The sequence below is a fragment of the Mauremys reevesii genome, linkage group 3, assembly GCF_016161935.1.
Source record: "Mauremys reevesii isolate NIE-2019 linkage group 3, ASM1616193v1, whole genome shotgun sequence".
Lineage (NCBI taxonomy): Eukaryota > Metazoa > Chordata > Testudines > Geoemydidae > Mauremys > Mauremys reevesii.
Genome location: NC_052625.1, coordinates 158,593,729 through 159,747,161, shown reverse-complemented (window position 1 = coordinate 159,747,161; position 1,153,433 = coordinate 158,593,729). Strand labels below are relative to the sequence as shown.

Here is a 1,153,433-nt window from a genome sequence, read left to right as displayed (position 1 = left end):
TCCAGCACTGTTTCTCTGAATAGCACTGATGTACATTTTTGTTCCTTATAATGGAGTTACCAAATCACACTAGTATAGTTATAACTGCAGTGTGGATAGGGCCTAACGTTTTATGTAGAGTAGGTTTTAAAATGACACTACTTCAATGTATAATCCTCTGGTGGGTGCATATTACAAGGCTCCTGCTGCACCAATCCACAGAAGATATGACTTGTTGCAGCTACCCCCTTTCCAGCCAAGGTTCTTTCACTTAAACTGTATATATCAAAAACAAGAAAACACGATTTAAAATCTATTCATACTTCCCTCCTATTTGTTCCATAAGATTTGGAATTCTCCTTAATAAAAATAATAATATGAAAGCAACTTTTTTCCTTTTGTAGATTTATCTAGGAATATTCTGTAAGAGACAAGTAACTTACCCTGGCCTTTCTGTCCAGTGAAAAATATCAGATTATCTTGTACTGCTGAGTTGTGGTTTGCCAGTTGAAATTTCAGGCGGAATTCATAGTAGAAGCTGATATTTGGGATTGTAGAAAAGGCAAGGAATGAGGTGTAGCCAAAGACATCTGTGCCACTGAAACTGGGGTGGCTAATATTAATAGCTGCATAAAAACAAAGAAATTAAGTGTTACAGCAAATCTGGCAAAAGATTTTTTTAAAAGAATCAGCAAAGAATCCTGTGGCACCTTATAGACTAACAGACGTTTTGCAGCATGAGCTTTCGTGGGTGAATACCCACTTCTTCGGATGCAAGCAGTGGACTGTAGAAATGTCTTTGGCTACAGTGGACTGCTTGCATCCGAAGAAGTGGGTAATCACCCACGAAAGCTCATGCTGCAAAACGTCTGTTAGTCTATAAGGTGCCACAGGATTCTTTGCTGCTTCTACAGAACCAGACTAACACGGCTACCCCTCTGATTTTAAAAGAATGTTGTAGAAATCGATTTTAGTACTTGAAAACTAATAAATACTAATAATCATTTATTCTGTTGTGCTGTACATCAGATTTACACACACACTCACCACCTTTCACCTGAATTCTTCTAACAACATTACCATTAAGACTTTATAAATGGGGCTATTTTACAACTGAATTATTAGCAATTGGTGCCATCTGCTGGTCCTGGGAAAGTACTACTTGTATCTAGGACCAAGCTGCACCATTTACTATTTAATGCTGAGAGACAAAAGAAAGGCCACAAAGGAAATTCTTCCATTAAACAACACTCTCTCCTACACATATATGAATGAGACACAGAAATGTATTAGAAGGCTATAAATTAATAAAAAAGAAGTAACATGAGGATAAGTTTGCAGTAAGTTGAACTGAATTCAAAAGGAAACAGTCCTCTCTCCCCGCAGCCCGGGGCTGGTGGGGAGAAGTGTCTCACTCCGCCGCAGCCCCGGGGCTAGGGGGAAGAGGCATCTGGCCCCACCGCAGCTCCGGGGCTTGGGGGGAGAGACATCTTGCTCCGCCGCATTCCCAGTACTAGGGGAGTCCTCTCTTCCTGCTGCAGCTCCGGAGCTGGGAGAGACGCGTCTGGCCCTGTGTAGCTCTGGGGCTGGGGTGGAAAGGCATCTCTCCCCTCCACAGCCCTGGTGCTGGTGTAGTCCTCTTTCCCTGCCACAGCCCCAGAGCTGGGAGAGAGCCATCTCACCCCACTTAGCCATGGGGCTGGGGATTCACCACAGCCCCGCATGTCCCAAGCTCCCCCATCTCCACCCCCCCACCTCACCCCACTGCCATCTTCCAGGCCCACCTATGGCCACGCCCGTGAATGCAGTGTGCATGCCTGCGCGGCTCTGCTAATTAAGTGTGTGGCCCTTGGTGGCCTCTTGCACGGCTGTGCAGGTGCATACCTTACAGGAAATGTAGATACAGAGGCAACAAATATACCAAAAATTCTATAATTTACAACAGTGAGTAAATCATTTGTCTTTGGGTATTGATTTTTTATGTTTTGAATTGGCACACACTGAAACTATTTTAGTTTTTCATTTTGGTGAGAAAAACTGAAAAAAACAACAACCAGACTTGGTTTGACACAACCCTTCCTTCCCCCACCCACAAATCAATTATTTACTTATTTCTTCCCAAGAGAATGGCAAGGGAAACATGATTTTTAAAAAAACCCAATAACAACGCTGGATCATGCATGTGACTTTCTGCAGGTAAGAATTAGGACAAGATTGTGATTTCCTATAGATGAAAGGGAGTTTCAGAATTTATTTATATTGCATTGCTCAGGGGATATGTATTAATAACCTTTCCCACCATCCTTTCTTATTTAGCGCCAAACATGAGAAATAAAGTCTGAACATTATTCATTTATTTGTGTATGACAGGCAAGATAGGTCTGCACGTTGAATAGACTGTCCGCACTGCACAAGGCAAATATATATGAGTGTCCAGATACTATACTGAGGGACAGTTTTGATATGTGTATTATACAGAGCTAGCCAAAGTCTTTTGACACAAGTGTGAAATATTCTAAATTGTTTTTGGTAAATGAAAAATTATTAAAATCAGCTCTGTATCATATATTGATAATACATAGAGTTAACTGTTTATTTTCTAGGATTTAATGTCATTGTGACATTAAATGCCATAATGACATTAATGACGGGTTCCCTTGGGGTGCCACTGAGCCGCCTGACCCACCAGCCTGGGCTCCCTCTCACACTGTGCTGCTGTGACAAGTTGCAAAGCCCTCCAAACTTGCTCTTTCACCAGCATTCACACAGGTAGGGACACACCCAGCTGCAGCTTCACACAGATGCTGAGATCAGCTCTACATGGGAAGGCTCAGCTAATGAATTGCCCAGTTACTCAAGCGCACACTCCCCTTTGAAGGGCAAATCCAAAATTATACCATCTTGCACTGCACAGAGAACTGTACAGTTTAAGCTCATGAAATTCACCCCTTCCCTCAATGTGGAGGCAGATATGCAATAGCTTTCTGCCCCAAGTATGATTTCCACACACTGGTTTTAGACAAAACAAAAACAAATTTTTTAACTACAAAAGATAGATTTTAACTGATTATAAGTGATAGGAAACAGATCTAGCCTGGGACCATCACTTTCCACAGTTCAGTCTTTTTTCCTCAGCTGTTTCCAGGTGTGTTTTTGTAGGGGGTAGTGCGGTACCATCATGATATCATATTCCCCCTTTTATATTTTCTTCCCACTTGCTGGAAAGCTCTTTTGCTGTGACCTGGGTTAAACAGTTCACATTGTGTAATGCTATGTCTGAGAGGTTTCTACTGTACACAGTTCCTGGGATAATCTTTGTGCTTGTGTACATTTTCTCAATGAGCCATTAACATTGTTTGGCCTTTTTACTGTTGTACCTGGAAGGCTGCTTGTGGGTGTTTTCAACCTCACAACATGTTTCAGTAACACATACATAGCCAAACTTCATAACTTCACATATGATGATATCATGTACAATCCAATGAGATATTAATGTCTAGCAGATCAAGACTTTTAGAATGATACCTCATAAGGCAGACTTTGTACAAAACATATCCTAATTACATGACAGTTGTGAATATTGGGGCGCCAGGGTGTCACAGTCATCACTCAGCCTTTTCTAGTGTTGTTTGAAAATTTTATATTTGGGAGGTGTTCTGGGGAAAGAGGTTTGAGAGCGAGATTTAGAAGACCAAACTGAGGGTGGAACTTTTTAACAATGCTTAAACAAATAAAGGTCATAGATGGGTTAAACAGCTTCAACAAAAGTACAAAGCACCTCTAAATATAGATGGGGACATTCTGAGACTGCAGGTAAGTCACATATTTAGATATCTGCAGAACATTTGAACTTTATGAACACTGTCAAGTAGGTTTAAAACCATTCGTAGAGGCATCACTCTAGAATCTTAGTGACACTAGTTTGAGAAACACCTCAGAAATACCTTAGACAGAAGTGACATGTTTTGGAACAGAATTGTTCAAGGAAAGAAGACCATACTGAAGAATGTACTTCTGAGACGTCAACATATTACACATACCTTGAGAGTTACTGTAGGCAGGACAGCTGTTTTGAGGACACCTGAAAGAACTGATTGTTCCCATGATCTTTATTTTGTATTTGGGTTTGTCTACACTGGCACTTCGTTGGCAAAACTTTTGTCATTCAGGATTATTAAAAAAACACAAACTCCTAACGACAAAAGTTGTATTGATGAAAAGCGCCAGTGTGAACAGCACTTTGTTGGCAGGAGCGCTCTCTTGCCGACAAAACTGCTGCTGCTCATGGGGATGTGGAAGTTTTTTGTTGTCAGGAGAGCTCTTGCCTGCTGACAAACAGCAGCTACGCTGCATGCCTTTTAGCAGCATGGCTGTAGTGGCACAGCTGTGTTGCTAAAAGCCTCATAGTGTAGCCATGGCCTTTGTGTGAGGGAGATAGGAAGAGACTATAGTCCCAACCCCATGGGCCTGGTGACACTGGTCCTCCTGCATGTCATAAGAGATGACTAAAAGGGGGCTGCCTGGAGAGGGATGGGCTACGTCAGGTTAGAAATTTGCCCAAGACACACCATATGATGAGCAAGTCAACCATGTCCATACCGGATTGGTTGCAGCCTGGGTTAATAATCACCGCTCCATCCATCTCCCACCAGGGCGGACATGACAAGTATACTACTGGTGTAACCCTGACGAAGAGGATCAGTGGAAGGGATAACATCACCATAGCCACATGGAATGTAAGGACATTGAGAAAAATAGAGAGGTTGAAATAACTCATGTACAAAATGGAACAATATACCTGGCACCGCCTAGGAATCTCTGAGGTTGGATGGAAGAACTTTGGAGAGTCACTAACGGAAGAAGGCCATGTACTCTATTACAGTGGAGAAGACAAACATGTCAACAGCGTAGGATTTCTTGTGCGTAAAGATATCAAAAATTCAGTATTAGGATGCTGCCCAATATCCAGCAGGCTTATTTCCATCCATCTAAAAGTGGTACCTTTCAATATCACAGTGGTACAAGTCTATGCCCCTACAACAGTCCCGTTATATAAGGCATTGGTAAGACCTCATTTGGAGTATTGTGTGCAGTTTTGGTCTCCCATGTTTAAGAAGGATGAATTCAAACTGGAACGGGTACAAAGAAGGGCCACTAGAATGATCCGAGGAATGGAAAGCCTGTCGTATGAAAGGAGACTTGAGGAGCTTGGTTTGTTTTCCTTAACCAAAAGAAGGATAAGAGGAGATATGATTGCACTCTTTAAATATATCAGAGGGATAAATACCAGGGAAGGAGAGGAATTATTTCAGCTCAGTGCTAATGTGGACACGAGGACAAACGGATATAAATTGTCAGTCAGGAAATTTAGGCTTGAAATTAGACGAAGGTTTCTAACCATCAGAGGAGTGCAATTCTGGAACAGCCTACCGAGGGAAACAGTGGGGGCGAAGGACCTCCATGACTTTACGATTAAGCTAGATAAGTTTATGGAGGAGATAGTATAATAGGATAACGGGCTTAGTCAATAGGTCAATTAAGTGCCACACTGGTAATTAGTACAATGGGTCAATGATAGGATATTGTTAGCCTTTTTCCAGAGGGTATGGCTGGAGAGTCTTGCCCGCATGCTCGGGGTTCAGCTGACCGCCATATTTGGGGTCGGGAAGGAATTTTCCTCCAGGGTAGATTGGCAGTGGCCCTGGAGGTTTTTCGCCTTCCTCCGAAGCATGGGGCAGGGGTCGCTTGCTTAAGGAGTGGGTGGATCGGCTTATGTGGCCTGCATCTTGCAGGAGGTCAGACTAGATGATCATAATGGTCCCTTCTGATCTTGAATTCTATGATTCTATGATTCTATGAACAGACTATGACGATGAGCAAATTGAAGATTTTTACAATCAGCTCCAAGACATCATTAATAAGCTACGCAAGAAGGATATCCTGATTGTACAGGGAGATTGGAATGCTAAAGATTGACTACATCATGGTACAAAACTGATTTTGTTCTGGGATCAACAGAGCTAAAACAAGGAGCTTCCCCAGTGCTGATATTGGAAGTGATCACAACCTTGTGATGCTAAACTTTTGGCTGTGGCTAAGGAAAATCATCAGGCCAAAGTTCACCAGAATCAAGTTTGACTTAGAAAGACTTAGAGACCGAAGCATTGTCGTCATTCCAAGCAATGATCGGCCAAATATTTGCCCCGGTGCTTGCTCTAGAGGAAGACATAGAAACAATGAGCAACAATTTCAACACTGTAATGAATGAGGTAGCAATGGACATCCTTGGGAAACACCGTAAGAAGACAAAACCTTGGGTCACAAATGTGTGACATTAGAAGAGAACTCAAGAGAGACAAGAACAGCACTGAGGAAGCTGATGAATACATAGAAATTGGCAGAAAGAACAAGAAAGCAATGAAGGTGGCCAAGGAGATAAGGATAGAAAAACAATGCTTTAAAGTTGAAGAGTGTATCAATAATTAAAATAGCAAATGAGCCTTCCAGATTGTAAAAGATCTGACAAAGGAAAGATGGACCAAAGCTAATGCAATTTGAGACAAAGAAGGGAACAGTCTTACAGAAGAAAGGGACATCATCAATAGATGGACAAACTACTGCTCTGATCTATACAATGATGAGACAAATGGAGATTCTAGTGTCCTAGACAGCCCAGATTCAGCAGAGGAGGATGATTTTCCAATACTACATGAAGAACTGGAGACAGCTGTGAAATCACTCAAGAACGTAAAGGCTACAGGTATTGACAAAATCCCAGCCAAACTGATGAAATTTGGAGGAGAAATAATAATAGATGTACTTACCAATATCTGCAACAAGATCTGGCAGACCAGTGAGTGGCCCTCCATGTGGACACAGTCACTAATCATCACTCTGACAAAGAAAGGCAACCTGCAATTGTGTCAAAATTACCAGACCATAACCTTAATTAGCCATCCCAGCAAAGTGATGTTGAAAGTCCTATTGAACAGATTGAAGCCACAATTGGAGAATATCATCGCTGAAGAACAGGCTGACTTTTGTGCTGGAAAAAGTACCACAGAACAGATTTTCAATCTTCGTGTTCTATGTGAGAAGTACTTACAACATCAGCAGGACATCTACCACGTCTTTGTTGACTTCAAGAAGGCGTTTGACAGAGTATGGCATGAGGCTCTCTGGGCAACCATAAAGAAGTACAACGTTGGTCGTAAGCTTATTCTTACCATTAAACAAACTATATGCCAAGGCCAGCAGTGCAGTTCTCATCAATGGAACAATAGGAGAGTGGTTTCGTACCCCTGTTGGAGTCTGGCGAGGCTGCCTTCTTTCACCCACGTGGTTCAACATTTACTTGGAGCGCATTATGACAGATGCCATAGAAGATCACATATGCACAGTCATCACTGGGGGGAGAATAATCTCAAATCTTTTCTGATGACATTGACATCCTGGCAGATAGTGAAGATGAACTTGCCAACTTTGTGAAATGATTGAATGAAACCTCCGCAAATATGGCATGGAAATCAGTGCAGAGAAAACCAAGCTGATGACAAACAAATGTGACAGGATCAGCTCACATATCACTGTCAGTGGACAAGAGCTGGAGACAGTGAAACAGTTCAAGTACTTGGGGGCAATCATCACTGATGAAGGATCAAAGACAGAAAATCTGGCAAGAACCGTGCCATCAACAGCAACAGTGGCAAAGCTAAAGCCAATTTGGAGGAACATGCAAATCTCCCTGGAATCCAAATTGAAACTGCTGCATGTACTGGTCATCTCCATTTTTCTGTATGCATGTGAGACATGGACCCTTACGGAAGAACTTGAACAGAAAATACAGGTAGTAGAGATGAAATACTTTCGTAAAATCCTGGGCATCTCCTACTTTGACCACATCACTAATGAAGAAGTCCCGCAACATCATCACCCAACGTGCTGGGTCATACAAAGACCTCCTGACGACTGTAAAGAAGCACAAGCTGAAGTGGTAAGGCCATGTAACAAGATCATCTGGCCTATCCAAGATCATTTTCTAAGGGACAGTACCAGGGAAGAGAAGAAGAGGTAGAGAGAAGAAGACATGTATTGACAACATAAAAGAGTGGATAAGAATGGACTTTATGGAGACTCAAACACCGATACACAATCATCAGGGGTGGAGACAATTGTTTGATTGCTCATCAATGATGGTGCCTCAGTGACCAAGGCAGTTATGGGAATGATGAAGATGATAGTCCCAACCCAGGAATTCCTCTAGAAGTACTGGGTTAGATTCTGTTTTGACTTGTGCTGGTGTGAGCTCAGAATCAGGCCCAACAAGTATGCTTTACTTTGAAAATCTCCAGGGTTATTGGGATTGAGGAGCATTTAGAGGTGGGGAAAGCAAATACAATACATCAGTCCCTGTACAGCTGTCTTATGCACACACCATTACGTGAATCTCTGATACTTGACAATTACTATATGGCAATACAAACAGATTTTCTTTCACGTTAATATTTAAATAATTATCACACGGTTTTATTTATTTATCTATTACTTAATTTATTTTTATTATAGTTCTATTTAGTAAAGCACATCTCTCATTTTTGGAGAATCAATGAGACTTGCACTTGTTAGCACTGATTTAGAGTCACAGCGTTTAAGGCCAGAAGGGACCACTAACTCATTTAGTCGAGCCTGCTGCATAACATAGACACTACCACCATCCAATCAATCCAACAACCAGCATTAAACAAAAATATTACAGTGTCTAGGAGACTAAACTATTACATGCCACAAGCAGAACCAATATGCACCCATGCCTGATCCTCAGTAATGGCAAGGAATGAATTAAGTGAGATATATGCAGATGATCCCAGCAAGCAACCCATGCCCCTTAGGAAGGTGAAGCCCCCACAAGGTAGCCACTTTTGACCAAGACCTCCTGTTAGCAATTAATGTCCATTCCTTGTTGTCCCAAATTTCTCACCTCTGCCCTTTAGGGCCTGTTTTTCAAGTCCCAGGTCCAGTTCTTTGATGGCCATGTTTTTTTTCACAGTTCAGTATCATACCCCACGTCTTAACAGATGCTTTATTCATTACTTTGGTTTGTCTTACCAAAAAGCCTCCCCTGTTCCCCCAAACAAAGTGTTGTTTCCCAGATCCATTCCCAAATCCATTCACAGTATCTACTCTACTTTTACCCCGACCAGATAGACATCCACAAGAGGTGTTTGCTTCTAAACAATTTGTATTAGGCTAATTGTCTAGGGAGGGCAAAATGATCTTTTAGGGATGGTAATTAACTTCCTTTCAAAGGCTTACATTTCTGGACAAACAGATAGATTCAGACCTGCTAGGTGACATCCATTCCACATCTTTGTCTGCATTTGGACTGTAGCTTGTAGACTTTCATAATCCCATTTTAACACAGTACTACTCCACAGTCAACACTGCTGTGAACAGACAGCAGATCCTTATTCACACTCACCTCAAAATCAGAGGTTTTCTTATAAACTTACAGCAGCACAGCTGTCCCGATACAACTGTGCCACTGTAAGAGCGCTCGCATAGCCACATTATGCTAATGGGAGAAAGCTCTCCCATCGACATAATAAAACCAGCTCAACAAGTGGTGGTAGCTATGCTGGCAGGAGAGCGTCTTCTGCTGACAGACTGCTGTGCACATGAGCACTTATGCTGGTAAAAGTTGTCACTCATTTTGGAAGCATTTTTCATGCCCCTCTCAACCCTGATTGCCAACAATTTTTTGTCTTCTTTTGATTCAAACAGAGAATACTTTGGTTTACTTTTATATATTTGGAACATTGCACTGACATTGTGACATTGTGACAAGAGAAGTAGCTTCTCCTTTTCTCCCTTTACCCTTTTATTCTCTCCCTTCTCACTGTAGAAGAATGGAGCTATTATATGGGACAAAATATTATGAGTAGGAGCTTAGCTCTCTTTTCTTTGAAAATTCAGTCCTTAAATTGGTATTTAGAAATTAGTTAAAAAGCTGACAGAACAGCACAGAGCACAACTGACCATATCTGGCTCCATGGTAGCTTTCCATTTCCTGGCTAGAGAACCATCTGCCAGATTTTTTGTTTGTTTGTTTGTTTTATAAGTGGAGGGTGTACTCAGGAAGGCCAAAGCACACTTGGAGTTGCAGCTAGCAAGGGATGTGAAGGGTAACAAGAAGGGTTTCTACAAGTATGTTAGCAACAAGAAGAAGGTCAGGGAAAGTGTGGGACCCTTACTGAATGGGAGACGCAACCTAGTGACAGCTGAAGTACTCCATGCTTTTTTTGCCTCGGTCTTCACAGACAAGGTCAGCTCCCAGACTGCTGCATTGGGCCGCACAATATAGGGCGGAGGTGAGCAGCCCTCAGTGGTAAAATAATAGGTTAAGGACTATTTAGAAAATCTGGACATGCACAAATCCATGGGGCCAGATGCAATGCATCTGAGGGTGCTGAGGGAGCTGGCTGATATGATTGCAGAGCCATTGGCCATAATCTTTGAAAACTCGTGGTGATTGGGGGACGTCCTGAATGATTGGAAAAAGGCAAATATAGTGCTCATCTTTAAAAAAGGGAAGGAGGAGAATCTGGGGAACTACAGACCAGCCAACCTCACCTGGAAAAATAATGGAGCAAGTCCACAAGGAATCCATTTTGAAGCACTTGGAGGAGAGGAAGGTGATCAGGAACAGTCAACATGGATTCACCAAGGGTAAGTCATGCCTGATCAACCTGATCACCTTCTATGATGAGATAACTGGCTCTGTGGATGTGGGGAAAGCAGTGGACAGTCTCCCACAGTCTCCCACAGATGGATTGATACAGTCTCCCACAGATGGATTGGATGAATGGACTATAAGGAGGATAGAAAGCTGGCTAGATTATCAGGCTCAATGAGTAGTGATCAATAGCTCGATGTCTAGTTGGCAACTGGTATCAAGTGGAGTGCCCCAAGTTTCGGTCCTGGGGCCAGTTTTGTTCAACATCTTCATTAATGATCTGGATGATGGGATGGATTTCACCCTCAGCAAGTTTGTGGATGACACTAAGCTGGGGGGAGAGGTAGATACACTGGAGGGTTAGGATAGGGTCCAGAGTGACCTAGACAAATTGGAGGATTGGGCCAAAAGAAATCTGATGAGGTTCTACAAGGACAAGTGCAGAGTCCTGCACTTAGGGAGGAAGAATCCCATGCACTTCTACAAGCTGGGGACCGACTGGGTATAAGCGGCCGTTCTGCAGAAAAGGACTTGGGGATTACAGTGGATGAGAAGCTGGATATGAGTCAATAGTGTGCCCTTGTTGTCAAGAAGGCTAATGGTATATTGGGCTGCTGTCATAAACAGATAGTTAAGGGTTAATGCCTCTTTTACCTGTAAAGGGTTAAGAAGTTCACCTAGCCTAGCTGACACCTGACCAGAGGAACCAATGGGAGAACAAGATGTTTCAAAAGGAAAGAGGAAAATTTCCTTTGTTTAGAGTCAGTTTCAGTTTCAGCCGGAGTGAAAAAGATCAAGGAACCAGCCTTTTATCAGAGTAGTAAGTTTTAGAAAGGAATAAATAGGTTTATGTTTATTTTCTTTTGTAACTTGTCTTTGTGCAATTAGGGGAGTAATCAAATTTGGGTATTCTTGTGTGGACTAAAGTTTTTGCCCAAGGGCACATCCTGTGTTTTAAATCTGTTGTCTGTGAGATCAGTTTGTATGCTGTCTCCCAGAGGTTTTTTTCTTTTACCTTTCTTTTCTTTAATTAAAAGCCTTCTTTTTAAGAACCTGATTGATTTTTTCCCTGTTTTTTAGATCCAAGGGAATTTGATCTGGACTCACCAGGGATTGGTGGGGGGGGGAAAGAGAGGGGGAAGGAGTAATTCTTCCTTGTTTTAAGATCCAAGGGATTTGGATCAGTGTTCACCGGGACTTGGTGGAGGAGTCTCTCAAGGCTACCCAGGGAGGGGAAGGTTTTGGGGGGGAAGACAGAGTTTTCCAGATAACTCAGAAATCTGGATGGTGGCAGTGAGACCAGATCTAAGCTGGTAGTTAAGCTTAGAGGTGTTCATGCAGGTCCCCACATCTGTACCCTAAAGTTCAAAGTGGGGGTGAAACCTATGACAGCTGCATTAGTAGGAGCATTGCCAGCAGATCGAGGGAAGTGATTATCCCCTCTATTCGGCATCTGGAATATTATGTCCAGTTTTGGGCCCCCCACTACAGAAAGGATGTGGACAAACTGGAGAGAGTCCAGTGGAGGGCAACGAAAATTATTAGGGGGCTGCGGCACATGACTTATGAGGAGAGGCTGAGGGAACTGGGCTTATTTAGTCTGCAGAAAAGAAGAGTGAGAGGGGATCTGATAGCAACCTTCAACTACCTGAAGGGAGGTTCCAAAGAGGATGCAGGTAGGCTGTTCTCAGTGGTGACAGATGACAGAACAAGGAGCAATGGTCTCAAGCTGTATTGGGGGAGGTCTAGGTTGGATATTAGGAAAAACTATTTCACTAGGAGGGTGGTGAAGCACTAGAATGGGCTACCTAGGGAGGTGGTGGAATCTCCATCCTTAGAAGTTTTTAAGGTCAGGCTTGACAAAGCCCTGGCTGCGATGATTTAGTTGGGGTTGTACTAGATAACCTCCTGAGGTCTCTTCCAACCCTAATCTTCTATGATTCTATGATTCTATCCATCATCATCTGTGTCAATGGCATAGAATTAAATCAAGTTCCTTGTCAGATATGTTTTGGACATTGCCCACAGACATACTTTGTTTCCCCTTATTCAAACACATTTTTCCTCAGACAAATTTTTCCTTTGACTTTTTTATTTTTTGAGGGAAACTTTTGAAATGAAACAAAACAATGTTTTTGTTGTTTTAATTCAAAATGAAGCAAACTGTTTCATTTCAGTTCAGTTTGTAAAACCCAAAACATTTCAGATCTCCCCCAAATTCAATAGAATGGAGGGTGTATAGGTTTTAGCTCCACTTTTTTTCTACTCTAACTTTTCAAAACTTCCTCAAGTTTTGAAATTTTTTGAAAATTGAAGGAAAAATTTAAATGTGAAAAGTATGAAAATTTTCATTTTGTTTCATTTGAAAATTTCTCATCATTTAAAAAAACAATTGAACACAATATTTTCCCATGAGAATTTTCACTTTTGATAAAACATCATTTTTTAGGGGAAATAATATTGACCAGATCTAATACATAATTTTAAGCACATGCATAAGTGCTTTACTGAACAGGGCAGGACTACTGAATCAGGGCCTCGCTGCATATTTATACCAGTGTGACTCTAGACACTCTCAAGCATACTGCATTACGTGGTACATTCCACACTGTATCCACTGTAGGCTCCCTATGCCACTATAAAGCTTACTCAGTCAAGACAGGGAGCTGCTAGCTGGCAAGTGGAGGCAGGAGATACGTCTGCTTCTACTCTTAGGTTTCCTGCCCCTTGTCTCCCAGGAAGAGGGAGAGGGGTCTGTAAAGCTGGAGAGGGACAGGAACCAACAATAGATTGTATATAGAGAAGGGGTGAGGAGGAAGCAGGACCTACACCTTATTCACACAGTGGGACGAAGGAGAAGGGGGAAGGGAGCTGAGCTGACTTTGAGCTACTGGGCTTTGCTATCCTCTCTGCCTAGCGCCTGTGAACAATGTCAGCCAGCACAGCTTCTTCCTATGCACCCTTCCTCTATCTAAAATCTACCATTGACTCCTGGCCAGCTCTCTATCTCCAGTTGCAGGCTTTTTGGAGGGGAAGGGGAGAGAAAAGCAGGGTGCCCAAAGCTGCAAGAAGGCTGGGAGTACCTGGGCTCCAGAAAAGCCTTACAGCACCAAGTAGCCACCACTTTCTGTCCCCATCCAGCAGGCAAAGAAAGACAGGCAAGCACTAACTAAGGGAGGGAAGGAAGATGTTAATTGGGAGAGGGCAGTTGGGACAGTGAAAAATAAGCACCCTGGTTTAACTGACAGGATGATTATCTCTCCAAACCTGGACAAAGACCCCTGCAACCCATGCACCAGGGCCCCAAATGACCAAAGTGTGAAGCACCTGTGTTTTTTTGTACATCACACTGTAAACAATAGATTTATTAGCTTTTAGTGCATATTATTATGAGATGCATATAGAATTAAGTTTTTTTCACTATGTAATTTATATAAATCAGTTTTGTAATTGGTAACACTCCTTCACATTAATCTATTACAGATTACAAAACAGATTTGATTCTTATAAACCATCATAATCTGTCATTTATAGCGTGATGCACAACAACAAACAGGTGTTCCACTTTTAGGTAATTTCACATATTACAATGACTTGTGTCTCACACTGCCAGTTTTCTGGGTTGAGAGGTCTGAGTAATTCTATTGATGTCATTCCTAACATTTATTTGAGTTTCCTCAATATAACATTAGTTGTGTGTTCTCTTTTCTCTGTGTTGTTTCCAAAGATCTGCTTGGCTTTGAAAATGATACCACTTATATAGTGGTCTGGGTACAGCAAATGAAGATTACAGTTAAAACTTTCAAAAGTGCCTAAGCAATTTAAGAGCCTAAGACTCATTTATGAGACTATCTATGCACTGTAATAGTAAGCCAACAGTTATGTATGGCAAGGCAAATACAAAACAAAATTTAATGATGTACTTTTGGAATTTTTAAAAGAATAGGCTTGGACCACAATCAGTGGAATAATCCTCTAAAATAATTCCACCCATCTATTCTTATGTTCTTTCCATCACCACAAGATTTAGACAAGATTTCAGTGGAGTTATACTTACCTACTTCAGGCTGAATTTGACTGATTGTCTCTATCATGGTCTCTTTCATATGTCTGTTACAGAATATTCATCACTCTCACACTACCATGGACAAGTTCCTTTATACTTTAATGGCATATTCCTTACTTATGCTAGTATAAGAGAGCTCAGAATCTGGCCCTCTGTCTTTAATCATAGCTCAATACATTGCTTAGGCCAGGTTCTCATCTCATACTCAGACACAAAATGGAAGCATTAATAAAAGGATTGTATAAGTAATGGAAAGGAGAAATAAGAAAGGAGGAAATTGCCTCTCTGTATCTTCCTTTGGAGACCCTCTCCCTACTCTCCATACCTGAAAAACAATCTGTTCTTGGGCCTTTATGCTAACCTCTTCCTTAATGATATACCTGTTAAGATATACCCACTTGCACTGAGTTCTGTTTACATTTTATGGAGTGGGTAGGGCATTACGACTGGGCTGACAGCAAGTGACCTGGAAAAAATTCTCTAAATAGAAGGAACAGCAAATCTGATCATCATCCAAGCAGCTCTCTCAACACTGGCCCGAACCCTTACAATCATGCAGCTTTCTACCTAAGGAAATTCCCCTTGGGCATCTACTGTCAACAAGGTGCTACTTTTAGACTGTAGACCTGCACTACTCCGAAGGTGACATTGTGTAACAAACATAGCTAAATATGAGCAACCCGCTTGCAGATAGATTTTCATTCCACAAAGCTTTGTAACTTGGAGCTTGTATTCCCATTTCAGCATTTTAAAGTTGGTTGAATACATTGGGGGCAAATATATTTCACATGAAAAATGTACTGAGCCTTCGGAATGGCAAATATTACCAGAAAATTTAGTTTAAAATATGTATCATTGTGAGTAATATATGCATAGTTGACAGTCCACTGGGAGGGATGGCTCCTTTATTCCTGGGTTGTAACACATATAATAACATAATTAGGGATCCCATAATATAGCCTCACTTGCATATCTTTATATTGCAGAGAAGAAATATCAAACACTGAGACTCGGTCTAAAACACTGTAATATGTACATTTGCTCACCTCTGCAAGGTTTATTCTTGTTTTTGGCTACATGAGAGTGCTGTCATTTCTGTTAGCTCTGACTCAGTGCTTCCTGGTATTCCTCCCCACCCTGCTCCTTACAATGGTATACACGTTGTGACTAACACTTTGGATCCAGTGTCATATTCTTGCCTAATATGCAATTTTGAAAAATACATGTAGGAACTAGACATGTATACTTCCATTCTGGGGCTTCAGTAACTAAACAGACCACTTTTGTATCACTTTCAGGGTTTGTGAGTTCACCAGAACCTTGTAATAGAATTACAACTTTACATTTCCCTCTTGCCTCTCCCTGGCAGCCGGGCAGGGAGCATGATAGAACCGCTTCTGCCTGGCAGAGAGCCTGGCAGGGAGGCGGCAGCAGCCTGCTTCCTGCCCGGGCTCGGCTGCCAGGGTCCGAGCACACCAACAGGCGAAGGGGGGGGGGGTCTCAGTCCCTCCTCTGTTTATGATACATAATCGTTTAGTCTTCTATGGGCTGTAACACTTTGGTCTAATTTCAGTGAGATGGCGCTGGCTGGTGTTGGTGGCCTGTGATATACAGGAGGTCAGATTAAATGATCTGGTGGTCCCTTCTGACCTTAACCTCTATTACTCTATGCAGGGGCGGCTCTAGCAATTTCGCCGCCCCAAGCAGTGCGGCACGCCGCGGGGGGCGCTCTGGCGGTCGCCGGTCCCGCGGCTCTGGTGGACCTCCCGCAGGCACGCCTGTGGAGGGTCCGCTAGTCCCGCGGCTCCGGTGGAGCATCCGCAGGCATGCCTGTGGGAGGTCCACCAGAGCCGCGGGACCAGTGGACCCTCCGCAGGCACGCCTGCAGGAGGTCCACCGGAGCCGCGGGACCAGCGGACCCTCCTCAGGCGTGCCTGCGGGAGGTCCACCGGAGCCACCTGCCGCCCTCCCGGCGACCGGCAGAGCGCCCCCCGCGGCATGCTGCCCCAAGCACATGCTTGGCGTGCTGGGGCCTGGAGCCGGCCCTGACTCTATGCTGAGGCCTTTGACAATTTAAAACCATTAAAAAAATCAATGGCCTTGCTTTCATGTAATCCCTAGTTATCTGGCCAAATATATATTTGAGTAATTGTATTCTGTTTATGTAAGATTCTCTCTATTTTTAAACTGAATAAAGTATTCTTTATTTTCTGTTCCAAACTATGGTGTAGTGTTGATGTGAACTGTTAAATGGTTGTTGTTTTCTATCCTAGAGGTAAGCTGCACTTTTGTTTAAGACAGTGACTACTTGTAATTCACAAAACTGTTAACGTAGCTTACAATTCTGCTGTTAATTCGAAGGGTGAAACTGCCATTAAATTCTTAGAAGTTGACCTAACCTAGTGGAGGGTAAAATAGACCAAGTTGGTCATTCTAATTCTAACATTACCTAGTACAGGGGGAACACTTGTTGGGCTCTACTACCTAGAATCCTTAGCAGGCAGCTGTTGGGTTTATGACTTTTAAGAGACTACAAAATAAAGCAGCTACAACAGAACTCAGGATTTCTGTCTTTTCTTACCACCATCCCACTCCCACAAGTACACAATATCACAGCTGCCAAATTTTGTGACACTCAGTGTGTGACATTTTATGCAAATTATTTCTTGAAATATTTAATATTATAATTTGAATTCCCTGCAGGAGCTCTATAGTTGTCGCAGGTTTAGAACTCTGCACCTATGATGTAAACAAACTATATATTTATTTATCTTGTGAGATGCATTTACTGTTTAATGATCATTTTTACTGGATTAGATAATGAGTCTTATCTTGCTGTCACTGTAACCTGCAACTCTGATTGATATCATAGAATTTTGACATGGCTAAGAGTTACAGTATTGGGCCCTCTGTGACTCAGTCCAGGCTCAGTTCACTTCTATCCCTGAATTATTTTTTTTAATCACTTGGATTGATAATAGCAGCCATAAAACCCTACAATTTAAATGATCAATTGAAGGCTTGTGTATTCCTTAAATATGATTGTAGCAGGCTAAGCAGGCTATGATTAAGGTGACTTCTCTCAGCTGGCCCTTTTAAATTGCCCTCAGTTCCCCTCATTCTAGCACCAATGTCCTTCAAAAACAAACAGAATGCAAAACAAAGCCTTCTTAACAAAAGTATTTTCCTCCCAGGCATCTCTGCTGGGGTGCAGTCTTCCTGCCTTCCTCCCCTACTTGGAGGAAGTAGGATCACACCACCAGTCATTTCTCCCCTGGGATGGGAGAGATCAGCAGGCAAGCAGTCTTTTCACTGCTAGTGTCTCTCCTTCTGAGGGAAGAAGCACATTATATGCTGCCCTCATTTCAGGAATTTATCATGACTGGTTTTGCTGAGAAACATGGGAGCCTTATCCCACCCTATACTACTGGGCTCCTTGTACTGGTCCTTTAAAGAAATTGTAGGTTGGGTTTTCCTTTCTCCCAGCACCTGCTGCTGCCAGTTTCTATGCCCTTGTCTATTCCTCCAGAATTCCTGGAATAAAGGTAGCCTGGCCTCCCAAAGTTCCCTCTCTGGCCTTAAAGGGGCAGTATATCCCCTTACAATAATGTCTGAGATCCACTGCAATATGCTAAACAGTTTTTCCTTGTAGACAACAGATAATGCTTATTTAATGCCTAATTCCTAAGTACAAATAGCATCTGTATGGTCAGTGAATCACAGGAGCAGATATTGATATAAACTTGTATGATTTAAAAAGGCAAATATAAAGAGTAGAACTATTGTCATCTTTATATGAATCAAGTCAACCTACTTAAGTAACATTACTAATTCCCATCTATCCTCCTACTCCTGTCCATTGACTCATGTAAAAACACTTGCTAAATTTTATATCATCCTTACCATCATTGCAGAGGATTCCAGTTTTTCCATAAGGACAGAGGCAAACAGCATCTTGGCTAGATTTTGGAAAACAAGTAGCACCGTTCCCACATGGATTCTCATCACAAGTTGTGAACTGACAAAGTTTTCCAGCGTAGAGTCCAGGGCACTCACAGAACCAGTTTTCTGTATCACTGATAGATTTAAATAAAAAAACCTATAAATATCAAAATATTCTTAAAAGAAAAAGTGTTTTCTTCACTTTCATAAAAATCCAAATAATTTCAGCTTTATTATTGAAATGCTTTTTCCTCTGCTCTTAGCTCATGTTTCAAATATAAGCATTTTTTGAGCTTATGTAACTTACACTGGAAATGGATAACTGCTTTATAGGTTACTTGACTTAAAAGGCTCTACTTTCAACAACCCAAGCTATATTTTTAATTTATTTCTCCTTTCATTTCACAGTATGTGACTTTTTTCAGAGCTTCTTATTAAGTATTTGTGGTCCTGCCTTTGGAGATAAAGCTTAAAATAACTGTTAAAGAAAAAACTGCTGTTCCCTAATGTCTTAAAAGGAGAGAGAAAGAGAGAGAGAGAGAGAGAGAAATGTAAATGCACACAGAACATCTGGATATATATTTTAAAAGTATTTGAAATAGCACTTGACAATACAGTAGGACCTGAAAGAAGATATACATTTAAATTGAACCAGAATATTGAAAAGTAACATGTCTTCCTGTATACTTCCAATGTTGTCATTTATGGAGACATTAAATGAATTCAGAAGGATAAGAGAAAAATTAAGATCTAACCAATCTTATTTTCTTTTGAATGGAGTGAGGAAACAAATATTAGGCAGTTGAGTTAGGTCATTCATATACATTATTTTTAGGGCACATATATAGCAGGGTAGGGGTTGTGGTATAAACACCTAACTAGATAGAGACTTGGATATGGATAAGATGCTATATTAATGACTGAAATGCATGCCGTGCATTTCAGGTTATTGTATATTATTAGGATCACTGTCATTAAAAGCTCCTGATTTTTGTTCTTGATTTATGATAGAAATTAGGTTGACAACAAGACAGATTGGTTTGTATGGTTGCTACAGATTCTCAATGTACTGAACTTGCAAACACATCTGTTCTGCACTTGATAAGGTCATACATGCCTACGGGTCTGATTGCAGAAGACATGATGTGAGCCATGTCAAACCACAGCCATTATGTTTTTCCTGATAATAACATAATCCTTAGAAAGTTTAATGATAAAAAGTCAAAGGAATGTGTCTTTACAAAATATGTTCACTGCTTACAAAATGCAGACAGTCAGATTAGAGGAAATAATCTAGAGCTGAGAGAACTCCAGCATTTATTAACTGAAGACAATAAAAAACTCTGCTGACAGTCTTTGTTTCTAACAGTCATTAGTGTATTTCAAAACTGACCACCCATAGTTCCAGGAGAGGGAGAATCTCAGCTGGAAAGTCTACCAGAATGAATCCTCCTGAATAATGCCTCCAGACACCTTTAAAAAGGAAAATTGCTATCAGCTGCAGTAATAAATTTCTGTGTATAGTCTATTCTATTTATAGAGCTGCTACAGAGACTGGGAGAGGAATGTAAATGAGATACTGAATTGCTTTGGTCTGTGCAGCACTGAGGAGCCTGCTTTCAACAGTTTTAATATGTTATTATGGAGTTCGGCTAATTAAAAAAGCAATAATCCTACTGTGAAATCTTCCTGGAAACTTTCAATTGAGCTTGAAGATCTTCTTCTCTCTAATTAATTATCAGATATACTTGTGAGTGGGAGAGTAAGGAGCATCATTGGTGCGGACAATATACAATGAGCTTAATCTTTTCCTCTTTAAAAAACAAGGCCTTTACATTGGTGATACGTGTCATGTTCTAATTGTACATTAACATTGTACATTTCTGTGTACAGTTATTTGTTGCATTCTGTGAAAGTTTGAAAATTACAATTTTGAGAAAAACAATTACTAGCATTCAGCACATATATCAAGAGGAGCAAATACAGAACACAATTTTGTACATATTAACCTGCCAGAGCACCATCCCCAAAAATGAAGCGAAGAAAATGATTTTTTTTAAAATCCCCAGAAATATAATGAATGGAAGGTATAGAGCATATAATATAGGAACATATAATAACTCACCACAGAGGGGAAAAGTCACAACTAATTAATAAGCATTACTCAGTCAGAATACTGAAATGCAAAGTCACAGATGACTTCTTTTTGTCCTTTCCTACAGCAATCTGTGCCTGTGTCTCATAAAAAAGGGTCAAGGACTTCCATGTTCCAGTGACAACAGAGATGAATTTAATGGAAGAAATATATAAATACTCCAAAGACATGGGGCCTCTCTCTTTTCTTCCAGGTAGGGTTCTGTACTGCTTTGCAAGCTGCTGTAATTCAGATCTGTGCAAAATGGGTTCAAAGTACTATCAAATCAGAATAGTAACCTTTTCCACCCATACTGTACAAGTACAAATGACTACAGGGTACAAATCATTGGATATTCATGTCCAAGAACTGAAGGGAGTGGGCAACCAGAAGTCCGATGTAGAGGACAAGAAAATGCCTCAGCATCTTTATGAGGGTGTAAACTTAAAGACAAATTTAAAGTGTCTTGCTGAAATAGCTTTGTCCAATTGATGACACCTCAATAGAAATTCAAACTGTGTATAGCCCCTAACATAAAGAGGGCCCTGATCCCTGACTGAGGACTCTAGGAGCTACATAAATACAAATAATAGATACCACCACCACCACATGAGTAAAGCAGAGTCATGGGGGGGGGAGGGGATGAAAATCCTGTTAACTGGGGTGGAAGAGGGAGGCATCATAATATTCTGCCTCCAGTCTTGTAGTATGTGAGGAAACAGGGCTTGGTGAGAGGGGCTGCCCTCCATGAGTCTGTACTTCCCAGCCTCACAGAGTATTAACTGGTAAATTATGCTGACCATTTCCTCACTTTACTCTGGAATGCCTCTAACACTGGAATCTATCAGTACTTGGATAGGAAAAAAATCCAGAATACTTAAATGCTGCAGGAAGTGGTATTGATGGTGCAGTAGATGGAACTCTTCCCCCTGAATAAGTAGCAAACCAATTCCCCAGTACAATGCTAGAGGAGCAGTGTGGTATTGAGGTGACACCTTTAAGATGAGGTAAAGCTCAGGATGTGACCACTTGTAGTCATTAAATATCCCATTGCCCTTTTTCTTAGACTAGGAAGGATGGATTATGACCAATTCCTAACACAGGTACAGTTGTTATCCACTGCATATTCCATTGAATAAGTTATGTCACCAGATTTGCCCATTACTTTGGGGTACACTCATTTATTAGGTTTAATCTTCTGGGGGGGGGGCGTATTCTGTACTTCTATCAATGTACTTGCTTGTGTCACTTGTGTTCTAATATGGAGCTCTACTTCTCCCTTCTGCAAGTTCCCTCCAAATGGAGCTAACCTGCAGGACCTAGGTTCCCTAGAGCTGGGTTCTTCCAGCACCAGAATCAGACAAACACACACACATGCACGCGCGCACACACACATATATTGGCAGAGCGCATCTAAGAGGACCGGGTTATAGGCACTCCCAAGACCCCTTATATGTCCCTGGAGTCAGTAGGCTGGGTCGAGCAGCATTTCCAAACTGTCAGACCTCATAGGCCATTGGATTCAGCAGGCTGAGTCGAACAGCACCTCCAAGCTGTCACCCTCATATGCCAGGGACACCGCACCAGAATAAAGTACGCCTGAGCAGGCTGGGTCAAGCAGCACTTTCAGTCTGCCACCCTCATATGTCACAGATTCAGCATGTCTCTATCCCCACTTTCATGTTACAATTGTTCTGGTAGTAACTCACTTGATGAGCAAACCCCACAGGATTTTTGGGTGCTGCAGGGATCTTTACCTTAGGTACAAGGAGCATTGCTGCAGAGCGAATGGGGAAGCCAAAAAACACCCACCAGGGGGAGGGAGAGAGAAGGAGAAGCAATGAGCTTAACCATGAAAGTTATTTATTGCCAGGTAATAACCATACAAGGGGAGCCAAACAAACAAAACAGTTATAATATTAAATCTAACTTAAATTTGATTATAAAAGTCAGGTTTAGAAAACTAACTGATCACACAAGTCAGGGTCAGAAGGCTGTACCGAGAGAGAGAGAGAGAGAGAGAGAGAGAGAGAGAGAGAGAGAAAGATCTGGGTTCTCACCACTCCATGAAGCTTGACTCAGTTGGGGTTCCCAGGTGGTGGTGGTAGCTGAGGGTCCAGAGTGCCGGACACAGGCAGAGCCCCCAGCACAATCAGGAGAAGATGAAGTCCCAACGGAACTGATGCAGATGTTGGATACAGGCATCAGAACACTTACTTGAGCATGGGTAGGAGTTTTTGTAGGGAAACAACAGTGGTTCAAGGGAGAACACTAGATTTGGTCATGGGTAAACTGATGGCTCAAGGGAGTATACCAAAGTTGTTTTGGTCAGGCTAGACAATAGGAGCGGATCATTCCTTCCTTGGAGGGAGCTCACAATGTATTTAGGCAGCTTCTGTATTTTGGATACCAATAAAGGATTTATTACTAGAATTGGTCTGATAAATACTGAGCTGTGTGTATGCAGGCGTGGGTTCATTAACATCTGGAGCAGAGATCCACCATCATGCAGTGCTCTCCTACTTTTCTGGTCCCAAGTTCAGTGCAGTTCTTGCCTTGGAATCTCTGTTCTCCATTCTGTATGCTAATGGAGATGCCTCCCTGTCCCATCTTGGATGCAAATGAGGCTAGGGGAGATTCCTTATACCTGTTATTCTTGTCTGGAGGGGTTTAGGTGTGTCTCCCACTGCCTTTTCATTGCTTTTTGTAAGTCTTTCTTCTGATCGGCTGTAGTTCAAGCAGAGGCTGGGGGTGGGAGGAAGGTCTTTCGTGTGTCAGACAGGCTGGGTACTGCACCTTGGTTCCCCAAGAACACAGAGCTGACAGGTAACAGTTATGCCTCTTTCCTTCCTGTCACAATTGTTGTGGTGTTGTTGTGCAGTGTTACACAGATACTATTTCCACACTACCTAATGATTTTCCTTGGTAGCTGAAGTGATTTGTTTCTTCATCCCTTACTACTGTTCAGACAACATCCCTCCTATCCCACATGACTTTTGAATCTCTTTCTGGTTTCTCATTGTCTATTGTAAACCTCTCCATGTCTTGGTTTCTCCATCTATGTGGATATTACTACCTACCAAACTTTCAAATTGCTTTTTGAACCTTGATTAAAGGCACTGTATAAAATTGTATTATTTGCAAATCAGGCAGTCCTGATACCTGATAATCAGTCCTGGCTTTCCTCTTCATGTATGTGAGAAGGTACATTAGTAAGCTGGCTAGTATGTGACCATGATTAAAAGGTGGAGCATTAAACATACCTTAGCTAAGATAAAATTAAGGTACATGAAAAATTTAGAGTCTGCAATGTGCTAGTGGGTTCAAAATTGCGCCACCCAAGTGCTTCTAGTACCATCCCCACATTGCAGCTCATTGTGCATGTCAAACTCTGTTAACTGAGGCATGAAGAATGTAGAAGTTTGAGGGAAGAAATTTCCTGCAAAAATGTTCTGAGAATAAATTGTAGATTTACATCACTCACAGACTGCCGAAAGTTCTTCTTCTTCTAAATATAAAGGGTTTAAAGTAGCTTCAGTCTTTAGCTATTTAAACTTTTAATTTGTAATTACTTTTTTTACACTTGGAAAGCTTAAATCTCTTCCTGGAAAGGGCTGACTTGATGTAAAGATGGATTGAGTTCTTCCTTTTAAAACCTCACTCAATAGCCAGCCGTCATTGAAATGCACTATTGCTGGAAGCAATCTTATCTTATCAATGTCTTTAGAGATGTCAAAGGATAGTTTATAAAAAAGACATGTCTCCCTAGTTCACAGCAGGGTTTTTCCAGTATATAACGTACCTGCCAATCTTACCTTGTACTATACAATTCCAAAAAAATCGAGTCAGGCTTCCTGCTGCTTTAATGCTTTCAACCATCTTTTCCTCAACAACGGTATCAGTTCTAGAGCTGAATGCTTGTGTTGGATTTACTGTTTTGAGCCTTTTTTTCCTATCAGGATTTATTATTTTGAGAGCTCCAGTGATTTAGTTTAAATTTCCTTTCCTTTCACTGAAGCAGTTTCTAAATTGCTTCTCTCCAGATACGCACAGCTGACTGGCTCTCTTAAGCCAACGCCATGACAGCTATAAGCTAAACTGTTTTTGAAAACTGAACTCCTGAAAACACTTTCAAAACTGGTTTAATCCATTCACACTACTACACCGTGAACACGGTCTCTACTCTAAACTCTATTTGGATCAGGCACGTGTCCATAGTTCTGTTATTTGTTTCTAGGATAGATTAAAAGCTGCAATCTGCCAACTGTGCAACCCACTTTTAAACCACATTAACTAGGTTCTTTAACTCAATTTAGACATGCTAGTGTGGAAAGCCTTGAATCACAATGGGGGAAGCTATCCAAGTCTCTCTTCCAATTTACAAGAAAGAACCAGAGTACCTTGCAAGAGAAATGCTTACTTTTTAAAAGCTTTTGACAAGGTCCTATACCAAAGGCTCTTAAGCAGAGTGGGCAGTCATGGAATAAGAGGGAAAGTCCTCTCATGGATCAGTAACCGATTAAAAGATAGGAAACAAATGGTAAGAATAAATGGTCAGTTTTCACAGTGGAGAGAGGTAAATAGTGTGGTCCCCCAAGGGTCTGAACCTGTGCTGTTCAAGGGAGAAGGGTTAAAAAGTGAGGTGGCAATGTTTGCAGGTGATATTAAATTACTCAAGATAGGTCCAAAGCAGATAGTGAAGAATTACAAAGGGATCTCACAAAACTGGGTGACGGGGCAAGAAAATAGCAGATGAAATTCAATGTAGATAAATGCAAAGTAATGCACATTGGAAAATTCAATCTATACATACAAAATGACAGGGTCTAAATTAGGGGTTACCATTCAAGAAAGAGATCATGGTTCTCTGAAAACAGCTGCTCAGTGTACAGCAGCAGTCAAAAAAACTAACAGAACATTAGGCAGCATTAGTAAACGGATAGATAATAAGACAGAAAATACCATAGTGCCAGTACATCAATCCATTGTACACCCATACCTTGAATGCTCCATGCAGTTCTGGTCACTCCATGTCAAAAAAGATATTAGAATTGGAAAAAGCACAGAGAAGAGCAACAAAAATGATTAAGGGTATGTAACAGCTTCCACATGAGGAGAGATTAAAAAGAATGGGACTGTTCAGCTAGTAGAAGAGACAACTGAAGGGAGATATGATAGAGGTCTATAAAATCATGAATAGTGTGGAGAAAATGAATAGGGAAGTGTTATTTACTCTTTGACATAACACATGAACCAGGGATCACCCAAGGAAAATAACAGGAAGCAGGTTTAAAACAAACATAAGGAAGTACTTCTGCACACAATGCACAGTTAATCTGTGGAATTCATTGCTGTGAAGGCCAAAAGTATAACTGGGTTCAAAAGAAAATTAAATTAGTTCATTGAGGATAGGTCCATCAATGGCTATTAGTCAAGATGGTTAGGGATGCAACCCCCATACACTTGGTGTCCCTAAATGTCTTATTGCTAGAAGGTGGGACTAGATGACAGGAGGTAGATCAATCAACAAAGTGTCTTGTTCTGTTCATTCCCTCTGAGGCATCTGGCGCCGGTCACTGACAGAAGACCGGCTACATGGACCACTGGTCTGATCCAGTATGGCCATTCTTATGTTCTTATCTTGAAACAAAAACTAATTTAGGGCCTAATTCAGGAACACACTTAAGCACATGCCTAAATCCATCTTATTGACACAGCAGAAGTCAAAAAGTCAAGTTAAGCACATTCAATACAGAAGTGCTGATTTGCTTTACAGACCCTACAAAACACAACATGAAACAGCAAAATCTGAAAGAATTTTGCTGAAGAAAATTACTTCCCAGAATTTCAATCCTTCAGCTCCCTGGCAATACTGTATTCATGGTTGTCATTTCAGAATTGCAATTTCCATCCCTCTGGATTACTTTTTAATGCAATTGATGATAAAGCTAATCACACTGCAAACACGGGCACCATACTTCTCCTTTGGATAACTATCAGCATTAAGGGAAGGATTAGCAGGGAACAGCAGCCCTGATTCTACTGCTCTTCTATGGGAGGTGGGCATCTGGAGTCCATACTTTGCCACAGTAGACACACTCATATGAATGAGGTAGTCAGCTCTGCCACTCCATTGCAAAAACTAAATATGTGTGTGTAATATCCCTTTTCTTTACCCTGTGTCTGTCTTGTCTATTTAGATTGTAAATTCTTTGGGGGGGCAGTACTGTCTACTGCTCTGTTTGTAAAGTGTCTAACACAACATACAACCATTTGAACACAAAAGATGCTGTGGGAATGCTACGTACTAGCATTTTTAATGATACTACAGGAAATCAGAAGTAAGCAACTATTGTGCTTTTTTTTAAAGTATTTAATCTTTATTGATAACACGGGTTTGTCAGTCTTGTAGACTGATCTTTTACTTTGATTGCTGCCTCAGTTCTGCATTTCACACATTCCCGAATGATGGCTGTATATTATGAAAGGTTTAGTGACCTAAAATGTGTGAAATCAAATGCTATAAAACTGAGTGTTGACATTTTTCAAATATGCGAGAAGTGCATCCATGAGAGTTGTAGAGAATTAGCATAGTTGAAAGACATACTAGGCTGAACTGACTGAGAATGTAACAGGGAAAAAATGCTGCTTTATGTTCTCACCTTTATAACTAGTACAAAAGATTGTTTGCTTTCCATTTTCCCAAACAGAATAGACTTAAAATATCTGATGTAATTACACTCCATTAAATCAGACATTAGGGAGATCAGTTAAATCAGGTAAAATGGTCTGACTCATTTACTTGTAGCAAAGTATAAATGGCTGCCCTAGAAAAGCAGGTGTACTGAAGAATAATCTCTTATTTTAGGGGGAGACAAGTGATTGGATGACTAACAGTAGCAAGCAGCTGACCCAAGTTTCCAGGGTTTTTTAAGAGAAAGAAGTAATTTTTCTTCCCAATGAGATAAAAATGCTGATTAATTTCTTTAAGTATGGTACAATATATAACGGTGCAATATCAAGAAGATTAGACTGGCTCTATACATAATGACATCATATCAACTGCAACGGGATTGAAAATAAAGAAACAGGCCTGGTAGCTGTGTGATTAAAATGAAAAGGCCTTGAATAAATGCTTGGGATATTATCTTTTTTAATACAATGGTTTGTTTTCAATGACACAGGTATGCAGAGTAGTTCTGTAGAGACACAAAGTAGATAGATATATTAGGAGTAGGAAAAAAATGTCTAGCATACTCTAGGCTTTTAATTTGTAACAAGAATGTGTCTGCTGTGATGTAAACCTGCTGGTTGTAGCTAAACTTTTCTGTTTTCTGAAGATTTTTTTTCATTTCTGCCTTCCAGTACTTTGTGATGTACCAATTTGAAGTCTAACCACATAAAACAGGTGGATGGGTAATGAGTGACAATGATCTGATACTACTCCATTGAATTAATTCTCGTGTTGGCATATTGTAAAGAACTGGCTGGTAGTGTGTATGCATACCGCTCTCCACTTCTGGATGGAATTACAGCTGCTCATCTGTGTCTCATGGGCCCTATACTGCTAACAGAACAGAGGTTCTCCTAATGTGCTAGTAGGGGCCTGTGCTTTCAGAGAAAAAAAATCTAGGTTCTAGCCATGCTTTCACCATAAAGTTCTAAGTAGCCACAAAATGTGCAGCACAGCAAGTGCCAAATATTGCTCCCAATAAGTACTGCTCCTGGAGAAGGAACTTCTTGTAGTGACTCCATTCAAAGTGCCTTCAAGTACCATTGTGAAGGTAGGTTAGAAAGGGTAGTTAAATATCCAAACTATTTGTAGACAGGCAATGGTTTGATAATATATGGAGGTTCTTGAACTTCTCCCAAACTCACTGGTCCACCACTAATTAGGATGATGGACCAGATCCTCAGTTGAAGCAAGTTAGTATATCTGTATCAAAATTAATGGAGCTATGCCAATATGCACCAGCTACAGATCTAGACCAATATGAATAATCAGATGATAATTATGAACTGAAAAAAATATGCGCTGCAACTACCCTCAAAAGGCAGTAAGACTACTGAATAAGCAGCTTACATTTTAACTGTTGAGAGGCAAAGTTGTGAGTAATTATTGCTCAAACAAACAGTAGTCATAGGCAGGTTTGAAAAGGTTCCACAACTATCAGGATGGTAAAAATGACTTTTGTTGAAAGGCAAATACATTATGGTGGAACTGTTGTGACACCAAAGTTAAAGTTGAATTCTGTGACTAAAGTATGGGGAGTTCATTCTCAGTTTTATATAAAAAACACTGTAAATACTCCAAATTTTCTGAGGTGCTTCAAGAAAATTGATTAATAATTAGTTTCTGAGTTCTAATCAACAAAAAATTGGACCCAGATAAAGTTTTCACTCTGAGTCTCATGATTTTGGGGAGGTCTCTATAACTGTAGAAAATAAGCAATGTGTACATAATGAGGGTTGCTTGGCTCTCTAGGATTATGTAATTATGTGTTTTAAATTAACCAGAATGATAGTGTCATATGTCATAACCGAATTTTATATGCCATTGTTAACCAATGGAGAACATTTGCTACATTTCCTATTTCCATCCTCTGTTTTGGCATGCAAAGTCTTTTTAAATGGTTTAGGAGAGGACTATAAAACTAACTTTTGACACACTCTCGATAATGTTTCCAAACATCCTCAGCTGTGTCCTGAGTGTTAATGTGGTGCATGGGGAATGGATTAGGCTAATGAAGGAGAATTTGTATTTTGTTTGTGAACTGTTCAGCCAGTTCAAGAGCAAAGTTCAACAATTTCACAGAGATCCTGGTCTGATACAAATAAACAGCAGCTGTGTTAAATATCCTGGTTGTTATAAAACTGTTAGCTGGTTCAGAATCTCCAGCATAATAGCTGCTGACTTGCTGAAGATTAGAATTTTGGTAGAACTGTCCAGCCTGCTCCTGAAACCAGCTGGTTTCATGAAGATCACAATCTTTAACACAATAGCAGTTGTTTTAATGAAGAACAGGATCTCCATGAAACCATTCAGCCATGCCAGAAGTTCCTGAGCCATCTAGATTCTGGGTTTTTTTTTTAAGAGAGTCAATGCTTTGCTGAAGATTCTATCTGAAAAAACCTGGGAAAATAATACACAAATACACTGTTTTGTGACAGGTAGGGTTGCTCTGCACATAAAAAACCACCCCCAATCCTGTGTGTGTGTGTAGTTGTCACAGAACTGTGCATCAGAGACAGTAGAGGGGACAATCTGGTCTATTTGTGGTGGAGGTGAGAAGATGGAATTTAGGAAGGGGGAGATTGGAAGGCTAGCATCCATACTGAGACAGAGTGATGTGTTCTCTGTAGTGTATTGTGATAGTGCTAGGAATGAGGTGTGTTTCTGGGTCGAGTAGAGGGTATGTATTGTTAGTAGCCATAACTTAAAATGTAAGTACATTAAAAGTTTGAATGATATCCTGGCTCTGTTGAGGTCAATGGCAAAACTCCCGTTGACTTCAAAGAGGCTTGTATTTCACTAATTACATACAGTGCAACCTTAAGTGTGACACACAACACAGTGTTTTATATATTACTATAATCTGTATAAGCAACCATGCCTTCCATAAAGCTTTCAAAAACAACAAAGATAGAAAAATGTGGTTGTTGACTAGTGTTTATTACCAAAGTTGCTACCAGAAGTATGGAGAATATGCTTTGATAAATTCATCATTATAATTAATTAGTTTTACTGATTACATGCTGAACAGGCACCTTCATACTTTAAAACTGAAATTTTCTGCTCTTGCAATTTGCCCTGTCTGCTTACAATGCCTTTTCTTTTTAATCTGCCAAAAGGTCAGTCGCTGAATTGTTTTAAATGTTTAAATGTAGCATTACACATAATCTTTTCATTTGTCACACAGTAATGAAATTCAAGTCATGAAGATCTTTTTGAGGGAAGTGGATGCTTGGCACTGGCTTTTGCTTGTTTCTTTGTTGATTCAATTGACCATAAAAAAAATCTTGGCCTGGATTTTACCTGCAGTATGATGGTAATGAAAAAATATGGAGTCCATTTTAATATTTTCTGTTGCTGTTGGAAGGAGGCTGACTCTATCTTCCTGGATTTTGAAATTATTAAAATCTTCTGTGGTAATAGGTCCTGCAACTATGTAGGCTCCCTTTAACAACAGTACACATAATGAGCCAAATTCTTCCCTGAGCTATATACAGGCCACCACACTGACAGTGTTTACAATTTTTGAAACGATGGCAGCTAGACTGAAGGGATCAGAGCTTTTGTCATCTACTGCTGCTCTTCATTCCTTTTCCTCTGGGCAATTAATGTACAGGGCACTATCATTTCCTACACTTACAGGAAAGCTAGGTCTACAATTTTGAATACACAGAGTTTCCTTGCTATTACTTCACTGAGGGATAGGTCCCAGCAGATTCCTGGGAGTCTTCAGAGGGCTTCTGGAGGGCCCCATGTCTCTGTTTGGGCTCCCAGGTCTCCTCCCATGCACCTTCCATCATAAAACTCCTGCAGAAGTCATGCTACCTGGGGTTCCCCCTGCTGCTTGCTTCCCTGAACTCCTCCTCATGAGTGTTCCTCGTTGAGGAAGTGAATAAGACTACTCAATAAGCAGTTTACATACCAATATAAGCAACAACATACCAACAACTGGGTTTATATTTAGTCTTGAGTTGACACTGCAGTATGAGGAGAAGGGATGATTTCATTTTTATAGTGTATCTACACTAAGCTTTTCTGCAAAAGGATTTCATAGCATTGCTACAATGGTTAAACTCCACTGGTGGTAGCAATGATGGGATTACCTGTGTAGAAAGGTCACGAGGCAGCTGCTGATGTTTTAAGCAGGGTTCCATCTTACACTGCTCAGAGTAGCCCTCCGCAATCCACTTAAAATACTGGCAGACACCGGTGCTTAATTACATTGCTAGCTCTGGTGGAACTGAACCAACGGTGATAGCCACAGTGAAAATATTTTTGTAAAATTGCCTAATGCAGACAAGTTCTTGCAGATGTCAGTTTTTGAAGGATTGTTTAAACAAAGGTCACTTGTGGCTGTCTAGATAGAAGTTAAAGATTCTAAGACACTTTTCAAAAAGAATGGTTGGTCTGATAAATTTATTATTTATCAATCAGTATTTTAAAGAAAGGTCTATAATATATGTAGCTGCTACTGAAAAATTTTATCCATACAATCTCTATACTACTATTATCCAATTCATTTCTGCCTAAACCACTTTGGTATGTCTAGAATGTAAAGATTCCTGTATAGAACAAGTTGTGCATAATTACTTTACTCTACAACTCCAAGTATATGTCATTTTGTGTAAATTTGCCTGCTGTGGAACAAACCCTCATGACCCGCTGTCAAACAATTTTTCTGACTGAACTCAACCAGCTGGTTTCCATGCTTTCAGATAAAGAGATTGCAGGTCTGGGTGTAGCACTAGGCCTTCGTTCTGTGAGACGATGTACAGAAGAATTGGGAAAGGGTAAGGTGGATAGATCAACAGGTGTATCAGGCTGGAGAACCAAAACTGATGTGCTCCTGAAGGAGCTATCAATATTACTTGGGCCTTGCTTTGATGTATCTTCTTGAGGACATTAGGAATTAACAGGATGGAGGGAAAAGCATTTAGCAGCCCTCAATTCCACAAAATTAGAAATGTATCTGAAAGAGAGCCCAGACTCCTGGGGGTCAGAATATGAGACACTTCTTATTCGCATTAGTGGCTAAAAGATCTACTAAGGAAACTCCTCAACCCTGGAATATTTCATCTAAATCTAAGTCCTTTATTTCCTTATTGATGGTGTCCTTCCTATTCAGATGATCCGCTGAACTGTTTTGGGTCCCAGATAGATAAAAGGTTACTATCTTGAGTCAATGAAAATTGCACCATCCCCACAACGAACTCCTTCCTGACATAAGGGAGAAGATCTTGCATTGCCTTATCTGTATAATACATCACTATCATGTTGTCTGACCGCAGCATCAAACTTGCAGCTTCTGGCCCAATGATGAACGAGTACTACATGCAGAGGAAGAAACATTTCTCTTAGTTTGGAAACAAAGCCTCTTCCTATAAGCATCAGGAGCCCTTGGACAATATTCTAAGAAAGGGGTTTAAGAGAAAGCAGAAAGCTTAGAAGGAATGGAAGATGAGAGGGATCAGCAAGGAAAGTTACTTCTTGGAGATCAGAAAGTGTAAGGATAAAGTGAGAACTGCCAAAAGCCAAGCAGAATTGGACCTTGCAAAGGCAATTAAAACCAATAGTAAAAGAGTCTAGAGCCATATAAATAAGATGAAAACAAGGAAAGAAGAAGTGCAACCTCTAAGTACTGAGGATAGGGAGGAGATTAAAAATTATCTAGGCATGGTCCAACACCTAAACAAATACTTTGTCTCAATTTTTAATGAGACTAATGAAGAGCTTAGAGGTAATGGCAGGGTGGCTAATGACAGTGAAATTATGAAATAATCACATTGAGGTAGAAGTCAAACTCAAACAGCTTAATGGGACTAAATCGGGGGGCCAGATAATGTCCAAAGAATATTAAAGGAACTGGAACATGAAACTGCAAGCCCAATAGTAAGGATTTTTTCATGAATCTGAAAACTCGGGGGTCATACCGTATGACTAGAGAATTGCTAATATAGCTCCTATTTTTAAGAAAGGGAAAAAATGTGATCCAGGAAACTACAGACCTGTAGTTTGACCTCAATTGCATGCAAAGTCTTTGAACAAATTTTGAAAGAGAAAGTAGTTAAGGACATAGAGGTGAATGGTAATTGGAATAAAATACAACATGGTTTTACAAAAGGTAGATTGTGCCAGATCAGCCTGATCTCCTTTTTTGGGAAGATAACTGATTTTTTTAGACAAAGAAAATGCAGTAGATCTAATTTACCTGGATTCCAGTACGGCATTTGATACAGTTCCACATGGGAAATTATTAGTTAACCCGGAGAAGATGGGGATAAATATGAGAACTGAAAGATGGATAAGAAACTGGTTAAAGGGGAGACTATAATGGCTCATACTGAAAGGTGAACTGTCATACTTGAGGGAGGTTATTAGTGGAGTTCCTCAGGGATTGATCTTGGGTTCAATCTTACTTAAAGTTTCTATTACTGATCTTGGCACAAAAAGTGAGAGTGTGCTAATAAAATTTGTAGATGACACAAAGTTGGGAGGTAAAGCCAATAAGGAGGAGGACTGGAATATCATACAAGAAGATCTGGATGACCTTGTACATTGGAATAATAGAAATGGGATGAAATGTAATAGTTCAAAGTGCAAGGTCATGCATTTAGGAACTAATAACAAGAATTTTTGCTATAAGCTGGAGACTTATCAATTGAAAACGATAGAGGAGGAGAAAGACCTGGGTGTACTGGTTGAGCACAGGATGATTATGAGCTATAAATGTGACGTGGCAGTGAAAAAGGCTAGTTCAGTCCTAGGATGCATCAGGTGAGGTATTTCCAGTAAAGACAGGGAAGTGTTATTATCATTATACAAGGCACTGGTGAGACTGCATCTAGAATACTTTGTGGAATTTTAGTCTCCCATGTTTAAGAAAGATTATTTCAAACTGGAACAGGTTCAGAGAAGGGCTACTAAGATGATCAGAGGAATAGAAAATCTACCTTATAAGAGGAACGGAAAACCTACCTTATAAGAGAAGCCAAAAGAAGGCTGAGGGGAGATATGATTGCTCTCTATAAATACATCAGAGGGAAAAATACCAGGGAGGGAGAGGAGTTATTTAAGTTAAGCACCAATGTGGACACAAGAACAAATGGATATAAACTGGCTATCAACAAGTTTGGAATTGAAATTAGGCAAAGGTTTATAACCATCACAGGAGTGAAGTTCTGGAACAGCCTTCCAAGGGAAGCAATGACGGGGGAAAAAAACCTAAGTGGCTTCAAAACTGCGCTTGATAAGTTTATGGAAGGGATAGTATGATGAGACTGCCTATGATGGCACGTGAGCCATCAGCAACTGCCAGTAGCAAAAATACCCAATGGCTGGAGACAGGACACTAGATACGGAATGCTCTGATTTACTAAAGAGAATTCTTTTACAGGAATCTGACTGGTTGTGTAACCCATACACCTCCTGGGTGTGGTCCTTTGTCCCATCTAGTGGCACTGAGACCACTTAGAGAGAGATTATGGAGTCTGCTCTATAGCCTTAGCTAACAGCCATATGACTATTAGTTGATGCAGTAGCAGCTCATGCATTTAACTCCAGAGATCCTGGGTTTGATCCTGACAACTGTGGTCTGTTGGTGTTACAGTTGGTCTTGCCTACATGCTAAGGATCTAACTGATCACCATATTTGAGGTTGGGAAGAAATTTTTCCCAGGACAGATTAGCAGAGGCTCTGAGGGATTTTCACCTTCCTCTACATCATGGGGCATGGTCACTTGCTGGTTTAAACTAGTGTAAATGGTGAATTCTTTGTAACTTGAGGTCTTTAAACCATTATTTGAGGACTTCAGTAACTCAGCCAGAGGTTAGGGGTCTATTTCAGGAGTGTGTGGGTGAGGTTCTGTGGCCTAAAATGTGCAGGAGGTCAAATTAGATGATCATGATAGTCCCTTATGATGTTAAAGTTTATGAGCAACTACCTGGTCAGATGGTTGTACTGGTTTCAATGGTTCCTTACCAGGTCCTTGATCTGGATGAAGATGGACCTGGAACCTGCAGAGGTTCCATTCTAACCAGTAAGGCATATAATGTCATGAGGGTGAAAAGTGAGGTGCCTGAGACCTCTCAGAAGTATGGTATCTATGACAATAGGGACTCCTTCTCATGCCCCTTTCAGGAATCAGACTGTGAGAATGAGAAGAAAATCCACAAGAAGGGCTGCCATCATCACAAGATGATGAGAACACAGAAGAGCAAAAACTTCTTCCTGGGTGGTGCATATCTCATAGGTATTACAACAGAGCTAAGAAATCCCGATTCTATCATCTGAGAAACAGGCATTTTTTGATTTCTAAGAGCAAGGACTCCAGTTCCAGAGTATTCACTATATCATCAGCTGTCTGCATAGCAAAAAGAATCAGTACTGCCACAGATGGTACAGAGCGTAAATGGTACTGAAGTGGTCGACTCAGAAGCATGGGTCTTTTTACATGGTACTGAAGAATCAGTGGCTGATGGAACAAAACTGTCAGTACCAAAGAATCAGTGCTGATCACAGAACTAAAGAGTGGTCTTTCACAGCCTCTGATGAGACCCGGTGCCAATTGACTTAGAAGAGATGATTGAGAAATATCAGGATGGTGAAACTTAGTTCTATTCTTGGGCGGTAATGGAGATGGTGATTGGTGCTAGATTGCATCAGAAGATCTCTCCTACTTCCTACCCTGGGCAACAACAGTCTCTGATTGACCCAAGGAAGACAGAAGGGAAGCTCAGCATGTTTCTGAGAATCATGAGGTCTCTCTGCAAGTGGGCAGATTTAAAGCCTGAAACTAAAGAGTCTCTAAAGAGACTGAAACTCAGCCATGACTTACACCTCTATACCAGGGGGACAGTCAGAAAAAAATGTTTTTCTTTTGTTTGATTGGTTTGACTTTTTTTTTTGCTGGTGCACACAAATAGAAGTTATAATAACTACTAGAAAAACAGCAACACTAACTAACAAGAAAAAATATCAAAACTCTGTCTAAGATACCACGGGAAAGCAGGAAGACATTGTGTAGCTCAGTCTCACTGCCATGGAGGGTGAGAAGGAAATCAGTGGAGGCTGGGGCTGTACCACCCTTTATGCCTTCTGGATGGCCCCCACCCAGCCCAAGGCACACAGTGTGAATGAGCAGCCTCCAATGGACACTGCTGACTAAAAGCTCATGCACATGGGGTGCACACACCACAATGGGAACTGGGTGGACAGATGACTGAAAAAGAATAATACTTGTACGGCAGGGGAGTTATATAACTAAATTCATAAATGATTTTGAAAACTCTGAACTTCTTCACTTGACTTTGCTATGTGTGTATAAAATGGAAAAAAAATCACAAAAAAGAGTTGTTCCTATTCTACAGGATTTGAAATACAGAAGCTCCCCAAGTTACGTAAACTGACATACGCCAATCCAAGTTTATGGAAAATGTTCTGTAAGCTAGAAATAGGGATTTTGGGTTTTTTTTGGCATAATGGTCAGAGATACGTTTCCGACTTACGCAAAATTCGAGTTATGCAAGGCATTCCAGAACGGAATGCTTGCGTAAGTCGGGGAGCATCTGTAGGACAATTTTTTTTGCAAAATTTCAGAAATTTTCATTTTTTCCCCCTTCTTTTCCCCTTTCTCCTTTCTGTCACTGAGTGCAATAAAATGAAGGATATCCAGTATTCTTTTTCATGTTTCTTTTGACAGTGTAGCTTTTCACAACTTCTCCAAAAGTGAAAGTTACAGAGTAGCAGTTACAGTTTCATTTTTCCTTTTGCTATTCTGTAATTTTTTTAACATTAAGGAAGTTTTGAAAAAGTACAGAGTGGCAAAAGGACAAAAGAAAAAATGAAAACAGCTAGACATAATTCATTGCACTGCAAAACAAATAAAGGAAAAGGGAAAAAAATGAGAGAAAAGAGAAAATTTCAAAAATGTTCATTTAGAAAAATATTTACAAAACAACTAAATTTTCATTTTTTAATAAAAGCCATTTTTGTTCAAAAATGTTTTGAACAAAAATGTTGACCAGCTCTAAAAATAACTACTATTCATATTATGACACTGCTCACAGTCTGACAAAGATGGTCCACTGGGCGCGACAGACATGAGTACAGGAACTCATTTAAATTCTCTATTCCTTGTAAGCTGCACTTTTTGAAAGACTTGAGAATAATTGGACGTTTTTGCCCTGATCTGGTGCTGGTTGAAGGCCAGCTAGACAACTTGTTTAAATGAGAAGAAACTAAAATTTGTTCTTAATTTAGACATGACTGCTAACAGAGTCCATTCCAGATCCGGAGGGCCCAGTCAGTAAGGCTAGCCCAGATACACCTCCTGCATCAGGGACTAAGCAGGTGAGCACAGAGTTACTATGGCAGCTTTATGGTACCCAGGGATTCCCCCTATACAAGAGAAGTTTCCTATCATCAGAGTATTAGAGTGTGGGATCTACTGGATTCTCCATAGTGCACTGTTGCTGGAGTAGACCTGAGAATTAGGCCCACTATGTTTATTCAAAGTGGCCCCTCTAACAAAGTAAAAAAGGAACTGTAAAAGATCATAGCCTACTTAGCTTATAGATCTGTTACTGCACAAAACTGATCTGAGCATGCCAGTAAGAATTAACAGACCCAAGAAGAGCTCTGTGTAACTTGAAAAAGCTTGTCTCTTTCACCAACAAAAGCTGGTCTAATAAAAGATATTACCTCATCCACTTTTCTCTATAGTAGGACTCATAAAAGAACTTAAACCATTTCATTTTTAAGATATGTATTCAGGAAACCTATTTGATTATTTGCTCTCAGGTGGAAGCCCCCATCTCTCTCTAAAATCACCTGTTGCCTTTTATCCCAATTTTGTACTGAGGGGCATCTGTGCTGGAGAATGGTTTCAAGATGGCATATAACACAGAGATGCATGTAACAAATTAAGGATATTAAAAAATTAAATCTTGCACATTCAGGCAAAGTTCAAAAGAGACTCCATATTCCTTAATATATTTATTCATTTAAAAGGAAGCAGAGCAAAAAAGAAATGCATCCTGTTTCCATTAAATAATTGGTTTACAAAACAGTTACTATATATTTACTAACAAGGCTCCTCATTGTTTTTGCTGATACAGACTAACACTGCTACCACTCTGAAACCTATATATTTACTGAGACTCTCTAAAGTCAAATAATAGTAAGGATATTTCTCGGTGTGTTTCCATTCAAGGCAGGTTATCTCAATTCATATCAAACAAATCATGCACAGTCACCATAAGAGGGAAACAAAAACATTCTGATTGCATGGGGACAACCTGCCATTATTTGCAGTATACAAGAAGATACTATAATGAAAAATTAAGGTTGGAAATGGCAATAAGAAAACCTGTAGTAAAACAGCATCTGCATGAATTTACGTACCAGTCTATCATGTCAGTCCTTCCAGAAATCAGCTAATGAAGCTGATAAAGCAGATGAAGTGGATAAAAATCTAAACTAGACTTCCTGCTGTCTAGTCTCTAAGTGTTAGTAGCAACATATTCAGTGTTATAAATGTCCTGGAGGTACAAATGTCTCTGCTTTCAAGACTGATATCTCTTATTCCTCAGGAAAAACATCTGCTATTATACTCATTAAAAATACATTATAAAATAGGAAAGCTGGTAAAAACAAACAAACAAGCCACCAAACACCAAACACAGGGCAACATTCAACCCTTGTTCTGAATACAAACTTCCATTTATACAAGACTCATTGCTGTTCAGTTTGTGAAGGGCCTTGGGTTCATTCACAAGGAAGGAAAGGAAAGATGGCTAAGATTCTAGCCTGGGAGTTGGGTGACCCAGGTTCAAACTCCTTCCTGTATGACCTTGGGCAAGTCACTTAAGCTATGTCTCTTCACTGCAGAACTAACATAGCTTTAATGAGAGTAGCCACACTACAAAATAGCACAATCACCCTGTGCAGCTGTTATCAGTTGATGAGTTGTGATAACTTGTGTCTGTTTCCTATACTCGAGTTAAAAGCACTGTCACACTTGAGTTAAGCACAGATGGGACTTGAATTAACACTGCACTGAACACAGGACAAGCTCACAGTGTCTTTGTGCCTCAGTTACCCATCTCCAAAATGGGGAATATAGTACTTCTCTACCTCAAAGGTGTGTAGTGAAGATAAATATATTAAATATAGTGAGGTGCTCAAATACTATGGTAATGGGGTCATATAACTTCCTCAGACAGATAGACTCATGTAGAGTCAGATTCTGTTGCCATTACTCATGTTGAGTCTGCTCATGGATTAAGATACCCTCCCAAAATGAGTAAAGGAGGGAGCATAGGCACTGACTCCGTGGGTGCTCTGGGGCTGGAGCACCCACAGGAAAAAATGGTGGGTGCTGAGCACCCACCGGCACTCCCCTATCAGCTCTCCCCAACCTCTCAGCACTTCCCACCCGCTGGCAGGCCCCAAAAACCAGTCCCTCCCCCTCTCTCCCTGTGCATCCTGCTTGCCACAAACAGCTGTTTCACGGCATGCAGGATGCTGTGGAGGAGTGAGGGGAATGAGGACATGGTGAGCTTGGGGGAGGGGGCGGAATGGATGGGAAGAGGCAGGATGGGGGTGGGGCAGGAAGAGGCAGGGTGTGGGTGGGGCTTTGGGGGAAGGGGTGGAGTGTGGGCAGAGCTGGTGGTCGAGCACCCCCCGGCACTTTGAAAAGTTGGTGCCCGTGGAAGGGAGAACCAGTCCCTAATATTCCCATTTCATGTTTAGCAATATTACTCCTTGGTCTCAGTTTCACAGGTGTTGATCTTTTCGCTAAAGGCAAACATTCTTTTTCTTCTTTGCACTGGTTTTCAGCTGGAGAGAAAAGTTGGAAACTGTAGTATGCAATATGCCCCATTTTGTCCTACATTAAGGAAACATTTGGAATTTGTAAGTTACCTGAATCTGAAGTCAACACCACCAGCTTAGCCTTGAGAAAGCAACAAGAACAACATTACAACATGAAGCAATGTGCACTTTTGTATTTAGTTGTCCTAAAGGATGATGTGTCTGGAAATAGGAACCAATATTAGTGTCTGTTAGGAAAGGAGGAAGGGGAAACTGATTAAGTCCTTATAGAATTTTAAAAAGCTATAATTTTTTTTTACTTGTATCTAATTTTTTTTTTAAGATAATACTCTGAGACTTTTAACTCTAGGTCACTGCTGAAGTCCAACCTAGATCAGAAAATGTTATTAGGTATCTATCCAGTGGCTTTTGTGAAATGAGTTCAGTATTTAGAAGTGGGGTATTCACATCACAAAAATCACTAGCACAATTAGCATTGGACATCTTTGTTGGCAGTCTTATTAGAGAAGCCCAAGAATGAATGAGCAGGTATATCTGATGTGGCAGGAACAGGGAAGGTTCCATTGTGGGTACCCTTCTTGAGTGCTAAACAGCTACTTAAAAAGAAAGCCAGCCAGTAGTAAGTCATGTATTTGAATACTGAATACAAATAAGAGTGAAAATACCATAAACAGAATCATAGACAGCTAGCAAATAAGTTTAGACATTGCGGAAGTGGAAGATATATTTCAACTCACTAGCTCATACTTATTTTAGTATAATCTTGACTTTTGAATTCTAAGGATTGGATTCTGCATGAAATCTGGCCAGCTTCTATCCTTCTGGGACTTGACCCTAATAAATGGGCAAAGCATTGGGGAATTGGTGAAATCTTCTCCCAAGAAGACTGAGAAGTGACTGCAGAACAAATCTATCATTCATCCATCTGGATTCTTCATTGGTGCCCATCACATCAATGTTCATGATTTTAATTATTATTAATAAAACATTTATATTATGGTAGTACACAAAGTCTCCCATGAGGATTCTGGGCCCATTGTGCTGGATGCCATATAAACATAGAGACAAGCCCTGCACAATACTTACAATCTCATAGCTGAGTCCCATGGTGGCTGATCTGTTCCTGCAGGTGCAGGAAAAGATCACGGTATAAATAGCCTGAGGGCTGCAGTATTCCTGACAGTTGCTGTATTCCCTCTTCTGTAGGACAGAATGGTTGGTGGACCCACCACTACTCTGCTGCCCCATTTGTAAAACATGCCAGTTTACCAAGGGTGCAAACCCCATCTACATGCTCCCCCCAAATCCTGTCCCAGTTGAACAATGAAACATCACTTGTTTTGTGTTCAGCATCCTCCATGGCCACCAGAGCCCCAGGGCAAGATATGTATAACCATTCTGTATGATTTACCAAGTTATTTAATTAGGCCGACAATTAATATTAAATATTATTATTTAAATAGTTTCTATATTTTCACTGTAAGTACAGTCTACACATGAGCCATCTTAGGAGGCTAAAGCTTGTATAGCATGTAACAAATGTTGTGTGTGTGTGTGCAGTTTTTATCAAAGTGCAGCCGGCTACTTAAAGCTTTGCTATCAGTGGTAGCATGCTTAGGTTCCAGGCAGTACAGTCAAATGGCTTCATCAATCAGGTCTCAGAATTGCTTCATGACAATTTGTAATGTTTATGATTCTGGCAACTGTCTGTAATGTAAACGCTGTAGCCATAAGGATAAAATAATGCTCTTACACTAATACTATAAATCAAAGCTACCATATAGAGTTTACCATACATATTGCGGTGCAGTTCATTTAGAGTTATCTTAATGTACTCTACTGCAATAAGGAACTGTGCATTTACAGTAATATATTGCAATTTTATACAGTTGCATAAAAGCTTTACTGAAATCATACTGTACAATATTTCTTTGTGGTTTTTAAAATAGCATTGACATAATGTAACCTAGAAAACATGGGCTATTTAATAATCCACAGGGTCTTAAAATTATAACACTACTATACTGGAAATTGCCCAATCTGTTTTTCTTTTTATTATATTATCTTAGCTGTTCTTTTTAATATTGTAATATTTTCTCCTCCCTCCCTCCTCTCTCACACCAGACACAGTGAAGTATCATTTTTCTGCATATTTCTGGTGCAGTTAAGGAAGAAAGGTCCTGTGTGGCTAGGAACAAACCCCTGCTCTTTTAAAGGACTAGGAATTTTTGAAATTCAGTGTCCTGTTTTCTCAGTATGGAGAGCTCATCTGGCAACTGCCCAGCTGAGCATAGATACATGCTCCAAATGCCCCCTGCATGGACTGCACAGAAGGTGGTAGCTCTCCTGGGTCTGTGGGGAGAAGAGGCTGTGCTGGCCCTGCTCTGATACAGCAGGTGAAATGTGGACATCTACGAGCAGATCGCTTGGGGCATGGGGGAGAAGGGCTACAAGAGGGACCTGCAGCAGTGCTGTGTGAAAGCCAAGCAGCTCTGACAGGCTTCCCAGAAGGCAAGGGAGGCAAACAGGCGCTCTGGTGTGGCGTCGCAGACATGCAGTTTTTACAAGGAGCTGCATGCTATCCCCTGTGGGGACCCCACCCCCACGGTCCCCGTGGATACATTGGACAAGTCGCAGTCACGGGCCACTGCAGTCAACCCTGAGGATGAGGTGTTGGATGAGGAAGAGGCAGCTGAGAATGGGGAACAGGTGACCAGAGGATCCATTGTTGCTGCAAGCCAGGAACTTTTGTAACCCCGGAGCAGTCCAGCCAGTCACAACACTCCAGCACATGCGAGCGTAATGCCAGGGAAGAAACCTCTGGTACTGATATTGCAGGGACACATTTTCTCATTTACTACTTTTTATTTGTGTTACAAGAAGTAGTGAAATAACTAGTGGCGGTAGAGTGGCTTTCCCCTTCTCATTGCCCGGCACAGCCAGGCAGAGAGGGCCCTGCAAAACAGGTTGTTTATGCACACCCAGATATCCCGCTAATCCTTGATAGAGATCTCAAGGATACTTTCCTGAAGGTACTCTGCAATCAGTTGCTGAAAGTATCTGGGGAGGGCTGCCTTATTTCTTGCACTGTGGTAGGTCACTTTCCCATGCCACTCAGCAATTAAATCGGTAGGCATCATTGCAGCATAAAGGCAGCATACAGGCTAGCAGCATACAGACCCGGTCTGCAGCCGGATGCTTGCAACAGCTGATCCCTTTCTGCCTCCGTTACCCTCAGGAGTGAGATATCAACTAAAGTCACTGCTGCCTGTGGGAAACGGTGCCAGTATTCAGTTCAATTGCCCAAACTGCCAACACTGATGCCTGTGTGCCCCCTCTCCCTGCTTGTGCCAGCTCACCCCCCCCACACACACATATAGGCGATACTCACCATGGCTGGGACAGCCAAGGTGGTCAATGAATACCTGGACAAAGTGAAAATGTACCACTTTAAACTTGTGTGGATTAAGGGGAGTAATTTCAATGTAGCAGGTTTTCCATACACCTTGACTATGCACTCACTCAATAGTACCTCTGTGCATTGTATCTTTTGCAGCTGCAAATGTGGCCTTCAACTCTCCCTCGACACCCATGGAGAGACTGAGCCAGGTAAGGAGGAGAAGGAAAAGAATGTGGAATGACCTGTTTGTAGAGATCATGCAAGCCTCTGGAGTAGCGGACACTGATCAGAGGGTGTGGAGGATCACTGTCTTGGACAAAATGAAGAGGGAAATTGAGTACAGGAGAGAAGCCTGGGAGATGGAGCGTGATGCACAGCAGGAGATGATAGTGTGTATGAAGGAGCAAACAGACATTCTAAGGAGTCTGATTGACCTTCAGGTGCAACACATTCGAGCTCCCCTCAGAAACTGCATTCCAGCACCACTCTACTTCCTCCCCCTCCCACACATTCCATATGGCATCAGGGGCCGGTGCCCTATCCCTACCACTCCACCTGGGGGAGAGTACAGACAATATCAGCTGCACGTACACTAATCTGTGACAGACGAGGTCGGTGCTTTCCCCTTCCCATGTTCAGTCCCCTGTATGTGTAAAGTTCATTTCTCTTGTACATACATTTATTTATATCTGTTTGCAAGATAGGGATATGCTTTCCATCTATTGCCCTACCGCAGTTTGGGAACCCCATTGTAGCAAACCCATTCAGTATCTCCTGCACATTGCCCAGAATCACAGTCCTTCTTAGCAGAAGGCAATTAATGGCCCTAGATATTTGGGTCATAGCAATCACCACAGTGGATTTCCCAACTCCAAATTGAACCCCAATTGATCAGTAGAAGTCTGGCGTTGCAAGCTTCCACAGAACAACTGCCTCTTGGTTCTCCACTGTCCGGGCAGTTTTCATTTTAGTGTTGTTGCGCTGGAGGACTGAGGCAAGTTCCACACATAGTTACAGGAAACTGCCACTGCTTATCATCCCAAACCCACATACCGATGCAATCCCACCAGTCAATGCGTCTTTCTCAGGATCAAAACCGGTGCTCCACTGTGTTCAGCTGCTCTGAGACTGCCAACAGCAGTCAGGAATTGTTTCTTTTCATGACTTCCAGCAAAGCTACTTGAAAGGAATTGTCATATTCTGTGCAGCTCTAGAAAAAACTGCAGGATCAGGTGCATTGCTTTCACAATGCTCACCACAATAGTGCAGCGTTAAGTGGGTTCTATGCTTCTCTAGAGATGGAGGACATGTGGCTTTGATAGGCTTTTGAAAATAGGCATGAAATACTATGGGATGTAGATAAAATTAGGGGAGGGGGAAAATTGCATCATGGGACATTCATGCCACATTTCCAGTTATCCCAGCAACAATGTTTTGCTCCTAGGAGGCATTGTGAACCCTTGCCAAAGACACCCTGCACTATACCTATCTCATAGAACTGGAAGGGACCCTGAAGGGTCATTAAGTCCAGCCCCCTGCTTTCACTAGCAGGACCAAGTACTGATTTTGCCCCAGATCCCTAAGGGGCCCCCTCAAGGATTGAATGCACAACCCTGGGTTTAGTAGGCCAGCACTCAAACCACTGAGCTATCCCTCCCCCCCAAATACAAATTATGAGGACATCGTTTTGAATTTATTTTTAAAAAAATCTGCATCAGTTTCAGTCCTTGCTGGGGATTTGAAGTGGTTGAGATTGACTAACACATAGGCATGGATGATCCTCAACTGGTGTAAATTGGTGTAGCGCTACTGGCTTCATACTGGCTTCACTAGATGGTGATTAGTTGCACAGTGGGATAGCAACCCACAGTTCACTGTCTCTGCATTGATACAAGCATGGCTAGTGAGGATGTGCTCTGCTGACAGGAGGAGGATAATGTGGACATGCACAACTGTCTTAATTATTGTGATGACTGTATGTCAACTCAATTTAAGTTAATTTAATTTTGCAGTGTATGCATATCCTTAGTCTAGATATTATGTTTTTCTGTCAGCTTGAAGATACTGCAGAAACTAGTGGCTTACCATATATCCTTGTCTTTCCAGTTCCTTAGAGGAGATAGGTTTCAGAGTAGCAGCCGTGTTAGTCTGTATCCGCAAAAAGAACAGGAGTACTTATGGCACCTTAGAGACTAACAAATTTATTTATCAGGCTTGAATAAAGACTGGGAGTGGATGGGCCATTACACAAAGTAAAACTATTTCCCCATGCTTATTTTTCTCCCCCCACTACAGTTCCTCACATCTTCTTGTGAATTGCTGGAAATGGGCCATTTTCATTACCACTACAAACAGTTCTTTTTCTCTCCTGCTGATAATAGCTCACCTTAACTGATCACTCTCTTTATAGTGTGTATGGTAACACCCATTGTTTCATGTTCTCTGCATATATATATATATATATATATATATATATATATATATATATATATATAGATTCCTACTGTATTTTCCACTGCATGCATCCGATGAAGTGGGCTGTAGCCCACGAAAGCTTATGCTCAGATAAATTTGTTAGTCTCTAAGGTGCCACAAGTACTCCTGTTCTTTTTTTTAGTCTAGATAGTCATGCCTACAAGTGTACTCTGCATTTCTGTCACAAGGGAATCCTAAAACAATCCTGTTGCCTATTCCTCACATAGAAAACAATATTCAAAACAATTCTCTACATGTTATTTTTTACGCTCTATAAAGGATTTGCTCCTTGTCTAAATTATCCACAAACATTTTGTGATTGTGGTTATATCCAGTAACTTATAGAATACTAGAAAAAGTATTAAACTTATACAGAAACATTCTTTGAGGAGTCAAACATTAGTGAATGTTATTAATGGAATTTATTAGACTGTTACTGAAATAGAACAATCCAATTTATAGCAACAATTGTGATTGAATACACACCCCTCTCCATCACTGTCATTATCACAGTCTCTAAAAATTAAGAATATCTTGCCAGTTTTTAAATGCAGCATCTCTCACTCAGGTGCTACCCTCTCAGTCCCCCAGATAAAATCAGAACCATGGACAGCATAGGTTTAGATGGTGGTATGGTCTAAGCACAGTAATTTTGGAATACATGATTTTGTTCATCTCAGTGTAGCATGCATCTATTAAGAAAGTACAAGAAATCCAATGAGTAAACACTGGCAGTCTGACAATCTCATTAAAGTGCAGATGGATTTGAGATACTGCATTTGAGTATAGATAATTATAACACTGTTCATTTATAAAAAAAATGTTTCCTATATAGGTAAAAGAGATGAACATTAGAGCAGCCCAACTGGACAGTGAAGGATGTTATATTTACAGCAACTCCAATTCTAGAGAACACTTAGTTTCCTGGCAGTCAGTTAGTATAATTTTGGCAGAATTTACAGACTTACTCTTCCTTACAAGCCAAAAGACAAATGAGGTATATTTGCCTATATTTGCCAGAGTTTGAAATAGTGGCATCCACCTCACTGCAGCTTTAATTTACACACATTCTGCCTTTCTATTATTTCATTTTAAAGAAATTAAAATATTTGACATTTTAGAGGAAATGTCTTAGAAGGAAAGATTAAAAGAGTGCCAGCAATTCTCTATACACTGGTTAAATGACTACTAAGTTTTCAGGGGAGTTAACTGGCTCCAGGGAAGGAAGATAATTTATTTAGGGTTGGAAGTAGTAGGGTCAAACTAAATTGGACAAAGCCCAGGAGAATATACCATAGCTACAGGGGAGGTGCGTTACACAGGGAACAGTCCTGCACTGTCAGGGCAAATGCATTTTATTTTTCTCTGTTTCTCATATGATAAATAATACAAATGCGAAGCTCATCACTTTCATGAATCCAGCCCATTTTTCAAAACTGCCAAATTCGCCTTTCATAGTGCTTGCTATATATAATAAAATGCACTAGGTGGCAGCAAAAAGTAAGCTAACAAAACCATGACATCAAGGTATATAAATGGGGACTTACTCAGGCAGATCCCCAGGACCTCAGCAGGGAGGGGAAGTTTTGTGGAATTAAATATTACTTCTCCTTTACTTAGGTATTTTCTTTTTTTAATAGTAGTTCAATGTAGTACATTTTTTGCAGCCCTTCGCCAAGCTGAAATTTCCACAATAGTTGTTGGTTGGAACTGAATCATCGGCTGTTATCTTAATTACCGCACACTAACTGGATCAGTGGGGATAAGTGCAGTAACGCCTCATGGTGCTAACATGCACGTCAATAAAATTACTGCAGCTATAAGAAATACAAAAAACTCAAATAAAGAAAAATCTGTTCAATTTATGCAGACAATACACAATACGATTGTTTCCCAAACTACTGTATTGCTGCTACCGATCTCCTCAACATATTTTAGTTACCATACTTAGGATGTTAAAAGAATGGGAACATTAATTGCAAGTCCAGTAAAAAGGATTTTCAATAACTGTCAAATGGGGGCTCATACCATATTTCTGGAGAATACCAAATGTAGCACCTGTATTTAAGAAAGGGGGGAAAAAGTGATCTAGACAACCACAAATCCATTAGTTTGACCTCAGTAGTATGCAAGGCTTTGGAACACATTTTGAAGGCAAGAATAATTAAAGGAATGGAGGTAAATGGACAATGGGATAAGATGCAACATGGTTTACTAAAGGTAGATGATGCCATACTAACCTGATATCTTTCTTTGATAAAAATAAGAGATTTTTTAGACAAGGGAAATGTGGTATATCTAATCTGGACTTCAGTAAAGCTTTTGATGTGGTTTCACATGGGAAATTATTAGTTAACCAGGTGAAGACTCGATTAGTGCAGGAATTGGAAGGTGAGTAAAACATTAGTTAAAGGAGAGAGGACAATGTGTTGTTCTGAGAGGAGAACTATGGGGATAGTGGGACATTACTAATGGAGTTCCTCAACCATTGGTCTTAGAACCAATCTTCTTTAATATTTTCCCTATTGACCTTAGCACAAAAAGTCAGAGAGACCTAATGAAATTTGCCGATGACAAAGTTGTCAATACAGAGGATGACTGGAATATTTTACAGGAAGAACTTGATGACTTTGAGGACTGGAGTAAGAGAAATGGGATGAAATTTAATAGTTCAAGGTGCAAGAGATTAAAAAAAAAGAATTTCTGCTATAAACTAGGGTTTTGTCAGTTGAAATGACAGAGGAAGAGAATTACCTTTGTGCAGCAGTCAATCACAGGATGACTATGAGCCACTGATATGTTGCAGTAGTGAAAAGGGCAAATATGATCGGAAGATGTATTAGGTGAGGTATTTCCAATAGATACACAGAAGTGTTAATGCCATTGTACAAGGCACTGGTAAACCTCATTTGGAATATTGTATAAAATTCTGGTCATTCATGTTCAATAAAATAAATTCAAACTGGAACAGTGCAGAGAAGAGCTACTAGGATGATAAGAGGAATGGAGATCCTATCTTTTGAGGGAGGACTAAAAGATCTTGGCTTGTTTAGCCTAGCAAAACGAAGGTTGAGAGGGGATTTGTATATAAATAAAACACTGAGGGTAAACATCAGGGAGGAAGAAGATCTATTTAAGTTAATGGACAATGTTGGGATAAGAACATTAGAAGAAGATTTCTAACCAATCAAAGGAGTAAGGTTCTGGAACAGCCTTTCAACAGCCATAGGTTTCTGCAAAAAGTTTTAGTTTTAATAAAACAGCATTTTCTGATTTAAAAATTTGTCAAAAAAATCCCTATTAGCCCTAAAGTAACAAAACGTTACTTCCAGTTCTAAAAAGTAAACTTTAGTTACTCCTCACTTTCTTATCCCTTAGCCAGTGCCATAGCCAGCTTACAGTGCTTATCATTGTTCATTGTTTAGATTGCTCATTCTAAATTCTGCCTTTCTACACACCCTGCCCCAAAGGAACAGATTCATTTTCAGACTAGGAGAGGAGGGATGAGGAAAAGCCTAAAAAGGATATTCCTTAAAGATCACAAGGGTCTCTGATTTAGTCTCAACTACTTCAACATGCATTAACCAGCCTGGTCAGGTAATTGTAATCTCCATCATGCGCAGCATAAATCAAGAGTATCTCCCATGAAATCAATGGACATGCACAAGTGTAGAATGAGTTTTGGTGAGATCAGAAACATGCCCCAAAATCCAGATACCAAAGGCTAATGACCAATTCAAGGCTGGTCCCACAGATCTTACATTCTTAAATTTCTCATTGAGTTGTATGGGGGTTTTGTGCAAGTAAGAATATCAGGATTAGATCTAAATTTTCTCTCCTAGTTAGCATGAGCTAGGAATATGCATTAGATTGTACATCTTGGTGATTATTATGTTAAAAGACAACAACATTGGAGAAAGAAGTGTTTCATCCCAAGTTTGTCAGTAATTTCATTTTAAAAAGTGTTGTTACTTATTAAGGGCCAAACTCTGCCATTGGACAAGTATCTGAAATTTCCAGTTAAATCAATGGAAGCTATGTTTCCACATCCAAAGGCAGAGTTTGGCTAATAATGTTTTATTATTTGATTGTAGTTAGATGCATTTTGTTGTCAAAATAATTCTGCAGTTGGTATTGTAGTTGGTTTAAAAAAAAAAGTTCTCCAAAACAGCTGTCAGAGCACTTATACAATATAAAATTTGGCACAGAACTGAATAATCCCTTGATTTTTCTTGTCCTAATTTTAAGCATAAATGGAACTAATGGATTAAAGACAGTTGAACTGACCTTATAAACTAGAATAAGAGGAAAAGCCAGCAGAGAGAAAGCTGTAAGACATTTCTATAGCTTTCTACTAGACTCTGATACGTGACTGAAGTACATTAGTCTTGCAAGTGTCAGTTGATGTCACATATATCCAAATGAACAATTTGTGCTGAATAGAAAATCAGAATGTTAGACAGCTGAAGGAATTGTGTCAATGCAGTAATGAACCATAAGAACAAGAGTTTCATTTTACCCAAATTTCCCAAATGTTGTAAAATTACTCAAGGGGACAGAGATTTCTTATTACCTCTTAAACTCCAGTAAAACTCCTCAGATGGAATCCAGCTATTGAAACTCAGACTAATAAAATAAATTACAATGGATTTTAAAGTTTCTTCTGAAATTCAGTCTGGTTTCTTTACCACACATCCCCCATAGAACCTGCCTCCCTTCTTTTTTAAGATTAATATTTATTTTGACACAATCTAGAACCACAGAATCATGGTAATGTGGGCCTTAAAGGGACCTGGAGAGATCATCTAGTCCAGCCCGCTGTGCTGATGTAAATCCAAGCACACCTAGATTTACTCTGACATGTGTATGCCTAACTTGTTCTTAAAAATCTCCAATGACAGGGATTCCACAACCTCCCTTGCAAGTCTATTCCAGTGCTTAACTAGCCTTATAGATAGAAATTTTTTCCTAATATCTAACCTAAATCTCCCTTGCTGCAGATTAAACCGATTACATCTTTTCCTACTTTCAGTGGACATAGAGAACAGCTGATCATCATCTTCCCTATAACAGTCCTTAATGTATTTCAAGACTGTTATCAGGTTCCCCCTCAGTCTTCTTCTCTCAAGACTATATGTTGCCAGTTTTTTAATCTTTTCTCACAGGTCAGTTTTTATCTTTTTTGTTGCTCTCCTCTGGACTCTTTCAAATTTGTCCACATCTTTCTTAGAGTATGGTGCCCGAAACTGGACTCCAGCCAGGGGCATGCACAAGGTGGGGGACAAACAAGGACACCCTGCCCCAAATAATCATCAGGGGCACAGAACTCATCTGACCCCAGTGCTGTGGCGGGAGAGGGAGGAAACCTAGCTCCTCCTGGCCCTGGGCCTTGGCAGGGTCACAGAATGTGTCCCTCCAAAAGGGCTCTAATTAAATTCCTGCACAAGCCCCTGACTCCAGCTGAAGCCTCATCAGTGCTAAGCAGAGTGGGAAAAGTACCTCCCATGTCTTTCATACAACAATCCTGCTAAAACACCACAGAATATTAGCCTTTTTTTGCAGCTGCACCATATTGTTGATCCATTTCTGTAGTAATATTGCCATGTCAGTTATTCCTCATTTTGTAGTTATTTGATTTTTCCTTCCTCCATGAAGTACTTTTCACTTGTCTTTATTTAATTTCATCTTGTTGATTTCAGACCAATTCTCTAATTTGTTAAAGTGATTTTGAATTCTAATCCTGTCCTCCAAAGTGCTTGCAATCTCTCCCAGTTTGGTGTCATCCATAAATTTTATAAGCATACTCTCCAATCCATAATCCAAGTCACTAATGAAAACATTGAATAGTACTGAACACAGGACAGACCCCTGCAGGTTTCCACTAGAAACATTCCCCCAGTTTGACAGTGAACCATTGATTTGGGCATCTTAACTATATATTTTCATAATGTAACATGTTTGGATTTATTTTAAGTTCAACTCGGAATTTTCAGGGTTTGTGATGCTTGCTTTTGAGATAATTACATGATCTATTAAATTGCCAATAAACTGTCAATTTTAATTCCATTTTAAAAGTTGTTCCCCAGGAACTTCCTTATTTGGTTAAAAATAAAAATGTCACCCATGGACAACTAATCAAGAATCCTAAAGAGCTGGCTACTATATGGTACTTCCAATCATCTCAAGATATGTAATATCAAGCTTAATTTTTAGGCCGAGATTTACCAATGTGCTCTGACTGGTGTACCCCACACTATAGCAGCACAAAGCAGCCAGAAGTGGATTCAGCAGTTTCCACAAGTTTATGACATCCACATTCCTCTGCACATGTGTTCGCAGATGCATGCACACACAACGTTTTCCCCTTACTCCATCACCTTATATTCCCTTGCATGTGCATACCCCAGTGTACTCCTCTGTCTCCCAAATTCCTCTTCACAGCACTCCCCTGCCCTTTCCATAGAGTAGATCTAGTAGTTTTGGAAAAAAAAGTTTTTTAATAATAATGGTCTTTTTTCACTTTTTGAAACCAAAATATTATTTATTATTTTTTTTAATTCATATCTGAAAGTTTCTTCTTCAACAGGGGCTGACAAATAATATATTTCTATGGAGAATTCCATAAACAATTATCAGCTTTCAAAATGTCTGTCATCTCTTTTTGGGAATACTATAATGGGAGTGAATCTACGCTGCCCTCAGGAAAGATGGTGGTTCCCTGTGCTGTCTGGATCCACTGTCTTCCCTGAGAAAGCAACAAAGAATCCTGTGGCACCTTATAGACTAACAGACGTTTTGCAGCATGAGCTTTCGTGGGTGAATACCCACTTCTTCGGATGCAAGTGGTGGAAATTTCCAGGGGCAGGTTTATATATGCAAGCAAGAAGCAAGCTAGAGATAACGAGGTTAGTTCAATCAGGGAGGATGAGGCCCTGTTCTAGCAGTTGAGGTGTGAAAACCAAGGGAGGAGAAACTGGTTCTGTAATTGGCAAGCCATTCACAGTCTTTGTTTAATCCTGAGCTGATGGTGTCAAATTTGCAGATGAACTGGAGCTCAGCAGTTTCTCTTTGAAGTCTGGTCCTGAAGTTTTTTTGCTGCAGGATGGCCACCTTAAGATCTGCTATTATGTGGCCAGGGAGGTTGAAGTGTTCTCCTACAGGTTTTTGTATATTGCCATTCCTAATATCTGATTTGTGTCCATTTATCCTTTTCCTTAGAGACTGTCCAGTTTGGCCGATGTACATAGCAGAGGGGCATTGCTGGCATATGATGGCATATATTACATTGGTGGACGTGCAGGTGAATGAACCGGTGATGGTGTGGCTGATCTGGTTAGGTCCTGTGATGGTGTTGCTGGTGTAGATATGTGGGCAGAGTTGGCATCGAGGTTTGTTGCATGGGTTGGTTCCTGAGCTAGCGTTACTATGGTGCGGTGTGCAGTTACTGGTGAGAATATGCTTCAGGTTGGCAGGTTGTCTGTGGGCGAGGACTGGCCTGCCACCCAAGGCCTGTGAAAGTGTGGGATCATTCTCCAGGATGGGTTGTAGATCCCTGATGATGCGCTGCAGGGGTTTTAGCTGGGGACTGTATGTGATGGCCAGTGGAGTCCTGTTGGTTTCTTTCTTGGGTTTGTCTTGCAGTAGGAGGCTTCTGGGTACACGTCTGGCTCTGTTGATCTGTCTCCTTATTTCCTCGTGCGGGTACTGTAGTTTTGAGAATGCTTGGTGGAGATTTTGTAGGTGTTGGTCTCTGTCTGTGGGGTTAGAGCAGATGCGGTTGTACCTCAGTGCTTGGCTGTAGACAATGGATCTTGTGGTGTGCCCGGGATGGAAGCTGGAGGCATGAAGGTAGGCATAGCGGTCGGTAGGTTTTCGGTATAGGGTGGTGTTAATGTGTCCATCAATTATTTGCACCTTAGTGTCTAGGAAGTGGACCTCCCGTGTAGATTGGTCCAGGCTGAGGTTGATGGTGGGGTGGAAGCTGTTGAAATCATGGTGGAATTTTTCCAGAGTCTCTTTCCCATGGGTCCAGATGATGAAGATGTCATCAATGTAGCGTAGGTAGAGAAGGGGCGTGAGTGGACGGGAGCTGAGGAAGCGTTGTTCCAGGTCAGCCATAAAAATATTGGCATATTGTGGGGCCATGAGGTGCCCATAGCGGTGCCACTGATCTGGAGATATATATTGTCATCAAATTTGAAATAGTTGTGTCTGAGGATAAAGGCACAGAGCTCAGCAACCAGTTGTGCTGTGGCATCATCAGGGATACTGTTCCTGACAGCTTGTATTCCATCAGCGTGTGGGATGTTGGTGTAGAGAGCCTCTACATCCATGGTGGCCAGGATGGTGTTTTCTGGAAGGTCACCAATGCATTGTAGTTTCCTCAGGAAATCAGTGGTGTCACGGAGATAGCTGGGAGTGCTGGTGGCATAGGGTCTGAGTAGAGAGTCCACATATCCAGACAGTCCTTCAATGAGAGTTCCAATGCCCGAGATGATGGGGCGTCCAGGATTTCCAGGTTTGTGGATTTTGGGCAGTAGATAGAATAGCCCTGGTCGGGGCTCTAAGGGTATGTTGATTTGTTCCGGTGTTAGTGTAGGGAGTGTCCTGAGTAGATGGTTCAGTTCCTTAGTGTATTCCTCAGTGGGATCTGAGGGCAGTGGCCTGTAGAATTTGGTGTTGGAGAGTTGTCTGGCGGCCTCCTTTTGGTAGTCAGACCTGTTCATGATGACAACAGCACCTCCTTTATCAGCCTCTTTGATTATAATGTCAGGATGGTTTCTGAGGCTGTGGATGGCATTGCGTTCTGCACGACTTAGGTTATGAGGCAAGCGATGTTGTTTTTCCACATTTGATGATTGCCAACATGCCACAATACTCTTAGAGAGCTATTATGTCCTCAGGAGAAATCAGCCATTGATAAAAATTGACATTTCTTTCCCCCGTGGAATAGCAGGAATCACACCTTTAGTTAGAACTGTCATACAATGTATACATTTTTAGTTCTTTTTTTCTTTAACTGTAATTCCTCCCCAGATAGTGCCACACAACTAGTGTTACTCATCACGAATAAACAAATAGATAACAGGTTAAAGAACTATCAGTCACAGTGTTGTAATTAAGGCTGTGTTACTGTTTCCAGTTCCTACTACTAATGAAGAGGTGGCTGAATATTATGAGGTTTGGTTTAAAAAGCATAAAAATGTTTGGACATTTATCTGAACCAAACCATCTAAGATTCCTTTCCTGTCTCTCCTTAATAGTCCCCTTCTTCAGGCTACAGGAAGTTGTGGTCTACTCTGCCTCCATCTTATCCCCCTTCAAAAAACCCTTAAAAGGCTTCAAGGCACCTTCAATCTTAACCTTGATCCACACTTGAAAAACATGATGCCTGTGGCCTATTGCTCTTTCTCCAATCCTGTACCCCCAAAAGATTCACAGTGCTCCACAGTCCTTCTAGTTGCTTCCCAAACATCTTCCCCTTCACATGTTTTTAGTGTAGTATCCTATGGCTATCACTCTAGCCCCACAATTGAAACCTACTTTATAAGGAAAATCACTAAGTTATTTATTCCATCAATGAATCAGCCAAGCTCCAGGTGACGCTTACCTCAGGCGGCTCCTGGGAAGCGGCTGGTATGTCTCTGCAGCCCTAGGTGGAAGGGCGGCCAGGAGGGCTCCACGCATTGCCCTCGCATTCAAGCACTGCCCCTGCTGCTCCCATTGGCTGCAATTCCCAACCAATGGGAGCTGCAGAGCCAGCGCTGGGGGTGGGGGCAGCACACAGAGCCTCCCTGGCCACCCCTGCACCTAGGGCTGCAGGGACATACCAGCCGCTGCCAGGAGCCATGCGGAGCCAGGGCAGTCAGGGAGCCTGCCTTAGCCCTGCCATGCTACCAACTGGACTTTTAATGGTCTGGTCAGCGGTGCTGACCGGAGCTGTCAGGGTCCCTTTTCAACCGGGTGTCCTGATCGAAAACCGGACGCCTGGTAACTCTAACTCAACAATGTGAGTCAAAACTAGAAGTTAAGTCTGGCATTCCAATTTACTACTTTTTTTTGTTGTTTGTGTAATAAGCTTAACTTTTACCTTTGCTTAGATATTTACACACATTTCCTATGTTTGATGATTTATACACATACAGAAGTTAAACATCTGTAGATACATTTCCATAATAAATGAGGCAACTCTTTAGCCTCATTCCTGATGCACTTATAACTTCTAATAATATTTAATGACATTTAACATCACTTTTTCCATGTACTTAGGTGCAGACTTTTTAACAAACAGTTAAGATTTCAGGTTCAGAGTCTGATTAACTGTAATGATGCAATACGTTTGTGTGCATGTCCCATGGACACTAAATCAGACAAAAGAAAAATTATGCTTTGCTATGCATATGTACGCATCCCCCTTTATTAACATTTATTCAATTACTATAGTCAAACTTTGATTATACAAAAAGCTAATAAGATCCACCAGCAATAACTGAAATGAAAATTACCTTGGGTATCCAACCCTCCCCCCATTTATCGAAGAGAATGAAATTTATGCTTAGATACTATAATGAGGGGCATCCTAGAAATACACTGAATAAATAGATAAGACTCCTCCAAATTATATAAAGTTTGCTTATTTTCCAGGGAAGTCACATATAATATTTTAGAGGTGGATTTTTAAAACACGAAATATTCTTATGCAGGAGCAAGTAGGCAAAACCACTGCATGACTTTGAAATTTAAACACTGTGTAGGCGATGGAGGCATGCAGGGGATGGGTCTACCATGCATGGAGGAACTGTGCTCAGGAGAGTTTTATCATTTACAACTGTGGCAGAGCTCTGACCTTGCTCCTGTGGGTCCTGCGCTTCTAGGTGGTTTATGCTTAGCCTCAGTGGCTCACTGTGACCCTCCACGTAGCCCTTCTCTCTCTAGGGCCAGGGTTACAGTCTACTGAGCCCTTTTCATCATAGGCCTGCAAGGAGGTTGGTGAGAGAACTCCCACAGTCTCTGTTCAGCCTCCTGTCCTGACAGGGACAGGACTTCCCCTTCCAGGAGCTGTTCCTGTAGTGGTGGGTTGGGGGGAACCCGGGCCCGCCCTCTACTCTGGGTTCCAGCCCAGGGACCCTAATGGTAGCAGTTGTTGGCAGCCAACCTTTCACTGCCAACAGAGTTGCTACATTTCCCTGGGCCACTTCCCCACAGATCTCCTGCTTCTCCCTTCTTCACCCTTACCTTAGGGCTCCTTTAACGATGTTTTAGGGTGTCTTCAGTAACCAGCCCTTCAGCCGCACTTCCTCTCCTCTGGCTCCCTGGCTCCTCTGCCTGACTGGAGTGAGCCCTTTTTATAGTAACAGCAGGGCCTTAATTAGAGTCAGGTGGTCCCATTAACTGAATGGCCTCACCTGACTCTTTACAGGTTAATTAGAGTCAGGTGTTCTCATTAGCCTGGAGCAGCCCCTGCTCTGGTCAGTCAGGGAACAGAAAACTGTTAATCCAGTGGCCAGTATATCTGCCTTCTGCTATTCTGCTGTACCCAACTGGCCTGAGTCTATCACACAACTCTCACTAATTTATCACAAGTCCTATTAAAAAAAAACAAACACTTTTACATGATCTCCCTCTTCCAGCCCTCCATCTTGCAAAATTTCACTTATTCAAAATAGCCTCCATCTCCCACTACTTTAAATGGGTCTGAAGCCTAGAGAATGACCACCATTTCCCTACAATCGCAACATGTGGAAGTGAGGCTGCCTCTGGTAAGATGGTTGCTTCCTCCAATTGTTTTCTATGAGGGGTAAACAAGCTAATTTCAGGGACAATGGCTGTTCATCTATGGTATGGACAGGACACTACCTACAAGGACACAAAGGAAAGTGAGGAGAAGAAGAGGGGCAGGAGGAGACTGAGGGTGGGTCAGGAGAACAGGAAATGACCGAGGGGGCACAGGGTATGTGGGATGACATAAGTGAGTTAGGAACTTATGGGGTAGGAAAAGACTAAGGAAGATGGCTATAGGGAATGCAGGAGGAAGACTGAGGGGCGTATGTGGGTGCAGGCAAGAGATGGAGGGGAGACAGGAGTTTAGGAGGGTAGCTAAGGGCTCAGGATATTGTGGGGTGTTGAGATTGAGCAGGATTTGAGCTGCAAGCGGGGAGAGGACAGGAGTTCAGGGGAATGTGTAGGACAGGTAGGGATGTGGGATATTTTGGGGTTTGTGAGGGTGGGCCAGGGGAATGTGAGGATATTTTGGGGTTTGACAAATGGTTTTTGAATGCTTGGGGTTGACAGTACTTCATGTCAGGTGCTAGCTCCTTGTAGTCAGGTCTAATGGTTTGAGTGCAGATCTAACTTGGACATGGGGTCAGGAGTAGGCCAAGGGCAGTGCTGGAACCAGTGGCAGTACCAAGATCAGAGTCCCTAGACAAGCCAATTCAGTATCAGAGATGGAGTCCAGGTACAGGTCAAAGGTCAAAGCCAAGTGGTCAGAGTTCAAGGGGTCTGGAGCAGGGCAGTAACAGGGCTGGAGCAAAATCACAGCAGGGCAAGGGCAAGAGCAAGGCTGGAGTAGATTGGACTAGGGCTCAGGCTAGGGCAGGAACTGGGTCAAGTACAGGCTGGGAGTCTAGAGTCTGTTACACTGAGGTGTGGCAGGAGGGTTCCTGTCCTGGTAGTGCTATTGCACAGACTAACTTGCAACTCTGGCAAGGTTAGGGAAATACCTGAGCCTGGGAGTCATCTGACCCAGAATCTGCTCAGGGATAGGCTGCTGCTGCATGCCAGAGGGCTGAGTCACTGCAGACTCTGTTGGAGGCATAAGTCAGTGCACTTATTAAGAGTCTTGGGATGGGCAGGTGCAAGCCAGCCTACATCTAAAGGACCGTCCTCCAAGCCTAAGGGGAGGAGATACTGGATTCAGGTCTCAAGTAAATAAGGGGAAGGCAAAAAATATGAAAAAAAATGGGATGGGAGTGAGGGTCACAGAGCCAAACTCAGAGATTCAGAGCAGGACACCGAGCAGAGAACCCTGGACAGTGCCCACTGCTCCTTGAAGGCATCCAGGGAGCCAGTGGATGCAGCCTAGAGGAAGTCTTCCCAGAGATGTGACTTCAGAGAGGAGTGGAAATAGGCCTCATAGTCACAGAACACCTCCCCAACCAGCTTCCTCCCCGTGGTATGGTGGATGGCCACCTTGGCCAGTGTCAGGAGGAGGTTGATGAGGAGGTCTTGCGACTTCGTGTGGCCAAGTATGGGGTGTGCATCTACCTGGAGAAACGGGGAAAAGTGCAGCCAGAACTTGAGGAGAAGGTTCTGGTGGAGCCAGAAAAGCGGCTGCATGGCGTACTCAATGTAAATATGCTACAGGGTGTCCGTCTCGCTGCAAAAGTGGCAGGTGTCAGGGGAGGTGGTGAACCACACCAGATACATGCCCATGCTCATGGCTCCATTAAGGAGCTGCCAACTAATATCCATGGTGGGCCATGAGACCAAGGTAGAATACAGACTGACCCACCAGAACTAATCACCCTGCCGCTTGGTGTCCGGGTGGGACACAAGGGTGAGGAAGTGAAGGGTGTGGAGACCGAGCATGTTCAGCTGTTCCCTACTCACAGATAGGAAAGTGACTGGCTGCAGGTAATGCAGCCATCTCAGGTGGTGCAGAGATGGAGGCTCGTGGGGCAGGGGCCTGATGGTGAGGTCTTCTGATTGCCAGCAGTATTGGCAACACTGCTCAGCAAGCCAGAGAGGTTCTTTATGGATAATACTTTATTAATTATTAATGATCATTATTATTATTAGGTGTTCACTGATAGAAGAATAACGCCGGTTATTGTCACATGACATCTGGCACTCTCGTAATTTTCAGAATGAAAAAAGATATATCACCATTAAGTGTGAGATAGGAAAAAAAGAAGTATTTATCCTCTTTGCTATTTCCCCCATTCTCAATCTATTAATTGTATTTTTTACCCGGAATATGCAGGCCCATCCGTTTCTTTTAACTCTCAGCTCCGAGTACTAGTCATTGGTAGGGCCCTACCGATTTCACGGCCATGAAAAATGTGTCATGGACCATGAAATCAGCCCTTCCCCATGAAATCTGATCTCTCCATGCTGCTAGGAGCCTGACGCTTCTAGCTGCTAGTCTGGCTGGGCTGGGGAGGGACAGGAGTCGTCCTTCCCTTGCACAATCACTCTTGGTGGGGAGATCAGACCCACCTGCAGAGGCAATATCACCGCACTTCTGTGCTGCAGCAGCCCAGGATCTGGGCTTCCGGACTTCTTGCCACAGTTCACAGTGCGAAGCTTAGGGCTTCCTCCCCCAGGGGCTCCTGTCAGGGCTCAGGACTTCTGCCCCCACACCACTTCAGCCAGGATTTGAGGCAGCTCAGGCTGGGGGCTTCCACCCCTCCCGGAACTCCAGATGGGTCTCGGGGCAGCCTGGACTCGGAGCCTTTCCCTAAGGTTGCAGCTGGGGCTCGGGGAAGCCTGGGCTAAGGGCGGCCCAGGCTCAAAGCTTCAGCCCCATGGCTGCAGCAGGGGCTTGGGGTGCCCAGGTTCAGGGTTTCCGCCCCTTGGGACTTCAGGCCCTCCAGCTGCCACAAGGCTCAGAGCACCCAGGCACGGATCTTCTTTGCCCGTGGTTCCTGCCAGGGCTCAGGATGACCTGGTCGAGGCTTTCACCCCTGGGCTTCTTCCTGGGCTGGGGCACCATTTTTCTCGAAGCCCCTGGCCAATTTGTGGGCTCTTGCTTTAATCTACCACTGGCCTGGTGTAGCAGCTAGGCGCCCTGGGCACCCACCCACCTCCACCTCTAGAAACCTCCTCTAGCCCAGCCCTGAAGGCAGCACAAAAGTGTGGGTGGCAATCTTGAGACACCGCCCCCACACACAACAACTTTGCAACCCCACCCCAATCCCATTTTGGGTCAGGACCCCCACGGTTACAACACTGTGAAATTTCAGATGTAAATATCTGAAATTGTGAAATTGACCAATTTTAGAACCCCCTGGCTGTGAAGTTGACCTGAATGGACTGTGACTTTGGTAGGACCCTGGTCATTGGGTGTGGGAGGCGAGGGGCATGGTGGCAAAATGTGATAGGGCAGGTGGAGGATGTTTCCTGAGATGCATGTGTGCTCAATTACCCTGGATGAAATATCTGCTAGCCAGCATGCTAGCCAACATGAAGGGCTGAATGAAAACCACCATGGGGGGAAATCATCCCAATGCTGAACCATTTATGTCTTCAGAATAGGTCTGTTTTGTGTGTGTGTTGTGTCTCCCTGCATGGGCTGGTTCACACATAGAACATCATGCTTTCCTTCACACCAGTCACTTCTACTGTTGAAATGGAAGAGGTCTTGTTGTGGCTCTGACTGTTGACTCATACCCTGCTGATGACCCATGTGGTGGTGAAAAACATGTACAAATATCTGTTACAGTTAGTGTAGAGACCCTGGAGTAATTGCTGGAATTATTTTATATTCCAAAACATTGTATTTAGGGCTTGTCTACAAACAGACATTCCACCAATTTAACTTTTATATAGATTTAGTTAAATCTGTGTAGGTGTGTGTGTGGACACTCCTGCATCGATTTAAACACTGGTTATATTGTTTTTTCTTGCACCTGTAAATTTCCTGTTTCTGCATAGTTAATGGGAGGAAAGTGGGGGAGATTTGTGACAGCAAGTGGGAAACCTTTCTTCTATAACCTTGACAATTAGTACATATGGGGCTCTGGATGTCTTGGGGGCAAACAAAGAACTACAAATCTTTCCCTCTGCATGTGACCAGTCTGAATCCTACTTAGCTCATCAGGGATTAAAAGTTGTTAGTATGATGTCTCCCTCTGGTGTTATCTGGACTGGTGATCTGCTAGGTCATTCCAATCCTTGACTCTGGGAGCCAGCCTTACCCTGCTCTGCTGTGAGAACCCCCATTCCTGGGCTGTTCATGCACAGCCTCTGGCATGTAAGCTGCTCCTTGGATTATGCAACCAAATGACCCTAGCCAATATCTCCAGTCCCAGATGCAACCCTAGGAACCTCTGCCTTGCAGTGTCCAGTTAGGCCAACTGGACGCTGCAAGCTTATATGAGTTTGTTAATTTAACAAAGGAAGTGAAATATACCAGGCTTGTTACCCCAAGGGGAGTTTCTGACATGCTTCAAACCAAACGCACTGCTCAGAGAGAATAAACAAACAGATTTATTAACTATAAAGATAGATTTTAAGTGATTATAGGTCAAAGCATAACAAGTCAGATTTGGTCAAATGAAATAAAAGCAAAACGCATTCTAACCTGAGCTTAACACTTTCAATGTCCTTACACACTTAGATACTGCTCACTACAGGCTGGCTGGTTGCTCTTCAGCCAGGCTCTCCCCTTTGATCAATGCTTCAGTCGCTTGGTGTGGTGTCTGTAGATGGAGGTGGAAGAGAGAGGAAGACCCTCCCCAGCTTCAGAGTCAGGTGAGCACTACCTCATCACAGTCCCAAACTGACCAAAGGAAGGGAGTGGGGGTGACTCACTCAGGAGTCCAACAGATCCTTTGTTCTTGGCTAAGCCAGTGTCCTTTGTTCCTGTGAGGCTGGGCTGGGTTTGTCCCATACATGCCCTGATGAGGTGTGAACTGCCTCTCTGCTCTTGGAGAGTTTGTGCCTGGTCTTATTTTAAGCCATGAAGACATATTTTCAGCCTCATAAGTATATACATGAAACTACAACCTATAATATTAAAATAATGTTGCTGTAACAACAATTACTATAACATCACTATAACAACAATGCTCACCCCTCAATGGTTTCTGAGAGCCCTTCTCTGGGACACATTGCTCTATGCTCCCTAGAGCCGGTTTTGCCTCTGGTTCAGCTACAACCTGCTGGCAGCTAACAACCTGGACAATTCTCTCCCTGGCAGGCATTACATCCCCATCCCTTTGAGATGTAGAGTTGCCTCCAGCTGCAGTGCAGGAGTTGGTCTTAACCACCCTCCCACCTGGAAGCATGTGGCTTCTCCCTGCTGCAGAAGAATCAGGGAGATTCTCTCCCATTCTCTCAGCAGTTCCTGAGACCCTACCCTTTCTCTCAGGAGTCCCAGCATAAAACTCCCTTCTGCTGCTGGCAAATACTTTAACCTGAGCTACAAGGGAAAAATCATTACCAAGGGGCAGATAGAATAGTCAAAACACTTTCCAAACCACATGGATTTTAGCTAGTGGTATGAGGAATCTGCTTTTGCCCACCCCCACAATCTCTGCCATTTGGCCAGGTAGCATTCTGGCCTTTGGGACCACACTCTACTTAACCAGAGAGATCTGGGCCCCTGTATCCTTCTGCCCCAAGTACTCCCTGCCATTAATTTCAACAACCTTAACATGCTCCATTTCTGGTTCTTCAGAGGACAATCTCACAAAAACCATAGACACCAATTCTGTGTGTGCTCCGGGGCTGGAGCACCCATGGGGAAAAATTAGTGGGTGCCCTGCACCCACTGGCAGCCAAGTTCCCCTCCTCCTCACCCCACCTCCTCTTCCTCCTCCCCACCCCTGAGCGCGTCGTGTCCCCACTCCTCCACCTACCTCCCAGCACTTCCCCCCAGCTGCAGCCAAACAGCTGTGAGGAAGCAGGGAAGAGGCAGGGCCAGAGTGGGAATTTGGGGAAGGGTTTGGAATAGGGGAAGAGTTGGGGCGGGGACTTTGGAGAAGGGGTTGGAATGGGGGCAGAGCAGGAGTGGGAAGAGGCAGGGCAGGGGCGGGGCTGCATGGAATAGTGGAGTGGGGCAGGGCCAGGGGCAGAGGGAGGGGTCGAGCACCAGAGGAAAGCGGGGAAGTCGTCACCTTTGACAAAACCAACGTGATAGGTTTCAATTGTTTGGGGGGGGGGGAGAGGGTTCTGTGTTGAGGACAGCAGAACTAAGATGAGCTATTGGTTGCTTGCTTCCTCCTAGCACTGGGCATTTATTCCTCAGGTGATGAGTGGAATTACACTGATAGCAGCATTTGGTCTCTTCTACTTTTACAGGAGATTTGGGATAGGAGTTACCAGTAGAAGAATGTTTTTGGGTAAGAGAATGTGTAGGCTCTCAACCCCCTTCTCTCTTCCCAGGGGCAAAATGGAATCCTCCCTTCCCACCAGTTAAAAACCCCTCTTTCTGTGGCCTGCCCTCAATAGATGCCTGATTCTGTTCGAAGGCATCAGCTAAAAAAGCCATCTCATCCACTGACTTTACATCTTTGTCCCATAGACACTGCTTACATCAGCCTTATGTCTGCTTAGGAAATGCTCTTGAGCAACAAGATCCAATATTCCCTCAAAACTTGCCACCTCTTTACCCCTCACCCATTTTCCCAACAAATCTTCCATTTTGTTTTCATATTTCGCAATACTCATACCAATCTCCCTCTTAAGATTCCTAAATTTAACTCTATATATGTCACGGATAATCTGAAAACTTTGCAAAACAGTATCTTTAAATTTATAATAGTCTAAAGCATCTTCAATAGGCATTCCATTAAATACATTTCGAGCTTTACCAGTTAATTTCACAATCAGGGTAGGAACTCTCTTATCATCAGGGATTTCATGTATTACACACAGCTTTATGAAGGTAGTCAGATATTCAGCAATATCATTGTCCTCACTGTATGCAGGACATAAGTGTTCCCACTTGTGGATTTTTGGAGTGATGGGAGTCGTTGGGATCAGGGGATTCTGGTTCTGCTTCTCTAAAAGTCCAGTTGGTGTCTTCGCTCTCTTTCTCTTTCTTCTTGATCTCTTACTCTCTCTTTCTTCTCTTTTTCTTTTTCTTCCATAGCCCTTCTGTGTGCAGCCTCTTCTTCTTTGAGCCTCATTTCTGCCTCCACATTTGAAACTCATGGTCCTTTTCCTTCGCTGCAGCTCCCAGTCTGGACAACTCTAGTTTTGTAGCTTCCTCACTGGTAGTAATTTTTCTGCTTTCTTGCGTTTATTTCCCTCACCCGAAATAAACAAACAGAAAATAACAAAACTGTGACCTCCTCCGGACTGTTCTTAGCCACTGCACTTAAGACTCACTTAGAGTAACAAGCCGTACATACACCCTGCTCACTGTGCCACTGTGATGTCCCCCTCTGGTGTTATCTGGACCGGTGATCTGCTAGGTCACTCCAATCCTTGACTCTGGGAGCCAGCCTTACCCTGCTCTGCTGTGAGAACCCTCACTCTTGGGCTGTTCACGCACAGCCTCTGGCATGTAAACTGCTCCTTGGATTGTGCAACCAAATGACATTAGCCAATATCTCCGGTCCCTAGGAACCTCCATCTTGCAGTGTCCAGTTATGCCCGCTGGATGCTGCAAGTTTATATGAGTTTGTCAATTTAACAAATACATTGATATGTACCAGGCTTATTATCCCAACGGGAGTCTCTGACATGCTTCAAACCAAACACGCTGCTTCAGGTAGAAAAAACAAACAGATTTATTAACTATAAAGATAGATTTTAAGTGATTATAGGTCAAAGCATAACAAGTCAGATTTGGTCAAATGAAATAAAAGCAAAATGCATTCTAAGCTGATCTTAACACTTTCAGTGCCCTTACAAACTTAGATGCTTCTCACCACAGGCTGGCTGGTTGTTCTTCAGCCAGGCTCTCTCCTTTGATCCTCACTTCAGTTGCTTGTTGTGGTGTCTATAAATGTAGGTGGAAGAGTGAGGAAGAGCATGGAAAAGTCTCTCTGTTTTATCATGTTCTTTCTTCCCTCCTGGCTTTGCACCCCCCTTCAGAGTGAGTGAGTGAATGCAGGTTTTCACAAGAATGTGGCAATCAAAACAATGTAGCACCATCATGCCATCATACATTTTGTATACAATACATACATCTTACTGTGTTCGCTTTTTGGACTTATTTGAATTCATTCTTTGCTTTTCGCTTTTTAATTTATACAATGCTTATTGTGTTCCAACTGAAGACAATGACATAAAACTCTGATTACAGTAACAGCAGGTTCAGGCACTCTGGCCTTTGTTCAAAGCCCATTGAAGTGAATGGAAAGTCTTTGGATCAGGCTCTGTGAAAACAATGTAATTTGGACTGTGGAATTCTAATGTCATTCAAAAAAGATAAGAGTTCTGTTCTGTAGGATGTGTGAAATGCAAAAGCGTGAGTGATGGTATTGGGACCACATATGTGATATAAATATAGGTACAGATGACTCTCGGGATCACGTAACAGAAGTGCTCAAATTGGAATAGATGCAAGGCTTTTGTTCATTTGAACAGAAAATGGAAACATGAATTTATACAAACAAGAATGTGGTCATTCTACAGAACATAAAGGCATTTAAATTGCTCGATTTTCCTCAAGGGAGTTAACCCTGAATCTGCACTAGAAAAATCTGAATCTGCACTTTAAAAAAAACCCCAAATCAAGCTATAAACCCTGAAGCTTTGGAGGAAAAGGAAAAAAAAAAAAGAAAAAAAGAGAAGAGATTGTTAAAAATCATTTAACTAGCTTTGAAAAGTTTCAAGCTGCTGGGATTGAGCTCCAAGCCCAGAACAATAAATTCTCTGAATTGGAACAGAGGTTTTCAGAAATAAGTTTTAAGGTTTTAAAGAATATATTTTCCCAGACAAGTCATTCTGTGAGGAGATTTGAACAAACATGACTTTTTTTGATGGAGCTCTGAACTAAAAGGTTTTAAAGGCCCTTTGAAGCTTACCACCTCCAAAATTACTCCTTCAAGGCTATGTTTAAAGGGTTGTAGGAGAAAGATATGAGGTTCAAAATTCTCACATCTGTTAGCAAAATTCATGCCTTTTGGCATTTTGAAAGAAGAAAGATCACACTTCAAATTTTAAAAATGTTGTAAAATAGGATGTTGAAAAAGAACTTTTCTGTTATTAGGACAAAATTCTCTTCTCAGATCCACATAATGATCTCTCAGCTCTAACTAGGATGACCAGACAGCAAATGTGAAAAATCGGGATGGGGTGGGAGATAATAGGAACCTATATAAGAAAAAGACCCAAAATCGGGACTGTCCCTATAAAATCGGGACATCTGGTCACATACTGCTGTCCCTATCCAGGTGAAACTCTCAGTTATGTCAGTGGTTGATCTGCATATATAAGTACCACTGAATATCAGAGCTGAGGTCCCCAATGTGGATCAGACAGAAAGTTTGGTCTTTAGCAGAAAATGAGAAATCCTCTTCAGACAAGGATGCAGTGAAAGAACATTCCTTATTGTTTACACCGCTGTCTCCTCACATCATATGCTTTCAAAGGATCAAGAGAAGTTTGATATCCAACAGGCAAACTATAGAATGCTGCAATCTTTCCTAGAACAATGACCACCCTGCACCTTTAAGAGGGAATGCGGGGGGGATATTTGGCTGGCTGGCCAAATGAAGGGAACTGTGCTTTATGCCTGGGGGGAGGAGGGGGAGATGAAAACTGCTGCAAAAAGGGTCTGTGTGGTCACTGACTCATCCTCTGGGAATGAGGGGTTTAAAGGGGGAAGCCCTGTGCCTTAACCCTCCCTTTTGCATGGAGCAGGCTGAGGGGGAGATGGTAAAAGCTCCCCCCCAGGTAATTACGGAATAAACATGGGGTTACCTGCACTGTACTTTTATCTGCCAGGTAGTCACAGACATCTAATAATAAAGTTGTGGCCTGATTAAGCCCATGTCAAATGTCTCCTGTCCTTCTTTCTGTACAGCCAGACAACTGGTCTTTTAATTTGTTTCTTGTTACTTTGTACCACTGTACTCTCCTCTACTCAGTAAATCTTTTTTTAAAAATTGTGGGTGAATGCAACCAAATGCAAGTTTTTATATCTAGGAACAAAGAACATTTACAGGATGGGGGACTGTATCTGTGAAAGCAGTGACTCTGAAAGGACTTAGGAGTCATTGTGAATAACCAATGGAACATGTGTTACCAACTCCCATTGACTTTAGTAGGACCAGAATTTCACCCCAATGAAATTTTTCAGAAACAATGCTGAAATATTGGAAAGGATTTAGAAAAGAGCTACAAGAATGTGGACACTTTGGCAAAATGAGGATAGACACATGCATAGAATTAAGCAGCAGGCCACAACATTTATTAAACTTTAACACAGGGGTGGGGCACTACTGCCCATACTCTCCTATACCGGACATTTAATTGGTTCTAGTTTAGTGTTATACGGCTCCTCACCATATAACCCATAATGTAGGTTAGGCTTTCCTCAGCCTACCCCTCAGAATTCAGCTCTTTGAATCATAGCATCCTGCCCCCTGTGAGGGGGACAGAGTGTGCAGCAGGGTGGGGAACTTGGCCTGCAAAGGCCACAAAGACTGCCCTCAGCCCAAAAAGGACACGAGGTCTCACACTATCACATGAGCCCAAGGCCCATCACCAAAATCCCAGCTCTGGGAACTGTTCATTTTAGTCTCTTAACCACACAGAAAACTGGCTGCAAGTTGTTACAAATAAACAACTCCACCCAGCACCTCAGTTAGGTACTAAGCACATTCCTACTTAACCCACTGTGACTTGAGGGTGCTGTGAGGAAGGCAAAAAACTCCCTGGTCTTTTTTCAATTGGCCCATCGGCAATCAGCTAGATCCTCAGCATCTGTCAGGCTGGGTTCCCATTCCTGGTTCAGGTGGGTAGGGTGGACTGGTGCAACAGAGCCAAAAGTGGCTCCACATTGCTCTAACATCAGGCTACATCCTGGGAGCTGGGGAATGCTGACCAATCAGCTTCCCTCTCCCCCAGGTGGTCAATGGATGCCATAGACCAAGGGGGAGGAGCTACCTATTGTCCCCTTGGCAAGCGTCTCCCTCCCCTGCTGCTTCAACTGTTCCCCTTTCACCACTGGCTCTATCAAGTTCCGCCATCCATTGATGTAGATGGGTGGCATTTTGTGGTACAGAAAACATGCCCTATAGTGAAAGACTTAAGAAATTCAATTTATTTAGTTTACCCTAGAGATGGTTAAGAGGTGACTGGGTCATAGCCTAAGGGGAAAGGTTTCTGATAACAGAGGACTCTAATCTAGAATGCAAAGACATCATAAGATCCAAAGGCTGGAAGCTGAAACTTAACAAATTCATACTGGAAATAAGGCAAACTTTTTAAAGTGAGAGTAATTAATCACTGAAATTTACCTAGGCATGCGGTGATTTCACTCTCACTTAGAGTCTTTAAATCAATACTGAATGTCTTTCTAAGAGATGTAGTCTAGCTCAGCCAGAAGTTATGGGCCTAACCAGGAGATATCTGGTGAAATTCTGTGGTTTGTGTTATGCAAGAGGTAAAACTAAATGTTCATAATGATCCCTTTGGGTTTTAAAATCTATAATGTTAATGGAAATTAAGCATGTGTTTAAGTAGTTTCTAGTTTTGGGACTTAGAATACAAGGATACTATGTTCTGGGTTTTGCAAGCCTACACTATGCCTCAGGATTAAAGAAAATTGTATTTCAAAGTTAATTTGGGGGAGGGAGGGAGGGAATTATCAAACGTATAAGACGTTGAGTGAACCATTAAACACTAAGTGGAATAAAGGCTACCATAATCAGAGGCCATTTAATAAACTTCCTTTGTAGACAACATGGGCCTATCTGATTTGAACAACAGGGATATATTAATCTACCTGAAATAAACTGACTAACATTCACACAGGGGTGACCACCAGTATTTGGATACCATATGTTCAATTAACTGACATAATCTGTTTTCCGCTGTTAATATACACTAAATGATAGCAGATTTTGAATCTGAAAAACAGTTCATGTTTCTCTGGTCTTTCCTATTATAGTCCATCATGCCCCTACAGATAAAATTAATTTTTTTCCTTGTAAAAGTTTACATAATATACAGTTTTAAAATGATGTAATCTGAAAAATCAGCAAATTGGCATATTATATCAAACATCATTCATATTTGCTTTTTAACTGATAGCCAATTGATTAAATAAATGTAATTCCAAGACTAGGGCTCCTAACCACTACTAATATTAATAATAATAATAGTTTGTTTACATATGCCTACAACCAAAATGCCAGGGTATTTTTAAGATCTGCCATCTAATAGATCCAATAATTTATGAATAATTTACACCTAGTGAAAACTAGCCTCTCTTACCTCTAAAAACTGCATATATGAATAAGCCCATAAACAATTCCTCTAATGGTTTTTAAATGTGATTCTATATCTCTTGTCTTTCAACAATGTCCAGATGAAATGTATTCAGTTCAAAAGTAAATATATGGGTTGGGGTTTTTTTTGTTAGCTACCAGTTTGAGTCTCTGCCCAGAATCTGAAAGGTAAGTTTGGTTTTCTCTGAATAGTGCATCACCAACAAGAAAATTATGCTGAAACTTAATTTAGGACTTCTGTTGATTATATGAAAACTATACAATCTGTCTCACTCATCCAGAGCTGCACTGGCTCTGCACTGCTAACAGTGCAAAATTATTTCTGTTAGTAAAGAACAAATATCAGTCTTAATAAGGACAAGGAATAGATCTGTTGAATGAGAAAATGACTTTTTCATCAAGTTACTTTTCAGAGTAGAACCACATTTTATGGTGCTATCTATCTACCTTTATGTTTTATACAGTGCTCATCACTCTAGCATCTAATGAGCTTGATTCTGTCAATAGAATGAAAGTCTGAGAGGGCAATAGTTATATGAAGCCTATCATACAACACAAGGGATGATCATTAATAACACCTTAAAAATCAGTACCAAAGAACCGATTTTAAGAGGCAAAGGGATTAAAATATAAATTGATATGATAAAAATGTATATTAAAACACTAAGGAAAGTGTTGCTTTTTTTGTTTTATTATTTTAGCTACTGCATGACATTTTACCAAATGAAACCTCTTAAGAATACATCTTTCTTGGATAAATCTGGGTTATGTAAATACAATATAGACAAGGCTAAAAACTAGGGCTGTCAAGTGAATAAAAAAATTAATCATGATTAATCGCACAATTAAAAAAATTAATGATGCAATTAATCGCACTGTTGAACAATAATAGAAATCCATTTATTTAAATATTTTTGGATGTTTTCTACATTTTCAAAGATATTGATTTCAATTACAACACAGAACACAAAGTGTACAGTGCTCACTTTATATTTATTTTTGATTGCAAGTATTTGCATTGTAAAAAAAGAAATAGCATTTTTCAATTCACCAAATACAAGTACTGTAATGCAATCTCTTTATCATGAAAGTTGAACTTACAAATGTAGACTTATGTACAAAAAAACTGCATTAAAAATAAACCAGTGTTCAATTTTAGAGCCTGCAAGTCCACTCAGTCCTACTTCTTGCGCAGCCAATCGCTCAGACAAAGAAGTTTGCTTACATTTGCAGGAGATAATGCTGCACGCTTCTTGTTTACAATGTCACCTGAAAATGAGAACAGGCATTCTTATGGCACTGTTGTGGCTGGCATCACAAGATATTTACATGTCAGATGTACTAAAGATTGATATGTCCCTTCATGCTTCAGCCATCCAGGGGACATGTGTCCATGTTGATGACGGGTTCTGCTCAATAACAATCCAAAGCAGTGCTGTAGCTATCTTTAGAAATCTCACATTGGTATCTTATTTGCGTTTTGTCAAATCTGCAGTGAAAGTGTTCTTAAAATGAACAACAGGAGCTGGGACATCATTTGAGACTGCTATAACATGAAAATATATGGCAGAATGAGGGTAAAACAGAGCAGGGGACATACAATTCGCCTCCATGGAGTTCAGTCACAAATTTAATTAACACATTATTTTTTTAACAAGCATGTCCTCTGGAATGATGGCCAAAGCATGAAGGGGCATATGAACATTTAGCATACCAGGCACATAAATACCTTGCAATGCTGGCTACAAAAGTGCCATGCAAATGCCTGTTCTCACTTTCTGGAGTCATTGTAAATAAAAAGACGGGTAGCATTATCTCCTGTAAATGTTTGTTTGTCTTAGCAATTGGCCGAACAAGAAGTAGGACTGAGTGGACTTCTAGGCTCTGAAGTTTCACATTGTTTTGTTTTTGACTGAAGTTATGAAACAAAAAAAATGTCTAAATTTGTAAGTTGCACTTTCATAACAAAGAGATTGCCCTACAGTACTTATATAAGGTGAATTGAAAAATACTATTTATTTTGTTTATAATTTTTTATAGTGCAAATATTTGTAATAAAAAATAATATACACTCTGATTTCAATTACAACACAGAATACAATATAAATTAAAATGTAGAAAAAACATCCAAAATATTTAATACATTTCAATTGGTATTCTGTTGTTTAACAGTGAAATTAAAACTATGATTAATCACGATTAATTTTTTAAATCATGATTAATTATTTTGAGTTAATTGAGATTAATCGACAGCCTTACTAAAAACATTTTACTTTTCTATAGCATTAGTTGGATTTTTATTATGATACACAATGACACTTATAAATACAATAATAGTATCTCAAAATTCTATTTTATACCAATTACTTAACACATAATTATAATCCAAATACATGGATTTACACACTGATTTATATCTTTGTCAGAATAGTAGGGTCAAACCAACTTTTCGTATAATATTGTAGTCAACACAAACTTGATTGTTGTTGTTTGGGTTCAGGCTTCATAGCTTGATTAATACCAGGAAAAGGAGTTCTGTTCAGGAGCCAAAACTTTCTGTACAGTGCGGCAGCTTAAAAACAGACGTAGAGCATTTTTGCAAAATGCCAGATCAGTCTGAGGCAAAATTCAGTCATTGTCCTAAGATATCACATGGATAATGGTTTATATTAATGAAGTGACTGACTCAGTTGACATATGAGGGAACTTTAAGAGGCAATTTGAGTCTTATAGCTCTTACAGGAAAACAAAAATACACTTCTAACTTGATACTGCCCACTCTCAAAGATATTTAGAGGTTCAGAGCCAAAGTCAAAGCAAGTATGACTCCACTGAATTCACTGGTATTATGTTTGCTTATGGCTATGATGAATTTGGTCTCTAAATCATGCTGATCACAATACAATGTCTACATCTAATTCTACAGAAGGGCTAGTAAGTGGTTTATTTTCTGTGCTCTTACATTTTATGAAAACTGGGGTGTTTCTTATCCTAAATGTACAAGAAAGGGCTTTACCTATTCTACTAAGGACAATCATTTGTGCTCTTTCAACTGGCTGCCCACTTCTCAGATTAGCTCATGGCCCTATGATGCTATTTGATTCACTCATTTGTCATTATGTTGTTTTCCATTAGTACCATATGATGTTCTTGCTGTCTTGTGTGTATTATGAGTCGTGGTTCTTCAAGGCATAAGCAATTATAAACCTCTTCTTAGAGGCAAGAATTAGCTTTGAACTCTATCTTTTTCTTTCCTTCACTTTCCAGGTATGCCTTTTGGTTGCACAAGTGTTGACAGGTGTGATCCAGAGCCAAGAGACATTTGAAAAAGCATGTCATTTATGTTATAGAGGAAGAACACCTTGAAATAAGATTGCAATTGTACTGTTTTGCACGTTGGTTAAGTCTATTATTGATTGACATATCTGTTCTACTGAAAGTGACTAATGTGAGTGACTATAGCACTATTCAGACAAAAGAGACTAAGTGTAAGTAGCCAAGAAACCATGTTAACTCCATCCGATGTAGACACAAAGATTCACAAACAAAAACATCCAAACAACAGTCCCAATAACATTGGGCTGGGTTTGTTTTCTATCATATAATATTGGGATGGGAGAGCTGAATGGAACTGAAATTCCCCCTTTGCCTTTATAGTAAGCCCCTACCCAGCTAAAACTAGCTTACAACTGCATAGGTACACAATTATGCTATGTAGCCTGAGCAGAGACTTAAATTAACCTCAGCCTTTCCAAACAAGGATATTACCTTGGATTCCCATCCTGTTCTCAGGCTATTGATGATGATAAAACAATTAGCCCATTACTCTTAAGGAGCAGCTAAGGTTGTTAACACAAACACTGAAGACAGCATAGCAAATATTACACTGCCTTAGAAACAGATACAGTAACTGATTTGTTTAGTATGGAAAAAATGAGAGTATGTTTATGTAGGGAAAAAAATCCTGCTCCTTAAAATAAAAAGTCAGCTTCCTAGTCTCTGTTTCTTTTCCCAAAAAAAGCAAAGGGGAAGGTGAAGAACATTCTAAACCTACATGTGTTGAGGCTGTGTAACTGCTCTGTGAATAGAGTCCTAACACTCCAGAGAGTGTTATTTGATATCAGATGACATATCTTTCAGTGTTGAAGGTCTCTGTATTAGCTGACAGTTTTGTAATAATTATCTCCTTCCAGAAAACAGAAGAATAGCAAGGTCAGCAGTGGAGGCATTAATAGTTTATGCAATAATCAGGAATATTGGCATACTATCAGTATAAAGAATTTAATCAAGTAAAAGTCTCCAGGCTGTAACCTATCCTTGAGATGTTGGATTCTGCTTCATACTGATGTGATTCTGGGACACAATATTGATTCAATCATCCTTTTCTATTAAATCAGTGCTGAGAAAACAGGGTAGTTTTATATTGAGGTGCCTCCTTTGCCTGTTCTTGCCAAGATAGTGAGATCTGAGAGTGTTTATTTGAAATTATCCTCTTTGTTTGCTGTACATTTGTTCAGAAGCCATTACTGAGCTGAAGCATTACATACTGTATTTCTTAACCAACACACTGAACTAGCAATGATCTCTAAGGAATGCATCAAGTCAGTTTATTAAGTTAGTATAAAATATGTATTATCATCTCATATTGAAAGACAAATGTGACAGCATTGCCTTTATATTAGTTTAGAGCTTACAATCTATCCCTTTTCTGATTAATCAGACTTGACTGCGTGACTCACTTGTCACAACTTGCTTAAAAGGGTTGCACAGTCATCTCAAGATGAAACATTTTTTCCCCTACAAGATGATTTCTCAACCTTTCCTCCACACATACACTTATCTTTGACTGCTCTGTGCTACAGAAGAACAGGTTTTCTCCCTTTTTTGTCTCAGAAATGTGAGACAAGTTGGAATTTTTTCCCCAGGAACTTTACACTGACATCCACAGACACACCTGCTGGTAGCAGCAAGACGGTGACACCACTGCTGTTTCTTTCCTACAGAGCCAGCAGTTTGAGATGACTCAAACAATTCTTTCTTGCTCTGTTTTCTGCCTTTCACTTTTTCTAATCAGCCTCCTCCACCCATCTGGTTGCAGCTCTCTGAAGAACAATAATTGAGCTAAATTTGATCAGATTTTCAATCAACAGCATGCCAATGATTTTTTTTTCTTCTTCTTCTTCTTCTGTCTATGGAACCTATTTTCTGAGTTCAAGGCATTTTCCTGCATGCTTCTGACTGCTGGTTGTCTATTAATTTCTAAAGATGATCCAGCTGTGTACAGCTATGAAGAAAGCACCTTAAGAACCTTTATTAGGTCTTAAATGAAACACTCAAGGTCGAGTGGCTTGCCTAAAATTTCCTTCCTGTTCCATTATATAATGCAGATCAATATACTCTAGATCTATCCTGAATAAACAAAAAAGATGCTGAATCTATCTAGCTATGAGTCCAATTAGATTTTCACTTACACTGGTGTAAATCAGGAGTAACTCTATATTAGCCATTGAAGTCACGCCAGTGCAAAATAATGTAATCTCAGATACGAGATTAGAATCAAGGTCTGTGTTCCTTCCTATACTATGCTGACAGTTTTTTCTCAAAACCATGAAGACAGAGTTCTCTCCCATGCATGTATTCACTTATGTAATTACTGATTATTAGTGATTACAATGATTGTGCTGGGAGATAGTGGGGATTCTGTTGGGGAGAAAGTATAATTGGAGAAGCTACTTTTAAGATCACCCACCTACATCTACACCTATGCCCTCAGTCCATAAATTCTGTATAAGAAAAGTAAATATTGTAAAGAAACGTTGCTTACGGATATGATCTTGATCAAAAAAAATAAAAGGAAAATTTTGGTGGATGGTCTGAATATAATACTTAAATCTCTTCTATAGCATCATATGTTCCTGTGCCTTTTCTTACACAAGTGTACAATATTTCACCCAAGTATAACTCCTGTATTAGGAGTAAATGCAGGCATAAAACGCACAATGCCTCTATGGTGGATGAACATAAAAATTAGAATGGTACTGCTGTATAGGGTCTGTTCCTGCATCCCTTATTATGCAAAGATTCCTTAGTCCCACTGAAATACAACTTTCACTAAGTCTCAGTGGAACCACCTACTTAAGGATTCCTTTTTGGAACAAGATGGCTGAACTGGCCCACATAAAGGAGTATGAGGTAGAGAGAAATAGGGCAAGAGCATAGAAAAACTCAGATAAAGTACTGGTGGGAGAAAACACAAAAATATGTTTAAATACAAGAAAAATATCAGTTTTTGTGCCAATACTTACTGGGCAAAGCCATACCAAACAGTTTTTAACATTACCTGTCAACAACCCTGTATTTTACTTTTTGAGAAAGGGCTTTCAAGTAAATGAAGTAAATAACAACAGCAACCATAGAACAAAAAAGTGTGCGTGGGGGACAGAATCAGGGCCGCCCAGAGGATTCAGGGGGCCTGGGGCAAAGCAGGGGAGCTGCGGCAGTTGTACTCACCCGGCAGCGGTCCAGGTCTTTGGCGGCATTTCTGCGGCGGGGGGCCCTTCAGTTGCTCTGCGTCTTCGGCAACACTGAAGGGCCCCCCCACTGCCAAAGACCCGGAGCGACTGAAGGGACCCCCCACCGCCGAAATGCTGCTGAAGACCTGGACTGCCACCGGGCCGCAGCCCGGGTCAAATTGCCCCACTTGCCCCCCGCCTCTGGGTGGCCCTGGACAGAATCACAGTAAGTAGCACAGTGCTAGCCATTATTATTTTGATTCCCACAAGATTTTCATTTAGAATAGGCATTTTTAAATTGCAGAGGTAAAGATTTTTTGGGTAGGAAGCTGGAGGAAACACAAAGAACATTCTGTGCCCCGTTAAATAGGTACACTACATAAGAGTAGGGTGACCGAATAGGCCATAACACAGCAGGAGCTTTTCCGGTAAATGTCACCATATTTCATATGTTAGCTGACATAAAGATTGTCAGAAGCTGTTCTTTTCCTCTCTGAAATTTAAACTCTGCAGCACTTCTGACAACCTACTGCCGGGGGAAAGATATTTTTATGAGAAGAAAATTGCTTAACTATGCTACTGGAGGATTTACTTTATCTGTAGCCCTATTTTTATTTAAATCTCGCAAAATGCTGGGAAAATCCCATTGCTGACAAGTGTAAAAAGTGCTTCTTTAGCTCACCTACAGGATTTACTGTTCTTTGACCATTGGGGCTTTAGTGCAAGCTCCATCTCCATCTCTCTAATTATGAATATTTTCAAAGGATGATCTTCCAGCTATAGGTAGCAGTTATCAATAGCTGTTTTTGTTACACAACCTAGCAAAGAGGAGATTAAACCCATTTTAGAAGCACTGAGTGTTGTTTCACCTTTGGACCAATAATAGGCAGCAATAAGCAACTAAGCCTCAGGCAAAAAGATGGAGTTTGATTTTCCAAGTGCTCATTTACTGAAGCTATCTATGATCTTTGTTCTTTGCATCATTTTGATGAACTGTACAAACCAAATGCCTTTTCTTCATCTAGTGTTCTATGTGGTGAAAAGTTATCTTATGCATAAATATATAAATCAGAACCTTAAAAACAGTGTTTTTTTTCTAACTACATCTCAATAGCCAAACATCTGAAGAGTTGGAAGATGAAATTTGGCATAATAGCTTTCATCATTTCCCCCAGAGCATTCTGGTGATTTTGATTTGACTGAGTTGAGGTCATTTGAAAATTGTATACATGGAACATTTTCCATGTTTTTTGTGTATTTGTTTTTGCCTAAGCTTGTATAGCACTTGTTTAAGGAAAGTTGTGCTGCTTGCACGTGTGGTTAAAGGAATACTAGACGTGCAAAAAGGGTTGTGGCAAGGGCTCAAAATACATTGGCTCTGACAAAGTTAGTAAAATTACATAGAAAAAAACAATGTTGAACTAACATTAAGATTGCAAAGTTCATCACTCTTGAGCTAGGGAATGACAAAATTAAGGTTGCCCAATCACTTATGTATAATATATACAAACACTATACCCATACAACCAAAATAAGTATGCATTTATGTATATGTATTTCTATAGTCATCTGTACACATTTGTGCACATGTAATAATTAATAATACCTAAATACCTACATAATAGCTCAGTGGTTTGAGCATTGGCCTGCTAAACTCACGGTTGTGAGTTCAATCCTTGAGGAGGCCACCTAGGGATCTGGGGCAAAATTGGTCCTGCTAGTGAAGGCAGGGGACTGGACTCAATGATCTTTCAAGGTCCCTTCCAGTTCTAGGAGATTGGTATATCTCCAATTATTACCTATATATAGAGAAAATAGTCTCGAGGGCAAGGTTAAGATTATGTTAGTACTAGGTTATACGTTGCTAGAGTAATGGCGTGGTAAGGTTACTTTCAAATTAACATTTCAGATATAGATCTTGTATTTTAAGGTTACTGTCGTACTTAGCAAGATTAGTTCATGCTTCGGGGATGCTGTCTTGTTTATATTAAATCACAGTGTTTTACTTTCAAGTGCATGAATAGAAAACAGATCAAAGAATGTTCAAGGACAAACCTCTCTTCACTTCAGTACCAAATATTATAAAGCAATACTTGCCCTAAATCACAGTCACCAGTTCTGAAAGGCTTGTTTGAAAAGAAACAAGCCACAGTCCTTAAGTAAAAATAGAGTATGTTGAATCTCATTCCATCTCAGCTTTGTCTTTTGCATTGTAGTAGTTAATATACAAAACATTTTCTGTTACAGATGGAATCCACTTGTCCTTGGATTAAGTGAAACACAGCAGGACCCAGAGAGCGTTTGCTGAAGCTGAAAGCAGTCTTTAACTTTGAGTCTTGAGCTGCCATAACCATCACATGGTAAGCCTGGATACCGACTTCCAAAATGTGTAAAACAAATAAAACACATTCCTGATTGCTTTGTATTTTTCATCTCATGTTAAGCATACACTCTAAAATTACATTTCAATGTTATTTCTTATGTTTGTCTACTCAGTGGAATGGACAATTCAGGGGATACTTGTCAAGGCTGACATGATTAAAATTTGACAAACCCACCATTCTTAAAAATAGTGAAGAAATTTATAAGACCACCAAAAGGAAAGCTGCATCAGTCTTTAAAATCTCAGCAGCTAGGCTAAGCTTGCTCTGATTGCATATGCATGTGAATACATTGCACCTTCTCTTCACTTTCCTCGCAAAGATCTATTTCTGAATGTTGACAGATCAAATAGTTGTCTCCTCTCTGAGGGGAAAATTCACCCCAGAATATTAGCCTTTTTTTGCAACTGCATCACATTTTTGGCTCATATTCAATTTGGGATTCTCTATAACCCCCAGATCCTTTTAGCAGTACTACTACCTACCCAGTTATTGCTCATTTTTCAGTTGTGCATTTGATTTTTTTCTTCCCATATGATGTCCTTTGTACTTGTCTTTACTTAATTTCCAATTTGTCATGCTCATTTTCAATTCTAACTCTGCCTTTCAAAGTGCTTGCAACCTCTCCCAGTTTAGTGTCATCCTCAGATGTTATAAGCATACTCTCCACTCCATTATCCAAGAAATTGATGAAAAGCCGGAATAGCCCCTAGCCAACCTTAATAATGTTCCTTTGCTTTCCTAATGATTATAGTTAACTATCTGAAAATTGTCTATTTTCTATCTATTTTTTTCTAACTGAATAGTTATTTAGTCCTACTAAGCATATTTTTCATTATAAGATGATCATCTATTCCATTACTTTTTTATCTAGGATGTGAGCCTTTCTGTTGCATGTAACAATGATATAGATACCTATGTATGCAAGCAAGTCAGGTTCACATGAAATGATATGATAAAAAAAACCCTACAGCAGTCTTGATGTGAACTCTCACTATTTAAATCAATCGTTGAACATTTTGGTAAGGTGTGAAGTTCATAATTAATCCCTGTGGGTAGCAAAGAGACTGGCTGCTTAAATCTGAGTCACTGAACCATTTTCACATTCCTGGGTTCTACCACAGTGAAGCTCTAAACTATATTGCATTGTTTTTGTAATTGTAAGAGGGACAGTGGATGGATAACTGCCCTTTAGGGAGATTACAATCCCAATACAGATATTGTGCAAAGCATATTTTCTGCAGATTCTTCTGCAGATATATGTAAATATAATTGTTCTGTATGTGATTTATTTGGAGATATGTATTTAAAAATAATAATGGTTCACACCTCACATCTCCTTGATTTTAATGAAATATTTGTTTAAAACCTGGACATCTGTGCTGTTGATACTGTTTGTATCTAACATTATATTTCTACTACTTTGAGTTTTTCTTTCTTGTTCCACATCACCAGCAACATTAATACAATGTATCTGCAAATCTGTCAGGTTAATGTAAAAATTCTGGATATGAAGGATTTGAAGGGAAGGAATTAGGTGGAAGTAAAACCATAAATATGTGCTAACCTAAAACAAACTGTCATTAAGGACAAACTTGTATGTTGTGTAGTTGTAGTCTTGTCGGTCCCTGGATATTAGACAGAGAGAGACAAGGTTGGACGGATAATATCTTTTACTGCACCAGCTTCTGTTGGTGAGAGTGACTAGAATTCAAGCCACACAGAGCTCTTCTTCGGGTTTACGACAAGTATTCTGAGGCTATATTTACACTGCACACCTTATAATGGCATGGTTGTGCTGTTGCAGCTGCCCCATTGTAAGGTGTGCAGTGTAGCCACTCTTTGTTGCCAGGAGAGAGCTCTATCCCTATAAAACAACAGTTAATCTGGGAGATACTCTAAATGTCTTAGTGCTATTTAGGTAGAAGAAGCACACCCTAAAGAACATCTAGAATGTGATTTTAGCCTTCCCTTTGTGGAAATTCTGCTTAGAGAAGAAAAAAAGAGGTAGGTATGTTACTTGGTTGAGATGGAAGTCAGAGACTACCTCCAGCAGGAACTTGGGAAAAACCATGTATCTTATGCTACTATAAAGGCTGACTTGATGGAAAAGTTGTATAGGCAACATGTAGCTAGTGGCTCAAGGGTGGACCCATTAAACCCATAAGCACAATGCTGAGATCTCAACGAAGGGGTGACTCTTTGAATAGGAGAAAATACACCCTTGCAGGGCCTTTCAAGAACCTAGCTACCATAGAGTGTGAAAATATACAATATCCCTGAATGGGAGGATGGAAAGCTCAGACAGTTTCCAGGGAACCTCTTGGGGAGCTCATACATAGTCCAGAGTTCTTTAATGATGGAAGGTAATTCAGTATATCCGGTATCTGAGTTTGAAATGGGGATGATCAGTCTTCTTGGGCTCAGATAATGAATGTCTTCCATTTGACAGAGCAATCCTCTTACAATCCTTTTTACTGTGGATCAAAATTTTCTGTACTTCAGCTAAATATGTCCTCTCTACTAATGTTAACTAGCCATCATCCATGAAATGAGGTGCAGGAAATATGAACCCAGATGGAGGATCTGTGTCTTTCATATATCACATCTGGCTGGATATGCCATTGTATTAGCATTGAATGGAGTGTTTCTTCAGGTCTGAGAATCAGAACTGCCTTGGCCTTGATCATCCTTACTGAATCTTGTCTGAATTTTCTGAGAACCCTTGAGATCAATGACATTGGAGGGAAAGCATATATTTGACCGAGGGATGCATCGGACAGAGATTCCTGACTCTACCCTCTTCTAAAGCAGGACTTCTGACATTTCCTGTTTTCTTTGGTGGCAAAGAGGTCTATGGTTGGATGACCCTGTGACGGATATGATGAACCCAGGTCTATCTTGAGAGTATTGCATTTTAACATTATGAAATTTATCCGTATGTTTGAGCCAGACCTTGAAAACATGAAAAATTGAAAGTCCAACAATATAGGCCCATAGAATAGTCACAGACCTGGGTAACAATAACTGTTATGTGTGTGTTCCTGGCTTACTGAGCAGTTTCCTGTGGAATCTGGAATCACTAAGGGCTGATTAATGCAAAATCCAAAACTCATTATGCAGATACCCAGCCCTTGGAAGCTTCACTCCCTGGGGAAAGAGGACAATGACTGGTTTTACCTGTTTTCAGGAGGGTGGGAGACAAAGATTTTTGGAGTATAAATGCTGAGTTTAAATGGACTCAAGGGCCTTCCTTTGGATTCAACAAATGGACATGACCTTTTGTCCAAGTGGGGATTCAACTCTTCTCAAGGGTTTTAAAAACTTTGACCTCCTAAACTCCTTCACATGGATGATATGTTTAGTGTACATTTGAGCTTTTTTATGTTTCCTCTGTATGGTTTTGTCCTTAATTAAATGTACTGCTTTGAAAGATGTGGGTCATTACTTGCAACTACTGATATACACCAATCATAACCCTTGAGGGAAAGCAAAGCACAGGAGCTGGACATCACTCAGACCTGCCAGGATAAACACAATGAATTGTAGTGGAGTTGCAAGCCTAAACCCCTGGTCAGGTGGGAGACAAACACAGATCCTTGGTATCTGAGAGGACATTCTTGAGCAGACCACAGAGGCAGGGGAGGTCAGAGGTGCAGTTACCCTGAAACGGTGACTGACCCCATCTGAAGAATATGTCTTGGATAATAGTATCCATTACTGACCAATTGGGGTTGCTTGTAAACTGTCTGCTAAGGAGATCTGCCAGGACATTCTGCAACCCTGGTAAATGTATGACTATCAGAAAAATTCCATTGCTGATTATTAGAGCCAAAAGGACCTCCTCATAGCAATTGAGGTAGCCAGGGATCCAGATGATATGTCTGCATCATCAAGGGCTGCTTGGAGAGATGTACATGTCAAAAGTTGAGCTTTGGAAACCAAAAGCTTAAACTCCTTTTTGCTATCTTAAGGAAGCCTGTCCGCAAATGTAGAGATGCAGTCCCCATTTAAATATTTGAACTGTACCAGTAAGTCCTGGGGACTGGTGATTCTCATTTGAAGACCTTGGGCTTCTTGTCCTGAGATGTTGCTCTTTGCTGACTTTGGATCTTTCATTAGCCAATGCGATATCCAATAACACAGTCATAGTGTGTGTGTGTTTGCGCATAAAATTGCTCAAAGCCCTGAGGGGGCACTTGGATACCAGTGATCTGATCTTTTGGATTTGGTGCCCAAGAAGGAGGGTACTTGCCAACGCAACTTATCTGGCACTAAGAGCCCTTCCTTGATGAGTGTTGTAAGACATTTAGAAACATAGGAGTGAAAGAGGACCAGGATCTTGTGTGATGTCTCCTGGACAACGTTCACTGGAATCTCCAGGGTATCAGCCACCCTGCACAGCAAACATCTCAAAAAGGTTATTAAGAAAAAGCAGGAAGCCTACAAGGAATGGAAGATGGAATGGAGCAGTAAGCAAAGCTACCTCTTGGAGGTCAGAAGGTGTAGAGAAAAAGTGAGAACCCAAGCAGAGCTGGATCTTGCAAAGGAAGTTAAAATGATCATTAAAAGCCTCTAAAAGAAGAAAACAAGGAAAGAGAAAGTGGGATTGCTAAAAACTGAGGATGGAGAGTCTCAGTAGTCCAATTGACATAATTGTTTGTGCTGAATCCATCCTAAAGCCAGCTATTTTGCTTCCAGTGCCCATTTGTACTAAATCCAAGCAGCAGCAAGCAGCAACAGCTGAATTTCTGGAGAGGCCTAATGGATAAAAATACAAGTCCAATTTTCTTTCTTTCTGGAAAGTGAACTTAAAAACAAAAGCTCTTATTGAGATGGGAATAAAGCAGGAAAAAACAACTTTTGGGAAAGGCTAACCTTTTGGGTCAAGCTGATTTCTCACATCCAGGCCTTACTAATTCACTTTGACTGTTACCTATGTGATCTGCAGTCCTCTATTCGACAAGGAGCCAAAGGTGAAGAGAGGTTTTTTCAGAGGCCTCTCTAAACTCCAATAAAAATGTGTCCTGTGAGTTGACCTCTGATGAACTTCACTCTTCTCTTCAGTGAAAAGCTCTGGAAGACAGGAGCTCAGAAAGGATGATCACCACTGTTAAATATTTTAGTCAGCTCTGAAATTTCATCAGTTTTTCCTCCACTCCATGGTTTTGCATGTTTGGAGTCTGTAAATCTCTCACTAGTAGATCAGTATATAATTTGCACTAGGTAAGATGCATTGGAATAAACATTATCACTTAAAACTTACTATTAGATAAATTCATTTATTTTATCTGTCACAAAGCAGTGAATTTTGCAGTGATAATCTATGATAGAAAGCTAGAATATATGGTAGTTCTTTGAAGAAATTTTATAAACTTCATTGGGAGAAATTATATCTCTAAAAGATTATGCAGATAATTATTCAATCTTAAAAAGAATAACTGATGTTTAGCATTTTATATAAAATATATAATACATACTACTCGTACATTATAAATACTAGTAAAGGTCTTACTAATATGAAAAGAAAGCCATTAGTTTCTACAGCGCTTTACAAGATTTATGTCTAAAGTAAAGCAAAGGGTTTTCTTTAACCCTGAAGTGTCGGAATTTACACTATACCTTTTCAGCTGTGTGAAAACAAATTAGAGGGGTATCTCACTAAACACACCTGACATTAGTATTTGATTCCCCGGGTGCTGCCTTGTGGTTAGATGTCATTCCAGGTGAGAAGATTCTCCCTTCTGGGAACTAATAGTGTCAGAGAAATGCTGATTTGCTTGTGCTGTAATTCTCAGAAAATGATACTACATAGCATTTCTGGGAATGGATTCAAATCATTCTAAGTTGATTCGTATTAAAATAGTACCTGCAGGTATTTCAATAGCCGCACACAACTACATTGGCCAATAGCAGCTACTCTGGTTTAAATGCCAGTAAATGAGATGATGTATAAACACTTAATGAATTTTGTGTTCAGCTTGCACATTCTCTAAACACTTAGGAAGATAACTGTGCAGGACTTTGCAGTAGAGAAGGAACTAAGGGTGGTTCACCCCCACAGCCCTGAGGACAGGGTGTGAGGATGTATGGAGTTCATGCATAGGCCAAACAGGCACTGTTACTGAAAAATCTCTGATCTAAGATACATGCATGTGTATGCTCATCTGAAGTGGAGCACCCATAGAGACTCACATTCTGAAGAACTCCAGTTACTGGACAAGGTAAGTAACCTCTCCTTCTTTCCAATGTGTACATCTCAGTGGGACTTAGGTGAAGACAAAATGCCATTTAAATTGATTTTCTGGTTTTATTGCTGCCACCCGTACATATTGATGCATGTGGGAGATTATTTTGCAGTATGAAAATATGTTTAATCCATTGGGAGACACTTTATACAGATGAAGTTTCTACTTCAGTGAGTGACCGGTGAGGCTCTTAGAAAGAAGACAATGCCTCACTATTACACAAAAAAATCTTTCATACAACAATCTATGTCATGTGAAAGAGTTAAAATATTTGGACTAATCAAAAAGATCAAGATCATATTCTTCACATATTCATTACATCATATTTATGTGACAAGGTCAAACAAGTAGGGGGAAGAAATTCATCTCCAATTTGCTCTGCCCTTAGGTAATAATACATAGAGAACTCATTTACTCTGATTGATCTTTCTGGGAATAGGAGACCTCTCTGGCTAATATCCCATCTGAAAACTATCCTTCTACACCTTCCTTATACAAAAACTTCCATTTCCACTAGCCCAGTCTTCAGATGAGGGGACAACGAGGTGAAATTTTAACATCAATTTTTCCCCATGAAGCTTATATTTCAAGACTGACTTGGTATAACCAGATGTTTCAGTTTGCAACTAAAAGGTACTTGTTCCCATTTTAATTTTCTTTAACACTTTATCATTCTGTTTCTCAAATGATAGTTACATGGATAAAGGATTTGTCAAACCCAATCAGACCTTTGTTCTATAAAATTTGTTAACCAGTGTCTGACAATGCAAATAACTGATGCTTCAGAATAAGACAAAAAAGTCCATAATGTCTCTAGTCAGTTTTGCAATGCTAATGTGTGATGAAAACCCTAGAACATAAGATGTGATTACTCTTAACTTACAACTATTATTACTCATTAAATTATCCAGTCCTTTTTAAAATTAAGCACACAGATTTTAGGCCACTCCAACTGTGAAACCCCTTAACAGAGAGTAGAATGTGTGTTTACCATTTTCTGAGCCCTTCCTTTCAAATTTAGTTTCAAATTCACCTTCCCATGGAAGTTTTCACACAAAAATGAATTCTCATGTATAAATAATAGAATTTAAAATCAAAACCAAGTAATAGCAGCTGAATGTGAGAGAGATGAAGAGCAAGGTCATTTAGGAACAAACAATATTTTTTACATCTAGAAACTATGGTGATGGGTGTATTAGAAATACCTCAGAAAATTAACATGTTCTTGGAGCCACAGATTTAATATTGGGTTAGTGTGAAAGTGGTACATAGTACCATGCCATGAGTAGAGCATGAAAACCAAGATTCCAAAGTGTTCTTAAAACTACAGTACCTACCTGCTGAAGTGAAAAAACAGATTGACAGAGCCAGAAGAGTACCCAGAAGTCACCTACCACAGGACAGGCCCAAAAAAGAAAATAACAGAACACCACTAGCCATCACCTTCAGCCCCCAACTAAAACCTCTCCAGCGCATCATCAAAGATCTACAACCTATCCTGAAAGATGATCCCTCACTTTCACAGATCTTGGGAGACAGACCAGTCCTTGCTTACAGACAGCCCCCTAACCTGAAGCAAATACTCACCAGCAACCAAACACCACACAACAAAAACACTAACCCAGGAACCTATCCTTGCAACAAAGCCCGATGCCGACTCTGTCCACATATTTATTCAAATGACATCATCATAGGACCTAATCACATTAGCCACGCCATCAGGGGCTCATTCACATGCACATCTACCAATCTGATATATGCCATCATGTGCCAGCAATGCCCCTCTTCCATGTACATTGGCCAAACCGGACAGTCTCCACGCAAAAGAATAAATGGACACAAATCTGACATCAGGAATCATAACATTAAAAAACCAGTAGGAGAACACTTCAACCTCTCTGGTCACTCAGTAACAGACTTAAAGGTGGCAATTTTGCAACAGAAAATCTTCAAAAACGGATTCCAACAAGAAACTTCTGAGCTTGAATTAATATGCAAACTAGATACCATTAACTTGGGTTTGAATAGAGACTGGGAGTGGCTGGGTCATTATACATATTGAATCTATTTCCCCATGTTAAGTATCCTCACACCTTCTTGTCAGCTGTCTAAAATGAGCCATCTTGATTAATCATCTTAATTAATTAGCCTCTTACAGTTGGTATGGCAACTTCCACCTTTTAATGTTCTCTGTATGTATATATATTTCTTACTATATGTTCCATTCTATGCATCTGATGAAGTGGGCTGTAGCCCATGAAAGCTGATGCTCAAGTAAATTGGCTAGTCTCCAAGATGCCACAAGTACTCCTAACTCTTTTTGTGCATCCAGGTCATATTGCTTAAAATTTCAGATCATCTTTGAAAAATTGGGTTTCTTGAGGATTTTGATAATTATGGTGTTCTTGGGGCCTGAAATCTGAAGATAAGCTTCTCTCTCTTGAAATTTATTGTTAATTGAGTTTGATTTTTCAGTCTTAATTAATTGATTAATATTAATGGACCCATCTGCTGCTCCAGTACATGGAGAGCAACAACGGTAAGAATAATTACTGTGAGAATAGCTTGAGACATTGGAAACATGCTTGGTTGTAGGAGTAATTAACTTGCAACATTTTTCAGCACTATGAAAACTAAGCTCATGTATGTTTACATTTTTGTGAGATCTTATGCAGTCTAAAATAAATTTGTTAATCAATCACTACTACTGTTGCTGCTGACACAATCACCTAAATTACTAATATAATAATTTTATGAGATATTTTCCTAGCATTGATGTCTCTTTTTAATTACTGCCAAACCCAGTTTGCAGCCTTTGGATCAAGTGAATGGGAGGCAATGTAAAGGCTTGATTTGCTAACCTTTCCAAGCCCTTTATGAACCTCTCTATTTAAAATTCAAGGAGGTTTCATCCTGAGAATGGTTGTTTACATACACCGTTTCCAAGCCTAAATTTAATTTACTTTTTTCTAAAAGTGAGTAATTTCAATACACATTTACAGTGCACAAAATGAGTGCTGGTGATTCTCCAAAAATGCAAAATCATGTGATGCTACTAAGAACAGTAGAATGTTTATTTAACAATAAACCTGAACTACTCTTTTACCTCAATACCTTTCACTACAAAGAATGGGGTCTCCACTGGAATAACCATCATGTGAGGGAAAAGAAGCAAGGTTTTTGGGTTGCATCAGCGATTTGAGCTGTCATAGCACAAGATTTGCTTATAATTATCCAATGCTGGATGTGTTTTATCCTGTTTATAACCATGTCCTTTGCTCAAAAAAGTGTTGAATTTGCATAACACCATTATTTTGCGTTAGGATATATATATTTATCCAAGTGTAATTTGAAAGTGACAAATGCATCAAGAAATTTACTGTAGTGTGATGCAGTATTTAGCTTTGTACTGAGAACCAAATTTACTTGGTGTAAATCTGAAGGCGGAATAAAGTTGTTGAGGTTACTCTGAATTTACATTGGCACAACAAATACAGAATCTGTCCCACAATCTGTTAAAATACCCAAAAGCAGTTTGATACATTATAAAATATTAAATGATTTTGCATGCAGAGTTTTTGCCGCATATAAAACACTGTGGAATAACACTACAAAGGAAAGGACCCATAGGACCACATACAATTATTTTGTTTCTTTCTTACTCATGGGGAATAGAGTGAGAGAAAGAGATTGAGTCTGCCTACAGCTTTAGCTAATAGCTTGTTGACTTTTAGCTCATGTTGTAGAGACACGTGCGCTAAGCTCCAGAGGACCCAGGTTCGATCCACCTGCCGATAACCGGGATCTGTCAGTGTTAAACTAGCAGTGAATGGGACCCCATTACAGTAAGACATGGGAGGTAATTGTTTCATTCAGCACTGGAGAGGCCTCAGCTGACATACCATGTCCAGTTTTGGGCACTACACTTTAACAAAGATGTAGACAAATTGTAGAGTCCAGAAGTGAGAAACAAAAATGATAAGAATTTTAGAAAACATGACCTATGAGGAAAGGTTGAAAGAATTGAGCAAACTTAGCCTAGAAAAGAGAAGACTGAAGGACACATAATAACATTTTCCAAATACGTAAAAGGATGTTATAAAGAGGATGGTGATCAATTGTTCTCCATGTCCTCCAAGGATAGGACAAGAAGTAATGGGGTTAATTTGTAGAAAGGGAGATTTAGGTTAGATATTAGGAAACTCTTAGTAATTATAAGGATAGTTAAAAGCACTGGAACAGGTTACATAGGTAGGTTGTGGCATACCCATCACTGGAGGTTTTCATGAACAGGTTAGAGAAATATCTGTGAGAGATGCTTTAGTTATACTTCTTCCTGCCTCAGAATTTGGGGCTGGACTAGATGACTTTCTCAGGTCCTTTCCAGTCCTAAATTTCTATGATTCTATATTACGTGGGAGAATAAGATGGTCTGATACTTCTATTTTTCTACTCAACCCTGTTAATTTATTACCTAATTTTTCTCACCTTTGTGCACACTGTCTATTTTGTGACACCTAGATTGTCAGCTCTTTGGGGAGGAATTGTATTCTTTGTGTTGAGAGCTGTATAGACAAATTACAATGGGCCTTTGATCCTTGATTGTAGTTCTTAGGTCCTACCATAATATAAATAAATAATGCTGCCAGTGTCTAGTCAAGTATCAGAGGCGTAGCCGTGTTAGTCTGGATCTGTAAAAAAGCAACAAAGAATCCTGTGGCACCTTATAGACTAACAGAAGTATTGGAGCATGAGCTTTTGTGGGTGAATACCCACTTCGTCAGATGCACATCTAGTCACTTATCCTGGTACTCTCAATTCCCACTGGAGCAAAGTATTAGAAACTTAAAAAATAAATTTAATCTTTCACTAGTCCCATTATAAGGCAAGGAGCAGAGATCTGAGTTTGCAGTTTAATGTTTAATGGCTTAGTAAAGCTTAGCTGATAGTTATTTCCCTGCTTGATCCTTATGGCTTTCCAGAGATGAATGCTTCGGCGTGGTTCTCTGACATTCAAACAATACAAAGTAATGAAAAAATCTCTTTTTATGCTGTTAGCTAACATAAGTTACATAATTGGCAAAACTGTAGATAACACGGAACTATTTCAGTTTTGTAAATATGAAAATAGAGGTCCTCTGTAAAGATCTCCTACAGTCCTGGGGTTGAGGATGATTAGTATGGCCTCCAGACTAGCTCTCCCTTCCATGTTCTAAACAGGTGATTTCTGGCAGCAGTTGTCATGCATGACTTTTTGGGATTGGCTCGTGAGCACAATCAGGCTATAGAAGCAATAGGTCTCTAGGTAGCTGGGGGCTAAATTCATCACTGATGTAACTCCACTGAAGTCACTGAGAATAAATTTGGCCACTGGGGTGTGCTCAGGAGGGAAGGGAAAACATGTTCCCAATAGGTGGTCAGCTCGCCATGTCTGTCAGTCTTTAACCCTATAGTTACTTTAACCTTCTAATTAACCAGTAAAAAGGTTTACTGAATATATATCTTTTAATACAGGGTTTCATCCTAAATTTTAACCTCAGGGATGCTCACACTACTGATTTACATACTCTCCACCAGATCTGTATTTTACATGGCTTTCCTTCTCTAGGAATGAAACCATATTGATCCCCATCTAATGTTCAATAGATTTCAGTTTTTTAGAATGAGCAATTATCTCAAACTAAAAAGCTTTTAATCTGTTAAATTCTGTGGATCCTGCTAGGATCCTGTGCTTCTGTTTCAAGAGTTGATGAGAATCTTACCACCCTAAATCAGCAGTTGTTACCAACTATTGCAAGGGAAATAGAGAACTCTGAATTCAGACCTTGGGTGGTTAGTGAAACAGTAAATACAGGGGAATGAGCTACCTTCTATCCTGGCTCATGCATCGTCATCAGAATTCCTAACTAAACTCCAGTTGTAGAGGGGCAGATCCTCAGCTGGGGTACATAAGCAGAGATCTAAAGAGTATAATGGAGTTATGCTGTTTTACAACAGCAGAAGATCTGGCCCAATATCTTTATTACAGATGGTGATGTATGATCCAAAAAAGAATCCAACTTAATTTCAGCTCTTAGGATGATGTTGCAGGGTTGGCAGTTAGAAAGTAAACATTTTAATTGAAAACTGAGTACATCTGATATGGAAGCATACACAGAAAAAAACCATGATGTTTTCCTACCATGATTCTGATCCTGTATTCCTTACATGAGCAGAATTTCCAGTGCAGCCAACATAAATTCTGCCTAAGTATTTCTGCCTGAAGAAGGACTGATGAATTCAGTCCAGTCACTTTTTAGATTAAAATCATTGCAGAGAATAAGGGCATTATGTGAATTATTTTTATAAATACCATATGCAGCTCTATCCATTTCATGTTATCCTGTCTGACGGCACAGAGTCAATCAAAGGAGGATGTAAATGGGAAACAATCAGAAAATGAAACAGTGGCAAAGATAAGGTATGGCCCAAAGAACACAAAGGGTCTTTAAGGGAACAATGGCTCGACCTATGGATTAGGGAATGCCCCTGCCTGGCTCCAACCTGGTTAGCAAGGTTTACTTTTCCCAGGCTTAAATCCAGGATCACAGAAAACACTAAAACCTTACACATGAGGGGCTAGGCAGAAAGGGGTGGGTGTGAGTTGACAATAGTAGCCTAGAGGAAGAGTCTCCAACAGACATGGTCAGAGAAAGAGACACAAGAAAATCATTGTGGTATAAGTCATTGTCAAGCCTGCAGGCCCAGTGGACATTCAAATTCAAATGCCTTGCCTGGCATTTTTTGTATGTTTGTTTTATTTCTGCAGCTACGAGGGGCTCAGACCCATGTAACCAATATCAGAAATTGGATCACACTGAAAAAGAGTGTATCTATTCTCTATCATACGTAGATGGTTCTCATTACTATAGTATGTGAGTGCCCCACAACCTTTAATGTGTTCAGCAATACCCTGTGAGATACAGAAGTATTATTAGCTCCATTTTACAGATGGGGGACTAAGACTCAGAGAGAAGGGCCAGATTTTTGAAGATATTTAGGTGCCTAAAGATGCAGATAGGTGCACAGTGTGATTTTCAAGAGTGCTCTGGTGACTAACTCTCAGAGTGGTGAATTAGTGAAATGTATAAAAGTTTCCAAAGTCCAAAACTAACACCCTTACCAGTGAACCATTCTTAATCTCCCTCTTTCCCCTGCAATATCTGTTTTTTTATTCTCTACATCTGTTTCCTTCTGCCCTCCTCCTCTCTTTTCCTCATCCATTTATCTTACTCTTCCTCCATCTGATTGTTCCCTCCTAAGTTCTTTCCCTTCTCTTTTCCTTTCCCACAGTCTCTCTTCCTCTCATTATTCTAATCATGCTTCTAATGCAGTTTAAGTTAGAACAATTTATTTTGCTTGTACCCCAGAATCACTGAATTTCGGAACTCTCAGAATAAGATTTGTTAGTTAACTTATGCACAAGAAGCACAAGTTTAAAAGAATGTAAATCATGTTTGTTTGGATCCTCATTAATAGTGGCTAGTTTAAAAAAGTATTGGAATACAGTGGTCTAAAATCCTGTGGAGTCACTTCTATGATACCAACCACAGAGCCAAACCAAACCTAATCAAATCCTCTTCTAAGTTATTTATTCTTCTGGTTCATACTGCCTTCTCAGTTTGTCATTTAGACCAGTGGTTCTCAAACTTTTTTTTCCGCAGACCACTTGAAAATTGATGAGGGTCTCAGCAGACCACTTAATGATCTTTTCAAATGTTGTTTGTACCATTAGCTAACTATTGTAAAGTGGTTTGGAGAAAAGCACTGTATATATAAAAAATAATTAACTTTTTCTGTTCTACAAATAAAAGCTCACAACTCATATTTTAATATCAGTAGTCTTACCTTTCTAATGCAATGGATGTGCTCTCTCTCCCCTGCTGTGGCAGCCCCCGAGCTGGGGCTGGGAAGGAGAAGGGGTCTTTCCCTCTCTTCCCCACCACAGCAGCTCCCAAGCTGGGGCTGCAAAGGAGGGTGGTCTCTCCCCTGGCACAACAGCCACAGAGCTGAGGCTGGGAAGAAGGGCCATCTCTCCCCGGCAGCCGCAGCCCTGGAGCTGGGGAAAGTTGCCTCTTTCTCTGGCTGCCACAGCTCTGCACATCCCAAATTCCCCCCACCCCCTCTTCTCACCCCACTGCCCTCTCCCACCTATCTCCTCTTCCCCCCAAGGCCACCACCTCACCTTACATATGCATCTTCTCCAGGGTCCAGGCATCTAATTAGTGGAGCCATGCCTGCGCCGCTCCACTAATTAGGTGGGTGGCCCTTCATTCTCTCATATGCAGCCACCCAGGCATGCACCTTAGAGGGAACTATCCGTGGACCACTTGAATGGAGCTCGCAGACCACATTTTGAGAACCTCTGGTTTAGACTGTAAGCTCTTCAGGACAGACTAGTCTCTATCTTTTATGGGGCTAAGCACATTATCTGTGCTTAACCAAAACAAAAAACAAAAACAACCCCTCAGCAACAACAGAATTCTCCCACCCATTTAGAACAGTTTAGGTTACACATTTGGGGCCTAAGATATCTAACCACATCCCTTTTGCCAACTCCTATTTTGATGTTTCTGTGCTGCAGAATTAGAACAGGAACCACTTAAAGCCATCTTCATAGAAATGGAAATAGGCTGGGAATTTCATAAAAAGGAATCAAAGTCAGGTTCCAACAGAAAAAATGGAATGAGAATATTTAAAAATAGCTGAAAATCATTTTAAACACATTTTGCTTAGATGCATGAGCTTGGTCACCATTGTCTTTTTATTCCGTGTGTGTGTGTGTGTGTAGGCCACACACACACACACACACACACACACACACACACACACACAGAGGCCCTAGTCCTGCCATCACTAAAGTCAATGGAAATGCTGCAATTTACTTCACAAGGAGTGTTTTTTGTTCAGTACCAATCTCACACCTCTAATCTGATCCCTTTATATATTAAATGCAGAAAAAAAAATCCTTGTTTCTTAGAAGTAGAGGTCTTCTAGTCAACTAAACATTAAGTTCTATTTGAAATGACTGAAGTCAGAGGTATTTCCACACATTTATTTTTGATTGGCTGTGAATATCTCATTTGAGCAAATAAGATACAAATCTCTCTGGGTAAACAAGAAGCACCCACATTTTTAATTCAGTGTCATACAGATAACAGATCCAGGCATTGCTTGTTTATTACACAGACTGTTCTGATAGTTTAATGTCGGAGATGATATTATCAGCCAGATAGTGTAAATGAGGGATCACAAAAATTGATGCCTACCTGGTGCAGGTACCGCCATTGCGACATGGATGATAATCACAGACAGGGACATTGCAGTTCTCAATGTTCCTCCCACCTAGGGCCTCGTCGATGATAAATAGTTCTTTGTTGTTCACTTGAAACTCCCTAATGCAGCCTTTGTAGCCCTGAATCCGCCCTGCACTCTGGTGGACCTGAGCTTGAGCAGGGACATTTCCAAGGAACATTGATCCAAAGGTGCTCTGCAGAGTCCCAAGAAAAACCATCAACAAAAGGCTTATTACAACTGTTGTCTGACTCTGTGTGATGTGTCTATGTCTCATTAAGGAATAACAATAAGATACTCATAGCAAGTAGCTCATGATACTATAAGCTAATGATACAAATTCATAAATTACTATTGGATTATCATTAACCCTAAGTCTGCAAGGCACAAAGACAATGAGCTGAATCCTTAAAGAAACAGTGAATTGAGACAAATGCCAGAGGGCTCTTGGAAATCTCTTTTGCAATGAGGAGAAATGCACCTGCCCATAGAATAATATTGCACAATTAAATGCACTGTGGTGATTTTATGACTTTACTACTGAGCACTGGCAATTGTCTAGCTAGATTGTTTTCAGATACAGTGAGGAGATCCCTACAAGCCATTCTTATGTCGCTATAAGAATCCCTTTTTCAAAAAGAGTTACTTTTTAAAAATAATGTTAACTTTTAATAGTCTCTTGAAGTACTCTGAACAGGATTTGAGCAGGAGGGAAACAAGGAATTAAGTGAAAAGGAGGGGAGAAAGCTGTCGAAATAGGGAACTTCAGTAAAAAAAAATAGTTTAAAAAAGAGCCTCTGGTCTCTGGCCTACATTTTCACAAGCTGTGACTAGTGATTTTGTTTGCCTCGAGTTTTCGGTGCACAAGGAGAGGCACTTTAAAAGTATCCTGATGTTCAGAAGGAGGGTGCTCTGCACTTTCTGAAAATCAGGCTCCTTAATGGAGTCTCAAGTGGGGTAGCCAAAAATGGATGAACCCCAAATTATTAGTCACTTGTACAAATGTAGGCACCTTTTGGAATATTGATTTTATTTAGGTGTGACCAAATTAATTCAGATAAAGTAAGAATTGAGGTGAACATTCACTGATCCCTCAAACTGAAAAGACAGAGAGCATCTGCACACAGTGAGGGTCGCAGTTAGAAATAGGGTTGATGAAGAGTTCCTGGGAAGAGGCCTTTCAAAAGTTGGGAGGCTTTGGATGACTCTGAACCTTTTGAGATCAGTTTGTAACCAATTTAAATTTAAAAATAGAACAACCCCCTTAAAGCTTATTGGGCTGAATCAGTTTTTTCAGTTGATTCTTATTCCCTCTGACCCTACTCATATGTACACCAATCACATGCTGCCCTCAGCTGACTATACAGTGGACACCGTACCTGTCACACAACCTTGCACTCTATGAAAAATTCATAGGATTACTCTGTTTCCATATTTATTCATGTAAGAAAAATAATAATTTATAAGATTACATTAGTGCAGTTTATTTGTCATTTTATGGAGCACATGCACGTACAATACCCACAAATACAAATGGAAAGTGCTTGCATAAATTAAGAGAAAAATAAATACACCACAATGTGTTTCAAAGGGAAAGTCAATTTATCATATGCTTTTTAAGATGCCAATCACTATAGCATCTAGGAACTAATAACTGTAAGAAGCTAGGAATACAAGAAGGGCAGCAGCACACTGGTGGATCCACAATTCACGAGTAAGGCTGTGATTCTGTCACGGAGGTCTCAAAGTCACGGATTCTGTGACTTTCTGCGATCTCTGTGACTTTCACAGCTGCAATGGCTGGTGCGGCTGATCCCAGGGCCGCCAGAGCAGAGCAGCTTGGGCACCCTGTGGCCAGACCCCGAGTGCTGCTGGAGTGGCTGGCTCCAGGGAGCACCTGAGAAATGGTCCCGGGGGCAGCCCCAGGGAGCTCCTGAGCAGCGGTCCTGGAGGCTACCCCAGGGCCAGCTGCACTGGCCACTGCTTGGGCAACTAGCACGGGGGAAGCACTGAAGTGGCAGTGCCGGGGCGGCTGGCCCCGGGGAGTGCCCAAGCCCCTGGACGGTGGGCTGCAGGGAGTGCCCGGGTGGCACCTGAGCAGCTGGCCCCAGGGCCTTGGGCAGGGGGCCTGGGGGCAGTCAGAGCCTGTGACCAGTGCAGGGGCTAGCAGTCAGCCCCCAGATCCCCACAGCAGCGGTGTCCTGGGGCCACCCAGAGCAGCAGTGCCCGGGCCCACAGGAGCTGCTAAGTATTTTAGTCTGGGATATTTATATAGTAAAAGTCATGGACAGGGCACAGGCTGTGAATTTTTGGTTATTGCCTGTGACCTGTACTCGACTTTTACTAAAAATATCCGTGACTAAATCTTAGCTTTATTCATGAGTCATATCATTTTGTTTTACTTCTTCCTGTTGATTTTTATCACAACTTTCAAAAGTTGGGAGGCTTTTGTTCTTATGTTCTTATGTAACTTGGGCTATGCTGACGGATTATCTCAAGTGAAATTTGGATATTCAATAAACATGAATACCTGCCTGTATTCCTCTGCCTACAGTGCCTTTTGTTCAGAGACGAAGGGAAATGATAAGTCTCCTGGAGCACAGTTAAAATTAAATCGGATTTCGCATGTGAAAAGAATTCAGAGACATTAGCCCACCACTTGTCAGCTTCATTCCATATCACATGCCGCTCTCCCCTCAACAAAGAAAGACATAATTCAGCATAGTTTTGGACAAGTGTTTTAAAATAGTATTTGCAGACAGATATTGTTTCCTTCTAGCAAGTCTGTTGTAAGAATTAAGCAAGGCATTTGACCCTGGAAGGTAGGCAAGTACAATATATAAAAGAAATGGTAACCTGCTGGCTATATCATCATGTTTTTATTGTGGTCATTTTGCAGGACTAGTCCATATGGTCAGACACAATGCACAATAAAATGAGCTCAGTACATTCTGTTCAGTGTCTAGGGTCAATCATTTTAATCATAAAACTGTAGTCACTCAAATTTAGTTCAGTTTAACATAATATCTGCTTCTGCTGTAGAAAGGTCCAGTTCTGAGGCAAAATTGACCCAGATGAGGTACTTTTTTAAAGCAGTGTGCTCTAGGAATTCACATAAGTCTTGTTAATAAGATAACAAGCTTAATGTAAGGACTTTCCAAACATTAATTTTAAAATGCCCCTATCCCTTTGCAGTCTGAGTGATGGGGAGGCACTGTCTGCGAAAGAAAACTCTTGGCCACTTTAAAGATAGTACTCCTCCTTGTGAGCATTCAGCCTCCTTGTGGTCTTGAGGTGGGGAAGAGTGGGGTTCTGTGGCTGATTGGTTAGAGAGATGGGTGCAGCATAAGCCTACTGGTTTCTGCACACTCAAGGGGAGGACTTATAAGCTCTTTCCCCTGCCTGCGGATGACATTCTGGGCCAGGAAGGAGAAAGGCAGCAGAGGAACCTGCCACAGTTACATGTAGCCATGTGCCCCCTACAGTATAGGGGATCCCACGACTATTTGGGTGACAACAGGGTCCTAGAAAGGACAAGCTGAAAATCATCCCGTAGAGACTGTGTCTTTAACCCACAACAAGACTCAGAGCTTTTGCCTTGCAGGGGTGACCAGATGTCTCCATTTATAGAGACAGCACCAATATTCGGGGCTTTGCCTTATATAGGTGCCTATTATCCCCCACCCCTGTCCTGATTTTTCACACTTGGTATCTGGTCACCCTACAGAAGTGACATGAACTCTGCTTGCCCTAGGCAGAAGCAGAGGGGGAAGACAGTGAGTTCACGTGTTTTTCTCCCATAAGAGGCTTCTTCTTGGCTGGGGGTGGTGAGAGGGCCTTGGGTGGGCAGGGTGGTTGATACCCTGGCTGAGCTCATTCCCAGCCCCTGCAAAGGGCAGGAAGGAGAAGTAGAGAGGCAGGAACTTTCCATGGGGCTGGAGTCACTGACCTGTGGGTGGCCAGAGGGTCCCTACACAGTTAGCTTGTGGGGAGTCCCTGAAACTGGACTGCCTATAGGGTTCTCCTAGGGCAAGCATTGTACAAATAGGCCCTGGAGAGGCAGGGTGGTTGTATTCTCTGGCTCCTGCCCTGAGAGCTAGGAGCTGGACAGTAAGAAGGTGGGGGGAGTTCATAACTTTCCCAGGGGCTGAAATCACTGACCTATGTGTGTGTGTGTGGTGTGACAGGGGGAGGGGTGGTTAAATGAGGGGAAATTTGGTGATTGTCCATCCTGAAATTGCATATTGCATAACATGAGTTATTCAGGGAATATAATTCTGGCTGGTATTAGAGAAGGAACCATTAACAATCTGGGAATTTTGCAGAGACTGGGGGAGCAAACCAAGCAAATGACTGCTGTCTACTGGTGGCAGGTGCCCAGTGCAGGTAATCATTCAAGAGGGGCTGGGCTCCTAATATCTTTCACAGTGAGGAGACAACCACTTTTTTCAATACATTCAACTTTTCTATGAAGGAAAGGCCATGGAGTTCTCCCACAACAGTGGTGGGAACAAGTTAATAGGGTGGGGGCTGCTGGGAGCTCTCCACCAGGTGGAATGGTGAGCTGGGTGTTTCCAACAGAGTACAAGGAATTTGAAGAAGTCAGTGAAAATTAGAATTGTGGATGCTTATAGTAAAAAGATGTATAGACAGAATACGTAGAGTTGGCTCTGCAGAAGAATTACATGCTGTCCCATAAGGAAGACTAAAATGAATACATAAATGGATATTTCAAGTCAATCAGTTTTGCATGAGTAATTGAAAAGACAAGATTAATAAATAATAGTTAATACTGACAATCTCCTATGAGAATAATTAAAGTGTATATGTTGGTGAAATAATTTAAGCAAGTAGCTACATTTTGTATATTACGTTTTGCAGGCTCACCTGAGACACAGGATTTGTCAGAGAGACTCTGTGTTGTACAGGAGGATTTCCATCTGCAGCCATTTTAATCATACAATAACCTCCAGGACTGCCAACAGGCAACATATAGCTGGAAAGAAACGGAAGATCTCGTTATTGTTTATGCTGTTGACAGCAGTGTTTGAACCTCACTCAGCAAAGGCAGAGTGAAAAAGATGCTTTGCCTCCATCAAAGATGACCCTCTCTGGGCAATAATACCACCAGAAGTTTTCTGACCGTATAGACTTAGAGGGACAAAAGATGTGCGTTTCTTTTTTAATGTCCTTCTTTCATTTGCCTTCGGAGTGTTTTTGACACCTGTGATTGAAATGCTTATACAAAAGACAGAGGAAAAAGAGATCTTTACATGTTTAAGTGGGTACTGATAAATTGTAAGCGCTAACTGTGGTTGACATATGGTCTCCCTAGTGTGGAGGATTGTTGGACAAGTAACATCAATGCTGAATGATGCTGAACTCCCTAGGTGTAAATTTCCCTTTCTTGGCCTACAGGGGAAATAGAAATGGAATAAGAAATGAAAGGATGCATACCTCTGAGCAGCTAGATTACACTGTGATATAGTTATCGCTACTCAGGAAGCATGCTGTTAATGTAACTCCAGTACTGAGCTTCAGAGATAAAGAAGAATATAAGGCTAAGGGAATTTGCAAAGTACTTGTTAGGAACATTCAATAAGCTATTGAGAATTTTTCAAGTATATTTTACATGATAAAATTCTGTGTACATTATCAATAATACAGATTCATTCCTGTAAGATGACAGTCAAATATATTAATTTTCATTCCAACACGTATTACAGTAATGACAGAATGTGAGAAAATTAGCGGATAGCTTGTTTAAAAGCGAGTTCTGTTAATTCAGCAGAAGTACCCCCCCCACCGCTTGCATCCTATTCCATCTTGAATTTGCATGCAGTTTAAATGGAAAGAGTGTAATGCATCCCTTTCAAATGATGAAGTTTGGAAAGCATATTAAAGTCTTATCAACAGGTCAACAGGACAAGTGTCAGTACTACTTAGCATGATAAAGTTTGCAGATTCAGACCCTTAAATGTGATAGCTGTACATATTTCACAACAGAATTTCTGAAAACCATGAAAATTACATCTCTTGTGCAGTTTTAACACACAGACTGACAGATCTTCTACCATGGTGGCTAAATAAATGTGGAGAAGGTCAATAGGCATTTGCAGCTGACTGAAATGTTTTGAACTTTAAGCTATTTTTCTCCAGTGTGGTTCAAGGGATGGATGAAGTTTTAGGTTAGTTAATTAAAACAAACTAGTACACCTATTCCCATGTAGCATAGCATGTATTTTCCATTTAGGGTCTGAACTTTCACTACTGAAGTTAATAGTAGCTTTGGTATTGACTTAAATGAGCACATGATCAGGCCCCTAATCAATGAGTCACTTTACTTTTCTATTTGTGCATCAGTTTTCCTATCTGTAAAATAGAAATGACAATACTTTACTACTTTTGTAAAGTGCTTTGAGATACTTGAATGAAAACTGCTGTATAATCTTCTACTTATCACTGATTTGCAATTTGACTTAGGCTCCTCAGTGCCAAAGTCACTTTTGAAAGTGGGACTAAGGCTCCTAAGTCACATAGGCACTTTTGCCCATCTTTCCGCTATGAAAAAAAATCACACCTTCTCTCTCTGTGTATTAAAAGTGAAAGTGGACACTCTCCTTTCCCTCTTCTACTTAATTTAAATCTTGTGAGTTTTGAATGTAGGGATTGGTGCCACTTTTTGCTGCAATGGAGACTAATTCAAATAGCGTCATCATAGAAGGCATTTCTGTCTTTCCATGAATACATACTCTTCCTCACTACACAACTAGCAAACCGATTGTTTAGTGCATGGTATCAGCAGTCTCCCTCCTGCATGTTTAGTTGAAGAAGGATCTCGAAAGAATCAGCTGTATCGCCCTGGAGCTCTTCCCAGGTCCTTGAAGTGGTTCCTGATTTATTAAATCTTTCCCAACTGATATTATCTGTTCCCCTTCGGACTACAATCACTGGGAATTCTCCAGTATTATTTACAATATCTAGTCTCCTTATTGTGAACTCTTTTATTCTGGTACTCTGGAAGCAGTATATTCTCATTTTCTTTATCTGGATCACAGGTATCTTGATATTCCTCACTATGGAGTCACCAGTCAGGATTCTGTGCCACCTCTTTCTTTCCCATGCTTTCCTCAGGTGAAACCTCTTGAGTGCCTGCTTCTTGATTACGGGTCAGGGTAATGTCAGACTTATACTGGGTAAGTATAATTATCCTGGTTTTACAGAAGCTAGGACACAAAGAAGGGAAAGGACACAAACAAGGTCAGTTAGCACACCAGCGATGGAGCTGGAAATGGAACCCCTGTCTCCTGCATGCCAGTCTAGTACCCTATCCACGTGGCCACACATTACTTGAAAAATACTAAACCCATTTTCTTCAAACTTTGTTTGTTTCTTTCCCAATGACAATAAAACAAGTCTCTTTCTTTAGCTACTTAAAGTTATATTAATACAAGAGTTCCAGTTAGAACATATGGGAAGAGTGAGTGAATGCTTTTCATGTTTACAATACCACAAAATGATACAATAAATTGTTCAATTATGCATTGGAAAGATAGAGAGCATGGAAAACTTTGGCCCAAAAGAAAGCTGTATGCGAAAATTATGAATAACTAAAGAATGGGGACTAGTATTGAAATGGCATCTCAATCTTCACTATTGCAATGGCAAACACTGTAATATGGGCATACAAACTATATATTTATAATGAAATTGTTTTTATAATGTAAAAGAAAAATACATCAGAACTGTTCTGAGGTATTACAGCATAACATATGTGCATCCAAACACCTCTGCATCAGACTACATGAAATGATGTTGAAACATTTTCCTTACAACTCAGAGAATAAATTAGGGCCCCAATCCTGCAACTACATGCATGCAAGCGGATTCTTATGTGTATTTCATTGGAGGATTGGTGCCTAAATAGTGACAACAGAAAAGGTGAGAATTGATCTTATAATGACGATGCATTCTCATGACATTGTTTAGCTTTATTTTTCTAATTAACCGCACTGGCCTCACATTAAGAACTTTGAAGAAGAAAATGGCTAATTATCTACATCTTCAAATTCTGAAGATAAAACCAAGTTTAGTTTTGAATCTTCATGGCTTGTTTTGCTGCTGAAGGCATTTCAGTGCATCTGCCTCATATACTTCTGTGGAATATTTCAATTCCATTTAAATCCAGCATATTTTCCCCTCCAGACAGAGTGACAGAAAAGTATGCAATTTGATTGCTAAGATATATAGGATTTATTTGTCAAACACATAAAATACTCTGTGTGTCACATGACCACCACATTTATAATGAAATGAAAAGCTTTACAGAATAGTGGAAAATTATAGTGTAAGGGTGCATGCTGTACATTTTTCTAAATAATTAGAGTAGGTCTGGAGCAATGTGCAGGTACCACTTCTGTAGGCAGAACATTACAGGCCTGATACACAATATATGCTTTCATAGGTTCAAAACATTAAAGTGTTCAGTCCTCATCTCTGAATTTGACTATTAGTCAACTAATGATGCTGTTCTATTTGCTGTGGATTTTGTTTAAGTTATTGTTAAGAAGAATAAACAGAGGGTTTCCTGAAGGGTTTATTTATTTTCCAAAGACTTATGGATTTCTTCAACGGATGCAAAATTAAAAATTATACACACTAATTACATACTGGTTAGATCCTGATTAATCACCTTAGCACTGAATATTGAATTCCTAATAAACTAGTGCAATATTTATCTAGCAAACTTGTATGCCTCTGGCTCTAACTATAGGTGTTAGTATTAAGTACTGGATTGGATTAAATTGGACTTGGAACTGTTATTAAAAGGAATCTTTTTAAGCCAGCTAAGATTGATGCATTTTTAATTCAAATGTTAGCTAATATAATCTTGTTCAACCAAGTGTTTTAGCTTAAACTTTGACAGTTAGCTCTGCATGCAGAGGAATGCGATAAGCTGATGGTGCCTTTCTATTAGCAGAAATCACCAGGTGGCAGTAAAGGTACATGGCAGAAAACGTGAATGCAAAATTCATATTCCCATCTCCTTTAGTCATTGGGAAGTCTAACTTAAACCCTAATTGATAGCATGATTGCTTCAGCTTCCAGTTTATATCAAGGGAAACATAGCAAAGTATTTTAAAGTGATTACATATTTGCCAATATGGATGAGGATTGGTCCAGAGACATACAACTTCCCTAACTGAATTCATGCATTATAATTACCTAATGTAATCATATAAAAATGGTACATTTGTGGTTGTGCAAACATACTTAGGAAAATGTTGTTTACATCAATTATGGTTTTTTTTACACTGTTATCAACACAGCCAAATTTCTTTAGTTTTATCACTCAAATCCAGCAAAATTAAAATGTCAAATTAGAATCTATATAAAGGTCATGCATATAAACAACAGCCTCTGACCTCGTACAAACTAAATTGATCTTCTTCTGATTCTATCAATAGGGATTTCACACTGCCAGTTAGCTAGAATATGTAGAAAAGATGTCTGCCTTTCTGGAAAGGATCGCACAATCCTTATGGCATCTCTACAATTTGTATCAGATGATTGGGATATTACATTTAGATCTTTTTGCTAATTTCCCCCTCATAGCGTACAAAGCCTCTAAACGTGCCTAATGAAACAGCACTGAAAAGAACAAGGTGCTTTATCTGTAAAGTGTTGATATTAAAGAGAGGATTTGAAATGACTCTTGCAGAACACTGAAACAGTAGCTTCATTTACACCCTTGATTAACCAGAGCAGTTGTCAAGGGAACATATGACTAGCTGTCAAGCAATACAGGAGATTTTTCAACAATGTGATTTTATTTTTGACTGCACACAGTGAATTCACAAGTGAGAGAATTTATAGCATGTTTACAGATTTAACTATTTCTTGGTATTTCCTCTCAAAACCCTTATAGCCATTATTATTAAAGCAGTAATTTCATATTTTTTTCTTAGAAAATATGCCAACTTTATGGATGTTGAAGTTAGACATGATTCCCGCCCCCTCATGCTCCTCCCTCCCCCTCCCCGTCCCCTCCTCCGGGTGAATGTAACTTTACGAAAATGCTCCTGCCCTGAAATTTTTCACATTTGGCTTTAACCTTTTCTGTTTCAACAGGGAATTCTTTTTAGCATTTCTTGGCAGTTTCAAGCATTACATTAAAACAAAGGTATTAAAAAAATGAAATGGCTGGCATTTTACTTGATCAACCAGTGCAAAATCTGCTTCAACTCCCATCATTCAAAAGCAAATCTCAGATTTCCTGAGATTTGTAAATGATCTGTGCCTACCTCTGGATAATGCCAACAGGAGATAGATGTGGCTGTGGACAGTAAGACCAGAGCTCAGAGGAGACCAGGACAAACCAGCGTTTCTCAAACTGGGGGTCCCAACCCAAAAGGGGGCCGTGGGGGGGGAGGGGGACTTTGCAAGGTTATTGTAGCAGGGCCGTGGTATTGCCACACTTCTGCACTGCCTTCAGAGCTGGGTGGCCAGAAAGTGACAGCTGCTGGCCAGGCACCCAGCTCTGAAGGCAGCACTGCCAGCAGCAGCATAGAAGTAAGGGTGGCAATACCATACCATGCCATCTTTCTGTGCTGCTGCTGGCGGTGGCGCTGCCTTCAGAGCTGGGCTCCCGGCTAGCGGCTGCTGTTCTCTGGCTGCCCAGCTCTGAAGGCAGGACTGCTGCACGCAGCCATGCTGAAGTAAGGGTGTCAATACCACGATCCCTCTACAATAACCTTGCAACACTTCCACTGCCCCCTTTTGGGTCAGGACCCCTACAGCTACAACACACTGAAATTTCAGATTTAAATATCTGAAATCATTAAATTTATGATTTTTAAAATCCTATGACTGTGAAATTACCAAAATGGACCATGAATTTGGTATGGCCCTAATGATGATATACTTTAAATACCAGTCAAAATAAATTCCTTACATTCCAAATCTATGTACTGTTGGTTTGCTGCCATACTGAGCTTTCTTTACTGGGAAGAGACCAGTACCAATCTGACAGATGACTCCTGTGATGGAATTTCAGTGAACAGCACCTCCTGCTGTCTCCCTGCTTTATTCAAGGTTATTTCTTCTAAACCTTACTTCAACTCCCTCAGTTCATTTATTCTACTTTTTCTTTCCCATGACATTTTTTCTCTTTAGTCTGAGATAATTAATTGGGTAACAATCACCGAAAACTGGCCTGAGGTGTAAATCATTAGCTTTCTTCTAGTTAGCTTTTCTAGGACTCTTTGCTAGGTTTGTTGCTGCATCCTTTCATATAATCTAATAATAATGAATCTATTAATAACGCAATGAGTGCAGTACTTAATATGCCAAAGTAATTAGAAGCAGAATGTATTCTACAACATACACTGAAAACTGCTAGGATTATTATTAGTATTAACAGCATCAAAAATGAGTTCACTGAAAAGATGTTCACACTCAAAACCTACATTAGGTTTGTGGAAAATTGGATTTACAATTGATATGACATTTTCACTTCCTAACATAATTCACTCAATCCTGAAAGTAAAGAAACAGTTGTATAACTCTTGTGATGGCCAAATAACAGAGATGTAGTAATCAATTATCAGAGGGGTAGCCGTGTTAGTCTGGATCTGTAAAAGCAACAAAGAATCCTGTGGCACCTTATAGACTAACAGACGTTTTGCAGCATGAGCTTTCGTGGGTGAATACCCACTTCTTCGGATGCAAGACAATCAATGTCTCTTTTTTATATATATATGACCAGATTCTCTATTACACGTAGTGGGAGCTTCTAGAGACATCGTACCTTTCTATGTCTTTTAGGAAGGTGATGTATGCAGTCATTTATGGCTGAACTCCTCTGCTAACCAATGTGGAGGGAAGAAATGAGTCCTTTGCCCTGTCTCATCCTCATTCTCTCCCCATTCACTTTGGTGGTGCTATCAGACTCAGGAGAGCACAGGGACTATCATTACCTTTTGTTCTTGCCCCGGGACTAGGTTTCCTGCACTCTCATATAAGATGGTCTAGGCCCAATCTGTCCCATATTATGCAAATTATCACAACACAGGAAAAGAATTCACACTTACACAGTACATCAAAGGCTGAAAGTGTTAATATTCAATGAATCTGTTCTATTTACTGTATAACAGTTCCCGCTAGGCTCTACTCAGCTTTCCTTACTCCCTACTCAGACAAACTGCAAATCCCGAAGGAGTATTAAATATAGTCCTCTTCTAAATGAGTTAATGGAAATGCTCCTATGACTTACTTTCTTAGACCATGATTCAGCAAAGGCCCTTAAGTGTACATTTACCTTGAAGTATATCCTTATGCATGCACGTAGGTGCTTCCGGAATAGAGATGCTTTTCTGAATCAGGGCCTTAAAGTCTAAGGCTTCAGTTCATGGAACCAAAAGAATCTCATTGGTTCCTAATGTTAGTAGGCAAAATTCTGCTCTTAGTTATACCTCTACGATTCCACTAACTTCAAAAGGACTGCATGGTGTAACTGTGAACAGAATGTAGCTAATTGTTTCAGCTGTCCAGCTGTAAAATGGGGATAACTCTGGGATGTTGTGAGGATTAGTTAGTTAATGTTTGTGAAGAGCTTTGAAACTGTGAAGTGCTATAATAGTGCTCATTATTATTATAATTATATTGCATTTATGCTCATGACACCACTGACAGCATGGATTGTTACAAACTTGAGCCTGACAGTTGGCTTGAACTCCTGTGAACACCAGATGTTCTGCTTTGAGTTTGAGGATAAACTATCTCTTAATTAGAAGTATAGGGAATATGTGTTACTTTTGTGGGTTTGTTCCCACTGCTCTTCTGGAATATGACAGACCTTTTCATGTGTCAAATAACATTTTTTTCTCTTAGCTGAATGAGTGGAGTTGCTCACTTTTAGTAGTGAGTTCAGACCTATGCTTTGTTAGTCAATGGTCCAACTTCATGACTGAATATTACTACTTTCTGTGACTTCTAGTATTATTATCTTAGGTATCTGTATCAGTGAGAATATTTGCCACCTGTGAAGGCAGCTGCTCCAGTTCCTATCATGCTTGTCTCCAGCCCATCTCCAAAGATGTCTTGTCTTTGACTCCACAACAATCAGATGCAGAACTATTGTGGTCTTCCCAAGAGCAGTAGAATGTGCTGCAGGGCTGGTGCACCTTCTCTTTTGCACACCTCACTCCAGGTCCATCTCATCTGGATCCTCTCAGTTTCTTTTATTCTATTTTTACACTGGTGTAATTCCATTGAAATAAATGGATTGATAGTGGTATACAGAAGGGGGAACCCCTTACACACACGCCTGTATAGACACAAGGAAGCAAGTGCTGCTGATGAGTATAGAAAATATCTTGGGGTGACAGCAACTTCCACTGAAGGAGTATTTCACCCTCTGACCAGACTAGAGCACCATCACTCCCCAATACCGTATTGAGACACTACCGGTTTGTGAAAGTGCTGTAAGGGGGAAAAAACCTACTATATTTGCTCCACAAAGCTATAATAATTGAATCCATTAAACTGAAAAAGGTGCAACACAATAGCCCTCATGTTACAAGTTGTCACTTAAAAATGTGTATGTAAAATTTCTAGCCAAGTTAATAGCAAATTGGCTACTTAATACTATGCATTTACTAGCATGCCAAAAGCAATCTAGCTTTTTCCAGAGGACAGAGTCAGAGATCATTGTCAATTTGGGAAAAGTCAGAATAGGAATTCAGAGCATCAGTGCAACATGGTAAGATTTATACTAAACATTCTGTAGAGGATGAACTGAGGCCCACATCTGATGGTGTGAATCAGCTAAATCCCAGCTAAACTCAGAGTAAAAATGAATCAGAGTTGGAAAGTGTGAGCCTGTTATTACGTATATCATTGACTTTGGTCACAGAACCACTTGCAGCCACAATAGTTCTGATCACATTCATCAGGGAATTACTACAGGCTGGATCCTGGTCCTATTGAAATCAATGGCAAAATTCCCCTTGATTTCAGTGGAAGATACATCTGGCTCAATATAAGAAACACTCAATCAGTATTATCTTACTGCAGGCAAATGACACAGAGTTATGTGCTGCAGACCTGGCAAAACACTGAATGTAGTGCAGGATAAAATTAGAAATTCTGAAGACTATTTGGATTATTTATAAATTGTTGCAAGTCTAAGATTTGTATCCCCCACAAATATATACCAACCCTTTAAATAAACCCCATATACAATAAAATATTTAAAGATCAATGTGTAATAGAAAAATAGTACACTATGTACGGCTTTGTATCAATGTAGACAATTTATAAAATATATTTTCACACAACAGTGAGAAAGAATGGATTACACTACTCTACAGCCAAAATGCTTCTGAAATAAATGTAGTCAAACTTTACTAATTCTGGGTCACTGAGAACGAAAATGATGCTTAAAATTGTTGATTGGCTCTAGTTTTCAAGTTATGCTATTGGGTCAGTATATACAACCCTTGACTTGGGAATAGCGGAGGATAAGTGAGTTATAAAGGGAAGGGATCTCAATTTAAACCAGAAATGACTAAAATACATCTTTGACTGGATCTATGAATAAATCTATGACTGGGTTTGGACAGTACTTGCTTTTTAGGCAAAACAATGAATGATGCAATCTGAAGCTGGTATTGCATCATACATGATATGAATTGCATCATGTTATTCCTAGAAGTCATGGATGATGCAATCATAACGAAGCTTACATCACTCTGCTGAACAATTTGCCCTATATCAGCTCTAGAAATCATACAGTGTCGTGCTCTCTTATTTGTCAGTGTTTGATTTTGCAAAGGGACACATTTCTGTTTAGCCAAAGTGAGCAGAGATGCCTCGTACTTGTGTGAACAGTGCAGATAACTTCTGCTATGTTTGTGGTGAAGTGACTTTTGCATCACAAAAGCACTGTATAACCACTATGGTTAAGAAAGCCTATCACCTTTATTTTGGCTGCAAAATTGGAGATCAGGACAAGAGGTGGGGCCCACACATATGCTGCAACACTTGTGCAACAAATCTTCGCCAGTGGTTGAACAGGAAAAGGAAATCTATGCCTTTTGCAGTGCCAATGATTTGGAGAGAGCCAACAGATCATACCAGCAATTGTTACTTCTGCATGGTGCCTCCAGTTGGGAAAGGTGTGTCAAAGAAGAAAAAGTGGACTGTGCATTATCCAAACATTCCATCAGCTATACGCCCATTACCCCACGGAGAAGGACTGCCGGTTCCTGATGCACCAGAATCATTCTCACTTGAGTCAGACGAGGAAGAGGAAGAGGATGAAACTTCTGATCCTGAACCATCAATGTCACAGGACCCACATTTTCTCCCATCCTCCTCCTCTGAACCACACCTCATAACACAAGGTGAACTGAATGACCTTGTCAGGGATTTGGAACTACCCAAGAGTAAGGCAGAGCTGTTGGGCTCCAGACTACAGCAGTGGAATCTCCTGGCAGGTGATGTTAGGGTTTCCATGTTCCGTGACCGTCAAAAGGATCTTGTCCCATTCTTCTTCATGGAAAGTGATCTTGTAGCCTGCAACAACATCGATGGTGTGATGGCAGCCCTCAACATCGTTCACGATCCAGATGAGTGGAGACTGTTCATTGATTCATCGAAGAGGAGTCTTAAAGCTGTTTTACTGCATAATGGCAATGTTTTGCCATCAATTCCAGTTGGTCATGCAGTCCATATGAAGGAAACCTATGACAACATGAAACAACTTTTGAGGTGCATAAACTATGACCAACATCAGTGGCAGCTTTGTGGCTATTTGAAGGTTGTTGCTCTCTTGCTTGGTCTGCAGACTGGATACACAAAGTACTGCTATTTTCTCTGAGAATGGGATAGTCGTGCAAGAGATTCCCACTACATCAAGAAAGATTGGCCACTCCGACAGTCATTGGAGCCTGGGAGGAAAAGTGTTCAGCATCCACCACTTGTTGAATCAAGGAAGATTTTGTTACCACCCTTACACATCAAGCTGGGTCTGATGAAGAACTTTGTCAAGGCCATTGACAAAACACAAGCAGCTTTCAAGTACCTCCATGGAAAATTTCCAAGGTTAAGTGAAGCTAAGATAAAGGAAGGTGTCTTTGTTGGTCCTCAGATTCGTGAACTTCTTCGAGATGATGCATTTGACCATGCACTACGTGGCAAGGAAAAGACGGCATGGAAAGCCTTCCAGGTAGTGGCAATACATTTTCTCGGAAACAACAAGGCAGACAACTACAGGTTGTTGGTGGAAAACCTCCTCAAGGCATACAAAAGCCTTGGTTGCAACATGTCACTAAAGATACATTTTTTGCACTCTCATCTAGATTTTTTTCCACCGAACTGCGGAGCAGTGAGCGACGAGCACGGCGAGCGATTTCACCAGGACATTGCAACAATGGAGAAACGCTATCAGGGCAAATGGAGCCCATCAATGCTTGCAGACTATTGCTGGACAGTGACAAGAGATGATCCATTTAATGAATACAAGAGACAAGCCAAGAAGCGCCGAGTAGACACTGAATAGGACTAAACTATGTACATAATAGTTTTTTGCCTTTTGTTTCATAATACATTTTAGTTAGATAACCCTTTTGCTGATTTTTAAAGTGTTACATAAACAGGACACGTGAAATATTATCATGTAAAGCAACCATAAACACATGAAAAGACCTAGGTTTACAATTTATGATTAAAACTCTACTATCTACACAATATACATAGACATAAAATGTAAGAACTTAAATATCTTAGAAACAGTAGCCAATCAGTTGTTTTAATTGTCATATTTGAATTCAGCACATCAAAATACATAATAAATAGCACATTTTATCTCTGAAGCAGACGACTTCTCAAAAATTGTAGACCAGTGTTATTAGTCTAACAATAACATTACTGGGTAAAGTGGGAATTATACAAATAATTGTATTTCTCCAAACTTTGTATAGCATAAACTCTCCCAGGCCTTTGGCCTAAGAATTTCTACAAATAAATGAGTGTCTTGTTTAATAATCTTTTATAGAGTAATTAAGTTACCAGAATTAATCTGACTGGTCTCACTGCAAAGGAATAGAATAGGAAGTGCCCAAAATGCTGTAAAACTGCTACTCTGCTAGACCTACAATGCACACTAGTATGATATAATGCAGCAGACATCTACCCCTTTGTGAAAATATTACATGCATTGAACCCATTGCATAATATCACAAATACTGATATTATGCAACAGGTGCAACGGTGAAGGCCATTAAATAAAAACTTACTTAATGTTATATGGCACCTAACTATATGGCATAACGTCTTCACATAAATGAAGATTAAAAACTTTTCAATTTAGATAGACCCTGTGGGAAAACCCTGGCCTACTGTGTTGTTCATTGAGAAATGACTCTGAGATATGGAATGTAAAGGGAATATGTGAAGAAGGGGATATATTTGAGAACAATCAAAGTTTATCTTTCACCTAGGTCAGGGTTTCTCAAACAAGGGTTGCCACTTCTGTAGGGAAAGCCCCTGGTGGGCTGGGCCAGTGTGTTTACCTGCCACGTCTGCAAGTCCGGCTGATCGTGACTCCCACTGGCTGCAGATTGCTGCTCCAGGCCAATGGGAGCTGCTGGAAGCGGCGGCCAGTACGTCCTTCGGCCCGCGCCACTTCCAGCAGCTTCCATTGGCCCGGAGCAGCGACCCGGGGCCAGTGGGAGCCGCAATCGGCTGGACCTGCAAACCGGGCAGGTAAACACACCGGCCTGGCCCACCAAGGGCTTTCCCTACAGAAGCGGCGATCCCTGTTTGAGAAACCCTGATCTAGGTAAAATAAAAGTTTGCCCTAGATGATAAGCAATCCTTTATGTACTGAACGGGCTCACAGCATCCCCCTAAATCAGAGGAAGACAAATTAACTAAATTGTGACTCACTAGATAGAGGCTAAAGGCTAAAATTGGCCAAAAAACAAGAATAAGAAATATATACCAAAGTATTGTAACCTCAGAAGCTACAGGGCGGGAAATTCCAAGATAGGCAATCTGGTAGGTGCAGGGGGGAGATGAATTAAAGTGAATATTAAGAGCTGAATTGTCCCACTACACAATGTCTCCACAGTCGACACAATGACTCCAAGAAGGGAGAGAAATGTGACCACTGTGCTACCCTAGACTGGGAGCTAGCTAAAGCCCAGCCCTTAGTATCTTCATTCCCTTTGGGGAATCTATCACCTCCAGCAGTGCAGTGATTGCATCCAGTGTTATTGGGACATTGTATGGTGGGCTATAAAGTGGGGGTAGGATTGACTCCCTGAGCTCTCCCCAATGTTGAAGATCCATTCACGGACCAGTTCAACTCTGGCCTTATGGACTGGGAAACAATTTGCCACATAAGTAAAACTATATTAGTGTAATATTGTGTGTGTTTCTGATGTAGGAATCTACAATTTTATTATACGTAATAGAAGAAAATGCCCAAGGAATAATTCTTACCATTTAAATAGGGGATCATTGACTAATTTGCCTTCACAGTACACCATGTGCACATGAGAGTTATTATCCCCATTTTATCCCGGGAAAACTGAGGATACCTCTACACTGCAACTTGGGGTGTAATATGCAGCTTGTGAAGACTTACCCACACTAGCTTTAATCTAACTAGATCATTAAAAATAGCAGTGAGAAAGTAGCAGTTCAGGCTTCTGTACCATCCCATCAATGCCACCACATTCTCACTGCTATTTTCAGTGAGCTAGCTAGATTAAAGCTAGCATGGGCACATGTACATGACCTGCAAATTAAACCCCTAGTTACAGTGCAGATGTAGACTAAGAGATCGCTTGCTTAAGTTATTTGGTCAGTGTCAAACTAAATGTTATGGTGAGTCAGTGGTAGCATCAGGATTAGAACTCAGACACTTAATCCATAGCTGAGTTTTTGGCCCTGATTCTAAAAAAACAAAAACACATTTAAATATTTGAGGTGGAAACATTTTCAGATTAAAAGTTTTTGGATAAATATTATAAATATAATTGAAATTGCAGAAGGATCATAGAGGACACCTATTGCAAATGAATGCATGCCTTAATGTTAGGCTTTGAGGCTGCTATCTTTGGAGACAGGGCTGCCCAGAGGGGGAGGGGCCCACAAGAGTTTTTCGGGGCCCGTGGAGCGGGGTCCTTCACTCGCTCCAGGGGCCCTGGAAAACTCTTGCGGGACCCGGGCCCTCAGAGCTTCTTCCGATCCAGGTCGCCGTTGGCAATTTGGTGGCGGGGGGTCCTTCCACTCCGGGACCCGCCGCCAAAGTGCCCCGAAGACCCACGGCAGGGGGTCCTTCCAGCACTTCGGCGGCGGGTCCTGGGGCGGGTCTTTGGTGGCAATTCAGTGGCGGGGGGTCCTTTTGCCCTGGGACCCGCCGCCGAAGTGCTGGGTCTTCGGTGGCGATTTGGTGGCGGGGGCCAACCCCAGACCCCCTGAATCCTCTGGGTGGCCCTGTTTGGAGGTACAGAAGACTAATAGACAACCTGCCAGTACTGCCAATCCTAAGCATTCAAAACTCATGAGACAGCCCTAAAAATCTTGATATTAAAAAAAAGATGGGGGGGAATTCTTTTTATTTGCTTCAGGTTTTATAGTTTGTAAGAATCAGGATTTCTAGATAATTTCTGCAGCCACAAGGGCAAGAAACCATTTTTTTAAAATGAAATCTGAGATTCTCACATAATCATATGACTTCAAGAGCTGGGGCTTTAAGAAAATCACCAAATATTGCAAGAGTTGTGATACAATCATTATGGTTGTTAACATGATATTGGTATAAAATTGATATAAAACATCACAACCAAACAAAAAATACCACCAAAAATCAAAACCACCTTGTGTCAATACACGACTCAAGATTTGACACAGACAATAAGTCTAAACTTGATCCTATTCTATTGCCCTCAAGATGAGTTTTGTCCCTGATTTCAGGAGGAACAGGATTGGACCTTGTGGAGATTTTTTCACAGACAAGAAAGAACCAATGTTAAAAATCTGCACAATATATGAAGCCTGTTCCCAGGAAACTCAGACACATTGGATTTCTCCTGGAGGGTGGGGAGGACTACTTTAAAATCTCCACAGGAATCCCACAAGTAGAGCCTGCTGAGAGGATGTGCTGAATCAGAGCATGCCCAACACATGACCCTTCCCTGGCTAGCGTCACAAACTTTGTGGACAGTGTTGGACATTTATAGTCCCACCACAGGGAGAGAAGAGCTGTAGATGCTATATGCCATCAGAACTCCCCTGACAGACTTCCCATCATCGTAGTTTCCAATGGGCTCTATATCAGCCTAAAACATGAGATGAATCTGTGCCATCATAACATCCGGTATGTTATCCTACTTGTGCAAAGTCAGATTTCATATTTAGAAGCCTTTTAACATTTGTTTTCCTACCTTTTATCAGCTCATATTTTGCTCAGTTACACTAATGTGAAAATCTAGAGTAACTGCAATAAGCGAGCTATCCAAATTGATACTCATATAAATGAGGGTAAATTTTGGTCCCCACATGTCTCCTGGTGTCACATACAATGGATGTTCCTATCTCTTTTTATTTCACATACAGCACGGTAAGAGCTTACCTATTATCAATTTTTACCTTTTAGATTCTATTTAATTCGACATTGTATGAAAAGCTGATTATTAGGAAAACTGATTACAATTCTCAGGAATGCAGCCTGGAATATCCTATTAAAATGAGACACTGAATTCTGCATTGAAGCTTTCAACTTGGCAAAATATGCTTGTAATCTCATTGAGGGTATTAGTTTGTATTGGCGTTAAAGAGAAATTTTGCATATATAAATGGAATTAGCACTTGCATTTGTATTTGTAATAAGTATTCCTTCTTCTACTGTTATAGACAAAGAACCAAGCAGCCTGGCAGAGAAGATTATGAAAGTGTAATACACCCTTGCTAAGCCAGATGAGTCTAGGAATGGACAATTTATCTTTCTCAGCAAGGTGTCTAAGACAGAGAATCATCTCTGTCCTCTCAGCTCTCACTGGTATTCTCCCTGACTCTCTTGTCAATATCATCAGTAAGAAAGATGGTGAGGTATTGTCATCATTGTCCTCATATATGCTCCACCTGATGCTTTTCTGATACCTTCCTTCCCCTTCTTCAACACAAGTGAAGAATGAATATGATTTCATAAGACAGATGAGAATTAGCAATGTTAGTACAAGTGGTAGGTGCATTACACATGTCCATTCAGAAATGGTCTGCAGAGGTCAAGTCAATATTATGAAACAGAAATATTAAAAGTCGTACAGAAGTTTACCACAGTTGGGAATTAATTTCAAAAATCTTATTTAGCTATAATTTTAACTTAAGATTTATAGAAACAGAAAACCCTAGATTCTGTGTGACTAGAACAAATATGTATTCAAAAGACAGAACAGTAAAGCTTTCTGTCACAACTTACACTCATTTAAAGGCTACCAGGCCTTACATGAAGCCATTAGCTTCTTATTTATCTGTCTCTTTGGAATTTCATACATATTCCTTCCAAAAAAAGGCATCTTGTGATCATCTGAGTATGTGTGTATGTACAGTATACAGCAAGACCCAGTCTAAAAATACATCATCCTAATAAATAGCTGAAACCCTGGTGCTCAGTTATAGCTCAACAAACAATTGATTCAAACATGGAATGGCTGTTACCTGACCATAGGTCAATGTAAATTCCTATTGGAAGACTCTTTAACATAGACTGTTCTTAGACATATAATGAGGAAGGGCTATTGTGTTTCAGACCTATCAGAATATAGAAAGAAATCACTAAAATACAGAATTAATGTGTTATGTCATTATGTGATTCAGATGTGGTTTTGGGCAGACAATAGTTAAGCAGCAAAGTTTTATAGCATATTACAAATGTAGCATTTCTGATTTTTTTTATTCAGCCACTTTCCCTAGTACTGTATATCCGAGTTGAAGGAAATATCTTGAAAACAAATAGCACACAAGAGTCATTAATCTGAACAGGAAAAAAGACAAATGTAAAGTATTTAGATTGGATCACTAAATGCACATTCATAAAATGCATTTTTTGTGGAGTTTTCTATTTCTAGACAAGGTAGATTACCTTTCTCAGTTTTTTTAAAATGGAAAATATAAATCATATATAGAAAAAGCCAGCCATAGATTATAAGAAAGTGACAGATTTCTTAATGTTGTATAGGGTGTTCCCTTTGTTATAATCTTAACAAGATAATATTCTATGAATATGATTCATTAATGACATTATGAAAAAGAAAACAAATATCAAGACAATTGTTGCTGTGTTTATCATCAAGTCATGTATTTCACCCTTGCTGACAAGATGTTACTTTTTTTTCTTTTTGATAGCTTTTTCATAGAATTTATTTTTATTTTCACTTAAATATTATGAATGTGTGACCATACATGTTAGAGTTGGATATGTTGGACAAAATTTCACACCAGAAAAAAAAAGATGAGATGTTATATTTAATTTCCTAGGGACACTTGGGGCTATTAATCATGTAGATATTTTAAGTACAATTCAGTCACCAAATAAAGTTTCAATTTATCTGAATAAACATTTCTAACTGACAGAAATTCATTTCAGATTAAGCTGCCTATCTCTGATTTGCAATTGTTTAGACTATATGCCCAAGTTAAAAAAGTGTCAAGTTAATTTTTCTACATCTATTTAATAATGTGAAATCACAGGCGCCTCACTTGCAAGAGTGAATTAGTTTGGATTTGTTGTCACAGCACAAGTGAATCCCATTTGGTTTGATCTTATTTACATCTAAAGTGATCAATTTATATAATAAATCCCACTTTTGGTGTAAAATTAAAAATAGATATAGGAGACCATGCTGTCCAGTTTTGACAATCTAAATTCTTATTATGAAGCTTTGGGAAACCCAGGAACAAAGGCTTGTGTTTATACAGAAAACACAGTGCTTTTTCATAACAAACCAGATTATAAACTTCACATCTGTTTTAACTTATTGATACACAAAGAGTATTTTGGAAGCAATGTGCTGCAATGCCTAGATACTAGAATAACTGACATTATATAAATGGACAGAAAGGAAAGATGGAGTTGTCTGTACTCAAGCACTAGTTATTGTGACCACTGCTGATTCAGATATTGTCACTTTACTGGTTGGACCTAGTTAACATTTAATTCACTGTGAAATATAAAATTGTAACCACGCTAGTAGCCATTGTGTCTTTTGGCTACCACCATGCATACATGAACCAGTACATACACACACTATGATGTATATAGGAAAAAATCTTACTCACCATAGTTCTGTTAATTCCAATTGCATGGTCTTATTTATATGAGTCAGATGAGCAGAATTTGTTAATAATATATTGTGTGAATGAATAGAGACAGTAGATAATACATTGCAAACCAACATTTGTACGGTCACAACTGAGTCTTGGGAAATGCAGTGAGGACACACTGTCCCCCCAAAACCGGTCCATTGCTGGGAAGCGTGGGCTGTCGGTATAGAAATACTTAGTATTTCTAATCTTCTAAGTGTCATAGAAACATTAAGTAACTAATCCTCACAATTAGTACAGCATTAGTACCCCCATTTTACAAAGGACTTAAATGACTTGCCCAAGGCCAGGCAGTGAGTCAGTAGCAGACCTAGGATCAGATCTGATGGCTTTCTGCAGACAACTCATAACTCAATATGCAAAGACCATGAAACAAAAGCTGGATGACCCAGAGACTTAATCTAATGATAAGAAAAGAAGAAAGAAAACATGGCAAAATGAAAAGCAAATATATAGCCTATTCTTTTGCTGAACAAACTTAAAATAAGTCAATTGTATATCTGAACTATAGGGTATTGTTACCATCCATTCAATACTGTTTTCAGCCTCTCTCTCTCTCTCTCTCTTCATGGCTCTAGTTGAGCCCATTATCACATTCTTTCTCCAAAGGTTATTTTACAGCTGTGTGAAACTATTGATGGAAGAATATTGTGTGATCTAAAGCAAAATGAATATTAACATGCTTACATTACTGCAGACATTCTAGTGCTCAAATAGTGGGTTAAATAGCAGCATGTTTGAGTCAGCCCAGTCTTTCTGGCCCCTTTCCCAGCTCCACATCAAGTGTTATTAGCGAATATGATTCACAATTTTGCAAAAGACTGATCAGCCTCTGCAAAAATTAGAGTAGTCATACAAATCTATGAAAGATACTTGTGTTTGCCAACCACATGCAGCTTAGCTCAGTGGTGGAAACCTCCACCCAGTGGCGGTGACCTGAACATCACTGTAGCCAAGACTCACTGGGATCTTCTTTATCACTAGCAGTTGCTCTAGTGGGTGAATAAAAAGAAAGCCTTATTTTAGCAAATAACAGTGTAAGCTGTGCCAGGCTTTCCTTATCTCCAAGTCACTCTCACGGGAGCCAGACACCAAATGAACAACAGTAAAATATCTCATTAAAAAAATGTTAACTCAGTTCAGACTACTGTGTACAGTAAAAATTTCAACAAGATTTTGTGGAGTGTGACTGCATTGCAGAAGGTGAAATTCTGGCTCTACTGATGTCAATGACAAAATGCTATGGACTTCATTTCTCACAATTTCTCCCAGAGCCATTAAGTTTTAGCTTTATTGTATGGACAAATGGGCCAATACAGTAGTGATGGTGACTATACATAGCCATTGTACCATTCACATTGTTCAAGTGTAGTTGTGAATAACTTCCTGCATGATTCCTAGAGTACTGGGAATATAGTAGGATTGTCACAGTCAACCTGAGACCATTTAGGCTAAGCTAGCTATGCGAGTGAAGTTCTGAGCCAGCTGCATTATGAAGTTTGCAAACTCCAGCTTAAGGTTTTTTTAGGAGGTTTTATCTCATGGCACATCTACAAATTGTATGCTTGTAAGTCTTGGACCAACAAATTGCCCTTCAGAACTACACTGGGAGGAAGAAGTGATATATTTGAAAGGAAAGACTGTCTATTGGCAGTATTGCAAGATACCATCTCAAGGGCATTCACAACAGCATACTTCCAACGTATACAAACAGAGGCCACAGAGTATACTGTACACAGAGGCTGTTCTCATAAACAGACGTTCTGGAGGCCTTGCTGTTATCCACTTCACTACTGCAGGTTTTCAAATGGTATAATTCTATTGATTTGAATGGAGTCAAACTGTAGTAAAATTAGTATAACAAAGTGGTAAACTTATGGCTGAGTACAATTAAACACAGCACAGCTGGACTGCTTCCTCAGTGGTCCTGAAGAGAAAAGTGGATGGTCCAAGCAAAGCAGGTTCGGGATAGGCTTTTAGCTTTTTTTACTTTAGCTACGGTAGTATCTCAGCATCTTGCAATCAGTAATGAATTTTATCATTACAAGACCCACTCTGAGTACTATCCCTATTTTGTAGATGGGAAACCGAGGAGAGGATAGATCAACTGACATCGCAATGTCACACACAGAAATTTTAACCTAGTTGGGAATTAAACCCAGGTCTTTTGAGTCCCAAACCATTGCCCTGTCATAGAATATCATGGAATATCAGGGTTGGAAGGGATCTCAGGAGGTCATCTAGTCCAACCCCCATTGTCTACAACATCATTCTTCCAATGTTGATGTGTTTGAAACTAAGATGTCAGGTGTGGACAGGCATGGGAAAAGATGATCTTCTTTACCTGAATTACTCACAGTTCAATATTCTTTCCATGTGTATCTTCAGTGTTGCTGGTGAAGCTCTAACTAGTTAATTATATATATGTGTTGTGCATTCAAGATAAAATCAGGAAATTTTCTCCATTACATATCTGCCTCTTTCATCTGCAACGCAGAAGATGAGGGTGAGCAGGGAAGTAGCATGAGGAGGATTAGCTCAATAAATGTTACTATGTCTTCCTGTAAACAACTATCAGGTGGGTTTTTCAATTTTATCTTTTTTTAAAATGCTGCTGTCTGGTTAGGCAGAAAAAAAAATCAAACACATGTGTCCAACATATAAACAGCTGTATGCATGCTGCTGATGTAATATATGCTCCTGGCCAAATATTATAAGGCAAGTGGGTTTGTGTGGGATACTTTTAATCTAAATGATAGATAATATCAGTTATTGTGTTATGTCATTTTACTGATGCTCTCAGTATTATGTGTTGTTGGATCAGCTAGTGGAGCGTCATGAAGGAGAACTCACTCATCAGAACTACTATCAAAGGGAGAATGGCATAAATTATCAATAATGAATACATATTTCAAGTATCAGAGGGGTAGCCGTGTTAGTCTGGATCTGTAAAAGCAACAAAGAATCCTGTGGCACCTTATAGACTAACAGACGTCTGTTAGTCTATAAGGTGCCACAGGATTCTTTGTTGCTTTTACATATTTCAAATACTTTTCCCCCCTGATTTGGGTGTGTGTAATAATTTTATAATTCCAAGATTGGGAGACTGTATTATATTTGTGTGGAGAAAGATAATCAAGTGAAAGTTATAATCAGTCCACAGAGCCAATTTAATGGCTTTGGACAACCTTTTATTTTCTCCAAAATTGAAAGACCTTCCTATATCTCCCGTACCTTGTCTGTTCCTCTTCAGCATCTCCATTGAATCTTCTTGTCTCCCACCTTCACTCCCATTCCTGTTCTACCACCAACTCTACTTCCCTGATACACTATGAAGAACACCAGGGAGCTGAGAGATGGGGGAGACTGGGCTACGGATGAACAGGAATATTCAGGGGCAGGAAATAGCAGAGTTTAGGTGAAAACAAGTGGGCCATGAGCTGCAGAGCCAGGGTTAGCAGAAGTAAAGCAGAGAACCTACCCTTCTGTTTGCTGATGATCAATTACAGTAGGCTCATCAGAGCTCAGCTCCTCTCTGATGACTCCTGAGTAGTTCATGGAGCAGTCAGCTCTTTATTCTGTTCCTACCACCCCAAGTGACTACACTGGTACAATTAACACTTGAGCAGCCTTAGCTCTAATTATTGAAGAGGGGATAGGAGAAATATATTGAATAAGCAAAATATTTTACTAAATTAAGAAATAAAAAAAAATCTCAGTCCTATATTTTCAAAATATTTGTAAAGATATTTAGAACTATTTCCCCCCAAGTCTTCTGGGAGTGGTTCTCTTAAGTGTACATAATAATCTGAATGTGTGTAGTGGAACAAACAGTATGTACTAAGGTGCTGCTGACACAATTGCTTTCTCATGACAATTACCCTGTGTATTTTTTGTATTTTTGTGGTAGCTTGCAAGTCTCCTTTTTGTCTCCCTACCTCTAGATATTAAATCTTTGAAACTAAATTAAAAAGTTCAAAATACTAGTCCCCCCACTCTACTACAGGGAAGATGCAAGATGCAGGGAATTTAATACTATATAGCTGATAACATCTGGTCTCTCTCTAAAGAGGAATACTTGCAAAGACTAAGATGTGACAGAACAGAGTGAAAGCTATATTGAACAGTGACTGGATGTTCTTCATGGGAACTGGGGCACAAGCTATTGGATTGGAGAGAAAACTAGCCAGTGGAAACTACCACTGAAGAGCAGGAACCAATTATAAACCAGATGATAAAATTGTTAAAATATAAGCTAAAATATAGAGTATGTTGCATCAAAGAAATATTTTTTCATTAGTCCTTGGTTGTGTGGAACTCTGGGAAATTGATTAGTTCTGTCTATTATGAATCATAAAGATGCTTGATCCAGAACTTTTTCAGCTCTAATGAGCCAAATTCTGTGCTGCATTACTCTAGTAAAGTAAATGGAGTTATTCCTGCGGAGAATTTAGCCAGGTAAGGATAGAGTTGTCATATGGCATCGCCTGTTAAATAAGTAAAGTAGTAGTAAATTGGTTTAAACTATTTAGCTCTTCTGTGTTTTGAGAATACGAACAAAAAAATCCATAAAGGCAAGGTAATTTTTAGTCAGGTCTCGATCTCCAGTCTAATTTTGCTTATGTGGAAGAATGAGTATATAAGAACATAAGGATGGCCATACAGGGTCAGACCAGTGGTCCACAGCTCAGTATCCTGTCTTCCAACAATGGCCAATGCCAGGGGCTTCAGAGAAAATTAACAGATGAAGGCAATTTTCAAATGATCCCTCCCCTGTCATCCAGTCCCAATTTCTGGAAGTCAGAGCTTAGGGACCCCCCCATAGCATGGGATCGTGTCCCTGATCATAACTTAACCTGTCCTCCATGAACTTATCTAATTATTTTGGGAACCTGGTTATAGTTTTGACCTTCACAACATCCTCTGGCAACAAGTTCCACAGATTGATTGTGTTGTGTGAAGTATTTCCTTATGTTAGTTTTAAACCTGCTGCCTGTTAATTTTATTGGGTGACTCCTGGTATTTGTGTTATGTGAAGGGATAAATAACATTTCCCTATTTACTTTCTTCACACCAGTCATGAATTTATAAATCTCTTTCATATCCCCCCTTAGGCATCTATTTTCTAAAATGAACAGTCCCAGTCTTTTTAATCTCTCCTCATATGGAAGCTGTTCCATACTCCTAATCATTTTTGTTGGCCTTCTCTATAACTTTCTCAATTCTAATATATCTTTTTTGAGATGGGGTGACCAGAACTGCACACAGTATTCAAAGTGTGGAGATACCATGGATGTATATAGTGGCATTATCATATTTTCTGATATATATGATATATACAGATGTTAAATTGATTCTACATGGTCCTAGCAGTTCATTTGTCTTCTGCCAGTGTACTTCAGACAAGCAAACTTTACTACAAAGTGTCATTTACTCTGTAGATACAGAAAATTGCAGAAAATATAGGACAAGTTGTAGCTGGTCCTTGTGTGGGTCTCCAAGGAAAAGGGAGGGCGCAAGAAATGTAAGTCATCTGTGAGCCAAAGTCTTACTCCTTGGAGCACTAGCCACTCATAAGGGGCAGGAAGCATATGGGGCCATGGAACTGCACCTCAGCTCTTCACATACCAAACAATGAAGCTGGCTGGCCATGCAAGGGAGAAAAGTAAAGGAAAATGGCACTGGGTACACTCCGTCTGTGTGCCATGGGGCCCTGGACAGTTATGCAGTGAGTAGGAGTTCAATTCCTGACTCAGACACAGACTTCCTGTGTGACCTTGAACAAGTGAATTAATCTACCCTGTTCCTCAGTTCTTCCAGCTGTAAAAGGGGGATAGTACTTCCTTACTTCACAGGGATATTGAAAGGATAAAATCCCTTAGTGATTGTGAGACACTCAGATGCCATGATGATGATGAGGATCTTATAAGTACTTAGATAAATGTACCCTCCACCATGTCCTTGCTCGAGGGCTGTGGTACTCTACCACTCTCAACACAGAGCTGTTCCAAAAAGCCTTTTGCAGATGCTGTTATACACTATAAAACCAAACTTAGAGCTAAAATACATGTTACTGTGCTAATATCCACTGGTCATGTTCCCAGCTACAATGAGAAGAGGGGGAAGTTGGGGTAAATTAGAGTGAGTTTCCCAAGGCAGTCGTCTCTCTTTTCTTCAATCACCTTCCCACCTCTAGCATGTTCAGTGCATTGCAATCTGCCCTCTGTTGCACTGGAACTCCCCTCACTAGAGTGGTCAGTTATTCATCCAGCTGTAGTACAAAAGTCAATATCTTTGGAATCAATCCCACACTCCTTTCACAGTCAAAACTTCCACTGAATCCCAGGGAAAGGAAAGGTGTGCAGAAGAAGGAGCTGGCTGTAAATCAGGAAATTAGAGGCAAACATTTTTTTGTATTCAAATTTTATATTTTACATTTTTATGACTTAGCTAGGGTGTGTTAATGTTTTCAGATAGTAATTAAGTATAGGACACAATAAAGAAATATGTCTAAAAGTGTTTTTTTCTCTTTTTTAATCAGTTTCACTCATTTCACAGTACACGGTATATGGCAATTTGCTCTTTGCATGCAAATTGTTCAAATGACAGTTTATTTTTAAAAAATTGAAAACTGAGAAAAATATAAGAGTACATCTACACTAAAAACTTAAGTTGGCCTATATGAGGTCGACTTACAGCCACCACAATAATTGCTGTGATGGTGCATGTTCACACTACACTCCTTGGCTGGGTAGTGCGCGTCCTCACCAAGAGAACTTCCACCGACCTAAAAGGGACAGTTTGGGGAGCTGAGAGCCCAGTCTCTCAGCTCTGCTGGCAGCTCCCTGCTGGAAGCCTGGCTGTCCCACAGGCTTCTGGCAAGCTACCCCTCCCTCAGCTCTCTGTTCCTCCCTGGACACTGTGTCGTCCTAACTACACTGACATAGATGCTATGCCTCTCGTAGAAGAGGAATTATGATGTAGGTGTAGTAAGACACTTACATTGGTGGGACAAGGCCGTAGTGTAAACATTAACATAATTAGGTTGATGTAAGCTGCCTTACGTTGACCAAATTGTGTAATGTAGAGCAGGCCACAGTTTTAACCTTCTCGCCTATCCTATGACACCCCTCCCACTACACTTCTTAGAATCACATTTGACGTTTTCATAAAGTGAGGGTGCTGATAAATTCATGGAAGCCTGTAAACCCCAGGAACAAGTGGGAACAACAGATGACTCAACAGAGGACAGAATAAAGGGCATTCATTGTGTTTATGGAAAGAGTCATCTGCCTAAGTCTTTTATTATAAATTGATACACTGAGATTATTTCAGTTATTTGCCATACAACCTTATTTTTGCTAACACCTTGCATTCCCAATCAGCTTGAAGCAGGATATGTAATTTATAATTTGCACACAGGCTCTGTCAGACTAGAAACAAGCCAGGTCATCCAGTGGCTGATTATTTTAACACAGACCAGTTAGGCCTGCTCTGATGCTCGTCATCATCAAATATTTCTGTCTGTGCTAACAACAAGTTATTTTATTTAAAACTTGCTAAATCAGCTTTCTTGCAAGGTTAACACAGGCCATTGTAGTGAATGAGCACAGGAAAAGGGAGCAAGAAAATGCAAAACAAATAAATGGGTAATTACTTGTAGTCTTGTAATGCACACTGGTACTATCAAAAACTGGTATGAAAATTAAATTTCACAACTGGAAAGAACATACTGTGAAGCGTAGACTGGAAAGCGGTAATTTTCTTAAATAATCCTAAGTAGTCAGGATAAAGAGAATCAAATGCAGAATGCATTCTTCTCAGATTCCAAATGAAAGGTGTTTGAGGAATACGGCCCAAGAACCATCAAGACTGTTCTCCCTTTGATTAAAATGTGTCACTATTTGTGTGCTGAATGTACCTTTTGGAATGCATTTAACTCATAAGGCCAGGGCTGTCTGTGTTCATCCTGTCCCCAACATTGACTTTTTCTCATTATGCTTTGCTTTCCCTCCAAGTCACATACAGACATGGCTTTTTGCCAGACTGAACTGCCTGTGGAACTTCCTTCTCAATTTGCTCACCTTTTCCTGATACTCATTATTTGTCTCCTTCACAGTCATTTCCTTGGCCTTTTCTTTCTGTGATTACTAGTGCTACCATTACCCCATACTGTCATCTGCATCCACATATATCCAGTCATGATCTTATCAGCATCTATAGTTCATCTTTAGTAGGACTAAAAATATAGAATGGAATTAAAAACCCTCCCACAAAGAGGATGGAAATATAAGGCATGTGTCACTGTAGCAGAGAAACAAATTCAGAAAAGCAGGAAAAGACCTCAGCAGAAGCACCTTGGCTCCTACAGAGAGAGGCAATAATCTAATGTCCATGCTTGTCATGTTATAACATCACATAATTTAATACAGTCATTCTTTAAGGTAGAATTTGTGCATTATAACTCTGTGGGGCAAATAGTTTTAATTCTTATTCCTGTGTTTAATACAAAGCAAAAATGATCTCAGTCTTGGAATACCTGTAGCATCTAGTTTATTATAACCATAAGCATCTGCATGATGTATGTTAAGTACAGAAAAAATAACACCCATATTGTGCTGCCCAATGCCAACGTCCTTTAGTACAGTTAAAGAAAAACACTGTGAAGTTTCAGAATATAGAAGAATACAATAAGCTTGCCAATACAAGTATTTCCTAAACAGGATAGGCCTGGATTTGCATCCTCTGGGGTGTTTTAGGGGAAGGAAAACTGTGTATGGGGCCTAATCCATGGCCATGCCCACAGTCCAAGTAAACCATATTAGACAGATTACTTACAGTTGAAGAATGGAGCATGTTTGGACAGAATCCTTCCTCAGATCAAGGAGGAAGAGGAAAAGTATTTACTCAAGCCAGGAGAAGAAGCAGGATCTCTCCTTTTACTTTTAATGGAGGAAGGGGGAGCAGTGTTTCCTTCCATGCTCTTTCTTATTTAATCTCTGTTTCCCCTAGGCCACAGGCACAATGTTTAGGCCTGCCCAGAGTTCTAGCACTGTACCTTGGAGGTGCATACTTAGTGCACTTGGTATTTAGACAACTCTAGGGGGTTAGAGCGTCCTCTGTGCAGATGGAATGTTCAGAGATTTTAGCAGCAAACCTCTAGCCCGCTGAACTAAGCATGTATAAATGGTGATTTTTCAGAGATTTATAATTGACTCAAATCTGAGTATAGTTCCATAGGGAAGAGCACAGGCTCACAGCATCCTCTTAAATCAGAGGAAGACAAATTAACTAAATTGTGACTCACTAGATAGAATGCAAGGCTAAAATTGGCCAAAAAACAAGAATAAGAAATATATACCAAAGTATTGTAACCTCATGTATAAATGGTGGTTTTTTTAGAGATTTATTACTGAGCCAAATCTGAGCATAGTTGCATAGGGAACAGCACAAGGCATGTCACTGACTCCAGGACCATCATCCTACCAAACATGAAGTTCTTGTTCCAAACCCTGGAGATGTTTTAACAGTAACAACACTACCTATTTTACCCTAGCCCCCTTCCCAGAAATGACAGAATTATTTTTGCTGAAATATAAGTAAATCGGTTAAATTAAATCAATCCAACCTAGAGCAAGTGCAGAAAATTTCAGCCTCCAAGTTTCAAATTTGCCATAGTTTTATTCAACTAAAAACATAAAGACTGTAATGGAAAGTGTTAGGAAACCTTAACTACAGATATCACCATCAGCTCTGCCTGTAATAATAAGAAATAGAAAATCTTTGAATTAAAGAAATGCTACCCCTGTGCCCTCCAAACGCCCACACATACACACCTTCTCTCACACTTACACAAACCAAGGTCTTTCCTTTCATACAGAAGAAGAAAAGGCTATATTTTATTAGCACATATAATTATAATATGAAAGGCTTTAAGACATTTTATGGTTCCAAGTTGTACAGTGTACTATTGGTAAAGGTACACATGTATGATCCTGTGAATTACTACCCTGAAGGGCGCCAGAACCTTTGTAGAAGTGGTGGGAGCAAGGCCAAAGTGCCCCCTCCCTCTCTGTGCCTGGCTAGTCTGGTAGTGAGCCAGCTGCCCTCCCCTCTGGTGTCACAACAGCCCCTGATGGATGAAAGATGTAATTGCAGCACTTCTCCAGTAGGATCTATTATTCCGCTGGTGGGGGTGGGGGGAAAGGGAAGAGTCTGCAAGTAACATGAATTCTTCACTTATATTTCTTTTGTTAAAAAGGGGGTATGGCCCTCCCACTTTTAAAAGTTTGGGGGGACCTAGCCCTCTGCCCCACCTCAGTTCTGGTGCCAGTGCCCTAATCCGCATCTAACAGCAGTTGAAATTAAGACATATGCTTTTAAAAGGCCTGATTTAATTAATATGGACCTGATCCTGCCCCCTTACTCCATAAATCTTCTCATTAATGCCAATAGGATTATTTGTGGAGTAACATACTAAATATGAATAAGGATGGAAAAATTTGGTCCTAAGAGAGACCTGTCTTATGGAGAGTTTCCCTCTTTCATTGGACTACTACTGATTTTATTTCAATGTCCTAAGGACTAAATTTAACCAAATGTTATGGTGCAGTAAGTGCAGGCCACTTCTCATACGGTCAAGATTTAGTTCAGTTCACACCATGTTTTACTTTTTTTCCTATAGATTTTTCCCTAGTATTGCCATTTTTGCATCTAATACCTCCTGTTGGGTCTTCAGCAGTTCATTTCTGGCTTTGATCTTCTTGTTCCTTTGGAACTAAAGCAACAAAACAGTTTGGCACACTAAATCACTTGCTCTTACAGTTGAGGTTTTTGGGGTTTTTTTAATATGAAAAAAAAATACTCAGAAAATCCAGTTAAGGCAGCAGAGAAAGGACATGTTGCCTTTTTTTCATAGAGGAACACTATGAATGTCAAATATGCTGAAGGTTATGCAGTGAATACAGAAGACCAAAGGGCCAAAACACTTTTACAGCTACATTAAGTAGCAAATGGAGCTGCACAGAATTGTTCAGTTTAAATTCAAGCTGAGCTGCAAAAAGCCACTATACCTCATCTCACCTTACACAAGTTCTTGAGCTAAAATGTGAACTAACATTTTGCCACCTGCAAGTTTCACAGTACAGTGCCATTGCATTCAATATCTTATTATTTTGTCTTATGGCAGAAATGGGTCAAAGTTGTAAAAATTCATTTAAAAAATAAACTGCCTGTTAACTGGAAAATGTATAGGTGTATGTCTGGTACTATCCAAATATGGCTGCAAGCGTTTTAACTTGGAGAAGGGCAAAAGTTGAAGTCTGGAGATTGGATTCAGGGAACTCCTGAAAAGGGCATATACTTGCCAGAACTTATCAGCTCATGTCTGAACATTTTGAGGCCTCCTTTTCTGCTTCCCATCTTTCTCCATGAGTCATTGTCTTCTTTAACTAAGGAACCTGCCAATCAGTCCAGCAAAGACTGTTAGACTCTAGAAGGCTCTAAGGTGCATTTCAATACAGATATGAGATCTTTTGGGATCAGGAACTGAGAGAGACAGAACAAGCTAATGCCCTATCATTTAAACCTGCAAAAATCAGAAATAACTTCAATGGAATCAAATGAGTTGCACCCATGTAAAATGGGTGCATATGAGATCAGCATCAGGAATGGAGAGGTAAGTAGAATCCAAAACCTTAAAAATGTAGGTGTGTTCTGTTCATGTTGGTCTGAAATGTGGATTGTGGCTCAGGCCATTTAATTCCACCACCTTCCTGTTCAGCCCTCATGATCTTCTAATCCAGGGGTTCTCAAAATGGGGGTTGGGACCCCTCCGGGGGGTCATGAGATTATTATGTGGGGGGTCACGAGCTGTCAACCTCCACCCCAAATCCCGCTTTGCCTCCAGCATTTATAATGGTGTAAAATATATTTAAAAAGTGTTTTAAATGTATAAGGGGGGTCACACTCAGAGGCTTGCTATGTGAAAGAGGTCACCAGTAAAAAAGTTTGAGAGCCACTGTTCTAATCAGTGTTCAGCAGCTGTCGTGTGGCATGATGTAGAAACTACACTTCTCCTCCTCCCCGCACGAAATGAGAGAGAGAGATACAATGAAAGCTGTGAGAAGAAAATAAAGTTAATGAATCATGCTGTAGATTTTCTTTCTTTAACGAAAGTCACAGATAACAATAGCAGTTCTCAGCTGTGAATCCAGCATTCTTTCTCAGCTGATGGAAGATTTATTGTGATTAGTAACCTTAGCGATGTCTTCTGAAAATGAACTTATTTTGCTTACCATTTACTATACAAATTATTCTGAGGTATAATTTACATTACTTATGATAAGAGGTGAAGGCCCTAAAATATATATTTACTGAATTGAAGGCTGAATTTCATACTCCTTTAGTAATTCTTTGTGAACTTTATAACATATGATAGATTGGTAATATCTGCATATGCATAATTATTAACATACTTATAATAGTCTTAATGATAAAACGTTGTAAGTACCATATATACTCATTCATTAGCCCATTCGTTTATAAGCCGAGCCCTCATGGTGGTTAGGTAAAAACAGCAAAAACTGTATGACCCTTTCATAAGCCGACCCTATATTTCAGGGATTGGCAAACTTTGGCTCCCGGCCCATCAGGGTAAGCTGCTGGTGGGTTGGGACATTTTGTTTACTTGAAGCGTCTGCAGGCATGGAGCCCCTCAGCTCCCAATGTCTGCGGTTTGCCGTTCCCAGTCAATGGAAGCTGCGGGAAGTGGCATGCCACCTCCTACAGCTCCCATTGGCTGGGAACGGCGAACCGCGGCTACAGGGAGCTGAGGGTCTCTGTGCCTGCAGACGCTCCAAGTAAACAAAATAATAATGTATTAGATATTCAATTCAATGATTCCATAGAATTTAAAATCTTCAAATATTGGTGTAGACCAGTTTATAAGCCAACCCCCGCTCCTTGATGCATCATTTTTGGACCAAAAATGTTTGGCTTATGAGCGAGTATATATGGTATATAAGGATTTATCAGGGACATTTATCATCTGCCTTTATTGTTTTAATATGTGTGCGTATTTATATGACAAGGATTATACATGTCCCTAATTAATCCCTTTACTTTAACAGTTTAAGTACATACACATAAATGACTGTTGAAACAGCTTGCAACACTTCCTCTATCACCAGCTATTTGCTTCAATATATTTTACAGAGTGTCAGGTACTACTGATGTCTTTACCTTGTCTCAGGGAGGGAGTGTATTAAATTAAAAGTGTGAGATTGTGCAAACATTAGCAAACCACAGAGACCAGCTGCACTGTTATGTTCTGGTGAAATTCTCCATTGTACAGATAGGGAGTGTCTCTGATACCAGTGGAACTGTTTAAATGTGCCCAGCAGTGTAGTTATTTCTACTATTAACATGGTTACTCATTGTCACCTGCTTATACTAAGGGGGCAACAAAATAGTCCTTAGTCTGGAAAGTGTCACTGGTCCTGAAAGATTAGGAAACGCTGCATTAGGGGAATACTACTTGGCAACCTGGCCAGCATGTACCTGAGATAATTCTAATGAGAATCATAAAAGTACGTATGTCTCGATAAACACCAAATACACTGGGATAGGTTTAGAGGCAAAATTTCTTTTTGCTAACTTGAGGAAATGACTTCCTCTGCACACCTGGGTGTATCACCGAGTTGTCACAAAATCCTCACATTTGATTTTTGCTAATGGTTTTAAATGGACATTACATACATTGCCCTGAAAATGAACACACAAAGCATCCTCATAAAAAGTATAAACATGAAAAAATGGTGTCACTATAATGTGTGGTAGTAAGATTGTTTAGCAAGTGGGACTTCACCTCCACCTCCACACAGATCATCATCTGTCAGAGGACAGACAGAGGAAGAAGAAAGGAGCTGACTTAAAATCTTTTAATCACCTATTCTATTCCTATGTAAGTTATAAGCAAATCAGTATCCAGAATGTTATTTTTGTGCCAATAAAACCCCAGAATGGAATAATTTATTTCTTGTGCTGATTTTCAAACTGATTAGAGTGTTTTTACGCTTTGAGCTGGGGTGTGTGATTCCCAGCTGCAGGAGCCATACCTGTGCTAGCTCGATCGGAGATAGCACACTAAAAATAAAATGTAGCAGCAATGGCAGCAGCAGAGCAAGTGAGTCACCCTTAGAACACGCACGGGGTCTCAAATGGGTACATACTCAGGGCATCTGGCCCCACACTCTATCTTTAGTGTGCTAAGTTGATGAGAACTAGGGCAAATATGCCTCCTCGGGCTGGGAATCACACTCCCCTCTTGAAGTGTAGACATACTTTAAGAGAGAGAAAAGAGCTACTTTATTCCCACAAGTTAAATGTAGTACAAATTGAATTACTGCAACTACTACTGTGCCTTTTAGGTTGTTGATCGTGTTAAGTTAAACATGCTTATAAATAAATCCCCTCCAGCAAACCCTGGTAATAACTGAAGTGTTTTTAGTTGAAAAAACAGATAATGTAGATTAAAAAAAACCAGACATATCTAGGCTTTTTACAGAGAATCCAGTCATCTGTAGCATTCTTTATATTATCATAAAGAAAATTTAATTTCATGTAGAAGATATTTGACTATCCCTTAAGGTAGAGAGGTTAAATGATCTCTGCTTGTTGCAGTATATCTGAAAAAACAGAACAAGAATGTCTCATTTAGTTTCAAAGTCAGAGAATGCCTTTGGGTTAGTAGCCTGCATTTATTCCCAGTTTGGATCTTATCTAACAGAATGTCAAGCTTGAGTATTATAGGCAAAGTTGACATACAATTTGGGGCTATAAAATCACCAGCAAAATCTAATTTTTGAAAATTTCATGTTAAGCAAGAGATTGGAAGCTGTGCACTACTAATTGAGAGTGAAAGAAGAAAATGGTCACATTTCAGAAAACTTCATAAATGTTTGAACTGTTATTTTTCATGATATTGAGTTTATAAAAGTGTTTAGTTGTCATTAAGATTTACAAAACCCAAAGCTTGAACTTTCAACTAGTTTAAAGTTGCTGTAGTTATAAACTGGGCAAGAGTTTGAATATTGGGAAAGAGAATAGAAGGTTACTCACCTTGATGAGTGTCCCTATGGGTACTCCACTACCCACCCTCCTCCCCTCTACTTCGGAGCTGGTTCAGGCTGTGTGGTGGAGAAGAACCTGAGGAGTCTGGGTCATGCACGTGATACTTCAACCGCTAATGGCACATGAGGCAGGCACCGCACATGCACAACCCATATGGACACTGCTGTAACATTCTCTGAGCAAAGGCACAGGGAAGCACTAACACCTGAAGTGGAGCACCCACAGGGACACTCATCTCAAAGAACCTTAGCTACTGCACAAGGTGAGTAACCTTCCCTTCTTCGAGAGAGATGTCCCTGTGGGTGCTCCACTCCAGGTGACTATAAAGCAGGATGGTAGAGGCTTTGGAGTGGGTACAATAATCATGGAGAGTACCACTTGACCAAGTCAGATATCTGCTTTAGGGCCTTGCATGATTGCATAATGTTTGGCTAAGGTGTGTTCGGAGGCCAAGGTGGCGGCTTTACATAGGTCTATCAAGGGAAAGTTGTTTAGAAACACTGTGGATATATAGATATAGATCTGGTTGAGTGCACCCCAATTGTTAATGGGGGTTGAGTGCCTTTTAATTGATAGCATAGGCAAATGTATCCAGATATCCACTTAGAGGGTCTCTGTGTGGATATGGCTATACTCCTGGATTGTTCTGCTATGGCAGTGTTTCTCAAACTGGGGTTGCCACTTGTGTAGAGAAAGCCGCTGGTGGGCCAGCCCGGTTTGTTTACCTGCCCTGTCCACAGGTCCGGCCAATCGCGGCTCCCACTGGCCACAGTTCACCATTGCAGGCCAATGGGGGCTGCTGGAAGTGGCAGCCAATAAGTCCCCCGGCCCGCACCACTTCCAGCAGGAATTCTAGAAGGTTTATATGTAGGCTTGTCTCGGTTGTGGACCATAGTCCCTGTACTGTGTGACATTGCATGTGTGCTCCCAACCCAATGAGGGAGGCATCTGCTGTGATAATCTGTGATGGAGAGTCTTGTATGAATAGGATCCTGGGCCACAGGTTGCATGGGTGAGTCCACCAAGATAACGAGTCCTTGACCTTGTGGGACATTGTTAAGCGTATGCTCATTTTGTGGTTTGTTTGGTCTGTACACAGATGCTAATAATCCTTATAGGCAGTGCATGTGCAGATGTGCATATTTGACCACAAATGTGCATGCTGCCATGTGGCCCAAGAGTTGTAGACATTTGTTGGCTGTGATTTGTGGACTGTTCTGCACTGTGGATATGATTGTCTGTACTGTGTCTAACCTGTCTCATGGGAGTGATGCCCTTGCTGTCTTGGAGTCGAGGTACATGCCTCGGTCCTAGTGTTGATGCCTTTATGTTTAAAGCTGAGGCTTTGGAAGCAGTGAATCGCTGTTTGTGTGGAGTACATGACTTCTGACTGGGAGTGCGCCTTCCGGAGACAGTCATCCAGGTAAGGAAAAATTATTATGCCTTGTTTTCTTAGGTGTGCCATTACAATGGCAAGAATCTTGGAGAAAAGATGGGCTGCTGTTAACAGGCCGAAAGATAATACTTTGTACTGATGGTGGTCTGTGCTCAAAGTAAATCTCAGAAACCATCTGTGGACAGGATGTATCGTAACATGAAAATAAGCATCCTGCAGGTCGAGGGCTGAAAACAAGTCTCCCTGATAGAGTGATGGTATTATTGTTGTTAAAGTGACCGTCCTGAATCTTTGCTTCCTCACAAACTTGTATAGTTGCCTGAGGTCGAGGATGGGTCGCCACCCCCCACTTTTCTTTTGTGTTAAAAAATAATGGGAATAAAACCCCTTCCCTCTGTGTTGTACAGGCACAGGTGCCACTGACCCCAACTGGAGGAGATGATCTACCTCTTGGTGTAGCAAGTGCTCATGAGAGGGATCCCTGAAAAGGGACTGGGTGGGGGGATGGGTGGGGGGTATAGACAGGAAAGGGATGGCATAGCCCAATTGGATGACTTCTAGGGCCCATGTGTCCATGGTAATAGCCGCCCAATCGGTGTAGAAAGGGAGCAAATAGCCTCAAAAAGCTGGATGGTTAGTGTACATGCTGGAACAGGTGAGAGGTCTTCCAGACCCTTGACCAAGACTTCAAATTTGCTTATTGGAGGGAGGAGGTTGAGACACCGCTGGTGGTGGAGGGTGTTGTCATTGTGGTCCTTGTCTCTGTCATTGCTGCTGTTGTTGTTCATATGGTCTCTAGTGTTGCTGTGTATGTGTGGAGTATCTAGGACATTGATATGGTTGATACCTGTACTGTCTCCTTCTTGTGGCAGGTGTATGGATGCCAAAGGACCAGAGCATGGCTCCGGAATCCTTTATCGTGTACAGTACATCATTGATTTTTGTCTGCAGACAATTTCTTCCCAGTGAAAGGGAGATCCTCAACAGTATTCTAGATCTCATGTGGAAATGCTGATTAATTGAACCACGAGGACTGTTGCATGACCACAGCCATGGCAGTGGATCTGGATGTAGTGTCAGCCATGTTCAAAGAGGCTTGTAGAGCCATACATGAAATAGTTTGTCCTTCAGAGATCAGGGGTTTAAATTGTTGTCTCTTGTCCTCAGGAATGTCATTAATAAAGTCCATACATTTTCCATAATGCTTGTGATCATATTTGGCTAGTCATGCCACATAGTTTGACACTCTGAATTGAAGTGTGAAAGATGCATATACTTTGTGGCCAAAAAGGTCTAGCCTCTTGCTTTCTTTATCAGAGGGGGTGGAGCAAAAATGCTGGTGTTTGCCCTTTTCATTGGCTGCTTCCACTACCAATTAGTTGGGAGCTGGATGTGTGAATAGAAATTCAGATCCCTTGGAGGGAATGTAGTAATTGTGGACCACCCTTTTACAAGTTGGTGGAATTGTGGCTGGAGTTTATCACACTGTTTTTGTGGGTTCAGTGATAGCCGTGTTGTTTGGTAGTGCTATCTTGGAGGAGGAAGAAGGTTGTAGAATGTCTGTTAACTCATGCTGAGTTTCTGGCATTTCCTCGAAGGCAATCTTAAGCTCATTAGCCACTTTTTTAAACAGGTCTTGAAATTGAGAAAAGTCATCCACCATGGTTGGTGGTGGGGACATAATTGCCTCATCTGGTGAAAAGGAAGAATTATTGTTGGGTGGTGAGGTGTCAGGAGCAGTGTCCTCTTCCTGCTCTGCCATTGTCTCCCTCGCTACTGTCTCCGAGGGTGGGGGCTGAGATTTGCCTACGTTCCTGCGTGGGCTAGGATGGCTGCTATGGTGTCATCTATATGTCGTGCCCGTTTGAGGACCATGATCTCAATAGTCCAGTAGTAACAGGTGTCCTAACTGGTGAAGAGTGGTGAGGGGAGAATTGCCCTTCTGCCTCATCATCTTCATGAGTGCAGAACTGTGATGGAATAGGAGACAGATGTTGGTGTGGTACCGTTGGCCTCAGTGAGACATTGGAGGACAGAGGAGACCAGAGGACATGTGAGGACAGAGGAGACTGTGAAGTTGAGGACCAAAAAATCCTTGTGGTGCACTAAATGGCATGATCCTGATAGTGTAGGTGCTGCAGGGAATGGTGGTGATTGCCCCAGCAGTGCGGTGTGCTGGGTAGGCACCGGTGTTGCTAGTGTCAGCACTGTGGTATTGGTGGCTTTGGTCTGTGGCACCGAGGCAGGAGTGGTTGTTGGTGATGTCTCCTTAGCAAGTACCAACAGTGCCATAGTGAAGGCAGGCAACTTAGAGCCTTTAGCCTTGGCACCGGAGTGGTGGGTGCCAGCGGCGGCTGCCCTGTGGACGGTGCCAGAGGTGCCCGGGGCATCATAGGTGCTGAGCTGCGGTGCTGTCGGCACCAATAAGTGCAAGCTCATTGGCTACCATTTTTTTCTGGTCAGCTCCCTTTGGGATGAGGAAGATGGAAGTTTTTTTACTGGGCCTTTGGATTTTGGGGACCTTGAGGGAACCGGTGACCCATGCTGGGAAGGGGGTTCTTGTAAAATAAGGATTTTTTTTACAAGAAACTAGGTAACTTATCTGAGTTAAACTACAGGTTTTCAATGGGACTGTGGAGCTCTGTCTCAGGCCGGAGACGGTTGAGAAGGAACTTAGGAGTACAGGTCACACACGCGATACTTCAACGACCAACGATGTACGAGGCAGGCATCATGCGTGTGCGACCCATATGGGCACAGCTGCAAAATTCCAGAGCGAAGGCGCAGAGATGCATGAACACCTGGAGTGGAGCATCCACAGGGACATCTCTGAAAGAAGAATAAGTCTTGTTTCGCAAATCTGTTCCTCCCTTTGTCTTTACCGTTTCAGAATATTATATATTGAAATACCAAACTCTCTGGAGTTTGGTTCAAACTGATGGTCTGGAGGTGAGCTGTCAAGTATTCCCTGGGTGATAGGGAACCTGGTGAAAGGCAACAGGCAGGAATGCATCAGTAGGTACTAAGTTATATAACAAAGCCCAGAGGTTGAGATGGATACAGTGTATGTTTATGAAGACTGGACATATGCCAATGAAAATATTTTTATATGTGATGGGTAAAACAGGAAAAAGCTGTGGGCAGCTCTCTTTTAGAAAAAGAACAAAACTGCCAGCAGCCTTATCATCTTGGGAGGTGAGAACAAAACATCTCAGAGTAAACATAAGGCCTGATCAATTTTTGGACGAAAGACTGCAAGGCAAGTGTGTCAGGAAGTGATGTAACACTATTCCTTGAGTCAGCACTTAGTGAATGCTCCCAAGCAAGGCGTTACGTTGTATCTCCTGTGGGAGGCACCATCAGGTAAGAAGTAGATCTGAGGTCCTGACCACCAGCAAAGTACTGAAAGTCAGGAAAAGAGAGTTCTATCCTTGCCTTTGCCGCAGACTTAACCAAACTCTGTCTCCGTTTTTTTTTCTTCTGTAAAATGAGGATAAAACTTACCTATATTACAGGCATGGTTGGTGATTAATTCACTAGTATCTGTGAAGAGCTTTGAGGTGATCTTGCTATATGTGCAAGGATATGTTATTAATTAATAAAAATAATTAAGATTCACACAGGGCTTTTATCAGTAGTAGAAATATTAACCCCAGGATCTTTGTCCAGTTTGCCTTACATTGCCTATGGAGTTTCAAGTACAGAAAGGTATTCTTCATAGGATCTATTATAGGGCCCAATCCCATGAGCTGCAGGCTGCTCTCAATCCTTCTGTCTTTAACAGGAGTTCAGGATGCCTGCTACTCTCAGCAGGTGCCCAAAAGTGCTATGTTATGCTGTTTTGCATTATTGAACTGTTGATGCTTTTCACCTTTAAAATCCTGCTAGAAGAAAGGTGCAATATAAATGTAAGTCATCAAAAAGTATGCTGATTTATAGTGTTTGTTAAGAAACCTGGTAGAAAGAAAGAGAAAAGAAGGCCAAAACTGAGGGCAGGTGAAGAACAAATTTGTGCTTAATCAAATTAAAAATATAATCACAATAAGTAATAGCCAGAAAAATCAGTCATGCTGCATAACCATAAAAATGGAATAAACCCCTGGGAAATAAAGAGCAGGAAAAAAAAGATGCAATTGAAGGAATTTTTTTTTCTTCCACAAGAAAAATAAAACCAGTTTTAAAGCTAATGTAGTACCTTACATTTGAAAGATCAGATCTGTGGTTGGCGTATCTAAAGTATAAAATAGGGCCAAAATAGAGCCTAAGAACACAACATATTTTTATCAGCTATACTATTCTGCAAAGTTCAGCATAAATTTTCTTCCTATTTTCAAATACTATGAGTTGTTGGGGGAAAACAACAAAACGGACAAAGCAGAAGGATTTTTAGATATATAAAAGCAAGAATAATTATTACAGTATGGTGAATTATACAGATATATGGGTGCAAATAGATTTAGTCTGAAAAGGACAATAAGAACAAAGTGGATTTGAGAGTTATTTATGAGTAGTAATTAACCTAAGACAAAAAGACACTGCAGACAGTAGAATCTGAGAAGACTTGGTGGTCTAGATAGTCAATGGAAGTTTTGATGGGAGCAAGATCAGGCACAGAAGTAGCAATATTTACAGTGTAGATCACTGAAAAGTTTCCTGTTAGCTCACAGTAACTTTCATTACGTTAAACACTTCAGTGTCAGGCTTAATTAGATCCTACTCATTTAGGCCAATTTCCTTTTAGTTTCAGTGGAACCATGTGAACATCCAAGGACAGAATGTATCTGTTAGTAAATTAAGACATTGAGAAACAAATAGAAATAATGGTGATTTCAATGTATGAATCCTCCTGGCTTCTGTCAATTACTCTAGACTTTCCTTTCAGTCCCTTAGTCAAATGGAATTGATGACTGTCTCCTAGCTTGGAAGAAAGGAAACATGGCAGAAATTATTTCAAGGGAAAGGCCTTCATGATGAGAAAAATGCAGAATGACATTCCGGAATGAAGGGAAGACGAAAGCTTCATGACCCTACAATGGCTAGCCTTATACTCTGGATGTCTGCCTTAGGAAGATAATTGTTTGTCCTGTTGTTGTAGCTGTGTTGGTCCCAGGATATTAGCGAGACACAGTGGGTCGATGATACAACTTGCCATAAGCATTTAAGATCAGTCAGTAAGAGTTAATTATTTTATATGCGAATGAATCTGCATCCAGCTACAAAAACACAGAATATCAAAATAAAACTATAAAAAAGTATCTGAAATGAAACAATTCTGCTCAATAGATAATACAATGAAAACTAATGAGGTTAAGACCGGAAGAATCAAATCGATTACAGGACATTCCAGATACATTTTGATCCTCTATTTCACTTCGTTATGCCCAAAGCTTTAGGAATCTGTTTTCCTTAGGGGGAACATATCTTCAATTTTATTAGCTAAAGCAAATAGTGTAATAGTCCGTCAGCAATAAAACAAAAAAATAATGAAAATCTAATACAACTGTCTACTAGTGTTCACATATCCCACAGAGAAAAGTCATCAAAATCAATCAGATCTTCAGTTATTCTGTAAAGGTACCGGGCATTCATGCTGGGCATGATCACAATAATGGCACAGAGTCAGAGAAGGGAATAAGCAGATTTATTGAAAGAGCTGATTAGGCATTCTCATGGTGGCACTGTAAGGTCATCCAGATTGAGCGAACCAAGCCTATGCCAGGCAGAAAGCATATGATAATTCAAACATCTGCTCTTCGAGGAGCTGGTTAATGAGCTTGAATAGTTGTTTGCTTGGTTTTGATAGATCATCTCTGAGAAGCTGAAGACTGTAGTTGTGGGAAAGCGACAAGTTTGTTTGGAAAGGTGACAGGCTTGGGGTACATTTTCAAGTATATTGCATATTATCTTCAAGCTGGAAAATACAGATGGAATTGAGAAAGAACGGAAAGCCTTTGTATGTGTTTAATAGGAATTCATCCCTCAGTGTCACTTGAGTTATGCTCCACTAGCAAACCCAGGAGGATATTTTAGATGCCTCAACCTAATATTCCATCAATAAGGGTCAGTTTTAATTGAGTCTATTGGAAGTTATATGTATCAGTGTAGATGTTATACAGTTTAATTTTTAAGGCTTGGGAAAAGTGCTGGATTGACAGTATTGAGACTGAAGCACTCAGTCCACAGAACAGACATATCCTGGGGCAGCTACAGTGCAAGTTTCCGTACATTCATAGTGGCAAATATGGATATGATTTTATGTTGTAGATATATGCTGCTAGAAACTCGGCTGAAACCATCACTGCTTTCACAAATGCTGCTAAAAAGCTGCTGGAAACTTACTGCAAATTTACAACCTGCCTGGACCAAGATGGGAACAGTTCCAGGCACACCATTATCCTGAGCCAGACAGTTTCTTGTTTCACTGTAACTTAGACTGAGAACTCAGACTTTAGTCTTCTGTAGTAAAGTTAGGGCCACAACACAATGCATATACTTCCATGATTATTTAAACAATTATCCAAAATCTGTTAAACCAGCAAAGGTTTCACCAATATTCAATCAACTGTAGGAGTGAAATTATAATGAAATAAGGAGGAGGGGGAATTTAACGTACCATCCTAAAAAGACACCTAACAATGATCATATGGAATAAAAATCTAGGCATTAATTTCTAAAACTAAGTATTTTTTTATAATTATTCTTTAATTTGTTCCTCAATGGAATTTCCATTTAGTGAAATTGAATATTAGCTTATGACACACACATGTGCAGGGTCTTTGCAGTGTACAGATTTATACATATTTAACAGTACATTCACATGGATGTGCTATATCACCACATCTATGTTAAGTTTTTCCAGCCTCAAATTAAAATGTACAGTACTTAGCAGCTTCGATTTCAGATCCGAAAAAAGTTTTATTCCTCAATTGATGAATTCATTGTTCATGCTGACCTTCAAAAATTACAGATTAGTCACAATAGTAAATTTGATAAAATATAAAAATATACTTAAAGCTTTGGTTAGTTACATTTAAAATAAGCACATCTGGTACATCTATTAAGCTAGGGGTTGAATCTGCACAATCTATTTTTAAAAAACTCATAGCACACTGCAAACCCTTACATGGACTGTTTTAATTTAATTGGATTGACTACTGCAAAAATGAATTAAATTGGGATTTAGGTAAAAAAAATCCATAAGCACTTGTCCCTTCTACAAATGTTACAAGAAATATAATTTAGTAAACATTAAAAACTCCACACCCACTAAAATAACTGCTTCCCAATCCACCACTCCTGAACACTCATCAACCCTCTCACCATCACCTGAAAAGGTCTTTCAATTATGCATTTTAAGGCCAGAAGGGACCTGAGACCATCTAGTCTGACCTCCTGTATAACACAGGCCAAAGAATTTCACCTGGTTACCCCTATACTGAACCCAATTAGGAAAGCCTTTGAGGAAGAAAATGTTTAAGAAGCCTGACCTTTTCCAACCAATTTCTGAGTCAGGCACTCAGGAAAGCAAAATTCACTTCTGGGACACCAAAGGACCACTCAAAGACAATAAGGCCATAGTGGAGAAACTAAATGATCTGGAAAAAGAAGTAAATAGTGAGGTGGCAAATTTTGCAGATGATACAAAACTACTCAAGGCAGTTAAGTCCAGCACAGACTGTGAAGAGTTACAAAGGGATCTGCCAAAACTGGGTGACTGGGCAACAAAATGGCAGATGAAATTCAGTGTTGATAAATGCAAACTAATGCACATTGGAAAACATAATCCCCACTATACAGATAAATTGTTGGGGTCTAAATTAGCTGTTACCACTCAAGAAAGAGATCTCAGAGTCATTATGAATAGTTCTCTGAAAACATCCACTCAATGTGCAGCAGCAGACAAAAAAGCAAACAGAATGTTCAGAATCATTAGGAAAGGGATAGATAATAAGACAGAAAATATCATATTGCCTCTATATAAATCCATGGTACGCCCACATCTTGAATACTGTGTGCAGATGTGGTTGCCCCATCTCAAAAAAAGATGTATTGAAATTGGAAAAGGTACAGAGAAGGGCAACAAAAATGATTAAGGGTATGGAACAGCTTCCATATGAGGAAAGATTAATAAGACTAGGACTTTTCAGCTTGGAAATGAGACAAAGGGGGGGATATAATACCGGTCTATAAAATCATGACTGGTGTGGAGAAAGTAAATTAGGAAGTGTTATTTACTCCTTCTCCTATCACAAGAACTAGGGATCACCAAATGAAATTAATAGGCAGCAGGTTTAAAAACAAACAAAAGGAAGTATTTCTTCACACAATGCACAGTAAACCTGTGGAACTCTTTGCCAAAGGATGTTGCGAAGGCCAAGACTTTAACAGAATTCAAAAAAGAACTAGATAAATTCATGGAGGATAGGCACGGATGGTGTCCCTAGCCTCTGTTGGCCAGAAACTGGAAATGAGAGATAGAGGATGGATCACTTGATGATTACCTGTTCTGTCCATTCCCTCTGAAGCACCTGGCATTTGGCCCCTGTCAGAAGACAGGATACTGGGCTAGATAGAACTTTGGTCTGACTCAGTATGGCCATTCTTATGTTCTCATGTTCTAAATCAGCATACTAAGACTTGGACAAACTTTCCATGAACAAGGCCAACCAGAACTCAGTTCATGCAGAAATATATTGCCAAGTCTAACTCCAATTCCAGTTAGTGGGATACTTCTTGAGGTCCCTTCCAGTTCTATGATAAATGGCATCCAAGGCAGCTGACTGAGGAGAAGAATCATGATGACACTGAATTTTCACCCAACACCAGGAAGAGATCAGCCAACAAGACAAGCAGTGCAGTTTCTTTTCTATGTGCATTATTATAATATATTATTTGTATTACAGCAATGTCTAGAGGCCCTAAATATATGAGTTGATGTAAAAACAGTCCCTGTCTAAATAGATAAGACAGTATGTCTTGTATTTATTTATTTATTGTATTCATTCATTTCTATTGTCCATTATTACAGAATGTAAATAATTCACTCAAGATAAACACAGAGACTGCGCCTTAACCACAATACTATCCTTCCTCTCTAAAATGGAATACTAAAACAAGATGACCCATCAAAAAACCCTAAGGGCTCCCAATATTGCTGGAGTTGCCTCATTATAACATCCACAAAACTCTTCTCTACAAAAGAAAGATTTGAGGCAATAAGGGAAACTCCTAGTGCCAAGAAGTGGTTTCTTGAGCAAACATCCGACAGTTGCTTCTTTAAGAGAAACTCAACTTTTCCCCTCCTGCAATGAGACATCAATTATCAACTCTGATAATGGCCCTATCAGCTTCCCATTGGCCTTTGCCAATTCAAAGGAAATGGATCTCATTTAACAAACATTCCATACATCCACCAACACCTCCAGAACACTCAAACTCAAACAGTAAAGGGCCTGTATTTGTCTCTGTCAAACATGGTTATTATGACAGAGGAAAAGTTGTTGGATTGGGAATCAGTTCTCTTAGTTACAAGACATTTTGAAAATTTCTAAGAGTGAGAAACATTCATCTGTCACTATATGTAACAATCTGGGTTGCTGAAGAGAGAAAGGATGGTCCAGTCACTAGAGAGCTAGCCAAAGCCTTGGAAGATTTGGGTTCAATTTCCTGCTCTACCATAGACCTCCCATGTGACCTTGCATGAGTCATTCAATTCCTTATCCACAAAATGCAGATAATAGTAATTCCCTATCTCACAGTGATGTTGTGAGATTAAATACATTAAATATTGTAAAACACTGAAATACTATGGTAATGGGGTATTGTGACAAGGTGGACTAGGCCCGGAGGGCCCCTGATGGAGGCTTGTCAACCCTGCCTCACCATGCCCCAGAAAAGAGCAGGAGAAGTACTCCAGGCAACCTAGAGTGGCTCAAGGGAACAGCCAATCAGAGGGGCTGTTGCAGTGACCAGTCAGTTGCCAGAAGGACCCTATAAAAAGGAGCAGCAGAGGCAGAGAAGTCAATTGCTACCTGGAGCTTGAAGAAGAGGAACCGGGTGCCTGGTTAGCTGGAAGAGCAGTAGGACCATAGGCAGTTCATTGCAGGCTGGATTGAGCCCAGGGAAGGCTGCGGAAGACCTGGGGACTGGCTGGCTGGAAGAGCAGCCCACATAGACCATGGACAGGTCTATGTGGGCAGACTGAGCCCAGAACCTAGACAGACCAGGTGAGGGTACCATGATGAGCCCTGCTGGTCTGGCTGAAGACTAAGCCCAGAGAGGGCTGCCAAAAGGACACTAAGATACTGAGCTGGGCCCCTGTTGGGCTCTTAAAGAAGGCAGTGTCTCCAGGAAGGAAGCCTTGGTGCTACGGCTCTATACCAGGGCTGCAAGCAAGAACTACATACCGTATATCCCGGGGCAGAGGGCGGGGGGAAACAGTGTGTTTGACTCAGCCACAGGGCTGAGTCGCTGAAAGCCAGACAAAAGAATCATTGGCCATGGTTGGGGGAGGTGCTTGCGAGAGGTGGGTGCCACCCCATTGTAAGAACAGAAAGAAAAGCAGGCTCACGCTCAAACAGAAAGGCCTTGTGGCATGGGGCTCCAGGCAATTGCCCTGCTTGCTACCCACTAACGCCGGCCCTGGTTTTTATATGCAGAAAACCAGTTGTTGTGACACAGGTGGGCCGTGGAGTTTTTATATTATGTATGTAGGGGGGAGGGGTTCAGAAAGAAAAAGGTTGAGAACCCCTGCTCTGAAGCACCTGCCATTGTCTACCATCAGAAGACAGGATACTGGGCTATCTTGACCATTGGTCTGACCCAGTATGGCCATTCTTAAACAATACTCCACAAAATTCAGCCACATCATAATAAAAAATAAAATCGCGCTAACTTGTTTTCCTTTTCATGTTATGTGAGAAGGAGCTTGATTAGACTAGCCACTGCCTTAGATGACTAACATATTTCATTAGCAAATATTCTCAGTATTATCATGCACCACTACATGACCAAGCATGTGATAGCTCCTGAATAACCCTTCCTTTTAAATTGTTGTCATAGGTCCTGTTGGTCTACAGATGACCTGTGAAAAATGGGAAGGAGAAAAGATGTATGGATTAAGAAAAGGTTACCTGAAGGGCTACCTCATGGAATTTCTTGCCTTATAAATACACTTAGTTATGAGCCTGGCCACCTTTAGTAAGAACTGCAAAACATAGGTCTTTCCATCTTGTTAAACTATGAAATCCTGGATTCCTAGCTAACTGGTAAGAATAAAAACACAGCAGAAGCACCACAATTATTTTCAATTATTTGACATATTAATTATTTCATTTAAGGCTTGTTATAAACTGTGCCAAAATATCACAGTGGTAGGCATCCTATATGTTCTAATAAAATGATGACATAAACATACTTTATTTAATGAGAAATTATGTGGTTTTGGAATATCAGAAAGAGGAAGATGAAGATTAAGATTTAATCTAAGTATGCAATGATGTTTTGTATGTGTTCTTTATAATCAGTTTAGTCCTTTGAAAGTGCATACCATCAAAAGCCAAAGTCTAGTTCCAAACATTGTGTCTTCTGTGGAAAAGCAGGAAGTGTAAACGAGTAGCTAGAAACCATAGAAACTGACAATGTAATCATGCAGTTTGGCCTCAACATGATATGAGACTTGCCAAACTTCCCTTAGAGGTATAAAACTGGTTTAGATCTTGCACAGTTCAAAAGCTGCCGCCTCCTTTGAGAAACAGGAATACAGACAAAATAATCTTTTACAGCTTCTGTATAACTGTATGATCCATGCAAAAGCTGGCCAAACAACATTACTTGAAAAATTCATGCACCACATTTTTCTTTTATGAAAACAGTGCCCTTCCCAGACTGTTTACTTCCATATCCAAATACTAATTTAATGGGGACAATTGTGGGATGTGGTTGCAAAGAAATAGAAACAAGTACAAGTATTTTCACTTGATTCATATATGAAATAGTGCTGTACAGACCTCAACAATAAATCGATATGGGGAGAGGTGTTGTGTTTATTAAACCCTAGGCCAGTCTCCTGGCATTACTGCAGTTACATAAGCTGGAAATCAATATGATACTACATTCTTTCATTAAGTGCCTGGGTAGAGCCCTGATACTGTTATTTTCAATAGTTCAGACAAGAATTCGGTATCACCCTTTTCTGTTGGGATGCGGTATAGATGTACCATCAACTTTGTGAATGGAAATTAAATTAAAAAAAATCAGCCCAGCCTGCCCAGAAAAGAAAAACAAACTTCAAAATGTCCTAGAAATTCCCTCTCTACTGGCTTAGCTCCCCAGCTTCACAAATTACTCCAACTTTTTATCTGAGACAATGAAAATCCCAGTAACTTGATCATGCCTTCCTCTTTGTTACAGTTACATTCACCCAAACAGGAAATTGAAACATTACTTTATAACTACACTGGACATGCCTGCCCAAGCACTTACCATGTTGCAAACTGGGGTCTAACACTACATCTCTCCAGGATGCTGCACACTAACTGTCCGAGTGGACCCTATGGATGTGCCCTAAAAGTTCCCCAGTGTGGTTTGAAACTAAGGTAACAATGAATAATAAATAGCAAATACAGGCAAACAGTTCACTAACATCACATAGGCGAAGATGCATTCACATTAATTCAAAATTATTCAACAAATGTTTAATGAATCCATAAAGAAGTCTGATCATGTATAATTCATGAACAAAAACAGTCAAAACCCCTCAAATAAATTATCCACCATTCACTGCTCTATGCCACAATATCAAGTATTTTCACACACCGATTCAGGCACTATACATAAATATACACACAGTTTATATATAGGTCTTATAAGATTGAAACAAGAGGCTCTTCCCTATACTTAAGTTATTGTAAGCACAAACATTAGCTTTTCTGCTTGGTGTATGGCTCTTCAGGAGGACTGGGGGAAGAAGAGCTCACTTAGGGCAGATTCTGCTTACACTAGTGAGAAAACTATGTTGACAACTGGAAAACAGTTTCAGCATACAGTTTAAACATTGACTCAGCTTCTCAGCTGGTTCTGAATGTAGTTTGGGTGCCAGTGTGCTCCAAACTATTTTAACAAGCTACTTTTGAGGACAGGCAAAACCTAGTTTTGAGCAAATTTATGGTGCCATATACATATTGAGTAAATTCAGTCAGTACTCTGTAATCGACTCCTGTTATAAACAATACCTTACTATCTTGTTTTTACACATAAAAATCAATAATTTCATTCACTGCTTTAACTGAAAAATTCAGTGCAACTTCAACTACTGTAACTATTCACTAACTGGAAAATTAAAAACAAAACGAACAACCAAGCCATTTGCTCTGATGCTTCTTTCTGTAAAGTTCTCATTTCTCAAGCACAGCAAGGGGAAAGAAATGGATGTCTGATCTGGTTAGTGAACATTTAAAACTCATTTCCTCTTCATCAAGTGTTGGAAGGAGAAGGCCAGTAAGGTCCTTCAAATGTGAGAGTATTAGGAATAGGTGAGTCATGCCTCAAGTTTGGATGAGTTCATTGCCTAATGAGAGCAAAGCAGACATTTGGCTATTTCTGATATATTTCAGAAGTTAAGGAGAAATTAGTAGCAGGTTTCCTAAACTGCACTTTAATAAACAGAGTGTAAGCAGGGGCAGAGACAAGGGAATGGGTAAGAGGAGAGAGATATAGAGAAAGAAAACCTGATTCCATTGAAGCCAATGGGCTTTTTGCTACTGAGTCCAGTGTAGTCAGGCTTGCACTCAGCAACTGCCTATCTGTCAAGTTTGAATCTGTATCTTGGCTGGAATTAGTTTAAGAGGAATTATTTTCTCCTAACTAGACTGTCCTGAATCTGAAACAAATACAGTAGTTTATTCCAGTTTCTGTTTTCCCCTTAGCTATTTGGGCTACAGGTGGAAACACGGATTCCACAGCGAAAAATGTAAAAATAGAATTATCTGTGCTCATCTTCGAAGAGAAAAAAAATCAACACTCATCTGATGTATGCATTATACAAAATGCTGAGGGAACCCACAATTGCACTGTCAGGTTTGCTTTTTCCTTGTCCAGAGGTTAAGGATGATTGCTGAAGGATAGCTCTTTTATTGTTGCTTGGTGAAAGATATATTACTTCCCCTTTACATTTTAGAGGGACTCACAGGAATAATCACCAGTTGTTTTGGAGGCCAGGCCCATAAACTCAGATGCATGTAAACCCCAGCCAATCAGAGCCCACAATCACACATTTGAAGTTATTTAGTATGCCAGTTTTTTAAGAGATGGCGATATAAATTCCGGTAAAACAAAGTAATGTGTACATTGAACTTACACTAAAAAGTAATGTAACAATATGTAGAGTGAAGTCATGAATATATATGTGTGTTAATTTTAAGGCAGGAATCTGGGAAATACATTTATTTTTCAGTATGGGATTTGAATTCTATAACTGGAATCAGGGCCGGCTCCAGGGGTTTTGCCGCCCCAAGCAGCCGAAAAAAAAAAAAAAAGCTGCGATCGCGATTGCCCCCAAATACCTTAAAGTGCCGCCCCCCTCCGGAGTTGCCGCCCCAAGCACCCACTTGGTAAGCTGGTGCCTGGAGCCGGCCCTGACTGGAATAAATCTTCCTAGTTCAATTTAGCCATATTTATTGCCAAGTTATTATTAGCATTTGAAATCAATATACCATTTTCAAGTCTCAGGCTTATGGATCAGAGATATTTCTGTCTCAACTAAGAAGGTGCAGACAATTAGGTGCCCAATGTATCAGATAAGAGGAGTAGCTTAAAAATAGAATTTTAGAATGTTTTTCTTGTTATTGAATTGTAGTCATCTCAAGTATTTTTCACAAAAAAGGTCCTTTGACTGCTGGATCAAGGAGAGAAGGGAAGCATTTTCCCTTTTTAATCTCACATGCATTTATAATTCATATTAAAACACAAAATACATTCACACATTCCCAGCCAATGAGTAATTAGATTTAGTTTGTGCGATGTTGTAAACTTAACTGCAGGACAGTGTTTTACAGTAAAAGTAACAACCAGAAAAATCACTTAACTTGTACTCTCAAAGAGAAGATGACCCTCAGGCAATTTCTAACATAGCAGATCCTTCCATCCCTTTGTATTTATTTATTTGGCCAGTGTATTATAAGGATTTGGAGACCTATTTGTATTTTTCCCTCTCTGCTACTAACTCCAACCAGTAAAAAGAGCAGGTGGAAAATTAATGCCGATAATGGATCCCCACTCTGTGCCAGTGTAACCCAATGGAGAGGGGCCTCAGATCTAAAACTAACTGGGAAAACATCAATGGAGTCATACTGAGTGGGAGATGGCATGGCGGTGCAGAGCATCTCTGAAGATGGCCCCTCATCTCCCTGGAAAGTCCCTCAAGATCCACAAGCTTCTGGGATGCCCATTTCACAATGAACATTTTTTGTCCTTTTCCCCCAGTGAAATGAGTTTTCCTAATTCCAGAGCTCCCTCCTTCACATATTTCCAAAGGAGACAGTAACTAGATCCCAGATATTAGGGAAAAATCCAATTCTGCAGTATACCAAAAAGAGGTAAGAGAATTCTTCTCCACTTGTGAAAGCATTAGATCAGGATAAATCTACAGAGCTCCAGAGAATTGTAGAGGAGTGGACTGACAAACCATGTCTCCAGGAGTTGTGGTCTGCAAATTGTGGAAGGGGTCTAGATCCCCAGGTGACTGGCTCACAGGCTGCAGTCAGCAGCATGTGCTAGATATCAGCACAGTATTTCTGTTAAGAGGAGCACCAAAGAACAGCTTCATAGCGCTACTTTTACCAGCAGGGAAGGCCATGCTCTGGCCATTAAGTTCCGGTAGCTAAGGATGGAAGAAGTGCCTGCTCAGAGTAGGATTTGCCCTTTAGCTGAGCTTCTGCAATGTTAGGATGAGGAAGAGAATTAAAACACAAACAAATACGATAAAGTGGAAACAGCTCTTTTATAAAAACTAGTAACTTCTACTAGTGTTGCACACTCAGTTATGGAGCACAGTGAGATCAGATTAAAAAAGAAAAGGAAGTGGCTGGGACATCCCTATGGCCTGTTGATCCAGGTCTGCTGGAATACCCCCTTGGGACTGTTATCAGCTGGACATCAATTACAGCAGCTTTAGTTAAAGCCGAACTGACACAGGATGAAGTGCATGCTGTACCCTGCAACATATACCAGAGGCCAGTTGGCTCCAAGATAAGAACAAGAAGAAGGTGGCTTCAGTTACCCTCTCTCTTTGGAATTCATACTGAGTACAGCTCACCTGGATCAGAAAATCTGACTCTATGTCTTTGGGACAAGTTAAATGTCATGTGTGACAGTGAGCATGGAGGGGCTGTGTTACATGATGAATCTGCTAAGCAAGGAATCCCTCCCCCACTGATATGTAGCCCTCCGATGTTATAAGGGTACATCTCCTGGCCAAGAGGGGGAGAGGGCAAAAACTTACTGTCAGGGAAAGACCCTGACCCAGGAAGTGACCTGGCACTTGGGAAAGTGGTTGAGGCATGGCAGGCCACGAGCAGCAAGGAAGCCAGATGGAGGGAGAACCCCCCATGGAAATGTATATGGAGCAGCCTGCAGCAGAAGCCAGGGAACCATGTGTGGAACAGGGTCAGGCACTGCACCCACATTTAGGTCTGTGCGGAACTTGTGGGGAAGCAGCAGAGACTGGGCAGGGACCCAGTGCAGAGGGGCCCCAATGAGACACACTGCTAACTAAGTCTGGCCTGGAAACTGCAAGCTCTTATTTGCTGTTAATAGAAGAGTGGACAGGAGAAGGCACCCCAGCACTAGGCCGAAAGGGCCCTAATCCTCAAATGGACTGTCCCCCTGGGTCCAAATAAGAACTGCTGTTGTTTCACTTTGAGTTAAAACTATTTAAGCCTCTTGACCTAGAGTGTTTGCAACATTTTCCTTTCTTGCCAGCCCTAGTAGACTATTCTTTCACTTTAACCAAGTGTCTGAGTAGTTACAGGGGCTGGTGCCTACAGGACCTTGCAGCTGAAGCACCTCCAGCACTAGCCTCCAAGTCACAGTACACTTTCTGCATAACTCGTACCATAGAGATTTGGGATACTCCAGCACTGAGCAGCTATAATAATTACACTGGTGGTAGCTGGGGGATTCAAATTAGCAAATTTGGATGGAAGCGCCATAGGTATGAGGGTTATATGGGCAGAAATGAACAAGCAGATGACAAAAGTATACCCTTGAGCCCTGAGAGTAGAAATAGACAAGGCAGCACAGGCAGTGAGATGCAGTGCATCTTCGTGCCTGGGACTTATCCTGGGGATGGCTAGGGCTAGGCTACCTGAATCAACCATTTTGAACAAATTGCCCACATAAATGACTGGATGAGGCCACCAAGCTGGATTTTCTTTGGCTTGCTGCTCCAAGACTAAGCCCAGAAGATGTTTGAAGGATTGACACGGGATACCCAGGAGGAGTATGCCTCTGCCAAAGATGTCCTACAATTGTTCCTGGACTGAATTACAGAACCTGAGTTGAAATGAGCAGCCTTTGAGAATTGGAGACAATGAAAAGGAGAATCTGTCAGTGATTCTCCAGCACATGGCCACCAAGTTATTTCCAAACTGAATGCAGGATTTACTGACCAGTGATGAATCTGTGACCCAGGCAGCTGGGAGAGAGATTTTGATAGCTCTTCAGAAGAAGAAACTTGAAGGTCTGGAAGAGGTAATCAGGATCGATGCTGAACTATAACTAGCCATAGAGGCTGCTGTAGCCCTGAGGATTAATCTGTTGGTCTGTATAAAATGTCTTTTTGATAAAAGTGTGTAGGCTGCATAGATTAATAGAATTATTTACAATAAGCTGTAATGCAAGATACCTAGAAACTTCTAGGCCAGACATCCTGGCCAATTTCCTCTGTGACGCTGAAAGCAACCTTTAAGACCCTTACTCAGAAAAGTAATAATAGGATACAAACCTACGCAAAATGTCTAGGGACCTTTTGAATGTCTGCTAACCTTTCACCTAGATAGGGTGAAAAGGGGGGAATTTCTGCCCACAAATCTCACACATATACACCGCAGATACGTACATATCTGTCATCCATACGCACATAAAAGGTCAGCCTATGAAAACAGGTACCCTCACCTTTCCATGGGGGAAAGACAAATTTGGGCATAGGAGGAAGGATTTCTCCCTATAAAAAGGGTGACAATCCACCATTAGACAGGCGATACACCCATCTTTCTATCTTCCATCGCCTCACCCTGTCTCCCCCACGAAGGCTGTCAATTACTGATATGTCGTAGTGTTCTGTCCTTTCACAGCTGTAAGTATGAACAAATTCTTATTTCTGTTTTATCTTTTAAAAGCATCTAGTTTATAGAGGTAAACTTATACTCAGTCTTTTTATTATTTCCTTTTAAAATAGTGTGTCTATTGCAGAGTAAATTTGTCATAGGTATATTTCATATAGAACTGTGATATTTGTAACTTTGTAATCTCAAACTGCTTTTAACATTTTGCATTTACTTATGGTTTCATTGATTTTAAATAAAAGGTCTTGATTGACTAATTTTGTCTCAGTGTAATTTCCTGTCAGATACCCCAATCTCCTTGTATAAATTCTGTGAAGCCTGATTCAAGACGAACTTTATCTTCTGATCACACATATTGGTGAGCCATATCCATATTATTAATATCTATTAATTATTATTAATATTACTAATTAATTAGAAAATTAATTATTAAATAAAATTAAATTAAGTGGATAAATTCCACTGTCCCTACTAACCCTCCCCAAATCAGGCTACACTGCAGAAGAAGGGAATTCAGCTTCCAGGGCATGGATGCAGCAGGCTTTTCCAGCAGTCAGTGCTTCTACAGGAAAGACATGGAGTTCAGACCTCCAAAAACTGATTGAGAGCATGAGAGCAATGCAGAGTGATATGAATAAGCTCACAGAAGAAAGGGAGCCTAATCAAATGAAGAAAAACAGGGACATGGGAAGGAACTGAACCCCAATCAACAGCCATCCATTAGGAAGGTCTGGAAAGTTTTACTATATTGGAGATGTGGTGGCACAGGGCCTTTGCTAATGGAATGCCCACAGCAGGGTAGCTCTTAGAGGGAGGGAAACTATCAAGAGCAGGGGCCAATGGCCTTTCTACAGACTAGCAAGCCCCAAACAAAAGGTTATAGTGGCCTGTGAGATTGGGCCAAAATACTACATAGGCGAGCTGATTTTCGGTGGCACTCACACTGCCTGGATCCTGGCCACTGGTCCAGGAGGCTCTGCATTTTAGTTTAATTTTAAATGAAGCTTCTTAAACATTTTAAAAACCTTATTTACTTTACATACAACAATAGTTTAGTTATAAAGTATAGATTTATAGAAAGAGACCTTTTAAAAACATTAAAACGTATTACTGGCACGTGAAACCTTAAATTAGAGTGAATAAATGAATACTCGGCACACCACTTTTGAAAGGTTGCCGACCCCTATACTACATCATGGCTGAGATCAATAGACACCTACATACAATTCTTGTAGATGCTGGGGTACATGTATGGGTTTCCATTGCACACTCTTGAGTGTGGGAAAGAGCCACCCAGGGAGACCACAGGACACTGAGGCCTTTCAATGGGGTGGTTCAGGTTGCAAACCAAACTCATCTGAAGATGATAGGAATATGGCAAACAGCTATTACTCTGAGCACTCTCTATTTCACCTGTGAACTCCTGGTAGCAGAAGCAGCCTCGCAGAAAGTCCTAATTGGGACTGATTTTCTCAGACTATGTGAGGCCAACCTAAGCTTTAAGAGATGCCTTTATATCATTGGTGGGCAACCTGTGGCCCACGGGCTGCATGCGGCCCATCAGGTTAATCCGATTGCAGGCCACAAGACATTTTGCTGGTGTTGACTATCCACAGCTCCCAGTGGCCCATGGTTCTCTGTTCCCAGCCAATTGGAGCTGCAGGAAGTGGTGACCAGCACATCCCTGAAGCCCACCACCTCCTGCAGCTCCCATTGGCTGGGAACAGCCAATGGGGAGAGCAACAAAAATGATAAAAGGTTTAGAAAGCAGAACCTATGATGAAAGGTTAAAAAATTGGGCATGTTTAGTCTTGAGAAAAGAAGATGGAGGGGACACCTAATAATAGTCTTCATATATGTTAAGGGCTATTATAAAGATGGTGATCGATTGCTCTCCATGTCCCGTGAAGGACAAGAATTAAACAGCTTAATATTAAGCAAAAGGAGATTTAAGTTAGACATTAGGAAAAAAAATTCTGACTATAAGGATAGTTAAGCACTGGAATAGGCTTCTAAGGGGAACCTGTGGAATCCCCGTCACTAGAGATTTTAAGTACAATTTAGACCAGTGGTTCCTAAACTTGTTCCACCGCTTGTGCAGGGAAAGCCCCTGGCAGGCTGGGCCGGTTTTTGTATCTGCCACGTCCATAGATTCGGCTGATCGCGGCTCCCAGTGGCCATGGTTCACTGCTCCAGGCCAATGGGAGCTGCTGGAAGCAGCGGCTAGTACATCCCTTGGCCTGTAAATGGTTCAAAAATGGTTGAATTATCATTTATTTTTATTGTAATATTAGTCGCAATCAATACATTAATGTGGATGGCATAAGTACTTTTAAGAGATTTCTACTGTAATTTAGTATTAACTATTCAACCCATGATTTAACTATTACCAACATGACTTAAATATGACATTCACATTATTATTTTCTCATTTTTCCCTACTATCACATACAAGCTATCATGGCTGGAAAAGGATATGTCAATTTGTTCACTGGGTACAGAACTTAATACAGATTCTAATATTATCATTTGGTTATTATAAATGTTCTTGATATTCTGTGTACGTCTCTTAAAAAATCCACACATATACCAGTAGGAATTAGTCATTTTTATACACTATGCTTGCACTGCATTTGCAATTAAAGTTAGTTATAACACAGTTTACTGCTTCTGCTTTATATTATGATGTTATTGTGGTAACACTGAAATTGAGCCTAATCAGTAAATCTGTTGTTCATCTGGTGCTGGAAACATGGTGAAAAACATCTGATTTATTCTAAATGTTTATCAGATATGATGAGCAATTCATTTTTAGCCCCTTAACATTATGTTTAAATTAATTACCCTAGTTTTCTGATCGGCCTAATTTTTACATATAAAACTGCCTCATTCTCAGTGCATTCAGACTGGTACATACATTTTCCAATGGAGTAGATTAATCTGTGTGAACTACAGTTTAGCTGATATCGAACATACTAAATTGTCAAATAATCTTCCAACACACATACAGATTTTTTTTCTCCAAAATGTGACTCTTTTACTGACATTAAGGTAACCTGAAGAAAGCACTCTCATTAGATAATAGCTCAGCTGTGGATTTAAGATATTTAGTCATGGCTCATGTGTTATGTCCAATGATGCTCTTGGGATAGGATTTCATTATCAAATGTTAAACACACACAATCCTTTCATGTCTTATTGCTTGTCCAGCATCTGATTCTGAAAAAAATAAATACTTAAGGCTGTTTAAGAACTGTGTCAAAAGAACACATTACTGTGCTCCGCTGAAAATCATGTTTAATCTTTATGTTTAATACATTTTTAGCATCTTTCTCTTGCATGTGTATCTGTTGCTACTTTTAACTACAAATGGATGAATTGTGTTGAGTCTCTCTTTAGTTCAATATGTTATGGCAAGTTCTTACCTTATTGTGATAGGTAAGAGTACATCTTTGTTAACAGATTGATTGACGGATGCAGCCAGAATGTTTTGTGAGTTGCCACACCCAAATCGAACTGTTGGTCTTCCTCCTTCAAGATACAGATGAAGAAACTGTTCTCCAAAATTCTTTTCACTGGCTTTGAAGACACAAATTACAAACATTACTTACTATCATGCTAGAAAAAGATCTTTAGAAAACAATCAATACTCTAGGAACCACTCGAAAACCATTCCAGACTTTGGTAATTATTGAGAGTTGTGATGTTCTTACTAACCTGTCATGGATTTGTGTAAGAGCTTCAGACTAAGTAAAGTGTAGCTTTAAGTAAGAGCACCCTTTGGTATACTGCTTGTGTCGGTCGGCCGGGTCCCTTTTCATTTATTTCCTGTTGCTGCCTTGCCAAGAGTAAAAGTTACCAAGAATGTTGAGTTCATAAAACCCCAGATAACACTTTTACCATGACCTCACATCATTTTTCCAGCCTTATCTGGTAGACCATTTGACTAATGTAGGGGGAAGGCAGAGAAGCTGGCATCACTGGAGTGATCCAGGCTTAAAATAAATGCTCTAGAAGATGAAGGCACAGTTTTCTAACTTTATTTGCTTTTTCTAAGTATTATGCTGCCACCGTTGAGACTTTTCTCCATAGGCTGTTGTCTGTTAAAGCAAAGATTGCCCCCCACAAGAGTGAGCAATTTTGAGTTTCAAATATTTCCTCAGATTTGCGGTTTTTATATTTAACCATGTTTGCCTCAGGAGCATGTATGAAAGAGTTTTTTTTCCTCAATGGTAATCTTGTAAAATGTTAATAAGATTGTTACATTATTTCACACTTTAACTGAGCTCAATAAAGTAGCCAACCAAGTCCCTGAGGTTTATCATGTATCTTCATTCAGCAACATATGATCATAAATTTATTCTTTTCCATCTGGCAGCTAGAAATCACAGTAGTTTTAAGTCATCTTTCAACCTTTCTCAAAAATGGCTTTTTGGAATTTAGAAAGTACTGTATGATTGAGGTTTAAACAGGAGGTCATGACCTGTACCCCCAGTTCAGCAGACATATTAATGGCAGTTAGGGCTACACTTTGCTCTTGTATTAACATACATATCATTTTTTTAAAAATGGAAGTAGTATGCAAGTCATGAGTACTATATCAAGCCACATATCCTCACCACAATATGCAACGAACATGAATAAAAAGGAGTATATATCGGACCCAAAAATAAAAAAGAGAGAAACCTATGGGAAGTTTTGGGAAAAACACCCTTTACTTAAAAACAAATCAAAAGTAGTTTGATTGCCAGAGGCTGAGGTCTGGATTGGGGTCATTTCCAGTGGGAAAACCATCCCTTACTCCTAATCTGGTCCACAACTAGGCCTTCCTTTCTCTCAGGGAGGTCTGTGGAGTATCGTCCAGTCACAGAGCAATCAATGGGCTCAGTGAGGGGGAAAAAATCTATGTATTGTTCATTCCCAGGCTTTCCTGTACAATAGGGTACTAAAGATCTGGAAGGCACTGAAGCTAGCCCTAGGCTCACAGAAGGAAGTCCTTTTGTAAAGAGAAATCTCAACTTTCATTAAAAAAATAAGAATGAGATTTCTCAGCTGTACCCAATAAGCACATAGGAGGAAGGTGGGAGAAAATGAACTGCTCTTGACTCTTTAGCCCTGAGTCTCCATCATAGTTTAGAGTAGCCACAGGTCATGGCAGAAGGAAACACTAGCTATGCTCCCTTTCACCTGACAATGCTCCTGTGCCAGGAGTGGCATAGGAACTGTGCAGCACTAGACCACCTAGGGATTTCCCCCCAACCCAAGGGCATCTTTTCACCAACCTTAACTGAGGATTAGACCTGCCAAGGAGATAAATGCAAAGTGGACTTAGCCCCAAGAACGTTGTTTTAAATGTCTAATTTTTTTTGCTTGTAAAAGAATGTAAACCAATCACTAGGGATGAAAGTGGTAAGCAGCCTGGATTCCACTTCTGGAAGAGAAAGCAATATCTAAAGATCCCACTCTTCTCATACACAGAGCTTTTATATAAAATGATTCATTCAAGTTGGTGAAGTATCCCAAAAGGTAAGGGTGTAACCATTTTTCTGGCACTCTCCAAAATAGATAGGTCAGCCTTGCACACAGTGGTGGACAGAAATTAGTAATACTTAGGTTGGAGAGGAGGAAGCAAAACATTGATTTGCAGGTCCAATCAAAAACCCTAACACAAACTTTAATATTTAAAATGTCAAGTTCCTCCTAAAGATAGAATGGAGCCAGCTACTGCACAGTCTGACAGCTGTAATACCACAGTGCAACTGCCATTACAGGGTCCAAAGTTACTGTTGGAAGGAGGAATTCTTATTTTACCACTTGGAGTGTTGTGTAACCCACACACCTCCTGGGTGTGGTGCTCTGTCCCCTCTAGTAGCACTGAGACCACTTAGAGAGAGCGATTAAGGAGTCTGCTCTACAGCCTTAGCTAATAGCCATATGGCTTTCAGCTCATGCAGCAGAGGCTCTTGCACTAAGCTCTAGAGGCCTCAGGTTTGATTCTGCCCACCAGGGTCTGTCAGTGTTACAAATGCATTACACAAGCCCTGGCCTCTGTCCCTCCCTGCCGCTAAGAGGACGCTAACAAGGTACAAGGAGGTAGGCCCAATCTGCTGCTGTGCTGAGTCCTGCAGGAGCCAGTCTCTCTCCCTTTAGTAACTGCTTAGCCCAGAATTCAAAAAGTCCATACTTGGAGGGAGCCTAAAGCCCTTTTAATCTCTGTAAGTCCACCACCATGAGCCTGTATGGGACAAATAAGGCGTGAAAGTATGATCAATCAAAAGGGTTAAAGGTGGATTTGAATAGGGGTGAAAATACTTCATTATGGATTTTGGAGTGGGAGGAATATGTTAATGATGCATTTTAAGGGAGGGGGGAAAGAGCATGTAACCATTAGCTTCCTTTGTGGGGGTGGTGGGGAGGAGAGAGAATTTTGTCCAAAGAATGCGATATCAATTGCTGAGTGCTGAGGTAATCCCTTGTATAATTTGTGACAGCACATTACTACTTCTGGGAAATATGATCAGCCTTTTCCTCTGACCAAAGGAAAAATGGTCTCCCCACCTCTAAGCCTTCATGAATACAACTCCCCTTATACCTAGAAGACAAAAATTCTTCATTCAGAATCAGCCCACCTCTTACAGGGAGTCTCCTCCACCTTCTGATTCTCAGTTTACTGCTGGAGGGCCTCGATTTGGCATGTGTTGCAGGTCAAGCCAAATGAAATCTCTGACTCCAGGGCAGTAGGTACTTTCCTAGAGTGGTGTTTCTATAGTCCATCACAGATCCTTATTGAGATGCTTATATGCTTAGCTCAATATTATGTTTCTGTAACATCTAGCTAACTCAGAAAGCTGACTTAAATTGTTTATATCTTATGCCTTTGGCTTTTATGTTCACTTTTACTAAAAATCTTTTCATGGTTGAAACTCAAGATGCTAAATATTTGAAAATGTTAAGGTTATAGTTACATGCTTATTTGATTTATCTTTCTGTTTAGCACAAGTTACTCAGTTTTATGAAGCATCTTCTATGTAAAACTGAAGTTAACATTAAACTTGTAATTAGGGCTGATTGAATAATATTTATGGAATGATCTTTTCAACATTCGACATATGTTTAGAATAAATTACACATTTTCTATTCATTGTTCACTCAGCCTGCAGAGCAGTGAGAATAATTCAAGGAAATATTTGTCAATGTATTAGAAAATATTGTGTCATTTGCCAAATAAAATAGTCAGTGAATCATTATTTTACCAACTTTAAATGTAATATCTTAGCACATGTTAAAATATAATAACGAGTCTTTGCATAAATGACAGCTAAGACCTCCGAAGTATCTGTTTTAATGGGGAACACAAAGGATGTAATTTTTTTTTTAAAAGGATCATTTGTAATGGTATTTTTATGCTGCATTGTGGTTAAAACATCCCAATTTGTTTTGACAGTTTGACACAATGTACTCATTATGCACACACTATGAAATCAATAGGAGTGAAATAAAAGTTTTCAAAATGCTTATTTCATTCTTAATGCTTCTTAAAACAAATGTTGGTAAATTATTATTACCACAACGAGAACTCCCTGGATCTTTACACATGGTGGACCAAGTTATTCACAGGGCATATTTAAATATGAAATTGCTCATGAACCACCAGCAATATGCGCTGCAGGCTCTTATTTATGGTGGATGTGAAAACTACTATAATGTTCTTAGTCCCTTAGTTGGTATCAGTTGTATTCCTTTTAAACCTATATTTAAAACATCAGAGAAAAGATCTCATTATTATGTAGCTGTGTGCAAGTACTTCTGTGCTTGCATTAAAACAGGAGAGGGCCACTAATCTATTAGAAATGATGGGCAAACCTATCTTTCCTGAATAAGATTATTGTTCCTCGAGGCTATGTAGTAATTTTCTATGAACTATGTATATCCTATCTCTCTCCCCATATTTATAATGGCCAATCTATTCTTTTGGCAGGCTTTATAAAAAACAATCAATTAGTTCTTAGGATTTGTTACTCACAACTAACTGATTGACAAAATCCTTGTTAATAAACTCTTTAAATATGCTTTTGAACAACAATTTGGTGCTACTGAGTAAAGTGACATAATTTAGTTAACTGTCCTCATAATCTGCCAACCAGTCAATAATGTTAGCCATTAAGCAACAAAAGTTTGGTTGAAAATGTTTTTTTTATGTCCATAAAAATGACAAACTAATTTTCTTGTATATATGACTGTTAATTCTCACACTAACAGCTGAAATGATAAAGCATTAAAACAACCAGCTACCCCTTTCCAATGTGTTTTTATTTCTGTTGAGGTTCTTGTTTGGGAAGGATAGATGTGTATGTGCAAATGGCCTAGACTACCTGGTTAATCACAGCTGACTGGAACACTTGGTGATGGTGTGCACAAAGGTTAGTCCTTTATTGTTTTCCCTTATGATTTTCACCTATAAATCCTTCTTAGGCATTCTGATTCCACTCCATGTGTATATTAAAAACCTCTCATCTGAGATTTCCCAGCATAGTCAAATGTTTTGCTAATTATGGCATATAAGAAGAGCTATGGTATCAATCTGGTAAAATCAGGCATGTTTGTAAAATTACTTAGTTGTTAGCAAAGTGGCCAACGAGAATTCTGAATTATCTTCCCATAAAATACATATGAACCGACAAGATCTTTTTAAAATATACTCTTAAAATAACACGGGGCTGTATAAGGAAAAGGGATTTTGGTCTTAAGTGCAAAACTCAATGAAACCTTAACTATGTGGTTACTATTGATGCAATTATAATAAAACAAATGTAAATCCTATTCATACCTATACAGTTAGTGTATCCAGGAACCCACTACTATGTGCTTATATTGGGTTTGAGCTTTAAAATCCAATTAAGTCTGCAGCTGCCTTCGTCCTCTCCAACCAACTTGCTCCTTTCATTTTTTTCTTCCCCCGGTTTCCCTTCCTCTTGCCTCTTCCCTCCCTGTCCCTTCGCTTAGTTAACTGATCAGAATGGGTCCTCAAGAGAACCTGTTGCTGCCAGTCCCCTTCTATTCAGCTGTTTGATGGTAGTGCAGCTTCAAAGAACAAGAAATGGAAGCAGGAGCTGCACTACCACTAAACAGAACACAGCTGGCAACAGCAGCTTCTCTTTAGAAGCCCTTAAAGGGAAAAGAGAAGAAATAGGGAGCAAGGGGCAAAGAAAGGGCGGGGATGAAGGGGGCACATAGGGAACAAAAAAACTCACACATCACACACACATACAATAGTGTGTTTATCTGATACAACTACATAGAGCTGGATGTCTGCACACAGGATTTGTAAGTTACAAAATTTGTAAGTTACAAAATGCTATATATAAAACCAAATCCTGTTTACCAATTTACAGATTATAAATACATAGGAATTGAGACATTCTCTTTTTTGATTAAAAGCTTTTATTGGATTTTAGATACGTCCCAAGAGGGGCTGCAGCTCTCTGGAAGGAAGGAAAAAACTGACAGAAGGAAAAGAGGAGAGAAGAAAAGAAATGAAAAAGGAGGGAGTGGCTCATAGGATGTTTGCTGAATGAAAAGCACGTAAAGTGGAAGTGTGACACAAACATTTATGGTACATAATACCATCTCATTGATCACTTGGCATGGAATAAAAAGTGAGCGAATACCTGGCTTTTTGAAGTTAAATGGGAGTTTTGCACCCTGTAGGTTTTCACACTGTTCAAATCTGTTAAGTCTTTTGGATGCCTTTTCCAAAGCAGTCAAATTGCAAAATTCATAAATCCATTAATCCATCTATGTATTGTAATACTGATGCTTTCCTTGTCTACAATACTATTTTTAAGACAGTGGCACAGAGAAGCTAATGTTTGTGGTAGCTGGTCACTTCCAGAGACCTTGAAATTCCCAGAGCATGAACAGCTTTAGTGTGATGGGATGATCACTTGGAGAGCAAGGGAAATCCGGAAACACATCCTTTCCCACAACATACATAGCAGTGTCCCTTTCAGGCCTGACAGTGTCAGGTGGTATCAGTGGCTTATACCTCAGTCTTATAAATTCTGCTTGGAGATCCTTGGAGGCTGAACACTATTTTATGTTCTATATGTCTAAGACAGAGGTAAGGGGATTCTTCTACTGTTAAGGCTAATTCTAGTCTATTTGAGATTACAAAATGAAATTCTGTGCCTGACAGGGTTTAAAAGCTCATTGTTGACCTTCTTGACATTCATAAAATAATTCATAACGAAGAGTAGATAGCAGAGGCAAGTCTTCGCAATGAACCCAATTTATTAAAGAAGGTTCGTAAAGTGGGAAGATCTGAGACTTCAAAGGCCAGATCCAAAATCCACTGAAGTCAGCAGAAATCTTCCCATTGGCTTCAATAGGCTTTGGGAATCAGGCCCTAAATGCACCATTGGGGCCTCACGTTGTATGCAGCCAAAAATCAACAGAGTTCCACTAGGACTATTTTTGTCCAAAATCAAACATCATTAAACATATATATTTAGACTTTAAAGGGATTTTAAAACTATCTATACCACAGCAGAATGCAGAAGGTCAGATAACCTTATGCTTCCTTCCCCGAGGATCATATCAAACCTCTACCAATATACAAAGCAGTGAGTGAGACCCCTCCTAAGTGCATCGCAATACATTTTATAAAGGTCTTCTCAGAGCCATGGAGTGAGATGTATAAAATTTGTACAGTGAAATTTGCAATGTTTCAACGAGAAATTTTGATTCCTTTATGTACTGCTAATGCAGCCTTTAGTCTTTAGGAGCTGCTTGTGATTTATGCTAAGCAAGCAGATAATATTAAAATGAGAAAAGGACACAAATAATGTATTTTTCCTTTTTGTTTCTATTAGAGGGATTTATGGTGCCTGAAGTTTCTTCCCTCTTTAGGAATTAACTATTACTGTTTTCTCCTTCCATTGAATAATGCCCAGATCAGTGGATACATATGTATAGGGGAAAAAAAGGAAGTTATTTCTTTTTAAAAATGATCTTTGCACATTACCACTTGTAAAATGAAGTAGATACTGGAATTTCATTTATTCATCAGGGCCAGAAGGTGGATTTGAGGCAGCTCTCACACTCTTTGTAGGTGTGGATGATGCTCATAGTATATTGGCACTGTTTCCTCTGTGTCTCATTTTTTATTTTAAGACAGTTGACTGAGAATGTAACTAAACACAAAATTCAGGTACTACACTAACAGGGGCCATATAAGTATGTAAGACAGATGGGGGAAAATAGGACCCAAAGGGGAAAATTAAACCAAAACAAACAAAAAATGCCAAGGAAGCAGTGAACACTCTGAGTCCCAAGCTCACTGCACCTTCAGTAGTCCCAAGGAACTGAATATACCTCTGTCGCTGGGAGGGAGGGAGTAGTAAGTGAGAATGGATAGGTTCTGCATCTTGAGCCCACAAATGTGAATATTCAGAGGTGACACTTGCAAAGAATGACAGTTTCTGGTAACTTCTCTATTCCTTACCTGTAATTTTTATTTCTCACAATGGAGGACATCCTCTGGTCTGAACAACTTGTCCTTTCATGTCAAAATTTTAAATTAAGTTCTTAAATGTTTCATTTTATTAATCTTATGTGGTATTATTAATATTTTCTAGCTAGTGAACATGGTTTAAGCTTTGGGAGGAAGGTAGTCCAGTGGTTGGAATGCTACCTTGAGATTTGGGAAACCTGAGTCCAATTTCTTACTCCACCTCAACCAAGTAATTTAGTCTTTCTGTACCTCATTTCCCCATCTGTAAAATGTAGATAATATGACTTCTCTACTTTACAAGGGCAGTGTGAGGATAAATACATTAAAGAGTTTGAGATGTTCACATACTATGGTAATGGTCCCTACAGAAGTAACTCATATAAATGGGAAGTCATGCTTGCAGTGCTAGAGTAGTCCTGCAGAGGGAGTGTAAATTCAAATGAAGGTGCTCATTCCATAGTGATGGAATGAGTGGGTCTAATAGCTGATTAGTATACAGGGCTGGGTCCAGGCACCAGCGAAGGAAGCAGGTGGTTGGGGTGGCCAATGGAAAGGGATGGCACATCCGGGTCTTCAGCAGCAATTCGGCAGTGGGTCCTTCGCTCCCTCTCTTCCTCTTTTAGCTGCCGCCAAAGTGCTGCCGCTAAAAGAGGAAGAGAGGGAGTGAAGGACCCACTGCCGAATAGCTGCCAAATGAAGTGGCGCAATTTAGCTGCTGCCGAAGTGCTGCCACTCAGCTTTATCTTCCCCCTCCCCAAACTTTGCCGCTTGGGGCGGCAAAAAAGCCGGAGCTTGCCCTGCTAGTATACGATCCAGACCACAGCATACCCTCCGTTACAAGAAGCAAACTTTCAGATAAATTAATTTTTCTCTTTTCTGGAGACTAAATGACATAAATAGCAAGAAAACATTTTTCTCGGTAAATTTTTCTTTAATATGAAGGGGGGAGGCAAGCTGAAACCTGAAGGTTCATGGATAGTTCTCTGGTGCTTGGGAAGTAAAGTATTGGTCAGGGGTACTGATGAGGTGCCTTTATTTCAGCCCAGCCACTACAGGAATCTGAGGAGAGGGAAGCATCTACACAGGGTTTTAGGGTTATAGAGTAAAGAGGGGTGATGCCCCAGGAAGAAAAATTAGAAAACAGAGGCAATGCTCTGGAATAAGGGAAAGAGAGCCTCAAAATTTGCCAGACACTTCATCATAGAATGAAGAGGACTTTCACAGAAAAAGACTATAAGAATTCAGAATAAAGACTGGGATACATTCCAGTAACAATGGGTATCAATAAATGTAATCATTCTGTATGTTTGAGGATCATTTTTCCACTTCAGTACCAATTATCTGAGGATAATGGGGAAAAAAAGAGGATTAGAGTTTAATATAGTTTAAATAGGCATTATTTTAAAATTGTGTATTCAAAACCATTATGACTAGAAATTATTTTGTGCTTTTTTTTGTGAGTTAACCTTAAAACTTTGAAACATCATTCTGTACAGTTTAAAAAAATTGAAGAACTGAACACACATTTCATATTGACAAGTTTATTTCTCAACTCACTGAAACAATTCTCTTCCCATTAGGCTAATATGTTTAACATGAACTCAACAAAAATTTTACAAATGTTGGCTCATCCTACTGTAGTAGTAACACCTTTTGTTTAAGATAAAACTACTGCCAAAAGTTGTAGTTCTTTGTGTACTTAGATAGGAATAAATCAGAAAAGAATTGAACAGGAAACATGACACTTTTTATTTAAATCCCTTCTCCAGCTGAGTTGTTCCTGTAAATCTCTCTTAAACAGGAGGACAGTAGCGACAGTAACAGCAACTACTATTGAGAATAAACGTATCTGATTTTTTGCCAATGACCTCCAGACACACATTTCTCACTTTAAATACTAGCATTTACTACACTGAAAAAGATGGCTCTGAATTACATCCTCCTAAAAGAACTGGTATAATTTGCCACCTGGGATTTGGTCAAATGTCTGCTCTAAATCCTTGAGGATCATGTACTTCTCTGGCACAGTCTTAGTTCTTTTCAAAAAGGAAGCACAAAATAAAATTCTGGTCTGCACTTCGGTATCCCAGGACAAAACCCCAGATATTTCTTGAAGAAAGACCAACCATTCAAATTTTGCAACAAGTGCACCTCATGACATGTTCTTTATCTCACTCTGTTCCCCTCTGCCTTATTAGAGGCTTCTTTGTATGGGTTCCAGAATTCAGAAGGCTGGTTCAGTGACAGGTATGAAAAGCTTTATTTTTCATCTCTGCTGCTGCTCATTCTTCTGTTCTGCTCTCACTAAGGGTCTATTTCATGCTATTATTTCTAAGGAGATGTATTATTCTTTTATCAGCTGTGCCAGGCACAAGGTTCCAAGCCTTATCTGCCCTCTATACTTTCCCTAGATCAATTAGTTGTTCAGGCAGAGTGGAAAATATGTAACTGCAGTTTTTTAATAAGAATCTGATTCAAAACCAGCATTTAGTCTAGGAGCCTGATATTAATCCCTCAGCAGTTTAAGGGGTTTGTTGAATACCAGGGTGAATATTGGTGACCAATAGAAAATACCGGGGCAAATACTGTGGTGGCCTATTGAAAAATCATTAAGACATAATTACAAAGAATAAGATGAAATTAAAGTATTAGAATTTGAATTTTACAGAAAATTGTCCTACCAAATTGCCCATATGATAATATTTACAAAACTGGTCATCCAAATTGTGCCTGTAAAGCTAATATTTGCACTAGCAGATCAGGAAATGAAGAACAAACTCTATGTGTTTGCACATGCAATTGTCAGGTTTGTCTGTAAATTTTACAATTGCATGCCTGTTTTGAAAATGTGGCCCTTGGACTTTTTGGTGGACATAATATTCTGTTATAAATATTTATTGCAACCTTTGACCCAACAACTGGATCTAGGACATACTGACACATTTCAGCATCTCTTTACTAATACAAGTTTAATAAAATGACTCAGTAAAACACTTTATCAACCATTTATGTTTGCAACTTGAGCTACAATACCCTTCAGAATACAGGCAGGCTAACAAAGTGATACACACATCTACCAAATTATGCATTGTTATGCATGCATGAGGTATGTAGGATTTTAAAAAGAAAAATAGACTTAATTGTCCATGTAAGAAAATGATAGCCCAAGATATCAAAATCCAATATATTTTTGGTTGCCAATTGGGAATGACTTTAGATAGAAACATATACAAGTTGTGGCAGAGCTCTGACCTTGCTCCTGTGGGTCCTGCGCTTCTAGGCGGTTTATGCTAGCCTCAGTGGCTCACTGTGACCCTCCACGTAGCCCTTCTCTCTCTAGGGCCAGGGTTACAGTCTACTGAGCCCTTTTCATCATAGGCTGCAAGGAGGTTGGTGAGAGAACTCCCACAGTCTCTGTTCAGCCTCCTGTCCTGACAGGGACCTGACTTCCCCTTCCAGGAGCTGTTCCTGTAGTGGTGTGTTTGGGGGAACCCGGGCCCGCCCTCTACCCCGGGCTCCAGCCCAGGGACCCTAATGGTAGCAGTTGTTGGCAGCCAACCTTTCACTGCCAGAGTTGCTACATTTCCCTGAGCCACTTCCCCACAGCTCTCCTGCTTCTCCCTTCTTCACACTTACCTTAGGGCTCCTTTAACGATGGGTTGAGGGTGTCTTTAGTAACCAGCCCTTCAGCCGCACTTCCTCTCCTCTGGCTCCCTGGATCTCCTCTGCCTGACTGGAGTGATCCCTTTTTATAGTATCAGCAGGGCCTTAATTAGAGTCAGGTGGTCACATTAGCTTAATGGCCTCACCTGACTCGTTACAGGTTAATTAGAGTCAGGTGTTCTCATTAGCCTGGAGCAGCCCCTGCTCTGGTCAGTCAGGGAACAGAAAACTGTTAATCCAGTGGCCAGTATATCTGCCTTCTGCTATTCTGCTGTACCCAACTGGCCTGGGTCTATCACAAAGAGTATAAGATATACAAATCAACACTTGTCTGGATTACACCCACTCTGCATAGGTACAAAAGCGACAAGAAAATGGCACAAGAAACTTTTCCCATAGCTTGTGCTCTTGAGAAAGGACAAATCATGATCTAGTCCTTTCATTCACCTGAGCTCAAGAGCTACAGAAGGCTAATGCTAGAACTGATGCTACCTTCTTGGGTTCATCCTTCCTCTGCATATTTAACAGTTATAATACTTTTCATAAGGAAGCACGCCAACACATTTTACTACCTGACATACATCTTATATAGAGAGATCATTTCATCTACAACTGAAATGCAACCACTTGCATGTTGAAGTACAATGGCTGTTTAGTAACACCAACAGCATGGAACAGTCCAGGATAGAAGTGGAGAATATTTTATTCAAATAAAACTACAGAAAAGAAAAAAACATTCTAAGTGGAATTCAACTAACACTACTTGAAATTTTGTGAGGATACCAAGACTTAGGTCAGGTCTACATTAGAAAATGTTTGTTTCTTTATCTATACTGGTACAGCTATACTGTAAACCCTCTTAGTGTAGATACTACTTATCCACCCACAGAAAAGTGCTTTTGCTGGTGTAGTTTATACAGGTTTCCAGAGGAAAATAAGCTATACTGGCATAACTGCACCAATACTAGGGATTTTGCCAGTAGAGAAATGTCTCAAAAAAAACATCACGCTTTTAACTGATCTTACTATAGCAGCAAAGATTTCCAGTGTAGATCTGGCCTAAGACTTTGAGTAAAAAGTACCCTAGAATCTTTAAAAAAACCACAGTAAGTTGGAACCTGGCCTTTACATGTCAATTGAAAAATGGCACAGCTCAGTGGCCCCTTACAGCACAGGGCAGTATTGGTTCAATAATGGCACAGATGGAAAAGTGTAGCACTTAAATTTTCCTTGGAGTTTTCCATCCAAGTACCAGAAAGGCAGGGAAAGAAAATGTGAATTATGTGATATACAGAAAGTGTGAGTTTTACAGTCTCCTAATTGCTTATGTGATCAAAAATAATGAGTGTTTTGATCTGAAATAGTAAACTGATTAAGCTATAGGACTAGCCTGGATTTAAGAATTTAGGGCATTAGAAAAAAAGGATCCCCTAAGACCTACTGCTTTTATTTTTATTATCTGCATTTATTTGAAAAATAGAAAGACCTTTGTCCCAAATGTATACCTGCCTGTAGCTGGAAAACTGGAGAACCATAAAATCACTTTTGTGAGCTGCTTAAAAATAAAAATGTTATGTTTTTGCTTTCTGTCAGTGTTCTTTAGAGTTTGTATGTATTGAACTGTTGCCTCTAAATTTCACGGTGGGCTACCAGCTTTTAAATTTCATGGTTGGGTAACAGACAAAAACATTAGTTTCTACAGATGGTTCAGAAAGACACTTTCATCATTTATACATAGGTACTTGTGTTCCATACAAATACCCTCTGCTGGGTGAAATGTAAATTTGGGAACATTAATATTTCCTTCTGATATCTAAAACTGAAAACTATTTTAATTTTCTCAACACCATTTTGTTTCAGTTAAAAGTACATTATCATCTAAGGAAGACTATGGGTTTTATTTTAAAGCAGCACTGCACATAACACATTGCACCTGGTTTTGAACTATGTAAATCAAGAATAACTCCATTAAATTCCATAGATCATATTTTACTCACACAGCTCCACTGGTGTAAATCCAGAATAACTCTCCACTGACTCTGGAGTAATCCTGCATTTAAAACAGTGTAACTGAATGCACAGTTAGGCCTATTGGTGCTACACTCATGTAAAATCAGTATCTGTGAGATCAGACCCAGGCCCATCATATATACAAATATCACATAACATACCTGGACTTCAGCAAGGTATATCAGCAAGTTAATAAGAAATCTTGGTAATTTACATTGTTCTTTGACATAACGGCTGTGCCTCAACTGGTTGTGTCTACACAAACTTGCTGCATCTCTAAAGTTCAAGATTTTTCCAGGTTTGTTAAAGTCCTATAGCACACGCAGCTAGATATAGTGAGAGAGGCGTCCAGGTGATCAGTGTTCATATCCTGTTGAACACTATGTCCAGCATCACTGGTAGATGTTTGTAAATCCTGTTGGTGAGGTGACTAACACTCACCACTGCTGTTTTGGCAATAAGAGAGGAATTAGAATTACCCTGGTCTCATCATGTCTTATCTTTTGTATCACCTTCTGTACAAGAGGAAAAGGGTGGGGAGGAGGCAAGGAAGCATATAAGGAGGCAAGGCCCTTCCCCCAGTTCAGAAGGAATGTGTTTATACAGATAGTTTGTCCTTGACCACTGTTCTGTGGAAATTAGGGAATTTTGTATTTTGCCTGGTGGCAAACAGATCTATGTCCAGAAGTTCCCAAAAGTTGAATGTGCCCTGAATTACTGAGTCCTTTAGAGATGATTTGTGCACTGTGTCAGATCTCTACTGACCTGATCTGCTGTGACTTTACCCTTGCCTCTTAGTGAAAGATAATTGGGTAGAAGTTATAGTGGATTCACCAGCCCCATAGCTGATAGCCTCCTTACAGAATTGCAATGAGTGAGCTCTTCTCTGTTTGTTCAGGTAATACATTGCTGTCACGTTGTCTGTGATGACTTGCTCTATTTGGCTCTGGATGTGAGGCGGAAACAATTTGAGAACTAGACAGATAGCTCTCAACTTTAGTACATTTGTATGGAATATCTTTTCTTGATAAAACCAGTGGGTCCAAATTAACAGACGGTCGAGGTGCAGTCCCCATTTTCTCTTGGAAGCATGCAAAGTGATTGTCAGTGCTGGAGCTGAGGTGCTGAATGCTATGCTTTTCAAAACATTCTGTTGGTGTGTTCAGAATCATAGAGATGACAGAGGATAGACAGAGTTCTGGACTTACTGGCTTGGACTGTACTCTGCCAGCAAACACATTCCATGAGTGGGAATATGCAGAGGGCACTTGAAGAAGAATCATGAGCTTTCTAAACAGTGTCAGATTAGTTTCAATCTGTCAATAATGCATATTAGAAATACAAAACAATTTATGTTGAAGTCTAAGAATTATTTGTGCCCCGCCTATTGAAACTGAGACACAAATCAGATAATGAGCTGTCAGGTTAACACAAAAATATTAATAACCCTCCTTTAAATATTAACATATTGTAGTTCACAGATGACACTAAGCTGGGGGGAGAGGTAGATACACTGGAGGGATAGGGGCCAGAGGACTTGGGTATTACAGTGGATGAGAAGCTGGATATGAATCAGCAGTGTGCCTTTGTTGCCAGGAAGGCTAATGGAATACTTGGGATGCATTAGTAGGAGCATTGCCAGCAGACTAAGGGAAGTGATTATTCCCCTCTATTTGGCATCTGGAGTATTGCATCCAGCTTTGAGCACCCCCACTACAGAAAGGATGTGGTCAAATTGGAGAGAGTCCAGTGGAGGGCAACGAAAATGATCAGGCGGCTAGGGCACATGATTTATGAGGAGAGGCTGAAGGAACTGGGCTTATTTAGTCTGCAGAAGAGAAGAGTGAGGGGGGATTTGATAGCAGCCTTCAACTACCTGAAAGGGGGTTCCAAAGAGGATGGAGCTCAGCTGTTCTCAGTGGTGGGAGATGACAGAACAAGGAGCAATGGTCTCAAGTTGCAGTGGAGGAGGTCTAGGTTGGATATTAGGAAACACTATTTCACTAGGAGGGTGGTGAAACACTGGAATGGGCTACCTAGGGAGGTGGTGGAATCTCCATCCTTAGAGGTTTTTAAGGCCTGGCTTGACAAAGCCCTGGCTGGGATGATTTAGTTCATGTTGGTCCTGTCTTGAGCAGGGGATTGGACTAGATGACCTCCTGAGGTCTCTTCCAACCCTAATCTTCTATGATTCAAAAAAGATTTCTTCCAGCAACTGACAGCCACAGAGTGTGGAGAATTGCAAAGGAGTGCTAAGGTTTGTCTACATTGCCCATTGTTCAGACTACAGAGGCACAAATAAAAGTGTTCCACCGTAACTCCTCTATGTGGATGATGCGATTGCAAACTAAAGGGTTCCTAGTTCACATTAACTGAGTCTTGTTTAAAGTGGACTTTTTAATGAAAACTAGGAACCTTTTAATTTGCAGCCGCAGTGTCCACATGGGGGAATAACAACATATGACTTTGGTGCGCATTTTCTTTATACCCTCATACTTCAAGCGGTGGAACAGACAAGCCCTAGATCTTGGTAGATCTATCTTTAAAAGGAACATATGGAAAAATAAAGTTTACAAGAGGGAAAACAGCACCCCTCAAACCTGTTTACCTGATGAGACAGATTGTAATAGTGAATGCCTTTGTGTATGTACAATGGACATGTAATATGAAATGGTGATAACATCCTCAGAGAGAACATCTTTGTAAATACCTTCATGGGAGGGATTGCCTGATTTTATAACAAACACCTAATACCTTTAAAATCTGAATGATCACAGAATTATATAGTTGAAATGTTGAGGCAAAAATGTCTTGAAGCCACAGGCAGTGCGTCAGACACGCTGTCTCCTCACAAAAGACAGACAGATAAGTCTCTGATAGGCTGGGTCAGAGGACAGAATGGGACAAATTGCTAACTAGAAACATAAGGCATTATCTATGCATATATTTTCACTGGCTTAGTTAAACTGATTTAGTTAAAGTGATACAAATACTTGTTTAAACTTATCTGTTTAAAACTGGTTAAATCTGTTGAGATTGCCACAGTAAATTTACGGGGGAAAGCTAAATCTTGGAAAGCAGATTAAGGTAAACACAACTAAGGCACCTTTATTCCAGAATAAGCATGTTCACACATGGAGTTAGTCAAGTATAGTTAATCAAAAATAACACTCTGTATAATAAAGCCCTTTAAGCCAGGTTTAAATTGATATGAGCGTCCACACACAAAGTTGCACCAAAATTAACAATTGTTTTAAAGTCACAGCTTTAGTTACGTTGGTGCAACTTCGTGCATAGGCCAGGCCTCAGGTCTGTAACTTTAATGAAAGTATATGAATAGGTATGTTATGCAAAATATTTCTTTTCTTTCAATCTGATTCTTTCCATTCTTAATAAATCTTGTTTTAAATTAGATCACTTGAGTCTTACACTGTTTCAGAATTTCCACATAGAATGTCCCAGAGAGGGAAAAAACAGCCTCCAGGCTCTAAGGCTTAGTCTAAACACAGAGTTGTACCAACATAAAGATGTTATTTTATGCCAATTTAATGAAACCAGAGCCACTTTTGTCTGTGGCCATTTGGAGGTTCTTCTATAAGTTTAAACCTGACTTATATTGGTTTAGCTTGTGCCTGTAAATTTATATATTCAGCTAAACTAGTATAACTAGTTTTAGACAGATAAAAGAGTCCACACAAAAGTTGTACCAGTTTAACCAAAATGATTTAAGTGAAACCAGTACAAGTTCTGTATGTAGGCCAACCCCAAAGAAATTGTAGCAAAGGGAGAGTATCCACAAGGTACCCTGCTCCAAATTCTTGGTCAAAAGAGCGTGGACTAAGGAATCCTTTCCCAACAAGTTTTTTTTTTAAAGTGAAAATTCCTAACAACCATGGATATGAATAGAGTTTAAGGAGTGTAAGATGACAAATATCATAGCTGCTTTTAGACCTTCTGATTTTTTTTTTATCCCCATTCCCCTTTGTGTGTATGTACAGGTCCACCCTAAATACACAAAATGCACAAAAGGAATTGAGGAGGCAGCCCCTCTCTCCTCTTGTCTGGTGGAAGGCCTCAGCAGCTCACTCCACCTTACTGCACACACAAAACTGCAAAGGAGAAAATGAGACACCAAAGGAGGTAATGAACAATGCCCTTCTCTGACAGCAAGTCCATCCATACAGACTGGAACAATAGCCTTTGGGGGGCTGCTGGCAGATATGCAGTAATATGAAATCACAAGCAACCTTCTGAAATACCACAACATTGTAGAATTTATTATAACTTTGCAAGAGTTAATGACACTGGGACCAAGATCAGACTTATTATGGGAAGTAAGTCTCAACCCAACTGTGAAGAAGCTGCCACCCCATAATAAATTATTTGAAATGTCCACAGCATTTGTATTTTATAGCTATAACAGTATATTATTGGAGTCATACGTTTGCTGTGTTCTTCCTTGTCATGAGCGGCGTTTTCACTTGTAAGTTATGTTCCGCTGAATGAGTCATAAATTAAAGAACTTTTCAGAATAACAGGAAGAACTATGGCCCCAATTTGGTAATGCATCATGGAGTAAAAAACCAAAAGGATTCTACTGCATTTTAATGAGTAATTCTATCACTGAATAGGATACACCAGCTGGATCTACACTGAAGTTAATAAGAGCTGAAGGAGATTAAACTGCTACTGCGGGTTCAAGTATAACTGGTACTCACTGTAAAGGATAGTTCCATTTAAAGCAGTTGTTTTCACTGTCAAGTATATAGTTGTAATTCTGTTTGGTTCCTGCCCCAATGCAACCTGGATCTTTGATACAGATGTTACAGAAGGCAGTTCTAAATAAGAGTTCCCATTGAAGGATGGAAAAAACAGTGCGGTGTCTGGAATGAATAACAAGAAAAAATATATTAATATGATATAATATACAAAAAATGAAATGCAACTCATTCAGCTAAGGATAGTATATGAGCATTTACTATTTACATGGTAAATATTTGTGATTCATGTTTGTGTTTTGAAAATGAAATACTATATTACTTATGGGACATACATCCTGGTCAAGTTATTTAACTTGCAGCATTCAAGCTGAAGGTTCTGGAGAAAACACTATGCTCTGCCATTGGCCCCCGGTAAAAAGCAGAAATGAGAGAGTTATGAGTGGGACCTATAGACAGTGCTTAAAAGGCACAATTTCTATAGAATTATAATGCCAATTTCATTACCTGTAGATATGTTATTTTATAGACATTTTAACATAGCTGCACTTCAGACCTCCTCTACAACAAAGTTCCTATAGAGACTACATATATGCTTTATTATATTTAGGGATGAGAGAACTAGATTTTCCTAATTTTAAAGCCACTTTAAAATCATGGGTTTGAAATCATGACTCAAACTCCATAATCTTTGGGCAGTATGTACATGGCCAACTAGTTGCATCTAGCTTTTTGGTGGTGTTCCTCTATCTCTAGAATATAGCACAACTTAACATTAGCTAGAAGCATTTTTTTTAATTCATCACCTTTTACATGGCTTTAAATTACATGAAATTAAAGTTTCTATTTAGTGTATAATCTCTTTGGGGTATGGAGTGTCTTTTACAGCATGTTTGCACATGATGTAACATGTCCAGCAATAAAGGTCTTGATCCTGATTGGGGCCCTTGGACATTATTGTTATAAATAATGACAAATTAAATTTAACTCGTTTTGCAAATCCAAAGAACAGTATATGGAGCTCACAAAATATCAAGCTTCACACGGGTTAACCATCTCTTAATCATACTGTCAATTTTTCTTTTAATTATCCAGAAATGGGGGACAGATTGACAGAAGTAATAGATGTATTTTGGAAAGAAAAAATAGATATTCAGTCTTGCTGCTGTAAGAGAATACATGAAAATTTGTGTAAATCTCAGAACTGTTTCATGTTGATGAAAAATAAAGTTTGCACATACAAAATCCACATAACACTAACTTGAAATGCTCCCTTAGCTTTTTTAAATAAAAAAAATCACAAAAGAAAACTTTGATTATGAACACTTATCATTTGCTATTTTTTCTTCTGACATTAATTGTCTTTATTGTGTAGTGGAATAAGAGTATCACCCAGACTATACAAAACAAAACTAATTGGGGTTAGGTAGAGTTTCTTCCTGCTGCTTTAGAAAGCCCATTCCAGCGATGCTGCTGGAACACAGTCCAAATTCATCTCCAGCCTTACAAATGAGGAACAAAGAAGCCATCTGGGTTAGGTAGGATTTTTGTAAGCAAATATTTACTGTAGTTAACTAACACCATAGAAAAGTATGTGAGACAGATGGCTATATCTAGCCATACGACTAATAACAGTGTGGTTATTCTTCAGAACTTTTATACACTTTTTGTATGAATACATTTCACTTGTGTTCTTAGGTAAACTGCTCATAGGGAGGACTCATGAAACCTGCCTAGACATTATCCTCTGCCACTTTGTACTAGGCTTCTCAGGAGAACAAAGCCAGTGATGGCCGTATAAATCTTTTTCAATGGAAAACCATGAAAATGAATGAGTCACACTGTAACTGAAGGAAGATAGGAAGGGAGACATTCCTAAAAGATGGGGGCCAAAACCAGTTAGAACTATTGGGTATGAGACATAAAAATGAGAGAGAAAGAAATTCCTTTGGGAAAGGGCTGAAGGATCTTCACAAGAACAAAAGGACACGTATCTATACAGTCAAGAAGAAAATGTTTAGCTAGCCGAGCTCACCTTTTCCAGGAAGACACTGCTAGGTGGTCTTCTATAGCGGGGCTCTGTGTAGACTATATCATGAAGGATAAAAAGGGTTTAAAGGACTGACTCCTGCCATAACCCTTTTTGAAGTTGTGGTGATCTTTGGTAAGCTTATTAGCATGCATGCATGTTCTTTTATTATTTTAATATGTTGTTTCTGTAAAGCTTTTACGTTAAGAACAAATGTGCTTGCTTAGAAGGGGTTGTGTGGTACCTTAAAACTGGGTGCAATTATGCTGTTTATAACTCTGAGGAGAAACCTGAGCAGGCCTATTTAGGCAATCTCACTTGCCGGAGAACTCAGTGTAGACAGGGATCTGTGCAGCCTGGAAATACCCTGATTTCAGGAGGGGGAGAGAGAGGCAGGTCTCTGTCAAAGAGAGGTGGTGGTTGGGGAGCCGGAAGTCTAAAAGTGGGTGTCCTTGTTGGAGAGGGAAATACAAATGTAGTTATTATGTTATTAAACAGTTATAATTAAAAAAAACTTTCCAAAATATTTACCTTTCAGGTTAATATTTTCCATACTTGGTCTTTCTTTGAAAAGGTATATTTTGGTAAGTTTAAGTAAAACCCTGTCAGCCCTTTTGGATATACTGAAATATGAAAGTAGTAAATTTTTCAAATTGTTAAAAAATTCTAACCATGTATTTTAAACAGGACCATAGCAGAAATGACAAAAGCATGAAATGTTGCATGTTTCAGGATGTGTGAAATGGAGGAGGAGGTGTGAAATGTTGTTTGAACCTTAACTTTTTCATTTCCTGACTTTGGGATTTTAACTGTGAATCTTAACATTTCATTCATATACATTTTATATATTTATAATCTCTAATAAACAAGTGCAAGTATTCTTGCCTTAGACTGTATATGATACAATTATGTTTGAATTATCTTCTGTACTTTCCAGTGGCTAGCAGTTCAGTTTCAATAGGGTTGGGTTTGGCAGTAGTAGCAAAGGCAAACTAAAAGCACTTTAGTGATTAAATCTTTAATTAGTAACTGGCACAGTATTTCATTCACATCATGTTTTATCTGCAATAGGTTTTATACACACAAACAGCTTTCTGTACCTGGAGTTTGAAGTCAGCCCAACAACAACATGGAGGAAAGTTATCAAAATGAAAGTCCAGAAAATACAAATACTAGATTTTTGCTAAACCATCTGCAGCCTCACAAGCATCATTTATTCTTCTTAAAGCTTTTACAAATCAGTTTTAATGCAGTGACAATGTATTTCAAGCAAACTTGGTAATGACCCTTGAGATCTGTTATAACGATAAATGAGAATGTTATCAGCATACTTTTTGATGGTAGGATATTGTAAGCAAAATTGTAAATCATCTACAAGCAGAGAAAACACCATCATTCTAAGGACACATCTTGTGGAACTGCTGTCTATTATTAAACTGATATCTATAGATCCAGCCCTAAGGGATATGTTAAATAATAGTAAAATCTCTTACATGTGGTCTGGAAAAAGCCAATCTTAATTGCAGTATGTTGCCCACCAAAAATGACTGACCGTATCTGATATTGTAACTACATCAGTTAATAGTGATAGTTGCTGTGGATAAACTCAAGAAAGTCTCAGGGTATGTCTACACTACAGGATTATTCCAATTTTACAGAAACCGGTTTTGTAAAACAGATTGTATAAAGTCGAGTGCACGCAGCCACACAACGCACCTTAATTCGGCGGTGTGCATCCGTGGTCCGAGGCTAGCATCGATTTCTGGAGCGTTGCACTGTGGGTAGCTATCCCATAGTTCCTGCAGTCTCCCCCACCCCTTGGAATTCTGGGTTGAGGTACCAGTGCCTGATGGGGCAAAAATCATTGTCGCGGGTGGTTCTGGGTACAGCCTCACCCTTCCCTCCGTGAAAGCAGCAGACAACTGTTTTGCGTGTTTTTTCCTGGGTGAACTGTGCAGACGCCATAGCACAGCAAGCATGGACCCTGCTCAGCTCAATACGCAATCGTGGATGTTTTAAACACCTTGCGCATTCTCGTGCAGTCTATGCTGAACCAGGACCTGCAAAGCCAGGCGAGGAGGCAGCGGCTATGGCAGTGCGGCGATGAGAGTGATGAGGACATGGACACAGAATTCTCTCAAACCACGGGCCCCTGTGCTTTGGAGATCCTGATGGTACTGGGGCAGGTTCTAGCCATTGAACGCTGATTTTGGGCCTGGGAAACAAGCACAGACTGTGGGACCGCATAGTTTTGCAGGTGTGGGACGATTTGCAGTGGCTGCGAAACTTTCGCATGCATAAGGGCACTTTCATGGAACTTTGTGACTTGCTTTCCCCTGCCCTGAAATGCCAGAATACCAAGATGAGAGCAGCCCTCACAGTGGAGAAGCGAGTGGCAATAGCCCTCTGGAAGCTTGCAACGCCAGACAGCTACCGGTCAGTAGGGAATCAATTTGGAGTTGGAAAATCTACTGTGGGGGCTGCTGTGATGCAAGTAGCCAAAGCAATCATTAAGCTGCTGCTACGAAAGGTTGTGACTCTGGGAAATGTGCAGTCCATAGTGGATGGCTTTGCTGCAATGGGATTCCCTAACTGTGGGGAGGGGGGCGATAGTGGAACCCATATCCCTATCTTGGCACCAGAGCACCAGGGCACCCAGTACGTAAACCGCAAGGGGTACTTTTCAATGGTGCTGCAGGCACTGGTGGATCACAAGAGACGTTTCACCAACATCCACGTGGGATGGCCGGGAAGGGTTCATGACGCTCGCGTCTTCAGAAGCACTGCTCTGTTTAAACGGCTGCAGCAAGGGAATTACTTCCCAGACCAGAAAATAACAGTTGGGGATGTTGAAATGCCTGTCATTATCCTGGGGGACCCAGCCTACCCCTTGATGCCATGGCTTATGAAGCCATACACAGGCAGCCTGGACAGTGGTCAGGAGCTGTTCAACTACAGGCTGAGCAAATGCAGAATGGTGGTAGAATGTGCCTTTGGCCGTTTAAAGGCGCGCTGGCGCACATTACTGACTCACTCAGACCTCAGCCAAACCAATGTCCCCTTTGTTATTGCTGCTTGCTGTGTTCTCCACAATCTCTGTGAGAGTAAGGGGGAGACCTTTATGGTGGGGTGGGAGGCTGAGGCAAATCACCTGGCCACTGATTACGCGCAGCCAGACACCAGGGTGATTAGAAGAGCACACCAGGAAGCGGTGCGCATCAGAGAAGCTTTGAAAACGAGCTTCATCACTGGCCAGGGTAGGGTGTGACTGCTGTGTTTGTTTCCCTTTGATGAACCCCACTCCTTGATTGACTCATTCCCTGTAAGCAACCCACCCTCCCCCTTCGATTACAGCTTGCTTAAGGAAATAAAGTCACTATCGTTTAAAAATCATGTATTCTTTATTAATTCATTATAAAAAGAGGGAGAGAACTGAGAAGGTAGCCCGGGTGTGGTTTGGGAGGAGGATAGGAGGGAAGGAAAAGGCCACTAAAAAAATTTCACAGTAATGACAGCCTTTTGGTTGGGCTGTCCACAGGGGTGGAGTGGGCGGGCGCATGGAGCCTCCCCCCACGTGTTCTTACACATCTGGGTGAGGAGGATGTGGAACATGGTCAGGGATGACGTTGGTTATACAGGGGCTGCAGCAGCACTCTGTGATCCTGCTGCCGTTCCTGAAGCTCCACCAGACGCCGGAGCATGCAGCAGCCCCAGAGTTGCATCCCGCCACCGCTGATCATCCTGCCGCCACCTCTCATCTCGAGTGTCCCTCCTGTCCTCACGCTCACTGGCATCTTTCCTCTTTCCACTCATTCAGATGAGCTCTTTCCTTGCGGGTTACTTCCATGATACCCGAGAACATTTCATCTCGTGTCTTCTTTTTCCTCCGCCTTATCTGAGCTAGCCTTTGGGATGGAGTAGGGAGGCTTGAAAAATTTGCAGCTGCATGAAGAAGGGAAAAAAGGGAGAGAAGTATTTAAAAAGATACATTTTATAGAACAATGGTTATACTCTTTCACAGTGAACACTATTCACCTTACATAGCACATGTGATTTCACTACAAGGTCGCATTTTGCATCTTAATATTGAGTACCTGTGGCTCTGGTCTTACAGATCTCACAGACCCTGGTCCGGGCATCAGAATTCAGCTTGCATGCGGCCATGGTAAGCCACTGTCTTTCGGCTTCTGCAGCCTTCATATATACAGTGCTTTACCGCTCCCCCCACCGCATGGCTGGTATCATGAAAGCTCACTGCTAATCACCCCCCTTCCTCCCCCCCCCACCGTGTGGCTGGTAGCAGGGAAGATCCCTGCTAGCCAAACGCAAAAAAGCTCATCGCTATTTCACTCCTCCCCTCCCCCCGCTTGGCTATGTGCAAGGAAGGATTTCTTTTAAGCAGCAGGCCACAAGCCCAGTAGGAAAATGGCCATCTCTCATCTCTGTCTCCTTAATTAAATTCCTGATTTTCAACCAGGTTACCCTGAACGATATCACTCTGCTGAGGATAACACAGCGAGATAAAGAACGGGTGTTTCTTGAATGCCAGCAATCACCGGGACCATACGCAGCTATGCTTTGTCATGCAATGATACCCGATTACTTGCTACATGCATGGCGTGGTAAAGTGTCCTACCATGGTGGACGGAACAAGGCTGCCTTGCCCAGAAACCTTCTGCAAATGCTTTTGGAGTACCTCCAGGAGCGCTTCATGGAGATGTCCCTGGAGGATTTCTGCTCAATCCCAGACATGTTAAACTTTTCTAAGTAACTTTACTGGCCGCGAATGCATCCCAAGTCCTCAGGGCAAATCAATCATTAAAAAACACTTGTTTTTAAACCATGTTTTATATTTACAAAGGTACACTCACCAGAGGTCCCTTCCATGGCTTCATTGTCTGGGATAGTGGCTTGGGAGGGCTGGGAGGGTAATTCCGTCTGGGTCAGAAAAAGCTCCTGGCTGTTGGGGCTAACGGAGTGCTGTGTGCTCTCTGCAAGGTCGTCCTCCTCTTCATCGTCATCTTCCCCGTCTGCAGAATCCTCAGCCATGGCTGAGATTACAACCCCCACCTCGGAATCCACAGACAGGGATAGTTGTGGCACAGCCCCCTAAAACTGCATGCAGCTCAGCGTAGAAGCGGCATGTTTTTGGCCCTGCACCGGACCTTCCGTTTGCTTCTTTGGTTTTCTGGTAGGCTTGTCTGAGCTCCTTAACTTTCACTCTGCACTGCACTGAGTCCCTGCTGTGGCCTTTTTCCATCATAGCCTTGGAAATTTTTTCAAATACTTTTTCATTTCGTCTTTTGGAACGCAGTTCTGTTAGCATTGAATCCTCTCCCCATACAGCGATCAGATCCAGTACCTCCTGTGCAGTCCATGCTGGAGCTCTTTTTTGATTCTCAGGAGACTGCATTGTTACCTTTGCTGATGAGCTCTGCGTGGTCACCTGTGCTGATGAGCTCTCCACGCTGGGCAAGCAGGAAATGAAATTCAAAAGTTTGCGGGGCTTTTCCTGTCTACCTGGCCACTGCATCCGAGTTCAGATTGCTGTCCAGAGCGGTCACAATGGTGCACTGTGGGATACCACCCGGAGGCCAATACCATCGATTTGCGGCCACACTAACCCTAATCCGATATGGTAATACCGATTTCAGCGCTACTCCTCTCGTCGGGGAGGAGTACAGAAACTGGTTTAAAGAGCCCTTTATATCGATATAAAGGGCCTCGTAGTGTGGACGGGTGCGGCGTTAAATCGGTTTAACGCTGCTAAAATCGGTTTATACACGTAGTGTAGACCAGGCCTTAGAGGGGTAGCCATGTTAGTCTGGATCTGTAAAAGCAGCAAAGAGTCCTGTGGCACCTTATAGACTAACAGACATATCGGAGCATGAGCTTTCATGGGTTAGTGCATGATTACATTTACACACATAATGTAACCAATTATAAGCTTTTTCTTTAAAAAAATAACAAAAGAGTAGCAGGACAGTGGTTATCCATGCACTGTTGGAAACTTGGAATAAAAAGCAATCTTTGTGGCAGAAATAACACGTAAAAACACATACATTTGGAAGGAAATACTATACTAAAATCGCAGGGAGGTTCTGAAAATGAATGAAAGGAAAAAAAAATCTGCAATTTCTTTCTTGACTTACTCCACTAAGGCTAAGTATTTCAAGGATCTGAAATTCAAAAGGTATGTACTGACATATATAGACAAAATACCATGGTCTGAGGATGGATGGCATCCAACTTTTCATTTCCTTGATCCTATCAAACTCCGAAGTCTGAGCTACTTGGAATTAAAGCCACAATTCAGTAAGATGTAGGTGTAACTTTAAGCACATGAATAGTCCCACAAATCAGGGCCCAAATAGGCACATGTGGTACTATAACAGATACTGTATATGGATCATAAGCTGTACTTACTGATATTACAGTTGCCAGCAATACTGCACACATAAGACATTGGAAGTAGAACCTGTGTCTTTCGCTACAAAACAAGCCTTTACCACATTAGGCAGAATAGAATATTTAACTATAGGAATATAAGTGTTTCATCCTCAGCGCTACAGATTTTATGACAGATCCTTGGCTCCAGTCATTTCCACTCAGTGCAGCTTAGTGGGAGATTTGACAGAGAAAACTGTGATTTTCTGCCCTCTTTACTCCTCCCTAATCTTGGGGCTACTGTGCACCATTCTGGTCCCCCAGCATAATCATTTGGGGGCAGTTGTTATACATTACATCAGCTGCCCACAATGACAAGGGGTTGTTCCATAAGGTGGGAATCAGTGGGGCATCGGAACACCCCAGACATACACCACCCCCCAGGATCTGGGAAGGAGGTAGATAGAAACTGCTAGGTCAGCAGCTCTGTAACGTTGGAGTGTTTCCCCACAGCATAGGAATTGCCCGATGACCATTTAAGTTAGGTTTGAGCTCTGTAGCAGAACCAAGGGTATGAACCCTTAGCTGCTACTACAACGGAAATAATTAATAGTAACAGTAAATCACTCAGACTTGAAAAATATGACATTCCATCCAGCAGAGGACAGTGGCAAATCACACACATCTATTACATTACTGCCTTTTCCAAGGTTTCTATCTCTTTTAGCTATTGATAGTAAAATTCTTGGAGTGGAGACCATGGGCCCAGATAAATAAAGATTTTTAGGTACCTAGAGATGCAGATAGGCCCATAGTGGGATTTTCAGCATTTCTTAGGCACCTTAGGCTTTTGAAAACCCCATTAGGTACCTATCTCCATCTTTAGGCACATAAATATATATAAAATTCTGGCCTCTCTGTATAATATTATATAGACTTATGATATAAACAAATGTTAAATAAATGATACTACTACACACAAAAACTTGACAACTACCAGCCACAATCAAAAATCTTTCATTTCTGTTCTTTTTTTGATTGGTCTCAGTTTTGAGGTAAATGAGATTTTCATTTGAGCTGAACTCATTTACTCCAGCAGAGAATTTGGCCTGTAATTTTCATCATAATACCAAAGAATATAATGTGAAAATAGCTAGTGTACATAAACAGACTTATTACATGACCATTTGCACTTGTCTGAATTTAAAAAAAAGGGAAAAAATCAGTTAATTTTCCATTGCTAATCAATATGGTCTGTTTGCTGCCACCCTTTTCTCTCATCCTTCATTTAAACTGTATCTGTCCAATTACATTTGGACAGATAGACCTGTCCAAATTATTGAGTTGATTCTCTGCCCTGTTCTGCTCCCATTGCACCACTCAAATGCTGCAAAGAAAGCAGGGTCAGGTCCTGAACCTGTAGCTGGCTATATCCCAGCAACAAAGAGCCATCAGTAGATGTAGATTCGGGGCAGTGCAGGCCCAGGTACTGATCAGAAAACAAAGTACTCCACCAATCCCCAGCTCATGGAATACCTGTTGGGAACCAAAAACAGCGGCATAAATTGAAGTGTCCTTTTGCCAAGGAACAGGCAGAGAATCAGAGAGCAGTACCTGCCTTCCTGATGGTTCCTGCTTTCATCTGTACCCTGCATAAACTGGATGCAGCAAAGAATCTGGGCCTATGTGTTTTGTAAAGTGCTGCATATCTGTATAGTGTTTTGTAAGCAACAACAATTTATGAGATTACCTGGCAATAAAATATAGATCATAACAAATCTCACTCATGATGCTTTTATTCATTTGGGTTTGCTCGCAAAAGCCTTCTGTTCACTGTAACTGGACTTCTACATTTTAAAGAAAAAAAATCCTTAAGGAACAAAATGCACAAGTTTTGCTTTACCAGGCCAACTTGATGCCCTGTTGATAATGCTTTGTGCTGCCATGAAGGAATGTGAATTCAGATTTCTGGCTTAATCTCTTTCTCTTCAGATTATTAGGAAGTTGGAGTGCTCGTAAGACAACATATTCAGTGATGGGAGCTGAGGGAAGGCTTTGAGTGAGCTATGCACCAAACAAGCAAACTGTAATAACAAAATATTAGTTCATTACAATGAAATAATCAGCCATCCAACTGCACCAATATTGTGGTTAGTTTCCAAATTCCCCAGTGCTATTAAGACTTTCTAGAAAATGAATGTGCAGCAGGTACTTAGTAGAAGGGGAAATCAATGATGCACTAGTCACTTGAAGCAGCCTGCTGATTGCATTTGCCCACTGAACAATTTCTTCTCTTTCTTAGGCAGTGGTAGCTGTATTCATTCTACAGAAATTTCCATTGCAGATGATAATGAAGTTACAAATGACAGAATGTTATTGACAGAGTCAGCGGCATGTTTGCTACTAGAAAACTGTGGCAAGACAATTTTGTGATGATGCAATTTTGTGGGATCAGCATGTCAAATGTATTACTACTGTAGTGCTTGTTTTGGGGCCCTCATTCCTTTTAGGCAATCAGATTTTAGGCTGGAAAACCCTCAATGGTCTATGAAAGAGCTATTCTACAGGCCTCCCATGCTCCCGAACTTTGTCTTCTCTAACCTGACACAATCACCAAGCTCTCTCCATGCACAGTACAAACAATCATATTCACAGTGAGATCATATATCTGCAGTTTCAGTCAATATGTTATCTTCTTTTGGCTGCCATGCCAATAAGATTCTAGTCAGTGCAATGGGTGTACTGTAATTAATCATCCTTTTCACCCTAAGTGTAAGGGGACCATTCAGGCTTATTATGCAGAGGGAGCCTACAGGGAAACAACACTATGTGTGCTTTCTTAAACTTGTGACATTTTAGGAAGGGTGTGTGTGTACGTACTTTTAGCTACTATTCCTATTTAAAAACATTTTTCTGCCTGAGGCCTAGCACTGAGCTTCTCAAAGCTGACTAGGGAATTTAACCACACAACTCCATTGAAATCAGTGGCTGTGTACGGATAATTCTCCTAGTCAGCTTTGAAAATATGAGACCAGATACCAAATTGTTCTTGAACTCAGCACTTCCACCTAGTTACCAATACACCAACAAACTTTTCATAACCTGTTCATTTTCAACAGTTTGGTGTTGCTTTTTTAGCTTTTATTGTATCTGTTTTCTTTTGTTATGGTAGTTTGTTAACCAATTTGTTACACTGGACACCTTAATGTTATCATAGTTGCACCACTAATCCATACACTAATGTTTCAGACTACAACAATGCTGATGTAATGAAAGTGAATTATTTGAAAAAGTAAAAGAAAATCTGAGGGGATTTATTCTTGTTAAGATGCACTAATCCCAACATTATTACATGTTGGAACAACTGAAAGCATATTACACAGAATGTGGATATATTCTTCTAAATGCATTTCGCAGTGCTTGCAAAGTATTAGTAAACACACTCAAATTAACTTTTATTTCAAGAACCAATGTGTTAGTAGAATTCATATTGTTCTGTCTGCAGCAATACCAGTGTGTAGGTAGAATTCATATTGTTCTGTCTGCATCAATACCCTGACCAATCCAAGTCTTCTCTCAACCCCACTAAATACAATGCATATTGACAATAAAGGTATACTTGTCAAATTAAACTTTTATAGCCAATTACTGTTCAAGTATAGCTTTCTTGTTCTTTACTGTAAAATACTTGTTTATGAAATTTTCACAGTAGTCAAGTATGAAAACTCTGAAATTGGTTGGTAGAAATAAAAGAGTAACCAACACCAGTAAGTGCTAAAGCAACAAGCTGGCCTTATCATTTTGATAAATATAAGAATCATGAGCATATGAATAAAATATGTGCAAGTCTAGCTGACAAGTACTGTACAACATGAAAAAAATGAGGTCAAATTCATTTATGTAACCATTCAGGACTCATCACTGTCAGTATTACATTATCTCCAATAGGTCCCCATTTTATGAAAAGTCAAAGCCTCTGAGAACATTTTGACAGCTGACAGAAAAACGTTGAACTCTATTTTACTCACTGTACTTACTGCCTATTAACAGTTTGGTAGACTTGGATCAAAAGTGTGAAAGGTAACATTTACGTTGGCATTCACAGTACTTTACTCAAACATATTTTAGTAAGGGAACTTCAAGAGATGTTAGAAGTCAGAACTCCTTTCAAATTCACCATAATCCATGTTTCAGTGACCTTAAATGTAGCCATTAGGTCTAGATCATATATGCTGCGGTATTATGAGAAAGCCAGATAATGTTTGGATATCAATCTAAGTCTTAACTTCGAAGAGAAATGCCTCCCACCCACCTCAGTGAGTGGGGGAACTTGAGTGGGCCTGCAGTGAAAAGGGATAGTGTCTCCCATCCTTGCTGTTGAGACTAAGTGAGGGACACCGAGTAGCTCCCCCTCCTCTCCGCACCCAGGGAGGCTCTAGCACCCAATGGCCAGCATTCCTCAGTTCCCAGGATTTAACCCGGGGCGGGGGCATGTATCCTGTTTCAGCTCTATTCCTGCAGCTCCATCCTGAACTAGGAATGGGAATCCAAACTGACAGTAGCTGCAGGTCTAGCCAATCACCTCTGGGCATCAGGAAGGAAATTCTTCTATCCTGGGAAAATTGGCAGAGAACAGGGAGTTTTCCCCTTCCTCACAGCACCTTCAAGCCACAGTAGGTTAAGTAGCAATCCACTTGGCACCTAACAGAGGTACTTGGCTGACTTGTTACTTCATTGCAATTTGCAACTGGTTTCCAATGTGGTTAAAAGGATAATATGAAAGGTGCCCAGAGGTAAAAAACCTGGGATGGTGGTGATGGACCTTGCAGCCCTTAGGGACTTAGGTCCCCACCCCTGCCCCTCTCACAGGGCAGGGAGAGGAGAGGTGTAAGGATTCAGAGTGAGCTGAGTCCTGGGGGGCATATGCTGAGGAAAACCTACCCGGAGTTACGGGTTATATGGTAGAAGCCTGGAACCTCCACCCTTGATCCAATTAAATGCCTGGGGTTGGAGAGTATAGGTGATGGATGGGTAGCACCCATCCCCATGTTTAAGTTTAATAAAAATTGTGGCTTGCCACTTAAAATTCATATACGAGTCTGTCCTCATTTCACCACTGTGTCCACATCAGTAGGATTTTTTTTTCTTTAATTGGAAAAAGGTTGAGCGCTGCAGATGATAACATGAGAGTCCTTCTCTAGCTCCCAGCACAGGGAGATGATTCCTTTAGCTGACGAGACAGAGAGACCTGGGATTCTGGTGGTGTAAGACCAATGTTCTAGTCAAGGTTCTTCAGCTGCATGTGGTTTATTGACAGTAGTAGACAATATCTTTCTGAAATTTTATTAGGCACCAATTCAGGAGAGCATAGAAGCCCATGCTTAACTTTAAGCATAAGCTTAATTGCTTTGCTGAACAAGAATACTGTCATGAATAGGGCCTTAGATTATATGCTCTTTGGGAGAGGGATGTCCTTCATTTTGTTTCTTGTATAGCCTTTGACCCATTGTTACAGACCTGAAAATTAATTCTAGCTAGGCACTGACATCAGCTATCATCAATCCATTCACTTTACTAGCCAAGGCACAGAAGATGGAACAAGATGCTAAATTGTATGGATGTGACATTTTCTGTGGTGCCCAGGGTTGTGAGGCACCTTGCTATCACCTGCCCTTAATGTGAGGAAGCCTTGTTTGTGCACCACATACAAGTTTGGTCAGCTCCCCAACTCCACGAGTGACAGGTAGCACAATCATTTTCCTCTAGACCTTGCAGGCCCTCTTTCTCCCAGACCCCACTGTTACTCTACAGGTTAATAAAAGCAGTGCATGAAAGGAAGATCACAGCCAGCGAGGTGGTAAACTGCTGCAAGGATTTTGGGTGAGCAATATTCTACAATGAGACGTGAGAATATCTTGTTAATTAAGTCTAGGCTCTGGAATGTGTGATGATTTTAATTTTATATGCAACCATTTTTTCCCAATATATCTACGTGCTACTACTTTGAATCTCTGTGCTTTGTTATATACTTTTATAGGGAGATCAGGTATAAGTTTATTTAAGTGTTTTGTGTTAAGTGGAGCAGTGATATGAGGTGGAATCAGTAAGCTGGGGTTTCCTGTTTCTTTGGAAGTCGCAAACCTATAAATACTGTGAGTGTTCAGTGGACCAGGGACTGGACACTCCAGAGAGACAGTGGAAGGGCTTGAGGGTTGGTGTGTGCCAATTACTAGCCTGTAGAGTAACCATGGGCTCTGGGAGAAAAAGAGAAGAGTGCTGGTGCAGCCCATGGCTGGTGGAGTTGGGGTGCTGACTCTCAGAAGGCACAGACATGGCTTCCCTCATGCTGAGGGCAGATGTAGCAAGGTGTCTCAACACTGGTACCCCACAGGAAGCGTCACAATGGATGCAACCAATCAAGTTGTCAGGACTAGATGATTAGATTGTTTCAAAAATTGCGGGAGTAGTTCTGAGCAAAATGAGATGCTGATTGAGTTTGTGGACTTGGACTGACAACGGGATCCCTCATTTTACACAGACCTTTCTCATAGGATATATTTGCATTATTCAGAAATAACTCAGCAATTACACATACCTTCCAAATGAGAATCTCAGAATGCTCACAAAAGACAACTTGCTAAGACTGACATCACTTCTATGAGATAGGTATTATATTATCTTTTCTCTTTTTAGATGAGTGGAACTTAGTTAAAAAGGGCCAGATCTTCAGTTGCTGTAAATTAGGTTTATCTACACTGAAGTCTTCAGTACATTGCCAACTTATACTAGAGAAGCTAGGAAACAAAGTTAAGTGACTTTTGTCTCACATCACACAAGTCAGTGCCTGAGGAGGGATTAGAACCGTATCTTCTGTTTTCCAGACCTGTGCTTTAGCGAGTAGGCACACTGTTTCCTTTAATATTTTGTAATAACACAAAATGCTATACATGAATTATACCACAGAAAAATACTGTTTTAGATTTAAACTATATGCAGTTCAACTTATTTACAATTTTACTTGTAGAACAGGACAGACAAGAGAATTATTTCTCCTCCTAATGTCTTCTTAACAAAGTATCTGAGTATTTTCTGAGCTAGTATAATTAAAAAATAATTAAAATGGAGAGATCAACAAATTATCAGTGTATATGGCTCTCTCATCCATTTGCTTTCTCCACTCCCTCCCCCCCAAAAAACACAAAACCCCCTTGTTCTTTTAGTTTAAGTTTTAAAAACTTTTCATTTTGACTATGAAGTAATATGTTAGCAGCATCTCTGGGAATTTTGCCTCTTTGTACTGCATATAATGCTACAGGTTAATCATAATTAGTCCTTTTAGACAATCAAATTATTAGGTGTTTTTTTGGGAGACATATAACCCAGAAATACTTCTCCCTTACATATAAGTTTCAGTTTACACTGATATATTAGTTTATATTCAATGTAAAATACATGTGAAAAAAACCAAAATTATTTTGTAAAGAAACATTGGTTCTGGATTGCTTTGAATTTCTTCCTTCCTATTTTGAAACAATGAAGAGTGCAACAATTAGAAAAAAAAAGTATTTACATATATCTGTGTTGTTTTTAGTCCCAACAGTAATAACTAAAAAGTGGCTTAAGTAAGCTCAACTTGGTTAGTGCACAACCAGTTTAGTCACAGCATAGTGCAAAAACAGTTATAATCATGTAAACATAGTCTAATCTAGGGAGGGTTATTTGACACCCAATGGAAAATTAGGGAACGTGTAACCTCTTGCACACAAAATTTTGCTTTCAATGGCTTTATTCAGCTGACAAATCAAATCACTGTTATAGTTTACATTACCACATATGCAGAAAATGAATAACTCAATTAGTTCTTTTAAAACAGTTTCATTTTATCTTCATACTACAGGATAAAGTCATCTCCCCTCCCACCCCACATTGGTCACCTTACTGTTTTCAAGCGTCAGGTGATGTGAATCTAGAATAGAACAGCTTTGGGCTTCTCTACACAGTTTTTGTACCGATTCAACTATATTGGTTTAGAAACCAGTAGTGCGGATGCAGGTAGTGGACATGAGTATCCCAGCATACAGGTGCTTATATCAGTATAGTTTATGGGGCAAATCCTCGGCTCGTGTAAATTGTTGTATATTGTGTTAGCTCTACTGTACTCAATTGAGCTATGACAATACACACCAGCTGAGGACCTTCACTATTTCTACAAATTTACAAAATAATTATACTGATATTAGCACCTTTTTGCCACTACAGTTAGGTCCACATAGGGGGGGGGTGCACCAATTTAACTATATTGGGTTTATCAACTGATTAGTTAATAAATCAGTTATTAACAATCCTATGCTTGCACAAGCCTTTCCACTCTATTAGTCCTGCTGCAGAAACCATACATATTAGCCTAAAACATGCACAGTTTTGACTTGAGGCCAGGCTATGCTACCTGAATACATATTTGAATCATGATAAAAAATGATAAACTGATGCTGGAAGATGACAGTAGAATATTTATTGACAACTTCAAGCAACACATTATTGTTTAGCTTCATGGAAATCCCAGGAGCAACAAATCTTTTCTCCCATACCACATAGCAAATACAGAGGCATTCGTCATGGGCTAGAATAATCCTTTGAATCCGAACACACACACAATGTGTGGAAAGGCCAGAGGATCCATATAGCAGTGGATACTATTACCTTAACCCTGCTCCCCCCAACCCCACAGTGTTCTGATCTTAGTTCCTTTCAACCTATAATAGGATGAGAGTACAGCCAAATTATAAACCAATTGAAAAATCAAGAAAAAAGTGCTAGCATCTCAATGATGTATCAAGACCCACTGCTTCAAGAAGTAATGTCTATAAAGACAGTGCACTGACAATTCAGATGACTGACATCTTGAATGCTCCAAGGAAAGCAAGAGTACAGGGGATACAGTTCTAAAGGCATTGGCGAAGAAGTAATGGCTGCCCTAATGAAGACTTGCTTGGCTGAAGGAAGAAAAACATAACAGATACTTTAAAACAACAACAACCAACAACAAGGCCATAGCATAAATAGTGGAAAGACAGAGAAGATATGGGTGAAGATGCTGAAATGCTAGACAGCATCTCTATGAACTGGGATGATTGCCCTCTGAAGCACTACAGGAAGCTCCCTCATCCATTTGATTCAAGCAAAGAACTGAACTTGGACTGCTTAAGGTCCAGCTAAGTCGCTGAACGAAGAAATGCTTGAGATACCCTCTCTAAGCGTCTAATGGCTCAGAACTTCTGAGCCACAGGAGTTTTAGCATGGTCACATGCTAGGAGCACCAACTCAAGTGTGACAATCCACTGAGATGGATCGTCTTAGAAATGGATTGTACAACACAAACAAATGCCACAATGAAACCTTCTCTTTTGGAGAAACAAACACCGAAGTACAAATTAATATCTTTCGGACAAAGTCATTTCAAGTAGGACTGTACAAAACTAGGTCATTTCCCCCCTTTGAAATCTCTATATAAATAACTCCTCTTTTATATGCTTAACCTTAATATTCAGCACTGCTAGAGAACCAAACAGGATTCTTTTTTTAGAGCTCATTAACACCAACCTTTGATTGGCCAGATTGCTCATTGCAAAGCAAAGCATATTGAGGCAGTTTGGTCCCTATGAGGCTCTGCTGAAAAGGAGGAAAGGACAAGTCACATAAATTGAGTCCAGCTCTTTTGCATGGTAATGCCCTGCAGAGCATTAATCAAAAGGTCCCAGGCCCCTATTTATGCAAAAGAGTTCATCATAAAATATTTGAACCCCATGACCTGATGGGAACGTAAGACCTTTATAAAAACATGTTACATTTTTAATATTGTTACCGTTTACAAGCCCTTCCCCATGATATTTGTCATTGTTACTGTTCTTTTTCTGTGGACGTAATCCTAATTTAGGATTTCCCCCTTCAATGCTACCTCAAAAATAAAGGACATGTAAAAGGATGATGCCCTCTATTAATGGTATGGAACTATACTAAGAAAAGGCAGTATCACATATACAATTATAGTAGTGGAGTCAGGGAACACAGTTGATGGTATCTTATTTTTAACCTAATAATCTGCCTTGAAACAGTGGAGGTCCTCTGCTTGGCAGTTTTTCAAACAGTTTTTTTTCCCCCCACTGAGGTACTAAAAACATTAACTTAACCAGCACTCTATATTTCTCCTGTCCAGAAGAGGTAAGGAAAGTTTTTTGCCACGGTTTTTAGAAACAAAATGAAAGTAGAGTCAGTGGTCTACATTTTTCAATTAGAAGATCAGATCAATAGCAGAAGTGCAATTTCGGTGGAGGGGAATCCATATAAGGTAGCTATGAGGGAGCCCTTTAACTATGGGCTTGCAATTCTAACCTGCTCCATTTTAAACCTTAAGTTAATGTATATGGGACATGACATCCTTCAAGTAAACAATTTTGAGAAGATGGCAAGATAGTCTTTCCAGCCTTGCATAATTTAGAAAAGAATGTATTTTGGAGATAAATTCTAAATAAAAGGTGTGGGCATTTGGAATGTAAATAAAATTAGATTCTCTAGGGCATGCCTGTTTATAGTGCAGTAATCCCTTAGTAATATCCTGGCTCCCTTCCCCGACTCCCACACCTTTGCACAGGTGCAGGGAAGAGGTGATGCCTCTGCAGTACTGTTCCTCCTTTACTAGCACTTTTCAGGTAACCCTCTGCAGATGCACTGAGCACAAAGTCCTTCTCAGGGACTAGATTGCTTTTCATAGCACTGCCCATTTCAGTGGCTATATGAGCTTGAAGCAGGAGGAGCTTGAAGTAGGACACAGTCTGCAAGAATTGTTCAGCCAGTGGAAGGGTGGCTAGCCTAGCAGAAACAACAAGGAGTCCTTGTGGTACCTTAGAGACTAACACATTTATTTGGGCATAAGCTTTTGTGGGCTATAACCCACTTCATCAGATGCATGGAGTGGAAAATACAGTAGACAGGTATAAATACAAAGCACATGAAAAGATGGGAGTTGCCTTACCGAGTGGAGGGTCAGTGCTAACGAGGCCAATTCAATTAGGGTGGACGTTGCTCATTCCCAACAGTTGACAAGAAGGGGTGAATATCAACAGAAGGAAAATATTTTTTGTAATGACCCACCCACTCCCAGTCTTTATTCAGGCCTAATTTGATGGTGTCAAGTTTGCAAATTAATTCCAGTTCTGCAGTTTCATAGAAGTCTGTTTTTGAATTTTTGTTGTTGAAGAATTGTCACTTTTAAATCTGTTATTAAGTATCCAGGGAGACTGAAGTGTTCTCCTATTGGTTTTTGAATGTTACAATTCTTGATGTCTGATTTGTGTTCATTTATTCGTTTGCGTAGAGACTCTCCAGTTTGTCCAATGTACATGGCAGAGGGGCATTGCTGGCACATGATGGCATATATCACATTGGTAGATGTGCAGGTGAACGAGCCCCTGATGGTGTGGCTGATGTAGTTGCCAACTCTGTCCGCATATCTATTCAAGGGACACCATCATAGGACCTAATCACATCAGCCACACCATCAGGAAATGGGCCACATCCACCCTAATTGAATTGGCCATGTTAGCACTGACCCCCCCCCCCACACACACACTCAGTAAGGCAACTCCCATCTTCTCATGTGCTGCCTACTGCATTTTCCACTTCATGCATCTGATGAAGTGGGCTATAGCCCACGAAAGCTTATGCCCAAATAAATTTGTTAGTCTATATGATGCCAAAAGGTTTCCTTGTTGTTTCTGATGATACAGACTAACACAGCTACCCCTCTGTAGCCTAGCAGAGAAGAGGCAATAGCCAATCGTGCAGATAATTCCTTTCATCACAGATTTTGGAGTGAGAAGCCTCCAGCTGGAGTCCCTTATCTATTCCTCTCTAGGAAATGCTGAGAAAGGAATCTCAGAGTTTTGAATGGCAGTGTGGCCACCCCTCTGAGATTTGGGAAAGCAAAGCATCGTGGGGAAAACAATAAGAACCCCACCTCATAGCCTTTGCTAGAGGAGAGAACCACACCTGGGGACACAAAAACTTTTCTACTTGTTTTGTGAACGTATTTCATGTTTAACTCAGACCAAACTTTTACTGAAGTTCAACTTAAAAAAAAAAAAGAGTTTGTACCTCTAATAGCTTTTGGTTCCAGATGTTTAAAAAAAATACAAAAACAGTTTTTCTGACCACACTGAAGGCATAAGTACAAGAAACCACAGCCACTAGAGAGAGAGAGAGTTTGTTCTCAGCTTATTTCCAACCCTACTTTGAGTGACTAGTGAGTTTGAATGGTTTAGTAAATCTTGTGGAGCATTTTAACTTGTCAGTAATTAATAATTACATAATGAATATGAGAGAGCCAGTACCTACAGTGATTGACCTCAAATTCCTCTATCCTTTCCCCAGCCTTGGTAATGGTTTCTGCCTTTCAAATCAATATAACATCTCCTTCAAACCTTAGAACTATTACTGCCCCCCTCATCCCACAAAGTCCTCCCTCCTTTCAAATAAATGCAGCTAATTCATAACATATGAATCCAGGATCTTCTTCCTAACAGCATCCACATAACTTCCAGTATTATCTTCCACTGAATCAGTAATGGCACAGACAACTTCAATTATGATTACAGGAGAAAAAAATTCAGGGGTGCATTAATGCAATTTCAGATTGGTAGGCAGAGAATAGGAACTAGAGTATTGTCTTAGAATTCAATAAGTAGAATCATAAATTAAATCCTATGTAGACATTATATTGATCGTATCATCTGCTGTATTTCTTGTCAAAATTAATACAAAGAATACTCCAAAAATTCAAGCTACTTAAAGAGAGATTGTTTTGACAATTGTACTGAGAGTTGTGGAGACTGAAGTCTTCTCTTTATGCAAAAAAGTTATATGGAATGAGCAATAGAACCTCTCACACACTACTCTACTTCTACAGGTGAGAGTCATGCTACCCTCTACTGCTCCCTGCTGGCCAAGTGTGCTGTTGCAGGCACTCCTTGCCTCAGTTTTCCTGTCAGAGGAGAACTGTCCCAGAGCATGTCTTTTTGTAGCCTTATGCAGCCCTCAGCACCTTCAGGGTTTGGGAATAAGTCACTCACAGCCAGAGTCTTTCAACAATATTCCCTTTCTCCTGGGGTCCAGTTTATTTAGTTCAATCAGCTTCCCCTGAAGAAGATTGCCCAAGTTCAGGGGGTGCCCCCAGCTCTCTTTCTTGGAGCTTAGGAAACCTGTGGATTTGGAGAGGCTAACAGGAGGCAGTAATAATGCTAGTGCTGCATTGGGAGCTGCTCCCTGTCACCGAGCCCTGGTGGTCTCTTAGTAGGCTCAGCTGCTGATCATTCAGTTAATAGCCTAAATGGCTCATTACCCTTAAATTAGCTTGTCACATGTCACGTAAGCTCAGATCCCCCTTAAAATGAGCCAGCACTCTCATGACAAGCCTACTGTCCATAACGATTCAAATTACTGCCAAGTTAGGACTGCCAACAGAGTTTCTCATTATGATGATAGGTTTTGTGATGACATGTCTAGATATGTTTATGAGCATTATAACACAGTGGCTACTTACTGAACACCCCTTTGTTCCTAGAGGTACCTTTCTCTGTGTCCACCACTCTTCAGGGCCTTGTAATAACTCCCACTTCAAATATAGATCAGACAATCCCTACAAGGAGTCCCTTTTATTTAGTCCACTGGGTACATACTGGGCCACCCAGCTCCAAACCTACTTCAGTCTCTTTCCTAGTAGCCCAAAATACCACAAAAAATAGAAAATTTGAAAACAGACCACAAACTCTCATGATCTTCACCCCAGTTTCAACTGGGCAGAGCCCCCTTCTCCCTGAAAGTCTGTCTGCTTCTCTATAGCCCCTGCCTGAAATTTGTCCTTTTCCCCAGGCATTTCCAGGTAGGCTTTTGTAGTCTTTCCCAGCTTACCCTACCTAAAGAGCTTTCCTCACTCTCTCCTGCTTCTTTCACTTTTCTCTAGCAAACTCAAGGCCCTGCAGGACCTTTCTCACTCTCTGCAGTGTATCTACAGAGCTAGCTGCAGGTGTCTAGACTTCCTCCAGTTTACTACCAAGGTTTCTGCCTCTGGCAATCTCCACCTTCTCCCAACCAAACCTTCCCTACAGCTTCCTACTACCTTTTATATTGGGAATCACCTGATTCTGCTCAGGTGGGGCTTATCTTGGAATCAGGGCTGGCTTAGCCCCAGGCTTTCCAGCTCATAGGCAAGCCACCCTCTTAAAGGCATATTACACATAAACAGGAATTTAAGTAGAAACAATGAACTCATTTCACAACAAGCCATTCAATAGATCCTGTACTCTGAAATTGACAAATGTTAAAGTGCAAACATTGTATTTATGCTTTGTGGACTGCACTGACTCCCATTCACTTTAGAACAGAAATCAAAGTCATGGTTCTGATCCACACTGAATGGATGGGGATTTAATTACCAGAGATTGTTTTATCCTCCACTAAGCCCCTACTACCCAAGACAACTACATTCCACTTGGATGCTGTAGGTGGACAGACCCAGGCTTTGTCAAGGACCTTGGTTGTGGAGAAGGGATAGCTCAGTGGTTTGAACATTGGCCTCCTAAACCCAGGGTTGTGAGTTCAATCCTTAAAGAGGCCACTTAGGGATCTGGGGAAAAAAATTGGTCCTGCTAGTGAAGGCAGGGGCTGGCCTAGATGACCTTTCAAGGTCTCTTCCAGTTCTATGAGATTGGTATATCTAAAATTATAAAACTGCTTACCATAAGAGATCAAATCTGGTGATCAGATCACATTTTTGATAAAGCCTTCCAGAACTGATGCCCTGAAAACATTCTGCATACACAAAGTCCCATACTTTGTCTCTGCCCTTAAAGAACACAGAAAAACAGTTTGGTTTCTCCCCACTGGAATTATGTGCTCTTTAGTCATACATTGCTCTTGGATACCACAGTGACAGGAGCTATATCAAAAAGCAGAAACACAGATTTGCTCTATGACCTTCTCCACCTTCATTCCACCAATAAACCTGCAATCATGGTGTTTATTTGCCTTTGTAAAGGTCTTAGGAGTTACAGATGAAAAGCACTGTGTGAGTGCTAAATTTTATGGTTATTATTATACATTTATCACTCTGGCATGCTTTACATAGAAAAGCACCAATAAACACCTTCCAGAATCCAGGTACTATGAACCTGGTAATGTTCTGCATTATTTCACTCTTATTTTAAGATGGTGCCTTCCTTTCTGGTCTCCTGGCCTGTAATTGCCTACATAACCCATCTTGCAAATTCTGGAGTTAAAGATGGAAAGGAAATGTAAGAGTTTTACACATATACAGACAGTTACAGTGCCTAAATTTAGTAATGCATCAGGTGCTCACACTTTATTAATTCTTCCAGTAGGAAAATCTTTATGAGTAACAAATTCTTGAGGGTATTCTAGAGGGCCACATCAAGCCAATGCATTCAGATCTTAGAGGACATCTTCAATTTAAAATATATGAATGCAATCAAATCAGACAGTAATCTTAAATAAGGAAAATGACATTATAATCATTGCAAAGGAGTTTGTGTCTAGAGACTTTTTTTAAAAATATGGGCAATGGGAAGAAAAGGAATAAGGAAACAGGGAAAAACCTATTCCTGACAAAGTAAGAGATATTTTTTATTCACTGGCTTAAAACATACATAGAATCAGCCTCTGAAGTCTGAAACTAGGAGACTATAAACTTTTTTTAATCTTTAGAATAAGAACATTAATAACATGTTTGAGTGGGATGGACTTGTTAGGTCACAGCCCAAGAATCTATGTTACAGGGAAAAGCCAGATGGGACCTGCATTTTCTTTAGTTCAGACAACCCCCTCTCCCTGCACCTTTGTTTGGGAGATCAGACCCTTCTAATATTTCCTATTAGATAAAAAATCAACCTTAAGGTCCTTGGGTGGTCACTGCTGGTTGCAGATGAAAGGAGCAGGTGTGTGTTTGCAGGTGTTGTAAGTGATAATGCCAGGCCTCAGAGACTGGACTTTTTTCCTTCTGCTCTATGATCAGTATTTTGTGAAAACAAAGTATAAACACTATGGCAGACAAGGGCACAAGTTCACAGACCAATAACTTCTTTAAGCGTATTGGTTCTGAAATGTGCACTTGTCTGCCAAAGTGTTTCTCTTCCCTGGTAAGACACAAAGCAGTAGACATCCATTTTACTAAGTTTGATATTTTCTTCATTACTTCATTGGGGCATCATAGAGCCTCTTGAATATGGAATCAAGAACTGCTGATGATGGCATGGGACTTAGGCAGCTTCTAGGACATCAGTGTGAGAGGGAATCACACTCCATAGACAAATAACTTTTCATTAAATATTGTGAAATTATTAAAACTTACTTGGATACCATTTAATAATAACAAATCTAATGGAAAAATAAATTAGATAACCCCTTCCTTTCCTAAAATCTGATCACTTTTTTCTCCACTTAACTTCCTCATGATTTTAGCAGCTACTATTCTGATCAAGAGTTAGAGATTAATACTTTTCCCCGCTTGAGAGCTTTCAGGATGTATATCATATTTAACAATTTTTGAGACAGCAGTTGCTAAAATCTGAACTTCTCTGAGCTAGAGGGGAAGGGATGAGGCAAGATAGTAATATGGATTATGTGATTTCAAAGGTCTGAGATCTCACAAACTATCAGGGCTAGACATACTGTTTATTTCTACCATTGGAAAGCCAAAGGAGGAATTTCCAGTTTTCCAATTGCTTCATCTTTAATTTCTACTCCTGGATGGTTCACAAAATATTCAAATTTTAAATGGTGGCTGAACCCTGAACTGTCCATTTATTAGACAAATCAAGAATATTTTTAACATCGCAACAAATGGATGTGGCCAAAGTGCCAAGCCCCCTTTTATAGTCTCGCCTTCAGAACCTTCAAGAATAAGGGGAGGAACAGAAGTGGGCATATGAGTACGCCAACAGGCACTGCTATCAAAGGATTCCACTGTCAGAGATGCACTGTTGGCACAATCCATGAGAGGGAACATGTAGAGGCTACTCAAAAAAGAACTAATTGTATGAGCCAACTATATTTACTTTTAAGTTCACAGACTCAGCTCTAGCAATAACGTTGTACACTGTGCGCATTTGGAGACTATGGGTTTGATTTTATGAGGTTCTGAATTTCTCTCAGGATTTTGCCCTACAATGACATAGTTGTCAACTGAAACTCCTCAACAAAACATGTTGTTTGGGGAAGAGGGGTGTTGAGGAGCATTGTGGTAATTTTCATCTAGAGAGGGACTTGTGCTATTGAAGTTCTAAGTTGCTACTCATTTTCCCCAGTAAAACTAGCAGTTGCACTGCAGAGTAACCTTGCAGCAATGTCACAGCTCTGCCAATACCAACACATGATGGTATTATCCTCTAGTACTTGATAAAGAGAGGAAAAAGAAAAGGTACAAAGCAATATAGGGACAACATTTACTAGTATATTTAAATACATTTTCTGCCATCAATCTGTTTAAAAATTATTGCACTATAGTCAGAATAATCCCCCAAATTATTTACTTTTAAAACAGATACAAAGAGCACAGAATATTCAGGGGAGAAAGAAAGAGAAAAAAAAATAAAAAAAGCCAACCACCCTATAATGAACTAGCACTCAGTACATCTTCGGAGGCTTTTAGGACAGTAGCAATTCTGAATATTCTTTTTGAAGGGAGCACAGATTCAAAAAATGCTGTAAGGGAGATAACATCAAAATATGTTCAGTAAAATATGCCCCAGGATAAGGAACATCTGCCCCTTTTGGTTTCTGAGATCTACTTATTAACAAAGGTTCCTTTTACACTTCAGTACCGTCTGTTTCTCTTCTGTGCATCATATTTTACTCTGAATCATACCTCAAACATTTTTTCTATAACAGACTCAGTACTGATAGGATTTCAGATTAGGAAGTGTAATTGCATTTCTGCATTTTTATTACATTCCTTTGCCAACATACCTACCAATAAAAGATCATAATGGATAAATTCAGGTAAATGAAACAATACAGTTATACGTAAGGTAGTTTATCTACTAAATCACTTTAATTAGTTATTGAACTATCACCTGTTGCTTTCATATTTAAAAAACAGCAACAACGACCAAAAAAATCCCAAAACAAATGAAAACTCCCCACCAAAAACAACAACAACAAAAACAAACACATTAACTGATGCTGTAACATAAGAAGAGATCTTACAATACAGTAAAGGACATTGTTACTACAGCACTTTCCGTTATAATAAGAACATAAGAATGGCCAAACTGGGTCAGACTAAAGGTCCATCTAGCTAAGTATCCTGTCTTCCGACAGTGGCCAATGCCAGGTGCCCCAGAGGGAATGAACAGAACAGGTAATATCAAATGATCCATCCCCTATAATTTGGAAGACAAGACACAAACATCTGTCTTCTTGAAAAGTGCTTTTTACCTTTACATATCTAATGTCTAAAAGAGCCAGAAGCGATTTAGCAGTCTTGTTTAGGTTGATTTAAATTCACATTTATTTTAATGCATGTTTATAAAAATGGAAGTCAGCCATTTGGTTTTCTACATAACTTATTGATGTCAGATACAGTACTGTAGTGCCAGAGCCATGCATTTGTTTTGCAAAACATAAAGATAAATATGATAATAAATGCTAGAACACAAGCATGGAAAGCTGGAATTAGCAATGCAAATATTAATTTAAAATACATAATATATTTTTCATCTTGGACTTACAGTATCAAAACTTTAATGATTTCTCTTTTAAAACTATCATATGGATAAACAACTGGTGCTAAAATCCTCATTATATAGAGTGTATTATTTAGTTCATGAGCAGCAACAGTTTTCAAAGAGGCTTCATATTAATTTAGGGGAAAACTGGGACAGATAGTCATTATTTCAGTGGCAGCACATTTTCCATATTACACCCATAGATGTAAATGCCAGTAACAATGGTAGTATGATACCAAGGTCTTCAGGATCATCTGTAGATCCATTTGTAGAAAATATTTTTGAAATGTAAAAACCAAGGGCAATATTCAAGGGAGAAATATAAAATGTACACTCACCCCTTTTTGTAACCCTTACAAATGGAAATATTTGCACCATTAGATGGGATAACTTTTGCATTCATTTACATTTACACTTATATAATTAATGGGGTCTCATTGTTTCCTCCCCCAATTAGCAACACACGTATAAACTGTCATGCCAATAAAATCTTACTGATATAAAAAAATCAGCTGCTGGCATAAGTGGAATTGTCATAAATAGGAAGTGGCATTGATGTAGACAGAAAGGGATTTGCATCCTTTACACCAACAGTGAATTTAGTGAGATTTAGTGGGATTTTCATGAGTGCTTAAAGTGGCAGATGTTGGGGAGAACACACTCCTGAGGACTAAGCTAAAATTAAAAAAAAGGGTACACCTGTGAGTGAATGCATCAGGCTCACAAATTGGGCTATTAAATGCCTGGGGTGAAATCTTGGTCCTAGTGAAGTCAGTGGGAAAACTCTTATTGATTTAAATGGGGTGAAGATTTCACATCCTAGAACTCAAGCACACTGATCGTTTTCAACAAGTGACACTTAATACAGAACATACAGTGCTTTAAAAGAAAGCCATAGAAGTAGGTAAGTAGGGGACTTCCCTACTGAGCTAGCTGGCTGGCTGTGAAGGGGAATGCACACTACAGCAACTTAGAGAAATCACTAGCAGCACTGTTCTTCTATCCTCCTGGAAGCAACGGGAATCATTATGTGCCTCTTGAAGCACAATTGCTTGGAACTTCCACTGGGGTAGTATAGCTTTGCCCTGCCCCCATAAAGTACAGTGCTTAAAACACGAACAAACTAACTAAGCCCAAAGCAGTTTATTTTTGAAGAGTTGCAAATTTAATTTTTGTTTCAGAGCCCAAGAATACAAGATAATAAATTGCATGTTTTCAGCATACACATTGAACAATAACAACAAGGGGGCATTTTTATCCTACTAATTGGGTATATAAGCAGAAAATGAGGTTTTGGAAGAAGCAGCATTTCAGAGGTAAAGAAAACCTATGGCAAACTATCATTATTAATATCTGTGGAGGAGTAAAGAGGGTTATTTAAAGTTAAACAGTATCTCAACATCACTCACTCCTAAATTCTCTTCTTAGTTAACTTGAAAGAAAGAGAAAGGAGCTGTCCAAAGCTGCTTCAATATTGTACAGGACAGAGGACATGCAGGAGGGAGTATGCTAATGATCCAGGGGTGCTGATCAGTGTGAAAGTGAAGGCATGAAAACCACTCTCTGAATTAGCTGAAAAAGCTGATGATACTGTAAATGCAACTGGGAACATTAAGGGATCAATCTTATTCCCACTGGTTTCAATAGGAGCAGGACTGTGCCCTAAATTAGGTGTGCAATGGGACAATGCATTCAATTGCAACAAGTCCCTTGATCATATTTCTAAAAATAATTTTACTGCTTTGTGCGTCAATGTACTACATGAACATTTAAAATGCATACTTTCCAAATCTAGTCTTGCATGTATAGAACACTTACCAAACAAAGCTTGTTTGATTTGTTAGTTCTCACCTGAGCCTTGAAATGCATGTCCCTCGTGTGCATGCATGTGGATGGCACAATTCTATAAAGGGGCCATCAGATCATATATAGTTTGTTTAGTTCTAAATCACAAAACAAACATTCATATTCAACAGAAGCAAGAGTATGCCGATTTCTATGGTCCTTAGGCAATCCTCGGGCAGCAGAAACATAAAGGCGCTCAAGTTTTACAGGTTTACATGCATCAACAGTAGATTATAGGTTTTAATGGTATAGTTAAGGGATTGTCAACATTTTCTTCAATTTTAGGGTATTATACGTTGATCATATTTATGGTATTTTGGTATGATACTGTTGTCTGTAATAAACTTCTGCTTATTCCAGGTTTATTTTATTTTTAAGTGTTTTTTTAATGTAGTGCTCCTTCGCTCTCCAGTGGGGAGGGAGGTCACTCTGCCTTGTGTTCAGGTTCAGTCCTCAGGCTCGGGTCGCATCGGTGGGGCTGAGCCTTAAGCAGTCTAGAGCTCTGGGCCTGTCTGACAGAGCCAAGCAGACAGCAATAGTCTGGGGCTCTTGCTACTGGGCGGGGCAGCACCCGGCACACTCTCTAGCTCATAGCCCCTCAATGGGGCTGACAGCACTTAACCATCTAGGGCCCTAGCCCTTGGGTGGGGCTGGGCTGGTAGCAGGCTGTAGCCTAAGCCTCCTGGCCCAGGCAGCCAGCAAATACACTGAGTCAATAAGATCTAGCCCTTTGGGTGTGGCAGAGCAGGGGGCAGGCTTTAGCCTGTGTTTGTGGGCTCAGGCAACCAACACACACAGTATTGGGGTTCAGTAAGGGGGGAGTGCCCACACAGTCTAGGGGCTCTGAAAGGGTTTACACACCCAGCAGGCCGTCTAAGGTGCTAGCAGGGGGGTTCACGGAGCACAGGCCTTCTGACCTAAGGTGGGGAGTCAGCCACGCCAGGGTTAGGGTGGCAGGGGGAAGCGGGTCCACCCTACTCCACCAGGTCCCAGCCCAGGGCCCTAACAGTGGCAGAGTGGTCTGTCACTGGGTCGGTGGAGATCCAGCCGCAACACGCCGACTGTGACGCAGTCAGCTCTGTAGCCGGCCAACCGTCGGCTGCCCCTGAGCTACTTCCTACCTCCCTGGGGTTTGGTACCTCTGGCTTCCACAGGTCCTCAGGCTCCTTGGGGTATACAGCCGATGGTAGTGCTGGCTACTCCTCATCTGCGTTCGTCTCCTCTGGTGGCAGGGCATGGCAGAGTGCAGATTCCACTCCTGTGTGCCACAGAAAGGCAGAGGCTTCCATCTCCTCAGCTGGCTCCAGTCCAACTGAGCTGCAGAGCCTTCCTTTTACACTTCCTGCCCCACCCTGGTATTTCTGGCAAGGGGAGCGGGGCAGGTTTGGCTCTGCCCACCAAGGGGAGCATAGTGTTCCCTTGCTCTCCAGTCTGGAGTGAGGCCAGTCTGCCACTACCCGCCTCCCCACCCAAGTCCGTCTCCAGGGAACCAGAGATAGCAACGTCCCCTTCCCCCAACCAAGAGAAGAAGTCCATGTTGATATGGTCTTTTCCTGCTTGATGCCGTATTGTGAAGGCATAGGGCTGCAGGGCCAGATACCAGCGCATCAGCCGGGGGTTTGTTTCCTTAACAGTCCTCAGCCACTTAAGGGGGGCATGGTTGGTCACCAGCACAAATGGAGCCCCTAAGAGGTAATATCTCATGGCGTACATGGCCCACTTGACCTCCAGGGCTTCCTTCTCAACAACCAGTAATTCTGTGCTCGGGGAAACAACTTATGGCTGATATACAATATGGGGTGTTTGTCTCCGTTCAGCTCCTGGGAGAGGACAACTCCCAGGACCACCTCCGATGCCTCCATCTGTAACAGAAACTCCCGGGTAAAGTCCGGGCTGAAGAGCACAGCTCTCAGCACGGTTGGTCTTGAAGGTTTGGAAGGCCCGTCGGCACCAGTTGGTCCAACACAGGTGCTGGGGGCTGTCCTTCTTCTGGAGCTCTGTCAGAGGTGCTGCAATCGAGGAAAAACTGGGGACAAAGTGGCGGCAGTTGCCCACTAGTCCAAGAAATTGCTGCACCTGTCTCTTTGTAGTAGGGGCTGAGTAGGCCTGTAACGCCTGGACCTTCCCCACCAAAGGGCGTACTGTCCTTGCCCTAGGGTGTACCCCAAATAGGTGGCTTCCTACCAGCCAATTTTACACTTCTTGGGGTTGGCCATCAGGCCAGTGTCATGTAAGGCTCTGAGGACGGTGGCTACCTGGTTGAGGTGATCCTTACAGTGGCTGCTATAAATCACCACATCATTGAGGTAAGCTGTGGCGTAGCACCATGGGGCTGTAGGACCTGGTCCATCAGCCACTGAAAGGTGGCTGGGGCTCCGTGGAGATGAAAAGGCACCAAGGTAAATTGGTATAATCCAGTCAGGGTGGCAAAGGCGGTCTTCTCCCGGGAACTTGGGTCCAGGGGAATTTGCTAGTACCCATTTGTGAGATCCAGAGTACTGATGTACTGGGCATCACTGAGATGGTCTAGTAGCTCATTGATCCAGGGCATTGGGTATGCATTGAATTTAGAGATATTGTTGACACTCCAAAAACCAGTGCAGAACCTAAGGGTCCCATCTGGCTTTGGGACCAGGACAATGAGGCTATGCCAATCACTTTGTGACTTCTCGATTATGCCTAGCTCCAGCATGGTCTGGACCTCCTTCTCCACTATTTCGCAGGTGCCAAAGAATACACTTGGTGGCAGAGGGATGTGGGCCCAGGGACCTACATATGGCAGAGTGGTCTGCCGCTGGGCCAGCAGGGATCCAGCTGCAACACACCAACTGAGACACACGGTCAGTCCTGTAGCCAGCCAGTTGTAGACTGCTCCTGTGCTACTTCCTACATCACCGAGGTTTGGTACCTCTGGCCTCCACAGGCCCTCGGGCTCCTCGGAGTATACAGCTGATGGTAGTCCCAGCAACTCATTGTCTGTGTTCATCTCCTCTGGGAGCAGAGTGCAGCACAGCACATGTTCCGCTCCTGCAGAGCCTTCCTTTTATACTTCCTGCCCCACCCCGGTACCCTGGTACTTCTGGCACTTCTGGCAAGGGGAGTGTAGTACACCCTCACTCTGCCTCATACTTTAAACAAATACATAACTCAAAAAAACACCAACCACAGAGGAGTTACTTTTTGAAGCTCCAGTATGATACCTGTGGATGTATACTATAAAAGCAGCAAGATAAGATAACTGTATTTTTTTTCTAACCTTTTGTTTTTATAGGGAAATTGCAGCAACATGGCCACCTGGTATGATTGATCTTTCTACAGGGAAAAATGATGTTTTGTCATATCCACGGTTAGTTCTCGTTTTTTTTAACCCTTTCACATGTGTGAGCCAAGCACTGAGAAGTACCAGGCACAGAATTCAGCACCTATTAGAGTAGCTCAGCAGCTCTCAGAATTTGATCTTACACTGGTCCCCACCTTCCACCTTAGTCATCACATAGATCTGCCTATGTCAACACCGCTTAGCAAGGTGCACAGGCAATAATATAATACTTAGCATTTAATATAGCACACTGTACAGACATTAATTAATAATGTAAAGAGACCATTGAACATTCTGAGTATAGAGGAAAGTCAGTGCTACGATATTTCTGTTTCTTTTGGTTTATTACATATGCCAGGAAGGATTACTCTACATGTTGGTGTTAGTGACACATTATTTTATAATTCTGTAGGGTGAGTGTGATGTAGATATTTTGTTATGCTTATTGCCACCTGATGGCCAATGTGAGAATAATTATTTACAGTTAGAAGCCCTAAGGCTGTACTGAGCATGGTCCAGGGAGTCAGGGATGTGTATGAGGAAGTGTTTCCAAGATGGAGATCCATTAGTTTTCTGTGTGAACCTATACCAGAATAAAAGATCTCCTTTTTCAGTTCAGATCTGTTTTGGGTCTCCATATACTACAGTAAGCAATGCTGTTGTTGTATAGCAGCCAATGAGTAACATGAGACAATTCAGATTTCTATCGCTAAAAAAGTCCTACTTTTGTCCAAAATGTATTATTAAGTGCTTAATAACAGACATGCAACAACTGAAAAAAAAATAGGCAGCCCAAGTACAATCTCAACCAAACCCTTGGGTATGTATTTGGGTGGCTAGCCAAGCCTTCACCCAGGCCACATTGCCACACTGATATTTTTAGCATGATAGCTTGAGCAGAGTGAGTGCATATCTGTCCACACAAACTGGGAAGCACTTTCAGCACTTTCCCAGCAGCTGTGTAGATACACTCTGAAAGGCATAGAAACAAGCACACAAAGCAGCCCTGAGAGAAGTATAAAGTGGGAAAATTTGATACTAGACTAGGTTTGGGCCCTTGTTTAGGGCCTTTGGACTGGAGCCCATGGTAGAGAGAGGACATGGGTTGCATTATACCTCAGCAGTGCAACTGTGACGTAGTATGCTGATATTCATGCATCAAGAGGGGTGGGCTGCTGGAACCAAGAGGAAAAGTGGAACAAACCCTGGGAAGAGAACTGCATCCCAGGAAGGATGAAAGATCTCTGCTTAGTTTGGGCTTTATTTACAACTTTTCATGAGTGATTTACCTGAGTATTCAGATTCTAATATCTAAACTGTATTGTTAAATCTATTCACCTAAATTTGGGTTATTGCTGATTATGTACTCTATGTATGATATGACTTTTAAAACTAACTTTATATTTGTGGATAATCTAAGCACTATACTCAGATGTACAGACACTCTTTTCCCAATTTATGTATTATATATTTTTTTAAACATTAGCTTTAATAAAATTTTTAAATCTTGGGAAGAGTGGAGCTCAGGTTAACCAGAGGGCTTATCTATCTTTACCCAGAAAGGAAACTGAGGCAGCAGCATCACTATGAGATGAAGTAAGAAATACGTGATAGCTACACTTTGTAGTCTGGATTGCAGAGCCAACAGAAAGGAAGGACAGAGCAGCTGAGAAGAGATTTTGTTGATTAAGTGCACCTTAAAAGGCAGAAAGGTCTGGTTTTAGAGATGATATTAGTGGGTTCTTCTGTAATATTTGTCCAAAGTGTATAACTTAACTGTTTAAGCAAACAAGTAGAATTTTAACAGAGATAACCTTAGATGACTCTCAGACATGTTCAGAAACTTTCTTCCGCTCTAATGTTTCCGTACATCTGGTATCTTTAGAGAGAATCTGAGGGGGAAATAAAAACTTTCGTTTTGTATCTCAGCTTCTGTTCCAAATTCAGAGTGTCAGATGAAAGTAATAGTGATAAAGATTACTGTTGTTGTTGCCTTAGGAGGATGCTGCAGCCTTAGTTAAATGAGGCCTCATTATTAAATTTCCTTTTTTATTATTTATTGTTACATTGCTTAAAAATAAAAATTACAAATAATGTATGTGAGTAATGAATTCTCTGGTGATTCTAGCGAGCTACAGATGATTCAGATGATAGAAAACAATTAGCACTTATATACAGCTAGCAGTAGCACTTCACTTTGTCAAAGTGCCATAGAAAGATTAATTAATTATCCTCATAACAACCCTCTAAAGTCAGAATTATTCCCACTGTACAGAGGGGAAAACAAGTGGGAATTTAAGTGACTTGCTTATGACCACATAGGGAAATTAATCATTCTTCTACTGAAGTCAGTGCAAGTCTTTCCATTGTCTATAATGGCATAGCAGGCTCATGCCCAGAAATAGTGACGGAACTCAGGTCTTGAATTAGAACTCAGGTCTTGGCTACAACTTTTGAACTCAAACCCCATAGACCACACTAAGTTTAGGAGAATTTGTTTGTGGTGTTGCAAAAAACATATAAAGCAAAAACAGTTACTAATCTATTCCATAAGTGTTGTTCTTTGAGATGTATTGCATGTGTTCATTCCACTCTTGTTATCTGTGAACTTCAACATATGGCCGTCAGAAACCTTTTCCCACAGCAGTACCTGTCTGGACTGCTCAAACACTATCTACTGTCTCACAGTGTTACATGCATGTATAAAGGGAAGAACTGTCTCCTTCCCCACTCAGTTACTTCTTGCCGGAACTCTGATGCAGAGGGGCAGAAAGGTGGGTTCTGGAATGAACATGTGCAACGTATCTTGAAGAACAACAGTTACAGAACAGCTTCACAACTGTTTTTCTTCTCTGTGTATTACACTTATGATGATTCACAAGACACGAAAGAAGAAGTGGAATCAAAGTTTATCTTAATAAGGACTGGAGGAAAACCTGTCCAACTCTATCATTATCCTCAGAAGGTAAGCAAGTTGGCAATGCATAACTCCGAAAGTCTAGTTGCATCTTGACAGAGTTGGGAAGATTGGGCTCCTTCCTGCCTATTGAGGTAAAACATTGCCACTGTGTTGTCTGTGAGAACTAATAGGTTCTTCCCCTTGATATGTAGAAGAAAAACCTGACACACTAGCCTGACAACTTTCAGTTCTCTGACATTTATATGTAAAGACAGGTCTTCTGAGGACTATAGTCCCTGAATCTGAAGAGCACTAAAATGCCCCCCCCCCAGCTGAAAGCAGATGCATCTGTCACAACGTGAGTGTCAGTTCAGGGTAGGCAAAGGTGGCACCCCTGCATATGTTGCCTGGACTTGTCCACCAATCTAGGAAGGCAAAGACCTGAGAGATCACCCTCACTACCAAGTTTAGATGATAACTTGGTGAGTAAACTGAGGCCAGCCAACTCTGAAGAATTCTGAGGCATAATCTGACTTATTGGACCACATATATGCATGAGGCCATAAGTCCCAGGAGCCTCAAACAGTTTTGTGCTGTAGTGACTCGGTGAGACTTGAGAGCTATAACAATGGCCCAAATTGTCTAACATATAGAGTCTGGAAGGAAAGCTCTGGCTTGAGACTAGAAACTCTCTTCTCTGGACCAAAGAGAGGAGAGATTTCTCTGTTTTGACTAGCAGAGCCAGTGCACTGAATGTTGACTGCATTAGATAGACACTGGGCAACACCTGAACCCTGGATTGGCTTTTCATTAGCCAGTCATTCAGTAGGAATAAACTTGCACTTCTGATCTTCTGAGAAGGCAGCCACAGCTGCCAACACCACAACTGCCACACCACATCAAAACAAGGGCCAACATCTTGGACTCTGCCAGGTTGTCAGAGTCCGAGGGTCCAGAGTGGGTCAGGAAGTGGCGGCAAGACTGGAGCAGGGTCAGAGTAGGACAAGGACAAGACTGGAACAGGAATTGGCAGGCCTGGGGCAGGAATAGGAACAGGATCAAGAGCAGGCTGGGAATCTTGAGAGTCTGATACACTGCAAGACAAGATAGTTCCTGGCCAGGTAGTGTTGTTTCTGAGCTGTAGCTCTGGTGGAGTTGAGGAAATACCTGTGGCTGGGGCTCATGTGACCCAGGCTTAGCTCTGGGATGGTTTGCTGCCACATGTCTGAGGGCCGAGTCACTGCAGTCTCTGTTGGAAGGGTAAGTCAGTGTGGATGGGCTGTGGCTGCATGCCTGAGTTGTGACTCAGCTATGTTGGAGTGGCATCTGTGTGAGCATCCCTGGTTTGGATGCAGGTTTGCCTCACACCAGGTACCAGATACAGGAGCAGATTCGATTTGGTGCAAGGGTTCACCTCATATGGCTGAGGACACCAAGTAGGAAGAGCATAGGGATGACTTGTAGGCTGGGAAAAAACCCTAGTGGTTCCAAGAAGGCTACTGATAAGGGCCTGTGCCCCAAGGGCCTCCTGTCCACATTCCTTCAGTAAGCCCTGAGGCAGGATCCTGAGGATACCCTGGGTAGTAGGGTCTAGGGGAGGGACAGCAAATCTTGCTCTGAGGCTGGGCGATATATGATCCTACTTCCGAGTGCAAAGAAGGGGTTCTCCTGATGACTACGGAGGGGCCAACCCTGTCAGTGGTCGAGACCAGTGCCAAGATCCTGACTGCTGCAGAGATGCCCTCATTGCTGGCTTCTTCCCGATGGTATCAGTGGTAGGCTGATTTGTAAGTTGAAGAGTGATGAGGTAACAAATGTTGATCAGAAAGAGTTGGTGCTGGATGTACTAATGGCATGAGGAGAGCTATTTTCTGCATTATGGGAAACATAAGTACAGACAGGCTTAGAAATGCCTCCAGTGTAGCTGGTACTGAGATTGTCGCCGATTGCTGTGGTGCCACTGAAGTTAAGGGTACTTTTTCTGGCTCTGGACTTGATGGAAGCTGTACCGGCACTGGAGACAATGGTGTTGCTATTGCCTCAGACTTAAGCCTGGTCTACACTAGGCGTTTAAATCGGTTTTAGGAGCATAAAACCGATTTAACGCCACAACCGTCCACACTAGGAGGCACCTTATATCGATTTTAATGGCTCTTTAAACCGGTTTCTGTACTCCTCCCTAACGAGAGGAGTAACGCTAGTATCGGTATTACCATATCGGATTAGGGTTAGTGTGGCCACTGATCGACGGTATTGGCCTCCGGGCGGTATCCCACAGTGCACCAGTGACCGCTCTGGACAGCATTCTGAACTCGGATGCACTGGCCAGGTAGACAGGAAAAGCCCCGCGAACTTTTGAATATTTCCTGTTTGCCCAGCGTGGAGCTCCGATCAGCACGGGTGGCGATGCAGTCCGAAATCAAAATAAAAAAAGAGCTCCAGCATGGACCATGCGGATGTGATCGCTGTAAGGGCAGGCAAATCCGTTCTATCAGCGCTCCGTTACAGAAGATGAAATTCAGAATCATTTTTAAAAATTCTCGAGACAGACGCCATAGCAGGGGCTCAGTGCACTGCTGCGTGACAAGCGTAACGGAAAGCCAAAGAATCAAATGGACGCTCATGGACTGGAGGACTCAAGCTATCCCACAGTTCCTGCAGTCTCCGAAAAGTATTTGCATTCTTGGCTGAGCTCCAAATGCTTCTAGGGTCAAACACAGTGTCCGCGGTGGGTCAGGGCATAGCTCAGCAATTTACGCACCCCCCACCCACCCCCAGAAGTGAAAGGGAAAACAATCCTCTCTTGACTCTTTTACATGTCACCCTATCTTTACTGAATGCTGCAGATAGACGCGATGCTGCAGCACTCAACACCAACATCCTTGCTCCCCCCAAGCCATGGGTGGCTGATGGTGCAGTAAGACTGATACCCGTCCTCGTCATCAGTCTACTGGCACATGGGGCAGTGCAAAAGGGCTGGTAACCATGCCGACTAGCATCCGTCAGGTCGATCAAGGGCGCCTGGCCCTAATTTTTCCTGGTAGGTGGTGCAGTATGGCTGGTAACCATCCTCATCATAGCAACAGGGGGCTGAGCTCCATCAGCCCCCACCCTTCATGTGTAAAGAAAAGATTCAATTGCCCCTGGACTAGCAGAGGGATGCTGGGCTCCTCTCCACATTCCTTACTGTCCTCTTTGGACTATCATAGCAGCTGGAAGCTGCCTTCCACTCATTTCTCACTAACAAGTCACTGTGTCTTATTCCTGCATTCTTTATTACTTCATCACACAAGTGGGGGGACAATGCTACAGTAGCCCAGGAAGGCTGGGGGAAGAATGGAATCAACAGGTGGGGTTGTTGCAGGAGCACCCCCTGTGAATAGCATACAGTTCATAATTTCTGTGGGATCTGACACAGAGCAGCTGTGCTCTCTGGCTCTATGATACAGTGGCTCTCTAGTACACTTGCCCATATTCTAGGCAGGACTGATTCTATTTTTAGATACGAAAAAGGAGGGATTGACTCAGGGAGTCATTCCCAATTTTGGCTTTTGCGCCCCTGGCTGATCGGTCAGGGGCACTTATGACAGCAGCAAATGGCACAGTGCAAAAGGACTGGTAACCATGACCATCTTATTACCCATTTATGGTATGGTAGATGGTGCAGTATGGCTAGTAACCATCTCTGCTGTCATGCAAAAGCAAAAGCATGCTTCTGTGTAGCGCTGCTGAATCGCCTCTGTGAGCGGCATCTATTACACATACGGTGACAGTCACAAAAGGCAAAACAGGCTCCATGATTGCCATGCTATGGCATCTGCCAGGGCAATCCAGGGAAAAAAGCCGCGAGATGCTTGTCTGCCGTTGCTTTCCCAGAGGAAGGAGTGACTGACGACATTTACCCAGAACCACCCGCGACAATGATTTTTGCCCCATCAGGCACTGGGATCTCAACCCGGAAGTTCCAAGGGGCGGGGGAGGCTGCGGGAACTATGGGATAGCTACGGAATAGCTACCCACAGTGCAACGATCCAGAAATCGACACTAGCCTCGGACCATGGACGCACACCACCGATTTAATGTGTTTAGTGTGGCCGCGCGCACTCGATTTTATAAAATCTGTTTTACAAAACCTGTTTATGCAAATTCGGAATAGTCCCGTAGTGTAGACGTACCCTTAGAGGAGAAGTGCTTCGAACTCTACTCTACTTCTTCCCTCACAGCTCAGCTGGTTTGGCGATCTTCCTTGACTCGATGAATCTTTGGAAGGATTATGCCTCTTCCTAGGCATCAGAGAAGGAGATGGTTCTGGGACTCGCAGTCTTGGAGGTGCACTTCTGACTGAAGCTGCAGCACTCAGTATAGACTCTGACCAGGAGGGCTCCAAGGGTGGTCTCAATAATGTCAGCATAGCTTCTCTGTCCTTCTTTGTCCTAGGCTTAAAGTCCTGACAAATTTGGCAACACTCCTTTAAGTGAGTCTTGCCCAGGCACTTAAGACAAGAGTCATGCAGGATGCTCATGGGTGTGGGGTTTGTGCAAGAAGCACAGGGCTTTAAGCTGGTGATTGGGACATACCCTAGTACTGGCCACAGCTCCCCAAGTTTTTGGTTTTTTTCAGTACTAAAATGTTTACCATGAACTATTTACAAATAGACACAAAACTGTGTAAACAAAGGCTGAGGAAATATTGCCAAAGCAGTTCCACTAACCATTGCAGGCATCAAGAAGGACCTGAGAGGGGAAGAGGGCAGCTCTGCCATTCATACCTACATGCGCTATTGTGCAACAGCAGAAGGTGCTCAAGCCCCCAGATTAATACTGCTGAGGAAAAAGGTTTCTGATGGCTGTGTGTTGGGGTGGACAGAAACCAAGAGTGGAATGGACATGTAAAATCATTCGAAGAATAACTTTTTGAATATTACAAAGTGATGGGTTTTATTACACTTACAGCTAACAGAGTTTACCACAGTTGTGAATCAGGATGCAAAGGGGGGATTGTAGAAAAAGAGTAGTCTCACTGCCATTGTGGGGTTTAGATACAGATGACTGGAGTATGACAATTCCATTTTGTAGTAAATTTCAAGGTTTGGAAATTTATTTTCATTCCACATAGGAATAAAACCAAAGCTTTTTGAACGTTTTTATGAAAATAGGGGAGAAGGCATTGTGTGTGTAGAGTACTGGCCTGGGATGCCTGATTCAGAGCAGAGTTTTATATCCTAGCTAACTCCAAATCATGCAGACCAGTGACTTGAACCTGTGTTTCCCATGTCCCAGGCCAGGATCATAAGCACACAGCTATAAAATCCGTCTTATATTTGCTCTCTCTCTTCCCTGCCTGACTGAAAGCCTTCCCAACAAAGGTTTCTCAGAAACTGATACATCATCACAAAATAGTTAACTTTGACGAAACAGCATGTTTTGTCAAAATGAATTTTTTAAGAAAATATTCCACCTAGCTAGATCTATCTATCTATCTCTGAAAGATAGATAGATTTATCTTGAGAGGATGGGTGTTGGTTTCAAAAAAGCCTGCAAGTTCTCTAATGGTGGGAGAACTTGATAACACTATGATGAAAGCTAGTAAGTGTGGTTTACTTCCATCACCTCCAATTCTAGTATCTGATTATCCTCCAAACACTCAAAAGTAACCAAATAATCTCACTCTTCCTTCTCTAGCAGTAGCAGGAAATTAAACAGCAGAATTTTAAAATTGTTCTCAGATTTGTTATTTTTGTGTCAATAAAGGACTTATTATGGAAAGCTAAACTGAAGAGATTAATTTTTCATTCATGTACGATATGTTAGATTAGCACTCATTCTTGCCTCTTGCAGGTGTGTGTTCAATAATCTAGGTCTGTCTCTTGGTGCTCATTAACTCCCTACCAGTGGTTGAGAATTTTGAGGTTTCCATGAACACAGATGTTGCGAGATGATATAGTCACAAAAGGAGAGACTGAATTGGACACCATATTCAATAGGAAGCCAATGCTGATGGAAAAGCATGGTGATGGTCTTACAGAGTGCTGTGTTGTTTCACAGACAGGTGAATTCTTTACCAGCTGGTGCTTTTTCAGGGTGTGCAATTTCACTCCTAGATGAGTTGCCGTAGTTGCATCTGGGGTTCACAAATGCATGTATCACTATAGTTAGGTCTTAATATGATCAATCTTTTGGCTAGCCTCATGAGTGGACATATTTTGAAAACATGGCTCTTTGTGCATAGTGGGGGATCTTATGAACAGGAGAGTCCACTGAGCCTTTCACTTTATATACTAGCTTCAACTATGTCAGAGCTTTGGCCTTGATTCTGGGATCAAGCTTGGATTCTCTTGGATTCTCTTCTGTGTTTTTTGAACATTTCATATCTGTAGTTAATATTTCCCTCTATCATCTTTGGAATATTGCCAAAATGTGTTGAGCTATCACAGTAAAACAAAGAGACCAGCTAAGTCTCCCTGACCATCACATGACATGCAAGATGGTCTTCCTGAAAAATTCTTCCATAGGCCACAGCATAGATGAAGTATGACTGTTTAGACTATGAATTTCCATGAAGCAAAGACACTTGGGTCGGCATCTTAACTGAATACATGGGAACTGGATTGAAATCTGATTGAAAGAATGAACTTAAAAATGTATTTCACAAGTCATATAGCTGGCACAACTTTGGAACTGCAGATTTTAACAGCTATTTTCCATGTATGAGCCTCATCATTATTAAGGATAATCTGAAGCTGGTCCTTTTGTTTATTCCAAATAGATACAAATATACCAGGTAGCATACAGTATGCTTTTAAACCACTGAGCAACTTTAAACTCAGCTGGGAGATAACTAGGGTTGGCAAATCCAAGCCCAATTAACTCTTTCAAATCTAACCTCAGATCTTATCTTTTAATTCAGATATTCATATTGATTGAACACTTCTTGCTCTTTGTGTTTTATGTGGGTTTTATTTTTCAAAAGTGCTTAGGGATGTGCATGTGAGACTCTGTACAAGCTTGCAATATAGAGCCTTAGAAAGGATGTGGAGTGTGTGTATTTGCCAAATGTTCAGACTGAATAATGGTGAATGAAGGGAATCTCAGTCATACATTTCTCCCCTGTGATATATTATGGTGTTTTGTTAATAGAATGCCCTGGTAATAGAACAAATACGCCAGTAACGACACCATTATCATTATGCTAGATCTGGGATGAACAAGTGCTGATTTATATCCCAAAGAGCAGGTGTAATGTGGGTAATGAGAGAATAATGCACTATTGCCCATAAACAGTAGAATACCTTTAATTAGATTGTCTTAAACTTCATTAAAAAACTGCTTCGATGCTGTAAAACAATTTGCCAGAACTAAGCCCAAAATGCATATATTCAAATATCCTATTAAAATAAAACCAAAATGTTGATGAACACACACACAGCATACCCATTAAAATAATTTTAATTAAAAAGATATGTGGAGGCTGCATGTTATTACATGGGACTTTTGCATAGTGCTGTGCAGTACAACAGGCCACCTGCGAGAATAAATAAATACTAGCCCTGTAAATGTAGTAACTATATCTAATCAAGAATCTCCCTCTTGATTGTGGCAAAAAAGGAATTTATAAAACAGAACAGGAGTGAATAAATACTGGTCACTGACTAGCAAGTTGCTGCTAACATGGAGGTAAGAAACCAAGTTAATCTCAAGCAAAAAATAATATAGCTGTGGTAATACTTAAGTAATTAAAACAGATGCTGTAATTCTTAGTTAATTAAAATATATGCCAATTCTAATGCTATAGGTCTGAGAGACTGACTGACAGGGAGAGAAGTGTGCTCACAGGGTTCAGCAAAGGAGGAGAGAGAGAAAAGCAAAAAAATATAATAAATGTTTTCCAATATTCTTTGTTGGCTTTAAAATATTTCTACTTGAAATGTCATGGATATCCAATGGAGTGGGAGTCAGAGGATAAGGGTTCTATTTCTGACACTGACAAACTTCCTGTGTGTCCTTGCAAGGTGACTTAGGACAATCTTTTCAAACTTGGGATTAGGTGTCTAGTTTTAGACACACAAGTCTGAAAATGCTGGAACTGTACATGAGGATAGCAATAAATGATCACAAATCCTTCTGTGAGGAGAATGCTATGTGAGTATTATTGTCTATGTTATTCAGAGACTCATGGCTTTTGGTAGACTATTTCTAGAAATGATAGAGCATTGGACTGATACATTAGTGCTGTAATGCCATTATCTATATACTTAAAGTAATACTTTCAAGAATGGCATCACACTGGAGAGGGTACAAAAATACTACTTGAGAATCTATCAGTACTGGTCAGATAACAAAATGCACTTGGGACAAAGCATTGTGTTTTCTTCTGACTCTAGAATAAGATGTCTGAATTACTGCATTCCTGCATTCCTGAAAGACAGATCCTCTGCAATTAGCAAGTGTAACAGGATAGCTTTCCCGTTAAGAGATGGAGTCCTAGGGCCAGCCAATCCTAGCTACTAAGGAGGCATACCTGAGCAGGGATCAGCAGAGAAAGGTGTAACACAATCCAATGGCACTAAATTGAAGGTAGAAAATTTCAGACTGGAAATAAAGCATAAATTTTTAACGGTGAGAGTAATTGGGGTTGTAACAATTTATTGAGGGTTTTGGTGGATTGTCCATCACTCACAATTTTTAAATCAAATGGGATGTTTCTTCTAAATCTGAACAATATGGTCTAGACATTGTTTTGGGGATGTTCTATGTCCTATGTTATATAGGAGGCCTACCAGGTAATCACAATGATCCTTTCTGGCCTTGGAATTTATGAATCTGTGAACTTGGGAAGTGACACATAGGCAGGAAAGGCCTGGAAGTCACCTGATACGGACTTGATGAGGGACTCGAGAACTTTATTTTGAATGTTTTCTCAGTTTAATAAACCAGAACCTGAGAAGGGCAATGAAGGGATAAAAGAGTCTGTGATTTACTCAAGAAACCCATTGAAAGGGTAAACAGAGGCAGGGAACACTTGCAGAGCTGCCCTCAGGCCATGAGAGGGCACATAGGAAGTGGCCACATGATCACAGCATGTTAGTCTCTGTGTGGTTGCATGAAAAAAATTAATACTTGTTCCTACAAAAAAAACCAACCCAATTTAATAGAATCTCTAGTTATACAGATATTGAGCTTATTATCAGAAAGACTCCTGGTACAGAGATTGAAGATCATGGCACTTCTCATATTCTTTTGTGCTATTCATTTTCACTGGTACCATCTCACCAAATTACTTTGGAGAAAAAAAAATAAAAGTTCTTAAGTGCTTATCATGGTAAGGAATTTCCAGATTTAAAAGATACACTCTAATTTCTTCCTCTCGGCCCTGTAACTTGAGATAGCAGGGTGAAGAAGGTCTAGGAGTGGAAGACAAAAGATCATGTGCTGTTGTAGAAACTGTGTACCAAACCCCCCTAAATTCCTGGAGAAGTGATAATAGTTTCTATATTTTGTCCACTTAAGAAAGGTAAGACCCTTTGATGACAGGTTTTAGCAATGATTCTGTAGTATCTAGGGAGCAGCCTTGCTTTTAAATCTGAGCAATGTCAAATTAATTTACCATAACGGTGAAAGAATAAGATGTGGCCCTCCCCACAAACAATTTACTTCAATGACAGGATTGGGTAGAGGGTTGCTCAGGCGGAAGAGAGTCAGACAATCATAAAATTATAGGAAAAATTCTAATTTAACCTCCAGATACATGCGCACAACTCCCAACTGAAGTTGTGCAGGAATATCAAAGGGGAAAATTTGTCCCACAGAAATGGGAGAGAGGAAAGTTGTATTAGTTTATTTAAGTATCAGAGGGGTAGCCGTGTTAGTCTGGTTCTGTAGAAGCAGCAAAGAATCCTGTGGCACCTTATAGACTAACAGATGTTTTGCAGCATGAGCTTTCGTGGGTGATACCACTTCTTCTCTCTAACCCGCAGACAGAGACCCAACACTTAAAAAATCTCCACCCATTCTCAGGTGGCCATCCTCCAGCAAAAAAACTTTAGGACCAGACTCCAGAGAGAAACTGCTGAGCTCATTTTTTTTTTTTTTAACACCATCAGTTTTAGACTAAAAAAAAAAGACTGTGAATGGCCCATTGCAGAAGAACCAGTTTCCTCCCTCCTTTTCACACCTCAGCTGCTGCTGGAACAGGGCCCCATCCTCCCTGATTGATCTAACCTTATCTCTCTAGCTTGCTTTTTTTGCTTTATATATATATATATACTGGAAATTTCCAATTCTGCTTGCTTCCAAGAAGGTATTCACCTCACCCACTTAAAAAACATTAGTTTATTTAGCTCATCCTATCAACCCATGACAGATCTTTTCTGCTGAATGTTCACCTATGTTTTATGCTACCCGGTTCTGACTAAGCGGATGGGGAGTCACTGCTGGGACACTCTCATGTGATTAATACACCTCATTTAGGAATCTCCCCCCGCCCCAAGTTAAGCCTATATTTTCCACCAATGGTTAAGATAGGTATTAGCAATAATTATTTATGTTAGGCAGTTTATTCTTAACTGTTATGGCCACCAGGTACAATAAGCAGGTGTTTGGCTGTGGATTATTTCTTACAGGCTGCAGATCTGCATGGGAATAGAGAATGTACCAACGCATTCCCAGTAATGTGTTACAATACTGGTACAATATGTGCATAAGCATTTACAAGAGAGCTTTCAATGTCATGAAAACAAAGATCAAGTTATTGTAAACCTCCCCTGAACTTCTAGATTGCTGACTTAAGCTGAATCCAATCTCACATTGCAAGTGTGCCCATCACATTAGGTGAGATTCCATTAATTTAAGAGCAAAGTGCCCAAATTAAATTTCCCTTTTCCACCTTGTATGTTTCTGTGTCTTTCATTTTCAACTGATAAGGAAGTGTGTATAATTCAAAAAGGCAATGCCCTGCTATTTTTCACGTTATATTTTGTGTTTTATATCTCACTGCTGAAAAGCCATACTTAATAGCACTATGGATAGTGAAACGTTGATTCTCAGGTTCTACATTCTAACAAACTGGATGCTGTCAACAAAGGACAAAATCTTTCTTTTCACACATGTAGGGCAGAAAAGAACACCAAAGCCACAATTCATCGTTACTTTTCTCTGTAGCCCAGGATCCAGATTCTGAAACTAAAAGCTAACACAAAATGCATTAGTAATTAACCAGGAAGTTTCAGAAACAGCCAATGTTGCCTAGGCCTAGGACTAGGACTGAAAAGTAAAAATATTGGTTCTGATTCCTATCTCAGATTCTTATTACCAGTTTTACACTGTTATAATACTTTTGATTTAAATGGATTTACTTCTGGCTTCTAACCAGCATGAGATCAGAATCAAGCCCATTAGCTGTCAAGCAAAATTATGAGTTGAATGATAAGCTACAGCAACAAGTGATGTCATTATCTTCCACAAGGGTGGCAGGCACTGATAAGATTTATAAATCTACACAAGTTTATCTCTTTGTAAACTTTCTTTTCATCTTGGTGCCATGGACCAGATCCTGCAAGGTCCTGACTTCAAAGGGAGCTCTGGGTGCTCCTAATGTCAGGTCTGAGGAATACTTCTGAAAAACAGGGACATGGAACCATCTATTTTCTTAAAATATGGTGAGAAGTTGCACAGCATTAGATAGTGACAGTCTGGCACAGGGCTGTGTTAGTGACAGAGAGAAGCAGTACCACCCTAGAGAGCTGTAGGGGAGATGGTGTCACAGGCTTTCTGCCACCAGAAAACCTTTGCAGAGAATAGGGTCCAGAGGTGAAATCAGGAAGAAATCAAAAAAAAATTTATATAGGAGGAACCCCCTAAAGAATCACGGTGGCCTCAGAGAGATCAGAATGAGCAGGAAGGGGCTCACAGGACATTGGTTAGCAGCCCAGAACAGTAAAAGGTGAATTTTCATGGGCCTGCTGAAGAAATGTGAGGAATATCTGAGGAGGCAGGAGGTTCATAGGTGGCTTGGGGTTTCAGGTATGAGATTTCAAGCAAAACTGCAGGGCAGAGGGACGGGCTGTGAACAGCTCCCAGTTTTATGTTTATGAAACTCATCTGAATTAAAAGAAGCCAGTTGCACACTGGTCTATGTAAAGTCCCCAAGCACCAGCCACTAAGATGAAACAGGAACATATTTATCTAGGTTTATATACATCCCTATCGCCATAGTTTTCTAAATTCTCATGCTTCAGAGAATAAAATGATCACCTTAGGGTAAGAGTCAGATTGGAAAATGCATAAGACCTGCTTCCCCAAGCTCCACCATAGGTTGGACTGGATGGCTAGGTCAGCTCTCTCAACAGCCTCTGATCTTGCTGCATTAGTGTAGGCTGGCTCCACTCTGAGCTCTCCCTGGGCTGATCTGGCTTCTGTGTCGATTCCTATGGTCACTTGGAGGGACTGTTCTGATACCTTCTTCCTCTTAGGCAGACAGAGCAGAAGAGATTTTTTTTTTTTTTTGGTGGGCCTACATAGATTTTCAGCAACCCACCTCCTCTACTGGATTCAGGTTGCAGCGGGAGCTGGGACACATAGGAAGGTGGCAGTGATACCCAAACTTCCAAGTTCACGTACCTCGGAATGACACTGTTAGCAGAATGACCTCAGGCAGTGATTGTATTAATGGCTTTCTAGTGGCTTTTTTCTGTTCCCAAGGTTGGGTAGGTAGCTGGCTGTAGTTTGTAGAGCTCTTATCCTCATCTGTTTTCTTTTTTATTTAAGCTTGGTTGTTCTGCAATTGGCCAATAGTAATGGAATGAAACTAGCAGCAGACCAAAAAGATGCTGGCTTATCATATACTTATGACAGCTCAGTCCAGTCTCTAACCTTGTACCAAGAAGAACTTTGTTCAGTTACAATATTACACAATAGGCCAGATGCATTGGAGTTTCTCTTCAACTTCCTCTGAGGCACTATAACACAGGCCACCATCAAACACAGTGTCAAGACTAGGCCCTGCAGCTGCACCTGCTCCGTATTTCTGACACCCTACCAAGCCAGCTAAGCTGCCTGATGGACTATCCTGCACGATTGGTCCTACAGTAGTAGCAGTAGCTCAATGGCTTCTCAATGAACATGTCCATGGACTCTCTCCCTCCCTGTTCTCGTCTCCCCTAGTCCTGCTCCTGCTGTGCTCCTCCACAGCTCCAGCCCAGATCCTGTCCTGCACTCAGTCTTGTTCCCATCCTGTCCCAGTCCTGCTCCTGCCTTTCCTGACTCCTAATAATCTGGTTCCAACCCTCATCTCTCATTCTCAACTCTGTCTTGACCCTTGGCTCTAGCATTTTGACTCTGGTTCTGACCTTTTGTCCTGCTTCCTGGTTCTGGCCCTGTCTCAACCTCTGGGTCTGGCATTTGGACTCTGACTCTGGTTATAACCTTTGGTCTTGCTTTCTCTGGGGTGGGACATGGCCCTCTGGGGTGGGGCACGGGAGATGTTTGGTACTGCTTCCTGTTTCTGGCCCTGTCTTGACCCCTGGATTTGGCATTCAGACTCCAACCACTAGGCGTACGACCCATTTTCCTGACACATAGAACAGTCGTATTAAATGGACAATCAATCACTTTCATGATCGAAATGTCCATATTTTTTCTTCTGCACCTGTAAATGTAAGAAGTGTTGACCAATATATGCTGGGCTAATACATCTGTCACATTATCACTAAGTAGGAGTCACACCACATACATGAATATGCATTAAGCACAGAATATCAATATTACACTATATTGAATATACATTTCTGGCAGTGTTATGGCCTGAATTGGCCATTGTCTTTCTATAATCCTATTCATGTCTGTTAACACTTTGCAAAGCTGAAGTCAGCTTTGGGGTTAAAAAAATAAGAAACTTGTCAAAAGCAAAATACATTAATGTTCTGCCCTAGTACAAGCTACGGAGGTATCTTCACAGACCAGTACCTGGAATGCTAGTATCCAAAAGAAAGATAAGGAAGGTACAGAACAAAAAGTTAAGGAACTGGTGAGTTGGATTTCAGTGACTATAAAGAGATTTGTAACTGTAAAATCATCCTATAAATACTACCCTCTGAAATGTGTCACTTTCGATGGAAGCCTTCTTTGTAAGGTGAATTCAACAACACCGTATGAGACAGCTTCTCAGAAATTAGTATTATACTGACCCTTTCCCCCTGTACTATACTATTATTGACTCTTAGCAATTAACCTGATGGATATTGGTTATTTGGTCTCTTATATTTCAAAATGAACCAAAGTGTGGGGAAGCAATTGACTATATAATTTACAAACAGAAGTAAGTCAGCCTTCTGGAAGGTGGAGCTATGGGAGGATTCAAGATGGAAACTTACAGTAAGGCACATTCCTTTCTGCTATTCAGAAAGAGTGGCTGGCAGGATGAAATCAAATCATACCTTAATTCTCATAGTACAATTATAAAATCCAGCTCCTACACACTGGCCTCTCTTCTTAAGGAGATTTTATATTTAGACTGAGAGTATATATTTTGCTTTGTGTTGCAATGTTAATACCAGTTAAACATTTACATTGTATTATTATGTAGTATCAGTATGCTACATATTTTACATAACATTTTTACAAAATATTTGAGTAATTTTAAATTTTATTGTTGCTTTTTAAATTATTCTTCTTCTACCATTAAAGCCAGGTGCACTAGTTTACAAGAGTTCAAATGCACAGAATTTGGAGGGGGAAAATAATTATCCAAATATTGTTAAAAAAATTAAGAATAACTTAGAAGGTTTTCTATACATATGTGTCCAATTGGAAAGCTCACATATTCTACAGTAGAACCTCAAAGTTACGAACCTCGGATATGGAGGTTGTTTGTAACTCTGAAATGTTCGTAACTCTGAACTACACATTTTTAGCAGTTTATGTTTAACATAGTACTGCACTGTATTTGCTTTTTTCTTTTTTGTCTCTGCTACTGCCTGATTGTGTACTTCTGGGTCCAAATGAGGTGTGTGGTTGACAGGTCAGTTCTTAACTCTGAGGTTCTACTGTAATCCAAAGGGGTCAACTGTAAACCCATCCCACACTGCAGACCTTCTTTTTGCTGGTAAATTGCACTTTTAATGGGAAGGAAGGAAACGTTTTTCTGTCAGCCTATCTGAAGTCAGAGGGATGGAGTGTTAGCAGCAGTCTGGTGAAACAGGATTACTGGGCAGAATACAGATGAGAGTTAAAGGCGCATAATAAATATAATTGATCACATGCTTCTGCACTTCATCACATGGTTATCAATACTGCATGGTTGGTACAAAATTCAGTAATTCAATTGCTTATATTCTGGAGTCCATGAAAAATGCAATGAAGCGTCATTGTTACTTCTGAAAATTAAAAAATAAAAGGTTAGAGTCATACTCCAGTAAAGAACTGATCAATTTTAAACACAGGATTTTTAAATTGTTTATTAAATTTTCATTTCCTGCTTCTTTTGCACTGTGCAATACAAAGGCTTGAGAATATTTTTCTCCCTAAATGAGCCTCATTTGGAATATGATTAATATAGAAAAAAGCTGAATCACATTACAAAGTCAGTTTGATCAACTGGCATAGCCAGCACAGTCTCCCAGACAATTATATTGGGTAGCGATAATAAGACGGACATTTTTCTTTTAAAATTAACTTACACAACAGACCCTCAGTGGAAGTCGGGTTGCTACTCATAAAATGGCACTGCTCAAATAATTGAAAAAAAAGGCTCCAAACATGCATCATAACCCTTCACTCAATAATTTTTTGTTTGTTCTAACTTAACAGCAAAAGTGACTTAAGTGTTAAATCATTAAACACCTCTTATTTTATATGCTTACTTATTAGGATGTTTCAGTACATTGATAGACAACTCTTGTTTCTGGAAAGAACAGAAAAAGTCATGTGTCTGCCTATAAACAAAGGCTATAGTACAGAATGTTAGAATGATGCTTCTTTAAAAAAGGCAACCTCTCATTGAGCCAGACTGGAGACAAAGCACTGTATATCAACTAGAGACTTAATTAAGAAAGATAGAATGCCAGTAGTGACAGTTTATGTACTTGTTCCATCCACAAAGTTACACTGTACTATTCTCAAATTGTGATAGTAACAATAATTGGCGAAACTATATTATGTTATTGCATCCAGCAGCAAATAATGGGTGCAAGGTCCCCAGTTCTCAAATGGCCATGAATCTTTTTTTTTGTCCTAGTGATCCTGTTAAAACAGAGCTTTGTGTGCATTTTTTCCCCCTACCTGACCTTCCATTTTCACTAACCTTTTGTAAGGATGTATTCTCCCAGGCAGCAGGTTTAAGTGATTTACACTGTTTTACACTAACGGGAAGAAATGGCTGTGTCCCCTGGAGCAGCTACACTTTTAATCAAATACAGCTCATAAATCACATTTAGGACTTTCAGAGCTCAATCAATAGGATATTTTATAGTCTGCAACAAAATTATCTGGAAAGCAGTAGAAGTACAGGATGGATGTAGCAGGGGGACCACACAGATAGAGGGTCTGCAACCTGTCTGCCTATAGGGATTAACCTGCCGATTTTAACAATGAGTGATCTACCCCAGAACTCTAATGCATTTATGACCAATGCATCGTTGGCTGCTAATGAAGCATTTTTGGAGGTCATGATCGATAATACCAAAGCAGAGCACATTTCCTATTCCATTTTACCCTCGTTTAGGGACAATTACTAATACTTTTTTCACTAAAGTTTGGTTACAGTCTTGTTCTCATAGACAAAAGTTTCCATGCCTTTGCTAACTGAACACTTTAAATTTGTCTGATGCTCTCTCCAAAGTAAACCAGGGAATTTCAAGGCCTTCTCAGAACTAATTCAGTTACATGTCTCCCTTAACTTCAATTTGCCTATTTAATGTAGCAAATTCTTCATCTAGTTTGATTTGTATGCATAGTACATATTGTATGTTATTTTACTACATAGTGTAGGCAAACAATTACTGCCTCGTGTAACGGAGAAACTACCATTGGTAAAAACTTAATCTGAAAGTTCATGGCAAAAGTTAGAAGAAAAGTTCCTATAAAAATTCTAAATTACAGCTAAAATACTTGCATCATTTTAATGATCAATTTAGACGATGTATTATGTACAAATGAATAGTTTGCTTCATAATTTATGAACTATATTATGGAAAACAAAAGATACAATGCAATTTCTTCAGATTGCCTTAGTAGTTAGCAGAACTATGAAACTTCCATTGATGTTAAGGCAATACTGTAAAATCTCATACATCTTTTAGCTAATGATTAAGTGAACTTTTCCTTAGGAAAAATCCTGAGCTGGGGATGCAGGGAGGGAATGCAATAGTAGTAGAGATAATTAAGATGAGAATTTAACTTTGATCTAGGTATTTATATATCCTTGCAACAGAGTGCTGAGGGCTAGTTCCTGAACCAGCACACTGGTCACTATTAGTACTAATTAGGTTCCCCTGGAGAAGGCTAATTGGCCAGAGATGTACCTGATTACCAGGACAAATTGGGGCTAGTGAGTCAATGAGCCAATTAGCCCATTAACAGGAAGGCTGAATGATAGCTGGAGGTGGAATTGACTTCACCTGATCTGACCAAGAGGGAACTCTGAGTACAGACATTTTTCACATCCCTTCCCCCCACCACCTTTTTTTGTTGATGGGTTAGAAAGTGGAGATAGTGTGTTAAGGTGTTGAGACTCTGCTATGTATTGGTGGAGGGATTAAAACACTGTAGATAAAATATAAGGGAGTGTTTACAAGCAAGGAGGACTCAGAGCAGTCTGTGTTCATGGAAGAGGTCAGAGTGTGGCATGCTGCACTGTTACCAGCCTCCATTATCACAGCATTTGAGCACCTCACAACCTTTAACGTAGTTATCCTCACAGCACCCCTATGAGGTAGGTAAGTACTATTATCCCCATTTTACAGATGAGGAATTGAGGCACAGGGATGCTAAGTGACTTTCCCAAAGTCTGTGGCAGAGCAGGGAATTGAACCCAAGTCTCCTGAGTCCTAAACTACTGCCCTAACCATCATCTAATTAAATGCAGTTATATTCCTTTTGACCAAAGCATTTGAATGCTATAATGTATATATAACAATTCTCTTTTTTATATATGGGACAGGAAAGAATAAGAACATAAGAACGGCCGTACCGGGTCAGACCAAAGGTCCACCTAGCCCAGTATCCTGTCTACCGACAGTGGCCAATGCCAGGTGCCCCAGAGGGAGTGAACCTAAGAGGCAATGATCAAGTGATCATTCTCCTGCCATCCATCTCCATCCTCTGACAAACAGAGGCTAGGGACACCATTCCTTACCCATCCTGGATAATAGCCATTTATGGACTTAACCACCATGAATTTATCCAGTTCTCTTTTAAACACTGTTATAGTCCTAGCCTTCACAACCTCCTCAGGCAAGGAGTTCCACAAGCTGACTGTGCGCTGCATGAAGAAGAACTTCCTTTTATTTGTTTTAAACCTGCTGCCCATTAATTTCATTTGGTGACCCCTAGTTCTTGTATAATGGGAATAAGTAAATAACTTTTCCTTATCCACTTTCTACACATCACTCATGATTTTATATACCTCTATCATATCCCCCCTTAGTCTCCACTTTTCCAAGCTGAAGAGTCCTAGCCTCTTTAATCTTTCCTCATATGGGACCTGTTCCAAACCCCAAATCATTTTAGTTGCCCTTTTCTGAACCTTTTCTAATGCCAGTATATCTTTTTTGAGATGAGGAGACCACATCTGTACACAGTATTCGAGATGTGAGCGTACCATGGATTTATATAAGGGCAATAATATATTCTCAGTCTTACTCTCTATCCCCTTTTTAATGATTCCTAACATCCTGTTTGCTTTTTTGACCACCTCTGTAATGCTCAGTATAAAAGATGCATCATTACAATGGGTATTTATCTTTGTCTCTTCTTTGCCGTGTTGTGTTTGTCCTTTTTAGATATCTTTATAAAATGAGTACTTTAAATCCAATTAACTACAGACTCCATGAAGATATGCAGTACAGTACTGCTGATGTACTTAGATTTCCAAAAAGCCTTTGACAAGGTCCCTCACCAAAGGCTCTTACGTAAATTAAGCTGTCATGGGATAAAAGGGAAGGTCCTTTCATGGATTGAGAACTGATTAAAGGACAGGGAACAAAGGGTAGGAATTAATGGTAAATTCTCAGAATGGAGAGGGGTAACTAGTGGTGTTCCCCAAGGGTCAGTCCTCGGACCAATCCTATTCAATTTATTCATAAATGATCTGGAGAAAGGGGTAAACAGTGAGGTGGCTAAGTTTGCAGATGATACTAAACTACTCAAGATAGTTAAGACCAAAGCAGATTGTGAAGAACTTCAAAAAGATCTCACAAAACTAAGTGATTGGGGAACAAAATGGCAAATGACATTTTAATGTGGATAAATATAAAGTAATGCACATTGGAAAAAATAACCCCAACTATAAATACAACATGATGGGGGCTAATTCAGCTACAACGAGTCAAGAAAAAGATCTTGGAGTCATTGTGGATAGTTCTCTGAAGATGTCCACGCAGTGTGCAGAGGCGGTCAAAAAAGCAAACAGGATGTTAGGAATCATTAAAAAGGGGATAGAGAATAGGACTGAGAATGTATTATTGCCCTTATATAAATCCATGGTACACCCACATCTCGAATACTGTGTACAGATGTGGTCTCCTCACCTCAAAAAAGATATTCTAGCACTAGAAAAGGTTCAGAAAAGGGCAACTAAAATGATTAGGGGTTTAGAGAGGGTCCCATATGAGGAAAGATTAAAGAGGCTAGGACTCTTCAGCTTGGAAAAGAGAAGACTAGGGGGGATATGATAGAGGTATATAAAATCATGAGGGATGTTGAGAAAGTGGATAAGGAAAAGTTATTTACTTATTCCCATAATACAAGAACTAGGGGTCACCAAATGAAATTAATAGGCAGCAGGTTTAAAACAAATAAAAGGAAATTCTTCTTCACTCAGTGCACAGTCAACTTGTGGAACTCCTTACCTGAGGAGGTTGTGAAGGCTAGGACTATAACAATGTTTAAAAGGGGACTGGATAAATTCATGGTGGCTAAGTCCATAAATGGCTATTAGCCAGGATGGGTAAGAATGGTGTCCTAGCCTCTGTTCGTCAGAGGATGGAGATGGATGGCAGGAGAGAGATCACTTGATCACTGCCTGTTAGGTTCACTCCCTCTGGGGCACCTGGCATTGGCCACTGTCGGTAGACAGATACTGGGCTAGATGGACCTTTGGTCTTACCCGGTACAGCCTTTCTTATGTTCTTATGTTCTTATGATGCTAGAAATTGAGAAAAACATAAATAAAATAAATTAAACTTGTTACATTGACTTTTTGAATAATTCTTTAAAACACACATCTGAATTATGTTTGGAATATCAAGTTTAAATCATATTATTATTATTAATAATAATATAGTAATAAATAAAGAATACAAAGTGCTACTGTATAGTGCATTTATCTAGGATCTTTAATTCTAAGGATTCCCAAAATATATAAATATATTTGGGTCCTGTTCTTATGGAGTTACTCATAAATCTGCAGAAAGAGAAATATATATATATATATATATATATATATATATATATATATATATATATATATATATATATATATATATACCTAAAGGAATTGTAAATGCACCATTGAATCTGGGCATTAAATTCAGCATGATACAACAAGCTCAGGCAAGGAAGTAAAACATATTTAATGCAAGTGAAATTTAGGTAATGACTCAAACTCGAATTTGCTACTAACACAAGAAGTCTAAGCTTTTATTTCTTGTAACACTGACACCATGATACAAAGCTGTGGGATGGTTATATAAGAAGCAAGGCAATAACTTGTTCAAATCTTACATAACCCTTCTAATATTAATCTTCTAAACTTTGCAGGAATGCATAAAGCTATATCTATAGTGGTATGAACCCTTTGAAAAATGTCAAGAGACATAACCGTGCAATAATCATACTTTGTATTTCTATAGCATCTTCTATCAAAGAATGCCAAAGAGCAATGCCATGATCCAAAGTTGAGTGAGGTTAATAGAAAGGGCAAGTCTACATGACAGCTGGGAGGTCTGATTCCCAGTGCAGATAGACAGACTCATACTAGCTCAGCTGAGTTAGCTCAGTGTGGACGCTGCGGCACTGAAGGTGGCTCAAGCTATCTGCCCAAGCTTCGTGGGAGGCAGGTGGGCTTGAACTTTGATGACTAATCTGAGCTGCCATCATGGCCACACTGCTATTTTTAGCAAGCTAGTTCAATCAGAGCTAGCATGAGTCTGTCTACCTGTGCTGGGAATGACACCATGCAGCTGCAAGCTAGACATTAGTCCACTGATTTCATTAGGCTTTGGATGAGGCCTTTTGTGAACACTAGTTCCTCAATATCCCTGTGAGGCAAGGAAGTATTCTTATACCCATTTCAAAGTTGACCAAAGCAAGGTGTGGAGGAGGTTAAGTGACTTTTCTAAAGTTATACAACAAATCTGTGGATACAACAAATCTGTGGCTAACTCAGGAATATCGGAGTGCTTGAATACTAGTCCCCTATGCTAACCACTAGGCAAAGTTACATATTCTGTATCACACAGAGAACTTGTCAGAGAGCATTCCTAAATAGACAAGGAGAAAAAGAAAAATATGTCAAAGAAACATCATGGAAAATTAGTGGTGTGCAGGTAGAGTGCCTGCGATGCCCTCAGGCACTCTTCCTAATCTACTGTATTGCTTTTTCTCCACTAATAATTGGACTTTTTCTTAACAAAAGAGTGATCTCATCTCTTTGAAATCTGACTGCTCTTTTGTCCTCTCAAATGCACCTTTAGCTCAGTAAGAATGAGTGACATTCTTTGATTTGTCTGTAGGTCTTACCTTCTCCCAATGCATTTTGGCTTTGCTATTTTTTCCCCTTAAAATTGAATGTTATGTGTGGAGTACATCTTATACTGTTATTCCAAAGCAGCTCAACAGTGAACTCCCACCGCAAAACTGATTCCACAAAGCTACTTGACAGGATCTTTCTCCGAATCTGATCTATTTCAAGTGTCAGACATTCTAGACACTAATCCCTTTTCCTTTTAACTTGCTTTCTCTTCCTATTCCTACAACCGCTATAAAGTTTGTCAACTTTACCAGTGAAGTGAAAGAGCTACCATCTATCATAGTCTAACCATTATTAAAAAAACACTCCATTAATCATAATGATTTCATTTTATTTATATGTGAATGATGCATACTATTTACCTCTCTAAATTCCACTCAGGTTCATTTTTTAAAACCTACTGTATCGCACAGACAACCATTTTCAGTTATGAGAGCCTTCTATTATTGTCCCTCTACTACAGTCATTTAATGGTTCATGCCTTCTTTCTTCTATATTTTTATTATTCTTCCTCCCCAAATCATTTTTCTTTACTTCCTCCTTTGATCCTGTTGTAGGTCTGATGTGACATGTGCAGAGGGATAAGTCAGGCCTGGGTGACAGATTCTACTCTCTGGTGCATCGGAACCATGAAAAGAACAAAAAGTGTAGGCTGTAGGCTTTGTGATCAATAATGGCAGGACAAGTAATGCATGGCAATTATTAACTGTATGCTATGCTGTTGTAGGACTATCAAGGTCCTCTTCCCCCTAATAACTTTTTACTGCTAGCAGTGATTATACTAGTTTTGCTATTGCTCTTATATTATTGGAGTTCTTCAATAATTTTATGTCACTATCTCTAGAATTGGCCAGTATGTCGGCTAGGCTGAGCCCCAAAGTACCTCAATTTGCCTTCCAACCTTCACAGCATTTTACTACTGTTCAAGATCATCAGGGATAACAACGTCAATTGAGGCACATGCCCCCCTGTAGGCGTGAGTTTGCCCTTCAAAAGAAGCATGACCTCCAGGGCCGGCTCCAGGGGTTTTGCCGCCCCAAGCAGCCAAAAAAAAAAAAAAGCCACGATCGCTATCTGCGGCAATTCATCAGGAGGTCCTTCGCTCCGACCGGGAGTGAGGGACTCTCCGTCGAATTGCTGCCAAATAGCTGGACCTGCCGCCCCTCTCTGGAGTGGCCACCCCAAGCACCTGTTTGCTAAGCTGGTGCCTGGAGCCGGCCCTGACGACCTCCCTGATCAAAAGGGTGTGTTGCTCATTTGGAGTGTGATGAATTTGGAGAAACCTCAAATACAAGGGAAGATCTGAGAGGGCCTCACCTACACAGGACGTAGTAGAGCACAAAGCTGAACATATTGTGATTTTCATTTTGCATGTTTAGTTTTGTTGTCAAAAATATTTGTCGTAAAAGAAAATGTTAATTTGTAAATATTATGAGCTTGGTGTTTGTAATTAAATGGTTTGTCATACTTTGCATATATCACCGTCTGTGGGAAGTTTTATACAGCTGTTATTTTGGTGTCATTCTGACATATCACAAAGCTTTCCATTTTCTGCTGGCAAGGAAAATACATTCAGTTGCATTGTAGCAAACTAAATAAATAAGCAAAAGCAGCCAAAAGGGACCTGTCTAATCATATTTGCAAGAGAGAGAAAAATCTACAATTCACTCATCATGCAAACGTTCTCATGTGTGAAATGGAGGCTTCCCTTGCTAGTACTGAGCTCCAGACTCCCATCCCTTGTGTTGGGAAGACCCCTCCAACTGCCTTTGGTGAGGCAGCAGGAATTTATGTAGGAATCACCCTAATGCCGTTAGCTATACAAACACTCAATGATATGAGTAACAGTCACCTTGTTCACCAACAGACTGATTCAGGATCGAAACTGCCCTAGCCCTGTCTCTCTACAGGGCAGGCTCACAGTGTCGAGTTAGGGTCTCCGTTGCATTTGGCATCCGCCACCATGTTTCCAGTGCCGACAGGGAGTTCGCTGCTGGATTTTGGCTGTCCCCTGTTGTGATCCTGGAGCCATGCGTTCACCCAGTACTTCTCTTTCTTTAAAAACCACAGCAATACAGAGTCCCATGCTACACGCCCTCACTGGACACAAAAGGTGCTGTGCATCTGCCCTGCTCAGTCCCTCAGTCACTGATCAGGAGCATTTCCTTCGCTTTGGTACTATAATAGATTCTCATGTGCAGCATGATGCAGGCTCCCTCGGGCCAAAGCTTCGGGCTGCTCTCAGCCTGTTGGGTCCTTGCAGCAGAATCCGCTATTCCTGTGACACAGCCACCCTAGTCACACCTTTTTCCCTTTAAACCAGGCTCCAGGAATTTGATTCAGAACTTCGTACCATTTTGCTTCCCAGCTCCTTTGCTCATCCCCTATTCAGTCAGGGCTTCAGGGGTAGGGCCAACTTTCACAGCTCTGCTGACATTTTCTGGAGTGAAGATTTACAACACCACAACGCAGTGGGGCTTCACACCTCCACACACACATGAACTGGGAAAGAGGAATCCCCATATTAAGGCACAGTGTGATGCTCTGAGCATTTGGAGAGGCTAGTGGTGGGGGCATGTGACAGAGTATTAGCCCCGGGTTGCATAAAAGACTCAGGGGAAGGAAACCACGGGGGCAGACAGCAGGGGGTAAGTTAGAGAGGGGAAGGAGTGTGGTAGTTCTTCCCTCCTGGGTGCAGAGTCTAAGGAGTCCTCCAGGCTGAAACCCCCAAGCTGCAAATGGTGAGAAGGTGGTGGGATTGCACCCTGTAAATAAACTACACCAGTGATTGCTGAGCCAGAAGATCTTTGAGTGGTTTTTGGAGCAGAGCAGGGGCAGGACAAAGGGAGCCCTGCTATAGGGCACCATATGAGCTACAAGAGGGACAAGACCTCTTTTGTTCTCCCCACCCCACGAGGCAGGGCTCCTCAACTTCTTTGGTTTTCCTGTCCCTCTCTCCCATTTTCCTACTTCTTTCCTCCAGGCTGGATTCCTTTTCACTCCTCTCTTCTCTCCTTTCGTGCTCCCCACCCCAAAACGGCTCTTCCGATATTGTTTTTTGTCTACATGGGAGAGCAATAGTTTTCACTTTCTGTGGCAGTTCCTCCTGCCTCACCTTGCATGGTCATTTCTTTCTTGCCTCTAATCAGTTTGTCTTATTTTCCACAGCTGAATGTTTTCTTACTATTGCACTCAAAGTGCAAGATCACTCTCTTGATTTGTTTTCCCTTCCAAGGCTTTTCTCTTGCCTGTTATAGATTTATACTATTAAAGTGAACCTATGGTTCAGGGAACTGTCTCACTCTGTAAAGATGTTTTTCTTTATATATTTCCACTATTAAATGTGGATCTAACAAAGATACTAAAATACTGTCAAGAGTTCTGATTTCTATGTGGGTGATGGCTCATGTTAATGAGTTGCTGTGTTTGATGGCTCTGTTGATCTGTTTCCTTATTTCCTCGTGCGGGTACTGTAGTTTTGAGAATGCTTGGTGGAGATTTTCTAGGTGTTGGTCTCTGTCTGCGGGGTTAGAGCAGATATGGTTGTACCTCAGTGTAACAGATCAACAGAGCCAGACATGTACCCAGAAGCCTCCTACTGCAAGACAAACCCAAGAAAGAAACCAACAGGACTCCACTGGCCATCACATACAGTCCCCAGCTAAAGCCCCTCCAACGCATCATCAGGGATCTGCAACCCATCCTGGACAATGATCCCACACTTTCACAGGCCTTGGGTGGCAGGCCAGTCCTCGCCCACAGACAACCTGCCAACCTGAAGCATATTCTCACCAGTAACTGCACACCGCACCATCTTGCATCTGAAGAAGTGGGTATTCACCCACGAAAGCTCATGCTGCAGAACGTCTGTTAGTCTATAAGGTGCCACAGGATTCTTTGTTGCTTTTACCGCACCATAGTAACTCTAGCTTAGGAACCAATCCATGCAACAAACCTCGATGCCAACTCTGCCCACATATCTACACCAGCAACACCATCACAGGACCTAACCAGATCAGCCACACCATCACCGGTTCATTCACCTGCACATCCACCAATGTAATATATGCCATCATATTCCAGCAATGCCCTTCTGCTATGTACATCGGCCAAACTGGACAGTCTCTACAGAAAAGGATAAATGGACACAAATCAGATATTAGGAATGGCAATATACAAAAACCTGTAGAACACTTCAACCTCCCTGGCCACACAATAGCAGATCTTAAGGTGGCCATCCTCCAGCAAAAAAACTTTAGGACCAGACTTCTAAGAGAAACTGCTGAGCTTCAGTTCATTTGCAAATTTGACATCATCAGTTTAGGATTAAACAAAGACTGTGAATGGCTTGCTAACTACAGAACCAGTTTCTCCTCCCTTGGTTTTCATACCTCAACTGCTAGAACAGGGCCTCATCCTCCCTGATTGATCTAACCTCGTTATCTCTAGCTTGCTTCTTGCTTGCTTATATTTACCTGCCCCTGGAAATTTCCACTCTTGCATCCGAAGAAGTGGGCATTCACCCACGAAAGCTCATGCTGCAAAACGTCTGTTAGTCTATAAGGTGCCACAGGATTCTTTGCTGCTTTTACAGAACCAGACTAACATGGCTACCTCTCTGATACTAGGGCAGAAAGTCCACCAGAAGGCAGCTATGGTAGCATGACCCAGCCTCCAACAAATTCCACTTCACTGGGGGCACATGGGTAGCCGCTGTACCCTAAAAGAGAGCACTGCTCTTGGGTTATGGCCCCAAGTGGATGCACTGATTAGTACGTAAGCAGCCTGCTCCTGTGGAGCTCTGAAGAGCCCCGGTCTTCACTTAAAGTTGCTCCTCCAACAGTGGAACTTCTGAGGGTGGCTTAGTAGGGTGGTGCCATTTTCACTCTCCTGTATGAATAGGAATGTACACGGCCCCTTCGCTTTTTTGTCAACAGCATTTTGAAAATCAAGATGCAAAGGTACAATATACAGGCATTCTGAGTCAACAACAAAGGTGGGTTCACTTGCGAAAAACACAACCAACTACTATTTATTCTATGCAGTAAAACAGAACCGAGCCTTCCATGTCATTTTCTTTCAGGCTATGTAATAAAGCTCATCAGGATTATTTAATACCACGTGTGCTTTATGATGTGATATTTTCTGTAGAAGAATGCAAATGAGTCAAGCTTAGAAAATAAGACCGTGCCTGGGAAGACACATAACATTTCTGTAGATAACTTAATTATCAGCAAATAAGCACCAATAGAACAAACAGCAGCATTTCAGGCCTTTCTGAAAGAGACTTTTTCCATAAAATACCATAGATGGGTTAAAAAAATAATAAAAAGGCTATTATTTGTCACTTGTGCTGCAAAGGTTGCAGTAGTCGACTTAGTTTAAAAGACAGATTGCTCAAAGTGTTAGGAAATTAGCAGCTGAATAGGTCACAGTTTTTGCAAACAATCCATTTTTATAACCAACACACTCAAGTATAGAATGAAAGCAAGAAAGGCTTGTATAGAATTAATTCTAAACTGTCAACATTTCATTTTTAGCTATTCATTTCTACTTAAGGTAGTATTTGTTGTTATAATTTACCCAGTCCTGCTAAACACTGTATTTATCAGGGAACTTTGGCATTATACTCTCTGCTGCAGTTCTAATTCCAACTGATCCCTAAAGTGAATCCAGAGAGAAAAAAATCTATACATTTTGACGCCTGCTTCAGTGGTATATTGCTTGTCTTCAAAGAATTTTTTAATAACTTTATGTGTTATCTTATGACTCAGATGTGTTCCTACATTTTTATTTCCTTTTTTCATAAAACTCAATTTTATGCCTCTGCATGTAAATATCAAAGTGCCATTTTGGTATAGCTAAAATTCAGTCAGATACTTATTTCAGTGAGAAAATTTCAACAGCATTTTTTCATGTTCCCATGAGTAATTTTAGGGATGGGGGGGGTTAACCCAAAAGTTAGAGGGTTAAACATGAAGACAAACTCAAATTTCCATTTAATTCTCCAAATTGAATCCAATAATTTTTAAGGATATTTAAGGACATTTTAGGGATATTATATAGTTAACAAGACACCGTCCAACTCATGCAGTTTCTTTCCACCCTTTCCCACTGACCTCCTAACACACTTCTTGGTAAATCCTTTTTAGGCAGCAGGTATTTGGATGCACTCTTAAATTGCTTTTTGTTTTGTTTTAGGAGCATCACACACAGTAATTACCATTCTAGATTAAACTAGTATTCCAACTCCTAGAAAAATGTGGTCCATCAACCATAGGTTTCATCCTGATGTCTAATAGTTAGAGACTGGCTAAAGTACAATGTTTAAAATCTCTTATAAAAATCAATGCTAACAAAAATTTTGTAACAGCATATTCTTGTTAGCCATATACATATCCCATCCCATTTTGTATCTTGCAAAATTGTTGCCATCAGTGATTTCCTGTGGCAGGGAGTTCCACTGTCTGTGTGTTGTGTGAAAAAGTGTTTCCTTTTATCCGTTTTCAATTTGCCACCTTTTAATTTTATTGACTGTTCCCTTGTCTTTATGTTGTGAGGCAGAGTGAACATAACCTCCTGAGACCTTCTCTAGACCATTCATTTTATATACTTTTATTTCCATCTCCTCTTGTTCATCTTCTTTTTAAGGCAAACAATCCTAACCTTTTCAGTCTCTTTTCATCTGAGTTTTTTTCCAGGCCCTTAATCAATCTTGTGACCCTTCTCTGAACCTTTTCTGCAATATCATTTTGATTGGGGTGACCAATACAATACTAAGTATTCTAGATGATGCTGCACCATTGTTTTATATAATGACATTATAACATTTTCCATTTTATTCTTCCTCCCATTCCTTATGCCAGTGTTTCCCAAACTTGGGGTGCCACTTGTGCAGGGAAAGCCTCTGGCAGGCCGGCCAGTTTGTTTACCTGCCGCATCCGCAGGTCTGGCTGATCGTGGCTCCCACTGGCCGCGGTTCACTGCTCCAGGCCAATGGGAGCTGCTGGAAGCAGTGTGGGCCGAGGGACAGTGGGAGCCGCAATCGGCAGGACCTGCAGACGGGGCAGGTAAACAAACCGGCCCAGCCTGCCAGGGGCTTTCCCTACACAAGCAGCGTCCCAAGTTTGGGAAACACTGCCTTATGCATTCTAACATCTTGGTTTATACTTTTAAAAATTCCAGCATGACAGAGGATCCTTTCTGGTAAAGATAAAATTAAATTCAGTGGTTCCAGGTGTTTTTATATCATTGATTTGGAAATAACTACAGAACATAAATATTTGTAAATATTTACAAACCCAGCTCCCCAAGGATTTATATATTTAAGGAATTAAGACACAATGATGTCCTGTAATAATGAAACTCTTATTTTATAAAAACGATATTTGGACCATGGTGGGTAATCTCAGTCCCTCACTGTGATGACATGTTATCTTCCTGAAAGATAAAAAATTAACATTCTAGAGACATTTCAGGAATTAAAATTCTGGATGTATCTTTTTTCCCCAGTGGAAAAGATGGCCTTTATTTACTATAGGCAGGTGCATGACATGTGAGTAGAATTATAACCCACATTATGCCAGGCAAGAACACGACAATGCAGAGTACTCCTCTTATTACAACTTCTTACAGAATCAACACGGATGAATATCTGAAGAACACAGCCACAAATCCATGTACTGAAATGCAGAGTTTAAAGGACCTTTATGTAAAACAGTTTTCTACCTATTTTTACGTGTTATCTTTTTTATCTATCAAAGCCTGACCCCTGAAAGCATTAAACATCTTATACCCAAGCCCTTAGGCATGATATTGTACATTTAACACATCTCAATATAATAATATGCCCTATGCTTCTAGTCCAGCAATGTCCGTATTAAGAAAATCACATCCTATTCCACTGAATAAAAATTCTAATTTCTCTTTGTTCTATAGTTAGTTTATATATTTTTAAAAGATTCTCAATGCATTTATATTCATACTCAGGATCATCTGTAAATGTCTTGTGACTCTAACATTTATTTAGATATCATTGTTCACAAGCACATTAAAAATTGTTTAATTTGCTGAAAATCTTTTTACTTCTAACCTATAAAGCCAACCACATGCTGAATCTGGTTATTACTTATTCAGTGAAAAATACTATACGAGAGAGAAGATATCATCATCATAATAGGATCCATCCTGCTTTTAAAGAGGTAAAAATCCACTTTAAATCACAATTTACACTCATACAGAACTCAAGATTTCACAGCTGTTTATTATTATATATTAGCACACTTCTTTGTATTGAACTCAATGATAGCTATTTTGGGGGGGCTACTGCCATACTGTGTTCCTCACAAGGATATTGGATAATTTTCCTTCCCTTCTGAGCATGCTTTATGAAGCATTCAAGTGTATGTATGTATTTTATATACAAAGAAGTAAAAGAAGTTAAACAACATTTTTATTCTGACTTCTGTCTTTCTAGACACAATCACCAAAGCAACTACACTGAGTGCCATTTTGATGTATTATTAAAACTTCTCATACTTGTTTCCTCTAAGCTACCTACTTAATTAATTCCTATGATTTTTCTGTTGTGTTTCTAATAACAACTTGTGCTCACTCTATGTAGCAGCTTTCTTCCTGAAGAATCTCAGTGTTTTACAAAATTAAAACAAATACAGAAATGCCACCCAAAACTAAAATGCAATCACCTCTAGGGTGAAAACATAGCAGCATTACACAGCTAGGATAAGAAGTGACAAATATCATACCTTATAAATCTGCCTGAAGAATTTAAGGAGAATGTATATTTAGGAATTTGACCAGGATACTGAGATTAAATCTTGTGAAAATGACATTGGGAAATGTGCTTTTAGGGAGGGAGACAGTCTTTTTGCTCTATATTTGTAGCACACTTAGCACAAAGGGATCCTGGTCTATTCTATTCTACACAGGTATTTATACTATATTTATTTTAATATCTGAGCCACTTCCAGTAATGCATTAAGCAATGTGACTGCGTATCTGTTGTTTGTTCTCTCTCTTCCTCTCCCCAGAGGGAGAAGTATGAGCAATGGAGTGTCTTGTGTTGGTAGGTTTTTTTGTTTTGTTTTTTTAAATAATTATGCCTGTTGCTATGAGTTTATGTAAGAGAAGGAAAGGTCAAAGAAATATACCTTGCATTTGGAGTGGAAAGGGCTGAAGTTGTGATGATTCTTAGTCCTTGGGAGAGTTCACTCCACAATTTCAGACTGCCCCTAGAGAAGTTCTCTTTCCCACACAGATGAGCTTTACTCTTATTGCTGAGAGTCCCACTGTGCCACAGCAGCGTAGCTGTCAACCATGCTCTTGGTACTGGAGCTTTACACGATCTTCTAGGTATCCTGGATGCAGACCATGGGCCGTGATGAAGATAAAGACCAAGACCTTGAACTTGATTCAAAATTCCCCAGGGAGAGTGGAGAACAAGTTTGATGTGCTCACAGCAGCCTATGTTGCGGAGGAAACATGCTGCAGTGTTTTGTATTAGTTGGAGTTTTCCATGTGCTGAAAGTTTGTAGTTGGTCTTTTGCTAGCTTCTCTATGAGCTTGCTCAGCAATGAGAGGTCTGAAACTGGGCGGTGGTTGGCTAGGCCAGAAGTATCCATAACTGGGGCTCTTTGGTGCACCGCAAGAATAATAATAATCACAGTTGGGTAGCTGAAGACACTGGAGGCCAAATTCTGATGTAATTTATACTGGGGTAAAGCTATTCATTTCAGATTTTCACTGGTGTAACTAAGATCAAAATTTGGCTCTTGTAAGCACCTGCCTCTTAATCAACACAAAGGGCCTAATCCATCCTGATGCTCCCACAATTGTCACAGATATCGGTGACAGTTCTGTGAGAATAGGCATAATTAAATCCTATGGGCCAGATTCTCCCCAATGTTAAGTCCTTTTTGAACTTCTTTGGTGGCATATAGGGAAGCTGCCCAAATGGACAGTTAAGGATTCCACTAGCCTTCTAGAATCCTTGGTTGATGTAGAGCTGGCCACTATATGGGGCATGCCTGAAGTAGGAGAGGGCCTGGCCAGAGCACACTGAAGCTTTTCTAAGTTGTTCCAGGAGCTAAACTGGCACATGCTCAGCACCAGGATCCAGGGATCACAAAGGTAGTAGGAAGTCACTTCTCTCCTCACTATGCAATGAGCAGAAATCTTATGCATCAGAGGATTCAGCTCTAGACATAGGGGTGTTAGACAGCACCACTGAAGCAACACAAAATTATAAACTGTTATCCTGAAAATTTTCCTTGTTTGGAAGAGCTCATCAGTTGGAGCAAGTGTGACGTTTTGCCCAGAAGTTTTTGTTTTTTTGTTTTTTTTTTAAATGAGACAAAAATGTGAAATTCTAGTCTGGAATAAACTCCAAAAACTTAGTTTTTGTTTGGGTTGAGCTTTTGCTAAGAGCCCCCTACTAGCCAGGATAGAGGATACTGCTGTGACACCAGGCTCCTGCCTTCTCTCTGTAGGGGAGGAGAGTGACTAAGGTGATGAGGCAGCAGCATGAGGAGAATGAGCAGTGAGGGGAAGAGGAATGCAGGAGGGGACATTGTGGGAGTGGTTACTGGAGGGAAACAGTAGTTGATTGGAAAGGAGTACGAGGTAAGATGGGCAACTATGGGAAGAGAAGGAGCAAGTAAGAAGGGGAGTCTGGGTGTCTCAACAGGGGAAGTGGCACTACCTGATACTTGGTCTGCAGTTGGTGTGTGGGAAAGTGATAGGACCTGCTGTAGGTAATGCTGGTGGTAGAGCTAGTAGTTAATGACAGGTAGTGGACTGGACATATGGTGCTAGTGGCTAAAAAGTGGAAAGAGGGAGGAGTTCCAGACCTGGAGAGGAAGGATTTTCTGGCTGCTACTGGTGGTAGAAGTGTTGTCTCTTCAACAACTACCCAAAAATGAGGTAGCTGGTTGAAATACTTGCCCTCCAACAAATGGAGTGGGGAGAGAGTGTAATTAAGAAATGTCTGGAAACTTTTATCAGTACTAGTAAAGATTATCACAGAGTTGCCAAACTTTACAATGTGATTAAAAGTCTTGTGATATTAGAAGTTTTCCTTAAAGCCGCAGCTTTGGAAGTCATGTGAATACCCCAAAATCTCAGCTTTCACCTTTTTTTCAAAAGCCTTCATGGTTGCAGATATAAGTGAGAAGTGAACCCCAAAGGTTCAAAAGCCAGAAAGCTGATGAAAAGAGCTCTAGAGCTTGCAAACAGGAGCAAGGGAGTTTTGCAAGGGAGGTCTAGTAGCAAACAGGAGTTTTCTGGGGGAGTTTAGAGAGGGAGTCTGAGAGCCAGGTTCATTTAACGTTCTCTAAACTTAGGTCAATAAACACCCCCCCATCAAACAAAAAGAAAATAAAACAAAACTGCAGGAATGAAAATAATTCAGGCAGAAGTCCAGCAGCAGAGTGAGGGCAGCATGGATAATTATTTGCCTTGTAAGCAGGTGGCATATGTGTGCATTCGGTGCAAGCAGCTCATGGAACTCAGAGGCGGAGTACGGGCACCTGTGGCCAGAGTGGCTGAATTGGAGGCGCTAAGGGAGACAAATAGGTACATAGACAAAACTTTCCAGGACAGACTAGAGTGGTTGCACCCGCCAGTCTAACAGCTCTGTGCTGTTGAGAAAGATGAGTGTCTCAGGGGAGAACATCAAACTGGATTGGAGGGAAATGCTCCCATAGTTGGGACTCACCTTCCAGATTACTTCATGGTATCCTTTCTCCCTGAGAATACCTCCCTGGGGGAGGGGACCCCAGTTATTAGGAAGAGACAGGTAATAATAAGAGGGACTTAGATTATTAGAAATACAGATACTTGGGTCTGTGATGGCTGGGAGAACTGCATGGTGAATTGTCTGACGGGTGTGACAGTTTCAGATCTGTTGAGGCATATAGACAGTTGCATGTGTAGTGTTGGGGAGGAACTGGTGGTCATGGTACATGTAATTATCAAGGACATAGGGAAAGGGACATAGGTCCTAGAGGCCAAATTTAAGTTGCTATGGGGATATGCTAGAGTTCTATAATATCATAAATGGTGTGAATAAAGAAGTGTTATTTTCCCCTTGCCTCTAGATGCAATCTTATGTAGAGGTGCTGCAAGAGGAGAAGTGCCCAGTACTGAGTGATTCTCTGGGGCTGGAGCCAGGACCACAGGTTCCCAAATCAAGGCTCTTGAATCATGGGAGAAGCTAGTACTGACAAATTAAACAACCCTCTGGCTGCCTTGAAAGCCTCACATGTTGACAGCACCGGAAAGGGCACCTAAGAGTGTGGTATTGCAAAGTCCATTGATCATTCAGGGACTGATCTCAACAGACCCTTCCTGAGTTCTGGAGTCAGCAGTCACTCCTGGGTCACAGATTGCTCACTGGGGTGTGACTTTCCGAGTGCCCCTCTGAATACTTGTGAACACATGGTGCCTTCCCCTTGGAGGGTTCCAGTACTGAGTCATTAGGATACCTACGCAGTTTCCTTTTAGGCACCAATGATACAAACCTGCTTTGAGGAGTCTGTCAGAAGAGAAGGACTCCTCACAGACTGAGATGTGCTCAGTACCTGTTCAGAGCGGGAGGTTTCTGCCAGTGGATGAAGTGTAGGCTTCCAGACTTGCCCTGTCCTTTTTCCAACAGGGTTTGAACCCTCTACAAATGTAATATTTGTCACTTACATGCACCTCTCCCAGACACTTAAGGCAGCTGGGGCATGGGTTGCTCACTGACATAGACCTGTGACATGAATGACAAGCACTGAAACCAGGAGAATGGGGCATCAGTACAGTACTGAGCTCAGTAACCAACCCAGCACTGGTAAACATATATGAAAAAGATAGTAGCATTAGTTATTAGTCTTGCATAGCATATCTGCAAATAGTTAGTTTTAGGAATAAGTTTAGAATGCTATCTGCACTAAGGGAGGGAAGATATGAAGAATCAAAGATTGCAGTTCCAAAACCAACCGTCATTGGCAGTAGGAAGGAATGGATGTGGGGGTGTCACGGGCAGCGCTGCCCTTTTAATCTGCATGCAGTGGCACGAGGCACCACAGTGCTCTCATGCTTCCTTGATGGGTACTCCTAAGGTAAAAAAAATCTCTCTCAACTGTGCACAGCACTCCCCCGCACACACACGCCTACAGTGTAATAGATATGTGCTATCATTTGAAGTACAAGAGGAGTTACATTTTTTAAACAGCGTATTTACACATTTCTTAGGTCATAATTCAAGACAAATGATGTATTCACTATTAACTATTATCTGAAGATAATGAGACTTTAAATATATTGGTGACAGAAACTTAGCAAATGAAACAAATAAATGGTGGTATATGCCAGAATAGATATTTTCCCATGCACAGAAGTGGGCTAACAACTTGAGTTTCACCCTCTTGGGAGTGTCATAACAATATTTAAACCATTACAATTAATGACCTGGAATGTGAGAATCTTAAATAGCCCTATTAAGTGGATAAAAACAATCCATCAACTTGAAGAAAGTAAAAATCAGACATTTAGTAGAAAGGAGATAAAACAAATATTAAAACAGCTAAGCCAAAGACAGAGCAAACATGCCAACAATTTATAGTCCATGCATATCTCAGTCTAGGAAAATGACTATTCCTTTTATCAATAATTTACATGTCCAGAACATTTGTAAATATTACTATTGAGCAGCAGGAAATACTAATTGGAACTGTTCATGTGCAAAACCAGTCACACATGTAAATGTCATACAAGTGATATGTTATGTGTATTTGATAATTCATATATAATCCCATATGGAAGTGGCTCCTGTTTTATACCACAAGTACTATAAAACATATAATATGGTCATGATTTGTGCTAGAGGTCAACAGGTAGCATACAGTCACCCTAAATCTGTAATCCTGGTTTACTAGACCCAGTATTGCCAGAAATATCAAAATAACACAGCAGCTTTGAACACTCTTGTTCAAAAGTGTAGTCTGATTCACAGATTCCAAGGCCAGAAGGAACCATTGTGATCACAGAAGTGTAGGACTGGAAGGGACCTCAATAGGTTATCCAATCCAGTCCCCATCCTCAAGCCAGGACTAAGTAAGTACTCCTGGACTAAGTAATTCCTGACAGTTGTTTCTCTAACCTGTTTTTAAAACCTCCAATGATGGATATTCCTCAACCTCCCTAGGCAATTTATTCCAGTGATTAACTACACTGGCAGTCAGGATCTTTTTCCTAATTTCCAACCTCAACCTCCTTGCTGCAATTTAAGCCCATTGTTTCTTGTCCTATCCTCAGAGGTGAAGGAGAATACATTTTCATCCTCCTCTTTGTAACAACCATTTATGTACTTGAAAACTGTTATATCCTCCCTCATAAGTCATATTTTCTAGACTGTTAATCATTTTTGTTGTTCTCTTCTGGACTTTCTCCAAATTGTGCACATCTTTCCTGAAACGTGGCACCCAGAACTGGACATAATATTCCAGTTGAGACATTATCATCGCAGAGAGCAGAATTACTTCTCGTGTCTTGCTTACAACACTCCTGCTGATACAGCCCATAAAGATGTTTGCTTTTTTCACCAACAGAGTTACACTGTTGACCTCATATTTAGCTTGTGATCCACTTTGTCCCCCCAGATCCCTTTCTGCAGTACTCATTCCTAGGCAGTCATTTCTCTTTTTTCCATATGTGTGCAGTTGATTGTTCTTTCCTCAGTGGAATACTTTGCATTTGTCCAGATCATTTTGAATTTTAAGCCTATCCTCCAAAGCACCGCCCCCAGCTTGGTATCATCTGCAAACTCTATAAGTGTACTCACTATTCACTACTCACTCATTGATAAAGATATTAAGTAGAATTGGACCTAAGACCAGTCCCTGAGGGACCCAACTCAATATACCCTTCCAGCTTGACTGTGAACTACTGATAAGTACTCTCTTGGAATGGTGTTTCAACCAGTTATGCATTCATCTAGGCTATATTTCCCTAGTTTGTTTAGGAGGTGGTTATGAGGGACATTATCAAAGCCTTACTAAAGTCAAGAAATACCACATCTACTGCTTCCCCTTATCCACAAAGCTTGTTATCCTGTCAAAGACAGCTATAAGGTTAGTTTGACATGATTTGTTCTTGAGAAATCCATGTAGGCTGTCACTTATAACTTAATTATTTTCTAGATGGTTGCAAACTGACTGCCTGATTTTTTGACCCGTTATCTTTCTGGGTACCGAAGTTAAGACGATCCACCATCATCCATTCTTACCTCTTTCATAACAAAGGCCACAGAACTTCTCCAAAATAATTCCTAAAGAATATCTTTTAGAAAAGCTTTTAAGCTTGATTTAAAAATTGTTAGTCATAGGGAATCAATCATAGACCTTGGTAAATTGTTCCAATGGTTAATTATCCTCACTGTAAATAGTTGTCTTATTTCCAATCTGAATTTGTCTAGCCATTGGATCATGTTATACCTTTCTCTCTAGAGGGAAGAGCACATTATTAAATATTTGTCCCCTATGTAGGTATTTATAGGTTGTTATCAAGTCACCCTTTAACCTTCTCTTTGTTAAGCTAAATCAGGGATCGGCAACCTTTGGCACGCGGCTCGCCAGGGTAAGCACCCTGGTGGGCCGGGCCAGTTTGTTTGCCTGCCGCGTCCGCAGGTTCAGGCAATCCCGGCTCCCACTGTAAACAGGAAGCGGCTCCCACTGCGGGAAGCGGCGCGGGCCGAGGGATGTGCTGGCCGCTGCTTCCAGTGGCCCCCATTGGCCTGGAGCGATGAACCACGGCGAGTGGGAGCTGCGATCAGCCAAACCTGCGGATGTGGCAGGTAAAGAAACCAGCCACATGCCAAAGGTTGCCAATCCCTGGGCTAAATAGATATAGCTCCTTGAGTCTATCACTATTAGGTGGGTTTTCTAATTGTTTAATCATTCTTGTGTCTCTTCTCTGAACCTTCTCCAATTTATCCACATCCTAAATTGTTATTGGTAGACACTAGAACTGTACACAAAATTCCAACAGTGGTTGCACCAGTGCCAAGTATAGAGGTAAAATAATATTTTTATTCCTACCTGAGATTTCCCTGTTTATGCATCCAGTGGTTAATTACCCTGACTGTTAGTTCCTGGTGGCTACAGATTTCTCTTTATGTCCCTCCGCTTCCCTTATCAGTTTACCAATATTCCTAGCTTCTAATTTATGTTCAGTACTATCAGCTTCCCCTTTCTTCCATTTGTTACATACACTAGGTAGATAGAGGGATAGATTGATAGATATACACGTCTTCTAAACCAGGTGGTTGTTTTTTAACCAATATGGGCTTTTTCCTCAATTATGGCTTTTGGGGCATCTGGTATAGTGTTCTTTAAAAAAATCCCGAATATCATTTAATTTTTTTCTGATTAAATTATTCCTCCCAGTTGATTTGGCTCATAATTGTTTTCAGCTTTGTTAAGTACATATATTACTGGTATATATTGCTGGGCTGGAATTTATTCTATTTACACATTTATAAATCTGATCAAGTCATGATCACTCATCTAAAAATTAATAGTAATTTAGATTTCTTTTCAGCTCCTTTTTATCAGTCAAGATAATGTCTAATAAAGAATTCCCCCATAGTGGATGCAACACTTTTTAAGTTAGGAAGTTGTCATCTATAATATTTAGAAATTGCAAGAATGTTTTAGTACTGGCAGCATGAGACCTCAAGTGTCATTAAAACTGAAATCCCCCTTGACTATGTGAATTTTTATTCTACACATTATAGATAGGTGTGTAGGGAGGTGCTCATCCAGTCCCCGGTATGATTTTGTAGATCCCAAGCAATAACTCATTCTGTGTTTCATTTGTTGAGACATTGCTCCAATCAATCACAGAATCATGGGATCTCGAGAGGTCTTCTAGTCAAGTCCTGTGTGATGGGTTGGATCAGATAACCTCTTGGGAACTGCCAACTGATGTGCTGAGACTACCCCTGAGCCTGTTTCCCCTGGCAGCTTTGGACTTCACTGCCCTGCCTGGTTTGAGCCAGACACACTTGCCAGCTGCAAACCCAGACCCAGGTCTGAATCACGTCCCCTAACAGCTGCAGATTTAACTGAAAGCAACTTAACAAGTGTTCCCATCTCTAACACTCAGATGTCCAGCTCCCAATGGGGTCCAAACCCCAAATAAATCTGTTTTACCTTGTATAAAGTGTATACAAGGTAAACTCATAAATTGTTCACCCTCTATAACATTGATAGAGAGATATGAACAACTGTTTGCCCTCCCCCTCCCCCAGGTATTAATACATACTCTGGGTTAATTGATAAGTAAAAAGTGATTTTATTAAATACAAAAAGTAGGATTCAAGTGGTTCCAAGTAATAACAGACAGAACAAAGTGAATTACCAAGCAAAATAAAATAAAACATGCAAGCTTATGCTTAATACGGTAAGAAAGTGATTACAGATGAAACCTCACCCTCAGAGATGTTCCAGTAAGCTTCTTTTACAGACTAGCCCCCTTCTAGTCTGGGTTCAGCAATCACTCACACTGGTTGGTTACTATCCTTTGTTCCAATTGCTTTCAGGCATCCTTTGGGGGCGCAGAGGCTATCTCTTGAGCCAGCTGAAGACCAAAATGGAAGGGTCTCCCAAGACTTTATATAGTTTCTCCTTGTGGGTCTAAATCCCTCCCTCCACCTGTGCAGAATTACGGCTACAAAATCGAGTATTGGAGTCTGTCATAGATTTTACCCCCACTCTGAACTTTAGGGTACAGATGTGGGGACCTGAATGAACACTTCTAAGCTTAACTACCAGCTTAGATCTGGTCTTGCTGTCACCATCCAGATGTCTGAGTCACCTGGAAAACTCTGTTTCCCCCACCCCAAACCTTACCCTCCCTGGGTAGCCTTGAGAGACTCCTCCACCAATTCCCTGGTGAGTCCAGATCCAATTCCCTAGGATCTCAAAAACAGGGAAAAATCAATCAGGTTCTTAAAAAGAAGGCTTTTAATTAAAGAAAAGAAAGGTAAAAGAAAAAAAACCTCTGGGAGACATCATACAAGCTGATCTCACAGACAACAGATTTAAAACACAGGATGTTCCCCTGAGCAAAATCCTTAGTACACACAAGAATATCCAAATTTGATTACTCCCCTAATTGCACAAAGACAAGTTACAAAAGAAAATAAACATAAACCTATTTATTCCTTTCTAAAATCATACTACTCTGATAAGAGGCTGGTTCCTTGATCTTTTCCACTCCGGTTGAAACTGAAACTGACTCTAAACAAAGGAAACTTCCCGCCTTCCTTTTGAAACATCTTGTTCCCCCATTGGTTCCTCTGATCAGGTGTCAGCCAGGCTAGGTGAACTTCTTAACTCTTTGCTGGTAAAAGAGGCATTAACCCTTAACTATCTGTTTATGACAGAGTCACATGGGCAAGTCACATGTACATGCATGACTCAGAACTTTACAGGCCAAGCCACATTCCTGGGAAAGCTCAGATGTGGATTGGCATCTCCATGTTCCTTGTTAGCTTAAGTGTTTCTTGACCAGACACTTACTGAGAAAAGTCTTTTCTCAGGAACCTTACCAGCTTCACTGAGGCTACTTAAAATTAAACAAGTACACATCCAATATTCATAACTTTGAATACAAAAATGACACATGCATACAAATAGGAATATATGTAGCATAAAACATATTCCAGTTATGTCATATTCAGAAGCATATTTCCATAAAGCATTATGGGGTGCAATGTCACACCCTGCACTGATGGCAACACTAAGTATTATCTAGACCATCCCTAACAGGTGTTTGTCTAACATGTTCTTAAAAATCTCCAATGATGGAGATTCCATGACTTCTGTAGGCAATTCATTCCAGTGCTTAATCACCTTGACAGTTAGGAAGTTTTTCCTAATGTCCAACCTGAACCACCCTTATTGCAATTTAAACCCATTGCTTCTTGTCCTATCCTCAGAGATTAAGGAGAACATTCTTCTCCCTCCTCCTTGTAACAACTTTTACAGCTCCCAGTTTAGTATCTGATTTAGCAGAGCATTTAAAGCATGCGTAATTTTAAGCACATAAGTAACTTCACTGGGTTTCAGTTTTTAAATTATATTAATACTTTAAAGAAGCCCAGATTTTGAAGAGGGGGAGTTTTTTGGGGGAAAAAAGCTCAGAGGGAGATGGGCAAACAGACAGCAGAAGATGAAGCAATTTTGAATTAAATATAATATATAAAGTTTGTCTGACGGGTTCTATTTTCAATAAGCCCATGCTGATTTGCATTAACCTTCTTTAATTCCTTATTAACTGACCACTGTATCAGATTCTCCAATATCTAGCTTGGGATCAATGTCAGGCCGAGAGGCCTATAATTACTTGGGTAATCCTGTTTACCATTTTAAAATATTGGGACAAAATTAGCTTTCTTCTTCAGCATGCTCTCAGACTTAATGAATATCATCAGCAATGGTCCACTGAGTTTTTTAGGCAGCTCTTTTCTTTTAAAACTCTTGGATGCAAGTTATCTGGACCTGAAGATTTAAAAATGTCTAGCTTTAGTAGCTTCTGTTTTACCTCCTCCAGAGATTCTGATGGAATACAAAGAGTATTATCATCATCACATGATGAGACTGTATCATCTGTTTTTCCCCAAATACAGATCAGAAATATTTACTGAACACTTCTGCATTTTCTTCATTATTATTGATAATTCTACCATTTCCATCCAGTAATGGACCAATACACTGTTAAGATTATTTTGGTTCCTAATATATTTTTAAAATTCCTTCTTGTTTTTCTTGACTCTGCTGGCCATAGATTTCTCCCTTGGCTTCCCTTATCAATTTTCTATTATTCTTAACTTCGGATTTATATTCGTTACTATCAACTTCCTCTTTCTTCCATTTGTTATAGAATATATTTTTCTTTTTTACAGCTGCTCTCACTTCTCCTCTAAACCAGTCATTTTTTAAACCAGTATGGCTTCTTCCTCAATTGTGGCTTCTTGGGCATCTAGTAAATTATTCTTAAATTATTCCCAATTATCATTCACATTTTTCTGATGAACTCTTCCTCCCAAGTGATTTGGCTCATAATTGTTTTCAGCTTTTTGAAACTGACCCTTTGAAAGCACCAAGTGTATATACTACTGATCTGAATTTTACTCTGTTTGCACATTATAAATGTGTTCAACTTATGATCATTTGTACCTATGCTATAATTAATTTTTATTACTTTGATTAGTTCCTCTTAATCTGTTAGAAGAAGGTCTAACAAAGAATTCCCTACTGTTGGCTGCAACACTTTTTGAGTCAGGAAATCGTCATCTAGAATGTTTAGAAATTCCAGTGATGTGTTTGTACTGGGAGCATGAGACCTCCAACAAATGGCATTCAAATTGACATAATCACACAGCTTTTTATCTTACACATTATAGATAGGTGTGTAAGGAGGTGGTCATCCTGTTCCCCAGTAATTTCATGCTCTATAGCAGACACCAACTAATACCCCATCTTGTGCTTTACCTGTTAGGACACTGATCCATAATCATTCAAGATCATTATCTTCTGAGTTATCAGTAACTCAGAAACAGGTAATGTCATTTTATATTAGAATGACATTTCTTCTCCCTTTGACCACTGATTCTTCCTAAATCGGTTATAACCATTACTTTTAACATTCCAATTCTGATAATAATCTCAGAAGGTTTCAGTAATACCAACTAGATCAAATTCATGCTCATAATATTCAATAACCCCCTTTTTTTTCAAATACATATATAAAGAGAAGCCAGAACTTGCTGGTGAATTGCAGCCTCTTATCACTATGGAAAAGGGTGGGTGAGTCTGTGCATCAAACTGGAAAACGAGCTCTGCAGCTACCTCCCACATGCTTCTCTAGAAGTGTAAACTATTTCTCACAGTGCTATGAATTGTAATATGTTGGAAGCTGAAGATGCGTGCAGCCTAATTTTCTGAATGATATTTAGGTTAGTCTCTGAACTCCAGTCTAAAATAATTAAAAACAGATTAGACCAATTAAAAACAAACAAACAAACAAAAACCATCAAATGTTATTATGTAAAAAGTACTATGACTATGATTTTACTGACACAAGTCCTGGGGCTCATATGATATATATTGTAACATTCAGACAGTTCTCCTCCAAAAGCCCTTTTATAGCTTTTTGAGGAAAAAAGAAAATACTTGAATGGCAGGAATTGGAAAATTGGGCAGGACAGATAGCCACTCTGGGCGGCAGAGTAGGCACATTATTTAAATAAAGAAATGTGTTAAAGGCCTTCTTCAGTTACTGCTCAAGGTGTTTAGATATCTATATCAATTGAAATTATATATATATATATATATATATATATATATATACACACATACATACACACACATACATAAACACACAGTGAAAATAATATTTCCATGCTTATTTCTAAGAAGTACATTTTAAATAAGCATGGAAATATTATTTTCACTGTGTGCACAGGCATGACACAATGTGTACATCATGTTGATTGTGCTCCTGAACAGGGGCGGCTCTAGGCACCAGCAAAACAAGCTGGTGCCTAGGGTGGCCAAATCTAGGGGGCGGCAGGCTGCGCCGGCGGACCTGCCGCAGTCATGCCTGCGGGAGGTCCACCGGAGCCCCGGGACAACCGGACCTGCCGCTCGTCCCGCGGCTCGGCTGGACCTCCCGCAGGCATGACTGCGGCAGCTCAAGCGGAGCCGCGGGATCCGCGAACCGTCCGCAGCCGCGGGGGGTCCAGCCGGGCCACGCGGGACCAGCGGACCCTCTGCAGTCATGCCCGCGGGAGGTCCGCTGCTCCCGCGGCTCCGGGGCGCCTCCCGCGCATGACTGCTTGGGGCGGCCAAAACTGTAGAGCCGCCCCTGCTCCTGAAAGCTGATGACCTGATCTGTGTAATTTTACTTTTTCCTCTATCACTTTATAGACATTATGCCCTACTATCTTCCCTCTGGCATTTCTGCATTTATTAGTGAGGAAAATACCAATACAGTATATTTACCTAACAAAAAACATAGCAAATTGTACATAGCGCAAGAAAGATATGTACAGACTATGAGTCACATTAATCTCATGAGTAGAAAAGTTCACTCTCTGCTGAAGTGCCTCCTTACAGCTGTGTATGGTGTACACACTCTCCTCCTCTAGCATTCCCTTTTCAATGGCTGCTCTGGCACTGTGGTGGTCTGCCTCCTCTTGAGACTCAGCCCTCCAGTGAGGTTGTGTTTAGTCCCATCCCTTCTGAGGTAATAGAAAGTCAAAAACAAATGCCAATCTCACTGTCCAATCTGCTGCCTTTGATGCTGGGCCCAGTGATCCATGCACCCTTTTCATAGGGTTTCCAGTAGTCCATATCCCCTTCTCAGAGACTTCAAGCCACCTTACCAGGGGTGGGAGGGGAACCAATGATCCTAGGACAGACAGTCAAGATTCACTCTGTCAGACTCCTTGCTGCCACCTCTCTGGACTTCTTCCTACTAAGCAGACCTCTCTCACAGCCTCTTTACATTCACCCTACTTTCAGGACCAGGACATTCAGGGTGCCCCTGGAATCTGTTCCTCCCGGAAGGCCTCTCGGAGCTCTCTCCCTGGAAGTCCAGATCCTACTCTTTTGCCATTGTTCTTCACCACAGGAGCCAGTGGCTACTCCTTGTCTCTGCTAACTTCTGCCAGACTTCTGTATTTAGGGGAGGATCCCAGGACCTATCTTTCCCCTGGGCTTCTTCCTTGACCATCCCAATCTCTCTCCTCTAGTCCCAGAAAGGGACTACAGAATTCTTCACTCTCTCTATGCAGCCTCCTTCCGCTTCAGATTTTGTCTCTTTACACTGACCACCCAGCTTCACCTCCAACTGGGAATCATCTTTAATTAGGGCTGGCACAGACTCAATATTCAGCCAGGTAGGTTAATTGGCCTCTCAGGCCCACATTAACCCTTTCAGAATCATACACCACTTATCTCCATCAACTTCTACGGTTTACAGACTAGGGTTCAATCTGTCCCCACAAATCTTGGAATGTTCAGCATTGTAACCAGGTGCATTTTCAAAGGTAACAAGAGATCTGTGTGAATATATTATAAAGTCTAGGGCTAGTTCAGTAGTAAAGGTGCCAGTCTGGGACCTCAGACATTTGAGATTCAATGTCCTGCTCTACCACAGATTTCTTGTGTGACTTACTGTATCCGTATCTCAATTTTCCAGCTGTGAAATGGGTAATAGGTATTTCCCTATTTCATAGGGGTACTATGAGGATAAATGCATTACATATTGTGAGGTGCTTGGCTACTACGGTAATAGGGGCATATACGTACCTAAAATAGAAATTCTACAGTGAAATTTATCTCATTTGAGAGTCATACATGGAAATGAAAGTAACTGGGTTTTATGCAAAATATCTATTGGGCCCAGAAGTCTTTTGTTAAAAATGAAAGCAGCTGAGACCTTGAATTTCTTGGATTTGTTATGAAGCTTTGTGCCAGAAGCAGCTGGAGGAAGTCACATGAATTACCTTCTGGATTTCTGATTGGCTGAACCTAATTGCTTTAAACAAGAGAGCCAACATGTGATTTGCAGTCAGGTTATCATAGGAACAAGCTGAAATAAGTTTAGTTCTGCAATTTCCAAAATCACAAATACTAAGGAGAGTTCTGTAGGTTTTTGCACTATCTTTCTGTAGGGAGAGGGGTAGGCAGAAAGTGGCAGGATAAAAGCATAGCTCCTTTGCTGCTTTCTTTTTGGCGTGTGGCAAAGATTCCAACAATTACTATAATTCACTTTGAAACCCTTAGGATATGTCTACACTGCAATTAAACACCTACAGCTGGCCATGCCAGCTGACTCAGGCTTGTAGAGCTCAGTCTACGGGGCTGTTTAACTGTGGTGTAGATGTTTGGGCTCAGGCTGCCCAGAATCTGGGACCCTCAAAATGTATTCAGAGTGTCACAGAGTGTCTCAGATGTACTCAGAATGTGACAGCTAAATACAAGGTAGAATAGATGGTTTAGAATAAGCAGGGCCAGCTCCAGCTTTTCTGCTGACACAAGCGGGGAAAAAAAAAAGAAGAAGAAGACGAGCATCCTCCCTCTCTTCCTGTTCGGTGGCAATTCGGCGACAGCTAAAAGAGGAAGAGAGGGAATGAGGGATCTGCCGCCGAATTGCCGCCAAAGACCCGGTCGTGCCGCCCCGATACCAGACGGAGTGCCACCTCTTTGAATTGGCCTCCCCAAGCACCTGCTTCCTTAGCTGGTGCCTAGAGCTGGCCCCGAGCATAAGTTATTTTTCAAAATTACTTTTGCTAAACACTCTGTTCCACCTTGTATTTAGCTGTCACACTCTGAATATCTTTCCCAGACCTGAAGAAGAGCTCTGTGTGGCTAAAAAGCTTGTCCCTCTCACCAACAGAAGTTGGTTCAATAAAAGATATGACCTCACTCACCTTGTCTGGGACCAACACAACTACAAGAACACCACATACAACTATCTGAAACCCTTAAGCAGGCTTGACACCTGGTCCAGGCTTAAAAAAAATGTAGCACTTCAATTTGAGTACCATTTTTAAAATCTAATCTATGTACATGCCTGATATCCACTGAATATCCATTTACTTGCTCTGGCATCAGCCTCTTCCTAGTTACTCCTGCACTTAAATATATATTCCCTGCCATAATTCCCTGAATTCTCACTTCTAAGAAGGAAACTGATAAGTAAGGTAGGGAGGAAGCAGATGAGAAGCACCAGTCAAGATAATGTTATAAAACCGGAGGGGAAGGAGCTAAATTGATATGCAGGAAAGGAACGGGAAGGTTCAATAAGTGGGCAAGTAGAGACAAACTGAAAAAGGTCAGAAACAATCTAAATGGCTGCTACAGAGTCATGTTAAGATGTTAAGACAAATGAACATCTAGGGGCTGCTCTAAGCATAAGAACCATTGAACAATTAAATGGATAATAATATTAAACCAGTGCTGTCCTGGCTAATCAGACTGAGTCTACTTTTACACTTTGTTATACATACACTACTACCATTGACATCAATGGGAGCTGCAGTTGCATAGCCATAGGCAGAATTTGGCCAATTATGTGTAAACAGTGAAGGTATAATCAACAGACAGATTTTATTTAGTACATTTAGTGGTGTTATTTCACTGCACTTCAAATGCTGATGAAAATCTGTAACCACAAAGCCCGTACCAAGAAGGTGACAAAAATATTTGTCCTCTGCTATCTCTGTATATCACCATGTCATTACTTTCTGCCACAGTGTGATAAGATTTTAAGAAGCGTTAACACATTAGGCTTTGCAATGTTTGTCTAGACTTAAATCAAAATGCAAGATTACATCGATGAATGAAAGGGCAATGGAGAAAGTTAAAGCTATTTGCATACCTTTATACATGCACATGCATACACACACACACACACACCCATTTACTCACAATAGCATTTCTGTTGAATATTATTGTATCAAATAAACTCTACTGGACTAAGTGCTCTTTATGTACCATTCCTAAAACTGTTAGGATAGCAACTGGCATAATAATAGCCAGTATATGAACAACCAGATACATAATTTATAACTATGTCCTAATTTGTCCTTAACAATGGAATCAGCCTTAAAGTCATCCTCCAAAGAACAAACAGTGGTTCAAGAGCATGGGGGTGAAGCGGGGGGGGGGGGAGGGGGCGGTAGGGGAGGCAGGGTGCCATTCTATCAACCAGTCTTATTGCTTTTCCAAAGACCAGACTCAGATCAAGGGACTTCATTTATTCATTCATTTTATAAAATCAATGAATGAATAAATCTGCTGGAGAATACCATGCACTCAAGTTTCTCTCTCTTCCTTTGCTTCTCTTGACACTGTCTCTAGCTTAGGGAAAATATTGAATATAATTACAGTATTCTTTAAAGAATATGTATTTTGTAACACAAAACTAATAGAGACACGCTGCTTAGTACAGACCTTACATGTCTTATTATGGACCTGATGCTGTGTGCTTACAATTCTGATTGAAATCAGTACTTCACAGGATCAGACCCTAGTACATTTATCTCCATGATTTAATCTTGGAAAGATGAATAAAGGCAAGGAAGAAATGTCAAGATAATGATGTTAGTCAAAGATTCAAATAGAAACTCATAAGTTAGAATTAGTTTCTACAAAAGCTGCTAGTCCAAGAGTGATTTAATGTTCAGTCTGATACTATCAACTATTAATTAATAAATCAGGATTTTGACAATGTCCACGTTAAATATATCTCAGCTATGGTGTAAATATAGCAAAATCTCCAGACATGTCTGTATCAAGATACATATCTGATTCAACTGCCTCCCATTTTATGCCTCCCATAGTTTTGTGAATGTCAACATTTAAGTATGTACAGAATATACACAGGCAAGATATCAAATTAAACAAAAGATTTCCTAGTTTTAATGTATGGCATTTAAATAGTCTTTTATTGCACTATTTGTAAAACCTTTATAGAGTACTAAAAAATGTTGGGGACTGTTTAAAAATGTTAATCCTATAATTAATAGTCGTAGGCATACACTTTTCCCCAGCACAAGGCACTGATATTCTAAATCTGTCACTATGAACTTTAGAGTAGTAGACAGCCATCTGCTTACTTGCAGTCATCTAAAACAAAGCAAGTATGTGTATCCTAATGTTTTCTCCACTGAAGCATAGGGCCATCATGGTGAAGCAGATAGAACAGTTTAGCTAATATAAATTAAGGCATAACTTCATGGAGAAAAATATAAATGAATTTCACATTGCAATCAAAATTTATTTTACATGCAAATAACATTGAGGGATTGGGTAAAGGTGAACAGAAAAATTAGGAAGTAAGGCCCAGTGTACAGTGGTCAGTCATTAGCTTTATGAGTTATGCTTCACGATATTCCCTATACCTAAAGATCTTTTCTTCATATTACATGACCTAGAATTAGTTTGTTCAACACTAAATATTTAATTTACACTGGCAGCAAGTCTTCTGTGAAACCTGTGCTGCATTTCAAGTCAAAGTTGTTAAGACAAAGCCTCTAGCAACCTGTACTAACAGATAAGTACACTAGAGGTGTAGTGTACTTTCACAATGTAAGTAAAAAATAGGAGGTAGTGTTTTAAAGGAAAATGACGCCCAAAATGGTTTCATTTATATAAGTTGGGCCACATCCTCAGATGGTGTAAACTGGCATAACTCCATTGAGATTAATGTAAAGTTGAATTCAGATTGAACTGGACTTTAGTATAGCTCCATTGATTTACACCAGCTGAGGATTTGACACATTATGTCATGTTTCTTTAGCTATACAGAGAGGGAGTCAGAATTTTACAGACACATTTCCTATTTCTGTCCAAGTGATTGGTAGAAATATGTATGGGATCTGCCCACTACTGTTCATGCTCAGTTCAACCCAGAACATCTGCTATACCCATCAGGTTGTCCTTAATATCTCAGCATTAACATTTTAGACTTGATTTTTTTTCTCTTAGGGGATGAACAAGCTGTTCTAGTGTGTCACAGAAAGAGGGACATACTAATAAAAAGAAGTAATTGCAGATAATTTAATACTACTGAGCTGAACCATGTAATTGAGATAATGACATTCTCAGGCTTCCACTCTAGAGGAGTAAGGGCTGATATGATGTCAGAAATATGTGACTGTCACTGGAAAACCAACTGATGTACATGTAAGCTGAGCTACATGTAAGAAATTCTCATACTAACAGAATCAAAAGACGAGCAGATAAATAATAAGGCTCTTTAGCATGTTCAGTCTGCAATATACCACTTAAGTACACTACATATTTTCTTGCTAATACTGTGACTTGGCTAGTGATGGAAAGTTGATGGATGTTAGGATGGATAGGAAGAGAATATATTCTTGAAACTATTTAGTAATTTTATAGGAACATAACTCTCAACCTCCAGCATTCTATAAAGGCTGATTGCAGGGGGACACACAAGTAGCCAGAGGAGAATTTCCCTTATGCATGTTCAGGGCACGGCTACTATAAGTAACCTAGTATTAAATGAGCTAGAAGTTGGGCTGCAGTGCACAGTGACATGGGGATTCTGGACTGCACCCATCCCTCTGTGCTGTGCCTGCTAAAGAATCAGACCCTGACGGTCCAAAGCAATGTAGTAATTGATCAGTTCCATTTCTGGTGATATCATATCAAAGTATAAATCCCTCTCAAGACTAGCATTAAACAATATTACTACCATCATCACCACATACCATGAACACACCTGCAGCCACTATATACAGACTAATGCCAGAGTAATCAAATCTGGAACTGAATTGTGCCAACATACAATGAAACTGGCGTGTGGTTGGGTGCCAGTCATCTGAATGGGCCTTGTCACTCAGACAGTAGTGCTGGCTGGCTTGTAGTTGAGTGACAAAGCACCAATCAGCTGTGCACTCATCAGGAAGAAGCAGACATGAGATGATTTTACCCTGTGTCCACAGTGATGCAGACAGTGTGGTTGTTGCAGCCAGGGACCCTGATAGTCTTATTCTTTTTGCTTGCAGCTTTGGATGAAAGCTGGCACATCAAAAGAATTAAAGTTCTTTCTAATTCATGACGTTTGTGAGAAACTATATTATAGACCAGGGATCGTCAACCTTTGGCACACTGCTCACCAGGGTAAGCAACTTGGCGGTCTGGGCCGGTTTGTTTACCTGCCACATCCAAAGGTTCAGCTGATTGCAGCTCCCACTGGCCGTGGTTCGCCGCTCCAGGCCAATGGGGGCTGCGGGAAGTGGTGGCCAGCACATCCCTTGGCCCGAGCTACTTCCTGCAGTCCCCATTGGCCTGGAGCGGTGAACCACAGCCAGTGGGAGCTGCAATCGGCTGAACCTGTGGACGCAAACAAACTGGCCCAGCCCTCCAAGGTGCTTACCCTGGTGAGCAGTGTGCCTAAGGTTGCTGATCCCTGGTTTACTTAATGTTTAGTCAAAATGTATTTTCACCTGTTTTTAAGAATAGGTGTTTTTAGGTTATGTGTGATTTCTGATTGTTAAGTCAGCTTGTATACTTTTGTTTCAAAGTGCTAATGCTCAAGTTATAAGAGCAAGGTAAACATTGTTGTGGAAAATCAACCACACGATTGATTTTGGATCAGATCAGCCTGAGGCTCCTTTATTGATTAATCAAACATGCATGCATGGAGGAGTCAGCCAAGGCAGCGGATTCCCCCGATAGGTAAAATACAAGCACTTATATAGGATAAAACCACAAAAATTACATATACTTCCTTAAAATTTTACATCCATATAAGGGATAAAGCAAAGCAAACTTTTTCTGTTTTTCTTAGTTTTGCCCTTTGCAGTTTCTTGCTCTGCCACCGGGCAGCTATTACAAACGGTTAGTTTTGTTTCTCTAATTTCTTTCTACCCTTCTGCTTTTGCCTCCCCCACTCCCCCCTTCTCTTGCCTCCAGGCCATACATACAGTTTGCTTGACCAAAGTTTAGGCCCCAGACCACTTTTCCTCCACAACATGCACTTTCATGGTTGTGTAACATATTAAAATATTTCTAGTACAGGTACAGTAAGATGAAGGCTGACTAATATGTTCTGTTCAATACGCTGAAGACGTGGTGACAATGATGTAAGTGTATGATTCTTTGTGAAGAAACAGAAGTCATCTCTCCATCCCCCTATCCCTCATTCAAAACCATAAAGAAACATGACATCTAATAGTTCAGCCACTTCTGGGAGGAAGAATACACAGTTTGTGCAAAGCATGGAATATCCTGTAACTTTGCCAAAGAAATGTAACATTGTAATGCTCATTGTAACAGTTCCTATACTTTTAATTTGTTATTCACAACAATGCGAATGCTTGTGCACTGAGTTTCAAAACATGGAATAGAGGAGAACTGAGTCGTGTACTTTAACACACACACAAAAATATGTGAGATTCCCTTGAGACATCTATACACAAAAAAGACTGTTTCATTCTGTATATACACTGAAGTCAATGGCATTGCACCAATGGAGGTGCAAGGATGCAAATGAAGGCAGAATTTGTAGTTTACTTCAAAATCTTAATTATGAATGATTTTTTAAAAAGTGTTTCTACAGTCAATTGGCCTGATTTCCAATGAAGTCCTTGGGCAAAACTCTTTCATGAGAGAAATACTGGGCCCGGAGAGTTAGATTCAACCCTGGGATTACACCAAAGTAACCCAGAGTAAAGGGCTCCTGGAGGCAGAAAGACCAGTTGATGGGTGAAATGGCCTCAGCACAAGGCATTAGCAACTTCCACTCCACTCTGCACTGGACAATGCAGCCCCAGAAGCAGGTGGTATTAGCTAAGGTGGATGCATTCATTCAGCATATGCCATGTGTATGCCCTGCTAGCAGAATGCTGATGGCACTTCAGCCGTAGTTTAAAGATGCCTGCTCCTGTCAGGATCCCCAGAAAGAGTCCCCACTGAAGTTTAGTAGCTCCTGCTGATACAAGGGTTTCTATTTGCACTCCCTGCAACATTGAGGATGAATCTCTCCCTAAAATTCAAATAACCATAAGAAATAACACTCAGAAAGATTCTGTATTGCCATCAAACATGTTCTGTCTGAAGAACTTCCTTAGAGAAACAAACGATTTTTAGTCAGGTAGTTTACGGCACAGCTTATATAACTCTAATTAATTCAGAAACAATTATACAAGGTAATACTATATAATAGATGTATGGGATATACTCCCACAGTTAAGTTTTAACACTAACCATTTGAAAAAGTAATATGAATATGATTTAGTTTACTACAAACTTGGGAAAGAGATGAGAAGTAACAAAACATTCTATGAAATCCAAGGCATCACACACTGCAGTCATTTTTTCTAACTTAGAGTCATTGATTGGTTTCCCATACAGTACAATGATCTACTTTCAGCTAGTTATACAAGGTGATGTAGGTTAGTTCCATTATCTTCAGATATACTGACAATCTGGAAAGTGCATTTTTGGCTCTAGTTGCATGGTACTATTTCATACAATGGAAAGTCTATTAGAAGGATATTAGAGCTTTAATTGTAATGGGGGCATATTCTCCTTTAGCTACGCACAAGTAATTCCCATTAGTGCTAATGGGAATTATCTACCACCACTGAGAGGTGATTATACCTTACACGTTAAAACAATATTTTAAACCTGCTATGCTATTAGGAAAAGGAAGTTTCTGAAAAGTAATAGCATAAAAGTATTATGATTGCAAACATAAAAGGTAACAGCTACTGACCAGTTTGTCTTGTAAAAATTATGAATGATATAAGAAAAGTTATCCACAGAAGGCACTTTATCTAACATCAAAGCTAACTAATATATGCTTCTTTGAGCTGTCTGTGAAATATCAGCATCCACATACAGCAGTAATTCAATAAGGGTATAAACAAAGTGCAGGGGAAAAAGTCTTTTAAAAGTTAACAGTAGTTCCATACAGCTAAATGGAAGTCAGGCAGAAATTTAGGAATAGTCAAACTGTCCAGCCTAAGAAAAATTGGGAGCAACAACTGCATTCTGTTGAAATGAAAAGCTTGTTGTCTTTAAGGAGATATAAACATTTCTCTTACTTTGCATGACTAACATTTTTTCTCTTCCAAAGATGGTGTAATGTTCACTGACTGTTGGCATTCCACAGTGTTCTTTATTTATTCTATTCTGCAATTGTTGTTAATGTGCCTGCTTCTGAGCTTCACATGAATGTAATTCCATTTATTCCGGTGATCTTACTCCTGATTTACTGAGAGTGAATGAAATCAGAAGCAGGAAAAAATGTTTGCAAATCTCTCTCTTTGCCTTTTTTCCTGCTCTAAAGAAACAGAACACTGAGACGTAAAAAATGAATATAGAAAGAATGAAACACAATTACCTTTTTCACAGAAATGCCCAGTGAAATGTAGAGGGCAGTCACATTGAAATGATGTGGCCCCACTAGAAAGATGAATGTGATGACAAGTCCCTCCATTATGGCACAAACTCTCCTGACACACTGATGGCAACCCAGGATAACTCAAGGAAGGCAAAACAGGCTTGAGAAGTTCAGATATATCAGAAGCAGCAGCAAGGACATTTGTTGACATCTGTGTAAAAAGAGGAAGCCTGGAAGGATACAAACAAATTATTAAAAGCAAAGAATTAAGAAATCACAATGAAGTCTAATTTCAAGCAATACTAAAAGTCCATGCATGAAGTTAAAAAAATACAGATTTTTTTTTTAAATCTTGTGGCTGAGCATTTTATTTAAATAAAAATCTTATGTACATTAGTAATTCCCAAGCCAACTCCACATCTTGCAGGCAGTGAATTTTAAAAAAAAAAGGCAACTGCCTATGCGTTCACTGGGGGCTCCTAGTGGAAGAATGCATGAGTTCTTACCAGGCTGGGGAAGATCCTTGCTCTCTTTGCATGCAGTACAATTTATACCAGTCATTAACTCTAAATCTGAGGGTTATAGCAAGGGAGTGATGAATGAACAGAGAACTATATATCAAATTTCTACTTTTAGGGTGGCTTGTGCTAATTATTTAAATTTATTTATTGCATGAAATTCCCAACCCTATAAGGACAGCATATAATAACTACATTCCCCCCCCACACACACACACCCCAACACCGTAAAACTCACAGACAAGTTATAATAATCTCACAGGAATACAGTGCCTGTCTAAAAGAGGTGAAAATGTTCTACCAGCAGTATGTCAGATATGGTCACTTTACTTGGACTAAAGTTTTGATACTAACACTCTAAAATTATCCCATGATAAATCCTCCCCTAGTGCAGCATATATCTGTACACTGGTAAATACTAGAAATGGGAAGGAAATATTTTTCTCTCTTTGGAAATTTTTGAGATTTTGAAAACAAAATCCTGTTCTGCATTGGGACAAAAGAGGGAAATCTCAAAAATTTGCATAAAAAAGAATTCAGGTCAATTGAAACATTTTTTTCAATAATTCTGAAATGTTTCTTTTCAATGTTGACATTTCCCTCCTCCCCCCCATTTTAAATGATAAATTAACTTAAATTTAAAAAAGAAAAGTCATTTTGAAGGAAAACCTGGAACTTTTCTATATGCAACTTCTAGATGGCCATTAACTGAGCAATCATGGTGTCTTGCAGCAGATGTGCCATATTTTCTTTCCTGCCTGAGGCCAGAAAGGACTTCCAGTGCATGAAGTGGAAGTTGGTGGCTATGCTGGAGGAAGATTTTTGGATTCCAGGGACAAGCAGAGACACTACCGAGAATCAGAGAAGATGGGGAGTTCCTAGACATCCAGGTCCGGAAAACATAAATACTCCATTCAAGAAAAGAAGGAGCTGGCCACCAAGGAATTGGTGAGAGACAAATTCAGAGAGGAGGGCTGGCAATTCATAATCAGCAGAGGCAAGAGGTAACAACAGCATTCTACATGTCTTGAGACGTGTGAGATGGACAATCTGTGGGCAACAGACAGAAGAGGACCAAAAGAATTTCCATACAGCTAGAAGTTTCCAACTGATAGCAGATCATCAATGTGAAAAATGTGAAAGACATCTCTCAAGATCCAGCTGGTCCAAGGGAAAGTAGTGATGTACAGGAAACACCTGTGGAAGGTAGCTCAGCCCAATTCCTCTTGTTTGTTACCCAGGTTCTTATGATGGGGGTCCAGACAATTAAAGAATTTCTTCTTCTCTTTTCCTTTGGTTCCTTGTTAATTTTGTTCTCAACATCTCCATTCTGTACTAAATGAATGCTCATATCTTCCTTGTTTTTACCCTCCCCTTTTGTTATACATTTAATACCCTCCTGACTACTCTAGCCAGCCTGTTCCTAAGGAGTTTGGTTCCCGTTCTATTTCAGTGAACGATATCCAGTCTATACATCCTCTTCTCCCCATAGAAAGTGAACCAATGTTCCAGAAAAACAAAACCATACAGCTCTGACTTATCCAGCAGTTCACTTTCAGAAGCTTCTGTCTTCCCTCATTATGAGACAGGAAGGATCTCAGAGATGATTGCTTGGATATCATTCTTATTCAGCACACTTCTAATTTCCCTGTAATCATCTATGATCTGTGAGATATCCTGTGACACAATGCCATTAGTGTCGATGTGAACAATCACCAAGGTATTCTTGCCCATTGACTTCAGAAGCCTTCCAGGAGCCAAGACACAAATTCAATCTATTTGTTATTACTGTAATGCACTAGGGTGATTTGCATGATTGGACTGTTAAAATCAATAGTTATAACTTATGTAGGAAGAATCAAGTGTGTAAAGGGAGGAGTAGCATTCTATGTCAACAATGACATTATCTGTTTCTGAGTTACTGATAGATCAGAAGACTATTACCTTGATTGCTTATGGATCAATGTCCTAACAAGTAAATCACAAGATGGGGCATTGGTGTGTGGTACAGTACACCAAATCAGAGGGAATGGAATGACCATCTCCTTACACACCAATCTATAATGTGTAAGATAAAAAGGTGCATGATCATGGGGGACTTCAATTTGAGTGACATATGCTAGAGGTCTCATGCTGCCAGTACTAAAACATTTGGATTTTCTAAATATAATGACAATTTTCTAATTCAAAAAGTGTTGCATTCAGCACAGGGGAATTCTTTATTAAATCTCATCCTGACTGTTAAAGAGGAACAGATTACAGAACTGAAAGGTAATGGGAGCGTAGGTACAAGCGATCATGATTCAATCACATTTATAATGTGCAAACAAAATAAAGTCTAGATCATTAAAATGCATACTTAGTGCTTCAAAAGGGTCAGTTTCACAAAGCTGAAAACAATTACGAGCCAAATCAGCTGAGAAGAAGCATTTAATCAGAAAAATGTGAATTATAATTGAGAATTGTTTAAGAACACTTTACTTCATGTCCCCCAAAAAGCCACAATCCCACAATCAAAGAAGAAGACTGTACTGGTTAAAAAAAACAACCTGGTTTAGAAGGGAAGTTAAGGTAACAATAAACATGTATAACAAATGGGGAAGTTGATAATAATGAATATAACTCAGAAACTAAGAATTGTAGAAAATTGATAAGGGTAGTCAAGGGATACAAAGAGACATCTATGGCTAGTAGAGTTATGGATAATAATTATATTAGGAACAAAAAAAATGATATTGGTCCATTACTATATGGAAATGGTGAAATTATCAATAATAATAAAGAAAATGTAGAGGTATTCGATAAATATTTCTGTTCTATATTTGGCAAAAAACAAAACAAAACAGATAATGTAATTACATCATATGATTATACTCTTCCTATTCCACTAGCTTTTCAGGAGGATGTTAACAATAGCTACTAAAGCTAGATATTTTTAAATCAACATTTCCAGATAACTTGCATCCAAGAGTTATAAAAGCACTGTCTACAGAGCTTTCTGGACCATAGATGTTGATTTTCTATAAATCTTGGAACACTGGGAAAGTTCCAGAAGATTGGAAGAAAGCTCATGTTGTGCCAATATTTTAAAGGGATAATTGGAGATGACCCAGGTAATTAGAGGACTGTCAGTCTGATGTTCATCCCAGGCCAGATAATGAAGCAGCTAATACAGGACTCAGTTAATAAAGAATTAAAGGAGAATAATATAATTAATGTAAATCAACATGGTTTTATGAAAAACAAATCCTATCAAATTTAACTTGATGAGATCACAAGTTTGGTTAATAAACATAATAGTATTGATGTAATATACTTAGACTTTTGTAAGGCTTAGTACTAAAGGATGTTTTGATTAAAAAAACTAGAATGATATAAAATTAACATGGCACACATTAAATAGATTTAAATCTGGCTAACTGATAAGTCTCAAAATGTAATTGTAAATGGGGACTCAATGAGCAGATGTGCTTCTAGTGAGGTCTTGCAGAGATCAGTTCTCGTTCCTATGCTATTTCACATTTTTATAAATGACCTGGAAGAAAACATAAAATTATCCCTCATAAAGTTTGCAGATGAAACAAAAATAGGTGGGGTGGTAAATAATAAAGAGGACAGGTCACTGATATTGAGAAATCTGGATTATTTGGTAAACTGAGTGCAAGGAAACAATATGTATTTTAATATGGCTAAATATAGATGTATACATCTAGGAACAAAGAATGTATGCCATAATTACCCAATGGGGGGCTCTACCTTGGAAAGCAGAGATGCTGCAAAATATTTGGTGATCATGGTGGATAATCAGATGAACATGAGCTCCTCGTGTGATGCTATGACCAAAAGAACTAACGTACTCCTGGGATAAATAAACGGGAATCTCATATATCAGTAGAAAGGTTATTTTACCTCTGCATTAGGTAAAGGTGTACTGTATCCAGTTCTGGTACCCACCATATGAAAAGGATGTTGATATATTGGAGATGGCTCAGAAAAGAGCCATGAGAATGATTAAAGGATTAGAAAACCTGCTTTACAATGAAAAATTCAAGAAGTTTAATCCACTAAGCTTAACAAAGAGAAAGCTAAAGGGTGACTTGATTCTAGTCTATAAATTCCTACCTTGGGCAACAAATATTTGATAATGGGCCTTGCAATTCAGAAGAGAAAGGTATTACATGATCCAATGGCTAGGATTTGAAGATAGGTGCATTTGGACAGGACATAAGACATAAGTTATTAACAGTGAGGGTAATTAACAATTGGAACAATTTATCAACAGTGGGGGAGTCTCCAACACTGGCAATTTTAAAATCAGGATTGGATGTTTTTCTAATAATTATTTTGGGGGATTTTTATGGCCTGTGTTATACAGGATATCCAACTGGTTAATTACAATGGTCCCTTCTCATATTGGAATCTATGAATAATTTCTAAACTTTTTTTTTAAATATTTTTTAAAGAAGAAATTCACAAACACCAACCTTTCATGCAAAAAGTTTCCTTTTTGATGATTCATCATGTTCTGACCAAAAAAAAAAACCAACCCAGCAAAAAATTCCTGACCAGCTCTAGTAAATACATTGTTCTTTGGGCAGGAGCATTTAACATTCCAATCTGTTAGAACAGCCAAATTTAAAATGTTTTCTGTACTCATTTTGTTATTCTGACTCTAGGAAAAAACAGAAATCAGTTGTTACCCAATGTCTGTGGCCCAATAGGTGGTGACGCCAATAGGCAGTCCTCTAGTGTACCTGATGCATGTTTTCTTTGTGTATATGGAAGGAAGACCCTTACATATCTATATGCAGGATTAGGCCCCAAGATCAATTTTGCAGTAACATATGTAGACATGAGAAAAGTACTACAGACTGCAATCACACAATGCCAGAGGAAAATCAATCCTGTTGCCATTTGATTCTTGTTTAGGACCCCTTTAGAGCATTAATGGATACACACTTGCTCTTAGTTTCTGAATTCTCTCATTAGATGCTAAATTGATAAGGATATGTGGGAGGGAGAAAAAAGCATGGTAGAAAAGAGGCCAACATTTCCGACCCCCAATCATTACCTTGATAGAACTGAAAATGAAACATGTTTGTTCTAATTACCAGGTGACACTCATAACTTCTTTTTGTACAGATCACCAAGCTTCTGGCTCACTAAGATCATAAGGACTTTATGGAAAAAGAGGGACCAGACAGTATAGCTAATAAGCAAACAATTATCTTTATCAAGACAAAGCACATGGAATGCGTACATAAAGCCAGATGTCACTGGGAAGTTCATAGTACTTTCATAAACTTATACAACTTAAATGGGAGTTCCCTAAAATGTTATGGTATAGAATGGATATTTTTCCATTTTGTGAGGTTTCATTTTGTTCCTTGCAGGCAACACCTGCTTACTAAAAATGGTACTGAGAATCTAATGTATATCGATCTTATCACTCAATATCCTGTTGTTCTGATTTTCTGACGAGTTTTAAACTTTTTAAAATATTTCACTGTTGCCTCAAGCTTCATAAACTTCAGTGACTCACAATGGAAAGAGGTAAATTAGATTGAACAAAACTGTCAGCACTATTTTTGGCCAAGCAAAGTGAGGGTGTTACCTTTAACTTGCTGCCATTTCTCTCTACACTCAGCTTCGATGGCATTTCTCTGTCCATCTTTTTGCCTGGATATAATGTTGTAACTTTTGAACACCACATCTGATTAATTTCAAAATTTTAGGGAATGTTCTCGGTATCATTGGGCAAAAGCCTACTAATTGTAGTGAAAATAGACAACTGGATAAGCCTGATTTAGAGGAAAATCAGGCCCACAGACTGCCTGGTGTTTATAGGCAATGCAGTCTCTCTGCTGCTCCTTGCTGCTGCCTACGCATATCACAGAGAGCAGCTCAATAAACTGATCTCTCGCACTGGAAGTACAGTTCAACCTACAGAAGCAATGAAGTATGCAACCCTCTAGTTCTAATCTGTGTACTTCAGAAATCCATCTTTTACCTATAAAAATAATGTATATTGCATAGAAAATACTAAGAAAGCATGGGACTCATTATTATCTGTCCTTGAGAACTGTTCCCACTTCATCACATTCTGGAGGGATGTAAAACCGAGAAACCAACAACTCATGCCTCATTTTGATACTTGGAATTTGGCCTGACATTATAATCCATCAGAGCTGAAGCTATTTTGGAATATCTACCGAGTGAGATGGCTCTCCTTCTATTAACAACACCTTGTGAAGGCCCCATCTTGCAATGTGCTGATCACTCGTGAGGTGTTCAACCCATCTACTTCCACTGAAGTCAGTGGGAGTTGGGACACTAAGTATTGTGATAGATCCAGCCCAGTTGGGAACAGCAGAGAAGTAGAAGGGAGATATATTGGCCACTGGATAAGCAGTTTTCTGTTCCCTGAGTGACCAGAGCAGGGGCTGCTCCAGGATAATGAGAACACCTGACTCCAATTAACCTGCTAAGAGTCAGGTGAGGCAGTTAAGCACCTGACTCTAATTAGGTCTCTCTGATGTTATAAAAGGGCTCATTCCAGTCAGGCCAGAGGAAGCCAGGGAGCCAGAGGAGAGGAAGTGTGTGCGAGGAACTGGGAGCAAGAGGTGTGCAAGAAGCTGAGAGTGAGTAGGCATACTGCTGGAGAACTGAGAAGTACAAGTGTTATCAGACATCAGGAGGAAGGTCCAGTGGTGAGGATAAAGAAGGTGTTGGGAGGAGGCCATGGAGAAGTAGCCCAGGGAGTTGTAGCTGTCGTGCAACTGTACCAGGAGGCACTCTAGAGAGCTGCAGTCCACAGAGCCCTGGGCTGGAACCCGGAGTAGAGGGCGGGCCTGGGTTCCCCCCATACCTTCCAAATCCTGATCAAACAGAGGAGGAATTGACCTGGACTGTGACTTCTACTAGAGGGGAAGGTCTCTGGGCTGTTTCCCGACCCACAGGGTGAATCTGTGAGGCATGCAAATCTGCCAATAAGTGCAGGACCCACCAAGGTAGAGGAGGAACTTTGTCACAGTATCTTACAGGAGAGCTCAAGTGCCTTACTGGAACTTAACTGAAAACAACGGAAGAGGTTGTAAGGAAGGCGAAAGTATTAAGATCACAATGCCAGATCAGTTTCAATCACTGGTGGAGAAATGGGAGGTGCCTCAACATAGTCAACTACACTTGATCAACTGAGGGATGGGATATGCCAAAAGCACTCCTTAGAATTCTTCTATGCTGGGATGATGACAATAATGGCTTGGTTGATGGCATTTGATGATGGCTTGGCTGCAGTTGTGCTGGGACTGTTATCTATCATACTAATCATAATCAACTGCCTGTTACCTTGCGCTTCCTCCATCAGTGTTGTATCCACCTGTTGCACTCTGGTACTAAGTTCTTTGGAGCAAGGACCATCTTGTTTGGAGCAAGGACCATGTTTGTAAAGCATCTAGCACAATGGGATCCTAATCCCTGACTGGAGGCTCTGAGTGCTACCACAATACAAATAAATAATGACAGTAAAGCTATGATGGAGGCTGGGTGAAACCTCATTGAAGCTGATGGACTTGAAAGCATCCTTTATTTAGGATAAGTGTAAGAAGGAATTAAGCTCCTTTTTTTTGGAGAAAGAGAGCTGAAACAATAGGAGCTACCACCCAAAATACAGGCCACATACAATGCTGCTCAGAAACTGAGCTATGTGCAGATAGCTTTTGATTGTTATAGTTTGATGGAGGTGTTTGTAGCTATCAGCATAAGCATCCAGAGAACATGCAGATAGAAGCACCCAACAAGCCAATCAGAAATCTAGAGAAGCCCTGGAAACAAGGCCCTGAGAGAAAGTGAAGAGATGGGAGGTTTGTAGGCAGAGTGTTGGCTAGAAAGAGGCTTGGAACTGTGAACAAAAAAAAAAATGCCTCCTGTAGTTTGATTCATACTTTGTTCTCAGAAACAGGACTTTGAATAAATTCTTTGTAAATACACAGGGTTTGGCAGGGATATAAACCCTGAAATTTTGGGGCATAAGCCAACTTCTAGCTATTGGGGGTTATGATGAAGCTTTCCATTGGAACAAGTTATTTTATAATTGCCTTCTGCAAGGTTTAGTTCTCTGACCCATCTGGTATTGGCCACTATCAGAGACTAGATGCATCATCTCTCTGATCCAATATGGCAAGTCTTATGTTTTTATGTCCACTGGAACTAATGATTTTCAGCCCAAGATAATACTTTCACTTCCATTCCTTACACAGAATTATTATATTTCTCTACTGTGGACACAGATGAGGAGAATGCTGTGGCTGAAACTGCATGGACACGTGCAATGCAACCTATCTGCAAGTCATGGTTTGTTTTGTTTTGTCAACAGTCTAGTCTATGCAACTGAGGAGAAGAAATAAAGAGGTTCTTGGTAGTTTGAGTTCATACTGCTTCATTTGCTACTTTAGGTTGTCAGCCCTGGCAATATTGTTCTGGATGTTTTGCTTCTAGATGGTGCCTGATTGCTAATGTGCCAACTTTGCTTCCAGGCTTCCTATAGATCACTCTTATTGCAAAGGGAGAGAAGAGTTTGTCTGGGTTCATTAATGGGGCAAACATCTGCAGCTGCACTTACAAGCCATTCAAGCTGCCATGAATAAGAAATAACCCTGACTCAAAACAGTTTAACTAAAACATCTATTTGAATAAAATACCAGGAAATGTTTAAAAGCCACTTAGTAATTGAGGTGTTGGGAGTTTTGACAATGTGTGATAATCAGGCAAAGCCTGATTTGAGTTTCAGTGACATTAGAAAATCTAATGCAGGGATCGGCAACCTTTGGCACGTGGCTGGTTTATTTATTTGCCGTGTCCACAGGTTCAGCTTATTGTGGCTCCCACTGGCCACGGTTCACCGCTCCAGGCCAATTGGGGCTTTGGGAAGCGGTGCAGGCCGAGGAATGTGCTAGCCGCCACTTCCCACAGCCCCCATGGCCTAGAGTGGCGAACTGCGGCCAGTGGGAGCCGCAATTGGCCAAACCTGTAGACACGGCAGGAAAACAAACTAGCCCGGCATGCCAGGGTGCCAGAATTTGCCGATTCCTGATCTAATGCATGATGCTGGCTATGCATTTATTTATTTATTTATTTATTTCTCTGCCACCTTATCACCGAATCAGAGGCCAGTGATGTAAAAAGGATCTTGTGTCTTATTGCAAATATTGATAGATTGATCTGTTCTTAACAATAAAAAGGGTGATTTTTGTAAGCATGTAACCTTGTTAATAACTAACAATAGGAAAATTAGTAATATGTGCCTCAAAACCAGACATGAAGAATGAGGGTTTTATGTGCACTATTTGTTTATAGATATCATATAACCTTCAGATTATCTGTTTGATATTAACCTGCATCATGACCAGTAATTAAATCAAAGGAGGCTGTTAAAGAAGAAGAAACCAACAGGGAAAAAAAATGACAAAACAGAATCTTATGGAATATCTGTTTATTGGGGAATAACTTCTGTCTGACTCCATCCAGGCTAGAATGAGTCATGGCTGAGCCTAGGATCAAAGGGAATCCTAAACTTAAAAAATACTGGCCTTGGGAATGAGGAAAGGGAAGATGGGCACTTGCTGACTCGAGACTAACAGAGACACAGAAACAGAGGGAGCATGCCAGAAGCAGGACAGGTTCTCCCTACCAACTCAGAGATAGTAATAAGCTGAACCTCCCTGAGTCATGGATAGAGAGGTTCAATTTACATAAAGAAGTCTGTGTCTAGGCCTTCCAGTGTTTTAGCCTATTTTCTTAAATGATTTGTGCCTCTGAAGAATGAATGAATAAATAATGCTTTGCTTCTAAGATGCTGCAAATGCATGGTGTCACAGATTCCCTAAAGAAACTTTCACAGTTGCTAAAACCAAGTTGGGCCTGTGTCATTAACACTGTTGGGAATCACAGGGGCTGCAACCCAGAGATTCATTCTGAGAGTATTTGGACTTTGTGAGATGCAGAAAGCCAGGCCTCAGGGATCTGTATATTTTGAAAACTTCTATTTCTACCGATTATTCCTAGAAAAAGTAAAGCACATGAGTCTTTGAAATTTGCCATAAAACCAGATGCTGATAGATTTAGGGCCAGATTTTTAAAGGCATTTAGACACATAACTTCTGATTTCAATTGGAGTTAATCACCTATATTCATATATTTCAAGGACAGAAGAGACCACTGTGTTCACCTAGTCTGACCTCCTGTATAACACAGGCAACCGAACTACCTCAAATAACTCCTAGAGCATATCTTTTAGAAAAAACATCCAATCTTGATTTAAAAATAATAGAATCATAGACTTTAAGGTCAGAAGGGACCATTATGATCATCTAGTCTGACCTCCTGCACAACGCAGACTACAGAATGTCACCCACTTACTCCTGTATCAAACCTGTGTCTGAGCCACTGAATCATGGTTTAAAGATTTCAAGGTGCAGAGAATCTTCCAGCAAGTGACCCGTGCCCCATGCTGCAGAGGAAGGCAAAAAACCTCCAGGGCCTCTGCCAATCTGCCCTGGAGGAAAATTCTTTCCCGACTCCAAATATAGTGATCAGCTAAACCCAGAGCATGTGGGTAAGACTCACCAGCCAGACACTCAGGAAAGAACTATCTGTAGTAACTCAGATCCCACCCCATCTAACATCTCATCACAAGCCATTGGGGGTATTTACCACTAATAGTCAAAGATCAATCTCATTATATCATCCCCTTCATAAGCTTATCCAGCTTAGTCTTGACGCCAGATATGTCTTTTGCCCCCACTACTCCCCTTGGAAGGCTGTTCCAGAACTTCACTCCTCTGATGGTTAGAAACCTTCATCTAATTTAAGTCTAAACTTCCTGATGGTCAGTTTATATCCATTTGTTCTTGTGTCCACATTGGTACTGAGTTTAAATAATTCCTCTCCCTCCCTGGTACTTATTCCTCAGATATATTTGTCGAGAGCAATCATCTCTCCCCTCAGCCTTCTTTTGGTTAGGCTAAACAAGCCAAGCTCTTTCAGTCTCCTTTCATAAGACAGGTTTTCCATTCCTCGGATCATCCTAGTAGCCCTTCTCTGTACCTGTTCCAGTTTGAATTCATCCTTCTTAAACATGGGAGACCAGAACTGCACACAGTATTCCAGATGAAGTCTCACCAATGCCTTGTATAATGGTACTAACACCTCATTCTCTACTGGAAATACCTCGCCTAATGCATCCCAAAACCTCATTAGCTTTTTTCACAGCCATATCACACTGGCGGCTCATAGTCATCCTGTGATCAACCAATACTCCGAGGTCCTTCTCCTCCTCTGTTATTTCCAACTGATGCGTCCCCAGCTTATAATAATTCTTGTTATTAATCCTTAAATGCATGACCTTGCACTTTTCACTACAAAATTTCATCCTTTTACTATTACTTCAGTTTATGAGGTCATCAACATCTTCCTGTATGATATCCTGGTCCTTCATTGCAATATCTCCCAGCTTTGTGTCATCTGCAGACTTTATTAGCACATTCCCACTTTTTGTGCCAAGGTCAGTAATAAAAAAATTAAATAAGATTGGTCCCAAAACTGATCCCTGAGGAACTCCACTAGTAACCTCCCTCCAGACTGAGAGTTCACCTTTCAGTACAACTCGTTGTAGTCTCCCCTTTAACCAGTTCGTTATCCACCTTTCAATTTTCATATTGAGCTCCATCTTTTCTAATTTAGCTAATAATTCCCCATGTGGAACCGTATTGAATGCCTTACTGAAATCGAGGTAAATTAGATCCACTGCATTTCCTTTGTCTAAAAAATCTGTTACCTTCTCAAAGGAGATCAGCTTAGTTTGGCACAATCTACCTTTTGTTGTAATTTGTCCCAATTAACTTTGACCTCAATGTCCTTAACTACTTTCTCCTTCAAATTTTTTTCCAAAATCTTGCTAACTACAGATGTCAAACTAACAGGCCTGTAGTTGCCCAGATCACATTTTTTCCCCTTTCTTAAAGATTGGAACTTTGTTAGCAATTCTCCAGTCATATGGTACAACCCCTGAGTTTACTGATTAATTAAAAATTCTTGTTAATGGGCTTGCAATTTCATGTGCCAGTTCCTTTAATATTCTTGACGAAGATTATCTGGGCCCCCCAATTTAGTCCCATTAAGCTGTTCGGTTTGGTTTCTACCTCGATGTGGTAATATCTACCTTCATATCCTCATTCCCATTTGTCATCCTACCATTATCCCTAAGCTCCTCATTAAAGACTGAGGCAAAGTATTTTGTTTAGATATTGGGCCATGCCTAGATTATCCTTAACCTCCACTCCATCCTCAGTGTTTAGCGTCCCACTTCTTTCATTGTTTTCTTCTTATTTATATGGCTATAGAACCTTTTACTATTGGTTTTAATTCCCCTTGTAAGGTCCAACTCTACATGGCTTTTGGCCTTTCTCACTTTATTCCTACATGTTCTGACCTCAATAAGGTAGCTTTCCTTGCTGATCACTCCCATCTTCCACTCCTTGTTGGCTTTCTGCTTTTTCTTAATCACCTCTCTGAGATGCTTGCTCATCCAGCTTGGTATACAACTCCTGCCTATGAATTTTATCCCCTTTGTTGGGATGCAGGCTTCTTATAGTTTCTGCAACTTTGACTTGAAGTAATTCCAGGCCTCCTCCACCTTTAGATCCCCAAGTTCTTCATTCCAATCCACTTCCCTAACTAATTTCCTTAATTCTTTAAAGTTAGCCCTTTTTAAATAAAAAACCCTAGTCACCGATCTATTTTTGTTTATCCTTCCATTTAGTTTAAACTGAATTAGCTCATGATTGCTCAAACCAAGGTTGTCCCCTACAACCATTTCTTCTATGAGGTCCTCACTACTCACCAAAACCAAATCTCAAATGTCATCCCCTCTTGTTGGTTCAGCAACTACTTGGTGAAGGAATCCATCAGCTATTGAATCTAGGAAAATCTGAGCCCTGGTATTATTACTAGCACTTGTCCTCCAGTCTATATCTGGGAAGTTAAAGTCTCCCATGATCACACAATTCCTATTAGTATTTACTTCATTAAAAACATTAAAAAGGTCTTTATCCATATCCAGATCAGATCCCAGTGGTCTATAGCACACCCCAAGCACTGTCTCAGAAATTATCTTAGGTCGATTCCCCCCCCCCCCCCGCCCCCAGTGTAGACCTAGCCTTGGTTCTGGCCTTTTGGAAAGATTCACAAAAATCAAATCAGCAGTAAATATGTTAAAATCAATACCAAACTGCTAAGTTTTTACATAAAATGAATGTCTATATTCTCTTCAAATCATTTGATATCCAAAGGGTTCTCCTTCAGCAACATGTTATGTAACAATTATGAAGTACACGTCACAAGCAGTTTAATGGCTTTGTAAACTCGACTGTGACAAGGCTAATTAATATATGCAGCTGTAGAAGGTAGATGTCTCAAGACACAAAAGCTAACTGCATAAAATTGAAACCTGCAAGCCAAGACAGACATGTCCCCCCAAAGCAACTTCCATCAGCCTGAATACTTCAGGTTAGAAGCCATGCCCACAGAGGTAATCTGACATTTTCCCATGAAGTAGGTTGATTAGACCACGCAATGGCATGGGACCCTCTAGAGCATGATAGCATCCTCACTGCTTAAATCTTCTGGAACTGAAGCACACAACATTTTATTACTGAAGTAATGGATTTAGCCTTATCTGATATGAGCATTATGAGGAAGTTTGTATTTTTAACTTGCCCACAAGTAGCATGTGCAGGAAAAGCAATTGGTTTTACTTGCAATATGTTTTGGTAAAAAAGTGCATACATGTCATTTTTGTTGTAGAATGATAGGATTCTTTTCATGTATATAAATATTCCAGCTCTTGGTGGCAAATGAAGATTTTACAAGTGTCTTAGATGACAGAGTAGAACATATTTTCATAACCCTATCATATTAAGAATCATATTTCAGAGAAATGTCAGTTTTGGGAGAAAATAGATCCAACAAAAATATTGCACGAATAATGTATTAACTGAGCAAACAGTCTGGTTTCCAGACTATTTATTTAACTGTTTGCAACCAATGTCTCATCTCTGCGTGAGAAGGGGCATTCCTTTTAAATGAACATTGATTTCAATGTAGCTATAACAGAGTGACAACATGTTTATGTCCTTACTTGTGCCCTTCCAATCAAAAGAGCTGTATATTTTAAATCACTAAAGAGATTAAGATGAGACAAGACTTTTTTGGGAGGGAAATACAAAGGGGAAAAGGCTTACAATTTTTTGTTGGTTTGTTTTGATTAACTGAATCAGTGCCCTAATATCAGAATTTTGTTTTCCTACCCATCTCACTCCTCTGACGTGATACAGAAAATCAACTTCCTGTCTTTCTTCAAATGAAGAGATATGAAGATATGACTCATGCTATGGTATATTCTTTTAAAACATAATTATCAGTGCATTTTCCAACATATCCCAACATGCCAGGAAACCCAATACATCCCCCCTACGAGGCACAACATTTGGGAGACACAGCTCAATGATGCACTTGTGCACCCTTCATTTGAAAATTCTCACTGAGCATAAACACCATTTGAACTGCTACTGCACAAGCAATCCCTGATTTTAAATGTGCTAACCCTTAGGAAATCTTAGCTTCCATTCATGCAATCATATTTCTACTATGCAGTTACAATGCGTCTGAAAAGGTGAAAATTCCATTAGTGGATATAATGTAGCTTTCATAACCAAAGAAACATTCATGAAGTCTAGGAGTTACAGTATGTGCAGCAATTTCACTTATAGCAAAATAAATAAATAAATACAAATACTTACAGTGTAACTCATTCCTATTCAATTTATCCAAAGTATGTAGATTCCATGTACATTGAAGCAGCTAAACATATAACTTAATATACTTCGTTCAGAATTTACGGCATCATAAGTCACATTTCTTCTACCTTAGGCTTTTAACACCAAATGCTTTGTTGAACAAGATGGATTCAGGGAGATTTCTCAGCACCTTTAGACAGGGAGTTTTTGCTTTGTATAATTTTTTGAAAACCAATTGACATATTTCATAAAGTTTTGTACCTGACAGAGACAATTTTTGCTGGTTCAATTTTTATATGAGAATCAGTTCCCCCTGTACTGGGAACATTAAACCAAGAGTTTAAGTGTGAAGCAGTGGTTTCAGTTCTGGACTGTTCACCTATACCTTTTCTTTGGTATGGATTTGTAAGGTTTCAGAGGCCACCCACTCTGATTACATTTTGAGTGGGACTAAGTTTGCAAATCTTAAACCTTTAGACTAACCTGGCTGAATTTCATGTTTGTAACACAGGTTTAGTATGGTTTCTTGTTTCATAGTGGAAGTTTCTGCACAGGTCTAATTAAACCTAATGAGAGGGACTAGGGGGTTGTTGTGGAGATAAATCCCCTAGTTTAGTCATTTTTGATTATTCATATTAACTAAGAGGTCTCCAGGTATCCTAGTTAATGATACTCAGTCAAATGCTAGCCACCCACATCAACAGGTGAGGGGAATTAATGGGGCTAGTGGTGAAAGGGGAACAGTCCCTGCAGCAAGGAAAGAGAAATTTGACAATGGACAATAGGTAGCTCCTCCCCTGGGATCCTCTGACACCTATTTGCCAGCTGCACGAGAGAGGTGCTGATTGGCCAGCATTCCCCAGGATTTAGTCCAGTTCAGGGGCTAAATGAAGCCTCTTTCAGATCCATTCCTGCTGCCCACTTTACCCACCCGAACTAAAAATGGGAACCCAACCTGACAGATGCTGCGGGTCTAGCCAATCGCCTGTTTAGGGGTGGCAGGAAGGATTTTTTTTCTCCCATGGACTAATTGGCAGAGGACAAGGGAGTTTTCTGCCTTCCTTGCAGCACCTGCAAGCCACAGTATATTATGTAGGAACATGCTTGGTACCTAAATGAGGTACTGGGATTGAGTTTATTCATCACAATTTGGGGCCAGTTTCCAGTGCAGTTAAGAGAATAAAATGACTGGTTCCTGGAGGCAAAAGACCAGGAATTTTGGTGATGGGCCTTTGGCTCATGTGATAGGGTAAGACATTGTGACCTTCATGGAGCGAGGTCAGATCTTGTAGCCCTCATAGGCTGAGGTCCCCACCCTGCTGCATCCTCTGTCATCCTTTGAGGGATGGGGGGAGAAGGGTGCTAGGACTCAGAGAGAGCTGAGTCCTGGGAGACAGGCAGGGGAGAGCCACCCCGTGTTATGGGTTATATGATAAGGAGTCCTGTAACCCTCACACTGGAACAAATTAAATGCCTGATACATGAGAATATGGGTGATGGCCAGATAGCTCCCCTCCCTTGTGTTAAAGTTTAATAAAAGTTGCAACCTGCCACTTAATTCCATGCACGTGTCTGTCCCCATTTTGCCGCTGTATCATAGCTCTCAGGTTATCCTCTGGAAGTGTCAACTCTGCTGCTGAAACAGAAGGCCTAAGACCAGTACCCTGCATGTAAGGACTTCAAGGAAGGGTCTAGATTACACTTTGAGTGAGGACAGAGGGATGGTCTGATGCTGACCTATTCAGAAGTCACTGGGTCACTGCTGCTAGCCAGGAAGACAGAGGCTATGTCTTCACTAGCAAAAAAAAGGAATAACTAATGTTAATTATCCCATTGTAAAAATCATAGTGCAGAAAAGACATAAAAACATAAGAACATAAGAAAGGCCGTACAGGGTCAGACCAAAGGTCCATCTAGCCCAGTATCTGTCTACCGACAGTGGCCAATGCCAGGTGCCCCAGAGGGAGTGAATCTAACAGACAATGATCAAGTGATCTCTCTCCTGCCATCCATCTCCATCCTCTGACGAACAGAGGCTAGGGACACCATTCTTACCCATTCTGGCTAATAGCCATTTATGGACTTAGCCACCATGAATTTATCCAGTCCCCTTTTAAACATTGTTATAGTCCTAGCCTTCACAACCTCCTCAGGTAAGGAGTTCCACAAGTTGACTGTGCACTGCATGAAGAAGAACTTCCTTTTATTTGTTTTAAACCTGCTGCCTATTAATTTCATTTGGTGACCCCTAGTTCTTGTATTATGGGAATAAGTAAATAACTTTTCCTTATCCACTTTCTCAACATCACTCATGATTTTATATACCTCTATCATGTCCCCCCTTAGTCTTCTCTTTTCCAAGCTGAAGAGTCCTAGCCTCTTTAATCTTTCCTCGTATGGGACCCTCTCTAAACCGCTAATCATTTTAGTTTTCCTTCTCTGAAACTTTCCTAGTGCCAGTATATCTTTTTTGAGATGAGGGGACCACATCTGTACACAGTATTCGAGAAGTGGGCGTACCATGGATTTATATAAGGGCAATAATATATTCTCTGTCTTATTCTCTATCCCCTTTTTAATGATTCCTAACATCCTGTTTGCTTTTTTGACCGCCTCTGCACACTGCGTGGACATCTTCAGAGAACTATCCACGATGACACCAAGATCTTTTTCCTGACTCGTTGTAGCTAAATTAGCCCCCATCATGTTGTATGTATAGATGGGGTTATTTTTTCCAATGTGCATTACTTTACATTTATCCACATTAAATTTCATTTGCCATTTTGTTGCCCAATCACTTAGTTTTGTGAGATCTTTTTGAAGTTCTTCACAATCTGCTTTGGTCTTAACTATCTTGAGAAGTTTAGTATCATCTGCAAACTTGGCCACCTCACTGTTTACCCCTTTCTCCAGATCATTTATGAATAAATTGAATAGGATTGGTCCGAGGACTGACCCTTGGGGAACACCACTAGTTACCCCTCTCCATTCTGAGAATTTACCATTAATTCCTACCCTTTGTTTCCTATCTTTTAACCAGTTCTCAATCCATGAAAGGACCTTCCCTTTTATCCCATGACAGCTTAATTTACGTAAGAGCCTTTGGTGAGGGACCTTGTCAAAGGCTTTCTGGAAATCCAAGTACATTATGTCCACCGGATCCCCCTTGGCCACATGTTTGTTGACCCCTTCAAAGAATTCTAATAGATTAGTAAGACATGATTTCCCTTTACAGAAACCATGTTGACTATTGCTCAAGAGTTTATGTTTTTCTATGTGTCTGACAATTTTATTCTTTACTATTGTTTCAACTAATTTGCCCGGTACCGATGTTAGACTTACTGGTCTGTAATTGCCGGGATCACCCCTAGAGCCCTTTTTAAATATTGGCGTTACATTAGCTAACTTCCAGTCATTGGGTACCGAAGCCGATTTAAAGGACAGGTTACAAACCTTAGTTAATAGTTCTGCAACTTCACATTTGAGTTCTTTCAGAACTCTTGGGTGAATGCCATCTGGTCCCGGTGACTTGTTAATGTTGAGTTTATCAATTAATTCCAAAACCTCCTCTAGTGACACTTCAATCTGTGACAGTTCCTCAGATTTGTCACCTACAAAAGCCAGCTCAGGTTTGGGAATCTCCCTAACATCCTCAGCCGTGAAGACTGAAGCAAAGAATCCATTTAGTTTCTCTGCAATGACTTTATCGTCTTTAAGCGCTCCTTTTGTATTTTGATCATCAAGGGGCCCCACTGGTCGTTTAGCAGGCTTCCTGCTTCTGATGTACTTAAAAAACATTTTGTTATTACCTTTGGAGTTTTTGGCTAGCCGTTCTTCAAACTCCTCTTTGGCTTTTCTTATTACACTCTTGCACTTAAGTTGGCAGTGTTTGTGCTCCTTTCTATTTGCCTCACTAGGATCTGACTTCCACTTTTTAAAGGAAGTCTTTTTATCTCTCGCTTCTTTTACATGGTTGTTAAGCCACGGTGGCTCTTTTTTAGTTCTTTTAGTGTTTTTCTTAATTTGGGGTATATATTGAAGTTGGGCCTCTATTATGGTGTCTTTAAAAAGGGCCCATGCAACTTGCAGGGATTTCACTTTAGTCACTGTACCTTTTAACTTTTGTCTAACTAACCCCCTCATTTTTGTATAGTTCCCCCTTTTGAAATTAAATGCCACAGTGTTGGGCAGTTGTGTTCTTCCCACCACAGGGATGCTGAATGCTATTGTATTATGGTCACTATTTCCAAGCGGTCCTGCTATAGTTACCTCTTGGACCAGCTCCTGCGCTCCACTCAGGATTAAATCTAGAGTTGCCTCTCCCCTTGTGGGTTCCCGTACCAGCTGCTCCATGAAGCAGTCATTTAAAGTATCGAGAAATTTTATCTCTGCATTTCGTCCTGAAGTGAAATGTTCCCAGTCAATATGGGGATAATTGAAATCCCCCACTATTATTGTGTTCTTAATTTTGATAGCCTCTCTAATTTCCCTTAGCATTTCATCATCACTATTACTGTCCTGGTCAGGTGGTCGATAATAGATCCCTAATGTTATATTTTTACTAGAGCATGAAATTTCTATCCATAGAGACTCTATGGAACATGTGGATTCGCTTACGATTTTTACTTCATTTGAATCTACACTTTCTTTCACATATAGTGCCATTCCTCCCCCTGCACGACCTGTTCTGTCCTTCCGATATATTTTGTACCCTGGAATGATTGTGTCCCATTTGTTGCTCTCAGTCCACCAGGATTCTGTGATGCCTATTATATCTATATCCTCCTTTATCACAAGGCACTCTAGTTCACCCATCTTATTATTTAGACTTCTGGCATTTGTGTACAAGCACTTTAAAAACTTGTCCCTGTTTATTAGCCTGCCTTTTTCTGATGTGCCAGATTCTTTTTTATGTGACTGTTTATCATCTGATCTGGCCTTTACATTATACTTTTCAGTCCTCTGCTCCTGACTATAACCTGGAGATTCTCTATCATCAGACTCTCCCCTAAGAGAAGTCTGTGTCCGATCCACATGCTCCTCTGCAGCAGTCGGCTTTCCCCATCTCCTAGTTTAAAAAATGCTCTACAACCTTTTTAATGTTTAGTGCCAGCAGTCTGACAGTGTAGTGTTACTTTGAGGTAAACCAGGTGAAGTCAGCCACAGGCAGAAGTATGACCTTGCTGTCAAAACTACAAGTACCTTGTCTTCATTTAAGATTTGACAGCAAGATAACTATCATGCGTTAGATATTTTGTGCCAAACAAAAACACCTTTGTGCCAGTGAAGACTGAAACAAATTGTGAGTTGATCTGAGTAAATGCAACGACTTTGCAATTACAGAGACTCCATCCTATTGCTGCTTAATCCATGTTCTTTCTCCTACCTCCTTGCCTACAAGCTGGACATTATACATGCACTTAAGAATGTTTAGTAACAGTACTCACTAGTCCTCACTAAAATACTGTATGTTTTGGGAGTTAGCTTTTATGTGAAGATGATGCATTCATTGGTAAAAGACTAGATTATGGAGTTTGGCACAATTAGTCTACTGTCAATAGAGTTATTTAATCAGCTCCCTTCTCCCCCACACCAGTCTCTTACCTCATATTAGTTAAAATAAATCCCTTCAGGGTAGCTGCCTGCCTTCTGTGTTTTTACTGTCCTACTATATGTGTTCTTTTAATTCTTTAGATCAGTTTCTCTCAAACTTTCCACACTACTATACCCCTTTCAAGAGTCTAATTTGTCTTGTGTACCCCCAAGTTTCACCTCAATTAAAAACTACTTGCTTAGGAAAATCAGACAAAAGTGTCACAGCACATTATTACTGAAAAGTTGCTTACTTTCCATTTTTACCATATAATTATAAAATAAATCAATTGGAATATAAATATTGTACTTACATTTAAGTGTATAGTATATAGAACAGCATAAACAAGTCATCGTCTGTATGAAATTTTAATTTGTACTGACATTGCTAGTATTTTCTATGTAGCCTGTTGTAAAATTAGACAAATACCGAGATGAGTTGATGTACCCCTGGAAGACCTCTGTGTACCCCAGGGGCACATGTACCTCTGGTTGAGAACCCCTGCTTTAGATTACAAGTTGTGCTCCCATTAGTTCAAGTGAGTTCTTCTAGTTTCCCCTTAAAAGCTTCTTGAAAGGACTAAAGCTGTATTCATGGAGATTGTTTCCCCAGGTCAAGAAATGACACATTCTTTAACATGGTACTGTACTTGTCCTTCTAAAGATTCCCCGCAAGGTTCCAATAGGCTCACATCTTTTACTTTAACCCTGAGTGCTGTTTTCCAGAAGATAATACCTTTACCAAGTAGGTGCAGCTCCTGTGAGGGAGGTATTATACAAGCAATACCTAATCTCCCACTGTCCCATCACCACTAAAGTCTCATAAGCTTTAGTCTCTGAAATAGAAGGACTGCAAGTTTCACATTAGCTTTTGCAGGATGTGTGTGTGAGGAGAAAGGACAGTCATGAGTAAAGAACAGGATGTTGGAACCTGGACATCTGGGTTCTAGTTTCTGGCTCTGCCACAAATTTCCTTTGCAACCTTGGGTAAATCATTTGATCTCTCTATGCATAAGTTTTCCCATCTGATAACAGTACTTAGCTATGTAATGGGAGTATGTGAAATGTAACTAACAAACAATTACAAATCAATCTAAAATGATAGGATGGAAGGTGCTATGTATGTGTAAATTTGTTATTAGTACTGGGAAGTATAGTAGAATTTTTTTCAGATATGTTGATGCATGGGTACATAACTCAAATTAGAAGGAAGCTGTTTAACTGTTATTATCTGAAGAATACATGCCATTCAAAGTGGAGTGTGGATTGCTAGAGTTATGAATAAAATAAGATACTGTATGTCAATTTGAATATGTCACATTGCATTAAAATTCCTTATGTGTTCAAGAAGAGCCTGAATCATGTGGACTTGGTAGGATACAAAGAGTTAATGAAATGCTGTGTATAACTATATTATCTATTCTTTCTTTCAAGATTTAATTTCTAATTATATCTTAATACTTGTGAATGCTTGGCATGCATAAACATAATAAACATTGTTAATTCATCAGTGATCTGGCATTTTAATTAAAATATTAGTGCATTATTTTTCACTTCTTGCACATATGTAGCATGTAAGCAAGAGGGATTTAAATTTGGGTGACAGAACAGTAAAATTCCCATGATGAAAAGAGAAACAAAAAAGAATGCTAAGCTACTGGAAACTTTAGATTATGTTTCTCAAGTGAGCAGATATGAAACCAAAATTATACTCCTTATTGTGGAACTTTTCAGTTAGAAGAATTAATTTTGCATTCAACAAGAACATAAGAATGGCCATACTGGGTGAGACTAAAGGTCCATCAAGCCCAGTATCCTGTCCTTTGACAGTGGCCAAAGGGAATGAACAGACAGGTTATCAAGTGATCCATGCCCTGTCACCCAATTCCAGCTTCTGGCAAACAGAGACTAGGGACACAATTCCTAATAGCACTTCCGTGGTGTCTCAGAAAGAGCAATAGGCAACACTAAATATGTTTCCCTTCCTCCTTGCAAGTACTAGTATAAAAGAGCTATCTGTAAGGACAGCCTAAATGAATGCATTCTCCCAATGGTGGGATTCTCCTGAAAGGAACGGTTAAAATACCAGGGAAGAGGATGCAGGCCCAGACAATATTCCTGTATTTATGTAACAATTTGGGGTGTGACAAATCTCCAGTTTGTGGTGGCTACTTGCATGCTGGTATTCATACTTGTTCAGAATACAAAAAATAATCAAAAACAGGAAGGTACCTAAAATAATTTATAAAGGCTGCATGGTCCCAGGTCCCACCTCTCTCCAATTAGACTTCTCCCTCCTAAGCATTTGGATTAATTTTCACTATTTGCCAGGATATCTGGTAGGTACAGCCTTCATTTAAACACATTAATATTTTTGGTTGCATAACTAAAAGTGGTCAAGCTGTTTGGGTTTTTAATTTTTTTTTTAAACTACCGGTATGTATTTTCTAAGAGCCATGCACATTTTGTAGGTGGTACCAAAGAATTAAACTTACATTACCATGTTTCAGACCAAAATGAACTTTTCTAAACCTTTGAAAAATGGAGCTTAAATTAGAAACACTGACACCACCGTAACATTAACATGAGAGATTCAGCCTGGCTTCAATCATACTTTTAACAAAACCTTGGTACCTGGAGACACTGTAATGGACTGCAATGTCAAGATTACAGTTTAAAAGTTTCATTACTAATGGGAAGTACCAGAAGGAGAGTGTGTAGTACACGAATAAGAGGCTAGAGAAAGAAAACTACAGATGGCTTGCCACTGGGTTTTAGCCTTTCATTAGCTAAAAGTTTCTATTAAAATTAAAATTGGTAGAACAAAAATCAAAACTCAGTGCAAAGGAATCAAAATCAAGATACAACTGAGGAACCATCTGCCACTGGGCTATGCTGCAGCTCAGAACTCCAGGGGAGATGGCTGCTTTTGGTCCATAATCCAACTGATACACCATCAAGGAGTAGTGGTAGTCCCCAACAACTCCCCTCCCCACATAGATAGCTGTAAGGAATAATGCTGCAGATGGACTGCTCCCCCCCCATCTTCCCCACCAACATGTTCCACTCCCCAGTGAAAAAGGATAGCAGGGAGCATATCTAACTGAAACTTTTCTACAGATTGCAGGCAGCAAGTCACTTTGCTAACTCCTGAAGACTAAATATTAACAGGGAGGTCAGTCTGCCATCTCTACAGGATGGCTCAGAGTAAGTGATGGAGGGAGCAGGTCCCAGGGTGACATTCATACTAGATAGCTTATAGACTAACAGATGTATTGGAGCATGAGCTTTCAGGGATGAATACCCACTTCGTCAGACGCATGTAATGGAAATTTCCAGAGGCAGGTATAAATATTCAGGCAAGAATCAGTGTAGAGATAACGAGGTTAGTTCAATAAGGGAGGATGAGGCCCTCTTCTAGCAGCTGAGGTGTGAACACCAAGGGAGGAGAAACTGCTTTTGTAGTTGGCAAGCCATTCACAGTCTTTGTTTAATCCTGAGCTGATGGTGTCAAATTTGCAGATGAACTGAAGCTCAGCGATTTCTCTTTGAAGTCTGGTCCTGAAGTTTTTTTGCTGCAGGATGGCCACCTTAAGATCTGCTATTGTGTGGCCAGGGAGGTTGAAGTGTTCTCCTACAGGTTTTTGTATATTGCCATTCCTAATATCTGACTTATGTCCATTTATCTTTTTCCATAGGGACTGTCCAGTTTGGCCGATGTACATAGCAGAGGGGCATTGCTGGCACATGATGGCATATATAACATTGGTGGATGTGCAGGTGAAAGAACTGGTGATGTTGTAGCTGATCTGGTTAGGTCCTGTGATGGTGTCGCTGGTGTAGATATGTGGGCAGAGTTGGCATCGAGGTTTGTTGCATGGATTGGTTCCTGAGTTAGAGTTACTATGGTGTGTTGTGTGGTTGCTGGTGAGAATATGCTTAAGGTTGGCGGGTTGTCTGTGGGCGAGGACTGGCCTGCCTCCCAAGGTCTGTGAAAGTGAGGGATCATTGTCCAAGATGGGTTGTAGATCCCTGATGATGCGTTAGAGAGGTTTAAGCTGTGGACTGTAGGTGATGACCAGTGGAGTTCTGTTGGTTTCTTTCTTGGGCTTGTCTTGCAGTAGGAGGCTTCTGGGTACACGTCTGGCTCTGTTGATTTGTTTCCTTATTTCCTTGTGCGTGTATCGTAGTTTTGAGAATGCTTGGAGAAGATCTTGTAGGTGTTGATCTCTGTCTGACGGGTTGGAGCAAATGCGGTTGTACCTCAGCGCTTGGCTGTAGACAATGGATCGTGTGGTGTGTCCGGGATGGAAGCTGGAGGCATGAAGGTAGGCTTAGCGGTTGGTAGGTTTTCGGTATAGAGTGGTGTTAATGTGACCATCACTTATTTGTACCGTGGTGTCTAGGAAGTGGACCTCCCGTGTAGATTGGTCCAGGCTGAGGTTGAAGGTGGGGTGAAAGCTGTTTAAATCATGGTGGAATTCTTCCAGAGTCTCCTTCCCATGGGACAAGATGATGAAGATGTAGAGAAGAAGTAGGTAGAGAAGGGGCGTGAGTGGACGAGAGCTGAGGAAGCGTTGTTCCAGGTCAGCCATAAAAATGTTGGCATATTGTGGGGCCATATGGGTGCCCATAACAGTGCCACTGGTCTGGAGGTATATATTGTCACCACATTTGAAATAATTGTGTGTGAGGATAAAGTCACCGCTCTCAGAAACAAGTTGTGCTGTGGCATCATCAGGGATACTGTTCCTGACAGCTTGTATTCCATCTGTGTGTGGGATGTTTGTGTAGAGAGCCTCTACATCCATGGTGGCTAGGATGGTGTTTCCTGGAAGGTCACCAATGCATTGTAGTTTTCTCAGGAAATCAGTGCTGTCACAGATATAGCTGGGAGTGCTGGTGGCGTAGGGTCTGAGTAGAGAGTCCACATATCCGGACAGTCCTTCAGTTAGAGTGCCAATTCCAGAGATGATGGGGCGTCCAGGATTTCCAGGTTTGTGGATCTTGGATAGTAGATAGAATAACCCTGGTCGGGGCTCTAAGGGTATGTTGATTTGTTCCTGTGTTAGTGTAGGGAGTGTTCTGAGTAGATGGTGCAGTTTCTTAGTGTATTCCTCAGTGGGATCTGAGGAAAGTGGCCTGTAGAATTTGGTATTGGAGAGTTGTCTGGCAGCCTCCTTTTGATAGTCAGACCTGTTCATGATGACAACAGCACCTCCTTTATCAGCCTCTTTGATTATGTCAGGGTTGTTTCTGAGGCTGTGGATGGCATTGCGTTCTGCACAACTTAGGTTATGAGGCATGCAATGTTGTTTTTCCACAATTTCTGCCTGTGCACATCGGCAGAAGCATTCTATGTATACGTCCAGACTGTCATTTTGACCCTCAGGAGGAGTCCATGTGGAGTTCTTCTTTTGGTGGGAGGGAATCTGTCTATCAGTGCGCTGATCAGTGTTATCTTGAAAGTATTCTTTGTGTCAGAGATGGCAAAAGTAGGATTCCAGGTCACCTCAGAACTGTATCATGTTCATGGGAGTGGTGGGGCAAAAAGAGAGTCCCCGAGATAGGATAGACTCTTCTGCCAGGTTGAGTGTGCCACAGGACTCTTTGTTGCTTTTTACAGACCCAGACTAACACGGCTACCTCTCTGATTCATACTAGATGATAACCTGATCCACTGACCAAAATAGTATCTAAATGTTATGAATCCCATATAATGATGCAAATATCATCTGATCCCGAATACTAGCCTGTTCTTTTTCAAGTATTCATTCTGCTTTGTGACCAAATAACTGAACCACCAGGTCACATATCCATTTGCTTATGGAAGATGGTTCAAAACATGTGGAGCTCAAGCCTTGTTGGGAGGAAGTTTCCAGGTGGAAGGAGTGGGTGAACATTCCACAGAGTAATAATACTGAATAGTATTTGATTTGCTCTATTATGTTTTCTCTAGTGCCACCTCTTTGTAAAGAAGGGCACCTGTCATTTATGGCAACTTGCATGATCAAATCTGAAGTGTTAAAATGTATATTCTCTTTATCATGAGTCACTAAATAGTTACAACACATAAAGGGCAGATCCTCAGCTGGTATAGATCATCATAACTCCACTGAAGTCAGTCTATTTATATCAGCTGAGGCTCTGGTCCTAAACCACAGGGTAGAAAAGACCTCAGGGTCTCTCTTGTGTTTCCCTTCTTAGTTGCAAAATGCTTTCCATGGGGAAAAAAATCAGTTAATCAACTCATTTGGAATTCAGGGCTGAACACCTTTATTCTTTTGATTTCCTTGATGGTTTTTAAATCATCATATTGACAGGGATATAGAGTTTCCTGAGAGCCTGGCAGTGTTTAAGAGGCTAGGCAATTAAATTATTTTTAGCATTAATATTTATGTGCCTTCAGAAAATGCTGAAAAATAGCCAATTTGATGCACAGAGAAATCTGTAACTGTTTAATTAAATGGTCACATGACCAAATTACATGGCAGAAATTACCCAACCTGTTCATACTTTAAAAACAACAACAAAGAAAAAACCCCAAACCAAACCAAAACAAAAATCCTAATTCTGAATGGAACAATTCAGATCAAAAGAAAATGTTTAACTGTAAATCAAATGAGTCTCTCTTAGTAACATGTCCCTCACTCAGAGACTTGAGCTCTGGTGAGTTTCTCTCAATAGATTTAATTCAACTGGGAATATTTCATATCTTCTGGATTATGAAATGGATTTAGAATGAGGATTTAAATAGTGAATCCCAAAAGGCAGTTAATGATGTCAGACCTGTATTTATAATGACCAGAATCTGAACAGGTCAAATTGTTGTTTTTATTTTTTACATATAATATTTATTTGATTCCATAATAGCAATGAAACACAGACAATTCATTTTGGGAAATTATTGCACTTCTCAATTGGTTAATGTCAGTTGGCCTTCAAGCTAGTTCCTTATAACACTGCCCAAGATAAGCTATACTTGCCTCAAAATATGCTGCCTGTCATGTCTTAAGTAAGGCACAATTTTGGAGATCAGGAAATGTGCACTTTTTAAATCAACTAAGATATTATGTCCTCAAGTCTGCCTTTTCATGGGTGCTATTACATACTGTCCTTCTCCTACCTTTATGAAATAAAATACCATCCGGTTTCTGTGCCACATTGTTTTGTGGGGGGCATTTATGCTCTGGTGAGGTCTTGCACAGCATGAAAGCCAAGCTTTTTTTGTGGAGGTGGGGCAGTATCTGAGTTATCTAAGAACATGTCTTGATTTTGATATTGCTTTTAACAATTCTAGCAGCTCTGGGTTCCATAGTCTAAGACATTTTTGTACTCTCAGACATGGTAAAGAGTTTCAGTTTTCTGGTGGTACTGAGACAAATTATTCCTTTTTCACTTTAAATAAAAAAAAATGTATACCTTTTTTATGGAAACACGTCAAAGGATTTATATTTGAGAGAGTAGTGAGTATTTAATGAGAGAGGTCACAGACAGCAGTTATTTTCTGCATCAGTCTGTTTTTTTCTATGTGAATGAAGCAAACTGTTTCATTAGTATGTGGGCCAGTATTTCACATGTAAAATATGATTTTCTATACATGCATGTATTAAGGCATTTGATTTTGTGAGGGTTAGAAGTTTTTTTATTAACAGATATTGTGGAATTTGTATTTGCATTTTCTGAATTGCCCTGGTTTCTCTGCTTCTGATTTGCTCTAGCTCAGACCTGTGAGAGAATGACTCATGTTTCTTCATACTTATCTTTCATTACTGAAGGGAAATATATTGTTTCCTGAAGCCAACTCATGTGTCGATAAACACTGATGTAGGTTTTCCTTCTGAATCTTATTTTTTTTAAATCTGACTTTTACATTAAAAAAATAAAATCCATACAAAACTACATATTATCAACATAATCTTTTCTTCTAGAAATAGGGCATTAATTTAACCATGAACAAGATTATCATGAAAACTATAATTTTAGTTAAAAAACAAACAGTTAAGGTTTAAAGATGTTACAGATGTTTCTTTGGATAGCTACTGAAATAAATATCAAGAACATTAATTTTAATATTAAGCTAGTGTTTTAAGGCTGCAGGGGGCACTGCTGCACTGTGTATCTGGATGACTGTAGAGCAAGAGTCAGACATGATTTGATTAAATAGTTCTGCAGGTTACAGATACAGAAAAAGCACATAAACTATTTATAATCAATTTAAACTTTGAGAAATTAGGTAACTGTGTAAAATATTTATATGGAGGTTTTGGAAATGATGTTTCTTTTGTTGGTAAATATATCTTTCTGCGGCAACTGACTACTTTTAGGGTGGGATTGTTTTTTTAACTTTTGCAACCAAGGTCTCTTGAAGGACAACATATCTTTCTAGAATTGCATTCCTTAATACTAGAAGTCTTAAATCAAACAAACCATCTCTTCCCTCACCCCCTTCCCCAGCAGAAAATATTACTTTGGTAGTGCATTCCCATGAATCCATTTATTGGCTATTGGTGATGACGTAGTATTACTTTAATTCTCAGACAAGGCCAGTATTTGCTGCTTCAGAGCCTTATTATTTTAAAACATATCTGATACCCTACACAAAGAATAGAAAAATGAAAATATATGTTTTAAAAAAATTCTACTACATTACTTTGCACACACCATTTTAAGCACTAAAGTGAGACAACTGACCACACACACAAAAAGTAATGATACTTGAGCTGAAGACAATATCTGATAAAGGAAATCTATATCAGTTTATCTCAAAATAGTAAATAATAAGAGTTGGTCTATGCTCATTTACAGCTGTAACATACAATATCTTTACTGTTGTGTTCTTCGATTGTGTTCATATAATGCTGCATTTCCTTTTCTGTGGTTTGCATAAACAATAGTAGAGTTAAGACCGTTACAAGTTTTTCATATGTGCACATGACTTCCAGTGACTTCTGTAAGAATTGCATAAATATATATATCCCATGGCAAAGCATGGCCCTTACTCATGAAGAGTGTTGTAATTTTCCTTTTATTTCCCTCAAGTATTCCAAAACATAACAGTACATATTGCTGCCTTGGGACAAAAAAAATCACATTCAACCTCTTATCTGCAATTCAGCTCTCTACAGCATAATCTGCACATATAATTCTCACTAAAGTCACGAGAAATGCAGAGTGGCTCAAGGGAGAATTTTGCCCTGAAATATTGTGTTAGAAAATCCCATTTCAAGCCAAATCTGTGATTTGTAGTATGCAAAGCATGCCTTGGGTGAATTGTTTTTTTCAAGAATTCCTGTACTAAAATAAGAAATATCAACAATAGTCAGTTTCCCTCTATCCTATTTACTGCTTTATGGACTTCCTTTATTAAAGGAGAGGTACATAGTTCTTTAAAATGCAGCGCTTTAATTTAAACCAACTGTTTTATTTATTTATTTTTTTTAAAGATTGTTTAACAGGCTCACAATGCTGGCTCCAATGGACTTCAAAAGTGGCACTCAACCTTTACCCAAGTTATACATTAATTGCCCACTAATTCAGGGCTGGGCAAACTTTTTGGCCTGAGGGCCACATCTGGGTATGGACATTGTATGGCGGGCCATGAATGCCCAGTGGGGGAGGGGGACGCTTTGGGGTGTAGCATGGGGGTCTCTATAAGGGTTGTTACTGAGGGGGTGGTAGGGAGGACTCTTCAGGAGTGGTACCAGGGACTCCAAGGGGCCCTGCCGGCAGTGACACCAAGGAGGCGGTGCCAGGTACCACCACTTCCCCTAGCTGGGAAGGGTGCAGCCCCTGGGTGGTTTTGAAGCTCTCGAGGGTGGGGCCATAAGAGACTGGGAGGGGATTGGGCATGCTGCCACATGGGGGGGAGGGACTGCCACATATGGGCGGGGTTCTGATCCCAGAAACAGCGCAGTGAAGTTGCACCTGTGCAGTGTGGCTCTGTGTTCCGGAAGATGGTGCTCATCAAGGGAATTATCAGTCGGGAGTTGGGGAGGCAGAGTGTGGCAAGTCCCCGACCCTGCTCCCCGTTGGATAAAAATGGTTGATGGACAGAAAGCAGCCTGCGGGCCATAGTTTGCCCACCCCTGCACTAATGCATGCCCTGTTGTGTGTGTGTCATTGTTAAATTCCATTTCTAATTGAAAAATATGCACCACATTAATTTCCAGTTAAAGTATTAAAGAAACAGCATAACACCTACTGTATTAAATTTGATTCTGATGGAATTTTTTTAATTAATAGACATTAGATTAGCGTTTCACACTTCTGCTAGTCAGTCAGATATCCACATACCTATTTGCCAATCATTAATTTTGGAAGTATTTCAAGTGCAATCTAAGTAGATGTGACAATTCTGATTCACTTATTCTAAGATGCATTATGAAGTGAGCTCTGCAAAGCCTGTATTTACAAAGAGTAACACTACCATAGATATTACCACAAACCAGAGCCACTTCACTGAGAGGTTAAAAATCTGTTTTCAGTGTGGTAGGCAATTAAGGTGCTTTCCACTGCTCCTAGAATCAGAGAAGCTAGGGATGGATGGAAAGCACTTAGTGGATCAACTAGACCACTCACTTTTAAATGCATGATTGTTTCCTATAAATACATTTTCTACCATTTTTGTCCAGTATAGTTTTAAAAGTTCAGAGCAGGTGTTTTTCCCATGGTTTCCCATTAATCCCAAGGAGATTAATTTGCAGACTTAATATGTAAAGGAAAACAGGAAGTTTTCCTCATTCAGTCTAAATTCCCCCTTTGTTTCATCCCATTTATCTTAAATATACCCCATGCATCTTGCTTAATAAATCCTTTCCCTCCTTGATGTTCATACCCTTCAAATAATTGCAAATTTGTGTTTCACCTTTAGTTGAGGGTGAAACACCATATACATATTTAATTATTTTAATCTTTCCTGAAAAAATCGATCCCACCCCACACCTGACTATTTTGGTTTCTCTTCTTCTGAACTCCCTCCAATCTGTAAACATCTACTTGGTGATGTTATGCCCAAACACTAACACAATAATCCAACTGCAGGAGAACCAGAGCTAAAAAGAGAGGGATTATTACCTCTCTGCTCTATGATATGAGGACTTTTATATATGCAACCCCAACTCATATTGGCCTCTTCTGCATAAATATTCACATTGCAAACTCTCTCTAGGCTACTGTCTCTCATCATACCTAGGTCTTGATTCATCATTACTTCTTCCTGAGTATTTTGCTCCAGTTGAATGTGTGCCAGGAGTGTGAGGAAGACTGAACACTTAGCATCAAGGTAAAAGGGAGTTCTTGAGATCACTTAGCAGTATCAGCTAGTCCCATCAAGTCCCTCTTGGTAGCCACAACACAGTGGAAGCGAGCCTTGTGCACACATTTACATCTGTGCAAAGTGCTCCCAAAATTCTACAGTTATCATCTAGTAGAATTTTACACCCACTTTACAATGACTGTAGGCAGTGGAGTAGTTGAGTGGTGAATCAGGCTCAGTGCATTGAGGTCAAATGTATGAAAACAAAGGGGAGAGTTGAGGAAAACAGAAGAAATCTCAAAACTTCTATAGTGATAGAAGGATATCCCTTTCCTCCCCACAAAATACATTACAAATTGCACAAAATGCCTTGCTTCCAAAGTTTGAATGAATCAAATAAGTTTGGAAAAGTGCACCAAACACTTGGATGCTTACATAAACCTCTTGATTTTTGTAAAACTGGACTATAAGTCTCCTAATACCACTCCCTCTAAAACCTCACATGTGTTTTGGTCAGTGGTTCAGATCTGTTGTTATTTTATCCCAAACAATTTATAGTTTTTACTCAGCAAAACCTGAATTAACATGACCTTTGATATACAGGGGCACCATTCATATCACTATAGCAGAGATCTTTTTGTTAAAAATAACCTTATGGATAAGATTTTCAAAAATAGGACCCTAAAATTACATTACTGTGCCCATTTTTAGGCTCCTTTACAAGTGGCCTGTTTCAAAAGTGCTGAGCACCCTGAAATGAAAGCTCCTACTTTGGAAAACAGGCCTAAATGACTACCTTCAACTGAAAAAAGATATGCTCATTTTTAAGGCTGAAATAATGTTTGTTGCCCACCTTATTTCCTATAGATATTGGAAAGTTTGTTTGTGTTTTAAATGGTAAAGTGTCCAGAGATAAAAAATATATCTTGAGGTCCTCTTGCCATCCACTGCCAGTGACGGACATAGGATGAATACTAATATATACAAGCAACAAGCTGAGCAGAAAGGTGAACTTTCAGTCTTTTCTCTGAACATTCTGGCTTTTATCAGTTTAAGACAACTCTTGCCATTATTTCTGTGTCAGCTTTGTGTGTAAATAATAGTGAAGATCACAGATGAAGTGAAAATCTTACTGTAAACCAAACTCTCAGCGTGCAAATTTCTCCTTTCAGTATGTTTGCCCCTCTTACCCATTTTCTCTCATGTGCTGTGCTTTTAACAATAACAGTCTGGTACGATAACAATAGCAACTACATCTCCATTATGAGACAATCCCAGCAGATAACTTGGAAATCTTGAAAGCCTGCTGTGAAGTTTTTAATTATTTATGAGTACATAACATTTTCCCCCTCTGTTTCCGTATTTTTGTAATTGGAAGAGCATCAACTGCTAGTATCAATTCTCAACGGTGTAACACTAGTTCAATAAGGGATTATGCAAAATAATTTTGCTTACTATTCAATTGTTTTAAGTCAGTCCCTCTTTTCTTATCTTCAGCTTCTTGGAATCATTGCTCATAATATATTTCATTGGGAATTTCAAGGCTCAAGCTTATGTGTACTTTTCCTTACAATGGAATGATGCAAAAACAAACCGTGGAATGATCAGGAAGTTTTAGAAGAGCAGAAAAAGAAAAAAAAATCAGTAAAAGGTTTTTATTCTTTTTCGTATATCTCTGGTTAGAAGCCAAGTGATTATATCAAGAAATTATTGCACCACATCATATCACTTGATTTCTTGTGTTATCCAGATAATTTTTCTTAAGCATTACAGTTAACTTTTCCAGAGTATTGCAATGGCATCCACCTACTGTATTACTAGGGCTGTGAGAGTATTTACAAATTGACATTTGAAAGCCTCAACAATGAGGTTTTATATTTCATTTTGATTTTGTGAAATTGATCCAATTTTGTGTAAAAGTTAAGACACTGACTTTTTGCTGTTTAAGCAAAAACCTTCAATTTTAAATTCTTATTTTCTTTGGCAAAGATACGTTTTTGCATTGGAATATGAATTTTTGCTGTTTTGCATAGTCCTTCTGCCAGAAGTCACCAAAAAAGACTATTTAATATAAAATGCTGATTTGAAAAAAATATATAACTTATTTTGTCATTGCCAGAACATTGGAATATGACATAACAGGGTCAGATCTCAAAAACTAAACAGGATTAAGCATGATCATTGCTTGGATGGGAGAACTCCTAGGAAAGGCACTGGAGCAGGGTGACTAAATTCTGGGTTTCCCACTTCTTTGCTGAGTCCTTCTCATGCTTGCTTACTCTCTTTCTCTCTCGTTATCTGGCTCAATGAGTTTTTAAAATTATTTATCCATAGTGGACAAGCTTCAACAGGAGAGACTGAGGGAGTCTTACATCAGACTATCCCATAGACCAGTGGCTAGGACATTCACCTGAGAGGTGGCAAATCCCACTTCACATTTTTTCTCCCCATTAAGCAGAGCAAGGACTTGAACCAGATGTCTCCCATGTCTCAGGTGAGTACGCTAACCACTGGGCTAAAAGTTTAAGAGAGCTCTTCCTCCTTCTTCCCCCTTCCCACAAAACAGCACAAGTGTGTAACACCAAGAGAGGGTTTACAACTGAAAATCCCAAGCAGAGGGAGGTGCCTCCCTGCAGCCCAGTTTTAGGCACTTATCTCAAAGAAAGAGGTGGGGCTTGGCACACACCCCTTAGCTTGGCATCTCCCATTGGGAGCTTAAGTGAGGAACCATGTAGCATGTTGACTTTTGTGAATCCCATTCTGAAGTAACTCTATCTCCCCATTCACTGTAGAGAGAGCCTGGTCGCCTTACTCAAGCTTCATGAATCCCTGTGATTTTCTAGGCTCCTAAAAGTTAGGTGTGGCAATGCTCAGTATCACCATGCATACATTTCTTGTGAATCTAGCCCCACATTTCCAATCTGTGAATCTTTTCTGCAGCATCTGAAGCAAATAACTATAAAATATCAATAAAGTTATGTAAATGGCCAAAGGTTAGCTTAATAAATGCATTCTCTCTTCTGGTCTTTTATTCCTGATTGGAAGTCATTTTCTTCTCTCCCCTTCTCTATGAGTATAACTGTATTATAGTAAAAGAAGAAATGGACACAAATCGGACATCAGGAATGGTAACATACAAAAGCCAGTAGGAGAACACTTCAATCTCCCTGGACAGTCTATAACAGATTTTAAAGTAGCCATACTTGAACAAAAAAACTTCAGAAACAGACTTCAAAGAGAAACAGCAGAACTAAAATTCGTTTGCAAATTTAACACAATTAATTTGGGCTTGAATAGGGACTGGGAGTGGCTGGCTCACTACAAAAGCAACTTTGCCTCTCCTGGAATTGACAGCTCCTCATCAATTATTGGGAGTGGACTACATCCACCCTGATTATATTGGCCCTGTCAACACTAGTCCTTCACTTGTGAGGTAACTCCCTTCTCTTCATATGTCAGCATAATAATGCCTACATCTGTAATTTTCACTCCATGCATCTGAAGTGGGTTGTTTTTTACTCACAAAAGCTGTTTATAAATAAGCAGACATCTGTATTATTTACAAACACACATTATCTTACCTATACATTTTTAGCCTGGGGATTTGATTAATTACAAACAATTTCCTCAAAACATTTTACAAAAACAGTAGGGATGATTAACCCTGCCACCTTTTTTAACACTGAAGTCTATGTGACTGTAAATCCACCACTTGAACAGGAATGTCAAAGGGAAAAAGGGTAATAAGACAACTAATAGTGTGCATGTGTACATACATACACACACACACACACACACAGAAAAGAAACTGGAGCCACAATAGAAAGGAATACATTGAAAACAAGTGTAATAAAAGGTAAGAGAAATCAAAAGAGGACAAATCAAACATAGAGGATAAAAGTATAAAAAGAATAACAGACTGTGGAAAAGGAGCAGAGGGCAACTAAGAATACACAGAAAAGCTTAACAAGGGGGCAAAAACAAGAGGCTTGAGATAAAAGAGATAAAACCTGAAGCAAAATTGCATAAGAATGAACGAATACTCGTTACTAGGATTTATACTGTAATTACACAGAACTGCAGTTAACATGTCATCAGGCATTATGGCCATGTGTGAAAGGTATACATGAATTGTATCTCCACAACTTAAGTTACAGTGTTGGACTTCAGGAACAGTCTAATCCAATCTGTTTGTAAATCACAGAAAATACTGAAAAATAGTTAAATGAATAAAACTAAGTGGAAACGGTGTTATTCATTTAAGCATTTTCTACTACAGAGAGTCCTATACATTCTTTTCTTGCTGTTTGAGGATTTAAGCACATAACCTACAATGGTAAATACATGTGTAAATCCCCAGGCATAGAGATAGAGATGAGAATACATCCCAAAGTGTGAATATTATCCCTTTTACATACTCTGGATGTCTTTTCTCATGGACTCTTGAATTTAATGTAGTTGAACTTTATACGTCCAGCTAAAGATTTATGCGGAAAACTAATTTTGGATTTGGGGCCAGGTCAGGCATGTCCACTTCAGGAGCAGGCAAAGGATTAGACTGATTCTTAAGATTCTTTTAACCTCTTTTTTCCCCCAGGTTTGGACTGATTCTGATAAGGATGGTCTCTCGTCCAACTTATGTCCCTCACTGACTATGGCCAAAATAATAAATAATAATACTTAAACGTGTTTCAGAACGTTGCATCATCAAGGTGTTGAACAAACTGTACCTATTTAACCAGCTGCCCCAAGCTTTTCTCCGCCAAACTGGCCAAATGCATTCTGGGGCATATAGTGAAAGACAGCATGACATGAGATTTTGGAGTTCTATGTTTTGTGTTCTTCAGTGGTAGGAAGCATTTCACAGAAGGGGTTGTGAGGGAGCTAGGGCTTACTAGCTTTGCTAGAGAGTTACTGAAGTGTCTTGAGGAGGATAGGAGGAACTGATTTTATATGTATTGGAAGACCATGGGGAGGGAAGGAGCTAGTGGTGGACATGGAGGGACAGGGAACTTGAGGTCGACTAGCTAGTTGTGTATCAGAGAGGTAGCCGTGTTAGTCTGGTTCTGTAAAAGCAACAAAGAATCCTGGAAATTTCCAAGGGCAGGTTTATATATGCAAGCAAGAAGCAAGCTAGAGATAACAAGGTTAGTTCAATCAGGGAGGATGAGGCCCTGTTCTAGCAGTTGAGGTGTGAAAACCAAGGGAGGAGAAACTGGTTCTGTAATTGGCAAGCCATTCACAGTCTTTGTTTAATCCTGAGCTGATGGTGTCAAATTTGCAGATGAACTGGAGCTCAGCAGTTTCTCTTTGAAGTCTGGTCCTGAAGTTTTTTTGCTGCAGGATGGCCACCTTAAGATCTGATATTGTGTGGACAGGGAGGTTGAAGTGTTCTCCTACAGGTTTTTGTATATTGCCATTCCTAATGTCTGATTTGTGATTTTCTCTAAGGAAAAGGATAAATGGACACAAATCTGCTGAGCTCCAGTTCATCTGCAAATTTGACACCATCAGCTCAGGATTAAACAAAGACTGTGAATGGCTTGCCAATTACAGAACCAGTTTCTCCTCCCTTGGTTTTCACACCTCAACTGCTGGAACAGGGCCTCATCCTCCCTGATTGAACTAACCTTGTTATCTCTAGCTTGCTTCTTGCTTGCATATATAAACCTGCCCTTGGAAATTTCCACCACTTGCATCCGAAGAAGTGGGTATTCACCCACGAAAGCTCATGCTGCAAAACGTCTGTTAGTCTATAAGGTGCCACAGGATTCTTTGTTGCTTTTAGCTAGTTGTGGGGAAAGAAGAGAAACGTAGAGTTTATTGAGGACTTGTAGAGATTCACCAGCTGTATAGATATCTCCAATAAGGTTCAGAGGGGTAGCCGTGTTAGTCTGGATCTGTAAAAGCAACAAAGAATCCTGTGGCACCTTATAGACTAACAGACGTTCTGCAGCATGAGCTTTCGTGGGTGAATACCCACTTCTTCAGATGCAAGCCATAACTAACCTTGTTATCTCTAGCTTGCTTCTTGCTTGCATATATAAACCTGCCCTTGGAAATTTCCACCACTTGCATCTGAAGAAGTGGGTATTCACCCACGAAAGCTCATGCTGCAGAACGTCTGTTAGTCTATAAGGTGCCACAGGATTCTTTGTTGCTCCAATAAGGTTGTCTTTTAGATGACAAGTATCAGAGGGGTAGCCGTGTTAGTCTGGATCTGTAAAAGCAGCAAAGAGTCTTGTGGCACCTTATAGACTAACAGACGTTTGGGAGCATGAGCTTTCGTGGGTGAATATCCACTTTGTCGGATGCATGCTCATGCTCCCAAACGTCTGTTAGTCTATAAGGTGCCACAAGACTCTTTGCTGCTTTTAGATGACAGAAATTCCTGAGTAAATTGCTAAGTATTAAAGAAACCATCAGTCCTTTACTGGCAAAGAAACTCACGGTATGCATTCAGAATGCAAATGGCCACCACAGACTTTGTTGAAAGAAAGTTTGTTAGGCATGAGAACAAAGTTTACGTTAAATTTGACCCTGAATAAAATCTTTAAAAGAAATTATTCTTTTCTGTAAGCAGAAGCTAAGGATGCAGCTTACTAGATCTTCTCTGTTTCCATGAAATCAGCCTTTCACATTGGCATCCATCATTACACACACAAGTTATTTCACTACCAATAATTTTTGTTGGCTCCCAATCAACTTGCAAAGCAGTTCAGCATTTTTTTAAAAAGAAAAAGCCACTTTATAAGTTTCAAATACAGCATGTGTATATATACATACATGCTGTATGTATATATATATATACACATCTGTGTGTGTATGTATATATATATATATATATCTGTGTGTGTATGTATTTGGAACCAGAGAATACCAACTGTATGTGATAAATCATGGCTAGAGAATAAAACTGTCCTTGCTTCAGAATACTGACTGAAAGTGTGCTATAGAAAATACCAGCCTTTAATACTAGGGCTTAAAGCTTCATCTCACATCTGTCATCTAAACTCCACCTGTAAATGGTAATCATTTTTCCAGCAAATCTATTACAGTAACACTTTCTGAAACACTACAGCACCTTTACATCATATTAATGTAGCACAAGTATCTGACTTGTGGCAGAATAGAGGAACTAAAAATTATTTTTACTTTTTTATCCTCAACTCATTTCTGAATTTATTTATAGTACCAGTGGACCACTGAAGAATATCTATTCAAATTATCTATATAACATTCACAAAATCATAGGTCTGGAAGGGACCTTGAGAGGTCATCTAGTCCAGTGCCCTGCACTCATGGACGGACTAAGTATTATCTAGACCATCCCTGACAGGTGTTTGTCTAACCTGCTCTTAAAAATGTCCCATGATGGAGATTCCACAACCTCCCTAGGCAATTTATTCCAGTGTTTAACCACCATGACAGGACGTTTTTCCTAATATCCAACCTAAACTGCCCTTGCTGCAATTTAAGCCCATTGTTTCTTGTCCTATTATCAGAGGTTAAAGAGAGTAATTTTTCGCTTTCCTCTTTGTAACAACCTTTTATGTACTTGAAAACTGTTATCATGCCCCCCATCCCTTACCCCTATTCTTCTCTTCTCCAGGCTAAACAAACCCAATTTTTTCAATCTTCCCTCAGAGGTCATGTTTTCTAGACCTTTAATCATTTTTGTTGCTCTTTGGATTTTGTCCAGTTTGTCCACATCTTTCCTGAAATGTGGCGTTCAGAACAGGACACAATACTCCTGTTGAGGACTAATTAGTGTGGAGTAGAGCGGAAGAATTAGTTCTCATGTCTTGCTTACAACACTCCTGCTAATAAATCCCAGAATGAAGTTTGCTTTTTTTGCAACAGTGTTAAACTGTTGACCCATAGTTAGCTTGTGATCCAGTATGGCTCCCCAGATCCCTTTCTGCAGTAATCCTTCCTACACAGTCATTTCCCATTTTGAATGTGTGCAACTGATTGTTGCTTCCTAAGGAACTCTGGAACTCAAATGAAGTGCTCTGCATTTGTCCTTATTAAATTTCTTCCTATTATATTCTCAGCTCTGAGTTGATAATGGTTTAAACTGGACCCCAAAATAGGCATTTGATTTGAGTTAAACAAATATTTTTATGTTTTAAAATAATTGTTGGAAACTATTTATTGGCAGGTTGAAAATTACAAATTGACATATAGCTATCAAACCCTAACTGGAATCTGCACTGGATACTCAAGAGCAGGGGCGGCTCTACGCACGAGCAAAACAAGCAGGTATTTGGGGAGACAAATTACCAGGAGCGGCATAATGCTGGGGCCCCAGCTCCGACCTGAGGCAGTGTCCTGGGCTAGATCCTGACTGCCCTTTGTTCTCTGACCGGGTGCCGCCGGGGCTGTGCGGTGGGATGGGGGGAGCTGGCTCAGTGGGGAGTGTATCCCTGCCGCTCTCACATGGGCAGTGGCCAGACCCCCTCAGGCAGGAGCCAGTAGCGTGGCCCTGCCCCGGTCGTGGAGCACAGAGGGTGGTGCCGGAACATGGCGTCCGGGTGGGCCACTCCTACAGCGCCGGCTATGGGCTCCTCTTCGGCTTGTCCCCATCTCTTCCTCCTCCTCCCTGTGCCACATCCTGCCAGGGAGGGGAGCGGCAGCCTGGGCTGAGCCAAACACATGCCGCTGCACAGGCCGAGCCTGTGGCCGGCTCACGGGGGTCCTGGGGAGCTGGAGACCCAGGTATGCTGCTCTGCCCCGGGCCCCGGCAGCCGAACCCCGCAGCCACCCCAGCACACTCTACGTGAGTGCTACAGGCGGTGCCCCCTACCCGGCTGGCTCTGTCCCTGGCCACACCACGGGGTGATCGCCCAGGACTCTGGGGTGTTGCTGAGGCTGCCCCAAGCCAGGCTCCCTGGGGTCCTCTACCCCTCCAGCCATGAGGGCCCTAGGCCAGTGTGGGAGCTGGGCCGCAGACCCACTCTCAGAGCCTCCTCCCATCCCCATGCTGCATAGCAAGATGTGGGACCGTGGGCAGGGCTGCTACATCCATTTCAGACTGGGATTGGCCCCGGGCCTGCTCAAGAGGACTTCTAATGGGCTAGAGACCTTCTCCCTTCTAGGCTTCTAGCTGAAATCTTACCCAGGTATGTATTAACTAAAGGGAGGAGGGCCAATTTCTAGTGGTCAAGCATGCCCATCACATTCAGCACTAACAGGTAACTAAGGGTCTGAATCATCATGAACTCTCCTATCATCTTGCAGAATAGTTCTTCTCCAAGGGCTGTGATACATTGGAGGGGAAATGTGAGGAAAATATACAGCCACCGCCTAGCCACAAAATAAGTATTATGACTGTGCCGTTATAATTGTAATAAAAATGGATACAAGTCTTTAATATGTTTAAAACAACTTTGCTTATCCAGCGTGAAAATGTCATATGCAACAAACATCCTTTTACCTGCTCGTGTCAGATACAGTAAGAGGAAAAAAGTATGCACAATGTAGTGGTTTTTATTTTGTTTAATATAAATAGGTACATAACTGTTATGTGATTATGTTAGAGAAGACAAGGCTGAAGCAGTGCTTCTTGTACTTGAGAAGGTGGTTAGCTTTGTGATAGTTCTTAGTTCCTAGGGGAGGGAGCGTTGTTCCACACTCTGGGACCAGCCCTCAAGAAAGCTGAGTCCACTCTTTTTACCCTTGTGGTAGAAAGTTCCATTGTGCTAGAGGAACAGAGATGCCGACCACAGTCCTTATCTTGGAATATCAAGGAATCTTTTAGGTATCATAGGCTCAGGCCATTGAGTGCCTTGAAGATAAACACTTATAATTATACAGAAATACTGTGATATATCAGATTGCACAATGTGGTAACTAATTAGCTTGGTCAGTGTGCAGGATTGTTCCCTATGGTTTCTGATTATTTGTCTGTGTATTTTTAAATGCCTCAAATAGTTGAGTTTTCTCCCTTGGAAGACTATTGCAGTCTAATATACATTATTATCAGAAAGTTAGTTCCTCTATATTTTATGTTTCTCAGTTAAATCCCACCACTCCTCATTCTACCCCACTAAAACAATCCTCATAATTTTGCTCAATAACTTTCAGGGACTTTAGATAGCAGACAGAAAAAATAATACCCATAGCTCCAATTTATGTACAGGTACTTTTTTTTTTAAACACTCTTATTTCCTTTCACATATATGGTATTATAGAACTTCTGACCTTCACAGTATCTGAACCCAGATTTAATCATATTAAATTCTCAAATCTTTTAAACCGTGAATTAAATCGTATTGGGCTCTGATATAAACAGTGCAAAAGTAGATGATGTCCTTTAAAAGGTACTGAATGTCTTGAAGAGGTGATGCCAATAGTCTTGGAAAGGCTAATGAACTGTATTTGAAGTTTGTTTTTGAAGGCTCACTAAATTCTTTGCACATATTAGCTCGTCCTTTTGGTTTTTTAAAATTCAAATAGATCCTAGTTATAGATATGGCAGAACACATTTGAGTAAATTCCAAAGCTGTTAAATATTCATGAGTTTAAAATTCATACACAGACCTGTTCCTTTTCAAAAGGTTTTTGATCATGGCTCTTTTTGGCTGCACTTATGCACCATGATTAGGAAGTAAATTCATACTACTGGGGCTGTTAAAAACCAGGAAGCACCAGTTCATTAGGCAACAGATGCCAGTACAGGAATTTAAACTTGGATAAGTCTGAAAGCAGGGGTGGGTAGAAAAGGGAAAAGATCTGGAAATAGGAACTAGGTACAAGGTCTGGGAGGGAAATGATGGCGTAGAGAAGAAATATACTGAATGTGACTGGAATAGATCTGGTGATCGTCTGGAGGAGAGAAACGGCTTTTCTTTGAAAAAAATTATTCTATAACACTGTCAAGAACAGCAAACAACAATGTTACTACAGTGATTTGACACCACTGCAGAATAATATTATAATTGAAATAAGGGCAAGTGGGGCACAAATAACAAAAGGCACAAATAACTGAGGGCATGAATAATGTTATTTAGTAGGGCTGTCGATTAATTGCAGTTAACTCACGTGATTAACTCCAAAAAATTAATCGTGATTAATTGCAATTTTAATTGCACGCTTAAACAATAGAATACCAATTGAAATTTATTAAATATTTTGGATGTGTTTCTACATTTTCATGTTTTTTGTATTCTGTGTTGTAATTGCAATCAAAGTGTATATTCTTTCTGATTACAAATATTTGCATTTTTAAAATGATAAACAAAAAAACAGTATTTTTCAATTCACCTCATACGAGTACTGTAGTGCAATCTCTTTATTCTGAAAGTGCATCTTTCAAATGTACATTTTGTTTTGTTACATAACTGCACTCAAAAACAAAACAATGTAAAACTTCAGAAACTACAAGTCCATTCAGTCCTACTTTTTGTTCAGCTAAGACAAACAAGTTTGTTTACATTTACAGGAGATAATGCTGTCCTCTTCTTGTTTACAGTGTCACCATAAAGTGAGAACAGGCATTTGCATGGCACTTTTGTAGCTGACGTTGTAAGGTATTTACATGCCAGATATGCTAAACATTCGTATGCCCTTTCATGCATCATCTACCATTCCAGAGAACATGCTTCCATGCTAATGACAATCGTTAAAAAAATAATGTGCTAATTAAATTTGTGACTGAACTCCTTGGGGGGCAGGGGGAAATTATATGCCTCCTCCTCTGTTTTACCCACATTCTGCCATATATTTCATCTTATAACAGTCTCAGATGATGACCCAACACATGTTGTTCATATTAAGAACACTTTCACTGCAGATTTCATAAAATGCATAGAAGGTTCTGGTGTGAGATTTCTAAAGATAGCTACAGCACTCAACCCAAGGTTTAAGAATATGAAGTGCCTTCCAAAATCTGAGAGGGACGAGGTGTGGAGCATGCTTTCAGGACTCTTAAAAGAGCAACACTCCAATGCCGAAACTACAGAACCCGAACCACCAAAAAATAAAATCAACCTTCTGCTGGTGGCATCTGACTCAGATAATGAAAATGAACATGCTTTGGTCCACACTGCTTTGGACTGTTATCAAGGAGAACCCATCATCAGCATGGACGCACGTCCCCTGGAATGGTGGTTGAAGCATAAAGGGACATATGAATCTTTAATGCATCTGGCATGTAAATATCTTGCAACGCTGACTACAACAGTACCATAAGGATGCCAGTTCTCATTTTCACTGTAAATGAGATGTGGGCAGCATTATCTCCTGCAAATGTAAACAAGCTTGTTTGTCTGAGCAATTGGCTGAACAAGAAGTAGGACTGAGTGGACTTGTTTTATTTTTTAATGCAGTTTTTTTTGTACATAATTCTTCATTAGCAAGATCAACTTTCATGTAAAACAGATTGCACTACAGTACTTGTAATAGCTGAATTTGAAAAATACTATTTCTTTTGTTTTTTTTTACAGTGCAAATACTTGTAATCAAAAATTAAATATAAAGTGAGTACTGTACACTTTGTATTCTGTGTTGTAATTGAAATCAATATATTTTAAAATGTAGAAAACATCCACAAATATTTAAATAAATGGTATTCTATTATTGTTTAACAATGCAATTAATTGTGTGGTTAATCTAGATTAATTTTTTTAATTTCACGATTAATCATGAGTAATGTTTTTTAATCAGTTGACAGCCCTATTATTTAGATGTACACCTACCTCATTTTTACATGCAATGTTAGATATTTTATATGAAATCTGTTGTGCCAAGTGTATATTGTAGTACCACTCCACATGGTCAAAGCAGGTTTGGACTACCATTGTGCTGCTGTACAAACACATCTTGAGAGGAAGAAAAGGAAGAGACCTCCATTATAAACTTTAGCTGAGTGGTTAGGGAACATCATGTGAGATGTAGGAAGTCCCAGTTCAATTTCCCCTCTTTCTGATGAGGAAAAGGGATTTACCAAATTCAGAAGATAAAACAAAAGAAAAATATTTTCATCTTCTGAATGCAAAACATTTTTTTAAATATGGCATGACACCTTCTTAACAGAGATTTACAGATGACATGCTGTTAATTAATTAAAAATATATGTATAATTTAGTGTTTTGTAATACATGGATACATAACATTACTGTAAAATATTACTAAGTTTTAAAAAAGAACATTGAAAAACATTGTATATTAACTGTTTTTGTTTTTAAGAAAAACTCTGTTTATTTCCATCTCCCTGTTTCCCAATGTCCTGCTACATGTGTGACTCTTTTTAGGACTTAATCCTGCTAGCACTTATGCATGTGGGCAACTTTACTCACATAACTAGTGATATATACAGCAAGTGTTTGCAAGAATTGGTCCCTTACATAGTAATCATGTTGAGGCAGGAACCATCTCTGTTTTGGAAGCTGTAGAGCATAAAGATCATTGCTGTTTTAAAGGAATAAATAACCATCAAAGTATCAGTTTCAGAGGGCAAAGACAGCTATTTTTTGCAAACTTTGACCAATATATTTAAAGGGCATAATTTTGTTGCTTTGGGAATTTCTGCAAGATACCTGTAATGAAAATAATGAAGTTTAAAAGTAAAACAGAGCAGTTTTACATAGAAGCCTTCTCCTTCCCATTCATAAAACTATACAAGGCCGAGACAAAGTAGAATTTTGAGCCTCATTGGCTTTATGGCCTGGTGGTTCCTATATGAATGATTATATAAACTATCCTTATTAAACATTTTCACATATTAGAAACTGTGTCAGTGAAGTAAATGGGATTCTATATGAGAACAGAGGTTTGCTTACCATAGCATCAACCTGGAATTTTTACATTAAATTAGGCAACAGGATACAATGATATTATGTGGTTTGAAGGTATGTATTAGATTTCTGGTGATAATAATCTACTGCTCAAAATCATAAATAATAAGAACTGTTATCCACAGATCTCAAAGCATTATTCCCAGATGGAGAAATGGAGGTTGCATAGAGAGGTAAGTGCACAAGGTCACCCATTAGGCGAGTGGCAGAATTTGGAATAGAACACAGTCTCCGGAATCCCAGCCCGGTTCTCCATTCAATAAACAACACTGTCTTCCAAATACACTGTTTATTTCAACACAGAAGCATGCTGAAGTCCTAACAAAGTTATCTTGTAAATCTAGGACTGAGTTTTAACCACTTATTGCAAATTCTCCAAGTTTAGAGGTCAGGTATAAAATTGTATAAATAAGATCGCCTTACATTAATGCAGACTCCCTGACCACCTAAAAACTGTTTACCACCTTACACTTTCTTCTCCTCCACTGGAAAGCTCAGACTCCCTTAAGCATCGGAAATGTAGATATAAATAGTTCTGACAGTCTGAGTGCAAAGGAAGTCATAATTAGAATAAAGGAACCAAATTTACAGTATCACCTCTGAATTTGACCCACTATCCGAATCAATGTATAGCCAACAGTAAGCAATATGAATATGTAAAAGTGAAGTCAAAGTAATTTTCATGTCCAGAGGTGTTGTCTTCCATTATTTTTCACACTCTCATGTGCTTTGTTTATATCACCACCACTCCAGGGTTTCAGTTACAAGATTAATGAAAATGCTAACATAGTGAGAAAAAATACATACCAACATTTTACTCTGACTGCACCTGTATTCTATCTTATGTTGTCTAGTTTAATATAATATGTCTGAGCTACCACCAGGCAGAACACAATGTAAATAAGCTGTCAAATTTAATTGGACTATTCTGTAAAAAATAGCTTCCATAATTTTTTTTTAAAAGGTTTGTGGAACAGAATATATTTAATTTTTTTCTATGCAAGCAGTGTGGAAATAATCTAAAATGGAAACATATTATTTCAGGGCGGAAAATCAACAGGATCAGTTTCTTTTGATTTGAAAAGGCACGGAGGGTAGTTTACCTGCAGCTGTCAATATTATTTCTGCCCACAGCATTAGAGAAGGTGAAAGATCCCAGATTATTGATTTCTAGGACTTGTATACAGCCAGTGAAATTGTAGACAGGTTCAGGCACCTAGAAAGGGAAAAAGAAAACAAAAACACACATCTTTCATATTTTCTGTCTTTGTAGTTCAATTTAAAAAAGAATCATGTTTTTGCTTAGGATTTGTTATCCATATTGGGCCCAATCCTGAAAGCCTTACTCACGCCAAGCTCCCAATGCAGTCAATGAGTATTTGGCCCATGCGAGGATTTCAAGATAGGACTCCTACTGTAGCATAAGGGTATAGTATTCTAATTCAGTCCATAATTAATATGGCAGAAATAACTAGTTTTTTAAAAAAAATATCACATGAAACCCCCCCAAAAGAGGTACTTTAGTGGTAGTCAGTTTCTTACAGTGTCTTTTAGAGATACAGGCAGACTCACAAATATGGTGATCCTAACACAGGTTAAGTGAGTTTCTCCAACTCTGATCAGATATTTATTGGTGGTAAGTGGTGGTGGGAGTAGGAGCATGGTGGCTGCAGAGATATGGAAATTCCACCTTTTAAATGATCTGTTCCCCAGTTTTAAGATGTTCAATACCATTAATCATGTTTAGTACAGCAGTGCCTAGGGACAAACTAAGAATGAGGCCATGACGTGATAGGCCCTGTACATACACACACATGTAGATATTTCCTACCCATGGCATTCACAATCAATCAAATAGGCAAGACAGATGCAGGGTGGGGAAAGGGATATAATACAAGCAGAGTAACCAATGTGATGATGGCAAACACCATGTGAGGGGTTTTTTGGGGTGGGTTTAGTCAGGAGGAGTAAGCTAAAGAAAGAAAAGTGAAGGGAGAGGAGATGTGGAAGGGGAGGAGGGCAAGGCCTGGCAGAAGAGGGTAAGAGAGGCAGGTGTGCAGTGAAGCTGAGGTGGGAGAGTGCTAGGGGAGAGGATGGGGAAGGGGAGGAAGTAGGAAAAGGAGGGGGAAGAGTAGGGTTGGAGCAAACAGCCAATCAGCACAAGGCAGAGAAAGTCCAGTCAAAATTATAGAAATGTCTTTGAATGTCTAAAGGTCCCTGCCTTGGCTGCCTCCGCACTCACTGGCTTCTCTGCAGTTTTTCCCCCAAGCCACATGGCAGGGAGGAGGAGAGGCAACACCCTAGGTGCTGGTGCCCCCACAGTCAGGGGTCTCCCCTACACAGTACTATGTGCTGAGGGGTGACGCCTGCAGGGTTTCATTTTACTCCCTTCCCTGTGCTGTGCTTTCTGCTTTGGCTATCTATGCAGCTGCTCCTACTGATAGGAGTCTCTGTCCGGTTCCTCTCTGCAGTTTTTTCCCCCCAAGGCCACATGATGGGGAGCGAAGGGGAAGAGGCACCACTTGGATCCTTGTGCCTCCAGAGTGCCTGTGTGCGGATCTACCTGCTCAATTCTAGATGTGTGGGGGAGGGGGGGCGCGAGGTGTGTGATGTGGGGATGAGGTGGTGAATAACTACCAGGGCATTTTTTCCCCTTATTTATTTCTGTGGTTTGCATCATCATTTACTAACTATAGAGGAACAGATTATCTGGAGCTCATCAGCTGAGGTATTGCTGGTGGTATTCACCCCACATTAGCACAGGCACTGGTACTGTCACTGCTCCCCTTTGGGTTTGTGCCTTATATACAGAAGTGCAGATCATCTGCATTTCGTACTGACTTTAATTGGAACTCAGAGACAGCAGTGGAATATTGGATATAGGGCTTCCTGATTTCTGTTCCTAGTTCTGGGAGCACAGTATGGTCAAGCACTTAGGTTAGTGGTAACAGACAGCATAGTCAATGCACAGATTTGGAACGTTCGTTCTGAAAGATACTCTAGTAAAGTGGATGAGGCTTAGTTCTGTTACATAAGAGAGCTTGGCTGTACTCCCACCTCTGAGGGCAATGTCTCAGTTATGTAAAATAGAAGGAATGATGTTAGGGTAGGGCTATGAGGCATTGGTCGCTAACAAGGGTTGTGAAGTGTGCAGAAATATTAACACCACTCCGTTGAAGAAATGAAGCCAAAATTCCTGTTATCTCCTGTTTCCCAGCCCTCTGTACCTTCGGTCCAATAGAATTTCTCTCTCCCTCCTCCACCAACCTCCTGGATATGCAGAAAGGCATGACAGGGCTGCCAGATGTGTGACACCTGGAAAATCTGCTTCTGCTGCCAGTGTCTGCACAGGCTAATGCTGATGTAGACCCTGAGCTGATTGGCTTTTCAGGTTTCAGCCTTTACGTTGGCTGACAGATGCTTGTTTTTGTATATGTATTCTTTTCTACATATTTAACAAACATGTTTTAAATTTAATAGCATACAGAATATATTATAGTGTAAGTTTAAGATGGACTGAAATAGAGAGTTATATGCTAATATAACTTGAAGTCTGGTAGCGACATAGACCCTCACAACATTCTTTCTGTGACTTGTGAGGTTGTTAATGAATTTGAAAGCTTTATCAATGATAGTAGGACTGGCTGCATAATTTTTATATGTATTTTTTCCCCTTTCTTAACTTTCTATATTGTTTCATTGACTCTTTTGACTACCATTGTTCTATCATCAACTCAGTGGTGGTATTTCAAATGAAATTCTCATTATTCGTACTGTAAAAGAGAAAACAAGAGACACTGATAAAACAGTCAAAGGTCAAATACAATATAGTTATAACATTTACATCAGCTACTGTCTCTAGTTAAGCTCTTTCAGCATGGATAATGTCAAGTTAGTGTGGGCAAAATCATCACCATAGCAACCTACAATCTATAGTGCACACTGAAGAGCAAATTAACAACTCCGTTTGGGAATAAAAAAAAATCTGCATTTTTTCCAAAACTGTATTTTTTGTGAATACTTTATGTTTTATATCAGGATTGCCAGAAAACAGAAATCTACTGAGAGGGTTTCCCGTTACTTCCCTTAGATTTCTGATCATCCATTTTAATGTAATGCTTTCTTCTTTCCTTCTTGTTACAAATAAAATAGTTATGAACCTCTTCTTCTTTGCCCTAAGCACAACGACATCACAAAGATTTCTGTCACATAACATCTACGTATTGAGTGCTAAACTGAATGAATTGCTGGTGTATTTCCAGAGATGTTCATGAATAAGAGCAGTTAATCAGAAGTAAAAAAAATGGATGGCTCTGACTCTCTCTTATATTAGAGAGAAGATACTGGTTTTCTGTATCAGTTAGCAGAAGGGATTATTAGACTTCACACTTCATAAATATTTGTATTTCATTTGAGTTTTGGAATACATATATACGGACACTGTAGAACTTACTACCTGCAAATGGCAGAGCTGCGGTAGATCCTAGGGTGTTAATAATTCAACATAATTAACTAGACAGCAACTATGGAGATGTTTTTAGAATGCAGAAATGAAGTATAAGGAACCACTTACCCTGACAAAAAAGATCTGTAAGTATGGATAATTATATGGAAGGCAAAAGCCAACAGATTATGTGTACTTCAGTGCCTCTGAGACACAGGGTGCAATACCACAATCCTCTTCTCATACCTCGTGCCCCTTGCAAGCTGCCTGCCAACCTTGGAAGGTCTTCAATGGTTTGGCCCTCCCGCCAAGTCACAAAATCCAAATGAACCCATTCTGAGGTATTAAAGAGTTTATTTGCCCTCATCCCTGGCTTTAAATGCAGCCCTTTGTTCAGGCTCCCAAATAGTCTCTGTCCCCTTCTTGGGGTTATGCCACTTTACTTGTGGCCAACAAGGGAACCCAGGCCCACCCACTTCTCAGAGTTCCAAACTAGGGACTCCATAAACAGCAGCAAATATTGTGGGAACATTTCAACACACTATGGTTATGCATGGTTTAAATGGGCAGCTTTGATAAAGTCTTTGATAAAGTCTTACTAAATGTGCTAAGTATGACATTAGTTACCTATCTCATGGGTTGGTGTGAGACTCAGTTAAGACCTAACCCTGAGTTCCTGAGACATTTGCACTGTGAAATTTCCCATTTGAGGCCAAATGGGGATTTGCCTGAGTAGGGAACTCGGGATCAGGCCTAAAAGTTTATAAAAAATTCTTTGAGATCTTTGAAGGGCATTATGGCTCAGATCCAGAGGGATTTAAGAGCCTAAAGCCCAGATTGAGGCAACATGGCGGTCCACAAAAACTCCTGATCAGCTGCCATTTAACACTGTAGGCACCTTAGTTTACACAGATCTTAAATATTTGCTGTAATAGATGCCAAAGTGCCTAACTTCCTGCCCATGGGTGTGTGCACTGCTGCTGGAAGCAGGCATCCAGACACCTATGTCATGCCTAAGCTCCAGAGCAAGTCTCAAACCTACTTAAGATTGATAGGTCCCTATCCAAGAGGAATGCTCAAAGGCAGCCATTCCCTTTATAATGTTTAGCCTGGGTAAGGTACTCATGCAGGATATGAGACTCCTCCATTTCAATTCTCCCCTTTGCCTGATGAGGCAAAGGGATTTGAACAAAGGCTTCCCACCTCTCAGGTGAATGCCCAAAACCATTAGGATATGGGCTACTCTGAAGTGGGGCTTTCTTAGTTTCTTCTGTTGAAGCAGTTCCACCTTTTACAAATCATTAAACGTACCCTGGATTAGAGACAGGGTATATTTACACTGGAAAAATAAATACATAATAATTAAAAAAAACCCCACCAGAACCTGGGTCAACTGAGCACTACAGGGCTAAAAATAGCCTCATAGATATTCCCACCCAGGCTGAGCCTAGGCTCTAAGACCCTGTCACCTCACCAGGTTTCACAGCACAGGCTCCAGCCTGAGTGAGAACATCTGTACTGCTATTTTTAGCCCCATAGTGTGAGCCCAAGTCAGTTGACCCAAGCTCTGAGGCTCACTGTCACAGGGTTTTGGTTTTTCTGTGTAGACATACCCAGTGTGGCAGTCACTTGATAGTCCAGTGGTTAGGGCACTCATCCTCCCGCTCTCTCACCCACTTGTTGTGTATGGAGTTAGGCATGTGCCACTGCTGTTCTTGCAAGAAACGACTTAGGAGCCTAAGGTGCCTGACTCCAGGCGGGGAGTTCCCAGCTGTGGAGCTCAGGCAGAGATAGGCCCCACCCTCCAGCCTGGATTTTGATGCCTAACTCTATGAGAGGGGTGTGACTTAAATCTATTTCAATACCTCCCATATTCTTCAATTCCTATTTGGCATTCCAGTACCAAAATTCAACTAGCACTTCTTAGTGATCTTCAGCATCAGTGTTTCCATCTTTTTAGTAATAGTGAATTGACTTTATGCATCTTGGCAGTTGAGGATTCTCATTGTGTTTTTTGTCTCATTGCACAAAAGCTTCTTCTCCCGCATCCTCTGCTGTTGGGCTAAGCTAAAGCTGAATTTAGGCCATTTGTGATCTGTGGCAAACAAGCCCTTCAGTACTGTTTGCTCATCAGCCTAATTCCAAACTGAGAGCCTGAATTTACCTATTATGTGTACAGTGAAGAGTGAGCCTGAAAAATAGCCAAAGAACACACTGCCAAGCCAGCAGGAAATTCACAATCCTCCAAGGGTAGGAGCCAACTAAGCTGCAGAAATAAAAAATAAATAGTATTAAGAGTGGGGCATCTTGGTCATATTGTGTATGCCTTAGTGTGCATCATAGAGACAGGAAATGAGAGGAGAAGCAGCAATCATTAGACCTCAAAGTTGTACTCTGTGTGTTTTCTTCAGGGCCTGCATGCGACTTGGGCAGCCAAACTCCTATCTTCCCTGGTTTGTGAATTGCTCTGGGACTTAAGACAGGAGATAGGCATCTGTATGCCTGGAAGGAGGCAGCTGCCCATGCTACCCCAGATAAACTGCTATTTTTAGCACACTAAAGCATGTGTCTTTACCTGCACTGGAAAGCACCCTCCAAGCTGCAGTGTAGAAGTACCCAATGGCATTAACTATATTAAAATTGAGTTATAAGTATAATCTGGATGATGAGTAACTATAGTGTATTGCATTATTTCCAGTATCTTTCATACACTTACAAAGATATCTAAATAATCATATGGGCCTGAAGCCACAATTGATGGCTAATTTTTAAGTGCCTGGCCACCCAGTGGAAGCCACAAAACATGAGTTAAGCACCTAGACTAACTATACAGTGCATGGGGAGAGATAAGCACCTGAAAATAGGATCAACAAAAGCAGCATGTTAAACAGGGAGCAGCTGCCTAAACTAGCCAGTAGCAAAGGTCGTAAAGGGTTTGAGAGTGCTTTATGTGAGCCAAGTATTATTGTTGCATCAAAATGCACTGATACATTTAAAGAGAAACATAAAAATGCAACAGATGCTTGTGCTGTATTACCCTATTAAATATATTTGTTCTAGGGGGAAAAAGGGAGGAACCGAAAGACATGAACGTTTGACGCTGAAGAACAGATTTGTGCTTAATGCACTGAAAGTATTGTTGAAAGCTTGTTATCCTTGTGAAAAAATATTATTTCTGAGTTTCTTTGCTTGCAGGAGGCAGCTTTTAAATTGAGCAACTGACTTAACGTTATATGATTTTTGCTCATTCAATCATCCATATTACTTATTCTGAGGTTCCTGGTGTAATATACACTGATGACATATCCAGAAAGAAACCACAGTTGTTCTCTGGAGCTTCTGCAGCAAGAGCTGACACAATAATAAAAATGTCTCAGTCCTGTCTATACTACAATCTGCCCTACCAGTGAAGGGGGGAAGGATACCGCATTGGTCTGCTAAACCCAGGGTTGTGAGTTCAAATCGTAAGGGTTCCCCTTAGGGGGAACTAGGGTAAAAATCTCTGGGGATTGGTCCTGCTTTGAACAGGGGGTTGGACTAGATGACCTTCTGAGGTCCTTTCCAACCCTGATATTCACAGATTCCCAACTTTGCCAGTGTAGACATAACCTTATGTGGGAAGCCACAGAGGTAGAATGGATAGTCACAGATCCATGGGATTTCAGGTATACTTTCATGCTTCTCTCATGTCCAAACATAGATTTCAAATTGTGCCTCCTGCCCAGCTGCACTAGCACTGGTTAAATATTCCCATGGAAATTATGCAAAAGAGCTAGCCTCCTCTCAGACTGTATGCATTTGGCAATATTCTTCCCTTTTGTATATTTCCACAGAGGTGGAACATATGAGTTTATATTAAGTTAGATGGGTGAGTAATTTTATTTTCTTGAACGAACATTTCTTACAGATATATAGAAACTATTCCTGAGTCTGCTCCTTAGGTGCCATTAGGACTTTATATCAATCTAGTATGTCTTTCTTTTTTACTATGCTGCCTTCCCTTACGTCCTGTAGGCACCAGAGTCTTAAGAAAAACCCATTCCTTCCATAGTAACAATGAAATCTGAATTTAATTTTCTTGTTAAGTTCACTGAGTGGACTATTTATTTACCCTCCCCCCCACCCCATGACTTTTCCTTTCCTTTTTAAAAATTTCATCCTGAGTGAATAAGAAAAAGAGTAAGTTTCAGTGCTGTCTTTGTCTTATACGACGCATTTACTGAGGGCAAGGTTCAGTTGGCTTCAAGCATCTAGATCATACAGCCATGAGTTCATGCACTGTAAAGTATGAAGCAATTAAAATCCTGGTGAGGAAAATACTGCAATAAAACCAGGGTTGAAGAGATTACATTTGGACAGGGGCAATCATCATCATTTGTGCAGAGCAGGGGATTCTGCAGTTTTGGTTTTTTTTGCCTTGAGTTCAGGGTTTCAAAGTTTCAATAGCTTGATTCCCCCCTCACAAACAGAAGGGTTGGGATTTTTTTAAACCAGTTAAAAGTCTTCTAGAAATATCAGCTAGACCTCTCACAACAAATATTTGTGTAATAGGATGGCACAAGACTCCACCATTACACAGTTGGGAAAAAGGTGATTGACTGGCCAATCCATCCATTTTGCTGCCTTCCCAAGGTTTTGAAATGCAAGTCACTGTTTTTAACTTTCTGATTGAATATGGCTGCTCCTAGACCAGTCTTGCTGTATAGTTTGCTGGATGCTTTGTTGTCCTTGAAGCTTCTATTGTGTTCCTCTCTGCAAGAGCAGCGCATGACAGCGTACCATCTCACAGTGTACCATGCAGGCTGTAGCTTTACAATAAATAAAATGAGGTTGGCATCCAGCACTGTCTAATAAGATTATATTATTTACATTTTTAATCTCACAGTAATTAATTAACTCTGTGGATCGCTGCCATATTTAATATCTAGAATGCATCACCTTTTTTTCTATTGACACAATAATATTAATGGGATTTGTGTAGTTTTCTCTGTGCATCACAGCCATTATGAAAATGTACCATTAGCTTGCAATTATGGATCAGTTTTCCTGAGTGCTTCAGTCAATTTTGCCTTAAAGGAAGATGGACCCAGGAAGGATTTTGATTCTGCAGTGATAGCAGCTTTTTGTGACCCATATACTTGTGCCACAGCAGCACTAAACCCAGCAGTCTTCACAGCAAGGTAGAGCAGTGATATGTGTATAATGGTTAGTGCCTACACCAAGGCATCACTGCAAATTTGATCAAGAAAAAGAAGTTGAAATCCCTGTTAAATCGCTATGGCTGTATTGATTGTAAAATAAAAATCAAACATGCATTTCTACCAAAGCAAGGCATCCTGATTTGGCCAGTAATATAAGTGTAATTACAAAACCAGACCTCAGAAAAAAAGATATGGTCTTTAGTACCACTCCTGTTTTGGTTCAGTCAGTAAACTCAATAAGACCATAGCTAAGATTCCCAGTTTATTAATAACTTTACCAAATGGAAAAAAAAGATGAGAATATTATAGACCAAAGAAGGAGTGAAAGGCAGAAAAAAAAGAGACAATTTTTATACATGTGCTACCTATACCTGAGAAAAATCCTTTCAGATGATATGCAGTTTGAATACAGAGCTAAACTCCATCCATATGGGTAATACCAAACCATACAGAAGGAAACAAATGCCAGTTTTCCCTTGCAGAATAAGATAGCCTTCTATATATATAAAAGCAGAGGCTATGTGAGATTCTCATCAACACACCAATCCCTTTATGAGGGGTCAGAGAGCCAGTGTGGCCTCAAGGAGGTCTAAAAGCTCTGGTTTTGGAAGGGGAGGGTTCCCTATGTGCAAGTATTGTGGAAGAAAGCTGCAAATTTGCCCTCTGAAGACCCGCTGACAAGCCCTGGCATATGAAGTGTGCTGGGATGAGAGAGGTATGTCGGAAGGAAGTCTGCAGCATGCAGCACTGTGGAATGTTGCAGCCCTCAGGGCAGCCTTGAAAAGATGTTGTAACTTAGGCTCCCCGGGTTGACACTGGAGGACAAAAGCCATCTTAGCCCTCCTTTCCACTGGGCTGCAAGTTCTGTGATGCACCTCCAAGACACAAGAGGGAATCTAACCTCATGATCGGAGCCAGAGTTCTCTTAACTGATCCTGCACCACTAAAATCAATTTGAGTTTTACCAGTAGCTTCAGAGGTCTGATTCTCCAGTGCCTTGCAGTTTGTTTAGTCATTTACTGTACGTGCAAAGTGGGTGCAAAAGATAACCAAGTCAGAATGATAGCATTTTGCAGACATTTTGCACAAGTATAGGTGATTATCTGGGGTGCAAGTCAGTGCATAACAAAGACTAATGGGAGCAGGATCATGGCCAATATTGAGAAATGGAGATAACACTCATTGAACGGGATCCTTGAGAGTTATCAGTAATCCACTGTACCTCACACAGCTTTTGTAATTTAAGAGGGTATATCCAGTTGAAAATTATTCTATAACATGTCTAATTTCAGAAAATCACATCAGATTAAATAAAACAAAGTTGGCTGCAAGAAATGAAATTACACAGCACTGGACACAGCCCTGAACTCTCTGGATTTTACTTTTATTTATTTAACCAGTAAAGATGCATTAGTGTAGGCATTTGTTATTATCAGTGGATTAGTTTAATCTTTTGTGAAAATACCGCCAAAAGATAGAAGAAACAGATTTTAAGTGTGAAATTGTTTTTTTTCAAGGCCTACGGTGTTTGGTTTCTTTGGCTGCACTCTATTGATTCTCACAGATTATGTAATGTCTAGTAATTTTTGCCAACCAGCTAGCTAGAAAGGCTTAAAAAAGGGAAAAATATAAAAAAGTCTCTTCAAATTCAGAGAAAAAAAATATAAAAAGCCTGGGATTGTAAATGTCGAGAACACTTCCTCCAACTACATTTCTGAGGGGAAAAAAATTAACCATCCCTGTATATGAAGTGAGCTACAAGAAAAATAGTCGAAAGAATTGGATTTTAAGAAATGTTGGGTCTGATTTAAAAAAAAAAAGTCTGCAATTTTGCATTTGCCATATTTGTTTTCTCAGTGGAAACCAAGGAATTTACTAGACATGCTAGAAAGATTTCTTGTACACATATTGATTAAAATGTTCCATATTTATATTTAATAATAATAATCAGTAGCATCTCAAAGCCCTTTGTAGACTGTATAGATGTAGTTTATTGTCCTGGCTTCTGAGATGGAACATGATTGCTATTCTGTTCCGGAAATAATTCACATCTGTTTCAAGTGAAGAAATGAACAACAAATTCTTCAATAAAACTACAGAAGTAATTTTAGGTATTTGGAATATAATTAGTCAATTAAGAATATAGCTAAAACAGAGATTTAATACCCCTACTTTGCAAAAAATCCCTCGGGGTCTTTAATGACCACAGGTAGTCTGGACCTCTCTTTTAAGGCTCATCCAAAAGATGACATGTCAAACAATGCAGTGTCCAATAACATCATGTTTGTATCCAAGGCACCAATAAATCTTAATCTGCCTCTGCTCTTGGCTTGCAAGCTTGGACAGCTTTTTAGAAAAGCGCACAAAAAACTTTCTTTCATTATGTTTGGATGCTGTACCTCATCTTATTTTTAGGAAACACGCCATTTATATATGGTAATATATTTTAAATGTAACTATGCAAATAAGATTCACTGACTCAATTTTTTTTAAACAAATGCAAATTTTTGGCAACAGATCAAATCCTTAATATTTCTTTCCATTTCCTCCTCTGCTCTTTCATGTTGCTTGATGTAGCACAAACTCAGTGGAGAATTAGGAGATGATATTTTGAAATTGAAAGTATAAGAAATTTATCCATCTCCCATATGATTATAATGAGATAAACAGCTGAAGTGTTACCTCTTAAAAGGCCAGAGGAAAAAATATATAAGATGTAGTTATCTTGATTTATATACACTAGTCTTTATCTCAATGTCATTTGTGAAAGAAACACTAATCCCATTTACATGGGATTATAGACATTTATTTACAAAGAAACCTTTATAAGTTGGTATTTTAGTAAAGAAATAAAGAGAACACACGTATGTAACTAACATTTCAGTAAAATTGCTTCTTAGAATAGATTGAGGGCATGTGTCAGAGCATTAGAAATTTTTGATTATATTTCAGCTCTGCCACTAATAAAGCACATGATCTTGGAAGAGTCACTTTACCTCCTTGCCTCTCATTTTCTTCCTCTGTATAATTTACAATGGTGATAAAAGCTATGCTGGTAAAGTAGTTTGAGAGCCTCAAATGATAGGCACTATGTAAATACAAATTAATGTTACAAAGAATTATGGGGAGACCCTCAGCGGGCATAAACTGTCATAGCTCCATCATGGAAGTCCATCCGTGAAGGGAATGCCATATGATGAAATGTGAATGGTATGCACAGAATGTGCTAGATTCAGCAGCCCTGTCCAGTTGCTTGTGCCACTCCAGCAAGGAAAAGGGGCTAGGATGTATGCTAAATTTAACCAGTCAATTAAAGTGGGATTACAACTCCTGTGTGTCACTGAAGCACCACAAACAGACGGTGCAGCAAATGGGGCCCAAGATGTTTCTGAATTAAGGGCCGGATTTCACATTCCATTCCCCTAGTTTTATTTTGTCTTAACACCATTGAATTCAGTAGAGTTAAAGCAGAGGAAAGCCAGAGTAGAAGGAAGAAGGCGTCCCTATATATTTTAACAATTTGGCATAAGGGAGTATGCTTAAAGCATATTTTTAAATGGCATACAGAAATTTATTAGAATTCTCTGAAAATACATGGGTCGTTTTACAGCAGCATATATTTGTGATATTACAGTATATTTCCTTCACTGTTAAAAACATACCAGTATATTGTAAGCCATAAGCAGATACAGACACCTATACCACAGTCTGATCTATTGGTCTGACCAATGGATTAAGAACCAAAAATGCTTGAGTTCTAATCTTAGCTGCGACACCAACACTCTTGGAAAAGCCATTTATATTCTATCTCGGTTTCCCCATCTGTAAAATGGGATAACAACACTTCCCATTTTCTCATTTTGTTTGGAAAGTTGCTCGTCTGGCACCTAAATATTCCTTTCTTATGAAAGCTTTATGTATTTGGTGCTCATGAAATTTAACACTGAACTTTTATGCAGAGAAGGAATCTGAAGTAATGACAGTTAAGATATTCAGTGCTATAATAATAGTAAGCCCAGAAATATAAATCACTGCAGCAATTATAGCAGCACAAATAACACGACTAATGCAATCAACTCTTAGTGTGAGTATTTGACAACAACATTTAATCTCCTTCAAATGTACTGATCTTGCATTCTCTGCAATTGAACACAGTATAGTAAACTATTAAAGATACTTAAGATAGCATGGAAGTAATTACACCAACATATCTTCCAATTTCAGAAAGACATTATTAATTTCAATTTATGATTTAAAATATCATTTTTCTCTGTGCAGTTTTGATTGTATTCCCAAACTGATTTTTGCAATGGTCATAAAACAGCCTTCATGGCCAGCTCAAAAATCTAACATAGAGATAAAGGTATTTAAATCCTACATTGCTTATCTTTTTGAAGGCAAGACAAATCTAAATCAAGAACCAGGTCCTATAATCCTAGTTCAGGAAAAAAAAATCTACTGAAATGAATGGGAGTTTTGTTTGAGTAAGGACAGCAGGATGAGGCTCTTAGAGTCAGCTATTTATAAACTTCCTGCTTTGCCTTTTCTCTGGCACCTCAAGCACCAATACAAGGTTAGTAGGGGCAGCATGAGAGGGAGCCATAACAATATAAAATTTGCCATTTTGTGAGAAATAATCCCCAAATGTAGGACTACAGTCTTACTAAAGCATAGGGTTTCAATACCTACTTCTGCTGTCAAGCCTTCCATCCACCTCTCTATATCACCAAAGGGAGAATTCTTTCTTTCTCTCTCTCTCTCTCTCTCTCTCTCTCTCAGCTACTCATCGTCCAATTTGTTAGTTTAAGATTGTTAGTCACATATCCCACCAAAGCTACCTATAAAAAGCAAGGAGCTAAGCAGTTAAATCATTCAAACCTGTGCTCAATTCATCAGTTCCCCTTCTGCACATGAACTGTCTCCCTTTCTACACCTCACATTATCTTTACCCTCATTTGGCATAACCAAGAAAAAAGAGTCAGTTAAAGAAATGAGAGTCTGATTCATCCTACACTGATGACAAATTGCAGCTGTGTTTCAAGGAGGAGCCATGTACTAACATTGACACAACTTTTTTTCTGGATAATCGTCAACAAGTGATGCTTGTTATGTCCTGAGTAATTGGTTAGATTAATACCTTTACTAGGAGGATAAACAAAAGTTGTAATGCACTTTCAAGATTAAGAGTAACACATTTTAATTCTTGAAAAGTGGATATTTTAATACCAGCACCCAATTTAAAGTACTGGAGCTAACATACCTGCTCCTCAGTACTTTCCTGTAGCCATCCGGCCTTGCTCCATCACAGAGGTTAATAACTTAATGGAATGTATGGCCAGAAGGGTCCACTGTGATCTAGTCTGATCTCCTACATAACACAAGTTATAAAATTTTACCCACTAATTCCTTCATCTAGTCCATAATAACTTGTTGAACAAGAGCATTTCTTTTAGAAAGATATCAAGTCTTGATTTAAGACTTGAACTGATGGAGAATCCACCACATCCATAGATAAATTTATTCAATGTTTAATTACTCTCACAGTTAGAAATGTGTGCCTTATTTCTAGTCTTACTTTATCAGGCTTCAGCTTCCAGTCACTGGATCTTGCTATGCATAGGTCTATTAGTCCTCTGTTATCAGAAATCTTCTCCTCCTGCGGGTACTTAAGTTATAGACCATGAACAATTCACCTCTTAACCTTTTTTTGGGTAAACCCAAATAGACTGAGCTTCTTTAGTCTCTCTTTTATTTATTTTGGGACATATGAAATATCCTTGTTTTGACTGTTGTGATAAAAACAGTCTTATTACTACAAAGTATTGGTTAAAGACATATTGCTATATCAAATGCAATTTGATCTGTAGTTATCAGATGAAACACTCCAGTAGAATGAACGCTGGGTGTGATGAATGGTGTTTATGTTGAACAAAAAAAGTAAAATTAGTGTAAACATTGCCAAAACTGTTCATTTGCTCATAGTTAAAATTAATGAACTTGTCCAGTATTTCCTGAGAAATTCACTCAGAAAACAAAATGACTGGGAAAAAAATCCTCCACTTCAAGAAATAAGTGCATATTTCGCTTGAGTCAGAACCTGGCAATAGTGAAACCAACATTTTTAAAGTGTACTTTTATGAATAATTTACAACGCTAAAAGCGTGTTTACACAACAGTATTTAGTTTTAGACTAAACCTTTTTGACAGGAATGAGGAATGAATCAGTAGCAAATATGCTATTCCAGGGAACAATTCAGTCTCCTGGAGTTCCACTGCAAAAATAGTGTTGAACCCATGCTATGTATGTGCTTAGAATTACTCCTCACAAGACAGTACATTACATTCTCCCTTAAAAAAGAAAAGAAAAATGAGAGAGAGAATACCTGTTTTTTTGCATAGCGATGAGGCAAACCACCTATAAATACAGGACCTGTCTCAAGCCAAACTGTACTGGACCAGAGATTGGTAGGCATGCTTATCTTCGCAGAAATACCCAGGACAGTCACTTCAGCATCACATGGTATCATGTCTTGCCTGCATAAATTTAGAAAAAGCAACATTTTACAACCATACCATACTTCACATTACTGCCTGTCTGACAAATTAATTAGGCTATTACTAAATCAAAGAGATAGCACATCTTATATTAAAGCCAATAAACATAACAGAAGGCTTTTGATCAACAAGCTATAAACTGGCATGTCTCTAGGGTCCGAGCTCCATAAAAATGAAGTTGTAATGTAAAACTCAATGTATAATTGGTCAGGGTGGAGAGAAGGGGCAGAAGAAACCAACTGAAATTAATGAATAACAAATCAGATTTTTTTAACAGTAATAAGTAAGATTTTGATGTGGAGGAAAAAAGTGATTCTCTTGATCTACTATGTTTTAAACAGTAAATTTCCTGGGATATGTTGGGGGCAGGAGGGAGGATACAAGACCAAAAAGCCAACAAAAATAGGTTTATTTTAAAGACTTTGTGCCAAATCCTGTGATATTTATTTACAAGAACACCTTTCTTATGTGTTAAAGCTACAAGATTGGGCCCTGTAATTGCTATATATATGTTTAATGTGGTTGCACAAGTTGTATATCAGTGCAGCATTTGGTGCTGACTTCAATTTAGATAAGAGGCAGAGTTAGGAACAAATTGTTAACTGTAAATACTTAGTACAATACTTAGTTTTTCTTCTTTCTTTTAATAATAGAACATTAATTTATGTTCCTTTAACCAACCAGCAGCAAACATTTTGCCTTCATGAAAGGAAGCACAATGCAGAAATATTAAATTCAGGCAACAGCCTTCTCAGTCTGGAATTTCATTCTGCCCATCCTTTTCTCTGCACAGCAGGAATGTAGAGTTCTCTTTAAGAGCCAGACCAAAGCACTAAAGTTTGGCCAGTTGGCTGATTAATATGATTCAAAGATCTTCATGCTACAGCTGTGACAGGAAGGTATGCAGCAAATGAACAAAATCAAAAGCAGAAGCTACCTATGTAATTTAACTAGGATACTATGGATAAATACACAAATTCAGTTAATCTTAGGTAACAGAGCTAGCTGCAGAAGCCTTGATTGGTGACACATCGATCATGAAAGCCAGTCTTTTTTATTTTCTTCCTTCTCCCAATCACAGAAACACACAATTAAATTCTCCAAGAAGGGTCTTACTTTGCCAATTATTTCAGTGGGAGCAAAAGCATTAGCACATTAGCACCATTTGTAGACAGTGGTGTATGTTTATTTTCTGCATAATTTTGTTTGTACCCCTTTCATGAAATCTTTAATCATACCAACACACTTATTGCATTTAAACAGAAGGGACTACATTCTAAACACTTTCACAAGCAAAATACTTTTTCCACACTATATAAACGTCCTTTAGAATGTAGCAGGAAGAAAACAATAAGGTCTCAGGTTTAACAGAGAATGATATCCTTCCTAGTTTGTTTGTTCTGTCCATAAAGCCAACTTGTTGACTAGAATTAGATAGAAGAGATATCATTCTTTGTTAAATTCTCTGAAATAGTATTTAAAAATGGTGGAAATGATGCCCTCCTCATTCAATTATTATTTAAGGCATTTCCATGAAATTTAGCTTTTTTCTGTTATTCTGGTGAAATACAATTGAAGCTTGTACTGCATAGTTAAAGTCTGACATTTTAAATCCTCTCATATTTTCATTTTTAAAGAATGAAATGGTTTAATTATTCCAGCAGGATTTATGCCATTTACTTGAATATATGGGTTCAAACTATAGTTCCCTGAAAAAACTGGTAGAACACTTATTAGATTGAATCACTGAATGTCTTCTTTAGCATTGTAAAGGTGCAGAAGGCATACATGTAGTAATTACGAACATTCTATTTTCATTATACAATAATTATTTTGCATTTAGAAACAATAAGTTATATGAATCATGTGACTTGTACCTGCTGCTGCATATCAATGGGGAAATGAATACAGCAGCACATTCTTTGTAGAAGATCATAACTGTATTAATTGTGTTGGACACGCCTAGTGCTACCAAGATTACACATTATGTAATTATCCCCATTAAAATATTCAAATAGGACCCAGGATAGTGTTTTAATCTAATCCTGAACTCACCTCTTTAGAGGTCCAAAGGAAAAAATGCTGCAATAGTTCTTTGTTTCAATTTGACCTCATAGGTTTTTGCCTTCAGACTTTTCTAATCAAATATTAGAAGCATTCTAATAGCCAAAGTTAGAGAGAAGAGGCAGGAGAAAATTGTAGTCAAAGCTATTAAGTGAAAGATGATTTTTGCAGAAATTCTGTAGGGATTTTGCACACACACATGCACAAGGATACACACACACACACACACACCATACTAGTCACTTGCATACTACAAAGTCTGCTGGCAGTGTTTCTTGCTTATGCACCATGATAGTTTTGCTAACAGTTCCAAGTGACCATGTTGCTTTGTTTCAGAGTAGCAGCCGTGTTAGTCTGTATCTGCAAAAAAAACCCAAAAACAAAACAGGAGTACTTGTGGCACCTTAAAGACTAACAAATTTATTTTAGCATGAGCTTTCGTGAGCTGCAGCTCACTTCTTCGGATGCATAGAATGGAACACACAGACAGGGGATATTTATACATACAGAGAACATGAAAAGGTGGAAGTATGCATACCAACAGGCAGAGTCTAATCAATTGAGATGAGCTATCCTTAGCAGGAGGAAAAAAACTTTTTGAAGTGATAATTAAGATGGCCCATAGAAGGTGTGAGGAGAACTTAACATAGGGAAATAGATTCAATCTTAATTATCACTTCAAAAAGTTTTTTTCCTCCTGCTAAGGATAGCTCATCTCAATTGATTAGACTCTGCCTGTTGGTATGCATACTTCCACCTTTTCATGTTCTCTGTATGTATAAATATCCCCTGTCTGTGTGTTCCATTCTATGCATCCGAAGAAGTGAGCTGCAGCTCACGAAAGCTCATGCTAAAATAAATTTGTTAGTCTTTAAGGTGCCACAAGTACTCCTGTTTTTTTTTTATGTTGCTCTGTGTAGCTTGAAAGTTCTCTCTCTCACCAACAGAAGTTGGTTCAATAAAAGATATTACCTCACCCACCTTGTCTCTCTTGTCAACATTCAAGTATTTCTATTAGGTTTGATCCCAGTGTGGCATTTTGGATGTGTGTGTCCCAGAGCAGGGATCTGTAGATATATATATTTTTAAGATAATCTGATACTTAGATGTCTAAAGTTTTTCCCTTTCTTCAGGGGTGAAAGTAACATTAAGCACTTACCGGTATGGAGGCTGGCTCCGGCCCCCAGAAGGGGCGTGGCCTCGGGTGTAAGGGGTGGGGCCTCAGGCATAAGGGGTGGGGTTGGAGGTCAGTGTCCCCCAGCCAGCCCATCCACACTGTCTGGCCAGCGACAACTGGGGCTCCACCGGCAATTTAAAGGGCCCAGAGCACTGGCCGCTGCCATGGTAGCAGTAGCTGGAGCCCTGGGACCTTTTAAATCATGGCCACGGGGTAGCTACTTGGCCACATCGGCAGCCGGGGGGGAAAAAGGGGCAATGATGTTAAAACGCTGTGGGGGCCACTTTTTACTGGCATGCTGTACCAGCCCGTACCGACTTACTTTCACCCCGCCTTTCTTTGAAAATGGGAAGCATTTTTCCTGCAATATATGAAAGCGAATTTATTTGAGTTTTTTATTCATCTACAGCTGTGCTGAAGGAATGGAAGCTGCCCTCATAACTTTTTATTATCATTTCTTCACATATTTTTGAGCAGCAAACTCTAGAATTGTAAATGACATTCACAGCTGATAATTTTCATAATAGTCTATACATGCACTTTTGCAAATCACCAATGTAAATCACCATTATATAAGGAGAGATATTGTTTTTGCATATGCAAATATCATATTTTAAAACTTAACTAGAACTTTATATTAAGAGACCAAACTCTTGCAATTCAACATTGCGCACTTGTTTCACCTTATGCTTGTTCATGTGTCAGCCATGTATCTTTTGATTGTGCTTGATTGAATCTAATACGGACTGACCAAATTAAAATAACAACCTTAAAACATTATTGTTTAGCATTTGCAGATGATACAATTGCCTGAATATATATGCACTGTACAAATTTTCCATCAAGCATTTAAAATACTTTTTCTACAATCAGCACATAAGGTGCTTTAAAGGTCAAGGGAGAAGATGAGGATTTCTGCATAATTATAAATGTAGAAATGCATACAGAAAAGAACTTCTGATGGTTAAACTACTGGTAATTGTGCCTCAGCCCAACCTAGCAGTAATTGTTCAGATTCATAATTTGTGCTTGCATAAATGTAATCATTAAATACTGACCTATTAATTACAACCTTGAAGATGAGTTATGTCTAAGTAGAATTAAATCCATTGCCCAAAGCCATTCAGGTTGGAAGTTATGGAAAGGTCAGACAACTATTTGATATACAGGGATAAGGGTTTCTTAATATTACAATAATATTTGCATAAATTTCAAATCATTGCATGTTGTGTCCCCATACTTCTTAACATTTATTAGCAATGATTAAATAATGTGCATTGGATTGTGGCAATATGGTAAAAAGTAATAAAGCAAACATTTCATTTTCTAGATTTATCAAATGTCAGTAAGGCTGGGAATCAGGATTCTCTCAAGTATCTGGTCTTCCTGAATGAAAAGAAAACCACTGATCCAAAAAGAAGACTGAAACTTAACTTGTCTCCAACAATTTCACTTTTGATTTTATCATTATAAACAATCTCCTTGTTGAATATTTATTGTAAGCATGAAATTTTATGTTGGAAAATTAAGAATCCTTCTATTAAGCAAGAAGGGGAAGGGGCTGATTTTTTCCTTAGCTATTTTTTTGTTGAGACACTATAAACTATCCCATGGAGAGTTAACCATAAGTTGTCACACAAAAAAATCATTACAGAAGGGGACAGAAAGGAGATTGTTTTTGTTTTTTTATTCCCAGGAATGAATACATATGTATTTAAGGTGAATACATATGTTAATAGTCTTGTGTTTGTCCCAAGAAAGACTATTTTGTGCCTTGAAATTATTGCATACCTAACTTAAACAGTAAACTAAAAGCTGTGAGTTTTCTAGTAGTTGATGTCCTACTACACTGAATATTTACAGCATTTGAAAAATAAATAAATAAAACCAAGGGAAAGATCCTAAATTTCAATGAATTCAGACAATGTTTGGCCTCTGAAATTTAAGAAAAAAGTCATATTTACAGTAGAGTTGGACACCATTGAAACCCTGGATTCAAACACACTTGAGCATTGGCAAAGTTCAGATCCAGATTTGAACTTCAAAGCTGGCACCTTTTCTGTAAAAGGTGGAAGTAAGGATAGATTACTCACCTTGTACAGTAACTGGAGTTCTTCAAGATGTGTCCCCCTATGGGTGCTCCATTCTGAGTGTGCCAGTGCCCTGTGCCTGTGATCAGAGATTTTTCATAGGGGTGCCCATTCAGCCCATGCATAGGCACCACACATCCTCATGCCTCACACCTGGGCTATATGGGGTTGCATGGGTGAACTGTGCTCAGTTCCCTCTCCACCATAAAGCCCCATAAAGGTGACTCCAAAGCAGAGAGGAAGGAGGGAAGGCAGTGGAGCACCCACAGTGTCACACATCCTGAAGAACTTCAGTGACTGCACAAGGCAAATAACCTCTCTTTCTTCTTCAAGTAGAGTCCCTGTGGACTGTGCTCCACTTCAGGTGACTTCCAAGCAGTATTCCCCTAAAGTGGGAGGTTTGGAGCAAAGTTCAATACAGAAGAGAGAATTGTGTTGCCCACACGTGCATCTGATCTTGCCACAGAGACCAGGGTGTAATGTCATAGATAAATCTAATAATGAACATGGAGCTAGTGGCTCAAATGGATGTTTCATAAAGCCATTAAGGACAAGAATCACCTAGGAGTAGGGTATCTGATTGTGGGAAGATATTTGACAAAGCTTGCAGGAATCTTGCCTTAGTTGGGTGAGCAAGGAGGAAAAAAATGAGTGTATCTGATTGCCTCATTTTCACATCTGGAATTCCAACAGGGTGCAGTAAGCTCTCCATCATGAGGTTGAAGTTTTGAGCTTCTTGTTTTTTCTGGCTTTAGACATTAATGCCAGACAAAAGCTGTATTTTTGGGAAATATGCGGTTCCTCAAGGCAATGTATGCACTGGTGTCTGTCACTCACAAGGATTTCCTCCCAACATGACAGGCAACACTTGAAAGCAAGAAAACCTTGCATGCCCTCCCAGTAAAGTCAAAACTCTCAGGAGGGGAGAAACTATATATCTAAAAGCTATATATAAAATAGTATATATAAAGTTTGAGGCTGTCAATTAATTGCAGTTAACTCACACAATAAACAACACAATTAATTGTGATTAATCGCTGTTTTAGTTGCACTCGTAAACAATAATAGAATACCAACTGAAATGTATTATAAATATTGTTAGATGTTTTTCTACATTTTCAAATGTATTGATTTCAATCACAACACAGAATACAAAGTGTTGAATGCTCACTTTCTATTATTATTTTTTATTACAAATATTTGCACTGTAAAAAATTGATAAAAGAAACAGTATTTTTCAATTCACTTCATACAAGTACTGTAGTATGTACTTTATCATGAAACTGCAACTTAAAAAAGTAGATTTTTTTTGTTACATAACTTCTCTCAAAAAAAACCCAGTGTAAAACTTTAGAGCCTACAAGTTCACTCAATCCTACTTCTTATTCAGCCAATCACTAAGACAAACAAACTTGTTTACATTTATGGGAGATACTGTTGCCTGCTTCTTATTTACAATGTCACCTGAAAGTGAGAACAGGAATTTGCATGTCCCTTTTGTAGCCAGTGTTGCGAGGTATTTATGTGCCAAATATGCTAAACATTCGTCCATGCAGTGCTATATAACAGCATGGAGCACAAGACTGAGTAACATGCATGCACAGGTCAAATGGACACTGCTAAGCGCAATCTCTGATCAAAGATGCAGGAGGCACAAGTTCACCTAGAGCACAACACCCATAGGGACACTACTTGAAGAAATGTCATAGGATTTGTGGTCTAAAAGATCAAACCTTTTGTGGTCCTTGCTGTAGGAGGTGGACTTAGAGCTAAGTTGTCTGTCTCTTTCTTTAATAGCCTCTACCACTAGAGAGTTTGGAGATGGGTGATTGAGTTTCTATTCTAACTCCCCACCGGGAACATACTACTTTTTATCCACTCTCTTACAGGTAGGCAGTGTCATAACTGGGGTTTGACAAACAGAGCTTAGTAGGCTTAGTAGGCTCCATAAGAGCTTCATTCACTGGAATGGCAACTCTCATCAATGATAAGACATCTAGGAGTTTGTGGTGGAACTTCTGAATCTTCTCTAAGGGATCCTGAAGCATGTCAGTAATTCATTGAATCAGTTTCTGAAACTGTCTGAAGTCATCTGCCATAGAAGATGGTGGAAGCATGACAGTTTCATCAGATGAAGAGGAGAAAATATTCTTAAGAGGTCTCACCACCTTTTCTGTCCTTGTTTCTTGCCTCTCAAAGATTTCTTCCTCTGGCATGGGTGGTAGTAAAGAAGGTTGAAGAGACTGAGTCCTTCTCTGTTTCCCTCCTCAGCACTCAATATGGGACACTCTGTCTCTAAAAAGACTATCAAGACCTTAGGTTATCTGAACTCTTGCGGTACTGTGGAAGATGGCTTTGGTATTGACATTTGGCCTGTGAGTGAATCAACTCTGACTCCCTTGGTATCACATAAGGTCTATTGGTCTTCAGAACAGTTTACTTCTTAGATATTGGTACTGAAAGTTGTTCCTGGATGGGTTTATAACTCTTTTCACCCATATCTTTGCCAGTCAGGGTCAGTAACCAAGTGTGACTGAGTTTCTGCTTTGCCTATGGAATACTGGCATCACTTGGAGCCTGCATGAAGCTCCCCTTGGGATCAGAGGTCTCCATAGCCCACTTGTGAGTCAATGACCAAGATCCTTTTGGAGATTTACTCCTCCCTACCGCCTTCTGTTTAGAGGTACATGCAGATAAAACAATGGTGATCAACCTGCAGCCTGTGGGCTGCGGTAGTATAATAATAATAATAGGAGATATACCAATCTCCTAGAACTGGAAGGGACCTTGAAAGGTCATTGAGTCCAGCCCCCTGCCTTCACTAGCAGGACCAAGTACTGATTTTTGCCCCAGATCCCTAAGCGGCCCCCGCAAGGATTGAACTCACAACGCTGGGTTTAGCAGGCCAATGCTCAAACCACTGAGCTATCCCTCCCTACTAGTGAGCTGCATGACAGTTTGTTTCCATTGACCGTCCCCAGACATGGCTGCCCGCAGCTCCCAGTGACCACGGTTCACCATTCCCAGCCAATGGGAGCTGCGGGAAGCAGCGGCCAGCATGGCCCCACAACTCCAATTAGCTGGGAATGGCGAACTGCGGCCACTCGGAGCTATGAGCAGCCATGCCTGAGGACGGTCAATGTAATCAAACTGTCTCACAGCCTGCCAGTGGATTACCCTAATGGACCGGTGCAGCCCATGGGCTGCAGGTTGCCCACCACTGAGATAAAGACTTTGGTGACACAGAAGCACTTGGTGCCATGATACTGCTTATCTCTCTAGAGGTCTCCAGTGACTGAGACGGGGCATTAGTGGTACTGGTAGGTCTATCTATGGAGGGGAGGGGGTCCTCTGCCCCTGGATCCAAAGCTGGACCTAAGGCTTGCTCCATCATTAAAAGTGTAACCTTGATCTCCCCCCCCTGTTTTTTTCCCCTCAGGATCTGCCCTTGAAGGATGTGCAGATCTTGCACATACTAGAAATATGGGTATCACACAAACAGCAGAGGCTCTAGGAATGCCTGTCACTGATCAGAATAGCCTCATGGCAGAAGAGGCACCTCTTCAATCTTGGGGTCTCTGGCATTCCCAAGGAAAAATAACAAAAGAGACAACCCCAAGAAGGGGAAGTTCTAAACTATCTAATAATATCTAAGAATCAAAAGATATTTTTTAATTTTGGGGAGGGGGGAGGCATTGAGGGGACAGAAAAGAAAGAAAGAAAAAAACAAAACTAAAAGGTAAGTAAGTATAAACTAACTCTCTATGCTAAATAGAGAACAGGCACACGTTGCAGACTCCATCTCAGGCCAAAGCCAGTTGAGAATAGGGTGACCAGACAGGAAGTGTGAAAAATCGGGATGGGGGTGGAGGGTAATAGGAGCCTATATAAGAAAGAGACCCAAAAATCGGGACTGCCCCTATAAAATCAGGACATCTGGTCACCCTAGTTGAGAAGGACTGAGGGCAGATCCATCTAGCCTCGCCACACTGCATGAGGATGTGTGGAGTGTATGCATGGGATGAATGGGCACTATTACCAAAAATCTCTGATCAAAAGTGCAGGGCACAGGTGCATCTGAAGTGGAGCACCCACAAGGACACTACTTGAAGAAAGATTGACCCGAAGCTACTAAAACTTTGGGAATGTTGCAATCTATAACAACACTGCATCTCAAGCCTAACTCTTTTCTGTATTCCCTATCCCTTCCATGTTCTCTTCAATATCACTTTCATGCTTACAGGTTTCTGAGTGGTAGCCGTTTTAGTCTGTATCAGCAAAAAGAATAAGGAATACCTGTGGCACCTTAAATACATTCCTAATCAGCAAAAAAACTTAAGAACATGCTTAAGGTACATTAAAGTCAATGTTACTTGAACACGCTTAAATAAATTTGTTAGTCTCTAAGGTGCCACAAGTGTTACCCAACCCAAAGCCTACCCGAAGCTCTTGGTAACTTTTACTCTGTGCAAGGAGGTGTCAGGAAATAAATCAGGGGAGACACGGCCATCCAACCGATAGATGGCTGGCACAAAAAGGACAACACAAGGGTGCTTTCACTTAAAGCTAAACTTTACTAATCTCAAGCACTTACACACGCCCGCAACAAGATTAGTAAAACACCCCCAACCCTCGATAATTACTGAAGCTGAGTGTGGCTCTCGAGTGGCACAGTGGCAGCCCGTCTGCCGGTGGGGAACAGAAGATGCATCCAGAGGGAGAGACCTGTCCTGAAGAGTTCTCAAACGAGTCCCCTTATTTATACATTAGTAATAGAATGACATGTCCCTTAAAGAAACCTTGTTAAGTAACCAGTTTCAATGATCAAGCAAGAGGTTCCTTCTGATTATTGATTAACCAGGTGTGGGTTTTTCCAGAACTTGCAGCCTTGAGACCTCAATAGACATTCCTGGGGCATATCCTACTCTTTTAAAACACATGTATCAGCAACTTCAACACAATTCTTATCAGGAAGGATGCGGGGTCAAGCTGCCCTTTCGGTGGCACCCTAAACCCCCCTCCCACCTGCCTTGGTCAAGCTGAGACTTGCTTTTAACAGCTTGCTGACTACGCTGTCTTTAACAATAAGCCATAGTGGTTTTAGGCACTTTACTGGTTTGCCAAAGTCTCCCCGTACACAAGTACTCCTTGTTCTTTTTACTTTCATGCTTGTGACTTCTGTAGCCACACCAGCTATAAACCTTGAGTCCACTGTATGTAGTATGATCAAATATCCTGACATCTCCTTCAAAAGGTGACATTTTTGAACAAAAGCCTGAGGTTAGGCATGCGTGAGTAATCCCATTTTATACATGTGTGACTTTTCATTTCATGCTCTCCTTCTTGTGACAGACTTTTATAGGAACAAAAATATAGAATGGTCAGTCATTATCAAATGAGGGAATGGAAGAAAGAATCCTTTCACAGACTCAAGGTAAAGTTTTGTAACAATGATGGAAAATTATTCAAAATGATTCAGTTCTTATAGTTGAAGATTCTGAACAGGATCCGAATTATACACTGAGGAATTGTTCTTGTGATGCTCCTACATTTTCGATTCTAAACTTATCCTTTGATGCCACAAATTTGAAAAGATTTATTATGTGATTTGTGTCGAAAATCTGGCATAATAATCTAATTAAGCTATTATCTTAAAGAGGCTATAAAACAACAATTAGTATCAAACTAATTGGTATTATTAAGTTGTTAATAACTGCTATTATGATCAATTAAGTATAATTAAATCCATCTTGCTCAATTAAAATTTTAGAAAAAAACCCACTAGCTTATTCTCCCTCAACTAATATGAAGTTTTTGAAAAAAAAATCATTATTTATGGGAAATAAAAACATATGTCACTTATTGAGCTTTGATTTAATGACTGGTTATAATTCTTATTAAGATATTTTAAAAATTATACTGATGTAAAATAAAGAAAAAACTGTTAGATGCTGCAAAAAAACAGTTAGATGCTCCCTACTGGGGAGCCACCTGTGGTCACTCAATTAGGGTGAACAGCAAAAAATGGGGCAGACAATCCCCATAAAGCTAGTGGATATTCCAATCCCCATAAAGCTAGTGGATATTTCAATACTTAGATTCACCAAGCCAGCATAAAACCTTACTAGTTACTCAGAAGTCCAAACAACACAGTTCCCTTAAAGTGATTTAGCCTCAGGCCTCCATCCAGATATCCATGTCAAATACGATGAAACTTTCTGTAAATTTCATCATATAAAAGAAAAGGTTCTACCAATCCCAAAGGATCGGACACATTAGCTCCCAGGTTAATGAATGTTTCAGATCTTACCCAAATACATGCTACAGCCAATTCTTATTAACTAAACTAAAATTGATTAAAAAGCAAAAGAGAGCATGTTAAAAGACATTAATTCAATTCACTGAGGTGCACTGAGGTGCAGATTCATAGCAGAGATGGTGAGCTTTGTAGTTGCAAATTATTCATAGGTTATAGTTCGATGTCCAAATATCATATTCAGGGCATACCAGCATTACTGGGACCTCAGCCTTGCATCTCAAACTTCCCCTGATGAAGCCTAAGCAGATCTGAGATGACAGAATCAGGACCCCAGGAACTTTTATACAATTTCATGTCTTTTGACAGGTTGGGAGTTCAAAAGGTAATTAGCATGACTTTGAAGGAGGTCCATCACGGGTACTTAGCTATACAAATTAACATAAGACCGTTTGCTTGTTCCTCCACCATTCACAGTACATTTCAAAGAGAGAAATGTGTTTACAATTCATTTCAATGCTAGAATGTTCTTTTGATCTCTGAACTTCAGAATACAGCATAGACAGGGACCCTACTCATACATATGCAAACACACAAAATACAAACATTATCTCTCCACCTGTCTTTTGAGGGTTATTTATTTTGCAGGATGTTTAACCCTTTCTAGCCATGCATCACAGATGCAAAACAACATTTAACATTAAAAACACCTAAACCTTGTTTTTCAAACTTAGGGCTCAACCTTGCAAGAGCTTTTATTGGAATTAATGGGCGTTTTCAGGGTTTGCCAGTTCAGGTCCTTGCAAAATAGTAACAGGCATTTTGATTTCATTTAATAGAAAATGCATTAGATGAATTTAGTACTCATGACAGGTACCAGATCTGCAGCCTTGGAGAATGTACTTCTTGATTTATTTACAGAACAAATACAGAAGAAACAGCAGCAAAGGTTGGCAAAATATACACAAAATAATGTATTAATTCTGGCTGGCATTCAGTCCATTTAAATTTCAATTTTCTCTTTCATTTCAAAATCTAAAAAATGCAGGATATCCTGATCGCTAGGACCCCAGTTCAGCGGTTCCTCCCTCTTCAATAAAGTACTTTAGCACATGCTTAACTTTTGACACATGCTCAAGTAACATTGACTTTAATGTACTTTAAGCATAGTCTTAAGATTTTTGCTGATTAGGAATGTATTTAAGCACATGCTTAAATGCTCTGCTGCATGGGGACCTAGTTTAATGTGTGCAAATGAACATGGTGCTTGCTTCTGTTTGTTCACACACCTTAAGATTTTTTTAAAACAATTCTCAGTATTTTAATTTCTGCTGTTCACCCTTAAGGAAAAGGTTGAATAAGGATGAAACCAACAGGATTCTATAGAAATTACTTAACAAATTGCTAAATATTTGACAGAGTGATATCCTGATATCCTGTCTATAGGTTTTTTGAACCATCCTATAGAATTGCGTAACAGGGCTATAACAGTCTATGAATTTTTACTGGATGGTTTAATATACCTATAGTAAGGATGATATTTTCAATTAATTTTGTTAGGATTTTTTCATAAAAGCCATACATAGAGATGGACAAACTGATCCTGAAAAATATGAGAGCACTCCCACAACCAATTCCCATTTCTAGAAACAAATTAAGGGATCCTGAAATGTTTAATCTTCAGATCTCTTTCTGTTGTAGAGGAAAAGAAGGTCCACCAATATTATTTTGTCCTCCCATTCCCTCACTCCCTACCAACTCTAATTTAGATTTAGCCCTGAATGTAGCATCTTCAGAGTTTACAAATAGCAGAAGGTATTTTGGGATTTTCTAGCTATGGAGTGGTCTTTGTTTTAAACAGACCATATAAGCAGTGGAACCCAGTGGAAAGAAGCTGTTATACCAGGATCTTTGCTCCCCACTAACCCCTGCAATATTGGGTTTGGGGATTCAGACTGCTTTTATTAAAAAAAAAAAGGACAGGGAAGGGATGGAGGAAATCCTACTGGAAGCCCTCAGAAGATTTTTCAAAAGGGCTCTTGGCCACACCAAGAAGATAGTCCAGTTAATCAGACAGTCATTCAAGCCATGCCCTTCTCCCTCTGTGCCAGCTACCCACATCATGAGTAGCAGCAGAGGTGTGGAAACAGGCTCCACAGTGCTGTGATGTCCACACCCCATGCAGGTGGGTGGAAGTGTTTGGGAAGTGGTCTGATCCTTGGTTTTGCATCCCTGTCCTGCACCCATGGTGTATCTATGTTGGGAAACTCCCAAACGGGAACATATGCACAGCAGAAGGTACACAACAATGCAATACCCAGCATTCAGGGTGGATCATAAACTCATGATCTGGCCCCTAGAGAGGAGCCTCTGGGCCTCCCACGCAAAAAGATGAGATGGAACGGAGCCCAGTCAAGCTGAAAAAGGAGGAGAGGGAAGGTCATAGGTCCTATTGGAAGAGGAGGCCATATGCAGAAAGATAATCTAGGAATGCTCCATAGGTTCAAATAAACACCTATACTTTACGATACATGAACTGAACTGTTATATGTTGCTCCAAAAATTTAATTCCATCTACCGTAGATACTTGTATGACCCCCATTGTTGTAATATCGGAACACTCTAATTTAATGTATTTATCCCCACAACACCCATTGGGGGAGAGAAATGCTATTATTAAATAAATGAAAAACTTGCTTCCCTGAAGCTTCTTTTATGGTGCCTGCAGGGTTGGCTCCAGGCACCAGCGCAGCAAGCAGATGCTTGGGGCAGCCAATGGGGCTGCACGTCCGGCTCTTCGGCGGCAATTCGGCAGCAGGTCCCTCAGTCCCTCTCAGAGGGAAGGACCTGCCACCGAATTGCGCCGAAGAATGAAGTAGCGGCGGTACAGCTTCTGCCAAAGTGCCGTCCATCGCAGCATTTTTTTTCCCCGCCGCTTGGGGCGGCAAAAATGCTGGAGCCGGCCCTGGGTGCCTGCTCCTCTTGCTTTGTCTCAATATATATGTATTGTGCAAATAATATTAAGGTCAAAAGAATGCTTTGTGAGAAATAAGACATCTCTCCAGTAAATTAGTAGTTAAAGGGCTCAGCACACTGAAATTTATTTCCAGTTTAATGGAGGATTAAGAGAGGTTATTAAATTATGTGTATTATGTAAGTTCCCCATGTTTTATGTAACAGAGTTTCAGAAACAGGATACTTTTATTTTCTAGTGGTAAAACTGCTTTGCCAAGTGTAGCCTCTCCATTATACTTTAAACTTTCATCATTACAGGAATAAAACTAAACAAAATAAACATTTTTTTTTACTTCCCAAGCAATAGAGATTCCCCATTTGTTGAAATAAAAACACCCTCTGACTACTACATATCCATAAACTCCATATCTTCTAAAGATATTGTCAACAATATATGTATTTTCCTGAGTCTTTTCCTCAGGATATATCGTTAAGTAGTTTTTTAGTGTAAATATATATACATATATTTTAATAGTGCCATATCCAAGTGATCTACGAGGAGTTATTAAATCAGTTTTCCAAATAATTAATTTTCTAAAACTGTGGTTAGGATAGTCCAGATCGATGTTAGATTTTTCAATATAAAATAAAGTGGGCACAGTAATAAAGTTGTCTTTTTAGTCACTATAAACTAATATTTTATAGAGGAAAAGAACAAGCTAGAAGTTGTTCTCCTTGTAGAAAGCATCTTAGAACTAAACTGATAGGTTCATTGTCCATACCTAAGATAAATGCAAGAGAGCATAAGAAACACATTTCTGGTATTTTGTGCATACAGGTAACTTTGGTCAGGTGGTAGAAATTAGTTTCCCTTAAATAAGAAACTAGGAAGGTGTAAAATCACAGAGCTTACTAGCTTGAGTTTGTGATCTTATCGGTAGCAAATACTGTTAAAGTAAAATTAATTTCTAGTATCTGGCCCACATATCTCCAATTTATGTACCCTGTGACAATTACAGTGGTCAGGATTGAGCACTTAAATTCAGATGTTCAGAAATTTATCCATATAGTGATTCACTTCTAGCATCAGTAAACTCATTATTGCTGCAGTGCTGCCAACCCTTGAAAAGGGAAGATTAGGTACTTGTAGAAAATTAGTGTCATCTGAAAACATTGTTTTGCTTGAAATGTTATTGCTCTGAAGCCCCATTCCTTTATTTTGAACACTTGACCCCCCAAATAAAAAGATGACATTTAGACTATCAAATTTTGACATGTACTAATATGGGACATTACCGCCAGGAGGGAAACTTATTACCGTAGTCTAACTGCTTCTCTATTTATATGTGGAAAGATTAAGATCAAAATTACACTCTCTAAATATACTGTATAAGTTAGTGGAGTGAACTGATAACATATAAACAGATATTTTGAATAATATACCTCAAATGTTTTCTATTTTAAAAATCTTATATTTCAATTTTTTTCTTACTCCATAGTTTACAAACCCAGTTTTTACTTGATTTTCTTGATCCCACCCAATACTGGCATCTCAGTTGGATTAAATGTCCTGCTTTGCTGCTGTGCAGCAGAAGTACTCATCTTTGCTGTAATGGAATGGATCACATTTTGGGGTTGCAAAGTGTGAGTGGATTTCCTGCTAGGAGATTCTGCTGGAGAATGAAACACTGGTAGGGCCAACCCTATGTTACTTTAAGTAGGAGCAGGAACCTGAACATGTAACAAGCCCAATTTACCATCAAATCTTCTAGTGATGTAACCTGGCTACCCTACATGGGTAGCAAATAGGAGGGAGCTGTTCAGGTGATTTCTTAAGGCAAGAAACCAACAAAATGATCAAGATCAATGCACACCTGCCATCTAAAGAGCAAGATCTCTGTCCTATATCAATCAGGGAATGTAACAATGCTTTTTTAATAATATCCCCTTTCTCTGGTATTTTTCTTACGAAATTTGAATTTCTCAGAAAGCTTTTCCCCTTCTTATGAAAGCCCTTATGTACACCTAAAAGATGATGGATTGTTTCTTCTACCTTACAGAGTGCACACAGTCTATCTTTGTGTCTATTGATTTGAAAAAATATTTTTGGTTATGCCACAAACGCCAGATAGTATTCTAAACAAAACCACTTCATTAGTCCTATCCAGGCCTGAAGTATGCCATTATTCTCAACTCTAGGGTACAATTTAAAAAAATCTTCCTCTTTTTTCATTAATCAAAATTTCTTGCCATTTTTCTTTCAAAATTTTCTGTACTAAGCTTTTGAATTCCTCTTTACTCAAGGGTATTTGTATGTCAATCCTTCCTCCTTTTTTTGTCCCTAACAGATTTGTTGGCTGCTTTGTGTGTTATTTCATTCCCTGTTACTCCAATATGCTGGGATCCAACTTAATGCTACATGAATCCCCATCTGTACTAACCCTGTTATTAGAAATATAATTTCACTGATTAAATCACTTCTACCTACTGAGACACCCTTATTTATCGCCATCAGGCTTGAGATTGAATTAAAAAAAAATGACCATGGCTGCTGGGCATACATCCCAGATCCAATTTAATACTATTATAGCTACTAGCTTGGCTGTCATGACAGTTACATAACTGGCTATTCTTTTAGAAGTACTAATTCCCAATTTTGATATACAATATGCAGCCCCTACTCTTCCTGTTTTTGTTTTTTTTCTTTTTTGGACCCATCTATATATATGTTAGACAAACAACTCCACTTTTCATCAATATACTGGTATACTTCATTTTTTATACCTACTGTCTGTTTTTTACCCTTAAGTTTATAAAATAAATCTAATGCATGTTTGGACATGTGACTCTCCATCCCTAATTAATTTTCCCATGACGAAAAGTTTTGACTTTGTTCAGCTTTTCTTTGTCTTTCAACTTCTGCATCCACACTTTAAGTCAAACAGCATGTTGAGTTCTAAAATTGTGTGCTATAGGTCACCTATCAAATTTCCTCATCTCTTTGTTTGGTACTTTCATCATTGCAGTTCCCATTCACTGTGGCCCAGAAAGTTAGGTCCAGAAGTGTAACAGACAATTTACTAAAAGGTACCAGTAGTATGCATGTATGTGTTGTAATAAATGCACCATACACAATGTGTAGTGCCTGGGCTTGTATTAAATATAATGTTTAAATTCTGATTGTTATACTGCCCCAAAAGTGTGGCAGTCAAAGTCAATAACAGGTCTGATTAAGGCTATGTATACCATCAGCAGTGTTTTAGAATTCTTCACTGTTTCTTGTATCTCTGAGTTTTTCTAATTTCCCACATTGGTTACAGATAATTATAAATCCTTTAAAAATATTTCTCTTCTGCATTGGGATCTCAACATTATTATTTTATAGGCTTACTTCTTCGTTCTCTACTGCTATGTAGTTTAATCTTGCCCTTATGAAAGTACAAAAGCTTTCTCCTCTTCCTAATTTTCAGTTTTGCCTACAGGCAATATACCTTGGAGTTTTTTAACTGAGTTTATTTCCTGGATACATATGATGTCTTGTTTAGTTTTCATTTCCAGGATATTTTTGTTTTAATTCTTGACCACGTGCTAACAGACTGCACACATTCCAATAAAAGATTGTGATCACATACTAATCATATTTCCCCATTAATCTAATTCAAAACTGCATGAATATAGAAGATCCCCATCTTGCAGCCCCCTGCTCTTACTATAGCCTCTATTTTTTTTTAATCCAGTCAGCTGCTTTCACAGGGTTATCACCACCTGATTTTATTTTTTTTTGGCTAGGAATCTTGCAACTATAACGTTTTTTCCTCTCTTTGCTTTTTTGCTGATATCATCATCATCATCTGCTTCTACTCCCCCGCCCCCTTTGTATACATTCTCTCTCTCTCTAATAGACTCTTCTCCAGTTTCCAGAGTCACTTCATTTGGGGTCATAAAATGAAAATCCTAATAATCCTAATCCTAATCCTCCTCCAGACCAGAGGTTTTTTCCTGCTCGTCCCATGCATATATATATATATATATCCAGGCCCATGAACTTGATACAGTTCTGCAGTGACCTAGAATCCTACTTTCAACGTCTCTGACTCAAAGAATATTTCCAACACACCTCTGAACAACATACTAACCCACAGAATCCTCCCTATCAGCACTACGAAGAGAAGGTTTCTGCGTGGACTCCTCCTGAAAGTCGAAACAACAGACTGGCTTCTACATAGATTGCTTCCGTCGACATGCATGGGCTGAAATTGTGGAAAAGCAGCATCACTTGCCCCATAACCTCAGCCATGCTGAACACAACACCATCAACAGCCTCAGGAACAACTCTGACATCATAATTAAAAAGGCTGACAAAGGAGGTGCTGTCGTCATTATGAATAAATTGGAATATGAACAAGAGGCTGCTAGGCAGCTTTCTAACACCACATTCTACAGGACATTATTCTCTGATCCCAGAAAGGATTACCAAAAGAAACTACACCATCTGCTCAAGAAACTCCCTGAAAAAGCATAGGAACAGATCTGTACAGACACATGCCTAGAACCCTGACCAGGGGTTCTCTATTTGCTACTCAAGATCCATAATCCTGGAAATCCTGGATGCCCCATCATCTCAGGCATTGGCACCCTAACATCAGGATTGTCTGGCTATGTGGACTCTCTCCTCAGGCCCTACGCTACCAGCACTCCAAGCTATCTTTGAGACTTCCTGAGGAAACTACAATCCGTCGGTGATCTTCCAGAAAACATCCTGGCCACTATGGATATAGAAGCCCTCTACACCAACATTCTACACAAAGATGGACTACAAGCCGTCAGGAACAGTATCCCTGATAATGTCATGGCAAACCTGGTGGCTGAACTTTGTGACTTTGTCTTCACCCACAACTATTTCACATATATACCTTCAAGTCAGCGGTACTGCTATGGGTACCCGCATGGCCCCACACTATGCCAACATTTTTATGGCTGACTTAGAACAACGCTTCTTTAGCTCTCGTCCCCTAACGTCCCTACTCTACTTGACCTACATTAACAACATCTTCATCATCTGGACCCATGGAAAAGAAGCCATTGAAGAACTCCACCATGATTTCAACAGTTTCCATCTCACCATCAACCTCAGCCCAGACCAATCCACACAAGCAGTCCATTTCCTGGACACTACTGTGCTAATAAGAGATGGTCACATAAACACCACCTTATACCACAAACCCACTGACCACTATACTTACCTACATGCCTCCAGCTTCCATCCAGGACACACCACACGATCCATTGTCTACAGCCAAGCTCTAAGATACAACTGCATTTGCTCCAATCCCTCAGACAGAGCCAAGCACCTACAAGATCTCTATCAAGCATTCTTAAAAATACTATACCCGCCTGGTGAAGTGAAAAAACAGATTCACAGAGCCAGAAGAGAACCCAGAAGTCACCTACAGGCCCAACAAAGAAAATAACAGAATGCCACTAGCTGTCACCTTCAGCCCCCAACTAAAACCTCTCCAGTGCATCATCAAAGATCTACAACCTATCCTGAAAGATGATTCCTCACTCTCACAGATCTTGGGAGACAGACCTGTCCTCGCTTACAGGCAGCCCCTCAACCTGAAGCAAATACTCACTAGCAACCAAACACCACAGAACAAAAACACTAACCCAGGAACCTATCCTTGCAACAAAACCCAATTCCAACTCTGTCCACATATCTATTCAAGTGACATCATCATAGGACCTAATCACATTAGCCATGCCATCAGGGGCTCGTTCACCTACACATCTACCAATGTGATATATGCCATCATGTGCCTGCAATGCCCCTCTGCCATGTACATTGGCCAAACTGCACAGTCTCTATGCAAAAGAATAAATGGACACAAATCTGATATCAGGAATCATAACATTCAAAAACCAGTAGGAGAACACTTCAACCTCTCTGGTCATTCAGTAACAAACTTAAAGGTGGCAATCTTGCAACAGAAAAGCTTCAAAAACAAACTCCAATGAGAAACTACTGAACTTGAATTAATATGCAAACTAGATACCATCAATTTAGGCTTGAATAGAGTCTGAGAATGGCTGAGCCATTACACACAGTGAATCTATTTCCCCATGTTAAGATCCTCACAGCTTCTTGTCAAACTGTCTGAAATGGGTCATCTTGATTATCACTACAATTTTTTTTTCTCCTGCTGATAATTGCTCATCTTAATTAATTAGCCTCTTAGAGTTGGTAGGGCAACTCCCACCTTTTCATGTTCTCTGTACGTGTATATATATCACCTTACTATATGTTCCAGTCTATGCATCTGATGAAGTGGGCTGTAGCCCACAAAAGCTTATGCTCAAATAAATTTGTTAGTCTCTAAGGTGCCACTAGTACTCCTGTTCTTTTTGTGGATACAGACTAACATGGCTGCTACTCTGAAACCTGACTAGAAACAGGTTAACTAGCTCTGATTAAGTCTGCAGCCTTCTCTGTGCTACTGCTAGTACTGTCTTACCTTTGTTTGATTTTGATACATATCAAAAATATCTCAGATTTTATTTCTTTATCTTCCACAACAACAAATACTAATCTTTTGAATGCTTCGTGATCTGCTCATCGCTCTTTTCTGTATTTCCATGACTTAAGAAGCATTTGACAACAGCATCACTTTTCAAAAGCTTCAATCCTTATGTTGCCTTCCAAAGCTAAGCTACACAACAAAAGACAGTAATTGAACTTAGTCAGACTTTTCTGTTGACTTCCTCAGTATTTCCAAAGTAGATAATACAAAATACAGTGGAGTCAATTTATTTGAGAATCAGGATTCACTAAGGGATGGGTATTTTCTTTTTTTAAGTAGATTTTCCTATGAAGAAGATGCCATTCAGTTTTCTATGCTGCTGTTCCAGGAGCTGAGCTGTAGTGATCTTGAAAACTTCCCAAACAAGACCACTGAGCTGGGAGGGGTTTCAAGATACACTGAAATAGGAAATGAACTTGATGCATGCCCAGAGCCAGCAGTAGGGGAAGCTGTAAGGTGCCTAACATGGTACTTGACATGGAAAGCAGAAGCTCACAGTTGGAAGCACACAGAGATGAATCGCCACCCTGCACTTAAGCAGGAAGGAGTTTGGCGGGCTGGCAATCCTTTCTGGCTTGGTGGTGGAGGGAAGAGGTAAAGCTCCTGGAAGAGCAGTCAGCATGGTGGATGACTCACCACCTAGGAATGAGGGATTTAAAAAGGTCAGCTGGGCCTAGCCCCTCCCTTCTTTACTCAGAATAGGCTGGGTAGCAGGCACAAGGCTCCCATGCATGGCTTGCTGCAGGACCATGTGGAAGCCAGCATGTGAAGCAGCATGGCTGCAGAAAAGCAGCAAACAGCACTGGGAAGCAGCATGGCTCCAGGGGCACAGAGAAGGGTGAGCTTGGGAAAACAGGGGGGCTGTTACCTCCATGTCCCCAGAGACAGGGAAGGGCAGGCAGAGGCAAATTACATAGAAAGGGGACAATGGAAAGAAGAGGAACTAGTATTCCCCTGCCCCAGGTACTTCAACCCACAGGCAGGCTGGAAGCTACAATTGAGGAGGGTGAATTTGCAAGGGAGGCTAGCCAGTGTCTGAAACAATTAACCTGCTTTGGTTGGGGAGGGAGGCAAGGAAATTTAACTGGTTCATGTACCAGCCATGTGGCAAGTGGATGTATCAGGCTGCAATTCTTTTGGGCTCAGGTTGCTGCTCAGGTGCCTGTAACTTTGCTTAAAAGGGGACAAGCAGATACAGCAGCTGCAGCGCAGGGCAGTCCCAATGGAGACTAAGGGCTGGAAGGGGACCCAAGGTAGACAGTATTGCAGCAGGGGCAAGTGGAGCTCACAAGTATGGGGGCTAATGCCCAGGGTGGTGTGTTTAATAACCCAAGGCATAACCCAGGGCAGCCTCATGGAATGAGGAAGGGAAATGACTGAAAGGAAGCGTCCACAAATGCAGGTGGGCAGGCTGTGTGCATTAATGGGGTAGTCAGCAGAGCTGTGCAGCAAATGGTCAATGAAGTTGTTTCCGAGGTTTTCTCTTCAGCGCTTCCAAAAGGGAATAAGGGATATTCCCACTGGGATAAGGTGGGACATACCTCATCACACACTGTGGTTGCAGTGGATGACACCAAGGGTGCCGGGGTTTGTTCATACCGCAGGCATGTAATAGTATTTTCTGGGCATTTAATGATGGTGGTTGTTTTCGCAACCCCTGAAGATACAGGCATATTTGCAAGACGACTACTGCCAGCAATTATATTTCAACAAGGCTATGCCCATGTGCTGTTCAGTATTCTGTGCGGCTTTTCATAAATTCGGCACAATGTTGCACTGGGCAGGAGTGCAGTCAGTGGGACTAAACCAAGTAGTGCATTATTTGCATACTTTTTTTTATTGTAGATGGACATATTTCAGACCCTGGCTAAATAGTTCGGGGAACCCCTAGCGGAGGAGAAAACATAAAGCCCTTCCATTACATTGACCTACCTGGGCATTCAGCTGAACACCAGGGACGGTGTATCTCAGCTCCCTCAGGATAAACTTTAGGAGCTATCGAGGTTGCTCCAGAGAGCACTGGGGGCTTTAAAATAAAAATAAATACATAAATAAAAAAAACCCACTCAGGCTACAAGAGCTGCAATTTATTCTGGGGCACCTGAACTTTGCGTGCAGGGTTGTTGCCCCGTGTGGAAATACAGAAATAACTGACAGGGATTTGTAGGGGATCTTAATGCATGACAGTCTCTGTTAGCCAGAGTTAGGCTAACTGTAACCCTAATAACGCGAGATTTGTAGAAGCGAGGATTGTGTGAGGTGAGTGGAAAAGAACTGTGTGAGAAGTTGTTTTTCGACCTTGTGTAGATAATACAATATATAGACTGGCGTCTCTTAAGTGAGAAAAACAAGATATCAGGATGACCTATGTATAAACAAAATGCAGCTGTTGCTTATTATTGTCTGTAACAAAAGTATAAATGCTGCTGTAATTGTTTACCTGTTGAGAGAACTGTCTAGGAAGGGGAGACCCTATGTCCTTGTGCACTCTCTCTCTGTTGTAGCTGCTAAACAGAATAAAGTATCTGACTCTGCTGCACCCAAACAAAAAGCGAGAACTGAGTTTTTCCTCCGACAATTTGGGGGCTCATCTGGGATGGCAATGCCTACTGAGTTTTTCTCCGACACCCGTTTTGTGCCCGACAGGCAGTGGCAAAGGCCAGCATAGTTGGGCCACACCATTACATACCATAGACATAAGACATAGACATAAGAAGGAACATTTGAGGGTGTGGAAAAATTTTCTGAGTTGATCTTAATGGGGTATCATTGTAGAGGAAGCAATGGTTATTACAAAGGGGGTTAAAATCCACTCAGATGTGGCAGGGGATGCAGGTTTTGGGGCATTTTATCAAGGCAAATGGTGTGCACAAAATGGCCTGCCACCTGGATGCAAAATGGGGCTGTGCGCTTCTGGCAGATCCTACAGGGTTATGAAGTTGGTAGGGGCATTCACTCTACAATGCTTAAGCTTCAACATCTGTTTTTTCTTTCAACCATGTGCTGGGCATGGATAATGGCCTGGCAGATGCCTTATCTCTTTTCCAGTTCCACAGATTTTGTGAGCTTGCAACAGCGGCTAGCAGTGGACCCCAGCACATGACGCAGGCTATCAGAAACCTCAGAATGTGATGTGGTCGGCAGAATGGAGATTTTTGGTCCAGCTTACAAGTTGTTTATTTAGTTTTCTTTTAAGGAGTCTTGTCAACTCAAGGATCCAGGTAAGGGGTTGCCTATGCGGCCCTCCTTGGAGGGCGGTTGTTGCAGTACCGGGTCAAAGACAATGCAGCTGCTGGTGCCCCTCAACAATCACACATAGGACAATGGGTCCTTTATCCCCAGTAGGGCTGCTAGGCAAAAAGCCATTTGGAGATGCCTGGGAACCTGGTTGGGTGTGGGGAGGAGGCAGCCAAGCTAATGGCTGGCGCCTCCTTTTCGCAGATGTTCAGTGCAGGTACTCCATAAATTAAGCCACAAAAGAATGAAAAAATGGCTTGAAAAAGGAATTAAGGAGAGGTGCTTGGTAATTGAGCAAGCTGGAGGCAGTTGGGGGGTTGGGTCCCTGCTGCACCAATTATAGGAGTCCCCATCATTATAGTCCACCTTAAATGGGCATGGGTGGTAAGATCCCGGCAAGGGCATTGCTGGAGGGACCTGGATAAATAGAGGGGGAGCTGTGGATGCCTTCCCACTCCCCCACCCCCCAAAATGGCTGGAATTGGTAAGGTCCCAGCAGGGAATCTGCTGGAGGAACATAAATTTTGCATCTGCACTGCACATATTTTATCCACTGGGTTAGTCCCAGCAAGAGGATGGCACTTTTAATATGTACAGCATTATATCAATGTTATGCGTTACTTAATTACCTGAAGTTTTCCAACTAATTGGAATTACTGTTCTAATTCAGCAGCAGCAGCAGCAGCCACTGCCATTAAGTATCATGAGGCTTTAACTGGTTCTCTAGGAGATGGACCCATTAAGCACATCCAGTAGATGGAGGGTACTGTGTCCACATCAAGCTTGAAGCAAGCAATAGTTGAGTATTTTCCTTGCCAGCCTGTTGTATTAGAAATCACCCATACAAAGGCTCAGAACTCCTTTGACTTGCATGAAAAATGCAAATGAACATAAACAATGAAAGCAAGCACAGCAGTTTCCCCAAACCAAAAGGGAGAAAGACTCCCACTTCAGCAATCAACTTCCCTTCCCTCCCAGAAAGCTTGGGGGAAAAGACATCTCAGTAGTATGCCCTGACGACTAACATATACAGGCTATTTTAAACTGAGGAGGCGCACATTCCAGAGTCTCAGCCCCCTCAGGGAAAAGGGCTATAAGGTAGTAGACCAGTGGTGGGAAACCTATGGCCCATCAGGGTAATCTGATTGCGGGTCATGAGACATTTTGCTGATGCTGACTGTCCACAGGATGGCCCCCCCCACGGCTCCCAGTGGCCGTGGTTCGCCGTTCTGTGTGCAGAAGAAAGACCTTTCAAATATTGATCTCCCTCTCTAATGTGGAAAATGTGGAAAGGGGATTCAACTATCTTTGAAGTATCATTTCCTCCTTCCAGTCCTTTGGACTTCTCCAGGGGGGTATCTGTTGGTCAGGGATCTCCAAAGGGAGAGGATGGAGTGTAGGTAGGCTGAGGAAGATGTGTATGATCCCCATCAACAGTCCCCTGGAATTCTCCATAGAAAGATAAAACATCAATCCTTGATAATAAAGGAAGGCCCTGCGGGAGCCCTGTCAATGTGGTGTACTGGAGCCATGCTGACACGGAATGAGTGGAGGATGCAGAGCCTCTGTGTGGCTGTCCCTACTTTGCTTATGGAAAATCTAAATAAATTCTTTGTATCAGTTTTCACTGCAGAGGACATGAGGGAGATTACCACACCTGAGCCATTCTTTTATGTGACAAATCTGAAGAACCGTCCCAAGTTGAGGTGTCTATAGAGGTTTTAGAACAAATAGATAAATTAAACAGTAATAAGTCACCAGGATGAGAGAGTTGTCATCTAAGTGCTCTGAAGGAACTCAAATATGAAATTGAAGAACTACTCACTGTGGTATGTAACCTAGTGCTTAAATGAACCACTGTACCAGATGACTGGAGGAAAGCTAATGTAACACTGATTTTTTCAAAAAGTCTTCAGATATGAAGCCTAAATTCAGCACCAGGCAAATTGGTTAAAACTATAGTAAAGAACAAAGTTATCAGACTCACGGATAAACACAATATTTTGTGGAAGAGTCAACATTGCTTTTGTAAAGAGAAATCATGCCTTGCCAATCCATTAGAATTCTTTGAGGGGGTCAAGAAGCATGTGGACAAGAGTGATCTAGTGGATACAGTGTACCTGGATTTTCAGAAAGCCTGTGACAAGATCCCTCATCAAAGGCTCTTAAGCAAAGTAACAGTCATGGGATAAGAGGGAAAATCCTTTAATGAGTCGGTAACTAGTTAAAAGATAGTAAATAAAGGATAGGAATAAACAGTCACTTGTCAAAATGGAAATAGGTAAACAGCAGGGTCCCCCCAGGACCTGCACTGGGACCAATCCTGTTTGTCATATTTATAAATGATCTGGAAAAGGGGAAAGCAGTGAGGTGGCAAAGTTCACAGATGATACTACATTACTCTGGGTAGTTAAGTCTGAAGCTGACTGCAAAGAGTTACAAAGGGATCTCACAAAACTGGGTGATAGGGCAAGAAAATGGAAGATGAAATTCATGTTGATAAATATAAAGAAATATATGTTGGACTTTATCAACTGTCTTCTGGACTATAGTAATGCAGTATACCCAGACAGGAAGCCATCAGCCTTTACGTAACTCCAACTAGCTTTCTCAGTAACATTTGCTACCGTGACCACATCAAACCTGAACTCTACATTGACTTCCCATAGAATATCAAATCAAGTTCAAAGTCTCATTCCTTTCCTTTAAGGCACTCTATGATCTGGGTTCAGCATCCTTAAAAGATTGCCTGCAGCTCCAGCCGGAGGGCTATAGTACAGCTGCACTGCTCCTGCACAATGGCACATTATACCACCATTCTAAATCTCATCCATGCAGAAGACAGAGATTTCTCAGGGGCTGGTCCCATGTTGTGGAACAAACTCCCACAGGAATTAAGGACAATCACAAATGTTGCTACCTTCTGCTGCAAGTCCAAGGTACAGAACCTTGCCTTTTGACACATAGCAGCAAGTATATATTAAAAACACTTACCCTCCCCCCCACACACACACGAAAAAAGAAAAGTATACTGCACACACAATTTCTCCCCTGGGGAGACAATGAGAAAATGATTAACTATATGCTACTCATGTTAGTCACATCATGTAATGCATTACTGTAAGTCTCTCAGATACTATAAGGGCAGTATTAGAATTTGTAGGGAATGGAAGAGAATCTTACCATGTAAATAACTGACTTCACACTGTATTTGCATGTTTTGTACTTTGGCACAATGTATCATATGATAGTAAGTAACAACTATAGAATCATAGAATATCAGGGTTGGAAGGGACCTCAAGAGGTCATCTAGTCCATCCCCCTGCTCAAAGCAGGACCAATCCCCACTAAATCATCCCAGCCAGGGCTTTGTCAAGCCTGACCTTAAAAACCTCTAAGGAAGGAGATTCCACCACCTCCCTAGGTAACCCATTCCAGTGCTTCACCACTCTCAGAGTGAAAAAGTTTTTCCTAATATCCAACCTAAACCTCCCCCACTGCAACTTGAGACCATTACTCCTTGTTCTGTCAAGGACTATATGGTAAAATGCAACATTCCATTGTGTGACCTTACAGCATTATTACTATAGCTTATTACTATATTGCAGATGTTCAGCCAGATCCTCAGCTAATATATATCAGTGTGGCCCCATTTCAGTCAAAGGAATACATCGATTTACACTAATTCCATATATGATCGGTAGTGTCAAATCACTACTTTGTACATACTTTATGTCTCTGAACTTTTCCTCTGCTTGGTCATACCAACATAGACACAGTGACTCTGGCAGATAGGAAGTATGCATTCCAAATGTGGTACAGTTTTCCATACCAGCACTATATCATATGTCCTAAGTATCCATTTCAAATCTTCAGATCCAGAGCAATTAGCAGTTATGGAATTAAAATCAGTTAATTCTGGAATTAACATCAGTTTGAAATCTGCAGAATTGATTCTGGTCTTGAAGTCTAAATTAAAAAAATGTTCAAAGATGCTTTTAGCTTTAAAAAACTGTAAAATATCTTTACTTTGTGAAAGATGCTATACAAATGCAACTTGCATTGCACTGTAGGATATGCAGTATTATGTTTGGTACAGAAATTAATATGGTATAAAGCTATTTCTCACTAATAATTAATGAAAAAGAGAGATTTTCAGATTGTACAACTTCAATTGAGTAGTATTTTGTCTGAATATTGGATAGATTGATAGTTAAACATTTGCCTTTGTGCTCTATACACAGTTTGGGCTTTGGAACCACAGATTTTACACTCTGTTCTGAGAAGAAAATATTTTTCTTCTCCAACAATGGGATTCTGATTTAGGCATTCTGGACCTCCCTCTTCCCAAAGGCACAATCTCATAGCTTGCTCCTACAAATATTTCCAAACATAAAGTCTGTTCTCTATTGCCTTGCACTAGTATAGTCATTTAGGGTGGTATTTTCAAAACTGCCTTAACCACTCTGGTCCTTCTCAATCATGAAAGTCCAACAGGCAGACTCTGAGGCAGAATGGAAGCTGGGGTAGTGGGAAACCCAAAAGAACACATATCTATAAGAACTCCAGTTACAGTTCTCTCCTTCTTCTTTGAGTAGTATCCTAACGGATATTCCAGTTCAGAAGATTCCTGAGCCATACCTCAATTATGGAGAAGGGTGTAGAGGAGGCAGATTCAGTATGTACTGCAGAAGAACCTCACTGAAAGCTGCATTAGCTCTGGAAGCTGATACAATAGTGTAGTGCTGGAAAAATGTGTAAAGACCAGGTGGCTACTCTGAAGATGTCTGAGATAGGTATGTTTTTCAGCAGGGCCACAGAGGTAGGCTGAGCCCTGAAGAAGTGGGCAATCACCCCTAGGACGGGGATGAGTATCTGAAGCTTGAAAAGGTTAAAATGTATCCTGAAACATGTAGACAGTCTTCAAATGGCCTTTCATTTGTTCTACGATTGAGATGAAAATCCTAGGAGAAGTACTAAAGGACTTAGTCCTGTCAAGGTAAAAGACAAGAGCACTTCTTGGAAACTCATTTCTTCTCTTGAAGAGTGAGGCTGGAGTAAAACACCTGTAGATGAATATCTTGATTAATGTAGAATTCTGAAGAAACTTTAGGTAAAAATGAGAGTGTGGATGCAGTGTCACCTTGTTGTGACAGAACACCATGTACTGGTTCAGCCATCAGGGCTCCTAACTCTCCTTCCTTCCTGGCCGAGGTGATAACTATGAGGAATGAAAACTTGAAGGACAAATGAAGGAGGGAAGAGTTCCCCATAGGTTCAAATGGGAGTTCTCTCAGCACATTAAGGACTAAGTTGAGGTCTCACTGTGCAGTAGGTTCATTGATAGGAAGAAAAATGTTGAACAGGACTTTAATAAACTTCATCATCATCAAGTGAGTGATGACTGAAAACCCTTTGATGTCTGGGAAGGGACATGACAGCCCAGTGAACCTTAATTTTGCTCAGTGATAATCCTGTGGTTTTAAATTTAGAAGGTAATTGAGAATGTGCATCAGACAGGATTCAAGAAGAGGTATAGATCAGTGACTACCTCAAGCCTGGAAATGTTTCCACTTCTGTACATAAGTTTTCCTTGTAGCTGATTTTCTATTAAGCAGTACTGCTTGTACCTCTGTTCTAAACCATAGTAGCCAGGCCTCGAGGTGAAGCACCAAGAGGTGAGGTGGATTACAAATTTTATCTCCTAAGAGAGGATATCTGCTGTCAGGGAAGGTGGAGATGACATTGCTTAGACATGCAGATCAGCTTTGGGAACCACATCTATCTCAACTGCAATGGTGCTATAAATATGGCTACTAATTTCTCCTGTTTCAACTTGTTTAGCACCTTGAGCAGCAAAGGCGTCGGCAGATAAATGTATAGCAATACGTATGCCCAAGGCATGACTAGGGACTCTTCTGTTGCTGAATCATCTGCATTTCACGTTGGATGGTGTTGTGAAGAGATCTATTTTAGGAAGAGTGCAGGTAAGACATATCCTTCAGAATACTTTGTTGTTCCCACTGGTAGTCAAGGCTGCCTGGTGGGGCGATGACTCAAGCTGTTCCAGAGTTGTTCCCCCCACTATCAGCAGGCATGGGTCAACTCTGAGTGTGTTTTTTCAAGTCGGTGCTGGGGTGGTGGTGGTACCAGAAGAGACAGGGGCCTCAGCAATATCCTGAGGTGAGGTTTCCTGAGATCGAGACTTATTCTCTTCTAGATCTCTTCTTTTTTGATGGCCTGGGAAGGTTTGAGGGGCCCACAAGCTCTTTGCTTGTCGCAGCAGCAGTAATGGTCGTTGGGGCTCTCCAAACAACTGAATTTGATGTACAGAGGGTGACTCTGACCCTGTGAGGCTCAGCAAATGCTCCTTTGACAAGAGTTTTAGCCTATCTTCCCTTAATTTTTTAGATTTATTTTAAAATCCTGAGCAGATTTGATATTTGGAGAGGATATGAGCCTCTCCCAAGATGCAAAGGCAGCTTGAGTGTCTGTCTCTGCAGGGAAAAAAAGATGTCTGGCAGGATTTGAAGCCTGGGGTTTTGGTTATAACCTGTTACTCAAGGCCATGGATCAAGACCTGAGATGGCAGGAGGAGAGGAACCCTGATTGAGCAAATGAAGGAAGGGAAGCGGGGACACCACAACTCCAATCACAAACTGTGCTAAATAACTGAAAAATAAATAAACAAACAGAAATTACTAAAAAATACTAATAAGCAAGAGAGATAGCAAGCCACGTGGCTAGGTAATGGTCACTGCGACACTCTATCGCTAGACACAGGCAGTTGAGAAGGAACTGGAGTGGCAGCAGGTCTGCCCCCACACCTCATTTCCCATAGACCCTTGTATGGGAGCACGAGGATGTCTAAGGTCAGGCACAGATATGAGGACACTGCTGATGAAAATCTAAGATCAAGAGTGCACAGGTGTGCTCAAGTCCTGAAGTGGTGTGTCAAGGTTCCTTCCCCACTCTGAACTTTAGGGTACAGATGTGGGGGACCTGCATGAGAAGCTCTAAGCTCAATTAACAGCTTAGATCTGGTCTGGCTTCCACCAGCCCCAAGCACTCCCTTCCCTGGGTAGCCTTGAGAGACTTCACCAATTTCCTGGTGAACACAGATCCAACCCCCTTGGATCTTAAAACAAGGAGAAATTAGCCATCCCCCCCTCCTTTCTCCCACCAACTCCTGGTGGATCCAGATCCAACCCCCTTGGATCAAAAAACAAGGAAAAATCAATCAGGTTATTTAAAAAAAGGCATACCAGCTACTCTCACAGACAACAGATTCAAAGCACAGAGGATATTCCCCTGGCAAAACTTAATTACACCAATGAAAATACCCAAATACCCAATTTGATTCTTCCTCTAATTGCACAAGACAGGTTACAAAGAAATAAACATAAACCTATTTTATTCCTTTCTAAAACTTACTACTCTGATAAGAGGCGGGTTCCTTGATCTTTTTCACTCTGGCTGAAAACTGAAAACTGACTAAACAAAGGAAATGTCCCTCCTTCCTTTTGAAACATCTTGTTCCCGCATTGGTTCCTCTGGTCAGGTGTCAGCTAGGCTAGGTGAACTTCTTAACCCTTTACAGGTAAAAGAGGTATTAACTCTTAACTATCTGTTTATGACATGGTGCATCCATAGAGATGCTACTTGAAGAAAAATGGAAGATTATACTCCCATTTTGCAGAGGTATATGTAACTATGCAGGCCCACATAGGATCTGATTTATGGTTGTCTGACAAGTCCTTTCAGCTGACTCAAAAAGCATAATGGTGACTTTATGTCTATTCCAGTGACTGTCCCCAGTGTAGAGGTAGTTGTCAACAGACATAGAGTCTTCATGGGAAAGGCTTCCTACATCCTGACTATTCCAGGTTCCAGCTTCCATGACTGCCCACAAACTGGGGGTGGGGGTGAACCCTTAAACTCCATGCAGTGACTGCTTCAGATTGTTTCAGTCCTGGAATCTCCAATTACTTGTTTTCAGCCTAATCTCCTAATCTTTATTATAAATTAAATTTGGGGTGTATCAATTGAGAGTGTATATATAAATATATATATATATTGCCATTCTTATAAATAAAAACCTCCATGACTACAATGCATGAGTTAAGGACATAAAATAGGGTGGATGTATCCTGAAGCATGGAAAATTTAGGCATGTGCTGTGTGTGAAAGAGAAACAAATATATTCACAGCTGGAATGTACTCGAAAATTAAGCATAACTGTCTCTTTTGCTGCATTTCCACAGCAGTAACAAAATTCAGCAGCAGAGAGAAAATTCTTTAATGGGACTTCCTGATGTTTACACTGCCCCACTGACACAGCTAAAGCCTGCTCTGAAATTTAAAATACTGGGGTTAATGTTTTCATCTTGTGTCTATTGAGTCACTGGGAATTTTTGTTAGTGACTGTAATAGAACTGATGCTTTATTTAGTATTATGTATTTTTGTAGCGCTGTATGGTAAAACCAAGTAAATGTTGTTGTTGCCCCTTTGCTGAGTGGTAGCAGATTGGAGGATTTGCAGAGGGTCAGTTCTCCACTCTGGGAGCCTTCTAATATAATTTATTTATATTCAAAAAGTGCAAGTCCTGTTTATCTTGAACAAAGGTGGCCAAAGCTATACACAGCCACCTTAGGTGAGTCCCCCTGTTGACTAGAAACAGTTCCTCTCTTGCCCTTGCTCTCTGCCAACTTGTGGACATTAAATATAATCAAACTTGATGGTGGTTCCCAAAGACTGTTTTACTTGCACAGTTTCCCAAATGAATGTTCACGTAAGGTTGCTGTAGGCAGCCATCCTGGGGTTCCTGGGCTTAACCTTTTCCAAGGTCAGGTTTATACTGATTATTTACATCAGTAATTAAATAACATGCATTTCATTACTGCTATTGCCATTACAATACTATAAAAGGAAATTAAGCATCATTTGGTGTCAGAGGGCATGGAAAAACAACCATTCCATCTGGACAGGAGTCATGTTATATCTTCTGCCTGCTAATACCCTGACACATAGGGAAATCTCACACCTGTGTTGTCTGGAGAATGATGCAACCTGTTTTTGCTGGACATTGACAAAATAGCTTTGAGCCTGGAGAAGTAGTATTTTCTTTTTAGAATGTTTGTGTTTGACCAAATAAGTTATTGATAAAAGGACTTAGAGAAAAAAGAAAATTATTTCCTGTGAGTACATCCTTGGAATCTCAGAGAGGAGTTATGAGGGCTGTTTTATGATACTATATTTTAATTATTTTTTGCAAATAATTATTAATTAATAATCCCAAAGAACTTAATGTCTAAATATAATAGCATGTTGATTTACCAGTACATACATAGATATAATTAATAAGTAACAAGATACACAATAAATTTAAACTGATATGCTGGCCAATTCAGTTGACCTTTCAGTCAGTCAATTATGAACACTGAGATTTGAAAAATAAAACTTACCTAATGTGAACTCTATACTTGTGTCCATTATCCACTCTAATAGTGGTATTGATGCTTCTAACTTCTGCTGCCCCATCACATACAAATTGGTACTACAAAAGAAAACATGTTACACAATATATCATAATTACATATTTGGAAACTTGAAATTGAAAGTGGTAAATGTTTAAATAAAAAACGAAAGAAAACTCTGTGCATCCAGAAAAATTCACATTACGTTTAGAGGTCCAGATGAAGAAATGTAACTGCTGCATTAAAAACTATTATATCATTCTTCCAAGTCTATGTGCATTTTTTAAACTCTGTATATTGTATTTTCACACACAGTTTATGGCCCTGATTTTCAGAGGAACTAACCACTCACAATTCCAGCTGAAGTTAATATTGGCTGCAGATGATCTTTACTTGCAAGTCTGTAGCCCCTTCTTACTTTCAGACTTGCACAGTAGCATATGAGTTGGAACATTTAGGAGCACCATACACTTTCCTAAGCTAACCAGCACTTGATTTCATGGTTTGTGTACTTGTAATCATCACTGTACTGTATACATGAAACCATTGTACATTGGGTTTTAAATCTACATTTAATTGAACAGTTTTGTCAATGACTAAAAGTGAATTGAAATAGTTTTAACATGGCACACTGAGACATTTGGTAACCACACCGTGAAAGTTATTAATATCAAAGCTTTTGAATACATTTTTGTTAATTAAGTCTTTTTGAAACTACTACTTGTCTAAAAATACACAAATGTCTATTTTTTTCTGCATCGGTAATTTACAGTAAGAAAAACTAACTTTGTCTTAATGTTATCAAAATTTGCTAAACCTTGTGTAACTCCTTGCCCCATGTCAACCTATTGGATAAGTATTCAGTCACTGAAACGTCACTATTTTACACCTAAGCTTTCCACCTTCCAATACAAAACCATAATGTTAAAATCTTCTCTTGTATGTGGGTGTGTGTTTAATTCAGACTAGCCTCCACATCTGAGGACAGCTTTGTTTTTTACATCTATTCCTAATATTCAAGATTCCCCTCAGAGCAGTACAATTAGGGTAACTTATGCATAGAAATTTATGATAGTAATGAGGGATGTGCAGGAGGTTAAAGGGCACTAGACCTTTAAATATTCTTCTAAAATATCTTATAATTGTGCTTACCAGACTCTTTACTAAAACAATCTTGACAAAACATTATTGAATATTTTGACACGAATAAATTGTACTGCAGTATAAATTTCACTATTTCAAATTTATAAATAAATTTAATCATATTTCTTTTGTCCTGATATACCAAACATTAACTAGTTTGATATGATACTGTGGAATTCTGCATGAGTATCTCAAGCTTAAGTGAACAGGTCCTGATCAGGACTACAAGTGAATGAGTTGTTTTCTCTATTTGCAAGTTCTTCTCTAAAGTCAATAAAACAACTTCACTGATTCATTCCCCATGCACTACTAATCACTTCATTGAGGTTGCATAAGGTGCAAAATGTGGTCCCACATACAAAAGGTAAGGTTAGTGCCTTCATTTCAATAAGTCCAAGAGGATACATCTATTTTTTCTTCTTGTCTCTATATAAAAAAACTTCCACGGCTTTTTAGATGAAAGACAAACACCTTGAACTCCACCAGCTCTGAAGTAGATTCAAATTATTCTGCCTATTTTACCTATTAATGTGTGCATTTTGTTAGGGAGGATTTTACTATGATTTCCATATCATTTTCCTTTTCTATCAGCATCAATATTAGTTTCATCTGTCATGATGATCACAGGCAGCAGAATTCTGAAAAATCACAATTTAAGCAACTATTTCACTTGAAATACTGGGAAATCCCCAAGATGCTAAACAGTATACACACAGCTGGAAGCTGAATAAACATTAGTTATTACAAACGCTCACAATGTTTTATTTTTTCTAAAAGAAAAAAAATGATACTCTACCTGTAAGGTACCGTGTTTGATGAAGAGTTGAATAAATAAATGTCCCATTGTTGCTGGGCTCTGTTCAATGTACAGAAGGAGTCCTTGGCAACTATAGGTCTGAAATTCTAGATGGATGTTGTTTTGTGGTTTCAACTGCAAACCTTGAAATTCCAGATAAGAATCTCCATGGTATTGAGCATAGTTGAAATCTATGAATGCAGATAGACAGAAAATCAAATGTAAAAAGATTTTTTTCCTCACCTGCTCATTGTTTTCTGTGCTAACACTTGTATAGATGAGGGGCATTCCTCTTCATCTATTACCAGACAGCTTTTACTTGGGAGACAGATTCAATACCAAAATATTCATCCTTTTCTCTGCTCCCAAAAGACTACCCAGCAGAGAACTTCTAAAGCTGTAAATAAGTATTTAAGCTTTTTTGTATTAAATTGCCTCAACCAAGTCCTGCACCATGAGAACAGTGAGCTGGGAAGGTGACTTCCATAGTGTTACCAGCCCTTGGAAAACAACTATGAAGAAAGAAAAATATATTTTGTGAAATCCTGGCTTCAATTAAGTTAATGGCAATTTTGCCATTGATTTAAATGGGGCCAAGATTTCACTTATTGTTTCCTCATGGTATGGCTTCCAGGAATGAAAACATGTACTATTAACTCTAGATGATGAAAAGGCAGAAATGAAGGAAGGCAGGACTGTGAAGAAAAAATATGAATCATACCCTGGGTTGAGGAATCTTTCCCTAAGGGCAACCCTGAGGATTGTCCTCAAAACTTGTCATCCAAATGCCACATCAGCTGGTTAGAGTCAGGCAGCAGTGTTTGGTGACACTATGGATGGATTGCCAGATTGCTGTTCTATAAAGAAGTGGTTACTGTTCTAGTGGTGTGATCCTAAAGTTAGACAAAGCATGAAAGGCTATTTGAAAAATAAAAAAGTTTGGATGCAGAACAGAATATAACAGAAAAGAACACATCTAGAAGTATTTATCGGGACCTTCATAAAGGACAAAGAGTGAGTGAGACTGTCAACATTTTAGTATGGGACATGGTGCACCAACTAAGGTATCAGCAAATTTGTGTCCAAGGCAAAGGAAATAACTTGGGAGCCCAATGGGAGAAGAGCAAAAGGAGGAGGGACTGACCATGAACATTCTGTTTCATGATTAGATTTTACATGTCTAATTAACTGATTAATGAGGACAAACACCTATTATCTTCAATAGTGTCACTACAGCCTGGGCCTTTACAGTGTTTACACTGTAAAAAACAAAAGGGGTGTGTGTGAATTATTTAAAGTATGTGCACTAATCTGAGTGAGGGACTTTGATTCCTTCCCCTCTGATTTACATACTTACAAACACTGGTTTTAACATGCCGATCATTTTTTGGTCATGCACATATACCAAGGAGTTGGTCTGCATGAAAGTCAGGGCAGGGCACACAAAAACACAAGCATACTTTTTGAAAATATGGTCCTTGATTTCCCAATGTTTATACCATGATAATGTTAATTTAAAATTCTACAGGGCTAAAAGTAGGACAGCCTGCGACCAGTACACAGAATTGCTTATAAACAAGTCCAATTTTGCTTTCTCTGCTCCTTTTCGTGCAGTGATTTTTTCCCCTTAGCACAATTACAGTATTTTATGGTTTGCTCAAGCAGAAATACATTCTCCCCTTACTTGAAAAACAACATAGAGTGACAATAATTTATGCCTTATCAAATAAAAAGTTGAGAGGTCATTTAAAGAAAGGGTAATGACAACTCACCTGTTTTGTTTAAAAAAAAATCAATGCAGTAGCTCAAACCTAAATTTCAGCTCTCAGTTTGGTACATATAAAAAAGAATACATAACAGATCATATTTTGTTTGGCTGATTTTAACTTAGTCATTGAGGGTATGATGTTGACATTTGAATGGCTTTTGAAGGTCACAGGTCCTATTTCATTTTTTTTTAAAGCTAAAAGATTCAGCCCACTTTGTTTCTAATATCAAATTCCACGGCAGAGTTTTACCCATAGATGTTTGATTTCTGGGACATAATGTAAAAAGTATACTGGGGCAAGTTATGTACAGTTACTATTGACCTTCCTGCAGCGTAACTCCTTGTTTAAGTACAAACGACAATTCTGCCTTTTCAGGACTTTTCAGAAAGGACTGCACATTGTCAGATTCAGTCACTGTGTTCAAATTCTGAATGTAGATCTTATTAATATATCCCAAGAACATTCAAAAAGAAAATACCACATAGTAAATTAGTGTATACACATATTTACTTTTAATACAAGAAACTAAACATTTTTAAGCAGCCTTAAACTTTGCCAAACCCATGAATTCAAAAAATTATCAGACCATAAAAAGAAAAGTAAATCATGAGTGGCTTGAAAATCATGAAGCATTTATGGTTTTAAATTCACACTTCTTTTTGGTTTCATTTTCTGAACTTTGATCTTCAGAGGAATCACCCTTTTCATGTGTGTGAATTTCAGGAAACTGAACCTGAAATTTACAAAAAAATTCACACACAAATTGGGGAACCTCCTCCTTTTTACTTCAAATTGGTGCCCCAACAACATAATCTCATCCTTCCCCTGGAATATCCTCTGATCCCTCTCCCAATATTTATCCCTTGTTCAATTCCCTGGATGTCCCTTTCTCCAATGGACACTACCTCCTGATTGGTCCCGTACCCTTCCCCAAATATTTGCCCCGCTCAGCTTCCTCCAAAGCACACTATCTAGTGCTTAGCTCCTCCTCTCAGAACACTGCCTCCCCTGCTCAGCTATGCCACCCACACTCCCTAGATACTTCCTTTTGACCAACACCTTTTCTTCTCCCTATATAGGAACACAGCAGCAGTGGGGGTTGTTAGAGGACAGTGAAGATGGGCTGGAGCTCACTCCCAGCAGGCTAGACATGGGTGCTGGTGGGCACAGGTTTCTGAATCCCAATTTGAGCTTTGACTGGCTGATGTTCTGGACTGAGGGTACACTGAAACATTCAGATTGTCCTGTAGTGGTGATTCCCACACGGCCTTCAAAAACTTACCAAACATGCTCATTAACTACTGCCGCGCTATTTTCTGAGTGAGGGAAGATTCCTTCTCTGGTCACTTGTAGTTCTAACCCCTGCTCTGCGGCCACACACAGGATTCCAATACATCACTTTGTCTACCCTACTTCTGCACTCCTTTTATTACTGCTGCAGTATTCAAGCATTCTTTTTCAGAGCTATCTTTTTTTTTCCTTTTTGAAATATGGAATTGCAGACTAAATTAGATACTTGACTGTGTACAATGGACACAGCTTTCATATATATGAGGAGGAGGTATGCATTGTACACTAAGAAGTTACATACTTGTTCTGAAGTCCAGAAGGAGGTGAGAGTCTGGCTAGTAGAAAGTCTCTGGATGATGATAAAAATGGGGAAAAACAGGGGCGATGTCATGGTAGGGGTCTACTATAGACTGATAAATAAGGAAGAGAACCCGAATGATGCATTCTACAGCAAATAACAGAAATACCCAAAGCACAAGACCTGCTAGTAATAGGGAACTTTAACTTCTCAGATAGCAGTTGAAAGGAAATATGGCAAAACACAAAAGGTCCAATAGATTTGTGGAACATGTTGGGGATAGCTTCTTCTCTCAGAAGGTGTAAGTAACTGGGTGGTGGTGGGGAGCCATTTATAGATTTGATTTTAACGGGGAGGAATTGGTTGCAAATGTAAAGTTACAATGGGTGAAAGTGATCATGAAATGATAGTTCATGATTTTAAGGAAAGGAAGACATGAGAGCAGCGGAATAAGGACAATGAACTTCAAAAAAGCAGATTTAACAAACTTAGGGAACTGGCAGTATTAAGAGACCAATGTGGCTCCATCACGAGCTCTTTAATTACCTTAATTAAAAAAAAATCAGACATAAAAGTGGAAATGGACAAATTGCTATGGATGAGTACAAAAGAATTGCAAAAGCATGTGGGGACAAAATCAGGCAGGCTAAGCCCCAACATGAGTTACAAGAAGAAGGGACATAAAAGGCAAGAAGAAGAGGTTCTATAAATAAACTGGGAACAAGAAAAAGATTAAGGAAAATGCAGATCCACTACTTAGTAGGGAAGGAGAGTTAATAATAGATGGATCCAGGAAAGCTGAGCTGTTTAATATCTATTTTGCTTAAATCTTCACTAAAATGGTTAATTGTGACCATATGCTTTAACACAATTAAGATTAACACCTAGGGGAAAGGGACACAAGCCAGGATAGGGAAAGTACAGTTAAAAGAATATTTAGATGAATTATTCAAGGTGTTCAAGTCTGCAAGGCCTAATGAAATCCACCCTACAATATTTAAGGAACTAGATGAAGCAATGTCTGAACCATTAGTGATTATCTTCAAGAACAAATGGAGGATGGATGCCTAACTTAAAAGGATGAACAAAAAGGATCCATGGAAATTATGAACCATTCAACCTAACTTTGGTACCTGGAAAGATACTGGAACAAACTGATTAATCAATTTGTAAGCATCTAAAGGATAACAGAGTGATAAGTATTAGCCAGTATAGATCTGTCGAGAACAAACCAAGCCAAGCCAACCTGATTTTCTTCTTTGATAGGATTACTGAACTAGTGAAGAAGGGCAAAGCAGTAGATATGATATATTTTTATTTTAGTGACAGAGTACTATAGGCCATTCTCATATATGAATTAGGAAGATGTGGTTTAAATAAAATTTCTCTCAAGTGGGTTTGCGACTGCTGAAAGACCTTACTAAAAGAATAGTTATCAATGTTTTGCTGTCACACTGGAGGGACAAATCTAGTAGAGTCTTATTCAATATTTTCATTTATGACTTGAATGACAGAGTGGAGAGTACACCTACAAAATCTGCAGATGACACCAAGCTGGAAGAGCTAATGACACCAAGCACTTTGGAGGACCGGATTAGAATTCAAAACAATCTTGACAAATCATAGAATTGGTCTGAAATCAATAAGATTAAATTAATGAAGACAATGAAAAAATACTAAACTTAGAAAGGAAAAATCATTTGCAGAAATACAAAATAGGAGATAACTGGCTAGGGAATAGTACTTCTGAATAGGATCTGGGGGTTATAATGGATAACAAATTGAATATGAATCAACAATGTGATGCCATTGTAAAAAAGGCAAATGTCATTTTGGGGTGTATTAAGAGGAGTGTCATATGTAATACATGGGAAATAATTGTTCAGCTCTGCTACTTGGCACAGATGAGATCCCAGCTGGAGGACAGTGTATAGTTTTGGGCACCACACTTTAAGAAAAATGTGCACAAAATGGAGTGACTCCAGAGGACAGTAACAAAAATTATAAGAGGTTTGGAAAAATGATCTATGAGAAAAAGTGGAAAGAATTGTGCATCTTTATTCTAGAAAAGAGAAGTTGAGGGAGGACATGATAACAGTCCACATATATGTAAAAAGTTGTTATAAAGAGGACGGTGATCTATTGTTCCTCATGTCCACTGAAGGTAGTATAAGAAGTAATCAGCTTCATCTGCAGCTAGAGAGATTTAGATTAGATAGTAAGAAAACCTTTTCAGTTATAAACATAGTTAAGTACTGGAATAGGTTACCAATGGAGGTTGTGGAATCGTCATCATTGGCGAGTTTTAAGTATAACTAAACAAATGTCTGTCAGGGATGGCTATACATATTTGGTCCTGCCTCAGTGCAGGAGATGGACTCAATGTCTTCTCAAGGTCCCTTCCAGCCCTATATTTTTATGATCCTATCTACAGGATTGTAAAGAGGTCTTACTAACTAGCTGTGCTTTTAAAAAGAAGTAAGCACCTTTCAAACAGATTTCATAACCATTTATCCTGTGTTGACATACATTCAAACAAAAGCACAGATGCTTTAAGAACGAATACATTATTAAAGGATTTAATCATGAAACATATGAACAATGAATTCCTTATTTCAACATTTTCATTTTCTTTTGCTAGTTAAAGGCAGGAAACTTTTGTTGGTTGGTTGGTTAATAAAAGCATATAGATAGTGGCCACCGAAATAGCACTAAACAGAATTTAACAGCACATTTTAAATGTTAAGAAATGTGGTGGTGTTTATTTGAACAGATTACAAACGTAAACAGGAAAGATCCATTTGTTTCAACCAGACTGACAAAAAAAGGTGAAATGAAAATCTTTCAGTACCATGGAAACCTACCTTATGTTGCTGTTGTTTAAAGAAAGAAAAAAAGAAATGAAGTGGATATTGTGATTGATAAAATTTGCAGATGACACAAAGATTGGGGGAGTGGCAAACAATGAAGAGGGCAGGTGATTGATAGAGTAATCTGGACCGCTTGGTAAACTGGGCACAAGCACCCAATATGCATTTTGGTATGGCAAAATGTAAGGTCATACATCTAGGAACAAAAAATTCAGGCTATATTGGAGACTATTCTGGAAAGCAACAAGTCCAGAATAGACTTGGAGGTTGGGAAAATAATCAGCTGAACATGAGCTACCAGTGCAACACTGTGCCCCAAAGGCTAATGTGATCCTTGAATGTATAAACAGGGGGACATCAAGTAGCTGAAAGGGTGTAATACCTTTGTCTCTGGCACTGATACAAGCCTTCTGGCATACTGTGTCTAGTTCCAGTCATACTTTAAGAATGATATTGGAAATTGGAGCGGGTTCAGAAAAGAGCCACAAGAAGGATAAAAGAAATGGAAAACATGCCTTATAATGAAAGATTCATGGAGTTTCATCAATTTATCTTATCAAAGAGAAGGTTAAGGGATGACTTGATTACAGAATAAAATTATTTAGATGTGGAACATAATTTGATAGGGGAATCATTTATCAAGCCAATAAAGGTATAACAAGATCCAATGGTTGGTAGATGAAGCTAGACAAATTAAGATGCAAAATAAGACGCTTCAAAAAACAAACAAACAAAAAAAACCAGTGAGGGTAGTTAACCACTGGAACAACTTACTATGAGTTGTGGAGGATTCGTTACTGGACATTTTAAAATAAAGATTGGATTTTTTTTTTCTAAATGATATGCTCTAGTTCGAACAGGAATTTATTCAAGGAAGGACTGTGGCCTGTGTTATAAAAGACGTTAGACTAGATGATCACAATGTTTTATTCTGGTCTTATAATCTATGTTTTTTAAAACATCTACCCATATTGTTATTGGTTAAAAACTGAATAACCTCACAAGAAGGATGAGATAAAATATTTAATAAATCACTTTTGATTTTAATTGTTTCATCCTCCTAGCTTTAAACTGAAACATACTATTTGTTTTTAAATTAATGGAGTTCAGCATTTGATCTTTTACGTGCTTAATTGCCATTGAGATCACTTATTGGACTGGATTGTCTCCACTTCTCCCACTGTAAATCAATGTATAGTAACTGTACTGAAGTTAATGGAGTTAGACTGGTATAAATTAGAAGGAAAAGAAGCCCCTAAACAAGTTTTGCATGCAAAAAGTTGTAGAGCTCTTTAGAATAGGGAAATTCTTTTTATTCCACAATTGTACAATGACTAGCACAATGGGGTCCAGGTCATGACTAGGGCTCCTAGGTGCTACAAGAATAAATAAATAAATAAATAAAATAATGATTGGGGTCCTGATTTAGAGTAACTGGTGCAAATCTGCTCTCAGTTATATGTTTATTTCAATGGGAGTTACAGCTACATACCTGGGTGCACAATCAGGCCCAGAAGTGTGATGACTTATACCTCATGCAATCCCACTGAAAACAAAGGGGTTGCACAAATTGTAAATTAATGTTGATTTTACCCCTGATGGCATATGTTGGTTTGGGAAGAGATGTTCATTGTTTGACCACTAAATCTCTCTATGGAGAAAAGGCATTTCAACAGTGACAGAACTGTTGCTACTGTGCTACAAAACAGTAACAACCAGCAGTCAGTCAATCAAATAAACCTCTAATATGCTTTAATAGGATTCACAGCACTTATTTTCTATGAACGTTCCTATACTTGGGGTTTTTTGTTCACAAGAATGGTGGAAGAAAGTAGAAGTTTGACAAATACTCTTGTAAATGCATTTGTACTGAATGTTCATACTCACTGTGGTATGTAGCCCATCACTTAAGACAATTGATTGGAGGATAGTTATAATGACACCAATTTTTTAAAAAAGGCTCCAGAGGCAATACCAGCAATTACAGCCCGGTAAGCCTAGCTTCAGCATCAGGCAAATAGGTTTAAATGATAGTAAAGATCAGAATTATCAGACACATGGATGAACACAGGATGTTGAGGGAAGCGTCAACATGGCTTTTGTAAAAGGGAAATAATTCCTCACCAAGTTATTAGAATTCTTTGAGAGGGTCAAACAAACATGTGGACAAGGGTAATCCAGTTAGTACAGTGTACTTGAACTTTCAGAAAGACTTTGAAAAGGTCTCTCACCAAAGGCTCTTATGAAAAGTAAGCAGTCATGGGATAGGAGGGAAGGTCCTCTCATTGATCAGTAACTGGTTAAAAGACAGAAAACAAAGGGTAGGAATAAATGGTCAGGTTTTAGAATGGAGAGCGGTAAACAGCAGAACCCCCCAGGGATATATACTGGGACCATTATTATTCAGTATATTCATAAATGATCTGGAAAAAGAGGTAAACAGTGAGGAGGCAAAGTTTGCAGATGATACAAAATTACTCAAGATAGTTAAAACCAAAAAGACTGCAAAGAATTACAAAGGGGTCTCACAAAACCGGGTGACTGGGCAACAAAATGGCAAATGAAATTCAATAGTGATAAATGCAAAGTAATTCACATTGGAAAACATAATCGCAACTATACATGCACAATGGTGGGGATCTAAATTAGCTGTAACCATCCAAGAAAGATATATTGGATTCATTGTGGATAATTTTCTGAAAACATCTGCTCAATGTATAGCGGTAGGCAAAAACGCTAACAGAATGTTAGGAACCATTAGGAGATATATAATAAGACAGAAAATATCAACATCTCACTATATTAATCCATGATAAAACCACACCTTGAATACTTGTCACCCCATCTCAAAAAGGATATGTTAGAAATGTAAAAGTTACAGAGAAGAGTAACAAACATGATTAGGAGTATAGAATAGCTTCTCTATGAGGAGAGATTAAAAAGACTGGGACTATTCATCTTAGAAATGAGATGCCTAAGGTGGTAGTATGATAGTGGTCTATAAAATCATGAATGGTGTGGAGGAAGTGAGTAAGGAAGTGTTATTTACCCCTTCATGTAACACAAGAACCAGAAGTCAGCCAATTAAATTAATAAACAGCAGGTTTAAAACAAAGAAAAGGGAGTACTTTTTCACACAACACACAGTCAACCTGTGGAACGCATTACCAGGGAATGTTGTGAAGGCCAAAAGCATAATTGAATTTTTAAAAAAACCCAATTAGATAAGTACATGGAGAACAGGTCTATCAATAGCTATTAGCCAAGATGGTCTAGGATGCAAGGTCATGCTCTTGGTGTCCATAGGCCTCTGAATGCCAGATGCTGGGACTGGATGACAGGGGATGGATCATCATAGAATCATAGAATCATAGAACTTAAGATCAGAAGGGACCATTATGATCATCTAGTCTGACCTCCCGCAAGATGCAGGCCACAAAAGCTGACCCACCCACTCCTGAAATAATTCTCTCCCTTGACTCAGCTGTTGAAGTCCCCAAATCCTGATTTAAAGACTTCAAGTAGCAGATAATCCTCCAGCAAGCGACCCCTGCCCCTTGCTGCGGAGGAAGGCGAAAAACCTCCAGGGCCACTGCCAATCTACCCTGGAGGAAAATTCCTTCCCGACCCCAAATATGGCTATCAGCTGAACCCCGAGCATGTGGGCAAGACTCTCCAGCCAGACACACTCAGGAAAAAGACTTTCAATATCCCAATATTGACCCTCGGTACTAATTACCAGTGGTCGCACGTTATTGACCTATTGACTAAATCACGTTATCCTATCACTTGATGATTTATCTGTTCTGTTCATTCCTTTTGACACATCTGGCATTAACCTCTGTCAGAAAATCAAGGATCGGCAACCCCTGGCACATGGCTCACTAGGGTAAGCACCCTCGCGGGCAAGGTCAGTTTGTTTACCTGCTGCATCCACAGGTTTGGCTGATTGCAGCTCCCACTGGCCGTGGTTTGCCACTCCAGGCCAATGCGGGCTGCAGGAAGCTGCCTGCCAGAGATTGCCGACCCCTGGGCTAGATGGACCATTGGTCTGACTCAATGTGGCCATTCTTATGCTCTTATGTATGTAGCCATCTTTAAATTTCTTTAATTTTTTCCTATTTATAAATGTTTCAGTCATTTAACATGGCACAAATAATGAATAGTACATATAACAAGTAAATGTCACTGAGCAATCCTTAGCTGAAATAGGTTCACAACCATTGTAACACATCTGTAAATATCCCAATCATTTAGAATATTAGCAAACAAAAAAAAGGGCTGAATTCATATAGTGAGATTCACAGCCCTGATCCAGTCCCTATTCCATGTAAAGGGGTGAGAGTAGTGTAAAAGGACTCTAGAAGCCCCAGATCAAGTCAGGAGAGAATTCTTCTGGTGCAGCAATAGTCATTACTTTTATGTCTAGGTCCCCCAGATGGCATTGAAAACCTCAACCATAATGCTCCCCAATCAATTCTCAAATCAAACCCAGTTTCCTACTTTTTGGATGAATTTAATCCCTGCAGGAAAAAAATGTTGAATGAACATTCCCAATTTAATTATAAAGTAGAGTGTGATAGGATAAGCAGAAAATTCCTAATGCACATCTGCTTAAATATCTAAAAAAGGAACACAGAGATTTATCAGAAGCATCAGAGGCAGTTAAAGTCCCAACTCCAGAGAATTTTAAGGGGAATTAGGTGCCTTGCTGTAATTTGTGCCTTTGAAAATCTCCTCTAGAGTGTCGAACATTAATGTTTTATTAAACAATCTATCTATTGCTAACTGCAGTAAATGTCCTACAGCGTATCAGACTTTATGTACATGTCTTAAAATAAGTTCAGTCAAACTCTTAAATGCTGACATTAGTACAAGCCTCATTCAGTTGTAACTCTTCTTTTGTTTAGACCCATGCTTTCACCTTGGTCTTCTTTGCCACTGGAAATTCAGTACTTCCTAGCAAATGCCAACCCCTCATGCTGCCAATATCTACTTAGAGTTTTTTGCTATTTGACCTGAATGCACCTCAACTCCTGCCAAAGAGGCTTATTCCCCACTTGGTAGCAGAAGGGTTGTAGGGGACAACCTTGGTTCGAGTGATCATGAGCTAATTCAGTTCAAACTAGATGGAAGGATAAATACAAAAATATCTGGGACTGGGGTTTTTTATTTCAAAAGGGCTAACTTTAAAGAATTAAGGAAATTAGTTAGGGAAGTGGATTGGACTGAAGAACTTGTGGATCTGAAGGCAGAGGAGGCTTGGAATTACTTCAAGTCAAAGTTGCAGAAATTATAAGAAGCCTGCATCCCAAGAAAGGGGAAAAAATTCATAGGCAGGAGTTGTAGACCAAGCTGGATGAACAAGCATCTCAGAGAGGTGATTAAGAAAAAGCAGAAAGCCTACAAGGAGTGGAAGATGGGAGGGATTAGCAAGGAAAGCTATCTTATTGAAGTCAGAACATGTAGGAATAAAGTGAGAAAGGCCAAAAGCCATGTAGAGTTGGACCTTGCAAAGGGAATTAAAACCAATAGTAAAAGGTTCTATAGCCATATAAATAAGAAGAAAACAAAGAAAGAAGTGGGACCGCTAAACACTGAGGATGGAGTGGAGGTTAAGGATAAGCTAGGCTTGGCCCAATATCTAAACAAATACTTTGCCTCAGTCTTTAATGAGGCTAATGAGGAGCTTAGGGATAATAGTAGGATGACAAATGGGAATGAGGATATTGAGGTAGATATTACCACATCCGAGGTAGAAGCTAAACTCGAACAGCTTAATGGGATGAAATCAGAGGGCCCAGATAATCTTCATCCAAGAATATTAAAGGAAATAGCACATGAAATTGCAAGCCCATTAGCAAGAACTTTTAATGAATCAGTAATCTCAGGGATTGTACCGTACGGCTGGAGAATTGCTAACATAGTTTCTATTTTTAAGAAAGGGAAAAAATGTGATCCGAGTAACTATAGGCCTGTTAGTTTAAATCTGTAGTATGCAAGGTTTTGGAAAAAATGTTGAAGGAGAAAGTAGTTAAGGACATTGAGGTCAATGGTAATTGGGACAAAATACAACATGGTTTTACAAAAGGTAGATCGTGCCAAACCAACCTGACCTTCTTTGAGAAGGTAACAGATTTTTTAGACAAATGAAACACTGTGGATCTAATTTACCTCGATTTTAGTAAGACATTTGATACGGTTCCACATGGGGAATTATTAGTTAAATTGGAAAAGATGGGTATCAATATGAAAATTGAAAGGTGGATAAGGAACTGGTTAAAGGGGAGACTACAATGGGTCATACTGAAAGGTGAACTGTCAGGCTGGAAGGAGGTTACTAGTGGAGTTCCTCAGGGATCGGTTTTGGGACCAATCTTATTTAATCTTTTTATTACTGACCTTGGCACAAAAAGTGGGAATGTGCTAATAAAGTCTGCGGATGACACAAAGCTGGAAGGTATTGCTAACACAGAGAAGGACCGGGATATCATACAGGAAGATCTGGATGATCTTGTAAACTGGAGTCATAGTGATAGGATGAAATTTCATAGTGAAAAGTGCAAGGTCATGCATTTAGGGATTAACAACAAGAATTTTGGTTATAAATTGGGGACGCATCAGTTGGAGGTAACAGAGGAAGAGAAGGACCTTGGCGTATTGGTTGATCACAGGATGACTATGAGCCGCCAATGTGATATGGCCGTTAAAAAAGCTAATGTGGTTTTATGATGCATCAGGCGAGGTATTTCCAGTAAAGATAAGGAGGTGCTAGTACCGTTACACAAGGCACTGGTGAGACCTCATCTGGACTACTGTGTGCAGTTCTGGTCTCCCATGTTTAAGAAGGATGAATTCAAACTGGAACAGGTACAGAGAAGGGCTACTAAGATGATCCAAGGAATGGAAAACCTGTCTTATGAAAGGAGACTGAAAGAGCTTGGCTTGTTTAGCCTAACCAAAAGAAAGCTGAGGGGAGATATGATTGCTCTTTATAAATATCTCAGAGGGATAAATATCAGGGAGCGAGAGGAATTATTTAAGCTTAGTACCAATGTGGATACAAGAATAAATGGATATAAACTGGACACTAGGAAGTTTAGACTTGAAATTAGACGAAGGTTTTTAACCATTAGAGGAGTGAAGTTCTGGAACAGCCTTCCAAGGGGAGTAGTGGGAGGAAAAGACATATCTGGCTTCAAGACTAAGCTTGATAAGTTTATGGAGGGGATGGTATGATGGGATAGCCTAATTTTGGCAATTAATTGATCTTTGATTATTAGCAGGTAAATAGGCCCAGTTGTCTGTGATGGGAGGTTAGATGGGGTGGGATCTGAGTTACTACAGAGAATTCTTTCCTGGGTGCTGGCTGGTGAGTCTTGCCCACATGCTCACATGCCCATGTGCTCACATTTTGCCCACATGCCCACATTTTTAATATCTAGGTAAGATTTAGATTCTTATAACAATCAAATACCTGGTACTTAGAGATGGAATTAGTACTGCTGGAATTGTATTTAATATCCAGATACGACTTAGATAATTAATAATAAATACTTTGCACTCAGAGATAGGATTAGTGTTACTGAAATGTCAGAAGCAGAATGTTAACCACTCTCTGCTTACCTCAGGCACTCCATTCCTTGTCAGCATCCTTAATCACACAAAAGTAGTGAATGTGTGTGAAGACTTTTTTTTCTTTTCTTTTCAGTGCTTCTCTGAAGTGTAATTACAGAACTCATCTAAAGACAGCCTCCTGCAGTGGACACATTCCTGTGGTGCCATCCCTAATGTGTATACAGCATTCATTGCTCTCTGTGGCTGGCGAGCTTTGTTGGTGGTCTAGAAATATGTGGGGGCATAGGCGCATGGGCATACCTCTCTGCCTCATTTGGGCATACTAACGCCTCAGAGGATTCTAAACAAGTATCAGTCCCAGCAATCAAGCATTACTGTTTGGCAGAAACCTTAACTTTTCAATTTCCTCCCACTTTTGTGCTTGATTTCACAAAACTGCATCTACTTGAGTTTTTACATTTAATCACTAACATTTCTCCCTCTTTTTAGCATTCTCAAAGACGGAGGCAGGGGAAAGAGGACATTTCACAGAGTCCAAGAAGACCATCATGGCAAAGGGCTTTTTATGTTCTATTCCTAATACACTCCTCATTTAATTCCAGTTATTTTTCTTCTATTAGTAATTGCTATTTTAAGGCTTAGGCTGTTTTCAAACTAATCTCATGTTCTTCCTTGAATTTTACCTTAGCCTTTTCAACTAAATTGCCTTAAAGACAACACAGCACTGATTTTCAGCCATTATTTCTATTTCCAGATGCAGTGCTATTATGCTGTAATAATCCTCACCTTTGGTTCCACACAATGAATCCACAGTTAAAGAGAATCTATGTTTTATTCTGTCAGTGAGGTTTGTGCTGCATGACTAGCTGAGAATTATAGTCATGTTTTTCTCTCAAAGTTGAAATGTCCTCTAATATGGCATACTATACAACAATAAAGTGTGGTTAACATCCAGAACTGTTTCCAGTGTAGTCCATAAGGAGCTCTCAAGCAAAGAAAAACAACAGTTATGAATAAACTCTCTTTAGTGTTCCCTTTGTCACCACTACAAGGGGCCATGGACTTTGATAGATGGCATAATTCTTCCAGGTTAAGTAAGAATGTAGCTAGTTCAGTTTGCTATACTTCACAATTTAACACTACATAAAACAGTTCATGATCACATATGCAATCAAATTCACATTTAAATATTCTTCATTAAAATTATGGTATACTAGAGTATACTTATGTGGAAAATGAGGGAGTTTTCTATATTATTTTTATGAATATCATATGCACCTCAGTGTACCAGCTTGATATTATCGTATCTGCCTGCTTAGAGCTAAATTAAAGGAGACTATTAGGGGAAAACAAATAGGATACAAAACAAAAGTAGAGATACCTAAGGTAAACAACTTCAAGTGAACAGTTGCTAGACTATTATTTGGAAAAATGCTGTTTCCAGCTCATAGAGTCATAGACTTTTAGGTCAGAAGGGACCATCTTGATCATCTAGTCTAATCACTCCTGCACATTGTAGACCACAGAATCTCACCCTTTCCTGAAATTGATCCCTCTGGCTGAGTTATTCAAGTCCTCAAATCATGGTTTAAAGACTTCAAGTTACAGAGAATTCACCATTTACACGAATTTAAATCAGCAAGTGACCCGTACCCCATGCTGTAGAGGAAGACAAAAGACCCCCAGGGACTCAGTCAATTTGACATGGGAGAAAATTCCTTCCCGACCCCAAATATGGTGATCAGTTAGACACTAAGCATGTGAGTAAGACCCACAGGCAGATACCTGGCAAAGAATTATCTGTAGTAGCCCAGAGTCCTCTTCATCTAATGTCTCATATACAGCAGTTGAGGATTTTTGCTATTGGTAGTTGCCAATGGGCCACATGCCACGTAGGCAGTCCCATCATACCATCCCCTCCATAAACTTATCAAGTTCAGTCTTGACACCGGTTAGGTTTTTTGCCCCCACTGTTTCCCTTGGAAGGCTGGTCTAGAACTTCACTCTTCTAATAGTTAGAAACCTCTGTCTAATTTCAAGTCTAAACCTGCTGATGGTCAGTTTATAACCATTTGTTCCTGTGTCCACATTGGCACGTAACTTAAATAACTCCTTTTCCCCCTAGTATTTCTCTCTCTGATGTATTTATAGAAAGCAATCATATCTTCCCTCAGCCTTCTTTTAGTTAGGCTTAACAAGCCAAGCGATTTGATTCTCCTCTCGTAATGTAGGTTTTCCATTCGTCAGATCAGCCCTTCTCTGCACCTGTGTTACCTGGGATTTTCATAACACCCAACAGGAGCAACTTAAATATTTCACTTCAGGCGGTGTAAAAAATAAATCAACAGGAACACAGCAATTTTGTCTAAGATTCATGCAACCAAGCATGCTCTATCTAAAACTGTAGTTTATTAGACTTAAGCACATACAAAGATAAGCAATAGGTTCAGAACATTTCAGATATTTACCTAACATCTGAAACTGTATTGAGTAAGTAACAGAAGTTTCACAGTGGCCAGTTGCGCACCCACTAGGGAGAAAAGGTGTCAGGAAAAACATCTCTTAAGATGGCTTCAGAGGACTGATCCAAAGTATACCTTCTAACTAATTTTTTTATAACTAACTTTTACAAAACACATAGGTTATAATGACCCCATCTATATTAATACTTTTAAAACTTGTAATAAACTTTTAATATTAAAGGTGTCTAGACTCAAGGTTTATTAAACCACCAAAGTTTTCAGTCCCAGTTGTTTATTTTTTCTGTTCCCCCCTCCCATTCTAATTAGCAGAAACTGTAGCTGGTTTTTTACTTGGCTCCTAAAGGACTGTCTCCAAATTAACCCTTAACTATGTGGTGTTCTATTTCATTAATTCAGGAAGGCTAAATGCACATAATACGGTTGCAATTAGCTCAATCACATTCTGGGGTATACACACCCTTCAAATCCAGGGCAACACCTGCTTCAGTTTGAATTTATCTTTCTTAAACATGGGAGACCACAATTGCACACAATGTTCCAGATGAGATCTTACCAGTGCCTTGTATAATGGTATTAACACTTCCCTGTCTCTACTAGAAACACCTTGCCTGAGGCATCCTAGGTCTGCATTAACTGTTTTGTCAAGGCCAGTGCCTAGATATTAAAAAAGGACCATAAATAATTAGGAATGCCTGTCTCAAGGGGAAAAGTAAATTGAGCGAGCAGCAGCTTCTAGAGGTGAGACTAAGAGTAGGTAGCAGTGCAGTCTGCTTCTTCGTCCCAGAAATGGATATGCCTGGGCTAAGTAGAGCTTACCAAAATGTGCAATGAAAGAACACACTTAAGTAAGACCCATGCATAAGCCTTTTGTTGTTTTACCTCTTTTCTCTGCCTGCTATGTACCTCTGGGTAAATAAATACTTTACATTACATTATTATATACCAGCTTTTGAAGAAGCTGTCTTTCAGGCACATTAATCAACTAATGGTCACAGGTAGAGTTGGATGATTTTTTTTTAAAGCAAAGACTTTATTGGATGAAAATTGCAGCATGAGTTGACCCAAATCAACTTGCAATTTACGTTGAGTTTGCTGAATTATTTTGATCAAACTGAATTTCAACATTACCAAGCAATTTAGATTTTTAACTGTTTCATTTTGACATTATCAAACCATTACAATGTTTCAGGCTGGATTCACAAACAGCTGGAAGAGGAATAGCAGGGGTTCTCCTTATAATTTTAGCCTAGTGGCTAGGACCCTGACCTGGGAGACCCAGGATCAATTCCCCCTCTGTTTGAGATTCAGAAGGGATTTTAACTTGTATCTCCCACATTGTATGAGAATGGCCTGGTCACTGGGATGCTCTGGTGTAGATTTTTCTCAGTCTCTTCTGTTGAAGTTTTTCCATACCATTCATGAATTTATAGACCTCTCTCATATTCCCAATTAGTTATCACTTTTCTAAGTTGAACAGTTCCAGTCTTTTTAATCTCTCTTTATATGGAAAATGGTATACCCCTAATCATTTTAGTTGCCCTTCTCTGCACCTTTTCCAATTCTAATATCTTTTTTGAGATAGGTCAACCAGAACTGCATCCAGTACTCAAGGTGTAGGCATACCATGGATTTATATAGTGGTATTAAGATATTTTCTGTTTTATTATCTATCCTTTTTCTAGTGTTTTTTAACATTGATCACTGCTGCAGATGTTTTCAGAGAGATATTCACAATAACTCCAAAATCTCTTTCTTGAATGGTAATAGCTAATTTAGATCCCATCATTTTGTAGGCATAGTTGGGATTATTTTTTTCCAGTATGCATTACTTTGCACTTATTAACATTGAATGTCATCTGACATTTTGTAGCGAGCTCCCTTTATAACTCTTTGCAATTAGCTTTGGACTTAACTATCTTAAATAATTTTGTACTGTCTCCAGATTTTGCCCACTCACTGTTCATCCCCCTTTCCAGACCATTTATGAATATGTTGACCAACACAGGTCCCAATACAGAACTTTGGGGGACCCTGTTATTTACCTCTCTCCATTGTGAAAACTGACCATTTATTCTTACCCTTTGTTTCCTATCAGTTCTGCCCCACATCTGTTCTGTCTCCTAGTATCCCATCAGTTCAGCCTCCCATCACTTCTGCCTATTCAGCATCACCTCTGCTCTTTCTGCACCTCCTGCAGCTCTTCCCCCACTCTCCTAGGTCTGGGAGCAGGGTTGCAGTGGGTCCTCTCTCCCTGTTCCCAGGCCACATGGTGCAGGGACTGAGTGGGGAGTGGGAGGGAGCAGGGAAGAGCTGTCCTGTTCCTCACAGGAGAAGAAGGGAGGAAAGGGGAATGGTAGGAGTGGAGCTAACCTGAACTGCTAGACTCTTTTTGCTCCCTCACTTTCTATAAGAATGGCTTTGGTTCCTGGGGGAGAGGCAGAGAGCTCTGCCTGCTTCCTGCAGCATTCCTGAATAAATGCTTACACCCATCAGGAAGGGAAATGGGAGAAACCAGCAAATCAGAGGGGTTTCCTCCCGGGCAAGGCTGATATATGAACTCTCTGGAACCCAGCTCGAGTTGGACATATTTTATTTGCCACATTTGTGACCTGCTTCACTCTAAGAACTGATTATCACAGTTGGTAACAGGAGGGCTGCTGCCCAGAAACACAGTCTAAGATTGGTAGGACCACATGGTTCCATCCAGACAGGGGGTGAATGTAGCAAAACCTGTCAACTAAAGAGTGCACTCAAGAAGAACTAAATGATTCTAAATTTCAGCTCACCCTGTAATCATGACACCACAGAGAGAGCAACTTAACAGCTGTAAGGGATCTCAGCGTATGTCTACAGTGCCTCTGAAATTTCAGTCCAAGCTTCAATATCTACAGTTTTTTTAGTGCATTAGCATGATTCCTGCTAGCATGACTTTCTGTCATCATAGACTAGGAAGCTCACTCCCAACTGCACTATAGACAAGCCTTCACAGTCCACATGAAGTTGTACAGGTATTAATCTTGTTCCCCCTCCTTTTCATCCAGATGCCTCTCTTGTGCTGGTTTATGGCATCTGTGTAACAATGCTGATCACATTATGTGAGAATGAGTTGTTACCCTGAGTGTTGTCAGTGTACAGGTGGCACTGGAGCCTTTAGTGTCTAATGATTTCTCCCACAGTTTTCATCTAACAAATGACTGTAGTTGTAACAAATAGATGAGAAGCTTGGGAGAAATCATTAGACACCTGGGGCTTCAATGCCACCTGTACACTGACGACAACCATGGTTACATCTCATTCTCAAATAATCTGTTCAACATTGTTACACAGATGTCACATACCAGTATGGGAGAAACATCTGGATGAAAAACAGCTGGCTGAAACTCAAGCAAGGCAAGACAGAAGGGATGCTTGTAGGAAGAGAAAACAGTCTGAGGAGCTTGCTAAGTCCCTGACTGTTGCCAGCATTGAAAAGTCTGCTCCTCACTTGTCAAAATCAGAGTTGTTTGGAAAACTGAGCACTAGTCTACATTACAAAGGCTTTGCCAAAACAGCTAGACTGGTATAGCTGTACCAGAAAATCCCTGATGGGGATGCACTTTAAAATCAGCTCCCTGGATGACATAAGCTACACTGACAAAAGGATTCTTGCCATCATAGCTGCATCTACACTCCTGAACTGACATAGCTGTGCTGACAACAATCTGTAGTATAGAGCTGGCATGAATTTTCATGCAAGATTAAATGTAAACATTTAGAAATTAGTTTCCATGCTGAATTGGAATAAAAATTGAAATTTTTGAATTTGGAAGCCTCAAAAATGAAAAGTATCTACATTTTTGATTGAAATGAAATTATTTGACAGTTTTTATTTTAAATCAACATTTTGAAATTAAAAAAAAAGTTTTATTGAGAAACTTCAACTCATTACATTATTATATACCAGATGGGACTAAAACTCATGAGGACTCCAAATACTCATGACAAGCTTGTCTAACAAAGGAAGAATGTGGGAATACGACTTAGGCCTGGTCTACACTAGGACTTTAATTCGAATTTATCAGCGTTAATTCGAACTAACCGCTCAACCGTCCACACCAGGAAGCCATTTAATTCGAACTAGAGGGCTCTTTAGTTCGAATTTGGTACTCCACCCCGGCAGGTGGAGTAACGCTAAATTCGCACTTGCTAGCTCGAATTAGGCTTGGCGTGGATGCTAATCGAACTTAGCAGCTCCGGGAGCTATCCCACAGTTCACCACTCTGTTGACGCTCTGGACAGCATTCCGAGCTTGGATTCTCTGGCCAGCCACACAGGAAATGACCCGCGAAAATTTGAATTCATTTTCCTGTCTGGGCGGTTTGAATCTGACGTTCTGGTTGCACATCGGGCGAGCTCCGCAGCACCTGCAACGATGCAGAGCTCTCCAGCAGAGGAGTCCGGGCAATCCCAGAATAGAAAGAGGTCCCCAGCATGGAGTGACCGGGAAGTCCAGGATCTGATCGCTGTGTGGGGCGAGAGTCTGTGCTCTCGGAGCTGCGCTCCAACAAGCGGAATGCGAAGACCTTCGAGAAGGTCTCTAAAGCCATGAAAGACAAAGGATACAGCCGGGATGCGATGCAGTGCGCGTGAAAGTGAAGGACCTAAGACAAGGGTATCAAAAAGTCAGAGCGGCAAGCGGACGCTCGGGCCCAGCCCCAGACATGCCGCTTCTACGAGGCACTGCATGCCATTCTAGGTGGGTCTGCCACCAGTGCCCCACCAGTGACGGTGGACTCCGAGGACGGAATAGTGTACCGGGACAGTTCCCCTCCCTGTTCGCCGATGGGAAGATGAGGAAGGGTCTTTAGAGGACGGCGCAGGCGACATCGAACCCACTCCCGCTTTCCCTGACAGCCAGGATCTCTTCATCACCCTCACAGAGATCCCCTACCAACCGTCCCGCCCGTTAACCAGGACTCGGAATCAGGGAAGGATCAGGCGGTAAGTGCTACAAACAGGGAAACATTTATTTTTTAAGAAACAGGGATTTATATAAAAATAGAAATACTATATAAACATTTTTAAATATGAAACTAAACAAACAGCAGGTCTACACAAACAGCAATGGAGCAATAGTCCTCTGGGGATATTTCAAAAGCTCTCAGAGAGCAGCTGGAAAAGCCTCAGCAAGAGGTTTCTTGGGAGAGGTGCTTTATTGGGTGCTCCGTTGAAGCACACTCTTCCGCGCCATGCCATCCTCAGGTAGAGGGGACCATCGCCTCTGAGCATGGCAGCGTAGGGTCCTGGTCTGTGCAGGGCTTCTATTAACATCCGCTCTCTCTGTGTGCGCCTGACACGCCTCAGGGTGATGTCGTTGTGGAAGTGCTGCATCTAATTAGTGGAATTAGTGTACTGTTACTATTGTGCATGGTAGACTTTTACTTTGCATAAGAATGACCCTCGCTTAACAGAGTTTTACTTTGCATAAGAATGACCCTCGCTTAACAGAGTTTTACTTTGCATAAGAATGACCCTCGCTTAACAGCCACGTGTTGCAGGCCTCAGAGGAAAAGCATACAGGGTCTTTCGGTCACTGGCGGAGATGCCGCATAACGCTCATCTTTTCTGCTTTGCACATTGCCTCCAGCAGGAGAGCACAGCTAAGCACTATCTGATAAGCAGTCTGTACTGTAAGGCTTACCAGGACTTTGTGCAAGAGGGATGCAGCTGTCTCTCCTCGCCGCTATCCAGTGCAATCGCGCGCCAATGAGCGTATTCCGAAATCTCGGACTAGTTCCGAGATCTCCTGAGACTTGGTTCCCTGTTTGGTCTTCTTAACTGAAAATGACTAGACTGTGTTTACTGTTGGCAAACATGTATTTGTTCAAGGAAATCACCTACTTTTTCGCATCACACAGCTTCGCTCCTTCACGGACTGCCCGCCATCCCCTCGCAGAGGCTGGCTCAGATTAGACGCCGAAAGAAAAGACAAGGGACGACATGTTCCAGGAACTGATGGCCAGCTCCAGAGCGGAGGCGGCAGAGCAGAGACAGTCGAGGAGAGCCTGTGTCAGCAGCATCGCACACACCTGGAATGGGAGGATAGGTGGCGGCAGGAAGACCAGCAGGCGACTCAACCGCTGCTTGGTCTAATGAGGGAGCAAACGGACACGCTCCGGCGCCTTGTAGATGTTCTGCAAGACCACAGGCAGGAGGAGAGAGCCCCCCTGCAGTGCATCTGCAACCGCCCTCCAACGCCAAGAAGTCCTGTCCCCCCCTCACCCAAAGTGACAAGAAGGAGGCGGTAGGGGCCGTGAGAACTGTCACTGCACCGCAGCAGAGCGCTAATGTACAAGACACCTCTCGCTGTAAATTTGTAGAAGTTCTTCCCTTACAGGATCACCCAGTCCCAAATCCAAGTTTCAACCCCCCACTGTGTATAACATTATTAAAAGCGGTTTGCTGTTACTCTCTGTTTCCGTCACGTTTCTCGTGTCAGAAGACTTTGTGGGGATTTTTAATTACAGTGCATAGCCCACATTACCAGGGTACAGACTTGGGGCAGGGTCAACTGCAGGGCACACACAGACTGCAGTCACTAGGCACCAGGGACAGTCTGTGTGGTGTATGCTGCCCGGGTCTTTCCTTGATGTGTAGGGTCCTGGTGCCTGACATCCCGAATGTAAAGGCAGGCTTCCCTTCACATGCATTTGGACCGTAGTCACGATCCTCCCCGGTGCCCCGAGCCCCAAAAAGAGACCTCATCCAGGGGCAGATACTCACCCTTCCCCCACACCCCTCAACCCTTCCAACGCCCAAACCCACAGCCGTCATGGTAACCCCTATCCAAGGACGGCACCCCTCGCCCCTTCCTGCAAACCCACCCATCAGTGCACACCTTAACCAGCACAGAATGCTTCCATGTTTCAACGAAGAAACAGAAATGCAAAGTCAACGAAAGATTTATTATTAATTACTAAAACATGTCCTTAGTTTTAAAACGTCCTTGGGAAGTGGGGAAAACTTGGTTTATGATCAGGCTCTCTTAAAATCAAGTGGACAGTCACAGGTTACCCTGCTCTGCGAGGAAACTCGCTTTCAAAGCCTCCCTGATGCATATCGCTTCCCGCTGGGATATTCTCTCAGCACGGGTGTCTGGCTGATCATAAACAGCAGCCAGGCGATTTGCCTCAACCTCCCAAGCGGCCAAACAGGTCTCGCCATTGCACTCACAGAGATTGTGGAGCACACAGCAAGCAGCAATAACTACGGGGATATTCTTTTCGCTGATGTCCGAGCGAGTCAGTACGGTCCGCCATCTCCTTGAGACGTCCGAAGCACACTCCACCACCATTCTGCACTTGCTCAGCCGGTAGTTGAAGAGTTCCTTTTCAGTGTCCAAGGCGCCTGTATAGGGCTTCATGAGCCAGGGCATTAGCGGGTAGGCCGGGTCCCCGAGGATCACTGTAGGCATCTGCACATCCCCAACCGTTATTTTGTGGTCCGGGAAGAAAGTGCCTGCCTGGAGGCGTCTAAACAGACCAGAGTTCCTGAACACACGCGCGTCATGAACCTTGCCCGCCCACCCGACGTTGATGTTGGTAAAACGTCCCCTATGGTCCACCACAGCTTGCAGCACCATTGAAAAGTAGCCCTTTCGGTTAATGTACTCGCTGGCCCGGTGGGCTGGTGCCAGGATAGGGATGTGAGTCCCATCTATAGCCCCACCGCAGTTTGGGAATCCCATCGCGGCGAAGCCATCTATGATGACCTGGACATTTCCGACAGTCACTACCTTTGAGAGCAGTTGCTCAACGATTGCGTGGGCTACTTGAATGACAGCAATCCCCACGGTAGATTTGCCCACGCCAAAGTGGTTCGCTACTGACCGGTAGCTGTCTGGCGTGGCAAGTTTCCAGAGGGCTATGGCCACTCGCTTCTGCACAGTCAGGGCTGCTCGCATCCTTGTGTCCTGGCGCTTCAGGGCAGGGGACAGCAAGTCACACAGTTCAAGGAAAGTGTCCTTACGCATCCTGAAGTTTCGCAGCCACTCTGTGTCATCCCAGACCTGCAGCACTATGCGGTCCCACCAGTCTGTGCTTGTTTCCCGGGCCCAGAATCGCCGTTCCACACCATGAACTTGACCCATTGCCACCATGATCTCCACTGCCCGGCGTACCCTGCTTTCTGAGAGGTCTGCGCCACTCTCCTCACCGTGCTGCCGGAGCCTCCTCGCCCGGTTTCTCAGCATCTGACTGTGGAAGAGGTGGACGATAACGTGCGAGGAGTTGACAACGGCCATAAGTGCAGCGATGATCGCAGCGGGCTCCATGCTCGCAGTGCTGTGGCGTCCGCTGTAACCGACCAGAGAAGAGCGCGAACAGATTTCGCGCTTTCAAGGAAGAGAGGAGGCGGGATTGACGGTTCAATGACGACACATTTTCCCCAGCATGCATTGGGGAAATCCCTAATTCAATGGGCAGCGGGGAGTGCGGGAACTGTGGGATAGCTTCCCACAGTGCACCGCTTCCAAAGTCGAAGCTGGCCCCGTGAATGTGGACTCAGAAGTTCGAATTTGTGTATTTAGTATGGATACACAAATTCGACTTATTAAGGTCGAATCCACAAATTCGACTTAAGTAGATTCGAAATAGTCCTGTAGTGTAGACAAGCCCTTAGAGCAAGTGCTCATGTCTCCATCTAATGGCTGCCTCCAGCATTTATAAGAACTTACTACTTATGTAACACTATTTAATACTGGTGCATCCAGAGTTGATGCACAGTTCAATTTCTTGATGTTAGTACATTTCGGCTATTCTTAAAATTAAAAAGTTTCTATAAGCTTAGAGGAAACTATTTTATGTCTTTATATATGGCATGAATAAAAAACAGATTTACAGATCCTAGCATGCTAATTTATCATCTTATATGAAAGGGATAAATCATGCATGCAAATTGTGCATCAAAGTCATGAAATGGGCTACAAATGCAATAAAAAAATAAGGTATTCAAAAGTTTAACAAATGTGGGGGTGGAGGAGTGAAGACACCGCTTGCCTGGGGTGTCATTTGGTCTATGGCCAGCCCTGTATTGTCTTTAAGAATGCCCCAGTAAACTTTCTTAATGTCAGCAACTTTTCTACTATATGGTACAGTTGCATTTTCTAGTTGATCTGATTGGTGGAATTCATTTATTACAGTGATGCTAGTGAGAGAGGCATTTAATATGCTCTTCTCAGTGGTAATGTAGAGACAAGAAAAGCATAAAGGTTTTTAAATGTATCACATCAGTTGACCTGCTTTTATGTAGCAATCTACAGTAGTCTTTCACTGCTTTTAGGGAAGACATTTCTGTCACTCTAATTTAACCATCAGCATGAGACACCAGAAGAAGCTTTGGCACAGGGCCTCAGCAAGAATTTACAAAGCCTAGGAGAAGATAGTAAAGTGGACCCTGATGGATGTACAGTGGCTAAGGAGGCAGAGAAGTTTTATGACATCTAAAAGCATAGGCAAAATTGACAAAGTATTGCTCAGAACCAAGTTACAGTAGCAGGAAAAGGTCATGTTACAAGTAGAGCACACTGAGCATGGACTCCTTCAGCTGCAAAGGGAGTGGGGAGACACCCACTATTTGATTTAATGTTTCAAACTTAGAAGCCTAAAGTGATACACCTAAACCCCTAGTTACTTACTGAGATAATGGCTGTTGTCAGAGATGCTGAAAAACTGCATTTCCCACTGGTGTCAATGTGATCTGTGGATGCTCAATATCAGTGATTATCAGGCCAGTTATTTAAGTGCCAAAACATGAATTTGATGCCAAACTTTAGGCACCTAAACTTGGAACTTTTGCCCTTAGTTTTTAGATATTGAAATTAATAGGTATCATATTACAACTGACTCCAAAATAATACAAGAATTTCCCTATTGCTAGATAATAGTCCCAGTACATTGATTATGCTAGTGCCAACAATAAAATTAAAAGGAATTTCACAATCATATATTCACATAGTAGGAGCCCCAAAACCTTTTTATGCATGTAAAATAGAAATAATTATTTGATGATCTACTTTTACTTATTATTAATGCACATATTTAAGAATGTTTTGATACAGCAGCAAACCTCCCGTAAAGTAAAAATAATTAGTTTCCTGGACCAAAGTTTTTAAATAGACCTTGACTCAACCTTTAAACTTTCACACCTAGTTTTATGTTCACAGTCATTAGTTGAAGAAAATAATTGAATCTCAACAACTACAAATATTTGCTGCCTAAAATCAGATGTAGTAGTTATTTACCAAAACTATAGCATTTCTACCACATGGATATCTCTATTGGCAACTGCCTCTCTCAGCCCTATCCATTCTTGCAGATTAAGCAATTGCTATTATTTTTGTTGTACTAGATAATTTATCCCACAAACTAACAGCACAGCCCCCTTCTCTCTAAAGACTCCAAATTAAAGTTCCTTCTACCTGATTAAAGATTTGTCCAAAATAATGGATGTCTGGCTTGCAGCAGTTATACTGGCTCTCAGCCACTAGCAGAAGTCTCCTTTTGTCTCCCTAGTATACCATGCTCCACAAACCAAGCACTCCCAGACTACTTCACTTCTCAGAGACCGTATGCAAGAGTGGTGAGATTCCTTCTCACCAGCCTCTTCCCAATCCCTGAAAACCAAGACCTTTAAGCAGTATCTAAAATTGAACCCACTTATTCTACTTCATTCTTCTTCCCGGTTCTATATTTATAGAGCTCTCTGCCATCATGATGTTTGGGGTCCATACCCTCTATCCCAAGTTCACAAATGATTCCACGGCCACATACATGTCCTGTGGGTCTCAAAAAGAATAGAAAGCTTTCAGCACCAAAACCAAAGGCCTCTTATTCTTAAATAGAATTCCTTTAGCTGAACAAGTAGGTGACAGACTTAGAATGTTAACCCTAATACTGTAGTTCAAAAGATGGCTTTTCTTGCCTTTGCCCTCACGAACTGAAGCACATATTCTACAATGATCCAGAACATTCTAGGAGGTTAGTGAATAATGAATCCACATATGGAATATCTGAAGCATTTTACTTCAAACATTCTTGTAAGCTGGCATGGCTGTCCCTCTGGTTCCGCTTCCTGGCAGTTTGGTCTGCTAGAGTCTTTTCCAAGAAAAGAAAAAAAGTGGGGAATTAATGGTTCTCAGGGGCTCCGGCCCTCAAGCAGGGTGGGGCAGCAAACATTCAAGGCTTTGACATGCAGTCAGGCAGAGCTGCAGCAGTTTATTTGCCCTACATTTAAACAGGACTCAGGTAGAGGTGAGCACCAAGCACAGTCTATGGAGCTCAGGTAGGGGTACCCGAGGAGCACAGGCCTCATGGCCTCAGGAGGGGGGATACTGCCACACCAAGGGTAGGGTGGCAGGGGGGGATGCGTCCCACTCCAAGAGTGGGGAAGAAGTGTCGGTCTATTTCAGCAGCTCCCTCCCAACTGAGCTACTGTGCCGGTCTTTTATAGTTCCACTTCCTGTCCCACCCCTCTGTTTCCGGCATGTGGAGTGTGGTCCTCCTGGCTCTGCCCACCTGGCGGCTTGCGGTGTTCCCTCCGCTTCTGCCTCTGGAGGATGCCACACCTATTTGCTACAATTTTATGTTCCCTTTTGTCGCTAAAAACAAAAACAGCACTCCATAGCCCAGCACCCCAGTTATTTCTGGCACAGTTGTTTATTATTATGGCTCAGTTCATGCATGAACCAAGTGCAGAAGATGCTATGTTATGTGTCTGAATATTGAAGGGGAGAATCCAGCTCTTCTTCTGAAATGTCCTACGTTTGTGCTATCAGTGCAATAAAAAGTCAATAAATTAGTTGCTAATTACGTGTACAAAAATCATTATAAAGTGTCTATTTCAAAGTAGCCACTTCACTCTGCCAGTGCTAGAAAAAATATAATTGGCATGCAAAAAAAACCCAACCCTAGTTTACTAAAACTATCTTAATGATCATGAGTCTCTTACAACTACAGACTTTGAACCAGCTGGGCACAGCAGATCTAGACTAACATTCACACCTTGAAAACTATTTTTCGCTACTCCAGATGTCACTATCCCAACATAAAGTGTTTGTAATAAGAATTTTTTGAAGTAAGATACAGTATTCCAGATACCCCCCAAAATCAATCACCTACATATCCATCAAAAGGAACTGGAAACTATTTAAAGATAGAAATGGGTACAATGATCAAAATCTTACACTGAGTTCTGAGGCTTGCTCACTAAGAACAGTTTCTATGTACAAAACTGATTAGGTCAATTCTTCTCCTGCTTTTCTTCCTCTTACAGTAACAGACAAATCACCTCAAGCAAAAACACTTCTGACTCAAATGATGAGGTTTGTTGAAAAATCCTGAGCAAATAGAAAATCTGAAATTATGCCCAAGCAGCCACTGCTGTAGCTGCAAACTGTTATTTATTTATATGCTAACAGAAAAAAATATGGACTGCAGGACTATCAGTGTCTCTTAAGAGTAGAATTTTGTTGTTGAGCTAATATTCTATATATTTATTTTAGTGAGAATGGATGTATAGTATCAGACTTCATGGAATAGGAAAGAACATGGGATTGTCAATACAATACAGCAAACTTTCTCTTGTAAACAGGGGTGAAAGTAACTTAAAAGACTTTCCGGTACTCTGGAGTCCTTAGGAGGAGGCGGGGCCTCAACCGGAAGAGGCGGGGTCTTTAAATCCCCAGTCTTTAAAGGGCCCTGGGCTGAGGCTGTGGTAGCAGCAGCTTGGAGCCCCGGGCCCTTTAAATCACTCCCGGAGCTACCAGCTAGAGGCGGCTGGGAGCCCCGGTGTGATTTAAAGGGCCTAGGCCCCATTGCAGGGGTCTTCCAGCTGCCACTGCTACCCTGAGGCCCCAGCCTCTGGTGGAGCTTTAAAGGGCCTGGGGCTTCACAGCAGTAGCAGCAGCCGGGAGCCCTGGCCCTTTAAATCAGCGCCAGAGCCCCGCTGCCACTACCCCAGGGCTCCGGCAGAGGGGCTTGGATGGCAATTTAAAGAGCCCCATAGGGTAGCGGCAGTGGGAGCCCCAGGCCCTTTAAATCGCCACTGGATCCCTGCTGCTGGAGCCCCGGGGTAGCAGCAGCAGCAGCCGGGGGCTTAGGCAGTGATTTAAAGGGCCCAGGGCTCCGGCTGCCGCTACCTCCCCAGGCCCTTTAAATTGTCCCCGGAGCCCTGCTGCCAGAACCCCAGGGTAGCGGCAGCGGGGCTCCAGTGGCAAGTTAAAGGGCCTGGACTGGTAGCAGCTACCGGAGTCCCAGACCTTTTAAATCATCCCCAGAGCCCTGCTGCCGGAGCCCTGGGGAGGTGGCAGTGGGGCTCTGGCGGCTACTTTAAGCCGGGGCCATAGCAACTGCCAGAGCCCTGAACCCTTTAAATAGCCGCCAGAGCCCCACCCCTGCCAGAGCGATAGCTGCAGCTGGAGCCCTGGGCCCTTTAAATCGCCGCCTGAGTCCCGCTGCCACTTTCCCAGGGCTCTGGCAGCAGGGCTCTGGCGGCAATTTAAAGGGCCCGGGGCTCCAGCCCCTGCTGGGAGCCCCAGGCCATTTAAATTGCCACCAGGGGAAGCTGATCTGCCCTGGTACAGCACACCGGCTCTTGTAAATTTCATAGACTCATAGAAGTGTAGGACTGTGAGGGACCTCAACAGGTCATTCAGTCCAGTCTCCTGCACTCAAGGCAGGACTAAGTAATAACTGGTTCATTCCTTACAGGTGTTTGTTTGGCCTGTTCTTAAAAACCTCCAGTGACTGAGATTCCACAACCTCCCTAGGCAATTTGTTCCAGTGCTTAATGACCCTGACACTGGAAATGCCCAAATCCAGGGGCTGGTGCCAATTATCAAGTCAGCCTGAGCTTTGCTTGGCACAAGAATGGTGTTAGGGAACATATGTGGTTGCTTTATTACTGGTGGGACTTAGCCCCATTAGTCCACAATGCCCAGTTGCCCTTGGATGCTCTTTTTGGAGGATTCTAGAAGAGATTGAACTACCCTCTGACTCCCAGACTGTCTCTGAAGGTTATGGTTGAAATACTGCCAGGATGGTGCTGGAAAGTTTGCACTACTGGTGTATTGGTCAGAAGATATTTTTTTCCAGAAGAGTATATTTTCCAGCTATATCAGTCATATATCTGTCACTAAACTAAGTTCAACTTTTGTCCTGAATGTGATGGACACCAGAAGCTGTCTTAATAATGAAAGCCCTGTCTCCCTTTGCTCCCAATGGAAGAAGAACTGAGCTGCCCTCAAGGAAGTTGGTGTTCTCGTAGGGTGTCCAGGTGAATGGAGGGAGCAATCATCTTTTGTATGGGCTTTTATGTAGTTCTAACAATGCAGGTGGGGTTTTTTGGAGGCGGGGTGGGGGTTGCACATTCCCCCCACCCTTACTGGTAGTGTGTGGAGGCCAAGAATTAATTAATATAGGTTTGAAGGGATCTTAATGTATGTTAGAAGTTAATGTGACCCTGCATGCTATGTGGTACAGAGAGAATTGTGTGAAGAGTCATTACGACCTTGTGAATTGCAGTCTTGTTTTCTGTTCTAGTATTGCAGACAAATAAGATAGCGAATAGGCTTATATATAAACAAATGCAAATGTTTATCTTCAACGTCTCCAAGTATGCTAATCATTGTCTGCTAGAAAGGTATAAAGATTGTTATGATTGTTTACTAATTGAGAGAGATCCGTCCAGGACAAGGGGCAACCCAGTTCCTGACACTCTCTCCCTCTTGTGTTCACTAGAGTATTATAATAAAGTATTTGTTTTTGCTGCACCTAAACATAAAAGTGAGAACTGAGTTTTTCTTCGACAAGTGTAATATGTAATGTACTATTTAGTGTGAATGTGCTCGTGCCTTTTAATGGATAGAATGTTAGAATTACTTGTGTGTGGGTAATAAGCCTTAATACTACTTCATAAGTACCCTTAGGTGCAAGCAAGAGGGGCCTGCAGAATATTTGTATGATGTTGCTGCAGATGAACATGAATTCTATCCCCACTTATGATCATGAGTTCAAGGAAGACCATGGAAGGTTACAAAACATTAACAAGTGCTGCTCACTCAAATATTATAATAATCTCTTGTAACATTCATATTAGGCTATTTCATGTGACTGTGGATTTGAGTCTGATTTCAAATGAGTATTACTCTGGCTTAATGGCATTAACTTCAGATGAATTACTCCTGATTGAAACAGGTATAAATGAGGAGATAAGGCCTATATTTTAATATCCAGTCTGTAGATGCTGGCTTGATATCTGATAAGCTAAAAGCACTATAACAACAAACACTAAATATGAAGATTCATTACTGATTCATTCATTATTCTGAGTTATATTTTTTTCTTTTAAATGCTGTGGGACAATAACACCCCACTGAGTTTTTTGAAGCCACACAATGAACCATAAAAGTCTCAAGAAATATAGTACTTATGGCACAAATGTATGGATGTAAATCAGGAATAGGTCTGTTGACATTAATGGATTTACATTGGTTCAAGAGCCAACATCAGAGAGATCAAAAGAAATATGATGCATAGTACTTATGGCACATAACACAGACATGATTCTGTAAACCAAAATCTTCAGTTGAAGAGACTTTGGGTTTTCTTCCTTACTTCTTGGCTCCTTGTGCAGTCACTTGTAGCTGTTCAACGTGGGTGTGAAATGTTATCACTAGTGGAGAATTATAATTTGGTAGTGTTTTAAATTTGCTTTGCAAGTGACAATTCAAGGTGCGAGACATGGGACAATCAAGCCCATACTCAACCATTTGCTTCCATGGAGCAGTTATTCATGAATAATTCACTTTTTCTTTTTAAAGTCACTTTCATTTTGGCATAGATGTGTCCACAAGGGCAGTTATTCTGGCATAGCCTATTTTGCTATAGCTATGGTGGTCAATTTCCCCATACAGAGAAGCCCTGAGGGAAAAGGACAACTTTAGACCTAGGCCCTGTAGCAAAGACCATTGAGCAATAAGTAAATTATACTCAGGCACACACAGGAAGGGATGGAGCTTTGAAAAGAGTGTCTTAGAGGCAGGAGCAGTCTGGGAGACTCTCTCTGGGAGAATTACAAAATTCCACTCCAAGACAGGTAATGGCACGAGCCTTAACACCTCAGGGGGTGCACTTGGAGAGACTTAAAGGGGACAGTGGTCAAACAGCCCATCACTGTGACAGGGCAGTATTAGCACATATACAGATAGAATAGACAGCACCAATAAACATTTTTTAAAACAATGTTTCAACAAATATTACTACTTTTTTTGTTATTGCAGACATTTTCATAACTTGAACTTATCCATGTAAGGAACAGCTATTCATCACAAAAGTAGAATCTTCATGGCTCATACTCTGATACAAAGATATATGGACTGATTTTGATCTCACAAATGAATGGATGTAAATCAGGAATAGCTCTGTTGACATTAATGGATTTACACTGGTGCAAGAGCCAACATCACAGAGATCAAAATCAGACCCAGAGATTCTAGCACAAACCCTAATGGCCTGATTTGCAAAGTTGTTGAGGACCTTTCACTACAATGGAGTTGCTAAGCACCTCTGACTAATCAGGCTATTAGCATTATATAAATGTGGCCGTGGGCTTATGAGAGATAACTGCTAGAAGTTGTATACATGATATTTTTAGCCCAATTACCTTTTTTTTTGTTTTGAACAGAGCTCTGTTAAAGGTAAAATAATCTGTCCATTTATCAGTAATTTAACATTGTAACTATACATGCCTATTAAATGCAGCCCACAGGCTTCTGGACAACTAACCCATTACCCTGTGCACTGAACAAGTTGCAAATGACTGGCCTGGTCTCCACGTAAAGATTACTGGATAAAAAAACCCTACAAATCCTGACTTGCTCTGAAATACTGTGTAGAAGGGATCACCGAGATTTCTTGACAGACAGTTACAGACAGAGCAGCAGTCAAGGACAGAAAACCTGCAGTAACAAATTACTATTTGGGGGGAAAGTTTACAATATCTTTGTCATGTCGCCAGGGCACAATATAGAGGGATTGTCCTAGATATACGAACAAAAATCACAAGGCTAGTCAATCATACCAGGTAAAATCTTCATGAATGTTTAGTATCAGAGGGGTAGCCATGTTAGTCTGTTGCAGCATGAGCTGCTCATGCTGCCATGAATGTTTAATTACCCCATGTTGAATAATACTTCCCTCACCTAAATCTGATAGATTAGAAGTGTTTGTAAGGTGTGAAATATCTGCACATTTTATTTAACATTGGGTAGAATAAGGCATAGTCATGTCTTGTGGATATTTACTGTGATATGCCTGCAGCTGTCTGGAAACATATTTAAAAAAAATCTTTGATTATGCATGAATATTACAGAAATTAGGATTTTTCTTAAATTACTTTGTGGTTACGTTGTAGAATATCTCAAAATATTTACTACATATTTAATAGTTACAGACACAAATGTGCTGTAAAATTCTTATGGAGAAGAACGATAATCCTAGCGCCAGAGCGTATTGAAGGTTTTCTGCAGGTACTTGGTTTAGCTCAATGTATGTATAAATTTGGAGTATGATATATATCATGGCAGTGTGCAGTATCTGTATTACTTATAGTGATCTTTCCAGTATTAGTGAAGTATTGTAACTACTGATTATAATTGTTGTTGATTCCTTTCAGCATATTGATTTTCTGTGCAGTCTTTTTTATTTGACTTGTAAAGGGATTATACTTCCATCATTTTCTGAGGACCAGAGAGCTGTAGTCAGTATGAATAAGTTAAAATACATAAATTGTGAGCTAGCTGAACACAGTTCTTTTAAATGTTTCCAAATGAAGCTCTGCCTGGCTGTGATATTCCAGGAAATCTAGGAAAACACAGCATGAATGAGAAAAAGGAACATCCATAATTCAGTGAAAGCAGAGGTTTCAGAGCATCTGGAGGATCAATCCAAAATCTCGTAATAGAAAAAAATAATATATGAAATTATTAAATAAATAAATATCTACATTAATGTGGAATGTAAAGCAAACTGAGCAAAATGTGAGCAAAATGTCACAAAATCAACTCATGAAATATTCGTAAATGTCTCTGGCTTTAAGTTTTTTATACAAATATAAAATCTTCAGGTTTATAATCCTTATTTTATTCTCAATAGTAAAAAAAGATATTTGAGGGTGTTATTTTTTCATTAACTTTGGTATGAACATCTCATGTCTCTCAGATGCAACCTTGACTAGTTAGACTTAGGGTACGTCTACACTACGGGACTATTCCGAATTTGCATAAACCGGTTTTGTGAAACAGATTGTATAAAATTGAGTGCGCGCGGCCACACTAAACACATTAAATCGGTGGTGTGCGTCCACGGTCCGAGGCTAGCATCGACTTCTGGAGCGTTGCACTGTGGGTAGCTATTCCGTAGCTATCCCATAGTTCCCACAGCCTCCCCCGCCCCTTGGAATTTCCGGGTTGAGATCCCAGTGCCTGATGGGGCAAAAATCATTGTCGCGGGTGGTTCTGGGTAAATGTCGTCAGTCACTCCTTCCTCTGGGAAAGCAACGGCAGACAAGCATTTCGCGCCTTTTTTCCCTGGATTGCCCTGGCAGATGCCATAACATGGCAATCATGGAGCATGTTTTGCCTTTTGTGACTCTCACCGTATGTGTACTAGATGCCGCTGACAGAGGCGATTCAGCAGCGCTACACAGCAGCATGCTTTTGCTTTTGCATGACAGCAGAGATGGTTACCAGCCATACTGTACCATCTACCAATCCATAAATTGGTAAAAAGATGCTCATGGCTACCAGTCGTTTTGCACCATTTGCTGCTGTCATAAGTGCCCCGGCTGCTCTTAGCCAGGGGCGCAAAAGCCAAAATTGGGAATGATTCCCAGAGTCAATCCCTCCTTTTTGGTATCTAAAAATAGAATCAGTCCTGCCTAGAATATGGGCAAGTGTACTAGAGAACCACTGTATCAGAGAGCACAGCTGCTCTGTGTCAGATCCTGCAGAAATTATGAGCTGTATGCTATTCACAGGGGGTGCTCCTGCAACAACCCCACCTGTTGATTCCGTTCTTCCCCCAGCCTTCCTGGGCTACTGTAGCATTGTCCCCCCACTTATTGTGATGAAGTAATAAAGAATGCAGGAATAAGACACACTGACTTGTTAGTGAGAAATGAGTGGAAGGCAGCCTCCAGCTGCTGTGATAGTCCAGACAGGACAGTAAGGAGTGTGGAGGAGAGGAGCCCAGCATCCCTCTGCTAGTCCAGGGGCAATTGAATCTTTTTTTTACACATGAAGGGTGGGGGCTGACAGAGCTCAGCCCCCTGTTGCTATGACGACGATGGTTATCAGCCATACTGCACCATCTACCAGGAAAAATTAGGGCCAGGCGCCCTTGATTGACCTGACAGATGCTAGTCAGCATGGTTACCAGCCCTTTTGCACTGCCCCATGTGCCAATAGGCTGATGATGAGGACGGGTACCAGTCATTTTGCACCATCAGCCACCCATGGCGGGGGGGGAGCAAGGATGTTGGTGTTGAGTGCTGCACCATCGCGTCTATCTGCAGCATTCAGTAAAGATAGGGTGACATGTAAAAGAGTCAAGAGAGGATTGTTTTCCCTTTCACTTCTGGGGGTGGGTGGGTGGGGGGTGCGTAAATTGCCGAGCTATGCCCTGACCCACCGCGGACACTGTGTTTGACCCTAGAAGCATTTGGAGCTCAGCCAAGAATGCAAATGCTTTTCAGAGAGACTGCAGGAACTGTGGGATAGCTTGAGTCCTCCAGTCCATGAGCGTCCATTTGATTCCTTGGCTTTCTGTTACACTTGTCACGCAGCAGTGCGCTGAGTCCCTGCTATGGCGTCTGTCTGGAGATTTTTTAAAAATGTTTTTTAATTCGTCTTCTGTAGCGGAGCGCTGATAGAACAGATTTGCCTGCCCTTACAGCGATCACGTCCGCATGGTCCATGCGGGAGCTCTTTCTTTATTTTGATTTTTAACTGCATCGCCACACGTGCTGATCGGAGCTCCACGCTGGGCAAACAGGAAATATTCAAAAGTTCGCGGGGCTTTTCCTGTCTACCTGGCCACTGCATCCGAGTTCAGATTGCTGTCCAGAGCAATCAGTGGTGCACTGTGGGATACCGCCCGGAGGCCAATACCGTCGATCTGTGGCCACACTAACCCTAATCCGATATGGTAATACCGATGTTAGCGCTACTCCTCTCGTTAGGGAGGAGTACAGAAACCGGTTTAAAGAGCCCTTTATACCAATATAAAGGGCCTCTTAGTGTGGCGTTAAATCGGTTTAATGCTCCTAAAACCGGTTTAAACGCGTAGTGTAGACCAGGCTTGAGTTGTTAGTTTCATCAAATTTTGAACTCTGTATCTGGGCACTGGGACTTTAGTTGATTGTGTAACCACTTAAATAAATGCAGCTGAAACTATCAACATGATCTTCTCACTCAGACAACTGCAAGAGAAATGCAGAGAACAAAAAAAGCCCCTTTACATAAACTTCATTGATGTCACAAAGGCTTTTGACCTTGTCAGTAGAAGCGGACTATTTGCGCTTCTAAAAAAGACTGGATGTCCCCCAACCTCTTAAGCATGATTTGATCCTTCCATGAAAGCATGTACAGCACAGTTCAATACAACAGCTCAGTCTCTAAGTCTTTCCAGATTCATAGCAGAATTAAGCAAGGCTGAGTACTTGCCACAACTCAGTTTGGGATCTTCTCCTTGCTACTGAAACAAGCTTTTGGTTACTCAACTGAGGGAATCTACTTGCAAACAAGAGCTGGTGGAAAGCTGTTCAATCTTGCAAGACTCAGATCTAAAACCAAGACTCAGGAGGCCCTTTTCCAACATCCTCTTTGCTGATGACGCAGCAGTGACAACCCACACAGAAGCCCATCTCCAAAATCTTATGGACAGTTTTCCCAAAGCCTGCCAACACTTCAGGCTTACCATAAGCCTAAAAAAGATTAATATAATGTGCCAAGGAGTTGAAGAAGCACCCTCCATCAAGATCAATCACTATGAACTTGAAGTATCAGAGGGGGTAGCTGTGTTAGTCTGGATCTGTAAAAGCAGCAAAGAGTCCTGTTGCACCTTACAGACTAACAGACGTATTGGAGCATGAGCTTTCGTGGGTGAATGCCCACTTCATCGGATGCAAGCCCCTGCAAGCCCCATCATACCACTTCATTGTATTCACCCACGAAAGCTCATGCTCCAATACGTCTGTTAGTCTATAAGGTGCCAAGGACTCTTTGCTGCTTTTATGAACTTGAAGTGGTGAACGAGTTCACATACCTGGGGTCTACTATCGCAGTCAACCTCTCACTTGAAACGGAACTCAATATCTGCATTGGAAAGCCGCCACAACAATATCTAGACTGAGCAAGAGGTTATGGCAAAACAACAAACTGACAGAACACACAAAGATCTGTGTGTATCATGCATGTCTTATGAGCACACTTTTGTATGGGAGTGAGACATGGACCTTATACTCTCATCACAAAGAGGCTCAATAGCTTTCATGTGCATTGCCTTTGTCTAATTTTTGGAACCTCCTGGAGCTACAGATTCACCAACACTGAGGTGCTTAAGAGGGCCAGCATACCCAACATGCAAACACTCCTCAACCAGAGATGCCAGCACTGGCTTGGGCACGTGTTCCAAATGAATCATGGGCACATCCCAAAGGACATCCTCTATGGCGAATTGGCATATGGGAAAAGATCCAAAGGGCACCCAAAATTGAGTTTCAAGGATGTGTGCAAGCAAAATCTCAAAGAAATGGACATGGATGTGGACAACTGAGAAGATTACACTCAAGACCACAGCCTTTGGAAATGAGCTTAAGGTCTCCAGAGTTATGAGAGGAAGCAGTCCAGGTTAGCAGAGGAGAAAAGAGCTTGCAGAAGGCAGAGCCCAAGGGTTCAAAACACCACCTTTAAATGTGACAGGTAAGGCCGAGATTGTCTCTCTCGAGTGGGTCTCTTCAGCCATTCTTTAACACATACTCATGGTCTCTCAAGACTGAAAGATGCCTACTGAATTGCAGTTTCAGTGTGTAGAGCTTTGGACACCTGTGTATGCACATACATCTGGGGCCATACAGCTCTTTGTTATATTTAGTATAAAAATTGCATACCACCCAGAAGTGAAATATGTGATTTTTTAAATACGTAAGATTAGATCCACAAAAGAAATTAGACTCAGTGTTGAAATGTCTAATATTTAGGTGTCATACCACCTAATGGGATCCACAACCTTTTCTTTAAGAAAACTGCAGGTTGGTGCCCTGCTCATACCTAAGGCTGCATGTCTGTCATGGAAGTCATGGATTCCATGACTTTTCGTGACCTCCAGGACTTCTGCCATGGCTGGTGCTGGCCCAGGGGCTGCCTGAGCCAGGCAGAATCTGGGCCAGCAGCAGCAGTTTGGGTGTGTGGGAGGGGGCTCAGGGCTAAGAGCAGGGGTTTGGGTAGTGCAGGGGGGCTCCTACCTGCAATGGAGGGCCCTCCGGGTATCCCTGTGTGGTGTTTTTCTGGTGCCTGCAGCCCCTGCCCCCGCAGCTCCCATTGGCTGTGGTTCCTGGCCAATGGGAGCTGCGGTAGCTGGCACTCGTTGCGGGAGCAGTGGAGGAGCTCCTGCCCTGGCCCCGCCTCCACTGCCTAGGAGCTGCAGGGACACACAGCCAGGTAAGAAGCCCCTGCAAGCCCCATCAGCCCCGCACCTTCCCTTAGCACCAGTGTGGGTCCCAGATCACCTCCCCCAGCACCACCACCACCGCCCGATCACCCGCTCCTAAGGGTATGTCTACACTACAAGACTATTTCGAATCAACTTAAGTCGAATTTGTGGAATCGACCTTATGAAGTCGAATTTGTGTATCCACACTAAAAATACTAATTCGACTGTGTGAGTCCACAGTAACGGGGCCAGCGTCAAATTTGGAAGCGGTGCACTGTGGGAAGCTATCCCACAGTTCCCGCACTCCCCGCTGCCCATTGGAATTCTGGGATTTCCCCCCAATGCCTGCTGGGGGAAAAATGTGTCAAGGGTGGTTTGGGGTAACTGTCATCATTGAACCGTCAATCACGCCCTCCCTCCCTTCCTCCCTCCCTCCCCGAAAGCGCCTGCGGGCAATCTGTTCGTGCACTTTTCTGCTCAGTGACAGCACGGGCACCACAGCACTGTGAGCACGGAGCCCGCGGCAGTTATGGCCATTGTCAACTCCTCGCACTTTATCGTCCACCTCTTCCACAGTCAGCTGCTGAGAAATTGGACTACTTTTCAATAGTGCTGCGAGCACTGGTGGACCATGGGGGACGTTTTACCAACATCAACGTCGGGTGGCCAGGCAAAGTTCATGACGCGCGTGTTTTCAGGAACTCTGCTCTGTTTAGACGCCTGCAGGAAGGTGGTTTCTTCCCGGACCACAAAATAACTCTTGGGGATGTGCAGATGCCTATAGTGATCCTCGGGGACCCAGCCTACCCGCTAATGCCCTGCCTCATGAAGCCCTAGGCAGGCACCTTGCACAGCGACAAGGAACTCTTCAAGTACCAGCGAGTAGCGAGCAGCGTGACCTGTGACTGTTCAGTTTCTTTACAGAGAAACTTCCCCACCCCTTCCCCACCCACCCCTTCAAACGCAGCGTTGTGTAAAAAAGCATGACGGAAACAGTAATTAACAGCAAAGTATTTTTAATAATTAACCAGACAGTCAGGGGATGAAACTGGGATTGGGGCTAGGGTGAGTCAGGAAGGGAAGGAATTCTCAAAAATTACGGTATGAGAGCTTTTGGGTACTTGAGCACTCTGCTGGGGTGCAGTGACAGTTTTCACGGCCCCTGGCAAAACTCCTTCTGGTTACTTTGGGTGACGGGAGGTATGGGACTTTGTGGCGGGGGAGGGCGGTTGCAGATACACTGCGGGGGGGCTCTGTCCTCCTGGCTGCAGTCCTGCAGAACATCCACAAGGCGCCGGAGCGTGTCCGTTTCCTCCCTCATTAGTCCAAGCAGCGTTTGAGTCACCTGCTTGTCTTCCTCACGCCACCTCTCCTCCCGTTCGCTGTGTGAGCGCTGCTGCTGAGAGAGGGTCTCCCTCCACTGGCTCTGCTGGTCCACCTCGTCTCGGGAGCAGCCCATAACTTCAGCGATCATCTCGTCCCGTGTCTTTCTCTTTCGCCGCCTAATCTTTGCCAGCCTCTCTGAGGGGGATGCTGTGGCAGGTCTGGAGACAGTCGAAGCTGTGTGATGGGAAAGAGGGAGTGAATTCCTTGCAAAGATACATTTCTGCGAACAATGAACACAGTCTAGTCTGTGTCTGTGAACAACACCATGCACAGCACCTATCTCGTCTGCACTCCTGCAGCAGGCAATCCGGAAAGCATAAACTCTGCCCCTGTTCTACCCCATCACAGTGTCCCCCGACCCTTGCACTTCTGGGTTGAGATCCCAGTGCGTGATGGTGCAAATTTCATTGTCGCGGGTGGTTCTGGGTAAATGTAGTCAGTCATTCCTTCCTCCGGGAAAGCAATGCCAGACAATCATTTTGAGCCCGTTTTCACTGGATTGCCCTGGCAGATGCCATAGCATGGCAACCATGGAGCCTGTTTTGCCTTTTGTCACTGTCACCGTATGTGTACTAGATGCCGCGGACAGAGGCGATTCAGCAGCGCTACACAGCAGCATTCATTTGCTTTTGCATGACAGCAGAGATGGTTATCAGCCACATTGTACCATCAACCACGCCAATGTAAATTGGCAAGATGATGACGGGTAGCTGTCCTATTGCACTACACCTTCTGCTGCTGTCATAAGTGCCCCTGGCTGAGATCGGCCGGGGGCGCAAAAGACAAAACTGGGAATGACTCTCTGAGTCAATCCCTCCTTTATGGTATCTAAAAATAGAAACAGTCCCGCCTAGAATATGGGGCAACTGTACTAGGGTTGCAGTGTATCAGAGAACTACAGAGCACAGCCGCTCTGTGTCAGATCCCACAGGAATGACGAGCTGCATGCCATTCACAGGGGGTGCCCCTGCAACAACCCTACCTGTTGCTTCCCTCCTCCTCCAGCCTTCCTGGGCTACCGTTGTAGTATCCCCCCATTTGTATGCTGAAGTAATAAGGAATGCAGGAATAAGAAACAGTGACTTATTAGGGAAATGAAATGAGGGTAAGGCAGCCTCCAGCTGCTATGATAGTCCAGGCATTACAGAATCTTTTCTTTACACATGAAGGGCGGGGGCTGATGGAGCTCAGCCCCCTGTTGCTATGATGAAGACGGTTAGCAGGCTGTCTACTTATGGGCTGATGATGAGGACAGGTAGCAGTCCTATTGCACTACACCATCTACCGCAAGGCTGATGATGAGGACAGGTACCAGTCATTTTGCACCATCAGTCACCCATGAGGCGGGGGAGAGGGGGGGAGGATTCTACCGTAGCTTTCCGCAGCATCGCGTCTACCAGCAGCATTCAGTACACATAGGGTGACATTTACAAGAGTCAAGAGACAATTTCTTTCCCTTTTCCTTCTGGGGGTGGGGGGTGGCTGTACATTGACGAGCTATGCCCTGAACCATTGCGGATCCTGTGTTTGACCCTAGAAGCATTTGGAGCTCAGCCAAGAATGCAAATGATTTTCAGACACAGCGGGAACTGTGGGATAGCTTGCGTCCTCAGCCCCCTCCCTCCCTCCTTCCCTCCATGAGCGTCCATTTGATTCTTTGGCTTCCCGTTACGCTTGTCACGCAGCAGCGTGCTGACTCTCTGCTACGCCGTGTGTCCAGAGATTTTTTTAAAATACTTTGGACCGGGCGTAACATTACGGTAATTTTCCTAATTAGATGCAGGAGTTGCCAAGCAAGATCACCCTGAGGAGGGTCACTGAAGGAGATAGAGAGCGCATGCTGCGTGAAAGCCAGCACAAACCAGGGGCCTATGCAGCCGTGCTCGGGGAGGCAATGCTCCCTGAGTACCTCATGAAAGCCTGGCACGGAAAGGTGTGCTACCACGGAGCACCCAATAAGGCAGCTCTCCCCAGGAACCTCCTGCGGAGGCTTTTCGATTACATCCAGGAGAGCTTCATGGAGATCTCCCAGGAGGATTTCTGATTTATCCCCATATATAGAGAGACCTCATTTTCATATACTTCAGATTCCTGTTATATTAACAATAAAAGTTTACATGTTTAAAGCACTTACCGAGTGATCCTTCCCCTGATTCAGGGTCCAGGTTAACGGCCGGGGAGGGTTGGTAGGGGCTCTCCGTGAGGGTGATGAAGAGATCCTGGCTGTCAGGGAAACCAGCGTTGTAAGCGCTGTCGCCTGCCTCGTCCTCCACAAACCCTTCCTCATCTTCCCCGTCCGTGAACATCGCGGAGGAACTGGCCGTCAACACTGTCCCATCGTCAGAGTCCATGGTCACTGGTGGGGCAGTGGTGGCAGGCTCTATAGCGTCCGTTTGCCGCTTTGATTTTTTGGTAGCCTTGTCTGGGGTCCTTGATTTTCACGCGGCGCTGCGTTGCATCCCGCCTGTATCCTCTGTCTCTCATGGCTTTGGAGACCTTCTCGTAGGTCTTTGCATTCCGTTTTTTGGAGCGCAGCTCCGAAAGCACAGACTCCTCACCCCACACACCGATCAGATCCAAGACTTCCCGGTCAGTCTATGCTGGGTCCCTCTTTCTATTCAGAGATTACATGAACTCCTCTGCTGGAGAGCTCTGCATTGCTGCCGGTGCTGCTGAGCTCGCCCCGATGTCCAACCACGAAATGAGATTCAAACTGTCCAGACAGGAAAAGGAATTCAAATTTTCCCGGGGCTTTTCCTGTGTGGCTGGTCAGAACATCGAAGCTCGGACTGCTGTCCAGAGCGTCAACAGAGTGGTGCACTGTGGGATAGCTTCCGGAGCTACTAAGTTCGATTTGCATTCACACCTAGCCTAATTCGACATAGCTATGTCGAATTAGGCACTACTCCCCTCGTCGGGGAGGAGTACAGAATTCGAACTAAAGAGCCCTCTATGTCGAATTATATGGCTTCCTGGTGTGGACGGGTGCACGGTTAATTCGAATTAACGCTGCTAAATTCGAATTAAAGTCCTAGTGTAGACCAGGCTTAAGTTTTAGTCAGGGCGGGTATTTTTAGTAAAAGTCATGGACAGGTCACGGCCCATGAATTTCTGTTTACAGCCTGTGACCTGTCGACAACTTTTACTAAAAATACTTGTGACTAAAATGTAGCCTTACTTATAACCTTTAGTCTAATGGGAACAGAATTCACCTAAGAAGCCAGGAGATCCAGGTCCATATCCATGCTTCTTCCCAATATGAGAGTGTCCTAACTGCTGGACTATGGCATAGTCTTGGGTGAGTCTCTCTTGTAGAGCTTGTTCCACTTATCAGTCATTATAGACATTGATTGGAGCTTGGGTCTCCCACTCCGAAATGAATGCCTGCACCACTAAACCATAGAATCATTCTCACTCTTGCACTGCACAAACAGAAATAAAGTATTTTAGCATATGATTAATTTTAGAGAGCCAGACAGTTATTGGGCCCAATCCTAAAAATGGTTAGTACCACACATCTCCTAGTGCTTACTAGTATAAATAGTTCCATTCACTGGACACTGGGCTTCTCACAGAGTCTGGGAGCATACTGTAGTAAAAATCTCAAGTTAGTGACAGAAAGGTAAGTCAGGTGTATTTTTATATGTAAACATCTACAGAATCTTAATTGAAATGGTATTACCCTCTGTGGCAAGTCAGGGGGAACTTGATACCTGTCCCCACTCCTGAAGCTCCCAATCTTCCAATTGGTAGAAATTTTGTTAATACAATGTAGTTGGAAATGGGCTGAGTTGGTTATCATTCAAAAGCCTTTTCCCCACAAACACAATGGTATCAAACATGATGAGGAGAGTAGAGGGTAGTTTTGGATATGTTCAATCATCCCAGAGCCATTCCATTGCTCAATCATTTGCCCCCTATGTAGCAGGTATTAATGCACCCCTTGTTTGTGGCCATTTTTCTCCATTTGTCTGCTTCTTGGAAAAATATTGATCAACATAGCTCTGAAAGTGTCATCATGTTGGTCTTCAAGTGCTAAACTTGGCATATCAACATTTCCAGTGTATTTATGACCTCATCAGTGACTGTGTCAGCTGGAACAAGTACTTTCAGAGCAAGGAAGATCTTCAGAGACTGAATCAAATGCCTGCCAATAAGATCATTTGGACTTTCCAGCCCAGGGTGTGGAAACCTGGCAGTGCCGCAGCCTTTCATGGTCTGAGTAATAGAAACATATCTCTGAGGGATACACCACTGTTCCCCAGCAGCAGACCCAAAAATAATCTCTTTGACGTCTTGGGTAACATCTCACAGAAAGCATTTCTTCAAAAATCCAGAGTTTAGTAGCACCTCTCTATGTGGCATAGAGGGTATAAACGTTAATTTTAGTGTCAGCCTCCTCATGGGAACTACACAGAAATTCCACTGAACAGTGCAAGCAGCAGCTTAATTACACCATGTAATGATAAAATTATTTGAGCCATTATTTGCATGCTGGTGCAATTTATTTGCCTTTTATGCAAGTGTAAAATAGCACCTTCTTCATTATGACACTGGAAATGTTTGTGGAGTCAATTATTTTTATATTGACAGGTGCAGTACTGTGGACTGTTCATTCAGGCAATATTTTTAATCGATTGCTCTGTATGTGTGTCAAACATGAGGTGGGCTTTGTCATAGGTCCAGTATTTTCTCTGTAGCCTCATAGTGAAGTGTTCAGCCAAATCTTAGCAGGTATTAACAGTTTCTGATTTTTCAAGAACTTGTACCTTGGCCATACCAACTATGATTGCTATGTTGAAAGGTCTTTGCTGGTATAAGGTTTGGTCACATTGTCAGTAGTTGCTGACTTAGGAAGACCACGCAAGAAATGCATTAGTTTGCTTTTCACTTGACACACGTGCACTGTTCCATTGCATTCAAACATCAGTCATGGTACCAGAGAGAATTTGTACTTTCCCAAAGTCTCACATATACCAACACCACATGGATATCTGGACATAACCAGAAGATGACTTGTCTGCAGTTAGCTCTGTAATAGCCCCTTCACTCTGATGTTCTTTACTTTTAAGCACAGCTCTAGTCTGTTCTTGACTGAAGCCTATAGTTTGACAGTTTCTAGAAGCAAGATAACCTAAATTCTGTCATTACACCAATGGCACTCCTCTGACTACAATAGGACAAATATCTGCTTTGAGTTAAGTTTGAAATGAAGAGAAACTTCATTTCTCTCATTCTCTCTCCAGCATCTCCAATTACCTCACTCAATTGATAGAGTTACCGTACATTTACCCTAGAGAAACTAAGATCCAGTCCTGCCCCTGTTCAAATCAATAGGAGTTTTACCATTACCTTTAAAGGGATTTTGGTTCACGGACTTCAATAGCTTCATTAGTGCAATTAAGGGCAGAATTTAGACCATGTTCTGTTAAATGAAAGAGTCACTGTATGCTATTCAAGCAAAATTAAGTCGTCATTTTGGGTAGGGACTCAGAAAATGGTTCTGAAAACAACAAGGAAATATATTTGCAAATATAGTTCAAACAGGTTATGTAGATAGGGTTAAAAAAATAACTAGATAAGTTCATGGAGGAAAGGTCCATCAATAATAGTTATTAGCCAGGATGGGCAGGGATAGTGTTCCTAGCCTCTGTTGCCACTTGATGATTAACTGTTCTGTTCATTCCCTCTGAAGCACCTGGTATTGGCCACTGTCAGAAGACTGAGCTAGGTGGACCTTTTGTCTGACCCAGTATGGCCGGTCTTATATTTTTATGTTCTTAAACAATACAGAACAGAACATCAGCTTCATTATGTCTAAAATCAAGGACACCCCCCCCCCAAAAGATGATATGACCCCAGTAGCCTGTACGTACGTTGTGTAAGAATTTTCTGAGCAAGGATAATATAGCGACTTACTCAGTTCCAATGCAGTTATGCTCTAAAAATGTCTATGTAAAAATGCAGTTTCTTAATTAATGCATCTGTCCCCTGTGTATATTTAGAGTTTCTTCTGGTCAATGTATAGATTAATAAGTAGCTATGTTGGCCCTCACCATGCTAAAAGAAAGTGAACTGGATTCTATTATTGCTTTTGCATCATTAACAGAATTATTGACTAACTCCTATTAAAGAACAAATCAGTTGCATCTAATCCACTGGCAGGAAAGAGGTTTTTGCAGTGTCAGGGAGGGCATAACTTGAAGACAATAGGAATAAAAAGTCTTACCAAGGATAAAATTTGGCCCATAGGATTACTACAGTTGGTGATGAAGCACAAGGTGGAAAGCAGCCATCTTAGTGTTAGCACTCAGGCTGAGTTCTTTTTGAACTGACAACTTGGAGTTGCCTTACATTGTCTTTATATATATGTCCACTATATATATATAGTGGACATGAAGGCGTGGTTTTGCTACTAAAACAAGAGAGCCTTTTGACTACACTGAGTAAATGTATTTTGACACTATAGAAAAATGGAATTAGGGGATTTTTGTTTCAGAAATGGATCAAAGCCTACTATATATACACAATACTGCTAGAAGTGTTTCAAATAGCATAGTTAGGAATATTAGGTTAGAAAGGAAATGTCAGCAGGGCAGTTCTCCTGCACCTAACATTTTTGCTTTAGTTAGTGAATTTCAGCCATGAAACACTTGAATAAGTCTATCATTTGAAAGATTACTACAATAGATAAGGGTGTCAAAAATAACTCTCTCTCTGAATGCGCTAGTCTGAAAAGTCTTTCCCCTACCTTGTGCAGAGTTTACAAACATTTGGAATTTTAATTAGTCTAATTACATCAGAGCTATATCTGATCCATCTGCCCCTAAGGTCCCCTAAAATATTTCCTCCTTTACTTTCAGTGGCCCTGAGTTTGAGTTCTAGAGAATTCAGGATACTTCTATGTTCAAAGAAAACAATACACTGCAATTTTGAAAATAAAGCCAAACTTAAAGAAATGACATTATCACTGGTCTTCTGGATTGGGAGGGTGAATTTTATTAAAATGGATACTGTCCCCTGGCTCTTGTATTTATTATTAATTCCACTGTGTTCCTAAATGTTACCACAAAGATACTCTTTCATTTATACCAATAATTTTCCATATTTATTTGCAGTAGGTACAGATCAACAACCTGGACTAGTAAACTTTGGTTGGAAAAAAACAAAAACATGCAGCCTTGTCCCTCCCTAAGGATTATAATACATTTTCAACTTCATTTCCCGGCTAATGATTTCAGAAGTAGTAGGGCAGGGATCAGCAACCGTTGGCATGTGGCTGCAGGAAGCGGCGGCTAGCACATCCCTCGGTCCATGCCGCTTCCCACAGCCCCCATCGTCCTGGAACGGTGAACCTCGGCCAGTGGGAGTTGCGCTCGGCCGAACCTGAAGATGCTGCAGGTAAACAAACTGTCCCAGCCCGCCAGTGGATTTCCCTGACAGGCCGCATGCCAAAAGCTGCCGATCCCTGTAGTAGGGCATGACTAGTATTTCACTGACCACCATTCCATTCCTGACCCATATCGCACTTGTCCTTGGAATCAACATTATGCCCACCAATATCCCATGCTTAAATACAGATTTTTAAAGTGCCAAACTAAAAAAAAAAAAAAAAAAGACATCTTAAATTTTTATTTGACAAGCCTGATTCTCTTCCATGCTTTCCCGTGCTCCCTCCCTTTGTTGGGTAGGGGCTTATGACAGGGGATTTGGAGGGCAAGGCTCCCTAGTGGTTGATGTGCCTTACTTCCATTCCCTTGTTTCCCTGGTCATGGCGCCTCAGTCTTTTAGGCTGTGGAGTAAGGGGGACCCAGGCCCTCCCTTTCCATTGGGTTCCCAGTCTAAGGCACTGTGAGTTGATCCCTGAACAGGGAGTCCTCCCAGCAGCAAGTCTATATCCACTGCTCTCGGCTACTTCCTACAACTGTTCTTTGAGGTTGGCTCATGGCCTCTATAGTCCCATTCACTGGGATGGCTTGCCTCCCATAGCATCCTCTTGTGGATTTTGGGTGGCACCCTGTTGCAGTCCCACACTGTTTTGGGGCATTACAGCCACAGGCTTGGTGAGGCTGAACCCTACAATGTCTCTGGGCTTCAGCCACCCGTTGGTGGGCTCTCCTAGGTCTCCTCTACAGTCTGCCTTGGCTGGGGAGACAGTTCTTATTCCCTGATGGCTGCCTTAGCTGACAGGCTAGTGACCCTTCCTCTGATGTAGGGAGGCAGCTTACTCCTGCCTCTTTGCCAGTCAGCCCTGAACTGAACCAGGCTCTCTCCTTTTCTCCCCGCCCCTCTCCAGGCCTGGCATTGGCTGCAAGTATAAAGGGGTGAGGCTAACTGGGCCCAGAGGCTTGTTATCCCTAGCCATGCAGGCAGGCAGTTTCTCCATTTCATCACAGAGCTTTAATATTTGAACAGATAAACACTTTGTTTTTGTAATGTTTTCAAGATCACATACTACTAACCTTCAAACAGATAAGAAACAAATGGTGTACATCTGGAGTAAAGAATGAAATATATGCAATATATATATATGCAATCCAAAGACTTGGACTAGGGCTAACAGCATGAGTCCAAAGACTTATTTCTTGTGACAAAAATGTCTAAATATTAAATTGATCTCTAGCTTATAGTGGTGTTTGATTTATGACAAAAGCCTGTAGGTTCCCACTCCAAAGTTTGACTGACACATGGAATATTGAGCTAAATGTAAATTTAGAGGAAGACATGAAAAGAGGGCTTCCAATTCTGTCAGTGTGACATTTCATGAAGCTGTTTCTTAAAAAATAAAAAAGTGTTAGTTGTACCACCAATTACTACAAAATGTTACTATTGTATGCAATAAACACTGGTTCTTGAAGGAAAATGGGAAAATAATAAAATTCACAAATGATCACAATATACTCACAAAAACACTTACATGTTGTATCTATTTCCTCATTTCTCCTAGGATTTTCTTTGTCTGCTTTTTAATAGTTAATGTTCCATATTTCCTGTACAGAGTTGGGCTCTCTAAAGGGTAATCACATTTGTTGAACTAGTAATATGCCTATGTTATTACAAGTTCAATCTAACTACGTAGACCTCCCAACGACACAGCAAACGAACATTTGTAATAGATGTTTTATATGTTCAGGTTTTTCAAACCTGGAAACCGGACTCCAAACAGCTCTGAATTTCACTGGGAGGGATTTTTGCATTCATATCACTAGATCCAAAACTACCCCTTATGATTTTCAATATGGGTTCAATCCAATACTGGAAGAGACCTATTTTTGGTCAGATTTATTTGTAATCTCATAAGAACATTCCTCCTTGAGAGCTCTCAGTCCAAATTAATAGAAAACTGAAGAAAATAAATAATTGCATGAAATGTTTACTACTCAAAGTAATCTAATGCTGCAAAACATCCACCATTTGGGGGTTAAAATGCTCACAATAAAAGCTTATGAGAGTTCAGCACACTCCAACCCAAACCTTAGCTGTAATTTTGCCTCAAATATGATGCCTAGCATAAACCTAATCGAGATTAGAACACTGCCTCTTTGGCTAATTTGTAATAACCAAGTAGTTATTTTCTCAGTACATTTGTTAGTATATTTAAACAGTTAAGAAAAGGTGTAGTTTTATATGGTAAAATAGGGTATATTTAGATGGTCATTATACAATGCTGCAATAAGCAATTGCTTTTCTCTGCAAATTCTGCATTTTATAATGTAAGTGGGCAAACATTCAAAACCTCAGGTTTTTATGCAGCTCTCTGTATACATACTTATCACTCAACTCAAAATGGTAGGCTAGAAAATTCATGTACGTAGAGCTGTAATGAAAGTAACTTTTCACCCAGATCCATTGCCTTTTATGAATGGTTTGATCTCTGTTTTTAAACATTCTTACTCTGCAGGCAAGACCAGGAGCACTTTTGGAAAGAATTCACCCATTGGTGCAGATTATTATAGCTCTATTCTTAAATTCGCCATCAGAAACCAACAATAACTAACTTTGAACCTTGACATTTTTGTACTATTAATTTTGACATCAGGAAAATGTGATAGTAGTTAATGTCTTATATGCATATAACAAGACCAGGGTAGTTGCTTAGCAACCAACATCAGTCTTGTTGGCGAACCACAAATACCTACAATAATATAAAGAATATTCAGCAACAGTACAAAAAGCGTATGGAAATTTGTTCTCAGGATGACTTGATTGGCATGTTTGGAGCTGATTAGTTCATTTACAATGTTTAGGAGTAAGCACAACTTTGGAATGCTGAAAGTGTTTTTAATTACTTGATCTCTTAGATCAATAACAGACATCTTGTAACAGTATTTTAAAATTTCCTTTTATATTTGGTTTAGAGGAACAACAAATAGAAATTCCATGCGTCAGTAAGAGAAATATTAAAGAAATTATGCAACGGTGCAGCAAGTCACCGTGTGCAGTAGTATGGTCAGCTTCTTCTCATAAGATCATAAGATCATTCTACATAAGGAGTGTAGAGGAAAAACTAAAACCAAGAGAAACTTACAGCTCTCTAATAGATCTTTTGTCTAACAGAAAATAGCCTTGATGATAGCTATCCCCAGATCCCTGCTGCCTTATGGGTTAGGCCTTTTGGCTAGGGTTCCAACGCAGAAAACTAGCTGCACTTGATTCTTGGGACCATTGTGAAGTATTAGCCCTGAAGTTATACCTTGACAACCCAACCTAGTATTTTACAGTTACCAGTACATGTGGATATCAAAGTAGAAAAGCAGTAGTAACTATAGAAGAACTGTAGCCAGAAGGATTGAGCAAGTGAACTTATCATCTGAACATGTAATGACAATAGTGATAAGAGCACATCCAAAATATATGATTATTCAAATGCATGCTCCAGCAACTGCAGAATCCGATGAGGATATAGAATTTTTTTCTGAAAACATTGAAGAAGCAATAGCAATCAGTGGTAGAAAGAAAGACAGAGTGGTAATTCTTATGGGAGACTGGAACACAGAATTAGGGAAGAATACCTGTAGCAGATGGCCCATTTGACCTTGGTGGGAAAAAAAATAATAGAATTTTGTGAGAAATATGACCTCATTTTCTGCAATATTTATTTTAACAAAAATGAAAGCACAAGGTGGGATCTATAAAAACAAAATTAATTTATTATGATCAACCCTAGGTACAGAAACGGTGCTAAGAAGATTAAGGTTATGCCAAGTGCAGATTCTGCATCAAAACACAGATGGGTAATATTGTGACTGAATATCAAACTGAAAAAGTTACAGTAAGCCAAACTATTTAACATGGAACCATGATACTCTGATGTCTCATGTTGAGATACAAATTAACTATGAAGACGATGTGTTGCAGATCATCAATAAAAACAAACAAGTGGTTTGGGAATGTCTGAGAGATGCTACCAAAGAAGCTGCAGATGAATGTTTAGGAAAGAAGTTACTAGGTAAGAAAACCTTATGTTTAACACATGAAATCTTTGCTCTGCTGGACAAAAGAACAAAAATAAGAGCACAAAGATTGACAACACAAAATCAGGAATACCAAAGATTAATTAAAACAATAAAGAATAAATGCAGATTAGCAAAGTGTGAATGGCTGAATGAGAAATGGAAAGATATCGAACAATTGGATAAAGAGAACAAACAGTGAGATGTGTAAAAAAGATAAAAGCCTTTAATTACAGAAGAAACTTGATCAATATGACCCTTAAGGACAAAAATGAACAACATTTAATAGTCCCTGAAAACAAGAATGAGAGATGGTAAGAGTATCTTAAGAAACTGTATGGCGATGATAGGTGTGAAATACCTCAACTAGACATAAGTCAAGTAAGGCTGCCAAAAATGAATGAAAAAATCATGGTAGCAATTAAAAGACTTCCAAATGGAAACAAATTAGTTTGTGATGGAATATCAGCTGAATTATTAAAAAGCATGGAGGGATGAAGGCTTGAAAGCTGTATCAGAGGTAATGAAAAATATGTCTGTGGCTGGAGAATTGCCAGAAGATTTTTAAACTCACTGCATATCCAAATTCCCCCAAAGTCCACAACTATGGGTTGTAAAGACTACAAAATGATTAACCTAGTATCTCATTCGTCTAAGATGCTTTTATGAGTTATTTAAGACCAATCCATGGAAAGATTGATAAGGAAATAAGCGAACAGCAATACAACTTTATTGTGACTTTTCCACAGTTAAACATCATCATGAACTTGAAGCTTATATTAGAAAGATCAGTTGAAATGGGAAAAACAGTATATTTGTGTTTCATTGACTTTCAAAAAGCACTTGACATGACCACTACAATTGCTTAATGTATTAAGATATATCTGCATCTGTATGTATCAATCCCAAGTAATAAAACAATTATACTAGAATTCAAAGGCAATTATGATAGGAGATGAAAATGAAAATCTAATAGAGATCAAGAGAAGAGTGAGGTAAGGTTGCATAACATCACCAGACTTAGGCAACATTGATAGTGTTTGATTGAATTAATCAAAGAAAAAGAAGATATTAAGATGAATGAAAAATAGGTGAAAAAATCACGATGAAGATGATAGTTCTGTTATCTCATTCAGAAGATGATTTGACGAAGTTAGTGGAGATCATATATGACTATGGCAAAGAATATGGTCTACAGTTGAATGTGGACAAGACAAAAATTATGGTGGTTTGCAAGGATCCTGGGAAAGCTTGTAGGACTCCTATGAATGACACAAGCATGCAGCAAATGAGAAATTATTGCTGCTTAGGAACCATCATTATAGAAGATGGAAGTTTGGATACTGAATTCAGCACCAAAATAGCCAGAGCAAGAGACACCTTTGGGAAGAATAAATACCTGATGAGAAGGGACATAAATCTGAAGACTAAATTTGGATTCTTAAAAACCTTACATTTGGTCTGTGTTAAATTATGGCTATGAAACATATCATTCAAACAATTGACAATAAAGAAACAATAATCCTTTGAATTATGATGGTATAGAATAATTCAGAAAATCTCAAGGATATGCCTCACAATCAACAAAAAAGTATTGGAATATTGGAAGTTAGTCAATTCTTGTTAAAGATTTTATTAAAAGAAAGATTCAATTTGCAGGGCACATTGTAAGAGGTTCAGCAGCTTGTGCATGTTTACAGGCATTGGGAGGGAAATTTGATGGCAGAAAAAACACAAGACATAAAAAGAAGATCTTGGATGTACTATGTGCTATCCTGGGCAGGCCAAAAGACTGTTCAGCCACAAAGAGATTAGCAGAGGATTGTACAGAATGGGCTAATGTAGTTGCAAACTTACAGTAATTGAGATGCCACATAAGAAGACAAAGAAGAAGACTGCTATTCCATGGAAGCCCCAGGCTGCAAAGGAATTAAAAGAATATCACAGAAGAAAGAGGTCTGCTCATATATATTTACTTGACTTTAATGGATGAGCAAATCGAGGCAGTCCCATTTGATTCAATTGTGACTGGCACATACAGTGTTAAATAAAATGAAGCCCTAAACAACGTGAGTACAAATAGCAACCACTACTATTTATCTTGACACATATATGGCCATCCCACCTCTCCATAGAGTCTGATCACCATATCAGCTGATGTGACATGAACACAGCACATTCATTAGGTCTTAAATATGCCAGCCTCAACCCTCACAATATTTTAAATGAAACATTTGCATTTATATTCACATACATACTGTACATCATGGAAATTCTTTACTTTAGCATTCAAGAGTCCAACTTTGAGGGGATTGTTAAGAGAAGTTTAGATTCAGTTTGCCTGCATAACTCCATATAATATTTTTTTTTATTCATCCTCCTCACTGTTCATTTGATTCCACCAGTCACTCATTTAACACACTATTGAGACTTATTACTTCAGATGCTTCATACTTGAAAGCATCAGGAATGTAACTGTTTTCAGTGAACTTAAAGTGATCATGCCAGCAATGGAGAGTGCACTAGTAAGTGCCTTTTCATGCTTACTACCTATAAACCTGTCATTACTGATCACAGAAAATCTATTAAGCCAATGGACACTTTCTGCTTCAAAAGAACATGAGCAGGCAAACCTTTTACGGCAATCTGAGGGGTGTTTAATGATGTGAATCACGGTTCAGAATTTTTTTTTGAATATATAGTCCATAGTAATACGAGTGCTTAAAAAGGTAACTAGATTTAGTCAATAGTTTTGTTACAATGTAGTTTTCAATACATGTTGATAAAGATGGTATTATACTTGGTAAATTGAAATAAATATGTATTTTCATTTTTTAAATGTTATATATATGTCCCAAATTATGCTCTTGTTATAAATAAATATTGCAATATACAAGTCAAAACAGTTTAGATATTGAGGTTTTCTACTTCGACTACTGAAGGCAGTAAACATTATAAATCTAGCCTCCATCACCCAGAATGCCTTATAACTTATCAAAACCAGCTTGGCTAAAATGTTGCCTTGTGCTTACATGGTCAGTCTGTTAATTCAATTGGCACTTATTCCACTACTATGCCATAATTCTCAATCTAAAACCTTGGACGTATATTTTAAGTTGCTAGCAATCGGGTTTAGTAAAGGACATACATCTAATCAGGGATGTTCTGATTGTTTATGTTGCTTATGGCTATAAAGCTTTTCACAAGATTGATTTTGTTAAGAGCTTTGTTTCGATTAAAGCAACAAAGCACACAATCACTAACAGTGTTAAAAATCCAGTTTGATTTACCAAGTTAAAATATTGTTGTAAGTTTTTATGTGATTTAAGTTTCTCCTGGTGTGCCTCACTAGCTAAAAATACCCAATTGTCAATCAGCCTTGTCTTTTCCCATATTTCACCAAATATAATAAAAGAATTAGCTTTTTTAACATTCAAAACTATTGTACTAGTGTAACCAGAAACAAATGTATATCTCTTTATTGATTTAGCCTATGTTGGCAAAACTTATGTTTCTCAGGGGTATGAATCTTCCACCCCCTTGAGCGACATAAGTTACTCCAACATAAGCGTTTGTGTGCATGGTGATGTCTCCTGCCGACTTAGCCTATGTCATTCATGGAGGTGGGGTTTTTATGCTGATGGAGAGTTGAGGGAAAATAATGTTGAAAAGAACACCAGAAGACCTAATTGAGCATCAATTCAGCCATATTTACAAACAGGGCAATTAGAATAAAACCAGGGTAGTAATTCAAGATAAAGTTTGAAGAATGAGATTTAAACTGGATTTAGGATGGGATTTTTTAAAGAGCATAAGGGAGATAGGCATCAAATCCCATTGAAATTCAATAGGACTTGAGCACCTGACCTCCAGAGTCTCCTTTGAAAGTCCCACACTTAATATATAAAATACCAATCCTTTTTTTCTTTACAGAAGTACATATTCTATTCTAGTTTTACAGTACATTTTATACATTGACAAATACTGCATTTTAATTCTCTGTTATCCTACTGTACAGTGATGGCATGATTTCAAACCTTAACAAGAAAGGAGCTAAAGTTACTCAAAAAGTAATTTTTCTCTTTATCTGTCTTAAGTATTTGTAAGAAAAAAATATAAGATATCTTGTTTACTGCTTTGTGGGTATCTAATTTAATGATTCCCATGTTTCTCACTGGTTTCCTTAGTCTGTAAAATTAGCAAAATGAGATTGAAAAGTATGGTTTTTTTTAGGAAATAAAGCAACAAACATAATGGATGTAGAACTCCTATAGTATATTTAAGGATGTATCAAAACTTTCCACTGCCAGAGAGTGCATTTTACAGAAGGTGCTTGTGTTATATAGCTGCATCACCCAAATGACCTAAGTATTTATTCGGCCCCTCATACTATTATAAAGATGTGCATAGGAAGTATGGAGAAACATTTGAGAGACTTAAGAAGATGAGAAAAGGTTAAAAAGAAATGAGAAACAGATAAGCTGTAAGAAAGAAATAAAGACATAAGTCAGGTCTGAATGGAAATGGATGCAAAATAAAATGTATGAGGGAAATTAGGAAACTTGAGAAGTAAGAGAGCTCATTAATGTTTAATCTGTTATTTCTCTTTTAGTGAATGAGCTATAAAGGCAAACTGCATATGCTGATCTGAGGGTTCCCATCTTTATAGTGAAGTTTGTCAAGTTGGTACATGAAGAAATGGTTCATAATTTGAAATGTATAAGATAGAACTAGGTAATTATTAAAGACGAACTGTAATATGCCAGGGCCGCCCAGAGGGGAGGACAAGTGGGGCAATTTGCCCCAGGCCCTGGGCCCCACAGGGGCCCCCATGAGAGTTTTTCGAGGCCCCTGGAGCGGGGTCATTCACTCTCTCTGGGGGCCCCGGAAAACTCTCGCGGGGCCCGGGCCCCCAGAGCTTCTGCCGCTCTGGGTCTTCAGCGTCAATTCGGCGGCGGGGGGTCCTTCCGCTCCGGGACCAGCGGCCAAAGTCCCCCGAAGACCCCATGGCGGGGGCGGGGGTCCTTCCGCCCTGGGACCCGCTGCCTAAGTGCCAGGCCTTCGGTGGCAATTCGGTGGCGGGGCCCCCGCCGCCGAAGACCTCAGGCCCCCTGAATCCTCTGGGCAGCCCTGTAATATGCACAAGCTAAGCATGTGTGTAAATCTTTTCAGGATCAGGAATTAGATTGGGAAGTGCTGTGTCTTCATATGTATTTATAAAGCATCTAATGGTAATAATAAGGATTAAAAGTCCAAAATCTTAAAAACGCAGACTTACAACATGACAAATACATATTGTAAGTAATACAAAAAATACAAAAAAATACATTTTAAAGCAAAATAGTTCAAAAGTAATTCTCTTTACTTACCTATAAAGAACTGGATCCAGAATTTAATATTTCCCATACAAGATCATGAGCCCAATCCTGCAGCCCTTAATCATTTGAGTAAAGGCTGCAGGATTTGGGCTTTGGTAACACTACTGACAAAAGGGTCAGTTTCCTGGCCTCTATAGGTGTTAGTAACGTCATCAGCTATCAAACAAAGAAAAAAAGAAATCCCACAAAAACACAACACAAACCTCTTGTTTTACATTTAAAATAAATATATTTATAATTGTTAAGGCTACACAAGTATTTTCAGTAATTTATATCTGAAACAGGTTTTTTTTAATACTATTTTTGAAAGCATTTTAGTTCACCTTCAAGTTTTAAAGATGAGAGTAACAGTTATATACCATGTGGAAGCAGGGAAATAATTAACAAGGATTTGAAGGGGATTTCAATGCATGTCAGTCAGTTAGCAAGAGTCAGGCCATACTGTAACCCTAATAACGTGAGACTTGTAGAAGCAAGGACAGTGCGAGGCAAGAGGACAAGAACTGTGTACAAAGTTATTACGACCTTGTAACTGATAACCAAATATGCAGGCTTGCTTTTCTTAGGAGTGAGACAAATAAGATAGCAGAATGGCTTATGTATAAACAAAATGTAGTGTTGCTCTTTATTGTCTGTATTATTGTTAGTTATTTTCTGTAACAAAAGTATAAAGGCTTGCTGTAATTGTTTACCAGTTGAGAGACCTGTCCAGGACTGGGGCGACCCTGTGTCCTATGGCACTCTCTCCCTCCATTGTAATTACTGGAGAAATAATAAAGTATTTGATTTTGCTGCACCCAAACAAAAAGCGAGAACTGAGTTTTTCTCCAACAACCATTATTCTTAACACCATGTATGTGGTGGTGGCTCTTATATTTATAACAATGTATGTACCTCTCACAATGATATCTGGTAACCATTCCCTCCTTCCCCCTTAATCTTTTGTTATTGGTAACACAGAATTCAGTGGAATTCTTGCCTGTTTTTGATCCACAGATATGTATGGAAGTATTCGTTCACATCAGGCACCAAACACTGAGTCTGAACTGTTTCCGCATTTATATGTTGAATACTAAAAAAAATATATACTGTGAATATTTCATGTGAATTCCCAATAACTAGAATAAGGACTTATTCATGTATAGTTGATTTTTTGTATATATTTTAAACAGTGGAATGGTGTTTATTAATCTCTTAGCTACGATGCATCTGGTGCCATAGAAATACTTGAGAAAGCCCATATACATAGAATAGATAGATTTACTATTGACTGCCATCGGATTACTTGATATTGTACAAACATAGAGGAAGTCATGATCCCTGCTCCAGGAACTTACAATCTAAATATTGCAAATATTCAGACTGTAAATCAAATATTCTATACCTGTTGTAGGCTAAGTTTCCTGGGTGTGTGAGGGAATGTGGGAGAGGATGCCTTCAGTGGTGAGTACTGTGGAGGGAGGCATTATGCCTCTGTAAAGAACGGTTACTTACTGTAGTATAAATACTTTCCTTATGGGCTGTGTTTTCTAAATGGACAACCAATCTAATTCTCAATTACTGAGGGACAATCTCCTCTCATTGATATATTTTGCTTTCCACAACCAAATCTCCTTACAACTTTTCATGAGCGACGTACCCAAGTATTTGGATTCTAATATCTAAACTGTATTGTTAAATCTATTCACCTAAATTTGGGTTATTGCTGATTATGTACTCCAGGTATCATATGATTTTCCACTGCTTGCATCCGAAGAAGTGGGTGTTCACCCACGAAAGCTCATGCTACAAAACATCTGTTAGTCTATAAGGTGCCACAGGATTCTTTGCTGCTTCTACAGAACCAGACTAACACGGCTACCCCTCTGATACCAGGTATCATATGACTTTTAAAAACTAACTTTATATTTGTGGATAATCTAAGCACGATATCCAGATGTATAGACACTCTTTTCCCAACCTATGTATTATACAATTTTTTAACATTAGCTTTAATAAAAAAATTAAATCTGTTCTTATTAAAAACAGCAAACTCATCTTATACAAACTCTTCGAAATCATGCTGTCAATGTGGATTTAACATAGATGCTCATGTGCACTGTCATAAACAGATAGTAAAGGGTTAATGCCTCTTTTACCTGTAAAGGGTTAAGAAGTTCACCTAGCCTAGCTGACACCTGACCAGAGGAACCAATGGGGAACAAGATGTTTCAAAAGGAAGGAGGGAAGTTTCCTTTGTTTAGTCAGTTTCACTTTGACAGGAGTGGGAAAGCTCCTGAATTCAGCCTCTTATTAAGTAGTGAGTATTAGTGAAGGAAATAAATAGGTTTATGTTTATTTCTTTGTAACCTGTCTTATGCAATTAAAGGAATAGTCAAATTGGATATTTGGGTATTTTTTTGTGTAACTAAGTTTTTGCCCGGGGGAACATCTTCTGTGGTTGGAATCTGTTGTCTGTGAGAGTAGCTGGTATGCTAATCTCTCCCAGAGGGTTTTCTTTTACCTTTCTTTTCTTTAATTAACAGCCTTTTTTTATACCTGATTGATTTTTCCTTGTTTTAAGATCCAAGGGAGTTGGATCTGGATCCACCAGGATTTGGTGAGAGAAAGGAGGAGGGATGGTTAATTTCTCCTTGTTTTAAGATCCAAGGGGTTTGGATCTGTGTTCACCAGGAAATTGGTGAAGTCTCTCAAGGCTACCCAGGGAAGGGAGTGCTTGGGGCTGGTGGCAGCCAGACCAGATCTAAGCTGTTAATTGAGCTTAGAGCTTCTCATGCAGGTCCCCCACATCTGTACCCTAAAGTTCAGAGTGGGGAAGGAACCTTGACATGCACAATCCAAGATCCTTTCTGTCAGGGACACACATGCACTCTGTATCTCCTTGTGCTCATCTCTGAGGGCATAAGGGGTAGAGAGGTTGTGACCTTCCCTCAGTTCCCTCACAATTCAAAGTTTTATATATCAATACACAAATGCAAGGAGTATGGGGAATAAACGGGAAGAAGAGTAAATCTGAGTACACAAACAAAATGATGATTTAATTGGCATCACAGATACTTGGTGTGATGAATCTCCTGACTAAAATATTGGTATAGAGGGATATAGGTTGTTCAGGAAAGATAAAAGAAGGAGGTGTTGCATTGTGCATCAAGAATATATACAGGTGTTTTGATGTCAAGGAGGAAGTGGCAGGCAGACCAGTTGAAAGTCTCCCAGCAAAGATAAAAGGAGGCAAAAACGGGGGAAGACAACATCTAGTGTGCTACTATAGGCGACCAAATCAAGACGAGGAGGTGGAAAAGGCAACAGAAATTTCCAAAACTGAAAACGTGGTACTAATGGGGGACTTTAACTACACAGATATCTGTTGAAAAAGTAATGTGGCCAAACGTATAATATCCAATAACTTCTTGGAATGTTTTGGGGACAAATTATTGTTTCAGGTGAAAGAAGAAACTATAGGGTGCAGGTATTTTAGATTTGATTCCAATTTATAGGAAAGAATTGTGAATCTGAATGTGGAAGGCAACTAGGGTGAAAGTGATAATGAAATGATAGAGCTTATGGATGTGATCCACAAAGCAATTTAAGTACTTTCACTTCAGATTTAGTTGCTCTAGTCACCAGGCATAGTACCACTGTGATCCATGAAACTCATGCTTAGTTTCCACCTATCACTTTATGTGTCTATCTTTCCTCTGTAAAAGTTTCCCAGGCACCGAAGTTGTAGACCCTGGACCATGCACAGTGCTGCCTTGCTCTAGCTATCCAGACACTTATCTCCCACCTAAACCCCATAGCAATTCTTCAGCTGGGAAAGATCAGTGTTTGGCCACCTACGTCACATGTGGGGCCCAGTCCAATGGGTAACATGTAAGCATGCCTACCAGTTGGGTCCCAGTTCCATTCAAAATATTGGTGCAGCAGGAGGTGATAGTGCTGGTGGATAAATACTTAAACAGGCTTTGTGGGAAGAAAGAGTGGGTTAGGACACCCACCTGGGAAGTGGGAGATCCCAGGATCAGCCCCCCTGCTCCAATCACTTTTTGATTATTTATCCACAGTGGAACAGTTTTAGCAGGAGGGACTGAGGGAGCCCGACATGAGAATATCCCATAGCTCAGTGGTTGGAGCAGTCTCCTGAGAGATGTGAGAAACTCAGTTCAAATCCTTTTTCCCCTTTGACAGAGGGGGGAAATGAACCAGTGTCTCCCACATCCCAGGCAGGTGCTCTAACAACTTGGGTAAAAGTTATAAGGTGTGTGACCCCACCTCCTCCTGCTGTTACTGCCATTTTGTGTGGAGTGAGGTAAGTGCCTAACTCATGGGTGCAGGGGTGCCATACTGGTGAGTCTTTGCTTCGCTATACATGGTGGAGAATGTGGGCATAGACAGTCACCCGGATACAAGGGGCAGGGACAGGACTTGGACTATTGCCTGGAAGAGGAGATGACAATGAACTCAGCATAACTGAGGTTTTCTTTACTGAAGGGTCTTGTGCTGTCCCTGACTGGTCTCCGATGCCAGGGCCCCAACAGAATGGGACTGACAGAACACAGGGGAGGTGTGAGACCTTGCTCTGTGTGGTCCGGAAAAAAACCAGGAGAGACAGTGGGAGGTACAGTTGGCTTTGCAGGCACAGATGGGGCAGCTGGCAGAGGAGCAGCAGACCCTGGTGAAACTCCTGTGGAGGGAGTTTCAGAGAGACTGGTGGGAGAAGCCCAGCACCTGGGTCAAGAGGCCAGTGGGGGAGTGCAGAGCTTGTTATGCCTGTGAATGGCGTGAACATGTAAGGGTGGATTGTCCCTACTGGGATGGGGTCAAAGGAGCCTCACCCAGAACTGGGGAAGGGACATGCCCATAAGAGAGGCCTCCTGGAGAGGGAAGTCAGGAGGCGATGAAGGTGTTGGCCTGTGGGCGGCGGGTGCATCTTTGGAGGGAGTGCCCTGCCTCAAGGAGCCCAACCCAAGGCAGCCCAAGGAGGGCTGTCCCTGAGAAGGACCAATGGAAGAAGCCAGGGCCCAGGGCAGCAAAGGGGTAGGGAGCCTGCTTTGGCTGCCACGAATGGGGCCACATAAAGAGGAACTGCCCCCTTGGAGGAGGGCGAACTCAGGTGGAGGGGCCTGAGGACCCAAACGGGTCAAGGACTGGCTGGTTGGGTGCTGTAATCATGGCAGTAGACCTGCCCAAGAGCCACCCACCGGGGATGGCAGAAAAAGAGACTGGGACAGAGTGTGCCCAGCAAGATGCCGGGACCCAGGCTGTTGTGGAGCAGGTCACAGTAGGAACCCAGACCCTGAAGGAAGAGGGCCCAGGAGACTCTGGCATGCATGCATGGTTGGAGGCTGCAGAGCAGGCCCGCCCTGAGGCTGAAGCAAATGCCATGGACCTTGCTAAAGAGTATGTGATCGTTGTAGATGAGGAGATCCATCTGCGTAAGCAGCTGGAACAGTCAGAACAGAAACAAGTGGCTCTGGAGGCACATGTGCAACTGGTCCAGGAGAGGAGACCCCTCTACCCCCGGGGGGGAATCTTGAAGGGGTGTGTATGTGTAGCAGGGCAGACCCCCACTCCGGCTCAGCAAGGGTTAAACGCCAGCCCTTGGAGAGGGCTGGGCTGAGAGCCAATCAGAAAAGGCTGAGAGGCTGGGCCCTATAAAATGGTTGTAGGGCCAGATGGCAAGAAGTCTCTCCCTCTAGCTTTGGAGAGAGAAGGACCTAGCTGCCTGGGAGCTCAGGGTACTGAATATAGAGCAGTGCTGCGGAAGGGAAAGAGAAACTGGGGAGCTCCAGCCTGGCAACTACCCAGGCTGAGACCTTAATAAAGGCCTATGTGGGTACTGGGGCTGGGCGGTGCAGCCCAGAGGTTAGGCAGAGGCAGCTGGTCCAACCTCCTTGCCAATGATGAGTGGCCATGACAGACTGCAGTTTGCCCCAGTGAGAGGGGGCTAGATGATGACTAGCAGTAGCCACTAAGGCAAGGTGGGTGTAGAGGGTTGGGGGTTCCCCTGGGAGGGGAAACCCAGAGTGTGGGAGTACTGCTGGAGCAGAACCCTGAGGTAAAGGGCACCGGGGTCCGGGAGGGACACAGGGGTCGGAGGCAGGTGAGCCACTGGCCACCGGAGGGTGCTGCAAGGCTGGAAAAGAGCTAATTCCCAGGACCACCAGCAGGATTCACTGCACCTGTGACTCTTTGCTTTGCTACATATATAAACACAAGTAAAAGCTCATTGAAGAATTGTCATGTTTGTTATGAGCACATATATTAATTCTTAATATGGATGTTTCATATAAGCTGTTATTTTAGATTACCAAATTCATTTTATCTGTAGGTATGTTGATATATGCAAATTAAATATTCCAGTACATTATTCCTATTTCGCATTCCTACTTAAACCAGTTTGCATTTTCAAAATATGTTGCTTAGCTGGTTTGGATACTAATGGCATTCATTTTAGATTTGGAATTTTAAAACATAGTGATTACATATATTTAATTGCCTGTTCAGTTGAGCAGCATGTGCAGGATTAATCTGTGGAATACACATGGATCATGAAAAAAACCAAAAAACTAGCTAATGAATAATATGACGACAAATAGTCTGGCACACATTGGGAGATTTCAGGGAGGCAATCTTCCAGTGATGCCATAAGTGTCAACAGTAATTTAATTCAGAATAAGTTTCATTAATTGTTAGTGTTTATTATAATTACTATTTAAATATGATCTGAACAAAAAAATGCAGGAAGAAATGAACAAAAAAGCCCTTACACACCCTTAGAAGTATTTTAAAGCAAAAGAAAAAACATGATTAAAAAAGCAAGTAGGTATGCAATATTAGGAACTTGGGAAAGTGAATGCCGTTAATTTAGTATGGAAAAGAGCAGAAGGCTTCTCTACTCCCCCTGACTGTAAAACTGATCTGTCAGACTGGGCATTGGATCTGGTTTGTATATCTATTGCATAATGATTAGTAAAAATATGCACTGAATCTCATGTGGCAGCTTTACAAATTTCAATTAGTGGGACATGCTTTAAACATGACAAAAGTTGCCACTGCCCTAGTAAACATGCCTGATGAGAAGAAGGTTACTGCAAGGCCATTTTATAAAATATCTACTATGTATAGTGTGATAATGTTTGGGCAGAAATGTGTTTGCCCTAACAGTTACCCTCATGTAAAACAAACAGTTTACATGAAGTTCTAAAGACCTAAGTCATATCTAGATAGAAATGGAGATAGATAAGACATTCTTAGTTTACCCTTTGGATATGTGGTTTGTGAAGGAACACTGGGAGATTAATAACTTGGTTGACTTGAAAATCAGAAATTACTTTTGGTATCAGTTTAGGATGAGGACAAAGAACTACTTTGTCCTTACAAAAAACAGTAAAATGGAAGGTCAGCTGTTAGGGCATGTAGTTCACTAATCCTTCTGGCCAAAGTTATTGCTACAATAAAAGCTGCTTTAATTGAAAGATGAAATAGTGAGCAAGACAATAAAGGTTTTAAAGGTGGAAACATGAGCTTCAATAACACCAGATTTAAATCCCATGTAGGAATAGGCTCTCTCACCAGGGGCTAAAGGTTTTGCAAACCCTTCAAAAGCCTCCTTACAGCGTCCGGGTAAAATTGATTTACCATTTATCGGCATATGAAAAGCTGCAATTGCAGCTAAATGAACCTTAAGAGATGCAGCTGACAATCTCTTATTTTTTAGAAATAACAAATACTCTAATATACATTGAATAGGAGATGGCAGAAGATCATCACCTTTATTAAAGATCTAATAAAAATATTTTCCATTTTAGATAATTTTCTAGTGGATTTTCTTCTACAGTTAATAAAAACATGTGGAATATCTGAAGAGAGAGATTTTTCTAAATGTGTCAAAGTCCTATTGCCCATGCTGTCAAATGCAACAAAAGTGTATCTGGATGATACACTTTTTCCTGTTGCTGTGACAGAAAGTTCAGTGATACAGGCAAGTGTCTGTAATTCCCTTTAGACAGAAGGAGTATCTCCATATATCACTGCTGCTTCAGCTGTGCTGGGGAAACCAGAATCATTCTGGCTGAGTCCTCTGATTTTTTTATTATAACCTCCAGCATTAGAGGGAATGGTGGAAAAAGCATACATAATACCCATCCCCTAACTGAGGAGGAATGCATCCATGAATGAGTGAGTGTCTGCTCCTGTTCCCAAACAGCATTGCAGGCACTTGGAATTGAATCTTGTGGCAAATAGGTCTATTGCTGGAGTACCCTGAAGAGTAGAGATGTATTGCACCACAGATTCCTTCAGGGGACCATTTGTGCATCTGTGAGGATTCTCTACTTAGTTGGTCTGTTAGCTTGTTGAGTGATCCTGCCACGTGCAAACCTATTGAATAAATCTCATCACGTATACACCAGTCCCAAAATCTCATTGCTTCCTTGCTGAGCTGTGAGGAGTGAGCTCCTCCCTGCTTGTTCTCATAGTACATTGCTGTCATGTTGTCTGGAGCCACTTGAACCACAGATCCTTGAACTTAAGTGCCAGATGAACTGCTTTTTGAGGACACTGATAAGAAGGGGACACTTACTTTTTCCAAAGATCTCCTGTTATACATTTCTGGAGGTGTGCACCCAGCCATACTCTAAGGCATCTCTTCTAGTTTTTGCAAAAGGAGAGTGAGGGTTGAACATTATGCCTCCAATTACATTTTATCTGTCTAACTACCATGTGAGAGAATTGTGGATCTTTTTTGGTACAGTAAGTGTAATACTCATGTTGTATACTGCAGGTCAAAAGTTTCTTGATAGCCAATGCTGAAGGGGTCTCAACCTGAGTCTTGCATTAAGTGTGAAGTATGTTGTGAATGTCATAAAACCCAATAGGAAGAGAAAGAACATTATTCTCTGAAATGACACTAGATAATGGATATAAATTTCAGAAATTTCTCCTCTGGGAGATAGCTATTTTGGAGTTGAGAAGTGCTCTCATGAAAGAGATATCTCTGCTGTTCCCAACACTAAATATCTTTGTGTTTAATCAACAATCCAAGTCTCTGGAACAGAGAGCATGAGCAGTGAATAACTGACTTTAGTTTGTCATTGGAGTGGGCTTTCAGAAACCAATTGTCTAAATATGGAAAAATGAAAATGTCTTGCCCTCTCAGAAAAGCTGCGACAACTAACAGGCATTTTTGTAAAGACTAGGGTGCAGTAGAAAGGCCAAAGGGGAGGACCTTGTATTGGAAATGGCCCTGCCCTAAGGCGAAGGTCTTACCAAAATATGGAAGTACGCATCTTTTAGATCAAGTGCATCAAACCAGTCTAGATTGGAGATTATGGATTTTAGAATTAATATTCTGAGGGGAAACCGTAAAATGGATCTGTTTAGGTTCCTCAGATCTAGGATTGGGCAAAATCTGTCTTTGTTTAGAATTAGAAAATAATGGGATTAGTTATTTCTGAGATTTACCGGTGTTTACCCTCAGAAGAAGAGAATTGATTTCTATTGCTCCCTTCAGAAGAAGAGAATTGATTTCTGCCTATAACACCCTCCTATGTGAGAAGTTCCTGATTTGGGAGGGAGTGGGAGAAGAGTTTGGAGGGAGGGTTTCAGACTGGGTGGTATAACTCTTCTTTACAGTATTTAAAAAGCTATCTGTCTGTAATAATGTTTTGCCACTTGCTGTAGAAATTGGACAAAGTCTCCAAAACTTATAGGGAAAGAACTCAAGGTTGGTTTGGTGCTCGAGGTTGATGTCAAACCCACAATCTGACATTAGGCATAGAAGTGGATGATGAATTTTTTTGTCTCATCTTAGGTTTTTAATTCTCATGAGGAACAGTAGATGTGACGTTGCTGATGATACTGTTGTTTTCCTCTGTTACAATACAAAAGCAAGTAATAGGGTGGTTAATATTTTCTTTGGTATCTGAAAGCAGGTGTGGAAGTCTCTTCTTAAAATGGTTGCAAGAGATCTAAGGATTTGACTGTGAACTTTATCTTTCATTTTTTCCATCATTTCATCAGTTTTGGAACTGAAAAGTCCAACCCCCTCAAATGGAAGGTCTGTTTTTGAAGCATTTTAGCTGATGCTTCTGATTGTGAAGACACAACAGAGATATAGAAAGATGCTTAGCCACATTTTGGCCCTCTTTGATAAGAACATTAGTAAATCTATGATGTTCCTCAGAATATTTTTAGTAAAAAGAGAAATCTTGTCACAGGTGAAGTTGGTATCTCACCATAATTGCCTGATAGTTAGCAATCCTCATATTCAAAGATTTGATGAGGAAAAAAGCTCTCTTCTGAAAGAATCCAACTTCTTCTCTTCTGTGTCCCCAGGAACAGAATGAAGATAAACAGATCAAGGTCTCTACATCATTGCAACCATCACCAATGAAATAAGACAGTGTATATCAAAGCAAGAAAATCAGTCGTTAGGGATTTAGTATAGTTCATCTGCTTTTTAGCAACTATTTGGCAGGAAGATTTTGCTAACTTTATATTGTCAGTTGCCAGAGCCCCTCCAAAATGGGTAGAGAAAATTTATTTGCAGAAATATTGCCAAGTAAGTCAAAGACAGGGTGGAAAACTTTCTCAGCTGAAACAAGTGGTAAATTTAACATGGAAACCATTTTACTAACTAGTTTTTGTAATTGAATAGCATCCTTAGGAGATTAAAAAGCTGAGGATGCCCCCAAATTTTCATCTGGAGAGGAGTCCCCTGTGGGTACTTGATCATGAGGCTGTATATCCCCTCAGGGAAGTGAATCACTTTCCTCTGCATACAAGGTGTCAGGAACCAATGTGGGGGATTTATCTTGTATCAGATCCAGTGCAATAGGATCCAAGTGTCTCACATCTGCAGAAGTATCACCACTTTGGTGTGGAACTGAAGTTGAGGTTTTTGGAGGTTGAAATGGAATCCTGCAACTGACCAGCATGGCAAAGGCATCCATATGACATTCAAGACAATTCATCCAGTCCAGTACCATATCATAGTCAGGGTCACATAGGAATTTATGATAGTCTATATCAGAAAATGTCTCTTGGAGGATAGACACTCTGGATAAAGTATTTAAATCCAGCTCTTCCATGTGTGTTTGCAATCCTGGATCTGACAAGGAGATAACTGGAGATACCACTGGTATGGGGATCCACAAAAGCAACGGAAGTGATAGGAAGGCTAGTAGGAGCTCTGGATGGTGGGGCTGGCATAAGTGATGACTCAGTGGTGAAGTATCCATTTTGTTTCTTGCAAGCAGACTCTGGAGGCTTCATTATCCATGCATCTCCACTCTGGTCTTGGTGAAGATTCAGTAGGATCAGTAAACCTGCAATATCAGTGAAGGTGTAAAGTTTGGCTCTGGCAACTTTTTAGGAAATGACTTGAGAGGACAGTCAGACCACCTCATATCTTTATGAATTTGGCACCTGGAGTGCTTCGGATGTGTATGCTCAGGGTCCAAGTGATCTGCTGAATCTCCAGAATGGAGAGCTGTCCCAGGCATCAACAAGTGTTTAGTTTGGGCCTTTTTGAGGAAATTGAAGGTCCCAGATCCAAAGTCTCAGCTTACTTTGCCAGTTGTCCAAACTTGTTTCAGTCATGGACTGAATCTTTGGTGGAATAAGATCTGAGGGTTTAACTACTGAGTGCTTGGTCTTTTTAGAGCCAAAGCTCAGTGTCAAGGCTGATAGTTTAGAAGTAGAAGGCCTCCTGGAACCGAGAGTCCTGGATCCAATTCATACCTCTTTTCTTTCTTCTCACAAGACTTAGAAATCTCTGATCCAGAAAATTTAACTGATAGAGATTCCTGTAATAAGAGGGCCTGAATTCTTTTTTTTGTCTCTCCTTCCTAGCTCATGGTGTGAAAGTTCTGTAGATAGTGCAGTGATAAGAGAAATGGCCTTCTCCTAAGCACTTCAGACATTGAGAGAGATTGTCCAGTGTCAGGAAGACTACAAAGCACATTTCTTGAATCCATGCTTCATCTTCAGATCTGCCACCAACTTTGATGTCACTAACTATATTTAATTTCAAACACTTAACACCAATAGACTAAACTAGTTAATTTACAAACTGACAACAAAGCACTTATCTAAATTGCTAAGGATCTTAATCTGAAGAGGCTCATATCCATCCTGATCAGTGGTAGGAAGGAATTGAGGAAGCAATCACTGTAGTGCCCCCTTTTATAGCCCCACCCTCAGAATGTGCTGGAGTGCTGAGGGGAGGGACAAGAGGGGCAATGAATGAGCACTCTAACAGGCATTATTAGTAGGAGACTGCACTGTTCATCAGCACTGGTCGACACATATCCCAAAAGTGGGAATATGCAGAGGACACTTGAAGACGAATTATATTTTTATTACAAGTATCTTGAAGGACTAAGACCGTAATAGATGTCTACTCTCACCTCTTAACAAAATTGATTATAACCAGAACCATCCAGGTGTATTTGGTACATTTGAGTGAGAGGAAAGATTGTAATAAAGTATTTTCACATTCCCATGAATGTAACACTATAAAGAGACTTCCTGCAATCCTGTACAAGCTGTGCCTTGTACATTTACCAGTAAACTCCTTAGTATTATCATCTTTGGAAAGCAACCATTCTGATTATTCATGAGGATTTTTCATAACAAGGGTGATCATTTAAAAACCACAATTGTTTCCATATCATAATTATGGGCCAACTTCTGTGCTGCACTTGGCAGGCTTTACCCAACCTTTGTTCCCTCTAAGTTTTGAGCCTGTCTAACTTACTGTCTTCTCCATGGGGCTATGATGCATTATGGTGCCTGATATGGCTGCCTGTGGATAACTCTGCAATCTAGAATACCAAGAGTGCAGCTTGCTTGAGCTCTCCTTGAGTTTCTCCCTTCTGTCACTGGATGTGTCTCTGCCATATCCCTACATTAGGTCTGCTGGGTGGGGCCAGGTGTAGAACTGCTTTGTAAACCCTGTGCCACTCCAGGATTCCTTTTAAGCAAGGGCTATTCCACAAGGGGCCTTTAAAGACCCTTTACATTTTCACAGCAGACTAAAGAGTGCATAGCAAGGGAGAAAATGATGACCTAATACTATTTCTTCAGTATTTTTGAGAATGATCACTGGTTGATCATTGTGATGAAGAAGGTAGATGTCATTTGTCATGGGCATTTCTTTGTCCTCAGTAGCCTTTTTCTTCTTCTGTATAAATGATTAAGGGCCAGATTGACAAAGGTATTTAATAAATAAATAAATACTTATATAGCACTTTTCCTCAGTAGATCTGCAAACGAGTTACAAAGGAGATTAGGATCATTATATTTCACAGATAGGGAAATTGAGGAGTAGAGAGGTGAAGTAACTTGCCCAAAGTCACTCAGCAGGCCAGTGGAAAAGCCAGGAATAGAATCCCAGTCTCCTGAGTCCCATTTCAGTGATCTATCCACTACACAACACTGCCTCCTCACTCAGTTGTTAGGCACCTAATCTCTTTACATACTTTTGTAAATCACACTAACCACCTACCTAAATCTTTAGCTCTTGCTGCACTCAGACGTTGCAATGCCTAACTGATTTTCAAGCCTAGATCTCATTTTCAAAAGGGATTTAGGCACCAAGGAGTCAAAATCCCCATGATGTACAATTGGCTTTATGCTCCTGAGTGCCTAAATCACTTTTGAAAGTGAGATGTAGTCTTCTAAATCACTTAGGAGTTGCAACCCTAAACATAGCAATGCCTACCTATCTTTATAAATCTGGGCCAAAAATACCTTTGTAAATCTGGCTCTAGAACTGTCATTGTCGTGTGAAGTCATAAATGCATTTGATTGCAGTAATTATTTTACCAAAGCCAAATTGTGTCATACATATGACCCTGGTAGAGCCTGCCCTAACTGGACACTCACCAGACTGTTGTGTTAGGGGTCTACCTCACTTCGCCCTATATGCTCTTTAAGTCTCCTGACACTGAACAAAGTCCAGCGACTGCCCTTGGCTGGGGTCTATAGGCACACTCTCAGGGTCAGATACTCTGTCTAGCACCCCCTTCTGAAAGCTGGGACCCCATGGTCCAGTTGCCTAGGCCCTGTGTGTAGTCTCGGCTCTCCCAAATTCACCAGTAATTCACCTCTCCTAGAACTCCAACCATGTGGGTGCTCTGAGTTCACAGTTTAACTCTTCATAGGCATGTGACAGCAAACAGATGATAGAATCTGCACAGAATTCTAAAACAAATTACTCTTTATTCATATAGCACAAGAAATGTAAAGACTAGATAAAATATGTACACATTTCCCTGGCTTGGTTTGCTCAACCCTCTGGTGAGCTCTTTGGACTTACGGTAAAGTCTTTTGAGGAGTCAAAGATCCTGCTCCCGCACATGGCTTCTCTTCGGGATCACAGAGACACTCTGCCCTTCCATTCTCCTGCCCAAGCTTTCTCCCAAAATGGCTAGTAGGACATTTCTTTTATAACCTCTCATTCCCTTTGTAAGGTGACTCACTGATCAGCCTCATCAGGTAAGTAATTACTTTTTTTACCAGCCCACCTAGCAAGACTGGTCCTTCTGGGTGGTAGCCAGCTCTATCCAAAGGAGCTTCTGTTTGAATAGAGTACCATTAAAGTTTAATAACCCTCTGTTGTTAGCTGTGTGTCACTACCAATTTCAATTTCAGTCCAAAATGGAGATAAAAAGGACAACAGAGAAGATTGTCACAATATAACAATATCAAAAAGAATCCATAAGACCTACATAGATTCCTTAAATCACCACATTTTGTATCACAATGTAACACACTAAGTGGATGTCTTTTGTACTTGCAGGAGAAAGCAGGGGCAACTTAACCACCAAGACAGGAATTGAAGCTGTCATTGAAAGTTCATTGCTTTTTTTTTCTGAGACTTCAATATTGTAGCTAAGCACTACTTTCTACTGCCACACAGTTTAGGCTTTAACTTGATGGTAATCAAGGTTCTTCGTGAAATTGGTTCAACTGGCATATCACATCCAGTCACCCATTAATTTGTTTTTTTTAACGTTTTTCAAAACAACCCCACCAAATGAAAACAAAATCATGATTCCACTGACAAAACACAAATATAAGTCACATCTCAAAAAAGATATATTGGAATTAGAAAATGTTCAGAAAAGGGCAACAAAAATTATTAAGGGGTATAGAACAGCTGCCTTATGAGGAGAGATTAATAAAACTGAGACTTTTCAGCTTAGAAAAGAGATGACTAAGAAGGTCTATACAATCATGACTGGTGTGGAGAAAGTAAATAAGGAAGTGTTGTTTACTCCTTCTCATAACACAAGGACTAGAGGCCACCAAATGAAATTAATAGGCAGCAGGTTTAAAAGAAACAAAAAGAAGTATTTTTTCACACAATGCACAGTCAACCTATGGAAAACTCCTTTCCAGGGGATGTTGTGAAGGCCAAGACTATAACAGGGTTCAAAAAAGAATGAGATAAACTCATGGAGGATAGGTCCATCAATGCTATTAGCCAGGATGGGTAGATATGGTGTCCCTAGCCTTTGTTTGCCAGAAGTTGGGAAGGGCAACAGAGGGTAGATCACTTGATGGTTACCTGTTCTGTTCATTCCCTCTGGGGCACCTGGGCACTGGCCACTGTCAGAAGACAGGATACTGGGCTAGATAGACCGTTGGTCTCACCCAGTATGGCCATTCTTATGTTCTTATGTTCACTATGAAATTAACAGTATAAATCAAATTAAAATGCATTGTCAACCAACCTGAATTTGCACAATTTCCTTTTTAAAACTAACTACTTGTTTGCAACTTGTGGGATAGACTGGAGTCTACAGTTTTACTTTGGAATTTCTTTTCAACATCTTTATGGAGATGGAGATAATTTATCTGCTAGTTATTCAATTTGTCAAAGACTTCTGTGGGAAGGAGAGTTATGCATTGTTCAGTCTGATGGTCCCTATCTATCTTAAAAGCTTTTCACCTTTTTAGTTCTATAGTATGAGATGGATTTTTTATTGCATAATAACAGTAGTGTCATTTTCCATATGACTTCAGCATTCAATATTCATGAAAATGAGAAGCAGAAATATAGGTATTAGGAATGAATTTTGCAAATGTTTCAAAACTGATGAAATAGGTCATATTACTTTCCAAGCACAAAGGTTTAATAACAAAATCCTAAACAGGACAGAAAAAAGCCATCCTATCAATAGAGATTGTATTAACAGGAATAAATACTCATCAGAAATTAGTAAAGGGAAGTAAGAATGGGATGAGATTGTATCAGTATTTTTTATTATTGAAGTCATTGATTCAAATCTAGGAGCATGAGAAATGAGTTCTATCATCATCGTATCTGAGCACTGGGGGAGTACACCTGAAAATAGTTGTTGACCGATATATGAACTTTCATAAAGAAGCCTTTTTTTTCCTGTTAGACTAGTGGTGAGGAGAGAATGAAAATTGCACCATTGAGATGAAAAGCCACCAGGAAATGAGACGAGAGTTGCTGAAATCATAATATAATAAAAAAAAATGTGCTCACTGTATTGTGATCTCATTCTTATATGAGGTAGAGACTAACGGCATGGCTACACTTGCAGATGTAGAGCGCTGTGAGTTAAACCCACCTTTGCGCAACGCAGTAGGGAAAGCACTACAGTCTGTCCACACTGACAGCTTCAAATGCACTGGTGTGGCCACATTTGTGGCAGTTGCAGCGGCACTGGGAGTGGTGCATTATGGGCAGCTATCCCAACATGCAAGTGACTGCAACATGCTTTTCAAATGGGGGTGGGATGGGGTGGAGTGTGACAAGAAGTGTTTTGTGTGTATGTGGGGGGAGAGAGAGTGGGTTTTTGGGATGCTGAGAGAGTGTCAGCATGCTGTCTTGTAAATTCAGACCCTCCTCTCCCCCCAGCTCTATCTCACTCACTCAAAGCAAACAATAAATGTTTGCTTTTCTTGGAGCTGATAAGCAGCCGGCTTCTCTGAAACACAACTTTGAAAGGGCATTTCCACATTCCTGCACATTCCACATTCCTGCAGCCGATTTCACAACAATTACAAGAGTAGCCACTTGACTTAAGGGGATTATGGGACATTTCTGGAGGCTGATCACAGCACAGTAATGCAATACCTCATTCACACCGGCGCCGCAGCACTCCAGCGGGGGTGCAGCAAACGTTATTCCACTCGCCTATAGAAGTGCTGTAGCTGCGGAGTAAGAGCGCTCTGTGTGCCTTGCCAGTGTGGACAGGGAGTGAGCTAGGATGCCCGGGGCTGCTTTATTGCGCTGTAACTCACAAGTGTAGCCTAGGCCTAAGGACTGCATGATATACTCTTGTGGAAAAAGAAACCTAAGGTGTTTAATTATGCAAACAAATATACGAGACATCAGTAGAGCAAGTCAGCTTCAGCTGGACAATGGCTCTCAGCTCTCTCTCTATATATGGTACAGTAGCTGCAAAATCCTCATTTGTTTTCCTCCTCCCCACATCACCGCAAGCAGACAAGAGTTATTCAGCAGACATCCTCAGAATCTGGTGGGTAGTCAGCCCCCAAACAGTACTAGCAGTAATCATGGGAGGAAGGATGTGGATAAAGCTCTGGACTGGAACTCAAGAGAACTTCAAATCAATGTCCAGCTCTGCCAGGACCTCCTGGGTGGCATTAGGTAAGTTTCAACCTCTCTTATCCTCACAGCACCCTTGTGAAATAGGAGGGTTGCGGACTGAGGCAATTTTTAAAATGATTGTGAGAAACTGAGATACTATTGTGAGGAGACCGTATGTGTTACAATAGATAAGTCATAGATTCTAAGGATCACAATGGCCCTTTCTGGAAAGAAGTCTGACCGCCTGTGTAGCATATGACATAGAACATCCTTAGAATAATTCCTAGAGTAGATCTTTAGAAAAGCATATAATCTAAATTAAAAAATGGTCAGTGATGGAAAATCCACTATGACCCTTGGTAAATTGTCAAATGATTCCTTACTCTTGGTGGTATCGTCCTCCATCCTTTAAGTATGGCTTACATTCTTTGTTCCCACATATATACATTTAGCCATAATAAAACACATATTGTTTGCTTGTGCCCACTTTACCAAGAGATCCAGATCACTCTGAACCAGTGAACTCTTCACATTATTTACCACTCCCCCAAATTGTTGTCATCTGCAAACTTTATCAATGATGATTTTACATTTTCTTCCAAGTCATCGATAAAAATATGAAATAGCTTAATGCCAAGAACTGATCCCTGTGGGACTCCACTGGAAACTGACCAACTCAATGACAATTTCCTGTTTACACTTACATTTTAAGATCTATCAGTTAGTCAATATTTAATGCATTTAATGTGTGCCATGTTAATTTTATATTGTTCTAGTTTTTTAATCAAAATGTTGCATGGTACCAGTCAAATGCCTTACAGAAATCTATACTTTTATCAACTAAACTTGTTATCTCATCAAAAAAAAGTCAAATTAGTTTGACAAGATTTCTTATTCATAAATCCATATTGATCTTTATTAATTATATTACCCTCCTTTAGTGGTTTATTAATTTAGTCCCATATCAGCCACTCCATTATCTTGGCTGGGATCGATGTCAAGCTGAGAGGCCTATAGTTGCCTGGCTCATCTGTTTACCCATTTTAAAACAATAGGCACAACATTAGCTTTCTTCCAGTGTTCTGGACTTAAGTGCTCCAAGACTTTTTGAAAATCTATATTAATGGTTCAGTGACCTCCTCAGCCAACTTTTTAAAAACTCTTGGATGCAAGTTATCTGGACCTGATAATTTTAAAAATGTCTAACTTTATTAACTTCTGTTTGACATTCTCCAGAGATATTAGTGGAACGGAAATTGCATTATCATCATCTGACAAGACTGTGTGATCTGTTTCCCTCCCCACCCCTCAAAATCCTAAACAGAAATATTTATTGAACACTTCTGCCTCTTCTGCATTATTGATAATTCTACCATTTCCATCTAGTAATGCACCATTTCCAGGATTGTTTTAGTTCCTTATACATTTAAAAAACTCCTTCTTATTATCCTTAACTTTGCTGGCCATAGCTTTCTCCTTGTTTCTCTTAGCTTCCCTTATTAATATTCTACAATTCCTAACTTCTGATTTATATTCATTACTATCAACATCCCCTTTGTTATATATATATTATTGTTATAACACGGCTACCCACAACGTGGATCTACAATTGTGAACATCACAAAGCTAAATGAGCTCAGTGAAACTTAACCTGTGACTTTATTTTGATTACAGTGTTTGTGAGGGATCTGACTGGCATAATTTACCTTTCACTTAAATCTTGCTACCTGCTCATACCTAAACCACAAATCATCTGTGCATGTTTTGCTGCTGGGGTGCATCACTGTCATTAGTAGCCTGTCATTGTGAGGACATTACACCGTGTAGTCACTTCCCTTGAGCATGTGAGATTTTCTGTTCCTTTTTTGTAGTGCACGCTCCATGGAATGTCAATCATGGCCCCTAAGAGCTTGGAAGGAGGGAACTTTGATAAAGCCCTTAAATATCATAGTTCAGAATGTGTTTTTTTCCCTTTAAGATGGGAGAGACAGACATTGTCAAATAGCGAAAGGAAAATGGATTGAGCCTAATATATAAGTTTAGCAGTATTTGAGTATTGTAAACAATTCTGATTAAAGATTATCTAACTTCTATTGCTCCCTTTATCACAAAGGAATCTGCTAAGTGTGAAGTTTACATTCTAGCAATCAATGCATCCCTAAACTAGCCACCAAGTTACAAGTATTTGATTATCAGAGCAATTAGGGAAAAAGTCAGTAAAGCTGTAGTAATCTATTGAAGGAGACTTTCAATAATACATGTCCACACATATGAAAATGCACTCAGATGTATTAATTGGTCCTGACATTAATAGTAATTTTTGCAGTACGCATCTGAGCAAAAAGCCTGAGTGAGTGTAAAGCTCTCATCAGTGAATTATCTGCTAGTGAAAACTGACAAGCTGATTGAAATTGTCAAGGGAAGAAGGAGGTGATATATAACTGCACAATTTTCATTGCACAAAGCAATATTTTTAGTGCTTACAATTTGTACTGAAAGTCATTATTCTTCTGCATTATGGACAAAGAGGACACTCTCTAAGTGTTAGAGTCCATGACTTCTTTAATTTTAAATCTAACCCAAACGACTACTTTTCATAGAGAGATGACTAAATGATATACAGCCACTTGCTAGGAATTTGTGTCTTGCCCAGATCAGTGAAAGTTAAAGAATTAAACTCTGTGCAACTACCAGACTGTTGGAATATTATAGCCAGGAACATGCTACATTAGACACAATGTAATGAAATACTGTATGTTGTATTTAAATTGTTCCAGAACTGATGTCACAGGACATGTCTGTGTTACAAATAAAGAATGTTACAGTCGTATAATTCCATAACTGTTGTAGATGGAACACTCTTCCAAACTGAGACTATAATCACTTGTAGTTATGGGGTCATATCATGAGATTCCAAATAGATGGATATTTCTCATCACAGTGAGAATTTAAAGAACTGCCTGGACACAGCTGTGTACAGCAAATGTATGTTGATACTCATTACATACACATGAATGAGAAAATACCATTGATTTCTGATGTGAACATGTATAATATTCCTTGAGACAACTGCTACAAATTAGGGGGACATTTTAAGTTAAATTAAAACAACTCTAAAAGGTGAATTAAATCCAGTAAAGCGAACCATCTGATTTTGATCTCATTTGCATTTGTTTTTCACTGGTGTAAGTGAGATTAGAAATAGGCCCAAAAATGTACAGGTAAGGCTTTTCTTGATCTGATCCCACATTATTATACCAGACACCAAAGCACATGTTATAAGCATGATTTCTTCAAGAAATGCCTAGATATGACTGCACAAGTAAGAGATGGTTTAACCCTACAAAATTCACGACATTTACAGTTAATTCTTAATATTTCCATGTTTTTTTTATTTAGTTTCTCTTTACTTTACTTTCAAAGGCCTATTTACTCTTGCTATTTATTATTTGTATTACTAACAGACCTAGGGCCTCATTATATTAGTGCTGCTGTACACAGACATATAGTAAGAGTAAGTCTCTGCTCTGAAAATCTTAGAAGCTAAATGTACATGTCAGACAGACAAAGGATGGGAGGGGAAACAAGGCACCGAGAAGTGACACGTCTTGACCAAGGTCACACATCAGGTGAGAGAAGAGCTGGGAATAGGACCCAGATTTGAATCCCAGTCCAGTGCCCTATACACTACTAGACTATGCTGCTTCTCTGAGGCATGCTGATGCCTCTTGGTGGAAGTGCAGAGTTGCCACTATCTTAGAAGAGGTTTGAAATAGGCATGCAAGGTTGCCACATAGGCTTCTCTAGATCCAGGGAGCATCATGGATTGTACAACAGATGAGGACAAATGTCCACTCCTTCCCTCCCTCTCTCTGCCTCTTCTGAAACACTTTTGTGATTGTCCCTGGTCTTTCTGGTGGCACTTTTGCCCTTCTCTCACACCATGTACTTCTACACTAAGGCCAGAGACATCCAGCCCAAATATTTTATTTCTGTAGAATTAAATCTGTAACTAAAGGTCAGCAGCAAACACATAAAAAAATTACAGCAGTCATAAGAAGGGGATATAAAAGTGCAAACCTTTAAACCAAACGACAAGTAATATTCAAGTGAAATTCCTTAGAAGCCCATAAACTGTTATTAGGAATAAGAGAGTGTCTTATAAAAAAGAAAGAGAACTAGAAGAAAAAGGTAAAGGTTAAGAGACAAGGTAATCACTGCTTATTAAAATGCAAAAGATGCATTTAATTGGGAATGTTCCAGTGACCGTGCAGATGCAAAAGGTTAAGTTGCTGTGCACTTAAGCTTTTCTCCTGGATGAAGGCCCAACTCCTCAGCCCAGTACCCAGCACAAGTAGGATGGGAAGGCTGGGACAGAAGGAATCCTTTCCCAGTAGACTGCAATGGCCACCATCATACAGACCCGACCCCTCAGTGGAACGGAAAGAAATGGGGACAGGAAGATCTCAGGGATCACGGTGGTCCCTCCTGGCCTTGAAATCAATGAATCTATGGAACAGTGAGGGTAGTTAACTATGGAGCCATTGGAACAACTTACCAAGGGCATAGAAGGGCACTTTGCCCTTTTCCAGTCATCTGGAATCTCTCCTGTCTTCCATGACTTTTCAAAGATAATCACTAATGACTCAGGTATCTCCTCAGTGAGCTCCTTGAATATTCCATGATGCATTTCATCAGGTCCTGGTGACTTGAAAACATCTAACTTGTCTAAGTAATTTTTAGCTTGTTCTTTTCCTCTTTTAGCCTCTGATCCTACCTCATTTTCATTGACATTCACTATGTTAGACGTCCAATCACCACCAACCTTCTTGGTGAAAATCAAAACAATTAAGTCATTAAGTACCTCTGCCATTTCCACATTTTCTGTTATTGTTCCCCCCCATACCCATTGAGTAATTGGCCTACCCTGTCTTTGGTCTTCCTCTTGCTTTTACTGTATTTGTAGAATGTTTTCTTCTTACCCTTTATGTCTCCTCATACGTCTCACATTAGTATACAGACAGCTATGATATTAATTTGATCCCCCCCATTTCTGTCTTGTCTCTCCTTTATCACTGCTATAACAACCCCTGGCTCCTCCCAGATTCCAACCCTTCTCCCAGGTTTCCATGTTTTGCCATGCCTGTGGGCTTTGGTCAGCTGCCCCCTTTGAACCTAGTTTTAAGTCCTCCTCACTAGGTTAGCCAGTCTGTAGCCAAATATGCTCTTCCCATTCCTTGGTAGGTGGAGCCCATCTCTGCTTAGCAGTCCTTCTTCCTGGAACACCATCCCAGGGTCAAGGAAGCCAAAGCTGTCCTGGTGACACCATCTTCACAGCCAGGCATTCTCCTCTAGTATGCATCTGTCTCTGCCTGGGCCATTTCCCTTGACCAGAAGGATTGACGAGAACAACACTTGGGCACCCAGCTCCTTCACCCTTACTCCCAGAGCCCTGTAGTAACTTCTGATCTGCTGAGGGTCATATGTCGCAGTATCATTAGTGCCCATATGGATGAGTAGCATGGGATAGTAGTCAGAGGGCCAGATGATCCTCGAAAATCCCTCCGTAAGATCTCGGATACAGGCCCCTGGCAGGCAGCATACCTCCCAGGATGCCATGTCAGGGTGACAGATGAATGCCTCCATCCCCCTCAGAAGAGAGTCACCAAAACCCACTACCCTACGTTTCCTCCTGTGAGTGGTGGTTGCGATCCTCCCAGCCTTGGGGGTACAAGGCTTCTCCTCCTCCACCTTTGGGGGTTGTCATAAACAGATAGTTAAGGGTTAATGCCTCTTTTACCTGTAAAGGGTTAAGAAGTTCACTTAGCCTAGCTGACACCTGACCAGAGGAACCAATGGGGGAACAAGATGTTTCAAAAGGAAGGAGGGAAGTTTTCCTTTGTTTAGAGTTTCAGTTTCAGCCAGAGTGGAAAAGATCAAGGAACCAGCCTTTTATCAGAGTAGTAAGTTTTAGAAAGGAATAAATAGGTTTATGTTTATTTTCTTTGTAACTTGTCTTGGTACCATTAAGGGAATTATCAAATTTGGGTATTCTTGTGTGTATTAAGATTTTTGCCCAGGGGAACATCCTCTGTGTTTTGAGTCTGTTGTCTGTGAGAGTAGCTGGCATGCTAATCTCTCCCAGAGGGTTTTCTTTTACCTTTCTTTTCTTTAATTAAAAGCCTTTTTCTTAATACCTGATTGATTTTTCCTTGTTTTTAGATCCAAGGGGATTGGATCTGGACTCACCAGGAATTGGTGGGGGAAAGGAGGGGGGATGGTTAAATTCTCCTTGTGTTAAGATCCAAGGGGTTGGATCGGTGTTCACCAGGAACTTGGTGGAAAAGTCTCTCAAGGCTACCCTGGGAGGGGAAGGTTTTGGGAGGAAAGGGGGAGTTCCAGACGGAGCGATCTGGATGGTGGCAGTGATACCAGATCTAAGCTGGTAATTAAGCTTAGAAGTGTCCATGCAGGTCCCCACATCTGTACCCTAAAGTTCAGAGTGGGGAAGGAACCTTGACAGGGGTGATTCCTCATCGCTCGTTGCCAGGTTAGCATATTGGTTTTCCATCACCATGGTGAGTGGGTTGGGAGTAGGGGTGGAACACTGCCTGATGCCAGAAGTAACCAGCAGCCAGTGTCCTTATTGTGACAGAACCATAACCTCCTGCCCTGGTGGTGTGACAGCAGTCCTCTGTAGCTGGATAGGTTCCTCAGCCTTGGATATCTCAATATGAATACTCGAGGAATTCCTTGTGGGCATGGATGCTCCTCAGCCTAGCCACCTCCTCCTGTAACTCTCCCATGTGTTTCCCAAGAGATTCTACCAGCAGGCACCTTTCACACTCGATGGTCCCCACAGCCTGGATTTCTGTGAGTGGGAAATGCAGGCCACAGTCTCTGTAAGTCCACACCAGGATCTGGGTAGAGACATCCATGGTTAGGTTCTCTATCTGGATACAGGTGCAGGAGGAGGAGACAGGAGCAGCGCTGGCACTGGCAATGAGGCCCTTCTTAACCACAGAAATTATATTATGATTCCCTCTTACAAACTCCCTCTCAAACTCCCCTGTTTGCAGTCCCCTGTTTGCTAGCTCCCCTTGGTCGCTTAGCCTCGAGCTTTTAAGGCTCTCTCTTCTAGGTCAGTCCTACCCACTTGTTAATCACACAGGGGAGGGTGATCACATTTCATTTCTATTTATTTGGGGTCTTGTAAGACATAATATTCTTTCTGATATGAAGTAGAAGGAAACATGGTTTAGCAGAAAAAATACAGCACTGGAGTCTTTGAGACCTGAAATTTAATCCTCTGCCACTGATTCACTGTGACATTGGACAAGTCACTAACCTCTGTATGATTCAGATTCCCCTTGTGTGAAACAAGACTAATAATGCTGCAATGTATATGTCACTGGGAAAAGGCATAATTCATTAGTGTTTGTTAAGCATTTTGGGATCATCTGATGTAAGGTGCTAAAAGTGCTAAGAAAAGTATTACTGTTATATATGTACTGCCACAGGATATAGTTTAAAGATTAAAAACCTATATATTTTTAATTTATTACATATGTTTTGGTGTTCTCTGTTCACAAGTTTCTTCAATGAGCGCTAAAACTAATTAAGAAAACATAAAATTTGTAGCAGGTATAATAATCTAATGCTAACATAAATGTGTTAGCTAATTTTTTTCCAGTCTGCATATTTACTATGTCTCTTTTTAGATAATATTATTGCCAAACAGCCATTTTTTAAACTCTTCACAGTTCAATGACAAGCCGAATGAACTTTATAAAACTGAATGAATTCAAGCTGCTAACAATACCTTATGCTGCATATAATAATAGAATTAAAGTAGACAAAATTAAATTTCATTCTTTTTTATGTTTAATTGTAGATTGAAAGTTCATACTACTCAATATCCCGCTATACAGACACACACACACTGGAACAGTATATGAATGTGCTAAATTACTGTAAATAAAACACGATATTATCAGTTCCCAGAAACAGGACAATAATTTTACATCATGTGAAGGTAAAACAAAATGTCCATAATATAGAAAAATTTAGGTGAACAGATATTTGTGCTTGTGAATTTTCATAAATTAGAAGTGGATACCAGGTCAGATAATAAAGGATGGATATATAAAAAACAACACAAACATGTAGAACAAGATTAGAAAGACCAAGACAAAAAACAAGATGAAAAAGGACATAAGGGTAAAGGAGAACATTATACAAATATATTAGAAGCAAGAGAAAAAGCAAGGACAGGGTAGACCCATTACTCAATGAGGAGAGAAAGACAAAAACAGAAAATACAGCAGTGGTCAACATGTTAAATGCCTTTTTTGTTTCAGTTTTCACCAAAAAGGTTAGCAGTGACTGGACAACAACCTAGTGAACATCAGTGTAAGTGGGATAGGATCTGAGGCTAAAATAGGGAAAGAACAAGTTAAGAACTATGTAGACAAGTTAAATGTCTTCAAGTTGGCAGGGCCTGATGAAATACATCCTGGAATACTGAAAGAAGTGGCTGAAGAGATCTCTGAGAACTCATGGAGCACAAGAGAGATCTCAGCGGTCTAGAAAAGGGAAAATATAGTACCTATCTATAAAAAGGGGAATAAGGACAACTCAGAGAATTATAGACCAATCAGCTTAACTTTGGTATCCAGAAAGATAATGATGCAAATAACCAAACAATCGATTTGTAAGCACGTAGAAAAAATAAGGTGATAAGTAACAGTCAACATGTATTTGTCAAGAACAAATCAGGTCAAATTAACCTAATATCCTTCTTTGAAGGATGACAAGCCTTGCTGATATGAGGGACCCATCATATGCGATATATTTTGACCCTAGTAAAGCTTTTAATACTTTCTAACATGATGTTCTTATAAACAACCTGGAGAATTATAGCCTAGACAAACGTAATATATATCCTCACACACAACTATTTCAAATTTGATGACAATATATACCTCCAGATCAGTGGCACCGCTATGGGCACCCGCATGGCCACACAATATGCCAACATTTTTATGGCTGACCTGGAACAATGCTTCCTCAGCTCTCATCCACTCACACTCCTTCTCTACCTACACTACATTGATGACATCTTCATCATCTGGACCCATGGGAAGGAGACTCTGGAAAAATTCTACCATGATTTCAACAGCTTCCACCCCACCATCAACCTCAGCCTGGACCAATCTACACGGGAGGTCCACTTCCTAGACACCACGGTGCAAATAAGTGATGGTCATGTTAACACCACCCTATACCAAAAACCCATCGACCGCTGTACCTACCTTCATGCCTCCAGCTTCCATCCCAGACACACCACACGATCCATTGTCTACAGCCAAGCACTGAGGTACAACCGCATTTGCTCCAACCCCTCAGACAGAGACCAACACCTACAAAATCTTCACCAAGCATTCTCAAAACTACAATACCCACACGAGGAAATAAGGAAACAGATCAACAGAGCCAGACGTGTACCCAGAAGCCTCCTACTGCAAGACAAGCCCAAGAAAGAAACCAACAGAACTCCAGTGGCCATCACATACAGTCCTCAGCTAAAACCCCTCCAATGCATCATCAGGGATCTACAACCCATCCTGGACAATCATCCCTCACCCTCACAGGTCTTGGGTGGTAGGCCAGTCCTTCCCCACAGACAACACGCCAACCTGAAGCATATTCTCACCAGCAACCACACACCACACCGTAGTAACTCTAACTCAGGAACCAATCCATGCAACAAACCTCGATGCCAACTCTGCCCACATATCTACACCAGCGACACCATCACAGGACCTAACCATCACCGGTTCATTCACCTGCACGTCCACCAATGTAATATACGCCATCATATGCCAGCAATGCCCCTCTGCTATGTACATCGGCCAAACTGGACAGTCTCTACGAAAAAGGATAAATGGACACAAATCAGATATTAGGAATGGCAATATACAAAAACCTGTAGGAGAACACTTCAACCTCCCTGGACACACAATAGCAGATTTAAAGGTAGCCATCCTGCAGCAAAAAAACTTCAGGACCAGACTTCACAGAGAAACTCTTGAGCTTCAGTTCATCTGCAAATTTGACACCATCAGCTCAGGATTAAACAAAGACTGTGAATGGCTAGCCAACTACAAAAGCAGTTTCTCCTCCTTTGGTTTTCACACCTCAACTGCTAGAAGAGGGCCTCATCCTCCCTGATTGAACTAACCTTGTTATCTCTAGCCTGATTCTTGCTTGCATATATATACCTGCTTCTGGAAATTTCCACTACATGCATCCGATGAAGTGGGTATTCACCCATGAAAGCTCATGCTCCAATATGTCTGTTAGTCTATAAGGTGCCACAGGACTCTTTGCTGCTTTTGTAATATAAGGTGGGTGCACAACTGTTTATCAATGGTTCACATTCAAACTGGAAGGGCATATTCATTGGGTCCCACAGGGATCTGACCTGGGTCTGATTCTATTCAATATCTTCATATATTATTTGGATAACAGCATGGAGAGTACACTAGTTTGCAGATGAAAACAAGCTGGGAGGAGATGCAAGTGCTTTGTAGGACAATATTATAATTCACAATGATTTTGATAAACTGGAGAAATGGTCTAAATTAACTAGGATGAAATTCAGTAAGGAAAAATGCAAAGTGCAATGATTAGGAAACACAAAATGGGGAAATGACTACCTAGCAAGGAGTATTGCAGAAAAGGAACCGGGGGATATAATGGATCACAAATGAAATATGAGTCTATGTGTCTAAATATGAGTCTACAAAGCCTCTGCTGGAGTACTGTGTCCAGTTCTGGGTGCCACACTTAGGGAAAGATGTGGACAAATTAGAAAAAGTTAAGAAAGATGAAAGGTCTAGAAAATATGGCCTATGAGGAAAGACTGAAAAAAATTGGATTTGTTTAGCCTGGAGAAGAAAAGACTGATGGGGGTCATGGTAATAGTCTTCAAATATGCAAACAGTTATTACCACTGAGGACAGGACAAGAAGCAATGGGTTTAAATTGCAGCAAGGGAGATTTAGGTTAAACGTAAGGAAAAGCTTCCTAACTATAAAGGCATTTAAGCACTGGAACAAGTTACCTAGGAAGGTTGCAGAATCTCCATCACTGGAGGTTTTAAGAGCAGGTTAGATAAACACATGTCAGGGATGGTCTAGATCAGGGATCGGCAACCTTTAGTACATGGTGACCCGCGCCGCTTCCCGCAGTCCCCATTGGCCTGGAGCGGCGAACCGCAGCCAGTGGGAGCCACGATCGGCCGAACCTGTGTATGCAGCAGGTAAACAAACTGGCCCAGCCCGCCAGTGTGCTTACCCTGGCAGGCTGCGTGACAAAGGTTGCCGATCACTGGTCTAGATAATACTTAGTCCTGCCTCAGTGCAGGAGACTGGACTAGATGACCTACTGAGATCCCTTCCAGTCCTATGTTTCTACAATTCCATGAATAGCTCTGTTTCTGTGTTAATCAAATTCTGATTATCAAAGGTTTTTAAATCCCACTTTAAACTAGTCAAACAGTGATTCAGAATCAGTTTAAGACCAATGTTAATTAAATAGAATTTATTATTAAAATATGCTTTTAAGGCTTAAGAAATAGAGGAAATAGATATGCCAGAGATTGTTAAACATCAATAAATATGGGTTTCACTTAGTAATCAGTGGAATCCTCCACAACAGAGGCTTTGCCTGATTGGAAGAACAATTAAAAATGGAGGATCGGCTATTTATAAAACAAGATTCTTCTAGAGGCTTAGACCTCAAACAAAGCTGTTGCTCTAACAGAAATCAGTATGATGTAGTTCTTTGGAAGAGAAAAGAGCTTGAAAGACCAAGGCTGACTCAAGCTATTTATATGTCTTTCCATAAGGTTTCATACCTATACCAGAATATTTACTTTATTGCAGTTTTTGTCTGATTTACTCTGAATTGCAGTGTGTAATCACCTTTTATAATACAAGCTGCATGAGTACTGTTTGCTACATAAAAAAAATTGGCCATAGACTAACATTTAAATATTTTTAAAATACTTCCTTAGCTGACTGATATTGTCAATGAAGCTTGAAACTACCCTTTCTCAAACCTGCCATTAAAATGCTGGCAGACACTATATCATTCCTATGAGTCTGATTGTCAGCAATTGAGCATAGTCAATGATTCCGGTGCTGGGAAGGTCAAAGTCCTGCCTATTTCAGAATTTGGCAGCCTACTTGGAGTGCCAGCAAGATTGTCCTTTCTAACATGAAATATGTACTTGTAATATATCTTTGCTATCTCCCAATAATAAAGAAAACTCAGCTCCTCTCCAGCCAATCAGGATTTCTATGAGAACCACTGGAGGTAAAGCTTTCAGCAATCTAGCTTCAGAAAACAGCACTGAGAAATCCTGGATGGGCTGGAATAGAGGTAATTCAAATGGAAATATAAGTGTGCCTAGAGTATAGAAAATTAACTAATCAGCATACTGGCACAATGACTACTTGATACATTAATAATAAGACACTTCGAAAGTTGTATTTTTATGAGCCAGAGCATTAGATTTTTCTGATATAAAATGTACATACTTTATTCTCATATTCCATTGGTCATTATTTGATTTCTCTCTTATTCATGGAATAGTGTCATAAAGAATATAAAGACTCTTAAGATATAAAGATGATGAATTCTACAATAGTCAGCACTTTCCCTTCAAACTCTTCTAAAGAAATCAGAAGATAACATTTCAAATTAAATTATGGGTCAAAAAAAAAGAGAAAGAGAAACTTACAAGTAGCTTTTAGACTATCCAACACACCGGAGACAAATAATTCCAAAATAAATTGCCACTAAAAAGTCAAAGAATTAATTAATGTTTTAAACATCAATTTTGAAAGGATGTTCTTTGATATTATCCATGCAATTATGTTTCATATAGTTTAAATGTATGTGCAGTATTTGATCTTTACTTTGTGCTACAATGGTTACCATAAAAAAAATCAACATTTGCCAACAGGTACTGCGCAATTGCAATAATTATTTTCTCATCCACCTCACATGACCTACAAATAGATTTCCTGAACCAACATAATTGAAGGGAATGTGTAGAGTAAATTATGGTTCCAGTCCAAGAAAGGGGAATCTGTAAATGATATTAGTTCATGTTTGACCCTGATGGAGCCCATGGGTGTTCTCTTTGGTAATAAAGAGACCTAGTGATGATTTACTCCCCTAGCATAGCAGATCATGTCAGCCTGAGACTCTCACAAAAAGAATAGCTACAGCCTTAGTCAACTATCCCCACAGGCCCTCAGAGTAAACCATCAGCAGACATCATCTCTGGGTAGCACTTACCTGAGACTTAATGTGTGACATTGGATTAAAAATACCATGTTCCCAGCATGAGACTCAGGGATTGTTTTCGTGCCCTCAAAGTATGGACTACAGGTGTGTGAACTTCAGCACACTCTAAAATGTTGGGATGAAACTGCCTCCTGCAAAGTTGTGGAGTCTTCTAGATGGAAGTGTTCAGTGAAGTCCATTCCCCATGGAGGATTTTGAGGTTACAAAAGTGAGGGTGGCCTCAGCTTCCCATCAGTTCATCATTAATTACTAAAGGTGCAATGCGCTCAGATTATACACAGTGTCCTCAATGCTTCCATCAAGGTGTTTTTGTTTTGTTTTTTTCCTGAGGGAAGCACTGAGGACTGCGGGACAGTGCTTCCTGAGGGAAGCACTGATATATAAAGCTATATCAAGGTCAGCTTCACTGAGTTCAGGGTCCTGAAAGACCAGCATTTTTTGGGAGGCAGATAGCAATGAGTTTCTTCATATAAACATGGATGGGTGATATTAGTGGCAGGCAGATGGGCTCCCAGTGCTATCTCCAACATATATGATGGCTGAAGATCAGATGGTGCTCTTCCACATGTGGAATTAATGATGGCCAGCAATGACACACTATTTGTATAGGTCATAATACTGCTCACGATCACAATTAGGTGTTCTGTTTCCCTGGGAATGTGCTTTTTCCCTTCTGGTTGAAATAGCTTGACAAATATAAATAGGAGGAATTAGTTAGCACCCAAGAAGAGTCCACTCTGATTAACCTTTCCTCTGCTATGCATGTGTGTATTATTCACGGACCAGGTAGGAAAGAGTTAATGGCCAAGAAGATCAAGACACCTGGAGGTCATCATGCAACCAAGCCTAACATCTTTCTTTACCAGGTGGCAGCAACAACAACAACAAAACATCTTAGAACCAGAGTAGTGGGGAGCAATCTGTCCTCGTCACAGTGGTGACTCTGGGACAGAGGCTCAGAATGAGAATGTCTCTGCTTATTTTGGAGCTGTGTTTTTTTTCCAAAGAGGAGAGGCTAGGAAGACCAGCATGTAGCCCTGGAAGAGCCCATCTTGTGACACATCATTTCATAAATTCCGAGATCAGAAGGGACCACTGTGACCATCTAATCTGATCTCCTCTATAGAATTTTCCCCAAATAATTCCCAGAGCCTATCTTTAAAAAAAAACAAAAAACAATCTTTATGGAGAATCTATCGCAACCCTGACTGTTCCAATAGTTAATTGCTCTCATTGTTACAGATTTGCACCTTCTTTCCAGTCTGCATTTGTCTAGCTTCAACTACCAGCCATTGGATTGTGACCTTTCTCTGCTAGATTGAAGGACCCATTATTAAATATTGTCCCACAGGTAGATACTTACAGACTGTAATCAAGTCACCCCTTAACCTTTTTTGCCCCAGAAGTATTTTCAAGTGGTCTTAAAATGATAACATGGTATACACTGTGTGCTCTCTACATACCATTTCCTTGTACTGTTAACCATTAGATGACTTCAACTATGTAAATACTTATATGATCTGTAAAAAAAACCCAATAAACTGGCATCTGACTTGGTCCCTAACAGAAGACTAGACACATACTGGAGCAGGGGGAGTGGAGGGAGGGAAGATGAAGAAAGAAAGATAACAAAAAAACCCTCTGGATTTCTGTCATTCATTCACTATATTCAATAGTGTGTGCTCACAATTAGTTTTTTTTAATTATATAATTAGATATCCATGGAATTGTGGCTATATATTTTTTTTGCAAATGAGAAACACCTCCATGCACTTATACAGTTTGTTTGTTTATTAAAGGGAACCTAAAATAACACTTTCTTAACATCACTACAAGTCCTAACTATGGATTAAAACAGGGATCGGCAACCTTTGGCATGCGGCTCGCCAGGGTAAGCACCCTGGCGGGTCATGCCCGTTTGTTTACCTGCCATGTCCACAGGTTCGGCTGATAGTGGCTCCCACTGGCTGCAGTTCACCGTCCCAGGCCAAAGGGGACTGCGGGAAGTGGCACGGGCCAAGGGATGTGCTGGCCGTCGCTTCCTGCCACCCCCATTGACCTGCAGCGAGTGGGAGCTGCGATCGGCCGAACCTGCGGACGCGGCAGGTAAACAAACTGGCCCGGCCTGCCAAGGTGCTTACCCTGGTGAGCCGCGTGCCAAAGGCTGTTGATCCCTCAGTTAAAACCAGAAAGCTTATGTTCTTTACTCTGATCACTTGGGGGGAAAATAAAATATTCCCATCCCATGGGAGGTGAGCCTCTGCTGAAAACACTGAGGCCACATCATTGAAATATATCCCACTGGTATTTAGGAAAGGGTTTTAGAACACACAGAACATGCAAGTTTTGTTAGCTATTGGCAGCTGGAATCAAACCTAGGGCTTCTTGAGCTTAATGCATAAACCTCTACTGCCTGAGCTAAAATACAAAGCTTGCTCAGGCAAGGCTGTAGCAGGCTCATCACACTTTGGCTGGCCTAGCCACCATATCAGGGGGACGGAGTGCCACACTGAGCTTGCATGGGTTACACAAGGTGAGAAGTCCCCTTGAATCTGGAGCCCAAGAATCTGGGCAAATCTCACATATCCCAGGGCCTCTGTGTGTATGTCAGGGTTCCCTTGACTTCCCCTCTTTATTTAAACATTAGTGTATACAAATATGAACCATCTTCCATGTCTTATTCCTATGCAGAATTTACTATAATACTGCTTTCTAGTAACAAAAGCTTAAAAAAATGAATTTCATCTGGGACCTTGGCTTTGAAATCATCTGTATTCCTACAGGTAAAATCACAATTTCTGCCTTTTTATATGGCCGTATAGTGTAATTTCAGAACTCACATTCTCACTGTCTTTACTGCAATGTTTGTTGACTTTTAAAATGTTAATAACAAGCCTCATTGTGGGTTTGATGGAGTTTAACAATTTATGAATGTCCCACATCAACCAGCTGAATAAAATTCTCCACAGAGGCACATCAGTACAAAATCATTTCATGTCTTATGTTTTCTTTAAGTCATGAAGCAATATCCTTGGGTTTGATTTAGAACTAATTTACCAACAAGGGACTAGGGGAACACCTGCTGCTTTATTGACTGGTGTAATGTTCTACTTCATACTGGAAAGAGATTTTATATTATTAGCCTCTATAGAAACAAATGGTCAGAGGTTGACTCCTGTAAATTCTTCATTTAAAATAAATGTTATTAGTCTTAACTTAGATTTATTTTTTATTAGTTAAATGAACCAAAAATCAATATTTTAATCCTTAAAGGTGAATATTCCTTGGTAGCAGCATTCTGTATATCAATTCATAATAAACCTTTCTAGAACGAGCTCTGAATCCTCTGAACTGTAACTGACCTCAGTAGGTTGTGAGAAATGATTTGCTTGCTCTCTACTTACTACTGCTTTGGACCATATAGGGAAAATAACAGTGAATTTATAGGGCCTTGTCAGCACATAAAAGTGGCTAGAAACTTCAAAAGACACTGCATATAGTTTTGTTGAAGGGGCCTTTATTAGTACCGGATATGGGAAGAAATCCCAGTTTGCTGGCCATAGCCCCAAACACACACCAGCACTGAATCAGTGTTCTATAGCAATTTTATTCATGCCATCAAATACTTGGTATAATAGAAGCATTTTCTTTAATGTTATGGAACTACTGAGAATACATTCAATACAGATTTAAAACATCAGTTTGAGTTTATGTTGCAACTTTATATGTGATTGGTATGGAGAATCTAGCTTACTATCTTTTTTTTTTCAAGGAGTGTGGCCAATGCAACTGCTAATCAGGAATGGTCTATGAAATGGCTGGTGAATTTTAAGGTGAGCAAATGTAAAGGCTGGATTACTACAGCAACACTCTATTTATGGTTACCATTGGAATCATGTTACAGCTACTGTAGAATGCAGAGGCATGTATGCTCAGGCCTTAATCTGTGAGAGCTGGTGAAGCTCACATTCCACAATCTGGACTGTGTGCCTATTATCGAGTTAGTACAAGTCAAAAATTTACTATAGGAATTTAGAGCCAATGGTTTGAACTGGCACGTACAGTTAGCTAGACAATATATTTTAAGCAACCCACAATGTATTAAGTAATTTGTTGTTAATGATAAAAAAACACACTGTACAGGGTTTGTTCCACAAGAGGGGTGTGTGTGTGTGTGTGTTAGTTTTAAATATAAGTCATATGATGCATTCCCAAGGTCAAAGAGCACTGCTCATCTATTAATCACAATCAAGTTTCCAAAGCATCCTCCTTTCCTCAACAAACATTTATGTGTTACATGGTGGCATAAAGCAAACAATACATAAGTAACTTACTGTGTTCCTCTTGTTTATGGGTCTCCCTTCACTCCATTTTAAGTTTTCTCCTGACTGCTTGTCTTTTCCACACACTCATCTTCAGCGTTCAGTTTTTTTTGTTATTCCTGCTCGTTAACTTCACATCCATTTCCTTATCCAACTTGCATGCTATATTTCTTCTCCTCTCCTAGTTTCTCTATCCCCTGCTCTGTACTTGTCAAACTCTCCCTTCTCTCATCATCCATATTCTCACCCCTCACCTTTCTTGAGCATTTAGATTGTAAATTTCTTAGGACAGGATGTGGTTTTTTAACATCTTTGTACATTGCCTAGTACAGTTGAGCCTCGGATCTGATTGGGGCCTCAAGGTGCTACCACACTATTCCTAAATAATACTTAACTCACTCTCACCAGTCCACCTACTCGCCTGTCTTTCTCACCCATAATCTTTTTGCTATATCAATCCAAGGTGTAATGATAATTTTTACATCGAGACCCAATATTGCAAAGACTTATGCATATGCTTTACTCAGTGTGTGTAACTTAAGCACATCCATAAGTCTTTGCAGGACTGCAGCATTCACATTTTGTTTTGTTTGTTTCTTGGGGTTTTTTGTATTAAATATAAGACTATTATTTCCTTCACTGAAAAGGTGAGAATGTTAAAAAACAAGGTTATCAGAAACTGTTGTAATTTAGCTCTGATTGTAAAAGCAATAATGAATTATATGGTAAGAAGGAAATTTCTTTTTACCATTGTCCTAGTATATGAACAAAGAGAAAATGGCACTTGAATTAAAAGGAAACCAATTTAAAATGGACAAGAGAAAATACTTTTTATACAGCATGTAATTAACCATGGGATTCATTCCTACAAGATCTTCAGACAATTTTCATATTAAGATTTTTTTTAAAAAAATTATACACTGATAGGAATGAAAAACCCTCTTAATTATATTAGATTGTATAAAATTAAAATAATTATGAATAATTATTTTGGACATAGATTTTGAATGCCATAATACTGAACAATAAGAAGCATTATTTGAATTTGCCTTTATAAAAGAGATTTGTTGGTGATTGCTGTCAGAGATAGGATACTGCACTATTTAAAGTCATTAATCTGTTCCAATATTATAATTATTTATGTATCTATGAATTATAGAGCAAATCCTGTTGTCTTTACTCAGGCAAAATTCTCACTAACTGCACTGGATTAATGATAATAGTACACCAGGGAAAGAAGTACAGAAAACTCTCAATTGATTATGACAATCCAGTTAAAATAAAAATCTAGGCATGCCATCTGCAATACTAGTATGTTTAAAGTATTCACTGTTATGGTTTCAACTTGTTAATAGAACAAAGTCTAGATAATTTCCAGAATAACCAATTTTGTAAGTCAACCTACTGCTCCATTCTCTTGGAGTTTGTTATTGTAAGTACTTATAAGTGCCTTTGAGGAGAGGAACATCAAATATAAAGTTAAAATAACTTAAATGCTATTTTAAAGGCTTGCTTAATTGCCTGGGGCTCAAAACAAACCAAGTTACTCATGTATATGTACTGTACAAAATATAATCTTGAAGAATGTTACACAATGAACTTTGAATTCTGTGTTGTTCAGAAGCCATTTCATAAAAAGACTACAAATTTAGGTTCATTTATATGATTAAAAATTGCAGTCATTTGTCATTCCTGGTAATGTAAATGGTATTAGACACATTTTTCAGGAATTTTCTAGAATAACCATCTTGCGTCCTGTGCAACCAGAACAGGTGCTATTTGAAGGTCCTTACTATAACAGAGAGCAACCGTAGTACCACTGGGTGGGTGAGAAGAGTATTAAAATTGTGTTAGCTTCTCGATTCTGAGATCAAGGCTCCACTGTGCTAATTGCTATTCACACACAATAAAAATGACAGTCCTTTCTCCAAAGAATTTACAATCTTAACATGATGAGAAATGCAAACAAATAGAAGGAAGACAAAGTAATAGCATTGTGTTTAGTTTAAGGAGCAGTCTTGGTACACCAACTTTTTAGCCATTGTAAAGTGTTTTGAGAAAATCATGAAAGAGCTGAGTCTTAAAAAGGGATTTGGAAGAGGATAATATAGTAACTTTACAGGTTTTTATGAAGAACTCCTCCCATGCATAAAATGCAGTATGGAAAATTGGACTGATATGCAATGAATGCTGACATGGGGGACAGAGTGGAGATAAGGGTCAACAACTCAATAATGTATTAGTTGATATGTAGGGCAAGACTAAGTTGTTAAGGGCCTATAAGGCAAAAGCTAGGCTCTGTGCCAGCCAGTGTAGTGCAGCAGTTCATGGAAGAGGAGAAGGAATAGACAGTGGAGCTGCAATTAAGTGAATCCACTTAACCTCATATAGAGTTTGTAGCTCAGGCACTAGAGTAATGGCCTTAGCTGGGCTGAAGATAGTTCTTGTCCTGCCCATTACTTTGGGAGAGGATTCTGTTCTCCCCAACCTCCATGTAATGTCTCTGTCCAGAGCTTTCTTTCTAAGACTCAGACTGGTTCTGCCCATGCAAATGAATAAGCCCCCAGTGCAAAATTCCTCCCCACTTCCCCTTATGCAGTGTCTTAAATATATTGCTATTCTCAGCTATGCTACTTGCACGTCTCACATAGGTAAAACTCTTTGTTTTACTGCTCGTTTGCCAACAGTTTGTTTTTCTTGGCCTCCCTAAGGCATTGAGTTCGTCCTCAGCCTGTGCAGTCTGTTTGATCACAATTTGTCCTTTTACCTCATTGGATTTTTTGGTTAAACCCTCATTTCAAGGAGACAAATGATGGATACTTGCTCGTATTGTTGCACTACTCTCCAATCACATGTGCTTCTTCCTTTACATCGTGTTAGGTGTTTAACTGCCTCCTTAGGTGCCTAAGTCCAAAATTTAGATCCTCAACACCATCTCTCAGCTGCTGGCTAACTCTGTAGACAGGGACACCTCCATTACTATGGATAAAGTCCCATGGCACCTAAGAATGTGCCAATGATCATGCACGCAGCTGCATCGGTCTAGGCACCTGGATGTCTAACTCATACTTAAGCTCACAACAGATCTTCAGACAAGGCATTCCCTCACCCATCTTGCCTTCAGGGCCTGATCAACTAGGTATATCCAGAAACTGCCTACCAGACTGGGACCCCACAAAACATTGGGAGAGGGGGACCAGAGAGAGAGAATGACTCTGTAGCCCAATGATTAGGGCACTCACCTGGGATGTGGGAGATCCAAGTACAAGTCCTCCCACTCAAAAGCATATTTGATAATTTATAGGCAATGGAATAGCTTCAATAGGAGACACTGAATGAGCTCTGCCCCAGAATAGCACATAGCCAGTTGTTAGGACACTCTCCAGGGAGGATGAGACAAAGTTCAAGTGCCTTCTCCACATCGGGTGAGGTGGGGTGGGGGGAGTTGAAAGCTATCTTAAGTAGCTCCCAGCTTAATGTGCTGGCTTTTGTGGCTCCCATTCTTGGGTTCCTAAGTCTCCCTGTGCATTGTACAGGAAGCCTGGGGCCCAACCTGTGGATGTTGATTCCACTAGGCTGTAGCGTGCCCAACTGTTAGATATTGCAATGCTGAGCCTAAGGGCTTGTCTTCATGTACAGTGCTGCAGCAGTGCTGATGTAGCACTTTAGTGAAGATGCTACTACACCCAATGACATAGTTAATCCACCTTCCTGAGAGGCAGTAGCTATGTTGACAGGAGAAGCTCTCTGTTGACATAGCTCTGTCTACACCGGGGGTTAGGTCAGTCTACATCACTCAGGGAGTGAATTTTTCACACCCCTGAGCGATGTAGTTATACTGATATAAGTTTGTAGTGTAGACCTGGCCTAAGTGGCTCTAACTCCAAGTGGAATCTGGCATAAAACACATCAATAGAGGCTGCAATCCACAGTATCTCCTGGGACTGTGCTCAATTTTGAGTGGTATTGTCCAATATGTGGTTTTCTGCTTTTCCAAAGTTTACTAAATCACAGGCAAGGAGTTCTGCTACTTAAAATAAAAATCTAAACCTTGTATAGTACCTTATTTGAGGTGCCTATAGACAGTTGGCTAGGTTTTTTGTTTTGTTTTTTTCCATCCTGCTGACAGATAAATGCAACTGTGCAAAATACTGGACATTCCCATTTCTTCATGTATGACTTTGGCACTGTTGAAAATAAGAAACAAAAGAGGCAAAACCACTGAAAGCATGTTTTGCTGAATCCTCTAAAATCCTAACATAATACTTATATATAAACCATGGTAGTCTGCAACCATATAATCCTCTGGGCATTATCTCATTATATTTCAAACTAAGTAGGGTCAGCCCATATCAGTTCTTGGAGGGAAGACCACCAATGAATAGATGCTGCAAGAAATGGTTCTAGTGATTACCAACTGTCATTAAAAAATCCTATATCACTGTTTTTGTAAGAGTAAGATTGTTAAGTCCAGTGTTCTGACCAAATTTCAATGGGGACATGATTTTCTGGATGTGTAAAATTAGATCTGTCCAAAGCTTTCATAATGAAACCCCAAAGTAGGTAGAAGTCACCAGGTTTGGGATTTCCTTTCAGTCTTGAAACAGACTAGCTTTGTTTAAAGATTTGCCAAACTATTTAGTAAACCTAGTCCAAGTTTTGAGCAAACCTGGGATGAATTTTGAGGAAGCTGGAGCAAATATCACATTCTATCAAAGTTAGGAATTTGATGGGGGGGGGGCTTGCAGGGGAATTAACAGAAAACCAGCCATAACTTGACAGGTTTGGCTGAGTTTCATACTGAATTTGTATGTTATTTAGACCGTACATTCAAAGAGAAATTCAAGTGGGATGTAAACTCAAAACAAAACTATGGGGAAAAAAAAGTTAAACCTCTGCAAACTGAAACTCTTGATTTTCAACACATCTCCATTTAAAATTCATCATGTAATTTCAACTGGAGAAACTGGCCCAGATCCACCAAAGTACTTAGGCACCTAAGTCTCAGGTTTAGGTTCCTAAATCCTAGTTTTGGCTCCACTGCAAGTCACAAAACTGGATCAGCTGATGATTATCTGTTCCATTCATTCCCTCTGAAGCACCTGGCATTGCCACTGTTGAAGACAGGATACTAGGCTGGATGGACCATTGGTCTGACCCAGTATGGCCATTATTATGTTCTTAAATCCTGCTGAACCCTATAGGTGATTCACCTATTTTTCAAGATAAAAGTTCCCTTGGTTCCTATGTTTCTGCCTCTAAGCCTGGGCACCCCTTTCTCACTCTAGGGATCCAGACACCTGTTCCCTGCTGAAGCCCCAGAGCAATTCACAAACTGGGAGAAGAAAAGTATTTGGTTGTTTAAGTGGCATGCAGGTCCCAATCTAGTAGATAGCCTGTGAGTACACCTACCAGATTGGGTACCATTCAACACCTGGCTGATGCTGCCATTGGAAAAGAAGGTGATGGTGATACTTTATAATTTTTAGGCCAGTGATTAGCCCATCCCTGTGATGTGGGAGACCAAGTAAAATTCTCTCCTCAGCCAGAGGTGAGAGAGAAAGGATTTGAAGTGAGTTATTGGGGTAGTTTGATGTGGGGGTCCCTCAGTCTCCTGCTGCAGCTGTTCCACTGTGGCTAAATAATAAAAGCAAATTGGAGCAGGGGGACTGGATCCTGGGTCTCGGCTTCAGAAGTGGATACCCTAACAACCAGATTACAGAGTCATTCACTCTCTCTCCCTCTCTCTGCCTATTTAAGTTTTCGAGAGAGACAAGATAGGTGAAATAATATATTTTATTGGACCAACTTCTATTAGTGGAAGGGATATGATTTTCAGCTACACAGAGATCTTGTTTAGATATTTAACTATTTATCAACAGTGGAACACTCTGCTGAAGTAGAAGAATTGAACTCGAGTCTTCAACATCCCAGGCAAGTGCCCTAACCACTGGGCTAAAAGTTCTGAGCTAGGCAGCACCAGCACCACCTACTTCTTCATTTGTTTTGTATTGAGCAAGGCAGGTGCCCAATTCATTCCTTCAAGAAATGCCTTAGGTGCCTAAGCTGCCTGACTCCAAATGGCAGACACTTGTTCATGGATTGTTAAGCAAAGATAGGTACCTCCTTCACTGCTGCCAAGACTTAGTCCTAACTAGGAGAGAAAGGTGGGACCTAGCACAATTTGCTTTTATTGGCATTTCCAATTGGCTGGTCTAGGTAACTCCCTGCCTAGAATACTGAGTGTTGTGGATCACATTCTAAGCCCTGGACTACACTATGAGTTTAGGTCAAATTTAGCAGCGTTAGGTCAATTTAACCCTGCACCCGTCCACACGACCAAGCCTGTTTTGTCGACTTAAAGGGCTCTTAAAATTGATTTCTGTACTCCTCTCTGGTGAGGGGTTTAGCGCTAAAATTGACCTTGCTTGGTCGAATTTGGGGTAGCGTGGATGCAATTTGATGGTATTGGCCTCTGGGAGCTATCTGAGTGCTCCATTGTGACCGCTCTTGTCAAGGTTCCTTCTCCACTCTGAACTTTAGGGTACAGATGTGGGGGACCTGCATGAGAAGCTCTAAGCTCAAAACAGCTTAGATCTGGTCTGGCTGCCACCACTCGCAAGCACTAATTCCCTTCCCTGGGTAGCCTTGAGAGACTCTTCACCAATTCCCTGGTGAACACAGATCCAAACCCCTTGGATCTTAAAACAAGGAGAAATTAACCATCCCCCCTCCTTTCTCCCACCAACTCCTGGTGGATCCATATCCAACTCCCTTGGATCTTAAAACAAGGAAAAAATCAATCAGGTATTAAGAAAAAGGCTTTTAATTAAAGAAAAGAAAGGTAAAAGAAAACCCTCTGGGAGAGATTAGCATACCAGCTACTCTCACAGACAACAGATTCCAAACACAGAGGATGTTCCCCTGGGCAAAATCTGAGTTACACAAAAAAAAAGTACCCAAATACCCAATTTGATTCTCTCTCTAATTGCACAAGACAGGTTACAAAGAAATAAACATAAACCTACATATTCCTTTCTAAAACTTACTACTCTGATAAGAGGCTGATTCCTTGATCTTTTTTTCTCTGGCTGAAACTGAAACTAAACAAAGGAAACTTCCCTCCTTCCTTTGGAAACATCTTGTCCCCCCATTGGTTCCTCTGGTCAGGTGTCAGCTAGGCTAGGTGAACTTCTTAATCCTTTAATGGTAAAAGAGGCATTAACCCTTAACTATCTGTTTATGACAGCTCTGGACAGCACTCTCAACTCAGATGCACTGGCCAGGTAGACAGGAAGAGCCCCGGGAACATTTGAATTTAATTTCCTGTTTGGCCAGCATGGCGAGCTGCTCAGTACAGGTGACCATGCAGAGCTCATCAGCACAGGTGACCATGGAGTCCCAGAATAGCAAAAGAGCTCCAGCATGGACCAAACGGGAGGTACTGGATCTGATCACTGTATGGGGAGAAGAATCCTTGCAGGCAGAACTCCATTCCAAAAGACAAAATGCCAGTATATTTGCCAAACTCTCCAAGAGCATGATGGACAGAGGCTACAACAGGGACACACAGCAGTGCTGCATGAAAGTTAAGGAGCTGAGGCAAGCCTACCAATAAACAAAGGATGCAAACAGTCTCTTTGGGTCAGAGCCCCATACATGCTGGTTTTATGATTAACTGCATGCAATTCTGGGGGTGGCCCCTACCACTACCCCACCACTGTCCATGGGGAGTCTCACACAACAGGGATGAGGAGTTTGACGATGAGAAAGATGATGATGAGGAGGAGGTTGAGGCTAGCACACAGCAGGCAAGTGGAGAATCCCTTCTCCCCAGCAGCCAGGAACTGTTCATCACTCTGGAGCCAATACTCTCCCAACCCTCCCAAGGCAGGCTCCCGGACCATGAAACCGGAGAAGGAACCTCTGGTGAGTGTACCTTTGTAAATATAATAGAGAGTTTAAAAGCAAGCATGTTTAATGATTAAGTTACCATGCCAAGCCAGTAGCAAGTAGTCTGGAATCATTGCAGAACAAAACCTTGCAGCAAATGGGCTTGGGCTTTGGCTGTTTGCCTTTGGCTGAAAATAAATCATCCTTACTGTTAGCCACATGGTGCGGAGAGGCCCGTTCATGGCTGATTGGGATCTTCCCTGATACTAGCCACACAGTGGGAGAGGAGGAAGCGATCATCCCAAAGAATTGGATGTGGGACGGCGTTGGATTGTGCTGCACATTCACCCTAAAACCGCAGCCCCTCATTTTAAATGGCCAACCCAACAGGCTTTGCTTGGTATGAGAAAGGAGGGCGCTGCTGTTTGAAACCATTCCCAAATGTTATGAAGGTTGAAGAAGCCAAAACCCTCTGCCTTACCATGGCTGCCTGCAAGCCAAATTCTGTTGCCCAGCTGAGCGTGTGTGATGTCTCACACCAAACCGGCAGGCACTCAATATAAGAGGCAAAATGCTACATTGTAGCAAAAGTATGTGTGTTATGTAATGTGAATCACTTGATTCAGTGTGAAAGAGTATTCCCTTTGTTCTCTAAAATGTATCTTTTTAAATACTACTCTCCCTTTTTTCCCTCTCTCAGATGCAAATGTTTCTATGCTCCCCCTATCATCTCCATCCCAGAGTCTAGCACAGATTAGAAGGTGAAAAAAACGCACTGGCGATGAGATGTTCTCAGCGTTCATGCAGTCCTCCCTCACTGAAAGAGCTCAGCAGAATGCGTGGAGGCAAACAATGGCAGAGTCCAGGAAAGCGATAAATGAACGTGATTAGATGAGGCAGGATGCTGAGAGGAGGCAGGATGCAATGCTGAGGCTAATGAGGGAGAAAACTGACATGCTCAGGCGTCGGGTGGAGCTGCAGGAAAGGCAGCAGCAGCACAGACCGCCACGGAAGCCCCTGTATAACCGCCTGCCCTCCTTCCCAAGTTCAATATCCTCCTCACCCAGATGCCCAATAACATGCGGGAGGGGGATGCTATGGGCACCCAGCCGCTCCACCCCAGAGGATTGTCCAAGCAACAGAAGGCTGGCATTCAATAAGTTTTGAACTGTAGTGTGGCCTTGTCCTTCCCTCCTCCCCTCATCCACCACCCTGCCTGGTGCTTCCCTTCTCACGCATCCCTCTCGGGTTACCTTGCGAGTTTTCCCCCTGTTTGTGTGATGAATTAATAAAGAAAGCATGATTTTTAAACAATAATTACTTTATTGCCTTTGAAAGCAGTGATTGAAAGGGGGAGGTCGATTGGCTTACAGGGAAGTAGAGTCAACCAAGGGGGCAGGTTTTCATCAAGGAGAAACAAAGAGAAGTGTCATACCATAGCCTGGCCAGTCATGAAACTGGTTTTCAAAGCTTCTCTGATGCGCAGAACACCCAGCTGTGCTCTTCTAATCGCCCTGGTGTCTCGCTGTGCATAATCGGCTGCCAGGCGATTTGCCTCAACCTCCCACCCTATCATACATGTTTCCCCCTTACTCTCACAGATATTGTGGAGCACACGGCAAACAGCAGTAACAATGGGAATATTGGTTTCACTGAGGTCTAACCTAGTCAGTAAACTGCGCCATCGAGCTTTTAAACGTCCAAATGCACATTCTACCACCATTGCTCAGCCTATAGTTGAACTGCTCCTTACTACTGTCCAGGGTGCCTGCGTATGGCTTCATGAGCCATGGCATTAAGGGGTAGGCTGGGTCCCCAAGGATAACTATAGGCATTTCAACATCCCCAATGGTAATTCTCTGGTCTGGGAAAGACGTTCCTTCCTGCAGCTGTTCAAACAGACCAGAGTTCCTGAAGATGCGAGCGTCATGCACCATTCCCGGCCATCCCACGTTGATGTTGGTGAAACATCCCTTGTGATCCACCAGTGCTTGCATTGAAAAGTACGTACTGACTGCCAAGGTGGTCCAGTCCCAAGATAGATATATGCGTTGTACCACAGTTAGGGAACCCCATTGCAGCAAAGTCATCCACTATGACCTTCACATTTCCCAGAGTCACTACCCTTGATAGCAGCAGCTCAGTGATTGTGTTGGTACTTGGATCATAGCAATTTACTCACTCCAAATTGATTCCCGACTGACCGGTCTGGTGTTGCAAGCTTCCAGAGGACTATTGCCACTCGCTTCTCAACTGTGAAGGCTGCTCTCATCTTGGCATTCTCGCACTTCAAGGCAGGGGAAAGCAAGTCATGAAAGTTCCCTTACACATGCAAAAGTTTCACAGCCACTGGGAATCATCCAGACCTGCAACACTATACAGTCCCACCAGTCTGTGCTTGTTTCCCAGGCCCAGATACGGAGTTCCATGGCATGAACCTGCCCCATTACCACCATAATGTCCTAATTGCCAGGGCCCGTGCTTTGAGAGAAGTCTGTGTCCATGTCCTCGTCACTATCATGATCACGCTTTTGTTGCCTCCTCGCCTGCTTTTGCAAGTTCTGCACATACTGCAGGGTAATGCGCGAGGTGTTTACAATGCTCACAGCAGCAGCGGTGAGCTGAGCGGGCTCCATGCTTGCCATGGTATGGCATCTGCAGGAGAGAAGGAGAGCAGAGTTGCAGCGGAAGCAGTGGAGACGGATGGTTAGCACCGCACACATTTCCCGAGGAAGAGCACACATACCCAGGAGCCCATGACAGACAACATGGAGAAATTCGCTATCGAGGCAATAGCAGCAGAGCAGAGTTGCAGCGGAAGCAGTGTATGACGATGGTTTGCAGACCTACTGCACCGTCTGCTGCCAGCAGCACCCAGGACAGAACAGAGGCAGTGTCGGTGAGCTGAGCTGAGTGGGCTGCACGCTTGCCATGGTATGGCATCTGCGTGGAAAAAAGGTGCAAAATGATTGTCTGCCGTTGCTTTCACAGAGGGAGGGGAGACTGACGACATGTACCCAAAACCACCCGCAACAATGTTTTTGCCCTATCAGGCATTGGGAGCTTAACCCAGAATTCCAATGGGTGGCGGAGACTGCGGGAACTGTGTGATAGCTACCCACAGTGCACCGCTCCATAAGTCAATGCTAACCACAGTAGTGAGGATGCACTCTGCCGACTTAATGCGCTTAGTGTAGACATACACACTCGACTGTACAAAATTGACGTCTATAAAATCGACCTAATTTCATAGTGTAGACCAGGCCTGCACAACTCGTAAAGCGGCGAGGGCCACATTACTCCAAAGAAAACAGCCGAGGGCCGAAACCTCCCGGCCCCGCAGAAACACCCCGCCCCAGGGCCATCGAGCCCTGCAGAAGCAAACCCTCCTTCCTCAGCGCTGCCCCACCAAATAAGCTGTGGGCTAAAGAGGAAGGTTGGGGGTGGGGAGGTGTCATAAACAGTTAGTTAAGGGTTAAGGTCTCTTTTACCTGTACTGGGTTAACAAGCAGTACCTGATCACCTGACCAGAGGACCAATCAGGGACAAGATATGTTCAAATCTCTGTGGAGGGAAGTTTTTTTTTTCTGTTCTTTGTTTTAGAGAGTCTCTCTTGGGAGTTAAGGGAGTCCAGACATCTTAATCAAGTCCTCCCAGGTTTCTGCAGTATTGTTCTTCTATTCAGTCTAGTGAGTATTAGAAAGGCGAACTAGTATTTTTTTTACTTTTATTTCTGCATTGGCAGTTGTGTGTTTTGCTGAAGTAATCTCTTTATTTCTATTGCTGTACTTTGCTTTTACTGAGAAAGAAAGGGGGAGGGGGAGTTCTCTCCAGGTTTATAATTTAGACTCTGTGTATTGTTCCATCCTGGTATGACAGAGATAGTGTATTTTCTTTTTTTGTTCTTTTTAATAAATTCTTTTCTTTTCTTTGGACTTGGTTAATTCCTTCTCTTGTGGAGATTCAAGGGAAGGGGAGGGGGGAAGAGTGAGTTCCTCCTGAGGTTGATTCACAGAGTTGAATCCGTGTGTCTCTCTCCAGAGTGGCTAGGAGAGAGGGAGGGGGGAAGTGGGCTGCTTCCCTGTGTGTAGAGAGTCAGGGAGATTGAATCTGTGTTCCCCAGGGAAAGTTTGGGGAAACAGGCAGTGTGTCAGACACTTAGAAAACTGACTGGTGGCAGCGTATCAGATCTAAACTAGGATTTTAGTTTAGGGGAGTCCATGCAGATCCCCATCTTGTGAACCCAAAAGCTCCAAGTGGGGGAGAAACCTATGACAGGAGGTGATACTTTATTTTAAATCAACCGGGGGCTCCCAGCTGAAGAGGTGGCTGGGAGCCCTCAGGGTCAAATTAAAGGGCTCAGGGCTCCAGCGGCTGGGGGAACCGGCAGGGCCAGCTCTAGGTTTTATGCTGCCCCAAGCAAAAAAAATTTGGCTGCCCCCCGTCCCAGCCCTGGGCTCCCCCCTGTACCCCCCTGTTGCTCCAATCCTGGGCTCTCCCCCCACTGACTCACACCCCCTGCCGCCCCAGCGCTGGGCTTCCCCCTTTCCTCCCCACCAGTGCCCTCCCCCCACCCTGCTGCTGCCCCAGCCCTGGGCTCCTCCCCACCAGTGCCTCCCCCCCCCACACCTCCTGCCTCCCCAGCCCTGGGTCACTGGTAACGCTCCCAGGGCAGGTCATTCAGCAGGAATTTTGGATGTGCACAAAACACAGACAGGATTGGTTCCCATATGGTTACAGAGCTGCAGTAAAGTGGAACCATTTTCAGCTTGTGTGATTGGAGGATATCTGGATGCATATTATAAGACTGTCCTCCATAAATGAGGAAAAGTTGAGGTGCCTTTATTATTCTTTTGTTCCACTCTTTCTTTCTATGGGGAATTTGCCAATTGATTAACTTTTGATCAAATAGAATTGTAACTGAAACCTAAATGATTAAATCTATCTTTCCCAACTAAGAAAAGAAAATTGAAGAAACATTGCTTGTGGTGGATCAATGAGAAGGTTAAGTTTAAAAAGCCTTCCCCCTCCCCCCACCTCCCTTGGCCTATTCCCCAGCTCCTTGGTGAGTCCATGGATTGACAAAGGTGTTGTCACTTCCCACCTGATTTAAGGAATGAAAGTGATGGAAGATATTCTCCTGGGAGAAAGAAAGCTGGTTAAAGTTGGATAGCATTATGATTTATAACAATACACAAGTTTTCATTTCTATAGCAATTTTCATCCTTAAAGGTCCCTGAGTTCTTTACAAACTACAGGTTATATCCTGAAGTATTTTCTCTGTGATCACTTACTCAGGAAAAACCTTCACTGAGTTTCACTTGCACCCGCTGCCAGCAGCCCCAAGGGACAGTGACAGCAGACAGGGACCACCAAGGTGGCAAGGCAAAGAAACTGAGTCATGTCATCTATCCTTTTCTCTGGCTGCGGCCCAGTACTGGTTCTGCACCACTGGAGGATCCCCCCTACAATGCAATGGTCACCCCATGGATGTTTATTCTACTGTAAGCCACTTTGACCCAAAGGAACAATGCAAAGTAGTCACAGAGCATCACAGAATCTGCTCTGCAGCATCTAGCACAAGCAGTGGCATTAAATATTTGCAAGGGGAAGGGGAGGGAGAGGCCCATCCATGGCCCTATTTCAGCCAAGAAGCAAATGGTTCAGAATGGGGCGCACATGACTATTCTGCACCTCTCCAAAGAGTGCACGCCACTCCGTACCCGCCCAGCACTTCTGAAAGTGTCAAGAGCTGTGGCTTAAACCACAATTTAGCCTTAGTATTTAAATAGAATAATTGCATTTAATATTTGTGCATAGTGTGCACTAATGGTAGTGCCAGAGGCACTACCAAAATTGTTGTATCTACCCAAGGCTGGGAGAAAAAAGAAAAAAACAATTGTGTATGTAGCTATCTCTTGAAATCTTTAATAAAGCAAGGATCTGTATTTATAGATGTACTTTCTGAGAGTCTGAGGAAGTCTGGCTGAACCAGAGCAGTGAAGGAGGATCTCTCTACATATTTCTGGTGTCCCAATCACTATGGCGGATAGGCAGATGTAATTACACAAATCAGTTATTAACAGCACAGTTCTGTCCATGCGATCATTCAATATCGTTCTTCCCGACTGTTGCTCTTCTGATTGTTGGAGTGTTTGCACAGCACCACACCATGTTCTATGTAGCAAAGTAAAGAAGATTTGCAGTTAAAGCTAAGACCGTCCAGATGGCCTGGAGTTGCTTTATAATCATGAGTTAGGATTTTTAGCACCATTTTGATTGCTTCTAAGTTGTTATTATTTATATAGCATCATAAACATTTTTGGCACTTCACAGAACAAGACAGACTTTTTTATTTGGAGTACCCTCCATGTAACCTTTTTAGAGATATCTTCAGTGCTCTTTCGTACTCTATTTTTTGTCTGTAGTCTCTACTTACCCTGGTCACTCTGTAGCAAATATTTTCCTTCATATCATTGGTTCTCTATTATGTATTTTTTAAAAGGACCAGTTAGAGACTCTCACTCCCACTGCTTCTGAATGATTGGAAGGGGCCTGCCTACATGCAATTATGCGTCTGACTGTAAAATAGGCTCCATGTTTAAAATACTAATTAGTGAGTATATGGAAACCAGGCACCCAATGTGTTGTTTCAGCACTGTGGGAACTCTTTTTGTGGGAGGGGGCAGAGACACCTGAAATGTTTTGGTTTTTCATTTCAAAGTCAAGACATTTGACGGTGGTTGTTAAATGTTTGTCAAAGACAAAATGCTCTACTGAATAGAATTTGCTTTGAATCAACCAGGAACAAACATTCCTGTGGTTTGAGTGTTCATTGTCATGAACAGTATTGGAGTGAAGAGAAAAGGCTGTAAAATTAGTCCAGGACTTGAACTTGCCTTGGGGCAGCCTGAGGATTGGGGAATCAGAAGCAGAGAAATGTGACTGTAGGCACAATTAAAGCTGTTCCTTTGCTCAAAATGAATGCTACAGCACCTGTTCAGTGTTCATGAGAAACATATACAAAACAAAATGTTAGAGAGAAAAATACTTCACTACATAATATGCAGATGTCGCTTGAATCAAAAGCTGGCAGTATCAGTACATATAATTAATTGGGGGTTGAGTCCCTTGTAGTTTCAGTAGGCAGAGTGCATTGCATGCACTCAAGGCTACATTATCCCTCCATCTTCCCCACAAGCATCCTGCCACCCACTCCCGTCTCATGCTAGGGGCTCTATGGGTCCCCTCTGCTCCTCTTCCCCCCAATACCATTATCCCCCATTTGTCACACCATGGCAGAGGCTCTATGCATCCCCTGTCCCCAATCAAGGGCTCTGTGTAGGCCCCCATTCCTCCCTTCCCCCGACTGTACACCATTTCCTTTTCCTCTCATCCCAGGGTCTCTATGGTGTCATCCCATTTCTGCCTTCCAAACCTACATGGTAGGATTCCTGTGTCCCTCTTCCCTTCCCCCCCTCCCACCCCCACCCACTTGTCACCAGTTTCCCCTCTCCACACTCTGGGTCCCTGTTTACCACATCACTACTATTCCCTGTCCCCTCATTCCCTTTTGGGCCCCTATTCTGACCCCTCACACTAGGGTGACCAGATGTCCTGATTTTATAGGGACAGTCCCAATTTTTTTTTCTTATATAGACTCCTATTTCCCCCCATGCCTGTCCTGATTTTTCACACTTGCTGTCTGGTCACCCTACCTCACACATACACTTCCCATTCTTTGGGTCTCTGCTTCCACTCCTCCCACAAGTCCTCTGCTCATCCTGTCTGGGTTCTTGCTTTCCCCACCTCCTACAACCCTCACCAGCCCCTGTCCTCTTCAGGTCTCTTCTTCCTCCCCATTCCATCTCCCCTTCCCCTGCTCTGGATGCCCCATCCTTCTGGTCCCTGCAGCTCTTCTCTCTCCCACTACTCTTGTCCTATCTCCCATCAGCTCCTCATGTGTCTCCCCCACACTTACTCTGCTTGCCACCCCTACAAACCTTTTCTCTCTCCTTTCTGTTAAAGTCTAGGCTACAGACAATCTCCACAATGCACCAAGCTATGTTGTGGCTTGTGATAATCATAGGTAAAAGTATGGGACAAAAGAGAGATTGTATTTCCTGCAGCCCCAGCAATGTGGGGTCTTGATTTCCCTCTGCCTCAGGCTTTTCCAATGTTCTGATTAAAACTTACTTTGCTCAGCCAAAATAGTGTAATTTTGTCTTTTGTATTGTGGTTGTTTTTTGTTGTTTGTTTGTTTGTTTGTTTTTGCAACCCTAAAAATGATGCCACAAGAGTGTCCCATTTCTTGATTTTAAAGCTATTGGTGATTTACCCATATCAAGAAATAGAGCACGTCTGGAAGAGTCTTTTTGTTCCTGTGAAAATTCATTACAAAAATAAGCATTCAATTTCTTCTAAGTTTGTTCAATATCTTCATTAATGATCTGGAAGATGGTGTGGATTGCACCCTCAGCAAGTTTGTAGATGACATTAAACTGGGAGGAGTGGTAGATATGCTGGAGGGTAGAGATAGAATACAGAGGAACCTAGACAAATTAGAGATTGGGCCAAAAGAAATCTGATGAGGTTCAACAGGGACGAGTGAAGAGTCCTGCACTTAGGATGGAAGAATCACATGCACTGCTACAGACTAGGGACCGAATAGCTAGGCAGCAGTTCTGCAGAAAAGGACCTAGGGGTTACAGTGGACAAAAAGCTGGATATGAGTCAACAGTGTGCCCTTGTTGAACTATGAAATTGAAATATATATTCAATGGCAAAAAATACATTAACACAGACTTAAGGTAGTCTGGTGACATGTCATCTCCTTGTAGAATGTTGAGTTGAGAAACTCAAACTTCTAAAAACCAGGAAATGCACAGTTAAGGTTACCAATATAACCTTAACTCTGCCCTTTTTAGCAATGCCCCAATATGTCCAAATACACACACCTTTACTCTGCCAGTCCCACAATTGCTGAAATGTGCAACAGCTTCACCTCATTTTACAACCCATTCACTCTCATCCACATGATTCCATCTAACACTATAAAAGATCACGAAGGAAAAAAAGTATAGGATACCCATGCCACCTTCTCTTGGTTCTCCTGGAGCTTGTAGTAACCTGTGGGAATTACCTATATATATTTCAGGTACAGTCAATGTGCTGGGGTAGAATGGTGGAGGCTGCAATTGGATCTGCTTGGTAAACGTGTTTGCAATATGAGGACATGTGTGGATTACTTTGAGGTGTGTGACAGAACTGTGATGATGATACAAAGAAATCTGTGTTTTGTACAATGTGTGTGAGGAAAGGAAGTACCGCCTATGTACCTTCAAGATGCAGTATTTATCATTTCTCTACTGAATTTTGTAGGATGCATCAGTAACAAGCCATAGGGCTTTTATTACAAATGATATTGTCAGCAATAAGGTAGAATATGAGCGGATTCTAATACTTTAATGACAGTTAAATGAAAATGTAGGTTGAAATTGTATCCTGTGAGTAAAGGTACATCTACATTTGAAATAAGAGGTATGATTCCCAGCTTGTGTAGATGCACCCACATGAGATCTGCTTGAGATAGCATGCTAAAAATACCAATGTAGTCAAGGCAGCACAGATGGTGGCTCAAGCTAGCCATCCAAGTACAAACTGGCCCAGACCCTCTAGGCCTACCCTAAGACATGGCCAGCTACACCAATATTTTGAGAATGCTATCTGGATTAGAGCTATAGCATGGGTACCTCTACATGGGTAACCTTAACTCTGCATTTTCTGGTAGGAGTTTTGCTCAACTCAGCAGTCTGAGGCCTGGTCTACACTAGGAGTTTATGTCGAATTTAGCAGTGTTAATTCGATTTAACCATGCAACCATCCACACCAGGAAGCTAATTAGTTTGACCTAGAGGGCTCTTTAGTTCGAATTCGGTACTCCACCCCGACGAGGGGAGTAGCGCTAAATTCGACATGGCTATGTCGAGTTAGCCTATGTGTGGATGGAAATCGACCTTAGTAGCTCTGGGAGCTATCCCACAGTGCACCACTGTGTTGACACTCTGGACAGCAGTCTGAGCTCAGATGTTCTGATCAGCCATACAGGAAAAGCCCCGGGAAAATTTGAATTCCTTTTCCTGTCTGGCCAGTTTGAATCTCAATTCCTGGTTGGACATCGGGGCGAGCTCAGCAGCACCGGCAACGATGCAGAGCTCTCTGGGAGAGGGGTCCATGCAATCTCAGAGTAGAAAGAGGGCCCCAGCATGGACTGACCGGGAAGTCTTGGATCTGATCGCTGTGTGGGGCGATGAGTCTGTGCTTTCGGAGCTGTGCTCCAAAAAATGGAATGCAAAGACCTACGAGAAGGTCTCCAAAGCCATGGCACTCAGAGGATACAGCTGGGATACAACGCAGTGCCGCATGAAAATCAAGGACCTGAAACAAGGCTACCAAAAAATCAAAGCAGCAAACGGATGCTCCGGAGCCCAGCCCCAGACATGCCGCTTCTACGAGGCACTGCATGCCATTCTCGGTGCGTCTGCCACCACTGCCCCACCAGTGACCGTCGACTCTGAGGATGGGATAGTGTCGACGGGCAGTTCCTCAGCGATGTTCGCGGATGGGGAAGATGAGGAAGGGTTTGTGGAGGACGAGGCAGGCGACAGCGCTTACAATACTACTTTCCCCGACAGCCAGGATCTCTTCATCAGCCTCACGGAGATCCCCTACCAACCCTCCCCGGCCGTTAACCCAGACTCTGAATCAGGGGAAGGATCAGTCAGTAAGTGCTATAAACATGTAAACATTTATTTTTTAAAAAACAGGAATAAAAACTATATGAAAAGAAGGTCAATGCATATGGGGATAGAACAGAAATCCTCTTGGGAGAGTTCCACGAAGCTCTCGTAGAGGTACTCGAAAAGCCTCCGCAGGAGGTTCCTGGGGAGAGGTGCCTTATTGGGTGCTCTGTGGAAGCACACTCTTCCGCGCCAGGCTATCCTCACGTACAGTGGGAGCATTGCCTCGACGAGCATGGCAGCATAGGGCCCTGGTCTGTGCAGGGTTTCACGCAGCATGCGCTCTCTGTCTCTCTTAGTGACCCGCCTCAGGGTGATCTCGCTCGGCGACTGCTGCATCTAATTAGGGGAATTAGTGTAATGTTACTATTGGGAATGCTTCACTTTTCCTTTGCATAACAATAAGCGTCATTTAACAGCCACGTGGTGGAGGCTGCAGAGGGGAAGCATACAGGGATCTTTCCCGGGGACAGCCGCGAGGGGGTGGAACAGGGTTAGAGTTTATGCTTTCCAGATTGCCTTCAGCAGGAGGGCACTGCTATACATTAACTTCTAAGCAGCCTAAAGTTTACGACTTGTAAACTTGTAGCCTGGCTGCTACACGGATTCTGCTGTCCTGCCCCGCTTGTCTGATCTCCAGTGCAAGACCCCAGGCAATGAAAGCGAATGCCGAAAATTCGAACTTGTCCTGAGAGCGCATGAGATAGGTGCCGTGTATGGTCTTGTTCACAGAAACAGACTAGACTGTGTTCAGTGTTCGCAAACATGTATCTTTGCAAGGAAATCACTTCCTTTTTCCCATCACACAGCTGCGGCTGTTTCCCGACCTGCCCTGGCATCCCCCTCACAGAGGCTGGCGCAGATTAGGCGGCGAAAGAAAAAGACTCGGGACGAGATGTTCGCTGAACTGATGGCCTGCTCCAGAGCTGAGGCGGACCAGCAGAGCCAGTGGAGGGAGACCCTCTCTCAGCAGCAGCGCTCACACAGCGAACAGGAGGACAGATGGCGGCAGGAAGACCAGCAGGCGACTCAAACGCTGCTTTGCCTAATGAGGGAGCAAACGGACACGCTCCGGCGCCTTGTGGATGTTCTGCAGGACCGCAGGCAGGAGCAGAGAGCCCCCCTGAACTGTATCTGCAAACGCCCTCCCCCGCCACAAAGTCCTGTCTCCCCCCTCACCCAAAATAACAAGAAGGAGGGGCGGTAGGGGCCGTGAAAACTGTCACTCCACCCCAGCAGAGCGCTCATGTACCAAACAGCTCTCATTCCCTAAAGTATGAGAATTGCTTCCCTTCCTGGCTCACCCAATCCCAAATCCCAGTTTCATCCCCCAACTGTGTAGTTGAGTATTAAAAATAGTTTGCTGTTAATTACTGTTTCCGTCATGTTTCTTTGCAGAAGACTTTGTGTGAAGGGGGGGGGGTTGTTAATTACATAGGACAGCCACCATTACCAGGGTACAGACATGGGGGCAGGATCAACAGCAGGTCACACACAGAGTGCAGTCACTAGGCACCCGGGTCACTCTGGGAGGTGTCTGCTGCCCCAGGTCAGTCTGGGAGGTGTATGCTGCCCCAGGGTCTGATTGCCTGGCATCCACAAATGGCAAGGCAGGCTGCCCTTACCATGCCCTTCCACCCTAGCCATGAGCCTCTCCGATGCCCTGAGCCCCAGCCAGAGCCATCATCCCCCTACACCTACTCACCCTTCCCACACACCCCTCACCCCTTCCTGCACACCCTCCTGTAACCATCCTCCCCCCAGAGACCGCTGTAGGAGCAGGAGCCTGTCATTCCTCGAGTGTAGAAGCGGTCTGTACATCACTGCACACCGTACCCACCACAGTCTGCGTCCCTGTTTGAACCCTTTAACGCGAATTCGTTAGTAAAGAAAACTTTGTTAATTAACAATGTTCCAATAACTTTATTTTTAAACGTCTGTTGGAAGTGGGGAAACCTGGTGAACGGGGTATGTAACTGCTGAAAAAAGTCAATAGTAACTGAAACAGGGGCAGGTTCAGGTTCTCTGTAAAGAGACTGGACAGTCATAGGTTACCCTGCTCTCTGAGGAACCTAGCTTTCAAAGCCTCCCGGATGCACAGTGCTTCCCGCTGGGCTCTTCTAATCGCACAGGTGTCTGGCTGAGCGTAATCAGCAGCCAGGCGATTTGCCTCAACCTCCCATCCCGCCATAAAGGTCTCCCCCTTGCTCTCACAGAGATTGTGGAGCACACAGCAAGCAGCAATAACAATGGGGATATTGGTTTTGCTGAGATCCGAGCGAGTCAGTAAGCTCCTCCATCTCCCCTTGAGACGTCCGAAAGCACACTCCACCACCATTCTGCACTTGCTCAGCCGGTAGTTGAAGAGCTCCTTGTCACTGTCCAAGGCGCCTGTATAGGGTTTCATGAGCCAGGGCATTAGCGGGTAGGCTGGGAGCCCGAGGATCACTGTAGGCATCTCCACATCCCCAACAGTTATTTTGTGGTCCGGGAAGAAACTACCTTCCTGCAGGCGTCTAAACAGACAAGAGTTCCTGAAAACACGCGCGTCATGAACCTTGCCCGGCCACCCGATATAGATGTTGGTAAAACGTCCCCTATGGTCCACCAGTGCTTGCAGCACCATTGAAAGTAGCCCTTTCGGTTAATATACTGGCTGGCGTGGTGGGCCGGTCCCAGGATAGGGATGTGAGTCCCATCTATAGCCCCACCACAGTTTGGGAATCCCATCGCGGCGAAGCCATCTATGATGACCTGGACGTTTCCCAGGGTCACTACCTTTGAGAGCAGTAGGTCAATGATTGCGTGGGCTACTTGCATCACAGCAACCCCCACGGTAGATTTGCCCATGCCAAAGTGGTTCGCTACTGACCGGTAGCTGTCTGGCGTTGCAAGTTTCCAGAGGGCTATGGCCACTCGCTTCTGCACACTCAGGGCTGCTCGCATGCGGGTGTCCTGGCGCTTCAGGGCAGGGGACAGAAAGTCACACAGTTCAAGGAAAGTGCCCTTACGCATCCTGAAGTTTCGCAGCCACTGTGATTCATCCCAGACCTGCAGCACTATGCAGTCCCACCAGTCCGTGCTTGTTTCCCAGGCCCAGAATCGCCATCCCATAGCATGAACGTGACCCATTGCCACCATGATCTCCGCGGCGCGGGATCCCGTGCTTTGTGAGAGGTCTGTGCCACTCTCACACTTCATGTCCTCACCGTGCTGCCGGAGCCTCCTAGCCCGATTTCTCAGCAGCTGACTGTGGAAGAGGTGGACGATAAGGTGCGAGGAGTTGACAACGGCCATAAGTGCAGCGATGATCACAGCGGGCTCCATGCTCGCAGTGCTGTGGCGTCCGCGCTGTCACTGACCAGAAAAGTGTGCGAACAGATTTCCCGCCAGCGCTTTCAGGGAGGGAGGGCGGGAGTGACGGTTGAATGATGACAGTTACCCAAAACCACCCTCGACACATTTTTCCCCCAGCAGGCATTGGGGGCTCTACCCAGCATTCCAATGGGAAGCGGGGACTGCGGGAACTGTGGGATAGCTGCCCAGAATGCACCGCTTCCAATGTTGACGCTTGCCCCGTTAGTGTGGACTCACAAAGTCGAATTAGTGTCCTTAGTGTGGATACACAAATTCGACTTCATAAGGTCAAATCCACAAATTCGACCTAAGTTAAATCGAACTACTCTTGTAGTGTAGACATACCCTGAGAGGAGACGATATACCACCAAGCAACCTTAACTCTGAATTAACTTTTTTTTTTCCCATTGAATTTTCTAATGTTTTGACTTGGAGTAAATATGTTGTTGGTGGGAGTTAGTAGTCATTTAGGCAGTTGTACACATCATGTCCAGCAATTAGCATACTGAGACAGCCACCATTCCTCTCAACTCCACCCATTCTCAGCTCTGCTTCAGCACACTCTCCAGCCATGCCGCTGACCCATTCAGTGTGTACAGGTCCCTAAATATGTATGTAGGTGTCTAAATTCAGGCACTTATAAGAGTGAATATTTTGGTTATGCACAATTTCAGTCTGATTTTAAGGTTAAGTAAAAGGAAGAAAAATAGAATGCTAGAATGAAGAAACTCATAAAGGTGCATTTTTAACACATATAGTGCCTCATCTTTTCAAAATAGTTGAGGAGAAATCTCAAAATCTCAGGGAAAGGATGTATGTTTGTGAGTGAATAAGCACTTTTCATCTTCAATTCTCTTAACTACCTCAGGGAGACTGAAAAACCTCATAATGATCTGTATAACAGAGTTAAACCACCTCAACTGTCAACTACAATTTCAGAAAAAAACATTAAACCAGTACAGTTGCTATAATTTTCCAATCTGGTATTGACAATTAAAGTCATTCCTTATAAAAATGCTCAATGCTGATCCTAATTTCCATGTTTGATTTAGTGTCTTTATTTAACTGGCAAAAGAAATGACATTTTTTAAAAAAAGTCCACATGGTAAAATTGCTTTGTTAGCCATACACCAGAAGTTTGCTTAATTTAGTAATTAACTTTTTCATCCTACAGAAAGCACCCCATTACAGCACTTCCTGCAGAGAGGAATACACAGCAGTCAGAGGGACACAAGAGTAAGATTGCCACCATGAATACTATGGCATGTGTCTTGATTTGGTGCCATTATTGTAGATTGATCAAATTTGCAAGCAGTCCAGGTATGCTAGTCCTGCCAAACTGTACTCACCATGGGACCAGGGTGGGTTGTCAAAATTGGTAGATTAATGCAGCCTGATGGCAGCTTTAGCTCGAAAGGGCTGTTAATCAGACAGGAAGCACTGGGTGTAGAGACATCCCATTCATATAAGCTTCCCCTGGGAACATCCAGAAAGGAAGTGGCACAGAACCTAAGCTGGGGAATCCTCAGGAGGCCAGATAAGCTGATTTTATTGCCCCTTTGCATTGTTGCAATGGTGTAAAAGAGTCATAGCAGACTGATGATCTGGCTTTTTGTGTTCATTTCAGGTTGAATTTTCACCCTGAAACATGCACCAGCACAAATAAATGTCAGGAACCTTTCTCCTAAGAATTTCAAAAATAAGACACAAGACCATTTTTTAAGCTTTATATTTTCAGAATGAACTCAAGATTTCTGAACTCTTGGGGATGGCAGTATTGCCTGAGTACTGCGTTTCTAGTGGGTATACTTGAAAATAGCCTTTGTCTATCCGAGAGTATGTCTTCGGTACCAAAAAGCTGTGTTTTTACCACAAGTAACATGTTAGCTATCCTGCTGTAAAATCCCAGTGGTAGTTTTACCACAGGGTAGTTAGGTGAGGTCAACCATAGGCACCAGGGGCAGAGGGAGGAGTCTTCTTAGTGTAGGCACAACGTGCTTCAAGTAGTGCATGACCAGGCTGGGTACTGATGGGGAATGCTGGGGTATAGTGTTGAACCTAGCTACATTGCAGTAAAAAATACAGTGCCTTGTCTCCAATAGGTTTTCACTGCAGGGCAGCTACCACGCATTTAGTTATACTACAGTAAAAAACACACTGTTCTTGGCAGTGAGGCCAAAGCCTGAGGAGCATTAATGGTTCTGCTAGTGTTCCAACTTTCAAAACAGAAGAAGCTTTTTAGATCATTATAAGTATTACAAAGTATGGCTATGGGACTAGAGCCTCAAATGCTTCAGTGCATGAGTAGTCCCATTGACTTCAGTGGGTTTATTCATGAGTCAAAAGACTCACATGTTAAATCTTTCCAAGATTAGACCCTGTGAAACTGAAGTCATCAAAATTGATTCAGAAATAAAAGATTACAAATCAATCAGTTACAATTTATATTACTCAAGCTACCGTTACATATTGTTAAAAATTATTACTGAGTTTTAGTAAATGGACACAGTCATATGTCCTTACATGTTACGCTTATGAGTTATGTTAGTTCATAGTCTCTCATTGTTATTGTTATTTATTTTACTTCATAAAATAAAATAATAAGGCAGAAAGAAAATCCTTTTGGAATGCTCCCTTAACACTAGTTATGAAGTTGTATGTCTTCATGTTTTTACACAGAGCCACAGCCAATAAGTAAAGGTTATATCTTGCTTTATAAATGTTTTATATTTTTAATATCCTATATTTTATTATAAAGGAATATATTTTGTGTTTTCTGTATATTCTTTACGCGATCAAATTCAGATTTGATCACTGGTGATACCCAGTAGCTGCCAATGGCAACATAAAGAAAAGCCTGTCACTTCTTGAGAAAGAAGGGTGCGTTAACACAAAGAGTTTCAGAGTGGTAGCCATGTTAATCTGTTTCCACAAAAAGAACAGGAGTACTTGTGGCACCTTAGAGACTAACAAATTTATTTGAGCATAAGCTTTCGTGGGCTACAGCCCACTTTTTCGGATGCATCCGAAGAAGTGGGCTGTAGCCCACGAAAGCTTATGCTCAAATAAATTTGTTAGTCTCTAAGGTGCCACAGTAACACAGAGAGTGCCATTGCTGGTCATAGTTCTCATCTTGAAAAGTCTTTAAAATGGGTTCTTATCCATCTCACTTCTAGTGAAAATTCATATTTTTAAACTTACACTGAAGTTTCTCATTTAGAACAAATATTCGTTATATATTTAATTTTACATATATACCAAGCTTTGTAAATAGAAATATTCTGGAGCAGAATACTATGACACATTTGTAAAAAAGTTTGTTAGAAAATTTGTCAACTCGTATTTATTTAAAGTCTAACTTGTTTGTCTTGTCCCTGCATCCTTAGAACTATACACAATTTTAGATATAGTACATATATAGGAACTTGTGTTCAGAGAATTACAATAAGGAATGCACACATTTGTTAACCAAATGCAGAGAAGTACCAAATGTGTGCATTCTTTATTGTAATTCTCTGATATTAATGAAATATGGAAATGATACACATAATTGGCAAATAGCATTGTCTGATATTCTATGTTACTAATGATCCATATTAACTAAGAAGCTGCTTAAATACACACACACTCTATCAAGTGGTGTGCTTTTGCAACTAGCTCATCAAATTTAGAAAGACACAAGAAGAATCTTGAACGATTGTTTAATAGAAACTACAATTTTAGAATACTGACTTTAAAAAGATTATGTTTGAAAACACTGGAGAAGTTATAAGCATTGATACCTGAATACAATCATTCCCCTTAGACCTTTCTACACTATTATAGTCCTAACATTTCCCATCATTGCTCCCACTGGTGAAGGGTTACTGGGATAATTCTGGGAGGAAATGTTTCACGCTGACAACTGTAAGAGGTGTATTCCTCCATTTTCAATTAACTCTATGAGAAAGAATTTAGAACGTTTTTTATCTTCTTTCTTCCTCTCATTAGATTCAAAGAAACACACACCACAACTAAGAATAATGAGGAAAAATCCTTGACTCCCAGCACTGCTCTGAAAGAGAATGCTGCCATTAAGCTTTAGTTTGGCAGTGTTCATGCAAGGTTTTCCGTCCAAGTGCTTAGATTTGCCATGAAGGGTGCTATAAAACCATAAGTTGGAGATAGATACTGGTAGCTTTATTTTTTTAAATGAGAAACAATTTTGGATCCAAGTTACTTGGGGTGGGATTCACAAGGGGATTTAATCTCCACATAATGCCGAACTATTAGGCAACCTGCCACCTAGGGGAATTCACACTCCTGAGTTAGGTACCCAGTCTCCCTGTAGAGTGCACAGGAAGAAGTAGATAGCTAAGAATGGGATTCACAAAAGCCAGCATGATGAATGAAGAGCCAACCTAGCGGGCCAAAAGGAAATGTCAAGGAGAGTGTGTAACCTAAGTCATGCCCCTCCCCTCAAAGGGAGTTAGGTGTTTGTAAGTCTGGGTCAGAAGCAATCGCCTAAGCGAGGCCAGTCCTCTGTCAAGAAAAAAACTGACATGGCGGCAGAGGAGGTTGCCACCTTATAAATTGTAAACCAATAGTTACAGCAGTTACCCAGGATGTGAAAGACCTGGGTTCATTTCCTCTGCCTATGGGAAAAAAACTGAATTTGAGTCTCCATTCCTCCCTGGACAGTACCCTGGGCGATGGGATAATATGGGGCAGGACTCACAGTCTCCCTGTTGAAGCTGTTCCATTGTATATAAATAATTAAGTAGTCATTGGGCCAAAGAGAGACAGAGTTAGAATGACTCTAGAGCTCAGTTAGGGCACTCACAGTAGGCAGAGGGGAAAATTCAGCCTTGTTCTCAGGCATCTTGGGTGAATGCCTTACCCACAAGGCTAATTGCTAAGGGAGGCAGGACCACTGCCTATTTCTCCAGCCATTGTGTGTGGATTCAGATGTGCCCTGAGCATTTCTACTGGATCAGTTCCAGAAGGTAAGATAGAGAGGAGAATGCCTGTTAGGCACCAAGCTGCTGGGCAGTGTCAGGATTTAAGTGGTTGTGATCATGCCCAGCCATTGCAACTTGGTGGCTTGGGGACTTTAATGGCAGAAACTTAGGCACCTGCAGGTTTGGGTAGCAGTGGAACTGGGGTTTTGTAAATGCCACTGGTGCCTAAATGTTGAACTTAGGTGCCTAACTGCTACTTTAGATATCAAAGTCCCCATTGTGAATCTCTTCCTTGGTGCTCAACACTTTTATCTTTCATAGCCACAGCCCTATACCACTAAAAATAGCCAACATATCATCTTATGTGCAGTTTACAGTAAGGTACAAATAGCTAGGTTAAGAATAATATGAAATTGATATGACAGAAGGTGCAGTGATGAAACACTACTCTATACTTATGCCACTCCACTGTGATTAACCCTTGGAACCTATAGTTTTATTTAATTAAAGCACAGAAGAGGTTCAAAACGTGCAACAGAAATACCGTAACAACTGCTACCATGTGATGCCATATTTGGAGTATATTCTCTTTCCCATGGGAGCAGATATAGTCCTTGAAAAACATAGAGAATTTAAAGTTTGATTTTTAGCACATTCCCCCTCAGAAGGATGGGGACCAGAGCTTTCTAAAGTGGGAAAGGATGTGGCCTAGAAATCTTACAGTGGCCAATGAACCATGACAACAATGCCGGGTCATCCTGCAGCTCTCAAGTTTTTGCACTGCTCCCTGTGCTAACCTACTCCCCAGCTTTATTCATGAGTACCTATAGACAATGTGGTATATTATTTACATCAACAGATCATTATGGCTGTTAAGGTTTATAACATCAACAATGTTGCCATAAAAATGAATGTAAAATGAAATAAAATAAAACAGGCTACATTATTATCCTCATTCTTCAGTATAGAGGGGAGCAGATAGGCAGAAGAACAGCCAGACAATTGTGTGTAGGAGAAAGCTGGCTAATGGTAGTATACTTTGGCATACGTAACTGCCACCAGCCCACCCTGCATAAGCTATGTAGACATTGAAATCACAAGAATAGGAATTGTAGCCAGGAAGAATAGGGTATAAGTCTGCGCACAAACAGAAGGGTTCCACTGAGTTTTTGAGTTTAAAAGTGCAATTCTACTCAGGTAAGAAAAATAAAAATCACTGTAAACACTAGTTCCTTCCCATTAGTTTCCAGATGAAATTTGTTTAATTTATAAATTAAAATTATTTTTTTGCTTTGTTTTTATTTGCTAGCCCTTCAAACACAACCTGGGATCTGAAAATCATGCTGATGCTTTCTTTCTCATGCAAAATTGTCTCTCAATAAAGATTCCACTGGCCAAATTCTGCCGTTAGTTACACTTCCCCTATTCCTTTGGAGACACTGTGGTTGTACTGATGTATATATGGGTACAGTTCATCCCACTGCTTAAAGATGAGAACAGAACTTGATGAATTCTGTATTTGCAATACTACAATTCCCATTTGTAATTCAGGGCAGAATCTGACCTTGAAAGTGATCTTTACTTAACAGATTATGCATGAGTAGCAATGTAACCTATTTCCCTTTCCCAAGCTTTATTACTTTTACAGGAGTACAAGAAGTAAAGGCAAGTCAAAAATATTGTTGCCTCTGAAATTATAAAGGGTACAGATCTGTTGAGTGTCAGGGTGCCATTTTCATGCAGCAACTTGAATTGTATTTCAGTCTTCCTCTCTCAATATGGCATTTCCTTTAAGGAAAGTATTTTGCATTGAGAAGACTGTTATGCACTGAGGTCCAAAGTAAAACCTGATGTAGTAGTACTGATTTTAATGGATGAATTTAGCCTCTAGAATTTATTATGAATTTCTGTGGGGCTGGGAGCAAAATTGGTGGCCTACATTTCCAGAAAGTAAGCCAGAAACTATGAATATGGACTGAACACAAAATATAAACACAAAAATAAAATCCCACAAAACAAATGCTTGCCCAGATTGAACATTTCCAAAAAGACTGAAAATTGTGAATATGATGATGGAGTAGGTAGAAATCAGCATTGGCCCCTACCAATTTAATCTTTGTGCTCTGTTTGGATATTAGGAGTCATCATTTGAAGACTGGATAAGAAGCTGCAATTTTAACTCAAAACCGCATGCACACTCATACTTCTGAGGGGTTCAGACTTCATCTTTAAGTGCAAATAAACATGGCGGAATCACTTCTCTCAGTTGCAGTTGACTGATTCACTGTGAAGTGCAACACATACTCAGGGCCGCCCAGAGGATTCCGGGGGCCCGGGGTCTTCGGCGGCGGGGGGCCCTTCCGTTCCGGGACCCGCCACCAAAGTGCCCCGAAGACCCGCGGCGGGAGCCCCCCGCCACCGAATTATCGCCGAAGCGGGACCCGCCGCGGGCCTTCGGGGCACTTTGGCAGCGGGTCCCGGAACAGAAGGGGCCCCCCGCCGCCGAAGACCGGGCTGCGCTTCGATGGCGGCGGGTCCCGCTTCTCCCCCCCCGCCCGGCCCCCGCTTCTCCTGTCCCCGGCCGCCGCTTCTCCCCCCCCACCGCCGCCTGGCCCTGGCCCTGGCCCCCGCTTCTCCCCGGCCCCGGCCTCTGACCGCGCGCGTCGCCGGCAGGGCCTGAGCTCCGTCCCCCTCAAAGCGGCGTGGTGAGGGGGTGGGGCTGTGAGCTCCACGCCGAGCGGAGGCAGCTGCCCCGCCCCCTCCCCACGCCGCTCTGAGCGGGGCGGGGCTCAGGCCCCGTTGGAGCTCCCAGCCCCGCCCCCTCACCACACGGATCGGGGCGGGGCTCAGGGGCTCGGCCGGAGTCTCGGCGCTTGATGCGCTAGGGCTCCAGGAGAGGGGCGGAGGCGGGAGCCTCCGCTCTTCTCTTGGGGGCCCCTGCGGAGCCCGGGGCCCGGGGCAAATTGCCCCCTTTGCCCCCCCCTCTGGGCGGCCCTGCACATACTGTACTAGAGAGACAAGGTGGGCGAGGTAGTATCTCTTATAGAAAGCTCGCCTCTTTCACCAACAGAAGTTGTGCCTTACCCACCTGGTCTCTCTATACTTCTAGCTATGTTTTGAAGCACTCCAAGCTGCTGGGATATAAATTTTGAAGTCAGCCTATGAGTTGCCTGCTAAGAAGGGAGATTGGGTTGGCCTATACATCGATTTGACAAAATACTAACATGACCCTCATCACCATGGGAACTGAGCATCCCCCATTCTTTAAAGGAGGTGCCTGCTTTTGATGTGTTTCCATGGAAGTACAGGGCCCATGAAAGCAGTCATTGCTTGTGTAACTTGTATCTCAGGCCACCTTGCAGCTTCAGCATGTAGAGCTTTCATTGCATTTAAGAAGACCAGGTTTGGTATTAGTCAATAAACAATTTTAGACTAAAACATAACTGCTGTGGACTGTCTCCACCAATGTTATGTACTCTGAACTAAAATAGACTTGAATGTAAAGGAAAAAGAAATATCATAATCACCAATTCTTAACAACTTCATTTTAAAATGAAAGGGAAAAAAACCCCTATTTTAATAGTAGTCTATACTAGAACTCACTGTCTCAGAGAGCCCCCTCCTGGCAGGAAGGTACTCGACAGGTATCCATCATCAGTTTCCCTCTCCTCCCCACCCCTCAGAAAGTCTCTACAAATACTCCTCCAATACTTGGGCTGAAAACACCTGTGTCTCAGGGTAATTTATTATCACACATGTCTCAAAGACACCAACTAAATTCCCAAATCATAACTCAAAACATCTCTGGCTCTGCTGTATTTGTCACCATTGATTCTGCTTAATTCCCAAATCTTCTTTCAGTTGGAGGGCTTCTTAACTTATCCCCATCACTCCTAATAGAGCTCAAAGCCTCAAACAAAGCAATGTTTTTAAAAAGTTCACCCATGCTGGATTTACTATAAACCTCACATCCCTCCCAGGTTCTGTCCCAGCTCCCTGACTCTTTTACAGGACAGTTGCCACAAGGCTACTACATTCGGCCTTCATTTATCCCAGCACTCACAGAAATTGACAGGAAACACCCACTCTGCATGTCCTTGGCTTCCATCGATTGAGATAGATGGAAGTAGGTATATCTCCTGACACCACGTGTTACCCCACTCTTAATCAGGCCTAGCCAGAGTATAGCTGTTGAGTCACAAGAGGATGGAGACCCTGTGAAACAGTCTTAGTCCTGGTCTACCCTACGAGTTTATCTCGAATTTAGCAGTGTTAAACCGAATTAACCCTGCACCCGTCCACACAATGAAGCCCATTATTTCTCTTAATATCGATATCTGTACTCCTCCCCGACGAGGGGAGTAGCACTCAAATCGGTATTGCCATTTCAAATTAGGGTTAGTGTGGCCGCAATTCAATGGTATTGGCCTCTGGGAGCTATCCCACAGTGCACCATTGTGACCACTCTGGACAGCAATCTGAACTCAGATGCACTGGCCAGGTAGACAGGAAAAGCCCCGCGAACTTTTGAATTTCATTTTCTGTTTGCCCAGCATGGAGAGCTGATCAGCACAGGTGACCATGCAGTCCCAGAATCAAAAAAGAGCTCCAGCATGGACCGTACGGGAGTTACTGAATCTGATCTCTGTATGGGGAGATGAATCTGTTCTATCAGAACTCTGTTCCAATAGCCAAAATGACAAAACATTTGAAAAACTCTCCAAGGCCATGATGGACAGAGGCCACAACAGGGACTCAACACAGTGCTGCGTGAAACTAAGGAGCTGAGACAAGCGTACCAGAAAGCCAAAGAATCAAATGGACGCTCACGGAGGGAGGGGCGACTGACGACTGTAGCTATCCCACGGTTCCTGCACCCTCCGAAAACCATTTGAATTCTTGGCTGAGCTCCCAAAGCCTGAAGGGTCAAAAACATTGTCGCGGGTGGTTCAGGGTATATGTCGTCAGCCTCCCGCCCTGTGAAAGCAAAGGAAAAAAATCATTTCTCGCCTTTTTTCAATGTCACCGTATGTCTGGATGTGTGTGTCTACTGGATGCTGCTGGCAGACACGGTGCTGCAGCGCTGCACAGAAGCATCCCCTTGCCTTCCCTTGCCTTGCGGATGGCAGATGGTACAGTATGACTGATATCTGTCATCGTCGTCCCATGAGTGCTCCTGGCTGGCCTCGGTGAGGTCAGCTGGGGGCACCTGGGCAAAAATGGGAATGACTCCAAGTCATTCTCTTCTTTAAGTTTTGTCTAATGGAGATTCACTCCTGCCTAGAATATCATGGCAGCTGGAGGCTGCCCTCCCCTCCTCCCTTTGATCTCTGCTTGCAGAGGCAATAAAGTCAGTGTTGTTTCTTATTCATGCATTCTTTATTACTTCATCACACAAATGGGGGGATAACTGCCACGGTAGCCCAGGAGGGGTGGGAGAGGAGGGAAACAACAGGTGTTGTTGTTGCAGGGGCACCCCCTAGAATGGCATGCAGCTCATCATTTCTGCGGGATGTCTGGGGCTCTGACCCAGAGCGGCCGTTTGCCTCTCTGGTACTTTAGTAGGCTTGCCTGATATTCTAGGCAGAACTGACTCTCCATTAGACAAAACTTAAAGAAGAGAATGACTTGGGGAGTCATTCCCATTTTTGTCCATGTGTCCCCGACCGACCTCACCAAGGCTGGCCAGGAGCACCCATGACAGCAGCAGACGGTACAGTAGGGCTGGTAACCGTCTTTGCTAACTTGCAAAGGCAAGGGGATCCTGCTGTGTAGCGCTGCAGTACCGTGTCTGTTAGCAACATCAAGAAGACATACGGTGACAGTGAAAAAAGGCCGAACAGGCTCCATGCCATGCTATGGTGTCTGCCCGGGCAATCCAGGGAAAAGGGCGCAAAGTGATTGTCTGCCGTTGCTTTCACAGAGGGAGGATTGACTGACGACATTTACACATAATCACCCGCAACAAATTTTTGGCCCCATCAGGCATTGGGGTCTCAACCCAGTATTCTAATGGGTGGGGGAGACTGCGAGAACTATGGGATAGCTATGGGATAGCTACCCACAGTGCAACACTCTGGAAGTCGATGCTAGCCTCGATACATGGACGCACACCGCTGAATTAATGTGCTTAGTGTGGCCGCATACACTCAACTTTATACAATCTGTTTCCAAAAATTGGTTTCTGTAAAATCGGAATAATCCCGTACTGTAGATATACCCTTATAAGTGGAAGCATTAGAGCACCAGGGACTATTGCTGTTGTGTACTGGATTAAATTCTTACAGGGTATTTATTAATGTTTTATAATTACAGATAAAAATAGTCAGAGAAAGAGCTAATGATCCTGTTGATTATGGGTGAAGTATATACTTTTGCTCTCTGATTATGTTATTACTTTATTGGTATATCTAATACTATCTTATGATCTTACTTCATCTTATTGCATTTATTTAAATGTTTCCATTTGAATTTAGGAAAGAGAGAGAGAACAATGATTAACCATCCATTACAAAAATAATGGATTAAGCTTTAATACCTCCCTAATATACAGTACATTGTTTATATCCTGAAATTCAGTGAAATGGGTGGCTTAATAGCTTTTTAAAATTAAGCTGAAGAACATCTGTACCATTTGTATGGTCCACAGTCAGTTACACTGCAAATGGTGCATAATACTTTTAGCAATCACTATAGCAACAACCTAGTAATTACTTTTAAATAGCAAAAAGGTGCCTTTGCTGAAATCATTTCAAGTATTCTCGGTTAACTGTATCTCAATTGAAGCATCAATAGCTTTTTGGTTCTCTAATGTGAAATTCTTGTAAGGAAGACGACAGCTTTGCAATTACTCATTCTGTTTCAGAAAAAAATAGCTGGGACTGAAATGATATATGCTGGAGAGCATTCAGTTCTCCATGCAAAGGGAACTGAAACTCTGCTTTGTATTTTATAATTGTAATAAATTGGCATTCTATACACATACAATTAAGTAAGGGCTTCATTTTGCAAACACTTACTACCGTGAGTATTCATTCGTAGTATTGGGCACTTCATCCTCTCCTCCTTCTGTGAATCACACACACACAGACACACACACACATAGGCTTGTAAGACAGAAATTTAAAGCTGATGCTGGTAGGGCATGAAATATTCCAGGTATCCATTCTCCAAACCCACATCTAGGGATTCTGTGCAGCTAAACATGTGTTACATGAGATTCTGGGAACACTGGATGTGTGTAACCATGGATCGCTTCCCTTGGTCTGCCCTCAAAGTGGCCCTCTATGCTGTCCTATGCAGGGTCAACACACACATAATGCCAAGCAGTCACATAGCCAAACAGAGCCCTGCCACCCGAAAATGGAACATTCAGTGCTGCAAGAGGCCCAGTGCTAGCCCTTTTTACCCATATGAAGTTTCCTCATGACTAATGATACAGATATTTTCAGGAAAAGGACAGGGTCAAAATGAACCTAAGGCTTTTCCACAGAATGATTTATACAGTTAAGTGATAAAAGGAAATGTTTTAGGTATGGATGGTGGGCCTTGTCTATATTACCACTTAAGTCGATGCAAGTTACATTGCTCAAGGGTATGAAAAAAACACTCCTCTGAGCAACATAACTTACATTGACTGAAAGCGGTGTCGACACCATGCTATGTTGATGGGAGATCCTCTCCCATTGATGTAGCTTCTGCCTCTCACTGAGGTAGAGTAATTACATTGATGGGACACCGCTCTCCCGTTCACTTGGCGCATCTTCACCAGACATGCTAAATCGATGCTGCTGCACTGATACAAAGGTGACTGATTTAGCGTGGTAGTGAAGATGAGCCCATGTACTTAAATCATTTAAGCCATGTACAATTTATTTTAAATATTTAAAGTGATAAATATTAAAGTTACACCAATGTTTTAAAATGACTATCCTTATTGTAGTCTAGAGTAGGGAATAGCTCTGGAGTACTGCAAATATTATGATGATATTATTTAATAATCAAGCAAATGGCAAGATTAAGAGACTGCAGTAAATAAGTGGAAAAATTAGTAAGATTGAAGCAAAACAATTCATTAATAATTCAGTCATCTACTGGATGTAATCCATTATGATAATTCATATATTTTCCTGAAATCAAAGCTGAATGATACAATTTTATAAATAAAGTTGATTTGTATATGCCTAACTATAATAGTTATCATTAAAAAGTAATGTATTTATCTTTAGTATCTTTCTGCAGATCAGAGTCCATACCTACATCTGATAGTTCTGACTTAGTTTATTTTAAATCTTGGGGCATTTTCCACCACCAAAGCTGATACTTTGAGAACTTTTCTTTAATAGTTTAAAAAAGAGAAACCCCCTTAAGCAATAATCAAAATTAAACTCAATATTAAAATAAGAAAAACAGATTGGAGGAAAAAGGAGAAAAGCTTAATATTGTGTAGTTTTGATAGGGCAATCAATAAACTGGTTACACATCTAAATGTAAGAAAAACAGAACTGTGGCTCTACACATGAGATAATGAAAGACTTTAACTCATATGATCAACTGGCAAGACACAAGAGGAAGATGAAGAGTAAAGAAGCATCAAACACAATATGTGATCAAGACTACAAAGCTGAAGTAAGTGACTCATACCAGGTCTTATCAATAAAGATTTAGGGACTTCCATAGGGCAATTTATAATTATATCTTTGTGTCTATACCAAGTATATCTTTAAGCTGTAGAATAAGTTTTCTAAGATTTTTGTTATAAAAGAAAGGATATGATAATAAATCAAATAAAAACAAAAAGTAATGTGAATGGAAAAAAATCAGTTTTAGTAACTTAGCTGTTTAATTATTTGCAGTGGGGAGCACTCAATGTAGGTCATACAAATCCCGAAAGGACACAGAAATTGCACGGTGCTTTTTACAATATAATTAGCATACAAGCTCTCTTAACTTCAATAGTTGTTAACTTTGCTTTTAAAAATACAGATTAAAATATCCTTTAGCAAAAACAAAACAAAACAAAAAACTTGCATCTTTTCCTGCAAAGCTAAAAGAATGGTAGGCTACAAAAGATGAACTTTACTAACACTTTGAAATAGCTAGGGTCTTTTCAACTTCTTCTATGTGAAAAATAATATAAAAAGTATGTCTGGAATAAATAATTATTACATGGTATCCATATAAACCAGGAGTGGGCAACCTATGGCACGTGTGCCGAAGGCGGCACGCGAGCTGATTTTCAGTGGCACTCACACTGCCCGGGTCCTGGCCACCCGTCCAGGGGGGGCTCTGCATTTTAATTTAATTTTAAATGAAGCTTCTTAAACATTTAAAAAACCTTATTTACTTTACATACAACAATAGTTTAGTTATATATTATAGACTTATAGAAAGAGATCTTCAAAAATGTTAAAATGTATTACTGGCACACAAAACCTTAAATTAGAGTGAATAAATGAAGACTCGGCACACCACTTCTGAAAGGTTGATGACCCCTGATATAAACTGATCAACTATCATTTAGTAAATTTCAACTACCGAAAATTCATTACCATATGCAGTACCAACTGGACATTTTAATTAAAAAATGGGAAATAAATATCTCGACTTTAAGGAAGATACTGTTAATAGTATACAGGACTGATAGCATACAGGACTATCAGAATTTTGGGAATAAAACTACTATTTTTTCATTAATTGGAAAATGAATACTGGGAACTGGAAAAAAAAAGACAGTAAGGATGGCCTTACTCAAATATGTGATAAAACATTAGGTTTGTAATTCCTGCTTCACTTAGGGGAAAATGACATAGGCTACGTCTTCACTACCCGCCGTATCGGCGGGTAGCAATCGATTTCTCAGGGATCGATATATCGCGTCTCATCTAGACGCGATATATCGATCCCCGAATGAGCTCCTGTCGACTCCGGAACTCCACCAACCCGAACGGCGGTAGCGGAGTTGACATGGGGAGCCGCGGACATTGATCCCGTGCCGTGAGGATGGTAGGTAATTCGATCTAAGATACTTTGACTTCAGTTATTCACGTAGCTGAAGTTGCATATCTTAGATCGATTTCCCCCCGTAGTGTAGACCAGCCCATAGTTTCACTTCAAGGAGGTGGTTTTACAAAGCTGCCCATATGGAGATATACCACTAATCACAGAGGTCCCCGAATGCAGTGGAAGTAGTGACATTATGCTGAGTTGATGGGATAGGTGAACTTAGTATGTCAAAATCCTCACAAGGAGTCTACACAACCTGTGGACTGTAGACCTGTATTATACTAAGGTGTCCAGATGCTGCAGCATGCTGTGGAGGAGAGGGGGCTGAAGGAAGAATAGGAAAGAGCCTGAAACATCAAACATTCCTTCTCTCTCAGCCCAAGGATATTTCCTGAGAGCACAGCAGTTACTCAGGCTGTGTGTTGCGTTTACGATTGCAGCTATAATTAAATAAACAAAGTCTAAGATATTTAAAATTGGTGTGGAAAAAGTATTTATTATTATTATATTTTGCATTATGGTAGCACCTAAAAGCCTTAGACCACTTGAGATAGGCACTGCATAATAGAAAGCAAACTTGACTGTCCCTGCCCCAAAGACCTAAAAAACTAATTTTATTCTCACACGTTACTGACTAGTCGCAGGAATGTGCTGACATATGTGATTTGTTGTACAGAACCTCATCTTGGAGGGACTTGAAAATGGTCACAGTGTTCATTAGATCTGAATAAACACCTCAAGAGTTAATCCAAATTATTCAAACTTCATCAATCTACAAAACTGGGCAGAAATTCTCATGGAGACTGCTTTTAAAACAAAACAAAACATGATGTTTTTAATATTTCCTTCTTTCCTTCCAAAAGAGCTGGAAATAGAATGTTCATGGCCCTTTATGTGATATTCGAGTGCTTCTCATATGGAGTCTGCCAGAACAAAGAAAGCAAGATACATTCAAAAATTAAAAGTAAATAAATACAATGTATTCAAATATTTTTGGCCTTGAAAAAAGGGTCTATTCAAATGCAGTTGGATTTTAGGTGATCATAGAATCATATAATATTAGGTTTGGAAGTGACCTCAGGAGGTCATCTAGTCCAATCCCCTGCTCAAAGCAGGACCAACAGCAACTAAACCATCCCAGCCAGGGCTTTGTCAAGCTGGCCTTAAAAACTTCTAAGGATGGAGTTTTCACAACCTCCCCAGTTAACCCATTCCAGTGCTTCACCACCCTCCTACTGCAATAGTGTTTCCTAATATCCAACCTACACCTCCCCCACTGCAAGTTGAGAACATTACTCCTTGTTCTGTCATCTGCCACCACTGAGAACAGCCTAGCTCCATCTTCTTTGGAATCCCCTTCAGGTAGTTGAAGGCTGCTATCAAATCCCCCCTCACTCTTACCTTCTGCAGACTAAACAAGCCCAGTTCCCTCAGCCTCTCCTCATAAGTCATGTGCCCCAACCCCCTAATCATTTCTGTTGCCCTCCGCTGGACTCTCTCCAATTTGTCCACATCCCTTCTGTAGTGGGGAAACCAAACCTGGACACAATACTCCAGGTGTGGCCTCACCATTGCCAAATAGAGGGGAATAATCACTTCCCTCGATCTGTTGGCAGTGCTCCTCCTAATACAGCCCAATCTGCCGTTGGCCTTCTTGGCAACAAAGGCACACTGCTGACCCATATCCAGCTTCTCGTCCACTGTAATCCCCAGGTCCTTTTCTGCAGAACTGCTGCTTAGACAGTCGGTCCCCAGCCTGTAGCAATGCATGGGGTTCAGGTCAATTATTTTCCCATCTCTATTAGCAAAAACACAAACAAACAAAAAATGCAACCTTAGAGACTGTGCATTCCTATGAAACTTTCAGAAGAGAGAGAAACGGACTTTGAAAACTGCTTTAAAATAATTAAAGATTCTTTATTAATGAAATTCGGAATTTAGATTTACCATGCATTCTTACTTAGCCATGGTTCACTTACACATGTTAACAGTGTGCACAGGAGCTATTAAAACAATGTGCACAGGAGCTATAACAAACCAAAGGAACATTTAAACCATTTTTGTGATCTAAATTAAATTCTCCACTTTTAATACATTGCATAGCATGCTTTTAATCTTAATATAATGTACAATATTATGGTGTGGGGGACATTTGTTTTTTGAAGAATTTGTTTGGAGAAAAAGAATACTCTGTTTTGTTCTGAAAACTTTGCACATTACCTTGAAATGAAGTTAAATAACTGAAAATACTGAAGCTTTTTAAATCAGAACACTGACAAACAGATTTACATAATGAAATAACATAGATGATCATCCTAGCTGTACATAGAAACATATTCCATCAAAACGCTAAGCTCTGAACAGTTCTTATAGTAAACAAGCTGCTTCATCTGAATGTACTGTTTGTCTATATTTTCCATCGCCTGAGGAAGGCCAGTGGCCAAAACATGACTTCTAATCTTCTGCTCTATTCCTTGAGGATATATTTTTATAGGTGAATTTAGTATTTGTGAAAGGCGACAAAATGACAACCTTTGATACCGAAGTCCTGTATTTTATCCAAAAAACAGGCACTTGACTACACAGGTCTGCCAATTCATCTTAGTTCTGACCTGCAACACTTCAGACATTTTAGTCCTGAACAAAGATTGCCAATGGTGATAAAACACACTGTATTTCTTTAATGTGAATAAGCATCTGCTAACAAGAAACATGGTGCTACCAAATTCATTTTCATTTATGTTTTAAGGATCATTTTTATTCCCAAACCAAGGCCAAATCTTTACTTAGCTCACTCAGGTGACCACTAAATTCTAATCAGATTATTCTTATCAGCTTGTGTTTTCTGGAAAGACCTGACTGACAAATGGTATCATAGCTTATAAATTTCATTTCCAAATATGCATCAGAGACAATTTTCTTTTATAAAGACTAACACAGTTTTTTCTTTCTTTCAGTCCAAACTGCTTTACAGACTCTTAAATTAAACTATTAGTAAAAATGAGCTGTGTGGGGTAAGGTCCAATTATTCAAGCAAACCTCTCTTTGAAGGTAATGGAGAGTTTTGTCTGAGTAAGGATCACAGGATTTGGCCCTATTTCATATTCTTTCAGAGAGCAAAAGCTTAGCCTTTCAGCACCACTGCCTTCCACTAGCCTAGCTGGATAAGAGTGCTGAGGGAAAGGGAGACAGTTCTCTGAATTACTGGCATGCCCCGTTAGGTAAGATTAGGATTAAAATTTAGAACCCTGTCATCTCAGGGATGCACTATACTTCCCTCATGCAACTGAGATTTATATAGTCAGACATGAGTCATGGGAGTTCTTTCTTTTTTAAATTAAAGGGCTTATGAACATACTTTGGATGAAAATCTAAGTTAATGCTTTCAGGTGCAACACAAGAAATGCGTCTCACTGCTAATACTTTGTGCCAGTTGATAACTGGATCAGGGGATTTCAGTTTTTAATAAACTAAGGCAAAATTTGCAGTCTTTGGCCTGGCAGACCAGCATTAATATTGAGCCCTGTCTTAATCCTGCTGTTGATGAAGTCCCTCATTTCTTCATCATTTTAAATTCCCAGCCAAGTTTGGCTACAAAAGATGTATTTCTCGTCTCATTTTTTTTAAAATAAATTAAGCACCTCTGATCCAGTCAAGTTCACAGAACTAATGATATTGTATAGAAATGAGCTGAACCCATTTAGTAGAGTGCAGTTGCTGTACAATACCTAATGGACAAAGGAGATAGAGGTAAGAGCTTGGTCGACTAGTTTGATATCGGTTCTTCCTCAGAAAACACTTTTCCATTACAGTTCTGAAGATTAATTCTGGGATATATGAGGTGTTCAGATACCACTGTGAAAATCGCCATACAAGAGCCTATAATTTAAAAAAAAATCTGTATAGCTTCAGAAAGTACTATTTGACGGACATTTCTTCATTTTTGGCAGCACCACACTCAGGGTGAAGCACTTCAAATAAAGCTAATATACAGACAATACGGTGCCAAGATCATAGAATCATAGAACTGGAAGGGACCTCAAGAGGTCATCTAGTACAGTATTATCTAGGCCATCCCTGATCGGTGTTTATCCAACCTGCTTTTAAAAATCCCCAATGATGGAGATTCCACTACCTCCCTAGGTAATTTATTCCAGTGCTTAATCACTCTGAAGGTGCTTTTTCCTAATGTCCAGCCTAAACTTCCATTGCTGCAATTTAAACCCATTGCTTCTTGTCCTATCCTCAGAGGTTAAGGAGAACAATATTTCCCCCTCCTCCTTGTAACACACTTTTATGTACTTGAAAACTGTGATGTCCCCTCTCAGTCATCTATTCTCCAGACTAAACAAACCCAGTTTTTTTCAATCTTCCCTCATACGTCATGGTTTCTAGACCATTAATCATTTTTGTTGCTCTTCTCTGGACTTTCTCCAGTTTGTCCACAACTTCCTGAAATGTGGTACCCAGAACTGGACATAATTCTTCAGTTGAGGCCTAATCAGCGTGGAGTAGAGCGGAAGAATTACTTCTCATGTCTTGATTGCAACACTCCTGCTAATACATCCCAGAATGTTCACTTTTTTTGCAACAGCGTTACACTGTTGACTCATATTTAGCTTGTGATCCACTATGACCCCCAGATCCCTTTCCACAGATGGTTCTTAATGAAGATAAGACAATACAAGTGTTCTTTGGAATATTATTGATATGTTAGGATGGGAATATTATATTATAGCTGGTGCTCTCAGCACTATAACGGAGCCAGTCACCTCCCAGGTACCCCTTCTACAGGCATCCTACCTCAGTTTCTCTCTTCTTCAGCTCAGGGCACCTTAAATCAAATGATCAAACAACACTTCACTGGCTTAGCCACACCCTTCCACTAGACACTAGGATTGGATGTCCAGTGTGGGAGGAGACTGAGACTGGACAAGGAGTCAGGGGAGACTGGGACTGGGAGCTAGTGGAAGAGAGAAAGGAGGTGGTCAGGGGAGGAGAGATACATCAGATGAGGAGCAGGGGGATGGCTGGAACTTAAAAGACAAAGAGAGTGGAATAAGGAGCCAGGTGGAGGAGAACACCAAGATTCAATAAGGAACCCAGAGAGGGAGACGGGACTTTGACACAGTGGATATGGGGAACATAGGCATGGAGGTGACTGGAGTCTGGGAGGTGGCAGAGAGGGATCAGATGAGATGCTTGGAGGGAACGGAGACTGATTTGATAAGGAGACTGGGATGAAAAGCCTGAGATGTGCAGACTGGGACTGGCTCAGTGAGTAGAATGGAACTGTAATGAGGATCCAGCAGTTGGAAAGAGATGGGTCAAGGAGATAGGACTGGCACAAAGAAGATTTAACAGATTTAAGAATCAGGACACTCTTGGTTTCTTTCCTCCAAAGGCTTTTGAGCACACTGTTTTCAGCTTACTTCTAAATGAACTTCAATGACACCTTGTACTTTAAGGTCATGGAGAAAAACTAAAATCTCTTGGAAAATTCTATATTAATTTTGCTGGCCAAGATAATTTTTCAAACTTTTCCTCATGGTAAACCCCATGGAATGGCCCCTAGTGTGAGAAAATCCCCTCCTGAGTTCCTCCCTTAAGAATTCTGGTATTTTAGGGGGAAGGTGTCCCTTTGCAAAGTAATCCACTGCATTCCACTCCATTAGAGCCAAGCTGGAAGGCAGCCTCCCAGCTGCAATGTCTCTCTGGAAGGTCTCCATGGTAAAGATAAATACAGCCCAGGCTACATTATCTTTTCCAGGGGATTTCAATGTAATTGGAGGTGGATTATACCCTCCAGGCTTCAAGTCCACCCTCCTGTTCACGCTGTGGACATGTAGAGAGCCTTTTTCAGCATCTGAAGGAAAGAGCATGGTGCGGGGGAGGCCCACTCATTCACATGTGGGTTTGAGAAGGAAATTATCCAGTTCTCTAATAAAAAGTGTGTGGTGACTTGATTCTAGATATGGAATCTCCATCATTGGTGATTTTTTAAGAGCAGGTTAGACAAACATCTGTCAGGCATGGTCTAGATAATATTTATTCCTGCCATGAGTGAAGAGGACTTGACTAGATGACCTCTTGAGGTTCCTTCCAGTCTTACAATTCTATGATTCTCTGACAGCTAGATATTAGACGACTGGCACTATTTAAGCACCATAAATAGATGACAGACAACTCACATTTAAGCTTAAAATGGAGCACATAGAATGTTTTTCATATATCATCCAGTTATCCTTTCTTGTAGGTGTTGATTCTTTTGCTCGTGGCATTCAAGTTATTGAGAAAAATTATGATTAACGAGAAATACAAATCCTGCTTCATCATTCATTACAGCCCTTTGTTAAGAGGATTTCGGAGGCAAGCCCTGAATAGTGCATATTTCATATCCCTATTTTTCAAATTAGGATATTCAGTGACATTTGAACACTTTTTCAATATTCCCACATCCTCACATGTGGTACTATTTAGATAGAGACTGCCTGAAGAAGATACTAAGGTTGCCATAGAAACAATTTCTAAGGAGACAGGAGAAGAAAGTATTGGTGTTAATGGTGGAAGCTCTATATATGAAGGAAAACAACGGGAAACAACTAATAATACAATGTACTGTATACAATTGTTTATAAATTACAAATTGAGAGCATAAAAATAAGGAAATGTATTTTACCCCAATTTTATATGGCCAGTATATTATATTGTCCTTTAACATAATTTTATTCTTCTACTTCAAATGTTTTGCTGGAATAAACAGCATTAACCATGAAACTGCATGTCTTTTTCACAATGTACTATACTTATGCACACTGAAAACAGCAGCTATTTTGCTTTCCATTAAATGCCTCCTAGCAGACTTTACCAGATAAAGGGCTTGGAAAACAAAATATTAATTGGCTATTGGTAGAGAGAACTCTTTATGGCTCTGCTTATTTGTCAAATGAATATGAGCACCATTTCTTGGTAGCAGTTTACCATAAGTTTTTAGGCATACGCAGCGGGTAATTGGCGTGCAGTCGTAATCACTCATTCTACCCATACACTTTAGGGAACTTCACATATATGTAAAACACACACAGAGACACACATACACAAACACTTCTATTATTATCTGGAGAATTCTAAGTCTGAGTCTGGCTACTGTTAATCACTATGAAGTGAGAGCCAGGAGATGGAAGGGAGAGGATGGGAGATTCTCTCCAGCTGCAGGAAAGGTGAGAGGAGAAAAACATTGCAAGAGGAAAGGTGAGACTCGGGCCACTGGAAGCAAAAGGAGGGGTTATAGCCCAGTGGAAGGATAGATTATGGTCAGTGGAAGAAATCTGTAGATGAAGTGGCAGCATAGCAAGACCACTGCATCTGTATGGTGGTGGCCATACGTTTATGGTTTTACTTTTTAATTTGTACTTGTACATGTATATATCTGGAAACAACGAATGTAGGCCATATTTACAGGATGGGGACTGTATCCTGGGAAGCAGTGACTCTGAAAAAGATTTGAGGATGTAGTGGCTACTCAGCTGAACATAGATCCCAGTGCAGCACTGTGTCCAAAAGAGTCAATGCGATCCTTGGATGCATAAACAGGAGAATCTTGAGTAGGAATAGAAAAGTTATTTTACCTCTCTAATTGGGTCTGGTGCAATCACTGCTGGAATACCGTGTCCATTGTGGTGTCCACAATAAAGGAAGGATATTGATAACTTGGAAAGGGGTCAGAGAAGAGCCTTGAGAAGGATTAAGGGATTAGAAAACCTGCCTTATAGTGATATATTTATGGCGCCCAATGTATTTAGTTTACCAAAGAGATGGTTAAGGGGTGACTTTATAAGTACCTACATGGGGAACAAATATTTAATAATGGGCTCTTTCAGTCTAGCAGAGAAAAGTATAACATGATCTAAGGGCTGGAAGCTGAAGTTAGACAAAGTCAGACTGGAAATATGGTTTAAATTTTTAATAGTGTGAGTAATTAACCACTGAAACAATTTACCAAGGTTCATCACTGGCAATTTTTAAAGTCAAGATTAGATGTTTTCCTAAAAATATATGATCTAGAAGTTACTTTGGGGGACATTCTATAGCCTGAGGTCATATTAGATGATCACAGTGATGCCTTCTGGCTTTGGAATCTATGACTGAATCTATTAATCATATACCTATTTATAGTAAAAATACTGCATGAGATTTTTGAGTGTTTCATATACAAATTCAACATATCTCTACCTTCACATACATTTTAACCTTCTTGTTTTATTTTGTTTTGTTTATCTTTGAGACTGCAGTATAATTCTGACTCAGTAATAAATGTAAAATATAAACTAGTTTAAAATACAATTTTGATTGGGATTTTGCTATGGTCAGAATTATTTTACAGAAAGTTATTAATGCTATAAAAATACACTACCACACAAGATTTCTTGAAGCCTAGTGTTGGTTGCTGTCTGATTTAAGGAGCAACATTTTTAATACATCTTCATTATGAAGATTCTCTGGCTTGAGTGGTATGTGAAGTTATGTAATTGATGTGAAACTAAGACACAGAGAGATGAAGGACAAGATTTTCATAAGAACCCAAGAGACTTAGAAGCACAAATCCTAAGACCTTGAGCTTTTAAGTCAATTAGGTGCTTCTGAAAATCCCACTTTAAGGCAACACAGGAATTCTGTGTCATAGCCAAGAATAAATATTCTAAACAAGTCCATTGCTTTACTGCCGAACAACTTTCCTCTTTATAAGAGAAGGAAGAAAGAGTTCACGCTGTCCTTCCTGAGAAGTATTGAGTAGATTACTCAGAATTATTCCAGTGTTTCTGACTCTAGTGCTGCTAGGAGGATTTTCTAGAATAATGCATTTCCATATATTTGTCTTGTCTTCTTTATTGAAAGGTTCAGTTCATGTTCACTCCATATTATGACTTTTAACTAGAGAGTGATTGACTTAGACTGTAAAGCTTTGCAAAGTTAAATTAGCAAGACTCCAATGGTCTATGAATTACCTCAAAGTATTGTTTTACTATTATAGATGGGACTGGTAGCACCACTATTATACAGGTCACCTGAAACTTCCCATTATAAGACCCTGTTTTCAGTTGCTTATAACTTTGCCAAACTTTCATTGTTTGGATTGACATTTTCCATGCTGAGTGTCTGCCTCAGGGTGATCTTTAAGTTTCAGCCAGAACAGTTAAGCCATTTCTGACAAGGCTAGGGGAAAATGCATTGTATAACATGATCTAAGGGCTGGAAGCTGAAGTTAGACAAAGTCAGACTGGAAATATGGTTTAAATTTTTAATAGTGTGAGTAATTAACCACTGACTGGCACTATTTAAGCACCATAAATAGATGACAGACAACTCACATGTATAGTTGCCATTTAAAAATATTTTTACAACCTCTTCTTTGAGAAGCTCTAGCACACTCTTCCATTAGACCAAGGACTTGAAAACTGCCGTGTGTGAGTGGGGACTTTATGTCAAGGATGTGTTTTTTGGTCTTATAAAATTGACCAAATTATAAGCCTTTGAAAAATCACAGTTTGAACACGCTAAACAGAAGTTAATAGCATTTAGCTTAATAGCTAAAATCTCTGAGGAGTGTATTCTCATTGAGCATGCTTCAGCCCCTCAGAGCTCCTAGTGCTGATCAGACTATACATGTGCCATGCTCACAGAGCGACTGTGAATTATCTATTCCTTCATAGCTCCTAATCCATAAACCATCCCCACAAAGCAATTAAGCATGTTTCAGCACCAGGCTGGATTGGATTAGGAGTTGGAGGCAGAGAGGGACTGGCTGGACAACAAGATTGGTGCTGGGAGCTAGTAGGGGGAATGGGACACATGGAGGCAGATCTAACAATGAACTAAGAGGTGTGGGGAGAACTGGGACTGCCTGGGCAAAGGAACTGGGACAAGGAGATGGGGGAGGGGTGGGGGATTAGGACAAAGAACTGGATAAAGGGGTGTTGGGTAAAGACTGATATTGGATGACAAGTTTGGGGAGGGAGGCGGAGAACCAGTCCGGGGGTTTAAGTGTTGGGAGGATAGGAGACACAGATTAGACGAGGAGCCAGTGTGGGAAGGGAGAACTGGGACAACTGGGACTGGCTGGATTAGGAGACTGGGATTAGTGGGGAGGAGAGACTGGGATCTGGGAGACTGGACTCAGATGGGGAGTCCCCAATGCAGAGCTTAGCACTGACTAGGCAGGGGGACTGGGACTGAAAGGACAGGTCTGAGGAGTGAAAACTGTGAATGGTTGGATGAAGAAAATGGAAATGAGAGGACAAGACAGGGTGAGAAAAGACAGGACTTGAATAGGTACAAATTGGAGAAGAAAGGGGCAGAAGGGATAACGCTTGAAGGAAACAGGTGGAAGAGTCTCTCACCAGTAGAGCACAGTTCCTTCCAAAGTCTGGAATGGAACTTAAGATATTTGAACCTCACCATTCTTCTGCTTCAGCAAACATCTGTCAAACTGCTGGCAAAATATTTCCTCCCTTTCTAGTTTCAACCAAAGAGGTTAACAATCTACTAGTGCTACCAGTTATTCCATTAGTTCAAGTCACACAGGTCTGTATGTTGAATGTAAAGGTCCCAACTTGCTGATGACTTGTGTGGGTGTCAATATGATGTCATATGATGGAATTTCTGTTTTTTCAATGTGTGTGAGGTTGTTTGTTTGTTATTTTTGCTTTGTTTTTAATCATAAAACAAACATTACAGTTGAAACATCAAGCACTCAAAAGTTAGGAAACACCAGAATTAAGGTGCTGTTTGCAAACCTAAGTCAGTGCCCGTGTGCATATATATTATGACTACAGGAACCCTGCCTCATTTAGTGCAGAGGCTGGAACTGTCCTGGGGATGAATCAAGATTGTGTAATGAAGAAGGGTGTTGTTTGTAGGACACCTGCCTCATTTGTTGCAGAAGTTGGAAGGTGTGCAATGAATGAGGCCAAGGATTGCAGGAAAAGGAAGGATGGTCTCATGGTTAAAAAAGTTGAATGCTGCCCTGGGGAACTGAATTCTTTTCCTGCTTCTACCATAGTATTCCTACATGCTGCTGGGCAGTCATTTAAACCAAACTTTTCACCAGTGGTCACTAATTCTGTTCTTTTTTTGGATGTCCAACTTGAGACGATGGGGCCTCATTTGCAGAAGGGCTGAGCACTCACAGCTGCAGCTAAATCAATGGGAGCTTTGCTTTGAACATAATTCTAATACTCTGTAAAATCAGGTCATGGGTGTCTCAAACTGGTCACCCAAAATTAGTGGAACGTTGATCTTAAACTTGCTGTGCCCCACCTCTCCATCTGTAAAATGGGGTTAATACCACCCCCTTACCTTGCAGGGGTGTTGTGAAGATAATTTGATTAATTTGCATACTATAGTGATAAGCGTTACAGAAAAGCCCATGAGCAAACTGATAACTCTGTATTCAGAGCAGGGTTTGAATAGTGTGTGATAAGTAAGGCCAAAAAACACACATTAAACAATGAGGATAAAACAAAATGTCAAATAGCTGTTCGTTAACTGAGCACTATCTATCCTGTGTACTAAACACGCCAGGGGTCCCAAGTTAAAAAATAGTATGTGATCATGTAATTAAAGACTGTATCATAGTGCATACCCAACAAGTGGTCAAATTAAAGTTGTATAGACAACCTTATTTCTGGTATTTTCTATCTTTTTGAGTGCTTGGCTGTGCAGCCTTTATGAGTTTTTTTAAATACAAATTTTTGAGTTTAGCAATTATATAATTTGACATTACAGGCCAAGAAGAGTCATGGGATATGTTCATAGATATGAGACAGTCATCTGGATATACTGAAGAACCAAATAGCATCATAAATAAACAAGCAAGACAAGTCTAGTCTAAAACTGCATAGTTCAAGAACCTATATTAAACTTCCAAGTTTTACAGCCATACTCAGTATCTATGTCAGTCTTTTCCAGGGATTCTCCAGCCATTGCGCTGCTACCAATTTATCATTACAGATGCCAGTAAGATGGGACAGTAGACAGATCACAGGGGTTTTTAGTAGCATTGATCAATTTTCTTTCTCAAAAGTTTGCTTGCAAAAAAGAATGGCTTTTTGAACAACTCAGAAATTTTCAGGGGAAAATTGAGTTATTTGAAATGTTTCAGTTTTTCATTGAAATGAAACAATTTTTGTTTATTTATTTAGATGTAATCAAAACTGAAAATTTTTCAAGTTCTAGTATTCTTGTTTCCCTCCCCTCCCCCTTTTCCCAGTGGAAAAGTGTTGTTTTGTGTTGAAAATGAATTATTTTGTATTGAATTTAAATAAAATGTATTGTTTCGCTTATTTTCTATTATAATAAAAAAGTGCAGTGTTTTGAATGATATTGTACAAGACACAAATATAAGCTGTGATTCATCAAGGTACTTAAGCACTCACATAGCTTTATTGCAGTGGAGCTATTCATCTGATTTAAGTATCTTGCTGAATCAGGGTCATAAAGATATTCCCTATATTGACTATCTTTCAGTATAAAACAGAGACTCAGAGGAGACTCCATTAGTTTGAAACAATTCACCGAAATTAATTACCTTTTTTCAAGTGTCCCTAAGTGTCTTCTCTTATCCTCAAAGATAGACCCATAACTAGTATCACAGCAGAAGAAGGCAAGCCAAAGTACTGTAAAATAAGCTTTAGAGGAATAGTAGCACTAGTGAAGAAAATGCCATGACCAAGAAATTAGGCTGGAAATCTTGAAGGAGCTGAGTGATTTTTTTTCCAAAACATTTTTGGCACTTCTTTTTTCCAGCTGGGTCAGAAATGCCATGAAAATTGCTTTTCTCCATACAAGCTGAAACCAAAAAGTGTTCGGACACACAGATCAAACAGATATGTAAATAAGAAATTTAGGCTTTTCAAACTGGTTTGCATAAAATGTGTCAGTTCTGTTGTTGTTTATTATACATTAGAGCAATTGCTTAATTAAGAAGAAAGTACTTACAGCATATTATTAATGTTTTACTAAGAACAAGGACAAAATATATCAATTTATCTTTCTAAAATCATAGAAAATTTATTGCTGGCTTGGCTAAGCCATGAGGCAGCCTACAGTTAATCAGGCATAATAATCTCAAAAGTATTGAGTAATCAAGACAAAGATAAGGTGAACCAATTTCTGTTGGTGAAAGAGACAAGCTTTTGAGCTTTCTGAGTAATCAACACAGCCCTCATCAAAAAGTGACCCTTGTGAGATTAGGAAAATTGCGTTTGTTTATTAAATCATTTTCTATTACTCAGAGATGGATAGAATGATTTATCAGTGATTTGCAACTTGATGAACTTTACCAAGCTGGTCACTACCCACTTTGGACTTTTTGGCCAGATTCTGTCCTCAGTCACAACACTGTAACCCCACTGAAGTCAATGGAGTTGAATATGCGTAACAAAGGTCAATATTTGTCTCTAGCTTTAAACCTGAGAGACCAGATTCACTCTGTGAGATCTGGGGACTGAAATTTGCAGATTCCTCTAACCATGGGGGAAGATGCAACAGAGGGAAGATTCAAGTCTGCCATTGGCTCCACATGAGTGCCATCAAAGGTTGCCTGGAGGCAGTGATTTCCCTACATCCTTCCTGAAACCTCCTCTCTCCTATCCCCTCTGCAGTCATCAACTAGTTACAGTTATGACAATTCTGAGTGCTTACCCCTCAACCCCTTTAAATTCAAACACCTCCTCTAATTTAACTTCCTGTGGAAATCACTGCTTGGAAGAGGTGGCAATTCAGCATGCCCCCTTAGTCATGATCACTTTCCTAAGTCATCTGTGGGACCACTGGCAAGCAGCTTGAATTGACTTACCGCTGCTGGAAGACTGCAGCCTGGGTTCTACCAGTTTGTGCTGAAACCAGGGAGTTAATCAGTCCAAGGGGTCTATTTCTGTAATTGAAATCTTGGTGCTTTTTAGATCTTTGTCTTCCCTCTTTTTTTCTTCCTGGTTTTGTATGATTAAGGAAAATAATCTTATCTTCTACTCCAGGAATCTCTTGTCAAGCATTTTAGGAGCCTACAAACTATTAATTATAACATTTCTTTCCCTAGTAAAAACAATGGACAATCTCCCTGTTGTGTTACTCTAGAAGTATTTTTCCCCCAATACTAATTTTCCATTGCATTTAATTCTGGAATCCTGCTTTTCATCAGCCTGCTCATATTTCTTTCTATTCCTGAGAGCAATATGAAACATTAACAAGTGGATTTTATTCTATTGATAGCTGCCAAAAGCTAGGAACAGTTTGATCTCCTAACTGACCATAAATATTATGTAGAAATATTGTATATGTCTTTATGCAGCCAGGGGTCAAATTGAATTGTTGTATGTAAAAAAATGACTAACCAAACGAAACACTTACATAATAAGTGGCTACTTTTTTACCTAAATATCTGAGATACTAACAATAAGTAAACAAGTTCTAGTTAGCCCCAAACTATGCCTGCTGAAATTCCGGGGATCTGCAAGTATTATGTGCTGTGCAGCAAGGAAGACTGCTCTTTAATCTAAAGGTTCAGTTCCCTATGAGAGTGCTTACAGAACCCTCTGCTGCAATGGCGTTACACTGACATCAGCCTGTAAACACCTTATAGGATCACTAGGGCTGAATTTACTTCCAAGTTTGCATGTGAGGTGCATACCACCAGTGGTGAGTAATCAATCTCTTTAGAAGGGTTATCTCTAGCAATTGTCCCCTGGTTCTTTAAGGAACACTATAACTTCCATTTTATAAGACCAAACAAACACAAGTAGTAATCTCTCATCATCCCTTGCGGAAGCACACATAGACCTCCAAGCAAGACCTTCTTAGCTCAGTGTCTAGTCTGCATGTTTCTTTGTGATGAAAGGCCTCTTCCACCCTCCATCCTCCTTTTACAGCCTACCTCTTAATGCAGAGGAGCTCTTGATCCTGCCTTCCAATATAGGCAGCCTGCACACAGCCTTTGAGGCATGACAGGGTTCCTCTTCTCCTCATTTCCAAGGAGCTTGTAATTGTTTTCATCCCTTTCCTGGGGGCATAGGACATACACCCATCACACAGCCTTATGACTGCTAGCTAAAACTCCATTCACTGAACCACTAGTTCACCTAGACCAATTGAGCTGTGGCAGCCTGGATCATAGGAATGATCTCATGGAAATAGACTCTGTGCTCCCCTTGACAACTTAATGTGGGGAATTCAGATCATTCAGTAATCCACTAATGCCAGTCAGCCGGGGAAGAAATGTTAATGAAGCCTCATGCTATCCGAAATATTCCTCTTGCCTCCCCTTCCACAACAATCATGCAAGTGAAGGGAACCCCATTAGTGACAAGGAATAGAGCCCCTCCTGACTACTTCCCTCAAGGGAAGCTGTGAGAGAGGTATTTTATTACATTTAAGAATATCACCTTTCTCAGGTGGGACCTATCTCCTCTCTTCTGGGTGACGGTGACTGGGGGTGGGCAGCAGTTACTTCAGCTCCAGACAACTGCATATATTTCCAGCTGGGCTCAGTATGCTTACTCATAAACTAGTAGTCAATACTTTAAATGTAATATCATATAATATTCCACACACAGCTTGAAACTTTCTGCCATAATTTGGCACCCTGCATCATGAAATGCATGAAATGGACATCACTTGCTTTTGAAAACAAATCAAAGCAGATTTTACCATAGGATCTAGGAAGCAACATAACTTCTTGTATCTTTATCACTTAGAATATTAACTTCACATTTTATTCAAATATCAGCTAAGGAAGCAATTTCTACTTCTGAATTACAATTTGGCATTAACAAAAACAAGGTAAAAAAACTGTTTAATATAGTCAGCCTTCCCTCTCTCACAATTGGATCTGATCTCAGAATGGAAAAAAAAAATTGCTTTGAAATCTTGTTTGCTTACCGCTGTATAAGCATGTATTAATATTAATGGCATAAAGTTAATTTGTTCTTTTCATAATTTATTTTACTTGAGACTTTATTGTAAATGATCATGTATTCTTGAAATATTAAAGATTAGGGATGGCCCATTGCTGCCTTTTGCTTTGACAATTTCCCTTAGTACAATGATTATATTCTTACATGAGCAAAAAAGATGCACATCTGTTTCCATTTATTTACACATAATTGAAATGTTGTATTGTTAAGAAAAACATTACTTGGAACTCAAAAGGCCAGCCTGAAAAATGCCTGTGGGACACTAGTAATAGCTTTCACTGCATAGTATTTAGTTCTTTTCCTACATGGAGGAAAATACCTAGAGGATAAAAATAATGATATAGGATCATTATGTTCCAAATTAAGCTGATGAATATATACAAACCTAAGTTACTGTAGGCTCAAATGTGGTATATGAAACAAAGCAGGTAATTACATTAACAGCTCTCTCCACTTCAGATAACTTAACTATATGGTATTGCACAACTGTTTATCGCTTATTCAGGTATAACATAGGTCTATATTTGTCTAGGTAATATCAGTTTGAGCATACAAGGATGAATAGCTTGGATACAATATGGTGAGGCATAAATTAACTAGGGGCCAGAATACAAATGCAGATAGACACCTAGTGGGATTTTCAAAAGCATGTAGGAGTCTAACTCCTATTAATTTCAAGATTTCATTGGCTTGCGAATTGTGGGAAGGGTACATAACTCTTCTCTATTCACTTTTTCCATGTCCTCTTAGTCATCTCTTTTCTAAGATTAACAATCCTAATGTTTTTAGTATCCCCTCAAATGGAAGCCATTCTATTCCCTTGACCATTTATATGTTTTCTATTAATTCAAGAAAAAACAAGAATTCAAAAAAGGAAGGTCTCAAAAAAAAAGTACTGTCTATGGCTCCTCTGTAACACTATGCATCATTGATGCTTCAGAAAACATGAGTTCTGCCTGCAAATAAGACTCCTAGAAATGTAAAGGAATAGTATATGGTCATGAAAATTATATGGCAGTAGTTAGATAGCTATATACAGGCACATTTAACAAGCCAGTATTGCTCTCATGGTCTTCATTTTCCACAAATTTTGCAGATGAAAAATTAGAGATTATTTCTGAAATTGTGGCTCTATGTTCTCTTTAACCACAAAATCTCTTGCATCACATATCTCTACATACTTGTTTATAATCCCTTTTAATATGTAGTGCAAATACACATTAGACAGCACCTCAATGATTCCTCTTCCTAAATGTGTGTGAATGACTTCATCTCCTCCCATCTTGACTACTTTAATTCCTTTTTCTAATGATCAAATAAACCCTAACTCTCATCCTGTTCTTTAACTCATATCCATTTCTCCTCAAATAACAAAACTTAATCAATCTACTCTCTCTGTCTCTCTACAGGATCCTTCTCTTATACTGACCATACAATCTAGAATAGCCTGACTGTACTTAACTGACTCATTTTTAAAATCTCATCCCAAACTCCACCTCTTCTCCATTGTCTGTAACGTCTAACCCTCTTACTAATAAAATAATTTAATTCTCATTCCCTAAACCTCCACATTTGCCAAAATAGTTGGCTAGTGTCTGTACCAATTTGGTTTGTACTAGTGCTAAATAAGACAGATGCTGCTGTAAAATAAATTATATTACGATAGAAATATTGTATTTTTTTAAAAAGATTTAAGTTAAGTACTTGGCACTGTATTGCTGGCTGAACTTTCAATTCAGTCTTTCAGAACAACTTTCTTTTGGTATAGATGGACTTCATCTTATGGTACTAAGACAGGAACTAAAAAAGGACTGCACATAATTTGAAAAAAGCACTCAAAAGGAAAAGGATGGGGCAGGAAAATCACAACCTATATTATAGTACTTTTATTTCCAACCTTCTACAACTGGAGGAAACTGTTAATCTTTTCTTTTCTTTATGTACATGACATTATAGAGGATTAAAAAGTAACCGTATCTGCTTGAACATTAAATTTATAAGCCAGCAGTCTAGTTTGGCTACTACTAGGAACCAACAGTGCAAAAATCTCCTTTTGCACTCTTCCCCTACATACACATCTTTAATGCCTGTCATTAGAACTCTCTATTGCTGCTTGTGAGAGGTTATAGTTTTGGAGAAAATCCTGTGGGAACCTCTTGTCTGTCATCAAACTGAAGGGACAGTTGGGGCGATAAAGTTTATCCTGTTCTGGATAATGTTGAACCACCCCTGCTAAGGATCAGTTACCCTAAGGGCTCATAAAATCTCTCTGAAAAAAACAATATTTTGGGTGTTTCAGGATACACAACATATTATATGAAGTGTCAGATATTTTAAACAAATATATCCTAGAACAACATTTTAAAATATTTCGTTATTTCTACGGTATAAAGAAAGAGCTTATTAGAAGTTACTCTTGCACAGTAAAAGGAGAATAAACCCCAAAGACCCTTTTCTTAATTTCTTATCCTGCTATTTCATGTTCTTCTAAAGCAGCCTCAATATTATAATTCTCATGGCCTGTTCACATTACAAGTTGCAGGCTTTTTAAAAATGATTCAGAGATTTTAGTTCTGAGCTGGTTGACAATTTTCTTCCAATGTTTTCTTAACATAACATAATATATTAGAATAATCTGTTGTCCCTCACTCTCAGCAGTTTCCTTAGACTACACAGGGACTTGTACTAAACATTGATTTTGCAGTTGAAACAGTCAACCTTATATAAACATGTACCTTCTCAAATTTCTTGATCACTGCGCATGAAATCATGGTATAATAGATTAAAGATTTGAAAGTCTGATGTTAACAAATGCTGATGGATGACATTTTTACATATCTCCATATAATTTAAACAGAACTGAAAAAAGTTGCTTAATATGCAGATACTGCGACTGAGTTCTAGTGAGATGAATACTAAGATTTATTGACTTCAGAGGTAAATACTCAATGAGTAAAGCTAAAATCAATATTTATCTGAAAGGACAGGGGGACAGAATAGACCTCATGTTCACTGAAATGAAAGATATCTATACCTCCTAATTTGGAAAATATGTAACTGTATGCGCATATGTACAGTTCACATAAATGTTTGTGTATGTACACATACATAACTGGAAAGGGTATACATACATACATACAGTTAAATATATTCTGATTTAGCAAATTAGGAAATTGACAGATTAGGCATGAATGTAACAAAAGAAGTTTTTAAAAATATTGATTAGTTTCCCTTTTCTCATTATGGCCATGGATAATAGCTCACAGACATTTTTCCCATGTTTGTCTCTTGCCTACAAAGACAGAGGATCTTTCTAGTAGGCGCTTCAAAGATACATCCTATCAAAAAGCCTTTTCAGAAGCAGCAGCTTGCACCTAAATCAAAGTATAAGCAGACTAGGTTTACACTTAACACTTCTGTGTGGCAGTCATTCACCATATCACTGGGGAGGATGTCTGCTAAGAATGAGGACTGCAAACTTAACGAGTTCAGGTCATTTACCTAACTTACAGGGCTGACATTCAAACTCTTGGCCAGGGTTCTGATGCTTAACAGCGTGCTGACCTATATTACTAACATTTTTAAATGCCGAAATTATTCACTCTCTTAATGTTGCATAGACAGGAAGGTTCATTTTAAATCAGTACATGACTGCAGCTCCTGGGAGCAGTGGGACTAAATACCAGGGGATGAATAATGACATATCTGGCATCGTTGATAAAGACAAAGCTTAAAGTAATAATGAGTGTGATAGAAGATTTAGTGAACATAGCTGACAAGTCCATGTGATAAAACAGCATTAGAAGGCAAAGGCATCATAAGCTTAAAATCTCTCATAAACCACCAAATAGAATATTTAATGTAAATTTATATGATCTGAAAAAGGAGAGGTTGGAAGCTATTCCACTGTTATTAGGCGCAACTTGTAAAAACAAAGCAAGGTTCAAGATTTTCCTTTCTACTAACTGCTCTATTTAACGGGGTGTTAAATATTAGCAACAAAGAGAGAACAGAAAGTAAATCATTGGCTGAGTAATGTAATTGAGTATTAAACAAAATGGTGCAAAACATAAGATACTTGTACATGTCGATATGATTATTGCTGATTTTTTACAGTGGCCACCCAATGTTCAAGGCACTTAACAGACAGGCAAGAACACACACTCCTTGTCCTAAAGGGCTTACAACCTAAGCAGAAAGGAAAGGTGGTTTAATATAGGGCAGTGGTCCCCAAACTTTTTATCTCATGCCCCCTTATCCTTGTCCGTACCTCCTCCCTTGGCTCCCCAGAGCCAGAACAGGGAGTGGGGCTGCAGCTCCGGGAGGGGGGAGACTTGGACAGGGGTAAGGGACCTGCAGCTGGGGCACAGCTGGGCTGGGAGTGAAGCAGGTTGGCACTCCCTCCCTGTCCACGCCCCCCAAGGAGGCTGGCCCAGGCCCCAGCCACACACCCCCAAACATTCCTTGGCGCCCCCCTATAGAGCACGCCCCACGATTGGAGACCGCTGATATATTGGATGAGAGGTCATATTCATAAATACAGTAACTTTATGACCTTTATTCACCATAAACACTATGAATTAAGACTAGATACTTGCCTTATAGAAACTGTATATCTTTGAGATGTCTTTTGAACATGGATTCCACTCTTGATGTGCATGGGCTCCATGCACCTGGGAGCAGATTCTTTTGGCCAGCAATGTCCGTTGGGACAACTCTGGGCCTTAAATTGCCTTATGCCCCAAACCTGAGGGCACAAAGAACACAATAGGCCCAACCATTCCTCAGTTCCTTGCCAATACAGAATCCCAGAGGAGTAGGACTCTGTAGTAGTGAGGAAGTAGGTTGGGGTTATGGAATCCATTTGTACAACATATCTTGCAGAATCACAATAGGGTAAATAACCTTTCTTTCTTCTTGGAGTTATTGTCCACATGGATTCCACTATTTGTGACTAACAAGGAATTGTTGGTGTGATTAGAGATGGGTATTAGGAGTCCCATTGTTATTATTATTTCATTATTTATTTGTATTCCCATAGAGCGTAGGGGCCACAGACCAGGACCCCATTAAGCTATGTGTTGTACATACACAGAACCAAAAGACGGTCCCTGCCCCAAGAGGCTTACAATCTGAATATAAGACAAGGGCAAATAGGTAGAGGTAGATGTACAAGTAAACAATAAGACAATATTGGTCAGCACAGAAAGCAGTGGTATCTACACACTAGCAGTCTAACAATGGCTCAAACAGTGACTGCACAACAGAACTACCAAAATAGGCGGACAATCTAGACACCTTTACCAAAGAACAGTGTGTCTTGTAAATGTGTGGATTGAACTTCATGAAGCTGCTCTACAGAACTCAGAAATAGGGACAGTCTTTAGAGGAAACAGGCTGCCTGAGCTTTAGTGAAATAAGCTCTAATGTGGTTAGGTGGATCCTACTTGGCTAGCTTGTAACATGTTCTTATGCAGCTGGAGACTCATTTTGATAACCTCTGTGAGGCTATTGACAGACCTGTATGTAATCTTGTCACCAAAGGCCACAGCAAAGATCTAGGAAAGTTCCTGAATGACTTTGTCTTATTCAAGTAATATGACAATACCCTTACAACATCAAGTATATGATGTTTAGCTTTCCCCAGGGCTGAATGAGGCTTGGGGAAGAAAACTGGTAGATGAATAAAATGGCTCACATAGCACTTCAGCAATTTTGAGCAGAAGCCTGGGATGAGGCCTGAGACTAACCCTGTGCTTTATGAAACACTATATAAGGAAGGCTCTCTATAAGGGCCTGAAACTCCTCTACCCTTCAAGTTGATGTAATGGCTACTAAAAAGGCAGACTTAATTGATAAGTGGGATAGGGAACTGGTTGCTAACGGCTGAAATGGGAGGGAAGGGGTTCCCCAAAATGGGAAAAAACTTGTGAACAATCCTTAAAGAATCTAGCCACTGAAGGGTGAGAAAATACAGTATGGCCCTGGATTGGAGGGTGATGTGCAGATATTGCTGCTTGTTGGACCCTTATGAAACTAATAGAAAGTCCAGATAATTCCAGGGTTAGTAAATAATGCAATATCACTGAAATGGATGTTCTCAAAGGAGAATGGACAAATAGAAAATGTTTTCTACTTAGCTTTATATATCAGTATAGTTGAAACTTTCCTGCTTTGGAGTAGAATGTTATGAATTTCAGCTGAACAGCTTTTTTTTTGGTGAGTGGGGCTGCATTGAAAGATTCACCAGATCTGAACACCAGAATTGCCTGACCTGTGATGGGGCTATTATCATAATCTATCCAGCATCTTGCTTCTTCAAGACTTTTGCTATTATGCAGATGAGGGGGAAGGCATATGTAGTCCCAATGTCGAGGGGATGAGAAAGGCACCTGACAGGGTGCCAAGTGTGGAGCCAACTCTGGAGCAGAACACTTGGTATTTCTTATTGTTATCTGGAGCAAATAGGTCAGGAGGGACATGAAATGGGGCACTGAGCCTACTGGATATCTATGAAAAATTAGTAAAGAATGTTAAAAACATTTTTTAAGCCAAGAGGCAAACTAAAACTTAAATAACTACCTATAACAATACTAACTAGCACTAACTGCAACAGTGACAAAAAAGCAGGTGAGCACTGAAAGATTCCATCTGACAGTCATGGGCAGTAAAAAGGAACTGAGGGATAGCTGAACCTACCCCTCTTCCCCCCCCACCCGCCGACACACACCCTTTTATGTCTTCATTTGGGAGGGGTGGCTGAATATCTAGGGCACAGGTGCAGCCCCAACAGAAGCTGCTGGCCAATAGAGTCCAATTGTACATACATGAAGCCCATGTGCACCAAGAGTAAAGTACATATGGATAATCACTCCAAGAAGAATGATTTCTCTTTCCACATACTAAAAAAAGTTATGCCAAAATGCAAGTGACAATATTTTTGTTCCTGCCTTTTACATTCAAGAAAACTTTGTATGTTCTCTTCATGGTCCAGATTCAACAAAATAAAAGCAATCCGGTTTTCACAATGTAAACCTCAAGCAAAGGTAAAGAAGCTCTGAAAGCTGTAAGCCTTTCTCAGGATTCACTGCCATTAATTTTACAGGCTTTTCCTGGCAAAACGCAGAAGAGTGTTTTGAATATATTCCAACAAAATCAATATTTGTATAGCAGCTTTAAAAAATCTATTATTTTTCCTACTTTAGAATTCATAGGCCTGTTTTTAAAATGTTTTTTTCCTAAATCTTCAGACCTCATTTCTGAAAGCGTTTCTGTATTCTTACAAATATACCACTAATGATTGTTCTTAATAAAGTTTTAACCACTGTTTGACTCCTATTTTAGAATAAAAACTAGCAACATAATTATCATATTTTACATATTAAAATAGTTCTCTCCAGGGATAAAAAGCATAGAGCCACCTTTGGTCTTTCTCTATTTTTTTAATTAAGCCAACTCTCCCCAAAATGTGAAGAATTGTTCTCTGTGTTGTATCCAAGCAGACAAAGATGTATTTTTTATTAGAAAGAAAGAAAGAATAACACACGTTATACCTGAAATTTTGAAAGACTCGTAATGAATTGGACTTGTTCAGTCTCTGATTGCCTGCCAGCAGTATAGCAGTCTCCAACGTACTTTTATATTGATCTGATAGCCTATGTGGCAGTGCATGAAGGATAACCATCTGTGTCAGGTACAGCAGCAGGTGTCATATCCATTGAACTGGCTCCTGCCCTGATTACAATGAATCTGTTTTGAGCACCTGGCAACCATGACAGGCTCTTTCATCTCTATAAAAAACACCAACTCCAAAAGTTTACTGAATATAAATGGGAAACTCACCAGACAATGTCAGCTGATAAAGGCCAGGAGTCGAATCCACTGCAGACATACTATGATATTTGGGTAAAAGACTGTTTAGACTTGTTAGAAGTTCCTTATCATGAATATCAGTACTGAGTGTCCATCTCAAATATTCCCATGAAGCACTGCTAGACTCTTGTGAGGCAGAATTTAAAATCAGATAATCAGCATGAGATAATAAATCCTGTGTTTCTAAAATTTTAGGAGAATGCATTTCTACATGGGGCAATTGCCCAAGTAAAACTGAGTAAGACAGCATGTCACTAGAAGATGCAAATAAAGAATGCCCTTCAGGGTAATCAAACATTATGTTTATATATTGAACTTCCATAGGCAGAAGGTGCATATCCAGAACACTTGATTGAACTGTTTTGGAAAATATTTTCAGAGTCTCATCTGAATTGATCTGTAAATTTGTTTTGAGCTCAGAAGAACTATCTGCTATGTGGCTGGTAACTGGTTCTTGAAGTGCACCACTCAGCTGAGTATGTAAGAAAGTATCTTGACCCTCTAACTGAAACACGTCCATAATGAGATCATATAGATTTAATTCCAACAGTAGGATTGGTTTTGCCGTCAGCTTCTCGGCAGCAGTTAATTTTCTTGTCAAATCTTTGTTGATTTCTTGTGAGTACATAATTGATGAAAATGATGGTTCTATAAAGATGGTTTGTGAAGATACAATGGTTACATGAATACATGGAAAATAGTGTTCAATATTTGCAAGGACATATAGAATGTATCCTTCTGTTAGGAATTTAACTGTACTTCCTTTAGTGGGATATGAGGATGACAGTTCTGTGAACTTCACTGATGATGCTATTTCACTAGCTGAAGAAAACGAATGCCCAGAAGTAATAGCAGTAGCTCCCATTAATGTGAACCAGCTGGTTAATATCATTGAGTTCATCCAGAATGTCTCATAAAAAGGGGACTGTTTGCTATGCAAAACTTGATCTGAGAATTCATCAGAGGGTTTTATTTCAGTCATAGAACACATTGTACATGTTTGGCTTAATTCACTTAAAGAATCAGCAGACTGTGATTTGATGTTTGAGAGTCTCTGGTCGATGGATGAAAAGATAATAACCAGACATTCAGTGGGAAGGGATGTTTGCATTTGGGCTTTGTGCATAACTAATGAGCTAAAGAAAGCTACCTGTTTTGAAATAAATGTCTTAACAGGAGAATCAAGAGCTACTGAGGGGTTCAGTAAACTCCAGTGCTCTCCTACTGATGTTGAGAAAACAGATGACTGTTCTCCAGTACCCTCTTGAGGCAACCTAGAGAGAATTGAAGGTGCACTTGTAGAAGCAGTTGTAAGCAGGCATCCATGGGAGAGTAATGAGTAACTATTTAATTCAATCTCAACTCCTGGTATGCTACTAATTACTGAACTCACGTCTGTTGCCGATAAAGAAACAGTCTGATGGCTCTCTAATGATGAAGCTTGTGTTGAGTAAACAGAAACTGTCATTAAGGAACAACTGATAAATGGGGTCATATCATACTTATCCTGGGGAAGCAATCCTGACATTAAATCTATGGAAGTACCAATAACCACATGTGGCAGAGGTGTGATGTCAGACTTTATCTGTGCTGAGACTAGAGCAGCAAAACTAAGAATTTGTGGAGAGAGAACATCTGTTGAGGAAGCTAGCCTGAACATTGTTGAAGACTCTCCAGTGGCAATTACTTCTCCTAGTCTATTGCTTTCAAAAGATATGCTGGAATTTAAGTTAGCCACATCAATGGTCAGAAGAATCCCATAGCTGACAATGTCTGTCTTTTTCAGACCTTTAAGGATAAAAAGTAGAAAAGAATTAGAAGAAAATAAAAAATGAACAACTTTGGCCCTGGGCTGAATCCGCAGCAAATTGCACTGCCACCTACAAACCATTAATTCTCACCAAGGCATTATATAGCAGACAAATACAACTCCATAAATCATATTCTTAATAAAAGTGTAAGAGAGGTTTTAGTGACCTCAAGAGCTAAGTAAACGCAAACCCTCCCATTACTCACTTTCTGTGTGAGGGCCAGAGTCAGAACAAATGGCATTGCTCAGAACAAAAGTATTAAATTTTCTAAATCAATATAAAAATAAATGAATTACAAATCTTTGCCACTGAGAACTTCAGTGAATTAGTTGATATGATGTGTTGGAAGAATTACTGTTATATTTACTAATTGGATCTCATACAATTTGCTTATCTACAACTATTACCTACTTAAAAAAAAAACATAACGGCGACAAATCCTGAAACGATGAGCCTCTACAGAAAATCAAATGTTAAATAAAACTGCATTACCTAAATAAAACCAGGACCTCTAAAATGACTTACTTCTTATAAAAGTAATCACTTTGGGAGACACTTGAGATAGAAGCAAGCAATTATAGCATTTAATGTACAATGTCCAACATAATGCTTACTACCATTAATTAAATTAATAGATCACAATTTAGGGTGTGTCTACAGTGCAGCTGGAGGTATAATCTCCAGCACTTACTTTGATCAAGCTAGAGTGCTAAAAATAGCAGTGTAGCAAGGCATGCATAGGTGGCGACAATGGCTAGGTTCCTGAATACTTACCTGGGGCCTTGGTTTGGATTAGACTGCTATTTTTAGCGTGGCGGCTTGATCTAAGCAAGTGCATGTATATCTTCAAAGCTGCAAATTATACCTCCAGCTGCAGTGTAGATGTACTATTAAACATATGACAGTCAAAATAGACTCCTATCCTTACAGTACTGTTCAATTTTAGAGAAAAGGTTTCCAAATTAGTGCAAGGGCCTTTCATTTCTCTGCATGTGAAAAACACAGCTATAAACAGTTCAACTGAACAAAAGCTTGATGATATTGTTGTAGATGTTCTTATATATAAAAACATTCCTAAGCAAAGAAAAGGATGCACTGAGTGAAGATGTGAACTAGAAAAAGAAGGCCAAGGTCCCCATAGAGCAAGGCACATTATCTGCCTGCTGCTGACAAGCCATGGAAGAACAGGAGGTTGGAACTAGGGTCAGAGAGAGCTGAACAGGATATGAGGCATACAAAATTGTACACACCAACAAAGCTAAATGAAAACTAAGTGACGAGAGAGTTCAATTTTCTGCACTGGTAGGGCTGGGACAGGAAATTATTTTCTGAAAGAAAACACTAAACTTCCAATTATGTTTAGACAGATTAACTAAGGATGGTAAGAAAACTCACATAGAGAGAATGAGGTATAATAGAAAAAAAGAGTTAAGATTTGGAAAACAAACAGAGCAGAGGAAAAGAAAACATTTTTGTTCTACACTGTCACCTGTTATAAGGCACTAAAAAAGAGACAAGTTTCAACATGTGGATTCTTCAGAGCTTTATTCATCCTGTTATCACCATCTTACCTTGGGATAGTTGCATTGTATGAAAATCAGGAGTAGCATGTTTAGACCAAATCCCAGTAGAAACAGATATTGCTGGAGTAAGATCACTGTCTAAAATCTCAGTAGGGGGCACTCCATCCATTTCAGTGATAGTTTTGTTGCTTTGGGGGATAGCAGGTAAGCAGGTGATATTGTTTATTCCATCATTGCAAAGAAACCCAGCGGAGCAGGTCTGTATTAGGCAATCATTGTAATTAAGCTCACAGCTTCGTCCCTGAAAGAGAATTTTTTAAAAGCCATTTTTGAAGGCCATTTGCATTTTCATAGTCACATTAGATAGTGCAAATTATTGCTTTCTTTTGATTTTAAAACACACTTTGTTTATACTAGGCTTAAGAACTTTCCAAAACTAATCTAATCCGACATCAAATTTTGTCCAGTTAATTTCATGGCTAAATGTATCTTCCTTGATTTTAAAACAACAATGCCATTTTGTCTTCCTCTTAATACCAAAAACAATTATTAGTAAAAATAAAGATACGTTTCATACATAATGTACATTAGCAAATATCATGATAGTGTTGCCACCAATAATAAAGCTCCTTTTAAAATCATATTTTGTATAATGCAACAATATCCTGGTTGGTGGTTAACATACAATAATACAGAAGGTATTAAACAAAGTATTAATCTTTACACCAACCTGCATGTTTTGTTCTGATTCTATAATTACTTTATGTTCTATTGTCTGGAAATATTGATAGCCCTTTTATGCTTTAACTTGATTTATGTAGCCTGTTGCTGCCACATCCTCACAAAGCAGCTTGTAGCACACTGAAATTGAAGTTAGCTCTTGGGGAAGAAAGAATTGTGGTGTATGTCTAAATAGTCTCAGAATGCATTTTACTGCGACTCTCCATTTTTATAAACACGGTACCCAACCCTCAGGAAGTCTGAAATGTCCATCAATCATATGTTCAAAATTCCTATCCATAGTGCAGTTACAAAGTGAAGAATGAATGCAGTTTCTGGGATAGTAATTCTGTGTGTCTGTCTATAAAAGATATAAACTCATGGGTAAAATAAATATACCCGGGCACACAAACATTAAAGCCGGCTTTGGCTTTCTTTTTTAGTTCTGCTAGCCTTCCCTGTTCATTAAAAAACATACTTTCCAATGTTACTCAAGTACCTGGGAAAGAATGGGGACTTGGCTTTACAGGAACTGGGGTTTCTTTTAGATGTGTTGTCCAATTGGATCCCACTTCTGGTGAGCATGAATTTCATGAGCATGTGACTGGATTATTTTGGCCAGCAGTGTCCACTAGGGCCACACTTTCTGTCTGGATGGCCTCACCCAAGGGAATAAAAGGCAGAGCCTGGCTAATTGTCCCTCAGTTCCTTTGCCAACACAGAATTCCAGAGCTCTAGGAGTCTGCAGAAGTGTGGAAGGAAGGTGGGTTGTTGGATCCATGTGAACAATACATCTTGGAGAACAATAGTAAGGTACATAACCATTTTTATTTCTTTTAGTGTTTGTCTGTATAGATCACACCTCCCGGCTTGATGGTGGGAACTAAGGAGTTCTATTTAAACAAGGATTGCAGGACAGCTCTACCAAAGCAGACATTCAGTCTGGAAGCCTCAACTAAGGAATAGTGCTGGGTGAAAATGTGGACTCATTTCCATGTAACCATACTGTAACTTTCTAAAATAAGAATGTTTCTTATGGCATCAGTACAGGCTACCTCAGGGGAGTGGGCTGCAATGTATATACATGGATCTTACCTGGCTAACCCACAGCAGGATCTTATAGTTAAATATCTATTTATGCAGTCTTTGAGAAGATATGGTCTGAACCTTAATCTTGTCTTCAGAGGTCACAAAAAATCTAGGGGAGTTCCTCAAAGGCCATGCCCTACCAAGATAATAAGATAGTGCCCCCCACATATCAAAGATGTCTAGTTTAGCTTCCTCTTAATTTAAATGAGCTTTGGGGAAGAAAATTGGTAACTGAATAAATGTATTTAAATTAAAATCTGACTTGATCTTAGACAGAAACTTGTGCTGAGGCCTAAGAGTCACCTTATCTGCATCCGACGAAGTGGGTATTCACCCACGAAAGCTCATGCTCCAATATGTCTGTTAGTCTATAAGATGTCACAGGACTCTTTGCTGCTTTTACTTATCTTTATGGAGTACCATGTAATGTGGACCAGCCATGAAAGCCTGAATGTACTCTCCAAGCTGAAGTTATGGCTGCAAGGAAGATAGTATTCATGGATGGGCTGTATAAGAATAGCTCACTAGGATCTCACAGAGGAGGCCCATTTAGCCTATTAACACTATATTGAGGTCCCAGGGAAGTGGGGAAAATATGAGCATGAGATCCTTGAAGAATTTAGTAACTGTACAGTGAGAGATACGGTATATGGTCCTGAATATGAGAGTAATGTGCAGAAAGTATTGCTAAATATACTCTTTATGGAGTTGATGGGAAATCTCAATTGTTTTAGGGCTAGTCAATGGAACAAAACAGAAGAAATTTGATTGTCAAGGATGTCAGGTGATTTTGAGGATGCTGAGATGGGATACTCCACACTGGGCCACAAGGGGTTAAGGAGCTGCTCTGGGCACAGCCAGTCCTGCCCCACCACACCTAAAAGAGATACACAGACTGGAGAAAGAGTTAAAAAGGAGAAGAACAGCTTATTTGTGGACAGGCCAGGGAAGTTTACCTTGCAACTCCTGAGGAAAGGCCTGAGGGAAAGCAGGATTTCTCCCATCACCAGCTGCCTGATTATCCCTCCCTGAGGGGAGGGAGGGCTTGTCTCTGATAGACCCTGAGAAGGATACATATTCCCCTCCCACATACTAACCCAGTTTATTTGTGTTCATTCCTCATGTTTTGTATATTGACTACCCCTGAAAGGGAGAGACTTGGTACTGACCTGACCAGTGTGCCAAGGCACATGAGGAGGCAGCTGCCACCCCAAGAGGGAGAGAGCTACCTTGCCGAGCCAAGCCCAAGTGGTGAGCTGACCCCCTTCACAGTCTCCTGTTACAGATTGCAAACTCTGATAGGAAGTGGCCCAGAGATTGAGATCTGAAAGTGCTCCTGGGTGTCAGACCCTTTTGTTACCCTCACAGGGCCCTAAGTCAGAGCCCAGTGGATTGGAAGGCCACAGCTCATCTACCAACCCCACACCCTTCACATGTCCAAGGGTTACAGCCCCCTGACCACTGGGCAACTCTCCTCATGAGTAAAGACCATCACAGATGCCCAAATAGAAAACTTTTTCCCACTTTGCTATGTAAATCAGTCTAGTAACGTTTTTTTTTTTTTGAAGTGTGGGTTGTTTGTTTGTTTTTGCTATGAACCAGAATGTTTTGAACTTTAGCTGAATAGCTCCTTTCTGTGGCAATTAATCATTTGGCATGTTGGCTGCCAGATGTAAGGGTGATGGATTTGGGTGCAGGATCTGTCTGATTCTGTGAGACTGTCATGTAGCATAGGTAATGTGATTGGTGCTGCATTGACAGGTTGGTCAGATTCAAGTACAAGAATTGCTTGGCCAATGCTAGGGCTCTGTATGATCTCAGTTCCCTGAGGATACTAAGTACCAACAGGACTGACCAGTAGGTGTGCATCAATCCCATTGTCCAAAAGGTATCTGAGGAAGGTATCTGATTTTCTAGAGAACTCTGAATGTGTGGCAGGTACAATCTGATTAAGTAGACAGAAAATCCAAAACCAAACAGCCTCTTAAAAGAGTGGAGATAACCTTACCCCCCATCCGTTGAGCTGGCACATGGCTGTGATATTGTCTGTCAGCACTTGGATTGTGGAAACCTAGACTGGCTTTGCATGCCAGGCAGAAGGCTCTGAAATCCACAATATTTAGGTGGCAGTGAAACCTGGCTTGTGAGAATTGGGATGCGTACCCCAGCATGCCCAGTATGGTCATGAGTGATGATAAAATGAATACTGCACTGATGGACATAGAGAAGGATACCAGTGGGGCCTGTTCCTTATGAGACCTATGCCTTTTCCTGCTCAGAGAACATTTTCTTGAGTTCCTCCCTAATTCCCAAAGTGATAACCACAGAGAAGAAGAGTAAGCAGAGGATGATTCCCTTCTTAATAAATAAGGAGAAAATGAAAAGGAGTACTTCTTATCCAGCAGTGAGGCTACCCTGTCTTGTATGGTAGAGTGTTCCTGTGTCTCTTCTATGCAGGAAGGGAGGTGAGTTGGTACAAATGCCAGAGTTCCTGCTGGTGTAAGTATGGTGATAACAATAGTACCAAGAAGTTCAGGATGGAGATGCTGAGTATCAGAATGCTGAGTACCCAGAGTCTTGGATATCAGACAGTCCATGCTGGAGGAAAATATGGTCCCAGATTTCACCAGTACCACAGAAATTCATTTCACTTTGGTTCCTATGTACCAGAGTGACCCATCTTAGGTCATTGCTATGCTTTGATTTTAGAGCCTGAGACAAGTCAAACACATGGTGACTTTTGAGTGCCACTTTCATAGGCACTGGGGGAGAGGGGTGGGGGGTCTATGTCTTAGCTCTGAAGGAAGACTTAGCTGCTCTGTTTGTCTCAGAAGCTAACATCTTTGAGTGAGCCTGAGAGATCTAAGATGAACCACAGTTCACAGGAGCACTCAGGGATGAAGCCTGTTCAAGCCTGTTAGAGCCTTTCTCCTGAGTATTTGGAGGCTGAAGAGGCTTTCATGAACACTCTAGGACGAATAATTTAAGGCTAGCGTCTCTTGCTTTCAGAGTTCTTTTGGAAAAGGAACGACAAAGGTACACATATTGTTCGTTGTTCGGCAGAATAACCGCCTCACAAAAGGGGCAAATTTCTAACCCTGGATCAGGCATAGAGGCTAGGTCCCAATACCAGGAAAGTCCCTACCAGTAATAAGTCTTTTTTTTTAAGCCAATAGGAATAAAAACAATCAGAAAAACTGACAACTATATTATCTAGATTAATATACTAACTATATATATATATATATATATATGGGATTTGAGTCATGCAGCATGCAACAAAAGTGGACACTGCCAAACATTCTGTTTTATACCCACAGATAATTTAAAGGAACTGTGGGATGCTTGGACTGTTCTGATTTTTATACCTCTGGGTGGGGGAGGGTTGTGAGGGCATTCAGATTCCAGGTAGGGCCCCAATAGACACTGCTGGACAAAAGATTCTGAACTTGAATACCTGGGGTGCATGCTCACCAGAAGTGGGATCCATGTGGACAATTATCAGAAGGTGAATAGGAGTTTTTGGACTCATAGGTATTGGTATTGGTATTTCAACAGTATCTCTGTTGAAAGCTCTCCACAGAGAATGGAAAGAACAGACTGGGACTGAGATAACCATTATTGACTGCTTGATTTTGTTTTTGTTTCATTGCCCCCTTTTCCTTTCTTTATTAATACATATTCATAATAAATAATTGTATTTTGCTTTTCTTTGATCATGATGAGAACCTCATGTGACAAAAATAATATAGGTCTGATCCCTGAATTAGCATTTTGAGAAACAATTATTAAGATTGGGCCTATTTCCTTTTTCTCTAGATTATGTTTTTTAGTAATTTCAGGGATAAATTTATTTGGTGCTCATCACCTACATATACTCTTTTGCACCCCAGAAGCCATTCCATAATTTTACCCAGGATTGATGTCAGACTTACTGCCCTCCTGTTACCTGGGTCATTCCAGTTACTCTTTTTAAACATTAGTGTTTCACCAGTCCTCTGGAACATCCCCAGAGCTGAATTTGTTAAAAATCTACAGTAGTCATTCACAGAACATCCTCAGCCAATTCTTTTAATAATCTTGGATGCCAGTTATCCAGTCCTTTTGATTGACGAATATTTAACTGTAATAGCTGCTGTTTAACATTCTTTCTAATTACTGATGGAATAGGAAGTATTCCTAATAACTGTAAGATATGACTACATCATCCTGCTTTTCCAGTTAAAGAACAGAAATACTTATTGACTATTTCTATTTTTCCCCCTGCATATTGCTTGATGATGTCACTGGACCTATAGTAATTTATTTAGGATTTAAATTGTTCTCCATAAGGGCTTTCTGTCACCTCAGGGGCAAGGCCCAAATGTTAAAGGAGATAACACCATGTTATGATTTGTTCAAATGTTTATGTAAACTCAGAAAAAGCTGCATTTTAAACTTTATCTTGCTTTAATTTCCTATGTCACTTTCTTTCATATTATATTTTGGAAAATGAACATAGCTTTGGTTGTTATGGTTAGTGATTTGAATAGAATATCTGATGCAAGTTTTTAACTGCCAATTGTATATTGCAACTAGTAAACACCATTTAGTTTAAAAGGCAACTAAACCAAAGTGTCTTTGCACAGAACAGGACACCTATCTTGTCTAAAACATCATTTGGCAAAGAGATAGTTTTATCTAAAACAACAGGCCTTGCAAAAGTAAGATCCTGACATCAAGAAAATGTTAAGCACAAAGAGGAATCATGAGTGAGGATATGTTATCAGAATCATAAGACTAGGTAGTAAAATGGATTCTTTTGTAATCACTCTAAAATCTTCCTCCTTGAAATCTTAAGAAAAACATTGATAGTTGAGAAATATTTTGTAGAAAACCTTTATTCATTTCCTAAATGTTCAGATGGCAAGTCATTGTAGAATAGATAGATGCAGATATGTTAGCTAAATGCAAAACGTCTAATGTAATTTCCTAATATCATTGCCATATAAATGGTAAAAATGCTTTATATTCCAAAATGGAATCTAATGACCTTCCTAAACTAATTACTAATGTGAAGAAGCCATTTAAATACAGAATATTTATATTCACAGGGAATTAATTAGCTATCTGGCAAACTCAAACAATTCCTCACCCAACTCAGAAAGACAAAAAGAATAATTTCTTCCAAAGTTGTTACAGAAACAACAACGTTTAAAAATAATTATTTAAGGTAAAAACTGTCTTTAAAAACACTTAATTTTAAAAAGACTGTTTTGAGGACTAAAATCTCTCAAGACCTTTTTTTTGGCAATAAAAGTTCAATTCCTGTTAAACCCTGATTAAACTGAGTACATATTTTGGAGAACAGACTGAATAAAAAGAAACAGTTAAAACTAACCTTAAAACTTATGTGAGATTTTCCTGCCCCAGAAAACAAAGACAATTAGAAGTGCATTGCATATTCATAAAGCGCCTGCCTATTCAGGAGGCCTATTCAGGAGCTGAAGATGTCACCAAAACCAAACCCCAAAGGGATGGAGCTAATGAAAGGATGACAGCAGCCAGCTTGAATCTAAAACACTAAAGTAAGCACCTCTCTCACACACACTCCCTGCTACCCTACATAGACACACAGTACTCATCAACTTGTCCTGTCTATTTCTATAAGCAAGCTGCCACAGACAGCGAAGAACAAAGACACTATCAACAGAGAAACCTCAAGAAAATCAACCCAAGGATGACATCCCCAAAACATGGATTGGGGAGAGGAAATTAACTAAAACACTAGCAATGGATTAGATTTAAAATCTATTGCAGAAATTGTATTGCGATTGGGAAATTCTCTTTTAACTTAATATATTAATAGTTTCTCTCATTAATCACCAGATGGTTATATCATGTATGCCTGGAAAAACAGCAGGGCTAAACACTGGTAAACAGAAAAAGTGGGATTTAATTGGATTTAAAATTCATAATATTTGCTAATTAGCCTTTCTTTAGACAGCTCCTTAAATGTCTTCTTTTAAAAAAGCTGATTGAAATATTTCCTTTGATTCCATAGGATTTAGTTAAGATTGTTTACTTTGCCCATTAATAAAATGTATAGGTTATTTTAACCTGGCATGATCCACCTGTCCATAATATTATTTTGCACATTCATAAACAGTTTTTAGTTACTAAGATTGGACTCACAGTAATGATGGGAAATAATATCTTGTATATACCAAGAGAAAAGAGCCCTAATAAAGGCAGGCTTCTCAAAGATGTAATTTCTGTTAAAACTGCTCCACAAAGAGGCATACCGAATAGGGTGAAATGAAAGTACCAGATTCATTTGTGTTCTGTCATTTGTGTTGTTTAGTTTAATATTTCCTCTTCTTTTTTGAAGAATAAAATAGCCCTTGTTAATAATTGTGATTATTTTGCTTAGTTTTAATTGCGGAGTCCGTTAAGGTATGTGTGATGGGGTAGCCACCCCACGTTGGTATATATGGGGTTAACAGAGGCCTAGGGAAAAGCATCCAATAGGAGAGAGGCTGTGAGGAACAGCCAGAACAGGCCCAGCAGGTCCATATAACAAGAGCCACAGGGGAGAGTGGGGTCAGTTGCTGCCTGGAGTTCAAAAAGGGAGGACTGGGTTCTTAGCAGGAATGGAAGTTAGCACCATGGAGAGAGCAGCTTCTGGCAGAGACTAGGGTGGTGTGAGAAGGAGCTCCTGGCTGGCTTTTAGGACTGACATGCTGAGGCTGAGGGTGAAGGAGGTGCTGGGGCTGCAGGGAAGTGGCCCAGGAAAACGTACTGAGAAGCAACACGTGGCTGCCGTCCACAGGGTCCTTGGGTCGGGACCCAGAGTAGTAGGCAGAGCCGGTTCCCCCCCACTCACCATTAAGGAATTGGCAGGACAGTTGGATGGCCGTATTAAACCCCAGAGTGAGGGAGCACAGATGGTGTCACAGCTAGAGGGCCGTGTCTTGAAGAGAATGCTGCAGTCCCTGGAGTGACACAGGTCAGAGAGGGTGAGGCACCATGGGGGGAGGACATACCAGCCTGCAGAGCTAATCCCCAAGATGGCCAGCAGGAAGCACCAGCGTGGTGACTACAGCCCCACTGCAGTATGGAAAAGAATTCTGTTACTAAAACTTACTAAAATTTGGGGGATAAAATTACTTCTCACTCAACACCACACACACACACACTTCTCTTAACCGGGATATTTCTTAACCAAATAAAATTATATCTTATGTGATTATCAAACTCTGGGTTTTTGTGCATCTAATAAATCATTCTTAAACTGCACCCAATTATGATTCAAATTTTCAGGAATAAATGTTTCCTCTGACTCTGTTTTGCTCATGATTCTTTCAGCTTTGGGAAATGGACCCTCTTTACCCACCAACTATATATATATATAATAGGTTGGGACTATATTATGAATATAATAACGGTCATACTAGGACAGACCAATGGTCCATCTGCCCCCGTATCCTGTCTCTAATAGTGACTAGTGCCAGAGGCTTCAAGGAGAATGAACTGAACAGAACTGCACATTTGAGTGATCCATCCTATGTCATCCAGTCCTAGCTTCTGGCAGTTGGTGCTGGTTAGGGCTCAGCTGGAGTACTATGTCCAGTTTTGGTCAACAACCTATAGAAGGAAAGTCAAGAAACTGGAAAGGATCCAGAGCCAAGCAATAAAGATGATCATAGGGAAAGAATGCAAAGGCTGAAGGAACTGGATATGTTTAGTTTGGAAAAGAGGAGACTAAGGGGGGAATATGATAGTAGTCTTCAAACACTTGAACGACTGTAATAAAAAGATGGAGAAAAGTTGTTCTCTTTTTCCACAGAGGGCAGGATAAGAGGCAATGGGTGCAAACTAGAGCACAGCAGATTTACATTAAATCTCAGGAAAAATTTCATCACTGTAAGAACTAGGAAAATGGAACAGACTGCCTATGGCGGTTGTGGAAGCTCCTTCACTGGAGGTTTTCAAAAGGAGGCTGGATAGCCATCTATCTTGGATGGTTTAGACACAACAAATCTGCATCTTGACAGGAGGCTAGACTACATGACCCTTGCGGTTCCTTCTAACACTATGATTCCATGACAATCTTGGCTAATAGCCATGGATGACCTATCCTCCATGAATTCATCTAATTCTGTTTTGATTCCAGTTATATTTTTGGCCTTCACAACATCCACTGGCAATGAGTTCCGCAAGTTCACTGTGCAGTGTGTGAAAAAGTATTTACTTAAGTTAGTTTTAAACATGCTACCTATTAATGTAATTGGGTAACCCCTGGTTCTTGAATTATGTGACCTAAATAACGCTTAGCTATTCACTTTTAAACTCATAGACTTTAAGGTCAGATGGGACCCTCATGATCATCCAGTTTGACCTCATGCACACTGCAGGCCACAGAACCACACCACCCACTCCTGCAAGTGACCTGTGCCCCATGCTGCAGAGGAAGGGGGAAAAACATCTCTGCCAATCTGACCTGGGGGAAAATTCCTTCTCAAACCCAAATATGGCAATCAGTTATACCCTGAGCATGTGGACACGACTCATCAGCCTGACACCTGGAAAATAATTGTCTGTAGTGACTTAGAGCCCTCCCTATCTAGTGTCCCATCACAAGCCATTGGAGAGATTTGCTGCTAACAGTTGCAGATCAGCTACATGCCATTGTAGGCAATCTCATCATACCATCCCCTCCATAAATTTATCAAGCTCAGTCTTGAAGCTAGTTACGATTCCCCCCCCACCACTCACTGTGCCCCTTGAAAAACTGCTCTAGAACTTCACTCCTCTGATGGTTAGAAACCTTCATCTCATTTCAAATCTGAACCTGTTGATGGCCAATTTATATCTATGTGTTCTTCTGTCCACAATGGCCAGGTCGGGAAGAGCAATGTGGGCAACTATGGGGACCCTGAGGGTCCCTCCACCTTCCCTGGGCAGAGCTCTGCAGGGCAGGGTAGGGGGCTGCTTTTGGCCCTGTCCCACCCCTGCTCCCCTTCCTCACTCTGGCTTTTGGCTTGGTCAAGGGTGGGGCAAACAAGATCAGTACAGAATAGGAATTTGCTCTGAGTGATTAACTGAGAACAATCGAGAACTCTGGCAGTGCCTTAAAACTTAGTTCAAAAAGGTTAAACATACAAAGATATTCCTAGCACAAAGCTTTCCTTAAATCTAATTACTGTAATAAATAGTGATTTCTTTATTCTGAAAGGAACAACTGCCCTGCATGACACCCATGCATCATAAAATGTCTTAATGAAAGTCAAAGAACAATGTTAGATAGAAAACATATTCCTTCACTTGGATAAAGTACTTTTTTAATTTAACAAAGTGAATGCTATTTAAATTCAATAATTTGATTTCAGTTATGTGATAAAGTATATTTGTAACAGTTTGGCTGCTGTAGGTGCAAAGTATTTAAATGAAATGAGGTGAATTTTTAAAGGTTTATATGACTCCTGTTGACTTTAATGAGTTTCTCTTAGATGAAACAGTGCAGTAACTCATTATAGACAGGGTTTTTTTCCTTTGCATATTTTGGTTTTTGATAACAGCAATTTGTAAGACAGGAAACATTCCCCAACTGCTCCTAACAGAGCATGTGTGCACATGCAGACACACATGATCCAACTTTATTCACTACCTAGAGTTTCCTTTACTGTTCGGTCTGTAATCCATCAGTTCATGCTCTCTCTTTTTGTGGATTCTGGAGTAACTCTGAAGTCCAAAGCGTGATGTGCATGCTCATGAGCAGGTCGGGCAGACAAAGTAATTGGTGTCTTGGTAGCTATAGCAGTGGTATGACACTTTTCCCGTGCAGCTAACAGTCGATTATTTCTGTCCTCTTCAAAGGCTTGGAAAGCTCTAGGTGTTGTGTGTTGCCAGGCTGATCTATTTGACGCAGCTTCTCAAAATCATCTGGTTTTATTGCACCAAAGCGTATGCTGTTCTTGATGCTGTCCTTGTATCACTTTCTGGGTCAACCTTGATTCTGATGTCCTTGTGGCAATTCTCCATAGAAAATTTTTCTGGGGAGTCGATGTTCAGGCATCCTAATGATGTGTCCAAGCCAGCGTAGTTGTGCTTTTATCAGCATGGCCTCAATGCTTGTGGCATTTGACTTTTGGAGAACCTCACAGTTGGTAAGTTTGTCTTACCAGCAGATCCCCATAATGGCATGCAGAGACCGCATATGGAAGGCCTCTAGCGGTTTGATATGCCATTTGTATGGTGTCCAGGTCTCACAGCCACAGAGGAGAGATGTGACCACATAAGTGTTGTAAAGTTTTATTTTTGTTGAGAGGGTTATGTTGTGGGATTTCAGGACTTTGTAGCTTTCCTAGTGAGTGAGAAACTTTCTGTATCCTATTCGTAATCTCTTTGTCAAGAGATCTATCATTGGAGATTTTGCTGCCGAGATAGGTATAATTAACAACTTGTTTTACTTGGATTCAACTAATGGATATGGTACAGAATAGAGTGGTGAAGATGATTGATGCAACACCACAGTTTTCTCCAGGTTGATTGTATGGCCAAACAATTTTGATACTTCGGCAAAGCAATCTACAATGTACTGGAGATCTCCTTCAGTGTGCTAGGAGGGCACAATCATCCACAAAGAGTGCTTCTCTTATTAGTAGTCCTGTTACTATTGTTTTTGCTTTAAGCCTTATAAGATTGATTGTTAACTTAAATAACTATAAAAAACCTTCCCACCAGAGCTTGTGCCCCCTGTTTTTTTTTTTTTTTACAGTTCCTTCACATACAACTTAGAATCATAGGGTTAGAAGGGACCGCAAGAGTCATCTAGTCTAACCCCCTGCCAAGATATAGGATTTGTTGTGTCTAAACCATCCAAGACAGATATCTATCCAGCTTCCTTTTGAAAACCTCCAGTGAAGAAGCATCCACAACCGCCCTAGGCACTCTGTTCAATTGTCCTACTGTTCTTATGGTTAGGAAGTTTTTTCCTGAGATTGTATCTAAATCTGCTATACTGTAGTTTGAACCCACTTCTCTAATAGTTCCTTCTGACTGCGTCGGGAACCTCAAACCTCTTTATATCCTAAGTTGAAGGTAACAGATCCCACCTGATGTGGCTGCTAGAAGAGTCAATAGAACAGTTTCACATCTTTTATACAGAGTCATAGAACCTGTAACCTTGTAATACATCTGTAAAAAAAATATTGTTAGATTGTGGTAGTCCATGAGAATTTTGGAACAATATAGATACTTCCATATTGGACTGGGTCAAATTCCCATTTTATTTTGATAAGGAGAGTCACTAGTTCTAATTAACAGTTCATCGTTTCACACTAGTGCTCTAAAGTCTGAAATAAGGGCTAGCTGACATTGCTTCTCAGTTTTACACACACGTTAATATTTCTTCTCTGCTCATTCCAGCTTCAAATGATCTGTTCCTCAGATGAAGAAGATTTCTAGTTAATGTTCCCTAATCCTATAAAATTTAAGGTCTCAATACAGCCTTTTTATGTGATAAGTTAATTAGAAGGCTTTTATCACAACTAAATATAAAGATGAAAATAGACAAGAATCTGATGACCACTTTAAAGATATGTAAACCTGGAGTAACTGAGGATAACTACTATTGTGCAAGAAGCATATATTAAATGACCATTTGATAACCTTGAAAACTGATGTCAATTATTTAGGTAAATGTCTTAATGGCTTACCTGCAAACTGATAATTTTAAGTTTATAAATTGAAAGTAAGTATAATAGTTGCCATTCAAAATAAAAAAATAACTCTTTTCATCAGTTGATCTCAAAGTGCTTCATGATGTTTAATGTATTTATCCTCCCAATATACCTGTAAAGTAGGGAAGTACCATTATCCCCATTTTACTGTTGATGGACTGAGGCACAGAGAGGCTATGGTGTTTAGGTGCCTTAGCCCCTTTGTGGGTCTGGCCTTAAATGACTTGCCAAAAGTCAAACAGGAAGTCTGAGTTGGAGAATGGAATTGAATCCAGGTCTCCAAAGTCATAGGTTAGTGCTCTAATCACTGGACCATCAACATTTACCCACAATTACCACAGAGTGGAATGCTATATCACTATTGTTTCCAACTTTAAGTAAAGAGAGATGCTACCATATCTCAGATACCACTGTTTAGCAACTGTAAGTAATAGTGACACATACAGTACTTTGAAGTGATAGATGATTCAATATATATTTCAAAAATTATTAATAGAGGTTGATGGTACTGACAAATCCATTACAATACACTTAAATTGCATTAAATCATGTTTTGCTAGTGTTGGATGAACAACTATTTGGAATAATAGAGATGCTACAATAGCAAGAGTTGTTAAAATTGTCCAGTTGTTTGGAAACTAGGCATTATCTGAATGAGGATAAGGAAAGGAGTGAAATAAAGATGCATTTGTGCATTGATAGTAGAAGATCTGTAGGGAAGTAATAAAAATGTAGAATCGTACCACAAATCCAGGTTTGCAAAAACAGGTGTAACCCAAGCTGGGTTCCTTCTGGACGCAGATGCCATGTACACAGGGATTAGAGCTGCATTCATCAATATCCTCCTCACAATTCAAGCCTGCCCAACCTGTCAAAATAGAAAAACATGCTTACTCAAAAAACAACAACAAAAAAAAAAACAAAAAAACCCCCAAACCTATAAATCTATACATTGACCTTAGGTCAGGTAGTCACATAAAAGTAAACACAAATAGCCCTGGCATATATCTATGTACAGAGAGAGAGCTGAGTATGTGAACTGACTACATGATACTGTAGGGGAACTAAGAGTAAAGTATTTATTTAGCAACAGGCAATATTATAAAAAAAGACCAAGGTATACAGATCTCACTAGTTCTGGTACTTTATTAAGACATTAATACTCTTAGGATGTTATAGAAATAATAAATAATAATACCTACTTCTGCTGCCAGACATCAGCAAGTGTGCAGCCAGGAGGAGAAGACCTGGCCATATCCCAGCCTCACTGAACATACTGCTGGAAGTTAACTAAACCTCCAGCTCAAGGGAAAGCTATATCTATATTATTGGCTGGACCTTGAGCTAGTTCAGGGGTCAAATATTTCCTGTAACCTCTTGTCCCATCGCACACCTGTGCAGGAGCATCCAGAACCAGCCCTTACTTTAGTAAAATTAAAAGAATATGAGATTTTTTTGTCCCCTTTTTCACATTTTATGCTGGTGTTGCCCATGCTTTGAGACAGGATACTGGACTAGATGGACCAGCATTCTAATCTTGTATGGCAATTCCTATGTTCCTGTATAGATTCTAATCAGGTCCTCATGCATTAACATAGTGTTGCACTGCTTAGCTTGCCAGTGCTCTGGATAATGTCTGTTTGTTAAAGATGTTTTTGTTAGGATTAAGAAAACCCCTAAATTTGGGGCCAAAATTGGCCTGACAATGTACCTTTAAGGGATACAATCTGAGTCTCTGTCTTGCTCACTCCACTGTTAGATGCTGGGAGAACTGTGGAAGCAGCATACTTATCTATACATCTAAACCCAGAACAATGAACCTTATTATAGAAAAAAAGAGGTTGCTTACCTGTACAGAGACTGATGTTCTTTGAGATGTTTTGCTAGATAAATATTCCACAGTTGGTGAGTGAATGTCCAGTGCACATGTCAAAGAATTTTCTAGTCAGAAGTATCTAACAGGGAGGTGCATGTGCCTATGTTCTCCTCACGCACTTTGCAAAGGTGTAAAGAGTCAGCCACTCTGCCACACCCAATTCCTTTGCCACCTGGATGTTGGGACTCTCAAGTAGCAGGAATTATAACTAGGTTATGGAATATGTATACAGGTTACATATCTCAAAGAATATCAGTTACTGTACAGATAAGTAACCTCTTTTTTCTTCTTTGAGTGCTAGTCCAGATACATATTCCACAGTTGGTGACTCCCAATGGGTAGCCCTCATTGAGGGCAGGTATAAGAAGCCTTTCTAAACACGGATTGTATCCCATGTCATCCCTGGCTGTTTGTATCAGTGCATAGTGCTTTGTGAACATGTGTATGGATGACCAGGTTGCTGCTATGCAAATATCTTGGATAGGCAGATTTGCTAAAGAGGCCATGTAGGTGGACTGTGCCCTTGTGGAGTAGACACTTATTCTGTTGGGTGGCTGCCTGCCCGCTAGCATGTAACATGACCCGATGCATTGAAATATCCAGTTTGATATTGTTTGAGTAGACACACCTTGTCCTTTGACTCTCTCCATGTAAGTCAGAAACAGCCTAGGAGATTTCTGGAAGGGTCTTGTCCTGTTCAGATGGAATAATACAACTCTGCTTACATCCATCATATGCAGCTTTGCTCTATTCTCCCAGTGTGAGACTTGGGAAGAGTATAGGTCATTCCACCAAATAGCAACTGGAGGACTGAGGAAGGTGATGTCTTCTTGGGGATAGACCAAAGACAGCCATGTCTGAAGTTACTGGAAGTGTAGCTTCACATATGGGGTAATGAACATACAAACTGCCATAAAACCCACCAGCCTATAGAAGGATCTTACTCACTTCAAGAGGTGGGAATGCAGATGGGAGCAGAGATCATGTGTTCTATAGGCAGTGGCTCTTCTTGTGTTGAACATGGTCCTAATGAACTCTATCTACCACACAGGTGTTCATGTTGATTTCTTCTAATTTACCAGCATGCACAAATATGTGAACAGCTAGAGAATGCACACAGTGTTGTCACAGACCTGAGATTCTAGTGTCCCTTGACCAGCCAGCCATCTAAGTATGGGAACACCTCAATACTCATACTTCTGTGATAGGCTGCCACAAGCATAAGGCACCAAGGATGCTGCAGAGAGCCCAAAACGCAAAACCAAGTATTGGTAGTGACTGTTGTCCAACAAACCACAGGAAATGCTTGTGTACTGGTTGTATCACAACAAGAAAGAACATATCCTTGAGGTCGAGACAGCATATCAGTCTTTCTGGTCTATGAAGGGGATGATGGACACAAGGGAGACCATCTTGAACCTGAATTTCTTAATAAAGGTGTTCAGGGTTCTAACATCTAACATTTGTTGAAGCAGGGTCTGCTTCAAGGTACCTTCTCTATGTTCTTGGGAATGAGAAGGTACCTTGAATAGAGAGCCCTTCCCCTGTGCTAAGGGCAAAACTCTACCATGCCCAAAGCAAGAAGGACTTAACTTTTAGTCAAAGCAGGCTCTTATGGGAAAGGTCCCTGAAAAGAGACAGGGAAGTAGGATGGCTGGGGGAGGGAAGAAGAACTGAATGGCATTGCCTCTCTGTATTACATCAAAAACCCAGTAGTCTGAGGTGTTTAGCTTTACCAGATATGTAGGAAGTGAGCCAGAGGGTTGCTGAAAGGAAAGGAGAGTAAGGATCACAAAATGAATGATATGCTGTCCTCAGGCACTGAATCAAATCTGCTGCCTGGTCACTGCCAAAGTAGAGTGGTGTAAATAAGGCACAGATCTCCCATGCAATGGACTGTCTTCTTGAAAGTCTCTGCCTGCGGCCCAGATGCTCAGATGGTCTTTACTGCAAGAATGGCTATTGCTGATAGGATTGGGATCTGAAGTGCCCTATTCTGGAGGCTGGGGTAATGATCCCTAAGGATCCATGGGTGGCCCTAGCATCTTGGAGAGATCTCATGGCCTTGTCAGACTTCACATGAAAGAGCAAGCAGCCCTCATATGGCAGGCTCTCAATAGTTGTTTGTTCATAATTCTTTAGATTTGCCTGCCAAGGCCAGTCAGCAAGAGTGTCACATGGTGCCTGATGTTGCCATCATCCTAGAGGCAGTATGTTTCATTCAAGGCCACCTGTAGCTTGGTTCTGGCCATCATATGACCTTCTGCTGGGATAATCTGGAAATCATCCTTGCAATCCTGAAGCAGCTTGTCAGTAAACTGTTGTATAGCAAACCAGTTGATGGAGTCATATTTTGCCAAGACTGCACGGTTCAGTGGTTTTCAACCTTTTTTGATTTGCAGACCCCTAAAAAATTTTGAATGGATGTGCAGACTCCTTTGGAAATCTTAGAGACCATCTGTGGACCCCACAGGGATCTGCAAACCACAGGTTCAAAACCACTGGCCTAGTAGTTCAAGATCTGCATCTGAAGGCTTGAAGTGGAGTAGGATTTTTGGCAGGTTGAGGTACTTTCCTTCCTTGTCCTGGTCGATTTATGGTGCTCAGAGAACTTGTATAAAGTTCTGACTGACCCTTAATGTCTGACAGCCTGGTGGTCTTATGTAGCCCCAAAAGTTGGATCCAGGGAGGGAGATCTTCACCACTTCTCCTCTGAAGATTTGCAGTCCAAGTCTGATTTATCTCTGTGCTTCTCAGACAAAGAAGCTGTGGGCTTGAATGATCTTTCAAGATTAAAGCCAGGACAGATTTTGACAGCCTCCAGTCTCCCAAGGATCCAGGCATGTGGTCAGAGACCAGCCTCATCCCCTGATCCATGAGGAGAGCCCTCAGATGCACCTCCCTTCAGTGGAGGGTCTGCTTCAAGAAGGACCTACAGATTTTGTAGCACTCCAAACATGCCCCTCATCAAGGCAAACAAGATATTTTGTGTGTCTGTTATTCAGCCTCCAGCACCTCTGGCAACTACAAAAGTGAACATGGAGTAGAAGAGCTTATATGCCACCTCAGTGGAGACTGCTGATTAGTATATTCTCTGACATCTGCACACCAACTGTAGAACTATAGGGACTAGCACTCAAAGAGGAACTATACAGATACCCCACTCATTGCTAAATGTCTGCTGCACATATTATTCCTTCTCTTTTAATTCCTAACATTTTTTAAAAAAAGACTTGGATCAACTAGTCTTACCCCCTGCCAAACATATAATTTCACCCAGTGATTCCTGTCCCAAGTCCATAACTTCTGTTTGAGCTATTGTGTATCTTTTAGAAAGATATACAGTCTTTATTTAAAGACTTCAAGTGGTGAAGAATGCACCACACCCCAAAGTACATTGTTCAAATAGCTAATTGGTTCTTAGTGAGCAAGAGATGACAGAATGCATTATTTGTAGATGCTGCCATTTGAATAAGATGATATATGGAACTTGTCATAGTCATTAGCAGCATATCTGAAGTGAATGATCTTCACCTAAAGATGGCATGGAAGGTCAAAACCAGGTGCCTGAGCTGTTGGATCTGTCACAAGACAGGCACTGCCTATGTATGAAGCTTGTCCTTGACACCTAATATGTCATCTGGAGGTAATATCAAGGTTCCTTAGGGGAATTGTCCAAACAGGATGTCTTGAAGCGAGACAGTGGCTCAGTGGATTAAACACATCTTTAAACAGGGGTAGATGCTTGGGACTGTAAGGAGCAGATTCTTCAAGGTGACTTGTTGCCTGATGTCAGGAGGGGTGATGTTGGATGGGACCAGCAGCCAGGCCCGGTAGGTTGGTCTCATGATAACTGTTGTGGTACACAAGCTTTCATACAGAAGACCATCTACTAGTCCTGTGTAAAAAGAGCTGAGCCACACTGGGAAGCAATATTCTTCTTCAGAATAGCACCAAGAAAGCCCAGAATTACTTAGTGTCTGCACATTGGCTCCACAGGCAGAATCAGCTAGTTTGCTGATTAAGTAGCTTTTTTGTCCTTATCAGTGAGCTCTTGGTAAGATGTTCTTTGAAAATCAAGGTATAGTCCAATGTAACATCTAGGTACACAGGCTTTGGGTCATGGTCCAGCCCGAGTCCATTGAAGAAGATATTAAGATGTGTGTTGTCCTCCATGTACTATAGAGAGAAGCAGCTGGAAACTGTATTTTTGGTCCTACATTTACATCTTCATCTTATACAATACTGTATGATCTTTTTCGTATCAGTATTTAGAACTTCTAGGTGACCAAAATCCTCATCTTGTACTGCCAAAAAGATGTCAACTGTGTAAATAAAATGCCTGGCAGTGCTGCAGGGAAGGTCATTGGTGAAAAAATTGAAAAGTGTTGGTTCTAGAACTAAGCTCTGAGACAGACCATTGTTCTGGGACCTCCAGGGACTGTTTGTTTGTTTGTTTACCGACATGGAGCTTGGAAATGGTGGCTCTCCAGTGCTTCACCACCTGTCTAGTGAAATAGTGTTTCCTAATATCCCACCTAGACCTTCCCTACTGCAACTTGAGACCATCACTCATTGTTCTGTCATCTGCCACCACTGAGAACAGCCTAGCTCCATCCTCTTTGGAATCCCCCTTCAGGTAGTTGAAGGCTGCTATCAAATCCCCCCTCACTCTTACCTTCTGCAGACTAAACAAGCACAGTTCCCTCAGCCTCTCCTCATAAGTCATGTGCCCCAGCCCCTGATCATTTTAGTTGCCCTCCACTGGACTCTTTCCAATTTTTCCACATCCTTTCTGTAGTTGGGGGCCCAAAACTGGATGCAATACTCCAGATGTGGCCTCACTAATGCCGAATAGAGGGGAATAATCACTTTCCTTGATCTGCTGGCAATGCTCCTACTAATGCAGCCCAATATGCCGTTAGCCTTCTTGGCATCCAGGGCACACTGCTGACTCATATCCAGCTTCTCATCCATTGTAATCCCCATGTCCTTCTTCAGAACTGCTGCTTAGCCAGTCGGTCCCCAACCTGTAGCAGTGCATGAGATTCTTCCGTCCTAAGTGCAGGACTCTGCACTTGTGCTTGTTGAACCTCATCAGATTTCTTTTGGCCCAATCCTCCAATTTGTCTAGGTCACTCTGGACCCTATCCCTATCTTCCACCATATCTACCTCTCTCCCCATCTTAATGTCATGTGTGAATTTGCTGAGGGTGCAATCTATCCCATCATCCAGATCATTGATAAAGATATTGAACAAAACCAGCCCCAGGAACAACCCCTGCACATTCCTCATATGAGGAGAAAATGTAGATCTTATAATAACTTCTTGGAACTGACATGGTGGCAGATTTGTGAATGGCTTTTATGAACTGCATTGAAGATTCTTCAGTAGAAATGTTGTGTGGAGTACAAGAAATGTAGCAGTCAATGAATTGTGTAAAGCTTAGCCAGTTTGCTTTCTGATAGTTCCAGCAAGTGTTTTTATTGGTGCTTACAATAAGTATGGTTATTCCAACTTTGGTAAGAATTGGATGGTGTTGACTACGTGGGAAGTTTTTTGATATAATACTTACAGGTTGAAGTGGGTGATTGCCAGTACAGGTGGTCCAGGTGAAGTCAGGTGAATCTTGTTTCCATCTGGCAGAATGAAAACTACCCTGTTGTTTTGGATGATGGATGAGGAGAAAGTCCTGGAGAGAGATCCAGTTCAAAAGGTCCATTTTGATCTGACTCTCCATATTCCCAGATAGTGAGGTGGCAGGGTGTGGGAGCTCAATAAGAATATTTGGGGTAGGCCAGTCTTGGTTAGGCCATTTGCCACTCCAAAATGACCCACTCTAACAACATCACAGAGGTCTGAATTAAGTGGGAGTGGTTCCATATCAGCAAAATATGCTCTAACATAGGTAGCATGACCATATTTACTATGCGAACAGTAACTCACAAGGTCATAACCTTTGATGTTAAAAGTGGTTGGCAGAAAAGATTTGACATGTCTCCTGAAGGCAGATTACATTCATATTATATTTGGAGGCTAAGGACTAAAGAATGTGTTTAGGAGGTGAGAGACCATCAAAGGATTTTCAGGGATAGGCCAATATCCAAGGTTTCTTGATCATGGTTAAGATAGCTGAGATTGCTTGACAGTCCATGCTGGCCGGGATCTAAAAGATTTGGCTACTAACTGCAGCGTCAATTTCTCCTGCTAAAGAGTATACAATGAAAACATAGCTGCATTATATCAGGCAATATAAAGGAATGAAGGAAGTTAATCAGTCTTGGAGCATGGCTTGAAACAGAAGAAGGAAAGGTTTTGAAAGAATATGAAGCACACATTTTTATATATAAGAGCAATTGAGTTGCGGCATCGGGTACTAACTGAAGTGGCCAAGGCACTGCTGATATTAAACAACATATAACTTATCAATACAAATGACATACAGCAGTTAGTCCTGAAACATACAGGCCCTAGTAGATGACTCAATGGAGGTGTTTTGTGACCTTGCTTTATATAGTTCTACAAAACTGATAGTCCTCCACTGACCCATAAAGGCTAATAGTTAAACCTGATCCAGATGAGCAACTGTTAGTAGCTGCCAGTTTGAGAAGTTTCTGTCTCATCTGTCACCCCATTTATAGTTTTCAGAAACATCATGACCACACATGCCTTTAGTCAAAAACATGTTGAACAATTTATCACAATTAATGCTATTTTTACCCAGTTAAAATAACTTTTAAAAATTTGTCCTAACACAGTTCTTAACTGATTTAGAGTTTAATTACAGTAATCAAGATCATAGACTTAATCAGGACCTATAGATACCTACACAGGGAACAAATATTTGTGAATGGGCTCTTCAATCTAGCAGACTAATAAGAAGGTTCAGGTTGGAAGTTGAAGCTAGACATATCCAGACAGGAAATAAGGTGTATTTTTTTAATTATCTAGGGTAATTAACCATTGGAAAAATTACCAAAGGGTTGTGGTGGATTCTCCATCATTGGCAATTTTAAAATCTTGATTATGTATATTTTTTAAAATATGTTCTAGTTCAAAGAGGGATTATTTCTAGGAAGTTTTATGGCTTAGAATATAGAGGCAGTCAGACTAGATGATCATGCTGGTCCCATCCCTCCTTGGAATCTATGAAAACCCGTAGATCTAGGTTTAGCCAATGTTTCAAACTGTCTTAATAAAATACTTAATTTTAATTTGAAGCCCTTTTAATATGTTAATTAGAGTAGTTAATTCTATCCTTAGCCTTCATTCATTTTTTTCAAGTGCATCTGGCAATGCATGTTCTAACAAGAGGGGAAGTTTCTTATAATGATCTTGTCTTTACATACATCAGATAAAAGGCATAGTTTAACTTTTGAACTGTATATTTTAACTGAGGTTACAATCAAAAACAACTTCCTCATATAATAGTAACTATGCATTTAAAATGTTCTGCTTGAGAATAATCTGTCAGTAATTACCATGTTGACATTTGCAAGTGTATCCATTGATATGATCTTCACAGGTTGAACCATGTAGACAAGGCGATGAACCACACTCATTAACTTCTATTTCACAAAACTGACCAGAAAATCCAGTGTGACACCTGAAACAAACAACATTCCATAGTGATATACTGCACCTGTTCCATTATATGTATTATATTCTCTGTGGAGATAATTCATATAATGTATTGACATTTACACTGGCAGGGCACAAGTGCACATATGTAATTTTTCTTTTGACTAGTTTCTGTTGTACCTCAAGGTTTCACCATTAAATCGGTAGTGATCTTCTTGTGGTTTCATGATATCTCAACACCTCTTCAAATTCCTATCTAAACTCTAAAAGTTAGTTCAAAAGTAAATCTAACAGGCTTTGCTTCCAGTTTATTGGCTCTAAAAAGGTGGGTAAACAAATACTTGAAAAAAAATCCTCTTCTTAATATGCTCTTGGGAAGAGCTCCTTCTACTAAACTTTGGTTTATTTAGCCAAGTAATAACAGTCTAGGCGTAGAAAATTATCTATGGTGAAATGTATCCCCACTAGAGATAACTAGAGCAAAAAGACTAAGGACTAGTAACCATGATTTGATTGCTGTTGTCAGGTGTATCTAATAACAGCTCTGCCTCAAAAAAATTTCCAGTATGTTTCAGTAGGTTTTCTGGATTTGACTTTTTTTTTTAAATCAAACCTGACTGTGTGATCCTTTATCAATACCAAGGTAGTCCCTAATAATTTCAACAATAGCTTGAAAATCATGAATTCTCAGCTACTCACGCTATTTGGCTGTGGTCCACTGTATTCTACCGAAGACATATTAGGGCAGATATTTTTTTCAAACTAGCAAAAAGAGGGTGTGAAAACTGCCTTTTTCAGTTTGCGTATTTGGCTCACCTGGATATGCACCATTCTTATATGTTTTTGGAATTCAGGTCAACCTAAATCTGAAACCTAAAGCAAATATGAATCTAACCTAGGCAGATTTCCCATTTTCCTAATGAAACAGATGTATTTCACTGGTGAGATTGCCTGTGGCTCTCATCCTTTGTGCACGTGCACACATCTGCATCTGCATACACACACATGCCTTCTGCATGACAGAACTTTTATTCACCCACAGGACCCCACTCCTCTCAAAACGCCACTCCTAAGAGTAGGCCCAAGCTCCTTACTTATTGTTAGGTGATTCGGGTGCAGGTAATGGCCCACAGCAACTTCTACCAAAGTCTTTACAGGCAACCTAAGGGACCATTCCCTAGGAAAGTGAGCGAGAAGTCCTTATGTCCTTCCATCCTATTCAGGAAGCACCTTCTAAGAAGTGGGCAGCCTCTTCACCCCATCTGTTCCTCATTCAAAAGCAGCAGTGTGGGAAACAAACTTTGTTGCTGAAGCTACTACCCGTATTTCTTTTCTTCTTATGTCAGAGATGCTCAATCCACTACTATTATTAAGTAGGTCCTTTGTGTAATCAGAGCAAGTAGAAGTGGGGGCAGAAGCTTTTCTTCCCAGCTGTCCCAAAAATACTAGATAGAAAGACACAGCATAAGAATCACCAACCCAGATCAGACTGGGATTCCAGCTAGTCTAATATTCTGTCTCTGAGAGTGGCTAGTGTCAGTTGTTTCACTAGGAGGTGAAATAAAACCCAAAATAGGCATATCTAAAATAAAGTGAGAAGAGAATTTTTTTCCTAACCATCTTTGGTTAGTGGCTGGCTTATGCCCTGAAGCATGAGAATATCCCTTCTAAATTACCTTATCTAAAAATAACAGTGGATTTTCTAAATACCCTGAGTAAAGATAGATGGAAGAAGCAGGCCACCTGGCCACTCTTAAATAGCTGTAAGAGGAGGTTATAGGCCACCAACCTACTGCTCCCCTAGATAACTAAGGCTATGTCCACACTTGCAACTGTACAAAGTTACATGTGAATTGTTGTGCCATAACCCCCAACTGTCTCCATCTGAAGCTTTGAAGCATGTTCCTGAAGGAGAGCACACAGCGAGTAACATAGCACGCATGAGGAATGTGGGTATATATACACCTCTACTGCAGCATAGCCCTGTACCCTTCTGCAATGCAGTGTGGATGGGGGCAAGGCATGTATATGAGGTCATGAGTATCAATAGTCCTCCAGGGCCTCTCCCATAATGCATTGAACACTTTGCTGTCTGAACCTTACCCAAATGTATAAAGGTCCCCTGCCAGAGGACATCTGCTGAGCAGTTCCGAACAGTTCATTGGGAATGCAGGGATCATGTTCTAAGAGCTGCCATCTCATCTCTGGAGCACATGCAGGTGCTCATCAATGTGTGGTCAAAGTTCATCATCCTCCATAACTTTGCCCAGACTGGCAGGACCATACAGCTCTACTGGGAGATTTCACAGAGGCTGAAAGAGGCTGGCATTCATGAGACTCTGTCCCAGTGCCAGGAGCACATGAAGCTCCTGAGATTCCATACCAGAGTGCGATGTACTCAAAACAGTCACTCTCGGATGCCTCGCACAGTCCCATGCTATGATGAACTGGACTGGGTGCTCTCCCAGGCTATAAATACATAGCCTGAAGTGACTCATGAGTTCCTCCTCAACCCCACTGGCCTCATAATATGATGTGATGCTGATGAGGGGCAGGGCACCAAGGAAGCCCAGGGAGACCCACTGAAAGATTCTGCACCTCTACTCAGTGGACCCGGTTGAGGAAGTCAACACTGAGGAGGACCCAGAATTGCTGCAGGAACCAGAACACAAGGTTTGTATGTTTTTACAATGGACACCTCCCTTCCTGCCCCCACTCCCTGGAAATATCCCATCTTGCTCTAGTGATACATACTTGAAGCTGGCTCCCAACCCATACCACCCCACCCTCCACCCTGACATGATCCCCGAGCAACATATTGCAGTAAATCAATGATTTTATTGAAATCCCATAAACCATTGTCATGCACGTAACAGCAGAAGCTATAGGAAAGATTTTAAGGAGCAGTCACTGTGCCCCTGTGTCTGGGCATTTCTTGAGTAGAACTTTGGTAGCAATAGTCCCTGGGCCATGTGAGCTGGGGAGAAAGGGCGGGAGAGGGAAGGATTGCAAAAGGCACCAGTGGAGAAAGAACAGTTTAATGGTTGTTCAAAGACCCAAAAGCACTGCTCTCCCGTCCTTGCTTCCCCTTAGGTACAGGAGCCATGTGGAAGGGAGTTGTGGATGGTTGATAGCTTGGACACAGGCTCATCTAGGTCCGGGAAGAGACAAGGTGAGTGAGGTAGGACCTGTCACACTGTCTGTAGTGACTCACAACTGTGAGTGCCTACCTCAAGGCAGACTGTCAGAAACAGGGCAGACACTCCAAACTGGTGGTGTTTCTAAATTAGATTTCACCAAGCCAGTACCACAAATGGATTCCTGGATCACAATACCAGTCTTACCATGCAGTCACAGACAGTCCCCTTAGATGCTCCAGTCTATCTTGCTGCCCAGACAGTGGTCACTTATACCAAAGATCACATCACATTTGGGTTGCTTCCAGTCCCAAGTGACCAGTCACTTACCCCAGATCAATTGGTATTCTAGATCTTACATCAAAGACTATGCTGGGAGCCATTTCTATAGTAAATTAAGTTAAGGTTTATTAGCTACAAAAAGGAAGTAAGAGTTATTGAGAGGTTAAAGCAGGTAAAATATATGTACAGGTGAGTCACAGTCTATAATTTGAAATGGTAGCAGAGATGTAGTAATCTGACAGTTTCCCAGAATTCTCTCAGGGCTACCCAGAATAACTCTGGGGATCTTCATCTTCTTATTCAATTATTCTGCCCTGTTAGAATCCAAACAGTACAGAGATGAAGGAGCTTTCCTTCAGAACATTCCTGTAGCTTCTTCTGACAGAAAATAAGCTGACAGTGTCTCTACCCATGTGGGCTTTTCCTTTGCTGACAGCGAGTGAGGAATGCACTGAGAGTCTTTGACCTCCTATCATCACACACAATGACCACTTGTTTAGAATTTAGCGCTTCTTTCTCCTTTGATGGGTTATTTAGTTACAGAAGTAAACACATGTAAATGTTTGCTATTACATTATAACAGGATACGGATAAGTGACAACGATGCATGTAACATCCCATTAATTTTCATAAAGTTGAAACTCCAAATACACTCTTATACATTTAACAATTATTTTGATCTATACTAATACACAAGTGAATTGACCTCAGGCTTTGGCATGAGCTGGCACCTGGTCTGCCAGCACCAAAGGACTAATTGTTGCCTCTCTGATATCCTGGGACCTAAATGGCTACAACACCACTGCATATATCAATGTGTGAACCTTAGGTTCACATAGAAACCTGAGACTAGGCAAACTTCTGTTTTTGTAAAGCCCTCATGTCTAAACCATCATTGATTGGGAAGGACTTGTGACAGTGTACCCCATAAGGCTTTATGGGGTGGGGGTGCTTATAAATGTATGTATGATATAACTGGAATAGAGGTTTGCTACTTATGCCATGTAACATATCTATGTAAAGGTTATGATCTACCGGTTATGTTCATCCTAGTTGTATGCAGGCACCATTTGTGTGTTCAAAGTTATGAACATTGGCTGTATAATTACTTGATTTCTAAGTAGCCTTAGTTAGAACATTTGGTCACTTCTTGGGAAAGGAATGTGCTCAGTCAAGAAGCATTTAACAGACAAAAGAGCTTGGAAGACTCCAATCCACATAAGAAGTCTACCTGAGGACATTCAAGGTAACATGTGGGTAATGGCAGCTCCCTGCAAGTCCTGAGTCATGTATGGGCATGTGACTTGCCCATGTGATTCCAAATCTCCATTATGTGACTGGATTCTACACAGGGTGAGGAGAGGGTCTCCCTCCACAAGAGAGGGTCTATTTAAACCACTGGGAGACCCCTCCATTTGGTCTTCAGCTGGCTAAAGAAGGAGCCTCTCCACCCCCCAGGATACTTAAAGGAAACTGGAACAAAGGACAGTAACTACAGGAGGTGTGAGTAATTGCTGGACCCAGGTTAAAAGGAGATTAGCCTGTAAAAGGGAGCATTCTGGAACTGGTGAGGATCCTATCTTTATTTAGTTTGACTAGACATAGATTTACGCATTTTATTTTATTTTGCTTGGTAACTTACTTTGTTCTGTCTGTTACTACTTGGAACCACTTAGATCCTACTTTTTGTATTTAATAAAATCACTTTTTACTTATTAACTCAGAGTATGTATTAATACCTGGGGGAGCAAACAAATGTGCATATCTCTCTATCAGTGTTATAGAGGGCGAACAATTTATGAGTTTACCTTGCATAAGCTCTATGCAGGGTAAAACGGATTTATTTGGGTTTAGACTCCATTGGGATTTGGGCATCTGGGTGCTAAAGACAAGCACACTTCTGTGAGCTGTTATCAGGTAAACCTGCAGCTTTGGGGCAGGTAATTCAGACTCTGGGTCTTTGTTGAAGTAGACAAGAGTGTCTGGCTCAGCAAGACAGGGTGCTGAAGTCCTGAGCTGGCAGGGAAAACAGAGATAGAAGTAGTCTTGACACATCGGTTGGCAGCTCCCAGGGGGGTTTCTGTGATCCAACCCATCACAGTACTGATATGTGATTTACCAGTTCTTGGATTAATAGTCTGTAAAATGAATGAAAGATCACAAATGCTTAACAATAAATGAATTTTTGGTCTCTTAGGACTAGCAAAATCTGCTATGCCATTCTCATTAAAATTAATGGAACTCAGCATCTCTGAAAATCAAGCCATTTATTCAGGTGCCTAAATATGGTTCTATGAACATAATTTTACAGCTATAATTTGTACATAGGAGTGCCTAATGCTGGAGGAGGAAAAATCTTTGATAAACCTGTACATTTTACACTTTTAAAAGCATGTCAGCCACATTATGATGTGGAATAAAAGTAGAAAACATATAATAAGCAAATACAATTTGCCCTCATTCACCCTACTCAGATGGAAAAAAAATTATATATACCCATGAAAACACTCAGATGCCCTGAAAATCAAATCCCACAGAAATCAGTGTGCACAGAAAACTATTTTTCTTTCTTTTGTTGTTAAATTAGACAATCATTTAATTTAAAGGCTATTTAATGCCAAAAAAGTCTTGTTAGACATTTTCTTATTAATGTTATAGTGTTCAATTTACTTGTGATTAGATAGCATAACTGTGTATGAATACTGTCCAATAATCACAGAGTGGGAAATGCACTACAAAATGACTCTGGTCAGTTGCAAAACAGCTAGGATTTAATACATTTGCTCTGAGTGTTTGCAAATCACAAGAGACAGTGCACCTTTATTATTAGAAGCTTTCCTGAAATCAATCATTTTGCAAGTTGGAATAAAATGCACATTTCCTGAGAGTGCTAATAAAGTTATTGTAATTATTGGTACTATTCTGTACCCCAACCCCATAGGGTGCCAGTAGCATGCCCGATGTACTACATCTCAGAGTACCATAGGTGCTTCAACAGCTAGGCCTTGTAGATACTAGCCCTGGTTGGTCTCAATAACCACTCAAGACACTTGGCAAGGGGAAAGATTTTTACTAGGGCTAGCAGGAAAGGGGAAATGTTTCAGATACTGTAGGTACAGAGGCTGAAGCAGTTACAGTTCAAAATCAGCAACAGCAGTTCTTGTTTGGGTCCCTGGAACAGTCCAATTGAGAGTCAGGGCTCTTCAGGCTTAATGCCTGGGTACCCTCTCCAGCCCAGTCTCTACTCAAACAAAAACACATTTGTGGATATTCAAGTCAGGCTCAGTCATTCTCTCTCTCTCTCTCTCATTGGGTCCCTTTGCACTGGTTCCCTGCCCAGTCACTGCTCCTCTCCAATAAGTCCCACCCAGACTTGCATCCAACTGTCATGTCTGGCATTCACAGCTCCTTCCACATGAGGCTTTATCTACAGTTCCTAGGGTTTGTCTGTAGCTTCCTACTGCCATGTGGTTCCCACTCCCAAACAGACCCCAGACACTTTCTGGTTCAGAACTTTTCCACATACCAGGTCAGGGGAAGGGGAAGTGCAGTGAGGAGGAGGCTGATAGGAAACATAATCCCTTGTTAATATGGAAGAACTTCTTCAGATATTTAGCCATATTAGCATGAAAAGAGATGTAACCAAGACATTTAAAAAAAAAAAAAGTCTGGTACAATGCATTTGGTATCATGTTTTTGTATTAGACCTAAACAGTATGCTAAGTTTCAAAACTTGTTTACAAAATTTCCCCGATAATACAAATCTGTATTAGAGAGTGGTCATACTTATAAATTGTTTTAGATAAGCAGGTAAATTTACCCTTTTTGGTATTCTCCAAAAGAATTATAGAGCGTACCGCAAATACTGATGCAACTTCCTTATCTAAGGCAAAATTAGCCCAAATTTAAGGTTGTACAAATCCTGTTTCAAAACTGATTTACTGTGGTTGCATTTAAAAATCCAGCATTTCTACACTGTAGTATGTAACATGCCACAGTTTTCCCTTACAGCTAGAACAGAAAATAACTGTCCTGTGTTGCATTTGTTGGGAAATGCTGGCTTTTTTCACAGTGATTGCTCTAAATTATGCTATTGAGTAATAGCCCCAAAACAGCAAATAGTAAATTTGTGACATTTCAGTAATATAGACATTAGAGATGGGGGAAAAAAGACTGTCAGATTAACAAATTCATCCCCTTGTAAGCGTGAGGTATATTCATGATATACGTCATGTATCCAATATTAAATAAAGATTGCATTTAGTCCTGGCCATAATGTCAAAAAGATAATTAGACCCAGAACCTTCACACTGGCCAAAATCAGAAGAGTAATTCTCTCTGTAATTCTCTGGAAAAGAAAACCAACTCATAACTAATACATTAGTGTGTATATTTGAATTTAAGAAATGACTTTGGTATTGTTTACATTCTGATACTTTATTTCTCTCTAGATTTTCAGTGTCTTCAATGGGGCTTACAAAAATGCTATTTTAACTGTTCTAACCCCAGCCCACTTTAACAAACTGTACATTACGATGTGATCACTTTTTGTAATATTAAATTTTATAATTAGCAAGTATAAGTAGAATTATAAAATTCAGCTCCTGTGATAAACTAATTTTAACATGATTTGCACAGTTAGCTCAAATCCTTTTTGAAAATATTTTTTTATGAGCAACTCAGGTCTTAAGAGCTTTGCAATTCATAAAGGAAATATAATTCTTTCAGTGGCTCATCACTGGGATGATGTTTATGTGGGGAGATTTTAATGAAAGTGTCATCTATAGGTGAAAAATTTCATCATGCCAGGACTGATTGAAATACTGTATACTGATTAATATTTAATAAAAAATAATGCTTTTAGAAATAAATATGCACATCTGGCTTTAGCACAAGTAACTGCTACATCTTATTTAATGAAAAAAGTTTGAGATTTTTAACTTACAAAAGCTGCCAACATGAGATTTGATGTTTCAGTACTAAAATAAAGCAAAAGATCATGGTTCATTTCTTGTTCAACATATGTTTAGAATCTAATCTAGTCTTCGCAGTAATGCCCACAAAGCCCTTTTCTTTCTGCTGGTTATTTCTGATTTTTCTGTTCCCTCCCATCCTCCAGCAAATGCTGAACTGATACAGTGCACTACCTCCTGTCAGTCATTAACAGGAACTGTTGCCTTAATTTGTTGCAGGCACATATAGTACCAGGACAAAATATTCCACTGATGAGGACAGGCAGGAGAATAAAGTTCACAACCAGGCTTTCAAAGTGAAAATCTGCTGCTTGATTAGCTTTTAAAAACAAACCTCTCCCCAAATCACCAGATAGTTACTTGGGTCTATTTTGGTGTTCAATGGTCTCATGACTACGGTGACCAGAGACCCTGTTTTTAAAGGGACAGTCCCATATTTAAGCCCTCTGGCAGGTGTCCCAACTTCTTCTTAAAAACAGGCTAATTGTCCCGTATTTTCCGTCTTCGCTCCCGTCAGTACTGGTAAGTCCAGCTGCTGGCTGAGTCTCTGCTGGGCAGCCACCCATCCACCAGTGGTGAGTGGGGGGTCCAGAGGCCGATGAAGGGGGTGGGTGTGCAAGGCTTGTGGCGAGACAAAGATTCAGCATGCAGGTCCAGCCACTCCCCAGCTAGTCCATCAGCACAGCCCCCACTGCATGCCAGCTCTCGGCCAGCAGGGTTCCACCATCTGTGCCGTTTCTGGCCAGCACTGGCTGCACGCTGAAAGCTGTGGTGGCCAGTCAGTGCAGGCAGGTGCCAGGCAGTGGTTGGTTACATGTCACCTCTGCTGCCCACCCATCGGCCCTTTACATGCTTCCCCTCTATCTGTCCTCTTCTTGCTTTGCCCCTTCACCCCACAGCCCCGCTGCTCCTCCATATCCCCCACAGCGAGTCACTTTCTACTTCCAGAGCTGTGCAGAGAACCAGCCCCTGGTGGGAGCACTCAGCTCACCAGAAGCCCAGCTGGCAGGCTCCTTCCTCCCTGCACTACCTCTGGCTGGGCTGGCACCCCGGGGAAAGCCCAAGACCCTTTGGTCCGGGGCACTGGCCAGGAGGAGCTGAGCCCTGAATATGCCAAAGCCCCGCACAGTGCTGGCACAGGGAAGCTAAGCTCTGGAGTGATGTGGGGGGAAGTGTTTTCCAGTCTGTTCATGCCCTGAACCTGCAGGCTCCACAGCAGACCCTGGGGCAGTGGCTTAGCACTCTCTTTGCCTGCCTCCCACCCAGGTCCTGCCCCTCTGTTCCCTAGGCACCTCTTCTGCTGAGCCACCTCTCTCACTGAAGCCTCTGCAGTCAGGTTTCCTGGGTCCTGGTGCACAATGCATCCTTAGGGATTAACTCCTTGCTGCCCGCGCTGTAGCCCAGGAACAGGAGGTGGCTGGGTTATATTGGTGACCAGCAGCAACCTGGAGGTGTTAGCTGCCTTTTGACACTGTGCAGGCAGGAAAGGACAAGTTGCTTCCAACTGTGGGTAGGAGAAGAGATGAGCCCTGCATAGATGCAGGCCAGGTCATCCCTTTCCCCCCACTCCTCCTGTGTGTCTGGAAGCAGCTCCCATCCCTTCCCTCCCACCCAGTGCGAAAAGGCTGCTGCTGGCCACATTCTGGTGTGAACCCTGGCAGAAATCTGGAAAGGGGGGGCATGTGACATGGGAGAGGCGGGTCTGTCCCGGGGGCCCAGCCAGGCACGGAGGGTGGAGAGTGCTGGGCAGGGAGTCACCTCCTCTGTGAGTGAGAGGTGTAGGGGAGTGTGTGTGTGTGTGTGTGTGTGTGTGTGTGTGTCACCCCTCCCTGTGTGAACCCTAAAGCCTTAAAGATAAGAAGGTAAATAAAAAGAATCCAACTACACAGTATTTTTAACAGGGAATCAGCCAACTTGATGTTAATTTGAACATTTGTACAACTGATTGCCATTGAACTTGCTTGAATACGAGTAATTTTACCAGGTATCCCATATTCAGAATAGGGAAATATGGTCAATCTACTCATGACAAATAACCAATATTCAGGGCTGGCCCCCATCAGCCTAATCTCTAGGATTTAGATCACCACTGAAATGTCTTGACCTCCCTTTCCCCCACAAAAGGGAATAAGGATACATATAAAGGTTATGTCAGTCTGCAAAGACTTAGGGCCTCCTCTTCTTCCTCCAGGCTAGTAGGGTTCATCATTATCTCTCAGGTCTCATATTTATCTCTGGGAGCTGGTCCCCTGGAGCCTGTCATCCACGCTGGCCACCAGCCATAAATTGCAATGAAATTACAAACTCAACTTATAAACTTACAGCTTTTTAAAATCTGTCCTTACTCCCTATTAACCTAAAGCTGGGCCTGCTTGGAAGGTGAAAAGGGGGAAAAAAAACCAAAAAACAACACCACAAGACACTTTGTCAATGTTGCCAAGGGAAAACAAATCCTTCCTGATCCCCAGAACTGACAACTGGCCAGACCCACAGTATCTTGGAAATGCAGTTCAAATTATAGGCAGGGAGGGAGGGGCAGCAACCCCAGCAGAATGGTTGTTGCCTGCCTGGAGAGCTTCATAGATAATCAACTCGCCCTTCCACCCAGATAATCTCTCCTCCTCCCCTGTATTAATCTCTGCCAAGTCATGATCTCCCTGGGTGTTCCTGGCAGGAAGAAGAAGGAAGGTCTGAAGAGCCCAGCCTGATTCCTTACCACCTCCCATCTCCCCTTCCCACCCACAGGGGTGTCATTCACTTGCTAGTATGATTCAGCCACTCTGCCCTTGGGCGGGGAGCAACACTGATGCAGTGTGGCCAGCTCTCATGATTTCATGAGTACTGAAATAGTGTGTGTTTTTCATAGAATCATAGAATATCAGGGTTGGAAGGGACCTCAGCAGGTCATCTAGTCCAACCCCCTGCTCTAAGCAGGACCAATTCCCAACTAAATCAACCCAGCCAGGGCTTTGTCAAGCCTGACCTTAAAAACCTCTAAGGAAGGAGATTCCACCACCTCCCTAGGTAACCCATTCCAGTGCTTCACCACCCTCCTAGTGAAATAGTGTTTCCTAATATCCAACCTAAACCTCCCCCACTGCAACTTGAGACCATTACTCCTTGCTCTGTCATCAGGTACCACTGAGAACAGTCTAGATCCATCCTCTTTGGAACCCCCTTTCAGGTAGTTGAAAGCAGCTATCAAATCCCACCTCATCCTTCTCTTCTGCAGACTAAACAATCCCAGTTCCCTCAGCCTCTCCTCATAAGTCATGTGCTGCAGCCCCCTAATCATTTTTGTTGCCCTCCACTGGACTCTTTCCAATTTTTCCACATCCTTCTTGTAGTGTGGGGCCCAAAACTGGACACAGTACTCCAGATGAGTCCTCACCAATGTCGAATAGAGAGGAATGATCACATCCCTCGATCTGCTGGCAATGCCCCTACTTATACAGCCCAAAATGCCATTAGCCTTCTTGGCAACAAGGGCACACTGTTGACTCATATCCAGCTTCTCATCCACTGTAACCCCTAGGTCCTTTTCTGCAGAACTGCTTCCTAGCCATTCGGTCCCTAGTCTGTAACAGTGCATGGGATTCTTCCTTCCTAAGTGCAGGACTCTGCACTTGTCCTTGTTGAACCTCATCAGGTTTCTTTTGGCCCAGTCCTCTAATTTGTCTAGGTCCCTCTGTATCCTATCCCTACCCTCCAGCGTATCTACTACTCCTCCAAGTTTAGTGTCATCTGCAAACTTGCTGAGAGTGCAGTCCACACCATCCTCCCGATCATTAATGAAGATATTGAACAAAACCAGCCCCAGGATCGACCCTTGGGGCACTCCACTTGAAACCGCCTGCCAACTAGACATGGAGCAGTTGATCACTACCCATTGAGCCCGACGATCTAGCCAGCTGTCTATCCACCTTATAGTCCAATCATCCAGACCATACTTCTTTAACTTGTTTATTGAAGCCCCAGCTGCATGAAACCATGTCATTAAAAATTTCAGCTTTCATTTTTTAAAAAAAAAAGGAATTTTCTAATCTTCATAATTGTGAAAAAATCTTGAAAATATGACCCAAGTGCTCTCCAAAGGCTCAGAAACCAAAAGACAAATGGAATATTTCTGTCTTAAATGTCATAAAACCCTCTGTATGTATAGTCTGTATTCCAGATGCTTTCTTTCACTTATTCAAGATCAAGAGTTCTGAGATATGTGCAACTTTCATCTAATGCCTATTTGTGTACAATGAGTTAATGTTAAGGCCATGTCTAGAGCCCTGCACAGATAAAAAATGTGGAGCTGCATCCAATCTGCATCCGCCAGGATCAACCCATGATCCGACCCACGATCCACTAGCTGGCTTTTACCTCTATCCACATCCGCAGCAGCAAGTCATCCCATGTGGGCTAGGGAGAAGTGGGGAGGGAGCAGAGATGAGCCAGTGGGGGAGGTGGGATCTTGCAAGGAAGAGGCAGAGCAAGGGCAGGGGCTGGGGGTAAGTGGTAGCGCTGGGGCTGAGTCTTGAGGAGAAGGGGTAGTGGGGGGGAGTGCAAGGAAGGGGTGTCACATCGCATGCTACTCCCGGGGGCTCATGAGTGACGGCACCTGGCAGCAGCAGTGCTGGATAGAGGGGTAGGGCACCAGGGCCCCTGCTCGCTCCAATCCCCATAGCTGGGGGCGGGCCATGCTGCCCAGGAACTGGTGGGCCGGGAGCACGGCCAGTGCTGCTGGGCCGGGCCACAGTGGGGTCCAAGCTGCTGGACAGGAAGCAGTGCAATGAACATATGCCCGACTCCGGTCTGCCGCCCAGCCCCAGTGCTGCTCCCCCGAGGCTGCCTGAGTCAGATGCCAAGGGCCAGGCATCACCGGTAACAGAGGCAGGGCTTCTTCCTGACCAGTTTCTCCCTTGTCACAGTAACGTTGTTTCTGCTTTGCACTGGCCGCTGAGCTCCACTGGTGGATGCATTTAGGGAAGTGCAGGAAATGGTTTACCTATTTTACATGCTTCCCTGTTCATCAGCACAGCAGTTGAGAAGCAGCAGATCTTTACAGCCCTGCACGGTTGTATCCACATCCGCTCCACTATCTGCAAAAATGGTCCTCAGATATCCGCGGATATGAAGCGGATATCCACAGATTTGCAGGGCTCTAACCATGTCTGCACTGGAGGACTTACAGTACCAGTGCAGCTGTGCCACTGTAAGATCTCTCGTGTAGCTGCTCTATGCCGACAGGAGAGAGCTCGTCCGTCGACATAATTAGACCACCTCCAATGAGTGGCAGTAACGATGTTGGTGGGAGAGTGTCTCCCGCCGACATAGCGCTGTCCACACCAGTGCTTCTGTCATTGTAACTTATGTCGCTCAGGGGTGTGAGTGTTTTTTCACACCCATGAGCAACATAAGTTATACCAACAAAAGTCCTAGTATAGACATAGCCTTAGGAATACTTAATTGTTTAGGGCTCTATTCATCAGAGTATTTGTCACCTACAGGTCACAGACCTGATTCAGGAGAGAAGGCTCCGTGTCTTTCTACTTGGGGCAGAAGAATTTCCACTTTCTTATTCCCAGGGCTGCCCAGAGGATTCAGGGGGCCTGGGGCAAAGGGGGCCCCTTCCATAAGAAAAAGTTGCAATACTATAGAATACTATATTCTTATGGGGGCCCCTGCAGAGCCCGGGGCCTGGGGCAAATAGCTGACTTGCCACCCCCCCTCTGGGCAGCCCTGCTAATTCCTGCTGGCACAGAAACTTTGTATCAACCTCTTCATCCCAAGGACTTATTAGGTATACAGTTTACTGAGTATTAATAACAGGGACATTTCTATTAATCTGATCATCTTGCTTAAGCATACAAACTGCCAAATAACCCCCGAGAGACCCAAACTATGTTTCAAAAGTTGTAAAAAGAGGGAGAATGTTAAGTCAAGAACATCCTGCCATTGGTCTAACAGCATAAGAGCTTGCCTTTTTTAAATGATGTATGTTTCCATTTTCTGTTTTGACCATCAAATAAACCAACCCATCTGATGTGCTTGTCATATGGAAGATACTTATTCCAGACTAAGGCTAGATGAACTCCTTGCCCTCCAACCCCCACTATTTTTCCATACACAGGGCTAAAGTTAGTTCTTCCTGAATACAAGAACCCCTGTGCATCCTCAAGTGGATGAGATCATTAAGATGACCTTGAAAAAGCAGGAAGCCCATGGGAGTTGCACTGGCTAAGACATGCATTGCTTTGGAACTGGCAGCGTTGAAGTCTGTAACATTTCATAAGCACAGCCGGGAACAAATACAAGAGAAAAGTTTTAGTGAATCAAAATACGGAATATTTAGAAATATTGGTAATATATAAGCATAATTTAGATATTCTACTTCAGAAATTCATTCTGATGACATAATACTTTTCATACATAGAGTATTATGTAAAAGGGAAATTAAAACATAACATTTTACAACTTCAGTTCTAATTCTAGAACAGCTCTCTTTCCTCCTCTTCCACTTTTGTAAGTTATTTTTAATGTACTTGTGATGGGGTATATCAACCCAGAACTGGGCCAATGGGGGCTGACCAATTGTAGAATCATAGAATCATAGAAGGTTAGGGTTTTTGGAAGAGACCTCAGGAGGCCATCTAGTCCAATCCCTGCTCAAAGCAGGACCAACACTAACCAAATCATCCCAGCCAGGGCTTTGTCAAGCTGGACCTTAAAAACCTCTAAGGGGAGATTCCACCACCTCCCTAGGTAATCCATTCCAGTGCTTCACTACCCTCCTAGTAAAATAGTGTTTCCTAATATCCAACCTAGACCTCCCCCACTGCAACTTGAGACCATTACTCCTAGTTCTGTCATCTGCCACCACTGAGAACAGCTGAGCTCCATCTTTTTTGTAACCCCTCCTTTAGGTAGTTGAAGGCTGCTATCAAATCCCCCCTCACACTTCTCTTCTGCAGACTAAACAAGCCCAGTTCCCTCAGCCTCTCCTTGTAAGTCATGTGCCCCAGCCCCCTGATCATTTTCGTTGCCCTCTGCTGGACTCTCTCCAATTTGTCCACATTCTTTCTGTAGTTGGGGGCACAAAACTGGATGCAATACTCCAGATGTGGTCTCACTAGTGCTGAATAGAGGGGAATAATCACTTCCCTCGATCTGCTTGCAATGATCCTACTAATGCAGCCCAATATTCCGTTAGGCTTCTTGGCAACAAGGGCACACTGCTGACTCATATTCAGTGTCTCATCCACTGTAACCCCCAGGTCCTTTTCTGCAGAATCACTGTGGGTACATGAGGACATGCCCCATTGCCCCTGCTGCATATGCTCCAGGTGGAAGGTACAGATAAAAGGAGGCATCCCAGCTTACTCAGGGCTGGTTGAGGAGGAGGAAGGATGTGTGTTGCAGGCTCCTGCAGAGGAAGTGTCAACCCTCCAGACTGCTGATGCTGTGGACCCTGACTACACTGCAGAGGACGAGCCAACCGCAAGGACTGACAGGGATGCCAAATCACTGGCTGGTTATTATAGGGACTTAGTGCCTGAGTTTGCCATCCTAGCAGCGCCGCTTATGGAACTGACAAAAAACTCCCAGCCCAAGAGGGTACAGTGGTCCAGGGAATGCGAACACACTTTCAAAACCCTGAAGGACCGGTTGAGTCAAGAAACAGTCCTACTGGACCCGGATATATTGAAGTGGTTTATGCTCCAGACTGATGCCTCAAGGGTGGGACTCATTGCAGTACTATTCCAGGAGCAGGATGGGGAAGAACATCCAATAGTCTACCTATGTAGGAAGTTATTTCCCCAGGAAACGATACTCAACAATAGAAAAAAGAGATACTAGCAGTGAAATGGGCCACTGAATCCCTACGTTATTATCTGCTGGGAAACTGATTCCAACTCATCATGGATCATGTATGCCCACATCTTGAATACTGTGTACAGATGTGTTCTCCACACCTCAAAAAAGATATACTGGCACTAGAAAAGGTTCAGAAAAGGGCAACTAAAATGATTAGGGGTTTGGAGAGGGTCCCATATGAGGAAAGATTAAAGAGGCTAGGACTCTTCAGCTTGGAAAAGAGAAGACTAAGGGGGGATATGATAGAGGTATATAAAATCATGAGTGATGTGGAGAAAGTGGATAAGGAAAAGTTATTTACTTATTCCCATAATACAAGAACTAGGGGTCACCAAATGAAATTAATAGGCAGCAGGTTTAAAACAAATAAAAGGAAGTTCTTCTTCACACAGAGCACGGTCAACTTGTGGAACTCCTTGCCTGAGGAGGTTGTGAAGGCTAGGACTATAACAGCGTTTAAAAGAGAACGGGATAAATTCATGGTGGTTAAGTCCATAAATGGCTATTAGCCAGGATGGGTAAAGAATGATGTCCCTAGCCTCTGTTTGTCAGAGGATGGAGATGGATGGCAGGAGAGAGATCACTTGATCATTGCCTGTTAGATTCACTCCCTCTGGGGCACCTGGCATTGGCCACTGTCGGTAGACAGATACTGGGCTAGATGGACCTTTGGTCTGACCCGGTATGGCCGTTCTTATGTTCTTGTGTGTCCCTCTGATGGATCCACTCCATAACACCAGGGTTATGAGATGGTACCTCACCCTCCGGCCCTACAAGTTCAAGGAACTTCACCGCCTGGGCAACGCAAGGAATGACTCAAGGAATGTTTAGGAGCTGAGGCTTGAACCCTTAATAGGGTCCTGGATCAGAGCCTGGTGGAGTAGAGTTTCCTTTCCTCCTTTCCCACACTTGCCACTAGGCCTGATTTAGACTAATTGTTTGCTCTGCCCCACCCAGGGAGTCAGAGCCCCCAAAAGCTATTACTCACCCCAGCTAGGGGGCTCATGGGCTATAGATTGATTGTTTGCTCTGCCCCACACAGGGAGTCAGAGCCCCCAAAAGCTATTACTCGCCCCAGCTACGGGGCTCATGGGCTATAGACTGATTGTTTGCTCTGCCCCACTCAGGGGTCTGGAGTTCCTGATTGTGATCACTTGTCTCAGTAGGGAATCTCGACGGCTGTGTATCAGGGTGTATCAACCCCACACTGGGCAAATGGGGGCACCGACTGCTGGACAGACTGAGCCCCTGTGACAGTACTCTTTCGAGGAGTGTAAATAGTTATGATTTAAAAAAAAAGACTGAGGGTCTGGAGTAAATGCTAATACTAATAATAATTATTAAATGTTAATTCACAGACACTTCATATAGTTACTGTGTAATTTTTCCTAAGAAGTTCAGTTTTTCCTCTTAGGAGAAATTAGCCAGTTGTTTCAATGGTATTTTAATCTAAAAAAAAAAATCACAGATAGCCCAGGTAAAAAGTTATAAAAACATCAGTGTGTATTTGTTTGTTTTTTGTGATTTTAAAGTTAAACAGGTACTTCAACAGAAGCAGAAGCTGTCAGACAAATTGGAGTAAAAGAGTTTTTCACAAATCCTTTGTGTTTCAACAGGGTTTCAATCACATAACTCATTTCCCCTTTGACACTGCAGTGCACAATTTCCACTTGAATCAAAGGGAAATGTGTACATGCATCCAAGGGAAGAATTTAGTCAAGTTGATTTTGTGATTTCATGGTCATATCTACAACAAAATATGAATTCATGAATACATAACTTTATTGCAGAACCAAGCAAGAAAATCTTAGTTCAGACACTGAGGACTAGAACTTATAGAATCATAGAAATGTAGGTCTAGAAGGCACCTTGTAATGTCAGCAAGTCCAGCCTCTGCACAGAGGCAGAATCAAGCAAACCCATCCTATCCTTGATAGGTGTTTATCTACCCTGGTCTTAAAAACGTCCAAGGATGGGGCTTCTACAATGTCCCTTGGAAGCCTATATTTGAACTTAACTACCCTTATAACTAGAAAGCTTTTCCTTATATCTAACCCAAATCTCCCTTGCTGCAGATTAAGCCCATTACTTCTTGTTCTACCGTCACTGGGATATAGATAACAGTTGATTACCATCCTCTTTATAATATGACTTAACATATTTGAAGACTATTATCTGCTCCCCACTCAGTCTCCTTTTTTCAAGACTCAACTTGACCAATTTTTAAAAAAATTTCCTCATAGGTAAGGTTTACTATTGCTCTCCTCTCTCCAAGTTAGCCACATCTTTCCTAAAGGGTGGCACCCAGAATTGCACATGGTATTCCAGCTGAGGCCTCACCAGTGTCAACTAGAGTGGGACAATTACCTCCCATGTCTAACATACAACACACCTGGTAATACATCACAGAATGATAATTAACCTTTTTCACAACTGCATCACTTTGTTGACCCATAATACTGTCTCCTTGAGAAACTGCTAGCTGTCCTGAACTCCATTAGTGTAGAATTTCTTCCCATGAGACTTTACCTAGCAGTTCTCTGAGTTTGATTAAATCTTTTTTTTTTGAAGTCCATTGTCCTTATTCTGTTGCTTTCACTTGTCTTGATGTAAAATGGTGAGGCTAGATGTCTTTACATCACTTTTATGATCCTTCCAAGACTAGAGCTGTCTGGGGACTATTTCCACCACCAGCACACCAAGACTGCTGTAATTTGAATCTGGCTGTTCCAGCTGCTGGGAATTAAAGAGGTACACCAGTATTGCTCCGGAGTGCTTGTGTAGGGCAGGCTGCACCAGCTATTGCCAATTAGATGATTATCACACACAAATAAAATCTAAATTGGACATTTAAGCCACCTTTTAGACTGCTTTGCACCCCTGGTACTGAAGAGTAATAAACTGATTTCCAAAAGGCTGAAGGAAATTCATGTTCACATCTTTACAGATATGTAGTTCAGTCAGATTTGCAGTATCTCTGTTCGAGTAATCAACTATTTTTACTCTAGCTGCCATACTCAGTTCCAAAATACAGATGCACTGCACTGCACCAAATGAGATCAAAGCACCCATTGCCATAGACTTCAATGGAAGCAGGAACAAGTTCATTATTAATACATGTGGGTCTTTTACTTTACATACAGTTTTAGCAAACTATTGCAGCAGTTGTTGCAGTATTTTAGGGTATGGCTTACCTCAAGTCTCTAATATAAGTATTAATGATATCAGATAATATATCAACACAGTAAATGCAACAAGAAAGGTTACTAAGATACAGATATAGAAATTACTAGTATGTACTATACTTAAACACTGTTTAACTGGGTCATAAGGGTTTACTGTGCGATAATAGGCATCATGAAAATCCAATGACTCAATGGCCATTCCAGTCAAAACCAGATAATCCGAATGCAGAGGCAGCAACAGAACATCTGCTCAACCATGGGATTTTCTGAGAGAATTGGGAACTCTATTATATGCATGAGAGGGTCTGGGAAGAACAAATTCTTGTAAATTACTGTGTTGTCAAATACAAGAGAGGCAAGACAGATGTTATCTTCACCTTTACCCACTACAATCATACTGTGAATTTCAATAGCATGTTCCTTCCATTTGAACTAGTTACACAGTCAGAGATGAGGACTAAGGTTTAATGCATGTACTCTCATTTAACAGGTCTGGTATCTGTATATCATGCCTTAAAAATTCAAACTGAATTGGAAAAGATACTGCTGCCATAACATTTGTTGCTAACCTGTCTACAGACTACAAAACCAGTGAAATGTTTATCAGAGAAGAAAATAGCGTGTGTTGGCAAGCTCACTTGATCCACATTTTAAGGGACAGGATTGATTTTCCCTCCACACAGATAGCGAAGACAGAAAAGATGGTCTGATAAAGTCGGTAACATCCTCTTCTACTTCTGACAGCCTCCTGATCCATTGTGCAAGCCAAGAACATCTTAGTAATAAAATATAATACACTGTAATGTGTGATAAAATAATAAATGATAAATAATGAATATTTTGCACCCAGAGAGATACATCCATGCAACTAAGCCAGTGGCCTCTCCCTCCACACATGGAGTGACAGAAGCTACTGGGGGACAGACTCTGAAAATCTCCAGATCTTTGAGGCTCCTTTCCAAAAGCAGGCAGCACGAAGGGATATGTATGGACCTTCCAGCCTGCTTGTCTCCCACTGGGCACAAAGAGACCTGTGGCACTGAGAGAAGTGGCTTCCCTTCCTCCCCATACCATGATGGGAATGGCAGCAGACTTCACAGCTTCCTGACATCATCATTCCTTTATCTTTCCTTTGCTGTACTGCCATTGATTTTTGGTCCCCCTTTCCTACCACTACAGCCCTTCAGCTACTCATCCTCACTCTCCCTGCCTGTCCTCCTTTCTCTCTCCCTCCTTTCCATTCTCTCTTTACCCAGCCACCTCCACTCTTGCTCCAACAATCCCTTTCCACCACTCCTTTTCCCCCTCATAAGGGGGAACATAAGATCTGCCATACAGGATCAGACCAATGGTACATCTAGCCCAGATCCTGTCTTTGACGGTGATTGGAGTTTCAGGAGGTGTGTACATAATAGGGCAATTTGGAAAAATGCACTCCTGTCTACACCTCTCAGATTCTGGCAGTCAGAGGTTTATGGTTTCCTGAGCATGAGGTTACTTCCCTGAACATCTTGGTTAGTAGCCACTGATGGATCTATCATCTATGAATTTATCTAGTTATTTTTGAATGCTGTTATACTTTTCGCTATTACAACATCCCATGGCAATGTGTTCCACAGATGAATTGTGAGCGTTGTGAAAAACTATTTCCTCTTGTTTGTATTAAATGTGCTCTTTATTAATTAATTGGGTGATCCCTGTTTTTTGTACTTGGAGAAGGGTAGATAACACTTCTCTAATCACTTTTTCCACAGAATTCTGGATTTTATAGACCTCTATCATATACCCTCTTAATTAGGGATGTTCATCTTAGGAAAGAGACAATCTTTTTAGTCTCTCCTCAGATGGAATCCATTCCATACCCTTTATCATCTTTGGTGCCCTTCTCTGAACCATTTCAAATTCCACTATATCTTTTTTGAGATGAGGTGACCAGAACTGGGCACCACAGATTTATATAGTTGCATTATGATAGTTTCTGTTTTATTTTCTATCCCTTTTTTAAATCAGTTTCTAACATTCTGTATGCCTTTTTGACTGCTGCTGTGCATTGAGCTGAATTTTTAGAGAACTATCTATCATTAGTTCAACACCCCCTCCTTTAATGAAGACAACTAATTCAGAACCCATCATTAAATATGTGTAGTTGGGATTATTTTTTCCAATGTGCACTACTTTGCCATTATCAATGTTGAATTTCATTTGCCATTTTGTTGTGAAGTCACCCAGTTTTGAGAGATTCCTCTGTAACTCTTCACAGTCAGCTTTGGAGTCAAATAATTTTATATCATCTTCAAATTTGCCACTTCACTGTTCACTCCTTTTTCCATATTGTTAATGAATACCTCAAACAGCACAGTCCCATTATAGATCACTGGAGGACCCTGCTGTTTACCACTCTCCATTGTGAAAACTGATTTATTCCTACCCTTTGTTTCCTCTCTTTTAACCAGATACTGATGCATGCATGAGATGACCTTCCCTCTTAGCCTATGATTACTTAGGTTCCTTCAGAGCCTTTGATGAAGGACTGACAATCCAAGTACATTATATCTAAGTTGAAAAGGCTGACAATCCAAGTACATTATATTGACTGGATCACCCTTATCCTCATGCTTATTGGTCCCCTCAAAACATTCTAATAGATTGGTGAGGCACAACTTTCCTTTAAAAAAGTCATGTTGTTCATCAAACAAATGATGTTCATCTCTTTGGTTGATAATTCTGTTCTTTACTATAGTCTCTATCAATTTACCAGGTACTGAAGTTAGGCTTTCTGGCTTGTAATTGTGAGGATCGCCTATGGAGCCCTTTTTAAATATTGGGATAACATTAGCTACCTTCCAGCCATGTGGTATAGAAGCTTGTTTCAGCTGTAGGTTATACACTAGAATTAGTAGTTCTGACATTTCATGGTTGAGCTCCTTCAGAACTCTTGGGTGAATACCAACTGGTCCTGGTGACTTATTATTGTTTAACTTATCAATTTGTTCCAAAACATCTGCTACTGACACTTCAGCGTGGGATAGTACTTCAGATTTGTTGCCCAAACAGAATAGCTCTGATGTTGGTATCTTCCCCCACATCCTCTGCAGTGAAGACTGATACAAAGAATTCATTTAAGTTATTGCAATGGCCTTGTCTTGCTAGAGTGCTTCTATATCATCTTTGCTGTATAGTGGCCTTACCGCCTGAGTGGCAGCTTCCTGCTTCTGAGGTAATTAAAAAAAAAATCTTGTTGTTAGATTTTGGTCTTTAGCAAGTTGATTCTCAAATTCGTTCTGGGCCTGACTTCTTATACTTTTAAACTCAGCCTTGTAGAGTTTCTGCTCCTTCCTAATATCCACACCAGATTTTGACTTCCAAATGTTAAAGGCGGCCTTTTTGCCTCTTACGGCCTCCGTTTCTCTGCTGATCAGCCATACTGGTATTCTTTTGGCCTTGCTATTGTCTTTTTTGATTTGTGGTATACATTTAGTCTCAGCCTCTATCATGGTATTTTTAAATAGACTCCATGCTGTTTGCAGGCATTTAATCCTTGTGGCATTTCCTTTTAATTTCCATCCTACAAGTGTCCTCAATTCTGTGTGTTCCCCTGTTTAAAGTTAAATATTACTGTAGTGAGGGGTATTATCCCCCCCTACAACAATGTTAAATTTAATTTTGTTATGGTCAGTATTACTGAGCAGTTCAGTTATAGTTGCCTCTTCAAATAATGTCTCCCTCAAAACCAACAAAGATAAACCCTAAAACTAAGTTTGGGGATAAATAAACAGAGAGCTAGAGAGAGAACTATTATGACATGAGTCTATCAGCACCCTGATAACTCTGTTTGGGTGCTTTATACTGTTTTCTCCCACACTTAATTTCTAATTAACTAATTTTATTTATGTATTTATTGGAGGGAGTCTCTTACGAGTATAAGCTCTTTTGGGAGGCAACATGTATTCCTATGTTTTGAATGCTACAGCAATATAGTTAGCTAATAACAACTACAGTTGCACAACATCTTTATCAGAGACTCTCAGAGCACTTTACAAACATTGATGAAACGAACCTCACAGCATGTCTGTTGTCTAAGTATTTTTTGTACTTTACAGGCTGGACAACTGAGGCACAGCAAGAGTAGGACTCAGATTTCCCAGCATCCAGACTGCCATCAGTCATCCACAAGTTCATTTTTCCTCATCTCCTGGTAAAAGAGAATATATCCATGTGGCACTTAAGACTGTAAAAGAAACTAAAGAAAAAGTCACAACAATGGTACAATCTACAAAACAATTGCAACACTAGTGGCAAAATCAATACTGTTTGCTTGTCATCTAATATGTACTCAAAAGCTCATTGTCTCTTGTACTGGTGGTTTTGTTACAGATCAAAAAGGCAACTGTAGAGAAGTCTGAACTGCCCCCATAATTAAATTACTCCTTAAAATGAAACTGAATTAATAAAATAATATATTAATGGACTCATTTCTTAAAGAGTGCAAAAGATCCTGTCAAAAAAGCCTTACAGTTATGTATCTAGTCAGAAAATACGGGTACACACACACGTGTCATCTGCACTCAGATGATTAGTTGAATTCCCACATAAGTGATGGGATGATGTGGCAGAAATGTGGTTAAAAGAACTTCATTGAATTTTCAAAGCAAGTCTTCTAAACTTGTGAAGGTTTCCAAAGGAATTATTCACAGGTCACTGGAATTATTCAATAGTCATTGGAGTTATTCACTGATATTTTGGGGTTACCACCGATACTGGTGTTTTGATTGTGTTGTGTCTTATTTCTATTCAGGGGATGGGCAAGCAGTTGAAACCCCAAAACTACTGGATAAAGATTTCAGTTAAAACTTAAGACATCTAGTGCAAAACTCCTGTAAACCATTAAATAAATAAATATATACAATATGGGGTATTGTCCTGGTCTGCACCCTCACTTGAAACTGGCCGGTTTCAAAGTGAGGACCAGCATGTCTTCCCCCCACCCCAAAATCCTAGGGTAGGTCTCCCCTTCGGCTGCCACCACCCGGTCAATTCCGTGAGCCGGGACACCCCTGTTCCCCCCTTGGGAACACAGATCAATTCACAGAGGAGGAACCTTCCCCCTCCCCCCTCTTCCCTCTCTCCAGCCTGCTCCGGAGACAGAGGTGCCTGGATTCAAACGCCTTGAATCTCTACACACAGGGAAGCAGCCCACTTCCCCCTCCCCTTCCCCTGAATTTCCCCAAGGGAAGGAATTAACCAAGTCCAAAGAAAAGAAAAGAATTTATTAAGAGAACAAAAGGAAAATACAGAATCTCTATGAATCCAAGCTGGGCACTCATAGGGTATAACCTTGCTAAGTTCTGGAGAGAATCCTCTCTCTTCCTCAGTACAACCAGTACAAGTAGAATTAAGAATAATCAATAACAAACACACAGAATTGCAAACATAGGATTATTAGATAAGGACACAAAGTATCTTTCTAATACTCACTATCTTGACTAGAAGAAATTAGTTCAAAAAGGTGGAACTTGTAGGGACTTGATTAACTCGTCTGGTCTCTTGAACTCCAAACGGCCAAAGACAAAAACCCCAAACAGAGAGAAAAGTTCCCTCCTAGGAGTTTCAAAATCTCTTCCTGATTGGTCCTCAGGTCAGGTGCCCACCAGGTACTATGCTTTAACCCTTTACTAACTATTCATGACACGCCCCCCAAATCGTCACAGTGGGATCCACTGGCGGCGATTTCTTCCTAGAACTGTAAAACAACCAGAGTGATAAAACACATGCACTATTACATCGACTACTAAACATGAAAACATATTAAGAACAGTGTTTAGCCACTTGATTCTGGGAAACTTTCACGAGAGAGTGCATCAGCAACTTTGTTGGAAGCTCCTGAAATGTGTTGAATGTCAAAGTCAAAGTCTTGGAGAGCTAAGCTCCAGCGGAGAAGTTTCTTGTTGTTTCCCTTGTTGGTGTGAAGCCACTGTAGCGCAGCATGGTCAGTTTGTAGCTGGAACTGCCGGCCCCAAACATATGGGCGTAGCTTTTCCAGGGCATATACAATGGCGTAACATTCTTTTTCACTGATGGACCAGTGGCTTTCCCTCTCAGACAGTTTCTTGCTGAGAAATACGACAGGATGGAAGTTGTGATCCGGTCCTTCCTGCATTAGTACCGCTCCTACCCCACGTTCAGATGCATCAGTGGTAACTAGGAAGGGTTTGTCAAAGTCTGGGGCCCTTAATACAGGGTCCGACATGAGCATCGCCTTAAGCTGGGTAAAGGCTTCCTGACACTCATCAGTCCACTTAACTGCATTTGGCTGGGTTTTTCTGGTCAGATCAGTTAGTGGAGCAGCGATTTGGCTGTAGTGTGGTACAAATCGCCTGTAATATCCGGCCAACCCTAAGAAGGATTGGACCTGTTTCTTTGATCTTGGGACAGGCCATTGTTGGATAGCCTCCACCTTGGCCTGTAGGGGGTTGATGGTTCCTTGACCCACCTGGTGTCCTAGGTAAGTCACTCTGTTTTGGCCTATTTGACACTTTTTGGCCTTAACAGTTAGTCCTGCCTGCTTGATGCGCTCAAAAACCATTTTCAAATGTTCTAGGTGTTCGGGCCATGAATCAGAAAAAATGGCCACATCATCGAGGTATGCAACTGCACAGTCTCCCAATCCCGCTAGTAGACCATCCACCAGCCTTTGGAAGGTGGCAGGTGCATTCCGCAGTCCGAATGGAAGCACATTAAATTCATACACCCCTGCATGGGTGATGAAGGCAGATTTTTCCTTGGCAGGTTCATCCAGTGGTACCTGCCAGTATCCCTTGGTTAAATCAATGGTAGAAATGAACTGGGCACGTCCCAACTTTTCCAATAGCTCATCAGTGCGTGGCATTGGATAGTTGTCTGGACGAGTTACAGCATTTAGCTTACGGTAGTCCACACAAAAGCGTATTTCCCCATCTGGCTTGGGAACCAGAACCACTGGAGATGCCCATGCACTGGTAGAAGGGCGGATGATACCCATCTCCAACATGTTGTCAATCTCCTTTTTAATAGCAACTTTGGCATGAGGTGACACCCGGTAGGGTGGTGTTCTAATTGGGTGAGCATTACCTGTGTCAATGGAGTGGCAGGTTTGCTCAGTCCGTCCTGGGTTGGCTGAGAACAAGGTGTCGAAGTGAGTGTACAGCTCCTTGATCTGTTGCCGCTGTTGACATTGCAGGGTTGTGGAGAGGGTCACCTCTTCCACACCACCATTTCGTTTACCTTCGTAGTAGACACCTGCAGGCCACTCGGTGTCATCTCCTTCCTGAACTGTAAAGTGACAGAGCTGTAATTCTCTGGGATAAAAGGGCTTTAGAGAGTTAACATGAAACACTTTAGGCTTTAAAGAGGAATCCGGGAATGCTATGAGGTAGTTAACAGCTCCCAGGCGCTCCTGGACCACGTATGGTCCTTCCCAGGATGCTTCCATCTTATGGGCCTGTTGCGCCTTCAAGACCATGACCTGGTCTCCAACCTTGAAGGAACGCTCTCTGGTGTGTCTATCATACCAGACCTTTTGCTCCGCTTGAGCATCCTTTAAGCACTCTCGAGCAAGGGCCCAAGAGTCTCTGAGGGTGTTTTGAAGGTTGCTTACAAAGTCCAGGATGTTAGTTCCTGGAGGAGGCGTAAACCCCTCCCATTGCTGTTTCACCAGCTGTAATGGCCCCTTAACCTCATGGCCATACACCAGCTCGAATGGTGAGAAACCTAAACTGGGATGTGGAACAGCCCTGTAGGCAAACAGCAACTGCTGTAACACTAGATCCCAAGTATTGGAATGTTCATGTACGAATTTACTGATCATGGCCCCAAAGTTCCATTGAACCTTTCCACTAGGCCATTAGTTTGGTGATGGTACGGGTGGCAACCAAGTGATGCACCCCATGAGTTTCCCACAGGTCTTTCATGGTCCCTGATAGGAAATTTGTTCCCGAATCTGTAAGAATTTCAGAGGGCCAACCCACCCTGGTAAAAATGTCAGTTAAGGCCTGGCACACAGTGTTAGCCCTGGTGTTGCCTAGAGCTGCTGCTTCTGGCCATCTGGTAGCAAAGTCCACAAAAGTCAGTATGTACTGCTTTCCTCTGGGGTCTTCTTTGGGAAAGGACCCATAATATCCACAGCTACTCGCTGAAATGGGACCTCCATTATGGGAAGTGGTTGGAGAGGGGCCTTGACCTGGTCTTGGGGTTTTCCTACCGTTTGGCATACCTTACAAGACCGGACGTACGTGGCTACCGCCTTGCCCATCCCCTCCCAGTCAAAGGACCTTCCCAACCTGTCTTTGCTTCGCTTCACCCCAGAATGGCCACTAGGGTGATCATGGGCTAAGCTTAAGAGCTTTTCCCGGTACTTGGTCGGAACTAGCAACCGTTTTTGAGGATGCCAGCCCTCCTGGTGTCCACCAGAAAGAAATTCCTTGTATAACAGTCCTTGCTCCACAACGAACCGGGATCGGTTAGTAGAGCTGAGAGGCGGTGGGTTGCGTGCCGCCGCCCATGCTTTCTTGAGGCTGTCATCGGCTTCCTGCTCTGCTTGGAACTGTTCCCTTGAGGCGGGAGACACCAGTTCCTCTGGGAGCGATGTAGGTGATGAGGTTGTTTCCGTTGACTGTGAACCGCTCTCCGCTGGTGCACAAGGCGTCATTTCAGGCTCCGGCTGAGCCTCTTGGGTAGGGTTGTCTGCTGGTTTTTCCAGTTCAGGCCCGTTGTCGCCCTCTGGCGGTGGAGTTGTAATAGCTGGCGCCGGTGCTGGCGCTGGGTGCCCTTCCAGTTCCGGTTCTGGGACTGGATGAACTATGGCTGCTGTCGGTGTTGGCCTGGGATCCGGTTCCACCACCTCTGTCTGGGTCTCTGGTAACACAGACGGGGTCTTGGTGGATGGCTCAGGAACAGGGATGGGTGCAGCAGCTCGTCTGGCTTGGCTGCGTGTAACCACTCCCTCTGTTTCTGGCGGCTCAACGTGATGGGCCAAGTGGTTGCCCAGTATCATGGGGACAGAATAATTGTCATAGACAGCAAAAGTCCACGTCCCTGACCAGCCCTTGTACTGGACAGGTAAACGCACTGTAGGTAATGTTACAGGTTTTGACATGAAGGGGCGAACTGTTACTTTGGTTTTCGAGTTGATGAATTTGGGGTCCACGAAGGTTCGGTGGATAGCTGACACATGTGCTGCAGTGTCTCTCCATGCGATAACTTCCTTTCCGTCCACTCTCAAAGTTTCCCTAAAGCATATGGGTATTTGAGAGATATCTAATTCCAGGTTTCCTTGGTGTGCAGGTGCAAGGAGTTGGACCCGGTTCAGGTTCTTTGGGCATTTGGCTCTGATATGCCCCAGTTCATTGCATCCAAAACATCGCCCACTTGATGGGTCACGGGGTTGTGTTGGTTTACTGGAAACTGGTGAGGTAGAAGAAGAGGTAGGGTGTGACTGTGCTTGGGTTGTAGGTGTGGGCTTGATTGGCCCTCGATGGTAAGGTTTAGTCTCGGTGGGTACCTTGTGTGATTTGCTCCCTTTGGCAGTAGCTTTCGTGTTGTCTACCGATGCCATCCATCTGGCTCCAATCTCTCCTGCCTCAGTGAGAGTTTTTGGTTTACCATCTTGGATGTAGCATCTAATGTTCTCAGGAACACCATCTAGGAACTGTTCCATCAATATCAGGAGGTGTAGGTCGTCTAGCTCCTTAACCATGGATCCTGATATCCAGGAGAAATAGTGTTTTTCCAGGTAAGCGGCGTGCTCTGGAAATGACATCTCTGGTTTCCATTTCTGGACTCTGAAACGCTGACGGGCGTGATCAGGGGTGATGCCCATTCTGAGTCTGGCCTTGGTTAGGAACAGTGGAAAGTCGTCCATCTTGTCTCTAGGCATTTCAGCTGCCACCAGGGATAATTGTCCGCTGAGCTGTGACCTCAGCTCCAGCATGTATTGATCTTCAGGAAGATGGTATCCAATACAGGCCCTCTCAAAGTTTTCTAAGAAGGCCTCAACATCTTCACCTGCCCTGTAGGCGGGAAATTTTCTCCGAGCAGGTTGATCAGTAGGTTGAAGAGGGGTTGGATTGGTTGGCTCCTGCTGCTTAGTCTTTGCTAATTCCAGAGCCTGCTGGTGGATCACCCTCAGGATTTCCATTTGTCTCTTGTGCTCAGCCTCTTGTTTCTCCAGCTCCCTCTTGTGGTTAGCTTCTTCCCTGGGCCTTTCTGCAATAATTAGTTCCATCTGTCTTTGATGTTCTTTTTGTTTTTCTTCAGCCTGCAGCCTGGCCAGGTCGAGTTTGCTAATTGTTTCACCAGTACTCATGATTGTGTGCCTTCTGGTGCTGGCCACACCCCTATGCAGTCAGTGAACTGTCTCTGGTGTTTGACAGTCCCTAACCCTGGCTATGATAACTTGAGTAAAGAAAGAGAAATCAATCCTTTGTATAGCAAATTGTGGTTTGTGTAATGTTACTGTTTTGTACTGAGAAAGAGGGAAAGAGTAAAAAAAAATTCCTCTGTCTCCCTCTGCTCTGAGTTGCTGTACTCAGCAGCCCAGCTGAAAGGCTGCTGCTAACAATACCCCTGAGAAAAATCTGGTCTATTTCCTCAGGGATCTGTTCTCCTGTCTCCTGATCCTTTCAAAAGACACAGGGAGAAAAAAAAACCTGGCTGGAGGGTTTCTGTCTCCCCCCCCCAAACCTGTTTTTCCTGCTGGATGGGAATGTACTTTGGCGAGCACTTCCCCCCACCTCAGGAATCCTGAGTGGTATCTCCTCTCACAATGGACGAAAACACCGCTCCACAGAGGGGCTTTGTAACAGAAAGCCCTGGAAGAAACTGAAAATCTTCTAACCCTGAAACTGCTACAAAACTGCCTTTTCCTCAAGCTGCCTGTCCAAGCAACAAGAAAGAAAAAGAGAATAGCTCCCTTCAGCGTAGCCCAGCTGAAAAAAAACTCCTTGTAACAATGGGTTCGAAACTCCGCTGCCACCATGTCCTGGTCTGCACCCTCACTTGAAACTGGCCGGTTTCAAAGTGAGGACCAGCATGTCTTCCCCCCACCCCAAAATCCTAGGGTAGGTCTCCCCTTCGGCTGCCACCACCCGGTCAATTCCGTGAGCCGGGACACCCCTGTTCCCCCCTTGGGAACACAGATCAATTCACAGAGGAGGAACCTTCCCCTTCCCCCCTCTTCCCTCTCTCCAGCCTGCTCCGGAGACAGAGGTGCCTGGATTCAAACGCCTTGAATCTCTACACACAGGGAAGCAGCCCACTTCCCCCTCCCCTTCCCCTGAATTTCCCCAAGGGAAGGAATTAACCAAGTCCAAAGAAAAGAAAAGAATTTATTAAGAGAACAAAAAGAAAATACAGAATCTCTATGAATCCAAGCTGGGCACTCATAGGGTATAACCTTGCTAAGTTCTGGAGAGAATCCTCTCTCTTCCTCAGTACAACCAGTACAAGTAGAATTAAGAATAATCAATAACAAACACACAGAATTGCAAACATAGGATTATTAGATAAGGACACAAAGTATCTTTCTAATACTCACTATCTTGACTAGAAGAAATTAGTTCAAAAAGGTGGAACTTGTAGGGACTTGATTAACTCGTCTGGTCTCTTGAACTCCAAACGGCCAAAGACAAAAACCCCCCCAAACAGAGAGAAAAAGTTCCCTCCTAGGAGTTTCAAAATCTCTTCCCTGATTGGTCCTCAGGTCAGGTGCCCACCAGGTACTATGCTTTAACCCTTTACTAACTATTCATGACAGGTATAAAGTGTAAATCAAGAATTATTATACACCTCTACCCTGATATAACGCAGTCCTTGGGAGCAAAAAAATCTTACCGCCTTATAGGTGAGACCACGTTATATCAGGTTTGGTCCGGTATGGCGTACCGGCAAGAGCTGGTACGCTGTGCCGGACTGGACCAGCTTCCCCGGTGGTGATTTAAAGGGTCAGAGGTGCCAGCTGCTGTGGGGAGCCCCGGGCCCTTTAAATCACCACCAGAGCCCCGTGTCGTGTTCTATCAGGGTAAAGGTGTATTTTAAAAGTGGAGAAGTATTTACCCATCACCAATCAAATGACTGAAAGTAACTGTGCTTTCCAAAACTATATAGTTACATTATATATATTGTGTTTTATTAAATTCAGTATTTTGTTTAGCTGATGGTGATTTTTTCTGAAAATCTTATTTATCCTGTGTGCTGGGATGCCTCTGATACATGCAGTTGTAACCATGATATTGTTCTCTGTTTCAGCTGATGACATTATAATTTAAGGTTATTCTAGACTCCTGGTAAACAAAGGACAGTAAAACACAAGGCACTGGTTTTTTAAATTGATTTATCAGTGATCTAATACTTGAGGGTTGCATTTGTTTTTTCTGGGGGGAAGGGGAGATTAAAAAAGGAACTTAGATTTGTAATAGTTATAGCTCTTCTCATGATGGAATGGGGATGAATGAAGCTTATCAAGTGTTTTCTGATGGAGTGATTTTTTTTTCAATTTCAGAGAAGATCTGCAACTATCCAAATGTCAAACTAACTTTTCACTGAAACACTAATCCATATCCTGCTCTAATCCATTGTTCTTTGTCTCTATTTTTTATCTGTACCCTTTCCTCCCCCTCTCTCTTCATCTATCTTCTGACATTTCATAGCTTATGAATAATTTGTATATCTGTCAGGTTTAAGGCTGCAGTCTTAAAAACTGGCTTCCCACAACACAGCAATGTACTGAATGTATTTGGGAAAAGTAGTTAACAGCAATTGCACTTATTAGACAGCATTTATGCTGTAACCTTTACTTGTTTATTGGATTCATTGTCAAATAAAATCAATGAGCTTTATGGACCAGTATACACTATACATTTGTTTAGGACATATATTTTTCTGCACATGTATTAATCTTGATGAGTGAGGTAACATTTGGAAAATATTTCACTGACAGATAATTACGACTCCGGACACAACAATAGATCACAGCAAAAAGTACCAATCTTCAGTCACTGTCTTGAGTAAAATAGTCTTGTAAATGCACACTCTTTTTTTTTTTTTTTACATTAGTCATGATTTTTTCCTGCATTTCCTGTCCAGAATAAATCTAGTTAACTGCCCCACTATAACAGGCCAGTTCTGTCACTGCAAATTTATATTCGGACAGCTATACATTATTAACAAGCTATGAAAAGTCACCGGCTAAATGTCATGGTAGCTGAGATATAGCAGCACCTTGGGATTCATATAGCAAACAGTTTAGTTTTAATCATCCTGGACCACAAGGTGCCTTGACATTTGAGGGGCAAATTTTTCCTTTTTAACTTCCAGTGGACTCAGACCTCTATTATCTCAGCCATAATTTTCAACCTCAACTGTGAAAGAAAGTTTTAGCCCCTAAATTAGGAATGTGAAAAAAAAATCCATCATGGATTTTATCATTCGTTTAATCACTATTCACATGCAGGATAAAAACAAAAAATTAAAGCAGCAAGCGCAGCTTGATAATTCTAACATCTTTAGAACTATTAGAGAGATGAAATGCCTGACTATTACATTAACAACACTAAGAGATGCCCTTGCTGAACTATATTAATACAGATGACTGATTTTTGGATAGCCTTTTTTTTTTTTAAACTTTAACGAAAAATTGAGTGGGTTTAATATTTTTAAAAGATGTATTTGAATCACAATCTTCTAAAATTTTCATAATATAATCTAAATATCAATCTATGGTTCCAACTAAGTCTGCAATTATAATCATATGTCTCTGTCTAATAACCAACATTTTGGATTACAGACTCCAATTTATTGGATTCTAACATGTAATTTAGGCCTCTTCAAATAACATTAGTCATAGACAAAATAAAAGAAACAAGCCCTTTTTTATTCAAACAAAAAGAGTATTGTTCAAGAATATAAAAGTACAGGACATGCTTGAAATTCCACTCCTAGCACACATGGATTTGACAAGTTGAAATCTCTTTCATATTCTCCAAGTATAAGGAAATATTTAGAGTTTTGAATTTTCTTTAAAATCTCTTGATTTCTTTCAAAGTTTGCTTCCCTAATTTCCCTGGCATTATTTTTGATTCCCTTATTATTTTACATAGCCACCTAGAGCCTAATTGTCTGTGTCCCTTTAATAGAAAAATCAAACAGAAATTCGCCATATAAATACATATATATATGTCAAACCCTTTCATCATGCTGTACGAGGCTCTAACACTGTGAGTATGCTGAATAACACTGCTCTATCTGCAGCAAAGAATTCTAGAGATTCCTGTCTGCTATTGCCACGTTACCTCTCCCTTTTACATAAAATGTATAGGCAATTAGATTAGTTTGTTACTTTTTCTTCAGTTTCTTTCACAGTAACACCTGGACATGTAACATGCAACTATTCTACATAATATCCAGAATAAACTGTATATTTCTGGATGTCAATGGGTCTACCACCTCCTGTGCACCCTCTTGTGGCCTGGGGACCCTTGAGTGTCCTGCTAACAAGGTCACCCTTTCTCTGGGCCTTTCAACTTCATTTACGGACCCTTTCAACAAGGTTTTTATTCAGTTCTGATTTCCCAAAACAGCAAACCAAAAACTGAAATCCACAACATAGCCATTGCCCTGCTGGGCTTAAGTCTTCCCTCAGGGGTCTCTCTGACACACAAACACTCTCTCTCTCCCCCTATACCCATCTCCAACCCAGGTGTAATCAGGGTTGACTAGCCCCAGGCCCTCCAGTCTTTAAGAGGTGAGCCACCCTGTTACACAGTCATTTTAAACTACTGCCATTCTATTAAACAGGGAAGGCAGTGTGAAAATCTTCCCCAAATATTTATCCTAAGGTTGATCTTAAAATGATAACTGTTATAATAAAATCATCGTATTAAGTAAAATCAGCTGATAAAGTATAATCCCAAAGTAAAACACTGAAACAAAGCCAAGACTTTGCAATGTTACATAAAATGGACATATAGGAATAGGTAAACATTAGGCTGCTGCCGTTTTTCTCTTTGCTGGCCAAATGAATACAGTGGAAGGATGCCTACAGCTGTCCTCAGCAGTCTGGCAATTAAAATGACATGATCAAGTACTTTGATATTTTTTTTTAATTTCTTTACACTGTTGTTTATAACAACATTTTAGAAGCTTGAAAATAAAATTTAATTTCTTACCCATTTTTTATAATTTTCTATTTGACAAGTATTGATTGGTCTGAAATGGAGTATGAAATCAAAATTTCCCAGCTCCACCCCTGCCATTTACTTTCTTATTAATACATCTGGGTAATGGGTGAGGTTAGCACAGCTCTGGGTGCTGGGGATGTGAATTAAAGTGTGCTCTCTCTATGGGCTTTGTAACAGCAGAACAGCACATTATAGTCATGAATTGGTCCTACAATATGAACCTAGATATTGTTGCCCCACTCCCGAGTAGTAGCAGATGTTATGACCATGCAGATCAGCTTCCCACTGGAGGAAAAAAATCCATGAAATCCAGGCATAGTCTTTGTGAAACTCATTTTATTTAGACAAATACATCAGTCCTGGAACAGAGCGGTTGCAAGCAGCACACAGGCAATCTCTTTATTCAGAGGTCTCTGCCCAAACACCCGTGCCTGGTTGTCAGGGAGCAAATGTGCTTTAAGAAAGAACTCTAGTTAGAGATATTATGGTAGAGATGAAATTCCCTAGCACCTTGCAATGGCTTTACAAACTAACCTGTAACAGAAAGTCAACACTACAAATATTTCTCCAAACATTGAACTATGCTCAAATGGTTCAAAACAGATTGTATAAGATTATGTGTAACAGCACCACCTAGTGATGCCAGCCATAACAGTATTGTATATTTTTTCTATAAATTTCTCACAATGGCTTTGTAGCTCTTAAAGAAAAACATCAATATTTAGAATCCAGAGGACAGTCTCTATCAATATATTTTATGATTTTACACTGTTGTCCAGCACCACAGTAACAAAGCACCTACCAAGTAAAACAAACTGTCAGTAGCAGAGTTCATAATGGACTTCATGGAGTCTCTGAACTCCCTTTGCAGGGTATAGAAACTCTGCTTGGGTTAAGACTATTTTTGTTTGGTTGATTTGTTTGTTTCAGATCTCTCTTCTTTTTCTTTCTTTCTTTGGAATCATAAGGCAAATAAATGGCTGTGGGAGATGTCATTGTGAACATTATTCTTACTAAGTTGGAAAGGCTTGTCTAAGAGGAAGGCTTTGCGGAATTTTCTAAAGATGGCCAAACTCTGGATTCATATCATCTGCCCTGGAAGTTAATATGATAGCTGGATCTCTTCAAAGAAGAAGGCTTTTCCTCCAGTTCTCAAAGGCTTCATTCTAAGCTTTCTGATCTGCTTCCTTGTTCCAAAGGAGCACAGCTTAGTGTTTGATAGATTGAAATTCACACTTTAACATAGCTGTGGCTTGATCCATTAATTCCCAGGACTTTAAACTGGCCATGGAAACTGACTGTGAGTCAGGGAGAGATTTCATTCTGGCTTAATGTGTGCATGTCATCCCAAACCATATCTAGCCACAAGGATTTCTGAAGGAGGCTGGCAGCTGCATTTTGTCCCAGCTGCAACTTCTGCACTGTTATCACCTTAATCTTTAGATGGATACAGTACATTTCTACCAGATGATAAAATAAAGGCACCATACCAGCACAAATTATCCATTGGTTAGGTCCTTCCAGTTCCTGAAGGCTGTAGATGTTGATTTTAGAGCATATGTTTTGGGCAAGAACATTGTTTACTTTTGTATTTGTAGATCATCTAGCAAAATGGGTTTCCAGTTCATAAGAGGGCCTTCAGACACTACTGTAATATGCATGTTAAATAACAGTAAGATAACTGTGCATTGATTATTGAGAAGGCACCACTTTACCTTCATTACAATCTTAGTGTCTCATTATCATTAGTGTTGTACACCTTTCAACAGCAGTACTAGTTAAAAGAATCTTCTACTCATCTGGAACAGACAAACAGTATTTTATAATTCATGAGCCAAAACAAGTACTCTGTCTTCCTCCAAGACTTTATATTTCTTAAATATTTCATTTAACTGTCCTTTAATTCTAAATACACAATATTTAGAATACTTATTATTCAGGTTAGTATCAAGGGCTGAACAATTACTGATGCACTGTCCACTGCCATTCTTTTTTATTATTATTTTAAGGTCAATATTTCTAACACTCTGCACTAGCAATTTCTATTTAACTGAAATCTTTGCTAGCCTGTCATAAAATCTTTATCAAAAACTTTTGATTAGGCTTTCAAGTGTCTTCTTTCTTTTGTAGACAAATAAAACACACTTTTCTTTTATTCAATAAAAGCTTCCTTTAGTCTCAAAGGTCTCAAAGAGAGACCCTGTCTTTCCATAGAAGACATATTTTGAGCTTTTGTTTTCTTGTGAAAACCTTCTGTAATGAAGAAGAGATTCCCAAAGTATTCCGTTATCTGTAGTAAATCTCTTCTACAAAGTTTTCCTTTCAGGATGAAGTATTTTCTTCTTTGCTAAGCTTCAGGCTATCTCAGAGGCTGGTAAAGATAGGATCTTTTGGTTTTTCCCATAACTACACCTGAGAAATAGGAATCCTAACATTGCCCTTGAACCCTAGGGCTGGATTTTCTGTGGTGCTGAGCATGCCAAACTCCAGTTGACTTCAGTTGGAATTGTTGATGCTCTGCACTTCTGAAAATCTGGCCCCAAGTCTCTAACATAGCATTGCAATCCAATATATGAATATTTTATAGTTAAAACGTTTAAACTTGGATGACTGCAGATAGGTACCTACATCCATATTTAGGCATATAAAATAAGTCAATGGGAGTGCTGGGTTTTTAGCAACTGCGAAACTCTTAATTAGGTTTATAATTTTAAACACTTTACATTTCAAAACTTGTCATATATCATTTGTTTCAGTGTGCACCTTAACCACTTCCTTTAAAAAGGAACAAATCCTCCTTCAAATCTTTTAAGATGATATGGATGATGTAATTCTGCCTTCAAGATGTTTGTCTCTTGAAAATAATTTACAGAAAAGCACAACTTTTGTGGTAAAAGGGGTTATGAGGGTATCCATTCAATTTCTTGTTAACCTATATATCAATTTCCTATGAGGGTTATGAGGGTATCCATTCAATTTCTTGTTAACCTATACCTAACAATTTCTTGTTAACCTCTCTTGGAAACGGCTAACTCATCTTTTTCCCCCTAAAGGAATATATTATTTTTCTCTATTAATAATAAAAAAAATACCTCTAGAAGCACTCCCCAAAATGTTCTATTTCTAGCAGAATAACTCTAATGGGAATCACTGATTCTCTTTAGAATTCTCCTCTGAAACCTGTCAGTCTCCTAGCTGTCACAAACACATGGAGGATGGGGCTATAGTAAACAATCAGTCAAAGGGTACAGGGGATGTTGGGGAGAGGCAGCCAGGTAGAAAAAAGGGAGATGTAAAGGGGAGGAGAGAGATCTTCAGCAATATGCAGAGCCAGAAGGAACGTCAAGAGCAGCTGGCTAGTTGCACATGTTTATCAACTGGAGCTGGGCTGCCTAACTTAAAGGAGTAGCTTTAACTGTGTACCAGTTGTCAAGGAATAGAGGAGGTACAGAAACAATTGTGGGGAGGAGATGCATAGCTGTCCAAGAACACTCAACCCTGTAAACAAAATGTTGCAGTGTAATGGTACTACAGTACCTCTTTCATGTCAGAGCTGTTCCCAAAATGCCAGCTTAGAACCACATTGTGACTAATCGGATATGTATATTTTTTGGGGAGATCGAAGAGTAGAGCACCAAATTTTAAGGCCTATAGAAACTCACAGAGTCAATGTGGCTATCATGAATGATCACCTTAAACATTTTGTTAAATAAAAAACATGAAAAAGAGACAGCTGATTTGGAATTCTTTTTTCTCTATTCTCTACAAACACATAGGTGGAAATAGAGCAAAATACACTGATTTTCCTAAGAATGAATCTCACTAACAGCAATTTTTGATGTTTATGAATTTGAACATCAAATTTGAAGGTCTTTAGGTCAGTATTTTATTCTTCTGTGTTTTCTTGTGTGTAAAATGTAATCTCCATAATGCTAAAACATTCTGAGTTGAGACTGGAGCCAACACCAATCCTCAATTTGTTGGTCCTATACTCTGTAATCCTAGGAAGATGATATGGAATGTTTAATAAACACCTCTTAAATTACAAAAGTAACTACACGTACTTTCATGTGACACGCTGAAACAAACAAACAAAAAAGTTCTGCCTTTCTCATCTGGTTGGTTTGAGTATATATTTTTGTTATAAAGTGACATGCAACTTCCTTTCCCTCCTTCAGATCTTTGCTATCTAGATTATATGCCTCTACAGTATATTGTCATTCAACTCATGGGGCTCATCCCACCCATTCTGTGTAATGTAAATTAAATCATAGTTGTGTTCACATATGATAACTTCTATTTTCCCCTTTTTATTTCTCACGTTTGAAGTATTAGTATAAAGACGTATCAGCTTTTTTTTCCTTTTTTCTTTTTTGCTTAATTTCCACTTTATTTCTTTTTCAGCATTTTTTTTTTACTGGCCACATTATTTCTTTTCTTTACCTTTGCAAGCCCCTGGACACCTATTTTGAGGAAATATATCCCCATATTTCATATCCTTCCCCCTCAGTGCAAAATTTAAATCCCTCCAAAGCTGTCTACTAGATCATAACTCTGGTAGCTGGCTCTAGAAATGCAGAAGTCAGAACATTTTTCTTAGTGTAGAACATTTACTGGTGCTTTGTCCAGTCTCATTTTAAAAGCACTGCTTAAAGCCTCCAGTCTAGACAATCCAATCCATATATTCCTCTTGAAATATAGAAAGACTAATACAACATAAATCTAAACTCCTTGTCTTAACCATCTGGTTTGCCTTCCACATCTTTTCTTTTCTTTTCTTTTCTCAGTATTAAAGTTTCTCAATATTGTCTCAATATTAAAGTTTCTCAGACCAGGTATCTTATAATTTCTTGGTTTTGGTGGCTCCACTATAGGTGACAATGAAAAAGTTATCCTCAGATCCCCTACAGTCTCACGGTAAAAACCACATTTTCTCATTCCTTCCAACACTCCCAACAAGTCCTTTCTTGTGCCTCACTTTCCTTGTCGCTCACGGCTCATTCTCATATCTCCCTTCTGGTTCCTTCTCTATCCACAGACTATCCTCTATCCTCAGTGCTTTCAGCACCAACCACTATGCGCCATTACAAATGACGCTATACTGTGATGACCATTTCAAAGAGCATTATGGAACTGTTGGAAATGGAAAGAGATAATACTGCTACCGATGAAAGAACCAGTTCAGGCAATAGAAGAACTGCTTTATGCCTTCCTGGGAATTGCAACTTTGGTCAACACTTTTCAGACCCACGCTGACGTGAATGAAAACAGGCAGCAGTAGCACCCAAAAGAGATTCTGCTGGACCATGACTACTCAAATTGCTGCTTCCTTCTAGAGCTGGGATGAGAGCCATGTTTCAAAAAGTCTTGTCCACTAAAAAATTCTAGTTATTGAAGGGAGGCCACCAAGTTACATCAAAGTCTCCTATTTCTGAAGGGGAGTCTGCTGAACTGCTCTTGGAAAGTCCTGTTGTTTTTGAGGAGGGATTGTGTCATACACCCAAGAGGAGGGTAAGGGACACTTCTAGTGCTAAAACAGGGGTCAGCAACCTACAGCATGTGTGCCAAACATGGCATGCAAGCCGATTTTGAGTGGCACACTGCTGCCAGCTGCGGTCCCGGCCCCCAGCGCCACTCAGCCCCCCCACCCACCGCTCTCCCCTGCAGGGGCAGGAGGCAGAAGCTTGGTCCTGCGGCAGCCAAGCTTCCCCCTCCCCCACTTCTTCCCCCAGCGTGGTGCTTTCCTTTCACTCCTCCTCTCCGTAGAGAGGCAGAAAAGCACGCTGCCACTCTTCCCCCTCCGTAGAGGAGGCAGAAAAGAGGTAGGGACGGGGTCCTGGGGAAGGGGGTGGAACAGGGCATATCCCTTCCAGCCCCCTGCCATGAGCCGCTCAGGGCAGGGGACTGGGAGCACCCCCACGAGCCAAGCACCCCAGCCCTCTGCCCTGACCCCTGAACCTCTCCCCACACACCCAGCCTTCTTCTCTGCACCACCACACCCCCCCAGCCCTCTGCCTTGACCCTTGAACCCCCCCCACAGCCTTCTGCCTTGCACCCCCCACACATCCCAGCCCTCTACCCTGATCCCTGGACCCCCCACACACCCAGACTTCTGCCCTGCACCCCCACACCCCTCAGCCCTCTGCCCTGACCCCTGAAGCCCCCCCCCACAGCCTTCTGCCCTACACCCCCCACACCCCAACTCTCGGTCCTGACCCCTGAACCCCTCTCCCCCCCCTGCCCTCTGCCCTGATCCCCCCCCCACACCCAGACTTCTGCCCTGCACCCCCACAGCCCTCATCTCTCTGCCCTGATCCCTGAACCCACACACACACCCATCCTTCTGACCTGCACCCCCACACCCCCAGCCCTCTGCCCTGACCCCCTCCACACACCCAGCCCTCTGCCCTGACCCCTGAAGCCCCCTCACACCTAGCCTTCTGCCCTGAACACCCCCCCCCCACACACACAGCCCTCTGCCCTGACCCCTGAACCCTAGATCTGGGGTCCCAGCTGCCGGCCCCTTGCCAGCCGGCGTCCCAGTCGCAGGCCCTGCTCAGCCCGCTGCCAGCCTAGGTGAACAGAACCCCATGCTGGCAGCGAGCTGAGCAGGCTGGCGGCATAATTTAATTTTAAATGAAACTTCTTAAACATTTTGAAAACCTTGTTTACTTTTCATACAACAATAGTTTAGTTATATAATATAGACTTATAGAAAGAGACCTTCTAAAAACATTAAAATATATTATTGGTGCGCGAAACCTTAAATTAGAGTGAATAAATGAAGACTCTGCACACCACTTCTGAAAGGTTGCCCACCCCTGTGCTAGAAGATAACCCAGCTAACCTGTATAATGGTACTCTATGGCTCTAAAGAAGAATGATCAGCCAGTTTAGGAATATGTCCAGGCCTGCAGCCCCCCTCTGAACTTGCTGAAGCCTTTTTTAAGGCCCGGCTTGACAAAACCCTGGCTGGGTTGGGGATTGGTCCTGCTTTGAGCAGGGGATTGCACTAGATGACCTCCTGAGGTCTCTTCCAACCCTAATCTTCTATGATTCTAATAGCAGGAACTAGAACGGAGCACACTGCTCAATTTAATAACAGCAGAGAGCACTGTCAATCTATCTACTTATCAAGATACGTATTTGGGAGTATCAAAGCATCTGAAAAGTACATTTCCCCAGGTTCTCAGCAGCCTGACCATTCTTTCCTGTTGGCTAATCATGGAGAGGGAGAAAAATGGCTGGACAAGTGGGATCATTGCCAGTGCAGAGGAGGCAAGGGTGTGACACAAGAGATGACAAATATGAAAGGGCAGGGCTGCGAAGAGCCTTGAAAGTGAGGACACAATCATTACTGACCTACTTTATACATTTATATTTAATTTTAATAATGATTTACTCAAGCTGGATTGCAGAAGAAAAAATGCATAATATGTGTGTAAAATAGTTTATGGCATGCAATCTTTTTAGGCAGATTATATGGCTGGAAATGAGAACTAAACTTGGTCCAACTTCTTTATTGGAGTATTTTACTACAATATCAATTTATTTTCTCTTTGTACTATGTGATTGTTAAACAAAATATTTTGGCTAAAGCTGGTAGATTCTGTACAGTGATAGAAATCCACTAAGGACTTTGCTATTGCTATCTATTTTACATGGAAAATGCTCAGAAACTACAATGATGGGAAGCAGTATAAATTTCAACCCAGAATTTAAATTCAACAAATTAACACTATTTTACATTCTTTCAACTTTGATGTATTTTCCAAGTGTGGTTGCCTTCAAAATGTGACTGTAAAAATGACATTGTTGGGTTCCATACCTATTATCTTACGGTAACGTTTACAGCAAATCAGCTCAGTATACATGACAAAATAGAGCTTTTTTCTAACTTTGGAGAACAGTAATACCCTTCAGAGATCTGATAAGCTAGTTGCATATATGGTGACAGGAATAATGCAATTTGTGTTCTCTCCCTTACATTATGTAATATCTTACAACTGTTCTTGATAACTTGCAGTATCCTCCCAGTCAATGAAGCTTGTAAACTCAGTGTCACCTTCAACTACTCTGACCTAAACATCTCTAAATCTAGACTTTAGCTAAGAGCAGGTTTACACTACGGGGCTAATCTGATCTAAGTTACGCAACTCCAGATATGTGAACAACATAGCTGGAGTCGACGTGACTCAGGTCGATTTATTGCAGTGTTTACACCATGCTGGGAGAAACTCTTCCAACTTATCTTATGCTTCTCATTCTAGTGGAATACCGGAGTTGACGGAAGAGTGATTGACAGTCGATTTAGTGGGTCTTCACTAGTTCCGCTAAATCGACCACTAGTGGAGCAATCACCGCAGCATCAATCCACGGTACATGCAGACAAGCCCTAAGTCATGTTACTTCTCTTGACATAAACTGGAGTAACAGAGTAATGAATCAAGGCTGATACTTATCAAGTCTATACATTTTGATCTATCCCAAACACTGATACATTGGTCCATATATTAGTCATAACATACCTTGACTATTATAACCGATTCCTTCCCAGCAATCCTGTCTCTCATTTCTTTCAAGTCTATCCAAAACACTGCTATGAAAACCACCTCCTCTCTCACCCCAACACGTATTTCTTTGAATTACGTGGATGCCTTTCCCTTTTTACATCAAATTGAAGCTCCTCATCCTTGTTCCTTAAGTTATTACACATCTCCATACCCTAACATCTCAGCCACTTTCTCTCCTTCACCTACACTATAGGTCCTATGTTCTGCCCATTCTGCTCTTTCTTATGTTCCCATTTTCATTTTCTTCTAGAATGCCTAAATGACAGTTTCATTGTAGCCCCATATGCTTGGCACACTTTTCTTCTCTTAATATAACAAGTGTCACTTAGTTCCACCTTCAGATCCAATACTTTTCATCTAGGCTTTGATTGCTGACTGACAATTTATTTTTTGTTTAACTAATTTATTGTTTGCATTGCACCTGTCCAATTTAAACTGAAATAATCCACTAAATACAGGACCTAAAGTATATTAATTTAAGCACAATGCTCACCAATTAGTCTATATCAAGGGTTGTCAATTTCTGGCACGCGGCTCGCCAGGGTAAGCACCCTGGCAGGCCGGATCAGTTTGTTTACCTGCCGCCTCCGCAGGTTTGGCCGATCACAGCTCCCACTGGCCGCGGTTCGCCGCTCCGGGCCAATGGGGGCGGCAGGAAGCTGCGGCTAGCACATCCCTCGGCCCACACTGCTTCCTGCCGCCCCCATTTGGCCCAGAGTGGCGAACTGAGGCCAGTGGGAGCCGCGATCGACCGAACCTGTGGCAGCAGCAGGTAAACAAACTGGCCCATCCCGCCAGGGTACTTACCCTGGCGGGCCAGAGGTTGCTGACCCCTGGTCTATATAAACAATTTAATATAGAAAACAACATTAATAGTTGAGATTCCATAGTTAGGCACTCAGGAACTGAAGTATCAAAGTGAGGCCTGTAAGCATGGCTTTAATGCCAATGTCTTCTGCCTGGATTATAGGCGGGGCTGCTAGCACTGCCTACTATTAAGATTGCCCAACACTTCTCATTATGTTTTCTGTTGCTTATCTTTGCAAACCTCTAACCATTTTTCATATCAGGTGTCTGCCTCAGGCTGATTTTTTTTGAAAGCTTCAAACAAAATAGTTTAATGATTTCAGAGAACAAGGCTAAGAATGAATACATAGTTTTGTCCATGTAAAAACATTTTCGAGACCTTTTATTTGAACTGTTCTAGTGCCCTCATGTTTTGGAGCAAGGTGTTGGACTTCGTATCAGGGATATGCGTTTTGATTTTCCCATAAAAATCTGCCCAAATTTTTCCAAGTTATTAGCCTTAGAAAAATCACAGTTTGGACATTGTTAGTAGAGACTTATTAGAGTTTAGCTAAAATCTCTGAAGATTCCATCCTCATACCTCTCACAGCTCCTAGTATTGACCATCTGTATTCTAGTATTATTCCATTTCCATAGAACAACTGAGAATGCTTCCTACAGCCTAGGGCTACAGGGACTCAGAAATACTAACCTTGTAACAGTTCTCCAGGACAGGGTGAGGTTGGGCATTGAAATGGAGAGCAGCATGCGGGAGAAAGCCATATAATTTGAATTGAGTGGGGACAGAAGCCATAATGGAGAAGGGAAACAAATAGTTGGGAGGATTATTTTAGTGAGACTGGGACTGGAGGACAGGAGAGAGTTGGTGATTGGGAATCGAAGGGGAGAGAATGAGACTTGTTGGGGAAGGAGACTCGGACTGGGGAGTGGCAGATTGGCTGGACAAGGAAACTGAGAATGAGGGGGAGGGTGGGTTGGGATTGGTTAGGCAAGAAGACTGTGTGGAGACTGGGCTGACAGTGGAGGAAATGACTCATAGACTTTACAGACAGTAAGGATCGTCATGATCATCCAGTTTGACCTTCTGCACATTGCAGCCACAGAACCTCACCCATTCATTCCTGCAATAGACCCATAGGCTCTAGCTGAGTTACTGAAGTCTTCAAAACTTAATTTAAAGACTACAAGTCACAGAGAATCCACCATTTACTCTAATTGAAATAGTACATGACCTGTGCCCCACACTGCAGAGAAAGTAAAAACAACAACGGGTTTCTGCCAAGCTGACCCAGGGGAAAATCCCTTCCTGACCTCAAATATGGTAATCAGTTAGACCTTGAGCATGTGGGTGAGATCCACCACCTAGGAAAGTATTCTGTGTACTAACGCAGAGCCTTACCCATCTAGTGTCTCATCTCTGGCCACTGGAGACATTTGCTAAAAACAGTAGCAGATGGGCCATATGCCATTGTAAGCAATCTCATCATCCCCTCCGCTCCATAAATTTATCAAGATCAGTCTTGAAAAAAATTAGGAGTTTTGCCCCCACTATTCCTCTTGGAAGGCTGTTCCAGAACTTCACTCCTCTGATGGATAGAAACCTTCTCCTAATTTCAAATCTAAACTTATTGATGACTAGTTTATATTCATTTGTTTGCGTGCCAAAACTGGCCCTTAAATTAAAAAAAAAATCCCCTCTCTTCCTTTGTTTATCCCTCTGATGAATTTATAGAGAGCGATCATATCTGCCCTCAGCCGTCATTTGGTCAAGCTAAATAAGTCAAGCTCCTTATGTCTCCTCTTGTAAGATAAGTTGTTCATTCCTCTGATCATCCTAATAGCTCTTCTCTGCACTTGTTCCAGTTTAAATTAATCTTTCTTAAAGAGGGGAGATCCGAATTTTGCAGACTATTCCAGATAAGGTCTCACCAGTATCCTCTTTAATGGTAATAACACTTCCCAGTCTCTACTGAAAATACCTTGCCTGATGCATCCTAGGACTGCATTAGCCTTTTTCATAGCCGCATCACATTGGCAGCTCATAGTCATCCTGTGATCAGCCAGGTCTTTCTCCTCCTCTGGCACTTCCAAATGATACGCCTCCAGCTCATATAAAAAATTCTTGTTAGTCCCTAAGTGAATGACCTTGAACTTGCACTATTAATCATCCCATTTCTATTACTCCACTATCATGGTGTACGGGGTGGTTATCCCACTCCTGCCCGGAAGGACTTAAAACAGCCCTGTGAGAGGGCTGTGGCGGGGAACCATTAGCCTGGGCTGATTGGGGAAGCAGCTGCAGCTGGGCCACGCCCCAATCAGGCCACAGCTGGCCCTTATAAGAGGGCTAGGGCCAGAAGTTAAATAGAGACACTCTCTCTCTAGCTTCTTGGGAGAGAAGGACCTAGCTGCCTGGGAGCTGAGAAGGGTACCTGAGGTGGAGCAGTGCTGGGGAAGGGCAGAGGGAGCTGGAGAGCTCCAGCCTAGAAAAACCCCAGGCTGCAGGCCTTAAAGAGGGCCCACAAATAGGTACCGGGGCTGCAGAGGTTCAGCCCAGAGATAGCCCAGTCCTAACCCCCTTGCCGATGATGAGTGATTTACAGACTGCAGTCGGCCCCAGGAAGTGGAGACTAGATGATGACTGGCAGTAGCCAGTGAGGCAAGGTGGAGATAAAGGGTTGGGGGTTCCCCTGGGTGGGGAGCCCCAGATTGTGGGTTGCTGTGGTTGGCAGAACCCCTGGGAAAAGGGCACTGGAGTCCGGGATGGAAACCGGGGTCAGCAGCAAGGAGAGACACCGGCCTGCAAAGGCAGCTCTGGAGGCTGGCGAGCTAATTCCCTGGATGACCAGCAGGAGGCGCCATGCCAGTGAGTCATTTCCTGCTACACATGGTCATCCAAATCTTCGTGTATGGTATTCCAGTCATCCTTCATATTGGCAATATCTCCCAACTTTGTGTCATACACAAATTGTATTAGCATACTCCCACTTTTTGTGCCAGGTCACTAAGGAAAATGTTGACTAAGATTGGTCCCAAGATCAATTCCTGAGAAAATCCACTAGTAATATCCCTGCAGCCTGACAGTTTACCTTTCAGGATGACTCATTGTAATCTTCCCTGTAACCAGTTTCTTATCCACCTTTTCAGTCTCATATTAATTCCCATTTTCTCCAAAATAAAGTAATAATTTCTCATGTGGAACTGTATCAAATGCACTACTGAAATCCAGGTAAATTAGATCTACTGAATTTCTTTTGTCGAGAAAATCAGATATCATCTCAAAGAAAGAGATCAGGTTGGTCTGGCATGATCTACCTTTTGTAAAACCACGTTATATTTTATCTCAATTACTGTTTATCTCTAGTTCCTTAACTATTTCCTCTTTCAAAATTTGTTCCACTACCTTGCATACAATTGAGATTAAACAAACAGGCCTGTAGTTTCCCAGATCACCTTTTTTTTCCTCTTAAGTATAGGCACTATATTTGTATTTCTCCAATCATAGGGTATGATCTCCGAGTTTATGGTTCCTTTAAAAATCCCTGCTGTTGGGCTTGCAATTTCATATGGAAACTCCTTTAATATTCTTGGATGGAGATTATCCGCCCCTTCCCCCAGTTTGGTACCCTTAAATTGTTTGAGTTTGAGTTCTACCTCAGATGTGGTAATTTCTACTTCCATATCCTCATTCCAATTAACCATTTTCCCACTGTCCCTACGCTCCTTATTACTCTTATTAAAAACAAAGGCAAAATATTTCCAATGTCTAGATTATCTTTAAACTCCACTCCATCCTGAGTGTTTAGTGGTCCCTCTTCCTCTTTCCTTGCTTTCTTATTATTTATATGGCTAAAGAATCTTTTACTATGGGGGGGAGTGAGGCTGTATAGGGAAAAAATACTGGGACTAGGAAACAATGAAGGGAGGATAGGGACAACGGGGGAGGAGAGGGAGATTTGACAAAGTTCAGAGGAAGAATTGGGACTGGCTGGACAACAAGACTGGGACAAGTAACCAGGGATGGGATGGGAGGGGAGAGACAAATCAGAAGAGGAGCTGGGAAGGGAGAACTGGGGCTGGCTGAGGAAGGTGATTAGGACTGGCTGGAGGGAAGGGGAAAGACTGGGAATGGTGGTGGGGAAGATTAGGACTCAGACAGCAAGCCTGGAGGGGCAGCGAAGGACTGGCAGGGCAAGAAGACTGGTACCATGATAAGAAGCCTATGGAGTGGAGAATGGGACTGGGTATACGAGAAGCCAGGTGTAGACAAAGCCAGTGGCGGGGAAAAGACAAGACAGAGACAGGGAGAGATTGGAAGGGAAGAGGCAGAAGGGAGTCAAACTTGGGGGAAATGGGAATGGAACCCAAAACTCCTGAATCTCATCCATTCCTCTGCTGTCAGCATATATTTGGGAAACCCTCTGGCAAAGTGTTTTATCCCCTTCTACTGCTGGTCTACTTAGAGGATGACACATTCTACCGCTATCAGTTACTCCCTTAGGTCAAATGTCAGAGGTCTGTGTTCTGGATCTCAAGATTTCAACTCTGCTGATGAGCAATTTGGGTGTCAATATAATGCCAAATGCTAGAATTTTTTTTCAGTTTTCTTTTTAAAAAATAACCTAAGAAATTACTCACAAAAAGTGTGTTAAAATCAAATTGCTAAGGGTGCAAAGTCCAGTACTCAAAAGTTTGGAAATACCAAAATTAAGGTTGCTTTTGAAACTTTAATTTGTCCCCCGTGAGTATGCATTATGATACAGTCTTTAATTACGTGATTACATACTATTTTTTCCACTACTGATGAGGAGATGTACTATGGCATTATGAACTATTTGGCGTTTGCTAAGAAGGCTTTATGCTACGTATATTCCATTAGTACAGATCAGATGAGAGGTGACAAAGGTCATTGTCCACAAGGATGTGATGGAGTTTCTTAGACAACTAAAAATGGTAGATAGTATTACTGTGAGATGCTGCTGTGTGAGTGCTTAGTGTCAGTGAAGAATCCAGGAGCACTATGAAGCTATGAATAGAGCAACTGTACGTGTGTGCTTCCAACCAAAGGAAACTACACTGTGATTGCAAACTCTTCAAAGTGCTTTCCTCTGCCCACCAGCATCACCCCCTTCTTACTTAAGCTCATCTTCAACCTGCTGTTTTTCGGCCAGGAGGTGATTTTGTCCAAACAGTGGGTCATCTTGTTGGTAGTGGTATGGTTATATATAGTGAAAAATGGATAGAGCTGTGTGTCACCTGCATACTGGTGTCATGTGAGTCCATGTCTTCTGACCAGTTCATTTAGTGTCTGCATGTAGATATTAGATAGGACTGGCAAAAGAACTGATCCTTTTGGGACTCAAAAACTAAGGAGTCTAGTGAAGGAGATATAGTTTCCCATCACTACTCTTTGAGTTCATCCCTCTACAAAGGACTGGAATCATTTTAGTATATTACCTTGGACTGCAGCTACATCCTTCAGGCAAGACGGCCGTATGTCATTATCGACTGTGCCAAATGCTAAAGACAGTGTCTAGGAGGATGAGAAAAGATGTGGGCCTTGCTTCCACTGGCAGCAGAAAATCAGCCATCAGTGTCAATAGTTTGGTTTTAGTCCCATGTCCTGCCCTGAATCCAGAGCTATACAATATATTATTATTTACATAACCACATATTATTTCTTAACTAAAACAAAAGAATAGCATGTTTATTATTGAATAGATATTTACAACTGAGCATAAGGCTTCTTATAAGTAGTCTCATGTAAGTCAACACTATCAGTCAATCTAGGTACTTATACACGTCCCATCACGACAGTATTTGACTATCTCCCAGTTATTAACAAGAACAACAACAAAACACTGATTCTCTTTTTTCTCTGCCTGAAGAAATCAGTTAAAAAGTTGATTATTTTGCTTTCTCTCTGCAAATTCACCAATCTCTTCCACTGCCTTCCACTGGAGAACAGCAATAGATCTCAGCAAAACAACCCACTCTGCACACTCAGTATTTGACTTTCAGGTACAGACAGTTCCATCAACTGAAAACCAATTGCCTGTGGGACATTGCACTGCTCTTTTATGCCGAATGTTAACTTTCAACCCAAGTTTCAATTTCCTCTGCTTTAGGGTTGTTCATATACATTGTTATTGTTAATGAGAAAAGTCTATTTTATTCCACTTCCTTCTCACCTAAAAACAACTGGACTGTTTATGCTCAAACTTTACCAAACTTTCTTAAAATTCAACTTTGGACAGAAACTAAGCATGGAATATTTCAGTCCAAAAGGTGCACATTTCAGACAGTTATGCATCAGTGAAAACTGAGTATTACAATATAACCACTTATGGAAACATAACTACAAGTGATACCAAGTTCTTGCTATAAATACATAAACAATATATGTGATGATCATTATGAAATTATTATTTAGATAAAAAGTTTGCTTGTGGCGTACTAAGCAGAAAATAATTAAATTTTCTTTCACATAGCTGTTCATTGTTAGCAGCGGTAAAATTTTCTTATTGTCTTAGAATGAAGTAAGCAGATATAACATGAAAACAGACACATTTGTGAGCAAAATTCAACATCACAACCCTACTGACATAAGAATCCTAGTTTACCAAACCACCACCCATTATGTCATAAGACCATAACATAAGAGCATAAGAACAACCGTGCTGGGTCAGACCAATGGTCCATCTAGCCCAGTATCCTGTCTACTGACAGAGGCCAATGCCAGGTGCCCCAGAGGGAGTGAACCTAAAAGGTACTGATCAAGTGATCTCTCTCCTGCCATCCATCTCCACCCTCTGACAAACAGAGGCTAGGGACACCATTCTTTACCTATCCTGGCTAATAGCCATTAATGGACTTAACCTCCATGCATTTATCCAGTTCTCTTTTAAACGCTGTTATGGTCCTAGCCTTCACAACCTTCTCAGGCAAGGAGTTCCACAAGTTGACTGTGCACTGTGTGAAGAAGGACTTCCTTTTATTTGTTTTAAACCTGCTGCCCATTAATTTCATTTGGTGGCCCCTAGTTCTTGTATTATGGGAATAAGTAAATAACATTTCCTTATCTACTTTCTCCACATCACTCATGATTTTATATACCTCTATCATATCCCCCCCTTAGTCTCCTCTTTTCCAAGATGAAAAGTAGTAGGCTCTTTAATCTCTCCTCATATGGGACCTGTTCCAAACTCCTAATAATTTTAGTTTCCCTTCTCTGAACCTTTTCTAGTGCCAGTATATCTTTTTTGAGATGAGGAGACCACATCTGTATGCAGTATTCAAGATGTGAGTGTACCATCGATTTATATGAGGGCAATAAGAGAGTCTATCTGCAGAGGTTTCCCCCCCGCCCAACCTGGGTAGAAAGGGGCACCTTACGTGATCCGGGGCCAACTTCCCTGCCTCTTCCGCTTTCTCCACGAACTGCTCCGCTCTACCAGCCGCTCCACTCTGCTCCTCCAGCCATCCTCACAAACTGCTCCGCTCTGCTCTTTAATGATTCCTAACATCCTGTTTGCTTTTTTGACTGCCTCTGCACACTGCATGGATGTCTTTAGAGAACTATCCACAATGACTCCAAGATCTTTTTCCTGATTTTTTGTAGCTAAATTAGCCCCCATCATATTGTATGTATAGTTGGGGTTATTTTTTCCAATGTGCATTACTTTACATTTATCCACACTAAATTTCATTTGGTATTTTGTTGCCCAATCACTTAGTTTTGTGAGATCTTTTTGAAGTTCTTCACAGTTTGTTTTAGTCTTAACTATCCTGAGCAGTTTAGTAGTATCTGCAAACTTTGCCACCTCACTTTTTACCCCTTTCTCCAGATCATTTATGAATAAGTTGAATAGGATTGGTCCAAGGACTGACCCTTGGGGAACACCACTAGTTACCCCTCTCCATTCTGAGAATTTACCATTTATTCCTACCCTTTGTTCCCTGTCTTTTAACCAGTTCTCAAATCCACAAAAGGACCTTCCTTTTTATCCCATAATTTACATAAGAGCCTTTGGTGAGGGACCTTGTCAAAGGCTTTCTGGAAATCTAAGTACACTATGTCAACTGGATCCTCCTTGTCCACATGTTTGTTGACCTCTTCAAAGAACTCTAATATCCCTAAAGGCCTCCTAAAACATCACTTTTGTTATGAGGCCCCAAAAATGAACTAATAAAACAATTTAATTATTCATAGCTAGATAGACAGACAAAGTTATGCCCCTTTTCTACATTTCCAGAGTGACCTGTCTTTGATCTTTGTCTTTTAAACTGCACGCTCACTGGCACAGGGATCACTGGGTCTTGTATAGCATCATCTACATTGCCAGTGCATGTCAAATAATACAGTAAATATATAATAGCAAAAAGGGACTTACAGCACACTGTAGGGTTGTTATGCAAGATCAGTTGTCCAAGTAAGACATGTGCAATCTAGCAGTTACTTTGTTACTGTCTTCCAGATTTGCTACTATAACATGTTTTCATAAATTTTCAGACTTTGTTTTATATACAAACAGTTGTATATTTGTTCTTCACATTCTGATTTATTACTAACTGTGGCAGAGCTCTGACCTTGCCCCCACGGGTCCTGCACTTCTAGGTGGTTTATGCTAGCCTCAGTGGCTCACTGTGACCCTCCACGTAGCCCTTCTCTCTCTAGGGCCAGGGTTACAGTCTACTGAGCCCTTTTCATCGTAGGCCAGCAAGGAGGTTGGTGAGAGAACTCCCACAGTCTCTGTTGTCCCTGGGGGCTTATTTCAGAACAGTTTAGCCTCCTGTCCGGACAGGGGCCTGACTTCCCCTTCCAGGAGCTGTTCCTGTAGTGGTGGGTTGGGGGGAACACGGGCCCGCCCTCTACTCCGGGTTCCGGCCCATGGACCCTAATGGTAGCAGTTGATGGCAGCCAACCTTTCACTGCCAGAGTTGCTACATTTCCCTGGGCCACTTCCCCACAGCTCTCCTGCTTCTCCCTTCTTCACCCCTTACCTTAGGGCTCCCTTACCGATGGTTTGAGAGTGTCTTCATTAACCAGCCCTTCAGCCGCACTTCCTCTCCTCTGGCTCCCTGGATCTCCTCTGCCAGACTGGAGTGAGCCCTTTTTATAGTATCAGCGGGGCCTTAATTAGAGTCAGGTGGTAACATTAGCTTAATGGCCTCACCTGACTCTTTGCAGGTTAATTAGAGTCAGGTGTTCTCATTAGCCTGGAGCAGCCCCTGTTCTGGTCAGTCAGGGAACAGAAAACTGTTAATCCAGTGGCCAGTATCTCTGCCTTCTGCTATTCTGCTGTACCCAACTGGCCTGGGTCTATCACATAACATTGTGTTAACAGCAGCTGCCTCGTCCTTGGAATAACTCCATAACGGAATTTTGACTCTCAGACTGAGGAACACACTTCTTTCTGGAGCTTCTGTTTTGCTCAAGTGAGGGGACTTTACCAGACACAGTATACGTTTTCCAATCTGTTCAGTCAGCTCTGCTGGTGGGCATTTGGTGGAAGAATAGTCATGGTTCCACCTACATCCTTCCCCTTTCCAACTTCACCTAGCATCCTCTCCACCCATTTATTTGTGAAGTGGTGAGAGGAGGAAATAGTGTTTATGTAAAATGCACTCTTCCCCCTGCATCCAAACTTGTGGCCTAGGTAAGCCCTGTACAACTAATTAGGAGCTTGAGCTAAGGTGGACCCTTAGAACCACCTTCAGCATTTTAAAATATGTTGCAGAGGTGTGAAATAGGCCACAGACAGACTCTTGCTTGTATTCAGACTTTTGTTGTGCTAAAACAATAGATACTTTATTGTGTGTGTGCACACACACTCTCTTGAAGCTAAATTGCTTCATCACCTATAATTTCTACCCTTTCTTATGCCATTGTTCTCCTGCTACAACCAATTTGGATTTCTGAGACCCTGTACAAGTGAACTAAGTAGCTTTCTAAGGCTTGTTCTTTTGAATTCTGTAACTGCACACTAGACAGAAGTTATAAGTAATGCATTTCCCTTTGTGCCTCTTTTTGACAACAAGAAAATACATTAATTTAACTTCTTTGGCAGGACTTGAACTAAGGCCTGAAAACAAGAAAAGTGACTCAAACTCTTTACATTGGCACTATTGCCCTGAAACTCTCACAGGAAATAAAATACTTCAAGGATCCTGAAACTCAGTTAAAGTGATTTTCAGAGAAAACTTTCAAATACACTATACTACACCATAAACATTTACATCTTTCATCTTTTATGTATTTTTCAATTTTCTTTACCCTTTTCATCACTGAGCTAAGCTATTTATGTTTAACTAAAGGTGATTTTCTTAATAGTATATTTTACATTTTACAATCTCTTTACATCCCTTTACAAAGAAACCACAATACTGAATTTGTGACTTACCACCACCTCCATCTCAATAGATGTATGTCATTAAATTATTAATTATTATTAGTAGTAGTATTAAAGCAGTACCAAGAGGTCCCAACCAAGATCAGGGCCCCTTGTGCTAGGAGCTGTATACACATAGCGTGGGACCTGCCCTGAAGAGCTTACAATCTAAATAGATAAAAGGTAAAAAAGAAGGTAAGGAGAAGTGAAGTGACTTGTCCAGTGTGACATAACAGAGCCAGATCACATGAACGTCTACACTACCCGCCAAATCGGCGGGTAGTGATCGATCTATCAGGGATCGATTTATCGCATCTAGTGTAGACACGATAAAATCGATCCACAATCGCTCTGCCATCGACTCCAGAACTCCACCACGGCGAGAGGCAGAAGTGGAGTTGATGGGGAAGCGGCAGTAGTTGACTCGCCGCTGTCCTCACGGCCAGGTAAATCGACCTAAGATACGCTGACTTCAGCTATGCTATTCGTGTAGCTGAAGTTGCATATCTTAGGTTGACACCCCCTCCCCCCTGCAGTGTAGATCTAGCCTTAATCTAGTACAGGGTTTCTCAAACGTCATTGCACCTCAACCATCTTCTGACAATAAAAATTACTACACAACCCCAGGAGGAGGGGCTGAAGCCTGAGCCCACCTGAGCCCCACTGCCCTGAGTGGGGACACCAAAGCCCGAGCCCCACCGCTCCAGGCAGGGGGGGGGCAAATCTGAAGCCCAAGGGCTGTAACCTGAGCCCCGCTGCCTGGGGCTGAAGCCCTTGAGCTTCAGTTTCAGCCCTGGGTGGTGGGGCTTGGGCTTCAGCCCCAGGCCCCAGCGAGTCTAAGCTATCCCTGGTGCGACCCACAGTTTGAGAACCACCGATCTAGTACCTAGCCAATAAGACAATGATTTCAATGCTGGGCCAAGCTGAAAGAAAAACTGTCTTTTGATGCATAGCTCTATCACATGTAGAAAACACTGAAAAATGACAGGGTAAATTGCTTTTGTGGAAAAATGTTTCTGAGTGTGCATGTGTGTCAGTTTGGGATGTACAGAATATGGGACACCTTTTTTGCGACTTGAAATGTATGTCGAGACTGCTATTTATTTAGTTTATAATTTTGATTTATTAAGTGATAAACACAAGAAGAAAGATCACCATAGGCTTAAGCAGGCACAAATATACTGAAAACAATGGATCTATATACTCAGCAGTGGTTAATTTGGTCCTAGCTTATTTAAAGTGGATTTACTTCCCTTCCTGTATCTAAAATGGGTCAGACTTACATAATATTTCTATAATTAAAAGTATTTGTATTATATTTGTTTTCCTAAAAATGCATATGCTACTATGCAAAGTTAAACATCATGAGCCAAATTACTGTAAGCCTTATGGTAGTTCAAATTAAGATCAGGACCCCTTTGCTGTGAGCCACCGTAGAAACACATAGGAAAACACATTTCCTATTAAAAGAGCTTACAATCTAATTATGCCTGTTCCTGTACGAGTGCATTATAAGGAACAGACAGGATTTAGGTCAGGAGCCTCAGTGCATCCCAAGTAGGAAGCAGTGATAATTTATATCCTTTATATCCAGCAAATTCTTCACTGCAGTACCTATGAAGTGTTAAGTCTTATGGAGACGTAACAACTTCTGGCACTGGCATTTGGATACTGTGTCTTCTCACCCCAAAAGAGATATAATTTAGCATCAATGTGACAAAATTAAATTAATTGGTAAAAAAAAATGTACTTTGATGCAATTGTTTTGTTTCAAGTTATTTATGAAAAGGAAAATGCCAACAAAAATAATAAAATAAAGATTTTGTCCCAGTAAATATTCCTGAGGCATCCATATGGTAGCAATTTCATCATTAGTATAAGCCAAATTCGGACCATCCAAATTCAGAATGTTAGTCTGCATAATAATGGTCTTTTAAAGTTAATCTATATCTACTTGATGTGATACTGACTGTTGTAAAGCAGGGGCAATCAGAGGTCATAATTTGTAACTCATTAATCTTGATCTTGGTTATGATGTTAATGCCATACATCTCTGATGCCTTAAAGCTCACTGAGCAAATAATGTAAATGTATTAATCAACATTAGAAAAGAACATACAACTAAATAAATATTGACTCCAGCTTTTTATCTGCTAGAAGTTTTGTTTCTTATTGTACATTTCGTAATTATTAATCAAATAACACAGTAATGTAGCAAGTATATTAAACTGTGCAATTATTTAAGATGTTCACATTGCATACCAATTAATAGGAGAACAACAAATCACCTCTTGTAATTCAAAGTACAGGCTATCTTAAGTACTAGAAAATATTCTACAGATGGCATTTTTGACTAGGAGTGTGCAGTAATGTTTTATAAAAGTTGCATAGAGGCCTATGAACTTCAGTTAATATTTAAAACCTACTTTCAGTGGCAGCAGGAAACAATCCATCTGTGTCAGTGGTAGAAAATAGCAGCAGCAAACGTTTCCTTGGGAGGTTTGACCTTTTGAACATAGAGCAATTCACATATCTTGTAAAGAATTGTTCAGTAGGTACCCTGAGTGTGCTCAGTGTCTTCCCTTTTGTTACAGCTCTTTTCACCACACTTCATTTTTGCAATACACTTTCACTCTTATGGGCTTTGGCTATGTGGCACACTGAATTATATACCTCACTAAGAAATACGGCTTTTCAGTGTGTCTGAATAAGTCTGTAATTATTGATTGAAAATATAGTTAAGCAGAACCTTCCCCTCATTTTGGACCAATTTTCCCATTTACACTAAATTTTCCACCAGCAAAGGAGTTGTGCAAGTCTTAATGCAGACTGCACTATTAGTGTTTCTTGAAATATACAATAGACTGGAGTAGGCTGCTTTTACAGAAGCAAAAACTGTTTAGTGTCCTGCTGTCTTTGGATTTGCCACTTCTTCTGGCTAACATCTTTTACTACTACTACTTTCTTCTTCTTCCACTGAAATGTCTCTGGGCCAAAATATGAAACCTATTTTCCAAACAAAAAAATGGTTCTGCAGTACTATACAGTTTTAGGGTCTTGAAGGATACTCAGCAATAATTGCATGATCTTGGGATAAGATTTTGTTGTTACTGTATAACATTAGTACTCTAAATAAAAACCTTTGTCAATACTGTGCTGTCAAAGAAAATAAAGGAACTGAAATGTAAAAAGTGTGAGTTTGATATTTCTCCCTCTCACTTGGTATTTCTTTTGAGAGAGAGAGAGAAAATGCATTCACATGCATATAAACACCTGCATGTACACGTTAAATATTCTAACACCTATCTGTACACTAGAATAGGACTTTGCAGATGCAAATTCTAACACTTGCAAATGCCGAAGTACTACAATTATTTGCATATTACATATATAATGGTAGAGGGATTATATGGCAACCGGATAATTATTTGATTAATCTCTTGACATGCTGATGACTGCATTTTGCCAATGCTGGGTTGACCTGTTGAGAAGAAATGGTCATTGGAAGAAGAATCTTGCTATAAAACTGCAACATTAAAAAGGAGCCTTATTTTCAGCACTTGGTCTCAACTTTTACATGAATATACAAGTGTATGCCCTTTGCATGAACTTTGGAATCACCTAAAGGTGTACTGGAACAATTGTAACATCTATAGATGTGTAAGTATTTGAATTTGCACCTGTAAAACTCTATCTTACTGTATTGGCAGATGTTAGAATGGTTAAAGTGTGCAGGGTGTCTGCAATCACAAAGTGCATGTGAATATACGAGCACACACAGTTTTGCAAAGGCTGGACATCTTGTTGTAAACTGGGTCATTTGCTGTTTGATTAAGATGTAGGAGAATGCCAGACAACAGTGATTTGAGGAAGCCTTATGGTGCCATCAATGATGTAATACTGGTAAAGATACCAGCCTCAAGAATGTCGTCCTACAAAAGGGAGAGGCAGCACACAGTTGTATACTTATTCAAAAACATTTTTCCATATGCAAATGTTTAAGGCTAGCAGTTGCCAATTATAAAGGTGCAGCTGTTTCAGAATCTGATTTAGGACTGATTGAGTCCTTTTGGTCGTGGGCCATTAATTTCAAGTGCACCTAGAGTTTTGCTGAAAGGTACAATGTACATATCTATATTAATAAATAAAGTGCTGGCAAATTGCCAGTGTAGTTTTTATGTAATTTCACATTCCAGCAGGTGCTTGCTCAGAGAAAACAAAGTGCTTTGATGTGACTTCCAAGTTTCCTACTATGCAGCAAGTATAATACAATACAAATATCCTATGATTTTCCTTTATCTGGAAGAGGAAAACGTACAGGCTTGTTATATATAGAAACTATGGCCCCAATCCAGAGCTGTACCAGAGCTCTGTTTGGTGCAATGCATTTGGGGACAACACAGATAAGGTGGCTTTAAGCAAAAAATGTGAACTAAAGATTTCAACAACAAACAAAATTCCATTTTTGTATCATTCAAGAAATAGTGACCACATACTAAACTAAAGCATAAAGGGAGGCATTAAGGTTCGTAGATTAATACATTATAAGGCCAGAGGAACCATTATAATTAGTATGGCCTCCTGCATAACACAGGCCATAGAATTCTCCCCCTCCCCCCAATTTATTTATTAAGGTCAATAACATCCGGTTGAACTAGTTGTTCACCCATAATCTTAACATTGTCATTTCCTGAAAAGGTCAGCAATCCATCTAGTACAGTATTCTGCCTCCAGGAGTAGCCAGAACCAGGTGCTTCAAAGAACAGTGCAAGAAACGTCATAGCAGATCGTTACTGAACAACCTGATTATTGTAACCATATCCTTTTCTTCTACACATTTTTTGTTTGTTTGTTTTTAAATAATGTGTAATGCAGTGTACACGTAAACACCTAGGCATATGTGCACACCCAAACAGAAGAGCCAATGTTGTGGGCAGTGGGCATCACAGTATGTCAGGCTTCCTCCATGTCATCATTCAAAATCTGATCTGAAAATCGCCGCCCTGCACTTAAGCAGGTAGGAGTTTGGCTGGCTGGTAATGCTTTCTGGCTCTGGGGGAGAAGGGAAGACTTAAAGCTGCTGGAAAGAGCAGTCAGCCTGGCAAATGACTCACCACATAGGAATGTGGGGTTTAAAAAGGTCATTTGGGTTTGGCCCCTCCCTTCCTTACTCAGAACAGGCTGGGCAGCAGAACAAACCGGCTGGGGCTCTATGGCTTGCTGCAGGACCACGTGGAAGCAATATGGCGCCAATAAAGCATGGTTCCAGAAAAGCAGCAAACAGCATTGGAAGCCAGATGGCTCCAGGGGCATGGAGAAGGGTAAGCTCGGGAAAACAGGAGGGCTGTTACCCCGCCCCCCGCCCATCCCAGGCCCCAGAGACAGGGAAGGGCAGGCAGAGGCAAATTACACACAAAGGGGACAGTGGAAAGAAGGGGAACTAGCATCCCCAGCCCCAGGTACTTCCCCCCAGGCAGGCTGGAAGCTGCAAGCAGGGAGGGTGAATTTGCAAGTGAGGCTAATCAGAGTCTGAAACAATCAACATTTGCAAAGGAGGCAAGGTAAGTTAACTGTTCATATACCAGCAGCTTGCAGCGCAGGGCAGTCCAAATGAAGACCAAGGGCTGGAAGGGAACCCAAGGCAGACACTATTGCAGCAGGGGCAAAGGGGGGGCTTACAAGTACAGGACCTGCTAATGCCCAGGGTGGTGTGTTTAATAACCCAAGGCATAACCCAGGGCAGCCTCATGGAATGAGGAAGGGAAATGACTGAAAGGAAGCGTCCACGGATGCAGGTGGGCAGGCTGTGTGCATTAATGGGGTAGTCAGCAGAGCTGTGCAGCAAATGGTCAGTGAAGTTGTTTCTGAGGTTTTCTCCGCAGCATTACAGCGCTTCCAAAGAGCACAAGGTCACCCATAACCAGGCTGTTCTCTTCCACCGAACACAAGGGACCTGAACCACAGAGATTGGGGTGCACGGGTGGCATCTGGCCTTCCATGCTCCCAGGCACTCAGTGACTTCATCTGAGGGGGACAGGAGTCAGCTAACTCTGGGCCCAGGGGTGGGAGGTCCAGAATCCACTCCTTCAGTGTGGGCACTGATGGTATTACATAGCTGCTGCAAGCTAATTTGCATTTACTACAGCAGCTTCAGGCAGCTAGGTGTGCGGGGTCTGCACGGGGTCACAGGGTAGGCCCAGCCTGGGCTCAGGTTTGGGCAGCAGGACAGGGGCAGCTCCCACCCCCGAGCAAAAGTAGAGATACCTTGTTGGAAACGAAGCCCCTGGGCATATTTGGACTCATCGGCCATTAGAATATGTAACCTCATGGGACAGAGTAGAGACTCCCGGGGGATCAGTGGGGAAGAAGGCCTCTGAGGAACTTCTTCCATGCAGTCCTGAGTACGGTTATGCCGGGGTGGCTGACCCGATGGGAGTTCACCTACTCAGTACAACTAAATATAAAAATCCTGAGAGGCGAATACATGCATATATTGTCCCTAGTGCACAGAGAGGTGACAGACAGTAAACATGGGCAAGGCAAGCAAAATAACAAACTGCCCAAAGGCCAAAGGTGCCTAGAAAATTTTTAAAAAGTTGGGCGGCTGCCTTCCTCATCTATGTGGGGGTTATAGTACAGGCCTACCCACAGAGGAGCCCTGCCTTGGTTAAGTATACAAATATAATTAGGTGGGCACACAATATGTTTGTGGGGCATGTCCTGGTTTAATTATAATTAGCAGTTTCAGTTAAGGGCAGCAACACAAGTGGGGATAAAGTGGCATTACACTGGTTGCAGTGGATGACACCAAGGCTACCAGGGGTTTGTTCATACCGCAAAAAGCTCGGGAGGGGCCCCAGGCACGTAATAGTATTTGCTGGGCATTTACTGATGATGGTTGTTTTCACAACCTCTGTAGATACATGCATGTTTGCAAGACTACTACTGCCGGCAATTATATTTCAACAAGGCTATGCCCATGGGCTGTTCAGTATCCTGTGCAGCTGTTCAGAAATTCAGTACAAGGTTGCGCTGGGCAGGAGTGCGTTCAGCGGAACTAAACCAAGTAGTGCATTGTTTGCATACATTTTTTTGTTGCAGCTGGACACATTTCAGGCCCTGGCTAAATAGTAGGGGGAACCCCTAGTGAAGGAGAAAACATAAAGCCCTTCCACTACATTGACCTACCTGGGCATTCAGCTGAACACCAGGGAGGGCATATCTCAGCTCCCTTAGGATAAATGTCGGGAGCTAACATGGTTGCTCCACAGAGCACCGGGGGCTTAAAATAAAAACACTCAGGCTACAAGAACTGCAATCTATTGTGGGGCACCAGAACTTTGCTTGCAGGGTTGTTGCCCCGTTTTATGCCCGGTGGGCCACGGCCAGCATAGCCGGGCCACACCATTACATACTAGGCACTAGACATATGAAGGAACACTTGAGGGTGTGGAAATTTTCTGAGTCAACTTAATGGGGTATCACTATGGAAGAAGCAATATTTATTACAAAGGGGGTTAAAAATTCACTCAGATGCGGCAGAAGGTGCAGGTTTAGGGGTGTTTTATCAAGGCAAATGGTGTACACAAAATGGCCCGCCACTTGGACACAAAACAGGGTTGTGTGCAACATGACCTGCTTGGGATTTTTCCCCCATTTTAGTTGCGGTCATTTGGGGATCGGAGCTGCCTAATATAAGGGTGTGCTTCTGGCAGATCGCACAGCGTTATGAAGTTGGTAGGGAAGTTTGTTCTACAATGCTTAACCTTCAACATCTGTTTTTACTTCCAAGCACATGCCAGGCATGGATAATGGCATGGCAGACACCTTATCTCTTTTCTAGTTCCACAGATTTTGTGGGCTTGCAACAGGGGCTAGCAGTGGACCCCAGCATATGCCGCGGGCTATCAGAAACCTCGGAATGTGATGTGGTCGGTGGAATGGAGATTTTTTGGTCCAGCTTACAAGTTGTTTATTTAGTTTTCTTTTAAGGAGTCTTGTCAACTCAAGGATCCAAGCAAGGGGTTGCCTACTTGGAGAGCGGTTGTTGCAGTACCGGGTCAAGGACAATGCAGCTGCTGGTGCCCCTCAACGATCACACATGGGACAACGGGTTCTTTATCCCCAGTAGGGCTGCTAGGCAAAAGGCCATTTGGAGATGTCTGGGAACCCGACTGGGTGTGGGAGGGAGGCAGCCAAGCTAATGGCTGGCACCTCCTTGTGGCAGATATTCAGTGCAGGTACTCCATAAATTAAGGCACAAAAGAATGAAAAAATGGCTTGGAAAAGGAATTAAGGAGAGGTGCTTGGTAATTGAGCAACCCAGGGGCAGTTAGAGACTCCTATTACTGGTACAGCAGAGAGCCAACCCCCCCATCATTATAGTCCACATTAACCCGCTCCTAAGAGGGGGCGTGGTCGGTAAGGTCCCGGCAAGGGAATTGCTGCAGGGACCTGGTCCCGGCAAGAAAATTGCTGGAGGGACCTGGATGAAAGGGGGAAGGGGAAGGTGGTAAAAGCCTCCCCTCCACCAGAATTGGCTGGAATTGGTAAGATCCCAGTAGTGAATCTGCTGGAGGGACATACATTTTCTACTTGCACAGCACACATTTTATCCATCAGATTAGTCCCAGACATCTGTCAATAATAAAGTTGTGGCCTGATTAAACCCATATCTAATGTCTCCTGTCATTCTTTCAGCATAGCCAGACAACCAGTTTGTTCTGTACTGCTCATAAATGCTAACCAATGTCAGTATTACACTATCACCCTCCCAACTTAAAAACCTTGTAAATTAAATCCATTTTTGGGCACCCAGACTATATTTGATCTTTATCTGATCTATCTTTGTTTTGTTTGATCTTTGTCTCTCCTATGCTTTGATCCTGCACTGGGATCAGCTCACAAAAAATGTCTTATCTGTCTTGAGTCCAACTGAATCCAGCAGACCTCTACATGGTTACAGGAATCTATATTAGCAAATCACAATGCAGGATTAGGGACTTGGACTATAAACTCCTCTGGGAAGAGAGTCTAATTTTCTAAATGCGCAGTGCTAAGCACACCTTCAACCCTTTATTAATGATAGCAATAATTAACAGTTCATCAGTGCAATTGTTTATATAACTACAACATGTACTTCAAATACTTCAATCAGAAATGTTAAAATTGTTTGGTTTTCTATTTTCTGCCAACATTAGATATGCAAAATGTTCTTATTTATTTTCTACCCACCCTACCTCATAGACACTATTTTATGAGAATTCATTGAAAAACATGAGGGACTATAATAGTAGAGCCATATGTATCTCACTCATTATTCTAGTGACTACTGCTAATATGATGAGATGTTTTGCCTACTGATGAGAAACACTTAAAATATAGCATTTTTTTCAATTTTCATAATTAATATGTTCCCAACTCTTATACCGCTACACAAGTCTCATGTCAATGCCTAAAAAAAATTTCATATTGAAAGTTGGAAAATGTTTTCATAAAAGTCATTCAGTATTTTAAAAAGATATTTTTATTAATTTAGTTAAACAAAAATGAAATAATAAAATAAAATTATCCAAAGTAGTTCAGTGGAAAATATCTATCAGAATTCAGGAACAAATTATTAATATTTAGAGAAAATATCATCATTAGCTAGGTGTTTGAGCCATTAAAGCAGTTAAAATACTGGGGGAGGGGGTTTACAACCAAGATATGAAAAAAATCTACATGCAGTGTATCAAATGGCCACTAAATTCAGAATGGACATATTGAATAAGCTGATACAATTTTTAAAATGATCAGATCAACAGGTTTATTAGACTAGAATCAATTTACATATTATCCAGATGTACTAAATGGTGATAGGAGCAGCTCAAAATATCCATTAACAAGATGTCTGATAACAACGTAATTTAATATACTACATAAGTCCTATTTTTTTCCCTAATTTATTCATATTAACCTAAACTTTTTATTAATTATATAGTTACATGAATTAAGTTTTGCCTGTGTGAAATTATTTCACCATCCATTGAATTTTAATAAGGAGCTAATACCATAAAAGGTGATATAAAAGAGAGCAATATGTCTTTTAGGTAGTGCATAGTTCAGCTCAGATTTGCATTCACTACAAATTACAGAAATGTTATCTTTTCGTAGAGTCCCTTCAGATAAAGAAATAAAGAGGGTGATAATGTTTGAAAGGTGTTTACTTTGATAAGTAAGAAAGAGCACTAGAAACCTACATCCAGTCATGTCAGTGCCACACCGATGATCAATATTAATCAAGAATGAAATTTCTTTCTCAGTTGATTTAATTTCAAGTTCAAGATAACTTTTACTTACAACAAGGGTGCTTTGTGGCAGATAGATGTCTACACAGGAAATGAACTTCAATAAATAAATAAATGCCCTGCTTACCCTGAAGATGTATCTTCATGAACGAGTTTACCAGCAGGTTGCTTTTCATTCTTGCTCCTTTATGAAGTTGAACTTTGGAACCATACCTCTTACTAACGTAGCTAGGGACCTGGATAGATCAGAGGACTGAAAACAAGATATGGAGCCTTTAACTCTAAGTGCCTCATTTAAAATTTGTTCCAAGTTAGTAGTGACAAAGTGGTTGTCATTGAAAGTCATTAATTATTTTTTGTGATAAAGACCTCAGTTCACTGAGTGCACAGATGTCTGTATTACACACAAACCAAAACATCACAACTGACAACTCTTTTTGGCATTCTCATCACAAAAGCCAAGGTTCTCATAGGCAGTGGGGATCTAACCATCCACTCACAGTAACACGGCTTCTCCATGTCAAGAGATGGTGGTTTATTGGTATGGCAGTGTGGAGGGCCTGTGCTGACACTGCACTTTCTTTATTGGTGGTCAAAAGGGGACTTCAGTCTCCAGCACAGTCAGTCTGGCACCTTTCATAAGCACATATGCTGTACCAAGTCTTTAAAATGAGTTATTTTACTCCTCCCTGTTTCTTAATGCAGTAGCACTAGACACTATTTCTAGTCCAAGGGTGAAACTGACAGATCCCATTCCAGTCCCAGTGGAAACTAACATTATCAGTTTGTATCCTAGCATTTGATCCATGTATTTAGAAAGCTTTCAGAGTACTTCAGTGCTTAAAACATTCAAAATACAAAGGGTGACTGTGTTCAGTATACCAAAGAAACATCTTAAATAGATACATAAAACAGTGGGTTGCTGGCACCAGATTTTCATCTCTGGAAGTCTGGGTTCAAACATGATACATTAGTAATGGAATGAGATCTAGTGGTCCTGAACTAATTTCTAATTGAAATTCATTCACATTTAAAAAACAAACACGTACGGTAGTTTGGGATCACTGGTACTCTACTTAAAAGAGCGTTATCCATTAAATAAATTGGAAGGGCAGAGTTATGGATAGCTACTGAGAGTCACAAGCAGAAATCTGCATAGCGCATCTGCAATGAATGATGAAATTAACTATATGTAAAAATATATACATATGTATAAAGGTATTTCTCACCCTGATGTTTTTGCATAATTTCTAATATTACTCTTATATATTAGACTAGAAATTAGGGGCAGAATAGTAGAAGTAGCAAAATATAAGGGACTTTGAGAGTATCTGACCCTAACAGAACTTAAATAAAATACCCTTTTTATTATATCTTTGATTGAATAAGAATTTTTATGCTGTTCTCATCAAAAACGTAATAGGAATGGAAGCTATCAGACTTTGCAACAGATTTTAAGAATTAGTAAGCAGTTCATCCCATTTTTTTTAATGGCTTGCACATTTCCCATATTTAGAAATTTGTATCTCACTGCAATCTTAATGCACACAGCTTAATAAATATAGAGGAGTGAGCCTAGTAACATCTTTAGGGATAAGGAATGTATTTTCATTTTTGGTTAATTCCCAGAGTGAAAGTGACATCTATTATAAAGCACCCTTGTTGTATATCTGAGTTAGCCAGCAGCTAGAATTAAAGCAGGGAGAAAAGAAAATGTCACACTGATGAATATTGATCACACCTACTATGCAGACCAATGATCTGGAACAGGTCATTTGTTTCTTCTGCCCTTCAAAAATCTTAGAAACTTGGAAAGATAACCCACTTTAGTGCATTTATACATATCTGTTATGTAGTTATTTATACCATGAACCAACACTGCGGTAGGTGAGTGCCTTACCATTGCTTTGTGGTTCTGTTTTCCCCTTTGGGGTATATATGACATTTTTTTAGAAATGGCCTTATACTGCTGATTGTGATGTTTTATTGCTGTAGAAATGCTAGTGAGCAGAAAAGAATTTTGCATTTAGAACCTAGGAAGTATCATACTGGATGATACTAGTGGTCCATGTAGTACAGTTTTCTGTCTCCAACAATAGCCAGTATCAGATGATTCAGAAAAATAGTGAAAGAAACCCAACAACAGAAAACTCTGGAGCTACTTTACCATAGGAGATGTTTTCTTCCTATTCCGTATCGGTTATTGGTTTATTTGGGATGCGTAGGTCTACACTGCAGCTGGGTGTGAGCCTCTCATCCTGAGCAGACAGACTCATACTAGGTCCACTGGTGCTAGTGTTCTAAAAATAGCAGTGTGGACATAGTGGCATGTGTCGTGGCTGGGGCTAGCCACCCAACCTCAGACACAGGGAGTTGGGCGGGTTTGTACTCAAGTGGCTAGCCCAATCTGCCACCCATGTTGCAACATCGATACTGCTAGTTTTAGTGTGCAAGTGAGTCTTTGTACCTGGACTGGAAGGCACACTCCCAGCTGCAGTGTAGACACTCATGAAGCATGAGGGTTTATATCTGATACTTTTCTATCTGATCTAATGTAACTGTGTATGTTTTGATTGCATATACAAATGTTGGCTGCGTTAAAAAAAAATTATGTTAGACCCTTCACCTCAGTTAATGTGGACTGATATCCACCAGTACATAAAGTTTTTGAGGCAACTTGGTAATGTACTTCTTTATATACAGTAAGTGCAAAGAAAGGCTTGTTAATATTACTAAGACAACCTCAATATTTTGCATTGCTCTTGGTTACACCTGTTTAACTTCCATGCTGATGACACTCGTTAAAAAAAATGCATTAATTAAATTTGTGACTGAACTACTTGGGGGGAATTTGTATATCTCCTGCTCCATGGTTTTACCAGCATTCTGCCATATATTTCTTGTTATGGATGACAACCTAACATATGTTATTCGATTTAAAAACATTTTCATTGCAAATTTGGCAAAACACAAAGAAGGTACCAAAATGAGATTTCTAAAGTTAGTTACAGCATTCGACCCAAGGTTTAAGAATCCGAAGTGCCTTCCAACATCTGAGAGGGATGAGGTGTAGAACGTGCTTTCAGAAGTCTTAAAAGAGCAACAATCTGATTTGGAAAGTTCAGAACCCAAATCAGCAGTAAAGAAAATCAATCTTCTGTTGATGGCATCTGACTCAGATGATGAAAATGAATGGGCATTGGTCTGCACTCCTTTGGGATCGTTATGGAGCAGAACCTGTCATCAGCATGGAAGCATGTCCTCTGGAATATTGGCTGAAGCATGAAGGGGCATAATAATGATTAGCCTATCTGACACATAATTACCTTGCAACACTGGCACAACAATGCCATGTGAACTCCTGTTCTCACTTTCAGGTGACATTGTAAATAAGCAGGCAGCATTATCTCCCATAAATGTAAACAAACTTGTTTGTCTTAGCGATTGGCTGAACAAGAAGAAGGACTGAATGGATTTGTAGGTTCTAAAGTTTTACACTGTTTTGTTTTTGAGTGCAGTTATGTAAAAAAATAAGTCTACATTTGTAAATTGCACTTTCATGATTAAGAGATTGCACTACAATACTTCTATGAGGTGAATTGAAATATACTATTTCTTTTGTTTCTTTTTTATAGTGCAAATATTTGTAATAAAAATAATATAAATTGAGCATTGTACACTTTGTATTCTGTGTTGTAATCAATATATTTGAAAATGTACAAAACATCCAAAAATATTTAAAGAAATGATTTTACAGTGCGATTAAAAGGGTTATTAATCGAGATTTAATTTATCTCATGATTAATCACAATTAATTTTTTAATTGTTTGACAGTCCTAATACCAACTGTGACAAATTGCCGGCACTATTATGATGGGTCTCGTGCTTTCTCTTCTTTGGCGGGCGGGGGGTGGTGGTGCAGGGCACCATTTCTTGCCCCTGAATTGGAATATTACTTGCCCCACTAGTGTCCTTGAGGAGGAGAGTGGAGAGGGAGGGACCTGGGCCTGCCCTCTACTCCAGGTCCCAGCCCAGGGGCCCTGAGGATAGTGGTGAACCACTTGAACTGGCGGTTCCTTCCCCTGGGCTACTTCCCTCTCCTGCCCTTCAGCTTGTGGGGGGCTTCCTGCCCTCCCTCTGCACAAGCCAGGTGCCCCTTACCTAGGGTCTTGGACTTCTTAGCCCACCGCAGCACTTCTCCAAACTTTTCTCTGCTTCTCTTCAAACTGTTCTCTGCTCCAACTCCTTCAAACTGTTCTCTACTCCAATACCAATCCTTTCTGCTCCAACTCCCACACTATCTGATTGAAGCAGGGGGTTTTATCATGTGACTGACTGCTGGTGCTCTAATTGGCTTCAAGTGCTCTAATTGGCTTCAGGTGCTCTAGTTAATCTATAGCAAACTTTCTTCCCCTTACAGGGAATAAGGCTCCTTTCTAACACTCTCCTGCTGCCCTCTGGCCATGCTGTATCACATATCCCGCCCCCCTGCTCAACACCATGGGGTTGGGCTACTTGGGACGAGAGGCAGTGTTGTCGCGATAGGCCATCAGCATTGCCATGTTGGCTTCCAGCCCTATGCTGTAGCTGGAAATGGAAGGACTGCAGGGATAGGAACTACCTAGTTACTCTTGCATTTTTCTCCTTGTTCCTGTGCATCCACTGGAGCGGGGCATGGTCTGTCACAAGGGTAAACCGCCGCCCCAGTAGATAGTAGCGGAGAGTCTCCATAGCCCATTTTACCGCCAGACATTCCTTTTCAACAACAGCATACTTTTGTTCCCTGGGGAGGAGTTTCTGGCTGAGGTACAAGATTGGGTGTTCCTCCTCCCCTACCATCTGTGAAAGGACGGCTCCTAGCCCTACCTCCGAGGCATCTGTTTGTAGGATGAATTCTTGCTCAAAGTCTGGGGCTATGAGTACTGGATGGCAGCATAGGGCTGTCCTTAAATCTGCAAATGCTTCTTCTGTCATATCAGTCCACTTTACTATCTCGGGGCCCCGAGCTTTTATAAGATCCGTCAATGGCCCTGCTCTTGTGGCGAAATGAGGGATGAATCTCCAATAGTATCCCACTATCCCTAGAAATTCTCTGTCCTGCTTTTTGCGGACTGGTCGAGGCCAACCTTGTATTGCCTCCACTTTGTTCCATTGGGGTTTCACCAAACCTCTCCCTACTACATACCCAAGGTATCTGGCCTCCGCTAGTTCTATCACGCACTTGAGAGGGTTAGCAGTGAGGCCGGTCTTCCGCAGGGCGTCTAGCACTGCTTCTACTTTTCCTAGGTGCGTTTCCCAGTCAGGGCTATGGATGACTATGTTGTCTAGATAGGCAGCGGCATACTTGGCATGGGGTCGCAGTAACTTATCCATAAGTCGTTGGAATGTTGCAGGGGCCCCATGGAGTCCGAAAGGGAGGACAGTGTATTGAAACAAGCCATCGGGTGTAGAGAAGGCAGTCTTTTCCTTGGCATTCTTGGCCAGGGGAATTTGCCAATATCCTTTGGTCAGATTCAGAGTGGTTAGGTATCGGGCCTTGCCTAACTGATCAACTAGCTTGTCAATGCGTGGTATCAGATAGGCATCGAATTGGGATACTTCATTCAATTTCCGGAAGCCGTTGCAAAACCTCAGGGTGCCATCAGGCTTGGGGACTAGGACGATCAGGCTGGACCACTGACTGTGGGATTCTTCAATAACCCCGAGTTCCAGCATCATCTTCATTTCCATCCTAATTTCTTCCCTTTTAGCTTCCGGTATTCGGTACGGTCTTATCATCACCCTTACTCCGGGGCTGGTGACAATATGATGTTGGACCAGTGTCGTACGGCCCGGTTGTGTACAGAACATGTCCTGGTTCCGGTGGATCATCTCAATGACCTCTGTTCGTTGTTCTGGGGTTAATTCAGGAGATATCTTTACCTGCCCCTGTGGGTCGTCTGTCTGGGGTGGAGCTCCTCAAATGACCAGACACGTATCTCGGTCATGCCAGGGCTTCAGTAAGTTGACATGGTAGATTTGCTCTGGCTTTCGGCGGTCTTGTTGTCTGACCTCATAGTCCACCTCCCCAATGGCTTCCACTATCTCATATGGTCCGTGCCAGCTGGCACGGACCATATGAGTTTGCTTTCTGCTGTCGGCACTAGCACCATCACCTGTTCCCCCGGCTGAAATCTCCGTACTTCCGCCCGACGGTTGTAATATGTCCGCTGGGCCTCTTGTACTTTTTCCAAATGTTCTCGTACTATAGGGGTTACTTGAGTTATTCGCTCTCTCATCTGTGTCACGTGCTCAATGACATTCTTTCCTGGGTTGGGTTGTTCTTCCCAATCTTCCTTAGCGATATCTAATATCCTGCGTGGGTGGCATCCGTATAGTAGTTCAAAGGGACGCTTGGGGGACTTCCCGTATAGCAAACATTAGATACGGTAGAAGGGTATCCCAGTCTTTTCCATCCTGTGCTACCACCTTCCGGATCATACTTTTAAGGGTACAATTAAACCGCTTGACCAGTCCATCTGTTTGTGGATGGTAGACTGAGGTCCGTATGGCCTGGATGTGGAGTAGGACACATAAGTCCTTCATTAATTTTGACATGAACAGGGTTCCTTGGTCTGTCAGGATCTCCTTAGGGATGCCCACTCTGGCAAAAACCTGTAGTAGTTCTTTTGCTATTGCCTTGGATGTGGGGTTTCTTAAAGGAATGGCCTCTGGATACCGCATGGCGTAGTCAAGGATGACTAGTACGTTTCGGTGGCCCCATGCCGATCTTTCCAGTGGGCCCACTATGTCCATGGCTAGCCTCTCGAAAGGGACTTCAATAATAGGCAAAGGTACTAATGGGGCCCGCAAGTAAGGTCAGGGGCTATGCAACTGGCATTCAGGGCAGGAGGCACAATAGCGCTGGACTTCTGCGCATATCCCTGGCCAATAAAACCTTCTTAAGACTCTATCCAGTGTCTTGTCTACTCCTAGATGTCCCCCAAATAGATGACTGTGAGCTAACTCTAGTACTGCCCTTGTGTGTTTCTGTGGGACTAAAAGTTGCTCTACTTCTTCCCCTTGTATTTGCTCTATCCTGTACAAGAGATCGCGTTTGAGCACATAATATAGCCTTGGGCCTTTGATCTTTCCTTCCACAGGTACACCATTTACTTCCACTACCTCCTCCCTCACATTCGCATATAGCGGATCATTGGCCTGGTCCTGCCCAAAATTCTCACGTGAGGTACCAATCTGACCTAATTCTAGGGGGCCTATTTCTACTCTTCCCCCTGGGTTGCTCCCACTTGGGCTAGGAACCGCGTCCGAGTCCTCCCTGGCCTGAATTATCTCCTGGCCTCCTGAGCGGGTTCGCCTACCCACAAGGGAAGTTTTTTGATTCTCTGCTAGAATCCTGGTCCCTATTCTTTTATCTGCCCTCCTTTCTCGCCTAGACTTCCGGGGTTTCCCAGGGGATGAGAATAACTCTGGAGAAAATTCGGCAAATATTGGGGTGAGGCTATCTGTAGGTGCCTCCGTCTCAGCCTGGGGGTTGCTACCCTCCCCTGGCTCTATTGGGGTAAGTAAGCTCTCAAACCCGGGGAAGTCCCTACCAATTAAGACAGGGTAGGGGAGCTTGGGGACCATCCCTGCAGTCACCCTGGTAGTATTCCCCTGGATCTCAATCCGCACCGGGATTGTGGGGTAAAAATTCACGGTGCCATGAACGCATGTTACCCCTGTGTTTTTGGCCCGGGTTAGTTGGTCTCGCGCCACAACTTCCCCGAGACCAGCATGACAGCACTCCCAGAATCTATTAATGCTATGGTCTTAATACCATTCATTTTTACTGATCTTGTATACCCATGTGAGGTCATTGTGACCCCCTACCAGGCCGATTAGGCCACATTGCTCCCCGTAATCCCCCAGATTACACTGCATAGGTTCTTCCCTGTTGGGGCATTGGGCTGCTATATGCCCCAATTCCCCACACTCATAACACCACCCCCTTATTCCGGTTGTCACCCTCTGCCTGGGGCTATTTGGCCAGCCCCCCACCTCTCTTCCCAACCCCCAGGTCCCTTCTTGGCCTCGGGCCATTCCTCGGTGTCTTTCCTCCCTGTTACAGTTCTCCTATAGTTCTCAACAGTCCGGGGCCTTGGGTTTGGGGTTGGCTTCCTGGATTGCCGTGTCTCCCCGCTTGGGGTCTGGAACAGTTCGCAGGCTGCCAGCTGTCTTTCCACGAGGGAGACCAACTCATCATAGGTGGAGGGGTCATTCTGGCCAACCCAAGCCCGGAGACCTGGTGGTAGCCCCCTCATATACCGGTCCAGTACCAGGACCTCCATCATCTTCTCAGAGCTGAGGGCCTCAGGGCGCAGCCATTTCCAGGTCAAGTGGATCAGGTCAAACAATTGCGATCGGGGTGTCTTGTCCTCCGTATACTGCCACTTATGGAACCTCTGGGCTCACAATGCCGTCGTTACTCCGGATCTGGCCAGGATCTCTGCCTTCAGCTGGGAGTAATCTTCTGCAGTCTCTGCAGCCATATCCTAGTAGACCTTCTGGGCCTCCCCACACAGTAATGGGGCAAGGATACCAGACCACTGATCTCGGGGCCAGGCCTCCCGCAGGGCTGCTCTTTCAAAAGCCAGGATGTATTCCTCCACATCATCCTCCCGTGTCATTTTCTGTAGGCAGTGGCTGGCCCGTATGGTCCGGGTCCCTTCACAGTTGCGGTTCAGTTCCATAAGGGCCTTCATCTGGTTCACCAGGTCTTTCAGCAGGGCTCGGTCCTGGGCAGCCTGACTCATCAACAGATGATTAGTCTCCTGCTGCATCCGAGTCGCCTCCTGTTGGGCGGTTGCTTGGACCCGGGTAGCCTCCTGCTGGGCCGTGGTGGCTTGTATTAGGGCCTTGACCACGTCGTCCATCTTAAGGACGAGAGGGTTTTGCCTAACCCTGGTTTAAGTCCCCAGCGCGCAAATCCCACCCCTGACACCACGTGTGGCAAATTGCCAGATTATGATGTGTCTCGCGCTCTCTCTTCTTTGGCGGGGTGGGGGTTCAGGGCACCATTTCTTGCCCCTGAATTGGAATATTAATTGCCCCACGAGTGTCCTTGAGGAGGGGAGTGGAGAGGGAGGGACCTGGGCCCACCCTCTACTCCAGGTCCCAGCCCAGGGGCCCTGAAGATAGTGGTGAACCACTTGAACTGGCGGTTCCTTCCCCTGGGCTACTTCCCTCTCCTGCCCTTCAGCTTGTGGGGGGCTTCCTGCCCTCCCTCTGCACAAGCCAGGTGCCCCTTACCTAGGGTCTTGGACTTCTTAGCCCACTGCAGCATTCCTCCAAACTTTCCTCTGCTTCTCTTCTCTCTGCTCCAACTCCTTCAAACTGTCCTCTGCTCCAATACCAATCCTTTCTGCTCCAACTCCCACACTGTCTGATTGAAGCAGGGGGGTTTTATCATGTGACTGACTGCAGGTGCTCTAGTTAATCTATAGCAAACTTTCTTCTCCTTACAGGGAATAAGACTCCTTTCTAACACTCTCCTGCTGCCCTCTGGCCACGCTGTATCACACACCCTATTCCAAAAGTTAAGATTATAGCTTTTGTAACACTGAATCTGGGCTCACTTCTCATTAAATACTCACTACAAAGTATTTCAAATTAATAGCTAATAGTGTTCTATTATTTATGATGCCCATTCCTTCTTTTTCTTCCTCTTTCCATCCACTTGCTTTGGGGTTTGTATTTTAAAAATATAATCTGACTTGAATTTTTCAGCATATGTTGCATTGTTAGCTTGACAGTTTTACACATCTCCAAGCTTTTCCAAGGAGTGCATGCAAAGCTTAGGTAGCTGATTTTATTTCCTTTTGTACAGTGATCCCATTAGGTATATCCCCACGGCACAGCAACTGAAAAATCACAAAGCCCCATTGTGTTTGAGAAAAATAACCCTCATGCAATTATACAGGAGTGTGAATGCTTTTCACACAGGATGAAGTTAATTTGGATTCCAACACATTTGTGTTTCTTTGAAGAAAAAGGAAAAATAAATATATTTAAATTTAACATAGATATTTGATAGTTTGTATAGCTCTTTTTTTTAGGATAAAGATCATAAATTGGTAAATATCAATAGTAATATTTGTTTTTAGAGATTCATTCTTAAAATTTTTGGGCTGTGTGGCTAGTGTACATCAGCTAACCTGGAGATTCACAAGATCATATTTTCTTTAACATAGTCCATACACTAAAGCATATTTGCCTGCAATCCACTTCATAAACTAATTACATATACAATCAAAATCACTGCAAAAGATGAATAATCAATCTCATCACAGTGAAGCGATCATGTTTTGAAACACTAATATAATATTAGTTTAAGCAACACACACACTAGCCTTTTGATTGAAAGCAAATAGATTTGGGCCTCTCTGTACAATGAAAAACAAAAAACAAAAACAAAAGAAACCCTGCAGTGTGATCCAGCATGGTGACAAATATAAAAAAAAAATTGCACTGGAGGGGCTGCTTACAGCAGCTCGTAATTATTAGTGAAAACGTGACTATTTTGTATTTATGACAGACTCCTTATTATAAATTTTCAACACAATCATTAATAAATTATCAGATTTTGAAACAGGTGGGTCCTTCTGGTGGCATTTTCTTTTTGTTCATCTTCCAGCAATTTATAATTAAGACATTTTTGTTAAGATATTTCATCTGAATATATATTGCACTACATTGAGGTTGATAATATTAGTCTCTACTCTGATATTACAGCCTTGTTTACTACAGTAATGCTTATATGCAATTAAATACATTTTGGCAGCTCCAAAAGGGAGGAAAATGAACTAACAATCAAGTCATCAGTCTCTATTTTGGTGTGCTGCATTAGATTTTTAGTTGCATTTTGATTGTATATGCACTACCAACCCCTTTCTTGAACATCTGAAAATGTAAGTTTGAATAATTAATTTTGTAACAATGTTTCTGTTATATTGGAAAACAGTCTCCCAACGTAGGAGGTGAAAGTGCTATTGTTACTGTATTCTCTGGAAAAATATTTTCCCTCATATAAACATAATTTAACCCTGATAACATTGGGTAAAGGATCAAAAATAAAAAGATAAGAAAACTCCGAGTAAAGGCAAATGTGTTGCCTGGGGCTCTTACAATCACAGGGATCATTAATAAGACAACTCTATGCATTACAAAGAATGTCCAACAAAATTTCAGGGTCACAAATTAAAGCACAACCTCTGGCATGATATTCTTAAGATACTCAGAAATTATGTCTCAATTTTATGAGGCCAGAAGTCATGGATTTATGATGAAAAAATGCATCAGGATTGCCTGGCAAGAGCAGCATAGGAGTATTACCATATTACTACAATGGCAGTGTGATGAACCCATGCACAATGGATTTCTATTTTGTCAGATTTTGCTTAATTGAGGCAAAGAATGCAGTTACAGGATAAATCAAAAGAATATGATTTAATTATGGTTATTCTTATCAGGACGCCACATATATTGGGATAGTTTCTCCATCTCCCTAGGAACACTGGCCAGGATTTTCAAAAGCATCTAAAATTTCAGGTGATCAATGTGAGTTATCTTAAAGGGACATTATTTGCAGAAAGTGCTGAGATCTCATCATCTGAAAATCAAATCCCTTTAAGGCACCTTAAACTGGATACCCAAAATCACTAGTTACTTTTGAAAATCTTGGCCACTATCTTAAATATCATTTTTTGATTCTCATGAGAGGAATAGTTTATGCAGGACACTGCTTATTCCTACTGGTTTGCTCTCACATGCCCACCAGCTGAGGTTGGATTCATTCCAATGTGATCAAACCTGGTCTCTTTGACTCCAATGGTAAGTGCCACTAAACTCTGTGGCGGAGGATAAAGGCTAATGTTAAGACCCAAGCTTAAAACTGCAGATACTATGTAGTGTGTAAAGGACAATCCTGAAAATCTCTAGTAGACACTACAATTCATCCTCAGTTTCCTAAAATATTGTCTTTTGTTATCAGAGAGTAAATAAAAAGCCACCTTTTGCTCTCAATTATATCCCACCATAGAACTACTGAAGTTTGTTATAATTCATTAAAAGAAAATACCCTAGAAATGCTTAGTCTCCTGAAATTCACTGCCAAATTATAAAGTAGAATGTACAATTAAATAAAATAGAGAATCCCAGGCTATAGAGACAGCAACATTATTTCATCTATTGCATCTCTGAAGCAAAAGGATTACATTAATAAGACATATTTCAATGCTGATAATGGAAATAAAGGTATAGAAAAATTCATGAGTTACAATTCAAAATTTAACCTAGAGTAAGTGTTATCCTGAATGTAAATGTACTATATGAAGGCAAATTTCACCAGCTAAAAGTTCTGGTTCATGAAATGTTACTAGTTAAAATCTTAATCAGCATGAAGCCCCATCACCTCAAAATCCAGATCATATTTGTAAAGTTTTAAGCAGTTTTCCCAGATAACCTACAAGAAAAAGAAATCCAAAACAACAAAGCATGCGGTGATTCAAGTTGCTCATGCAGGTATAAAAGTCTGAATGTCATCTCAAGGTTTGAAGCTGCAACTGATTCAATTGAGATTAACACTACAGAATATTATACATCACTTGACATCTATGATATGCCCAACACCAGTTACTGAGATTAGCTTCTTCAAGGGAAAGTAAATAATCCATTCAACTATGGATTAGATCTCTGTAAATAAGGATTAAAAAGAGCAGCCTGAACGTAGGCTGACTCAATTAGCTTCTCCATAAACATCATAAAAATAATTAAAACGTAGAGAGGCCATCATTCAAATACTTAACTTTATCTTTACTATGGTGGTGCCATTGAGAGCTGTAGCCAAAGGATCAATCTTGCAGCAGTCAGAGATATAAAAAAGGTTCTGCACATATATCTTATCTGAAGCTTCAAAGGTGTAAGATACTTCTTTTATATATACTGTAGAAATTCTGTAAAGACTATTATAAAGCACCTAGAAATAGCCACCCAATCAGATTAACTTTTCAGGAAACAGAGCACGTGCTTGTAGATTATTCCTTTCAATTACAGGGCTGACAGCATATTGCAGGTGGGATTGGGCACACAGCTGGGGCAGATCCTCAGATGGTGTAAATTGTCATAGCTTCATTGGCTTCATTTTCACCAGCTGAGATTCTGTCTCTAACGGTGGCCATTCATTTTGGTCTTCATTCATCTTTCTTTTTTGACCAGGAGTAAAGACTGTCCAATATAAACCTTTATGATTCATATATGTCTGTGTAGTAATTAGAAGTTATGTTATTATTATTATTATTATTATTAACAGAACTGTTATTATTTATCAGTCTTTTGGAGATTATCTATTTATCTATCTAGTTAAAAACAGTCCTTATCAGGGTTAGTGGAAGTATGGCCCTTTAACAAGTAACACTCACATTTAATACTTAAGCTAATGGTCTTTAAATCTGTCACTGCACAAGCCTCTGGTCGGGGTCTTCGGACAGCATAATTTTGGGGAAACTATTAACTGGGAACAAAGAATTAAGCATCCCCAGCCTCATCATTGTGTCCATTAGGTAACTGTTAATTGAAGCTGTGTATTTCAGGAGATTTGGAACCTACATTATACAAATGTATTGAAATCTCTCCTTTCTCCCCGAAAAAGATAAAGACAATAAGACCAAGTGTGTTCCCCTGTACCATATGCAATGTGTCTTGTCACCACTGTAATTGGAAGGATTTAACTATGAGTATGTAAATACGGTTTGTATGCTTAGAAAATGTGGAATAGGAGAATCTTGGCTTTAATCAGCTGCCCAGGGAGACTTATTTTTAAAATAATCAATTAAAAAATGGAGACCAGCTACTGCACATCTAGAGGGAAAGCTAATCACTGAAATACTACAGAAGAGATACCAAATAACTATGCTGCACAATCAGGTTCCTTCAGAAGTTGTAGGAGTTAGGTATCACCAACATTATCCAGGGAACACACAGTTGCTAGTGTGCAAAACTGTTATGGGAAAAATAATCTTACTTCTGTAGATAGAAAAATAGGAAAATGGAAAAAAATATTGGGAACCAGTTTTGTGGATGAACGCAAAGGCTGAACAGACAGTGAGCAATACTAAAGAGATAAGCTGGGTGAGGTAATATCTTGTATTGGACCACCTTCTGTTGGTGAAAGAGACAATCTTTCGAGCCCTGAACTAAAACCTCTCCAGTGTATCATCAAGGATCTACAACCTATCCTGAAGGACAATCCCTCACTCTCACAGACCTTGGGAGAAAGGTCTGTCCTCACTTACAGACAGCCCCCCAACCTGAAGCAAATACTCACCAGCAACTACGCACCACACAACAGAAATACTAACCCTGGAACCAACCCCTGCAACAAACCCCATTGCCAACTCTGTCCACATATCTATTCAAGCGACACCATTATAGGACCCAACCACATCAGCCACATCATCAAGGGCTCGTTCACCTGCACATCTACCAATGTGATATATGCCATCCTGTGCCAGCAATGCCCCTCTGCCATGTACATTGGCCAAACTGGACAATCTCTATGCAAAAGAATAATGGACCCAAATCAGATATCAAGAATGGTAACATTCAAAAACCAGTAGGAGAGCACTTCAATCTCCCTGGACACTCAATAACAGACTTAAAATTCACCATTCTTCAACAAAAAAACCTTCAAAAACAGATTTCAATGAGAAACTGCAGAACTGGAATTAATTTGCAAACTTGACACCATTAAATTAGGCCTGAATAAAGACAGCGAGTGGCTTGGTCACTACAAAAAATTATTTCCCCTCTGTTGATACTCTCACCTTCTTGTCAACTGCTGGGAATGGGCCACATCCACTTTGATTGAAATGGCCTCGTTAACACTACAAAAAGTAATTTCCCTCTATTGATATTCACCCCTTCTTGTTAACTGTTGGGAGTGGGCCACTTCCACCCTAATTGAATTGGCCTCATTAGCACTAACCCCCCACTTGGTAAGGCTATTCTCATCTTTTCATGTGTTGTATATTTATACCTGATTATTGTATTTTCCACTCCATGCATCTGATTAAGTGGGTTATATCCCACAAAAGCTTATGCCCAAATAAATGTGTTAGTCTCTAAGGTGACACAAGGACTCCTTGTTGTTTTTACTGATACAGACTAACACGGCTACCCCTCTGAAACATATTCTCACTAGTTCTCATCCAGCCAGTGAGCAAGTGCATGCCTGTCAGAGATGCTAGGTATGCACTCAGGGTGTAGCTAGCCCCTGCTACTGCTTGCACTGCTGTGGCTACATTCTCCTTTTAGTTTGTTAGCTTGATGAGAACTAGCATGAGTATATTTCTTCGAGCTGGGAATGAAACTCAAGTTTGAAGTGTAGACATATCCATAATCACACTAATTTTAATCTAGCGAACATGGGTAACCATAGTAGCAAAGACATATCAACATAAACTTCAGTGCGTTTACAATAGGTTTGTATCGCCACATCTTCACTACTACTGTTATCCAAGCTACCTAGATTAAAATTAGCAACTCTGTGCTTATCCACACTTCAATCACATCTTCATTTGGTGTGCAGACAAACTTTATAAGTAATACAATAATGATTATAAAGAACACATATTAACACAAAGTCCTTATATCGTACATGATATAAGTAAAGTTTATAGCCAAATACTGTGCAAATGGTCAGAAAGCTAATCAGGAAACTTGTTTACAATCCCTCTTTGTTATATAGGAGACTGATCTTTCACCAGTTACGTGAATGGAAGATTAGTTATTGACAGAAACTGGGACTGGATGACAGGGGAAGCATCACTCAAAATTGGCCTGTTCTGTTCATTCCCTCTGAAGCATTTGGCACTGGTCGCTATCAGAAGATAGGATACTGGGCTAGATGGACCATTGATCTGACCTACTATGGTCATTCAAATACATGGGGGGAGGTATAACTCAGTGGTTTGAGCATTGGCCTGCTAAACCTAGGGTTGTACGTTCAATCTTTGAGGGGGCCACTTAGGGATCTGGGGCAAAATCAGTACTTGGTTCCACTAGTGAAGGCAGGGGGCTGAACTCAATGACCTTTCAAGGTCCCTTCCAGTTCTAGGAGATAGGATATCTCCATTAATTAATTAATTTATTTATTTTTAATTTATGGAATCAGGATTAAACTGTACTTCTTCAGGCAGTATCAAGCCATTTGGAACATTTCTGTGGGGATCTCTCAAGTAGTACAATACTATACCAGGGTAATCTAAACTTCATAGAGACCTCAATTCTATGACATGATAGGCTCATTCAAAACTATCAGAGTTCCAGTTGTAACATACCTTCCACAAATAAACTAAGATTTGATTTAGGGTGAAGCTAAAATGTCTGTCAACTGGGTTGTAAACATTTTAACAAAAACAAACAATATAATGGAACAAAACCAACACCAATCTCCACACTCTGCAGCACTCCAATCTTACTATAAAAATCTACTTTAAGCACAAAAAAAATAAAAAAAATTAAAAAAAATCACTGACATTAAACAACGGAAGACCATTTAAGAGAAGCAGTACTTATTAATACTGTCAGTGTGACAGATGGTTGGACAGTACAAAATAAAGTAAAAAAAAAAAAGATGAGGAAGAAGATATATCTGATTATTTGCAAATCAGAATGCTGGCAGCACAAACAAAGAAAGATAACTGAGTGAATGTTATGCTGATGCCTCTTTAATATTTCACAGTTCAAGACAACAGAGGATTGGGAAGTGAAAAGAAGTACTGGGATTTCTGCAAAGACAAAAAGGAAAGAAAACATACATACATACTCTACTGTTCATCATGCACTGTAGAGATATGAAAAATTAAGATGAAGGCTGCATTTCTGAATGTATTAATATTAAGTACACCCAAGTGAAAAATACACTATAGCATTTTAAAAATAACCCTCCAAAATATTGCAAATCACTGCATAAATGTGTTTTATACTTCAGAGATCAAAGGCTTTAATTTTTCCACAACTAGATGTGAAAATATATGAACTCTGTGATGAAGCTTTACATAGTTCTTCTACCACACAAGCTCTGTAAAGAGTATATACCTCTTTTGTACACAGATAAAAGAATGCTTGGGTATTGGGGCAAGCAAACAAAAAAAGAAGTTAAAGATGTACTGCTTTATACTCCCTTCTTTAGATCCTGTTATTACAAAGTTCTCAGTTATGAGCACTGAGCTATAATGATTTTATTTACAAGCTAAACTAAAAAGACCTGTGGTTCAAGATTTCCTTCAGAGCTATCCCTTCCCCGGAAGACTCAAACAAGCTTAATATTATCCATTGTAAAAATGTGTTTGCAAATAAAAGGAAAGTGACTTAAACCTTGTATATTTCCCCTTTATATATGTCTGGTGCAGTACAGCATGCGCATTATCTTGATGGATCAAAGCAGGGGCGGCTCTAGCTTTTTTGCCGCCCCAAGCAGGGCAGTCAGGCTGCCTTCGGTGGCTTGCCTGCGGGAGGTTCCAGTCCTGCAGCTTTGGCGTACCCGCCGCCGAGTTGCCGCCAAATCCGCAGGACCGGCGGACCTTCCCTCAGGCAAGCCACCAAAGGCAGCCTGACTGCCGCCCTCGCAGGGACTGGCAGGGCGCTCCCCCGTGACTTACCGCCCCAGGCACGTGCTTGGAGAGCTGGTGCTTGGAGCCACCGCTGCATCAAAGAATGGTTGATTTAGACTCAGTTTGGGAGACAGGTCAAGTTGCAGAATCAATTTTATTGGACTACAGTAATATCCACATAGAAATCTTCTCAAATATTCACCTGGTCCCTAGAAAGAGATACTGTAGCCTTCCTTCACTTTCATCCCCAGACCCTTTCCACCACCAGAATCTGCCTCCCAACCTATGGAGTTCAAGCCTCAAAGAGTTTTGGCACAGTGCCTTCACAGGCTCAGGGGCAGCAAAGGGGATATGGATGGGACTACTACTTCCCACCAAGTCTTAACCTTTCCTAGTTATACTAGCTTGTCCCCCTTCAGGCACCATAACTGACAGGCTGCTCTAGGTCCCCTTTGTTTTGCGTATTAGTTTCCTCATGTCTTTGGCCATATCTTGCCTATGATGTGTCTAATTCACAATCAGAATCAATGGGAAGTTCTTTGTAGAAATATATAGCAAGATGTGGTCCTTTAGTTTTATAGGTTATAAATATCTATTTGCAAATTTAGTAATAATAATGATAGAAAGTAGCTGGCAAATACAAAAATGTAAATAGGGGTTTTTAAGATCGTTTACTAGCCAATGTGGCACAGAACACATAGTTACCATAGTATGGCAGCAAATTGGGTGGTTAGTTCTATTTGAATGTTACCTGTCTCTTTTCTTTACCGGTAGGCAGTTGCTATCCAGTTTTGTATTTCTGCATTCTACTTATATGCAAAAATCAGAAATAAAAAGTTAATGTATGAATGGCACATAATACGAAAATATCATCAATTGACTCGGGAAAGTAATTATTTTTCCTGTCTGGTGTGTATAACAACTGGACTACTGTGGTCACCCACTTGTCACTAACAATAGATAGGCATGTAATGAAATGCCAAACTGTATTACAATGTTCAGCCACTATGTGGCTTCATGGATAACATACTTTATTTGAGCTGGTAATAGCTAGAGCCAGCAGTGTATTAAAGGATCTTATGGAGGACACATATCATTTATCTCTCTATAAAGGAACCTCTGTAGTCAGTTCATATCTGGTACAAGAGCCAGACAAGCTAGTAGCGGCCCTGCAAACCACTGTGTACAAGAAGCACATGACAGTGTCAGAAGTAAAGGCAGCCTAACTGGTGCCAGAGGAAAACAGAAACAGAAGGAAAAGAGTAATGACAGTTGCAAACAGAAGAAAACAACAACAGCGACAACAAAGGTTGCAGGATTTGATCAACATGCCATTCTTCAATGACACAGGGAACTTCAGCTTTGACAAACCTTCACAATGGACAGACTGGAAGCAGCATTTTGTAAGACTTGCATTGTTATTAAAGTCCAAGAGGAAACTGGAGACAGTCAGGTATCCTCTTAATATATGCTATGGGGAAACAGGGAAAGCATATATTTACCTTTACTGAAGACAGTCACTAAGATGACTGTGGCAGAGCTCTGGCTATGTTTAGTGCATATTTTATTCCTCAGAGAAATCTGATTTATGAAACCCCGGAGGCAAGGAGAGATAACTCCCAGACTAACTAAAAAGCTTTCAGACTAAATGCACAAGATGTGGGAAAATTCATAGCTCAAGAGATGTATGTCCAGCCAAAGATGCAAGATATAAGAAATGAACAAAATATACACATTTTACAGCTGTTTGCCATACTACCGCAGACAGGGAGCTGACTACGATTACAGACTTCCAAGAGCAATTGTTTCTGGGATCTATTATGTGTGATGACACAAAGCCTGCCTGGAGGGTGAAACTCAGTATTCATGGAAAGATCATTGACTGTAAAATTGTCTCAGGAGTAGACATGACAGTCATATCAAGAAGGGCTTACCATCACTTTGAACCCTAATGGAACTGAAATCACCTAACACAGCCCTGACTAGCCTTGGAGATATTCCATTTACAAAGACAAAAGTTTTGCATTCAGATTGCATGTGATCAAAAGATAAAAGGCCAAAAACCTTCCCAGCCACTGCATGGCAGCCATGATGGGTGTGAAAGGTGGAAAAACTCAAAGGAATAACTGATGATATTGGACTTTAAAAGCAGTTCCAGTACAAATAACCATAAGACACAATGCTGAACCATGCAGAATAACAGCACCTCTACCAGACAGACCTTGGAAGAGACTAGATGAAGACTTATGCAAATTCAGAAGACATCATTATCTTGTCATTGTGGACAATTTTTTTCAGATACATAGAAATAATGTACTTGAAAGACATAACACGTTGCAATGTTATTGAGAAACTGAAGTGTACTTTTGCTCCTTGTGGTATTCCTGAACAACTAGTGATGGACAATGTGCCACAATTCACCACAGCAGAATTTAAATCATTCTAAACAAAATATGATTTTGATCATATTATTAGCAGCCCATATTGCCCACAAAAGAATGGAGAGGCTAAGAGAACTGTACAGACAAACCACAAACGTCTACAGTAGCAAGATCCATTCTGAACTACAGATATACAACAATGGCAGCTACTGGATATAGTCAAGCATAACTCCTGTTGAAAAGACAACTTAGAACTATGGGTCCATCTTTGGAAAAAAGCCTGTTCCCAAAGAGGCCAGATGTGAAGACAATAGCAAAATCAGACAAAAGGGCAAAGAGAGCTTACAGATGCTTTAACAACACGTCATTCAGTTAGAGAATTGCTGGGTCTAGAACCTCATGACCGTGTTTGTGTCAAACTGTGTGGAGGAAAAGAATGGACAACTCCAGATGTCATAAAGAAAAATAATTTATTACCCAGATCATATATGATTGAGACTGAGAGCAGAGAGTTCAACAGAAACTGTTGATATCTTCAGTTTGTTCATCAGAGAGAACAATCAACAGAGCAAACTGTATAGATGGCAGGTGCAGAAAGAGAGAAAACTCAAAGGTTCCAAACTGACCAGATAGTCACTACAACTAATGAACAGCCAGAAGACCAAATTGTTACATGTTAGGGTCTTGTAATTAGAAAACCAGTATGATTCAGAGACATTAACAGACTGATCTGTACTAAACTTTAAAGTTAGCATGATAGTGTAAATGTTATAAGTGGTATGAATGTAAAACTTAAAGGGGAAGAGGTAATGGAAGGCCAAACTGTATTATAATGTTCTACCACTCACTGGTCCCATGTGTAACATACTTTACCTGAGCTTGAAATAGCTAGAGCCAGCAGTGAATTAAAGGATCTTATTGGAGGATTGCAGCCAACCCATACAAGCCGGCCCATACAAGAGCCTGATCTGCTAGTAGCAGACCTACAACCTATTGTGTTCAAGAAGTACATGAGACGATTCACAAATATTAGAAAAAGCAGAATCAATTTCTAAAGTATGAAAGAAACTTAGTCATATGTATAATACCTATCCCTCTCCCCATCTATAGTGAATTAAACATAAAAAAATCCATTACAGTGTCATATCCTAAAATATTAGTGTCGCAATCCGATTCATAGTTATGGCTCTGTATGGCCAATTGTTGGTCCACGGCCATCTTGTCCTGCTAAAAGGGCAAGGCAGCCTCCATTTTGGACCAGATTCTTGTTGTAGCTGTGTTTTTGTTTTTTTTGTTCTGTTGCTGGGCCATCTAAAGGTCAGGCTAGTTCTATGTATGAAGGCCTGATTCTGCCCAGCAACCTGTTTTTTTGGGTCGGTCGTCTGGAGGTCAGGCTAGTTCTGCCTAGTAACTCCAGAGTACTGTATACAGAGCCTTAGTTCTGCCCAGAGACTCACTTTCCCGCTCTTTTTGGACCCAGTCATCTAAGGGTCAGGTTTGTTTACTCGTCAACTCCAGTGTGCCGTGTGCAAAGCCTTCCGACGTGGGGTGGCAACAGCTCGAAACCTGAAGGGAGGAGGGACCAGGGAGCCAATCAGATGTTGACACAGGGAGTGAGACCCTTCTATAAAACTAGTTTTCCCCCAAAAATTTGTGTGGAGCATCCGCGTGTTAGCTGAAGGACCTGATCACTGCTCGCCAGGGTCTCCTAAAGTGCACTCGTTGGATTCGTTGTCGTTTGGACCTGATCCCTGTCAGCTCGTCATGCTTCTGGTGTCTGTTCTGCTGGTCAGCTGCCCTGGAGTGTGGTATTTGCTTTTGATATCTGACAGTTAGCTTATTTAGCCTCTTACTTTTCCCCCCTAACTTGGTACCAAATATCTACTCAGGATTGTATTAGTGAGCTCAGAATTGCACAATTGTTTAGCTAGCTTGTATTATTGTTCTATTAGTTACTGAATTGTTAATTGCAAATTGTTTTATGTGTTTGAATCACTGCTCTGTCTGTGCCCAGTGTGTGTGTGTTTAACTGGGAGCTGCCTCTACTTAGAGGGTGGCTGACCAAGGGGTCCAGTCCCCGCGGTCTGAGTGAGTGGAATCTGCCCAGCTGCAGCCGCACCCTGGGTCTGTGTGAAAGCAAGGGTGGCTGAGGCAGTGGCCTGTGGGTCTCTTTTCTGTGTTTGCACCAGGCATCGCCTGACGAACCTGATTCCTATCTGTGTGATTGATCTGCCTATTTGGTGTGGTGTGGTGAGCAGTATAAAGTGGATTATTACTGTGTTTTGGGGGGTGTTTGTACTTTTAATACCATCCCAGCCAAAGTTGCCTACTCCCCCAGCCCAAGTTGTAATTATCCCCTAAATAAACGTAGCCACTTGGCTTTTCAGTGTTACCCTGGTCCTGCCTGTTTTTCCTCACTCAATACCAAGCTTGAACGAACCCCCAGCTAATTCAGACAATTAGATTGATGGTTAGTTTGTGAAGAGAAGAAACATTTCACCTGCTTATTACACAAAGTACACAGAACTAGTCTAAATGTAATAACATTCTTGCTTGGCAGACAACTTTCATCCATATACTTCTGATTCAAAAATACAGCCAGACTGCATGTGACTCATTAGCAGAATATAAGTAGTTAGGGCAGCCACTATTACTTTTACCTGTACCACACAGTTATTTCCCAATTTTAATTGGAAGATACTGCTGTATCTCCATGACCATGATGTGATAACCATTAGCAAATGCCAACTTTTTTAATGGTCTTCATTGTATTAGGGTAGTGAGAAAATTCCCCCAGAGAATATTTGAAAGCAAAAGGGGAAATCCTCTCTTATGATATTTCACCCACAAATGTTCAAAGCAAGGCAATTATTCAAGTCCTAATTTATGATTCAGACAAAGTATGTGGATTCCAAACAAATAAAGTCCAAAAAATGTTATTTACCAGGACACAATGCAGACAACATGACTGAGCTGGAGCTAATTCAGATGGCTGCCAGGCAGTCAAATGCTGCTGTAAAAAGACGTCAGGTTTCCTCCACTGCCTACCATACTAATCCTGTGATTATTATTGTAGATAAGGAGGAAGAAAGATAAAAGAGCACTCTTTCATTACACTGCACCTTCATTTAATATATGTAATTATATCACACACACACACAAACTATGTTAAAAGGACAGTGAAACACTCAAAAGTTAAGAAATGCCAAAATCAAGGTTGCCTATTCAACCTTAATTCATCTCCTTGTGCATATGCATTATGACAGAGTCTTTAATTACATTATCACATACTACTTATTATTCCTTAGGCTCCTATGTAAGATTTTGAAAAGTACTGAGCATTCAGCAGCTCCCAATGACTTTGGTAGGTGTTCAGCACTTTTGAAAACCAGGTTACTTACCCAACTGACTACATATCAACTCCAAAGTTTAACTTTAGGCATGTATTTTTTATAATCTTGGCCTTGTTATATATTCTAGCCTTAGAGAGCTGGATACTCAGTTTCAAACCTTGGCTCAGCTCACAGCTGAAAAGTCTGAGACCACATTACAAAATTGTCATGGCTGGCAGTTAATGCTGTAGTGACAAGGAAATGAAATAATAGAGCTGTCACCAGTCAGGCCTAAAAGTTCATTGGCAGATGTATGGATGCTTACACATAGCCTGCCTGCTGTAGCTAGTGATACTAATGGTTAGCTTTCATGACTACTCATTTTTTTCACAAAATTAAAATGAAATATAAATATTATGCATTATATTAAAATATGTAGAAATAATAAAAGAAAACATAGAAAAATAGCCCTCAAAATTAATTTACAAACTTCTAGTAATTTAATGCACACATCATATTGTATTCATTCTTTTGTTAGGTATAATTTTCAAACAATCAGATCCAGTTAGATATCAATCTAACTTGTCAGAACATTGAAATTTTTCAACAATGAGATTCTACATATTAGCCATTCTGTGATTATGTATTTGCCTATTGCTGATTACAACCTGTGGAGAACAGGCCTTTATCATTACTCCTTTTTCCAATTTCTAGAGCAGAATTGTCTTTTGATGATATTTTTTATGATCTTTCTGATGTAAAATGCCCATGTGGCATTACTTTGTCCAAGATTTAATATAGCTGGTCGACATTCAGTATATTTCAAGAATACAATGATCTGGAAATAATCTTACAATAGATTGACTCATCTTTCAAGACACTGAGGCGTGTTAGTCAGTGTGAAATAGCATTAGCATCATAAGTGATTACACAATGAAAGAGGCGAAGTTTTTTGAAGAAACAAATTACACATGAAAAAGGGAAATTAATCAGTGAAAACAATAAAAAATATGCGCAGATGACAAGTTTCTAATGACTTCACTGGTGAAGTGTGTACACATTAGAGCAATTTCTATCCCAAATAGAAAAGTTAACTATTGAACAGTCTCATGTGTAATTTTAATACTTAATTGCATATAATTGATGTGTGCACCGAAATATTAGTGACTATAAAATATAAAGGAGTTATCGAATTTAGAGATTTTGTGTATCACAGACTTTGTTAAAAAATGGAAACATAATTAGGAGTTTATATCCGTAGATATTCCTGAAAAATCTATAATGAGTATTTAAATATTTTATTAGACATGCAATAATAGAAACAATGGTAAGGAGGACCCAGAACACAATGAGACAAAGAGAAGGGGAGAGAGTGTGGATGAGGATATTTATAGTGTCTATTTCAATTAACAGAAAATAAACCAACTCAGAACTTTATAGACAAGATGATGCTCCCAACAATAAATATAGATTCTGCTAAGCACTCCAAGGGCGTCTAGTGTATGCGATAATGCCTCACCCCTGTTCAAATGTGGGTTTTGAAAAATATATAGGATGGTGGATCACTAGATTTAAATGAAAATCAGATAATATTTCTGGCAGACATTTTGGGTGAGGTCTCAATGAAACACTGTCCTTATGAAAAATTATATATGGGGGCACTGTAATCAAGGCTTGTACCTCCCCTACCTTACTGTTTGATGTTATTGCCACCAAAGAAGTTGTTTGTATGGAAAACTGAAACAGGGAACATGAAGCCAAAGATTCAAAAGGTGGATAATATTTAGATCTCAGGAGGGATAGGTTTAGGGGATAGGTCTAACTGGATAGGGATAGGGGATAGGTCTAACTGGAGGGTAAATTCTCAGTCCTTAAGTGCCTTTAAGTTTTTGGCCTCTGTGGGGTTAGAGAATGTTGAATGCCCATGTATTGGAATGTGGGAGGCTGAAATGAATGCCTTGTGGGGCTCACAGATAGTCCAGAGCTCTTTAAATCAAAGGGTACGTCTACACTACGGGATTATTCCAATTTTACATAAACCGGTTTAGCAAAACAGATTGTATAAAATTGAGTGTGCGCGGCCACACTAAACACATTAAATCGGTGGTGTGCGTCCACGGTCCGAAGCTAGCGTCGATTTCTGGAGCGTTGCACTGTGGGTAGCTATTCTGTAGCTATCCCATAGTTCCCGCAGCCTCCCCCGCCCCTTGGAATTTCCGGGTTGAGATCCCAGTGCCTGATGGGGCAAAAATCATTGTCGCGGGTGGTTCTGGGTAAATGTCGTCAGTCACTCCTTCCTCTGGGAAAGCAACAGCAGACAAGCATTTCACGCCTTTTTCCCCTGGATTGCCCAGGCAGATGCCATAGCATGGCAACCATGGAGCCTGTTTTGCCTTTTGTGCCTGTCACCGTATGTGTACTAGATGCCGCTGACAGAGGTGATTCAGCAGCGCTACACAGCAGCATGCTTTTGCTTTTGCATGACAGCAGAGATGGTTACCAGCCATACTGTACCATCTACCATACCATAAATTGGTAATAAGATGATCATGGTTACCAGTCCTTTTGCACTGCACCATTTGCTGCTGTCATAAGTGCCCCTGGCTGAGATCAGCCAGGGGTGCAAAAGCCAAACTTGGGAATGACTCCCTGAGTCAATCCCTCCTTTTTGGTATCTAAAAATAGAATCAGTCCTGCCTAGAATATGGGCAAGTGTACTAGAGAACCACTGTATCATAGAACCAGAGAGCACAGCTGCTCTGTGTCAGATTCCGCTGAAATTATGAGCTGTATGCTATTCACAGGGGGTGCTCCTGCAACAACCCCACCTGTTGATTCCGTTCTTCCCCCAGCCTTCCTGGGCTACCATAGCATTGTCCCCCCACTTGTGTGATGAAGTAATAAAGAATGCAGGAATAAGACACAGTGACTTGTTAGTGAGAAATGAGTGGAAGGCAGCCTCCAGCTGTTGTGATAGTCCAGACAGGACAGTAAGGAGTGTGGAGGAGAGGAGCCCAGCATCCCTCTGCTAGTCCAGGGGCAAGTGAATCTTTTCTTTACACATGAAGGGTGGGGGCTGATGGAGCTCAGCCCCCTGTTGCTATGATGACGATGGTTATCAGCCATACTGCACCATCTACCAGGAAAAATTAGGGCCAGGCGCCCTTGATTGACCTAACTGATGCTAGTCGGCATGGTTACCAGTCCTTTTGCACTGCCCCATGTGCCAATAGGCTGATGATGAGGACGGGTACCAGTCATATTGCACCATCAGCCACCCATAGCAGGGGGGGGAGCAAGGATGTTGGTGTTGAGTGCTGCAGCATCGCATCTATCTGCAGCATTCAGTAAAGATAGGGTGACATGTTAAAGAGTCAAGAGAGGATTTTTTTCCCTTTCACTTCTGGGGGTGCGTGGGGGGGGGGTGCGTAAATTGCCGAGCTATGCCCTGACCCACCGCGGACACTGTGTTTGACCCTAGAAGCATTTGGAGCTCAGCCAAGAATGCAAATACTTTTCGGAGACTGCAGGAACTGTGGGATAGCTTGAGTCCTCCAGTCCATGAGCATCCATTTGATTCTTTGGCTTTCTGTTACGCTTGCCACGCAGCAGTGCGCTGAGCCCCTGCTATGGCGTCTGTCTGGAGATTTTTTAAAAATGATTTTGAATTTCGTCTTCTGTAACAGAGCGCTGATAGAACAGATTTGCCTGCCCTTACAGCGATCACATCCGCATGGTCCATGCGGGAGCTCTTTCTTTATTTTGATTTTTAACTGCATCGCCACACGTGCTGATCGGGGCTCCACGCTGGGCAAACAGGAAATATTCAAAAGTTCGCAGGGCTTTTCCTGTCTAGCTGGCCACTGCATCCAAGTTCAGATTGCTGTCCAGAGTGGTCAGTGGTGCACTGTGGGATACCGCCCGGAGGCCAATACCGTCGATCTGCGGCCACACTAACCCTAATCCGATATGGTAATACCGATATTAGTGCTACTCCTCTCGTTAGGGAGGAGTACAGAAACCGGTTTAAAGAGCCCTTTATACCGATATAAAGGGCCTCTCAGTGTGGACGGGTGTGGCGTTAAATCGGTTTGACGCTCCTAAAACCGGTTTAAACGCCTAGTGTAGACCAGGCCAAAGAAATAGTCCACTAAATCTGTAATCTGTGTTTGATCTGTGACAGCTGGTGCTTTGGTGCCCAAATTGGGCATCTCTTCCATTTAGCAATAACAGGGGGTAGCTGTGTTGGTCTGTATCCACAGAAACAACAAGGAATGCATGGGCCCATGAATCTAAAGAACTGGGTTTTTTACCCACAAAAGCTTATGCCCAAATAAATCTGTTAGTCTTGTCACTGGACTCCTTGTTGTTATTTAGCAATATATATATTTTGTAGTGTGATACGGTAGTCTGTCCCCTTAACAGAAATTGGTCCTCAGGGCTAGCACATCCCTCCATCACATGGCATGGCCCTTTACAATTTTGAAAGGTCTGATATATACAAGTACTTAGGACAGGGGTGGGCAACCTGCGGCCCATCAGGGTAAGCTGATTGAGGACTTTGAGACATTTTGCGGACGTTGACGAACCGCAGCATGGCCCCCCAGAGCTCCCTGTGGCCGTGGTTCACCATTCTCATGCTGCTTCCCACAGCTCCCATTGGTCAGGAATGGTGAACCACGGCCACTGGGAGTTTCCAGCGGCCATTAAAATGTAAACAAACTGTCTGGCGCCTTCCAGCAGATTATCCTGGTGGGCCACGTGCAACCTGCAAGCCACAGGTTGCCCACCACTGCCCTAAGATATCTCAAGTTTAAGATGCCACATACCATAAAAAAATGAATTTACTATTTTCACAGAAAGGACATTGAATATATAAACACGAAAGCTTTATATTTGAATATATACAAAGGCAAAGTTGTAAAAATAGAATAATAATCTTCGTTTTCAGCAGTCCTATGTGTAATGATGACATCATGACAGAAATAAATTTTAGACAAAGTCTTTGAACTAATTGCATATGCAAGTAAAGTAGCAGTAAACAGTACAACATATAAAAAAATACAGTACATAATACAATTTACTAGAAGAGTTCTCTGTTGGGGCATCTAAATTGTGGAATTCCTTGTCTGAATACGCAATGAGACTGTTAGAGGATATAAGATGGCAACAGAGGATACAAGAGGCAACAGAGGCTATAGGAGGCAGTTAACCCAGAAGCTTAAAGCTCAACTATTAGTTATATATTGATATGAATTACACCCAGGTAATAAGCAAACCATCAGAAAATTGTATGCAGGTTGTATTTTTCCAATAAATTGATTTGTTTTGTTGTTATAAAAGGTTATGCTGAATTACCTAAAATTGGTACTAAAATTAGTATCAGAAAGTTTTGATCTATACAACAACAATTTTTTTTATTAATATGTACACATACACATAATTGGATATATATATATTCTGAAAACCTGTGTGATTTTACCAGGATATTTCAGTGAAAGTTAGTGTTATTTTGTCTATGTTCTCACAGGAAAACAAGAGAGGAGATATATATATATATATCTCAAATGTTTTTTTTTTCATTTATTCATATGAAAAGGAGGATATTTTTCCTTATTCATGGTGTAATATATATATGAATAAGGAAAATTATCCTTCTTTTCGTATGAATAAATGAAAAAAATGATTAATTTTATTAGGGAAATACGTTTATTCAGACAATATATAAAATATATTTAAAAATGTTTATTCTGATTTAATTATCGCTACAATACAATGATTTGTTGGGATTTTTCTTTTGCCATACTATAAAAATACAATGTATTATGCATATGATATGTGATTCATAAGTCTATATATGATATTTCCATAATATTTTATTATAGGTAGTATGCTATCTTGCACGCTCCAAACTGTCGAGTAGAAAATCCCAGTCTTTTTTTCTAGGCAGACATCGCTATTCACATTCATTTCTCTATCCTCTGTCTCCCTCAGGATCACTAATTAATATCGAGTAAACACCTCTGACACACAGAGTGACACCAAGCTATATGTGCCGAAGAGAAAGAAAGAATTTACCAGAAAAAAGACTGGTAATCTCTAGAGAGGCATTGAGAAAAAATAGCCTACATTCAAGCTGTAGCTTAGTTATTTTATACCTTAATCTGGCACTGTGGAGGTTGTTTGGGAAGGCTCAGCCTTCTCTGGCCTTTGAGACCCACTGCCCACGTGACCAGGATTTTATATGGACCCAAAGGCAGGTGTGAAATAGAGAGATTAAACGAAGTGGTTTTCACTCTGTAAAAAGAGTAATAAATGAATGTGGCATTTTGTTTGAAATAATCTGCTCTAAGGCAGTGATTAGAAGAACCCGAGTGTGTACTGAAGGTTGCAGGGGGCATGCTTGAGGGTAGTGCCCCAGTACAGGTAGAAAGTTTTTCTACTATGGATGACGTTTTGTACCTCAGATGTACCTTCTTTCTGCCAAACAGATTGCTGGATGAAGCCTGCTACATGCTGTTGTGATTCCCCATGAATGAGCTAGTTATCTAAGTATAGGAACACCTGTACTTCTAGCTTTCTGAGGTAAACTGACACTACTGCAAGGCATTTTGTACACACCCTCTCAACAAGACAAATGGTAACATGCTGTACTAATAATGGCAATTGCCCACTTGAAACCTCAGATATCTTCTGTGGGCCAGGGGAATTGCAGCATGAAAATAAGTGTCCTGGAGGTCAAGAGCTGCATACCAAGTATGGGACAGCATTAAAGAGGCAAGAGTCATCCTAAACTTAGGGCTTGGCTACACTTGCGAGTTACAGCGCAATAAAGGAGCCCCGGGCGCCCTAGCTCACTACCTGTCCATACTGGCAAGGCACTCTGTCTCCGCAGCTACAGCACTGCTGATACTCCACCTCGGTGAGAGGAATAACGTTTGCTGCGCCTTAGCTACAACGCATGGGTGCCACTGTGAACGAGATGTTGCATTACTGCGCTCTGATCGGCCTCTGGAAATGTCCCATAATCCCCTTAAGTCAAGTGGCCACTCTTGTCCTTGTTTTGAACTCCTGTAGGAATGCAGAAATGCCCTTTCGAAGCTCTGTTTCTGACAGCCAGCATGCAAACCATTACTATGGAATGCTGTGTGTGAGAGAGGTGGGGGGGGGTCTGTTGGTGTCTGAACTTACAAGACAGCATGCTGACATGTTCTCAGCCCTCCAAAAACCCACTCTTTCTCCCCCCAAATACACACAACACACTCCCTGTCACACTCCAACCCCCCATTTGAAAAGCATGTTACAGTCACTTGCATGCTGGGATAGCTGCCCATAATGCACCACTCCCAATGCCGCTTCAAGTGCCGCAAATGTGGCCATGCCAGTGCGTAAGCAGCTCTCAGTGTGGACAGACTGCAGTGCTTTCCCTACTGCACTCTTCGAAGGTGGATTTAACACACAGAGCTCTACATCTGCGAGTGTAGCCATGCCCTTAAGCTTGCAGATGAAAAATGTTAACTGTCTCAGATCCAAAATGGCTCACCAACTGCTTTTTCTTTTTGGGAATCGGAAAATAATTAAAGTAAGAACTCTCCCCCTTGTGGTTCTTGAGGCACATCTTCCACTGCTCTGAGATTGAGAAGTGACTGCACTTCCTGATACAGCACGCTGTTGCAAGATGGGTCCCTGAATAGGGGTAGGGAATGTGGGTGTGGGTGGGTCTACAACTGGATGGAAAACTGAGGAAATTAAATAAAGAATTAACAAACAGAGGCAGTATGACTGGCAGATTCCAAAGGGATTTGTACTCTGCTCCTGATTAAGCAGTTAAACCTGCTGCCTTGATGCTGATGGAGGCTTTTTTGGTCCTATAACCTGATGAATCCCATACCAATCCCCAACCACCTTCAACACTCTGTTCCTCCTAGGGCCCCAGGCGACCCACCTCTCCCAGCTGTCCTTCTATAGCCCTTGAACCTTCCCCTGCTGGTTATTCATTACCCTCCTGAGCAGAAAGAAAAGAGCCATAGGAGAACCACCATTAACAGATTCACCACACTACTTTGTTCTGTCCAATCACTTTTCAGCTGATTCACCAAAATTTCATCAAGCCCTCTATAATCTCTCTCTTTTCTCTAGGTAACTAAAGGTGACTCCCACTTTTTTAAATTAAAAAAAATATAATCTGTTTATGCCTGCCTGCTTTTAAGAGTGTTGAAGGTCTGAATCAGAGAATTAATTACATACAAATAGTGATGAATAAGGTACTCTGACTCACGGGGGCTTCAACATACAGTAGTAGAGGAGGAAAGGATACAGAACAAAAGATACAGCACAGTCACTGAATTAAAGACCTGTTATAAGCTTGAACAAGCCACTGGGCAACCACTTTACTGTCACTTGGCACAGTGAGTTCTTCTCTGTGGATCCCTTGCTACACAGCAGTAGGCAGAGTAGACTTCAATGTGTGTCTGCACATAAGAAGAAATCCCAATTGCTTCTGAGAGATGAAGCAACATCAGGCACAGTATAACCTTGCAGCAGTTTGTGCTGACCCCAGTATATTGGGGATGAGAAAGAACTGGCTGCCTTTTGCACAGCTGGCAGATCACAGAAACTGGAGTTCCACTTCTCCAAAAATCAGCTCGCCTTGGATGAGTAAAATTGTGCATCTCTGGGAAGTTTACGAAAAAACAAGATTTACAGTTTGATTTTAATTTTTTAAAGGAAACTAAATGAAACATTTATTACTGTTTAGGTGTTCTGCAATTACGTTTTACTACACAATTTTGTACTGCTTTGTCTAATACTCCAAGGGGTTGGTAATAAAATGTATTACAAATCTGTTTCATTTCATGTGCCATAAATAGAATTGCTGACACCAAGCACTCCTGAAAAAATGCACAGTCTGTGGCCTTGAAGTGAATTACCAGAAACAAAAAAAAACAAGCTTTGCTTCAAAAACCAGTTAAGGTTGCTAAGTGACAATAATGTAGTTACGTACCACATCATTTACAAACCCAAGCACTTTAAAGCAAGAAAATGAATAGTTAAGGATATCATAAATCATTCACTGCCCATATAAGAAACAAACATACTGTTCTTAACAAGTACAAAGTAATGCATATTCCTTCACAACACAATGGCTGTAACTCCACCCAGGATCTGTTTTTAATTAATTGTTTTTATTATCTGGATTTTGAGGCATAAATGCTTTATTTTAAGGGGAAATATTATCAATTATTTTATTTATCAAATGATAGTAAAATATTTTGGTGAAGTGTTTCTAGTACAAAAAAGGATCAATTACAAATCTGGTGTCATCAAGCAGGAGTCTCTCTTGTGGTTATTGGCTCTGCTCATATAGCTAGGCACATGCTTAACCCAGGGTTTAGGACAGGAGTGGAGGTGGAAAAATTAGATAGATATGTTATACATTCCATGGACTGATCACTACCTCTTCATCCAAGACTGGGGCACAAATTTCTTGTTGGGGTGAGGGAATCTGTTCTGATGATCTGCCTTGGGAAAGAGATGGAACTGGTCACTTCCAAAAGCCTCGGAAGGAGAGAATTGTTTATATGGAAACCACTGTATTCATGATTTTGTAATACAGTAGAACCTCAGAGTTATGAACACCTAGGGATATGGGGTTGGTCATGACTCTGAAATGTTCATAACTCTGAACAATGTTAGGGTTGCTCTTTCAAAAGTTTTCAGTGGAACATTGACTTAATGCAGCTTTGAAACTTTACTATGCAGAAGAAAAATCCCGCTTTTAACCATCTCAATTTAAATGAAACAAGCACAGAAATACTTTCCTTGTCAATTTTTTTTTAAACTTTTCCTTTTTATTTAGTAGTTTATGGTTAACACAGTACTGTACTGTATTTGCTTTTTTCTTTTTCTTTTATTTTTTGGTCTCTGGTGCTGCTTGATTGCATACGTCCAGTTCCAAATGAAGTATGTGGTTGACCAATCAGTTTGTAACTCTGGTGTTCATAATTTGGAGGTTCTACTGTAATCTTTTGTCTCCCACCATTCTTACAGGGTCCCTAAGTAATATTTGGTTTTGTGCACAGAGGTTTCTTCATTTTACAAGTGAAATAAGAGGGAGGTTGATCAGAGAATGGTGGAAGTCCTTGGCTGAAAGTGAATGGTGATTTCATAAAGACTGGTGTAACCAAACACACAATGTAGAATCTTTACTAGTAGTGCTGATTCATCTTTGAGGGCCTTTCCTTCACCCTATCCCCTGGTTCTTGTCACGCAGACAGAAAGCAGAAGAGAAGTTCGAAGCATAGGCAATGCAATGTTTATTGGGGTTAAGCAAGCATATTTATAGCTTTACACACCGGCAGAGGTGGGGTTTTTTTTAGTATTCCGTTTCCAGTTTTGATGCCGCAGAGTGTTTATCCCATGTTCCCTTTCCCAGCTTTGAGGCCGCAGAGTCTTTCCTGTGTTCCCGTTTTTTATTCTCACCTCCTCCTTCTTAGCAGGCCCAAATATACCTGCAGTGCACACCCCTAGTCCCACCCCTTACAATTTATGGTTATGTTTTGTTTTGGAAGGTCGTCAGTTTGGGGTCTTTGTTCCACCTTTTTTGTATTTCATAGAAGGGGTAAAAAGTAAGGTTGTGCTCTCGCCAAAGCCAGCCTTTTTTTTTTTGTGTGTGGCTTTCAGTGTGTTTTATGCCTGCCTCCCACAACCACCTTTGCTACCCCCCAACCCTCCAAACTGGTTGCTTAACCTTGGTTTAAAAAAAAAAAGCCATGTAGCCTTTTAGTGTATGCTCCTATATTACACTTCCACCATAACCTGTAACACTTTAGTTTTATCTTTTAACTTTTTTCACCCCATTTGCTTGTGGGCAAATGTAACACATAGTGTCTTTGTTCACATATATTAGTAAATATATAAAAGTGTTAAAAAGTTAAACCCAAAATTCTATCCCAGGCTAACAAACAGGTCTATAGACTAACAATTCATGAAAAGGAAAGAACTCTGTTTGAGAAATCTCAGGCTCAGTTTGCATGACTAGCACTTTGAAAAACATTTTTATTTGTAAACTGACCAAATGTGGCGGTATTACTGAGATACAGCAAACATAGAAATCCACAATGTCAGTGTTTGACTCACATTTCAAGTCTGGATATTTTTTCTTCCCCTCATCTTTCCTTGATAAGATAATTTACAGACTGTTAGCCTATAACCCAGGTAGGATCATCTGCTCTTGTCACCGAGAATGCTGAGTCTTCAGCCTTAACCAAAGTGGCACTAACAAGTATATATGCCAGTGGGCGCATTCATATTCTGTTACTGGCTACTGCACACAGAAGGGGACTACTTAAATGTGAATGAACAAATGTAAAGGCTAATCACACAGCAAGACTTGCACTTTTTACTACCTTGTGTGGTTAAAATCAGCCATTTCTTTATGCTAATAATGTAATTCCATCTGTTAAATCCCCCTAGCCACATGCCAATGTGAGCTAATGTAATCCCAGAATCTGTACTTCAGGACACCATTCACATGCCTACCATACCTAAGCCTTTCTTCACACTGAGAAAGTTATGTCCACAAAACATAACTTGTAATAAGTATTGTGACTGGCATATGAGGAGTCTGTGCTCTGGTGAGGGGCTGTGTGTGTCTGGTGTTATCGTGTATACTGGTTTTATTGTTGTGTGGGTGGTTGTGTTGAATTCTGTCTGAGGAAGTTGTGCTGGGAGATGTGTGTTGATTTGTGCATGTGACAGATGGGCATGAGGTGGGGGGATTGGACCAAGTAATCCATAGTCTAGTCAGGCTCCCACTTACCACCGGTGAAATGGCTGAATAAAAATTAGCTGTAGAGTAAGTGTGGTGATTGGTTGAGTTACCTTTGACATTACCATGGTCTAGGATGCTTAGCATGGGTGTAATCTGAAAAGTCATAATGGCTGAAATCTTTAAAATCGGATGGTAACAGACCATGAAACCCAGTGATGATTCAACCTGGTAATATGCTAAATAAAAAAACCCTCTCAACCATGCTTGTAGCTGATTCCATCATTTCACACTGACTCAACAGATATTCTAGGCTTCAGAATGACATACAGAGTGACATTCCTGAAATCTACTATATACATAATACTACACAGGACATCACAAAAGAGATTTGAAGATGGACACAGTAGTGGCCTTATGGATCATTGTAGGGAGCAAGGTCTATGTTTAGATTAGGTGCAGGCACTGACTCACCATGTGCACCTGGGGGAGGAGAGGGTATTTGTACCCTATGCATTTCAGAGGAACTCTCTCTCTCATCAGTCACTGATCAGCAGCACACACCCTCACATCAATGGGATCAGAGTGGGACCGTGTTATTTAATCCTCTGTGGGCTTCCACTAGTCACCTTTTTTCTTTTGGGTTGGGAATTTTCCCCCACACTGCTAGGTTGGTCAAGGCAGGGTGGACTTTTTTACCTTCCCCACGGCAGTTCAGGGATTCGGTGAGGCAGGTAAGGAGGTTAGGTCAGGATGTCACAACTTAGTAGATAGCAGGTGTTCAGTGCATATACCTGTTACAGAGGGGATATGGTTCCCAGATGAAAAGGAGCTGGAAGTGGATTTAGGAAGAGTCATCCCCTAACAAAGCCAGAAAAGGGGGATTGGGAGTTCCTAACATCAGGTACAGCAGGGAAACAATCCCCCCACTCTTTTCGAATCCCACTTAGCACTCATATGAGGTGAGGGTTGTGGGGTCCCAGCAATGGGCTGGCTGATACCAGGCTGAGAAAGGGTTGGACTAAAAGCACTGCTTTCAGATAGGTGGAATGATGACCTGTACTGAACTACTTATGTTGAGTATTCCCAGATATGTTCAGTGAATACAGTTGTGGCCTAATTAAACAACATCCATTGAGTCTTGTGTGTCTTTCTGTGTGGCTGGAACAATGAGGACAATATAGAAAAACAGATTTTGGTGTTTCTAATGAGGATCTGTAGTAGAAAAATGTGCTGTAACTTGTTCCAAATGAAGATATAGCTGCTCTAAGTTAACATCAAGATAATATGCTTTTTAGAGCTCCTTGTTAAAACACAGGAAGGGTCAAAAGTTTATTTTTTGTCATGATAAATTCAAGTTGACAGCAAGTCATTCAGGAACAGAGGTCAGAGAGAAAGACTGAGATACAGAACTGGATGCAGGAAGAGGAGGCAGGAGTGAAAAGGCAGCTCCATGAGCCATTGCTGTAAAGATGGCAGTTAAAGGTGCATGGATGAGATAGTCTACAGAATTCTGTATTTACAATGTTTATTGTAGTACCTCCAATCTTTCAAGTTACTGTAATCTTTTGTGACGATTTTTCCTTTCCCTTTCCATAGCAAATGTATTTGCAAACATCACATTTCACAAATGACATATATGTTGCTTTTTTTATTACAGTCCTAGATGGGAAAAGAAAATTAGTTTTTACGACGACTTCTTGCAATGTAGAACTATGCCCTTCCACGCAAATCTGATATCTAATTCAGGTCCACACATGCAGCTATTTGCACTTATAATACCAGAGTTATTGTGAAGCTAAAAAAATATGGTTATAATAGAACCTACCTATTTGCTTTTTGCTCTTAGCATGCCACCGAAAGTAGAACAAATACAAATATGTTAACATACCTAAGAAAATCCTATCATTGAACTGAAATAAGTAAACCATTAAAAAGACATCTCCCCCTTCTCCATCATTACCAATTATTTGGAATTCTTCCCCTCCCCTGCCACCCATATTTTTAGCTTTAGATTGGGACATTATGTAGATAATGAAAGAGAGCCATTAGGATCTTTCTAGCAAGAATTATATTCAGGGCTTTAAAAATGTACTCAACCCTGACTAGTCAGAAGCCAATCTGAAAAATGCAATTTTTTGCCACCCTATGCCATCATGTGACTCAGCAAGAAAAAAGTAACACTCAACCACCTAGAGGAAGAGTTATAACATGAGGCTTCCCTCAGTGCTCCAAGAACCCACTGTGTGACCTACATGTTTTGTAAGACTCTAGTCAGTATAATATCTAAGTTTGCCCTCCATTGAATTATCTACATGTGCCTAGACCTGAGTGGACTGCAGCTACCATGAACTAGAAGGCAGAAATCTGTGGTTGCCAGGATAGGGGAGCAGTGGGCCACTGATCAGGACGGAGCCACAGCAATGTGTCAGTCTTTGTCCCATGTCAATCCAACTCTTGATCCAGCTCTATTTCACTGGGACGACACAGCACTAATTGTTAAGATGAAGCAATCCCTGACTAAGTACATGATTCACTTCCAACAAATAAGCAATCCCATCACTATTCAATAAAGTGCTTTGCTGAATCAGGACATCATTGTTCATGTTGACCCTTTAAAAACTAATACACTAATGTCAAAATCATGCCCTTAAGGACCTCCACAGTGTTTTAGTGAACTGTCTCACCACTTACAGTGATTTGGGAGGTAGGGGGGTGTCATACAGGTAGTCTAATACCTCACTCAAATCCCTTTCTTCCCTATGCACATTTGCAGGAACACCCAAAAGACTTTACTGCAACCCTAGGCTTTCAGACTTCTGAGGCCCCTGCAGAGGCATATAGATATCAGCTCCACAAAGGGCTGCTCAGGAATAGTGACTTCATTTACATGAGATTTCTGATCCAGATACAAAACACATGCCTGTAGAGCTGCTGCAGCTCCCTCTGTTCTTTGAACAGTGGCCAGCCTGCCCAAGGATTGGCTGGCTCAGTGTGGAGCCTGCTAATGCAGCATCAGGAGTGTATTTGTCAATAATAGGTGGAGTTCCCCCGTGCTTGGAGCATAATCGCCCTGCACTGGGTGAAATCCTGGCCTCATTTAAATCAGTGGCAAAACTCTCATGGGTTTTCAATGGTGCTAGGATTTCAACCGCTGTATTTAACCCAAATTTATTATTTTAATCTTTTCTGGATTTATTAGTGTGATGCTATCTCATAAAATATGACCATGTAGATCATTGTTGCTGCCACTGTTATATAACTGCAACAAATCATGTACAAAATGTGGCACGTAAGATGTCTATGGAAAGGTTATGACAAACTGAATATGATTATGCTGTTTGTATGCATGTATCCTTTTTGTATTTGAAATTATGAGTATTAGCTCTATACCAGAATTTCAAATGTTTGCTCCTAGGGTAACGCCACAAGGTATATAGCCTGCACATCTTGAAGGGACTATTCAAATTAAGTGGCTCAACCAGGAATATTTAACTCACAATGGACCATGGGAGATGCCTTTCTACAAATAATGGATTTTCCTGCTACTACTAAGCCAAATTATTCAGGGACATGTGACTTGCCGATGTGACTCCAAACTCCATCTTTCACCTGTAAGTTTCCACTAGCTGTTCTGAGGGCTTTGTTGGAAACTATGGATTTCTCTCCGCAGGGCAGAAGCTATAAAAGGCCCTGGAAACAACTCCATTTTGCCTCTTTCCTGTTCAAGCCTCTGGACCAGTGGTGGGCAACCTGCAGCCCGTGGGCCGCACATGGCCCATCAGGCTGGCGGGCCTCCAGACAGTTTGTTTACATTTGCACGGCGAGCCGCAGCTCCCGGTTGTCATGGTTCACCATTCATAGCAAATCGGAGCTGCAGAAAGCGGTGGCCAGCACCTCCCTGTGGCCCACGCCGCTTCCCGCAGCTCCCATTGGCTGGGAACAGCGAACCGCAGTCACTGGGAGCTGCGGGCAGCCATGTCTGCAGACGGTCAATGTAAAAAAACTGTCTCCTGGCCTGTCAGCGGATTACCCTGATGGGCTGCATATGGCCCACGGTCCGCAGGTTTCCCACCACTGGACTAACAAGTCACACCTGCCACAATGAATTATCAGGAATCCTTCAGCATTTCCATGGAGGGCTTCAATACCTGTTGAGAGGTTTGTCCAAAAGAAGAACTCTGTCATCATTTTTCATTGACCTTTAAAGCCAAATAAGTAGGGCTGATGATATGACCCAATGATCTTCATGTATCTACCCAGGAGTAAGGGATGGCTTTTAGGACAGGTGAACCAAGTTACAGTCTCTTAGTTTATTTCATGATATAGTTAGAATTACAGAAACATCATCTTTAGAAGAAAAACAATCCTGAAATCAGTTAAATTAATTTTTCTTCAGTTTAGGATATCAAGAAATGCAGCAGTGCTGGGTGATACTTTAAGAAGCACGATACAAGCTTTAATATGCTATTTGATATGTTCTGATATTCCACTCAAATAATAAGATGACTAAATCTAAATAATCAGTGAAAAGTTGAACGAACTTTTCTATTTTGTGCTCTGGAGGGAGCTAAAAAGTTAAAAGGAATATTTTAATATTGAAATAGTCAATTCATAAAGTTTATACTTATTTCATTTACCATTTTATTAAAGCTCAGAATCAATATAATGTAAGGATTAAATTGTACTTAATGAACTGGGAACAGAGTGAGAGGAGTGGATAAGTTAAAATTAGTTTTTATTATCTGAAAAGATGATAGAAAAATGTGAGACGAGTATGACTATAATATTTGTATATCTATGGATTAAATTGTGTGCCCTACTGCATAGGGAAATGAGAGCACAAAAGGAGATCCTTTCCTCTCCTGCTTGGCTACCTGCATCACCAGAACCTGAAAGGAGGGAAGAGTCCTCACCTCCAGGCTGCTACTCCAACTCCTATATGGATAGCTGGGGACTGAATGGGCAGGAGTAGGAAGGAAGTGGGAAGAAATTTTGCTCCTCCTCCCACCAATATGAACTGGTGTGGATGGGAAGGTAAGCTTGTCAAAGAAAGGGTTAGCACAGTTTACTTGCTCCATGCAGCAAAGGGGACGCAGGGATTAAACTGTGACTCTCACTGTTGAAACTTGGTGCCTGCCCTGTTCCAGGGCAGTGCAGCCATATGCTCCTCTTACTCACTTCGGATTGCAAGGTGCAAATAATGTTTTCTTAATATTTTGCAAGATCTGCTTGGTACCAATCATTCTTTTTTAGGCTTTTGTATAGCACCTATCACTATAGTGTCTCAAGGCCCAATTTGGATAATCCTACATTGAACAGTACCTTATTTCTATAATAGTCTAATTGATTACAATGGGGCTACTTCCAAAAGAAGGATATCAGAATCTGGCTTTATATTTGTTATCTACTACTCTTTGTAACAGTTTATGGATATGTAAAAGGTAGTTTAATAAGTTGCAAACAGAGATAAAAGAAACAGTGCTGACTACAGATTGCTGATTGCTTGCTGGGAAGTACTCAGCAGCACTCCAACGCCCAGTGATACCCATCTTGTTTGTAAGTCACTCCTGAGCAGTTGGCATTTTAGATGTGAATGAATGCCTCTCTACTTCTGTCTGGTACGGTACTTTCATCCTTAATTTGTCAGCATATTGGTTGGAAGCTATTGTGAAGTACAGAATAGTTCTAATGGGAGCTTAAGTACCACTTAGAGCCCCTTTGCCAAAGAAAAATGCCTATCTGCTCTGGAAACAGAGGCCTGGATTTGTAAAATAGAGCTTAAACAAATCAAAGAAATTCAAAATTAGCTATCTCTTGACTATTACCATGACACAGACCTAACTATCCCACTCTGCTCTGATGTACATCACTACTGGATGTTTAGAATTTTCTTCTATAGTTATATCATACATGGAATATTCTTCAAAGGCTGTTTGGCATGTAAATAATTGGATATATTGACATCTGCTTTTGTATCCGGTTTGTATCATTTAAGGTTCACTTTTTAAAACATAGCAGCATAAGTTTTTAAAGATGGCTATTGATTTCTGGGTACACAATTTAAGACACCTTAAAAGGGCCTGGATTTCAGACAGCAGGCATTCAAGACATCTGAAAACCAAACCCTTTTAGCGTGTCTCAAATTGTGCACCAAAAATTTAATAACGATGTTTGAAAACCTAGACCATTATGTTTTTCAAGGGCACTCAAAATTACTAGTCACTTGTCAATATTTAGGCCATCTCTATATTATAAATGTAGTTTATGTGTGTAAAAATGCAATACTTTATGCCCACAGTGATAGGGCTCAGAAATAGTGCAAAAGTGATGAACATATGCAAAGTTGTGTGCACACAGTGTGTAGACTCCTTTGGAAATTTGTCCCTTTCTAAATGTATCCACACAAACTCTTGCCCAACAGACAGAGAACACACATAGACTATAGCTAATCTGAGCCTTCATCTTGCAATAGGAATTTATAGTCTGAGTGGCAGGGCACAGAGGAATCTGGGGTAAGAGTGTATAGAAGCTCTCCACCCACTGCCAGCTATTGCTGCCATTCCATGTGATGGATGGATGTGGCTTGAAGTAGATTTTTCTTTATTGTTTTGAAGCAGTTGGCTCCAAGTATAAAGAAAACATCATGCTGAGCTACTAGGAGCAGCATTCATCCTCATTTGAAAGCAGGTCACACATTCAGCTTTTGCACTCAATTTCCAAATAATCGCAGCAATATGCACCACACATGCTGCTTCAGGCATCCAAAAGGACTCATATTGGTAGCATCCCTTAAGGTACTTATCTCATTAGTGGTCTGGGCCCGTCTTTCCTCTTCACTCAGTCTCTAATTTTGCACACATGCCACAACCAGGCAGCCAAGAAGTCCTCCTCTGCTCTGAACACTGACACCCCCCCCCCCCATACAGGGACAGAGACGCAGCTTCCCTACTCAGCACAAAGCAAACAATACAGTCATTGCAAACCCTGTCATCATGCCGGATAAAATCTCAAAAGGAATGAAATAAAAGCAAAGAAACTGTCAGCTACATAACACTGGGAGCCATGAACTTAGTTGGGTATTGTCATCTTCAATACTGCTTCTTTCAGACAGAACACAAACTAGTAAGGTATGCAGACCCTGTATTCTCCTATCCCCAAAGGTGCCTACTGTTCTTTGCCAGACACTCACATATATAACTTAGCACTCAGACGCCTCTGCATTTTGCTCTCAAAGGTACCTTCTCTAATAGGAAGCATTGATTTTTACTTTTGGTCTTTTCATTCTGTACTGTACATCAATAGACGAGGACAAAAAAGCAGAGCTAGCAGTGGCAAATGGTAATTTTGCTATTTACACTTGATCTACTGTCCTCTATCCACACAGCTCTAATTTAAAAACAAAGTCAATCAGGGGAATATAAACCACAGGTCACTAAAAATTACGCAGAGTATTCAGTTCATCTCTATTTTACTATATAAAGATTACAGTAGCTAGACCTCAGTATCTAAAGCACATAGGTAACATGGCACTATATCCTGATCTTTCATACTGATTGACAATTCACTCTAGGTATGACCATATTCAATGTTCAACCCACCAATATCCTGCAGGCTCAAAGTGTCTTGGATTTCAATTCCAAACTCTCCTTACAATACATTTTTGGGAAAGAAATATAAAATACTTCTACATTTCTGCCACTAATGCCTAGTTTACTGATGTTGCCACCACACCCTGATAGATTAAAAACCACCTACCAGATGTTTAGTAATTGTCCCTGTCTGGAAAAAATATACACAATTTTTGTTAAGCTCTACACAGTATGGAGTGTGTTGGCTGTGCATTGAGAAAATCTAACCAGGAAATGGGTTGGACCTACTCTGCAAACCAAAGACAACTTTTCCCTCCTGCCCACCTTATTACGTGTTAGAAATATTTGGAACTGCTCAGAGGAAAGAGGGGTTATTTAAATAATATTCTACACTTCCTTTGCAGCTCCCTTTCCTGGATTTGGTCATAATCTCACCTATTGCTGGGGCCACTGGATTTATCCTACATGTTCAGTAATTATACTGCATGACCCAACATATTGGAATGGCGATGAGAAATAGATTTGAAGCTGGTCGGAAATCAGTGCTGCTTCTGCGTGTTTACTCAAGGAGATAAGGCACCTCATCTTCTTCAATACAAGAAGGGACCTTCCCTTCTTTTCCCTCCACTGATCACTGTTTGGAGGGGACATATTTCCAGTGGACCTGTTGTCTACTCTATGTCGGAGTGACCCAGGGGAGCCCTAAATCAGGGATAATTTCTATTTGAGCAATGAGTCTTTTAAGGCTTTTTCCATAGTTGAGTGTTAGCAATCAGGGAAGAAACATATTGTCACATTAAGATGTTCAAGAGTGTGCTTGCAGCGTTCAGTGTATCCCTTCACTTAAATCCCTTGAGCCCTTATGTACTTAGACATGATACAGCCCAATTCTAATTTTGGGAAGAAGCAGATGTGGATAGGAATTACACTGCTGCTTCTGAGATCATGTTGGTGGTGCATTCAGGGAATCAGGCACAGCTTCCTGATTCTGTAATTTCCCCATCCTGGACTAAAGTTAGAGCAGTGTAGGGGTCTAACTGACACCAGTTGGCTATGATCCATAAGGGACCATACAGCAGTTGAGAATTGTGTATGTGGGGAAGAGCCCTCAATACTGATGACAAAATATTAGTAAAATTCCCTTTTTTTCCCCAAACATTACAAACCTTGTTTGTGCTTTTACTGCATAGCTACAAGTACTTTATAGCCAGGAGGCTTGAAAATATAACAATACTTGTGTATGTTTTAGTTAGTTAGATTATAAAATGTTCAGGCTAGTTAAAGAAATTGCAGGATGCTTCTGCTTCCTCCCCCCCACCCCACCCTGAGACAAAATGCCAGGAAAGAGCCCTTCTTGGACATAAAATCATGTTTATTACCCCTGAGAGTGTTGATACAAATTCAGAAAAGCAGCATGTTAAACTTTATTATGGTTTTACTGTCTATTCCAATTCTTTTTATATTGTGTTTTGAAAAATGGATGTAAGCTTGGTTGTTGTGATTGGTGCTTTGTATAGAATATTTGACAGGAGTTTTTAATTGCAAATTACATACTGAATCAGGTAAACACCATTTGGATTAAAAAGCAACTAAATCAGGAGTGTTTTATCAAGAGCAGGACACCTCCCTCTTGTATCAGATACCAGTCTGGAAAAATATAATCCTTATCTCAAGCAAACAAACCATGTAAACAGTCCTGTTTTAGGAAAAGACCAGATTGTGAAAAGGAACGTAGGAATGTTTTATTGAAGCAATAAATCTAGGCCATAAAGTGAGCCCAAAAAGGCTTTAGGAAAAACCTGTGTAGTTGGAAATGTTTTAAACCTCGTGTTTATTTGTTAAATGTTGAAATGGCAAATGATGTGAATTGTATACTTGCAAATACATTAGCTAAATGCAAAGCTTCTGATATAGTTTCTTAATATCATTCCTGTGCAAATGGTAAAATGCTTTATGTACTAACATGGTATCTAAACACCTTGGTCAACTAATTACTAATGTGAGAAGCCATTTAAGAATAGAATATTTATATTAATGGGGAATTAATTAATTACTGGCAGTGCTCAAGCAACGCCCTCACCCAACTCATGAAGAAAAATAAAACAATCATGTTTTCAATCATGTTTTCAAGAAAAAGAAAACAATCATGTTTTCATGTTTTTGTTTGTTTGTTTGTTTTTTTCAACAAAGGCCACTTGCATCTGAAGAAGTGGGTATTCACCCACGAAAGCTCATGCTGCAGAACATCTGTTAGTCTATAAGGTGCCACAGGATTCTTTGTTGCAAATCAAATAGAGTTAATCCACTCTGAAAACACTTGTGTAAACACAACACATCCCATCTCTGTGCACTAATTTTGCATTTATAGGGAACTGTGGAGACCACTTGCAAACGGACTAGGTTTGACTCAATTGCATTAGTTAGGCCTTTTGTTTGTGTACATGCATTGGAGCACACTGCTTTTTGCAGGCTTCCAATGGCTATCCCACAGTGCTTTGCAGGTCAACTCTTACTGACCTATTTACCTGTGCATCCCTCCTGCTCTGGTGTCAAGCTTCCAGGAAACTCTTCTACCCCTTTAAAAGTGGCATAGATTTTTCCTATTTGCTCCTGGATCTCAGTGTACCATTATCCTTGACATACAACTGTGAAAGCATTACAGAAGGCCGACCACATGCTGCACAGCTCCCTGAAACTGTGCAGAGACCCTGGATCTCATTGGGATGCTGACCAGTGCCAAATAAAGAGTAAGCCGCTCAGAAGAAAGTACATTGAAACAAGGGATAGAAGGAACAACCTCATAGGGGACATGTGACCTGTCTATTTTTTGAGGAAAGGACAGGATTCTACACAATTACAGTATAACCCATCCCAAGCACTATTCACACTATTCATGCCCCCACAGAGGATGACTGGCTTGGCTCATCTGGAGATGAACATGAGGATGTTAGAGAGGAGAGCCAAGATCTTTCTGAGACTCAGGATCCTAACCATGGCCATCCCCAGTCCTGCCCTGCTACAATGGATGCCAATCCCTGCCCTGCATCAGCTGAGCCTGATTCACAGCCAGAAACCCAGGTCATGACCAAAAAGTTAGAACCCATTGAGGGAACTTTTGCATAAGAGAACCTATCTTTATAATGTTCTATTTATTATTTTTGGAGGATGTGAACTAGGAGGATCTGTCCCCCACCGATTTGCTGTTTCAAAATGGCACCTACTAGATGGCACAGTCACAGTCTGTACTGCACTCCCCTCCAACACCCTCTCCTGCAGTAGATGCCAATAACGTAAACATCCATTTCTGCAGAATTCAACAGTGTATTGATATGGTGAGTACAGGAAAAAAAATATGGTTATTTTTCCTAGTTGATATGAGGTTTGAATGCTCATCACGTGCCCGGTCAGGGAGCAAACAATATTCCTCCCTGCTAAGGAACAAATGCCCTGCAACCTGGCAATCAATGCAGAACCTTATCTATTATCTTTACACTTCCTCCATGTCTGCAGAGGATATGTAGCAGAACTTAAGACTGAGAAATTGCTTGATTTTGTTTCACACATTATAGGAAATAGCTGCATGCCCATCCCCCCCACTCCAGGGGTTGGCAACGTGTCGGTACATGGACACAAGTGTCCATGGTCAAAATGTTGAGGTACGTGGGGGCGTCTCCATATGCTGCCTCCGTCCCCCCTCCCAGACAGCTGACTCCACGGCTTCCAGCCAGACCATTGGCAGGTGGTGGGATCTGCGGCCAAAGGGAGCTGCAGGTGCTGACACTCGAAGACAGAGGCAACGTGCCTGATGCAGAGCTGTGGCCGCATCTCTCTGCCAGCAGCAGCAGGGAGCTGCTTTGGGAAGCCGCTGGAGGTGAGCCCCCTCTCAAGAATTTGTTCCACCCAGCCCCAGCTCGGAGCAGACCCCTGCCCACAGCTGGAGCCTGCCTCATTGAGAGGATGGCCTGGTCAGGAGGCACAGAAGACTCCCATCCACCCTGGGATAACCCCTGCCTGGAAAGGGGGTGACCGGGCCAAAGTGAGGGGAAGGGAAACATGCTCCATTGACAGACTCCCCTCCTCTGCTTCCCACATCCTGTGGAATTCTCCCGATCTCAAAGAGGTTTCCCTCCTCCTCCCATGCACACATACCCTGGAAAGGGCCCAATCATGCAAAACTCCCCAAAAGGACTTTAAGAACAGGCCCTAATTAAACCCTCAGTAACATACAGTGTATAGCATTCTCTATATACATTTGAAAATATCTCATGAAAAACTGTTTAAATGAATTTTCAAGACATATTTTCAGGATGTTTTTCCTGAAGCTCCTACTACTTTTTCCACCATCGTTCAAATTTATGCTATTACGGTTTTCTAGTTACTGGTTGTTAGAGTATGAAAGTAGTTTTGTGAAACTTGTAAATGGCTTAAAATCAGTATGCACATTATTCCAAAATTTAAGGTAGATAGTGTATACTTTCTGTGTGTTTGCTATATTTATTACAAGTAGAAAATCAACTTTTTTATTAGTCAAAAGAAGGAAATGTATTAGAATTTTTTTCTCCAGTTTTAAATGTGAAACATGGCTGCTAATTTTTTTTGTTCTCCCCACACAAATCAACCCTTAGCTCTTCTGAATTGAAATAATATGAAATGATTATTGTGGGAAATTTAATTGTTACAGAAATTTAAAATGTTCTGTACCCAATTCTGCATTTTCTGTAAATCAAAACTCTATTTTACTTAGGGCTACAATTAAACAGAGGAAGTCAAAGACTAAGTTCCAAGCAAGGCTTGCTATTAATCATTGGAAGAACTAGTAGTCCAAGTACTTTTATTGCAGTTTCTTTCTGGCTGAAAACTACATTTTAATCTAAAACTTCAACTCTTTAATACAGACTGAATTGCAGATGAGGCAAATTAAATAAGTTAACCTACAGCAGTACAGTACTGCATGCAATTTAGTATAATTCAATAGCATTGCACTACAATAGTCCATACATGACTCTCAAAATAAAATTCTGACTATGTAATCATTATTTTCCCCTCTAAACTCAACAATCACTTGGTGAAAAGATGTGACAATGTTTGAACTGACACAACTCAACTGGACAGTTATTTAGGACCTGATCCTACAGCCATTGAATTCAATGAGTTTTGCCCTTAACAGCAATGGATGCAGGATAAGGCCTTTCACAGAATGTATCTGAGATGAGTTTCTGTGTTTGGTTATTTTAAGTATAACTTAAAAATAACAGTTGATATGAACATGAAAATTCATGTCCAATGGGTTTATTTAAAGAAAATTACAATAAGACATATTATTTAAATAAGAACAATAAAAAAGTAGAGAAAACAATGCACTGGATATATGGTTTTAGAATAAATATTAATTTCAATGCCCCATCCCACAAAAAATATTGACTGTGGCAGCGAGGGACATTTAAAAACCCTAAAGTGAGTTGAATTTATTAGCTAGGTTACTATTTTTTTCCAGTGTGGAGAACTGTGTGCTGCTTTACGAGTTGAATGATGACTGAATGACATAACCCCAGCCAATGTCCATCATGGTAATGTCCATCTGGTAATTTTGTTAATTGTCTGTCGCACAACATGGTGGTGCCTACCCCTGCCCCACCCCCGTACAGCTTGCAAGCCCCTTCCATTCTTGTAGCACTTCTAGGGGGACCATTCTGGTGAATAACTTCACAGTGTATCTTGCTGGTTTGCCCTGGGCCTTTTCGAATAAGGCCATTCTCAGCCTCCCAGTCATCTGCCTCAGCATAATGTCATTAAGAGTCAGGAGGCGTAGAGGGGATTAGTGTTCAGATTGTCACCCATGTCACTTCAACCCTCCCTGTTTACACCTCCAATGCCATAGAGGGGCCTCCAGGTCACAAACAAAACTAAAACAGGAACATAGCTCTAACCACCCACCCCCATATCCTACCCCTAGCAGCATAAAAGCAGATCCTGTAGACTGAAATCCAAATGCACTCAGCATCCTCTGTAGTCTTAGGCCATTTACCATCTCTGTGCTTCCCCCAAAGAATGAGAAAAATCTCAGACAGATAAAGGATTATGACTTGTCTATGATATGACCAATAAATGGGGTTTTCCATACTCGTGCAGCCATAGCATCTAGAAAAGCTAGATTGTCAACGACAGGGCCTCTATCTATTGCTGATAGCTGACCAACGTGATGGGGAGAAAAAGAAAGACTTGTGATGTTGTGTTTGCAGAACTCATGGCTCAGTCACAGAGGAAAACCAGGATGGCTGCAAGGTGGAGATTGTACTTAAGGACCCATCAGGAGAAAGAAATGCAGCTCTCCCAGGAGATTGTGTCAATGGCCAATGACAGGGTTGCAGTGGCTAGGGAAAGCATGGCTATGGCTAAGGACAGCATCCCCATGGTGAATAAGAGCTGGAGGAGGGAAGGAATAAAAAGGTGTGAAAGCAGCTCATGTATGCTATCCTGAGCCAGAATGCCCTCCTGCAAAACATGCTCCTGATATTCCAGCAAGCCCTACAGTCCCATAATCTGAGACCCAGCCATGTCCATCAGCCCCTGGACAATGCTGGCTACTGGGACTAGCAGCACCACCTAACCACCTCATTCCCACAGCAATGCTTCCAGCAGCTCCTATTCACCTCTCAGATCCAATCTCTGGGCACCGAGAACACTTGCACCTGGGAATCCAGCTTTTTTGAGCCCTGCAAAGCCCATGACTATTTTGAGCTGTGGCACTCAACCCCAGAACCCATGTGGACAAGAAGAACCAGAAGTAAAACATAAACTGAACTGACTTTATGCCTTCCCCACGCCAAATTGTTGTATTTGAAAAGTTCTTACTGTTGCATGTTGGGTTCTGTTTGCACTATTGCAGTAATTCATGGCTTGTGTATAGTTGTTTTGTAGCTTGGTAGTTTAAAGTATTTCCAGATACAAAGATATTATTTTTTCACTGGTTTCATTGGAACATTTGTTATGGTCGTTTTCCAATAAAAACTGTTCACAGTACTTCTGTTATGAGTCATCATTGGTATTAACCCAGAAAATCCTTTAAATAAAGATGAAATAATGCATGGGTTTTGCAAAAGCATTTGAGGATGCTACACTTCAACCACCCACACACAATACCCCACTGCTCACAATGTCTGTATCCCAATAAAATACCCATGGGATAACATGTTCAGCCATGAGACTCAAAATATAAACAATCAGCATGCCTTGCAGCATTCTCCCCAGCTCTTTGTGTTCTCTATGGGAAACTTTGCCAACTGCTCACACCTCTAAACAAGTTTCTGCACTTCAGCTTACCATGTATCTGTAAGGCTTTCTCCTTTGCGCTCACAAATATTTTGCAAAACACAACATATAGTTACTATGGTTGGAACATTGTTTTTCTTCTGACCTATTCCATACACAGTGCCATCTGCCTTTCAAATGGTCAAATGCACACTTGACTACCATTCTGCAACTACCAAGGCAGTAGTTAAAATGTTTCTTCTTTTTGTCCAACTGACCCGCGTTATGGTTTCATTAGCTAGGGCTTCATGGGATAAGATTAGTCTCCCCGAAGAAGTAGACCAACCCCCAAACCATTAATGTCCACAGTAGTGCTGGGGGCAAACCATCCTTTCTCTATTCATTTAAATAATACTGAGCTGCAAAAGATCTTAGCATTGTGGACTCACAGACTATGCTGCATTTATGTACGTAAATCTGCCATGATGATCCACCGGTCCTTGCAGCACCATGGAAAAATACCCCTTTCTGTTTATAAATTCCCCCATACTTTGGTGTGGCAGGGGTAAATGATAGATACATGGGTGCCATCAATTGTATCTATACAGTTTTGGAATCCCATGCACAGAAAAACATCAATAATCTTTGAGCATTCCCAGCTTCATATTCCAGTTAGACAATGGCATAACAGGCCTGCATGAGAATGGTCCCAACATTTGAGCTCTCCATGCCAAATTGGTGGGCTACAGACTGATGATATTCTGGGATGGCCCAGCTGCCAGATGGCAATGGCTACCCATTTCTCCATGGATAGGGAGAATCGCATGTTGTCACTGAAGCTCTGGGGTCAGTTCTGCACAGATCTCTGAAAAGGTATCCCTCCCCATCCTGAAGTTCTGTTGCCACTGCTGGTTGTCCCAGCTCATCAAAACGGCCCTCGCCCACCAAACCATACCAGTTTCCTGGGCCCAGAAATGCCACTGAATGCTGTGCAGGTGATCCAGGAACTGGTCCTCTTGTTTCAACAGCTCAGTGTCCTATTGTTTTCCGACCTCATCCTGATGCTCCTGCGTCTTGCTGCTGGAAGAGCTGCTGCAGATGCCATGGAATATCCTCCTGTTTCCACTTCGCACACTGCATCTCTGAGCAGATAAAGTCCAGAGCTTAATTTATACAGCACTGAGTGTGGTAATACAGCCCAGGCAGCCTGTGAATATTCACACTTGTTACTATAGCAGCGTGGAGCATTGTTGGGTTCATGATGGGCAGCAGCAATTAAAAGAGGAAGCATGGGGCAGAGACAGCGGAATCAAGGGATTTAAAAAAACGAAACAAATCAAACCCACTTGGCTTCCCACGAGTCACAGTGAAAACAACCCCAGGATGCATGCTACTCAGAGGTGAAGCATGGGACCAGGGGATAGCAACTGCCACTATATGTTCGCATGAATATGGAACAGGTGCTCCATGTGCATGGTATTGGTGCAACTCACATACTGTGAATTACCTGACACATCAAAAAATCTGTGAATTAACCCTGCTACCCCCAAAAATACACCCCACAACACTGCCAAGGGATTAAAATTAAAACTCTCATATGATTTTATTGGGCTATGGGACTGCTGTTGTAACTTAAGATACTGTCTCCCCGGTTAATCATCAGATGGTTAGACCATGTATTCTTGGAAAGGAGACAGAGGCTAAACATTGGTAAACAGAGAAATAGTGGCATCTAACTGGATTTAAGATTCTTAACATCCATTAATGACCTGATTTAAAACAGCTCCTTAAATGACTTCTAAGAAAATGATGTAAATATTATCTTCAATGTTATAGGATTTAATTAAGATTGCTTACTGTGCCCAATTATAGACTGCCTGCTTATTAATAATAACCAAAAGGATACATATGCCCTTAAATAAATTCTTTTGTCCAGTTATAAACAGCTTAAGTATCTCTGAGATACATTTAGGAAACAGTAAATTTTGATCCTAACTTACCAAATGAAGAACGCCCCCAGAGACAATCCACTCTCAAAGATGTAATCTTTGTTAAAAGCTTTCCACAGACAGACATACTGAAGAGACTGCAATAGAAGTAACCAATTTTTCATCTGTGTTGTGTCACTTGAGGTGTTTTGCTTATTCTCCCTTATTTTATAAATAAAATAGCCCTGGTCAATAACAGAGGAATTTTCAGATGGCCAGTTAGAGTCATATTCTAGTCATTTTGTTCTGATTGAGTGGCACAAAGTGACCAAAACAGAGAGACAGAATTGAATTTAGTACACAAGGGAAAAAATATAAACTTAAAAATATAGAGCTTACAAGATTAAAACCAAATCTCTTCCCCAGTTCAGACTAATATTTACATTCATGAAAATCACATTTATTTTGTTTTGTTTCTTAAGAGAATGAAAAAACAAGATTTTTTTCTAATAATTTGTCAATAATATTTCTGAACAGAGCAATAATTAAACTGATTCTTTATATGATGCTGGAATAAGAAGGCTTACATCCAACATTAAAGAATTAAAATAAACGTTGGAACAATATTATGTGAAACCACCACACAATCACAGTGCTTCTCACTGTATGTCCCACCCAGTCTTTTATCATCAATGCTGTCAGGTCAGAGATCTTGTCTTTACACATGTCTGCCCATAACCTAGTTGGCATTATATAAATCCATCCCTGAGATAGATCGGTAAGATTATTAAGTACAAGCAAAATCACAAAAATAATAAAGCTATGTTATATTATTATTAATTATTATTATTATTGTTAGGTCATCACCCTGGATTCGCCAATTCTAGCTCTATCGTTAAGAAAAGATAGCAATCTTTTCTAACTTCACAGACTGCTATGACTTTCATTTAAACAGAATACAATACTCCAATCCCTTCCTAAATGCCCTAAGACATTTTCATAATGAAAATGATTCCATTCCTACTTGCAGTCATTACTTTTTACACAGGGTAACATTTATATCAGGGATCGGCAACCTTTGGCACATGACCTGTTGGGGAATCCGCTGGCGGGACAGTTTGTTTACCTGCAGTGTCCACAGGTTCGGCCGATCACAGCTCACGCTGGCTGCGGTTTGCCGTTCCAGGCCAATGGGGGTTGCGGAAAGCGGCATGGGCCAAGGGATGTGCTGGCCACTAACTAACTAACAAATTATACTCTAATTCAACCACAGCTGTTGGACTTGAATTAATTCAGGGTAGTCCTATGGCCTGTGTTGTGCAGGAGATCAGACAAGATGCTCATAATGGTCTCTTCTGGCCTTAAAATCTATTAATCTATGTTCAAATTAACGTGTTCAAGAACTAGCACAGATGAACACATATAGTTCCCAGTGAGCTTTAACTCAACCAAATATCATATATTAAATATATGTATTTAAATATATATTAAATATATATATTAACTATATGATATATAGTTAAATATATTAAACTCTACATTTTACACATTTAAGTCTGCCATACTAGTCCACTGAGTTCCAGAAAATGAGACTGAAGCCTGAAGCCTATCCCTACTTCTGAAGAATAGGAAGACTTTTAAGTGAATATGGACTGTATATTATTTGCATAATAGGCTGCATTCATCTATATTGAGATCACTTGCAACAGTCTACCAGTTTTTTAATTTCTGCCCCATAGATCAGTCTTAATTATTTATGACATTTCTTCTTCTTCTTCTCCTCCTCCTCCTCCTCATTTGTAATGTTGTGCATGTGTCAACTAAAGTTGCCAAAATATGTAAAATGTCAGTAAGTTACAATTCAGCAACCAAGAGAAGGGTGGCTAAATTAATTGGCTAACAATGGTTAGACTGAAAAACAAAAGAAAAATGACAGGAATGATGGGCAGCAAGAATGAAATAAAAATCATGGACCAACTTTCATTTTAATTAACCTGTCAGACTCTATTTATAGATATTTATTTTTAATATTACTATTTATAAAATGATGATGATGATGATGATGAAGAAGAAGAAGAAGAAGAATGACATGACATGAAGGGCTTTATGTGAGTTTAATTCTAAATAAATGGCAGATTGATCATAATAATTAGAACAGACACTTTAATTTTGCCAAAATGAAATATTTTGATTTATCCAGGTATGGAGAAATTAAAAATGTTAGAGTTTTGTTCAAATGTAAAACAAAGCCTTTTGAAATCCTTCACAAAACGGAATTTACATCCTCGACGCATCCTCTAATAGTATCCAATCATGGAAGAATATCCAAAGAGATGTCATACAATCTCCTCACAAGTGAAGAACATATATATGTGTTTACACACATTTGAAAACTGTGTGTAAATTGTAAATGATAGCAATCCTTTCTACTCAGTAGAGAGTAGAATGAGGTTGAGATTCAAAATTTCAAAGTGCCAGACTGAAAACACCCCTGAACTTTGCAGCTCCTACCTCCGCTTACTTCTAAAGGAAAGTTTATAAATGGATGCATAAAACATGAGTGTTTCAGTGGTTAAAAAACCAAAAACCTACCAGTATAGACTAAAAAGATATATGTGCCTAACCATATATGCACTTGTTGTGTCTGCGACTTAGGTACAGCTATACCCTCATGCATTCCAGATTTCCACATAACTACATGCATACACTTTGGAGATTTGTGGGCTTAAGTTTGGTGTGCACACATCTTTGAAAATTTGGACCTGTATATACTACTGTGTTGCTATTTGAATAACAGGTCACCTTTGTAAATTTGAACAGGCTGTTATGTTTACTAAATATGGTGGGGAAAGGTTTTCAAAAGAGGAGGAAATTTCTAGGTAATTCCTTCATACAAACTTTTAAGAGTGCTCTCTCTCTCTCTTTCTTTTCTTTTTAACTTAAGAGCGAGAGAAGTGCCTTTTCCCTTCCAACACAGTAAGTTTCTGACATGAATAATCTTTCACAGATGATAGACAAAATAAAATTTAGTGAATTTAATAATGTCTATCTTACTTCAATGTCTATCTTTTTTTCAGCTCAAACCATGATAAACCAACTAATTCTATTAAGTCGTAGGCCACAATCTAGGCAATCTTGGCCCTATGTACTACCATATAATTACATTTTATCTTTATTGAGCCTCATTAGAAGACATCTTCTAAAAACAAAACAACAAAACACTTTTGCGACTGATCTCAAAGGTATTCGGGATAAAACAATTCATTTTAACTAATAATTCTGCTTTTCTGAATGCAAAACAATCTAAAGAACAATTCTTATTCTGATGGTTAATTTGTGTAAGGAAAAAAGCCTGTTCTAGAGGGAGAGAGAGATCTCAGAAATATCAGCTCAAAGCCATCCAAAAGTGTATGACTTTTAAGCTGCATCACAGATCTCTTTTCTCAGACTTTGCTAAAAAAATATTATGCCAGAGGGAGTTATAAATCAGGAGATATAATTTCCAGAGCACAAGCTTTAAAAATAAATAAATAAATGAATACATAAAATTTCAAAAGTGGTTGCTTATTTGAAAAGCAACATTTATCCAGCTCTACTCTAGGGCCTGTGGTATGGTCTATAAATCAGTCATGTGAAATACAATTTTACAGTCATATCATTTTCTAGCTGAGAGCCATCATAATCCTCTGACTATATGGTGCTGTTGATTCCTTATCATAAAAAGTCATTATGGGTAATATACCACTATGGGTGATATGGCAATGAAGGATTTTTCATGGTCTTGAAAAACAGGCAATAACAATGGATACTAATTGCAGTCTCCTTCAGAAAAATCTGACTTTCCAGCAAGCTACATAGCTGGAACAAAAATCACAATTTCTGCTTCACCATTCAGTCAACTTCTACCACAAAACTCCTAAATGGAGCCTAATGTACCATCACTGGAAGACTTCCAGTTGGAACGGAATTCAGGAAACAAGTGGAAAACCACTGGGGTCACACATCAATAATCTATAAATTGAATTTTCCAGTTAAAATTGATTTGGGTCCACAACCTGATAAGACATGGAGTGAAAAACAGATGCTGCTCATTTTTCCAGCATAAACTACCTCTCTAGAGGAGATACTTCAAATGACACAATTAAGGCATCGTACAACCTCCACACCATCATGTTATTTTTAAAGTTTACTAACAACTTCATTGCTTCTACTGCCAACATAGTACCTAGAGTCCAATCTTGCTGTCTGAATGCAGACAGCTGCAGACACTGAAAACTGCTGAGAAAGTTACAGATAATATTGCAAAACCAATTAAAACATTTAAAAGTCTAAATAAATGTTTTAACAAGAATAGAATGAAAGTTTTACTTAAGCTATAGGATGCTGCTGATCAAATGGGTTGTTAGGCTTTTGTAACCACTTCATCAAACATAACTCAATAGCTGGAAGCAACCAAAAAGCAGCCATCTGCTTGCTGAAGGAGAAATCAGAGGCAGTCAAGAAACAGATTTTGTTCCTCCCGTAAATGTCAGAAAATCTCCTTTATCAAACAGAAAATGAAAAACCCCAGAATCAAAAGGTTGTAATCAGCTGAACTTTACTCTCTGTTTGTCTCCAAATCTTTTCATGATGTCTGGGTTACTCCCCAGGCCCTCAGCTCTCTGGTACTTTCCCCAATCAGTTTAAAATATGAAAGTGTTGTCTAAGTGGTTATAGTGAAGAACCGTGACTCTTCCAGTGCATAGCGTGATTTTGGTGTGTTACTTTGGTTTACATTTTCAAATTAGCTGCCTAATTTTCAGCAGTGCTGAGCATTCATTGCTCATAATTGGTAAAAATAAATAAATACAGTGTGACATCAAGTGCTATTAATGTGCTGTTGTTCTGTCTCCACTCTCTCCAATCTTCCAGTAAGCAATGTGTTTGAAGACAAAGCAGCTGAACAAAGAATTTTAAAAAAGGCAGCATAATCTCTAGGGTTAGAGACTATTATCTGAATTTATAAATGATGGTTTGATGAAACAGTAGGTACTTTTTATTCGGCTGAAGTAGTCTGATTTTTTTCCTAATTATAGGCTTCATCTTGTGATGTGTTTTGTTTCTTTAGGTATGATTGAGGTCATAAAATAACTTCTTGGTAACTAAAATAGCTTTCATAACTAACCAAGACATAAGATATTTGCAAATAAATAAATCAGTCTACTTATTTAGGTGCCTAATATCTGGCAGCAAAATTTGAAAATGAAGCCCAAGTAAGATTCCAAGATCACACAATGGAGCCTCCCACCCCAAAATCTAAAGAAATAAACAAATAGAACTTAAAACTATTCTCTTTGTTGTTGTTTTTTTTTCAATTTCAGACTTTAAAAAAAATTGCAACAAGCAAATACTATTTATACTCTCTGTCTATCCAGGTGAAGGGAATGCAATTCTCAAGTTGCTGCACAACAATAAAGGATTAGAAAAGGGTACAACTCCATTGACTCCGGAATTTGCCTTTTAATGCCAGGTTTGAATGTGGTTCACGCACTCTTCAGAGGAAAAGGTTTGCTGATTATCATTCTCCTCTATGTGTATGTTTACCTGATTATAGCCACCTTATTTTGTTTCACAGTAAGAGCTTATTGTGTTGAGAATCAAGATCCTGCTTTTTTGACATTGGCAGAAGATAAATATGAAAGAAACAAAATGTTCATCCCACAGACTATAATCCTGGGCTCATCTAAGGCTTTTAAAGTTTCTTTCAACCTAACCCTTTTCTTAAAGAAAGTAACATATGGGTTCTTAGTGACATGAAATTCTATGGGGATCTGCTAAAACTCTGTAGATTTGTCCTCCACCTCTTCAAAATGGTGGTGTCTTAATTTGCTCCCTCCAGTTGGTAGGCCCACTGCCCAAACCCAGATTCCAGTCTGCTCACTTGAATTCAGTGGAAGGAGAACTGGAAACTGCTTCCAGTCTTACTGTCACTGCTCCTGACTGCATTGAGGTTCCTGATTGCACCACATAAACATGGCATTGGTATCACAAAAATGATGCCTTCGAGGACCAGCTGTTTCCCTCTGGGATTCCAGGAAAGGGATGAAGCCAGAAAAATGTCTTCAAGTCTGTTACTTGCCCATTCCTCCTTAATACTTGCAACCAAGGAATTGCCCCATTGTAACAAAACATAACATTATGGTTTAATGTGGGCTTGGCTCTAGAAAATGCATAGGAAGAAGTCTGTGTGATGTATGTCAGGCTCATCAGAATGTTTACTTAGTGGTGGCACATAGGTGAATTTACTAACATACCAACAAATTCTTTGTATGCTTTCTAATTTTACTCTGTCCCCATTGCCAGATTATGAGAGAGAAGACAGGAATATGCAAAGAAGAGATCAGAAAATGGAAGGACCTGACACTTATTTAGCTTCTGAGCCTGTTCCATCACAGTAAGAATTCTCCAAATGATGACACAATCTGCAAAAGATATCAGTTCTCTCTTTAGCTTTAGGAAGGCAATAGTGGGAACAAGATCGTACTGTCCCTTTTCGCCAAAGGATACTGGGGTCACAAGCAGTGAGCCAGGGCATTCCCAGGATGATAGGAGAGTGGAAGGCATGAATTAACCGAAACTGTGCCTCTCAGTGCCCCCAGAGGTTAATGATCCCTAAAGGGTGGTCTGGTGTGACCGGCCCCGAGGCCAGGAGCAATCCATCAATGTTTTCTACCATATCCAGGGAATTCTTACACACAGTAGAGATCTCATGGGCCCTAGCCATGAGCTGGTCCATAAAATTACCTGAGGCTACTGAATCGACCAAAGCCTCCAGGTAGATAGCTGGGTTCATCAGGAGTAGGATATGCAATGGCAATCAGAGATGCACCAAGGGTGGATTCATGGTTGCTGCCATCCTGAGAGAGGCACATGGTGGTCAAGAGTCTCTGGAAGGGAAAAGGGATCAGCTCGGCCTGAACCCTCTTATTGGGGCTGGGGCCTGGCATTTCTCAACCCCAAAGCTGGTCTGACTTTTGTAGGGCATCTCAAGTGTCTACTGTCTCCACAATACAGGCACAGGCCCAAAGTTCAGTGTCGGTTCTTCTTAGCCTTAGACAGGTTTGGGCAGGCCTGGGTGGCATGAAGGGGCTCCGGATCCCGGTGTGGCATGTGCAGTTGAGAGGTGGGAGGCCAGGGCATTGTCAGTGCTCGAGGTGCTGGGCCATATTCTTGGACCTACTGGGTAAAATGGTTGTCAATTCTAATACACAGGTCAATCAGATTGCCGAGGCAGGACGGCAGCTCAACCCATTACAGTTCATCCTTTATATCATAATTCAGCCCAATCTGAAACTGACAATGCTTTGTGTCCTCATTCCACTTGGTGTCCACAGAGAGGCAACAGAATTCAGCAGCATATGGGCAGCTGATCAATGCCCTTGCAGTAGCATTCATTGCACAGCTCAGCTGTTTGAGCTCAATGGGGGTCACAGATAACCAACATGGACTAAATGAACTGCTCCAACTAGCCCAGGAGGGGGCTAGATTGATCTAAGAGGGGGGAGGCCCATGCCAAGGCTTCCCATGTGTGCAGACTAACGATGAGCCCTATTTGGGACTGGTCTTTGGGGAACTATTGGGAGCGTAGCAGGAAAAGGATATGGCATTGGTTTAGAAAACCTTGCTACTGACCACAATCATCAGTAACCTTGTCTGGGAGTGGGACCTTTGGCTCCTGCGGGGCAAGAGCAAGGGATGCTGGTGAAGCCACCTGGGCTTTTAGGGCCATATTCTGCACCTGCACCTTCAAGTTCTGTATGTGCCCCATCAGCTCTCCCAGGGAAAAATCAGCCTGAGTGGGGTCCATGCTGGTGAGTTGGGTTGCTTTCCCTGGTATATGCAAACTGTAGCTGAACAGGCTGCGGGCAATCAGGCCTAGCAGTCGAAGAGAGAGTTCAGCCTACCAGTTAGAGCTGGGTCCAGGATGGGCAGAGTCCAGGAAATGAGCTCAGGGACAGTACCGGAGGACCAGAAGCCAAATGCCAGAGCTGGAGGGTAAACCAGAGGCATAGGGCTGAGGAAGTGATCAAAGCCATAAGTTTGAAGCTGGAGGTGGGAAGGGACTGGAACAAAGCAGGTGCAGGAACTGGAACAAGGTTAAGTACAGATGCAAGCATGGTACACATTGAGCAGCCGCTGGTTTGCTGTGGGGGCTGGGCTTATAAACAGGGCTGCTAAACCACCAGCCAGTCTGGGGCTGTGGCCTCTCTATCAGTTCCAAGGCAGTGCAGCTGGGCTTATTGGTTGCCTAGCAGCAAAGTTAATCAGGGAGCAGGCCAGCAGCTGGTGCTAGTTGGTGTAGTACCTGATAGATTACTCACTGCACTATCTATGTGTACTATGTTATATTAGGTCCTGATTTTGCAAACATATAAGCACTTCATTATCTAAATACACATTAGTCCCACTTAACACATTTATATTGTCCTGATGTTAGGAATATTTCCCCCTTGCCCCTTGGGGATGGTTACAACCAAGAGAAATTACAACACAAGTCTAAGTGTAACCTTACTACAGCATTCTGGGAATCATTGCAGACATTTCATTATGCAGCTGCAGTTAAAAAAAGCAAACAAGATGTTAGGGTACATAAGCAATGGGAAGGAGAATAATATGGAAATGATTATGTTATTATATAAATTAATGCTGCCTCACCTGGAATACTGAGCACAGTGCTGCTCACCCCATTTCACAAAGGATAATGTAGAATTAGAGAGGGGTTCAAACAATTGTGACAAGAATAGTTCAGGGTCTGGCAAAACTCTCTCATGAAGACAGATTGAAAAGACTGGTGCTTACTTTAGAAAGGTGATAAGAGACAACATGATAAAAGTATGTAAAATAATTAATGTTATAGAGGAGGTAGACTGAGAGTTTTTGTTCTCCCTGTCTCATTACACAAGAACAAGGAGATGGTCACTGAGATTAAAAGGTAGCAAATTCAAAACTGAGATAATTAAATACTTTTTGCATACAATGTAATTAAACTGTGGAACTCACTGCCATAAGAAATTGTGAAGCCCAAGAATGTGAGAAGATTCAAAAAGAAATTGGAAATAGACATGGATATTGAGACTATCTAGAGTCAACAATTAATGATAACAAATTTGTGGAAGGCCTCATGCCTCAGTATTTAAGCTAATCTCTTACTATTAGAGATCAGACTGAGAGCTAATTGGCTAACTGTAGGGAGGGCACATTATCCAACATCTTTTTACTAGGTACTTAACGCCTTCCTCTGAAACATTGGTTCACAATCGGAGACAGGATACTGGACCAGATGAGCCTTGGGTCTGATCCAGTATAGCAATTCCTATGTTCCATTCACTCCTGCAAATGCTATAATATTTAGATACTAGATACAGATAGCTATATATCAATATCTGTGAGAAACACATTTTGAAAAAGATAGAAAGCTATAGATCAGTGCTTAATAAAAAAAATACATTTTTTCAACAACTGGTTAGGTGGAGAGTTTTTTGTAGTATATAGAAACTCATCATAATTTCTCCAGATTTGGTCATTTCTACAGAAAGCAACAATGTGAAGTATATGTAAGCTAGAAAAGCTATATTCTGTTATTTCAGACAGACTGGCTGCTATTACCTGGTGTTATACTACTGTAACTGCTGAGGGGAAAGACTTATCACAATGGGATTAAGCTCCAAGGTAAAAGTATTAATTCTCCAGTGCAGCTGAACAAAAATTTTGTAGTGAGTAGTGACCTTTACTAGTGCCCTATGTAACTGAAGTTCAGTGTTTATGAATTCTTCTTCCAAAAAGAACTGTCATAACTAATTTTATGGAAAGAGTGAATGTTTTATGTCTGAGTACATTAATATATACAGTTGTGCAAGAGTTTTGCAAAATTTTAGTAGAATAAGTATCATGTCACATGGGGGTAGAGAATACAATAGACATTTTTTGTGTGTGTTCAAACATGAGTAAATAAAGCAATTCAAATTACAGACCAATTTTTTTTATGGTGAAAAATACTGTCCTAGTGCTCTCACTGCCCTCATGGGAGATCTGGGTTTGATTTCTGGCCCAATCTCTGGTAAGAGATGAGAAAGTTACAGTACAGAGGCAATCTATTCAGCCCCTGGAAGGATAAATAAATTTGACAATAGCACTAAAATCTACATTTTCAAGATTTAGCTTGAAAATGCCTGACTAAAATAGATAAATAGCTCTAACTGTGTAAACTAAGCAAGTTAGATTGCTGATAAAATTTTAAGCTGAAAATTTCTAATGGAAAAGAGAGGGAGCTCCTAGTATGTTTGGGTAAATTTAGACCAGTGAAGGGATCATCTAAGGGTAGGTCTATACTTACCTGCCGGGTCGACGCATAGCGTTCGACTTCTCGGAGTTCGAACTATCGAGTCTAATCTAGACGCGATAGTTAGAACTCCGAACGTGCTCCCGTCGACTCCGGAACTCCACCACTGCGAACGGCGGTGGCGGAGTCGACGGGGGAGCCGCGGACTTCGATCCTGCAGCGTCTGGACAGGTAAGAAGTTCGAACTAAGGTAGTTTGACTTCAGCTACGCTATTCGCGTAGCTGAAGTCGCGTACCTTAGTTCGACCCCCCCACCCTAGTGTAGACCAGGCCTAAGTAACTATTGACATAGTTGTATAAATAAAGCAAAAAAAAATTTAGTTATTCAATGTTGTTGCTAAGACACTTCTACAGACACGGAGGTCCTCAGCTGATGTAAATTTTCAGAACTCCACTGAAGTCAATGGTGCTATGACAATTTACACCAGCTGAGGATCTTCCCCCTTCCTTGGTTTAGAAGACAACAGGACTGACAAAGAGGACTTCCCAATTACAGTAGAACCTCAAAGTTACAAACACCAGAGTTGCAAACTGACTGGTCAAACACATGCCTGACTGATCAAACACATGCCTCATTTGGAATTGGAAATACACAATCAGGCAGCAGCAGAGACACACACGTACACGTACGTACACAGACACAGACACAGACACACACACTTTACAGTACTGTTGTAAACTATGAAAAAAGAAATTTAAAAAAAGATATAACAAAGTAAGGAAACTTTCTGTGCTTGTTTCATTTAAATTAATATGGTAAAAGCAGGATTTTTCTTCTGCATTGTAAAGTTTCAAAGCTGTATTAAGTCAATGTTCAGCTGTAAACTTTTGAAAGAACAATTATAACATTTTGTTCAGAGTTACGAACATTTCACAGTTATGAACAGCTTCCATTCCCTATTCCTTTCTGGACCTGTCTTTTGGACAAGGCTGAGTATTTGCTCCAACCAACAGACCATTCCTTACAAAATGGCTATGTCATGCTTGCCATACATTTGCTAATTTTTCTTAATTTGGGGTGGTAAATTATTTACTCTTTTAAGGTTAAATCCTGCATTTTTTGCCATGGTGCACTAGAGGAGAAGAGAGTATAGGAGGCATCTCTTCAACATGTAAAAGCAGCAGTGCAAGATCTCTCCCTAGGGTCAATTTCTGGCCTCACTGAAATCAATGGGAGTTTTTACATCTAGTGTTTCAGGGAATATCCAATCAATTCACCAACCCCTCACCTAGACTCTAAGGTAAGGGTTTTCCACCTTTTTTTATTTGCGGACCCCTAAACATTTTAAATGGAGGTGTGCACCCCTTTGGAAATCTTAGACTTAGTCTGCAGACACTCAGGGGTCTGTGCACCACAGGTTGAAAACCACCATTGTAAGGGGTGTGGTCTTTCATCTAAGAGTCATGTTCCATTACATCTGTATATCAGACACAGCATTAAAAAGTTAGAAGCAGCCACTAGCTGGGGGTAAACACTTCCTTGCCAAAGGTGAAAAAAGAATATGCTCATTAGCACAATGTACTGCAAGCTCTGAACCTCTGCTATTCAGAGAAATGCCTCTCTTAGTTTCGTAAGGGAGGAGCAGGAAATTGGCACACAATATTTGACTTGATTTTAAAACAAAAATTTATTTTTTTAAAATGCACCTTATTCAATGAGCAATTAATTAATGCACTATGTGACAGCAAAATTCCAAGAATCAATCAGGCAAATGTAATTTAATTTAAAAGTGACTGGAAGATATACAAATAAAAAACATCAGAAGAAGATTCTGCACAATATCTTATACATATTAACACTAACACCTTACTAATATATAATTATAGGATCAAATTCTGAGGTGGCACATGCAAACACATGCACATGCAAGCACTTGTCAAAATTCCTTGCAAAATAATTACTCAGGACAAATATTCAAAATGCGGCCTTTATTTGTGCACATGCAACTCAGTGCTTTAATCAATTGGATGAACAATTTGATGCGTGTTTTTTGTGCTTCCAAATGACAGAACTTACACTTACAATCCATATTTATGCAAGGAAAGTGAGAACAACTGTGTTTTGCATATGCAAAGTCTATAATTTCTATATGTGAGTGACAGTATGAAACAACTGCCTAATTAGTAGTGGGCAGTTCTATGATATTTTCTCAGAAGTCCATCTTTTTAAAACAATACTTCTGTCAATTATATAATTTGATATAGTATTTCTGACAGATACCATGTAATCCAAAGTCCTTACCTAATTTGGAGATTTCAGATACAGTCAATACTCAGAGGTACATACAATTTAGATATTGTCTATCTTTCATTAATAAGACATTTTTAAACATATTATCATTCATTATTATTTAAGTATAATCTACATGGTTTGCCTTGCTAGTTTTGCATCTCCTTGGCTTATTTTGTACTAGAACATAGAATCATCTACCTTGTACTGTTCCAAAAGATGTTCAAAAATTTTAATGACCTGTATCTTCTGTTTGAACTAACAATTTTCATGCAGAACCACAGTCATAATTTCTTTTTCTATCTTACAGACTGTCAGCCATAATACAGTGATACCTTTGCTATGTTTGTTCAAATCATGACAAAAGTGACAGGTGGGTTGCAAAACAGCATACAACAGATTTAAAACAATCATCTCCTATCATATATGTTATATGACATTCTGATTTAATAAAAGCAAGCACACCCAACCATCTTTACATTGACTTTAAAAAAAAAGATGCTTTAGTATTCTAAGGTAGATTTATCACTATCATACAGTTGCCAATTATAAGCCATAGTTAAAATGGCCCTTACTCTGATATTTGTGGCATTTGTATATGGGGAATGTACTTAGAATATGGACTACAGCAACAATATAACAAAAGCCACAATAACTGTCAAGCCTTTAACAGTTTAAAATACTACAACTGATACTATGTGTTATTAAAGTATTTTGAACCATTAGTGTAGTGTGCATTATTCTTTATACGATTATGATGACTAAGCAGCACATAAAAAGTTGTACTATATACAGTGTGAGATTTTTAAATCTTGTACAGGTGGTGCACTTTCCCAAACTATGTGTTTTGGGTAATGTTGCATTAAATATTCTGTGTGAGGCAGGAAAATACTGAAACATTCTGTTACAGGCATCTGGCCAATTGTTCAGGCACCATGTCTTTTATAATTGGTGATGTGAAAGTGATACCCAATGGCTGTTCTTGTGGTCATGTTAGGCTCTCATTTCATAAAGCCAGAGACAGCCTTACTAGAAAAGAAGATATGGCAAAGAAACAGGCATTCTGGGTCTTCTCCAGCAATGAATTTTTAAAAGGTTTTCTTAAAACAACACAATATGTCAATTGGCAATATCAGTTCACAGATGAGCTTTAAAATCTTATTTCAAGCCTGGGCAGCTGGGTGATTTGTACTAGATTTTTTTTTCCTTTTGAGCACCACATTTCCAGTCATTGTCATTTGCATTTTTATAGACAATGCTAATCCTCCACCAGACTCTGTTTTGCTGTTATATTTCAAAGGTTTATCACAGTAAAGCAAATGGATAGTTTGAACTAGATACAGCAGTGTCATTTAAAATATTACTAGAACTAAGTGAGAGCAAAGAATATGCATATAGACCAAAAAGAGAGAAAAAATATGTTTAGATTATGTTTTCTAATTATGTCTTTCCTTCCTTCCTTCCCCACATCCCACTCACAACTTCTTATCTAGCTAGAATTTTCCTACTGATTCCCATTACTACTACAGCCAGCCTGTGGTAAGTTGCATTTAAGTTTGTAAGGGCACTGAAAGTGTTAAAATCAGCTTAGAATGTGTTTTGCTTTTATTTCATTTGACTAAATCTGACGTTATGTTTTGACTTATAATCACTTACAATCTATCTTTATAGTTAATCAATTTATTTGTTTATTCTATCTGAAACAGTTCGTTTGGTTTCAAGTGTGTCAGACGCTCCCCTTGGGATAACAAGCCTGATACATAGCAATTTCTTTGTTAAATTGATGAGCTCATATAAGCTTGCAGCATCCAGCGGGTATAACTGGGCACTGCAAGACAGAGGTTCCTAGGATTGTGGCTGAGACTGGAGATATTGGCTAGTGTCATTCGGCTGTAGAATCCAAGGAGCAGCTTACATGCCAGAGGCTATGTGTGAACAGCCCAGGAGTGGGGGTTCTCACAGCAGAGCAGGGTCAAGCTGGCTCCCAGAGTCAAGGATTGGAGTGAACTAGCAGATCACCTGTCTAGATAACAACAGAGGGGAAGACACACTCCTCACAACTGGTCTAGAACTCTCCAGCTACAAAGAACAATTACGTCTCTACAATAACAGTGGTTCTTTGAGATGCCATCAGTGTGGATCCCTCTGTAGGTGCATCAGCATCAGTCACACGTGAGTGGATTGCTCCACATAACAGCCTTGCAGATTTCAGAAACTGGCATATTTCAGAAACAGATGAAGGATCTAGCTTGTATTCTAGTGGAGTGGGTTTTAACAGTCAGTGGGAGAGGTACACCAATCAGCTGGTAAGCAGTCAGCTACAATGCGTTATTTTTTGGAAAGATTTTGTAATGAAATAGCCTGACCTTTGGAGCTATAGCCATAAAGATATGATAGGTGGTGGATGGGTAGGGCTAAAAGGGCTCAACCCTCCCTCAATCTATTTTCTGAGTCAAGTGCATGACCAGGTCAGCAGGTGAAGCCCCACCTTGGACAGTGACAAGACCAGGAAGGGGACAGGGTAGGTGTCCCAGGGGAGGGCCCTACCTGTGCCCTTGATTCCTGGCAGGTGGCGCTTGATTCCTCAGTCTGGTGGGGGAACTAGCTCCTGGCTCCTAAGCGGTGGTTCCTGGGAAGGTTCACTGTGATGGGACAAGTGTCCTGGGGGAATGGGGAGATCCTGAGGCAAATGGGAAGGAGAGAAAAGTTGAGTCCTGGGAGAAGGGGGGATCTGGAGGTGATGGGGGAGTTAAGTGGAGTCCCAGGGGAAGGTGGGATCCTGAGGTGATTGTAGAGGGAAGAGTGTCCTGGGGGAAGGGGAAGATCCTGTGGTGCTGGGCTATGAAGTGGGAGTATCACAGGGAAAGGGCACTACTATGTACATCAAGTGATGTTGTGATGGGCCTCCCCCAGATCTGTGAGCAGTGAGAGTCAATGAGCCAGAGCAGGGAGCTGGGCCCAACCCTGACAGAGAATATCAACAGGTAAGACAGAATAGACAGAGAGCCCATTTACCACATTTCAGGACACTAGGAAGTTCTTCTATACTTCAGGATAGTCATCATTTTCTCTAATCGCTTGGTCTGCTCCTTCATTCCCATTCCTTCAGTTTCTGGTCCAGCGTTTCTCCAATTTGGGCCATGTTCACTTGGATTCTTATGCATGTTCCCATTCTGTATGACTTACTTTTCTCCAAAAACTTTTAACATATCACACATGTCTCGTTTTATGTAACCCCTATATTATGCACATGCAAACTTCAATTTACCCAACATTCCTTTTTTTTTTTTTTTTTTGCTGTTTACGTAGTTTTTATGTCATGTTGCTTTTTGTCACATGTTTGTTCCCATAAAATGCTGCTTCTTGTTACAGGTTTGTGATTTTTTACCTCAAAACTTCCAGCATAACATGTTATCTTTGTTCTTTCAGCAATAACATAATTTTAGTCAGATCAGCAATTCTATGTAAAAGAAGAATTGTCAAACCACATTAATGCCAGCAAGGCCTTGGCCTAAATGTTACTTCATGTAAACTCATTCACTATCCATAATTGCAAATCATTAAGCTATCAAAACTTTTAATCTTACCATTAAGAAGTCTTTATTTTATATTTTAACATCAGATTCAGTATGTGTATACCATCATACCACCTTCATCTATTTGGGGAAAGGGAATTATACATAAAAATGAGAGGTGTGGTATGGAAATGGTTTCAAATACTGATCAATATTGGAATTACGATATGTTTTGACATTTCAGTTCAAGGCCAAACTGTGAGTATGGTTGGTGTTTGGATTAGATTGCGCCAAAATCTAGGTGAACTGTTTTTGTGAGATTTTAACCAAATTTAAAATAGTGGAACTCTTACCAGATTAATTACTTTTGTAAGATTTCCAACATCTGTCAAAATCTCATGCAAACATCTGTTCTTACAGGATTTCAAGTACATCCAAATTGGAAAAGTCCCATGCAGGTTTTGAAAAACTAAATTGTAATAGAGAAGTTGATCTCCAGACTCCAAATTGAGGATTCTTTTAAAGGATTTCAGATGTGAAAACACAGATTTGACTCATCTGTAACAATATCATATTATTTGTGATCACTGCATGGAAATTAAGATTATGGTGTTTATTATTATTTATTACAGTGGGACTCAGAGGATCCAGCCAAGGTCATGGTCCTGCTGTGCTAAGGATTGTACAGATGCATAATAAGAGACAGTCCTACCCCAAAGAGATTACAATCTAAATACACAAGGCAGACAAATGTTGGTAGGGGAAACAGGGCACAGAGAGGTGAAGCAACTTGCCAAAGTCACACAGCAAATTAGTGGCAGTTCTAGGATTAGCACCCAGGTCTTTCTGTCTTCCAGATTAGTTCCCTAGCCACTTGACCACATTGCTTCCTATGCTTATAACTACATTTTGCACTTTCCAGTCTATGTATATGTGTGGCCAACGCACTCAAGTTGGAGACTTTTACCAGCAGTACTAGCAGGCAGCATGTGTCTCCTCGGTATCCTTGTCAACAGAGATGGGAGCATAAAGGGAATCACTGCCTCCTTCCTTCATACTGCCATCTAATGAATATCTGAAATACCAGTGAAGGTGGGAGGGTTGTGGAAGGTATATGTGCACAACACACTTTGAAGAACAACTGCTACAATACAGGTAAGTAACAGTTTTTTCTCCTTCAAGTGATTGTGCACACATATATTCCATTGTATGGGATTTGCCAGCACTTTCCTGGCATATGATGAGACTTTGGGATTACTTAAAGGGAGACTGCAGCACTGATTTGTTGAAATTAATATCTGCTTGGGAAGCTTGAGTCAGGGGCGTGCTTGGGGTGGCATGCCGCGGGGGCGGCAGGCAGGGTGCCTTTGGCAGCATGTCTGCGGAGGGTCCGCTGGTCCCGCGGCTCCGGTGAACCTCCCACAGGCATGCCTGCGAAGGGTCCGCTGGTCCCGCGGCTCCACCGAAGCTGTGGGACCAGCGGCCCCTCCGCAGGCATGCCTGCGGGAGTTCCACCGGAGCCGCAGGATTGGCGACCAGCAGAGTGCCCCCTGCGGCATGACGCCGTGCTTGGAGCAGCGAAATGTCTAGAGCCACCCCTGGCTTGAGTGATTGCACAGTGTCTGGAGAAAGTATGTGCAGATGACTAAGTTGCTGTTTTACAAATGTCCACTATAGAGGACTGATCTAAAAGGCTGATGAAGTGGAATGAGCCCTACTGGAACAGGCAGTTATCCTTGGAGGAGGAAAGATATCAGTCAGAAATGCAGCTGAATATTTGCTGAGCTGTAACAGGTTGCTCTTTAATCCTTTCAGCCCATGCTATAGAACTCTAGAAGATGATCTGAAAGACTTTGTGCAATCCAAGTAAAAGGATAGAACCTTCTGAATATCCAAAGTATACAGATTTTCCTTAGCCTTGCTAGAGCAAGGTTTTGGAAAGAACACTGGTAGATGGTGGAATGCCAAAACAATATTAGGCATAAACTTAGGGTGTGGGCTAAGCGACCTTGCCCTTCTGGAATACCATGTAGGGAGGGACAGCTAGTAGAGCATGAAGTTCTGACACCCTTGCCGAGGAAATTAATACAATAATGCTGTTTTCATTGATAGCAGTGGTAAAGATGCAGTTGCCAAAAGTTCAAATAAGGAACACATTAAGCATGAGAATACTAAATTCAGATCCTATGGAGGTTCAGGTTTAGACACAGGAGGGTAAATATGAATAAATCCATCTAGAATTCTGGATACTAAGGGATATGAAAAGATAGACAACCCATCCACAGACAGATGTAATACTGAAATGGCTGCTAAATAGACTCACTAAACTGACGGAGAGATCAAACGATTTCAGATGTGACAGATAGTCCAATATATGTCTAATCACTGTTCAACTTGGTGATGACTGGTGAGATTCAGCCCAAGCTGAAAACCTTTTCCATTTCGCCACTTACTTGGCTTTGGTGGAGACCTTTCTGCTGTTGTCAAAATAGTCCGGATAGCTTGACAGCAGATTTTTTTCAGCATTACCTGGCCACAGATCATCCAAGACTAGAGATGAAGAGAATTGGAGGTTAGGGTGCAGGGACTTGCCTTGTTCTGAGAAAAGAAATCCTCAATCAGAGATAGAGCTATGGGTAGTCAATTTGAGAGTCAATGTACGTGTATGTACCAGTATTGCTTTGGTCAGGCAGAAGCTAACAGGATCAAGAGATTGCCTTGTCTCTTTTCAGCTTCCCGATTACCCTTGTAATTAGGGGAACTGAAGGGAACATGTACAGTAGATGACTCATCCAGGGAAGAAGAAAAGCATCTGTTTTGGAGCCCGGGCTGTGACCTGCCCTGCAACAGAATCTCTTGAATTTGTTATTCAGGTTGGTTGCAAAGAGGTCTGTTACTGGGTATTCCCGCTGTCAGAAAAATTATTGTAAAATTTCTTTCTTTATATACTTGTAATGGTTTGTTAAGTGCTGGCTGAGTCTACAGTATTTTTAACTCCTGGGAGGTGAAATGCCTTTGGCACAATATTGTTCTTTAAGCAGAAGTTCCACAAGCGGATTGCTTGGCAAAGCTAAGTCAACCTTGCACCTCTGCTTGTTCAGATAAAACGTACCAGTGCTGTTGTCAGTAAGAACTTGAACCACCTGATTCCTGATGGCTATGTTGAAAGTTTCACCAGCCTGACAAATGGTTTCAAGCTCCAATATATTTACATGGAAGGAAGCCTCCTGCTATGCTCATAGTGCTTGAACCTAAAGGTGCCCTGGTGAGTACCCCAATCTATGGTGAATGAATCTGTTACAAGAGACATTACTGGCTCTGGTGGTAAGTAACAAAACCCCTTGCAAATGTTCTGGGGATCCAAAAATCAGCATGTCCAGAAAGGGCCTGCTTGGATGGTACACTGAATGAAGCCAGGCCTGCAGACTTCTGAGGTGAAGTCAGGCATGAAGAGTAACATATGTGCATGGGGTTGTGTGTCCCAAGAGTGAGAGGCCAGAATGAACTGTTGTCCTCAGGTCAGATTTGAGATTTTCACAAAGGATGACTATGGACTAAAACCTGTCTATTGGAAGGCAAGCCATTGTCATCGTGGCATTAAGATCTGTCCCTATGAAATGTGTGTGTTGTGTTGGTATTAATGTAGATTTCTCTACATTAAATTTGGCTCCAGATGAGAGAGCAGACCTCTGGATGACGAAGATGTTTTGGATGTGTCCCTCTGATATCTCCCAGACTAACCAATCATCCAAGCAGGGAAATATTTTAATTCTGCAATACAGAAGATGGGCTGCTACTGCTGTCATATGTTTGATAAATACCCTTAGTGGTGAGGACAGACTGAAGGGTAGCACTGTGTACTGCTAGTGCATGTTCCTGACTATAAATCAGAGATATTTTCTGTGGCCCAGATTTACTGCTATGTGAAAGTTAGTATCCTGCAAATCAAGGGCAGCAGCCAAATTTCCAGGTAAGGGTTCACAGATGTGAGCGTGACCATCCTGAATTTAGTGACAAAGAGTCCTGTGGCACCTTATAGATTAACAGGCGTATTGCAGCATAAGCTCTCATGGGTGAAATACCCACTTCGTCAGATGCATGACGAAGTAGGTATTCACCCACAAAAGCTTATGCTTCAATACGTCTGTTAGTCTATAAGAAGCCACAGGACTCTGTCGCTTTTTACAGATCCAGAGTAACATGGCTACCCCTCTGATACTTGACATCCTGAATTTGATTTTCTTGATTAATCTGTTCAGCTTTCTCAATTCAGAAATGGACCTGAGACCGCCCTTTTGTGTGTGTTTGTTTTGTTTTTGGTAATCAGGAAGTAATGGGAATAAAAGCCTTTCCCTCTGTTTGGTAAGGAAATTCCTCTATTGTTCCCAATTCCAGAATAGACTGAACTTCCTGAAGAAAAACAGCTTTGTTAGATGGGTCCCTGAAAAAGGATGGAAAAAGTGGCTTGGGGAAAAGGAGGGAAATGAACAGTTCTGAGCATCCATTTCTCCAGTGTAATTTCTGTCCATCCACTGTCAAAGAAAGTTAGGTGTTTTCCCAAGGAACATTCTGAACTAGGAGATGAGAAGTAGTTGGTGTGCTGTTCTCAACTCTTTTGTTGTTGTTAAAGGTTGGTGAGAAAGGTATGTTGACCACAAAGCCTATAGCAGATGTCTAGGAATCTCATAACTCCTTTTAGATGCATCCTGAGGTCTTGTTTGGCAAAATGAAGTTCTATAGTGTGTTTGAGGCTTGAACTGTTTTCTCTTTGCTACTGGAGTGTAAACTCCCAAAGAACAGAGAGTTGCACAAAAATCCTTTAAGGTGCGCTATCAATTTTTTGAGAAAACAGTTTGAAACCTTCAAAGGGGAGATTTTTGATAGGTTTTTTTACAGCTTTTTTGGGATGCCTGAAGCATGTAACCATGAAGAGCATCTCAACAAAAAGGCTGTAGCCATAAAGCCTGAAATGGCTATTGTGTTCTGTAATAGCTGTGAAGTTGAGACACTTTTGATTTATACGGTGCTAAACAATTTTGGTTCCTGAATACTTCAGACTCTGCCTCTCTCCCTACATGTCATAACAGAAGATGAGTTGAATAGAAGTTCTCAGGATAATAGGCTTAAATAGGAGAGAACTACAAGCAGGGCATTTTTGATGAGGGATCTTCAACTCTGGAACTTGCTTATCTCATAAGCCCACCAACAGAGCCTGAATTTGCAGATCTTCAATTATTCTCTCTGGCTTTTTCTAAGATTTAGGGCTGAGTAGATGGTGGGAGAGTTCTAGTTTGGTAGAGTTTTAAATTTGTATATATATAAATCGACTGCATGTTGTACATGTGCCTAGGGCTCTGGACAGGAGCATTTCTTAATGAAACAAAACACACAATTAAATTTATTTAAATTAAAATATTGTTCAAGAGCAACCTAATTTTCCCATTAGGAAGCACACATGCATGCGCACACACAAACACACCAAGCCCAACATACTGTATCCCACTGGGCTGGGGGACCAGGGTGGAATGCAGACTGGTTCACTGCGGCTCCTCAAAGCAGGACAAGGGGGTGAGGAAGTGAGGGGTGTGGAGCCTATGTACAGCTGTTTCCTAGGTGGGGTTCAGAAACTGATGGGCTGCAGATCATGCAGGTGGCTCAAGTAGTGCAGAGGAGGTGCCTGGGGAGGCTCACGAGGCAGGGGCCTGATGGCAAGGTCCAGAAGGCCAGGTGTGAGGGATGGGTGGGGAGCACCCTCCCACAAGACTCACTTGAGGAAGGTCCGAGAGTTGGGCGGTAAGGCTGCCCTCCCTTCCTGGTGTATATGCTGGGGGACACGAGGGGTGGAGAGCCCCAAGCCCCAAGCACTGGCTGAGTACCAGGGGGTCCACGCAGTCCCTCCAATTGTACGGGTGAGTCATGGCAGCTGAGCGAGCAGCATGGGTCTGGCTGTTTGTTTACCTCACAACCAGAACCCTTATGGAATGAATACCCCCATGGGACCAGTGCAATGCCCACAGCAAGCCAACCCTGCCCCCCCCAGTTATCTCCCCCTTCCCAAATAAAACTCAGATACTGTGCTAATTCCGGGGGTGGGAGGGGGAGCTATTTCCTGCTGCTTTTCACCACCAATCCAGAAAAGCTCACCTCCTCCCCGAGCTCCCTGGCTGCCCAGTGTGAGAAACCAAGGACAGTTGTGCAGAAGTTCTAAGCTCTGACAACTGAAGTTGCCCGGAGCTGTGCTTTGAACATACAAAGTGCATTAAAAATGCAGTATTCTGAAAAATCCGGCCCTAGGTGTCATTCCCAGATATAAAATGGGGATAATGATGTCACCTAATCTCATGGGGGCAGGGGAGGGGTTGTGAAGATTGCTTCACAAACATTAATGAATTTTTCAGACACTACGGCGGGAGCACCACAGAAATGCCAACGAGAAATTAATATTTTTGTATTCAGCAGAGGGTTTGGATAGTGTACATTTGTTAAGGACCGGCGCCACTCATTGAATGAGAAAAATAAAAAGAAATACTGAATAATTTGCTCCATCACTGAGTGAGGCTAGAGTCTTGTGGAAAAAAATAGTATGTGATCATGTAATTAAAGACTAACATAACACATAATTTTCAAAGGGGCTGAATTAAGGTCACTTGGATAACATTAATTCTGGCATTTCTTAACTTCTAAGTGCTTGACCTTGCACTCTTAGTATTCTTTTACTGTAGTTTTTTGGGTGTTTATACATGATGTGTGAGTTAACTAGCCCTACAAGCAAGTTTCATGACAGATTTATATTACAGCAGATAGAATGAAAAATTAATTAAAGTGTTTGCCTTTTTTTCAACTTAAATGTAATCCGTAAGCACAACAGACTCAGGAGATGTTCTAAATCTATGCACAAAACTGCCTATTTAGCTTGCCAGGAAGCCAGATGCGTCTGCTACTTAATTTTTTCCCCATCTTTCCAGGTTCTGTTACAACACCTGCTTACTCACAATGATTAGCTGCTCCAGACACAGGATCTATACAGGCTGGTGGTTAAGCTACATGAAATATAGAACAGAAAAACAAGGGTATTCACATAAATCACAAACAAAACATGTAACACTATTGCATAATTCCACCTGGTGCATTTACTGTAAATATCGTCCAAAACATTACCAACATGTTTCACTTATTTCTCCTTTTCTTTGCAGCCCTTGGGAAGCAGGCCTACCAGTTTGCTTACTTTAAGTAGAAAGAACTCGTTAATCATCCATGGGCCTGATTCACCGCTGTGTTACTCCAGTATTATGCAGGTTAAACTCCATTACTTTCAGTGAAGGGTCACAATGCTGAATCAGGCTGCGTCTTGAGAAGAATTTGTATATGTTTAGGTACATGTACCTTACTGAAAGAGTTTGTGGAAGTATCCATTCACTTTAAGGTTCTCATTATTGGGGTGATAATATTAATGAATAACAAATGAATGTTTTCATTCTCTATAAATATCAGCTATTGTGGTATCAAGAAGTATGCATATATTCAAAGATAAATGTCTTACCATTCCTAGAGAAATATAACACTATAGAACTGAATGCGGTTTCTGCATTTATGAAGGAATCCTCTGAGTGGGTCATATATAACATCATGGTTCCACCACCATAGAATAGAAATATATTGTTTAGTAAGAATATTTATTCTCAACATTGAAAATGTATTTAAAATATTATAAAATGAGAAATATTTAATAAATGTGGTAAATACATGGAATATACTAAAAATATATTACAAAATCATAGAATTTATGCCCTGATCTAGCAAATCACTTAAGCACATAAGAGGAGTAAAATATCTACTGTATTCTATCATCCACTCTATTGCTCTCTGCTCTCTATTTTTCTGCTGTAGGCCTGGCTCGACATACACAACCTGCCTCATTTCTTAGTGGGTATGATTGGGAAGGTTAAGCTGTAGTCAGGGTGGCTAGCTAAGTTCAGCAGGAACATCCTGATATTAGTAAACAAGACTAAATGTAAAATAAAGTAGAGGTCAGATTATGCATGAACAGTGCATGGATAGAGCATGCTATACAGGGATTGGTTCCTGAAACGTGGCCAAGCCAATCCCAAAATGTGTGATTCAGTGTTTAGTAAATGCAATGTGATGTGTAAATGTATATAAATGAAGAGGTTTTCTGTGTAACTTTGGATGTGTGGTACACCCTATACCCACCCCTTATGTTTGAATCTGATCCACTCACCATAACTTTGCTGTATGCCAAATAAAGATACCTGAGTGATAAAATCTGGAGTCGAACTGAGTTCTTAGGAAGCAGAGTAGAAAGTAGACTCAGGGGGAATCCCAACTAGGGTGACCAGATGTCCCGATTTTATAGGGACAGTCCCAATTTTAGGGTCTTTTTCTATGTAGGCTCCTATTACCCCCCACTCCCATCCCAATTTTTCACATTTGCTATCTGGTCACCCTAATCCCAACATCTGCCAAACTGTCCCAACTGGCGAGTGCTTTCCTACAGGCTGCCGTTTACTGCAGCTCTCAGTTGCAAAATACCAACTTTTTTATTACAGCTCCATGCACCCCAAAAACACTCATAGAATTATAGTATTTAAGAATGTCCCTTTGGCAGGATTAAGTCAATGTACTATTTGTAAAGTGCTGTGTGATCTTTGAAAGGAAGGTGCAACACAGAAGTGCTAAGTAGTTTTAATTTTAAAGCCTCTCTTTCATTATGCAAAAAGATTTTACTTCATATTATGTAGCTTTCTTAGGAGAAGTGCCTGATTCTCCTCTCTTACTAACATTGGTGTAAACCAGGAGTAAATTCATTAAAAAGTTGGAGTTTCATACAAGAAGTAAATGGTATAAACTGAGAGAAGAATCAGTTCTAGATTGCTCTCCTGACCCACCACTGTGCAAAATGCCAGTGCTGGTGCAAGTCTCCTCAATTTCTATAGCTAAAGCTGTTATCAGAGACACAGTCTGAAATACTGCCTTTCCCTGCCTACATGCTGTTTTGGAAGGAAAATTGAACAGATTCACAGTCCTGTGTTAGGGACCAAAGATAACTTACACAATATCTTGTATATCTTACACAAATTTGACTGCTATAATGTTACTCAGGATTGAAATTTTGCATATTTCCATTGATGCAATCGGTAATCCAACTTGTACAGATACCGTAATCTGACAATAAGAACCATGATTTCTTTCTCCTCCTTTTTGTACTGCCTGACTCCTTTTACAATGAGACATGATGAGGCTGGAATGTAAAATGTTGCATAAATCTTTTATTCCATCCCATCAGGTAAAGCACAGATCAAATACTGCCCCTTGTCCTTCCGTGTTGCTGAACTGACTGAAAATTTCTGAATTCTGCTTCTTGACAATATGATGAAGCAAAAAATGCTCAAGCAGCCAAGAAAGAATCTCATTATATGGATTTCCATCTATTTTGTGTGTGTGTGCTTGCTAGAAGCAGAATGCTGAGGAAGTTACATGCAGTGCTTTGGAGAGAATACAGCATTGATCAATTAAAGTCTGCATTTTGCAACAAAGGCACATTTAAATATAATTCTTTTTCTCCTATATTACATTGCATTTCAATTCCTTCATGATGCTAAGGGATTATATATTATACACATTAATAACATATCTTTCTAGCTACCATTTAGTTCCTCCTCCCACACACAATAGACAGCTCAAGTAACTAATATAAAATCAATATTACATATAAAGATCATTGTCGCTCAATTGGGTGACTCTTTAGGGCTAATTAGTCAAAGGCCTATCTCTTCCATTTGCTTTCATAAACATATGGGAACCTGATTCTATGGAACTCTATGGGATGTAATGGTAGAATTCTACCTTCCTTCCCTCAGACTCTACTGATGGCCCTTTGCCAGAAGTGTGTGAAGTTGGTGAGTCATAAAATTTTGGTTGTAGGAAGGCAGGTAGCAGGGGACTAGATGCTTTCTGCAGCATTATACCTCATTGATTCTGTAGTTTTCCATTTGGAAATCCAATGGAGTGATGCTTGAAAGAACATTAACTCACACTAGTATCCCTTCCTGGGCTATGACTGCTGAGCTTCAGGGAAACTTGGGACCAAAAGAGCAACATTTAACAAGCATCTAAGTTCAATATTTTTATTTTCTAATAAAAACAATCTTTAGAAATATGTCTTAACTATCCCCAAATCCCCAGGCTAATGAGGGCATCCATCTGAAGTGTAATGTACTCAGTATTTTGGGTTCACAGGAGTTTCCAGTACACACTTTCCTCCTGGGTTCACATTAATTCAAATCCTCTGAGGTCTGAGTTAAAATGAAGCCAACATCACAGATTCCACCATGTGACCTTACACCATGCTGACAAACAAAAACCATAACACATGACATACCATCCCTATAATTTTATAAAGGAATCATTTTGAAGTCTTTCGGATTTCTCAATTACTATTCTTTCTAGCATCTACTGTCCTTCCGCAATATTAAATCAGTACAATAGCAGTAAGTGGTGCCTCTTTAGTTTGGACAGATGTTTGTTTTCCACCTGAACAGCTGAATTTAAAGCTTGCTTTAACTATACAATAAGCAAACAAACAAACAAATGTATCCTTAGCTATGGAGTCTCTAACAATGCATCCATGATAAAGGCAACAAAATTGAAATTTGCAGCACTGTTTAATAAATCAATCACCCTTATTTATCATATAAAGCAAACAAACATAATCTAGTATATTAAAACACTACAATGTTATCAATCCTAGTATTTACAAGATGTGACCAATTACCACCTTGACTATTTTGCTTATATGTTGTACACTGTTCCCCTACTCTGTGTCTTAGAAGTGCCAAAATACTGTTCTTCTCATCGGATTTCTGCCCCGATGCAAAGGTGAGCTAACTGGAAACATCCCAGAAGAGAATATTCTGCAAAGATTCCAAGCCCACCATTGTACATGTGAGAGTTTTTAAGGCATAGCTGAACCAAACCTCTGAACATTTTGAGGTTCATCAAACCCTAATAAAAATTGCTTACCTAAATAAAAAGACACCCACAACCACACAATAAAAGAAAAAAAAAACAAGACTGTAAACACAAAACGGCTAATTTAAAGTTAAATTAAACTCTTACATAACACCAAAATACAAGCATAAAGGTTGAAACCCCTCTTTACTTCCAATTGTGTCAAAATTCATTTTACAGGATTTCCAGTCATCTGAATCACACTGAGTTCAATTTTACTTTGAAACACTTGAATGCAACTTCCACTCTCTTTGTATATGTGCTAAAATATATGGGAATCACAGGGTTAATTAGATGATAAACTTCAACCTTAACTCTCATTCATCCGACGAAGTGGGTGTTCACCCACAAAAGCTTATGCTCCAATACGTCTGTTAGTCTATGGGTATGGCTACACTTGCGAGTTGCAGCGCTGGTGGAGGCTTTCCAGCGCTGCAATTAGTAAGTGTCCACACCTGCAGGGCACATCCAGCGCTGCAACTTCCTGGCTGCAGCGCTGGCCGTACACCTGGCTCAGCATGGGGAATAAAGATTGCAGCGCTGGTGCTGCAGCGCTGGTCATCAAGTGTGGCCACACACCAGCGCTGTTATTGGCCTCCAGGGTATAAGCAGATATCCCAGAATACTTTTATAAATTACTCTCTTTGTTTTGTTATGCAGCCTCTCTTTGTTTTGTTGTGAACTCGGAGCTCCGGAGCTCCGTTGACCCGTTGATCCCGGAGCTGCTTATCTACAAACACAGCTCCTGTTTGCTGTGATCAATCTGTGAACAATCAAATGAGATAATGAGGCAGGCAGGCAGGGAGTGTTTGCTTGACAGAAACGGGGCAGAGGGGAGAGAGGGAGTCTGTTGGCTGCAGGCTGTTTGCAGTTAAGAGTTAAGGGTAAGGGATCGGGAACATATTCTGATTTTTCAAGGCAGGAAGGTAACACACAGTGTTGGCTCCAAAAATCCACTCTCTCTCTCTCGCCCGCTCCCTGTCACACTACGCCCCATCCCACCCCCCTCTTTTGAAAAGCACGTTGCTGCCACTTGAACGCTGGGATAGCTGCCCATAATGCATCACTCCCAACAGCGCTGCAAATGTGGCCATGCACCAGTGCTGGTAGCTGTGAGTGTGGCCACACACCAGCGCTGGCCCTGCACAGCTGGATGACCAGCGCTGCAACTACCAGCGCTGCAGATTTGTAAGTGTAGCCATACCCTACGAGGTGCCACAGGACTCTTTGTCAACCTTAACTCTGAGTTTCAATGTCTTTGTGAGTTTAAGACAAACACTTAATGTTACTTTAACATAGTTTGTTACGGTTTAATGAAATGTAAGTACATTATAAAGACAACAAATTGTTATGCATGGTTAATAATCTCCTCAAAAGTGGCTATTATTATTATTATTATTATTATTATTAACAAAAGTATTAGTGTTGTTAAGCTGTGCTTCAGGCCATAAACTGAATACCAGATGTTGAACATCTTTCGATGTATAGCTTAGTATGGTTTTAGTGCTTCATTGCCACACAGGTTTATAATAATTTTTATCAGTCTTTTCTAAATTTCAATTAGTGTAATAGTCAAATTGGGCCATAGACTGTAAATAAAAGTCACTATATATACTAATTTTACTGGAGGAAATTTTAAAATATGTAAGATAAACAGCATAAACAACGTGAAAGCTTCTGTAGAGAACTATTACCAGCAAATAGACTATAATTATTTAGGAGCCTCCCTTCCTCATCAGACAGTTCAGAATGTGATACTGAAATATTTTTGAGCACATGAGTTTCCACTTTCTTCTCGAGTTTGTTCATGTTATGAAAGATGCACCAATCACAGAAACACATTAAGAATTATTTTCTAGGTAAAGACATGATTTTAAATGGTAAGCAATTTAAGAACAATATTCCCTTGATCATCTGTCTGTTTATTTTATGCTAAAATTTACACTTAGAGCTACAGTATATTTCACTGCTTTTAGTTTCAATATTTGAAATAATGTTTTCTTCTTAAATGTGTTAAATGTATTTCTTAAAGTTTTAGACATATGGTCTTACCAGCAAATTGTGAACTAGTCCCATAATTTAAAACATTTGCATTCCAATATAGTCCTTAAAAATGTAATGAATCCAATATAGTTCACATAACACGTAGTAAAATCCCCCCAAATTAAACACTTAACAAATGAATGTACAATAACTGCTGCAGTTATAAGTAAACATATTTACTGACCTGCAATGAAAAGTTCTTCCAGGGCCATCAACACATATGCCTCCATTGAAACAAAGGGTTGAGTTCGGTGCAGGTTCATTGCAAACATCAATATCTACTTCACAAAATTCACCAGTGTATCCACTCACGCAAATGCACAAAAATGCACTGACCAAATCTTGACAAGAACCTCCATTCATGCATGGAGCAGACTTGCATTCCTAAAGGATATAAATGATAATACATTGATAATGGAACTTTAAAAACACATCATGTATATTCACAGAAATTAAAACAAGAATGGGGGTTGTGTTTAGTTGCTCATGGGCAGAAAAATTAGAATTTGGTCAATTTGATTTTTATAGAGATCCTGTGACCACATGTTTTCAACACACAACTTTGAAAATACATATGGTTCTATCAATCAATATAGGAGAAATATGAATAAACCTTCATTTTATAGGTTTTCTAGACAGCCAGAAATGTGTGCTTCCTTTATTAAAATCTCAAAACATGCAGTTGCACAATAGATTTTGCAGTGCTTTCTCTCTCTTTGCTCAGTTCTTATATTGGTAATCATCACTTCAGCATCTGAAATTTCAGAATAAACGATAATTAAGATAAAGATAAGATAAGATAGGTAGAAGCAGGTAGGGTTTGTCCAGACACACATCATATTTCTGGGTCAAACCTGGTCTGAACATTGTCCAGTCAACCTATGCTATAATTCCTATTATTAAACACTTCCTGAGAATAAGTGATAACTTCCAGAATTGCCATTAATTGTAAATCTTTACAAATTCAAACCTGCAGTGAATTTTTAAAGCGTTCACATAACAAATTCTTCTGACAAAGCTAATGTAAAACCCATCAAATTCATACCATGCAAAACAGTGACAAATTAATGTATTGTCAAAATTATAAGAGAGTTGAATTAGTGTAATTGCCAATATAAAAGAGATTTTTGCCCTTGAGCTCAGAAACCCAATTCATGCCCACATGCAAGATAGTTTTGTTTTGTTGCTGCCACCCAACTAGTCTAGCTAAAAGTAGGTTTTTAGAAGTGAATTTATTTTCATATTAGTTTTAACTTCTCCAGAGGGTGAACACCTTAAGGATAACCAAGGGCACTTAGTACATTTCCTGCAGGTACTGCCATTACTTTTACAGAATGTAAATGCATATATCCACAGGGAGTTCTATGACAACTACATGTTTTTCCATTAGCTCTCTAACTGGTATATATAGAATGATGTATTAGAAAGCATTACATAAACTAATTTAATTATATATCCCATAGGAAGATGGGGATAGTTTGTAGACTATCAAAATTATGCATACACAGTCTAGAAAGACAATTTTTAAAGCATCTCAATCTGCTATTTAAACATTTTGGCCTTTTCTGGTTTGATAAATTAAAAATATGTTTCTCTGTTTGTTTTCTTTGTTTTCCCCTGCATCTCGCTATTGCTTCTCACTATTTTTATAGCTTTGATCATAATTCCTATAAAATTAATGAAGAAAAAACTCTACCTCAAATAATAATTAAAAAAAGAAAGCATAAAAAACCTTACCATGATAGATCAAAATTATAAATGCAACTAGGGATATGCAAGCCTCAAACAGGTGTACAGTGCTTAGGCTGAATATGAAGTTATAGTCATGCCAAATTTCAAATAATCTTAAAACCTGTTTGTTTCATTAGGTATACATAGGGTACGTTTACACTTACCGGGGGCGGTCCGCGCGGAGTTTCGACTGCTATAGTAGTTCAACTATCGTCTGATATCTAGAGATGTTAGAACCACCCCGCGAACGAACGAACGAACTATCCCACTCCGACAGGAGGAGAGTTGAGAGCGCGTGCCTGGAGCGGCGGCCTTCGGCCCGTCTGTGTATCGATAAGTAGGGTACTAATTCAGCTACTGCTACGTCACTCACGTCCTCGTTATTCCCTCGCATACCCCACCCCCTCTAAGAGTGCCCATAAAGGTGTACAGTATGTATAATGGAAGACTTGTTCAGACCTGAGTCCAGGACTTGGCAAGACTTCAGGACTTGGCTGTGGAGTGACAGAAAGAATATTGGGGGCAGATGGAAAGTTTTGCGGAAGAGACACTGTACCAATTACTGCCCTGTCAGATACTATATTTTTTTTAAATAAAAATATTGAGTATATTTATTTGCAGTGCACCAAATATAAACAATTCTTAAACAAACGGCAAAAATGTTCAGCAAGTTATGCTACCGGAAACGTGTTATTCTTTACCAATCTTAATTAAGGCAAGAGAGTTCCTTTAATAGGCAGGCAGACAATAATGTAAATCCCTAATTGGATGGGCTGACACAATTCCCCTAGGAATTAGAACTCAAGGTCAGTCAAAGAGAGCAAGGAAGTTGGATGGTTAGCTGGTATACATGGGGCCAAACCTAAGAATCTAAGGCTATGTCTACACTAGCACTTTTGTTGGCGAAACTTTTGTCAGTCAGGGGTATGAAAAAACACACCCATAACTGACAAAAGTTTCACCAACAAAAGCGCCAGTGTGGACAGCACTCTGTCAGCCAGGTAACATCTCCTGCCAACATAGCTACCGCTGCTTGTTGGGGGTGGCTTAATTATGCCAGCAGGAGAGTTCTCTCCGACTGGCATAGTGCAGCTACACAGGAAACCTTACAGCGGTGCAGCTATAAGGTCTGTAATGCAGACATAGCCTTAGTCTCACAAGCAATCACAATTAAGTTAATAGGACCACTTGTCTAAGTAAGGTGAGCAGAATTCATCACCATTGCTGAAACCAATAAGACTACTTGTGTGAGTAAAGTGAACAGGATTAGAATCTCTAAAATTTACAGTATTTTGTGTGCCTACATGTGGAAGAAAAATCATTTTTAAATATCAGAGGGGTAGCCGTGTTAGTCTGGATCTGTAAAAGCAGCAAAGAGTCCTGTGGCACCTTATAGACTAACAGACATTTTGGAGAATGAGCTTTCATGGGTGAATATCCACTTCGTTGGATGCATGTCATTTTTAAATATTGACTCATAACCCATGCTGCTTGATTCAATTTTTTGTTGCCTGTAGACAAATAAGTGACTAAACACTACATCGAGTGGTTGCCATTAAAGTCCATATTTACCAGCAGTGGAACATGGGACTGTTCTCCTATGCCTTAAACCTTTTGTAGGTTACACTGCTCTACAGCCAAATTGCTTCTGAAATAAATGTGTTCAAACTTTACTAATTCTGGGTCACTGAGAACGAAAATGATGCTTAAAATTGTTGATTGGCTCTAGTTTTCAAGATATGCTATTGGGTCAGTATATACGACCCTTGACTTGGGAATAGCGGAGGATAAGTGAGTTATAAAGGGAAGGGATCTCAATTTAAACCAGAAATGACTAAAATACATCTTTGACTGGATCTATGAATAAATCTATGACTGGGTTTGGACAGTACTTGCTTTTTAGGCAAAACAATGAATGATGCAATCTGAAGCTGGTATTGCGTCATACATGATATGAATTGCATCATGTTATTCCTAGAAGTCATGGATGATGCAATCATAACAAAGCTTACATCACTCTGCTGAACAAATTGCCCTAAATCAGCTCTAGAAATCATACAGTGTCGTGCTCTCTTATTTGTCAGTGTTTGATTTTGCAAAGGGACACATTTCTGTTTAGCCAAAGTGAGCAGAGATGACTCGTACTTGTGTGAACAGTGCAGATAACTTCTGCTATGTTTGTGGTGAAATGACTTTTGCATCACAAAAGCGCCGTATAACCACTATGGTTAAGAAAGCCTATCACCTTTATTTTGGCTGCAAAATTGGAGATCAGGACAAGAGGTGGGCCCCACACATATGCTGCAACACTTGTGCAACAAATCTTCGCCAGTGGTTGAACAGGAAAAGGAAATCTATGCCTTTTGCAGTGCCAATGATTTGGAGAGAGCCAACAGATCATACCAGCAATTGTTACTTCTGCATGGTGCCTCCAGTTGGGAAAGGTGTGTCAAAGAAGAAAAAGTGGACTGTGCATTATCCAAACATTCCATCAGCTATACGCCCAGTACCCCACGGAGAAGGACTGCTGCTTCCTGATGCACCAGAATCATTCTCACTTGAGTCGGATGAGGAAGAGTAAGAGGATGAAACTTCTGGTTCTGAATCATCAATGTAACAGGACCCACATTTTCTCCCATCCTCCTCCTCTGAACCACACCTCATAACACAAGGTGAACTGAATGACCTTGTCAGGGATTTGGAACTACCCAAGAGTAAGGCAGAGCTGTTGGGCTCCAGACTACAGCAGTGGAATCTCCTGGCAGGTGATGTTAGGGTTTCCATGTTCCATGACCGTCAAAAGGATCTTGTCCCATTCTTCTTCATGGAAGGGGATCTTGTAGCCTGCAACAACATCGATGGTGTGATGGCAGCCCTCAACATCGTTCACGATCCAGATGAGTGGAGACTGTTCATTGATTCATCGAAGATGAGTCTTAAAGCTGTTTTACTGCATAATGGCAATGTTTTGCCATCAATTCCAGTTGGTCATGCAGTCCATATGAAGGAAACCTATGACAACATGAAACAACTTTTGAGGTGCATAAACTATGACCAACATCAGTGGCAGATTTGTGGCGATTTGAAGGTTGTTGCTCTCTTGCTTGTTCTGCAGACTGGATACACAAAGTACTGCTGTTTTCTCTGTGAATGGGATAGTCATGCAAGAGATTCCCACTACATCAAGAAAGATTGGCCACTCCAACAGTGGTTCAGCATCCACCACTTGTTGAATCAAGGAAGATTTTGTTACCTTACACCCTTACACATCAAGCTGGGTCTGATGAAGAACTTTGTCAAGGCCATTGACAAAACACAAGCAGCTTTCAAGTACCTCCGTGGAAAATATCCAAGATTAAGTGAAGCTAAGATAAAGGAAGGTGTCTTTGTTGGTCCTCAGATTTGTGAACTTCTTCGAGATGATGCATTTGACCATGCACTGCATGGCAAGGAAAAGACGGCATGGAAAGCCTTCCAGTTAGTGGCAATAAATTTTCTCGGAAACAACAAGGCAGACAACTACAGGTTGTTGGTGGAAAACCTCCTCAAGGCATACAAAAGCCTTGGTTGCAACATGTCACTAAAGATACATTTTTTGCACTCTCATCTAGATTTTTTTCCACCGAACTGCGGAGCCGTGAGCGAGGAGCACGGCGAGCGATTTCACCAGGACATTGCAACAATGGAGAAACGCTATCAGGGCAAATGGAGCCCATCAATGCTTGCAGACTATTGCTGGACAGTGACAAGAGATGCTCCATTTAATGAATACAAGAGACAAGCCAAGAAGTGCCGAGTAGACCCTGAATAGGACTAAACTATGTACATAATAGTTTTTTTGCCTTTTGTTCCATAATAAATTTTAGTTAGATAACCCTTTTGCTGATATTTAAAGTGTTACATAAACAGGACAGGTGAAATATTATCATGTAAAGCAACCATAAACACATGAAAAGACCTAGGTTTACAATTTATGATTAAAACTCTACTATCTACACAATATACATAGACATAAAATGTAAAAACTTAAATATCTTAGAAACAGTAGCCAATCAGTTGTTTTAATTGTCATATTTGAATTCAGCACATCAAAATACATAATAAATAGTACATTTTATCTCTGAAGCAGACAACTTCTCAAAAATTGTAGACCAGTGTTATCATAGAATCACAGAATATCAGGGTTGGAAGGGACCTCAGGAGGTGATCTAGTCCAACCCTCTGCTCAAAGCAGGAACAATCCCCAGCTAAATCATCCCAGCCAGGGCTTTGTCAAGCCTGACCTTAAAAACCTCTAAGGAAGGAGATTCCACCACCTCCCTAGGTAACCCATTCCAGTGCTTCACCACCCTCCTACTGAAAAAGTTTTTCCTAGTATCCAACCTAAACCTCCCCCACTGCAACTTGAGACCGTTACTCCTTGTTCTGTAATCTACTACCACTGAGAACTGCTGAGCACCATCCTTTTTGGAACGCCCCTTCAGGTAGTTGAAAGCAGCTATCAAATCCCCCCTCACTCTTCTCTTCTGCAGACTAAACAATCCCAGTTCCCTCTCCTCATAAGTCATGTGCTCCAGCCCCCTAATCATTTTTGTTGCCCTCCGCTGGACTCTTTCCAATTTTTCCACATCCTTCTTGTAGCGTGGGGCCCAAAAGTGGACACAGTACTCCAGATGAGGCCTCACCAATGCCGAATAGAGGGGAATGATCATGTCCCTCGATCTGCTGGCAATGCTCTGTTGTATCAACCAGGCAAGTTACTAACAACTTCAACAGGACTTTATTTTTACAGTGGAAACCTCTGTACCAAGCTGCTGTTGCACCCCCTGTAACTCTCACTCTGCCTCCTCAACTCCTACCCCTTCCTTCCTGTTTCCTGTCCTTTCCGACTCCTGACAGCCAGTGCTCCCAGTTCTAATAATTACAAGCACATCTAAACACCACATGCTCCTACTTATGTACCCAAAATACTGTTAGCCTTCTTGGTAACAAGGGCACACTTGACTTATATCCAGGTTCTCATCCACTGTAACCCCTAGGTCCTTTTCTGCAGAACTGCTGCCTAGCCACTCGGTCCCTAGTCTGTAGCAGTGCATGGGATTCTTCAGTCCTAAGTGCAGGACTCTGCACTTGTCCTTGTTGAACTTCATCAAGTTTCTTTTTGCCCAATCATCTAATTTGTCTAGGTCCCTCTGTATCCTACCCCTACCCTTCAGCGTATCTACCACTCTTTCCAGTTTAGTGTCATCTGGAAACTTGCTGAGAGTGCAGTCCATGCCATCCTACAGATCATTAATGAAGATATTGAACAAAACCAGCCCCAGGACCAATCCTTGGAGCACTCCGCTTGATACCGGCTGCCAACTAGACATGGAGCCATTGATCATTTAGTTAGGTTTGGTCCTGCTTTGAGCAGGGGGTTGGACTAGATGACCTCCTGAGGTCCCTTCCAACCCTGAGATTCTATGATTCTATGATCACTACCCGTTAAGCCCGACGATCTAGCCAGCTTTCTATCCACCTTATAGTCCATTCATCCAGCCCATACTTGTTTAACTTGCTGGCAAGAATACTGTGGGAGACCATATCAAAAGCTTTGCTAAAGTCAAGGAATAACATGTCCACTGCTTTCCCCTCATCCACAGAGCCAGTTATCTCATCATAGAAGGCAATTAGGTTAGTCAGGCATGACTTGCCCTTGGTGAATCCATGCTGACTGTTCCTGATCACTTTCCTGTCCTTGAAGTGCTTCAAAATTGATTCCTTGAGGACCTGCTCTATGATTTTTTGTGTGTGTGGCTGCAGTAATGCAGACCATCTGTGGGAGAAATGACTCTCCTGCACATGTTCTTTAGAACTAGGCACATCTAGCCCTAAGAAAACATGGGTTCATTGTGTAATAACCAAGTACACACACATCTTTTTCTGTTTAAATGTGGACACAATCTATTTTGTTGTTGAGTTGGAGGGGGGGAGAAGTTTGCCCCACACCCAACTGTACCATTTTACAAAGCTCTTTACATAATTCTGTCTAACTTGTGTTTATTTTTCTTTTTAAAAAGTAGCACTCAAATTTGGATTTAACTGGAACTCCACATTCACTTTCTGATTTAAAACTGAGTTTGGGATATACTAAATGTGAGTTACATTGGGGTGGGGGAGTCAGTGTATGCATGAGTCAGATTATCAGAGAGAAGCATGAGCAAGGGCAGTGGTAGTGGTGAAAACTGGGTGCGGGGGTTACTACGTCTGATTAGCTACTGACACTGGTATGAGCAGAGGTAATGGCTCTTCCCTGTTCCTCTCTTTAACCTAGTATTAGCAGAATATGTCTCAGAGTTATTGTTTCTGGACTACACGCACACCATGCTTATAACATCTTTACAACATCTAAAAGTCTGTTGGTTGATTTACAGAACAATTAGAGATGTAGGATGGGATTTTCAAAAGCAAGGTGCAAAGGTCTCATTTAAATGCTTAGAATCTAGTTCTAACTGTCATGTAACTAGAAAAGGTAGGAGGTATGGGGTGAGGAAGGACATGTGGTTACTCACTTGAGGCATGAAAACATCTTGATCACTCAATTTAAAGAGTTTTTTAAACCTTTTCTTTTAGTAGTAATTATAAAGGTAACTGACAGCAAGACCAGCTCTTTGGAGAAATATGTCCATTGTTAGTAGTGACACAACCTTAGTTTTGAATAAATAGATTCATTGGGTAATAATGAGAAAAAAATAACCAAGATGTAAGTCTGTATCTAAGCTACAAATGTTCCAGCAGACACAAATGAACTTAGCAAAGTAAACTGAAATAAACATTTTCCTCTGGCAATGTTCTATTTGCCAGGTGACAGAATGTATTGGCGGCATGAAAAGGTCTCAAACTTGATTTTATAATTTTGGAAGTGATATCAGACAAAACATATATAAATGTCTTAACAGAAGATGGAGAAATCAGCATGAATGTACCAGAATCAGCATCACTTAATATGTCCAGCAGCTCCTGAACAGAATTGCCAATATTCCTGCCTGCAGTGTCATGTACTGTAAGATTAATGCTATGAGCACTGAGCTAGTGTCTCTGATCTCACTCTGACTACATGTCTTAAACCCAGTAGTTCTGATCTAATTTACTAGGGTTTCTTGTTTAACTAATTAACTAGGCTTCCAATGGAAATTGTGTCTCATTACATTAGAACATTTGTTCCTATTAAGATTTTGTACAACCTCCGCTGATGCCTTGGTGGTGGTGAAAGAAGAAACTTTCAGTTCTTGTTCAGGTGCTCAGCAAAGGGATTCCAAACAGACAAAGTTTGTTTTAGGTCTCTAATCTATCAAAGACTACAAGACTGGAAAAGTGGCAGCACTGAAGATGAGGAGAGCTTGTTTCTTTTTCATTTCATTTGATTCTTTAGGACTTTGCAGGAACAGTAGTTCCTTTCTCTTTATTATTCCAAGTCCTGTTTCCTTGAGTACAGTAGAAGCAAAGAAAAGGAGTCAGTTCCTTTTTCAGAAATCCAAGCCTGCTCTCTCAGTGCACTCTGCCCAAAAGATACACTGTCTCTTGGCTTCATTCCTGGGCTTCAGTCACACTGCTTCTCCCGCTGTCAGCCCCCTTTCTCATGTTTTTCCACTTCTTTTCACATAACTAACACACACAGCTACAACCAAATCAGTGCCCCAGTGCTTGCATTTGCAGCAGGAGTATGTGTGGGGGATGGAGTGGGAAAGCAGGGACATGACCTCCCCAATCAGTGGGGGCACAGAACTCCTCCAGTGTCTATAGTTAGAGTTGCCCATCTCTTTCTATTGTAAGACTCTGTTTTCAATTCTTTAGATGACAAACTGAAACAGCTTGGGCTGAAATTTTCAGTACAGAGTGTCTCCTTAAGTTGATTTTTTTTTAAGTTTCAGCTAAAACATCAAGGTCTCTGCCATGTTTTGCCATGTTAAAAAAAAATTCTTACAACCATTTTTGAGTTGTAACTCCTTCATGATTTTGAGCAGGAATTTAAAATTTCTCAGGAGGGGATCACTATGGTGTCAGGAATGTGTTGGTTTTTTTCCAGTCCCTGTGAAAATTTGCCCAAATTAACCCAAGTTATAAGCCTCTGAAATATTTCAGTTTGCATGTGCTCAGTAGAGACTTGTTAGCATTCTGCAGATAAATTCTCCAAAGATTCCATCTACACTGAGCATGCTCCATCCCTGCACAGCTCCTGTGTGTTGACCAGCCTCCAAAGAGTAACCAAGCATGCTCCATCCCGGGGCTGCAGGACTCTCCCTGCATATTCTGCTCCGAACTTGTGGGGTCTGCTATGGCACCAGGCACAGGAACAGAGAGACTATATTTTCCAGTGTTCTCTATTCTCCTTTTCCCAGTACTCTTTCCGTATGTCCAAGAAGGAGTAATCAATCTGATTCAAATGCAGATGGTTAAGGAAATTGGGTGAGAGGTGGGTGGGTTGTGGAGGGGAAAGAGATGCAGGATGACAAGTCGGGGGATAGGAGCCTTGGAGGAGAAGAGGCTGGAGTAGAGAAGGGTGGAAGATGGAGAAGAGAATAGGAAAAGGAGGTAGGTGATAGTAGCTGAGTGAGAGGATAGTAGTAGGTGAGGATAGGAAGGTGGTGGAAAGAAAGGCAGAATCTGGGAGCACATCAGCAGGAGATGGACTGAAGAGGAGGAGATGGGAGGAAAGGAGCAGGTGGGGAGAGAGGGAGAGATTGGGGAGTGGGCAAGGACAATTTAAAGATGACACCAAGCTGAGAGGGGTTGCAAGCATGCTGGCAGACAAAATTAGAAATCAAAATGACCATGACAAATTAGAGAATTGCTCTGAAATCAACAAAATGAAATTCAGTAAGGATACATGCAATGTACTACACTTATGAAGAGCAGAACTACAAAATATGGAATAGCTGGCTGGGTAGTAATACTGCTGAAAAGGATCTGGAAGTTATAGTGGCTCACAAATCGAATATGTCAATTATGTGATGCAGTTGTGAAAAAGGCTAATATCGTTCTGGGGTCTATTAACAGGAGTGCTATATATAAGTCATGGGAGGTAATTATACCACTCTGCTAGGCACTGGTGAAACCTCAGGTGGAGTACTTTGTCCAACTCTGGGCACTGCCCTTTAGGAAATATGTGGATAAATTGGAGAGAGTCCAGAGGAGAGCTACAAAAATGATAAAGGGTTTAGAAAATCTATGAGGAAAGGTGAAAAAAACGGGTATATTTAGTCTAGAGAAAAGAAGACTGAGGTAGGACTTGATATCAGTCTTCAAATATGTTACCGGCTGTTATAAAGATGATCAAATGTTTTTTCATGACCACCGAAGGTAGTACAAGAAGTAATGGGCTTAGTCTGAAGCAAGGGAGATTTAGGTCAGATATTAGAAAAAACTTTATAATTATAAGGATAGTTATGCTCTGGAATAGGCTTCCAATGGAAGTTGTGGAATTTCCATCATTGGAGGTTTTTAAGAAGAGCTTGGACAAACACCTGTCAGGGATACTCTACGTATATTTGGTCCTGCCTCAGGTCAGTCATCTGGACTTGATGATCTCTAAAGGTCCCTTCCAGCTCTACATTTCTATGTCCCTCTAGTAGCAGGTCTGCATAAAACATATCAGCTTTTTACTCTTATGAGTTACTCAATTACCTCAAATTGTAGAAGACTGTGTTGCATATCTAAGGGTCAGAATCCTGCTGAAGACCTATATGAGGAGTCAATATGGTTCCGCTTGATGGTCGCCCGCCCCCTCCCCCAACAAAAAAAGTACATTTAAATTGCAGAGAAAAAACAGTTGAAGAATTATAAGACTGCAAAGTCAAGCATTCATAAGTTAGGAAATGAACAACTAAAGTTGCCCATGGAACTTTAATTCAACCCCCATATGCTTTATGCTACAGTCTTTAATTACATGATCTCATACTATTATTTTCACAGAACCCCTATATGAATCATTCAGTATTTCTTTTTATCTTCCCAAATTAATGTGTAGCTCTGGGCCTTATTTATCTATCTAAGTACACAAACCAAACCCTACACGGAACACAAAATTATTAATTTCCTCTTTGGTGTTTCTATGGTGCTCTTGCCATAGAGTTTCACAAACTGTAAGAATAGGTGATATTATCTCCATTTTACAGCTGAAGCACAGAGAGATTAAGGTCAAAGCTGTCATAAGTGTCCACTAATTTTGGATGACCAACTTGTGAAACATAAGGTCTGATTTATCAGAATACTCAGCAATCTATAGCACTTTATATGTTCAGACCAGAGATTCCATTGACCTCAGTTGCAGTTGTGGGCACTCACCACTTGTGCAAATCAGAGCTCACAGGCACTCAGAAAATGAAAAACACACTGTGTTAATGACCAATGAAAATTTTCTTTTAAGCATTTGTCCAGAATCCTTTAGGAACTCTGTGGCAGAAGCAAGGATAAAATCCAGTTCTCCAGGATGACATTCAACCACTGTGTTAAACATGAAACCCTGTTTTTGCTTCCTGCAATCCCCTGTATCAGTAACAACACTCTTTCCAATTTATTCAACAAACAAGGAAAGGGTGCCAGAGGCAGCAGCCTCCTTCTCTATACAGCCCTGATTAATTCCCAGAACACCATCCATTCTGTGCACTGAATGAGGCAGTGATGCAGTGGAAAAAAAGAGCATGTGACCACATAACTCAAGACTATATCATTATGTACATGGACAAGTGGCAGTAATTCAGGTTGCACAAATAATCTTACCCAGTCTTTTCTTAAATTTTGAGCGCTTGACTTTGTAGCCATTATGTTTTTTTAAATAAAGTTTTTAATAAAGCTTTTAGAAATATTATATATGATGAATTGTTTATTCTGTGTATAGTTCACAATGTAGTCTACTGGCTTGTCAAAGTACATGTGGCTGAATGACAAAAATGTATATAATTTCAAAAGGATAAAAATACATATTCTCCCTAAGAGTTGCCTGGAGGTGATAAACATGGATTGAGGTTAATTGTTCCTAAAACCAGTCCAAATTATCGAACCATTTATACCATATACACTAAAACAAAACCTGTTGACACTCCAGGAAATAGTTGAAATAAAAGGCTTCATAGCTTAGTTACTTAGTCATTTTACAGCATTAAGCCACTAAATATTTATTAAAACAAATGGAAATAAAAAAAAAAAGCTGTGGTAGGCCATGTGTGGCTGAAACATTTTTTTAATGTTCTACAAACTACTTATATTAGGGTGCTTTTTCTTTGAAATAGTATATCTGTTGGAAAGACCTGGCAGTTGGCCAGTGTTTCTGCCAAATAATTCACTGGCTGTTGGTTGATTTCTTTGTAGGCATCTCAGCAAAGGTGAATTTTGAGGAGGGACTTGATGGAGAAGAGGGTAATGGCCTTGCAGATCAATTCAGAGAGTGGAAGAAAGCACCTAGATGTTTGGGGAAGACGTGAGCAAGTGGTAGTCAATGTGGACATCATTGATTTGTAGAGAGAAGGATAGAAATGTGAAGAGCCTTGAAGCTTGAACTTGATGGAGTGGAAAAAGGAGAGACAATGTAGGAATTCAAAAAAAGAGTCAGTGCAACAGAAAAGGATGATGCTTTCAGTAACTCATTTTCAATGGACTTGGGGTAGGGGCAATGTGGATGCCGGGAGGTCACGGAGGAAGAGAATGGGTGGGGTTGAAAACTGGAGGATAGTTTAACCATATGAAGAGCGAGAAGAGGTGATGTTTTACAATGTTATGGAAGAAAAAGTAGCAAGGCTTGGACACTCAGTTTATGGGACGAGGTGACAGGGAGGGTGAGTTTGATTTAATTGGATATATAAATAAATACTTTTAAACTAATCAATTGGCTAATGTGGGTACTGAGTGCTCAGAACATGTGAAACACTGTATAATTGCTAAGTATTATTATTTCATATTAACAGCTTTTTTTTTTTTATGTACGCTGAATTTAGTTTTCCAAAGTATCACATTTTACAGTACTGTACTACTTTGTAGGCACCAAACAATTTGTTTTAATAGCACTTTTTAAAGGTTACATAAAGCAGCTATAGCTTGATGCATTAGTAAGGGACATACTGTAAGTTCTTTTTAATGCCTTGGAAAATACTGTACCATGGTTTAATTTCTCACAAGTGCAATAATCTGATGCAATGCTGAATGCTATTAAGAGACCAAAAGGCACAAGATTCCTTGCTAAGATTAAAAAAAGGCACTTAGTTTAAACTATTTGGTCCACTAAGTTATGAAGTTTTCAGCTCACAAGAGAATTTAAAGTACACTCGTCATTTGGAATAAATCTCTATAGCACAGCTACTTTATACCAATGTAAAATACACAGTAAGAGTATATAGAAATATACTGTTTTAAAAAATGATTGTTCCAGATGCCAATTTATATTTTATTTTTAAACAACTAAAACTGGAATTTATTTTTAATTTTCATTTGGTCCTGTCAGATTTTATAGCCAGTAGGGAAGGTAGAAAGAGGTAAAAGCTTTTTATAAAATGTTTCACAAACATTTTCACAAATTAATTTTGTGTGGTTTTCAACATCTCAAAATCTTATTTTCTTCTACGGGCGCAAAGATTTCTGAAATATATTGTAGAATGGGTTGTGAAATTTATTTCCATCTCAAAATTCTGTAATTTTTTCAATGTCACTCCATTCTAAAGGCATCCCAAAATCACTACAGTAGACAACTTGTCAAATTTGGATTGTGGATGGAAGACAGGGAAAGAGAGAGCAAGGGCCCCCATGAGAATGTCTGAGGCTCCCGCTGGCCCCGCCCCCGCCTCCGCCTTCCCCCATCCCCCGGCGCGTCAGCGCGCCGCGTCCAGGAGCGGCCCTGGACAGCGCTAAAGCAGCGTGGCTCCGGCGGGGCCTGAGCTACTTCCGCTCAGAGCTGCGTGGTAAGGAGGCGGGGCTGTGAGCTGCAGCCGAGTGGCGGGAGCTCAGGTCCTGTGGAGCCAGGCTGCTACAGTGCTGTCCAGGACCACTCCTGGACGCGGCGCGCTGAGGCTCTGGGAGAGGGGGGAGGCGGGGGTAAGCAGAATGGTGAGGGGTGGGGGCTGGGGGGTTCAATAAGGGGCAGGGAGGGAGCAGAGGTTCGGGGGGGTCAGGGGACAGGGAATGGGGAATTGGATCGTGGGCATTCCGTGGGTCTGTCAGGACTCGGTGTGGGGGGGGGGTGGATAGACGTCGGGGCAGTCAGGGGACAGAAAGCAGGTGAGGTTGGTGGGGAGTGGGGTTCCAGGGGGGTGGTTGGAGTCAGAGATTTTGAGGGGGGGTAGTCGAGGGGCAGGAAGTGGGTGGGGGTCAGATAGTGGGCAGGCCAGACTGTTTGGGGAGGTACAGCCTTCTCTACCCTAAAGCTTATTCAGCAGTTTGACGCTTGCAGACAGCTATTTAACACAAAAAGCCAAGCTGTTATCTTCTCCGTTAGGGCTACCATCCCTTTCACTTCTCAAATGCCAAATTATAGTCTACATTTAATTTCAGTGCCATAGGGAGAGTCACGTCAGGGGAGGGTAGCTTCATTAAAATTAGCCACTTTAGATTAACAGTGATAGAGCCAAGAGAGCCATGGAAGAGGGATCACATGAGAAGAGCAATATCCTACACCACCTACCTCCTTCCCAACCCTACCAAGGGAGACTCCCCTCCCCTGCATTCCCCGAGGCTCCAGAGGGGTTAATTCAGTGGTTCTCAAACTTTTGTACTGGTGACCCCTTTCACATAGCAAACGTCTGAGTGTGACCCCCCCCTCCCCCGTTATAAATTAAAAGCACTTTTTTATATATTTAACACTATTATAAATGCTGGCAGCAAAGCAGGGTTTGAGGTGGAGGCTGACAGCTCGCAACCCCCAGTAATAATCTTGTGACCCCATGATGGGGTCCTGGCCCCCAGTTTGAGAACCCCTGGGTTAATTTAATTTTAGCACCCTGTGTCCATTCACATGCATGTGATATTTTGAGCATTTCAGTTTTCACAACATAGACTCATCCCAGATTCTGGAACAAGCTCAAATGCTCAGTTCGTGGAGTATGTACATAAGCTATACTAAAGACAAACCCACAGTAACTGTCTCCAGTCTGTGAGGGACCCCATGGAGCCAGACTCTAGGAAACAGATACATTCATGGAGGTTAAGTCCACTAATGGCTATTAGCCAGGATGGGTAAGGAATGGTGTCCCTAGCCTTTGTTTGTCAGAGGCTGGAGATGGATGGCAGGAGAGAGATCACTTGATCACTGTTAGGTTCACTCCCTCTGGGGCACTTGGCATTGGCCACTGTCGGTAGACAGGATACTGGGCTAGATGGACCTTTGGTCTGACCCAGTATGGCCATTCTTATGTTCTAACCTAAATGAACCCAAAGTTATGGAAACAGATATGAGTCAAGGAAGACAGCAGAGTATCAGAAACCTGGGAAAATCTCTGACTGGATGGGCTCAGGCGTTTGGTCACAAGCTGAGATGGTTCAAAAGTTTTGGATTTTTTTTAAGCAGAATTTTTTTGTTGTTTTTTTTAAACAATCAAACACAGCAAGCAGCAAATATTTGGCCACACACTTCTGAAACCCCAAACCATGTTCAGATTTTGGCAGACTAATTTCAGCTTTTCAATTAAAAATAACAACAAATTTTGAAGGAAAGCAGACATTGTCCATGATTTTTTCTGCTTTTTAAAAACCCCTAGTTTTCGATCCAAAAAAAGTTTTGATGAAAAATATTTGTCCAACCCTTTTAATGAGCTTTAGTGCTTTTTAGTACTAGCTGATTCTGAGAACCAGTGATATCTTGTAAAGATGACTTGAAAAGAAGTTTTATCAAAACTGGGTTTGTGCCGAGATGCGGAAGGTTTTTAAATGTTTATTTTTCCCAGGGCCATCCGGCGGTGTGGGGGCAAGTAGGGCAAAAACCCCTTGAGAATATAGTATTCTATAGTATTGCAACTTTTTTTTATGGAAGGGGACCCCGAAATTGTTTTGCCCCAGGCCCCCTGAATCCTCTGGGCGGCCCTGGGAGAGAGCAACATGAAAAAAGTCACTTACATATTTATATTGTATAGTACAGACACTTGAATGGAGTGATTAGCTGACTGATCTACTCAATTAACATCCCATTAAATTAGACACCTTATCTTTGATAAAATCATTCATTATGAACTTCTGAGCAAAACCAACACCAGATTAGAACTTTGACTGTCGACCGTTCCCTCAGATATCACCAGATGTCATCATTTTCTATGAGATTTTAACCATTCAAATGCCCTTTTAAGGAACAAGTCTCAAATCTGTTACATGGATTCACCATCCCTCCCATAGACTACCTCATTTACTGCTTACACAGTGGAGAAGGAAGGTCCCAAATTAGGTGAGGAGCTGCCTGTGAGAGACTAGTGGCCTGCTAACTCCTCCTTTGTAGATGAACAGCTTTTCCTAGTGTTTTTAATGGCTGCCAAATGAGAACTACTTCCCCTCTAAAATCTTGGATTATTACATGGCTGCCAGTTATCATGTTTCTTGTGTGACACAAGGGCATCTAGCAACCCTGTAATAGCCCAGCTAAATACCTGTGGATATATCTGGACTGCAGGGATAACTTGCTATGACTCCATGTGGACCCTACAGTTGTTGTGTCACCTGCTCTGCAGGCTTCCCTGTCTCCACTCTTGCTGTTCTCCTACTGAGTCTGAACAGGAAAGGAGCAGATGGGAACACAAGATGGCAACAGCAGCAGCAAACAAAGACAGCCATCAGTTCCAGTAGGTGACAGTCTATAGCTACTCTCACCAAGCAAACCTCAATGAACAATCCCCCAAATGGCAAGTCTCCACCCACTCACCCCAGACATCCTAGCACTCAGATGGGCCCCTTACAGTGCCTATCCACCACCTAAACCCCCTAGTGCCCACCCATCAACCCCAGAAACACCAGCATCTGTTAAATAACCTCATGCCCACCCTGCAGAACTCTCAAACACCATCTAACATCCAGCTTCCCCACATTCAAATGCTTAGACCAGGGTGTGTGTGAAGGAAATCAGTGACTCTCTCCTCTGTGAGGAACATCACACATGGAGCTGCACATTTATTTGTATTATGGTAGACCCAAAGGCCCAATCAGGACTGAGACCTCATTGTTCTGAGTGTGGTCAAACAGTGAGATGCACTCCCTGTCCCAGAGACCTTACCATGTAATTTAAAACAACAAATAGGTGGATGTAAATACATATATTTCACATGAAGAAAGCAATGCAATAAGTGGCCCTACTACTCACACTACAGCAGAGATCTCCTGTTGCCATGGCTAGGTTATTTTCTGAGTGGCTCAGAAAGCACATAAAATATAGGTCACTTCCTCTGAGAAGACTACTCAAAATGCCATTTGCTCATTCTCCTGACTACATGACGTAGGCTCAGCTAAGAGGGGACATGTGGCGTACTGAAACCTGTACTGAAAGTGAAAACTGACATTTTAAATACTCAGGTGGGTTTCCTAGCCCTTTACGGGGCTGTGTGAGAGATCTTGGCCAGGCAACAGTCACTTTTACAAACAGCCAGTTTATAAATGTATAGGTAGGGTGAGTTGTGCCTCTCTATTTTAAACAGAAGCCTGCTTTCTGTGTTTTTAGTTCTTGTGTTAAGGGTCTGGATTTTAAGAAATAAAGTATTGTTACACTGCAACCTTCCAGAATTTTTTATGTATTTTATATTTTTTTAAATCTAATTTCTCTGTGTATATGCCATGAACAAACAAGGAGACAGAACCAATACCATATGACTTGCTATGACAATCACAGCCAAAAGATGTAGCTTGAAATTTGAAAATGTAACATACATTTATCACAAAATTCTCCACTCATCCAAATAGCAAGAAATGTTTTAGCATAAAATGTCCTGGGGAATTTTCTATTTTTATTAAAACCGTTTCAATTTAGCAAATTTAAAAATAGGATTTTTTTCAACAGTGTGGTTAGTCTTTTACTCTAATTTAAATAAAAGCAAGTGTAATATTGAAATTCTTGTATATTTAATATAGTAGAAGGAACACAATATTTAGATTTCATATTGGATCTGTAGAGTTACAGTCTTACACTTGTGCATTTATAGTGTGTTCCTAAATCTTTTTATACAAGCATTAGATAAGCCAAGTAGTTCTTTACAAAATTCACTTCAAGCATTAGGATTTTACAATTCCAGACTATCAGGTCTAGAGTATCTCCTGGGATTTGCCAGGAATAAATAAAATTATTATCATTGATCAGCTTAATTGAATCTATTGTCTACTAAATGTTTTATCTTCATTCTTAAAGCCTTTTTGTTCTTTAGAATATTTTCCTCACTGTTCCTAGTCTAAGAAAAAGGTCTATTGAGATATATGTGTTTACATTTTCTTTATTTAAACCATTTTCTGGATGAATCACTGTCACTGACTTTCCAGAGTAGAGAAGCTGGTTACTCCTCCATACTTTTTTTGGTTTGTTTAAAGGGAAAAAAAAATAAAAATACTGCAACTAATTTAGAGGAAGACAGACATATAGACCTTGTCTTGCAAGTCAATCAATGTGAGCAGGCTTCTACATCTGCCTGGAGGGAGCCCCACTGATTTCAGTAAGATTTTGTGGAGGCACAGTGGTCTTCCTGTGTGGAACAATTTGCAAATTTAGGGCCTAATTCTTTAAAAATAATCTAATCTAATCTAGTAAACACAGTGCTTGCAAACAGCATTAATAGCACAAATGAAGCCATAAATTTGACAGACTTTTCTATTAAATATATATATTAAAAAGATAACCAAATTCCATTCTGATCTCTTCCTAATCTCTGCATTTTCATCCACACCAATATGGAATTTGGTTATCTTTGAATATGATCTTCATATGATTGTCTACAGGTCATTTAATCTCTCATTCTTCAAAATAGAAGGAAGTGTAAATCACTGACGCCAGATGAGGTAAAATATTCCTCAGGTTTATTATGTATTTGCATTGGAAACAGATGATAATCATAGAGATTTGCAATATAATGTCAAAAGCTGCACTTTGAGTCGAGTTAAATTGAGTTGCAAAATAATTGGTTACTCACTAAAGCTTTTTGCTATTAAGGAAAGTTGGCTGGTAATTTTCCACCTAGATTTACAGCTTCCGTGAGACCAACTGTCATGCATTTTCAATATCAAGTTGTGCAACATACATCTTTTTTGTAATGTAATAAATTGTTATTCACCCATCTAAGTCTTTTGGCTGTACATCAAAATTCATGACTATTTCCTATGTTCATACACAAGTAAAAAAAACCTTTAAATTCCAAAAATTAGGATGCTTATCAGATTTGAACTAAACCTTCAACTGTTTTGAGACTCAGACATCACTAAGCGGAGCACAATATTAGGAGTCAAATAGCCTAATGAGGCAGATTTCCCATACTTTCTCATGATACTAGTTGTAATCAATGGACCAAATCCTAGGAGCCAACAAAACTATGCTTAATAGAAGGCCTGGAATGAGGTGGAGAAAAGCCATTTTTCTGCTCCCCTAATCTCAGGGACGACTGCCTAAGAGATGTTCTAAATTATGCCACCTATATTCATCTCCTAGAGACTGCTTCATCAGTCAGAGATCACTGAGGCACAGAGTGATACCACAACACTCCCTTCTACTATCAGCCATGCCCCAGAATTATCCAGGAATGCCCCAAACCCATGGGAAGATGCAGGTGATGTAGAGACAACTACAGTATTTTATGCTCCTACATTTTAGGGGAAACGTCAACTGCCTTCTTAGATTACTTCTTCATCCCCTTATGCCATTGGACCAAAAGAGCAGGGAGCTAGGATCTGACCCGATACGATGCAGGATAATAACTTGGAATGTCTATACCCTATTAGACAAATCAAAAAGTGAAAGACCGAAAAGCAGAACAGCAATTGTTGCCCGAGAACTCTCGAGGTACAATATTGACATTGCTGTTCTCAGTGAAACAAGAAGTGCAGATGAAGGCCACTTGAGTGAAGAGGGTGGCAGTTACACTTTCTTCTGGAAAGTAAAACCAGCAAGTGACAGCTGAATACACGGTGTTAGCTTTGCAATCCAGAACCTTCTAATCAACCACATGACTGAGCTCCCCATCTGCATCAATGAGCGCCTTATGACCCTCCACATCTAATTGGTCAATAAGTCATCTGCCAGTATCATCAGTGCATATGCACCAACACTTGATGCTGAAGAAGAACAGAAAGAATCCTTGTACGCTGACCTCGATAAAATGTTGTCATCCATTCCAAAAACAGATAAGATAATCTTCTCAGGGGACTTTAACGCAACAGTTGGACGAGATTCTAAAGTATGGAGTAGGACCCCTGGGAAGGAAGGAGTGGGCAAGACCAATTCCAATGGCATCCTTCTACTCAGCAAATGTGCAGAGCACAACCTCGTGATCACAAACACAATCTTTGGAGAAAGCAACAAGTACAATACAAATTATTGGCAACACCCTCGCTCAAAACAGTGGCACCTACTAGACTATGTCATTGTACGAACACAGGATCTAAGAGATGTCCAAATCTCCTGTGTCATGAGAGGAGCCAGTGATTGCTGGACTGATCACCACCTGGGGAGATCAATCATGTCCATCAGGATTGCACTGAAACACGGAAAGCAATCTAAAGCACACAGATGGAAATATAACATCCAAAGACTTCATCCTCAGTGGACCAAGAGAACTTTCAACCACTCCTCAGTGAAAAACTGACCATATGCACACCTGAAAATGATAACACAGTGTTGAAGAAGACTGGGAAGCCCTAAAACAGACCATCCATGAGGCTTGTGAGGAATCCATCGGCTTTGCTACCTGCCGCCATCAGGACTGATTTGACAACAACAACATTGAGATTACAGCCCTTTTGGACCAGAAGAAAAAAGCTTTCTGTGACTAGCAAAACCAATCACTATCCAGTCAAAAGCAGACCTCTTTCCATCAGCTCAAGGCTGAAGTTCAAAGGAGGATCTGAGAAATCAAAAACTAATTGTGGGAGGACAAAGCAAAAGAAATCCAAACATTCACTGACAGACATGATATGCAGAGCCTTTTTTGTGAGACAAAGACCCTGTATGAACCATCAGGACCTACTGCTCATGTAGCCTCACATTTCTGAGATCCGAAGATGGTAGTACCCTTCTTAAAGATAATGAAGCCATCAAAAAGCATTTGAAGGAACACTACCAAAAGCTTCTAAATTGAGACTCGACTGTGACTGATGACACCATTGACTCCATCCCTCATCACCCAATCTGGTAAACTCTTGCCAACACACCATCCTGAGGAGGTTTGCAAACGATTAAACAAATGAAAAACAATAAAGCACTAGGTCCCGATGGCATACCAGCTGGAGTACTGAAAGTTGGGGGAGAAAAGTTGACTAACAAGCTTCATTTGTTGTTCCTCAAAATCTGGCACACCAAAGAAATCCCTGCTGACTTACGTAATGCTAACATAATCACCATTTTCAAAAAGGGAGACAGGGCCGACTGTGGCAACTATCAAGGCATTGCCCTACTCTCTGTTGCTGGGAAGTGTCATAGAATCATAGAATCATAGAATCCAAGATCAGAAGGGACCATTATGATCATCTAGTCTGACCTCCTGCTAGATGCAGGCCACATAAGCCGATCCACCCACTCCTTTAGCAAGCGACCCCTGCCCCATGCTTCGGAGGAAGGCGAAAAACCTCCAGGGCCACTGCCAATCTACCCTGGAGGAAAATTCCTTCCCGACCCCAAATATGGCGGTCAGCTGAACCCCGAGCATGCGGGCAAGACTCTCCAGCCATACCCTCTGGAAAAAGGTTATATCATATCATTGACCCATTGTACTATTTACCAGTGTGGCACTTAATTGACCTATTGACTAAGCCCGTTATCCTATCATACCATCTCCTCCATAAACTTATCTAGCTTAATCTTAAAGTCATGGAGGTCCTTCACCCCCACTGTTTCCCTTGGTAGGCTGTTCCAGTATTGCACTCCCCTGATGGTTAGAAACCTTCGTCTAATTTCAAGCCTGAATTTCCTGACTGACAATTTATATCCGTTTGTCCTCGTGTCCACATTAGCACTGAGCTGAAATAATTCCTCTCCTTCCCTGGTATTTATCCCTCTGATATATTTAAAGAGTGCAATCATATCTCCTCTTATCCTTCTTTTGGTTAAGGAAAACAAACCGAGCTCCTCAAGTCTCCTTTCATACGACAGGCCTTCCATTCCTCGGATCATTCTAGTGGCCCTTCTTTGTACCCGTTCCAGTTTGAATTTATCCTTCTTAAACATGGGAGACCAAAACTGCACACAATACTCCAAATGAGGTCTCACCAGCGCCTTATATAACGGGACTAGCACCTCCTTATCCCTACTAGAAATACCTCGCCTAATGCATCCCAAGACCGCATTAGCTTTTTTAACGGCCACATCACATTGCCTACTCATAGTCATCCTACGATCAACCAGGACTCCTAGGTCCTTCTCCTCCTCCGTTACTTCCAACTGGTGCGTCCCCAGCTTATAACTAAAATTCTTGTTAGTCATCCCTAAATGCATAACCTTACACTTCTCACTATTGAATTTCATCCTGTTACTAATACTGTCTTACTAGAATCTGACTGAATCACCTGCTCCCTCTTGCAGAGGAAGTACTTCCAGAATCCCAGTGTGTCTTCAGATCATCACAAGGCACCACCAACATGATTTTTGCGGCCAGGCAGATTCAGGAAAAATGTCAAGAACAACACCAGGAGCTGTACATGGCCTTTATCCGTCTGACCAAAGCCTTCGACTCTGTCAACCGTGAGGTCCTATGGAAAAACATGTCAAAGTTTGGCTGCCCAAGCAAATTTATTACTAGTGTAAGACTCCTCCACAACCAGATGACTGCCTCTATCCTTTGCAGTGGCTCTACCTCTGAGCCCTTTGTCATCCGAACTGGCGTAAAAGAAAGCTGTGTTCTGACACCCATCCTTTTCTCCATTTTCTTAGCAGTTATGAAAACATTAACCTAAGACCATCTACCGCAGGGCATTGGCATCCAATATTGGACTGATGGCAACGTTTTCAACCTTTCTCGTCTCCATGCCAGAAATAAAGAAATATTGGCAGCAATAGCTGAACTCCAGTACACAGATGATGTGCTGTAATTGCACACTGAAAGGAGGATTCTACAAACAGTCCTTAATTGCTTCTCTGATGCTTACAAAAGCCTAGGACTAACTCTGAACATCGTCAAAACAAAAGTTCTCCCCCAGCCAGTCCCCGTTCAATCATCAGACCCAGCAAGGAAGATCTACGTTGACAAGGAAGAACTGGAAAATGTAAAATACTTTGCCTATCTTGGCAGACATCTCTCACAGAGGACAGACATAGATGTCGAAATTCAGCACAGAATCTGCTGCACGAGCCTTGCCTTTGGCAGACTGTCTCTCCAGGTGTTCAACAACCAGAACATCAGATCACATACTAGACTTTTAGTTTATAAAGTGGTGGTAATCCCAACTCTCCTTAACACTCCTGTGAGACTTGGGTGACCTATAGAAAACACCTGAAAAATCTGGAATGCAAGTACCATCTTTGGAAGATCCTCAACATAAAGTGGGAGGATCATTGCACTAATGTCAGTGTCCTCACAAAGGCCAACATCTTCAGGGCTGAAGCCCTGATTATCCAGAATCAACTGAGATGGAGTGGATACCGTGTGCACATGGCTGATATATGCTTACGAAAACAACTGCTGTATGCCCAACTCACCAAAGGAGAAAGGAAACGGGGAGGCCAAGAGAAACACTTAAAGACACCCTCAAGATTAACATCAATAGGTATTGCATTGACACCACATTCTGGGAGACAGCAGCTCAGGATAGGGATAACTGACAAAGACTTGTCAGAGAGGGAATGTCTGCTTTTGAAGAAAATCACCTTGTCCTGGTCACAGAAAGCTGCCAGAAAAGAAAGGAGACAACTGTCACACAGCAATCGTGGCCCAATCCTGTCTTTCAACACCACCTGCAATGTCTGCTAATGAGCCTGTGGCTCAAGGATTGGTCCCCGCAGTCACCAAAGGATCCATGAAAAATAAAACCTGTGAAAGATCATCCTCAACCTTGAGGGATCACTGATGATTATGATGAGTCAAAGAAGAATTACTGTGCCTATATAGAAATAAGCATTTTATGGTTGGTTGCTCTCTTCCTGGATGAAAGCATGAGAGTCTATATTTTAGATGTACATCTTCTCTCTAACTTTGAAAGATACACAATATAATAATGATAGATAGATAGATAGATAGATAGATAGATAGATAGATAGATAGATAGATAGATAATTGTTGCTGTAGAAGCAGCAAATAATCCTGTGGCACCTTATAGACTAACAGACTTTTTGCAGCATGAGCTTTTGTGGGTGAATACCCACTTCTTCAGATGCAGTTCTTCCCTGTTAGTCTATAAGGTGCCACAGGATTCTTTGCTGCTTCTACAGAACCAGACTAACACGGCTACCCCTCTGATAATTGTTGCTGTGTTGATCCCAATCATCACAAAACCAGTGATACACCTGAGATGCATAAATGATATTTTCATCCTCTGAGCAGATGACCTAAACTCCCTCATAGATTTCCAACACAATTTCAACAACCACCATCAATCTATTAAACCCTCTATAGAAGATTCCCACACTAGCATCCTCTTCCTGGATACCGCAATGAGCTTCAACAATGGAATCATGCAGACAACTATATACAAGAAACCTGCAGATCACCACATCTACCTTTACATATCTAGTAACGATCCCAAACACACCAAGAAATCGGTTATCTACAGTCCAGCGCTCAGATAACACAGACTACTCTGAGGAGAAACTCTGGGGTATAAACCTTAACACACTTAAAACCTACTTCATCAAACTAAGACACTCCCCCAGAGAGGTTGATAGCATCATGGAATGGGCTACCCATATACCCCAAGAGAACCTTTTTCAATATGCAATAAACACTCCTCTGACCACACACCCTAATTGTCACCTTCCACCCCACACTGGAACCCATACTGTGGATCATTAAAGAACTACAACCCATAATTAATGGGGACCACATCCTGAACTAAATCTTTCCTGAACCGCCATTTTTGGCCTTCAAACAACACCTCAGCCTCTCCAAGCTCATCATCGGAAACAAGTTCCCCACAGACCAGGACAAACCAACTTGAAGTGGCACCAGACCCTGCCAGAACAATAGATGCAAAACCCGAAGATGTACCTTCACTGCTACAATGATCAGTACACTCCACACAACATCTTTTGAGACCCGGGCTTCCTACAAATACACATGTGGTGTACCTCATCCAGTGCACTGAATGCTCCAGTCAAAACTATGTGGGTGAAACCAGACAATCACTATGCTTTTGAATGAACTCACACATAAAAATGATAAAATACAAAAGCACCATATCACCTGTGGTTGAACACTTTTCAAAGAACAATCACTCTATATCTGACCTCTCAGTCCTCATTCTTAAATGAAATCTGTACAAAACTTTCAAAGATGAGCCTCAAAACTTAAATTCAGAAACTTGCTAGACACTACAAAACATGGACTGAATAGAGACACTGGATTTATGGTTTATTACAACAATGTATAATCCAGTAGCCGCCATTTCACATCCCCTGTTTCCTTTCCCCCCACCCTTCCTTTTCCATCTATGACTGGAAGGGTATTAACTGGCCACTTCACCTTGAATGGTCCCTTGAAATATGTGTTAATTAGTTATGCTAAACTAGGGTGACCAGACAGCAAATGTGAAAAATCGGAATGGGGGTGGAGGGTAATAGGAGCTTATGTAAGAAAAAGATCCCAAAATCGGGACTGTCCCTATAAAATCAGGACATCTGGTCACCCTATGCTAAACAATCTGTTCTACTTTGTATTTAGCTGTGACACACTGAGTAAATTTAGCAGACCTGAAAAACTCTATTTAAACTTGAAAGCTTGCCTCTCACCAACAGAAGTTCGTCCAGTGAAAGATATTACCTCACCCACCTTGATTCTAGTATACAAAGAAGCCATGCAAGTTTGTCAGTGAAGGAGCAATAAGATATCAATTTACAACCCAAGTTTTGTACCATAGATTTATAAAACTTCTTGGGAACTGCCATTTTAAATTTCTGGATTTTGACTATCTTTAGCATAAGGAATTTAGGATATACTTCTTGTCCATAGGAGTCACACGCAACACAAACCTATTGCATTCCACTGTTTACAATTCAAAACGTAGTTATGTTCAGTAAACTGTATCAGCCATTTTAGAGATTTAATCAGCAATAGCTAAGCCAAACGGATGCATAACTGATTTTCAGGAAATTTAGATTTCATTCTTCTTTGGCCTTTCATATTTATCATAAACACTCCACTGCAAAAACCTTAATGTATTTTCTCAATACTATTTCTAATACAGTTTCATATTAGTAACAAGTAATAAACTTTTCAAAAATGGATTAAAACAATTCAATTTCTCTGTTGTTTTCAATAAACAGAAATGTTTAAAAGTTGCTGAAGTCAAATGGAGTTTCAAATAATATGTTACCCTCTCCCCGCATATTAAAATTAAAGACTTACATTAACATTGATCTCACATTTCAAGCCAGTCCATCCTGTTTCACAGGAGCATTGATACCCAGCTACAAAGTCTACACATCTGAAACACAAAACACAATTGTAAAGATCATCATTCATAGTTCTAACTCCAGCACCAGCCATAACATTCTATTGTAGCTACATATTTACTAATCACGTGGGGATCTGATCCAATTCCTACTGAATCAATAGGATTTTTTCTGTTAATCTTAATGGACTTTGGATAAGGTATATTATGTAGGCTGAAGGGATTTTTAAAGGGCAGACATGCTGCTAATAAAAGAAAGACTTTTCATTTTGACCTGTTGGTATGTTATAACTGAAGAGTTGCTTTTAAGTGTTTTAAAGTCTAATTAATCCACATTTATTGAAAATCGCTTATGCTAATGAACACAAATGAATGAAGAACTGAGATAATATACCAGTATATTACATTATCTTAAACAGGCAACATCTGTCATCCTTAACTGTGCTTGTACTCTTACTTTATGGGAAGAACATAATTAAAACTATCTTTATCAACGTTCTCTTGTCAGTAAATCTTAAATATTGCAAGTTAAGTACATTTTCTTGGAGATAATAATAGTAAAATAAAAATAGGCACCTTCCATGAAGACAAGGCTCTGGCAAACATTCATCAACATCTGTCTCACAGTTTATTCCGATAAAGCCTCTCTTACAGTGACATTTATAGAAGTTTATATCATCAATGCAACTTCCATCATTGAGACAGGGTGCTGATATACATTCATCTATATTTACTTCACATCTGTTGCCTGCGTAAAAGCAGAACAGTGATGACTGCAACTTTTAACTGTAAACAACAACAAACAACAACACTCCAAACCCAATCAAAATAATTAAGGTTTACTTGTTTATATTAGAAATTCCAAATGTTATATTGCACATTTCCCCATGTTGTTCATGTATTACCTTATTGTCGTCACATGTATAGATTATTCCAATATGATATTCTTTATTGATGTGCAAGAAGAATATGTAGATTACAGTATATTCCACAGTTAGCATCTGTAGTTTTGTTATGGCATAAAGTAACTTGTCTGGAAGCGTAAATTGCAGACAGACTGAATATGTATAGAGGCATTGGGACGATCATGAGGACAATTTTATGGTATATTGGAAAGAAGAATTAAATGTACCAGTATGTATTTTTGGTGTTACTGGGCTGAATGGTAAAAGCAGTAGGTGAGGCAGGTTAACACAGTGTGCTTGTGATATGAGACAATCTAGGGATTAGTTGAGGAGAGTAACAGAACTGTGATTGTGATATGAGATCCCAATGTGAATTATTAACAGGGCCAGATTAATGTTTTGTGGGCCCTGGTGCCAAACATATTTGTGGGCCCCTATGTAGTCATTGTGGGCTCCAAGTGCGGTCCTGGTGTGGCAGTGCCATTCATGCCATAGTATACTCGGTACTGAATCTCAGAGACATTTTTTATTTTGATCACACACCTCTACATGACTACATGCATTGCCATACACAGCTCCCTCAGCCCCCAGTTTTTCCTCATTGAGCTGTACCCCCAGGTGAGTTTACCAGTGCCCGCAGTGAGTAAAACTTTCATAGTGATCAGGGAAACTCCCCACAGATTTATCTCCTTCCTCATTCAGACCTTCTATAGCCATGTCTCCAATACCTCCCTATTTCACCAGTCACAATATGTGGTCCTACTCTCAGCTCAAAGTTCCAAAGCCAGCAGATACTTGATCAATTCTGACAAATTCCTCCCTCAGCACCCATCCTGCTGGGCAAGCCACTTACAAACACCATTTCCTCAAAGTGAGGACTTACCCCTTGGCAATCTGAAGACACCAGCCTTTCTCCCTCTGCTCCCATCTACATGTCTACTACCTGATCACTACCACCTCTCCCCATGCTTGTTTCCTTTCTACTTTGGACAGGTTCCCCAACCAGATGGGGCTATTCTCCTGCTGCAAACCTGACCTGCTTCCTCTTTCCTTGCTTCCCTTGACATTCCTTTCCTACTGCTGGCCTCTGTTCCTTGAGGTTCATTCCAGTTTCTTTATCTGCTCTAGCTTAATGGCCCCCAGCAGTCACAGAGGCACCTGCAGCTTCTCTGGCTATAGCCATGGGGCCAATTGGCAGAGGCCAGCCTTAGACAGCTGCAGCTACTAGTCAAGGAAGGGGTGGCAATTCCAAGGCTGAGCATGCTTGAACTGGGGAGATGCAACGGTGGCTCTGGGGAGTCTAAATCCTCAGGGCTGGCCCAAGGCAGCTGCAGACTCTGCAGTTAAGCACTTCCTTCCTCTAGGCCATGGCTTTAAGTATCTGAGATGCCCATCACATGCAGCTGAGGCCACCAATTCCCATGCACCCCTCAACTAGCACATAGTCATGCAGAAAGTGAATGATTTTGGAGGCTGGGGTGCCAGGAGGTTCCCATCCCTGAGCAGCAGCTCTGCAACAAGCTCACATGGTCCCCCTCTACTGTGGGACCAGGACCATGTAAAGACAGTGGAGTTACCCTGTGTATAACCAGTTCTGTCCAAAGCCTGTTGAAGTGAGTGGGAGTCTTTTCATTATCTTTAATGGGCTGTGAATAGACTCAAAGGACCCCATTCTAGACTCTAGGAACAAAGTGCATTCTATGCGGCAGTGGTTTACTATGGTAACAGGAAGGTCTCACATTACCTAGTGAATAAGCAACACCTCCTACAGCACCTAACTTTTTCTGAGTGGCTTCCCACTCAATTACTAAATGTAAACCTGCTTCACTTACAAGGGCTGAAAATATCAGGTAGTATGGTCACAAGAGAAAGGCACTTCTGAATTCAGTAGGAATTTTGGATGTGCACAGAGCACAGACAGGACTGGTTCCCACATGGTTACAGAACTGCAGTAAAGTGGAACAATTTTCAGCTTGTGAGACTGGAGGATATCTGAATCCATATTATAAGACTGTCCTACATAAATGAGGAAAAGCTGAGGTGCCTTTGTTATTCTTTTGTTTCACTCTTCGTTTCTAAGGGGAATTTGTCAATGCAATATTACTGTCTTCCTTTTAAACAAACAAAACTAAAAAAATTGGTAATGGCTGTTGAAAATAGCAATTCCAGTCCTAGTTAGCACTGGGGAGATGCCAACATTTCTTGCTCAATTTTATTCTACTTTTTCTACAACAAGTTACAGTAGATCAGCATATTTGATTTGGGAGAAATGAAGTAACAGCAGCCTAAACTGAGCTTGAGCACTCCTGAATTTTGAGAGTGTTCAAATCTGGAAGGCAGGTTACCTAGATTCCCTTTCTGAATATTAGATAAATCTGGAAAGGAAAAGCCGATTTCTGCTTCCATGGCTCTGTCGTGGAAATCCTCCTACGTGCCTGGTACTGTATCTAAAGCTGCCCAGGTCCTCTAGTAGAGCCTTCCCTCCCATACTTATCATTTTAACTTCTGATGGGATCCACAGACCTTCCCTGCTAGGCTTCAGATAGAGAGGGGCACTGTCCATTTAGTCCACCCAATTCCTTCTTTGGGGGCTGCCAGGCGAGGTCACACCAGCATCCTGCTTTGTCCACTACTTGCAGGAAGAGCAGTCCAGTGCTGGTGGGTGGTTGGAACCAGGGTGGACCGGCAGCCCCCCTATCAGCCCTTCCTATCAGCTCCCCACTCCCCTAAGTTTCCTGAGCAGCAGCTGCACAGCAGACTTGCAATTGCAGCTGTACCTCCTCCCACTGCCATGTGCTGCTCCTGCCCTCTGCCTTGGAGTTTCTCCCTGAGACTCCTGCTTGCAGCTAATGTCAGGGTGTTCCTCTCACTCCTGCATCTTCACCCCGCTTACCCCATCATCAATAGAGCAAGAGGGACACACGACAGAGGGAGCTTCCAGGCAGCAGCAGCTGCACCTCTGGTTCAGTCTCAGCTTGCTGATCTAATTAACAAGGCAGTGTACTTCTGACCCCACTCTTCATACTTAAAGGGGAAATGCGCATCTCTCTCTCTCTCTCTCTCTCTCTCTCTCACACACACACACACAGGGTACCTGTCTCTGTCCCTGTCTGCCTTCCCTCCTTTCTTGCTGCCTTGTAGAGTGTGAGAGTTAACCCTTGAGGGCTCAGCCCAGGTATGGCTCTATGATTTTTGCTGCCCCAAGCAAAAAAAAAAAGGCTCCAAGAGTGCAACTGCCGTAGAAAAAAGGCTGTCCCTGAAATTGTGCCTCCCAAGCACATGCTTGGTTTGCTGGTGCCTGGAGCTGACCCTGGCTCAGCCAATTGCTCGTTCATCATTTAGCAGTAAGGCATTCCCTGGGAAATATCCCACCCTCTGAATCCTCCACCTCAACCAAGCTTCACAATCATCATCACTGTGTACCACTATTAAATTGTTTGTTTAAAACTTATACAGTGTGTGTGTGTGTGTGTGTGTGTGTGTGTGTGTGTGTGCATGTGCATGCAATATGGTCTTTTGTCTGGTGAAAAAATTTCCCTGGAACCTAACCCCCTCATTTACATTAATTCTTATGGGGAAATTGGATTAGCTTAACATCATTTTGCTTAAAATTGCGTTTTTCAGGAACATAACTATAACGTTAAGTGAGGAGTTACTGTAACTGTATAGATTTTAGAGTACTTAGATAAGACACACTTTTTAAAGAGAAAGCTGGTCTTAAAATTAACTTAATTTAAATTTATTGCATTATTTATTTTCTCAAGCTAAAATTTAAATGCAGTAGCTTTCAGCAAGTGATGCAAGAAGAACATCCTTTCAAATTCTTTATGAAGACATGCATTATTTGAGAAGAGCTGATGTACTTTTATTTTTGTAGTTTTCTTGCAAATAAATCCTACACATCTTCTAACCAACTATTTCAACATACTTTATGAAATATTGATTAATTCAGCACCAGAATATATCTGGGAGGTAAACAGTATTATCCCCATTTTACAGAATGGGGAACATGAGGTACAGAAAGAATTAGTAACTTACAAAGGAACATAGAGTAAGACCACACCAGAAACAAGACCTCTTGATTCTCAGTTTTGCACTTTAGCCTCAAGAACATTGCTCTCTTTTATGATGACACCTCCACCCAAGTATCTCAATCAGATCATTAGATTTAAAATACTAGTGACTGGCATGTGTGCACAGATGCTTGTGGATGAGAAGTTTCTATATTAAAATCCTGTTTCCCATTGCAACACACACAATATATTTGGGGCTGTGTGAAATGCTGGAACTGTCAGCAGAGAGGCCAAAGTTTTTGTGTCAAGCATATTTGTGACCCAATGCAATCAGAGAATGAAAACAATACCCTGTGATTTATCTATTCAGATTATGTGATCCTGTATTCACTCTGTTCACTTTGCCTGTATGTCTCAGCTCTTTCTCCCAGGCTTTGTCTGTCTTTGTACATTGCACCACCTTTAGGACAGAGATTCTCTTCCTCTGTATTTGCAAAGCACCTAGCACATTTTGGATGCTGCTCAATATAACTAATACATGATTGATATCTTCACCAGAACTAATACTAATCATAACAACTAAATAACATAGCTTGAAGGCTGATGAATTGAACATTCACAAATAACTACACATGACCAACCAGGAGTTTAAAATATCCACATGATTAGAAATACTGAATAATTACAAATAATGGATACATTTGAGGATATTATTCTCTCAGCTTTCTGATTCAGACATAAGACATGGTTCATGCCTGAAGGAGCTTGATATGTAGTAAACAACATCCTGTAAATGCTAAGCAGGACTGATATGGGCTTATGTAAATGTGTTTGTACATATAAAACTCATACATAAAAGCTCCCATATCTAGGGCTGTAGGTGTCTTTTCCACATATTGCAAATTCAAACACTGATGCAAAGAAGAATAAAAATAATTTCTCCAAAGCCAAGAAAGAAATAAAGACTACAGAATCTCAGCCCTCAAGCCTGAGGCTTCAGCGCACAAATCCCAACACTTGATGCAACCCTGTCCTTCCTCCCCTAAACCTGCAGTGTGACCTGAAGCTCCCCAGATTTAAGATATTTCAAATCAAGGGGGAGGGGGAAAAATCCAAGGACAGATCCAGCAACTCCCCACTCCCCCTTTTATACAAGAAAGTGCCCATTCAAGTGCAACACTGATTGCAGCTGTGTCAATATCACACAGCAAAAGAGGCAGTCTCCCAAATAGGTATGCCCCATGCCATTTAGGGCTTCATAGGTCAAAAACAGCTTTAACTGCATTTTGAAACCCAAAACCATGGAAATCCTGGAACATTGGTGTCATCATCATTGTCATAGCTTGTTTCTCCAAAACCGCATGCAAGACATAGTGTTGTCACATATGTCAGAAAATTATGGAATCATAGGACTGGAAGGAACGTCGAGAGGACTTTTAGTCCAGTCTCCTGTACTCATGGCAGGACTAGACCATCCCTGACCAGTGTTTGTCTAAGCTGCTCTTAAAAATCCATAATGTCAGGGATTCCACAACCTCCATAGGCAATTTATTCCACTGCTTAATCACCCTGAGTGTTAGGAAGTTTTTCCTAATGTCCAACCTAAACTGCCCTTGCTGCAATTTAAGCCCACTGCTTCTTATCCTATCCTCAGAAGTTAAAGAGATCCATTTTTCTCCCTCCTCCTTGCAACAAACTTTTATGTACCTGAAAACTGTTATCATTTTCTCCACACTAAAACCTAATTTATCTCAATCTTCCCTCATAGGTCATGTTTTTTAGACCTTTAATTATTGCTGCTGCTCTTCTCTGTACGTTCTCTAATTTGTCCACATCTTTCCTGCAATGTAGTGCCAGAACTGGACACAATATTCCATTTGAGGCCTAATCAGTGCAGAGTAGAGTGGAACAATTACTGTGTCTTGCTTACCACACTCCTGCTAATACATCCCAGAATGGTGTTTGTTTTTTTTGCAACAGAGTTACACTGTTGATTCATATTTAGGTTGTGATCCACTGTGACCCCCATATCCCTATCTTCAGTATTGCTTCCTAGGCAGTCATTTCTCTCATTTCTCATTTTGTATGCACGCAACTGATTGTTCCTTCCTAAGTGAAGTACTTTGCATTTGTCCTTATTGAATTTCATCCTATTTACCTCAGACCATTTCTCCAGTTTGTCCAGATCATTTTGAATTTTAATCCTATCATCCAAAGTACTTGCAACTCCTGCCAGCTTGCTATCGACCACAAACTTTATAAGTGTACTCTCTATGCCATTATCTAAATCATAGATAATGATACAGAACAAAAGCAGACCCAGAACTGATCCCTGTTTTACCCCATTCCATATGCCCTTCCAGCTTGACTGTGAACCACTGATAACTACTCTCTGGGAACAGTTTTCCAACCAATTATACAACCTAGTAACAGCTCTATTTAGGTTTTATTTCCCTAGTTTGTTGATGAGAAGGTCATGCGAGACAGTATCAAAAGCCTTACCAAAGTCAGGATATACCACATCTACTACTTCCCCACATCTACAAGGCTTGTTACCGCAGGATGTCTAATAGTGCCTCTGGAGTACAGGATGTTGACTGGGGGCATAGCATCAGGCAATATGTTGAGTGTTTGCCTAAGCTCTCCACACTACCATTTGGGGTTAGGCATCAGCTTCTAGTTGGTCATATTGTCACTCCAGCTCAATTTATAGTATATCAGTATTTTTGTTTGAGGTCAATGCCTGGAAGTAATTGTCCTGAAGAAACCATGTTCTCCCAAATCATCAGCATTCCCTGAAACTTTGTACCTTGTAGCCTTCCACAGAGGTGTTTTGGGGTGAGAGATTTTCAGAGGCAAAGCTCTTTCTGGACCTCTGCCTCTTGCATGGTGAAATGTGCCCATGCAGTGGATGTCTTGTCTCTCCTTTTTTACTGAAGGCATCTTGCCTCACTGATGATGGTACAATCTCCATAAGGCCGTATAAAAACAGTGTGGGAGTTGGTTTCAAAGTCCCTTGATAATCCTAAAGGACTGATTGAGTTCAATATCAATTTTAATAGCCAGCGGGTTTAAAACAAACAAAAGGAAGTATTTCTTCACACCATTCACTGTCAACCTGTGGAACTCTTTGCAACATGATGTTCCGAAGGCCAAGACCATAAGAGGATTAAAAAAAAAACTAGATAAATACATGTAAGCTATTAGCCAATGGCTATTACCCAAGAAGCTGGGAATAGGTGACGGGGATGGATCACTTGATTATTACCTGTTCTGTTCATTCTCTCTGAAGCACCTGGCATTGGCTACTGTTGGAAGAAGGATACTGGGCTAGATGGACCTTTAGTCAGACCCAGTATGGTCATTCTTATGCTCTTATGTTGTGTGCATGGCTTGAACATGACCATACTCAGGCACAATACTCCACAGTTGGTGCATGTAGAAAACCTATTTTTGGTATTTGAGTACTCAGTGAAGAATAGAACCAAACACTATATTTCCTTGATATTCTCTCTGTACTACAGAGTCTTCAACTCTGTGGAACTGAGATGTTTTAACTGATGTCATCATGCAAGAATAACAAACAATAACATAGATATTTAATGTGTTAAAGTGGGGGAAATTGTGTGCGTCAGTGTGCAAATAATGTGTTCAGTATTTGAAAAATCTCCGGACGTGGATGTTGAAATGAATTGCTTGAAGGAATATAGATAGTCCACAGTGGAATTCAATAATAAAAAACTCAAATGGCTGTGTTTTGTTTTATTGTATTAATTAAAATGTTTAGTTTTATCAGAATCACTGAATCTAAACTGAATCACTGAACAGAGGCACTGTTTTGCTAGAGAGTACCTAAGTATCACAGAAACTTTTTTCCTTACAAATCAAAAAGAAAGTATATACAATGCTTCAACATGAGGCTTTTTTGATCTGCTGTTATTAAGAGTTGCTTCAATTGCACTGACAAAGCAGGAGCACTGCACAGTGCTATACCTCAAGCCTGTACTTAGCTTGCATGAACTCCAAAGCCTTTCTCTTAAATCATTCTCATTCTCATATCAAAATGGTGAAAATGTTTCTATAAGATCAGGTTTCTATTGGAGAGAACTTCAGAAGAAAGGTTTTTATCTATCCCAGTACATGTAAATCAAGATTATGTAGTTCTAAGCAAGTTTTGGTGAGTGTATAATGTTGTTCTCCCTTTACATAATTAGCTGCAATGTAATTTGCCGTGTTTGCATTCCTGATCTCTTCAGCACTGATAATAACCGCTAGTACTAGCTCCCTCTTCAAGCCAATAAGCCTGTTCCCGCAAGAACTCTCATTAAAGTTTAAATGAACTGTCTTAATTAGGGGAAGTTGTAGTGTACTGAATTGCATTCACATGCCCTTTACTGTATCATGAGGGTCTTGCTGAAATAACAGGTATTGTATTTTGTTTGGTTGGTTGGTTGGTTTTGCTTTGGGTTGCTTTTTTCCTAATCTTAGCTGAGCTAATGGAGTCTTTATGTGTAGTCTGTGTTCTGAGGGTTGAAGGTTTTGATTCAAATTGACTCATTTACTCTTACTAATGATATATGCACATAAGCACTAATCATTATCATAAGCCACTCCTGGCCTGCATTATCCTGCTATTTTAATACTCAAATATTCTGGAGAAGAAATGTTTAGTCATGGAGAATTCTCTGGTACTTTTTGTTAGCTAAGCAACAGAACACCCGTTAGGAACTATTAAAATTCATTTTATTTATAATTGTATTAATGATTATTTAATTCACAAATACATAAACAAATTTATTTTTGCTTGTTGTCTGAATTTCAGATGTACTAAATACCCAAGGAACCTTCTGGAAATTTGAAAATCAGTCTCTTAGAACTTTAACTATTTTCCAACTCACTACTGCTAGACTTGCCCCTAAACCAAGGTATTTTACAGACACATACAGAGACAACCTGGTGATAGTGGGAGGGGGTACAATTTAAAAGTTCATCTTCCCCCAGTCACACCCCTCCCCGAGGCAACCTCCCCCCTTCAAACCTTTAGTCTCCCTTCCCAGAAAACAGCAGCTGCTCCCTGAAGTTCCCAGCTGTTGCTCCTGACTCTCCCCACAAGGCACAGCTCACCAGATCGGGCAGCTGCCTCATATGAAAGGGCCCGGCTGCACCATGTCACCGAGCATTGCTGGCAACGGTGGCAGAAATCTGAGGTTGGGGGAGGGACGTGACCCTGCGTGCCCCACTTGCACATAACCTCTGCACGTCTGTGTCAGTTTGGGGGAAATTGTGTGCGTCAGTGTGCAAATAATGTGTTCAGTATTTGAAAAATCTCCGGACGTGGATGTTGAAATGAATTGCTTGAAGGAATATAGATAGTCCACAGTGGAATTCAATAATAAAAAACTCAAATGGCTGTGTTTTGTTTTATTGTATTAATTAAAATGTTTAGTTTTATCAGAATCAAGTAATTTTAATACCATTCATTCCTGCTGCTATGCTTCATTCCTGTTGCTATCATCTCTCCAGCTCACAATCCATCCACTTGATGAAACAGTGGACACTGAGGTACCTAATGCTGCTTTCCTAATTTCTTCCTCTCCTAATAACAACACTTTCAAATTTTAGCTCAACAATCTACTATTTGCGGATTCCAATATTACATACTGTAATTTCTTTTACCCTCAGCAATCCCTAAGGAGATATTTCTGACTTGCTGGATGGCTGTGAGTAGAAGGCAGATTCAGAAGAATGTTTGAAGGGCAGATTAAGGGTTAAAGTGGTCTCTAAAACCTACTCCACATTCATGTCTTTTACATTATTGTATACGCTATTCAAAAAGCAAAAGTTGTAGTTCTTCCTGATGATTAACAGCTTGTAATTAAACAGCTTCTATACTTTTCTGATACACCCTTATGTCTGCTGCATCAATCCACTACTACAAAGATACAGAATTAATTTTTGCTTGAACAGCTCAGTACAAATGCAACAAAAATCCATTATTTTATTGTGGGAAAAGAGATTGTGTGATAAATTTATTATGTCATTAAATAATTACAAAAATATATTTTTTGAAGATCAAACCTACTGTGAAAAAGCATATTTCATATCTCCGCTTTCATTATCCTCCAGTTAAACCTAAAATAAAAAAAGCTCACAGCAATACACTAACACATAGATTTCTATAATGCAGAAATCCCTCAGTCTCCATTTAAACTATACTGATTGAGAAATAAATATGTATTCAGAGCCCCAGAATAGGAGAGAAATACTAATATACATAGTTGAAAGGAATATTATTTTTTCATTTGTCTGAATGAATTTGACCCACTATATTTAATATCCTCAACTGAGGAGAAAATTCCAGTAGAATGTTATAAAATAGTATCAATGAATGAATGAAAGAAAACTCTGTTGTAAATCCAATACAACATTTATGGAAAGGAAGGGAAGATATTTATATTTCTTACACTAAACTATAGAATAAAGTTGTTTTTGTGGACTAGGGAAAACAAAACTTCAATAAAAGATATTTCCTTCCCCACTTCATCTCTCTAGGGAAAACAAAGTAAAATTGAATGTAGAAATTGAAATGCTAATTCAAGTCCCATATTATGTCTATTTTAGTAGATATCTGTCTATTCTTATGCTAAGAAGTGTCTCTGTGTTTCTCAGTATTCCATCTTGCTCTCTGTCCTTTCTGAAAATATCCTTCTTTTGCAGAGGAATGAAAAGAGGAACAGAACTCTACTTTCTCTTGGACAACAAACACGATTAAGTATAGGGAAGAATTTAGATGGAAAAGATGAAAAATATATCCCCAGAATATTTAAGGTGAAGAAAAAGAATGTGTCACATCTGTTCTTAAAATCCAAAGTATTGGGTGTTTATATAATGTGGAAAAAAATCAAGTTATTTTTATACATATGGAAGCTTAAACCTTCTAGTACTTGGAACTCATTTTGCCAGGGTGCACCATTGAGGTTTAACAATAATGATGAATGAAGATTATTTCATGACCAGCAGGCTGCAGATAATGCCATCACATCATCTAACATATCCTGCAAATGCAATTGCCCCTGTAACTAATTACCGGTAGGTCCCTTACTTAGGCACTTTTAAGCATATAGTTACCAAATGAGATTATAACAACCACATTTTGTTTTGGATATTACAGATTTTCAGGAATCTACAGGTGAAATAAAGAGGGTGTTAATTCAAGTTCCGGAACAGCAGATTTTTCAATGTATCACTGAAGACAGGAACTCCTGGACTGACAGAGCTGCTTCAACCTATTCTTTTCAAATTCTGTCACGTCCTTCCCCTTTCCTTAATAACTGCTATTTCATTAGAGAGACTGAATGTTGCTAGAGCAAGTTTCCAAAGAGCCTGCTGTAGCTATCTGCACCTACCTCGATACATCACCTACCCTGAGGGCAGACATCACCTGTTTTGTAATTACTATTAATAGAAAAGAAGGTGCGAAGTGCTAAGTGAACTGGACCGTATTTTAATTAGTACAAAAATAAAAGTCTTTACTAAAAACAAAAGAAAAACAACCCCTCCAACCTCCAAAACATTTAATTTGGTACTAGCTGTTGCACTTCCCTAGTTTAGTTGCCTCTTCAATTCATTGTTTCCTGGCACTTATGCTCTAGGGCAAGCATCCAATCAACTTGTGAGCAGGCAATGCTCCATCTAAACAGATTGGCAGAAAAGTAGAAAGCCAGGAGTTGATTATCAGGTCTGGGTACTGAGGATATGATTACTTGCTAAAAATGTCAAAACAGCATTCCCTGCTGAATTTCTACATTTATGTGCACAAAGGTTACAACACTAGAGTAATGCAGCTCTGAGTTAGGGTACCTTTTAAAAGTAAAAATAGGCCATCACAACCCTGTGAATACAGATTTGGACCCTGCCAAACCAGACTGAGCTATGGGTGAAGGGCAGAGAAATCTCCATATTCTGTCTCTACAGGGAAAGCCTTAGTAGTAGTAATTTGAAAATCAGGCTGTTGCAGTCCTGCCAGTCCTCACAAGGCAAAGATCCATGGGGAGAACAAGCCTAGTTTGAGATTTCCATCCTGAAAAGAATTTGCAACACTTGCTCTTGAATACAGATGGTACTAATTATAATAATTACTACTACAAATAGGTAGGAAGGTGAAAATGAATGTATATTACATATTCAAAAAATGAAAATAGAAGGAAAATTCTATACACTGCACCATATGTCCTTGCGCAGAAAGTCATTTGCTAAATAGTAAATGTAAATAAAAATACACTTAAATAAATAACATAATAAAATAGTAAATAAAAGAACACTTATTTTCACATTTTTGACTAAAATAATTTAAATGTACAGTTTTAAAATATCTGTATAAATTTATAATACATATGCAAACAATATCTTGGGAAAAACCTTTGGCTTCAGTGGATAAATCTGGTCCATTATAAATAAGCCTTTTCATTTAAATTATTTCCACAAACCAAATGCACTAAATTTTCAATATGTCAGGTTTCAGCCACAAAAAAGTTGGTAAGCATTTATGATTGTAAAATATACAGTCCGTCATCCTCTGTCAATATACTTGTCAAATCATTTGAAACCTGTCTTCTTTTGAATCCTAGTGAGTACCAATGTGGAAGTCTGTGACCTTTTAGTGAAAAATCAACTTGCTATATCATGAAAACCATAAGATGTCAATATTTTGCAATTCTTTCTATCTAAGGGAGGCAGTGTGGTACCATGGATAGGGTATTTGATTGAAGGTATGCAGACCTCGGGCCACATACATAAAAGTACTTAGGTGTTCCAATGCCTAACTCCTAGGTACCCTGCTACCTAGTGGAATCCTCATCCCAGAGATAAGCACCCAGGCTTCCCATACAGTGGAATGGGAGAATTAGGCACCTAATGAAGAAATTTTCAGAAGCTAGCAAGCTGAGTGGAGAGACTCCTAAGTAAGCCAGAAGCAAAATGGAAAGGAAAAGAGTGGGGCTCACACCCAAATCCTCAAATGTTTTTAGGCCCCTAACTCCCATTTATCTGGGCTTTAGTTGCCTGACTGACAGACTTCTTTCATGAGATGAGAAAGAAAGTGCCCAATAGTCTCGTGGGTTGGGCGCTTAGCTGGGGTGTGGAAGACCCAAGTTTAACTTCCTGCTGTGTCTGATTTGGAATAAGGACTTGATCCCACATCACAGGTGAGGGCTCTAACCACCAGGTGATTGGATAGCTTGGGGTGGGTTGCTCTCCATTTCTTCTCTTGGAGCTGTTTCACTTTATATATAAATATTTAAATGGTCATTGGGTCAAGGACTTGAATCTGGGTCTCTCACATGTCAGGTGGGTGCCCTACAGCCTGGGCTGTAGAGTCAGCATCTCTTCAGACCCATGCAGAGAACATGAGAGTAATAAAATCCTGAATTGACAAAGTCATGGATCATGTCTTCATTCAAAATAAATCATCTACCTAAGCATAACTGGTAAAATTGTACTTGATACTGCTGATATATGAACACCTAACAGCTTTTGAAGATGTAACATAACCAGATTGCGCACACAAGTCTCAAATGGTGGACACATACCCTCAAATAAAAATGAAGATTCCATCCTTGCCATATCTTCTAGTTACTTTCCCCAGCCTACCAGCATCATTTCATTCTTTCTTTGATTGAATGTCCACCAACAAACTCATCCACGACCCAGCTTCCCACAAACCCTTGCTTTCGTGAGCTACAGCAGGGACAATAAGTGGAAAAGGGGGAGTAAAATATAGAGTATCAAGGATGCCAAGAGGAGACAGAGACAGAGAGCTAGACGGAGGCATCCTTCTTCCCTAAATCACTGATTTGGAGACAGAATCACTCCCCTCCAGTCTAATGATTAGGATGGGAAAACAGACTGCTTAATAGGAGAAAACAAAGGAGACCTTTCCCCAGGTGTCCTTCTCCTTAACAAACCACCACAACTGTGGATGCCTCATTCATCCCTCTTCCTCAGGACATTTTTGCCCAACTCTCCTTCTCCACAACCAAATTAGAGCTTGTCTCATTTTTCCCTCTCTCCTGTCCCCTGAGGGCCTTCTTCTCAAGTCTCCCCAAAATGGGGGATTACTTTATCCCTCTCTGCCTCCAAGGTTCCTTATCTTCAACTCTCCCCTGCAAACTGGAGAATGTCCTCTCTCTTCTCCCAACTCTCCCCAAGCTTTCTCACAAGTAGAGAGCTCCTCATCTTTTGCCTTCCTTTCCCCAAGGAACACTTCTCATCTTCCATCTCCGACACCTCTACCATAAAAAACTCAAAGAAGATCCCACAATACAATTCATATAGGAATTTAAAGATATCCTCAAATCCTTCCCTGTACAACACCAAGAGAAACTCCACAACCTTATCCCCCATGAACCCACACCTCAGGGACCTTTACATGTTTCCCAAGAGTCACAAATAAAGGAACCCAGGCAGACTCACACATATTTGGCCATAGCACTCTTACAAAAGGTATATCAGGACTCATTCTCAAACCACATAAAAGGCCAGTTTCCTGAAGCACAACATTAATTTCCTCCAGAAACTCTGTAACATTAACAATCTCACTCAGAACAACATTCTTGCCACCATGATTGTCACTTCCCTATACATCAACCACCACAACAATGGCAGCATCGCTGTCTACCTCAAATATCTAGAAGGTAATGAACAATGCTCATATATCCACCCAAAACACAATGCCAAACTCATCCATTTAATCTTCACCCATAACAATTGTACATTCAACAAGACATTGTCCAAACCATTCGGTACTAGGGTCCCCAATATGCCAACCTCTTCATAGGCCACCTTGATGTAGAATTTCTGGACAAATACCCAATGAAACCAATGATACACACAAGATACATTGATGATATTTTTATTCTCTGGAAAGATAACCTGCACTCTCTCATAAATTTCCAACACAACTTCAACAACCCCCACCTATCTATCAAACTCTCTTTAGAACACTTCTACACTAGCATCAACTTCATGAACACCACAATCAGCTTCAGCAATAGAATCCTACAGACAACTGTATAGAATAAACTCATGATTCACCACACTTATCTTCACAGATCCAGTAAGCACCCCAAACAGAACAAGAAATCTGTTATCTACAGCCAAGCACCAAGATATCACAGAATATGATCTTAGGATACTGTCCTAGATAGACACCTTAACACACTGAAAACCAACTTCATCAAATAAGGATACTTCACCAGACAAGTAGATAATATTGTAGAACGGGCCACCCAAATACCCTGAGAGAATCTGCTTCAACATAGGGGGAAAATAACCTTTCCAACTGCACACAGAGTTGTCATCTACTACCCCAAACTGGAACAAATATGGGGTATCATTAAACAACTACAATGCATATTCAATGGGGAAATCTTTCCTGAACCCCTTCTTCTGGACTCCGAACAACACCCCCAGCCTCTCACACCTCATCATCAGAAGCAAGCTCCACATAGACAGGGGCACACCAACTCGAAGTTACACAAGACTTTGACAGAACAACAGATGCAAAATCTGCAGACATCTCTCCACTGCTACAATGATCAATACACTCCACAACACATCTTTCAAGAGCCATGATTGCTTACACATGCCTAACACAATATGTGGTGTACCTCCTCCAGTGCACTAAATGCTCCAATAATAACTAGATGGGTGAAATGAGACAATCACTACATCCTTGAATGAACTCACACAGAAAAATGATAAAAACTCATATTGCCTGTGGAGGAACATGTTTCAAGGTGAATATTCCATATCTGACCTCTTAGTCCTCAAAGGAAACCTGCATACCTTGAAAGGATGAACCTGGTAGCTTAAATTCATAACTTTGCTAAAGACTAAAAATTATGAACTTTAAAAAGCCACTGGGTTTATGACTTATTACAACAATCTGTAACCCACTACCCTGCTTGACTGCAGAGGTTTTAACTGGCCACTTCACCTTGAATGGTCTGTTACAATATGTGTTAGCTGCTAAACAAACAGTTCCATTTTGTATTTAGCTGTGACACTCTGGGTATATCTACACAGGGATAAAAGACTCACGGGATGGCTGCAGCTGACCCTAGTTCAGGGTTCAGGCTGTGGGGCTAACAATCACTATGTAGACATTTAGGCTTGGACTACAGCCTGAGCTCTGGGACTCTCCATCCTTCCAGGGTCCCAGAGCTTGGGCTCCATCCCAAGCCTGAATGCCTATACAATGACTTTTCAGCCGTGTAGCTCAAGCCCTGTAGCCCAATTCCTGCTAGCCTGACCTGGGCTAGCCATACATTTTTTATCCCTGTGTATCCTCTCAGTACCTTTCCCAGATAAGAAGTGCTCTGTGTAAGCATGAAAGCTTGTCTCTTTCACCCACCCAAGTTTGTCCATTAAAAGATATTAACTCATCCATATTGACTCTCTAATATCCTGGACCAATGCAAATACAACAGCACTGCAAACATCAGATAATATTGTCGTACATCACTATATTTTGGTGGGTGGATTTCTTGTGCATATGTGGGTTTTTTTTTTTTACTTATGCATTTGTTTCAATTTATAAAGTTTCAGTTAAAAAGTTAAAGCTTGACAGGTTTTCTTTTGATGCATGACTCTTACTTTGTTATGACATTAACCACACTTTGAATATAATGTTTATATTTTGAAGGGTTTTTTGGTTTTTTTGTTTCACTGGTAGAATTTTCCTTGATAATCTTTGCTTTTTCCTTCTTAGTACTTACTTTTGGCATTTTCATGACATTTGTTACTCTGCTATTTCTGTGACTATATGTCATAGTGCTGAAGGTAAAGGTATTTTGATTTTCTAAACCTTAAGACATATTTTCTTTCTTTCTTTATACTGGACTTAATGCAATATACTAAGGCCTTGTCTACACTACAAGACTATTTCGAATCTACTTAAGTCGAATTTGTGGATTCGACCTTATGAAGTCGAATTTGTGTATCCACAGTAAATACACTAATTCGAATTTCTGAGTCCACATTAACGGGGCCGGCGTCGACTTTCGAAGCGGTGCACTGTGGGAAGCTATCCCACAGTTCCCGCAGTCCCCGCTGCCCATTGGAATGCTGGGTAGAGCTCCCAATGCCTGCTGGGGGAAAAAATGTGTCGAGGGTGGTTTTGGGTAACTGTCATCATCGAACCGTCAATCACGCCCTCCCTCCATGAAAGCGCCGTCGGGAAATCTGTTCGCGCCCTTCTCTGGTCGGTTACAGCGCGGACGCCACAGCACTGCGAGCATGGAGCCCGCTGCGATCATCGCTGCACTTATGGCCGTTGTCAACTCCTCGCACCTTATCGTCCACCTCTTCCACAGTCAGCTGCTGAGAAATCGGGCGAGGAGGCTCCGGCAGCGCGGTGAGGAAAGTGGCGCAGACCTCTCACAAAGCAGGGTACGCCGCACAGTGGAGATCATGGTGGCAATGGGTCAAGTTCATGGTGTGGAACGGCAATTCTGGGCCCAGGAAACAAGCATGGACTGGTGGGACCGCATAGTGCTGCAGGTCTGGGATGAAACAGAGTGGCTGCGAAACTTCAGGATGCGTAAGGGCACTTTCCTTGAACTCTGTGACTTGCTGGCCCCTGCCCTGAAGCGCCAGGACACACGGATGCGAGCAGCCCTGAGTGTGCAGAAGCGAGTGGCCATAGCCCTCTGGAAACTTGCAACGCCAGACAGCTACCGGTCAGTAGCGAACCACTTTGGCGTGGGCAAATCTACCGTGGGGGTTGCTGTGATTCAAGTAGCCCACGCAATGTTGAGCAACTGCTCTCAAAGGTAGTGACTCTCGGAAACGTCCAGGTCGTCATAGATGGCTTCGCCGCGATGGGATTCCCAAACTGCGGTGGGGCTATAGATGGGACTCACATCCCTATCCTGGCACCAGCCCACCAGGCCAGCCAGAAAGGGCTACTTTTCTATGGTGCTGCAAGCACTGGTGGACCATAGGGGACGTTTTACCAACATCTTCGTCGGGTGGGCGGGCAAGGTTCATGACGCGCGTGTGTTCAGGAACTCTGGTCTGTTTAGACGCCTCCAGGCAGGAACTTTCTTCCCGGACCACAAAATAACGGTTGGGGATGTGCAGATGCCTACAGTGATCCTCGGGGACCCAGCCTACCCGCTAATGCCCTAGCTCAGGAAACCCTATACAGGCGCCTTGGACAGTGAGAAGGAACTCTTCAACTACCGGCTGAGCAAGTGCAGAATGGTGGTGGAGTGTGCTTTCGGACGTCTCAAGGGGAGATGGCGGAGCTTACTGACTTGCTCAGACATCAGCGAAAAGAATATCCCCGTAGTTATTGCTGCTTGCTGTGTTCTCCACAATCTCTGTGAGAGCAAGGGCGAGACCTTTTTGGCCGGATGGGAGGTTGAGGCAAATCGCCTGGCTGCTGTTTACGCTCAGCCAGACACCCGTGCCGAAAGAATATCCCAGCGGGAAGCGCTGTGTATTCGGGAGGCTTTGAAAGCAAGTTTCCTCAGAGAGCAGGCTAACCTATGACTCTCCACTTGATTTTAAGAGAAGCTGATCCTGGGCCTGTGTCTCTATGTATTGAGTGAGATCTGCGGTTACATACCCCGTTCTCCAAGTTTCCCCCACTTCCAAAACACGTTTTAAAACAAATTAAATGGAACAGTAATTGTTAATAAATCTTTTTTACTTTGCATTTCTGTTCAGGGGTTGAAACATGGACGCATACTGTGCTGGGTACGGTGTGCACTGATGTACAGACCGCTTGTACAATAGAGGAATGACAGCCTCCTGTTCCTACATAGGTCTCTGGGGTGGGGGACGGTTGCAGGTGGTTGTGCAGGAAGGGGTGGGTTTGCAGGAAGGGGTGGGTTTGCAGGAAGGGGCGAGGGGTGCCGTCTTTGGATAGGGGTTTGGATGACGGCTGTGGGCTGTGGGTTTGGGCGTAGGAAGGGGTGAGGGGTGTGGGGGAAGGGTGAGTATCTGTCCGTGGATGAGGGCTCTTGTTGGGGCTCAGGGCAGCGGAGAGGCTCGTGGCTACGGTGGAAGTGCATGGTAAGGGCAGCCTGCCTTAACATTCGGGGATGGCAGGCGCTAGGACCCTGGACAAGCGTACACATCACCGAATGAACCGGGGCAGCATACACCACACAGACTGACCCTGGGGCCTAGTGACTGAAGTCTGTGTGTGCCCTGCAGTTGACCCTGCCCCCAAGTCTGTACCCTGGTAATGTAGGCTATCCAGTGCAATTAAAAATCCCCTCCCCCCCCTACACACAAAGTCTTCTTACACGAAAAACGTGAAGGAAACAGTGAATAACAGCAAACCGCTTTTAATACTCAACTACACAGTGGGGGGATGAAACTTGGATTTGGGACTAGGTGATCCTGTAAGGGAAGCGCTTCTACAAATTTATAGTGTGAGAGGTGTCTGGTACATTAGCGCTCTGCTGTGGTGCAGTGACAGTTCTCACGGCCCCTACCGCCCCTCCTTCTTGTAATTTTGGGTGAGGGGGGGACAGGACTTCTTGGCGTTGGAGGGCGGTTGCAGATACAGTGCAGGGGGGCTCTCTCCTCCTGCCTGCGGTCCTGCAGAACATCTACAAGGCGCCGGAGCGTGTCCGTTTGCTCCCTCATTAGCCCAAGCAGCGTTTGAGTCGCCTGCTGGTCTTCCTGCCGCCACCTATCCTCCTGTTCGATGTGTGTGCGATGCTGCTGACATAGGGTCTCCCTCCACTGTCTCTGCTCTGCCGCCTCGGCTGTGGAGCAGGCCATCAGTTCCGCGAACATCTCGTCCCTAGTCTTTTTTTTTCGCCGCCTAATGTTAGCCAGCCTCTGCGAGGTGGATGACGGGGCAGTCCGGGAAAAAGCCAAAGCTGTGTGATGGGAAAAAGTAAGTGATTTCCTTGAACAGATACATGTTTGCGAACAGTGAACACAGTCCAGTCAGTTTCTGTGAACAAGACCATACAGGGCACCTAGTCTCACGAGATCTCAGGACAAGTTCGAGATTTCGGAATACGCTTTCAGTGGTTGCGGTCTTGCACAGGAGAGATGCCAAGCGGGGAGGGACAGCTGAATCCGTCTAGCAGCCAGTCCTGGTAAGCCTTACAGTAGAGTCTGCTTAACAGTTAATGGATAGCTGTGCCCTCCCGCTAAAGGCAATCTGGAAAGCATAAAGTCTGAGCCTTTTCCAGCCCCTCCCGGCAGTGCACGGGAAAGATCACTGTATGCTTTTCCTCTGTGGCCTCCAACACGTGGCTGTTAAGCGAGGGTCATTCTTATGCAAAGTAAAAGTCTACCATTCACAATAGTAACAGTACACTAATTGCCCTAATTAGATGCAGCACTTCCAGAACGACATTACCCTGAGGCGGGTCACTCGGAGTCAGAGAGAGCGGATGCTAAGAGAAGCCCTGCACAGACCAGGACCATATGCTGCCATGCTTGTGGAGGCGATGATTCCCCTTTACATTAGGATGGCCTGGCACGGAAGAGTGTGCTTCCACGGAGCACCAAATAAGGCACCTCTCCCCAGGAACCTCCTGCGGAGGCTTTTCGAGCACCTCTTTGAGAGCTTTGTTGAACTGTCCCAAGAGGATTATTGTTCAATCCCTATATGTGTGGACCTACTTTTTATATAGTTTGACATTGAAAATTTTTTATATAGTATTTCTATTTTTTCTATACCTGTTTTTTAAAAAATAAATGTTTCCATGTTTATAGCACTTACCGCCTGATCCTTCCCCTGATTCTGAGTCCGGGTTAACGGGCGGGGACAGTTGGTAGGGGATCTCTGTGAGGGTGATGAAGAGATCCTGGCTGTCAGGGCAAGCGGTATTGTGTTTGCTGTCGCCTGCGCCGTCCTCCACAAACCCTTCCTCATCTTCCCCATCGGCGAACATCGCCGAGGAACTGTCCAGGTACACTATGCCATCCTCAGAGTCCACGGTCACTGGTGGGGCAGTGGTGGCAGACCCACCGAGAATGGCATGCAGTGCCTCGTAGAAGCGGCATGTCTGGGACTGTGCTCCGGAGCGTCCGTTTGCCGCTCTGACTTTTTGGTAACCTTGTCTCAGGTCCTTGACTTTCACGCGGCACTGCATCGCATCCCGGCTGTATCCTTTGTCTATCATGGCTTTGGAGACCTTCTCGAAGGTCTTTGCATTCCGCTTGTTGGAGCGCAGCTCCGAGAGCACAGACTCCTCGCCCCACACAGCGATCAGATCCATGACTTCCCGGTCAGTCCATGCTGGGGACCTCTTTCTATTCTTGGATTGCCTGGACTCCTCTGCTGGAGAGCTCTGCATCGTTGCAGGTGCTGCGGAGCTCGCCCCGATGTCCAACCAGGACGTCAGATTCAAAGTGCCCAGACAGGAAAAGGAATTCAAATTTTCCCGGGTTGTTTCCTGTGTGGCTGGTCAGAGCATCCAAGCTCGGACTGCTGTCCAGAGCGTCAACAGAGTGGCACAGTGTGGGATAGCTCCCGGAGCTACTAAGTTCGATTAGCATCCACACCTAGCCTAATTCGAGCTAGCCATGTCGAATTTAGCGCTACTCCACCTGTCGGGGTGGAGTACCAAATTCGAACTAAAGAGCCCTCTAGTTTGAATTAAATGGCTTCCTGGTGTGGACGGTTGAGCGGTTAGTTCGAATTAACGCTGCTAAATTCGACTTAAAGTCCTAGTGTAGACCAGGCCTAAGTGCAAAATGATTTTTATTGTTAAAACTCAAAGCTGAGAAGGATGCTATTTTGTAGGCATTTTTAGTTAGTTGTGTTGCTAGGGGTTGGAAAAGAGATTTAGTGTATGGGTTGGAGTCTTCAAAGATATTATCAAATACAAGTGATTCATTGATGACAAATTGCTACTTTTTTTAGATTCAGAAAGAACACCAGAAGAGGAGTAAGAGCCACGGGGTAGTTGTGGAATAATCACTCCAGAGACACAATAATGGGAAAAAAACCCTAAATTATGTTTAAAGTAGTGACTTGGTGGTGGTAAACAGAAGTAGTGGAGGAGAGAGGAAATAAATGTAGTATATGAATTGTCATATGGTACTAAATCAGAATACTGGTACATTTATGGCAGTTGAATATCCTATCTCTAGCAAAAAAGGACCAAGATTGGGTAGAATTTTTGCAAAGCACTCAGCATTAGTCTAACTCTGTTATAACTGAAATTGATGGAAGATTTATGGCAGACATCAAGGGACACAAAGTTAGGACAATAGCAAGCGCTTTTAAGAAATCTCATCATATATAAGTAATTTGGCTAACACAGAAGAGTGTCTGGAAATAAATTAATCCCTTTATTATATGCATAGCCCTCCCATCAAATGAGGTAATTTGCTGATTAGTGGACATAGCCAAGGACATTCAAGGCATTTAGAGAAATTTAACTGAATTGACTGGTATGAGGTTCATATTGTCTCTAATCTCACCTTAAAGGCAAATCAAGAAGGTGTAGTCACTGAAGATTCAGCAACATATGGTAACCACAAACACTGTGGAGTTCTTAAAATCAGGTTTCAGACTAGAATGCTGCACAGACACAACTTTTGGACAAATATGAAACCTCAGTACTTATATGGCTCAATGACTCTACAGGATTTATAACATCTAATAAAAGTGCTCTTGATAAATTTATGAAACTTAGCCAGAGTAGACAATGCAGAATTAATATTAGTGCAAATATTCCTCAGAGTAAGACCCCTCACAGATGGAACCCCTACTTTTCAATTCCTATAAAAGGCCTCTGGGGGAAGTTCTGAAAGATGAAATCAGTACTTTCACTAAGTTGTCACAATGCCTTCAAGAAGTTAGCATTTGATTAAGAGCATCAGGTTTAAACTGAATTATGTATGAATAGTGAGATTGGTGGAAAGGGAAAACACCGTGAGGGCTTAGCCAAGATACTGATCTTTCCAAATATCAAAGAGATTTGTCTTCCATCTATCATCAAGGTAGTCTGTTCACTCAGGACTTACTGGATCATCATTAATCTTGGATACCCAAATAGCCAGAATAGCAAGACATGACTTCCATCACTTCCATCTTGCCAGAAAAGTACATCCCTTTCTCTGAAATGAAGATCTAGGAATAATGATCCATATATTCTTTCTGGACCATGTCTTTTTATTATATCTGGAGCTAAGGTGGAAGTAATACCAAAACCCTAACTTGTACAGGCTGCTGCAGCGTGCCTTCTTAGAATGACAAAAAACACCTAGAACACATCACACCTGTGAAATGTACGCTCATCAGTTTCCTAGTTTATTTATGGAGACCAATTGTATTCTTTATGACCCTTGTTGCATGTCTGAAGTTAATGACAATTCAAGAGTGTCAAAAAAAGAGGTCAACTGAAATTATTTAATCAAAGATGATCAGTCAGAGATTAGTACAGCACTATACAGAATACAGACACATTACCACCCTTGATGTGAGGTAAAGAGTTGACTCTGTGTCTCTTCTTCACTGTAACAGGTAGGATGCAGCAGTTTCATTCCCCAACTAAGTTCCAAAACCTCTGTCATTATACAAGGTTTTTAGACAAAGAGTCCCTCTGCTCTTTGCCAAAAATATTCTCCCAGAACCATATTTGCTGATGTCATTTCTAACATTCTGATGGAATTTCCTTTAATATCCATGCATTCCTAGCTTACTTGATTGATGTGTAAAGGCATAATTGTTTACAGATGAGAGGACCAACAGTTCTTCAAGATAATATTTTTCAGTGGGTCCTTCTTCCCCTGTAGTCATTCTTCCCTGCTGATTTGCTATGCTGATATGCTAGCTAGCTAGCTAGATAGATGGCATGGTTTCCATGAATAACTGGAATTCTATAGCCATGAAAGTGCCAAGGATTATTAGATACAGCCTAATGCATAGCATTTCTGAATAGGGTAACTTATAGGTTAACAACCCATATTTTGGGCATTAGAAGTCAAACATACTCTTAGTTAATATCAAATATTCTAAAGAATAGTTAATATATAAATGAATCAAATATACAAAAAAAGAATAAAAGGGTTAATATTTACTAATAGGTACTAATATCATCAGTGGGCTGGGGCCCAGTAATATCACTGATTTTCTGCATATTCAAAACCATACAAAGCAGCTGCATTCCTCTGGGACAATGCAGCATATGGTACCCACAGTGAAGCTCTTGAAGGAAGAAGGTGATCACCATCCAGGGAACCCCCTTCCGAATGTAATAACATTTAGCCTGACAACACTCCAAGACTCAGTTTTTTTCAGAAGTCCTATTTTAGTAACTGATCACAAGAAATTACAACCAAGCACCAAAAATCCAAAACAAAGTATCCAAAAACCACAAGCAGCAAAGGCTTCTGACCTAAGGAGAGATGAAGAGCAGACTCTGTTACTGAGGCCACTATGGAGAAATCTCAATCACTATGGAGCTCAGTAACCATGCTCATGGCATATCATCGGAATGCCTAAAAAAGATTAGATTACATACTACACCGATCTGAAAAATACAGTCAAACCCCACCATAATTCACCCCGCCATAACACAAAATCGCATATAACGCGATCACAGGTTGGCTCCCCTTTAAGGTACAGTATGGTACTGTACCAATGGTCCCCAACACCATGGCAGGGGAGAGAAGCTGCAGCCCCGTACCTGCTGGGGACAGAGAATTCCGAGGCTGCTGGCGCCGGTGCTCTCTGTCCCCGGGAGGTGCGGGGCCACGGCTTCTTTCCCACTTCAAGAGGAGCCATGGCTCCTCGCCTGCCGGGGACAGAGAACTCTGGGGCTGCGGGCACCGGTGCGCTCTATCCCCAGCAGGCGGGGAGCCGCGGCTCCTCTTGAAGAGGGAGAGAAGCCGTGGCCCCGTGCCTGCCGGGGACAGAGAGCACCGGCACCCGCAGCCCCGGAGTTCTCTGTCCCCGGCAGGCGGGGGGGGGCGCAGCTCCTCTCCCCTGCTGGGCACTAGGCACCAGGGGCACTAGGCGCTTAATTCACCGCTTTGGGGACCACTGAAAACCTGACTGATTTGAAACCCCGCTATACCGCGACATTTAGCGCGCTGAAATTTTTTGGACCCCAAAGGTCACATTATAGAGGGGTTTCACTGTAACTACAAAAGGTAAGGAAAATATACATTTTAAGGAGTGTGCAAGATTGCTTTTTAAAGCAGTTTGTTCAGTAACCCATGTGGAGTGAAGCCATTCTTAACCTAATTCTGGAAAAAGAGCTAAATCTGATCTTTTATTTCTTGTTAGTTTATAATGATTATTAGAAATCTAATGATTCTCTAATAATTAAGATTAGAGCTGAAAAAAACAATACAACAGTTTTTGGCATCAGGGAAGATGAGTGGACAAGACTGAGAAATGCTCCAAACAAACATTAAATATGGAATTATTTAGTTTATCTGAAAACTTCTGCAAAAAAGTGGTAAATGTTTAAGAACAAAGAACAATGGTAAACACAGTGGAAATCCATTCAGGTCTAAACAGAAAAGGGAAACATAGGCAAGTGTGAAGGGTAGTATGCAAGAAAAGTCAATATAATTGCAAAGGAAGAGATTGAGAACTATAAATATAAGCAAGTAAAAGTAAATATATGAATTCTGATAAACTAAAAGCATGATAATGTGAGAAGGAATATTGTAAGCGATATTGCAGAAACTATTTCACCTACAGGAAAAATATTAATATTTCTTAAATAGATTTACAACAGAAAAAGACAGAGGTTGAAATCTGACCCTATTGAAGCAAGGGATAACTTCCATTGATTTCAGAGGGACAAAGATTTCACTCAGAGAGAGGAAAAGTATGGATTTCAATGGGACTAAAGTAGTTTGGGCATGTAAAAATGTTAGGAGTATATCTACATTTTTTTTTCTGTTTGAGTTGAAGAAGAGGATGGAGAACTACCAAAATAATACATTACATTTTGTAAATTTTTAAAGGAATGTTTTGGGAAGCTGTAAAAGTTATGAAAAAATATGAGCATTTGTAGATAAAGTTCCAGGTCAACATACTAATACTAAACATAATAAGGTTTTAAAGGAAAAGAAGTGGAAAACAGTGAAGTTTTAGCTGCAATTTTTATTAGCAGTTGTCTGATGGCAGTCCGTTTGATGACAAAAGTTATTTCGTGATAAAGAACCAAAAGATATAAAACTGTAAGCAACTGTAGACCAGTTAACAGGAGCTGTAGAAAAAATATTACAATATGGCACTTAGTACTTTGCTACTTTTTACCTTGAAAAGGTTAATTTGAATAGAGATAGGAAATTTGGATTTATGATCAAGTGATCAGCCTTAGCTGACTTAAAAGTTATATTACTAGGGCACAGAAAGAGAAATAATGAAATGGTTGAAATTATTAATATAATTTGTTACATGCTGACAGTAGGCTCAGCATAGTACAGAACAAAAAAAGTCATAAATCACACCTACATATATAATTTAAGCACATGTAATCTAAAGACATACGGATAATGTAATAAGTTTCCATACCTAAAAGGCAAACAGATTGAATGGATAATGTAAGAAATTTAGGTATTTTCTTAACTCCTAGAGAGGCAGTAGGATATTAGAGCATTGTGGAGCTGATCGTCAGCTCTTGTAAATTGAGATTAGTGGAAATATGACAATTTACAAAATGTAAAAGGATTGAGATTAGACAATTTCTACCTCCTCTATAAATCTGAGCCCTTATTATAATACAGCAGGCCAAATTCTGCTTTCATTGGCACTGTGACAGATCTATTGACTCCAGTGTCACTCAGTGAAAGCAACTGAGAAGATCTACTTTTCAAAAATTTGAAATCCATTCTTTGGTGATTCTCTCCTGCTAATAATATGTTAAATTGGCATTGGCAAGACTTCATTGACAGCAAAATTTGGCTGATAACATGGAACGATGCAACCCCAAAAAGTGCTAAAACATTTATTCTTGTATCTAATGTCAAAATATTTGACGTCTTAAACATGATTATATATCTAGACTTGTTGTCAATATTTCTTACTGACCCTATCCTGACAATAAATGTTTGAAAGTAGGGCAAATGAAGTTTCTGAAAATTATTTTTCTAGTAATCTTGAAATAAGGATTACCCATGTCTATCAAGTATAACTTTGTCCACAGTAAAATCAGAAAGACGCATTGGATATAAAATTATAGAGGAATACATTGATATCACACACTGGATATTAATGGTATTGTGAATATTAGGTGTGCATGAAGTAGTAATATTTGTAGTTATTAGAAGCTACATTTACAAATTCCTCATTTTTATTATCTAAGTCCTATATAATAGAACTGAAAAGTAGAATACAATGTACCATTTTCTAAACTTAAATCTCCATACTCATCTACAATGGGTGCCATTAAACTCTTGACATTTAATGCATGCATTAGTCTAAGATAACACAGTATATACTCTAATATTTATTTATGGTGTTTCTGATACTTAAAGGGCAATAAACATCAAGGGAGAAATCATGGCCTTACTTAAATCAGTGGCAAAACTCCCATTGATTTCCATTGGGGCCAGGATTTCATTCCAACATTTTAGTAATGATAGCCTCTTTCAGCTAATACAATGGGTGTTTCGTGTTCTGCATTTTTAGATTACCTAAAACTGGGGAAGTAGTGAGCTTTGAGCAATCTACATGACAACCCCTATAGAATGTAATTGAAAAAAACACAGCCTTTTAATATGACCCCACTATGGAATTTAACAGAAATTCATCCCTGCTATAGAATAGATAAGATGATAAAAATATAGAAAACATGTTGTATATTAAATTCCATAGGTTTTTAGGGTAATTTTGGCAGAATCCTACTGGTTTCATCCTAATTAAATTCTACGACACCTTGGTCATCACATACTAAAACTATTTGTTACAAATCTAAAGTGATGTTGCCTCTATAAAAGTGGCTAAAATTTGCAACTGTCTTCAAAGAAATCATAGTCACATTCATTTTGTGTACAGCACAACTTCTTTTTACCTTATTTTTTAGTTTTGCCTCATTGTGCATGATACAAGTAAATTAGCTGTAAAACTATTTTTTTTTACGTGTTACATAAGGAAGCAGGAATAATAAAGTTATTGAGCCTAATTTGCTATTGATTTTAACTCAGAAAGATTTATTAACTAATACCAAAGATTTAGAATTTGTATTTCAGGGCATTCATAGATTTATTGAAAGGAATTATTTTACCTTTGTTGCATACAATCAAATTAACCAGCTGCTAATCTGACTGCTGACATTTGAACTGCTGGGATCTGTTTTGAAGTAAATATATTTGTCTTGATTTGCCACAAAACAGGTTCAGAGTTTTCAAATTTGAATGGAAACCTGAAGAAATAGTGATTACTTTGCTAGAAAAAGATTAGACCGTGGAAACCTGATAGTTATCATAAATGCAGTTTAATTTGCTTGGGCTGAAAACTTTGAAGACATTACCACTCCATGTCAAATTATGTTCTTGGATGTGCACGCATGGCCTTCAAAGGCCACCTTTGCTCTTTAATCTGAACATGACTGCATGAACCATGTGGCTAAAAACATAAATTGTATTTTCTTTAGATGGTTGAACTCCAGGTCCGAGAATGATGGAATGAACCATAAGTACAAACAATCTTGGACCAAGGTACTGTTTCTTCACTTATTTATTATGATGATGATACATATTGAGGTAGCCCTGGAGACCCCAATAAACAATCAGGAATTATGGTAGGTACTGTAAAAATGAGTGGAACAAAGTAAATCATTGTCCTAGAGACCTCACAGTCTAAGGTTATGAGGCAACATTTGGATCAACAGGGAAATGGAGTGTGGGAAAAGAAAAGGTAGCTTCAAACACAGAAACACTGTGTAAATAAGTTCTCTCAGTGGTTACAGTAGTTAATTCTGCTAAGGGGAGATTTACTATAGGGAGGTATCCACCATAAGTATCAAGTTTATAATAGTAAATAATAAACAAAATGTCTCAACCTTTATTTCAAGCATGTAACCTTTAGTATCAACTAGGGCTAGAGGTTTAACAACATTCCAAAAATACTGAAATAACTTTGAGACTTTATTTCTTTCCTGTTACAGAACGGTAATACCTCTTCCTCTATAAATCAATGAAGTACAGAATAAGGAATTAGATTTATGCTAAATCTAACTGAAAGATTACCACGTTTACCTTTTCCCCTGCTAGTTATTTCACAGAGGTGCTAATTACTATGTAATTAACATTGTAACATTAACATTTTATTGTAAAACTGAATGCAAAAATAAAGTGAAAAAATTAATACCAATTAGGAAAATTATATAATACTAAGGTGAATGTATTCAGAGACCCAAGATCCTTTTTGATCAGTCTAAATATATATATATATATTTTTTTCTAAATATTCTTATTCTTATGTACTTATATGACTTCACCATTGCCATAGCTGAGTGCTTCGATGGTATAGTAATATTATCATTATTATTTGGAACTACCCAAGAGTAAGGCAGAGCTGTTGGGCTCCAGACTACAGCAGTGGAATCTCCTGGCAGGTGATGTTAGTGTTTCCATGTTCCGTGACCGTCAAAAGGATCTTGTCCCATTCTTCTTCATGGAAGGGGATCATGTAGCCTGCAACAATATCGATGGTGTGATGGCAGCCCTCAACATCGTTCACGATCCAGATGAGTGGAGACTGTTCATAGATTCATCGAAGACGAGTCTTAAAGCTGTTTTACTGCATAATGGCAATGTTTTGCCATCAATTCCAGTTGGTCATGCAGTCCATATGAAGGAAACCTATGACAACATGAAACAACTTTTGAGGTGCATAAACTATGACCAACATCAGTGGCAGCTTTGTGGCGATTTGAAGGTTGTTGCTCTCTTGCTTGGTCTGCAGACTGGATACACAAAGTACTGCTGTTTTCTCTGTGAATGGGATAGTCGTGCAAGAGATTCCCACTACATCAAGAAAGATTGGCCACTCCGACAGTCATTGGAGCCTGGGAGGAAAAGTGTTCAGCATCCACCACTTGTTGAATCAAGGAAGATTTTGTTACCACCCTTACACATCAAGCTGGGTCTGATGAAGAACTTTGTCAAGGCCATTGACAAAACACAAGCAGCTTTCAAGTACCTCCGTGGAAAATTTCCAAGGTTAAGTGAAGCTAAGATAAAGGAAGGTGTCTTTGTTGGTCCTCAGATTCGTGAACTTCTTCGAGATGATGCATTTGACCATGCACTGCGTGGCAAGGAAAAGACGGCATGGAAAGTCTTCTGTCATAGGTCTCACCCCCACTTGGAGCTGTTGGGATCCAATGTGGGGACCTGCATGTATCCCCCCACCCTAAAATCCTAGGGTAGGTCTCCTTTTTGCTGCCACCACTCGGTCGATTCACGTGGGCCGAGACACCCCTGTTTTCCCCCCCTCCTCTTTCCAGAGACATTCCCTGGGGGAATACAGATCAACTCACAGAGAGAGAAACCTCCCCCCTCCCCTCTCTACCCGGAGATAAGTTTGTCTCACCACCGAGAGAGAGTTTCTTAGCCCCCTCCCCCTGTATCCACAGTAGAAGGGATTTAATCAAATCTTTATAGAAAGAATTTATTAAAAGAAAAATAAGAAAATACAGAATCTCTATGAGTCCAAGCTGGACACTCATAGGGGATAACCTTGCTAAGTTCTGGAGAGAATCCTCTCTCTGTCTCAGTACAAACAATACAGGCAGAATTAAGAATAATCAATAACAAACGCACAGAATTGCAAACATAGGATTATTAGATGAGGACACAAAGTATCTTTCTAATACTCACTATCTTGACTAGAAGAAATTAGTTCAGAAAGGTGGAAACTTGTAGAGACTTGATTAAACATCTGGACCCTTGTAATTCCAAACGGCTAAGAACAACACACACAGAAACAGAGAGAAAAAGTTCCCTCCTAGGAATTTTAAATTCTCTTCCCTGATTGGTCCTCAGGTCAGGTGTTCACCAGGTACTATGTGTTAACCCTTTACAGGTGGAAACTTAACCCTTAACTAACTATTCATGACACTTCCAGTTAGTGGCAATAAATTTTCTCGGAAACAACAAGGCAGACAACTACAGGTTGTTGGTGGAAAACCTCCTCAAGGCATACAAAAGCCTTGGTTGCAACATGTCACTAAAGATACATTTTTTGCACTCTCGTCTAGATTTTTTTTCCCACCGAACTGCGGAACAGTGAGCGACGAGCACGGCGAGCGATTTCACCAGGACATTGCAACAATGGAGAAACGCTATCAGGGCAAATGGAGCCCATCAATGCTTGCAGACTATTGCTGGACAGTGACAAGAGATGCTCCATTTAATGAATACAAGAGACAAGCCAAGAAGCGCCAAGTAGACACTGAATAGGACTAAACTATGTACATAATAGTTTTTTGCCTTTTGTTTCATAATCAATTTTAGTTAGATAACCCTTTTGCTGATTTTTAAAGTGTTACATAAACAGGACAGGTGAAATATTATCATGTAAAGTAACCATAAACACATGAAAAGACCTAGGTTTACAATTTATGAATAAAACTCTACTATCTACACAATATAAATAGACATAAAATGTAAAAACTTAAATATCTTAGAAACAGTAGCCAATCAGTTGTTTTAATTGTCATATTTGAATTCAGCACATCAAAATACATAATAAATAGTACATTTTATCTCTGAAGCAGACGACTTCTCAAAAATTGTAGACCAGTGTTATCAAAGCTTTTATGCTACTTGAAAAATCCACCGCATAAAACTCAAGCAAGCAAACAAAGAAATAAGTAAACAAAAAACTCAGTGCTTCCTACTGATAGAACTGATACAGCCACCAATATAAACTCGTAACTGCTGCCAATTTTAGGTTGGTCTTATGAAAACTATTTCCCCTCCTAATTTTGACTCCACACTAAATTGTGTGGTCTTCCAATAGTAGTTCCTACAGTAATCATGTTCTCAGCTTGCACACATGAAAGTGGGCAGGACAAACAGTTAAAAGTAATTTTTATGAGTGAACCAGCATATCCATTGGCAGGCAAGTATGTCTGTGGATTGGTATTTAAGTTTGGGGTCTTTGACTCATTTAAACATTATAGCATAGCAGTTTCAGCAGTAAATATATCCCAAGGGGACAACTGTAGCCACGCTAATTTAGAGCAGCCCTTAGGCAGCCCCGTGGTCGGGGAGTGAAAAGGTGATGCTTCTGCTGAGAGCAACTAAGCCAGACCAAGCCATTGTTCTCATACATGCTGTCAAACTGTATATGAAGTAGCTGAGCAAGGTTATTACCAAGATACGACATTTATAATAAAGATGTCAGCTCAGTCTATTCCTGTTTTAGTTAAAATATTGGTTGAAGAAATCATCTGGCTCAGTGAATCCTATTGATCATTGAGGACAGAAACTGTTTGCTGAGATGGCCTTAGCAAGCCTACAAATGTCTCCAGGATGCCCTCCTTGGAATGATGCCACAAATGTCATACTTGACAGCAATGACATGAAAAACCACTTTCCAGTAATTGTTCCAACATTTAAAAAAAAAAAAAAAAAACCCAGGTTGTATTCTAGTGAGCGAAAGCCTCCTGTGTAAAATGATGTTGTGGAACATTTTTCTCAAACAATGACTCCAGATATTCATTGGTTTTGACTGATGATGAAAGAGATTTTTCATATCTCACCAATTATATTAGTGAATTGTGTGTGTTGTCATCCAATGAGCTAATCATCAGATTCACTGTGTGCATAGCAACAGATATTGTCAAAGTGCTCATTAAGAATTATTTTAATGGTATTTTGTGCATTATCTGTTAGGGGAAAAAAACCTACATTATGTAACTTGGTGTCAGAGAGCCAGATATCAAGTGTATTTATACCAAGCAGAATTTTTGAGAAATATCATAGAATCACAGAAGAATCACATTAGAATGTTATTATGACATTATATTGTATTGCTGAAATGTGCTCTAGCAATAAGGATGCTTAAACAAAGCTGCCTTGTCAACAGAATGTACAGCAGAACTAATGCATTCTAGCAGAGATCTCAGTCCCCTGTACCTTAGTAACTGGTGCAGCACAGCAATTCTTTTAAACACATATAATGGCACAAGAGCGTGCATTTGAAGACCATTCAAAAGCTTCAACTGGTAGAAGCTATGGCTGCTCCCCTGGTTAGCAGAACTCCAACTGTCAGACAACATAAGACCTGTTCTCTGACAGTTGGATTAGCTCCCTATGACAATTGCTTCCAGATATAAATCAAGGTGCTGACTGTGATCAACAAAACCCTAAATAATTTGGATCCTCACTATCTAAAGACTGTCTCTCACCTCAAACTACTACTGAAGTTGAGTTAATAGAGCCTAGATTTAAACATTTGATTGCCAGTTCCCAGATGTTCTCAGTGCAGTACCCTCACCTCTTGATTATGCTTTCCAGCGAATCCAATAGAGCTAGAGTTTTTTAATCTGTAGGGCCTCATTTTCTCCCAGCATGGATCTGAAAGGTTAGTTTTGTGAGGGAATAAGGTAGGATGTTGTTTGTTTAATCTGCAGTCTGTTTAGTTTGGGGACTGTCTTTTTTTTTTTTTTTTTTTTTTTTACTTTTGGCAATTATATCTGCTTTAATAAATAATGCATATATGCCCTCGGACAGTTTTTGTAATTGAGCACACTTCAAAAATAAAATAAGTAATTGAAATCACAACACTTCACAATAACATTTCCAGGAGTAGTAGAATCAGAGTAAAACATTTATTGGTGATACTACTCTCTTGTGGTGTGACTTAGTAGGAAAAAAAATGTGGTGATAGTATTTTATACTTTGGAGGCAATACTGTTGGTGGCAACAAGGATAGATGTTGTAAGAGTGGTGGCAGCCTGGCACTGCTGATGTCAGCAGCAGTTATAAAGGACATTTTTTTTCTCCATACTGTAATTTCATGGAGGAGACAGGTTCAAAACTGTAATCAACCAGATCTACCTAGTAAAGGCAATCTGAGTTCTATTCCAGACTGTGCCCAAGACACTGGAAAAAATCACTTACTCTTTCTATGCCTTAGTTCCTCCTTTGACAAAAAAATAGGGTACACACTCCATATCCATCTTTCTAAAGCATTTAGGCATCCACAGTGAAAGGCACTATATGCAACCTATTGTGCATACAAAGTATTTTTATGATAAGCTGTGTGAAACTTTCTTATGGGTTGAATTCAAACCTTGTTGAGATTGATGGATATAAGCCTATCTCCCGGTTAACATAATCTTAAATTAATTATAGGTCCCTTCCTAAGACAAAAGGTTTAAGAAAACCTACCCCGGAATTTTGGACTGTGTGGGTGGGAGGCACTGTGCTGATTATTATTTTGGGTGAGAGAGAGAGTGTGTGTGTTTGTGTGAGTGAATGTATATATAAGCAGAACACAGAGAACCAGAGAGTGACACAGACTGTCTGAAGGAGCAGCTAAAAGCATGTAGTATGACCCTGGAAGACACCTGGGTAGAAGTTTTTGGGTCAGTGGTACAGACTGAAAAAAGCTGTGAGCAAAATAAGCTGTTTGCTGCTATATGATTATTTCTGTGTTCAGAGACTCTGTATATTATTTGTAAATAAACAAAAGTGCAGCAAGGAAATACCTGCCTGTCCCCTAACTTCTCCTCCTAACTTGGACAACCTACTAGACCTCTAAATTTTGACTAGGTGCTGAGATAAAAAGGGGCAACAGTATTGTTATTAATTATCGTTATAAAAAGGCAGTCCTATAGTTTGTTATTCTTAAATAACACTTATCCAGAGCCCTTCAGCAGACAGTCACTGCTGGTTCTGCTTCTTTCTTAGTGGTTATTATAAATTTTAAAAGCTCCAAATAGAAGTTGGTTGTGTTGTACTTTTGAAGATAAATAGTAACGAACCACACAGAACACAGGTAAGCCACATTACAATAGATATACTAAACACACATTCAAATTGCACAGTAATGTGTGTGCAGAACAAACACTTGACATATAGTTATTTCCCCATCAAAATACAAATATTTTGGTTCCTAAAGGCACAGGCCTGTCACCCAAAACTAATTATATTTGAGACAACAAAGGTATGTGTCATCATCAAGTTCCTAATCACTAATTCAATTTGTATACATAGCAACAGATGTAGCAGGCCTTACTACAATACATTTTGAGCAGTATCTGTACAAAAAATCATGCCAGTTACTGACTGCACCTCCCTGGTGGCTCTACCCATTTGCAGCTAGCAACTAGCAAAGGATGTGAGATCTACCCATTTGCATCTTGTAGCTAGAAAGGTATGTGAGCAGCTAGCAAGGGATGTGAAGGGTAACCAGAAGGTTTTCTACAGGTATGTTAGCAACAAGAAGGTGGTCAGAGAAAGTGTGAGACCCTTACTGAATGGGGGAGGCTACCTATTGACGATGATGTGGGAAAAGCTGAAGTACTCAATCATTTCTTTGCCTCAGTCGTCACAGAAAAGGTCTGCTCCCGGACTGCTGCACTGGGCAGCAAAGTATGGGGAGGAGGTGAGCAGCCTTCAGTGGGGAAAGAAAAGGTTAAGGACTATTTAGAAAAGCTGGACATGCACAAGTCCATGGGGTCGGATGCAATGTATCCGAGGGTGCTGAGGGAGTTAGCTGATGTGATTGCAGAGCCATTGGCCATTATGTTTGAAAACTGATGATGGGAGGAGGTCCTGGACGCTTGGAAAAAGGCAAATAAAGTGACCATCTTTAAAAAGGAGAAGAAGGAGAACCGGGGAACTACAGACAGGTCAGCCTCACCTCAGTCCCTGGAAAAATCATGGAGCAGGTCCTCAAGGAATCCATTTTGAAGCACTTGGAGGAGAGGAAGGTAATCAGGAACAGTGAACATGGATTCACCAAGGGCAAGTCATGCCTGCCCAATCTGATTGCCTTCTATGATGAGATAACAGGCTCTTTGGATATGGAGAAAGCGGTGGACATGATATATCTTGACTTTTGCTAAGCTTTTGATACGGTCTTTTACAGTATTCTTGCCAGCAAGTTAAAAAAGTATGGATTGGATGAATGACATAAGGTGGATAGAAATCTGGCTAAATCGTCGGGCTCTACGAGTAGTGACCAATGGCTCAATGTCTAGTTTGCAGCCAATATCTAGCAGAGTGCCCCAGGGGTCTGTTCTGGGGCCGGTTTTGTTGAACATCTTCATTAACGATCTGGATGTTTGGATGGATTGCACCCTCAGCAAGTGTGTGGATGACACTAAGCAGAGGGAAGAGGTAGATACACTGGATGGTAGGGATAGGGTCCAGAGTGACATAGACAAATTGGAAGACTGGGCTAAAAGAAATCTGATGAGGTTCAACAAGGACAAGTGCAAAATCCTGCACTTAGGATGGAAGAATCTCATGCACTGCTACAGGCTGGGGACTGACTGGCTAAGCAGCAGTTCTGCAGAAAAGGATCTGGGGATTACAGTGGATGAGAAGCTGGATATTAGTCAGCAGTATGCCCTTGTTACAAAAAAGGCTAATGGCATACTGGGCTGCATTAGGAGAACCATTGCCAGCTGATGGAGGGAAGTGATTATTCCCCTCTATTCGGCACTGGTGAGGCCACATTTGGAGTATTGTGTTCATTTTTGGGGCCCCCATTACAGAAAGGATGTGGACAAATTGGAGAGAGTCCAGTAGTGGGCATCTAAAATGACTAGGAGCCTAGGACACATGATTTATGAGGAGAGGCTGAAGGCACTGGGCTTATTTAGTCTTCAGAAGAGAAGAATGAGGGAGGATTTGATAGAAGCCTTCAACTACCTGAAGTGGGGTTCCAAAGAGGATGGAGCTAAGCTGTTTTCAGTGTTGGCAGATGACTGAAAAAGGAGCAGTGGTCCCAAGTTGCAGTGGGGAAGGTCTAGGTTGGATATTAGGAAAAAAAACTATTTCACTTGGAGGTTGGTGAAGCACTGGAATGAGTTACCTAAGCAGGTGGTGAAATCTCCATCCTTATCGACGCGGCAAGTTCGATGTTGAGGAGTTCGAACTATCGCTGATCTCCTGATCTATCGATAGTTCGAACCAAAGTTCACTAGTCGAACTCCACCGCACTCCACCGGGAGGAGAGCGGAGTCGACCTTGGAGCGGAGTTCCAGTTCCGCGCATCTGGATCTGGATCGAATAATGAGTAGAGTGAATTAGTTTCTCTCGTCGCTGAATTTCTTCGCTTTCCAGTTCGACCCCCCCCCCAGTGTAGACCACCACCAGGGCTTAGAGGTTTTTAAGGCCCGGCTTGAAGAAGCCCTGGCTGGGATGATTTAGTTGGGGTTGGTGTTGCTTTGAGCTGGGGGGGAGGGGGTTTGGACTAGATGACTGCCTGAGGTCTCTTCCAACCCTAATCTTCTATGATTCTATGACCTACAAATGGTCCTCTGCAGGCTTCAGATTTATTCAAAATGGTCACTGCCTTTGTTGGATACTTCAAAGCAAAAAGTATAATGTGCTAAACCGTCTTTTCCTGTTCCTGCAGCCATGGATATAATGAAATATTTGGGCTAAAATTTTCAAAATACCTAATTGACTTAGCCCCCTAAATTCCCATTTTCAAAAATGACTTAGGCATCTAAGTATTATTTGGAACTGGGACTACAACATAGCTCTCCCTACACTCCAGGTGAATTTGTGAGCCATCGGGCTATAGAGTCAATATCTTTGGAACCAATGAATATTTAATTATTTTTACTAAATGGAAGAGCTTCAACAGGAGAGATTAAGACAGACTCACTTAATAGCCTATAGATTTGGGTACTAGCATAGGAGGTAGATGGCCTAGTTTCAAGTCCCCGCTCAAAATCAGAGAGTGGGGATTTGAAAACAGATATCCCACATCCCAAGTGATTTTCTTAAGAAAAGAAAGAGAAGGATGGCCATGCAGTGTTCAGATTTCACAGGAATCTAAACTGTGCTCATGTTTTGGCTGAAAGTCTGCAAATAAATGAATCATTACTAGTCTGCAAATAAATGAATCATTTTTCTGTTGGTCTCAGAATTATCCTGTTTCACATGGAGTAACTAAGAGTTATTCAAAAAACTTCTCTGGTCATAAAACTTGTCTCCCTGATACATCCATCATCCCACTGCCCTTACATGGTTAGCCAGGCAATTATTGTTTTATACTTGAATATAAAATAAATTTTGCATGAACTTGAAAAGTATTTCACATGAGGCATGTCCAAGACATTTGAACTCTATTTTACTAGACAAAGATTGTTCAGACAGTAAAACTTGGAAAGGAGAAATGATTAACACTGCAATCAAGGAACAGACCTACGGGGAAAGTGATCATCATCATACATTTTATCTAATTACATATTCCTCTTAATATGTTATAATATGCAGTTGAAGAGAAAGTAATATTCATGGTTTAATTTACATTTTATTCAATATCACACTCACTGTGGTATATATATGGATATATATGGATTTTTTTTCTGTCTTATACTTTTTTATAATAAATGGTGCTTGTTCAGAATATGACATCACATTAATTGATTTGTGGTAATTGAGATGATGCTGTTCCATTATTTATGTTCTTTATTTTCACTTTCATTTCAAATCATTGACTATATTTCATGAGTTCCATTTCAGAGGAGCAAAACTATGTTACAATTAAATGGCAAAAAACTTTGTTAATGCAGAGAAAAGGTTGTCCAGTGATAGCTTATGCCCTTCTGGAACATCAAGCTCAGCAAAACTCAAACTTCAGAAAAGCAGGAAATACAGAGTTAAAGCAAATGAACACACAGTGTTAACTCTACCCACCCAAAGATCTGCATGCTCTGTAGCTGCCTGCATTGTAGTAGGTGTAGCTGTATTGAATAGCAGAGGAATAAATTGGAGCATCATGGAAGAACTGTGATTGTGATATAAGGAGATATGGGTCTGAGTCATCGCATGTGTATTATCAAAGAAAACAGGTGCATATGTACCTTGAGTTCCAGTCCGCACCATTTCAGTACAGAACTGTGACTCTCGTTATAAAACAATCGGAGGGCAGCGCGGTAGACTTCAAAGCGGGGTCTATTCCGCAAGACCATGGACCTCAGCAATGGGGGTTTTGGGTATCCTGGGCCCAACATGAGCAGGGGCCTCCCCTTCCACCGAGACAGCCAGGTTCGTGCCAGAGGCCACTGTAAGCAGGCTAGAAGAGGGCAAGTTGGCCTCCAGGACCTTGATTAAAGCTGCGGTTGACTCAGCGGACTCGGGGGCCAGGACTGTGGCGTCCGGTGTGACCATGCAACGCATCACGTGGCTACAGTCATCCACTTTGCCACTGGAGGTACAATATACCCTCCAGGACCTCCCCGTTGAAATGCAGGGCCTGTTCTCGGAGAAAACTGATACGAGAATTCAGACCCTGAAGGACGGACAGTGGCAATCCGTACTTTGGGATGCATACACCAGCCACTCAGAGCAGGCGTGGTGTTCGTAACATCAGACGGCTGGGTGCTCACAAGCAAGTCCTCTTACAGGAGGTCCAGTCTCTGTTGAGCGTGGGTGCCATCGAGGAGGTGCCTCCAGATATTTTCTCATCCCCAAGGCGAAAGGGGTCTTCATCCCATCTTGGACCTCCGAGAGCTGAACAAATACCTCTGCAAGCTCAAGTTTATGGTAACTTTGGGGACCATTATCCCTTCTTTGGATCCAGGAGACTGGTTTGACATGAAGGATGCTTACTTTCATGTGGCAATTTGTATCCATATGGCTGATTCGTGGCGGTACCCAAGAGCTGGTAGCGGCTCAGGTATCCGAGATACTGTGTCTGTTTATCTCTCGGCCTGCTTGTCATAGGAGACCTGCACACCCAAGTCTCTGGTCAGCCCCAGGAGCTCTCTCCCATATCAACGTTTTCTACCGGGTGCAGAACCGTTGGCCGACGTTTGAGCAGGTCCTCCTTCCTCTCCACGAGGTCTCTGGCTGAGACAGCATTGGTATACCCCATTCCCTTCCGCTATGGCCGGACCTCATCACTCAGGACCTCGGCAGACTTTGTCACCCGAACCTGCAGTCGCTGCATCTTACAGCTTGGTTCCTGAGTGGTTGAGAGAGGATGTTTGGCAGCGGTGCAGCAAGTTCTGCTGGAAAGCAGGAAGCCGAGATCTTCCTCCCGGTTTTCTTTCCTCACCTTTTACATCGACCGACAAAGTCCTTCCTGGTTCCAGCTCTTTGTGGCAATTGCTGAGCGTATGAAAGGTGAGCCAGTTTCTCACAACGGATTTCATCCTGGGTGACGTCCTGCATACAATGGAATGCATAGAGCAATCACTAAGAAGAAAAGACGGTTACTCACCTGTAGCAACTGGTGTTCTTTGAGATGTGTTGCTCTATCCAGCTAGGTAAAAATGTTCTGGATAGGAGCAACACATCTCGAAGAACACCAGTTACTACAGGTGAGTAACCGTCTTTTATACAGTGCTTTTCATTAGTATATCTCAACAAGCTTTACATCATTATGTCCATTTTACAGATGAAAAACTAGAAGTGATGTGACTTGCACAGAATCATAGAAGATTAGGGTTGGAAGAGGCCTCAGGAAGTCATCTAGTCCAACGCCCTGCTCAAAGCAGGGCCAACATCAACTAAATCATCCCAGACAGCGCTTTGTCAAGCCAGGCCTTAAAAACCTCTAAAGATGGAGATTTCACCACCTGCTTAGGTAACCCATTCCAGTGCTTCACCACCCTCCTAGTGAAATAGTATTTCCTAATATCCAACCTAGACCTCCCTCACTGCAACTTGAGACCATTACTCCTCGTTCTGTCATCTGCCCCCACTGAGAACAGCTGAGCTCCCTTTGGAACCCCCCTACAGGTAGTTGAAGGCTGCTATCAAATCCCCCCTCATTCTTCTCTTCTTCAGACTAAATAAGCCCAGTTCCTTCAGCCTCTCCTCTTAAGTCATGTGCCTGAGCCCCCTAATCATTTTCTTTGCCCTCCACTGGACTCTCTCCAATTTGTCCACATCCTTTCTGTAGTGGGGGTGCTCAAAGCTGGATGCAATACTCCAGATGTGGCCTCACCCGTGCCTTCCTGTATATTTGTCATGAGTGCGGATGAGGATAATTGTCATGCTTTGCTAACAGCGTAGGTGAGACAAATCTTGTGCATGGTTTATATCCAAAACCCTTGACTTTTTTAATAACATAATTGTTATAGTAACTTAAAGCATATGAGAAGACTGGTGAGTCTCTCTTTTTCTCCACCACCTGCCCCACCATTCCCCACAACATATAGTTGAGTCCACACAGCATTTTCAGCTCCCCCTCCCTTTTCCACCCTATTAAGTCATTACATGGCAATGAAGAAGCCATTAACCTTGGACCCCTCATTCCCAACTACCCACCTCTAGCTGGGACTTCTTCCCCTGCTTCAGCCAGGCTTCCCCAGCCATACCCTAGGTCCACTGAATCCACCCCAACTCCAAACCTGCTCCTCTCCACACACAAAGACACAAGGGTGATGTATCTTAACTATTCATGTTCTGGATTTCAGATGTTTCAATTTGTGTTACCTTAATTTCCCAGCTCAAATGAAGAGGCAAGGAAAGGAGCTCAGACGTTCCAAGAAGAGCAGCATCCCTCAGAACACACCGGAGGCAGGGAGAGGGTCTCAGACCACAGCAGAAGAATATGTCTCCCAGCACACACTGAGAAGGGGAGAATTCAAAGCTGACAGCTCCCCAAGCTTATCCCCAAAACTTCCTTGCTATCCCTCACATTTTCCAGCTACTCCCACCTTCTCCTCTCCCACTTTCCCTCCTTATTGGGAGCAGGAGACTGGCCAGCTTGGAAAGTAAACAGTAAACTGCCAAACGGGTCCCCTGCTAGTGGTCAGGGACCCCTTCTGAGACAGGTGGAGGTATCCTTCTGCCAAACCTTCAACTGCCTGCCTGAAGCCTTTATCCAAATTGGTACAGAAAGGTTGCAGAAGAGGCTCATCCATCCCTCTGACCACTACCCCATGCTACTCATTCATGTGGTCACTAGTGAAACAGTCAGGTATTAAACTGAGCACATCAGCAGTGACTACAGGGCTCCCAGAACAAGGGTAAAGGAGTCAGGGGTTCAATACATATTTCATCATCTTCCAAGCTAAGGGCAGGATCCCAGGCAGGGACACATGCATCCTGAAGATGAATGCATAGCTGCACAGCTGGTGTCAATGGGAGGGCTTTGGCTTCTTTGACCATGGGAGAAAGGTGTTACATTACACATCAAAATATATGCTTGTTCTAAGGTCCAAAAGACATTGAGAAAGATAGACCAGTTGAAAGTCTCTGGAAAAAAATTAAAGGGGAAAAATAGAGGTGACATCATGGCAAGGGTCTTCTACAGACCACGAAATCGGGAAGATGAGGAGGAGGTTGGTGAGGTTTTTCTAGAACAAATGAAAGAAATATCCCACAGACAAGATGTGGTAGTTATGGGCAACTTTTTAAGCACCAGGTGGCTGTTGGAAAAGTGATATGGCAAAACACAATATGTTCTTAGATTGTATCAGGAACAACTTTTTGTTTCAGAAAGTGAGGAAGTAACCCGGGGGACAGCCATTTTAGATTTCATTCTGACCAACAGGGAGGAATGGGTTGTGAATCCTCAGGTAGAAGGCAATTTAGTGAAAGTGATCATGAAATGATAGATTTCATGATTCTGAGGAAAGGAAGGAGCAGCAGAATAAGGCAGAGCTGAAAGTAAGCTGGTATGGCTGCCGGTACGCCATGCCGGACTAGACCGGCTTCCCCGGCGGTGATTTAAAGAGCCCAGGGCTCCAGCCATTGCGGGAAGCCTCAGACTCTTTAAATCACCGCCAGCGCTCCAGCAGCCAGGCTTGGGTGGGGATTTAAAGGGACTGGAGCTCCGGACGCTGTGGGGAGCCCCAGGCCCTTTAAAGTGCCACCGGAGATCCAGCAGCGGGGCTCGGGAGGCGCTTTAAAGGGCCCGGGGCTCCCTGCAGTGGCAGGAGCACTGAGCCCTTTAAATCCCCGCCTGAGCCCGGCTGCTGAATCCTAGCTCACATTGGGAGAGAGTACAGAGAGGGGTTAAGACCCCTCCAGATAGGAAAACCCCTTCCAGAACCTGGCTCACGTAAAGGGGGGTGGGGTGGGGAGGAGAGAGAGAGCAAGGTCACACACCTGATTCACACACAGAGAAAGGAATATGGGGCTGACAGGCACCTCTGTCCTCATTATCCCCCAGTCACTTACAGTCACATTATCTCACCCATGTCCATCCCCTTCCACCTCCCCAGTCACCATCCCTTCTCCCCAGCACCTGATCCCCTCACTCCTCTCCCAATCGCAGCCTACTTTTGCACCCCGATCATCCTCCGTTGCCAGAAAACATTTGCCTGTGTAGTTTATTTTCTTACAGCAGATTACATTTCCCTAAAATAAAAATGTCCCTTTGATGTAGGCAGATTGGAACAATATTAGAACAGATTTATGCTATGGGCTGGGATTTGAACCAATTCCCCGGGGAGGGTCTTAGATTCAATTATCACAACATAGCTCCAGAGAAATGGCCCTAAATTTGGATCACTAACAGAACCACATGGCCCCATGAGGCACATCAAATTTCAAAGCAATCTGATCAACGGTGTGGATTTTAGAGCACTTAGAATAGTTGATCTTTGAACAGAAAGCTGGTTTTATGATAAACAATAGCTCTGCTACAGTTGATGATAAGAGCTCTAATTGGCTAGACAATAAAGCGGAATTAAATAATTTATTTAATATTCTATAGTAGGTGCTTGCTAGCAAACGTACTACATCATACAATGGGCATTTAAGAATACAAAACAAGGAATATGTTAAAAGAAAAAACTGTTTGACAGAGACTGTGTACCTGTTCCAAACCACCCATCTTTCATTTTGGATTTCTCCTCAGATTAGTTTAAGTCATAAGAAAAAGGTCTGTGTGGGAATCAACATTTTCATCACAATAAATTCAAGAGACAGCTAAAGTAATTTGTGCAGTTTAAAGAGAATTACAGGCTAAAATTAGAATTAGTGGTAGGAAAAAAAACCCAAACAACAGAAACATGAAGTGCAGTTATTTTCTATCTTATGGTTTTCTATAACACTCATCATCATATTATCTAAGCACATTTCTTCTCTGAAAAGTGACTTGAAAAATGTTCTCTTAGAGTTCCATGTTTATTTCATCTCACTTAACTCAAATAAAATGTGCCCATTTTTCAAGAATGGATATGTTTGATTGTTTGCTGGTTTGTTAACTGCCTGCTCTGCAATTTGGGATCTGTAGCTCAGGTCTAGCTTACAAACAGAAGATGCATCAGTTTAATTTAGATTGGATTTTAAACAAAGTTAAGTTAAACTGGTGCAAAATCCTGTATAGACACTCTTATTTTGGTTGATATTAAAAAAGACGGTTACTCACCTGTAGTAACTGTTGTTCTTCGAGATGTGTTGCTCCTATCCATTCCCAGGTTAGGTGCGTAGCATCGCACGGCATCTTTTTACTTTTTTACCCTAGCAACACGGCGCGGGGCCGCTGGCGGCCTGGCGGAGGCGCGGCGCGGGCGCATACCCCCCCCGCCGGCCCGCGCGCCTCAGTTCCTCCCTTGCCGCATCCGACAGTGTGGGGAAGAGGGGAGATGATAGAGGAGGAAACAACATGATAAACAACACATCTCGAAGAACAACAGTTACAGTTCTTCTTTTCTTCTTTCTTCCTCATGTCGAGTAGTTGTTCATTCCAGCCAGTTAGGTGATTCTGGCGGAGTGGGCGGAGGGGGGAGGAGCGGGAGCGGCGGCGGAGGGCGCGCTGGAGCCTGCTGTGTGCCAACGCACTGGGGAGGCGAGGGTGTGGTGTGAGGACCAGGTGGCCCGTGAGGATGTCCTGGGATCGGAACATGGCGAGGAAGGCAGAGAAGGAGGCATTGGCCGCGCGGCAGTGGCCAGAGGCGCGGCAGGCGGCATGCGAGCCAGCGCCAGCGCAGAGCAGGATGCAGCAGGATAGTGGAGGAGGAGGAAAGAGGAAATCGAGGAATCCCTCGTGGCCTCACCGCAATGAGCGGCCGCTGGGCCACACGAAGGGCTGGGGCGACCGCCGCTTGCTGGAAGTCCGCGATGTAGGAAGCCGAGGCGGATGTCGATGGAGGGGCGGGCGGCAGGCCTCGAGGAGGGAAGAGAAGAACACCGGGAAAGAGAAGAGAGATGATGATGTTGAGATGGAAAGCTGAGGGAGGAAGGAGGAAGGAGGATGGCGGTTGCACCTGTCCCCTGGGAGCAGTGTATGGCGGGCGTTAACGAAGAGCGCGGGAGCTCTCACTCAGACAGCGCTGATGGATGCGATGGAGGAAGGGGAGGTTGAGAAGAGAGAGAGGGGAGAGAGGAGCAGGGGGGCTGAATGGGAGGCCCCGGGCTGCTTGGGACGGTTCAAATCCAAGGTCGGGCAGGGGCGGGGCAGCAGGGCGGCGGCGCGGCTCCAGGCCCAGGCCCAAGGAGAAGGGGAAGAAAAAGAAGATCGAGGAGACCTGGACGAAGATGGACGGGAGGAGCGAGGCGGTGAACGGTGGGGGTGAACTCAGAGACCCTTGCTCCTGCTCCTTGCTGCCAAGGTGTGCCAGGTAGGGACCAGGACCGTAGAGACCGGGACCAGGATTGGATTGGAGAGACCGATGATCTCTTCTCAATCAACTTCACTTCAGTTCGGTAAGTGGAGAAGGCTCTGCTCTCTGCTCTTTCAGCTGGAAAACTGAAGCGCTGCAGCTCTCAGCCGAACAGTCCGCCAGAGGCGCCAAGGTCCCAAGATGGAGGAGAGGGAGGACTGGATGGGGAGTGTGAGTCTGCAGAAGTCCTGGGTCCTGATCCGACACGGGGGGGAAGAGGATCCACGGAGAAGATCGCTGCCTCAGCAGCAGCCGTGCAGCACCAGTGCCTGCTCGCCAGGCGGCCGGGCAAGAAGGGCGTGGGCTCTGTCCTCGAGCCGGAAGAGGAGCGGGAACGAGGAGAAGGGAGGAGGGAGAAGGCGAGAGGGGGCGAAGCAGGGCCCGGGGAAGGTACCAACAGGGAGCCTGGCGAGCCTCAAACAGGTGGCATGACAAAAAACCCCCTGGCCTGTCCCTCTACTTGGGAAACTCCCTGGAAGAACCCCCCTGAGAAGGAGCAGAGGGGTGAGGAACCACTGGGAGGAGGGGACACTGTGTGGGAGAGGAACGACCTGCTGAGATGGTCGGCCCAGGTTCTCCACACCAGGAAGAGAGTGGGCCACACGAGAAAGTCCCAGGGGAGCATCGTCCCACAGAGGGGGAGGAGCTCAGGCAGGGGGGAGCTTGTTCACCGTGCTTGTTCACGTAAGGTGTGCGCAGGTGGTGGTTCACAGCAGGGTGACAGCGATCGCGCGCAGGCGCAGCAGTGCAGTGCAGCGTCCTGCGGCGGAGCGCGCGGCCTGGGCACAGGCCTAGCGTGAGGCGCGAGCGAGACCACGGGCCCCCCGGTGTGCTGAGCTTAGGGTCACCCAACCGAGAGGGCGGAGGAGGTGGAGGGTGACGTGGCGGACAGGGGACACGGGTGAAGCGGGAGGTCGCACACCCAGGACTCACCACGTCGACCAGTGACCGAGGACTCGACGTCGAGGTGACCGGACCCCCGCCACCATGACTCGGGGTCCGAGCCTGGACTGGAACGACCCGAGGTGGAGCCATGGCACGAACGACGGGAGGTGGAGCCCGGCGCGCGCGCTGAGGCTGAGGCCAGGGAGCGGCCCGGGGGGAGGCAGGAGGCGAGATGATGTCGATGGGCGCGAGGCGGGAGAGCGGCGGATGGACCGAGAGCTGACGGTGTCGCGAGCCGGCGAGCCGAGAGACGGTGCCGACGGACTGCCGACGGCGCGACCGCTGGCGGCGACCACGGTGCGGACGCGGAGCGGTATGGCCGGACGGGACCCGATGCGACCGCGCGACGCCGACGCCGCCGGGACGGCGATTGATATCGCGAGCGCGCGACGAGACGCGACCGCGCCGAGCGAACGACCTCGACGGGCGCGGCGCGCGAACGACGGACGGAAGACGTCCGGACGCGCCGTGAGACCGCGTGACCGTCGCCAGCGCCGACCGACCCACGACCGGCGCGCGGGGTCGGCCGGGGGTGGCCGCGCGCTGGGCCCGCCCGCGGCGAGCGCGCCGCGGAAGAGAATGCCGGGAGCGCCTGGGGGCAGCCGAGGCCCATCAGCTCGGTGCCCTGGGCGCTGACGCGCGCCTGGGCGCCCAGCGGGCGCGGGCAGGGCGCGCGGGGCGGGCGCGGGCGGGGGCAGCGGCGGCGGCGGCGGCGCGGCGGCGCGGAGGGGTTGGCGCTCGCCGCGCGCACGGCGCGCCGCAGCTGCGAGTCCTCGCGCGAAACAAGCCCAGCGTGCTTCGGCCCAACCTGAGCCTGCCGCCGCGCCTGTGCCGCTGCCGGAGCGCAGCCTGCGCCGAGCCTCCGCGGAGCGCGGCGCTGGAGTGGCTGCGCTGCACTGCCTCGCCTGCACCGAGGGTGCCACGGCGCCGCCGCACCCCGGTGCCCGGCACGGCGCCTGCCGAGATCAGCGCTGCTTTTCCATCCAGAGGCCTTTTCGAGTCCGCGTTTTAAATGTCTCGCTGAGTTTGAACTTATCTGCAGGGGCGCTTATCTGTTGTTGCATGCCGAGCAGGCCCGGCAGGAGCTCGGGCGAGCGCCAGGGCCTCACAGGCAATTTAGCACTAAAAAGCGCGCTCCGGTGAGGCAAAATTTGAAAGCAAGAGGCAAAGCATCTATACTCAAAAACTAACTAACTACTAACAACACTAAACCAAGAACAACTCTACTACTAACACTAACTATCTACAAACAACTACTAAACTAACGAACAGGAAGTGGAGAACGCAACTGAAGTGCGGCCAGAGTGCAGCGGTACGCTGGACCTGCGGGAGGGGGCCACCGCGCCCAAGAGGCCGCTGGCGGCGCCAAGCGAGGCGCGCCAGGCGCCCGGCCACCCACCAGGGTGTTACTGCGCCACGCTGCCGAGGGTAGGGACGCCGAGATGCCGCAGCTGCCTAAGAAAAGCACTATGAATAACTGTGCCTAATTAACTTATGCTAAATCAACATAAACCAAGTTTATATAAGGCCTGGGTCTACACATATTTTTGTTCTAGTATAAATAACTAGGGTGAGATTTTTACCATAATAATTATAATGATACAAACCCTATAGTGGATGCAGTTATGCCAATATAAAGGTATGTTATACAATTATAGTGCACTGCCCTTTCTTTACAGGAATGAGGAGACTGGTATTAGCACTTTCATATTGGTACATCTGTGTACATTTTATGGGGAGGTGGCACTTTTACAATGTCATTGTAGTTAAAGCAGTACAACTTGTCTATATAGATGACAGTGACCACACAGCCTTTTGCACTGGTTTAACTAAATAATTTTAACTCTCGACATTAAACCTGTGCCTCTAGACAAGTTCTCAGGCTTAGTTTTCTCTTTCTCCTGCATCATCACACCAGTAATAATGATGTGACAGGTAAAATATTGCTCTCATTTACACATGTCCAACCCCATTGTCACAACTTATTATTATTTTATCATTACAGAATTCATGACATATATTGCCATAGTTCTTAGGAGATCTGAATATTGACCAGGAACACATTGTACAAACACAGAACAAAAAGACACTCTGTGTCCCCAGGACCTTGCAATAAAAGTATAACAAAGAGACAACAGATGAATGTAGATGGACAGACAGGGAAGTACAAGTGAACAATGATATGATACTGGTCAGCATGATAGACAGTGGTGTCAGCACACCAAGTGTTTGTAGGCATCGCAGCAAAGGAGAGTTTTAGGGAGGAATTTGAAGGAGAATAGTAAACTGACTTTCTGCATGTTTATGGAGTGTTTCCCCTCCCCCCCCAACATACCCCCAATGTGAGGGGCAGCATGGGAGAAAGCACAAAGGTGCTTGTTTGAAAATTATGAACTCACATTGGTCCAAGTCCGCCAAACTACTTTTCTAATGTCAGATCCCTGATTGGGTATACAGAGCTGGCAGTTAGGAGAAGAAAAAAAAACACCCTTCCTTGTAAGTGGAGCATATTAGATACTGAACCGGACAATAATAAACATAGAGCAACACTGTAATTTTTAGAGACTCTTTTCCGAAAAAAACACAAAGAAATTCTGAAAGGGCAGGTATGTCAGATTTAAGTGTGTTGTCTTTTTTGTTAAAATTCCTTCTTCTCTTTTATTGGAATTGCTATGTGAAAAACACTGTTCTGTTCTGCTAATAAACCAGATAACAGACAAAGGGCTATCTTTAAACTGTCTCCTGGAAGCCAAATAGTTCACACTCTTGTCAATATCTCTGAAGAGACAGCTGGTGAAGAGTTTATCTACTGGTATTATATTATAATATTCAGAATGGTAAAGATAATTGTGTTGGGATATGTAAACCCCACACCAGCAGGGAAAGAGTTAAGGAGCTGCTTTGGACAGGAGTAGCCCTACCTGACTCTGCTGTGCCTGCAAGTCATGCCTGGAATGGAGAAGGTGTTTAAAAGGAGGACGCTCCACTCAGTAATGGGCAGCTCTGGGGAGGCAACCTAGTGACAGATGATTTGGAAAAAGTAGAAGTACTCAATGATTTCTTTGCCTCAGTCTTCACACACAAAGTCAACTCCCAGACTGCTGCACTGGGCAGCACAGTATGGGGAGGATGTGAGCAGCCCTCAGTGGGGAAAGAACAGATTAAGGACTATTTAGAAAAGCTGGACATGTACAAGTCCATGGACTCAGAAACAATGCATCCAAGGGTGCTGAGGGAGTTAGCTGATGTGATTGCAGAGCCATTGGCCATTATCTTTGAAAACTTGTGGCAATCGGTGGAGGTCCTGGACAACTGGAAAAAGGAAAATATGGTGCTCACCTTTTTGAAAGGGAAGAGGAGAATCCGGGGAACTACAAACTGGTCATCCACTGGAAAAATCATGGAGCAGGTCCTCAAGGAATCCATTTTGAAGCACTTAGAGGAGAGGAAGGTGATCATGAACAGTCAACATGGCTTCATCAAGGGTAAGTAATGCCTGACCAACCTGATTGCCTTCTATGATGAGATAACTGGCACTGTGCATATGGGGAAAGTGGTGGACATGATATACCTTGACTTTAGCAAAGCTTTTGCTATGGTCTCCCACAGTATTCTTATCAGCAAGTTAAAAAAGTATGGATTAGATGAATGGACTATAAGGTGGATAGAAATCTGGCCAGTTCATTGGGCTCAACGGGTAGTGATCAAAGGTTCAATGTCTAGTTGGCAGCCGGTATCAAGCAGAGTGCCCCTGGGGTCTGTCCTGGGGCCGGTTGTGTTCAACATCTTCATTAATAATCTGGATGTTGGGATGGATTGCACCTTCAGCAAGTTTACGGATGACACTAAGATGGGGGGAGAGGTAGATACACTGGAGGGTAGGTGTTGGGTTCAGAGTGACCTAGACTAATTGGAGGATTGGGCCAGAAGAAATCTGATGAGGTTCAACAAGGACAAGTGCAGAGTTCTGCACTTAGGACGGCAGAATCCCATGCAATGCTATAGGCTGGGGACCAACTGGCTAAGCAGCAGTTCTGCAGGAAAGGACCTGGGGGTTACAGTGGATCAGAAGCTGGATATGAGTTAAAAGTGTGCCCTTGATGCCAAGAAGGCTAGCGGCATATTGGGCTGCATTAGTAGGAGCATTGCCAGCAGATCGAGGAAAGTGATTATTCCTCTCTATTCAGCATCTGGAGTATTGTGTCCAGTTTTAGGCCCCCTGCTACAGAAAGGATGTGGACAAATTGGAGAGAGTCCAGAAGAGGGCAACAAAAATAATTAGGAGGCTGGGGCACATGACTTATGAGGCAAGGCTGAGGGAACTGGGCTTCTTTAGTTTGCAGAAAAGAAGAGTGAGGGGGGATTTGATAGCAGCCTTCAGCTACCTGAAGGGGGGTTCCAAAAAGGATGGAGCTCAGCTGTTCACAGTGGTGGCAGATGACAGAACAATGAACAATGGTCTCAAGTTGCAGTGGGGGAGGTCTAGGTTGGATATTAGGAAAAACTATTTCACTAGGAGGGTGGTGAAGCACTGGAACGGGCTACTTAAGGAGGTGGTAAAATCTCCATCCTTAGAGGTTTTTAAGGCCCAGCTTGACAAAACCCTGGCTGGGATGATTTAGTTTGTGTTGGTCTTGTTTTGAGCAGGGTGTTCATACTAGATGACCTCCTGAGGTCACTTCCAACTCTAATCTTCTATGATTCTATCAATGGAGCAGACTGCTGAGCTTCTGAGCCCCCAGAAAGGGGCAGGATAGCTAGCAAAGCCTCTGCCCTCACAGAAAGGGAACACACATCCCCTGTGCTAAAAAAGGAAGAGATTGTATCCTATAACTTGTGTTGCAGTGTTAGGGATATTAAAGAGGGTACTAACAGTGATTCCCCGAAGTGACAGTGACCCCCCCAGTTTCACCAAGTGCAGAAGTCTTTTAGTTCATCTTGTGGCTTGTGGGCTCCTGTCTGCAGAAAACACTGATTGTATCTGTCCTGTGAAAGATACTCTATTACTATGTAAAACTTACAAACAAGTTAATTGACTTTGTTCTTGAAGTAAACACTATGCTAGCCTTAAGCTGTAATTTATACAATGTAAACAAACAGACCCCCACCCTCTGTGATTACAGGGCCGGGAGTGTCATAGGAATTAACACACACTCCAAAAGTGGTGGAGACAGTAAATTAAAAGATGGTTAAGATATGGAATGTATGTTGATGAATGTTTGATGTACGTGAATGGTTAGGGACGTGCCAGCCTGGAAAAGATCCATCGGCCGAAGAATGGGTCAAGTGGGCCACCAGACAACCCCCGGAGGGTAAACTGGGATCCACCCCAAACACCTGGAAGGAATGCGCCACTTTAGACAGTGTGGAGCCACCAGGAATGTGCCATCTGCTGATTGAGCCAACAACAGCAGGATGAAACGGTTCCCATAGACTAACATAGGAATTAATTCCTATAAAAATGGACTCTAAAAACTGAAAACTTTGAGTCCCTGGTTCTGCTGCCAACCTCCAGGAGCATCAGGTGCATCTGACACAGACTCGGCTCCATCCTCATGACCAAGATAGCTGGCCAGTAGCTTGGCATGAGCAACTTCTAGGCTGGTAACTATAACACCTATAGAATCATAGAATCTCAGGGTTGGAAGGGACCTCAGGAGGTCATCTAGTCCAACCCCCTGCTCAAAGCAGGACCAATCCCCAACTAAATCATCCCAGCAGGGCTTTGTCAAGCCTGACCTTAAAAACCTCTAAGGAAGGAGATTCCACCACCTCCCTAGGTAACCCATTCCAGTGCTTCACCACCCTACTAGTGAAAAAGTTTTTCCTAATGTCCAACCTAAACCTCCCCCTCTGCAACTTGAGACCATTACTCCTTGTTCTGTCATCTTCTACCACTGAGAATAGTCTAGATCCATACTCTTTGGAACCCCCTTTCAGGTAGTTAAAAGCAGCTATCAAATCCCCCCTCATTCTTCTCTTCTGCAGACTAAACAATCCCAGTTCCCTCAGCCTCTCCTCATAAGTCATGTGCTCCAGCCCCCTAATCATTTTTGTTGCCCTCCGCTGGACTCTCTCCAATTTATCCACATCCTTCTTGTAGTGTGGGGACCAAAATTGGACACAGTACTCCAAATGAGGCCTCTCCAGTGCTGAATAGAGGGGAATGATCACATCCCTCGATCTGCTGGAAATGTCCCTACTTATACAACCCAAAATGCCATTAGCCTTCTTGGCAACAAGGGCACACTGTTGACTCATATTCAGCTTTTCGTCCACCGTAAACCCTAGGTCCTTTTCTGCAGAACTGCTGCCCAGCCATTTGGTCCCTAGTCTGTAGCAGTGCATGGGATTCTTCCGTCCTAAGTGCAGGACTCTGCACTTGTCCTTGTTGAACCTCATCAGGTTTCTTTTGGCCCAATCCTCTAATTTGTCTAGGTCCCTCTGTATCCTATCCCTACCCTCCAGCGTATCAACCACTCCTCCCAGTTTAGTATCATCTGCAAACTTGCTAAGGGTGCAGTCCACACCATCCTCCAGATCATTAATGAAGATATTGAACAAAACCGGCCCCAGTACCAACCCTTGGGGCACTCCACTTGATACCGGCTGCCAACTAGACATGGAACCATTGATCACTACCCGTTGAGCCCGACCATCTAGCCAGTTTTCTATCCACCTTACCGTCCATTCATCCAGCCCAGACTTCTTTAACTTGCTGGCAAGAATACTGTGGGAGACTGTATCAAAAGCTTTGCTAAAGTCCAGAAATAGCACATCCACTGCTTTCCCCTCATCCACAGAGCCGGTTATCTCATCATAGAAGGCAATTAGGTTAGTCAGGCATGACTTGCCCTTGGTGAATCCATGCTGACTGTTCCTGATCACTTTCCCCTCCTTTAAGTGGTTCAGGATTGATTCCTTGAGGACCTGTTCCATGATTTTTCCAGGGACTGAGGTGAGACTGACTGGCCTGTAGTTCCCTGGATCTTCCTTCTTCCCTTTTTTAAAGATGGGCACTACATTAGCTTTTTTCCAGTCATCCGGGACCTCCCCAAATCGCAATGATTTTTCAAAGATAATGGCCAATGGCTCTGCAATCTCATCGGCCAACTCCTTTAGCACCCTCGGATGCAGTGCATCCAGCCCCATGGACTTGTGCTCGTCCAGATTTTCTAAATAGTCCCAAACTACTTCTTTCTCCATAGAGAGCTGGTCACCTCCTCCCCATATCGTGCTGCAGAGTGAAGCTGTCTGGGAGCTGACCTTGTCTGTGAAGACAGAGGCAAAAAAAGCATTGAGTACACTAGCTTTCTCCACATCCTTTGTCACTAAGTTCCCTCCCTCATTCAGCAAAGGGCCCACACTTTCCCTGACTTTCTTCTTGTTGCTAACATACCTGAAGAAACCCTTCTTGTTACTCCTAACATCTCCGGCTAGCTGCAACTCCAAGTGTTATTTGGCCTTCCTAATTTCACTCCTGCATGCCTGAGCAATACTTTTATACTCCTCCCTGGTTATTTGTGCAATCTTCCACTTCTTGTAAGCTCTTTTTTTGTGTTTAAAATGAGCAAGGATTTCACTGTTAAGCCAAGCTGGTCACCTGCCATATTTACTTTTCTTCCTACACATCGGGATGGTTTGTTCCTGCAACCTCAATAAGGATTCTTTAAAATACAGCCAGCTTTCCTCAACTCCTTTCCCCATCATGTTATTCTTCCAGGGGACCTTGCCCATCAGTTCCCTGAGGGAGTTGAAGTCTGCTTTTCTGAAGTCCAGGGTCTCTGTTCCACTGCTCTCCTTTCTTCCTTGTATCAGGATCCTGAACTCGACCATCTCATGGTCACTGCCTCCCAGGTTCCCATCCACTATTGCTTCCTCTACTATTTCTTCCCTGTTTGTGAGCAGCAGGTCAAGAAGAGCTTTTCCCTAGTTGGTTCCTCCAGCACTTGCACCAGGAAATTGTCCCCTACACTTTCCAGAAACTTCCTGGATTGTCTGTGCACTGCTGTATTGCTCTCCCAGCAGATATCGGGGTGATTAAAGTCACCCATGAGAACCACGGTCTGTGATCTAGCAACTTCTGTTAGTTGCTGGAAGAAAGCCTCGTCCACCTCATCCCCCTGGTCTGGTGGTCTGTAGCAGACTCCCACCACGACATTACCCTTGTTGTTCATACTTCTAAATTTAATCCAGAGACTCTCCGGTTTTTCTGCAGTTTCATACTGGAGCTCTGAGCAGTCATACTGCTCTCTTACATACAACGCAACTCCCCCACCTTTTCTGCCCTGCCTGTCCTTCCTGAACAGTTTATATCCATCCATGACAGTACTCCAATCATGTGAGTTATCCCAAGTCTCTGTTAGTCCAATTACATCATAATTCCTTGACTGTGCCAGGACTTCTAGTTCTCCCTGCTTGTTCCCCAGGCTTCTTGCATTTGTGTATAGGCATGTAAGATAACTCACTGATTGTCCTGGTGTCCCAGTATGGGGCAGGAGCCCTCCCCTCTTGCACTCCCCTACTTGTGCTTTCTCCCAATATCCCACTTCCCCACTTACCTCGGGGCTTTGGTCTCCTTCCCCCGGTGAACCTAGTTTAAAGCCCTCTATACAGAACCTGAATGAATGATTGTGTGAATGAATAATTATATGTGTGTGTGTGTGTGTGTGTGTAAGGAATAAGTAGTGATAGAAATAAGTAGTTAAACAACTTTGTTTGCTTTTATCTTTTGCTTTATTATTATATTTACAATAAATGTGGCATCTTTGCCTTATCCCTCTTAATAAGATCCTGCTGGTTTTTATTATATTGGTATAACAGGAGTGCCAGTGATCTTACTAGTAGAGTAAGAGAGGCTAAGTCTAGAACTGCCTACTTTTTTTTTTTTTTTTTTTTTTACTTTGCCCGTTTTGTTTCATCTCTTTTAATTGTTTCACTGGAAACTCCAAAAAGGTGAGAAATAGTCAGAAGGCCAATGCCAGAGGCTTGACTGCATCAAATGCTCCTGCTGGAAGGACTGGACTTGTATGAGTGCACTTTCCATGTAGTGTCCAAAGGGGGTGCTCCAATGGGGACAGATCTCTGACAGTAACAATAACAGGAGCTACCATCCAGAGACTAGGAAAGAATCTAGAGGGACTTGATGCATTCCTCACAGTTCTTATGCAAGTTGTTTTTTTCTAGAGTGAAGATGTATTAAATTTACCGGCTGACTCATATCCATTATTTACCTGTTGTAGTAGAATACAGGATTGCCAATCTGTTGCCCAATTACTTGCACCTATCTTCTTAATGCTTATCTAGTATGAGACAGATAATTATGCATCCGAGGAAGTGAGCTGCAGCTCACGAAAGCTCATGCTAAAATAAATTTGTTAGTCTTTAAGGTGCCACAAGTACTCCTGTTCTTTTTGCAGATACAGACTAACACGGCTGCTACTCTGAAACCTGTCATTATGGATAAGTTTCAACAAAACTGAAAAGTCTTGTAATTCAGGCATAAATGTCTGCTACTGTACTTGTAGGCCTTCACTTATTCATTTCAGTGAAAATGTCACACATAATAAATTAGGAACTTCAAAAACTGGTAACACTATAAGAAAGGCATAATGTTACTGTTAGTAAAACAAGCTCAAAACATCATGACAGCTGGCACTGTATAAAAGTTACAGGTTATCAAAAGTTATGTCTAACTGGGATCTAAAAAAATTCATCTTTTTTTCATTTTAGTTACAAATATATAACCAGGCCTATGGTTCTGGTTACTTAGTTGACCTGGAAACAATGAATCCACAGTGTTAAAAATAATAGTCAAAACCCAAAGAATATTTCTTACAAATTAAGAAGACATTACATTGCCAACAGTCAATCAGGGATACAGCCACATTACACTTTTTCAAAATTACTACCTTTATATTGCCATTCTTTTACTGGAAATATTTCACTTGAATCTGCAGTCTGTCAGAATCTGTATGTGGCAGGAGAGCAAAACTAGCCTCTTAGATTATTATGATCTTTATTAATTATTTGTTAGCACCTAGAAATAGCAATCAAGGATGAAGGCTCCATTTTATTAAGCACTGAACAGTCATGTAACAAAAAGACAACCCCTAAATCAATTCAGTTTTGAAGTGTAGCTCTACTTTGAAACATGACTATGTAAGCATGGAACTTTCTGACTTAACAGATCTTATCCTTATGTGCATTCAGAGTCATATCTGTTTATTTTAGTGGACATAATAAGTTTTACTGGTTTGTTTTCTTTGGGTTTGTTTTTTTTGTTTTTATTTTTGTTTCTGTAGTATGTCAGGGACAAAACAGCTAAGAGAAAATGTGCTGCATTCCATTTCTCATTGTGTTTCATCAGCAGAACTCTTTCAAAATTTCTATGTGTACCTCACATCCCAAATACATCATAATGTTTTAAAATCATAAACAGATCTAAAAACTCCCAGGGCCTTTAGGCCCCAGGATAAGCTTTTCTGAAAAGCATGATCTCCAATGCACAGGACAATTAAATAGAGTAGGATAAGCCCTGACTATCTTAACATCTGGTCCTGCATTCCTGGATGATTTAGTCCTGCTCTGAGCAGGGGGTTGGACGATGACCTCCTGAGGTGTTTTCCAACCCTAATCTTCTATGATTCCTCATACACTCCAATCTCCTATATGGTTCAAAAGGAATTTGGGGTGCATAAACTCATATTCTTGTTAAGAATGGAATCTATAACCAAGGTGTTTTTGAACTCATGGCCAAATACTCATCTTGCTGACATCAATGGGAGTTTGGTCAGCGAGGTCAATGAGATCCATCCCTAAGTGACTACATATCTCATTTCTCTCAGGCTGATTAAACAGAAGAATAAAACTGGGGTGAGGGAGACACAATGGTAGAGTTACATACATTTGACTAAATTCCACAGTCATTACGAAACCCTGGGTTTTGTCTGACCAATGACTACATATTTTGAGTCACATAAGGCCTAACAAAGGAATTAAGCAAATAAAATATTCATTTTTGTATAAATATTCCAGCTACTGCATCTTCTGTTGAGCCTTTTCAAAATCCAAAATCTTATCTATTTATCTATTTATTTTTTTCTGTTTATGGTAAGAGAAAAGTGTTTAATAGCTCCTTGCTCAACACAAAAGATTTTCAGTGTGTATTTTTCCTTTAAAAAGTAGTTTTGCTTAAAACAAACAAACAAACAAAAACCCTTCCTGAGCTAAATTGTGGACTTCCTTCCATTGCTTCCACATATTCTCAAAACAATGCTGTAAAAGCAGGATTACTCTATACTCAGATTGTGATCAGCCCAGTTGTCCCTTCTTAATCATTATTGGGAAAGTTGAATACAATCAGGGATATGTGCTAGAACATGCCTGTTCCATCCCCTGGAATGTTCTGGTCTCACTTATACCAGTTTTACATTGGTGCAACTCCACTGGCTTCTATGGAGTTCCTTCTGATTACCAGTGTAAGGAAGATCAGAATTAGACCACTGATGAGCCAAAAGTATGGCAGAACACTTTCATCCCATGCTTCTTCTCTTGACTATCTTTTTTATCCCATGCATGTGGATGAAGCAAAGGCAAGAATTTCTTCCCATGAAACTAGCAATGTCACAATTCTAAAAATGACAATATTTAACTGCCCCATCTCCCTTTCTAATAGTTGTGGTTCCCTTCTTTCATAGATGAATTCTAAAGTTATGTGTGTGACTTTCCATTTGTGACTGAGCCAACACAGAATGACAATGCTAATTTCACTGATATATGTTGGCCAGAAACAAAAACATAATTCCCCTCCCACTTTTCAGTATTTCTAATTTTTTAAATTCTATTTAATTTTCTATGATTTTTTCCCTCTCTGTTCACTGGCAAATTATTGCTAGTAGTCATCAAGGCTGAGATTTTCAAAGTTGCAGCATGGATCCGGATGTCCAAATCCCATAATAATTAATGGGATGTGCAAATTCCATGGAGAGCTTTGAAAATCTCAGCCTAAAAGGATACATGAATTTCCCATAGGCAGTGCACACCACTTAGCAAGTAATTCCAGTCCTTCCATTATAAAAAAATATAATGGTGCTTTACACGTATCGCTATTTTTTGTATTTCTTTAAAAAAAACCAGAATGCTTTAAACTGTGCTTGAAACCAACATTCTTTCTTTTTCTGTCTGTGTTCTCTCTCCAGTGATAGGCTGTCTTGTAACAACAACAAGAAAAGCCTATTTAGCTGAATTTTAAAAGCTGTTCTATTCCTAAAGTGTCAAGGCCAAATAGTGCTCTCATATCTGAAAACATAATTCCCACCATTTTCAATGAGAATTACATGCAAATATCTGAGGGCAGAATTTGACCTTGAATGTTCTTTGAGTTTGTTGCCTGGCTATAATTAAGCTTTAGAGTATTTCTTCTACTTCTATATGACTTCTGGGATTATTTACAAGCAGGATTGCTATTCTATTTTTTTTAAATGGAATTATATAAAGCATAGTATTCAAGCACATACTGCTTATACTGTGGTCAGTGACACTGAGCGAAGATACAGAAACATTAGATAACTATGCTGCAGTAGAAAATTTTTCTTTGGCAACCTGACAGCTGGAAAAGAGTCCAGATACTGGACACATAATCCACTTTAGTGGTACATCTGTTGATGGCTCTGATATCTTAAGTGAATGGATGCTAAAATATAAATGCCAATAAAGCTTTGAAGCATTTGCAAACAGTTTTTGTCTGGGCCTTGCAGTTTCAACAACTTAAAGGCATTTGATTTCGTGTCAGCCCCTATGACAGCTTAGTCAAATGCCAAAGCAAGTGTTGAAAGTCATCTAAAATTCAGAGATCATGGAAGAATGATAAGCAAAAAGAATCACTTATGGATGCATGTAATGGGAAAATAAAGACTGCAATTTAGTCAATTGTTCAATGATTGACACAAAATGACATCCAGTGTGATCCAAGACAGGGAATAAAAATTACTGTGTTCTATGAAATGAAAAATATTACATTGCAGGGGTAATTAATAACAGAAAAGATAGCACTGTTCTTTGATCTATGACACACACTGCACAGGTGGACCTGGAGATGATGAACCTGAATAGCAGATGCACATCAAACCAATTAGCCAATGCATTAAGTGATATCTAAAAAAACAACAGTATAGCAAAGAAATGCAAGATGAAATATGTGAAGATTTCCTTTAAATTAGTTAAAGTATTCTGGATACATTAAGTGAAGATCTTTCAGAACTTCTCTCAAAAATATTCTTAAGGATTAGAATACTGAGAAAAAATATATGAACTATATGAAGAGGATGACATTTATATTTTTTCCTAGGTTGAAAAATCTTGTTAGTTTCCTGTGAAACAATAGATAGATATTACAGTTCTGATGCTCACATATAAGGCTTCTTTTACATGACCATGTTAAATAATACTATGGGATTTCTTCAATTCCAGTACCCCAAGTTGGCTGTAAACTCAGGTGAAATTCAACTAACCCATTCCTGACTAGTTTTATTAACTTGACTATGAAACTAACAGCAACAATGAAATGTCCATTTTAGTACACACATTCTTAAATTCTTATACTCCTGTGTGTATTTGGTTTTGAATCTCCTGATTCCTGCATATCTATTAACATATAGAAGACTAGAACATTATTTTGAGAAAAAGTATGTCTGGAAAACCTTTACCAAACAGCACAATATTAACATATTACACATTTATAGAGGTGAATCCTATAGCACCGAATGCATGTACTGATGACGAGCCAGAAGAAAAAAGTTTATCTGTTCCAGCTGCTGGTAACACAAGATGGATGAATCAGACAGACTCCCTTTAGAGACTAGAACAGAAGCTAATGCAGTAGTTGTCACAAAATTACTTTGAAAATAATACAAAATGATTTTGCATTCAATCACACAATCACATTGTGTTGCCTGTTTAGTGAGTAAGGGGCATATTTTTTTGCTTTATTTTTTTCACCAGATCCTTTATTTATATTAATAACCTGTCAATGCTGACTTAATACAGAGAGCAGATAAGAAGCCTTGCTGTGCAAAGATTGTAAACAATAAGAAAAAAGGTTAGAGCAGTTAATTAAATGCAACGGTAGTATTCCAGCTTCACTAATTCTTATTCAAAGTGTACATTAACTTGACCGCCAACAATTTAAAATAGTATCAGCAATCAAATATAGGTATAAACAAGTGACCAACAGAAGTGCCCTTCTTGGTAATCATTTTAATGTGAGTTTATGCATGTGTATGTGTGCACATGAGAGAGAATGTGAACCCAAATGTAACTGATGCAGTGATGTATGCTTGAGTTTGCAAAAAGACTGAAACTATACCTATTAGAGATGCAAACTGCCCCAGTTTATCATAACGAAGTGTTAGCTCAGACACAAAATTTTAATAATTGAGATGTCATTATTGTGAGCTATTTCATTACTGATCAAAGCATATAAGAAAGAAGAGGAAGGATCATCTTTTGAAGATTTATACAATCTACTTAGACTGACATCTCTTTTTGACACCCTGAGTGGATGGTGCTTGGGAAAGAACTTTTTGTTTTCCCATCAATATGGACACAAGCCTAAGGAGCATAACATAGTTCAGAGGAGCATGTGAGCCCAACTAAGGTAGAGCCAAGCATGAGAAGCTCAGCAGAGTACACAGTCATATTTTGATCACCCACATAGTGCATGACCTTTTGGTGTCTTAGGCGGGCAGAGCTTGGTTTGTGAATGGCACTTGGAAGCGTACCTCTGGAGCTTTGTTCAATGTGATCCCTGGTGCAAAAAAGGGTAATTTCTGCTCAATTCCTAATTGCTATGTGCAGAAGATAAAGAAATAAAATTTAAAAAACAAAGATGCAGAAGTAAAGTAAGAATTAAGTTTCCAAAAGTGTCCATTCATTTTGGGTGCCACTGATTTTAAAAGAAACTCACTATTCAGCACCTCTGAAACTCAGACTCCTTCTGTCTCAAATTGGGCAGTCAAAACAGAAGCATCTAAAACTAAAGGACACTTTTGAACATATTACATGTATCTTAAAAAGGTTTTTATTCTATACTGAACAAACTACCATAAGGGGAAAGTGTAAATTTGATCCTGTTAATTTTACCAACATTTCAGAATCACAGAATCACCTAATTAATTTCATGCTGATAAGCTGTGAATTCTTAATATTCAAGAACCCTCAAAATGTTCTACGATGGCTACCATATTTTGAAGCTCCTGAACATAAGTTTCTCCCACTGCAGCATCAGCAAAAATTAAAAGGTTTTTATTGGACTTTTTTCAAAGTAATTTGCTTGCCTCCTAAAATTTTACCTTTTTTAACAAAGAGGATAAGTAAAAAATGTTGGAATCCTTTTAGGTGGCCCAATACTATCCCCCCCCCTCTCTGAGATCTCAGATGATTTCTCTAACAATTTAAACAAATTAGCAAAACCTGAAATTTAGGCTTCAACCCAAATATATGGATACACAGCCTTGTAATGGAGAAAACTAAAACCAAACCAAACCAAAACAAGAGATTTTGTGGCTAGTTTGAATTGTTTTGATAAGACGAGTTAGCAGAGGCCAGAACCTATCAATTAAATTACAAGCAAATCAAGCCCCGTCATATAATCTGCATTTACAAAGAACACCCACTCTCTTAAAAAGTAATCATGATTGAAAGGGCAGTGAGTATAAAAGTTCAGGGTACAATGATTTAACAAAGGCAGGAATTGCTTTCCTTTAAGCATTTATTAAGGTGAATCTGTCAGAACTGATGTAAAATGATTAGTGAATTATTAACAAAATAATAATTCAATTGCAATGTATTTTATTCCATGTATATGATATTATGTAAGCCCTAATTTTACCTTTTATAAATAGAAGGAAGAGGCTAGAGGAATGAAAGGTCTGAAGGTCTAAAGAAAAGCTCCAGGAAAGAACAGGAGATATATCTCAAATAGTAAGAGGAGTCCTTCATGGGGAGTCCACTGCTATTAAGGTAATAATTGCCTGATCCTGATCTACCTTAGCATGTCCTAAAAGTGTGGCACCTGAAAGCAGAAAATGAACCACTCTTTTTATACAGCTACCAGTCTGAAGCCTGTACCACAGACCACAAAAGAGTGCTTGGGCTAGAAAAGGCGGGAAGGTATATACCAGGAATGAACTTCCAAAGGATAGAGGTTACTGTCTGATGGTGTAGACACATATCCACATTCTTTCTGTACATTGTGACAAACAGTGAGCCACAAGCAACAAGAATACAGTCATCCCCTGGATGATCTTCCATGGCACATGCAGAGCACATTTATATACTCATGGATAAAATGTGCTATATAAAGGGAAATTATATTATGTGGTACATGATTGTCACTTACTATTATCAGAGGGGTAGCCGTGTTAGTCTGGATCTGTAAAAGCAGCAAAGAGTCCTGTGGCACCTTATAGACTAACAGACGTATAGCATGAGCTTTCGTGGGTGAATACCCACTTCGTCGGACGCATGTAGTGGAAATTTCCAGGGGCCGGTATATATCATTATCTCTAGCCTGCTTCTTGCTTGCATGTATATACCTGCCCCTGGAAATTTCCACTACATGCATCCGATGAAGTGGGTATTCACCCACGAAAGCTCATGCTCCAATATGTCGGTTAGTCTATAAGGTACCACAGGACTCTTTGCTGCTTTCACCTACTATTGATTTCCTTAGCATCCTTGTACCTAAGATGTATCATAGATAAAATCAGCTAGCTATCCTATGCTCAGTGCCTGCTTGACTGTCAGAATCAGGCATTATTTCTGTAAACTTAGAATCTAAGAGTAGGGATTGGTCTGACTTTATAGCTCTATAATGAAAAGAGGAAGAACACAACTTCTAAGGACCATTACTGAAATCTGAAAATCCTATCTTAAGAAACATTACTTTTTTATTAATTGCATCCAAAATGAGTAAGAAGAGAAGCAGCAGGGAGAACAGTCTGTCAGACCTCAGACTTATTAGCTATTTAGATAAAGTGGGGGTTCTCTAACTTTTCATAGTATGGTCCACTTCTTAAAAAAAAAAAAAGATTATTTGTTGGAGCACCAGCCCTCACATTAATGGTCATGTGGATCAGCTCTCTTCCCATTTGTGATCACTAACATGACAAGTACAGCAGTTGCTTACATGGAAAAACTAATAGAAGGAAAGTATTTAATATTATTATTAGCTGTCTTTAATGCAGAACTGGCTGTCCTCCCTTGCAAAGCCCAAGCCATATGGCTTGCAATCAGGGTCAGCCGCTTTTGTATGCTGCCCAAAGCTGCCTCAGAAGCAGACATGGGCATGCATCACAGGCAAAGCAACAAGCTAGCATCAGCCGAATAGCATCACTGCAACAGATGTACTTTTAGTTCCTCCCTTCCCCTAGCCTTCCAATGTATACTGCTTCCCAAAAAGGAGAGTGCCAGCCAAAAATTCAGTCTGAAATAAATTTTTGTTTTAAATCAAAATTTGAATGCCCCAAAGGGCAGAAGCTGCAGAATGCTGTCTATTGGTCGTGAGGTGAGAAAAAGATGGATGAGCAGTAGAATAGGACACAGGAAAGCTAAACGGAGTGATCCAAAATGAGAGCTCATTGGTTGCCTAATCTACAACTCCACCTAACCTACAAAAGAGGAGAAGTTACCTATTTTTTACAGATGTCTCCTTCAGTTACCAAAATTCATAACACTTAGGGTACGTCTACACTACAAGACTATTTCAAATCTACTTAAGTCGAATTTGTGGAATCGACCTTATGAAGTCGAATTTGTGTATCCACACTAAGGACACTAATTCGACTTTGTGAGTCCACACTAACGGGGCCAGCGTCCACTTTGGAAGCGTTGCAGTGTGGGAAGCTATCCCACAGTTCCTGCAGTCCCCGCTGCCCATTTGAATTCTGGGATTTCCTCACAATGCATGCTGGGGGGAAAAATGTGTCGAGGGTGGTTTTGGGTAACTGTCGTCATTGAACCGTCAATCACGCCCTCCCTCCATGAAAGCGCCGGCGGGAAATCTGTTCGCGCCCTTCTCTGGTTGGTTACAGCGCGGACGCCACAGCACTGCAAGCATGGAGCCCGCTGCGATCATCGCTGCACTTATGGCCGTTGTCAACTCCTCGCACCTTATCGTCCACCTCTTCCACAGTCAGATGCTGAGTAATCAGGTGAGGAGGCTCCGGCAGCGCGGTGAGGAGAGTGGCACAGACCTCTCACAAAGCATGGTACGCCGCGCAGTGGAGATCATGGTGGCAATGGGTCAAGTTCATGGTGTGGAACGGCGATTCTGGGCCCGGGAAACAAGCACGGACTGGTGGGACTGCATAGTGCTGCAGGTCTGGGATGAAACACAGTGGCTGCGAAACTTCAGGATGCGTAAGGGCACTTTCCTTGAACTCTGTGACTTGCTGGCCCCTGCCCTGAAGCGCCAGGACACCCGGATGCGAGCAGCCCTGAGTGTGCTGAAGCGAGTGGCCATAGCCCTCTGGAAACTTGCAACGCCAGACAGCTACCGGTCAGTAGCGAACCACTTTGGCGTGGGCAAATCTACCGTGGGGGTTGCTGTGATTCAAGTAGCCCACGCAATCGTTGAGCAACTGCTCTCAAAGGTAGTGACTCTCGGAAACGTCCAGGTCATCAGAGATGGCTTCGGCGCGATGGGATTCCCAAACTGTGGTGGGGCTATAGATGGGACTCACATCCCTATCCTGAGACCAGCCCAGGCCAGCCAGTACATTAACCGAAAGGGCTACTTTTCTATGGTGCTGCAAGCACTGGTGGACCATAGGGGACGTTTTACCAACATCTACGTCGGGTGGCCGGGCAAGGTTCATGACGCGCCTGTGTTCAGGAACTCTGGTCTGTTTAGACGCCTCCAGGCAGGAAGTTTCTTCCCGGACCACAAAATAACGGTTGGGGATGTGCAGATGCCTACAGTGATCCTCGGGGACCCAGCCTACCCGCTAATGACCTGGCTCATGAAGCCCGACACAGGCGCCTTGGACAGTGAGAAGGAACTCTTCAACTACCGGCTGAGCAAGTGCAGAATGGTTGTGGAGTGTGCTTTCGGACGTCTCAAGGGGAGATGGAGGAGCTTACTCACTCGCTCGGACCTCAGCGAAATAAATATCCCCGTTGTTATTGCAGCTTGCTGTGTGCTCCACAATCTCTGTGAGAGCAAGGGGGAGATCTTTATGGCAGGATGGGAGGTTGAGGCAAATCGCCTGGCTGCTGATTACGCTCAGCCAGACACCCGTGCGATTAGAAGATCCCAGCGGGAAGCGCTGTGCATCCGGGAGGCTTTGAAAGCTAGGTTCCTCGGAGAGCAGGGTAACCTATGACTGTCCACTTGATTTACAGAGAAGCTGAACCTGAGCCTGTTTCAGTGACTGTTGACTTCGATCTGCGGTTACATACCCCGTTCTCCGGGTTTCCCCCCTTCCAACACACGTTTTAAAATAAAGTTAATGGAACACAGATTATTAACAAAGTTTTCTTTAATTATGAATTCCTGTTCTAGGGTTGAAACATGGACGCAGACTGTGGTGGGTACGGTGTGCACAGATGTACAGACCGCTTCTACACTAGAGGAATGACAGACTCCTGCTCCTACAGCGGTCTCTGGGGGGGAGGACGGTTGCGGGTGGGTGTGCAGGAAGGGGGGTGGGTTTGCAGGAAGGGGTGAGGGGTGCCGTCTTTGGGACGGAGTTTGGATGCAGTCTCTGGGCTGGGGGTTTGGGCGTAGGAAGGGGTGAGGGGTGTGTTGGAAGGGTGAGTATGTGTCCGTAGATGAGGGCTCTTGCTGGGACTCAGGGCATCGGAGAGGGTCATGGCTAGGGTGGAAGGGCATGGTAAGGCCAGCCTGCCTTGCCATTTGTGGATGGCAGGCGCTAGGACCCTGGGGCGGTATACACCTCACAGACTGACCCGGAGCACCATACACCTCCCAGACTGACCCTGGTGCCTAGTGACTGTGGTCTGTGTGTGTCCTGCTGTTGATCCTGCCCCCAAGTCTGTACCCTGGTAATGGAGGCTGTCCTATGCAATTAACCCCTCTCCCCCTTTACACAAAGTCTTATGACAAGAAAAACGGGACGGAAACATTGAATAACAACAAACTACTTTTAATACTCAACTACACAATGGGGGGATGAAACTTGGATTTGGGACTGGGTGATCCAGGAAGGGAAGCACTTCTCAAAATTTATGGCATCAGAGCTGTGTGGTACATGAGCGCTCAGCTGGGGTGCAGTGACAGTTTGCACGGCCCCTAGCGCCGCTCCTTCTTGTTATTTTGGGTGAGGGGGGGACAGGACTTTGTGGCGGGGGATTGCGGTTGCAGATACAGTGCAGGGGGACTCTCTCCTCCTGCCTGCGGTCCTGCAGAACATCTACAAGGCGCCAGAGCATGTCCGTTTGCTCCCTCATTAGCCCAAGCAGGGTTTGAGTCGCCTGCTGGTCTTCCTGCCGCCACCTGTCCTCCCGTTCGATGTGTGAGCGCTGGTGGTGACATAGGGTCTCCCTCCACCATCTCTGCTCGGCCGCCTCGGCTCTGGAGCAGGCCATCAGTTCCGAGAACATGTCGTCCCTAGTGTTTTTCTTTCGCCGCCTAATCTGCGCCAGCCTCTGTGAGGGGGATGGCGGGGCAGTTCGTGAAAGAGCCGCAGCTGTGTGATGGGAAAAAGGAAGTGATTTCCTTGAAAAGATACATGTTTGTGAACACTGAACACAGTCTACTCAGTTTCTGTGAACAAGACCATACAGGGCACCTAGTCTCACGAGCTCTCAGGACAAGTTCGAGATTTCGGAATACGCTTTCAGTGGCTGCGGTCTTGCACCGGAGATCGGACAAGCGGGGCGGTACAGCTGAATCCGTTTATCTACCAGGCCTGGTAAGCCCTAGACTATAGGCTGCTTAACAGTTAATGGATAGCTGTGCCCTCCCGCAGAAGGCAATCAGGAAAGCAGAAAGTCTGACCCCGTTCCAACCCCTCGCGGCTGTGCCCAGGAAAGATCACTGTATGCTTTTCCTGTGCGGACTCCAGCACGTGGCTGTTAAATGAAGGTCTTTGCTATGCAAAGTAAAACTCAAGCATTCACAGTAGTAACAGTACACTAATTGCCCTACTTAGATGCAGCAGTCGCCGAACGACATTACCCTGAGGCGGGTCACTTGGGCAGAGAGAGAGAGGATGCTGAGAGACTCCCTGCACAGACCAGGACCGTATGCAGCCATGCTGGTCGAGGCAATGATTCCTTTCTACTTGAGGATGGCCTGGCGCGGAAGAGTGTGCTTCAACAGAGCACCACATAAGGCACCTCTCCCCAGGAACCTCCTGCAGAGGCTTTTCGAGTACCTGTACGATAGCTTAGTGGAACTGTCCCAAGAGGATTTCTGTTCAATCCCTATATGTGTGGACCTTCTTTTTATATAGTTTTATATGGACAACTTTTTAGCTAGTTTTTATATAGTATATATTCCTGTTGTTTAATAAAGAAATGTTTCCATGTTTATAACACTATCTGACTGATCCTTCCCCTGATTCTGAGTCCGTGTTAACGACCGGGGAGGGTTGGTAGGGGATCTCTGTGAGGGTGATGAAGAGATCCTGGCTGTTGGGGAAAGCGGTATTGTAAGCGCTGTCGCCTGCGCCGTCCTCCACAAACCCTTCCTCATCTTCCCCATCGGCGAACAACGCCGAGGAACTGCCCGTCGACACTATGCCATCCTCAGAGTCCACTGTCACTGGTGGGGCAGTGGTGGCAGACCCCCCTAGAATGGCATGCAGTGCCTCGTAGAAGCGGCATGTCTGGGGCTGGGCTCCGGAGCGTCCGTTTCCCGCTCTGACTTTTTGGTAGCCTTGTCTCAGGTCCTTGATTTTCACACGGCACTGCGTTGTATCCCGGCTGTATCCTCTGAGTGTCATGGCTTTGGAGACCTTCTCGTAGGTCTTTGCATTCCGTTTGTTGGAGCGCAGCTCCGAAAGCACAGACTCATCGCCCCACACAGCGATCAGATCCAGGAGTTCCCGGTCTGTCCATGCTGGGGACCTCTTTCTACTCTGGGATTGCATGGACTCCTCTGCTGGAGAGCTCTGCATCGTTGAGGAATTGAGATTCAAACTGGCCAGACAGGAAAAGGAATTCAAATTTTCCCGGGTCGTTTCCTGTGTGGCTGGTCAGAGAATCCAAGCTTGGACTGCTGTCCAGAGCGTCAACAGAGTGGTGCAGTGTGAGATAGCTCCCGGAGCCACTAAGTTCGATTTGCATCCACACCTAGCCTAATTCGACATAGCCATGTCGAATTTAGCGCTACTCCCCTCGTCGGGGTGGAGTACCGAATTCGAACTAAAGAGCCCTGTAGGTCGAATTAAATGGCTTCCTGGTGTGGACGGGTGCACAGTTAATTCGAATTAATGCTGCTAAATTTGAATTAAAGTCCTAGTGTAGACCAGGCCTTAGCAAGGTCAGTTACTATGTTAATTCACAACCAGTTTAAGTTTAGTTACAGTGAACAAAACTTTCTTGTCACTTACCTAATCATTTATCTTTAAAGAAACTTGCCTCTGACATCAATCATCTGTCTTGATTATCTGTGATAATTAGGCAGGGCCCACCGATTACTTTTGGGTTTAATTAACTTCTGTTTCAATTTGCCTACAGAAGAGTGCCTACAGGAAGAAGGGCTCACTCTTACAGAATGCATGATCTCTGTGAGACAGTCTCCACTGCAGAGATTCAACATAGACATTGTAACTGAACTAATACAAGTTTTGGTTACCTTTTTTTGTTTATTTTCAATGTAGAATAAATTAATTTTTAATAACTTTGAGCTTTCTTAACTATGTCCTGGTGTCCCCCAGGGCATGGAAGAGAACATTTTTGTGAAGCATGGAGTTATATCCCTGAACTTATATAACAAGAAACAGATATGAATAATTTAGTTCTTTTGGTCTCTTTTCTCTAAACCAAAATTTTGGTGTTTTTTTTTAAACACCACCACCACCATCACATGACTTGATGTTTAAGATCATATATTCACCCCTTTCTCACCTATGCCTTTTTCTAATAATCCCAGGAAGATCTTCATTTTACTGAAAAGACTTGGAATTAAATTTATAAAAGCATATTGGAAATGTAGTTTGCACAGGGATGGCCAGGTTCACCAAAAGATACCCAAGATCTGGAGGTAATATAATTTATCAGTGGATTTGGTTCAGTGTTAATGTTTTATCCTGTGCAAATAACCCTTAGCTTCCAATGTTGAGGATTGCTTAGTTAATGCGAAGCATGATATGTGCTGAAAATCAGTGTTAAAGAGCTCAGAATCATGGGTGGTACAGAAACATAGCAAAGATCAACATAAAAAGAAAATAAATCAACTCAATGTGACACTATTCCTAACACAGAAATTGCTACAGGACGAGGGCTGAAAGACTTTGATCCATGTTAGTAAAGAACTGCCATTTTGGTTTCTTCATAATCCTTTATCTCCTTCTATTACTTGTGAAGGATATTGTCTAAACACTCATGCTTTTTCTAAAGTACATCTCATTGTTATAAAACAGTTTCTCTTCTGAAATAAAATGACTTGTAATAAACTTGAGGAAAGTGTTAACACTTAGCCACTGTGAAATCATTATGATGTGACTGATAAGAAAAACAAACTATAATTCATATTTGAAAACACGATGTGTCTGTCTTAAACTTGAAAAGTATGGAAATACACAGATAAGGATTATACTTTTACTATCTAAGCACAACAGGAGGAAGTTGGTTAATAGGAAGGATGGCACCTCACTGTGACTAGATGGTGGAGGCTTAATCTTTAACTATAGATGTCGGGAATTTTTGTGTGCAGTTAAGCTAGATAATCATTTCAAAAAGTATTTTATTACTTTTCACAGGTAATCAACATCAAACTAAACAATGCTCAAACATTAATACAGGTAGCAAGGAATATGTCTATTTTTAATTAAAATATTCAGTGCACTGGTAGCTTTGCCAGGCTGCTTTCTTTGTCTTTGCCTTCAGGAACAGTAGCTATATTGCTAAATGGTGTTCCACTTGTCCTTTAGAATATCTTCATGCAACATCAATGTACATTTATTTTATTTATATAATTTAACACTGTTTCTACTTATGGCACAAACACTGATTTATATTGGATGAAGATCTTTTGCTTTGTTTTCCATTACATCCCACTTCTTGCAGTCATATAATCTGTACAAAATGAGTGTAAGAAAGAAGTTTAATTACCTGTGCAGTAACAGATGTTCTTCAAAATGGGTAGCCCATACCCATATTCCACAGCCAGTACACATGTGCTGGGGAATTTTCTAGTTAACAGTACCTGTAGTGGTGTTGTATGACCTTTGCTCTCTCATGTGTTCTGTGAGGGTATAAAGGGTGAAGCCTCCCCACTACCTTCAGTTCCTTCACCACCTCCACATCCAGTGACTTGTATCTCTCCCACACATCTGGCTGATGTAATCACCAGGAGAATGGAAACTTTCATGAAGAAATAGGAAATGGACTTTTTGCCAGAGGATCAAATGGGGCTTCCATGAACATGGAGAGGAGCACACTGAGGCCCCAAGCTGGGGCAGGATCCTTAACTAGATGAAAGAGTCTAGAGATGCATTCAGGAACCTCTTCACCATTGGATGCAAAAAGACAGACGAGAGGTCAATCAGTGAATGGGTGGCCAATATGGCTGCTAGGTGCTTCCAGAGGAAGCTTTAGGAGAGCATGCCTGTTTTATTGGTACAGGTCCCCCAGAATATCCTGGATGCTTTCCCAACCCAGGGAAATGTGCCACCTGCTGCCCACATTGGAGAATTTCATCCACTTTGAGAGGTAAGTGGCTTTTGTCAGTTCTTTCCTGCTATTTATCAGTATCTTCTGCACCCACTTAAAGCATGATGTATTCAACTCACCAGGCACTGATGAACTACATCCTGGAATACTCAAGGAGCTGACTGAAAAGATATCTGAGCCACTAGTGATTATCTTTGAAAAGTCACTGAAGATGGGAGAGATTCCAGAGGAATGGAAAAGGGCAACTACAGTGCCAATATATAGAGAAATAAGGACAACTCGAGAAATTACAGACTACTCATCTTAACTTCAGTACCCTGAAAGAGAATGGAACAAATTATTAAGCAATCAATTTGCAAACAGCTAGAGGATAAGGTGATAAGTAACAGTCAGCATAGATTTGTCAAGAACAAATAATGTCAAACCAATCTAATATCTTTCCTTGACAGGGTAATAAGCCTTGTGGATAAGGGGGAAGTGGCAGATGTGGTATATCTTGACTTTAGTAAGGCTTTTGATACTGTTTCACATGACCCTCTTATAAATATAACCTAGATGGAGCTACCATAAGGTGGGTGCATAACTAGTTGGAAAATAATTCCCAGAGAGTAGTTATCAGTGAGTCACAGTCAAGCTGGAAGGGAATATTGAGTTGGAGCCTGCAGGGGTCAGTTCACGGTCTGGCTCTGTTCAATATCTTCATCAATGATTTAGATAATGGCATGGAGAGTAGTATATTTATAAAGTTTGCAGATGATACCAAGCTGGCAGGAGTTGCAAGTGCTTTGGAGGGTAGGATTAAAATTCAAAATGATCTGGACAAACTTGAGAAATAGTCTGAACTCAATAGGATGAGATTCAATAAGGACAAATGCAAAGTACTCCAATTTGTAAGGAACAATTAGTTGGGCATATGCAAAATTGGAAATGACTGCCTAGGAAGGGATACTGCAGGTAGGGGTCTAGGGGTCACAGTGGATCACAAACTAAATATAAGTCAACAGTGTAACACTACTGCAAATAAAGCAAACATAATTCTGAGATGTATTAGCAGGAGTGTTGTAAGCAAAACACAGGAAGTAATTCTTCTACTCTACTCCACACTGATTAGACCTCAGCTAGAGTATTGTGTTAGGTTCTGGGCACCACATTTCAGGAAGATGTGGATAAACTGGAGAGAGTCCAGAGAAGAGCAAAAAAAATGAGTAACGGTCTAGAAAACATGACCTCTGAGAGAAGATTTAAAAAAAATTGTGTTTGTTTAATCTGTAGAAGAGAAGGAGATGGGAGACATGATAACAGTTTTCAAGTACATAAAAGGTTGTTATAAGGAGGAGGGAGAAAATATTCTCCTCAACCTCTGGGGATAGGATAAGAAGCAATGGACTTAAACTGCAGCAAAGGTGGTTTAGGTTGGATATTAGGAAAACTTGCTGTCAGGGTGGTTACATACTGGAATAAATTGCGTAGGGACATTGTGGAATCTTCAATACTGAAGATTTTTAAAAGCAGGTTAGACAAACAGCTGTCAGGGATGGTCTAGATCAGGGGTAGGCAACCTATGGCATGTGTGCCGAAGGCGGCACGCGAGCTGATTTTAAGCGGCACTCACACTGCCCAGGTTCTGGCCACTGGTCAGAGAGGCTCTGCGTTTTAATTTAATTTTAAAACAAGCTTCTTAAACATTTTTTAAAAACTCATTTACTTTACATACAACAATAGTTTAGTTATATATTATAGACTTAGAGGAAAAAGACCTTCTAAAAATGTTAAAATGTATTACTGGCACGCAAAACCTTAAATTAGAGTGAATAAATGAAGACTCAGCACACCACTTCTGAAAGGTTGCCTACCCCTGGTCTAGATAAGTCTTAGTCCTGTCTTGAGTGCAGGGGACTGGACTAGAAGACCTCTCTAGGTCTCTTCCAGTACTGCAGTTCTCTGATTCTCAGTTCCTTGAGTACACCAGGGAGGCTGAATACATGGCAAACTGAAGCATCCATGGAACCTGCATATTCCATAGGTTAAAGTCCTATGGTGCCAGAGGTCACAGGGGCTGGTACCAGTAGTAACAGTACTTATATGGGTCAGCATCAGAATTATTTGAGCCTGGGTTCCCCTTCCCTCCTCAGTGGTGGGTGCTTATACTGTTGAATCCTTGGATCTGGCTGCAGATATATGCAGGCTTTCCTCTGAGTCTGAGGATGTCAGGTAGCATTCCTCCATGAGTAGGGGAGCCCTCCCAGGTGTTGATGGAATTGAAGGTTTCAGTCCTCGGGGTACTGAGATCTTTCTGTGGGTGACACTGGAGCCAGCAGTCATGCATGATGGCATTGGAGACGGTGCTGGTATTTCCCTGGTGGCTTCCCTGGGTCTGAGAGGGGAAGACTATAACCCCCAGGCCACTGAGGCAGGCTGAGCCTGCATTCCTGTTTACTCTGTTTTCACCACTTCATGAGGTGAAGCTGGTCTTGGTACTGGTGGGTGCTTAGCTGATTTTAATGGTTGAAATGGTGCAAGGCAAGACTTGAGGCATGTGTAGGTCATCTTAGCTAGTCATTGCCCTGGTAGCTTTTGTTCCTCTTTGAAGCACTTTTGATATTGGACAGCTTCATAGTCTTATGAAGCTTTGTGACCAAGCCTTGGAAAGGCATTCTATTCATCTTCTCTCCTAAGGACTTCCACTTGGTGCCCAAATGGCCCCAGTGTTTTCTTAGGTCTGAGGCAGACCTGGGGGGCACCTTGGATCACTTTTGAAGATATCTTTGGTGCAGACTTCAATGACCTCTGGTCTTCCAAAGACCTTGAGGACTGGATCCTGGGGTACAAGTCCAGAAACATGGACTGCTCTAAAAGGAAGGCCCTCAAGTAAGTCTTCCTTGAATGATGAGTCCATTTTGAGACAGATCAGCAGATCTTGCACGTCAGAATGTGTCCCTTGCCAAGGCAGAATTGACACCTCATGTGGCCATTGTTGAGAGGCATAACAGACTTGCAAAAGGGGCAGTGACTTGTGATCTGTCATGTAAAACCAGTCCCACTATTGAACGGCAGTCCCAGACAGCCCCGGTGGAAGACTAAACCTACGTAACACTGCCAGCTAACTAACTAGAGAGGTATGTTGCTCCAATACATGCCATGGAGGGTAGAGAGGTATCTTCTCCCAATGCATACCCACTAGATATGTGATCACTCACTGTGGAATATGGTACAGAATATCACTCAAAGAACAATACTATCTTATTTGATAGTGTTTTACACTTACAATGTAGGCACTTTTAATATGCCCAGACCTTCCCAAAATGCATTTATATTTATAGTATCAGTCTCTGAAGAGGCTAATGGAAATGTATTTGCTTTTTAATCAGCTAACTATATTTTCTATTTGTATTGTTATAGATTCAGGGCCTTTAAAATGCTGACTATTGACTTTTTAAAGTGTTTTTTTCATTATCCAAAATTGTGAAGGTTGGTGCTCTCACAAACAATAAGTTTTCCTTTTTTATGAATTAGGTGATATAAAACCAATAAAAATAGTGAAAGTAGGCATGCATAATCATATTTACATCATAATTGCTAAAAGTGGAAGTTTTAAAGATCTCGAACTGTCAATAAATTGCTTCCAATTCTGAACATTAGCCTACTGCATGGTGGAAAATGTGCTTTTCCCTCTGCTCATTGCCTTATAATAAATGTCTTTCTTGCAATATCAGTTTCTTCAGACTAATGAATGGGAACATTTTGTATTCAATTGGTGAAGTGTTTCCCATAAAGTGTCACAAGCAATATAAAGTAGAAGTCAGTAACAACATCAACTCACATTAGAAATTAAAGTTTTCACTGGGAAACAACATAAATGTATCCATTAGGAAGGACAATATGATTAACATGCTGAAATGTAAATATTACTTTCTGCATGAAATAAGTGCAAGTAATATGAATACAAGTAAGTGTGTGTATGAAACAGAGTCTCCAGGCTTGCACTCAGCTGAAGGAAGAATGTGTGATACTGTATATTTAGAAATTAGACTGCTCTATTTCCAATTTTGTCTATAGTTATTATTGAGCACCATATAGTGCAGGCAATAAAGATATGTCCTTTGGTCTGGTTTTCTCCTGAGGGAAATTTCTATTCCCAGCTGAGTTTGCAGGAATAATGGAAAACAATACATTGAATGATACAGACTATGAAGCTGTGTCTCTTGGACCTGTGCCAGAGATGTTGGTTTTTAGACTTCAGTCTCCAAAGGCAATGATGTTTTTTTTAGATGCCTTCTCTTCTAAAACTATTAAAGGCAAATTGATAATATTATAGAAGACAGATCCGCTAACAGCCTGAGAGAATTCTATACAGAAAGCTCATCACATTTTAGCCACTGTGAAAACTTGATTTTATATAAAGTGTAGTAATCTGTGAAGAACAAAAATTACTGTAATATCCCAATATTGCACTTCAACACCCAGATCATCCTCTCAATCTTATGTATACTGGAAGCTATATAAGTCTATATCACACACAGATAATATGATATATAATTCAGTATATTAGGAAATAGTTTGCTTAATTTACTGGCCATTTTAATTACTTATATATATAGTTAATTAAAATGACCAGTATGGTACTCTAAATATCCAACCTCCAGTATTATTTTTACTCAAATGCACAAAAAAACAATGTGTTTATATTAACTGCAAACACCGGTTTTCTGAATATGCTTGTACTTTTAAACAGCTCAGTAACTCTACCATTCAGGAACTGCTCAATTACTAATTACACATACATATTAAAGATGAAAATAAAAGGCAGCATTTGTCAGGTCAAAAAGTCATTTTTATTCTCAGATCCTTTCACCCAAGTCAATATTCTATATCTTCCTGATATCTCAGGAAATGGGTTTCTATCTAGGAGAAAACTCTGATGAAAACCTTTTTTTTTAATCAAACATTTTATGTGGAAAATTTTGACAGGTGAAATATGGAAAACTGAAATATTTACTTTTTTTTTTAATATCAAAACCAGCCCTAACACAAATTGTACCTGTACTTGGTACTGGGAACTCTCCATCAGCTCTGTTATGTGGTATCCATCTTAGCTTGGTTGGGGAAGAACCCTACCCATAATGTGAAATATATGCAAAAAATGGAGTAATTTAAAACACACAAGCATACACATTTCTCCATAGAATGATAAATCATTAGGTTTGGGGGACCTCAATAAATTATCTAAGTCCAACCTGCTGCTCAAAGCTGGACCAATCCTCAAATGCCCCCCCCCAAGGATTGAACTCATAACCCTGGGCTTAGAAGGCCAGTGCTTAAACCACTGAGCTATCCCTCCTCCCCCTGTTAAATAATACCAAAATAGTAAACATCAATGCCATTTCTGGTGCTACATGTGGAACATGTAAATACCACAATGATTTTAGACATATTTCATTACAACTCTACTTGTTAAATAATTGATCATTACTTCTGTATAAATTCCAAATATCAATCCAAGGTCAATAACTGAGGTAGTAATGTCAGCTATACGGGTCAGGGAAGTCAAAGTCTCAATACTTTGAAACTGTAGATCCAAAGAAGAAATTCACTTTGTAGCATTTGAACATAAATCTTGATGATAGAAAATAAATCAGAATTTACTACTGAAAAAAAAACAGTCAAACTCTGATAAAATTGATACTTTTTAAATAAAACAGTGTCTGAATCTACCTACAAAACTTACTCTGTATCTACGAGTGATTTTCTTTTGCACTATATAACCTTCTTTCTAATGTGTTTCAGCTAAATATCTGGACTGTTAAAGAACCCGTAAATCAAAATAATGTAAATAAAGACTTGAGGTACTTAGTAAGATTGGATCAAAGGCCCATTTGAATTAACATTGATTTCTCCTCCAATACTCAGGTAATTTTCTGCACTCCTCTTTGACATAGTTGAGGCCATTGCTTATGCAATAATTTTAAAATGCAGAAAATGGCGGGTAACATGTTTCTATGTGGCAGCAATTGATATTCAGGGGAAGGGACTATACCTGTAAATCCAGGAGGACAGACACACTGGTAGCCTCCAGGCTTGTTGGAGCAGCTGCCTCCATGCAGACAAGGCAAAGTTTCACACTCATTTACATCCAACTCACAGAGAGGCCCATAGTACCAAGGTGCACAATTACAGAGGAACCTTGGGGAAAGAGGAAAAATGAAAGATAAATCAATACAAACAAACAATATGATCTGTTAAAACATTGTGAACTTTTCCAGATGTTAGGGGTTGAGTTGTGATCCCTCCTCACCGACCATGTAAAATAAATAACAGACTTCTCTCATTTCCATATCTCTGAAGTAAACAGAACAATTTACAGTTTTTAAATTAGTGGGGAAATTGTATGCAGTAAATGTAGTTGAAGCTAAGAGGAACAACATAATGGTTAGGGTTATTTTGTTGTGTGTCTTTTAATTGTGCAGTGTCTTGGACCCAAACACCACATACAGAAAGTTTGTTTCTTCTTTCTCATTTAAATGTTATTTTTTATTGAAGGTTTATACCAGAAAAGTTTGTTGTGTGAAGGCAGAGAATATAGAGATATCTATGTAGCTCAACATAAAATCATTGTAGCTGACTGACTTGTATTTGTAATTTTACTCTACACTAAATACAAATAAAGAAGAAGAAAAGGAAAAAGGAAAAAGGACAAGTTGCACCAAAGCCAATTTCTTTTTTTCCCCCATGGCCCAAAAGTTGCAAAAAAGTTGATTTAATGGGTTATACTTACATCCTCTTAACACAGGATCCTTGTTGTATGTTCCAGGAGAAGAATAGCCACTCAAACTTTATCACCACCAGCTAAGCTCCCTGACAATATGACATACATGAAAGATTTCTTCACAAACCCAAATATAGAAATCTTCAGTCCCTATACCCATTCCCTGTAATAGGCCCTAGTGTTGCAAAAAGAGTTAAAGAGAAAGGGAAGATTCCAGACACCAATACAAGGCCAAGTAAAAGCTTGCCTAAATGTTACTAATTAAATGAGCTAACCAAATTAATAACTATCAATAATGTATTTGATAAATACATTCATTTAGCCCATATCTGTTTGAAAATTATCTACACACAGCTTGTGAGTTTTACCAAATCTGTTCCATATCCACCTTCATTCCATGAAGTAGTTTGTGTGAACAAACATTAGGCTATAAATTTTGTGGGAATTGGCTGCTGTGAGTATTCACTGTCTGTGATTTGGTATCTGTACTGTTTGGCAGGCCTGCTAAGAGCTATAGTGTTGTTTTCTCTTCCCTTATCAGATATCATAGATTTAATTAAACTCAGAGTTTTTTCTGTGCTCAAAATTATTTATCTTTTTATGTAGATACTTATATGTCCCATATCAATGCTGTGTCTCAGCACAAACTGGTCATGATTTTTACAAGATGGCTTGTTATTTGCAACTGTACAAGAAATCTCTTGTGCAATTTATAAAGAGCTTATTGAAGTGTCTGCTAGAATCCTTCTACTGTAACTATTCTTGTGAATAGCCATGACTACTTTGATTCCTGCAAACATCCCTGTGAACAAAACTGTACTTCCCCAGATGTTTGCAAACAACATGCACCGTAAATACCAGCAAAGCCAACAGATAGCATATACTCATAAGCAAGTTTGTGAATCTTTTCACTTAGCTCTAATTACTAACCTGTTTATAAGATCAATACAGGTTCCATTGTTTTTGCAGGGTCTCGATAAACATTCATTAATGTCCACTTCACATTGTATCCCAGAAAATCCAGGTCTGCAGGAGCATCTGGCAAATAAGATGTCCACTGAATGCACATAAAGTTTCACTTTAATGTAAATATAAAATAAACAATGATGAAAAATATGATTTTTTTCAATATGATGTTTGGATCACTATGATCTTCAGAAAAATAACTTAGTTATAATTTGGAGACAGTATAATGTTTATACAAACTGTTTATGCAAACTGATTATAAAATGACAAACCAGATAATTAAAATATTAGAACAATACACATACAAAATACCAAAAGAATGGCAAATTGAATGATAACTTGGCCCTGTATTATAACTGATGGCTTTGTAGTGTGAACAGTTATCCTCACCTGTAACTGTTAACCTCATCTACACAATGACCCTGGTTCTGGCATGGATGGGAGATACACTCATTGCTGTCAATTTCACAGTAAGCACCTTCAAATCCTGAAATATAAATATATGGGTATGGGTCAGCAATCTCCACTATACAGTGTGAACGTCAGGATCAGTGATAACAAAGACCCAGGTGAACACCATCTTAATGGAACTTGTAACCCCCCCAGCATTTCTTATCCCTCAGCCTTAACAGGTAATGTTTCCCACAGAGAATACAACAAGTCTAATCATACTTTAATGCACAAGATAGACAGATTTAGATGCAAGAAATGAGTACCTTGCTAAATCTTTTGGGGACATTAAGCCTGTTTTAAGGTTTTGAAAATGCTTTATCAGGAAGTGTGGGAATATCTCAAAAAGAAAAAAAAACAGTTCTGTGATGAATACATTCTAATGTGTAAGTGAATTTGCAGAGATCACATTTATTCAAAGCAGTCAACAGATGAGAAAAATGTTTAATTGGTTTCAACATTCAAATGCATCAAAGAAAGCAGTTCATTGTGATTCTTATCTGCATAAGTCACCCATGTAAATACATCATAATACATGACAATTCTTTTTCAAACTAATGAAAGGGAGAAAGAGAATATATACAGAATGATTCACCAGAAAGTTTAATTTACTGTAACATATACTACATCTTAAATTGTGGCATTAAATAATAATTTTTTTAAACACAAAACTGTGTTAAAATGATACAGATGGAGATATAAACTCACAAAGGCATAATAATGACTAATGCTGAAGTGTTGCATCTAGTAGCCGTAATAGAACTTTTTGCAATTAAGGCCTGATCCAGAGCCCAAAGAAGCCAATGATAATCTTTCCATAGTTAGTGGGGTTTTGGATTGGATTATTATGTAGCATCTCTCACACAAACAGCTCAACACACTTTACAAATATTAACATTTTGCCCCTCTGAGGAAGGTATAATAAGTTACAGATTGTTAACCTGAGGCATATGGGTTAATTCACTTGTCCAAGGACACAGATTGAGTCAGTGGTGAAAGTATGAACCAAACTCAGTAGTCCTGACTAAAAGTTATCTGCTTTCACTTCTAGACAACAATTCAACTCTCAGGAGGTGTCATAATATCTACACTGCTGGACATTTTGCCTATCTTTAAACAGCAGGCACTCCATGGTTCAGGGTGTGTCTGGGCATAGGTTGGTCCCAGCTGGGCCCCATTTTACACACACATCCCTCAGTACAGGAGTCCTTGCTTTGGCTGCTTCTGCAGCTGCTACCCACCAGCTGGAGTTTATGATAGAGATTCATATTCTGTATGTTACAAAACCTAGGCACAATGGATCTTTGTAATTGTCGCTACAACTAAGACCCTGATAAAGCCTGCAGTCTGCCAACAGATACAAAGAAATCCTGTTTATAATACTGAATGGTTTTCTACAGGTTATCTTGGAGCACAGAAATGACAAGTAGAAGTTAAGGATCTACAGTAGGCAACAGATGAAATAAAGTAAAGTAAAGTTATGTGTATGCTGATATATTCCTTTCATTTTGTATTTGGCATGCCCATCATCTACCACAAAACTGACAACATTTAAACAAATATTTAGCATACTAACTTTAATTTAGAATCATCTTGTTTGTGAGATTTCATATCATAACCCTAAATTAGTGTAGTAGTTTGTGTTTAATTTGCTTTAAATTTATTTTAGCATAATACAGGTTTCAAGCAACAGGAACCAACATACAAACAAACAACAGAGTGAGTTGCTGACCAGAAGTAGCCTTGTAATAAGACGGAGCAGAACTGTATTGAACAGATTTAGAAATAATTTGGGCCAATCAAGACAAGAGTGTGCCTGATAAAGATTGTCCTTTTGGCAATCCTTATTTGCCTTAATTGTATAACAACATATTTCATATTTGCTTTCTCCCCACATCCTCATGCTGTCATGGTTATAAGTCTTTTATTAACATGTTGCTCCCATACTAACATCATTGACATGTCACTATGATATGAGATTCCCATAACGGTGCTCCCATTTAATTAAATTTGTAATAGCTGCATCATTATACTGTTAATGTAGCTACATGGTGTGTGACTTGCACATATGGAACTTGTACACTTCAGTTGATATTGTAATGACTCCATTACGATGTTCAAACTATGCCATTGTACCAAAAGATTCACATCGTAACACTACATACACACACGACCATTGGCATCAGAATGACTCCAGAACTGTTATGGTGTCTACCAAAATGCATTAGAGCACCATTATAATATCAGAAATGGAATTATAATAACTAAGAAAATAACCACTGACAACTCAGAGGTCTGTTTTCAGAAATGTGCTGAAAGCATTGCTTGAGACTATATTATATTTCAATATCAGTCTAAAAGTGAATATCTCTGATTTTTAAAAAAATATATAATGTAATGATAGAGGATTTCAAAGTACCTCCTAAAGATGGGTAGGCCGTATAATCTGCCTTTTATAGCTGGAGAAACTCACTGAAAAGATAAAGCCCTTGACCAAGGTCACATAAGTGAGCTAGTGACAGAATCTGAATGGACTTCAGGTCAGCTGACTGTAGTTCCATGATCTAACCACTAGCTCACACTGCAGCCATTGTGGATTTCCTATTTGGTACAACATGACCTAGTCATTACTTTCCTCATCACAATTGTGTGCCGTGCTACTTCTTGCAGCAGAAGACCGGTGTTTCTCTTTGTTTGTAAGTGCTTTTTTGTTAATTCAACCTCTTGGCAGGTCTTAGAACCCTTCATAAAGCTGCTAATATCCTGTGGCAAAAGCAGTTCTGAATATAAAGGAGTTGGGAGTGGCGCTGTAGGGAGAGGAAACTAAAGAGTTATGGGGACAACTCTAGGGCCATCCAAGATCAGAGAAGAAATTTCTACTCAAAAGTATTGGCTCTGAGTTTCAAATAAAGCCAAACCCCAGGAAGAGGGGTAATTTCAGAGATTAACTCAAGTCTGCATGTTGTGTTGAGGATGGAGTAAGGATTTACCCATTCACAGTCTCTTTCAGGTTACAATAACTTTCTCATTCTCAGGAATTCTAAGGGGGCAGGTTAAAATGGAGAAGGAGTGATACACTGGCAATGTTCTTTTCCACTCCTCGCCTCAATCTCTTGATCATGACCACTCAGATCCTATAAAACCTACAAGACCTTTAAATTACATGTTTATAGCAGGTGTCTTCCATCCTAAATGGGACAGAAATTCATAATGGAGTTCATGAAAATGACATAATATTTATGAAATATTATATAAATAAGTCATGCTAATGATTTCACTAACTATGCAGTCTGCACCACCAATACTGAGTGGGCAGGAGAAGCAATATATTACCTGATGTATTTCACAATTCAAGGCTATAGAAAATGACACAGACTTCTCTTTAATAAAGAATACAAATCTTTAATATAGAAACAAATCTCTCTTAGTGCTTATTTCCTGCTTCATCTGGTGAATAAACATTTGGTCTTGATCTAATGTTAGCTAGGGTTACCAGATAGAAACTGTGAAAAAATGGGACCGGGGGCGGGGGTAATAGACGCCTATATAAAAAAAGTACCCAAAAACGCGACTGTCCCTTTAAAAACAGGACATCTGGTCACCCTAACCTTAGCTATCTAGGTACTTATATGAAATATGTGCTTAAGGATTTTGCTGAATTGAGGGCTAAGTGACTTGCTTAAGGTCACATAGGAAGAGCAACGACAGAGTTGGAAAATTAACCCAGATCTCCTGTGTCCAAGTCCAATGCCTTAACCTCGAGGCCATCCATGCACTTTTGACCTTATCTTATCAGACTATGAGCACTATTAGATTCCCTACATGATACTGAAGGAGCTTTTTAGAGGTTTTTAGTATATACCAACTGCTTCATTCATGTTTGCGTAACATGTGTCATCAAAACTGCCTAAAGGAGTTGCACTGCCAGAGCACAGAGACTCAAATCCCCAAAACAACGCATTGCTTTTACACAAGTCCTATAACACACAACTTCATTAAAGTAGAGTCAGAAATACTGAGAGTTATATAGATTTCTGGAATGATCTTGAACTGGACTGGATCCAAATACTCTTGAATTTTGGGGTGAAAGAAACCCCGATGAAGATCTGAATTTTGTAGTTTGAACCCTTTTCTATTATTTCTATGTAGTCTGCTAGTGAAAAAAAGAAAGGTGAAAGTGGGGCTTGCCTTCACAGTTCAATATTATTGTTCAATAGTGTGATTGGTTATATCAGGTAGCCAGCAGACACTGACAGTATGTTGTTCTTCAGGAGTTTTTCTTTTGATACATGATGCCCCAATGACATTGAACAGCAACAGAAGAGGTGGCAGCTTGTCTCTTTATCTCAGGTTTGGTTGATGAATTGGAAGAACATGAAGAGCCTGTGAGACTGGGACCCATAGGAGTGTCTGTGGCCAACTTTCTCTTTTGTGATTTTCCTTTATTCATTATGTTTGACATTTCCAAGACTGAGTTCTGTTACAGACTAGCAGCCTATGCCAATGGGCTAGGGAAATTAGACTTTGCTGAAAAGTAGTACACAGAAAAAGAAAGTAAAAATGTATAACACTTGAAATAACTGAAAGATGTAACCACAATGTGCTGAGGTAGCTTGTATTTTTTGGATGCAGTCAAATATAAAGTATGTGCAATGCAACCAAAGTGAATTTTCTAAAACAAGTAAAATTATTTTATGTAATGGTTTCACTTTTATTTGTGGTATTTCTATAGGTATCTTTTTTAGTTTGTGAAGATAGCTGGTATTTTAAACACTGGAGTCAGCTGTAAAGGATATAGATAAAAAATGAAAATGGAGTGAGTTATCCAAACCTTGCTCCCTTCAGCCTTCCCCACCTGATGAAGATGTTCTGCAATCATTTCTATGCTAATAGAAGTTGAGTGTTGTACATATAACACTGCATTTAGGCTCAAATTCCACCACAACCATCCCAGTCTCCCATGGCTAAGCATAGTAATCGTAAAAGCAAATCAACGTAGAGTGCATACTGCACATATGTTAGTTTGTTAATTATGCTACACAACACAGAAACGCATAGGTTTCATTACAAAATGTCAGTGGGGCCACTGTAGGATGAAATCCCAAGATGTCAATCTACTGGTGAGTTCTCTCTCTGGAATAAATAACTTCGGCCTTTAAACATCAGGGGGAGCAGGTGCTAAGATAAAAGACAATTATTTGGGGGGTTTAACCGTATATATTTTTAACAGATACATATAAAATGAGAGAGAGAGAAGATAGCGTGCACGAGTGCGCGCGAGAGAGAAAACGAACTTTGTTGACTTTGTTCCTGCTCTATTTTTTTAAATATTTTAGCTGATTTAATTTTAAAAAAATAATATCTAGACTGGCGAATTTTATTGTACATTTCAGATACCGCTTTAACTCAAGTCTAAAAAGTAGTACTTATATTTAAAAGCATAAGTTGAAAGTTGCAGGCAGCTCTATTTTACTTTATTGCAGGTGTAATTTTCATGTATCTATGCTACAGTACATATATAATTTATGAAGTCAGCACAGTACAAGTCTGAATCAGAGCCCATGATAGTTAGACCTTTTTATTCATTCAAGACAAATGTTCTCTGAGAAAATTATGAAAATAGAGTAGCCCAACATTATGCTCACATTTCTCTTATAATCAGGAGAGTTCAAATCCCATACCATTTTCTTTTTAAAATACATCAGAATGTTTTAATTAAAATACTATATGTAAACTATTTCTCCTATGAGGAGCATTAGAAAGACACCAATAGCACTACCTGTGACCAAAACAATGCATAATCTTATTGGAATATGCCCAAATAGGACATAGAAAGGAAATCACTGAATCTCAAAGGATTACCCTGTTAATTTGCTTGCATGGTTCTTTTTTTGCTATTATATGGTACCTAGAGTTCTTATGTCTCATATACTACTATATGTGTGAGCATTTACTTTAAAGGATAATGTAATCCATTTGAATACTTTATACAAATGTTCCAATACTCCAAACTTACAAATACAGTCCAAATAACTATGGTCCGATGGGATATTTAAACTTAGAACAATATATGGATACAGTGTTTTATCTCTAGTACTCTAGCAAATTTAAAAATTATTTAATATTTTCTAAGGGAATGGGGGGAAAGAATGGACATAATCTATCTGTTATTTAACTGAATTAACATATTTAAATATTAACATTATTATTAATTAATGTCATCAGTTGCAAAGGAATTTGGATACTCTAAATAAGAATTTGTCCAATACATGTTACAAAATATATTATACTGCTAAACCTAATTTGTCTCTTGTGAATATAATTCATTCATTTAAATTACAAAACAGAATCATTTTTATTTTAGGCAAGCTATTTTGTAAAGTGGTACCAAGCCTGAAACTATGCATCTTGCTGTAATGTATTGTTACCATAATGATCTTTAGTAGCCTGTGTACTAAAGTAATAGGCACATTTAAATGTAACTACTTGCTGCCTCTAATAGTGCAAATCAGTGAAGCTTGGGATCCAAATTGTAAATCAACAGCACATGTAAATGATCAGATGCAGCTCTCCAGGACAATGCTTTACAAAGTTTCTTTTCCACATTTCAAAGCCATGTGAGACATTCCTTAGACATGACTTAAAACACACACACACACGAATACACACCTACCTATCTTGTTGTCCTTTATGATGACAAACTGAACTATCCTTCTGAACTTAAACCAACCTTCTTAATTTCCAAATAAAAATATGTATCTGATCGACAGCAAAGAGAAAATGGTACATGCTGTTGCCTGCCAACAAGTGATTGCAGTCAGAACCCTCTTCAGAAATTCCAGATCCGGTCTTCTCAGGAAATTATCTTTGAAGAGGTGACTAACTACAGGATACCCTTTCAACTTGGATTTGATAAGATTTCTGATACAAAGATTAAACACAATTTAAGAAATCAATGGGTTTTATTTATCAGTCCATGTTTTATGCAACTTTTGATATCTAGTAAGAAAAAAAGTGGCCTGTGAATAGAGTCCAGGGCCGGCTCCAGGGACCAGCGCAGGAAGCAGGTGCTTGGGGCAGCCAATTGAAAGGGGCGGCACGTCCAGGTCTTTGGCGGCAAGTTGTCTGCGGGTCTTTCAGTCCCTCTCAGAGGGAAGGACCAGCCGCCGATTTGCCGTCAAAGAATGAAGCAGCATGGTAGAGCAGCCTCCAAAGTCATTTTTCCACACAGGGACCCAAAGGGTATGTTTTTTGGATGGAAAGCATGATGGATATGAAACTTCACAGTAGAAGTACCTGACACAGAAACAAAAGCCTTGTGTAAGACTTATCGATTATGAGGCCAGAAGGCACCAATATGATTATGTATATTTCCTTCTCTTATAACACAGGCCGTAGGACTTTCCTGAATTGATTCCTGTTCAAACTAGAGCATATTTCTTAGAAAAGAAAACATCCATTCTTGATTAAAAATTTCCAGTTATGGAGATTCCACCACAACCCCTTAGAAGTTGTTCCAATGTGTAATAACTCTCACTGTTAAAAATATATATCCTTATATCCTGCCTGAGTTTGTCTAGCTCCAACTTCCATCCATTAGATCTTGTTCTGCCTTTGTCTCAGAGTCTGAAGAGCTCATTGTCTGTTTTGTTCACCATTTAGGTACATATAGACTGTGAATAAGTCACCCTTTAAGCTTCTCTTGGTTAAGCTAAAAAGATAGAGCTCATTGAGTCTATCGCTATAAGGCATGGTTTCCAATCTTTTAATCATTCTCATGGCTCTTCTCTGAACCCTCTCCAATTTATCATCCTCCTTCTTGAAATGTGAGCATAAGAACTGAACACAGTATTCCAGTAATGGTTGCACCAGTGCCAAATACAGAGGGAATCTAACCTCTCTAATCCTAATAAATATCCTCCTGTTTACACATCCAAGAGTGAGAGTCTGCTCTTTGCCTTGGGCATGACTGTTGCCACACATAAGGAGGATTTGCCGGAGAGAGAGAGGGCAGGGAGGACTTTGCCCAGCCTGAAAACAAAACAAAACAAAAAAAACAACAGAAAAACAATACAATTACTGCCGAGGTATAGACAAGTGTCACAGTCCTCATGAAGCTTCCCCCCCATGATGGACACTCAACAGGCTGCTGTGTTTGGATCCCGATACTGCATTCAAGTAGTTTTAGCTCAATTTTGGTCTGTGTAGGCTCTAAGCACTTTCTTTTTCTTTGGCTTCTAGGCACATTCCCTGAGAATATAGTCTCTGTCTGCACCCTTTTCCGAAGTGGGACCCAGCAGTCTAGCTGTCCAGGTCCCAAGTCTACAACTGAACTTCCAAAAGAACGTAGTAGCTTAACAACAACCTTCTGAGAGTTCCACCCTTGTTACTTTAATCTTCCAGGGACACATGCTAGTTGCAACAAATAAGACACAGACTATGCAGGAGGATTTTGAAACTAACAACTTTTTATTTTATACAACACAAGATGTAAACAGATCCATGGAAAATAAGAAACATCTGTTTATCATTCCCTACTTCAGTTTCCTCACCACTCTTGCTCTTGTATTTGTCAGTGTCTTTTCAGGGATATAGATCCCCTCTCCAGGACATAACTCTTCCAGTTCAAGCTTCTTCTCCAGATCATGGGGTCCCCTCTCTGACTCCTACAGGTTTCTACAGCTTCAGCTGGTGTGACTGTCAAAATGTTTCACCTTGCTCAGAAAGCATGCCCTGTTGTGTGTTTTCAAGCTCTCAGCACCTTTGTTCGTAAAAGTCATTCCTAACACCTGAATTCTTGTTCCCATTTTGGGGATTTTACTCTCTTCCTACTACTGCCTCTGCTCAGGCTCCCTCCTTATCATACCCATTGTCTTGCCAGAGTACAGTCATTAAATATTAATGACTTCTTTTGTTTGTTCTGTAGCTTCTTCCAGACAGGGTCTATGAAACATGACCAGTGTCATTGTCAGTCCATGGCTGATGGACTACAAATCAGAGTTAGTGTTATACATAGAGGTTATAATATCAAAGAAAATGTGTAAGTTATACATAGACAGGTTCCCACAAACTGTTCATAGAAAGTTCCATGTATGCTAGTAATTCCCTGAGGAATTGTAATTCTCTGAGGACAACGGCTTTTTTGGCTTTTCATCAGGTCTTTCATTTATCATACTTATGCTATCTCTCTAGGTAAGTGCACGTACCACATTAGGGCTCATGGTGAACTCAGCAAACAGTAGTGCCAAAAGCAGCAATTATTGAGCACAATTATTCTTCACTGATGTGCAAAGCAGTGGAGAACACAAACAGGAAGAAATCCACTGCTATGCTGGGTCTCCTGGAAGTTAGCTCCATGGGTCACCGCAATGGAACACAGAAGGGAAAGTGGCTATGTTCTCCACAAACAGATGTGTAGCCAGTCGATTCCTCTGCTGTGTAAATCTATACGACTGACAAAGTTTAGAGATGTGCAGTAGGCTGCGTCCACTATTTTGCATCAGCAGAGGTAGGAACAGGGTTCGCCGTGTATATATAATGTCTGGTTTGGCACATTATGGGAACAGGACCATTAAAACTACTACCACAGGAAGTAGGATTGAGTCATCCGGTGAATAGGAAGAAATATTTCAGGCTGTGTGTATACAAATTGCAAGCAATTCAGAACATATTACCAGACCTGGTAGCTCTAATGCAGTACTTTTGACTGCTGAATATGTTATATAAAACTACATAACTGAGGTAATTTAGCAGAAACTCTCTCTTGGGCAGTGGCACTCAAACTTTTCCTGTCACATCCCCACTTTCCAGTAATGGAATCTGGCTGTGCCCCTCCTCCAGAGTAGGGCTGGGTGGTGCTCCCTCCTCTCCCCCAATGGGGGCTGATGTAGGCCCTGCTGCATGCCCCTCAAACATTCATTCACACCCCATAGGGGGCTGTGCCCCACATTTGGGGACCATAGCTCTAGGGGAATTAGAAATGTCACCTTATATATTTGTGATACTGTACTTGTTTCTACTAAGAGCATTAGTATTTCATAATCAACTTATTCATCATGTTTTAGAGCTACATCCTCACTGTCTGCTCTGTAAAACATAGGTGTATAATAAAAGAATCAGTATGATATCCTGTAGTTTTCCATCTTTTACTCTCCTTCTTTCCCACCAAATTTTGAAGTTTGAAGTTACAGTGTGCTAGTAGCAAACTGATAACTTTCTGAGTTTATTTTTTCCCCTTAAAGAGCAATTTAAGTTTTGAAGGCCCAGGTTGCAAACAAATGTATATTTTTAAAATGCTGTTCTCCGTGCTTTTGGCAAAAGTGGAAAAATATGCATGAAATTATTTTGTTAAAAAACAATCATCTGGTCATAATATCATAGTAGGTATGGGACTCTACCAGGGCCGGCTCCAGCTTTTTTGCCGCCCCAAGTGACAAAGAAAAAAAAAAGATAATATTTCCAGCTGTGTATCTTTAATACTGGATTTTTAGGTGCTTGTTAAAGCATGTTTAAGCAATTATTATATTAATTTAAGCTGTGCTTTTTTGACAAAAATATTCCTGTAGAATAGTAGGCATATTTCTTTTCCCCAAGCCTATGGTCCCCAAATCTACACAGGGATGCATGTGAAAGAATTTTTTGAGTGAAATTAATAACAGTTTCACATCCCATTGTTTGAGTATTTAATAAGATCACATAGATATTAATAGTCGACCATAAACATAAAATATACTTCATTCATATATGAATGTCAAGAAAAATATAATCAGTTCATTTTATAGATACAGCTATATGTGTGTGTGTCTGCACACATCTATTTTAATCTAATGGAAATTGTCACTAACTTTAATAGAAGTTATATGCTTAAAATTAATGCAAGATATTCCAACCACAAGACTTTTGTCAGCTATAAACATTAAGAAAAGATATAGAACTTTAATATCCATTATTCTTTATGAATCATTCCTGAAAGAAAAGCCTCAAGGTCAAAAACTTGTATCAAGCCATTTTCTACTGTCAGCATGACATTCAATGTTAACCTTTCATTCAATGAGCAACTCCCATACTTCCACAATTAATGAACCTCTTTTTGTTCAGCAATCTACGGTAAGCCTTACCAGATGAGTAAAATATATATTAATACTTCTGAGCACTATATACACCCTTTGAAACTCAGCGACTCAATGCACATATTCACAATAAAGAAGATAATATTACTGTTACTGTGACATTGAAACCATGGTGTTTGCCATTTATATAAGTGGAGGCATTGACTTCGAAGTCCAAGGTAAATTCTAACTAAAATAGTTACATTCTGCATAGTAAAATTACTGCAGTTTTAAGCGCTTAGCATATGCCACAATCCCTATCCTAAACTGTGCAGAGATGTTTTGCACTGTTACATTGATGCTATGTTCCATCCTACAGAATCTTGTATTTCAGGACCTAGATTGTGACTTTTAAGCCACATCCCAGAACATAAAAACATAAGAATAGCCATACAGGGTTAGACCAAAGGTTCATCCAGCCCAGTATCCTGTCTTCCGACAGTGGCTAATGCCAAGTGTTGCAGAAGGAATGAACAGAACAGGTAATCATCAAGTGATTGATTCCCTGTCACCCATTTCCAGCTTCTGGCAAAAAAAAAAACAACCAAAACCATCAGTGCCTACTGTAGAGCTGTCGATTGTGCATGAGGATTGGGGATCAGTCTGCTCTATCCATTAGATTACTCTCCTGAGATACCAGCCCTTTTCACACACTGGTGTGGAGGGAAACCAAGGCTATTCCTAATTCTCTCCACCCTCTTTCGAGCCCTACTCCTTGGCATTGGAAGAAGCAAGAGTAAGCAGCTCCTGTATAGTATCAGAGGGGTAGCCGTGTTAGTCTGGTTCTGTATGACACAGACTTCTATGGGGGCAGTTCTCTTGTGTGTTGGTAGGCAGGGACCACACACAGTCTGGCCCCAACTTTTGTACAATTAACAATTTTCAGTTATTTCCATTTGTCTGACTTGTCTATTTCAGTTGTCAGTTCTTCACAGCAAGGACCATGTCCATGCCTATGTTTGAACCACACCAAACACAATGTGCCTGTAATCCTTAGTGGAGACTCTATGAATTAATGTGGTACAAATAACACATATTTATTGTAATAAAGTAATAGTAATCAAAATGACCACTTTAGGATAAATCTCAACCTACTTCACAGAAATGTCATGAGGCATAATTTGATAAAGCTTTAAAAGTGCTTTACAATCTTTAGCTGGAAGGGTCTATAAATTATTGCTTTGCAAAATATATATTTAAATTTACCATACAGTTGCAATTTTCTTTGTGATTCAACAGGATGCCTACTATCCGCTACTGACAATTAGAAATTATTGGTAAACCATCTCAAATCCTACCTTTTTCACAAACACACAATGGATTCCCATCAGCCTGTGCCAAGCAGGTTGAGTTGTTTATACATGGATTGTAGGGCCGGTCACAGGGATCGTAGCGCTGCTGGCAAAAGTCACCAGTATAAAATGGTGGACAAATACATATAAACTGCCCCTGGATAGCAGACTCCTGGCAGGTGGCTCCATTTAAGCATGGGTAAGAATCACATTCATTTATATCTTCAGTGCATTGTGGCCCTGTCCAGCCTGCTGTACATGTACATCTGGAAAAGAGGGGTTTGGGTTGGGGTAGAAACAGTTGTTTAGCTCCATCAATTCATACCACTTTTATTTAGAACATTTAGTAACCCGAATAATAATGGCAAAACAAACTGAAGATAATAAAAAAATGTTTTATGATTAAAAAGAAGTGTATATAAAGAACAACTAACATATAACCCAGTCCCCAGTTCTCTCTCTCTCTCTCTCTCTCTCTCTCTCTCTCTCTCATTGTAGAGACAATGGGGGTGAGGTAATATATTTTATTAGACCAATTTCTCTTGTGAAAAAGATAAGATTTCAAGCTACACAGAGCTCTCCTTTAGGAAGAAGAGCTCTGTGTAGCTTGGAAGCTTGTCTCTTTACCAACAGAAGCTGGTCCAATAGAAGATATTACCTCTCCCTCCTCGTCTCTCTAATATCCTGGGACCAGCATTAAAACAACACTGCAAACGTCTCTCATTGTAGTCATTCTATCTCTGCTGTGGAAAAAAGTAAGTCAATCATTAGTCATTGAGATTTCTTATATAAAACTATTCCCCTTCAATCAAAATTAGTAAACAGCTGTTTGCTAAAACTTCTGGAAGAGAAAAAAAGGAACATTTATTTATATTTAGCATTTGTTCCACACACCTTGCCCGCTAAATATAACCGGTAACAGATTCTCATGCCTAGGATTCCTGGGACTTTAGATTTTTTAGGACTTCTATGAAAGTTTCTGATTTAATCTTTTTAATCATTATCCTTACAGTGTACCAGCTGTGAGAGGTTAGCTATCTGCCAATCACTGAAAGCCATTTCACAAAGGAGGGAATTTTCAGTTGTTTTGGTGTATGTGTTATGAATATCCTTCCAACTGTCATCATAGCTGCCAATAGTTCATCATGTCCAGGGACACTGAAGAGATGTGAAAGGGCACCATGAACAGAATGTTTTAGCTCAAGCAGGATTAACTTTTAGTATCTGTTCAATAAAAGCATGAATTTATTTCCAGTAATCCTGAAATTTCTCATGGGTCCATAAGGTGTAGAATAACCTTTATGTACTTTTATGCGAGCTCTCTCCCTCCAGCAAATATCTAATATTGGGAGTACAGAGATTTGAGATAGAATGGAGTGTAAAATAGTTGTGTATCAAATGTATACTGAACTTGCAGTAGGGAGAGAAGAGAATTTTAATTTAATTTATTTACAATGAAGCATATTTTGACCCTAATCACCATATATGAATTATGTATCTAATCTCCTTTTCCACTATGCAATGAATTTTAGTTTAATGCAGAAGATAATATTCTTAATGGAGTGATAAATGCCCTATTATATGTTATACTGTGAAATAGTCAATAAAATGACCCTGATTCTCTAGCATCTTTAATTTTGCGTAGTGAATCATAACAGGAGTTTTACACCTACTTTTCTTAGGAATAACAAAAAAAAGGTTCACTGAAGTAAATGGAATTACACTGTAGAACCAATGAGATCAGAGTTAGGCCCTGAGTCTGTAAGGTGCAATGCCTGAAGTTCATGTGAGTCCTTCTCCTGATTTCAGTGGGCACTGGATTGGACCCTCAGTGTTCTAGAGATTTCAGGGTGAAAATAAATTCTCCCTCTGACAGATAAAATTGGAAATCAATGAACAGCCTTTTCATAAGCCATTGTATGGCAGATATTCTCTGGGTCCTTGATAGGTTCTTGCACACCATCAGTATCCCATGATAATGGCTTGACTTCTTCTGGAAGTAAATTAGTGAGCACTAGTGGATTTAGCTTCTTTTTAAATGTGACTTTTAGAGATTTAAATTTTGGGAAAGTTTGCTTTTAATGGAAAAATGAAACATTTGAAATATTCTTGACTTGTACAATCAAATACTCTGAAGCTTTTCAGAGCGTGAAGAGTCCACCTCAAAGGTCTACATTAAGAAATATGGAATGGCCACAGAATTTTTTCCATTCATGCCTATTTGGAGAAACAACGCAATGAAGAAGAACTTGTTGCTGACCCACAGCAAGTATATTCTTTCATTTACTGAAAGGCTATTTAAGACTCAGACTCAAAATAGTCCCTATGTTTTGTTTTATATAGATTGCTGAACTTCATGCATAGACATAGCTTTAACAATTTTTAAAATTATATACACTTATTTTAATTCATAATCACAGACAAAATAAATCAGTTCTGAGTGAAACTGTCTTCTACCACCAAAATAAATAAAATAAAATAAAAATTTACTTTATATTCCAAGCTTTTAGGAAAAATCATATGAATGGATTCCGTTATTTCTCCACACTTTGTACCTGGAAGCACATTAACTCTTAATAGCAATTTAATCCCAATTTAAAAATAAATAAAAAGAATAAAATTATAAAGGTGCAAAAATAAAGCCATTTCATATCATAGTAGCTGACATAAATTAGACTGCCATTTTTATTCACAACTTTTTAAAGACTACTTAAAACATACAGGTGAAAAGAGCTTTGCAATAATCACTTTTTGCAATCAAACAATAGGAAAGGCTTCTTAGGAGATAGTGTACACTGTGTACATTGTAGTGAAGGTTTGTTAAATAAGGCATAAACAAAGAGACTGTCTATTGTATAAATGTGTGCATGTAATTCTATGCATTCTGAATGTGATTATGAGAATCTTGTTGTTATTGTTAGCAAATGAACACGTGGTACAATAAAAATGAAAAAAAGTTCAAAATACAAAATGTCAAGTAGGAGAATACAACAGATGCATAAGTAAAAAAATACAAAAGTGTCAGACTCAGAAAGGCTTATGTAGACATCACATATGTTTTAGCAACTCAAGTGCCCTCAGGGTCAGCAGTTTGGAGTCTGGACTAGCATGAGAAGAGCAAACTTTCAGGTAGGAGTGTGAGGTCCTCCATCACACCACAGCTACACAGAGGGCTGTTCCCAGGTCCACAAGCATGGTCATTTGTTTCACATTTCACCACCCCACATCTGAAATGGTTGAGATTGCACCAGAGATAGTGTGGCAGCTCAAAGCCAGGCAATCTCTCATTAAGCTGAATGATGAAGAAGGAGTTTCTTACAGAAGGAGCAGCTCATTCCCATTCTGCTCGCTACAACATGACAGCATCAGCTGTGGAGAAGGTCGGTAACATAGTCCAGACTGGTCTTCTGCTGGTGAGTCGGTGGTGAAGCACCTCCCATCTATTTTTGAAAACTAGCAAATCCCCTGGATTTTGATAAGGAGGTTCTTTGTTGCAATATAACGCCTGAAGTTAGCAGGCAGGATATTACAAAGAACTGAGAGCCATTCTGTTTTTGTTGGTCTCATAGTCCCTGTTATTATTCTCATCATTTCAGTCAATTGCATATCAACTAGCTTTGCATGGGGAGAGTTTAGCCACACAGGAACACAGTATTCTCAAACTGATTAGTAGAGAACGGGACCAAGCTGTGCAGTGTTTGTTCATTAGCTCCCCCAGCTCAGTCTACAGGCTTATTTAAGAGGAAATTGCTACTCCTAATCTTCTGAGCTACCTTGGAGAGGTGGTCCTTATAGGTAAGTGTGCAAACTATAGTTACTTCTAGATATACTGGTTTGAGGCCTGTGCCAGTAATTCTCCGTTCAAGAAAATGTTACGTTCTCGTGAAGTGTTAGCATAATTAAGATGAAAGCATGACAATGTTGTCTGGTACACTGGGCTTAAGTCTCCACTTCTTGTATTAGCCACTGATGGCTGCCATATTTTGGTTCAGGGTGTCTTCAATCTATCTGAAATCTCTGCCTCTTGAAGCTAGACAGATGACATCTACTTACTTGAATGTCCTTGAGATTGTTGGAGGCAGATCATTAGTAAATATGTTGAAAAAAAACGGGGCAAGAACAAATCCTCACGGGAGTCTATTTGCTTGGATCCTCCATATGCTCAGTTAATTTCTGAACATTGCTTGGAATTGCCTGTTTCAAAGCATAATTTCTGTAGTCATAACAAACTATAGCGGTAACATCTATGACATCTTGACCAGGAGGCCAGTATGCCAGATAGTATCATATGCTGTTGCAATGTCAACAAACACAGCTGCTGTCTTTTTCTTCCATTGAGAACCATTTTCCTTACAGGTGGTAAGAGCAAGAACTATGTCACAAGTGCTACTATTAGGCCTGAAACCTGCCTGGTCAAGAGACTGCTCTAATATGGGCATGTATCTTTGCAGAATTAGTTGCTCCAAAAGTTTATCAGCACAGCTCACAAGTGATATCGTATGGTAGCTAGATAGAAGGGAATGATTTTTTCCTGGGTTTGGTATAGCTATCATCCTTATTCTTAGGGATGATAAATGAAAGGAAAATTGAGATCCACTTCATGCTCTTCTTACCAAGATAGAATAACATTACCAGAGAAATCTTGTCAAAGCCATATACTTTTCCAGTTTTCTTGCAGCTCAGTGCTGGATCCACTTCCTCAGTGAAGAAAGGCTGGAAGATAGCTTTCTCACTCAGAGATAGGACCAGTCTGTATCAGCACATTCCTTCTTTACTGACTTCTCAAAGGATTCAACTCTGTTGACTTTTGCAATATTAATTTTGTGATGATGCTGTTCAGGGACACTTCACACTGACTTATGTGTGAAGTTTTCTGTGCTGCTCTAAGCTTCGTTATGAGTGACCAGGCTTTCCTGCTAGATCTTGTCATGTCCATATCTGACATAACTTCTTCCCAGTGTTCCCTTCAATGAGTATTGTGGCTGTCAATGAAGTGGTTTGTTCCCTCTGGGTCACCAGACTCTTCACCCTGCTTCCAAAGTTCTGCATATTCCTCATCTAAGAAGAGTATGTAAATCTTTTAGTACCCATGTGAGATGGATTTAGTGACTGTTTTGAAAGGTGATTTTGAGAAGTGAGTGTAAGCATTTTATATAGAGGTATTATGTGGAACACACATTACTCACTCATCGGTCAACTCTGAATATTTTTCACAGTCTGCTTCTCTATAATTTCACCACAATCTAGGGACAGTGATTATTGCTCTTATCAGAGTAAGAATGGGGCAGTGCTTGCTGTGTAGGGAGAACTTCAGAAGAAGTTGATAATGATAGGCTCCTTGATAAGGTGACCCAACTGAGGTCATGGAAATTAGCCATGCTCCACTGTCAGAGAAGAAGGTGAGTTGCTGCTTAGGGTCATGCAAGAGAAGCCCAATCCATTTTTTTTCAGATTTCTCTGTAGCCCTATGAAGTGTGGTAGCCACTGAAGCCCCCAGTATAGATGGTTGAATGTTGTGTTATTAGAGGTGGAATGTTCCAGGCTTCATTTATAAACATTCACAACTTTTAACTTACTAACTCTTTTGTTGTCACAGTGAGGTGAAGTACTTGTTAGGTCCTCTGCATCGTCAATAACAGATTTTACACAAATGGCTCTGTTAGTACAATCTTCATGGAAAATATAGCAATGTCAATTGGCAAGAAAAAATGTACATGTGCTTCTTGGAGAAATATAAGCCCCTTGTTGTAGTTAATATTGACAATAGTGGCATAATAAGATGACAGTTGATCAACAACCATGTTCAACGTCTATTCATAGAATCATAGAATCTCAGGGTTGGAAGGGACCTCAGGAGGTCATCTAGTCCAACCCCCTGCTCAAAGCAGGACCAAACCCAACTAAATCATCCCAGCCAGGGCTTTGTCAAGCCTGACCTTAAAAACCTCTAAGGAAGGAGATTCCACCACCTCCCTAGGTAACCCATTCCAGTGCTTCACCACCCTACTAGTGAAAAAGTTTTTCCTAATGTCCAACCTAAACCTTCCCCTCTGCAACTTGAAACCATTACTCCTTGTTCTGTCATCTTCTACCACTGAGAACAGTCTAGATCCATCCTCTTTGGAACCCCCTTTCAGGTAGTTGAAAGCAGCTATCAAATCCCCCCTCATTCTTCTCTTCTGCAGACTAAACAATCCCAGTTCCCTCAGCCGCTCCTCATAAGTCATGTGCTCCAGCCCCCTAATCATTTTTGTTGCCCTCCGCTGGACTCTCTCCAATTTATCCACATCCTTCTTGTAGTGTGGGGCCCAAAACTGGACACAGTACTCCAAATGAGGCCTCACCAGTGCTGAGTGGAGGGGAATGATCACATCCCTCGATCTGCTGAAATGCCCCTACTTATACAACCCAAAATGCCATTAGCCTTCTTGGCAACAAGGGCACACTGTTGACTCATATTCAGCTTTTCGTCCACCGTAACCCCTAGGTCCTTTTCTGCAGAACTGCTGCCCAGCCATTCGGTCCCTAGTCTGTAACAGTGCATGGGATTCTTCTGTCCTAAGTGCAGGACTCTGCACTTGTCCTTGTTGAACCTCATCATATTTCTTTTGGCCCAATCCTCTAATTTGTCTAGGTCCCTCTGTAGCCTATCCCTACCCTCCAGCGTATCAACCACTCCTCCCAGTTTAGTGTCATCTGCAAACTTGCTAAGGGTGCAGTCCACACCATCCTCCAGATCGGTAATGAAGATATTGAACAAAACCGGCCCCAGCACCAACCCTTGGGGCACTCCACTTGATACCGGCTGCCAACTAGACATGGAACCATTGATCACTACCTGTTTAGCCCGATCATCTAGCCAGTTTTCTATCCACCTTACCGTCCATTCATCCAGCCCAGACTTCTTTAACTTGCTGGCAAGAATACTGTGGGAGACTGTATCAAAAGCTTTGCTAAAGTCCAGAAATAGCACATCCACTGCTTTCCCCTCATCCACAGAGCCGGTTATCTCATCATAGAAGGCAATTAGGTTAGTCAGGCATGACTTGCCCTTGGTGAATCCATGCTGACTGTTCCTGATCACTTTCCCCTCCTTTAAGTGGTTCAGGATTGATTCCTTGAGGACTTGTTCCATGATTTTTGAATATTGAATGCAAACTTCTCCCTGCTTTAGACCAGTCAGCCACCCAAAAAAATATTCCAGGCATTATTAGGATGCAAAAATTCACTGTCACATATTTGGAATTACTGTGTGAGTGAGAAAGAGATACAGAGAGAAAGTGTGTGTTGTGGGGGAGATGAACTAGGTGACATTTCAGAATACTTTAAGACAAAGTAAGTGGTCAATGATAGAGTAAATGTTACCTGATTCCTTCCTTCTTCCAGCCTCTTTGTGTATGCTTTCATGTCGAGTTGACATTGACTGGTGGAAGAGGACAATATTGTGGACCAGCATTTACCTTCCTGCAGCAGGGGTATGGCTACCATACCCCCCCCCCCATAAGAGACCGCTCCCACTACTGTGAGTTGCTCTTGCTTGTAAGCATTGGTGTGTACTTTATTTAGAACTGTCTCAATCTCTCCACCAATACATATTGGTACATGCATTGCTTTCCAGCTTCCTGGCCCCTTCTCCTATTGGCACTAAGGTATCCGTGCTCGAAAATTCCCCTTGTCAGGCTCTCCTCGCCTTTTCTCATTCGCCTTCTCTCTGTCTCCCGCCCTTTCCTTCTCAAGTGCTTCCTTCCTGTGCTCTTTTTAAACCACTTGCCTGTTAATGGCCTAATTGGCATTAACTTTCTAACACCTATTCTCATCATATCTGATCATTAGGCCTTCTCTGAGGGAACTTACTTGGTGTTAATAGTGACCAGAGTGTTGGCTCAAGCTCTATCTCTTGTCATTCTGTAACACACTCCCCTCTCCTTTCTAATGGAAGGGTGTTTCTTCCCTTTTGCACGCTCTCTCTCTCTCTTTTACTGGGGGTTGTATTAGGGCAATGCCTGTCCTCACCCTGTGTGTGTGTGTGAGGTGTCTCTACTAAAAAAGCTTCCTTTGTCAGATTTTCCTTGCCTTCTCTCATTTGCCTTTTCTCTGTCTGCCCCTTCCTTCTCAAGCACTTCCCTTCCTGTGCTCTTTATATACGCCGTGTACCTGTTAATATACTAATTAGTTAATTAACTTCCTAACCCAGTTTTGCCTAGTAATCAGGTGAACCCTGACCATTGTGCAACTCAGGGGGGACCTAATTTGTTCTAACAGTGACCAGAGTGTTGGCTCAAGCTCCATCACTCAGCATTCTGTCACACATCCATATGATCCTTGTGCCTCCATTTTCATGATGTAAACACTCTTCCAAACTCCTTTACAATGTGCAGATAGGAGCAGAGTGTCTTGGAGATATAAACAAGCATCACAATTTTGGGAGCCAGTTCTATTTCCACTATACCAATGGAAACACTGCCTTCTATGAGAGCAGCATTTTTCCACATTTTGGCTGCCTGGAAACGATCCAGTGGACTGGATAGTGCCTGGATATTTGAGTACTTCTCCAAGTTATGACATTGACTCAAAGTTATTCAATCAGGCAAATGAAATTTGCACAGAGTACAGCAGATATTATGTGTTGCATGACTCAATAAAATAATAAAGCTTTGCTTGATTAACAGACTTTACTTGTCACACAAAACTACTTTCCAGCATAATTTGTTTTATGCAGCCTTTCAGTTATGTTTTTCAGCCAAATATACTTAATTTTCTAAAAGAAAATAAAATACTTTACCCAGAATCAGTAGATTAATGTGTTATGGTGTCCATATTGATTTGAAAACTGTTGATGATACCAACTACATAAATCATGCAAGGATAGCCTGACAAGACATTTCTAATCCAAAGAATTTTTTTCTTTTTACTAACAAATACTGCATCAAATAGAAAGAACAATAAAACTGGATAATGATGTTGTATAGGCCCCGGACGTGGTTTACCAAACAAGAGTTACAAGTGGTCCTATGCCACAGAGTTAATATAAATTAATTATGCATTTTCATTTGGAATTGAGAAATTTTCTGATTTTGTATTCTGATACTCCATTTGCTATGTGTCTGTTTTTTCCATTAAATCTGAATTCATATGGGTTCTATTAAAGAGCCTTGAGAAATTCCCAAAGACATCAGCAATAAGGATTTACTGAGTAGGGCCTTATAGTGTATGATCTTTGGGGGGATGGAAGGGCAGTTTTAGCTGTAACGTACCATGATAAGTACAACAAGATTGGCATCTATTGGACAAGAATAACTAAGATAAATAAACCTCAAAATAAACGTTGAACATTAGGAGTAAATGGTTCATAAATTTGCCTAATCAATTGTTGAACACCATACAAAATCCCTTTATATTACCTGTGGCATTATATGTTTGATCCATGCAGATAACCGATCCTCTATTGTAATTTGGAGCAATAGGTTCCTGTTAGATGTTTAGCAAATAGTTTAATTCTCCTTGTTAGATCTCTAAAGCCATCAGTCCGTACTAAAAATATTTATATTTAGATCACTCATGATGGATTTTTATATTGTAGCATTACAAATGATTGGCTTGTCCTATGATTTATGAGCTATTTTGCAGTTGCTGACATTAACGTTTTTCTTTTTAGGCATCACATTATAAGACTTCACCATCAAATAAATCTCCAATTAACTATTCTTATCCATATGTTATATCTTATCTATGCCCCATCCATAACGAAAAAGACCCACAAAATAATAGTATTTTGCTTTCATAGGTTTTATTAGGAGATTGGGCCTAAATCCTCAGCTGTGGCCATTATGTACTGGGTGCAGCTGAGGTGAGAAGGAACTGAGGCACAAACAGGCACTGCATCTGCCTGGCCGCTGGTGAATTTTAAAGAAGCCTCAGGGTTGTTGTAAACTATGTTGGCTGGCTCTGGCCCCAAGGGCACATTATGTCAAATGGGGATCAATGACGTACAGCAACTGTCAGGCCTAGAGAGGAATAATGTAGGAGCTGGTTCTATATCAACCAGCAACTCTGTCATGCCAGGAAAACAAGCTTGTTTGTTCATTGCCTTTGCACTGCCAGAAGTGTACAAATGAGCAACATTGTAGGAGAGTCTCTTCTCTAGATACTCAAGTCTGCATTTTATATTATAAATGACTGTAACAATCATATCCAACAGTTATTCACTGGTTCTGTATGGCAGAGTTTTTGTATCATCTTTCCATCTGTCCATAAGGTACTACTGTCTGTTCATAATTCTAGAATTTTTCAGTGGCTCTCCTTGACAGGAAAAGCCTTTAACAGTGAGTGCATCCAAGTCAACTCAGCTAGTCACAGTCGGAAAAGTTCTACCCAGGAAGGAGAATGCCAGGTCTTGACAAATACTGTAATGAAGCCAGTTAGGACTGACCAAACCAAACATTTCTGAATAAGCAGTTTTGCTTTCAGTTGTTTGACAGTAGATAAACAGAAGAAATGGGACTGTTTAGCCTTGTGTATTCTGTGCCAAGTTTGCAGAAACTATCAATCAACCAAAGTATTTGTCTTTGCCGTAGTTACAGCTGTTTCTACAGAAAAAATGTTAAATTCAGAAGCATAAAAAGCCAGTGTCAAGTCTGTTTCTTGCTTGACATGCCAGTGGAAAGAACTGAATATCTGAGTTAAACTCTTAGCTATCTTATGCCCATCATTTACCTGCTTCTTTGTTTGGTAGGATCTTGATGGAAAATGGCATGACATTCAGTGAAGATTAAGTCAGCCTATTAGATTCACTGTGCACATAACAAACAAGGGTTTGTATTCTCCAGTGCACTCAACAAAGCCAACCAGCAGGTTGCAGCGCTGCAGTACTGAGTTATTAATTTCCCCCTCTGCAAGTTAGAGCTGCTGCACTGTCTTAAGATAGACAAGAGAAGGCTTCTTTTCAGTGTATGCACATTTTCTGTGTACTTTATATGCTGTTTGAAACATTAATAAGAATGTAAAAAGCAACAAAGAGTCCTGTGGCACCTTATAGATTAACCTTATGCTCCAATACATCTGTTAGTCTATAAGGTGCCGCAGGACTCTTTGTTGCTTTTTACAGACTAACACGGCTACCCCTCTGATGATTAATGAGAATGGGATAGATCTTCGTTTGCATTTTTGTAAATATGAACTCCTTTCACAGGCATTAACTATTTGGGGACCCTCCCCATCACACACCAATAGAAACCACAAGACTCCAGAAAAGTAGATTTGCATATATCTCTCAGTCACCCTCCTCTCAGTCCTCACATACTCTCTCCCTTCCCTCTTTTCCTCCCTTAAACCTTGAATTCTCTCCTCTTCTATTCCCTAAAAGACTCAGTCATCCATCTCTTATCATGTGTTCCTCTGCCCTCTCCCCAGGTTCCCCAGAAACTTTCACCCCTCATACCAGTCCTCCCCACTAAGATCCCACATATCTCTGACATTGCCTCTGGGCCTCTCAAGCACCCAATCCTCCTTTGCCTCTCCCCTCAAGTGCCCCTCCTGTGTCTGCCTCTCCTAGTGTCCCTCCACAAGTCCCCTTACTCTGTGTCTCCCTCTCACTACTGCACCCAAGGCCCTCTTCTACATGTTTTTCCCTTCCCAGCTCCCCCACCCCAGTATTTATCCTCCACATGCCACAGCTTCACCTCCTTAAGATGCCTCCTGGTACCCATTTCACCCTAAGTTTCTCCCTGTGCCCTTCTTCCCTCATATAAAGGGAGCCCTACACTTGTTCCCTAGTGTGAGAGGGGGAAGAAAATAAGAGAAGAAATATAAGCTGCAGCTGAGCAGGTGGCTGGAGTTCCTTCCCAGCCACTCATTCCTGACTCACCAGACTGATGCCTCTCTCCCCCCCCAACACACTCTCTCAGACCCTTCAGACAGAAGCCAAGGGAGCAAGAACCCAGGCAGGACATGAAAGAGCTGAGCTAGGTGTGTGTGTGGGTCTCATTGCAGATCTTCTGGCTTCCCAACTAAGGGACTATTCAGTTCCTGTTGGCAGAAAGTGGCAACTGAGACTCATGCTTCCAAAGCTTGAGAGAAATGTTCAGTAGATGGCTTAGTGGGGTGTCTGTAGGGACAGAGGACAGTTTGACTCAGACTGAGCACTGCCCCTTCCCTCCCTGGCCAGACATTGTTGTTCCTCTAAGCTGGGAGGGGAGGAGAAGGAGGAGGAGGACACAATTCGTTTTGCTCACTCATGATCCCCTGGCAATCTCCATGGGGATCATGCAGCATGAGATGGAAATGCTGAGTTAGATTATTTAGTATTTGAATGCAATGATCGTTTTGCTCACTCATGATCCCCTGGCAATCTCCATGGGGATCATGCAGCATGAGATGGAAATGCTGAGTTAGATTATTTAGTATTTGAATGCAATGATCAAATAGAACTGCAATTTACATTAAGTAAATGGATTCCTAACTAAAAACAAATATATATTGCAGCAGAGATTTGAAATATACCTGCCTATTTCCTCTTCAAACATTTGTAAGGGATTTTTACACACTATCACCAAATATTTAGGGCCGTATTGTACCAAGCTGCTATAGGTGTGCACAGCTGGAGTGGAGGAGCAAGACACTTCCTTAATCATGTTTTTATACTGCACTCACCAGTACCCTCTCTTGAACTCCCCATAGGGGTCAGGCATGCCCCATGAATTCTGTGGAAGTCACTGTTCCCTCTTATATAGTGGAATACACATTTAAAGGTCCAGTGTGGAGCAGATAAAGTAACATGCTCTCCTTCCTCTGCATTCCTCACACCAGCCAGCTGAGCTGGCCTCACATGCAGTATTATGCTGCAGTCTATGAAAAAAAATGTAGTAATGAGCATCTGTCCATTGCACATTGTGGAGATAAATAAGGAGTGCTCCCAGAGCTCTCCTTGGGTGAGAATGGCTGTGCACTGCCTCCAGTGCAGACCACGAATGAGTCTTTAGATAAAAGGTAACAATTAAAGATGTAAGAAGAAAGTTTGAAACAGGAGTTGATGATGTATTGGATAAAGAGAAGACTGGAAAGAAGAGTTCCGACAAGTTCTCAACAATTCCTAAGAACTGAAACATTTGGAACAGTCTGTGACAGAACACAGTCCAGGAAAGTAATGAATAATAGCTGTTCCCAACTAATGGCAAACATTAAATTACTTGATGATCTGAGTCAATTTAACAATAATACTTAGTCCTCATTTAGCATTTTACATGGTCATAGAACTGTACACACATTAAAAAATGAGTTTTCACAGGACTCCTATATGGTAGTTAAGTATTATTATCCTTGTGTTACGAATGGTGAAGATAAAGCAGCAGTATAAGGTGACTTATGCAAGATCACAAAACAAGGTAGTGGAGAGCTGGGATTAGAATTAAAAGTGTTTTCCAACCATACTGCAATTAGTGGCAGGACCTATAAAACCCCCAAAAATAAACCTTCAATGACTACAGTTGTCACTAATTTGCACCACTGCTTGTAATCTCAGGAAAGAGGTTAAAGATAATATAAACAAGGGCACTGAATTATCCTCTCCTCTCCTCCGGATGAAGGTTGAGTCACACAGAATTCACTTCATTAGGAAAATGATAGCCTAGATTTCAAGAGAAATGCCCAATGATCTGAAGGGAAAAAAATAATGAAGGTGAATGGTTAAAAAATTCATCCATAAGAAATGGTTTCCCAATGGTTCTCTGATGATTCAACAGATTCTCTGACTTGCTTATAGATCAGTTACGAAGACTTTCCTGATCTTGTGTCTGACTGACCAAGACAGGTTATTTTGCGAACTATGCTAAAGAGTATTGCAAGAAATTGTCAAAGCAGCAAAAGATCTGTGGCACATTATATAGACAGACAGATGTTTTGCATGATGAGTGCTTCGGATGAATGATGCAAGTGAAAGAAGTATTCGAAGACCAAAGCTCATGCTGCAAAAAAATGCTGCAAACACCTAAAGGTGCTCTAGGCCTCTTGCTCCTTCTACAGAACTACAGAGCTACCCACACCTACTACCCCTGAAGAAATTGTCAGTAGGTCACTATAGGCACAGTTCCTTCATGGCCTAAAGGCAAGAAGAAATGTTGACTGTTTTATAGCATCAGTTGATAAGTAAGGTGAGAACAGTTTTAGAACTAAAGTACCAAAGAAAAACATAGAATTAGAGATGTCATCAGCCATTAACAGCTATTAGCAGAAGGGTGGACAATTAGGGAAATTAGAGGAAAATAGGCAAAGTAGGAAAAATGAAACTTAGAAGTATTGATTTTAACAAATATATAGCCACAATTTGCAAGTGCATAAGAACATAAGAACAGCCATAATGGGTCAGACCAAAGGTCAATCTAGCCCAGTATCCTGTCTTCCAACAGTAGCCAATACCAGGTGCTTCCGAGAGAATGAACAGAACAGGTAATCTAGTGATCCATCCCCAGTCACCCATTCCCAGCTTGTGGCAAACAGAGAGTAAGGACACAATCCTTGCCCATCCTGGCTAAAAGCCATTGATGGACTTATCTGCTGTGAATTTATTTAGTTCTTTTTTGAACCCTGATATTGTCTTGGCCTTCACAATATCCTCTGGCAATGAGTTCCACAGGTTGACTATGTGTTGTGTGAAAAAATACTTCCTTTTGTGTGTTTTAAACCTGTTGCCTATTAATTTCATTTGGTGACTCCTAGTTCTTGTATTATGAAAAGGAATAAATAGTACTTCCTTATTTACTTTCTCCACACCAGTCATGATTTTATAGGCCTTTATTATATTGCCCCTTAGTCACCATTTTTCAAAGCTGAAAAATCCTAGTGTTATTAATCTCTCCCCAAATGGAAGCTGTTTCAGACCCCCTAATAATATTTCTTGTTCTTTTCTGAATCTTTTCTAATTCCAATATATCTTTTTTGAGATGGGTGACCACATCTGTGTACAGTTTTCAAGATGTGGACGTACCATGGATATATATAGAGACAACATGATATTTTCCATCTTATTATCTATCCTTTTTTTAATGATTCCCAACATTCTGTTTGTTTTTTTGACTGCTGCTGCACGAGTGCATGTTTTCAGAGAACAATCCAAAAGGATTCCAAGATCTCTTTCTTGAGTGACAACAGATAATTTAGACCCCGTCATTTTATATGTATAGTTGGGATTATGTTTTCCAATGTGCATTGCTTTGGATTTAAAAAAATTGAAAATATGGCCATGAAGCATTTTTGAAAATGTTACCCCAATTAAGGCTGTGTTAAATAGCTCAGAACCTTTGAGGTATGGGAGTTCCCCCCTCCCAAACTCCCCCCCCCCAATACTAGAAGCATGGATTTGGGAAATAAAATGTCCCAGGATAGATATCTTTGGAGAAAAGACCATTTCATCTGAAAGAAAGGCAGTCAACAATCTAGATTAATTACTAGACAATGACAATAACAGAACAGTTATTTCAACCGCTGCCTATCCTAAGTGCCGTTTGGAAAATCTGCTATTTGTGGACATACACAATCTGGGGACTATTAGATATTTCTTCAAGGCTGTAAAAGTCCTAAACTGCTGAGGAAGGACAAAAAAAATCTACGAAATCATGTTCCTATTTATTGTGCAGTAGTTCCACTTCTCCTGTAGTAAAATCCCTTGGAGCTGAACTGATTTAGGACTCAAACTTCATGTGTGTCATAGTGATTTGAAGCTGATTTAGGTCCCAGGATTGAATCTTTTCTTTGCACAGTCTTCTTCACAGTGGTTTTAGTTATCACCTGTCTGTTGATCCTGTGCTTGAATAAACTGGCTTGTCAACTAGTAGAATTCTGAAGTTTGTTTCCTGAGGGTCTGATAGTACCTTTACAGATTGTTCCAAAGAGTGGAGTTTCAGCCTCACATTTTGTGACATGTGTGTCTTCATAGAGAAGAATAATCATACCAAGTATCTGCTTAAGCAGAAAATACACCGAGAATACATGAGAAAGAATGTTCTCATTCTTCAGGGGTAGTAGTCCACCATAAGATGGAGTGATCTTGAATCCCACATGTTTCAAGTCTGTCATTTTGAGGAAACCTGTAGAGGGATCTATCAGATCTGACAAGTAAAATTTGACCCAGATGGTTGAAATCAGGTTGCAATGGTGGAAACAGAACATCAAAATTGGTTCTGAAGATGTTGAAGATTTCAAAGTATAGAAAAGGCTAAGTAGCAGCAGTTTGGGTACTCACCAGGCTCTGTCTTCCTGCTCTGGGGGGAAAGAGGGAATTGTGGGAGGGTTGTAATTGCCCTATACTTTGTGCCCTTGTATGGAAGCTTGAGGTGGCACAGGGCTTATGAGTGACCCTGAAGGACACTGCTAGTCAGAAAACCTCCAGTCTAACATGAATAACATACTTGAAGTATCTCACTATAGGTGTATGTGTCAGTGTGTATGAGCAAATTCATGAAAATGTCTGTTTGTGGATAATCTGCAAATAGAAAAAAAGGGGGATTACATTTATTGGGTAAAATTTTCACTGAAGGTAGTTCATCCAAGTCTCAGTAAGAAAACAAATCTAACCTACTAATTTCAGGGATTCACAGTATATGGATATCAAGGTGACTTAGGCAATTAGGAGCCTTGATTACATTAACTTTCAAAGGTAACTTTTTCAAAAAGTAACTTACATATGAAGGAGCCTAAGAATCTTGTGCAGAAAACCTTGGCATCTTCTTACATTTCATATACTGTGACACTCTGAAATCTGAATATTAGCTTTGTTGTTTTACTAAGCACTGTGTGTACTAAGTACAGTGAACAAGTCAATGACAAAAAAACCTACACTGATGCAGAGTTAACATTTTTTGCTGGTATGTTCATCCCCTTGGAGAATGTTGAGTTGAGCAAAACTCAAACTTCTGAAAAACCAGGAAATGCAAATTAAGGTTTCCCATGTAACCTTAACCCAGCTCTTTCAGCAATGCATGATATGCCCGATACATACATATCTTTACTCTGCCAACCTCACAGTTGCTGAAATGTGCAAACTCTTTGCCTCCTTTTATAACCTATTCACTCCCACCCATGGAATTCCATCTATTAAAGGTCAAAATGGAAAAAAGCTGGGGCTGCAGGATGGTTGGGGTGCACTGGCAGTGCTGGAAGTTGCAGGGGTGGTGTGCAGGGGGTTAGATTATACTGGTGAAGCTGGGGGTGCAAAATAACTGGAGTGCACTGCAGGGGCGGCTCTAGCAATTTCGCCGCCCCAAGCACGGTGGCACGCTACAGGGGACGCTCTGGCAGTCGCCGGTCCCGCAGCTCCAGTGGACCTCCCACAGACGTGTCTGCGGAGGGTCCGCTGGTCCCGCGGCTCTGGTGGACCTCCCGCAGACGTGCCTGCGGAGGGTCCGCTGGTCCCGCGGCTCCGGTGGAGCATCCACAGGAGTGCCTGCGGGAGGGCCACCAGAGCCGCGGGACCAGCGGACCCTCCGCAGGCACGTCAGCGGGAGGTCCACCGGAGCCGCAGAACCAGCGGACTCTCCACAGACACATCTGCGGGAGGTCCACTGGAGCTGCCTGCTGCCCTCCCGGTGACAGGCAGAGCGCCCCCCGCGGCATGCCGCCCCAAGCATGCACTTGGCACGCTGGGGTTTGGAGCCGGCCCTGGTGCACTTTCGGAGCTGGGGAGTAGGGGGAGGTTCGGGTACAGAGGCAGAACTGTGGGGTGCACAGGCAGAGCTAGAAGTACAGTAGCTTAGGGTAGCTCCAGAACTACTTAGTCAAATGACACCAAATTTGGATCAGTAATATTACATATAGCACCATGGAAATAGTGACCATAATACAATAACATTCAACATCCCTGTGGTGGGAAGAACACCTCAACTGCCCAACACTGTGGCATTTAATTTCAAAAGGGGGAACTATACAAAAATGAGGGGGTTAGATAGACAAAAGTTAAAAGGTACAGTGACTAAAGTGAAATCCCTGCAAGTTGCATGGGCCCTTTTTAAAGACACCATAATAGAGGCCCAACTTCAATGTATACCCCAAATTAAGAAAAACAGTAAAAGAACTAAAAAAGAGCCACTGTGGCTTAACAACCATGTAAAAGAAGCAGTGAGAGATAAAAAAAACTTCCTTTAAAAGGTGGAAGTCAAATCCTAGTGAGGCAAATAGAAAGGAGCACAAACACTGCCAACTTAAGTGCAAGAGTGTAATAAGAAAAGCCAAAGAGGAGTTTGAAGAACGACTAGCCCAAAACTCTAAAGGTAATAACAAAATGTTTTTTAAGTACATCAGAAGCAGAAAGCCTGCTAAACAACCAGTGGGGCCCCTTGACGATCAAAATACAAAAGGAGCGCTTAAAGACGATAAAGTCATTGCGGAGAAACTAAATGGATTCTTTGCTTCAGTCTTCCGGCTGAGGATGTTAGGGAGATTCCCAAACCTGAGCTGGCTATTCTAGGTGACAAATCTGAGGAACTGTCAGAGATTGAAGTGTCACTAGAGGAGGTTTTGGAATTAATTGATAAACTCAACATTAACAAGTCACCAGGACCAGATGGCATTCACCCAAGAGTTCTGAAAGAACTCAAATGTGAAGTTGCAGAACTATTAACTAAAGTTTGTAACCTGTCCTTTAAATCGGCTTGGGTACCCAATGACTGGAAGTTAGCTAATGTAACGCCAATATTTAAAAAGGGCTCTAGGGGTGATCCCAGCAATTACAGACCGGTAAGTCTAACGTAGGTACCGGGCAAATTAGTTGAAACAACAGTTAAGAATAAAATTGTCAGACACATAGAAAAACATAAACTGTTGAGCAATAGTCAACATGGTTTCTGTAAAGGGAAATCGTGGCTTACTAATCTATTAGAGTTCTTTGAAGGGTCAACAAATATCTGGACAAGGGGGATCCGGTGGACATAGTGTACTTAGATTTCCAGAAAGCCTTTGACAAGGTCCCTCACCAAAGGCTCTTATGTAAATTAAGCTGTCATGGGATAAAAGGGAAGGTCCTTTCATGGATTGAGAACTGGTTAAAGGACAGGGAACAAAGTGTCAGAATTAATGGTAAATTCTCAAAATGGAGAGGGGTAACTAGTGGTGTTCCCCAGGGGTCAGTCTTCGGACCAATCCTATTCAATTTATTCATAAATGATCTGGAGAAAGGGGTAAACAGTGAGGTGGCAAAGTTTGCAGATGATACTAAACTGCTCAAGATAGTTAAGACCAAAGCAGATTGTGAAGAACTTCAAAAAGATCTCACAAAACTAAGTGATTGGGCAACAAAATGGCAAATGAAATTTAATGTGGATAAATGTAAAGTAATGCACATTGGAAAAAATAACCCCAACTATATATACAACATGATGGGGGCTAATTTAGCTACAACGAGTCAGGAAAAAGATCTTGGAGTCATCGTGGATAGTTCTATGAAGATGTCCATGCAGAGTGCAGAGGCGGTCAAAAAAGCACACAGGATGTTAGGAATCATTAAAAAGGGGACAGAAAATAAGACTGAGAATATATTATTGCCCTTATATAAATCCATGGTACGCCCACATCTCGAATACTGTGTACAGATGTGGTCTCCTCACCTGAAAAAAGATATTCTAGCACTAGAAAAGGTTCAGAAAAGGGCAACTAAAATGATTAGGGGTTTGGAGAGGGTCCCATATGAGGAAAGATTAAAGAGGCTAGGACTCTTCAGCTTGGAAAAGAGAAGACTAAGGGGGGATATGATAGAGGTATATAAAATCATGAGTGATGTCGAGAAAGTGGATAAGGAAAAGTTATTTACTTATTCCCATAATACAAGAACTAGAGGTCACCAAATGAAATTAATAGGCAGCAGGTTTAAAACAAATAAAAGGAAATTCTTCTTCACGCAGCGCACAGTCAACTTGTGGAACTCCTTACCTGAGGAGGTTGTGAAGGCTAGGACTATAACAATGTTTAAAAGGGGACTGGATAAATTCATGGTGTCCAAGTCCATAAATGGCTATTAGCTAGGATGGGTAAGAATGGTGTCCCTAGCCTCTGTTCATCAGAGGATGGAGATGGATGGCAGGAAAGAGATCACTTGATCATTGCCTGTTAGGTTCACTCCCTCTGGGGCACCTGGCATTGGCCACTGTCAGTAGACAGATACTGGGCTAGATGGACCTTTGGTCTGACCCGGTATGGCCTTTCTTATGTTCTTATGAGGCATAGAGCCCCCAACTTCCCTCACTTCCCTTACCATCCATCCCCATTTACCCCCTTCCATTAACCTCTTCCCCTTGCTGCAGCCCCAATCCCCTCTCCTCCATATTCCCCTATTCCTCTGCCCCCTAAAATCGCTCTCCCCTCTCAGGAAGCATCCACATGTCTAATTTTCCCTCCAATATGAAATTACCACCCATGACTCGCAAATTGCACAACTGCCAGCCACTCAGTTCAAAACTCCTTTTGTCTTAGGTGGGGGCTTGTCAACAACTTATCTTTAGTTAGGTTAATTGAACAGTGAGTTCACAGCCATCAAGAAGGCTGTGGTTCATCCATTCATTAGTTCCTCTCTGTTCAACAGTATAAGGCAGCAGGAGGACAACATTTTGGGAGGGCCTGTAACTCCGGAACTACTTAGTTAAATGACACCAAATTTGGATCAGTAATATTACATATAACACCATGAGGCACACAACATCTTAAAGCAACTTGAATAACTGTTTAGTTTTTAGAGCACTTGCAAAATTAGAATTAAAAAAAATATGAAATGACAGGAATCGAAACCCTTTAGCCATTTCTCTATATTGGTGCATGCACAGTGTAAAAAATCATATGCACATTTTTCTTAATGATTGTTCTCAGTTTGTATCCCCTCAAAGATTTAGTGGTGCCATCCAATACTTGGGTAAAACTCAACATATTGATGAGGAATTAACTATAGATAAGAATAATTTCATGTCTGTGGGCCTAGGAAAAATTGTTTAATGTAAATAAGCACACCTGTTCATTCCTTCTAGCTTCAAGTTTCCTTCTAGTTTTTCCAAAGTGTTGTTATAACAAAAGTATAGGTTTCCTGAACATGCATAAAAACAAAATGTGCAAAATAATAAACAAATCTTTAAGTGTATACCCTTGCACATTTCCAACTCTACTATTTTATGGAGGCATCTGTTTACAATTGCTTGATTTTTTTCTGTTTGTTCTGGTATCCTTTTGGTGTAATTTAACCTGTACATTTAAAATGAATTCCTGCCATATGCTCAAGTTACAAAAGCATTTTGTATTTTCTGAGCAGACAATTCTGAGCCACCCATTATCTATTTTCCAAGTTTCCTGAATTAGAAGTCAGAATGATCAACCCTTTTCACATTTTCCACTAATAATACAAAGAGCCACATTAAAGAAAAAAAAAGAAAAAAGAAAGAAAACTCTGTAAACACAAGTATACCCAACCCACGCAGTTTGTTCTCAAAGCTGGAGATAAAAAAGACATGGACCCCAAGTGAGGGAAAAAGGATTTGATAGGTACATAACTGGAGAGAAAGATTCAGTGCTCATGCTATTATAACAGTGTATAAATGCACCTCTTGCTTGCTTGATTTTATACAGAAATCTTCAGAGGGCTCATATAGTTTTCGTTCCCTTTCCATTTAATTGGTTCAAACCTCTTTACATTGACTCTTTCCTCATTTTCTAGGATTTATTTTCAGTTCTCTATACAATTCTGCTCCCATAGTCCCCCACTCATTCACTCTCCAATAGCAACAACCAAAAGGCACTATTCTGTATACTCAATTATATGATACAGGGAGAAAAAATGTTTTAGAAGCACAAATAGATAATATGATATTTGCTTGTTCTGCCATATATTTCTTCCTTCATCCTCCCTTTGAGGCAGTGAGTTCAGGCAATCACACTGATAAAACTCCATTCACTAAGACAGCAAGCTATATGTCAGCTTTAACTTTTAGCTCTAGTTCAGCTGCAATGCACACATTACTGTTTTTTTGGGGGGAACTTATTTTTATGCTCTGAAAAGCTGCTTTTTGGTTTTAAGCATATTGGCAGAAATGTTATGCACAAATTATTCAAACTCTTAAGGTGCATCAAAAGTTTGGGAGCGAAATCCAAAACTTTAAATGTTTAAGACTGTAAAAGACTTTATGGCTCAGGGAAGCGATAATGCGATACAGAGCCTAGATCATTAATCTAAATGCAATTGAATCCTGATCTACAGGCACGATTCTGAGAGAGACGTTGACACATCTGCTTGTGTAAAACATTCAGGATTTGGCCCCAAGCTACTAGTGACTAGAAATCATTAATTTGATGGCTGGTGACTGATCTCTTTGAAATGAACTAGTGGTCTCCTCCTAACAGGTAAGTGTCTACATCACTAAAAGGAAACACCATTGTAAATGGCAGAAAGAATCAAGATTGAACGGGCACAGACACTGAACTATGATAACCTAGCAACTGTCTCTTGAGATAAAGAGTGAGGCACAACTGTGACGGAGGAATTGAACTTTGTCACCCTGACACAGATCATGTGACTCATTCCCCCATCATAGTAATCTCATTTTAGATACTAAGTGGAGTCTATAAAAATACTAAAAATTATAAAATAAATGGAAGATCATTTTTTAAAAAATCCTTCTGGGTGCTTTTTGTACTTGTTGTTTGCAATGTTATCTGTTATAAAGACTATTAGGAACAATATCTTAATGTGTTCAACATTTTCTTTTCAATATGATCTTAAAAATGAAAAATAGAAAAAATCCCAAACCAACATTTTAGAAAAAAATACAATACCATAAACATGAACAAGCCACAACAGTGCATTTTATTACAAAATGCTGCTTACCAGGGATTCAAAGTCTATTGAACAAATCACTCTAGGGCATGCATGCTTTAAAAAAAAAACAAAAAAAAAAAAACAGGACTATGTCTGTGTTTGCCTTTTGAGCCTGTTTTATACTTACAGAGAAATAAGCTAAAAAGACATCTATACATATTATAATTTCCAGGGCTGTGACTTTCTGTGATAGGTTCATTGGGCCAATAAAAAAAATGAAAAATTCCAAGCCTTGCATTTCTTCATTGAAGTGGAAAGTTATTAGTATAATAAAGGTGTCACTTTGAAGTGCTGGTAACAGATTGGACTTTATTTCCTGCTCCCAGAGACTTAACCTGGGTCATGCTTTCAAAAGTCAATATTCAATTCATGTGAATGGATCAATATCCAGAGACTGCACAGTTGAAACTTACATGAGAGAGAAAGAGGTTAGGAAGCCATGACTGAACTGGAAATTATACATACTGACATATATTGAATAAACCCAAAAGAAGAATGAGATGTGCAGATGAAGAACCAAAGCTTCTAGAAAAAATAATATGGAAATAATGAAAATTTAGGGAGAAAAACATTCATTTGGTAGTAACTGCCCAAGCCTACTTAGCTTATTTTGAATATTGATAATCCAAATATGGAAATTGGTAGAGAACATAGCATGTCATCAGGACATCATATGACTAGGTGATTCCAATAATTTTTATTAGATAGACCATTATTCAAGCATTTATTTTGACAATGGTTGGTGGCTTAATGTACATAACAAATCTTAACTGGGGGATCAGTCAAGATATGGACAAGTATCTCAGCTGTAGTTTTGATTAATTAATTCTAGGATTTTCAAAGGAGTCCAATGGACTAACGTACCCAAATCTCTCTAAAGGATAATGGGAGTTGATCTTCTAAGTCCTGTAGGTACCTATGAAAATTCCAAACTGAGGAAATATCTTGTAAAACTGTTCAGAAAGAAAGGTATAAAGAAGTTTTTCAACTCCTCACATTCATACATAATATATAAGAAGACTTTTGCACAAGCCGATCAGTGATTCAGATCCTCCTTTAATGAGGTTTACAAACCTTCAGAGTTAACTGAGCTTTTTAGGGCCTGAGGAACATTTTCAAGTTTTAAACAGGCAGGGAAGGGAAGTTAAAACAGAAAAATGAGATATTTGACAGAAAAGTGCAACAATTATAGGTCATATAAACAGAAGGAAAAGAGCAACGATAAGTACTTATAACACTAATTCACATCAGTATTTTACAATGTGTAACAAGCTATACAAATGTTACAACCACAAGATGAAGCAGATTTCCCTGTTATAGTTCTCTTTTAAAGTACAATTTACCCAGACACTCTGTGATAGCTATTTTTGAAAATGTTGTTTTTCTCCTCACAACTTGATATTTCAGTTAAAATAATTAATAAATAAAACTACTACTAATAATAATAATAAACAATTGGTATCCAAGAGTCAGTTATGCCTTCATCTGTCTTTGTTACCTACTAGAGAGACAAGGTGGGTGAAGGAATATCTTTTAATGGACCAGCTTCTGTTAGTGACAGAGAAGTTTTTGAGCTTACACAAAGTTCCTCTTCAGGTCAGCTACATGTATGATCGAAAGCTTGTTTCTTTCACCAAAAAAGATGTTGTTCACTAAAAGATATTACCTTATCCACCTTATCTATTTAATTTCCTGGGACCAACATGGCTACATCAATACTTTGATACCTACTGTAATACAATTAGGCTGTCTTACTGAATTATTTCAATAAAGCACAACTATGAAAATTTTATGACTGCCCTTTCTGGATATGGGATGAGCAAACCTAATGGACATATATAAAAATACAAAAAGAGTCTCCACGGGACTCTTGTTGAGTTATGTGAATTTTATGTGTGGTCCTTTCCCCCTCTTTTGCCCTTCAGAGTCAAAGGCCTCCTATTTTCAGTCGGATGGATTTCTTCATACAACCAATGTGGCATTTAGTGGAAGAAAATATGATAATTTAAGATTTGTACTTGCCTGTCTTCATACTCATGTGGGAAAAGCATTGTTATATAGAGAATCTCTAGTAGTTCATTATTTGGAATAGCAGTCTAGATCAACTTTTCTATAATAGCAACAAAGAATCCTGTGGCACCTTATAGACTAACAGACGATTTGCAGCATGAGCTTTCGTGGGTGAATACCCACTTCTTCGGATGCAAGAAGTGGGTATTCACCCACGAAAGCTCATGCTGCAAAACGTCTGTTAGTCTATAAGGTGCCACAGGATTCTTTGTTGCTTTTACAGATCCAGACTAACACGGCTACCCCTCTGATACTTTTCTATAACAGTTTTATTGATCTAACAAAACAGAACAATTTAAATCTCAGCCATAAACAAGACGACTATAAACTAAAATTCAATTAACTTGTAATGGAGAAGATTATTTTGATTTTCTAATCATGTACATTGATTTCACATTTATATATTCCAGAGAAACAATTTCTGAAGTACAGTAATATATGCAACTCCCATTTGTATATTTTTCAAATGCACAATTATGCTCTTCTATTTTTTCCCCCCAGTTTTCCAGTTTTAGACTTTAACTGGAAAATCAAAAGTACAATACTGGTACAATATACCTCACAAAAACATGTTCATTTTTTTCTTTATCACTTTTTTATAAAAGGCCTTTATATATAAAGACAATATCAATATAAAGACAACCCTTCCTTATGCTAATAGTCTTGTGGAATTCTATTCTATATAGTTTTTTTTTATTCTGCCTTCATCACCTCTGTATCTGAACATCTTCCGGTAGTACATCAATTAATTTTCTCTCTCATTCTCTCCCCATGGAGGAAATTTGTTATTTAGTATAATATTTCATATTGGTAGCATTTTCTTTAAATATGTGCATACTACTATGTAGTTATGTTAAAGAAGGCAAGGAAAAAAGTGCACCTTGCACTTGAAAAAGAAGTTGAAAAGGCTTGTGATAGTCTTTAGTTACTGTAGGAGTTCATTCCAAAGTTTCAGAGAATCTATGGAGTAGAGTTGTCCATCAGAGCTTTCCTCCCAGGGCTTTATATTATCTTTAAGATATCTTGGGTGCAGACCATTGGATGCCTGCAATATAAAAACCAGAGACCTTGAACTTGATTCTGTGGAAAGCCTGTCTACCATGTGGAGGTTTGATGTGATCACCATAGCCCATATTGCTAATGAGATTCCTAAGGGCTGAGGGCTTCAAGCCCAAATATTGCATTGCCTCAGGGTATTATAGCCCAGTCAGAAAGTGAGAAAGGCATCTATTACTGAAGACAGGTTGGGACAAAGACTCCTAGGCAACTGGAGATGGTCAAAAGCATTACTCCAGATGTGTCATATGAGAACTTAGTGTCAGCATGGATTTCAGGAGCACTCTTAACTATGGACTAATTGCCATGCCGTGGATATGTAGCTTAAATCAAACAAACAGATGACACTGTGGCTACAAACTCCTTAATTCATTTTTCTCTTCCCACCAGCATTATCTTCTTGTTGCTTAGGTTGAGCTTCAATCAGGTATTCTTCATCTGTGAGCTGATCTTATCCAAGCACCGAGATATCTTGAAGATAATAGTGTAGTTGTACATGGCAAAGGATAAGTACAGCTAGATGTCATCTGCACTCTACTGGAATGTTACCATCAGTTCTCACAGAGGTTGCATGTAGATGTGGAATAGGACCAGAAATAGAACTGATCTTTGTGGAGCTATTCAGGTGAGAGGTTAGTTTGTGGAGGGACATATCCAAAGAGTAATGGCAAACTTCCCCTCTGCCACCAGACCACTCACCCATGGAGTTTTCCCTGTAGTCCTCCCTGCAGATATCTATCAATAATCTCAAGTGGAACTGCAGTATCTCACAGTCAGCAGCATTAAATGTTGCAGAGAAGTCCAGAGAATAGATGTCTGCCCTCTCTCAACAGCAAGAGATCATCCATCAGTGCCACTAAATCTGTTTCTGTCCCATATCCTGGCTTGAAAACAGATTGCTCCTGTTCTACAATGGGACTATTTGAAAAGTAAAGCAATACCATGAAGTAAGGGTAACAGAATCTGGCCCCAAGGGGAAGTTGTATATGATATAATGGTCTCTATCTGTCTACCCCATTTTAAGCTATGGGGTGCTAGGAATTGTCAGAAACATCTATAATAATGTGAAGATTTTATTTATTACTATTGTGAGTGTTTCATTTTTTTTCTTTCATCTGACTGAGCAATAACTGCTTTGTCAGTAATTTAAGAAAAACAGGCTAGAATCTTTTTAAGTGCACAAAGGTATTTTGCTATAAATTAACTGAGATATAAAACTTCACTGTGTCATTCAAATTAACACAATTCATTTGATATATGTAGAATAGCTAAAAGTTGCTTGGTTAAAGATGCATGCAACTCCTGAAATTGATTAAGTCTGTGCTGTTTTAAAAATGTAATATCTACATTTTTATTAATCTTTTGTGCAAGGAAAAACAATATGTTTTTTACAGTGAAGAGGACGGTGATCTACATCCTGTCCCTTTATGTGGAACTCCTTATTACCCATTCTCCATGGTTCAATAGGATATACTGTTAGTAGCAATTCCCATAATCCTATTCCAAATTTTGCTTTTTTGTGCATATCTTAGGCATTGTCCAAGCATGAAATATCTAATCTGTGGCAAATAATGATGGATGGTTTTCCATTCATTTATAATGAGCCGTTTTTAAAGTGCCTGTTTTTTTTAAATTTGTTTCTCTCTCTTTTTTTTTTTGGATGGGGGAGTTGTTTGTTTAAACTTCATATTTTACTAGAATTTTCTGGGGGAAGAAAGACCATGTTCTTTCAGGAAAAAAACCTGTTAATGCAGGGCAAAAGAAAACATAAAATTGATTATATTATGACTCATCTGCAACAGACATATAAAAGGATTTGGATTAGAAATAAATAGGTCACAAAGTCTATCTCACATACTTTTTCTACCATCCTTCCTTTCTTCACCTACCTTATTTCAGTCTACTCTAGTTTTAAATTTTAACCCATAGGAGGTGTAACTGAGAACAACAGGTCAAAATACTGCCCAAAATTGCAACCGTGAAGAAGAGTGGGAGTGGAGGAGGGGTCAGTATTTGAATTTGAATTGAGCACAATTCAGATGCAATATCATAAAGAAATGCCCACTGAAATTCTAGCAGGTAGGAAATATAGCTGATTTCTTGTTTCAAACTGTTGTGCTTACTTCTAGACACATATGTCAAAACAAGGATGTGGTGACAATGAAAAGGGCATGTCACAATCAAAGAAATCCTGTCCATATGTCGTCACTGACATAGAAGAGATGAGCTCTTTCCTCTGTCTCTTCTCTTCATCCACTCCCATAACCTATTACCTCATCATCAACGTCCAGCTATTCCTTGGGGGAAAAAAAACCTTTGTTGACCTAATCTGCTCCTCCAAATACCAACCCCAGACTCCCTTTATTCAATCACCTCAGTTCCTTGAGTGAGTAGTACAGGTAGTTGAGTCTAAGGTCTCATTTTCCTTTCTTATATTTTTCTCTGACGTATTCCAGTCCAACAAGAGTCAACAACTCTTCTTTCCAATGTAAATCTATTTTATTCCTATTCTTTTCAATCTTTCCTCTGGCTTTCATACAGCATATTCCGTCTTCTTCTCCCTGAATTTCCATGACTCTGGATCTTCCTATTCTTTGACACCTCAGACCGCTCAGTGCTTCTTTTTGATTATTAGCTTTTTGACTCCTTGACCTTCTGTCTCTGTTCTAAAGTCCTCTCCTTTTCTCAGACTAAGATCTCTCTAGCTTGTGTCACCAGTTACAACTACTCCTTCAATGCTGATGACTGACAGATCTCTTCTTTCACCCCAGCATCCCAACCACCTTCCAATCACAAATCTTTACTTTTCTCCATCATTCCCTCCTATATATGACCTTGAAATCACTGGGTCAGATGCTTGGCCCAGAGAAAGTAAGAGACACAAAGGAAACATAAAACAAGTCTAAAAGGGTAGCTGTGGATTCACCTATAGTAGCAAAGCCTGTGTAGCCATCTTCAACCCACTCATCAATTCCTCTCCATGTAGGGAGCACAATGGGATTGTGGTTACATTGTGATATGTTTCAGCAATCCTGGTTTGGAAGAACAGTGTCTAATGGATTGTTCCAGACCATGTAAAGTAGAGCAGACTGGGATTATTCTAGCATACTTATGCTGATGCTCTCCCCTATGCAAGCTCTTCAGATCAGGAGAGATGAAAGGAAGACACTCAACTAATTTTACTTCCTGTCCCAAACTCGGCTTTGCCAAGAGAAATTAAGATAATTATATTAAAGATTAAATTTATCTTCCTCTTAAACCCTTTTTTGTAGCCCCAATCTTTAAATGTTCCACTCAGACCTTTTTATTCTCAGAAATTTTTGAACTCCGATTTCCTTGGCAATTTCATGTACTTGCTTCCTAAACTGTTTTGCATATCTATATTAATTAGATATACAATAAACTGAGAACACACCCATATATTAAACCTGTTTTTTAGAAATCTGAGAAATCTTAAGCAATACACCAGAACTGAAACTCAGACCTCTTATAGTGTATATGCTTTTTTCTGCAGGTTGTCATTGTAACTTGTCTAGAACCAGAGACTTATCAATGCTATTGATATATGACTTTGTGCAGCGAGTTGCATAAAATCATCATCAACGTTATTGACTTATTCAAATATTTTATAGATCTGTATATTTAAACAGATGAGACATGCAGACTTTTACTGAAAGGAAAAGAAATCCAGGAATTTGTATCTTATTCACTTTGGGAAAGTGTTTTTTAAATGACCGACATACATGTTGGATGGGGATAACTTCTGAGGGAAGCCTATACATTTGCACAGATACGCCTCAAATCAGCTATTATAATTAGAAACTATCACTATAGGTACACCCTCTTAATAGTTGCTCACTAAAATGATAAGTTCCATGGCTTATTAATTGCTTTTGGTAGAAAGCAGAAATAAATTATTACTTTTAAATGTTATTATTCAATGATGTAACGTGCCATGAAGACCAATTCCACTAGGCAGGCAGAAAAGGGTGGCTTATAGTGATAGTTTTTCATTATATTAGTTTATTTGACATTTATTGATATGATTGTATAAGCTGCTCTTAGAAGTTATCCCTATCAACCATGTATGTTGGTCATGTAAAAGAACACTTTTCCAATGTGCATATGGTACCTTGACTTGCAAAAATGCCCATACCATGTCTTGTTTGTTTAAGTTTTGTGTTTTACTAAATAACTATGTTTGTGTACAGACATCACAGTGCTTTCAGACAACTGTTGAGTGAAGGACAAAATGTGCCCTAGAATCAGCAAAATGTTAGTGACTGTTTAGTACACATCATTGAGATGGGAAGGGGATATTCTGCACTAGAGGAGCTGGTGGTACATTCTGCACTTTATCTAGAGGAGCTGGTGGTACATACTGAAATATGACAGGTAGCATGACATGTATTTCTAGTGATATGCAAGAGGATATGAAGTACTACAAAATAAAAACAAAACAATGTCTGAAACATAAGTTGTGTCACTTTGCTGTTTCATAAATTTGTTTGGTGTAACTTTGGAAATCTCATTCCCTACCACATAATGTTTTGAAGACAGACCAACAACAAAACTTGCACAGGACTCTGTACTAATATAAAAACAGGCAAACTTCACTAAATAAGCAGCAAATCAAAAGTAAAGGCCAGTCAGAGACACAACAGACAAATCATAAAATGGTCCCGGCGACAGCTCTGCAGCAGCCAGAGGAAGAGCTGGCCAAGGAGCACAAATCGGGTGACCAGAAAGCAAGTGTGAAAAATTGGGACCAGGATTGGGGGTAATAAGCACTTATATAAGACAAAGCCTTGAATACCGGGACTGTCCCTATAAAATTGGGACATCTGGTCACCCTAAGCACAAAAGAAGTGCCAGCAAAAAAGCCAGATGCTGTTGGCAAAAAAGTGTTCCAGAGTTTGATATTTGGGACCACGAAGTTCCCTGAAGATCCCTTTCTATGGCTAAAACTGTGGACTGCTTGTGGGGGAAGACAAAATGAGTAGAAAAAAGGCACAAGTATAAAGCAGTGCCAACAGCAACAGAAGGCAGTCTGAACTCTGCATTCAAATTACATCCATACCCCAATTTACTTATAAATATGACAATGCTATGAAAAATCCAATTGTTTGAAAATAAGCATATCTTAGGCATGCAACTTATGACCATAAATATGTACTCTTAGCCTAAGAGAAATTTATGGTGGATCTTTATATAACACACACACTATATATATATATATATAAATAAAATATAAGGAGGCAGCTGAGCATATGTTTAGCAAAGGAAATGATCTGAATAGTTCTTCCAGAATTGTTTTCCTCCTCTTGTTTGCCAACATATTGTGGAAACATTACAATTACAGATTTTGTGAACTCTTATTTACTATCTCATCAGAAGAGATGCTTCTGTCGATTCGAAATCATTGTCCATACATCTCAGGTTGTTTGCAAAAAAACTACAGCCATTCAATATGGGAAGGGCAGAAAGCTTTGTTTGACAGAGCTTTGATTGAAATGATGATGTGTTCTCATTTTGAGAGGGAAAGTTCCTCTTATGTGGGTTCCAGGCACATTTGGATTAATTAATCATTTCTCTCTCATGCTCATGGTGAGTCAATTAATTATTTTATTGATCTTAGTTGTGTTTGATGTCTTATGCTTTGTTGGATCAGGCTGATATCGTTCCGTAGTATTGTAAGAGTGCCAATATATAATAAGGTTTTAAGTTATTCATGGTGCAGCCTAGCCGTTTTTGTAATAGTTGTAGTAATTAAGTGTAGGGCTGAAGAAGAAAAAATAAATTGTGGATATAACTGTGTGTATAAGTGCCATGCACTCATGTTATTTTAACAGTTTCTCAACATTGATCAGAATTGGGAATGAAAAGTAGTAGTAACAATGCTATTTTATTTGGATGATTATTTTTGTAATCCTAAGAATAAAGGGCATGATTCAACAAGGTACTTAAGCATGTGTGTGCCTTTAAGCACATGAAGTAATGCATGTGCTTAAGAAATATGCTCAATCAAGGCTTTAAGAACTTGTAGACAATTATTCCACCATTTTCTCCGAGGAACATTATAGATTTGGGGCCTAATTAGAAAGAAAACAGAGCTAAACAATTCGAATATTTTTGCTAGGAGAATAATTATAGATCCTTAAATAAAATTTGCAAGGCTGTCCGCCATGTTTAAGAAAATTATATTAATAAATAACACTTAGCATGTATATATAAAACAGATTTAGTTTAGGCAGTATGCCTTTAGTAGATCTAGGGTAAAATTGTCAGAGAACTTATGAAATCTCACTGAATGTCAATGAGGCTTCTAATTCACTGAGGCAATTTTGAAAAAATTTACATGTAATGTATTAATGAGGATACATATATAACTCTGCTCTATACTGCACAGAATGTCTGACCTCACCAAGTGTCTATCATGCACTTCCCCTAATGCTGCTGCAAACACAGCATTGGTCTACACTACCCGCCAGATCGGAGGGCAGCGATCAATCCAGCAGGGGTCAATTTATCGCGATTAGTATAGACATGATAAATCGACCGCTGAGTGCTCTCCATCGACTCCGGTACTCCACCAGAACGAGAAGTGCAAGCGGAGTAGACGGGAGAGTATCAGCTGTCAACTTACCGCTGCGGTAAGTAGATCTAATTACGTCAACTTCAGTTATGCTATTCACGTAGCTGAAGTTGCGTATCTTAGATCGACCCCACACGGTAGTTCAGACAAGCCCAAAGGATTTTATAATTCAGCCCAAGAGATAAAGGCCAGTGAGTTTGGCTAAAGTTCCATTCCAGTTTACAACCATGAAGTTTGGGAAGGATTGCAGTACATTGAGGACCACAAAGTATGTATCCATCATAAATTGATACATGACTAATGGATTCAAACTCTGATGAAGGAGGAGAATTGTCCAACTGTAAGATTAATATGTATTGTGTACATGTACTACTTCCCTGTACTGGGACGAACACCAAAAATTGCTAAACTGTATAGGCCAGTGACCTGAGGGTGGCATACAACATAGATCTTTTCAAGTGTAACATTACACATAGCAGAGAGCAACTGAACACCTAGAGAGTTGGCCACTGTGTTGCATGTTCCTGGGAAATCCAAACTAGCTGGGTATTTTGATGGCCATTTACCAGTATTCACAGAAAATATTAGATGTCCTATTTTCACTCACATGGTTCCCTCTACTAAGCAGCACTGAGTTGAGCACATGGGGATTTTTCAGAAAAGGGACAGAGAGTGTCTGGAGGGAATAAATGACTATATAGTACCATAGCTAACAATCCCCCTACTGGAAGAGCAAATAACATCATGATATGGGAGTGCTCAGAATGGGAGAGGAATGGAAGTAAACAAATGATTTAGTTGGAGATTGGTCCTGCTTTGAGCAGGGGGTTGGACTAGATGACCTCCTGAGGTCCCTTCCAACCCTGATATTCTATGATTCTAAGAGATAAATTGAGAGCTGTGAATATCCCTTTTATTGGGCAATCTCAACATTTCAGCTGTTATTCTTTTGAAGCCCAGTCCCATGCCTTTCCTTCCACACAGCTAGGTGAACCACTTCACCTAGGAGATGGAGCAGTGCATTATTTCGCAACAACAGATGAAGACGTTTGCCACACTAAGTACCTCTATATTTACACTCTACACACTACTGTAATAATCTTTGTACAAAATATGCCTTGTGAGGTACCATTTGAAAACTAATAACTCCCTGATCTTTAGTATTCTTATATGATGTATATACATGATTGATATTAACAATTATGAATATATACTGGAATTATAATTAAAATGTGTCCAAGCCAGGCATTTCAGGAGGAGCTGTTGAACAAATCTATTCTAAACAAGGAAAAGTATGTTTTTCCCAATTTATATATAAGCAGTAAACAGACCCCTCAAGCTAATAAGGAGTGGAGTCAAACCCCCCACTAATAAGTGGGGGAGAAGACAGCATAGCATCTACACACAGCAGGAGAGAGAAACTTCGTCTGGGTTTTACTTTTCAGAAAAATCCTTTCAAAGGTTTATTGGTCTATAAATACAGGGAAAACGGGGTGTCCTCAACCACAAGACATAAGCAATTATTCAACTGATTGTACACAATATTACTGTATTATGAGAGTTTACAGAGTGAGGACTTTTCAGAAAGCTAACGACATACTGGAGATTAATATAATTGTGAAACACATGTATGTACACCATGTAAGGAATTATAGATACTCATTGATATTAGGCTGTACAGTCTGCCCAGACAGGAGAGAATTTCAGTTGTCTGCCTGTTTACTATGTAAATTAAGCCTGGTAGAATCAGAAACAATGGACGCTCCATTAACACAGAAATCATAGAGGAGGATGGGAAGCCCACAAGAAGGGAAGAAGAAAATGAGGTAATCCTGCATCTGGAAACAAATTCATTGAACATTGGAAGATATAAGCAGGACAGAAGTCATTTTTGCATCCATCACTAGAAAGACACAAGAGGCCAGAGCTCTTGCAAGGTAAGAAAGATGGGTTTTTCAACCAAGGGAGTTTGAAGTCTCTGGAACTGAATATGGGTGAGAAACTTGCTTAAGTAACAATCTTTCACCTAAGATGACAAGGGAAGTTACCACCTTGTCCTTTTGTGGAAGGACCTGATTGATGGAAGAATCAGCCATGGTTGTGAAGAATGACTGGCGAGAGAAACCATGTGGATCAAAGCTTGTATCTTGGAAGATTAAGTTTTAGACTTCTTGTCAACACTCTGAACTTTAGGGTACAGATGTGGGGACCTGCATGGACACTTCTAAGCTTAATTACCACCTTAGATCTGGTATCGCTGCCACCACCACCAAGCACTACTTTTCTTCCCTAGGTAGTCTTGAGAGACTTTACCAATTTCCTGGTGAACACAGTTCCAAACCCCTTGGATCTTAAAACAAGGAGAATTTAACCATCCCCCCTCCTTTCTCCCACCAACTCCTGGTGGATCCAGATCCAACCCCCTTGGATCTAAAAACAAGGAAAAAATCAATCAGGTATTAAGAAAAAGGCTTTTAATTAAAGAAAAGAAAGGTAAAAGAAAACCCTCTGGGAGAGATTAGCATACCAGCTACTCTCACAGACAACAGATTCCAAACACAGAGTCCCCTGGCCAAAAATCTTAATACACACAAGAATACCCAAATTTGATAATTCCCTTAATGGTACCAAGACAAGTTACAACGAAAATAAACATAAACCTATTTATCCCTTTCTAAAACGTACTACTCTGATAAGAGGCTGGTTCCTTGATCTTTTTCACTCCGGCTGAAACTGAAGCTCTAAACAAAGGAAAACTTCCCTCCTTCCTTTTGAAACATCTTGTTCCCCCATTGGTTCCTCTGGTTAGGTGGACTAGGCTAGGTGAACTTCTTAACCCTTTACAGGTAAAAGAGGCATTAACCCTTAACTATCTGTTTATGACACTTCAAGAAACACACTTATTTTTTTACTCTTAACTCTTTCTATCTTCATTTCTTATACTTGAATACCTATATATTTTGTTAATAAAATTTATTCCATAATAATTTTTTACCAGAAATCAACTCAGTTCAGTGTTTAAAAACAAGGGTATATTTTCCTCAAGTTAAGTTAATTAACTGTGATGTGCTTGTGTCTTTTGAGGAACAAATCCATCATATTATTTCTCTGAACTGTCCAGGAGAGAGATGGACATTGCAGAGCACATGGTTTGGGGAAAATTCAGGACTTGGGAGTGTTTTGGAATCACCCTGCAAATAGTAACCAAGGCTGGTAAAAGCCAGAGTGGGGCTGTAGACAGACTATTGCAGTCTGAGCTGCTGACCCAGGGATGTCCAGCACAAGACACTCATGTTGTGACCTGCTTGCTGGTAGGCGGGTTGTTAGAGGCCCAGGTTGGAAGCTACAACAGCAAAGCATCGTGAGGCACCCAAGGTTACAGGACAGGCAGTGACAACTCCTAACTGGTCTGAATTGCACCCCACAATGTGACAAAATTTTAACTTGATTTTTCCCTATTAACAAGTTTTTGTGGCCAGGGGAACCCAAAGGCCTTTATTAGGATATGATGTTATTTGGGTAGAATATGTGAGATATTTCAGAAAAGATGGTACAGTTGGAATCAGTGACAAATAGTATTTGCAATTGTTCAAGGATCCATCTCACTGTAAAAGCCTGGATGCATAATTTCAAGTTTATGATCTACTGAGGATTAGAATGAAGGACATAGTGGTGGAAACAACAAATAAATGTCAGGCTTTTTGAAATTATCCTTTGTCATCTACTGAAATTGGGGTGGGATGGGGTAAAAAAAAAAACCAAACATTTTCCTTGGTCCATAAACTGAACATTTTTTTATAGGAAATTAAAAATAAACAGAGGATTCAAGTTTATTAATTTAGTCAACTTTCTTATTTTAAAATGCTCAACTATTAATATGTATTTTATAAAAGCGCAGATGCTTGGGTTATGTAATCAAGTAGCTGATGAACTTTTGCACTGTCAGCAGCAATGACATGTCAATAGCAATGGAATCAGAAAAATGAGAGGCTCCACTTCCAGGAATATTTTTAGATCATTTCATTTCAACAGTGAAAGGCTTGGTACAAAGCTTAATTATCCTAAGTATATAGTGAGATTATCAGAGAGGTTTTAAACTAATGTGCAAACTTTCTTGATTATGATTTGAACTGCTGCCTCTCAAGTGAATGCCCTACCCACTGGGCAGTCTGATGTAGGGAGTCCCTCAATCTCTCCTGCTGAAACTGTTGCATTGTGGACACTTGAAGAGTCATTTGGGCCAGAGAGAGAGAGCAAGAGATGACACAGGCATGAAGATGATGCTATAGCTTAGGGGTTAGAGTACTCACCCAGGATCTTGTCCCTCTGCTCCAATGACTAATTATTTATCATCCTTTACACACACACACACACACACACACACACACACACACACACACACACACACACACACAGGTTTTGTGTGACCTAACCTAAGGGGTCAGATCCAGTAGGCTTGTTCAGAGGGTGCCTATCGGATAAGGCCCTGCATGCAAGTTAAGCAGCCAAACACCCATCTTCCCCTGATTTATGAATCTCTCTGAGGTTTAGATGGGAGATAGATGTCCATATACCTACAGGCATGCTCAGAGACAGAAATATAAGTGGCTAGGAAATTTTTACTGCAATAACTTAGGAGCTGAGTTTAGGTGCCTACAGTTTTCAGCAGGAGTTTGTGCATTGTAGTAATCCAACACTGGGATTTAGTTGCCTAATGCAGGGACTTGGGCACGTATCTCCTTTTGTACACTCACACCTATGTGTGTGAACTGTCATGTTTGTTTAATATTTTAAAATCCTTCTGTCCATCTTTCTATTTTATGCAATGTGCCATACACATTATCAGTGTACAACAAATAATAAAATTGTACATAGTAATTATCTTATGTTGTATACTTTCCAGCATCCAAGTCTATATCTGTTTGAATTAACATCCAGCTTTAGAAAGACCATGTTAGTATTGATGTCATGAAAAATGAAACCAACACTGGCTTTAGCAGTGAGTAACAAATACTGATTTCAAGCGTCAACTGTTTTAACTGTGCCAAGTGATGGATTTTACATTTGAAAAATATATTGGATTAGATTGAAATAAAGATTTGAAGTTGATTCATATTTTTCTGTTCAAAAATAGTACTGTTCTCTTCATCAGATCCTGACCATCTCTCTTATTTTGGCTGTTACTAATGGTCAGGCTAAAATATTACTTTGTCATCTTCATCCACAAGGTGGTAGCAGTGATATAACCTCACAGACCTGTCCATGTTACCTAGGATAAACGTGCCCCACCCCCACTGCCTCTAACCCCAAAACTTCCCCTGCAGTTAAGGGGCACATACGGTAGAAAGAGATTCCATATTTTCTTTGATGACCTGCAGTTCCGGATTGGATTCCCTGCTAAGGGTTTTGAATTGATTCACTTGCCATCTGCAATTCATTATTTCTGCTGATTTCAAATGAATATGTCAGTACTTGTAGCACTGTATCCATAACAGAAGTTGCTGTTCATCTCTGTGCAGTAATTTTAAATTCACCAAGTACAGGTATAAATGAATAATTGGGAGCATTAGTGTGTCATTGCAGAAAGTTAATCGTTTAAGGAGGAAGATGGAGATGCTTACCTATAGCTATTGAACAGATCTGTACAGGTGCCATTGTTTTTGCATGTCTCTGAGTTACATTCATTGGATTCATATTCACAAAATGTTCCTTCCCATCCAGGCGGGCAGACACACCGGTAGCTCTGTAATGAATTATGAAAAATAAATCATCTCAATGTCAATTTTCATCTAGTTGAGTACATTTGTAATAGGAGTAATTGCTGGCTGTTGTGCCTTCTTGGTCTTTGAACAAGTGCATTAGTCTGTTTCCTAGTTTTGAAGCTTCAAAGCATCAAAACCATAATGATGCTTTTGGCCCAACAGTAAGCTGAAAAAGGATTACATATAATATGTAAGCTATACTATTTAATACATATATTTTGCTTTATCAGTCAGTATTACATTCTAAAACATATAAACATATGTTAGCAGGTGTTAGGAATGTAGATCTATCAGACAGGCTCAACACCTTAAATGGTGCATTAGCAAAGTAATTGTGCAGCATCTAACTAGTTCGCATGAGGAAAACAGTCAAAATATGTATCTCAGACACTGGGTAATGACTAAAGAATGTGAAAACATAAGTCTTTCCAGCATTTTCATGCCAATATTAAAAATAATAATTAACATGAGGTATGAATACAGAATTGTCACTGATTAAATATTTTATGCAGTTCAATCATTGTGCATATTCATCTCTAACTGACAGATGTCACAGGGCAGTTCCATTCACCTGCAAGGCAATTATACCGAAGCATAAACTACCCCAAATGTTTGGTCATAATTTCACAAATATTTATTAATTGGCATCAGTATGCAAGTGGAAAGGTCCCATAAAAGTGAAAATCATATATATGTTGCCTACATTGTATATAAAGAAAAAAGCTTCAGAATATCTGTTGAATTGAATATTAATTTGAGATGGGCTGCATTGCAAGCACTTCTCTTCTCCAGAGGCTCAGCTCACTTGTTTTGGCAAGGTGATTACTTCTAGGAAAATTTCCCTTCTTTCGACCAAAACATAGGGAAACACTTCCAGGACAAAGATAGCTAGTGTGAATTATTTTAGTGCTTGCTAAACAGTGAGTTGGGTCTTCAGATATATGAGATTAACTTTTGTATTTACAGTAAAAGATTATGTCATCTGAGCCTCCAGGTATAAAAATCTAAACTGAACAATCACAAAGTGAAAACATTGAGTCAAAACTCTCAAAAATGGGGATTGGGAAACATTATTTTTCCATCTTCAAAGGATTGCATATTTAATTGAAGCCACAGACACAAATCATAGATTGACAAAGAAGGGAGGGGAAAGGTCTTAGAAGTAGTAAAATTTCTAACAACAAATCCATCAGAAAATAGTGACAGTTGTTGGCTCGAATTCATACCTGATGTAACTGGACTTAAAATATCACCAGGCATGAGTATGGAAATTGCCTTTTGATCAACTAAAACTTCAAATATTATTGTGTATATATTCTACTGCTATTAATCAAGGGCAACCATAGATTTTGAGAAACACTTAGTGAAGTACTGTCTGCAGGGCCCATGTTATAAACAGATAGTTAAGGGTTAATGCCTCTTTTACTGCAAAGGGTTAAGAAGTTCACCTAGCCTAGATAACACCTGACCAGAGGAACCAATGGGGGAACACGATTTTTCAAAAGGAAGGAGGGACGTTTCCTTTGTCTAGAATCAGTTTTCAGTTTCAACCGGAGTGAAAAAGATCAAGGAACCAGCCTCTTATCAGAGTAGTGAGTTTTAGAAAGGAATAAATAGGTTTATGTTTATTTTCTCTTGTAACTTGTCTTTGTGCAGTTAGGGGAGTAATCAAATTTGGGTATTCTTGTGTGTACTAAGGTTTTTGCCCAGGGGAACATCCTGTGTTTTAAATCTGTTGTCTGTGAGATCAGCTTGTATGCTGTCTCCCAGAGTTTTTTTTTATTTTACTTTTAATTTTCTTTAATTAAAAGCCTTCTTTTTAAGAACCTGATTGATTTTTTCCTTGTTTTTTAGATCCAAGGGAATTGGATTTGGACTCACCAGGGATTGTTGGTGGGGAAAATGGAGGGGGAAGGAGTAATTCTTCCGTGTTTTAAGATCCAAGGGATTTGGATCAGTGTTCACCAGGGACTTAGTGGAGTCTCTCAAGGCTACCCAGGGAGGGGAAGATTTTTGGGGGGAAGACAGAGTTTTCCAGATAACTCAGAAATCTGGATGGTGGCAGTGAGACCAGATCTAAGATGGTAGTTAAGCTTAGAGGTGTGCATGCAGGTCCCCACATCTGTACCCTAAAGTTCAGAGTGGGCGAGAAACCAATGACAGCCCATCCAATTCCCTCATGCACATATCTTGAATAAGATGGGGCAGCAGACAAACAACTGCAGGACAGCAGATTGGGAACTATGAAAGATACTATGGCTGGTGAGTCCTGTGTACGTGGTAAGGAGCCTTAAAACGTGGACCATATGCCAAAGAGATTGCCTAGGACTAAGGCAATCATTGCTATTATTAGTGGAGTAGCAAAAGGAATTTATATAGATCCTAAGGAGATGAGAGAAAACAAAACAGATATTTCCCTCATATATTTTGTCCTTTGGCATGTTTCTGACTCCTGAATGTGTTGGGAAAGTTCTATTCCTGGTGGATACTCACTAGTTATGAAAAATAAGTTTCAGATTTTAATTTCTTTTATCTGATATTCAGTTTATTAGCATTGTGCTCCTGAACTCTGTATTGATAATCAGGTGTGAACCTGAATCCATAAGAAGAGAGAGCAGACTTGGCAGAAGATGTTAGAAAAAGTAGGAAATAGCGGATGTGAGGGGGCAGCAGCAAATAGAGATAAATATAAAGAGACAAAGTTTTAGAGAAGAGCTTTGTTTTGTTACATAAGGGAGAGATTGATGGGTCAAGAGAACTTTGTAGAGGCAGACAATTTTCAGGGGATTTTGCCACAGCAAAGGAAGAATAAAATCTTTTTGGACAGCCTGCACTTCTATTTATCACATGTGTTAATGTTTTCCATTATGTATGTTTCCACATCCCACTGGCCATTTAAATATTTTAATGTTTTGGAGGTTGCTTTAGATTCCTTCCCATCTCCGCATATTTATAAGTGCCATAACAACTGTTACGACTAAGAGAAAGATACTATGTTTGAAAACACAAACTCAAAGGATGAAAAAATATTAGTCACAAATACACCAAGAAATCTGTGCAAGGCTTCTGAACAGTTATTCTCAGTTCAGATTTGCACATACTCCAGGCATTAAAAAAACAATATTATTCACTTTCCAACTGACTCTTCTAGGACAGGTTAAACATATTGTCAAAAATAATATGAGGGAGCCAGCAACTGAGTTTAAGAATCAGGGGGTTTATCTTTAATCATTACTAAACACGTATAGGTATCATTAATATCTATCAGCCATTGGAAATTTCTCATTTGACATTTCACTTTTGACCATGGTAGGGTTGAAATACAAAACTCAAGAGAAAAATGTTTTTACCATAATATGACAACTCCTGCAAAAAGCACAATTGACATTTTTGGCTAATCTCTCTTTGCCTCAGTTCCACATCTGAGGCACAGAGATGTTACTGCCAATATCGCCCAATGTTTCAACGAATTGTCTTGGCTTGATTTTTTTTAGAGTACTTCTCATTTTAATAGCACTTTTCCATGTACAAATACCTCAAATTTGACTTCAGTCACAGATGTGACTTGTCTAAAAATTAGCCTCAGGTATCTCACATTAAGCATCTGTGAGAAAGTAACTCACCAGCCTTGGGGCAAGGAGTGACATTGAAGGGTTTTGCTCTGTAGGCCTACCGCCCATGTCTGCTAGGGTCCCCTTTTGCCTGGTGACTTGACCCTCCAATAGGTCATCTTTGGACTCACCACATTTGAGGTAAACCAGGGTTTTCACCCAGTAGTACCAGGCCCTCACATCTACTTGATGGTCCTGGTCCAAGCCCAATAGTCCTTCTGGCCTCAAGTCTCTGAAGAGTCACTGCCATGTAGGCCATACAGCATCACTGAGAACTGGTGTTGTTATAATGGAATTTGCCAGTATTCTTTAATGAGATCATGGGTGGAGAAGTACCAAGTGGCCTCCAGTCACTCCAGCCACTCATCTGCTCTCAGCATGGGATAGGTATCAAGTTTAGAGATGATATTTACCTTTCAGAAATCATTACAAAAAATATGTTGTACCATCTGGCTTAGGTACAAGCACATAGGGCCCCTGCATTCACAAGTTGGTGGTTCTATGATTCCCAAGTCAAACATGGCCTGGAGCCATTTCTCTGGGAAGCATCTGCTGTGTCCCTCAAATATATTGCACTAGTGTTTTCTCAATATAATGATAGGCTACCTGGGTTTTGTCCAGAAGGGCTGAGAACACAGTGGAAAAGGGAAGGCTGTTAAATGAACAAATTGCTGAAACGGACATAAAGTTGCAAAATGTCTTGGTGTTACCACATGTGTATTTTTCTGTAAATATTTTGTTCCCAAAATGACACCCACCTCTCATTATAATACTGTTCATAAGGTCATCTTATCAGGTGGTGCTACCATAAACAACAATGAAAAAATATCAATGCAGCAAAGTGATAGGCTAAACTAAACAGAATTCTTCTACTTGCTCTTAAAAACAGAAAAAGCTAGCCTAGTGCCCTAGTGGTAGTGCTCTATAGCACCAGGAAGGAGATTTGGGTTTGATCCCTGACACTGACAGAGGCTGGTAGTTCTGCCCTGGGAATAGGAAATGAAAAGGCTGATGATTTGATCAACATGAAACAACTGATTAAGGAATCTGTCAATAGACTTAAAAAGGAAAATCTTCTCTTCCTCAAGTCGAAGTACTGGGGCTGCAACCCTGCACTTTAGTAGAGGAGTGGGTAGCTAAAGTGTGAAAGAGAGAGACTTTGGGAAGGAATTCTACATGATGGAGACCTAACCAGACTTTCCATTACCTTGCACCTTGTGTGGTCATTATACTTATGCAAAGTGAGTAAACTGCTACCGTTCTTATTTGATAGTGTTTTTTTGCCAGCTTTGCACACAGGTAAACGACTGCACAAGATGCAATGCAGGAGAGAATCGGGTCCATAATATAAAAATAGTGTTAGTCATAGCCTTCTGGGACCTGGAGCTTCTCAGTTATTAATGGAAATATTGCCCCAAATTTCCAAACCGAAGTGTCTAATGATATCCAGCCAAATCCTTATTTAGGCACTTAAATATGTGGAATAGCTCTCAGAGATGCTATATTCCTTTAACTCTCATTGATTTTAATGGACTTTGACAGTGATTAGCATCTCTGAAAATCGGGCCACATATTTAAGTTCTTGTATATGGATTTAGAGGCTTATTTTTAGTCCCTCAAATTTGAACATCTTGACCAGGGGTGGCCAACCTGAGCCTCAGAAGGAGTCAGAATTTACTAATGTACATTGCCAAAGAGCCACAGTAATACATCAGCAGCCCCCCATCATCTTCCCCTTCCCCGCTTCCAGCACCTCCCGCCCACCAGCAGCCCTGCCAATCAACACCTCCCCTTCCCTCTCCATCAGCTGTTTCATGATGTGCAGGAAGCTCTGGGGGAAGGAGGGGGATGAACAAGGGCACTGCAGGCTCAGGGGAGGGAGTGGGAAGGGGTGGAATGGGGGACGAGCCTGTGGCAGAGCCAGGGGTTGACCAGTAAGCCCCCACCCCCGGCACTTTGGAAAGTTGGCGCCTGTAGCTCCAGCCCTGGAGTTGGTGCCTATACAAGGAGCTGCATATTAACTTCTGAAGAGCTGCATATGGCTCCAGAGCCACAGGTTGGCCACCCCTGATCTTGACCATTTTGTCTGAATACCTGTATAATAACAAGAACATCTTTCCTGAAACAAGAAGAAAGAGAGACTTTCCTAACATAGCACTTTAGGGATAAAATTCTAGCTCTGAGGTGCCAGGATTTCATCCTAGGAACCTAACCAGAGTACACAGTATTGCCTAAAATAACAAAATTGGGTATTTACAACATGTGATAAATAAAGTGGTGGAGTAGCTACCTTTGATGGACACCCAGCCAGCCAGTTAGCTGTAAAATCACTCTTGGTAGTTGTTCTCTGCTTGCTTTACCTTTAACAAGCCCAAAGGTAAAAGAAAAGGAGTGGGCACCTGACCAAAATTGCCAATTGGAAGGCTAGAACTTTTTAAAATGGGAAAGAAACTTGCCCTTCGTCTGGTGTTCTCCAGAGAAGGAGAGATGGAGCAGCAATGCTATAAGCAGGGATGCTGTGTAAGGCTTGAATCAGGTATAAAAATTCCTTTTCCATACCCAGAAGAAATTATTGGACAGGGCATGTTTAAATAGACGTGATTAGGTTTATTTTTTTTATTTTGGCTTGTGAATCTCCTCTGAGCTAACCCCAGATGCTTTTGTTTTGCTTGTAACCTTTAAGCTGAACCTCAAGAGAGCAATTCTTGATGCTTAATTTTTGTAATTGTTGCTTTTAGGATCTAGCAAAAAGCCTAAGTTCCAAATGCATTTCCTTTCTTTTTTGTTTTTAATAAATTTTACCCTTTTTTAAGAACAGGGTTGGATTTTTGTGTCCCTAAGGGCTTTGGGCATATGCTGTTTAATTAGCTGGTGGCAACAGCTAATTTCCTTTGTTTTCTTTCTCAGCTCTTTCCCCGGGGAGGGGGTGGGGAAAAAGGGCTTGCGAGTACCCCACAGGGAGGAATTCCCAAGTGCTCCTTCCTGGGTCCAAGAGGGTTTTGCATTTGGGTGGTGGCAGCGTTTACCAAGCCAAGCTCAGAAAAAAAGTATTAAACTCCCAAGGTTACAGACTCCCAAGTCTGGAGTGGCCACTATTAATTTTTAAAATCCTTGCAGGCTCCCACCTTCTGTACTCAAAGTGACAGAGTGGGGATTCAGCCTTGACACCACAGGTTAAAACTTCATAGATTCCAAGGCCAGAAGGGACCATTGTGATCATCTAGTCTGACTTCATGTATAGCACAGGCTATAGAACTTCCCCAAAATAATTCCTAGAGCATACCTTATAGAAAAACATCTAATCCAGATTTAAGAATTGTCAGTGATGGAGAGTCCACCACGATTTTGGTGAATTGTTCCAGTGGTTCATTACCCTCACAGCAATAAAATATACCATATTTCCATTCTGAATTTGCCTAACTTTAATTTCCAGCCACTGGATCATGTTATACCTTTCTTTGCCAGATTGCGGAGCCCATTACTACATATTTGTTCCCCGGGTAGATACTTATAAACAATAATCAAGTCCCGTCATAAACTTATCTTTTTTCAGCTAAATAGATTGAGCTCCTTGAGTCTCTCTCACTGTAATGAATGGTTTCTAATCCTTTAATCATTCTCATGTCTCTTCTCTGAACCCTCTGCAATTTATCAACACCCTTCTTGAATTGTGGGCACAGATCTGGATATTCCTGCACTTCTCCCACCAGTGTCAAATACAGAGGTAAAATAAACCTCTTTACTCCTACTCAAGATTCCTCTATTTATGCATACATGGATCGCATTATCCCTTTTACACTGAGTGTCACACTGGGAGCTCATGTTCAGCTGATTATCCACTTGAACCCCCAAGTCTTTTTCAGAGTCACTGCTTCCCAGGATAGAGTCCCACATCCTGTGAGTAAGGCCCAAGACCTTTGTTCCTGAATGCATACATTCACGTGCACCCTTACTAAAATGCATATTGTTTGTATGTGTACTAGACCAATTCTAGAGATTCTAATAGTCTTACACAAATACCTAAGTATTACAAGACAATTGTACATTACATGGTCTAAATATCTAATAGTACTAGCATAGTTATGAACCATCTATTCCAATAGTTAAGAGTCCAGTAAATATCTCAAGCATAGCCTGGCAAATTGAAAACAATTAAACTGATTTGCAAGCCACCAGTTTTACAAAAACATATTTGAATATTGGGCACCTCTCTTTGTGGAAGATACAGATAAATCTCCATTATTTAGAAAGATTGTGTCAAACATGCAAAATGCTAAATAAGTGCAAAGAAAGAATACATTGAAGTGTTTTAGTTTTGATAATAACCAACAAAAGCTCAGTAATTCATCATTAAACTTGGTGCCCTGACGTCCCTGGCTTTTGTTGGTTTGCAATACAAATTTAATTTTGTTTATATGAGATTCAAATTCACATGGGGTGAATAATCATGAAATGGAAAAGTAGGAAAGATAGTCACATGCTGAACCACAACTAAAAGCTCAGACTCTCTTCTTGAGAGATCATACCATTTCAATTCATAGACAGCTGCAGCGGCACAGCAGCCAGCAAACAGAGCTGTAAACAGGGGAGTTTCACTGGGAGTTCTGTTGGAGGAGCAGGTTTTCAGTGGGAAGGCTATGACCGATACAGAGGCAGCAGTGAAAGACACAATGAGGATGACCGGATGTGGAAGCTGCGGCATGTAAATGATCCTGGAGGGGGTACCTGAAAAGAGTTTCGTCTGCATGAAGTGCCGCCTGATAGAGCTGATGGAAGAAAAGATCCGAGGACTGGAGATGCAGGTGGAAACTCAGGTAGAGTTTAGAAAGGGGTTCGAGCAGATGATGGAGCAAATAAATGAGGCGGCTGAAGGGATAATCTCAGACTTGCAGATGGAAGCAGGACCAAAGAATTCTGAGGGGAGACTGCTGAGTGAGGAAAGTGGACGGTGGAAACATGTAACTAAGAGAACCAGGCAGAGGAAAAGACGGGCCAGTGAAGGAGAAATAGAGCTCAAGAACAGGTTTGCAGAGTTGGAAAATGAAGAAGGGACACAGCAGGTGGTCGCTGAAGGTGAGAGGGCAAGGAAAAAGAGAAGAGCAGCTAGCCCTACAGGAAAAGGGGAAGAGTCAATGGAGACAACACCAAATATGAGCCCCAGGAGAATACAGGATGGGTTGCGGAGGATTGCAAGGGCGAACAGGAATCAAGAGGACTTGCGGCCAGTGGGAGCAGGGGATAGACCAGAGAATCATACTGTCACCAGGAAAAGGCAGGTCTACGTGATTGGGGACTCCTTACTGAGAAGAATAGACAGGCCTGTAACTAGAGCTGATCCGGAGAACAGAAGGGTGTGCTGTCTGCCGGGTGCTAAGATACGGGATGTGGACCTGAGGCTGAAAAGGATCTTAATGGGAGCGGGAAAGAATCTGTTGATTATCCTTCATGTGGGAACGAATGATACGGCTAGGTTCTCGCTGGAACGTATCAAGGGAGACTATGCCAGGCTGGGGAAGATGCTTAAGGAAATCGAGGCTCAGGTGATCTTCAATGGGATTCTGCTGGTTCCTAGAGAAGGGCAACAAAGGTGTGACAAGATTATGGCGATCAACAGATGGCTCAGGCAGTGGTGCTATAAGGTGGGCTTTGGGATGTACAGCCACTGGGAAGCATTCATGGACAGAGGACTGTTCTCTCAGGATGGACTTCACCTGAGTAAGGAGGGAAATAGACTTCTAGGATGGAGGCTCGCCCAACTGATTAAGAGAGCTTTAAACTAGGAATTTGGGGGAGATGGTTGGGAGATGTCCAGGTAATCTCCACGCCGGAATTTAACACCAAGAAGGAAGAAAACAAAGTAAGAGAGGATACAGCCATGAGCAGAAGAATGGACATAAGAAGGAAGGGTAGTGTAGATACCACTCTAATAGGTGATACTGGTGGTAGAATGTCTGTGCCTAACCGGATAAAGAATATCAGTGAAGCCAAACGACAAAAATTAAGCTGTCTGTACACTAATGCGAGGAGCCTAGGAAACAAAATGGAGGAACTAGAGCTACTGGTGCAGGAAGTGAAACCGGATATTATAGGGATAACAGAAACATGGTGGAATAGTAGTCATGACTGGAGTACGGGTATTGAAGGCTATGTGCTGTTTAGGAAAGACAGAAATAAAGGCAAAGGTGGTGGAGTAGCATTGTATGTCAATGATGAGGTTAACTGTAAAGAAATAAGAAGGGATGGAATGGATAAGACAGAGTCTGTCTGGGCAAAAATCACATTGGGAAAGAACGCTACTAGAGCCTCCCCTGAGATAGTGCTTAGGGTGTGCTACAGACCGCCGGGATCTGATTTGGAGATGGATAGAGACCTCTTTAATGTTTTTAATTAAGTAAACACTAATGGGAATTGTGTGATCATGGGAGACTTTAACTTCCCAGATATAGACTGGAGGACAAGTGCTAGTAATAGTAATAGGGCTCAGATTTTTCTGGATGTGATAGCTGATGGATTTCTTCATCAAGTAGTTGAAGAGCCAACAAGGGGGGATGCCATTTTAGATTTGGTTTTGGTGAGTAGTGAGGACCTCATAGAGGAAATGTTGTAGGGGACAACCTTGGTTCGAGTGATCATGAGTTAATTCAGTTCAAACTAGATGGAAGGATAAACAAAAATACATCTGGGACTAGGGTTTTTTATTTCAAAAGGGCTAACTTTAAAGAATTAAGGAAATTAGTTAGGCAAGTGGACTGGACTGAAGAACTTGTGGATCTAAAGGCAGAGGAGGCCTGGAATTACTTCAAGTCAAAGTTGCAGAAACTATCAGAAGCCTGCATCCCAAGAAAGGGGAAAAAATCATAGGCAGGAGTTGTAGACCAAGCTGGATGAGCAAGCATCTCAGAGAGGTGATTAAGAAAAAGCAGAAAGCCTACAGGGAGTGGAAGATGGGCGGGATTAGCAAGGAAAGCTACCTTATTGAGGTCAGAACATGTAGGGATGAAGTGAGAAAGGCTAAAAGCCATGTAGAGTTGGACCTTGCAAAGGGAATTAAAACCAATAGTAAAAGGTTCTATAGCCATATAAATAAGAAGAAAACAAAGAAAGAAGAAGTGGGACCGCTAAACACTGAGGATGGAGTGGAGGTTAAAGATAATCTAGGCATGGCCCAATATCTAAATAAATACTTTGCCTCGGTCTTTAATAAGGCTAATGAGGAGCTTAGGGATAATGGAAGGATGACAATTGGGAATGAGGATATGAAGGTAGATATTACCACATCCGAGGTAGAAGCCAAACTCGAACAGCTTAATGGGACTAAATCGGAGGGCCCAGATAATCTTCATCCAAGAATATTAAAGGAACTGGCACATGAAATTGCAAGCCCATTAGCAAGAATTTTTAATGAATCGGTAAACTCAGGGGTTGTACCGTACAGCTGGAGAATTGCTAACATAGTTCCTATTTTTAAGAAAGGAAAGAAAAGTGATCCGAGTAACTATAGGCCTGTTAGTTTGACATCTGTAGTATGTAAGGTCTTGGAAAAAATTTTGAAGGAGAGGGTAGTTAAGGACATTGAGGTCAATGGTAATTGGGACAAAATACAACATGGTTTCACAAAAGGTAGATCATGCCAAACCAACCTGATCTCCTTCTTTGAGAAAGTAACAGATTTTTTAGACAAAGGAAATGCAGTGGATCTAATTTACCTTGATTTCAGTAAGGCATTTAACACGGTTCCACATGGGGAATTATTAGTTAAATTGGAAAAGATGGGGATCAATATGAAAATTGAAAGGTGGATAAGGAATTGGTTAAAAGGGAGACTACAGTGGGTCGTACTGAAAGGTGAACTGTCAGGCTGGAAGGAGGTTACTAGTGGAATTCCTCAGGGATCAGTTTTGTGGCCAATTTTATTTAACCTTTTTATTACTGACCTTGGCACAAAAAGTGGGAATGTGCTTATAAAGTTTGCGGATGACACAAAGCTGGGAGGTATTGCTAACACAGAGAAGGACCGGGATATCATACAGGAAGATCTGGATGATCTTGTAAACTGGAGTAATAGTAATAGGATGAAATTTAATAGTGAAAAGTGCAAGGTCATGCATTTAGGGATTAATAACAAGAATTTTAGTTATAAATTGGGGACACATCAGTTGGAAGTAACAGAGGAGGAGGACGACTTTGGAGTATTGGTTGATCACAGGATGACTATGAGCCGCCAATGTGATATGGCCGTAAAAAAAGCCAATGCGGTTTTAGGATGCATCAGGCGAGGTATTTCCAGCAAAGATAAGGAGGTGTTAGTACCATTATATAAAGCACTGGTGAGACCTCATCTGGAATACTGTGTGCAGTTCTGGTCTCCCATGTTTAAGAAGGATGAATTCAAACTGGAACAGGTTCAGAGACGGGCTACTAGGATGATCCGAGGAATGGAAAACCTGTCTTATGAAAGGAGACTGAAAGAGCTTGGCTTGTTTAGCCTAACCAAAAGAAGGTTGAGGGGGGATATGATTGCTCTTTATAAATATATCAGAGGGATTAATATTAGGGAGGGAGAAGAATTATTTAAGCTTAGTACCAATGTGGACACAAGAACAAATGGATATAAACTGGACACTAGGAAGTTTAGACTTGAAATTAGACGAAGGTTTCTAACCATTAGAGGAGTGAAGTTCTGGAACAGCCTTCCAAGGGGAGTAGTGGGGGCAAAAGACATATCTGGCTTTAAGACTAAGCTTGATAAATTTATGGAGGGGATGGTATGATGGGATAGCTTAATTTTGGCAATTAATTTGGCAATTGATCTTTGATTATCAGCAGGTAAGTATGCCCAGTGGTCTGTGATGGGATGTTAGATGGGTTGGGATCTGAGTTACTACAGAGAATTCTTTCCTGGGTGCTGGCTGGTGAGTCTTGCCCACGTGCTCAGGGTTTAACTGATCGCCATATTTGGGGTCGGGAAGGAATTTTCCTCCAGGGCAGATTGGCAGAGGCCCTGGAGGTTTTTCGCCTTCCTCTGCAGCATGGGGCACAGGTCACTTTCTGGAGGATTCTCTGCAGCTTGAGGTCTTCAAACCGCAATTTGGGGACTTCGATAACTCGGACATAGGGTAGGGGTTCGTTATAGAAGTGGATGGGTGTGATTCTGTGGCCTGCATTGTGCAGGAGGTCAGACTAGATGATCATAATGGTCCCTTCTGACCTTAAAGTCTATGAGTCTATGAGTCTATGAATTGAAATAATGGCACCAGGGAGCCGGCAAAATGGAGGCAGGTGATTGTTCAAGCTTCCCTACACATTCCTTCTATTGCATATAAATTGTGATATTTCTTGAGCCTCTTACAAAAGGATTGGAGACTGTAAGATGTGTAGAATTTTTGAAAATTGTGTGGTAGTCTAGGAGGACAAAATGTTCACTAGAATGAGAGTGTCACATTTATTTACCTGCGTTGCCATTTAAAACTAGGTCTCTAAGAGGGTGAGCAGATGTCCCAATTTTATATGGACTGTCACGATATTCAGGACTTTGTCTTCTATGGGTGCCTATTAACCCCCATCCCCTATCCCGATATTTCCCACTTGCTATCTGGTCACCCTAGCCCCTAAATTCAAAGGGTGTCTATTGCACCATCCAACCATTTTCATGTTTAAATTTGGATGAGTTTTTTCCCATTCATAGGCTTTTGGAAAATCTTCAATACGCTATGTGATTTATTAGATGCTAGCACTGTGATTTGTGATAAATAACCCATTAGCCATGTTTTAGAATGGCTGTGGTCCTTGTTGACCTTCAGAGACTTTTATAGGGGAATGTGAAAGGAAGAAAATGCTCAAGTAACATTATAAATAAGTGGGGCTATGAGCTCTGTCTATAATAATCTTTCGGACTCTTTTGTAGTTACTGAATTTGTGGTTGGTACCATGCTATACAGATTTAAAAAACTATCGGTTCTGATACTATCGGTTCTATGGGCGCATGCACATGTACACACTTGTATATACATTATATATAATTATAATTGTAAACACATGGCAGACACTGAGGTTTTAGTTCTCTTTTTGTATGCTCTCTTTGTAAGTTTCATTGAATCATTACAAACAATTTCAACAAAAATATGCAAGTTTATATTTTTGAGTTGTATATATTATATACAACTCAAATGAGGATGATCATATATTTATAAATTTAATAAATCTGTTCATATCTGGACACACTTTTCTCAGTCCTTACTCAAGCAAAATTTTCATTGAAGTCCCATTGTTGCAACAGGTTTGTACAAGTATAAGGGTGGAATGTATCCCCTGTTCAAGGGACCAGCCCCAGTCCCCTGCACTATGTAAGTCTTATTTTAAAACCTCAGATTAGGTTTAAGTGAACCAATGGGTGCTTAGGCTTTTTGTTAGAATGTATCTGAGGAGATGACTGAGTAAGTAATGAAAACTTGACTAAGAATTTCAAAATTTAGACCATTGGAAAGGTCTGAATTTCCAATATTTTTCTGGCTGAAGTAGTTTTGATAACTGGACATTTAAAATCATCTTTCTGTCACAATATAGTAAAAGCTGTGTTATCTGGCACTTTACCAACCGGAAAGCTCTATAAACCAGCATTTCTGATCTTCATTGAAAGTCCAGTTTATAGTCCAGTTGCCTTGGGGCCGACAGGCTCCCCACCTGGCTCCCTGGAAGCGGCAACATGTCCCTGTTGCTCATAGATGAAGGAACGGCCATGAGGGGTTCGGAGTGCAGGAGGGGGTGTGGTGCTGGGGCACAGGATCTGGGAGGAAGTTTGTGTGCAGGAAGGGGGGTCAGGGCAGGAGGTTGGGGTGCAAGAGGGATTTCAGGATGCAGTATTCAGGTAGCGCTTGCCTTAGGCAGCTCCCCAAAGGCAGTGACCTGTCCCTGCTGCTCCTAGGTGGAGGCACGTGCTGCCTCCATCCTGCCCTGAGCACTGGCTCCGCAGTTCCCAGTGGATGGGAACTGTGGTCAATGAGAGCCATGTGTGTGTCACCTGTGGGCTGAGGCAGTGCACAGAGCCGCCGAGTCGCACCTCAACCTAGGAGCAGCAGGTACAGGTCACCGCTTGCGGGGAGCCACCTGAGGCAAGCACCGTCTGGATCTGGCACCCCAAAACCCCTCCTGCACCCAAACTCCCTTCCAGAACCGGTGCCCCACACCCCCTCCCATGCCCCATCTCCCACACCCAAACTTCCTCTTTCTTAGTTAACTGGGATTTTTCATTCATCAGCACCCCTCATTCCGCCAACATGCCAGATAAAAAAACGTTTACTGTAATATTGTCAAAAGGCCCCATATGCTTACATACATATAACTAAAGGAAAAGAATAAGTAAGACAGACTTGATGGTACATCCATCCAACTCTTTAAATTCCTTTTTCAAAATGATGGAGAAATATGTGAAAGCATATGTGCTGGCCAAAAGTAAGGAGACAACAGTTTGCTTTGCATTTGGAGGAAGAAGAGAAATCAAGCAGCATATACAGTGCACAATAACTGTCATTCTGATCAGCCAAAACACCTCAAGCTTTCCTTTAGTCGGATACTTTTTCAAGTTCTCCTCTAAACTGTTAATCATTTTGATTTTTGGTTAAAAAATATATGAATCACCTTCCTACAATAGACATTGACTGCCAGAAGTGAACTTTTAAAAACTCCAACTTCTCTGAATAAAATGATCCTTCATGTAGAAATAATCTTTCATGTTCTGGATCTGTCATGTACAACAGGCCTTTTAAACTGAAAAGATAATATGCATAGGGCCTGAAGAAACAACTCTATATTTAAATTCTGGGTAGAGTTGCTAACTACTATGGGCCAATCCATCAAGTGGAGATAATTGATATAAAATTCAGTAATAAAAAGACAGAAAATTAAGACCAGCAGAACTATGGAAAGATTGATTATGGAGACCCTGAATCTTTCTTTTATAAATGACAATATTTTATAGAACGTTTAAAGAAGAGAATATGCAGCTATTGTCACATGTATATCCTATTATGTATAGGAAAAATTATTTGAACTCTCAACCATTTTAGGTCTTCTGACTCTGGATTTCCTTTTTTGGTCTCTCTTTCACCTTCACAGCCAGATCTTTCCTGTCTCCCCATTGACTCTCTTCACCTTCCAAATATTTCCCAAAATGTTTTGATCCCCAGTACATCCTTACCTCCTTTCCTTCTCTCTCCCTCTGTCCCCAAGATGATTCTCAAAAGGATACTTCCTTTTCTAATCCACTATGAGATATGTCCAATGCTTAGTTTGTGCCAAGGTTTGCCAGGGCTGAGCCCCGGCACCTCTATGTTTGGCAGTTCATAGTCCCAGAACCTCTGGGCTTGGCATGTCAGTAACGAAAGTAAAACAAAAACAAAAACCAACCAACAAACAATAAAAACCTTTAACCTCTGCACCTAATTACATGAGCCCCAGCACCTCTTTCATTACACATTAAGCACTACATATGGCCATCTGTCTCTTTGCAAAGGAAAGCATTTTCTTGTAGTCAATCTCGGTGTGCTCTACGGCTTCCACAGTCAGTAACATACCAAAATTAACTGAGTTCCATTGCAACCTTAATGCAGCCCCTTTGTGCACATGCATTACGATACAGTCTATAATTACATAATTGTATGCTATTTTTTTCAACAGGAGCCCTATCTTATTCACTGCACAGGATAGACTTGTTGTGGAGATGAATCAGAGTTATGTAGTGAAGGAGACTGTTGTCTGCAGGACCCCTGCTTCATTTGTTGCAGACATTAGAAGGTGTGTAATGAATGAGGCACAAGACTTCAGAAAGAGAAAGGATGGTTTTAGAGCTATTTCTATATTTCTACCTCCTTTTATTTTTGCAGCTATATGCAAAAAATAAATATAATGAACACTGAGCCATGGTTAAGTTAAATGGAGTGATAACTGTGTATCTGCAAATCAGCACTTTTTAATGGCCTCAAAGGAACAAGATAATTGTCCTCTGCAGCAGGTGAAAAATAGCAAAATTATTTCACAGAGACTATAGCCTTTAGTATACAATATGCATAGCGCAGTAGTTTTGCATTGCAATTATGAGAACAACAGCTTTGCTTAATGTAGGCAAATGACTTAATCTAATGTAGCAAGGATCAAACATTGTCACCAGTTCTACCTCCCATATACATACCTAAAACCTCACATGCAAACTTGTGTATCTTCATCCAATTAACTATGTAGCTGGTAAGAAAGTTTAATTTCATAATATTAGCATATTTTCCCCCTTTGACAACATTAAAAAAAGAGTAATTCTCCATTTGCAAACCTGTGTTACTGGAAAATGGCAGCTGAACATCTGGCAAACAGAAACTACAACACAAAAGATTCATCACACACAACAAGAATCCAAATTATGAATACATTAAATCTTCACACCTATGCTTCTGAAGATATAGGTTAAAAACAAATCTATTGCCATACTAATATGGGTTCAAGTTCTGACTTCTGTTACACATGTAGGCTATTGATGTCAGTGGGTATAAGGCAAAATTTGACCTTATGATTAAAACCTAATTTGTGCTGGTCAGAATATAGGTTTGGTCTCCCCCCGCCACACACAGAACATTTCAATAACACACTATATTTTTTGTTTGCTTCAACAATTCACATAGAAAATTTTGATTTTTGACAAAATATCAAAAAATGAAATACTTTGCCAGAAAACAGAAATATTTAAGCCAAAACCTGAAAATATTTCAGTTCATGAGCCTATATTTATGCCACATGGAAATTGTAGTTCAGGTGCCTTATGCTCCCATTTTCCTCTGTGGTTTGGGAGCCCAAGCCAGACTATGACTCTCATGAAGCACGCTCTTAGGGAAGGGAGAGGGGTGTGCCCTAGGAGTCTCTGGATGAGGTACAGATTGAGAGAGCCCAACCCTTAGAGGGGTGAAGGTATCCAAGCTACAACTTCATTTTGAATTGAAATATTTTGATTTTTTTTATGAGATACAGAAATTTTATGCAGAAAGCACACACTTTTGTGAAAAAAAATCATTTTGTCAAAAACACAATTTTCCATTGAAAAATTGTTGATGGAACATTTTCAATAGCCATAATCCTATCCTGCGTATCTGAATACCTGTGATAAGTCAGGGCTTCTGTCCAGCTGCCAAATGACTCATTGCTCCAGCCACAGTCTCTTTGAGCATTTTAATTATCCAACATAAACAAAACATTTTGACAGCTCACCCTTTACATCTCGGGCTCTTCCTGCCTCCCCTCCCAGGGGACTCTGGCAGTCCTGCTACTCCTGCTTCTTGCAATACTGACTCACTCTCCCTCTACCATTTCTTTGTCACTGCTAATCCTCTTCCCTTCCAGCTTGTCCTCACTGAAATGCTCCCTGGCTCAGGATACCCAAGGTGCAGTCCCACCCCCTTTATTAGCCCAACTGGGTGCACCTGGTCTGCCACAGAGTACCTGGACCTACTTCAGTTACATACTGGCATACTTCTCTCCCACCCATTTTCAGAAAAACCTGCCCTTTTCACAGGCCTGACCTGAGAGAGACCCATCCTTATTCTGGGGCCACCATGCAAGCTGGACCCCCATACACATCACCCAAACTTCTTCCATACCAAAACAAAATATTCCCACAGCATGTTATACAAGAACGCTCCATAAAAATTCACATGCATTAGAGAAGGTTCCTCAAGGTGCCCACAGTCCCTAAAGCCGGTGCTTGCTCTGATACCAGTTCTGCGGAGGTTTGCTCCCCAGGGCTGTCCCCAAACAGATGCTTTGAGTAAGTACCAAGGATGTGCTGTAGCTCCAGCAGCAGGGGTGGCTCTAGGAATTTGGCCGCCCCAAGCACGGCGGCACGCTGCGGGGGGCGTGCTGGCGGTCGCCGGTCCCCTCTTGCAGACGTGCCTGCGGAGGGTCCGCTGGTCCCGTGGCTCCGGTGGAGCATCCGCAGGCATGCCTGCGGGAGGTCCACCGGAGCTGCTAGTCCCGCGGCTCCGCTGGACCTCCCGCAGGCATGACTGCGGAAGGTCTGCCGCAGTCGCCTGCCGCCCTCCCGGCAAAATGGCGCCCCAAGCACGCGCTTGGCGCGCTGGGGTCTGGAGCCGGCCCTGTCCAGCAGCATAGCCTCTTTGGTTAAGAGCTTCAGCCTAGCACCCTTGCCAGTTGTAATTGCTTTTGGGCTTAGTTCCTAGTGGGTTGTAGGAGAACTTTTCTATCCGTGCCATGGGAGTTGATCAGAAGTGCTTTAAAGAGAGATCACAGCTGCCCCACACCCATACACCCACAACACAACTTCAAATACCATTGCATTCCCCTTCAGGCATGAGACTGTAAAAACTCATTAAGTGGTTGCACAAAGCATCCCTGATTTCCGTTGCATGTGTAGTTCCAGCACTAGTCATGACAGTTGCATTGTCTAGCTGTAGTTGAAACTTCTTTTGCCAGATTATCTGAAATCAGGCCATGGCAAAAGGGGGGAAAAGGGCGGGGGAATAACAGTGGAACAGTGATTCCATTTAGAATAATGTCATTTGGTTGGAGTAATGTCCCAACTTCTCCATGAAGGTAAAGTCCTGCTCTCTGAAACACCTTGGCATCATGCACCTTGTCAGTGCAACCCACATTAGTGTCCATAAATCTGCCCCTGTGATTTTATGAACTCATGTGCTCCTTGCAGAGGGCAAACTATAAGCATATAGGTCCAATCAATGACTCTTGCACAATTTAAAAAGCCCATTCTCTCAAAGCTAGCAATTAATTCAGTAACAGTTGGAATGCCCACCACCTTTGAGTAGATCACAGTCCTGATCCTCACAAATCTCTGCCACAACCCCTACAGTTGAATTGCCAATTCTAAGCTGTTTAGCTATGGACTTGTAGCAGTTTGGGGTAGTCAGCTTTCAGATGGCGATAGTGTTCTGCTTCTGAATTGACATGGCATCCCTCCTGTGCTTTGCAGGGGTTTAAGCTCACAGACACATTCATCACAGACATTTTGTGTCTACAAGTGTCAGGACATTCACAGCACCAGGGTCATTTTCTTGCCCTTCATCCAGCAGCTGACTCTGCTCCAGTAGTCCCTGTGATGGTGGAGGGGGCATTATAAGGGTACAACACTTTGGGCTCAGTGCTCACTACAGTTCCCATGACCTAGTTGAATTCCTAATAAAAGAGTCAGGAAGATGGGGAGGTCTCATAGGTGCAGTTAGAATCTTTGCCTTTATGGTAGTCTGTCTTCAGCCACTTGATTCTCTCTCTGCATTATTCTGCTGTCTGTTCGATCCCCAATACTGCCTGCCCTTGGACATAGCTTTTTCAACACCATCACTGTATGCACTCTTGCTGAAGCTGAACATCTTGCTCAGCTCACACCAGAGGCCAACCAGATCAGCTTTGTTCCTCTGGCCGGTTAGCAGTGCACGTGATGCAGGAGTGTTGGCCTAGTTAATACACAGGAGGGCTAACTATGTTTCCAGTTGAACAGTTGGCATGGAAATGAAGGGTTAAATGACGAGCAGCTACACTTGTACCAGAAGGTGGTTTCTGGTTTCTGGGAAGCAAGTGGGAAGCTTTGGCAGATGGCAGGGCTAGGAAGCACAGCTGCAGGAAATTGTGGGATTGTATTGGTGGACTCTCCAGACCAGAGTTCAGTGACCCAGACTTCAGCTGCGTCCACCCTGCAAAGTGCCTGGGCTTTTACTTGTGTCACAGTAGGATTCAGGCTCTTACCCACCCCCCCAGCAGGGTCCATGGATCTAAGTCCGGAAGCATTCCTGACCCGAGACAGACTGATTTCTGTGTGGATGAAAGCAGGCCTTAGGCTTACACCTGAGTCAGAGTCCAGGTTTAGTGTGCTGGATAGACATACACCAAGTGGCTAAAACATGGACAAGACTGAAAGGTAACTGCTAAGTCACAGGCAAAATTGACCCTAGATTGCCTTAGAGGGCTATCCAGCCTGTGACAGTACCACAGACATGAGAGTCGAAGACAATATACTCTATATCAGGGGTAGGCAACCTATGGCACGTGTGCCGAAGGCGGCACACAAGTTCATTTTCAGTGGCACTCACACTGCTCGGGTCCTGGCCACCAGTCCCAGGGCTCTGCATTTTAATTTAATTTTAAATGAAGCTTCTTAAACATTTTAAAAACCTTATTTACTTTACATACAACAATAGTTTAGTTATATATTATAGACTTATAGAAAGAGACCTTCTAAAAATGTTAAAATGTATTACTGGCATGCGAAACCTTAAATCAGAGTGAATAAATGAAGACTTGGCACACCACTTCTGAAAGGTTGCCGACCCTTGCTCTATATATTAAATAGTTTTAAATCTCACTAAGTTTCTAACATCAATTGTGTCACATTTTGTTCTTTCTGATGGCATTTTCTGTGGATCAAAACCTTAAGGTTCTTCTTTTAAAAAGGGAATTGCTTTTAAGAGTGATCTAGATGAATAAACTGATTCAATAAATGAAAAGGCCAGATTAAAATGCCAATTTTTCATTACTATGACAAGGTGAAGTCAGGTTTCAATAACACCACAGATAAATTTAGCAGCTTGTAAAAAAAACATCAGAGAGCTTCTTCATCTTCAGCTATCCTAAAATCTTAATGTAAAGTTTTCTTCAGAAATCATGCTGTCAGAAAGAGCTGCATAGAAAGATGTCCTAGAAAACAGGATGAATAGCACTCTTGCAGTATTAAATTATTTACCTATTCTCTGCTTTGATATAAAAAAAATGGACTTGCTTGTACTCTTGCTTGATACTTCATTTACCATAAAGAAATGAGCTTTTCTTCAGTTGAGAACTGGCTAATTTCCAAAGATTTTGCAAGGGACCAAGGGGCTTCTGTGCCAGGGAGGAAGGAAGATTTCTTGAGTGAAGGATGGAGGAAATCCCAAATTAACCCATCTCCTCCTCCATATCTTGGCCTACATTTCTTCTGTGCCTTCCCTCCCCTCAAGTTGTTTGCAGATGATACTAAACTACTCAAGATAGTTAAGACCAAAGCAGATTGTGAAGAACTTCAAAAGATCTCACAAAACTAAGTGATTGGGCAACAAAATGGCAAATGAAATTTAATGTGGATAAATGTAAAGTAATGCACATTGGAAAAAATAACCCTAACTATACATACAACATGATGGGGGCTAATTTAGCTACAACGAGTCAGGAAAAAGATCTTGGAGTCATCGTGGATAGTTCTCTGAAGATGTCCACGCAGTGTGCAGAGGCGGTCAAAAAAGCAAACAGGATGTTAGGAATCATTAAAAAGGGGATAGAGAATAAGACTGAGAATATATTATTGCCCTTATATAAATCCATGGTATGCCCACATCTCGAATACTGTGTACAGATGTGGTCTCCTCACCTCAAAAAAGATATTCTAGCACTAGAAAAGGTTCAGAAAAGGGCAACTAAAATGATTAGGGGTTTGGAGAGGGTCCCATACGAGGAAAGATTAAAGAGGCTAGGACTCTTCAGCTTGGAAAAGAGGAGACTAAGGGGGGATATGATAGAGGTATATAAAATCATGAGTGATGTGGAGAAAGTGGATAAGGAAAAGTTATTTACTTATTCCCATAATACAAGAACTAGGGGTCACCAAATGAAATTAATAGGCAGCAGGTTTAAAACAAATAAAAGGAAGTTCTTCTTCACACAGCGCACAGTCAACCTGTGGAACTCCTTACCTGAGGAGGGTTTGAAGGCTAGGACTATAACAATGTTTAAAAGGGAACTGGATAAATTCATGGTGGCTAAGTCCATAAATGGCTATTAGGCAGGATGGGTAAAGAATGGTGTCCCTATCCTCTGTTCTTCAGAGGATGGAGATGGATGGCAGGAGAGAGATCACTTGATCATTGCCTGTTAGGTTCACTCCCTCTGGGGCACCTGGCATTGGCCACTGTCAGTAGACAGATACTGGGCTAGATGGACCTTTGGTCTGACCCGGTACGGCCGTTCTTATGTTCTTATAAGTTCCTGAATCCTCATCTTTAGTTTGGCAGTCAGACATAGGAACACAGATCATATCAGATGGTCTGGCTGGTAGAAAAGGAACACTTTGAAAGAACTGACATGGATCTGAGAAAATTGATATTATAGCACTCGATGCATGAGTTAGAGAGGTATAAGACTTGCTTTTTAGATGAGAAATACATTGGAAGCAACAGTGAAAGATGTGGAACTCCAAAGGGTGAGGTATAGAGTAGGTACTGGATACTGAAGATGAGTTTAGCAGTGCAGAAAAGTCAAGATAAAGTCTAATTTGTTATCACTGTTGAAAGAATTAAACTGTTCACTTCAAAAATCACTTCTTTAAAATTCTAGAATTTCATCACTAAAATGTGTTGCTAAAATTTATGGTTGGAATGATTAGCAGCAAATATTCATGTCACCCTAAAATGTAAAGTATTGTGTTGGTTTTCTTATTTGTGCTGCTCCAATATGGGTCACAGAGCCTATGTATTTGGTGTACATCAAATAGAAGACATTAAGAATTCCACACAATTTTAGAAGTTAAATGACCTTTGTTCATGTCAATACCCATTTACAGAAGCTCAGATAATATTATGTATGTTCAAACACTCATTTAATCCCAGTTCTTATTTATACATCTTTCCTCCAGCCAAGGTACGTTGAACATTCTAATGGTATGTTCCTTTCTCTTCTATTAAATCTAGTTATATATTTATGCACCCAAAATAATTATAAATTTATTACATATTATATGTTAATTAATTATCAAAAATAAACTTTCATTTATTCAAACCTTCAGAAAGGTTGATAGGTGAAGCAGCGAATATTTTTAATTAGCTGATTTCTCCAGCCTTTAGCTCATTTACTAGCTAAATTAGGAAGATACAGCACATTTAAAATCAGCTAATATAGCCAAAAATTGATCGATTTTAGTGAGTTTAGTTTTGTTTTGCATGGGAGCATTTAGCTTCATCTGCATATATTAATTATGGTTATTAAGCATATGCATAGGGCTCAATGATTTTTCCATTGCCCTTCTTCCCTCAAAACAAAACAAGATTTACATTTTCAAAAGCATCTACTTTGTGTGCATGTCCAATCTAAAATACCTTGGATTTCAAATTCAAAGGTGTTTCATACCCACAACTCTAATTACAGTATATTTTGAGTTCTCAGTATATTAATTTAAATAATAATAATTTTTAATTTGTATTATAATCATACCCAGAGACTCCAATCTAGATTGGGGACCCATTTTAGAAGATATCAGAGGGATAGTTAGACTGTCATGTTAGTCTGGATCTGTAAAAGCAGCAAAGAGTCCTGTGGCACCTTATAGACTAACAGACGTATTGGAGCATGAGCATTCGTGGATTTCATCAGGAATACAATTCTGAATAAAATATTCAGATGGGTTTAACACAGATACATAAGGTTTACCTTTATGTCCTATTAATCGACATTGCAGTTTGAAATCTGACATTCTAATTAATGATTGACTATTGTTGAGTTTTTGTTTCTGTTTCTTGAGCTTTAACATTTATTCTATTTATGCTCTTCTCTCCTTTTTTCTCCTAGATGGCTATCCAGGAAACATGTCAAAGATGTCAGTTTCAAGGTACTGAATAGCGAAGGAAAACTAATGAAAAACAGTGGCCTTAAGCTATATGTGCAAAATAAACCAAATAACTAGTTGAAGTACAAAGGACATTTTGAATATCAGCCTTTGATCAGTATATCTTGTTTGACCTTTAGCTCAGTTGTTCAAAGAAGAGTTAAAGGTCAAACAAATTTCAGTTAAGCGGGAACACACCCAAGAATTCAGTGTTCCCAGAAGCACGACCAAAGCTTTCAGTTTGTTCCCAGGTCTCAGACAAAAGCTCTGTGATAATTTGAAAGAACATTCTAGGTATTGAAGTATTAACCTTAGAACATCACTTCAAAATTCCTATGTCTGGCATTGCCACAATCAGATGTTTAACATGATTCAGGAAGAAGTAGTAAAACAATTGTACAGGTGACCCGTTTCTCATACAACAAGAGCTAGCTTGTACCATTGCCACTGTAAATGAGTTAAGCTCTGTGAGCAAAAACCAAATAACAAGTTGAAATACAAAGGCAACTTTGCATATCAGCCTTTGATCACTGTAGTGCTGCAACATAGATGCTTCCCACAGAAACAGGAGGTTTTTTTTCCAATCTATATAGATAATCCACCTCCCCAAGTTGTGGTAGTTGGGTTGACAAATTCCTACACCGGGTCAGTTTAACTATAGTGCTCAGGAGCACAAATTGTTCCTGCCCCTGAGCTCCGTAACTATGTCAGCTTAACTTTTAAGTGGAGATCAGACCAAAGACCTGAACCAAATCCAGTCTATGAGCCATGTCTCTGCACTTCATCAATCGGTCTCCGAACAGAAACACTGCAAAAATGTTTGTTCTTGCCACATTACAGGCTCAGATGAAGAATCAGGAATCTTATTAGATATCCAGTTCTGATGAGATTTTAGCCCAAAATAATACTGAGAAGCATAAAAACTTTCCATATGTTAAATTAATATATGTCCTGTAAAACACCTATCACACACTTAATGTACCGAGGCCAATATTTTCAAACCCAACCACCCAAAGTTAGGCACCTTATTTCATATCGAGGTACCTATATGAATGATATTCAAAGATGATAAAATAGGGGTTGAGAGTATTAAATATTAATACAGATTCTAACTTTAGGCACTGAGGTGTGAAAATGTAGCCAGTATGTACACAAGTTGAAGCAACTGCTTGCCATTTAGCTAAGTAGCTCAATTTAAAAAATGGCTATATAGTTCATTATGACCACCATTATGCATGTCTTTAAAAAAAAGGTTTAATGTCCCTACTTCCAACTTATGACCCTTTCTCACACCTCTTTTGAACAGCAGTAGATGTACAGGGCCTTGCAAATCACTTTCTAGTGGAGGAAAAATCATCAATAAGCAGTCTGGGTAGATTCTAAGAGTAATTTGTTTGATTTACATGTATTACCCCAGTCCTAAAACTGTAATCTATAAGGAAGCTAAGCCCAGCACCTATGCCTGGTTCCCAAGGAGCAATTCTACCTGAAGAATTGGTTCCAATCAGAGATTACGGCAGACAATAAAGTCTCTTGCTGCTCACACAGCTCTGAGTTACTACAGAGAATTCTTTCCCAGGTGTCCGGTTGGTGGGGCTTGCCCACATGTTCAGAGTCTAACTGATCACCATATTTGGAGTCAAAAAGAAATTTTCCCCAGGTCAGATAGGCAAAAAATCCCCATGGTCTCTGCCTTTCTTTTCAGCATGGGTCACTTGCTGGTTTGAACTAAAGTAGTTTCTAGCAAAGTTATGAATTTAAGCTCCCATGCTTGGCTTTTGAAAGCGTTGTGCAAATTTCCTTTGAGGATGAGGACTGAGAGGTCATATATGGAGTGACTGTGTTGTGAAAAGCATTCACCCATAAATGATACGGTGTTTTTGTCTTTTATCAATTTTCCGTGTAAGTTCATTCAAGGGCATAGTTGTGATTGTCTAGTTTCACACATACAGTTCATATTTGGCCCTTTATTGGGGTATCATCCCCAAAGGACAATCATCTATAACCTTCTGACCACTACATACAATTCCAAATATGCTGAACAACTCTGCAGAAGTTTTCAGAAAAAAATGAGGAACCATCTCTTGCACCTTAAATATTCCAGAAGGGGTCCCTCTCAAACAAGAAATCATCATATAGTCCCACACACTGAATAGAAAAAAAAATAAATCAGGAAACCTACCTCCAGATCATACAAGAAACCCAACACAACTATAAAAAACACCTGATGACAACCATCCAACACACAAAAAATAGTGGAAACAATTACAACAACTCCACAACCCACCAACACCACCTCCAAGAGAAATCATGACACACCACGTGAACACTACACTATATCCCAATACCATCACTTTATCAAAATTACTCCCCACGAGAACTGAATTATCTGAACTAAGGAAGTAAACTTCTGCCCCACCACAGAACCTGGAGAACCAGAATAATGCTTTCACTGACAGTACCTCAAAGAATTGTCTGACAGCAATGGCAACACCACAAATAACTACCACATGTCCCCACTGACAATCACAAAAAACAAGAACCATCTGACTGGACACACTACAGTGGACAAAGGTGGACCCTTAATTTTTTTTTTCATGAACCAATCAATGTAACAATTAACTGTGAAATCCTTAAGCATCACAACCACCACAATCTCTCACCTCAGAAAGGACAACTATTCAGTTCCTGAAATCCAACTGCTAGATAGTAAACAAACCTGAAGACAAAGGGGGTGCAATTAAACTTCTCACTCATGATGACTATGTCAACAAGGCTAAGCAACAGTTCTCTGACACCACCTACTATAAAGAACTCAAAGAACTCAAAGACCACCCCAGACCACAGTTCACCCAGGAATTTAAGGATTAAATAACTCCAGGAAAACTCTGCGACCTCATCCCCCAAAAACCTACCTCAGATCTTCTACATGCTTCGCAAGATAGACAAACAAGGGAACCTAGGTAGGCACATTATATCTGCCCACATCAGGACTCATAGAAGCCATTGTCAAACCACTCATCACACAAAGGGCCAGCTTCCTCAATGACACAATTGATTCCTCCACAAACTCTGAAATATTAAAAGCTTCCCTCAAAACATTCACCTGTGCCACCATTGATGTCACCTCCCTATACAACATCCCCCACAATGACACAATTGCTGCCTGTCTCAAATATCTACAAGACATTGGACAATACTCTGATGTCCACCCCAAACACATTGCCAAACTCATCCATTTAATCAGCACACAACAATTTTACTTTCAACAACAAACACTTCGTCTGAGCCACGAGAACAGCCATTGGTACTAAGATGGTTCCCTAATATACCAACCTCTTCAAGGACCACCTTGAGGAAGAATTTCTGGACAAATGCACCACAAAACCAATGATATACCTGAGATTTATAAATGGTATTTTCATCCTCTGGATAGACATTTTAAACTCCTGTATAGTTTTTCACCACAACTTCAACAGCCATCACCCACCCATCAAACTCTCTCTAGAAAACTCCCACACCAGCATCAACCTCCTGAACAGCATGACAGCTTCAACAACGAAACCCTACAGATAATTATATTCAAGAAATCCACAGATCACCACATTTACATTCACAGATCCTGTAACCACCGCAAAACCACCAAGAAATCTGTTATCTATATCTGGTGTGGGAGTTTTCTAGAGAGAGTTTGATGGGTGGGTGATGGCTACTTTATAGTAGGTGGTGTCAGAGAACTGTTGGTTAGCCTTGTTGACATAGTCATCATGAGTGAGAAGTTTAATTGCACCCCCTTTGTCTTCAGGTTTGTTTACTATCTAGCAGTTGGATTTCAGGCACTGCATAGTTGTCCTTTCTGAGGTGAGAGATACCACAGAATATGCTCCAAGGAGAAAGTTTGGGGGTACACACCTTAACACTCTTAAAACTGTCTTCACAAAACAAGGACACTCCACAAGAGAAATAGATTAAATCCTGAAATGGGCCACACAAATATCCTAAGAGAACCTGCTTCAATATTGGGATGGGAACCCTTCTGACTGCATACCCCTAGTTGTCACCTAGCAAGCCACAGTGACATCCATATGGGGTATGATTAAACAATTACAACCCATACTCAATTTGGATCACATCCTAAATGAAATATTTCCTGAACCACCTTTTCTGTCCTTCAAACAACCCCCAACTTCACCAACTCCTCATCAGAAACTAGCTCTGCAGAGACCAGGACACACCAGCACAAAGTGGCTCCAAATCCTGCCATAACAAAAGATGGAAAATCTGCAGACATCTCTCCACTGTTATGATGATCAATACCCCACCCCCCACACATACACTGTGACACTGTACCCCAAAATGCTTTATGGGAATATGACTATTCATCCTATTTGTATACATATATCATTTTTGTACTTGAAGTTAAGAGTATTGGCTATATACTTGCTTGATTTCTAAGTAAGCTTTGTAAGGCATTTGGTCAGCTTCTTTAGAAAGGAATTTGAAAAGTTAAGTGCCCAATCGAGAAGCACTTAAGCAACAATGGATCTTGGAATGCTCCAATCCAGATAAGAAGTCTACTTGAGGATGTTCAAGGTAGCATGTGAACCATGATTTCTACCTGTATTTCTGAGTCATGCATGCACATGTGACTTGCCCATGTGAATCCAAAACTCCATCTCAGAGCTGGACTTTGCATAGGAGTGAGGAGGGGGTCTCCACCCACAAGAGAAAGTCTATTTAAACACCAAGAGATCCCTCCATTTGGGCTTCAGCTGGCTAAAGAGATAGCCTCTCCACCCCCAAGAATACCTGAAAGAAACTGGAACAAAGGACAGTCACTACAGGGGGTGTGAGTGATGGCTGGACAGAGACTAGTATGTAAAAGGAAGCTTATTGGAACTGGTGAGGTTTTATTTGTATTCAGTTTCTTAGACATAGACTTGCATGTTCTATTTTATTTTACATGGTAATTCACTTTGTTCTGTCTGTTACTATTTGGAACCACTTAAATACTACTTTCTGAATTTAATAAAATCACTTTTCACTTCTTACTTAACTCAGAGTATGTATTAATACGGGGGGGAGGGGAGGAGAGCAGCAAACAGCTGTGCATATCTCTCTATCAGTGTTATAGAGGGTGAACAATTTATGAGTTTACCCTGTATAAGCTTTTTACAGGGTAAAACGGATTCATTTGGGTTTAGACCCCATTCAGAGTTGGGCATCTGAGTGTTAAAGAAAACAACACTTCTGTAGGCTGCTTTCAGTTAAGTCTGCAGCTTTGGGCCAAGTAATTCAGACCCTGGGTCTGTGTTGGAGCAGACGGGCGTGTCTGGCTCAGCAAGACAAGGTGCTGGGGTCCCAATCTGGCAGGGAAAGCAGGGGTAGAAGTAGTCTTGGCACATCACTTGACAGTTCCCAAGGGGGTTTCTGTGATCCAACCTGTCGGTCATACAAACACCTTTCAAGATCCCTGCGTCTTACATATAACATGTGGTATACCTTATCCAGTGCAGTAAATGCCCCAACAACAATGTGAGTGCAACCAGACAATCACTACACTCCTGATACTTATATATTAGGGCTCAATAACTTTTTATTAACTATTTACACTGAGTTTAGCCTTAGTACTGTAGAATACAGTAGTTCTGCTGCCTCAGGAGGAGAGAGTAACAATTCATTGTCTGCTCCTACCTTGCACCAGAGGAATACAATTTACCACAACTTTGAAAAGAATATAGTTTACTTCCCCACTCATCCAGCTCAGATAGTGGGTGGGTGTGGAGGAGGGATGTGCTGCTGGAGGGGGAACCAAGAAGAGATGAGGTGCTACTGTCAAAATTTAATTTTAAGTATTAGTGTGAGGGGGAGAAGAATTAAGTGTCAAGGTTGTAGCACAAGACAGTTTGCCAGTTTCTATGAAGAAAAGCAACCAACATTTGAAGAAGAAAAAAGAAGTAACTGAAGGCTCTTAGAGAATAGCTTAGGATACAGCTATAAATAGATTTTTTTCTCTTATTAAATGATTGCTGCTCAATTTTGCATATGTAGCTAGAAAATGTCTCTGCTTATGCATGCTGAAAGTTGTAAAAGCATTTTTAAATGTAAAAATGGTTTCAAGTACTGTACCTGCTCTTGGCTTTATTTGCATAATGTGTGTATAATCTTATAAATGCTAATACAACTGAAAGAAACAAAGCACAGCTCTTCAGCATTCTGTACACCGAGAAATCGGGAGATAATGGAGTGCACCAGAGCATCTTGCTGTTTTGATATTTTATTAAACATGCATATCATTAACAAGAATAAAGACTATTTGTTTACAGATAAATCCAAAAAAGCAAAAGTAAGCACTGTTCTAGATTGTCTGCAGTCATTGTATATAATGATAAACAAGAAGGCTTCAATTTTTTAAAGTGAACAGCATAGTGGTTATATTTTTGAAAATGAAAACCAGATCCAAGTTCAATAATCTGCATTTAAATAAAAAATAAAGATGGTAATATTTATCTAAACCGATTCAAAATCGGAACCTTTCAGAATGAAAAAAGAAACATTATTGATAAACTACCATGAGAACCATTAGTATATTAATGAAATAATGTCAATAAATCATTTTGCCCTATAGATGTATCATGCACAATATTATCTACATACTTCAATGTCGAAACAAAGGAGGGAGGGGTATCTGCCATCTAAATGGCTGGAAATCCAATAGTGGAAGTTTCTAGCAATCCCATTCAGATACATTTGGATACAGTGCAAAGTTGAGTAACTAGAAACTAAAATGTGAACTCCAAATATTCACCTCTACAGAATGATCTTATAACAGTGGTTTTGGAGCATGATCTTTCGTGGGTGAATACCCACTTCGTCGGATGCATGTAGTGGAAATTTCCAGGGGCAGGTATATATATGCAAGCAAGAAGCAGGCTGGAGATTACGAGGTTAGTTCAATCAGGGAGGATGAGGCCCGATATCATGCTCCAAAACTTCTGTTAGTCTATAAGGTGCCACAGGACTCTTTGCTGCTTTTACAGATCCAGACTAACACGGCTACCCCTCTGATACTTATAACAGTGGTGTACATTTGATTATAACCCTAATATTCTGCATTAACTGTAAGATCCTAAGAAACATTAACTGAAGATTTATCATTTAAAAAGCAACATTTATTTTAAGAGGAAACAAACAACAAAATGGCCTAAACTAATTTTATATAGCTTTCTTTTAAAAAAAATCGGCCAATCTACCTTAAAAAAAATCAAATGTTTTTTAACCCTGGTATCTGAATGCATCTTGTAGTCCTACAGATGCATCTTGTCATGCTCCCATTCAAAAAGTTCCAACTGATTTCAACAGTTCTGAAAGGATTCCTTGTTTCTAACTTATAAAACTTAAGGCCAAGTTTAGAACAATGATCTACAATTCCATTGAAGCTAACAAAGTTTCTTTTCATTTGGTGTGAATTAGGCCACAGAGAGTCCATGGATGATTTTTGTTTGTTTGTTTGTTTTTTGTTTTTTCAAGTGGTAATACCATGCTAGCAATTTTATCTGGCCAGATGGTCCCCTTCAAACTACCCCTTCTCTAACTGCACAAGACAAGAGCAACAGTGTTCCCATGAGTGGAGAGAAGGTTCTGCTCTACCTATAGAGGAGGGTCTTAAACTTAGAGCACACACAACTGGAGCCTACCCCAGAGTGGTGCTGATAAACTTACTGGTAAAGATAAAAAGACAAATTATGAAGATGAGGAACTCAGGGGACGGGGAGGATGGACAGGAAAGGGAATGAGAACTATGGGGATGGAGAGCAGGAGATCACAACAGGGCAGGGGAAAGCCCCTCAGTGAGGAAGAAAGCTGATGGGGGACCAACTGGATGGAAATGGTAAAATTATCAATAATAATACAGAAAAGGCAGAAGAAGTTTTCAATAAATATTTCTGTTCTGTATTTGGGAGGAAAATACAAATGATGTAGTCATATCATATAACACTCTTTCCATTCTACTGCTATCTCAGGAGGATGTTAATCAGCAGCTACTAAAGTTAGACACTTTTAAATTAGCAGGTCCAGATAACTTGCATCCAAGAGTTTTAAAAGAGCTGACTGAGGAGTTTGCTGGACCACTGATGTCAATTTTTTATACGTTTTGGTCACTGGGGAAGTTCCAGAAGAGTGGATGAAAGTTAATGTTGTGACAATATTTTAAAAGGGTAAACAGGATAACCCACATAATTATAGTCCTGTCAGTCTGACATCAATCCCAGGCAAGATAATGGAGAGGCTGATACAGGGCTTAATTAATGAAGAACTAATGGAGGGTAATGTAATTAATGCAAATCAGCATGGGTTTATGGAAAATAGATCCTGTCAAACTAGATCCTCATTTTTTTTTCAAGGAAATTAGAAGTTTGGTTGATAAAGATAATAGTTTAGATATAATATACTTAGACATCTCTAGGGCATTTGACATGGTATCTCATTATATTTTGATTTAAAAACTAGAAAGATATACAATTAACATGGCACACATTATATGGATTAAAAGCTGGCTAACTGATAGGTCTCAAAATGTAATTGTAAATCAAGAATCATCATCAATCAGACATGTTTCTAGTGAGGTCCCACAGGGATTGGTCCTTGTCCCTACAGTATTTAACATTATTATTATTACCTGGAATAAACCTGGAAGCATTACAGATAAAGTTTGCCAAGACACAAAAATTGGGGGTGGTGCTAAATAAATGAAGATGATGTCATTGATTCAGAATGATCTGGATTCCTTAGTAAGTTGGGTGCAAGCAAGCAATGTGTGTTTTTATATGGCTAAATATAAATGTCTACATCTAGGAACACAGAATGCAGTCTATACTTACAGGATGGAGAACTCCTGGGAAGGAGTGATTCTGAAAAGTCTTTGGGGTTCACAGTGGATAATTAGCTGGACATAAACTCCAAGTGTGATGCTATGGCCAAAAAGGGCTAATGTGATCCTTAGATTCATAAACAGGGAATCCTGGGTAGGAGAAGAGAGATTGATTTTACCTCTGTATTTGCCACTGGTGTAGCCATTGCTGGAATGTGTGTCCATTTCTAGAATCCGCAATTCAAGAACGATGTTGATAAAATTGAGAGGTCTCAGAGAAGAGCCATGAGAATAAATAAAGGGTGGAAAGCTAGACATAAAAATGTAAACCTTATTTCCAGTCTAACAGTGAGAGTAATTAACCTTTGGAAGTACTTACCTGGGTCATAGTGGATCCTCCATCTCTGAAAATTTTAAAATCAAGTTTGGATTTTTTTTCTAAAAGCTATGCTCTATGAATTATGTTGGGGAAGTTCTATGTCCTGTGTTATACATGAGGCCAGGTTAGATGATCAAAAAGGCAGGGGTGAAAGTAAGGCGTTATGGGCCGGAACGGTATACTGGTAAAAAGTGGCCGACTGTACCAGTCCTTATCGCTGAATTTGCCGTACCGCGGCAAAAGGAACCTGCTTAAAGTGCAGCAGCGCTTTAACGTCCTGGCCCCTTTTGCCCCCCCGGCCCACCAATGGGGGGAGGCGGGGCAAAAGGAACAGCTACCCCAGGGCTGGCGATTTAAAAGGGTACCACCACAGCGGCTGGAGCCCCAGGCCCTTTAAATTGCTGCTGGAGCCCTGGGCAGCACGGGTGGGCTGGCTGGGGGACCCTGACCCCCCAAACCCCGCTCTTTCCGCCTGATGCCCTGCCCCCTCTGGGGGGCAAAGCTGCCCCTCCCCCCCGTACCGGTAAGAGAGAAATTTTACTTTCACCCCAGCACAAAGGCTCCTTCTGGCCATGAAATCTATGAATAGTAATAATGAAGAAAGGCCAGCAGAGTGGATCGGTGAAGGTGGCAACAGCAATGTTAAAGGAAAGAGAATTTGGGAATAGAGTCCAGGTGATATGAAAGAACGGGGCAAAATGCATTAAAATTGATAAAGAAACATGGAGGAAAGAAAGAATTCCTTCGCTTTCAATTTATATCACCAGAAAGTATAGATCTAAAGAGAGGAGGAAATCCTACAGTAGCTGGGAAGTGGTTTCTGCATGACTGTGACTACAAAGAGAGGATTAAAAGCTTGTGTTGTTACTCCTGACGGGTGGTGGTTGTCAACTGGTCACATGATTTCATTTTCCCTGATTCCCCACCAATCCAAGGATTGGAATGGGGAAAACAAATGGTATATCTCGTCTATCCCCCAAAAAACTGCAGGTGGTATGGCTTTAAACTAGACACTGGGGAGACGTGGGAGAGAGGTCTGGTGCTCACCACCAATTTTTTTTTTTCACATTGACAACAACAAACAAGATAATAGATATAGGGGAGGGGGGCACGTGTGTGGAAGAGAGGGGACAGAGATTCTATCTCTAAGTCATATTGGAAGTACTGTGTCCCTACGAGTTGGGTAAAAGAGAGAGGAGCCCAACAGGAAAAAAGGAAAATTGTTTTGTTTGTTCAGAAAGAAGGGTAACAAAATGGAGGAACTGGGAGGAGCTCTGGTCCCGAAACCAGATATAAGATATATAGAAAACAGGAAAACATGGTGGACGGTAGCGTGTACTGGAGTACAGGTATGGAAGGGTAGTGTGCTAGGAGGAAAGACCGATGCAAAGGTAAGGGGGGGGTGGGGGTATATCAATATAATGGTAAAAAAAAGAAAAAACTAGCGAATAAATGGAAAACAATACAAAGTCTGTTTGTTTGGGCAATGGTGGGGGAAAAAAACAAAGAAGAGCTAATGGCCAGGTGGGTGGGGGTGTGGGGAATAGAGATCCGGGACCTAGCTTAGAGATGGATAGGGAATATGTTTTAATTTAAGGCTTATTAAATAAATACTGCTAGCTTTATGGGGGGAACTTCTTCTTGGATAATAGATTAAACAAACAAAATAATAATAATAATAATAATTTCTTAGCTAGAATAGCTGATGAATTCCTTCATCAAGTGGTTGCTGAACCGACGAGGGTGGATGCCATTTTTTAGATTTTTTTTTTTTGATGAACGATTTTGTGTGAGGACACATTGTTGTAGGACACAACCTTGGAGCTTGGTGATCATGAAATTCGTTTCAAAATAAATGGATGATAATCAATGGAATAGTAATCAATATGTGAGGTGAGACTATTGATAAAGGACTAAATTTATTTTACTAGTTAAGGGCTAGTTAGGAAGTGGACTGGGCTAACATATTAAGGGATCTAAGGGATGGATGATGGGGCAGGGGTCAGGTTTGCAGTTGGTTGAGTTGGGGGAGCAGGTTCAAGAAAAGAGGAAGCGGAAAGGTAGTGGTTTTAGCAAGCAAGCTGGATGCAGATGAGAGTTAAAGAAAAGGAAAATTAAAGAAAAAAGCAAAAAGTACCAGGAAGGAAAAGGGGAGAGATCAGAGGAAGACCTTATTGAGGGGTGAGAGAGTGGGAAGAAGTGAGAAGAAAGGCAGCGAAGAGTGGAGATGGATCTAGCGAAGAAACGGTAAAAAAAAAGAAAAAAAGTTTTAAATAGGGAAGAAGAGGGAAAAAAGAGAAGAAAGAAGAGGTGGGAGATAAAATGGAATATGGGGTATGGATATGGGATAAGAATATAATCTTGGAATGGCACAATGAGATCTTTAAATACTTAATGGAGGATAATGAATGGCTAAGGAATGATGAATAGATAGAGATGGGAATGATATAGGGGGGGTAGACATTACGGTAGCTGAGGTAGAACTGTAAACTGGAACAACTAAACGGAAATCAAGAAACCCAGATAATCTTCAGAATAATTAATTAATTGAATTATTGAGGATATTGCTAAATATGACTAGAATATAATCTTAAATAAATAAATTGAATCCTATTAATGTATGATTAGAAGAGATTAGCTAATGAAAAGTAAGAATATAAGTAGGGAGGAAAAAAGAAGAAGAAAAAAAAAAAATTGTAGCTTAAATCATGGAAAAGAAAAAAAAAAATGGCAAAAAAGAGAGAAAAAAGCATGGATTAGAGATGGGGGATGGCATTTGAGGATGGCAACTGGGATGATGTAAATCATGGATTTCTTTTATGACGATTCAAATGAACCATCTCCATCTTTGAGAGAGTAACAGATCTTTTTTTTGACAAGTCTCGATTATAATATCTATTATAGATGATTTTGGATCTAAAGGGGAAAAAGAAAAATGATGAATTACTGGTTAGGAAAAGAAAGAAAGATGGGGAAGGGAATGAAAAGAGGAGGATAAGGGTTACTGTGGAGGGGAGGGGTTGGAGGGAGGGGGGGTAGGGTTGGGGTTTCCTGGAGGGAGTTCCTTAAGTTATTCAAGGGCAATCTTTTTATTTTTGGGGAAACCACCAAGTTGGGGGATTGGACAAGGAAGGGAGATGAGACCAAAGGGGGAAGGATGGAATACAAGGATGGGGATTGTCAGGGAAGAGAGGAATGATGGAGGACGAGATGTATATATTTGTTTAGATGAAATGTAAGGTTATGCATTAGATAGTGTTTGATATGATGTCTAAAGAGTGAGAACTTTAGGTTTGGGAGGAAGGGATGTTGGAAAAGTAGGAGGTAAGAGAGGAGGAAAGATGCCTGGTTGTAGAGGAGGATGAGTATGATGATGAAGTTAAGATGTCAATGTTGTAGAATGCTAAGAGGGGTGCTGGTCTAGTAGTAGTTTGGAGGTGGGATAAGGAGGTGGGAGGTGTGTTGCTATATTTGGGAAGGTATATGTGTTTGAGGTTGTTTGTGTAATAGGTAGTAGAGAATCAGTTGGAGAATTTTGTGAACAAGTGGTTCAGTGTGAGAGAAGGATGAAGGGAGCTAAGGAACAGGTACAAAGAAGGGGCCAGGAGAAGAAGAGATAGGAGAGAACTCTTTTTAAAGAAAAGAGAGAGATGAGGAGGAGTTTGTTTTAAATTTTTCAAAATATAGAAGAGGAAGGAGAGAATTTGATAAAAGTAAATATATCAGAGGGATGGACAGAAGGGGAATTAGAGGGAATCAGAGCTCAGAGCAGGCTTGGGATTTAGGCGAGGGGTTAGGAATTACAGAACAGTGGGCTAAGTGATAACAGTAGGCTGAGGAAAAGAGGGGGAAGTGGGAAGTGGAACAGTTTTAAGCTTAAAAGATAAAAGTAAGGCCGGTGAAATGATATGGGATAGATTAAAGATAAGTATAAGGTAGATGTATGTATGGATTATGACCTTTGGTAGAGGTTTGGTCAGGAGAGTCTGGTTGCCCGAGATGGCTTCAGTCAGGGTTCAGAGGGTTTGGGGGTTTGGCTGCCTCCGCAAGCTCGCTGCTAAGAGGGGGCGGGTGCCTTGATTCCTTTGCGCAAAGAATTTGTCAGCCAGGGAAGGGAGAGTGGTTCCCTGAGGTCTGTCCTGCTTGTCATCTTGGTCAGATGATGTGATGATTGGTGTGGGTCATCTCTTCTTGTGGATCTCATCTTCTAGGGATGATGATTCTATTCAGAAAAGAATGGTGAGCTATGTATTCAGATTTCATATGTGTATATGTGGGGGGTGAGGGGGTGGAAAGATTAGATTTTTATCAGTAAATGTCAGTTAACATTGATTTCACCATACACACACCAACCGATGAAAACTTATTTCTATCAATAATATCAAAATTTACAGATAGTCAAAGAATAATGCTGCTTGAGAACTTAGACACTGTTAATCATTGTCTGATACCACAATAATTTCCTACAGCTGTGAAAATTTAAATTGATAAACATAAAATGCTTAAAACACAACATTTTGTGTAACTGTGGAAATCTAAATCAATAAAAATTGAAAAACATGCTTAAAATAATATTGATATCAGCCAAAATTATAACAAAAATGAATTCTGCCAAGCCTATATACACAAATCTTGCCTTAACCTATTTGCATTTGCTTATGCGCTAGTTCCACAGGTGCAAAATTTGCTGCTGAACTCAATCCTTGCCACACATTTGTGCTCATGAATTCAGTTTCCATTAAAGAAATCAATTTAAAAACAAAATCCCAGTCCACATGTTTACGAAGAAAACCTGGAAACATGACCAAGTGTAAAACAATTCTGTTTTGTCTTCCTAATTCTAAATACAGCATGAAACAGTAACTCAGAGCCAATTGCCTCATTCATTTCAAAGTGTTAATTCTAAAATCTAAATATCTCCCTATAAGGCACGTGGCTTGCCTCTCTTTAAGAGATCTATTGTGGGGTGGGGAGGAATGAGTTGTGTCTGGGTCATTTTGACTAGGCAAGGAGGCCCAGGGAGTGTTAATTATATAAAGGGGAAATTGGGAGGGAAAACTTTTTTTTAATTTTAATTGTATACTTTGAATGTTTATTTTAGCCAATGAGGCTATTCCCATGCTTGTAGTTAAGCACAAGCTTAAGTGTTTTGCTGAATCAAGGGCTTTAATGATTAACCGTGCTCATCATTTTAGCAGAAACATCCCACTAATCTATTTATACAAATTCCAAACTTCCTCCCATAATAATATGAAAACTAATAATTTACACTATTTATACAACTTTCCCCTAGCAACTCACTTCTGCCTTGTCACCTCTGAGAACAGAGATAATATTGTCACCCTCTGCCAAGCAGCAGCAAACGCCAGAGCTTTGCAGGTCTCTTTCCCACTGAAGGAGAAATCAGTGATGCAGATCCTGGTATTTTCTTAATAAAATGTATTTACAAATATACACCATGCTTTGAATGGAGGTGGTCATAAATAGCGTACAAACAATACCCTCTTTCGAGGATCTCAGTCCAAATATAAATGCCTGATTCTCAGGAAGGAACTCTGCCTCATACATTGTCTCTAGTTAGAGAGATTAATGCAGAAAGCAAACTCCCATGCCACAGCCCTGCACAACTAGCCCACAGAACTAACAAGATAGTATTTCTTCAAAAACATTTCTCCGCTCATACACTAAGGCCTGGGCTACACTAGCGGGGGGGTTCGAACTCAGATACGCAACTTCAGCTACGTGAATAGTGTAGCTGAAGTCGAAGTATCTTAGTTCGACTTACCTGGCCACCCTCACAGTGGCAAGTTGACTGCCGCGGCGCCCCCATCGACTGCGCTTACTCCTTCTGCCGAGGTGGAGTACGGGCGTCGATTAGCGGATTGATTTATTGCGTCCAGATGGGACGCGATAAATCAATCCCCAATACATCGAACACTATCCATCAATACAGCGGGTAGTATAGACATACCCTAAGAAAAATAAACTTACAAGCAGAGCTGGGCAAAAAAGTTTGGACAAATAGTTCATTTGCCAAAAAAGTTTCATATCAATCAAAACTATTCACAAATTGGTCACAAATGTGTTGAATATTTTTGGCCAGGAAGAAAAAGGGGGGGGCAGATACACTAAATGGGGGGCTGGAAGGAGGTGATGGTACCTGTCCTTATAAGTCCTAACTCAGTGGTTAGGGTACTCAGCTGGGATGAGGGAAGACCAAGTTCACACACCTGATTCTGGAGCATGAATTTGAATGCAGGTCTTTCTCCTCCCAAGGGAGTGCCCTAATAGCCATACTATGGTTTATTCCAAGGTGGGAGTCTCTCCTGTTGAAGCCATTCAACTGTGTATAAAATACCCATTTCTGACTCCTTTTTGCTGCAATAAATAGTTATACAAAATTGAATTGCTTTATCAGGAGAGACTGAGAAACCTCTGCTCCAGAATGCTCAATAGCCTGGTGATCAGGACACTCACTTGGGAATAAGATGACCTGTGTTCAAACCCCTGCTCCTCAGTGGAAATTGAAAGCTGTGTCTCCCTGGTGAGTGCTTTAACCCCTATGCTAAATGTTATAAAAGAGGTACGGCTTCATTCTCTTTTTTGGCAGTTGTGTAAAACCCAGCCATTTAAACAGGTCCAGAACAAAAAAGCTTCAGGTCAAACATCATGTTTTGTTCAACCTGAAACAGTTCACCCCAAACTGTTTTCCCCCCTCACCATTTTTTTTTTGGAACAGCTAGTGAACCAACCAACCTCCTCTCCCCCAACAAAACAATTATTCAACCTGCTCTGATTGTAATGCTATTTGTACTACCTCCAGCAGGTTCACCGTCATAACAATATACAGAGAAACAAAAAATAATTTAATGGAATAATCAAGATGTATACATTCTTAACTGATCATTTTTTCTGTAACCCTGTTCTACCTCTCCCTCTTCCCCCCGTCTTTTGTGTGTTATGACTGAATGTGCACTATAAACTTTTCAATGCAGAAACCATTGGACAGATTCTCTCCTGCATTGAAGCCTCTTTGTGCTATTCAAAGGAGCCAAAAATGTACATAGAGTGTCAGCTGAGAATTCTCCTGACATGAGGGAGCTCTCAGATGGTGCAGAGCTGGCATCCTCTCCCTCAACCAGCTGTAGGGGAGTGAACATCTTGGCTGAAGACAGGGAAGAAGAGGGGATGTGTCCACAGTGCGATGGGTTCTGGGAATAGTTGGTATAAGTTCCCTCAAGGGTTATTGACAACTGGCATAGATTAGAGAAGGCCATACACAGTCTCACTTATGTGGTGGCCAGTGCAAATTGGAAAATGTATCAAGCTTCCTGCCTCATTCCCTGCCCCAAAGATCTCAGCATGGGAGAAACCTGGGTCTTCACTTGTTTCTGTGAAGTGTCCAGCATGTTATAAGCAATAACTTACACTATTTATACAGCTTTCTTACATAGTCCTCAAACTGATATGAACTGTTAGATCAAGGGTCAAAGATATTTCAGTAATTGCAACGGTTGACTATTAACACCAAAATATTAATATAAAAATATTTATTGCTACTGGGAAAATGCTTTATCATGCATTTACCTCTCACAAAAGACAAAATGGTGATATTAAAGTAAGAGAAGACCATACAGTTCACAGCAGTTGAAGGTATTTATTTATTTTAAAAAAGTAAATCCTATAATCTATTTCAACTCTTATAATGCTGGGAATTAGGTTCTCTTGACATGATTCGGACATGATTCACTAATACAAAGTGGGTTAGAACTTACAGAAAAAAAATCATGGTCTAATTGTGGCAATATATGGATTCAGGAACCTAGTTAAGAGCTACCATTTTATTCCTTCAATCTTCAAAAATCTGTCTAGTTGCCTGTTCAACTGATTTATTGAGCTTGCCTCTCTTGTTGCTTTTAGCAAATTGTTCCATAATTCACATTCTTTTGTTTAAAGAAAGCCTGCCTGAATAGTTTATAATCATCCTCTCCTAACTTGTCTATGACTTCTTATTTTGTGAGTTAATGTCTCAAAGAGCTTTGTGGCAAAAATCTGTTCTTTACATTGCAAAATCTTAGAAAGAGTACTACACTGAAATGACACCTTAGATTTTTTGGCGATTTCAGAACTGCAACTCCAAATAATAATGGACGTTTCTGGTCTTTGCAATTTTCTCACTGCAATATGCTGAATGACTACTGTGACAAAGACAGGCCAGACAGCTTCAGTAGGGTCTGGGAAAGCAGGTATGTTAGCCTAGAATGCTAAAGGCCCTTTTTCCTACAAGCTGGGAAGGGGTCACTTCAGGTCAATTAGGGACACCTGAGTCCAATTAAGGGCTGCCTGAAACCTGAAATCGCTCTCCTGGTGAGAGAGGGGAGGAGAGGGACAAACTGCTGTAAGACTGGAGGCAGCTGGGAGATAGGCTTCTCTAGAGAAGACACCCAAACCCCAGTGCCTGTTTAGGAGAAGGACTGATACCCCGGGGCCAGTGACAGGACAACACCTGCCCCAGTGAGGGGCACCAGGGAAAGGTATTCCCATTTTGTTTTGGTGTTTTATAGACTTTTTCCCTTTGTTTGGCAGAGGAGCACTACTCAGGCCTGCCCTGAGGCCTACTGGGAAGGCTCTGAGAACAAACCCTGAAGGGGGAATACAGACATGCTCCAGAGTGGGGCTGATTTACCCCAGGCCCTGTCCCTGCCAGAGGAGGTAGTGCTAAGTCTGGTGAGGCAGAAGGGGTGCCTTGCCACACTACACAAGGCATGAGTTCAGATAAGGTATCACTAATGTAGAAAAAATTCCACAGGACTGAGAATCAAGACATCTTATATTCATTCACAACTCTGCCATCAACTTCTTCTTAGTATATGCGAAATGTGCCTGAGGTGGTATGTGACCAGGATTCATCACTGGTTGAATCATTAGCTTCTGTGGCCTGGTGCCACTGACTTATGATGTAACCCTAGAAAAGTTACTTAAGCTCTCTGTGTCCCAACTTAGAATGGGATAATTGTAACACCTACCTCAGAAGAATAGTGTGGGCTTCACTAGTATTGCAAACTGCATAGCAAAAGATGTTAACTACTACCAATGGGAAATTTTTTTAAAGCATCTAAGTGATTTAGGAGCATAAATCCCATTTTCAAAAGTGACTTTCAGGCTGATTTGGGCTCCTATGTGTGGGTCTTTTGTTTTTTTTTTTAAAAGCCAGACACTGTTTAAGGATCTAAGTGCAGTAAATTGCATTCTGCCTAAAACTTCAAGTACTGATGCTGATTTTACAGGGCCAAATCCAGAATGCTCCACTCAGTTTTCAGTCAGCTTTTACTCAGTCAAACTGAATGGGAATATAGCGAATGTTGAAAAGTGGAGTGATTAACTGAGACAGGAGAGGGAGTGTGGGAGTATTTATTCTTGTCTTATTTACCTTTTCCTTTACTTATTGATGCATTGTGTGGATCTGTCATTAGCTCTGGGTGGGCCTATTATTGGCTCTATGCTTCTAGCAAGGAAGCAATACCCTGTCAGACATTACTCAGACTTTCTCTAAAAACTGGTAGGATTATCTCATAGGATCTAGGCTGAACAGTCTTCAAGGTGGGACTGTAGAAGCAGCCCACCGGGGGAAGAACAGCTCGGGAGGAAATTATGAGTATATTTGTAAGTAAAGCAAAACCCTATGATAGGGTGAGTTTGGCCTCAAATATCAAAAACATGCTGTGTTTTGGAGCATGATAGAAAAACCAGCTTCTTATGCACCCATAGTAAATAAATATTCTTAATTGCATTAATTATTGTAAAGATCATTTTGAATGATTCAGAAATGTAGGAAAATAAGAGCTCAGTGACATAACTCAAACTTGCTTTGCACAAATATTATACATAAGGGGGCTGATTCAGCACTGCCTTGTACTCACTTATACCCAGGGCCGGCTACAGGCACCAGCAGAGGAAGCATGTGCCTAGGGCGGCATATGCTAAGGGGCGGCATTCCGTCCATTCTTGGGGTGGTACAGTCCAGGCGCCTTTTTTTTTTTTTGCGCTTCGGCAATTCGGGCGGCAGTCCGAGCGGCTTTTTTATTTGCTTGGGGCGGCAAAAATGGTAGAGCTGGCCCTGCTTATATCTGTTCAAAGTGGCCATAAAATGCTTCCATTTCAGAATCAAATTGGAGTACAGCCACTTTACATAGATGTAAATGACTGCACAAGAAGAATCAGGTCCTTCTGGTCCAATCTTGCAATTCAGAGGTTGATGGGAGTTTTAACATTAAACTTGTGTGGATACAGGATCAGGTCCTAGCTTACAAATGGTGCAGGCAGATAGTTTTAGACTTTATTTCCATACTCTGCTTAGTTACTAAAATAGAAAATTGTTCAATGAATGGAACCATCTTAAAGTCAGTTAGGTCCGTGCTTAAAAAAGGGCCCAATTCTGCAATCCTCACTCATGCTGAGTAGCACTTAGTCACGGGCATAGTCACTTTCACATCTTTGAGATTGCTCATGTAATTAAGTGGCACTCAGCATAACACGTGCAGAACTAAGTCCAAATAGAACAAGAAGGAGATCTGTTATTCTGCCTTGCTTTATTCATGCTTCCTAAAATACCTGACAGGAACAGTAACCCAAGAGACAACTAAATATATAGTAGGGTTGGTTTTTTAGGTTATCTTGGGCCAAGAATTCAGGACCGCTCATCTGAAACACCAGTTTGTAATCTCAGTATAGAAAGCAACTTGGACTTTTCTGACTGTCTCTCATAAATCAGTCTGGATATTCAGATTACCTGATGGTATGTTAATTCCCTAGATTTTAATCTGTATGTTCAGCTGGTTTTGTGCCCATTTGAAAAAAAAAGCACTGGCCCATTTAACTGATTCAGATAGAAAATGCAAAATGACCAAACTTGCTTAACAGTCAACAACAGAGTATCAAATGCCCTTTCGTACGAAAGAAACATGCAGTAAATGAGACACTGTGCACATATGTTCTTCAGACATATACCAGAGACTGTGCTAAGCATAAAAGAGAAGAGCATAGAAGGTAAATCAGATGGCTCACAATCTGCTTATGGAAGGAAGTAGACTTGCAGAGATGGGTGTAACCATAAGACACCAGATTCTGGAGATAACTGCTAGTGCTGCAGTGGCAGACATCAAAGAGAGGTGTGTGTGGGTGAGATTCTTTAAGGATGACTAGTTACAGGGGTGCTGTCATGTAGCCTCACTGTGTCAAGCCTAACTTGTATATCAATGTCACTATCTCAATGCTTATGTGATTCAGTCAGATATACAAAAGAGAGGCATAGTCAGGATTTGTTGCCGGTGCCTGGATTCTGAGTTCTGCAGGTACGCAGAGACTTTTGGTTCTTAAACAGTATTCTGTCTTTGTAGCAAGAAGCTTGCTGTGCCAGCCTATGTTGTGTGTGCACTTGTTTTTCTAAAATACAATCCTTGAACTATGAAATGGTGAAAAACAAGGACATCTCATTCAAGACCTGGTTGGGTTTCTAGCAAGTTATCAATTAATGTATTATTTGATATTCAAACTAAAACAAAACCACAAATATACAAAAGAAACACAACTGTCAAGATACAAGCATGCCTAAACTGATTAATATCAGGATGTTGTTACTGTAATCCTAGTGTTACTACATTTGTTCCCCTTTTTGGTGTGCACTCTCACTTGCTGTATTATGGCTATGTCTACAAGATCCTGTGGTTCACACTACAGGAGTGTGAATTGCAGGACACACTAGCATGCTACACTGTCACTCCCTGTGTGGATGTTGCTAACACAAATAAAAGTGTTACCTTGTTTACATTACCGTACTCCTCTTTAAACTGGACTAGGTACCTTTTAGTTTGCACCTGCAGCATCAACATGGGGGAGTTCCAGTGTGCGTGCTACCCCTGTGATCAGAACTGCAGGGCCATGGAGACAAGCCCTATGTCTAAAATTCAGATTGTAAGCTTTTGGGGACAAGGATCTTTCTTTTACTTGTCATAAAGAGAAGCTAATGCACTTTCAGGATCTGCAAAAATAAAATTGTAATGATCAATATATCAGTGTATCAGGCATGAACAAAGTGGATACATTATTGATAGCTTTTCCTGTGTTAAAAATGGATAAATCAAACTATTTCTAAATATTAGAGAAATATAAAGCAGAAAACTGATTAAAAATATTATGGAAATTTTAGGGTTTTTTTAAACTTAGTTTGTTTCAAAACCAGACCTAATTCTTCTGCAAATATACAATCTAAAATTCGCACCCATGTTTCAAATGCAGTTTAATTTTTTGATATAGTGTTTTATCAAACAAAGTACATTTTCTGTTTTATTCCCTTCCCACTAGCTGGTGGCTAGCCAGCTGGGATCATTGTCATTAGTAATGAATGAATCCAAACCTGGAAGCCCTCTGCATGTGAATTCTCATTGAAATATATAGGAGCTATATGTACAGAGTGCTTCCAACACTGGGTGCTGTAAATTCTGCATGTGTGCGCACACGCACACACACAAGACAGTGAGAGAGAGAGAGAGAGAGAGAGAGAGAGAGAAGGCACAGAAGAGAGTCTGGCACTCTTGCTTTTCAGAAACTGAAGTGATGTCACCTAGGCAACATTCCCAGTTTCTGCTTGCTGTGGACATATGTTCCTTAGTTATGTTTTAATATTTATTTCTATGCTATTGGGCAATGGGCTATATCTTGTCACCTGTTTGTTCTAGATTTTAAATCATGATGTTAATTTTATTAGCTGTATTATTTATTAGTAGTATTTAAAATAGGACTTACTAATATTATTGTCCTACAACAAAAATATTGGATCTCCATCTCTTGTGCGGGAGCCTCAGCCTTGTACCTAAACCTTCCCACTTTCCAACTTTAGCTTTTCTAGCAGACCACCATTCCTGTTTATCAGCTTTCCCAGATGTCTGGGGCTTCCCACTTCCTAAACGGACAGATTTCCCTAATTAAATTAATCCCCAATAGAATACCCCAACAATTTATCACCTCCTGGAATACCCCATGACTAAAAATCCCACAAAGCTTGGCTAGTTTCCTATTGGAAATCTACCTCCCCCCCACACCTGGCTTTCTGCATTCAAATCCCAATTTTTTTCCTGATGGCTCTGCTCCCAGTGGACATAGAACCTGTACGGTTAAGTATCACCAGTTTCATCTCACTGCCAATCCCAAGTGTAAGTGCCCAACAACTTTATCAGTGTTTCTACTCCCTACTTCACACTACCATCATCTCAAATATCCCTATTTGGGCCATTCATCCATTCCAGCTTCCCTTGGAGTTACCCCGAGTCTGTCAAACTAGAACTCTGAAATGACTCTGCCATGCAGAAATAACAATGGGAAACTTTACACTGGCTGTTTCTTGTAACTCACTAGGTAAGATGTAACTTGAAGCAATATTGCAGAGATAACATCTGATCCTGTAACCTCATTAAAATTAAATTTTGAGATGGTAACAAATGGGAAGACATTGGCAAGGATGATGGAAAAGAATTGTATTGGTTTTGTGAGCATGCCTTTTTGCTCTTACACCTCATGTATTCAGTACAGTATTTCTATTTCTTGTATAATCTGGGGTAGCTGACACACAGATACTACACTTGTAGAAACAAGACCTATAGTACCTGTTAATGACAGCTCCAACCAAACTCTTCAGTTCAAGGAAGGTCTTCTTTAAACTTTATATTTGAAATAGAGCTTCAAAAGACACACTCATTACGGAAACTGGGAAATAATTTTTGTTGACGTGGATAACTATTGTGGCCCATTTGTGACCTAAGCAGTTAGTCAAGTCTAGTATTTTCTTTCATGCAATCTTGTTTATTTACAAAGCAGTGTACACAGGAGGAACCACAAACCACAAACAGACACAGTTTCTCAGCTTACAGCCCCAAGCTTCTTTATTTAACAGATCCAAAGGTCTCTTTCTGGCTTTCTCCAGATTCACACCATATTCACAGGCTAGTGGTTGGCTTTCTTGCTTTTTGCCTCTGCCCCTCTCTGTGTTCTTGTCTGTTCTCAGTTTGCATGTGTTCTCTCACACATACACACGCAACACCTGGTCACAATACTCAGTGGAACCCCCCTGCCCACTGATGCTAATTTCTGGACAGATTCCATTAGACTTTTCAGTGTGGTCACTTAAGTATTTCTTACAGCTATCATAAGTGAAGAGCATGTTCACACACCAGTTTAAATGAGGTTTTTAACTCAACCCATAACAAGGTCATTTGGCCATTTTTTTCTATTGTAAAAATACTTTTTGTTTTGGGTGTTTATATAAATCAAATTACTCAAAAGGTTTTGCTTTCCTCTGGTCAGTTACCACAGAAGGTCCCTAAAAGTGGGGGGGTCATGACACCCAAACCATGGTCCTGCCCCCCTCTCCACGGCCCCACTCCCATGCTGCTCCTTCCTCTGAGGCCCTGCTTCTGTGCTGCCCCTTCTTCCCACAAGTGCCTGCCACCTGCTTGCTCCGCCCCACCCGCCTGTTCCAACATCTCGTCTCTGGTAATAATTATAAATCTATAAAACAATACCAGAGCAGTCACACTCAAAACATTTCCTCTTAAATTAGCAGAATGTTTAAATTAAGAGAAATCCTAACTAGTACAAATTGTAAAGGGTAATCACTGTACTACTTACATACTGGCTTAACTGTAATATGGCCTAGGCAAACAATGTTCAAACCCAGGTAGTACAGACTCAGGAAACGTGTGTGCTAGGTAAAGACAGTGCACAATCTTCTCACCAAAATTGATAAAACATCATTGAATCATTTCTCCGTGTAAAAGTGTTTGGAAAAACATGGTGTGCCTCCATGATTTGAATTAGATAAATGTCAGTAACTTCATTGCCAACAGACAACAGCTGAATAGCTATTTCATGCCATTCCCTTGTTCTCAGCTGCTCTGTCTCAGTAATAATGGCAGATGCAGAAAAGAGAAATAAGCTCAAAGACCAGCATGAAGAGATAGCAATAGCACATATCAGGAGAGAAAATGAAGAATTCATTCTGAACACACTGGGCAGCAAACAGTGAGAACTTGATTTTTGATCTCCCACCAGTTTTAAATGTGAATGCAAACATTCCTAATGTAAACTGGTGTAACTGAGCAGAATCAGAACCAAACTCCTACAAACTCATGCTCATCTTCTCATATATTCTCTCTCCTTTCCCTGCATATCCTAACTCTGCCTTTCCCTCACTCTCTCTTTTCTCATCTTTTTTTGAGCTCATAGACCTCTTCTTCAGGTCTGGGGAAGGTTCTCTAAATGTCACAGCTAAGTAATGGTTGGAACAGTTGTTTAGTGTAAGAGTTAACAGATATTTAAAGGGACCATTCAAGATGAAGTGGCCCATTAAGCCTGCTCCAGTCATAGGGCGGGAAGGAAAAAAGGAAACCTGCACAACACCTTCAAAAGACAAGCCTGGGAGCTTATATTAATAGCTTTGCTAGACACTAAAGATTACTGGAGATACTGGATTATGGCTCATTATAACAAGCTGTAACCCATTTAAAAATGTTATTAAAATGTTTAAAAAAGTGAACGGTACAGAGTTTAAACATAGAAATTTCTGGTTATCAGGGAATAATGTACAGATTATCAAGGGGTGCGAAGTTTGGTTTAAGTTTGGGTGGCATAAGGAATACATAATCTGCAATATCCCTGATTGGGGGTAAAAGGTTGATGGGTCAAAGAACAGATAATGAGATATGAGAGTATGAACTTCATATAATGGCTACGTTCGTGTGTGGAGTATAATGAGTGGATATGATGATGAGGATGGGTTGACCCTCATTTGGTGAGATTTAATGTTCAGTGAGTTTATGGTTCCAGTTCATATCATCCAACGGACAAAGTCTCTTGGTCCCTTTCTCGTAGTCAAAGAATGATGTCACTCCGGCTCACACCTCCTGGTACTGTCGGTGGCCGGTGACGTGTTCGATGTAGATGTCCCTCGACCATCGGATGGTGTCTGAGACCATGAGGCGTCACATGAGCCGTGCGTAGCATAGATCAATCCCGCAGGTCCGCAGCACATGCTTGTTGCTGGAGTCCCAGGCGCCCAGGGCTAAGACGATCAGAGCGTCCATCTGCACCTCATACCCCTTCGGTCTCAGGGTGTCGGCCAGGGGACATACTTTTCCAGCTTACGAGCTTGGGCTTCGTGAAAGGCCGGGGTCCTGTTCTCAAAGGAGACTGTGACGTCGACAAGGATGATCTTTTTCTGGGCCTCGTTGGTGTTGACAATGTCAGGTCGCAGCTGGCTGTCAGTACCGGGAATGGCGCAGTTCACGGAGATCCCCGCCACGCACGTTGTGATGGCTTTCACCAGCCTCTCTTCCCTCCTTTGCCCTTCTGTGATTGTAGAGGTGTTAATGGGCCACTTTACCTTAAATGGTCCCTTGAAGTATCTGTTAACTCATATGCTATATATAGTGTTGTTGTAGCCATGTTGGTCCCAGGTTATTAGAGAGCTATTATGTAAAACATTCTGTTCCACCTAGCATTTAGCTGTGGCATTCTCAGTACATTTCCCAGACGTGAAGAAGAGCTCAGTGTAATTCAAAAGCTTGACCTGGTCTACACTACGAGTTTATCTCGAATTTAGCAGCGTTAAATCGAATTAACCCTGCACCCGTTCACACAACGAAGCCCTTTACTTCGATATAAAGGGCTCTTAAAATCGATTTCTGTACTCCTCCCCGATGAGGGAAGTAGCACTGAAATCGGCATTGCCATTTTGAATTAGGCCACAATTCCTTCGGGAGCTATCCCACAGTGCACCATTGTGACCGCTCTGGACAGCAATCTGAACTTGGATGCACTGGCCAGGTAGATGGGAAAAGCCCCATGAACTTTTGAACTTTATTTCCTGTTTGCCCATCTGGGAGCACTGATCAGCACAGGTGACCATACAGTCCCAGAATCAAAAAAGAGCTCCAGCATGGACCATACGGGAGATACTGAATCTGATCTCTGTATGGCGAGATGAATCTGTTCTATCAGAACTCCATTCCAAAAGATGAAATGCCAAAACATTTGAAAAAAATCTCCAAGGCCATGATGGACAGAGGCCACAACAGGGACTCAACACAGTGCTGTGTGAAACTTAAGGAGCTGAGACGTGTACCAGAAAGCCAAAGAACGAAATGGACGCTCACAGATGGAGGGGCAAGTGATGACTGTAGCTATCCCACAGTTCCTACACTCTCCGAAAACCATTTGAATTCTGGGCTGAGCTCCCAAAGCCTGAAGGATCAAAAACATTGTTGCAGGTGGTTCAGGGTATATGTCGTCAATCCCCCCCGTGAAAGCAAAGGGAAAAATTTGTTTCTTGCCTTTTTTTCAATGTCACCGTATGTCTACTGGATGCTGCTGGCAGACGCGGTGCTGCAGCGCTACACAGCAGCATCCTCTTGCCTTGCCTTGCGGACGGCAGACGGTATAGTCATCATCGTCCCGTGAGTGCTCCTGGCTGGTCTCGGTGAGGTCGGGGGTGCCTGGGCAAAAATGGGAACGACTCCAGGTCATTCTCTTCTTTAAGTTTTGTCTAATGGAGATTCAGTCCTGCCTGGAATATCATGCCAGCTGGAGGCTTCTGCCTCAGACTGCTCTCCCATTAAGCACCACCACACGGTCGTGCCTACCCCAGCCTTCCCCTTGCTACCAGGGCTCACAATCAGATACTTAGACCTCTACATTTTGCTGCAAATAAAAAATTAAGCTGCTGTTTAGAACTGTCCCCCAACATACATATCCTGGGACATTTTGTATTTTACTAGTGTCAACCAAAGGCCTACACACAAATGGAGATTCAGTCCTGCCTGTGCTTCTATCCTAGTGCTTATCACAGATTCCCATTTTCAGCTATAGGCTGAGCAAAAAAGTGCAGAATGGTGGTTCACTTTACTTTGCTGTAAGCCAACTGCCCTCCCCTCCCCCTTTGATCTCTGCTTGCAGAGGCAATAAAGTCAGTGTTGTTTCTTATTCATGCATTCTTTATTACTTCATCACACAAATGGGGGGATAACTGCAACGGTAGCCCAGGAGGGGTGGGGGAGGAGGGAAGCAACGGGTGGGGTTGTTGCAGAGGCACCCCCTAGAATGGCGTGCAGCTCATCATTTCTGCGGGATGTCTGGGGCTCTGACCTGGAGCGGACGTTTGCCTCTCTGGTTCTTTAGTAGGCTTGCCTGATATTGTAGGCAGGGCTGACTCTCCATTAGACAAAACTTAAAGAAGAGAATGACCTGGGGAGTCATTCCCATTTTTGTCCATGCACTCCCGACCGACCTCATTGAGGCCGGCCAGGAGCACCCATGACAGCAGCAGATGGTACAGTATGACTGGTAACCATCTTTGTCAACTTGCAAAGCAGCAGATGGTACAGTACTGCTGGTAACCGTCTTTGCTAACTTGCAAAGGCAAGGGGATGCTGCTGTGTAACACTGCAATACCACATCTGTCAGCAGCATCCAGTAGACATACGGTGACAGTGAAAAAAGGCTGAACGGGCTGCATGATTGCCGTGCTATGGTGTCTGCCTGGGCAATCCAAGGAAAAGGGCACGAAATGATTGTCTGCCGTTGCTTTAATGGAGGGAGGATTGACTGATGACATTTACCCATAACCACCCGTGCCAAATTTTTGGCCCCATCAGGCATTGGGATCTCAACCCAAAATTCCAATGGGCAGGGGAGACTGTGGGAACTATGGGATAGCGACCCACAGTGCAACGCTCCGGAAGTCAATGCTAGCCTCGATACATGGATGCACACCGCCGAATTAATGTGCTTAGTGTGGCCACGTGCCCTCGAATTTATACAATCTGTTTCCAAAAAGCAGTTTCTGTAAAATTGGAATAATCCCGTAGTGTAGACATACCCCTTGTTTCTGTAACTCAGGGGTAGGCAACCTATGGCACGGGTGCCGAAGACAGCATGCTAGCTGATTTTCAGTGGCACTCACACTGCCGGGGTCCTGGCCACCGGTCTGGGGGCTCTGCATTTTAATTTAATTTTAAATGAAGCTTCTTAAATATTTTAAAAGCCTTATTTACTTTACATACAACAATAGTTTAGTTATATATTATAGACTTATAGAAACAGACCTTCTAAAAATGTTAAAATGTATTACCGGCACGCAAAACCTTAAATTAGAGTGAATAAATGAAGATTCGGCACACCGCTTCTGAAAGGTTGCCGACCCCTGCTCTAACTAATAGATAATAGTCCAATAAAATATATTACCTCACCCTCCTTGTCACTCTAATTACAGACTCCAAGCAGTTTTATTTTTCTAATTTTAGTATACAAGAGATAAAGCATTCAGAACTATTACTCACTACTTTTGAATGTTCAGTAGCATGCTAAGTGCTTCTCAAGTAAAACAAGTAACTGCACAATCCTTGCTCCAAAACAGCTTTCCTTCTAAGGCCAGGTGCCTTTAATTGACTGTGCATGCAGGTGCATTCCTACACCCATGCACATTCAACTGCAGGAGTTGGATTTAAATTAAGATATTACTAAATAAATGAGAGAGAAAATATAATGTAAAAGGAGAAGCATAAGGTAACAATAGGAACCCAGTTACTCAGTAAGGTAACTTACTCAGGTGCAGATTCTGATATCCTTACCTATGCTGGGACTCGGGGACTGATGTGCATTTATTGTTAACTTGCAAGACAATGTCAGGGCTGGCATAACCCAGAGCTGAGTGCTTATGTGGCTGGCAGGCTGGTAGTGTTAGGTATCTGACATCCAATCACCACAGGCAACCCTTATGCTGGAGGCAATGGGTGACAACGTGACTCACAGTCCTGAGTACCCCAAGAAGTGTCAATGGTCACTTTTGTTTTTTTTAAAAAGTCCTTGAAATAGTCTATTAGGAAAAATATATAAAACTATCATATTTATTAGAAGAAACTTAATGTTATCATGTAAATATGGCAAACAACTATATCCACAGGTGTCAGTAGTTTTGGGCTTTCATCAACATCAAATCTACCAACAATAATAAAATATCAGGGCTGAGTCTCTGCTGTGGAAAGTTAAGAGATGAACAGGCTGAGGGACAAATTAAAATGGATGACAAAATTACATTGTACCCCAGGTTACTGTTTAAAATATATTACTCTGGTCATATTCTGTTATTCTCTTTAGATTGGAACCAGATGAGTCAAAATAACTTCTAGGCTGAGTTTGGGAATGGTACTAGTTAATCAGTTTTCACAGTGATTCCAAGGCTAGAAATACAGAACAGAAAGAGCAAGTGTTTTCCCTATTATTTATGAGTAATTTGATGTGTGTGATAATGCAATGCCAACAGAGGCTTTTAGGGTCCTATCTGATTTTTTTCTGTTATTTCCTGTGTTATTCTGTCATCTGGGATATTTCCATGAGCATTTTATGCCATTTCTTTTTCCATTTATTGCACAGCTTGCTATAGAATAAAATATCATCACTGAAACTAATAAATCAGAAAAACACTATTTTGGATGTCAAAGAAAATATGTTCCAATGTTAGTCTTAAAAGCTCATGGAACCTTTTCCTTCAGTTTAGATGAGCAAAATAAATCCAGAGCGCTGAGTGAGATAAAGGCACCTCTAGATATTACTATTCAACAACTCAGCACCACCATCTTCAGAACCAGACCTTAATAGAAATGAACGACACGAGATAAAATTGCACAGCTCTTTGAAATTTTCAATAGTGTGTAGGAGTCACATGGCTAAAAAGTCTGAGTATTACTTCAAAAATTTAAGGGTGCATATGATGTAAACAAGCTGTACAGAATGTGCAGAATCGAAAACTATCATAAGGGTGGCTTGTACTGCAGCAAGGCAAATCATACTAACTGCAAAACCAATGAACTGGCATGGAGAATTCAGTCATCTTTTCCTCAACTACAACACCAAACAATTCTTTAGGAATGAATAAAAAACAGAAATCATATATATCATGATATTGTATATTAAAGCTGTACTACATTTGCATAAGACTAAGTTACTGTGACATGATATGAATTCAGTGCTTTTTACAAATATTTTTTTCTCCTCTACTAGGAACATGAAATATACCCTCAACCATCTCTAAAAACCCTGTCAAACTTTTGTGACATGCCCAGAAAGTCACCAAGTTCCAGTGCCCTCAAAAAGAACATCTTCCAAGCTGCCTCCCTTGCTTTTATAATCAGAGGGATCCAGCTCAGGTGCTGGATCTGCTGACAAACTATTGCAGTGTACCACAGGAATATACTCTCCATCTCTCCAATAAATTCCAAACCCATCAAGGACTTATACTCTACAGTTAAACTCCACATAGGCAGCCTTTGCAATTCTCAGAGATGCCTTTCTCAATCAATGAAGCTCAATATAAACAGTACATAATGTGATGGTTTACCAGTCGTCTTTGTGTTCGTTCTTGTGATTTTTTTTCCTGAAACTAGTGAATGAGTTTCTTGGACAAACTGTACTTCACAAGACCCTTTTACATGGCTTCTGTAAAGGGAAACCGTACCTCACTGGTCTTGATAGCAGGCAAGGCAGAACCACTATTGAGACTTTCACAGATCTCTTCACAATCAGTTCACAAGAACCTATCAAGGAAACTACATAGTCATGGGATGAGGGGTAAAAACTATCATGGAACAGGCATTGGTTAAAATAGAGAATGGGAAAAGGTTAACAGTTTAATATATTTATTAAATGATTTGAAAAGGATGGTAAGAATGGTGAGGTGGCAAAATTTGCAGATGACATTCAGGTTAGTAAAATCTAGAGAAGATTGTGAGGGGTTTGAAGTTACACAAATGGGCAGCACAATGGAAAATAAAGGTCAGTGTTGACAAATGCAAAGTAATGCACATTTAAAGAAATAATTTTAATTTCTTACTTACTCACATACATGAGATTTTCTTCTCCAAAAGATCCATGGTGACCGGGATGTGGGAGAGAAAGAGAGAGCCTGGAGCACTGGGCCTAGTGCAAGACCTGAGGCTTGAACCATAGTCTGAAAAGTCAGGCCATGCCATGAACCAAAGTCAGGCTGTGTATTAAAGCAGATACTTACAAGTTCACTGTCTGATACATGAACTTGACAAGGATACTACTGGCATTGCTCAAACACAGGCACTCCTAAGAAGCAAAAGATCCTTGGTATGTGTGAACACACTTGAAAAGATTAGCATAGGTACATCCTGACCTAACACAAGATAAGAGGGTTTGACAGAAGTGATGAACAGGGATGTTTTGTCAGAGACATCTGGAGCAAGATACAAGGGGAGGTAACAAGAAGATATAATGAAACACATATCTATTCAAGTGACACCATCATAGGACTTAATCACATCAGCCACGCCATCAGGGGCTCATTCACCCGCACATCTGCCAACGTGATATATGCCATCATGTGCCAACAATGCCCCTCTGCCATGTACATTGGCCAAAGTGGACAGTCTCTACGCAAAAGAATAAATGAACACAAATCTGACATCAGGAATCATAATATTCAAAAACCAGTGGGAGAACACTTCAACCTCTCTAACCACTCAGTGACAGACTTGAAGGTGGCAATTTTGCAACAAAAAAACTTCAAAAACAGACTCCAAAGAGAGACTGCTGAACTCGAATAAATATGCAAATTAGATACAATTAACTCAGGCCTAAACAGAGACTGGGAATGGTTGGGTCATTACACTAATTGAATCTATTTCCCTATGTTAAGTTCTCCTCACACCTTCTATGGGTCATCTTAATTATCACTTCAAAAGTTTTTTTTTTTCCCTCCTGCTGATGATAGCTCATCTCAATGGATTAGACTCTTTCTGTTGGTAAGCATACTTCCACTTTTTCATGTTCTCTGTATGTATAAATATCTCCTGTCTGTGTGTTCCATTCTATGCATCCGAAGAAGTGAGCTGTAGCTCACGAAAGCTCATACTGAAATAAATTTGTTAGTCTCTAAGGTGCCACAAGTACTCATGTTCTTTTTACATAAGATGGTATGTAAGTTGTTTGTCTCAGTCTGTAATGTCAGGAGACCTCACCTTAACCCTTTGTGTGGCCGAGGGGACAGCAGAAATTCCCACTGCTGAGTCATTCCTTGCCACTGTGCACTCATGTATTAGTGTACCTGTAGCTCTTATAGAATGCTAGTACTTTACCTTGAGGGCAATAAACCTGGTTAAATACCTGTCACTGAACCATGCCTGTGGTCTTTTGAGTAACATCAATACCTGCTGAATTAGCAGGCTGCACTCTCTGCTAGTGCTGATAACACTGGAGCTCCAAAAACAGAAGCACTGAGCAGCTGGAACAGCTCAAGCCACCTGGACGGCATTATCAAGGAAATGACATTCCAGCATTCAGCACTTAACATGGAGATCTAGTGGAAATTATGTCATCATACAGTTGCACAGTAGATAATGGATTTTTAGTCAAATTCTCAAAAATTCTGATTTGTTAGCATTTAACTCCAGAGCTAATTAACATTTCAGAGTGTTCAAGGTTAAGCAACTTCATATTTTCAGATACAAGGTTTGATCTCAGAACACATCTCCTGTTCCTCAACCCAAACAAAAATAGACCATACTTAATTCCTGATATTTCTTTGGGGTTGGAGAGAGCAGAGAAGAACAAAATTAAAACAAAATGCAGGCCTAATTATATATCATAAAACAGGAAAAAGGTAATGGCCAAGTTTCATAAAGATATATATTAATCACCATCAAGGAAATTACATTTTAAGATGGAAAAAAATGATCATCAGAAAAAATAACAACAAATGCTTATAGTTGGAATTTTAATCACCAAATGATTTCCTGGTCTTCAAATTTCAGCTAATTTAGAGATGATAGTTTACTGAGTGTTTTGACAGATGTTTTTGTACATTATAAAAATACTTCTGAAATAAAAGGTTATATGAACAAAAGGTAACATGTTTATGTTCTCACATTTCCTCTACTGGTACGCAATTTTTCACTCATGGAAATCGTCTCAAAGAGAAAATCCTTTGGTCAGATTTACAAAGGCACTGAACACTTACAGCTTTCCACTGACTTCATTTGGAGTTGTCGATCTCTGAAGGGGAAAAAGAAGTCAAATTGTACCTGTGAAAAAATCAGGTTGCTGGTTTTATGCACCAGATTGGGTCATACTATTGAATGTAACTAAGACACTTGCTCCATATGAATTCCTACTGAAGTTAATGGGACTATTTGCAGAGTAAGGTACTGCCAAATGTGAATATAGTTATGACAATCTAGCCCTAAGTTTGCAATTTTTTCACTCAAACACTCCTACACGTTTTAAAGGCTGCATAAAAAGAATTTTTGATGTTGTGCTTCCTTGCTTTGTATTACTTTTCATCCTTTAATACTGAACTGTATTTTATTTTAATTTGCTCTAAAGATAGGCTGCTGGAACTAAGCTAACCAGAACTGAAATCCTGTTAAAAATGAAAAATAACTTGCTTATGTATAGTCATTTTTATATTTTTTTCATTAACCCATCTCCTAAATTATCTGCCTCTAACTTAAAGTCAAACTTTATTTCTTTATTTTAGTTAAATTCCCAAACTTGGTGCAGCCCTGTACTGACAATGAGCAATATATCTCAAGACTTATCATTTTTATCAAAATGAGACAGAACATATGAAAGGAGCATCAGACAAATAGTTTAAGAAGGGGACAAAGGTGTTGATCAGGCTAATAGGGTTCTTAAACTTCTGAAAGAGAATAGTCAACTGCTTTCTTCCTTCAGGGTGCCATAATAGCAAACTCCCTGCTGGTCACAGTCCAGTAATTGATATGGCTTGGGGGATGAGATCTGTGATTCATATTGTGAGGGAAGGATTATCAGAAGATTTGTTTTTGTTTGATGTTGATGTTGTTACAGTGGCTAGCAGTGCCTCTAAAGTAAAAGGGAAAGCATCTAACCCTTAATGAAATTCCTTGAAGAAGGGTTTATAACAGACATTCAGGTTTCAGAGTAGCAGCCGTGTTAGTCTGTATCCGCAAAAAGAACAGATAAATTTGTTAGTCTCTAAGGTGCCACAAGTACTCCTGTTCTTTTTACAGACATTCAGGACTGCTTAGAGATTAAACATGGCATCCAAGATCTCACACCATAGGATAAATTCCTTCTTTCACATTGACTTCCACTTGGATTGGCTCAACATTTTTTTTTAATTGGGTTTTTGAGGGGAATGTTATGGAAGGAGAGAAGAGTCTCAAAGATCAAGATTTTATAAAGAAGTATAGATATTTGGTATAAAAGGTGAAAAAGTTGTTACTGCCATTGATAAGGGTAATGGAGATCAAGTAGTGTTTACAATACACATAGTGGAATTATAATGAAGTGAGTGTTGGCTGATATTTTTACCATTAACATCAATAGGGGTAGAGTTAGGCTAGCATTGAGATCCATTGAAAAATCCATTATAAACATGTGAAAAATTTACTATTATACAATATAGGAAAAATGACTGGCTGATTGGACCATAATAATGCCTGATTTGGGAGCAGTAGAACTAGATATTACTTACACACACACACACACACACACACACACACACACACACACACACACTGTTAAAAGAACATTATTAAAAGGTACAAAGTCAAGCACTCAAAAGTTAGGAATTGCCAGAATTATGGTATCCTATATGTATTCTGATCCAGTCTTCAATTACATACTATTTTTTCCACAGGACCCCTGCCTAACTTAGTGTACAGGTGAGACTTACTCTGAGGATGAATTGGGTTATTCAGTGAGGGGTGGGGATTGTCTGTATATGTTACAGAAGTTGGAAAATGTGTAGTAATTAAGGCTCCTGATTTCAGGGAGAGAAAGGATCGTCTCATGGTTATGGCAGTTATGTCCTAGAGAAATGGATTCCTCTTCCACAGAGTTCCTGTGTGATGTCAGTCAAGTCACTTAAACCAAAAAGTTCTCATGGGTCTTCCTTTTGCCCTCCCCAAGCCTCAACTCTCTATATTCCAAAGTATAATGAATATTACTGCCTGCTTTACCACACTGTGATGGGGCCATGCTCCTCACGTGAGTGCCCCTGCCGGCCGGGTGTGTCTGCACCTGCAGGCTTTCAGCTTTGCTCTGCTTGCAGTGACTCCTGTTGATAGTTAAACTTCTCAAGCAGGTTTTCAGCGACTCAGCCCTCTGGATACAGTCTCTTGCCCTGCCTTGAGAGCCTGTAGCAGTCCTTGCCTCCTCTTTTGTTAGGCCACTGTCCCAGACCTCTTTATCTGGAGACCTTCTCTCTAGTCTTTGCCTTGATCTTCCTAGGTCTACTCCCCAGGCCTCTCTTACCTGGAGAGCCTCTTAGCAATACTTTCACTTCACTTGCTTCTTCTGGAGCATGGGGTCTCTTCATGCCAAGGATTGTTCCTCCCTGCATGGAGAGCCTCTGCTTCTGTCTCAAGATCATAAACCATATGGAGTAAGCACTGTTTCTCCTCAGTGAAATGGAAATCCATTGGCAGCTATTCTTTCTGGAACTTGAGATCCTCCAGTTCATTCTCTGCTGACTCCAACCCCTCTGTCAGCTTGTCAGCCCTTAGGACAGGGCCATAAAACAGGCCTGTGCTACATCTTTCCCAGTTCTCAGGTCCTGAATCCCCCATGCTAACTCATTCAGTGGGTATTCCAGCCTGGGTTCTCACAGTAACCTGCTGAATTTGGAAGTCTGTCCAGGGCCCCATTGTACACTGCTGAGCCCAGAAATCAGTTGGGGTCTTCACAGTACTCCACTGAGATTTTTCCCCTCTGGACCTGGGCCAATTCCTCCTTCAGAACCAAGCATTGTTTTCTCTGTCCCTCAGCTTCCTCTGAACCCAGGCCAAATCTTGTTCTACCCTGACTAGCTGGCCAATGATTTTTCCTTGAGACGTGTTTACATCGTACAACTCCTGTTGGCGCTTCTTAAGCTGGTCCCCCAAGTCCTGGGTAGAATCATGTTCTCTTGTCCTGGCTCCCTTTATTCTGGCTATTATTATTTTAGTCCTTTTACCTCCTTGCTTAATGAGTCCTGGACCCTCCTGGTCCTGGGCCACTGTCCTGGCCACTCCTGCACAAAGGCTAAGAAACCCATCCAGTCTCTCCTTTGACTACCACAGGCTTATCTAAGCCTGGGGTCTCCTTCCTTTGTCTTGTTGTCACTCTTTTCTCTAAGAGGACAACGCCTCTTTAAATGTCCCACCACACCACCAGCACAACTTATTGCACCTGCCCTTGCTTTCCCAAGGGCTGTGTATCTCTTGGGGCCCCTGCAGTTACCCTGCTAGTATGTTGTCCAGAGTCACTCTTGCCTAGGTCCCCTTATGACATGTCCATGTGCCCTGACACCTCATTAAGATTTTCCTTGGTGACCCCAGTAATCCCTTCCCACATTCCTTCACTCTTCACCAGATGGGCCTGCTAAGTAATGCAACTGTTCACTGTTTCACTGTCAGCTCTGATACCCCTACCTCATAGGCATTTACACCATCAGACACCTTTTCCTTATCTTGCTCCTGCAGTTGTTTTGGCAGCGAGTCCATCCCCTCATGGGGCAAGATCTTTTTATATGGCCCACCTCTCCACAATAAAAGCAATTAAGGCTTGCCACTCTCTTGGGCACTCATGAGATTTCTCTGGCTCTTCTTAGCATTTATCCCACCGGTTCTGTCCTTTCCCCCTGGTTCACCAAGGGTAAGCCACTCTGCCTGTGGGGGAGGGGAGTCTAGGCTCATCCAGTACTCCAGGTCCCAACCACGGGACCTGGCAAGTAGCAGCTTCCCATTAACATCTTGCTTCTGCATTTCCCTGGGCCACTTCCCCTCTTAGACCCAGCACCTTCAGCTTCACCCTTGCTTCAGGGCTGTGCCTTGCCTCAGTCCCAGTCACCAGCCAGGAGCACCATCCTTAATCCCCTGACTCCAGCCGGCAACTGATCAGCTCTGTTCAGCAGCTCCTTTTATGAGTCTGCTGGGCTTTGATTGGCTGCCTCCCCACAGCATCTCTAGGCAGTCTGGAGTATCCACTTCTACAGCTCCCTTTCTTGGGGAGGGGATCTAACAAGGGGCCTCAAGAGGCCTGATATATAGAAGTGTGTATGACACGATGTAAGTGCAAGCATATAATTTTATTCTCAGATAAATCCTGACATGAATTTGGAACCAATAGAGTTAAAACTCTCAATTAAAAGGTCAATGTTCCAGCCCATTTCATACACCATATACCTCTTTATTTCTCTGCCAGATCACTTTGCTCCTTTTTCTCCCTTCACACAGTCTTCTTATTGTTGGTGCAAGAGCTAGATCTTGCTTTCTGGAACTGCCTTTTTGAATCTCTCACATTGACCTGCCATCTGCTTGCAAGTCTGATTGGAAAGAATTTTTTATTTTCTTGTACATACATAACTTAATCTCTCTTCTTTTGTTTTAACTTTGTAGAAGTTTTATTTAACTCTAAACTGTTTTGCAATTCAGTTTATGTGATAGACAATATTCAGTTTTACAGGCTGACCACATAGACTAAGGCCATGACATCATTTTAATTTATATCCAAATACTCTTCCTAGAACCATATTAAAACAGAAATAAAACACCAAACAAACTTATAAAAAGATTATTCTTTTTTTCCATTCCCATCTCAAAGCTCCAGCACTCTCACTGTCTTCCACATAATGACTTCATGGTTAGATGACTAAGGCATGGGAGTCATCATAAGCTCTCTCTCTAAGCTAAAACACTAATCACATATATACACCTACACACACACACATACACACATACATATATATATACACATACACACATACATACATATATATACATACATACATATACATACATACATATATATACACATATACATATACACACAAATATATATATACACACACACACACCTATTGAAAATTGAGCTATTATGTGTTTTTCATATTTTTTTCTAATGAGTAATGTTAAGACAATGTTTGAATGTACAAAATATGAAAAACACATAATAGCTCAGTTTTCAATAGGTGCAAAACTGAGCCCTGCATTTCTAAGGCAGTCAAAATGTTCTCTCACCTTCTCTCTATGTACCTTTATTTTAGCTTTTTTGGGGGGGATGACAACATTTCTTGCCTCAACTAGATTTTCTTTGGGGGTGAGGGGATGGAATATACATCAGAGGTGGCAGCAGATGACAATTTTAGGGGAACACTGTAATTTGTGCACATGTACTTATTAGAAAGTGACCTGTGTCGGTGATTACTAAAGTCTTCAGTGAATTCCGGCTGCTTTTTAGCATCCTTCTGAAATGTATACATGACACTATGCACCCAGTGCAGCAAGTTACTTGTACATACATAAATTTAAGCACATGACTACCCCCCTGAAGTCAGTGGGACAGCGCACATGCTTAAAGTTTTACCTGTGCTTAAGTTCTTTGCTGAATTAGTACCAATATGATCTGGGACACTACATGGAGCCACTATTTTGTTATGGATCCTTCTTCTGGAAGAAATATTCAGTAATACTACCAAGAAAGTCCAAGAGAATTCTCACAAATTAGCCATATGATCGACACCATCTTTCTTTGGCATGAATATTTCTAATATCTAGGTTTCTACTGTTGGGTGTCAGACCATCTCATTCATTTAAATTCAGATGCCATTTCACACCCGGTTAATTAATCTAGGCACAGATGATTTTAGAGTAGCACAGTTGTCAATATTTTCTAGTCCAAACTATGGTTCATATCCTATGAGTCGGCTAAGTACAGTACAGTAGTGTTTTGTACATCTAAGGTGCCACTGGACTCCTTGTTTTAGCTAAAACCTGTAACTACAAAAGTAATCAATGATAGCCAAATAGCTAAAATAATTTGACATCAGGATGCTGAAAATTTCCAGTACTACATTTCCTTCTTATCAGACCTGGAGAATGTAGTATCCTGCTGTCTTAGTGATTCAACTTTCATATGAAAAAGCCAGAAGTAATGTTGTTGGGCAATGGAGAAACATTTTGAGGAAATTGCAACTATTTGTCATTGTACTTTGGGGATGGCATACAACCTTGGAGGTTTACTGAAATTCTCTCTGCTGACGGATTCTCGAGAAAGCAGTATTTATTAGAAATGTCCCACCCCGCAAATCCTGAGCTGGCCAAAAGATGTTATCTCAGTACTATTATTATTATTATTTAATATGTTACGGCAGCACTTGGAGGTCTCAGTCCCTGCCACAAAGAGCTTTTGGAACATAAGTATCCATGTTTTTGTCACCACAAGATGAGATTCCAAAATGTTTTACTGTACCTGGAGCTGACCCTCAACGCCACCTAGAAACTTGGGCCATTCTTTGTGAACCAGCTGATGTCCTATTCAGGGCAGACCAACATTAATATACTATGAGAATATTCCACATTTGGTATTGGCTGCCAATTCAATTCTGGGTCCAATTCAAGGTCCTGGTCATTCAGACCCTAAATGGTCTAGAATAAGCTAAATTGGAGATTCATTGTTTCAGTAGTCATCTAAAACAATTCAATTTATTAGGCATACTTTAGCTGTTAGTCCTGAGAATGGAAAATCTGTTGTTCGTTCCTTGGGGACAATGCTTTCTCAGCAGAGGACAATATATTATGGAAACTGCTTTTAGAGATCCATTTGAGCCCAAATATTATATCAACCAGACCTGAAGGGGAAACTCAGCTCTTCTGGGAGGTTTTCTGCTAATATTTAGGAACCACCCCGCAGATGTCTATTAACCTAGATTTGTTTGTTCTGGTATTCTGATTGCAGAAAGGAAGGAGAGAGAGTGTGGTTCTGTTTATGATAATGTAGTGTTTCAGTAGTTTATGGCCATCACAGCAATATACTGTGTCCTCATCTTAACATGTATAAAATAGCTTCAGTGGGAGTAAAGAAGAAATTGGCAACTAGCAGAAGATGCTTTCTACCTCACATTGAGTTCAATAAGAATAAAGTTTAATGGACTTGTAGGCTCCATAATATGTCATATTTTTCGAAGTACACTAGCCATTTGTATCCCTTTCTGGACTCTCAAATGAATGTTTATAATACATCTGAAACTTAGTATCAGACCTTAGTAAGGTCAGTATAAATAAAGATTAAAGGAGAACAGAGAAAAGGCAGATCCAAATATCGCATATGATAATCCAGAATACTTCATAGCACCGTAGGGAACAAACAGTAAGGGATAGATTCACAAAGAAATTTCAGCATGGTGATGCTTAGTATCAACACACACAATTTTAAGCTCCTAAAAATTACTGAGAATCAGAAAGTCTGACTACCTCACCTAGCTCTCTGTACAATGAATGGGGGACACACAGACACCACAGAGTAGGAGTCACAGAAGGCTCCTCACCTTACACAGCCAATGGGAGATGCCAAGTTCAAGATGGTGGATATGTGGTAACCCCTGACACTCTCACATAGATAAACACTTAAATCCAGGCTGCAGGGAGGCATCTCCTGCTTAGGATTCTCAGCTGCAAATCCTCTTGGTCTTAAGTGCCTATGCCATTTCAGCAAGAAGTACGAACAGCAGGACCTCCCTCATAATTTTTAGCTCAGTGGTGAGGGCACTCCCCTGGGATGTGGGAGAGCCCCAGTGCAACTCCCCAGTCCATCTGAGAGGGGGAAAGGATTTGAACTGGGCTCTGCCACCTCTCAAGTGAGTGCCCTAGCAACTGGGCAATGGGATATTCTGATGTGTGGCTCCCTCCGGCTTCTCCTGTTGAAGCTATTCCACTGTGGATAGATAATTTAAAAAAAAGTTATTGGAGCAGAAGTACTAGATCCTGGATCTCCCACGAGTGCTTTAACCACCATGCTAAAGTGCCATTCTCTCTCTCCTAGCTCTTTCTACCACCTTCTCCCAAGAATTATTAGGCCAGAGAGAGCTCCCCTGCACTAGCATTTTGTGCAAATTTCTCCACAGAGGCATAGTTAAATAGGCAAGGTGTGACCCAGCTTACTGGATCAGACCCTGCAGGCAGCTTAGGTGGACAAATGCTTATCTTCCCTTGGGTCATGCATTACACAGGGGCTTACATGTCTGGACACTTTCCATGAGACTGCGGTATGCAAGCTCAGAGGTAGAAACAGAGGGGTTTAGGGAACATTTACTGCTAAAATTTAGGCAGTAAACAAGTTTAGGCATCTAGACGTTACAGGGGCAGCTGGGTGAGGGCTTTGTGAATCCCAGTGGGGCCTGATTTTGGATTTAGGCACCTAAATCCTAATGTGTGCATTTGTTTGGTCTTATTAGAGCCCACAATCTGTAATTCAGCACTGAATTTATGCCTTCCATTTTTAGAAATCCTTATTGTGGAAAGCAAAGATGTCACACAACAGATTTCTTATGTACAATTATTAGCATCCCTTATACTGAAACATCAATGATGTCACCATATTCATTATTTAAACAAATCATTAGACATTTAGAAAAAAAGACAGTTTCAGATTTATGGTTTTATCAAATAAAAATAATACCTTGCCATTAAATACTGTGTTTTTTGTTTTCTCTAGTTAGGGTAAGTGGTGGAGGATTTTTTGTTGTTGTTGGTTTTCTTTTTTTTTTTGTTTTGTTTTAAATGTCAGGCTTTCTGAGAAATGATGAGCCTGCAGGGATTTCATTGATTTGCTAACTATGTCACAGTCCATTTAAAACAAAATGACATGCGTTTGTGATAAAGGAGATGACAAATGTGTATGTACTGTAGGAGGAAAGCAAACTCAAGTGAGTGATGAAAACAAAAGAAACATAGAAGGCATGTGAAGAAAGCCAGTCTAAAATACAGTGTTATAAATGACAGTGAGTTACTATTTCTTTCTGAGTGGTTTTAGTTGTAAATGGGGTCTCTAGTAGGGCCAAAAATATTTTCGGAGATTCCACAAAGGCAAAAGTTTCTTTGCTCATTAGGGGAAAGCTAGAACAGTGACTTAAGCTGTTCCCAGCAAGGATAAGACTCAGTTCTGAAAATAGCTACATCAATATCACAGCTCATTATTCTAGTCAAAGTGGCAGTAGTGTGGGAGGGGATTGTTTGGTACTTTGTATAGTAGTGTTTTGTACATTTATTTAGAAAAGGACTGTTATTCGGTCCATTGATGATGAGTCCCAATGTTATCTCATTTCTCAAAGGGTTATTGAAACTCTCCCAATTCAACTCCTGCTGTAATTAAAAAGTGAACGTTCATATTTGATACTCCCATATTAAAAATCACACACACGCTTAGAAACAATGCATGCCACATCTACATCCACCACAGGATATACTCACTAGTTCTGAACTGTGGTGGTGAATTTGAGGTTTGACTATGGAATAATGTTCTCTATTCTGGTCGCCCATGGAGTGATTTTAAATTGTCTTTGCTAAACTTTAATACTCCTACCGCAATGATAAGTGCCTCCTACAAGAGCCTTGTCATTCTGACACCACATGTCTTTCAGAGCAATTCATCATCATGTCTGCCACTATGGGTGAACAGAGTTTTCAGAAACAAAATACAACACAATAAAAGAAGCCAAAAGTGGGTTTTCATCTTTTTCTTTTTAAATGAACACATATGTTGCCCTGAAACCTTTAAAATAGGTTAGTGGCTGTAAACAGGGGCGGCTCTAGCCATTTTGCCGCCCCAAGCATGGCGGGGGCGCTCTGCCGGTCGCCGGTCCCGTGGCTCCAGTGGACCTCCTGCAGGCGTGCCTGTGGAGGGTCCGCTGGTCCCGCGGCTTCACCAGCGGACCCTCCACAGACACGTCTGTGGGAGGTCCACCAGATCCGCGGGACCAGCGGACCCTCCGCAGGCACGCCGCCGAAGGCGGCCTGCCTGCCGCCCTCCCGGCGACCGGCAGAGCGCCCCCCGTGGCATGCCGCCCCAAGCACACGCTTGGCATGCTGGGGCCTGGAGCCGCCCCTGGCTGTAAAAGCAAATAAAGTAGCAAAGATATTAGTATCCACAGACAGGTTAAAAAAGAGGAAAGGTTTAATTAAAAAATTGATTGAACTCTGAGTTACCATGTTCCTGTGTTTTATTTACACAATTGCAATCAATCCATTTTGTCCATGATGTCTGTTATTTATGTCTGAGAACTAAATATGCTTATGAAGGATGTTGCACAGTAAGAATTTTGTGTTTAATTTAATAAAATTGCTAAGGTTTTGTCTTAGAGTTTTATTTTCTATTTGTGGGGGAGAGCGAGGGGGCAGACTACCTTCTTTTTCCCTTTCTTCTCACTAGAGATTTTGACAAAGAATTTTGGAGTGAGAAGAAAGTAGTTTGAGGAAAACCACAACCTGGTGATCAAGCTTTCATGGATCCAGCCCTCAAGGTGTGGAAATCACATTCTGGCCTCCATCTCAGTGTATCCTTAACTAGAAGGAGACTAGGAGGAAAAACTTCAAAACAACCAATGAAAATAATATATTTTTTCACCAGTGAGAGTTGCTATATAGGATCTACCCACCTTTTTAATTATGCCACTTTGGCCTCACAGTATTTTAGCCTTTGTTTTTTGTTGATTCATTTCTGCTACTTTTAAAAAGAATGATCAGTGGCTTGATGCTTTGGTGGAGGCAGATGGGGAGGCACTTCATGAATAAAATGTATGTGGCATTTTTCTCCTTCAAACTCTTTTACAATTAGTTAGGCCCTGATCCTGCAAACACATGCAGCCTTTACTTTGCTCCTGTAATGAGTTCCACTGAGCTCAATTGGACTACTTGCATGAATAAAATAAAGTGTATGCATAAGTGTTTACAGGGTCAGGGTCTTAGTACTCAACACCTTTGTGACACCGGTATTATCATCAGAGTTCATTACCATCATTCAGTTAAATACCAAAGTCAAAATACCAGGACATCTTTCACAAACACTAAAACAATTATACAAAAATAACAGTTTTTTATGCTTATGAAACACTTAGAATATCAGGGTTGGAAGGGACCTCAGGAGGTCATCTAGACCAACCCTCTGCTCAAAGGGGGACCAATCCCCAGACAGATTTTTACCCCAGATGGCCCCCTGAAGGATTGAATTTACAACCCTAGGTTTAGCAGGCCAGTGCTCAAACCACTGAGCTATCCCTCCCCTGCCCCCTTCCAGCCACAGGCACCAGCTTCCTCATTTTCTTGGGGGGGGCTTGATTCCCCACTCCACCCCAGACCCCACCCCTCTCTCCCAAGGCCCCACCCCTACCCCCGAGCGCACCCCTCCCCTCACTCTGCCCCCTCCCCTCCAGCGCCTCGTGAATATCGCTCAACAGCTGATCGTGGTGAGCAGGAGTCGCTGGAAGGGAGGGAAAGGAGCTGATTGCAGAGCTCGCTGGCAGGTGGTGCTGGGGGAGGGAGGAGAAGGAACTGATACACAGGGCTGCCAGTGGGTGCTGAGCACCCACTATTTTTTTCCATGGGTGCTCCAGCCCCAGTTTTGCCAATTTTGCTTTCATCACATGGCATAATATTTAATTAAAAATAATCTTTAATTCCTGTAGAGTCCAGGACAAACCTGAAGGGTAGGTAACCCTACTTGCATGTGACAAAAATAGGAGGATTTACAAATCTGTCGAAGAGTTCCATTTCAATCTTTACTTCAGTGGAAGCAGCAACATACAAGCTACAATAATTCTTTTCATTAATAGTTTTCAGAGACCTGTTCATCCAAAGATATCAAAGCACTTTACAAATAAGTAACTGGCATGCTCAAAGCTCCTGTGTCAGGCTGCTAAAAGGATATCAGTGTTACAGATGAGGAAACTGAGGCTTAACAAGTTTAAAGTCATGATGCTATTTCCATTTAAATAAATGGTAAAATTTCCATGGACTTCAATGTCATCAAGATCACACTTAGGCCCAGTATGACTTGTCCAAGGCAATACAGGAAATCTGTGGAAGATCCAAGAACAGAACCCAGGATATCTAGAAGATCATTCTTACCTACAAAAATAACTTCTTTCCTTCTAGTTTTCAGCTTTAACTTATACATGCATCCATAGTGGCTGAGACTAACAGTCCATTTAGCCGAGTATCCTGTTTCTAACAGTGGCCAATTCCAGATACTTACAGGGAATAACAAAACAGGACTATTTTGTGTGATCTATCCACTGTCATCCATTCCCAGCTTCTGGCAGTTGGAAGTATAGCAACATCCAGTGCATGGGGATGCATCCCTGACCATCTTGGTTAATAGCTATTGACAGACCTATACTCTGTGAACTTATCTAATTCTTTTCTGAACCCAGTTATACTTTTGGCCTTCAAAAATTCCTATGGTGATGAATTCTATAGGTCAACTGTGTGTTGTGTGAAGAAATACTTCCTTTTGTTTTAAACATACTGCCCATTAATTTCATTGGGTGACCTTTAGTTCTTGCATTGTGTGAAGGGATAAATAATATCCCAATTCACTTTCTCCACAACTTTCATGCTATTATAGACCTCTGTCATATCTCCCTTAATTGTCTCTTTTCTAAGCTGAACGGTCCCATTATTTTTCATCTCTCCTCATATGGAACCTGTTCCATACTCCTAAAAAAATCTGTTGCCCTTCTTTGTACATTTTCCAATATACCTTTTTTGAAATGGGGTGACCAGAACCTCATGTAGTATTCAAGATGTGGGAATAATATGGATGTATATCGTGGCATTTGCAACAATCTGTACCCTCATGTTCTTCCTTTTTACAAAAGTATGGTAGATCTTGTACAAGTTCGACTTGTGAGGTAGCATTTGAAAACTCATATTTTGCTGATCTTACTATCCTGGTAAAATGTGTGTAGCAACAGTGCACATAAACTTATATTATTCTAAACTTGGAATGTGTCTCAGCAATGTCATACAATAGAAAAGCAGGCACAGACCACTTTCTCAGAGACAAAAGGCAAACGGACCTCAGCCAGATGACAACAAAATAAAATGGACTATCACCTAGTTAAACGGTCATTCTTTGGCAAGAAGAAGAGTGTGAGCAAGAAATGTACATGTTGGCAATGGAACAGCTGGCAGTTCCCAAGTAAACAGACTGGTTGGCTGAACCCCAGCTGGAGATGATTCTCAAAGAGGAGAAAAAGATATACAAATGCAGAAAAGAAGCCCCAAATCACCTCACCTCTCTTCCCTCATCTCTACACATGGCATCAACAATTCCTGTAGTTAATAAAATTGTTTTGGGAAACTTCATTTGGGATAACAGAGTTTGCACATATGATTTTCTATTAATGAAGTGACAGACTTTCTATGAGCTTGTATTGTCCAGGAGGTTACTGGGCAGTACAAGACACATTTCTGGGGACAAGTCTGGGACTGGGAATTTGCTGGTGTCACTCTGCAGAGTAATTCATGGGTGGCAGGCTGAAACACTCTTGCAGTATACCTGAGGGGTAATTTACATGCTGAAGGCTGTGTGAGCCAGTCAGGATTAGTTGCTTTCACAGCAAAGCTGTGTAAAACAGTGTTTCTTATAGCCGGTCTGCCGCTTGTTTAGTGAAAGCCCCTGGTGGCCCGGGCTGGTTTGTTTACCTGCTGCGTCCGCAGGTTCGGCCGATCGCAGCTACCTGGCCGCGGTTTCTCACTCCAGGTCAATGGGGGCTGCGGGAAGGGTGGCCAGCACATCCCTTGGCCCGCGCCGCTTCCTGCAGCCCCCATTGGCATGGAGAGGCGAGCCGTGGCCAGTGGGAGCCGCGATCGGCTGAACCTGTGGACGTGGCAGGTAAACAAACCGGGCTGGACCACCAGGGGCTTTCCTTGAATAAGCGGCAGACTGGCTTTGAGAACCACTGGTGTAAAAGGCACCCCAATTTGGAGAACTGAGGGGACACAGCTGTCCAACAATCCAGATTGTACCCCATGTAAAGTCACAACATTATGTCATTATTTATTTTATCATCTATCCCTTTTCCTAATGGTTCCTAACATTCTTGTTAGATTTTGTGACTGTGGGTTCATACTGAACAGATGTTTTCAGAGAAGTATCTGCAATTCTCTCTTTCTTGAGGGGTAACACCTAATTTAGAACCCACCATTTTGTATGCATAGCTAGGATTATTTTTCCCTAATGTATATTAATTTGTACTTATAGACACTGAATTTCAACTGTTCTTTTGTTGCCCAGTTACCGAGTTTAGTGAGATGCCTTTGCAACTCTTCACAGTCAGCTTTGGATTTAGCTATCTCCTTATTCATCTTCTTTTCCAGATTATTTGAGTACAGGTCTGTCGCAACTTATGCACATTTAACATGCGTGATTTCAGCTTTACGCTGTACGGCTGGAGTCCTGGGGGGGCGTGGCCTCAAGATTTAAAGGCCCTGGGGCACCATCTGTGGCCGGAAGTTCCAGGGCCTTTAAATCACCCAGCTGCAGAAGTGGCTGGTAGCCCCTGGGGCGAACTAAAGGGCCCGAGGCTCCAGCCACCATGGAGCTCCGGGCCCTTTAAATGCCGGCCCCAGCCCAGCTGCCAAAGCTGCAGGCGGGATTTAAAGGGCTCCTCTGGGCTCCCCACCACAGCGCGAAGCCCAGTGGAGCCCTTTAAATCCCGCCCGGAGCTCCGGCGGCCAGGCTGGGGCCGGCCCAGCCACCGGAGCTGCGGGCTGGGATTTAATGGGCTTGGAGATGTAATTTTGAGTATATGCAGTTTTCACTTTATGCGCTAATCGCAGAATGGAACCCCCGTGTAAGAAAAGACTTGCCTGTATCTAGAACAGCATAGGTCCCAGTGCAGATCCTTGGTAGATGCCACTGCTCACCTCTCTCCATTGTGAAAACCAAATATTTCTAACATTTGTTTTAACCAGTTATTGAGAGGACCATGAGAGGACCTTCCCTCTTATCCCAGGTCTGTCTACGTTGCTTAAGAGCATTTGGTGAGGGACCATGTTAAATATTTATTGAAAGTCTAAGTACATTATATCCCCTGGATCATCCTTGTCCACATGCTTGCTGACACACTAAAGAATTCTAATAGATTTGTGAGGCATGATTTCCCTTTACAAAAGTCATGTTGACTGTTGCCCATGTTCATCTGTGTGTCTGATAATTATTCTTAAGTATAGTTTCAACCAACTTGCCTCTTACACTCAAAGTCAGGGTATGTCTACACTGCAGCTGGATGTGAAATTTCCAGCTCTGGGAGACGTACATGCTGTCACATTGATTGAGCTAATGAGCAAAATGTAGCAGTGTAGCTGCAGGCAGTGGCACAGGTTACTCACTCTCCATCTGAGCACATTCTGAAACCCTAGCTAAATACTCAAGCAGCTAGCCCATCCTACCATCCACACTGCTGTGGCTATACAGCTATTTTTAGCGAGCTAGCTCAATCAAAGATGGAATGCGCAGGTCTTCCCAAACTGTAGATTCCCTCCAACTGCAGAGTAGACATACCCTCAGACTAAAGAAAAAAATATATCCTTGGGTCACTACCAGAACTCTTAACTGACACCCACAATTTTCTGGAATATGTGTTTTTTAAACAAACAAAAACAAATGAAACAAAAATCTAGAAACTTTGATAGCTTTCCCTCAAACACGCTGGGGAAGACTTGAAGGAAGCTGATTGTTAATCCACTATCCAATTCTCCTCTCCCACATTTCTTTTCGTCAATGTGTTTATTGAGTGTTTTCTAAGAAATCAATTGACAAAGCATTCTTGTATTCCTGAGAAGTGACTAGTTATTGTAAAAGAAATGTTTTAAGACTCACAAATTGAGACAACTGATGGATCTGGTTAAATCAACAAACAACAAAACAAAAAAAAACCCAGATGCCACCAAACACTGAAAAGCTTGCTGAGTGAATAATAAGACAATTAATATATTTTTTAAAAAAGTTTTCTAAATTTAAAAGCAATAAAATCAGTTGAAAAAAAGGTCCATCACTTTGAACTGAACAACAAATCACCGTTTGCTCAATCATTATTTTAAAATGAGGAATAACACCTTTCTTCCTCAAATAAAAATCGGAAAGCATAATTATAAAACCATTTTCCAGGTGCATGGATTAAGTGATGATTCATATGTGCCATAGCACAACTTCGCCTCTTGATCTAAGATTCATGAGCAAACATATCAATTATATACTGTATACTCACCAGATGCAGATCCATGCATGTAGAATTGTGGTCACAAGCATTGATAATACAGTCATCAATGTCCTGGTCACATTTCAGTCCTGCGTATCCAGGGTTGCACAAACAATAGAAGCCGTCAACAACTGCAAGGACAACAAACAGCGTTGTGTTGCTAATTTAGAATTAATGTGAAACATTATTGTAAAATTACTTAATGTTAAAACAGGGCTGAATAACATCAGGAAGATACTTTTGACTGGCTTTACTCTAAAACATACAGTATTAAATTATTAAATCAATTATTTCAAATCTTAAAACTTATCACTGAAATATCTTGAAATAGTTTATTCACACAGAAATCAGCTGACCTGTACTGTAGAGTACTTTGCTTAAACAATTCAATCATTTGAAATAAGAAATAAATATCTATGAACCATTGTCAATTTGTGCAAAGGCTGTAAACACACCCAATTGACTGCTGAGAAATTTTCCACTGGAAATTGTGTGTGAAGTACATAGGGTATTTTTTCTTCAATAATGGTTTTAAATAAATATCTGGACAGCAAACATCACTTTTGCAGATATGTCTGCCTCATAGTACACCATTATTTTCGAGGGAAATTTGCTCAAGATTTTAAATTTGGCAGTTTAAGCTGGTTTCACTCATGATTATTTCCATGTTTCATTGTAATCCTCACAAGCTAATGATCAGAATCCTTCCTTTTTCATCATTAATGATATAAAGAGAGAAGTATCATTGGAGCATTACAGCTATACAAGGGACTAGTGACAGCAATAATTGTAGTTCTTACAGGGTTGGATTTATTACAATTTCACATAGGTCCCTGGATTCTTCATTATCCCTAAGATTTACCATGTAATCTATGCTGTCACTCTGTCTCTGTACATGTAACTTCCATTACTCTCATTAAATGCTTTGGGTCTTCCATGGCAACAGCATTTTTCATCTGTCAGGAGATGCTTAGCTTTCTCTGACTTCTAGATTTCTGCAGTCATGATTCTGCACACAGTGCAGTGGAACTGAGACCTCTGAGGAGTACAAGTCAAACCCACAGGCATCACAGACCGACAAGATATCCACAAAAGAATTGGCAGTTGGTAGCATGGGACACTTTACTTCCATACCATTTCTCATCCTATTTCGCATTTATAAATCTGACATTTATAAATATACTGCAAGTAAAAAACAAATGTAAACATGCTAGGAGATAATATTTTATTTGGCACACTAACTTAAATCAATTAGCTCATTCCAACATATAAATAAATGAGATGCATACAACTTGTTAAAATTTATCATTTTTTTGTAAACTAAAAAAGTGTTTTATGTGCTTAGACATTTGGGGCCAGATCCTCAGCAGGTATAAATTGCTCTGTTAAAGTTAATGGAATTAAGTTGTTTTCTACCAGTTGTGGATTTGTTTTTGAATGTCCACATTACAAAGGTTTAATCAAAATTTAACGTAAATGTGAACATTGCTCAGGTTCATTGTTCTTTACCTAGGGAACACATTTTATATATACACTATATAATCAAGAAAACCAAAATTTTATATAAATCTATGTTTGGATGTTAGAAATACTGTCCAGTAAGAGATTGTTACTCTGTTATACTGCAGTATTGAAATATATCATGTTATTTATATCTATGGTAATAATCACAATGAGCTAGGCACTACACACAGGCAGAGGAGCAAACAGCATAGCTCAGAAGTAGAGTAGGGTTTGTGCTCCCTCACTCTTGGGTTGATTCTCTGATATAACTGATTCTCTTGAATCTGGGGTAGGCTGGATTGAGAGCCAGAATCAAATGACGGTGCAGCACAAAGCAGATGGATGTAGCCACAGATCTGCATTAGCAACAGGGCAAAAAAAATGTACATATTTATTACATGTTCTAATTAAATACATTTACAGCAATTACACCCTACAGCCCTTAACCTAGCACATTGCTTGTAGGCATCCCAAATCTGTCTTTGGGAGGGATTTTAAGGATGAGTGGAAGTGTCAAGGTGTCTTATATGGTAAAGGCTACCATGGAGACAGCACACCATTACTAATATTTAGAGTCTTTATTAATCTACAGAATAATTTCTTAGCTTATAGGAAACCTTCATGCAGGAATCATGTGTCTGATACATGCACTTCTGAAACTACAAGCAGGCCAAGTGGTTGCAATGCAGCTCATTGAGTCAACCTATGGGATGGAACAGCAGCTATTGACTCCCTACAAGGTTTTGCACCACTGGATCCCATAGCCCCTCCCACAGCAACCCCTCAATGTCATGGCCTGTTCAGCACCAGCACAGAAAATCTATCTTGGGTGTAGAGGGTCCGAAGGTCCCAATGAACAGCTACTCTCACTAAGCACCACATCTGAGTACTTGAATGGTGCAGAGAACTTTGTATAGGCCCTCTGCAACTGAATGATTTTCATCCCAAAGGACCAATCCTGTGAAATTAATGTAAAACCTTCCATTGACTTTAGTGGGAGAAGTATTGGGACCGTATCAATTTAGGCAGGCTCAGGGCAGTGGTGTAGAACATATGCACACACTACTTTCTTCATTTGATGGATTCCAAATGACTCAACTGTAGGTCACAGACTCTCTCTTGACAAAAAAACCACTCTCCATTAACCAGGAGGCCTGGATAGAAGTGCTAAATGCCCCTAAAGTGCTGCATGCTCGCCAGTGGAAATGGGTTTGTTACAGTACTGCACACTTCTGTTTCTCATGGGAAAATTTTATTATTACTTTTTGTCTCCCTCCAGCTGTTTTTTTTTATTATTATTATTATTTTGAAACCATTACAAGCAATATTTTTCACAGTCACCAGATCCAAGCAGGGCATGTCTCTCTCCCTAACAGAAGACTGTCCTTTCTTCTGGTTTGGTTTAATCAGTTTCTTTCTTTTGTTTGTGCTTAATGGAGAGAACATACCATTTAGAGCAGTGCTTCTCAAAGTCGGTCCGCTGCTTGTTCAGGGAAAGCCCCTGGTGGTCCAGCCCAGTTTGTTTACCTGCTGTGTCCACAGGTTCAGCCCATCAAGGCTCCCACTGGCCGCGGTTTGCTGTCCCAGGCCAATGGGGGCTGTGGGAAGTGGCACGGGCTGAGGGATGGGCTGGCCGCCCTTCCCGCAGCCCCCATTTGCCTGGAGCGGTGAACTACGGCCAGTGGTAGCCGCGATTGGACGAACCTGTGGATGTGGCAGGTAAACAAACCAGCCCAGACCGCCAGGGGCTTTCACTAAACAAAGTGGCTTGACTTTGAGAAACATTGCTTTAGAGTTCTCTCATTCACAGTGTCTTCATCTCTTTCTGGAGAGAACTGGGAAGCTTAACAGTCCCTCCCAAAGCCACATGGATTTTGTAACTCAGATGACAGAACAAGGAGAAATGGTCTCAAGTTTCAGTGTGGGATATCTATACTGAATATTAGGAAACACTATTTCACTAGAAGGGTGGTGAAGCATTGGAATGGGTTACCTAGGGAGGTGGTGGAAACTCCATTCTTCGAGGTTTTTAAGTCCCAGCTTGACAAAGCCCTGGCTGGGATGAATTAGTTGGGGTTGGTCCTGCTTTGAGCAGGGGGATGGACTAGATGACCTCCTGAGGTCTCTTCCAACCCTAATCTTCTATGATTCTACTGCTTGCATTTCCTGGGCTTCAAATTTCCCTACCTGTCTTTAAGCAGTTTCCAGACTGCATGCCATTTAAAGAGACAGTAACTTTCCCAGAGCCACTGACTTAGCCTGCTTATTCTTCCAGCAATTAATAAAACATTCAACACATATTTAGTAGTCTGTATTTATTTGTCCAGGGCATTACATAATCTTAGAACATGTCTTGATGAGGCAAACTGGAAGATTGTTCTGTAGTATTAACATAAACTGATAGTTGTGTAACAAGCTTCTGGACAAAATCACATTCATTGCTGGAATGTAGCAGCTGCTAACCCATTGAGGGCAGGCGGCTGATTTTAATTTTCACAGGCATTGCAGAGAGAGCTATAGCAAATTTAAGTTATGGGTAATTAACTAAAGTATAAAAAAAGGGAATTTGAATCTGCATCTAGTGATTTCATGATAATATGTGGTTTAGTGAAACCTGAAGGCAGGGCTGGCCTTACCATGAGGCGAACTGAGGCAGCTGCCTCAGGTGCCAGACTGTTGTGGTGGGGGCGGGGGGGGGAAGAGTGGCAAAGGAAGCTTTTCTATCCAAGCAGGAAGGAGCTCTCCTCAGATACATAGACACAAATGTTCAAGGTGAGCCTTTGGGCCCCAGTGAGGATGAGAGTGGAGAGGAGATGCCTGATCTTCCAGTTACTCAGAGTGCTGGTGATCTGGCAGCTACTGCAGCATCCATATTGCCATCTCAAATGGATGTAACCATGCACATTCCTGAAGAAAAGTGTAGATCTGAGAAGAGTGTGGTGAAGGTGCAAGAAACAGATTCTGCTGAGTTTAGTTCCTTAAGTCTAGATGATCCAGGATTGTGGACTCACTTGAGCAGTAGCCTGAGGGACTTCCTTGTACTGCATGGGCCACAGCAAGTGAAAAACTTCATGATCCCCAAAGACAATGAAAATAGAAGTTTCCATCTAAAACCCAATGATGACAAAGTGGAGAGACCATGGCTTATGTACTCAAAAACCCAGAATGCTGCATACTGTTTTTGTTGCAAACTCTTCCAGTCTAATGTTCCAGCCACATTGGGTTCTACAGAAACAAAGGACTGGAAAAATCTGGCTAGAAATCTGGCATGCCATGAGAAGGCAGCAAATCACCAGAGAGCATTCCATAGGTGGAAAGAGCTTGAGATCAGACTAAGGTTAAAGGCCACCATAGATGATCAGCATCAATAGAAGATTGCATCAGAGTCTCTTTACTGGCAAAATTTTCTTAAAATGCTCATTGCCATTGTGAGAATGCTTGCTACCCAAAACCTAGCACTGTGTGGCACTTCAGATTAGCTTTATGTGCCAAACAACGGAAACTTCCTTAAAATTGTGATGCTGATGACTGAGTTTGATGCTGTACTCCAGGAGCATCTAAGAAGAGTCACCACCCAATAAATGTACACACACCACTACCTTGGAAAAAGAATTCAAAATGAGATCATACAGTTACTGGCAACAAAAGTCAAACAGAAGATTGTGGCAGATCTGAAGTTAGCAAGATATTACTCTGTTATTCTGGACTGCACACCTGACATCAGCCATATGGAACAAATGACTTTAATGTTGTTACAAAATGCACCAACAGAACCTAGTGAAAATGTCCCTGCATGGTGACTGTCAGAGAACATATTCTAGACTTCATTGACATTGATGATACTACAGGAGCTGGTATGACAAATGTGCTTCTTAAAAAGCTGGAAGATATGGGAATTGCGATAGCTGACATGAGAGGTCAGGGCTACGATAATGGTGCCAACATGAGAGGAAAGAACAGAGGAGTGCAGACATGGATCCAAGAGTTAAACCCTTGAGCTTTTTTTGTCCCATGCAGTTCTCATTCATTGAACTTGGTGATCAGTGATGCAGAATCAGCTTCTGCTGAATTTTGTAATGTAATTCAACGCATCTATATATTTTTCTCTGCATCAACTCATCAACTCAAATTTTGAACATCTGGGAACATCCTCTCTGACACTGAAACCACTGAATGCCACATGATGGGAAAGTCGAGTGGAGGCAGTAAAGCCTATCGAACGCCAAATTAGGAAGATAGATGATGCCATAGTTACCATTATGGATGATAATACTATGACAGGAACTATTCATGGGAGAACAGTGGCAAAGGGAAATGGAATCACCAGAAACATACATAACTTCAAATTTCTGTGTGGCTTAGTGTTGCATGACATACTATTTGAAATCAATGTTGTAAGCAAGAGAATACAGATGTTGACCTTGATATATCTGGAGCAATGGAACTACTGTACAAAGCAAAGCCATACATAAAGTCTTACTGGTCAGATGAGGGATTTCAAAAGTTTCTGAAGAGTGCACAGAAATTGGCAGAGGAACTTCACACTGAAGCTATTTTCCCACCCATTCAAGAATACAAGAGTCACTGAGGAAGACGACATTTTGATTATGAGGCACGGGATAATCCCATAAGAGACCTCAAACAACAAGTCAAAGTTGAGTTCTTTAACCAGGTGCTAGATTGTGCAATACAGTCAGTTGAAGAAAGTTTCATGCAGCTCAGGGAACACAGCAGTATATTTGGGATGTTGTATGATATTCCAAAACCCCTCACTATACCTGAAGAAGACCTACACCAGCAATACAGGGCATTAGAGACAGTGTTGACACATGATGACATGCGTGATATTGATGCGAATGATTTAGGTGATGAACTGAAAGCCCTTTCAAGATACATTTCAGCAGGATCAACTCCAAAGGCTGTTCTGGAATATATGTGCACAAATAAGATGACCATCCTCTATCCAAATGCTTTTGTTGCTCTGTGCATACTTCTAATACTTCCTGTAACAGTTGCCAGTGGAGAACGCAGCTTCTCCAAGATGAAGTTAATAAAAACACATCTATGCCCCACAATGACACAGGAGAGACTGGTCGACCTTTCAACCATCTCAATAGAGCATGAGCTGGCCCAAACTGTGGACCTTCAAGAAGCAGTTAAAATCTTTGCTACCAAGAAAGCACTGAAAGCACCACTTTGATTATTCAAACAGATAAAAATGCCAGTGTTGACTATGCAGACAAGAAAAGTTACATTTGCTGTTCAGGCATTTGAAAGTTAAGTGTTACTTAAAATTTGTTAACAAGGCATTTTAAGTTGTTAGTTCTCCTTTATTGAGGTAGGTAGCAGAGCAGTACCATAAGAGGAGTAGAACAGGAAGAGGGCAGAATTGAGACCTTTCAAAGTTTTGGCTCAAGTGAGGGGGCATGGGAGCATCATTTGAGCTCCCCATCTCTGGTGCCAAAATGTTGTGGGCCGGCCCTACCTGAAGGGGGCAGTTTTTGAAATTCACAATAGACCTAACATCATTATACGTTTAGGCTAAGAATTGCAAAGCTGCCTAGAGGATTCAGATGGAGAGTTTCCACTGAAATTGATGGTATCTGTGCATATAAATCTCTAAGGTAGCTTCGAAAATTTCAGCCTTAGCATAGTTCAGAAATGTACAAGACAAGTTCACTTTTTTTTCTTGCCTGTCAGTCCTGAAGGCAAATATGCAGTAATGCTCACCTAGAACCTTAAAAGAAATAATGCAGAAGCATCGGATGCTAGTGCACTTAATCTGATAATGTAGACAGAACACAAAACAGGACAGTAATTCATCAACTTGCCTCTAAAGACTACTGAAGAAATATAAAATAGAGAGTGAGAGAGAGATTCTAGAAGGCTGGTACTGATAAAGAGACATTACATTTTATATCAGTGTGATCATATTAAAATACAGTATTCACAGACATTAAAATTATTACACACATGGTCTCATTGCTTTGTGTTCTTTTCAGCAATTTGAAAATTACCACCATCAAATGCACTACACATTTGGCTAATTTAAGCATTAGAAAAGACAACTCAAATCTCATTAAAATTTCTCATTAGATGCAATTGTGACCCATAGAAACAAACTTCTGTGCCAGGAGTTGAGGTATTTTGGCAAAAATAATCCTCCTGGCACAGGCTCTGGAGTTTCAGATAGGCTACATTTCAATAAATTATCTGCTCTTCTCTCCAGAGCCACTCAGTTGCTGCATCAGATTCATTCAAAAGTAGGAGTACTCCATATTAAAGTGTGTAACCAGGGTGAACTTACTGTCATAGCAATATCCGTGGAGACAAGGGCTGGAGCTGCACTCATTGACATTGATCTCGCAGCGTGGACCTGTAAAACCCTTCATACACTGGCACTGAAATCCAAGGGGAAAAATGTCCAAATCCATCTCTTGTATGCACACAGCTCCATTCTCACAGGGATTGCTAACCTCACAAGGCCTAAACTCACAGTTAGAACCTGTGAAAGGAAAGAGGCAAAGCTGTCAGTGTTTAACTAATGAACCAATCCTAGCAGCTGCTGCCTATTATGTGCTCTGTTTTCTTTAGATCCCCGGTTAACCTCCTTAACTTGGAGACTCTCAACTATATTTTCTTTTTTTATTTTATTTTAAATAATACATAATAAATTTCTTTGATTTACAATTTTACAAACAGAAAAATAGATCTTATTTTGATGTGTTTTATCTATACACTCACTATAGCATTTTAAAATCTAAGTAGTTTTTTAATATATTTTATTATTCTTTTGTCTTTACCAATGTCCCCTAAAATGCATTTCATAAAATGTACTTATTTAATAGACATTTTATTAATGAATTTGATGCTTCCCTGCCTTTATTCCTGCTATTTTGTTGTCACAATCACCCTATGATTTTTTGTCAATTCATTCCAAATCTTCAACATGAAAGAAATGCAAATAATTGTTTTCGGTTTTAATGTTGAATATATGGCACATTTGAATTATGTTACATAAAATACCTATTTTGAAATTAAATATTTTCATAATTAGCTTCAGTGGTTTAAAGATCATGCCTTTATTGAGAATTAATGTTGACAATAAGGAGAAAGAAGTTAATATGGAAGTAGCTGAATCAGATATATACTTTCTAAATCTGAAAAGTTCAATTTTTTTTTGTGTATATGAATCCATTTTACATACTCTTTTCCCTTTGTGGTGAATGTGGTCTCTACATGAATATTACAGTTGGTCAATTGCAGCTCATTTTTCAGCTGCTTCTCACTTAACTGGTTTTACACAGGACCTGCAAGGGTTTCCTGAACTGGCTAGCTGACAATATGGGAAAATCCATAAAGGAGTAAGCACCTATTCTCTGGTCATGGATGAGTCAACCAGGGAGGTAGGATGGTGCAATGGTTAGGGCACTAGCCTGGAATTCAGAGAACTGTATTGATTTCCCTGCTCTGAACTTCTTTCCCTTACTCCTTGTATGACCTCTAGCAATTCACTTAAAGCTAGGTTCACATAGGGACTTTGGCTCCTAAATATGACTTTAGACTCATATTTTAAGGTCAGAAGGGACCATCATGATCATCTAGATTGACCTCCTGCACACTGTAGGCCACAGAACCTCACTCACCCACCCACACCTGTAACAGACTCCTAACCTCTAGCTGACCTCTATTTAAAGACTTGAAGTTAAAGAAAATCCAGCCTTTATGCTAGTTTAAACTTGCAAGTGACCCGTGCCCCATGATGCAGAAGTAGATAAAAATCAATGCCAATCTGACCTGGCAGGGGGGACTTCCTTCCCAATCCTAAAATGACCACTTTACTACAGTAGCTTAAAAAGTATAAAGCATTGGAAACAATTCAATGTAACCTCTGTAGCAAAGTGGGCACCATTACACTTTCTGAGTCAAAGTGAATTCCAGGCTTTCAGATCTGATTCAAGCTTTTTGTGAGTAGAATTACTCTGGATCTTGGTGGAAGAAGGCAATTCAATACACTATTATGACCCATGCTGCATATCAGCCCCAACCAACTGAAGCTCCACATTTGATTTTATTGTCTCACCCCAACTAAATTTGCATGCCCAGTCACAGTATTGGATATGTGTTAAATTGTTTCTAAATTGAAGACTCCCAGTCTTACATGGGACTTGGAAATCACAATTCAGAGATTTATTTTAAAAAAAAGTGAGGGGCTGGGTCCCCTAGTATAAATTAGTACCGCCTGGGTAAGTTATGATAGCTTCCAACAGCCCCAATAGCCAAAATAGGAGCTGAGAATCACTAGAATATAGAGAAGTGCTGACCTTGATAGTTGTACTGGCAAAAGGGCAAGATCTGGAGTACTGTGTCCAGTTTTGGGCCCCACACTACAAGAAGGATGTGGAAAAATTGGAAAGAGTCCAGCGGAGGACAACAAAAATAATTAGGGGGCTGAAGCACATGACTTATGAGGAGAGGGTGAGGGAACTGGGATTGTTTAGTCTGCAGAAGAGAAGAATGAGGGAGGATTTGATAGCTGCTTTCAACTACCTGAAAGGGGGTTCCAAAGAGGATGGATCTAGACTGTTCTCAGTGGTTTCAGATGAGAGAACAAGGAGCAATGGTCTCAAGTTGCAGTGGGGGAAGCTTAGGTTGGATGTTAGGAAAAACGTTTTCACTAGGAGGGTGGTGAAGCACTGGAATGGGTTACTTGGGGAGGTGGTGAAAGCTCCTTCCTTAGAGGTTTTTAAAGTAAGACTTGACAAAGCCCTGGCTGCGTAGATTTAGTTGGGAATTGGTCCTGCTTTGAGCAAGGGGTTGGACTAGATGACCTGCTGAGGTCCCTTCTACCCCTGATATTCTATGATTCTATGATGGCACAGGAGACATTATGCTACCTCTTTCGCACCACAGGACCTCCTACATTGGGTGATCTTCCCATGGCTAGTTACACTCCAGTGCTAAATTCCACTGAGGTACCATGAGAAGCTACTCCCAAGATCTCACTATAACACAACAGTTTTCCACTTTTGGAAACAGATTGTAACACTGACTCCATGCACCATTTACACCCACACAGAACATAGCTAATGCTGGATATGTGGACTTTGCAATGAGCAAGGCTGTAAATGAGTCCTGGTTGTTCTCTTGTGTACGTGGAACAGCTACCGATGTCTACATAAACAGATTTGTGAGTCTTCTTACTGCCATGCCTCTGTGTATGTGGACATATATAGGAACACAGTAAAGGTCATACTAGAGTAGAGCTGTAGCCTATATACTCCTATTATCCTTTTTTCAAGGATGGTCCTCATAGCAAACAATTATGGAATAACAAGCCCATAAGCAAAATTTCTTCCTAACCCTAAGATACAAGTAGTTGATTTATGCTCTGAAGCATACTGATTTATATCCCTAATAAATAATTATCATATATAATGTGACTGTGACTGTTCATTTCCCTACATGAATTTCTAATACATTTTAGCATTCTTGTTCTCAATACCTTGTTGCAGTGATTTCCAAAGGCTAATTGTATGTTGTTTAAGAAAAGTATTCTCTTTCCTGTTTTAAATTTGTTTCCTTTCAATTTGAGTACAATTTGCTCCTATGTCATAAGAAAAAGATAAATCAGATGCTCTTACTTTCTCTGTATATATATTTGCCTAGTTCTAACATGTCCTAATTTATTTGAATCCTCTCTAAATGAAACAATCCTAATCTTTTCATTCTATCCTCAAAATGAATTTCCCTCCATACCGCTCATCATTTTCATTGCCTTTCTCTTGACCATTTCCATATCTGTTCCATCTTCTGAAATAGTGGCGACCAAAAGGAATGCAGAATTTAAAGCAAGCGTGTATCATCAATTTATATACTGGCATGTTATTTCAGTGTTATTTTCTATCTTATTCTTTATAAAATCTAACATTTTGCTTGAAATTTTATCCACTGCTGCACAGGGAACAGCAGCAGATATTGTGATTGAGCTGCCAAGTTCTCCCTCGTATTAAGAAATTATTAGACTAACCTAAGTTCAATTAACTTGTTAAATTCTTTCTAAGGAGATAACTCTGAAGGATCACAATGGGGCATGAAGTTTGAAGATTTTTTCAATCCCCCTGTTTTTTTCCTTTTCTTTCCATTTTAAACCTTGTAAACTAAAAGAATCACTGTCTCTGTGACATCTAAATTGCAGGAAACAATCAGATTTTTCTTTTATTTGGAAAACACAAAGCAATAAAAAAGTGCAAGAATTGAAGTATTCCTGGTGGATCAAACCCTGATTAAAAAGAAGCTGATGTACTCCCTCCTGAATGTTCTTTGTTAATTATTAACATAATTTTAATAGAAAAAATCCCCAAACCTCTATAGACTATAAAGATAGTGCTATTTTTATCCTATTTTTCTTCAATATTATAACATTTTGAGATTCAATCCAGACCACTGGGGGTCTGTGAAAGCATCTTCACTCCAATATGGGGTCCCTCACAAAGCTTTGCTGCTGTGGCTTCCAACCTGGGCTCCTCACAAACAGCCAAACAGCATACAGGGCACATCCTGCATGTCTGAGTATAGCCACAACCCTGGTCCAGCTATTCTGACCCCAGCACCATGTCAGCAAACACCAGCCACACTCTGGTTTCTAGCAGCCTTGATTACTACATGTAGGGTGACCCCAACACACTCCCAGTCCTGGATTTTTCCCCAAAATTGTGTGTTCTGCATTGCTTAATCCTCTCCTGGACAATCCAGATATATTAGGTCTGTAGCCTCTCTAAGGGGATTAAAATACAACAGCTTGCCACCTTAAATGGAGTTACCAGCCAGTTCACATCACTGGATTAGTTTTGATTAAAAAATAAAATGAATGTATTTAATTACTGACAAGTTTTCAGTGAGTATGAATAATGAGGCATGTAAGTCAGAAATGGTTACAACAAAAATAAAAATAAAACACTTCTTAACCTAGACTTGGTTAAAGATGAAGTCCCTTACCACACTTTCCAGTAACACTTCTAACCAAACTCACAGGCTAGGATCTGCTCTCAAGGTCCAATGGCTGTTTTCATTTGTTCTCTTAGGTTAAAGAGAGAGATGGACAGGGAGAGAACTTTGGTTGTTATTGCCCCTCACTTCTATAGTTCAGTCACCTTTTGAAAAGCATTTTCCTGAGCATGACCCCCAGTTAAAGTTCTGTCCCACTGAGCAAGGACACATGGACTTTGGTGGAAGAAGGAGGCCTCATACTATTTCTCTTCACCTGCAAATGCTGAAATGCATATTCTTTGTCTCTTTCTTCCCCCTCTCACTGTCTAAGGACTCTGATTACAGCTTGCATGCACATTGAGGCACACACAGCCCTCAGGCCTGCTTGACCAGTTCTACCTAATTGGGGCTATATGAGTTTGAACATGTTCCTTTATCATCATGTGGGGCGGATATAATAACTTTACATATAATGTTGCTACATACATTTCACCATGATATTATTGATCTGTGAGTTATTAGTTTTCAAATGATATCTTACAAGGCATATCTTGCACTAAGATTATTAAAATGGTATGTAGGTTGTGACTGCAGGAGTGCATTTAGTCACAAGTGCCTTTTGCCTTTGCCCTTTCTTCCTAAACTAACAGTATACTACAATTGTTTAAGGTTTATATGAAATAGAGGGTGAACAACTTTGGTCTGGTTTCAACAGTGGTCTTCAAAGGCCTGTGGAATACTTTGCCTATTCAAAATATCAGTTTATTTTACCTCATCATCTGAAGAAGTCTCCCATATTCCCAGAATTTTGGAGAATATTTCTGGGCATATGTAGGAGTTCAGCCGGGGCTTCCCCCCACCAGGGGCGGCTGGGAACCAGGCCGGCTCACTACTTAGGTCCAGTGAATCAGGGGAATTAGCCTGGCTGGGCGGCAAACAGTCACCAGCTCAGGCCCTCAGATAGGGGCTGGGCGAACAATTTAATATTAGCAAGGCCCCAGCCCTGGCTCAGGGCGGGGCAGCAAACAGTCAGTGTTTCAGGCCCTCAGGCAGGGGCTGAGCAAACAGTTCAATAATAGGCCCAGGTCCTAGCTCCTCAGGCCTGGGAAAGGGGGAGATGGCCATCCACAAGTTGGGTGGCAGGGGGGATGCAGGCCCTCCCACTCCACTGCATCCCAGCCCAGGGCCCTAGCAGTGGTAGATGACCCACTGCTGCGTCAGTGGGGATCCTGGCCACAACACACTGACATGGGCTCTGAGCGTACTGCAGCCAGACTAAGGTCAGCTGCTCCTGGGCTACTTCCAGACTCCCCCTCCACAGGTACCTGCATCTGGACAGAGTCTTCCAATGAGTCAAGCACCATGGGCTCCTCTGGGTACCCGGCGAGCGCAGGGGCGGCTCTAGGCATTTTGCCACCCCAAGCACGGCAGGCAGTCTGCCTTCGGCGGCTTGCCTGCAGAGGGTCCGCTGGTCCCACCTGCAGGAGGTCTGACGAAGCTGCGGGACCAGCAGACCCTCCACAGGCAAGCCGCCGAAGGCAGCCTGCCTGCCATCCTTGTGGCGACCGGCAGAGCGCCCCCAGTGGCTTGCCTCCCCAAACATGCGCTTGGCATGCTGGTGCCTGGAGCCACCTCGGGCGAGCGGTAAGCTTGGCAGCTCCTCTGGGCAACTTGCCAGTGGCAGGTTTACCAGCTTCTCCGGGGTCTGATCGGCGTCAGGCCAGTCCTCAGGTTGGCCGCAAGCTGCAGGAGTCTCCCAACCAGGAGCTAGGCCACAGGCATCTGGCTTCTCTGGTGGCTGGGCCTCTAGTGAGCTCTGGGGTTGGGCTTTTGTACTTCCAGTCCTGCGCCCTGAACTCTCCGGGGGCGGGGCAAGCTCCACTGGCTCTGCCCACTTTGGCATCTGGAGGGGCTCGTCCCCCTCCGGGGCGGCTGGGAACCAGGCCGCCTCACTACAGCATATTTTTACAAGGAGTAAATAAATATCAACAAGTTCATGCAAGGTATTGGAAGATATACTTGGGTATTACATTTTCAATTCCTTGTCTTCTCTTCACATATATAAATATTCATAATACATGCAGACAGATCTATAATCTTTGCTTCACATGGTGGTGATAGCAATGGTGGTGAAAGCATGGATCCTTCAGTCAGAGTGGAATTGACCTTGGTCTTGGCATCATATGTTCACTGGAATCAGGATCTCATGTAACTAATGAACCAGTTTTACAATGTGGCAGAAGAGCTGTTAATGCAAAAAGCTCTAGAGAGCAAAGCCTACTGTGAGTGAACAATGGAAAAAAGACTAGATAATCTTTATAATTGTTGCTTTAGTTATGAAATGAATAACACCCCCCCAACACACACTTTCCCATGTCTCCCCCTATCCCAGCTAGTCTCTGTGGACTCAGGGATAATTATAGTGCTGATTACAGACACAATTAGGTGCAGTATATAAACCTGAACAGAACAGCACTGAATAGGAAGTACAGTAGATGCAAAGGTCCCTTGTGGTAACAGACAGACTGGGCTGTAGGTAGCTGGAGAAAGACCAGAAGATCAGGACAGAAATCTTCTCTTTCTCTCCTCTCAGCCATCCCTAACTGCAGTCAGGGCCGCCCAGAGGATTCCGGGGGCCCGGGGTCTTCGGCGGCGGGGGGCCCTTCCATTCCGGGACCCGCTGCCGAAGTGCCCCGAACACCCGCGGCGGGCCCCCCGCCGCCGAATTACCACCAGAGCGGGACCCGCCGCCGAAGTGCAGCCCGGTCTTCGGCGGTAATTCGGCGGAGGGGGGTCCCCGCTGCGGGTCTTCGGGGCACTTCGGCGGCGGGTCCCGGAAGGGAAGGGCCCCCCGCCGCCGAAGACCGGGCTGCAGTTCGGCGGCGGGTCCCGCTCCGTCTTCAGCGGTAATTCGCCGGCGGGGGGTCCTTCCGCCCCGGAGCGGAAGGACCCCCGCCGGCGAAGACCGGGAGCGAAGAAGCTCCTGCGCCCGGCCCCGCAAGACTTTTCCGGGGCCCCTGGAGCGAGTGAGGGACCCCGCTCCAGGGGCCCCAAAAAACTCTCGTGGGGGCCCCTGTGGGGCTCGGGGCCTGGGGAAATTGCCCCTGTTGCCCCCCCCTCTGGGCGGCCCTGCCTGCAGTGAGCGTTAAGACAGAGGACTGAAGGAGAGTCCATGTGACAGGACAGGAGGCACGTTGTCATGAAACACTGGAATGCAGCGGGGGCGAGGTGGGCAATCTAGTAGCCTAGATCTTAATTATTTTTCCCATTTTCTCTACTCACTGCCTTCACGGCTTCTTCTAAGTTGATGGAGGCCAAAAGGAAAAAAAAAATAAAAAAAAAAATAGATGTGACCACCAGGCTTGTAGTACATATTTTTCTACTTGCAGCAAACATTCCTCAGAACAACAGTGTGGTAAGGAAATAGTTACAGCAGGATCCCTATCATCTGCATGACTTCTAGATTTTGAAAACAAGTGGATGCTCAGAATTTAAATGTTTTCTTTAGACTCTTGCTCAGTGCCACTACCTTGAGGAGTAAGAAGAGAAATCCAGAGAGGATGGGACTGACTATAGATTAGATAGATACACACTCACCTGCATAGTATCTGGAGTCTAACAAAATTTCCATCCTTTTTCTTTTATCTCATTAAGCAGAGAAATAAGGGACCTGATTCTCCGGTGTTACACTAGTTTTGTGCCTATTTGACTTTTCTTGAGCCAGTGTACTCACATCATCCTAAAACTGGAGAATTAAGCCTAAAATATAGAGCTGCTGCTAACCTCTAAAGTTCACTTGCTTACTTTTTGTAGCATCTAAAATATTCAGTTGCTAATAGATTCCTAACTAAATACATCTTCAGCAAGTGTCTATCATTTCCCACTCTTCAATCATATACTTTCAGAAGTGTAACTTTTTCCCTGCAGTTTTCTGACTAGTGATTTTGAAAAGTTTCTTGGCTAATCCTCAGTCTTATTTTAACTTTGAAATTCTTGAACCTTTTAAAATTACCAATTGGGGACTGCATGGACCAGAAGACTATCTGCATATAGTAAATGCTTTCCTCTTCAGAAAGATCAGCTGTTTCCCTATGGGATAGGATGGAAAGCAATAGGAGGCCCTGTTAATGCTGGAAAATTGAAAATATTTCCTAGAAGTGTGTGTGGGGGGGGAAACTTGTATAAAACTAATATTGTACTTGAGGCTATGTGTTCCATTATTATACCTCATGTGAATTCTAATTACTCCCTGCTTTACTTTGGTGTTTGTACTGTATTGCATATAGATGAGAGGTTATCCAAAGGCCAAGCCACCATTAACTGAACATGCATGTGAAGAAAGGAGACATTTTGACATTACCATTATACTTCAGAATGTTAGTTAAACACTCAAAGTGCATTACTTAATGTTCTTCTGCTACTGAAATGCAAATGATTTTATTCATCTTCAAACTGGAGGGTTGAGAAAGCAATGGGACAGGGAAAAACTATATCCTCTCCCTTACATCTTACCCTTTCTTTTTCAACCAGCAGAGGCGAGAATCAGGGTTATAGTCACCTATTGTTCCCATCCCTCATTCCCTGGAATACAAGAAATCTATTAAATTTAATGAAGGTCTACAAAATAATGATTAATATAAATGAGGAGGTCCTAATTTTTTTTTCAATAAAATATTAATATGCAAAGAATAGTCTAGTTAAATAGGATTCATAACACTGTAGCCAGATTACAAATACAACTCTAGAAATATTTAAAAGAAAAAAGGAAAAATAGTTGCAAAATGTATAACGGTGAAGGAATTAAGTTTTCTATAAATCATGATTTAAAGTGGAATATGTATAAAATCATGAAAATCAAAAGGAAAAAAAATAAAATCCCATCTGTCAGTGTGTCAACAGGCAGTTGAAGTTACTGGTCACAGTTTAGTAAAATGATTTCACTGCCACTACTGGTCTCTCTTAGTTGCATTTTTAATTTAATTTAAACAGATGTAGATTAATAGAACAACACTACTTGGAGGTTGGTCACTAGCTTCTTTATTAAAATGTGTATTAAATGAAGAATATAAAATTAGTATGGCTGCTACCCTCCCACACTTTTTTAAAGTTAGACACTTATGATGGACTATTTCTATGTGAAGCCAAGTAGAATACTAATATATGCAAGGCACAAAAATATATTTGATTCATTTGAATTAATCTAATTATAAAAAAGCAGGAAAATTCCTTAGATGTTTGGAATATCAATTGTGTTTCTAATTTATTAGATCAGAGGTTCCCAAACTTGGTTTGCTTCTTGTTCAGGGTAAACCCCTGGTGGGCTGTGAGACGCTTTGTTTACCTGAGCGTCTGCAGGTATGTCCACTCGCAGCTCCCAGTGACTGTGGTTCATCATTCCCAACCAATGAGAGCTGCGGGAAGTGGCACGGAGTGGGCCATTGCTTCCTGCAGCTCTCATTAGCTGGAAACGGTGAAATTCAGCCACCCCTGGAAGCTGCAAGTGGATGTACCTGCAGATGCTCAGATAAACAAAGCATTTCATGGCCCCTCCGGGGGCTTACCCTGAACAAGCCATGAACCAAGTTTGGGAACCCCTGTATTAGATCCATGGTTACTAAAGGAGCATTGTGACATGATAAGGCCTCAGCTGGAGTATTGTGTCCACTTCTGGGCACCAAATTTCAGAAAAGATGAGGACAAATTGGAGAAAGTCCAGAGAGGAGCATAAAAAATGATTAAAGGTCTAGAAAACATGACCTATAAGGAAAGGCTGAAACATTTGGGTGTGTTTAGTCTGGAAAAAAAGAAAACTGAGATGTAACATAACTATTTTCAAATACATAAATGGTTGTTACAAGGAGAAGGGTGACAAATTGTTCTCATTAACCTCTGAGGATAGGACAAGAAGCAATGGGCTTAAATCGCAGCAAGGGAGGTTTAGGTTGGAGATTAAGAAAAACTTCCTAATTGTCAGGGTGGTTAAGCACTAGAATAAATTGCCTAGGGAGGTTGTGGCATCTCCATCATTGGAGATTTTTAAGAGCAGGTTCAACAAAACACCTGTCGGGAATGGTCTAGATAATACTTAGTCCTGCCATGAATGCAGGGGACTGGACTAGATGACCTCTCGCGATCCCTTCCAGTCCTATGAATCTATGATTCTATGATCATTGAAATAATGGTATTGTAAAGAACCAACAAGGAAGTGGCAGAAATCTGACCAGGGTAATTTTTATGTTTAACGTTAATTAGTGTTAGAATATATTATAAAAAGGAGTAGTTTTGTTAAAATTGGGGATCGGATTTTAATTAATTAAAAACGATTAATATCCAAAGGGTACTGTTAGCTTCCAGGATTATAAGGCTGTACTTCACTCTGATGTCACAATTTTATCTTTGAGTGTAAGTATAGTTTTAGTATTGTGTAAGTAGTAATTGCATGCCTGTTTGCTTATTTAATCATTTTTCTTTTGATTAAAATTTGTTTTTAATCATAGTGACACCTAGTGATCCTCTACTAAATAAATATTCTTTACCTACCTGGATGCTCAAACCTGAAAATTAAGGGCAAGTCTACACTACAAAATTAAATTATGTTGACATACAGCCACCACAATAATTAAATTGCTTTTGCATGTCCACACTACTCCTTGTGTCGGCAGTGTGTGTCCTCACCAGGAGCACTTGCACCAATTTAACAGTTAGTGTGGGGCGCTGTGGGATAGCTTCTGAAAGGCAGCAACTGTCGATGTAAGCAACACAGTGTCTACACTGACTCTGCATTGACCTAACTACATGAACCTAAGCGCTATACCTCTTACAGAGGTGGAGTTATTAAGTCAGTGTAGTGGGTGAGTTACATCAGTGGGAACTACATTTTGGTGTAGATGCTTACAGAGTTAGGTTGACATAAACTGCATTACAACACGATAGTGTAAATCAGGCCTGAATTGGATTTTCCTGCAGCCTTATTTTTAACAACTTAGTATTAATTGGGAATGTTTCAACATTAAGCTCTGGGTTCACAGTGTATAACTGGGATATCAAAGGGTAGGTAGATAATATTTATTAGAAGGCAGTAACTTGACAGAGGAGTAAAGGAAAGAATGCCAGTAAATCAAGATGAAAAGTGGAACAGACCCAAAGACCCAATCAATTCAATACACTTTTCTAGCCATGGTTAGCTAATGCTAAACTATTTTAACTTCTTCTCTTCATTAACTCTTTGTATGCAGTCATTGTTTGTTGATGGAATGGATTGTGTGTATTCACTAAGGCTTTTTTTAAACCAATGAGTAAGGCTACGTTTTAGTCACAGGTATTTTTAGTAAAAGTCATGGACAGGTCACGGGCCGTACACAAAAATTCATGGTCCATGACCTGTCCATGAGTTTTACTATATACCCTAAACTAACAAATTGGGTGGGGGACCACATCTGTGCTGGGGGTGGAGGTCTGGGGGTGCCATGGGTGCTGGGGGAGGTGGCCCAGCACCCCTGCTGCTGCTGGTGGGGGGGTTGGGGGGGGCTAGCAGGGGCTCCCTGCGTGTCCCTGCAGCTCCTAGGTGGAAGAGAGGACAAGGGGCTCCACACACTGCTCCCACAACAAGCACTGGCTCTGCAGGTCCCATAGGTCAGGAACCATTGCCAATCGGAGCTGCAGGTGCACTGTGGGTGCGGGCAGTGCACGGAGCCCCCGGCCCCTCCACCTAGGAGGTGCTGCAGAACCATGCCAGTGGGAGCCAATGAGCCCCCCACCTCTAGGTAAGCACCCCCCCCACAGCCCCAACCCCATGCCCCTAGCAATGACCCCCCCACACACACCCAAATTGCTGCTGCTGGCCACTGCAGAAGTCATGGAGGTCACGGAAAGTCACAGAATCCATGACCTCTGTGACAGACTCACAGCCTTACCTATGAGAACTTTATAAATATCTAATAACATACATAAAATAATGAAAAGACAAATTACATATTTCATTAGAGGATTACTCTTTTGTGACAGCATATCCTGTGCGTGTAAATGATATGCCTTTCTACTAAGCAAAACAAACATATACACATGAATAATGAACAACTTGTTTCAGGATTCTTAAATGTATCTTAGTTTAAGAATGACACATGTATTGCATATTAGTAATGGCATTTCACTCACAATCATACCATTTCACTCTTTCAAAGCATTTTTCTTTTAATATCTTTGCAAGTACAATTCAATAAATGCCATGATCTAGTACCAGAAATAGGTGATTTCCTGTCATGGAATCCTTTGATTTGCTAAGCCATTACTAACTGACAGAAGTGTCAATTTTCAAAGAGTGATATACAAAATAAATTATCTAAGATAAGTTTGTTTCCCCCCCCCCCCCCGAGAATATGGACATTTGTTTTCATTTTTTTCCCACTGGAAAGAAGTGATCTAGTGTTTCTCCTTCTTGTTAGAGAAATTTCAGTTCAAACAAAAATAAGTTTTCTGATGGCAACTAACAAAAAATTCAATTTCATTTATGAACATGTTACCAGATAATTTGAAAACAGTATTCAAAGTCAACATTTCCCCAGTGGAACTGTGAATCGGACACACAAATATATTTGAATTAAAACTTTCAATCTAATCATGACAATATGGTGGAAGTTGCAATAAGCAGTTTTTATTAACTGCTCTTGCCCAGCTCCAGGACAAAATGCAAATACTCAGTTAAAATGAATATTTTCCAAACAAATACTAAATATTCTTCTTTAAAAATATTGATGAAAAGGTACAGAGATGGTTACTACTTTTTGTGTGCACACACAACATATTCATGCAGTATACATTGATCACTAATGCACTGTTTCTCTGCTGGCCATTTTGATTTCCTTGTGGATTGGGAATGAGTTTTGAAAATAAATATAATAATTATATAAATAATTTTCACAAGTGGTGAACATCCATCAGTAGCCTCTGATTGCAGATACATACTGCATTCCATTATTTTTTCTTGAAGTGAAACTGGAAGCTGTTTCTCCTGATAAATACATATAAAATCACCACCTCTTGCTGATCCTCCATAACAGCCCTCCTTGACCTGGTACAGATTTTCTAAGTTCACAGTAAGTCAGAAACCATGTTGACTTCAGCTGCTGGGTCTTCAGCAGTCTGCAAAATCAAGACATTATTTAGGTGTCTAAATATGGACTTTCAGGTTAGGTCCAAAAAGGGCTTAGGTATCATAGCATTGCAATAGCTTTAGGTGCTTTGCTACCCAGTGCAATCCTCAAAACCAGACTTAGGCACTCAGGCTCCCTATACAATTCATGGGGAGAATTAGGTACTTGAAAGGGATTCACAGAAACTGATCAGGGAGCCACCTAAGCTAGCCAGTAGGAAATGCTGAGGAAAAGGGGGAGTCATAAGTGCCACCCCTCAAAGGTAGTTAGCTGCCTGACTCTGGGCTGTTAACCCTCTTCTGGAATTAGGCTCCTAAGCCATGTCAACAATTTCTAATGAAAAAAACAGCAGTATAGTCAATAACCCAGTAGTTAGGGCTACTTATATGGAATATGAAAGACCTGTTTTTAAATTACTGCTCTGCCTGATTTGGAGGAAGGACTGGAATTAGCTCCCCGGTGAGGGCTTTAACTACTGGGCTACAGAATTACCCTCTTGCTTTCCCTCTCTGGCCCAATTAAGATTTATTTTTTATATTGGGAGACACCCCCCACCTCAATCGCAGAATATGGTATAGCCTGGGGGTTAGGGTACTAGGAACCTCATACAAAGTCCCTGCTTAGGATCAGGGAGAGTAGGGATTCAAATCTGGCTCTCTCACATTCCAGGTGATTGCTGTAACCGCTCACGGGGTAATGGATATTCTGGAAGAGAGATGCTCCCCAGCCAGCCCCCAAAATTCCTGATCTGGTCCCCTCCACCACCAGCAGTCTTTTGTGGAGGTTAGTCATGCTTTGAGCAGGCCAGACAAATTGGCCACCATAGGCTAGTTAGGCAGGTTAACACCAAGATTGAGAATCTCATCAGGATTTAAGCATGAGCTAAAGTGAAGAGCTGTTTGGCAGCATCAGGACTTAGGCAGTTTTGCATATGTCCACCAGAAACTTAGGCACTATGGGGACTTCACTAGCATGGGCACCTAGGAAATTTGGGTGCCAACAAAGCTGGGTGACAGCTGAGCAGGGGTTTTGAAGATCTCAGTGGCACCTAAATATTGGACTGAGGCACTTAAACTGGCAGTTTAGCCTTAGGAAACTGACATTAGCCTCTTATGCCCAAATCCACAAAGGGATTTAGGTGCCTAAATCTGGGACTTAATCACCTAAATCCCAAATGTAGGCATTACTGCAATCCACAACCCTCCCCCCCCCATACACACACACTCAAATGCCAGCTAACCATGTAGGTTCCTAAATTCACATGCCATCTGAATTTTCACCTAAAATTTCCATAGGTGCCTAAATTTCTGTCTCAGGGTATGCACACTACTGCCTCTGGCAGGAGCCCAGATACCTACCTCACACCTAAGCCTCAACACAATCCTCAAACCAGGTAAAATTGAAGGTGCCCCACCTTGTTAGGATATAGATATTCAGGCCTGTCTGCAAAAGTACACAAAAATTACAAAAACAACTTGCTACATGTGCCAACAGTTATACACACTTACAATACACACTACAGGATGGCACTCACAAAATTTTAACCCTATCAAAGGAGGAGAAGCAGTGTTTTTGGTAATGGCCAGGATGTTGGACCATACTGCAGTCATCAGGACTCTCAGTGTTGCTGTGGATTTTCATAGCAGCCGGTGTATTGTTAACTGTTACGTTGAATATGGAAACAATTAAGGGGGGCACAACCCCCTAGTAAACAGCCACTAATTATAACCTATACATAATGTAGTAAGCCCTACCCCTCAGTGCACTACACAACCCGGACCCAACCTTCTCGGGCCCACTATAATGGGAAGTATGGAACACTAATTGGAATAGGTGTGGTATGCCCGTATGAGAGAAGGTGCAGGGCACGGTACTACACTAGGGGCACTAGGGACAAATGGAATACCGACACCTTCCACCTTAATGCCTGGCACTATCAGGAAATGTGTCGCCATATGTCCTATGCTTTTCCGGGGATACCTAGGCAGGAGTATTCCAAAAGGTAAAAAAAAAAAAAAGGGGTGGAGTGTTAGGATATAGATATTCAGGCCTGTCTGCAAAGGCCTATACTTTAAGAATTTAGGTGTATTCTTATCACTTAGCTAGTTATAGAGGTATAAAAGAAAGAATCAAAAATCACTGTCTGTGTAGTGGCCTCCTCTTACTGTGACAGTCTGAGTCCTGGTTCTTTAGCAGTCTTTCACATCCTGGATGAGTTCCCTAATCATTGGGCTAAAGGTTATGAGACTAACTCCTCCTTTGGTCATTTTCTGTGGATGTAATTGGGTGTTTAAGCTATTCTTGCCAAATATGCATAGGCACGTAAGCCAATTCCACTCCAGGAGACACGAGCACCTGATTCAGTGAGGAGGATGAGCTTTAGATACACCGCTCTGATAGCCATCTGCTATTGGCTTTCTTAGGCAGCTTCCCATCCTCTCTCTTGTGGATCCCATTCTCAAGTGTCTTTCTCTCTCTGCCTATGCATTGTATAGGGTGCCTAACCCAGGGTTGGTGGATTCCAGTGATTTTCAAGGTGCCTGCAAGTGAGACATTACAACATTGAGGACACTGAGCATGGTAACACCTAAGTCATGTTTTGTCTCCAGATCGCACCCTATTATATTCCTTCACTTACTGGCAATATAGTATTTTCCTAAGTTCAGGTTGTACATCCCGGTACAGCAACTGTGTCTTCCTCTATGGTGAGAATGCAATTTGGATGCAATTAGAATATTAGAAGGGCTACTGCAAAAGAAATATCGATCTCTATAACCAAGATAGTGCCTGAACCATTCTTCCCTATTTCATAAGAAAAGTGTCAAACTTCAACTGGTCATTGATTTTTTTTTTAAATCCTCCTCTTCGTTCCACATTTTCCCTTTGATATATATAAAATCATCCAATTTCAGTTCAAACAAAAATAATGAAATACAGCATGCCTGTAAGCATTACTTCTTATGAAATTAACAAAACTGCACTTCGGAGAGAATAGGGAGATGTTATCTTTTTATTTTTCAGAAGAAATGCAAATTATGCAGATTTTGTTGCACAAATATATGAAAATTTTCACACCTTTATAAAGTGTCATACCATAACACTCTTACCTTGTTAGTATTACTGCAAGATAAATGTTCTTTTACTCTGAAATAATTGTCACCCGATTACTGTTTTCTTTTGTATTCCCTTTGGTGAGTCTCAGGGCACAGATAGACTTTCTTTATTATCTACAAATGGCACTGTACTGAAATTATTTATAATGACTAATTAGTAACTTTTGTACATTGTCTGTGTTAACTATTTTCCACCTACATGTTTTCTGTGTTAGTAGTTTATGATAATGTATTGCATTTTTTGTGATATAGTATTAGACATCTCTCTCTGTTCCTGTCACTGTATTTCTAATAGTGCTAAAAGGTTTCTACAAGGTTACAGTGAACCACCACAGTATTTTCCAGAATAAATGTAATCAAATGGAATTTGTGGTGAATGTTTCATTTCACAATGCCGCTCAATAGAGAAATGTTAAATCTCTGAAGAGGTAGCCTCATATACAGCTGAGACTTTATAGCAACCTGAAGAAAAATGCTTGATATCTGTATAAGCATCTATTTTCCCCAAGGACAGGGGGTTTTTAAGCTTCTTAAAGCTAAATGACTGTACTTATTTTAATTTGACCATCTAAAAGAAATCTACATTGTTTTCTAATCAATATCTATACAGTCCAGTAGCCCTAAGTAATAAGTTTTCATTAACACACTACGAGTGTCAAATCCTAGAACAGCAAGTAAGCAGGATTTAATATTTAAGCTGTAAAGTAAAAAAACAAAACAAAAAAAACCACCTCTAAATATTAAAGCCCTGGGAATTAACTTTCAACACCTTTGTTAAATTTTCCAAAATGTCATTTTTCCTGACCTTGAAAAAGGTTAGGTGCACCTCTAAGCTTTTCATCACTTCTATCAGCTAGATGATTAGTTCCATCTATTTCATGGCATAAATCCACAACTGGGGTGATTAAAGGCTAGTACACGTAAGTTAAAGCCTGAAGAACTGTAGAACTGGATTGCAAAAATAAATATCTGTAGATGCATGCATAAATTGGTTTAACTGGAAAACAAGAAAAGTATTGCTCTCCCAATTTAAAAATATAACAAGCTCTTTCAGCCCATATTTACTGCAGAGTAATGAGCAAGTGAAAGATTTTTGCAGAATGTGTGTTCTCATTTCAATTTCAAAAAAGGTTCAGTTTTGTAATTTTTCATAGACAATGCTTATATAGTATATATAGTATTTAAAAAAAAACCCAAGAATATATTTGAGAAGCAGTACTTACTTAGCATTTTTAAAACAGGAAATGTAAAATCACTAAGGAAAACAAAACCATGCAACCATGCCAAATCTAAGCACAAAAAAAGTCACACATCACAAACTTAAAATGAGAAATAAAACAAAACTGAAGTCCAAATATTACTGTTCCATACCTGCATACATTTCTGCAAAGACAGAGATAAAACACAAGTTGAATCTATTACTTCTGTGAAACATAGTTTCTAAAAATAAAATAAAATAACCAGGCCATGCAAATAAGATAACAATTATTGAGTAATGGAGATATGTATCTACCTCCATGTTCCCAAGTTTTGTATTGTTCAACACTAAAGCACAATTCATTGTAAAAATTGAAGAGTTTTATTACTCTCTCTCAAAGTTAGGGAAGAACATTTCTAAGAAAGTTACCTGATTTTTATTTTTCTGTTGAAATGGGAGAAATGTTTCTTTTCCTACTCTGGTTTTAAGACAAAATCTTTGCTTATTACAAAAGCTTTGTTTATTATACCAGAGTTTAGCAAAAATGACATTCAAGTATATTAGAAAGACAAGGTGGGTGAGGTAATATCTTTTATTGCACCAACTTCTGTTGCTGAGAATTACAAGCTTTCAAGTCACACAAGAAGAGCTCTGCATCGCTCGAAAGCTTGTCTCTCTCACCACAGATGTTGGTCCAATAAAAGATATTAGCTCTCCCATATTGTCTCTCTAATATCCTGGGACCAACATGGTTACAACTACACCGCATTCAAGTATATGAAAAATGTAGGTGATGGGCGGAGAGGAGGGAAGTCAGACTGATATGACCAAGTGCTCATTTATATCATAGACAGGGCTGGCAGAGCAGCCTATTATTAAGGTTGCTGACACCTCCCATTATTAGACTCTGTTTTCAGTTATTTATAATTTTGCCAAACTTTAACCATTTGGGCTGAAATGACAGAAATGCTAGGTGTCTGCTTCAGGCTGACTGACTTAGTTGAAGTTTCAGCCAAAATGGTTGAGCCATTTCTAAGAATAAGGTTAGGGGAAATTATGTTGTTTTACCATTAAAAAAAAAAATCTGGTGTCCCTTCCTTTGAACAGAACTAACACGCTCTGGAGGAGGGACTTGGTATTTGTTAAGGGAGTGGTCAGTGTATCAAGGATGGACCTTTTGCCATCCACATGAAAATCCACACAAATTTAGCCAAGGTACAAGCTTTTGAGAAAATATCAGTTTCAATATGCTCAGTACATATCTTTGAGTTTAGCAGCTAACTTCCCCAAAGAGTCCATCCTCACTGGACATACTTTATCCCCTAACATCTCCCACACAAGACCAGACAGTACATGTGCCGTTCACAGTGAGCAGGCTCTAACCCCCAAGTTCCTAAGTGTAACAGGACTGTGTATGCACCATAGCTAAGAGTGACTGAGAATGGTCTTTCCAACGTAGGGCTATGAGGGTTCAGAAGAATTTCCCCAGTAATGGCTGCTTCTGGGCTGGGCTGGGGTCAGGCACGGGAATTGAGAGTAGAGAGCCTGTCTGATCCTGGGCTCTCAAGGACCCCATACTGTCAACCAGGAAGCATGGAGGATGAAGTCATCTGATCTGAATGCAGAGGGGACAACAACTGGAAAAAGGGGAGGAAAAGAGTATATTTGGACCAGGAGACTGGTAAGACCGGGAATGGAAAGAGAAACTGGGACTGCTTGGGCAAGGATACTGGGAATGGGAGCTGGTAAGGGAACAGAGAGTGTGTGTGAGGAGGTGGAAACCAGTTATTTCAGGTGCAGGGAGAAAACTGGGACTGGCTGGCCAAAAAAGAAACAGGGACAAGGCACCAAGGAGTGAGGAGACTAGGTCATGGAACAGGATAGGGGGCAGAGGGTGGCTGAGATTGGATGAGGAGCTAAGGGAGGGAGTCTAGGATTGAGAGTCAGTGGGAGAGAGGGGATAGACAAATCAGACAAGGATCTGGGTGTGGGTAATTGGAACAGACTGGACTAGTACAATGAGACTGGGTATGGGAAGGGGCAGAGATTTGGAGTGGGTACGGAAATTGGGGCTCAGAGTATGAGGGGGAGACTGACTGGCTGGGCAAAGAGACTGGGATCCAAAGCTTAAGGAATGGAGATTGGGATTGGGTAGACAAGGAAAATCAGATGGGGCAAGGGAGTCGGGGTGGGGAAAAGACAAGGCTGGGGTCAGGTTTGAGAATATGGGGCAGAAGAGGTAAAGCCTGGGGGAAGGAGAATGGGCAGAAAAGTCTGTGCCACCAGAGCACACTCCCCTCCAGAGCCTGGAATGGAATCCAAGATTCCTAAGTAAACAAATTAAAGTTATTTCATATCAACTTGGGGAGTAGGTTCCAGAATTTAAGGCCTCTCTTAGAAACTACTTTGCTGTCAGTCCCACAATCTTTTGTAATATGTTCACCAGCCATGAAGGCATGGATCCACATTAACTTGAGCCAGGTACCTTTTAGAGTGCACCATCAGGGTCTACATGAGGCAGTTAGAGTACAATGTTACAGCACATTACACCTCCAATATGCTTTGCCATGCTGTATAGAAAAAAAACCCTTAGAAGTAGCCTGTGAATGCTGAAAAACTAATTTTTCTATTATCTGTAGTCTTTTGCCTTCATGAGCACTTACAAATTTTACTTATCTGTTGTCTAATTACTACTTCTCATACTAGAGTGTCCTATACTGAAAACTCCATTATTATTCTAGCTTTTCAACCAACTTAAGCTTTTTATTTTTTGCTGAGTTCTCTTTCTCATTTGTTTACTTTCTTGTGCAACATGTTTAATGGCTAATTACAATTTTTGTTTTAATCTTAACTGCAACACATTTGGGGACATGTGTCATTAAGACTGCAACAAATAAGTAGACATTTCCTAAGAATTGTATTTCAATTTCCCTCCACAATTATATATTTGATTTAAAGGTCATTCTTATTAGCAGTATATACACGAAATAAAACTCAGTGTATCTTTTTAATGAGTCACGCAGTAAATCAGAACACAGGAGAGTTTTTGCTCTAATTCTTGAAAGCAAGAAAAAATAACTTTTGAAAAATAAATATTTTCTCTACAATTACCATAGACCTACTGAATAATGCAATAGACAAACCTTGGCCAAATAGGAAAATACTGTACTTTCGTCCTCTGTTCTAAACTATATGAGATAGGGATGAGGGGAAAAAATGATCAGTCACTGGAAAGCATTCCAATAGTTTGTTTGAGTCTCCATCCTCAGCCATGCCCACCATATTTTTGGGTACAGGTGAGAATTCAGTCCATATATTCTTACTGACTCCTCAAGTTTGCAAGGACAACCCCCAGTGCAAACATTGGATGTAAATGCAGTCCTTTTATCTACCCCTTGTTAGTTACCCCAAATGAAGAAAAGTTGAAGTAAAGTTGCGACTCATCCTTTATCCTCTACACTGGCCAGCTGAGCTGACTGGTTTTACAGGGAAGAGTAATGGATGTCCTTAAAGCTGTAGCAGTGGGCATGCTCTGTCTGCATGCTGGGATACTCTGGGGGCATCAAGAATCACATTGTAGGGGTGCAACTTTGGAACATCTGGCAATAGTATGACTATTTTCCTTGATTCATTGATATACCATGTCCAAATTAGATTAACAACTCCCCCAGGCAGGAACAAGTAAAGTTGCATATATTTCTACAGAACTGTAGCAATAAGCGTTTTGGTGACATCAAGAGCCTCTCAGGGCTTCCTCAGAACTTATAGAAAGTAATTATGATGGAGAAGGGTAATGGTCGAGGAGCTGCAGTGCCCCAGTGGCAGTACTTGGAGGCATTGTGCCTTTGGGAGGGTGTGCGTGGGAAGCACACCCAGTACATAGCTGGCCAGATTTATTGGTCTATGCATGTGTGTGTATTTGCCAGTGGGATGCCTGGCTTCCGCTTCCTTTTGGGGTGACTAATGTCCCATGTGATGGTAGCAGGCTGTAGTCCTGCAGTTTTGATTGAAAGGACTACAAATGTGGCTGGTCCGCGTCTTCCCCATCAACACTTGTGCATAGACCCAGCCACAATCTGACTGTCACAGATGGGCCTGCACCTGTAGGACTAAGCTTGATACTGTAGGCACTCATTGCCTTAATTCCCATTTCAAAAAAGAGGAGTTGATTGCACTTGTGGTTGTGATCCTATAAGCCCCCCAGTGTCCACTGGCAAAAGGCCCACTATGCTGTAACTCATACCAGACTTGACACAGTCTCCACCCCAAATTGTTGTCATAATATGTATCCAAAAGGTGTCTTGTAAGGTATCATATGTAAACTGATAACACTCTAGTCCTAACTATCGTTGTGTGATGTATGCCCAGGATGTATAGAAGGCCTTATTATGTGTGCTGGAAATACGTCCTTAGAGCATGTTTTGGAGGGAGTGTATAAATCAATCCTGCACTAAACAAAGGAATGTAGATTTATCTGTCTGACTGGCTTGATTGCAGGCAGAGGACAATAGACGTACTTCTATATAAACAAAGCAATCAAGCTAGCAAGCAGAGAACCAAACAAGTTAGTGAGCACAGCTGGGGACAGAGTCTGCACTGGGAGTCTTCCTGGCTTTTGAGGCAGACAATACACTCTGGAAAATACAAAGGGGCAAAAAGATATTCTTTAGGGGAAATAGAGAAAAACACCCTCTGAGCCTGATACTCTTGGCCTGAAGGGCAGGAGATACTGCTCTTTTGTTACAAGTGAAAAAGGTTTTAGGTAAAGATATAGCTTGCTAGAGTTAAGCTGTAGTCATTTTTGTTTTACTTGTAACGATTCTCTGTTTCTGTTATCTTTGCTTAGTACCCCTTACACTTCTATTCTTTGTTAATAAACTTATTTTTAGTTTTACTATAAGCCATCTCAGTGCTGTTGCACTGAATTAAGTGAGAGTTCTGTTTGGAGGCAGTCAAATTAATTTCTGTGAGTGTCCAGTGCAAGGCACTGCACACTACAGAAAGATATCTCTGGGGAACTTGGGCTCACTGATTGTTACCTGCAAAGCAGGTAAAGATCGGTAGAATCTCAAAGTGTTTGCTGATGAGGCAGACAGATTGGTGTTACAGGTAACTGACACAGGGTCTAATCTCCAGCAAATAGCCTGCCCTGAGATCATCACACTAGTACCAAGCTATCACAGGTGGTGCTTCTCTATAGTGCCTCTTGTGGAGAGAAGCTTGGCACTGCAAGCACTGCTTACCATTCTCCACAAGTTATGGCTGCCTGCTTACAACAGGGCGGACCATTGTATAACCTTGGTGTCAGTCTCTAAACAGTTTAAGGATAACAAAACTCAGAATTTGGCTATCTGCATCTTTAAAGATAACCAACCAAGTGCTTAGTTGCAGCACTTGAGGGCTGGGCCCTGACCGAGCAATGGGTAGCATTCAGGAGCTCCACCTCTGTCTTCAGTCTCACCCTGAGAAGAAGCAGACAAGCCTTCTTAACTGGCCTGCTGGCTCCTAGTTGGTCAGTGTCTCCTCCTGGCTTCAGAGGATTGTCTTGCTGGTAGCACAGTCTGAGTGAAGTGTTTCTTGATCAGATGTCAGGACGCTGATGCCTCCAGCAGGGGACAAAGAGGGCCTTTTTGCCCCAGCTGAATTGTAATTTATTTAGATACCTGAAGCTAAATAAACTGAGCAATCATGACCCAGGAAATTGTTCTGATTTTGCTTGCACAGGTGGAAGGAATGAAAATGAGGACTGGGCCTTTTTATAATGACATCTGGAATATCTGATCTATGGGTTGATGCACATGTGCCACCTCATGGTTACACTGATTTAGAAGGATTCGGAGGAATGACAGACAAACTGAAATTTGAAATTGTCAGCAAATTGGAAAAGTCTGTCAAACTTCAGAAAACCATGTATGTATCATTCTAACTTTTAGGCCACTGGTTTTAGAGTACTAACCTACAATGTGGGTGTCCCAAGTTAAAGTCTGCACTGTGTGGTGGAGACTTGAACTCCTATCTTCCCCCCCTTCCACATGAGAATCCTGAGCAATGGGGTATCTGGGATAGGTTTTTTCCCCCTCAATCTCTCCTATTGAAGCTGTTCCATTTTGTAGCTATAAGAAGATTCCAGATTTTTCATTCTGTTTGTCACTCTGAAGCCTAGAATGTTTCTTGAGCCAGTGTGAAGTGATGGAAACAATTACAAGCATGATGAGAGTTCCTTTTGTTCAGAACATCACCTGGTTCAACCACCACGGGGATTCACGGTCTGCTACTGACCAATTTTTAAGTTCTCAGTCATTTTCAGATTTATTTATTTATTTATACATACACCTAACTTCTTTACAAATAACACCCATGTGACAGCACAGACTTTCAGCTACTAGTATTTATGAGAAGTGGAACTAGGGTTACCAAGTGTTTGGTTTTTGACTGGAACACCCGGTCAAAAAGGGACCCTGGCAACTCCGGTCACCACTGCTGACCAGCCCTTAAAAGTCCGGTCAACAGTGCAGCAGTGCTAAGGCGGGCTCCCTGCCTTCCCTGGCTAAACGTGGCTCCCGGAAGCAGCTGGCATATCCCTGCAGCCCCTAGGTGTGGGGCATTCAGGGAAGCTCTTCACACTGCCCCATCTCCAAGTTCTGGCTCCACAACTCCCATTGGCCAGGAACTGCAGCCAGTGGGAGCTGTGGGGGCAATGTCTGTGGGCATGGATCCACCTGGCTGCCCTGCGCCTAGGAGCTGGAGATGCTGGCCGCTTCCAAAGCTGTGTGGAGCCAGGGAAGGCAGGGAGCCTATCTTAGCCCCACTGCACTGCCAACTGGGAGCTGCCTGAGCTAAGCACCACTGAGCTGGAGCCTGCACCCCAAACCACCTGCCCCAGGTCAGAACCTCCTCCCACACCCTAACTCCCTCCCAGAGCCCCTCACCCTCCGCAACCCAGGGCCCCAAGTCAGAACCCCCTCCGACACCTTAACTCCCGTCCTACCCTGTGCTGTTCACACAGAGCCTCTGGCATGTAAGCTGCTCCCAGCTACTTGCAACCAAATGACACTAGCCAATATCTCCAAACCCAGACACAACCCTAGGAACCTCCAACTTGCAGTGTCTAGTTATGCCCGCTGGGTGCTGCAAACTTATGAGTTCATCAATTTAACAAAGAAATTGATATGTACCAGGCTTGTTATCCCAAGGGGAGTCTCTGACATGCTTCAAACCAAACACACTGCTTCAGGTAGAATAACCAAACAGATTTATTAACTACAAAGATAGATTTTAAGTGATTATAAGTCAAAGCATAACAAATCAGATTTGGTCAAATGAAATAAAAGCAAAACACATTCTAAGCTGATCTTAATACTTTCAATGCCCTTACAAACTTAGATGCTTCTCACCACAGGCTGGCTGTTTGCCCTTCAGCCAGGCTCTCCCCTTTGATCAGTGCTTCAGTCGCTGGGTGATGATGTCTGTAGATGGAGGTGGAAGACAGAGGAAGAGCATAGCAAACGTCTCTCCCTTTTATCATGTCCTTTCTTCCCTCTTGGCTTTGCCCCCCCCCCCTTCAGGGTCAGGTGAGCACTAACCTCATTGCAGTCCCAAACTGACCAAGGGAAGGGGGATGACTCACTCGAGAGTCCAGCAGATCCTTTGTTGTTGCATAGGCCAGTGTCCTTTGTTCCTGTGAGACTGGGCTGGGTTTGTCCCATACATGCCCTGATGAGGTGTGAACTGCTCCTCTGCTTCTGGAGAATTTTTTGGCTGGGCTTGCTTTAAGACAGTGGTTCTCAAACTAGGGTCGCTGCTTGTTCAGGGAAAGCCCCTGGTGGGCCGGGCCAGTTTGTTTACCTGCCACATCCGCAGGTTCGGCCGATCATGGCTCCCACTGGCTGCGGTTCACTGCTCCAGGCCATTCGGGACTTCAGGAAGCGGCACAGGCTGAGGGACATGCTGGCCGCCCTTCCAGCAGCCCCCATTGGCCTGGAGTGGTGAAGCATCTAAGTTTGGATGGGACAGTGGGAGCCGCGATTGGCCGAACTGGCGGACACAAAAGGTAAACAAACAGGCTGTGGCTTTCCCTGAACAAGCAGTGGCCCTAGTTTGAGAACCACTGCTTTAAGCCACGAGGACACATTTTCAGCCTCAGAACTATATACATGAAATTACAACCTATAACATCACTATAACAACAATGCTTAGCACATCATGAGCCTTCTGATGATGCCTAGCATGACAAACTTTGCATTAGATACCACACAGTCTTACTATAAAGATGAGCACGGGGATGCTAGGTGTTCCACGAGGTACAGAACGTCACAAAGGGTATTCAGTTTTGTGTGATTAGAAAGTTGGCAATGCTAAGTGGAACAGCTTCAACAGCAGAGATTGAAGGTAATCAAGCTTTGTGGTTAGGCTGCTTAAATAGGAGATGTGAGTTCAAGTACCTGCTCTAGAGTGGGGATTTGAAGCTGGGTCCCCCCCATCCTAAACAAATACCCTAATCACTGTGACAAACATTTGAAAGTAGGTGTTGAAACCAGGTTTTGTGCAGCTAGCCCTGAAAAAAAAAACCTGAAACTTATTGGATCAACTATTAAATAGGTTTGGGTTGACCAAACCTACATTTTTCTGTGAATAAACCATTTGTCTGAAAAATTTCAATGAGCTTTACATGCTACTGCTACATTCAGGATCTACAGTCCCATTTCTTGAAGAAGAATTTTGAATTCAATGAAATTTTAAACTACCATTTGTGAACTGAATTGAACTTCCTGAAAATTACTACCTCAAACTGGCGCATGTTTGGCTTTTTGCCATATTGGCTTTGGGTGTAAGATTTCTGGATTGCCAGCAAGACTTTATTCAATAGTGACAAATTGCATGACTGAAAACTGATGTTTTTGAGGGCAAAACCACTCCTCTAATCCCACAGAGAATATAGGAGGCCAGGTAGTTGTACATTGTTTATCATTGAATTATGTTGTCTAGTCACCACCTGGAACAATGCCATAAGACTTATTATTTATCATACAGTAGTGTTTATCCCCAACTGAAAGAATGTGCATCCCTGAGGCACAATGCCTCATGATGCTCAAACAAGGACAATGCAGCTCTGACATCTGTATGACAACTATTTCTTCATGATGAGCAGAGCTGCAAGGTAGGAGGAGAGGGAAATTAGGAAAGGATGATTTGGGAGAATACCAGTGGATGCAGATGCACCTTTTAGTTAAAAGAGACTTTGAAAAACAGTTCATTCTAAGAAATTCTAGGGTGCTATCACACCTGCTACATAGGTTCAATGCAGCTTTCGAAGTAAGTGCCCACCAACACAATGAAGCCCCTACATACAGAAAAAAGACAATGTCTGATTGTGTGAAAGATTTTGTTTTAGTATTAGGGTCGTCAAACAAAACTGAAGTGGTATAAGATTAAAAAAATCAATTGTTTGCTAAATGAGACATTTTTAGCCTGAGCCAACAAAGATCTACAGTGCATCAAATGTGGTAGGTTGAAGTTTACAAAGTTTATGTTGAGAAGCCACTGAGCATAAAATAATTAGTTGTCTTTCCCTCCCCCTTCCATTGAAAATTAACAGAGATGACACTTTTAAAACAAAATAATAGTTAAGGTCATCTTATTTCTCTCTGTAAAGAGGATACACTCAATTGTGCATTTAAGACACTTCTGCAGGAAAGGAACAGTGTGACAGCTATAAGACAAAATCGAATAAGGGAGACTCTAAAATTTACTAACTTTGACATTCTGAATTCATGTGTGAATTTTTAGTTCAATTTAATAACACACGTCAGTGTTTCTCTACAACTCTGTCTTCACTGAAATGGTTAATGTCCACAAATGAGATATGGCCTCAGAATGTCTCTCCCACTGGCAGTTCGCTTCTGAAACACTTAATACCAATTCTATAATAACAGTGATTCTATTACAGAAGTGCTACAATTGTAGAATCAATATCATAATAGAAGAGTTTATTATAACACCTCTGTTAGGATATTGTAATGGAATCAACCTCATAACCTCACTGATAGGCCTATTTATATACTTCAATAGATACATTATAGCAAACAGACAGTTTCACATTGATCATATTTTCCTGGGTCATCAGCGTCCTGCTGCTAATTTAAAATTTAACCTTTCTCCTGTCTCCAAAATTGCAAGCCCCTTCCTAGATCCTGGATCCAAGTCTGCCCATAACTCAACTACTTTGTCAAGGGGGTCACAACAGAAACAATCAACAGTATAGCAAAATATCCAACATCTTTCTGGTAAGATGATTCAGTGTACATTACTATCTATCAGTGTGCACCTTAGGGATGAAAGAAAAACAAAGAATCCCCAGAGCAATTGGACATTTGTAATGATTCATATACTGGAATCTGGCAGAACACCAATCTAGATGTGTTCCCAGGTTAAAGGTTTATATGGGGAGACAACGTCATGCTGCATTGTGTGATGGGAAGTAAATAGTAGTCCAATATCCAGATCTGGGTTATAACACAGTTCTTGGGTGATTTTTCTATTCCGGGGGATTATAGAGTACAAAGGAGAGAACATAAAAATGGCAAAAAACAGGACAATAAACGTTTTCTGTATACCTTGGCTTTGAATTGGGGTGATTTGGAAAGGGGGGAAAAGGGGGATCCACATTTAGGAAGAGGAGGAGGAATCACCACCCTGCCAGGAACACTCACAAACACACATTATATATGTGGAGTGGCTATCCAGGTGATAAATGGGAGCTCATATGATATATACATTTACTACATGCTTGTGAAATTTATCAAATTCCTATAACCTGTCCACTAAATCCCAGGACTCATTCTAATAGTCCTAATTCCTGAACAGTTTACAAAGCAGTCATTTAAAAAAAGAAAAGGAAAGAAAAAGAAAAACCTGAAGTAGAAATATTTCCTTCTTCCTCCCACAAATTTAGAGTCCACCCCCACATCTTAAATTACTCATTCCAAGGCCCAAAGATGGGATGATTTAGTTCTGAGCCAGTACATAGCTTTTCTAGACAAAAGTGTCATGATTTTGAGGTCCAGCATATCATGGACTAGAACCAGGACATGATACTATTGGAAAGAGGAGTCTAATTTTTCCCCAAAGGTTCCAGCCCTTGCTTCTAACCATGGAAGGGGCCTGAGATATGAGACTTTACAGTTGTGACATTTTTAGGCATAGCTTAGTTATTTTAGGTCGCATGAGGAAAGGGTTTAAATGTACAGTAGATTTTGCTTATCAGTAACCCCATGGATGGCAGCAAAAAAGTTAAAATGATGCAGCAGTCACCAATAAGAGGAAGGTAGGTTTGTAGGGCTACAGACAGGGAAGGAAGCACTGGGACATGCCTTCCCTGGATACAGCCTTACAAACCTACCTGTGGGTTTAGCAGCAGTGAGGAGCGGGTCTTCAGCGTAGATGCCAGGGCTTTCCATGGGGCAGGGCAGCATCAGAGAAGTGGAGATGCTGTTGGCCCACAGAGATGCACAGTACTCCCTGCAGGCTGGGTGGAGAAGCTATGAGACAAGGAAGCAGCGGGGAGAGGTACCGTGCAGCTTTGTAAGCCCTCAGAGAAATAACTAGCATCTGGGCTGCAACCCCTGCTCCCTGCTGCTGTCCTGTCCACAGCCTCATCTCCCAGTCCACAGTGCTGAGATTCCGGCAGGGCTTCCCCACTTGGGGAGGCAGGCACCCCAGCCCCTTACCTCCTGAGCTGTCCCTAAGTGCGGGCAGGTTTGCAGGGCTGTAGCCCAGGAAGGAGGCATTGAGACATACCAAACACTGACTGTGCTCAAGTTTGCGGGGCTGAAGCCAGGGAAGCCACGTCTCAGTGCTTCCTTCCTTGGCTGCAGACACACAAACCTTCCTGTGCCTGGGTCGTTTCTTCCAGAAAAGTTCTCAGTAAATGGAATGTCATTGCCAATATCTGAATCATATTAACAAAGACAGTGGAATGGAACTGGTTCTCAGCAAAATGTTGCTATTAACTGGAAGTTGTTAATATCAAGTTTGCACCCACTGTGTTAGTCATTTTTCTTCTTCTAAGGTCTGCACAATTGAACACATAGTACGCAATTCATCTCTGTGGTGGAGCTGAGCTCAGCATAGAGTCAAGAGTGGGTTAAAGGTGGCCAGTTCAGTCTCAATGATCCCAAGAGAGAATTCCATTATCTGGAATAGCCAGAACACAGTTCTGCATCAGGTGGGGAGAGCATGTGGAAGTATTTCCCTGGGTATAAATCCACTGCTTTCTGGATCCTTTATGCTGGAGTTACTAATGCAAAGGTGCTGCCAAGCATTGGTGAAGTAGGCCCATGTTAATTAAGGTACTTGGCTTTAAAGACAAAAGGATTCAAGAAACAGTCCTATTAATATTTTTATAAACTCTCTAAATTAAGACATGAGGAATACAATGTAAAGGCACTAATTTGGGATTTCACAAATTTCCATGTATAAAGAAACCAGAAGCAGATATGCTTAAACACATACAAGATGAAGGGAAAATGGAAAGAGGAAGGTAAAGGTGGAGGCAAAACATGTACTCTTTCCACTTTGCCTGCTTTCAAACTAGAAAGAAAAGCAAGGGATAAGTGCGAGAAAGAGAGAAACAAAACCTTTACTCTTTGGAATTCTCCTGGACAAGCTCATACCAAAGGGAAACTCTGACAATAGGCAGAAAGGCATTAAGGAGAAAAGCCTGGATAAATAGGAATCTTATCCAAATCAATCCAGCTATGAATAAGCATGTGGCTTCATTTGGCTAGATACAGTTTGCATGTCAGCCACTTGAATGTGACAGAATCATTTACTTAATTTGCTTTTACATTCCATCCAGCAGAGGGCTGTGGTACCGTACACATACAAACTAGCCAGTACATTATAATATGCTTGTGTGTACTGTGCTTGGTGCATATTGTTAAAGTCAGATACTTTGCTTGCAGGATCAAATCGTTAGTATGCAACAAAGATTTATTCCAAACACTCTTGGGCAAATAACATTATTCATAACAGCATAATCTTGACATACTTTTTGCATTGAATTTGAGAGGGAAAAAACTAAATCACATGTCAATTTAAAAATATTTAATAGATTAAAAAGATCAGCTTGCTATTGTTTCTTCTAATTATTTTGATTTAGTTTCTCTACTTTAAAAATATTTTTGCAAGATGAATTACCTATATGTAAACAGGGTCTGAATGAGCTCTCCACTGACAGATAGTGATGAGCTGGGAGGGGAAAAGGCTTCAGGACCAGACTGTATTTATATGAACACCCACTCTGTCTAGGTATCCAGCAGACAGATTTGTGTTGCCAAAGTGACCAATTTTGGCTGGTATTGGGTTACAAATCACTATAGAGATGCTAATAACTAAACTGTATTGTTAAGTTTATTAATCTAAATTTGGGTTATTTATAATTATGTACTATATGTGTTGTATGACTTTCAAATCAACCTTTGTAATTTTGGATAATTTAAGCACTATACCCATATGTACAGCAACTCTCTCCCTAGCCTGTGTATTATATCTTTTTAACATTAGCTTTTAAAAAACATTTTAAATTTGAATACAGGGGTAATGAAAATTTGTTATCCTTATTGTACGTGTAAAAGGATGCAGAACTGTGCTAAGCCTGTCCTGATTGAGAGGATCACCCTCAACTGAACTCAACCTGCTAAGCAGAGGGCTCAGATGCCAGACCCCTGTGAAGGGAAAGGGGTCGGGGGGTGGTGTTCCAGTGTGGAGGTGTGGGCTCTACCTAAGAGTCCTAGGCACTCTTTAAACTGTCCCTCACCATTGTTCAAAGATAAGAGTTAATTAAGGTTCCATTAGAAGACTTTTTTTTGTTAAGTGGTCACTAGAACTGAAATCACCTATTGTGGGACAGTGTTTCTGCCCAGCTTGCTTCAGCAGTGCATTTCCCCCCACTAAGAGCTGAAAGTCACTCAGAGCTGGGTGGAACCTCAAGAGATTGACCTGAAGAGGCCACAGTAGAGAAGCAGAAGAAGATGCTGGTGTACATCGGGGACAGGCGGCTGGCTGAGTGGCAAGCGGCTGATGCCAGGGCCAGCACCTTGATGGTGGAGCAAGCAACATGCCTTTTCTCCCCTCCCCCCCCCCCGGGTGGGAGGTGAACACTCTCAGATGCACCTCTGAACTCTGGGTCTTCACTAATGAAGGACAACAACTGTGAGTGGGTCTGGTGGAGGGAGAAGGGAGGGGCATGTTAAACAAATTCTGGTTGTTGGACTCAAGAACCTGAGATAAAAGACACTGTTCAATGTACTCTGGGGAGGTGAGGGGGTGTTTTGCTTGTGGTTTTATGTTTATGAATCCTGCTTGCAATAAACAAATTAATGCCGGGTTACTTCCCTCCTTCTATTAAAAGTTTATTTTCCACACTCAGACTCTGTGCTTGTGAAAGGGGAAGTATTGACTCTCAGAGGTGTCCCGGGGCAATGTGTAATTTTCCCACCTTACTGGATGGGGGCTCAAACCAGTTCTGTATTGTATTGTTAAGATGGACCCTTGTATATTGAACCCAGCTTTTGTTGCTGCTGACTCCACCTGGTAGAAGGGTTACATATACTAAAGGCAAGGTTCTTGTGGTAATCATATTGATCTTTGTAAAATTAGTTCATTTTAATGGTCACTATTGTCACTATTTAATGGTCACTATTTGGGTTATTGTTAGTCCCACCACTTCACCGCAATTAAATAACAAAAAGAACTGATGTTCTGAAACGGACATATAGATGTCACTATGAACCTGATTCCATTTTCACTTACACCAGTGTGTCTCAAGCATAAAAATCAAGGATGTATGGCTGAACAATCCTGTGAGGTAGAGGTCAGCCTAAGCTTCTAATGACCTCAGTAGGAATTGGGAGTCCTCAGCAACTTAGGCCTGGTCTACACTGGGGGAGGAGGGACGAGTTAAGTCGGTCTAAGTTACGCAACTTCAGCTATGAAAATAGCTTAGCTGACATTGACATACTTAGAGCTACTTACCGCGGTGTCTCCACTGCGGTAAGTCTACTGCTGATGCTCCCGCATCCACTCCACCTATGCTTCTCGCTCCAGTGGAGTACCGGAGTCTACAGGAGAGCGCTTGGTGGTTGATTTATCACATCTTTACTAGACGCGATAAATGGACCCCTGCTGGTTCGATCGCTTCGGAGGTAAGTGTAGACATGCCCTTAGCTATGAAGACAAGATTTTGAAAAGTGCTCAAACTGCGCCATTGAAAGCACCAGAGCTGCTGGGTGCTGGGGACTTTTGAAAGTCTTGCCACTTCATTTAGGTGACTAAATGATTGTTGAGCATTCTTGAAAGTTTACCAACTTCATTGGGATGCCTAAATGAGAGCCACTGGATAACATACTCTTCTGAAAATCTGACCCACAGTGTGGAGATAATGTGTACTGCTAGCAAGCACCTGGATTGCCCATGCTGTGCTGGAAAAGCTCTTCATCCGTCTAATCAGAACCAATTATGAAATTATGGTAGACAAAGACTATCAACCTCTATTAGTATATCAGCTTACATCAAGTAGCATTATAATTCAGATTGAGTTTATAAATTAAAACTAAAAAGTGACAGAATATATGCAGAGTTTTGACCATTAACTAAAATAATAAAACAAACATTGAGGCTTGATTGTTTCTTATAAATTATTAATTTACTGCAGCCATCTTCCCCAAAGGGGGAAAAATCCCCACCAGCTTAACTAACAAAGAAAATTGTCTTTTAATGATTATTCTAGAGAGCTTAACATAAGTCATTACATTAAACTGTAGAAGGAAGGAAACTTGTTTAGATTTAATTCATAAATCATTGACAGTATATTTTAACTGATATTTAAATTAGATTTGCTCAAGAATAATGTATAATCTGTCATAACGATTTTTATCAATGAGTAATTAAAATTAAAAACACCAAGCAATTCTCCTGAAAAAGATCACCTCATTACAATCTGAACATTAAATACATTTTCCTTAACATTATCAACAGAAATAATAAAAATGTATGGATACCAACATAACTATAAATTGCCACTCTGAATGTGCAAAAATAATTAGAAAATTACATGTGTAATTGAATTAGAGAAAAATATTCAAATAGTGGAAAACCAACTGAAGTTCTCCAAAATTATTCACCCCCCATTTCCTTTTCTGCACAGAATCTTACTTTGTTAGTAAAGCAATTTTATACTATCCATTCTGATTAATAACAAAATGTGTTTAGTAGATGCATAAACAATGTTTATTTCACATTAGTTGCAACCTAAGGGATAATTGTCTAGCCTCTTTAAAAGTTCTGTTTGAGAAAACGAAGGACTAATAACACTGTTAGAAGAGTGAAATGATTTCAGACAAGTGACAGAAATGCTTTCTAAAGTTAATTATGTTTGCTTTCCCCTCTCCCTCAGTATTCATTACCTTTAAATGGAGCCACACATTGGCAGAAGTAATTACCAGGTTGGTCAATGCAGGTGGCTCCATTCTTGCAGGGAAATGAGGCACACTCGTCTAGATCTGTTTCACATCTTGCACCTTTGAAAAGATTTTGAGATTAGTAAGACAACAGGTGTCAATTTATAGTTCATCAATTTATACTTCAAGAATCTCAAATGACTTGTGATGAGAAGCAAGTCTAAATCAGGCAAATAAGGGCCCCACATATATTAGTGTCAGAGTCCATTTATTTCACCTCACCACAAGCCACAATAACTTCTTTCTGAATTACTAAACTCTGACTAATCTTCCTTAGGTGTGGAAGCATTCAAGGCCTGTTTAGATGTGACCTAATTTATCTTGTACTGTTTAGTTTACAGATGAAGTCAGTGTTCCAGTTTGTTGGAATGCAAATGAAATATTAGGCTAGGGTAGATAAAAAGAAATGAGAAGGAAGCACCAGTAAATTAGTCAATAATGTCTCAATGGGCTACTTTTCCATAAAAAGCTAGATGCTTTATTGATGCCACTCACCAGCAAAGCCAGGTAGACAGATGCATTCATATCCACTGATAAGATCTTCACAGGTTGCATTGTGGAGACAGGGTGATGACTGACATTCGTTTATGTTGATTTCACAAGTTGTGCCTATAGACCGATGGGAAAGTGTAGGGGAAGAGGAAATTATTTTATAGCACCAACATATTTCAATATAAATATGTATTCTGTTGTATTTAAAATAGTTCACCTACTGAGAATTTTTTGCCAGAAATATTATACCTTGAGTCTATGCCTCTAAAGCAATATTCTGAAATTTTATTGTTTCAGTTATTCATTGATTTTTCCAATAAAGACCTAAAAACATAGTCTTCACTGTCACTGAATTGATTCTTATGACTTAAGGCAGGCAATTTCCTTACCAATTTATATCAATATAAAAAAATAGAAAGCAAATGACATTGAAATATAATAGAATGCATTTGCTATGACATGGAGGGAAATCTTCCTTCTGTTCTTGATAAGGCAGTAAGTAAACTCTCACAAAATGAAAGAAGAAATTTGATGTAGACAAAAAGAGGTTATATCACAGTCTAGAACATAATTATTTAACTACCATATCATCATAAGTAACTAATGGGAACAGATATTGTGTGACTAATATTTCTTAAAGAAATTAATTTCTTGTAATTTAAGAAACAATGCTGAAAAATGACAACTTGAAAAGCTTTGAAAGTATAAAACCGTTCTAACAAATAACGGTACAAACTATTCTTGTTTTGAAAACAAAACAAAAATCCCCCAAACCACTATCAATCAAAACTGAAGATTTTGCCCTATATTTGAAATGTCTGTTACACTGGTATTTCAGTAAATCTAAAAACCCGCATCATCTCAGGAAGAATGAACCAAGAAAACGTATGCATTTAAAATTCCTAATATGAATTGAAAGAGCAGAATAACGGCGGATACTAATAAATATGCTTGATTAATCAGTCTAAGTCCATACACCATCATACTGCTGAAATCAATTGCATGTATGCACTGAGAATAAAGCTTTCTGTCCCAACAAAAGTCTATAGTATTACCAATTACATCCAGCCTGCCAACAAATTCAAACATTTAAAGGAAACAATGCATATTGCATGGTAAATGTCATTGCTCCCAGCTGGTCCATTTATAACAGCTAAGCTGCCAGACAAGCAAGCACTCATTCACAGGATGCTAAGAAAGTACAGCACTGTAACAGTATTCAGGATGTATTCATGCAGAATTAACATATTTAAAAATTCAGATGAAGCTAAAATGAATATGTAAAACTTATCACCTGAGTATTAACTTCTAAAAATGGTGTAATACCAACCTCTATTAACCTTAAAAAATCATACTGTTCTACAAATTCTTTGTTACCTTGAAATCCATCACAACACAGGCAGCTGAAGGCATTGAGATGATCAACACAAGTGGCACCATTGTGACAGGGGTCACTTAGACACTCATCCACCTCAATCTCACAATTATTACCTGGAAATAAGCAAAGGATTCACTTCATTAGAAATATGTCACTGGTGCAACCAGAAACAACAAAATCTAAACCAAGGTTATGCACAGTGAAGTTTTACCAATGAGTCTCCAATTGCTGGCAGGGAATTTAACTTTTGGCTTAAAGGCAGGAACCAGATATTTTTATGATGCTGTCTAATAAACAAATGATGACTTCTTTTGGGTTGTTAAAAAGATATACTGACCGAAGAAGAAGATTGGTTTTTTTTTTAGGGGTATCAAATCTTTGGTTTCCCTGAAACAAAAACAACAAAAAAATATGCTCTATATTTTGTTATATTCACTCAGAAGATTTTCATTGGAAATACTTAGGAAGTTCTCCATTATGGCCAAGAATGTGAGTAGCATTTTTTTTCCTTGTGAACTGATATTCAAGGGAGATGTTAGATGTCCAGGAAAAAAATACCTCTGTTGATACACTAGAATAGATGTGCATATTTAATGTTCTTGTGTCAGAGATAAAAAGCAGCTCCAAAAGCACTCCTTTGCATATATATAAGGGATCAGATTGGTTAACATGGTTCCAAACCTCAGTCTTACTGATCTCTAAGAGGTGAATAAAACCTTTGTGACTCTTTATAAGAGGTTTATTATTTTTTTTCCCCAGACAATTATGAACTAGGATTGTCGTAGGTAAAACGGGGCAAAAGCGGTACAAGTATTTCCACCAAATTAGTGCAAACAGAAGAGACTACTCTGATTTTGTGTTAGTGGACGTTTAAAATAGTTAGATCAAATAAACTTCAGCAGTGATTTAGAACTTGTCAACATGGGGAAAAAGCCCACAGCAGCTGTTGCTACTGACTACTCTACACTAACTCCCCATGCAGACACTCCTACTGTGCGTGCATTAACATAATACACTTTGGAAGTGTACTAAGCTAAACCACCTCAGGGCACTCTTATGCTCTGTCTACACTAAAGGGAAGGTGTGATTCCCAGCTTGCATACACATAGTCACAGTAGCTTGATGAGGACTAGTGCGAGTATGTGTACATGAGCTGGAAATCACACCCCAGCTCATAGCGTGGACGTAGCCTTAACGTGTAGTAAGCATGTCCAAGTGAGGGAGGTCATGCTAGACTGCACTACCAGTGTGCACCACCTACTTTGGGTTTCTTCCTCCGTGCAGATGAGCCCTTAGTCTACAGTAATATTAAATGGATTTGGTAATTTACTTCAAATAGGGTTTATAAAAGCCAGCTCCTAAGCAACCAGAGGAGCTAGCAAACAGGTGTTTTGCAAGGGAGTTCTCCAGGTGAAGGAGGAGCAACTACATAACCCTTGGTGTGAGTTTGTTGTCTGTCTGTGTGCTTGCTGCTTGCAGTGTGCCTGCTTGATTGAAGTGCATAGTGTGGTCTTTTTGGAGGGCCATGTGCTGAGCCTAGTGGACTACTAGACAAGACTAAGAGCTTCCTAATGGAGCTCTGGCCTGCCATTCTTTGATCTCTAATCTCTTAACAAGGAGGCAGGGTTACTCAGGGAGAACAGCGTTTTAAAAAATAAGCTCCTAAACGACCAGTGGAGCTAGTGAACAGGAGCAGCAAACATGGGAGTTTTAATGCATTCTTTAAATTTAGGTCAAATAACAGCCCCCGCCCCCTCCCCCCAACAAGCTTCAAGAGTAAAAATGATGTAGGCAGAAGTTCAGCAGCAGAGTGGGGGCTATCCAGTTTATTGCATGGAATGCAGCATGTATGATTACCTGCCTTGGAGGTGTATGGGTGCAATTGGTGCAAGCAATTCATGGCCCTCAGAGACTTGAGTCCAGCATGACTTAACTGGTAGAGCTAAGGGAGACAGAGGGGTTGTGACACTGTGTACCTGAGAGCAGCACCCTGGCACCCTCATATTAACCATGGTTAAGCCTAAGATTTTGTCACAGATTTTTTAGTAAAAGTCGTAGACAGAACACAGGCAATAATGAAAAATTCATTGAAGCTGTGACATGTCCCTGACTTTTACTAAAAATATCCATGACAAAATGGGGATCCTGGGCAGCTGGGGGGGGGGAGAGAAAGAGGGGGAGCTCCTGGGGCCCCCACCATCCCTGGGGGCTTGGAGCTCCAGAGTCCCCCTCCACTGGTGGCTCTGAGCTGCAGGTGTTCTCCCTGCCTCCCGTGGCATCCGGGAGCTATGCGGGAGCTGGGGCGGTCTCCCCTGCCCCTTGCAGCAGCTGGGAGCAACAGGGGTCTCCCCTGCCACCCATGGCACCCAGGAGTGGCGGGGATCCCCCCTGCTGTACAGGGAAACTTTGGCAAACCAGTAAAGTGTTGAAATCACTATGGCTTACTGTTAAAGGTGGCCTAGTCAGCAAGCTGTAAATTGGCCATTCAGTAATCTCAGCTTGACCAAGGCAGGAGGGGAGGGGGTTTTGGGTGCCACAGAAAGGGCAGCTTGACCCTGTGTCCTTCCTGATAAGAATTTTGTTGAAATTGCTGATACATGGATTTTAAAAGAGTAGGATATGCCCCAGGAATCTCTATTGGAGTCTTAAGCCTGCAAACTCTGGAAAAACCCACACCTGATTAATCAATAAACAGAAGGAACCCCTTGCTGGATCATTGCAACCGCTTACTTAACAAGGTTTCTTTAAGGGGCATGTCATTCTATTACTAATGTATAAATAAGGGGAAAAAGCTTGAGATGGGGGGACTCTTCAGGACTGGTCTCTCCCTCTTGATGCATCTTGTGTTCCCCACCAGCAGATGGGCTGCCACTGTGCCACTCGAGAGCCACACTCGGCTTTGGTAATTATCAAGCATTGGGGGTGTTTTACTAATCTTGTTGAGGATGTGTGTAAGTGCTTGAGACTAAGTAAAGGTTTAGCTTTAAGTGAAAGCACTCTCGTGTTGTCCTGTTTGTGCCATCTATCAGTCAGACGGTCGTGTCTCCCCTGATTTATTTCCACCTCCTCGCACAGAGTAAAAGTTACCAAGAGCTTTGGGTTGCAACAACCCTGGGTAACATGCCACCCACAGCACCCAGGAGCAGGGGAGATCCCCCATTCCGCCCATGGCGGCTGGGAGATGTGGGTTGTCCACCTGGTGCCAGTGGGGGCCTGGAGCTGTGGCAGGCTCCTGCTGTTGCCCCAGGGTACCACACAAGGTACCCCATGGCTCCCTGCCTCCGCAGGAGACCCTGCAGGTCCCAGCCAGTGCTGGCTGAAATCATGAAGGTCTTTGGAAGTCACGGATTCCATGACTTCCATGATCTCTGTGACTAAATCACAGCCTTAATCATGGTGATATGATGATGATATGTTTTGTTCAAAATATTGTCATTTTTCAGAGTGGAGAGAGGTAAATAAGCTGGGTCCGCCAGGGATCTGTAGTGGGACCAGTCCTGTTCAATTTAGTCATAAATGATATGGAAACAGAGATAAACAATGATGTGGCAAAATTTGCAGATGATACAAAATTACTCAAGACAGTTAAGTCCAGAGGAGACTCCCAAGAGTTACAGAGGGATCTTAGAAAACTTGGTGACTTGGCAACAAAATTGCAGATGAAATTCCATGTTGACAAATGCAAAGTAATGCATTTTGGAAAACATAATCCCAAATATACATACAAAATGATGGAGTCTGATGCTATATGTACACTGCATTTTCATAGGTAAAACTTTTGTTGGTCAGGGGTGTGAAAAAAAAACATCCCTGACCGACAAAAAGTTTACCAATGAAAAGTCCCAGTGTGGACAGCACTTTGTCGGTGGTAGATGCTCTCTCTCTCCAATAAAGCTACCACCCCTCGTTGGGGGTGGTTTCATTTTGTCAGCAGGGAGCTCTCTCCTGCTGACAAAAAACCACTATACTGCATACCTTACAGCAGCAGTGCTGTAGTGGCACAGATGTGCCACTGTAATTTCTGCTGTGTAGACTAGCCTAAATTAGCTCTTACCACTCAAGAAAGTTCTTGGAGTCATCTTGGAAAAGAGATGACTAAGCGGGGATATGTTAGTGGTCTATAAGATCTTGATTGGTGTGGAGAAAGTGAATAGGGAAGTGTTATTTGCCCCTTTACAAAATACATTAACAAGGCATCACCCAATGAAATTAATAGGCAGTAGTTTTAAAACAAAGAAAAGGAAGTTTTTCTTCACACAGTACACAGTCATCTTGTGGAACTCATTGCCAAGGGATGTTGTGAGGGCCAAAATTATAACTGGGTTAAAATAAGTATTAGGCATGTTCATGGAGAATAGGTCCATCATTGGCTTTAGCGAATGTAGTCAGGGATGCAACTCCATGTTTTGTGTGTTCTTCAGCCTTTGACTACTAGATGCTTGGACAGGACAATAGGGGATGGATCATTCGATAATTGTGCTGTTCTGTTCATTCCCTGTGAAGGTTGTGGCATTAGCCACTGACAGAAGACACTGGGCTAGATGGGCCATTGGTCTGACCCAGCATGGCTGTTCTCATGTTCTTATATATTATGAAAATAATAACAAAACCAGCTATAATACTGAGGTTTGGTGTTTGACTGCTGTACAAGCACAGTAACTTAAAAACAACAACAAAAAAGAAACAATGCATCAGTTATTAAAAGAACAGTTACTTGCCTACAGAAGCTGTGATTTTTTAAGATGTTCTGTACATGTGGCTTCCACTTTTGGTGTGCATGTGCCCCTCTCATAGGAGAAAAGTTTCTTTAACTGGCTTAATCCACTGGGACAGCACATGTGCCCTGCCTGCCTTGCTGCCCTCACTACTGAGAGCATAAAGAGTGGAACAACCTCAACTACCACTCAGTTCCTTCGCTGCCCTGAATCCAGATCCAAGATTCAGAGCTGTGGAGAAGGAGGGTGGGTCATGGGATCCACATATAATTAACATCTTGAAGAGTCACAGTTACAGTAAAGTAAGTAACATTGTTTCTTTCCATGTTTGCTGAGAGTAAGACAAGAAGAAATCAGTTTGGCTTGCAGAAAAGGAGATTTAGGTTAGATAGAAAGTTTTTCTTAATAACTATAAGGATACACAAGCATTACGACTGGTTACCCAGGAATGGTTTGCAATCCCCATCACTAGAGATTTTTAAAAACATTCCATAAGAAATGAATACACATTTCAAGGTACCATTCAAGGTGAAGTGGCCCATTAACACCCCTAAGGTCACTAGGGGGAAAGGAAGAGGTGGGGGAGGCAGCTTATTGGGTTATAGGTTGATTTATAGGTCATAAATCCACTGTCTCTAATCAGTCTATGATTTTTAGTGTCTATGAAAGTTATCAATTTAAGCTCCCAGGCTCATCTATTAAAGTGTTGTTCAGGGGCCTTTGAGGATGAGGACTGATAGGTCAGATATAGAATGATCACATTCTAAGACAGATATCTCTCCCCTTTCATTGTATAGGGAGATGGGCAACTATCTTGGCTTTGTGAATTTCAGTGTTCCCATAATTCTCTAGACACCAAAAAGTTTGGCACTGTGACAGTCCATGTTGCAACACCAAAGTTCGTTCGTGGGCAGCTGGGGGAGGGAGGGGGAGAGGGGGAGCTCCACCAGTTATTGCACTGGAATACTCTCTTGGAGTCTGTAGACTCTACAACTGGGTAGGCTTGTGTGCCACAGGGGCGGCTCCAGGCCCCAGCACGCCAAGCGCGTGCTTGGGGCGGCATGCCGTGGGGGGCACTCTGCCGGTCGCCTGCTTCGGGTGGCGAAATGTCTAGAGTCGCCCCTGGTGTGCCAGTAAGCAGAGGCTGCTTTTACCTGATCAGACTCACACTGCTAAATTGTATGTTATGAGTCCTGAATTACCTTATTTTCTGTGGTTTAGGACTACTTCGTCTCTGCTCAAGAACAGATGTTAAGGCAGCCAAGTCTCTGATGCACTGCTTCAAGGAGAAGTCATTTACTACTGTACATCAGTTTTCTTTCATATTAATGATTAGTTTTCAATTACTGTCAGGGCTGAACCCACCTATAAAACCAGGTGCACAGAAACAAAGATAGCCATCCAATTCATCTTTGCAAATGCTGAGGATTCCACAAGGTTGTGACAGGCAATCATCCATGTTTACTTCACAAAACTGACCAGTAAACCCTGTCAAAATAAAAAAAAAGTGAACAAAAATTAAACGTAGAGCAAAATACAACTAATATTTACATATTTTATCCAAGACAACAAACATAAATGAGATATGGACCTGTTCCTGACATTTTGTTTTAAGTGGCTTTCTAGTCATTACTTATATCCTTTCAAATTCTATCTATGGTACAATAAAATACTTTGCCCTTTCAGCACTTATCAGACAAATGAATCCCAGGTACTTTACAACTGTGTCAATATAAAGCAGCATGCAAAAGCATGGCTACTTTTAATAATCACATAACTTCAACATATGCTAGGTGCTGTCAGTGTATTGTTAGCAAAGAGTGTTTGGAATCTCAACTTCTCCAAGGGATTTTATAAAGATATCTGTAGGCGTACTGAGAAGGACGGGGCTGATCCCTGCAGTACTCAGCACATAAAGGTTCTGGGGATAAGAAGCTGCCCATCACCTTTTTCTTTGTTTTGGGATTAATATAGATTTTTAATTTTTTTGTAATGAATGCCTTAGATTAAAAAAACAAACCAAAAATCTGGTATTATTCATAAAACAGAGATCTTTATTAGTTTCTTGAACCAATCTATGTACACTTAGCCAGGGGCCCACATTATGATGTGCCAAATGGCCTCAGCTCCTACTGGAGTCTCTGTGCAGAACTGGGTCCTTGCTGCATGTCTGCAAATTAAAGAATACTTTCTACTGCTCAAAACACCATTTCCTTTGTTATGCCAAAATAAATTATTTTCCAACCAAGTAAAAGCTTTACTTTAACAAAGATATTATTAAAACAAAATCAGCTGCTGATAATATGTATAGAGCTGGGTTCCAAACCTGTCAGGTGCTAGATATCTATATCAAATTTCCAAATTCAGATGTTTTCAGTATAGGTGTAAGGATAGGGAGCTATAGGCAGAAAGTTTAAAACAAACAAAAGGAAGTATTCCTTCACACAATGCACAGTCAACTTGTGGAACTCCTTGCCAGAGGATGTTCTGCAGGCCAAGACACTAACAGGGTTAAAAAAAAACAAAAAAAAATCCTAGGTAAGTTCATGGAGGATAGGTCCATCAATGGCTATTAGCCAGGATGGTGTCACTAGTCTGTTTGCCAGGAGCTGGGAATGAGTGACAGGGAAGGGATCACTTGATGATTACTTGTTCTTTCCCTCTGAAGCACCTGGCATTGGCTACAGTCAGAAGACAGATACTGGTCTACATAGACCATTGGTCTGGTCGTTCTTATGATACAAGGAGTAGAACTCAGATCTTCAGAGTCTGGAGCAGCTAATGGACTCACAGTGCCATTAGGAGACCATACACAGCCACACCCAGGGAGCACTGTGAAGGATAGGCACCAAAGAAGTACTGTCCAAGGGACCCAAAGCGACAGTAGCCTGGCCAGTCAGAGAGCTGCAACCACCTTATTTAACCCTAGAGGGTGCCCCAGGAAGTTGCCTGGGCAACATCATCGACTTTGGGCCTGGCATGACTCCAGACCTCTCCCGATCTCTGATCCCAGACTGATGTGGACTCTTGCCTTCTGACTCTAGAATGATACCACCTCTAATCTCCAGCCTCCAGCTCTGGCCTGACTCTGACCCTGATTCCCACCCAGGGCTGCCCAGAGGGGGGGGCAAAGGGGGCAATTTGCCCCGGGCCCCGGGCTCCGCAGGGGCCCCCAAGAGAACAGCGGAAGCTCCCACCTCCGCCCCTCTCCTGGAGCCTCAGCGCATCAAGCGGCGTGTCTCAGCCGGGGCCCCTGAGCCCCGCGCCGCGCCGGGAGGGGGCGGGGCTGGGAGCTCCGGGCTGAGCTCTGCTCCCTCCGCTGGGCCCGGAGCTCCCAGCCCCGCCCCCTCACCACGCGGCTCTGAGAGGGACGGGGCTCAGGCCCCGCCGGGGACACGCTGCGGCTGTTCAGCCGAGGCTCCGGGTGAGGCTCCGGGTGAGGAGGGAGCCGGGGGTAAGAGGCGGGGGCCGGGGGTGGCTAAGGGGCAGGGAGCCCTGGGGACAGTCAGGGCAGAGGTTGGGGGAGGGGCAGGGAATGGGGTTGGATTGTGGGTGTTCGGGGGGGGGTGGATAGGGTCAGGGCCCCCCCGAGGGGGCGGGGCAAGAGGGCGCAGGAGCTTCTTCGCTCCCGGTCTCTGCCGGCGGGGGGTCCTTCCGCTCCGGGGCGGAAGGACCCCCCACTGGCGAATTACCGCCGAAGTGGGACCCGCTGCCGACGTGCCCGGTCTTCGGCAGTAATTCGGAGGCGGGGGGCCCTTCCGTTCTGGGACTCGCCGCTGAATTACCGCCGAAGACCTCGCTGCACGTCGGCGGCGGGTCCCGCTTCGGCGGTAATTCGCCAGTGGGGGGCTCTCGCCGCGGGTCTTCGGGGCAGTTCGGCGGCGGGTCCCGGAACGGAAGGGCCCCCCACCGCCGAAGACCCCGGGCCCCCGGAATCCTCTGGGCGGCCCTGTTCCCACCTCCTGATTCCAGCCTGGTACTATCTCTGATCTCCAGTCTCTGACCCTGGCCTGACTTTGACCACAACTCTTGCTTATTTAACCCAGTTCTACTGATTCCTCTGACCTCTGCTTACCCTCTATCATACCTGACTTGTGGACAACTAGGTAAGACTGCCTACACCCTGATCCCTTACGTGTTTAAAGAAGGGCAGTGAAAGACACTTTACAGTGGGGACAATTTATGTATTTTCACTTCTCAGTGACTCAAAGTACTAAAAAGACTTTCACAAATTCTCACCACATCCACATAATCACCTTCCACCAGAGACCTGAACAGCTGGATTTATTATTTAACTATTATATCGTAAGAGCAACTAAAGACCTTAAGACAGGCTGGGCCCCATTGCCGTAGGTACTGTTGACTCATTCTCCTAACCTTAGTAAAAGCTTGGATCAAGATCTGAACTACACATCTTAATTTTTTTCAATTGTTAGAATAGAAACTGCTTTGCAGATTTTTACTAGAACATATGCTACAGAAGACCATTAGAATGCACCACTGAAATACATCCACCTCTTACATGGAGGTCACCAACATGCTACACAGCAGCAGGAAGCAGAAGAGAAATTTTGGACATTCAAACAAACCTCACCTCTTATGAAATGCCATGTGATAATTAATGTCTAGACAGAGCAGATAGGACTTTATACGATGCATTGGACCTCAAAGAAGCACCCTTTACCCCCCATATTAATCATTTGTATACAGTTATGATATTTCATGTAAAGCATGCCATGTAAGATACCATATGAAAGGTTATGATCTGATGAAACTCATTGTTCTATCAAAATATGTGTATTGTTATTGTGTATGCAATTATGAGATTTTGCTATATGGTTGTTATTGAAATATGTTGTGAGTTTGGGGGACGCTCATTACTAGCTCTCCAGTGACTAAAGGGATGGTGACCCGCACCCAGGTGGGCATTAAATGACAATTGATCAGCAGGGGAATTGTAAACAAGAGAGTTGCAATTCTGTAAAAGACAATGGCGCAAGCACCACGCAAAGAGGATTGATCAACTGTATGACTCAGCAAGGCCCCTCAGGACAGGTCTGGGCCAGTAACTTCCCTGGGACATCAATTGAGGCTATAAAGTAAGGATAGTGGCATCATGAGAACACCTCTCTCCTTCCCCACCTATGCTAAAGAAAACAAGAACTCTGGGAAGACAAAAACTTTGAATTGAGAAGCTTGGTCCCAGGCTGAGAAGGAAATTCAACCTGTGTATTAAGAACTGTAACCTGCCTGTTACATGTAGTGGGGTGAGAAAAAAGTTTGATTCAAATCTTGCTTAGTATGATAAAGTTTAGAATTTAGACTGTAATTTTACTTTTATTTCCTTTGTAACCATCTTTGTCCTACATGTCTACCACTTACAATCACTTAAAATCTATCTTTCTGTAGCAAATAAACTTATTTTTAGGGCTGTCAATTAATCACAGTTAACTCATGTTAAATAAATAAAAAAATAAAATTAAATAAAAAATCATGGTTAAAAAAATGAATAATGATTAATCACAATTTTAATCATACTGTTAAACAATAGAATACCAATTGAAATTTATTAAATACTTTTGGATGTTTTTCTCCATTTTCAAATATATTGATTTCAGAGAATACAAAGTGTACACTGCTCACTTTATTTTTATTACAAATATTTGCACTGTAAAAATGATAAACAAAACAAATAGTATTTTTCAGTTCACTTCATACAAGTAGTGTAGTGCAATCTCTTTATCATGAAAAAAATGCAACTTACAAATGTAGGAATGTCACAAAGTTTTTAATGATTTTTTCTTAAATCAACTTATTATCTCAATATCTTAAAATGCAGAGATCTTTGCTTAGCTCGTATAAAACTGAGACCTAAATACTTAAAAGAAAATACTGCCACATTTATTCTACATTATGAAAAAACAGAGTAGAGTTTAGTACTACAAATCAAATGTTACACAGATAGATATTTGCAAAAAGTTTGTCAGTAAAACAGATTCAGCAGTAATGCTTAAGATCATATACAGATGATATAAAAATTCAATTTACAGCTACCTATTTAATTCCCCCTATAACTCATCAATACCTACTTGGCTTTATAATTTATTTATTTTCCAGAGGTGTCCCATTTAAATTCTTCAGGTATTTCTTTTTGAAAAGCCCAAATGCTTCATGGCAAAAGTGATTCTTATCCATCAGACTGTGACACTTAACTGTCCAGGGAGTTCCTCACATTGTAATTCATTCCGACATGGTCCATCTACAAAATGACTTACAGGAATTTCACAGCACTGTCCCTTATATCCTAGATGTCAGATTCTTCTGAAGCTATTCATTAGAGCTTCACAATAAAGGCTATTGTCTGGGTCACAAGAATTAGACATACATTCATTCGCTGCTACTAAATAGCTATGACCACTAAAATCTTAAAATAAAGTTAAATAGTCTATCAAAATTAGGACTAGAAAAACCTAAATAGGACTGAAGGTTCTGATAAATCTACAAGTTGGGGCTTGATCCAAACACTAATGAATTCCTCAGAACAAAACTGTAACATCACTGAAATCCTTGCACTTTAACTGGTGGCCATGTTCTTCCCAAGTCCTAAATCTACTCCCTTAAAAAAATAAAAACAATCTTGAAAGAGATTAAATATTTTTTACAACCAAACAGTATGCACCCCAGAGCTGAATGCCCCAAAAATTCAGGTGCATTTGGATTTGAGGATGTGTATGATACCTTGGCAGATGGTTAGCTGTTGACTTCTATATAAAATCACATAAATCACTATTGTAGCAATGTGTAGATACAAAAACAACAACAGTGATCATCACTGCCACCACCAGCCAAAACCATGTGAGTAGCAGCTTGCCTCAAATGAAGGGGAACTTATGGGCAATTTTTTGGAGCAAAAAAATTTCAGGAGACAGGGCACAAATGCCAGTAGCACCACATGCATACTGTCAAGTGCCTGCAAGATTCTGCAACTTTTGCTGAGAGCATTAGGAATGTATGCTCTGCCAGCGTCAGCAGCTCTCACCACTCATGTTACATTTTCAAACCCCTTTACACTTTTACCCACAAACTCCTGCATCAGAGGAGCTTCCTGTGAAGATCTACAACCACAGCTCATTTACTCCCTTCCTATCTCTCCATAAAACTCTCTACTGCCAATAATAAAAACCACAGAGTTCAGACATCCCCAAAACATTTCCCCCCCCAGTGCTGTGACCACTAGTTATTATATTAATCAGTTTTGGGGGAAAGCTAGAGCTCAGTGATTTGAGCATTGGCCTACTAAACCCAGGGTGTTGAGTTCAATCCTTGAGGGAGCTACTTAAGGATCTGGGGCAAAAATCAGTACTTGGTCCTGCTAGTGAAGGCAGGGGGCTGGACTCAATGACCTTTCAAGGTCTCTTCCAGTTCTAGGAGATAGGTATATCTCCAATTATTAGTTTTGTCTCATTGTTACCTTGCAGTTTTTGTTTCCCACATAGACCTGTCTCTTGTTTTATACTTAGATTTTAAGCTTTTGGGGGAAGGGACAGTCTTTTTTGTAGTGTGTTTGTACAGTGCCTGTCACAATGGCACTCTACACAGAGCTGGGGTCTGAAGGTGCTACTAGGTTTCAAATAATAATAATTATTAGTAAGTGGGAAGAATGCTGATATTAAGATCATTCTAATGATTTGTTCCTTGGGGAAATCCAACAAAACATTCAACTCCATTTCTCACTCTCGCCGCATTGCCTTAGGGAATTTATAGTTCAGACCACTGCTCTCTCCATGGGCTAAGCGCCCTGGAGGATTATATTTCTCATATTGCAATGCAGATTTTCCTCTGACTGAGCTGTGTGGTACATTAAGGGGAGATGTAATCTGGCCAGGAAGCCTATAGATCAGCCTATAGTGGAGAATGGAAGCATAAGGCTCCTGAATTACAACTCCCATGAGATAAAGCATTACTATGGGGAAATTAAATTTAATATTGAGCTGACTTGAAGCAGTTTAGGTCAGTACAACAAACAGCAGTGAAACATTTTAATTTGGGAAATGTTTTGTTTCAACATTTGCTTTGTTTTGACAAATCTGAATGAAAACTTTTGAATTTCCAATTGATGAAAAATTTAAGAAAACAAATGTTGAAATGGCAGAATGAAACACCAGGTTGGAAATCCAAAATTTGCTCAGATCTAAGCAACTATATATTTTAAATAGTAATAGCTACTCCACTCACATATTTTTGATGTCAGTAAATAAATTTATATTTAAAAAATTGTTCACTCAGACTCCTAAAACTTTCTCTTCTCCAGGTGATGCTGGGTAATTTAGCTCCATGTCTGCTTTTCTTCAGCTGTACTGCCATGTAGGAGAGTTGAAGGGCACTGTGGTTCCAATTCATGCACCCACCCTGTCACAGTATCATACTCGAAGTACAGGTGGCTATGTGTTCTGTGTACTTGGATGTAAGTTAGGTAAGGTGTCTGACATCTTACAAAACTGTCAAGTTAGTGTAAATTCAGCTGTCTCAACATAAGAATTATTTCCAAACAGATTAAAACTTGGTCACTACTCACTACGAACTGTCAAATCAATATCCTTGTGATCTCGTCCTCTTATTGCAATGCCAAAATATATATATGATAGCAACATATAATTCTTGTTTTTTAGTTTTGTAGTCAAAACTACTAAATATTCTTTATTTTTCTGTAGAATCCAAAATATTCTAGTGCCTTAGAGAGACATATTAAAAAAAACCTGCCTCATTTGCTCTAACATTGGATGTAATCCAATGAGAAAGTAACAAATAAAAGGAAAATTTTGAAAGAATACAAGGATAAGGTAGGTAATAGAACAATGACAATAATATAAAGTTCACATGATGACTCAGTCTGGCATGTATACAATTTGGTAAGTTTTATGTTTTAAATCAATTAACCTGGCAAAACTGCAGAGAAAACTTTTAAGGAGGGATGTAAAAGAAGAGAGGATAGTAGACTGGTGAATTGGTTAGGGGGCAGCAGTATAGTAACAGTTACCTCTTTAGTCAGCTGTGATGAAGTGGGGCTTTTCCTTTGTTATGTTGTGTGTGTCCTGCTGTTTTGCATGAATGCTGTGTGTGACTTTTGTGGAGGCTGCTCCAGCTCCCTAAATGGATGCTATGGCCGCCCCTTCGTAACCTGAGACCCAGGAGAGGAATGCGAGCAGGTGACTCTGGCCCAGGAAGTGAGACAAAGGCCAAAGGAGGAGCAACAGGCAGGGCAGAGGCCAAGCAGCTGGAAGTGAGTCAGTCTTGGCTGGCTTGGGGCTCAGGGCGAGGACCAGAGCCCTGGCTCTGGTCTCCCCTCCCAGCAAGATGGACTTGGCTGAAAGTCACTGATTTCTGTGCTAACAAGTTCTGTCCTATGCTGTGTTCCTATCGACTAATAAACTTTCTGTTTTACCGGCTGGCTGAGAGTCACTGCTGACTGCGGAGTTGGGGTGCAGGACCCTCTGTCTTCGCCAGGAGCCCTGCCTGGGTGGACTCTCTGCAGGAAGCACACAATGTGGAAGGGGATGTTGAATGCTCCGAGTCAAACTCAGGAAGGTTGAAGCTGTGTAAGCTTCTTGCCCTGGAGACAGTATGCTCAGAGAGGAGGCGTGATCCCCCAGAGTCCTGACTGGCTTCTTAGGACTGGTCTACACTAGGACTTTAATTTGAATTTAGCAGCGTTAATTCGAATTAACCGCGCACCCGACAACACCAGGAAGCCATTTAATTCGACCTAGAGGGCTCTTTAGTTCGAATTCGGTACTCCACCCTGACGAGGGGAGTAGCGCTAAATTCGACATGGCTATGTCAAATTAGGATAGGTGTGGATGCAAATCGAACTTAGTAGCTCCGGAAGCTATCCCACACTGCACCACTCTGTTGATGCTCTGGACAACAGTCCGAGCTTGGATGCTCTGACCAGCCACACAGGAAAAGTCCCGGGAAAATTTGAATTCCTTTTCCTGTCTAGACAGTTAGAATCTCATTTCGTGGTTGGACATCGGGGCGAGCTCAGCAGCACCAGCAGCAATGCAGAGCTCTCCAGCAGAGGAGTTCATGTAATCTCTGAATAGAAAGAGGGACCCAGCATAGACTGACCGGGAACTCTTGGATCTGATCAGTGTGTGGGGCGAGGAGTCTGTGCTTTCGGAGCTGCGCTCCAAAAAACAGAATGCAAAGACCTACGAGAAGGTCTCCAAAGCCATGAGAGACAGAGGATGCAGCCGGGCTGCAACGCAGCGCCGCGTGAAAATCAAGGACCCCAGACAAGGCTACCAAAAAATCAAAGCGGCAAATGGACGCTACGGAGCCTGCCACCACTGCCCCACTAGTGACCATGGACTCTGGCGATGGGACAGTGTCGACGGCCAGTTCCTCGGCGATGTTCGCGGACGGGGAAGATGAGGAAGGGTTTGTGGAGGACGAGGCAGGCGACAGCGCTTACAACGCTGGTTTCCCCGACAGCCAGGATCTCTTCATCACCTTCACGGAGATCCCCTACCAACCGTCCCCGGCCATTAACCCGGACCCTGAATCAGGGGAAGGATCACTCCATAAGTGCTTTAACCATGTAAACTTGTAGTCTTAATATAACAGGAATCTGAAGTATGTGAAAAGGAGGTCTCTCTATATATGGGGATAGAACAGAAATCCTCCTGGGAGATCTCCATGAAGCTCTCCTGGAGGTAATCGAAAAGCCTCTGCAGGAGGTTCCTGGGAAAAGCTGCCTTATTGGGTGCTCCGTGGCAGCACACTTTTCCGCGCGAGGCTTTCATGAGGTACTCAGGGAGCATTGCCTCCCCAAGCACGGCTGCATAGGGCCCTGGTTTGTGCTGGCTTTCACGCAGCATGCGCTCTCTATCTCCTTCAGTGACCGTCCTCAGGGTGATCTCGCTCGGAGACTCCTGCATCTAATTAGGGGAATTACTGTAATGTTACGTCTGGTCCAAAGTATTTTTAAAAAATCTCCGGACAAACGGTATAGCAGAGACTCAGCACGCTGCTGCGTGACGAGAGTAACGGAAAGCCAAAGAATCAAATGGACGCTCATGGAGGGAGGGGGGACTGAGGATGCAAGGTATCCCACAGTTCCTGCTGTCTCCGAAAAGCATTTTCATTCTTGGCTGAGCTCCAAATGCTTCTAGGGTCAAACACAGCGTCCGCAGTGGGTCAGGGCATAGCTCGGCAATTTACGCACCCCCCCACACCCCCAGAAGTGAAAGGGAAAACAATCCTCTGTTGACTCTTTTACATGTCACCGTATCTTTACTGAATGCTGCAGATAGATGCGATGCTGCAGCACTCAACACCGACATCCTCACTCCCCCCCCGCCATGGGTGGCTGACGGTACAATATGACTGATATCCATCGTCATCATCAGCCTATTGGCACATGGGGCAGTGCAAAAGGACTGGTAACCATGCGTACTAGCATCTGTCAGGTCCCCCAGTGTCAAGTGAACCTAATTTTTCCTGGTAGATGGTGCAGTATGGCTGGTAACCGTCTTCATCATAGCAAGAGGGGGCTGAGCTTCATCAGCCCCCACCCTTCATGTGTAAAGAAAAGATTCAATTGCCCCTGGACTAGCAGCAGGATGCTGGGCTCCTCTCCTCCACACTCCTTAATGTCCTATCTGGACTATCATAGCAACTGGAGGCTGCCTTCCACTCATTTCTCACTAACAAGTCACTGGGTCTTATTCCTGCATTCTTTATTACTTCATCACACAAGTGGGGGGACAATGCTATGGTAGCCCAGGAAGGCTGGGGGAAGAATGGAATGAACAGGTGGGGTTGTTGCAGGAGCACCCCCTGTGAATAGCATACAGCTCATAATCTATGCAGGATCTGACACAGAGCAGCTGTGCTCTCTGGTTCTCTGATACAGTGGTTCTCTAGTACACTTGCCCATATTCTAGGCAGGACTGATTCTATTTTTAGATACCAAAAAGGAGGGATTTACTCAGGGAGTCATTCCCAGTTTTGGCTTTTGCGCCCCTGGCTAAGAGCAGCCAGGGGCACTTATGACAGCAGCAAATGGTGCAGTGCAAAAGGACTGGTAACCATGCCCATCTTATTACCAATTTATGGTATGGTAGATGGTACAGTATGGCTGGTAACCATCTCTGCTGTCATGCAAAAGCAAAAGCATGCTGCTGTGTAGCGCTGCTGGACCGCCTCTGTCAGCGGCATCTAGTACACATACGGTGACAGGCACAAAAGGCAAAACAGGCTCCATGGTTTCCACGCTGTGGTGTCTGCCAGGGCAATCCAGGGAAAACGGGCTTGAAATGATTGTCTGCTGTAGCTTTCCTGGAGGAAGGGATGACTGACGACATTTACCCAGAACCACCCGTGAAAATGGTTTTTGCCCCATCTGGCACTGGGATCTCAACCCAGAATTCACAGAGACAGACTAGACTGTGTTCATTGTTCGCAAAAATGTATCTTTGCAAGGAATTCACTCCCTTTTTCCCATCACACAGCTTCGACTATCTCCAGACCTGCCACAGCATCCCCCTCACAGAGGCTGTCAAAGATTAGGCGGCGAAAGAAAAAGACACGGGACAAGATGTTCGCTGAACTTATGGGGTGCTCCCGAGACGAGGCGGACCAGCAGAGCCAGTGGAGGGAGACCCTCTCTCTGTACCAACGCTCACACAGCGAACGGGAGGAGAGGTGGCGTGAGGAAGACAAGCAGGCGACTCAAACGCTGCTTGGACTAATGAGGGAGCAAACGGACATGCTCCGGCGCCTTGTGCATGTTCTGCAGGACCTCAGGCAGGAGGACAGAGCCCTCCTGCAGTGTATCTGCAACCGCCCTCCCACACCACAAAGTCCCATACCCCCCTCACCCAAAATAACCAGAAGGAGGGGCGCCAGAGGCCGTGAAAACTGTCACTGCACCCCAGCAGAGTGCTCAAGTAGCCAAAAGCTCTCATACCCTAAATTTTGAGAAGTCCTTTCCTTCCTGCCTCACCCAAGCCCCCATCCCAGTTTCATCCCCTAACTGTCTAGTTGATAATAAAAAATACTTTTCTGTTAATTACTGTTTCCGTCATGTTCTTTTAGAGGAGACTGTGTTTGAAGGGGGGAAAGGGGGTTGGTAATTGGACAGGACAATCACCTTTACCAGGGTACAGACATGGGGGCAGGATCAGCAGCAGGTCACACACACACTGCAGTCAGTATGCACCCTGGTCGGTATGGGAGGTGGTTTGCAGGTTCTGTGTGGGTGGGGGAGTACGTGACTTTGTAGCGGGGAAGGGGGGTTACAGATCTCATGCAACTGTCCCTGTCCTGGACCACAGAGCCACGCAGCAGAGGAATCTGTATCCGTCCTCCCCGCCACAAGGCCACATAGCCCCCGCACACAGAGTCCCAGAAAGGAGGGATGGCTGGCTCCGTTGAAACATCCAGTCCGGCACTGCAGACCGCTCTGGGAGCAGGAGCCTGTCATTCCTCGAGTTTACAGGCGGTCTTTACATCACTGCACACCCTACCCAGCACAGTCCGTGCCCCAGTTTCAACCCTGTAACGCAAAGTCATCAATACAGAAACCTTTGTAAAGTTACAGTGAAACATGTATTTTATTTTTTAAACGTGTGTTGGAAGTTGGGGAAGCAGGGTGGGCGGGGTATGTAACTGCAGATGCTAGTCAACAGTCACTTGGTAAAGAAACAGGGGCAGGTTCAGCTTCTCTGTAAAGAAACTGAACAGTCACAGGTCACGCTGCTCACTGCTCGCTGGTACTTGAAGAGTTCCTTGTCGCTGTGCAAGGTGCCTGCACAGAGCTTCACGAGCCAGGGCATTAGGGGGTAGGCTGGGTCCCCGACGATCACTATAGGCATCTGCACATCCCCAAGAGTTATTTTGTGGTCCGGGAAGAAACTACCTTCCTGCAGGCGTCTAAACAGACCAGAATTCCTGAAAACACGCACATCATGAACTTTGCCTGGCCACCCGACGTTGATGTTGGTAAAACATCCCCCATGGTCCACCAGTGCTCGCAGCACCATTGAAAAGTTGCCCTATTTCTCAGCAGCTGACTGTGGAAGAGGTGGATGATAAGGTGCGAGGAGTTGACAATGACCATAACTGCAGCGGGATCCGTGCTCAAAGTGCTGTGGCGCCCGCGGTGTCACTGTGCAGAAAAGTGCACGAACAGATTGCCCGCAGGCGCTTTCAGGGAGGGAGGGCGTGATTGACGGTTCAATGATGACAGTTACCCAAAACCACCCTCGACACATTTTTCCCCCCAGCATGCATTGGGGGGAAATCCCAGAATTCCAATGGGCAGCGGGGAGTGCGGGAACTGTGGGATTGCTTCCCACAGTGCACCGCTTCCAAAGTCGACACTGGCCCCGTTACTGTGGACTCACACAGTCGAACTAGTGTATTTAATGTGGATACACAACTTCGACTTCATAAGGTTGATTCCACAAATTCGAATTAAGTTGATTCGAAATAGTCTTGTAGTGTAGACATACCCTTAGGGAGTAGTTCCAGAGCATTGCCCCGGTGACTCTGTGACATCAGGATAAACTATACTTGCGCCAACAAAATTTCTTCAAGAAGTCAAAATCCAGGACTTGTTCAATTTAGAAAACAGCCTAAAATTATGGAATATATTTTTATGGGACAAAAATTATAGTATTTAGATATGAGATTTAGGTACTATTTGTATGGACATCCTAGAGATGCAGAGAGATAGATGAGGTATGGGGAAAGAAAGAGATTAAATAGTGTGCGACTTTTAACATTAGATATTATCAGCATTCTTTTATATTTTTAAACAAATAACACCCCCCCCAGTTGATGATTTATTGCAAGATAATGATCAAAGCAAAAATGGCATTTTATAATAAATACATTCAATTAAAGAGCTTAATGGTTCTTTTTCAAAGCTGTGACATGGATAGAGTTTATAAATTCTGCTTCTCTTGTTCTCCAGAACTTATCTTTGTCCCTTGTGTCACTTTCTCTCTTCTTTTTTTCCTACCTCCCCTGCAGTGGTGCTTCTCTTCTACCCAGTGGAATCTAAGGACCCACACTGCTGTCTTCTCTGCCATTTCCTAACACCCTGACATGAATGACTGTTTCAACTGCCTTGGAATTTTTTGGACCTCAAGCAACACTATTCAATCAGCAGATTTAATGCAACTATCCTTCTAAAAAGATTTTCCTTTGACCATTTTTCAAACCTAGTAGAAGGCACACAGGGCCTGATCTAGTATTGATGGAAGAAAGCAGGAGTCTTTTAATCAGTTTCAGTGAGAAATAGATCAGGCCAAGAAAAAGAAAGAAGCAAGGAGGATCTATGCTATTTAACCCCTGAAATGCAAACTCTAAGAGTCCACTGTAAGAGGGCACCAAAATAAGTTTTTATTCTGAATGTGTGTCCTGACTTGCAGTGTGTCAATCCATATCTTATCAGTTTATGATGTGATTCAGGAGAACAAGATCTACCATTCTGTTACACCTACAAAATTGCGCAGTCAAAAACCCTTGTGAAATAATAGCAGTTATCTATTTTAATCTTATCAGAAAGATTGTAAGGATGTCACTGTTTCTGGTTACTTTCAGAAGGTCATGATGCAGAGGGAAGCATCACAATATAAGCCTAGTTTCGTACAATCAACAGGAACTTTTTTCCTCCTTCTAGCTGATATCTCCTTCTTTAATTCATTCACAGTAATAAAAAAACACCTTATTGTTAGGCAAGAGTTAAAAATTCAGTTAGCAGCTGAGGCAGAAACCCACATAACTAAGAAGCAGGAATACCAGAGGCCCAAGGACAATGGAAGCTGTAAACACTTGATAACTTAAATGGTCAGATGCCCACCCAGTAACTCAGCCTCTCAGTAAAAAAGAACAGTACAGACCCTCCACAGCTCTCTGGATATCTGTGAACACTCACCCCCACCCCCACCCTTTCGCCTTAAGGGTAGTCATAAATAATTAATGTAATCAAAATGGTTTCTATGCATATGTTCTGCTCCTGTCATTATCATGTTAAGTGTGTTCTCTCTCTCTCTGAAACAATGTTTGTCTCTATAAGTACAAAATAAATGCAAATTAATTAAAAATGTATATAATTGGTCACTGTAACACCATACTTTTAAAGCTGTTTATCAGTCTTCCTGGTGCCGCGAATAAACCTCTTCAGTATTGTCCGTGCTGCCTAATTCTTGGGGAAAAGAATCTCCTTGCTTCACATTATATACAGAATAAATAAATTAACAGCAGCTACTATAAACTGTTTTTGATTGTTTCACCATATCCTTTTATGTTGCATCATATCAGAGATCAAAGCAATAGAACATGACAATGAAACGTGTGTTGAGGATCTGAAAACAGGCAAAAAACTTCAGCTGATGAGAAAGCTCCATTGAGAAAAACCACAGTTTTCCCCTGTAAAGGAGCAGTCTGTCTATGCTACTTTGATACTTTATAAAATAAATGTAACAAGAGCAATAAATATTTGAGATGTTCTTGTCCAATGGGGGTGGGGGAGGAATCATATTGAAAACCTTACATATATATTGGCCTTTCCAGAAAAGGCATTAAATGCTAATAGTGATGTCTGATTTTTAGCGATTGTTGATCTATACAATTAGTTTTATGGAAAAGAACAATATTTCTATATTTTTGCTTAAAGATTCGAAATCAGGTAGAAACATAGAAAAACAGTATTGCTAGTATGTGTGAATGAAACAGCTGGCTTTAGCTGTTAGGTCAGTGGTAACTCCCAAATATGTGCAGGGGAGGGTGGAAAACAACAGGAATACATTAGTCACCTGGAAGGAAAAAAAGATATACCTCAAATGCTTCTGCTTTCGATAGAAAATAAAACAATTCACATCTGAGTATCACCTAGGTCTGATTCTCTTCTAATTCACATCTAAACAAGTCAGGGTAACTATTTAAAACAATGGAGTTATACAAATATAAAAACAAAGATCAGAATCTGGGCCACACTTCTTCTAAAAGAAAGATCAATCAGTAAATAGAGGTGGTTGTTTTTCTTGACAGCTTTCCTTAAATTGATCAGTTGCTAAAAGTATGTTTACATTAAGATAGCAGGCCAGTTTATGCTTTGACTTACATATTTCAGAACATATAGCTGCATATGAAGCTATTTCATTTTTTCTTGTTTACAATGCTAATGCTGGCTATTTTAATGTTTTTAATGGCTATAAGGAGTTAGTGACATTTATGAGTCTTGTCTCCATTTGATAGTTTTCTTTGTTGCTACGTATATCTGAATTGCTTCATCTCTGCCTGTTTGAATTGCATAATTACAGAGTTCTGTACACAGAATTGCACTCACTATATGAAGTCTTTTATCTGAAGATCAAACACTTTCACAAACTCTTTCTTTTGTGTCTACTAAAAGATTAGTGATCTTTCCTAGCGAAAACAAAGACAATCTAATAAAGGGGAATAGCTCTTAGCTCATTTCATTGGAAAAACAACAACTCCTCTTTCAACTAACACTCCCAAATAACATTATTTGAAAATAAAGAATACAATATATATTATTTTTGTGTGTGTTACACGTATTTGATTTACTACATATTAATTTCAAAATTCTTAATATTCTTTAGAATTAAAAGCTCAAGTTTCAAATAAACATTGATCACACACTGGATACTGTTACTCAAAATCAGTAATAAATAATAATAATACTTAATACTGCCATCTTTGCTTGCATTTCCCCTTACTTTCCCTCTTGATCCCTTATTTCAGGGGTGGGCTTACTACGGCCCGCGGGCTGAATCCAGCTTGTCAGGGCTTTGGAACCGGCCCACAGGATTGCCCCCCGTGGCACCGCGGGCCCTGTGCCGCTCTCAGAAGCGGCTGAAAGCACATCTCTGCAGCCCCCGGGCATGGGGGCAGAGGGCTTCGTGCATTGCCCTTGCCTCCAGGCACCGGCCCCCGCAGCTCCCTTTGGCCGGGAATGGGAAACCACGGCCAATGGGAGCTTTGTGGGAGGTACCTGGAGGCTTAGCAAGGGCAGCACACGAGGAGCCCTCTGCCCCCACTCCCGCAGGGGCCGTAGCTCTTCCTGTAGTGGTGCAAGGCCGAGGACAGGGCAGGCATGCAAAGAGCCTGCCCTGGCCCTGGAATGTGCCGCTGCCACCCCGGAGCCGCTTTAAGTACGCGGCGCTGGGCCGGAGCCCGAACCCCTCCTGCACCCCGCCCCCCAACTCCCTGCCCTAAGCCCCCTGCCTGCACCTCGCACTCCTCCTGCACCCACACTCCCTGCCCTGAGCCCCTCTCGCATACCCAACTTCCCTCCTGCATCCCAACCTCCTGTCCTGAGCTCCCTGCTGCACCCTGCACCCCAACCCCCTGCCCTGAGCCCCCTGCTGCACCCCACACCCCTCCGCAACCCCAGACCCCTGCCCTGAGTCCCCTCACACACCCTGCACCCCTCCTCTGCCCCAATCCCTTGCCCTGAGCCCCTTCTTGCACACCACACTCCCACCCATGATTTTGGGGGGATTGTTCAGTGGAAATCTTTTAAAAGACTTCCCCCCCACAATTTTCCAAGTATGTTTTTTGTTTTGGTAGGAGAAAAAATACTTTTACTCTCCTCCCTAAACTCATCTTTTTCCAGTGGAAAAAAGAGGAAAAAAGTTTTGTTTCCCACAATAATTATTTCTTTCAAAAAAAGAAAAATGTTTCATTTCTTTTTTAAAAACACAAAGAATTTTGACTTAAGTGAATATATTTTGTGAACATTTTCATTTTTTTAAAGGCATTTCCATGGAAAAATACATGAAAGCTGTGTTATCCGGCCCTGTACCAACTAGAAACCTCTATAAACCACCATTTCTAATCTTTGTAGAAAGTCCAGTTTATAGTCTGGTTGGTGCGGGCAGGTTCCTAACCTAGCTCCGCATGGCTCCATGGAAGCAGCAACCTGTCCTGGCTACTCCTAGGCACCTAGGTAGTTCCCAGCCAATGGGAGCTGTGGAGCTAGCGCTCCGGGCGGGTCGGTGTGTGGGCAGCATGCATAGCCTCCTACCACGCCTCTGCCTAGGAGCAGCCAGGAGAGGTCGCTGCTTGCAGGGAGCTGCCCAAGGTGAGCACCCCCCAGATTTGGCACCCCAAACACCCTCCCCATGCTCCAACCCCCTGCTCCAAGCCCCCTCCTGCACCCAAACTCCCTCCCAAAGTCTTAGGGTTACCAGACAGCAAGTGTGAAAAATTGGGACGGGGGTGGGGGGGTAATAGGAGCCTATATAAGAAAAAGACCCAAAAATCGGGACTGTCCCTATAAAAATGGGACATCTGGTCACCCTACAAAGTCTGCACCTTCTCCCACACCCCAACCCCCAGCCCCGCACTCCCTCCTGCTACCCACACACTCTTCCTCTTAGTTAACTGGCATTTTTGACTTTCCAGCACTGCCCTCATTCACCCAACATGCCGGATAAAGCAGCTTCTACTGTATGTGAAAAATGTGACTAGCTATATCTTTTTTTGGTTTAAATTGATATTAATGTTGCTGTGTTGGAATCAGGATCCACTGACTATACCCCTATTAATGAAAGAATAAAAACTTAATGACATATCAGTGTGAAGTAGTGTAACACTGACAGATCCTGGTCATCAGCAGGCAGAATCGAACCTAGAACCTCTGGAGTTAAATACATGAGCCTCTGCTGCATGAGCTAAAAACCAAATGGTCCTTTACTAAAGCTGTAGCGGACTCATTTATCTCTAGCTGGGCTAGTTGCCACTAGACGGGGAACAGGGTGCCACTCCAAAAAGGCATGGTTACAGTAGTATTCATACTATTTTGTTATCAGAGCTCTATATCCAGTTTTTAATAGGATAGGTTACAATTTTACAAATTACATCTCACTTTAAGTATGAAAAGAGCATAATCAAGCAGAAAGTATGGTTTGTGAAATGTTATATCCAATTTATTTCTAATGAATCTGTGACGGGGTGGATCGGCCCTGCACTGGTACAGAGGGGGTTAATCCTTCCCTCATGGCAAAGGAAGCCCCACCCCTGAGGCTTTGCTGCGAATGCTCCTCTTGGAAGTCAGGTATAAAAGCCTACAGAGATGCTCAGTCACGGCTGACTGCCGAGGAGGAAGGACACTCAGCAGGGGCTCCACAGCCCAGGAGCCATTACAGCCCTTACCTATGAGAGCTGAAGAGCCAGAAATCTGGACCAGAGGCCTGCCACTACCAGAACCCCAGGGAGTATCTGGTGGTGAGGAGCCTGGAGACCCTGATACCATATGGACTACTGCTGCAAGAGAGCCAGTAGGAAGTGACCCAGGAAGGGTGAGGCAGTGGTACCTCTCACCCTTATGAGTGTTTCAATAGGATTCCATGCTGACCCCTCTGCCACTGTCAGGGCCCGTTTCCCCATACCAGGGGCTGCCATCCCCTTGTGATGGCCTCCAGGCACCAGCCACTAGGTCCCCTGCTTTAATATATGGAGATGGAGATATACCTCTACCTATCTCATAGAGCTACAAGGGACCTCAAAGGGTCATCGAGTCCAGCCCCCTGCCTTCACTAGCAGGACCAACTACTGATTTTGCACCAGATCCATAAGTGGCCCCCTCAAGGATTGAACTCACAACCCTGGGTTTAGCAGGCCAATGCTCAAACCACTGAGTTATTCCTACCTCCCCATGCCTCTAAAGGTAGGTGTATTGACTCTGGCCACTAGGCCATGCTATCTCACTAGAGGAGAACTAGGTGGACTCTGGACATTGGGTCGCACTGCCCTACCTAGCGGCACATTGAATGGACTCTGGCCACTAGGCCGCATTATCCCAGTCAGAAAGAGGCAATATATGGACCCTGGCCATGCCACACTGTGCTGACTACCTGTTTTTTTGTTTGTTTGTTTGTTTTGTTTGTTTGTTTTTGCTTTGACATTTCCAGCTTTCATTTTTGTAAGCAGGGAATTCGGTGTAATTCCATATTGCCTGGATGATTGAAATAAGTATGTGAATAAAAGAACTTCATACACTTGGGGAGAATTATCTTAATACAGAATGAGATAGATTGTTCAAAAAGATAAATATAGACTCCACAAAAACACAAAAAGAGTTTATTCTTACCATCCATCTCTCTATTATCAAATTTACACTCATTCCCCTGATCCTAGACTATTACTATTTTAAACTGCCTTTATTGAGCTGTATGAATTTTAAAGTGTGCCATGAATTCGATTTATGAACCATACAGTACTACATAGCTATAATACATGCTGGGAGAACCTACTTTAACAGATGAACATTCCTGAAAGCCAACATTATGAGATTCTGTTAAAAAGAGGTTATCAGAAATAAATGAGTTGAAATATCATCAGCTAGTTTTCAAAAGAAATGGAAAATTACTAATGGCACTGTGTAGAACTAAAACTTTCATTTACTTTAGTGTGAACATAGAGTACATAAATATACTGTACACATTAAAGAACAAAAACAAAATAGAAAAACAGAATGAATGCTATTAATATATTACAGGGTCTGTTATTTTTCCTCTCTCAGACGCAGCTGTAATGAACATGTTTGTCAAGAATATCTGTTGCTTTGAAAACCAATCTAGTAAAACTAGGTACTTTAAAAGAGAATTTCACAAAGCAGAAAACAATTATGAGCTAAATCAACTGGGAGAAAGAATTTAAAGTGAACAATGTGAATGAAAATTGGGAACTGATTAAAAACAATTTACTAGCTGCTCAAAAAGCAACAATTCCACAATTGAATTAAAAGACTACACTGGTCAAAAAAAACAACCTGGCTTGGAGGATGGATTGATGGATAGATAGATATGGATAGATAGATATATAAAACAAATGAAAAAAATATGAAGTATATTGAAATGAATATAAATTAGAAGCTAGGAATTGTAGAAAATTAGCAAGCGAGCAAAATAACACAAGGAGAAATACATGGCCTAAAGAATTAAAGACAATAAGATGTAGTTTTTAAAGTATATTAGGATCAAAAGCAATCCAAATTTATTACTGGTCCATTACTAGACTGAAATGGTAGAACTGTCAATAATAATGTGGAGGAGTCAGAAATATTGAATAAATATTTCTATTCTGTATTTGGGAAAAGGTCAGATAATCTTATCAAAGGATGATGATGAAATTCTTTCCATTCCAATCATAATTCAGGAGGATATTAAAAAATGGCTAATAAAGTTAGACATTTTAAAATTAGCAGGTTGTGATAATTAGAATTCAAAATTGTAAAAAAGCTGGCCAGCGTGCTAGACTGTTCATGTTGATTTTCAATACCGCTTGGAACAACAGGGGACTAGAAGAAAGCTATTGTTTTTTCAGTATTTGTGAAAGGTTAACAGGATGACTTCTGTAATTATATAAGCCTGCTATCCTGACATGGATCCCTAGCAATACAAGCTGATATAATTAATGCTAATTTACATGGTTTTATAGAAGATAAATTTTTGTAAAGCTAACGAGTTCTTTTTTACAAGATTGTAATTTTTGGTAGGTAAAGATAATAACATTGATGTAACATACTTAAACCTCAAAAAGGCATTTCAATTGATACTGTACAGTATTTTGATAAACTAGAAAAATAGAAAATCAACATGGCATATATTCAGTGGATTAAAAACTGGCTATTTTATAGGTGTGAAAATTTAATTGTAAATGTGGAATCATTAACATACAGGTATATTTCTAGTGGTGTCTTACAGATATCAGGTCTTGATCCTATGCTATTTAACATTTTTATCAATCATCTGGAAGGGGAAAAATCATTACTGATAAGTTTGAACATGATGCAAATATTGGGAGACTGGTAAATCATGAAGATGATAGATCTCTGATACACAACAATCTGTATTACTTGGTAAACGGGACAAAAGCCAACACTGTGTGTTTCAGTATGGCCAAATGTAAGGTTGTATGTCTAGGAACAAAGAATGCAGACCATACTTCTTATAATCGTATCCTGGGAAGCAGTGACTCTGAAAAAGATTTGGGGGTCATGACAATGGGGTAATTAACCACTGGAATGATTTAGAAGGATTCTCCATCACTGGAAATTTTTAAATCAAGATTAGATTTATTTTCTAAAAAGATTTGCTAATTCAAGCAAGAATTAATCCATGGAAGTCCTACAGCCTGTATTTTACAGGAGATCAGACTATACGATCACAATGGCCCATTGTCAGTGTGCTTCAGTGGGTCACAGCCGAGAATACCAGCTTCAGGACAAACTGGTGAGAAATAGGGCAGACTTACCCTGAAACTGATGGTTATTCTATAGTAAAATACACCAACCCTATAATGAAAGCAAACTTCTGTCTCACCGTCCTGGCTAACAGGAAGTCAACAATGCAGTCTCCTTAGGCATTCCAGGACTTCTTTCACGACTCAGACACTAGACTTAATGATGAGTGTTTACCGAAAACCAGTTTAATCAAAGTGTTCTTCTGATCTCAAAAGATTAGTCACATACCAAGGTCCATGTATAATTCAGATTTTACTCAATAATTACAGTGTTGCCAGTCTTTTAGTATCTAATATCTAAAGGTTTATTTGTAAGAGAAAAGAATCAATCATTGCAAAGTTTTTGGCTCATGTTTGGAGCAGTGATGTTATAGACTGCTAGATTGTACAGTCTCTGGTAACTTCCAAAAGATTGGAAAATCCTCAATTCATAGGCAATAAACTCTGTTTAGTGTAAATCCATAGTCCAGAGATTAGAGCAGGAAAGAGGGAAAATGGAGATGCTTCCAGGGTCCTTTATATTTCTCCCATGTGGAGGGGATGCTCTCAGTAATTGTTTGTGGAAAATTACAGGCACAAGATGGAGTCCAGGGTCACATGAGCAAGCCACATGCCCTTACATGCTTTGATGATTCACAGGAGTAGCCATTACCCATATTCGGGGTAATGCATTCACAGGAAGGCTCACCAGGTGGGGACAAGCTTCTTTTATGGCCCACTGAGAGAGTTAAGAGTTTAATGGGCCACCAACTTGAATGGAGGAAGTCGCTAAGGATTCTGAAAAGGCCATTGCTGCATTTGATAAGGTACTGGAGCTCAGGCCCACAGAAACCTATTGGCTATTGTAAGGATCATGGCACTGAGATCTCATTCTGCACACTGAGGAACAGGGATCTTGCAACCTTCTTGCAATAACCTTTATAGTTTGTCAGCACTTGGAATGCTGGAATGAGCCTCTATTAAACCTAGCTGACAGTCTACAATAACAATGGACCCAGAGCCTCCAGACACCATTTTTCAGCTGGCTTAGAGTTCAGAGAAGGTACAGAATAAACTGGAAACACCTGCAAAAGCCATCAGGTAGGCTATTGACGGCATGATTTATACAGTTTGCTTAGCCAATGGAGAGTCAGGGCTGCTCAGTAGGAAGGGAAAGCTTGACTCAAAGGCTAAGGGACTAGTTTTAATTTCACTTTTGAGTTGAGTCTGGAGCTGAAGGAGAAGCAGAGTAGCTTATGGAATCTCTTTTTAGCTCCTAGTTCCCACAAAGGGAGACTCTGAACAGCTGTGGAATTTAGTGTGTGTTCAGATACTCTCAGCACTGCAGAGGCCAGCAGCCAGGGAGGCAGAGAACCAGTCCAGTGGTAGCTATCAAAAGCCAGCTGAGACTCCCCACATGACTCCACACCAAGGAGCCAGAAGAGGACCATGCCCCACCCAGGGTGGAGATTCAGTAAGTTGACCTTTCCCTTTTTTGTTTTAATGTGCCAACGTTAACAGCACTGTAACAGTCATCTCAGGACTCATCTCCCAATATACAACCATCTTGGGAAGATGCCAGGTCGTAGCTATTAAAACGTATTTATGTGAAATTCACATACTCTGTGGATGTTTGTTTTTCCCCAAACTGCTGCTTTAAATTATTATCCTTTCATGCACATGACCTTAGTCTTTCAGACTTAAATCAGGCAGATTTTTTTGTACTCATAGCTGTATTTTGTGTGTGCACACAACAAAAATACTGTATAGCAAAACAAGGCATGACATTCTTGTTTATCCACCGTGAAAAAAAGTAATAAAATATAGCCATAAGCTTTGCAATTTACAAGGTAAAATCAACCTGAAATGTCAAAATATAACAATTCAATCTTAATGGAATGTCCACAGTGATACAAAAGCTGCTGACAAAACTGTGACATTCTAAATCCTGAAAAGCTAAAAGGGCACGAGTACCAGGTTAAAAAAAAGTTTTATATTATACAGAAATACCTGTATTGAAAAAAATGCACCACCAGCAATACTGAAATATCAACACAGCTAGAATATGTCATAAAACAATGGCTTTCAACCTTTTTTTCATTTTCAGACCCCTAAAAGTTTTGAATCCCAGTGCAGACCACTTTGGAAATCTTAGACATAGTCTGTTGCCCCCCAGGGTGTCTGGGGATCACAGGTTAAAAACACTGTTCTATGGTAACGACAACCTTTCATGGATCCCTTAGACATAGTCTGCAGATCCCCAGGGATCCACGAACCAGAGGCTGAAGACCACTGTCATAAGAGCACTGCTCCATAGGAGACACAATTTCTCCTGCAGCTCCCCATGGAGGTGGTCAGTCACACAATATTGAGCACTCAAAGAGACTTCAATGGGATTTGGATTATGACTACAGTCCCATTCCCCACTGTTTACTCACAGAAGAACCAGACACAAATGAAACATTTTTTTAAAAAAGGTAAAGTTACATACCAATTCCTTGAGTTATAAATGCCTCTATAGATACTTCATGCATTATAGAAACATGGAATTATAGGACTGAAAGGGACCTCGAGAGGTCATCTAGTCCAGTCCCCTGCTCTCATGACAGAACTAAGTATTATCTAGACCATTCCTGAGAGGTGTTCGTCTAACCTGCTCTTAAAAATCTCCAATGATGGAGAGTCCACAACCTTCCTATGCAATTTATTCCAGAGTTTAACTACCCTGACAGTTAGGAATTTTTTCCTAATGTCCACCTAAGCTGCCCTGGCTGCAAGTTAAGCCCCTTGCTTATTCTCCTATCCTCATAGGTTAAGGAGAACAATTTTTCTCTCTCCCCCTTTTATGTATTTGAAAACTTATGTCTCCTCTCAGTCTTCTCTTCTCTAGACTAAACAAACCCAATGTTTTCTATCTTCCCTTAGACATCATGTTTTCTAGACCTTTAATGATTTTTGTTGTTCTTCTCAGGATTTTCTCCAATTTGTCCACATATTTCCTAAAATGTGACACCCAGAACTGGACACGGTACTCCATTTGAAGCCTAATCAGTGCGGTGTACAGCAGAACAATTACTTCTTGTGTCTTGCTTACAACACTTCTGCTAATGCATCCCAGAATTATGTTTGCTTTTTTGCCACAGTGTTGTACTGTTGACTTATATTTAGCTTGTGATCCACTAAGCCTTCAGATCCCTTTCACAGTACTCCTTCCTAGGCAGTCATTTCCCATTTTATGTGTGTGCAACTGAGTATCCTTCCTAATTGTAGTTATTTGCATTTTTCCTTATTGAATTTCTTCCTAATTACTTCAGACCATTTCTCCAGTTTGTCCAGATTATTTTGAATTTTAATCCTAACCTCCAAAGCTCTTGTAACTCCTCCCAGTTTGGTGTAGTCCACAAATTTTACAAGGGTACTCTGTATGCCATTATTGAAATAACTGATGAAGATATTGAACAGAACCAGACCCAGAACAGATCCCTGCAGAAACTCCCCTTTATATGCCCTTCCAGCTTGGCTGTGAACCACTCATAGCTATTCTCTGGGAATGGTTTTCCAACCAGCTATGCACTCACCCTATAGTAGCTCTATCTAGGTTGTACTTCCCTAGTTTGTTTATGAGACAGTCATGTGAAAGAGTGTCAAAAGCCCTACTAATGTCAAGATATATCACATCTTCTATTTCCCCCCTATCCACAAGGCTCCTTACCCTGTCAAAGAACACTATCAGGTTGGTTTGACATGACGTGTTCTTGACAAATCCATGCTGACTGTTATTTATCACCTTATTATCTTCTAGGTGTTTGCAAATTGATTGCTTAATTATTTGCTCCATTATCTTCCTGGGTACTGAAGTTAAGCTGACTGGTCTGTAATTCCCCTAGTTGTCCTTATTTCCCATTTTATAGATGGCCACTACATTTGCCCTTTTATAGTCCTCTGTAATCTCTCCCATTTTCCATAACTTTTCAAAAATAATCACTAATGCCTCAATATCTCCTCACTCAGCAACTTGAGAATTCTAGGATTTATTTCATCAGTCCCTGGTGATTTGAAGACAAATATAACAAGTAATTTTTAACTTGTTCTTTCCCTATTTTAGCCTCTGATCCTACGTCATTTTAATTCGCATTCACTATGTTAGACATCCAATCTCTACTAACCTTTCTGGTGAAAACTGAAAAAAACAAGTCATTTAACACTTCTGCCATTTCCACATTTTATGTTATTGCCTCCCTCTCCACCTCATTGAGTAATGGGTCTACCCTGTCCTTGGTAATCTTCTTGCTTCTAATGTATTTATAGAATGCTTTCTTGTTACCCTGGATTTAGACCTTTGGACTTAGATCTGTTTGCAAAACTAAACTTTAATAACTTACACCCATCCCTATTTTTTCCTGTGTGTCATACTTTGGAAGTCAGATATATTACAGATGTTTAAGCATATTACATGAATGGTATTATCATTGTAAACCAAACTCATAATGTCACAAAAATGATAGCAAGTTAATCGGACTCGATCTATTGTCCATAAATTCATGTTAATTAATATAGAAAAAAAGGAGGACAATACTGTATCATTAATGCCAATCACATCCCATATCATCCCTTCCATTATCTTGCTTGAGATAGACATCAAACTGACAGGCCAATAATTACCTAGGTCATCCCATTTACCCTTTTTAAATAGTGGCACAACATTAGCTTTCTTCCAGTTTTCTGGAACTTCCCTAGTGTTCCAAGATTTATTGAAATCAGTATTAAGTCCAGTGAGCTCCTCAGCCACCTCTTTTAAAACTCTTGGATGCAAGTTATTGGACCGATTGATTTAAAAATGGTGCACTAAAGTAGCTGCAGCTTAATATTCTCCTGAGATAATAATGGAATGAAAATGACCATCATATGATATGACTACATCATTTGTTTTCTTTTCTAAATTCAGAACAGAAATATGTACTGAAGACTTCCACCTTTTTCTGCATTATTTTTGATAGTTCTCCTAGTTCCATCTAGTAATAGACCAATAACATTCTTAGAATTCTTTTTGTTCCTAATATATTTTAAAACCTCTTTCTTATCGTTCTTAACTCTATTAGCCATAGATTTTTCTTTCTACACTATGCTTCCCCTTTCAATTCTCTATAATGTCTAACTTTTGATTTATATTCATTACTATCAGCTTCCTCTTTCTTCCATTTCTTATATGTATATACACACACACACACTATATTTTTGGTGCTTTCACATCCCCTCTAAACTAGGTCTTCTTAAAAATAACAACAACAACAACATAATATAGTTTTTTTCCTTGATTGTAGCCTGTTTTGGGCATCAGGTAAAATATTCTTAAACAATTCCCAATTATTAGTCATATTTTTCTGATTACATTCTTCTTCCCACCTCAGGAATGGAGGTTGTTCATAACACTGAAATGTTCGTAACTATGAACAAAATGTTATGGTTGTTATTTCAAAAGGTACAACTGAACATTAACTTAATACAGTTTTGAAACTTTACTATACAAAAGAAAAATGCTGCCTGTAACCATCTTAATTCAAATTAAAAAAAGCACAGAAAGTTTCCTTTCCTTGTCAAAACTTTTTTTTTAAGAACTTTTCCTTTTATTTTTTTAGTAGTTTACATTTAACTCAGTACTGTACTATATTTGCTATTTTTTGTGTGTCTTGTACTGCCTGATTACATAGTTCCAGTTCCAAATGAAGTGTTGATGTTGACAGGTCAGTTTGTAACTATGAGGTTCTAATGTACTTTTCAGTCTATTTGTAACTCAGGATGATCTTAGAATATTTTTTTTTCCTACAGAGACCTTTTTAAATTAGCAGAACTGGATAACTTGCACCAAATAATCTAAAAGAGCTGTTTTAGGAGACTGCTGGCCCAATGATGTTAATTTTTTAAATACATTTTAGAATACCTGGGAAATTCCAGAACACTGGTGGAGTGCTAATCCATGAATTTTTGCAAATATAAGATACAAGATAGTCAGGTAAAGTGTGGGACCTTAATGAAGGGGGGAGGCAATCTAATGACAGATGATGTGGAAAAAATTGAAGTACTGAATGCTTTTTTTGCCTCGGTCTTCAAAAAGGCAAGGTCATCTCCCACATTGCTGTCCTGGGCAACACTGTACGGGGAGGAGGTGAGCAGCCCACAGTGGTGAAAGAACATGTTAAGGACTATTTAGAAAAGCTGAACATGCACAAGTCCATGGGTCCAGATCTAATGCAACCAAGGGTGCTGAGGGAGTTGGCTGATGTGATTGAAGAGCCATTGGCCATTATCTTTGAAAATTTGTGGCGATTGGGGGAGGTCCAGGAGGATTGAAAAAAGGCAAATATAATGCCCATCTTTAAAAAAGGGAAGAATGAGAACCCAGGGGACTACAGACCAGTCAGCCTCACCTCAGTCCCTGGAAAAATCATGGAGCAGGTCCTCAAGGAAACCATTTTAAAGCACTTGGAGGGGAAGTTGATCAGCAACAATCAACATGGATTCACCAAGGGCAAGCTGGATATGAGTCATCAGTGTGCCCTTGTTACCAAGAAGGCTAACAGCATATTGGGCTGTATTCATAGGAGCATTGCCAGCAGATCAAGGGAAGTGATTATTCCCCTCTATTCAGCACTGGTGAGGCCACATCTGGATATTGTGTCAGTTTTGGGCCCTCTACTACAGAAAGGATGTGGACAAATTACACTGGTCTACAATTTTTGAGAAGTCGTCTGCTTCAGAGATAAAATGTGCTATTTATTATGTATTTTGATGTGCTGAATTCAAATATGACAATTAAAACAACTGATTGGCTACTGTTTCTAAGTTAATTACGTTCTTACATTTTATGTCTATGTATATTGTGTAGATAGAGTTTTAATCATAAATTGTAAACCTAGGTCTTTTCATGTGTTTATGGTTACTTTACATGATAATATTTCACCTGTCCTGTTTATGTAACACTTTAAAAATCAGGAAAAGGGTTATCTAACTAAAATTTATGATGAAACAAAAGGCAAAAAACTATTATGTACATAGTTTAGTGCTATTCAGTGTCTACTCGGCACTTCTTGGCTTGTCTCTTGTATTCATTAAATGGAGCATCTCTTGTCACTGTCCAGCAATAGTCTGGCAAGCATTGATGGGCTCCATTTGCCCTGATAGTGTTTCTCCATTGTTGCAATGTCCTGGTGAAATCGCTCGCCGTGCTCGTCGCTCACTGCTCCGTAGTTCGGTGGAAAAAAATCTAGATGAGAGTGCAAAATATGTATCTTTAGTGATATGTTGCAACCAAGGCTTTTGTATGCCTTGAGGAGGTTTTCCACCAACAACCTGTAATTGTCTGCCTTGTTGTTTCCGAGAAAATTTATTGCCACTAACTGGAAGGCTTTCCATGCTGTCTTTTCCTTGCCACGTAGTGCATGGTCATATAATCATCTCGAAGAAGTTCACGAATCTGAGGACCAACAAAGACACCTTCCTTTATCTTAGCTTCACTTAACCTTAGAAATTTTCCATGGAGGTACTTGAAAGCTGCTTGTGTTTTGTCAATGGCCTTGACAAAGTTCTTCATCAGACCGAGCTTGATGTGTAAGGGTGGTAACAAAATCTTCCTTGATTCAACAAGTGGTGGATGCCGAACACTTTTCCTCCCAGGCTCCAATGACTGTCGGAGTGGCCAATCTTTCTTGATGTAGTGGGAATCTCTTGCACGACTATCCCATTCTCAGAGAAAACAGCACTACTTTGACTATCCAGTCTGCAGACCAAACAAGAGAGCAACAACCTTCAAATCGCCACAAAGCTGCCACTGATGTTGGTCATAGTTTATGCACCTCAAAAGTTGTTTCATGTTGTCATAGGTTTCCTTCATATGGACTGCATGACCAACTGGAATTGATGGCAAAACATTGCCATTATGCAGTAAAACAGCTTGAAGACTCGTCTTTGATGAATCAATGAACAGTCTCCATTCATTTGGATCGTGAACGATGTTGAGGGCTGCCATCACACCATCGATGTTGTTGCAGGCTACAAGATCACCTTCCATGAAGAAGAATGGGACAAGATCCTTTTGGTGGTCACGGAACATGGAAACCCTAACATCACCTTCCAGGAGATTCCACTGCTGTAGTTTGGAGCCCAACAGCCCTGCCTTACTCTTGGGTAGCTCCAAATCCCTGACAAGATCATTCAGTTCACCTTGTGTTATGAGGTGTGGTTCGGAGGAGGATGGGAGAAAATGTGGGTCCTGTGACATTGATGGTTCAGGACCAGAAGTTTCATTCTCTTCCTCTTCCTCGTCCGAGTCAAGTGAGAATGATTCTGGTGCATCAGAAAGCAGCAGTCCTTCTCCGTGGGGTACTGGGCGTATAGCTGATGGAATGTTTGGATAATGCACAGTCCACTTTTTCTTCTTTGACACACCTTTCCCAACTGGAGGCACCATGCAGAAGTAACAATTGCTGGTATGATCTGTTGGCTCTCTCCAAATCATTGGCACTGCAAAAGGCATAGATTTCCTTTTTCTGTTCAACCACTGGCGAAGATTTGTTGCACAAGTGTTGCAGCATATGTGTGGGGCCCACCTCTTGTCCTGATCTCCAATTTTGCAGCCAAAATAAAGGTGATAGGCTTTCTTAACCATAGTGGTTATACTGCGCTTTTGTGATGCAAAAGTCACTTCACCACAAACATAGCAGAAGTTATCTGCACTGTTCACACAAGTACAAGGCATCTCTGCTCACTTTGGCTAAACAGAAAAACTAGAGCCAATCAACAATTTTAAGCATCATTTTCGTTCTCAGTGACCCAGAATTAGTAAAGTTTGACTACATTTATTTCAGAAGCATTTTGGCTGTAGAGCAGTGTTAGAGAGAGTCCAGCAGAGGGCAAGAAAAATGATTAGGGGGCTGGGGCACATGACTTATGAGGAGATGCTGAGGGAACTGGGATTGTTTGGTCTGCCGAAGAGAAGAATGAGGGGGAGATTTGATAGCAGCCTTCAACTACCTGAAGGGGGGTTCCAAAGAGGATGGAGCTCAGATGTTCTTAGTGGTGGCAGATGACAGAAAAAAGAGCAATGGTCTCAATTTGCAGTGGGGGAGGTCTAGGTTGGATATTAGGAAACACTATTTCACTAGGAGGGTGATGAAGCACTGGAATGGGTTACCTAGGGAGGTGGTGGAATCTCCATCCTTAGAGGTTTTTAAGGTCCGGCTTGACAAAGCCCTTGCTGGGATGATTTAGTTGGTGTTGATCCTGCTTTGAGCAGGGGATGGACTAGTTGACATCCTGAGGTCTCTTCCATCCCTAATCTTCTATGATTCCATGAAATGGAATGGAGAGCTGTACAGGACATAGACGAAGGGAGCATAACACAAAAGGATCTCCAATTATCCAGGGTAGAAAGATAATCCTTGGAGTTTCTATACTAAGTAAGGAAAGGCCATTCTGCAAATGACAGGTGGACAACAGACAGACCTGGTGTTTCTTGTAGCCATGAGATGTGACTAAGATTGGACAGTCTTCTCATATCAGCACTAGTGACACTGCTTCACAAAATACCTTACAGATTGTAGGTGACTTCTGGGAGCCTGGAAGGCTGCTGAAGAAGAAGAATGTCCAAGTGACCACCTCTGAGATAATTTCCATTCCATGAGTGAATGAAGAAAAAGAACAATGGTGTCTGGAAGTGAAGTGTTGTATAAGGTAATAGGGGTTTGTTGGAACATTGGTCCGCCTTCAGTGGGAAGAGGGAGCAGTACATTTTGTACTGCCTCCATCTCAGCAGAAGGGAAGTCAATCTTCTAGGGGATAGGCTGGGTAATTAGATAACCAGCAACTAATAACAAAAAGGGAGGTGACAAGAGGGAACAAACGTGGACACAATTAGCACAAAAATCAATCAATGCACTGACGGATATGAAGATAATAAATTACTTAATTGCCTATACACAATTTAGGAACCTGGGTAGTAAACAAGTAGAATTTGAATTGGTCATTCATTAACAAATTTAACTTAGTTAGCATTACTGAAACCTGGTGAAAAGATTGGTAGTATTAGAATAATAAAATCAATAGAAGAAAGAGAGAAAGAAAGAGAGTAAAGGCTTCTTGACACTTACATTTTATAGTGCTCTTAACTTGCTGGCTCAGGGGTGTGAAAAATCACCTCCCTGAGCGCAGCAAGTCTGAACGCTTTAAAGTGCTAGTGTAGACAGGCTCCGAGTGCTGGGAGCTGCAGCGCTCGGCGCTAATCCCCTCATGAAGGTGGGTTACCAGGAGCTCGCAACCACACTCGCATTTCAAAGCGCTGCTGCTAGAAATGGAGTGCAAATGGAATAGTTAAATAGTGGAACAATTTACCAAAGGTTGTGGTGGATTCCCCATCATTGGATATATTTTTTAAATTAAGATTGGATTTTTCCCCCCTAAAAGATATGCTCTGGTTCAAGCAGGAAAAAATTCATGGAAGTCCTATGGCCTGTGTCATATAGGAGGTCAGACTAGGTGATCACAATGGTCCTTTCCGGCCTTGCACTCTATTAATCTGATCTGTATCAAGTGACTGTTACACAGAATATACATAAAAATTCTGTATCAGTATCACAAAGGTAGTTGACACACTCAGTCAATTAAGTCACCTGAAATAATTCACTAACATTTTCCCTAGACTCCCAGCCAAAATCCAGAGCTTTTGCCCCTGCTTTGAAGTGGACATAACTTTAATATGCATTTAAAAATTATTTACTGACAAATTATACCTATTTTGACAAAATCACTTCCTATTGGCATTTACACTAGATATTTATTCCAGAAATAAGCTTGCTCTCTTTTTTACTGTAGCATTTTCAGGTTTCATTGCATTAGATTGCTAACTTGACACAATGAAACATCAAAAGGTCAGACTGGATGATCACAATGGTCCCTCCTGGCCCTGGAATCTATGAATTGGAAATTCTGGTATAATGCACTGTTGGTGACCTAACAAGCAGAAATGACTGAGGTTAAAAAGTACCACTGCCTCCTTATGTTTAAACCACTGCTTTCCAGTCAGAGGGTGTCTAATCAATACATAAAAATGTAGTGTGATTTATGGGGGGATAGGGGGAGGAGAGAGCTCTGCCAGTTAATCAAACTGTATAGATATGGTATATTTAGACTGGCAGATTGTATTCAAGTATATTACATTCAAACGTGTGAAAACTGGCCTACAGCAGCAAATCAAGCATAATAAGGAAAATTACACTGAAGCATGTCAATGTGTGTGTACAAGATAATAAAAAATTGTTTGCGTCATTAGACTGCAGAAAATATGTTGGTCTGATATTGTCAACTCTTCTCAAAGTTACCAACAGCTTCTTTAAATTTCTTCACAGCTCAGAAACCCAGTATGACATCTACCTGACATGTTCTTTCTGTCCCTAGTTTGTCATAAGAAATTTGAAAAACATCATTTCAATAAGTACACAAGAAGAAAACAAAATCATTCCACATCTATGTAATACGTCCAGAAGGTTACCATGCTTACAGATTTTGAAATACAGAATACTCCAAAGATTCTGGTGTAAATACTAGTTATATTTTCATAAGATGTATACAACAGCTGCATTCATTAATATGCAACTGAACTCTTCTAGGATTCAAGCTACCTGTTCTGAAAGAAAATTTCTAAAAATAGAACGTGTCCACATAATTGTGCAGTGTATTGCACGAGCACTTGCACAATTTCCTTCTATTTATATACAAAACAATCTTAATCCATAAATCCTGTATGCATCTAACTAAAAAAAATGACTTATATTTCTCTGCTGAATATTAGTTTGGTTTTTAGACCCACATACAACCTGACTACTTACCTGGCAAGCAGCTACAGAAAAATTCGCCAATCAAATCATGGCAATGGGCTCCGTTTTTGCAGGGCTTGAAGACACATTCATCAATGTTCATTGAACAGTTTTTGTCTGACAGAAAAGAAAATGAAACATTAAAACTATAAATCATGTTGGGTTGGGGAAAGCAGAGAAGCTACTTCATAGTCCAAGTGACAACTACGTAATTTAACTTTTCCAGGTTGGGCACATTGCATTTTACTTCTGCTTGACAGCTTTAAAGCTAGGAGTTTTCATAAATCATAGCTGATAGTTAAACAAATTAAATATTTTAAAGGTGTGATGTACACAAGAAGAGTGAACTGTATTTGTAAATACATAGTGTCACATTTCCAGTAGCATAGTTACAGTTAGCATTATATGGCACATCCCTTAAAAAAGCCATTTTAGGAGATTTATTACCTCACCACCAGCACACTTGCATCTAAGGCTAGGCAAGAAATCTGATCACAACAGTCACATATAAATGTATGTATGTATGTATGTATCTATCTATCTTTCTTTTTTCCCCCTTTTATGGAGGCTTTAAGGAGTTACAATGGAGCCTAATTGACAGATCCCAAAATGTACTTGTCATTGGGGAATCACCATTGAATGGGCTGTGGGGTTGTGCCAGAATTTGGTACTAGACTCAATAGTAATTCAACATTTTCATCAGTGATCTGGAGATAAATATATAGTCATTGCTGGAAAAAAATTGTGGATGATACAAAGTTTGGTGGAGCGCTAAATAATAATGAGAACAGGGAAGTCACACAGAGTGATCTGGCTCACTTGGTACCCTAGGCTCATTCCAACAAAATTTGATTTAATACAGCCAAATGCAAAGTTTCATATCTAGGAAAAAGGAATGCAAGCCATACCTACAGAATGGACTGTTTCTTGCAATATAAATAAGACAAAGAGTGAAGAAAGGAAACGTGTTATTTTGCAGATAGGGCACTGAGGTACAGGGAAGAAGGGCTTGTCTACATGGTCACTTGTTCATGGTCAGCCAGGAAGTGAATGTACAGAACACAAGCTTGCCATGCCCTAACTGTGTGGAGCCTCCTACCCACACGATGGAACTTTTAGTGCATGGTAATGGGGCCCACACAGCCAGTCTGTGCACATCAGGATAGTGCATTGTAATTTGACACTCTGGCTTGCCATGTAGTAACTGACTGTAAGCAACCTGTAAGTGGCTTGCCAAGGTCACTAAGGAAAGAGGCAGAAATTGAATCAAGATCTCCTAACTTGCTCTTCTATGCCTTAACCAGAAGATCAACTTTCCTATCAAATGCTTCTATATCATTACTTCAATTTCATAAAGATCTCCCAGAAACAGCAACTTGCAACAAAATAAGTAGCTTTTGCAGTCTAAAAACAAGTTTCTTAATTGCTAAGGACAGTGTTTCAATTTACCTTAAAAAAAACCCCAAGTAAACTAAAAACCTTACAGCCTTTTCCAGAAAGATATTAACTCAAATTCTAAATACCATCATACCATTAAAACACCACAATTGACAAAACTAGAGTTATTTATTCTGTTCTAAATTAAAAGGGATAAACAGATATGAAAAAAAATCATGTTTTAAGTACAGCAACCGCAAAATGACAGAACAAGTCCCATTTAAGCATATTTTATTCTTGGTTGAAGCATGAACATACTTTTCCCCAGATGATTCCAACTGTTATACTTTACCTTCTTATTAAACAAATCATGCTTAATATGTGCAAAGGAAATTGTCAGAATTATACTATCAGATTTCCTGAAAACAAGGCACTTTCGGAAATTAGTATTGTTGAACCATAATTGATTTTTGTATTTTATGCAATTCAGTGGTTGTTTTGTGTAGCACTTAACTACAAATTAAAGAATAATTTCAGAATACAATGAAATCTGAGCAATATTTTTTGGAATCCAGTGGCCATTCACTCAGTGTCCCTACTTGAATTTTTCTTCGGTGAACGTGATGTACAGATGTAATCACACATTAGCCGTGGTGATAAAGATTTCTCCAGTAGTCCTGAAAAAGTATTGTGACTACAGAGGCCACTTACCACTAATTATGGTTTTCAAGAGCATTGCCTGCATATCCCCACTGATGGGATATGGACCCTCATGCCACAGAGCTTTTGGAACTTTTTAGAAAATTGTCAGCACAGAAAAGTCACATCATCCCCAAAGGATGGAAAACCAGCCAGTTGCACTTGCACTGGAGTAATCCTGAAAATAACCAGAGTATCCTGGTACTTGGAGCCAGACAAAAGTGCCAGTCCCAGCACTGAAGGCTTATACTTCCTCTCTTTAGCGAGCTTTGAAGCCTAATGGGGCCAAGACAAGAGGACAAGTCTGTCTTGATCTTTAAGGAAGTCTGGAAACAACCAGGCTTCTCCCTCTGGCTTCATGAGTAAAGGCTCAGCACATAGAAGAACAATCTCTGACATTCCCTCCTTGAGGCCCAAAAGACAACAACTATGTGCAACTATGTGGAAAGATGGATGGGCACAAATACATTACTTAAAATCCAGTCTTTTTCTGTTAATCGTTGGGGTCTGGATTGGACATAATCAACCTGGAATTCAAACTGTGCAATGATGTTGAAATACCCTAAAACTCACCTGAACTACCTAAAAAATACCTAAAGCCACAATAATTATTAACAAGCTCCCTGAAAATTTTGTGGGGGAAAAAACACACAAAAACAAACAAGAAAAGCTCTTTGGACACTGAGGAACACTCCTGTACTTGTAATTAGCCACAGAAAAGAAAGAGAGGAGGTAGTTGAGTACTGAATGGCACTTTATAACCTTGGCCCCGAGCGTTCAGTCCTGCAAGGCTCATTCACACAGTCTCAATGAGGAACTTTCTAGAAAAGCAGTGCCCAAGCTCAACGGCATGGGGCTGGGGGGCAGTCTCATCCCAAAAGTGGAAATAGACAGAGGCCACTAAAAAGAAGAATATAAGAAAAGCCAGAAGTTTATTAAGACAAGTATAGTATTAAATATAAAATCTCCACTTTGCATGGAGATAAGAACCCAGATATTTAAATCAACATACGCTACTGAGGGTATGTTTTGAGAGTACTGTCTCATGAGAGATTTACATGAGAGACTCACAAAGCATAAAATAAAGATTGTGAGATGCATGCTATTTGGTAAAACAAAGGAATATATGCAGACCACAATATAAATGAGGCGGCTAAATTAAGCACCTTAATTACAACAACATTCAGTAATAAGTGCTACAGTGATTTGATGAAATCATGGTAATTGCTTTTAACTGTGGTGGTGCTGGTGGCTATAGAGGCTGGGTGAAATTAATAATAACTTCACTGAACATCAAATATTAGTGCTATTTGGATGCCAGTTAATTCAGGTCACCCATCCCTATAATTAGCACTGAGATCAGTGACACTGCTATTGTCATTAGCAACTTGGAGCACATGACAAAAGCTCTCTAGCTCTCCTGGTTCTCCACTGAACTTAAAGAGCAGGGTTTTCCTTGGTCTCTGCATCCCTGGACTCAACAGTGGAAGAGATGACCTCTAGACCCAACCCACACTCCTCTTGAATCTAGCAGGGGTTTTCAAACTCGGGGTGTGGGGGGTTATTAAATGGGGGGTTGTAAGCTGTCAGGGTCTACCCCAAAACTCCAATTCACCTCCAGCATTTATAATACTGTTAAATATAAAATGTATGTTTTAAAATTTATAAGGGGTGCGGTCACACTCAGAGGCTTGCTGTGTGAAAGGAGCCACCAATACAAAAGTTTGAGAACCACTGATCTAGAGGCTATATGCAAGGAAAACTGACATATTCAGGATGACAATAGGCTTGTCTCATCCATTTTACCAGAGGCTCACTTCCTCCCTACTTACATTTGGCTGTTTTCTGGTTGTGGTGGTGTAGAGACCCGATAGCCTTTGTCCTCCCACCAATAACTTCTGGAGCAGAAAACTGGCTTTTCTCAAGATGTTTAGGCATATTGAGCTATTCTCACATCTTGCTTGTATAGAGAAAGGTAGCTGATAAGGCTAAGGAAGGGTAGACATTACCTATGTACTGAGGAGACAGAAGGGCAGGTGCATTGTTTCTTCCATTGGAACATTTGGGTGTTGCAGACAAAGAAAGTCAGAGTTTAATAGATTTGGTGTGCAGCTATTTCTATGCACCATTCACTGCTGTATAAATTAACTGCACAGGGCTCATATCTACCCATTTCTACCTTTAGATATACACATGCATTTTCAAAAATGGTTTTAAATGGTAAAAGGCCTGGAAAGTTCAGATATAGATAATGAACAGTTATTTAACACACAGTAACTGTGGTTCTTTAAGATGTTCTCCATGTATGGATCCCACTCCTGGTATGCATGTGCCCTATGCACAGGACATCTGAATCCTTTAACTGGCAGTGCCTGGGGGCAGGGTCGGCTTTAGCAAGTGTGGGGCCCGATTCGTACTCACGTAGTGACGCTCCAGGTTTTCAGCGGCACTCAAGGACCCGCTGCTGAAATGCCGCCGAAGACCCAGAGCGCCGCCGGGTGAGTAAAAATTAAAAAGGCGCCGGCGCTGGGCCCTCTTGGGCACTGGTGCGGGCCCTCTTAGGTGCAGGGCCCGATTCTGGGGAATCGGGCAAATCGGCCTAAAGCCAGCCCTGCCTGGGGAGGCCACCTGTGCATCCCACATGCCGTCATGTTACACCCTCCTGAGGGCATAAAAGGAGGAGCATCCAACTTCCACTCATTTCCTTTATCACCCCACGTCCTGATCAAAGAGCTGTGGGAAAGAGGATGGGTAGTGGGGTCCACATTTACAGAGTATCTTGAACAATTACAGTTACTGTAAGCTAAGTAACTTCTTTCTAGTCCAAGTATCTGTACATGGGGATCCTGCTCTTGGTAATTAGCCAGCATTTAACTCCTTAAGGTGGTGGGAGTTAGGAGCTTAACTAAACAATTATTTCAGTAATGTCTGACTAAACTGAGAGTCAGATCTGAAAGCTCATGCAAGGGAATAGTGGCTGGTGAATGTATGAATGGAGCTCTACACAGCTGCTCTACAATTTTCAGCTAAGGCATGCAAGCAAGGCCATCTGATAGAATCAGATTTATTATGGGACAGAAAAGTAATCATGTTGATATTATAGGAGGTTCTAAGATCTTCTCAGATCCTGCAACCCTTAACCACCTCCTGCACCTCAAAACCCTCATCCCCAGTCCCACTGCTCAGCCCACACACCCCCATCCAGAGCCCTCACCTCCCCTTCCCCCAACCCCTGCCCCATCCCAGAGCCATCTCTTGCACCCCAACCCCCTCATCCCTAGCCCCACTCCAGAGCATGCACCACCAGCCATAGCCCTCACCCCACTCATGCAACCCAGCCCCCTGCCCCAGCCTGGAGAAAGTGAGTGAGGGTGGGGGAAAGCGAGTGACGGAGGGGAGGTGAATGGAGGGCAGCCGGAGCCTCAGAGAAGGGGCAGGACAGGGGCAGGGCCTTGGGCGCAGGGTATGGCAGGGGCAGGGGTGGGGTGTTCAGTTTTGTGCAATTAGAAAGTTGGCAAACCTAGTGACAAATTTCAGGAACTATGTTAGTAGAGCAAATTTTTTAACAAATTGATAAATTAAATAGTAATAAGTCACCAGGACCCAGGGCCGCCCAGAGGATTCCGGGGGCCCGGGGTCTTTGGCGGCGGGGGGCCCTTCCGTTCCGGGACCCGCCGCCGAAGTGCCCCGAAGACCCGCGGCGGGAGCCCCCCACTGGCGAATTACCGCCGAAGCGGGACCCGCCGCCGACGTGCAGCGAGGTCTTCGGCGGTAATTCAGCGGCGGGTCCCAGAACGGAAGGGCCCCCCGCCGCCGAATTACTGCCGAAGACCGGGCTGCACGTCGGCGGCGGGTCCCGCTTCGGCGGTAATTCGCCAGTGGGGGGTCCTTCCGCCCCGGAGCGGAAGGACCCCCCGCCGGCGGAGACCGGGAGCGAAGAAGCTCCTGCGCCCTCTTGCCCCGCCCCCTCTGGGTGGCCCTGACCCTATCCACCCCCCCGAACACCCACAATCCACACCCCCCCATTCCCTGCCCCCTCCCCCAACCTCTGCCCTGACTGTCCCCAGGGCTCCCTGCCCCTTAGCCACCCCCGGCCCCAGCCTCTTACCCCCGGCTCCCTCCTCACCCGGAGCCTCAGCGCCTCGGCTGAACAGCCGCAGCGTGTCCCCGGCGGGGCCTGAGCCCCGTCCCGCTCAGAGCCGCGTGGTGAGGGGGCGGGGCTGGGATCTCCGGGCCCAGCGGTGGGAGCAGAGCTCAGCCCGGAGCTCCCAGCCCCGCCCCCTCCCCACGCGGCGCGGCGCGGGGCTCAGGGGCCCCGGCTGAGACACGCCGCTTGATGCGCTGAGGCTCCAGGAGAGGGGCGGAGGCGGGAGCCTCCGCTGTTCTCTTGGGGGCCCCTGCGGAGCCCGGGGCCCAGGGCAAATTGCCTCCTTTGCCCCCCCCCCGGGCGGCCCTGCCAGGACCAGATGATATTCACCCAAACAGTGGCAAATTAGCCACTGCTACAGACTAGGGACCAAATGGCTAGGCAGCGGTTCTGCAGAAAGGGACCTAGGGGTTACAGTGGATTAGATGCTGGATATGAGACAACAGTGTGCCCTTGTTGCCAAGAAGGCTAATGGCATATTGGGCTGTATAAGTAGGGGCATTACAGATCGAGTAATGTAATTATTCCCCTCTATTCGACATTGGTGAGGCCTCATCTGGAGTACTGTGTCCAGTTTTGGGCCCCACACTACAAGAAGGATGTGGAAAAATTGGAAAGAGTCCAGTGGATGGCAAAAAATGATTAGGGAACTGGAGCACATACCTTGTGAGGAGAGGCTGAGGGAACTGGGATTATTTAGTCTGCGGAAGAGAAGAATGAGGAGGGATTGGATAGCTGCTTTCACGTACCTGAAAGGGGGTTCCAGAGAGGATGGACCTAGACTGTTCTCAGTGGTAGCAAATGACAGAACAAGGAGTAATGGTCTCAAGTTGCAGTGGGGGAGGTTTTGGTTGGATATTAGGAAAAACTTTTTCACTGGGAGGGTGGTGAAGCACTGGAATGGGTTACTTAGGGAGGTGATGGAATCTTCTTCCTTATTTCCTTAGAGGTTTTTAAAATCAGGCTTGACAAAGCCCTGGCTGGGATGATTTAGTTGGGGATTGGTCCTGTTTTGAGCAGGGGGTTGGACTAGATGACCCATCCAACCCTGATATTCTATGATTCTGTGATTCTATGAACCCTGGTCCCCTGCAGAAGTGCCAGGGGAAGCCTCTGCACCCAGACCTCCACTGAGGCCCTGGGACTGGAGGCATTCTCTCTACCTGCCACTCCTGGAACCTTGGTGGGGTGAGAGAGTTTCTCCAGTCTTGGAGCCACAGTGTGTGTGTGTGTGTGGGTAAGGATCAAACAGGTAGAAGGGCAGCACTAGACAGCTGGAATGGGTGGGACCCTAGGTGGAACAGGGGCATGGCTGGGGGAAGGGGCAGAAAAGGGTGGGGCTATAGGCAGAAGGGGCAGAATGACGTTGCAGGTGGAAGGGGTGGAGAAGGACCCACACTTGCTCTGGCCTAGGGCCCCAGGAAACCTTAATCTGCCTCTGTACTGAAGAGTGCTGAAGGAACTCAAATATGAAATTCAGGAACTACTAACTGTGGTATGTATTGCTTAAATCAGCCTCTGTACGATGGCTGGAGGATAGCTAATGTAACCCAATATTTTTAAAAAGTTCCAGAGGCAATACTGGCAATTACAGGTCAGTAAGCCTAGCTTCCGTACCAGGCAATTTGGTTGAAATGATAGTAAAGAATAGAATTATCAGAGATATAGATTAAACACAATATGTTGGGGAAGAACCAATGTGGCTTTTGTAAAGGGAAATCATGCCTCACCAATCTACTAGAATTCTTTAAGAGTGTCAACAAGCATGTGAACAAGGGTGATCCATGGGATATAGTGTACCTTGACTTTCAGTAAACCTTTGAAAAGGCTCATAAACGTCTTAGTTTTAGACACAACAAATCCTGAATCTTTTCAAGGGACTCTTATGGTCCTTTCTAATACTATGATTCTAAGCAAAGCAGACTGTCATGGGATAAAAGGGAAGGTCTTCTCATGGATCAGTAACTGGTTTAAAGATAGGAAACAAAGGGAAGAAATAAATGATCATTAATAATGGAAAGAGGTACATAGTGGGGTCCTCCAAGGATGTGTCCTGAGATCAGTGATGTTTATCATATTGATAAATGATATGGAAAAAGAGGTAAACAGTTTGGTGGTTAAATTTGCAGACAATACAAAATTACACAATATAGTTAAGTCCAAAAATTACCATGAAGAGTTTTAAAAAGATTTCACAAAACTGGGTGACCAGGCAACGAAATGGCAGATGAAAATCTGGGTTGATAAATGAAAAGTAATGTCCATTGGAAAACATAATCCCAACTACAAATACAAAATGATGGGATCTCAATTAGCTGTTAGCAGTCAAGAAAGATTTTGGAGTCATCCTGGATAGTTCTCAGAAATCATTTTCTCAATGTGCAGTGGCAGTCAAAAAAGCTAACCAAATGTTAGGAAAGCGATAGATAAGACAGAAAATGTAATGCCACTATATAAAATCCACGGTATGCCCACATCTTGAATACTGAGTGCAGTTTTTGTTGCCCCCTCTCATAGAGATATATTAAAATTGGACGATGTACAGAAAACAACAATAAAACTGATTAGTTGTATGGAACAGCTTCCATATTAGTAGAGATTGAAAAGACTGTTCATCTTGACAAAGAGATAACTAAGGGGAATATGATGGAGGTCTATACAATTTTGAATTGTGTGGAGAAAATGAAAGTATTATTTACTCTTTCACATTACATAAGAACCAAGGGTCACCCAATTAAAATAATAGGAAGCAAGTTTAAAGCAAACAAATGGAAGTATTTCTTCACCCTATGCACAGTCAATCTGTGGAACTTGTTGCCAGGGGATATTGTGGAGGCCAAAACAACAACTGGGTTCAGAAAAGAATTAGAGAAATCCATGGAGGATAGGTCAATCAACAGCTATTATTCAAGTTGTTCAGGGACACAACCCCATGCTCTGGGTGTCCTTAAATATATGACTGCCAGAAGCTGGCACTGGACAACAAGAGACAGATCACTCGATAATTGCCCTGTTGTGTTCATTCCCACTGAGGTATTAGACACTGGCCACTGTCAGAAGACAGGATACTGGGCTAGATGAACCACTGATCTGACTCAGCATGACCATTTTTATAGTTCCAGACTCGCTGATCACTTAGAGGCAGGTAGACCTGTGGTTCTCAAAGCCGGTCCACTGCTTGTTCAGGGAAATCCCCTGGCGGGCTGGGCCGGTTTGTTTACCTGCCACATCCACAGGTTCGGCCGATCGCGGCTCCCACTGGTCGTGGTTCACCACTTCAGGCCAATGGGGGCTGCAGGAAGGGCGGCCAGCACATCCCTCGGCCTGCGCCACTTCCCGCAGCCCCCATTGGTCTGGAGCGGCGAACCGCGACCCGTGGGAGCCGCAATCAGCTGAACCTGCAGACGTGTCAGGTAAACAAACTGGCCCAGCCCACCAGGGGCTTTCCCTGAACAAATGGCAGACTGGCTTTGAGAACCACTGACTGCCTGAGCTTCCCTTATGGATAAGATAAGGGTGCTAGCTGTAGGTCCCAACCTGTACCCACAACTACTCTTTCAAAGGTGACTAAAAATGCATTTGGGATAGTCCTCAGAGCCCACATTATAGAGGCCTATTGCTTGTACCTGGTTGCCAGTCTTTGCTGCAGGACTCGCCACACCTGGGTGTAGCTGCTGTTTCTCATTGGCTTGCTCTCAAATAAAGTCTCGTTGCTCAGCTTGCCAGGCAAGCAAAGACTGTCTCTCCAGATAGTGGGACTCTGCTGGAAGGCCTACAGGGTCTTATGAATCTCTTTCTCTTGTTCTAGGAGCTACTGCAATGTCTCCTCCTTTGCCCAGACTGCTGAACCTTTGCACCAGCTCTTCCATTATGTTATCTGTGAGCACAGATAAGACAGATATGGAGAAGCCCCCAGTTGCCACACAATCTGACCCTCTGCTCCTGCCTTGTGGAACAAATGGCTATGCCACCTCCAGCCCATTACCATCGCTATGTATTTTGTAGTTTATCAACCACCACCCTCCTACAGTCCTGGGTAGAAATTCTATTTACAATGTCATACAATCAGAAGAAAAAGAAGAACACCCAGAGATCTCCATTTATCTTGGCCTGCCTGCCTTCCTCTTTCCTCTCTTGCCCCTGCACTTCCTTCCTGTTCTATGCTCCTTATCTGCTCTTGCAGTTAATGGGCTGATTAGCTTCTTAGTACTCCCCAAACCAGGCTAATCTAGTAATTATCCACTCCTTCCCTCAACAGGCCCTTTCTGGGAGAAATAAATGGATTTATAATGACCAGAGTGTTGGTTCAGCTGCTGGTTCTCAGAACTATGTCACAGAGGAAAATCAAAGACAATTCTAATATACTGTACATTTTGGGTTACGTGTCATAGTTACTCTGTCCACATAAAAGACCACATGTGAAAGAGCCCAAATCTTGGAAGTATTGAATGGTATGAAATCTTTCCTGAAATAAGAAGGCTTTCAGCACTTGAGTCAAGAATTGCTTCTATTAGTTCTGCTGACTGGGTCGGGATGAGAACTGATTTGCTGTGGTTAACCCTCAGGACCAGTAATTAAAAGAATTGAAGATCTAACTGCACATCCACAGAGATTTTGTGAGCTGATCTTCCCTGAATCAAGCAGTCATCAAGGTAAGAATTACATGAAGACCTTGTCTTCTCCAATATACCGCTAGCACTCAGAGATATGTCATAAATATCCTGGGGGCAGTGGAGAGGCCAAAAGGGAGTACTCTGAATTGATAGAGCTCTCCTGAAACCACAAAACCAAGATAATTCCTGTGAGATGGGTATATATGAAAGTAGATGTGTAATTTGAAGGTTCTGAAGCAATCATAGGGTCTAAAGAAGATACAATAGAAACAAGAGGCACCATATGTAATCTGACACAACATGTGTATGTGTTAAGAAACTTGAGAGTGTCCCAAATCACAATAATTCATAAACATATGTCTACTTGGAGAATGTCACTAAGTTGAATGATTTTTCTTGGAACACCTCTACTGGTATTTTGATGGTCTCTGCCACCTTCTTAAGGTCTTGAAATGCTTTGAAATCATTAGAATTGCCAACTTTCTACTCCCACAAAACCGAATACTAGTGCTGTCAATTAATCGCAGTTAATGCATGCAATTAACTCAAAAAAATTAATTGTAATTAATCACAGTTTTAATCACACTGTTAAACAATAGAATCCCAAATGAAATGTATTAAATATTTTGGATTTTTTTACATGATCATATACATTGTATTCTGTGTTGTAATTGAAATCAAAGTGTATATTATTTTTATTACAAATATTTGCACTGTAAAAATGAAAACCAAATAAATAGTATTTTTCAATTCATCTCATACATGTAGCATAGTGCAATCTGTTTGTTGTGAAAGTGCAATTTACAAATGTACATTTTTTTGGTTACATAACTGCACTCAAAAACAAAACAATGTAAAACATTAAAGCCTACAAGTTCACTCAGTCCTACTTCTTGCTCAGTCAGTCACTAAGACAAACAAGTTTGTTTACATTTACAGGAGATAATGCTGCCTGCTTATTATTTACAATGTCACCAGAAAGTAAGAACAGTCATTTGCATAGCACTTTTGTAGCTGGAATTGCAAGATATTTATGTGCCAGATACGCTAAATATTCGTATGTCCCTTCATGCTTCAGCCACCATTCCAGAAGACATGCTTTCATGGTAATGATGCTTGTTAAAAAAAATAATGTGTTAATTAAATTTGTGACTGAATTCCTTGATGGAGAATTGTATGTCCCCTGCTCTGTTTTACCCACGTTCTGCCACGTTTCATGTTGTAGCAGACTCAGATGGTGACCCAGCACATATTGTTCATTTTAAGAACACTTTCACTGCAGATTTGACAAAAAGCAAAGAAGGTACCAGTGTGCGATTTCTAAAGATAGCTACAGCATGTGATCCAAGGTTTAAGAATCTGAAGTGCCTTCTAAAATATGAGGGACACAAGGTGTGGAGCATGCTTTCAGAACTCTTAAAAGAGCAACACTCTCATGCAGAAACTACAGAACCTGAACCACCAAAAAAGGAAAATCAGCCTTCTGCTGATGGCATCTGACTCAGATAATAAAAATGAACACGTCAGTCCACACTGCTTTGCATTGTTATTGAGCGGAGCCTGTCATCAGCATGGACACATGTCCCTTGGAATGGTGGTTGAAAAGTGAAGGAACATATGAATCTTGTAATGCTGGCTACAAGAGTGTCATTTGAACACCTGTTCTCACTTTCAGATGACATTGGGGAGGGTGAGAGCTCTAGCTGGGGGTTCAGATTCTTTATTGGGGCTGGGGATGAGGGGCTTGGATGGCGGGATGGAGGATTGGGGTTGGGACAGGGGATTGGGGCATGGGAGGGGATGTGGGGTGCAGGCTCCAGGCAGTGCTTGCCTCAAACCGCTCCCAGAAACAATGGAATGTCCCCTTTCTGGCTCCTAGATGGAGGCACAGCCAGGTGGCTCTGCATGCTGACCCATCTTCAGGCACCACCTCTGCGGCTCCCATTGGCCATGGTTCCCAACCAATAGGAGCTGCAGAGCCGGTGCTTGGAACTAGGGCAGTGTGCGGAGCCCTCCGGCTGCCCCATGCATTGGAGACAGAGGAGAAATATGCCGCTGCTTCCAGGAGCTGTGCGGAGCCACGGCAGGCAGAGAGCCTGCCTTAGCACCACTGCACTGCTGACCGGACTTTTAAGGGCCCTGTCAGCAGTGCTGACTGGAACCACCAAGGTCCCTTTTGGATCAGGATTACAGTCAAATTCTAGACACCTGGCAACCCTAGATGTGACGGAGACTGATGTGGCAACTGCTTTATCAGTGTGGAAGGTAAAAACAGTAACAGTGCTAAGGTGCTATTGGAGACTCTTGTTGATCCAAGATGTCATCACTTTCACTCATCAGTTCCTTCTCTTCTATTGTGATGTCCTCTGAGTGAGGCAAATGTAAGGCCCTAGATCTAGAATGAGGAGCATTAAAATGATCTGGATACTGAGACTGTGGGATCCATGAAGTCCATTATGGTCACGATTGAAAATTATAAGGTTTTGGCATATGATATCAAATAGGTGTCATCCAAGGTGCAAGAGTCATATCAGAAGCATGAAGTGTACTTCTCTCATAGTGATCAGTCTTTTGAAAGATCAGGAGAGAATGTCACTGATCTTGGTGATGGTTTCTTGCTAGATGCTGTGGACAAACTCAAAGCAGCAAAGAATCCTGTGGCACCTTATAGACTAACAGACGTTTTGGAGCATGAGCTTTTTTGGGTGAATACCCACTTCGTCGGATGCAAGTAGTGGAAATTTCCAGGGGCAGGTATATATATGCAAGCAAGAAGCAAGCTAGAGATAACGAGGTTAGTTCAATCAGGGAGGATGAGGCCCTGTTCTAGCAGTTGAGGTGTGAAAACCAAGGGAGGAGAAACTGGTTCTGTAGTTGGCAAGCCATTCACAGTCTTTGTTTAATCCTGAGCTGATGGTGTCAAATTTGCAGATGAACTGAAGCTCAGCAGTTTCTCTTTGAAGTCTGGTCCTGAAGTTTTTTTGCTGCAGGATGGCCACCTTAAGATCTGCTATTGTGTAGCCAGGGAGGTTGAAGTGTTCTCCTACAGGTTTTTGTATATTGCCATTCCTAATATCTGATTTGTGTCCATTTATCCTTTTTCGTAGAGACTGTCCAGTTTGGCCGATGTACATAGAGGGGCATTGCTGGCATATGATGGCGTATATTACATTGGTGGACGTGCAGGTGAATGAACCGGTGATGGTGTGGCTGATCTGGTTAGGTCCTGTGATGGTGTCGCTGGTGTAGATATGTGGGCAGAGTTGGCATCGAGGTTTGTTGCACGGATTGGTTCCTGAGCTAGAGTTATTATGGTGCGGTGTGCAGTTACTGGTGACAATATGCTTCAGGTTGGCAGGTTGTCTGTGGGCGAGGACTGGCCTGCCACCCAAGGCCTGTGAAAGCGAGGGATCATTGTCCAGGATGGGTTGTAGATCCCTGATGATGCATAGGAGCGGTTTTAGCTGGGGACTGTATGTGATGGCCAGTGGAGTCCTGTTGGTTTCTTTCTTGGGTTTGTCTTGCAGTAGGAGGCTTCTGGGTACACGTCTGGCTCTGTTGATCTGTTTCCTTATTTCCTCGTGCGGGTACTGTAGTTTTGAGAATGCTTGGTGGAGATTTAGTAGCTGTTGGTCTCTGTCTGAGGGGTTAGAGCAGATGCGGTTGTACCTCAGTGCTTGGCTGTAGACAATGGATCTTGTGGTGTGCCCGGGATGGAAGCTGGAGGCATGAAGGTAGGCATAGCGGTCGGTAGGTTTTCGGTATAGGGTGGTGTTAATGTGACCATCACTTATTTGCACCGTGGTGTCTAGGAAGTGGACCTCTCGTGTAGATTGGTCCAGGCTGAGGTTGATGGTGGGGTGTTAGTACTATAAGGTGCCACAGGATTATTTGCTGCTTTTACATATCCAGACTAACACGGCTACCCCTCTGATACTGGACAAACTCAGAAGAACAAAACTCTTCAACAGGAGATGCTTTTAACCTGGGGGTGACTGGAATCTGAAGAGGGCTCACATATTTCCTCTGAATTACAAATGGATGCAGTGCAATGTTCATAATAGGTTCTGTAGGCTTCAGTATCAAAGTAGCTTTTGAAACCACGGACAACCAGGACACACATAAGAGTGGTGGTTCCTGTTCTGAGTTGATGCTGAACTCTGCTGGAGTAGGATATGAAGTCATAAAAAAGGCTGCATGACAAACATATTTCAAAGTTGGGAGATTTTGGTTCAGCCACAGGGCTAATAGCTGGTGGCCATGTTACTGAGGCTGACAAACAAACCAACTAATAGACAAACCAACTTTAGCTAATTCTGCCCCCTTCCCCGCCACCAATGGGTTAGTAAAAAAAAGTATATAAAAGAGACTAAAGTACAGTCACTTCATTAACTATGTAAGAAGAGAGACTACAATAACTAAGAAGACATTGCTGGTTAAAAGATTCTGGCCTCCTGTATATAGGGCACATAAGCACCAAGAGCGAGATCCACAGATACTCAAGGAAGAAACGGGGTTACTGTGAACAAAAAAAAATTTGCCTATTCACCTATCTGGGATCAGAAAACACTCCTTGTCCCAAAACACTGATGCTTTAATGCTATAGGGTCTGGATGTCTCAGAAATACTGTGCAATTAAAACAAACCATCAGAGGAGAAATATGATGAAATAAACATTTCTTGCTGTATTTTTTGCCCAGATTTCTGGAAATTTTGCGAGTAAGTTTACTCAAGAGATTTCCATACAAATTTTTTTTGACTCAAAAAGTTTTGACTCAAGATAAACTTTCAATAAACAATTGATTTTTTGGGTGATTAAAGAATTGTTTTTTTGAACAAAACTCTGAACCTTCTTCATGGTGTAAAAGAGAGAAAACAATATCACCACTTTGACAAGAGTTTTGTATTTTATTGATAATCTATTTAGCTAGGCAGTAAACTCAGAGCCCAGGGTAATAATGAAAACCACAAATACCGATAATTTGGGGATAGTGTACTGAAGCATAAGGAGTATTCAGATCATAAAAGTAAAGCCTTTCTTTTCAATTATTAAGTAGCCTTTTGTGAACATTTATATATTCTAAGTATTCAAGATAAAATTAGAGAAAATAACAAAGACAGATAATGAAAATTAAATATCCACAATGAAAGGGCAAAATTGTAAATTAACAACATGTAGCTTTAACAGTAATAATTTTGTAGCCAAAATTTAACATGCGATAGAGTCTTAACTGGGCATTCACAATTTAATTCTGTTCTTCTTTCAGTTCTCCTACATAAATTAAATCTCCTATATCAGTGAGGTGTGTCTGCTGGACTACAGTGGAGTTTATGATTTCTGGTCCGACTCTTTTTTCTCCTTTGGGTGGAAAGAGCTCTTCAGAGAATTAAAGAGTGACACAAACAGTAATTTCTTGTTTGCACTCCAGAAATAACAGAATTGTGTATAGAACACACAGAAGTGGTGGTAAATGGGAAAGAATATGGATATCCTCTTACTCTGAGACACAGAAAATTCCATTTCCCTTCATATCTAAATAACAGCCTGCAAAGGAAATAAACAGACTATTACGCCCAGGGGCAATCCAGTTGTCTCCAATTCCATTTCACACAAGTGAAGATTCCTTTGAAGGACTAGGGTGTCAATGGGAGCTTAGGTCTGATTTGAAGAGAGACATTTTTTGAAAAAATGCAACAGAAAAAAGTTCCATGATTAAAATGCAACATCTGAATATTTAAAATCTATATTTAAATTATGTTGATGATGGTGAATGGTCCTAGACAGAGGTATATGGAAACAGAATTTCAAAGAACAAGCATGATATTGGAAATGGCAAAGCAAGAGTCCTCACCAATAAGCCCCTAGACCACTCCTGTGGATGAAAGGGATAACACATGCTCATTCTAAACCTCTTAGGCTGAGGCTCTGCTGAAAGTCTGTTGACTGAACACTGTCAATTATGATTGTGGGTTTTGTGATATGAACACCACCTCAGCCCAGTGTAATGGAGCTGTGTTTCAAAGGACCAAATTATCCCCAATTCCTATTAATAGAGGCAATTCAGAGCTTAATGCTGATAGTGGTTATCTCATTGAAAAGTGATATTTCATTTGTGACACTAGCAATACTGTATAAAACTGCAATTATACCAGTGAGAAATTGTAAATAAGTTCATTCTTGGTGCAGCTACCATTGTCTTCACAGGTCTGAAAAATGTGTGTATTATATTACACCCCTTTCATCCCACGCACATTCTTCACCATTTAGTCCCAAAGGGTGATCCATTCAGAGCTGAAAGAACAGCAGCATTATCACCAGGCTGAAACCTTTTATTTTCACACAGGCGGCTCCTTTCCACTAAGCTCAATAGCTAGCCCTATAGTTTTCATTCATCTCCTTGTCTCTTCCCTTTCCCCACATGTCCATCTCTTCTTTCAATCCCAGCATGCAGCACTTCATAGGCATTCGGGTGTATCTCTGGTCTCTCTCGGGTTTATCTACACACTTAAGTTGGTTCTTATACTATGCTCTTCACCATGGTATGCAAGTACCTCTCTCAGACTATTCAGCACATGACCACCGTCCAAGCGCTACTCACAGCCTTGTCTACTACTGTTTGTCCTCCCATTTTCCATCGCTGTTACTGCTGTTTCATCTAACTCTCCAAAACAGCAACTCAAAAATCAATATGTTCCAGACACTGACCTTGTGGCATATTAGTTATTATGCCCCTGCCAAGGCAGCTTTATTAGTTTTCCCATGAGCCCTCTAGAGGCTTCTGATGTGGATCAGGGGTCATAGAACAGGCTGACCCCGATGCAAGAACTATTTGCCAGTTTTCTTAATCTTATTATATACTAAAATAAATTTGCACTTGCTAAGCTATTTATCATTAGGATTGTGTTGTACCCTCCTTGAAGTGAACAAAGTGTTCTCCTGCCTAGAACTGAATCTCATTCTTGCTTTTTCTCCAAATCACAAAAAAAGCATGGTAGTGATACAATCTTCAAAAGATAAACATTACTGTATATAGCTGTCATTGACTGACTGGCTAAACTTTGAAATGCTATTCTGCTACACATAACAGGCTAGATATTTTCTGAACATTTTCTGTCTACTAGAGGGTTTTTTTATTATTATTATTTGTTTTTGCACTTGCTTGCTATCAGTTAATACAATAGCATTTATATCCGCAATCTCTGCTCATTTTATAGCAGGGAATTAAAATAAATAATTGATAGGACAGGATACCACACCGGGAGCTGAATCTAGTTTTATTAACACTAAAACAATGAATAAAATGCAATCAAAAGAACTGTTTATTTATTTTTAATTTTAGAATAGTTAATAGAGAATTTAAATATTTATTATCTTATTTAGAGTTTAAAAAATCTTACCAGTGAAGCCTGGAGGACAAACACATGTGTAGTCTGCAACCAGGTCTAAACAAGTTGAATTGCTTCTACAAAAGCCGTAAGTACACTCATCAAAGTTGATTTCACAGTTCAGACCTTCAAATCCTTAGTTGGAAAAAACAAAAAGCAGTTTATTATTAGTTTATACCTATGCCTTCTTTTCTAAGATCCAATTATTGTAAATAAATCAATTCTTATCAAATTACTCCATAAAACCCAGAAATAATTCTCTTTTATGGTTTTACTGCAAGCTCTTTTAAAAGCCTTTTCTGTTCTGTCATTAGTACATTATCACTTTTGACCTTCAAGGGTACTTTTAAAGAACTAGTATTTGGAAGAACACACACAAACATAAGGATCTGGTATTCCTTAAATCCACTTTTAGTTTTTTTGATTTAGTAATACTCTGTGAAAAAAATGTATACATTTTAAGATCACTTGTGAAGGACAATGGTTTGTATTGATTTTTTGGGACTGATTTGCTAACATAGCTTAAAATCAATATTGATACAGTTTTTTTAATCTATTTATTTTATTTTCATTACTTAGGGTTAGGGTTTTCTACAAAAGTCTTTTCATATGCATTTCAAGTTGATATCTAGATTGTTTAGCAGTCTAACTCCCATATCATCAAGGGCAGCAAGGTGTTGCTGTCCTCCCTCCAATCTTCTAATTGCGTACTCCTCAACAACATTTGATCATCTTCATTGCTGGCCCACAGTCATACTCTGAAGATTGGGCTTAGCCAAATTTCTGCATTGTGGCAACTGCTGTGCCTGTTCTAGTCAGCAGGAATGGTCAATGGAGAGAGACAGTATGATATAAAAACCATTGGTAGTACACTAGTCTGCGTCAGCAATTCTTGTCAAGTCTAACACACTATTGTCATGATAGATGCACAAAAGGTGGCATGTAAGATACCACTGAAAAAAACAATAGCTCACTCATTGTTAATATTCCTCTCTGATGATGTAAAGTTATAGATATGTGCAGAATTATAGTCTTAAAATGTGTTTGACAAGTAATGCATAAGTATGGTCTGCCTTAGACAAAGAAATGTGTATCTGTTTGTCTGTCCAGCCTGCTCATCAGTCAGATACAATGAAGGTCTATTTACATATAAGGTAAACAAAGCCATCAAGCTAGCAAGAGGGGGAGAAGACAACATGATGTCTATACCCTAGCAGTGGAGAGAAACTTTATCTGGTCTATAAAGACAGACTTTGAATCTCAAATGATAAGCAAATGAATCAATTGATTGTATATAATATTACTGTATTATACAAATGTATCAGGTATGGTCTTTTATGAATGCTAATTGCACATTGCTGATTAATATCATGGTAAAATGTTTGTGTTAAGACTCTATGAAAGAGTTATAAATGCTCACTGCTATTATGCTTTAAAGTCTGTGATCAAACGAAGGGAGAAATGGATTTTCTCCCAGATACAAGCAACTGCAGTCTCTACCTGTCTCCAATAAAATGAAGCAAAAACAATGGAATCACCATTTACATATGAATCAGAAGGGGGATGGGAATTCCACAGGAATATCATGTGGTCTTCCTGAGTCTGTGAACAAAACAGTGAGTTTGGGAATGTATAAGGAAAGAGAAGAGGACATCTTGGGATCCATCATTAGACAGAAGAAGGAAGCTAGAGTTTTTGCAAGTTGAGAAAGATGTATCCTTCAACCAAGGGGATTGAAGTCCCTGGAACAGATGACTGTTGAGAAAATGACCTTGAACAAAGATTGTAGTTTATTAAGTTAGGCCTTACACCTTAAAAATCATATTTTAATGTTATTTGTTTGTAACCATTTGGTCTTTATCCTTGTACTTGAACTCACTTACCCTCCCCCTTTTTGTGAATAAACTTGTTTTATTTTTAATCTAAACCAGCCCAATGCAGTGTTTGAATTGAAGTGACTGTTAACTCCAGTTAAAGTAGTAAGCTGTGCTTTTGTCTCTTAAAAGGAACAAACATTATTAATTCTTTGAATGTTCCAGGAGAGGGGTGGACCCTTCAGGGCAGATGGTCTTCAGGAAATTTGGAGTGTATTGGAGGTCACCCTGAAAGTAGTAATCAAGGTTGATGGAGACCAAAATGTGTCTGCGATGTAACAAGCATGCTGCTTGAGTCAGAGTAGCTGAACCAAAGCCTGCTTATCACACAGACACCAAATACATGTTATATGCTGGCTGAGAGCATCCAGACAGGGAGCTACAACAGCAGAGCATTTTAAGGCCCTCAGTGACAGAACAAGGGGTGACAATCTTTTGCTAGGCTTGATTGCACCCCCAAACGTGACCGTCACAAAGATGGTCTTTACTTTTTCTAGCTGGAAAGTCTGGCAGACCATTAAAAGATTTTCTCGAGTTTCATCTCAGCAAAAAGGAGTTTCCAGTCACTGGAAATGCTATTGCATCCCAGCTAGGGGCTAATGGCTGTACACAGAACTTGGATAAATCTTTTAGCTTTGCAGTCAAAACTGAGGTTAGAGAGGTTCCAGAATCCTGATGTGGATTCAAACTTGATGGCTCCTTTTCCAGATAAAGAGTTGGACTAGGCCATAAAGCTTATGAAAAGAGCAAAGGGTCCAGGCCTGGATTATATCCACATAGAATTCTACTTCACATGGGCCCAAAGGCTGGCTGCATTGTTACCTCACCAATGCAGATGTTTTGGGGACATCTGCATTGCAAAAGTCTAGCACAGAGCAAAGTTTGTAGATATTCTGAAACCAGAAAAACTGCTGGAAGAGCCCAAGAGCTACCAACCCATCTCTCTCCTTGTCTTGTGTACAAGCTTATGGAGAAATTCATTCTGATGAACATCAATGAGGTTATCCAAACACAACTGCCCTTTGTTTGGTTTGGCTTCAGATGAGTATTATGAATTCACAATCAGGACATTTACCTAACACAAGGCACTGAAGATGCCTCTGAGAAGGGCAAGATAATTGGTGCCATTATGGTGGATATATCAACTGCATCTGATACTATCTGGCATGTAAAGTTGACTGCCAAATTGTTATAGACTATTCCCTGAAAACCCATAATGTGGTTTATCATGAATATTATAATAAATTGGAGATTCATCTTGTAAGCTGGACACAACTCCAGACAGCTTAGTCATGGACTCCCAGAAGGATCTGTTCTAGCTCCTCCCCTTTTCATACATATATACTTATGACTCAACAACTAAGGCTGGTGAGTATGTATATACAGATGATATCTGTCTCGCTGTTGTGGGTAACAATCTACATGAAGGTTATAGGCTCAGACTTTAGATGATCATGATGGTCCCTTCTGGGCTTAGTCTTCCCTTTTGCACATTGTAGGCCACAGAACCTCACCCACTCTTGCAATAGACCCATACTTCTGGCTAAGTTACTGCAATCCTTAAATCATGATCTAAAGGCTTCAAGTTACAGAGAATCCACCATTTACACTAGTTTAAACCTGCAAGTGACCCCTACCACACTCTGCAGAGGAAGGTGAAACACCCCAGGGTCTCTACCAGTATCACCTGGGGGAAACCAGTTAAGTTTCCCCCCCACACACACATTGCTCCCCTTGGAAGGCTGTTCCAGAACTTCATTCCTCTGATGGTTAGAAACCTTTGTCTAATGTCAAGCCAAAACTTGTTGATGACCAGTTTATATCCATTTGTTCTTGTGTCCACACTGGTGCTTAACTTAAATAACTCCTTTCCCTCTCCGGTATTTATCCCTCTGATGTATTTACAGAAGCAATTGTATCTCCCCTCAGCCTTCTTTTGGTTAGGCTAAACAAGCCAAGCTCTGAGTCTCCTCTTATAGAGTAAGTTTTCCATTCCTCTGAGCAGCCCTTCTCTGTGCCTGTTCCAATCTGAATTCATCTTTCTTAAACATGGGAGACTAGAACGGCACACAGTATTCCAGATGAGGTCTCACCATAGTGCCTTGTATTACAGTACTAATACTTTCCTGTCACTACTGGAAATATGTCACCTGATGCACCCTAGGACTGTATTAGTCTTTTTCACGGCCACATCACATTGGCAGCTCATAGTCTTTCTGTGAACAACAAATACATCCATGTTTTTCTCCTTTGCGAACTCTTCCAACTGATAAGTCCCCAGCTTATAGCAAAAATTCTTGTTGTTAGGCCCTAAGTGCATGACCTTGCACTTTTGCCTATTTAATTTCATCACATTTCTATTACTCCAGGTTACAAGGTTGTCCAGATCTTGATCTTCTGATCCTCCTTTGTATTAGTAATATCTCCCAACTGTAAGTCACCTGCAAATATTATTAGCGCACACCCACCTTTTTGTGCCAAAGTCAGTAATAAAAATGTCATATAGACTAGTCCAAGACTGATCCCTGAGTATCTGAGTGTCTGTTGGGGGGGCAGTTTGGCAGTTTGACTGTGTGCTTGATTGTTTAATTGCTTGTTTGACCAGTTTGATCTGGGAGTGCTTTGTTCCAGCTGGGCCTGACTGTTATAAAAAGGCAGTCAGCTGCGAACCAGCTGAGCAGCGAACAGCAGAGAGGCAAACAGAAGGAGTTTGCCTGGAGAGAGCTCTTAGAAGGAAGAGACCATGGATGCTGAGCAATCCGCCGTTGTGACCTGCACAGGATGCGCCATGTTTGTCTTCCTTCCACAGGATAGGAGCGACTTTGTCTGTACCAAGTACAAGCTGATCTCCATCTTGGAAGAGAAGATTCAAGGTCTGGAGAAACGAATAACAACCCTGCGTTCCATAAAAGAAAATGAGGATTTCCTGGATAGACATCAGGATCAGCTGCAGCGGGCACAATGTTCTGAAGATTCAGAGCAGGCTACGCAGCAGGGACAGAAGGCCAGCGAGGATAAGTGGCGGCATGTGACTTCCAGAAGGGGAAAGAGTACCAGAAACATCCATGTACCAGAAACACAGATACAGGTGAGCAACCATTTTCATGTTCTCTCCACAGGTACTAGTGCAGAGAGTGGAGTGGATGATGCACCTGAGGGAACAGAGCAGAAGGAGACTCCACTGATTGGAAGGCATGAGATGCACTGTCCTAGGGATGGGGGTTCCACGACCACCACTCCCAAGAGGAGGAGGAGGAGGGTGGTGGTGGTCGGGGACTCTCTCCTCAGGGGGACTGAGTCATCTATCTGCCGCCCTGACCGGGAGAACCGAGAGGTGTGCTGCTTGCCAGGGGCTAGGATTCACGATGTGACGGAGAGACTGCCGAGACTCATCAAGCCCTTGGATCGCTACCCCTTCCTGCTTCTCCACGTGGGCACAAATGATACTGCCAAGAATGACCTTGAGCATATCACTGCAGACTACGTGGCTCTGGGAAGAAGGATAAAGGAGTTTGAGGCGCAAGTGGTGTTCTCGTCTATCCTCCCTGTGGCAGGAAAAGGCCAGGGTAGAGACCGTCGAATCGTGGAAATCAACGAATGGCTACGCAGATGGTGTCGGAGAGAAGGGTTTGGATTCTTTGACAATGGGATGGTCTTCCAAGAAGAAGGATTGCTAGGCAGAGACGAGCTCCACCTCACGAAGAGAGGGAAGAGCATCTTTGCAAGCAGGCTGGCTAACCTAGTGAGGAGGGCTTTAAACTAGGTTCACCGGGGGAAGGAGACCAAAGCCCCGAGGTAAGTGGGGATGTGGGATACCGGAAGGAAGCACAAGCAGGAGATTACAAGAGGGGGGGACTCCTCTCTCAGACCGAGAAAGCAGGACAATCAGCGGGTTATCTTAAGTGCCTATACACTAATGCAAGAAGCCTGGGGAACAAGCAGGGAGAACTAGAAGTCCTGGCACAGTCAGGGAATTATGATGTAATTGGAATAACAGAGACTTGGTGGGATAAGTCACATGATTGGAGTACTGTCATGGATGGATATAAACTGTTCAGGAAGGACAGGCAGGGCAGAAAAGGTGGGGGAGTTGCGTTGTACGTAAGAGAGCAGTATGACTGCTCAGAGCTCCAGTATGAAACTGCAGAAAAACCTGAGTGTCTCTGGATTAAATTTAGAAGTATGAACAACAAGGGTAATGTTGTGGTGGGAGTCTGCTACAGACCACCGGAGCAGGGGGATGAGGTGAACGAGGCTTTCTTCCAGCAACTAACAGAAGTTGCTAGATAACAGGCCCTGGTTCTCATGGGTGACTTTAATCACCCCGATATCTGCTGGGAGAGCAATACAGCAGTGCACAGACAATCTAGGAAGTTTCTGGAAAGTGTAGGTGACAATTTCCTGGTGCAAGTGCTGGAGGAACCAACTAGGGGAAAAGCTCTTCTTGACCTGCTGCTCACAAACAGGGAAGAAATAGTAGAGGAAGCAATAGTGGATGGGAACCTGGGAGGCAGTGACCATGAGATGGTCGAGTTCAGGATCCTGACACAAGGAAAAAGGGAAAGCAGTGGAACAGAGACCCTGGACTTCAGAAAAGCAGACTTCGACTCCCTCAGGGAACTGATGGGCAAGGTCCCCTGGGAGAATAACATGACGGGGAAAGGAGTCGAGGAAAGCTGGCTGTATTTCAAAGAAACCTTATTGAGTTTGCAGGAATAAACCATCCCGATGTGTAGGAAGAAAAGTAAATATGGCAGGCGACCAGCTTGGCTTAACAGTGAAATCCTTGCTTGTCTTAAACACAAAAAAACAGCTTACAAGAAGTGGAAGATTGGACAAATAACCAGGGAGGAGTATAAAAGTATTGTTCAGGCATGCAGGTGTGAAATCAGGAAGGCCAAATCACACTTGGAGTTGCAGCTAGCCGGAGATGTTAGGAGTAACAAGAAGGGTTTCTTTAGGTATGTTAGCAACAGGAAGAAAGTCAAGGAAAGTGTGGGCCCCTTGCTGAATGAGGGAGGGAACCTCCTAGTGACAGAGGATGTGGAGAAAGCTAGTGTACTCAATGCTTTTTTTGCCTCTGTCTTCACAGACAAGGTCAGCTCCCAGACAGCTGCACTCTGCAGCACGGTATGGGGAGGAGGTGACCAGCTCTCTATGGAGAAAGAAGTAGTTCGGGGCTATTTAGGAAAGCTGGACGAGCACAAGTCCATGGGGCCAGATGTGCTGCATCCGAGGGTGCTAAAGGAGTTGGCCGATGAGATTGCAGAGCCATTGGCCATTATCTTTGAAAAATCATGGCGATCGGGGGAGGTCCCGGATGACTGGAAAAAAGCTAATGTAGTGCCCATCTTTAAAAAAGGGAAGAAGGAAGATCCAGTCAGTCTCACCTCAGTCCCTGGAAAAATCATGGAACAGGTCCTCAAGGAATCAATCCTGAACCACTTAAAGGAGGGGAAAGTGATCAGGAATAGTCAGCATGGATTCACCAAGGGCAAGTCCTGCCTGACTAACCTAATTGCCTTCTATGACGAGATAACCGGCTCTGTGGATGAGGGGAAAGCAGTGGATGTACTATTTCTGGATTTTAGCAAAGCTTTTGATACAGTCTCCCACAGTATTCTTGCCAGCAAGTTAAAGAAGTCTGGGCTGGATGAATGGACGGTAAGGTGGATAGAAAACTGGCTAGATGGTCGGGCTCAACGGGTAGTGATCAATGGTTCCATGTCTAGTTGGCAGCCAGTATCAAGTGGAGTGCCCCAAGGGTCGGTGCTGGGGACAGTTTTGTTCAATATCTTCATTAGCGATCTGGAGGATGGTGTGGACTGCACCCTTAGCAAGTTTGCAGATGACACTAAACTGGGAGGAGTGGTTGATACGCTGGAGGGTAGGGACAGGATACAGAGGGACGTAGACAAATTAGAGGATTGGGCCAAAAGAAATATGATGAGGTTCAACAAGGACAAGTGCAGAGTCCTGCACTTAGGACGGAAGAATCTCATGCACTGCTACAGACTAGGGACCGAATGGCTGGGTAGCAGTTCTGCAGAGAAGGACCTAGGGGTTACGGTGGACCAAAAGCTGAATATGAGTCAACAGTGTGCCCTTGTTGCCAAGAAGGCTAATGGCATTTTGGGTTGTATAAGTAGGGGCATTTCCAGCAGATCAAGGGATGTGATCATTCCCCTCTACTCAGCACTGGATTAGGCCTTATTTGGAGTACTGTGTCCAGTTTTGGGCCCCACACTACAAGAAGGATGTGGATAAATTGCAGAGAGATCCAGCGGAGTGCAACAAAAATGATTAGGGGCTGGAGCACATGACTTACGAGGAGAGGCTGAGGGAACTGGGATTGTTTAATCTGCAGAAGAGAAGAATGAGGCGGGATTTGATAGCTGCTTTCAACTACCTGAAAGGGGGTTCCAAAGAGGATGGATCTAGACTGTTCTCAGTGGTAGAAGATGACAGAACAAGGAGTAATGGTCTCAAGTTGCAGAGGGGGAGGTTTAGGTTGGATATTAGGAAAAACTTTTTCACTGGTAGGGTGGTGAAGAACTGGAATGGGTTACCTAGGGAGGTAGTGGAATCTCCTTCCTTAGAGGTTTTTAAGGTCAGGCTTGACAAAGCCCTGGCTGGGATGATTTAGTTGGGTTTAGTCCTGCTTTGAGCAGGGGGTTGGACTAGATGACCTCCTGAGGTCCCTTCCAACCCTGAGATTCTATGATTCTATGAACTCCACTAGTAACCTCCCTGGAGTCTGACAGTTCATCTTTCACTGTGACCTGTTGTTGTTTCCCCTTTAACCAGTTCTTTATCCATCTCTCAATCCTTAAATTGGAAGAGATGGGGATTAATATAATTAATAATTTCCCATGTGGAACTGTATGAAATGACTTAGTGAAATCCAGGTAGATTAACCTACTGCACTGTCTTTGTCTAAAAAATCAGTTATCTTCTCAAAGAAGGAGATTGGGATGGTCTGGCATGATCTACCTTTTGTAAAACCATGTGGTATTTTATCCCAATTACCATTTATCTCTATAGCTAACTACTTTCTCTTTCAAAATTTGTTCCAAGACCTTACATACAACTGAGGTCAAACTTACAGGCCTGCAGTTTTCTGGATCACTTTTTCCCATTTCTTAACAACAGGAACTATATTAGCAATTCTCTAGTCATAAAGGTACTACCCCCCGAGTATACAGATTGATTAAAATTCTTTGCTATTGGACTTCAAATTTCACGTGCCAGTTCCTTTAATATTCTTGGATGGAGATTAACTGGACCTCCTGATTTAGTCCCATTAAGATGTTTGAGTTTGACTTTCACCTAGAATGTAGTAATTTCTATTTCCATTACCTTGTTTCCATTAGCCACCCTGTCACTATCCCTAAACTTTTTATTACCCTTTTTAAAAACTGAGGCAACGTATTTAGATGTTGGGACATGCCTAGATTATCTTCAATTTCCACCCCATCCTCAGTGTTTACTGGTCCCACTTCTACTTTCCTTGTTTTATTTATATGGTTATAGAACCTTTTACTATTCATTTTAATTTTCTTTGCAAGATCCAATTCTGCTTGGCTTTTGGCAGTTCTCACTTTAACTACACTCTCTCAGCTCTGAGAGGTAGCTTTCCTTGCTGATCCATATCATCATCATTCCTGGTAAACTTTCTGCTTTCTCTTAATCACTTGTTTGAGATGCTTGCTCATCCAGCTTGGTCTGCAACCCTTCCCTACAAATCCCACCAGCCCCCAGCTGTGCTTGGGATGCAGGCGTCATTTAGTTTAAGTCAAAGTTGCAAAAACTAATTCTGAGCCTCCTCCACATTCAGATCCTTGAGTTCTTCAGTCCAGTCCACTTCCCTAATTAATTCCCTTATTTTTTTTAAAGCTTAGACTTTTGACATCAAGGACTCTAATTACAGATTTTTTTTATACGTCCATGTAGTTTAAACTGAATTACCTCATGATCACTCCCAGGTTGTCCTCACCAACCAATTCTTCCATGAGGTCCTCACTACAATACTAAATCTAAAATGAACTTCTTGTCAGTTCAGTGACTATTTGGTGAAGAAATCTGTCAACTATCACATCCAGGAAAATCTGGGACCTAATATTAGTAGCACTTTCCTCCAATCTATATCTGGGAAGTTAATGTCTCCCATAATCACACAATTCCCAGTAGCATTTATTTTATTAAAAATATTATAGAGGTCTCTATTCATATCCGAATTGGATCCTGGGGGTCTGAATCATACCACAAGCACTATCCCAAGAGAATATTTAGTGGCTTTCTTCCCCAAAGTGATTTTGACCCAAACAGATTCTGTTTTATCCATTTCATCACTTATAAAGTTCTTTATATTCTACTTCACATTAATAATCACTAGCAAGGACATTAATGCTCTAACCACATCAATAGAGTCTTATATTAAGTGATTCTAAAACAGAAACAACAACCTTCCATTTGAATGGTCACCTGGCCAGCTGACCTGGCCCTTACAGTATGTGTTGAAAATTGGTCCACTTCCTTTCCAGCCATTTGCCACTTTTTAAAGAGTCAAACTGGACTGCAGTTTAACATACCAGTCCCATCTGGAACACAGACAAACAAATCATCTCTCACACTGCCTTACTAGCAGGAATCTCCTGGGGAGCGAAGGCAAATATTTTATGAACCTCAGTCCTGGCTCTGCTATTTATTACAGTGGGATATTTTGCACCAGTATAGTGCAGAAGTCAGCACACATATCTCGTTTATTTGGAGCTGAATACAGCTACCCACATCATTAGTGGTTGCCTTAGCCATCCATTAATATCTACAGAATGGAGACTATGAGCAACTAACTTTTAGAAAATTCTAACTACTAGGAGTATCAGAGATTTTTTAACATAAAATCTGAAGAATCTCCACTCCAATATCTGACATTTTATATTCTTGTAAATGTATTCTAATGCATGGTCACGCTACAAAATGACTATCATTAGTGCTGTCACAGACCAAGGCTGCAGGAAGACCATGACAAATGCTAAGCTATCAGCACCTTCAGTGCATGGCATATTCTCATAATTTCTCAAACTGACCATGGAACCAATTTCCACTGATCCCTAAGTCATAAAGCTTGACAATTACCCTGAGTTCATTAATAATGTATACAGTAACTGTTCTCATTCGCAGAGTTTAATCAGACCCACATCTCACAGGTAACAAGTAAACTACAGCATGATCAGTATGAATGTCAAGATTTATTTTCCTAACTCAAATGATCTAAGTGAGTCAAGCAGAATAAATAGGGAAATGATCTCATCTAACCTTAATTTTCAACTATCCAATACCCATACTGGCTTTAAATTTAAAGCTAACTAATGGTAAAGGTGACATTTTAATAAAACTATTTGCAACAATTTCATTTTATATGATGTTTTTCAAAATAGCATTCACATTATAATGCTTGTACTGGTATCCAATGTCTTTAAAATTTACAAGAAATGTAATGAACAGGAAGCTTCAGCTCATACTTTGAACATATAATTTTTTTAGAGATGAAAAGTAAGCTGTTATAGATGTTCCAGTTATAAATACACCAGACAACTTCATCTTTCCAAATTATAATACTGATCCTCCTTCTCATAAGCCTCCCACAAAAGAAAAAATCCTAGCAATATTCCAAAAGGAAACTACTCATAAAAGTATATTTAAAAGACTTTCATTGAAAAACATACTCAAAATTAGTTCTGTGAACCTTCCCTGCAATGACACATAGTAGTACACATTGAACAATGTTGTGTTTATATAGAAATAGACAAAAAAAAGGAAGAAAAAGAATAGAACACCTTTTTCTGAATGGATGAGAGAGCTCTAAAATGCTTGGCACTGTATCTTCATTTCAAAAAGTAGTAGTATTTCTATTAAAATGTTGTGAATGATACTCATACTCAAAGTGCATGGCTGTTTAGTTGTACTAGGCGTTTTCCTGATAAACTTCTTGATCAAACATTCTGTAAAGTTCACATGTCCATTTGCTTTCATTACCATCATTCTATCATTGTTAAAATCATGGCTATAGCATGAGACATAACACTTACAAATATACTATTTGTATCTTTTGTGTGAACATTAGATTTGTAGTTTGCTTTGATGGACATAGATGCAAATGAGACTTCAGAAATGAATAACATATCTTGACAGGGAAAAAGTTCTAACAAATGCTTTGAAGACTGTCAGGAAGACACCTCATAATCTTCAGGCAATTTTTGCAAATTGTCACTTATAATAAAAATACATTATTTTGAACAACTTACCTTCAGGGCAAAAACAATCATATCCATTGACTTTACTCTGACAGACAGCACCATTCAAGCAGGGCCCCGAATCACATCCATTCACTTCTATGTCACAGTATTGGCCTGAAAAACCTGCGTGAAGAATGGAAGGTTTTGATTTTCACAGTTTTCATGTGTATTCTTACACAAAGTTTTTATTTCAAATGTGTTTGCCTAATTAAAATGTAGAAACATTCAGATGCAAATCCCCATTGCAGGAGGAGACTTGAGGACAGAACACTTGTGTTTGATTCTAGCTCTCCCACTGAAACATGGTATTACATTTGACAAGCTTCTTGGACAATATTTAAAAAACAAAACAAATGTCACTGATTTTGGGGTGCTTTCAGTTTATGGGCACCCATCATGTAGTCCTTATTGTATCACTTGTCTGGGGCTCTTTCACCTCCTTGTGTTTACATATAGAGCTTTTGAATCATTATTTTAGAGTGGCAACATGGAAACCACAAAGACTGCAACTTGGATGAGCCAGAAGAATGGAAGGCAAGTCAGAAGATATGCATTAAACAGCAGGTGCTGTATAAATCTGAGAAGTAGTAACACAGGATCCAAGCTCATAAGGTACATAGTGCCCTCCATTCCCACCAAAAGCAAAAGTGAGGGAACGCAACAGCTCAGAGGACCAGACTCTTAGTGCATCGTATTTTACTTGAAGTATCCCAGTTGATGCAACGAGCTGCTACTGCTGACTCCAACAAACAAAGGAAGCTGCTGCTTCAAACCTCTCAGTTCCACCACAGCAACATCAGTGTTTTCAAGTGAGTTGCACTAGTTTTACTGATGATAGAAATTGTCCCCACCCCTTTTGTTTGCTTGTTATTCTGTCATTTTGCTAGGATGTATATCAAGAACTCCCAATTGTTGGCTGCCTTTGGAACATACTACAGTCTGGCTCCTGGAAGAATTAGATTCAAAGTATTGCATGCATGTAACTTATTTTTTTAAGTGTGCGGATTATATTATTAATATTAATATTTTATAATATTTCTGTGTAGGTAGATTTGTAAATATAACTACCATAAATTATATTAGTTCCATCACATGGCTATTTCAACTGGGGAAATCAAAAGACAGTGAAATCCATAGTCTGACTTTAACCACACTTGAAATATAGTGATCCCGACCCTCAGCAGGTGTAAACTGGCACAGCTGATGTGTACCAGCGGTACTTCTGGTCTAGAATTTTTAAAGTTGCTACAGTAGGTAGCTATTCAAAGAAGTGTAGTAGGCTCTATTCAAAAAAATATTGCATCAGTGTAGCCACTGACATTTGCACAACTACTGTCATTCTATTGCAGATCTGCCACAAAATACAATTTAATCAGAACTCCTTTTCAATTTAGTTCTTATTTTAAACCATTACATAATGGATAGGGAGTGGATTAGTAATATTTGTGTGTACTGCAAGAGCCACAAAAAAATAAAAAAAATCAAGTGACTATATCAGCTGTTTTAAGATATCACTGAGATAACCCTAGAGATTATAAGTGAGCTTTCCTTTTTTATTAAAAAAGTATCATATTCCATGTCTTCTGTGTTAATAAAACAAGAAAAACAACACTGTCCATTTATAAAATAGAAGTGATCCCATATGAAGCTTATATTTGGTTGTATTTTTCTGTTCAATCCCTTTCAACAGTCATTTGATTAAGGAGAAAATCACTTTTCGTATTTATGTTTTCAGGATCACCAAATGTCATGAAATACTTAAACTGTGCAATAATATTTTATTTGCATTTTATTCCATAACAGTTCACTACATCTCTCAGAAGGCACCTATTTATGTAAGCAAGGCAAGCCCAAATTGTGCTTCACTTGTAAAACAATTTAAAACAAAACAGATGTAAATCAAACCAAATAACATATTTCCTGGTGGTTTAAAAGGCAAAACCTTTCCTATTTTCACTTTGAATTTTTGCCATATTTCTGATTTTGCACCTGTCAGATCCTTTCCATCATTCACACTAAACACTCAAAAGCCTTTGGTTTCATGATGAAACAATGTTCTGGAGCATATTTGTGGAAAACCAGCAAATTTGGTCTGGACTGACGGGTTAGAATGGTTTCCCCGCAACAAGATAATAAAAAATATATCAATATATGTCCTATAGGGGATATGTCATCATTTTCACCCAGGGATAAAATAGCATATTCCTTACCAAACCCCGCCCCACATTTTTCTGATGTAAAAGTGAATCATTTGGGTGACTGGTCAATATTTTGCAAAAAGTCTGTCAGGGATTTTTGTGTTCCTGTTTGGTTTTGGTTTATTATGATTATTGTCATGCTGATGTAACCCACACATCTCCTGAGTGTGGTGTTCTGTCCCTTCTAGTGGCACTGGACCACTTAGAGATTAATGAGTCTGCTCTAGAGCTTAGCTAAGGGCCACGTAGAGGCTCATGGACTAAACTCCAGAGATACCAGGTTCAATCCCGCCTGCTGATGACTGGGGTCTGTCGGTGTTACACGGATTCAAAAGCTCTATATGTAAACACAAGGAGGTGAAAGAGCCCCAGACAAGTGATACAATAAGGACTACATTTATTCCAAGAGGAGCCAGAAGGAGGCCTCAGTAAAGATAGGATATCAACAAAAACAGTTTTAAATAATGCCACCCATCCACATCAATGGGTGAGGGAAATTAATGGGGCAGGCAGTGAAATGGGACAGTCCCAGGGGCAAGGGAGGGAGATTCTCACCAAGAGATAATAGGAAGCTCCTCACTGGTGCTTGTTGGTAATATGGGGAGAGGAGTGTTGATCAGCCAGCATTCCCCAGCTCCCAAGAGTTAGCCCAGGGTAGGGGCCATGTGAAGCATCTTTTGGCTCCGTTCTAGCAACCCACCATACTCACCCAAGCTATGAATGGGAACCTGGCCTGACAGATGCTGAGAGTCTAGCTGATCACCTGGTTAGGAGGGCAGGAAGGATTTTTTTCTCCCATGGGCCAATTGGCAGAGGACCAGGGAATTTTTTGCCTTCCTTGAAGCATCTGCAAGCCACAGTGGGTTAAAGTATGAACACGCTTAGTACCTAACTGAGTTACTGGGGTGGAGTTTATTCATCACAACTTGCAGCAAGTTCCCAGGACAGTTAAGAGAATAAAATGAACAGTTTCCAGAAGTAAAAGACCTAGGATATTGGTTGGCCTTGGATTCCTATGATAGGGTGACCTTGTGACCTTCACGGGCTGAGGTCTGACTTTGTGTCTCTCACAGGCCGAGGTACCCTCCCTGCTGCACCCTCTGATCCCCTGGTGGGGATGAGGGGCAGCAGTACAGTGCTAAGACACACAGATGAGTCCTGGGGGATGGGGGAGGCTGAGGAGAGCCTACCCTGTGTTATGGGTTATATGGCAAGGAGCCCTTTAACACCTGCAATGGAACCAATTAAATGCCTGGTATAGGAGGAGGAGAGGAAAGGGAGAGAGAAGGAGAGAGAGAGTGAGTGCGTCTGTGCAGGAGAGGGTAACATCCCTCCCTTGTGTTAAAGTTTAACAAAAGTTGCAACCTCCTGCTTAATTCCAGACATACATCAGTCCTCATTTTACCACTGTGTCCACATCAATGAATTGGTAGCTTTCATTTGACCCACTTGGACATAGTTCAGGACTGATATGATTGGCAATGACATACTGAGATTTTCATGTTGCAGAATTAGGTTGACACTGATGTCTGTTGTGGAAATACTCAAGGGGAAAAATAGGGCTCAGGTAACAGTTTCCTTTTACTCTTCCTCTCGTGCGTTTAGAGGGATGCAAAAGAGGTAGGGAGTTAGCATCCCATGCAAGCAGATCCAAGAAATCTACAAAGAAGAGAAGCTCCAGTAATATAAAAGAGGCAACCCTTTTTCGTGTTGTACTTGGGGTTCTTGCACAAATTATTTTGCCTTTGGTTATCCAAATGCAAAAACCACATTTCTCTCAGAAATTAAATTCTAATAGCACATCCGTAGGCTATTGGAAATAGAGTTGCTAAGGAGACAATGTGAGCAGGATAGGAGAAGCAGCCTCAACCCTGAAGTTGCTGTCCTCCTGACTGGCCCTGGTGAGCCACCCACTCATCCCAGAGATATCAACTCTTCTCAAGAGACTAGAAGGTTCACACCCTTTTTCCTACAAGAGAACAACAACCTGCTGCCTGCCTGCTTGTCTAGAGTCATTGGGGCTGATAGCAAGACCCCAGTGCCTAAAGGGCCTCAGAAGACAGTCTTGGGGGGCTGGAATGGACCGTGCTTCTGAGTCCTGACATTGAGATTCACAGGAGGAACCAACCACACTTAACATAGAGGTGCTCTTATTATTTTCAAACTGGTGTGATCAATCATCTAACATATGGAAGAGTTCGCACACAAAGTAATTCAGAGAAAATGATACCTGTGTTTTGTAAATACTGCCAAATGAAATATGCATTCCAAAATCTACTAGGATGACCAAACACATCTTTGCCTGCATGAAACATCCTGCAGATATTAAGCAATATTTCCCGAGTTAAAATGAAGGTCAAGATGATGAGCATGAGGTAGATGACACTAACACTGTTTGCATTTGCAAAACATTTTCAATCCAGAAGTAGTAGTTCTTCTGTGACATCACCATCTGGAAGTGTTGTACACTCAAGTTCAGCTCCTCAGTCATCAGGAAAACAACAGGCATCTCAACCAACTATATCTAAAAGATGCCTAAAAATGACTTCTTTTATAGCCACCTGAATATCAACAAAAACATTGACCAAGTTCTCATAAGAGCGATACACATTTCTGGTACTTCATTATCAGTCACTGAAAACAGTTAGTAGCAGGCAGCATTTAAACTATTAAGACCATCACATCAGTTACAGAGCACACATTCTTTGAGTAAGTTTTTTCTACCATCAGAATATGAATATGTAACTGTGCAAGGAAAAAAAAAATCAATGAAGCACTTTGGCAATATGTACAGATAAGTGGACAAATGAGGAGAAAGAATCAAACTTCGAGCTAGCACCAATTTTTTTCACAAAAGCATTGAAACAGGAGAGGAGAGAACAGACGTGCTGCAAAGTATATTACTAGCGAAATATATGAAGTACTAAAGAAGATTGGGAATAAGTAATCATTTGCTCTACTGATGATGCCAGTAATATGAAAGCAACCTGAGATTTCACAATGGACAAATATCCACATATTACTGAAATTGGATGTCCTTCCCACAGCCTAAACTTGCTTTGTAATGATTTCATGAAGTTGGGCACACTGGAAAACATCTAGAAAACTTCAGAATGTTATAACATATCTCTAAACTATGCAGCTGCAGAATTTAAGACAGTGGAAGAAAACCATGGCAAGAATAAAATGACAAACTTTCTAGAAAAACAAGATGTTTTGGTGTAGTGATGCCATTTGAAAGGTTCTTTAAAAACAAAGAAGCTCTTCAAGAAACAGGGATAATCAATAGGGTTACCATACATCCTGTTTTGCCTGCAGACCATCCCCTTTTAAAGACCTGTCCCAGGCATCCTAATTTGGTGTGTGTCGGGGGGGGGCATTTGTCCCATTTGCTCTTGCCAACTCACCATCAGATCAAGAGCAAATGGGACAAATGCCCAACTTTTTTGGTAAAACTTGGCATGCCCCCTTAGTGGGGTGAACAGGGACATTTTTTTTGCGGGGGGTGGGGTGGAAAGAGCAGCAACACCAGCCTAGTGTGGCAGGGCTCAGGCCAGCCCCTTGTTTGGGAGGGGGCTCAGGTGAGCAGCTCGCACCAGCACCACACAAGGATGGGGATGACCCCCGTGCAGTGTCCCATTTTCTCGTTGGCAATATGGTCACTCTAATAATTGAAGATTAAAAGTGTATAGCACACTGTACTTGATGAGATCTCTTTGGATTCACCTGCAGAATTCTCTGAAGATTCTAAAGTCAATTGCTCCTGCAGTCTCTGTATCTGAATCAGACAAAGCACTTCTGTCAGAGATTTCTCACATATGGTCAAGACAACTGGTTTTTGAGAACTGAAGTGCATCTCCAGTCAAGTCAGGAAGAAGTAAAAATAAGGACTTTATTCATAGATGAGAAGGGTTCTGCTGCAAAGCAATACATGCTGCTGCAAAAACCTCTTAGATCCACAGTTCAAAGGTAGCAATGTTAGTGATGTTCGCATTGTTAAAGAATTTCACTGGGTTTCTAAACAAACAAAGTACTTTGGACCCAATGTTGGAAAAATAGTTTCAACCCTTGCAGAATACAGAACCTCTTCAGGTATTTGGTCCACTAGTGCAATCTACCAAGCACATTGCTACTATAGCATGGTGGCAAAGCCTTTGTATAATACAACCTCTGACTCCTCTAGCTTCTCATCTACTTCAAATTGCTCCATTTTCTGCAGCATATGAATCTAGTGAGTGTTTGGAAATAGCCCGTTCCTTGATTGTGTGTGTCTAACAGGTGAACAAGTTGAGAAGCTTGTTTCAGTTTGTAAATATACTGAATTTAATGAAGTACATGAAGACCAAGATCAGAATAAGAAGTTGTGGATCTTCCAGACACAGATTCTGATTAGAGAAGTCACAAGGAAAAAACTTGTGCTATGCTAGCACTTCCAAGATTAATTTAGCAACTAATCTGTTTAAGTTATATGACACTTGTTTATAGGATGGCTAGTTTTGCCTACAATTATGATGCTATTTATGATAATGCACTATTAAAGAGTCTAATGTTTACCATAAACTATATACTCAAATTTACTGTGGCTCCTTAATACTGTGCTGTGTAAACTACATTACATCAATATGGGAGGTTGATTTTCTTAGCTTTTTCTCTAGAAAAAGGAGTTTTTTCTGTATCTGCATTATAACATAAGGTCTCTCTTTACATACTATTTTTGAGCTCTATAGATATAACTTTCATTTTAATTTACAAGCCAACAATATTTAATGCTTTCTATTTTCAACATTTTTCATTCCCCCCTCCTCCCCATTTTAGAGATGTGACAACAGGCAAAAAATACATTTAAGTATCTTAGTGGGCAGCTGTAGCTGTAATAGTAGATATACTTATTTATCATTCAAAAATAAAGAATTTATACTTATTCATAAATATACCTATCCATACTTTCTATGTGCTAACAATTATATATAATTCATTTCTTATTCTTAAAGAAGTAAATAAAGTTTAGTTTTGATAAGTAAGATATTTCATTGTTTCTGAAAATTTCCATTTTTCCCCAACATCTCCCATCCCCCTAAAAAAACCCTGGTGTTTTTTTCATGCCTTCAAAATTTCTAGAAATTTTATATCTCTTGCTCTGCTACAATGGGGATTCTCAAATATTTTCATAGTGCAGACCACAACTTAATATAGAAAGTGTTTCATGAATCAATAACCCTGTAATTTGTCACCATGGGAAAAAATCCCTCATCCATTTCCAACCACACATATCAGTGTGGCAAATACAGTTGCTTATATATGGATTTTAATGTGATTTAGCAGTTAGAAACAAATAATAGCCAACCATCTGAGCAGTAAACTCAGGCTTTGCCAAGCACCAAAAAGCGTTCTTTGAGCTACTAGTGGTCACTGTACTAGAGTTTGACAACTTCTGTGTGCCTCTGGAGGGCAGTATATCATGGAGTATAGCTGCTTTAGGACTCTGCTTCTGGCTCCTAACTGTGCAGAGTCCTGACCTATAACATCAACAGAAAAAGGGATTGAACAAATTTCTGAGTATGAGGAGTGATGCCCCAGAGCTAGCATTCTCCCACTATCACTTTTACCTTCAAGGCTAGATTTTCAGTTCTTGTTCTCCTTAACTGGGCCCTTTTTGATTTGTACAAGCTGATAATCCTGTGCCATAAAAAAAAGTGAACTTTTACAGTAGAGAATTCAATTCATTTCCTTCTATTTCTGTTTCAGGTTCACAGACATTTTGAGATTTTTTTAATCTTACAAAGTAATAAATTTGACAGTGATGGACCTTAACATAAAAGTGGTACAGTATCTCATAATGCAAAATTGCATATTTAATTATTTCCTACTTCATTCTGCCCCATGGTGATTGGTTTGGGATCAGTGTTATAGTTGTTGTGCATACAAAACCTTCACTAAGTCAATGGGAGTTGAATATGTGCGATGGATTGGAGGCTCAAACACTTGTGCTTTGCATTTTATACATTGCATATGTCTTAATATTTTGCATTAAAAGAAAATTAAAGTTAAGTACTGAATGAGGTTGAAAACACAATCAACTTCATTGTACGATAGAGGAATTCTGTAGTCTTCAGCTTTGGAGTGAAAAACATAGAAGAAAAATTAAGAATAAGATCTGTTTTATTTGAACAGTATCTTATTGCAGTGATAGATTAAACCAGTCTTTTGTAGTTTGGAAAAAAAATCAGCAGTTACAGAATGCAGTGGTTGAGAAATTAAACACTATGAAAATGAAATTCTGAGAGGCAAGGTAAATTACTGTTAATCCTTTGCTATTAAATTATTCTAAACACACAAGAATTAGCATAAATTGAGTTGCTCCCTAATTAGTGTAGAACTCCTTCTGTAATTTATTGAAAACTGGGTGCTTTGAAGAGCATACCAGATTAACAGAGCAGTTAGCTACTTATCTTTTACAGGAATGATCACATCTTCCTAGTTTAGACGTCTAATTCTGCAACCAATTTGTCCCAGGCATCTGCTATCACAGTGCTGAAGTGCAAAAATCTGTTCCAAAACATCATGTTGACATTCCAGATATTGAAAAATTCAGAGATGAGACTTCTTCTCAATGGAAGAATGAGATCATTTTCCCCAAGACAATTTACCCTGGCTTTCTAAGTGGCAAATATGTTAAGGTTTTGTTGTTATCTGTGTCTGATTGCTTTGCAGAACTGCTCCAATGAATCTGATTGAGCTGCTATCTAGATAAATCTCATCTGCTTCAGATTGTTGAATGAATGTTCAAAGGGTTAGATTGTTACAGACTGGTAAGTAAGCCTTCTATTTTATGGAATATGCTGACTCCTCATGAGGTGCTTAGAAAATCCCCACTTCTTAGGAGAGGGGGAAGGAAGGGAGATACAATAATTTGGTTTCAGTGTACCTCCTCTTTCAAGTGTGTGTTACATTATGTTTACTGATGTTTAATATAAACATTATTTCTCTTGGCTAATATTCCATTTTTACATATTGCTGTTATCCAGTAAATTACAGATGGAGTAACTCACTTCAACACAGCATATTTGAAATTCAGAACAGAACTCAAACTCTTGCCATTCACAGTGTTACAACCTGGAATTTTGTGAATTCTTATCTGCTGCTCACAGCAACTTCAAGCTTACGCAAAGGTCTTCACTTTCTCTTGCTGTGTATGGTGCAGGGGAGAGAAAGAATCTCTTGATCCCAGGGAGCAAAGGGCACTCTTCTTTGGGTAAGGGTGAGAGAATATCCTCTGCCATGTCAGTTCACTTCATAGGCCCTTGTCAGAAAGTGGCCCAGAGAGATCAAAGACACCAGCATTTCTGCCTTCTATGCCGAACAATCCTCATGCTTAACAATAATGGGCAGAAGAAGGGCACTAGTAGCTTACCCCTTTCTGTGAAATTCCTTACAACTCTGCAGCACTGTTCCTATGAAAAATAAGGAAGAAATTCCCTTTAGTGTACCAGGCTAATAGGAAACTTACTCAGCCTCATGGAAATCATACCTTGCTTTATGGGAAACTCTGCTTTTGGAACAGGACCCTCCTGAGCTAGGACTGAGGTGTTCCTTAATAGCACAGATGTATTCTGCCCCATACTACTGGAAGGCCTGGTCTACACTACGCGTTTATACCAAATTTACCAGCGTTAAACCGATTTAACCCTGCACCCGTCCACACAACGAAGCCCTTTATATCGATATAAAGGGCTCTTAAAACCGATTTCTGTACTCCTCCCCAAAGAGGGGAGTAGCACTGAAATCAGTACTGCTATGTCGGATTAGGGTTAGTGTGGCCGCAATTTGACGGTACTGGCCTCCGGGCGGTATCCCACAGTGCACCATTGTGACCGCTCTGGAAAGCGATCTGAACTTGGATGCACTGGCCAGGTAGACAGGAAAAGCCCCGCAAACTTTTGAATTTCATTTCCTGTTTGCCCAGCGTGGAGCTCTGATCAGCATGGGTGGCCGTGCCGTCCCAAATCCAAAAAGAGCTCCAGCATGGACCGTACGGGAGATACTGGATCTGATCGCTGTATGGGGAGACAAATCTGTTCTATCAGAGCTCTGTTCTAGAAGACGAAATGCCAAAGCGTTTGAAAAAATCTCCGGGCTATGATAGACAGAGGCCACAGCAGGGACTCAACACAGTGCTGTGTGACAAGCGTAATGGAAAGCCAAAGAATCAAATGGATGCTCCTGGAGGGAGGAAGGGAGGGGGGACTGAGGACTCGAGCTATCCCACAGTTCCTGTAGTCTCCAAAAAGCATTTGCATTCTTGGCTGAGCTCCCAATGCCTGAAGGGTCAAAAACATTGTCGCCAGTGGTTCAGGGAATATGTCATCAATTTACCCTCTCTCTCCCCCCCCAAAGAAAAGGGAAAAAAATTGTCTCTCACCTCTTTTCAATGTCACCGTATATCTACTGGATGCTGCTGGTAGATGGGGTGCTGCAGCGCTAAACAGCAGCATCCTCTCCCCTCCCCTCCCCGGTGGCAGACGGTATGGTACAATATGACTGATAGCCGTCCTCGTCATCATCCTGTGAGTGCTCCTGGCTGGCCTCAGTGAGGTCAGCCGGGGGCACCTAGGCAAAAATGGGAATGACTCCTGGTCATTCCCTTCTTTAAGCTTTATGTCCTGGAGATTCAGTCCTGACAGATGGTGCAATAGGGCTGGTAACTGTCCTCATCATAGCAGCTGGAGGCTGAGCTCCTCTCCCCCACCCTTTTATGTCTAATAGAGATTCTGGACTATCATAGCAGTGGGAGGCTGTGCTCCTCTGCCCCCCACCTTTTAATGAGTAATGGAGATGTCCTGCATGGAATATCATAGCAGCTGGAGGCTGCCTCCCCCTCATTTTATCTCACTAAAAAGTCAGTGTTTCTTATTCCTGCATTCTTTATTACTTCATCACACAAATTGGAGGATAACTGCCACAGTAACCCAGGAGGGGTGTGGGAGGAGGGAAGCAATGGGTGGAGTTGTTGCAGGGGCACCCTCTAGAATGGCATGCAGCTCATCATTTCTGCGGGATATCTGGGGCTCTGCCCTGGAGCAGCTGTGCTCTCTGGTTCTCTAGTAGACTTGCCCCATATTCTAGGCAGGACTGACACTATTTTTAGACAAAACATAAAGAAGGGAATGACCTGGGAAGTCATTCCCATTTTTGACCATGCGCCCCCGGCCGAAGCCAGCCAGGAGCACCCATGACAGCAGCAGACGGTACAATATGACTAGTAACCGTCATCACCAATTTCCAAAGCAGCAGACAGTGCAATAGGGCTGGTAACCATCTCTGCTACCTTGCAAAGGCAAATGAATGCTGCTGTGTAACACTGCAGTACCGCATCTGTCAGCAGCATCCAGTACACATACGGTGACAGTGAAAAAAGGCTAAATGGGCTCCATGGTTACCATGCTATGGCATCTGCCAGGGCAATCCAGAGAAAAAGGGCACAAAATGATTGTCTGCCATTGCTTTCACGGAGGAAGAATTGAGTGACGACATTTACCCAGAATCACCCGCGACACTGTTTTTGCTCCATCATGCATTGTGATCTCAACCCAGAATTCCAATGGGCAGGGGAGATTGCGGGAACTATGGGATAGCTATAGGATAGCTACCCACAGTGCAACACTCCGGAAATCGACGCTAGCCTCAGTACATGGACGCACACCGCCGAATTAATGTGCTTAGTGTGGCTGCGTGCACTCGACTTTATACAATCTGTTTTAAAAAATCGGTTTCTGTAAAATCGGAATAATCCCGTAGTGTAGACATACCCAAAGACAGCACAGTGGGAACAAGAGTCACATGGTTGCTCAATGTTGCCTGGCCAGTCCATCTCCTGCAGAAGACCCACTCTTTGGATTGGTGAGATTGCCAGCCCTTACAAAAAAGAGAAGCTGGGAAAGGAGGCAGCTTGTTGCCTCCAGAAAACTGCGGAGGGAGTGAAAGGGCCTCTTACCCCAAAATGTATCAGTGATAAAAGAGGGGTTAGAAGTACAAAACAAAATAAGATTCATGTTGGAAATTCAGTATGCAGACTAAGGAGTTTATGGGAAAATCATTCAAACACAAATATCCTTAGTAATTGACTAACAGTGAAGAATAAGTTATCCCAGAGAATGCCATACAATTTAGTAGTGAAACAGGCCAATGCAAATTTAGGCTGCATACACAGAGGCATCCTGTCACAGACCGAGGGATAACTGCATCTTTGGCAGAAGAATCAGACCCAACGCACCTGGACTAATGCATTGAGTTCTGTTCAATTTATTACCAGAACAATACATTGGGTGAGGTAATATCTTTTATCGGACCAACTTCTGTTGGTGAGAGACACAAACCTTTGAGCTGGGACCAACATGACCATAACAACTTATTACCAAAATGATATTTACAAATTGCTCAGAATTCAGAGAACAGCAACAAAAGTGATCAAGAGTCTTAAGCACTTGATTTATGAGAACAAATTAAAAGCATGTCCTAAATGAAGGTTAAGGAGGGTCAGGCTGGGGGCATAATGTAGCCAATATTTGAACAGAGTGTGTGTAACTGGGGTTAAATAGAAAATGTATACAGAATATAACGAAAAGAGATTCAACACATTAATTATGCTTTTAAAATAATCTACAAAGGGATGAGGTAGAAATCCCGTCATTTTATAGAAACCCCATATAAATTTAGACTAGACAAAACTTTAGGAAAGTTTCCATGGGAGGAAAGCATTCTGCATTGTCAGGAAAATGGAATCAAAGACCTAAACAGGTCTTTTCCATCTTTAATTTTGATATTTCTGTGAATTTAAGGTAAATTAAACATGTTCATGCTTCTAATTCTTCCAGACACCGAAGTACATTACATTAGTATTTTCTATTTTTTTGCAGTGTTCCTGAGCTGGCAGGCAGCAGTGAATCTTTGACACAGGTCATTGCAATACTACACAGCCACCCGATTAATGAAGGTGAAGTCTTGCATTTATGAAAGTGTACTTTACAGTACAATGAAAAAAATACTAGCAAGGAGTGAATCCTTTGTGAAAAGAAATGAATTTTGTTCAAGCCATAACGATTATTTTTCATTTTGACAACTTGAATTTCGCTCAAATATTTTACATCTTTTCAGGTTTTTTTTTGTTTGCTTACTGTATATGCTAAAATACTTGGGGACATGTCTTCAGATACTGTAAATTGGCATAGCTCCATTGATGCCATGCCAATTTATGCTAGCTGAAGCACTGACTTTTTTAAGGGTTGGACAGACTTGATGTACAAAGCACTCAAACCCAAAATAAATGCATTGAGATTCATCAGCCATGAAGAGTTAAAATTAAAGCAATAAAAGGGCAATCATTATATAATCAGCCAAAATAAAGTGATAACAGTGTCCACATCAGCCTTTCCATTGGTTTAATGGCTTCTAGTAAACATTTATTTTGGAGTTGTGCATAAGGCCTTATCTACAGAAGCTTATACAAGTTTCCTGAAAAAAAAAAGTGCTATACCAGCAAAAAGTGCATAACTGCATTAGCAGTAAGTAGGGCTTTTGCTGATATACAGATTTGTGTGGGGTTTTTAAATTACAACCTTAAGCAACATTATTACACTCTCAAGAATTTTTAGTGTAGATCTGGCCTTGTAATTAAATTACAAAAAGACGAATGCTGCCAAAAAACAGAGAGTTTGTAAAGCTAGTATTTTGAAAGTCAAATATTCAGGATGTAGTGAAGGTTTCTGCATTAAAACACAGATTTAAAAATACTCCTCTAGCACTCGGATATGTTGTCATTTCTTTTTTGCCCCGTGTTTCCTGACTCTCCCCTAGGGCCTTACTGTGCTCTCTACCCCAAAGCACCCATCACAAACCTTCACACTCCTCTCAGGCTCCTTTCCTTTATTCTCCCGACATGAACCGAGTCTCTTCATCCTTTCCACATGAAGCTCTGCTTCCTAAACTCCTTAGCTCACCTGCACCCTGAACTCCCTTCTCCGGTCTGTTTCCCCCAGCTCCGGTGGGCCAGTGTCCTCTGCACCGCCACCTCTCCTTCTGCTTTATGTCCTATCCCAGCTCCCTTCCGAACCCTCCTCCCTTCTATTCCCAACAGTACTTCCTTCATTGCTCTTCCCTCTTCAGGCAGGAGATAAAGTTGGGTGAGTGGGAAGAAACAATATAGTTCCTCACATACTCCTTCCCACCTCTCACCCTATAATTACACACATGCCCCCGCTACCAGGAGAGACCTACCAGACTTTGGAGCTCAGCAAGATTAGGGTAGGTAGATCTAGGGACCCCAAGGGGCATCTGTGAAGAGGTAGTGGAGGATGGGAGTGGAAAAAGGTTGCTTCGAGTAAATGATCTCCAGCGCAGATCCCTTTTTCTCACACTCAGCTCCAGCTCTGGTCACTACTACTCTCCTCATTATCCTCTTTACAGGGAGTAGTTTTTCTTTCTTGGTCTTACTGATCTCTTACTCCTACCTTAATTATGCTTTTGTTCAGTGGCTTCCTCTCCTGTCTCAAAGGTCTTTAGGAGCCTCTCCTTTAGTCCTTCAAACTTCCTAGATGCAATTAGGGGACTAGACGTAGCAGTAGACCCCAGCCCTCTTTCCCATGCCAGCAGCTTTCAGGACCCCCAATTGTCACAGTGCCCCTTCAAAACTTTTCTTAAAGATTGGCAACTATGGACAGTACCCAGCACCAATATCTCAGCTCCACTTCAATAGCAGATGGATGGAAACACGCTATTTATATCTAGTCAGTCAAAGTTGAGGCATTTGCCAAAGAATCCACTTGACTACCCACTCCAACAAACCCCAGGCTAGCCATGATCACCAGGAGTTATATTTGGGCGGGAAGGAGCAGGGAAAAAATGTTTTGTACCCCCTCCCCTACAAAAAAAGTTAAAGCCCTGTTTGTTTCCAAGTGGTTTATGGATTGGGTCCTGGGTGCCTAGGAGATAGCTATTCAGTCACCACAAACCCCCAACAGATGACAATCCCTAGACTTTTATATGAAGGGGCTGGGAACAGGGATTTTTCTCAAGTGCTGCTAACCCCAGAAATTCCCTGTAATCTTTCAAAGCATGCTGAAAAATCTGCTACATCTCTCTGATCTTTTTAAGGTGGCAAGTTGACTAGGAAGGTTTTCTTTCAGGGGTTTGTGGTGTTGGGAAATGTTCACTGTTATCACACAAAGTTATATGTTTGTATTTATCAAAACTAATACCAAAGTAAGAGGAAAAAAACTAGTGTGTGATGCAAGAAACTAAATTACAAGTAGCTAGTTATTTACAAAGTACCAAAACAATGAGCTCAAGCTGAATTCTGATGTGCATTATTTCTGAGCATATACTTAACCTGTTTACGCATGCACATGTTTTTTAGGCTTGCTTTAGGTGCTGATTTTTCAAAATTGAGCACAAACCATCTGTCTGGTTAAAGTGATAATATTCATTTCAACTCCTTCTAAAAGCAGGTAAAGCCAGGTGTCCTATGCAAAGCAGAGTGATTACAGTTCATAACTATGTGCCTGTAATTTATACATTTCAAAAAGCAAGAGAAAAGCCAAAATTTCACTATTATCTATGTAAGCTGGTTACCTAAAAAGTATGAATTTCTACTGTCTGTAAATTATAAGCTTGAAGTGCTTTAATTTTAAATACTCATGTTTATATGATAGCAAACATAAGAATTGTTTTATTGCAACTAATGTCTCTTTTTTCAAAGTTCATGAAAGCTGTCTAGATATACACATATGCAGATAGATTGTCAAAGTTAAATTCACAGAAGTAGTTGTGTACATCTAACTTTATGCAAAAAATCCCAGCTGTGTGCATTCAGAAACCAGATTTGCTCACACAAATTTGGATTTTGCTTGCAAAATTTGAAAATCTGACCTATATAATGAATGCTGCAATATCAATATAATATGGATATGGAAAGCTCTCAATGAACATGCATCTTCATCTTGTGGAGTCAGATGTGAGGATTGGCAGATTCTTATAAAACATTTATTCCTTAAGTGTCACAATAGCTTGTTTTGTGACCCAGAAATTCTTTAATGCATTATATACACACTCTTCTGAAACCCATTAAATCTCTACAAACAAGCTAACAAAAAAAATTAGAGCTAAAAAACAAACAAAACAAAAGAATCAAAACCAAAACACCCTACCTGTGTAGAGTGTTGACTCTGAAAAGGGAGACGCACCAGAGATTCCATGAAGTTTATTATGAAGCTACTACATAGGCAAAGTATCTGAATGCCTTATTAGCTTTATTTTTTTATATTCACAATACCCCTGAAATATGAGAGGCAACATCACCTATGGGCTAGAGCACTGGCTTAGGACTCTGGAGACCTAGGTTCTATTCCCAGCTTAGCTAATGACCTGCCAAGTATTGCTGGGCAAAGTTCAACAGCTGAAAATTTCTTCAGTGAAAAATGCAGATTTGATAAACATTTTCTGAATGTGCGTTGGTTTAATGAAATTGTTCACATTTAAAAAAAAACGCAGAAAAGTCAAAACTTTTGTTTTGACATTTTCGAAGCGAATATTTGTTTTTTGTTTCAAATTTTTTTTGTTTGGAAATGTCCTTTAATTAGAAAATCAAAACCTTTTAAAATGGTCAAAATTGAAACAAAACTCAACATTTTAGGTTGAGCAAAACATTGGCTGACTAAAAACATTTTTTCTTCTGGGGTTTAAATTTGACAACTTTTTAGGGTTGACCCAATTTTTTTTATTTTTCAGAATTGCCAATGAGCCAAAAACTCCATTAGTCACACAGCTCTACTGCTGGGTGATCTTGGTCAAGTCATTTCATCTCTTTTGTGCCTCACTTTTCTCACCTGTAAAATGGGGTTAATGAAACTGACCTCCCTGTAAAGTGCTTCAATTTGTACTGATGAAATGTGCTATATAAGAATTATTACTAATATCTCCATAAGAACATAAGAACAGCCATACTGGGTCAGACCAAAGGTCTATCTAGGCCAGTATCCTGTTTTCCGACAGTGGCCAATGCGAGGTGCTTCAGAGGGAATGAACAGAACAGATAATCAAGTGATCCATCCCCTGTTGCACATTCCTAACTTCTTGGAAAACAGAGTCCAGGGACACCTCTCTGCCCATCCTGGCTAATAGCCATTGATGGACCTATTCTCCATTATTTTATCTAATTCTTTTTTGAACCCTGTTATAGTCTTGGCCTTCACAATATCCTCTGGCAAAGAGTTCTACAGGTTGACTGTGCATTGTGTGAAGAAATAGTTCCTTTTGTTTGTTTTAAAACTGTTGCCTATTAATTTCATTTTATTTCAATTTCATTCTTGTGTTATGAGAATGAAACAGCACTTCCTTATTTACTTTCTCCACACCAGTCATGATTTTATAGACCTCTATCATAGCCTCCCTTACTCATCTCTTTCCAAGATGGAAAGTCCCAGTGTTATTAATCTCTCCTTATAGGGAAGCTGTTCCAGAATCCTAGTAATTTTTGTTGCCCTTTTCTGAACATTTTTCAATTCCAATATATCTTTTCTGAGATAGGGCAACCACATCTGCATGCAATATTCAAGATATGGGTGTATGATAGATTCATATAGAGGCAATATGATATTTTCTGTCTTATTATCTGTCCCTTTCTTAATGATTCCCAACATTCTGATAGCTTTTTGATGACTGCTGCATATTGACTGGATGTTTTCAGAGAATTATTCACAGTGACTTCAAGATCCCTCTCTTAATTGGTAACAGCAAATTTACACCCCATTATTTTATATGATAGTTGAGATGTTTTCCAATGTGCAGTACTTTGGATTTATCAACATTGAATGTCATCTGCCCTTTTTTTCCCAGTCACCCAGTGTGGTGAGATCCCTTTGTAACACTTCACAGTCTGCTTTGGACTTAACTATCTTGCGTAATTGTGTCAGCTGCCAATTTTGCTACCTCATGGTTTACCCCTTTTTCCAGATCATTTATAAATACATTGAATAATACTAGTCTCAGTACAGACCCCTGGGGGACACCATTATTTATCTATCTCCATTCTGAAAACTGACCATTTATTATTAGCCTGTGTTCCTATCTTTTAGTCAGTCACTGATTCATGAGAAGACCTTCCCTCTTATCCCACGACAGCTTACTTTGCTTAAGAGCCTTTGGTGAGAGACCTTCTCAAAGTCTTTCTGAAAATCTAAGTACACTATATCTACTTGTGCACATGCTTGTTGACCCCTCAAAGAATTCTATTAGACTTGTGAAGCATGATTTTCTTTACAAAAGCCATGTTGACTCTTCCCCAACAAATCATGTTCATCTATGTGTCTGACAATTCTGTTCTTTACTATAGTGTCAACCAGTTTGCCCGGTACTGAAGGTAGGCTTACCTGCCTATAATTGCCAAGATCACCTCTGGAGCCTTTTTTAAAAATTGGTGTCACATTAACTATCTTCCAGTCATCTGGTACAGAAGCTGATTTATACTTCATTTGCCAGAGTGTATACTCCTTTCTAGTATCAGAGGGGTAGCCGTGTTAGTCTGGATCTGTAAAAGCAACAAAGAATCCTGTGGCACCTTATAGACTAACAGACGTTCTGCAGCATGAGCTTTCGTGGGTGAATACCCACTTCTTGCATCTGAAGAAGTGGGTATTCACCCACGAAAGCTCATGCTGCAGAACGTCTGTTAGTCTATAAGGTGCCACAGGATTCTTTGTTGCTCTTACTCCTTTCTATTTTCCTCTATAGGATTTAATTTCTAATTTTTAAAGGATGCCTGTTTGCCTCTTACTGCTTCTTTTACATTTTACAAATTAATTTTACAAAATGAAGAACTGAGGCCCAGAGAGACTAAGCGTCTTGCCCTGGGTCACACAGGAAGTCTGTGGCAGAGCAGTGATTTCAACCAAGGTCTTCTAATTCCTAGGTTAGTGCCCTAACCACTGGACCATCCTTTCCCTCCAGAGGCAACTTCTCTATTGCTGCTGATTTTATGTGGAAGGCACATAGATACTATTGTGACAGGTGGCAGTATAAAATCCTAAGACAGGTAGCATATGATAAACAGGAATTGTTAAAGAATTCTGAAGCCCTAGATCCAAGTCCAAAGGTCTTTAGTCAGTTTTCAGTCAGTACTAACTCAAACAGTCTCCTCTTGATATTAAGTAAGAGCTCCAGGAGCTCATCCTTGGACCCCAGAAATGAAACATTCCATTCCTCTCTTTTTAAAATTCAGTATTCAAAATAATGTGAGTTTTTCATGGATGTTATGGTACAATATGCATTACAAAAATGAAGTTGGTGCATCTATTTTCTTTATTTTCATTTCATATAAGATTTTGTAAATTTTAAACATACCACAATGATAGTAAAAGCTCTAATAAAGTACCTTCACACTTCCTAAAATGTTAGGGCCAACAATGTATTCCCAGGATACTGAGAAAGGTTTAAAAATGAGGTGTACTTGAATAAGCTTTGAACTAATCAAGCTGAAACTGAACTCCTCTCACACCTAGTGAAGATCAAAAAGACCTTACTGCCAGCAGATTGTCTGGTTGTAGTTAATAGCTCATACTGCACTGAGAAACTGTCTTATCATCTAGTCTGGAAGTATTACAGGAAACAGAAGTCAAAGGTTCAATTTGACCAATCTACAGGGCAACAAAAACATAAGATTTTTAAAGCTGTTCTCTCTGTTCAAAACCCCATAAAGTTAACCCACTATGCTCACAGGCATACACTAACTGCAGAGATTAGGAAACAGTACAATGACAAAATGATTCTGATTATAAGAAAATAATATGAGGCTCAAATCAGAGTTTCATTTACATTATGGCTTTTTCACATCATACTGGTAGTGGGTATAAATTTAATGTACATAGGCAGAACAGTGTAAAGTGCTTTAGTGTAAATGAGAACAAACACCTATGTCTTTTTTGTTTGTTTTAATGTAGAGCAACAGTGATGAAACGTAAGAAATTCAAAGTAGTAAACATTCTGAAATTAACTCATACATTGTGGAAAGATTTTAGGGTCTTGTGACAAAAGAGTACATGTTATATTCATATATAATTTGTCCTGTGCAGGCTAGAAATCATTTTGCAAAAATTTATTTATATACTCTAAGTTGCTTTTGTTGTACTCTAATATAGTCTCTATACTACAAAGACTATACTGGCATAGTTATGTCAGAGTATATATGCCAGAATAACCCTATGGTGTAGAAATAGCTTACACTAAAAATGGAGGATTTTTTCCAATTGTTGAAATCACCGCCCTAAATGAAGTTAGTAATGTTGACAGAAGAATTCTTCCATCAACACAGTGAGTGGTGTGTTTTTTTCCCCCACATAGACCAACATAGCTATGTTTGCCTAACTTTTAACTGTAGACCAAGCTCTAAAACTTGTACATGCTCTAGAGTGTCCTTTTAGGGTATATCTACACTGCAATTAGACACCCATGGCTGGTCCATGACAGCTGACTCAGGCTCATGGGGGTCAGGCTACGGAACTTTTTAATTACAGTGTAGACATTCAGCCTTGAACTGCAGCCTGAGCTCTGGGATGTTCCCACCTTGCAAGGTTCGTGATCCTGAGTCAACTGGCATGGGAAAGCTGCAGGTGTCTAACTGCAGCGTAGACATACCCTTAGAGACATGCAAGTGGGTTGGGCTTTCTGACTAATCAACCTAACCTTAGAGCAGTGGTTTAGTCCCATGGTTTCAGAAGTGTCCATTAAAAGAAGGAAACCGTAAGTAGTGGAAGCTTTGAAAAATGATGGCCATAATCACTAATAGTGATTTCAGGATCTCTAACCAAGAAAAATACTTCTGGATTATTTATAGAGCTAAATATATATTTTATGTCAACAATGTCACCTTTGGAAGATTAATAAATACCAAACTAAAAAACGAGATAATGCCACCTAGCTCTCCTTTAGCACTTTTCATTGGCAGACCTCAAAGGCCCAGGTCATCAAAGAAACTAAATGCCTAAATACTTTGAAGATCTGGGCCAAAGTGCTTTAGAGATTCTTGCTGCTCTGTCTATAGACACTTGCGTGTAGGTGAGGAGGCTGTCTGGCAGTACCCCTTTCCCCATGACTGATTTCCCAGAATGTTCTCTGCTCCTCTTAATGTCTGGGAATGCAGAAGGGGGAACAGAGAGAGTATAGTGATTGTAGGTGGGGTGAGTACTAATCAGCCAACACCTCAGGTAGAAGTGCATACCTCTCCCCTCCTAGTGTCAGATAGAAGGGGGGCCTGGATACTGACCATGATTATCCTTCCATAAGAGGGATTTAAATTTCCAGGGTCAGTCCCAGTCAATAGTCCAAGTCAAATTGGGACTATTAGCTATTATGTTTCAGTGTAAAAGTCATGGCAGAAATATATTATGAAGGGTAGTGTGCTGCATTGCTGTTGAACACATGGAAAATGGTTCGGGTCACCTTTAGTGGTGTGTTGTATAGTCACTAGAGTTGGGGCAGCAGGAGAGAGGCAGATTTTACTGATGCTTTTAATGAAAGCTTTTATTGTGCTCAGCATGCATTATTCACTCTGGGAGAGTTGAAAGAAAAAATAATAGGTTTTATTTCTAGGATTTTTTTCTGTCACAACTTTAAGAGAATTTGTCCTGTAGACAGAAAACAATTTAAATGCAAAGTAATTTGTATTTATCTTCATTTGTTTCTCCTGAAGTTGATTATTCATTTTCAGTATAACATTATACACTTTGATCATGTTTATTCATTGCTGATCTGCATGCCAACAAATGACACCTCCTGCTCTAAAATCAATTAGCTATTTAAATGTAGTAGAACAACATACGTCAAAGAAAAAAGTCTTTTTGCTTTCTTCTTAAATCATGTACAAACAAAGAAGGATTTTTAAAATAAATGTAGCTACAATTCTAAGCATTTATACAGTATTAACATCCAGTATAAATTTAGTAAAAGCATACTTATAAAAAAAGAAATAGGAAATTAAAATACAAATATGTCTAAGTGTTTGACATTTCTATACACTACTGGCAAGGGCTTAACATGAATAAATAATTTCCAAAACCAGCTTGATTAGTTTCATGTATAAGGATATGAGAAAGTATTTGTTATAAATATTAAAATAGAATGTTGAATTATTGCAAAGTTAATTTGATATCGCTCTATGAGATAATGAAGTGTATATATATATATTATATATTATATTACCATAAACTAATTAAGTACAGATTATATTTAATTAGTTTATGGTAATTACACTTTGAAAAATAAATACCTAGTTAATGTGTGTTTTAACGATGTTGTAAGGTGTATGGTTTTGAATGTAATAGTTTAAAGGAGATAAATGTGTATAAAATTTTATATTTTTAATGGTTAGCCATAAGATCAAGCAGCTCTAGTTCAAGAAAGTAAGGTAGCTTAATAGCAAACATAACAAGAGTAAGGGCAGATAAATGAAAAGAGGGAACTTTCACAATATTAAGGGAATACTAAGGCCAAAGTTTAGGCCAAAAGAAAGGTTCCCATTTAAAAAAAAAAAGAAGAAAAAAAACCCAGCAAACACTATTTAAATGAAAACTGGGATAGCACCCTCACAGGACAACAACAGAGTAACTGTAAATGTTAAAACAGTAGCTCCAAGTGGTTGGGACAACTATAACACACATAATAATGGAACAGCACTTTACATTGTTTTAACTGTGTAAACTCACCAAGCTAAACATAGGAGTAGTATTTTACTACTGAGAGAAGATTAAACAGCCATGGAAGATTCAGAGTTATGCCAGGTCTATACTACAATGTTTTGCCAGTACAGCAATTTTGGTCACGGTTGTGGTGTGTAACCTACATAGCTGTGCTGGCAAAAGCCCCTATTGTAGACAGATTTATACTGGCAAAACTGCACTTTGTCTGGTATAGCTCAGGTCAGGTCTACACTACAGATTTCTGCCAGTCTGGCTAGGTTTGACCAGAGGCATGAAGAGCTGATTAACATAGCTGTGTGGGCAGAAGTCTTTAGTGTAGATTCAGCTGTACTGGCAAAGTTTGTTTCATTCCTGGGGGGTGGTATTACTATAATAGTATGGTGATGCTCTGTATCTTAGAGGAAGATCTTGAACCCCCATGTTCATCCTTATAATATGATTGTGTAGTATCCAATGCAAAGTTTGTCATATCGGGTTTCTGCGGAAGGCTCATGATGCACTGAGCACTGTTATAGTAATGTTATAGGTTGTAATTTGATTTATATAGTTATGAGGCTAAATATGTATCCTCATGGCTTAAAACAAGCCCAGGCAAAAACTGTCCAGGAGCAGAGGCCCTGGCAAAACTCTCCAGGAGCAGAGGGGCAGTTCACACCTCATCAGGGCTTGCATGGGACAAACCCAGCCCAGCCTCACAGGAACAAAGGACACTGGCCTAGGCAGCAGCAAAGAATCTGTTGGACTCTTGAGTGAGTTACCCCCTTTCCCTTGGTCAGTTTGGGACTATGGTGAGGTAATACTCACCTGACTGAGTGGGGGGGCACAAAGCCAAGAGGGAAGAAAGGACATGATAAAAGAGAGACATTTGCCATGCTCTCTCTCTCTTCCACCTCCATCTACAGACAAAACTACCAAGCAAATGAAGTGCCAATCAAAGGGGAAAGCCTGGCTGAAGGGCAACCAGCCAGCCTGTGGTGGGAAACATCTAAGTTTGTAAGGGCATTGACAGTGTTAAGATCAGCTTAGAATACATTTTGCTTTTATTTCATTTGACTAAATCTGACTTCTTGTGCTTTGACTTATAATCACTTCAAATCTATCTTTTGTAGTTAATACATTTGTTTGTTTATTCTACCTGAAGCAGTGTGTTTGGTTTGAAGCGTGTCAGAGACTCCCCTTCGGATAACAAGCCTGGTACATATCAATTTCTTTGTTAAATAGATGAACTCATGTAAGCTTGCAGCATCCAGTGGTCATAACTGGACACTGCAAGACAGAGGTTCCTGGGGTTGTGTCAGTTGCACAGTCCAAGCAGCGGCTGGCCAAAAGTGCTCACTCACGTAGCTGGGAGCAGCTTACATGCTAGAGAGTGTGTATGAACAGCGCAGGAGTGGGGGTTCTCACAGCAGAGCAGGGTAAGGCTGGCTCCCAGAGTTGAGGATTGGAGTGACCTAGCAGATCACCAGTCCAGATAACACCAGGAGAACGTCACAGATACAAAGTAAAACTTTGCCAGTACAACCTGAGCTTACACAGTTGCCATTTGGTGGTAGCTACACCAAAACTTTCCCAGGGTTGATCTGGCCTAACGGAAGAACTGTTGCAGTTCCATTGTCAATGTAGTATTTCTTAAGTACAGCTGTTGGATGGGGGGAATCATTCTTTCTGTGGGTGAAGGGTCCTGCCCTGGTAAATAGAAGAAAAAGCAAAGCACTTTCTATTCTCACCTCACATTTTTGCTTTTTCAAAAATGAAAACATTTTGAAACTATTCACTGTAAAAAGGGTGATTGTTCTCTGGAAATGGTTGATTTCTGCCTAAGGAAAATGTTGCTTCATCCCCCCACCCTATAAGTAGCTGGATTTTAGTACCTGGAAAAGCGATATACAGTATATGTTATCTATATGAGAGATTTTCCAAAATTGTTGAGTGTTTTGAAATCTTTGAATGAAAATTCCATTTTAAAATGATCAGTTGTTGTTATTACTGACATTTTAACCAAATGTCTCCATAATGGATTCAGGTCATATAAACACATACATGGGGTGTAGATGTGCAGTGAGGAAGCCGAACACATGGAATTAGGCAAATAGAATCATAGAATATTAGGGTTGGAAGAGACCTCAGGAGGTCATCTAGTCCCCTGCTCAAAGCAGGACCAACACCAAAGAAATCATCCCAGCCAAGGCTTTGTCAAGCTGGGCCTTAAAAACCTCTAAGGATGGAGATTCCACCACCTCCCTAGGTAACCCATTCCAGTGCTTCACCACCCAGTTATAGTGCTTCCTAATATCCTAGACCTCCCCCACTGCAACTTGAGACCATCGCTCCTTGTTCTGTAATTTGCCAACACTGAGAACAGCTGAGCTCCATCATCTTTGGAACCCCCCCTTCAAGTAGTTGAAGGTTGCTATCAAATCCTCCCTCTCTTCTCTTCAGCACACTAAACAAGCCCAGTTCCCTCAGCCTCTCCTCATAAGTCATGTGCCCCATCCTCCTGATCATTTTTGTTGCCCTCCGCTGGATTCTCTCCAATTTTTCCACATTCTTCTTGTAGTGTGGGGCCCAAAACTGGACGCAATACTCGAGATGTGGCCTTGTCAGTACCAAATAGAGGGGAACAATCACTTCCCTTGATCTGCTGGCAATGCTCCCACTAATACAGCCCAATATGCTGTTGGCTTTCTTGGCAACAAGGGCACACTGCTGACTCATATCAGCTTCTCATCCACTGTCATCCCCAGGTCCTACAGTCTGCAGAACTGGCACATAGCTTGTCAGTCCCCCGCCTGTAGCGGTGCATGGGTTTCTTCCTTCCTAAGTGCAGGTCTCTGCACTTGTCCTTGTTGAACCTCATCAGATTTCTTTTGGCCCAATCTTCCAATTTGTCTACATCACTCTGGACCCTATCCCTACCCTCCAGTGTATCTATCTCTCCCCACAGCTTAATGCCATCTGCAAACTTGCTGAGGGTGCAATTCATCCAATCATCCAGATAATTAATAAAGATGTTGAATGTAGACGGGTTGGACTCACCCCCGTGGCGCCTCCTGCTGGTGACTCTGTGAATTAGCTCTGTTCCAGCACAGAGCGCCCTCTGCAGGCTGGTGATCCACCTGTCCTCAGGCTCCCCGTGTCCCTCCCTGGACCCGGTGCCCTTTCACATGGGGTGCTGCCCCTGGCAGTAACCCCTTTCTCTCTGGGTCTCCCCTCCTTGGGGAACCCCCACCCTCTATCCCCACCTTGCCTCAGTATTGGCTACTGCCAGTCATTGTCTAGCCCCACGTCCTGGGGCAGACTGCAGTATCAGCCTACTCATCACTGGCAAGGCTGGGTTTGGACCTGCTGCCTTGGCCTGCCCCTGGGCTGCCCTCTGCAACCCCTAGTACCTGTTGGCCCTTCGCTAGGCCGCAGCCTGGGGCTTTCTAGGCTGGAGCTCCCCAGCTCCTCAGCCTTTCCCCAGCCCTGCTTCACCCTAGGTACCTTGCCTATAGCCCCTGCAGCCAGGCCCTTCTTCCTCTTCAGGCAGAGGAAGACTGTCTTTAGGCTTCTGGCTCATAGTCTCTTATAGGGGCCAGCTGAGCCTGATTGGGGTGTGGCCCAGCTGCAGCCACTTCCCCAATCAGCCCAGCTTTCAGAGCAGCCGCTCTCAAGCCCTGCCAGGCTGCTTTTAAACCCCTCAGGGCAGGAGCAGAGTTCACCCTGCTACATTGAACAAAAGCGGCCCCAGGACAGACTTCCGGGGCACTCCACTTGATACTGGCTGCAACTAGACATCAAGCCATTGATCACTACCTGTTGAGCCCCACAATCTAGCCAGCTTTTTATCCACCTTATAGTCCATTCATCCAATCCATACTACTTTAACTTGCTGGCAAGAATATTGTGGGAGACCATATCAAAAGCTTTACTAAAGTCAAGATATATCACATCTACCGCTTTCCCTATATCCACAGAGCCAGTTATCTCATCATAGAAGGCAATCAGGTTGGTCAGGCATGACTTGCCCTTAGTGAATCCATGTTGACTATTCCTGATCAATTTCCTCTCCTTCAAGTGTTTAAAAATGGATTCCTTGAGGCCTTGTTCCATGATTTTGCTGGGGTCTGAAGTGAGGCTGACCAGTCTGCAGTTCCCCAGGTTCTCTTTCTTCCCTTCTTTTTAAATATGAGCACTATATTTGCTTTTTTCCAATTGTCCGGGACCTCCCCCGATCGCCACGAATTTTCAAAGATAATAGCCAATGGCTCTGCAATCACAGCCAACTTCCTCAGCACCCTTAGATGCATTAGATCTGGATCCATGGACTTCTGCATGCCTAGCTTTTATGAACAGTCCTGAACCTGTTCTTTCATCACTGAGGTCTGCTCACCTTCTCCCCATACTGTGTTGCCCAATGCAGCAGTCTGGGAGCTGACCTTATTTGTGAAGACCTAGGCAAAAAATCATTGAGTACTTCAGCTTTTTTCACATCATCTGTCACTATGTTTGTTAACATAGTGTTTGTATTCATACGGTCTTACTGTGTTATTCACAGGTAATTTTCATTATTGGAATAAATTAAGAATTTCTTAAAATGATCATTTTTAATTTTATCTAAAGGATATTCTAGTAGTAACTGGCTATACTGGACGAAGAGAGCTATTGCATATATTAGACTGATGTCATCTGTGGCTGAATTAGTTATACTTCAACAAGGATAAAAATTGTTACTGTCACATGCACTAAGACCCACATCATGAATTAAAAGATACTGGCTTTGTATTAGCACAAGGAAAGGAGGTAAACAAATTATCTGATTCTCACTTGCACTATTGCGCTAACATTCATTTAGCAGAGAATGGCTGTAGTGTGGTGTTCTGCCTGATTAAATAGGTGCTGATGCAGACTTTACAGAACAAATATGCAGGTTCTTAGAGAAGAAACTCAAGAGGAAAATATGCATCTGAAGCATTTAAAACAATTAATCTACTTCAGTTACTGTAAGGGAGAAAAATAAGTAACTTACATTTTGTTTTCTAGAGCAGTCGTGGAAAACGTACTATTGCTAGTTACTGAGGACACAGATGTGTCAGCAAGTATTTTTCTGCCTACTTATTTTTACACCGAACTAATTATTTTCTTAGTTACAAATTCTGAGAACTGACAGCTCTTCATCTAGACTTTACCCTTACTATGCGTATGGGACTTCGGCTTCCATTAATAAAGCTGGTCATTATTTTGTCACTTACAATGGCATGTTATCCAAAATAAACCACAAATAAATGTCAACCCATGTAACAGAAACAAATCCACAGAGAAGTAGTTTAGCAGAGTGGGAAGTTACTTGTTTGCAAGAATATCTTCTCACGACCATAGAGCTGCTTGAACTAATGAACTATTCTTATAGGCTTGTGAAAATTCTACAAATATACATACAGTCAGCTGAATTATAACACTAATGTTCTACATTTTGAAGTGCAGTCATCATTAAATTCATCAGTGAATAAACGTTACTATAAAATGGAATATATTTTCAACACTTTATAATACAAACTAAAGAAAGCACCAAGTAAAAATTCCACTGAACTGCTTTGACAGATAAGGAACAAATGAATATGCCTAATATTTGATATCAGTACCTTAGGATTCAGTTAACTCACAAAGTGATCAAACAATCATATTTCCTTGCACAATATTTCCACTATTGTTTAAAAAAAAACATACAAACACACAAGGCACATTCAGATATGTCTTTCTTAACGGATGGTTCCTTTCCCCACGAATCCACAAAATCCCTATATGCCAGGGCTGCATTTCAGGGAGTTTTACTATTGATCTCAGTGGGGCCAGGATTTCACCCTTAGACTTTAGGGTATTTTAGGAGTAAATGTTCTGTATTAAAAAGCGAGACTTACTATATACTAAGGGGACAAATTCATTGCTGATGTAATTCCACTGATTGCTGCAACATTTACATCAGGTATGAATTTAGTCCAGAGAGTTTATAATGAATTTAATTGAAGTTGGGATCTAGAATTCAGAAGCTTTATATCAAAGTAATAGGTTTACAAAGAGGCAACACTTTCCAATTTATTCCCTATGGCAAAAATATAGGGAAAGAAAAATATTTTTTGTTACAATCAAAGTCAGATCATTCAAAAGAAGTTTCAGTGATTCTAATCCTATTACTAAAACAGATTATATCAGAGTCTACTATAGATAGGTTATGTAGTGAAAAACTACTTTGTTATTTTGATACTGAGCTCTGCATGCCTCCAGCAATGATCTATGAGCTCTTCTGGTCGTGGATCACATCTTTTTATATCTTGGCTCCAAAGCAAAATCATTATTTTGTTTTATTAAAAGCCTCCTTGAGAACAGAGGAATAACAGTTTTGTCTGCAGAATAGGTTAGATACTAATCCAAAGGAAGGAAACAATAGTCTGTAGCTCCAAACATATATTGGCAAAAAAGGAGGAATATATTGGCACCATATTACATTTTTTAAAAGAGCTAGAGGAAATATAACTCCTAGATTTGCTTGTGTATTTTGGATGTATTTTATAAATAGGTGGCCAGTATGTATTTTTTGTTTGTTGGTTGGTTTCTTTATTTTTACAGGCATGTTTGGTGCGTTTAAATGATCAGAGCTTAAACAGTCCTTTCTTGTCTTTGTTACAGGTTTCATGCAAAGTACAGCTGGTCATATACTTTGTGGCAAATAATTTACTGTTTTTTGTGTTGTGAATTATCTGTTAACATCTTACTTTTCTTTTTATCACATGCACCGTTATTTATCAAGGGTGAGATTCTGCTCCCCTTCCTCATAATGAGAAGAACTTTGCTCTGACAGTAGACCCACTGACTTCAATGGGCATACTTTTAGGATAACGTGTTACAGTCTGATGAAGAGCATCAGAATCTGGTTTCAAATCATTCTTGGTTTGTTATTGGTTGTGAGTAGTTGCTATAAAATTTTGATGTTGAGAATCTGTTTGTTTGGATACAAGGTGGGTGATGTAATATTTTATTGGACCAAATTCTGTTGGAGAAAGAGACAAGCTTTAGCACTCACAAAGAATACTTCTAAAGCTTCTCTCTCTCAGCAACAAGTTGGTCCAGTTAAAGATATTACCTCACCCACCTTGTATCTCTCCATGAGGGTAATCAGATTTCTGGTATGAAATATAAATTACTGAATTCAAAATTTTCTTTCTGAAAATATTTAATATTTGCATAAAATTTGCTGATTCTCAGTTTCTTTCTGTCAGTAAATTTGTTCCCTAGAATACTTGCAGAAAATGAAAAATTCACACAGTGAAATGATTAAAAATTCAAATCAACATTATAGAAAAAAAATTGCAAGTTTACTTTGCCAGTGTTAGTAGGGAAATTTTGTTTATCTAAAAAAATACAGCACTCTGAGAATCATGTTCTCTTGACTTTTTCATCTGTGCAAATCTAATTTTTAGGAATTAAATCCATGTAACTGATAGAATTAAGACTAATTTGTGTATGTTTAACATATTTTCATAAATATAATATATTACATAGTTAATGTAGAATGTGCAACCAGAGTAAGGGAAGTTAGGATGGAAGTAGTTTATTTCTTTTTTCAATATATACTATCTATGATGTGATTTACAAGATGTTAAAATTTATAGAAGAGCAGTAACAGACATTACTTCAGGACATGGCAACACTATTACTTAATGTCGCCCACTGCAGGTATTTTTGTTTTCATTGTTGTGTGAAGAGGATTGGATTGTTTACAGATGAAATGGCAGGGATTGGACCTAGGGGAGAGTATGTAACTACAGATATTACAGAAATTAAAATGAATATAAATTGTCAAGTTGTCTTGAATGGCTCAGGAGTGAGAGTACCAGCCTCAGGTAGACTGTTAAGAAGCAGAATAAAAAACCTAAATTGGCTGTGGAGTACTATACTTAGATTTCACCAACCAAGTATCAAGTGTGAACTCCTCAAGCACTATAACAGCCTTAATATGGTGTCAAAGGCAGTCCCACTGGGGAATCTGGTCTATTTTGCCACCCAGGCAAGCTTGTTTTTCTGATAGATGTTCCCTTACACACACAGACAATCAGGTTATTCCCCATCCCAAAGTACCAGTGACCTATCGCAGGTCAATTGGTCCTTAGATCCTACACCAAAGACAATGCTTGTTGCTAACCTATAATAAATTAACTAAAGAATTATTAAGAAAAATAAATGAGTTATTTACAAAGTTAATAAATGAGTTATTTACAAAGTTAAAGCAGGTAAATATATACACACAAAGGAGTTACCGTCTTAGGTTTCAAAAGTGAAAGAAGCTGCTGTAAGATGTAAGCTTTATTTCTCCTCTAGGGTTAAGCAGCTGGGAATTCCTTGCTTATGCCTAGAAATCTTGCCCTCTCAAAGTCCAGGCAGCACAGAGATAGTTTCTTCTTGTCGGAGATTTGTATTCCCTTCCCCCAGAATTCAAGGTGTTAGTACTTCTTAGTAAATATTAACCCTTTTTGCCTTTACTTTCTGTATATTGTTTCATTTATATATTAACTTAGTCATGAATTCTTTGTGTTAGACTGTAGTTAACAATCTTGGGAACCTTTAAGTTAATAGAGCTCCTGATAGTCTGGAAAACCATATTTTCCCAGACTATCAGGAGCTCTATGGACATACATATTCTAAGATTGTTAACTACAGTCTAACACATACAATTCCTGTAAATTGCTTATGTAAGTATATATAAATCTGGGAAACTGATAAGGGATAATTGTTACAGCATAGAGGAAAGAATAATTATGGGGGAAGAAAGATGCTACTTGTTAGTCCTCTCAGCAGCAACTGAATAATCACGCCTTCACACAAATCAGGTAAACTGAGAATGTATACAAATGACATCAAAATATGTTTCCCTTGGCAAAAGAGGTTTTCTTTGTTTGAAAGCCCTATATAATGACACTGGCATGAGAATTTTTTTGGGGTTGTCAAGGTTCCCTCCCCCACTTTGAACTTTAGCGTCCAAAAGGTGGGGACTTGCATGTACCCTTCTAAGCTTAATCCTAGCTTAGATCTGATAGCGCTGCCACCAACCAAAAATATAGTGTTTTGGTACACTTTCCATTCCCCCCAAAACCTTCCCTGGGGAACACAGACCCAAATCCCTTAGATCTTGACACAAGGAGAAAGTAACCATTCCCCCCTCCTTCCCCTCCCTGGGTTGCCTTGAGAGGCTTCACACAGATCCAAAACTCCTTGGATCTTAAAACAAAGAGGAATTAACCATCCGCCCCTCCTTTTCTCCCCCACCAACTCCTGGTGAGTCCAGACCCAACTCCTTGGATCTTAAAACAAAGAAAATCAATCAGGTTCTTACAAAGAAAGTGTTTAATTAAAAAGAAAGAAAAAGTTAAATTTATCTCTGTAAAATCAGGATGGAAAAATGTATTACAGGGCACTTAAATTTATATAGCCAGAGAAATCCCCTCTAGCTTCAGGTTCAAAGTTACAGCAAACAGAGGTAAAAATCCTTTCAGCAAAAGAAACATTTACAGGTTGAGAAAACAACAGAAGACTAACACGCCTTCATGACTAGGTACTTACAAATTTGAAACATGAGACTGATTTAGAAAGATTTGGAGAGCCTGGATGGACGTCTGGTCCCTCATGTCCCGAGAGCGAACAACCCCCAAAACAAAGAACACAAACAAAGACTTCCCTCCAACAAGATTTGAAAGTATCTTGTCCCTTCATTGGTCCTCTGGTCAGGTGTCAGCCAGGTTTACTGAGATTCTTAACCCTTTACAGGTAAAAGAGACATTAACCCTTAACTATCTGTTTATGACAGGGGTAATGAAATCTACCGTGTTCCTCCAGATACATGAAGGATAGAGAGACAGAGTCTACTCTTGGTCTGACAGCAAAGGATGGTAATGTATCTGTTTTTTCTATATAATGCTGTACTAATCTCTGATTGATAGTCTTTGGCAATGTGAACACTACCAATTTTTGTCACTAAAAACTGCATTTTGTTGCCCAGTGTATGCGTACACACTGCAACGTGACTTTTGTTGGGAAAGATGCCCGGTTTTGGCAGCTAAATACATCCACCTCGACAAGAGACTTGCGTTGTTTTCCACTACATTTTTCTTGACAAAGTGAAAGTGTAGACACCCTTTTATCGCTTTAATTGGGCTCCAGCAGGTGCCCCACAATGCCCATTGTGACTGCTCTGGGCAGTGGGTTGAACTCAACCAACCGCCCCTGCCCCTTGGAAGCCCTAGGAATTTTTGAAATTCCATTTCCTGCTGGCTTGGTGTGGAGAGGTCTCATTGCATCTTCCCAGTTGACCATGGTGGGTTATCGCACCAAATACTCTCCCACTTAGACCACTGAAGAGCTGCTGGATCTGATCAGTATGTGGGGAGTGAAGACCAGGGCCGGCTCCAGGAACCAGCCGACGAAGCATGTGCTTGGGGCGGCACCTTGGGGCGGGGTGGCTTCCGTTTTTGTTTTTTGGTTCAGCCGGTCGGTGCTGGAGGGGTTTTTTTTGGTTTGTTTGTTTTTGTTTCGGCCAGGCGGTGCTCGGGGGGAGGGGCTTGAGCGGCGCTTGGGAGGGGCAGGGACTTGGACAGCGCAGTGCGGTGCACGGGAGGGGCGGGGGGCTTCGGCGGCGTGGCTCTCGCGGGAGGGGGGTGTTACCACGGGGCGGCGCTCTTTTTTTTTTGCTTGGGGCAGCAAAAAAGTTAGAGCCGGCCCTGTTGGAGACTGTGCAGTCCCAGCTGCTGTTCAGCCATAGGAATTGGGATACCTACGGGCACATTTCTCACAGCTTGTGTGAACAGGGCTATGATCGGGACATGCTGCAGTGCAGATCGAAGATAAAGGCGCTGAAGCAGGCGTACCAGAAGGCAACGAAGGCAAACCATCATTCTGGTGCTTCACCTAAGACCTGCTGGCTCTATAAGGAGCTGGATGCTATCCTCGGTGGTGACCCCACCTCCATCGCCAAGAGCCCCATGGATACTTTGGAGGGAATGGAAGCAGTGGGAAGAGGACCTAACCTGGAGGATGAAGTTATTGATGAACAGATGGAATTAAACAAGGATGTGTAGCTCCCAGCGGCGTTACCCAGTGGGGCAGACAGCCAGGAACTGTTCTCCACTCCAGAGGTGTCAAGCCAGTCTCAGCAGTTGCTCCCCAGGGAGCAAGGAGCAGGACATGAGTCTTCTGGTAAGTGGCTGTGGCTTGTGTATTGCGGAGGTGGGTTCAGGGTATAGAAATGAGAGAGGCTGGCTGTGTTTCTGTCAGCTGGACATTTCCCTGTGTAACTAATCGGTATGGCAGAACAGGGTGTTGATGCATGCTGAGATCTCATGGGAATCTTCCAGAGAGGTCTCCAGAAAAGTTTCCTGAAGGTACTCTGTAATCCTCTGCTAAAGGTTCAATGGCAGAGCAACTTTGTTCCTTCCCCTTTTGTAGGAAACTTTCCCGCACCATTTGGCAATAACTTGTGCAGGGACCAAAGTGGCACAGAGGTGAGCAAAATAGGGAGCAGGGCGGAAGCCACAAGCATGTACCCCCATTTCCCTGCTTACCCTTCACAGTGAGATGTCTGATAGCATAACCCCTGCCTTTTAAAATGAATAACTACAGCTCCGATCCTGTATAGCGTGTAAACACAGCAAAGAATCCTGTGGCACCTTATAGACGAACAGACGTTTTGCAGCATGAGCTTTCGTGGGTGAATACCCACTTCGTCGGATGCAAGTGGTGGAAATTTCTGTGTAAACAGTGCTGTGCCTGTGCAGAGCCACCCTTCATTTATCCACTCCATGATAGGGACCTAAACATATGTATAGATACACATTTCTTTTAAAATGGGACTAAACAAGATGTACGTCAGTCTTCCTAGCCACTTTGGCCCTAGCCCGCAAACACTTATGCCTGTGAGCAATGTTACTCATATAAAGCTGGACCTATTGACTTAAATGGAAGTATACACAGGCAAAGAATTATTCCTGGGTATAAATCCTTTTTTGAACTGGGCCACTAGATTAGAAATTCTTTATTTCAAGGACTTTGTCTTTCCATCTTTCTGTAAAACTGCTAGCACATATTGGGCACTACAACAATACAAATAAATACAAACAGGCAAGGTTTCCAATAACAGCAGTAATTCAATATCTGTTCTACAATATTTATGATTCTTTCATTAGGCAGATCTACAGCCTACACTAACTCCAGTAGGTGCAGTTATATGAATAAAAAATCAACAACAACAAGTTCAGTGAAACAGCTCATTTCTTTACTCACTAATCATACTAAAATACTCAACAGTAGGTAGTCATTTGTGCTAGATTGAAATTTTCCTTTGTGTAGTATTAGTTTTGTATGCCTTCTAGTGTTTGCTTCTGCTATTGTGATATGCATATATACTTATTTTACCTTTTTGCTGAACTGCTTAGCATTTCTACACCTTTTAAATCTGTGACGATAAATTGTAGTACTATCCAGTATTAATATGAGCTGTTAGAAAATTGATCACAATACAATTTTCATATTATATTATAGAACTATCATTGGTATCTCTGTCAGCTTCCCATTAGCAACATACATAGGCATAAAAATTTATTTTAGAGGCATCAGAAATACAGTTTTTGCTCGGCACAAAGTATTTGAATGACAAATGATCATAGCACAAAATACTGAAGAAAAAAAATCATCATTGTATGTAGAACACATTTAAAAATAGGTGTCCTTTATTAATCATAAACAGCAGCGAAACGGTAAACTGTTCCACTAGGTTTAAATCTACACCTATATAACTGTACATCTACAGTTAATACAAGTAAATTGTGTTTAGTATTCACAGGTTTTGAAAGGCATGGTATCATGTAACTGAAGACTATCAAAATGAATAATTCTGGCATTTCTTGACTTTTGAGTGCTTGACTTTGCCACCTCAGTAATGTTCTTGTAATGTAGCTTGCGTGTGTAATTAATATATATAAGGCAAAAAGATCAATAAAAAGCAACACTTGTGGCTCTGATCCTGCATTACATAGCATGCAGACAGATTGCAGTTTCCATGCATAGCCCCACTGACTTCGCTGGGCCTCTGTGTGGGTTCAGCACCCCACTTGCATGTATCCAGAAAAAGAAAACACTGGGACCCTGGAACCTTTTAGTGCCAACTGGAAAAGTGGACAGAGTGAGGTGCATATGGGTTACAGCAATCTCCTGAGTCTGGTGAGTACATTCTAATTTACTGAATAATAATAATAATAAGTATACCATGTGAAGTCTCAAATGGAAGCCAGTGTCCCATTGGTCATCAATATCATTGTGAAACACATACATATGTTATGTAAGCAGTTATGTTTGTATATACTGAAAATATATGTTCTTAAAGTATATGTCTATTTTCTGGTCACCAGCAAAGGTAAAAACAAACAAACAAACAAACAAACAAACAGGTTGTCTGTCAGATAGGAGATGTTTATCCATCTATCTGTTTACATGTAAATTGAGTATTATCTCATTCACGAGTTTCCTATCACCAGTCAGAACTGAATGCAAATGATGGTTTGTGAGAACTTCAGAAAGAAACTAACAGGAATAGAAAAACAATGGGGGGCGGGAAGCTAAAGAGGGGAAGAAAAGAAGAGAACCTTTTCTGGAGGTACATATCAAAGGTTTGTTCACTATGTTTGGGGCAGGGCAAAGATTATTCCCTGGCACCTTTCATTGAGGATAAGTAAAAGGACAGTGGTTTTGCTTCATATAAGAAGAGGTTTCAACCTGTCTTGGTTGAAAATGCTGGAAAAAAACTTTGGATGAGAAACTTCTTTAGACAGGAGGCTATCCTGTTTGTTAAATTTTGTCTCTAGAAAACATGTTATGATTTTATTTTAGGTATACCCATTTGTTTCCATTAGTCTTACTCTCTGAGTCTGTATTCTTTGATAATAAATGTATCCTTTTTTCACTCTAATATATCTAAGTGCTGTGGTATTAAGCAAAGTGTTGGTCCTGAACTGAATCTTACAAGCTTTCTTTTGGAGAATGGCACAATCGGTAATTCTGTGAGTATACTATGGATAAGAGACTGGACACTACAGCGAATGTGCCAAGGGCATGAGGTTTGTGTGTGACTATCACTACCTGTACAGAAAGAGCAAGGCTGGTTTGTGCTGCCAGAGGTTGGTGGCTTCAGGGAGCTGATCCATAGCAGGCACAGAGAAGACTGCTTCATGCAAAGGACTGGTGGTGGCCTCACAACTCTGGATATTCCTGGGGATTGTCACAAAAACACTGCTTTTTTCCAAGACACGTATAAATTTGAAGCAAGTGAATGGCTAATACGCCAAATCAGAGCATCGGGGAGTAGTACAGAAGCACTGAGGGCCAGATTTTTTAAAGGCATTCAGGAACAATGGAACAGACTACCACAAGAGTATAGCTTGCTTGTTCAGGAGATACAGTTTTCCTAAGGCCAGTCCAAGACTGTGGCACAAATTGCCATGGAATGAGCTGAGAAATTCTGTTGCATTCGTAAGCTGCTTTTTTGAGAGCATGCCATTATTTCAGAGTATTTTATAAAGCCACATTAAAATTAAGAATGCGTGACCAGCATCTGTGTACCTCCCACTGAGAAAAGAATAGAGATGCCAGTATAAAGAGTTCTGTTCCAGCTGAGCTGCCTAGCATACCTGTTGCTCTAGTCAATGAAGTGTTTACTGTTTAATTTGTAACTGTGAATCTAGTGAATCCTTCCTGAATTCCTCATATTTAGGGCCTACAGCTTCTGGACAAGGAGTAACCTCTAAAGTTTACACAACTGTAAGTGAACACAACACTTCTGTGGTTAAATTCTTCCCTGGGGTAAGTATATTGAAGATAATAAATTTACAACAGAAGAATGTGGAACATGGTATTTTATCATAGGCATTCTGTTTTGTCCTATTTTGTAATCATTTATCAGAACTATTTTTGAATTGTTTTTTAAATAAAACCAAACACAAATACCAATGTCTAATTTGCCCCAAAGGAAGGAAAATAAAATATAGGTATCAGAAATTTGACTTTTATATCTGAAGTTTAACACAAACTGATAACCAGATGGGAATTTTCACTTCCAAGGTGCTTAAATTCTTATGCATTTAACTTTGATATGCTAGCTGCTCAGCAGTGGCACAATAAGAATGCCTATTTTGAAGATAAATAATGTAGATGACATGAAACCTTGTTAACTGATTTTAAATAATTCAACCGAATATTAAAATTTCACAACTCCTTAGACTTAAGAGTTGGAACTCTATTTAAATTAACTGCCATGATACAGTTTTTACGACATTAAAAAATGGAAAAAATAGAAGCATTAGTTTGGAAATAAAAATCTACAGACCAGAACCAAAATCTGAATGACAAATAGTTTACAACTTAGTATCTTGTATTTGAAATGGGCCCTGAATATTATTTTTGGTCCTTATTGATAATACCCTTCTACGTTCTATTGTATGAAGAATTGGTGCAGCCTTTCTGACCTTCAGATAATAATTTCAGAGGCTCTGATTCACAGAGGTACTGAACACCCACATGAAGTCCATAGGAGTTGCAGATGGTCAGCATGTCTGAAATTTAGGCCTAAAAGAAAATTCTCGAGCAAAGCTTGATCAGATTGAAGATTTCACTTGAACAGATTTAAATATACAAGTTTTGTTGGCTGAGAGTGACGTCTTCCTTGTAATATACATGGACAGCTTCTGTAAGGCCAGAAGGGACCATAGTGATTATCTAGTCTGACCTCATGTGTAACACAGGCCATAGAACATATTCAAAATAATTCCTAGAGCATATCTTTTAGAAAAAAATGCAATCTTGATTAAAAATGTCCAGTAATGGAGTATCCATCACAACATTGGTAAATTGTTCAAATGATTAATTATCCTCACCCTTAAAAAATTATAGGTTATTTCAAGTTTGAATTTATCTTGCTTCAGCTTATAGCCATTGGATCATATTATACTTTTTCCTGCTAGACTGAAGAGACCATTATTAAATATTTGTTCCCTATGTAGGTACTTATAGATTGTAATCAAGTCACCTCTTAACCTTTACTTTAAGATAAATAGATTGTGCTCCTTGAGTCTACTACTATAAAGGCAGGTTTTCTAACCCTTTAATCATTCTTGTGGCTCTTCTCTGAATCCTCTCCAATTTATCAACATCCTTCTTGAATTATGGGCACCAGAACTGGACACTGTATTCCAGAACTGGTTGCATCAGTGCCAAACACCGAGGTAAAATAATCACTCTCTACTCCTACTCAAGATTCCCCTGTTTGTGCACCCCAGGATTGCACTAGCCTTTTTGGCCACAGAACTGCATTGGGAGCTCATGTTCAGCTGATTATTCACCACAACCCCCATATCTTTTTCAGAGTCACTGCTTCCTGTAAGTGTAGAGTCCCCTATCCTGTAAGTGTGGCCTACATCCTTTGTTCCTTGATATATATATTCAACCATATCAAAATACACATTGTTTGCTTGCGCCCAATTTCTCAAGCGATCCAGATAGTTTTGAATCACTGACCTGTCCTTTTCATTATTTTCCACTTCCCCCAATTTGTGCATCATCTCCAAATTTTATCAATGACAATTTTATATCTCTATTCAGGTCAGTGATAAAAATGTTATGTAGCATAGGGCCAAGAACAGATGCCTGCAGAACCCCACTGCTAACAGACCCACTCTTACCTATTCCCTATTGCCGTTATATTTTGAGACCTATCCGTCAGCCAGGCTTTAATTCAGTTTAACAGATCCATGTTAAACTGATCAGTCCTGAATCACTGACCTGTCCTTTTCATTATTTTCCACTTCCCCCAATTGGAGTGTCATCACCAAGTCAAATGCCTTACTAAAGTGTAATTATATTATGCCAACAACATTATCTTTACCAACCAAATATGTAATCTCATAAAAAATATCAAGTTAGTTTTGACATTATCTATTTTCCTTTAACCCACATTGATTTGCTTTACTCACTTCCTTAATTTATTATTAATCGAGTCCTATATCAGCCACTCCATTATCTTGCCCCAGGATTGATGTTAGGCTGACAGGCCTATAATTATCCGGGTCATTCCATTTATCCCTTTTATAAAATAGCACAAAATTAATTGTTTTACAGTCTCCTGGAACTTCCCCCTCCAAAGTACTCCAAGACATAGGGAGTGGGAGGAAATCAACATTAATGGTCCAGCAAGCTCCTCAACTAGCTCATTTAAAACTCTTGGATGCAAGTTATCTAGACCTGCTGACTTTAGTAGCCTCTGTGATGTTATCTGATTAGAATATGACCATGCAAATCATTGTTGCTACCACTGTTATATAATTACAACAAATCTTATACAAAGTGTGATGCATGGCCAGAAAGGGTTAAGCATCCTGCAGGATGAATGACCCAGATCCAACATTTATGGACATGTTAGAAAAATATGTGAATGGTAATTGAAGCCATTTCATGGTAGATAGACTAGAACTTTGAAATGCAAACCTATATTGTTAGAAATTAGAGGTGATACTAATTGTATTTGTGTACTCATATCTTGTTAGAGGTTAACAATGCAGGCAAACAGTCCCTGTCTTTGTTATATTCTGTTAATGCAGAGATCAAAAGGAAATATTAACATTTCAATGAACTGTGTATATATAGTGATATCAATGTATTAATCTCTCTTTGAAATATATCACCTATGAATGGTGGAAAATAGGCAATTGCCTTCTATTAATCCTTGTAGCTAATTGCCGGTGATGCTTAGGAAATAGGTCTGCTTCAAAGTCTCCATGATTGCCTATTGTTCACCTAAAGACTCCGAGCTGTCAAAAGAAGGCTTGGAACTGTATAAAAAACTTTGGGTCCTGATCCTTTTAATTTCAGGTCTGTTTCATGCTTCATGCAGGGGAAGCTTAAATCATAAGACTGAAATCTCCAGTCCTATCTGGATTACCCTGAATATGGACATTGGACTATAACCTATGGACTAATTCTGAAAGAACCCTTTGCAAATACAAAGCTCACCATCTCTACTATGAATCTGATCTCAGAGCTGTACTCATGTTTTTATGTATATTGATCTTTTAACCAAAACACTTTTCTTTTTAAATAAATTGTAGTTTAGTTAATAAGAATTGGCTGTAAGCATGTATTTGGGTAAGATCTAGAATATTGATGAACCTGGAGGCAATGTGCCCGATCCTTTCGGATTGGTAGAACTTTCTTATATGATGAATAAGATTTTCAGCAATCCTCATCATATTTGACTTGGGTCTGTATGGAGGCATGAGGTCGGGTTGCTTTAAGCTAACTGTGTTGTTTGCTTCTGGGTAACCAGTAAGGTATTATAGAAGCTGTTTTGTTCTGGTTTGGTAAATCTAAGTATTGGAACATCCATCAGCTGTCCGGATTGCCCCATTCTTTGCAGTTCACCCTAATTGAGTAATGTCAGTGCAGCTCCCCTGGGATCCTGGTCACAGCATCTGTTTAACATCCTCCAGAGATAGTAGTGGAATGGAAAGTGTTACCAACATATGATGAAACTGCATCATATGGTTTTCCTCACCAAAAAAGTGACTGGAAGAAATATCTATTTAACACCTCTACCTTTTCTTCATTATTATTGATAATTCTACCCTTTCCATATAGTAATGGATTAATATCATTGGCAAGATTATTTTTGTTCCTTCTTATTGTCCTTACTTTGTTGGCAATAGATTTTTCCCTGTGTCCCTTGGCTTCCCTTTTCAATTTTCTACAGTTTATAACTTCTGATTTATATTCATTACCATTAATTTCCCCCTTCTTTCATTTGTTTTACATTACATGTGTGAAAAAACACACACACACTTTTTTTACAGCTGCCTTCACTTCCCCTCCACCATATGTTGTTGTTGTTTTTTTTAACCAGCACATCCTTCTTCCTCAGTTCTTGGATTGTTCCTTTGTGGGCATCTAGGAAGGTGTTGTCCCATGATTCCCAATTATCATTCACATTTTTTCTAATTAAATTCTTCCTCTCAGCTGAACTGGCTACTAATTGTTTTCAATCTTTTGGTCTATTAAAGCACAGAGAGAGAGAGAGAGTGAGTGTGTGTGTGTGTATTATTTTACTGGTCTGCACTTTATTCTCCTGGCACATTATAAATATGATCAAGCTATGAACACTTACACTTAAGCTATCTTTAATTTTTAGTTCTGTAATCAGTTCCTCTTTATTTGTTAAGACAAGGTCTAATAAAGAATTCCCCTGTGTTCTCTGCAACACTTTTTGAGTTAGGAAAATGTCATCTGTAACATTTAGAAATTCCAAGGATGTTTTAGAACTGGCAGCTTATGTCACTCAAGTTGAAGTCCCCATTAATCACACAGGGTTCCCCCCCACACACACTGTAGATAGGTGAATAATGAAGAAGTCATCTGGTTCCCTAGTGTAATTCTGTGGCCTATACAAGAGACCAACTAGTATCCCATCTTGTGTTTTATCTGTTATGACATTAATCCATAAACAATCAAGATTACTTTCTTCCAAGTTATCCATGACTTGGAAACAGATAATGCCATTTTTGACAGAATGCTACTCTCCTTCCTCTTTTGCCCACTTGATCCTTCCTTAGTAGCTCTTAACCATTGATTTTAACATTTCAGTCATGTGAGAACTATCTCACTGTGAAACTCTAAACTTGAAGGCCTGCTCAGGATGACCAGAGAGATCTCAATAGTGCTTTTTTTTTGGCCTTGTCTATACAAAATAAATTAGTACCCTTATTACTGTTATTTCACTCAACAGTGCAACTGCATCCCTGGTAGCAACATTATTCAACATAGGTATATGGCAGACACGAAGTCAGTGGATACTAATCCCTGTTATATGACAAGTTCATTAACTTTTGTCACCCTGATACAGATCATGTGACTGGAACAAAGTCATGAACGCATCCCCTCAACAATATTGGTATGATTTGGGAATTACATTTTGGAGTCATACCTTGAGGTCTAAAGTTCACTGAAGATGACCTCTAGTTTTATGTGATGATTTACAAGCACAGGAGCTAATACCTGCTGGGTAACAATGTAGAGAAAGTTATTGCATTTCATTCCACTTACTAGTGTGTTATATTTTCTTTCTTCATGGGAAAATAAGCAAAGTTACATCATCCCCGTGTTTTGGGGACTTTATTAAACCTCTCTTTCAAGTGTAGCAGGACGTTTTATATAATGTAAGATCTCAGAATCTTGTTTTATATTTTTAAATAAGGCCTTAAACTTTTTATTCTGACTAGTATGTACCAGCCTTATATTTTAAGTTGCCACTGAAATTAAATTAGAGATTCACAAATTTCAAAGGACCATACTTAATTTTTTTCAGCTGTATTACTTGCTTTAATTTAGTTTGAATGGTGGTAAATTTAATTGTTCTGAGGAGTGAAAAAATATGTATTTTTAATCTTCAGGATACTTCCTATGTTGAGTCCAAAACTTTGGAATTTGCTCCCCTCTTGGTTCTGAGTCATTAACCTTAAAAGCCCATCTTTTCTCCTGGATAACTTGGGGAAGGAGTTGAGGGGCTGTTATTATTACACTTGTTTTGGAGGGGTTTTAATTGCTAGCATGTGTGTCTAAGAGAAGGGAATGTAGTCCATTATATTCTATCTTCATTATTATTAGTATTCCAGTTGTACCTAGACATCTCTGTCCCATTATGCTATTCACTGAACAGTCATAACAAAGAGACTATCACTGTTAGGAATTTACAATCTAAGTGTAAGATGAGCCAACAGGTGGATACAGAAAGAAAACATTATAATTATTCTAGATGATGTAAGAGGTGTTTTGGGGGTTGTTGTTTTTTTTGCATTTTTATAAATCAAAGTAAATAAAATAAATAAATCAGAAATACTGAATTAGTTTTCTTTACCAGCTTATATATCTGGTTGATCATCATAACAGACATAATATATCCGGTAAGTATTCAGACAGAATTCCAGAAGAGGCTATTTTGAGTCAAATGCTTGGTAAATATGAAAGTAAGTTAACTTCCCAGGAATTGTGCCCATCTGAAGACAGCAGGTGAGGTAGCTTTTAATGTGATAACTAAGAGGACAACTTTGGAAGACAGGATAATAAAATGACATTGACAAATTGGATAAATTTTCTAAAATCAACATGATGAAATTCAGTAAAGGAAGGAGAAATCAAATGCACAAAGAAAATGGGGAATTACTGGCTAGGCAGCAGTATGGCAAAAAATGTATCTCAGGGCTATAGTGGATCACACTTTGAATATGAGCCAACAATGCAACATAGTTGCAAAAGACTATCATCATCATTTTGGGCTGTATTAATAAGAGTTATATGTATAATATAGGCAATAACTGTCCTGCTTTACTGTTGAGGCCTCGGCTGGAATACTGTGTCCAATTTTGAGCACCACACTTTAGGAGGTTTAGAAAAAGTTAAGAGGTTTAGAAAACCTGCCCTATGAGGAAATGTTAAATATATATATACTAAGCCCATTACCACTTATCCTACCTTCAGTGGACACAGAATAATTGATCATTTTATATTATATATATATATGTTAATTCTTGAGAAAAGAAAACTGAGGAGGGATCTGACAATAATATTCAGATCTCTTAAGGGCTGTTATAGAATCATAGAATGTTAGGGTTGGAAGGGACCTCAGGAGGTCATCTAGTCCAACTCCCTGCTGAAAGGAAGACCAATCCCCAAATTTTTACCCTAGTTCCCCAATTGGCTCCCTCAAGGATTGAACTCACAGCTCTGGGTTTAGCAGGCCAATGCTCAAACCACTGAACTATCCCTCCCCCCCTTATAAAAAGGATGATCAATTATTCTGTGTCCACTGAAGGTAGGCTAAGTAGTAATGGGCTTAGTCTTCAGCAAAAAGATTTAGATTGGATATTAGAGAAAACTTCCTAACAATAAAGAGTCCATCACTGGAATAGGTTTCCAAGAAGGGTTGTGGAAGCCCCCTCACTGGTGGTTTTTATAAACAGGCTAGACAAACACCTGACGGGATGGTCTGTGTATATTTGGTCCTGCCTTAGCATGCAGGGAGGGACTAGAAGACCTCTCTATGTCCCTCCCAACCCCACATTTCTATTATTAGTTCCCCTTCTTGGATTAAATTAACTAGTATGGCTTGAAGAGAAGTATTGGTCTATATGGTAGCCAGACAGAAACCTAAACTTTAGCAAGTAGAGTGAGAAATGTGGGTTGAAAAATGATACTGGCCTAGAACCACCAAAGGTTGCTTAAGTGCCTAACTGCCATTTTAGGGATCAAAATTCAACATTTAAGCACCACTGGGATCCTCCAAACTCCTGCACTAGTTCCTCCTAATACTATAGATGCCTAAAGTCCCTTAATGGCTAAGTTTCCATAAACACTACATTAATTTCCTGCAGGCCTGGGGTTAGGGCATTCACTTAGAAAATAGGTGATTCAGATTCAATTCCCTACTCTGCCTGATTTGGAGTGGGGTTTGCAAGTCTCTTTTCCCACCTGCGAGGTGAGTACTCTAATCACTGGGCTATTGGGTAAGGGTGGGATTTAAAAAAAAAAAAAGAAGAAGGATTGGCCCTGAGGCAGGTTCAAGGCTGTGACTCCCAAGTGGAGGAAGATGCCTCCCACTGAGCTGGAATTAAACATCTAGGCCTCATCTGTCTCCTTAGCGTTTTCTACTGTCTGGCTTAGGCAGCTCCCTGCCCATCTTGATGGCTTCTTAGGATCCCAATCTTAGATGCCCAGCTCTCCCTGTGAATGGTTTAGGCGGCTAACTTGGGGCTGAGGATTCCATACCGTGGCAGGACACATGAACATTAGGCATTCCAAAACAGAGCATTGCAGTGTGTAAGTCCCTTTGTGGCTCTAGCCCAAGGATAGGCAACCTATGGCACACATGCCAAAGGCAACACATGAGCTGATTTTCAGTGGCACTCACCGGGCCCAGGTCCTGGCCACCAGTCCAGGGGCTCTGCATTTTAATTTAATTTTAAATGAAGCTTCTTAAACATTTAAAAAACCTTATTTACTTTACATAGAACAAGGGTTTAGTTATATATTATAGACTTATAGAAAGAGACCTTCTAAAAATGTTAAAATGTATGACTGGCACACGAAACCTTAAATTACAGTGAATAAATGAAGACTCGGCACACCACTTTTGAAAGGTTGCCAACCCCTGCTCTCACCCATTGTGATTACTTCAAGAAGTGTAAAGAGAAATGGCTTATCAGTATCAATTACTTTAGAAGCAACAGAATTACTAACTCATAAATATCAAAGTAATCTGCTTTTAAGGAACTACTGAGCATAGGTAAGACAGCAGTTATTTTTCACAATATTCAAGATGTACCATCTCTGTCTCTGGCAACAGAGAATTTTAACAGTGACATGACAGTTTCAGTGCAAGACCATGGAGACCAACTGCTTGCTATGCTGTTATAAGGTGAGATTACCATGACAAAATGATTTCTATACATGCCTGTAGGGAGCCCATTATGAGTCTCTCTCGCTGGCATTACAGTGTGAAATTATGATGGGAGAAAATTTTTCATTCAAATTCATATTGCATGACAGTGTTGTTCCAGTGTGAATTAATGATATATAACAATTGGGATGCAAGCCTAGGGAGGCTGTGTTATGATTAGAGCTCTGCCTAGCTAGAAAATTTTGCTTCTCAAAGTACTAGACAATTTGATATAAGGTATAATGATTAAAATTACCTCAAATTAACAATTTTTCCCCTCTAGGAAATGTGCAAATTCTTTGCACAAGTTAATGTGAATGAATTGTTTTGAAAGTTTTGATTGTTTGATTATTATTTGGGGTGATGGTCTGAGGGGACCTTTTTCCTTTACCCCCAGCAGAAATTCATCATTAAATAAAAACCTTTTCACAGTAGAGTGCGTGTTTGTCATTTGCAAATCCTATATTCATTTTCAGAAAAATATGAGGAAACGCTTTGTATACACCTTACCAAATGGGCTCTCTCTCACCCCTCCTCCCATTTAGTTAATTTTCTTACTTTCCATAGTCTATTAATCTCCAGCATAGTGGAGCACACTAACAGATTTGAGAATATACAAATTTTCCAAGCATTTCTCTACTTGCTCTTTATGAACATAGAATTTTATAGGGTCTTGGTTTCCTTACTCTTTGGTCAATATGGGTTTTTTGAAAGAATCCAGTACCTCAACAGTTTAAGTCAACTTTAATTTTATTCTATTTATTTAGTAATAGACTTACATTTTCTTACTTCCTTATACATGTCCTCCGTGTTCTTCTGTACCTGTTTGACTAATATCAACTAATTTGTTTATTTTCTTCCATTTTATTTTTCCCTGAAAGCCTTAGCAGACTCATTCTTCTATGATTGTTTCCCCCTTTTCCATTTACCTGTTTTTTAAACAAAAACAAACGCCCCCGTCTCCCCCTACAGACCCCTCTTTGAACAGTCCCTCATGCTGCCATATTGGCCTATTATTTTTTCTGCCATTTGTTTTGAGAGGAACTGTAGCCTACACTGCATTACGTAGGGAACAATTGAAAAAAAAAGCCAAGGAACATGTCTGATCTATGTAAAGTGCTGCATACATGTTTGATGTCTGCTACTACTGTAGGAGCTAACAAATCTTTTGATGTGTTCTGCAGACACACAAATAGTTAAAATCTCTTATATTGTTCTGTGGCTTCAAGTACGATAGCTTGAGAGTTGGTTCAGGGATTTTTCACGGATTCTTCTGAATGTGTGCAACACATGGCTACATATGTTTCTCTTTTAAAATGAATTTAGTGCCTGTGAAAAATACTTGATGAACAGCCCTGTAACTCAGGTATACAGAACAGGTACAATGGCATCCTATGGGCACCCCAGACAGTATACCTGAACACTCACTGCTGAAAGTGAATCTATGAATGGACCACTTTGCTCATCTTGTCTGAGCTCCAGTATAACACAGGCCCTAGCACTTGCCCCGAATGAGTTGTTTTCATGCTCATTCAGTATTTGGCCATGGTGCTGCTAACATTGTCAATGATGTCAGCAATTGAAATTGTGTTTGATGTGGACTTTCCATTAGGAAATGAACTGAGACCAGCAACTTTTTGTACAGAGTCCACTGCATAACATGCAGATGAGAATGCCTTCTGATCCCTACTCATTTGGGATAGATTTGAAGAGTTAAGTGTTTCTTTAGTCCATTATTATTCAATATCTTCTTAGACTCCATTCTGAATTTTGGTTTTACTGTTTGGAATTTGGTTCTGAATTTTGGAATTTTAGGAGCAAGTGAAATCCATTGCAATTTCTTAAAAAAAAAAAATGCCTAAGAAATGTTTCCGGACTGCAACTTATGCTGATCAATACAGATCTAGATACAGATTCCTATCAGAAGTTTAACATTATATGAACATATATTTTGTGGGGGTTGTATTAGTCTAGACATGCAATTACATTAATGGCAGACTTGGATTAAATTTTTTGTTTAGCAAGCAGATAGAAGGCTATTTTGAAGGATTTCATTTTAATCACAATATTGTCATTCAATTTACTGTTGAACTTGTTTTCTGTCTTTTGGAGTGAGACAGTGGGCATTTTGCTGGCATTGTGGCTACATACTAACTACAGTGGAAGCACTGGTCATTTTTCATGAACGTATCACTGACATTTAAGTGTCAAAGTATAGGAATGGATTGTGACTACAGTATGTAGTAGGTGCATCAGAATTTTGTTGCAATTTGACCAGGAGAAGCTTGATATTTGTAAGTTACAAAGTTAGCTGATGAGGCAGAAGGCTTGAGTGCAATTTATTAATAGGTGGACATTTAGGTACATGAACCATAGTGTCAGTTTCAATACCAGAGGAAGGTGCACATGTGGGAGGCTGCCAACAATTAAATATCTTGAGTGAGAATTTCAAAGTCAAGTAAGTGAGTTAGGTGCCCAACTCTCATTGATATTTAATGGATGCTGGGAACCTAACTCTCTTAAGTACCTTAGAAAATCCCTGCCTTATGGCTAAATTGAGAAAAGATTGGCACTCAGTGGTGTTGCATTCCCTCAAGTTTAAGATTTCATTTGTGCTGTGACAAGATAGGTGCACAAAGTTAAATCCAATACTAAAAGCCTTGGAAATGACAGAACCTACTGACGACGATACAGATAACATTTATCATTGTACTGGAAACTGCAGCCCATGATTTCTGAAGTCTCTTATGTAAGCCTGCCTGATTGTATCCTATGGCTTTAGCAATGCTTATTAAGATGTATTTGACAATAAAAAGAAAAAAAGGAAAAATTTAATTACCACCAGCAGTGGACAGTGTCAATATAAGTACAGTAAGAAAACTAAAAATGTCCAGATGGTTTGAATTTTGCTTTGTTAAGATTAACTTTTTTGGGGGAGCGGGAAGGGAAGGAGACAATTTCCTTTATCTATGTCAAATTTACATGACTGCACCTGATCTCTTATATACTTAAGGTTAGACGGATCCAGGCTGACGTGAGCTTTTTTCAACAAAAGCTATATTTTTTTCTCTTGGGAGCAAAGTACACTTTCAGTCTATCAGTATCGAAAGTATGTATACAGAGACAAACAAGACTAAAGAAATAATGCTTTGCTAATCAGAATCATCTAAGCCATGCAGAACTGATCAAAAGTCACTGACCTAGAATATAATTGTTGCTTTAAATTGCTCTTTGAAATGTTTGAATAGGTGTAATTTATTTATTTAGACATTAGTAACACATGTTCTCACCCACCATGCATATCCTTTCCATTCAACTATGATTTAATGGATTCTTGTACAGAACTACTCCAAGCCAATTAACAAGCAAATAAATAGTCACAGTGGAGGGTAAATTGCCTTCTCTTCCATCAAGAAGCATATATGCCCCAGTTAAATAAAATACTGTCAACCTATTAAAATCTCAGCATAACTAATCCTCATCAGATGCTCTAGTCATAGGACATTTCAACAACTTACTATGGTTATGTCTACACGACCTGCCAGATCGGCGGGCAGTGATCGATCCAGCGAGGGTCAATTTATCGCTTCTAGTCTAGACACGATAAATTGACCCCCCGAGTGCTCTCCCGTTGACTCCTGTGCTCCATCTCCATGAGAGGCGCAGGCAGAGTCAATGAGGGAACGAAAGCAGTCAACGCACCATGGTGAAGACACCATGATAAATCGATCTAAGTATGTCGACTTCAGCTATGTTATTCACATAGCTGAAGTTGCATAACTTAGATCAATTCCCCCCCCCACACACACACAATGTAGACCAGGCCTGCAACTGCCCAGGGTCATTCTTCCAGGTTGTGTTGAAGCCCAGAGAGCACCAACTTAACAGTATTTTTGTAACATGTTACAACTACAAATAAAATGCAGAGGAATAGAGCTCACACAAAAAAAGGAAAAGAAAAAAGAAAAAGAAAGACTCTTTTGGATTCAATGTTACATTTTCTACACCTGCTTTTTAGCAGGAAGGATAAATCTAATGACAAAGAATCAAAACTCAAATTAAGATGAGGAAGGCACTGAAAACTCATACATAAATTCAGAGTTGTGAACTTTTATATTATATTTCACAACAGAAGTCAAAGCATTTACAGAACAACCAAGTGAAGCCAAACTGAAGAGACAGCTAAATTTATCCATCTAATCTATGAAATATCCCCATCTTACAGCAATAATGTATTACTTTCTATTATACCACTAATAGCGATAATGGTAAACAGTAACTATTAAAGTTTACTGTTTCTAAAATGTTCATGACCGTACAACTTGCACCCAAGAGTACTGAAAGAATTTAAAGTAGCTCCCTGAATAATTAGTTTTGATTTTTTTTAGCAAAAGTTGGGAAACTACAAAGGACTAGACAAAAGCTAATGTTGTGCCAATATTTCAACAGCAAAAATGGGATGACCCTGGCCACTATAAACTGGTTAGCCTGATATCCATCTCAAGCAAAATTATGGAAAGGCTGATAAAGAATGCAATCAATAAAGAATTGAAGGATGGTTGCATAAATAATGTAAATCAACATGGTTTTCTAGAAAAGAGGTCTTGTCAAACTATTTATAATGAGATCACAAGCATTACTGATGAAGTTAACTATGTTGACATAATATACTTCAGACTTAAGGCTGTGATTCTGTCAAAGGTCCTGGAAATCCTGGAGTCCGTGACTTTCCGCAACCTCCTTGACTTTTGCAGCTGCAATTACCAGTGTGGCCGATCCCAGGGCTGCCAGAGAAGCTGGCACTGACCCCAGCTGAGTCACGGGACCAACTGCTGGAGCAGCCTCAGGGGAGCTCAGCCCCGAGGAGCGCCCGAGCAGCAGGCCCAGGAGTCCCTGGCCCCGGGGAGCACCTGAGCAGTGGCCCCAGAGGCTGCCTTGTGGAGTGCTTGCGCAGCCTTCCCTGAGGCCTCAGAGCAGGGGTGGCTGGGGTCAGTCAGCCCTGGTGGCCAATACAGGGGCTAGCCATCGTTCCCGGGGCCCCAAAGCAGCGGTGTCTTGGGACCCCTGAGAGCAGCAGCACCCGGGCCCCAGGTGCTGTTAAATTTTAGTCAGGGGTATTTAGATAGTAAAAGTCATTTATGGCCTGTGACCTGTCCATTTTTGTTTATTGCCTGTGACATGTCCATGACTTACTAAAAATACCTCTGACTAAATCTTACTCTTAGGTATTACCTATATACATGGCATTAGTGAGATCACTGCTGGAAAGAATACAGTGTCCACATTTCAAAAAGGATTTTGAAAAATTGGAATGAGTTCAGAGAAGAACTACAAGAATGATTTGAGAACTGGAAAAAATGCCTTATGGTTACTAATTTAAGAAGCTTAGTCTATTTAGTTTATCCAAGGTCAAGGGGTCATTTAATCATGGTCTATAAGTATCTTCAAGGGGAATCAATTTCTGATAGTAGAGCCTCTTTAATCTAGCAAAAAAAACATAATGGGATCCTATATTTGGAAGTTGAAGCTAGACAAATTCAGAGTACAAAGAAGGTGCAAATTTTAACAGAGTGTAATTAACTATTAGGACAATTTAGGAACATAAGAACATAAGAATGGCCCTGCTGGGCCAGACCAAAGGTCCATCTAGCCCAGTATCCTGTCTTCCAACAGTGGCCACTGCCCCAAAGGGAATGAACAGATCAGGTAATCATCAAGTGATCCATCTCCTGTTGCTCATTCCCAGCTTCTGGCAAACAGCTAGGGACATTATTCCTGCCCATCCTGGCTAATAGATGAATAGATGAATAAATGAATGAATCTAGTTCTTTTTTGAACCCTGTTATGTTTTGGCTTTCACAATATCCTCTGGCCAGGAGTTCCACAGGTTGACTGTGTGTTGTCTGAAGAAAAACTTCCTTTTATTTGTTTTAAACCTGTTGCCTATTAATTTCAGTTGGTGACCCCTCATTCTTGTGTTATGGGAAGTAGTAAACAACTGACTCTACACCAGTCATGATTTTATTTGCCTGGGAATGTGATGGATTCTTCATCACTTGAAGTCTTTAAATCAAGATTAGAATTATTTCTAAAAGATATGCTCTATCTCAAAGCTGTTGATTCAGAATTAGGGGATGAGGCCCTTTGGTCTGTGTTCTACAGGAGATCAGAATAGATGACCATAATGATCCTTTTTGGCCTTAAAAGTCTATGAACTTAAGTCCATTCTGTTAACACCTAAAATAAGCCAAGAAAGATTTCAAGGCTTGCCTGGGAGCAAGACTCCCTTGATGCTTTCCAGTTAAGATAAAAATGTCTAACAAAGAATGGAAAAATACTGTCGAGAAGCACTGAATTCATTTTGACAGCTGTTTTTTAAATATATTTTTAACATTGGGCTCACTGTAAAATGGATGAAACTATCTGTAGCAGAGTGGAACCCTGCTCCTGCCCTGAGGGGTTTAAAAGCAACCTGGCAGGGCTTGAGAGCTGCTGCTCTAGGCTGGGCTGATTGAGGGAGTGGCTGCAGGTGAGGCCACACCCCAAACTGAACAGGGCCTTATAAGAAGGCCAGGGAAGCTAGAAGCCAAGACAGTCTCTCTCTGCATTCAGAGGAAGAAGGGCCTGGCTGCAGGGAACTGAGATAAGGTACCTAGGGTGAAGCAGGGCTGGGGAAGGCTGAGGAGCTGGGGAGCTCCAGTCTAGAAAGCCCCAGGCTGCGGCCTAGCAGTGGGCCAACAGGTACTGGGGGTTGCAGAGGGCAGCCCAGGGGTAGGCCAAGGCAGCAGGTCCAAACCCCTTTGCCTGTGATGAGTAGGCTGATACTGCAGTCTGCCCCAGAGTGTGGGGCTAGACAATGACTGGCAGTAGCCAATACTGAGGCAAGGTGGGGCTAGAGGGTGGGGGTTCCCCGAGGAGGGGAGACCCAGAGAGAAAGGGGTTACTGCTAGGGGGCAGCACCCCATGTAAAAGGGCACTGGGTCCAGGGAGGGACACGGGGGCCTGAAGACAGGTGGATCACCAGCCTGCAGAGGGTGCTCCGAACACTGGACTGAGCTAATTCCCAGAAGCACCAGTGGGAGGTGCCGCAGGGGTGAGTCCGACCCGGCTACACTATCCAAGAAACGGCATAAACAAAAACTAACCACCAGGTGTTGAGAGAGTTGGAAAGTTGTAGTGAAATAAGGATCCTTCGCAATAACTTAAGATAAGGAAAAAAGTATGTACCAGAGAGAAGAAATAGATAAATAGCTAGATAAACAGGACCTGAATGATAAAGAAGGCACTGAAAATAAAGTTAACAAGGGTATAATTACCTCCAAATAATAGGACTAGTAAAACTATCAACAGACTGGATGCAGACTGTCCAACTACAGGGAAGTACATAGCTGTTGGTAATTGCATGCCTCTCTCTTACTAACTGTTTGATTCATAAATCCAATCAAAGTTATCCAAGGTCTGTTATTAAACTAATCTGAATTTGAGGGAACTTTCATCACTGAACATATAATCACAATTAAAATTCCTCTGAAGTATTCACTATTAATTGGGTATTGATTACTTACAAATTATCTTTGGTTATCAACAAATGGCACTCAAACAGGGCTCTCAGTAGATGGTTATTGACTGCACTGGTAGGGTGGAGTCATGATCTACCTGCCAGAAGTAGTATCAAACAGTGTAGAGGACTGGAGTAAGACTAGAAAATTTAGGTGCAGAGCAGGTTACAGCACACCCTGTAGGGCAGGCCTTTCTGATCCTTTTTGTCTATCTAGACACATGTGGATCAGAACAGAATAAATTAAACAAAACATTACTTTGGAGAGACACTATAAAGAATAATACCAGAATCATCAGAAATTAAAAAAAATGGAAGGGGTAAAGCTATATTAATATGAAAAGGGAAAGTGAAACCCCATAGCTAACAAGTAAAGCAATCAAATGTCCCATAATAATGTTACTAGTTATAATAAAGGAGCTCCTGAATTGATTGTGAAAAAAAAAGTTGAACATGGAGGGGGTTCAGTTTTGCTGGCTGCAGTCCAAGAACCTGACCTGTTGAGTCATGTGTGCTTATTGTTTGTTTCAGAGGAAATAAAAAAAGGTTGAAGAGACCATTAAAAGGGAGGGCAGTTCAGTGTTTGGCATGTAAAGCTTTTGATCATAAGATTATGGAAATGAAACTATCAAGACAGAAGAAGTAGGACACAGAGTTTAAATCAAAGCTCAATAATTCCAGTAGCTTAAATGTTCATAGTTTACAAATGATAAGAGAAAAGTGGGGGAAAAAAAGGTCAGATGTATGCAGTAAAGAGAAGGAATAGGAGGAAGAGTACAGAAGCATCGGGAAGCCCAGAATCAATCAATTATGGCAAAACAGAGCACCCTGTAAATCAGACTAAGTGCAGGAAGGAACAGAAGATAGTTGGTTCATGCTGTAATAGGACAAGTCACAGCATTAAGAAAGAGCCAAGAAGTGTAGAAAGTTAAGAGAATTAAATAAGCAACAGAAGGAAAACATGCATGAATTAACAATAGATACAAAGAGATCGCGGGCACTCATTAGAATAGAGCAGTGGTTCTCAAACTGTGGGTCAGGACATTAAAATGGGTTGCAACCCCTTTTTAATGGGGGCAACAAGGCTGGCAGACTTGCTGGGGCCTGGGGTCGAAGCCCCACTGCCCAGGGCCTAACCTGTCAGGGCTCAAGTTACAGGCTCCCCCTGTCTGGGGCTGAAGTCCTTGTGCTTTGGCTTTGGTTCCCCCACCCAGGACATTGTAGCTCAGGCTTTGGCTTTGGCCGACCTATCCAAGACCAGTTGTTGTTAAGCAAATCTGAACAAGGGAAAGTTACTCTTTGAACGTATAATCACAATTAAAATTCCTATTGATTGATTATTAATTGGTTATTGATTACTGAAAAATTATTGATAGCTGATTATTGATTATCAACAATTATGATACAAAGAGCGTATTTTCTGAAGGAGGAAGAATAGTTCAGGGAATATAGAGCTATGCAGACACACTGAGTATATAACGGATATTTGGGGATGTTATGGGTCAAGGAAGGAGGCTGCAAGAACACTGAAGAAGGTACAGGAAGATATTAAAGAGTGAGGTTGAAGAAAGAGGGGAGATGTTGGGAAGTCAAGAAGGAAGGAAGGAACTGGAAAATGTCTGTAAGATAGTTCTCTGAGTCACCTAAGCAACAGTGCAACCACATAATAGAAATGCATCAGAGGGGTAGCCGTGTTAGTCTGGATCTGCAAAAGCAGCAAAGAATCCTGTGGCACCTTATAAACTAACAGACGTTTTGCAGCATGAGCTTTCGTGGGTGAATACCCACTTCTTCGGATGCAAGTAGAGGAAATTTCCAGGGGCAGGTATATATATGCAAGCAAGAAGCAAGCTAGAGATAACGAGGTTAGTTCAATCAAGGAGGATGAGGCCCTGTTCTTGCAGTAGAGGTGTGAAAACCAAGGGCGGAGAAACTGGTTATGTAGTTGGCAAGCCATTCACAGTCTTTGTTTAATCCTGAGCTGATGGTGTCAAATTTGCAGATGAACTGAAGCTCAGCAGTTTCTCTTTGAAATCTGGTCCTGAAGTTTTTTTGCTGTAGGATGGCCACCTTAAGATCTGCTGTTGTGTGGCCAGGGAGGTTGAAGTGTTCTCCTACAGATTTTTGTATATTGCCTTTCCTAATATCTGATTTGTGTCCATTTATCCATTTCCGTAGAGACTGTCCAGTTTGGCCGATGTACATAGCAGAGGGGCATTGCTGGCATATGATGGCGTATATTACATTGGTGGATGTGCAGGTGAATGAACTGGTGATGGTGTGGCTGATCTGGTTAGGTCCTGTGATGGTGTTGCTGGTGTAGATATGTGGGCAGAGTTGGCATCGAGGTTTGTTGCATGGATTGGTTCCTGAGCTAGAGTTACTATGGTGCGGTGTGCAGTTACTGGTGAGAATATGCTTCAGGTTGTCTGTGGGCAAGGACTGGCCTGCCACCCAAGGCCTGTGAAAGCGAGGGATCATTGTCCAGGATGGGTTGTAGATCCCTGATGATGCGTTGGAGGGGTTTTAGCTGGGGACTGTATGTGATGGCCAGTGGAGTCCTGTTGGTTTCTTTCTTGGGTTTGTCTTGCAGTAGGAGGCTTCTGGGTACACATCTGGCTCTGTTGATCTGTTTCCTTATTTCCTCATGCGGGTACTGTAGTTTTGAGAATGCTTGGTGGAGATTTTGTAGGTGTTGGTCTCTGTCTGTGGGGTTAGAGCAGATGCGGTTGTACCTCAGTGCTTGGCTGTAGACAATGGAGCTTGTGGTGTGCCCGGGATGGAAGCTCGAGGCATGAAGGTAGGCATAGCGGTCGGTAGGTTTTCGGTATAGGGTGGTGGTAATGTGACCATCACGTATTTGCACTGTGTTGTCTAGGAAGTGGACCTCCCGTGTAGATTGGTCCAGGCTGAGGTTGATGGTGGGGTGGAAGCTGTTGAAATCGTGGTGGAATTTTTCCAGAGTCTCCTTCCCATGGGTCCAGATGATGAAGATGTCATCAATGTAGTGTAGGTAGAGAAGGGGCATGAGTGGATGGGAGCTGAGGAAGAGTTGTTCCAGGTCGGCCATAAAAATATTGGCATATTGTGGGGCCATGCGGGTGCCCATAGCGGTGCCGCTGATCTGGAGATATATATTGTCATCAAATTTGAAACAGTTGTGTCTGAGGATAAAGGCACAGAGCTCAGCAACCAGTTGTGCTGTGGCATCATCAGGGATACTGTTCCTGACAGCTTGTATTCCATCTGTGTGTGGGATGTTTGTGTAGAGAGCCTCTACATCCATGGTGGCTAGGATGGTGTTTTCTGGAAGGTCACCAATGCATTGTAGTTTCCTCAGGAAATCAGTGGTGTCACGGAGATAGCTGGGAGTGCTGGTGGCATAGGGTCTGAGTAGAGAGTCCACATATCCAGAGAGTCCTTCAGTGAGAGTGCCAATGCCCGAGATGATGGGGCGTCCAGGATTTCCGGGTTTGTGGATCTTGGGTAGTAGATAGAATAACCCTGGTCGGGGCTCTAAGGGTATGTTGATTTGTTCCGGTGTTAGTGTAGGGAGTGTCCTGAGTAGATGATGCAGTTTCTTAGTGTATTCCTCAGTGGGATCTGAGGGGAAGTGGCCTGTAGAACTTGGTATTGGAGAGTTGTCTGATCCAACGCATCATCAGGGATCTACAACCCATCCTGGACAATGATCCCACAATTTCACAGACTTTGGGTGGCAGGCCAGTCCTCGCCCACAGACAACCTGCCAACCTGAAGCATATTTTCACCAGTAACTGTACACCGCACCATAGTAACTCTAGCTCAGGAACCAATCCATGCAACAAACCTCGATGCCAACTCTGCCCACATATCTACACCAGCGACACCATCACAGGACCTAACCAGATCAGCCACACCATCACTGGTTCATTCACCTGCACATCCACCAATGTAATATACGCCATCATATGCCAGCAATGCCCCTCTGCTATGTACATCGGCCAAACTGGACAGTCTCTAAGGAAAAGAATAAATGGACACAAATCAGATATTAGGAATGGCAATATACAAAAATCTGTAGGAGAACACTTCAACCTCCCTGGCCACACAATAGCAGATCTTAAGGTGGCCATCCTACAGCAAAAAAACTTCAGGACCAGACATCAAAGAGAAACTGAGCTTCAGTTCATCTGCAAATTTGACACCATCAGCTCAGGATTAAACAAAGACTGTGAATGGCTTGCCAACTACAGAACCAGTTTCTCCTCCCTTGGTTTTCACACCTCTACTGCAAGAACAGGGCCTCATCCTCCCTGATTGAACTAACCTCGTTATCTCTAGCTTGCTTCTTGCTTGCATATATATACCTGCCCCTGGAAATTTCCTCTACTTGCATCCGAAGAAGTGGGTATTCACCCACGAAAGCTCATGCTGCAAAACGTCTGTTAGTCTATAAGGTGTCACAGGATTCTTTGCTATAAAAGAAATGAATTTATTTGGGGAAATCAACTTTCCTCTGGACCATCAAATTGTTGAAACAACCCACAGCTAGTTTAAATGGAGACCTCTGTACAATTATAACCTAGAGGTTACAAGGTTGTGACATGTTGAGAAAGACTTATCATACCAGAGTTAACGCTGCATAAACTTTTATGTCTATTTCAGTCTTCTGTAGTGTCACAAATATATTATAGCACTTCATACAGAGCTGAGGAGAATGATAAAGCGCATAGTAATTGCCATTTTTTGTGAGCCAAAGCATGAAGTCTACATAAAACTCTGTTCTAATTCATCTTAATTCACATAAGGACTATGCAGAAGAAAACACTTAAGAGATGCCAACAGCTCTACTGAAAACATATTTTGCAACTTAAAGGAGAATAATAGAACTATAAAGCTTTTTTTGGATAATGTGACCTATCAATTAAATCAATTCTGACCTTGAAAAATGAGAGTGCATTTGAGATTCCCAAGTGTTAAAATACAGTATCTATGTACCAGCTTTTTTCTGAAATAAATATCAGCAAATTGTCCAGTGACAACCTTTTTGGCCATGGTCCAAAAAAGCACTTAAGCATGTGTGTAACTTTAAGCACATGAAGAATCACATTCATTTCCATGGATGTACCATGTTATTAAAGTTACACTGGTGATGAAGTGCTGTGCTGAACTGAGATGGTAAGAACTATTTGTTTGGGTGAAATTTATCTTTATGCAGAGAGCCTGCACAAAGCGTGTGCACATAAGTCCCACTTGAGCACTACGGATGGTGTAAGTGGAACTTATGTGGTGTATTAGCTTTGAGCTGGCTCTCCACACAGGGGAAAATTACACCCAAACTTTTCAGTTCAATCTCCAGCTATAGACACCATCCAGGGGCGGCTCCAGGCCTCAGCACGCCAAGCGTGTGCTTGGGACGGCATGCCGCAGGACCAGCGGACCCTCCGCAGGCACACCTGCAGGAGGTCCACCGAAGCCGTGGGACTGGCGACCAGCAGAGTGCCCCCCATGGCATGCCGCTGTGCTTGGGGCAGCAAAATGTCTAAAGCCACCTGTCATGAATAGTTAGTAAAGGGTTAAAGCATAGTACCTGGTGGGCACCTGACCTGAGGACCAATCAGGGAAGAGATTTTGAAACTCCTAGGAGGGAACTTTTTCTCTCTGTTTGGGGGGGTCTTTGTCTTTGGCCGTTTGGAGTTCAAGAGACCAGACGAGTTAATCAAGTCCCTACAAGTTCCACCTTTCTGAACTAATTTCTTCTAGTCAAGATAGTGAGTATTAGAAAGATACTTTGTGTCCTTATCTAATAATCCTATGTTTGCAATTCTGTGTGTTTGTTATTGATTATTCTTAATTCTGCTTGTACTGGTTGTACTGAGAAAGAGAGAGGATTCTCTCCAGAACTTAGCAAGGTTATACCCTATGAGTGCCCAGCTTGGATTCATAGAGATTCTGTATTTTCTTTTGTTCTCTTAATAAATTCTTTCCTTTTTTTTGGACTTGGTTAATTCCTTCCCTTGGGGAAATTCAGGGGAAGGGGAGGAGGAAGTGGGCTGCTTCCCTGTGTGTAGAGATTCAAGGCGTTTGAATCCAGGCATCTCTGTCTCCGGAGCAGGCTGGAGAGAGGGAAGAGCGGGGAGGGGGAAGGTTCCTCCTCTGTGAATTGATCTGTGTTCCCAAGGGGGGAAACAGGGGTGTCCCGGCCCACGGAATTGACCGGGTGGTGGCAGCCGAAGGGGAGACCTACCCTAGGATTTTGGGGTGGGGGGAAGACATGCTAGTCCTCACTTTGAAACCGGCCAGTTTCAAGTGAGGGTTCAGACCAGGACACCACCCCTGACACCATCTCAGCTATGAAACAGCTATGGTGTTAAAGAACATTCTGACTGTAGATATATGAATTAGTAATATAGACAACTTTGTGGGTTTTCTTTTTTACTTACTTACATGCACACACACATTACTTTTCAAAATGGAGCATTGCAAGCTCGATATACAATATGATCTACACTTAAAACATTTTTTCCCATTTTAGCCACCATGCCCAATTAATTGTTGCCTTTCATGCTAGTACAAAGTGGGTGCAAAATGTTACCACCTGAGCATTGTAACATTTTATACTCTCTTTGCCAAGAAACCATGAGCTGGGCCCTAAAAATCTGTGTTAAAGATATGTGATAAAGGATAAAAAGCATAATAAAACTTAAACATCCATTCTTAGAAATATGATAAATTAGAATGCATCTGTTTAGCACATGCAAATGATATGACCACCTATTAGTAAATGACTAACATGTGATTTATGAAAGAAGGCTTCCTTCTCCTGTTGCCAGAAAGTCTAAAATACTGACATTGGGCTTTTGTCCACCTGGATGCAATCTCAAGTGCTTTTCTCTATTTACAAAATGCTCATTACAAGCATGGTCATTCCATACAATTGCTAAATCTGTTCCGTAAGGCAAATTCATTTAAAATTAGGATAAACTTCAAAATACAGTAATTAAATTGTGTTGATATTTTTATACCTATTACCACTAATTCATATAACAAGACAATTAACTACATGACTGAATTACTCAATACTGCCCCTAATTTAGGCCCATATTTAATATGTATATTTTTAGAACCCAGGCATATTAACTACAAATATTGGCATTGTTGTGTAATTCCTTTGAAGGAATGATACTTACTACATACAGGGTTTCTCAAATGCTGCCAACTGCCCACATGCAGTCACTGGGGGTTTTCGTTCAGCCACAACAGTTTCCTGGGTGGTAATGGGAGAGGGGAAAGCATCAGACCCTCCCTTTCCCTCCTGGATGCACAACCCTGCACTGCCCCTGGAGACAAGTGGGGCACAACACTACAGGAGCATTGTGAGTTCTGTACCGATGGGGGTGGTGTGGTGTCAAGGCTAATTCCCACTCTGGCACTTCAAGTGCAGAAGGTGGGGCCCGCAAGGGTTCTAAAAATTAATACTGGCCACTCCAGGCTTGTATTAAACTCCCAAGCTTACAGCTTCTCTCTGACCTTGGATTGGTAAATGCTACCACCACCCATATGCAAAAACCTTGGAACCCAGGAAGGTGCACTTGGGAATTCCTTCCTGTGGGGTACCCTCAAGCCCTTTCACACACGCCCCCCCCTCCAGGGAAGAGCTGAGAAAAAAAACAATGGAAGTTAGCTGTTGCCTCCAGCTAATTAATCCATATATGTGCAAACCTCTTAGGACACCAAAAATCCAATCCTGTTCTTAAAATAGGTAAATTTTATTAAAAACAAAAAAAAAGAAAATACATCTGGAACTTAGGCTTTTGCTAGATTTAAAAAACCCATTTATAAAAATTATACATCAAAATAACCTTCTTGAGGTCCAGATTAAAGGTTACAAGCAAATCAAAAAAGCATTTGGGTTTAGCACAGAGAAGTCCACAAGCCAATAAGAAATAAACAGAAATAAACCTAATTGCATCTTTCTAGACATTTTCTGATTTATGAGTAGGTTTTAGGTATGATCTGATGATTTCCATACCTGACAAAAAGCTTTTTACAGCATAGTCCCAGCCCTGTCTCTGCTCTGTCCCCTCTGTCTGGAGAACAACAGAACAGACAAAGGGAAGTTTTTCCGAATTTGAAAAAATCCCAGCCTTCCCATGGCTCTTTTGGTCAGGTGCCCACTCTGCCTTTTACCTGTGCACTTCTTAACCCTTTACAGTTAAAGCAAGTAGAGAACAGCTACTAAGAGGAATTTTATAGCTAACTGGCTGGCTGGGAGTCCATAAAAGGAAGCAACCCTCCCACTTCATTTATCACAGGTGGGGTAGGTAGTGGGGCTCTGGCATCAGCTCTGGGGTACTTGGGAAGTGGATTCCACTGGCAGGACTTAGGGAGCCTTTCTATATGGACCAGGGCTCCAGCCATGGGGCTTCAGGAGCCAAAACCCTGCTCTGGCTGCAGGGTTTCAGATGCTGACATCCCAGCTCCAGCCATGGGGTTTCAGTTCAGGCTCCAACTCCTGGCAACATGGTGGGAGGCTCCACTCCCTGGCTCTGGTTCCGTGGTGCTGACCCCGGCCCTGTGCCCAAACCCATCAGCAGCCACTGCCCAGTGCTAGGGTTACTAACTTTGGATGGATGAATCCCTGGAGGTTTCGTCACATGAAATTTTTAATTAAAGATGAATCTTTAATTCCTGGAGACTCCAGGACAATCCTGGAGGGTTGGCAACCCTAACCAGGGCACCAACATCCAGCAACATAATCCAACCCCCAGCACTGGCTGCTGACCCCTGGTGCCAACCTCAAGCCCCAGTGAAGCGGCAACAGACACCAATCCTCAGCATATGGCAGCAGGTCCCCAGCCCTGGGCACACAGCAACAACCATGGTTTCCACCTAGTGGAGGCAGGCACTGACCCCTGGCTCCAGCCACACATCCTTGGGCTCCAACCCCCAGCTCCGGACTCAGGCCATGGCCTCTAGCTCCCGGCCAAGCAGCTTCCACACCCAGCTCGGGGCACTGATCCCCACTCTGGACATGCAGCTCCTGCCCCCAGTTCTAGCCATGGGCACTGACCCCCAGCTACAGGGCAGCGGGTGCCTTGTCTCCAGCCACGCCGCTGGGGAACTCACCATCGAACCTCATCTCCCCTGGACTCCATTGCTTTCCTGGCCCCACATCCCTCCCACCATCTTCCCTAGCCCCTGTTGCCTCCCACGGCCTGCATCCATCCCACCATGGCCCCCGCTACCTCCCCCTCCAACCAGCCCCCCCATCCAGAACTTAATTTGTCCTGGAGCTTGCTGAGAAAAGTGATTAACAAACAAGCAAACAAGTATCACTTTTCACAGCAGACTTACTAGCTAGCTGGAAGGCTGTGAAATGTGATTATTGATATTAACAAACCTACAAGTATCACTTTTCACAGCCTTCCAGCTAGCTCCTAAGTCTGCTGTGAAAAGTGATTGATGTTAACAAACATGCAAATATCACTTTTCATGGGAATATTTTTGTGTCTGCAAAAAAACCCTACATAAATAAATTACAATGATTTGCACATGGATCTGTTCATATTTATTTTTCCTAAAGTTAATTAAGAATTTTTAGGATTTTTTGTCAGTGTGGCCACCAAAAAATTAGTTGTGAGAACACTATAACCAGAAGGTTTACTAACTACAGCTCTAAGTTACTTGTACTTCCTCCCAGTGTTCAGTAACTTCATGCATTTTTAGAAACTATGGTGTTGAATACATTGTAGTTACAGTGTATATGAAAACAATAGCTTCCCTGTAATTACTTGAAAAGTACAGTACCCATTCAAGGAATAAGTGGGAGTTCTCCCAATTCTCTATGCTGCCTTTTGCACCTTTTCTCCTGTGTCCACTGTTCCTCTCCTATTCCTCTTGCTCCTTTTCTCACTTCTGTCTACCATGTCTCTCCTTCCCCTTCACAGCTCAAACCTGCAATGCGATTTCTAAGATGGATTCTAAAATGCTTCCATCTCTGCCTAAAAAGAAAACAGTGATCAGAAGTCATTAAATAAAACTGCCGAGAGCAAATCCTATGAAAAGTGGTTCTTTGAAAAGAACTGGAAATTGTTTATGCTTGAGAGTTATGCAGATATTTAATAGTACATTCTAGCTGCAGTCTTTTAATTATAGATTTTTTAAAAAATATTTGTACTTCCATAGCATCAGAAGATCACTAACCTCCTTCTTCTAGGTACTGTATACCTGTATAATATCTTTGGTCCCAAAGGAGTTTACAACCTAAACAGATTAGACAGACAAAGCATGGAAATGGAAATAGAAGCACAGGGAGGTGAAGTGACTTGCCCAAGGTGTCACAGCTTGTCTGTGACAGAAGTGGAAAGACAACCCATGTCTCATGTGCCTGTGCACTGAACTGGGACTCAGGCAATTGCCTAGTCCTAGGTGGAGTTCAATGCAGGATTAAAGCTTATGTTTGGACATATCTATGCTCTACTTTACTTTACTAGTTGCACAGATTGACTAATCTTATCAAAGGCATTCTTTGGTTTGTTACTGAGTTGAGGTTTTGGTTTACTGGTGGAGTCTTATCTTTTATAGGTTATCTTTTATTTTATATTTTTCTTGGAACGGATGTCAAAATGTCTTACTGAAATATTATTTACTCAAATTATTTTACATTGCAATGATTGAATACAACCTTATATATATTATACACACACACACACACACACACCCCTATTTATTTTAATATCTGTAATTATATTTGCTCCCTTGGCACTTGTAAATTTGCTTTTGTCTTCTCTTGTTACTAAACATTATGGAATGCTTAAAAAAAGAGCAGGAGGTTGTAGCAAAGAGGGGGGAAATGTTAAACATGTTAAGAATTTACAGCCAAAAAAGTTAAGGTACACATTCTAAACAACAAAAGATAGCCCAAAGCAAATACTGTAAAGAATTTACTGTATGGGTGAAATAATTTACTCTTGGGATCTGCTACAGTCCATATAGCCTGCAGCCCTAACAAAGTGTCTTATGATCCTATCAGATCTCTGAGTCTGACCTGACTCAGAAAAGGGTTGAAGGGAGTGCTCCAATATCAGAAGCTTCAATTTAGTCTCCTGATTCTTCTGTGCTCTAGATTTGAGAGCCAGGCAAAAGTTCCATATCTTAAGAGATAAGGCTGTGAAATGTGATTATTGATATTAACAAACCTACAAGTATCACTTTTCACAGCCTTCCAGCTAGCTCCTAAGTGTCCTTTGAAAAGTGATTGATGTTAACAAACATGCAAATATCACTTTTCATGGGAATATTTTTGTGTCTGAAAAAAACCCTACATAAATAAATTACAATGATTTGCACATGGATCTGTGCATATTTATTTTTCCTAAAGTTAATTAAGAATTTTTAGGATTTTTTGTCAGTGCGGCCACCAAAAAATTAGTTGTGAAAACACTATAACCAGAAGGTTTACTAACTACAGCTCTAAGTTACTTGTACTTCCTCCCAGTGGAAGGGCCAAATAAGCTCCCTAGAAAAGAAGTGTGTCGGGGGGATGAGAAGAAAAAAAAATCAAAATTTCTCATAAATGTCTAATTAATTCTATACCAACAACAATGAACACTAGTTAGAAACACAAAAATAACTAAAGATCAATTGCAAAACTTGCTGAGGCACTCACAAGGCAGACATACTAGAGCTCCATCTCAGGTTGAAGTGATTGAGCCTGGCAGTCCTATATACCCTTGGTGTATGGCATGAGTGTACGTAGAGCTCATGCATGGACTGAACCGATACTGCTAATGAAAAATCTCCAACCAAGGGCTCAAGAAGTGCATGTACACCTGCAATGGAGCACCCGTTGGGACAATATTCAAAGAAGAAATCAGGGTTCCCAGGATCTTGCAAGCACAGACTTTAAAATCACTACTGGTAATGTTCACTTTGTTTTAGATTTTGTCAGAAGGCTTAATCAAGAGCAAGCAATTCTACAAGAAGAGAACCTCCAAGCTCAGACATACTGGATGTCCTTAGGTAATCTGGGCAGCTTTGTACAGAGACTGCTCTCCAAAGTCGCCTCAAGGCAATGGGTGTCTTTCCATTGATTTAACTGGTATTTGGATCAGGTCCTAATTCTCTCAATCCTAAAGCTCAAAAAAGAAGATCATGCCTGCCAGTCAGCTCTGTAGTCAAGGCTCAGAAGGATGGCAAAGCAAAACACTGGGGGGATATAACTAAACTAATGAGGAATTTTGGTCAATTGGTTTTGTATAGTATTAACATAAAAATAACTATTATTGGGTCTCAAATGTCTATGGAACAGTCAAATCTTTCCATTCCTAAATTTCTGAACACACTTGTGGCCATGTCTGCTGTCTTTAAAAATATTTCATTTTTACAGAGGGCTCATTTATTAGTCTGATAAGGACATCAGTAAGACTTAGTGTAGTCGTATCTATGGGTAGAAGTTACCACTGAACCAGGCACTGGGTTAAAGAGCTCAAGTGAAGCTGGGTTAATAAAGAGCTCGGCAGAAATGCTTCACACATGGTTGATAAACAGTGCTATATGGACCTGATGAATGTGTTTTAATTTAGCTTAGCAAATGTGTGTTATTTTTAAGAGTATTTTGATGACTGTAAATTCACTGGTCTTTCTAAGAAGATGGATTGTATGAAGAGTGATATAATACCTAAATATTTAAGATAATATTTATGGAAGTATGATAATTAAGACAAGTGCCTTCAAGAAACTGAAAATGGCAATAAAATTAATCCTTATTTCATGAGAAATCTAACGTGATACTACACCAACCCCATGCCAATCTTTATCTCACTTACAAAAGAGGATTCATTATTTGGTCTACCGTTTACTGACATGTACGTGTTACAAATATATTGCCATACCCTGTGAGGTCCTGAGTATCCTCAACTCCCAATGACACCTCAACAAGCACAGGACTGTCAGGTCTTTATGTGTTTTTAGGACTTTGTTTTTACAACTGCCTCACATTAAAGTCAGTAAGGGTTTTGATTACATAATTACCTGATTTTACGGCCATTAATTAACTTACCAGTGATTACTACTTTTGTGCATTTTGTATTTACACTGAGTGTGGTTATCCATGGGTGGAAAACATTAACTGAAGGAGAGTTTTATATTATTAGATCAGAAATGTAGCAAATAAACTAAACTAACTGAAAAAGCATTTTGCATCAGGCTCCAGAAGAATACAGGAGACCTATCTATCCAAGGGAAACATGTTGACACAGCAAAAAAATTTTTATAAAATGTTTATAAAATCCAGATTTTGTTCCTTTAGTGGATGCTAGTGATGAGATTCACAAAGGAGACTTAGATATTTAACTGCCATTTTAGGTGGCAAAGTCCAAAATGTATATCCTCAAAACACACCACTCAGTTGCTGACTAACCTTGTCAGCTCCCAAATCCCTGACATGTCTAAATGTCTCCCAGTGGGCACGCACACAGCTGCCTCAGTCATGGCATTACTGAACAGCTTGAGCCTAGCTCACATCTAAGCCCTGGTGAGATTCACATGCTAGGTATTCCCTCACCTATATAGCCTGCAGGGCCTGGTCCAGTAGATATACTCGGAAGCCACCCTAGAATGGTTAGGGCCTCACTTGGAAGGTGACAAGTATCAGAGGGGTAGCCATGTAGTCTGTCTCTACAAAAACAATGAGGAGTCCAGTGGCATCTTAAAGACTAACAGATTTATTTGGGCATAAGATTTTGTGGGTAAAAAACCCACTTCTTCAGATGTGTGAAGTGAAAATTAGAGATACAGGCATAAATATACTGACACATGAACAGAAGGGAGTTCCCTTACAAGTGGAGAACCAGTGTTGACAAGGCCAATTCAATCAGGGTGGATGTGGTCCACTCCCAATAACGAGGTGTCAATACCAAGAGAGTGAAAATTGCTTTTGTAGCCAGCCACTCCCAGTCCCTATTCAAGCCCAAATTAATAGTGTTGAGTTTGCAAATGAATTGTAGCTCTGCAGTTTCTCTTTGAACTCTTTTTTTTTTTTAAAGGTGAGCGATCTGGTTCAAGTTCCTGCTCCATATCAGGCAGAAGGGGAATTTGAACCTGATCTCCCACATCCCAGGTAGGTGCTCCAACCACTGGGCTATTGGGTGTAAGAACACCATCTCACACACACCCGCCATTTTTCTTGCAAAAGGCCTGACCTCACTTGACTCCAAGAGAGGATTCATGGCTGTGAATCCCAAGTGGAAGAGGCACCTTTTGAGGGGTGGGGCTTAGGTCACATCCCATCCTCAGCATTTCCTCCTGGCTATCCTCAACTGTTCCCCACTGAGCATGCTGGCTCCTGTGAATCCATTTTTAGGCACCTACATCTCATGTATTCTACAGGGAACCTGGGCACCTAACTCATGTTTCTGAATGCTATTTGGCATCATGGCACCTAAAATTTAGATGCTGCTATGCAAAGCGCAAGTCCCTCTTGGGCTGAATTCAACAAACTATTGTCAAAGAGAGGAAGAACAGAGTGACTGCAGATCTGAGATATCTAGGCTGTCAGAAGTGTATTAAGCAAACTGCATAAAACCAGAGATGCAGTTAAGTCGGATTTGCATGTTATTGGTCTTACTATAAAACACAAGTTGCAATATACTCAATGTTTTTAGTATTTTCCAATTTTAATATGTATTGTTAATATTAATTATACAAACCGTATGATTGATTAAATGTTCACTACAATTATTTAGTAAATTAGGGGCTAGATAGTTTGGTTATAAACAGTTAGGGATGCAGAGCTTTAATCAGTATAGAATCATAGCCAACTTTACTCTTCAATCCTGTGAAACAAACCTTTATTTTGAAATAAATACATGAATTTTCAGCTGCTGAAAATCAAGGATATTTTTTCTAGAGAAATTATATTCAAAGAACTTTTCCCTCTTTCACACACATTTTGCTCCGTTTTACTCCACGATGAATTTCAATTTTCATCTAACATTATACAATCTGTTTCATTTTACTATATTACTAGGGTATTTTTTCTTAGAATTCAGATTAGATTAAGTTAAAAAAAACAAACACACCTTCAGTTGTGGGAGATTCTTCCGTCTCCATCCTCACTGGACAGAGATCTTTCCTGAGGCTGGCCATTGGGGATGCATGTGTAGCAAGGGATCCTCTAATTTCCTAGGCTGAGATGGAGGTGGAGGTATGAGAGTATCCCATGAATCTCTAAAGAAGGGAATGGAGAATACTTGTCCTCCCTGTGCCAAGAACTAGCTGACCTTAAGGAAGGGAGCTCTGGAAATATGGCTGCACCATAAGTAGTGGTATGCCTAATTTTTAAATAATCCCTCTGGTCTGAAATTAAAATGGCTAATGTTCTGTCAAAGCTAACTATTATTTCCCACCCAGTTATGCAATGGTACTGAATGGAGTCTAACAGCAATAAGAAATCATGAATAGAAAGGTCCAAGTGGTTTTCTGTGGAACACCATTTACTTTATGGGATCCTGCATGAGGAAAAAGCTCTGATCAAGACTATCTAACTACTGGACTACAGACTATATTTTCTGCAATTCTTAAGGGGGAGGAGGGGAAAGGAGTTTGTAACATCATTAAGCCACAGGTTACAAAGATCTAGGGTGACCAGCTAGCAAGTGTGAAAAGTTGGGACACCTTTATTTCAGGCAGTGGCTGGGGTGGGGGAGGTATAGTTGCACACATAAGACAAAGCTCCTAGTATTGGGATGGTCTCAATAATATCGGGACATCTGGTCACTCTACAAAGAATGTCTACTAAAATATAAGCATCTCACTGGGCAAGATTGTTCCAGACATTGCTTGGAGACACAAGATGCTGATCCTGATCTTGTTTTCACTTATGCCAGTGTAAATCAACTGTAACTTCACTGAAGTCAATGGATTAAGTTAGAGAAAAATTGCTGTACGTGAGACAAATATCAGTCTCACTGTGTGCAATGTGACTCTGTTGATAGCCTGTTTTTGTTTGTTTTCCATATAAGGGAAATATTCATGAAGTATAAAGTTCCTCTGCTTTTCAGAGAGGCTAATGGAATTAATCACAAATAGTAGCTATACTACACATAGAGGACAACATCAGATATGTGCAGTTTTTGCAATGCAGTACCTTTTTACTTTACATACTTGGACTCAGACATAATTTTGTGTCTATAGTCTTGCATTTGGTATCAAACGTTAATTAAATGACTACATCATTTCCAGTTGACCACATTTTCCTATAATCTGTCATATTCCTATTCCGTGCAGAATCATGGGGCCAGGTCCTGAGGTGGAGAAGCAGGGATGGTGGGCAGTAACATGAGAGCACCTACATCATAGCCATGCAACTGGAGGATTTCCCTTACACTGGAATGATCATCCTTGGACCAGTTAAAATCTTTTAGGGCAAAATTACACTGGTGGTGTGGGGTAAAGCAGTCATATTGCACTGGAGAATCTGGCTCTTGTGGATTGATTTTGACCAAATGCATCTTCTGACAATTAGCATATATCCAAAATTAAAAATATATATTTCAGTATCAGAGGGGTAGCCATGTTAGTCTGGATCTGTAAAAGCAGCAAAGAGTCCTGTGGCACCTTACAGACTAACAGACGTATTGGAGCATGAGCTTTTGTGGGTGAATGCCCACTTCGTCGGATGCATCATACTCATGCTCCAATACGTCTGTTAGTCTGTAAGGTGCCACAGGACTCTTTGCTGCTTTTATATTTCTGTAGTTAAGCTACTTGCTATGGGGAGGAGAGGGGCAGGAACCAATCTAACTTGTATCCTGTTAATCAACAAGTTCACTGAACACATCATAAACTCATAGGTACTAAAACTTGGGAGCCTTGCATTTTTATTTGTTTTTCTTTTATTATACACCAGCAAGGGTAAGCCATTCATAATATTTATCAAACAAACATGCCGTGAAAAGCAGTTAAAGTTGCTAAGGGCCAGTAATGCCAACTCACACAACCCAGGAAAAACAGAGTAAAACTACATACCTACATACATCATCTTTCTCACAGATACAAAGACAAGGCAGTTTTGTTGCAGCCCTTATGGGTCTAGGCAACAGCCATTCTTTCCTGTGTTCAAGGGAAAGTCTTTAAAAAGAAATTGACTGAATTACTGACTAGCTAAGTAGAAACAAAAATACCCCCTCCCCCTCACCAGTGGGGCAGAGGAAAAAATAAAGACAGCACTGACGATACTGAGTAAGGTGCATATTCAGTGCTCAAAAAGAACTGAAGAGCAGTTGAGGACCATTTTATACCAACATACACTGCTCTCTAGATGATTTTGAGCTCAAGCCTAGGATGCATTTATCTCACAAATAGAAAATTGCAGAGGCACCTTGAAGAAATATCATCCTCATTTTATGTCTGGGTAAACTGAAACAAAGATTAAGTGACTTGTCAGAATTTACAGAAGTCAGTACCAGAGCTTGTATTAGAACTCCAAATGTTCTCTTACTAAATCATACATTCAGATGATGCTTTACTCAGGGTCATTGGGACGTTTGGTTTATATAATACCTTAGCCTGAGCTCAGATGCTAAAGTGCTGTAGAAAGCAAAGTGCTTGCTCTATGACTAATTCAAGGATCATGTCATTTAGAAATGTGAGGATGCACAACAAAATTTGATTTCTTATGGAGATTTGCTGAAAATCTAATTTCTGTGTAGGAAATATCTATTAGCTAATAAGCTAATCATGCAAAGTTGTGTTACTAGGGACACTGATGTTAAGATCAAATTTAGTCAAATTTGTAGCATCCTGAATTTTTCTTCACAGTGAATAAAATACTCAACCAGCTTAAGTCTGAAGGATACCATCTAGTATTCTAAACTTCCTGCATGTAATCTCTATAAATTCTCTAACAGTAATAAAGTCCTTACTTCTTAATTTATCACCAACTGACTTGGTATAATCTTCTGAATGGGATTTTGAGTGAAGTAAAGTTTCAAGCGCCTCTGACAGCCATTACATTTCCTACTCTAGAGGTTCCCATCTCTTCCACATCTCACTGTCCTGAAACTCTCTCTGCACAGTATTTAATTTTTGCAATAAGGCAGACTAACGAATGGAACAGGGAATTTTATTTTCACTTGCACTATATTTTAGAAAGTGGTGCTGGCCATCCAAGTTGGCCAGCACCAACTGCACTGGGTACAGCTAAAAGAAGAGTGACACTAGTGCCTAGCCAATGGAAGACAACTGTTTTTGTTTGTTTTAGGTGTTTGCATTGGTATATATTAATGCCACTAAAAGTCATTGGGATTGGTCAGTGGGTACCACTGATAAATTACAACACTGGGTGGAAATAAATCTTTTCTTGATCCACCACTACCACTTGACAAATACTATGCGCTGTGCTGAGTTATATAAATCCTCTCATTCATATGGCTCTGTGAACATCTTCACTACTCGAGAAACCTCCTCTTGACATAAGCTGCTTGTATCACTCTCTAGGCTGTTACGAGCATATCATCCACAAATCTGACAGCTGCAAATTTGGTTTCAAGGAGATAGAGCTGGAATGTTTTCTGTTCTTTCAGCTTGCTAAAAGGCCAGTAAATGTGAACTACTTTTCATTTAGTTACTGATTTTTATTGTGTAGATGACCTGATATCAATGTACATTTCTGCTATGATACTTGGGAAGAAGTAATTTATTAAGGGTGTTTTATTTATTTATTTATTTTGGTCAGAGATTGTGGATTCTTTGATTTTCATTCTGGATTTGTTTTTAAATAATGCATGTCTTTTGGCATTTCAGGAATTTTGCATTGGAGAGGATAAATGTGATAGAAACAGATGAACTAATTTTGCAGAGAATTCTTTGAGCTACCACATTAAGCCGCAAACTGCATGGTATGATGAGAGAGACTAGGAGACTAGCAACAATGCTGTAGTACCCAAAAGAAGATGCAAACCAAGGTCTGTATGTTAAATTAACAGCTACTTTTCAATGCTTCAGTGACACATAGCATCCAGAGATTACTGCTGAATCTGCAGCTTTATATTTTAAGTCAGGACTAAATTATGGTAACCGCTGAATCTAAAGTTAAGCAAATCTTCTGGAATCCTCTTAAAACACAACAGAAAACTGTTCTTGGTTTATGATATTACCAGTCTCATCACATTGATTTGTAATTTATTCTAAATTCCATCTCAGCCAGTTGTTTGAAAAAAAAATAGATTGAAATATTGCCTAAATATAAACTTCACTTTCAAAGTGAAATAGGAGTAACTCTACTGAAGATAGATAGCTATAGTAGTTTCCCTTGCAAACGTTCACAGGGTAGGATTCTCAAAAGGGCTTAGCACTGGCCAAAATGCTCCCATTGACTTCAGTACTAAGTTTCCTATTGACTTCAATGGGAGCAGTTATGCCAACACTGAGTGCTTTTAAACTTCAGGATCCTTGTTCTTTCTTCTGACTGGTGTCTTCTATGTGATGTGCTTAAGGCCTAATATATTATAAATCAGACATTTTAAATACACAGAATTTCTGGTAACCATTTTTAAAAATCTGGGGTGGTAGATCCGATATTCAGACAGTATCTCATTTGATTAGGAGTAAATAAACTCTATGGTCCAGAGTACACAAAGAGAACCATAACAGAGATCTGTCCAGAAGCAGGGGAACTGTTAAGCTATGATGTTTTGAAGCTTGGGTCTGAGTGTCTTACATAAAAGGCTCCATTTATCACTTTAGTGACTCAGTTTTCTTTTATTGGAATTAAAAATGTTCAAATTTCTCACCTACTTATTCTTTATTAGAACTACAGACAAAACTGACCCTGTTTGTATTTCCTGCTGTAATTCTTGCTGATGAGAAGATGGCTGTTAACAGTGAAGAAGATGACTGATCCTGCTGGCTGCTGGAAGTTTTGTTTTAATTGTTGGATTGCTCTATTATTTGTAAGTCCCTTATTGTCTAAGAATGGATACATCAATTTTCCAAAGAAAAAAAGTTTAAGGACATTCTAATAAGGTTGCAAGTTTGTAAAGTACAATGCATATCAATGACAAGATAAATAACTAACAGCAGCACAACAACATTTTCTGATATGTATGCTCCTCCGACATACATCTTTGCTGGTTCAAAGCCAGGTTCTAAGTCCTTCAGTCTCCCTATATGTATTTTATTTAGAGCGCCCCCCCCCCACTCTATCTGTATGAATACATGTATTACCCTCTCTTTAAGAGACAGCTAAGGAACTGCAGCCCCATCTAATAGAATCGTTCATAATTGGGAAAGTTATGAAACCAAAGTAGCGTATTTGTACTCTGGGTCAGTAGCAATGCACAAAAGCTCAGCTGAATCAAGAGTATATTGCAGCTGTCAAGAAGTCAGGCAGGTACTGTTCCTCTGAGCATATATATGGCCTAACTGTAGTTCATCCTAATGAATTATAGTGTGTTTTTACTAGAACATATGAAAAAGGTATCTGAAGCCACCTCAGAAATATACTGTGATTTTAAAAAGTGATGTAATCAATTTAAGCTTGCCTCTCCCACAAAAGTCACATCCAGGTTGAAATTTTGTACACCATGTTTCCAGATAATGAAAATTAAAATTGTGTTCAAAATAAAAAGACCATTTAACACTCCACTGCAAAATTATGACCACAATTCTATAATAAAGACCATGTTCATAGGACCTTCTGAAGTTTTCTGAATAAATATATTATAAAGCTTCTGAACTGGAAAAAAGCAATCTACCTACAAGAAAGTCCCTTTGCCTTTTTTTATCCATTGTACACCTCAGTTGGCTAATACCAAAATACATACACAAAAAAGCTGCTTAATTTTTATTGTGGTTGGAAAGAACACAAAGCACCAGAAGTAAGGACACTGATATGGAAGGCTGATAGTCTGCCTTTTATTCATCTTGACATTAACAATCTTGACTACTTGCATTCTTTCAACATTAAATTTTCTAAAGTTTATGCTGAATAAGATATGTAAATTGCCTGACTGAAATGAACTCAGACAAATTCTTATTTAAACTATATCCCCTAAATCTTCCATGGGTCCAGTTAGGATCATGAAGACTTACACAACTCTTTGTTGCTAAGAAAGCTTGTTGGATGCTTTTGCCAGCCCTCCATAACATATATTGAAATGCACTTTTTTATGCAGCACAAATGGAATGTAATTCTCCACTACCTTGAAACTTGCATATTCATTTGCACCTGTGCAAAGCAAATCCTATTTGTTACCATTTACACCCATGCTGCAAAGGTTTAAATGACTATGCAAGGCAGTAACGACTCAGGCCTATGATCTGTAATATCATACATTAATATGAAACACTTGCAGTATAGATAGTGCATGAAATAGTGGAGTTAAACACTGAGTGGTGTTAATTTTGAATACTTTTGCTGGTGAATGTTTCAGCCTTAACCATCATCCCTTCAATAGATCCACATTTTCTTTAATAGTTAAATCTCTTTCAATTTCCTTTGCAAGCTGTGAATTATGTACATAGTATTTAAATAACAGATTGTTGCATTAAAAAGGAATGAAGTACATGCATACTTGTGGGTGTTTTAGATTAATAATGGGTATTTTTAAAAGTTCATAATGGTTCTTTCCCCAAGTAGTTATGTGCAGCCTACATTCATCCATCTGGGTAACTGCAACACTCATAGTGGGTGAAATGCATGCCCTGAAGAGGGCCCGTGAAAAGCCTATGAGCCACCCGAGTCCAACTGAATTTGTATTCTGAGGGTTTAAGTGGGAAACTAGTGGTGTTCAGATCTTGTGCTCTGGTGAATTTTACCCAGAATGATTCCACAGAGGGGTGTGAGTAGAAGCAACTGACTTTCCTATCTATCTTAGTGGAGGTAGACTAAATAAAAATTATAACAAAAATAACGAATAGCTAGGGAACAAAAAGGGACAGAAAAATAACCCACTAACCCACTTTCTAAAACCCAAACTACATAATGTTAACGTATTGGGTACTGGTATATAGCTAACAATAAGCAAGCTAGAAGTCATTACTCACTAGTTGTTTATTCCCCCCACAGCCGCCCACTCCAGAAGTGCAAAGAAATAACCTCCTTAGTAATCATGATCATTTTAACCTTGCCTTGCAGTGTAGAAATCAGAAATGATGAACGTTTTTCTCCTCTGGATAGGCCTATAAATTGGAAACATACAGTATAAATAGAAACCATGCAAGATCTATCTTAAATCAATTATAGATGTTATCTCAGTGCCTGCTTTTCTCAGAACACTGATTCATCCAATGCTGTTAACAACAAGGACCCAAAAACTGCCAGAAGAGACCCATGAGTGTTTGCAGCCTTTTAATTAATAGACAATAAATACATTAAAAACCATATGGATAGAAAGTATTTTTCTTTGTCCTTGAGAAAATATATTTGATCAGTCTAAAGAGTTGATCATAGATTGCTTTCATTTGCATAGAAAAATTAATGACAATCCTTCATCTAGACATATGTCAAGAATAGCAGCAACTGCAATAATAAAATGGTATCTTCAGAATTAGTTCAAGGTCTACACTCTAACCACTATTATATTAGCCCAAACAATACAAAACGACAAAGTCTGAAATATCTTTTCAAAACATCTCGCAGATAATAAACCTAAATTTAATTGGGCTCTCTTTTATTTTCTCTAATATGTACTGCACCTAACCAAACCCGCATCGTTCAATTATTGAGATGTTACATTTAAAAAAAAGTTTATCTAATTTAAAATAAACTTGCACATTTAAATACCAGTAAAGCTGAATAAAATAGTGCCTTATACTGACATAATGCCATTCACTTGAGGGCCACACAGGTCTTTGTTAACATGAGTCATATCAGTATCATGATCCTGCTATGAAATAGATGGCCCTCATGCTCTAGGACTTCTGTTGGTTGCCTAGAGAGGACAGAAGGATTTTTTTCTCCAGTACACAATTGGCTAGGTGTAGTCTAAGTTTATTTATTTAGCCTTCCTGTGAAGCAGAGACTGGCCAGAGCAGGAGACAGGATAACAGATGCTTTGGACTAGTGCTCTCAGGTGGTACGGAGAATCCTTTTTCTATATGTTGGACTGGTGTGTCTTGCTCACATGCTCAGAATTATAACAGGTTGCCAGATTTTGGGTTGGGAAGCAACTTCCCCATGTCAGATTGGCTGTGACTCTGGGGTTTTTTTGGCCTTCCTTTGAAGCAGTGGGCATGGTTCATATGTTGGGATCATCTGGGCATCTCTCACCTAGCCAAGTCCCTGCTATTGCAGAAGCCTTGGGTATTCATGGCACTTTGGTCTCTCACAGTCTCTCCCTGTGACACACAATTTACTTTCCTGAAGACTGAAATGCTTTAGTCTACTTAAAGATTTTGGGCTTAATATAAAGGAATCTGGGTGAAAGATAATGTCCTGTGATATACAGACTGGATGATCTAATGGTCAGACTAGATGATCAAATGACCCCTTCTTGCCTTAAACTCTAGAATCTATTAGAGGTATTATTACCCACACTTTATTGATGAAGGAACTAAAGCCCAGAAAGATTAAATTCAGTATCCAGTGTTCAACCTAAGTATCTTCTGAGCATTAGGATCTCTGTAAGGAAGGAAGATGAAGAATCATTCTTACAGGCTAACTGGGTTGTTCCATGGAGGCTTCTTCAGCCAGATTGGTTAAATAGCCTCTGACATCTTATCATATACTCTCGAGTGGAGGGGGGGGGGAGGGCAGAAGGGGAAGGATTGGGGCATCTGCAGATTATGCCTTGCCCTATGTCACAGATCATAGATATGTTATGCCCTATACCTCTGTTCAGTCTTTCATGAGTCCAGCCTCCCCAGTGATAGGGCCCAAGCACCCCCAGGAGTGAAGTGGAGGTCTTGTGATTTAGCCACTCCCAGATTGGGTCCCCAGGCTTCAGCATACCTGTTTCTTATGGTAGCTCTTTCAGCAGGGCCAATTTGGCTTGGTTCCCTGAAGGAATCTTCCCCCTTCAGAGCCATATAACCAGAAAACGTATGCAGTAACAGTTCCATCTTTTCAAAACAAAACATTATTTTGCCAACAGGAACACAATCTTTAGAGATATTGGTTAAAATAAAGGCTGCCTATATGCATGACTCTTAGCTAACTTTCTAGCTTCTTCTTGTTAATTTAAGCAGGCCCTACTTACGGGGCGGCTCTAGGAATCTCGCCGCCCCAAGCAGGGCGGCGCGCCGCGGCGCGCGCTCTGGCGGTTGCCGGTCCCGCGGCTCCGAGGGACCTCCTGCAGACGTGCCTGTGGAGGTTCCGCTGGTCCCACGGCTCCGGTGGAGCATCCGCTGGCATGCCTGTGGGAGGTCCACAAGAGCCGCGGGACCAGCGGACCCTCCGCAGTCATGCCTGCGGGAGGTCCACTGGTCCCGCGCCTCCGGTGGACCTCCCGTAGGCATGACTGCAGAAGGTCCGCCACAGCCGGCTGCCGCCCTGCCAGCAAAATGCTGCCCCAAGCGCGCGCTTGGCGCGCTGGGGTCTGGAGCCGGCCCTGCCTACTTAGCTCAAGTAGCCTTCAACCTTCGGTTCGGAGAGTACTGCATTTCTCACCTCTGATTCTCCTCCATTCTCTTTCAGAGCCTGTCTCCTGTTTGTCAGGGCTGCTTTTATAGCAGAACCAAATGCCTGTGTTTCAGCTTTCCCACCTCAAGGATCCTCCACTCGCTACCCCAACCTGAATATATCTACTCAGAGTGGGCCAGAGTACTTTACAGTCATTGTCACCTGTATGGTTGGTGAAATATTGAGTAATCTAGTTAATTCAGATCATTAACCTTCTTCCAGGTTACAGAGCTCTGTGGGGAAATTAACCCTCTGAGTCCATGTAGCCCACAATAGAAAATTAGGTAGTTAAACCGAGTGCACATAATATTCACAAAAATAATGATTTGATCTCCCACATCCTGCATGAGCAGTCACACAGGGAGCCCTTTTGGAGTTGCATGCTGCTTTAGCAGTGGGGCACAGAGTTCCGTGTGATCCTCCCAAATCCTCCCCCTCTTTGTGCAGTGAAATTGTATTGCGAAGAGAACCCAGATGTCTCAGCCTTAACAACAATGCCTCTGCTACACATTCACAGAGCAGCTCTATGTCTACCTCACCATATTTATAGGGAAGTACTTTAAAGCTACATTTTTCCCCCCATGGGCTCATACAAAATATTTTAAGAGATGATTCACCATAATTTTCATGAAATAAAACATAGCCACTTTGCTTGTAGAAAGTACAAGATGGGTAATAATTTGATATGTTTGTTTTAAGCTTTTGGTGAATAAAGTGCTTGTGAAAGGTACCAGAATGACAGCTCTTGAGAGGAACAGATTAACAGTGTATCCTTGGGAAGTGGCCCAGTCTTTGGAAGGAGACTGGTTAGACACAGCAGCCAAATGGCACCTAACAGCAAAGCTCCACAGATGAACATTACCTGCCAAATGTCTGTAGGTAGGAGGCCAGAGTTAGGATTCTATTGAGGATTGGAAAAGTGCAACAATGTCACCTTCCCAAAATTTTAGCTCCTAATACCAGTACCCTCTGTGACCTGAAGGAAGAGTACCAGACATGTGCCTGACATGATTTTGCCCAGCCTTCTGCCTGCTATAATGCAGTAAGAGCCAAAATCAGAGTCACCATACATGTACAGTGAAGCATACTTCTCACTTATATTAGTATATATAAACCTGGCAAACTGATAAGGGATAGTTGTTACAACAGATAGGGAAGAATGATTATGTGAAGAAAGACACACAAACATATTAACCTGAAGAATTGTTAATCCTTTCAATGTAAATAATTATGCCTTTCCACATAAATCAGGTAAACTGACAATCTATAGAAATGGCATTAGAACATATGTTTCTCTTGGCAAAGAGGTTCTCTTTGTTTGAAACCACTATATCATGACACTGGTATGGGAATTTAGTTGGGTAATGAATCTGGCTAATTTAGTTGGGTAATGTCCCTCCAGTTACAATGAAGAAGAGAGACAGAGCCAGCTATTTACCATCTCAGAGGTACTGCATCTATTCTTTCTGTATATTGATTTACTAATCTCTGATTGATAATCTGATTAAATAATTTCAATTGAGCCAATTATTCAACACTCTTGAGTCATCATTAACTCAACTATAAAAATACTAAAAACAACAATAACCTGAGCAAAGACATCAGAATTTGGCCTCATATATTTTTATGTTTAAATGAAGAAAAGGAGAGGGAAAAAAAACTAGCTCTGGCAGGCATAACATCCTCAAGCAGAAGTGGACAGAATATTCCAGCAGTGGTCACAAAAACTCTATTCCTATTAGAGATGTCCTGGTTTATTTATTCAAGGATTGTCATAGAGCAATGCTGCTGCACTAACAAGGTGCGAGTACTAATTTTAGGGTGGGTGAGTTTGTTGGGCTGTTTGTGGGGGTCTTTTTCCCCCCTCTTTCAGGTTATTTCAATTACAGGGTCAGTTGCGATTGTGTGTCTGGGGACCATGTGAGCCTTTGTTCCCTGGTTCAACCTTGATCATCTTTGATCAGCCTCAATCAGCCTTGTGATCACCCTCCCCTTGTGTGATTAACGAGGGGATAGGGTTGACCTAGGAGAGAAGGCCTTAGAAGCCAGAGGCTAAACTACTAAGGGGACGGCAAACAGTGGAGTTTGAGAGAGAGTTTGTAGGAGGGAGACATAATATAATCACAACAGTTAGTAAGGGTTGCATCACCAGTGCCAACACTGCTCTTGTCTCCTCCACCTGCGCCGGTATCCAGACAGACAACCTAACCATGGATGCCTCTACCCAGATCCTGGTGTGGACTTGCAGAGACTGCATTTTCCACTCACAGAAAGCCAGGCTGGGGGACCAGTGTGAAAGGTGCCTGCGGGTGGAATCTCTCAGGAAGCAAGTGGGAGAACTATAGGAGGAGGTGGCTAGGCTGAGGAGCATCCATGCCCACAAGGAATTCCTTGAGAGTATTTATATGGAGATATCCAAGGCTGAGGAGCCATCCAGCTGAAAAGGACTGCTGTCACACTGCTGGGGGAGGGTGATATGGCTTTGTCACAGGGAGAACAATGGCTGCTGATTACTTCTGGCAGCAGGCAGTGCTCCACCCCTACTCCCAACCCACTCACCGTGGTGATGGAACACCGTTATGCTGCCCCAGCAACAAGTTATGAGGAATCACTCTCAAAGGTGGAGGAGGAGAAGCCATGTACCCCCAAGGCTGGGAGGATAACAGCCACCACTCCCAGAAGGAAACATAGGATAGTGGTGGTTGGTGACTCTCTTCTGAGGGGGACGGAGGCACCCATTTGTCACCCTGACATGGCATCCTAGAAGGTATGCTGCCTGCCAGGGGCCCGTGTCTGAGACGTTATGGAGGGATTTTTGAGGATCATCTTGCCCTCTGACTACTATCCCATGCTACCCATCCATGTGGGCACTTGTGATACTGCGAGGTATGACCCTCAGAAGATCAGAAGTGACTACAGGGCTCTGGGAAGAAGGATGAAGGAGTTGGGAGGGCAGGTGGTGTTCTCTTCAGTCCTTTCAGTCAAGGGTGGGGGCCCAGGCAGAGACAGATGCATCCTGGAGGTGAATGCCTGGCTGCGAAGATGGTGTCACCAGAAGGGCTTCGGCTTCCTTGACCAAAGGATGCTGTTCCAGGAAGAAGGACTTTTAAGCAGATATGAAGTCCATCTACTGAGGAAGGGGAAGAGCATATTTGGATACAGATTGACTAACCTAGTGAGGAGAGCTTTAAACTAGGTTTGAAGGGGACAGGTGACCAAAGCCTACAGGTAAGTAAAAAACATGGACACCCGGGAGAAGGATTGGAATTTGCGGGGAACATGCACTGTTATAGTAGGGATAAGGGAGAGAAGACAAAACTGGGCGGGGGGGGAATCAAATCGGTATCTTAGATGTCTGTATACTAATGCGAAAAGTATGGAGAATAAGCAGGAAGAACTTGAAAGCTAGTAAATAAACATAACTATGACATAATTGGCATCACAGAGACTTGGTGGCATAATACACATGACTGGAATATTGGTATAGAAAGGTACAGCTTGCTCAGGAAGGACCAGCAGGGAAAAAAGGGAGAAGCTGTTGCTTTTTATATGAAAAATGTATACACTTGGACTGAAGTTGAGATGGAAATAAGAGACAGACTTGTTGAAAGTCTTTGGGGAAGGATACAAGGGGTAAAATACAAGGGTGATGACATGGTAGGGGTCTACTACAGTCCATCTAACCTGGAAGAAAAGGTGGATGAGACATTTTTTAAACAGCTAACAAAATCATCTAAAGCACAGCATTGGTGGTGATGGGGGACTTCAACTACTCAGACATCTGTTGGGAAAATAACACAGCAGAGCACAGACTACCCAACAAGTTCTTGGAATGTATTGGAGACGATTTTTTTTTATTTCAGAAGGTGGAGACAGCTACCAGGGGAGAGGCTGTTCTAGATTTGATTTTGACAAATAGGGAGGAACTCGTTGAAAATTTTAAAGTGGAAGGCAGCTTGGGAGAAGTGATCATGAAATGGTAGAGTTCATGATTCTAATGAATGATAGGAGGGAGAACAGCAAAATAAAGACAATAGATTTCAAGAAGGCAGACTTTAACCAACTGGTTGTTGGTAGGTAAGATACCTTGGGAAACAAATCTAAGGGAAAAAACAATTGAAGACAGTTGGCAGACTTTCCAAAGAGACGTTATTAAGGGCACAAGAGCAAACTATCCCACTGCATAGGAAAGAGTATGGCAAGAGACCACCCTGGCTTAACCAGGATATCAATGATCTTAAAAAAAAAAAAGTCCTACAAAAAGTGGAAACTAGATCAAATTACAAAGGATGAATATAAACAAATAACACAAGTATGTAGGGGCAAAATTAGAAAGACACAAAAGGAGATTAAACTATCTAGAGACATAAACGGTAACAATAAAACATTCTACAAATACATTAGAATCAAGAGGAAGACCAAGGGCAGGGTAGGACCCTTACTCCATAGGGGAGGGGAACAATAAGAGAAAATGTGGAAATGGCAGAGGTGCTTAATGACTTCTTTGCTTCAGATTTTCACCAAGAAGGTTGGTGGTGATTGGACGTCTAACATAGTGCATGCCAGTGAAAATGAGGAAGGATCAGAGCCTAAAATAGGGAAAGAACAAGTTAAAATTACTTGGACACATTAGCTGTCTTCAAGTCACCAGGGCCTGATGAAATGCAGGAAGAGCTGACTAAGAGATATCTGAACCACTAGCAATTATCTTTGAAAAGTCATGGAAGATGGGAGGGATTCCAGAAGACAGGACAAGGGCAAATATAGTGCCAATCTATAAAAAGGGAAATAAGGACAACCCGGGAAATTACAGATCAGTCAGTTTAACTTTTGTATCTGGAAAGATAATAGAGCAAATAATTAAGCAATCAATTTGCAAACATCTAGAAGATAATACAGTGATAAATAACAGTCATCATGGATTTGTAAAGAAGAAATCATGTCAAAACCACCTGATAGCTTTCTTTGACAGTGTAACAAGCCTTGTGGGTGGGTGGGTGGTAGTTGTGGTATATCTTGACTTTAATACAGCTTTTGATACTGTCTCGCATGACCATCTGATAAACAAACTAGGGAAATGCAACCTAGATGGAGCCACTATAAGGTGGGTTCATAACACGTTGGAAAACCATTCCCAGAGAGTAGTTATCAGTGGTTCATAGTCATCCTGGAAGGACATAATGAGTGGGGTCCCTCAGGGATCAGTTCTGGGTCTGGCTCTGTTCAATATTTTCATCAATGATTTAGATAATGGCATAGAGAATACACTTATAAAGTTTGAAGGCAATACCAAGCTGTGAGGGGTTGCAAGTGCTTTGGAAGATAGGATTAAAATTCAAAATGATCTAAAGTAAATAAGATGAAATTCAATAAAACCAAATGCAAAGTACTCCACTTAGGAATGAACTATCAGTTGCACACATACAAAATGGGAAATGACTGCCTAAGAAGGATTATTGTGGGGTCATAGTGGATCACAATTTAAATATGAATCAACAGTGTAACACTGTTGCAAAAAAAAAGCTAATATTCTGATATGTATTAACAGGATTGTTGTAAGCAACACATGAGAAATAATTCTTCTGCTCCACTCTGCTCTGATTAGACCTCAACTGGACTATTGTGTCCAACTCTGGGCACCACATTTCAGGAAAGATGTTGACAAACTGGAGAAACTCCAGAAAAGAGCAACACAAATGATTAAAGGTCTAGATGACCTATGAGAGAAGACAAAAAAAAATGGGTTTCTTTAGTCTGGAAAAGAGAAGAATGAGGGGGGACATGAAAAGAGTTTTCAAGTACATACAAGGTTGTTACAAGGAGGAGGGAGAAAAAATGTTGTTCTCAACCTCTTAGGGTAGGACAAGAAGCAATGAGCTTAAATTGCAACAAGGGTGGTTTAGGTTGGACAATAAGAAAAATTTCCTAACTACATTGCCTAGGGAGGTTATGGAATCTCCCTCATTGGAGATTTTTAAGAGCAGGTTAGACAAACACCTCTCAGGGATGGTCTAGATAATACTTAGTCCTGCCATGAGTGCAGAGGATGGGACTAGATGACCTCTCAAGGTCGCTTCCTGTCCTATGATTATATGATACTACATTAAATTTATTTTATTATGTATACTGATAATTATATTTTCCCCACATAAAATAGGTTTGTGGTTTCATATACATAGGGACTTCTTAATTCTTGTAATAGGGAAGAAACATCTGTAAAGGTCATGGGGGTTAATTTTAAGTTCCTAAAACATGAAAGTGGCTAATGCTACAGGCAGGCACTTGAGCCAAACATTTATTTCAGATGGAACTGCTAGACAGCACTGAATGTTGGTCTCACTACTGCACATAGCAAAAGTATTAAGGAGACACACTGGATGAGGTGATACCTTTTATTGGACCAACTTCATTTGCTGAGACAAGTTTCTGAGCTTAAACAGAACTCTTCAGATCTAGGAAATGCATAGAATCATAGGGTTGGAAGGGACCTCAGGAGGTCATCTAGTCCAATCCCCTGCTCAAAGCAGGACCAATTCCCAACAAAGCCCTGGCTTGGATGATTTAGTGCACTAAATCCCCCAGTAATAACACAGTGAAATGAGACAATCACTACACTCTTGAATGAACTCACACAGAAAATAAATTATAAAAAACAAAACCACCATATCACCGGTGTGTGAACATTTTCACAAAGCAATCACTCTATATCTGACACCTCAGTTCCTCCTCAAAGGAAACCTGCACAACATCTTCAAAAGACAAGCCTGGGAGCTTAAATTCATAACTTTGCTAGACACTAAATACCATGGACTGTCAATAGACACAGTGGATTTATGGCTTATTACAACATTATAACCCATGAACTCCATCCCACCTCCCCACTTCTTTACTCTCCTCTCCACCCTATGATTGGAGAGGTGTTATCTGGCCACTTGACCTTTAATAGTCCCTTTAAATATGTGGGAACTACTTATGCTAAACAATCTGTGCCATCTCACTCTGCGTATATTTCCCAGACTTGAAGAGCTCTGTGTAAGCTTGTCTCTTTTACCAACAGAAATTGATTCATTAAAAGATATTACCTAGCCCACCTTGTCACTCTAATATCCTGGGACCAACATGGCTACAACAACACTGCATAGTTTTATGAGTGTGAGGGAAGATTTTCATTTGTTTCATTTCAAGTGTTTGGGGATGTAGCTGACCTGAAAAAAGAGAGTCTGACTGGGGAAATTTCTGGATCCAGGCTTTAGCAGGCTTCCTGCGTCTGATGTACTTAAAACCAAAAAATACTATTTGAGTCTTTGGCTAGCTGTTCTTCAAATACATTTTTGGCCTTCCTAGTTATATTTTTACACTTCATTTGCCAGAGTTTATGTTCCTTTCTATTTTCCTCACAAGGATTTAACTCTCTCTTTTTAAAGGATGTCTTTTTGCCACTCACTGCTTCTTCTACTTTCTTGTTTAGCCATGGTGGCTCTTTTTTGATTCTCTTACTATGTGTTTTAATTTGGGGTATACATTTATATTGAGCCTCTATTATGGTGTCTTAAAAATGTTTCCATGCAGCTTGCAGGGATTTTACTTTTGTTTCTGTACCTTTTAATTTCTGTTTAACTAACCTCATTTTTGTGTAGTTCCCCTTTTTGAAATTAAATGCTGTCAGAACCAGTTCTAATGTGACAGTGTCTAAAGGTAAAATAGCAAATGATGACAGCCATGATTGTGCTACTTTTCTTCCAGGAGATCCTGGCTTTGTCAGACACTTTACTGACAAAGAACTGGAAGACAAGCACAGTTTTCCATAAATAATTATGCTGTTTCAACAGATGGAGCTTTATTAACTAGAGCAGGGATAGGCAGCCTATGGCATGTGATTTTCAGAGGCATTCACACTGCCTGGGTCCTGGCTACCAGTCTGGGCGGTCTGCATTTTAATTTAAATTTAAATGAAGCTTCTTAAACATTTTTTAAACCTTATTTACTTTACATACAACAATAGTTTAGTTATATATTATAGACTTATAGAAAGAGACCTTCTAAAAATGTTAAAATGTATTACTGGCACGTGAAACCTTAAATTAGAGTGAATAAATTTAGACTCAGCACACCACTTCTGAAAGGTTGCCAACCCCTGAACTAGAGTATGAGAATACCCAATGAGAGACTCGTACTACTTGCTCAGTTTATGAGTCCCACAACTTTCAAATTAGTAAAATGCAATGTGTCCATACAGGGGCAGGGGGGAGGGGGAATCCCAAACTGAAACCAACCCTGCAACAAATGGACAAATCCAGGTCCATGCTCACTGACATAGATAACATAGCAGACACAGAAAAGGTATATGTTACTTAGCTGGACGTTTTGCAACACTATTCCAAACCAAATACACTTCCTTTATTTGCTGCAACAGAATATTCTGTATCATATATGCATTGCTAATGTCCATGCCTGAGAGTCATCATAATACTACAAAACTCTTGTGTGAGAAACTCCCATCAGTGGGCATGACTCCCAGCAAAGAAAATGAGAAAATAGCTTAAAGACTAGGGCTTCTGAAGTATTTAGTAACAGAAAGTTAGTTTGGACTTGGTCACTTCATGGGGTGCTGGAAAATGGTGACGATTCAGCATCAGCCATGGACATAAGCCTTACATCAACTGCCAGCCATTTAGTTGGGACATACACTATTGAGAGATGGCAGGAAAAGTGATTCACGGAGGGCAAAAAGCCTGGAATAAGACACAGGGAAGCAGCATTCCAGAGGTTGGCACCAGAGCTATACTATAGGCTGCACAGTAGCCAGCCCGGACCCTCTATTTGGTTTCCCAAACATAGGCCAGCATGTAGAGTATGTGTACCTACACACCACAGTGAAAAGCAAACAGTTTCCACACTACAGCGTGTAGCTAAAAATGTCAGTGAAAGGCTCTGGTAGGGAGGAGTCAGTGGGGAAAGGCTTCAGCAGTTCGCAGCTGCTGGACCCTTTCCCCATTGCCTCCCCCGCCAGTGCATTTCTCAGCTGCCAGTCTTTTCCTTCAATGGGAAAGGGTGTGGCAGAAAGGAGGCAGCAGGACAGTACGCTGCTGAGGGAAGCACTGCCTAGGTTAGTGGAGAACCGTATGGGTCTATACACAGGTGAATATCCATAGTTTTTAGGTGTCTTTACTCTTCTTGCCTAAGCTGTGGCTTACTATCTACACTGCTATTTATACCTATGTATTCCCATAAGACGTGCACAGTGTAGCCATTCCCATAGCTGAGTACCGGGCTAGGAGTTGTGATTTTTCACTCCCCAGTGGCTAGAGCAACTGTATAGGAGAATCCCAGATTTTTAATGCACTGTATTTAGACAAGCAGTTTTTTAAAGGTCAGAGATAACTAATAAACACTAGCTTAATGTATTTTAAAGCCAGTATTGCAGTTTAATAAACTCCAATGTCTCTGTTTCATGAGAAGCTGAGGTTAATCATTAAGATCACTGTCATCCTGATAAAGGCTGAAAACATAAATCATTTATTACTACATAAATTGGGTACATATCTTAGTCAGCTATAAAGCTATTTAAAGTACTCAAGAGGAAGCAATGTATTTACAGTTATAACTACAATCTTCATAAACTCAGGGTTCAAAACATCTGCTGTACATAACAAGATGAAGAATTCTTAGAGACACAGGTCACTTTTTGTTATTCATTTACCAGTGATGTCCCTGAAAAGTTGATAAAAATGATTGTTCATATGTCTAATTTCAAGCAGGATTTCCCATCCTTTCTTTAAAGTAAATTTCATCATAACTGTTTGTGCATTTCTAAATTATTTGTTACACAGTCTATCTTCCTGTTTTCTCCTAGTACACAGTGTAGAACAAACCAAAAATATTTTCTAGTAATTACTTTTTTGGGGAGGGGAATAGCAATAGGTATTATGCATCACTACTACTAAAAACAGACTGAGTTTCTGAATTACAGACAGAATATAACACTTGAATAATTATAGCCAGGTATGGCCAAACTAGCACAGCTTTCTTAGAGGAAAAATTGTGCCTCTCTAAGGTCCCATATCTGCATGATAATCCATAGAGGTGATCTGCTGCTACAGCACAGAACCCCATTGATTTGAAAAACAGGAAAATAAACATGTCCCTATGCTCATAATTAAGAAGGATTTTTTTAAAAGCAGTTGAAGAGGTCCTTCTCTAAGAAAATAGTAAAGAAAGAAATAACCATGGTTAGAAAGTTTGCTTCCAAAAATTAAAACAGATTAATTTGTGACTGGAAAATGCTATTACAGAGTTCCATATTTCTGGTCTGCCCTTGACTTCCTGATCAAATTTAGTTGTTAAGTAAAATTACTAAAGTTAATGGGAATTATTGGGTGTTTAGCACTTTTGAAAAAAAATTAGCCAGATGCCCCATGGATTTAGGAGCCTAACTTTAGACTCTTTTTTAGATAATTTCTCCAGAAAGGCTATCTGCTGAGTACTGATGGCGCTATGTTTTCATAGTCGCTTTTCAGAGCAGAGTAATATTTTAAACAGAAAAGAATTGTGAACTTCTGTTTCTTAAATTGAAAAGATTATAATTGGGTGCTATGCCATAAAACCAGCATTTAACATATTAAAGGGGATGGGCACAAGTTATAGTTTGTTTATGACATTGTATTGTTTATATATATATAAAATGTATGTATTAGGAGATATACCAATCTCCTAGAACTGGAAGGGACCTTGAAAGGTCATCAAGTCCAGCCCCCTGCCTTCACTAGCAGGACCAATTTTTGCCCCAGATCCCTAAGTGGCCCCCTCAAGGATTGAACTTACAACCCTGGGTTTAGCAGGCCAATGCTCAAACCACTGAGCTAACACCCCCCCCCCCCTTGATTGGGGCTGTATGAACTGTTGCTAACTGAGAAATTCTAGACATTACTAGATTAAATTTGAAGTAGAAAAATATTGGTAAAAATAATCTACACTTCTGCATGCTGATGGCTTCTGAATTTACAGCATTCCCTGTGGGACAGCAATAAATAATAATAATAATTAACTTTGCACTTACATATAACCTATCATTTGAGAATGTTAAGCGCGTTACATGATTAAATTGTTAAGCTTCACAATAGCCCTTTGAGAGAGATAAGTGCTTTATTATACAAGTTTTACAGAGGAGTAAACTAAGGCACACAGTTATGAGAAACCATGGAAGCTCAATAACAATATCTGCCCAGTGTGTCAGCAATTAAAGCAAATGTAATGACGGGGTCCATTAAAAAGCAATAGAAACTAATACAAGAATAAGGGAAAGATTTCTTTTGAAAAACGGTACACCTTCATCTAGACCACTGTGTCCAGTTTAACCACTCAAATATATCAGAGATTGAAAAGACCCTGAGAAAAGCATCAAAAGTTAGAGGAGTAGCAGGGTAACATGTTGAGAGTCTGTCAAATCTAATTTTATTTACCCTGGAGAGTAGCAGTGTTACAAAGCAGCAAAGAGTCCTGTGGCACCTTATAGACTAACAGACGTATTGGAGCATGAGCTTTCGTGGGTGAATACCCACTTCATCAGATGCATGTCATAGTATTCACCCACGAAAGCTCATGCTCCAAATACGTCTGTTAGTCTATAAGGTGCCACAGGACTCTTTGCTGCTTTTACTGATCCAGACTAAGAGGGCTACCCCGCTGATACAAAATTATGAAGGTGAATGAAAACTGATGCATTTCTCCTTTCTATCCTATTTTTATTAGGACAAAAACAAGGCATTGTTTGGTGAAATTAAAAGGCAGTAATCTTAAAATAAGTAATAAGCCTTTCTACAACAGCAAGAGGGAGACTCAGAACATTTTTACCCACATCTACCATACAAACCCCCTCTCTGACTCCACTTACAACCGTAACAAACAAATTAAACAATCAACCGAAAACACAAAAATCTAATGTGGAGTTTTTACTCCAGAAAGGGAGAAGAACCAGAGATTATAAAGTCCGTTAGGGATTTGTTATTGCTATTGATTTTACTTTGAAGGTGCTCAGTGACAATTATACTGACATATTATGATGGGGGACAGTATGAGACTCAAAGATACATATCTAGAAAAATAGTAAGAGGACATATTACTTTAAACAGTATATAATCAATCTGTCTTATACAATGCCACAGGAGATCATTGCATCAAAACTTGTAGCTGGGTAATTTCACCACTACTAATTTTTTTGGATAAACCAAGTACTTACAAGTGAATCAAATCTCATGATTCAGGTCACAAGCGATAAGTATAAGAAAGGCCAGTCTCTACTCCCCTCAACATTCCTACTGTGAAAACTTGTCTAGTTATTGTATTATTTTACCCTCAGTTTATCTGTTTCTTAAACATCTTTCAGTTCCTTGAAAACTTTATGAAAATTCATATTTTCCACCACAGAAAAGAGATGTCAGTTAGCTTTTAAAATTTTCATAAACAATAATGACAGCTCTCAGATGGTATGCCTCAAAGGGAAATTGATAAGTAGTTTTCATAATTGTAATTTGTTTACCTTTGTTTTTCTCTCCAATGTTGTCAATGTTCAGAACATTAGTTCTGAAGAATGAAAATAAAAAAAATATATCTTTCCATACTAATTGTGCCATTTTCCATTTGGCAAACATTCAATATCCATTTAGCAAACATTTGAGGGCTTCCTTCTGTTTACATATTTACTTGTGCATAAGTAGTATAGAATGGAGATATGCAGAGTACTGGTGATAATTTTAGTGCATTTGCAGAGATAAGAGTAAAATTCATGATTCATAGATTGAGGTCAGAAAGGACCATTATATGATCCAGTCTGACCGCCTGTTTGACACAGGCTATTGAATTTCAACCAGCTACTTCTATGTCAAGCCCAATAACCAGTGTTTGACCAAAGCATACCTTCCAGAATCTAGTTTTGATCTGAAGACATCAAGAGACAGAAAATCTATTACTTCCCTTGGTACTTTGTTCCACTAGTGCATGAGCCTCCCTATTAAAAATGTGTGCCTTATTTCTAAGTTGAGTTGCTGGCTGCAGCTTCCAGCCATTGGTTCTTATGCCTTTCTCTGCTAGACTATACTGCCCCTTAATACCCAATATTTTCTCCCTGTGCACTTATCAAGTCATCTGTCCATCTTTTTGATACATTAAACAGATGGAGCTCTAAGTACCTCACTCCAAGACATTTTATTCGAGCCTCGGATAATTTGTGTAGCTCTTTTCTGAACCCACTCCAATTTTTCAACATTTTTTAAAATGAAGACACCAGAACAGTATTCTAGTATCAGTTTCACCATGTCTAACCAATCCCATATAGAGAAATAAAACCAACTTCTGTTCCTAGTTATTACACTAAAAATGCACTACACATTTTACCACCTGATGTATATTAATGCTAAGCCTAATGCTAAAGTTACAACGGGGCTCTATAATGTTGACAGAAAATTAATCATTTCCCAGAACAAAGCAAAATCTTTGACTTCAGCACTGGATCTAAGTAGGGTTAATGGACGTGGTTAACATCCCATCCAAACTACAGAATGGAACCACGATGTCTGGCAGGCAAAGTCTTTAGCATAAGTCCCACCAACAAGGGGGCTACTTTTTAATTGATTGTGAGTAGTTTGCAAGGTGACTTATTGCTAGTTTATAAGCTTATTAATACAAGTTTTGAAAGCCCCTCCCAGTGAAAAGGGGGCTTATCCTTAGAAAGCCTTGTAGAGGCTCCCTCCCAAATTTTAGTGCAGGGCTGAAGGGTTCAAAGATAGCTTCTTAAGTCCATAAGACAAAGCAGAGCACATATGCCTGCCTATGCCAAATTCTATAACTGGGAAATTGGAATTTGGTAGGAATGCAGCACCAACTCAAAATGGCACCGGACTCTGCCAGAACAGATGCAAAACTTGCAGACGTAGCCCCAAAACTACTAGAATTATCAAACATCTCCCCCTATCTCAACATGTGGTGTACCTCATCCAGTACATTAAATGGCCCAATAGCCACTATGTGAGTGAAACCAGATGATCACTATGCTCTTGAATAAACTTACATAGGAAAATGATAACAGACAAAAATGCCATGTCACCCGTGGGAGAACACTTTTCACAAAGCCATCATTCTATATCTGTCTTTTCAGACTTCATCCTAAAAAGGAACCTACACAACACCTTCAAAAGATGAGCCTGGGAGCGTAAATTCATAACTTTGCTAGACACTGAATACCATTGACTGAATAGACACACTGGATTTATGGCTTATTACAACAATCTGTAACCCATTAATCCCCACCCTCACACCAGCTTCCTCCTTATGACTGGAGGGATATTAATGGGCCACTTCATTTTGAATAGACCCTTGCAATATGGATTGACTACTTCTGCTAAACCATCTGTTCCACCTTGTATTTGCAGTATTCCTAGACTTGAAGAGCTCTGTGTGGCTAGGAAGCTTGTCTCTCTCACCAACAGAAGTTGGTCATATAAGAGATATTACCTCACCCACCTTGAACGCTACTTCAGACAGACATATAGGTCCTGATTCATCAAAGCCCTAAAGCCCTAGTTCAGCAAGACACTTAAGCATATGCCTCACTTTAAGCATGTTAATATTCACACAAGTTAGTCAGAGCCTTAAGCACATGCATAACCATTGATCTATATCAGACTCATCTGCTAAAGTTAAGCAGACTGCAATGCTTGGCTGAAAAGGATACATTTAGACCTTGTCTATATATAAATTGCACTGACTTAGCTAAACTCAGATTAAATAAACATCAATCTTACACTGACTGCAGAGGATCCATAAAAAGGGTTGCACCAACTTCATCATTTTTTAAACCAAATAGGTGCAGCTTGTGTGCGCCAACAAAGTCTAAGTCACAAGCTTGAAGTTAATCACGTACTTATATGCTTAGCTGTAGCTGAGGTCTTTCTTGGTTTCAGGCCCCATAAGCTCGCAGACTAATCCAATGACTGTTTCTGTTTGTATGACTTTTGTAGTGTTATATTAATACCCTTATCCCTTTCATTTTATTTTGATTTACTCTCTATATATCACTATCATAAAATTGGAGACAGGGGCGGCTCTAGGCACCAGCAAAACAAGCTGGTGCCTAGGGCGGCAAAATCTAGGGGGCGTCCCCTGCGGACGGGGGGGGGGGGGAGGGCGGCAGGCTGGGCCGGCGGCCCTGCCGCAGGCATGACTGCGGAGGGGGCGCTCGTCCCGCGGCTCGGCTGGACCTCCCGCAGGCATGACTGCGGCAGCTCAAGCGGAGCCGCCGGACCCGCGAACCGTCCGCAGCCGCGGGAGGTCCAGCCGAGCCGCGCGGGACCAGCGGTCCCTCTGCAGTCATGGCCGCGGGAGGTCCGCTGCTCCCGCGGCTCCGGGGCGCCTCCCGCGCATGACTGCTTGGGGCGGCCAAAAACGTAGAGCCGCCCCTGATTGGAGAGCAAAACAGAGACAAAATAATGATTTGCTTCCTACAACCATATAGAAACTAAAATACATCTTGCTATACGGTGCGTGAGAAAGCTCAGGAACATGGGCCAAAATTTGAAAAAAAATAGACCAAAATTAGGCTCCTAAATCAATATTTAATTTATAAATTAAATTACATAAGTACTTTTGAAAATCCCACACTTTTGTGCCTAAGTATGATTTAGGAGCCTGACTTTTTGAAAATGTTGGCCATATTACAGAGAAATTTGGTTCTTTGAATGTTTCATTTAAAATGACACAGATACATGAAGCTCTTGTATTACTACCTATTGGATGAGATGAATTCTATTAAAACAATAATGACACCATAAGTTTTTAGGCTATCATTATTCAAGAGGCAAAAAACATTTTTAAAAAAACTGGATCAAGTTTCTTGGAAGGGGCAGGGAGAAGAGGGGGAAATCAGAACTTTCAGGTATCTACTAGCAAGGGAGGTATGAGTATTTAAGTGTTTGTGTAGATAAGCCCCCAGAATAGGTTATACTTTTAATATATGCAAGACTTTAAATGCTAACAATTCCTCCTGAAGTAGTAAGAATAAATGACTACAAGTGAGAAGTAAACAAATGTGGCTTAGTGAAATGAATATAAGACTGGGAATCAGAAAATTCATTAACAACACTTTCCTGAGAAATCAAACCCAATTTGAAAATATTCAGTTACATTCAACCATTCACTTGCCGCCTTTTCCATTTTAAGTAGCCTCTGTAATTTCTACTTTTGACTAGAGATGTAAGTAAACAAATACTGTGAACAATGGTTCTTCTAGTCTTATTAGGAAGAAAAGGAAATAATGAAAGAAATTATTTTCCCATACAATTTCAACCATTATTTCTAGGTGGCCTAGACTTGAATACATGTTGGATGCTTATGTGAACTGACCTTTTTGGATTTACCCAATGGTAATCAAAAAATCATGCAAAAGGTAAGATACAAGCAAAGGTTCAAATCCTGAAGTCATTTAACTGGAAAAAAATTTCCATAGGAGTATTGCCTGAGTAAACACTGAATAGAGACAGGCATTTGATCCATGAAAGTCAGGACATTCAAAGTTAAAGTGATTGACATTCCATTCATAATACACATTGTCTGCCTTCATTTATTTTTTGGAATGGAGAGAATTAAGGACAGAGTGGCACCTGCTGAGTTGAATTTCTTGGCTTTTGTCAGTTTATGTCACTGAAAGTAGTGTTTGATATTTATAGAACAAATATAGAGAATGTATATACTTGAAACTCAAGCTGTTGCACATGTCATTGTTAAAGACAAAATGTTTAAGACAAAATGCTTATATAGTTGATTTATGATGGCAGTCCTTTCCCTGGTACTATACTTAGAGTCCAGTATGCTAATTTAGTGACTCATATGTATAAAGGCCTGTCCTGTAAAGCCAATATATATGGTATTAATCTTCTAAAGCAAAAGCAATGGCTGTAGTCCACTGATATATCCCAGCATTGATTTTTTGTTATAAATAAACCTTGGCCTTACAAAGCAACCACACAATGATCAATAGCCAAAGAACATGCAATATGCCTAGTATAATATTTCAAGCAGTTGTACATTTTAATCAGAAAAATAAATAAGGGTTTGAACCTGCAAACCTTTATACATGTGTGTAACTATACTCATGTGAAGAGTTTCATTGGACTGAATACCAGGCACTTCATTCATTAGTCATTGTTTGTGGGACTGTGCTAAGTGTGTCGTAGGGGTTGAGGGAAAAGGCAAGTATGTTTATATACACTGGTTTATTTAACAAAAACAATAGTGTTGTGTAGCTCCTTATTTTGTAGATCCTAAAGGTATTTGGGACAATTTTAACCTTCTATCACAATGGACTAGGGAATCAGGAGACCCCTTCCCCCCCCCTCCCATCCACTGCTCCTGCTGCCATGGCTGTATTTTATTTTTAGCACACTAGGAGCTAGCTAGGAAGCTAGGAAACACACCGCCAGCTCAAAGTCTAGGTACACTCTGTGTGTGAATAGTGCCTGGAACAAAGGCCTCCCACCTCAAGCTTAGCTGGGGCTCTCGACCCTACCATGATGTTAAAACAGCACTTTCAATTTTAACTCTAAGAACGTTTTGCCTGAAAAATATAATAAAATGAAAATACAATAGCTAAAAATGAAGATATACATCTTGCTACCTTCTTCTCTATCAAGTGGAACCACTTAAAATAAATGTTTACAATCATCCTTCCATAGACACACTCTGGCAGAATCTGTGCTCATGGATACTTGGTAATGCCAGTCCATCAGCTCTAACAGCTTTTTTCCTGCAACTACTACTTGTCTGCCTGTGGCAGAGGGAATGCAAGAATGATTGACAAGGGCTGCGCTGGTACGTTATATTCATTATTAATGCATTCATTCTCTACTGTAAATCGCATAGGTTGGAGGAAAAGAAACCAGTGTCTCCCTGTCTTGCATTGTGAGAGTGCTCAGGTGAGAGTTCAGACACCCTCAACTCAACCTGCTGTCGAGACACTAAATGGTCCCTATTCTCCGAGGCAATTTGTTCAGCCACTGATTTAGAGTAAGGAATACTGGAAAGCACTGTATCCCCCTCATAATTACAGTATATGGTAGCCTTCCCTTGGCTTGGAGCACATACTGTACTCTTACCATACTTTTGAACTCTCCTCATTTTAGGAATCTACTGCTGGTCCTAAGGATGATGTTAGAGCTCTGAAGAATTACAGGGATTTCACAATGTGCTTGTGAATGTTTATATGAACATTTATGTGACTCTTGAGGGAAACCTGAGCAGTTTTGGGAGGTGGGGTTCATGCCCAGATGTTACCTACTGAATATCAATTGTGAACTAAATGTTAAGATATTCCTTGCACCTGGGTTACACTGTTCTGCTTAAAGAAATAATTTCAGTGGATGTTTTCAGCAAATAGCTTGACATGGTTAATTATGCAGGCAGTGAAGGAAAACGTGTTAGGGAAAAGCAGACTGAGCTTTACTACCCAGAAACTGTGTCCGTGGATGAAATATTAAACCTTGAATTAACCCTTCATCGCTCTCATAGGCACTGATTTGTCATAATTTGCATATTGTCAATTTGTGGATTACTTTGTCCTCTCTGAACTCCTGGTCCACTACTTACTATATTTTATAGTTTACTATGTTGCCAATTATTTTGTGTACAAGATATAGGGATTTATTTAAATTTTGTAGCTTTCAGTACTGGTATTTACAAAAATGCTGTATGTTAGTGTTGAGTTATATACAATCAGTATGATGAGCCTAATTAAGAAGCAATTACTCTGAATATTGGCATGGAGGCAGCAGTTTATCACTGATAGTTTGTTGTAAAGTTTAATATTTTAAAGATTTTCTTGAAAAAATAGTTTTACAATGCATTGAAAATATATGAAATTAACAATTGCTAAATTCTATTCAGTAAGCATTTTAGCATGAGTTAATAATAATACACTTTTACTTTAAGACAACCACCTACAGCCACATGGATTCTCATTTTTAAAAAAAAACTCAGAAATGTTATTCCTTCACTTTAGAGGTATGCTAGTTTTCATTCTTAAGGACAACATTGTTTTAAACACTGGATAGCTGACTAAATGTTATAGGGAATGTGATTAGGGTCTCAATTTTGCAAGTTGCTAAACTTGCAATTTTGCAATTTTGCAAGTTGCTAAACTCATATTGAAGCCAACAGGAGTTGCAGAAATACAGCACTTTAATTCAGAGGTGCCCACAGTTCATTAGTCTCTGAGGACCACATTGGTATCTTGCCATGAGCCAGAGGACCGAACCCAATGGAAAAATTATAGTTCAGTAGCTTTCTTTCCACAGATCAGAATGGAATATTCCATGTCTGGACACGTACACTCTATTGGTCACACTTCAGTATTAAAATTCAGAACAACAGTCAGCCATGTTGTATAATTTCATTGGCTGCATTTGGCCTGCACTTTTCCTGTTCCTGGTTCAGTAGGGTAGTTTGTGTCAGTGACTGGTAGTCAGTATTCCTTGGTTAACCTCTCAGTTTTTACTTCCTTCTCACCAAGTCAGAGATATTTTGGGAAAGTCACTTCATCTCTTAATGCCAAAGTCTACTCATCTATAAACACTGAAAGCTTGAACCAGGCTGGCTCTTCTTACTTAGGCAATACTCACATTGAGTAGATGTGGTTATATTATCTACATCTGAATGATATTGTGGGATTTAACTGATGGTTTTAAAATAATTATATAAGTGTTATTTTAGATCTTATACATATAAGTTTATACCCAATGGGGCCAGTTTTGGGACCAAAACATTTTTTTCTCTTGCTTACATGTATGTGAAATCTTTGGGATGTATAATTTGCCTGTTTCTGTCCACAATAAGCATCTGAAATGTTACTTCAGTTTACTTTGATGTAAGAAGTTAATCCAAAAATATTTTTTATTCTGTTATACTAAAGCACAAACTTTGCTAACAAATCAACCATTAAACGCACAGGTGTAACATCAAAACATCTTGCAAAACAGTTACATCACATCAAGTCATTTTATATTAAGCACTTAGGTTCTTAATGCAATATTGACATTTTGAATTGTTCTGTGGGCACTTACAGATGAATTATAACTGTCTGAGCATTGGTATCAAACTCACAGGAAAAAATCAAAAGATACACTCTACAGAGCCAGAAAGAAGAAAAGGGAATGGGAGAAAGAAGGTTTGAATGCTAATGCCTTTGGCCTTGTACTGTATTTTGCTCAGAACAGCAAATGTTTTAGTGTTTGCTGATATGCTGATAAGCACAGTGTACTCACAAATGTATTTTGCTCAGTTCCTTGACTTGTGTCTGCTATTCATGCATACATGGGCATATAGATGCAATCTTTTTTAACGCAGAACAAAATTTACTGTCTTATACAGACAGGTGCTCTATCTCTGCACAAAGAGACTGTGAAATTATAAATCATGCAATATAAATATCTGCAAATATAGAAGCATGGAATAAAAATTACCAAGCACAGAGGCCAGCTCTAAGCAACATCAACTAGCAAATCATCCACCTAGGCTGCAGTGGCAAGGATGTCATTTCAAGCTACATTGAATACTGCATGGTATAATACAAGCTATTCTGAAAGATAATTAGATGCATAATTTCCTACACAGACTGCATGCAAAGACCAATCAAAGTAAATATGTCATTCTATTGACACATTTTTGCTATCCTTAATGTCAATTTGCTGCAATTTTTTCCACCCATTGTGTTGTTATATTTACGGAAAAAGAGTGCCAGAGAGCTGAGGTATGGTTTGCGCAAATCTATATTTCGGAACAACAACTTCATTTACAAAGGAAATTGCATCACATTTAAAGGCACTGCTTTTGGCAGACACACAAATTCAGGTTTGTAATACCACCACTTTTCTGTTCCACCTTTTAAAGTAACAAAGTCAATGACAAAACTAGAAATTTAGCAAATTCCAAATGGTCAACAAGAATGTTCAAATATCTGCAGTTTTCTGATATCGTTATAGAACATATTCAACAAATGCCCAAAATGTTGATGATTCCTCACACACAGAATTACCCTCCACAGGTCTCCAGTTCCCATTTTCCTCCTGATGCTTTTCCCTGATAGATATCCTTATAAACCTCGGGTTAGATCTCCAGCTGCTGTAAACTGCCATAGTCCTATATTAGTCAGAGTCAATTGGCACAAACTGTGGATATGTTTCCTTGGCTTCCATCACACAACCCTGTAATAATTCCCTGTTCCCTTCTCTTTTGCCTGCACAAAACTTTGGAGAGGTGAGCCTGGGGTCTAGTTACTGAAGGGACAGAATGGAAGACTCAGTGGAAGGGTTGCAGGAAAGGAACAAGATGGCCAGAGCCCTGCTGGAAGCCATGAAGGAAAAAGGAGATGGTGCTCTATGAACAAGAAAACAAGATTTTGTTCAGTTTGGGGATGAGCAATTATTCAGGATGAATACTATTTTCATGGAACCACTTTGATCCCTCCCCCTGCAATGGATGGGAGGTTATATGATAGTTATAAAGAATTACATCATACTGAGAAAAATCACACACACATGTTTAGGACTACAGATGGGGAATTTTTTTTTGGGGGGGGGGAATAAAGACTGAGGTCAAATGAATCCCTTTGCATATTCAAGTCAAATTTATCAAACTATTTCAATGTGAAAACTGAATTAAAAAAATAAAAACTCCAAATCCAAAGTTTCTGGATTTGAAACGTCTTTGTTTTCAATTACCTTTAATTAAAAAAAAAGAAAGAAAAAAACCCAACATCAAAATAAAACATTTTGTTTGACCTAAAATGAATTTTTTGTTTTTGGAACTGCCAGCAAACCAAAAATTAGTTATTATGCAAAATATATATCACTAAATTAATTATCAATATTTCTAATTATCACTAACTATAATACACTGGACAGCTCCTAAATATGCAACACTGTTACATATGTACTGTATGTCATTTATTTCTCTGTTCCTTTACTAGATTCTGTACAGTGCTCTCTCTCTCTCTGTATAAGATTGCTCTTTAGAGCTAAGCATTTTGGGATCAGTGCTGCATGAGTAAGTGTTCACCAACAAAAGAATTCAAAATAGAGCCCTACATTAACTTCTTTCTAGCTATGAATTTCACCTATCTACAACTCATTTCAAATGTGTAATCACGAAAAAATAGAGAAGAAATCTGATCATTCTTTTTCCTGTTTCACAGAACTAGTGAACTATATAGCAAATTCTGCAAATACAATATAGCAATTAATTCAGAATAATTCATTAAATATGGTCTATTCCCAAACTGGCAACACTTGTTGTTTCTTTCCACTTTACATCCTCGTTTTAGGCATTGCTGTTACGTGTGTCTCATTACAGCCATTCTCTGCACTGGAGGCAGATTACTTCCACTTCATCTGAGGCATCCTGTCATTTTTCTTCCACATAATGTATTAAACTACAATAATTTATCTGGTGCTTTTTTTCAATATCTATTACCTACACTGTGTCTTAATTAACACCGAGCAAATGACCAACCATTAAGTATGCCTTCTTATCATAGCACATACAGAAGCAGAACATCCTTGTACTCATATTGTTCACTTACACCACTCCTCAGAGGTTGGCTCAGAATAGTCACCCTCCAGGGAGCCCACTGAGATTCTAATGCTATTATTTGATTTGAATCTAGAGAAAATTACTAATATATTCATGAAGACTGTTCATAAGATGGTTATACTGCTCACTACAGCATTCAGCAATTACAAATTTATACCAACTAATAGATGCTGATATTCAGTTTTGAAAGCAGTCTAAAGATTGTTGCATAATCACTTATTAGTTTTGGAAACACTGAGCCAGATCCTCAGCTGGTGTAAACTGATGCATGCCACTTATCACCAGCTAAGGATCTGGCCTACTATAACTTTTTATTTTATATGCCTACAGCTATTAACTGAACCGTTATATAATTGATAAAATCCAGAACTGACATCAATACATTGATAGTATAGCAATGGGAATTAATTTGTAGTCCCTCTTTTCAGCATGCACAGTGTGCAGCACTAAATGAATTATGGGCATTTCTGAGTATTGCCCCTCAGCAAAATGGTAGCGGATGTAAGATACTTTCAGATTGGATTCCCCTTTGAGGAGAAATCTGTGATGTGGTGTATGGGTATATTATTGTAACTTATTTTATTTACATGTATACACCTGTCCTGGAACAGAGGTGGGCAGAAGTGATCACTTTCAGAAATCTCAGCCCAAATGCCAATGTTTAGCTGCCAGGGAGCAACTCAGCACTGAGAATTATCACTAGTTATAAAGATTAATGCAGAGAGCAAGCTCCCTTGCCATAGCTCTCCCAAAGAACCTGTATCAGAAAACAAACAAATCCACAAGCACTTCTTCAAATATTGAATATTGTATTTGCATGTTAAGAAAAATCTTCTAATACTATGTGAAACAAAGCCACCTGATGATGCCATCTGAAACAGTATAATAAACTGTAATATAGTGAACATCTTCTAAATATGCTATTTATTTCTGACATTGTTCCTTTACCTAGTGTAGTACAGAGGAAAAAGTGGTATGAGAGAATTATACAAGACTTATTCTTTAAAGTAAAACATTTTGGGCTCCATCTTAGAGGAGGCAGCTAAAGCGGTTTACATAGAGAAAATGAAGCACTCAGCTTCATACCATCCTGGTGCAATGTGCCACTTCTGCTCCTAGGAAAAATGCTGATTTTGCTGAGCAATGGCTACTGAGCATATCATTATCCTACAATGGGTCAAAGCTCAACATCATGACTGCAGGGTTGCCAAGTCTCTCGTCATGCTGTAATATGATCCTTTGTGGGTGTTGTGACCACAAAAAAAGGATACATTGGTGCAGGTAACATCTATAAATCTAGTGTTTACATGGCTTCCTTCACCACAGTTTCTGAATGCCTCCACAACCTTTAATGTATGTATCCTCCCAGTGATGTAGAGAAGTATCATTAGGAACCTTTTTACAAATGGGGACCTGAAGCACAGGAAGACTAGGGCCCAGATACTCAAAGTTATTTAGATATCCAACTCCAGCTGAAATCAATGAGAGTTAGGTACCTGAATAGGATCTGGGCCTAAGTGGCTTGCCCAGTGTCACATAAGAAATCAATGATGGAGCAGGGAAATTGAATCCAGATCTCTCAAGTGACATACTAGCATCTTAAACACCGGACCATTCTTCCCCCCTCAAATCTTTGTCTCCCTAATACACCAGACAGTTTCAGAAAAAACTATTTTCACCGGGCGGGGGGGGAACAGATTTGAAAAGATGGGCACATTTCAGTGAGGATGAAATTTAGAGAAATATAAAAACATTGGGAGATTTAACACTCATTAAAAGGATAAAATGGGAAAACTCAGCATAAAGAACAGACCTAAAGAAAAGATTTATAGTGATAGTGGATAACATAATAAAGCAGCTTGGGGGAGAGGAACACACACACACACACTTTTTGAGCAACACTTACAAATATCATTCATATGACCAAGAAATTAATAGTGCTTTTATTTGTACTTTTGGTTCAGCCATACTTAAAATATAGTTTTCAGCAAGTCCAAAGAAGGACATTGAACTTTTAACTTAGAGGAAAGCCGATGTGGACCTTGGATGCATAGACAGGAAAATCGTCAGTAGCAGCAGAAAGATTATTTCACTGCTGTATTTGACAATAGGCAACTGCTGCTGGAACACTGTATACCATTCTGGTGTCCACAATTCAAGAAGTATGTAGATAAATTGGAGAGGGTTCAGAAAAGAGCCACAAGAATGATTAGAGCATAGAGGACTTGTGTCTCCCCATACTGGGGCAGCACAATGAAAAGGGGAGGACATGTGACCACCCCATGTGTCTCCTCTACCCAGTGACCTCCCCCAATCTTGCATCCAGCCCAGGGCCATCACAATCTCCTCACCCCACCAGAATTACCCGTGGGGGGCTCTGTCCTTCTCCTTCTGCCTCGCCTCTGGCACGTTCAGCCCCTGTCCCTGGTAGACAGGCCTGAGCAGGAAACATGACAGAGCTGTTTCTCATGTGGTTGAAGCTGGCTTCTCCAGATCACTGCTCTGTGCAGCACACCAGCTGCTTGGGAGAAAGCCTGGCTGGGGAAGCAGGGGGCTGGCCCCCCATCCAGGCCCGGCTGCTGGTGACAGGGGCTGAGGAAGTCGGACACTTGCTGGGAGGGAGGGGAGACTCCAGCTTCCTCAGCCCCTGTCCCTGGCAGCTGGGCCTGGGCACAAGGCAGCCCATCACCTCCCCAACCAGGCTCTCTCTCAGGTAGCCACCACATGGCAGAAGAGCACCGACCCTGAACAGCAACTGTACAAATGCTTTCATTCTGTGGAAAAAAAGTTAAGGTATTAAAATTTACTTTGTTCTGATATGGAACAAAACCAAAACTGTTTGAAATTGTTAAATAAAAATAAAGAAATGCCCACCCCCAAAAAGTGAATAGCCTAGTTGTTAGAGCAACAAAGAATCCTGTGGCACCTTATAGACTAACAGACGTTTTGCAGCATGAGCTTTCGTGGGTGAATACCCACTTCTTCGGATGCAAGAAGTGGGTAGTTGTTAGGGCACTCCGTTGGGATATGGAAGACCCAGGCTCTCGTCCCACTTTGCTTGAATAAAATTTCTGCAAAATATTTAACTTTCAACAAAATGGCATTTTTGATCGTTGTGTTTTTATTTTATTTTAAATGAGCTCTACTGGCAATGACCTTTGATTTTGAAGTATGAAGATCTGGGATCTATCCCTGCTGGTGTCATGATATTCTGATTTATCCTGGCATACAGAATAGAAAAAAGCATAAGAACAATGGAGTTGTTATAACAAAACACATGGTTAAAATGAATAAATCTCCTGCATAATAATCTACCTCCATGTTATAATAATCAGGGAATCCAGCTGATAAAAGGGATGGAAAAGATTCATTCATATGTTTCTTTTTCTTTCTACTTAAAAGTTTTATTCATATGACATGTATTTTTAAACACACTTTACTATTAATGTGTGAATATATACTGATATGGGATAAAACAAGGCATATTCAAGTTATTAGAAACCCCACTCAATCTGTTTTTACACCAGGGTTCTAAATAGAGAATGTTTTTTACTTATATTCCCAACAAACTATTAAGAACAGAATTAAAGAGGGATGGATATGTTTGTAACTCCTTCCTGTACTGATTGTTTTCTTCTTCGTGGTTGTACAATCATTGTGACTGATTGTAGTAATTTATTATGGTTCTTTAAGTTAAATGAATGGAAAGCATGTGTTTCCTGAATTCCATTTACTAAAGACAACTTAAAAAGGCATATAAGATTATAACAGATGCATCAGAAATTCCCTTTTTGAGTAAAGGTAGAACAAATTAATATTGCTGAGATGAGTTCATGAATATTTACAGTCACCTTGAAATTGATTATGAGCAAAATAGTCATTTGTGTGAAATTTATCAAAGCAGACAGGTGGAAAAAGATGATAAAGTGTATTTTTATGAATATGGGAATAAATTGCAGGCTACCTCTGTTACTAGATACCACTTTCTTATTTTGACTAGAAGGCCCAACTTTCATTTCAGAATATACTTATAAACCTGGCAACAGAAAATGTCATATTGAAATGTGAAAGCCAACAGAAACTATAAAAGAAATGTCTAAGCCCCTGATATGCAGTTATGCTGACATACAGCAAAATAAATATGTTCTTAGTGCTGTGAAGTACAACTCAGTCAGTGTTTACTAGATGTAAATAATACATTGATAATGTATTTAAGTGCATATACTGTATGGAAAAAAGCAGTGCTAAAGTGCAGTTAAGCACATTTTAAAGAGTTTTCAGCTCAGAATGAAAACTCTGGAGAGGGGCTAAAATCTTTTATTGAAGAGACAGTAATATAATTAAAACTTCATAATGCCCCAGTATGTAGCCTCTAACAATTGTTTTCAAATTCCTTAATCATTCACATAGCTCTTCTCTGTACCGTCTCCAATTTAGCAACATCCTTCTCAAATTGTCAGCACCAGAACCAGAAGCAGTATTCCAGCAGTGGTCACACCAGTCATTGCCCTGGAATGGAGGGGTGTGTTACCCCAGAATTTCATCAAGCTAATTGTAGCCATATTGTGTGCATTCAGCCACCATAAATTAATAAACTAGAACACCACATAGTGAAGGGTTAATTTGAACAAGTAGGGCTTCTGGAGGTCAGGTCAAATGCTAGCTACAGGCTCGCAGTTTCTGCTAAATAGAATAGGAGGTGAGGATAAATGAGTCAACAAATTGAGACTGAAAGAAAATAAGTGGATGGAGGCCTTGAGTTTGGGAGCCTTTGATATAGAGGATTATTATGACTAAGATTGTTAGGAATGTTTTGTTGACAAGTAGTTTGTTGAAGTTAGGATCATTGATGACCCAGTAGGGGTCACTATGAGGTGTGTGTGTTTTGTAAGAATTAGCTTTAACAAGACTAGATAATAGAGTGTATTTTGGAGCAGGTCTCTTGGGATAGCATCAGAGACTTTTTCCCCGACACCATACTCCCTGGTGGGGAAGTGACCAGTGACCAGATGCTAATTACTCAATACTGTCTCAGATTCTAGGTAATTATTTGGGATGTTCTAAACCTATTGCTCTTGTATCTGTGTGCTTAAATCTAATAAATTGTAGCTTTTGACAAGAGCATGCATACTTGCATCAATCTTTAAGCAATCAGAAGTGCTTTGTTCCCACTGATATATTCCTGACATCATCTGGCGAGAAAAGTTTAGTTACCACTGCTGTGGGTTCTGACAACCGTGGGTAACACAGTGCCAAATACAGAAGTAAAATAACCTCTCTTCTCTTACTTGAGATTCCCTTGTTTATTCATACCAAGATCACAGTAGCTCTTTTAGCCCCAGCATCAGACAGGGAGCTCATGACCCCCAAATCTTTTTTCAGAGTCACTGTACCCAGGATAGAGTCTCCCATCCTATATTTTCCTAGATGTATACATTTAAATGTAGCCATATTAAAATACCTAGTTCATGCTTGAGCCTCGTTTATCAAGTGATTCCGATCTCTCTGAATCAATGACCTGTCTTCTTCATTATTTACCATCTCTCCATTTTTTTATGTCATCTGCAAACTTTGATGATCTGGTATTTTCTTCCAGCTCACTGATCATGTTAACAGTGGCAGGCCAAGAACCGATCCCACTGGAACGCCACAAGAAACACAGCCTCTTGATAATGATTCCCCATCTACAATTACATTGAGACCTATCACTTAGCCAATTTTTAATCCATTTAATGTATGGCATGTTAATTTTATATCATTCTAGTTTTTTAATCCAAATGTTGGGTGGTACCAAGACAAATCTTACAGAAGTCTAGTATGTCAACACTATTACCTTCATGAACCAAACTCTTTTGGATGAGATTACAAGTATCAAGTTAGTCTGACAGGATCTATTTTCCATAAACCCGTGTTTATTTGCATTAATTACATTACACTCCTTAATCAAGTAACAGATCTGTTGCTTCATTAGCTTTCCTGGGATCAATGCACATTAGAAGCAAATATTTGATGATGATGATCCAAAGACTAGAAGATGAAGTTAGACAAATTCAGAGTGGAAATAAAGGGTACATTTTTGACAGTGAGGGTAATTAACCACCAGAATAATTTATCAATGTTTGCAGTGGATTCTTTATCTTTGCCTTTTTTTAAATCAAGTTTGGATGTTTTTTCTAGAAGACCTGCTCTAGGAATTATTTTGCGGAAGTTCTATGACCAATGTTATACAGGTCAGTCCCTTCTAGTGTTAGAAAATCTATGAACCATGAACAATATAATAAGGTATAAAGTGAACTGGTGAGTGAACTGGTGACCAAGTTAACACCTAAGTGTATGCCAAGTCTGGAAGTCCTTTTTTAAAAAGTGGTTAATTTACATAAGGGTGTGGTGATTTGCACTGCCAAAAAGCCACTCACCATTGTTAGACCACAGGAAGAATAAAAGCTGCACTGGAAGATGAGCTACATGACAAGGAGGCTCACAGACATGCTGGCCTATATTAGATAGCAGAGAGAAACTGGATATATTTGTAACTCCTTGTTCCGATTGTTTTCTTCTACATGGTTGTACAATCATTAGGAACTGAGGCTTCTTCACTGATCTGAGGGTATTATGTCTAGGCCTAGACATCCTCCACATCATCTGGGGGAAAACTCAGACTGCATTGGCAAGAACTGCATGCCTGTTTATGATGGCTATTGTTGTTTAATAAGGTTACACTCCCAAACATGCATATAGAAGTAATATGTTAAGGTTTTTGGTGTTGCTACAATACCAAAAATAAATAAATAAATACATAAATAAAAATAGAAAGGCTGGGAAGACATTGCTTTTTGGATTTTAAGCTTTTTAATTTCACAGCACACTATAAAACAGGGCTAAAGATGAATAGAAAGATCCAATACACAGCAGGATGAGCACAGAGCTCATCTTTGCTCTCATATATATTTCCACCCATCATTTTAATGGAAAGTTAGCACAAAAGGAGACTGAGTATCTATTCAAAATGCAAGTGAAATGAGGAGATACCTGCAGGTTTCCATTATCAGCAAGCACTTAGTCTCAAATTATTATTATTATTTTGGTAATTTGGCAAATCTTTTGCTATAAGAATACACACTAAATTTATTTTGTTGTGATTTCAGTAGAAAACAGTTTCACAGATTCTCCAGCACAGCAGGTTATTATTTATTGATTCATGCAATGAGTTTAAACAATATCTTGAGGTCAGATGTGATAATCAGCAACTCAAAGACGCTTACTATTGTAATCTTTTTTTGTTTGTTTAGAGGTGTATATTGTAGGTAGTTGAAGGGAAAAGGACTATATGCAGGCTTATTCTAATGTTTTGGGTTGCTTCTTTTGATGGTTTAACAAGATTTTTTATTGTATTAGAGGAATGAAATATGAACATTTCTGAATATGATTATTATATGCTTTTTTTTTAATTCCTACACTGCAGCCAGGTGTGTGATTTGTAGCTTCTGCAGACTACTCACATTAGGTTTAATCTAGCTAGCATGTTAAAAATAGGAATGAGGACCTCATGGAACAGACTTCAGCACTGTGAGGACCACAACTGGGATATGAGTGGCCTAATGTTCAGAGCCATTAGAGTAGCCAGGCATGGAGATTACAGCAGAGATGAGCTGGAGTCACGTTTCAATGCCACAGCATACCTGGGAACGTAGTCCAGAGCTGAGGGTCAGAACCAGGAATCAGAAGCTGAATGGCAGAACCAATGAGGGAGGCAGAGACTTGGTCAGGAAGTGGAGCTAGCTGTCAGTGCTAGGGTGCTAAGGATGGAGAAGGGTATGGGCTAAAGCAGGCGCAAGAGCTGGTGGAGCAGGAGACAGGAGCAGGCATAGGAAGCAGGATCAATCACAGCTGCAGGAAGGGAAAGCATGGAGCAGCCAGGGAACTCTGGCTGTTGCTGTGTTAACTAGTAGTCAATTCCCCCCCACCTCCATCAACCAGGAAGTGAAATCATCCCATGCTAGGATTAGCTGTGTTCAGTGTGTTGTTAGGAGACTACCCTGCTGTAGATGGCTCCCTAACAGGCATAGGCTGCACAACCTCACCTGTCCCACCTGGGTACATATTCAGATTGCTTGCTCATGAACCACTCCCCATTGCCATTTTTAGTGAGCTGCCTAGATTGAAGATAACACAGGTACATCTCCACAAGCTGCCAATGACACCCTTGGCTACAGTTTAGTGGGGAACAATCTCAAGTGGTTAAATCATGGGAATAGGAGAAAAGGGGTATTATATTTTAACTGAATAGGCAGCACAGTGGAATTTTATATGGAAAAAGGCTCCAATCTTGCAGAGATCCATATAGGAATGTGTCAGACCTAGTTGACTGCCCCCTCCTGGACACCCAGAGTGCTGTGAGAGGATCCAAATACTGAATTTCATGTGATGTACAACTCCAGAATCTGAACAGAGTCTAGGCTCTACCCTTCCTCGGGGTCTCTAAGCATACTTTTGGGATGCAGATTCTCTGCTAAGCACCCTCTCATGAGAAGTGCAGTCTCACAGTCCAACTGTCTAGCCCCTGGGACCAGTGCTGACCCCTCAGTCTCTTTCATATCCTATGCATACCCCTTTCCAGGACTCCAACCTTTTGGGCACTCAGGATTCACAGGTTAACTCTTCAGGGCACATGATAAGCATAGCACATATCTTACACACACAGAGTTTTCACAGGATTCTAAAAGACCATAGCTTTTTACTTATATAGAGCACAGTTCATTTAGAAAATAACAAACAACCTGAACTCAATACCCTTCACTGTAGCTTAGCCTTACCTTGCAAGTGTGTCTGGGTTCTGGTAGACAGGGTTTCTATCTGCCTATCAGGCTGCTGCAAGCAGATTCCTTTAGCTTGAGCTGGTGAAAGTGACTAAAGAACCCAAGCAGGTAAGCACCTGCCTTTTTATAACCTTCCTGTCCCCTTTGTCAGATGACTCCCTGATCAGCTTCCACAGGTGATATCAGAACCTTAAACAGGTGAATGTTGCCAGTCAACTCTCCCACAACAAGCCAGTTCTCTTGGGTGGGTGCCCACCTATTATCTAGGATGTTTGTATTTGTATAATGAACCACCAAGACTTAACTCTCTGTTGTCAGCCCTGAACCACTACTCTTTTAAATTTCAATCCAACATGGAGGTAAAAGGACAACAGAGAAGGCACATTCAAAATGGAATTTACAGTTTGATACAGATACAAAGAGAGAATTCTTAATCATGCGCAGAGTTCATACATTGTACAGATTCCCCAAATCATCACAATGCACCCACAAACTCATTAGCAGTCCCAGTGAAGAAAGCTGGGCCCTCTAAGTCATTTGGCTAAATTACTTTGCATGATTTTAAGTGAGCCCATAATTGCCTTCAAAGTTTGTGATAGTTGCAGGGTTTCCATCTACCTCCTTATCTGAATGTTCAGGTCTCTTTAGCTAATTTTTGTCAGCACTTCAGTTTTCATTATCTTTTATATTGGTTATTTTTTTTAATTCGTGGTCACTTGACACAGAACTAGATGACAGCAAAGTCTTGCCCATTATTTTTTATTTTATTCTTTTTGCTGAAGAATTGTTCAGAACTGACCTTAATTGAATTAACATCAGCTGATTCAGAACAGAAATTTTGGAGAGCAAAGTCCTTTTCTGCAGCTGCCATTGTGACCCCCAGCAAATAAATGACAATATATTTACACTAGTTTTATTCCATTAAAAAATAATGGAATAACTGTGCTCTATACAACGTTTGCATTCATGTATTTGGACGGATAATGTGTAGCTCTAATGTGATTTAAAATGGCTGTGTTATAAAGCCTTTGAAAATGAAGGTTAATAATGGAAATGCTGACAGACACTTAACTATAGCAGCACTGCCACATGCCCCCTTGCTACATAAAGGGATGCTGCTATTCTTTTCAAAAGCTCCTAATTCTTTTCCAGTACAGTTCTCCTGTACCCAGGGAAATGTAGCTCTATAAAGAAAAGGGACAGTATACCCAAATAGGCATTATTTGTCATCTTTTAAAAGATGCATCAAGAAAGGCAATTTGGTTCTTAAAAATAAACTTGCTTCACCTTCCACGATTGGCTCAGCCCTTTGTAAGATGCCACTATTACAGATATTTCTTTTACTCAAACACAATATATCAGCACCATCAGAAGAAAGTATTTTATTTCAGTAGGCAGCAAATCTGAATGACTCATATTTACTTACACAAAGGTTTCACTTCAAAGATAAATGACAGGAAGAGCTCTTTTATTCTTTTAGTTCCCTGTCAAGGTTTGCCATTATATATCTATTATATCTTTAAATATAATTGTAGAAACCGACTAACAAAAACATCTTCCCCGAAGAGATGTCAGTGTGAGTAAATGAATCTTGTAATGCATCAGTCAGAATTAGAAAACAACTGTTTTCTATCTGTGGACTGCATGAAATCATTGAGTTTCACAGTAATTGCAAAAGGCTTGCCACTATGGGAATTTTTATCAGTGTCAGGGCCAGTTTAGAAAGCTCCACAAGGAACCAGGAGTTTGTATGAGCCCTCTGGGGGCTTGTCTACACTACAGGACTATTTCGAAATCTACTAAAGTTTGTTTGTTGGATTTCGGACTAATAAATTCGGTGTTGTCATACTAAAACACAAATTCAAATTCTCCCACACATTCACACACACGGGCCAGCTTCGCAGGGGGCGGTGCTGTAGCTATCCACCCATCCCCCCGCACTCCCCCCTGCCCATTTTGTTGGATCACTTCACAATGCTGGCAAAAAAAAAAAAAAATCATTGAACGTCAATCCCGCCTCTCCTCTCTCTCTCTTCGCGGAAAGGAATCTGTTCTTCGTCTGGTCGGTTACAGCAGCGACGCCGCGCGGGCGCGCAGCAGCAGCATGGAGCAGCCGCTGCGATCATCGCTGCACTTGGCGTTGCCCACTCTTCGCGCGTTAATCACTCCACCTCTTCCACAGTCAGAGGCGCTGAGAAACGGGGCGAGAGAGCGCGCAGAGGTGAGAGAGAGAGGCACCAGTCTCAAGCAGCAGGCAGACGGGCAGTGGAGGGGTGTGGGGCAATGGGTCAAGTTCATGGTGTGGGCAGCGATTCTGGGCCGGGGACACACAAGCAGGGTGGGACCAGATAGTGCTGCTGCAGTGCTGCAGGATGCTCAGGATGTGCGAGGGATGCGTAATGAACTGTGTGCCCCTGCTGTGACTGCTGCCCGGACCCCTGACCCTGCCCGCCAGAACTGAGCACACAAGGACCTGCTGCAGCAGCTGACGCGTGCCCCGTAGGGCCATGCCCCCCTGGCCCAGACAGCTACGGTCTACAGCTCGGCACTTTGCGTAAGGCACCCGTGGGGGGGGTTTGTGGGGATTACCGTCATGATTGCTGTCTGACAAGTATCGCACAGCAACTGCTCTCAAAGGTAGTGACTGTCGATGCTGTCCTGCGCCGATAGATGGATTCGATGGCTGCGGTGGGGCTATGTGGGGAACTATAGTGGGGCTCCCTATCCCACAGCCCACCCAGGCCAGCAGCGAAAGGGCTACTTTTGGCTACTTGGTTCTGCCGCTGGGACTGCTGGTGGGGACTGGAGGCGTTAGGGAACAACACGTCGGGTGGGCGGCGGGGGTCGTCGGGTGTTCGGCTGTGTCAGGTGTTCTTGGTCTGCAGAGCGCCTTCCTTTCTTCGCTTCACAAAATAACGCAAATCTTCCCGGAGGACATGTGTGCAGATATACACAGATCCTCCCTACCTACCCGCTGGCTCCCCACCACGGCCTAAGCGCCTATAGGCAGGCCTTGGACACTGAAAGGAACTCTTCAAAGACTACTGACTCTGTGACTGCAGTGGTGGGTGAGTGTGCTTGAGACGACTCTTCAAGAGATGGCGCTCGAGATGACTAGAGGACATCATGAGCGAAAAAGCAGGCTGCTGTACTGCTTGCTCTCTGCTGCTCCCACATCTCTGTGGAGAGTGAGCGAGGAGCAAAGGCAGCTGCTTAGGTTGATCAGAGGGAGCTGCCAGCAGCTGCTGCCCAGACAGAAGAGACACCTGTGCTGAGGAGAGATCAATGGATAGCGATATGCATCAGGCAGGGGGCGGCTTTCAGAGCAGTTTAAGAGCTGTTGTAACCTGTGACTGTCCACTGATTTTTTAGAGCCTTTTCATAAAACCAAACCAAGTTTTCTAAACACGTTTTAAAACTTTAGTTAGGTTTTAATAATTTTAAGGAAATCTTTTTTGACTTCATTTCATTTCTGGTTATGGATTGTCTCTGGGGTTTCTGTGTGCACTGATGGCTGGTTTGGAGGGTGGGGTTTGGGGGGGGTGGGAGCGTTGGTGGAAGGAGGGGAGTCTGGGGGGGGGGGGGGAGGGGTTGTGGGTGGGGTGGGGGGTGAGGGTGTGGGGATGAGGTGGGAGAGGGGGGGAGGGGGGGTTTCGATTGTGTGGGAGGAAGGGGAAGCCTGCATGTGAAGGGACAGACCAGAGGCATGCAGGGGATGTGCAGAACCACATGAACACTGCCCTGCCTGCACACACCCACCATACAAGGACACACCACTCAGCACACAGACTGAGCAGCATCTGTGTGTACTGCAGTGCCCTGCAGTTGACCTGTTGTCCCTGTGCTGGCAGTGACTGCCAGCACATGTGTTTACATCCCAATGAGCCACAGAACCAACAACAGTCACCCCACCAGAAACAAACAGTCAACAACAACGATCCAGAAAACCGCTTTAAACAAATAGTAATATAATACCAGACACGGGTGAACTTGGAGTGGGACTTGAGACTGCTTGATGCTGGCTGGGACTGGGCACATTGTTGGTACAGTTGTCTGTGCTCAGGTGCAGGGACAGTTGGCAGTGCCAGGGCAGGGTGTCCTCAGGGCCCCTACCCGGTGAGGGGCTTGTGACTTTTGGGAGTTGAGGGCTTAGGCTGACTTGAGGGCTGCCTGCTCCTGATCGCCACAGCATCTACACATGCAGCAAGGCGTACCCGAACGCGCTCATTCGGCGCCAGGCTGCTCCTGGTGCAACTGGCGCCGTCCCTGCCGCCGTGTCTTCCTGCCTGCAGCGTGTGTGCCCGCCTGCTTCCAGTGCATCCCTCTCTGCCCCTCTCTCTGGCCCTCTCTCCTGCTCTGGCCTGCTCTTCCCGCCCTGCTGCTGGAGCTGCTCTTTTCTTCCTGGAACATCTCGTCCCCGTCTTCTTTCTGCGGAGTCTAATTCCGGGCACGGTGTCCGGTGAAAAGCAAGAGCGCGTGAATGAGTTTCCTTGAACACTGAAGGTGTTTGTCAGTAGAGTCAACAGTGTTGAACGCCAAGAACAACAGAAGACAAAAAGAGTCAGTAGAAGTCAGATCTCAGGAAGTCTCAGGAGAAGAGGGAGAGTCTCTGGAGATCTCAGGCGCCATTGCGAGAGGAGAGAAAGAGCTCATTCTCAAGCGAGCATCACTGTGCTCAGAGTGCTAAGGAGCAGTGCACGCTGCCCTTCACTGTGTGCAGTGCTTAGCTGTGCAGCTTATTAGGAGGCAATGTGCAAGCTTAAAAGATGGCGTCTGCTCTGCAAAGCTGGTGCAGGCAAAAGAGGCCTGCCTAGAAGCATCTCCGCCAGTGAGCCATCTGAGATGCTGAATTATGCAAAGTTGTATAAGCGAGTCTGGCTCTATTAAGTCAACAAAATGCAAAGTAAAACTTTCTTATGTAAAGTCATTCTTATGCAAGCTTAAACTTAAGCATGCAAAAGTTCTAGCTAACACAAAGTACCAGTACACAACAACAAACACAATACAATGAGCACACCTGGAAGCAGCACTTACACGAGCATCACCCTGAGGCCTGTCACAGAGACAGAGGACTAGGATGGGCGCACCCATGCTGAGGAGAGCCTCCACCCCTCTGCCAATGCTGGGCTCTAGGGCTCCTTAGCCGCTTGAGCCTGCACCTGAGAAAAGCATGGGCTCTTGGAGCCTTCTACAGACTTTTTCAGCTGCTCCTCTCTTGCTGAGGCTTCTCCAGCTGGTTTATGAGAGCTCTATTGCTTATTTGCTTTTTATCTGTTTTATTTTGTGCTGTTTGTAATTTTTATTATTTATTTATTATTTAAATTTAAAAATTATATATTCCTAAAAAAATATTATTTGTAGTGTTTAAAGTGATTAAATTTATCCCTGTTTCCTAAGGGGTACCTGATGACGGTTCCTGGTCCGCTCTGGGTGAGAGGGTGGATCTTCCCATCTGCGGGGGTGGGTGAGGGTGTGAAAGTCCTGGCTGTCAGGGGCGATCTCCCTTCCTCATCTCATCTTCTCATCGCTCTAAGGAGGGGGAACTCACTATCCCATCAGTATCCTCTCTCGGACAGCGGGCTCGTGGGGCACTGGTGTCGCCGACACTCACCCTGGGGGCACTGTCCACGGTGGCACCTAGAATCTGGGGTTGTCTCCAGAGCGCCCGCATGCCGCTTTCTTAGAATTTTTGTCGCCCTTGTCTTGACTTTTTTCACGGCTTTGTTGCCTCTTCACTTTCATCCTTTGTCTTTCATGGCTTCCCGGCTGTTGCCTTTGTCTTTTGGCTTTCAGCTCCTTGCAAGCGCCTCTCGCTCACACAGCGATCAGATCCTGGACTTCCCGAGAATCCTGCACTTCCGCATCAGCTGCGGAGCTCGCCCCGATCCTCCACCAGAGGGACACCTTCCCGAGAGAGATGCTGCTGGCTTCTGACGATGTGCTGGGGTGCTCCTGGGGCATGCGCGAAGAGAAAAACTGACTGGTGGAAAACGCGCAGAACAGCTGCAGATGCCCAACAAGAACGTCAACCGGAGATTCCCAGCAGGGATGGCAGAAATGTGGCTGTGGAGAGCTCTGAGCTGCTGAGGGCTGCTCCAGCCCAGTGAACTGGTGGGGAGAGCTGCAGGGTGTGTGGGAGTTCTCCTCCACCCGATTTGGCTGAGCTAATTCGAGCCGGCATTTGCGCTGGCAATTCGAACTAAATTCCCCGGGTGGCGTGCGAAAATCTCTTCCTGAACCAATCGAACTAAATGATCTCCTAGTGACCAGGAATAATTCTTGGAGCGTTCGAATTAAAGTTGCCTGGGAGACACAGTTAAACACATATTCTAAATAATTGCAGGAAGCAGGGTTTTTTTGTTTTTTGTTTTTGTGTGTTTGTAGTTCAGGGCAAGATTTGTGCTAGCTGGAACAGGGAGATGTAAAACACACTTCAATGTGCTAGCTTCGACTTCTGGGGACCAGTGGCATACAGTAATCTTCACTCCATGTTCCTAATGGTGATGGAGACAGTTTTACAGTTGCGTAAAGCACTTTTGGTGCTCTGACGTCAGACACAACTGCTAGGATGACTGAATCACCCTCCATCTTAAGGAAGATCTAGCCTTGTGCAGGCTTCCAAATCAAAGGGAAATTTTATAAACTTGGTACAACAACCTCCTTTTAGCAGACTTTCCAGTGCCAAGGTCTACCACTTGCAAAGGCCTCCCTGCAGTGAATCTGGATCCAGATGTTTAAAATTAAGATGATTCTGACTGTAAAACTGAATCTAACCCTGAAGTTTGGAGGTGCTCTGTTCCAGAGTTTAGGATCAGACTTTTTAAAGAGACAGGATCTAGACTCAACATCAGGATCTAGATTCTGAACTGCCTCAAATTCAAGGAAGTTTGGATTTGGGTATGGATTGAGTCTTTCTCTAATTTGAGAAACTCTCATTTTGAATGCCTTGTTGGGTAACATCAAATTGACATCAAAAGAGGGAGAGGAGCAACCCCTATCATTGCCAACTGAGTGTTGCCAACTCTCATAATTGCATAGTGAATTTCACACTATTTACAGTTTTTCTTAAAGCTTCAGCTCCTGGAGTCACTTGATTATGTGGAAGACTCATAAGATTCCACCCTGAGGCAAGGCAAGAGGCCTGTCTCTTGACAGGGTGCACTCAGAGTAACCAGAAAAGGAATTGAGGTGCAGCTAGTCCCACAGCCACAACAATCTTGAAGGCTCACAAACCAGAAGGCAACTAAACAATTTTTTTTTTAAAAAACCTCTTTATTTTTAAGCCACTCATGATTTATTGGGGTCTAACTCAATTTTGAATGTTTGGGGTTTACAACATTGTTTACATCTAATCTGTTAACCTACATTTGGTACCATGATTTTTGTGCATGTTTAATTACAGTGAAAGGAAGTAAGAAAGGAAGAACACATCATGTAGGTTGAAGCCAAAGTGAACTTATTTCAAAATATGAAGACATATGTGAGATTATGGACATGAACAAGACTAATAACCAAGTAATAACCTTAACTAAAAGTTATCAAGTTTTATAACCTTAGTTTTAGCTTTATATGGTCTCCCACAGTATTCTTGCCAGCAAGTTAAAAAAAAGTATGGACTGGATAAATGAAGACTGGATAAATGAATTATAAGGTGGATAGAAAGTTAGCAAGATCGTCAGGCTCAACAGGTAGTGATCAACGGCTCGCTGCCTAGTTGACAGCCAGTTTCAAGTGGCATGCCCCAGGGGTTGGTCCTGGGGCCGGTTTTGTTCAACATCTTTATTAACAATCTCTAAGCTTGTGGGGTGGGGGGAGTAGTTATGCTGGAGGGTAGGGATAGGGTCCTAGTCAAATTGGAGGATTGGGCCAAAAGAAATCTGATGAGGTTCAACAAGGACAAGTTCAGAGTCCTGCACTTAGGATGGAAGAATCCCATTGACTGTTACAGACTAAGGACCGAATGGCTAAGTGGCAGTTCTACAGAAAAGAACCTGGGGATTACAGTTGACGAGAAGCTGGATATGAGTCAACACTGTGCCTTTGTTTCCAAAAAGGCTAACGACATATTGGGCTGCATTAGCAGGAGCATTGCCAGCAGATTGAGGGAAGTGATCATTCCTTCATTTGGCACTGGTGAGGCCAGTTTTGGGCCTCCTGCTACAGAAAGGATGTGGGCAAATTGGAGAGAGTCCAGCGGAGGGCAACAAAAATTATTAGTGGGCTGGTGCACATGAGTGATAAGGAGAGGCTGAGGACTGGGCTTATTTAGTCTGCAGAAGAGAAGAGTGAGGGGGATTTGATAGCAGCCTTCAACTACCTTAAGGCAGGTTCCAAAGGGGATGGAGCTAAGCTGTTCTCAGTGGTGGCAGATGACAGAACAAGGAGTAATGGTCTCAAGTTGCAGTGGCGGAGGTCTAGGTTGGATATTAGGAAAAACTATTTCACTAGGAGGGTAGTGAAGCACTGGAATGGGTTACCTAGGGCGGTGGTGGAATCTCCCTTATGTTTTTAAGGCCTGGCTTGACAAAGCCCTGGCTGAGATGATTTAGTTGGTGTTGGTCCTGCTTTGAGCTGGA

At 40.9% G+C, this 1,153,433-nt stretch overlaps 2 protein-coding genes and 2 long non-coding RNA genes across 7 annotated transcripts; 1 reads left to right on the top strand and 3 right to left on the bottom strand.

The window, feature by feature from the left end:
* Positions 1–174,440: 174,440 nt before the first annotated feature.
* LOC120401377 lies at positions 174,441–197,620 on the bottom strand. Its single transcript, XR_005596417.1, has 3 exons — positions 197,084–197,620; positions 175,074–175,238; positions 174,441–174,464 (listed from the first exon to the last, which is right to left on the bottom strand). It is a non-coding gene; the product is annotated as an uncharacterized LOC120401377 (long non-coding RNA).
* A 112,329-nt stretch (positions 197,621–309,949) lies between these two features.
* Positions 309,950–367,906, bottom strand: LOC120401166 (protein eyes shut homolog). Its single transcript, XM_039530824.1, has 7 exons — positions 367,883–367,906; positions 364,677–364,758; positions 362,257–362,447; positions 360,306–360,397; positions 326,309–326,459; positions 311,384–311,496; positions 309,950–310,022 (listed from the first exon to the last, which is right to left on the bottom strand). Exons 1-7 carry the CDS (start codon positions 367,904–367,906, stop codon positions 309,950–309,952), a joined length of 726 nt encoding a protein of 241 aa, XP_039386758.1.
* Positions 367,907–468,748: 100,842 nt separating this feature from the next.
* LOC120401373 (protein eyes shut homolog) lies at positions 468,749–1,144,933 on the bottom strand. Its single transcript, XM_039531293.1, has 22 exons — positions 1,144,855–1,144,933; positions 1,034,776–1,034,889; positions 1,022,607–1,022,729; positions 1,004,385–1,004,489; positions 970,609–970,731; positions 964,528–964,641; positions 963,154–963,267; positions 962,605–962,718; positions 928,000–928,197; positions 920,199–920,320; positions 846,429–846,550; positions 808,262–808,521; positions 795,796–795,892; positions 795,370–795,477; positions 793,711–793,856; positions 715,809–715,980; positions 715,187–715,265; positions 687,961–688,160; positions 541,869–541,993; positions 533,254–533,378; positions 519,027–519,279; positions 468,749–468,880 (listed from the first exon to the last, which is right to left on the bottom strand). Exons 4-22 carry the CDS (start codon positions 1,004,473–1,004,475, stop codon positions 468,813–468,815), a joined length of 2,631 nt encoding a protein of 876 aa, XP_039387227.1. The 5' UTR covers positions 1,004,476–1,004,489; positions 1,022,607–1,022,729; positions 1,034,776–1,034,889; positions 1,144,855–1,144,933; the 3' UTR covers positions 468,749–468,812.
* Positions 1,087,846–1,113,544, top strand: LOC120401374. Of its 4 annotated transcripts, XR_005596413.1 has the most exons (5): positions 1,087,846–1,087,895; positions 1,102,836–1,102,909; positions 1,107,595–1,107,755; positions 1,108,602–1,108,742; positions 1,113,428–1,113,544. It is a non-coding gene; the product is annotated as an uncharacterized LOC120401374 (long non-coding RNA). The 4 variants fall into 4 exon arrangements; XR_005596411.1 differs by lacking the exon at positions 1,113,428–1,113,544 and having other exon boundaries at positions 1,108,602–1,110,230; XR_005596414.1 differs by lacking the exons at positions 1,087,846–1,087,895; positions 1,113,428–1,113,544 and adding an exon at positions 1,100,793–1,100,811 and having other exon boundaries at positions 1,108,602–1,110,230.
* Positions 1,144,934–1,153,433: the final 8,500 nt, after the last annotated feature.

Coding starts and splice junctions, on each gene's coding strand:
- LOC120401166 (XM_039530824.1), bottom strand. CDS start 367,906: ATGACGATTCCACAACCTCCATTG. Junction 360,398..362,256: donor TCAAACACGGTACCTTACAG/GTAGAGTATCAT, acceptor TTTCTTTTGTAG/TACCAATTTGTATGTGATGG. Junction 310,023..311,383: donor AATAATATTGACAGCTGCAG/GTAAACTACCCT, acceptor TTTTCATTACAG/GTATCTTGCAGAAATTCCCA.
- LOC120401373 (XM_039531293.1), bottom strand. CDS start 1,004,475: ATGAACATTGATGAATGTGTCTTCAAGCCCTGCAAAAACGGAGCCCAT. Junction 963,268..964,527: donor GTGTTGTGATGGATTTCAAG/GTAACAAAGAAT, acceptor ATCGGTCTATAG/GCACAACTTGTGAAATCAAC. Junction 962,719..963,153: donor CTGTCTACCTGGCTTTGCTG/GTGAGTGGCATC, acceptor ATCTTTTCAAAG/GTGCAAGATGTGAAACAGAT.